Source organism: Oryctolagus cuniculus, chromosome 1 (assembly GCF_051225735.1).
Source record: "Oryctolagus cuniculus isolate XC-2025 breed Fujian yellow rabbit chromosome 1, ASM5122573v1, whole genome shotgun sequence".
NCBI classification, from domain to species: domain Eukaryota; kingdom Metazoa; phylum Chordata; class Mammalia; order Lagomorpha; family Leporidae; genus Oryctolagus; species Oryctolagus cuniculus.
The window spans coordinates 71,704,868-72,858,300 of NC_142867.1; the positions used below are offsets into that span (position 1 = coordinate 71,704,868).

At 37.5% G+C, this 1,153,433-nt stretch overlaps 1 protein-coding gene, 2 long non-coding RNA genes and 2 pseudogenes across 9 annotated transcripts; 2 read left to right on the plus strand and 3 right to left on the minus strand.

Moving 5' to 3' along the window:
- Nucleotides 1-42,493: 42,493 nt before the first annotated feature.
- LOC149128462 (U2 spliceosomal RNA) lies at nt 42,494-42,631 on the minus strand (annotated as a pseudogene).
- A 130,863-nt stretch (nt 42,632-173,494) lies between these two features.
- Nucleotides 173,495-709,730, minus strand: LOC149128463 (uncharacterized). 5 transcript variants are annotated; one of them, XR_016233158.1, is made up of 4 exons: nt 709,515-709,730; nt 709,367-709,406; nt 326,968-327,045; nt 173,495-173,585 (listed from the first exon to the last, which is right to left on the minus strand). It is a non-coding gene; the product is annotated as an uncharacterized LOC149128463 (long non-coding RNA). The 5 variants fall into 5 exon arrangements; XR_016233156.1 differs by lacking the exons at nt 173,495-173,585; nt 326,968-327,045 and adding exons at nt 617,519-617,690; nt 636,600-636,660; XR_016233157.1 differs by lacking the exons at nt 173,495-173,585; nt 326,968-327,045 and adding an exon at nt 594,838-595,019.
- LOC100344791 (ATP-dependent RNA helicase DDX19B pseudogene) lies at nt 242,189-243,404 on the plus strand (annotated as a pseudogene).
- A 1,368-nt stretch (nt 709,731-711,098) lies between the features above and the next one.
- On the plus strand, nt 711,099-745,135 carry LOC149128464 (uncharacterized). Of its 3 annotated transcripts, none has more exons than XR_016212998.1 (4): nt 711,099-711,219; nt 712,592-712,709; nt 713,211-713,310; nt 718,926-719,068. It is a non-coding gene; the product is annotated as an uncharacterized LOC149128464 (long non-coding RNA). The 3 variants fall into 3 exon arrangements; XR_016212997.1 differs by lacking the exon at nt 718,926-719,068 and adding an exon at nt 744,935-745,135 and having other exon boundaries at nt 711,100-711,219; nt 712,589-712,709; XR_016212993.1 differs by having other exon boundaries at nt 711,100-711,219; nt 712,589-712,709.
- A 366,334-nt stretch (nt 745,136-1,111,469) lies between these two features.
- LOC108178236 (cysteine-rich transmembrane module-containing protein 1) lies at nt 1,111,470-1,111,866 on the minus strand. Its single transcript, XM_089305809.1, is given in 3 exon segments — nt 1,111,470-1,111,723; nt 1,111,726-1,111,776; nt 1,111,779-1,111,866. Coding segments are annotated over 3 exon segments (393 nt in total).
- Nucleotides 1,111,867-1,153,433: the final 41,567 nt, after the last annotated feature.

Consider the following 1,153,433-nt stretch of genomic DNA (forward strand, 5'->3'; position numbering starts at 1 on the left):
GGAGCACTCAGTCTCCCTGCTCTCTCTCACTCTGCCTCTCAACTGAATAACTAAAATTTTCAGAAAAGAATCCTTTAAAAAAATCCTTCATTTTCAGAACACCTCAGTATTGGGTAATTAAAATGTACAGACTTTGAACATATTGTTAAACTCACAGAAGAAGTAAGAAAAGTCCCCAAGGAAGAGAGAACAGGAAAGAAAGGAAATGAAACAGAAGGAACACAGAAGAGCCAAAAGCAATGTAAAAAGCAAATTTGGAAGCCTAGGCTGCCCTGAATCCTGACAATGCCACAATGCTGGAGCTTTTGCAATATGATCTGTGTCAGAAAATGAAAAATTAGGCCCTTGGCCCTTTTAAGATGTCAGTAGGGAAAAGGGTGTAAATCTACATCCTACCTCTGCCTCCATACAAATCAGAGAATCATAAAAAAGTCTTGTCTTTACCAAAATACTATGCTAGCTCACTCTTTGTAATTCAGGGAGCCAAAGAGGACTTGTAATTTTCTGATGCTAAATAGAAAACTACCCCCTTTGCTATCCGTATCCATATTAGTAGTGTCCTCTAAGAGGTTTTTTTTTTTTTTTTTTTTTTTTTATATATACAGGCATACCTTTAAAATCAGTCTTGGGGCAGAATTTAGATGTGATGCATGGCTTGAGAAAGTCCAAGCAATGAAATTCAGTGGCAATGCTGCTGGCAAGTTTTAACTGATGCATCCTGTTAAAAAAAAAATGCAAATTCTCCTTGAAGGAAAGAAATCTCACCTGAGTATTCTCAGGATTTGTGCATACTAGGTTCAAAGATGAACTCAAAATAATGAATTAAAAATATAGAGAAAATTAATAGCCTTTGTATTAGTGGAGACACTGAATAATAGATTCAACTCCAAGGATTTCAGATGCAGTAAATAAAATAACTACTTACAAAATAGATAATATATAGTTTCCAATGAAGGAGACAACAGACTACTCACATGGGTTAACTTATAAAATAAACAAAAACAGCTTAAATTCAATTTCCTCAACTGAATTTAAAAATTTTTGAAGGGATTAAACTGTGGATTAAACACAATTGAGGAGAATGTTAACAAATTGAAAAATAAACTAGAAGAAATAAAGAATGTAGTTCAATGAGTGAGAAAAATGAAAAATATTTTAGAAGTCATCATAAAATATACGGAATAAAATGAGAAGTTACAAAATGGCATTCTAGGAGATAAGAAAATCACAGGAGAAGGAATATTCATAGAATCCAAAGCTGTGACTATTCCAAGATTTAGTGAAACATAATTGCTAAATTCATTGAGCACCTTACTTTAATCAGAGTAAATAAAAAGGCATTCATATCTAGACACATCAGGGTAAAACTATAGACCATTTGTACCAAGTTACTAATAAAGATTTTGTGTGTATATATATATATATGTATATATATATATATAATAACAATTGGAGTGAGAGTTGATTTTCACAGAACAATGGAAAGAGAAACAATTGGAAAATCATGTTAAAATGGCCAAAGAAATAGTTTATTTCTTTTTTTTATTTGAAAGGCTGAGGAATAGAGATCTTCTATCTGTTGGTTCATTTCTAAGAGGTCCACAACAGCTGGCCACTTGATGTGATGATTCTCCAGCATGGGCAGCAGGAACCCGAGCATTTGAGCCATCACCTGCTGCCTCCCAGGGTATGCATTTGCAGGAAGCTAAAATGAGAAGCAGAGCTGGAACTTGAACCCAGTAACTCATATATGGATTGAAGGCATCCCAAGATGCAACTTCACTGAGTCCTAAACACCTGTTCAAGCTCTGTATCTGGACCCAGCATTCTGTTAATGCACACCCATGGAGGCTACAGAAGACGGCTCAAATAATTGAGTCCCTGCCTTCCATGTGGGAAACCAGGACTGAGTTTCAGGTTCCCAGCTTCAGCCTGGCCAGTCTCTGCCTGTTGAGGGCATATTAGGAATAAACCAGCAGATGGAAGATTTCTGTCTCTTTCAAATAAATAAAAATAAATATACATTTTTGAAAAAGAGAATTGAACAGAAACCCAAGCTAGCTTTAGGAAAAGTGAAAAATTGAGATATTTAGAGACTAAACCAACATTATTTCATTCTATATATATATATGTGTGTGTGTGTGTGTGTGTATGTATGTTATATATATATATATAAAAGATTATTTGAGAGGTAGAGTTACAGAGAGAGAGAGAGAGTCAGAGAGAGAGAGAGTGTGACAGAGAGAGAAAGAGAGATCTTCCATCCACTGCTTCACTCTCCAAATGGCTACAATGGCTGAAGCTGGGCTTTCTGTAGCCAGAAGCCAGAGGCTTCTTCCAGGTCTCCCATGAGGGTGCAGGGGCCCAAGCACTTGGGCTTTCCCAGGCCACTAGCAGAGAGCTGGATCGGAAGTGGAGCAGCCAGGACTCAAACCCCTGCCCATATGGGATGCCAGCGCTGCAGGCAGTGTCTTAATCTACTAGCCACAGCACCAACCCCATTCAATATTTTTTAAATGATGTACTCTAAGACAAATTGAAACAATTCTGAAAGGAAGGGTTATGATAAAGAAGGATAAAAGAAAAGGAAGAAAGTAAAAAAGAAGATACAGATAAGATATAAAGATTTTAATGTTATAAATGAGGATTACAATCATGATAAATCTGATGTCTAAGTACAGAGCTAATAAAAAACAAAACAAGAAAATACAACAACATATTATAGTATCAGGATGGGACCATGATAGGGAAAATAAAGGAAAAAAAAACAATAAAGTCGAGAGGGAGGAATAGACAAGGTGAAACTTTTGGAGGTTGATGGGTTCTTTCAGAAGTTCATAAATATGTATATTATGAAAAAAGTTATTCATGCATTTCAAAATTATTTGCCTCATGCAAACTTGTCTTGACATTTCAGTAACTAAAATTATCAGTTTTCTACAAACTGATCAATGAGTTCAATACAATTCCAATAAAAATCCAAGTAGGGTTTATTTGTCAGTTGACAAAATTATTAAAACGATATTATATAAAAATAGGGGGCTTAGACTTAGGAAGGCATTTCTGAAGCAAAACAGGGTAGATGCATTGTCCCTATTAACTATCAAATGATAAGTCCATAGGTGAGCATGGAAGTGCTGCAGACAATGATGTAGAAACAGGAGTGAGCAATAAAACAGAAAAGAAAACTCAGAATAAAAGCTCTTGAGCACGTGAAAGATTTATATATAGCAGAAATGAAAGGTTACCTACTTGAAGAAAAATGTATTGTGTAGTAAACGCAGTAATGGTACAAATGAAATTGCTTCATAAGAAAAAAATAATTGTTACCATAAAGGATACAAATAAGCAATTCCAGGTAGATCACAAAATTAGCATGTGAAAAGAAAAATGGTGATTTTATTAAAAGAAAATGAAGTACAATTTCTTTACTTCCTTGGTTGGGAAAAGTACAGTTTTATTAGGGAGAAGGTGGATAAATAAATATATAATAATATTAGGAATATGTATTCTTCTCAAGTTAACATCAAGAGAATGAAAAGAGGCCTCAAACTAGAAGACAGTTGTACCACATTTAGTGATGAGAAATTAAGATCCATGACATACAAAGCCAATAGAAAAATGGGCAAAAGATGAGAATAGACATTTTACAGACTTAGAAGCTAGAAAAATTACTAAACATCGGAAACACATTAACCTCATTAATAAAAAAATGAAAATTCAAACCTGAAGTAGGTAACATTTCATTCTCACAAGGTTAGTAATTATTTATGATACCTGACAAAACCCAGCATTGAAAAGAATACAGAGCAACAGTGACTTTTATTATGCTGGTAAATGTATGATTAGTCCAACTATTTTGCAAAAAAGTTTGCCATTATCATGGAAAAGTAAGCTGCACACACACACACACACACACACACACACTACAATCAGCATTTAACTTCTAGGAAGACACACCACAGAAGCTAGATTGCTTATAGACCCCAGGAGACAAACACAGAGATGTTTATGTGATAGCGTTATTATTAACAAGAGGAAAGATAAACAATCCAAGGATCCATCAATACAACAATAGTTAAATTATGTATGGCTTATTCACATATTAGCATATTATACAGAATTAATAATGAATAAACTGTAGCAGATGCTTCAACATGCATGGAGCTCATATATTTAACGTTGGATTTTAAAAAAAGCAAATGGAGGGAAATGTTTTTGGTATGACACATTTACATAAAATTTCCAGGGCTGGCATTATGGTGTAGCTGGTAAGGTGCTGTCTATGGTGCCAGCATCCCATATGGATGCTGGATGCTGGCTATTACACTTCTGATCCAGCTCCATGCTAATATGTCTGGGACAACAGCAAAAGATGGCCCAAGTCCTTGGACCCCTGCATTCATGTGGAAGATCTGAATGAAGCTCCTGACTCCTGGCTTCTGCCTGGCCCAGCCTTGACTGTTGCAGCCATCTGGGCAGTGAACCAGCAAGTAGAAGATGTCTTTGTTTCTCTCTTTCCCTCTGCCTCTCCTTTGTAACTGATTTTCAAATAAATAAATTTTTAAAAGTAAATAAAATTTCCTGAGATACATACAAATGTAGTCAACCTAATACAAAATGTAAATAAATGATAATTCAGAAGTGTAATTCAATAGTACTTTTAATGTTCTATTTATCAAAGATATGATAAATAAACAGAAAAATTATTTTAGACATATGAAATATATTTTAACAGGAAAAAAATTAAAATCTCACAGTTCCCAATTGTATGGGTAACAAGAATATAAATATACATAAATGCATGCTTGGAGACAAAGGCTGGGAGGAACAATACAATATAATTAAATGAGTTGTAGCAAGATGAGGAGGTAATTGCTGATATACAAACACACTTGTTTTTCTTATAAGGTTTCTTTAGTGCCAGTAATATTTTTTAGATTAAAATGTAATTAGGGAAGTTAATATTCAGAATGATTTCTAATTATTTATCGTCTGGGTCAAGATTTGTTTATTGGAGTATTTTGTATAATTCTAGCCCCTGTTTAAAAATTTAAAAACTGTAGTGTGCTGTATATTCTAATTGATAACTATATAAGAAAATGAATGCTTCAAATGATTTTGAATCTATTAGTTCTCAGCGGCATTTATTGCCAATAATTATTCTTCACACATTATGGCCTATGTTCACTTTCAGTGAATAGATGACTGCATAACATTTCCAAAAATCCAAAGATGTTTCTGAAAAGATCCTTTCTTGAACTAAATCTTAGGACTATGCTATTTATTGGGGGTTTATTCCTTTGTATAAATGAAAAATAATTTTCACGAACAATTTTCATAAATTGGAAGGTCGGACTCAATCGCATTTGTATAAAGTCATTTGTGATACAGCACACTCCACAGATAAAGCTAACTCTCTCTCTGTAAATGGTATATTGATTTTACAGCTGTGAATGCATATTGTACTATTTAGAGAAAATGTCTGTTTCAGTATCTGTACGTTCCTTGGGAATATGTGTCCACAAACTAGTTAAGGTGAGAACTCCTCTAGTTTTTTTACACTATGTGGTATTTACCCTAGAGTATGGTAACTGTTAGAAGAAATAAAGAAGTGTATGTGATACTGAACAACTTTTTTCTTTACTAACAGTGAGAGTCTGTTAATGTGTTTTGACATTTATATACACATATATACATATCAAAAAAGGAAAGGAAACAAGACAGAGAGCCAGTGAGAGAGTCACAGCTTTGTATAACCAGGCACTGTGTTGTACATTGGCAGTGTACAATCTACTAGAGCACAGACCCTGCATTGTAACATGAGAGTATAGTGAGGAGGACTGCCACAGAAATAGTGCTAATGTAGATATGGAAATAGTGCAGAAAGAGCCCCAGAAGGAAGACAAAGTATCCAATGGTGGGCAGACTGAGTCCAGAAAAGGTGACAAGAGCAGGCACTGAACTTCAGAGGTTGTTGAAAGAAGGAAACATATTCAAAGCAAACTGTGTATTGGCACTGATGTTGGAAAGATGAAGACACATTTAGAGAAATAAACATCATTTATTGAAGTTGGAGCAGGTGTATGTAATATACAGGCAACAAAACTGAGAAGCAAAAGGGGAAAGAAACGAAAATGGCCTTGAAACCAGGGAAGTTTTATGTAGAGAAATAGCACATGCATTTTTAATTATTAATATATTTTGGTTGGAAGAATAAGCAGGGCTCTGTTTTAGGAGAGTGGCAAATGTATAAATTGTTCAAAAATATAGACGCAAATAATGTTATTACAGATACCTGAAGGTGAAGAAGTGACATAAATCCAAAGGAATCTCAAAACCACTTAACCAAAAGTCATCAGGTAATGGAAAATCTAGGAATCTGAATACAGGGTTTGAGAAACAGTTCTTCCTGGATTTTTACTTTTTATTTTATTTTTTAAAGATTTATTTATTTATTTGAAAGTCAGAGTTACACAGAGAGAGAAGGAGAGGCAGAGAGAGAGAGAGAGAGAGAGCAAGATGTCTTCCATCTGCTGGTTCACTCCCCAATTAACCACAAAGACCAGAGCTGCGTGGATCCAAAGCCAGGATCCAGGAGCTTCCTCTGGGTCCCCACTTGGGTGCAGAAGTCCAAGGACTTGGGTCATCTTCTACTGCTTTCCCAGGCCATAGCAGAGAGCTGGATCGGAAGTGGAACAGCCGGGACATGAACCAGAGCCCATTTGGGATGCCAGCACTGCAGGCGGTGGCTTTACCCAAAAGCTTTATGCTACAGTGCTGGACCCCTCCCTGGATTTTTAAATAACTACTGCCACTGATAATTTGTGCTACCTAGGTATTTGAGATAATGCTAAATATTTTATACTTATTATTTTGCTTAGTCTGTCCAGTAACTCTAGGAATAGTTTTTTGAAAATGGTTTAGACATGAGAAATATGAGAATTAAAAAAAGTTTAATGACCTACTCCCACATCTTATGATTACTAATGGCAAAAGTCTTACTTCAAAGCCTGAGTGTTTGCATATAAGAAAGAGTAGCAAGCCTACATCACTAAGTATGAGCAGGTCATCTTCCTAGATGGGGCTGAGTGACTAGCTATGTCAAGAGAACATAGAAACACTACTGCTAGAATGAAATTGAGCCAAGAATAAAAACAAACAACTTGAAATGCAGAAAAGTAACTAGCCCAAAGAAAAAGGAGCTACAAAGAGAAGTAGAACCTGCCTTTACCTCCTTCTGGCTAGGGTTGGTCCCTGATTCATTGATAGAATGAATGGATGAATGAAGGACTTTCTCTCTCTCTCTTTCTCTCTCTCTCTCACACACACACATCTTTCTCTTTCTTGCAGGATTCATTTATTTGAGGGCCGGTTCTGTGGCATAGTGGATAAAGCCACTGCCTGCAGTGCTGCCATCCCAAATGGGCACCGGTTCAAGTCCTGGCTGCTCCACTTCTGATCCAGCTCTCTGCTATGGCCTGGGAAAGCAGTAGAAGATGGCCCAAGTCCTTGGGCTCCTACACCCACATGGAGGACCTGGAGGAAGCTCCTGGCTCCTGCTTTTGGATCAGTGCAGCACCAGTGGTTGTGGTTAATTGGGGAGTGAACCAGTGGATGGAAGACATCTCTCTCTCTCTCTCTCTCTCTCTCTCTCTCTGCCTTTAAAAAAAAGATCCATTTATTTATTTGAAAGGCAGAGAGAGGGGGGAAGTGAAAGAGAGAGAGAAAGAGAGTGAGTGAGAGAGAGAGAGAGAGAGAGAGAGACATCTTCTAACTGCTGATTCACTCTCAAATGTCCTCAAAAGTAACAGCTAGGCCAGGCTGAAGTCAGGAGCCAGGAACTTCATCCAGATTTCCCAAGCAGGTGGCAGGAAGTCCAGTACTTGAGCCACCATCTGATGCTTTCCAAGTATATTAGCAGGGAGCTAGGTTGGAATCAGAGTAACTAGGGCTGGAACTGGCATTTGGATATGGGATCAGGGCATCCCCCAAAATGGCTTAAATCCACTGTGCCACAATGCACACTTTGGAATGGAATACTCTGAAAAAAATATGGGCAGTAACAATGATACTAGAAAAGTGGCAACAACAACCTGTTTTTAGGATACATGCTATACCCCAGGGTCTATGCAAAACCCTTCTCACAGAGTTGACTGGTGCTCAAGGAAGTTAAGTGACTTGTTTTCTACTTTCAAATTTCATTTCTTTATGTAAAACAGTCTAAGAAATATCTGAATGACCATGTAGTACTCATATTTGAATAGGTAACATTTTGACTATAACAACTTTTCTACCTCAATCATGTCTTTGTGTGTTACAATAGTAGCACAGTGCATGGTCTGAAAAGTCACAGTTTAATTAAAGAGTTAAATAAAGGTACAAATAATCATTCCAATAATGTGTAATGTTTTCAAGTTGCAAAATTCTCATGTGGTTTGGAGATGTGAGAAGTATTCAGAAAAGGCTTATTACTAAATTGATGTTAATGCATGTTTCCCAGGTGCCTAAGGTACACAGATGAGCACAGCAACACGAAAGTCATTGCACAAAAATACAAATTCATAAAATCGATACATTAAGGAGTACTTACTCTCAAGGGAATAAACAATTTTCACACTGAAAAATATTTCTTTAACTAGCAAATTCCCCCCTAGTGTATTTCAATTAGGTTTCCATTTACAAAAGGAAGAAAAAATCAATTTGCAGGCAAGTTTACAGTGACACATCTATTGCATAAAGCAAAATACAGTAGCATTACTTTTAAAAGATTCAAACAAACTCTTGGACATAAAACACTGTGAAAATCACACACTGAAACAATGCATCCTGGTCGATGCCACACAAAGCATCCTTCAAGTCTGCAGTTGGTTCAATGGATGATAAACTTACCAGTAGGGAGAGTTTAGTGCATGCTAGAAAATTCTCAAATTAATTCCTCCTGATGATTTCTCTTTTTTTCTAGTATATTTCTTTCTCACTTCTATTATCTGAAAACAAGTTGACATTGGCTTCTTACACATAAGACTTATCTAAACTTCCAGCTGTTTGGCTGATAAGGAGATTACCAAGTAAACTTCTAACTCAGCCAGATGGTAGGTGGCCATGTTTGATTTGAAATACTTTCAGCTCTTTGGATTAACAAAGAGCTGCACATGTTAAGGATAAGAACTTTCTCCTCCCCACTTTTCAGCACAGTGTTTATTCGGGGGAATAAACTTTTCAGACTTTGATTGTCATCCCTGAAGAAAGCAGCATCTGATCAACGGCACCAGAACATGAAATTTATTGAAAGTATAAACAGTAACTAGGCTGCAAAAGAAATTGCCTTTTGTCCTTGCAAGGATGAATAAACTGAAAAAGATTTTCACATAAATAAATCTCTTACATAGATGCTACTTCCAGGGAAATCTTCAGCAATAAGATAATAACCAGCATGTCAGCGATGGTTAGATGGAAGTCATTCTAAATAGATTCTTAAGTACCCAAAGAATACAGGGAAGAGAGTGCAGCCTCCAGAGTAACACAGAAAGATCCGTGTGCTCAAGTCTTGGATTTTTTCAGGGATACCTTCATGACTTTCAACCTGTCTTTAACCTCCTGAAGTCTCTCTTTCTTTATATGCAAACTGGATACCAAAGTACCTGCCTCCAGTGATGTATACTTACTCCTTGAAGTACGAGCTGCTGTATAGTTTTATGGTCATGGATAACATCTCTTGTCACTCAGTTCTATTACAACTTTTAACTGATGATCAGAATTCCTGAACACATTTCCTCTGTTTTGAGAGATATTCTAGCAATCACAAATCAAATTCTAACAGTTACTACAACCCAGTGGATTGCCATCAACATTGATAGATAAGTCACCGTTTTGTACAAAATGCTCTTCCCAGAGTGTAGCAGAGAGGCATGATGCTGTTCAAAAATGTTTTTCTTGACCAGTTGGATGGGAGCCTGATGACAAAGATGGCTGCAATTCTCTACTCCTCCCTGCAGCCATGTCCTTTGCAGTGTCCCTTCTATCCAGAGGTGAGGTGTATTTCTCCAGCCCCCTTTTCATGGCTGAACTTCTGAATTAATAGGTTAAAGACTCATAGAAACTGAAGGAAATGATGGCTGGCAAGCTCTGGCATAGGCCCCGGGAGACCTTGAGATATAGTTCTGCTGTACTGTTGGCCAACTACTACCATGAGAACATGCCTGGGTCAGTCCACTGGAAGTTGCAATACCACAGGTATTTCTAGACCAGCTATCACCAGTTGAGACTAAACATCTGAGGGTCCAGACTAGATCAGCCACGTTTTCTACAATACTTACACTTGAATGCAGATATATAAGTGAGCTTAGCTGATTTCATAAACAATTGATCCATTTCACAGGAGTAGTACGTGTCGCAAATCTCTAGGATATCATGGTTTGGAAAGAAAAACAGATAAGCAAATAAACTGATGAAGTCAGGGTACTATATCATAAAGTTGAAGCAAAGTACAAACTGTAAAGGGGCATGGAAGAGGGAGGGTCAATGGTATGAAGCATGCAGAGATTTTGCCAGATCAAGTCTGGAAATATGGACACTACTGGGAAATACAGCAGGCTTCCAAATAAGGATATTCTCTAACTGCTAAAACATTTGTACTTTTTACTATTTGTTGGAGAAGTGGTTTGGAGAAATATAAGCAGATCTGCATTTTAGAAAGAATACTTTGGTGATGATGTGGAGCTATATTGTTTGAGAACAGAGAAATGGAGGGAAGCTGACTGGAACCTGTTCTAATAAGCATTAAATTCAAGGATAATGAGGCTCTCACTAAGATGTCAGTCAACAGGAATGAAGTGGAAGTGGTGGATTTGAGAGATATCAGGAAGTAGAATCTGTGAATGGAATTGTTGCTTTCCAGTGCAATACAGAAACACCCAGCAGAAAGCTAGCATATTGCAGAACTGATAATTCTCTTACTCTAGCTGCTTCTTAGAAACCCATTGTGGGATTTTGATGGAAGGATTTAGCCCCTGAACTTCTAAAGGATGTCAGCTTTTGAAAAGGAGAGAACATGGGATCCCTGTAGATACAGGTGATTGGGTTTAGCTCTGTTTTGTAGCCTGCATTTAGTCACTTTGTAGATAAAATTGGGGCAAGTGCTAGAAGCTGTATATGCTCACAGGTGGCTTCCTGGGACACTGCATGAATCTGGCTCTAAAGTTGCAGAAGCTGCTGTACATACATACCTTCTTGAATTCAGCGGCAGCAATGACCATTTACTTTCTCTTTTGTCATTTTACCTTTCTTTTTTCCCCATTAAGCTCTAACTGAGCCTTGTTTCAGAGTAGTGGACTGTGAAAGTGGGCTAAGAAGATTAAAGTTCTCCATGAAGAAGGTATGAAATACGACTCTGACAATTTGATGCTGATCTTTTGTGATGTGTGAAATTAAATCCTTATCCAATGTGCCTAGACAACGTAATTAGTCTTGAGTGTCTGTATTAGGAAGCATTTTTTGTTAAATCAGTGCAGAAGCTTGTCTCAAAAGTGGACAACTCTGGAGAAAAAGACGTTTTAAAATGTAATTCATTGCAAGCTCTGGGTTATCAAGAAAAAAATTTAAAAGATAATGACAAAGAGGAAAAGAAAGCTAAGTGACTTGTCTGTTAGAGTAAATAATGTTCATTCTACATGTTTATGCCTTTCATGCATGTAGGCACCCATCTTTTAGCACATGTTTATGATAACTATAATGCATAAGTTACCTGTTGCGGGGATATGGATGAATAAAACAAAGTCCCTGTGTCATACGGTTTAAAATCTCTAGAGGAGTATCAAGACAGACATTAAACAAATAATTGTTTAATTTAAAATTACAACAAGTCCTATGTAGGAGAAGCAGCACAAATAGCCAAAATAACAACCAGGACTTTATTTCTGTAACAGTTATAATTGCTAGGCATCCCTCCAGGACCCTGACAAAGAGCAATTTATTTAATAATTACCACATAGAATCTATTAATATTTTCTTTTGTGGGCTGAGAAAATGTGAAATAAAAAGAGGACTAGTTTTTCCACCATCATGCACATACAAAGTGGTCAATTCAGGAGTATAAATCAGGCAGTCATACACAGTACTATCTGTACATGTCCATATCAAACAGCTAATTTCAACTTAGTAACCTGATCATCTTTTTTTTTTTTTTTACAACATATGCTAGTTATCCTTTGTGATACAGATGATGACAAACCTTCTGTGAAAATGACATCTAATCCCACAGGGAAAGTAAATGACATTTACATGTTTTTTAAATACAAGAGGAATAGTGTAGTCTAGTAAGGAACTCGTACTTTCATGTAAGCTTACCTGTCTAGTACCATATTACAAAGGTTAGATGTGCTCAGAGCTATGCCCTCAATACATCAATGAATGAAATACAGTAGATGCCAAATAAATGTTGCTCAGTGAGACATTCTCCTGTTATCAAAATATATTAACACATCTGGAGCACAACATACAATTATTCACTTTAAAGGAAGTAATGAAGGCTCTAGCATATCAGCTCATTTTAATTTTTGCTAACATTTGGGCTATGAAAAACATTTAAGAGATACTGTGACTTTGGATTGGCACAAAAAGTATTATGGGACTATATTCTACCTACTTTTGATCACTATTTGTCCTAAATCTTACCTATACCTCAAACTATCCAGTGTTCTACAGCTGCAGTTAACCTCCCTGTTCAATTCTCCTGCCATTTCCAAGTCCTCTAATAGAGTGATGACATTTTCAGCCTTGTGCCTGATTTAGATGTACATATATTTGTTCTCATTTCTAAATGGAAAAATCCTTGAAGGTCAGGGAAATGTCATATTTATATTGTATCTATCAAACACAGATAGTATTGTGAATAGGACTTTATTGAGCCAAAAAGAATGCATGCAGCTTGGAGAGAAAGGGAAAGGACATTCTTGAAGAAGATGAGAATTAGAGGTTGAGAAGACATCTCCATATGTTGATTAAACCATACATAGGACTTCACTAGCATGTTACATGTATTATCAAATTCACCATATGACCCAGCCATCCCACTCTTGAGAATTTATCCAAGGCAAATGGAATCAGCATATGAAAGAGTCATTTGTACTCTTATGTTTATCGCAGCTCAATTCACAATAGCTAAGATATGGAATCAACTGAAATGACTATCAAATGAAGAATGGATAAAGAAATTATGGATATGTATACCATGGAATACTACACAGCAGTAAAAAATGAAATCCTGTCATCTACAACAAAATGGATGCAACTGGAAAACATTATACTTAGTGAAATAATCCAATTACAAAAGTAAAATTACCATATGTTCTCTCTGATCAGTTGTAACTAATAGAGTATCTAAAAGGTAATCCATGGAAGTGAAATTGACACTTTGAGATGTTAAGATTTTGAACAGCTCTTGTCTCAGCTGTTGAGGAACATTTTTTTTTTCATACTATTTCTTGAACTCTTAGTATAGAGTTAATCTTATGTGTATAAATTAATTCAAAATATTTTAGTAAAAAGTAAGAATTGGAATATGGGGGGGAGGAGGAAGAAGGGTGGGAGTGCAGATGGAAGGTGCAGGTGGGAAGAATCACTATGTTCCTAAAGTTGTATTTATGAAATGCATGAAGTTTGTATACCTTAAATATAAGATTTCTGGGAAGAAAAAAAAATGAGGAAATTGAAGAAAGGTTGAGTGACTTGCGATTAAACAGTGGTAACTGAATAACAATATGAACTTAATGATTTTTACTCCTGACCTCTCCATTTAGGGGAGATCAGAATTTGAAGAATCTTTGTGAATCATGAAAGAAATCAGGAAATCATGTGTAGTTTTAGGCATGTATCTTTAAGAGAAAAGTCAAACAGGAAATGATACTTCTCTTTGATGCAATTGAAAATTTCGGGATAAGTCCTGTCATAAAGGTACTCTGTTGGAGGAATTTATCACCCTTATTGTTACAGGGAAACCAAGAAGAGAGATGATGTTTAAAAGGAGTCACTAGGTACAACAAGGTTGCAAACTTAATTGTAATGCTGATCCCCTCTGTGCCATCTTATTAAGCAGCCAGGAAAATCCTTTATCACAAAAGATTTCCAAGGATGTGACCTTTTCCACCTCTCCATTTCTATTTCACTTAAATTATCACCCTGAAGATTTCAAAGGGGCACTCTCAGCAGTCTGATAGATTGGAGCCCCTCTCTAACTAAAGGAAACATTGATTGCGTAAAGTGAAAAACTATCAAAGATATCCCCTGTAGGTCTCTGTGAAACCAACTTTGTACTGATGTGTTTATTTTTTTTTATTTGCTATCATGTTGAAAATGGGGAAGTTGCAATAAAATAATTAATTTCTGGAATGGGATCTTGTGGTGTGATTATAATCAGGAAAGCAGCTGTGAAAGTGGCATTGCAAGTCTCTGTCCCCATTCTCTCACATGACTTGGTCATGAAATTTATTCAGTGCGCAAAGGAGTAGATGATTTGTTTTTTGAGTGAAGCTGAAAACCCAACTTGGGCTGTAGAAATTAGGGCCAGTTCTTACTTTCTCTTCAATCTGTAAAAAAATCTTACAATCATGATCAATAAGCCCAGAAACTTTCAGTTTATTTTATGTACTTATATGTAGGAAGAAACTTCAAAAATTCCTGGAAAATGTGTATCCTGGAAAACCTGTCGATAGTATGCACGGTGTACTCATATATATGTATGCATTTTTAAAGACATGTAGAACAGACTAATTAAGTTGATTTTCCTATGGTTGTGCTAGCTCTGAAAAGTTAGGTTGACTTAAGATATATTTCAATCAGAACTTCTCCATTTCTTGTCAGTAGTCCAAACTGTGTAACAGAGGGGCAAGGTATTCTGACCATTGTCTACCTCTCTCTTTCCTTTTCTTCTCACACTAGACAATTAAAATATTCTTCTTTCTTTCTTATAATATGATGTTTCTCTCCTGTTGCAGTGAGATTGCACCTTCTTCCCCATCTTCCTTCCTTGTTCTCAATGTCCCCAGATACTCTAGGTGTGCGTAGTCTCCAGTCGTGTACACAATGTCTTCCTTGGCTCCTCTGTACGTGATAAAACTGTATAATGGGCCTGTGCATTTTCCTTTTTCAAACTCTGTTCACACACAGAAACACTCACTTCCTGATTATGTTTCCTGCTTACCCATGAGTACTAGAAGGATAGGGATGAGTTTTACTTCATTAAAACATAATGTCTGACAGATACTAATATCTCAATAAATATTTGTTGAAAATAAATGAATAAATGAAATCAATGTGTCCAGAGAAGTATATGACTAAAAAATGGTTAGTCATTTTATTTACTTAAAACAAAGAGCTTTCCAACTACCTACTTCCAAAACTCTAAGAACAAAGAAATGAGAAATCTCTCATCATCTCTTTGATATTTGAGTATCATGTTGGGCACACAAGTAGATGCTTAGTCATTGTTTACTAAAAAAGTGGAGAAGCAAGGCTGGATGAAAAGAGCTGAACTTTAGAGGCAGGTTGATCTAGCTCAATTCCTGAATGCCTCATTTAGTAGCTAAGTGACTTTACTTTTCAGATTTCTCACTTCTAATATAAAGCTGGTAGTAGTTAACAATTATAAGGTCAATAGACATTTTCTGCTCATTGCTTTATTTCATTTTTTAAAGTAAGAATCTAAATAATTGATAACACAATTTTAATACTTTTTTACCTATTCAGCATTGCAGCTTTTATTATTATGACATATAAAGCAAGATATAAAAGATGGATGAAATCAGAAGTAATTCTTATCCTCAAGAAACTTCGAATCTAAGTCAGAGAATAAAACCAATACATAAAGAACAGAATGATTCATAGAGAATGCTTTTGAGGGGTCACACTGAATATGAAAACTCTTTAGAGAAGACACGCGTTCTGTGGAGGTTGAATAGGATCACAACAGGGTTATCATCTTAATTTTATCAGATGTGTGTGCTTGGGGAAAAGTATTCAGCTTCTATGAAGATCAATTTCCTTGGCTAAAATTTTTAGGACATAGCCTCAATTACTGCATAGCATTATAGCATGGCTAAGAGCAATGACAAATGTGCGGTCACCCTACATAACTGCAATAATATTCTAGCACCTGTTAAATACCAGGCACTCTGCATTTTATATTCATGCCTGGAATATGATTAAGGCCTAATAAATTTTACATGAATAAATAAAAAAAACAGATTGCATTAAAGGAAATTTTCAGCTTGGATTGATTAAGATAGGTGAGCTGTGAAACATAATGGGGTGGTGACATATCTCAGATGAAGACAAGGTGAGAATGAAGGGGCAGAGGCATGAAGCCACTGGACGTGGCAACAGAGCTATGATGTGACTTGCCCAGAGTCACATGGCTAGACAGCAGCAAATTGGGGTCCTTTCCATTTTAGAACAATTTTGAAATGGCTTAGGCATATTTTCATCATTATTGGCCATGAAGTTTGGGAAGTGAACTTGAGTCTCTGCCATGTGCCAGGTGCTAAGCGAGGATGCTGGGCACATACACAAGGGTCATTCTTGAAGAGTTATGGTGCTGTGACATGGCTGAGGCAAAAAACTGAATTTAGATCTGTGCTGGGAAAAACATAATAACACTATCAATTACCATGGTGAATAATTACATAGTGCTTACTATAGGAAGCCACCAAATTTTAACCTATAAATAATGGCAACTTCATACAAGTCATTATATTTTAGGAATTGGTCTATATACATTTTTTTAAATCACTCATTAAAACTTCACAAGAACATAGTTACAATGGATGATTGTTATACATATTTCATAGTAAAAAAATGAAAAAGAGTTTATAAGACAATTGGGACTTTCTAATGAGAGCTGAAGATAGAGGTACAATCTGGAGAAAAACATACCATGTCATGAGTGTTAACAATGGTTGAAGCACCAGGACAGATGAGATAATGGAGCACTTAAGGATGAGGTTAGAAATGTGAAAGAGAGGCTACAAGAAGTGTGTGGGACATACTTATGCTAAAAGAGCATCTGATGTTGACCTGAAACGTAAATATACTGTCTATTTTAAGTCTGGCCCTCCTCCAAAAATGACTGCAACAACTGATTACTTGTTGACAATGTTGGATCACCCATGTGATTGAGTTGCCTAAGGCAATTAATATTGGTTCTTGGAAGATTCAGACTTTACCTCTGGCTCTCTCCTTTCCACACCATTTTTGTAGCACTTTTCATCATGTGTGTATTGAACATAGTATGGAAATTAAGACTGCAAGAGGAAAGACATTAATGAGGTTGTCTAGGTACAACATACTGTATATTTGGAAACACAGTGAGATGCTGAAAACTGCTTTGCACCCAAGATGATCAGCTCCTACTTTGATGTCTTTGTAACTCAGCTTTTCACAAAGATCTTGTAAGTGTCATACATGACAATATTTAGACTTCCATGGGAGGAGATTTATCTTACATGCTGGCAAATGTGTTGGCTAAAGGGCTTCAGCCTCCCTAATTTCCACACCTTCTCACTAATAAATATGTTTTCATGCATTTGCCATATATATAATATAAAATAAACATACTGCCTATACATATTTATTCTCTCTCAGCCCTCTATAAAGGACTGGGGAGTCATAGAGAGGCAAACTAAAGGCCTTGGTAACTAACAATCTAATGACTATTTTGATATGCATATGGGATTGCATAAGAAGCAATTACAAATATGAAAATCTTTTATAAAATGAAAGAGATGACACAAATGCAATTCTTTTGTAACTTTTCAGTAATCTCTTATAGGGGCCTTTCCCAGTGCCTCCCTACTCTCAGTTTCGTATGGACTGTATAGATGTATCTAGGTTATCTTTTTAATCATAAATCTGTGATGACACATTATTACCTTTAGACTAAAGTTCAAACACTGTAAGGTGATAGAGAAAGTCACTCACAAGCTAAGCTAAACTTTGTTTGAGACTCACTGGTTTCCGCCTCTCCCTGTAATGCCATTTCTACTGTCTCCTAACCCATGAACCCCTCCAAGGGAGAAATGATTGATTCTGTCTTCCACTTGCCATGGTATGGCATAATATATAACATGATAATAATTTCCTTGTGTTCTTCTTCTTCTGAATACATAAAAGTATTGTATAAATACAGCATGGAGAGCTTAGTTATTTGAATGTCCCAGGAATCAATGCATAGGTAGGTTCAAAATGCTTCTCAATTAATGTGTGCTGAATTTAGTTGAATTGAATATGTGTAACATTATGAATATATGCATAAAAGACCAAATAAGTAGATGGGATATGAGTGATAAATCTTATAAATCTGTGTACTTGGAAACATAGATGTGTATAAGTAACTAAATATTTTATGAATATATTTGAAATATACTCTATAACATCATATGCACTTAGTAAATATATACTGGATTGAATGCTTGAGCATATTTTAATCATTACAGATAACATTCACTGACCATGTACTATGTGCCAAATCCATTGCTATATGCTTTGCAAGAAGTCTTTTTTTTTTCTTCTGTCACAACAGTGATCCATGGAAACTTAAAATATTGAAGAAAATTTTCTGTGGTTAAAAATTATACAGATAGTTGAATTTTTTCTCCTTCCTCTTCTGCTTCTTAGTTTTTGTATGGACTTATTTTTCTTTGTCAAAGATTTTTTTTAAATAACTAGGTTTTCTCCTCCTCTTTCTTCTTTCTTCCTCTTGCAATGTAGAGAGAGGGAGAGACACAGAGAGGGCAAAGGAGAGCTTCCATTCACAAGTTCATTCCCCAGATTCCCTCAGCAGCTAGGACGGGGCCAGGCTGAGGCAAGAAGCTCAGAACTCAGCCCTAGGCTGCTGCAGGGGTGGCAGGAACCCAGGTACCTGAGTCATCATCTGCTGTCTCCCAGGAGGAGCATTAGATTGTATATAGCTCTTATCTGTACTGTTGAGGAACATTGTTTTCTTCTTCTTACTACCTGCTGAACTCTTTACTTGGAATAGGCTAAATATTATGAGTATAAAGTAAACTGAAAGTAGGTCATTGTAAAAATTAACAGATGGAATAAGAGAAGGAGGAGGAAGGGTCAGCATGGGTGGGAGGTTGGGTAGGGTGGGAAGTATAACTATGTTCCTAAATCTGGGTATATAAAGTACATGAAATTTGTTTACCTTAAATAAAAATAAAAATAAATCGTAATATACATGTAAAACTCAAAAAAAGAAAAGAAAAAGGAAGTTGGAACCTAAAGTGGAACTGGTACTTGAACTTGGTACTGGAATATGTTATGCTGGCATCCCAAGCAGTGTCCTAACCACTGCATCAACCATTCATTCCAAAAGATTTGAATTTCAAATTTAAATGTATTGAGGTGTAAAGTCTGAACTCCTTTTGGTAACATTCTATATATAGCTTCAACTCTCTCTCTCTGCCTCTCTCTCTCTCTCTCTCTCTCTGTGTGTGTGTGTGTGTGTGTTTGTGTGTGTGTGTACAGTCATGCAGTAAGCTAAATAAATGGATAGCGAGTATAACTTATGGAAACAAATGTATACATATAGTATAACTAACAGAGTTATAGGAGTGTGTATACCTACCTGATAAACTTTTCTCTATTGAATAAGAACATGAGTATGTGCAATGATATTAAGTATGCATGTAAAACGTTTGTAACAAACGTAAGTAGAATAAACTTCTCTGTTTAATAACCACATGCTTTGGTCATGACTTAGCATTTTGTTGTATGATAAACCATGGGTGAATTGAGAAGCAAATTATGTATATAAAGTCTCCATTACAAGAGTACTTTTATATATGTAGACATTTACTTTTCTTTTAAGGACTATGCATATGTTATATGATAGATTCTTCAGGCGAAGAAATCTATTGAAATCTCCTTTCAGCCTGTTGGCTTCAGCAGCTGCCATCCCCATGTGTTGCAAGTTGTGGACCACTATCAGAAAGTGTTAATTTGTCAGTCTAGCTGGGTCAAGGGTACTATTATAAAGCTTTGTTCTCTGAAAAAAAAATACAATCACAGCTGGAATTAAGGCACTTGCTTTTGTCACAAAAGCAAGGATTTGCAACAAAAATGTTTTTATATATTTGCTTCTCTTTATGTTACCACTTCGTTCATTCCCAAGCCTATAGGAGACTTGCATTTATATCTATTTGTGCAGATACGCTTCGTTAGCAAGGTGCACCTGCTAATATGGTGCTGTCTACCCCCAGTCTCCTTTGCCTTTTTGTACCTAACTAAAGCTTTGATAGTTCCCAGATGCATTTGAGACAGGGCAAATTCACTACTGCTCTTTCTGGCAAGGGTCTTGAAGTTCAAAGTATCTGAAGTGTAATGAGGATTTTGTTACTTGCTATTGGTGACCTGGGAAAGTTTCTTAATTTGATGTACTTTGGTTTTTCTATCTCTAACATAAAAATCATTTAAACTCATATGATTGATTTTTCATAAAGAGTAAAACATATTTTCTATATATGAATGATAGAATGAGTTCAAATGTTCTAGGCAACACAGTAAAATAAAAAGAAAAAAAATTAAACTAGCAACTATGTAGGCACTTAAAGGGATCACCATGGACAGAAGGTTCAAATAAATTGAAGGATCACAGAGAATAGATAGATGCTGGTTGGTGAATGGAGAAAACCAAGGAGAATAAAGTATTGTGGAGTGGAAAAACATGGAAGCATTACCGACTCAAAATTGTGAAACCAATTCTTAGAAACTTCAGTTGAGAAATGTACCAGAAGTTTTCACAGAAAAACATAAATTTATTTGAAGGAAATAAAGACATCACTGGGAAATATTTCCAAAGCTGTACCTTCTAAGCAAGGGTATACAGGTATCTTTTATTTCAGGGGAAATGAATATGCAAGAGTGGAAATTCTTATAAGCTTACATAGGGGCGGGTACACATTCACCTAAGTTCAGTAAGCACATACACTCTTGCATACATTGCATTTTATGGCAATAAGACTTAAGCTCCTTTTGGAGCACAGGTCTCGCTATTAAAATAAGTGAGGGGTAACCTTTGGATATTTTCAATCCATCTGTGCAGGTATTGCCATTGTAGAGCATCTAGACTGAGATTGTCTCTTACCCCAGAATATAACTAAAGTCCTGAAAAATGACTTTGGAAAGCATCAGATGCATTTAAAACTTTATAGGATCTTGAAGCAGAAATAAGTCCAAATAAAGAATTCAGAGCTTCTCAGGGCAATAGATGGCAATGGGAGAGAGTGAATTGCCTAGAAGTTGTCAGAAAGACAGTTGTAAAGGATGGCTATGTAGTAGTAGTTCAAATTCAGATTATAAACTCAAAGAAATGTTTCCAAGATTTTAAAGGAATATAATCTCAACAATACAATGACTGAAAAGTTAGACAAAATTAGTCATATAGTGAAATGGGCAAATACTTCTTGTCTCACTGAAGATAATAAGAAATTATATAGATTATCATCATAAAGTCCCACACTGATGTAACACCTACTATGTATCAGAAACTGTGCTGTTATTTGATTGCATTTCTTCTAATCTTCCCACTATTGATATGTGTTTGGTGCTGCTCTCATGCAATACATAAGAAGCTGGATTACTCAGAGGTCCCAAAGGGCATGGTATTAGCATCAGGGTCAGGACAAGAACCTATGTAGTCCTCCCCATAGTCCATGCTCTTCATCCCAAGTGGTGTGTCTTTCCAAAAACGACAAGAGTAAGTATAGCGTTTCATTATATTTAGCTATTTGCTGAGGATAATAAAAGACCTTTGATTAGGATGTAAGGAAATTTTTCGAGTGACAAAAGGACAGTAATGGTCAATGGATGAAGAAGAAAATAAAATCAAACACAAATACTTGATCTGTAGGGACATTCATGTCACTATATAAGAAACTTAGTTTTTAGTGATTGCATAAAAGATTAGAGGAAGGGATGAGACATAACCTGCATGGGATTTATGACCTATTATTCCAAGTTAATGAAACAAAAAAGAAGGTTGAATTATTCTATCTAAGTGAATATAAATGATATACTCAAAAATTTATCTATTAAGAGTAAAACTGCATGACCGGCGCAGCAGCTCACTTGCTGATCCTCTGCCTCGGTGCCAGCACCCCGGGTTCTGGTCCCAGTTGGGGCGCTGGTTCTGTCCTGGTTGCTCCTCTTTCAGTCCAGCTCTCTGCTCTGGCCTGGGAGTGCAGTGGAGGATGGCCCAAGTGCTTGGGTCCTGCACCTGCATGGGAGACCAGGAGGAAGCGCCTGGCTCCTGGCTTCGGATCGGTGCAGGATGCCGGCCGTGGAGGCCATTTGGGGGGTGAACCAACGGAAGGAAGACCTTTCTCTGTCTCTCTCTCTCTCTCACAGTCTAACTCTGCCTGTGAAAATAAATAAATAAAAAAAGAATAAAACTGCATAATAGTTATGGAAATTTAGCTAATCTTTCCATAGGAAAAAAATCAATAGGTGTATCAAACTGATTAAGTCAAGAAAAACTTGTATGATTGTATTATTTAGACTTAGAATGGCAATTATCAGACTTTCTGGATGCATGATTGAAAATACAAGAAGCAGGACATCGTCAGTTAGTAAAAATAGACAGCAGAGAGCCAGAGAGCCATTACTTTCCAGTTAGAATTCACATTTGTACATGTATGTGTGCATACATATAAGCCCACTAACATGCATACATACTCATTTCATGCATTAATTATTTAAGTAAAAATTTCAGAGGGGATAATCATTAAAAAAGGTAACATGAAAGCTCATGAATGCATTTGTACATTCAAATATTTTAATATCAAGATAAAGACAGCATTATTTTTCTCATATGAGAAATAAGAAAAGTGAAGCTCAGAGTGATGATAAAATGCAGAGCTCAGATTTGAACTCAAGTATATTTGGCTCCGCTGCTCTTAACCACTACACTATCATAAACAACTGATTTCCTCCATTCTTTGCCTCATTCATTTTCTGCATTACCTTACTAACCTGAGAAGTTCATCCTTCTTAGTCTCTTTTCTTTATAATCTATAACAATACATCAGCTGGTCCTGTCCACTGCTAAAACAAATCCAGAACTTATCTACTTCCTTCTATAGTCACTATTTCTCTAGTGCAAACCCCACTGTTTTTGATTACTGCAATAGATCCTAGAAGCATTTCTAGTAAGTCCTCCTGCATTTACACTTGTGCTCCTTCAAGCCATCCCTCAACCACAATACAATCTTAAAAACTTATATCTTATTCCTTTTATTTCCCAAATGTTGCTTTTATAGATGTACAGAGCATGACTGTAGATGTCAGAGGTTGCAGAGAGTAGAGTGCAGTGAGGGTTAGGAAGAAAGTGGTCAAAGGGCACAAAGTTAGTGTTAAATAGGAGGAGTTCTAGTGTGCCATTGCCCAGCCGTGTCACTATGGGCAACAATATTACATGAAACATTTTGAAATAGCTGAGAGAGATGACTTTGAATGTTTTTGTCTCAAATACATAAACATATGAGGTGATGATTTTCTAAATACTCAATTCGATCATTACACAATGTATACATGTGCTGAAACATCACACTGTATTCTATGACTACATATAATTATTATTATTATGTGTCAATTAAAAACAAAATGAAACTAAACAAAAGATAAACTCCCTTCATCAGCCTTTATAAAGATCAAGTCTATCTCTTTAACATCCTGTCACAAGACTGTTCTGTTCACTATAATCTAACAACATTGGCCTTGGTGTTTCCCAAGGCAGGTTAATTCTCACTACAGAACAGTTATGCCACCTGATAGACCTTACCACAAAATCTCTTTTCACCAATCACCACATAGCCGGCTCTTTTAAAAAATCCATGTCTTAAATATTATTTACCTTTTCTTGGAGGTTTTCTTTGAGCATTTCCTCTAAAGCAGCCATTTGCTATCACCTTCTGTCATCACCTTTATAAGTCACCATAGCATCTATCACTCGCTGGTATTTTTACTATTTTCGTATTCTCTCTCTTTTTTTTTTTTTTTTGAATTCTCTTTTCCTTCAGTGCAATGTGTAAGAGTGCATGCTTTTGTCTACCTTCTTTCACAAGAACCTGGAAGAATTCTTCTATCATTATCAGTACATGCAGAATTACCTTTACATATATCTGTCAACTGGAACCCTCTGAGTATTTGCTGGATAAATTAATAAGTGAACCAACTACCCAGTGGAGTGACACATGTGATTTCATAACAAAGTGAAAATCAGTGGAATGATGGATATGATTTCATAACAACGCAGGCAATCCACATCGCCACAGGAAATCTCACTCTGTTTTACTTTTCTCTAAGAAGCTGTCTCTGGCAGTTAACCCACAAACTAAACTACCCTCCTCCTTGTAACAGCAGCCAGGGCAGACAGGCCATCAAACAAGCTCTTCTTTTCCCTAAAATAAGTGGACATTTCCTGTAGGAGAGCAATCATCTCTGGAAGAAAGTCATCATCCCCAATAACTATAGATCCTGCCTAGGCACTAGTGTTGACATAAGTGGATTAAGTAAGTGAACAAATGCATTGCCAGTTCAAACTGGATCTTGTTTTACTGTGAGGCTCTTTTCTTTCCTTCCTTCCTGTCTTCCCTCCTTCCCTCCTCCTTCTAACATCCTTTCCTTCCCTCCCTTTCTCCTTTTCTCTCTCTCTCTTTCTCTCCACCTCCCTTCTTCCTTCCCTGACTTCCTACCCACCTCCCATTCTTGTTTTCCTTCCTGGTCAACAGGCAAAAAGTTAGAGTTAGATAAGAAGAATAATTTCTGGTGTTCCATTGGACAATAGGTTTTTAATACATTCCCATGTGTCATACCTATGATTCCATTTTAGCAGCATGATTTTTTTTTTGCCCAGATGAGAAACACCACCAGCTTAAGTTTGCAAAAAAGGAAGTTTCAAAGTCTAAGATCCATGCAAGATGAGACTTTGATGGCTATCTTTCGTAATTTACTTGAAATCTTATTCCTTACTTCAACCTTTGTGTGATCTTATGTGAACAAAACACCCCAATTTCCCAGTTTCCACAATGTAAAATAAAAGTATTAATATATGAAACTATTATTGTGAGAGCTGAATATGCTAATACATTCCACCATATGACAATTACTTTGTGCCAGGCATAATTGCCTAAGTGCTGTATCTTACTTCAGCCCTCACAATAGCTCCAGAAAGATCCCCTAGGCTGAACTGTGTTTTTTCACAAGTGAAGAAGTCGTTATTCAGAATCTTGTATTCATGGACTGTAGATTAAAAATAAAGCTAATTCAGGAAACACCAAACACTACTGATATTCCACTCATAATCATGGAAAGAAACTAACTGCAAAGTAGTGGCTTTGATGCAGATCATGTCAGGTAGCAAATTTTGTACTTAATGGATTTTATTGAACTTATCTCAAATTCTCATGTCAGATGAAAGGAATCTCCATGTGGACTTAATATTTTTACCTGTTGTAAAATAACTCAGAAGAAAGAAAGGTGTGGTAGGAAGACTGCAAGCTGTAAATCTTGTTAGGAGATTCCAGACCCATCACAAATCCCCTCTCTTTATTCACTTATCAAGTAAGCCTTAAAAACATTACTTGTGTTCTGAGATGCTCCAGAACTCATGCCCACCTTCTCATAACCACTCCATTGTTCAGGCCTCCAAATAAACTGCAACTGCTTTGTAGTTCCTCCTGTTTTTCATTGGTTCCTCTTTGCTCCACTTGCCATTGAAGTATAAGTGATGTTTTAAGGAATTATTCATTTATTTGAGAAGCAGATTTACAGACAGAGAGATGGAGAGACAGAAAGACAGGTCTTCCATCTACTGGTTCACTATCCAAATGGCTACAACAGCTGGAGCTGAGCTGATCTGAAGCCAGGAGCCAGGAGTTTTGTCTGTGTCTTCCATGTGGGTGCAAGAGCCCAAGTACTTGGGCCATCTTATTCTGCTTTCTCAGGCACAGTAGCAGAGAGCTGGATCAGAAGTGGAGCAGCAGCCTCTCAAACTGGCACCCATATGGGGTGTAGGGGCTGCAGGTAGAAGCTTAACCCACTATGCCACAGAGCTGGCCCCAAGTGATTTTTCTAAAAGGTAAATCTGAACACGTCACTCCTCTGTTTGCCAGATCTAAAGCAAGTTTCTCTGAATGGCAGGAGACTTCAGATTTTGCCTCCAAATGTTTTATCCTGCCTACTTTATACTCTATAGAACACATCGACGGCATACAGCCATGCATAGTCCCCAGTGCACTGGAGGTCATTTTACATTTTGTGGCTTCATTTGGACTCCAGTTTCACTGTAATATATGAGTATAGTTTATTTTGTTCAAATTTGCATACTGTTTTTCATTTTTTACAATCTAATCTAAATGACACCCATATGATATCCCAGAGGAATTAGTCAATACTTCTTTTATGTGAGGATCTCATTGCTACTACCCCTAACAGGGTAGGCTAAAGTGCAGTCAATCTCATCAATAAATATATTGGGCATGGATAAATATTTAAGGGTAGGAAATTACTTTCTTAATAAAGTTAAATAACTTATTTTGTGTTTTTTAACTTATATTTAATAAATACAAATTTCCAAAGTAAAGCTTTTGGATTACAGTGGCTTTTCCCCATCATCACTTCCCTCCCACCTGATCACTCCCATTTCCCGCACCCTCTCCCATTCCATTCACATCAAGATTCATTTTCCATTCTCTTTGTATACAGAAGATCAATTTAGTATATATTAAGTAAAGATTTCAACAGTTTACACCAACACAGAAACACAAAGTGTAAAGTACTGTTTGAGTACTAGTTATAGCATTAATTCACAATGTACAGCACATTAAGGACAGAGATCCCACATGAGGAATAATTGCACAGTGACTCCTGTTGTTGACTTAACAAATTGGCACACTTGTTTATGGTGTCAGTAATCACCCTAGGTTCTTGTCATGAGTTGCCAAGCCTAGGGAAGCTTTTTGAGTTTGGATGTTCTTTCCTCCCTTCAGAGAAAGGTACCTCCTTCTTTGAAGACCTGTTCTTTCAACTGGGATCTCACTCACAGAGATCTTTCATTTAGGGTGTTTTTTATTTATTTATTTATTTATTTATTTTGCCAGAGTGTCTTGTCTTTTTTTTTTTTTTGGTTTTGGAATCTTTTTTTTTTCATTCTTTTTTTTTTTAACTTTTATTATAAGGAATATAAATTTCCAAAGTACAGCTTATGGATTACAATGGCTTCCCCCCCATAACTTCCCTCCCACCCACAACCCTCCCCTTTCCCGCTCCCTCTCCCCTTCCATTCACATCAAGATTCATTTTCAATTCTCTTTATATACAGAAGATTAGTTTAGTATATATTAAGTAAAGGTTTCAACAGTTTGCACCCACAAAGAAACACAAAGTGAAAAATACTGTTTGAGTACTAGTTATAGCATTAAATCACAATGTACAGCACATTAAGGACAGAGATCCTGCATGAGGAGTAAGTGCACAGTGACTCCTGTTGTTGACTTAACAAATTGACACTCTTGTTTATTGCATCAGTAATCACCCTAGGCTCTTGTCATGAGTTGCCAAGGCTATGGAAGCCTTCTGAGTTCGCTGACTCTGATCATATTTAGACAAGGTCATAGTCAAAGTGGAAGTTCTCTCCTCCCTTCAGAGAAAGGTACCTCCTTCTTTGATGACCTGTTCTTTCCACTGGGATCTCACCCACGGAGATCTTTCACTTAGGTTTTTTTTTTTCCCAGAGTGTCTTGGCTTTCCATGCCTGAAATACTCTCATGGGCTTTTCAGCCGGATCCACGTGCCTTAAGGGCTGATTCTGAGGCCAGAGTGCTGTTTAGAACATCAGCCATTCTGTGAGTCTGCTGTGTATCTCACTTCCCATGTTGGATCGTTCTCTCCGTTTTTTATTCTATCGGTTATTATTTGCAGGCACTAGTCTTGTTTATGTGATCCCTTTGGTTCTTAGTCCTATCATTATGATCAATTGTGAACAGAAATTGATCACTGGGACTAGTGAGATGGCATTGGTACATGCCACCTTGATGGGATTGAATTGGAATCCCCTGGTATGTTTCTAACTCTACCGTTTGGGGTAAGTCAGCTTGAGCATGTCCCAAATTGTACATCTTTTTCCTCTCTTATTCCCACTCTTATATTTACCAGCAATCACTTTTCAGTTAAGTTTCAGCACTTAAGAAGAATTTTATATTGATTACAGTATTCAACCAAAAGTATTAAGTAGAACAAACAAACAAAAAATACTAAGAGGGATAACGTTTTAAGTTGTTCATCAACAGTCAGGGCAAGGGCTGATCAAGTCACCGTTTCTCATAGTGTCCATTTCACTTTAACAGGTTTCCTTTTTGGTGCTCGGTTAGTTGTCACCGATCAGGGAGAACATATGATATTTGTCCCTTTGGAACTGGCTTATTTCACTCAGCATAATGTTTTCCAAATTCCTAACAGGGATCACTTTTCAGTTTAAATTTAAACACCTAAGAATAATTGTGTTAATTACATAGCTTAACCAATGGTACTAGAACAAAAAAAAAATACTAAAATGGATAAAGTATTACATTGTACATCAACAGTCAGGACAAGAGCTGATCGAGTCACTGTTTCTCATAGTGTCCATTTCACTTCAACAGGTTTCCCCTTTTGTGCTCAGTTAGTTGTCACCAATCAGGGAGAACATATGATATTTGTCCCTTTGGGACTGGCTTAATTCACTCAGCATAATATTTTCCAGATTCCTCCATCTTGTTGCAAATGACCAGGTTTCATTGCATTTCCCTGATTGCTAGTGATCCTGAACATTTTTCCATGTGTCTGCTGGCCATTTGGATTTCCTCTTTTGAAAAATGTCTATTGAGGTCCTTGGCCCATCACTTAAGTGGGTTGTTTGTTTTGATGTTGTGGAGTTTCTTGATCTCTTTGTAGATTCTGGTTATTAACCCTTTATCTGTTGTATAGTTTGCAAATATTTTTTCCCATTCTATCGGTTGCCTCTTCACTTTCCTGACTGTTTCTTTTGCAGTACAGAAACTTCTCAATTTGATGCAATCCCAAATGTTAATTTTGGCTTTGACTGCCTGGGCCTCTGGGGTCTTTTCCAAAAGTCTTTGCCTGTGCCAATATCTTGCAGGGTTTCTCCAATGTTCTCTAATAATTTGATGGTGTTGGGTCATAGATTTAGATCTTTAATCCATGAGGAGTGGATTTTTGTGTAAGGTGTAAGGTAGGGTCTGGTTTGCTGCAGTTTTTCTAGATCCTTGAGATGCATTGAAAGCTCATTTATTTGGTGCCTTTCCAATTTCTTGATGTAGGCACCTATTGCTATAAACTTTCCTCTTAACACTGCTTTTGCTGAATCCCGTAAGTTTTGGTATGTTGTGCTGTTATCCTCATTTACTTCCAGAAAATTTTTTATTTCTCTTTTGATTTCTTCAATGACCCAGTGTTCATTTAGGAGCATGTTGTTCAGTCTCCATGTGTCTGCATATGCTCTAGGGATTCCTGAGTTGCTAATTTCCACCTTTATCTGCTGTGGTCTGAGAAGCTGCATGATATGATTCTAATTCTTTTGAATTTGCTGAGACTTGCTTTATGGCCTAGTATGTGGTCAATCCTAGAGAAGGGTCCATGCACTGCTGAGAAGAATGTAAATTCTTTAAGTGTGGGATTAAAAGTTCTGTAGATATCTGTTAGATCCATTTGGGCTATAGTGTCGATTAAATCTGCATTTCCTTGTTGATCTTCTGTCTGGTTGATCTGTCTATTTCTGAGAGTGGAGTATTGACGTCCCCCAGTACTGTTGTATTGGGGTCCAAGTCTCCCTTTAAGTCCCTTAACTTATCTTAAATAAACTGGTGCCCTGTAATTAGGTGCATATACATTTTTTTTTGACAGGCAGAGTTAGGCAGTGAAAGAGAGAGAGAGAGACAGAAAGAAAGGTCTTCATTTTTCCATTGGTTCACCCCCACAAGTGGCCGCCACAGCTGGCGTGTTGCGGCCGGTGCACTGCGCCAATCCGAAGACAGGAGCCAGGTGCTTCCTCCTGGTCTCCTACGTGGGTGCAGGGCCCAAGGACTTGGGCCATCCTCCACTGCACTCCCAGGCCACAGCAGAGAGCTGGACTGGAAGAGGAGCAACCGGGACAGAATCTGGCATTCCAACCAGGAACCAGAACCCAGGGTGCCAGTGCTGCAGGCAGAGGATTAGCCTAGTGAGCCGCGGCACTGACCAGTATATACATTTATAATAGTTACATCTTCCTATTGAATTGATCCCTTAATCATTATATAATGCCCCTTTGTCTCTCTTAACAGTTTTTGTGTTAAAGTTTATTTTGTCTGATATTAAGATGGCTTCGCCAGCTCTTTTTTGGTTTCTGTTGGTCATGCCTCATTCTTAACTGCTATAGAAATAACAGCAATAAGAATTCAGAAGAATGTTAAAATGAATTTGAAATTAGGTAATTAGCTTTTGAAAAATTCTGTGAAGTGAACCAGGATATCAAGAAAGCTCTAAAGAGTCATGCCAAATGAAATGGCAATGGTGGGAATATGCTAAAAGTATGTAGTGAGGTACACATGATAAGACTTCTCTTTCAACCCTGGCTACACTTCAACCATATAATCATATACCATTTTTTATCTTCCCTAACCTCCAATGTATTCATTTCTGTAACTGGGTGATAATCATGGACTTTGGCATTTTGAAGACAGTGATCAGTGGACCATGCTGTACACTTAGTATTAGTTATGATTTGTGCTCTAGCTCCAAGCAGGGCAAGATGCAAAGACAAGAATTTTGGCTTTGGTAGAACTCCCAGTGTATTTTTTTTCCACTGTCTATAAAATGACCAATCTATTGCTCCCAAGATACAATGGAAATCACAGAATAGAATATTTGTCAGAAATATTTCCCTAAAATGAGCTTTAATCTGAAAGTAAGCTATAAATACTGTGAAGTAACCTTGAAGAAGAGGAATTATCACACATTTCTTTGTCACAGAGCCAAGAATTGAGCCAAAATTCAGATTTCAAAAAAGAAAGAGGATGAGGATTCTAAACTTCCCAACTTAAACAACAATCACAAATGTTACTGTATTGTCAGCACAAATATTTCCATGATTGTTTAGATTTGGTAATAAAATGAAATTATTTGCTTATTGAAGAATAATCTTTCAAGTTAGTCTTGACTTTTATTGCCATTTTTCATTGGTAAATTACACAAACTCAAAATTCCAGTTTTCTCACATTTAAGTGGACAGAGTCATAACTATTGCGCAAGCATTCTTACGGCTTTAAAAAGCTCATGAGTACTAAGTACTTAGCACAGTTCCTGCTTTGTAAGGAGATATTCAGTGATCAGCAACATTTGCTGTTATTCAGTAAGGCTTACGGGCACGCTTACATCTAAGTGAACTTCTTGACAGAAACCTAAGTCTAATGGAGTGGTCATAGAACTCAGAGCCCACTTTTCACACCTTTGCCCTTGATCTAGAGAACCCCTTCTTCTTGTCCTACCATATTGTAAGACTCATTTAGGAAAAGTGCTACATCTCTTAGGAGCTTCCCAACCAATGTGATTTTCTTTTTGCCATGCTCAACATCTATCTGATTCTATTAGGGGGTTCTTCTTTATCATTATATAATGCTCTATGGAACTCAAGGCCAAAACACAAGGGGCATAACATAATAATTAGTCTTTGAGGGTACTTCAAAAAGCATATAGAAAATAGAATAAAATATATTTATAGGAGGGCATCAATATATGCAAAGTTAAGCTGTCCTTGGGTACATCTACAGGCCTCAACTGAGTTCCTGCTACTATGCTTACAATCCAGCTCCCTGTAAGGCACCTGGAAAGCAGCAGAAGATGGCCCAAGTACTTGGGACCATGTCACCAATGTGTGGGACCTAGATGGAGTTCCAGACTCAAGGGTTAAGCCAGGCCAATTCTCTGAATCAGTGAATGAAAGATCCATCTCTCTCCTCATCCTCTTTTTTTTTTTTTTTTTTTTTTTTGAAAGGCAGAGTTAGACAGTAAGAGAGACAGGTCACTCTTCTGTTGGTTCACTCCCCAAATGGCCTCTACAGCCAGCGTGCTGCGCCGATCTGAAGCCAGGAGCCAGGTGCTTCCTCCTGGTCTCCCATACGGGTGCAAGGCCCAAGCACTTGGGCCATCCTCCACTGCCTTCCCTGGCCACAGCAGAGAGCTGGACTGGAAGAGAAGCAACCGGGACAGAACCAGCGCCCCAACTGGGACTAGAACCTGGGGTGCTGGCACCGCAGGAGGAGGATTTGCCTAGTAAGCTGTGGCGCCGGCCTCTCTTCCTCCTCCTCTTCTCTCACCTTCTCTTCCCCACTTCTGTCCCTCTTTTATCTCCTTCCTCCCTCTCCTTTGTTCTCTCTGTCACGCTGCCTTTTAAATATACAAATAAATTATTTTTTAAAGAAGATAAGATTTTTGATGTAAAAAGTGTCATGCATATGAAGAGCCTTGAAAAAGTTCATAGAAAATATGTATTATGAAAACAACACATAGACTTTAATTTTTTATACCAAAATAAATTATTTTAATTCTATATTCAATGAACATTGTGAAGTTCCCTCAAATTATTACTTCATGCTTCTCTAACAGGCATAAACATTTCAAGTAAAGAAATTATAATATGGAGACACATATGGTATAGTGTTTAAAACAATGACTCAGCCATAAAAAAATGAAATCCTGTCTTTTGCAACAAAATGGATGTAACTGGAAACCATTATGTTTAGTGAAATAAATAAGTCTCAAAAAGAAAAATGTCATATATTTTCATTAAGATATGGCAGTCAATACAGGAAACAAAAAATTTATAGGAATGAATAAAATATCCTGTGATATGATTGTTGTTTTTATTCTTTGCTTATACTCATGTGGAACTTTTTTTTCTACTTTTTACTTGTTGAATGTCATGGGTAGTGGTGTATTAATCCTGTGATTATAGAGTGGATTAAAATTGTGTCTTTGCAAAAATTAATGAAGAAAAGGAAAGGAGGAGGGAAATGTTGGAAGGGAGGGGGAGGGTGGTAAGTATGGTTATCTTCTTAGAACTTTACCTATGAAACATATGAAATATGTTTTCTTTAAATTAAGAAACAAATACTCTCTAACCCAGCATGTGGCCATTTGCCAAGGACCCATTCCTACATCCACCACTTTAAATTCTCTGTGCTGTGCCTGTTTTCTAACCTCAAAATAGGTAAAACAAGAAACCTACTATATAGGTTTGTTATGAAAATTTGATGATTTTAATATTAGTGTAAATCACTTTGACACAAAGGTTAGATTTGAAATTAAAAAAATTGTTAATATTTCTTATTGATAAATCCTTTATGTAACACAGGGTGATGATTTGAAATGTATATACAATGGGGATTGATTAGATAAAATGAATCAACATATCTTTTTTTAAGAGTTTATTTATTGGGGCTGGTGCTGTGGTGTAGCAGGTAAAGCTGCTGCCTGCAATTCTGGCATCCCATATGGTCACCGGTTCAAATCCCGGCTGCTCCACTTCAGTTCTTGCTCTTTGCTATAGCCTGGGAAAGCAGTGGAAGATGGCCCAGGTTCTTGGGCCCCTGCACCCCAGTGGGAGAACTGGAAAAAATTCCTGGCTCCTGGAAGACTTCTCTGTCACTCTCTCTGCCTCTGCCTCTCTTTAACTCTTTCAAGTAAAATAAATAAATCTTCAAAAAAAGATTTAACTATTTATTTGTTTGTTTGAGAGGTAAAGTTACAGGCAGAGAGAGGGAGATACAGAGAGAGATCTTCTACCTGTTGATTCACTCCCCAAATAGTCACAGTGACCAGAGCTGGCCTGATCAAGCCTAGAGCCAAGAGCTGCTTCTGGGTCTCCCAAGTGTATGTAGAGTCCTAAGCACTTGGGCCATCTTCCACTGCTTTCCCAGGCCATAGCAGAGTGCTGGATTGGAAGACGAACAGCCAGGGCAGGCATAGCAAGTGAAAACTTAGCCTACTAAGCCACAACGCCTTCCCTATTAATCAACATATCTATCACCTCCTTTACTTATCATTTTTATAATGAAACATTTGAAATGTGCTCTGTTAGTTTTTAAAGATATGTCACACATTATTATTGACTATCGTCACCCTGCTGTGCAACAGATATCAAATCAATTTCTCCTGTCTGAAATCTGTAACTTTGCTCTACTAATCCATGGCTTCTAATTCATCATCCTCCCAGTCTCTGAAAACCATCATTCTACTCTGTTGCTATTAGATTCCACATATAAGTGGTATCATGTTGTATTTATATTTCTGTGCCTTATTTCAATTAATGTAGTGTTTCCCAGATTTGTTCATGTTGTTGTAAATGACAGGTTTTCCCACTTTAGAAAGGGTGAATAGTATTCTATTGTTGTATTCCTATTTATTCACATATTTTTTAGTTCATCCATTGATGGACACTCAGGCTGATGCTATATCTTGGTTATTGTGAAGAATGCTGTAATTAACGTGAGGGTATGGATATCCCTTAGACATATAGATTTCACCTACTTTAGATACGTAACAAGTAGCAGATCCTCAAAAGCACATGTAACAAATGCAAAATTATATTAATTGATGGTATCAAATTAAAAAGTATCTATACAACAGAGGAAACAATAAAATTAGCATATAACCTTCAGAGAACAGAATGGTAGAAACTATTTGCAAACTACATATCTAATACAAGTTAATATCAAAAATGTATGAGGAACACAAACAACCATAGAGCAAGAAAATTAATAGCCTATTTTAAAATGGGCAAGTGAATGAGCTGAGCATCTGGCCTAGCAGTTAAGACATTGGTGAAGATACCATATACCACATGCGGATATCTGGTTTTAATAGCCAACACAAGGTCCTGAATCCAGTTTTTCACTCATGCAGACACGGGAAGACAGCAATGATAGCTTAGTTAATTGGGGTGCTACCAACCATGAGGTTGACATGGATTAAGATCCCATCTCCTAAGATTAGCCTAGCCCAATCCTAGCTGTTGTGGGAATTGGGGGAATGAACCAGCAAATGTGAGTGCTCTCTCCCTCTCTCTCTCTCTCTTGCTCTCTCCCTTTTTCTCTCTGCCTCTCAAATATACACATACATAATTTTAAAAATGATGAGCAAAGAACCTATTCCTCAAGTAAATGTAGACTTTCAAAATAACATATATTTTAAATACTCATATGTCCATAGTGCCCCCTCAAAGAGCCTGACACATGGAAGAAATCTGGCAAATGTTGACTCCTTCTCCCCTTAGAAGTGGGAAGTCTCTATAGCAAAATTGTTTTTAAAAGGAAAAGAAAAGATCTACACGCTATTTCTGAACTTAAGAACACATAGCAAAAGATTTTCCTTATACTATCAAGGAAAATGAATGCTTCCCAAGGTCCAAGAAAAGTAGTTTCATTTCATGTGGACATGGGGTTCAGAAAGGAGCAATGGTCTTGGAGTTAGAATAATATAGGAACATGCTTAGACCCTATTAACTTTTAGGTTTCTATGTAAACAAATGAGAAACACCTTGCTATGAATGGTCATTTGGATGATTCTAAATCCAAATTGCTACACTGTTACCACATATTAAGCTCTAAGTGATAACTGATATTGGTAATATTATGACTGCAGTGATGATAATGATACCGACTGGAATCTATGAATGGAACACAGAAGATACAGTAGATTCTCTCTCTCTCTCTCTCTCTCTCTCTCTCTCTCTCTCTCTCTCTCAAGCTATTTTCCATATAGTTCAGGTTTTGGGACATGCTCTTCTGCAGGAACTGGCAGAACCAGCTAAGCATAAAACAGATTTGTCAGGGGCTGGCACTGTGGCATAGTAGGTTAAGCCTCTGTCAGCAGCATCCACATCCCACATAGATGCTGGTTCAAGTCCTGGCTGCTCCACTTGTGATCCAGCTCCCTGCTAGTGGCCTGGATAAGCAATGGAAGATGACACAAATGCTTGGGCCCCAGCACCTGCATGAGAGACCTGGAAGAATCTTTTGGCTAGTGTCTTTGGAGTGAACCAGCAGATGTAAAACCTCTCTGTCTCTTCTTCTCTCTCTGTAACTCTACCTCTCAAATAAATAAATCTATTTTTTAAAAGAGCAATAAAATAAGAGAATATTATGAACAATTGAAAAAGCAGACCTGTGAAGTCATGTATTAGCCATGTGACTGTGGTATAAGTAGGAGTACAAGGAGAAGGAAGACTATATTTGCTTAATTAACAATGGCTTGATTTTCAGATATCAACACCAAATTTTGTTTTCCCCATAGAACAAAGATGAAGCCTTCTGGTATGAAACTTTATTTATTAAGCTTGTAATAATAATCAAACTCAAAGAAGTCCCACCTTCTCTTTAAAATAAAATCATTAAATATACTTCAAGTAACAGATCTTTTTCTCAGCTTATGTGGCCATATAAAGACAGAAAACTTGCCAAGATTAAAGAAAAAAAGGTTAAATATAAAAGGTTAAAAGGACTTGACAGTGAATTAGTGCTAAATTGGTAGGGGTTATCTCTTTGGCTGATGTAGTTATTACAGGAAATGCTTAAATAACATGGACTTAATAAATGATGGACTAGATTTAAATCAAAATACAGCCTTTCTTTAAGGAGAGGCAGTAGACTACAGGACAGAATCTATTACCAGCTTCTGTCATAGTTTTGTGGATTTCAGTCTTCTAAAATATGTCATGCTCATTAAATGAGCACTGTTGTGTAATGTGTTCTCATTCAACAAGTTTTTTGGAAATGAGAATGAGTTTATATAAGCAACAGAATGAAAAAATATTTGCATGTTTAAGCCTACATAGATAAGTTTGCTTCATAAACTTTAAAAATGTTATTTACATAAAGAGAACAGATTTCATAGATATAATCTATAAAAAACTTTAACCTCCCCCCCCCCCTTTTTTTTTATTTGACAGGTAGAGTTATAGACAGTGAGAGAGAGAGAAAGATCTTCCTTCCATTGGTTCACTCTCCAGTGGCTATCACGACCAGAGCTGCGCCGATCCAAAGTCAGGAGCCAGGTGCTCCTTCCTGGTCTCCCATGTGGGTGCAGGGGCCCAAGCACTTGGGCCACCCTCCACTACCCTCCTGGGCCACAGCAGAGAGCTGGAGTGGAAGAGGAGTAACCAGGAATAGAACCTGATGCCCATATGGGATGGCGGCACCACAGGAAGAGGATTAACCAAGTGAGCCTTGGTGCCAGCCCCCAACCTCCCCTTATAAATCTTGAATACCTTTTGAATTATGGCCATTTCTGGAGTTAGAAAGTTATCAGAGCTGACTTATAAATTTGTAAAAGAGAAAGCTACATTGTATTATCCAGGCAGAGCCATCATTATGTTTTTAGAGGTTTGCTAAGATAGAAATACAAATGAACATCTTTATTCAATCAATCAATTAATTAATAAAAATATATTACTGGAATAAATGATACAAAGAGAATTTGACATTTGCTAAAAATGTACAACTTAAGGTTAGATTTACCAAATTTGACTCAGTAAAATGTATGGTTGAAGTGATGTCCTCAGAGAAAAATCACAATGATGCATGAGAACAGGGATAACATTTTATAGGGACTAGTAAAGAGAAGAAGTCCATTGATCCCATTGGAAATAGTGTTCACAATGTAGGGATATCTTACAAATTAATTAGAATTTTTTGAATGACTTAATTACATATGATAGAAACACAGATAAAGATTCCCATACTTGGAAAAATTACATCAATAGTCTCCAAATATCTATTAAGGCTGTTCTATTTTTTATTTTTCTCTTAAAGATTTATTTTATTTATATGAAAGGCAGAGTTATGTGCAGAGAGAGAGAGAGAGAGAGAGAGAGAGAGAGAGATCTTCCATCTACTGATTCACTCTCCAAATGGCTGCAATGGCTAGGGCTGGGACAGAACGAGGCCAGGATCCAAAAGCTTCTTCTGACTCTCACATGTGGGTACAGGCGCCCGAGCATTTGGGCCTTCTTCCTCTGCTTTCTAGGTGCATTAGCAGGGAGCTGAATTGGAAGTGGGGCAGTCGGGACACAAATCAGCACCCACGTGGGATGCTGGTGCTACAGATGGTAGCTTTACCCACTATGCCACAACACCAGCCCCATTTTACATTTTACAATACCTGCTGCAGAAGTCCCAAACTGACAAATTTTGGGTCAACTATGGACTTAAAGAACTCTATGATTAGCGCAGTGTCTAAGAAAAACTAGAAAACAAAAGCAGGAGTCATCATCTAAAAATTAGGAATTTTGATGTAAATGATTAATTTTGTGACCTGTACTAAAACATCTGTTCTGGAACCTCTGAGCTCGTATTTATACAGGCAACAGCTGGCTGGTATATAGCACTGTCACAGCTTTTAAGCCATAACATGAACCAACAGGCCCTCGATATTTGTGGTTATCAGCCTGAATCTAAATTTTGAGAGGCCAGGATGAAGAGAGTCCTGAGCCAATCCAAGAAACTCTTCTTCTAGGAGATTGCCTAGGTGAACTTGGGCAAGACATGTACATTTTCAGATACTGTTTGCTGATATGCATCAACTAAATTCATGTTATTGTTAGGAGGATCAAAAGATACAGAGTATTAAGCATAGTGTTTGGCTATTAATAGATAGCTCAGGAAAATACAGTCATACTCATAACCTTTAACAGAGATAAATTATTTTATAATAGCGCTTTTATGCTTCAGTTGTGAAACAGAAATTAAGTAGATCCTCCTTGTGGATAAGGAACCTATGCTGCTGTGCATTGAAACATCTGCAATGCTGATGTTACAGATTGCTGTGAGATATTATCATCTGCTCATTCAGGGCACAGTTCTCATGGAGCTGGGAGCATTACTGTCCAGGGGAGGCTTACCCATGGAGAAGGTAGCAGGAAAAACTAGCAATCGCAACTCGTGCCCCTCTAAAGTAGTTGATATCTCCAGAGAGACCATCACATTATGAAAGCTGAGGTAGCTCAGCAGTCACTAGATAGCACATCTCAGTTTCATATTATCTTGTTAGTTATTTAGATCCTGTATTTGAACATCAGCCTATGATGGAGAAACTTCTGGATTCTCAGTGAATTCAACAATAATGACAATAATGGTGAGTACAATCCTTGCAATCACCATTAATTATAAGTTGGAGCTTCATGACCTAGTTTTCACTTGAGAAAGATTAAAAATTATAAATGATAGAATTCATAAACAAGAATATTAAGTCAAATGTAAAGGTGGGTTTTGTAAATTTCACTGTAATGTCAGAATTTTACAGTACTGACTTATAATATAAATCATTTACATCTCAAGTACAAAATAAGGTTAGCACAATCAAATCCCTTTTTTTCCGGATTTATTGTGTGATTTGTAAACCTGTCCTTTTTTTTTTATATTTCTTTCCTGTACAATGGACATAAATTTTGGATGTTTCAGGATTTTCATGGATGTCTTATAATCAATCATACTTTCAAAATATGTGAAATACTCTGATCCCTAAAGAATATAAATCCTTGTCTAGTTCTTTCATTTAACAGGAAACAATTTATATGTGGTAAGTACATCCCCTAGTCTGAGGTGGCTAAAGTATGTCCTTATAAATTAGAGAAACAACGAGAACATTTTATCAGCTTACATGTCTGAGCCCAGATTGAGAATAGAACACACCCACTTAAAAGAAGCCACCTCTTTAGAAACCCCATAGCCATTCTCCACCGTCTCTTTGACTAATAGTATTTTTTTTTTTTCTGGAGGCTGCAAGAGGGAAAAAATACCTTGTTGTTTGCAACTATTTTAAAAGAAAGATGTAACCCAAAATGAACTAGACTTAGTCCTGAGAACCAAGTACAAATTGCAATTCAGTCTCATACTGCTTATGCAGCTTCCTAAGTCAGTTTCTTTCTCAATTCTTTCTGCAGTTGAGAAGGCTGTACCATTGAATTTCTAAGGACTCCTCCTTTGTCAATCATGTCTGAATCAGTGATTCTACTATCTACACCAGATTCTCACATTGACTAGCTCTTTCTAGAGATGCTTCAATTATTCAGTTCTATTGACATTCCCCCAAAATAGGAACTATGCACTTCCTCTGTAGCTTATTTTTGGGCATAGCCACCATTGTACATCGAGCCTGCCAACTAGCCTTTCATCAATTCTCCTATTATTTGTGCTTCCATTCATTCCCCTATCCAGTCATTCATCAACAAAACTCAATGGACCATATGCTACATGAAATGGTGCTGGTAAGGTAGAGTTGTTCTGTATCATGTTAACTTATGTGAGATATATTCCTTGTTCTCCCATAACATGGGGTAGCTGTGTGGTTCCCTGGTACAGTTAGATACACTGGCATTCTAGATACAACTGAACTCTAGTTCTTCCAAGACAGGATGACAATAATGCATAAGAACTTCAAAGAGTTTGTGGGAAATCAAATTAGAAGATAATTTTATTTTGGTAAAAAATTATTTTTGGAACTTTTGGAAGCTCCCCTGCAATGTCTAATATTTCTTCTGTCTAAATATTCCTCATAAAAGGGGGTCCTTCTTCCTTCAGAGAGGTAACCTCAGCCCATGTCCCGGTCTCCTCTCTCCAGCACTACTACCCACATGTCTTGATTGACGGGCTAACAACAATCTGCTTTGCTCTTCAGCACAGAGCAAAACATTTATATTGGCCCTTCTTTTCACACAAGCTATTAGTTTGAAATGTGATATCAAACTTGCATTTATTGGTGAATTGAATGAAATGAAATTTTGAAATAATTGTTCTTGTTAATCATTTTGCTAGGCAATTTACATAGATTATGTCTCTGTATCCTGACAATAATCGTTCATAGAGAATATCATTGCCCACATTTTATAGATTCAGAAAGGTTAGATCATTCTCTCATGGATATGGTGTTAGATACAGACTTGCTGCTATCTTTGGTTCCAAGCCTAGTCTTAAAATATCTTATTTCCTAGTATTTGTTGAATAAAGAAAAGAAAGAGCTGCTGACTTGTAATTCTGTTATAGATATGACAACCAACATTTTCTAATGCAAATTATCTCCAGGATTTTCCTCATTTTTGAGACAGGCATACATTCTGCTAGACTTTGAAATAATGGTGATAGCTTAGAGGTTTCTGATTATTAACATTTGTCCAATGATTGCTGTTGAGAGCTAGGAAGCCTGGACTCTGATTCTATATGATTCATCAAGTTTCTTTTATCAAGACATCTATTACTTTACAACTCAATCACTTTATTCTGCCAAGATGAATTATCATTAACACCATTCATATATGCTTTGTATTTCCAATTTATTCATTTAATCTCCACATCTGTCTTATATGATTAGTGCTATTTTTTCCAATTTAGTGATAAGAAAATTAAAATTCAGGAGTTAAGTAAATTTACCAGGCCATACAACTAGTAAATTTCAGAGATAGTATGATAGAATAGTGGACTTCCTTCTATAGGTTACTCCTCTAAATTTTAAGGACTATGATAATCTAAAATCCCCTAATCCTTTTTTCCCTCACTGCTCTTCAACATGAGCTGTTCTCTTCACCGTAATGGGTCATATCAAAACCAACACCTGGAGCAAACCTTTAGCCCACAAGTTAAGGCACTTCTATCTCATATCAGAGTATCTGAGTTCAATTCTTGCCTATGACTGTTGATTCCAGATTATTGTCAGTGTAGACTAGGAGATAGTCATGATGGTTTAAGTAATTGAGTTCCTTTTGCTGATGTGGGAGATCTGGATTCAGTTTCTGGCTCTGAGCTCCAGGCTTGACATTGTGGGCTTCTGGGGACTGAATCAGTGAATGGGCTCAATTTCTCTCTCTTTCTCTCTCTCTTTCTCTCTCTCTCTCTCATTCCCTCACTCACACTCCCTCTGTACTTCTTGAATAAATAATATGTTTTCAAAAAAAAGAAAAAAAAACTCAGGGCCAGCATTGTTGCATAGCAGGTCAAGCTGCTGCCTGCAATGCTGATATCCCATGTGGGCGTCAGTTCGAGTCCCAGCCGTTCTGATCTAGCTCCCTGATAATGCACCTGGAAAGCAACGGAGGATGACCCAAGTCCTTGGGCCTCTGCATCTATGTGAGAGACCTGGACAAAAATTCATGGCTACTGGCTTCAGTGTAGCCCAACCCTGGTCACTGTGGCCATTTGGGGAGTGAATCAGCAGATGAAAGATCTCTCTCCCTCTCCATCCCTCTCTCTCTTCCTCTCTCTCTCTCTCTGTTTGTCTGTCTGTGTGTGTATGTTGGGGGGTGTCTCCTCTGACTTCCAAATAAAATAAATGTTAAAAAAGCAAAAAAAAAAAAAAATCCTAACTCTATCCATGTGTTTGCCACTCATTTCTCCCATTCAGAATGTTATTCCAACAAGAACAATAAACCACTAAAACATTTGAGAGAATGTACTGTAGAATCTGGCAACTTGCAGATACTATCTTATTTAATGTTTATAACAGTGCTTTCTGTCAGGTATTACACTTGATCTTAGCCAAAAGGCCGAGAAGCGATGTCTTTCAGGTATTATTATCTCCATTTGTCAAATGAGAAAACTGAGGGAACTTAGAAAGATGGAATAACTTACCCAGAGTAAAAAGAGTGCAGAACTGGAGTGTGGTTTCAGATCTGCCTAACTCCATATGCTTCATCTTCAATATCATTGTATTGCCTTGTACCAAAAAGTCCACATTCCAATCAAACATGGAGAGTTATAGCATTTTCAATAGTAGTGATAGATCTTCTAAGGGGGCAAACATTTGTGACTGAAGGTCAAAAATTCTTAGCGATAACCATGATCTGGACCTCCTGCTGGGCGTCAGTACATGAACAGGTACAGAAAATATCTGTGCTATGTAAATGTCATGGCAAGAGTGTTGTGATTAGTAAAAGTAAGGTCCACAAAACTCCTGGGAGGGGACCAATAATGAAAAAGTGACATGTTTTAGAAACACTTTGCTAAGCAAATGTACTTTTGGATTTTCGCTGAAAAATAATTTGTTTTAAGGATCCTCATACAAAGAATAATAAATGGCAAAATGAACAACTTGAAATGTTTTCCAAGAAATGTTTAAAGTTTGTCATCAGGCTGCTTATTACAATGACCTCTGATTAAAAGTCAAGGGCATAGAATAAAAAATTTCTTAGTAGTGAGAGTTTTGTTGGTAACCATGAATATATGCTTCAAAAACTTGTTTTCTTTTGACATAACTTGATCTGCTTTGAACAATACATAGAATAGTTGAATTACATGTCCTCTTGCTATATAATTACATATTTGTTGTTTTAGTCATATTTTTAGCAAGAAGAGAGTTCAATATTGATATAGGAAGACGTATTTTGGATCCAGATACTTATCTTGCTATGTTTGCTTTTGTGACTCCATTTTAAGAAATGGAGGGCATTCTAGTATCCTGCTGAGACTGCTGACATGTTTAATAAGCAGTTATAATACTTCTACTATAGTGTGCCAGCATACCACTAACAAAGACAAAGAAGATACAGTCACAGTTGTCGGGAAGCCCATGTTCCACTTGACTACTTGTAAAATGCCCATATAGAGCTTAATAACAAGATTTTCAAATGGACCGTTTCATTTCCTAAGCCTCACTTCTGCTTTAATTCCTTTTGATCACTAAGTATTCAATTTTGAAACCATAATCAAAGGAATACATTCTCTGATTCCCTCTAACCAAATTTAAAGTAAATTACCCCTGTATTCTACGTGCAACACAAATCACTTTTGTCCAATACTGATTGTCTTGATAGCCTATAGGCTATGAGGATAGCCCATCCTTACTTATTTGGCAATTAATAATAGGAAATAAAAATAGTAATTTTGTGATTGTGTAGTGGATTGGTTGACAGGATTTCAGAGTCAGTTCAATGAGCCTTTTCTTTTACATATGTGTGTGTCAGACAAACTGCAGATAGAAGACAGTAGAAGAACTAACATTTTATTCTCAAGGACATTATGCATTACTTAAGGTTACAGCAAGATAAAAGGAGAGAAAATTTAATGCCTTAGAAAATAGATTATTTATGTAGTAATTCATAATTTACAAAGTGTTTTCATGGCCAATATCACATCTGGGTCAGATAATAAGTTGTTACACAAATGTAATTAATGATTTATTTCCATTTTACAATGGAATATTCTGAGTGTAAGTGAAATTACATATCCTGCCCATAATTACATGTGGTACAGACAGCAGGCAGGGCTCAATGTGTGCCTTGTATCTCCTTCATTCACCCAGGATGTAAAGGCTACTGTGCAAGCAAGAGTGATTTTGATCCTGGAGAGAAAGTGTGTCCTATCACTGAATTTGTGACATTCTACTGCATCGGAGACATTCATTTTAAACGTGCCCTAGAGTGCCAACAGGTAGTATATAATTGATCAAGTATTTTGGGAGTGAAGTGACTAAACATTGTCCCAAAGGAAGACTTAAAGTCAGAGAATTATAGTTTGTTGACTTCTCTTGACAAGGGGTATAAATCAGCAAGTGAATGTGCCCATCTTGCTTGGGGAAATTGCAGCTTTATAAATAAAAACACTAATCCAGGCTGCTGCCGCCCAGCCTTTGCAGCCAGTTCAAAATTTAAGTTTCTCACCCATCAACCCTAGGGAAATTTCTCAATGCCAAGTGTTGAATAGCCTATATTCTTTTAAAGAAAATTTTGACACACACTGTAATTAAAAATACACACTCATTTAGAATATTTGGAAAATATAGATAAATATAGATAAATATAATGAAAAATAAAAGTGTTTGTAATTTTACTACCAGGAGTGATAATCCATTAATATTCTGGAAATTTTCTTACTGTTGATTTCCTCTACGTGATTTTTTTATGATTAACTGAATCTATTTTTGTAATTTTTATTTAATAATACAATATGTCACTTTATTTTGCTAATAAAATTCATTTTTACTTAATGTATATCATATTTGATAATAAAACCTCAGTTTCTAATAAAATGCACTGGCTTTATATTCCATCATGTGGGAAATGATGGTTTACTTAACCCATTTTTCTATTTGGAAAATATTTTTGAAAATTTTTCTCTAAGATTTTACTCATTTTTAATAAAGATTTATTTATATATTAGAAAGGCAGAGTTACACAGAGAGAGGAAATGTACACACACACACATGCACACACAGATCTTCAATTGGCTGATTCACTTCCCAAATGGCTGAAATGGCCAGGGCTGGGCCAGGTTGAAGCCAGGAGCAGGAGATTCTTCCAGAACTCCTAAATGGGTGCAGGGGCCCAAGCACCTGGAACATCTTCCACTGCTTTTCCAGGTGCATTAGCACAGAGCTGGATCAGAAGTAGAGCAACCAGGTCTTAAACTGGCACCTATATAGGAAGCCAACATCACAAGTGGCAGTTTTGCCTACTATGTCACAATGCTGGCCTTGATTTTACTTTTTTTTTTTTTTTTCAGACAGAGTGGACAGTGAGAGAGAGAGAGAGAGAGTGAGAGAAAGGTCTTCCTTTTGCCGTTGGTTCACCCTCCAATGGCCGCCGTGGCCGGCGCACCGCGCCTATCCGAAGGCAGGAGCCAGGAGCCAGGTGCTTCTCCTGGTCTCCCATGGGGTGCAGGGCCCAAGCACTTGGGCCATCCTCCACTGCACTCCCGGCTCCCGGGCCACAGCAGAGAGCTGGCCTGGAAGAAGGGCAACTGGGACAGAATCCGGCGCCCGGACCAGGACTAGAACCCAGTGTGCCGGCGCCACTAGGTGGAGGATTAGCCTATTGAGCCGCAGCGCCGGCCTGATTTTACTTTTAATTGACATAGTAGTATCAAAGTGACCAGAACCCATTTCCTTTTGTTCAAGATTAAATTCCTATATGCATTCAACAAACAAATATCGACATTTTTTAATGCATAGGGATATGCTGAGTACTAGAGACATAATGAAAAGCAAAAGAGCCCTGCTCATACACATTTATAGGGAGCTTACATTCTGTGGCGGACACCAACCAGTGACTGGCCTCAGTGTCACAATGTCAAAACAGAAATACAGAGAACTCTTCAGGACTGCAATGAGAGGCAAATCACCCAAATGTGAGGTTGTTGATAAGCCTTCCTGGAGCCAGTAACACTGAAGGATAGGAAGAACTGAGATAACTTAGGAAAAGATAAAAACTATGTTAGACAATGAAACTGGTGTGTGTAAGACTCCTTGGGAGAGATGAAGGGTATTTATTACATCCAGGGCCTAGAATTCAAGGTGAGGACTGAGAGCGATGAGGCTAAGGAACAGGCACAAGATCGTGAAAGGCAGTACTAAGATTTTACTTGAGATACAGATCTTTACCCTGAGGGCCATGTGGAACGAGGGTGGCCCTTTAGGCAGGAAAGTAATACTGGTAGGATTTCTGTGAGGTAAGACTCCCAGCAGTCAAATTACTCAGACAAAGATGCTTCCTTTTATGCTCTTGAAATACATTGCAAGATCATTTTCCTAAAGGACTGTTATAATGTTTCTCCTCTGTCAGCATCAAATGATAAAGCCCAGTTGTTGCTACTTATAAAAATAGATCCCATTTATTGGAATCCATTTATGATCTAGGTATTGGACTAGGTGGTGCTTTATATGTATTTACTTAATGAAATCTATAGTATTCAATTAGGATTGTGAATATTAATCTTATTTAACAGAATTTCCTGAAATTTACAAAGAAAAATTATTTTCCCACAGTCATAGAACTGAATGCATGCATGAATCAGAAGGCTCATTTTTCCTCTTATATACAGAAATTCCTCCCAACTCATTTTAGATGTGAGTAATTCTCATGGAATATAATGCCAACACATATTATGTTGATGGGTCTTATTTCTGCAAAAGAAGGATTTTGTAGAATGGTTACAGAATTTTCCAGAATTTGATTTTTCTTAGGGAAACCATTTCTGAACAACAAATTAGGTGATGGGAAACAGATTTAGTTAGAGGTAGGTGGCTTGTTTACACAGTACTCTTTATCTTCATCCCCTGCTACCACTACAGAACAATCTGTCCCTCCCAGATTAATGCTAGAAATACATCAGCTGCAGGTGTCCTGCAGGGTTCCTGACCTCAGGACATTATGAAAGTAAATAACAAGTTTAGAAGGAGACTTGTTCATCAGCAACTTCAGGATGGAATAGGAGAGAGCCCTTTCTCCCTCCAGGCCTTATTTTGGCTGTATTCATGCCTACCTGATTTATTCCACATTTGAAGGATACTCACAACACAATAGAGAGCTTCCCACCATCGCTAACTCTCATTAATAGAGAGGCTGGGGCAGTCTTTTTTAATGTTATTTAAGTTATACAATTCTCATGTATTTCATATATACAGATTAGGGACCATATTGATACTTTTCACCCTCATCCTCCCTCCTGCTCATGCTCCAACCTTCTTCCTCCTCCCTCTTCTATTCTCACTCTTAATTTTTACAAAAATCTATTTTCACTTTACTTAATGATCATAAGGTTAACTCTACACTAAGTAAAAAGTTCAACAAATAGTTTGAAAAAAAAACCACAAACAAATAAAATAAAACAAACAAACAAACAAACACTGCTCCTCAACAGAAGAGACAAGGGCTATAAACAATCATTGAATCTCAAAATGTCCTTTTCATTCCAATACATCACACTTTAGGTACTCTATTAGTTACTTTTGATTAGGGAAAATATATGATATCTGTGTTTTTTGGACTGGCTTATTTCACTAAGAATAATGGTTTGCAGTTTCATCCATCTTGTTGCAAAAGAGAGGATTTCATATTTTTTTACAGCTGAGAAGTACTCCATAGTGTATATATACCATAATTTCTTTATCCAGTCACCAGTTGGTCAGATATCAAGACATACTACAGGGAAATTATAATCAAAACAGCCTGGTACTGGCACAAAAACAGATGTGTAAAACAACGGAACAGAAAGGAAACTCCAGAAATCAATCCAAGCATCTACAACACATTTATTTTTGACAAAGAAGCTAAAATAAGTCCCTGGATCAAGTACAGTCTCTTCAACAAATGGTTCTGGGAAAACTGAATTTCCAAATGCAGAAGGATGAAATTATACCCCTACCTTACACAAAAATCCACTCAAAATTGATCAAAGATCTAAATCTTTGACCCGATACCATCAAACTACTAGGGAACATTGAGGGAACTCTGCAAGACATTGGTATAGGCAAAGACTTCTTGGGAGAGACCCCAAATGCACAGGCAATCAAACCAAAATTGACAAATGGGATTGCATCAAGCTGAGAAGCTTCTGCACTGCAAAAGAGACATTCAGCAAAGTGAAGAGGCGATCAACAGAATGGGAGAAAATGTTTACGAACTTTGCAACTGATAAAGGGTTAATATCTAGAATCTATAAAGAAGGTCAGTCTTAAAGAGTGGAAATATCCATGGCTTCAATATTTGTAAATAATATTTTTCTCCCAATTTATCGCAAGTATATACATTAAACATAGTCCACTAATGATTCAGAAATAAATTCAATGTAGTAGTTTAAGAGGTCTTACAAAATGCATAGAATATTATCCAAGACAGATATTGAAAAGAGTTATTATGTAAGTCCATTAAATAAAGCAGAATGATTCACCTATTGGTCAGCTATGTGACCTTTGGTAACTTATTCTTCTTAAATGTCAATTTCCTTCTCTGTCCAATGATGACAGTAGTAATATGCATTATGATTTTGATAAATGCTATATATCTATGTCCAGCACTATATCTTAGACATGAAAAGGAAATCTCCATCAAAAACAGACTGTGCAAAAAAATACAATTATTTAAATATGTTGTTTTATACCTCTTAGGTATTTATCAATTTTTGAAATATTTACTTTTAAATTTTTATGTATATAAGGTGAGAAATTTAAAGTATTTCATGTTTAAGAGCATAAGGATACTTCCCACCCTCCCCTCTAGCCTATGTTCTCACTTTCATTCCCCCTTCCTCCCTTACTTTTTTCTTTTAATTTTTATAGTGATATATTTTCAGTTTATTTTATAATCACAAGCTTAATTCACTAAATAAAGAACTCAGCGAGTAGTAAGTAGAAAATACACTGCTCCTCAAGAGTACAGACAAGGACTATGAACAACAATCAAATCACAAAATGTCGACATTTTACATATACAATTAAATTTTTTTGCATTTTTTGCATTGTATATTAATGACTGCAAATCAGCGAAAACATGTTTGTCCTTTTTGGACTGGCTTATTTTACCAAGCATAATGGTTTCCAGTTGCATCCATTTGGTTGCAAAAGACATGATTATTATTGAAAATATAGTTTTAGATTTTCTTTCATGGAATTGAGTAATCCATCCTCATAGAAGAGTGTAAGAAACACCCTGTGTGCTAGCATCAAGAGCACTGAATTTGGTTCCAGGCTCCACAACTATGAGGATTTATAAAAGTCATTCATTCTCTTGTATTTCAGTTCTTTCATATTTAATTTTGATAATTTAGGACTTGCCATAGCCTGCTTAGGGGTCTTTTTCAACGATTTATTTATTTATTTGAAAGGCAAGGTGACAGAGACAGAAGGCTAGACAGAGAAAGATCTTCTATGTGCTGGTTCACTCCTGAAATTGCTCTACTGCCCTTGTCTGGGCCAAGTCAAAGCCAGGAGCTTTGAATTCCTTCAGCAAGTCCTATGTGGTTGGCAGGACAGAAGCACATGGGTCCTCATCTGTTGTTCTCCAAGACACCTTAATGGGGAGCTGGAATGGAAATGGAGCAGTTGGGATTTAAAATTGCACTCTGACGTGGGATGCCGGCATTGCAATCGGTGCTTTAACCTGCTATGCAACAATGCTGGCCCTATTCATTAGGTTCTAATGATAATTAATTGATACTTTTCAAGACAAGTATTTCCTCATATTAAAAATTCATTTTCAGGGCTTTTGGAATTGATTGGGAGTTTACTGTGAGCTGAGGGAAGGAAGGTGGCTGAGTCCTTAGCCCTAAAATAATGAAAGGGAAAGGCTCAGGCAGATAGGAAGTCTTTCCTGGCCCACAGAAGAAGACGCATCCTTCAGGCTGGCAGTGCACATTTAGGCTCCAGGGTTGATTTCTGCTCCCCTTGGAGCACAATGACAATGGACACAGATGGAGTTCATGGACCAAAAGTCAGCTCACGGAGGCGTAGCAAGGACCATGTTTGTTCAGAGCATTGCTGGCTGAGGCAGCAGGCTTCCTCCTGAGAAGATGGTGGCCCAGCATAGTCACCACAGATGCAGCCTTCACAGAACATTAGCTATGGAAGTCACTTTTGAGGTCACATAACCCATCTCTCTCATTGCCACCTAGGTTGTCTCCATAGTCTCCACATTTAAGCTCAGAAAATCACCCACCACCATCACCTCTTAGGTTTACTCTCTTGGCGTTCAGGTAAGACCTGCCAGGACAGGTATAACTTTGACCACATGCATCAAATAAATGTGCCCGTGTTGATATTGCTTCTTCATTAACTCCATTACTTTCATTCTGATTTTCACACTAGGCTTGATGATCCCTGCTGTTTGAGGCACTGTGTTCCTCTTTTGTCTTTGGTCTCTATCAAGTTTCTATATTTTTCAGGGCTGATATTTACATGTAGTGAGAGCAATTAGAATGAATTATCTGCTGTGTGCTCCATGTGATGGAACACACAGAAGACAATGAAAGTCCAAGAAGTTAAAGGAACTATCTTAGAGCTTCAGCATAAAACATCTGGCTATATTTTCCTAGTAAAATCAAAGGAATGAATACAGTTTTATATACAGCAGACATGTCTTACAAAGTAATGGCAAAGGGTGTTTGGTTAAATCAATGTTGAATACATTATTATAGTTGATAATTATATATACTGTTATATAATAAAACAAGTCAAGGGTTTTGAGAGCATTACAGTTGAGATCAGCAAACTATGACATTTGGACACTATTTGGCTTGCTACTATTTAGCTTGCCCCCATTAGCATGGGATAGATCCATGAATATTTGTCTATGCATGGTCTTAGCTGCTTTTGCACTAGAGTAGTCACATAACCACATAGTGACTACATGGCTTGGAAAGCCAAACTATTTGATCTTTTACAGTCAAAGTCTGCCAAATGCTGATTTATGGTAAAGAGAACACATTATTGAAATTGCAGAAAATGTGTGTAACTGTAACCTGTCAATATAACTATTTTTAAAACAAAGGTGTGAAATATGAAGGAACTCTATGTTTACTAAAAACACTGTGAGAAGTTGTTATAAGTAACTAACTTACTACAATTCTTTTATATGATTTAACAATTTCTAAATACATGGTATATAATAAAAAAAAAAACTTGATTGGAAAACAAAACTGAATCCTTGGCTATTCAAAGACTCTTTCAAGGTCATCATGATACAGAGTCTCACCCTCCTGCTCATACATGGAAGGGCCTGGTGATACAATACAATACAGACAGTGTTAGATAACCTTCATTTAATGATAATGTCTTTTGAAGATGGTTCATATATTATTTGGACTTGCAATCCAGTAAATATTTATGTCATGAAACTATTTTTTCCTATTTTTCTCATGTGACTGAGTTCCTCAGGAGGAAACGTACCATTTCTCTTTTGTGTTGGCTTTATTCTTAGTTGCCTCAGTACCTAGTACAATGTCTGATATCTACTAGATATTCAGTTAGTAGTTATTGATACAAACAGAATAAATGACATTCATCCAATATAAGTGATGCCACTAATTAATTAACCTTCCAGGTATCTGGAATTGTGTTGTCCACTTTCAGCTTCTACTGTAAAGGCTAAGAAGGCTAACTAACTCTTTATCAATGTCTCCTGCATCTAGAGTCGGGCAGGTGATAGTTTAGCTAATGAGACATAATTAATTATTAGGGAGTTTCCAGACATCTTCTTTTTTTTAACCCTGATGACAGGGAGAGACATAAATGGTATTGTCCCTTCCAGCCTTCTTCTTGCCTTGAACATGGAAGTAATATCTGTTTTTGCTGAACTTAACTTGTAAATATGACACAATTAACTATCATCTTGTGAATGCTGGATGGGAACATAAAACGGAGTCTTAGCCTTTAGTGGGATCCCTATACCATTCCCAGATTTCCTATACCCAGATTTACTGTTATATTAGAAATACAAACCTCTATTTGTGCCTTTGCTAGTGTAAACGTCCTTTTAGCCAAAACCAAATAAAATTGATTTAAAAATTTGGAAGGGGAGAGGGAGTGGGAAAGGGGAGGGTTGCGAGTGGGAGGGACGTTATGGGGGGAAGCCATTGTAATCTATAAGCTGTACTTTGTGGAAATTTATATTCATTAAATAAAAGTTAAAAAAAAAATTGTTGCCAAGATCATTAGTCATTAAATCAATGAGATTTGCAATGCTCAAAAATCATTTTGTTAATAAATTTTAGGGTGTTTAGTGACAATCCTGGTTGTCATTGTTTAGGAAACTCTCATGCTAGCAGGGTACCTTTTGAAGAAAGATAATGGAGAAGAAAATTGAAATGTTTTATGACCTGCTACATTCCAGAGACTCTATTTGATCCTCTGTATTTATAATCTTATTAAATTTACAAAGTGACACTCTAAGGTACTATCACTAGCTCATAATATAGGTGAGGAACTTGAGTTGAGAGGTCATAAAATTTGTTTAAACACAAACCTAGAAAACAAAAAAAAAAATGCACAACTCAAATACATTCTGTGGAACTCTGAAATTCAAGCTGCTTCTCAAAGAAATGAGTATTAACTATTCCTAGATTGTCCATGAACTATCAGAGAAACAATCCCTAGTAAAATATCTCCTGGGAAGAAAAATCAATCCGTTTTCCTGAAATCAGATATGAGCTTTCCAAGCCAGGACACTCAATATTTAACCTCTCATATTTGTCTGATATCAATAAATAAAGCTATCTTTCCCCTCTATTGTTAATTTCTGAACCCCAGGAGTTAAGATAAATAAAACATCAGCCATGTTTTGGTATATTTGTGGATCATGCATCCTTGTCATGTACAAAGAGAATTAAACCATCTATTCTGTCAATTTCAAATTCAGCAATTGGTGTTACTATGGACTCAATTGTGTCCCCTCCAATTTTATGTTTTTGAGCCCTATCTCTTATGTGATAATATTTAGAGATGGTACGTGGGGTGTAATTAGATTTAAACGAGATCAAATGTATGTGTGGTGGGATTAGTGTTCTGTTAAGAGACCCCAGACTGCTGTCTCTCTTTTTCCTCTCACCATCTGAGGATATAGGGAGAAAGTGGCCATCCAGGCTCTAGAATAAGAGCCTTCACCTGGGTCAAACCATGCTGGTGCCCTGAACTCAGCCCTTGAGCCTCTAGAACTATTAGCAAATGGATTTCTGTTGTATAAGTCATCCAGTCTATGGTATTTTGTTATGGAAGCCTAAGCTAACTCAGAAAGAGCTCCTATAAAATTAACAAATACTTCATCTATTCTACTTCTTTTTTTAGTAAACAGAGGAGGGAAAGAAGAAGCAGAATCACAACATGTATCCTAAACACCACTACACTCATTTCTTGAAGGCATGTTTTGAACTCATATTTTGAAGGGTGATTTAAAAAAAAGAAAGCAATCCAAACAGCGTTGTGGAAACATCAACTACTACACCATTTTCCTGGTGTCTGTTTATTGTCACCTTTATCTGTTCCCTTCGACTTGTCAGCACGCAGTGCACCAAGATTTATCTTGTCAGGGCTCAAAGCTTTAGTGCTGTTGTCCCTCACCAGCAGCTCTGGTTCCCCTCAGTAACAGAGGAGGAAAGCTCTTTTTACACGTTTAACCTCCACAAAAAGAAAGATGGTAGGGGAAAGAATACAAAGATAAGGGTTTTTCACTATATAAATCAGAATACAGCATTTATGTTGGAAAGATGGTTACAGCTATTTTTCCAATGTTTGTTCTCTTCACTTTAAACTTCTAAAGAAACATACAAAAATGGCTCATCTGTAATTAACAAAAGGTGATGAAGTAATGTTAAGTATTAAAAGGACAATATTGGGACCCTTGGGATTTTTAGTTACATTTACTGTTAAAGAATAATTACAACACAACAGAACATTCTTTCTATTGATAAGGATCTCTAGGAACGAGATTCTAGACCCTGACATCTGTGTTCAGTATGGTGGGGCTGATGCTATTGTTTCCCCTGGGGAAAATGAGGTTAAAGAAATGTTACTTAACACCAGTCGCCTCTCCAGCTGATGCATTCAGGGCCCTAGCAAGGATGTTATGCTCCGATATTAGTGCTGTTTCCCATGTCCAGCATTGCTTGATGATGTTTTTTGGTAGTCATAGTGGCAGCAATGAGAGTGACAGACATTTCTGAGCATTTCCACAATTAGTGGGTTTCTTTTAGAAGCTCTGATTATAAAAACGTGATGAAAACAAACAGATATTCAAAATCAGAAGTTTGATTATACTTGCTAGGTATATTACCTATAGATGATAGTTACTCAGTATGTGAAGTTTTTGAATGATATTGGTATGTTTGCCTTGCTTTTAAAACTCATTTATTATTTATGGTGGTACTGTTCAGTAAACAAACTGTTTGCATGTCAATGTGTTATAAAAGCTTCTCATTCCCGTACATGTTATTACATCAAATATCTATATCTGGAAATAAATGGTTTAAAGAGAAATAAAAAGTGATGAAAACTGTTCTGTCTGAGCATACACAAGTGCATTTTCTGTAAAAAATGGACAAGCAAAATGATTATGACTGAGTCTGGTGTTATTTTTGACCATCTAATTTGGCAAACTCAGCTTGCTCTTGGAGTGGCTCATATTGAACGGAAAAGTCTGAGCATTGGGAAGAGCCCTAAAGGTGATTTCTCTCAACTACTCCCTTGGAACTAGCATGTCTTCCATCAGATTGTCGACCTAGCTTCTCCCTGAAATATTTAGGGGCAGAGAACTCCTTCTGTGTTCAAGAAGTTTATTCAATCATTGGTGAACTCTGGCTGAAATACCACCATTTTTAATTAATGTGTATTCTGTAGCCTGATTGTTTAGAATCCAATACTAGCCTTATCACTTAATTATTGTGTTGTTTGTAGCAAAATTACTTGGCATGTCTCTTTCTATTTCCTCATGGCAAAATGGAGAAAAGTTCAGTACTTAATTTATTTTTATTATATAGATTAAATGATTAAGTACATAAATCACACTAAGAACATTGTGTATTATATACAAGTGGCCAATAATTATTAGCGCATTTAGACACACACATTCATCTATTTTTTTTTTTTTTGACAGGCAGAGTGGACAGTGAGAGAGAGAGAGACAGAGAGAAAGGTCTTCCTTTGGCGTTGGTTCACCCTCCAATGGCTGCTGCGGCCGGCGCACTGCCGCCAGCGCACCTTGCTGATCCGATGGCAGGAGCCAGGTGCTTCTCCTGGTCTCCCATGGGGTGCAGGGCCCAAGTACTTGGGCCATCCTCCACTGCACTCCCGGGCCACAGCAGAGAGCTGGCCTGGAAGAGGGGCAACCGAATCCGGAGCCCTGACCAGGACTAGAACCCGGTGTGCCAGCGCCGCTAGGCAGAGGATTAGCCTAGTGAGCCACGGCGCCGGCCTACACACATTCATCTATAATATTTACTATAATAAAATAATAAAGTTTGATTGTTAGTAGTATTGGCAGTAACAACATTGTAGTAGTGATCACAGATTTATAATAACAGCAATAATAATGTAGTAATAATCACAAATTTATGTCACTGAAGTAACAAGCATGGTTGTTGTGAGTTGTACTCTACTGGATCTATGGAGAGCAAATGTAATTATTCTGTCAGTTGACAGGTTTTCCAATATAGTATTTGATCCCAGAAAATAGGCTTTCTTCTACTGGATACTAGTAGTGTTCTTTCCACATCACTCTCCTGGTATCACAGTCAAAGTTAATTGTGATGAGAGCTGGAACAAAAACCAAATGCTTGCTTCCAGGTCACTATTCCTCTGTAACAGAGTTTAAAAATTGTACCTTGCTATTTCTTTTATGAGCACTCAGTCAAATTATTTTCTGAGTTCTATCTTTAATACACCTCAAATTTCAATTGAAATTAATCTATATTGAAGCAACATAAACCCAGACTTGGAACTGTCTCAATAATGAAGCTTTTCATTTCAACCTAAAAATAATAATTATACAGTGGGCAAAGATGGGAAATAAGTGATTCTATTGTTAAAGATTATATATCATAATTTTCTTTAGTTTAAATTGCTAATTAAGCTTACCAAATGTAATACTAATGCCATCTTAACTCATGAGCATACACTGAAGGTTTTCATTTTTCCCTTGCGAACAGAACAAATTGTTGATACTGCTGTCACAATCTAGACCTACCACAACACCTAATTATTCTTTTCCTGGGGATAAATAAACAGAACACTTGGCATTGATTGAAAAAGTGGGTGGAGCTGCCACTTTGCAGAGATACATTTGCAGCACGTCCTAAGAAATCTGTGCAGAACTGAGATGCTGTGTACAAAAGGTGCATCATGCATGTCAACCTCCCTTGAACACAGAGGCTTGGAGGTCTTGTTCACTTACTGCTACATGTCCAGGAACTACAGCAATAGGTGGCACATGATAAATTAATCAGTATATTGTGGTTACAAATTAAGCAGTGAATGCCATCTCCTTACTCCTCTTACAGACCCCTTTTCTCTTTAGGTGGTATCCTTTCCAACTTCATCCTCTCAAGTGGGTTTAGTCTCCTTCTGTTATCCTTTATAAAAACTAACTCTCAGAGTTTTTATTTACAATAAAGTAGAAAGGTATGGTAACAGTATAATTCATTTGATGACTCAATAATCAGTGCCAACTGTTAAACATTATGAATACAAAGATGAATGAGAATATGTACGATTTGTAATCAAACTCAATTTTTCAACTTCTAGAATGTGTTATGCTCTCCCTTATACCACTGGCTTTGGGCAACCTCAGATATTTCTTCCCCTCTTCTTCCCTCTATCTTTGGAAGTCTTCCTTGACAGCTCTAAAATAGGTTAGATGAACTGCAATTTAACTGTTTCATTTTTCTTTCCATATCTCTTCCTAGATTTCCTCAGCTAAGTTCCATGAAGGTAGTGACTGTGTCTGATCCTAAATTCACAGAGTAAATAATTAAATAAGAACAACACCTTAGAGAATCAGCACATCAATGTATGTTGGAATTACAGTAGTCACACATACACATGCACACATGTGCGTGCACACGCCCAGCATCAAGTTTAGTGATCTTGTTTTACAGATGAATAAACCATAACTCATAATATATGGGGACCACCTCAGCATCTCAAAGCCACCCATTGGCAGAAATAAAATAACCACTCAAGGGACATTACTGCTCATTCTAGTGCTTTTCCTTTCATATTATGTCACTTCTTGTAACTAATTTTAATAAAGGCCAGAGACTTACACAAAATCTTCAAGCTCTCATAATGGTAAAAGGTTAAGCAAAATCTAGTCACAAACCAGAAGCTTCAGGTCCCTCCTAGTGCCTGATCTCAAAGTCTATCATTTAAGAAATTTGCCTGAAATTAGTGTGCACATCTGACCTTGAACATATATCTATGTGTAAGGCTTAAAGTGTCTTGAGAATCTTTTTTAAAGATTTTTTAAGTTTATTCATGTTTATGTATTTTAAAGGTAAAGTAACACAGAGAGACAGAGACAGAAAGAGAGATCTTCCATCATCTGCCTCACTTCCCAAGTGGCTGCCAACAACCAGGGCTGGGTTACATTGAAACCAGGAGCCAGGAACTCCATGTGGGTTTACAAAGTGGGTGGTAGGGACTCAGTACTTGAGTCATCATGTTGGCCTCCCGATTGGATTAGAGAAAGCTGGACTGGAAGCAGACATAGAAGCTGGGCTTCATCCCAGGCATTCTGATATGGTTAAGCAGCGACTTAACCTATTCCACCAAGACACCTACTCCTAAGAATATCTTTAAAAGAATCTTACATGAGAATCTACTATGCTTCAATCTCCCTTTTATACTCTTTACACAATGAACTTATATGATGACTATACAACCTAGTAGAATTATTATTCTTATTTCAAAGATGAAAAACTAAAATGAAGATGAGGAAGTTACCCAAGTCCACTTTTCAAGAAATGGATAGCGGCAATCAAAATCCAGGCCCATCTTTGAGGAAGTGCCTGCTTCCATCTGTTTTGTTTTTGCTTTTGTTTTTCGTTGAGGCTACTGTAAGGCTAGAGCAGCGGACAGAACACCCTTTGCTTTTCAGCTGAACAGCAGTTCTCCTTGTGGAGGTTGAGCCTCATTTACTCCTTTGACATTTTAAAGGGCTAGGAGAAAAGAAACTTGGAAAACTATTCTTTTTGTTGTTGCTTCAAAAAATCAGTGGGTGTGTCTATGTTGGTGAGGAAAGACTGTTTCAAATATGGTATTTATTTCTGAATTTTTAATTGGCATGACAGTATGTTGTCATTTAACTTCCTATCAAGATGCTGTGAAAAAGAATGTAGTGTGTCTAAATTGGGCTGCAAGAGTCACACACAACTGATCAACAAATAGGTTCCTTGTTCAATTCTGGTTCTGGCCTATTATAATAAAACAAAGTGGCCCTCATGCCTTGAAAACACAAGCTCAGCCATCCTTTAATACGATTTCCTTCACTGCCTAGTACAAACACACACACACACACACAGAGGAAAGAAAACTATCTCAATACAAAGTTAAACTCCCCTCAGACAGGCTGTCAGCAGAAGTCCCTAAAATTTTTGAAGGATAAATCAATGTTCCCTAAGATTAAAGCTTCGAGGCACACTAAATCCTCTATAGAGTGATAACTAAGACTGGCACCCATGTCTGTGGACAGAAAATGTTGTCAATCCCCTAAGCATATCTCTCTTGTTCTTAAAAAGATAAGAATGCACATTCCAATGGTTTTAAAAGATTATGCTATGCCTTCATGCAACTTCTTGGATTTTTACCAATCTACTTCTAAAGGATAGCAATATGCTATTCAAATAGTGCACACACACAGCTATCTGCCCTCTCATACCCTTAAATGTCACTCCTGCTTTTACTTTCATCTTTGCATATTCAGAGTCATTACATCTCTTGTGCTGTGCATATGGTGGGAAATTTAGTTTGAACTCCATAAGAAATAAACTCAGAGATGGGAATTTGTTTTCCATAAATGATTATATGCAGCGTGCAATGGGTAAGCAAAGGAAAGGTTATGGGGCTGAGAGATTCCTGATATAGCTGTAGGAAAGGCTGCAGCCTATCCTATGGGGAATTCTGGAATTTAGTTGTCTCACTTTGAAGCCGATGGATAGACTATAATTGATTCATTGGCTGGTCACTGATGCAGACTTTACTCTGGAGTGAGTGCAACAATGAGAAAAGCAGCTCTCTTAAACTAATGTCAGTTTTCAAGTAGGGATTCAAGGGAAAACCATCAGCAGCCAATGATTTCAATACATTCAAAGGAAGAGTTGTTATACCCTAAATTGTGGACATGGATAACATACGACAGCATCCACCAGAGCATGTAAAAATACCTATGGCGTGAATGAATAAATATGTGTTGATGTGTGCCAGAGTTGAAGATAACAGAGTCAGGAACTTCAGTTCTGCACTTTTAATTTAATTTTAGTTCCACTGCTTTATCCGATGTACAAAAAGCAAAAGGAAGGTTCAGAGGAAGAGGAGGTGGAGGAAGAGGAAAAGAAAAAAGAAATACGGAGGAGGGGGCTGAATTTTATCAGCATTTTAAATGTTTTAAACCACTACAAAATAACCTATGAATTTTCAAGAAGTTCCAAAGGAGATTATACACAAAAAGTATCATATGTCCAACCAAAGTTAAAATCTAAAGAAAATACATAATCTTTGCAAAACCCTAGAGACCATGCATGTATCTCTTTAGGATCAAGATAAATATGCTGTGGGATATGGTAATTTCCTCTAGACTCACTAGAATGTATTTCCTCTTGTCTGACTCCTTATTGACAATTTGTGGGGCTGGTGCGTGGTATAGTGGTAAAGCCATGGCCTGTTATGCTGGCATCCCATATGGGCACCAGTTCGTCTTGGCTGTGCCACTTCTTTTAAGACTTATTTTATTTATTTGAAAGACAGAGTTATAGAGAGAGGTAGAGACAGAAAGAGAGGTCTTCTATCTGCTGGTTCACTCCCCAGATGGCCACAATGGCTGGAGCTGCGCTGATCCAAAGCCAAGAGTCAGGAGCTTCTTCCGGGTCTCCCAAGTGGGCGCAGGAGCCCAAGGACTTGGGCCATCTTCTACCACTATCCCAGGCCACAGCAGAGAGCTGGATCGGGAGCTGAGCAGCCGGGACAAGAACCGACACCCATATGGGGTGCTGGTGCTTCGGGCCAGGGCTTTAACCTGCTGTGCCACGGTGCCGGCACAGCTACTCCACTTCTGATTCAGCTCCCTGTTAATGACCTGGGAAAAGTACTGGAGGATGGCTCAAGAGCTTGGGCCTCTGCCATCCATGTGGGAGACCCAAATGAAGCTCCTGGCTTCTGGCTTCAGTCTGGTCAGCCCTGGCCATTGTAGCCTTCTAGGGAATGAACACAGAGAGGATATCTCTCTCTTTCTCTTTCTCTCTCTCTCTTTATGTAATTGTGACTTTAAAATAAATGAATAAATCTTCAAAAAAAAAAAAAAACCTGGGAAGCCCCTCCTAGTCATTCTCAAAGACTATTGTCACAGATCAACCTTAGTACTCCCTGCTGGGACTAGTTCAACACCTGCTGATTGACTTCCTCGTTTTTGATGTAGGGTCCCATGGCCACCACCAACCTAATGTGCAAGCCATCCTTCACATTGTGGCCAGAATGTTCTATTATTTAAACCTGAATTTGTCATACCCCTGTGTAAAACACCAATTATATTCCTAAAATCCTTTGCAAGGCAACCAAAACTTCTCTGGCTGTTCCAAACTTAAACCCTACAATTATCTCCCATACACACAACTACATACTACATTCAATAAGACAAAATATGTTCATTTATTTATTTATTCAGCAATTAATATTGTTATATGTACACGTAGTATGTTAGGGATATATGGAATGGTAAATAAGATTCAGAAATATATAAAAAGTCTTCCAGGAAAATCATTCCTTTTTCTTTTTCCTTCTAGGAAACGCTTTTTCTTTGAATGGGGTGAAAACTGATACATTCCTGAAAAACTCAGCTCAGCTATAAGGTACTCTTAAGAATTCCTTCTAAAAACTCTCATTCTGTATCTACCCAATCAAGATACATGATTAGTCCTTGTTCTTTGGATCGTAGCATTCCATGTGCATATGCTTCTATAATGCACTATATGTGGAAGATGTTTTTAAAAATTAAATTTTTATTATGCAATATGTGTAAAATATAAAGCAATTCATTTTGTATACATACATTTATGTGAGCAAACACATACTATATGTGTATAAAAACCATAGCATTGCCACTATTAATATTACTTCTTTTGTGCCTCTTTCATGGCCCAATTTTTTTCATTTTATCCTATATATATATATATATCTTCTGAAATTTGCATTTATAATCTCTTTCATTTTGTTTTTTTTAAGTGTATATACTTTTATTCTTTTTTTTATTTTTTAAGATTTTATTTAAGTTATAAAAGAATCATGTATTTCATATATACAGATTTAGCAACACAATGATATTTCCCAACCTGCCTTCCCTCCCACCCATGCTCCTATTTTTGAAACTAAAAATTATAATTTAAACACACAAATTATTTAGTGGTGCAAATAAATAAATTTCAATTACACACAGCACCATCAACAAATGTTAGAAACCCAATGGTTCAATAAAAAAGCAAGTAGTACAGGAACACATATAGTATGGCGTCATTTTTATTGTAATATATTTTTCTTAATTTTACATGTATTTCTTCCACTGTAGATTATGAGTGCTTAGAGAAACAAATTCATTTTAAATCTTTGTATTGATAATTCCCCAGCAGCTAGTATGGTGCACATAATAGAAAATTGTTGAATTGAGTTAGACTCATTAATCCATGTTGATTCTGATTCTGTTCATTTTTTGGATCCTTGGATACCTGACTTCTCATATTTTGATTCGGGTCCTGATCTCAGTTTCCTTCAAAACTTGATATTGTTCTATGTAATATTCTTCGACAAACCACTTATATCATTTCCTGTGTGTACATTATATTAGTCCCGCTTACAGTTTTTCTACTACAGTGTTGGACTCAGAAGATAAAAGAAACCCTTAGCAATTTATCCTCATATTTGTCTGTTCTACCAATAATGTATAGATAATAAAATGAGCAGCATGAACAATTATAGGTCTGAAAAATTAATGCAACTCAACTGCATTGACCTTTGCATTCAACCCTGTCAATCCAAAGATTTCAGTGCTATTCCGGCCGTTGTGGCCATCTGTTGACTGAGCCAACAGATAGAAGATCTTTCCCTGTCCCTCCTTCTCTGTAACTCTGACTTTCAAATAAATAAATAATCTTTAAAAAAGAAGAAGAAAGAAATAAATCAGTACAGTGGATCTTCAATTATTTTCTTTCTCTTTTTAAAATTTATTTATTTATTTGAAAGACATAGTTACAGAGAGAGAGAAGAAGAGAGAGACCTTCCATCTGCTGGTTCACACCCCATATCGTCTCAATGACCTGAGCTGGGCTAGGTTGAAATCAGAGGTCAAGCTATGGCTTGACCTGCTATACCACAGTGCCAGCCTCCAACTTTTTTCTTTAAACGTGTCCTAGGGCCAATGCTGTGGCATAGCGGTAAAGCCACCATCCATGATGCCTGCATCCAATGTACACCCCAGTTCAAGTCCAGCTATCCAGTTTCCAATCCAGCTTCTTGTAATGTGCCTGGGAAAGCAGCATAGGGTGGCCCAAGCACTTGGACCCCTGTATTAACGTGGGAAACCTGGAAGAGGTTCCTGGCTCCAGGCTTTGGACAGGCCCAGCTCTGGCCATCATGGCCATTTGGGGAGTGGACCAGCAGATGGAGGCTCACTCTCTCTCTCCCCGCCTCTCTCTGTGGCTTGCTTTTCAAATAAATAAATAAATTCTAAAAAAGAAAAAAAAAAGATTTCGGTGCTATTAACAACAGAAATAGTATTGCAATACAACTCTTTGGAAATTGCTTGGTATGTACTACCTTTCAAGTTATTTTTTGTTCCTAGAATAGTCTGATTATTTTATAAGGCACCATGAAGATAATTACTCCCAAAATTCAGCAAATACAAGAATTGTTTCTACAGCATCACTATCATATAGTCACTCAGATTTAACTGGAATACTTCCAGGGTCTCAAAATTCATTTATTTAGTTGAAAGTCAGAGTTAGACAGAGAGAGGAGAGGCAGAGAGAGAAGGCTTCCATCTGATGTTTCATGCCCTAGATGGCCGCAATGGCCGGAGCTGTGCCAGGAGCTTCTTCTGAGTCCCCCATACAGATGCAGGGGCCCAAAGATTTGGGCCATCTTTTACTGCTTTCCCAGGCCATAGCAGAGAGCTGGATTGAAAGTGGAGCAGCCAGGACTAGAACCGGTGCCCATATAGGATGCTGGTACTTCAGGCGTTAACCCGCTGTGCCACAGTGCCGACCCCTTCAATAGACTTTTAAAGACTAATCAATCTCTATTGCTTCTGCCCCTCAAATGGCATGGTGTCCCCTCTGTAATACCCCAAATATTATATTCTTTCTTTCAAAACAATGATAATATTGAGCATGCTGTAGTGTCTTTTTTTTGTTCCCCTTTTTCCTTCTTACTCCATCTACCTAATAAGTAAGTGTTAAAGAATGTCACTGGCTGCAATATCTTTGCCCCCAGCGTGGGCTAGACAACTCCTTTACTACATGAATCGCAGATAGGGAAGTAGGAGAAAGCTGTGCAGTGAAAATGAGGTGTACAGGACTGCAAACTAGAAAACTGTCCAAAAAGTGTCACCTTCTGGTGTGTGTTCTTAGGCAAGTCAGTTCACCCCCCTTAAACTCCCTTTTTTTCTTCTGTGTAATGGTGATAACAATATAGGTTCTAAATTTGGTTTCTGTTCTGAGGGTTAAATGAGAAAAATCAATGAAACAGTGCTGAGAAGTCTTCAACCACCTTGTTGAGTGTCAAGCAGTGGTACTTTTTATTATTATTGTACACTGACACTGTGTTCTCATCTATGTGTTATTAGTAAGATAACATCAAGAGCTTGGAATACAAACAACCTGACATCTGTTCTTATTTTTCAAATTAGTTACTAAAGCTGCTGTCTGTCCAGAGGATCACTCCCTCTACCATTTTCACACTTTAAATTGTCCACATGGGTCTTTGTGAGTCGCAGTGGGGCCAATCCTATTTCTAAACACCTTATAGAGACAGGCCTGCAGAACTTGAACAGTTTGAGACTGAGATGAGAGTTTTTTCATGAGGCTTTTGCATCTTTCACCTCAGGATTCCATTTAGACTTCCAAAGTAGTATATCCTCTCTGTATGAATGGCTTTCTTTCCACTACTGAGGAGATGTGAAATTAAATTCTCAGGAAGAAAAAAAGATGCCACTACCTTCAAGGATGTGTTCAGCTGGGGTTATCCCTTGTCACCTGGACACAAGCCTGCTCCTGTATAAGTCATTTAATCTTTCTCTCTGACACTCAACCACCATGCATGTTTTATATAAACACCTGAGTCTTTTTCATGTTTATCATTTGCTGATTTTTACATACTATGCACAACAGAAAAATCCAAGTTTATATGCAAATAACTATACTTTCTTCAAAGTATGTTTGTTCTTGGCACCTCCAGTGATTTTTTCCACTCAGGTTCTCTTTGGCTATTCCAAGACTTCTGTGATTCCATATGAATCTTAGTTTTTTTTTTTTTTTTTTTTAATGCAGTAAACAGTGTCCTTGGTATTTTGATAGTGATTATATTGAGTCTATAGATTCCTTCAGGTGCATAGGTATTTTGACTGACTATATGAATTTTTAATATAAAGCAATAAAAACAAGGAATATCATTGCATGTTTATGACCCTGATGACTTGTTTCATCAATGTTTTATAATATTCATGGTAGAGATCTTTCACTTCCTTGCTATCGTAAACTCCAGAGCTTTTCCTTACCGATCTCTTTTCCAATTCTATCATTATCTCGGAAACATTAGGTGTTTTCTTACTGGCTGATTGACTGAAGACCTGGTGCTAGAAGGGTGTTTCCCAAATTGTTTTGGCTAAACATTGACTATGGAAGATGCTCCCCCAAAACACAGACATACGTTGGAACTGCTTTATACCAGGTTGAGATTCAAAAGCTCATACACCTATTCATATCTCTGTAGCACCCTAAAGAAGAGTGCCATTTAAGATTGCTTAATCTTCTCTTTCCTAAGCAGATTGTCTGATTTAATTTCCTTTTAATACATAGGCAGCATTATCAGAAAACATACCGGGAACACTGCCAGATACAATAGGAGCTATAGCTTATTTATTGTTTAATGTCTACTGCCTAGATAAGTCTGAGGTATATACAGAACACTTGATATTTTAATGACTTTTCCTTTTTTCATGAATGAAGGAATGCAGTGTGTATTGTTGATGTATCTCTTGAGTATGCTGTTGTCTTTCCACTAATTTTATGTTCCATATTTCATGTTCATCCATATATCTTACCTCCTATGCTAAAATACTTATTATATAGTCCTGCAAAGGCCTGCATTTACTTTTCCAGATTTCACAGACTAATGGGAAAAATCCTTTTGCTGTATCTGGCTCCATAATATCTCTATTTCTATTCATCAAAACCCTCCTGAAATTCCATTTGCTTTCTCTCTACTTGGGTTCATCCCGAGATCTAAAAAGTGCCAACTTTTTCAGCAAGTAAGTTTCTTCAGATTTGCAGTCAGGGAGTCATCACTCTTTTACTTGGGCACTCTCAGAAAATTAGATCAGATGATAATCGTGATGCTTAGCACTTTTCTATCTGCATCTGTGTATCTATCTACACTTAGAGCCAGTCCATGACACCCAAGTCTATGCAATTCTTTAACACTTTAATATGGGGAACTGTTTTGTGTACCAGACACTTAGGAATGCCAGTAGCACACCTCCAGTTGCATCAACCAAGATTTTCTTAGAACTGCCACATGTCACCTTGGGAACAAAATCTCCCTCCACCACTACCTGTTGAAACATCTGGTTTAAGTTCATGTTCATGCCATATTTATATTGATATATATACTTGAACTTAGGGGTAGCAACAATTGATCTTTATATATACAGCACTGGGTTCAGAAGCATATAGTTAAGGGATTTGGTTTTCATATTTTAAGCACCAATTTAGACAATGAGGAAGACATAACTCACAATATTCATTGGGTCATTGGCATGTGCACATTTCCTTGTACCATGTTGCCTGAAAACTTAATAAGGACAGGAATCCTGTTGCTTTCACCTTTCTAGTTCCCACAGGACCTAACATGAAGTAGTTATATGATAATATTATGAAGAAATTGGTGAATCATAAGGAACATTCTTAAAGTATTGAATGAGACTTCTCTGACCTTGATACTCTCCCTGGGCTGCACATTTTCTAGATTTGTACTATCCCTGAAATGCCTACACTGTTCTGTACCCTGACGTATTTATATTGGGTATGTAAGCTGGATACAATTGTAATACTTAAATGCATTGTTTAATTATAAAACTATGGTAATCTTTTTGTCACATTTCAAATTTAGGCATCATCATTTAATGATAAATGCATGAGCTTTCTGAATCAAAAAGATGCTAGATTTAAATTCTGACTCCAAGCCTAACTGGTTATTTGGCAGTTATTTCAAAAGCTAAAGATTTCTGTGATTGATACAAAGAATACAGAGATGAAAAACCAGATCCCAAACCATCTAGAGATTTATACGCTAGTAAGAAGGAACAATACTTGAAAAGAAATTAATTCAAACACAGAGACATAAGAATAAAATCATTTGCACAATACAGAGAAGACACAGAGGAGGGGCGTTAACTCTGTCAGGTAAAGATAGGGATACTTCCAAGAGAGATGCTTCGTATACTGGATGATAAAAGATCCACAAAGCCAGAGACAAACATCTTCAAGCTCCTGAGGCTCAATTTCATTATTTGCAAAAGAGAGATCATTGTATCCACTTCATAAAGTTGTTGTAAGTATAAAACGAAATAGAACTAGATAGCATATTTATCACAGTGTTGAACGGATAATAGGAAAAATGCTGCCTGCTTTCCATTTCCTTTACAGGGCATGAGCTGTATCATTCATTTTTTTTAGTTTATTTAATAAAAAAGAATAGGAGGAATTTTTCATAGATTAAAAAGTGAGTTGACTTCTGCCTCAGATACTACAATAAAATTTTCAAATTTTTGTATATTAGAAATTCCCCAAGGAAGATGATTAGGTTCTATGTTCCCTTTCAAAATACTGAATAGACACTGTTATCAGACAAAAAGAGATCTTCCTCACAAGACTTCCAAGACCTTTTTTCTCTTAAAAAAAAAAAAAACACACACACACACACACAAAAGAACAAAACTACTATACAGCCTGAACATTCTAATGGGTCTGCTTTCTTCTATTCCACTCAGTGACAGTAAATACAAGAATAGAATACAAATCCTGAAAAGTCACATCAAATCTCAAGTGCTTTCCACATCTTTCTGAGCCTCTGTGGAGGATTCTAAAGATTGACTCCCTGTTATTCAAACTTTTCACCAACTGCCCTCTGAGAGCCCCAGGATCTGACCATATTTGGCGTCTTTATCCCTGAATGTCCCTTGTCATCAAGATAAGTCTTTATTTCTCTTTGTAAAGTGACAGCAGAGATCTGGGAAGATGAAGAATCTTTCCCCACCGAGCTTCAAATAACTCACTCCTAAAGCACTTCCATAATTCTTCCTGTGACCAGGAGGTTGTGAAGTCTCATTATCTCTAACCTTGGTCTTTCTCAGCTTCCATGACCCATGAGGAAAAAAAAAGGTCAGTGGCTGGCATTCTTTCACTGGACATATATTGAGGTGCCACGTATGGTGCATGGTATGGATATACCATGGATTTATTCACTCAAGAAATAATGAGATGACCACCATCTGGTTTCATTCATTTCAATAGCCTTATTATCTTCTTTTTGAAAAGTGGCCACTACAGTGAAAACATGTTTAGCAAATTTTCTGTTTTGTTAGCATCTTTATGACCTCAATCCTTGAGGATACTCTGGGTCTTATAATACAGAAGCCCTAGCAGCTTTATCATAGGGCTCCACTCTTGCTGTGCAGGAATAGCTTCAATTGAAGTTCACCATGGGACAGTCTCTCTACCTAGTGAAATGATTTGTCTACATTTTTTTTTTGTTTTAGCTTACTTTAAAAAAAAAAGTAGAAATACCTAAATGAGGGGTAAATTTACCTTTTATGATTAATGTGTATTGTTTACAATAACCTTAGAAAGCATACTTCATATCTCAAGAGGATGTTTTACAGGATGATCAATGGCTCCTGTTAGATTTGTTTTGAATACACAGAAGCACTAATAAGACATTACATGCTCTATGCCCATCTTTCTTGTTTACCTTGTACTGAACCAGAAGTGAGTCTAGTATGTTAACTGAAAGAGCTTCACTGAATGAGTTGGCTATAAATGGCCCGGCTAGTCAATTAAGGAGATTCAGAAGAGTAATAAACTTGAGTTTGATATGAGATATCAACATTTAAGATATCAGATGTAACATATCAGGTAATGGCTAGTGGGAATCTCCGGCTGTGCAATCAGGAGATACTAAGGTAGTATCTGAAAATCTGAAAGTAACATCCAGCCTCCAGGGTTGGGTTGGTAGGAAGTGCTATGGGGCAATGCTGATAGCTGACAAGGGTCCTCTCTCTCTTGGAGCTCCAGGGGAACCAGAAGACTTGACAGCTCAGGTTGTTCAATCACAACCTGTAGTAGACAGATAGCTTCCCTATTCTAATGCCCCCAAAAGGATCCAGTTATGCTCATAAGTACAAACAGAAAGTATATGGATGCCACGTTTTAGTAGGAGAGAATCACCTACTGTCTACCGGGCCTGATTCTCAGTGACTCAAGGAACAGTTAGTGCAGACACAGGAGAATACATGTTGTTATTGAGGCCATCTGCAGCTGCCATGTGCAGGTGTTTTGTAAAGGAAATAAAAGGAGTCTCATAGAAGTTGTGAGTTGATATAACAAGCAAGAAGACCAGCCACAATTTCAAGTTTATTACCTCATTTATTAGGCAATTAAGCCTTTCATTTGTGTTTAAATATGCATATGTATTATATAAATATTTCTATCCTGCTACAGCACAAACTCCTTAAATGAGGGCTTAGTGAATGAACATATTGGATTGAAAAATAAGATAGCCTATGTGGAAATAGATATATTCATTCATTCATTCATTCAATGTGGGTAGATGCTGAATACTAACCATGTTCCTACATTATTGAAACCTTCGGTTTACAACAGAAAACAAGACATGAAAAGGTGTCTACTCTTGTGGAAATCATATGTCAATAGCTAAACAGAATAATTTCAAATAATATGAATGTTGTAAAGATGATAAAATAGAATAGTGTATAGAAATGTTGCCTTTATAACTATATAAAGGTGATGATGTGGCTGGAAATGTGGTTCAGTGAGTTAAGACAGCATTCCACATTGGAGTGTCAGGTCTAGTCCTGACTACTCCACTTCCAAACCAGCTTCCTGATAATGCATATATCTGGGAAGACAGAGGAGGACAATGAAAATGCTTTGGTTCTTGCCACCCTTGTGGAAGACCATGATAGAGTTTTTGGTTCCTGATTCCCTACTGGCCCAGACTTGGCAGTTGACACCATTTAGGAGGTGAAACTGCAGATAGAAGATTTTTCTTTCTCTGTCTCTCCCTCTTTTTGTGTCACTCTGTTTATAAAAATAAATAATCAATTTTAAAAATATAATAATGACTAAATACAGATTAATGTGACATGAATGGGGATGAATTCTGCCTTTTGCATTTAATGGTATTTCTACCATTTGTTTTCCTTTCCCTAATCACATTTATCTGGTTTGGCTCCTATACTATGTTCTGTTTCTCTTGCCCCTAAATGATTTCAAAATGTTTGCCTAAAATATATAAATATCATTTGATTTTAATGAGTTATCTATTTGAGAATAGCCAAAAGAAACACATGGGAGGTGAACTGCTGGGTGAGCTTTAGGGACCAGTCATATCTCCTCTTCTTCTTCTCCTTCTCCTTCTCCTTCTCCTTCTCCTTCTCCTTCTCCTTCTCCTTCTTCTTCTTCTTTGACAGGCAGAGTTAGACAGCGAGAGAGAGACAAAGATCTTCTTTCCGTTGGTTCACCCCACAATGGCCGCCACGGCCGGCGCGCTGTGGCCGATCCAAAGCCAGGAGCCAGGTGCTTCCTCCTGGTCTCCCATGTGGGTGCAAGGCCCAAGCCCTTGGACCATCCTCCACTGCCTTCCTGGGCCACAGCAGAGAGCTGGACTGGAAGAGGAGCAACTGGGACAGAATCTGGCGCTCTGACCAGGACTAGAACCCAGGGTGCCGGCGCTGCAGGTGGAGGATTAGCCTAGTGAGCCACGGTGCCGACCAAATCTCTTATCCAGTGGCCAACTTATACATTATACAGTCAATGCTCCATAAAAGTAATTTATAAAAGTAATTTTCCCATGAAAAAGAACTTGAGAAATGGCATATTCTTCTCCTGGATATTTCTATGACAGCTGACCATGCAATATGCATAGTTGAGGTTGCAAGCTATTTCAAAAGCTTAAATTTATAAATACCTGTGGTGGAAAGAGAAGACAGTGCCAAGATGGTGCTGGCAGCGAGTGTCAGTTACTCAGGAAATGGCAGCAGAACCCACCTTGCAAATGAGCCTGCCTAGCAATAGGCATTGATTTGTTATGGCATAAACTGCACCTTGACCTGATTGGCTGCCTTGGCTATATAAGCTGCTGCACCAACTGAAATAAATGAGTCTGGGGTCTGCCCTCCTCTAACCCAACTCCCCGTGTCTGTGTCGTGACCCCAAGCCACTTGCCCCCACCATGCTTCTCCTCTCAGAATGAATCTACAGCAACAAATTTCTATCAATTCTTTGCCCATATTGGTTTAAGCCCAATATGCTCTAAGCAAAAGTAGAAGGTTCTTACATGTAAAAGTGAAGAGTCTATTACAAGCAAGAATTGTATCAATAGAAAAGAAATTCTCTGGAATATTCTAATTTCTCTCCTCATGAATGTAAGAACAAACTTGATCTTTAATTTTATTTGGGCACTCACACTGAAGATATTAATCTCTGTCTCAATTTTCTTGCTTGCAGATGATGAGATGTCTGCTTGTTTAGAAGCTTAAAAGTAATTGCATGTTGGTGTATATTTACCCACATAAAATATATAACACAGTGCTTGGCACGCAGAATACACTCAATAAATATTTTCTCCTTATCTATGCAGTTCTGGTTTTAATTTCAAAAAAGTTACAAACTGAAACCATAAAGATGAAAATAAAGAATAAAAAATTGAAAATGTGTAATTTACTGAAAGCGCAAGAACCATTAATTGTCAGTGATGGTTCTCATTAAACTAGCAGCATATGTTGCTATTATAAGGATGTTTGTCATGAGCTCCTGAGAGGTCTATTAACAATAAAATCCTATTATTCCAGATGTTTCACATCCATGTACTACACCCACAATAATTAATTTCATATGGGCTAAATTCATAAATCTTGAAAACTAGAAAGGCACGTTATTCACCACAGAAGGCATCTTATATTCTATTTATAATCAGATTTGAAATGCTAAAAAATGCCATTAATTACAAGGAAACCAACTATCATTTTTCTTTATCTCTAGAATGGACTTTGAATTTGAAAATAACCCATTACCATTATAAAGGCAGCATCTGAGCAAACAAAGAGAAGGAGGAAGTGGCTGCCACAGCTGCTGCAGACAAGGCCACTGCTAGCAGCATCATTGCTACTGCTTGGTGCTGTCACTAGCAGCTGGCCTTGGCTGAGCTCCGGCTTTGTGTCAAGAACTGTGCAAGGTGCTTTACATGCATCATGATTTACCATCACAAAATCCACCCTTGCTAGATAGCTTCACTTTTTTTTAAAGTCTTACTTTTATAAAAGATACGGCCTCATGGCTGGTGCTGTGGTGCAGTGGGTTCAAGCCCTGGCCTGAGGCTCCGGTATCTCATATGGGCACTGATTCTAGTCCTGGCTACTCCACATCTGATCCATCTCTCTGCTGTGGCCTGGGAAAGCGGTGAAAGCTGGCCCAAGTCCTTGGGCCCCTGCACCCATGTGGGAGACCCAGAGTAGGCTCTTGGCTCCTGGCTTTGGATAGTGCAGCTCAGGCCATTGCATCCATCTGGGGAGTGGACCAGCAGATGGAAGACCTCTCTCTCTCCCTGTCTCTACCTCTCTCTGTAACTGTTTTTCAAATAAATAAAATAAATCTTACAAAAAAGATACAGTTTCAAAGACCTTAAACAACTGAGCCAGGGTCACAGCTCTTAAACTGTAGAGATAGGATTTGAACTCACATCTCACAATAGCACCAGGTCCTTTCCCAGATTACTGAGCTGTCTCTCCAATGCACTAGTAAGAGTTTTCATTTATTTCTGCCTGGCCCAGCCTGTCAGATACCCTGAGATGGAAAAAGATAAGAAGGGGACTGTCAAATATAGAGTCAGAAAGTCAAGTGTTGTAACCAACACTCATTGCCAAAATCTTCTTCACAAAAGATTCTACAAATAACTAAAAGGTCACCCACCATTCAGCTCCCTATATTTCTCCTAGACAGAGATTCATCTTCTCATATTTTGCACCTGTCATGCACTCTGATATGTAGAGTCAATGTTTATTGAATGACTATCATATCATATTGAATGACTATCATGTAGAGAACTCAAATGCAGTTTTCAGAAGGATAATAATTCAACAGATAAGGGTACAAGTTGGTGGTGTTGAGGATTAAATCTGAGTACAAATAGCACCTGTAAGAAATCATTTATTGTTTTTAAACCTGAGACTATAACCTGATGTCACAGGAGTGATACAATGTAGCTAATAGCTATGTTAATGGTTAACATTCATTGACTGCTAGCTATGTGTCAATCACTATACTAAGAACTTCAAATTATAAACACAAGTGATCCTCATAACACCCTGTACGGGGCAGATAGCCTTGTTGTCCCTGGCCATGGAGAATTTAAGTAAGAAAGATCATACAATTGGTAAGATATGGGGCCAGTATTACAAGGAATGCTGTCTAGCCCTATGTCTGCCTGCTGCCACTATACAATATGCTCCTTGTGAATTTAAACTAAGCTTTTGGTATACCTCAGAATTCAGAATTATCTTCTACTTAAAGTTTTATTGTTAAAATGTTCTTACATCATGGGACGGACAACTTGAAAGTTAAGCTCTTTGTTTTGCTTTGCCTGATTGTAGGAATTAGGAAAAGTTAAGATGAAAAAGACACAATGCTGGAAGCCAGAGGGGCTGGATAGGACACTGCCAGGACATTTGACATGTACTGTCACTTTTTCTTCTTCATTTGAACTGTGCTTGATGGCAGTGTGATGTATTTGTGCAGAGTCAAGGTCCAGCTCTGATACATCAGCTGAGTGACCTGGGCAGGCCAATGACATTCAAATCACTCACCATAAAATTCCCTAGTTAAAATAGCTACTTACATTAAAAGGTACTAGAAAAAATTAAATAATACAGGTGACTTATTAGTACAACGCCTGTTATATCTCTAAATATGCATTCTGATGTGATCTATCACTATTAGTCTGCCTTTTGCAGATGAAAAAACCAGAGGGTCTGAGATATCTAGTACATGCTAAATAAGCTTTCTGGAATGAATAAAGGCATACATGAGTAAATGAATAAACAGTAGAGGAAGATCAAGGTGTTGATGCACAAAACATCTCTTTTGTCTTCTTTCCCAATGGTGGCAGCAAAGGAGGTCCTTCTATTCTTCTAGCAGTCTCAGAGAAACTGCATATTTGTTCTACTACAACCCTCATCCCAATATTGGTTCTACTTCTAGTGCTATCACTAATCATCTGTGTTTTCTGGATGATTTTGATCTCTGTTCCCCTTCCATCCATGACTAAACAGCATCACAATTTGAATACATCTGGTACTCACAAATTCATGTAATATAACATAAATGAAACAAATAGGAAAGTTAAAAAAAAAAAAACAGAAATCTACTCCCTAAGAAATATAGTATGCATATTAAAACCATGTGAAAAACAATGTGTAATAGAGGATGCATAAGCTTTGGAATCAAGAGGTCCAGGTCATGTCTCATTTCATATGTCTGCTGAACAATCTCAGAATATTTCATTATTTATTTCCTATTTTTCTTACTTGCAAATGGATTATATGCTAATATTTATAATAATAGGTATGGGTGAACTGAAAATAAATGACATATATCAAATTATTTTCTATTAAAATGTTGAAATTCAGCATGTCTATGCATATTACAGAAAGAATAAATGAGTGAATAATCCTAATCCCATGAATACTTTGAAATCACTTTGAATAATCTTACAAATGTACATTTTTGGTGGTATTTTTAATTTCAGAACTAATTAATTACTACATTAATTCTCACTGTGCTTCATATAACTCTGCTAGGTTATAGGATCACTGTTGCTTAATGCAAATTGTCTTACCATTACTAGAATACAACATAATGATAATAATAACAATAAAACCTATGCTTACAAACATCTGTCACCTGAATGCATCAAAACTGTGCTCATTTAATCCCTTTTATTAGACAATAATAGGGTACAAATCACATAACCTTTCATAAAATATTCTTTTGCCTCATTTTTTTCTCTTGGCAATACCTCAAGCTTTCACTGTCTTTATAAGGTATTTGGAAATGTGAAACTTTTCTTTATGTACTACCTGACCGTTAAGACTTTATAAAATTGCAATTCTTACTTATGTCCCCATCATAAGAGATATTTTGGTTGATTGACTCAACAATTTTTATTTTGGGAGAGTAACCTTTTGGGTTCAAGGGTAGACTGCTAATGACTAAATGTGATTTTCTCAGTCTGCAACTTTGGTTTCAAAATTGAATTTGGTGATATCTGGTAACAAACACTTATTACATAGACTAAATATCTGTAAGAGATGTTTTTGGGCTTGTTTGTAGATGAGATGGCAAGTAGCTACAAAATGAACCATTATTTCCAAGATCATTCTCTTGGACACAGACTTGATATTGTTGTTCAATTGTGAATCTATCCTGCAGCTTATGTTTCAATCTTAACACAAACTTTGTATCATATGTTGGTCATCGTAAGTTCACTTTACCTTAACCTTGTTATGTGATTTAGCAGGAAAAAACGTGTAATACCCACATAAAGTTAGTATAAACTTTTGGTTATGTACCATTCAAGAGATGCTTTGGAATTCATAATTACCTGGACATGAGTGCCTCAAATCAAAGAGTTATGTCCAATTTTATATTCCCCTCTGTGTTAACAAATCTATAGGCTAGGAAAATATGCATCCTAAAATCAGTTGAGAAAGAGGGTGAGAAAAAATATACAGTAAGAATTCAGACAGATTTACAAATAAAGATGACCTACCTTCCATTTAATGACATTGTTTGCTTCCTGCTTTCACTTTTTCCTAACATTTGACTAGTATCAATGCACATTGATCTAGGATCTGCAATAATCCTACATAGAACTGGTCATGTTTGCAAAGTGTTAGAGTCTGATAGTGCGACATCAGATCCAAATTTCATTAAATATTATTAAATCATATTTTGCTTATGTCTTAATAAAAGGGTGAATTCCCAAGTGGTTATATCCTGTCTGAACAAACTCTCCATTATCTCAATTTCCCCAAGATTTATATTAAATCCGTCCTTCTGTGACTAAATTCCTACTTCAATGTTTTAGTCTAATTTTGATAAGGGCTCAACTCCTTCTAGGTTATATTTATTCACTTAATAATAAATTCCTGAATATCTATTGTATTGTCAGAATAAGTATTTGGTATGTTCATGTAGAGTTAACACAGTTAGGGAACTTGTGACTATATTTGGGAAAGACATAGGCTTACAATCTATTTTTAAACAGGATGTTGTGGAATCACAGAGAAAGATACAGCTAAGGATGGTTCAGGACATCAGAAATGTCTTCTCAGCCGAAAGACATCTGGGTTATGTCCTGGGAGGAAAAGCCATAGTTTTATGTGTCCAGGAAGAAGATAGGAACTTTGATGTATAAAATTTGGGAATATAAAAGTAATCTTGGAATGCATGCTACTGATGAGTGCTGGGGTGAGACTATGGCTATGGCAAAGATCTCTTGAGGGAAACAAGTTGGATCAAGCTGTGAAGTGTCTTTAAGGCTATGGCAGAATTGGGCGATAATACTGCAGGGTAGTGAGTCCAATCAAACATACATCAAAATTACCTGGGGAAATGTATTCAGTAATGATTCCTGGTCCTATCACAGATACTAAGTTGCACTTCTAAGCATGCACACAGCATCCATACATTTTAAGGATTTATTTATTTGAAAGTCAGTGTTACAGACAGAGGGAAGGGAGAAAGAGAGAAATGAAGAGAGAGGGAAGTAACAAGGGAGAAAGAGAGAGAGAGAGTTTCTTCTAAACCCTGCTTCACTCCCCAGATGGTCACAATGGCCAGCTCTGGGCCAAGATGAAGCCCAGAGCCAGGAGCTTCTTTTAGGTCTCCTACATGTGCAACAGGGACCCAAGCACTTGGGCCATCTTCCACTACTTTTCCCAGGCCACTATCAGGGAGCTGGATTAGAATTTGAGCAGATAGGACATGAACCGGTGTCCACGTGGGATACCAGCATCACAGATGGTAGTTCTTCCCACTAAGACACAACATTTGCCCCAATATGTACATTTTTAAGATGTTCCCTATTGATACAGATCTGCAATTAGGTTCAGGAGTCATTTGGGTAAGCAGTGTTATTCCATACTCTAATTGTCTGAGTGCTGAGATCATGGCTAGCTCTCATAAGTTTTTTTCCAGAGAAAGCTCTGTAGAAATGCCATTTTCCTTCTGAATGACACTCCTAAATACACTGGAGTGTTCTACATTGAAATTATTCTTCAAGACCATACAGGTATTTTGGGAACAGTAGAGAATAGAATCCAGTACTCCTGATACAAAATCCATATTTTCCATTTGCTTTTGTGTAGATGGTATGAGTAAATCATGGTTTGCTAAAGAGAGGATGGGGGGGGGTCTGTCATAGCATCATTTTAACATGTGTAGGGGAGTTATTACCTCAGATGCATCAGTAATGGTATTCCATAATTCCTTTATAGTATATTTGTTTTTGATAGCATCATTGTTTATCTCAGTGTCTTTTTGCACTGAAAGCTGAAAGTCTTGTGAGGACACAAATGCTATATTTGCTATCTTTCTGTACCAGCATCCAATACAGAGTCTAGTTTCTTCTACATGTTGAAGAAATGATTATTGATTAAACTAGTTACTCGGTCTCAAAAATTAATTTTACAACACTTGCTTGCCTACCGAATCATCTCTTAGCATATAAGATTCTCAAGTGAAATAGTTGTCTCATAATTCTCAACCCACAGTATAGGATGAAGTAAACACTTGAAATACTCATGTTGAGTGAATTAACCAAATAATGCAAAGTAATTGTTTGTCCACATGTAAATGAAAACTCAAATCAAATCATAGATTTTTTTTCTTGTTCAGTTATACCCACACTAGCCTAGGGAGGCGATGAACAGAAACAAAAATGTTTTAAGAGCGTTATTTTATTTATTTGAAAGGAGAGAGAGAGAGAGAGAGAGAGAGAGAGAGAGAGAGAAAGAGGACTTCATCTGCTGGTTCACCACTCAAATGGCCATGACAAATGGTCATGACAGTCGGGGTTGGGCCAGACGCAAATTCCAGCAGCCAGGACCTGCATCTGGGTCTCCTACATGGGTAACAGGTATCCAAGTACTTGGGCAATCTTCTACCATCTTTCCAGGTTCTTTTACAAGGAGATGGATAGGAAGCAGATGAGCTAGGACTGGAATCAGCATTCTGATATGGGATGCTGGTATCCCAGATGGAAGATTAACCATCTGTGCCACAATGCTAGCCCCTAAGAAACAAAATTTTAAACCCTGGAAGATTTTCCCTTAGTGTTATTTCCTTCCTTCCTTAGTGTTATTTACTTCAGTTGACAAATTGAGGTTTCTTTAAGCTAGGCTTCTCCCATAAAATAATGAAAAATTTCTAGGTGTGGCACCATTTGAATTGGTGGATGTCTTCATAGAGAAGTATGTGGGACAAGAGGCAGGCATGCCAACAAATATACTATGAACACAGAATTAGTCATAACTTCTATGACCCTTTAAGTGCCAGCTACTTCTTTGACCATATCTATCAAACTCTGAAACTCTGGCAGTGTCCTCTGGCTCAGGGTTCAAATTGTCAATCTGATTATCAAGTTAATTTTTTTCCAAAATTGTGCTTAAAAACTGCAGTACCACCAGCCTCTTTGGGTCTTTTGCTCCCTTGGGCACCTCACCACGCGGCACTGCCTGGTGGTCTTCAATTCTAATGAAACTTGCTTTTAAACCTAGAAAAAAAGGCACTACTCTCAATGAATCTAATATTTAATGTACCATTGTCTTCAAATGCAGTACCCTGGGGCTGGCACTGTGGCTCAACGGGTTAAAGTCATGGGCTGCAACGCTGGCATCCCATGTTGGGTGCCAGTTTGGGTCCTGCCTACTACACTTCCAATCCAGCTCCCTGCTAATTTACCTGTGGAAATAGTGGCTGATGGCCCTAGTGCTTTGGCCCTACCACCCATGTGGGAGACCTAAATGAGGCTCCTGGATCCTGGTTTCAGCCTGACCCAGCCCTGGCTGTTGCAGCCATTTTGGGGGTTGAACCAGTGGAAGGAAGATATCTCTCTCTCTCTCTGTCTCTCCTTCTCTCTCTGTAATTCTGCCTTTCAAAAAACAAACAAACAAATGCAGTACCCCAGGTTCAGGGGATTTTTCTTTTCATGAGAATTCAGACTTGAACTGTAGCATCGGGGGCATTGGATGGTGTCTCTATCAGCTTGAGTTGTTATAACAAAAAAAATCATGGACTGAGTGGCTTCCACAATAGACATCTATTTCTCATAGCTCTGTAGGAAAAATACACAAAATTCAGATGTCAAATTAAGTTCTTGTGACTTTTCCATATGAGGACACTAATTACATCATATCTATCTTATGCCCACAACCTCATCCAAGTCTAATTACTTTCCCCAAATCCTTATGACAAGAACATCACCTTCAAAGTTAGAGCTTCAACATATGAAATTGGAGTTGCTTCAAGTATTCAGTTCACAACAGATGGAATTGCAAAGGGGGGGCATGAAATAATAATGAGACATAGTTAAAAGAAACAACACTGTATGAGATATCTTCTGTCCAGAGTACCTAAGTATAATCATATTAAGGTGAATTATTATATTGTAAGTTTGTGGAATCACACATTTTTTTACCTGAGAAATGCTACATTTTTTCATGAAACATTCATTGAGTACCTTCTAGATACTACAGTAAACAAGAGAGCAAATCATATAGCTAGAATTTAGACTTAGAGTCTAAATGACAGGTAATTATTTTATTTTGTTTTGCATAGAAACAGCAGCCAATGCAAACATTTAACTTACTCAGGTTAAAATGGAGCAAAATCTTTTGAAATACTGAAATAAAATGACAAAGCTATGAATTAAACCCTGGTTCCCATACTATGGGCTTTTGTGGAAAGTCACTTTCATTGTTGGATGGGCTTTCTTTCTGAAACATGAGTACTGCATGCTATAGTGAGCATTGGATGAAACAAAGTGCAAGAAGATACCTTATGCTATAATCATAAGTTATAGCATTTCCATTATCTATTCTGAATAGAGGTCAGAATCAGAACATGTGAAAGGCAGAGAGAATGAGCAAGAGTGTTCAGGAGTACAGGAAAATCTGCATGAGAAGCCACAGTATTTATCTCCTCCTTCGAGTGAGGAGGACTGCCCATTGCCTCCATGGTGTTGGGCACACCAAGGTCAGCAGCTTGGGAACAGCAATAGTATGAAACTTTAGAAAACTTACGTTTATGTGCAGGGTATTTCACTGTAAAAAGCAGCACAGCTTTCTTAAGAAACATAAATGTATCTGAATTCTCCTAAGTTTCCTGCATATAAATGTCGAATCCCTCCCAAATGTCAATCAGTCTTGTTTTCCTATTAACTTAGAATAAAATGACAATGAACTTATATCTTGCCAGGGTCTCACACAGAGTGAAATTAATTAGGCTTGGAAAGGACCTGTGAAGATACCCAATTTCATCTCTCTTCCCAAAGGGGCATGTTCCTCCCAAGGGTTCCCTGTTCCTGTGTCCTAGCTAGTTTTTAAAATCTCAAAGGAAAAAAAAAAAAAAAAAAACTTGCTATATTTATTTAGAGGATTATTTAATTATGGCGAAGGAACAACTAGTTCAGAATCAGGAAACATGATTTAGTTCTTGATTCTGTTACTTATGAGTTTGTGACTTTGGGCCAGTTACTTCTGCTCTCCAAGCCTCAGTTGAAGAAATGGGGTCAAACCTTCCATCACCGAATTTTAGTGACATCCATGAAAGCAAGCACATGTAAACTGACAAATACAGATCCTGGAGCATTAGAGGCACCTGATTAATAGAATTTCTCTCTTTGACAACATTTCCTTTGAACTATTCCCTTAATACTTAACACTTTTTCCTGAATAAGTGTACTTTTTTTTATTTTGGGGGAGGATCTCATTTCTTATTTTCTTCCTTGCAAAAAAAAATATTTTAAAGGCAGCTAGAAAGAGAGAGAGAGGGAGAAAGAGAGAGAGATTCATCTTGTGGTTCACTACCTCAAATGCCCACAACAGCAGGGACAAACCAAAGGCAGGAGCTTGGAACTTAGTCAAAGTTCCATGTGCATGGCAGGGACCCGACTGCTTGAGCAATCACCTGCTGCCTCCCAGCGTGCACGTAGGTAGGAAGCTAGATAGATAGAAGCATGGAGCAGCCAAGACTATAATGGGACTCCAATATGGGATGTAAGTGTCCCAAGTGATGACTTCATCTAGTATGCCACAAAGACTACTCCTAATTTTGTTCTGTCTGGGTCTGCATGTGTATTAGTTTTCTAGGCTTCCATGACACACACAAAAACTGGTGGCTCAGAAATCCATTCTATTGCTGTTTTGGATGCTGGAAGTCTAAAATCAAATTTCTAGCTGGGTCATGGTTCCTCTGAAGAGTCTGGGGAAAAAAAATCCTCCTTTGCCACTGCCCAGCTAGTGGTGACTTGGGCAATCTTTTGCAGTCTCTGTCTTGTAGCTGATTCCTTCCCATCTGTGGCTCCATCCTACTCTGACCTCCTGCTGTGCGTAAGCATTCCACATGTCCTCCCTTCTACTTTTACAGACAGCAGTTGATAGATTTTAGGGTCATCCCAAACCTGTATGATCTCCTTGTCACTAAATACAGAGGCAAACATCTTATTCACATATCTTGCCCCATGCAAACACAAATTTGGGAGCACTGTGTATCTTGTATATCCTCCACAGGTTTCCCAACATAGCAACTGCTTACTTTTTGCCATGTAAAGCAGATTCTAGGAAGATATAGCCTTGATGGTTCAGACTTGCTAGAAAATCTTATATTTTCCTTTCACTCAACTTCCACGGTTTACCCCAATATTTTCTCATTAGGTTTCACAAAAAAAATCATTGCCACTTTAACCTAGTTACACTAATGTTTCTCTGAAGCCCCTGCACGATGGGAGAGAGAAAGGAAGGAGGAAAACTATTTCCATTCAGATAGAGGGGAGGTTGTTTGTGAACACTCCCTGCTTGGGTGTGTCTAATTCCTCTAAATTATTTTATAATTTTGGGGTGTGAGAAGAGAGGCTACAGTCCCTGATGCACCCCATGCTTCTTGTGAGTGATTACAAGCAACTCTAAATACTTCTAAGGGTATCCACCCTCGTGTTATATGTAAACTGGGAAAAAATCATAATTTTGTCTGCCTGTCATGCATGGCTGTTGAGAGGACAACATAGCATGACAAATGAGAAAAAATGAAAGATTAAGTGACATTTTTAATTATTGTGAAGGGAATTACTGTAGCCCCACTAGATTGTAAATGACTTAAGAACCAGTCCCATGTTCTCTCTATGCTTGGTTTTCCTTCTGTATTCCTTTCTCTGTGCCACCCTATTAATACATTTAATAAAGCTTTGTCTATTTGGGTAGATTAATTTATGTGAAATTAAATTGGATTTCTACTTTTGCACATTCTCTTTCTTAAGTAACTCTGTTCACATATATGTACAGGAATACTTTCTGCACAAGTTTTAGAATTCATTTCCAGTCATTTCCTTATTCTCTTTATATGCCAAATATCCTTTTAACCTTTTCCAACATGAATAGCCAAAATCATTATTTATTTGCAATGAAAACTGCCCAAAATAAATTGCTTTCTGTTGAATTTCTTATAAAACAAATGGAGAAATAACGATTGTGTATAGAGCTCTTGCTTTGTAATGACAGATAAAAATAAAATACCACACTGGTCTGGTTCCCACCTCACAATCTCAAGTAAAAGTTACATTAGCATTTCAATTCATTCATTTGGTGGAACCCAGAAGGTCTTAAGCTGATACAAATAAAAATAGAGAAAGGCAATATAAAAACCAGAAAAAGACAGACTTGCTGATTTCTCCATTGTTTGGTAGCATGTAATATTGTGGTGAGCTTAATTTTAGTAAAGTTAATTCATAAGGATGAATGCATTCATGAGCAGGTGATTTTGTTAATCTCAAATAAGTCAGTCAAGGTGACATGGTAATTTACTTTAGACAACCTGAGGAATCAACCTCACTTTGGCTGTTATTGTTTGATTTGACAGTGATTGGACCTACTTGTGGACCTACCCCCTCATTACTCACTTGCTTTGCCTTTGAGCAAACTAAACAATTCGGTTTGTACTGATCTTCTAACCTCTCTCCCCCCCATTCCCTTCTTTCTTTTAACCATTCATTCGACTAGATACAGTCCTGAGCTATGCATGAGATAGAGTTGTTAGGAAATTTTCAAATAGATTACTCTTTTAAATGAGGAAACACATGGGAATTTCCCATGAAGTATATTTTACTGAAAGTTACTCTCATTTGTTGGAACAAGGTGATTCCACAGGTTTGTTCAGCTGTTTCCTGACAGATAACTTTATCTCTCTAACCCTAGTTTTCCAATATGTAAGTGGGGGACAGGACCAAATGCATATGGACTTTAGCAGGCAATTGGGTGCTGTAGAAACAGAAAAATGCCCAATGTTGTGCTTCTTCTCTGTGATAGCTGCTTGGCTTCAAGAAAGGACATTCATTTCCCAGAGCCTCAGTGTCCTTGTATTTAAAGTGAAAATTGCAACTCCAATTTCACCGTTGTGTAGATTAAAAGGATCACAAAAAGACACTTCAATGTTTTCTGAGAGCATAAAATAATTTAGATATTGGATACAGGACAGCACTTAGAAAACATGGTTTTGGTTTCTTCAATGAAGGGTTACTTATCTTTGGAGGAGGTGGGATGGGATTGCATTTCTTCCCAGTATTATCTACTATATAGAAAACTTCAGCTTTCTAGATGCAATATTATGATGCTCTCTAAATAAGGCTATCTTTGAAAAGTAGTGCTTTGAAAAAATATTCCTGAAAGCAAAACAACAGAGCAATTTCCTATCAAGGAAATGTTACATTTGAAATAATATTCTATTATCTCTATGGCCACTAGAGGTTTTTGAAGTAAAGGAGACAATAGCAGAATAGAACCACAGAAAAAAGAACGATGAATTCGGAAAAAGACAACAGCATGCGAGTTATAAGTGTGATATAAATTCATAAAATGAAAGGCATGTCTTGCTGATAACAGTGGTTCAGCTAATACATCCTTGGCAGCCTCCTCCAGATCACTGGCATCTCACAGCAATTACAGATTAAAAAACATTTTGCCCAAAACTAATTTCCTGCAGACTCCCTCAAAGCATCTATGAAGATCCTATCTACTAAGGAAAGCTCTTTATATCGTAGTTGCAAATGTGTAGGTGCAGAAGCTTCATGCTCTCTGGGAACACATTGGATGTATTACGTGATCCTAGACCATTCAATGTGTGACCCGCGCAGAGATGTGAAAAGTAACTGGGTACAAAATTGCTAAATACATTTCAATTTAGATTAACTAAGAGCTTGTAAAAAAAGAGAAATGGCTAAAAAATTATGTAATTAGTATAGCTCTCCTAAGGAGAGCTATAATTACAGTAATCATAAATCATTTTTCTCTCATAACTGTAAATAGAGAACAAAAAGAAACTGACAGACCCGTTTTACCAGTTTTCTTTCTGGTGAGAAAATATTTTCAATATGGGTAAATGTCATTCATGATTGTCAGTTGGGAGAGACTGGGGGAAGAAAAACCATTTTGCTTTAATTTCTGAAAAAATCATTTTTCAGTAATTGTCACTAATGTTCTTTGATAAGCATGAACTCTTCAACTTCTAATAGTTCTCTTGCTGCCTTTGAGAATAGGGGCATGAACCAGAAGGAACACCTTCAAACTTTGGTGTAACCTTTTTTCTAAAGCTAACAAAAGGGGTGTTTTAGGGACAGGCTTTGACTAAGTAAGGTATGGTTTTTGCATATTTTTGGGGTCCCATCCAACTGTAGGGATTTACAAAGGAAAAAAAAAGCCATTGATACAATGCTGACCCAGTTTTCATTGTTAAAAAAAGGAACATTTTAGAAATGTTACTGAGTCTCTAAATATACTTGTCTTTAGATAGAGTTACTTCAGACAGATGCTCCAGATCTGGGGGGAATTTGTTTTCCTACAGTCATCTACAAAACTGTAACTTTTGATATTCTCCTCCCAAATATTTTTATATTACTAACACTGATATTGTAATTTCCATTTGATTAAAGAGCTGCAGATGTGGACCACTGTTTTATAGAGCCAAAAAAGAAGCCAAGCAAATGAGGTGCCCTAGTTTCAATGGTAAAGGCCAGCAAGGTGAGTGGGCAATTGACCATAGCCAGCTGACCACAGCACCTGGGGACCCTGAAGCTGCACTCTGCTGTGCTTACACAGATGCATCTCTGCGCTCCTGTTTCTGTCCTCCTGCCCCCTCCCCCCTTCCTTTTATCTCAACAGAAATGGATCTAGTTCTGGTGATGAACCAAGTTGTTTTCTGGAAGCATGTTTACTTTCCTGTTACAGTAGACAGTTGCCTAGGGGCAAAAAGAAATTCAGGAACACTGAAGATGACATTATGTTGGTACGTAACAAAAGTCAAAAGAGGTCAATTTCTGAACTTCTTCCTGATATGCGATAGCTCCATAATAACTGAATACTTAGCGCTGAAGATCCCCTAACCTAACCATATGGATATTGCATCAGGGAAAAGAACTGGGGAGAAGGAATCAACCTGAGAGACTCAGTACGTTTTTTTCAAGAAAGAATCCTTTAGAATTACCTGAAATTATTGTTGAATTTGCCATATTAGGTGCAGAGGCAAGGAGAGAGAGAGAGAGAGAGAGAGAGAGAGAGAGAGAGAGGTCTTCCATCCACTAGTTCACTCCCCAAATGGCCTCAATGGCCAGAGCTGTACCGATCTGGAGCCAGGAGCTTCTTCTGGGTCTCCCACTCTGGTGCAGGGGCCTAAGGACTTGGGCCATTTTCTTCTGCTTTCCAAGGCCATAACAGAGAGCTGGTTTGGTAGTGGAGTACCTGGAACTTGAACTGTGCCCATATGGGGTGCCAACAGTGCAGGTGGTAGCTTTACCTGTTAAGCCACAGCAAAGGCCCTTTCTCCCCATTTCCAAAGCCAGCTATATAGCCTCTTCAGAGTCTCTGCTTGTCTGATAGCTACTGCTGTCATTATATCTCCTTATCTGCCCATGATTTTCTTGCCTATTTCATTTAAAACCCATGTCTAAGCCAGTGCCGTGGCTCACTAGGCTAATCCTCCGCCTTGCGGCACCGGCACACTGGGTACTAGTCCTGGTCGGGGCGCCGGATTCTGTCCCGGTTGCCCCTCTTCCAGGCCAGCTCTCTGCTATGGCCCTGGGAGTGTAGTGGAGGATGGCCCAAGTCCTTGGGCCCTGCACCCGCATGGGAGACCAGGAAAAGCACCTGGCTCCTGGCTTCGGATCAGCGCAATGAGCCGGCCGCAGCTCGCCGGCCGCGGTGGCCATTGGAAGGTGAAATTACATACTACAGGTCTCCCTTGTGGGAATCTGGGGCGTAAGTACTTGGGCCATCTTCCTCTGCCTTCCTAGGTGCATGAGCAGGGAGCCAGATCAAAAGTGGAGATACTGAGACTAGAACTAGACTAGGATACCAGCATTGCAGGCATTGGCCTAACCCACTGTGCCACAATGCCAACCCTCCTATTATCTCTTTCAAAGGAATATTATGAACTTTTTATATCTTAAAGTTTGTGCTAAGATTTGAAGATTTTTAATACAATGAAATCATATATATGTGGGGGTTAAGTTCTGAATTCAAACATAAAGTGAAGTGATTTCATTATCAAATTATTCTTAAAAGTTAATTTGCTTTTCCTTACATTTTAGTTACAGTTTTTGTTCTCTCTCCCTCCGGCAGTAGGCTCCAAGTGCTGGAAGAGTGATAGAATAAACAAAGAGGTTGGATCACATCTTCTTCCTGATATCTGTACATTTGCTGAGTTTGCTGAGGCTGTGAAATAAATTTGTATAAGCTAAAGATTTCTACAATGAGATTCCAGTCTTAATTTTATAAACTGGAATTTGCAGCAAGCACACTGAATCGGAGTCCTTGTTCAGCCATTGATTAACTACGAAAGGTAGCATACTAATATTTATCTAATTTATTGAGGGGTAATTTATATAGCATAAATTCACTCATTCATTTTAACTATATGATGTAATGATCTTTTATTAAATAAATAATTTTACAACCATGAGAGCAATCTAATTTTAGAACATTTTCATTACCTCACCTGTGGGGAGCAACTGTGAGCAACTCAGACTAGACTAAGTTACTGGAATTAAGACTTATTCTATGCATCTGCTCTCCCACAATATGGCGCTGAGAAGGGAGAACCAACTTCTACGCAGCTGCCTCCAGTTCAACCAATAAACAGCAGGACCTGCTCCTGATTGAAGGAGAGCAGTGTACTCGGCGTGTGGGTAGCAGAGTTGGGATTGGTGGAAGAGGACTATAAAGGAGGAGAGAGACATCATGCACCAGGAACATCTATCTGAAGGAACACCTGTGCAGCCCCTGAGAGAGCCGGCCGGTGGTGTGCCGCTCCCCCGCGGAAGTGGGGAAAGTGGCAGGGGGAACCGCCCTTCCACGGAGGTGGAAGGGATGGTAGCCAACCCGGGAAGAACCAGCAGCAAACCTGGGAAGGGCCGAGCAGATAAAAGAACAGCGCAGGGTCCTGTGTCCTCCTCCACGAAGAGGGGGAGCGACACTCACCCAAAATACCTTTCACATCTTTATCCACTCCTGTTCCCACCCTCAGTGCCATTCAACCCCAATCTCATTTCATACTTCATAGATGTATTTTTTTTGAAATTTCTTGTAAGTAGAATCATGCAGTATGCAGTCTTATATGTCTAGCTTTCTTCAGCTAGCTTAGATCATTTTTTAGGTTCATCCATGTTTACACTACTAAATCACTATTTTCTTTTCCTTTATTCTGTTGTATGACAAAACACATTTTCTTTATTTATAAATTGGTTGTTGAGCATTTGGGATATTTTCAGTTTTTGACTGTTATAAGTAATGGTTATATGAACATCTATTTACAAGTCATATTTGGAGGCTGGTGCTGTGGCACAGCGGGTTAAAGCACTTGCCTACAGCACCGGCCTCCCAAATGGGCACCGGTTCTAGTTCTGGCTGCTCCACTTCTGATCCAGCTCTCTGCTATGGCCTGAGAAAGCCGTGGAGGATGGCCCAAGTCCTTGGGCCCTTGCACCCATGTGAGAGACCTGGAAGAAGCTCCTGGCTCCTGGCTTTGGATCAGCACAATTCTGGTCTTTGCAGCCATTTAGGGAGTGAACCAGCAGGTGAAAGATCTCACTCTCGCTTTCACACACTCTCTCTCTATAACTCTGTCTTTCAAATACATAAAATCAATCTTTAAAATAAAAGTCTCATTTGGACATGTGTTCTCATTTTTCTGGGGTAGATTTCTAGGAATGGAAGTGTGGGGCTGTATGGTAAATGTATATCTACTTTTAAAATATACTGCTAAAAAGTTTTCTAAAGCAGATGTATTGTTTATATTCCTATCAGCAATCCATGTGGGTACCAATTTCTCTACATCCTTGCCAATATTCCTTATTATCTGAATTTTTGATGTAGCAATTATAGTGTGAAGTGGTATTTTACTGTGGTTTTGATATTAATTTCCCTGATGATTAATCATGTTCAAATCTTTTCATGTAATGAGCCATTCATACATGTTTTTGGTGAAATGTCTTTAAATATTTTACCCATTTTTGAACTGAATACTTTGTAAACCTAATGATATTGCTGTACTATACCCTAATATTAGTAAACATTAAGTACCTAATATTATTTTAATTGTCAGGGATCCAGTGCCTGATTTATAATGTGACACATAGTCCTTGACCCTTGAATAAGCTGAAATTTCCTATTCATATGCCAGTTGTGTCCAGATCCTGTTCCCTGAGTGCTCATTAACTCACCAGTTCTGTTGTACTACTGGAGCACTATTCAGATTTGTATAATTGGGATCTTGATAACATTCACAGTGATTCAGGGGCATGCCCAGTGACTCGCAGTGACAGATGGAGAGACGATCCAGAACCAGGACTGCTGCCTACGTAACTTCAGTCCCATCAGGTTCAGAGACTGTATCTTTTTCTAACCACTAATCCAACCACTACAGCTTTTTCCAAAACCACGGGTTTCAGCTCCTTCCTTAACTGCTCTTGCATCACCTGCCTTATTTACCCATTAGTCCTTATTTATTCACTGTTGCCGTGCTGCTCTCAGTTTCCTTTTTCTCATCCACAAGTAAAGTCACACACTGGCCTCAGCACTGTGAGCAGGAAAACTCAACAGAAGTGCGATTATATTCCGTTCAGAAGATCAGGCACCGCTTCATGGATTTAATAGTTTGAAATGGGACTGAGGACTAAATGTTGTGCTTGGCATAGGGCTTCTTACACTCTCTGACTCTCCTCTACACTTGATAAAGGACGTCACAAAAAAATGAGGCCACCAATTGTCTCTTTCATCACAGATTAAGTCACAATCCATGTTCCATTACACAGTTCACATTTTGTGAACCCAAATTGCTCCACTTATCCAGCCCTTAGTATCATATTGGTACTTTTACTGTCATGTGAATTTGGGAGGAAGCATAACATAGTGATTATGACAATGGACTCTGGGCCCAAATTGCCTGGAATCAATTGTTGGGAAAATTACCTTATATTTCTGTGCCTTAGTTTCTTTTTCTGTAATATGCTGATAATAGTACATACCACACAGGCTTTTTTTTGAAGATTATGAATTAGTACATGAATAGCATTTAAAAGGGTGTCTGACACATTTTAAAAAACCTGTAAAACTCTTAAGCCATTCTTCTTATTACTGATCTCAGACCTGATACCTGTTACTGTTGTCTAGCAATACATTTTGCTTCATTCTCTGGCACTGAGAATGCCTGCCATTAATTGATGTGCCTCTGACCATGCTTAATAGAGAGCCTACCAGATATTACTTGTTCTCAAGAATTATGGAGGAAGTATCACAGAGTGGTAACAATTGAAGAACTGAAGCTTCAGTATCCACAGATATGGATTTCTATAAAATACTAATGTATTTATTCTAAACTTATAAGTAACTCACCCTGTCTCTGTATTTTTGCTTTATAGAGTGGCTGTATTTAGGAAGAGATGTCTTCTTTCTCATTTAAAGTATTTACATAGCATTATGCTCAGTTATTTCCAGCTGTTACCACTATTACCATCACAACCATCACCGCCACCACCACTAGCACTCTGGTGCAAATTATACTATAAACAACAATCATATATGGAAGTTCCTGGTCCCTCAAAACTCCTAACATGCAGAACAATAACAAATATAGAAGTTCAGTTATATATCAGAAAAAATTATAGGACAAGAAGAATAAAGGAGGTAAAAGGACCAAAGGGTAATTATAAAAGGTAACTTTTTACCAAAATGTAAAAGTAACTGTTGATCCAATTTCATAAGTCAAATTTAGCTGGTTATAAGAGGAAAAGTATCTGGTAAATCTTAGTACTGTCTTATTTGGAAACTAAAATTTTGGAAATTATGCCTTAGGATTATAAATCTGGGAGTAAATAAATGGATGACATTTTGAAAGGAGGCACAGAAATGGCATGTAAATGTCACTTGGATGTTACAGAAGGGGGCAGGTGAGACATCCCTAGAGCCTTCATTTGGAGGTTTACTCTGAAGATGGGAAGTAAGGAGATATGTGTGCCCCTACAAGTTATAACACGTGGGAAACGTGACTTGTCCATCGAATGAATATTGGAGTGATAGAGAAAAAGAAAGCAGACATGGACAAAATTTTTATCCAAGTTACAGAAAAACAGAAAGAATAAAATTACACTAAGATGATATTTTTGATAGATTATAAACAAGGTTTATAAATGTAACTGTAAAGAATATAGATTCTGAATATTTGTTGGTAGAGTAATAAGTTACTTAAAATATGTTGGCTTCAAACTCCTTAAATGTCAAATAATGCCAATAACTGTGACTATTGTATAATAGTTGAAACTAAATTAAGGGGGAAGACTTATTTAGGTAGAGTACCTACTTTACAACCTGAAACAAAATAGACATACAATAAATGATAATCATTTTAAGATTCCTCCTTGACATAATAATTGCTGACCAATTTTAATTTAAGGAATATCCAAGTACAATGTTGAGCACAGATAGTAGCTGAATGGGAGACAGATCAGACCTAAAATATAATGCATAGATTCAGAATCAATGGCATAAAGTCATAATAGTTGAAAAACTCATCCATTTATACAGGCAGGAAGTAAGATACAACACATTGTAGCCTAGATTCTTGAATCATATTCCTGGATTAGAATCTAGTATTGTCTTTGTTTCTTCATTAAGTAAATGCAATTAATGATAGATGATCCTAACTCACTGGATTACTGCATGGTTAAAGTGTAATTATTATTTTTGGCAAGTTTAAATTTCTCTTTAATTTTGAGGTTACCAAGTACTCACATAAACAATAGATGTTTGCTACTAAATTTTAGCAGAGCCTCAAATGTGGTCAGTTCTTCCTTGTAGCACATATGCATGCAGGGGGAGGTTTTAAAAAGATCCAGCGTCCACAGTAGGGCACAGAAGATCATCCTTCCTGGTTTCCATTCCTCTCTGCCTTAGAATCAAAAATGTCTGGAGTCCCAGAGATGGTCAATAGTCATCAACACCAGCAGGCCCATGAATATAGTTTTAATAACTATTTGTTTACTTACTTATTTTAAAGGCAGAGGGGAGGGAGGGAGAGAGAGATTTTCCATCCTCTGGTTCACCCTCCAAATTGCTGCAACAGCAAGAGCTGCACCAGGTGCCAGGAACTCCATCTTGGTCCCACATGGGTAGCAGGTGCCCAAGTACTTTGATTATCTTTGGCTGCCTTCCCAGACTCATTAGCAGCAAGATGGAAAGGAAGTGGATCAGCTGAGACTTGAACTGGCCCCTCTGATATGGGATGTCAGAGACTTAAGAGGCAAGCTAACCTGCTGTGCCACAATACTTGCCCTTAAGTACAACTACAGATGGGAAACACATAGAATCGTGTCTGACCCTCACTAAATGCTCAGTAAAAGTTAGTTATTATCATTACTAATTGTCAAGTGTTAATCATAGTTCTCTTTACATAATTAGCTCATAGAAAATATTTGATAAAGATTGATACATACCCTATTAGCAGAATAAAAGAAACTTACCAGAGTGTTTGAAGAAACAGTCCACGAAGTAAACCCTGGCTACACCACAAAAAGGTGACTAACATGAACTCAGAAGTGATGTTCTCTGATAAACATTTCAATGAGATCAAATATGTGATAGGCTAAACAATATCAATTAAAAATGTCTGCATCTTTATAACTGGAACATATAAATATGTAGTAGAAGAATTTTTCAGATATGAGTTAACTATCTGGCGATAGGAAGGCAGCATTTTGGATCATCTGTGGGGAACCACAGTCCTAATTAATAGGAAGGCGAGGAGGTCAAAGTCAGAGAAGCTGAAATAGCAAGGGAAACAAGACAAAGGAGAAGAGATAATTTTGTGCAGGGCTCAAACCGATCATGGAGACAGCCTCTAGCAGTTGTAAAAGGCAAGGTGAGGATTTTCCCCCAAAGCCTCTAGAAGGAACTATTCCTGCTTATAACTTGATTTTAGCACCAGAAGACTCATTTTGGATTTCAGGTCTCCAGAACAGTCAGAGAATAATTTGTGTTGCTTTAAGCCACTAAATGTGTGATAATTTATTGCAGCAGCAATAGATATCTGATATAACATGCATATGAAGTCACAACTGAGTTTAATATAGAGTAGGTTTGTAGAACCACTGCTTGTTTAAACCAAGAAATAAAGAGTTTATTTTTAATATTTATTTATTAATTTGAAAGTCCAGCTTACACAGAGAGAGAAGGAGAGGCAGAGAGAGAGGTCTTCCATTCTTCTTTTACCTGCTGCACCACAGTGCTGGCTCCATCTCCATTTTTAAAATAGAATATTCCCCATTTAGTTTTCTGATATCTCTTCATGAGTAGATTCAAGTTATGCATAATTTGTCCTTCTTACACTATTACACCTAGTTACATACAACTAACTAGCAGGTAAAAGCCGCTGCTTGCACTGCCGGCATCACATATGGGCGCCGGTTGGAGTCTTGGCTGCTCTGCTTCCAATCCAGCTCTCTGCTATGGCCTGGTAAAGCAGTGGAAAATGGCCGAAGTCCTTGGGCCTCTGCACCCATGTGGGAGACCAGGAGGAAACTCCTGGTCCCTGGCTTCGGATCTGTGCAGCTCCTGCTGTTGCGGCCATCTGGGGAGTGAACCAGCGGATGGAAGACCTCTCTCTCTCTGCATCTCCTTCTCTCTCTCTGTAACTCTTTCAAATAAATAAATAAATCTTTAAAAATGAAAAAAAAAGAAAGGAGAAGTTTGGAAAAGAACTTGCACTAAAAATACTGTATAACTTGTGGTTAACTGAATAGCAGAAGTGCCCCAGAAAAAGTTTTCAAAGCAAGGTACCATAGAAACAAATGAATTGGAATTGGTCCAACTACTTGGTTTAAATGAAAATTAGAGTACAAAAAACTAAGAGCTAAAATGAGGATAACACTGTTCAAGTTGAGAACCTCCAAAATTTATTCGTGATCTATCTACTGTTCTGCATCTCCCCTGCTACACTATACTCCAAGAATCACTGTCATTTGAAACATCCTTTCAGTAGAAACTAATGGCAATTCCCTGCCAAACTCCATGGTATTGTTTTTCTATTTTCTTTGTCTTTTCCTTGAATATTTTGAACTCTAATTTTGTTCTTTATTGCCTTTGCACTTTGTATCTCTTTTTCCTGGAACACCTAGCTATCTGATGTCCACAGTCTTGCCCTACTTGCCTTTCAATTTTTCTGTGTTTATCATAAATAAAGAAACTGTGGAATTGTGCCATAAAGGAGGAAAGATGCAGATGGGATTATAAGGATTATGGAGTTGAGGTGGCTGCTTAGTTTGTTTGATGGTAGCAGTTCTCAAATATTTGAATGACTTTTCTGTGAAAGGAATTAGATGTAATACACACAGTTTTAGACAACAGAGGATTAAGATGGAAGGCAAAAGCATTACATGTATGACTGTCCACAAATGGGTAGATATTGAGGAAAAAATAGGGCCACACACATTTGAAAAGGTATCCATACTAAATCTTGTTCCTAAAACAAGCTCATGTTTGGCGGCAAAATCATTAAAATGTGGTGGGGATATTTATCAGTTACAACTGCTGCAATTCGTTGTGAGACTAAGATTGGTCAATTCATGGGAAACTACAGGGTATGATGTGAAATGTAGCAAACTGATTCTGCGGTCCCTGTTGTAAGTGGAGCCCAACGTCATATTATTGACAGTTCCCAGCATGGCAACCTTGTTAATCACATTGACTCCCCTGTTTACTGTTATGAAGGATGTATGAAACATGCCATATCCCTTTTTAATCAAATCACCTTCTAATCATGCCTTATAAGATATGAAAAGCAAAGGATTGAACAGAATACAAACCATATTAAACCCTCCGCCACATGAGAGGACCCAGGCAAACAGGTGAACAAATAGAACAACTGGTGGTGGGTACAGAACAATCAGCAAAGGAGGAAGCAAACCAAGCTGAAGAGCCAAACATTTTAAATTATGTTCAGAAAAGAGGAAACATGCCAGGAGCCAAGAAAACAGATCTTTTAGGCACATATACATGCTTCTTTTCATTTGAGATATAAGAAAAAGATAACTAAAGAAATAAAAAATGTACATTCAGTACATAAGGGTGATATGTTTTAGTGCTGAGGTAAATACTAGACAGAAATTTAGATTGTAAAATTCCTTGTGAATTTCTCTACTTTCTTGGTAAGTCAATATTATTCATTTATATCATCACTGTTACCAACAAATTAGTCTGGTGTACCTCAATATTGCTTCCAAAGCATCCTGTGTAGACCTATGTCATATCTTATTTCACACTGTATAACAGTTAATTGATTTCTTTTCTATTTTATTCACTGGACTAGCATGTATTTTTGCATTAAGACTCTGCTTTGTCTCTGAATCTCCTATCTCAAGTGCAGTGGTTATAATACAAACAAATAGCCAATAAATGTTATTTTGGTATGAATCAAAACCCTAGATTCTTCCTATTCATTATTCAGACACCTAACATTACAGTCAAGTATTCAAACATACCATGATTTTTTTAAAAAGTTCCAATAATGTATATTTAAATATTAAAATAAATATAAAAGTTGCAAGTACAGAATACAAACTCCAATAGACTCAAACCGGGTTTTCCTAAATGTTAACATTTAATTGCACATTCATTTTATGTTCCCACCTTTTCTCTCTATTCTCCTCTTTCTTTCTACTTCTCTACTCTTTTCTTTTCCTCTCCTCTTTGCTGCACACACACACACAAGCAATTGTCCTTCAGTATCAGGGTAGATACCACAACTGTGAATGCTCAAGTTTCTTTTATAAAATACTTTTATATATGTGTAATAGTTGCATATAATTTATACTCACCCTACAATATACCACAAGTTATTTCTAGATTACTCATTATACCTAACACAATGTAAATGATACATAAACAGTTGCTATATAGTATGGTGTAGGGAATCATGAAAAGAAAACATCTGTATATGTTTAGTACAGATATAAATATTTTCCTTTTTTTTTTTTTTTTTTTTTTTGACAGGCAGAGTGGAGGACAGTGAGAGAGAGAGACAGAGAGAAAGGTCTTCCTTTGCCATTGGTTCACCCTCCAATGGCCGCCGCAGCAGGCGCGCTGCCGCCGGTTCGCTGCCACCGGTGCACCGCCCTGATCCGATGGCAGGAGCCAGGTACTTAACCTGGTTTCCCATGGGGTGCAGGGTCCAAGCACTTGGGCCATCCTCCACTGCACTCCCTGGCCACAGTAGAGAGCTGGCCTAGAAGAGGGGCAACTGGGACAGAATCCGGCGCCCCGACCAGGACTCACTAGGCGGAGGATTAGCCTAGTGAGCCACGGTGCCGGCCTATATTTTCCTTTTTTATTATTGGCTTGCTGAATGCAAGGATACAGAATCTTTGAATACATAAGGTTAATTGTGTCTATGCAGGTATGTACCTATACCCATTATTGTTAATCTTTTACTGAGCTATTTGGGAGTGAGCTGCAAAAATCTAATAACTGAATATCTCACCTAAAATAAAATAAAATAAAATATCCTCACATTGGAAATAAGATTTTACAAGAACTGGCCATAGACTACAGTTCTATTCATTCTTCCCTTTGCTAAATCTATTCTACAGTTTCTCTCACCTCAGGGCTTCTCTAACTGTCCACATGGAATACTCTTTCTCTAAATAGCCATGGAGCTCTTTGCTTCACTTCATACAGGTTTTTCCCCACCTATCTTACCCCAAAAGACTAGCCTATTAATGCTTATATCATTAGGCCATTTCAGACTGTAGGTTATATGTCGATAGCTTAACCATTGCACATCACTCCCATTGAAAATGTGTGTTCAGTGAGGGTGACATGGTGTCTTTCCTGGATGTCATTGTATTCTCACTGCCTACAAAGGTGCCTAGACAATAACTGGTTCTCACTGGGCACTTTTTCAATTAAAATGAATTAATGGATAGATACATGAACTATTTTAGTGTGTTGGTGTCATTATAGCCCACATTACATTGTGAAAGCTTGCAGTTTATCTAAGTTTTCCATCCTTTTATTAATCCAAGTTGGGCTACCCTAGTATGCATATGAATATTGATATATGAGTATTGAAGGAGTAAAACAATTAATAAATATGTGAGCGAGAAAAAACAGCACTAGTGCTAGTCCCATGGTCCAAGATTACTCTAATTCTAGTGCTCTTTGTGGTGGCCCACAAAAATGTTTTCCTTATTATTTAATTGTGCACTTTCATTATTTCCAACAAGAGCCACATTTCCATTTCCAGAATTAATTTGCTACTGAAAATCATGGCTAATTCAAACTTTGTCTCCTACAGGGTTATAACATTTCTTATATATAAGCTAAAAAATATTCTTAGATTGAAAATGGTTTGAAAATAGAAACAGGAACTTGAAACACTTATATTGCTTCTATTTTGGTGGCTTTTAAATGAGTAATACAAATAACCTCTGCAGCATTTGGTTTTCAGTGATGACAACAAAGAATAAAAACAGACTCCCTGTGAGCTCAGATATCATTAATGTGTTGGTTTGTTTTCAAGATGTATTTGAAATGTCACAGAAGGGAGAGAGAGAAGCCACAGAGAGCCTAAAAATCAGTTTATGGATTCTGGATGTGACACTCTCTTCACTCCTGGGCACACTGCCCAGTGCATTTTTACACAGTGGCACAAATGCTCTCTCTCCTGCCACCTGACCCAGTTGTGTCCCTTATTGTTGAATTGGGGGTAAATTTTTCTCTGTGTCTCAGTTTCCTAATTTCTTAAACAATGACTTCAAATGTTTATAATGAGGACAAAATGAGAGGATATATGCAAACAGTACCAAGCACACTGTTAAGATTGCATTATTGTTACTTAATGTCCTTTCACTTCACCAGGGCATAGTAAAATAAAAGTAGTAGTATTAAATGTCACTAAAATCAATATTTAAATAAAAAATTGGGGCACAGGTTTCCAAGTGTAATATTCTCAGGAATTCTTAGCATCTATGTTAAACAGGAAGTAGTAAAAGCAGAATTTAAGAATAACAAACTAAAAGTCACTCTGACACATATCCAACCTGCTCATCCCTGACCTGTGAATTTCCTGAATGTTTGCTGACTAGAAGATATTTTAAAATACCCTGTTTGATCAGCACACACTATATACATATATTGAAAATCTATACTCTAGCCCATGAATATGCACATCATAAAGGATCTCTGTCCTTAATGTGCTGTACAATGTGAATTAATACTATAACTAGTACTCAAACAGTATTTTACACTTTGTGTTTCTGTGTGGGTGCAAACTGTTGAAGTCTACTTAATATATGCAAAATTGATCTTCTGTATATAAAGATAATTGAAAATAAATCTTGATGTGAATGGAAGGGGAGAGGGAGCGGAGATGGGAGGGTTGTGGGTGAGAGGAAGGTTATTGGGGGGGAAAAGCCACTGTAATCCATAAACTGTACTATGGAATTTATATTTATTAAATAAAAGTTAAAAAGAAAAAAAATTATTTACTTGAAAGTCAGAGTTACACAGAGAGAGAAGGAGAAGCAGAGAGAGAGAGAGAGAGGTCTTCCATCCACTGGTTCACTCCCCAGATGGCTCCAATGGCAGGAGCTGCGCCGATCTGTAGCCGGGAGCCAGGAGCTTCTCTGGGTCTCCTACGTGGGTGCAGAGGCCCAAGGACTTGGGGCATCATCTTCTACTGCTTTCTCAGGCCATAGCAAAGAGCTGGATCTGAAGTGGAGCAGCCGTGACTCTAACGGGCACCCATATGGAATGCCAGCACTGCAGGCAGCAGCTTTACCCGCTATGCCACAGCGCAGGCCCCCTAAAGCAAAAGTTTAAAATTAACCTATCATTTAAGAGTGTAAAAGATCTGCTCCTAACTCATTTATGCAATCACATTTCCTATCACCACTAGGTACCACAGATCACACTCTACCCCAAGCACAGCTTATTCATCTGTACCTGCTGCAAAGTGCTTCTATACACTTCATTTCCACTTTTACAAATTTTACTCCCTGCCCCATCAGATGCTCTACTCATTCCACCATATCACTGTTAATGGCCTTTATATCATGTATCTCTAATTGATATTTGCTTACATACTTGTTCATGTATTATCCTTTTTTTGTCAAATATAAATCCTATTATAACAGTGTTCCTGTCATGTTCAGTCTTATGCTCCTGATATGATAATATGAAAGACAGATTTGGTCTTCTACATTTCCTGGCCCACAGCTCCTAAAATGCTTGAGATCTTTAGAGTGGTAATAGTGTCTTTTGTATACTAATGAGATGCCTGCTGCCTGGGGGCCCCTAGATAGGTCCAGGCTGGAGGCTGATCTCCAGAAAATTCACAGCATGATTAGAAAAGTGGGATACTCAATTCCACCAACATCACTCCTGGAAGGGAGACAGGCTAAAGGTTGATTTGATTGCTAGTAGTCTGGGATTTATTCAATCTTGCCCACATTTTGAAGCTTCCATAAAAAATCCCAAAGGACAATGTTCAAAGAGTTTCTGGATTTCTGAAAACATGGAAGAATCCATGAATGTGAGCCATTACCTATTGCTTCACAAAAATGCACATCAGCAGGAAGCTGAATCAGATACAGAGCTGGAGCTTGAACTTAGGCACTCGGGTGTCCCAAGTGACATGTTAATGGATGCAACAGACACCTGCCCCCAATTTATTTTTAATTTCAGTTTTCAATACACTTTTTTCAGTCACTTCATATTTCAGCCAATGTAATGTGAACAGAAATGATGTTGGCCACTTCTAGACCTCTGCTAACAGATACACATGTTTCATGGTACTATCCTTTCATTTTATTCTCCTTCATTGTGTAAATGGTAACAACTCTGAGAATCTATGAAGTGTGGAGCTTCAGGATCAAAGATATCTGTGCTCCTGAATTACTAATTTCAATAAAGCCTCTGTCCCCCATCCAGTACCCACATTGATTTGCATGATATCTTTTATTAAATCATTGAAGTTTGAAGAGTAATAGCTTATCCTAATGTATACCTACAGAGTTGAGACAGCATGTGATACTCTCTCCCCATCCCTACTAAACTATGAGATCATTAATGACAAGGATCATGGCTCATTCAAACATTCATCTTAATTCAGATAAATATACATATATACATTTATACACATATATATCATATACTTATATATTTCATTCATATATATATCGCTGATGTACTAAAGAATTAATAAATAATTCCAGTGATGTACTTTTCTAAATTCCCTAAGATTTTGTAAACTCTTAAATGACACCAATAGTCCCATGTCCTCCAACAGTTCTTTTCTTAGCCAAACTGCAATAAAAAGTGGGTATCTGTGTGAGATGATGGATAAAGGATTGCATGTTGGATCAGATAGTCCCACTCTCAAACACAGGCTCTATCATGCATAGACATTTTCATCTTGGGAAAGTCACTTTACCTCAGTCTCAATTTTTTCATCTGTAGATTGGGATAACAACCATTATGAAGGCCAGAGAAGGTATACATAAATCATATAAATAAGGCTTGACATATATATTCTAGTCACAAAAATGGCATGGATAACTGATATTTTCATAACTGCAAGGTGAGAGGTTGTACCCCTCCTTAGAAATTAGAGAAGAAAACAAAGGAGCTTTCCTCGGTAGAATACTCGCAAAGATGAATGGTAATAATAAAATGTCTTGCATGGGAGGGACGATGCATCATCCCTGATGCTTCAGTCATGGTCGAATGCTTGTGGGGATTCAAGCAGCACATGCTTTGATAGAAAGAAGTGATGGTAGCTTAAAAGCATTGCAGACACCCTTGGGCTTTGCAAAGAGCATAGGCTATTTATTAGCAACAGAGACTGACCTAGCCACTAAGAAAATGACGGACAGCAAACCAGAGACTTGAGGATCATAAGAATCAAGTAATAACAACAGGAACAGGAATTCCCAATTCATTCTTCAAAATTCTGTGATATTGCATTTATTGTTTGTAAGTGGATATTTTGCAGGAAACTAACAGCAAATCCAGCCTTTGGTGGTAACATTTCAAGCTACACTTTTCTCTAGAGGGATCTATTTGGAACAAGCCCTTGAATCATTTTAAAGCAAACCAAGAAAATCATCATGTATTTCCCCCCAGGAAATCACCTCATTTATAAGAGGAAGATCAGATAATACTCAACAGTCCCAATATTGACTTATTGAAGACATTATCAAATATCTTGTCTGTCCTCATAATGATATGAGAAGATAAAGACATACCCTACTACTGAGTGTTAAAAGGAGCAGAAACAGTGCAATAGATAATTTTAACCTGGGGTAGTGAATTTGAAGCTGACATAGAATTGGTATCAATCTACTATTATAATCCATGTTCAGGCCTTCAGGAAAGTATGAGGATGGTTTCTATCCTGAAGTATACCCTCTTAAATTTAAAGAAAAACACAGAAAAATCCTGAACCAAAAGACAGTTGTAACAATGACACTAATAGTTCCATCATCACTTGCCTATAGATAGTGGATAACTTTCTGCTTTGCCCCTCTTCCAGTCCAGTTCTCTGCTGTGGCCTGGGAGTGCAGTGGAGGATGGCCCAAGTGCTTGGGCCCTGCACCCACATGGGAGACCAGGAGAAGCACCTGGCTCCTGGCTTCGGATCAGCACTGTGTGCTGGCCACAGCACACCGGCCACGGCGGCCATTGGAGGGTGAACCAATGGCAAAAGGCAGACCTTTCTCTCTGTCTCTCACTCTCACACTATCCACTCTGCCTGTCAAAAAAAAAAAAAAAAAAAAACTTCTTTCAAGGAACATTCCTGAGCATCTTGAGAATTGCACAGAATCAATTTAACTTTTATTTAATGAATATAAATTTCCAAAGTACAGCTTATGGATTACAATGGCTTCCCCCCCATAATGTCCCTCCTACCCACCACCCTCCCCTTTCCCACTCCCTCTCCCCTTCCATTCACATCATGATTCATTTTCGATTCTCTTTATATACAGAAGATCAGTTTAGCATACAGTAAAGATTTCAACAGTTTGCTCCCACACAGAAACATAAAGTGAAAAATACTGTTTGAGTACTAGTTATAGCATTAAATCTCAATGTACAGCACACTAAGGACAGAGATCCTACATGAGGAATAAGTGCACAGTGACTCCTGTTGTTGACTTAACAAATTGACACTCTTGTTTATGGCATCAGTAATCACCCTAGGCTCTTTTCATGAGCTGCCAAGGCTATGGAAGCCCCCTGAGTTCACCGACTCTGATCATATTTAGACAAGGCCATGGTCAAAGTGTAAGTTCTCTCCTCCCCTCAGAGAAAGGTACCTCCTTCTTTGATGACCCATGCTTTCCACTGGGATCTCACTCGCAGAGATCTTTCATTTAGGTTTTTTTCCCCCAGAGTGTCTTGGCTTTCCATGCCTGAAATACTCTCATGGGTTTTTTAGCCGGATCCGCATGCCTTAATGGCTGATGCACAGAATCAATTTTACATCCATAAGGAAATGAGGGTGTGGAATCTAAAGAAATGGGAGAAGGTAGTGAATAGGGACCACCTCTCCATTTTGTTTGCATTGTTAGAAAGCTGAGCTTTGCAAGAATGCAAGCCTATCCAATGCGTGGTGGATCAGCATCAGGGGAGAGGACTTAGATTTTGGAAGATTCAACAATCTGACACTGCTTTCACAATCTCAGATTTCAGAGAACTGAAGTAATTGGAAGTGCAACTTACATAGTATTAGCCTCATTTTGTTGACTGAAAACTGAATGTGAGAGAAATTAGTAATTGATTAAGAATTAAATAGGAAATGTGATAAAGTAGGGATAAGAAATTCAGTCAGGAGAGCTATACCACCATGGGTCATGAGAGAACCTTCTTGATTTTGAGAGACAAGGGTTGTATAAGTATAATAAGCCACCCTTTTTCTCAGCATGTGCTAATTAATAATGTCTAAAATTTATAACTTGATAATTAAAGTATACTTCTTTCATTTGGTGATATGGAAATAATAACCACAAGAATTAATAAGAGAAATTATATTAAGTAGTTCCTGCTATGTAGTAAGACAGAGTATGGAGATATACTTTTTAAGCTATTTAAAATTTAAAAATATGAAGTAAGAAAAAAACAAGCTTGAATCACAATGCATCAGAATGTGCTCTGGACATAGTGTCTTTTACTTGCTCCAATATTTACCAATGATGAATTTAGAAAAATTATTCTCCCTAAAACTCTCATTTAAATAGAAAATTGGTATAATAGATTGCATATCTTCTTTATTTGCATAATAGTTATAACTTTTATTAGACCTCCATACCTCATAAAATAGAACTTTACTGAAAGAATTTATGCAGGAAACAGAAGCAACTTTTGTTGGCCTTATTAAACAATTGAGATACAAACATTTCCCCATTAATACATTGAATTATTACTAGATCTTGTGACACAATAAAACAGCAAGTGGTTCACAGTAAAGATAACAACAGGCATCTACTACTGTAGTAGCCAGAACTGAAAGGCAGGTTGCCTGTTGACCTGAACGGGCACTAGAGTGGAAGAATAATATGTTGTTACATTTCAACTCTCCAAAGCAATTGCCACCTCTGGTTCTTCTATCTGCTCTCAGGAATAAGAGATATGTATGTTTCTATAAAATTTAGCCAGAAGAACTTGTGATAAAGGCTATGCCCTCAGCATATGGATTAAAGTAGATAAAATCACATGAATATATAACACTTTGGGTAAATATCCCAGCACTGAAATATTAGTAGTGTGACCCTGCATAGAAGACATGGATGGAAATGGAAGATCAATTCCTGGAAGAATTTCTGCATTACCTTGGAGAATAATAGCTTGACCTTCAGTAGCTCACAGTGCTTTATATTCTTTCCAGTTAAAAATAATCACTTGTACATCTATAGTTCAGAGACTTCATCATACTAATAGTCTTAGGTGGAGTCACTGAATTATGGAGATTTTTCTCTTTTTTCTGAGTAACTGCTAGAAGACATCTGAGTCAAGACAGGGACCTGCCACATTGAAATTTCCATATTTATCTTTGCCATAAGCTGACACCCTTGAGGTATATATTGGAGCATATGCAACCTGGGCAAATGCAATAAATGTACCACTTTTCTCTTCAATTCAGTCTCTGGTTTGCTCACTTGGAATCTATCTTTGAGTTGGTTGACAAAGCCATTTGTAATGTATGCAGAAGAAATTAACATTTTAAGATCTGATTATTGTTTATAACCCTTGTCCATAGTCTTGAGGAACAGTGGTTCTTCTACTTATTACTTGTTGAATTCTTTATTTAGTAGAGGGTTAAGCTTGTGATTATAAAGAAAATTGAAAGTGTCACTGTAACAAATAAAATAAAAATAAGAAGAATGGAGGGAGGGAGTGAAAGACAAAGGGAGGATAGGGTGGGAAGTTTCATTATGCTCTTAAAACGGTATATTTGTAGGGGGGCAGTGCTGTGGCTTTGTGTACCAGGCCTCTGTCTGCAACACTGGCATCCCATATAGGTTCCAGTTTGTGTCCCAGCTGTTTCCCTTCCAACGCAGCTCTCTGCCATAGCCTGGGAAAGCAGTGGAAAATGACCAAAGTGCTTGGGACCCTCCACCCATGTGGGAGACCCGAAAGAGGCTCCCGGCTTTGGACAGGCCCAGTTCTGGCCATTTGGGAAGTGGAACAGTGAATGGAAGATCTCTCTTTCTCTCCCTCTCTCTGTCTGTAGCTCAAACCCTCAAACTAAAAAAATAAAATAAAATAAAATCAAAAGTGCATATATGGTACCTGGTGACATACTGGGTAAGGACGCTGCCCGAGATGCTGGTATCCCCTGTGGCAGTTTGGAGTCCTGGCTGCTCCTCTTCTGATCTAGCTCCCTGCTAGTATGCCAACAAAAGCTGCAGAAGATGGCCAAAGGTCTTAGGCCACTGCACCCACGTGGGAGACCCAGAAGAAGCTCCTGGCTCCTGGCTCCTGGCTTCGCCTTGGCACAGCCTTGCCTAATGTGATCATTTGGGGAGTGAACCAGTAGATGGAAGATCTCTCTCTGTGTTTCTCCCTCCACCCTCTCTCCCTGTAACTGTTCTTTTCAAATAAATAGAAGTAAATCTATAAAAGACAACTGTTCCTTTTTTATAAGTGAAAAAATTAAAAAAGAAGTATCTCTCCCAGTATTTCTATTGCTTCAATCCTTTAGCTGGGTCATACTGCTCACCGAGATAATTGAAAGTCATTCATAATTTGTATAAGATTTGCCAAAAATTAGCTCTCTAAATGGACAAATATTGTTTATTATCACTTTGAAGTGTTTATTTATTTATTTAAAAGACACCGTTAATGTTCCAGTCAAAGTGCACTCTTTATATGAGTTATTATCATTAAAACCTAGCGCAGTCTTATATGGGAGGTACTATTATTACCCACTTTCTAGTGATCAGAAAGCTGAGGTTCAGGGAGAGCAGTTTAACTAAATTTGTAGTTTTTAATTGTTGGCACTAAGAGGTTAAGATCTATGTCTTTTTACTACATTGACAAACTTTTCTCTGGACGTCACAGCTGCTTATTGTAATCTGGTTTTGCAACTCCATCTTGTAGTATTTTCTTTCTCTGTATTTAAGAGTTTGCTCATTTGTACTGGAAGTACAAATATATTGTTTTCTAAATAGAGCTTTAGTAACAGCCTTTTGAATTCTGAAAAAAAATGATTTCTATTCTGTTCAGATGATTTAGAACAAAAATAGTAAATTTAAAAGAGGAATATGAGTCAAAATTATGACAGAAGAGGAATAAGATTTTGCAATGAAATGTAAACAAGGATGTGAAAAATTAAACTTGCATCTTTGAATTATGTTCCTGTATTCTCTAGGCTGGAGTTACCTGAGATGAGATAGAGATAGAGATAGAGATAGAGATAGAGATAGAGATAGAGATAGAGATAGAGATAGAGATAGAGATAGAGATAAGATAGAGATAGAGTTAGAGAGGAATAGAGATAGAGGTAGAGATAGAGATAGAGATAGAGATAAGATGGAGATAGAGGTAGAGTTAGAGAGGAATAGAGATAGAGGTAGAGGTAGAGGTAGAGGTAGAGATAGAGACAGAGATAGAGAGGAATAGAGATAGAGATAGAGATATGGAGATAGATATGGAGATGATGGAAATAGGGATGGAGTTGAAAGAGATAGAGATGATAGAGACAGAGATAGAGATGATAGAGATGGAGATGACAGCGATAGAGATAGAGATGATAGAGATAAAGGTAGAGGGAGAGAGAGAGAGAGAATGAGAGAAACAGAGGTAGAGACCCAGGACAGAGAATGAGAAAGAAAGATGAAATTTTTCTTTCATGTGACAAGTAATGGATGGCAAATGAGTATCAATTATTCAGTTACTATAGCTCATCAAAGATTTAAATTTGTATTGTTAAAGTCTTCATTCGGTGTGCTTATGTCATACATTTACTTTAACAAACAGAAAAAAAAAATCAGTCCTAAGTAACTCTATATATTCACAAATGACAACAGTCTCCATTCCCGTTTCATCCTTCTGAAATTCTTTCTACTGTGGGATGTTAAGAAATATAATTGTTAACTTTGGGGGTGTGTGCACACTGGGCTGTATTTCTTGTTCAAAATCAATATATTGTTTTTTTTTTGTTTTTTTTTTGTTTTTTTTTTTTTTTTTTTTGAGGCAGAGTTAGACAGTGAGAGAGAGAGACAGAGAGAAAGGTCTTCCTTCCGTTGATTCACTCCCTAAATGGCCACTATGGCCGGTGCTGTGCTGATCCAAAGCCAGGAGCCAAGTGCTTCCCCCTGATCTCCCAGGTGGGTGCAGGGGCCAAGCACTTGGGCCATCTTCCACTGCCTTCCTGGGCCACAGCAGAGAGCTGGACTGGAAGAGGAGCAACCAGGACAGAATCCAGTGCCCCTACCGGGACTAGAACCCAGTGTACAGGCAGAGGATTAGCCTAATGAGCCGCGGTGCCGGCCAATATATTGGTTTTGTTTATGCTACCACCTCTCCCTGGACATTTACTTCATTTTAGTTCCTTTCTTCTCTAATTCCTACTTGTCCTTGAAGAACATTTAATTGCAATGTGACTTTCTCTCCATGATTCCACACTTTCTGGACCACATTTTCTTCTCTCTACTTCTAGGCTACCCCGTAATTGCATTTAAAGTGGCTATCCCAAGTTTGACAGAATTTGTCTTCCATTTGTACATAACTTGGGAATTGGAACAGTGAATGAAAGATCTCTCTTTCTCTCCTCCTCTCTGTAGCTTAAACTCTCAAATTAAAAAAAAAAAATCAAAAGTTCGTATATGGTACCTGATGATATACTGGGTAAAGCCACCGCAAATTGTAATAAACTGGTGTTTTTCAGTGACAGTCACTGAGATACAATCAGTAAGATTGATTATTCCAGATCCAGGCTAACTAGGTTCAAATCTAAACCCTAACTATTATTTTCTGTGTGACCTCACACAATTTACTCTACTCACCTGTGCCTCAGTGTTCTGTCCATAAAGCAAGAATTTTCAAAATATCTACCTGTACTTTGACCAAGTAATGCTTAATTATATTTACATGAATTGATTAGAAACATATATGGGACCTATAAGGTTCTTAGTTCAGCTCCCCAATTCGACTACTGTGAAGGGATACTGGCTAACAGAATCAGACAACATAACTTCATTCCTTTAGATTTTATTTTATCCACTGATAAAAATCGAAAGGCTATGAGCTCTAAAAATGTGGAGAATACTTCTGTTCAAGGAATAAATGGACCTCACAGTATTTTATGTGGACCGCTCATAGCACTTACTACTTTCTACCTTGTAAGATAGCTTTCCAGGGTTCCTTTTATTCTGTCTTCCTTCAGCAACGTAAGCTCATATTTGTTCTATCACCTAACATGATGTCTGGTGCATAACAAAAATTAAGTATTTGCTAAATAAAAGCATACGCACAAATCTGCAAGGAATCTAAATAAATTGTAAGGCAGATATTATATAAAGGTTAACATGAGTGGTTCGCTTTCAAAAAGGGTGCTGTGACCATGAATCACTACTTTCATCCTCAGAAGTAAGAAACCTTGTAATTGTAAAATATAACTTCATAAGCTTCTATTACAATTCCAGATACTATAAAAATCAAAATATATTCCCAACCTCTAAAATCTTAATTTTACAGAACAGTTAAGCACTCAGTATTTATAGACCACATTGCCTTATGGTAGAGATTTGGTGGTAAATATTCAGGATTAGACATTTGCTCTCAAGGAACTTACAAGTGTTTAATGTCATTCTTCTTTCTTAACCACACTTTAAATATATTTTTATGATGCATCAAAGAGCCTTGTTCTAACATCAAGTGATATATTCTACTTGCCTCTATAGAATATATTTTACACATCCACAGAGAAGAGCATAATTTGCCAATTTTTTTCTCATTTGCAGTTCATGAAATATCAGAAACTTTATATTTAATAATGTATTTGGAAAACATGCTGACAGGCTTGTACATAAAGTTAAAAGAATTAAAACCATTTAATTAGATATAATATTTTCTTATGTCATTGAACAAACCAGAGACCTCATTGCTTGAAATAAAAGATTATTTCCATTTTAATGAGTATGACCATTGATTTGTGCTAATGTTTAACCTCGTAAAGCTCTTCTACAGACCACCTGCACTCAGCTAGAAGATTCCTTATGTCTTTATTCCTATCTTGTCCTCTGCACCCCAGCTCCAGTGCTTTTGCCTTTGCTCTTACCTTCTGATGCTTTCTTTGCTTTTAGATCCCCACTTCCTTACTTGCTCTTTTAGAAAGGACCTTGAAAAATGAAGGGCTGATATAGCAATAGAATTTTATACCCAAGTCTGCAGTCTTCTCAATACCTTTGCAAATATTGTTTCATCTCCTGAAAACCACCTCTTCCTACATCCTGGTTTGCTGCCTGGAAAATTCACTCATTTTTAAGACTCAGTTCTAAAGGTTCAATCTGCAGCAAATCCAATATCTCCACATCACGATCAAGTTAGCTCCTTGATATTCTCCATCACCCAACATCATGATGACATTTCATCACATTTGGAACAAGCTTCCTATGCATTATCTCTTTGCATCTGCACAATGATACTGAAATATGAACTATTTCAATCCTTAGTTTAAGATTAAATAAATGGTAACTAAGAATTTTTAGTTAACTTGCTTGAGTTTATCAGGTAGAGGAGCTGGGATTTAAGTCCTTCATTTTATTATTCCAAATTCCATGTTTATTGTCACCAAGCTACACAATCGGTACTAAGTCACACAGAATTCTGTAATTATCTATCTGGTGCTCATTCTGTATGCAGATAGTGGCAGGCTTGAGAGAATGGGATATAGTCTTGTATTTTTAGTGTCTGGAGCCTAGTAGGAATTTGATAAGTACTTGGTGGATGGATTGATGGGTTGGTGGATACAAAGAGAGGAATGGAGTGAAGGAAAGCTATTAGGCACTCTGACTCTTCATTTTGTTTGCACGTGGACTGTAACATGCCTTTGCAGGATATGTAAAAGCAGTTTGCAAAGTTTAAACCAATAATGTCTACTTCACTAATGTATTTTGAGGTTCACTGATCAGATACATTGTTGAAATTATTATCAGCCTTTATCCTGAGGGAAAAAAAATTTAAAGCTATGGAAAAAACTGGACTTTCAACTATATACACAGTAATTTCCTTCATTAAATGTTCTCAGTCACTTTCTGAGGAGATGTGGTGAAACAGAGCCAAGTACTTCCTCTAAATAGCCCACTGTGATCCATCATCTGCTGCTGGCCTCCCACCTCCTTTTCCATACATAGAAAGATAATCATGTATTTATGTATGGCCTTTCATAGCTCAACATATTTTTAAAGGGTGATTCATTTGGGAAAGGCTTTCTTGTGATTACCAACTTGGCCTATTCTCCAAAGGTAAAACTGCAGCTGGTGTATACATATTTTCCCAGGAAAAACTGTACACCTGCTTTATCTCAAACTGAAAATTCACTGGTTTTAGAGCCACACGAGACTCAAGGCAGGCTTAGCTTGGTTATAAAACCATTTAGGAAATTGAAGGCAAAAAAGAATCTAATGGATTCTGCCTTAAAGGTAATAATTTAGATCTTTAAATAAAATCTAATGGTTCTAAATTATTTATTTTCTCATATAAAACATCTACTCACTACTCATAAGAAAAGCCTTTAGATCACCTGCAGCAGCAGAATATATAGATACAGATATAGATATATGGAGTAGGGCTACATCAATAAATCGACTCTAATGCTGAGAAATCAGAAATCATTACAAAAAGGAAAATGCATGGACTAAGTGTTTATGATAAGTTAATTACTATAGTTAGACATTTACATTAGATTAGAATTTTTGGCAGCTAAGTTAAAGAAGGAAGACAGTTGGTAGTTTACAGCTTTCACTGACAAAATAAGATGATCATCAGAAGAGGAATTTCTTCCTGTACCCTGCTCTAGAAAGATTTATCTTGGCAGTGCTAAATTGAATTGGGGCATCTGAGCCCTGGATCACTTACTCCTGGATGGAAGAACTCTTCCCTTACACGAACTTTGATAAATTATGCTTAAGTATTCTAAGGTTTACTTCTGCAAAATTAATTTGTGTTTAACAATTCATTAATTAAAAATAACATGTAGGGGGCGGCACTGTGGCAAAGCCAGTAAAGCTGCCGCTTGCAGTGCTGGCATCCCATATAGGGGATGATTTGAGTCTCAGCGGCTCCATTTCCAATCCAGCTCTCTGCTAAGGCCCAGGAAAGCAGTAGATAATGGTCCAAGTCTTTGGGTCCCTGCACCCATGTGGCAGATCCAGAAGAAGCTCCGGTCTCCTGGCTTCGGTTCAGCCCACCTCTGTCCATTGCAGCTATCTGGGGAGTTAAGGAACGGATGGAATACTTCCTCCCTCTCTCTCTCTCTCTCTCTCTCTCTCTCTCTGCTCCTCCCTCTGAAACTTTGCTTTTCAAATAAATAAATCTTTTTAAAAAACATACAACGATTTGAAAGCAAAAATAATAATTAAATAAATCCAAAGTATTTCTGAATTAAGAAACAAAATATAACCCATTCAATGAAGATCCTGAATGTCTCTTTCAGGTTCATGCCCCTGAATTTCTCTCAATCTGCAATAATCAGGTTCTTGAATTTCCAGAGTGACCTTTCCGCTATGATAAATTAGAGTTGTCCTCTGTCTCTATGTTCCTCTGAACAAGGTATTCTTTAACTTGCCATGAGTTTGAAATCCATGCTCATGGAATCATATAGAATACATTTTTTTAACACTGATTTTATGCCCAATTTTATGTTTGAGATTCATCCTTGCTGATGCATTTAACTGTAGTTCAGGGATTTTCATTATCATATTGCATTCTGTCATATGACTGTGAAAAGACGATTTACTCTACCATCTGACTATAATAATTACTTGAATCTGTTCCTCAGTTTCATTTTGTTTTTCTGTTGCAAACCATGCTTCTACATTCTTATCTATGTCTCTTAGTGCAGTTTTATTAGATATCCTATGGGATGAAATCTTCTAAGTGCTTTTTTTGAGTCAAAAGTATATAGATCCTCCTCTGTACTGATGGATATCAAATAGTCCTATTAGATTCATCAGAGTCCTTGATTAATGAAGGATTCATTAAAAATGGTCCATGCAAACTTTGATAATCCAAACTTTTTAATTTCCTAGATGATGCTAGGTTGTTTTCGATAATACATTTGTCCCATTAGTTTCCATTGCTTCATATTCTAGACAGCAGTTAGATATATTATGTTCCCCAAATCTGGTTATTATCTCCTTGTTATTGGAAAGTGAATTTATCTCATTCCTAGTGATGTTAACATAATTTTTCTATGTGGACTGCCTATTCAGATTTTTAAGGATCATCATTAATATTCAAACAGTGAAATATTTCATGCATGCTTACAAAACTATGAAAATAGAAATAAGAGGGTGCTTTATAAAGTTATTGGAAAATACAATTAAAAGATAAGTTAATTTTGGTAAAAACATTTAAACTCCATGCACACAGGAGGTGATCATATAGTTCATGGAAAATATGCAATATGAAAAAGATTGTACACAGATTTCAATGTCTGCTTTGCACCAGAATAAACTCATTATTTTAAATTTCAATTTCCAGAAACTCTGTAAACCACCCTCATTTAACTAAGGTATTCAATATGAGCCCCATGTAGAGCTGATACTGAATACATTTCAAAAACCATTCTTAGTCCCTACCCTTCCCACAATTATGAAATACTTGTTAAAATAAGAAATATCATTTTCCATTGTTTTAAACATACCAGAAAAATTCAATGAAATCCTTCTTGAGAATGCATGCACACACGCATGCACATTTAACCACTTCACTGAGGCATTTCTGTAAGGAGCTCGAGTTAGTTTGCTTTGTATTCCAATTTTACAATGAGAGAGAACTTAAAATTAAACAAATAAATAACAAATAAGGGAAGTAGTCCATGAAAAAATGTCAGAAACAAGGGGGTTAGACGGCATGTCTAACCACACTCACCTGGGAAAGGTCTATGCCAAAAGTCACAATGTGGACACAAATTAAATGAGAGGAAGTATAGTCAAAGTCCAAATGCAGGTAAATGTTTAAAGTTATAAATGTTTGTATGATATTAAACTTACATGTTTTATACAAAAATGTTACTAAGGCTCTACAACTTTCTAGATTCTGTGGGTACAACAACTACTTTTTTGTAATGACTAATAAGCACAAATTAACACTGTAGGAAATCCTCAAGGATTATATTATCAATTCCAATGTTTTAAAGGAATGTCAAGTATAATTTTGCCATTTCAGGAATAGTAAATGAAATCAAAATAGTGTAAATTATAATTCCTTCTTTTAAGAATTATTTTTAAGACATGAAGATATATGTATAATATATGTACACACACAAATATGTTAGATTGATCAGAGGATAGTATACATTCAATAATAATTGGCAAGAATTTATCTAGCAATGCTTTATTTATTCAATAAATACATACTGAATCCTAATATATTCTGGGCCCTGTGCTAAAAAGCAGGATATATGTAATCTAACTGAAAAAAAGTAAAGCAAAACAAACTAAAGCCAAAACCAATGATACTACTGATAAACTCACATTTATAAGTTTTTTCTCAAATATTTTCAACAGATATGTTGACTGGACTACTGGAATAATACTTATTAATGTAAAATACACATTAACAAAATGGAACTTTCGTTTTCATTTCTTTCACTAACTATATCCTGGATAGGAGTTCTTTGCTGTGGAGGCTGTTTCATACATTGTAGCATGTCAAACAGATCCTTAGCTTCTGTCATCTAAATCACTTAATGAAATGGCATTCCCCTCTTCCAGGTTATGATAACAGAAAATATCACTGGACATTACCAAGTGTCTTTAAGAGGTTAAGTCACCCATAGATAAGAGTCACTGAGTTAGAAGAAATAGCAGAATAAAAGGAAGACTAGGTGAAGAGGCCTAGAATTTAAACTTGACTTTGCCCACTGAGTATTTCTGTCTTTAACGAGAATTTAGAAAACAATACCATTCTAATGGGATTTCTCAGAAATTTCTGATGTTTCACTATATTCTGAAAGTGGGACCTGGGCTTTCAAGCACCAGATTAGAAGTTAGGGATAAGTAAAACTCCAGATCCTAGTTTAGCATCCACATAATTCATGATCCAATACTAGAAACACCAGACATCTTATTCTGTTAGTGATTCATCAACTTGCTATGTCCACCAAAGCTTGTTTTCCTCATCTGTAAAAGCAGGGGTTATTCCTTACTTCACAAGTTTGGGTTGACTATCCAACCAAGGATGTTCACTAGTCTATATATTTACTTGGCATTCATTTAATATAATAGTATTATTTTTATATCTTAATAGAATGTAAACAGAAATCATGTCTTATAAACATTGTATCAAGAGTTCCTAATGCCCAGTATTTACATATATTTTAGACAACTCATGAACTTTCGTCAAGTGATGACTTACTTTGTGAATCTGTTTTAAAATATATTGGTTCAATTTTTTCTCCTTCTCTTCTCCCTCTTTGTTGCTTTCATTTCACTATCAATATAACCAGAAACTACAATAATAAATTAGATAAGCAGTTGCAATTTCTCTTGATTTTTAGGGGCTTCTGCACTTAACCTTGTGTTTCCTACAGGTGCTCACCAGCAAATCAGATTCAAGGAGACAGAGTCTTTCATCTCAATATTAAGAAGTTTATTTTAAATGAAAATATCTCTTGGAAGGAAACATTGCGTTTCTCATTCAAAAATTGTAGCCAATTACATCCATTTCTCAAGATTACTGTTCTAATACAATGGCCTTTTTCAAACTAAAATCTACTATAATGCAAGAGGTTTTTTAAAAAATTATATTTAGGAAAAAATGGCATATCAAATCCTTGCTCAGTTACAAATTTGACCTAGGAAGTCATGGAATGTTCTCTAGGCCTTTCACTGAGAACAAAACATCCCATGTAAAACATTGTTTATCAGGTAACCATTTAATTACAATTACCAATAATCATTATCCTAGGTTGAGGAAAAGCCCAAGGTCCATGAGTGGAATAGCATGGAGAAACAGAAACATCACAGCTCTGGCCTTTTCACTTTTGTTTTAGCCTAATAGTAACACAGAAATTTAGAAAAATTGAGGTTTGTAAATGAATCTGGTAAATGAGCTCAACATAGACACAAGGACTGGGAGAAAGCTTGGAACTAGGTATCAGATGAACATGATGAGACACCTAGCACGGCTGCTTCCTAGCTTTGCAATTGTGAACTGAGAGGGCAACTCTGTAGCAAGGGTCCCAGTTAAATAAACCTTGAGGGGATGGGATGAAGCTAATGTTGATGATGATTCAAAGTGAATAGAAAGTTGGCAGAAGAAATTCCATCACGGTAAACAAATGAAATAAGTGTGTTTCATTCTTTTGTTGAAGCTGTAAGAAATACCCTTTGCTGAGTGGCATACAGGCCACAGAAACTTATTTCTTAGAATTCCAGGGGCTGAGAAGTCTGATATAAGGTTCCAGCATGGCTGGGTTCTGGTGAGGGCCCTCTTTTATGTTGAGGATCACTGACATTTTGCTGTATCCTTCATGGTAGAAAGGGAAAAGGAATTCCTCCTAAAGACATCAATCCCATTCAAAAGAATGCTACCCTCATGTCTTAAGGACTTCCCAAAGGCTCTACTTTCTGATAGCATCACAATGGGGAGTAGTATTTCAACCCTTGAGTTTTGGAGGGACACAAGCATTCCAGCCACAGAAAAGAATACATTTTTGGAAATATTCTGACATGTTTCTTTTGAGAAAACATTCTTCAGGATACAAAGAACAACTGCAAGATGGACCACATTCTTATACTTGTGTTTAACACAGGAGAAGAAAGGGGAATAGACAAGGAGATTAAGAAAAGGAGGGGAGGGGACAGATGAGGAGAGATTACAGGTTGGTGCCAATTTGCATTCTGGCAAAGAAAGTTTCTTTTTTATAGGAGAAAAAAATACAATAATTCCTAAGAACAGCCTTACCTATCTCAAGATTATTACAATCCTTGAAAAAATTAGAAGCATTAAGAGATATATCCAGCTATATTCAACCTTCAGAGTGTAAGTTATCTCTAATCACTTCTGCTTTCTTCTAGTTTATTTCATTAATACTATCTTTTTTGCCCTAGGAAAGTCATTGAGAATTGAACACAGAAGATGCAAGCATGGGAATCTATCACATTCTTTTTTTTTTTTTTAGAAAAGTAGAATAGTTGTAAGAGATTGTCTCTTAATTTTAAATCTCTAAAGTAAGTGAATGAGTGGGTGGATTTCTCTTACTAAATTAATGTTACAAACCATCTACTAGACAATGTGCTCAAGAGAAATAAGGAGCCCTGATCTCAGCTCTGCCCCTTAGAGGGAGGGAGGGAGGGAGGGAGAGAGAGAGAGAGAGAGAGAGAGAGAGAAACTAAGCAACTAGGGAAGCCATTTAACTCTCTGGTGGGTTGAATAGTGCAGTCTAAGAACTTCAGAATATGACCTTATATGGAAACAGTGTTTCAAAATAACAGTTTTCCAAAAACAGTGATATATTTAGTAAAGGATGCTAAGATTAAGTTATCCTTGATTTAGGGTAGGTAGGCCCTAAATCTAATAACTGGTTTTCTTATTAGAAGAGAAGAGGAGGTCAGCATTGGGGTGCAGGGAGTTGAGCTGCAAATGCTAGTTATTCCACTTCCAAACCAGCACTCTGCTAAACAGTATTTGGGTGCCTCCCATCTACATGGGAGACCTGATTGAAACTCTTGGCTCCTGGCATCAGCCTGGACCAGCCCTGGCTATTGTGGACACTTGAGGAATGAACCAGTGGATGGAAGATTCATCTTTTTGTCTCTCCTGTCTCTCTATTACTCTGCCTTTCAAATAAATAAATGAGTTGAAGAAGAAGGAAGAGGAGGAGGAGGAGGAGGAGAAAAAGAGAGAGGGGGTGGAGGAGGAGAAGAAGAAGAAAAAGAAAAAGAGAGGTAACAGAGATCCTAATGGATAAGAACATTTGAATAAAGGGCAGAAATTATAGTGATTCTGGTAGAAGTCTAGTAACAAATTGATTACTGACAACCATCAGAAGCTAGACAGACACGGGGCAGTTTCTCACTCAGAACATCCTGAAGGAAACACCCCTACCATCACCAAAACTTCTGTTTCAGTTTTCTGAGTTGTGAAAAGATACATTTCTGTTTTATGCCAAGTTTGGGATTTTTGTCATAGCAGCCCTAGTGGAAACTGGCACATCTTCCAAGTGCTTTTGTGGTTTGATGTATGATATGTTGGGATAGAGTTATGGATTTTTCTAATATTTAGTAATGATACTGTTTGGGCAAGGATAACAATTATAGTCACAGATCTGCCTTCAAGGAACACACATAACAGTGGAGAATTGAGCCATGGATTAGAAACTGAAAGACTGTCCATAAGGTGTTGTGAGAATGTTATGGGGAAACAGCCCAAGTTGGGGAGGTGGATAAAGGTAAGGTTATCCTGTAAGAGATAAGGAGAATCTCTAAAGAGAGGGAAACTGAGCAGTGCACAGAGAATGGGCCAGCCTGGTGAGCAAGGATCATGTGGAAAGAGGTCTTTATGCAGTTTGATATTTCACAAGAATTTTATGGTAGGCGTAAAAAAGTGGAGAGAGAAGACTAGAACAGTAGGTAGTATCAGATTGTAAGTGAGACACTGAAGAGACTGAAGTCTTTCTGAAAGAGTGTTGCTATGGACTAATGTCTTTGCCCTCCCACTCCATACTCATATCTAGAAATTCCAGCTCTTGACATGATGGTACATGAGGTGATTAAGTCATGAGGGTTTAGTACCTGTATATGTGGTTAGTGTCCTCACAAAGAGACTCAAAACCTCTCTCTCTGTTTTTCTCTCATTCTACTCCCCTTTCTTCCCTGCAGTCTGCTTTCTATTTTTGATGAGGGCACAATACAAAGACAATCAGATGCCAGCCAAGAAGATAGCCAGCCTCACCAGAGTAGAAAGTGTTGTATCTGCCTGTACCTTAATCTTGGTCTTCAGAATGGTCTTCATAATGGTAAGAACCAGTTGAACCAATTATCTATTATGTAATTATCTATTGTGTAAGCCACCCATCCTATGGCATTTTTGTTATAGCAGCCTAAACTGAAAAAATAAGGGTGTCTTTCACTTTCCTCATATGTCAAAGGTCTGAATTTCACAAAATCATAATTTTGCCTCTGGAATCTGACCATCTAGGATTATTAAAATCCTTGAAATTGGTGTGGCCTTGGTCTGACACCAGGATAACTAAGCATTAGGTCTATTCAGTGTATAAATAATAATCATCATGGGAGTGATATAAAACATAGATATAGTTGTTTATTAAATTAAAAATGCATTGCTGCGAGATTATTTACCAAGATATTAGTTAAGAAAGCTGGTGTTTACATTCTGTACATCAGATTGTTTTTGTATCTTATTGAAAGAAGTTCATAGTCAGCAATGAACGTTCAACTAAAAAGTGCTTAATTTCTGTCTATACACACATCCAGATTTGAAGGGTCTGAAAGATCATTAAGGTAAATGAAGTAAGATCCAACCCCACCTCTAAGACACACACACACACACACAGACACACACACACTTTTGCATTGCCATTATCAATTTAAAATTTTGCTATTATAAAGGTCAGATTCACAAAGTGTCTTGTAGTTCTGATGTAGGCTCTGCCATTTATTAGTATTATTCCTTGGAGGATTTATTATTTAATTTTTTTGAACATGATGCTCCCAGCTTTAAATTGGGAACAACATATACTAACAGTGAAGAGTGTCTGGAGATTTATGAAATTACATATCCATTTACTATAGTAATACTAAGCACATTTTAAGTCTTCAAGAGATGGTATGTTTTTAACCAGCTTCCTCAATTTAGCTTAAAGTATAATTTTTTTTTTTTTTTTTTTTTTTTTTGACAGGCAGAGTGGACAGTGAGAGAGAGAGACAGAGAGAGAAAGGTCTTCCTTTTTGCCGTTGGTTCACCCTCCAATGGCCGCCGCTGCAGCCGGCGCACCGCGCTGATCCTGGCAGGAGCCAGGAGCCAGGTGCTTTTTCCTGGTCTCCCATGGGGTGCAGGGCCCAAGCACCTGGGCCATCCTCCACTGCACTCCCTGGCCATAGCAGAGAGCTGGCCTGGAAGAGGGGCAACCGGGACAGAATCCGGCGCCCCAACCGGGACTAGAACCCGGTGTGCCGGCGCCGCAAGGTGGAGGATTAGCCTATTGAGCCACGGCGCCGGCTTAAAGTATAATTTAATGGATAATTTTAAATTTCTTATATAACATGTATTAACGAAAATACTTTAAGGTACTGAGAACTGTCTTGGACCACTCCATATGCCAGAATAGTTTTATTGATGTTGACTTCTAGAGATACAATTCATATATAATTTTTATATTTAATTCATTTCTACACAGCACCATAATAGGAATACACTGGACTTTTCCCAGTCATGTAGGAATATATAAAGCATCAAAACGACTTATAACTTAACCAATTGCAATTGCATTACATCCCCTAACCTCCTACTCCTGGAGAGAAAATAAAAGTAATCTGTTTATGTAACCCGTTTCCATCTGAAAAGGGATGATCCTTCACAGTTTAGGACAATTAATGAGAATTGCACATCCGCAGTGAGTGATAAAGCAATGACAGCTTTTTGAATGGCAGTCTAGAGTGTAGTGTAGGAGACTGGTCTTGATTCATATAAAACAGGTTCTGCATGCTAACTCTGACACAATCTGTTGGAGGAGTAAGTTAACTTTTTAGTCATCAAATGAATACTATAAAGATACATCAAAAAGTTCATGAAAAAAAAAAAGAAATGAGTCATGTTTTCAAAGATTAATTTCTTCATTTGAAAGACACAGTTACAGAGAAAGGGGGAGATACAGACTTAAAGAGATCTTCAATTGGCTGTTTAACTCCCCAAATGGCCTCAATGACCAGGGCTGGGCCAGCCACGCCAGGAGTCTGGAACTCCAACCAGACGTCTCACATGGGTGGCAGGGGCCCAAGTACTTGGGACTATTCCACTGCTTTCCTTAGTCAATTACCAGGGAGCTGGATCAGGAGTGGAACAGGCAAAATCCAAACCTGGGCTCATAGGGAATGCCAGCATTGCTGGTGGCACCTTAATTTACTGTGCTGCACTTGATAATTTATTTTGCTGCATATCATTTTTGAAATCCATACAGCTGTTCTTATAATATACATATTCTATGAACTGTTTGAAGTGTGCATGGATTAAACATAGTTTTTGCATTAAAATAGACGAATCTTTCAATTTCATTTTCCACAAACTCTTGTGAAGCGCTTTTGTGCATGTGATGACACCTAAATTAATACTCCAGACACAGAGGTAACAGTCTCCTCTGTCTTAAGTAGGTTATCCATATCTACATTCCATGTTCATTCTTCTTGTGAATACAGGCTCATATATGTAAATAATTTGATAGATAAAAAGACAGAAGCTTCGATACCACACTCTCTACCTATTTACACAGTCAAGATGCCTATCACAATTGCTTGTTATTTAAAGTATAGTCCTGGACAGTATGTTCTAATTTTATGCTCTTTATAGAGTTGTGTACTCTGTTAGTGGTGAACAATAAGTACAACAGAGCATAGCATATGCTGCTTAGAAATCTAAAACATCTTATGACTCCTCAAATAACTAGTTAGAGTGTACTATTTAGAGCAACATATATTAAGTTACCTATAATCTAAGGTTCCGAATTTGTCTGGTTCTCCTAGCAAAGCAGCATTTTATTTTTAACTACCCATCCAATATTTACCAGACTTTCATAAATTCCACACAATACCAAACAATAGGTAAATAATTCCCAGCAAGACTGTCTATACTAAATGCATATGTACTCACACATATTAACATGCCCTTGAAAATGGGCATAGCTTCATTAATTATCTTGGAAAAACCTAGAGCACTTTGTATGGCTTATATGTAATGGCTCAGATGAGATGAAAATATGTAGTTTTTTCATTATCCATATATTACAAAGAAATGACATCATCACAGTTGCTCAAAGATTTTTGCCTCCATCTCTCTCATCCTTATCATTAAATCTTGGATGGCCATAGCTAAAATGTATTCTCTCCAGAATTAGGGGACTGGATTCTAAACGTTTACCTGTTAATTCAGTACAGACAACATGTGACCATGATGTGAGGGTGGATGGCATTCTCCCTCAATGATATTATTATTGTTTCTATGGCAGCAAATGCCAATCATTCAGAGAAAATCTCATCTCAGTTGTACTGATGTCCCTAACATCTACATTTATTAGAAAAAGGTAAAAAGGTAAATAATGATTTATAATAATTCTTGGTGCAAGTTCATTTTTGAAAGGCTTACATATTTCTTTGAAAGCCAGAGTTATAGAGAAAGAGGGAAAGACATAGTGAGAGAGATATTTTCCATTTGTTGGTTCACTCTCCCAAGTGGCTACAACAGCCAGTGCTGGGCCAAGCTGAAGCAAGGAGCTTCATCTGGGTCTCCCACATGGATATCAGGGGCCCAAGCACTTAAGTCATCTTCAGCTTCTTTACCGAGCCATTAACCGGGAGCTGGATTGGAACTTGAGCAGCTGAGACCTGAACCAGTACCCATATGGGGTGCTGGCATCACAGGTGATAACTTTACCTGCCACACCACAATGTCACCTCAAGATCATTTTTTCAAGTAAAAGCCAACAGGATACAAATGTGAATAAACATGTCTTTAGTGGGATATTACTGCATGTTATCTGTGTAAAAAATAAGATAAGCTAATTATGATAAAACTCAGTAAATGTGATGTTTGGGAGAAGAAAATGCTCTCTGTATTGATAAATTACTTTTGCTATTTGCTTAAACACTTCTGAATTGTTGAAAATCAAATTGATTACAGATAATGGGAATCTTATTTTGTACTTGTGCAATGAATTCTTCTTGTGCTGGATTATACAGGGCTGGGGGTCGGAGTAGATTACTATGAGTTTTTGTTTTAGCACAATTCAAAATCCAAACTTCTGGAGATTGTTTTTAAAATGGAAAAACATGAAGAGATATGGCATAAAGTGATTAAGTATATAATCTTTTTAGGTAAAGACTTTACTGATTTGATTATTGCTTCTTTGATTCCTTTCCATCAGCAAGCATTGCCGGGTCAGCCATTGTGTACAAAGCTATGTTCAGTGCTATAGGGAACATGGTAAATGGAAAAGAAGGTAAATTTGAGGTAATTCACAATAAGACATAATGTACTGTGGAGGCCCAAATTTTAGTTTTGTCTGACACGTATTCATTAAGCAGTCATGCACCAGAAACTGTTAGGAGTTTAACATACAAAGTTCCCTGAAGGAAGACATGCAGATTTGGGACAAAGGAAACTGTACACTAATACAATTACAGATGATGACATTACAGAAATAATTCCAGGGCCCATGGGGTTACACAGGAGATCTCACCATGGCACATTCATGCCAACTCCATTTGTCCAGGTAGAAAAAGCCTTTTGAAGCAGATGATCCTTGAGCTGTTTCATAAAGAAGAACTCTGTTGAATCCTAGGGAGACTGAGTCAGAAGGTTTTGAATCAAAGAAAGACAACAGGGAAGTAAAAATTTATTCAGCTCAAATACCAAAGTCAGTGCTGTGCTAAAGTCTCTTAAATATCTTAGCTTATGTAAGTGCTGCTCATTCCAGAGAGATCTATATTATCTTGTTCCATTATTATTTTCATTTTTATGCATTAGTCCATAGAAGCTCAAAATTATTAGGTGGGATATCAGGATTGAAACTCAATTCCATTCTGATCACTCTTCTGTTTTCTTAATAATAGCATTTCTTTCTCTTTCTCAGTTCTTTCCTTCTTCTAGACGTGGAAAGAAACTAAAAGCACCAAAGCCTTTCCTTTCTGATAATAAGAATAGGATTAAAATTTGCCATACTAATTCTCCATTTTCTTCCCTAAGAATCAACATGAATATTTGTATAAGGACTCACCATGCCTCAGGAGATAGTTAATAATACTGACAACTGGGGCCAGCGCCCTCGTGCACTGGGTTAATCCTCCACCTGTGGCACCAGCATCCCATATGGGCTCTGGTTCTAGTCCTGGTTGCTCCTCTTCCAGTACAGCTCTCTGCTGTGGCCCACGAGGGCAGTGGAGGATGGCCCAAGTGCTTGGGCCCTGCACCCCATGGGAGACCAGGAGGAGGCACCTGGCTCCTGCTTTCAGATCTACACAGCTCTGCTCCAGCTGTTGCGGCCATTTGGGGAGTGAACCAACAGAAGGAAGACCTTTCTCTCTGTCTCTCTCACTGTCTGTAACTCTGTCAAATAAATAAATAAAATCTTTAAAAAAATAATACTGACAACTAAGAATTCCTTCTCAGGTCAATGTTCTAGCTGTTAGCACTGCTTTCTTAGAAAAAACGCTATAGTGTAGACAGAATATAGTCCAATATCATGCTGTAGTAGCACGTGGTCAGAGGGACAAATAAGGAAATATCCTCAGAGAATGTAATAATTGCTACAGTGCATTTATAAAAGATTTATTTATTTATTTGAAAGGCAGAGTTAGGGAACAACAGAAAAAGAGGGGGAGGGAGGGAGGGAGGGAGAGAGAGAGAGAGAGAGAGAGTTTTTCCATCAGCTGGATCACTCTCCAAATAGCTGCAATGGCTGGGACTGGATCAGGCCAAAGGCAGGCTGAAGCCCAGAGCTGGATCTTCTTCTGGATCTCCCACATGAGCACAAGGGCCTAATCCCTTGGACAACCTCCTACTACTTTCCCAGGCACATTAGCAGGGAGTTAGATCAGAAGTGCTGCAGTAGGTACATGAACTAGCATTCTAATGGGATGCCCAAATCACAGACAGCAGCTTAACTCACTGAGCCACAATACCAGCCTCTACAGTGGAGGTTATTTACAAAACATTGAGAAAATAACCAATTTCATGAGAATACTAGAGTAGGTGTACTAGAAAGAATATGTTTGAGGGCCGGCATCGTGGCTCACTTGATTAATCCTCCACCTACAGTGCCGGCATCCCATATGGGCGCCGGGTTCTAGTCCCAGTTGCTCCTCTTCCAGTCCAGTTCTCTACTGTGGCCCACAAGGGCAGTGGAGGATGGCCCAAGTGCTTGGGTGCCTGCACCCGAGTGGGAGACCAAGAGGAAGCACCTGGCTCCTGGCTTCAGATCAGCATAACTCCAGCCGTAGTGGCCATTTGGGGGGTGAACCAACGGAAGGAAGACCTTTCTCTCTGTCTCTCTCTCACTGTCTTTAACTCTACCTGTCAAATAAAAAAAAGAATGTTTAAGACAGTGTTTGATGGATAGTAGGTGTTCTTTCAATATCAGGAGGGACTAGATCACATTGTAGATTTAATGAAGCTCATAAAAGAAGGAACTGCAATGAATAAGCAGGAATTTCTGGTGAATACAGAACAGTCTAGAGCTGGTGTTTAGCATGTGCATGGTTGATGACTCCACGAGACAAAAGACACAGAAACTGCTATGTTGGGGATTTGGCATTTATCTCATAAGCTATGCAGTTGGCCAGCATTTTAAACAAGTGTCATGATTAGATGTGTGTTGGGATTAACTGGATCATTAGTTTGAAAAAATACCCAAATGGAACAATAATAAGTGCTTTGAGGCATAAAAACAGAGAGGGAAATAAAGATACAACATTATTTAATGGGGCCAGCATTATGTTGTAGCAGATAAAACTTCCACCTGTGACACCAGCAGCTCCACTTCTGATCCAGCTCCCTGCTAATTGCCTGGGAAAGCAGTGGAAGATGACCCAAGTACTGGGGCCCCTGCAACCATGTGGGAGACCCAGATGAGGCTCCTGGCTTCTGAATTTGGCCTGACCCAGCCCTGGCCATTGCAGTCATCTGGGGAGTGAACCAGTGGATGGAAGATCACTCTCTCTGTGTGTTTCTCCTTCTCCCTTTCTCTCTCTATAACTCTGACTTTTAAATAAATAAGTAAATCACTCAGAAACTGATATGTCCTGACCATGAGGGGCTAACACTCTCACTTTTGAGTTAAGACATTTATTCGTACTAATGTCTATAGTTTGGGTTAGCATCTGGTAATCTACCCAGTATTTCAGAATTTGAGCAGAGGGAGATTCCTTTAATGGTTCTTTGGAAAGACATTCTTATGGCCTCATCTCTGTTCAGGCCCAGTGGATCAGTATCAGTTACAATGCACTGGTTGATCAGCCACCAATAGAACAGAATCAGGGGCTGGCACCGTGGCTCACTTGGTTAGTCCTTCACCTGCATCCCATATGGGTGCCGGGTTCTAGTCCTGGCTGCTCGTCTTCCAATCCAGCTCTCTGCTGTGGCCTGGGAGGGCAGTAGAGGATGGCCCATGTTCTTGGGCCCCTGCACCTGCTTGGGAGACCAGGAGGAAGCACTTGGCTCCTGGCTTCAGATTGGCATAGCTCTGGCCATAGCGGCCATTTAGGGGGTGAACCAATGGAAGAAAGATCTTTCTCTCTGTCTCTCTCACTGTCTAACTGTCAAATAAATTTAAAAAATTAAATTTTTTAAAAAAGAACAGAATCAATTAAAAGTCGTTCTAAAGGAAGAGTGCCTCTCTCTTCACTCTCCATTCTTCCCTCTCCTCACTTTCCCTCCACTCTCCCCAGCCAACGACACACAAACTATAAACCTGCAAATCACTTGCATATATCTATGCTTCATCATGGTTTGAAAAGTGCACGATTCATACCTTGGTTCTACCACTTATACATTTACAGACTCAGTGCACATTTAACTGTTACACATTTACAGACTCAGTAACGTGTCTAAGCTTCATTTTTCCTCATTCGTAAAATAGGGTAATCCTACTTCTCTGTCAAGTTGTTATGAGGCTTTAAATAAAAAAAATTATTATTAAATTATATTTATTTGGGAGAGAGGGAGAGAAAGAGAGAGAGAGAGAGAGAGAGAGACAGTAAACACTCCCCATTTCCTTGTTTACTACCCAAATATCCAAAACTGCTGGGCTTGGGACAGGTTGAAGCCAGAACTTAGAAACTCAGGTCAGGTCCCTCATATGTGTGGTAGCAAGGCAATTATCTGATCCATCATTGCAGCCTGTCAGGGTTTCATTGGCAGGAAGCTGGAATCAGGAGCAGGTGGTAGACATCTAACCCAGCCCCCCAAATATGGGTGCAAGCATCTTAACTGCTACACTAAATCCCCACTCCCATTCAATAATTTATTCACTAACTTCTAGCACAATCTAACAAATAGTAGGTGTTCATTTTTTTCTTTCACTTTCTTGAGTGAAAATCTTTGTCACTTGTATATTTTTGTTCACAAATAGCAAGGAAATAAATTTCTTCTCTTTTTGCCAGGAAAGGGCAAAAAAAAAAAAAAAGGCATACATGTTTGAGTATGCATCACATGTACAGCCCTGATGCTTCCTCTGTCCTCTGTGGTACCAGCAGCATGGTTAATCTTGGAGAAAATGGAACAAGCTCCTTCAATTTCCACCAATTGAGAGTAAGATACGCATGAATCAATAATCACAGGAAATTAGGTACCAGAATCGAATAAAAACTCAGAGAAGACTTTCTTACAAAATCTCTACTGGACAGGTTGTGGTGTGATGTGTTGAGATGCCACTTGGGACACATGCATGCCATATAGTAGTGCTTGGGATCAAGTTTGGCCTCCAATTCCTATTCGTTTTCTCACTGATGTGCACCCTGGATTGCAGAAGATGGTTGTTCAAGTACTTGATGCTCTGCCACCCATGTCAGAGACACTGAAGGAGTTCTGACTCCTGACTTCAGCCTAACTCAGTGCTAGTTGCTGAGGGCATTTAGGGAGCGAACCTACAGAGGGAAGATCCCCCTCACCCATGGGAGTGCCTTCGATCCGCCTTTCAAATAAACGAAAAGAAAGAAATAAAGTTAAAAAAAATCTCCACTCCATATACAAGCCCATTGCTTCATCCAGAAAATCCTTGCTGGAGGATATTCAGGCAGTGAATGAATTTAGACTAAATACCTGATACAGTTCAGTACTACTCAGAAATCCAGTTTGTGGGGAGAAGTATTTTCAGCCCAAAGAGGATGAGTAAATTTCATCAACCCCAAATAAAAGCTGTTTTGAAAAACAGGAAAGTACTGTGATCTGAGAGATAGTTATTATTTTTGCAACTTAATTTTATTTCTTATTTTGCCTGTCTTTTCCCAGGATTGACTAACTCCTTTCTTCCCTACTTAGCTTTGATGTATGTGTAGGGGCTGTGGATGTTATAAAAATAATGTTTTCAATAATATATGCTCTCTCAGATAAACAGAACTCTCGCAGTAAAATATATATGAGAACATTCTTCCCAGCTGCCATCTGTGATTCATTTATTACCCAGTTGGCCAGAGCTCTTGGGGAAGAGAATGGTTGTTTCTTTCAACATCCACTCCCACAATTCTCTAACTTTCACCCTTTTTTCTAGTTGTAATGCCAATCACAGCCTGTAAAGTATTTTCTTTGTCTCCCTCGTACCATCCCAAGTTTCTTCCCACTCCAACTACTACCATGACTCAGTAGTTATTTTCTGGTATTAAAAGCAGAACAATTTTACTTGGAAATTTTTGAAATATAATCCTTCGAAGGGACTGAATGTCAATGCTTATTTATAGCTACTATCAAGTCTTCTCAAGCTGCTTTCCTTTGATGTGACAGACATAATTCCAAAGGATTTTAGGAACATTCAGATTTTCAACTGACCTTTTATGTTGATACAGTACAATCAAGAATTTCACAGGGAGCCTTCCATTCTGCCATAAATAATATAACATGCAGTCAACAGAGGACAGAGAAGGGGAAGAAAAGGCAATGGAAGGAGTCTGCAGTAATTTCTAAAGTCGCAATGTATTTCCTGATGCTGTCGAAGGCTAAACCATGGAAATTTTAAGAATTAGGGATCAGTCAATTTGTTTTAATTTAATTGGAATTGAAATTGATAGAGGTGGAAAAGACAACATAGCTAAGGACTTAATAATGAATATGTGTATACTTTGGCTATAGAAAGGGAACAGTTAACAATTATAATAATAAAAGACGTTTATCTGAGATTAAGATTAAATGCAAATAATTCTTCTTGGATGGATGTCTTGAATGTCACTATCACTTTTGATTAATAGTGTTACTATTACAAAAAAAAAAAAAAAAGATACCACAGCCTCAAGTAGAATACTGCCCGATAACCTGAATGAAAAATGTCAGAATTAGGAAGCTTCTTCCCTATAATACTAAGCATGTTGCCTTTGATTGTGTTGTTTTTTTTTTCTTTTTAAGATTTATTTATTTATTTGAAAGTCAGAGTTACAGAGAGGGAGTGAGACACACACAGAGAGAGAAATCTTCCACTTGCTGGTTCACTCCCCAAATGGCCACAACAGCCAAGGCTGGACCAGGCAGAAGCCAAGAGGCAAGAGCTTCTTCCAGGTTTCCCATATGAGAAGTAGAGGCCCAAGTATTTGTGCCATATTCTGCTGCTTTTCCAAAGCCATTAGTAGGGAGCTGGGTCAGAAAAGGAGCAGCTGGATGCAAACTGGCACTCTAAGGGAGTGCTGGTATTACCGGTAGCAGTTTTACATATTACTCTACTAATGCTGGCTCCAATTGTGTTGCTTTCTAAACCAATGTTTTGCAATACTTTTAGAAGTCTCTAGAGGCTGGCTCTGTGGTGCACCAGGTAAATCCAAGGCTGCAGTGCCAGCATCCTATACTGCCACAGGCTGGAATCCTGGTGGCTGCACTTTTGATCCTGCTTCCAACTAATGGGCCTGGGAAGCAATGGAAGATGGCCCAAATGCTTAGGCTCCTGCACTCACATGAAAGACCCAGAGAAAGCTCCTGGCTCCTGGCTTGTGGCCATTTGGGGAGTGAAACAGCAGATGGAAGATCTCTCTCTTTGTCTCTGCCCCTGCCTTTCCCTTTTAGTAACTCTACCTTTCAAATAAATAAATATTTTTTTTGAAAAAAGAGCTTAATAATGTACTTATGAGCTCTTTAATTAAAAAATACTGAGACTCTAAGAAAATATAATAAATTATATGATAAAGTTGGAAGGGCATGTTAAGTACTTAACTTCATTTTACAAGTAAGAAGAGCAAGATCCAAGATGAGCTAATTTTAATAAGGCAATGCAGGTAGTTGGTAGTAAAACCAAAAATAGAGTGGCCAGCAATGTGGCATAGTAGGTAAAGCCACTGCCTGCAGTGCCAGTATCCCATTTGGGTGCTGGTTTGAGTCCTGGCCACTCTACTTCCATTCCAGCTCTCTGCTACGGTCTGGGAGAGCAGTAGAAGATGGCCAAAATTCTTGGGCCCCTGTTCCCTCAGAGGAGACCAGGAAGAAGCTCCTGACTCCAGGCTTTGGATCAACGCAGCTCTGGGCATTGCAGTCAACTGGGGAGTGAACCAGTGGATAGAAGACCTCTCTCTCTCTCTCTCTCTCTCTCTCTCTTTGCCTCTCTTCTCTCTGTGTAACTCTGACTTTCAAATAAAATAAATAAATCTTTAAAAACATAGAAACAGGCTGGCGCCGTGGCTCAATAGGCTAATCCTCTGCCTGCGGCGCCGGCACACCGGGTTCCAGTCCCGGTCGGGGTGCCAGATTCTGTCCCGGTTGCCCCTCTTCCAGGCCAGCTCTCTGCTATTGCCCGGGAGTACAGTGGAGGATGGCCCAAGTGCTTGGGCCCTGCACCCTCATGGGAGATCAGGAGAAGCACCTGGCTCCTGAGTTCGGATCAGCGCGGTGCACCGGCCGCAGCACGCCAGCTGCGGCGGCCATTGGAGGGTGAACCAATGGCAAAGGAAGACCTTTCTCTCTGTCTCTCTCACTTTCCACTCTGCCTGTAAAAAATAATATATATATATATATAGAAACAGATCTAATTTTCCTACTGATAAAAGATAATGGAGGCTTCAGGGCTGGTGCTGTGGTGCAGCAGGTTAACACCCTGGCCTGAAGCGCTGGCATCCCATGTGGGCGCCGGTTCATGTGCCGGCTGCTCCACTTCTGATCCAGCTCTCTGCTATCGCCTGAGAAAGCAGTGGAAGATGGCCGAAGTCCTTGGGTCCTTACACCAGCGTGGGAGACTCAGAGGAAACTCCTGGCTCCTGGCTTCGGATGGGTGTAGCTCCAGCCGTTGTGGCCAATTGAGGTGTGAACCATCGGATGGAAGAACTCTCTCTCTCTCTCTCTCTCTGCATCTCCTTCCCTCTCTGTGTAACTCTGACTTGCAAGTAAAATAAATAAATCTTTTTAAAAAAGATAATAGAGGCTTAAAATGTTCCTATGTCTACAACTCCAACTAGTGCTTGTTGTATATATATCTGCTCATCCTCCATCCCCACAATAAATTGAAGTTGAAGTCAGTCACTGAAAAATAAAAGTAATGGAACTAAATTAACATTCAAGTATTCCCACTACTTTTTTTAAGATTTTATTTATTTATTTGAGAGGTAGAGTTACAGACAGTGAGAGGGAGAGACAGAGAGAAAGGTCTTTCTTCTGTCGGTTCACTCCCCAAATGGCTGCAACAGCTGGAGCTGCGCCAATCCAAAGCCAGGAACCAGGTACCTCTTCCCAGTCTCCCATGTGGGTGCAGGGGCCCAAGGCCTTGGGCCATCTTATATTGCTTTCTCAGGCCATAGCAGAGAGCTGGATTGGAAGAGGAGCAGCCAGGACTAGAACTGGCACCCATATGAGATGGTGGTGCCACAGGTGGAGGATTAACCTAGCGCCTTGGCGCCAACCCCCTCCCACTACTTTCTGATGCCCAGTTTTTTAAATCTCATTCCCGGGTGAAAGACTAAGAGAAAAAATATGTCATTATAGTTAATGTAAAAGAGTTGTTTGAAATCTGCATTCATAGCAAAGCAAAGCAAATATTTCTTACTGACTTACATATTAGAACCCAGATTCCAAAATTGAGTCTTATACTGTTCTCATTCATTAGAATATTCACTTTTTAAAGATTTGAGAAACAGAATATACATTAGATACCCTAGAAAATAAAACTGTTTTACTGCTAACGTATTCATGATGGTATCCACTGAAGTGTCAATAAAACCATATGGAGAATATTGAATATAGTCTCCAGATAAAGAAACAAAAGATTCTGACGAGCAGTTAAATAAGACATTAAAGAAGCTACAAATGCAGAGGAAAAACATATGTTAATTAAAAAAAAAGTAAAGCAAATTTCCAAAGTTGAAAAAGCAGAATGGATACATTAGGTGGGGCAGAGTAGGTTATTACAGGTATTTGTTAAGCACTGGTGCTAGGAGGGGAATGACACTCAGACTGATTCAGTAGGTAATATAAGAAAAATGTGATGTGACTATGAAATGAGACTCTTCAGTAGGTGATCAATATTTACCTATCATGCTCACGACAATTACAGAGTAAAATGTTTCTTAAAAATTGAAGTGACAGAAACCCACAAGGTGTTTTCACTTGTTTTGCTTTAAGTCTATTATTATCTGGCCCAGTCATTTTTTCTTAACATAAAAGAAGAAATTATGTTAATATCACTTTATAATCATATAAAAGAACCTAATCTTTAATCAATTCCCCTTTGTGATTCAGTGATTCTTTTCCAGAGAGAATCTCTTGCTCAGCATCACAAATTCAGAATTGAAAGGAACAGTACTACTACTACTAATACTGATATTTATAAAGTAAAATTATTTATGTTTGCAGAATACTTATAGGTCACAAAGCAATTGAATTTGTATTATGTTTTGGTGTACATGAAAACACTACAGAGCATGTGACATTAATATCTCTTCAGACAAATGATTTTCTGAATGATAAAACTCAATGGAGTGATTTTTTTAAATAATAACTGCCACCATATTTTATTGCCTACCCCAAAGCATCTTCAGAAAGTTCCTGCAAAGTGCATATTACCTTCTCGTTCCATTTTTACACAAACTTTTTGAAATCTTCTCATATGTGTCATATCTTACCTAGATACTTTATAGATACTTCTATTTTTTAAAACCACTCTTGATGGTAGAGATTATTAGTGTGACTTATTGAAAGTAAAACTAAAAGTCATAGGCCAGTCGTGCCACAAGGTAAAATTCTGCCTTAAACTTCAGTGTTTCCATTTTTACATTGAGAAATTGTCATCTGGCTCCCACTTATGCATTCTAGGATTAGGAAACTTTTTGTATACTCAATGTGATTAATTAAGCAAATATTCTGAACAACAGTTTCTTTACTGCTAATTAAAATTTCATATCTTTGTAAGATTTAATTATTATTCCCAAAGATACTCTCTTCTACAGACAGCCTTTAATTCTGTGAGAAGAGTTAAGAATTCCAGTATTAAATACAGTGAATGAAAAGGTAATTATTCTTTCACCACAGGCTTGCATCATGGACCTGGACTAGACCAAAGCTCATTATGACCCTAACCCACTGGCTCTTTAGTCATAGGCAAGTGATATCAATGTAACTGATCTAAAAACTCAGGAGAGTTCTAAGCTCCAAGTAGCCCTCTTACCTGATCTATTTGTATGCATATTCTCAAAAGTCAATGGGTCCCACAAGTTTTCAATGATTTTAATAGGAATGGTCAGACATCCTGATACTTGAGTACTCAGTAGAAATGCCTTAAGAGTAAATGTAAATACCTATAGCATGGAATGGAAGGTATCTCAGGAATGAGAAACCCAGTGCCTTCTATTCACTGTCTAATTGAAAAAAAAAAGCTAGCTAGTACATTTAATATACTTATGCAAAACATATAATTTTTCTTATTTCATATGCGCATATTTACAATGAATTATTGCAATTTTCACAAATTCAATAGGTTTTGTGCAAGTGTTTAAACCTATACCTAACTTGTTCTTTCTTATATACCTCATTATCTAGCAAAACAAAGCAAATCATTTAGCTGATTATCTCTATAACACAGATTTTGAATGAAGTAAGGCTTTCATATTGTGGTTTGTTTTTAGTTTTTTTTTTTTTATCTACATACTAGTGAGCTGGAATGAATTATTGGCTGAATAATGTCTGCATATCTCCAGAGAACTCTGAATGTTTGACTGATAAAATCAACATAGAATGGATGAGTTTGGAAATATGAATGATCTTCTGAAGGAGAATGAATAGTTCCCAAGCCAGACTTAACTCCTTAGTATTAACTGAGTTAAATATGAAAAAAAATGATGCCAAGAGACAACAAGATGTCAGCAATGGCTGCTCAGAAAAATGCTCACAGGAAAACCAGTGTTAGCAACACATATCTAGAAAGTGTCCATGGAAAGACAAATTGAATCTGGGTGACATGTTGTCTCAGAGAAACTTTATGCTCCTCATCATTCTAACTACCTTGTGTCATACATGCTCCTTCTTAGGAAAAGCTTTGCTTCTAGGAGTGATCAAGTTTGAGAACACTATTCTGACCTGACATTTTTAAGAGACAGAGAATATTTATATTTAGTATAAATCTTTATCAGAGTAAATGCTTCTTCTATCCTTGCTTGAAATAATTTTCTTTGCATAGATCTAGCAGGACAATACTTGTCCAGAGACTTCTGATACTACATAGATGGCCACCAAAGCCCAGCTATTCTTAGGCTTTGGCAAAAACTAACTCCTTCTTTACATACGGAATGCCCCAAACTGGCTTTCCTTCAAAACTGAAGTAATGGGATCTGTGATTTGACAAAGGCTTAATTAAAAGACCAGAGGAGACTAACCAGGCCATTATGCCTTAAATTATCTCTAGCCTATTATATTAACTAGGGTATATTATATTATGGTGATGAGTAGACCTACGGATGTTGTTAGCTCGACACAGTAGTGGTGAATTTATTGCTCATAGTGCAACACAGACTGCAGTTTGGTAGGAATAAGTGGGTCGGTGTGCATTTGTGTGTATATGTGTGTGTTCATTAAGGAACTAAGTTTATGACAGTTCTATCTTCAATCCTTAGCTCTTATGATTGCCCCTAGATAATTTCCTTCCTTAAATTTAAAGAAGCAAAAAGTCATAGAGCAACACAGAAAAGAGTTTATGGTCATACAAGCAAGTGGGACATATATCACTTTTGTTCATATTCTACCAGCTACAAATTGATCACATAACCAGCCTATTTGCAAGGAACATTGAGAAATATAATCTTGATGTGTTCCCAGGAAGAAGAGAAATAATTTTGCCAACATCATTCTTCACCAACCTGGGCAACCTGGGCAAAAGGAATTCTATATGGAGGGGCAGCTAAAACAACAGAAGGAATATAGTAGGAATTGAATACACCATTTTATCAGTTGCCCCAATTGTTCATGTGTGTGGGTGTGTGTGTGTTAACATTATATATCATTTCCCTTGTATTTCTCCCTGGTCTTTTCTACTTGGTAAATCTTATTGGAAGAGACAGATTTTGTTGTGGGATGATCTGAAATTCAGGCTACATGACCGCATCCAGCTTTAATTTCTTCATCAGAAAAATGAGAGTAAAAATATCTAGGCTGCTGAAAGTCAGTGTGAAATATCTCATCTTATGGAAATTCTATGTCTTGGGCATATCTGTTCATATTACAACAATATTCGCTACACAAATAAGGAATAGCATATCTTTGAGTTTGACTGAAATGAGTCATTTGGTGTTCCCAGCATCTTTTGTTTTATTCTTTTTTCTTTCATTAACTTCATTGAGGAACACTTTACATAAAACACTTCTACAATTTTAAGTATGTAATCTGGTAAATTTTGGCAAGGTAATTCTGTAGCATAATGGTAGTCATAGAATATTTATATCTATCTGCAGTACCCTAACGTTTCTCTCAGGCACCTCTACAATCAACACCTTACTCCATCCCTGATCTCTGACAATCATTGCTATGATATCCACCAATACAGCTTTTTTTCTCTAGAATTTCATATAAATGGAGTCATGTACTTGTCGCTTTCATTTAGCATAATGGGTTTTTTGGTGTTTTTTTGTTTTTGGTTTTTTTTGTTTGTTTGTTTGTTTTTTTTTGTTTTTTTTTTTTTTTTTTTTTTTTTTTGACAGGCAGAGTGGACAGTGAGAGAGAGAGACAGAGAGAAAGGTCTTCCTTTGCCGTTGGTTCACCCTCCAATGGCCCCCACAGGCGGCATGCTGCGGCTGGCGTACTGCACTGATCTGATGGCAGGAGCCAGGTACTTCTCCTGGTCTCTCATGGGGTGCAGGGCCCAAGTACTTGGGCCATCCTGCACTCTCTGGCCACAGCAGAGAGCTGGCCTGGAAGAGGGGCAACCGGGACAGAATCCAGTGCCCCGACCAGGACTAGAACACGGTGTGCCGGCGCCACAAGGCGGAGGATTAGTCTAGTGAGCCGTGGCGCCGGCCAGAATAATGGTTTTGAGATTTACTTGTGCTTTGTATGTGAGCATCTCAGTAGTTAATTCCTTTTCATTACTGACTAGTATCCCAGTTTATAGGTAAACAAAATAGATTTATAAATTCCATACTCTGGTTGATGAATGTTTGCATTATATTGCTTTTGGCTAATATGAACAAATATGTCAATACAATCTTAGCACACTTCTTTGTGTGGACATAGGCTTTTGTTTCTCAGTTAGTTAGGAATTAGATTTCATTGCTTGCTTTGTTTTGATGCTCACTAATTTCTATGTGCTTGCTAATATGACTTATAACTGTTTATTGGGGAGGAAAACACTTTGCATAGGAGGAAGATAATTTTGATTAATGAAAGGGAATAGACCCATATTTAATACCCTGATTGCTTTGTATAGTTATCTCCCAAATTAGCCAATGTAAATTTGACAAATATCAATACTTGTTTCCTCCATGCTTTAAGCACTCCATGCTTTAAGCACTGAGGTAGAGTTTCAACAATAACAACAGCAAGTAAGTAACAACTTTGCCACTGGAAAAATCTTGTGAAATTTTTGAAATATAGAAACTGAGTTACAGAAATGATTAGACCTGTCCAAAGTCATCTGTTAAGAAGGGATGGAGATTGGAATCCAATTCCCCATCTACCTGACTTCCAGTTCTCTAACCTTCCCAATGAAGCTGTAGAAAGTATCAGAAACTTTTTAACCCTGGAGATCTATTTATGGTTATGTCTGTGGAAACCATCTGGGTACTTGATGGCTCCCATTACCAGATCTCCATGTAGCTATGACAGATCATACAGAGGGAATATTTCTCAGAATTACTTTCTGTGGTACATAAAGTCCATTCAAATTTTAAGTGTCATTTCCATTTTATTCCATCTTAATACAGCATTATAGAAATACATAGGTAAACTTAATATTCTAAATAAGAGTCTTATAGAAAACCTGAATATTTGAGACAATTTCCCCAATTAAATCACTACCTTCAACAAAACAAGATAATCAATTATGAATGAAAGCCTCCTTAGCAACAAAAGCAAAATGTTATAAATCCTCTTAACATTTTCTCCTTCTTTCCAGGTGTACCATGTTAAGCAGACTCTAGAATGTGTAATCTCAAAATCATGGTTTAGACAATGATAAAAAGAGGATAATGGGAGTGCTACATATTTTTAAAACTTCCTTAATGTTACAATACCATTAAAATATCTTAGCTATTTGATCTATGCCATGAATATTAGCCAAGGATGATGTTTTGATCAAAAGTTCCCAAATAAGGACCTGGTCTAGAGTAGTAGGTCATTTGTCACTTCCTATTTCAATAGTTTTGATAATACTGTATGCAAATTGTATAATTATCAATAAAGATATAGTTTCAGCAATGGCTAAAGGAAAGGTAGTACAAGCTCAGAGGTAGTACTCAAAAGTAGTACAAGCTATCTTCAAAAAGTTCATGGAAATAAATATTTTGTAAAAACTATAAATGGATTTCATTTTTGAACTAAAATAAACTTATCTTTAATTCCATTTTCCACAACTTTTTGAAGTGCCCTTTTGTAATTCAGTAAAATAAAGTCGACTGTCTTAAATTCCCTTAAATTATTCAAATCATGACATGTAACAAGAAGAGACAGTGGTCTAAAGAAGCAAGGTGTAGGGTCATTTGAGTGACAGCAGAGTGTGTGTGTGGGAAGTCTCATACTCACTTCAGTAATGAACCACCATTTTCCAGTTCTTTCTCTCTCTTCTTTCCTTTCTGGTAAAGTTTATCAGAAATAGCCATAGTGTTTGGAAAAAAAGATAATTTGGGACTGAAGACCAGCTTTAATTACAGCCCCATGATTTTATTAAATGTTATGTTCCTCCTTGACCTAACAATACACATTTACAATAATACTTTTAGGATTAAGTGACTGCTTAATTGAGCCAGTCACTAAGGTAGAAAATATAGGAGAGCTTCTATGATGAGCTCACATATCTGTGAGACATTCATAAAATATTTAAAGACAATAGGGCAGCCAGAGCTGTGGTGCAGTGGGTTAATGCCATGGCTTAAAACGCCGGCATCCCAAATGGGTGCCGATTCTAGTCCAGCTGCTCCTCTTCTGATGCAGCTCTCTGCTATGGCCTGAGAAAGCAGTGGAAGATGGCCCACGTCCTTGGGTCCCTGCATCTGCTTGGGAGACCCGGTGGAAGCTCCTGGCTCCTGGCTTTGGATGGGCGCAGCTCTGGCCATTGCGGACAGTTGGGGAGTGAACCAGCAGATGGAAGACCTCTCTCTCTCTCTCCCTCTCTCTCTCTCCCTCTCTCTCTCTCTGCTTCTCATTCTCTCTGTGCAACTCTGACTTTCAAATAAATAAATAAATCTTTAAAAAAAGAAAGACAATAGGAAGGGGGCACAGAGTTGAACAGCCAGATCAGTGGTGTAGATAATTGGAGATATCAGGTGGAATGATTGTTGAAGTCAAGACTCGGTATAAGTGTGCCCAAGCAGAGGGTATAGTTCAGCAGGACTGTGGGTACACAGGGCAGGGACCTTGACCATATCAGCATGTCAGGAGTAGGTTCAGTGTCTCAAAAGTAATGTAGAGGAGCAGGCATTGTGGCCCAACAGGTTAAGCTACCAACTGGGACACCGCATCCCATATTGGAGTACCAGATGGTATCCCATATGCTAATGCATTCTGGGATATAGAAGAAGAATATTCAAGTGTTTGGGCTCTTGAAATCCATGTGAGAGGTGCAGACAGAGTCCTTGGCTCCTGGCTTCAGCCTGGCCCAGTACTGCATGTTGAAACCATTTAGGAGTGAACCAACAAATGGTCTCTCTCTTTTTCTCTTTCTCCCTCTCTGCTTTTCAAATAGATGGGGAAAATTTTAAATTTTAAAAAGGGATGCAGAAGAAGCTTCCAGAGAGAAAAAGCATAAGTGTATGCTTCTGCATTTTTGTGGACTTGCAGTTGCAGCACTGTGCTAATTTTTTTTTTTTTTTGGTTTTCGTTCAGTTGATTGAACAAAATAGCATCCTGTAAAAGAGCATTGGGGAACACCATAGGAAACCTGTAATTGCCTAAACATTCAACTTTTCTAAGTTGTTGATGGCAGCTGGTAGAGCAGTCTTTTCTTCCACTCTCCAAGTTAGAGGGAAATGCTGCCAACAATCTCTCGCCAGCAGAGGGACCGACCTGGATGCTTTCCCTGTAGCAGAGACTGTTTTGAGGGTGAAAGTGAGAAAGAGAACACCCAGACTGACAGTGAAATCTGCATCCTTGGCTTGATGTAGTTTTTCTCTTGGCTCCATTAATAAATATACTACTTATTGAGCATCTATCACATATAATGAGTTGGACTGGACAACCGGGACAGAGATACGAATGAGAAGCAATCTCTGGCAATGGAAATTTTGCAATCTGCTACAAATAGAACCATAGCAACTTAAGGAGAATAGCCAAAAAGAAAGCAACACTATGCATGGACCCCAAATTATTTTATTTTATATTATGTTAGAGAGGAAATTTTCATGAGTATCTTCTCTAGGTATCAGGCAACATGAGGTTTTATCTGTGTCATGCAAAAGGTATCATTACCACCATTTTATAGAAGAGTAACTTAAGTCTAAGAGAATTCAGTTTGCCTAGAATAACAAAGTCAAAAAATGGTGAAGACAAAATGTTAATTGGTTCTATTTGACTGCAAAGTTTAATTCTTCCCATGACACCATGTGATCACCTGGTAATTATAAACAGAAAATTCATCATGCATTTTAAATGAGAATACATTGTTGGTTTCTTGAACTCAAGAAAGCCAAAGAGAAGACAGGGGAGAGAAGAAAAGAAGGCAAAGAGTCAAGGGAAAGAAAAAAAAGTAAAAGGATGGAGATAAAGAGAATAAGAACAAAGAGTGAGGGAAGAAAGGGCAAAAAACTAAGAGGTCCAGGTGTTAATGTTTTTCTCTACTGAAGAAAATTATCCCTCCCAGTTAATAATATTTTCAAGAGTTTTCTCCCAAGCTTCAGAAAGTGAAAAAAGGTTGTTGCTTAGTAGAACTTTTTCAAAAAATAATTAAAAGCTTTAGTTAATAATGGTAAAAAAAATCCCAGAAATAAAGTAAAGCAGGAGAAATAAAGGTCAAAGGAAAAAGAGAATAAAACGTAAAGCCTTTGTAATTATTAACTTATGGACTTTGAATCAAGAGCAAAATAATATTTATAGGTCAGTAGCTGTGAAAGGAAGGGAGCTGTTTCCCACTCATGGACTCACTGCCTTGCGCAGTAGCTGGTAAGCAATTAGTTCTCAACTAGATGCAGTGTACTGTGGGGGGCAGCTTGTGATGGCTCAGGTGCTGGTGTCCCGGTCACCATACAGAAGACTAAAATAGGGTTCAGGGCTCCTGAATTTAACCTGGCCTGGCTCTCACTGTTGTAAGCATTAGAGAGTGAATCAGTAGCTGGAAGAGATATCTTTTGCTCTCTCTGCCTTCAAGTAATGAAAAAAATAGAAAAAAAATTATAAAGCTGTGCAAGAATGCTCAGCAGTATTATCGTAGCTATTTATATAGATTTTTGCTCTTGTTCAATTATTCTTCCAAATAAAAATCACTCAGTGTGTTAGGAAAGTATTCAATATTGTACCACCTGTGACCACGAAAACAGCTGTTCATTGTTTGATTTGATGGCAAAGCAGAAAGAAATTGAGTTGGAGTTGGAGATACTTAATATAGTAACAAAGAGAAAAAATGCAAACAACACAAACTTTGGTGATAATAGTGTGGTTGTAAAAGACTGATGTGGACAGGCAGGGAGCGAGTGAACAAAGATGAGCTAAGAGATTGCCAGCAGCCACTGCTTGCAGCTCTTCGCTGCCCAAACTTCACCCCTTTTTATGCTGATCCAAAATGGCTAAGCCTGGGCACAGCCCTTCCTCACGATACACCTGAGGTTCACTTCCCCTCATGCACTAAACACCATGATAATCACATGTGTGCTGCAGCCCCACATGGGGATTCCATGACACCTCTGAGATTCCAAAAATTACAGGGACATGAAAGGGAGCAATACTCATGCCCTGTTCAACTCTGCTATATTTGAAGATTCAATTTGGGCATCACTTCCTAACCTATAAAAGGATGACCACAGATTTGGTGGGGGCAACTGCCCTTTGTTCCCTCATAAAGATGATACCATTTATTGCCCACACTCATGTCTGTATGTATACCATCCCTTTAAATAATTCTGCTTTACTGTACAGCTTTCTGTCTCTTCTTACAACACAAGGACTTTATTAGAGCAGAAATCTTCAGCCCAGCTCTCACCTCCAGGACTATTGAAATAGAATCTGCATTTAATGAAATCCTCAGGTGATCCCTAAACATACTGAATTGGAGAACCTCTTCTCTCTTTGTTTTCTATTATATATTTTATTCTTGTTGAAACCTTTGGCATATGCACTGAAGCAAGCAGAAGCTAAATTTTTCCTGGGTACTCTTTGGGAAATGGCAAATAATACAGAAGGAAGAAAGCATTTAGAGATAAACTGACTATGTCAACCTCAGATTAGGCATTTTAATCTGCTATTTTTTTTTTTTTTTACTTTAAACCATTCAGTATTTGTGCAAAGTTTATATTACTTTCACTTCTTGTGTAGGTAAAGTGGCAATGCCTGAATACGACTTGATGAAGCTTATTCAAAGCAAGATTTTGTAGGAAGCCTGTGGTGGCCTTGGGAAGGCCCAGAATTAGTAAAGTTGCTCTCAGTCTCCCAACCTTCTTTCCAGAACCACCAGAGAGAAAACTTCACATCCCTACATATGAAGTTGCACCTTGGAACACGTTGTTGATGTCCACACTTTAGATGCAGGTAGACATGAGTTTAAATTTCAGCTCTCCTTCTTATTTGCTGTGTACCACTGGGCCTTATCCAGTATTCCTGTATATAAAAAAGAAAATTCCCCACTTGGAAGAGTCCTACTCAAACTCATCATGGGTATAAAGTACTTGGCAGTCCCTGGTGCATATTAAGTGTTCAAAAATGCTAGATGTTAGCAATTAAATTATTAATTTCTAAATTCACTATTTAATGTAAATAACAATTCTCCTCCCAAAAGTCTGCTCTTTGTTTACTCCTGTGTATTAACAGTCAACTTCTACTTATTTAGTATAGTTGGATATTTCAAAAGGAGCTCAAACCAAATGTGTCCAATTTGAAGCTTATGATTTACCCTGTGTTTCTCCAACGAAGCTTGAGCTATCTATGTCATGTCAACTATTCTACCTTATAATCCATTTTTACTTCCATTGCACTGTCTTCTTTCATATCAGAGACTGAATTATATTTGTCTCATATCCCCAGTCTTGAGCACAGTGCCTTGCACAACAAAAATGTTACATGATTTTATATGAAATCTGTCTACAAGTGCCTTGTACTCTGCTCTTACTGAGGTATGAACAGAGAAACATCATTTTAAGTTTTTTTTTTTTCAGAGTAAAATGCCATATTTCCTAAAAGCTTGAATTCAGTAATTTTACAAACTATTTTGTTCTGCAAAGTAGACTATTTACCTAGGAGTCAGGAGTTATTATTTAAATGGTGCTACATTCCTAAGATTCTTATATATTTTAAGATCTGGAAAGGAAATTCCCATTTGTGAAATATTACTATTTTGTTATTCCATGAATAAACACATGCTCTGTGACTCCTACTTTTTGATCTCTAAAAGAATAAATATAAGAGGAGGAATTGCCATTATGTTCATTGATATGCCAACTCTTTTACAACAAATTCATACTCAAGATTATTTGGAAAAAGATTGTATTTCCTCTTCTGTGTGCCCATTCAGTGGTCAATAATGATGAACATTTTCAAAGGCACTAATTTGAGCAGTCTCTCAGTATAGCTTAAGTTATAAACTTGGAAGCTGGAATGTGGCACAGTAGGTGATGCCTCCACCTGTCAAGCCAGCACCCATATGGACACTGGTTATAGTCCCAGCTGCTCAAATTTTGATCAAGTTCCATGCTAATGCACCAAGGAAAGCTACAGAAAATGGACCTAGTACTTGGTCATCTAACACCCTCATGGGTGTTCCTCCCTTACCCAGATGGAATTGTAGGCTCCTGGCTTTGGGTTGGGCCAGCACCAACCATTGTGGCCATTTGAGAGTGAAGCAGAAGATGTAAGATCTTGCTATCGATCTTCTTCTCCCTCTTTCTCTGTAACTCTGCCTTTCAAATAAATAAATAAACTATTTTTTTAAATTGATACCTAATACTAAAACAAACAAAAAGTTGTAAACTTAGTGGATTAGTATCTCAGTTCTAACAAAATACAAACTGGGATTCTTATTTCCCATAGATGTGATGTACAATCCGCACATGGCTTTGAACATAGCTTTATATATTGCTGAAATGAAGCTTCCTCAGACCACAAAGTTAAAAGTGAGGACTTGTTATTAACTACACACCTAAATACTTAATACTGTGTTTTGTCTAAGAGGTAGAGTATCATAAACAGAATGAGCATTACGATTCAATGGTCTTAGTGTTCGAGTCCTGGTTTAAATAATCTATCCTTATATAAACTTAAAATGTAAATGAAATTTCTTAGCTCCATTTTCTAATTTATAAAACTGAAATAACAATTTATATATCATGGTTATTGTGAACATGAAGATATGTAGAGTGCACAGCAAGGAGCTATTCATAAATGGTAGGTCTTCTACTTTTTTCCCTGAAAATGAGTATCTAGATCTTGCTCCAATTTAATCTGCTCTAACAGTGCTATCTATATACAATGTAAGCTCACGTTGTAGGGCTCTGTTTCTTCTTCTCTGTCTCTGGATGAGTGCACCTATGTATATATAATTGCAGTATATTTTTTCTTTAACTAGGTGATGGATTTCCCCCTGAGATTTAGGTTTGCAGAATTTATACACAATGTGTTTGATTAGCAGAAATTGCCTTAAGGGAAAGAATTCCCCCCAAATTGTGAGAGAAAAGTAGAACCTAGAATGAAAAAAATAAATAAATAAAGATCTAAAAGTAAAGCACTTAAGGTGATGGTGATGATTGAAGGTGGTGATGATACCATTTATTGAATATCTATTTCGTGCTTGGTTTTGTCATCAGAGTTTTCTATATGTCATCTCCAAGGCTTCAAAAATGTCTATAAAGGAGATGATATTAGCATCCTCATCCTGCATTAACTCAGGCATTCGCATAGTTAATGATTTCCTTGGGGTCAAACAACTAATAATTGTGAGCAGGGACTACAATTCAGATATTTTCTGACTACACAGTCAGTAGACTTAATACATTAAGAACAAATGTAACAAAAGTATTTGGCCAAGACACTGTTGAAAGGAAATATAAAGGTTAAAAAATTGCTGCTATGTCTCAAGCATTATTCAGAGAAACTCTCAGTGTCTTGACTAAGCATTAGTTATCCTAAGAATTCAGGTCAGTTTGCGGGGTTGACTTTATATGGATCCAGATAAAGTTGGCTAAAACAAAGTATTTGTATTATCAAAAATAAACTCAAATATTTATGAATTTGATCATCATTGGATCTATTGACTAAGTTTCTGTATCCTACAAGTTGAATCTGGCCTCTAAATTACGTGGCTTCATCAGTCCTATGCTATATTGACTCTGGCTATCATTAACTCATAATACAATACTTAGTCAATGTTTGGCTCTGATATTTGTCATTCTTCTTTTTAAATAACATTTATCATCTTAAAAACACTTGGTTGTCAATTGGACATTTGCGAACCTATTTCAGGGTGTTTGGTATGTAACCCATGGTCTAGCCACAGGAAGTATTCATATCCCTTTTTCCTTTCCTTTTCTCTCTTTTATAATATTTATTTATTTGAAAGTCAGAGTTTTATATAGAGAAGAAGAGACACAGAGAGATCATCCATTTGCTGATTCACTCCCCAAATGGTCACAATGGTCAGGGCTGGGCCAGGCTGAAGTCATGAGCAAGGAGCTTCATCTAGGGCTACAAAGCAGGTACAGGGGTCCAAGCACTTGGGCTGCTTTCCAAGGCACAGTAGCAGGAAGCTGGATCAGAAATGGAGCAGGGACTCAAACTGATACCCATATGGGATGCTGGAGCTACAGAGGGCCACTTAATGCTCTGGGCCACAGTGCCTGTGCCTCCCTATTTCTTTTCTTATTTTTTTTCTTTCACTTTCTTTTTCACTCTATTCCAGTAAAAGGAAAAAAGAAATTTTTTTCCAGACCATTAGTATTCTACATGAGAATTAAGTGGCTTCTGTAAACCACTGCTACATGCCAGTGTTTCATGAACTCACTTAGACAAAACATAGTCACTTCTCCAGAAGGTGTCAATGCCATCTACCTTCTGATGGACTCAAAGTACCAAGAAATTGCTCCCAAAGACAGACCAACCCTTGTATATCTAAACTGCTTGTCAACTCGTTTTATTCATTGGCGTGAATTGTCACAGAATATGAGGATGGATCTGTCAAGACCCATATGTAGACCCTGGACCAATTACCAAGTGGCAGGTGGCACCTGGATGGCTACAGGGGAGGAGAGACGCAAGGCATCACACACAGCACAACTTAATATGATTGCATTCAGGGAGTTCAAAAAGAAGGAGTTTGAAAGGAGCAAAATGAATTAGCTGGTCACGGCGTTAGACTAGCGGAGTTTGATGCTATCCTCAGTGCCCTGCTCCTGTCCATTAGTTTAATGAAAGCAAATCAAATTAATTATTTAATCAAAAGATTTTCTTTTTTAATGAAATCCTTTGCTGATCAAATTAGATAATGGATGCAAAAGCAATTTGAACAGCATAATGCACACTGTTATTGTTAAGCCTTGGATTGGGCTTGTCTCTGGATTGGACAGGTGCATGCTGACAGTGTTCATTAGCATAATTTGATGACAGTCCTAGAGTTTTGGCAAAACAGTTGCATAATGGTTAATAGAAGTTACCCTTATGCACAGATGCCAAACACTGCTGAAGTAAAAAGACCCAGAGCTCTAGCAAGAACTCAGTTGGCTATAGGCAATGTCATTTACCCTCCATATTATCTTTGTCTCTGAACCTGAGATTTTTCACTTTTTTTTTTTTTTTTTTTTTTTTGGACAGGCAAGTGGACAGTGACAGAGAGAGAGAGAGAGACAGAGAGAAAGGACTTCCTTTTGCCGTTGGTTCACCCCCCAGTGGCCGCTGTGGCCGGCGCACCACGCTGATCTGAAGCCAGGGGCCAGGGGCCTCTCCTGGTCTACAAGCAGGTGCAGGGCCCAAGGACTTAGGCCATCCTCCACTGCTTTCCCAGGCCACAGCAGAGAGCTGGACTGGAAGAGGAGCAACAGGGACAGAATCCGGTGCCCCAACCGGGACTAGAAACCGTTGTGCCAGTGCCACAGGCGGAGGATTAGCCTAGTGAGCCACGGCGCCGGCCAAGATTTCTCACTTATGTCATGGGTATAAATGTCTATCTCACTCATTTATAGAAAAAAACACAATTAAGCCTGGTATTTAATAACTGTTCAGTATATGCAAATCTTGTCCTTCATTTCATAAAACCTACACTATTCTAAGTGACCAACGCATTTAGCCATGAGCTAATTCCAGACAGGTAGGAGGAGGCAGTAATAAAGGTCACAGCTGCAAAATTTCAGGAAACTCCAGCTTCAACTTTTAAGAAATAGTGCCCATAAAATGTATGTCCAATTGTTAGCTCATTTACTTTTTCATAAACAGAATTTCTACCATGAAAATAATTTTAGCAGTAAAAAATTACCACAGCTGTTTTAGTATCTTTGCTTTTTATTTAGGGACTTTCTTTATTCTGAATATGTTTTATGAGAGATACAGAAAGACATAAGTGAGTTTTGTTTTCCCCTGTCTTGCTCCTGTTAGGGTTTTCAAGGAAGGATTACAATAGAAAAACTGTACTTATAAATGGGGACTTGTATACTATATTTATTTATTTATTTAAAGATTTAGTTTATTTATTTGAAAGAGTTACAGAGAAAGAGGTAGAACCAGAGAGGACTTCCATCTGCTGGTTCCCTCCCCAAATGACCACAATGACCAGAGCTGAGCTGATCTGAAGCCAGGAGCCAGGAGCTTCTTCCGGGTCTCCCATGTGAGTGCAGGGGCCCATCTTCTACTGCTTTCCCGGGCCATAGCAGAGAAATATATCAGAAGTGGAGCAGCCAGAACTTGAACCTATGCACATATGGGATGCTGGAGTTGCAAGCCTGGGCTTTAACCTACTCTACCACAGCACTGGCCCCGGTATACTGTATTTAAATTATGGTTTTATTCTTAACCTTTTAGCATCAGTCATAAATCTTCGAGAAGGATGAGTTTGATTACAGTTTTTCTAATTATTGAGACTAATGACAAAATCTACAACCCAAATTGAAAGATCATTATTTCAGCCACAAAAGTCTAAATGTCATATATTATAATTAATCTCTAATAAAAATACAGAATAACACTAAGTTCTTTTCTAGAATATAGTACTTACATATTTCTCTAGAAAGAGACTAAATCTCCATCACCAAGATACTTCTTTACATATATTATACCTTAATTATCATAATTGTTAATTAACAATGAATGAATGAATTTAGTTTACAAATGCACTAGCTCTTCCATTAAAAAAGGAAGCCTTTCCTTTTGCAAAAATAAGTTAGTAACTTGGTTTAAATGAATACATAATTTGGACTTTATGCGTGATGGCCCTTAAATTTAAATCTATTTGAGATAGGAAGAGAAATATCTAAAAATTCAAAATTCTTTCATTCCAAAAACTCCCAACAAGCTTGGTTTATAAGAAATGTACCTTCAAAAAGGCCATGTTTCATGAATCCACAACTAACTCCAGACTCAGCAGTGTGAAAATAGACAGCTCATCATCTAAGGTGTGGAGCAATCCATCATGTCTCGCCAATATTATTCAGTGCAGTACTGGAGGTCCTAGTCAGAGCAGCTGGACAACAGCTAGAAATAAAGTCATCCAAATCTGAAAGTAGTAAGTTACATTCTCTCTGTTCGTGTAGATAGAACCAGAGATCTGGAGATACATAATGATGGGCAGTAGTTATATAAAGGAGAAGGGAAGGCTTTGCTTACAGAACAATGCTGAGTGCCAGCTGGTAATGTGACTTAAGTACCTGAATTTTGAAATTCGTACTTGAACCCATCATGAAAAAAAAAAATCAGAAAGGAAGCTTCAAAGGATGTTAAATCTAGGAGAAAATTCTGATGAGGAGCAGGGTATTTTTACAATAATAAGAAATCTTATTATAGATTGCTTATAACTTGCACAGGAAAAATTTTAAAAAAGCAATGAAATTTGAGAAACACCTTGGCTAGGTAATTAAAATCAAAATCAATGAGAAGATGGATATTGTATGCAACCAGTTGTAATAGTTAAGAAGGACAAATCATGCATAACTTGAATCTAATCACAAGGAGATATCAGAAAACTAAATGGGAAATATTCTATTTTAAAAATGGAGAGCACACTGGAATTTTTTAAAATGCAAATGTCAAAAAAGGAAAAAGAAATGGAAACTGATAAAAATATTCCAGGTTAAAGGAAACTAAAGAGGCATGCCAGCTAAAAGTATTATCTCACAACTGAGTAGCATATTGGAGGGAAAAAAATCACTCTCAAATTGATATTTGGGTCATTTATAAAACTAGAATACAAACAGATTAAATAAAAATAATGTCATTATTACATTTACTGAAGGTGATTAAGTGTATTATAATTATTTAAGACATCTTCCAAAATGCATATTGATATCTTTAAGTTTAAAGATCCTTATACTGTATAAATTATCCTTAATTTTCAGAAGTGGTACAGAAGTTATAAATCAAGGAGAGTCAAATGTTAACAATAGGTAATTCTTTTCTGTAAGTTTAAAATTATTTCTAAATAAAAATGAAAATAATTTTCAAAGTCCTTTGGCTATAAATGGTAGATAAGCAATTTATATCATATTTTTGGATGGGCATACTCTGTGGGAAATGAAGTGGTGGAGCAGGATAAAAATGCCTGGTGTCATCATTCTTTTAAAATGCCATAATAGGTCCACATTTTTGTCACGTACCATATACACAGACCATCATTACTAATAGTCCTCTTCTGTTCTTAGAGTTCAAACCTAGTCTTTCCAAACTCAGAACTAATGCTGTTTCCCTGACTTCATGCTGTTCTCCACAGCATGAGATGGGGGAGATCCAAGGCAGGTGCTCTGCCATGTCGAGTTTGAGCCTTCTGAGGACTCTAGATCACTGTGCCTGATGATCTGAATGGAGCACACAGACAAAACCCAGGGGATCTTGGCATGTGGGTGAGATCTCAAAAACTACATACTTCTTATCCAAAACTCTATAAAAATTTTAAACTACAATCTGAAAAATAATTTATTTTTGGTTCTTTCTGAGAGACAAATAATAGTAAATTGTTGTATAGGATAAGCATAGGGGGTTTTATGATTTGTTTCTCTTTTTATATTTCTATTTTGGGAAGACCAAATTACAAATCACTCAGATATGGCCAAATAATTAAATTATGAAATGGCTTCAATTTTTAAAAGTCATAAACTTGTGCTCCTACTGGAGTACTAAAACTACTATAAGACTCACTCTAGAGTTTAACATTTAGCATCAAAATCCTCAATCAGGTGATACAGATGAAATTATGCTAGACCTTCAAAGCATATCAATAGCTACTTTTTTTTATAATACAGAATATCCAATCTGAAAGCCACCAAAATTATGGGTAACTTCTTTGTTTTCAGAGGTAGAGACTGGAATATAGAGAGCTTAGTGGTTGAGTTAGAATAGGAGCCAAGCTTCGAGTTTTAACTTTGTTGCTGTAGCCATTATGCCCTCCTCACCATCACTACCTAGAGTTTTCTTCTCTCGACTATGCTGCCCAACTACAAACATGTGCTCAATACATGTTTATTGAATAGAGCGTTATGTGAATGCAATGTTATAACCCAACCAAATACCTAAAATAACTTTCATGTGTTATGCACTGCATCAGGTGAATCAAGACTAATAGTACACAGTTGCACTAAAGGAGTTTACCATCTACTTAGGAAAACACGCAAGTAGGCAGATAATTGCACTACTACATGGTGAGCACAGTTATAAAGAGGTGACGTGGCGATGTTATGGACTTTTGAAATGGAGAAACTGGGCAAAGAAAAGGCCTAAATTTTAGGACAACCAGAATAGATAATTCATAAAAAAATCTGGTGTCATTTAAGAGTAGACAGCAACAGTTTTGTATAACATACTAATTTCTGACTACCGTGTGCTTTTTTAAAAGTTAAAACCACAGTTAACAGTAGACTGCTGTGTATAGGGATAAAATTACCCCTAAATGGAGTAGATATTCCTACCATTAGTCATTCTAGAAAATGAACACTCAAAAGGAAGATGTTCTGAACTGAAGTTGGACCCTTCAAAATTCATTAGGGGAATTCTTAATCCCCAATAACTCAGAATGTGACTGCATTTGAAAACAGGGCCTTTTAAAGAGACAGTTAAGGTTAAACGAGGTCATTGGGGTGACCTTTAATCCCATATGACTGGCATCATTTTAGGAGAGTAGGACTCATAAAACACAGTCTAGGGACAGCCTTGTGGCTCAGTAGGTTAATCTACCTCCTAGTTCAAACTCTGGCTGTTCTGCTTCTAACCCAGCTGCCTGCTAATATACCTGGGAAAGCAGCAGAAGATGGCCCAAGTGCTTGAGCCCTACCACCCATGTGGGGTGGCTTCTGCCTGACCTAGCCCTGGCTGTTGTGGCCATTTGTGGAGTGAATCAGCAGATAGAAGATCTCTCTCTCACTCTTTCTGCATCTCTCCCTTTATCTAAATAACTCTGTCTTTCAAATGAATAAATAAATCTTACACACAGACACACACACACACACACACACATACATTCACACACACACACCCCTACAGACTGAGGATGACCAGAGGAGCACAGATCGAGAAGGAGCCAATCTGTAAGCCAAGAAGATAAAGCTAAAATACTGATTTCAGACATCTAGCTTCCAGAAGCAATAGAAAATAGCCATCTCTGTTTAAGCCACTTGTATGGAGTATTTTATTATGGCAGCACCAGCAAGCTCATATAGAAGGCTTAGATTAAGAGGAAGAAAAGTCATCTTGCCATTCTGGGATCAGGAACTGGTTTCAGATTGACATACGGATATTCAAGGCACTTGAGAAGGAGATGGCATACTGAGCACAGGCCCTGCAGACACATCAGGAGTGAGGCAGAATTTGAGAGGGAAGACTGTCTGAGACATGGCTTGGCTTTGGTTGGGATTTTCATTTATTAACTATGTTGTACTTTTCTGTTTTGGTCAGATCACCAGTAAAATATTACCAAGGTTAGAACTCAATTATTATTTCTCTGGGATGTCTACATCCTTTGGAGGAAATGCAGAAGGAAAACTCAGTGATAGTTCATAGTGAGAAACTTCTATGTGCATTGGGGGTCTATTCTCATGAAGGCAGCAGAGTGGAAGGCCAGGGCAGCACATCTGAGTCCAAGATGAACTCCTTAGGAAAAACTGAAGAGACCTTACAGAGGGCAAAACCCAAGTTCTTGCATATTAGGATTTTTTTTTTTTTTTGAAAAACAGTGGTTTTCCTACCTACTACTCATTGAATTCTTTATATAGTGCAGAGTTAAGCTTGTGACTATAAAATAAATTGAATGTATATCATTGTGAAATGAAAAAAAAAAGCTGAATTAAATGCAATATTGTTTTTGATGTCAGTTTAGTAAATTCTGAAATGTGCAGCTGACATGAGGAAGATGAAAGACGTAGCATATTTTAAAATCTCATAGAGAATTTAAGATTTTATTTATTTATTTGAGAGGCATAGTTACAGACAGAGGGAAAGACACAGAGACAGGTCTTCCATCTGGTGGTTTACACCCCAAATGGCGGCACACTAGCCAACTTGAAACCAGGAGCCAGAAGCTTCTTCTGTGTCTCCCTCGTGGGTATAGAAGCCCAAGCACTTGGGTCATCCTCCATTGCTTTCTGAGGCCTTAAGCAGAGAGCTGCATCAGAAGAGGAGCAGCTGGGACAAGATCCAGCGCCCATATAGGACGCTGGTGCTGCAGGCGGAGGCTTAGCCTAATACGCCAGAATTCTGGCCCCAGGTACATATTTCTTAATATGATTCATCCCTGTTGATTCTCACCAGGACCACCTGGCTGAGGTAGTGTTATTTCCCAGAATTTTCTACCATAACACGACTCAATATCTCTCTCATCTAAATAGTGAAAAGAACTCACTAAGCAACCTATATATTAGGGGTTTACAGTTGTATAGCATCTCCTAGAGGGTAATTTTCTGCATGAATTAGTTGGAATTCTTCTGTAAGGGAGATGTGTATGTATAGCTTTCCTTTTATTAAAAAATCTAAATATAATGAAAATTTTCCACATTTTTAGAAAATGTACCACAAAAGAAAATAAAAAACTACAATAGTCATCATAAAGGACTGCAAAAGATTCCTTTAGATTGAACATTGGAGAAAACAGATCTGTCAGGCATAGGCTCCCCAGCTTTTTTTTTTTTTTTTTTTTGTGCTTTTTGTTTGAAACCGCCAATCATGTTACTTTCCTACTTGAAACCTTTCAGCGTCTTCTCATTTTCATCAGTAGTTTCCAGTTGCTCTGGTGATTGAAAGGGCTTAAAAATTCCTTTATAATTTCACTTTATCTTCTAATGTACTCCTCTGCTGTTCCATGATCCCATCTCTCTAAAATATCTGTCGTCTCCTGATCTTGGAATCATCTCATACTTCCAAGTTTTTGCATATCTTCTCCCTTTGCTCAGAATGCTGTTGCCTGCCATATCTACTGAGCTTACTTCTAGCCATCCTTTAGGGCTCTATACAATGTTCAAGTCAGGACTTCCCTAACTCACTGCCTTCTGATAGTTTTTAAAGGTCTTAGACTCCCCATGTAATCCCAGAACACCGTGCACTAAAAATTCCCTTCAAATTGTCATACTGGATTGCAACTTTACCTTGATTTTCCCTTTCTTAATAGGTAGTGATCAACCTGAGGACATATCAGAATCTTATTCTTTCCCACAGTCTAACACAGGGTTTTGTCCTAAAGAACAAACTTTACATGAATGATGAGGTCATGTTGTAGGAATCAACTTTCAATGAGAAAGAATATTTCTAGAACTTCCTACAGATAGGCATTGACGGTTACATCTTCTCTAATTGAAAATATAATGTTGTTTAAAATTTGGCCTCCATCCCAAGGTAAGTGATTCTCAGTACAGCCTTTTATCCATCCCACTGTAGTGCATCTTGATTATAGATATGAAGGAAGCACTATGAGGGATACCAGGCACAAATAATATATTTTCCTGGAATGGAAAGAGCAAGATTCAAAAATACAGAAGAATCAGAATATCACACCTAGAAAAGTAAATGAAAGATTATGTAATCAATTATTTTAGAATGAGGAAAGATACTGAAACCCAAATTATTGAAGTGTAATCTCAAGAAATGGTGTGTACAAAATTATAAGTCTTCTCATTTCAACCTAAAATATTTTTTTAAAGATTTGTTTATTCATTTGAAAGGCAGAGTTACAGAGAGAGAGGGAGAGATAGATAGAAAGGTCTTCCATTCACTGGTTCACTCCCCCAAATGGCTGCAATGACCAGAATTGGACCAGTCAGAAGTCAGGAGCCTGGAGCTGCTTATGGGTCTCCCACATGGGTGCAGGGGTCCAAGCACTTGAGCTATCTTCTGCTGCTCTCCCAGGCACACTGCCAGGGAGCTGTGTTAAAAAGGAGAGCAACCTGGACCTGAATTTCTGCCCATATGGGATGCCAGCACTGCAGGCAGCAGCTTTACAGTTTATGCCATAGATCTGGACCCTCAACACAAACTCTTGCAATGAAATACTGAAATACATGGCTGGCAAAAGATAGCACATTTGATTCCATCAGAAGTAGTGCAGAAGAAGAAACTGTGTTATGATTAAGTTATTTTCTCTCTTATAGTTAATGGCCCGAAATTTCTGAATTCCCTGAAGGATAAATTTAACTCAACAATGCAGGTATGCAAGTTTGACTATATCAAGTTGGTTTTTATTTTTAATCATCTCTTCTCCAGTCTTTTTAAATATTTATTTTGTTTTTTATTTTATTTGAAAGGCAGAATTATATATAGAGAGAGACACACAGAGAGAGATCTTCCATCCACTGGTTTACTCCCCAAATGGGCACAGCAGCTAGGGCTGGACCAGACTGAAGCCAGGAGCCAGGAGCTTCATTTGGGTCTCCCATGTGGCATCAGGAGGCCAAGCATTTGGGCCATCTTTTGCTGCTTTCCCAGGCACATTAGCAGGGAGTTCTATAGAAGTGGAGCAGCTGGTACTTGAAGCAGCACCAGTGCAGCTTGCTGGGATCACAGTTCGTGGCTGAACCTGCTATGCCATAATGCTGGCCCCTTCCTGAGCCTTTTGTATCATTTTAGATCAAATATTGTTGCCTAGTCCTTAGGATGTCTGAATTTTCTGATTGTTCTTATTCTCTAAACCACTGATGTGAAGAGCTCTTTTTAGAATGTATTATATTTCTGTTGCTTTGTTTTATTTTTCCCTTAGGGAGATCACAGAATAAAGATTCTTGAAAGATATGTGTGCAAATATAGGTATTGACTATTTTCAATGGGGACCACTTAGAAGCCTGATTACTCGTGGTTTCAGCACCTGATACTCGAAAATATACATGCTAACATTTGAGCATTCAGCAGAAGCAAAATCACTTCCAATTTCTTCCATGAAGGAAGCTATAAAAAATTCTCTGATGTTTTCTGCCAAGAACTTTCATTCTAGAGATATACATTTTGTATCTCAAGAAAATGAACATGCTTGTCCTAGGAGACACTGAGATGCCAAGAAAAAATTCGAACAAATAGGCCTTGCATAGTTTTCCCCAGTTTACTGCCATCTGATTATTCCTTTCTGTCTTCTAACCCTACTTCAGCATGACTATCCACTATTTATTAAACTTAGTATAATATTGTACAGATTTCCATGCTTCTTTGGGTCTTCATTTCAGAAGGCCCTTGTAGCATGTATAATTTATATTGAATAAATTTGTAAGCTTTTCTTTTGTGGATCTGTCTTTTGTTCTGGGTACCTCAGCTGTGAACTTTCTGATCAATAAGGAAACTTCCTGTTCATTCTGTGTTATCCGGAAGTCTGCTGTACCTTATTTTTTATCAGCCATGATTAATATTTAGCTTGCAGACTTATTATGTGTCATTATAATATTGCAGTACTTCCTTACAAATTGGTAAATAGTTCTTCCCCAAAATTCCCAAGTTCCCTGTGCCAGCCTGCTTGTGTTAGGTGCCACTCCTTCAACAGCCTGAACTTCTTCATCACATCTGCTCAACACCTGTACTAGCATCCTATAGGAATTGGTTGATGTGTCTACTACACAGATTATTAATATTTTTACTTGCAACTATTCTCACATCTGAACTCAAGATGGCTTTTTCAGAGTTGTTTTTGCCATTCAGATTTTTTAAATCACTTCTCTTAGACATGGCTGTAACAATTCTTGCCCTCCCTGCAGTATTGTGCAAACTACAAAAATGTATGCAAAATATCCATCTTGTAGAAGGAGTTTCATAAAATATAAGAATTCTTAAATACTAAGAACAAAGAAGACATGAATACTTCCATCTTCTTTGATATATTTTAGGTGAGAATACAGTTCATAAACCAAGTGAAGTAGAGAAATAGATATGGAAAATAATAAAAAAAATTTTGTAGTATTAGTAATATATTGTAGTTTTTATAGTTGTATACAGCACATGACACACCTTCTTTTTCTTTTAAAATTGATAATATGAGTTATAATGCTAAATGTGGTATGGTCTACATTCCCAAGGAATGTAACACTTACTATACACATTTTATGATCAGTCTAGTATAAGGTCAGAAACTTTCTGATTATTAAGCTAATTTAAATCATTAGAACCTTGGTTGAGAAATATTAATTTAATATGAGGATTTTCTGTGGAGCAGGCAATGTAGCAGACACCGAGGAATCCAGGAAGAATATGACCATGCCCCTGACTTCAAGAGACCCATCAGTTAATATAAATTATAGACTCCTTATTAATTAGAGTAAAATAAAATCCGTGCAAAAATAACAGAGGTCAGCCTGAGAGAATATGAGATAAGAGTCATAGAACAGGTATGCCCTAAAGAATAGGCAATATGGGAATTAGCTAAGATTTGGGAGGAAAAGAGGTCATTGTAAGAATGTTGGACTGCTATTTCTGCAGTGCTGTGTACAAAAGAGAAATCACGGCTGCATTTAGCCCATGTCTTCAGTGCCATTATTCTCATCTTTGTGTAGTTTCAGCTCCAGAGCTGGGATAATTTACTGGCATTTGACTTGCTTTCTTACTTTTTAAGCCAACCTCAGGATATATTCATACTCTTGTTAAATAAAACTTAGTTTAGTGAAATAAGAAAATATTTTCCATGAACATATCATTCCACCAAGAAAGCATACTCAATAATGGACTAAGTATTTCAGTTCTTTTAGTTGAATTTTTCTGTTCAGATTTCATAATATACAGGTGACTATTAAAGCAATAACAATTATGGTCACTTAATAGTATTTCTTCCCTCTCTATCCTAGGGAAGGCAATTTATTTTGAAATGCATAAGCTGCAAATGGAGACTCATTATTATGGTAATGGATGGAAATGCAAAACAAATGTGGTCATGACACATGGAGAAATATTTCCACAATGTAACCTAGCAAAGATTTGCACCTCTATGGATATTAAAAAGGTATGCTCCTTTATCAATATGACCAATCATTTATTCCATACATAGTTTCTAATTGTTCCTGAGCTCTGGCATGGAGATATAAAATGGATACACATGGCTGGCTCCTGATTTCAAGATTCTAGTTGAGAGAAGAAATGTTAACAGTCTATCATGGGGCCATTTTCAACCTGAGCTCTGCAGAGGGGTTACAGGGCTAAATTACACCTGTGTGGTTGTCTTAAGGAAGCTCTCAAAAGAGTTGAGACTGAGGCAGAAGGGATGAGTGGGCTTTGCCGGATTTAGAAAGTAGGGAGACGGCATCCCAGGCAAAGGGAACAGTACTTGCAAAGAAACAGAGCACAGAGGTATGGGGGTACAACGTGAGAGAAAGTGGAGGCCAGTGGATTCAAAAACTGAAACTGAGACCAAAGGTGGAGGGAGACAGAAGGTGTTTCAGTTTCTAGGCTGCAAAATCACAGTGGTAAATAGATTATTTAAGAAAGAGTTCTTTGAAAACTTCACCTTCTAATGTTATGCTTTGATCTCCCCTTCAATTTCAACTTGTCTTGTGGATTATTCACCTAGTATTATCAAGAGGCAGCTTTCCCGTTTACCTCTGGATGCCCACCATGACTATAAGTATTGTGAGGGCAAAGTCAGTCTCCCTCTCATTCTGTCTGTACCTCTGGCGTTCAGTAGAGCATGTACTCTATAACTGGTACTGGCTGAATTCATTATGGATTGAATGGATAAAAAGTAGCTGATTACTGACCTAATATAATGATACATCTTGTGAATATTAGCTGCATAACCTTGGGAAAGTTAGTTAACATCTCTGAATATCATTTGCAACTGCAAAATTCTTCTTGATACTCTCAGGATTAAATGGGATAGTTTCAGTGAGATTCTTGATACAAATGCCTAGCTTATACACGTTTAATATTTTACACATGATAGATCCCAGCCCTTTCATTTATTTCTCTCATGCACAAATTCCAGTATCTTTTTCAACAACAGAACTAGGGAAACAAAGCAGCAATCAATCCACACCACGATCCTACGTCTACTTCATACTGTGACACAATATTTCATTTTGAAACATCCGAAACTTTCCATAAACAACCTAAACGTCATGCTTCAGATCTGAACACTAGGGCCATTATCTCCAAGTCCATTTAGATCGTCCATTTAGATCTATTTTTTAAACATTATGGCATTTCAATCAATGAATCTCTTCACCTCTTCTCTTACCAGGACTCTTATCAAGAATTTCTTCCTTTTCATTGTTTTCCTTGCTTTTGTGAAACTGAAAGTTCCTTATTCCCAAAATCTTTTTCTGTTTGCCCTTAAAATTAGACATTTCTCAAACAAAACTTTTTATTCTCTTCCCCTCTTATAATTCTGCAAAGACATGCTTTAACAGCTTTGCCTTAGGTCCTCTGTGATCACTGACAATGAGCCGTCATCTTTCACAATGACTAGTGCCAATAAGACATCTCTACATCCCCATATCTCCTAAATCACTGTAGCTAAGACATGTCCCCACATTTTCTCATTTTCCAACCCTGGGTCTTATCATAGGTCCATAAGACATGTTATTATCTTCCTCTTTGGAATTTTAATTATTTTCTGCTTCCAAAGTATTCAACTCCCATAGACAATTACAGAACAATATCCAGAATCTTAAATTTACAGTATAATGGGGACTCATCTACATTGTTACTCTAAAGACCACTATCTGATTCTAGTCTCATCAACTCTCTGTTAGATGATTACAGTTTTCTCATTGCCTTCAATTGCTGTCTTCTCCAGCTCCTATTATACTCTATTCTCAATGGCTCTGTATAAAGCACAGATCTATTTATGTCATTCCCCAGTTGCGTCACTTACAATTGTTCCTATATTAAAAAGGAATATAACTGAAGGCATTTCAGCCCTGAAGCCAAATCTTCAAAACACCTCAGGCAATCTTCTAAAATAAGAGAATGAGAAGACTTGCCTTTCCTCAATCTATTTCCCCTTCAAATATTTGAGTCATGTGGAAATCATTACAATTCCCATGTGGTCTTCCACCTTGCTGACTTGGCTTCTGCTGTCTCTCTTCTGCCTGGAATGCCATCATTCTTTGCCTACTTAAGTTCTGGTTTTACCATGGCTCAAATTCTATCCCGTGGCTCAAGGTTGGTCTCGTGCTTTGAGTAGACTTTTCCAACAACCCAAACAGAAGATAGATCACTTTTCCTAACTCTGAAAAGGCAATCTCCACTGTAAATGTGTGTTACACCTATGCACAGAAATAATTCAAACTGATGGTTATCTTTTACCTAGTCTGTTATTTTAGGCTTCCACATTATCATCAACATTCGAGCGGGACCATTGACTCTAGGTATAAGATTAGTGAGAAGTTTATAACTCCAAATTAGACCTTCTGATGAGATTCAAATGTTCCTATATAATTATTGCCAGCAAGAAATTATCTCCAACCATACATTTAATTGCAGTCTTATTTTTTAAAGGGGTGGGGGGGAAAGAAGAGTCAGGTGAAGAGATTGATTCACCGAAGTGAGTCAGGTAAACAGCATTTAGTATAGGGGATATAAAGGTTTATCCATTTCTATTTATTCCTGTAACTTAAAGAGCTTAATTAAATATAATTGGTTAAAGTATTAAAAATCTGTTTGATTATCACTACTTACTCATTGAGACACTGATTAAAGCTTAAGAAAAAGACAATTCTATTCCTAGAGCCTAGATATGAAGAAAGATCAGAAATAGGTTATAGCTACTTTTCACCTTTCAGTCTCCAAGACCTTTAATGAAGTGAAAATCTGGAAAATCAAATGCGTTTTTCAAAGGCTGACCTAACAAGTAGAGCAGGCAGCAACAATGCTGTTACTTTTGACGGTGTGACGGCATACACCTTCCATTGCCAGACATATGCCCCAGAGCAGCTGGTCCCATCTGTGTCCCCTCAGAGATAGTAGCTCTTACTAAAACAAAAATGTGCTCATGTCCTCTGGTTTTCTCCCAGTCACTCCTGACTGGTGCCATTCAGATTATACTGTGCAATAAATTCTTTAGTAAAACTTGTTTAATCAAGAGGCAATGACAAAACAGTGTATCTGGTAGAGCACTGCATATGAACTCAAAGACTGGGTCTCCAATCCTAATGGCACTTCCCTCGCTTAATTCATGCAAAACATGTTTTGCAAGCCAGTCATGGGACCTTGGCCAAGTTAATTAACCATGCTAAGATCCAGTTTCCCCTTTGTGTGATATACTCTTGATGACTTTCCTGACAGAGCTGTTGTGTGGCTCCAGTAGAACTATTAAGGTGAAATAATTTACAAACTCGCAAACACTGTATATATCCACATATTTTCATACTGGTGGAACAGTGAGTACAGAGAGCCTCAGAAGTCCTCGAATTCTATCTTGCTTGTATAGTCTTTCATACATTTATATCTGGTAGACATTACACAGAAGATGCATACTAGCAACTATGGGAATACACTCAAGTATTACATTCTGATTCTTACGCTAAGAGAAAGGAAGGGAAAAAGGAAAAATCACTTAACTGGTAAAAAAGAAATACAACAGCAGAAGCCAAGAGTTAAACAGCAGCAGACATAGGCAGTGCAACATCAATTCAGAAGGAATATAATATGGAGAAAGCAGCGGTATTGCCTTCCTGGGCTTTCTTGTCTTTGAGGGAGAAGAATCTCCAAAGGGCCTCATGGATATGGTTCAAATATGATTTGGTCCCTAAAGGCTCATGTGCTGGAAGCTTAGTTCTCAGTATGGCAGTAATTGGAAGTGGTGCATCTTTAAGTGGTAGAAGCTAATGGAATGTGAATAGATCATGAAATCACCACCTTATCAAGGGATTGAAGTAGTGTCCCAAGGATCAGGTTGTTCCCACAATAATGAGTCATTAGAAGATGAATTTGGCTGTCTTGGTTCACTCTTTCTTTTGGTCTCACCTTGTGACATTTCTCTCACACATGAGCACCTGCCTTATGAGATACTATCTGCCATGTTGTAACACAGCCTGGATCCCAGAGCTGCTACCATGCTGTTTGAACCTTCCAGTCACCAGAATCCTGATCCAAATAAACCTATGTTCTTTATACATTAAGTAGCACCATGCACTTTTTATAATAACACAGATACAAACTAAGACATATAAGTAGAACAACTCTAGTAGCTAGTCTCCTTGAGGAATATTCCCAGTTAAACACCAGAAATAATTGTAGAATGAGAGGCTTTGGATTAATGAGCTCGTGGAAAACACAGTTCTCTAAAAGGGTAAGATCAGAAGGAGACTCCTGCTTCTCATGTATATATAGATAGATGAAAGATATGATTTATACATAGACAGGGAGAGAGAAATGGAGAGATGAGATATCAGCCCATGACATCATTAAGGCTGATGAGTTCTATGACATGTGACCTGCAAGCCAGAGAACCAGGAATTCTAGTGGCATAATTCAAAGTTTTGAGAGTCAAAGAGCTAATGCTCTGGATTCAGCATGAGCAGCAGGGCTTCAGAACCAAGACCAAGACCACCACGTGAATATCAACAGCTCAAGTGGTCAGGCAGGGAACAAATTCAACCTTATTTCATCTCTTGGTTCTAATCTCGGCCTCAGTGATGCCAGGCTGATAGGGGAGTGCCATAGACGGAAATGCTGATCCCTCCCAGAAACACTGCCATAGACATACCTAGAAATAATGTTGAACTAGATATGAGGACAACTTATGGCTCAATCAAGTCGACTCATATGATTAGCCAACATATCATTGCATACTTAATCTATGTTGTTAAGGAGATTAAGAGTTTTAAACTAGGATGGGCAAGACACAAGTCACAGTTATGCTGGCTATTTCTCTGATTAGTTTATTCATCATGAAATGATCTTCGTTTTCTCTGCCCTAGCTGCATTAGAGTTTTATTGTGAAGACCAATACATCACTTTACTATTTCATTAACAACTTTACCAGTAGAAGCAGTAGCGCAAACATTAATGTTCATCATGAATATAATGACTAGAATATTTCAGATATCACTTATTTCTGAGGACTTGCTAGATGCCAGATACTAGTGTTGCACTTATTTAATTTATAGTAAAAAATGAAATATGTTCTATTATTGTTTTTAGTAAGAAAGATTACATTGAGTGTTTTGGATGGTGGGCATTTGGCCCAGTGATTAAGGCACCAGTTAGGTAAGATTCCAAAAATCTCCTATTAGACTTTAAGCCTGACCCCATCCTGATTCTGGCTTCCTGCTAATGTGGATCCTGCAGCACAGCAAGTGATGGCTATAGAGGGTGGGTTCCTGTATCCATGTGGAAGACTTGGATTGAGTTCCCCATTTTCAGCATTGGCATGGCCCAGCCCTGGAATATGCAGGCATTAGAGGGAGTGAATCAGTAGATAATTATTTGTTATCTTTTCTTTGGCATCTCTCATGTCAAATCAAGACTCTTTTGAACTTTAACTGTGGTTGCCAGATTTAGCAAATAAAAATACAGGATATACAGCTTAATTTAAATTTCAGATCAGCAACAAATATGTTTGTATAAGAATGTGCCAAATATTGCAATGTATATACTTCAGCTAAAAATTATTTGCTGATTATCTGAAATCAAATTTTATTGGTTATCCCCTATGTTATTTGGTAATTCTATTTCTAACAACCTCTCCAGTGTGTAGAATGTCTAAAATCTAAAAGTACAGAGATTGAAGCCAGGATCAAATTCCAGGTCTGTCATTGTGTTCCTTGTTCAAAAAACTGATCTCCTCCTCTCTATTCAAGTCACTCATTTATAAACCAGATGCACCAATACTTTTAGTACCTCCCAAATAAGTATTTGGGGAAAATTAAATGAATTAAAATATTTAAAATGTTACCAAAGTACCTAGATCATTATAAAAATAGTATTTATTTGCTTTTCTCTAGAACAGGACTACTCATATAAGATTGAAATTGCTTATTTGTCTTTCTTTCTCATAGACTAAAAGGTATTTGAGAATGGTATACTATTTTTACGGCTGTATCTAAATTTATAGCATTATTCTTGACATACTATATATTAAGTAAATATTTAATACATATTTATTTAGATTTCTAAGTCATCACTGAAATCCAATTATATTTTTTGTTCTACTACACTCCCTTTTTTTTTTTTAAAGTAAACCTATTAATCTCTATCTGAAACTATCTTACAAATTCCATAGTGATACAGACTGAATAATCTCTAATACAGTGGAGCTTGTTTCCTTTCTTTTGAAATTTGGGAGTCAGAATACAGGGATGTCTACTTCATAGAGTAGATCAAAGAGACTTTTTTGAAAAAAAGATTGATTGATTTGAAAGGCAGGCTGACAGATCGTCCATCTGCTGGTTCACTTTCCAAATGGCTACAACAGCTAAGCCAAATCCAGGAGCCAGGAATTCCTTCCTGGTCTCCCATGAGGGTGGCAGGAATCCAAGTATTTGGGCCATCTTTGCTGCTCTTCCAAACACACTAACAGGAAGCTGTGTCAGAGCAGAGCATTCAGCACTTGAACACTCAGATATGGAATAATGGCATTGCAAGTGGTGGCTAAACCTGCCACGCAAGTGATTCCGCATCAGCACAAGACACAGAGTCAATAGTGTTTTTGTGAATATTGTCTTCAAGTTGCTGCCTTGTGTTTCATTCTGATCGCTACTCTGGTTCTCCCTTTATAAACTGCCCACTGCATAGGTTACCTCATGCATCTCAAAGCTAATGTATATGGACTCCATTCTTACTTTCTTTTTTGTTTTGTTTTTAGAAAGATTTTTATTAAATGAATAAAAATTTCATTGCTACAGCTTTAGGAATATAGTGGTTTTTTTCCCCCATACCCACCCTTCCACCCCCACTTCTGGTCCACCTCCTACTCCCTCTCCCATCCCATTCATTTTTAATTATCTTTATATACATAAGACCAACTCTACACTAAGTAAAGATTTCAACAGTTAACACCCACACAGACACACAAAGTATAAAGTACTGTTTGAAGACAAGTTTTACTGTTTATTATCATAGTACAATTCATTAAGGACAGAGGTCCTACATGGGGAGGACGTGCACGGTGACTCCTGTTGATTTAACAATTGACATTCTTATTTATGATGTCAGTGATCACCTGAGCACCTGAAGCTCTTACGGTGAACTGTCAAGGCTATGGAAGCCTTTCATGTCCACAAACTCAGAGAAAAGTACATCCTTCTTTGATGGCCACTTCTTTCCACCTGTGTCTAATTTACAGAGATCCTTCATGTAAATCATTTTTTTTTCTTGCCACAGTGTCTTGGCTTTCAATGCCTGAAATGCTCTCATGGGCTTTTCAGCCAGATCTGAATGCCTTAAGGGCTGATTCTGAGGTCAGAGTGCTGTTTAGGGCGTTTATCATTCCATGAGTCTGTTGTGTAGACTGCTTCCTATGTTGGAACATTCTCCCCTTTTTGATTCTACCTATTGTTATTACCAATTATTTGGTCTTATTTACGTGATACCTTTTGGTCTTATTTATGTGATCACACTTTCATGTTCTGTAGTGGGTCAAACATTTAAAATATTAATATTTATTTATCTATTCATTTATTAGAGTATAAGAGGAAGAGCGAGATCGAGAGATCCCAAATGCCTACCATGGCCTGAACCAGGGTGAAAGCAAGAGCTGGAAACTCAGTGTAGGACTCCTGTATGGGTGGCAGAAACTCAGTTACTAGAGCCATCATCATTTCCTCCCAGGGGCTACATTCGAAAGAAGGTAGGGTCAGGAGCCAAAGCCAGATCTTTAACTCATGTAGTCTCACGTGGGACACAGAATTCTGAACTAGTATCTGACACTTGGGTCAAGCTTTTTAAAAGTTCATTTTCCAACCATTCTCTGTCATCCAACTACCTAGTGCTTAACTGGAATGAAACTGACATGGAGATTATTAGCCTTGGTTCTAACTTAAAACTGGCTCACTGCCCTTCCAACAAGCCTGCAGAGTTTTCTAAGGTTGCTGATGCTTCACAGAAGACTTGACAGCTACTTTAGTAAGGAGCAATTCTGTTTCTCACTTTCATTTCAACATATCTGTAAAAAAAAAATCAGTGGAATCAAGCCTGTGGTTCCTATTTCTTACATTGTTATACATTGGAAGGACCAGATTAAATGCAACTATAATTTATTAATTGTATATAAGAGGATAAAAATGTGCTAAAATTCTTTACCTACATTCTATTTTAATTTGCACAACACATCTGCAATATAGGTAATATCTACAATTTTACGTATAAGGAAAGAGTCAGAAAGGGAAAGTAACTCAGAAACCCAGAATGCTAAATGGCAGAGGCAGACTCAGAATCCAAAGGTCTTCCTTGAACAGATTGAGGTTTAAAGAATAATTTGTTTTAAGGAGAAATCTCAGTCCAACTCAGTCCTGGCTTCGCTACTGAAAATACCTGAGTACTGGGTCCATACAATCAATTTAACCCATTTTTGTCCAATTCTACCTTTACTAAATGTCTGCTTCATATAACAAGACACATATGAGCAAGACACTGCTAGAAATAAAACTTGAAAGGATATGGTTTAAGTTCTTATTGAATTGAGAACACAGTAGGTAATGTACACACAACAGTTTCACTATACCACATGACACAACAAGTCTGTAAAATATGGACAGACAGGGGCTGGTGCTGTGTTATAGAAGGCTAAGCCTCCACATGCAATGCCAGTATCCCACATGGGCATCTGTTTGAGGCCCAGGTGCTCTATTTCTGATCCAGCTCCCTGCTAATGGGCCTGGGAAAGCAGCAGAAGAGGACCCCAATGCTTGGGCCCCTGTACCCATGTGGGAGACTCAGAAGCTCCTGGTTCCTGGCTTTGGCCTGGCCCAGCTCTGGATGTTGCAGCCATTTGGCTCTGGCCCTCTCTCTCTTTCTCTCATTCAAATAAATAAATAAATAAATACATATTTTTAAAAATATCCTCAGACAGTTGGCCATGGAAATAGAGGAGAAAGAGAACTTTTGACAAGGAGATGAGAAAGAAGGAGGGTGTTAGCAGGACACCCAGGGAACGGCAGCTGTGATGGTTTGTTTTGGGTGTCAACTTGAGTTGCCTGAGGGTGAGAATGTGAGGGGTGCTCGTGTTGAATAACTGTCAGAACTGGATCCATACAGTCACTTTATTTCATTTTAGTCCATTGCTATGTTTACTAAATAACTGCTACATATAAGACACTGCTAGAACTAAAAGGTAAACGGGAACTGATGTAAGTTCTTACTGAAGGGAGAACACAGCCGAGGAGACTAGATATATATACACAAAAGCTTCACTGAAGAACAGGACAAGCAGTCTTAGGAAACAAACTTTCATCTCCTTCTTCTCTTTTGGAAAGGGATGAGCTAGCATAGTCTAGTGCTTCCCCTGCCTGTGTCACAGACAGGATGATGGTACCCTTCACAGAGAAAGAAAAAAACAAACAAAAAAGAGGCAAAGCTTTCCAACAAAAGAAATCTTCAGTCTGGGGCAAGGTACTAACTGGCTGGTGAGTGCACAGCTAGAAAAGAACATTGGCCACATCTGTGATAACAACTACACCAGCTCTAACAGTGGACCAAGTGTTCAAATCACCCTACATTTTATAGTTACATGTTTCTTATAATCTTCACAACATACTGTGAGATGGAATATTTTCATTTTACAGATGAGAACAATGAGGATTAGGAGGTTTTCATAATTCAGTCATGTCAACATTCAGAAGAACTTAAAGTTGCTCCCTTTATAATGAATTTCTCTTTTAAAAATTATAAAAGAGGGCCGGTATTTTGGTTTAGCAGATTAAGCCATCCCCTGCAATGCTGGCATCCCTTATGGGCACCAGTACATGTCCTATCTGCTCCATTTCTGCTAATGGCCTGAGAAAAGCAGTGGAAGATGACCCAAATGTTTGGGCACCTGCCACCCATGTGGGAGACTTTGCTGAAGCTCCAAACTCCTAGCTTCAGCCTGGGCCAGCACTGGCTGTTGTGACCATCTGAGGAGTGAAGCAGCAGATGTAAGATAATTCTCTCTCTCTCTCTCTCTATTTATATATATATATAATGATAATAAAAGAGCTCACTGGTTCTGTGACCTCTCTAGATAAACATAATTTAGGCACAGTCCCTGTAGAGTTTATTATCTTTAATACCTCACTCTTTTACTAGTTGTGATATATAGTTAAAATGCCATACAATCCACCCCTTTAAAGTTTATGTTAATTTTTTATGTACTCATGGATTTGTGCAACCATCACCACACTCTACTTTAGAAAATGTTTGTCACCACAGAAAGTAATCCTTTACCTATTGGCAGTTAATTTCTAATCCCTCTCCCTGCTAGGCAAGTGCTAATCTTCTTTCAGTCCCCAGGGGTTTGCCTTTTCTGAACAATTCATCTTAATGGAAACACACAAAATGCATTCTTTTTGGAACTGGCTTCCTCCATTTATCATGACGTTTTCAAAGTTAATCCATGTAGCACGTTTCAGTCCTACATTCTTATTTTCTTCCAAATAGCATCCTATACCACACTTCACTTGTCCATTCATCAGACCTTGGAAATTTGGATTGTTTTCATTTTTGTATATAATGAATACTGTGCTTTATGACTGGACATAGAAGTATGGTTAATATTTTGAGGGACTGCTGAACTATTTTTGAATTGACCTTTATAAGCCACTACCACATTTTTAAATAGGAAGTTAATTATTTGAACTCAATAACTTATAATTCCTATTATTAGGAAAAAAACCGAATCGGTGGGATAAAATGATAACAGGTCACAGAGATAGTGAGGAGTTCAGAGTTAAAATTTTCTTAGACTGACAACTGTCTCTTCATACCCCTATAGCTTTCTATGCCAGATACCCTGAATGTATGATACTATGGCTTAGATCATTTCCCCTTATCTTTTTCCTAGGCCCCACTGAAGCCATTTGAGTAAAAGGACTATGGATATACAAAGCGATTTGTAGGAGAAAGCATAGAATAGGAAACTTCCGAGTTATGTCTCAATACAATGAAATTGTATTTCTCCAGCTTCTAAAGGAAAAATTGAAAAGCACTTCTGACACTTAGTGTAGCAAAGTCAAATTAGTAAGCTTTTGTGATCAGCTGGATTACTGAGCTCTGGTGGGTCTTGAAGAATTTTGAGAGAAAATTAAAATTAAGGTGAAGTTGCTGTAAGGCTTTCTGTGTATAAAAAGTGCCTTGGATTTCTTGCTAGAACTTTATGTCCCTAGATCCCATGCCATGGACCCCTGTAGACTCTCAGTACTTGAGCTGTGGATCCAGAGAACCAACACTGTAAACAGGCACACAGGAATGGTCTACAGTAAATGTTTCCAAACAGTATCGTGGGTGACACTGGTGTGGGTGGACTGGCTTTGACATTAAACAGGCAGAATTCGAATCCTTGCTTCTCTATTGGTTGGGTGATGTTGAGCAATTTCATAGTTTCAGTTTGCCAGCTAGTCTATGGGGCTAACCATGGACACTTCACAGAGCCATGAGGAGACCATAGTGAAACACATCACGCATATGTAAAACATCTGGCCTTAGCTGATGTTGTCTTCCTGCCTGTTTCTCTAACTTGAAGTCCTAAGAGACGAGTAAGCAAAATGACTTATGCAACTGGGGCAAAATGAGTGTTGCTTTCTCTTCCTCTCTTTCCTTGAGACCAGCGTCCCCTGTTCCCACGATGTCCCTATTAAGAGCATCCTGCCTCAATTCACAAGAAATTAAAAAAAAAAAAAATTCTCATTTGGGTGAACTAGTTGCAGCTGGAAACACAACGGCAGGAACAAGGTACTATATATGCTCAATGTTGATTAGCAGCACTGAAACTCATTATTCTGATCAGACAGAAGCAATTTACAATCATCTTTAAGCAAATTCACATCATTTTCATAATTGACTTGCAGGAGCTTTGACACAACAGCTTGTTTTAGCTGTCAATCACTGTCAAGGGATAGAAGAGGCAGAGGTCCTTCTGGAGAAGAAAACAAAAGCACAGTTTCTGTCCACAGTGGACCGAATGTGGGATAGGGGCCTGCATATGGAACATACGGCTACGCATCCTTCTTTGGTTGCTATTTCTCAGATCTTAGGAAAGAATCTTTTTCAGGTGGATTAAAGGGCCAGAGAATGTGAAATTCTGTGAAAGAAATATGCTGTAAAAGTAACAGGTTTGAGTTATAGCTGAGGTCTCTCTGAGCCTTGGAAGTTTTTGTTAATTTTAACCCTTGTATAACTTCTCTTCTATTTGCTAACTATAGTGAAAATTTTTGCATTACAATTTTATCACTTTTCTTGAATAATTATATATTTTGTGTGATCTCAGAGATATTGTACACTCAGTGAATACATAAAGGAAAGGTAGTATATAGGGCTTAAATGTTTTCTGTTACAAATAGGAGTAAGAATATTCAACATTTGTGAACTTGCTATGATATTTACTTATGAATGAAAACACTTATGCAAATGGCCTTGAAAGAAAAATCTAATGATAAAAACAAAACAGAAAATCAAAATAACAAATAATTTATATGAAATAAATGCTAATTCTCACTTTAATAGTATGCTTCTCAGTAAAATGACATTAATAATACCACCGCAGCAAATTTTCATGTAAACTATGAGATAATAAATGTAAAGGTATTTTGAAAACTGCAAAGTTGTTAACATTGTACAATGTATTAGAAAAGTAAGGATCATAATAACCATGTTTAGTTGTCTTTTAATTTTGAAAACTTTGCAGTTTAACTTGAAATTTTTTTTAAATACAGAAACCCAATATGGGAAAATATAGTGATTAAATCACATAATGCATGTGATGTGTCAATAGGGTCCTTTCCATGTAATGGGTTCTCAATATATAATATTTATGGTATTTTTTAAAACTCAAGGTAAACATAAGGAGGGTTAGGCCATCCCCAGTACAAACACTGGGAAGGCTACTGCACATCTTGGAGAATGCACTTCACATTAATCTGTAGGAAAGTGAAACAAGAAAGTCCCGAAAGCATTGTGCTGCTTGTCCTGCCTACATATGCATGGACCACCTAATGAAAGTGGGAAAGAATAACTTCAGACCACTACCTAAGACAGAACTCAGTGTTGTAAGGATAGAACCCAACAATCCACTGCCACCTATCAGTTTTCAGAAGTGGAAAGGCCTAGTAAGGATCACCTTTGTTAGGAAAAACAAGATACTGCTGCATTTAAATCAAGTTCAGTGTAACAGCTCTTTGAAAAAAACTACAGAATTCACTGTTTGGTCCATAATATTGTAATACTAGACGATTTCAGCACAACAGATAAAATACAGCAAATCCTAATCAGTACAATTTTTAGTGATGAAAGGGCCTGTACCATGGACCTAGATGATTTATCAGACTGCTACATGGACTCAATGCAGACAGTACCCACTTTCACTAGGTATTTGGAAAATAGAATATTTCACAGTCAAGAAAAGAAACAAACTATACATTTTTTAGTATTTGAGAAGGAGCTGTTTATCCTCTGGGACATTAATTGCATGATCTTTTTTTTAAGTTTTTTTAACTTTTATTTAATGAATATAAATTTCCGCATGATCATTTTTAATATTATTGTCATTTATTATTCTGAATCTTTAAGATGGTCAGTTCTAAAAAGAAGGAGACAGATTGCAGTGATGCACACCATGCCATTTTCTCCTTTGGGCTGTAAGAAATGAAAGGTCGCTTTCTTTCTGTACAGCAGAGTCATTAACCATGTTTCTACAGAAATTGTACAGAAGACTAGGTGATTCAGAAAGAAAACACGGTGGATGGCAGTTCCATGAGGACACAAATCATCATTCTTCATTCTGGTCATTTACCCTGAGGGTCAGCTGCAGAGCTTTGTACATAGGAAGTCTTCACTTCTGTTTGAGAATGCACAAATGAAATCAGCTTTCTAAAGTTCAGGTCACTGTGTAACTTGCTTTGACATCCTGTTGGTCTTCATGTTTGACCATTGTTTATCACAGTTTAATACGTTGATTTTAATGTATTTGTCAGCATCTCTGAATATGTGGTAAAGGCCAAAAGGACAGGAGTTTTTATTTTATTTCCTTCCCTCTTTCTCAGGACCAACTCAATGATAGTTGCCTATACTTATGTTCCTTTGTTAATAATCTATCTTTTCTTTCTCATACATTCTTAGAGTTTACTAAATTCCCTGACTATTGAACCTTCATTGTATTGTGTATATGTGTGTACATGCATGTGGACACTTGTTAACACTATGCAGAATGCTCGGAACTTTCAGTCCATAGGCTCATGTGTTTTCTAAGTTCTGAATAAGTCCTGGCAATTGTTTCTTTATATATTGAATATCCTATATAATTTCTTTTTATTTGTTCTTTCTAAAGTCTGTTTTTTATTTTTTTATTCCTCCCCCACAGAAACCTTTTTATTTAAGGAATACAACTTTCATGCATTTCATGAGTACAACTTTAGGAATATAGTGATTCTTCCCACAATACCTGCCCTCCCACCCACATTCCCACCCCTCCTCCTGCTCCCTCTCTCATTCCCAGTGCCATTCTCCACTAAGATCCATTTTCAATTAACTTTATACACTGAAGACCAACTCTATACTAAGTAAAGTGTTCAACAATATGCACGGGGGAAAAAACCCCAAACTGTTCCTACACAGTCAAGACAAGGTCTGTTCAATGTCATTGCATCTTGAAGAAGTTAATTTCGCTTCTTTCTTTTTTCTTTTTTTTTTTAGAAACTTAATTAACTTTAAAGAAGCACCTAAGAATGATACATCTTTTGTGAGCACTTAGACATAGTTATAATATAACTCATTGAGGGCAGAGGTCTTGCATGGGAGGTCCTGCACAGTGACTTTTGTTAATTTAACAATTAACACTCTTATGTATGACATCAGTGATCACCTGAGACTCTCGATATGAGCTGCCTAGGCTATGGAAGCCTTTTGAATCCACAGACTCCATCAGTATTTAGGCAAGACCATAAGCAAAATGTAAGTTCTCTCCTCCCTTCAGAGAAAAGTACATCCTTCTTTGTGGTCCGAGGTCCTATATATGGGACAATTCTTGCCACAATGTCTTGGCTTTCCATGCCTAAAATGCTCTTGTGGGCTTTTCAGTCTGACCAGTATGCCTTAAAGGCTGATTCTGAAGTCAGAACACTATTCCAAGTGATTGTCATTACATGGGTCTGCTGTGTTTGTTGAACTCATAATCGATGGATGCAGAAATTCTAGGTGTCCTCTAAAGTGCTTATTTTTCTTTCATTCTTTCCATTTTCCCCTTTTGTATTCTTATCTTCAAGAATCCTTAACCAAGTCTTGCAGACCACTAAGTCACTACTTAGCTGAATCAAGTCCACTTTTTAGTCATCTATTATTTTGAAGTTGTCATATTTTTCATTTCCAAGACATCTATTTTTATTGCATAAATGACTCATTGTTAAATTCATATCCAACTGTTCTGATATTATACAGATGAATTCATAATTACTATTATAAATCTGATAATACTCAATATAGTTATTTCTTTCACTTACTTACATTTTAAATCTTGTCACATTCATCTTCTCTGAATTTTGTATTATTCATTCTGCTTATTCAGTATTTTCCCTCTTCAATTATATATCAATATTTGAAGATGCTTAACCTCCTACTTGAAAAATAAATCTCCCATGACTACCCATTACACTTTGTCCAACCACATTGCTCCTCATGATTTCCAAAGCCTGCATGCCACACTACATTCATTCCATTCTCGTTTATTCCCCATTGTCAATTATCTAATAGTCATGGATAGAATGATCCTTTGTTATTATTTTACTTGACTTTCTTGCACATTAATCACTGTTGACAACTTTCCTTTCTCAGATGCTATATTGTTTTATTCTGATATCCCTCTGGATCCTCCTTAGTTTTATCTGCATGCTGTATTCATTAATTCAGCTGCTGTATGTTCGGACTACTCAGGGTTTTCTCTTATTCGTACCCTCCATTTTTCTGACAGGATCTAAATTATGCACCAGATTTGATGAATTCCAATATGTACATGAATTCTGTGTTTTGACACCAAAGACAGAACTCTCCCATGAGCTCTTGGTGTCTATCTACTTCCTATATTATAGCTTGGCACAAACATACGTTCTGGCTCAACAAAGGAGAAATCTAAAGGCATTTCTTTTTCTCATTGCTGAAATCCCCTCCAGCACTGCTATCATTTGAGTGATTGTGTTGCCTACAAATTTGTATAATGAAATTCTACCCCCTAAAATGATGAGATTAGGAAGCAGAGCCATTTAGGTGATGATTAGGTACCCTTATAGCATACATCCCAGACAGCTATCTTGAGGACATTAGGAGGCACGTCTATGAACTGGCAAACAGGCCGTCACCAGACACGAAATCCATCAGCAACTTGACCTTGGATGTCCCAATCCTCAGAACTCTGAGGAATAAATGTACATTGTTTATAAGGCACATAGGCTATAGTATTGGGTTAAGTAGCCCAACAGAACTATAATAACCACCAATGCTTATCATCTTTACCTATAAATCTCTCTTGAATCCTCCAATTTTCCTGTATTTTCTACTTTTTTTCTAGTTTTTCATTATTTCTCACTTGGATTGCTATAGTATTTTCCTAATTAATGCCTCTCTCCATTTTGTCCTCTATAATCTGTTCTCCACATTTTAGCCAGTGATATATTAGCAAAATATGTCACAGTCATTCCTTTATTTAAATATAAGAGTTTCCATTGTTCTTTGAGTCAACCCAAAATCTTGAAAGTAATTATTAAGATCCTTGACAGTTTGGCCCTAACTCTATTAGACTTGTTCAACAATGTTTTCTCATTTCAATCTGACCTCTGTCCACAATAGCTTTGTTTAGTCTTTAAATTCTTATCTTTCCCTTGTGTCAGTATGCCTTCACATCTTTCCCTCGCCTGGAATTTTCTTCCCAGTCTTCCACTCCCACTTAAAGCCTACAATCCATCATGACTCTGCGTAAACACAATAGGTGTGGACTAACCTTTCCTCACTCCTAGACTTCTCAGAGCCTCTTCATACGCACTCTCATGTCACAGCATGTGAGAACTTCTTTATATGGCATTTATTGCAGTTTACATTCCACTGTTTGTAGGATTAATGGATTGATGACCATGTACACATCTGGACTATGATCTGCTTTTGGTTCACCCTTTGGAGTAGGTACAAAGTCCTCATCTCTTTAATAAATGAAAATATTTGAATGAAATATTTGATAGGTTCAGTTTTTGCTATAGTGGTTGATACCTTATAGTATTTGTCTGCTACCACAAATCACTTTTAGTTTTTGGATGAACAAGAAGATATTTTAGGATCTTTATGTATACTACCTGTAAAATAATGATACATCAAAACTGAGTAAATTAAGAGAATATTCAATAAAGGTTTACAAAGGTATGAGATCAATATCTGGAAATCACAAGAGATGGTAACAGTAATTAACTCCTATCTCATATCTCCCCTAAGTTTCTTACCTGTGCTCTTCATTTGCTAAATCCAAACTGGAGGCCAGAGGAAAAGACAGTCTGTTTTTACAGTTTGTACCAACCAGCTTCCTTCCCTAGGCAAAGAGAAAACATAGGAAGAATGGATTTCAAGGAAGAAATGAAAATATCTAGTACATTGTTCAAGTTGATGCATGTTTTTAAATTTTTTTTTTTCAGTAAAATGCTGTAGTGGCCTCTATCTATTCCCTAAAATGTAATTATATTTTTGTGTGGACTCCTGCACAAAACTGAAAAATATTAAGAAATACAAATGGGCAAAGAACCTGAATAGGCATTCCTTAAAAGAAGACATATGAATGATCAGTATATATGTATGTGTATATATATATATATACACTAATATATATATATACATATATATATATGGAAAATTACTCAACATCATTTATCATTAGAGAAATCTAAACTTTAACTCAAATTACCTCATGCATGTCAGAATTGTTAATATCAAAAAGATTAAAGGAAAACATGTGTTGGAAAGCATATGAAGCAAATGGAATTCCTGCACTGTGATTATAAGAATATAAATTAATACAACCATTATGAAAAACTGTACAGCAATTTTTGAAAAAAAACTAAAAATAATATTATCATACCATATAGCAATCTCACTACTGGAGATATAGTTAAAATATTTTAAATGGGGCTTAGCTGTGGTGTGGAAAGTTAAGATGCTTCCTGCAGTGCCTGCATCCCGTATTGACGTGGTTCAAGTCCTGGCTGCTCCACTTCTGATCTATCTCCCTGCTAATGCACCTGGGTAAGCAGCAGAGGATGGCCCAAGTCCTTTGGCCCCTGCCACCCATGTAAGAGACCCAGAGGAAGTTCCTGGTCCCCAGTTTTGTCATGGCCCAGTCGCTGCTATCAGGTCATTTGGGGAGTGAATCAGCAGATGGAGGATCTCTGTCCCTCCCTCTCTTTCTCTCTTCCTATCTCTCTGGATATCTTCCTTTTAAATAAATAAAACTAAATCTTAAAAATATTTTTGAATGAATATGTCATAAAGATATACGAATTCAATATTTAATGTGAGAATTATTCATAATAACAAATTTATGGAATTAAATTGTGTCCACAACAGATGAATAGATAGAGAAAATGTGATACAAATAAACAGATGAATACTATTCAACCTTTTAAAAATGGTAATCCTATCATCTATAAGAATATGGAGTAGCCCAGAGGACATTATATTAAGTGAAATAATCCAGATACAGAGAGAAAAATATCATACGATCTTAGTTACATGTGGAGTCCAAAAAGTCAGCCTCATCCAAGTAGACATCAACATGGTGATAGAGGCTGGTGGCTGGGTAAAAATGAGAAAATGTTGGTCAAAGAGAACTCTGTTTCAGTTAGGAGGATTAATAGTAAGTAACCGAGGTGCTGGATAGATTAGTTATCATGATTAACTCATTCTGCACTGTATATATGTATACCATAGCACCATTTTGTACCCCATGAATATGCACAAATGCAATTTGTCAATAATGAATACAAATTGATAATAATTTCAAAGGCTGATTTTGCTTTGGATATTGCCTTATCTAGCTACATATTTGAACTTTTCTTTTTTAATCTATCCAGTGGCAGCTCATTTCAACATGATGTATTTCTGACTTTATATTCTTCAATTCCTGTTTTATTCGATAATGTATTTGATCCATAATGGTTTATTTGCCATTTATGAAGCAGTTATTAGAGTTTGTGGACTATCCTAAGTACTTCAGAATTGTTTTGTTTTTAAGCCTTGCAACACCCTGATCAGCAGATCTGTATTGATTAATGCCACAGTTAATGTCTAATCAGCATGTCTATGCTTTTGCAATTTGACTTTTCTGTCCAGAAATGGAGACTGTTTCTTTACCTTCTTAAAACTGTATTATTCACATACCTTACTTTGAAAAGCAGAATGTGATGGAACAGATACTGCATGTTCTGTATTCTAGGCTGCAAAAGTCCCTGAAACAACTTCCTTTACATTCTTGAAATGTTAGCCTTAGAACACGAAATAAGGAAGTCAGTCTAGAGCTATGTGAAGACAAGAGTCTGTGCAGGGTAGGTCTTGGAACTTCCCCTGATAGCCAGCACACATGGTCAGATTTGTGAGTGAGTGAGCTTAGGTCTCCCAACCCAGCTCACACTGAGCAAAATATAGTTACATGAGTGAGCCTAGGCAAATCCACCAGCACAGTATCACAACTTATCACAACACTGAGGCAAATAATAACTCATTTTTATTTTAAGTCATCAAGTTATGAAGTGATTTTCATAGAACAAAGGCTAATTTAAACAACAGGGACTATAAAGTTTTTCATCATGTAAATGAGGAGGATGAGACAGGCAAATAGTCAACATACTGTATGAAATTGTATACATAGTTGTGCTAGATGACAGAGCTTGAATTTGAATCCAGTCCTTTCAGAATCCAAAGTCCATTCCTGAAATGCAATGACATAATGCCTCTCTATCTTATTTTCCTATACTTCAAATATTTGAGGATGCAAATATTCATTTTCTACTTCCTTTACACTTTCCCTCATCCAGCACATTCTCTGTTTGCAACCACATGGTGTGCATTTCCATTTGAAGACAAAAAGATTTTTCTCAATGTAAGCAGTTCTAGTTAAATAAGACTATACAAGAGCTGGCCTGCCACCTGTTTGCTTTGTTGATGTTTAAATAGTTGATAATAAATCAAGAAATGAGTTATATTTCATGAAACCTGAAGATTTTATTAAATGAAATTTCAGTGAACATAAATAAAATTTATGAGAATAAAGTCACACTCATGTGTTTATGTATCACCAAAGGAAGCTTTCTCACTGCAACAAGAGTTGAGTAATTGTGACAAAGAACTTACCACTCACAAAGCTGAGATTATGTACTATCTGGCTCCTTTCAGAAGGGTTTATTAAGCTTTGAAATAGGGCAGCTTCACTTGGGATGTACCACGTCTCCTACTCCACATTGACTTATATAAACTGTATGGGTTGTAACTGTATGATCTTTACCAATAAAGTAATCTTTCCTACTTACTTTTTTAAAGCCATCACTCTTCCAAAGAAATCTCATGTTTTGATGTATTAATATCCTTTGTTGCTTTTATTGATCCTTCAAACTGAATTTACATCGGTGCCATTAAATTTCATCTTAAGAGATTCAGACGATCTCTCCTGTTTTCAAATGTCTTCTTTTATTTTCATTCTATCTTCCAACATGTCCAACCTTTCTCCCAAGTTAATATTATGCACAAACTTAAGGAACATGATTTCACTGTCTGATGAAGTGAAGAAATAAATGTGCAGAAGAAAAGATTCATCCAACACTAAAAATTTCTCTCCAAAGTATCAATACCCTTCCCTTCATTAAATATCCTTTTTAATAACACCAACATTTTGACCAAATTGTAATACCAAGTCATTATTCAATAATTTGGTTTATTCATTCAACCTACCTATGTTGATTTCCTAGGATGTCCTGGGGATATGATAACAAGCAGAGCATGTAGATTCCCTGCCCATTAGAATTTGCAGCCTGGTTAGTTTTGTAAGCAAGTGATAATACTTGAACTATATGTTGAGTATTGAAATATGATTATAAATAGTAATGACTGTGATGAGTAACAGTGCTTTCAATTATCCTAGTATTACTTGATATTTATGCAATTTCTTGCTGAACTGCCCCTTCTATTCATGAGCAATGGATATGAAAGGAAAAACTGAGGTTAGGATAACATGACTTATTTTTGGTAAATCAGTGCTGGGGCCCAGTGTTCAGTGTTTCCTTGATGTAATAATCTGAACGTTCCATGTGCTTACAAACCTCCTGAGGATCTTGGCACAGTGTAGATTCTGGTTCTTTAGGCCTGGGTTGGAGCCTGAGATTCTATGCTGCTAACAAGCTCTGAAAAGTTGTTTGCTGCTCTTCTACCCAGCTCATTCTGAATAATTAGCCCTCAGTTGGTGGTCACAACCCAGATTTTTTCATGATCAGCTACTGTCCTAAAAGGACATACTGTTTCAGAGAGGCCCTCCAGAAATGTTTTAGCAGAGAGAGGCCAGAAGCAGAGTCAATAATCAAAGGCTCCCATGTCAGACACACATGAATTTACACAAGGACAGACCTTCCCTTTGAAAACTGTGAGCTCAGCCTGCATCCTCAATTCATTCTCCCTTAGTTTCCTCATTACTAACATAATTTGCGATGGTGTTGCTGAGAATATGGACCCAAAAACTTGGCAGGCATTAAACAAATGTTGTATTTTATTTTGGTTATTAAAAGAGGAATATAACAGAGATGTACTTGGAAAAGATTAATCCGATAGGAAGATGTGGTTTGATTTCAAGAGAGAAGGAACCAACAGCACTTGAATGAATTAGATGCCTCTTCTGTTCCAGTATTTTGTACAGATGGACTCTGAGTTAGAAACTGTGTTAGAAACTGGGGACATAAAGTTGAACCAGGCATAGTTTTCAAAGATTTTCTTGAGGGAGATGCATCCGCAAACAGTCCATGGACTCCAAGGCGCTTCTGGATCATTGATTTTTTAGAAAAAACAGCGACTGTGATGGGGAGATGAAATTTAAGATAATAGTAAAGGAAACGTATTATAAGAAAAAATGATTAAAAAAGTGATTATGATAGTTCTGTGGTTTCAAAACCAGCGACACTTATGGTTTCATTAACAGAAATTTTTAAATGCCAAAAAAAAAAAAAATAGGTAAGAAAGGGATCAAACTGAGTTTTCTTTTGTGCACAGTGAAATGAGATGTTGGGTCTCTCAGTGGAGATAAATTATAAGCCATTTTATAATAGAATCACCATGGGTAGCAATAAGTGTAATTGAAGTTCATTCACAGAATTCAGGGAAAACTAACATGCACTTTCTGGTTGTTTTTGTAACAATATAATTTGGATCACTTATTTCTGTATCTACTGTTCTTTTGCAGATGTACGGAAAGACATATATGTTTATGTTTGATGTTTACCCTACATCAGCAGTTTCAAAAAATTACTACTTTGTTTCTACTCTATTAATGATAGTCTGAATTTAGAAAGCTTGGTAGTTGTTTACAAGGAAGTTCAGAAGGAGAAATTCGTGCATGGTTTCTGAATATTGTGAGAACATTTTTCTCAAAATGTGTTACTGGAAATGACAATTAGCTGATACAGGGAAACTGATGCACTTCCATACATTAAGTCACAGTAAAACAAATATCCAGATCAATGCATTTTAGATTCTAGCATAAAGGTGATTTTATTAACCTATAAAAAGTTTCACACAATTCGCATTTGCTACCCACGAATTCTCAGTACAATTTTCAGAACAAGACAAAAAGAAGCTTCCATATTTGGATTCTTTAGAGAAATATAGTGAGTAAGAAGGAAATATGGACTTATAATCTCTCAAACAACTAGAGGGACCAAGTACCTGGAAAATTTATATAAATGCCTGCTATAAACCACAATGTACTAGGAACCTTCCCATATAGTTTGCTTCTCTCTCACAATAAGCTCATGCATTGAGTACTATATCATCCCTGTTATTTTGCAAATGAGATAATGCAGTAAAATAGAGTTAAGTAATCTTTTCAAGATTGTTTGTGGGATTGCCTCCATCTCTACCACTTATTTCTTTCCCTTCATAACAGCCACAATTTCTGTATAGGGATCGATGTGATTTAAGGTAAACAGAATTCATTCCTAGACCCATAAGTGAAACCAACCTAGGTATTTAAGTACCCATAGAATTTGGTTAAAGGATGAGCATGTTATCCAAGGTGTTTCAGAGAACCTAAGAATTTGTGCTGTAAATGCTAAAGCAATGTCCTTCTGCCATACTGGTCGTGCACAAGCGATGTGGCCGACAGCATTTTAGGATCAACTATTCTGTAAACTAAGTGAGAGGAAGGAGGATGGATACTTGGTTAAGCTGCTGCATCCAGCCTTGCTGATTTGGGGGTTGGAGGGATTCCAGACTTTTCAGATACTTGAGCACAAAAATTACCTCCTTTATTTAGTTAAGTTTAATTCGTCCACTTTCAAGAACAAACTTTCTGGACCAGTGCTGTGAGATAGTGGGTTAAGCTACCATTTAGGGATGCCAGCATCTCATTTTAAGTACTGAATTGTGTCCCAGCTTGTCTGCTTCCAATTCAGCTTCCTGCTAATGTGCTTGGGATGGTATGAGAAGATGGTTTACATACTTGGGCCCCTACCATTAATGTGGGAAACCAATATAGAGTTCCTGGATTCTGGCTTCATGCTGGTCCAAACCAAGCTGTTGGAACAATTTGAGGAGTGAACCATCAGATGGAAAAATTCTGTCTCTTCCCCTCTCTATCACTCTGATTTTCGAATAAATAAATATATTCTAAAAAAGCATTTCAACTGTTGCAGAAGTCCCATAGAGATCGTCTTTCCAACCTAGGATTTTTATAGTTTTATGCTTTATAATATAACTATTCCATGGCATTAATGAATCCAAATGGAAAATATTACAATTATCTTATAAAATCGTATATGGTTTGTTGAAAAAAAAAAAAAAAACTCTGTATATAGTGTCCAGTTAGTGGCTTTAATTCATAATACATTTTAAATGTATATTTCAGAAAGCCAGTTGATTATTGTACAATGTAACACTATGTTGTAAATCTAATTTCTGTTACTTTCTAATCATTCAATAGCCATTTACTGAGTACCAGATAACATGTCTTAAGGTGCTAAGGTTGTAAACGTAAGTAACTATTCGTTGTCTTCAACTAGCTTTATTGTAGTCTGTTCTCTGCTGTTATAGCAGAATACAATAGACTTCTTAATGTAAAATGAACAGAAAATTATTTGGTAGACAGTTTTGGAGGCTAGATGTCCCAGAGCACAAAGTTGGTATCTGGTGAGGGCCTTCGTGTTGGGTCATGACATGGTACAAGGACAAGAGAGCATGTACAAGGCAAAGAGAGGAAGTCAGATTGAACTCATCCTTTTTATCAGGAACTCACTCTCACAAGAGCATTAATCTACTCATAAGGGCAGAGCCTTCATGATTTGATGACCTCTTAAAATTCACATCTCATAGGACTGCTCCAAGGACAAATTTCTATGTGAATTTAGGAGGGGCATTAAAATCATAGTAAGTACACAATCTGAGCGGATAGGGTTGGACTTAAGAGGTGATAGATGTTCTGTCTGAAGTTATCATAGGATACATTGGAAACACATAGACGTTAATCACTTTAACTGGTGGTGCAGAATCAAGGTGAGAAAGACTTTTCATGGAAGAGAAGACCTTAAAAACAATTCTGAAATGAATGCAGAACCAGTAGGAACAAGAGAACTGGATTCACTCTATACCAGTGCTCCAAATGCAGTGCAGGATTGCAAAGAGGAAGGAGTAGCCCATGTCCTGGTGGATATAGAAGCATGAAAACTGCTGTATTGGGAAGAGAGGGAAGCCCTGGGCTTCAGGGACACTCAACCAAATGCAAAATGCAAAAGGCCAAAGTTATTGCAATTTACATGTTTCTATTTTGAGACCCCCCCCCACACCTTTTAACCCATATGGTTTTGATAATTATTTTTAAATGGAAATTCAGATAGCAGCAGGCAGTAAGTATTTGAATTAGGACTTCATATTGAGAGGCTCTATGGGGAATTTGGCAACTTTTATTTCCTCCCAAATAAAGCAGAAGGAAAAGCTGGTATTACTAATCCTAATTGTAGCAGTTTCACTCCCTCTCACTTTGACCATCAGTTCTTAAGGAAGTGGACAAAGAAGGCTGACTGCTCACCCCTTCTTCCATGATTACTCCCTACAAAAATACACACACAATAAGCGTTTGTTGGAGATAGAGTTGGCTTCTATGTAAATAACCACAGGGATTTACAACTCAGGACCCCTGGAAAGTTGGCCATTTTGGCTAGCACATTGGCACTCTGCACAGTGGCTCACTCCTAAGGAAATAGCACAGTGCCTGCCTAATTTTCTCAAGTGTATATGCATTCCTAGTTTACTATAGTGGTTTCCAAATGCTGATCCACAAAGAAGTTTTCATAGGTGTGAAGAAAATAAATTTTAGAATAAAGTATTATGTTTACATGTGTGAGATAGAGGTTGCCAGCTATCCTTTTTTGGGAAAGTTTATGTGTTTAGCTTATACTTTTTTAAATCACAACTCATTATTGAATTGTGTTCATTTGTATCACATTCATTCTATTTACTATGTGGAATTTCCAATAGTTAATAGCTGTGTTTTAACATCATTAATTTCTAAAATATGAAGTTGGAAACCTATGATAAATCTCCATTAAAACAAATTCTTTACTTACCCAGGAAATCCAGGAAACTACAAAGTACTGGTAAAGTACACAAACTGGGCTTGCAAGTCAAGCAGATGCAGTATTAACTCATTGCACGACCACTTAGTAAGTTTGGCTTCAGGCAAAGTATTTAGCTTCTCTGAACCTAAGCTTTTTTGTTTGGAGTTGCAGCAACTGATATTTACTTAATAGGGTCAGTGTGAAAATTAACCAATATATCACATACATAAAATGTTTCAGAGTTAGTTTCCTTCCTCTGTGCTCTCTCCAACTGCTTTAATATCCTGAATGTTCTGAAGGAATCTAAAAACTCAGCCTCAGAGCCTCCAAAATTCTCCCATATGCACGGCTCTCCCCATAAAGAAAGTGGTTATTGCTGTTTATACTCTAATAAATTACAGTTTATACTATCTTCCATACCATCTGTGGTGGCATAGGTAAGCCTTTTTTCTCTTTACTTTCAGCATAAAGGACTGTGTCTGTGTTAGCACAGCTGACCTTTAAATAACTATAAAAATACCAGAAGAAGGAATACAAGCACGTTAATCCTGCAGTATCTTCATTCCCTTCCGGTTCATAGAAAGGATTAAAGACTGAACCTCTGGCTTGGCTGTGCTATGATTCTGACCAAACATGAACCAATGCAAGTGCTCCATTAGATAATAATGTGGACTCCACCTGAAGGAAGTAGGGGTTTCTTTAGGTCTATTGTAGTGAAAGTAGAGAAAAAAAAAGAAATAAACTAAACAAATACTAAGGTCACAGATAGAAAAAATCTTCTTGCTTGAACACCTTCTTACACACACATTAGTAGCAACTGGGAATTCCTTACTCGAATTAAATTGATTCTGCTGCCTCCCATCATGTAATGACTGACAGTTTATTTGTCCTATAGGCATTATGCAAGAGGTGACAGCTGACTAAAGAGAACAGGACTCATTTAAAAATGTTGCTTTAGATAAACAAATAAATGAAAACAAATTCAAGATAAATGATCATAGAATTGCCTTTACCAAGACATTACCTAACAGTAACATGAGAAACAGTAATTAGAATCAATATAGGGTTTTAAAGAGGGTTAGAAAGACCCATGTAATTAGGACAATTAATGACATTGTCTAAATAGAACCTGAAGAGGTCAACTAATTAATTTATCTTAATGTGTACAATAATGAATAAAGCTCCAGATTGCAAATACAGTGGATTTAGTAAAGGCAATCTTCTAAAAGTATGTTGTTCAGCGATCAACCTGAAAGCCACCCACACAGCACAAATTGGCATTAGTTCAAGCACTTGATGAAAAAAAAAATCCCAAACAAAGCAAATTGCCTATAACATTAAAATAGAAACTTTAGAGCAAAGGAGATTTAAAATCTTATAAAGTAGTCTGACTCATTTCTCCATAAACAAACTTACTATAATATCCCCAGAGTTAAGAGTAGGGGGAGAAGAGTAAGTAGTTTTCAGTACATTGCACTGTGAATTTGAATCCTACCACTGAGTTTTATTGACTGACTTGATTTTGATAAATAACTTAATTTCTCTAAATATCTTTTCTCTGTAAGGCAAAATGGAGATAATTATGTGTACTCGATAAGTTTGTTTTAATGTGTGTGTGTGTGTATGAGGGAGAGAGGTGGAGAGAGATAGAGAGAGAGAGAGAGAGAGAGAGAGAGAAAGAAAGAAAAAGAAAGAAAGAAAGAAAGAAAGAAAGAGAGGAAGGAAGGAAGGAAGGAAGGAAGGAAGGAAGGAAGGAAGGAAGGAAGGAAGGAAGGAAGGAAATCTTTCATTAACTGGTTCACTCCCCATATGGCCACAACCACAGGGATGGACCAGGCGGAAGCCAGGGGCCAGGAACTCCATTTGCTTCTGTCATATGAATGGCAGGGACCCAAGCCCTTTCACCATAATTTGTTGCCATACCAGGAGCATTAGAAGAGAGCTAGGTTAGAAGTGGAGTAGTCAGCGGGCGCCGCTCCACCTGAGGCACTGGCACACCAGGTTCTAGTCCCAGTCGGGGCACCGGATTCTGTCCTGGTTGCTCCTCTTCCAGGCCAGCTCTCTGCTGTGGCTCGGGAAGGCAGTGGAGGATGGCCCAAGTGCTTGGGCCCTGCACCCGCATGGGAGACCAGGATGAAGCACCTGGCTCCTGGCTTCAGATCAGTGTGGTGCACTGGCCACAGCAGCCATTAGAGGGTGAACCAATGGAAAGGAAGACCTTTCTCTCTGTCTCTCTCTCTCACTGTCCATTCTGCCTGTCAAAAAAAAAAAAAAAAAAAAAAAAAAAGAAGTGTACTGAACTCACATTTTATTTTTGCCCAGTGTATGGTGAAAGAGGGGTTTCCTACATCACAGTCTCACACCTGCCCTGGTGTATAGACATGTCAGCTTTACCCACCATACCTTCTTCCAATTTTCAGAAATCAATGTATTTCAAGCAATCTGCGGCTTAACTCATGTGAAAATAATAGAGTGACTGCTGGATTGTTTTAATGAATTTAGACTGGATAGACTTTGCCTGTTCAATAAATCCAGCAAAACCTCCTTGCATGCTTTATAGCCAGGAAGGAGGCTGAGTTTGTCCCCCTATTCTATTCTCCATAATATTCTCACATAATAGACTCATGTCTCAAGGTCAAATTTTACATTATGTTCTTATGCATAACTACCTAAATAATAATGATAGTATGCTGGCTTAGAAAATATTTCTAAAATTTCTTCTTTCAGATGATAATTATAGCAACAGATTGATGACATTGAGAATAGCATTGCAACAGTAGTTGGGGCAGGTGCATTGATGATGGTGATGTTGGGAGTAGGGATTAGGGCAGTGGTGAAGGAGGTTGTAGTATTGATGACGATGATATTGATAATGGTCCTCATGTGACTTATGATGTTCTAGACTTCCCTGGTTTATAGTATTTACCAATTTTCCAGTGGTAAATACCCTAGCATATCCTTTCTTTTAGATATGTTCTTTTAGATACTAATAAGTCAGTGAATAATGAGCTAAGAAGAAATTTCAGCACTCATTTCTCATGAGCTGGAATGGTACAGTTCAAGAATACCACTAGAATGGAAGTGGTAGCAGCAGTGATTGTGTCGGGAGTGATGATGATGGTAGAGATGGTGGTGATGGTGATAACTGTTGCAGTGGTAATGATGATGGCGATAGTAGTAGTAGTGATGATATCAGTGGTATTAATGATTGTGGTAGCAGTGATAACTGATGATGTCATTGGTGGTGGTTATGGAGGTTATAGTGGTCATTTTTGCATAAACTCTTCTAACATTCAAAATAATTTTGCCTGAATAACATCTGTTTGGATAACAATATTGCATCTCTCTATAGATCAAAAAGCTGGCCACGAGCAACAGTAAAGCACAGTGGTAAGAACTAGGCCTTAGAGTCAGGTAACTCTGCTTTAGAATTCTTGTCCTGTTCTCTTCATAGCTATATAGCTGTGCATAATTATAAACTAGTACAATTTTTAGAATTGCAATGAGAATATTAATATATTGCAATTATTTTAAATTGCATGAAATTTTAAGAGGGAATATAAGTAAATGACATAAACATTTTTAATAACAGGAAAATAGATTCCAATATGCTAAGATTTCTGTTAAGTAGAAGGTTTCTATTTCCTTATTGTTCTTCTGTTGTTTTATTTTTCTCTATTAGGTACCTTGATGAACACTCAACAGATAAGTATTGGATCCTAAGAACTGAGGAGAATTCACTAGCTTTGGGTAACAGAAGAATTTTGCTTGCCTTGAACAGACCTTTGGAAAAGTTGCTAAAAGAAAGAGAAGAGCCAACAAAATGATATTTGGTAACAACAATGTGGTGACTGAAATAAGAGCCATTCAAAGGAATCTTGTCCTAATCCCCAGAACGTGTAAATGCTATTTCAAATAAAAAAGGGGTGGGGGGAATGAGAAGATCTTCAAAGATGTGGTTAATTTAAGGAAGTCACTCCAAGAAGATCATCCTGGATTTTCTGCATAGGCCTTAAGTCATCATGAATATGTTTATGAGAGGAAGGCAAAGAAATATTAGATATGTGCAGGAGAGAAAAGGCATTGTAAAGATATAGGCAGATTGGAGGGTTGTGGCCACAAGCACAGCAATTTAAGCTGTTATAAAAAATGTAAAACAGCAAGGAACGAATTTTCCTTAGAACACTTGGAGGAAATTTGGCCCTGTGGACTCACTGATGTGGGTCTAGTGATACTAGTGCAGGATTTATGGCTTCAAGAGCCATAAGATAATACATAACTTCTGTTTTTAAGTCACCAATTTGTGACAATTTGTTTCAACCCCCCATGGAAAATGAATAAAAATTGAAATTTCTCCATTTCACAAACACATTTTAGGAATAGAATATCTAATACAAATTTTAACATTGTCTTCATTTCTACTCACTATTAATCCCATTTCAGCATACTTCTAACAAAAGCAAATACATAGAAATTCAAGAAAACTTTTGCAGTCTATTGTGCCTATAAATTATTTAGTCAAGTGGATTTAAATTTCTGTCTTATATTCAAAATAATGCTAAAATTCTTACCAAGAACAAGGACTATTATCACAGGAATGATATCCTGGAAACACAGAGGCCATGGAGATCTAAGAAGAGTGAATTTGAAGAAACTTTGTAAGAAACTACTTGGTTTTCTATAGTCATCAATAATTTGGGTGGTAGAGTATATGTCTGGGGCTTAGGGCCCAGGACAAGCAGATTCACATTTTGACAGGTCAGAGAACAACTCAGAGCTGTTTGTGGGTTTGACTCTCCAGTACTCACAGTGACCATGAGAAATGCACCAAGAGCAGCCACTAGCCGCAGACAGCATTGGGACCACTGGAGCTATGCAACACTTGTGTCTATGGCAGTGGTCAAAAACACACACAGAGGAATCTATACACATCCACACATAGCCACATACAACCACACAGCCACCCACAGCTACATTTGCCAACAACCACACCTAGCCATGTCCTCCAGTTGCTTAGATGGGTTTACAGACAAACAATTACATAACACAGGGCAACCAGCCAAGCAGGTGGGCTTTGGCTTTGTTGATTACCATGACAGTGAGTGCCATAGAGGCACGCACATAAGGGGCCAAAGGCATACATGCATGGGAACTTGATAACTTCACTTTCTGGTGTTCAATTCCTCAACATATGGTCAGAGAAAAAGAAAGCTCTTACATGGAATATGAGAAACTTAACTATCTTTGTTGTGTTAAAACTGACTTAGTCAACTCAGGTTGTCAAAATAAAATACAATAGATTTTGCATCTTACAGTCTTACAGAATAAACATTTGTTCTTACAATTCATGAGACTCGAGAGTCCAAGACCACGGTTCCAGATCTTGGTGAGAGCTCTCTTCTGATTTGAGGAGAGCAGACTTCTTGAAATCTTCATGTGCTAGAGACAGAACTCTGATGTCTCTTTCTTCTCAAAAAGGAACTAATCTTATCTCAAGGCCTTAGTCTTAAAATGTCACCTAAACTTAGTTACTTTGCAAAGGCCTACTAATATCAGAACATTGGGAGTTAAGGCTTCAACAAATGTATTTGGGTGAGGGAAAAACAAATATTCAGTTAATGACATCTTTTTTGTTATTATGTATTTAAGATCATTACGGGTGTTAATAGTAAAGCCAGAGCAAGGAATTATAAACTAGTGACATTGAGGCTAGAATCAGGTGGAGTACATTTTAAATCTGACCACTACCTAATATGGACCATATGCCCTTTGAGAAACAATTTATGCATCAGGGCCTTCACACATAAAATGAAATAATCTTTGCCTAATAAGGTTATAGTGTAGATTAAGATACATAAAGCATGTAAAGTTCTTAGCATCAATAATGTAAGATAATAAATACTCATCAAAATCTAACAATTATGAGTCTTATTATTTGCCTAGGTCTTATTATCTAATTCTGACTAAATCTACTTACTTTACTTATCAATACCTTACAACTAGGATCTGCTCAGGTGTTCATCTAATACTGACATTTTTAAAAATCAAAATTTACTACATGAGGAATGTAGTTAATCCAACAAAGCTAAAGTCAGCAGTGTTGAGGAAGTTTTCAGGTCAAGGAGAAGGAGTAACGTAGCTTGTGTTAGTAGTGGTGACATGACATACATGGTGATAAGTAGTGAAGTCAGAACTGTAGAGGTCCAGAAGTATTTTAGGATAAAGGCAATGAGAGATCTGTAGCAAATGATTCAGATGCATCTGTAAAGTTTGGCTCTGGGTTTCTATTAGCTATATATTATTATGTAGCTAATTAATCAAAATTTGTAGCTCAAAACAACAAACATTCATTTTTTCCACAATTTTTATGGATCATGCATTCAGGAGCTTTTTATGTCAATGGTTTTGGCTTAGGCTCTGTCATGGAATTGCAGTAAAGTTCTTGGCCTTGGCTGTGGACTCCATTTCCACTCACATGGCTATTGGCAGAAGGTTTTAGTTCCTTATCATTTGAGTTTATTTCATAACAGGACAAGTGGTATTCTCAAGAACAAGTTGACATCAAAGAGGAAAGTGGAATCTGTGGTGCCTTTTATTATATAGTTTTGAAAGTGACACATCATCCTTTTCACCACAGTGTTTGCTAGAAGTAATAAGTTGAGTCCATACTTGAAGGGAGAGAAATTAGGCTCTACCACTTGAGGGCAATAAAACCAGATTTGTAGATATATTTTAAAATCAAAATGTCACCCATTTAGGATTATAGAAATTATAAAATTTATAGAATTATAAAAATCCATACTCTGTTACACCAAATCAAGCAAATTGCCTGATCTAGTTAATAATTCTATTCCCCTCCCACTTCTTTATTTCTTTACTCTTCCTATACATTTTCATCTACTTTTCTTTCTTCTTGGCAATGGAGACTTAAATTTCTACCTGTATGTAGAAGATACAAAAGGAGACACAAAAGTACCACAGATGAAGAATAATCATTCACACTGAGAAAATATAAGGACAATGCATACAATTTAGATAACTAGATCTATTATGTTCATGAAACATTCCTAGGATTGAGCACATATTAAAAATCATCATTAGTTATAAGAGTTCCATACTAACTTAACCCAGGAAAACATAAGATGATGTTTTTGTTTGTCCACAAACAGGAAGGCTATCTTCTTACTCTGAGATCACTAGGGAAATAGAACCTATAGGATAGGTGAGTATCCATATAAATATATGAGTAGATTTATTGTAAGGATTGATTTGCAAGATTATCAAGACCAAGAAGTCCTATGATATTCTCTCTGCAAAGTGGAGGATGAGAAAAACTAGTGGTGTAATTTACTCTGAATTTGAAGACCTGTTGACACAGGAGAGCTGATGGTGTAACTCACAGTTCAAAGATGAAGGCTTGAGTACTGGATATGTGCTAGTAAAAGTTCTGCAATATCCAAGAACCAAGGGTATATCTGAAAGTATAAAAGATAGATGACCCAGTTCTATTAAAGAGATAAAATGATGATAGAGATAGAGATAGAGAGAGAGAGAGATAGATAGAGAAAGAGAGAGAGAGAGAGAGAATTTAACCCTCTTCTCCTTGTTGTTCTATTCAGAGGACCCTTTGACGGACTAGATAACTCCCACACACATGAGTGAGAGCAGTTCTCCTTTACTCAGTTTACTGAATGATTCAAATTCCAGTCTCTTCTGGAAACACCCTCACAGACACACTCAGAAACAATGTTTCACCAACTATCTGGGTATCCCTTAACCCTCTCATGCTGACAACTAAAATTAACCAGCACACTCCTTTAATCTGGTTGAAAAGCAACGTCCACTCTTTAGCAAGAGAAACTGTAGACTGCTGTTAAGATGCACTATCGAAATTTCAGTGAAACTGTAGTTATTCTTTCCCTTGAGAACAGTATGAAAATGACTCAGAGCACTATCCAGCTGCATAATCCTGTAGTTCTATGAACCCCTCTAGGTTTCAAACACCTCAGGTTTCAAATCCTGATGAAATTGCCATCAAAATTATATTTGAATCATCTGACAATTCTCTTCTCTCTGATATATACTAGCCAATGCTTTCCTGGTAAATTGAGATGATCCCAGATTACTTACACAGGTAAAGCATTCTAACAAATATCTCTGCCCAGTAGAAATAACCCAGGTAATCCACAAGTCCACTCTTGTTGGGAGTTGGAGAATGAAGGAAAGAAGCACAAGGATTCCTGATGACTGACCAAAGGCCAAGGAGAATTCACAAGTCTTTAGAAGACTATGGGCCTCAGACAACACCGGTAATTACAGATTCTAGTCACTTTTCAAAATTTGAGTGAGCTGACTTCCTGATGATTCTCACAGAAGGCAGCCATCACATTAAGAGGAAACTTGAACTGCAATCCCTCATTTTCTTTCCATTTTTCAGGAAAAAAGCATAATGGAAACTGATAAGAGAGCCAAATCACTGAAATATGAAAATCACAGAATTAGCATTTACCCAAATTCCTCAGCTGAGCCTAGCATGGAAAGAGCTTGTTTTAATCACATCATGTTACTGCTTCACGACCGCGGAGTTTCTTATGAGCTAAAACACTCCTTATAGGCAAAATTAATGGCTCTACCAAAGAATTAGATTAGTGAAGCATAGAGGCTTTGAAGATCTCCAAGAAAAACCTCCTCATCATTTTCAAGTTGTCACCTCATGAAGCAAACTTCTGTGCTAAATCCTTTGGAATTAGTCAATCTAAATGATTATTTCTTTCATGCCTCCTGTTCTGAGACTCAAAATTTCTGCGCTCTTAACACTTTAGCTTTGTTTAAGGGCTGGGACAGTTTGTACGCCTCCTACCATCTCTCCCAAATGACTTAATAAAAGTTAAACAAGGCCCACTGTCTGTAAGATCAGCTATAAGTTAAGTGAATTAGGTCCATGTTCCTTATCTGCAAAGGCTGCTGTCACTATTGGCTTGACGCTGCTACTGTAAATTTCAGAAGTTATGTGGCACTTAGCTTCTCTGCCCCATTTCAGGATTAATTAATTTTAATTCCCATTTGTCTATGTGAAGACATAACATCTCCCTGGGAAAAAATCTTATTTCACTCAATAGCTTTTTTATTCTCATACTATTTGTTGACTACTAAGCACTTGTTGGATTATTATGTAAATTCTCTTGGTTTCATTGAAAGTTAGTTGTTTACTCTGACCCTTGAAATGAAAGCCAGAATAGTGAAGCTGGTGAAAGCTTGGGCAGTCTTTAGGAAACATTAGTTTGGCAGAACTGAAAGAGCAATTATAGCATGTAATCCTTAAGCTTCTAAAGCGATATTGCTGTTTTGAGTAATACATACAAGGACAGATCAGAAAATAATAGAGTTCCAAGGTCTTTTTCCATCACACTTTGGACATCAAACTCCTTCCTCAGAAACATATTCCAATGTTGCTCAAGAATGCCAGGTGTGTTTTACCCCAACTTACGTTTTTTACTCAATCCTACATGGCTGCATGGAAAAATTACCTACTGGTGTTCCATCATGTACTTCCTCCGTCTTTGCTCCCTAACCTTTCTAATCCAATATAATTAATGATTATTCTCTATGGTTAATTTTCAAATTACAAATTTATGTGCCTAAACACATGTATAAAATCAATTTTCATTATACACAGATTCCATACAGTCATCCCTCATTGTCCATTGGAGGTTGGTTCCAATATGCAGATGTTCAAGTCCCTTAATGTACAATGGCACATAAGCAATACAATCATTCAAATCATTTCCAGATACTTATAAGAGCTACTTGATGCAAATGCTATGTGAATACTTGTTATACTATATATTTAGAGAAGAAGAAAAGAAGCCTATATATATATATGCAGTACAAACACAAATTTTTGACCCAGTGTAGGCCCAAATACAGATGCAGAGGACAACTGTATTTGCAAATTTGCTTATCTGCTAAAATTTATTTGTAACCCACGAATCAATATTTGTACTTTTTAAGTCATTCACATGCATGTGTTAAGCATTGAAAACTTTGAGTCATATGGTATTCAAAGTTTCCAGCTAGGAAGGAACAAAGTGATGATCTTTTTGCTTCATGGCTGGCATGTAAATAAGTCTGAATATATATTTAGTGCCAAATTTGGTATCTAGGTGCTTTCTAGTTTGATGTTTCATTGTTTAAAATGGACCCTACGTGGTGTTGAACTGCCGCCAAGTGTTCCTAATTGCAAGAAGGCTGCAGCATGATTCATGGAGAAAATACATGTTGACAAAATTTGTTCAGAAATGAGTTACAATGCTGTTGGCCAAGAGGTCAGTGTAAACAAATCAGTGACATACACACACACCCACACACACATAAGGAGAGAGACATAGATGTATATGTATATATCTATGTATATGCATATATGTAATTGTGTATATATACATACATGTATAGGTATATATTTAATGAAATTTATTTAAATGGGAAACACATAAAATAAGTTTTTAGATTGATCAGCTGAGAAAAAAGGAGACAAGAGACTCACAGGAATTTAACTAACCCTGTACTTCTCCTATGTTCAGTATTACTCATTCAGTGTTTCTGGCTACTTTATAAAATGTAACTATCTAAAATAATGTAAACTAACTGCCTTTGTTACTGACATGAAGTTTATCAGTCATGCAACCATTAGCTTAAGGTGGAGTAGACAAGAGGGATTGACCTGAGAGTCAAGAAGTAGGAACTTTATTTCCAGGCTCATCTTTCTTGATACTCAGGCACCACATTCTATTAAACTGGAAACAACTATATTTAGTGAAATAAACCAGTCCCCAAAAGACAGATGCAATGTGTTTTCCCCGATCTGTGGTAATTAATAGAGTACCTAAAATGTACTGTATAAGAGTGGAATTGGGCCAGCGATGTGGCACAGTGGGTTAACAACCTGGCCTGAAGCGCCAGCATCCTGTATGGGTGCCAGTTCTAGTCCCGGCTGCTCCTCTTCCAATCCAGCTCTCTGCTATGGCCTGGGAAAGCAGTAGAAGATGGCCCAAGTCCTTGGGCCCCTGCACGCACGTGGGAGACCCTGAAGAAACTCCTGGCTCCTGGCTTTGGATCAGCACAGCTACGGCCATTGCAGCCATCTGGGGAGTGAACCAGCGGATGGAAGACCTCTCTCTCTGTTTCTACCTCTCTCTGTAACTCTGTCTTTCAAATAAATAAAATAAATATTTAAAAAAAAAGAGTGGAATTGACATTTGAGGTTCAAAATTCCACTGTTGAGAAAAAGTGTTTTTTTCTTCATACTCTCTGTGGAACTCTTTACTTAGTGTAGGGTTAATATTATGAGTATAAAGTAAACCAAAAACAGATCTTTGTAAAAATTAAGAGTGGGAATAGAAGAAGGAAGGGGAAGAAGAGTGGGAGTGGGGGCGGGAGGCAGGTAGGGTTGGAAGTATCACTATGTTTCTGAATCTGTATGTATGATATACATGCAATTTGTATATCTTAAATAAAATTTAAAAAAGAAATTAAAAAAAACAACATTGAAAAATGAAACAATAGATATACTTAATAGGAAAGAAATTAAGATTTATATTTAATGGTCATTTTCTTTTTCTTCTTACTCCTTTCCTTTAGTGTAGGTAACTATGCTTTAATTTGATTGTATCTATTGCTAATAAAGTATTACTGATTGCATGTGATAATGATTTTTTGGATGTTTTTCATACAAAATGGACTTATTATTCAGAAATACCTGCTAAAATATTTATAAATTGTTATGATATTTGGGATTTTCTACAAAGTTATGCTAAATGAGAAAGTGGTGAAATGACTTGATATTGTTGAAGTTGGTTGACGTATATATGAAGTTCCTCATTGTCTAATCTGTTTTGCATATTTTTGGTATTTTCCTCAATAAAAAGGTCCAGAGATAGAGAATAAAGGAAAAGTATCATTCTGGTATGACAAAATCCAAGTTTGAAGCTTTAAGTGTTTTATTCAGCCCCCACTAGTAACATACCTTATATACCTTATTTTAGAATACATAAAATTGAAAAAAAATTTCAAAGTAGCTGAGATAGTGTCTGTGTTTTGAATATATAGTTCATATTCTTTCAGGTTTTGTAAGCTTTATTATACATGCAGCTTATAACAATAATGAATTAATGTTTTCTATCTCCAATTATTAAATGTTCCCTTTCGTGTTGTAGCATGTTGGATGTGTATTTCAAATATATCTTCATGGTATCAGTGATGGTTAATTTTCTCCCTCAACATGATTAAGCCACCCAATGCCCTTATAATGGTAAATATGTCTCTTTTTCCAAAGGAAATGAGCATTTTATTCAGTAGATTGGTTACCAAAGATCTGCTTTTACGATGTTGGCAGGAATCACTGATGGCTTAAATAGACTAGAAAGAGCAGGAAGGACAGATTCCCTCTCTCCTCTTGAGCTGAACGACCTATTTTCTACTACTCATGGATATCAGGGCTCCTGGCTCTCGGGACTTCTAGTATATACGCCCCCTTCTCTCATATACTGAAGTCTTTAACCTTGGTCTAGGAATTACACTATCCACTCCCCTTGTCTTCAAGCCTTTGAACTGTAACTGAATTATTTAACTGGCTTTCCTGGCTCTCCAAATTGAGGATCATATATTATGAGACTTCTTGATTTCTAATTGCAGGCACCCATCCCCATAATAAATCTCCTATATCTATGTTCATATCCTATTGTTTTTTGTTTCTAGTTAGGACTATGAATAATGTAATCCTCTTACAATTTATTCCAAGTCATCAAATGTCCCAAATGAAGGGATCACATCTCTAGAGCTAATAACTAGAAAAAAAAGGTCCAAGAAATGCTTGTTTGAAAGTTCCAAAACTTGGGTTTGGTGTGAAGGAAATAATATTTTCTTTCTGAAATGTTACCATAATTAAGTTTAGAATCATGGTATGCTAACCTCAAATACATAAGAAACCCAATCTTCTTCTATTTCAGGAAAATTCCATAGAGAGAAAGCAGCTACAAGGAGAAATCAAATCTTTTACTTTCTAAACATAATATTTTTATTATTTCACATATATTTATTTACATCATGCTGAAAATGTAGCAAACCTTCTAGACATCTTTGAAGAAAGAATAAATGAATGTGCATAAACATGGAAATGAACAGACACGATATGCACACAAACACGGATTAATATAAGACATTTAAAGTAACTAAAATGTTCCTTACCTTAAACCCAGGATAGGCATAGTTTAGCTAGAGATAATTTTATCTAAATCTGTTTGCAAATCCATAATTAAATCCATGCACACTGGCAGCAACACAAAATATCACCCTGTGGTGTTACACTTGGTTATGGATTAATTAGATTAAAAGCTTCCAAGACTAATTCATTGAGATACAAAAAGATAATTTGGGAGTCTATAAAACAGAATTATTCTTACCATATTGCTTTCCTAAAGAAAGTTTTAATTATCTCTTTTTATCCAAATGTAAAAGTATATTTTCAGCTTAGAATATCTACTGAGGGAAGAAAAAATTCTAGTGAGATGCAGTATCTACCTCATATAGAAAATATTCTACCATGCAATTAAATTGTTAAATATGAATAACATCAGTCAGAGACAACAATCACAGATGCTGCGAGTCAGTGTAATGCCTCTGTCTGTTTTTCTAAACCTCAATCATCATTTGCTAACTTAGATGGATGCTTCTTTTCAGGTTGAAATAATAAAACTAAGAGTGATGTCAGCCAACGCAGCAGCATAGGAGGATCTTGACTGTCCCTCCTCCCACAGACACACTGACTGAACACCTCCATGCTGTTTGATTCTCTCCAGAGAAAGCTAAAATTCAATTGAAAGGCTCCTATACACTAAATAACTAAGAGAATATTTACATAAAAGCAGGTAGGAAAAATGGAGACGCACTTATATAACAACCTCACCTTGCAAAATGTCCTCAAATTCCACATTCTTACCAAAGGCTAGGGGCTGTGTCTCACATTATAGTGTCGATCTTCTACAGTGCCTGCCAGATTTGGCTCTTAAATCATCATGCTTGAGGAATGGTATGGACAGTTCACCGGGCGATTCTCCTCCAGCACAAAGAACAAACATGGAGAGCTGAACCTCGTGAGTATCCCCAGCAGTGGCGGTCCCTTGCATGAGCCTGGCTTCTAAGCAGCCACTGGAATGGGCCTGGAGATGAGTTCCTCCAACATCTCCCTCTGGTCCTGAACTCAAACAAGTTAATAGCTAGGAGCATATGCAGCAAAAACCAGCAAATCTCTACCAGCCTAAACAAAAAGGACAGCCTTCTCTGGGCCATTTTCTCTGGTTTATTGCCAGCCCTACAGTCTCCCTGTATGAACAGGTTGGAGATCTCTGCCAAAACAAGGAGAAAGCAGTACTCCTTGCACCTTGCTCTTTGGTTTGCTTCTGGGGTAAGTAATCTCTCCTAAGAGGGAGACTGAGAGATTTCTCCATGCCTAAAATGGAACATGGGCACCCCCGTGCCTGCTTTCCTGGCTTACTTCCATTTTAGTTACAGACCAGAAGGTTCCTCTTGGGAGAAAGGTCTGAGACTTCCACTTCCTTTGTCAGGAAAGAGGGAACTCCTGTGCTTCCTTTCCATGTTTGTTCCAGTAGTAACTCTAGTCTGAAATCTGTCCATGAAAAGAGGTTGGTGGCTTCAGACAATAAAATCAAAAGGTACGGCACTTGCATGCCTGCTCCCAAACTTCCTCTCAAGATAAACTGCTGCGGAATCTCATGAGAAGGAGTCAGAAGGATCTCTACATCTCTGAAACCAATAATAGCACACTTTGGGCCTTCCTCCCCAGCTTAACTTGGTGATAACTGCAGACAAGAAGTTTCCTCCAATTAAAGGAATACTAGAACAGCAGAGTTGGCACTCTCTCTTCCTTCTTCCCTGGCTTGCTCCAGTAATAGCTGCATATCCCACAGACTGCCTGAAAGCAGTTTCTCAACACGTTGAATGCTCCACTTTTAAAAAAAGATGGATTTATTATACCTGAATGTCAGAAAAAGAGAGAGAGAAGGACTGAAAGAGAAGTCATCCATCTGTTGGTTCACACCCCAGTGTCCACGAAGGCAAGAGCAAGTTCAGATCAAAGTGAGGAACCGAGAACTCCACTAGGGTTTCTCACACGGGTGACAGGGGACCAAGTACTTGGATCCCCACTTGCTGCCTTCCAGATGCTAACTGCCCCACTTTTTATAATCTCTCTTGAATATCCGATGAGCAAATCACCTAGTTCTAGAAGTTGGTACATATCTACAAACAAAAAAATTTAAAAAAAAAAAGCTTTTAAACACAAAAGATGTTGAACAGCTACTTCCATGGTACAAAGTAGTCTAATAAGAGTTTATGCATCTTTCTGACACCCTGTCTTGGTTTAGCACAGATAAAGTGGAATACAAACTCTGACTCCCAGTTTCTCTTAAGGGATCAATCTCTCCAGATGCATTCAAGGGACTGACTACTATTACACTGTAGCACTTCATAATTTTTATGGGGGCTGCCCGGAGCAAAAACATTAAAGTTGGCAAACACAGAGTTTAGAGATATCTATAATCCCTGGCTAGGCTGATTGGACAGAAACATTTCCCACACAAGACCAGTCTTATAAGTCTGGGAGAGAAGATTCTCTTATCTAATGCACAAAAATGAGCACAGAAAGGGAAGGAAAATGAAGAAACAGGGAAGTACATTCCAAATAAAATAACAAGGTAAATTTCCAGAAGGTATCTAAAATGAAAGGGAGATATGGGAATTATCTGACAAGGATTTCAAAAGGATAATTCAGTGATGCACCAAAGCAAAGAGAGCAATGGAATAAAGAGCACTGTAACAAAGAAAGTTAATGTATAAAATTCCAAAAATAAATCATCAAGCTGAAGAATATAATAACTGGGGGCAGGCGCTGTGGCGCAGTGGGTTAACGCCCTGGCCTGAAGCACTGGCATCCCATATGGGCAACAGTTCGAGACCTGGCGGCTCCACTTTCGATCCAGCTCTATGCTATGGCCTGGGATAGCAGTGGGAGATGGCCCAAGTCTTTGGGTCCCTGCACCCACATGGGACACCCAGAAGAAGCTCCTTGTTCCTGGCTTCGGATCGGCGCAGTTCCAGCCATTGCAGCCAACTGGGGAGTGAACCATCGGTTGGAAGACCTCTCTCCCTCTCTCTGCCTCCCTCTCTCTGTGTAACTCTGACTTTCAAGTAAAATAAATCTTTAAAAAACAGAATATAATAACTGAAATTAAAAAGTCAATACAGGCATTCAACAGTATAATTGATCAAGCAGAATAAAAGATGATTGAATTTGAAGATAGATCATTGGCAATCATTAAATCTGAGGAGCAAAAAGAAAAGAGAATGAACAAAAGTCTAAGGGACTTACATAATAACATCAACCAGAATAAAGTGTGCAATATCAGAATGCCAGGAGAAGAGAGATGGAAGGCACAGGAAACATATTCAAAGGCATTGGGGAAATTTTCCAAGTTTGAGGAAGTAATTGTAAATCCAGATCCAGAAAGTTTGATAGACAGTGGGAAGGAATTGAATGGACTCAAATCAAGAAATTATGCTCAAATATTCAAAAGTTAAAGATAAAAATAGTATTAAAAGCTGGAAGGGAAGGGTTTGTTTTTCCTACAAGCATATCTCCCTAAGATTATCAGCAGATTTTTTCTTTTCTTTTCTTTTTTTTTTTTTTTTTTTGGACAGGCAGAGTGGACAGTGAGAGAGAGAGACAGAGAGAAAGGTCTTCCTTTGCCGTTGGTTCACTCTCCAATGGCCGCCACGGCTGGCACATCGCATTGATCTGAAGCCAGGAGCCAGGTGCTTTTCCTGGTCTCCCATGCGGGTGCAGGGCCCAAGTACTTGGGCCATCCTCCACTGCACTCCCGGGCCATAGCAGAGAGATGGCCTGGAAGAGGGGCAACTGGGACAGAATCCGGCGCCCCCACCAGGACTAGAACCAGGCGGAGGATTAGCCTACCGGCCTATCAGCAGATTTTTCAACAGAAACACTGACAGCTAGAAAAGAACAGAATGTTATATTTTTAAAACTGAAAGGAAAATACTGCAAAGCAACAATAATATATACCCACTAATTTTGTTCTTCAAATATTTTGGGGTTAAAATTTTTCTGGAAAAAATACTGTCAAAATATATGAAAAACACAAGGCATAGCAATTTCATTCTTGGAATGGGTTCCCAAGAAAATAATTGAAATTATAATAGTCAGAGATAAAACACTAGTATATTTAGTGAAATTTTGCTCTATGTCATGCATCATTCTTAATACTTTACCTACAATGACTCCTTAAATCTTTATTGCAAGTCTGAGGAAAGTCCTACTTTCATCCCATTTTCCATATCTTGATATGCAATTATTTTCTCTTTATTTTCTATTTCTAGCCAAATTTAATTTCTATATTTTTTTATTTTATTATTTTTTTAAATTTTTTGACAGGCAGAGTGGACAGTGAGAGAGAGAGACAGAAAGAAAGGTCTTCCTTTGCCGTTGGTTCACCCTCTAATGGCTGCCACGGCCAGCGCACTGCGCTGATCCGATGGCAGGAGCTAGGTACTTATTCTGGTCTCCCATGGGGTGCAGGGCCCAAGTACTTGGGCCATCCTCCACTGCACTCCCTGGCCACAGCAGAGAGCTGGCCTGGAAGAGGGGCAACCGGGACAGAATCCAGCGCCCCCATCGGGACTAGAACCCGGTGTGCTGGCGCCGCAAGGCGGAGGATTAGCCTAGTGAGCCGCAGTGCCGGCCTAATTTCTATATTATTTTAATTATCCATCATGGAGCATAGTCATTGCAATAAAAATGAAAAAAATTTAGAACTATATCTATATGTATAATTATAGATATACTTAAGTGTATATATAAATGTATATGTATATATAGGTATTAATCTACATATATGTATGCATATGTATATATACATATAACTGAATTTTATATGAGAGTTCACAATTGCAGAAGATTGATATTTATGGGATGTGTGAGGTTTTCATTACTATAATGAAATATCCAAGACAAACTTTAATGAGAGAAGGTTTATGTTGGCTCACGGTTTGGCAGCCCCGTTGGTTGGGCTGTATGGTGAGGCTGCAGGATGGCAGCAGCAGAGCACGTGTGGCGGAAGGATCACATGACAAGTCAGGAAGCAGAGAAAATGGCTGACCTGACTCAGACTTACACAGCCGACTCTCTTGGAAGAACTACCCTCCAAGCACATGACCTCATTGAGCCAAGAATTTCTCGTTATCCACATATCCAAAACACCATAAGTAGGTAACTTACAATTTTGGAGACTAAGTTGCATGTGAATTCAGAAGCCAAATCACGTTCAAATTATAATGCAAATATTTGTGTGTGTGTGTATACAGATACATACATGTAAATTGTCTGAATATCTTTGATTTTCTTTTAACCAAAGAAACTAAAGTATAGAATAGTTACAAAAATCTGTCTAAATTCTAATTCTGTTATGTTTGTTTTCTCTTGGAGTAGCTCATAAGCCACATCCAGTTTATCCTGTTTATTTCCTTTTTTCTATTTATTTAAAAATATATTTATTTGAGAGACAGAGAGAGAAGGACAGAAGGAGAGTGCCCCTGTTTATTCCCTAAATGCCTATAACCTTCGGAATTGGGCTGCAGTCAGCAATTCCATCAAGTCTTCCTATCTGGGAGTAGGAACCAATGACCTGAGCCATCACCCCTGCCTTCCAGGGTCTGCATTAACTGGAAGCTGGGGTTAAGAGCTGGAGTCAGCAGTTGAGCCCTAGTACTCGTATATGCACATGGATATTTTAAACAATATCTTAACTGCCAGGCTAAATGCTTGCCCCAGCTGTTCGCTTTTTTAAAAATTATGAGCCATTATTTAGAATCGTTATATAAAGTTAAGATTAAGTACAGGTGATAAATATTCAAAATTCATCATTTTATAATAAATTTGCCTCAGTGTACTGGAGGTTGTTTACATCATTGTATCTGTGTAGTAGATACATGATATAATGATGTCCCACTGCACATATTTTCCTAATTCTAAATTCAGTGATGTTGGGCTGTTAGGTTGAAAATCATCATTGTGGTAATATTTTCATCAAAGACATCAGCAACTCTACAAATCAGAGTGTGATTTATTGGTTTGCTGATTGTGTGGATTTAAGAAAATGCTGAAGAAAATGTTAATAAATCAGACTAAATTTAAAACTGTCATGTCTGTAGCCTTTATATCATGAATCGTACAAATAAGTGGAAGAAATACTTTCCCAGTATTTGAAATTTATTAATAAGTTAGTAAAGCCATCACTCATTATTGACAAGGAAGTGAAATTTCTACATAGGCCATTCTTGTTTCACTTTTGCATTACTCATTAACACAAACAAAATATTATATAGAATTGATATCAGAACTATATTTATTTTGCCAATTGACACTACAGATTGTTATCATATTTAAGAGACTTGCGAGTGTCAAAGAAAACATTCTGTGAAAATCAATGACCATATGGAATTTGAATTAAGAATAATATATATTAAACCATTATACGCAAATTGTTATACATGCCTTATTATGTAAAATTTCTAATAAACATCATCGTGGTTCTCTCTAGCAAACTAATTATCAAATATTTACCAACATACTGCTGCATAGGCTTCACTAAAAATTATGAATTAACTTTTCTGTTTTCTTCAGTTTTTTAGATGTCATTTTGAATTTTTTATTTTTGATGTTTAAAAATTTATTTTCATTTTACCTTGAAAGGCAAAGAGAAAGTAAAGCAGAAGACATCTACCATCCTCTGGTTCATTCCCCAGATTCCTACAACAGCCAGAGTTGGGCTGGGGCAGGCTCAAGCCAGGAGCTGGGAACTCAATTTGAATCTCGCCAGTAAGTAGAAAAGACCCAAGTGTTTGAACCATCATCTACTTCTTTGCCAGGGTATTCATTAGCAGGAAGCTGGATCAGAAGGGAAGCCAGAACAGGAACCCGTCACTCTGGGATGATGCAGGCATCCCAAGGGATGTCTCAGCTGCTGCACCAAATGCACATCCCCCGTTTGACCTTTCTAAATGTCACTGCAAGTTGTTCTTACAGTAAATTGGGAAAATATGGAACAGTGAACATAAAAATAAAAAAGACTTATACAATTTCTTTATTTGGGATCCTTCTTTTCATACACAAATAAATTTAAGATTAAGATATACTATGAAAAATGTTATGAATTTCAACAGTGTATCATGGACAATTACCCCATGTTAATAAATATACTTTTAAAATATTTAACTTAAATGCTACTCTTCTATAATAAGAAATTATTCATTATTAATTTGACCTATTTCAAGTCCATATTGTTGAACAGATGATCTGTGTATTGTAAATCTAAAATTTATAATCCTTATTAAGCAGACATGACCATTCAGATAAAAATGCTTGAAATTCATATATAAAATGCTGATGGTTATTCAAAATAACAATTATTTTGAACTTAATTTCTTTTGAATTGGATAAATGTTTTAGACTGTCTTGCATTTCTGGTATTTCTGATTTATTTTTAGTGTTTTCTCACTTAAAACCATCAAAGTTATTTAATTAGTTTGGCACAATTATTAATGAATAGCAATAAGAGTGGGTAATGATGTCAACACTTTCAACATGGAGATCTTTATTACCATCACAGTGTAAATTACAATGCCATCTTAGGATTCTCATGGAATCAAGCAGAGAACCAAGGGCTTCTCATTTGGATGTGATTTATATAAACATCATACCAAAGCTCTATATGAAACTCACATATATATTTCTAGTTTTGAAAGATCTAAAAATATAATTAGAGATAAGAGGATGAGCTGCAAAATGAGCAAGAGAACATGGCTTAGTTCTTTCCACACCATACAGACTCCTTTGGCTGTGGTACAGGGATCCACAATTAAATTAAAAGATATTCATGGCTTCCCTGTTGCTTCACCCTGCCAGAAATAACTGCCTCCCCCATCAACATTTTCTGGGAAAATCTTATTTATTTTTAAAACCTCAGCTGAACTTTACCTTCTACAGGAAGTCATTCCTGCCTTTCCCTACACACACCTACACCTACACACACACTGGGAACTCTTGCTCTCTATTCAGATTTCATCATAATCCCCTTTTTGTGAGTTGAATCATACCCCCCAAAAAGATTTGTTCACGTCCTGACATCTGGTACTGTGAACGTGACTTTATTTGGAAATAGGGATTTGCAGATGTAATCAAGCTAAGATGAAGTCAAACTGGATTAGAATGAGTTATAAAATGAAAGACATTTGGACACAGGGAGAATGCTAGATAATGACACAGGCAGAGATTTCCATGATGCATTTACAAACCAGCAACCACTAAGAACAGCCGGCAGCTTCTAGAAGCTAAACAAAAGTGGAAGATCTTCCCCCAAGAAACTTTAACAGTGGATTTTGTCTTCCCCACATTTGACTCCAAGATTCTCACCTCCAGGGGTTGGCGTTGTGGCAGAGAGTTAAGCCATTGTTTGTGACCCCCACACCCTATACCTGAGTGCTACTTCCAGTCCTGGCTACTCCATTTCTAGTCCAGCTTCCTGACAATGCACCTGAGAAGGTAGCAGATGATGGCTAAAGCATGTGTGCCCTGCCACCCATGTGGGACACCAGGATGGAGTTCCTGGTTCCTGGCTTCAGCTTAGCCCAATCCTGGCTGTTGTGACCATTTTGGGGGGATGAAACTACAGATAAAAAAATATCCCTCATTGTCTCTGCCTCTCTTTCTGTCAATCTGCCTTTAAGAGAAAAACATTTTTTAAAAAAAGGATTCTAGTCTCCAGAACTATGAGAAAACAAATTTCTGTTGTTCTAAGCCACTTCGTTTCTGCTGCTTTGATCCAGCAGCTTCAGTGAACTCCTACCTCCCCTCCTGTAATACTCCATATGCATTTGTTCAACAAAGTTTACTAAGTGCTGACTCTAAGCATACCTGCTCACTTTCCTCTCACCCTGGTAATCAATACAGCCCATCAGGAGAGGAACTTCATCATTATGTTCTCCATCGCCCACACAATTATCACACAGAAGAGGGTGCTAGTAAATAATTGTTGCTTAAATGATTAAATGCCACTCTTGATCTTTCATAGTGAGGTTCTTTTTAAGGTTGCTTGTATATCCTAGTGAGGGATGATATTCAAAGACACTTTTGAAGGCTGAGAAAAAAGGAAGCAGTTCTTTAATGACAATCACAAAACTATCTAAAGCAAAGAATCAACAGAATATGTGCATTTTAAACAAACAGATCTTAGATTTTTTTGCTTGTTGTTCTCATCAACTATGCAAATAAAATGCAATTTCTCTTTGATTGTCTGAATGTTCTCTACTTCATCAACATAAAAACAACCAAATGGACTTTCAGTGAACTTGGAGGATGTGATTGGAAAAGCCTGACAAACAGTACAGCCTAATGGAAAAACTCTGAATTCAAAATGCCAGAGTTTAAGTTTCTGTTTAGCTGTTTCTTGGGTGTAAACTTGAGGGAGCATCCAGTTTCTCAAGACCTACATCTATATCTATCTATCTATCTATCTATATATATATATACACATATATATCTATATATATATAGATATATATCTATATCCATTTATAGATATATAACCTATCTACATCTATAAACTGATATTAACGAGTATGAATTACAAGTAAAGCATAGGTAAGGATTCAACGAAACCTTATATGTGTATTATACTGTCATGGAAATAATAAATGCTTGATAAAAGTTAACTTGATTTATTTTTATTTATTATTTCTATTTCTATTTATTTATTTTCTTTTTGACAGGCAGAGTGGACAGTGAGAGAGAGAGACAGAGAGAAAGGTCTTCCTTTGCCGTTGGTTCACCCTCCAATGGCCGCCGTGGCCAGCGCGCTGCGGCTGGCGCACCACGCTGATCAGAAGGCAGGAGCCAGGTACTTATCCTGGTCTCCCATGGGGTGCAGGGCCCAGCACTTGGGCCATCCTCCACTGCACTCCCTGGCCACAGCAGAGAGCTGGCCTGGAAGAGGGGCAACCGGGACAGAATCCGGCGCCCCGACTGGGACTAGAACCCGGTGTGCTGGCGCCGCAAGGCGGAGGATTAGCCTAGTGAGCCACGGCACCGGCCAATATTTCTGTTTATTTTTCTCATTATTATGATGAGCTCTGTAACAGTTCATGGTATGAGTCTGTCTTAGTCTATCTATGCTGTTATAATAAAGCTCCTGGGACCAGATAATGTATTAACAACAGAAATTTATTCCTTATTTCTCTCTGTGTATCTGTCTACCTGCATTCCTAGGGCCAGGCACTGGAGGAACAAGGTATCAGCCTCTGGTGTGGGTCTGCTTGCACATCATCACATGGCAAAAGAGCAGAAGAAAAGAAACCCACATTTTTTAATGAAGGCATTAATCCTAAACCATCCCTTCAAACCCCAAATTCTGACACCATGCACTGGGTGTATGAGATGAATGAGATTTTTAACATGTATTTTGGGAGACAGATTCAGATCACAACAAGTTCTTTATTAGACTTTTTTATTAACTCAGTAGGATAAAATATCTAAAATCTTGGAAAATAATTGAGATCATCCATTCTGTAATACGTGTTAGACTTGTAGCAATAACAAAAATCAAGACCAAATGAAAGATTTATTTGGCCTTCAAAAAGTCTTGATCAGCATTTAAAGCCTGTCTTAATTTTTAAGTCTCTAGCATCAGGATATATGATCATGGTCGGCGCCGCGGCTCACTAGGCTTATCCTCCACCTTGCGGCGCCGGCACACAGGGTTCTAGTCCCGGTTGGGGCACAGGATTCTGTCCCGTGGCCTGTCTTCCAGGCAAGATCTCTGCTGTGGCCAGGGAGTGCAGTGGAGGATGGCCCAAGTACTTGGGCCCTGCACCGCATGGGAGACAGGATAAGTGCCTGGCTCCTCCCTTCGGATTGGGGCGGTGTGCCAGCCACAGCGTGCTGGCCGTGGTGGCCATTGGAGGGTGAACCAATGGCAAAGATGGCAAAGGAAGACCTTTTTCTCTCTCTCTCTCTCACTGTCCACTCTGCCTGTCAAAAAAAAAAAAAAAATACTGGATCTAGGATTCATTGGCTTCCTAAATTCCCTGAAAAACAATTATAACTCATAAGTTCAGCAGATAAAATTATTTTGTTTTCTCTTCTGCTCCATGGTATATATGGATGTATGCATCCTACATTATATATTCTCTTTTTATTGGTTTCTATGTTTCATTTTTTTCCTTTGCCTCTCATTAATAAAATTTCACTTTTCTCTCTCCTGGTTGGAAATTGATAAATTGATAAATATCTCTTGAGATTTACTTTTTTTTTTTTTTAGAATTTATCTGGACAGACATATGATTAATATATTTTTTTAACTTTTATTTAATGAATATAAATTTCCAAAGTACAGCTTATGGATTACAATGGCTTCCCCCCCCGATAACTTCCCTCCCACCCACAAACTTCCCCTTTCCCTCTCCCTCCCCCTTCCATTCACATCAAGATTCATTTTCAATTCTCTTTATATACAGAAGATCAGTTTAGCATACATTAAGTAAAGATTTCAACAGTTTGCTCCCACACAGAAACATAAAGTGAAAAATACTGTTTGAGTACTAGTTATAGCATTAAATCACAATGTACAGCACATTAAGGACAGAGATCCTACATGAGGAGTAAGTGCACAGTGACTCCTGTTGTTGACTTAACAAATTGACACTCTTGTTTATGGCATCAGTAATCACCCTAGGCTCTTGTCATGAGTTGCCAAGGCTATGGAAGCCTTTTGAGTTCAACAATGCTGACCATATTTAGACAAGGTTGTAGTCAAAGTGGAAGTTCTCTCTTCCCTTCAGAGAAAGGTACCTCCTTCTTTGATGACCTGTTCTTTTCACTGGGATCTCACTCGCCGAGATCTTTCATGTAGAGTGTTTTGTTTTTTTTTTTTTTCCAGAGTGTTTTGGCTTTCCATGCCTGAAATACTCTCATGGGCTTTTCAGCCAGATCCACATGCCTTAAGGGCTGATTCTGAGGCCAGAGTGCTGTTTAGGACATCTGCCATTCTATGGGTCTGCTGTGTATCTCCCTTCCCATGATGGATCGTTCTCTCCCTTTTTTATTCTATCAGCTAGTATTTGCAGACACTAGTCTTGTTTATGTGCTCCCTTTGGCTCTTAGTCCTATCATTATGATCAATTATGAACAGAAATTGATCACCGGGACTAATGAGATGGCATTGGTACATGCCACCTTGATGGGATTGAATTAGAATCCCCTGGTATGTTCCTAACTCTACCGTTTGAGGTAAGACTGCTTGAGCATGTCCCAAATTGCACATCTCTTCCCTCTCTTATTCCCGCACTTATATTTAACAGCAATCACTTTTCAGGTAAGTTTCAACACTTGAGAATAACTGTGTATTGATTATAGTATTCAACAAAAGAAATCAAGAAACTCCACAACATCAAAACAAACAACCCACTTAAGAGATGGGCCAAGGACCTCAATAGACATTTTTCAAAAGAGGAAATCCAAATGGCCAACAGACACATGAAAAAATGTTCAAGATCACTAGCAATCAGGGAAATGCAAATCAAAACCACAATGAGGTTTCACCTCACCCGGGTGAGAATGGCTCACATTCGGAAATCCACCAACAATAGATGCCGGAGAGGATGTGGGGAAAAAGGGACACTAACTCACTGTTGGTGGGAATGCAACCTGGTTAAGCCACTATGGAAGTCAGTCTGGAGATTCCTCAGAAACCTGAATATAACCCTACCATTCAACCCAGCCATCCCACACCTTGGAATTTACCCAAAGGAAATTAAATTGGCAAACAAAAAAGCTGTCAGCACCTTAATGTTTATTGCAGCTCAATTCACAATAGCTAAGACCTGGAACCAACCCAAATGCCCGTCAACAGTAGACTGGATAAAGAAATTTTGGGACATGTACTCTATAGAATACTATACAGCAGTCAAAAACAAAGAAACCCGGTCATTTGCAACAAGGTGGAGGAAATTGGAAAACATCATGCTGAGTGAATTAAGCCAGCCCCAAAGGGACAAATATCATATGTTCTCCCTGATCAGTGAAAACTAATTGAGCACCAAAGGGGAAACCTGTTGAAGTGAAATTGACACTATGAGAAACAGTGACTTCATCAGCTCTTGTCCTGACTGTTGATGTACAATGTAATACTTTATCCATTTTAGTATTTTGTTGTTGTTGTTCTAGTACTATTGGTTGAACTCTGTAATTAACACACAATTATTCTTAGGTGTTTAAATTTTAACTGAAAAGTGATCCCTGTTAGGAATTTGGAAAGCATTATGCTGAGTGAAATAAGCCAGTCCGAAAGGGACAAATGCCATATGTTCTCCCTGATAGGTGACAACTAACTGAGCACCAAAAAGGAAACCTGTTAAAGTGAAATGAACACTAGGAGAAACGGTGACTTGGTCAGCCCTTGCCCTAACTGTTTATGAACAACTTAAAACGTTATCCCTCTTAGTATTTTTTGTTTGTTTGTTTGTTCTACTTAACACTTTTGAGATTTACTTTTGCATTTAAATATGCATTTTGGTGTAGTTTAAATTTGGTAGTTTAAACTTTCCCCTGAAGTATTGAAGGATGTTACAATACTTCAGTCTAATTATTACTGTCTACTATGTCCCTCACTTTTGATTTCTAGTAAGTTGTTTCTGTGTTTTACCTAACCAGAGAAATTATTTTATATAGTCATTTCTTTTTTTTTTTTTTTTTTGACAGCCAGAATGGACAGTGAGAGAGAGACAGAGAGAAAGGTCTTCCTTTGCCGTTGGTTCACCCTCCAATGGCCACCGCGGCCGGTGTGCTGTGGCCAGCGCACCACACTGATCCGATGGCAGGAGCCAGGTACTTCTCCTGGTCTCCCATGGGGTGCAGGGCCCAAGCACTTGGGCCATCCTCCACTGCACTCTCTGGCCACAGCAGAGAGCTGGCCTGGAAGAGGGGCAACCGGGACAGAATCCGGTGCCCCGACCGGGACTAGAACCTGGTGTGCCGGCGCTGCAAGGCAGAGGATTAGCCTAGTGAGCCGCGGCAGCGGCCTTATATAGTCATTTCAATTAACTGCTCATTGTCTGCTAACCAGTGGTACTTACATCTCATATCTTTTAATGGGAATAGTCATTCAGAATATTTATATATAATATATAATATATTATATATATTATATATAATTTCATTAGAAAGTATATCCTTTAGAAACTGAGCTTCTCTCATGTGGTAAATGCTGTTTTGCTTTTTTTATAAAAATGCTGTGCGCACTTGGCAGATGTTGTTGTCACCAGACATTGCCTGCTCTCAGCCTGATCAGCCTCACTGCATTTTTCCACATCATCTTCAAGGGTGAGCCTTGGGCCCTGTCTCCTTGAACTACTTGCAGACAAAGTTTCAAAGACAGCAGAAAACTGCCTGCTCTGAACATTGGAGAGAAAGGAGGTGGTTATAGGGTTCTGACTTCCACAGGATTATTGCAGAATTTCTGTGCCAGGACTGCAGCTTCACATGCTATAATGGCACTGGTGGCAAGTACATCTATAGACTGAAATCTGATGATGAGAACTTCATCCTGAAGCATAGGGGTCCTAGAATCTTGTCCAGGGCACATACTGGACTCAACACAAATGGTCCCAGTTTTTCATCTGCACTGTCAAGACTGCAGGGTTGGAGGGCAAGCACATGGACTTTTGCAGAGTGAAACAGGGCATGAGTGTGATGGAAACCATGGAGATTTTGGGTCTAAGAATAACAAGACCAGCAAGAATATCACCATTGCCAATTGTGGAGAACTCTAATACATCTGATTTGTTTTATCTTTTTTTTCACTTTTATTTAATGAATATAAATTTCCAAAGTACAGCTTATAGATTACAATGGCTTCCCCCCCATAACTTCCCTCCCACCCGCTACCCTCCCCTTTCCCACTCCCTCTCCTCTTCCATTCACATCAAGATTCATTTTTGACTCTCTTTATATACAGAAGATCAGTTTAGCATACATTAAGTAAAGATTTCAACAGTTTGCTCCCACACAGAAACATAAAGTGAAAAATACTGTTTGAGTACTAGTTATAGCATTAAATCTCAATGTACAGCACACTAAGGACAAAGATCCTACATGAGGAGTAAGTGCACAGTGACTCCTGTTGTTGACTTAACAAATTGACACTCTTGTTTATGGCATCAGTAATCACCCTAGGCTCTTGTCATGAGTTGCCAAGGCTATGAAAGCCCCCTGAGTTCACCAACTCTGATCATATTTAGACAAGGCCATGGTCTAAGTGGAAGTTCTCTCCTCCCTTCAGAGAAAGGTACCGCCTTCTTTGATGACCCATGCTTTTCACTGGGATCTCACTCGTGGAGATCTTTCATTTAGGTTTTTTTTTTTTTTTTTTCCCCAGAGTGTCTTGGCTTTTCATGCCTGAAATACTCTCATGGGCTTTTCAGCCGGATCCGCCTGCCTTAAGGGCTGATTCTGAGGCCAGAGTGCTGTTTAGGACTAAGAACCAAAGGGATCACATAAACAAGAACAGTGTCTGCAAATACTAGCTGATAGAATTAAAAAAAAAAAAAAAAGGGAGAGAACGATCCAACATGGGAAGTGAGATACACAGCAGACCCATAGAATGGCCGATGTCCTAAACAGCACTCTGATTTGTTTTATCTTAACAACAAGACCATCCCTTTTGTAAAAACAAGACCATTCCTTTTGTAACAACAAGACCATTCCTTTTGTAGCCCAAGAGAGCTCCACCCAATCCCATCTGCTCATGATATCCTATAATTATGCTCTTGCTGTAGTTCTTTGGGTTCCAGGATTTCCTTAAATCCCCTCCAATTGATGCTGGATTGTAGAATGAAAGTTATGATTATGAAATAAATAAAAGTAACACATAATCCTTAAATAAATGTTAATGTACAAACATACAAACAAAGTGCCTACAATGCCTGGGACCAGGCCAGGTCAAACTTGGGAGCTGGGAACTGTCTAGGTCTCCCACATGAATGACAAAACCTCAATTACTTGAGCCATTACCGCTGCTTCTAAGGGTCTGCATTAGCAATAAGCTGGAGACAGGAGCCAGAGTCAGGTAAACCTAAGAACTCTAGTGTGGGCCATGAGCATTTTTTAGAAAAACATGTATATTTATTTTTATTTATTTGAAGGACAGAGTTTCAGAGGGGCGGGATGGGGGAGAGATTTTCTATTCACTGGTTCACTCCTCAAATGGCTGCAATTGCCCAGGCTGTGCCAGGCTAAAGCCTGAATCTCGGATCTTCTTCTGCCTCTCGTACATGGGCACAGGGGCTCAAGCTATCCGCTGATGCTTTCCCAGGTGCATTAGTAGGGAGTTGGATCAGTGGAGCAGCCAGGTCTCAAATCCACACCTCTATGGAATGTGGGTGTTACTATGCCACAGTGCTATCCACAGTGCAATATATGTCTTTTTTATGATTTATTTATTTATTTACTTATTTGAAAGGCCGTGTTACATAGAGGCAGAGAGAGAGAAAAAAAAGTCTCCCACCCACTGGTTCACTCCCTAAATGGCTGCAATGTCCAAAGCTGCGCTAATCCAAAGCCAGGAGCCAGGAGCTTCTTCCAAGTCTCCAATGCAGGTGAAGGGGCCAAGTACTTGGGCCATCTCCTACTGCTTTCCCAGGCCACAGCAGAGAGCTGGATCAGAAAAGGAACAGCCAGGACTTAAATCAGCACCCATATGGGATGTCTGCACTGCAGGCAGAGGCTTAGCCCACTACACCATAGTGCTGGCCCCCACAGTGCAATATATTTCTACTATAAGTAAAGATCCATGTGCATAAATATCAGTCACAAAGCTCTTCCAATCTTTCCTGAAAGGTTTAAACTTTGCTAATTTTTCCCGGTTTAGTATTTTTCTAAGTTTGGCGATTATCTTTTAACTTCATTATGTTTAAATGCATATACGATGAATGTAGCTGTAATTGGCATAATGGATTTTGCTCATTTTAGTATTCGGATTTATCACTCTGTAGAAAGAAATGTCATTAACCCATTCTACATTAAACAGATAGGTTCAAAGCTCTCAGTTTCTGCCTCTCTTCACTGGTGTCTTTCCCTTATTTCCATGCTAACATACACTTTACGGACAGATGAAATCATCTCTCTCCTTTCTCCTAATTCAATCAGTCTTGCATGCATTTGCCAGAAGACAGCCGTCTGCATCAGCAGTCCTTGCATCACAGTCGGACAGCCACTAGGTTATCTGATGAGTGGAAGTAAGTCTCCATACAGATTCAGCCATGGGACATCCTATTTTTAGGCTAAAGATTCTTTAAATATGTCATGACTGAACAAATATTGTTATACAACACAAACTTGAATCTTACCTTATAGTAAATATTTATGGCTTTACATTAACCTACTATGAATTAAAGGAAACATGATAAAGCTATCTTCAGCACCTACACTCCATTCCATAAAGCTGTCTTCAGCACCTAAACCCATTCCAATTACAATAGTTCACTGGTTTCTCTTTTGAACAAATAGCTCTGCTCCCAGTGTCCACCTGTTGCCTAACCCATCACAGTACCTTGTTTCTGAGTCAGATTCTTAAAGCAAGCTCAACATTCCCAAACATTCCCAGTAAGTAAAGACAACATAAAGATAACTGCATTTTTTTCTTTCTCACCCCTCTGTTTTTGCATATTTAATACAGCCTATAAGATCTCAAAATATGGAAATATTGTTTATTCTAGATATCTCGTTTCTCTCTGCTATTTCCATTCCCACTTCTATTGCTGTATTTCAGGGCCTCATCATGTCCCATTGGGCTATTTCAGGGTCTTCTCTATTCACTTCTCTGATGAATGTTACTGTTCTAGTTCATTTCATATGTTGCAGCCAGTGGAATGTTTTGGGCAGAATTTGGTCATGTTTCCTCCTCCTGTGGGAATGCACCTTGAATCCCAGAGCTGGTATGAAGATGATTTTAAGCCGAAGACATTTGAGATTGTAGATACATGAATAACTTTCCTTATTTGACGAGCAACGTAGGGGAAAGAAAGGAGGCTGCCATCAAGTCGATCTTGGAGTGGCTCTGCTCCCAGAGGAAAGACCAAGAGGAAATCTGCCTTAAATTCCACCTGGGGAGATTTTTTTTTTTTTTTTTTTTTTTACTGTGAAAAATGTGCTTAGACAGACTTTAGCCCACATGGACAAATGTTATGGAGAGCTTTCTTTGCTCCCACTTGCTCACCTTTCCTAAATAAATCTATTTGTTCTTTCCTCATCCTTATTAAGTTGTGTATATAAACGTCTAACTTCAACAGTTGGCTACCTATTTCGTTAGCTCCATATGCTCCTGAGCAAACCTTTTCCTCCAGTTAACCTGTCTGCTGTGAGTTGACTTGCAGACCCACAGACACTGAGCATGAAGGAGAGAAGAAAAGTTTTTCCTCTTCAGACACCTTCTTGCACATGCTTTTTCTCTTCTGAGACCAGCACCTATCCCTGTGTTGCTCTTGCTTTGCTTCTCCTCCAGTCTCTTGCTTCAGATTTATTCAGTTAACCTGTTTGCTGGCCTGAGTGCTTCTTCATGTGTGTGGATAATCTCCAATTGTCAATCTGAAAATTGCTTGTTTCAAATCATGCTCCGATCATTATCTCATCATTGACATTTTCATATTGTTCTTTGTCAAGATCTAATTATTTCTCCCTTCTTCCCTGAAATCTCAAATGTAATCTTTCCTGTTCTGAAATCTCACAGCTACATGTGATATTAGGATTCTTAGTACTTATTAGTCTAATTTTTACATCTTACAACTCTTCAAGGTAAGAAAAATGAAGTTTTTTTCCTGAATACTGCTACATACCAGAAACTGTTATGGGGAGACAGGGTCATAAGACAGATAAAACCACTGCCCTTTTCACACGGATAGGCTGTTTTACTCATCTTTGCTATTCTCAGGCAGAGAAAGCAGCACGATATATTAAATGGATAATAACGTAATACAAACCATCTTATAAGTAAGTAAGTGGATATGGCATGACCCATAATAGAATTCAATCTCATTAAAAAAAAAAAACAGCTTAATTATTTTTATTGGATTTGACCAGCATTTTCAGAGGCTCAATAGCAAAGGCATGTCAATGCCGTCTCCAAGCCAAACTACTAAAGGAGAGATAATCACCCATATGAAGGACTGTAATGTGCTCTTGGATGTGAAAGGCAGCAGGCAAACAAGCCTCAGGGTATCTTACTCATCCTAGATGGAGCTCTCTAGAGGTGTGTTCGCAGAAATCTACAGACTTTATTACAGCCATGTCTAGACTTGCCTTGAGTAGCTGTGATAATAGCAAATCCCTCACCACCCATCTGAAGTTGTTCCATTAGCAATTGTAAATTGTTTTATCAACTAAGGGGAAAAAAGTATATGTGTGTGTGTGTGTGTCTACTTTCAAAATTTGCTGCTACACTTTGATTGACAAAAGTCAGAATAATATTTTAAATAAGTGAATTTCCAATATAATAAATGACAAAAAAAAAGATATTTCCTCCATTTCTGCTAGAATAACAACCCTGGAGGAAGCATAGTTCATCTAGATCAACATCACTGTTGCACAGATGAGGTACAATGTCCAGTCAAGGAAACAATGTCCCAAGAACAACTGGCTGCTTGGCAGAATAACCAGGACTAAAAAGTATATCTCCTTATCTCCCAGAGCCCTTTTCTAGGGCACTTTCCCTATTAATTTGGGCACAATTTCACTGAGTTTGTTTTGTTTTTCCTACTTTTTAAAATTTCCATATTAAAAAGATTTATGTTAAATCTATATTCATTAAATAAAGTTAAAAAAAGATTTATGTTATCTTATCACTGTTTTTGTGACAATAAAGTTGATTAGGTTTGTATATTCATTACATATCCCCTGTCCTTTGTTTCTTTCCCCTCCAGCCTAACCAGGAATAATATGATCGCTAACTTGGGCCTTCTCTGAAGAACTTTCCTAATCTTGACTGGTTCCTGGTGACTTTGTGACATAGATTTGCACAACTGTTTAGCAATACAGACTTGAGAAGTGGAGGAGGGCAGGCAGATTTAGGGAATATGATCACAAGGACACCAATCTACATGAGTCTAGAAAGAGGGAAGGGCCTGAGCTGGGAGAAAGAAGCTTATGGTGGTAGAGGGTGAGGATGGGGAGATCCAGGTGAAGCTCCAGGGAGTGCTGACCCTGAGATCCAATAGAAAGGGACACCTAGAGTAATGGCTTAAATTTTTTAATGATCAAATAAAGAGAGAAATGTTATTATTGCTATTTTTTGGATGTGGGTCCTCTGTAAGACTCGTGGGGAGATTTTATTGCCATTTTAATACTGTTAAATTCCTTTAAGAGGAATTCAGTTGAGGGGGAGCAACCTGAAGAATGGGTTAAGGTTGACCTCTCAGGAGCAGGGAGGGCTGTTGTCAGGTGAGTCCAGTCCCTGGAGCTCTACTTTCTCGCAAGCTCATATGTGCTTCTGCTCCTCCGCCATGGAGGGACTTACCAGGTCCTGGCTTCAGGTTCTTGACATTTTCAGCCTGCAACTGAGCCAAATAAACCTTTATTTTTCTGAATAACCCAGAATATGCTCTTCTGTTATAGCAGCAGAAACAGACTAAAATAGTTATTGCTGTTATTGCTTGGGTTGCTTGGACTATTTCAGTAAACATGGCTGTGCTCTATGAGTTTGGCTTAAAGTAGACAAAAAAAATCATGAACATTAGGTTTAAACACACTTAATGGTATTATTATCTAGAGCATGGTTTGTCTAACTATGATCCATTTATGTAGGGCCCCTTATCTAAGAATAGGTCTCTACATTTCGAAAGGTTTTAGAAATATAACAACTGCAAAATGATAACTGGCAGCAAATCCTAGAATGTGTACTATCTGGCTCTGTACACACACTCATGCACATAGATAAAGTATATGGTAATAATAATAACACATAGAATTATACTTGATCTTAGCCAAAAGGCCGAGAAGCAATAATACATAGAATTAAAAAGAGGAGAGAATGCTCCAACTCAGGAAGCAGCCCTTAATTTTATTCACTATTTTGAAAATTCATTTGAAAGAGAGACAAAGATTTCTCATCTGCTAGTTCACTCATCAAATGCTTGCCAAAACCAATGTTGGGCCAGGCCAAAGTCAAGAGTCAGGAACTCCATCTGGTTTACCAAATGGATGACAGGTGTGGGGAGCAACCCAGACTGGACTGAGTTACTGGAATTAAGACTTATTCTATGCATCTGCTCTCCCACAATATGGCACTGGGAGAGGAGAAAACAGCTTCTACACAGCTGCCTCCAGTTCAGCCAATAAACTGTAGGACCTGCTCCTGGAGGAGAGCAGCGTACTCGGCGTGTGGGCAGCCAAGTTGGGATTGGCGGAGGAGGACTATAAAGGAGGAGGGAGACGGCATGCACCAGGAACATCTAAGAGGAACATCTATCTGAAGGAACACCTGTGCAGCCCCCGAGAGAGCCGGCCGGCGGTGTGCCGCTCCCCCGCGGAAGTGGGGAATGTGGCAGGGGGAACCGCCCTTCCACGGAGGTGGAGGGGTTGGTAGCCAACCCGGGAAGAACCAGCAGCAAACCCGGGGAGGGCCGAGCAGACGAAAGAACAGCACAGGGTCCTGTGTCGTTCCTCCACGAAGAGGGGGGTGACATAATGGTGCCGTGACTCGGATATGAAGCCTAGGCAGGGTTTAGTGTCGTTCCTCCACGAAGAGGGGGAGCGACATAATGGTGCCGTGACTCGGATAGGAAACTTAGGAGGGAAGAAACGAGAAGAAGTGGAAAAATATCGGAGAGAGAGACTAGCAAACAGCCTAGGGGAAAGCCAGACGAAAAAGGTGCCAGAAGAAGCTTATTGAAAGCCTAGGCATAGACTCGGTTACAGACTACGGGGGGAAGCTGGGAGAAATCTCTAAGGTCGAAAGCGAAAGTGAAAGCTAGAACAAACAGACTCGGATGCGGACTGTGGGGAGAAGCCAGGAGAAATGAGGGAGGAATATTGTTGGAAGAAAACTTAGGGAAACATACCGGGTAGAGAAAAACATGTTAGGGAGGATGTAGCCGTGGGGGCAGGCTGAGGCAGAGACGAAAGCTACTTTGGGATTCGTCGAGTTAGCCCGGGAATAAGGGGCGAAAAGTTAAAACCAGAAGCGGAAACGTAAACCAGGTTGGAATCCGTCAGATTAGCCCGGGGAGCAAAGGACAGGAATCCAAATCATGGGGCGGAAACGTGAGCTGGGTTGAATTCGCCAGGTTAGCCCGGGGAACTTAGATTGAATACTAGTGGCGGAGACGTGAGCTGGGGCTGTGTGACTCGCGGAGGCTGCCACGCGCAGAGAGAGCGTGCGGGGCACAAGTAGATAGGGAACGCTGGGCTAGCGCGGAGACCGCGGAGCGCGCGCGCGAAGCCGGGAAGCCGCGAAGCCATGCAGATAAGAGAAGCGGGCTGAAGCGGCTCAGAGCCGGGAAGCCGCCACGGGGCGGGTGCCGAGAAGCAGCCTCGGGGCGGGCGCCGGGAAGCCGCAGGGATAAGAGAAACAGAAGTTCAGAAGTAAAATGAGAGAAATAGGAATGCTGGTAGATAGAAGTAAAATAGGAGAAATAGGAATGCCCGGAGATAGAGAAATAGAGAAAGGCCTCCCCACAACACAGCAATGAGAGAGCTTTGATTCGGTCTGCCTGATTAGGAAGGCGGTGAGCACCTGCAGGCGGCTAGCAACTTACGCGCCGCAGGTCACCGAAGACAGGCATGAATTAACATCAATAGTCTCCCCACAATACCGCAATGAGAAGGCTTGGATTCGGTCTGCCTGATTAGTAAGGCGGTAAGCACCAGTAGGCAGCTCGACCAGAGTATGAGCTGCAGGTCACCGAAGATAGGCACGAATCAACACCAATAAGCCTCCCCACAATATGGCAATGAGAAGGCTTGGATTCAGTTTGCCTGATAGGGCTTGTAAGCACGTGCAGGCAGAGCAGAGCATGCGCTGCAGGGCACCGAACACAGGCACGCATCAGCGCCTAAAAACCTCCTCACAACATGGCAAAGAGAGGACCCGGATTCGGTTTGCCTGATTGATAGGACTTGTAAGAACCTGTGGGCAACTCTAGCAAGCAGAGCAGAGTGTGTGCCGCGGGACACCGAAGACAGGCGCGTATCAACGCCAAAAATAAAAAGAAAGGGGGATCTGTGGGGAGCAACCCGGACTGGACTAAGTTACTGGAATTAAGACTTATTCTATACATCTGCTCTCCCACAATATGGCGCTGGGAGAGGAGAAAACAGCTTCTACACAGCTGCCTCCAGTTCAGCCAATAAACTGTAGGACCTGCTCCTGATTGGAGGAGAGCAGCGTACTCGGCGTGTGGGCAGCCAAGTTGGGATTGGCGGAGGAGGACTATAAAGGAGGAGGGAGACGGCATGCACCAGGAACATCTAAGAGGAACATCTATCTGAAGGAACACCTGTGCAGCCCCCGAGAGAGCCGGCCGGCGGTGTGCCGCTCCCCCGCGGAAGTGGGGAATGTGGCAGGGGGAACCGCCCTTCCACGGAGGTGGAGGGGTCGGTAGCCAACCCGGGAAGAACCAGCAGCAAACCCGGGAAGGGCCGAGCAGACAAAAGAACAGCGCAGGGTCCTGTGTCGTTCCTCCACGAAGAGGGGGAGCGACAGACAGGGACCCAAGTAATTGTGCTATCACCTGTTGCCTCTCTGGGTGTGGACTAACAGGAAGCTGGAAGTGAGAGCAGAGCTGGGACTAGAACCTAGGCATTCCAAATATGGGATGCAGGTCTCCCAAGCAGCATGTTAAGAAATGTACCAAACAGCCACTGCTCAAGCTATACCTTGAAAAAGAGTCTAAACATTTTCCAGACTTAGATTTGATACTTTGGGGCCGGCACCGTGGCTCATTTGGTTAATCCTCCACCTGTGGCACTGGCATCCCACATGGGCACTGGGTTCTAGTCCAGTTGCTCCTCTTCCAGTCCAGCTCCCTGCTGTGGCCCAGGAAGGCAGTGGAGGACGGCCCAAGTGCTTGGGCCCCCGCACCCGCGTTGGAGACCAGGAAGAAGCACCTGGCTCCTGGCTTCGGATTGGTGTAGCACCGGCCGTAGCAACCATTTGGGGAGTGAAACAACGGAAGGAAGACCTTTCTCTCTGTCTCTGTCTCTCTGTCTCTGTCTCTCTCTCTCTCTCTCACTGTCTGTAAATCTATCTGTTTTAAATTTTTTTTTTAAAGTTGGTACTTGAGGGGACAATCTGTGACAATCTTAAATGGAGCCAACAGAATGGGGTAAAACAGGTTGTAAGGCAGTTCTTTGCTGTAAGGTTGGAATACAGAGATTTTGAGGATGTTGTGGTTGTTTTCATGAGACTCAGAAGCTAAAGGGAGAACACGCAACATGCAATCTTTGGGAGCCATTTCTTGGAAATGAGTTTGTTAGAATAAGTGTCACCAAAGCCTTGGAGTTAGATTAAAATTGGTATCTTTGAACAAGTCAGCAACTTCAACAGTTTCTGCATTCATAACTTGAAAATAACATTGATACCTCTATTACAATATTGTGAGTACTAAAGCACCCACTTTTTATATTACCTGGCCCAGATAGGTTGTAAATAGAAGTTATTTAGTTGTATATTGTTGTATATTTTGTGTATTTGCTAATTAAGAAGCACTCCAGTTCTTACAAATGGGTTGCTGAGAGATTGACATCTTTCAGATGCTCAGAGACAGCTGAAAAGTGAATGAGAAAGCTAAGGTAAAGCAACTACAGGCACTTTATTCATCCCTCCATCAGGTAGTTTTTAGTGCCCAGCTGGAGTAGAATTAATGTACTCACTATCATCCATGTAAGGGAAATGCTACATACATAATTGTTTCTAATACCTTGCTCTCATTTCTTTGAGCTGACTGCCCTGTGTTGAGCAGATATCTAAACTACAGGATGTCCCTCAGAGGAGAATGGGATCTAAGAAGTTTATGGGGTAATGACATGTAAGCCATTTAGTATTTGGCTTAAACAAGGACACAAGGAAACAAAAACACATATAACACAACAAACACAAAATGAAAGATTAACAGCTTGTGCTATATGCTTAAAGAAAAATTCCCTGTGCCCTTCAAAATGTCCAAGTGTCTTACGCCATAGAGCCAGGAATCACTCAGTAATTTTCTGTTCAATGAACGATGAAATAAATCTTATACCAGGCATATGGGAAAGATGACCTGGATATCTTGGCAACATTTTATTTTATTAATACCTACATTTGGGTAAAAGCAGAAATAGGATTTGTTAGATCCAACTCCTGAGAGTACAACATTATTTATAGGGATAGGTATGGGTAAGTAAGTGAGTTAATGTTGCAGTATTTTTAAAAGCCAGCTGTTTCCCAAACAGGGAAATATCTTGCTGTCATACATGATGGATTGTATAAAAAGATCCAAGCTTTCAGAATTTCTAAACAAGATATTCAGCGAAGTTCTTCACCTACCTAAACAAGCAATTCCAGCAAGCAAATTGTGGTACTGAGAGTTTCGTTTTCATGCTCAAAGAGATGCGTTCCTTACCCAAGAGTGTCACTAAATTGGAAATGTCACAACCCTTGGGGGCACATGAAAAATGCATATTATTTCACATCTGTTTTTCACATGGTCCCAATGGGCCTGGTATTTTTCCAAATTACTCTGTAGAAAAACCAATTTAACTTGATTGAGGTAGGAACAGAAACTTACAAGCAAAGTAGAATACTCACTTTAAGATTTGAATGGAGAACTTTGCTTCGTGCTGGTACCATTGATAAATTATTGCTCTATTTTTATAATCCTATTTTCTTTGCTTCTACTGAATCAACTCTGACTCATTCTTTTAAGATCAAGTTCAGGAAGCACCCCTAAATTTCAATCAAATTAACATTTTTTTTTTTCCTTTTCTGTGTCCTCTGCCTGTTTAATTTGTAAAACTGTATAATGGAAAGGTGAGACGTTAGAAGTGAGGAAATTGAATAGAAGGCACAACTGTTCCCTGCTAGCTGAGTGACCTTGGTGCAGTTATTCAACCTCTCTGAGATTTATTTACTCATAAGCAATATGGAGCTAGTTTCTCATGAAGATTAAATAAATGATATAAACACACATATATATTTATAAATAATATCAAAACATTTATATCTATATACATAAATGATATAAACAAATGCCTAAGTAGAACCTAAAGAATGCTAACTATGCTCATTTTTAAAAAAACACAAACTGGCAATGCTAAGGAGTAGAAAGAAAACTTAGATCATAAAAAAGGAGGCTGCTTCTGATTCCTTCCTGTTTCATAAGGACAAGATTCATTTGTATAAGCATTTTCTATGCATCAATACTCTTGTCTTCACCTCTCAAATTGCAAAGACTACAGCTGGAAGATTTCTAACAACATGGTTTTGACCATCAGAATATAAAAGATCGCTGCAAATGTGAAGGACGTAAAGCATGGCAGGACTATCTTGAAAGGAAATGTTGGCTTTCTGAAAGAAGATGGAATATACCCCAATCCATCAAGCCTCTGATCATCTCCACATTCTTGCCCGTCTCCCCAGGGGGAGGCGTCAGATTAGATTTAGCACAATCCATTCTGCAGAAAGGCTGTGTGTGCACTGATAAGCTGGCCCAGCGGCAGGCAGAGCATTGTCTGCAGCTTTTCCCTAGAGCGCTGGCTATTTATTTCACTTCTATCCCAATCGAGCAAAGACATTTACTAAATTTTACTTGATGCTGTCACAGGATCCTTTTGAAAAGCACCATGTTTGCAGCCAGCCTGAAAAGGTTGGCAAAGGAGGATGCCTTGTGACTAGCTCACAGGGCTGTATTGGCATGTGTGGGATTTCTTGGGGAAAATTATCCCTTCACTGGGCAATTAAAATCCATCTGGTTACTCTGCCAGCTGAAGATTCAGTGAATTCAGTGCCAGCTACTATCAGGTGTGGATGTTTCAAATTTCCTTTGAATGAGATGTTGGGAACATTCATCCCACAATGATATGTCCCTTGTGAAATATGTGTAGTTAAAAATATAGAATGAGAAGAAAAGATCATGCAATAACAGAATTGTTTAGCAGGGATTCTTCACAAATTCCATGCCATTAACCTCCTTGACTGTCTGGTAAAGCCAATGGACACCTTTCTCAAAATAATACTTTAAATGCATGAAACAATTAGAGAGAATTGCAGAGAACTTATTATATCAAAACAAAATTATAAATATTTATTAGTACCTTAAACAATAAGTTGAGCAACTGGTTTGATTGCTATTGGAGTTCTAAAATAGCAGTGATCAAAAATGCTCTCAAGATACATGCAATATTTTAATAAGGTATAAAATATTTATTTCTATTTGTGATAAAGTCAAAGGAATGGCCAATACTATTGAATTTACTACCTGCAATCATTAACAAAGAAAACTCTTGAATTGCAATTTGAGATTAGTGACCATAATGGCATTATTTATCTGTCTGTATACATAGCTTTCAACTTATGAACAACACATAAGGAGGTTTCAAATTGCAAAGACTTGGTTGGCAACAGAATGCTGCTATATTCTAAATGAGTGATAGAAGCAGGTCATTTTATCAACTCTGAATCATAATTTCCACAATTTACTTCACAAGATATTTTGTGAGAATCAAATTATACTTAGTGAATACTTACCCTATATCTGGTACCAGGCTAATTGTTTTAAAAGCATTAATTAGGATATATAAGAGAAAAAGCTTGGCATAATCCAAAATTATATATAATGTTCTCAAATGAGACTAGCCTAGACTTTGCATGGAGAAAATTATAAAGATTACAGAAATGCATCCAAATCAGCAGAGAAAAGTACATTACTGTAGTATTTTAGCAGAGGAAAAGGAACTTTAGGAGTGCTGTTCCCTACTGCTGTTGTTATTGGTTGCCACTTTGAGGATTAGAGGGGTTGCCCATCAAACATTGCCCCAATGAGACCACTAGCTTGTGGCCTACACCTTGGTTCCTTCCACATTTTCTTCTCTTTGTACAATTTTATGATGATTATGATTGAAGGATTCATCAAACTAACCACACAGGCACAGAATAACCAGAAGAGTCTCCTGACCATTAACAAAGTACACCAGTATTAAGCAAAGTGCTCAATGTGTTTATAATATAATTTCAATGCCTAATAAAAAGGAAAAAATACAGATTAAAAAAAGGAAAAAAAAAGATTACTGACGCCATAAACAAGAGTGTCAAATTGTTAAGTCAACAACAGGAGTCACTGTGTCCCACTCCTCATGTGGGATCTGTCCTTAATGTGTTGTCCAATGTGAAGTAATGCTATAACTAGTACTGAGACAGTATTTTACACTTTGTGTTTCTGTGTGAGTGCAAACTGATGAAATCTTTACTTAATATATACTTAATTGATCTTCTGTATATAAAGATAATTGAGAATGAATCTTGATGTGAATGGAATGGGAGAGGGAGCAGGAGATGGGAGGGGTGCGAGTGGGAGGGAAGTTATGGGGGGGGGAAGCCATTGTAATCCATAAACTGTATTTTGGAAATTTATGTTTACTAAATAAAAGTTAAAAAAAATTCAATGCTATATAAAAAGCTTTGAAAGAAAAAGAAGGAAATATATCACATTGTTTTATGCAGTAGTCATACATTTGATTTCAATCCCAATATTGATTGTTTAAAAAAACTTAGAGCTATCCCATAACCAAAGGATTCTATTCCAGAAATATATCTATATACAGCAATATTTAGATTTAGATAATTGCAATTTATCATATTAATAAAGTATTTTAACTTTTCTCAGAATGTTTAAAATTGATATCTATTTGTTAAAAAATAAAAATAGGAAATGCATATACTTATTTGACATTATATAGCATACAAATCTCAAATTCAAAGTCAACAGTATAATTACAAGAAAACGTTAGATGAACTATTGTGATAACTGTAATCACAATTACTATTTACCATTGTTTGAAACATCAGCCAACAAATTGGAGAAGTAGATAAAGGTTGCAATATACCATTTTGAAGAAGCTGAAAATAAACATGGCTTTATGCTTGGGAAATCAAGAGAATGATCTAAAAACCCATTATCAATACTAAAAAATTGTATAGTTCTGGCCCAAAATTTTTTATACCTAAAGTAGTAGCTGCCATATATGTAAGCAAAAACCAGATATAAAGAGAAAAAATCCATTCAGAAAAGTAGTATAACATATACAATTCTTAAAAATAAAATAAAATAAAATTATATCACTATAAAAAATTAAAAGAGAGAATAAGAAAGGAAGGAGGAGAGAGGGTGTGAGTGTGGGTGGAAGAAAAGGGAAAATGGGAAATACCACTATGCCCCTAAATCTGTATATTTGAAAATACATGACTCTGTTCACCTGATATAAATAAAAAATGTTTTAAAAGAGTTTATTAAGAGAAATTTTAAATCTTATTGACATAAGCAAAGATGATTAAAATAAATAAAAGCTATGCATACAGAATGTTTGGATAGTAAGATTCAACATCTTAGTGATAGTGTTTTTCAAAAATTTCTCTAAGGATTTATCATGATGCAAACATCATTAAAATATATTTTACTCAGGTTTGGTTTAACTAGAATGATTTACACTTTTTGTTAAAAATAGCAAGGAAAAGCCAGCGCCGCTGCTCACTAGGCTAATCCTCTGCCTTGCAGCGCCGGCACCCCGGGTTCTAGTCCCGGTCGGGGCGCCGGATTCTGTCCCGGTTGCCCCTCTTCCAGGCCAGCTCTCTGCTGTGGCCCGGGAGTGCAGTGGAGGATGGCCCAAGTGCTTGGGCCCTGCACCCCATGGGAGACCAGGAGAAGCACCTGGCTCCTGCCATCGGATCAGCGTGGTGTACCAGCTACGGCGGCCATTGGAGGGTGAACCAACGGCAAAGGAAGACCTTTCTCTCTGTCTCTCTCTCTCACTGTCCACTCTGCCTGTCAAAAAAAAAAAAAAAAAAAATAGCAAGGATTGTTTTCAAAACCAAAAAAAAAAAAAAAGATTAGTGCTTAGGGGTATAAAGTTTCCAAATGATGAAACATATTCTATATGTCTAACAAATAAAGCAGTGTGATACTAGCAAATGAATAGAAGGTCAATGTCTCAGATTATGAAGCCTAAAAATAGGCCCAAATAAATGTTAGAGTACACTATCTGATGAAGATGACACTACAGCTAAATAATGAAAAGATGAAATAGTTAGTGAAAAGTTGTATAATAACTTGTAACTACTTGGGGGAAAAGTGATTACAGCTATATTTCACTGAATGAATCAAACACTTAAAATATTTTAATTCATTGTAGGAATAAAATCATGGAATTGTTGATGTATAAAAAACAATATTCAGTTGGAGAATGCATTTATTAAGAATAATGCAAGACTCAGTAGCCATTAAAGGGATACTCAATTAAAACAGATTACTGCATGGAAAAATCATTACAAATAATACAGATAAATAAATGATGAAAATGATTTCAATTCATCAGAAAAAAACATTTTTAAAAATGGCTTCGCAGGTTTTTATGATGGGCTTATGACCTGCCATTGGATTTGTGAGATGCCTAAGAGCAAGGCAGGATCAAGCTTCAGCTCCTCTAGAGGCTGAGGAAGAATTCTACAAGTTCATCAGTGAAAATGATGCCTCAGAGATGGGCTTTCTAGGGATTTTTGCTCAGTGAAGCTCTATCTAAGTACCTAAGAACAGCAGGAGCTTGAGGGAAATGGCTGATCTGTACACACTGAGGTTGACTATGGATAACAATACAGTGAGTATCACCTTCTTTCACCCTTCATATGCAATTAACAAGCTTGAAGAGAGGACTGTAGCATAAATAGAACAGAAAATGACTAGCAGCAAGATTAAAAAGTTTATCTAAGAAAACGTTGTTGGTATTTGTCCTTACACAACAGAAGACAATAAAGGCATGATACAGGGTAACGACTTACTCCTGGCTTCCTGTGGTCTGTGCAAAGAAAGCTAAAGGATCTAATGAACAGAGTGAGATGCAGTGATGAAAGCAGAGATTCCAGGATGCTGGACACAAAATCAGGACTTACAGCAAACCACAAAACCTTTATTGTTGAATTCTCAATTTGGGTTTGGAAAGCAGGGCTGGAGATTCCTGCTTACTATCAGAACTGCTAGAGGAGACAGATCGTCATGCAGGAGGAATTCCTGAGTGCTGGTAAGGTATTGAGAGGCTCCTGCAGGATTACTCTAATGGCAACCTGAAGAGATCACTGAAATTTCTTTCTACACAAGATAGGAACGATGAACCTGCAACAGAGAATTTTTATGAAATAGTGAATAATGAACCCATAGATGTACTGATTGATTTTATGCTCCTAGGTGTGTTCACTGTAAGAATCTGGAATCTGAGAAAAAAGAATGGGGAGAGAAGTTCAACAAATTCTCATAGCCTAGATGGATGTCACTGCCAGTGATTCACCTTCTCCACATGCAGTCAGAGGTTTTCATACAATCTACTTATTTCAAGCCAGAAAAAAAACAAAGTCCAAAGAAACAAGAATTGTGATACCCATCTACAGAGAGAAGCTACAATCTCCCTTTCCATAATTCAAGACAAGAGACTTAAGAAGAACAAAGCTTGAAAGATCTCTAAAAGCAGCAAACAAAACAGTTTGTGAAAGCACTCTTCTGGCAGAGATGGCCAAACGCCGAGGAGGATTGAGACCTGTGTGAGGTTATTACCTCTCCCGGGTGAGAGGGCACGTGGACACACCTGGAATCCTATTAAACTTTCTCTAATCTGTTTCTTGGCTGTACTGTTTATGGAAAGACCAGGCTCAACTTTATTTTGGTTTTGTGAAAATTTTTTGTACTGGGGGAATGTTGTAGGGGTGGAGGGTACTGAGCTTGGGGATTCTTTTCTAATATTCTTTTCTATATTTGGAACAGTGACAATTAATGAGCCCCTTTTAAAAATTGACTTCAATAAGACCTTTATATATCTTCAAAAAAGAAAATTTTTGAAAAGACTAAAAGCTAATAGAATAATGGGAAAAGGATAATAAGCAAAGAATTCACATAAAAGAAAATGCAAATGACTATTAAGCCTATGGAAAGATGTGCAGATTCATCCCAAAAAAAAAAAAAAGGGAAAAAAACTTTAATTTAATTATACTGGCATGACATTTTTAACCCATTCAATTGCCAAAAATAGAAAAATTTGATGATTCACAGTGTTGCAGAATATAAGGAAACAGACATCATATTACTGGTAAAGATATGATTTGTTCAACTCTGCAAGATAATTTGATAATATTTTTCAAAAAATGAGTTACTTGCAAATAAATGAAATGGCTGATGCAGGGAATTATTCATGCCAGAAATATTTATTATCTAAAAATATTTATGCATTCCAAATGTCAATCAATGGATAGCTGATTGAATAAATCCTATGGTTTTCCTATGGTTTCTATGGTTACTAAACACCTTTATATGTGGTTTATTTTTACATGTATTCAAATATTTTTAAAACAGGATTATTCATTTGAAAGGCAGGATTACAGAGACAGAGGTAGAGAGAGAGATCTTCCATCCACTGGTTCACTCTCTAAATGGCTAGAACAGCTGAAGTTGGGCGGATCCTAAGCCAGGAGCCTAGAGCTTCTTCCTGGCCTCCTATGTGGGTGCAGGGGCACAAGGACTTGGGCCTTGTTCTACTGCTTTTCCAGGCCATAGCAGAGAGCTGGTTCGGAAGTGGAGCAGCTGGGAGTTAAACCAGCATCCATATGGGATGCCAGCATTATAGGCGGTGGTTTTATCCTTTATGCCACAGCACTGCCCCCAATTTTATGTTTTATTAAGAAAAAAATTCCTAATATTCATAAATTTACTTGAGTTAAGCAATTAATACATAATAAAACTCTTCCAGTTTATTATATTCTATACATTTAAAATAGATGGTGCATATTAAATGTAACAGTTATATAAAATCATAAAATCATAAAAACATTAATTCAGATGTCCTAAACAGCACTCTGGCCTCAGAATCAGCCCTTAAGGCAGGTGGATCTGGCTGAAAAGCCCATGAGAGTATTTCAGGCATGGAAAGCCAAAACACTCTGGCAAAAAAAAAAAAAAAAAACAAAAACAAAACACCCTACGTGAAAGATCTCTGTGAGTGAGATCCCAGTGAAAAGAACAGGTCATCAAAGAAGGAGGTACCTTTCTCTGAAGGGAGGAGAGAACTTCCACTTTGACTACGACCTTGTCTAAATATGATCAGAGTTGGTGAACTCAAAAGGCTTCCATAGCCTTGGCAACTCATGACAAGAGCCTAGGGTGATTACTGATGCCATAAACAAGAGTGTCAATTTGCTAAGTCAACAACAGGAGTCACTGTGCACTTACTCCTCATGTAGGATCTCTGTCCTTAATGTGCTGTACATTGTGATTTCATGCTATAACTAGTACTCAAACAGTATTTTTCACTTTGTGTTTCTATGTGGGTGCAAACTGTTGAAATCTTTACTTAATGTATGCTAAACTGATCTTCTGTCTATAAAGAGAATTGAAAATGAATCTTGATGTGAATGGAAGGGGGGAGGGAGAGGGAAAGGGGAGGGTTGTGGGTGGGAGGGAAGTTACCGGGGCGGGGAAGCCATTGTAATCCATAAGCTGTACTTTGGAAATTTATATTCATTAAATAAAAGTTAAAAATAAATAAATAGATAAATAAATCTTTAAAACATATTTTATTTTAAATTTTTCATTTATATAAAGTGAACAAATTTCATGTTTCATATATGCAAATTTAAGAGTATAATAATTCTTCTCATGCTATCTGTCCTCCCACCAATATTTCTACCTTCCATTCTCCTTCCTTTCTTATGTTTTCTTTTAACTTTTACAATGACATACTTTCAATTTATTTTGTAATCATAAGCTTGCCCCTCCACCAAATGAACAATTCAACAAGTGGTAAGTAGCAAAACCTCTGTTCTTCAAGAGTATAGACAAGGGCAGTAACAATAATCAAATATTTAAATGTCAGTTTTGTTCATATATATATAACATTTTCTTTGTACTCTCTGTATTAATTGCCACAAATCAGGAAAAACATTTTTCTGGTATTTTCAGTACCAGCTTAATTCACTAAGAATAATGGTTTCCAGTTGCACCCATTTTTTGGCAAAAGACAGCATTTCACTCTTTTTTATGGCTGGGTAGTATTCTATAGGTTTATATACAACATTTTCTTTATCCAACCATCAGTATATGGATATCTGGGTTTATTCCATATCTTAGCTCTTGTGAATTGAGCTGTAATAAACAGGTAAGTTATTTCATATGCTGATTTCATTTCTATTTGGTAAATTCCCAGGAATAGGATGACAGGGTCATATGGTAGAACTGTTTTCAGATTGCTGAAGAATCTCCATACTGTCTTCCATAATAGTTTTACTAGTTTACATCCCTACCAACAGTTTAGTAGGGTAGCTTTTCCCCTACATCCTCACTAGCATTGTGGGGAGCAACTTGGACTAGACTAAGTTACTGGAATTAAGACTTATTCTATGCATCTGCTCTCCCACAATATGGCGCTGAGAAGGGAGAAACAGCTTCTACACAGCTGCCTCCAGTTCAACCAATAAACTGTACGACTTACTCCTGATTGGAGGAGAGCAGCGTACTCGGTGTGTGGGTAGCAGAGTTGGGATTGGTGGAAGAGGACTATAAAGGAGGAGAGAGACAACATGCACGAGGAACATCTAAGGGGAACATCTATGTGAAGGAACACCTGTGCAGCCCCTGAGAGAGCCGGCCGGCGGTGTGCCGCTCCCCCGCGGAAGTGGGGAAAGTGGCCAGGGGGAACCGCCCTTCCACGGAGGTGGAAGGGATGGTAGCCAACCCGGGAAGAACCAGCAGCAAACCCGGGGAGGGCCGAGCAGACAAAAGAACAATGCAGGGTCCTGTGTCGTTCCTCCACGAAGAGGGGGAGCGACAAGCATTTATTCTTTTTCTGATTTTTGGGTCTTGTAGATTATTTTTATGCATCTAACTTCTGTCACTGTCAGCACTTATATATTAAAGGTGAGCTTTTCATCTCATCTTAAGTCTGCATGGTCAGTGACTCCAGAGAACTAATGAAAACCATTTCAAAGTGGATCTTAAGAAAACACAGAGGCATTATACCTATTTATTTATTTATTTATAAAATTAGGTAAATAGTATATATGTAGGTATGTTTAGGTAAATAAAAATGAGTAGATGGAAGTGTAGATGCATAGATGGATAGGTAGATTCAGCCCCTAATTATTTCTGTCTCTTCATCAATGCAACCTCCAATCACACACAAACACAAACACTCAACCCCTCCTATAGACCCTGACACCAGGCTTCTAAGCAAAAAGTCACTACAACAAAATATGAAAGTGTTTAATCCAGAATGTACTTTCTCTTAAGCCAATATTATTCAAAAAGTGAGTTTCAAATAAAAAGTGAAACTTAGACACAATTTAATGGTCTATTAATAGCATTTTACTTGAATACAACAAAATAGAACAGGATAGAGAAAATCAACAAGCATAATATGTGAATTTAAATATTACTTGGGGACAACTTCCTATTAGTTTTCATTATGACATCATAATTTCATAATGTGCAGGCTAGTTTTAAAATAAAATATATCTCCTCAAGAGTAAAAATCAAAAATATTTGAGTAGTGTTGCTAGATTTATATACCAAAAGAATATATGAAGACTTAATTTCAAATTTGCCTCAGAAACCATTTTCCAGGGCCTTACAAGTTATTTGACAGATATAGCAATTAATATTTACACTGAATTTAGTACATTCTTTCACATTCTTTTTCAATTGATCTTCTAAACCATTCACTTTGCAGAGATAAGGCAACCAAGATGTACTGGAGTTGAATGTCTTTTCCAAGTTTATTCAACCAAGAAGCATTGAAGCAGAATTAGAAATCCAGACAGGCTCAATCCTATAACTTCTCATAACCAACACATATAGAAAGTCAATTTATTCATGTATTTATTCAGTCATTCAAAATATTTATTACATCCTCCCTGTTCACTGCAGGGAAAAAAAGAAAATGTATATTGCAAATGCTCCAAGCACAGTGCTGAAAAGTGTTTACACCAAAGAACAAAAGAAACCCCACCCCTTGTGTTAAGCATCATAGTATAACATAAACAAGTCTAACAAGTAGCAAAATATGATTAGACCTCGAAGAAATTGAACTTCTCCCAAAAAGTGTTCTAGCTTGTGCTTGAGAATAATTATGATGTAAATGGGAAAAAATGATTTTTTTTTATTTCATCAATTAAATCCTCACTTCTTTCTCTGGAACACTATTGACACTGACCAATTTCCCTCTCAAACTCATCTTAATGATCCTAAAGTAGCGATTATAGTACTTAAATTTGAGGGCTGTTAGAAGAAGGCTCGGAAATAACACATTAAAACTATAAGGCCTGCAAGTGGCATCTGGCAATCATTGTTACTCAGTATTATTGCCAGTGAATCTACACAAATTCTGGAGAGCACTTGCTTAAAACAGTAATCGGGAGAACATTGCATCACTGATAGATAGGAAAACTCCCTAATACATGCTTATCAACTTTCTTGCACATATAAATGGCAATTTGAAGTTCTTGTCAGCATAAGTATAAAAGCTATGTACTAAAAATGTATATAATGAGGACAACTAAGATACAACATAGCACAGAAAATTTAGAACTCAATATTCCCATCAGTGCCAAAGCATTTCATATGCTCCATCTACAGAAGTCTATAAAGCCAAGCTAGCTTACTATTGAAAATTCTCTCAATTCAAGAGTCTGTGGCCTGTTAAGACAGCCACACCTAAATAAGGATAAAAAAAATTCCCCTTGAAGTAGGCAGGCATACAGTCTCAGGTCCTACAGAGAGACTGTAAAGTAGTATAGTGCTTCATGCATTCTTATGGAGTTACTTCTAAGGGTACAGTTTAAAATTTGCTATGGGATTGCAAATCCCTTTGGGCTAGATGGTAATGTTAACATCTTAAGTTTTAAAGTGATCATATAGGCGGGATTAAGTGTTAGAGTGATCATGTCAATAGGATTAAGTGTTTATAATTAATAATAATAAAGTTAAAGAACAGTAAATGCTCCAACATGGGAAGCAGTCTGTACAGTAGACTCATAGAGTGGCAATGGCTTTGAGTAGCACTCAGTTACCTCAAGATCAGCCCTAAAGGCATTCTGGTCTGGCTGGAAAGCCCAGAAGAGAATTTCAGGTGTGGAAAGCCAGGACACTTGTGCAGAAAGTCTCTACGTGGAGAACCTCCCTGGGGGAGATCTCAGTGGAGAATAGTGGCCGTCGAAGGATGGACTTTTCTCCAGAGGGAGGAGAAAACTTCCATTTGCTTATGGCCTTGTCTGAATACTGATGGAATTTGAGGAACTCAGAAGGCTTCCACGGCCTAGGCAGCTCATGTCAAGAGCCTCGGGTGATCACTGACGTCACACGTAAGAGTGTTAATTGTTAAATTAACAACAGGAGTCACTGTGTACTAACTTCCCAAGTAGGATCTCTTTTCTCAAAAGAGCTACAGTAGTAACTTTAACGGAAAAACTTAATCCCAAAGATTTGCTTTGCTCTATTGTGTGATAGTAAGTTCTAGTTATGTCTAAGCATCAGACTCCAATGCCTGTGTTTTTAGCTATTTATTTAAGGTTAAGTGCCTCAAATGTGAAATCTTGCATACATGTCTCTCTCTGAAATTCCTATCTCATATGTTTTAACATAGGGTCAGATATTTAAAGGCAACTGAGGAGATTTCTGAGAATGGCAAAGTTCTATGGACTTTGGATTCCAAGATTTGGATTCCAGGCTTTTGTGTATAGCTTTAAAGATGCCCTGATACAGTCTCTGTACTAAAAAGGGTAGCTGAAAAAGTTGTTCCAGAGAACTAAGGAGCTTCTAAATAAAAGCTCCGGTTTTGGAAGTTACTGATGACAGGATTCTATGGAATTTGAATTCCAGGATTTGGATTCCAAACTTTTGTATATAGCTTTAAAGAGGCCCTGACGCAGACTCCCTACTGAAAAGGGTAGCTACAAGAGTTATGGATTCCAGGATCTGGATTCTAAGCCTGTGTTTGCTTAAAAGCCTCTGAAACAGACACTGTGCTGGGCAGGGGAGCTGCAAAGGTATTCCAAGGAATCAAGGAGTTTTTAACAAAAACTCCAACATTAGAAATTCCTGAGCAAGATCCTCTTCAGATCAGTTTCAGCTTAGATAAAAGGGACCTTACCAGGTGCTAGTGAACACAACTACTTCTGTGAAATTAGGACTAAACTTCTACCTCTTAAGTCTTCACAGGTAAATGCAAAACACATTCCTGACTGTTCCTATAAGCCAATCAGAAACCTTAGAACTCAACTTCTGGGAGTAACTGACTACACAGGGACACAGACCTTGGCAATGATTGAGACTGCCCCAACCCATAAAGCAAATTTGTTAGACAGGATAGACAGAGACTTACAGACACTGGATAGGCAGGGCCTGCACTACACCCCTCATGAACAGGAAGCAGTTAGAGAAGAGATCCCCTTAGGATTAGGGGGATGGAGTCTCTGAGGGGGGAATGAATTAGGCAGGTGTACTCTAGTAGCCAGACCTACGAGATGAGCCCCTGTGGGGAGCAACTCGGACTAGACTGTTACTGGAATTAAGACTTATTCTATGCATCTGCTCTCCCACAATATGGCGCTGAGAAGGGAATAACAACTTCTACGCAGCTGCCTCTCGCCAACTTGAGTGATGACCTGCAGGAGCTGATCCTGCTCCTGATTGGAGGAGAGCAGCATACTCGGCGTGTGGGTAGCAGAGTTGGGATTGGTGGAAGAGGACTATAAAGGAGGAGAGAGACAGCATGCACCAGGAACATCTAAGGGGAACACCTGAGCAGCCCCCAAGAGAGCCGGCCGGCGGTGTGCCTCTCCCCCGCGGAAGTGGGGAAAGTGGCAGGGGGAACCGCCCTTCCACGGAGGTGGAAGGGATGGTAGCCAACCCGGGAAGAACCAGCAGCAAACCCAGGGAGGGCCGAGCAGACAAAAGAACAGCGCAGGGTCCTGTGTCGTTCCTCCGCGAAGAGGGGGAGTGACAAGCCCCTGGAAAATGCAGATGCCGAATGGTTTACTGATGGCAGGAGCTATATAAAAAAAGGAGTTAGAAAGGCAGATGATAGAAGCCTAAGCACTACCACACAACACTTTAGCCCAAAAGGCAGAGCTTATTGCATTGACTAGGGCTTTACAACTGGGAAAAGGCCAGCGAGTTAATATTTATTTATATATGTGTGTGTGTGTGTGTGTATACAGATTACAGATATGCTTTCCTTGTGTTACATGCACACAATCTGGAAAAGAGAGGGGCTTACTGACTGCAAAGAGTTCCCCTGTTAAATATGGAAAAGAGATACTGGCTCTACTTCAGGTAGTACTGGAGCCATTAGAAGTGGCTGTCATCCACTGCAAGAGATATCAGAAGGGAGATAATTATGTTAACCAGGGAAATGCATTAGCAGATAGAGCAGCTACACAGGAAAGTTTGTAAATGGCCCTTATAACTCAATCTGTGGAAGTGGCTAAGGAACCTCTGAGAATGAATGGGCCCAACAGTGAGGCTATACTAAAAACACAAATGAATGGTGGATGCTAAATCATAGAATTATGCTACCAATGGCCACTCAATGGAAAATTATGAAGGAGATACACAACTCTACCCACTCGGGAAGAGATGCTTTAGTACAACTGGTCTCCTGAGCTTTTGGAGGAAAGGGACTAAATACAGTCATAAAGGAATGACTCACTTTTGGCCACTATGTTTACAGAATAACCCTCATCACATAAGACCACCTCCCCTGTTGACTCCTGTGCAGAGGAGGGGAACATAAACAGTTGAAGATTGGCAGGTTGATTTTACCAATATGCTCCCAACAAGCAATTATAGGTACCTCTAGTCTTTATTGATACTTTTACAGGATGGATAGAGGCCTTTTCGACCTGAACGGAGAAAGCACACGAGGTGCTTAAAGCTTTGTTGAAAGACATCGTGCCACGCTCTGGACTCCCACAGTCACTCCAGAGTGACAATGGACCTTCATTTATATCTAAAATAACCCCGCAGAACCCAGCAGCTTCTGAGAATCACGATGACCATGCTGGAGACACTGAGGATGGCGGTGACTGAAAGAGATCCAGCTCGTGAAGTGAATGCATTAGATGAAATAAGCAGAGACTTCCAGACCCTGGATAGGCAGGGTCTGCGCCCCTAATAAGCAGGAAGTAGCTACAGAAGATGGAGACTCGACGCCCATCAACATCCCCTTAAGATTAAGGTCTGGAGTCTCCGAGGGGGGGATGGAGTAGGCAGGCATACAGGTTAAAATTGTTAGATTTGTGAACTGGAAGACCATGCCTTCGCCATGCCCCTGTGTGACCTCATGCTGCTACCTGATGCCTTTGCCACGCCCCTGTGTGGCCTCATTCCCCTACCTGGCCACACCTGGGTGCCCACCAGTCAATCAGGTTAATTAACCACTCCCCTTTGGAAGTGGGTTAAAAGCCAGGACATGGTGTGGCCCAGCCTGCTCTTTTTCCCTGGTATCTTGCTAGAAAGGGGCTTGCTGTAGCCCCATGCCTCCAGGGTGCATGGCCTTCGGGCCATGTGCTCTAGGCTTCCTGACCTAGATGCTCTTCCATGTGGCTGGTTCCTGGTGTTTGGTATGAATCCCTAATTACCTCTCTCTCTTAAATAAAGCTGTCACTCTTCTATGCACCTTTCTCACTAAATAAAAGCTTAAAATGTACCATGCTACCTCGTTTATCTGTGCCTGTATTTAGAATTCTTCTCTAAATATTAGGCAAGAACCCTCTTGGGCTTATTAATATCAAGGATTTAGTAATAAGCCCGTGGTGAAATTGTAAGGCACCCCAAATTCTGGTAGCACATGTAGCACCATGGATAGTATTTCTAGGGAACTTTAAAAGGCCACATTTCAGTGTAAAATTTAGGGGGTCTTGTCTGATTTCACCCTCACAACAATGATAAAGTTGGATTAAATTTGGTAATATTCTTTTTGATATTTTCTATAAACATTTATTTCTATAAACATTTGATAAACTGGAGTTTGGTGAATGATCCGTAGAGTAAAGACCACAAAGTATGTGGTATTAGTTGGGGATTAGATAATGTATCATCACTGAAAAGGGAGTGAAAGGTGAAAGGTAAAAGAAATTCTGTGAACTTGTCTAGGGCATAAACCTGGTTACTGTGGAACACGTTTATATAAGTTCTGACATTTCAAAATGAGGCATCAAATGGTCTTGGCTGCTTAATTTTTGCAAACTGAGGTACTTGTGATTTTGAAAGGAAAATGAAAAAAAAAAAAACTTTCAAAAAGGACTCTTCATCCCACTCCATTCACAAAGCCAAGCCAGACGGAAAAATGTTCCCTGAGCAAAGCTTTTCATGAGGTCAAATAGTGGGGGATGGTCATTTGATCCACGTTGAACACACTAATCTTGAGGGAAGAGTAAATGATTCACCTTGTAGAGAGAAACAGGCACTTCCAGTCTACTGCAGTGGACGGGGTAATTCACTATACAAAGGACCTTACAATTACATGCCCTGCACATTCACTGTTCTCCCTTTTCTCTGAATCATAATCCAAACCATTAACTTCATTCAAATACTGAGCTGAGGAATGTTCAGAAATCCAGGCTTCTGACTTACTGATAGTTCAATAATAACCACGGAATATGTGAGTGATTCTGCTCTAGTGGGTAAGAAGTATAGCTTTCCCAGAATCAAATCTCCTCTAAACCATAGATAGCTGTTCCCTTCTACCCATTTCCCTCCTCTCTCTCTCTCTCTCTCTCTCTCTCTCTCTCTCTCAGAATCTGACTTTCCTTAATACGGAGGCTCATTCCAGACTCTAATCCTAAGTGATACAAAGATCCCTCTGTTCGGAAAAAAAAAAAAAAAAAAATCACCATTTAAACAAAAGAAAAGGGCAAATTGGGAAATATTGTAACACAAATATGACAGATAAATTTTTTAACTTTTATTTAATGAATATAAATTTCCAAAGTACAGCTTATGGATTACAATGGCTCCCCCCCATAACTTCCCTCCCACCACAACCCTCCCCTTTCCCTCTCCCTCCCTTCCCTCTCCCTCCCCCCTTCCATTCACATCAAGATTCATTTTCAATTCTCTTTATAGACAGAAGATCAGTTTAGCATATATTAAGTAAAGATTTCAACAGTTTGCACCCACATAGAAACACAAAGTGAAAAATACTATTTGAGTACTAGTTATAGCATGAAATCACAATGTACAGCACATTAAGGACAGAGATCCTACATGAGGAGTAAGTGCACTGTCGCTCCCCCTCTTCGTGGAGGAACGACACAGGACCCTGCCTAGGCTTCATATCCGAGTCACGGCACCATTATGTCGCTCCCCCTCTTCGTGGAGGAGCAACACAGGACCCTGCGCTGTTCTTTCTGTCTGCTCGGCCCTCCCCGGGTTTGCTGCTGGTTCTTCCCGGGTTGGCTACTATCCCTTCCACCTCCGTGGAAGGGCAGTTCCCCCTGGCCGCATTCCCCACTTCCACAGGGGAGCGGCACTCCGCCGGCCTTCTTTCTCGGGGGCTGCACGGGTTCCCTTAGATGTTCCCCATAGATGTTCCTGGTGCATGCCGTCTCTCTCCTCCTTTATAGTCCTCCTCCGCCAATCCTAACTCGGCTGCCCACACGCCGAGTACGCTGCTCTCCAATCAGGAGCAAGTCCTACAATTTATTAGTTGAACTGGAGGCAGCTGTGCGGAAGCTGTTTCCTCCTCTCCCAGCGCCATATTGTGGGAGAGCAGATGCATAGAATAAGTCCTAATTCGAGTAACTCAGTCCAGTCCGGATTGCTCCCCACAGTGCACAGTGACTCCTGTTGTTGACTTAGCAAATTGACACTCTTGTTTATGGCATCAGTAATCACCCTAGGCTCTTGTCATGAGTTTCCAAGGCTATGGAAGCCTTTTGAGTTCACCAGCTCTGATCATATTTAGACAAGGTCGTAGTCAAAGTGGAAGTTCTCTCCTCCCTTCAGAGAAAGGTACCTCCTTCTTTGATGACCTGTTCTTTTCAATGGGATCTCATTCGCAGAGATCTTTCATTTAGGTGTTTTTTTTTTTTTTTTTTTTTTTTTTTTTTTTTGGCCAGAGTTTTTTGGCTTTCCATGCCTGTAATACCATATGTTCTCCCTGATCGGTGACAACTAACTGAGCACCAAAAAGGAAACCTGTTAAAGTGAAATGAACACTAGGAGAAATGGTGACTTGGTCAGCCCTTGCCCTGACTGCTGACTGTTGATGAACAACTTAATACATTATCCCTCTTAGTATTTTTTGTTTGTTTGTTCTACTTAATACTTTTGGTTGAATACTGTAATCAATACACAGTTATTCTCAAGTGTTGAAACTTAACTGAAAAGTGATCGCTGTTAAATGTAAGAGTGGGAATAAGAGAGGGAAGAGATGTGCAATTCGGGACATGCTCAAGCTGACTTACCTCAAATGGTAGAGTCAGAAACATACCAGGGGATTCCAATTCAATCCCATCAAGGTGTCATGTACCAATGCCATCTCACTAGTCCCGGTGATCAATTTCTGTTTACAATTGATCATAATGATAGGACTAAGAGCCAAAGGGAGCACATAAACAAGACTAGTGTCTGCAAATACTAGCTGATAGAATAAAAAAGGGAGAGAACAATCCAACATGGGAAGGGAGATACACAGCAGACCCATAGAATGGCAGATGTCCTAAACAGCACTCTGGCCTCAGAATCAGTCCTTAAGGCACACGGATCTGGCTGAAAAGCCCATGAGAGTAATATGTTAGATAATTTTAAGGAGAGAGATGTTCTCTAATACCTTTTCAAAAAGTTTATTATTAAGCAGAGCAAAAATACAATCAGTATGCACAGATAAGTCACATATTTGAGGTAAGTTGAGCTCTGCACAGTGATAACTAGCTAACATCTCTGGGAAAGAACACAAAATTCAATAAAAGAAAATCCAAATGAGTTGCTATCAGAGCCTTCTCTGAACTAATACAGCCTTTTTTTACAAGAAAAAAAAAATCCCCTACCTGCCAACCTCAGGATTTTTTTTTAAAAAAATATGATTAATTAGAAGAAAAGATCTGACAACTAGGTCCATCCTTTTTTTTTTAACTTTAGAATCAAATTTTCTGCCTTTTCTTCCCAATAGTAAAAGCAGTCAAACAGGACATAATTGTCTCCCATATCTGCACTCTATATTGAAGTCCTGAGCATTTCCTAGATGCAAAAGGGAGGGGAAGGCAGAGAGGGTCCAAGATCTTACAGATGTCATGGAGTGGAGCCTCTGTAGAGGAAAGAGTAGAGGAGCTAGTATAGAATAGAATGCATGGCAAGTCTCCAGAGAGCTGAGGAATCAAGTCTTACAGCAATAGCTGCTACATAAAATTAGTTAGCTGGATTTGTGGTCATTGAATCACATTTCTCATACCTCAAATCCTTCCTATTCTCCCTATCCCGACTAAGTAAATTAGATGTTATATTAATATGCATAATTAGGTAAATTCACAGATAAGAGGGGCTTCAAAAATTTCAATTGAAATAAATATTATAAAAAAGCTATGCATAATTTTCAGAAATTTTGGAACAAAAAAAAGAAAAAAATCTTGCAGGACAGATATTAGGTTAAAATCACAGCATTTTTATACACCAATAGCAAATTAAGTGAAATCAAAGAAGTAATCCTGTTTCCAAAATCTACCTAAAAAAAGTACCTAGGATTAAATTGGACTAAATTTAACCAATGAGATGAAGGAACTCTACAGTGAAAGAAATCAAAGAGGATATAAAGCAATGTAAACACACCCCACGTTAATGGATTAGAAGATTTAAAATGTCCATGCTAACTAAAGCGATTTAAAGATTCAGTGCAATTCCTTTTTTTTCCTTTTTTTTTTTTTTTTTTTTTTTTTTTTTTTTTTTTTTGACAGGCAGAGTGGACAATGAGAGAGAGAGAGAGAGAGAAAGGTCTTCCTTTTGCCGTTGGTTCACCCTCCAATGGCTGCCACGGCCGGCGCTCTGTGGCTGGCGCACCGTGCTGATCTGATGGCAGGAGCCAGGTACTTATCCTGGTCTCCCAGGAGGATTAGCCTAGTGAGCCTTGGTGCCGGCCCAGTGCAATTCCTATCAAAACACCAGTAGTATTTTTCATAGAACTAGAAATCAAATTAGTAAAATTGCTATGGAACCTTAAATGACCCTAATAACCAAAGCAATTTTAAACAGAAAAGAAAAAAAAATGAGACATAATACTACTTGGCTTAAAAATATATTACCAAACTAGAATAGCTGATATAAAAGCAGATACAGAGAGCAATAGGACACAAAAGATAACATAGGAGTAAACTCATGCATGTATATCTAAGAATATGCATTGGAAAAATCAGATACATGTTGCTGGAAAATTAGATATACAAATGCAGAAAAATGAGACTAGACCTCTATCTCTTATCATGTACAAAAACAAACTCAAAATGAATTAAGACCCTAAACATAAGATCTGAAACTTTGAAGGTTCAAAAAAAATTGGAGTAACACTTGAGGACATTGAGATGGGCAAGGATTTTTGCATCAATCAGAAAAGCATTGGGAGGGGCTGGTGCTGTGGGTTAATGCCCTAGCCTGAAGTGCCAGCATCCTATATGGGCACTGGTTCGAGACCCAGCTGCTCCACTTCCAATCCAGCTCTCTGTTATGGCATGGGAAAGCAGTAGAAGATGGCCCAAGTCCTTGAGCCCTTGCACCCGCATGAGAAACCCAGAGGAAGCTCCTGGCTCCAGGCTTCGGACTGGCACAGTTCCAACCATTGCGTCCAACTGGGGAGAGAACCAGTGGATGGAAGACTTCCCTCTCCTCTCCTCTCCTCTCCTCTCCTCTCCTCTCCTCTCCTCTCCTCTCCTCTCCCTGTGTAATGCTGACTTTCAAATAAATAAATAAATCTTTAAAACAAAAAGAATTGGGAAAAAAAAGCAAAAATAGACAAATGGAATTTCCTCACACTAAAGAGCTTCAGTACAGCAAAGGACACAGTCAACAGATTGAAGAGACAAGCAATAGAACAATAGAATTGTAGATTGTCGCAAGCTATACATCTAACAATGGGCTAAAAACAAGCACACATAAGGAATTCAAACAACTCAATATCAACAAACCAAACAATCCAATTAAAATGGGCAGTGTATCTAAACATGTATTTCTCAAAGGAAGACAAACAAATGGGCAATAAGCACATGAAAAATATATCCAATGACCTAATCATTAGGGAAATGCAAATCAAAACCACAATGTATTATCATCTCACTCTAGTTATATTGGTTATTATCAAAAAGACAAAAGATAACAAATACTGGGGAGGATATGGAGAGTAAACCAAAGTTGAACAGTGTTGGTGGGAATGTAAGTTAGATAAGTCATTGGGGAAAACAATATGGAGGTGGATCAAAATCTAACAAACAAGCAAACAAAAACTATATATGACCCCGGAATTCCACTACTGGGTATATATTTAAAGGAAATAAAATCAGTCTGCAAGGAGGTATCTGAGTTACTGCCCAGCTGAGCTGAGATGATTTGGACTACTGGCCAGGTCTGAGGCTGAGCCATGGGACAGTTTCCACTCACCTTGTCAGTGGCTGACTTAAAAAATTTGCATCTTAAGAAAGAAAAAAAAAAAAAAACAACAAAGAAAACCACAGATGTCAATGATGCTGTTGTCAAGACAAATTCTATTGCAGAAAGGACAGTTGACGAGAAAGAGGACAGAACTGCCCTCTGCCCGCTCAACAAAGTGGTCAGAAGCATCATTGCTGATATACAAACCAAGTTGAAGTCCAGTAGCAGGATCCAAATTCGCCATTTGACTCAAAGAAGTCTTGAAGACTGCCTCCAAATACAACTTCTCCAAAGGGTCTTTGCCATGGGTTTCAACTGTCCATCTAAGATACCAGAAAACACTTGCCTTTGGTGTTTGCTAAACTCCCAGAGAACTTAATTGCTCAGCCTCAATCTGGTAAACAGATTGATAACCTCAAACTGGAAAAACAGTTGTCCTTTTTGTTGGCCATGCTCAGCGAAATAGAACCTGCAATCAGATATCCCTAGTGTCTGTGCCTCTCCCCAACATATGAACTTACCCTTCAAATGGGAAAAGTGATTGAGCAGATGTACTTATTTTACCCTGAACTGAAGCTAGCTAATGCTGCTCAAGAAAATAAATTGGAAAGAGGTCAGAAGATAAGTGAGCAGATTTTCATTGACACCCCAGGGGACTGTCTGGGATTGTTGCTCCATACTTAAGTTCATTGACCTCAAAAAGATCAAGGTATTCATTTTGCTGATGTGATGACAGCTATTCAGGGCCACCTGGATCAGAGCATCCATACCTAGAGGATGTTACTCAGAAAGTGCCAGATGGTGCTCTTTTCTGCCACCTTTGAAGACTGTGTGGAAGTTTGCCCAGAAAGTGGTCCCAGACTCAAAAGTTATCAAGCAGAAGCATGAGGTAAAAGGTGCTGGACACCACCAACCAGTATTACACCCTGAGCAGTGACAGAGATGAGAAATTCCAGGTCTTGTGCACACTGTACCCAGCCAATGCTATCACTTACTTAGAACATGATCTTTTGCTATATCCTCAAAATAGACAGGTAGTTGGCAGCAGAGCTCTCAAAAGAAGACCACTAACTGGCTCTGCTAAGTGGCAAAATGATGTTGAAGCAGGGGGCCACCATGTTTGATAGCTTTCAAGAGGGCAAAGACAAATTTCTGGTGGTCACCAACATGTGTGCCTGTGGTATTGATGTAGAGCAAGTGTCTGTCATCAACAACTTCAGTCTTCCCATGGACAAGGATGTGAAGCCAAAAAAGAACTACCTGCAATGGATTGGGCATATTGAGCACTTTGGCAAGAGACACCTGGCCATGAATATGGTTGATAGCAAACTAGCATGAACATACTGAGTAGAATCCAGGAGCACTTTAGTAAGAAGATAGAAAGATTGGACACAGATGATTTGGACAAGATTGAGAAAATACACAACTTGGAATCTCCAGCTGTGACTTGCACCAACCCTTGGTGCTGCCCCTGCCTGGGCGATGTGGACTTTCACAGCCCAAACCACCACCATCACTGAGAATACAAAGGCATATGAAGGAAACTATTGCCTCATTTTGAATTACATTTGGACTTCACAAAAGTTTGTGCAAATGATGGGAGATGGTAGAAAATTGTTTGTACAACTCTTTTTTTTTTTTTTTTAATTTTAGCTGCCACATATAAGGGAGAATATATGGTATTTGTCTTTTTGGGTCTGGCTCATTTCAGTCAACATGACATCCTCCAGTTGTGTCCATTTTGCTGCAAATGGTAGAATCTATTCTTTTTTAGTAGCTGAATAATATTCCATTGTGTATATATACCACATTTTCTTTATCCATTCATCTGATGAGGGACACCTCGTTTTGTTCCCAATTTGGGCTATTGTGAACAGTGTTGCTATACATATGGTGATGCAGATATCTCTTTTGATACTTTGTGTTCAAGTCTCATGGGTATAAACCCAGGAGTGGGATTGCTGGGTCATATGGCATGTCTATTTCTAATCTATAAAGAAATCTCCACACTGTTTTCCATCATGGTTGCATTAATTTGCACTCTCACCAAAAGTGTTTAAGTGTTCCCCTTTGTCAACATCCTCACCAGCATTTGTTACTTGCTGTATTTTGAATTTTAGCCATTCTAACAGGGGTGATTTGATATCTCATTGTGACTTTGATTGGCATTTACCTGCATTTTTTTGTATATTTGTTGACATCTGTATTTTTTTTTTAAGAACTGTCTATGAAGTTCTTTGCCCATTTCTTAACTTCATTTGGTGGTTTTTGTTGTTGTTGAGTTTTTAAAGTTGCTGAATATATTCAGGATTTTAATCCTTTGTAAGGTGCTTTGCAAATATATTTTCCAATTCTGTTGGATGTATCTTCACTCCATCGATTTCTTCCTTTGCTGTGCAAAAACTTTGAGTTTAATGTAGTGCCATTTGTTTAGTTTTGCTCTTGTTGCCTGTGCTTTGGGGGTCTTGTCTAAGAAGTCGTCCTCTCCACCAATGTCTTAGAGTGTTTCCCTTACATTTTCTTCCAGAACTTCACAGTCTAAGGTCTTAAATTTAGGTTTCAGAGGCATCTTGAATTGATGTGTGTATATGGTGAGAGATATGGATCTAATTTCATTCTTATATACATACAGTTTTGCCAGCACCATTTGTTGAAGAGATTATCTTTCCTATACTACATGGGTCTGAGCAATTTTTTAAACATCGGTTTTACATAAGTGGAATATTTTTTGGGCTATCTATTCTGTTCCACTGATCTATGTATTGGTTTTTATGCCAGTACCAAGCTGTTTTTAATTACTATAGCTTTGTATGAAATCAAGTTTGTGATGCCTCCAGTTTGATTTTTCTTGCTCAGGATCACTTTGGCTATTTGAGGTCTTTCATAATTCCATATGAAATTTAGAATTGTTTTTTCTAACTCTGTGAAGAATGCCACTGGTATTTTGATGGGGATTGCTTTGAATCTGTAAACTGGTTTAGGTAGAATAGACACTTTAATGATATTGATTCTTCTGATCCATGATCAAGGAATTTTGTGTGTGTGTGTGTGTCTTTGATGAGTTCTGTCATCAAGTTTTGTTAATTTTTTCATTATGGAGATCTTTCACATCTTTAATTAAATTTATTTCTAATATTTGATTTTTTGTGGCTATTGTGAATGGGATTTTTTTCTTGATTTCTCTTTCTGTGAGTTCATCATTGGCATACCACAAGGTTACTGTTTTTTGTATGCTTATTTTTTCACTTGTGACTTCACTGCTTTATAAATTCAAAGAGTTTTTGGTGGAATGTTTAGGTTTTTTAATGTGCAGCATCATGTCATCTGCAAACTGAATAATTTGACTTCATCTTTTCCAATTTTGGTACCCTTTCTTTCTTTTTCCTCCCTAATTTCTCTTGATAAAACTTCCAGTACTATATTGAATAAGAGTGGTGAAAGTGGACATCATTGTTTTGTTCCATTTCTAAGGGGAAATGCTTTCAACTTTTTCGCCATTCAGTATGATACTGGCTGTTAGTTCGTGATATATAGCCTTTATAATTTTGAGGAATGCTCCTTCTATACCTAATTAGTGGAGGGTTTTTATCATAAAGGGGTGTTGAAACTTGTCAAATGCTTTCTCTGCATCTGTTGAAAGGACCATATGATTTTTGTTCTTCATTCTATTGATGTGATTTATGATGTTTATTGTTTTGCAAATGTTGAATTACTCTTGCATTTCTGGGATAAAACCCACTTGATCATCATAGATAATCCTTTTGATGTGGTTTTGGATTCTATTTGCTAGTATTTTGTTGAGAATCCTTACATCTATATTCATTAAGGATATAGGTCTGTAGTTTTCATGTCATGTCTTTTTGTGGTTTGGTATCAAAGTAATGGTGGCCTCATGAAAAGAGTGTGGCAGAATTCCACCCTGTTAAATATTGTGTAGTAATTTGAAAAGTATTGAAGTTAGTTCCTCTTTGAATATTTGGTAGAACTCATTGGTAAAAGATCAGGTTCGGGACTTTTCCTTGATGGAGGACTTTTGATTACTGCTTCAATCTCATTGTTTGCTATGGATCTGTTTTGGTTGTTTATATATTCTTGATTTAATCTTGGTAGGTTATATGAATGCAGGAATTTCCCCATTTCTTCAAGGTTTTCCAGGTTATTAGCATAAAGTCCTTCATAGTAGTTTCTTATGATCCTTTGTGTTTCAGTTGTTTCAGTAGTAATGTCTCTTTTTTCATTTTTAATTTTATTTATTTGAGTTTTCTCTCTTTGTTTCATTATTAGTCTGACTAGATGTTTATCTATTTTGTTTATCTTCTTAAAAAACAATGTTTTGTTGATCTTTTGTATTTTTCTAGTTTCAATTTCATCTATTTCTGCTCTGATCCTTATTATTTCTTGCCTCCTGCTGATTTGGGGTTTGGTTTGTTATGGTTTTTCCATCTTCAAGATGCATCAGTAACCTTTGAGATATTGCTCTCTCTTTTTTTAAAGATTTATTTATTGATTTGAAAGGCAGAGTTACACAGAAAGAAAGAGAGGCAGAGAGAGAGAGAGAGAGGTCTTCCATCTGTTGGTTCACTCCCTAACTGACCACAATGGCCAGAGCTGAGCTAATCTGAAGCCAGAAGCCAGGAGCTTATTCTGAGTCTCCCATGTTGATACCGGGCCCAAGGACTTGGGCCATCTTGTACTGCTTTCCCAGGCCATAGCAGAGAGCTGGATCAGAAGTGGAGCAGGCCAGTTTCTCAAACTGGTGCCTGTATGGGATGCCAGCACTGCAGGCGGTGGTTTTACCTGTTATGCCACAGCACCAGCCCCTATTTCTCTCTTTCTTTAATGTAAGCACTTAGTGCTATAAACTTTCCTCTTAATAGTGCCTTTGCTGTATCCCACTGGTTTGATCTTTTGTTTTCATTTTCATTTTATTCAAGAAAATTTTTATTTCCTCTTTAATTTCTTCAAAGATCCATTGATAGTTCAGGCGCATGTTATTTAATTTCCAAGAATTTATGAGTGTTCTATTGTTCTTGTTGATATCTTATTTCTTAATGCTCTGAGAAGATAAATGGCATGATTTTGATCTTTTTAAAATTGCTTAGATTTGATTTGTCCGTAATATGTGGTCTACCCTAGAAAATATTCCATGTGCTGAGAAAGTTTCTGTAGCTGTTGGATGAAATGTCCTGTAAATGTTGGTTAGATCTATTTGCTTAATAACAAGTTTCAACTAAAATGTATATTGATTTTTATTTGTATGATTTGTCCTTTGATGAGCGTGGGGTGTGGAAGTCATCCACTATTACTGCATTGGAGTCTATCTCTCTCTTTAGGTCTAATGATATTTGCTGTGTATATCTGGGTGTTCTTGGGTATGTGTGTGAGTGAGAGAGAGAGAGAGAGAGAGAGAGAGAGAGAGATTGCTATGTCTTCTTGCTGAATTGAACCTTCTATCAAAATATTTTATCTTTATCTCTTTTTACAGTTGTTTTTAAATTTAAATTATGCTGTATCTCATACCAGGATAGCTATTCCTGCTTGCTTTTTGTTTCCATCTGTCTGGCATATCTTTTTCCAATCCTTCATTTTCAGACTGTGTGTAGCTTTGTGAAGTGAGTTTTCCTAGGCAGCATAAAGTGGTGTTTTGGTTTATTAAACATTCAGCAAAGCTTTGTCTTTAGGTTGGTGGATTTAATCTACTTACATTTAAATTAGTACTGATAGATAAGAACTAAGACCAGTCATTTTGTTAATTGGTTCTACCTTCTCTGATACTGAATTTAGTGGTGTCTTGTGTTTTCATGGATGTTTATTTCTAATGCAGGAACACCCTTCAGAATTTCTTATATGGCTGTTCTGGAGGTGGTGAATTTTCTCTCTGTTTACTTATCTGAAAAATATTTTATTTCTCTTTCACTTTTAGAGGATAGTTTCACTGGATATAATATTCTTTGTTGGAAGTCTATTTCTTTAATGAGCTTGAATATATCATTCTACTCTCTCTCTCTGGCCTGTGGGGTTTTTGCTGCAAAGTCTAATATTAATCTAATTGGTTTTTTTTTTATATGTAACTTGATGGTTTTCTCTTACTTTCTTTAAGATTCTCTCCTTATCTTTAACTTTGGATAATTTGATGAAAATATGTCTTGAGGAAGACCTTTTTTGGTTGAGTTTGCTTGGGGTTCTTTGAGCTTCCTGTATATGGATGTCTGTGTCTCTTTAAAGAACTGAAAATTTTAAACTATTATTTCATTTAGCAGATTCTTAGTGCCTTTATCCTTTTCTTCTCTTTCAGGAATAGCAATAACATGAATATTTGTTCATTTAATGATATCTCCTATTTTGTGTAGGCTTTCTGCCTTCTTTTTAATTCTTTTCTCTTTATTTTCACCTGATTGGATTATTTCAAAATTCTTGCCCTCACAGTAAGAAATTCACTCCTCCTTGATCTATTCTGATGTTAACGTTCTCAATTGTATTTTTTATTTCACTGATTCAAGATTTCATCTCCAAAATTTCTATGTGGTTCTTCTTAAAGGCTTCTGTCTACCTAGTAGTATTTTCATTCATGTCATTCACTGATTTCCTCATTTTTTAATCTCTCGCTTCTCTTTGAATTTACTTACTACCAGTATTTTGAATTTCACATCTGCCACTCATAGATACCCTTAAATGCAGGATCGAATTCTGGAGGAGCATTGTGTGTAGACTTCACGCTGCCTTCCTTCCTCATGTCTCCTGTGGCCCTGTGTTGACATCTGCCCATCTGGCGTATTTGTCTCTTCTTTACAGAACAAGTTTTATTTCAAAGAGTTTATGGTTTAGCTGGAATGCAGGATATCACTTGGCTTGTTGCTTTGGTTTTGGTTCTAAGTGAAAGAGGTGTATAGTCTCTGAGTCATTTCTTTTGTCTTTTGTCAGTTCTGCCTATAAGCGACACAGTCGACTAGTCTGCTATAGTTCATAAGAGAATAGTGGTTTCCTTGGGTGCATATCTGGTTTACAGAGAGTTCAGTGTCAGTCTCCTTGGCTAATGTGATCGCCAGAGTCTTGTTCTTCGTGATAAAGGAGAGAAGGTTGGTTGCCTCCTGTCCTAGTGGCAAGCCTGAGTGATGCAGGGGCTTGTACAAATTGCATGGCTTTACAACTGCATGAATCAGATGTACACTTCCGCAGGTCCTGCTAGGAGAGTCCAACTGGTCCTGTGGCTTATAATATTAACAGCCCTAGCCCTAGTCTAGGGAATGTGAACTGGAGGCTGTTCCAGTCCTATAGGGTGATTATAAGGGACACAGGAGATTTTACTGTGGAGGGTATGAGTCCAGAGAGGTGGAATGCAGGTAAGTTCTTCATTATGTACACTGGGTAGCTTCCAGTGGCACTGAGAAATTTAGAGTTAACTGTTACAGCTCTGGTGTTGTAGGCTACAGTGACATCATAACTCAGATCTCCAAGGGTGGGAGATTTTTTTATGGGCTGCTTCCTGTGTTAGCCCCCAGAAGCTAAGGTGAATCCCCCTTGCTCACTTAGAGTATAGTAGCATAGCTCTGAGGCTAATGCCTCAAAACTCTCACAGTTGCAGGATGCACGGTAGCTGTCCTTTGCCCCACACGTTTCCTGGAATCTGACCATGATGGTGGTAGGCATACTGCATGACTTTTCACTCCCAAGTATTGTGTTCTGCTGGAGTAGGTCAGGGGAAGAACTCAAGGTGCTTCCCTGCTCCAAGCCCAGCTGTTGCTCAGACCCCAGTGAGCTCTCCAGGCTGACGTAGAAGTCAGTGGATGAGTATGGAATTCCCTCTCAACTGAAACTGCAAGTGGTAGGGTGCATAGTGAGTTCTTCCTGTCTTGGTATGGAAACATGCCAGCTCACAGCAGGAAGCTGGCTGCAGTGTTGCCTCTATCTTCTCTCCTTTTGTCCCATGGAGTCTTTGTTGTTATTCTTGTTTCCACTTCTTTGTTGAAAATTTCCATCAGACATACCACAAGAAATGTAGTCCTTCCTTTGTTATTTCATATCCCAGAGCAGCTTAACTTAGTATGGCTATGCCCTATTCTGCCTCCTTGGATCCTTTGTTTAGGCACGAACACATAGAAATTTGTTGTTTGGTGAAAAGAAAGAAAGAAAGAAAAAATAGAAGGGATCTGGCCTCACCTCCCATGTTCATTGTAGCACTATTCACAACAGCCAAGAAGCAGAAGCAACATAAGTGTTCATCCACTGATGAATGGATGAATGGATAAACTGCAGTGCAAATGCACAATGGACTACTCCTGAGCCACAAACAGTATGAAATTTCATTATTTTCTATAACATGGATGTAACAAGTTCATTATATTAGGTGAAACAAGTCAATCACAGAAAGACACACATCAACCAATCTCAGTCGTGTACAGATTATAATAAATAAAGGAAGACATTATCTAAGTTAAAAGTGTAACAGCAGTTCCCAGAGGCTAGGAATGGAAAAGTAGAGGGATGGCAAAGCACAGATTAATGCATCCTAGGATATAGCTAGCTAGAAGTAAATAATTCCAGGGTCCAACTACACAGTTAGGTAACTACGGATAATATCAATACACTATGTAGTTCTCCATTAAAAAATCCTACAAAACAAGATTTGGATGTCTTCACCAAAAAGAAATGTTAAATATTTACCCTGATTGGATATAACACTGTTAATATGTCAAAAAATAGTATCCATAAATAATAATTTTTATCTGTTAGATACCTTTTTAAAAATGGAATAATTAAAATAAAATGATAAAAACTAGACATCCTTTAATTCCATTTTCCATGACCTTTTTAAGTGCCCTCATATTTCAATAAATAATTTCCTTGGGGGATTTGCACGGCTGTATGTGTTAGTGATGACTGCACTTCTCTATGGTCAGTTGCAAGTATTGACATCCCTTTGGCATAACTGTCAATTAAGATACATTGGTCAGTTGCTCCATTTATCTAAAATCTTTGAGCCATTTCTATAGCAGCTACCCTGAACTTCCAAGGTAAGAAATATGCTTCAAAGGTAGCAATTATAGAAACTCTGACAAATTATTATCTTTAGAATACTAGCACTTTTCAACCTTAGTTGCATATTAGTAGTTAGAGAACGTATTTAAAGGGGGGAAAAATCTACCTGGCTGCACTGTCCGTCAATAAGTTGAGAATCAGTAGGAGTAGGACCCAGGCATCTAGTGATACTGCCAATATGGATGTTGCTTACTTAATATTGCCATCTGTACCTGATTTCAATATGAAGTCAAGATACAAAAGAACTGATTTAGGTCAGTTGTTCTCCAACTTGAGCAACATCAGGATCACATGGAGGGCCTGTTAAGTAGGATGGCTGAATTCCATCCACAGAGTTTCTTGTTTTTGTGGATATAGTGTGATCAGGGTTTTGTAGTTATCAAGAATACCCAGGTGATACTGAAGCTGCTGATCTTGGACCACACTTTGAAAACCACCATATTAGACAGATACCTTAGTGATGGGAGGAGGTAGGGAGTGGTGCAGTGAGGAGGAAGCAACTCAGTTTGGCATGTGTAAGATATGTATCTGAAAGGTTGAGAGTGGAGTGCCCTATCTCAAAGGAACGGCAATATGACTCTACAATTTTTTTTGAAGAAGTTCAATGAAAATAGTTACTTAGAGTAAAGCTACATCAAGATGGGTGCTACTCTGAATTTAAGATAACTGCCTGGCTTCTGTAAGCTGCCTTACAAGAAGAATTTAATCAAATGATTAGTTCTAAGAAATCTGTACTACATCATATTTATTCCTTGGTTTATCAGGGTTATCACAGTTTCATCCTGTATAACATGAGACAATACTTAATTGGATATTTTAAGCTAGTCTTAGGGGGATATTAAAGGGAAAAACTCACTTTTAAATCAAATGATAAGGAAAACTTTGCCTTGGGAATACTTTTAAGGCACAGAACAGTTAAAAAGCCTCCACAATTCAGACAAAAGTTATAGAATGATATTAGGTTGAATCTTTTAAAATTGCCTAAAAAGTGGGAAATGATAATGATTTGATCTAATAGTTATATTAGTAAAGTATGATGTGTTTCATTGAAATCTGATGAACATCATAGCTTGAAACTCCACCAACAAAGCTACCATTTCTGTTTTATTCCCTGCTTTCCCTGAGGAATTCTTATGCTTGGCACATGGTAAATACTTAATGAAGGTTGAATGGGTGAATGAGCAATCTGTGTGAACATAATATGCTTTCACAGTCATAGAATCCCTTAAATAGGTACAGTTTGAGCCTGACTTTGTCTTGAACATGTCCATGTGTGTTTTCTACTGCATTATTCATTTTTGTAAGTTCTTTGTCTATATTCATAACTTTATTGACAAAAAATGAATTTATAATAATTCACTCATTGGACCACGGGCCATATGAGCCAGGATTCACCTTGCTTCTCCATCCCCTCCATTTTGTAGAACTGAATCATTTTGTTGTTACACTTGTGATTGCTGTTCAACACAGCTTCCCTGTGGGCTCCTTTTCACCTTTGCCAGATTTCTAGTTTCTTGCTTGAATGTCCTTCATCTTTTCCAGTTGTCCTTTAACTGTATTCAGTGCTTAAATAACTATTTGCAGTGCACATGCTATAACCCCAATTTTACATTTGTTGAACTTTATTTACTGTAAGTTGAGGAAGTATAGTACTATTCCAATGTTAAATAGATCATACTCCTCCTCCCCTTTTGACTGTGTAGGGGATAGGGAAAAAGTCTGTGTTCTTTTGTAGTATATTTGGCAAAGATGCCTAATAAGAAATATAAATGCAATGGTAATTCCTCAGTGGCAATGTGTGTGTGTGTGTGTGTGTGTGTTTATGCGATGTGTATAACTTAACAAATATAAGCACAGATGACTCCTTGAAAATTCCAGTGCACTACAAACTCACAGCAGTTCAAAGTCATGTTTCAATTCAAAGAACTTACAGTTGTGCAGACTATGTAGCTCAGTATGCTAGTATCTCACTTCCTACAACAAAGGTGCTCAAAAAACAGCATGTGTACTTAATTTTTATGCATTTACTCATATTTTAGTGTGGTAGAAGATACAGCTAAAAATCAGAGTGCATTTAAACACCATTTTAGAATTAAAATGTGTTTTAATATGTATTCCATTATTTGATTCTCATTACAAAGAAACTACGAAAAAGATAAACCAAATGCAATGTGTCCAAACTTGAGGGTACTTCAGAAAGATTCTGGACATTGGAGTTAAAAAATAAGCTTATTTTGGTACAAAACCATTTTGAAATCTAAGGGTAGTTTTTTCCCTACACACATTTTCCCTAACTTTTTGAAAGCTTTTTATTTATGGCCCAGTTAAGTCATATGATTTTGTCAAGATTGCACAATAAATAGTTACACAATTCCTTTACAAGGGCATGAGTTTGTCCAAAACTTCAGTGGCTGTTTTCTCCCTTTATTCCCATTGCACACATTCGTAATTTAAATGTTAGTTATCATACTGCCTTTGTCTCAGTTTTTTTTCTATTTGAATATCTTTCCTACGATTTGGTCATATTGTTAGCAAATTAAGACTAGATTATCTATAGTAAGATCTGGATTATTGATAGACATAATTCTGCCTCTGAGATTTTAGTTTTATGGAATAGCTCTCATGGGATTTTAATCAAATGTAATGAGGCTGTGTCTTATCTCTTCTAGCTGCTAACACAAAATGTCATAGACTAAGTAACTTCTAAACAACAGGAATGTATTTCTCACAATTTTGGAGGTAGAAAAGCCCAAGATCAAGGCACAGGAAGATTCAATATCTGAGATGGCTGCTTTCTCATAGACAGTGCCTGCTTGCTGTGGCCTCTCATGATGCTAGGCCTCCTTCATAAGGGTCATTATTTCATGCATGAGAGTCCTGCCTTTCTGACTTAACCACCTCCCCAAAGGCTCTACCTCTGCCTTCTACCACAGGGAGGATAGAATTTCAACAAGTGAATCTTGGGGCAATATCAACATTCAGGCTACCTCTATCAGAGGCAAAAAGGGAGGCAGAGGTTTTTAAGTCTCTGTGCTATGACCTTGCTTTTTGGTTTGAAAATCCAATGAAGATTGTCTACCCTAGAGGTCACAGGTTATAATGAGGAGGATTCTATTATTTTTTTTTTAAATATGAACACCTTTAGCTGGAGAGGAACATTGTTTGAATACTTGGTAACAGCTTGAAATTTTGAACTGAAAATGAATAATAAAAGCAACAACCTGGATTACATTATTCACTGTAACTTCATCATGTTGTACAAGGTTCTCTGTGATCTGACTTTTGCCTATTTTTCCAACTTGGTTATGCTGTTTCCTCTGCTATATGTCTTCAACTATCATTGAAAGAAAGAAGGGAAGAAGAAGTATTGAGCCATAATTTCCTTAAATATATTTCAAAAATTTTACTCATATATGCACAAATTCACAAAAAGTTACTCAATGACTTTCACAAAGTTCATTTAAAGTATCACCTCTTTTATGTAGTCATGCTTACCCTTTCCTGGGTAAAATAACTTAGTCCATTCATGTGGTGCTGAGTTTTGGTTGGTTTGTCATACTTTGAGCAGTTACTGTATGCTCTCAGTACTGTGTTCAACGATACCACTTACTAATATTTTTACTTTAATATAACATACTAATATTAGCATGCTATATTAACATATTATAATAGCTTTACTAATTTTTATTATAATATTTATTTTGCAGGTATGAGATTTTGTTCATTTGTATGTTTTGACAGGTAAATTGTGAATTGATTGAAGATGGAACTTATGTCTCATTTATCATCACATGTGCTCACCAAAGTTCCAAGGAAATAATATTCTCTTGTCAGAAGTAGTAATAAAGGTGGAAAATAGAAAGCGTTCTAGTTTATAACATCAGAATTTCACACTTCAGCTATGGAGAGAGAGAATAAAAGTTCCAATCAATGAACACCAGAAGTCTATGATATAAATAAACATGGCACAAAAGATTCCAAGCCAAGCTACACAGCAGGGAGTGTTGCTAGGTAGAGATCAATTAATGTCATTGTTTTGAGGCTGAGAGCATTTTAAAGGTACTGATTGTGACGTAGATTATTATAAAGCCCATTAATATGATTTCCAATTAAGTTAAATGTCAGTATCCAAATGGAAGGGCTGGGATCTGACCCAGCTGGCGAGTATCACTGTGTCCAGCCGTGAAGCAGATGAAAGAGAACACATGGGAAAGGAAAAGTAGCACAAGTCCAACTGTAGAAGCTGCATCTGTTCCAGAACCAGAGGCCAAGTGATGAACAAGAAGGGGCGGACAGCTATTAGACAGCCAACTCAACACATAGCAATAGTAGCTAGAAAATAAAAACCAATGACAATAATAAAAAAAGCTTCATTGTAAAAAGGAACATGGATGACCTGAATTTTACTCTCAATTCTGGCCTTCAGGTGTCCTGAGGGTGCAAGCAGTTTCAGTTATAGGTTCAAAGGACAAACAAATGATATTTTGTGAGGCTAAAAGATACTCATCACTGCCTCACTGGCCCTCAGATCTCTTCACATTAGTTGGTAGGATATCTGCAGTTCCTACAATTCCAGATTTTTAAAAATAAGAACACCTGTTGTTTCTGTTTAATAGTATTACAAGAAGACACAATGAGTAGAATATGAGAGTTGCAATGAATTTCAGAAACGTCATCTATAAGATCACTTTGGACACGGAAACATCAAGAATAAAGAGTGAAGTGGAGTTGTCCGAGGCATAGAAATTCTGACATTAGAGGATTGTGATTGATTTACTACCAAGTAAACTATAGGTATAGTGATAGTCAAGGTCAGAGGTTACCTCATTTTATCGTCAGCATGACTCTACAAGTAGGATTTTGTATCTTCGTTTTATAAATGAGTGGTTCAAAAGTATTAATCAGTTTTCTTAAGATTGTACAGTTCGTTATAGTACAACCAGGATTCCTATGTTAGCCTAGGTGAAAGCAAAGTAATATGTATACATCGAAGTATACATATCAATGTATACATATAATATGTATACCATCAATCAGCTTTTTGAAGAGCTGAAAATAAGAACATTTCAATCATATGTTTTCTCAGATTCTTAAATGGTAACATATATTGGTTAAGCATTGGCAAAACTTTATAACTTTATAGCCCAATGTTGAAATGTGTTCTTCCTGTTCCTAAAGTAACATTTTCCCCATTACCAACAGGGTTTCTACTATCTTTTTGTGTTGAACTTTCATCCATGACTAGCAAGGGCCCTGGCCATTGCAATAAAATCTACTTGTGCACTGGATCAGAATGCTGGGCACTGAGCAGAAAAGCATTAAAAGAAGCATCTCCACTTCATGTGCTTTAATATCCATGTCTTTGCCCTCTTCATTTATGGATGAGAGGAGTGTTTGTCAAAAAAAAAAAAAAAGAAAGAAAGAAAAAGAGGCTACTAAGTGTAGTTCGCTATTTCTACCTTCCTCTATGGAGCTCTTTTCCCCACCCACTGAAGTTTAATGCTATCCAATTGATTCATCTGTCCATTGCTGAAACTTAGCCACTTGTGGTTTGCAGATGGATCAGGCCCTACAGAAGAACCCCTAAAAAGCACAAACAGAAACACTGATGTGCCCAGGATGAGAAGAATCTGTGACATGAAAAAGTAACCAGCATTTTTGAGGTCACATTATGTTCCAAGCATGGCTTTAAGTAGTTTAAAAACCAATTTTAATTTATTCCTATCTTAACAATGCTATCAGGAAAATAATTATGATTGGATTTTTACTGTATACAAAGCACTCCTCTGAATGTTAAACAGGCATCAACTTGTTTAATTTTAAATAAAATTAAATGCCTTAATGAAATTAGGGCAGTAAACTTCAAAGTTGTCCAAATTCCAAAGTCACTTAACTCATAGTAACAGCACATATTTTGTCCCCTTGCACTTTGTTTCCAAATAAAAATATACTTCAAAATCCTTTTAAACTATAGATCGGGTTTTGTATTACCTGAGATTAGGCAGGATGATCTTCTAAAGGGTGCAAAACAGGGGTTGTCAGTGTAGTCATAGAAGCCAGAGAAAGTGACCATTCCGAAAGATTTAATTCCAACAACTCACTCTTATTTTACAGATAGGAAGTTTGAAACCCTGAGAGGTGGTATAGCTCAAACCATACAGCTAGTTAATAGGAAAGTCAGCAACCAAACACACCTTTAATTTCCCATTCCTCCAGTCCTTCCACAATAATGCCAGGTATTGTCTCTTGAGATGTAGAAACCTCCCTTTGACAAACCAAAGAGAAATCCAAGGATGCAAAATCTATGAAGTACCCCCCCACACACACACACACAAACACACACGGACACATTCACCCAGTTTAACTATGAAAAATGGCTCTTTGTTCTTCAGCAAGATATTCAATGGCAGCATCCTGAGTGACAGATCTTATAATACTTCCATATGACCTGCAGATAGGTGTGTAAATTCCCTGTTGGTTTTCAGATGGCCCTTAAATACGTTCGATTGATTTTTGCTCATCTTTCAGCCTTATGCTGCTCTAGCTCTAAACCTCAAAAATTAGTCAACCCAATCCCCAAATTCCAATCTTATATTTTCCTCTCTTCCTTGAAATACATATTGACATTTCATGTCCAAACAACTTGTACTGTCCTCTGTGTGTGTGTGTGTGTATGTAATTTATGCATGTATACATTTTAAAATATATTTTTCTTTGCATGCTATGTGTACTCTGTAAGGTCTATTTTACAGTAGCATTCACTAAATGAACATTCAGTGCATCCAGTGCATCTGTTGCCAGGAGCTGGTGTTCCAGCCCATGACCACCGTGTGCCAGCACAACGTGTGCAAGGACTGTCTGGACAGGTTCTTCTGGGCGCAGGTCTTCAGCTGCCCGGCCTGCCGCTAAGAGCTGGGCCGCAGCTATGCCATGCAGGTGAACCAGCCCCTGCAGAGCGTCCACAGCCAGCTCTTCCCTGGGCTCCCTCCAGATGCTGTCTTCCCGCCCCCACGCCCTCTGTGGTCCTCAGGAGCCCCTGTCCTGGCCACAGCGGTGGATCCCCACTGTCCTGGTCTGGTTTAGTTCTGTTGTGTTCATTCACTAAATGTTCACTTAGTGAATGGAGGAATTCAGTGTTATGATATACAATACACAAAATACAATTAGATTCTTGCATCCAACTATAATTCTTATATCATCATGAAGCAAGTTGTCTCTGAATAAATAGACATTTCTTTTCCATACTAGACACTAGAAAAAATATGTATTTAGAGATGTGCTGGATCTCTGTGTTCTTTTGATTTCTTCCTATCCTAAATGATACTAAAGTGACAAAAAAAAAAGATGCGACATTCTATCAAAATAAATGCAGGCTCCCAAGAACGTGTTACGTCTTAGGAGAACTCACTATTTTTTATTCAAGCAAAGAAAAACTACAGCTCTTGCCGCTAAAATTCAAATGCTAAACAATTGCACAGTGAAACTAAGGAAGATTTAAAGAGAATCTAATCTAGTGCAGTGTGAGCAGTAGACAATGTTATTTCCTACAAATTAATTTAATTGGTTCTACAATAGCAAAAGGAAGTAGCTGTGTGCATCTTGATGTTCCCTTGGGAGTGGAGCTGAAAGTAGCTCAGAGAATACACAGGAAATCTAGTGTAGATCAAATGTTTTTACAAAACCCAATCCTTACTGTGTTTCCTAATTGCTATGCATTTTTATCTCTAAATAACTTGTATTGTCTTATTGCTTCTTTAGAAAAATACTTGCAGAATTCATTTAATTAAATACACTCATAATATGTTGGAAGAATTCATGTTGATGGAATACAATATCAATTGACTTGTATGATCAAACATTCTTATCTACATAATTTGCAACTGCCAGATAAATCTATCCAAACCACTGCAATTTTCACAACTTAAAGGATATGGAAGAGTTTGACAGGTTATATAATCATGAAAACTCATGATTGCTATAGGGAGTAAGGTCTTTGTCATATCCATCAGTATGTTTTTGTGTTTTCTGTAACTAACCTGCTAGTTTTGAGACCAAATATGCACTTCTTATTTTTAGACAGATGAAATACTTTGAGAAAGCAAAGTTTAAGGGATACAACAGCTAGGGCACAATTGTCAGAAGCAAACAGGAAATACTTTTTGATTAAGAATGTGCACAAGCTAGACTCCCAGATCTAGGGAACAATAGTTTAAGCAGAAGTAATAGTATTAGCAAACCTCCAATATTATATATTTTAACAAGTGAATTAATAAATAATATCATGAATAGGAACTGTCTTAGGGGAAGCAAGTATTCTAGGTACAATTGAGAGAATTAAACAAACATGCCTTCAAAATGTAATCATACTTGTTTGAAGTATGCTTTCTGTTTTCTACTTTCATATATGCTAGTGAATATGAAGTTACAGAGATTACACTTACTGATTCTCCCATTTATTTAGAAATTATTATTGAAAATCTACACTGTCAGGCACTATTTTAAATAAGAGCCAAAGCTGATGGTTCCACCTGCATGGGAGAGTCCCTATCCAGTATGAGGGGGGTTCTGAAATGTGATCTGAGAATTTTAATTTTTAAACAGTTTCCAGAATATACATTTCTGCTACCCGGGGATAACACTTAGGTCAATAAAGGGAAATTTGTAACAAAGGGAAATTTCACATTGTGGAGTCCAATGAAAGAGGTGCAGAACGGGAAGCAGGAGAGCAAGCAGAAGTGCTCCTAAGGGCTGTTTGGTGTTAACATTTAGAATTTTATCTCTGAAGACACTTGTTGAAAGGTATTAAGGAAAATTTACACATTAGAGACAGGATTAGTTAATCATCTTTAAAGAAAGAATTACTTTTGTTGGAGTACTGAGAGTGGCTGGAGAAAGGTGAAGTTAGATGCTGAGAAACCGATGTGGTAATGGAGAAATGACAGTGACTTGGATTCACATCATAATAATGTGATCCTAGCACTGATTTGGGTCCTACTGACACCAATTGTTTCATATGGCAAAAGTATTGATTGTGGTGACTTAGCCTAGTAAACCATGATTTGTTGCAAGAAATTGTATATATATTGTTTGGATTCAAAATTTCCTGACTATGGGTATATTCAGTGCTCTATCCAATTGCTTAATGAAGTTCAATTCAAGATTAACAGCGATACTGTTTGGAAATTTATTAGCAATGCAGCATCTTAGGGTCCACTACAGACCTACCACATCAGCATCTGCATACTTGTAAGATTCCTAGGTGATTCATATTCACATAAATGTATGAAAAGTTCTACTATTGGGCCAGAGCTCTGGTGTATAAGGTTAAGCCTCTGCCTGAGGTGCTGGCATGCCACACAGACGCCAGTTCAAGTCCCAGCTGCTATACTTCCAATCCAGCTCCCTGCTAATCCATTTGGGGAAGCAGTGGAAGATGTTCCAACTATTTGGGCCCATGTACCCGCGTGGGAGACCGGGAAGAAGCTCCAGACTCTTAGCTTCGGCTTTGCCCATTCCTGGCCATTGCAGCCATTTTAGTGGGTGAAACAGAAGATGGAAGATTTCTCTCCCCTCTTCCCTCTCCTTTCCTCTCTTCTCTTCCTCTCTCTTCTCTCTGTAACTTTACCTTTCAAATAAATAAATAAATCTTTAAAAAAAAAAGCTCTACTATCTGGCATCCATTTTGCATCTTACAAGTTTAATAAATGTATGCTTCTGAGTATAAAGTTGAGGAAGGACACCCAAGTTCTCTCTCAAGAAGATCTAGTATTATTTTCATGTGGGGGACATGCATATTAATTTTGAATATGCTTAAGATATGAGTTTTTTGTTAATCATCGTATAACAAAACAAAATTCAAGAGATTTAACAACCAAAATCTCTGTTAAATTAAAATTTTCTGGAGGTAGGCATTTAGTACAGTGGTTAAGATGTTGGTTGAGATGTCTGGGTTTGATAACCAGTTCTGGCTCCTGGATTCCTGCTAATGCAGACAATGGGAGGCAGCAGAGATAAAAAGTAATTGGATTTATGTCACTCACGTGGGAGACCTGAACTGGGCTCACAGCTCCCTAGTGTGGTCTTTACAGGAACTGGAGGAATGAACCAGTGGATAAGAGCTCTCTGTCTGACTCTCTTTCTCTGTCTCCATCTCTCACATAAATAAATGTTTTTTAAAGTTTCTGGGTTTTATTTATTTTCATCTATAACTGAAATACATTTTGAAGACAGCAAAGTGACTTATTAAACTATTTCACTAACTCAAAATTTTCTTTATAAAATTGACAAAGCTGACTCTTAACAAAAAAATAATAATATCTAGGAGAAGAAAACTCCAGGATGCAGGATATTCTTTGTGCCTCAAATACTTACAATTTGAGGTATATATGAAAACAATATAGCATTTTATAAAAGGGAGTATAATATCAGGCAATTCCCATTTTTCACATTATGACAAACATTCACAAACCAAAACTAATGGTTTACAAATTTTAATAGGTGACCCCTTCTCAGTTTGCTGAAGACCAGCTGCAAAACCCCAAATGACATGTAAATCTTTTAGGGACGTGTTTAAGGAAATATTTTTTTCACTTTAGTTTTATTATTTTCTTTCTTAATTGACCACCAAGTTGATTGGGCTTAAGAAGAACAGGCAAATGACAGAGGATAAAGTTAAAGGAACCATGGCTCTCCATCTTTCCTTCATGGAATTGAGTTTATGAACATTCTTCTTCGCCTCATCAGTCTCTGCAGTTTTGTTTTTCTCTTTTCTACCCATTTTCACAGGTACTAAAGGCAAAGTGACTAAAATATTAAAGTATTTTTATAAATGGATATTGATTTACCAGGTGTCAGTTGCTTATAAAACTGAACCACTCTGCTGTAGGTAGAACCTTTGTAAATGTACTTGTGTGTCCATACTAAAGTGATAAAAATTTTGAAGTTGGGTCAGAGAAGTGGTTCAATGTATAATGAATAAAAATCCAGAAAAAGTCAGACTTAGGAACAGTCTCTGGCTAAATTTATTCTAACAAATTAATATCTAGGATCTATTTTCCAACTAAGTTGTATTAAGGCACAGTATTGATTAATAAGACACATCATCCTCAATATACTCTATTTTTGGGGAGAAAAATGTAATATAATTACAAGTGATTGGATTGTATTTCTCTATTTGAAATGTGACATATTAAGAATTTGGATCGTAAGAGGTAGATTTAAGGAAGTATATGCATTTCAAATAAGCAAAATATGATGTCTTTGAAAGTAGCAAAATATTCATTATTCATTTTAAAACACAAAGTGGAAAAATTTTGGGTTTTAAGGTAATTACAGTTAATTTCTTTTGTCATTGGCTTTTTGTTTTTCATCACTAACTTTACATTATCATTCCTTTTTTACTAAGGGTTGCTGCATTTCATCTTTACAACCACTCTATTGAATAAATATTTTAACTTCTCCATTTTTCAGGTAAGGGGACTTTAGCTAAGAAACATACAATAAGTTTTTTAAGGCCACATAGCCAGCAGGTAGGAAGCAGAACTATATATATATATATATTTCAGTCTATAACTGAAAGAGGAAATAAGGACAGGAAAATTAATAACTACTTTTGAAATTCCCTGATTTTCCTTCGATATTATAGGATTTATGCCAAAACAGTGCCACTTCTATCTTTTCTTTTTCTTTCTTTCTTTCTTTTTTTTTTTTTTTTTGACAGGCAGAGTGGACAGTGAGAGAGAGACAGAGAGAAAGGTCTTCCTTTAATGCTGGTTTACCCTCCAATGGCCGCTGTGGTTGGCACACTTTGGCTGGCACTCCGCGCTGATCCGAAGCCAGGAGCCAGTTGCTTCTCCTGGTCTTCCATAAGGGTGCAGGGCCCAACTACTTGGGCCATCCTCCACTGCACTCCTGGGCCACAGCAGAGAGCTGGACTGGAAGAAGGGCAACCGGGACAGCATCTGGTGCCTCGACTGGGACTAGAACATGGTGTGCCGGCGCCACAGGGGGAGGATTAGCCTATTGATCCACAGCAGCGACTACACTTCTTTTCTATTTCTGGCCTCCCCAACTATTCACTTTCTCTTCTGTGTTTATGGCAGTGTGGGCAGCCACAGGTAGTCACTCCCTTTGTTTACACTTAAACATATGGAGACTTCCCGGCACAGACAATTGGGCTAGGGAGATTCCGGGAAGAGGCAGGAAGAACCTAAACCTTTCACAAGAAATGATACAGATAATCAGTCACACCTATAACCTGCATTTATCACCTAAGTGTTTTATTGTGCCCTGTAATCAATAATTAAGAACCTTATTGGGAACTCTTTGTAACCTTAAGAGCCTTTTTGATATGTAAATCTTTTGTGCTCCTTCTTGTAAACAACTGGTCATGTTTAAATACTACTGGATTTATTCAATAAACGAGCTTGATCAGGACTTGTCTTGGCTCCATTCTTTGCGTCCTTGTCCCCGCATTCCCACTCTCTGTTTCAGGAAGACCCAGTTCATTGTGCCGCAGGCCGGCACATTGCAGTGTACAGTTAACAAATCTATGACTCTATCCAAACAGTCTATTGATGCAATTTGATCAATACCCTCATATCAAATATATTGCCTAGGTCATAATGAATGGAATCTAAAGACAAAGCAATCCTTTTGTACTCTCGTGATTGTTTTCATAAACAGAAAAAACTGATATTAAAAGACTTCCTCTCCACAATTGCACAGCTATAGTTCACAATAATGTGTTATATTCTGTTTAGGATCAGGAGTTAGAAGAGAAGAGCTGGTAGACTCCATTAAAAAGTAAAGACAAGGAAAAGAAAATACCAATTGCCTTTTTCAGTTAGTTTATTGTGTATGCAGATATTGAAATATTTCTCCCTACCTTATAAAAATGTACTAGCGTTTAATGTTATCAAAAGGTTTAAAACAACAAAAATAAAGTTAAAAATATACGCTCTACATTCTAGGACACAACAACCCTATATATTAGCCATTATATTTTCTGAGTAGTAACATAATATGTTCATCAACACAACATTTATGAGTAGGCATTGCATATTAAATATGAAACAGATAGTCCAAATTGTACTTTTAGATTCATATTGACCCATGAATTTTAGGATTAGACAAAAAATAAAAACATAATGTGATTTACAAAGTTTATTATTCATATTGTGGTTAAAATTACAAACATTTTAGCAATTTATAGGTGAAATAGTAAGTTTTCTTTTTAAGTCTGTTGAACTTCAGCTAATTTGAGCTTCATTCCTTCCATTTTAAGATTTCACGCAAATCCCCATTGTAGCCTTCGTGTTGCTGGAAGATTTTTTTAGAGAAGCTTTTGCTCTAATCATAGCTACTTGGTATTATGAGAACTAATTATATTGGCTAGAATCTAGAGTATTTTTTTAAAGATTATAATTATTTATTTGGGAGGCAGAGTTACAAATAGAGAGAGGGAGAGACAGAGAGAATGGTCTCTGAACTACTGGTTCACTCTGCAAATGGCCACTATAGCCAGAGTTGGACTCATCTGAAGCCAAGAGATAGGAGCATCTTTCAGGTCTCCTGTCGCTCCCCCATTCGCGGAGGAACGACACAGGACCCTGCGCTGTTCTTTTGTCTGCTCGGCCCTTCCCGGGTTTGCTGCTGGTTCTTCCCGGGTTGACTACCGACCCTTCCACCTCCGTGGAAGGGCAGTTCCCCCTAGCCACTTTCCCCACTTCCGCGGGGGAGAGGCACACCGCCGGCCGGCTCTCTTGGGGGCTGCACAGGTGTTCCCCTTAGATGTTCCTGGTGCATGTTGGCTCTCTCCTCCTTTATAGTCCTCTTCCACCAATCCCAACTCTGCTACCCACATGCCGAGCACGCTGCTGTCCTCCAATCAGGAGCAGGATCAGCTACTGCAGCTTATCAGTCAAGTTGGCGAGAGGCAGCTGCATAGAAGTTGTTTGCTCCCTTTCAGCGCCATATTGTGGGAGAGCAGATGCATAGAATAAGTCTTAATTCTAGTAACTTAGTCTAGTCCGAGTTGCTCCCCACAGTCTCCCACAGGGGTGCCAGCATCCAAGCATTTGGGCTACCTACCACTGCTTTCCCAGGTCATAAGCAGAAAGCTTCATGGGAAAATGTGCAGCCAGGACTTGAACCAGTGCCTGTATATGGGATGCCAATGCCACTGGTGGAGGCTGAACCTTCTATGTCACAGCATCAGCCCCTAGAGTGCATCTTAACTATGAAATAATCCTTTGAGTGAAGATTGTCTGAGCCAGGTCTAATTACCAGAGAAACAATAGGGCCTTCAGTTACACCACTTTGACATACTTTTGCTGGAAACAGCAGTGAGTCATTTTACTATGGGGCAACAAGACAGAAGCAAAATTGCAGCTGATGTGGCTCCAGATTTTGAAAGCAGAAAAAAAAAAATTCCTTTCCTTTTGTTTACCATTAATTCATGGGAAATCTAAACCAGATTTATTTTGTAACATTTATACCTAATTATCTTTTTAAAATATTTATTTATTTATTTATTTGAAAGGCAGAGTTACACAGAGAGAGACAGAGAGAGAGACACACAGAGAGTTGTTTCATCCACTGGTTCATTCCCCAAAAGGCTGAAATGGCCAGAGCCGGGCCCATCTGAAACCAGGAGTCAGGAATTTTTTCTGGGTCTTCCACATGAGTGCATGGACCCAAGCACTTGGCCTTCTTTCGCTGATTTTGCAGGCCATTACCAAGGAGCTGGATCAGAAGTTGAGTAGCTAGGACTCAAACCAGCACCCATATGGGATTCTGGACTGCAGGCTGCAGTTTTGCCTGCTATGCCACCATCTTCATTTCAAGGAAAAATTATCATGCAGAGTGTAAGAAATTGGCTTAAATGATACTTCTAGGAAATGGTGGCACTGGAATTCAAATTCTGGTTGAATGATGCCACAATTGACAATTTAAACACTTTAACGACTATTTCTCCTAGAGCATGTACCACCTAGAACTATCACTAGAACTATCTGTTAGGACCAATACCACCATCACTACTGATTCACTAGATGCTCTTTCTTACATGTCATGATTTGAAATAAGGACTTTACTAATACTAACCTTTTTAATCATCCAAGAAAGTACTATTATCTTCATTTTGCAGATAAAACTGAGGCTCAAGAAGTTTAAGGATTGCAGAGACAATAAGAAATCAGAGCCTTCTGATTCCCAAACCAGTTCTCAATGTCCAGACAAGCCTTTTCAAACTTTATCTCAGTGGTTCTCAACCTTGAGCAATGACACTCACTAGAGGAAATTTGGCAATATGAGGATATTTTGTGTATTTTGACTGTATCAGTATCATAACTGGGTGGTAGACTGGAATGCTCACCATCCTTTACTGTGTTAGAATGTCCAACAAAATAAAGACTTGTCCACACTGAATGTTTGTAGTGCCCCTCTGAGAAATACTAAATGATGACTTCTTTTGCCATGATAGAGGTATTTTTCATGTAGTACATTAGCATTGTTCTCATGTTGTACATTGTCTGAAGTGTTTTCACAGAACTCTTGCCATTTTTCATATCTAGAGGGACTTAGGGAAATGGTGAAGGTCTTTCATTACTGAGTTACACATTACTTTTTTCAGGTCCTAAGGCAGTAGCCATTTATGTTCCTCTATATATGGAGATCATTCATAGTTTTAAATAGCAAATGAGGGCAGCTGACATGCAAATAATGCATCTCTCTACCTTTGATCCTCCTTGGACTAAATTAATTCTGATTAAATGCCTAAATCAAATATGCATTGAGAGAAAATAGGAGATTGCCATAGGGCATGATACAGGAATTGCTTGCTGCTGTTGTTGCTGGTGGTGGCAGTTTATTGTTTGTTCACTTATAAATATTCCACTTAGCAACCTATCTGTTTACCTGTAACTATTGTAGCCACCTGAATCACAAAACAGCAGTTTGCATTCTTGACTACATCTCTTTTAATTTTACAATATTTTTTTGCCCTCTAACAACAAGGAGGTATAATGATTCTCTCATATGTAATTACAAAATGCTAATAAACAATGGATAGATTGGGAAGAAGAGAAATATGGTAACTAGGAGGTTAGTACTTGGTGATGAACCAGTCTTTGAATTCAAAGGAAAATTTATCTATCTCATAAATAAGCTAAATAATCTCTTGAGGTTGGTAATTGTTGTAGGATCAAAGTCTGGGTATTACTGGTTTTGCTTGAAAAATAGAAAGGAAGAAAATCATCTACAATCTTATTCCACAGGATAAATACACACAGATTCTTTCAGTGGTCACATTAATCAACCACAGGGGATTGGAGCATATTTCTCAACAGTCATTATTCTCAATGTGGAACAGTGAGGTGAGAATAGGCAGTTCATAGGTGAATAACTTCAGGTTCATAGGTGAATAACTTCAGGTTCTGACCCTTTAGTACTTCCAAAGTCACAGAGCTAGTGAGTGTCAAACTGAAGATGCCAACCCATGCCAATGCATTTCTAAGGTCCATGTTCCTTCGCTGGGCCATATTGAATGATACATTCATTGAAGAAAGGAGTGATAAGGACCCTATACATTTTGTATGTTCATGAAGTATTTTCAATGTATGTATATCTTATTTGCTGTTCAGAACACTATCAGGAAGTAGTTGAATAAATATTTTTTTTCAGAGGAAGCCAGTGAGGAATGGAAACATGAAGGGAATTTTCAGAGGTACTATAGCTACTGTAGTCAATGAGTAGTACAGACACCACTGCTTCCAGAAAAAAAAAAAAAAAAACACTGATGTTTATGGTTCCAAATGTATTTGTATTTATAAAGTAGTCCATTTTCTCTAAGTAAAGACTAAGAAATGTTATATATAGCAAAGGTAAGTATTGTAAAAATCTACAAAATGATACTTAGCCATATCAACAATTGAATAATTTTTCAATAAATTATCTTATAGGTGATTTAAACTTGTTAAAATGACACTTCATCACAAGAAAAAACTTTCTGTTCACATATGAAAATCATTTAAGTTCTCAAGACATTAATTAGCATTCTTATGAGTCAAAGACAGATTGTATTTTTGGTCACAGTATAACATTAAAACTCAATTTGAAAAATAGAAAAATATTATATGAATTTGAAGTGACCATTTACAGACTTATATTCCTATTTCCTTTGGTTTCTACCACAACTTTAAAAATATTAAACCAGCACAAATTATATAACCACATACACTTCTGTTAATGCATAATATCATGTTTTCTAAATTTGATATTAAAATCCATAATGCATACTATACACTTTAGTTACTATTGCTTAAACTTTAGCTTGTTATTAACTAACTTTTGAGAGGAGAAGACTTAGCCAGGGTGTGGGAACATCTTCCTCTGAATTTGGAATTCCCTTTGGAAAATCTAAGCCAGAATGCAAATAATGCTCTTTTTTCCTCAAAAGATACAATAAATAAAGTGGTTATTTTACATCAGTCAATACTACCCAGTGAGAATAATTTTCTGATTTCTTTGTAGCATGCCTTTTTTCCTTTTAAGAAAGGAAAATTTTTGAGGCAGTTCTACTTAAAATTCTCCACCCCAACTCTGGCTGGGTTTTAAATGTAGAATAAGGCCTTTTACATCAACATCCTGATTCACGGATAACAGCTTTGGAAAGAGAGGTAGCAAGAAGCTGGTTTCTCTCTGATGTGTAGACCAAGGGAAGAGATACTATGAATACAATTGAGAGCTTTTAGTAGAACTGCTGCTTTGGGAGGCATTGTATGCACCCTGTCAGAAAGAAGCCTGAAAAGCAGGCATAGCATCCACAATGTCCAGATAGAAGCAAAAAAGTTTCATGCAATCAGCCTGGGATCCAGAGGAACCAAGAAAGGGTGTAGGGAGACTTGGAAACATTATTTTATCTAGGGCAGCCACAGTAGGTGGCACTTCTAGAGTTTCCCTTTGTTCTAGTTGATGGTATATGAGCTCTCTTTATGTTTTTTAGGAGCTGAGTGCTAGAGTGCTGACTTCATCTGTAAATGGGCTAATTGGATTTTTAAAAGGATAAAATTATTCCAATTAGTCAACAGAGATCTTTTCACAGGAAACACCAATGTTTCAGAAAACATAATAAATGCATAAACATGTGTGAAACTGTAACAATTTCTGTGGACTCACAGAGAGTGAATGATTGACTAACCCAGATTCATTATAATTGAATGTGCAGCACCAAGATGCAGAAAGCATGATGGATTTACGGACCTGCAAGTGCTAATGGCACTGTGGCTAGAGACATAGGAGCCTGGGAGGGCCATGGAAGAGCAGGAGGGAAGGGGCAGGATGCTGTCATATGATGGTCCCAGGGCTAGTGCTAAAGATCTATCAGATCTATCCTAAAGGTGTGTAAGAGGAGTGGGGAATGCGTGAGTATGCAGAATAGTAAATTATGTAAGAATTCTGGGTCAAGAACAGAACGCTCAGTGTCTATTAATGTCTTCACATAAGAAAATGATTTTCAATGTTAATTTTAAGATCATCTACTTAAAAAAAGAAAAAAATCTACTTATGGAGCAGCTAGCTTGTGCCAATAGATTTATATATAACTCTTCACCAACTTGTGAGCCAAGCATCATCCTCTAATTTCATAAATGCAATAACTGAGGCTCAGACATGTTAAGTAACCTGTTCATGGCTAATCAGTGGCAAAGCAGAACTTAGGGAAATTTGACTTTGAAGCCTAGGAATGAATCTCCGTGAAGCAGTAAGTCATGAGAAGGTGAGCTATATGGAAGCAATGCCAATACTGGGATGTATAATATATGTATATATATATATACATGTATATATGTATATATATGTATAATATATGTATAAAGTTTTCCTTCCTGAGATGCTTTATTAGTATGCCTAACTACAACTCTCCACATTTGTGTTGTCCAAAATAGTAGTTACTAGAGCCTCTGTGGTCACAGAAATTGAAATGTTTCTAGTCCACAAATGATATATGTATAAAACACACATCAGATTTCCAAAGTTGAGTACACAACAATTTTTGTATTGCTTATGTGTTGAAATAATATAGTGGATATATTTTGGGAGATAAGTAAAATGAATTATTAAAATTAAGCTTGACTGTTTCATTTACTTTTTTTTTGACAGGCAGAGTGGATAGTGAGAGAGAGAGAGACAGAGAGAAAAGTTTCATTTATTTTTAAAAAATGTTGCTACTAGAGGGCCGGCGCCGCGGCTCACTAGGCTAATCCTCCGCCTAGCGGCGCCGGCACACCGGGTTCTAGTCCCGGTCGGGGCGCCGGATTCTGTCCCGGTTGCCCCTCTTCCAGGCCAGCCCTCTGCTGTGGCCAGGGAGTGCAGTGGAGGATGGCCCAGGTGCTTGGGCCCTGCACCCCATGGGAGACCAGGAAAAGCACCTGGCTCCTGGCTCCTGCCATCGGATCAGCGCGGTGCGCCGGCCGCAGCGCGCCGGCCGCGGCGGCCATTGGAGGGTGAACCAACGGCAAAGGAAGACCTTTCTCTCTGTCTCTCTCTCTCACTGTCCACTCTGCCTGTCCAAAAAAAAAAAAAAAATGTTGCTACTAGAAAATGTAATTTTATGTTTGCAAATAAGTTGGGTCATCTTATTTTACAATACTGGTTCAGAACCTCAAAGAACAGAGATGGTAAGATACCTTTTGCTTTTAAAGGTCTTGCCTTTTTCTATAGGATGAAACATATTCCTGGATATAGTTCGTAATGGAATTTACAAATGAGAGCTTTTGGTTCCTGAGCCACAGTGTGACCAGCAAGATGGACACTGGGGCTGGGAAAAAGCTACTTAGAATTTCATTCCCCTTTGTCTTATCTAGGAATCCTTCAAGAAATTTGCCTTCACAATATGTCAGTATTTTCATCTGAAGAATGAGAATATCAGCCCCAATTTTGTTGTGTAAACCAAATGAATTAATCCACACAAAGTGCCCAACACAGAGAATAGCTTGTGATAGTCAGTAAGTTTAAATGGGCTTCCTCTGTTCCTCTTTTCCCCGTCGCTAAATATCAGGCTGGTATCCTAATAATGTTATTTTTTTCTTTATTGAACCATGCATTTTTTGTAATCTCAAGTTTTCTCCTGTTTCTCATCACCCAGCAAATGATAGGAGTGTTGTTTTTTGCAAGGTCTGCATCTTGGGGCTGAATTTGTATCAGGAATGAGAACTATCTCAAAGTAAATTCAATTTGTAAACATTTGCTTGTTTATGTAAACCTTGTTTTTCAATTTTATAAACCACATGCTAAAATTTTGTGAATAAACTAAGTTTTGCATGGCACTTTTCATTTTAATATAGCACAAGGCTATAAAAATATCTGTATTTATTTCTCCCTCAATGTCCTTCACTAAAATAGCCTCCAAATAAATGTGAAGACCTTTTATTTTTAAATGAATCTTAAAAAAATACCTATGACTATTCAGGCATGGTCCTTAACTCGTAACTAAACATCCTTCACAAATCATTTATTCACTAATATAGTAAACACTTATTGAACACTTGCTATGTCCTATAGTAGAATTGAAGGAGATACTGTCTTTGCAAAATGAAATTAAGTTTCTGTATCCTACACGTTAGAGAGACAGACAGGTGTTTCAGATTAAGACCTTATATCTCTGAGTTGACATATTATAGAGACAAACAAATGCTCTATACAAAACAAAGATTTAACAATAGACAATGAATGAGAGACACAGGGAACTAAGAATACAAAAAAAAAAGGACTTGACCATAAGGCCAGGGAAGTACCTATTCAAATAGTAATGATTAACAAAGCAAAACTATTAAAAGGAATGTCAGATAGTATACTAAGCTACCTCTATAGATACATATTCCAAAACCTTTGCCCACAAAGATGTCCACTTTCACGACTGCTATTCAATATAGTTCTGGAAGATTTATCCAGAACCATTATGCAAGAAGAATAAATCAATGGCATATGAATTGGAAAGGAGGAAATCAAATCATCCCTGTTTTCAGATGACAAGTTTCTATAATTAGGGGATCCAAAAGATTTCAATAAGAGACTATTGGAATTCATAAGAGAGTTTAATATATTTGCAGATTATAAAAATCAACATACAAAAATCAATAGCCTTTGTATACACATACAATACTGTGGCTAAGAAAGAGCTTGTAAGATCAGTACCATTCACAACAGCTACAAAAAATTAAAATACCTTGGAATAAATTTAACCAAGGAGGTAACAGATCTCTCTACACTAAAAATTACAAGGCATTAAAGAAAGAAATAGAATAAGACACAAAAATGGAAGAATCTTCCATGTTCAAGGATTGAAGAATTATCATTAAATTGTCCATACTACCCAAAACAACATACAAATTCAATGTGATTCCAATCAAAACACCAATGATTAACTTGGTTAATCCTCCTCCTGCAGCGCTGGCATCTCACATGGGTGCCGGGTTCTAGTCCCGGTTGCTCCTCTTCCAGTCCAGCTCTCTGCTGTGGCCCTGGAGGGCAGTGGAAGATGGCCCAAGTGCTTGGGCCCCTGCACCTGCATGGGAGACTGGAAGGAAGCACCTGGCTCTTGGCTTCAGATCAGCATAGCTCCCGCCATTGCAGCCCTTTGGGGAGTGAACCAACGGAAGGAAGACCTTTCTCTCTATCTCTCTATCTCTCACTGTCTCTAACTCTACCTGTCAAATAAATAAAAAAAATTTAAAAATAAAAACACCAATGAAATTCTCCTCAGATACAGAAGAAACAATGCTAAAACTCAGATGGAAACACAAGAGACTCTGCATAGCTAAATCAATCTTATACAACAAAAGCAAAGCCAGATTTCAAGACATACAGAGCAGTTATAATCAAAACAGCCTGCTACTGGCACACACACACAAAAAAAAAAAAAAAAAAAAAAAAAAGACATCTAGACCAATGAAACATAATAGAAACACCAGAACTCAATTCATTCATATACAACCAACCAATCTTTAACAGAGCTAAAATCAATCCCTGGAGCAAGGACAATCTCTTCAGCAAATGGTGCTGAGAAAATTGGAACTCTGTGTGAGAAAATATTAAACAAGAACCCTATCTTACACATCATACAAAAATCAAGTAAAATGGATCAAGGATCTAAACATACACCCTGACACCATCAATTTACTGGAGGAGAACATGGGGGAACTCTACAAGATATTGGCATAGGCAAAGTCTACTTGGAAAAGACCCAAAGCACAGACAATCAAAACAAAAATTGACAAACAGGATTACGTCAAGCTTAGAAGGCTCTGCACTGAAAAGGAAGCAATCAACAAAGGAAGAGGCAACTGGCAGAATGGGATAAAATATTTGCAATCTATACAATTTATAAAGGATTAATATCCAGAAACTATACAGAACTAAAACAATTCAACAATATCAAAGCAAACAATCCAGTTAAGAAGTGGGCAAAGGACTTGAATTGGCATTTTCCAAAGAATAAGATTCAAATGGCCAACAGACATCTGAAAAAAGATGCTCAGGATCACTTCTCTTCTCTCATCTTACGAAAAAGATGTCATCAGGAAAATGCAAGTAAGTGCCACAGTAAGATTTCACTTCATCACAGCTAGATGGCTTTCATACAGAAATCAAGAGATAATAAATGCTGGCAAGGATGTGCAGGAAAATGTAGACTAATACACTTTTGGTGGGAATGCAAAATGGTATAGCAATTGTGGAGGGCAGTATGGCGATTACTCAAAAATTGGGAAACAAAAATCCAACAGAAATCTTTGCAACCTTGGATTAATTAAAGATTTCTTATATATAAAAAAAAATTGGGAAACAGATCTACTAAATAACCAAGCCATCCCACTCCTGGGAATTAATCCACATGAAATAAAATCAGCATATGAAAGAGTTGTCTGTACTCTCAATTTTGTTGCAACTCAATTCACAAGAACTAAGATATGAAATCAACCCAGATGTCTATCTACTGATGACTGGATAAAGAAAATGTGGTATATATACACTGTGGAATACTACTCAGCCATAAAAACAAATGAAATACTGCCTTTCTACAAAATGGATGCACTGGAAACTACTATACTTAGGGAAATAAGACAGTCCCAAAACGACAAATATCAAGTTTTCCCTGATCTGTGGTAAATATTAGAGTAAAAAAAATGTACATGGGTGAATTTGTCATTTTGAGATTTGATTTTTTTTTAGAGCCCGTGTCTCTACTGTTGAGGAATGGTGTTTCTTTCTTTTGTTTGTTGAAGTCTTTACTTAGTGGAGTGTTAAGCTTATGATTACAAAATAAACTGAAACTACATCATTGTAAAAATTAAAAGCAGGCATAAGAAAGGAAGGAAAGAGAGGGTGGAAGCATGGGAGGAAGGATAATGTAGGAAATACCACTATGCCCCTAAATCTGTATATATGAAAGACATGAAATTTGTCACCTTATAGGAATGAAATGTTTTTAAAAATTCAAATAAAATTGGACATTATGGGAAATACCTTTTGACCATGAAGTATAAATACCAGGGTGACATGGACTATTCATCTACAATTAGTTTTTCAAAACATCTAGGACTGAAGCTATACTTGCATAGTATCTTGTAGCAGTTACCATCTGAATCTTTTTTAAAAGCAGTGGATCATCTCTGAATATTAAATAAATATTGGAATATACCAGAAGAGATATAAAACAAACTGTTAGTGACCTGTAAAATTACTTGGTTAATGGAATTCCAGGCATTATTCAAAATTTTATTAAATATATTAATGCAAAGAGACATTTCACATTTAGGTGCAAAAACAAACAAAATCCTGTGAGAGTCATTCTCCAAACACTGTACTCATAGTGAACATCAGAGAGGGTGTTATTAGAAATGACAGGTACCATTTCATTAGAAATGATAAAGGTACAGGGCCAGCATTGTGCCATAGTGGGTAAAGCTAAAGCTTTTGATGATGGCATCCCATGTAAGCATAGGTTGGGTTCTGGCTGCTCCACTTCTGATCTAACTCCCTGCTAATGGCCTCAGGAGCACAACTGAAGATGACCCAAGTGTTTGGGCACCTGCCACCCACATGGGATACCTGGATGAAACTCCTCACTCCTTGTTTTGTCATGGCCCTGCACCAGCCAGTGAAGCTATCTAGGGAGTGAACCAGCTGAGGAAGATCTCTCTGTCTTTCTATCTCTCCTTCTCTCTCTCTCATTCTCACTCTCTCTATTTCTCTCTGTAACTCTGCCTTTCAAATAAATAAAAATAAATGACTATTTAAAATGGTAAAGTTTTTAAATGCATATTAATTTGAAGCTTATTGGGCACCTACTTGATGATGGGCACTTTTATTCCAGATCCTTTTATTAGATACTGTTATTCTAAAATCACCCTACAAAGGAGGAATTTTTAAAGAATTATTTTATTTATTTGAAAGACAGAGTTACAGAGAGAGGTAGAGACAGAGAGAGAGGTCTTCCGTTCCACTGGTTCACTCTCAAAATGACCGCAATGGCCAGAGCTGAGCTGATCCGAAGCCAGGAGCCAGGAGCTTCTTCCAGGTCTCCCATGTGGGTGCAGGGGCCCAACCACTTGGGCCATCTTCCACTGCTTTCCCAAGCCATAGCAGAGAGCTGGATTGGAAGAGGAGCAGCCAAGACTAGAACCAGCACCCATATGGGATGCCAGTGCTGCAGGCTGAGGATTTAACCCACTGCGCCACAGCACCAGCCCCCAAGATTTTTTTGATACCCTTATGTTGAAACTAATAAAACAAGCTTAGAGGATTCAGAATTTTTTTAATCTCTCAGAAGAAATTAACTACTGTGTTAATAACTGTTCAAACTAGTCTGTGATTTCTGACTCTCTCAGTACAATCAAGTGTTGATTGAGTTAGCAATGGCTGGATTTAGCAAGAATTGTAAGGGGTCTGGGTTGTGTTGCTACTTAGAACAGAATCTTAGACACCTTCCACTGCTGTGAGGAGCCTTTATTCACTGAGTGTCCCTCCCATCAAAAATTACTCCATGAAAACTGCCTTTAGAGAATCAAGGACTTCTGCTTTAGAGGCTAGAAAAAGCTTTGGAAAACCAACCCGACAACTGAAACATGTATGATGGTGATCCACAAGATTATATTGCCTGGTGACATAATAGCCATCATAGTTTTTGCAAGTATATCATGCAGTATTTGTACAATGAAGAAATTGCCTGACAACACATGTCTCAGAACATATCACTATTGTTAAATGATACATGACTAATCAAATATACTTTGTATGCCTAAAGTCTTGGCATTCCCAAATCATGATGCTTGGGAATAACTTTCTAAAATGCATACAAAGTTGATCATGTGCCACCTCATGCTCCTCATGCTTCAAGATTCAAAGATCTTTATGTCTAGGAGCAAACATTTGCCTATATATCTATTCTTCTCTCCCCTCACCTTTATCAACACACACTCACAGACCTACAGATCTTTACTTGGCCAACTCCTACTTACCCACTACATCTTAGCTTTGATGTTTCCTTCAGGAAACCTGCTCTATTTTATAAAGAATTACATTCCAGGGAAAGGCATATGTCCTGGCGGTGAAGTCTTGGACATCTGCAGCCCAAAGCAGTTCTGGGTTTGAATCCAATCTCCAGTCTTATTTTCAGCTTCCTGATAATACAGACCCTGGGAGGCAACAACCATGGTTCAGAGAGTGGTTTTTGGGAGACCTGGATTCAGTTACTGACTCCCAAGTCTGGCTTAGCTCTGCCCCAGTCCTCAGCTGTTGCGGGTAGTTGATGATTAAACCAGTAGATAGGGGCAGTTTCTCTCTTCTCCCTCTCCCGGACCCCATCCCTGTTTCTGTTTCTGTCTCTCAAAATTTAAATATTACATTTCTGCATTCTGCAATCCGAAGGTGCTTGAGGTCCTCTTATTTTAGCTTTCACATCCTTAAATCTTAATTGTACATTCTCTAACCTGTTTCTTCTTTGTAACTATAATTTGTAAGCATGCAGATCTGAAAGTTGTGGCATATCAGTATATACACATGGCAGTGGGGGGCGGGCTCACTAATAAAAATAATTCAAAATTACTAACAGAAGATCAGGAGTGCATGTGAATCTAGTTTTGAACAAATTAACCCCTATGGCTGCATTTTTTTATATAAACAAGAGAAATTTAATATCTCACTTGTTAGGATATCATAAATAAGACATCATTTAATACCACATGCAAGGCAAGACTGGCACATAATATATGTTCAATAAATGATAACTAATGTCGTTGATGTTGTACTGTGGTTATTATTGCTTTCTTTGTGACAGTTGATACCAAGAAAATAAAAATGTGTTTTTGAGGAGCTTTTACTTACTCCCCAGGTGGTAACTCTTTGCAGCATTTCAGGCAAAAGAATATTACAGAGATCCATAGAACAATACTTCTCAAAGCAGACTGACACTTACAAACATATTGGCTTGATCTGACAGACCTGGCCATTGTGCAAATGAGGAGAATTGCAGTCAGAATAAGCCATCTGGGGTCTTCGGAAGCATCAAACCCATTGGAGATAATGAAAACATACATCATCTGTAACCTTTTAGGCCAACTGTGCTATTGAACATAACAGGAGCATAATGGCTTTCCCAGAGTGTCAGAAATTCTCCACCCCTGCCTATAGGTAGTTCATCAAATTGCTCCATGCTTATTGCTTCAATCTGCATTCAGCTTTAATATGCCCTAAATAAGCCTGTATCATTTCCCTCAAAACCTTCAAGGCCTTAGGAAATTACTGTGCCTGACTGCCATACTCACTAAGTGACAAAGACCCTGAAGGTTGGAAATCAAGCCTGATACACTATGGAAATAAAAAGGAGACCAGGGAAGTTCATGTTAAAAATAAACAGTTTCAAAGATTTCATGAAAAAAAAGTCAATGCAATTTGCAACTTCATTTGTTCCTCTGACAAGCTGATAAAATGTTGGTGGTACAAATGCATCAGAAAATTTGACACAAATTGAAAGTGACTACACATTCCATTATCCCAAACTCCCTTGGTAATGGAAAATGATTGTTAAAGACAGTTTCTAATATGCCTTTGAAGCATGAGGCCGTCTATGGGAAATAATACTTTCGATTATCAGGAAAGATAAACACTCAAAAGAAGGCAAGGGTTGCAAAAATTCTCGTATCCAAGTCTTACGATCATGATTATTGGCTATACACACACTTTCATTAAGAGATAGCAAAATATTCAAAGAAAATTGTTATTGATGGGATATATTTAAAAATTGAATACAGAAATCGCTCAAGGGAGCAGTGGGACATTAGCAGCAAAAGCTATGTGGTCAGTGAACAAGTAGAGCTTGCCAAGATTTTTATTGCAGTGTTTCAAGAAGAGGGTTTACATATATTTAAATCACATTCTATAAATGAAAAACAGTTATTTAAAAGAAACTTTAAAATATGAGACATAAAATTGAATTATCTTTGGAGATTTTTTAAAGAAACAAATGTAGCATTAGAAACTAGGATGTGCAGGAACAGCACTGCGGCATAGTGGGTAAAGCCACCGCCTGCAGTGCTGGCATCCCATATGGGCATATGGGCGTGTGTTTGTGTCCTGGCTGCTCCACTTCATATCCAGCTCTCTACTATGGCCTGGGAAAGCAGTAGAAGATGGCCCAAGTCCTTGGACCTCTGCACCCATGTAGAAGACTTGGAAGAAGCTCTGGGGAGTGAACCAATGGATGGAAGCGCCCCGCCATGCCTCTCTCTTTGCCTTTCAAATAAATAAATAAAAAAAAAATCTTATAAAAAAAGAATCTAGGATGTAGCCTTTTGAATTTAATTCATTATTTTCATAATGTTGTTTTGTAACATTATTATGGTGTCTTGTAAAAAGAACAGTTAACAGAATACCAAGAAAAATTGTATAGTCAAAAACCCTAGAATTTTAATAGTTAGAGAAAGCAAAAGATTTCTATGTGTTTATGGGATCATTTAACATAATATCATACGAGAATTTGCACGGAGGATTTGATTTCAAGAAAATTTAGAATATTTCCAAGGCCATTCAGCTGATAAGTAGTAAAGGTGGTGTTTTAATTTAATTTGACCTCACTTGAAATACTTGACTATTTCCTCTATGCCATCTCTGAACAGATTCTGATGTCATATTTTATTCCATTCTGCATATAGTCACTTCATGGCGTTGCTTATAATAATATAGTAATTCAGATAAAATCTTCAGATTCATTAATTCAAAAAATTCAGTCACTCAATTAATTCTAAAATATCTACTGAGAACTTACTACTTCCTAACTGTCCCTCTCAGTAGCCATTCACCAATGATCATAATGGCAACAGTTAGTTTTAGTGAAAACTCTTATTATTGAAAGAGAAACGAAATCCAATCTAAGTTAAGCAGCACAAACACTGATTTGCAGGACACTGGAGATGTTTCCCCAAATGAAGGAAGGACTGCAGTAGTTATGACAACTCTGGAGCTCCAAAAAACTGGATTTGGACTTTTTCTAGCCATGCCTCTTACTTTCCATCTCTCGCCTTCACTTCTTGGAATTCAGTTCATAACTCAGGCTCTCTTATGTACCTTTGACATAGCCTCCAGAGTTCTGAGGTCAGTGTAGTTTGAAGAGAGAGAAAGCTCCCTGAAGCTTGATGTGTTAAAGGACCAAGAAAGGATTCTACTTGGTCATCTGGGCTACCCAGGTTAGAATAATGGACTATTAGAATTATTTTGGCTCAGGCTGTATTCCCAACTCTGTGGCTTGGAGGATGGGTACTTTGGTTACGAGTTCCATCAGAATTGTATGATGACAGTGTGAGAAAAGTAGTTTCCCATGAAAGGTCACCAGGGTGTATTATAAGTAGAATCTTAGGAAAATCTATTCAGTAATCAGAACTGACAGATATCAGGGACATCAACTCATATTTACTAAATCTACTTTATGTGGCAGGCATGTTATTCTAACATTTTACATGTGTCATTACTTATTATTCATAATAATCTATGAAATATGTTACTTTTTATCTCTGATAAATATTCACAAATTAAGTCTTTGAATTATTAAATTACTCAAGGATTTATAGCAAGTAATGAGGAAAGGTCAGATTGAACACAATGTCAGTTTAATCTAGCTCTTAAAATCATTTTATCCTAACTCCATGTTTAGAATCTGTCTTAATCCATTTGGCTAATGTAACAGAAATACCCTAAACTGAATGGCTTAAACAACAAACACTTATTCCCCCTAGCACTGAAAGTAGAAAAGTCCAAGATCAAGACAGCAAATTTAGTGCCTGAGGTGGGGGTGGAGAGGAGTTGATGCTTCCTGATCATAGGTGGCCCTCATCTCACTAGGCTCCCAAGAAACAGCAGTAAGAGAGCTCTCTGAGGTCCATTTTTTACAATTTTTAAAAAAGATTTATTGATTTATTTGAAAGGCAAAGTTACACACAGAGAGAAAGAGAGAGAGAGAGAGAGATCTTCCATCCACTGATTCACTCTAAGGCCTGGGACAAGTCAAAACTAGAAACCAGGAACTTCTTCAGGTTTCCCACATGGGTGGAAGGTGTCTAAGTACGCTGGCCATCCTCTACTGCTTTATAGGCATATTAGCAGGGAGCTGGATCAGAAGTAGAGCAGCTGGGACAAGAAGCGAGCCCATGGGAATGCTGACAGGCACTGCAGGCGGAGGCTTTCTCTGCTACACCATAGCACTGACCCCATGGTTTATTTTTTTTTAATATTTTTAAAATTTATATAAGAACAAATTTCATGTATTTCCTATGTACAGGTTTAGGAGCATAGTGATACTGCCCCTCCTGTCTTCCCTCCTGTTCACACTCTAACCTCCCATCTCCTTCCTTTCTTACTCTTTCTTTTAAATTTTTACAATGATGCACTTGGAGCTTATTTTATAATCATAGGCTTAACCTTCTACAAAGTAAAGAATTCAACAAATAGTAAGAAGAGAAAAAACACTGTTCCTCAACAATAAAGAGAAGGGCTGTAAATAATAATTAAATATCAAAATGTCAATTTTGCTCATATACATTACATTTTTTGTCCATTTTATAAAGGCACTATTGTCATTATGATGGCCCCACTCTCATGGCATAAAAACCTTCCAAAGGACTAACCTCCTAATTATATCACTTTGGGAGACAGGACTTCAACATGTGAATTTGGGTGGGGAAAGGCAGTAGCATTCAGTCCATAGCTGAAACATTTTTCTTTTAACCATGACCTTACTTGACATCATTTAGAACTCCTGGGTTTCTTCTTTTCGAATATTTTAGTTGATTGATTTCCTTAAAATATAGACTGTGGAAGCAAATGTCGTGTCATCTGCATCTATAAAACAGAGTGGTAAGCTCATAGCTCTAATATGGACCCTTTTCATTCATTAAACGAAGCCACTGAGTTAAAACAAATAATACTATCAATAGGGTTAATTTTTTTGTTTGTCTTTTGAGTCAAATATATTTCACAACCTTTCAAAGCAGGTGTGTATTTTTGAAATCACTCAATAGTTTCTACTTTGTTTTCTATGCTGAGTTTAATTGCTGTGCTAAATTTACTTTCCTTCACCCTGTTCATCAATCCCATCAGCAAAGATCATGCTGAAATATCACCCTTTCATCACAGGATTAAGTATTATGGAATCATTCACCACAATATAGGCCATATAGTACTTATTATTTTACTGTTGCTTAAGGTTCCTTTCTTCATTAGACAATGCTATGGATTTAATAGGAATTGCCCCCCCAAATTCATGCAGATATTTAAATAAAAAAGTTGTACAGTACATATGAATGAATTAAAGGCAGATATGGTGTAATTATGATGTATAGAAGGAGAGCCCAGGGGGAGGTCTGCAGGCCACTGGGGGCTTGCTATTGGAAAATAGTTTGCCAGAGAATATTGGTTATTAAAGTTGTATTGGGCCTATCTGCCCTCAATTGTACTAAGCAGACTGGACAATAACAAGTGAAATAACCCACCTTTGTCTAAACAAGTAAGCTGTTTCCTATTTGAGTGCTATAGAGGAGTCCAACAGATCAGGTACCAAGACTTCGTGATAATCACCTCGTGCATCGGAACATTTAATCTGCAAAGGGCTGTAAGTGTTATCTGGTCTATCACCCTCTTATACACATGGGAGGGACTTTTGTGAAGTATCTAAAGATTTTCAGAGTCAGGATTACAAGCTAATCTCCAAATTTCCAATAAAAATCGCTCCCTTCAGAACAAAATTAAATATCCTTTGAGGCAAGTTGTTTCTTTTCAATTTCTTATGTTTTTCAGTATGTCTTGCAGCTAGTCCTAAACTCCAGTTTTTCATAAATAGCCAGCTCCATGTTTGTTTGAATAGTGGCGTACTTAGTAAACATATAGGATCTCAAAAAAATACCCTCCTGATGGCTCTGCAAATCCGGTGGTGATGATGCCTTATTAAAGAGTAAGAGAAAACACATCAATAGTATCTAACTAATGCCACAGAATTGGCATGTAATAATAAAAGAATATATAGCGTATTTCCTTTGCAATACTGTTAATTACTTGGCTCATTTTTTAAAAATATTATTTGGTGGGAACTTTTGTTTTGTTTTTATAACTTTTATTTAATAAATATAAATTTCGAAAGTACAACTTTTGGATTATAGTGGCTTATTCCCCCCATAACCTCCCTCCCACCCGCAACCATCCCATCTCCCACTTCCTCTCCAATCCCTTTCACATCAAGATTATTTTCAATTATCTTTATACACAGAAGATACATTTAGTATATACTAAGTAAAGATTTCAACAGTTTGCACCCACACAGAAACACAAAGTATAAAGTACTGTTTGAGTACTAGTTATACTGTTAATTCACATAGTACAACACATTAAAGACAGAGACCCTACATGGGGAGTAAGTGCACAGTGACTCCTGTTGTTGACTTAACAATTGACACTCTTGTTTATGGCATCAGTAATCACCCGAGGCTCTTGTCATGAGCTGCCAAAGCTATGGAATCCTCTTGAGTTCGCCAACTCTGATCTTATTTAGACAAGGCATTGGTGACAATGGAAGTTTTCTCTTCCCTTCAGAAAAACGTACCTCCTTCTTTGATGGCCCATTCTTTCCGCTGGCATCTCACAGAGATCTTTCATTTAGGTCATTTTCTTTTTTTGCCACAGTGTCTTGGCTTTCCATGTCTAAAATATTCTCATGGCCTTTTTAGCCAGATCTGAATGCCTTAAAGGCTGATTCTGATGCCAGAATGCTGTTTAGGTCATCTGCCATTCTATGAATTTGCTGTGTATCCTGCTTCCAATGTTGGATCGTTCTCTTCTTTTTTAATTCTATCAGTTAGTATTAGCAGACACTAGTCTTGTTTATGTGATCCCTTTGACTTTTAATCCTATCATTGTGACAAATTATGAATTGAAACTGCTCACTTGGACTAGTGAGATGGCATTGGTACATGCCACCTTGATGGGATTGAATTGGAATCCTCTGGCACATTTTTAACTCTACCATTAGATGTAAGTCTGATTGAGCATGTACCAAACTGTACATCTCCCCACTCTCTTATTCCCACTCTTATATTTAATGAGAATCACTTTTCAGTTAAATTTGAACACCTAAGAATAATTGGGTCTTAATTACAGAGTTCAACCAATGGTATTAAGGAGAGCAAAAAAATACTAAAAGGAATAAAATAGTTGTTCCTCGACAGTCAGGACAGGGCTGATCAAATCACTGTTTCTTATAGTGTCCATTTCACTTCAACAGGTTTCCTTTTAGGTGCTCAGTTAGTTGTCACTGATCAGGGAGAACATATGATATTTGTCCCTTTGGGACTGGCTTATTTCACTCACCATGTTTTCCAGATTCCTCTATTTTGTTGAAAATTACCGGATTTTCTTTTTTTTAACTGCTGTATAATATTCTATGGAGTACATATCCCATTATTTCTTCATCCAGTCTTCTGTTGATGGGCATTTAGGTTGATTCCATGTCTTAGCTATTGTGAATTGAGCTGCAATAAACATTAAGGTGCAGACAGTTTAATTTCCTTTGCGTAAATTCCAAGGAGTGGGATGGCTGGGTTGAATGGTAGGGTTATATTCAGGTTTCTGAAGAATCTCCAGACTCACTTCCTTAAGTGGCTGTACGAGTTTGCATTCCCACCAACAGTGGGTTAGTGTCCCTTGTCCCCCACATCCTCTCCAGCATCTGTTGTTGGTAGATTTCTGTATGTGAGCCATTCTAACTGGGGTGAGGTGAAACCTCATTGTGGTTTTGATTTGCATTTCCCTGATTGCTAGTGATCCTGAACATTTTTTCATATGTCTCTTGGCCATTTGGATTTCCTCTTTTGAAAAATGTCTATTGAGGTCCTTGGCCCATCTCTTAAATGGGTTGGTTGTTTGATTTTGTGGAGTTTCTTGATCTTTTTGTGTATTCTGGTTATTAATCCTTTATCTGTAGCATAGTTTGAAAATATTTTTTCCCATTCTGCCAGTTGCCTCTTCACTTTCCTGACTGTTTCTTTTGAAGTACAGAAACTTCTCAATTTGATGCAATCCCAAATGTTAATTTTGGCTTTGACTGCCTGGGCCTCTGGGGTCTTATCCAAGAAGTGTTTGTCTGTGCTTATATCTCATAGGGTTTCTCTGATGTTCTCTAATAATTTGATGTTATTGGGTGGTAGATTTAAGTCTTTAATCCATGTTGAGTGGATTCTTGTATAAGTGAAACGTAGGGGTCTTGCTTCATGCTTCTGCACGTGAAATCCAGTTTTTCCAGCACCATTTGTTGAATAGACTGTCTTTGCTTAAGGAACTGGTTTTAGATCCTTGATCAAATTAAGTTGGCTGTAGTTGAGTTCTGGTGTTTCTATTCTGTTCCATTGGTCTATCCATCTGTTTCTGTACCAGTACCATGCTGTTTTTATTATAACTACCCTGTAGTATGTCCTGAAATCTGGTATTGTGATGCCTCCAGCTTTTTTTTTGTTGCTTAAGATTACTTTAGCTATTCAAGGTCTCCTGTGCCTCCACATGAATTTCAGCATCATTTTTCCAGATCTGAGAAGAATGTCTTTGGTATTTTGATTGGCATCACATTGAATCTATAAATTGCTTTTGGGAGAATGTACTTTTTGATGATATTGATTCTTCCAATGCATGAGCATGAAGACTTTTCCATTTTTTGGTATCCTCTTCTATTTCTTTCTTTAAGATTTTGTAATTCTCATCGTAGAGATCTTTAACGTCCTTGGTTAAGTTTATTCCAAGGTATTTGATTGTTTTTGTGGCTATTGTGAATGGGATTAATCTTAGCAGTTCTTTCTCAGCTGTGGCATTGTCCTTGGCTCATTTTTATGCCTTGTACTTTCACTGTCCATGCTGAGAGGATGCTAGTACTCCTTTCCAATGTGATTATTACAAGTCTGTCATCAGTTTGGCTTCTTCTCAGATATTTAGCTGTCTGGAAACACAGCTTCCAGGGGTGTCCCTTCATCTGTGGCATGGTTCACCTTGCCCTTTTCTGTGGCTATTCCCCTTCTGTATGGGTGCATTCATCTCTCTCTCTGCATCCCATTTTCAAATTAAGCAGCTTTCCAGGTTTAGGAATCTGAAGATACTCCACTGGAAATCGTTACTGTTCATTTATGATAAGATGATTCCTGTTTGACCACTAAGTATGCTCATTTTTAATTAAAGCCTAAGTGTGACAAGCTATAAAAATGCAGATTGTAAGACATGAAAAAGAGGGTATTATTAGATTGGAAAAAGACAAAAATAAGAAGAACTTAAAAAATGTTATCAACATTTATGTCAGAAGGAATGTTTCTAGTGACTCTGAATTATAGCCTTGGCTCCAAGATTCTAGTGAGAATACAGAAGGGCCGGGCAGGGCAAGCCATTTTGTTTCTCCCAGCAACTGTTCCCTTATCTGTGAAATAAAGTATAAAAAATGTTTTTCTTCCAAGCTTGAAGTGAAGATTTATTAATAAACGTGCATAGCAACAAATGTTCACATCCATGAAACCTTGGTATGTGCCTACACAGTAAACACTTTGCATGGGATTTTATGTGAAAGATGCGGCTAACAGCCCCATTTTATACAGGAGAAATGAAAGCTCAGATGTGATGCTCTAATTAACAATTACATTTTGTCCCAAGAATCCCATGGAATTTACTTGTTGTTATTATTTTTTTTTGACAGGTAAAGAGGACAGTGAGAGAGAGAGACAGAGAGAAAGGTCTTCCTTTTGCAGTTGGTTCACCCTCCAATGGCCGCCGTGGCCGGCGCACCACGCTGATCCAAAGCTGGGAGCCAGGTGCTTCTCCTGGTCTCCCATGGGGTGCAGGGCCCAAGCACTTGGGCCATCCTCCACTGCACTCCCGGGCCATAGCAGAGAGCTGGCCTGGAAGAGGGGCAACCGGGACAGAATCTGGCGCCCCGACCGGGACTAGAACCCGGGGTGCCGGCGCCACAGGCAGAGAATTAGCCTATTGAGCCGCGGCACCAGCCTGTTGTTATTATTTTCAAAATCTAAGTGAACACAAGATTTTCTTGATTTGCTTGATTTTCTCAAGGAGAAATGAAGCTGTCCTGCTGTGCCCAGCCACTTCCTTGCATTACCAGTGTTTGCTGACACACTATTTACACTTGCAGACTCCACTTGTTTATTCCTTTTCCCCTTAACTCTGGGAGCCCTCACCTCATCTCCATAAGCCTCAAAAAATGATAAAGCAAGTAGGATTCCATTGAAACCAGAAGTGAGTTAGATTCGCATTATTTCGGAATTAATTGGAAAATGTCCCACTCCCCTCTTCTTTGTCCCTTAATTGTATGCCTCTATCATTTTATATTATAACAAGAACCTAAAATCTTTAATGGAATCAATATACAATTTTAATGAATGGGTATTATTTTGAGAGAATGGGTAACATTACTTAACTATACTAACTTACAAAACAAACTTAGGTTTTTGAGGATTAAGTTAGCTTAATGTTGAATTTTCTTCACACATCCTTATTAACCAATGCTAAGCATTGGGCATGAACTCATCAGTATGAGAGCTGTGGTTTCTGTTCTCATGGGGTTTTATGTTAGTAGAGAAGATAGAACTTGTCTATGTTAAGGGTAAAGATGGAAACTGAGAGTCTGTGTCTCATTTAAATTGCTTGTTATTGGAACAGAGTTAGTAGCTGCAGAGTTAGAGTAAGAGATCATTGTTGTTGATACTTACTGGATGCCAGACATCATTCTACATGTATTGCAGGTATGAACTCAATTAATGACTATTATAAATTACAAAAGAGGTCTTATTACATCCCATTGCCATTTAACTGTCCAGTTGTTATTTGTAGATCCACATTAATGGGTAAGCTTGTTGGGCATACAAAGATGAATTTGAATATCATAAGGCATTCAAACATCATTGGAAATGAAACTTGAAGGGGGAAATGACATTAGCCAGAACAGTCTCATGGAAAAAACATAAGTGAAAAAGAGTTTATATAGTTAATTGGCATAAGAGTGAGAATTTTCAGTGGGGAAGATTGAATTATAGGAATTATTGTCTTAAGTGCTTTTAAAGAAGATGTGTCCTGCTCACTTCTCCCTGTTTGTCAGATGGGGTAGCTGTGATGAAACAAAAACTGAATGCTTTCCATAACAGACGAGTGCCTGCTCATTGCCATCGACTTCCCCCTGGCAGTCCTTCATGTAATTCTATGAGCTTTCTCTAGACACATATTGCAAGGAACACAAGATATAAGATTCACAAAAAGCACCAAGTTATTAAATTCATAAGTTGCCATCGTTCTTTAGCCATGCCATGAACTTCAGAATCGTGTCAAATGATTTCCTAGTGCACTACTTGTTCCTCTTCTAATAGCCATCTTTCTATCCCAGCTGCCAATATTCTGCCTCTGCAGATGCACACTACCACTACTACCTCCCCAATTCCTTTTCAAAATATTTATTTATCTAATTTTTCTAACAAATCTGAGTTTCATCAATACAGTAATCTGTATTACCCATCTCTCTTCTCCATTGCTAGTATCTTGCATAATATGGGTACAATACGTGTTTTCTAAGTACTAATTCAGAAGGAAAAATCATGGTGATGTATTTAGTGCCAACTACACCTAAGAAAATCATATGTAGAGATTAGACATCAAATAAATATTTGTTCGATGTCTGCATTATCACCAGATTCCTTGTTTTTATTTCCTCTAATGAGAGAAAATAATTTTCCTTTCTTTTTCTTGGATAATCAGTTTTACTCTTCTTATATTTTGTAACATCCAGAAGCAGTTTAGTTTTCAAAATTCTGAAATATGTTCAAAAATATGTTATTTATAGACTAATTGGCAAAGCCATATAAGTGCAACGATGGCAGCTCAATTTCTCGGTACAGTCGTATTTGGTGCATGATAATTTGACAAGTTGGCATGTTTGAGGTTAATGAGAAAATTTATTTTAAGTGACATACTAGGCATTTAGCAGAGCAACAGTCACACTAATAAGGAATTGCATGCTACACATACTGTATAGTTTTTGCAACTTTTTAAAAATGTAGTCAATGTTTTGCTTCACATAAATCTAGATGAAAAGAGAAATAAAGAAAATACCCAAGCCATCTAAAGAGAAAGAAACATAACTCTTAATAGTACAAATATTTTATTAGGTATAATTACACATGAACATACCAGAAAACTTAAATTATTAGATATTGCCAGTATTTTAGAATACCAAGAAAATAGAACTACCAATACTGGCTGATCTGACTATATTCTATCATAGACTATATCTCAATAAATTAATGTAGGAGGTAGAATCTTGAGGGGACAGTCCAAGCAGATAATGGACTTTATCCCTTACCTTGTATCGATGTACAATATGGAAACTAATTATCAGTCTACATTACTCTGAAAATGATTGTTTACTGATACAGCAGGGAATTGTCAATAGTCCTCATAAACATCTTTTCAATAGAACCAAAGTTGTGATCTAGGAACCCATTCTAGATCTTCCGTGTGTGTGGCAGGAACCCAGTTACCTGAGACATCACCACTGCCTCTTAGCTGCCTCCCAGGATCTGCATTGGCAGGAAGCTGGAGTGAGGAGATAGAGCTGGGAATTGAACCCAGGTATTCCAATGTGAGACATGGGCATCTTAGCAGACATCTTAACTGCTAAGCCAAATGACTATTACAGCCTTTCAAAATAAGCTAAAACCTTTTTCCAAAGGTATTCAAGTAGAGAGTAAATAACTTGAAATTTAGGCTTATGGGAAGTCATAATTAAAAAAATAATCTTTATTAAATATTTTGTCACGCATTATAGGGCAAGCACTATTTAAGGTGCTAGAGAAACAATAGTGAATTATAGATTTGCTGTCACTGTCTTTGAAGAAAGCAGTCTAGTGGAAAGAACTTGCAATTTTAATAGGTTCAAGGTTAACATGTCTGTGGGTAGAAACTATGGATGAACTACAGCAAGTGAATTCTGTCAAGAGAAGACAAATCTGGTTCTTGCCGAGTAAGTGACACCTACTCCTAATTAGTCTTATGAAGAGTTTGTACTAACACCACTTGTTCCATAGGAAACAGACATAGCTTACAACAGAAACACAAGATCTGCTCATTTCCCTAACTTGAAAAGCACTTCCTATGTTTGTCATTAATGGTGTTGCTTGGGCCAGCACCTCTGCTCAATAGGCTAATCCTCCGCCTGTGGCACTAGCACACCAGGTTCTAGTCCCCTCAGGGCACCAGTTGCCCCTCTTCCAGGCCAGCCCTCTGCTATGGCCTGGGAGTGCATTGGAAGATGGCCCAAGTGCTTGGGCCCTGCACCATGGGAGACCAGGATAAGTACCTGGCTCCTGGCTTCATATCAGCATGGTGCGCCGGCCGCAGCACATTGGCCACGGCGGCCATTGGAGGGTGAACCAATGGCAAAAGGAAGACCTTTCTCTCTGTCTCTCTCTCTCACTGTCCACTCTGCCTGTGAAAAAATAAATAAATAAACAAAATATATTAAAAAAATGGTGTTGCTTGTCTCTTCCACTACTGTTACATGGACATACCATGGTTTTATGTAATGACAAAACAATGTATGTGTAAAGAGGGGGGCTAGAGGAGTCAGGCTTTGTGGCATTGTGGCATAAGCTGCTGCTAGCAATTCCAGTATCCCATCTGGGTGTGGTTCATGTCCTCGCTGTTCCACTTCTCATCCAGCTCCCTGCTAATGCTCCTGGGAAAGCAGCAGAAGATGATTCAAGTGCTCAAGTCCCACATGAAAGACTTCTGGCATCAGCCTGGCCTGCCCAGCCACTGTGAGCATTTGGGGAGTGAACCAACAGATGGAAAATCCCACCCTCTCTCTTTTCCCCTCTCTCTGTAAATATGTCTTTCAAATAAATTAATAAATATCTAAAAGGCGAGCCTTCAGATTATAGTAATTTAAAGAATTTAAAGCAGTAATATGGGGCTGTCAGCGTGGCTTAGCAGGTAAAGCCTTCACCTGCAGTGCTGGCCTCATATATGGGTGTGGGTTTGAGACCTGGCTGCTCCACTCTGATCCAGCTATCTGCTATGGCCTGGGAAAGCAGTGAAGGGTGGCCCTAGTGTTTGAGCCTCTGCACTCATGCGGGAGACATAGAAGAAGCTCCTGGCTCCTGGCTTTGGATTGGAGCAGTTCTAGCCATTGCAGCCATTTGGGGAGTGAACTAGCAGATGGATGATCTCTCTTTCTCTCTGCCTCTGCCTTTGCCTCTCTGTAATTCTGCCTTTCAAATAAATAAATGAATCTTTAAAAAACATAAATCAGTAATAATGATATCTAAAATTTGTGTTGTGATTCACATTTTTTTCATCTCTGTAGTATTTCTTTATTATTATTATTATTATTTTTTTTAACTTTTATTTAATGAATATAAATTTCCAAAGTACGACTTATGGATTACAATGGCTTCCCCCCCATACCGTCCCTCCCACCCGCAACCCTCCCCTTTCCCACTCCCTCTCCCCTTCCATTCACATCAAGATTCATTTTCGATTATCTTAATATACAGAAGATCAGCTTAGTATACATTAAGTAAGGATTTCAACAGTTTGCTCCCACACAGAAACATAAAGTGAAAAATAATAGATGATTTTTTTTAAATGATGATGAAATCAGATCAGACCTATTGTCATGTTTAATCCCAGTGAGAGTCAAGTTGGGAATTGATAATTTCTTTTTTTTTTTTTTACAGAAGATCAGTTTAGTATGCATTAAGTAAAGATTTCAACAGTTTGCACCCCCATAGAAACACAAAGTGAAATATACTGTTTGAGTACTCGTTATAGCATTAAATCTCAATGCACAGCACATTAAGGACAGAGATCCTACATGAGGAGTAAGTGCACAGTGACTCCTGTTGTTGACTTTACCAATTGACACTCCTGTCTATGGCATCAATAATCTCCCTATGATTCACATTTTTATGTGCTTTTGATATGCATCCTAGTGCTCTCAGAATTATATGTCAGGTTGTTAGCCCTGCACCTGCATGGGAGACCAGGAGGAAGCACCTGGCTCCTGGCTTCGAATCAGCACAGCATGCTGGCCATAGAGGCCATTTGTGGGGTGAATCAGCAGAAGGAAGACCTTTCTCTCCGTCTCTCTCTCTCTCCCTGTCTAACTCTGCCTGTCAAAAAAAAATAAATAAATAAACCAGAATTGCTTGCACTTAGACTTCAGCCTTGGGGATTCAGTAAGCCAAAGGACAGTATTTTTAAGCACTTCAAAGCTGATTTTGAATTGGCCAGGGTTGAGAATCAGGGTTTTGTGTAGTTTATTTTTCTGTAGCATCCCTGAGAGGCAGGCTTTGTGAATGCTATATGAACTTTGTGTTTTCATGTTTAGAATGCTTCTCCTGAGGAGCCTCCTCGGGGAAGCCTTCCCTACAACCCTCTTTCTCTGAAACCAGCACCATGCAGGCTTTTCCAAGTCATAAACAAGTTCTTTTAACCTACCTAAGACTTATCTTCCTATTGTGCTATGATTTGTTGTCATTGCTGCTGTTGTTACTGCTGTTGTTAATGTGAATGTCTCTCCTATTTGCTCATTACATGGTCGGACTCTTTTGCATTCATTCACATTTGTATGAGATGTATTACATTATGTGGACATAAAAGGAGTAAAATTAATGATGAGACAACAACACATAGTACTTAGCAGGTGCCAGGCTCAACTTCCAGCACTGTCTATGTCTGCATTGACTTAGTCTCCTGACAACCAAGTGAAGTGGGTGAGGTAAATACTGTCCTTGTTGTCATTGACAGGTGAGGAGACAGGGACACAGACATCGTAAGCAATCTAATGTCACCTGTATGTTTCATGGTGTTGATAATATCATATCCATGTCACAGAATAAAGGCAATGCTTTTATTTTACAGATGAGAAAACTGAACAATTGCACTGGTCCTTTAAGTATCGACCCTTCAGTCTGTGGGTTTAAATCCCTGCTCTGAAACTTATTATAATTAAGATAGTAGATGGAATTGGGGGGATTCTTCTTACTCAGTGTTTCCTGTGTCTGAAGCTTACTCCACATTGTGCTTCTATGCATGTGAAACAGGGAGAGAGAGACACCAGTTGAACCCCTGCAGTTCATGCCCTTACAGCTGAAAACAGATGATGTTCACAAGCAATGCCAGCCAGCCGCTGACATACTGATTGGCCACTGGAAAAAAATGGAGTGCATTTGTTCACATTTATAGATTATTTAAAAATAAGGAGCAATGGGAGTTATTAAATTGGGCTATCTGGGTTCTAAGTAGCATTTATATACTTTTTTTTTCCTGGATGCCTTCTTTAAAATTAAATTTTTAATAACCTTTAAGCCTTGCAGCCTTGAGGGAATAATTTCTTTCACAGTAGTTCAAAGGTTTAATTTCACAGTAAAGCTTTTGAAATATGGTATTATCCCTTTTGTTCTAGAAAATTACTGTTTAAAAAAATCATATTTCAAAGTAATGATTGTAATGAGAAAAAGATATGAGGCCCAACTTCAAAAGGAAAAAAATGATAACCTCGCCTGTGATGTCCTCTGGTGAGCCTTTCCCTTGTGGATTCTAATTTGTAACAGTTCGAAAAATCTTTGGAATTGTGCAGTCTCTGCCCAGTAACACAGCTTGGACTGCAGTCTAGAAATGGAGGAGGAAGAGTTGATATAGACATAAGGGAAGCTGTTAACTTTCTTATATTAATAAAACACATTAAGTCTTCAGTCCTGTTGTGTGTGTTCTGGAGAGCTATTTCCAAACAATATTGTCTGTGGAGTTCTGTCATGTCCAAGAAAATGGACATGTCTGTCACTGTGGGCGAAACAGTGAAGACTGCCATACAGAAGAGACTGGCAAGGAAGGGGCAGAGAACGAATATTAAGTACCTACCTTGGCTGGAGATTGTATTCTGAGGTTTACATGGGTGAGCAGATCATGTCTTTAAATCTCCACAGCAGCCTCCTTGGATGAATGTTGCCCCATTTTACTGATGTTAGAGCCTCATTCTACTTGGGAAGACACTCACTTTGTCTGGTCACTCTAATATCAAAAATTCACTTCAACTGCCAGTCAAAGGTCCCTGGCCCATTCATCACTTTCGGAGTATATTTAAAGGGATTTGTTCATTTGCAAAAAAATACATAAAGTACATCTTAATTTTAAAAGAAAGACTAATGGAATTATACCATACATGCATAGTGGAATTACAGCCACATACATTTAGAGAAAATGCTACTACTACTAACTCCTAAAGGATTGAAATGAAGGGGAGAGTGTGTAGTTGTTCAGGACACTGAAAAAGGATTCCTAACATAGAGCTATCATGTCTAATCCTGCAAAGTCTGGGGTAAGTAACTGAAATTCTCGAAGGACTCCATTTACGCACCTGAGAAATGAGTGTAAAATGATGTGCAATGTTATCCTCAAAGGATAAAAAGGATAAGAATGTGAAACTTTCTGGGGCCAACATGACAAGGCTGAGGACAGTGATGGTGGTTTACAGTGCCTATGTGTGTAGATGTATGGCCACTGATTGATGGTTAAGTGCTTCCAACAAAGGATTCTGTTATTCTTTATTGCAGTAATATATTCCCATATTTATCTCATAAATATTCTGTGAAATCCTTAGTGCTGAAACTATTTTTGTTCATTATTGTATTTGTCATATTATATGCTTAGCACCTGTTTGTTTAATTACAATATACTCTACTTATGCATTCACACATTAATTCAATTAGCATGAGTATCAAGTGTGAGAAAATCATTAGAATTGGGTCTTCTTTAATCTAGAAGATTTAGTGAAATAACCTTTTGAACAGATTGTAGAAATATGAGTCATAGATTGTAATATCATAAACTTTTTTCCAGATATTCTTTATTTTTTTATTTTTATTTTTTTAACTTTTATTTAATGAATATAAATTTCCAAAGTACAGAATATTGATTACAATGGCTTCCCCCCCATAACGTCCCTCCCACCAGCAACCCTCCCCTTATCCACTCCCTCTCCCCTTCCATTCACATCAAGATGCATTTTCAATTCTCTTTATATACAGAAGATCAGTTTAGCATACATTAAGTAAAGATTTCAACAGTTTGCTCCCACACGGAAACATAAAGTGAAAAATACTGTTTGAGTACTAGTTATAGCATTAAATCTCAATGTACAGCACACTAAGGACAAAGATCCTACATGAGGAGTAAGTGCACAGTGACTCCTGTTGTTGACTTAACAAATTGACACTCATGTTTATGGCATCAGTAATCACCCTTGGCTCTTGTCATGAGCTGCCAAGGCTATGGAAGCCCCCTGAGTTCACTGACTCTGATAATTTTTAGACAAGGCCATGGTCAAAGTGGAAGTTCTCTCCTCCCTTCAGAGAAAGGTACCTCCTTCTTTGATGACCCATTCTTTCCACTGGGATCTCACTCACAGAGATCTTTCATTTAGGTTTTTTTTTTTTTTCCCCAGAGTGTCTTGGCTTTCCATGCCTGAAATACTCTCATGGGCATTTCAGCCAGATCTGCATGCCTTAAGGGCTGATTATGAGGCCAGAGTGCTGTTAAGACATCTGCCATTCTATGGGTCTGCTGTGTATCTCACTTCCCATGTTGGATCGTTCTCTCCCTTTTTTTATTCTATCAGCTAGTATTTGCAGACACTATTCTTGTTTATGTGATCCCTTTGGTTCTTAGTCCTATCATTACGATCAATTGTGAACAGAAATTGATCAATGGGACTAGTGAGATGGCATTGGTACATGCCACCTTGATGGGATTGAATTGGAATCCCCTGGTATGTTTCTAACTCTACTGTTTGAGGTAAGTCAGCTTGAGCATGTCCCGAATTGCACATCTCTTCCCACTCTTATTTCCACTCTTATATTTAACAGCGATCACTTTTCAATTAAGTTTCAGCACTTAAGAGGAATTGTGTATTGATTACAGTATTCAACCAAAAGTATTAAGTAGAACAAACAAAAAAAAATACTAAGAGGGATAACATATTAAGCTGCTCATCAACAGTCAGGGTGAGGGCTGATCAAGTCACTGTTTCTCCTAGTGTTCATTTCACTTTAGCAGGTTTCCTTTTTGGTGCTCAGTTAGTTGTCACCTATCAAGGAGAACAAGTGGTATTTGTCCCTTTGGGATTGGCTTATTTCACTCAACATAATGTTTTCCAAATTCCTAACAGGGATCACTTTTCAGTTAAAATTTAAACACCTAAGAATAATTGTGTGTTAATTACAGAGTTCAGATATTCTGTACTCTTAACGTTGGTATGCATGAAACAATAGCTAAATTTTTTGAATATTACTATTTGCTATGCCATATGATATGCACTCTATATATTATCATATTAAAATCTTCTAATAACTCAATCAAGCTTGCATACTTATAAATACTCAGGAAGCTGCAGCTTGGGTAGTTAATTTTTTTTTCTCAAGGTTACAGTCAATAATGAAGTCAAGATTCAAAACTAGTTCTCTGTGATTCATTCATTTATTTATTTGTCAAATCTTTATCAGGGCTTTACTATGTTCCAGATGCTATGTTAGATATGGGAATACGATGGCGAACAGCAGAGAAACTATTTTCTTACTCTTACACATATTGTCTATAAGTAAAAGAAAATATTAAGCATATAAATTGATGCCTGATTAACCATATTTTACAAGTTATTTTTAGACATCTAAAAATGTATAAACTGTAACTTCAGGATCAAAACTCGGAATTTTATTTTTACATAGAAAACACTTATGAAAAATGTCACTTTTTTGAAAGTTCTGTGCTTTGAATATTGTTGGACTCCTAAACTCAAGTTAGTGCTTTAAACTCACAGATCATAAATTAATTGTACTAAAAACATAGACACTTCACCAATCATGGTGTTTACAAGATAGTCACAGTGGGAAGTCCTTAGGTCATTGGGGTTGTGAGCTCAGAAGGCAGTTCTCAATCTAGTCACCTGATTTTGTGATGGAAGCAAAAGAGACTGACATCTGTCAGTACAGTACACGGATCAATGATATGCTCCATACACTTTAGTTTTACTTGACTCTGTGAAGATTCTGTGATGGCATTAGAAATGTCTTTTTAGAAAGCTTTGTATTTTTGCTATGGGAAATATTTACTCTCTATAAGTCACTATCTGGAATTCACATAAAATATACTCTGAAGACCGTCAATGCCCTGTTTGCTGGGCACTACTTATACATATTTTCCAACATGTAATTACAGCAATTTCCCCAAGTTTTATGAATTGTTATAGCAAATTCTTGAACCTGGACAATGGGCAGAAGTTCATGGGAACCGCTGAATGTGTTGCTGCTCAACCATAATTGCAGTAAGTCTGAGTAATGCACTCTCTACTCCTATCTAAAATGGGGTAAGCCTTGTGGCCTGTGTTGTCTGCCCGAACTGTGGGTAACGTATTAGAACTGAATTAGGTTGCAGGACACCCTGAGTTTTTTGTCTTTTGTTTTTATTTTTTGACAATTAGAGAACTGGTTGGGATTGGAAAAACGTATATGAATTATTTGAAAAAGAAATAGATTGACAGTAGAAATCTAACTTGGTTTCATCAAAGGATCATGACCCAGTTTAAATTCTGATTCTACCACTTAGTATTTGTGTGACTTTGGACAAGTTACTTAATTTAGTTTTGAATATTTATTTTGTTCTTTATTATTTATTTGAAATATTGACAGAGTGGGAGAAAGAGAGAGAGAACGAGAGAGCACTCTTCTATCTGCTGGTTCACCCCCCAGATCAGTGCAAAGGTTAGTGCTGGGCCAGGTAGAAGCCAGAAAAGCCAGGAGCCAGGAACTGCATCTATGTCTCCCAAGTGGATGGCAGAAGTCCATGTACGTGGGCCACCTTCCGTTGCTTCCCAGGCACATGAACAGGCAGCTGGGTTGGAAACAGAGTAGCAGGGACTCACACCTGCACTCTGACATGGGATGCCAGCAATTCAAACAGCAGTCTAACCTGCTGTGCTTCAAGTCTAGCCCTATTATTTAATTCCTTGGCATGTGTGTTTCTCAACAGCTAAACTATTAGGTGTTTAGAATTTTTAATTGTACCCACCCCTCTTCCTTTCTTTTCCATTAGTGTGCATTCTAGGATAGGCTACTTACTTATAGATCAGAAATCCAGTAAGAGTCTAATTATACACATTATACTCCTGCAATTCTGGTAGTTCTCTAGGAACTGACTGCCTTCAGAATATCTCATATATTCTGGTGGAATAAAAAACTGAAAAATCTTATGTAAATCACAAACCACGTAGTCTATTTTTCTGATTTTCTCGTTGAGCACTTTGCTCCAATAATGAACAGACTTGGTTAATGTCACAAGATTTATAATTTTAGTCTGTGACTCACCCTGTATATTTCTCTTGGCACAGTTTATAACCCAGGGTCAAGCCATGTGTGACACAATGTGTCCTAGTTTGGGGTTTGGGAAATATAGTTACCAGTTGACTATATGGCAATTAAAATGCAGGAGACAGTGCAAGAAATGGCACTGAATTCATTAACATTTACAACATACTAGCTATGGGATTTTTTCCAGGGGCAAGAGGCAAGACAGAAGGGGTAGAATATTTGCTTCTAGTAAGAAGGTAAAGGTGCCTTTAAGGTTTTACCACGAAAGTTCTAACAAAACCAGGTTTTTCTGATAAGGCAAACCAGCCAGCCTCTGCATGTTTTGCAATTTTCAATACCCAGTTCTGCTTTCACACTTCAATAATTCATTTTCTAGCACTTAGAATCCATAAACCTGCTCTCACTGATGTAGCTAAAATGTAAGGAACAGAGTTTAGTAACAAACATCTCCACTTATCTCATCTTGTTTCCCAGTAAATTTTGTCAGAAAATATGTGTAAGTAGCGCCAAGCAAACAGGGCATTGATGGTCTTGAGAGTATATTCTATGTGAATTTCAAATTTAGTGACATTTAGAGAGTAACTATTTTCCATAACAAAAATGCACATCTTTTTAAAAGGAAGTTTCTTTTTTTTTTTTTTTTTTTTTTTTTTTTTGGACAGGCCGAGTTAGACAGTGAGAGAGAGAGAGAAAGGTCTTCCTTCCATTGGTTCGCCCCCAAAATGGTCATTACGGCCGGCGTGCTGCGCTGATCTGAAGCCAGGAGCCAGGTGCTTCCTCCTGGTCTCCCATGTGAGTGCAGGGCCCAAGCACTTGGGCCATCCTCCACTGCCTTCCCGGGCCACAGCAGAGAGCTGGACTGGAAGAGGAGCAACTGGGACAGAACTAGCACCCCAACCGGGACTAGAACCCAGGATGCCGGCACTGCAGACGGAGGATTAGCCTAGTGAGCCGCGGCGCTGGCCCTAAATGGAAGTTTCTAATACTATCACAGAATCTCCACAGATTCAAGTAGAACTAACATGTATGGAGCACATCACCAATCCATGTGCTGTACTGACAGATGTCAGTCTCTGTGTGGGAGATATCATTGCTTCCATCACAAAATCAGGTGCCTAGACTGAATATTAGTCAGTTTTATGTGACTACAATGAACCATCTTTAGCAACTAACGCTATAAAAAGTTGGAAATGTTCATGTAGCTCAGTTTTAGAGACTCAAAGTTTAAGAATTTGTGGTGGTGGTGGGTGGCCACTGGTTTGACTTCTGGTAAGAGCAGCAGTTGGCAATGGCAGGAGCTCATGTTGGAGCTGGAAATCTAACCTCAAGCTGGAGCAGAGACAGAAGAGAAGACAAGGACCTCAAAATTCCTTGCAGGGAACACCTCTAAAGCCTTGAGGGCCTTCCAGTAGACCCACCTCCTAAAGATCCCACCAGCTCCCCAAAGTACCATCCCAGGGATCAAGCCTTTGACACGTGGGCCTTTAGGTGACAATAAACATGCAAATCAGAGTAGAATGACAGAGGTGAAATTATTTTCCTAATCTTGGAATTGAAATACAGGTTGGAGGGTATGTATTCTCTCACTTTTTCCCAAGGAAAAATAATTTCCACAACATTTGGATAGGATAAATGCAAATAGGCTTGTATATTTACCATAATGAGAAATTAATTATTAACATTATTCTTCAGGAAACACATACGAAAATTCAAATTTTCATTATACATTTCAGAACTAGTTATCAGGAGCTATCTTTCAGGACTTAGTGACAGTGACCATTTAACCTACTTTCTTATGTTCAAATATTGCACCCTGCCTAGCTTTGTCAAATAAATAAAATAGTCCTCTAAAGAGGTTTTCTTTCCAATGATGTTAAATGTTAGAGAAATAAAATAAATGTCTGAGCATATGGGATGCTTTATCAAGTCCATAGATGCCATGTACATGATCATAATATTTTGTACTTCAGAGAAATGAATACTTTATTGAGTTATTTAGTTGGTTATATTTAGATAACATAAGCAACAATGACAATTCAGTTTGATTGGTTGCCAACATAGTTCTCAAGTCATTCAGGTGGAACTGCTGCTGAGTGAAGAAATTAAGACCAGCATCTATGTATAAACTTGAACTCTGAAGGCCATGATATTTCGCAGGCATATAGCAAACCTTCATCATTATTCCCCAAAAGATTTAAGTCATGCTAAAATGTATGGGTTTTCTTAGTAATATCATAAGTGTTGTCCCAGATGTGGCCTTTGCAAATCATTACTTACATGGTACTAATGCAAATAATTGAAATAACAGTTTACAAACATCCACTTTTTGCTAGAGGTTGAAATAGGTAATTTGCAATTTTTAGCCTCCAAATTTCATAGAAACATTGCAAAATCTTACATATTCTCACAATTACCCTAACATAGACATCAGAGTCAAGGAAACTCAAGTAATTTCAGTGACACCAGCAATATGTCATATTCTCACAGTTATAGGGAACCAGAGCTCAGAAAAGTTAAGACTCAAGACTTAGCCTTTAAGGAGACATCTGTGCTGAAAAGCAAACTCAAGTCTCCTTGATACTAAAAGCCAGACTTTGTCTTTACAGCCAGTTTTGAACATTTGAGATCACAGAAAACCTCAGCATCACAAAAAAATACCACTCCTCTCTACCCAAGCAGAGTTCTTTATTGAATGTTCAGAAAATTAAAAATCTGGAATATGCATTGAGGCATCAGTGGCAATTTGACTATCAAAGTTTGTGCTTCTTAAGTATACTGCTGAGTTGTTAGTCAATCACAGACTTATTTTTTGGGCCCCCTTGAATCTAGATAGAACTTGAGGTCTGGCTAAGTAATTGAATGGAGATATGCCAAGTCTTACTAAGAAAAACCTCCTGGTGGTGCTTCATTGTTTCTTTTATCTTTTGCAAGCTGCTCTGTTAAATACAGAGTGATACTGAAAGTCAAGTGTTGAAAGGATGATATCTGTACCTGCTGAGTTCCTCAAGTACATCAACTGTCCTCTATCCCACCTTCTACTGATCGGGCTGTAGGCGAATGAGAAATAGATTAATTCCATATCAAACCATGGAGACTTAGAAGTTTATCTTCTATAATAATTGTCATAATTAACACAGATTATGAGATAGGTATAGTATTTCCAGAATATAGTTAATTGAATCTACAAAACTCAGATTATTTTTCTTAGGACAGCATTGTAATAACATTAATTCTACTACTCCTTTAGAAAAGGGTTTTTAATTAACTTTAGTAAACTGACTATTTTAGAATAGTGAATAATAGTACCTTCACTAGCGCTTTACAAAGCCATTAATAAAAAAAAAAAAAAGCCCCTAGTTTTCAGCATCCTTGAAAACAGAGCAAAATTTCAGAGGTTTAAGATGAGGCAAATTACAAAAGCAAAAGCAAATGATATGTCATGACAAGGATTTAGTGTTCTTAATAACAAAAAGAAATCAGGCAGAATTTGAGTAAGGGTTAATAAGCCAAAATCAAAGTTAAAGTGAGTCTCTTTCAATTTCTCCTTTTCACCATCTTGAATACCTTAAAAATGTTGATATTCAAAATCATAAAACGTAGCATCTACTAATTATTTGGTAAAATCATTGTTATAAACTTCGTGCTTTAGTACCACAAAAACCTTCAACATGGCACTATAAAATAATCATTATCTTAGGCATTTTATACTTAGGAAAACAAACTCAGAAAGATTAGAGATCCCCATGGTCACATGGGGAATATGGATGGAAACCAGGATAGATTTGCATTGTCATTCTTTTTTTTACCAACAGCACCTCAGGCTACACCTCCAACAACCAGAAGACTGTCCCTGGTACTTCCACTTACGACAGTTTATACAGTAAATTACTCATGTTTGTAAAGCTGCAAGCAATTTGCCTGCTCTGAAGAGTTTCACCTTGCTGGTCAGTTTCTTTTTGTGTGTCTAGCACCATCATCTTCTTATTTGCTTCCTAATTGTAGCTGTTACTTTGTGGTCCACAGGAAGACTTGACATATTACTCTTACTGGGAATATTTTAGCTTTTCAGATCCCAACACAGTTTCTTAACACTTGGAATTTTTCCCTCAGTGGAGTATCATTATTGAATTTATATTTGGGGCTCATATATTCATATATAAGGAATGCATTTTATTCTTTATACGCAGACTGTATTTTTATGTAGCACACTTATGCAAAGGACATGTTCCTTATAAGCCCTACAAATAAAAATGTGAATGTGAACATGCAAATCTGATAAAACAGTGAATTTAGATATAAATAGAGGAGTCAAATGCATGAAACATTTTCTTCAAGACAAGAAAAATAGATCAAGGGAGACAGAAAAAGATTTGCTTCAGTGCTTGGGACCTTGTTTTTTGCCAAACTCAAGGAATAAAAACAACAATATTGACTTTGTAAGGTCAAAGTTACTGAGTTTTAAACAAAATATCTGCAGTGGAAGGAATATTTTTTGATGCACATCAAAAAAGGAAAAACATATCCCTCAGAAAAAAGCTACAGCTTGCCAGTTATTAGCATTTTGATCCTCACACATGAAAAGATATTTTTAAAAAACCTATAGGGTTACAGGAAAAGGCAACTAGATTTTATTAAAAGCTTGTTTAGGAATTTGACTAGATTAATCTTATTACCTTAAAACCTTCTGAATAGAAACTGTGTGTGTGTATGATGTTTTCAGAGGGTGTTTCCTCGCATAAGTCTAACCTTTCATATGATATAATATAATTAATGAGATAATTTTAATATTAACACTTTTGGTATGGCACACACACACACACACACACAGAGGGAGAGGGAGGGAGGGAGAGAGAGAGAGAGAGAGAGAGAGAGAAAGAGAGTCTCTCTAAAGCCTAAAGTCTTTTTTTCCCTTTTTAAAAATTTATTTCCTTCCCACAAGAAACCTTTTATTAAAGGAATACAGACTTCATGCTTTCATAAGTACAACTTTAAGAAAGTAGTGATTCTTCCCACCATACCTGCCCTCCCACCCACTCTCCTACTCTTCCTTCTCATCTTTCTCCCATTCCATGTCCCATTCTCTACTAAGATCCATTTTGATTAACTTTATACACAGAAAACCAAATCTATACTAAGTAAACAGTTCTACTATTGTATACCAAAAAAAATAAACAAAACAGAACAAAATGAAACTGTTCCTCAACAGTCAAGACAAGGGCTATTAAAAGTCATTGTATCTTGTAGTTAATTTCACTTATTTTTTTTGAAACTTAATAATTAACTTCAAAGAAGCACCCAAGAATGATACATCTTTTGAGAGCACTTAGACTTAATTATAATACAAGTCTTGAGGACAGAGATACTGTACAGGAAATTAGTACACAGTCACTCTTGTTAATCTAACAATTAACACTCTTATGTATGACATCAGTGATCAACCAAGGCTCTTAACATGAGCTGCCTAGGTTAGGAAAGCCTTCTGAATTCACAAACTCTATCAGTATTTAGACAAGGCCATAGGCAAGGTGGAAGTTCTCTCCTTGCTTCCTAGAAAAGTATCTCCTTCTTTGATGACCACTTCTTTCCTCTTGGGTCTCACCCACTGAGATCCTTCATATAGGATATTTTTTGACACAGTATCTTGGCTTTCCATGCCTGAAATGCTTTCATGGGCTTTTTAGCAAGACAAGATGCCGAAAGGGCTGATTCTGAGGTCAGAGTGCTATTTAAAGTGATTGTAATTCTATGAGTCTGCTGTGTGGTCTGCTTCCCATGTTGGAACATTCTCTTCCTTTTTTAATTCTATTATTATTATTTTTTTGACAGGCAGAGTGGACAGTGAGAGAGAGGGAGACAGAGAGAAAGGTCTTCCTTTACCATTGGTTCACCCCACAATGGCCACTGCGGCCAGCACACTGCGGGCAGCGCATGGTGCTGATCTGAAGCCAGGAGCCAGGTGCTTCTCCTGGTCTCCCATGGGGTGCAGGGCCTAAGCACTTGGGCCATCCTCCACTGCACTCCCTGGCCACAGCAGAGAGCTGGACTGGAAGAGGAGCAACCGGGACAGAATGTGGCGCCCCAACCAGGACTAGAACCCGGTGTGCCAGTGCCGCAGGTGGAGGATTAGCCTATTGAGCCGCGGTGCTGGCCAATTCCATCTATTATTATTAACAGACTCTTAATCCTATCCATATTATCACTTTAACAGTTAAGATAGCATTTTTGCCACCCAGCTTATAAGTCAGTCCCAAAGGGACAGACACCACATGTTCTCCCTGACTTGTGATAGCTAATAAAGTCTTAAATTTAGTGAGAAACAGGACCATGATTGATACAAACTCTGTATAATATAATCAAACATATAATTTTAAATAAAACCAGGCTTCAAAATTCAGTCACCAATGATTCTGTTTATAATCTTGATAATCTTCCAATGTTATAGGATACAACTTTAAAATCCTGCTGATGGAGGCTATAAACACTTTAGTGTAAGATATGTTGAATTTATCATTCTTTGCTATGACATTTCTGTCCCAAACTAAGCTTCTATAGCTTCTCCATCCATTTATCTCATATGACTGAATTTTTTTCAAACTACATGTATCCAATAAAAATTATTATTTCCTGTAGTACCACATCACCCTCAAAATATAAAAGAACATAAAAAGGAATTAGTATATAAAATGTAGGGCCAAACTGCTTTGGTTAAAATTCTGGATTAGTCATTGGCTAAATAGTGATGACTAGTTGTTTAAAAACAATTTAAGCACTGTTTTCACACCAGGAGGAATCTTCACCATAATGCTTTTTGGGAGGCTCTTGCAATAACTTTGAATTTGATGTTATGCAATGGGCTTAATGAGTTCCTTTTAATATTAATCCTTTGTGTATAGGATGGGTTATATTCTATAACTATGCATGTTGTGATGGGGATTCAGGATATCTAAGATAAGGTTATGAAGAATAAACTCACAGCTTATTTATAGAGTAAATTTTTCATTTTCAAGGAAGAGTAGAGGGGAGATAAAAAAGAAATAAAATAAAATAGGCATATTCTTCTATTGTTAAGTGTCAGACCTGCTTTCAAGCCCTTCACAGGGACTATCTCAGTTATCATCTGATTTTTTAGATGAGTTCATATCTCCAACAACACAAAGTAATATAGATTTTCTTCAAATTTTATTGTTGAAACATATCTAAAGCGTGATGCTTGTATATGTATACATGTATGAGAAAGTCAAGTTTTTTGAGTTGTAATTTATGCAGAAATAAATGCTTATATGTTTCTATCTCACTCTCCCACAAAGGGGATGATCATATTCATACACTGCAATTTGCCTAGGGTTTTAGATTGGTTTTCCCAAACAGAAGAGTATGAGGTAGATGAGGACATCAAAATGAAGCATAAGCATTTACACTTACACGAGGAATGGAAGGAAGCATGAAGTGTGACTGAGCAGAAGGAAAAAGAGGAGCTGCAATGTAGTCTCAGTGGAGACCCCAGCCAGCCCTAAAGGGAGCTCTGAAGTGGTGATGACCCTACAGCCTTGTCTGAGTAAAGGTACAGAGAAGCTCTTCCCACCAACACACACACACACACACACACACACACACACAAATAGGCTGGTCATTGTGATGAATGATACTCTGTAAAGGTGGTGTACAGAAAAGTGGGAATCCCTCTTTGTGCTGGTATGAGGATACCAAGGTCCTAATAGATTTATGAAGATGCCTTGTATGAGCACAGGGACATCAAAGACTACCATGCATCAGTGTCTGGCATTGCATTGATGGATATTAAACACATCACTAGAGCATTTGCCAAGAAGGACAGAAAGAACACAGGAAATTACCAGGTGTCTTCTCACCTGCCTCATGAAAGGCAACACAAAAAATGAATGACTATCCAAACACTGTTGTTGAAGAGCAGTTGTTGTTCCCCATTCTTGGATGAACATTTTTTCTATTTTGGATGGAGCTCTGCTATAATAATGCCCCGAGACTGCATCCACATCCTCAAACCTTCTGTGGCTTCATCAGTTTATAGATTATGAAGAAGCAGGTTGATTATTACAGAACCCCTTTCTCTTTCTGTTGGCTGTGAGTTATTTGCTTGGCACAGGAATGGTCAAACCAGTCTCTGTATGAGTAGAGTCTCTGTGTTGGTATTAGGAATGTCACTTTCACATAGATATTAGACACTATCCTAAAAATCCACTTCATCAGTATAGGTGATAGCATATTTCAATGATTCTAAGGCTTGTATACTTTATGCATTTTAAAATTTCTGAAATTGGAGCCAATCTTAACAATCAATAGTACCTGACAGTCACTTTTGGACAGGTTGTAACCAGCAAAGTGATCATTGCCTACACACTTGCTAATATTAAACATTCCAAGGTCAATATTTGCTAAATGGGTACAGGAAATAGAGGTAAAATTCCTGAAGACTGCTGCTTTTTAGCCTTGAAAAATCTTGTGAGAAGGCAAATAATACATGTTTAGTAAGATTATCAGAGTAAGAGAAAAAAATTAGGCTAGTTTCCACTCCATTGAAAGCCCAGTGTGTTTAGGTTTTGTTGCTACTGTCATTGTTTTCATGGACTATTTTAAGAATGTTGCCTCACCAAGACTTTTGATGGCATATAGGGCAACGTTTCATGGGAAAAATCTCAGAAATTGACCATCAAAGTGAAAAAAATCAATCTCAAAATACAAAGAGGTTTAAGGAAATCCTTTTCAATTTACCTGCTTCATATTTCTTTTCATGCTTGCATAAGACTAATTCTTGGGATACATATGTGAATAATTAAATATAAATTTTTTCCAGTCAGTATAACATAGAAAAATTGTATTATGAGAAAATATTATATAAAATATTAACTACCAATTATACCTTTCTAAAATATATTGGATAGTGTTGCATCTTATAATGACACATTTTGTTGGATCCAAAAAACTGAAGTATTTTGCACATTTCTTGCAGTTCTCTACTGCCTTGTTTCTCAACTAGATCCAACCTTGAGTAAAGGTACTATTTATAGGATACTTTCAATGACACTAACATCATTCTTCTTCTTTCACAAAAATTATTTGGCATAGTGGGTAAAGCTACTGCCTGCGGTGCCCACATTCCATATGTGGGCTGTTTGAGACCCAGTTGCTCCACTTCTGATCCAGCTCTCTGCTATGGCATGGAAGAGCAGTGAAGGATAGCCCAAGTTCTTGGGCCCTTGCACCCATGTGAGAGATCCAGAAGAAGCTCCTGGCTCCTGGCTTCATCTCTGCCCAGCTCCAGCCGCTGCTGCCATTTGGGGAGTGAACCAGTGGATGGAAGGTTCTCTCTCTATCTGCCTCTGCCTCTGCCTCTCTCTAACTCTGGCTTTCAAACAAATAAATAAATATTTAAAAAATTATTTGAGAGGGTCAGAGAAATAGAGAAATCTGAAGAAGACAGAGAGAGAGGGAGGTGCACTGAAATACAGAGAGGAGAAGTAGAAAAGAGCAAACTCTCGTTTGTTGGTTCACTCTTCAAATAATCACAATGTCCAGGGTTGGACTTGACTGAAGCTGGAGCCAGGAACTCAATCCAAGTCTCACAAGGATGGCTGGAACTCAATTATTTGAGTTGTTATTCTTTTCCTAGGAACCAAATTGACAGGAAACTGATGTCAGAGGCAGAGGTGAGTATCAAACCCAGACACTCCACTTTGTGATGTGGGCATCTTAACTTGTAGGCCAAACACCCACACCCCTACCCCACAACATGATTCTTGAGAGGGGAACAAGGATGAGAGAATTCCAAAAGCCTGAGTTTTTCTATAAAGGTGGTTGTTTTAAATAAAAGAAAACAATTTAAACCTGAAGCGAATCAGGTATGTTAATTTGGAAGGTTAAATTGCTATACTAGGGACAGCACTGTGGCATGGGTAAAGCTACTTTCTGTGGCATGGGCATCCATATGGGACCTGGTCTGTGTCCAAGCTGCTCCACTTCTGATCTAGATCCCTCCTAATGCACCTAGGAAAGCAATGGAGGATGGCTCAAGGGCTTGGGCCCTGCACCCATGTGGAAGACCCAGAAGAAGCTCCAGTCTCCTGGCTTCAGATTGGTCCAGTTCCAGCCACTGTGGCCATATGGGGAGTGAGCCAGCAAATAGAAGACCTTTCTCTGTATCTCTCCTTCTGTGTCTCTGTAGCTCTAGCTTTTAAATAAATAAATAAAACCCCTCTTATATTCCCCAATAGATTGACAGGTTTACATAAGAAAGATCATATTGGTTATTATGCTTAGTGAAATAAGCCAGTCCCTAAGAGACAAATATCATCTGTTTTCCCTTATTTGAAGTAAGTAATATAGAGTACAAAAACATGAAATGTATATGAGTGAAATCGACATTTTCAGCCTTGATTATTGTTGGTAGCTTTGTCTATACTCTTGAGGAATAGTGGTTTTTCTACTTAAAAAATAAAATGGAGAAGCCACATTAAATTCATTAGTTTTAGTTATTACTCAGAAATTCTACATTCTTGCTACATCCACTGTTGTGTCATGGGGACAAAGCACCCTAGAGCATCTGAGTAATTGCCCAAGATTACACAGTATGACCAAACTGAGTTGAACCTTGTCATCTCTTTCCAAGCCCCTTTGCCTAATGCTACATTGTCTTTCCCTTTTATACCTTATGCTTTTACTGGGTATACTTTAATTCTGTATCAATGTGTAAAGTAATTTTCACTTGGGAGCTACAAGTAGATAAAGACAGGCAAAGGATCGATGAACCCAAAATATTTAGAAGGAATTTGTTTTTTGATTCAATAATTTTGACCTCTGGAGTAAATATGAGAGTATGCATCTAAAACTATAAAGAGAACTATAAAAAGGAAAGTTCATCAATGTACACTTGAAATGAATCCATGGCTAGCAAGGCTCAGCCTTGAAACTAATGAATATTTAATTAAATGAATAACTTCATCAAGGAGACTTAGTAAATTACTGTCAAAAGTGTTATGCCTATTAACATCTTTTCCAGCTCATGAATGTACCCACAGCTAAAGCACAGACAAGATGATCAAGATTCATGGGGTGTTGAGTAGGCAAGGTCTTTAGAGATCACCTCATCTGGGGCTTTCCTACACATGTTGGGTTCAACCCTGTTCCCAGATCTTGTCTAGGAACAGAAGATCCTTATGTCAGATGAGCAGACAGACAATCACCTGTGAAACTCTGTGACCCATGAGCCTAGCAAAAGCTCTACAGTAAAAAAAAAAAAAAAAAAAATGCTGATTAACCTATTTAACCAAGTATTTGCTTAAGCTAATTTTCCCATTAAAACTATTCTCTATATTTTACTATATATCAACAGCTCAGGGAATAGATGGTTCCTGGAATACTGACTGCATCTACTATTTTATTGCTGTAGCAAAATTCCTGAGGTTAAGTACTTTATAAAGAAAATAGGTTTATTTAACTCATAGGTTTAAAGGAAGGAATTCTGAGGTTAGGTAATCTCCTTTGTTTGGTCCCTGGTAATATCCTACTCCCATCAAGCTGCATCTCAATAAGACAGATCAGTAGGAAGGGAAACACTCACATGTGGAAGGCACCCAGCATGTAGGGTATCCTCAGTTTGTAACAACTCACTCTCTCCACACTTTCTGAGAGAGCAAGAATGCCATCCAGGGAGCAAAGCATTAATCACTTTGCCAAGGCAGTATCACCATAATTTATCATCTTTCACTACGCTTTCCCTCCTACAGGTCCCACAACGTCTTAGTGTCAACTCCCTGGGGACCAAGCTTCCAGCATATGAATTTTTGGGGAACACACTCTAACTATATTCAAGCCATAGCAAATAAATTTTGGAAATATTGACAATATAAATGACACATTATTTCTGATTAAAATGAGAACATGACTCAAAGATACTGGGTTACCTGACTTGCGTCAACCAACAAGCTGATGATAGAGTTGCTGGGTGCAATGGCCCACCCACATTGTTGTCCACTGCGAAGACTTCAGAATCTAACATTTGACCAGGCTTCACATGAACTCTCCCTAACAGTCTATTGTGATCCTACAGGTTTTCTATTTTTTTCCTTCCTATTTTAACATACCTGGGGGACTTGTCATCTCTTCTACAATTATGCAAAGCCTCATCTTCACTTTATTTCCACATTTAATCATACCTTGCTTAGTGTTCCTCCCCCACACACTCCCAAGAACTGCTAATTGCTTTATATACACATCTACCATGACGTTTCTTAATTGTGAAAGGGGTTGAATGAATAGAGAGTCTAAATTTGATTTACAAAATCTCTTAAGTGATCTTCATTGCCTTTAGTGGAAAGTATTCTTATTTCTGTTCTGTTTGAAGAGGTGTTAATTAAATACTTTGAGTTAATTTAAAATTAACAGTGGATATAATTTGATGTCTTTCTATTGAATCAGCAAGATTCAAATGCAAACTCTTAGGTTGAGAAGGTTTCTGTTTTAGGTATGGTGAATCCGAGTGAATCAACCATTCCTGAGAACAAATCATCTACTCTGCTATAATTGTATTATGTGGGAGAAAAATATCGAAATAGAACCCAATTCACTTTGAAGAAGAAAGTGGACCAGCTGTCTAGAGTCACAGACTTACCAAGTCCAGTGGGCTATTGTTTTCCATGGTGCTTTTCAGTTAATAACACTAGATTCATAAAATTGTCAGTGCTGGAAAGATCAGCAGGGATCCCATTGTCCCATTACCTCATTGTGATGAATGACTGAAAAAATAAATAAATAAATAAAGCCCTGAAATTCATGAAAGGAAATGAAGATTGCAGGGTCACCCAGTAAACTAATGCCAATGTTTGAAATGAAAATAATTGCCCTTGCAATACATCCCACAGAGATATTTAAAAGTACCACACACTGGTAGGTCAAATCATTTTTCCCTGTGTTGGTCTTATGGAAGCAGCTATCACTGCAACATGTGTTTCAAAGTATGGCACATTAAAGTCTTCTTGTTTTTGTTTACCTGGAGGAGTTGGTTTTTCATTGCTACACAACAAATTATCATAAAACCAAGAATTTAAATAACACACATTTACTGTTTCACAGATTCTGAGAGGCAGAAGTCCATACAGAGTCTTCTGGGTCATCTGTTCAGGGTCTCACAAAGTTTCAATCAAGATGTCAACCAGACATTAATTTTTTTTAGTATACTGCTGCCAAAGCGAGCACAACCAGGCATTAATTTTTAAAATAGCTTCATGCAGGGGCCAGCGCCATGGCTTCCTTGGTTAATACTCCACCTGCGGCACCGGCATCCTGTATGGGCACCAGGTTCTAGTCCAGGTTGCTCCTCTTCCAGTCCAGCTCTCTGCTGTGGCCCGGGAGGGCAGTGGAGGATGGCCCAAGTGCTTGGGCCCCTGCACCTGATTGGGAAACCACCCGATTGGGAGACCAGGAAGAAGCACCAGGCTCCTAGCTTTGGATAGCGCCAGCCATAGCGGCCATTTGAACCAACAGAAGGGAAGACCTTTCTCTGTCTTTCTCTCACTGTCTATAACTCTACCTGTCAAATTAAAAATATCTCTTTAAAAATAGCTTCATGTACAGGTGCTATTATGAATATTTCCACTTTACAGTTGAGTAAACTGAACCTGCAAGACTGCTTGCCAATGGCCAGTAGCTAGAGCCCGAGTTGGAGAGCTGAGTGCTAATCTCTCTCATCTGTATTGACATCACTTACCTGACCACTGTGCAGTGCATCCTTTAGTACAGTCTGCCTGCCTCAAAGACTTTTAAAGGGAACCCTAACTATTTATGGAGAATGTATGAGGCTTCCTAAATAATTTTAAGAAAAAGAAGCAGTATTTGTTTTTGAACACTGTCTTAAATTTTGGCTCAGCAAATGTAATCACCACAAACCAAGCTGGAAATTCTACCAAACTCATCTGTAGAAAGACTCAGGAGAAAAGGGAGAATATTCAACATCAAATTATCTGAAAAGTCATGTTCAATAAAAAAGTATACATTTGCTTTTAAAATTTGATCTTATATTTGGATAGTGACATAAATATATAGATTAGATTAGCAGTGGAACTGTACCAAATAATTTCCATTAATAAATTAATATTTGCTCTGGTATATTTTCTATTAATTTTAACTTAAGAAGCAGTATTGCAGAAAGAATAACACATGGATTTGGGAATGAGGGGAAACTTGATTCAAATCCAGACTCTGCCATTTAACTGCCTGCTAGTGGGTTGTTATGAAAGCTAAATGAAACGGCACATGCAAATTACTTGACCTGTAGACTATTCCACTTCTCCATGATGGTATGCCCAACTATGTCCATACTGATTACTTCTGATGTTCAAAATTATAATGCACACAGTATAGGTTACTGAGTTAAAGGTGGTTTGGATGCACAATGTCATGTTATGCTCACTGAAAACCTTTGGGATGTATATTGCTGTTATCTAACAATATACTTATATTACAGTTGCTGTTATATTGCTATCAATCATAAATAAGACAAAAGACAAGAACATAAAGAAGCTTGTCAAAGAGCCAGGGTAGTGGGAGTTACCATCTGAGTTGGCTTTTCTGATGCCAAAGCATTCACCTTAATTCTGCTGATCTATTAATTTCCACTGTGAGATCCATGCACAACCAGACCTTGTCTAACCTGTTCATACTATTGCCCTGCTGTTTTGCCTAATGCATATTGGTGCACAAAAGGTTTAATAAATAACAGATATACTGGTAAAGAGACTTCCTCTCTCTCTGAGTCTAAGTAAAATTTAGTCAAATTAGAGAGGAATCTTTATTCCTTAGGCTCAGCTTTAGCCTACCTTTTTTTCTGGTCTGCAAGAATGATTTTGCAACAGGTCTCATTTTGAAATACTGCTCATTCTTTTGTGTGAAAACTTCATAAGCAGCCTCCAGACCCATCCAGCATATAATAAAAAGGGTAAATGACAAGTCTATTATTAAAGTTTTGATTAGTGCTGTTAGCCCAGGTCCAAAGAGGGTTTTTGTTCAATAGTTTTTAACACCAAAAAGGCACATTTCATGTAGGTTTCTATGCATTTGCCACAAAATAAATGAGTGACACTTGAGATTGTCAAAATGTCAAATTCCTTCAAAGTCTTCCTGAATAGTATGGAGTAGAAGTAACTGCTTCTCATGTTTCCAGAGAAATGGCTGATTTTAGAAGTTAACCCTTTCTTTGCTAGATTAATTAAAGATATGCATTCTTGTTATCTTAACTTAGATAAGTTCAGTGCTTCCCTGAGAGTCACTCTAATTAAGCTTAGATTAGAGATGCTGTTCTTGAACCAACATGGAGTCCTGTGCCCAGATGTGACACTGTCCTTAAGCAAGACAGAGAATCGTTGTTCTCATCACTGTCAGTCTGTACAGCTAAGGCTGCTCTGGGAATCCTATTCACACTTACTGATGAAAAAGTGTTGCTGTGGTCTTTGATTGGTACAGCATGCTTCAGCTTCCTCTAAGACCCACCTCTGTATCCTGATCATTACTTAACACCTGGCCCCACATTCTAACTTGAGGAAAGCCCTAAAAATTTCCATTTTATTACATGAGTGTTCATTAGCATTAGGCTTTGAAATGAAGTTTGCTTCAGGCTGGGGAAGGTGTAGGTATCAGATAGAAACCAGTTTTGAAATCAGGCTTGGTTTAAGTCACTGTCCTGCCACTTGGACCTCTTGTGGGGATTTTTGTGTTAGTGGCTATAGAGTAAGTTCCTAGCCCCACCAGCATCAGGCAGGTGTATGCTGATTTCACTGGAAACCATGAAGAGATTATTTGGTATGTTTGTTGCAATTCTATTACCACGATAAATTACTGTGTGTGTGTTTGTGTATGTGTGTGTGTGTGTATTTATGTCTATTGCAAGTCTTCCTCTTTCACTGCCAGTCATGTTGCTAAAGTAAAAATCATGTCACTTTCCCACAAGCAGCCTTCAAATGTTCACCAACTCCTTAAAGAATATGGTTAGGTGCCAGCGCTTTGGCATAGCAGGTAAGCTGTGTTACTCTGACTTTCAAATAAATAAATAAATAAATATTAAAAAATTAATATGGTTAAATGTCTGCTCACCACTATTGTTCTGCTTTCTCTCATTGTTGGTTTAGATTTCTATGTTTCAACCCTTTCAAGTATGTGGTTTTGTTTCAAGTGTACAATTTCATAATCCCCCTCACACACACGAAAATAACTACTAGTATGATGATAATAAAAATATCTGTCTTCTTGCCTGTATGATCTTCTCCTGTGCTCTTCCAAGTGCTCAAGTACTGACTGATTTGTTTTCTGACAATAAAGACTCTTTTGCATTTTTTCAAATTTTTTATACATGTAAATCGTACAGTTGTTCTTTTTAAAATCTGGCCTTTTCATTTTAGAAAAATTGAGAGATGCTTCTGGTTGCTTTTATGATAGTTCATTACTTTTGATTGCTTTTTTTCAGTCAAAATATGTTTTTTACAATTTTATTTAAGTTATACAAGTTTCATGTATTTCATATATACAGATTTAGGAACATAGTGATAGTTTTTCCCCTATTCTATCCTCCAGCTGTACTTCAATTTGTATATCCATTCACCTATTCAAGGATATTTAGGCCATTTCCAATTTGGGACATTAATAATAATGTTGCTATGAATATTAATCTGTAAGTCCTTGTATAGATGGATGCTTTAATTTCTCTTGGATAAATACTTAGGCTATAATGACTTTCTTCCTTCCTCCCCCCATCCCTCCTTCCATTCTTTTTATTTTCCTTTCCCTCTCTCTCTGATCCTCCTCCCTCTCCCTCCCGCCTTTCCTCTCCTTTTGCCTTCTCATTGTTTCTTTTCCTCTTTTCTTTCTTTTTTTCTCTCTCATTGCATTAGTTACAAGCCCTCAGACAAATGATGAGTACATGTGATGAGGACAGATATCCTTCTTTGTTCTCAGTCTCAAGAGAAAATATTCAGTCTTCACTATTTTATGGTCCTGAATGGGTTGAGTAAGTTTACTTGTAATTAAATTTTAATGAGTTTTAGACAAAAATATATGTTGACTTTTTTCAAATACATTTTAATTCAGTTGATTATAAGATTTATATATTGAACAGTTAATGTAATCAATTCATCAAGTAATTTTCAAATGTTAAATCAGCATTATAGTCTTTTTATAAATCCCAATTGTACAGTATGTGTGTATTGTGGATTTTATATTTTGTGGGATTAAATGTACTGAAATTTGATTAAGAATTATTCAAATATGTTCAATCTATTTATCTATTTAGATATTGAGGTAATGTTGGTCTCAAATAATTAGTTAGGAAACATAACTATTCAATTTTCCGCAAAAATTATACAATAAAATACTATTTCTCCTTTAAATTTTTAATAGAATTCACATGTAAAGCCACCTTGACCTAGAAATTTTTTTGTGTGGGAAGTTTATTAACTACAGACTCAATTTCCTTAACAGTGATAAGTTTACCCAATTTATCTAGTTCTTCTCATTGAGTGCATTAAATTCCTAAGTTCCCACAATAAATTATCACAAATGTGGTGGCTTAAGACAATAAAAATTTACTTCTTCACAGTTCTCATAGCCAGAAGCCTAAAATAAAGATAGGCAGTCAATATCCCATTGAAAGCTTTACAGGAGGATAGTTCCTTTTCATGTCCAGCTTCTGTCTTGATGCAGAAAAACTCAAATCTGTAGCTGTCTTCACATGACCTCCTTTCTATGTTTCTCTGTGTGTCAACCTCTCTCTACATTCTTCTATAACAATATCTGCCATTGGATTTAACACCCCAACTATATCAAAGAGGATTTCATCTTGAGACTTTTTACACCTGCGTAAGTATTTTGGAGAATGCTATCCCATCCACTACCGTGAGCTCCAGCATTTCAAGCCTTTCAAGAGATTTTTAGATTTCATATGAATTGTCAAATTTATTGGCATGAAGTTTTTCATAATATTCACCTCTTACTTTCTTAATCTTGGTAATGTGTATCTATTCTTTTAATTCTAGATCAATCTGGCTGGAAGTTTATCAATTTAATTGATCATTTCAAAGAATAAGCTTTCGGTTTCACTAATTTTCTCCATTGTTTTTCTATATTCTAGTTCTTTGAAGGAGATAGTTTTGAATATTGATTGTTTCCTGTCTTTTTCTCACTTTGCATTGAACTTACACTTCTTTCAGTTTCTGAGGGTAGACACTCAGATCATTTCCTTGACTTATTTTTATTTTCCAAAATAGGCATTTAGTGTTCTCAAATTTCCTTTAACTTCTACCTCAACTAAATACAAATTATGTGTTGAATTCTTTTTATTTCAGTTCAATATGCTTCCTAATTAATCTCTTCATTTCTTCTTTGGGTTACGGGTTAATATAGTTTCCAAATATTTGGAGGTTTTTCCAGATACGTTTTGCTCTTAATTTTTAATTTAATTCTATTTTGCTCATAGGAAATGCCTATTTGACTTGAACTATTTTAAAGTTATTGAAATACATCTATGGCCCAGAATGTGTTCTTTCATGCTAAATAATCTATGTGTTCTTGAAGAGAATATATATTCTGTTCCAGTTGGGTAGAACACTCTATAAATTCAAACCAGGTCAAGATGGTTATTCTGTAAATTTCAATAAGGTCAACATGTCAGAAGCTCTATCACTGATTTTCTGTTAGTTTTTCCTATTTGCTTTGAGAGAGGGGTATTGAAATCTCAAATGTTTTTAGTTTTAGTAATCTCTCCTTACTATGTTAGTTTTTCTTTCATGTATTTTGAAGCTGCTATTAGATATAAAATACTTCAGCATTGTTAATTCTACTTTATGATTTGACCTCCTTTATAATAATGAAAGGAGGATGATGACCTTCTTTATTCTTGCTAATATTCTTTTTCTGAAATTTAGCTATTCTAGTTTGCTTTACCTTATGTTACCATGCTATATTTTCCCATTTTTTAACTTTTAATCAATTTTTATCTCTATTTTACATGCCTCAATTATTGTTAGCATATGGGTTTTGTCTAGTGCCATAGTTTCTGATTTATAATGGATGTGTTTATCATTTAGTATTTTCATATAGTACACTTTAAATCTATCATTCTTTTTTTAAGCTATGCATCCTATATATTCTTTGTAGACTTTTCCTTTTTATTCTGCCTTCTTTGGTATTAACTGGGCATTTTAATTTTCTTAACTTCCTTTTTAACCTACACATCTTTGCTTTATTAGGCTAGTAATTTGTCAGAATTTATAGCACAGATGTGGGTGATCTTGTGCCTGACTGGGAGACTGCCTGCCTAGCCCATGCAGGATATTAGGAGGGCATTGTATAGGATATCCTCCAAGAAAAACCCTGGTTAAGGGCTCAGCACACTGAGACCCACACATGACCTTACTGCTGGCAGGCAGCAGGGCCCCCTGGCATGTTTCCCCCACCCCCACTTCCTATTGAGGGGCCTTGCAATTGTCAACTAGGTAAATAGCTCTTGGGTGTGGCCCAGACCCATAAGACAACCTGGAAGGCTACCAAGGCTACGTGACCTTCAAGCTGACTGGAAAAGCGTAGAGGCACCAGTATCTGCCTTATCCCATAGAATTAGTGTTGCTACCCTGAGCTAGCTACTCCCCTTTGCCTGCCCTATAAAAGCTTGTGCCTGACAGTTAATAAATGGACATGTTCACAGTAATTGTCTCCAGTGCTTCTTGTTGAAGAACACGGTTGCCCAACTATCCCAACAGTGTGGACCTCGCAGGATGAGCCCACACACAGATCCTTATTATATACTATTTTGAAGTGTTAAAATAGTTTCTTTGTAGTATATGAACTTTACAATAACACACTTCCATTTCCCCCATCCTTGTCTTTAGCTATTGTTGTCATACAGTTTACTTATTATGTATGATATAATCATATTTAATGTTAATATTTCTACTTTAACATTCAACTGGCTTTTAAATACATTTAAATAAAACACTTTTTAAAAAATGTATATTCAAATACATTTAAATAAAACACTTTTTTAAAAATGTATGTTCACCGGGTCATCAAAGAAGGAGGTACCTTTCTCTGAAGGGAGGAGAGAACTTCCACTTTGACCATGGCCTTGTCTAAATATGATCAGAGTCAGTGAACTCAGGGGGCTTCCATAGCCTTGGCAGCTCATGACAAGAGCCTAGGGTGATTACTGATGCCATAAACAAGAGTGTCAATTTGTTAAGTCAACAACAGGAGTCACTGTGCACTTACTCCTCATGTAGGATCTCTGTCCTTAGTGTGCTGTACATTGTGATTTAATGCTATAACTAGTACTCAAACAGTATTTTTCACTTTATGTTTCTGTGTGGGAGCAAACTGTTGAAATCTTTACTTAATGTATACTAAACTGATCTTCTGTATATAAAGAGAATCGAAAAATGAATCTTGATGTGAATGGAAGGGGAGAGGGAGTGGGAAAGGGGAGGGTTGCGGGTGGGAGGGATGTTATGGGGGGGAAGCCAATGTAATCCATAAGCTGTACTTTGGAAATTTATGTTCATTAAATAAAAGTTAAAAAAAAAGAATTCCAAAAGCCTTACATAAAAAAATAATGTATGTTCACCCCAGGTAAAGCCACTGCCTACAGTGCCAGCCTTCCATATGGGTGCTGATTTGAGTCCCAGCTGCTCTACTTCGGATACAGCTCTCAGCTATGGCCTGGGAGAGTAGTGGAAAATGGCCCAAGTTCTTGGGCCCCTGAACCTGTGTGGGAGACCTGGAGGAAGCTCCTGGCTCCTGGCTTTGGATTGACTCAGCTCCGGCCATTGAGGCCATCTGGGGAGTGAATCAGCAGATGGAAGACCTCTCTCTCTCTCTCTCTCTCTCTCTCTCTCTCTCTCACTGTCTTTCTCTCTGCCTCTGCCTCTCTGTAACTGTGCCTTCCAAATAAATAAATAAATCTTTTAAAAATTGCATTATTTTTATTATTGAACTGGGTGGGTATGGTGGGAAAAATCACTATATTCCTAAAGCTGTACTTATGAAATTTGTATTCCTTAAATAAAAGGTTTCTTTGGGAAAAAAAAAAAAGAAAGATAAGATAGGAATTACTATGCTCCAATATCTGTGTATATGAAATACATGAAATTTGTTTACCTTAAATAATTGAAAATAAAAATAAATTATAAAAAGGAGATAAAAAAGAGGAAAGGATAATGGAAAAATTCATTAGGCAGAAAAGTGTTTAGTGGATGCCCTGTAGAGGAACTAAAAGTGGATAGTATGTGATTGAATAGAGAGTAGAGACGAAAGAGAAGTAGATCAGATGACAGTATAGAAATAAGCAGGTCTGACAGCATGAGGGATGCTTTAGACCATGTTAATGAATTTATTGTCTTAGCTAAAAGCTATGGGAAGTGATTTAAGGGTTAACCACTTTGCAGAGTGGAAAACAGATTTGTGAAGAGGCTAAGTGGCAGTGAGTGTTAGGAGGCAACTGAAGTCATTCAGGCAATGGAGATGGTGGTGTGAATTACGATAATGGTGGTAGTGGTGAAAAGAAAAAACAGAGGCAGGAGGGATAGTTATTAGAAAAATGAGCCCGAGTTCACCTTAAATAGAATGTGGGACTTAGCAGAGGTCACTAGTTGCTGTACTTTCCATAGAAAGAAGGTGTTTTCAGAGTCTTGAGTCTTTAAATTAGCCCATCTAGGCCCAAGCACTTAGTTGTCTCATAATACGGTTGAGTACCTAAAAAGTTTTGTTCTGTTTGGCTTCCAAATCTGATCTAATAACTTTATTCTATTTTTCTCTTATATTTAGAATCCATAACCTTCAAATGCACCAAGTCTTAAAGTGCTGTCATGTCACCTATCTTTCTGGTAAATTCTGTGCATTTATTTCTTTCTATACTGTTTTCCTGTAGCAGTCATCAGCTGAACCTGTCCAGTCAAGTTCAACCTTCCAGAACTTTACCAGGTCATGTGGATTACTTTCCTACATGTGATACACCAACAAGTGCAATGGGAAAGAAGTGTTTGCCCTCTCTGGACATTGAAAACTCATCTCCAGAGGAGATCAGCAAGGTCTATAACTGATATTTGACCTTAGCAGCTCTGGAGTTGAGATGTTTCCATAATGGGAAAACCCTCCGAGTTCACAAATCCTTATACTACATTTCCCCAACAAGAATGCCCATTCCTCATAGCCTTTGCAGAATACAAAAGGAAATTTAATGTATTTTTCAAACATAAAAATTGATGAACTTTTTAGATGCTGAAGGTTTAGGCTACATGGTATATGATTACCCTCTTATATAATTTCTTTATTATAGCTCTAAAGTTTTCAGTGCATATTCCTGTAATTACATCTACATGTAATTTCATTTACATAATACTTATATGATTTTATTTACATAATATCTAAGGTGATGATTCATTTTTCAGATGCCCCAAACAGGACACACCGGAGTTATATTTACTTCTATAGAAAAAATAGTAAGTACATACGCATGTATTAGCCTGTCATCGTTAGGCAAGTACATAGAAGTGTAAGGATTGATATTCAAGTAGGCCTAAGTAAAATGAAAAAAAAAAAAAAAGAGTAGAAAAGGCATATTTATTTCCGAGTGACAGATTGTTGTTTCTTTGTAACATTAAGAAAGATATATATATATATTACATACAGAAAATAATAAAAATCAAAGCACTCCAGAATGACAATGAAAATGAAATATGTGGCTTTTACCCTAGGGTTGTAGTTATTACATTGCAAGTATGTGTGAAATCCAGTGGTTTTCAATGAATAACAGAAAGGATGAGGACTGTGGAATCAACTGCACCTTGATTCAAATTCTAGACTTGCAACCTCCAGCTAAATGATCTTAGACAATTATTTCATCTTTCCTAGTTGAAAATTTCCATTAGTAAAATCGAGATATATCGCATTTTTCAGAGCACACTATGGGATTAGACAGTGCTTGTTCTGTGGTAGGAGATTACCAAATTTTAGCTTCATTCTTCCCTACTAAACCTTTTTTATAGCATTTTATTTATCTTTATACTGGGTTTTATCCATTAGTAATGAACAAAACAAATAATTTTACTTAGGGAATTAATTTTCAGGGAATTTGCTTTCTTGGAAGATTGGTTTTATTTATATGAAAGGCAAAATTACAGAAAGAGGGGAGGGAGGGAGGGAGAGAGAGAGAGAGAAAGAGAGGGGGGAGGGGGAGATAGAGGGGGGAAGGGGCAGAAAGAGGGGGAGAGGGGGGAGAGAGGGAGAGAGAGAGAGGGAGGGAGTCTTCCATCTGCTGATTCACTCCCTAAATGGCTACAGGGGCCATGACAGGGCCAGGCAGAAGCCTGGAGATAGGAGCTCCATCTAGGTCTCCCACATGGGTGCAGGGTCCCAAGCACTTGAAGCATCCTCCACTGCTTTCCCTGGATTAGAAGTGGAGCAGCTGGAACTCAAACTGGTACCATATAGAATTCTGGCATTGCAGGCTGTGGCTTAATCCATTATGTCATATTCTGGCTTCCTGGAATTTTTTAATGCAATGTTTCAAACTTTAGCAAATATCAGAATACCTGGAGATCTTGTTAGATCAACATTGTTGAGCCCCAACATCCAAGTGTTTGATTCAATAGATCTAGGGTAGCCCAGAAATTTTTATTTCTCAAATGTGATGTTGATGTTACTGTTGAGAGACCACATTTAGAGAACTGTTGCTGTAATGCAGGGTACTTTGAAATGTTCATGAGTAATGCAATTTAGAGTTTATTTTGGTACAAGTTTTTTTGTGTGTATGTGTGTTTTTGTTACCTGCATGATTACAAGGGGTCTTCCAAGTTTATGACAACTTCATTGTTTGGAAAAAAAATATGTATGACCTGGAACCAACCTAAATGCCCATCAACGATAGACTGGATAAAGAAATTATGGGATATGTACTCTTTAGAATACTATACCGCAGTAAGAAACAACGAAATCCAGTCATTTGCAACAAAATGGAGGAATCTGGAACACATCATGCTGAGTGAAATAAGCCAGTCCCAAAGGGACAAATACCATATGTTCTCCCTGATCGATGACGACTGACTGAACACCAAGAGGGAAACCTGTTGGAGTGAGGTGGACACTATGGGAAATGGTGGCTTGATCAGCATAGCCCTGACTGTTAATGAACAACTTAATACATTATCCCTCTTAGTAGTTTTTTTTATCTGTTCTACTTAATATGACTGGTTTAGATCTGTAATTGATGCACAGTTATTCTTAAGTGTTGAAAATTAACTGAAATGTGATCCCTGTTGAACATGGTGGTGGGAATGGGAGAGGGAAGAGATGTATAATTTGGGACATGCTCAGGCTGACTTGCCCCAAGTGGTGGAGTTGGAAGCATACCAGGGGATTCCAATTCAATCCCATCGAGGTGGCATGTACCAATGCCATCTCACTGTTCCAGGTGATCAGTTTCAGTTCACAGTTGGTCATGGTGAAGGGACTGGGAGTCAAAGGGAACACATAGACAAGTCTAGTACCTGCTAACGCTAACCGATGGAGTAAATAAAGGGGAGAGTGATCCAACATGGGAAGTGAGATACTCAGCAGACTCATAGAATGGCAGATGTCCTAAATAGCACTCTGGCCTCAGAATCAGCCCTAAAGGCATTCGGAGCTGGCTGAAAAGCTCATGAGAGTATTTCAGGCATGGAAAGCCAAGACACTCTGGCAAAAGATCTCTGCGAGTGAGATCCCAGTGGAAAGAACAGGTCATCAAAGAAGGAGGTACCTTTCTCTGAAGGGAGGAGAGAACCTCCACTTTGACTATGACCTTGTCTAAACAAGATAAGAGTCGGAGAACTCAGAGGGCTTCCATAGCCTTGGAAACTCATGACTGGAGCATAGGGAGATTACTGATGCCATAGACAGGAGGGTCAATTGGTAAAGTCAACAACAGGAGTCACTGTGCACTTACTCCTCATGTAGGATCTCTATCCTTAATGTGCTGTACATTGAGATTTAATGCTATAACGAGTACTCAAACAATATATTTCACTTTGTGTTTCTATGGGGGTGCAAACTGTTGAAATCCTTACTTAATGCATACTAAACTGATCCTCTGTAAAAAAAAAAAAAAAAAAAAGAAAAAAAAAAAAAAAGAAATTATCAATTCCCAACTTGACTCTCATTGGGATTAAACATGACAATAGGTCTGCTCTGATTTCATCATCATTTAAAAAAATCATCTATTATTTTTCACTTTATGTTTCTGTGTGGGAGCAAACTGTTGAAATCCATACTTAATGTATACTAAGCTGATCTTCTGTATATTAAGATAATCGAAAATGAATCATGATGTGAATGGAAGGGGAGAGGGAGTGGGAAAGGGGAGGGTTGTGGGTGGGAGGGACGGTATGGGGGGGAAGCCATTGTAATCCATAAGTCGTACTTTGGAAAATTATATGCATTAAATAAAAGTTTAAAAAAAAAATAAAATAAAATACATACAGAAAATAAAAAAAAATATGTATATATTTCCATTGTTTTGCACAAAAATAAACTTATATTTTATTCCCTTTTTCTGCAAACTTTTCCTTTTTCTCTAAACATGTTCAATCATGAAAATCATATCATTGGTAAAAAAAAAAGAGAAGGAAGACCACTTTCTCCAAGTATTATCTGCTCTCTTAAACTTTGTATGTTTTCTACGGAAGCCCCCATATTCCAGTAGATGACAATCAATATATCCAGGCTTGTTCTCTCTCCATGACTGATCTCATTTCAGTAGTTTTGCCTTAGTTTCTCTACCCTAAAAGCAAAGGGACTGAAATAGGTCAACGTTTTTATATTGTGTCCTCCAGGCACTTGGGGTAGGTTACAGATTCGTCTTCAGAACAAAGTCAAGAATGATGTTGGCAGGAACTGAATGCACAGAAATCTTTTTAAAAATATTTATTCATTGCAAAGGTAGATTGACAGAGAGAGTAATAGGAAAAAAAATAGAGACAAAGTGAGAGATATCTTCCATCTACTGGTTATTTCCCCAAATGCCTACAAGTGCTGGGGCTGAGATAGACCTAAGAAGCCAGGAACTAGGAATTCCATCCAGGTCTCCAAATGGGTGGCAGGAGCCTCAGTACGTTGACCACCATCTGCTGCCTCCTGGGTACAGTAGCAGGAAGCCAGATGGAAGGGAGGAGTGGCAGGAACTTGAACCAGCATTCCAACAGGGGATGCAGACATCTCAAGGGGCAGCTTAACTGGCCGTACTATAACCACTGCCACAGATAGAAATCTGAGCCTCGCCTATGCTCCAGAGAATCAGCTTTCTTTATGTAATATTTACATATAGGGTAGATCTAGCTAAGAAATCAAAGCAAAGCAAACCATCCATTCTGAAAAAAAAAATATTTTGGCTAGAAGATACCTGTGTTCGGTCACTTTACCATGGCTTTCTTAAGGAAACTTCTTAAATAGAACATTCTGTACGACTGTTTTTCTGTGCTTATAATGATAATCAATAGCAATAAAGACCTGGGGCACTGTGAATCTTCAAACCTCAAGCTATATTCAGCACAGTTTCAGAGCTAAGATTTTTTTTTATCTATTCTGACTACTTGAAAACAGGAAAGCCATTCTTATTTGTTGTGACAACCCCATCTCTCTGCCTCCCTCCATTCTTCTCCTCCCCCTCACACTTCATTTCTTATATTTATTATGTATATAATACTTAATTTCCTATATATTTATATCACTGTTTAATAATCTAAGCAGTTTCATGATACAGCTATTATTTTTCAGTGTTAGCTCAGTTTTACACAGCATAATAAGAGTTTCAAATGTATATTATGGTCAACCTTTGGCAAAATCCTTTCAGGTAATATTGTTATTCAAAACTTTCAGATACAGAAACAGAATATAGTTAATTTTCTCATGCTCCACAACTAGCAAAAGCAAGGATAGGATTTGAATTTAAATCTACTTGTGTATAAGTCTAAAATCTGTGTACTATAAAGAGATTCCAATAATCAGGTAGTTATCAAATGGGGTATTCAAAATATATTTAGATAGATCTCTTTGTTTTATACTAAAATATTTTAAAAGATATTAAATACTACATGAGAGAAACCATTTTTCCTCCAATGGGGCCTTTTATGTAATAGCTCAAGAGCAGGAAGGTTTAAGCAGCTTGAATCATGGAGGCAGTGCACTCTGTGCTCTGAAACCAGTCTTTCTTACTTTATTTATTATTGATTTGATGTTTTCAAATGTGAGCTTGGGTAAAAGGCTTCGCTAAGTTGATGGAAGTACACCAACAAAAGCATATGTTAAGTAAATTGCTGTGGTCAAAATCAGTTACAGCTGTGTATTTGGAGGTGGCGTGGTAAGATATGAAATGGGAAAAGGTCTCACAAAATATAGAAATCCCACTCTATTACCACCTTCCTAGGCAGGAAGCCTAAAAACCATCTAATTATGAATATTGATACCTCAGATGCTTCATTACGCATCTCTGAACTCTATGTGAATAAAGAAAATGTTATAGAGCAAATTATATGTGCGATTCCATAACCTAAAAAGATATGTAAAGTGCAGCTAGCAGAGGGGTCAATCCAAACCAAAATTGCACATCCTTCTTTATTAACAATTGTTTAAGCAACTCAGACCAAAAAATAAAGAAGCAACTAAAATCAGCCTGATGACTGGTACTATAGTAATCACAAAACCACCTGTTATTACTCTTGAAGTGATGGTAAGCTGCATTCTCTACTGGGCTTTAAGAGACTTCAGCTAAGAAGGCACCCATCCCTAGTCTGGGCTTCTCATCTCCATTCTACAGTTTATTCATTACCTATTATCCACAAGCATTTCTAAAGATTGAAAGGAAGAATTAACCCAAATTATTTAAGTAAAATGTATGAATTGTTATATGAATTACAATATAATATATGATCTTAGCCTCAACTCTTTCCTTCAATGTGAAATTAATATCAGCTCATGAACAGATATATTATATTTTAAAGTTTTTTCTCATGATCTCATACTCATATAATGAGAAATCCCTGCTAAAAATATCAAGGAAAATGCAAAAATAAGAGACATAGATGACCAATATGAAAGAAATTACTTAGCTATTATAAAATTGTTTCACAACTTAATGTCATAAACACTGCTTTTTATAGCATCTCCAGCCAACACAGCAGAGGAATTCATTAATTCATTGTATTAATATACAAAGAGTAATATGTCAGTAAATAATGATAATCCATGCATAGGCTCTTTTAATCTTTCTATTATATACTAATACAACTGGCATGTAATTTTGAATATCTGTTTCCCTTTTCCACATTTCCCTTAGGCTCTTTGTCAAAATCAACATGCATAAAGACAGAATACTTCATTTAACCAACACACTATAGTTGTATGTGCATACAGTTATGTGTTCATTCTCCAGAGTGGACAGTTGAGCTATTTCCAAATGCCATCTATTTTGCAAGTCATTACAACTCTAACCATAACCTGCTTTTTAGTTGATGATAATTTTAATCTCACCATCCCCCAAAATGCAAAGACTGTAAGCATTTGGTTTTAATTTGTGGTTTTAACCCCTACATTTTCACATTCAAGGGAAACATCTGTCCTACTAATCATTGTTACTTTCCTTTCAACAGACAATGCACTCAAATACTGATTAGAATAAGAAGATGCTGTGGGCTCCCAGTGCATATCAAACAGAAGAACAATGAGCATCCAGATTACATTAGAAAGACTGTGACTAAAGACATTTAGACAGAATATGTGGTGATAGGGTAATTATTAGGTGGAGTAAATTACAATGTAGAAGCCTTAACAAGTACTTGTATAAATAGTTTCTTTTCCACAAAAGAGATCTTGTGTTAGGAAAAGAAATGGCCTCTTGCTTCTAGTAATTTCCAAAAATCAATTGCTTCATGTTTTATTATGAGAATATTTTTAAAGTTTTAGTCACAAGAGCATTATATATATTTAATTTTGAGTGGGTAATTTGTGATACTGGAAGCCATACCTGATCTGGTGGTTTCTTCTTCACCTCGTGCAGTGAGAATCAATAGATTGATGTTGTGAGACTGCTACCTGGGGTGATCTAAAATGAAAAAGGCATTTTGAAATTAGGAAAAGAAACCTACAAACTTCAATAATGATAGTTTTATAATAGGGTGTTTTTCAGTCAATCAACAACATTTACTGTATAGTCACTGTTCTGATTCTACTTTTCAAATCGGCATGGAGATAAGAAAGAGAAAATGAAATCTATAGTAAAGGTGATACATCTCTGTGAAATAAATTGTAAACAAATGAAAATGGGAAAACCACACTAATTTCTTGAAATGAATAGTTTATAAATTTCTTGGGAAAGAAAAACTCACACAAATATGATGATTAATTATAGTATATCAAATACTTAAATCTGAGTTATATAAAATTTCTACAAATTATTTGGGAATCACAGATTATATAAAGAGCATAATTTAATGGGGTTATAAGAAAGCTATACACCGGCCGGCGCCGCGGCTCACTAGGCTAATCCTCCGCCTTGCGGCGCCGGCACACCGGGTTCTAGTCCCGGTCGGGGCACCGGATTCTGTCCCAGTTGCCCCTCTTCCAGGCCAGCTCTCTGCTGTGGCCAGGGAGTGCAGTGGAGGATGGCCCAGGTGCTTGGGCCCTGCACCCCATGGGAGACCAGGAAAAGCACCTGGCTCCTGGCTCCTGCCATCGGATCAGCGCGGTGCGCCGGCTGCAGCGCGCCAGCCGCGGCGGCCATTGGAGGGTGAACCAACGGCAAAGGAAGACCTTTCTCTCTGTCTCTCTCTCTCACTGTCCACTCTGCCTGTCAAACAAACAAACAAACAAAAAAAAAAAAAAAAAAAAAAAGCTATACACCAAGTTCTACTTCTGGAGAGACCACTAAAACCACCTAGTTCTCAAACCTTAAATCATAATTCTAGAGAGCAGATGGCCCCTACAAGAGACAGCACTAAAGTTGATTATATGCATACAGACACATATTTACAGATTTTAAGATATGTACTACATGCACATATACATGTATTTATATATGTATGTGCAATTCACCATAGATTGTGCAATGAGTGTGCCAATTAGTTAAATCTCAGCTACCTTAATCAATTAATCTTAATCAGTCATCCTAATTGAGAACCACATTTCAGAGGTGTGCTTTGACACATCAGACAGAATATTCTCTGAAGTTAAGAAAGAGGGTTACTGTTATCCTTTTCTTCACCCATATCAGAGAATTTGAAAATTAACATGTCAAATGTCAAAATGTGTATCTGAGACTATTGGCTTGTGAATTAGCATGATGACCTTTAGATGTAGGTTCTTGGTGAAATTAGAGGTATTTAAGATTTGTGAATGCTTTCATCTACCATAGTAAGACTAGCCTCTACTTTCAGAATCATAATATAAGAATTGAGTGAAGTCTATGAACAGTATTCTCAGATGATGGCCATGGTTTTATCCTAAAGTGATCTATGTTCAGCCATTACTATAGGAGAATATATTATTGTTCAATGACTACTACAAAAGTTACAGAAACTGCCTGGGTTCACACATACCAATTAAGATTTTTTCTTACCAGGTAATGGTCAAAATATCCAAAAGTAGTGCATAACTCTAAGATTACAGCACCAATTGCAGGAATTATTTTGTGTTTGATTGATCATAAATGTTGTGTTTAATACATTTCTTTGTGTATCACAGAATCTGGTTTGAGATTTATATTTTATTATGTTTTTATATAAATATTACAGATGTAGCTGACCCTCATGTAAATCTCCTATTGGGAATAGTACTGGAAAAAGAACCAAGCTGTTGGGATGGATCAATTAGCATAGCCCAGTTTGTTTCAGTGATTACACTAGGTATAGCTCCCCAAATTTCTGTGTCCTCAGCACACTTTCCTTATATTGACAGGAATTCTCCCAAGTTGAAACATTCCAAACTAGAAGCAGTACCTAAACAAACCCCCTCTGTTAGTCTCTGAGCCTCACATTGGTGAAACAGGCATATGCAAGTCAAAATCACTATGGGGAGTTACAGTCTAGTAAATGAGCCAGAGGATCCATGAGATGATTATGATTATGATTCAATGTGAGCTTATCATTACCGAGAGTTATATGACTATGACAAGGTACTAAAGTCTCCTGAATTCAGTATTTCCATTAAGTGTGGTAAGAAAAAAATTGAATTAACATATATATATATATAGAGAGAGAGAGAGAGAATTCAGCACACTTTCTGGAATATAATGGGTAATCAAAAATGATATTTAGTATCTTATTAAATATTTTTCTATATTATTTACTTAATCACTCAATAAATATTTTAAACCTTGGTGCTTACTACGTACTGGGAAACAAGGAAGTCAAGTGAGCAAGGAAGACAGTCCCCACAAATTTCAAAGTTCTAGTTCCCAAGCTGCATGCACATTGGGGATGCACAAAGGAATTGAAATTTCTTAAATCTCATTATACTAGGTATTTGCCTTTAAGAAGCTTATTCAGGAAATCATTTTTCCCTCTCAGAAATATCCATTTTAACACTGCTATTTACATGGCAACTGGGATTTAGGTAATGGACACCATTTATATTAGTACCAAATCCAAACCTTTTGCTGCTATCAGTTTAGTTTGGCCATTACTCATGGGTGACCACGTGACAATTCCCCAAATATGTAACCAAACAAAATATATGGATGGACGAGAGCTAAAGCACATCAATAAAGAATATGAGCCAATAACATATGTACCTTATGTTTTATTCTGCTTTATTAGCTTTGCATTTAACAAAATGCCTAATATAGAGTGATATTTAATAAAAGCAAACAGAATTATAAATAATGAATGCCAATAAGATATTATTTGGATATTCATATCAAATATGTGTTCAAATAATGGAAGATACTTGACAATATTTTTAATGAACTATAACAATATTTAATAAAAATTATAGCATGATTTTATAACTGAAAGCATAAAACATTTTGCTGGCTATAGCTATTTTCAATAAACACAGAAACTTATTAATTCGAGGCCTTTCTTTCATGCGCTTTGGTAGAGATTTTTAAGTTTGATAATTAAGCTTTTCCAAAAGTGAACTGTTCTATACAAGAAAAGCAGAAGAATTCGGAAATCCTGCGGTATTCAGAGAGGTAGGTAGATAAGAAGAGAAATGGAGAAGAATGAGAAAATGAAAGGATTCAGTGAGATGGAGGGCTTTCCCCATAAATTTCCAAATATTTAGTAAATTAGATGAAACTCACAAGTAATGTGGTGGATATATTTTTGTGGAAATTGGTAAAAGGAAGTTATTTCAGATAGAGTAATTCGTATATAGATAGGCAATGAACATGTGAGGACACTACAAATGTTGTGGGAAATAGTATTAAAAGATAAATTTATTTCAGTTCAAAGTTTTTGAAATCCAACCATAATTATTTTTAACATACAATTCCATGAACATTTAGACGACCCCTAGTAATTCTTAGAAATGGCTTTTAAATTTCGTAAACCATGAAATCCAGAGAAGTGTTCAAGAAAATTTTCCTGGATGTAAAGGACCACCTAAAATGTAGAAAGATACTAGATGACCTTATTCATGCAATACATTGTGGTAGACCAAACAGCAGCCCAGAAAGGTATCTCTCTTCCAATCTTCAGAATCTATGACTATTCCTACATAAGACAAAAGGGACTTTGCAGAAATGATTAAGTTAAGGATTTTGAGCTGGAGCTGTTATCCTGTTATCTGTGTAGATGCATCGTTAACCACAAATGTCCTTAGAAGTGAGAGATGAAGGCAAGTGGAGTGGAATCCCAGGGACATTTGAAGATGCAATGCTGCTAGATTTGAAGGTGAAGAAAAGAACCATGAACAAAGATGCAGGGTGCCTCTGGAAATTAGAAAAAGCAAAGAAATGTATTCTCCCCTGAAGACTTCAGAAGGAATGAGTACAGCTAGCACTTTGATTTTAGGTGAGAACTACAAAACTGGGAAGTCGTAAACTTATGTTACTTAAGCCACTGACTTTGAGTTTATTTGTTACAATGAAAAACAAATATCCTTGGAAAAATCTTGATCAGGTAGGATTTGGATTGAAAAGTTTGCAATTCATGACCAGAGATTAAGAAAACAACTGGGTTGGTTGGGCAAACAGGGAAAGCAAAGATGGAAATAAGTAAACTATACACATGAAATGATACATTTTATGCTATATAAAATTTCATGCTATACAAATTATAACAAAAATCACCTTCTGAATAATGATTACAACAAAACCAAATTTTCTTTTTTTATATTTATATTTTATTTTATTTAATGAACATAAATTTCCAAAGTACAGCTTATGGATTACAATAGCTTCCCCCACCCCATAACTTCCCTCCCACCCACAACACTCCCCTCTCCCACTCCCTCTCCCTTTCCATTCACATAAAGATTCATTTTCAATTATCTTTATATACAGAAGATCAATTTAGCATATATTAAGTAAAGATTTCAACAGTTTGCACCCACACAGAAACACAAAGTGTAAAATACTATTTGAGTACTAGTTATAGCATTAATTAAACACCTAAGAGTAATTGTGTATTACAGAGTTCAACCAATAGTTTTAAGTAGAGCATAAAAAATACTAAAAGGGTAAAGTATTAAGTTCTTTTTTTCCTTTTTTGTTTGTTATATAGTTATTATCTTTTATTTAATAAACGTGAATTTACAAAGTGCAACTTTTGTATTGTTGTGGTCCTCCCCCCCCAACCTCCCTCCCTCCCGTGGCCCTCCCCTTTTGAACTGTTTGAATACCAATAGTTTTCCTCTTTTTCTGAAAATGTGTAGTTGATGGTGATGATAATGGTGATGATAGAATTTTTTTAAGATTTATTTATTTATTTGAATGTCAGAGGTACATAGAGAGAGGAGAGACAGAGAGAGAGAGAGAGAAAGAGAGAGAGAGAGATCTATCCACTGGTTCATTCCCCAATTGGCCACAATGGCTGGAGCTGCGCCAATCCGAACCAGAAGCCAGGAGCTTCTTCCAGGTCGCCCATGTGAGTGCAGAGGCATAAGGACTTGGGCCATCATCTACTGCTTTCCCAGGCCATAGCAGAGAGCTGGATGGGAAGTGGAGCAGCCAAGACTTGAACCGATGCCCACATGGGATGTCACCACTACAGGTTGTGGCCCTACCTGCTATGCCACAGTGCTGGCCCTGAAGATAGTAATTTGATAGAGACAACAACCATGCTATTGTCTAGCCTGGTTCAGGGCCTTTTAGAGTCTGTTCCCAAAACAAACAAATGTACACATATAGATACTATATATGCATAAATAAATACAAATACATATATACAGATACATGTGTGCATATATAGTGTATGTGTGTATATACATACATATGTGTATTTATATATAATTATATATTGTATATATAAAGAAAAACTTCCCAAATAAAATGCTCATCATCCAGTGACTTGATTCTGATCCAGCAACCTTGCCTCTTCAGCATAATTCATGCTTTCCTTTGGATCACATCCTCTCTTGCTGACTTCTCCCCACCCTCCTTTTCAGTCCCAGATTTCTCTTATCCACATGCTTGTACTCTGAATATTGCATTCACAGATGCTCCGGAGTGACCCTGCACTCTGCTTTCCAGGAAGGACTCAGCACTGGGATTTTGTCTTTCTCTACCACTGTACTCTTTACCTCAAATCCAGAGTAAGACGTTAACAACATCTCTCTCCACCATGTCAACAAGAGGGTATTGGTTATGATTTAAAAGAAAAAAATGGAAACAAGGGAAAAGGAGATGGGTTAAGCCAGTGGCATGAAAGGATTTCTGCAGGGCAGCCTTAAAGAAAGTAAGGGAGGCTATTTTTTTTTTTTTTTAATTCAGTTTACTTCAGTGCACACTAAGAGGATGGAGTGAGTGGGAAATGTAGGTGGATATTTCATGTTGAACAAAGCAGTATTTTTCTTTCCAAGCTGGCACTCAGTGACTGCAATGGACCAAGAATTGTGATAATAACTTTCTGTGTATCACATTTGTAATAATTATTCTAAAGCTCAAGCTTTATATATTTTCTGTTTTATAAATGGTGAAATTAAATGTGACAGAAATTAAATAACCTTGCCCATTTGGTAAGCATTGATATGCAAATTTAATTTTAAAGCTGTCTCACTATAAACTCGTATTTTAAAACCCTTTGAGATACAAAAAACCTCTTTCTTAAATATAAACAGTGTGCTGGCTTTTAAAGCAATAATAATGGTCATTTGATTCTGTTTTTAAAGGCAGATTTTTACTTAGAAGGCAAAATATCTTGAAATTTTTTTTACTGTATTTACTGCCTTTTTCTTTCATCTGAGGACATACACTTAAGAGAAAATAGCTGAATGTTGTCACAGGGAGGAACCGGGGTTTCTTTTAGCATTTTACTACTATTGTAAAATAATATTCTAGTTTCAAAAAACAAGTACAATGACTAATTGCAAAACAGTATTGGGGGCTTTTATCAGACTCTAAGTAAGTTTTCAAACCTTCAAATATGTAGGAAACCATTGCTCTGGAAAGGGGAATTATCCAGAATTATACAAAGCCTCTCCTAATATTTCAGCTTGGCTGCAGACTGGTAAAGTGATGCAAGATATTAAGGAAACAAATCAGGTTCAGTGGTCTATAATTAATCTCGTCAGTGGATGCAGAAGGACAGAGTCCTATTTAAATTGCATCTGGATGAGACTTTTCGCTCATTTACTGTATCAGCACAGGGCACAGAGGTGACCCAAGGGATCTAAACCCATTACAGTGGTTTTATAATCCAGTTCATGCTTATTGCATGCCCTGCCTTGCACTTGGCAGCATTAAATATTTAACTAACTATAACCATGATGTTGTTGAGAAAGAAGCAGCTTTTAGTGCATTTTTATACATGCTATTGAAGAATAAATATAAATTAAGAAGTCTGCATCCAAGGATCAATGAAGAATAAATGGCAGGAGAAATAAACAATCTGTGCTTAGTTCCTGTAGTTGAATTGTATTATCAAAGTTTCTAAATATATGTTTGCACCATATTCTGTAGTAGCAGGAGTGAAACGGGAAATGACATAAGCAATAATTCTATTATTAAATTTTAATGTTCAAGCACAATTTCCATGAGAAAGTATGCTTTTAAACTTAGAAACAATACTGAAAAAGGTAAATTATTTTGAAACTGTAACCTGAATTAAATTATTATTTTTTAGTACCTTTCTTAAAAAATATTTTTATTTATTTATTTGAGAGGTTGAATTACAGACAGAGAGAGAGGGAGAGACATTGTGCCCCAAATGGGTACAATGGTCAGAGCTGGGCTGATCCAAAGCCAGGAGCCAGGAGTTTCTTCCAGGTCTCCCATGTGGGTGCAGGGGCCCAAGCACTTGGGCCATCTTCTACTTCTATGCTCTAGTAACTTGCAAAGTGTCAAATTCTCTTCAAAATGCCTTGTTTATAAAAATAATCCATTCATTTAAAAAACTCAATTAGACACAGAGAGCTTTGAGAGATACAGAGAGCTCAGGTATGCAGTTCAGCCCTTCACTGACCACAGTGGATTCCTAGGCTGAGCTGACCTGTAGGTTTTCATGATACTTGCTCCAGGGTAGGTGTTCTTGAGTCTGTTATAGTTCTTCACTGCAAGGAGATAAGATGTGTACCATGATTAGAATATTAGCAAGACTATTAGACTATTAGCAAGATTGCAATATATAATTTACTATATCATAACATTGTGTGACTCCGTATTTTCCAGATGGGTACTCTGCTCCTGGTGACTTATTTAGTTGTTCTATAAGATACACTTCCACCACCACTACCAAATTGTTTTTCCTTCTCGGTATCCGTAGGCCTTTCTGTGGTTCTCCCCAATCCCCCTTCTTCTTGTGTATTGCTATTAGTCTACTGCTGTGTCCCCCTACATTCCTCTGTCTCCTCTTCTTATCAGAAACATCTGAGGGACAGGTCTGCCACTGTGTCACATATCCACCTCAGACACAGGAAGCTGGGTTTCAAGTGCCTGGGGATGTGTGTCACAGTGTCACACAACTGAGTTGTTATGGGGATCACATCTAAAGTGACAGGTGCGATGTGAAGCATGTGGGCTGATGCATCTGGATTATGGCAAGGAGACCAGGGAAACGAGCTACAGTTTTCTGTTTTTATTCTCATTAATTGTGTTCATGTTTGGACCCTTTATAACATTCTTTTCTAAGAGTGGTTTTGAAGGCACAGGATTTGGCCCAATGATTTAATCAAACTGCCAGCTGTGCTTCTCCTTTGAGCACAAACACATCCTGCTGGTCAGAGGCAAGCACTGAGGGAGAGGAACCATAAATAAGAGAGGAAGCACTGGTTTTTGAGACCAAGGGCCAGACACTGTGAATGACTTTTTGAGGCATATCACTGAGAGAAGTCTCAGAGGCAGAGATCACCATGCCAGTTTTAAACATGTGGAGGCTGAGGTTCAAATTAACTGACAGAGCAAGCAGGGGGAGACTTTTGGAAGTGAGATCCAGTGACATTCATAGTCCAGGCAGCTGAGGACCTGCAGTGCTGCCACACAGCCATAATTAGGAAACCATGTCTGCCCTTTTCTCCACAGTGAGATCTCCTAGGGGATCTTACAAAGGCTAATGAAAGTGACAGGTACATTCTCTGGAAAAATAAAGATACCATTTTAACATGGTCTTTTAGAGGATTCACTGACACAATGAAATCAACGGAAGCCCAGATCCCAGAATAAGGAATCTTAATCTACACGACAGAAACCCAGTCTTACAATCTTTGCTTCTTAATATGGTGCATATGATCTTCACCAGACACAGAACTGGTGATCAGTAAATATTTCTGAGTTGAATTAAAGAGTCAAAGAATAAACAAATAAATACACTAATTCTCTACTCTTCATTGTTAACCCAAATTCTGCCTACACTGCTTTGTTTTCTTGCTTGCCTTCTTTTATGTCACTGTGTCCAATTCTCTAAAAAATCTATTGAATATCTAGTAAACTCCAGGTCCTTGTTAGCCTTTGTATGTGTATCACCTTCAATTATATCAATGTCATATTTAACACTGAAACAGGTGCCTGATTCAAAGTAGGCAAAATAGAAATACAATAAAAAAGAAAAAAATCAATATGTATTCAGTAAAATTAATACTTATTAAACACATATCATGTGAAATGCACTAATCCAAAAGCTTACTTAGAAAAGCTTAATCCTTGCAAACCCATGAGGCAAACAGGCACACCATCTTAGTTTTACTAAAGATATAGTTGAGATTTACAGCGAAAAAAGCATCTTGCCTAAGGTCAGAAAGCAATTAAGGAGCAGAGTTAATACTCAAATATGGGACTTACTGAAAATGAGACACAGGAAAAAAATCCTGCCTAGAATCATGTAGCTACTAGGTTAAGACAGAGAGATTAGGCTTTCTACTCTTTCCACTATACAATTTTAATTCTATATTTCACTGTTTTTATGACTGAATGCTTATGTGCCTCCAAAATTCTTATGTTGAAATTCTAGCCCCAAATGTGCTTGTATTAAAAGGAGGGATCTTTTATCCCAATATTAGGTTATGAAGAAGGGGCCTTCATAAACAGAGTAGCATCCTTGTAAGAAGACACACAAAACCTTGCTCTCCATTGTCTGCTCTGCAATGAAGCAACAAGAAGATGGTAATCCCTAAAATAGAAAGAAGGGTCTCACCACACACTGGATCCACTGCTACTGGACTTCCCAGGCTCCCAAAATATGAAAATGAATGTCTGCTGTTTAACCCTCATCTGTAATAATTTTTATTAGCAGCTTGAACTGGATAAAACTATTGGAGAGTATCACAGAACTGATGGACACCATTTTCTCCATAACGGTGATGTTATAATTTGTTGGCAGTGACTAGCTGTTGTCTCTGTAATCTAGAAACTAACAGAAAAGACAAAGACTAACTTGAAACACAAACTTGTATGATTCATGGAAGTTACATGCTCAAAAACATTGTGAACAACGACCTCAACATACTGCCAATGCTTACCCTTGATCTAAAGCTTATCTGTGCTGCAGACTTATCTTTTCGTTTGTCTTCTCAACTGAAACTATAGAAATTGCACCCTATAGGAATTATCAAAGGAGCGAAGATATGGTGGTTAGAATTTTATTTGATGAGTTCTGATAATTATAACAATATTTACCAGAATGTATAGTTTTTAGCTACTTCTAGGCTTCTGATGTTTTAATACCTAATTATACCACTTCAAGTCCTGTGTGTTTTCCCCACAGGCATATGTAAAACACTAAGCTATAGAAATCCCTCTTAACAAATAAAGGTGAATTAGAAAGAAACACAGGGGAACATTATAAAGTATGTACAGTGTACAATCATAGGTTTTTAAGATAGAAAAATACAGGTTCAGGGGCTGGTTCTGTGGTACAGCAGGTTAAGCCACAGCTTGTAGTGTTGGCATCTCATATGGGAGCCAATTCAAATCTCTGCTGCTCCATTTCCAATCCAGCTCCCTGATACTGTGCCCAGGAAAACAGCAGAAGATGGGATGGCTCAAGTGCTTGGGCCCCTGCCACCCAGATGGGAGATCCAGTTGAAGCTCCTGGATCCTAGCTCCTGTCTTTTGGTGGAACCAGCACTGGCCATCGAAGCCTTTTGGAGGGGTTTACCAGCAGATGGAGAATCTCTCTTCCTCTCTGTAACTTTGAATTTCAAATAAATAAATAAATCTTAATAGATAGATGCATAGATAGACAGATTTAATTATTTTTTCTACTCTTCAATAATTGCAAGAATTTTGGTAAAACATCCATTCAATCTAAATCTTAGTTTTGGCCTCAGCAAACAGAAATGATAAGATATATATCTTTAGAGTTATGGATATTAACATAAGATAATATAGATAAAGCATTTGGAATAGGTCCTCCTTATAACAGGTACTTAATATATGTGAACTTTACTGCATGCACAATTTGTTATTTTCCTGAAATTTAGACATCACTATCTAAAAATCAGGTTTAAATATCAGTCCATCCATCCATCCATCCATTCATCTGTATATCAATCTATCTAAATCATTAGCTCATTTAATGCTCACTGCAATCCTGCAACATTTTATTATTATCTCCAATGTATAAAAAAGAATCCAAATATCAGAGATGTTAAATCATTTGCACAAAATCACACATATGGTAAAATGTAACTTTCTTGGATATATCTTTTTTTGTCTTTGTGTATCTGTAGTGCCATTATCTTAAAGAGCCATAGATAGCGCCAACATAAATAGAACATAAAATATTCAAAATGACTCCCATATGCTACAAAAAGCTTCTCTATCAGGCATAATACAAGAATTGTAGGGTTTTTAAATACACCTACACATGAGAACAAAGTGAGTAGCCAAGAAACATTAAAACAAAATCTCCTGTCAAAATGCATATTCAATATTGTATAACTGTTATTATATAAGCCCATTCTAAAAACCCTGTAAAAGTATGACTTTCAACCTACTGTACTTTATTCTTTAATGTTTAAAACAACATGAACAATAATTAGGAATTAGAATGGGTCAAACTGCATCAAATACAACCCTTAAAAAATCTTCAACTTAGTAAAACATGATGGATTCAAGGCCATGTAATGTAGTGGAAAAGGAAGGGAATATAGTGTCTATCAACCTATGTTCATATCTTAAGTATTCTTCATCAATTAATTAAGTTAATTTCTCAGGGACTCACTTTTTTCCCTCATCTGTAAAATATAAACAAAAATAATACCAGCATTGTTGCAAGGTTCCTAGTTTTTGTGATAGAGAGGTTTCTTCAGCAGTTTAAGTGACATGAACGCTATGAAGAGCTGTCTTTGTAATATAAAGGAAAATCAAACCACTTGAGTATGCAATTCAGGTCACCAAAATACATGTATGCAAAAAGTATGGATTAGGAATTCACTGAAAGGCTTTAATCAAGTTCTTTGGAAAAATTTAATTTAATGTGTAGATCTTTGTAGCACGGTATCTCTTACATATATGGTTCTGTGAATGCATTTCCCTTTTACCATTCTGTAGCCTTAGGAGAAATGACTTGTTCTTAACCCTATTCAGCCAAATACCCTCTCCTGTATAAGATTGTGTGGATGAACTGTTATGGTCAATTTGTGCAGCTTTGAAAAAGATTCAATAATCATTGCTGGTTGGGTTTTTTATGGGCATTTATGAGAAAATAACACCAAAAGAGTGCTTTGAAAAAGTATAGGAGTTTGTTTGGCATTATAACTCACATTTTTGTGACTTTTTCAATGTTTTCTCACTTCAGTGCAAATGTGATTTAGAACATGGCTGTCATCTCTTACTGCGCCACATGTAAAAATCATGATTGACTAACTTTTCAGATTTATCAAGTTATTAGTTTTGAGGTCTGACTCCATTTTTAAAAGTGTTCTTCAACATATTGAAAAAATAGTTTCATGAATTGTATTGCTGTTTACATTTTAATGAATAATCATGGGGTTAAATACAAAATATCATCTTCTACTAAAAAGTTATGACTAAGAAACTCAAATAACAGTTCCATGTTATCATGCCATCTGTCACTAAAGTATACAAATTATCTGCTCCACTCACTCCTTGTAAACAATGCCCACCAGCTTCCTGAAGTTGCATTCAAATATTTCATATTCTTTATCCATTATTTCGGTCTCTGGCCTAGGGAAGGCCCTGGTCATCTGGACCGTTACCCTGAGCTTTTGCTCAGTCTCCCATCTGCCTTCCACCTCTCTTTCCTGCTCTTGCATGAATCATGTCACCAATGAATTATTTTTTTAAAAACTTTTATTTAATGAATATATATTTCCAAAGTACAGCTTATGGATTACAATGGCTTCCCCCCAATAACGTCCCTCCCACCCGCAACCCTCCCCTTTCCCACTCCCTTTCCCCTTCCATTCACATCAAGATTCATTTGGGATTCTCTTTATATAGAGAAGATCAGTTTAGCATGTCACCAATGAGTTATAAAACTCAGCCTGAGCATTTGCTTCTTGACTAGTTGGTGGAGTTCAGACTGGTCCTTCCTTGGCTTCTGAATACATGCTGGTGTAAAATGCAAGGGCTTGTGGCTTTGCAGAAAACATTAAATTTGATCAAGCTGCATATTGTGAAAACCTCTCTCCAAGAGGGGCAGCATCACTTTTGCTCTAGCTTCAGAATATGGAACATCTACATTCCCCTTTCACACTGCCACCAGTAATAGCCCACACATAGTTAACACTATCATACCTCATTAGCCATGTATTTTTGCTACATAACAGAACATGTAACTGTGCAGCAGCAAATATACATTTTTGTCTCCTATCACGTATGTTATTCTGGAATTCTTTTCAACTTGTCAAATTTTTTATTTTCACTTTATTTGAAAGACAGGGAAACAGACAGAGAGATATTCCTTCTACTGGTTTATTCCTCAAATGGCTATACAACCAGTACTGGACAAAGTTGAAACCATGATCCTAGAACTCATTCCTAGCCTCCTACATGGGTGGCAGGGACCCAAACACCTGAACCACCGTCCCCTGTGCATTAGCAGGGAAAACATAGGAAGTAGACAGCTGATACTTGAAACAGGCACTCTGACAGGGAGTATGGGCTCATAAGTAGTGATTTAACCAGTGGTGTCACATACTAATGCCTACTCTGTAGTTTTGCACATGCTTTCTCTTCTTTGAGGTGACCATTTGTCTGGAAAACATCTGCTCATCCTTCGAAGCTCATTTGAAAGGACAATTCCTATAGAAGTCCTTCTTAAATTCAATGCTTCTGCTTCCTAACACAAGGAATGGCTACTCCCTCCTCATGTTCATATATCACTTTGACTTGAAGACTCTTTCTCATCTAAAACTTCTCTTGCACTTTTGAGTTAAACATACATGTTACATGGATGACACTGAAAATTCCCTGAAGGAGGGGCTGTTATATACTCATTTCTGCATCTCCACAGCTTACTACAATCAATTTTTGATTGAGTTCTTAAATTGCTTTTCAAAAGAAGTCTTTTATCTCAAATGAAACAGATGGAAGAGATAACATAATAGGCTGTGATATAAAGTAAACAGAAATAATCTTGGATGCATTGTCCTGTCCTAAATTAATAACATCAAAGTCAAAGATCTGAATCTAGGAACTACTCATGAGTGGAGCAAGTAGTTCATAGAGTATCTAGACACATTAGAAAGCACAGGAAGACAATTATCATTACCAAAGGAATTAGTACATGCCAGCTAGCATACTATGCACTTTAACAGTCTTCACTCATTTAATCTATACCACCTTGTGAGTTGTGCATAATTTCTATGGCATTGGTGAGGGATGGTGTTCAATGAGATGAAGCGGTGTGCTTGCAATTTCACTCTGCTAATGCCCTTGCAACTTTACGATGTAACTTCCCTTGTAAGTGCCTATTTCAAAGTCTTATAAATAATAGGAAATGTTCTGGTGTCAATGATAATAGTATTAATAATGAAAATTCCCAACATTTACTGAGCACTTATTTTGAGTCAAGGACAAGGCTGAGCACCAGGGACACAGAAATAAATTAGACACACCTTCCTCTTGAAGGCTTTAAAATGTATTTGAATTGAATTGAACCTAAAGCTCAGTTTATCCAACCTTAAACTAATTCTGGGGTTTATCAAACAAACGGCAAATGCTTAGTTTTGTTTGGCTTTGTTTTGCTTCTGTGACTGTACAAGGAGGCAAAAGAGTCTCTTTTATCAAACAGTGTGAAGGCAAGAGGCTCTCTTCCATGCCAGCTGAGTGACTTCAATAATTACCCAAGGAGCTGGAGACACCAGCTCCTTCCAATTAACTTCTGTTACTGAGTGCTGTTGACTGCTTGCCTGACAGCCACACGCAGATGGAGGGAGAGGAGTGCACACAAGATTTCTTTGCATTTCACAGTTCACAGATTAAAGGCAGTGTCAAGAGTAAGTTGGAGTTGAGGAATTGATTTATTTGGCGCTGACTGTGTGGAGAGGGGCTGCTTCTGAGTCATTACAAACAAGGCTGAGGCACTTTAATATTATGTCTTACCTCTTGGTACACAAATCAAACATGTTTTTTTTCTTTCAGATGCACTCATTGTAAAAGTTTCACTGTCAGAATTTGTGACTAGATCAGGCTTCCTTAAGTCTCAGCATTAAACCTTAGTGGGAGCTGTTACAACCACTATGACTGTGGCTCAAAGGCCTGCTGTGTGCTGTTGATGAACTATGGGAATAAATGGCAACAGGACAAGACAGAGAAGACCCCAAAGAAACCAACCAGGTCGAGGAAAAAGGAGTTCAGATCGCCAGGTTCATAGGGGCATCATGGTGTTATAATAATCATTAACGAGAGGAATATAATACTAGGCAGTGCATGTCTCCCTGTGCTAGGGCTTTGTAGGATACTGTGTGTGAGTATGTTTTCACTCTATTAGTGACCACATTCTCAATATGTGAGCTAAGAACTATTATCATGTTAACAGTTGAGGAAAAGGAGGAACAGAGCCATTAAGTAACTTGCTCAAAAATAAACAGCTGGGGCCTGCATTGAAGTGCAGAGGGGTTAAGCTACCACCTGCAATGCTGGCATCCCAAAGAGATACCATTTGCCCTGTTGCTGATCCAGCTGCCTGCTAATGTGCCTGGGAAAGCAGCAGAAGATGGTCCAAGTACTTGGGCCCATGCAACTATGTGGGAGACATAAAAGAAGTTCCAAGGTCTTGACTTCAGCCTGGCCCAGCCCTGGAGCCCTGGCTATTGTGTCCATTTGGGGAGTGAACCAGTGGATTAAAGATCTCCATCTCTCTCTCTCTCTCTCTCTCTCTCTCTCTGTCCTTCTCTCTCTCTCTCTCTTTCTCTTAAAAAAGAAAAAATGAACAGCTTATGAACAGAGAGTTTGGATAGTGAGATCTAATCAAACTTGTATTGCTTTTAAAATCCAATGATTTGGAAGGGATATTGCAGAATAGTCCTAGAGTGTGTGTGTGTGTGTGTAGTCTTCAGAAAGTTTATAGAAAGTATGTAATATGAAAAAATATTCATGGGTTTCGAAAAATTATTGCACTAAAATAAACGTATCTTTAAATTTCATTTGTATGAACTATTGTAAGTATCCTAACTCACTCCCTCGTATATGGAGAGATAAAGAAACTATGCTAATACTTTTACCCCATCAAAATGTTCCCCTGCATCAGCATCCGTTGATGATTCTCTCTTAATCCCATCTTTAATATGATGTAATGAAATGTTAATTTTCCAACTCCTACATTTTCTCTACATTGAGCAGTGTGCCCTTGGTACTCCTTAGCTCTCTCTTCTCCCTCATGGACTGATATATTTATTTAACATATTTATTATTGAATATGTTTAATTTATTTTTTTATATTTTCATTGATTTAAAATCCTTTATTTTTCTTAATTATTTTGATGTTCGGATTGCCCTGTCTTTGGCCAGTGAAAATCCCAGTAAGGTATTTCACATATTCTAGTGTCACACTTTCTTCATCCTTCTTTTTTTTTTGGCACTCTCTTACTCTCCAATGTAATAGAATATTCCAAGCACATCTTGCCCACATTCCTAGAATCAGCCACTTCTGTAAGGGTTTCTGCTTTGTGATAGTGAGGAATAGCATTAGTTATCCAGATCCAGGAGGAAGGGTTACTCATTGCCGCCTTGTTATCTTTGACTTCTGACCTTGTTGGCAGACACCAGCATACATAAGCATACAGTGAACACATACAGGCGTGCACACACACACACACACACATATACAAAGAATCATGAATGCACAATGGCACCTCAAGTTCCAATCTGTCTTCAAAGATGTTTTGTGCTTGTTTCTCTTTTGCCTTCTATTATTCTGTATCAATATATAACAGTGAAAACCTTGATTCCCAGTAATATCAGGACATTTGTTTGCCCAATCCTACATGTATAATGTACCTAAAATAGTTTCAGAATGCTTTCCCAATAGTACAACCAAAAGACAAAAACAAAAACAAAACAAGACCGCAAGCTTACTAAAAAGAGTTTGGTGTTTGTAGGCACTTCTTCCCCTTACCCATACTGACCAGGAGGATGCATAATCAAATGTTATGAAAACATCACCTTGCCTTAAAGCTTCCTTTTCCCTTTTTACTTTCCTTTCAGATTCATTTTACATTTTCTTCTCTCATTCTTCTCATTTTTAATTCTTAGTATGTAAAACATTAACATATTTCTAAAGGACAAAACTATACAAGAACATACAAAGAAAATGATCACTTCTTCCTAAATTCCTTTGGCCACATATTTTGCCTATCTCATCCCTTAAAAGTAGCCAATTTCATTGTTTTCTGGCTTATAGTAATTGTGTCTTCTTTCATACATATAAAAAGATTTGTTTCTTATGTTTACCTTTCTCTTCTACAAGATGTAACACATCATATGTGGTTCTGTGTGCTTTTAACATTTATGACTTCTCTTGGAAATCACTACATATCAGTTTGGAGATCTTAGTATTTTGTATAGCTTCATAGTACAGATGGGTATATATTATAGTTTATTTAATCTCCAATGTTTAGAGATTTTAGTGGCTTTCAATATTTTACTTATAATATCAATGATGTAATATATGAATTTGTGCACATGCTATTTCATATTCTTGGTTTTGTATCTTTAGGATACTTCCCAATAAGTGGATGTTCTGTGTTAAAAACATACCATATACAACATTCACAGGGGTTATATAACTTTACATTCTCATCTATGATGTATGAGTGCCTGTTTCTCCATGGTCTAACTGATGAAACATTAAGTTCATCAATTTTGGGCAGTCTATGGTATTATGAATATTCCCTTTAAGAATTAATAATTTGTATTATTCTTACTGCAAGTGAAGATGAAAACCTTTTAATAAGTTGCAGGACCATGCTATGGCTCGGATGCAGTTTGACCACCAAATGTTCACATGCAATGGAAGCATGGTCTCCTATGTAACAGCAATGAGGTGGTGGTATCTAGTGGGCTATGATCATATCATCAGAGTTAAGTATCACGTGGCTGGATTTGTTCACGTGAGAGTTCTTACAAGGAAAGGACAGACCTTAGGGTTGGGCTTGTCTGCATGTGACTGGTTTTCTTTCCACTGTTCCATCATGCTATGGAGACAAAGTTAGATGGCACATCCTGGACACCTGTACCAATCTTTGTAAATCCTTGTCTTTGATCCTGCATTATCAGCAACAGAGAATAAACTAAAACTAACCACTTTTCTCTTTTTGCAATTTATTATTGTTTTTTTGCCTACTTTCTATAGACATTTTGCCCATTCTTTCCAAATTTGAAATTTTTTATAAATTGATATTAGTCTTTTTTCTATTGTGATTGCAAGTATTTACTCTTAATCAGTCATGGTTCATTTTAGGTTTTGATAATCAAAATTTATTTTTATATAGTCAAATTTCTCTGTCTTCATCTCCAGGTGTAAATGTGAATCGTATATATATATATATATATATGATTTATATACATATATGTATATATGTGTATGTGTATATGTGTGTGTATACATATATATATACACACATGTCTTCGTATGAAAAGACCATAATGATTTTGGGTGCAATTTTATGTCTTAAGGGGCAAAAATTTCTATTCTTGGAACACCTGGCTCATCAAAAGTAAGCTTTTATATTTTGAAACAAAATAATCACAAATATATTTTTAAATATACATACACACATACATATTTCACATCTGTATGGGCTTATGGACTTTACTTAGTTAAAAAGATTTTTTTCCTCTTAAGTTCATGGAAGAATTCATTTATATCTCCTTTCTCTTCCAATAAAGTGTATGTTTTTGTAGTCAGTCCTGTTGCTCTGCATTGTCTTTGGCTGTAGTCTCTAAATAGTTCTATAGAAAGTTATGGCTTCACAGAGTGATGCAAGAGGACTGGAAATTGTTAATTTAAAATATATTTCACCTGTTAAAATATTTAATTAAAAACACATTTTCTTGACATGTCAAATAAAAATTTTAACACACTGCATATTATTAATTCATAAGGCTTTGCTGCCAACCAAAATCATTTGGCTAAAGCTATCACACTATAGTTTCTCCTCCCATGTTGGGACACAAAATTGAACCTTTGGGAATATGTTGATTAGGAAGGATGTAGTCTTTTTACATAGTACTGTTATTTGCACTATACATTTGTTGTACTATATATTTCTGCTAAAAACAAGACAGGACAAAATCCTCAACAAACAAGTACATTAAATGTGCAATGTTTAACTAACTCTGTTCAAGGTTCAAGTCTATCTTCTCAGTGTATGCTCTGGATGCACTACAACAGCCATGTATGCCTGAGCAAGGAAACTATAATGTATACTTTGTAATGTCAATGTACAGCTATCTGTGGAATTCTTTGTGAGTTTTAAGTCTTCCTTGTCTATTTTATATTAATTCATTTTCTAAACTTTGTTTAAAAACTACTCTGTGTCACAACCATATTAAGCCTAAGATATAAAGCAATGACTGATGCCTTCATAATCCGAATTACTTCAGAAACTCTAGGCAAGAATTATTAAGTGATTGGTTTAAATCAAAAGCAATGAGAGTTAAGATGTAACCAGTACCAAGTGTCAAAGAATCAAATAATAGCATATACAGCAGATGTGGTATAGAAATTTACCCTGAAAAAATATTACTTACACTGAAACTCGAAAATTAGTATTACAAAGTAAAATATCCTTTATCTTGTATGTTAGAGTTTCTTATTAAGTATTAATCAAAATATAAAAGGACATGTGTATGTATATAGTACCTACAAATAAATATGGCAAAATGATAAAATTTTTGCAATCTTAAATAAATAAATGTAATTATAAAAAGAAAATATAAAAGGAGAGTTATACTATTGAGATAGCTTTTGTTAGAAAAATAGATACCTAAGCCCATTCAGATAAAAATCTGAACTCCATTATCTTGACTGCATCCATATCAACGTTTACCATTTATCATCAATACCCACCCCTAAATCTAGATAATTTATTGCCTAAAACTTATAAGGATCTTAAGATGAGTGAGTAATCTGTCGTATCAGGTGGGCTGCACTTATAATCACACAGATCCTTATTAGTAGGAAACAAAGGGAAACTGGACATACAGAAGAGAAGGTGATAGGAAGATGGAGCATAGAGTGTTTTGAAGATCCTGGCCTTGAAAATTGGAGTGACATGACCACAAGCCAAGGAATGCCAGAAGTCACCTGAAGTTGGAGCAGACAAAGAAAAGATTCTCCAGTGAGAATTCAAACATCACTCTGGCTCCAATGACACTCTTAAATTCACCCAGAAATAGTGATATAATATTTCTGATCTCCAGAACTATGTCAGGATAACACTCTATTATTTTATTTTTTTAAAGATTCATTTTATTTATTTGAAAGACAGAATTACAGAGAGAGATAAAGACAGAGAGAGGACTTCCATCTGCTGGTTCACTCCCCAGATGGCCACAATGACTGGAGCTGTACCAATCCAAAGCCAGGAGCCAAGAGTTTCTTCCAGGTCTCCCAGGTGGGTACAGGGGCCCAAAGACTTGGGCTATTTTCCACTGCTTTCGTAGGCCTCATCAGAGAGCTTGATCAGAAGAGGGCAGCTGGGACCAGAACCGGTGCCCATATGGGATGCCAGCACTTCAGGCCAGGGCTTTAACCTGTTACGCCACAGCATTGGGCCCAACATTCTATTATTTTAAGCAACAATCTTGGTGGTGATTTGTTACAGCAGACATAGAATTAATACAGCATTAGTAGAGGAATGGTATAAAGTTCTCTATTTGTAACAAAAATTCTGCGTGTAATGAGGAAGAAAGATTGAAGGGGAAATGCAGGACTAGAGAAGGAAACTGATTGGCAGCTGATGACTTTAATGCAGTGCAGTCGTCAATCATTCTAAAATAATGCAACAGCATGAAGAATAATGAAAAAGGAACGAAAATTTACTTGTAAAGTATCCCTTGCAACAACTATTAATTTAGGTGGTAAAGGAAATTTAGCTAAATTTAAAACATAGTTTTTTGTCCTGTAGAAAAAAAGAAAATTTAAAATTCATATTCTTTAATCCTTAAGAGTAGAATGAAAATTGCTACAATACCATGTATTAGGCTATGTAAGAGTTGAAGTTTCTTGCAGACAAGAAAGAACATTTTCTATATGCAGAAACAATTTCACTCTCTTTGAATAACAGAAAACCAGGCTAGAAGGGAATTCATAGGGCCAAACCTAGCCCTACAGTTCTTCATCCAGCATTCTAGACTGGTTATTTGACTTCTGCCTGTCCAACAGGCAACTCATTACTCAGCACTCCTCTGGGCAGCAGACAGTTTGCACATGGAGTTCTGCCTGTTACACACTCATATGATAAACACTTGTCAAATATTGCATCTTTGTATACTGGTGGTTTTTTAGTTCTAGATTTTCAGCAGCCCATAGAAAAGTCTCATGGAAGTTACTTTTAGCATGAGAAACTGACACAAGAAATCAAATACATTAATGTCAAACAATTGTTCACATTAAAAGTAATCAAACAATGGAAATAAGTGCAAAAAGGAAGTTTAAATATAGCAATAGGCTATTAGTTATTAAAATTTAGTGGTAAGGGGACACACCTCTGAAAGCATAGCATTTTGAGTGGAAGCCTAAACGTCAGACAGGAAGTGGCTGTGTGGGTCAAATCATTCCAGGCAGAGGTAACAGAACAAATCCTTGGGGCTGGTGCTATGGCTCAGTGGGTTCAAGCTGCAGCCTGCAATGTCAGGATCCCATGTAGGTGCTGGTTTGGGTCCTGACTGCACCACATCTGATCCAGCTCCCTGTTAATGTGCCTGGGAAAGCAATGGAGGATGGTCCAAGTCCTTGGGCCCCTGTACCCACAAGGGAGACTTGGAGAGAGCTTCTGGCTCCTGTCTTACAACTGGCCCAGCTCTGGTCACTGTGGCCATTTGCGGAGTACACCAGCAGATGAAAGACTGCTCTAGCTGTATCTCTTCTCTTTCTAACTCATCCTCTCAAATAAATAAATATCTTTAAAAAAATCTTCAAGTGTGGAAATGAGCATTGTGTGCTGGGAGAACAGACACACAGTCAGCTTTACTGCCACACAGTGAAGGACATGATGCCTAGAGTTTCCAAGTATGCGTTGCCCAAGAATGCACAAAGCAGGCTCAGCATGAGTAGGCGATTGCATGCTAGGAAAAAACACTGCTGTGAAATTGACTGAACCAAGTCTTAGCTGTTACCCTTCATGTTACCAGGGATATGTTCTGAGAGTTTTTTTCTCTGGATTTCTATTATCTGATATTTAAAGAGATGGAGTGAGACAAGATCATTGATTTTCCATTTACAGAACCCACCAAGGGGCTACAGTGATGGGGCTTAGATATCATCATCAGCTTCAGTCAGAGTTGCACTGTGCTTGTTGTTTTCATTTTCAAAGCGATATTAATTTAACATATGACTATGTGGATCAAGAAAGTTTATAAACCATTAGTCAAAATTGTCTATTTAATTATTTTAAACTTCACAATCCAATGATTCTAAGCTATAAAGAAGATACTTTGGACTCAATAGAATGGGGTAAAAATAGTCTAAATGTGAAATAGATTGACTTGTTATGTAATAAGTTCTTCATCAAAGGAGCTTTCAAAATAAAAATAAAACAAGAAAGCAAATTATATATTAAAGAAACTCTTGGTAACATAAATTTAAATCATTTCTTTATTGCAGACATTTTCAGATATCTTAATGAAATAATATTCCTGATAAGTTTCTATGAGTTTATATGTATTTCTATGATTAAAATGCAATATATAGCATAAACCCAAGTTTCTTAGGGGCTTTTCTATGAAGAATTTTCTAAGATTAGTACTCCATGGAACGTTGCCACAACTGTTTTCTTATGACTCTGTCCCTTTTTTATAAGCACTAGAATAAAGGAATTATTTCTATTGTGTCCACAACAATATTTTCAATGTTTTGTGGACTTGCAGGAAAACAAATGAAGTTCTGCAGTAGCTGATTGAATGAAAGAGACAGCAGGAAAACTTTTCTCCTGAGAAGATTAGGGCATTGTATGTGTTCTCTGATGTCACCAAAGGTAAATCAAAAGCTGTGATATTCTGTGCACTTACTCCTTATGTAGGATCTCTGTCCTTAATGTGTTGTTCAATGTGAATTAATGATATAACTAGTACTCAAACAATACTTTACACTTTGTGTTTCGGTGTGGGTGCAAACTGTTGAAATCTTTACTTAATATATACTAAACTGATCTTCTGTATATAAAGATAACTGAAAATGAATCTTGATGTGAATGGGATGGGAGAGGGAGCAGGAGATGGGAGGGTTACTGGTGGGATGGAAGTTATAGGAGGGGAAGCCATTGTAATCCATAAGCTGTACTTTGGAAATTTATATTTATTAAATAAAAGTTAAAAAAAAAGCTGTGATATAGCCAAGGATTAATTATTCTGAGATTTTAGCCCTAAGATTCTTCCATGAACTTCTAGTTTCTTTTAGGTCACTACATTGTCTTACAGATTATTTATTTATGTCTAAATTATTGCTTGAATATTTTATGTTCTAAACATTCTAGTAACTTCTGGGAAACAATCATAATCTTATAGTGTAAAAAGAGATATAGATACTAATCAGCTAATCCAATATGTAATTAAAAATGTGATAAATATTGTGAAGGAAACATATAGTTTCCATAACCTGACATAGTGTAGAGAATAATAGAAGAGCTCCTTTAGAAAAAACATGTGAAATTTGAGATCCGAAGACAAGAAGAGTTTAATACAGAGATCTTGTAGAGGATACTGATTAATAGGCCAAAGAGAAATATGAACAAGACCTTGAGATGGAGGCAAGCATATGTAAAAAAGATGGGCACATGATAAGAGAATTGAAATGAAGTTGTTCCTAAGGCTGGGGAGCTGGGTTGTACATCTAGTCTTTATGGAATATTAAGGAGTTTCTTACTTTTCTAAAATAAATGAGAACCAAAAAAGAGATAGGAAAGAGAACATCATTATATTTACCATTTCTTTTTGAAGAAGAGTTCGCCATGGCTATATTTAGTATAACATATTGGAAAGGAAAATATGGGGGTCTCAAGATAGTGATGATGCTTAGCCTGGGATAATAACCGAGTGGACACTGAAAACAGATTTCTGATATATGAAACTACAAAATTGATTTTATATTATATAAAGTATATAAGACATATGGAGAAAATGGCTCTCAAGTTTTGATCCTGCGCCATTATGCTAATAATAATGGCATTGAGAGGAAATTAGGAAAATAATATCTTTGCAAGTGAAGAATGCGAGCTTAATATCAGACTTGTTGGGTTTGTGATTTCTTTGAGAGACTGAACTAGAAATAGGAACACAATACAGGAGCTCAAGTAGAAATCTATATTAGAGGTGTTAAGTCACAAACTTCAAGAATTAGAACAATATATAACACCTTGGACATGTATAAAATATTTAGATAGAAAAATATATTGTGAACAGGGAGCAATGATGTGCTCTGAGGAATATAAATAAAAACAATAGCTATAAATTTTTGAGCATTTTCTGTGTCTTAACCAATTAAATGAATTATTTACTTCAAAATATCAAAGGGATCACATAAACAAGACTAGTGTCTGCAATTACTAACCGATAGAATAAAAAAAAAAGGGAGAGAACGATCCAACATGGGAAGTGGGATACACAGCAGACTCATGGAATGGCAGATGTCCTAAACAGCCTCAGAATCAGCCCTTAAGGCATTCGGATCCGGATGAAAAGCCCATGAGAGTATTTCAGGTGTGAAAAGCCAAGACACTCTGGCAAAATAAATAAATGACCTAAATGAAAGATCTCTGCGAGTGAGATCCCATTGGAAAGAACAGGCCATCAAACAAGGAGGTACCTTTCTCTGAAGGGAGGAGAGAACTTCCACTTTGGCTATTACCCTGTCTCAGTAAGATCAGAGTCGGTGAACTCAAAAGGCCTCCATAGCCTTGGCGACTCATGACCAGAGCCTAGGGTGATTACTGATGCAATAAACAAGAGTGTCAATTTGTTAAGTCAACAACAGGAGTCACTGTGCACTTACTCCTCATGTAGGATCTCTGTCCTTAACATGCTGTACGTCGTGATTTAATACTATAACTAGTACTCAAACAGTACTTTACATTTTGTGTTTTGGTGTGGGTGCAAACTGTTGAAAGCTTTACTTAATAAATGCTAAATTGATCTTCTGTATGTAAAGACAATTGAAAATGAATCTTGATGTGAATGGAAGGGGAGAGGGAGTGGGAGAGGGGAGGGTTTTGGGTGGGAGGTAAGTTATGGGGGGAAAAAGCCATTGTAATCTATAAGCTGTACTTTGGAAATTTATATTCATTAAATAAAAGTTAAAAAAATAAAATAAAAATAAAAATAAAAAAAAAAATCTGTGATGCAGTTAATGGTAATGACAATATTTTCTGGAGCAGTGCTGTTGTTGGTGGTATGAGTAGTAGCCAGGTTTTGAACTTAAATGAACTGGTTTCAGAGTTTTTACTCATATCCATAAAATTATAGGATGAATGAGTAGAGAATCACAGGGAAAAAAATGAGAGAAGAGGGAATCAGGAGCAAGGGCTATTACAAAACTATCAGAGAGAGTTCACCAAGTTCAAAGTTGATGAGCAGTAAAACAAGAAGACTGAAATTTGCATACTATGTTTAGAAATTGGCATTTGTTGGAGATTTACCCTGATGGGAAGATGAATGCAGATGCCACTTTGAAGTTGGGAGAAAAAAGATATGAAGGGAAGGGGAGAGGAAAAACCATGATGCACATGTTTCAAAATCTTGGTTATAAGGTGAGAGGGCAACTAAGAGAGTAGATGGTGGAAGAGAGATGTTTCAAAGAATTGGTTCAGTGAAAGAGAGAATTGGACATTTTCTAGTGCTGGTAGAAGGGATACAATAGAAAGAAAAATTGAACACAAAGGAGAGGTTAATCATAGTGTTGATCGATGTTGAAGGATGAAAGACACAGCAAGTAGGATCAGAATACAGCACTAAAATGGAAACCTATTTAGGATATGGAGGGAGTGTATGGCTAAAGTAACTGGCAGAATTAAGGAGAATAAAGGGGGAAGGTTCTGTTCATAGCATAAATTTTGAAGATGAAAACTGAAGGCAAAAATTTGCCTTTTTTTTGGATGGGGGCTGCAGGAGTTTGAGTCATCTATTTAGTCCAAGAGGAGAAATCAATTGGTGAGGGAAGACTCAGAAGTCTGTAGGTCATAGAGAAGGTGCAAAGCATGGCTAAGAACACAGTTGGGAGTAGATGATAATAAGAGTAGAGATGTAATGATGTTAGCATCATCATAACAATGATGAATTTATGCTGAAACTAACTGTACTCTATGACACTGCATTTAATATTAAGCTACCCCATTATATGTACAAAGAATGTAAATATTTGCTTAGGGAGTTGAAGCCAAAATGTAGGTTGTGGGTGGGGAGGGGCAGCATTTTTGTACAGCAAGTTTAATCGATGCCTGTGGCACCAGCATCCTTTGTGAGTACTGCTTCAGGTCAAGTCCCAGCTGCTCTGCTTCTGATTCAGATTCCTGCTAAGGAGCCTGGGAACGCAGCACAAGATAACCAAAGTGGCTGTGCCTCCTACTTCTCATGTGGAAAACCCAGATGGAATTCCCGGCTCCTGGCTTTGGCCTGGCTCAGCCCTGCCTAGTCCTTGCCACTGGAGCTCTCTGGGGAGTGTACCAGTGAATGAAAGATATCTCTCTGTCTTTCTCTATCTGCAACTCTGCCTTTTAAATAAGTAAGTAAGTAAATAAATAAATAAATCTATTTAAAAAAGAAAGAATAAATAAATAAATGCCAGAATCAATAAAACAGGATTCTTGGCTGGTGCCATGGCTTACTTGGTTAATCCTCCGCCTGCGGTGCCAGCATCCCATATGGGTGCTGGGTTCTAGTTCCAGTTGCTCCTCTTCCAGTCCAGCTCTCTGCTGTGACCCAGGAAGGCAGTGGAGGATGGCCCGAGTGCTTGGGCCCCTGCACCCACATGGGAGACCAGGAGGAAGCACCTGGCTCCTGGCTTTGGATGGGCGCAGCGCCGGCCGTGGCGGCCATTTGGGGAGTGAACCAATGGCAAAGGAAGACCTTTCTCTCTGTCTCTCTCTCTCTCTCTCTCTCACTATTTATATCTCTACCTTTCAAATAAAAAAAAAAAGAAAACAGAATTCTTAAATAGTAATGTTGTATGTGTAGCAACTTCATATGAAGCAATATGTCCTCAGGATAATGACATATTTTGAATTCAGGGTATTCATAGTTTAAAGATATTTTTTGGTAAGGTATGCATCTTACTCCTTAGGAATTCCATCCCCACAAACTTTTGATATTTGTTTTTAAATTCATTTTTATTTATAATTTTTAATTGATACAGGTGAACACATTTCATATAGACAGATTTAGGAGTGTAATGGTACTTCCTACCCAACTCACCCTCCCACCTATGTTCCCACCAAACTTGTCATATTTCTAATCATGCCATGCATCTCGGTTTCTCACACAGAATTATCTCTTCTCCATACCACAACTTCTTCCTTCTTTCTTCCCTCATTCCCTTTTACTCTCTGACCCTTTTGTCTTCTCTTCTTCTACCCACCTCTTTCACTCCCTTCCTCCCCTTCTTTTCCTTTACCTCCCTCCTTCCCTTTCTCCTATCCTCCCTTCTCTGTTCTCCTAATTCCCTTTTATTCCCTTCATACTGATAAAGCAGACATTTTCAAGCCTGCATATAAATTAAAGCTACATAGAAAGCATCAGAGAACACACATCCCTGGATGACACTACAGTTGAAATTAATTCATATAATCTAGGGTCAGGAATAAGACATCAATATTGCATCTGTCTTAGGAACAATATTCAGTAAAAAGTATCATATATATATACATATAATTAACTAATATAATAACATACAACGACATAGTGGTAGAATTAACAACAACAGCATGATGCCCACAGCCCACCATATGTCCTCAGTCAGTCCAATAGCACACTGTGATTGCCATTTATTTCACAGTGTTCCCTGTCTGTGGTCTTTGAATTCTGATAGAGGTACAGGAAGATTAGAAGCTGCTTTTATCCAGTGAAACTGATGTGTTGGGAGAACTTAGGGCTATTCGGGGTTTTCACTCCACCTCTTTCCTTAGTGTGACGTTTTATGCCAGTGATTTTACCCTCTGAGTTTGTTTTTTTTTTCCTTTATAAGATGAATCTTTAGTGCACTTAGTATTGAAGTTCAAGAGAAGGAGCATAAAGCCCCAACAACCAGTAGCCCATGGATTTCACACCTGCACAATAATATCAATTTATCATATGACTATCACAGCCCGGATTACTGACACATGTTAAGTTGTGTTGAGGGATTTGTTGTGACCATTGGTATGGTAAACAGCTTATGTTTACTTGATGCTTTCTTTAAAACGTGGGAGTTGTTTTGGTGAATTTAAGTTCTCAGAAGTTTCTAGAAGGCTTAAAAGCAAGAGTTATTGCTTTTTCATTGCCTCTATTACCAGAGAAAAGTATTGGATTCATAGTAAAATTAAATTAACCATTAATTCATTGAATCATTCCTGGGAGACAGGGAAACTAAATGTTTGATAGTTGCTAGTTGAGATGCCCTAAATCCACTTAAAGGAAGTGTTACCTAAAAGAAGAGAATTTTCACCTCTTTCAGGACAAATCCTAGCTTTAATTTAGATTTGTGACTTGGATCACGTTTTATTACAAATTTGTTTTAATTTTTAGAAGTCATGCTGGTCTAAAGCTCTCTACTATTTTAAACAAGTTTAGACACTACTAAATGGAAATGCAATTCTAATCTCTCAGTTTAACCAGGAGGCCTTCATTCTCTCCCAGATCAGAGCATAGAGATTCTAGGCAAGCCCCCTGAAATCCCTTTCTAGGTAACTATCATGCTTCCCAGACAGTAGAGCATATCTATATGGCCAAGGCTTCTCAGCCTTTCATAGGGATCCAAGATTCCTTGTTTACAAAGGAGGAAAAAAGTCTGGTTAGAATGTTACTCATTTATTTGATGTACTGGCTTCCATTGAAGGGGAGACTACAACACATTCAGAAGTTCCTATAGCAAGCTATGCCTTCTATAAGAATAAAATAGGGGGAGGAGGCAAGATGGCAGAATAGGAAGGGAGCACACTGATAGTCCGGGGAGAGATAGTTTAATAAAAGTGGAGATACTGCAGGTTCAAGGAAGAGTAGGGGAGGAAACAGCAGAAGAAACTCTTCTGGAACACATGATTCACAGCGGACCTGCGTGGAGAGCGTGGGAGCCCACAGTTCGGGACACCAGCGGCAGACTCAACACACCAGCGCTGGAACGCGAGGTGAGCCGAACCTCAATAGCCCGAGACACCGGCAGGCAAACGGAGAGAGGAGACTAGAGGGAATGACCCCCGGGGTGGGGGGAGTTCACCAGGCTAACTGGAAGAGAGAGAGAGAGAAAAAAAAAAGGTGACTGGTACAGACACGGGTTTCTCTCTCTCCGCTCACCTCTCAAGGGCGAGCAAGACAAAGAGCAGGCGCCATCTTGGACATACGTCATAAGCAGAGCGACCTCAGGTCTGCACCGGCCCTGAGCCTAGCAGAAAAACCTGACTCTGGGCAGGGCAAATTAACAGGAGATTAGGACCTAGTAAATTTGTGGTGCTACTGAACTGAGACTGTGAAAAAAGAGACGGTGGGGGAGAGAACTCACGGAATTCACGTGAGCACTCGCCAGAGACGCTACAATTCCGTAACTTTGGCAACCCAGTGGGAGACTGAAGGAGAATTTGAGCCCACTCTGAGGGCCGAACAGATTCCCTGTGTGGTCCTTGGGAAAGAGCTTCCAATCTCTGGCTCCTGTGGGTATATCATTTGCCTGCTAACTACCTCCAACTTCCTTCAGCTGTGCGGAATTACTTCCCTTTTGAATCAAAAAAAAAAAAAAAAAAAAAGAAAGAAAGAGAGAGAGAGATTTACCACGCCTAACCTGGGAATGTCACCTTTGGCACACCAAACAGAGCTCTCAGGCCACACCCATCTCAAGTCCTAAGGCTCCATCAAAAACAGATAGTCCACTTAATCTAGAGTCATAGTATAACAAGAAAAAGCACCACAGTGAAGAAACCAAATATCTCCAATATGCCAAATAACAAACACAAAAACCAAGGTAATAAAAACAAGGAAGTCACCATGAAGCCCTCAAATGAAAAAGACACCCCAATTCAAGATTATGAGGATGATGACATAGAAGAAATGCAAGAAGCAGATCTCAAAAAATGGATAAGAACATTAAGAAGTTCTCAAAAACAAATTCTTGAACTACAGAAATCCTTAATGGACAATGTAGAAAATCTATCTCGTGAAAATGAAATATTAAGGAGGAATCAAAATGAAACGAAACAACTAGTACAACAGGAAACTGGGATAGTGACTGAAGTGAAGAATTCAATAGATCAAATGCAAAACACAATAGAGAGCCTTACAAACAGAATGGGTGAAGCAGAAGAGAGAATATCGGACTTAGAAGACAGAGAACAGGAAAGGATACAGTCAGACCAAAGAAAAGAAGAGGAAATTAGGAATCTAAAACATATTGTCAGGAATCTTCAGGATACTATTAAAAAACCCAACATTCGGGTTCTAGGAGTTCCTGAAGGCATGGAGAGGGAGAAAGGATTAGAAGGCCTTTTTAGTGAGATATTAGCAGAAAATTTCCCAGGTTTGGAGAAGGACAGAGAAATCCTAGTACAGGAAGCCCACAGAACCACTAATAAACATGACCAAAAGAGATCCTCACCACGACACATGGTAATTAAACTTTCCACAGTGAAACATAAAGAAAAGATCCTAAAAGGTGCAAGAGAGAAATGTCAGATTACTCTCAGAGGATCTCCAATCAGACTCACAGCTGATTTCTCATCAGAAACTCTACAAGCCAGGAGGGAATGGCGAGATATAGCCCAGGTACTAAGAGAGAAAAACTGCCAGCCCAGAATATTATATCCTGCAAAGCTATCATTTGTGAATGAAGGTGAAATAAAGACTTTTCATAGCAAACAGAAATTGAAAGAATTTGTTGCCACTCGTCCAGCCCTGCAAAAGATGCTTAAAGATGTGTTACACACAGAAACACAGAAACACGGTCATCAATATGAAAGAAGGTAAAGGAAGGAAACCAAGGAAGGAAAGCTCACAGCAAAAGATCACAGGGAATTCAAAGCATATATTAGAACTTATCTTTGGCAAATGGCAGGGCAAAGTTACCACTTTTCATTAGTCACTTTGAACGTGAATGGCCTGAACTGTCCAGTTAAAAGACACCGATTGGCTGATTGGGTTAAGGAACAAAACCCATCTATTTGCTGCTTACAAGAAACACATCTTTCCAACAAAGATCCATACAGACTGAAAGTGAAAGACTGGAAAAACATATACCATGCCAACAGAAATGAAAAAAGAGCGGGCGTAGCCATCTTAATTTCGGACAACATAAACTTTACCACAAAAACCGTTAAGAGAGACAAAGAGGGACACTACATAATGATGAAGAGATCAATTCAACAGGAAGATATAACAATTATCAATGTATATGCACCTAACTACAGGGCACCGGTTTATCTAAAAGATTTGTTAACGGACTTAAAGGGAGACTTAGACCCCAATACAGTAGTACTGGGGGACTTCAATACTCCACTCTCAGAAATAGACAGATCAATAGGACAGAAGATCAACAAGGATACAGTAGATTTAAACGACACTATAACCCAAATGGATCTAACAGATATATACAGAACTTTCAATCCTACAGCTAAAGATTTTACATTCTTCTCAGCAGTACATGGAACCTTCTCTGGGATTGACCACATACTAGGCCATAAAGCAAGTCTCAGCAAATTCAAAAGAATTAGAATCATACCATGCAGCTTCTCAGACCATAAAGGAATGAAGTTGGAAATTAGCAACTCAGGAATCCCTAGAGCATACGCAAACACATGGAGATTGAACAACATGCTCCTGAATGAACAATGGGTCATAGAAGAAATCAAAAGAGAAATCAAAAACTTTCTGGAAGTAAATGAGGATAACAGCACAACATACCAAAACTTATGGGACGCAGCAAAAGCAGTGTTAAGAGGAAAGTTTATATCAGTAGGTGCCTACATCAAGAAATTGGAAAGACACCAAATAGATGAGCTTTCAATTCACCTCAAGGATCTAGAAAACCTACAGCAAACCAAACCCAAATCTAGTAGGAGAAGAGAAATAATTAAAATCAGAGAAGAAATCAACAGGATTGAATCAAGAAAAACATTCCAAAAAATCAGCCAAACGAGGAGCTGGTTTTTTGAAAAAATAAACAATTGACACCCCATTGCCCCAACTAACTAAAAAAAGAAGAGAAAAGACCCAAATCAATAAAATCAGAGATGAAAAAGGAAATGTAACAACAGACACCACAGAAATAAAAAGAATCATCAGAAATTACTACAAGGACTTGTATGCCAGCAAACAGGGAAACCTATCAGAAATGGATAGATTCCTGGACACATGCAACCTACCTAAATTGAACCAGGAAGACATCGAAAACCTAAACAGACCCATAACTGAGACAGAAATTGAAACAGTAATAAAGGCCCTCCCAACAAAGAAAAGCCCAGGACCAGATGGATTCACTGCTGAATTCTACCAGACATTTAAAGAAGAACTAACTCCAATTCTTCTCAAACTATTCAGAACAATCGAAGAAGAGGGAATCCTCCCAAATTCTTTCTATGAAGCCAGCATCACCTTAATTCCTAAGCCGGAAAAAGATGCAGCACTGAAAGAGAATTACAGACCAATATCCCTGATGAACATAGATGCAAAATCCTCAATAAAATTCTCACCAATAGAATGCAACAACACATCAGAAAGATCATCCACCCAGACCAAGTGGGATTTATCCCTGGTATGCAGGGATGGTTTAATGTGCGCAAGACAATCAATGTGATACACCACATTAACAGACTGCAGAAGAAAAACCATATGATTATCTCAATAGATGCAGAGAAAGCATTTGATAAAATACAACACCCTTTCATGATGAAAACTCTAAGCAAACTGGGTTTGGAAGGAACATTCCTCAATACAATCAAAGCAATCTATGAAAAACGCACAGCCAACATCCTATTGAATGGGGAAAAGTTGGAAGCATTTCCACTGAGATCTGGTACCAGACAGGGATGTCCACTCTCACCACTGCTATTCAATATAGGTCTGGAGGTTCTAGCCAGAGCTATTAGGCAAGAAAAAGAAATGAAAGGGATACAAATTGGGAAGGAAGAATTCAAACTATCCCTCTTTGCAGATGACATGATTCTTTATTTAGGGGACCCAAAGAACTCTACTAAGAGACTATTGGAACTCATAGAAGAGTTTGGCAAAGTAGCAGGGTATAAAATCAATGCACAAAAATCAACAGCCTTTGTATACACAGACAATGCCATGGATGAGGAAGAACTTCTAAGATCAATCCCATTCACAATAGCTACAAAAACAATCAAATACCTTGGAATAAACTTAACCAAGGACGTTAAAGATCTCTACGATGAAAATTACAAAACCTTAAAGAAAGAAATAGAAGAGGATACCAAGAAATGGAAATATCTTCCATGCTCATGGATTGGAAGAATTAATATCATCAAAATGTCCATTCTCTCAAAAGCAATTTATAGATTCAATGCAATCCCAATCAAGATACCGAAGACCTTCTTCTCAGATCTGGAAAAAATGGCACTGAAATTTATATGGAAACACAGGAGACCTCGAATAGCTAAAGCAATCTTGTACAACAAAAACGAAGCCGGAGGCATCACAAAACCAGATTTCAGGACATACTACAGGGCAGTTGTAATCAAAACAGCATGGTACTGGTACAGAAACAGATGGATAGACCTTTGAACAGAATTGAAACACCAGAAATCAACCCAAACATCTACAGCCAACTTATATTTGATCAAGGATCTAAAACTAATTCCTGGAGCAAGGACAGTCTATTCAATAAATGGTGCTGGGAAAACTGGATTTCCACGTGCAGAAGCATGAAGCAAGACCCCTACCTTTCACCTTACACAAAAATCCAATCAACATGGATTAAAGACCTAAATCTACGACCTGACACCATCAAGTTACTAGAGAACACTGGAGAAGCCCTTCAAGATATTGGCACAGGCAAAGAATTTCTGGAAAAGACCCGGGAGGCACAGGCAGTCAAAGCCAAAATCAACTATTGGGATTGCCTCAAATTGAGAAGTTTCTGTACTGCAAAAGAAACAGTCAGGAGAGTGAACAGACAACCAACAGAATGGGAAAAAATATTTGCAAACTATGCAACAGATAAAGGGTTAATAACCAGAATCTACAAAGAGATCAAGAAACTCCACAAAAACAAAACCAACAACCCACTTAAGAGATGGGCCAAGGACCTCAATAGACATTTTTCAAAAGAGGAAATCCAAATGGCCAACAGGCACATGAAAAAATGTTCAAGGTCATTAGCAATCAGGGAACTGCAAATCAAAACCACAATGAGGTTTCACCTCACCCTGGTTAGAATGGCTCACATACAGAAATCTACCAACAACAGATGCTGGCGAGGATGTGGGGAAAAAGGGACACTAACCCACTGTTGGTGGGAATGCAAACTGGTCAAGCCACTATGGAAGTCAGTCTGGAGATTCCTCAGAAACCTGAAGATAACCTTACCGTTCGACCCAGCCATCCTACTCCTTGGAATTTACCCAAAGGAAATTAAATTGGCAAACAAAAAAGTGGTCTGCACCCTAATGTTTATTGCGGCTCAATTCACAATAGCTAAGACCTGGAACCAACCTAAATGCCCATCAACGGTAGACTGGATAAAGAAATTATGGGATATGTACTCTTTAGAATACTATACCGCAGTAAGAAACAACGAAATCCAGTCATTTGCAACAAAATGGAGGAATCTGGAACGCATCATGCTGAGTGAAATAAGCCAGTCCCAAAGGGACATATACCATATGTTCTCCCTGATTGGTGACAACTGACTGAACACCAAAAAGGAAACCTGTTGAAGTGAAATGGACACTATGGGAAACGGTGACTTGATCAGCATAGCCCTGACTGCTAATGGACAACTTAATACATTATCCCTCTTAGTAGTTTTTTTTTTTTTTCTGTTCTACTTAATATGACTGCTTTAATTCTGAAATCAATACACAGTTATTCTTAAGTGTTGAAAATTAACTGAAATGTGATCCCTGTTAAACATAAAGTGGGAATAAGAGAGGGAAGAGATGTATAATTTGGGACATGCTCAAGCTGACTTGCCCCAAATGGTAGAGTTAGAAACATACCAGGGGATTCCAATTCAATCCCATCAAGGTGGCATGTACCAATGCCATCTCACTGTTCCAGGTGATCAATTTCAGTTCACAATTGATCATAATGAAAGGACTAAGAGTCAAAGGGAGCACATAAACAAGTCTAGTACCTGCTAACACTAACCGATAGAATAAATAAAGGGGAGAGTGATCCAACATGGGAAGTGAGATACTCAGGAGACTCATAGAATGGCAGATGTCTTAAATAGCACTCTGGCCTCAGAATCAGCCCTAAAGGCATTCGGATCTGGCTGAAAAGCCCATGAGAGTATTTCAGGCATGGAAAGCCAAGACACTCTGGCAAAAGATCTCTGTGAGTGAGATCCCAGTGGAAAGAACAAGTCATCAAAGAAGGAGGCACCTTTCTCTGAAGGGAGGAGAGAACCTCCACTTTGACTATGACCTTGTCTAAACAAGATAAGAGTTGGAGAACTCAGAGGGCTTCCATAGCCTTGGAAACTCATGACTGGAGCATAGGGAGATTACTGATGCCATAGACAGGAGTGTCAATTGGTAAAGTCAACAACAGGAGTCACTGTGCACTTACTCCTCATGTGGGATCTCTGTCCTTAATGTGCTGTGCATTGAGATTTAATGCTATAACGAGTACTCAAACAATATATTTCACTTTGTGTTCCTATGGGGGTGCAAACTGTTGAAATCTTTACTTAATGCATACTAAACTGATCCTCTGTTAAAAAAAAAATAGAAATTATCAATTCCCAACTTGACTCTCACTGGGATTAAACATGACAATAGGTCTGATCTGATTTCATCATCATTTAAAAAAAATCATCTATTATTTTTCACTTTATGTTTCTGTGTGGGAGCAAACTGTTGAAATCCTTACTTAATGTATACTAAGCTGATCTTCTGTATATTAAGATAATTGAAAATGAATCTTGATGTGAATGGAAGGGGAGAGGGAGTGGGAAAGGGGAGGGTTGTGGGTGGGAGGGACGGTATGGGGGGGAAGCCATTGTAATCCATAAGTCCTACTTTGGAAATTTATATTCATTAAATAAAAGTTAAAAAAAGAATAAAATAAATATTTTATACTTTTAAAAATGTCAATTATTTCATATACATTGAGTGTGTCAAATATTCTGTTTCATATATAATATTCATATCTGGGCGCACATTAACTGGAACCTGGAACTGAGGGCAGAGTCAAGGCCTGAACTCAAATACTCTGATAGAATAGGCAGGTATTCATGCAGCATCTCTCCAGCTGTACTCAATTCCTGTCTCAAAAGTACATTTTAAAGAAGGTAATGCCAATTAGGAAGAGAAAATATCAGATGGGAAAATTTTGACAAATTAGCTAATACTATCCTAGGAATTGGAAGACTTAAAGGGGAAGCTGAAAATATATCCATTTCTTTGAAGACTGATATAAAAAACAAGTAGTGTCAAGGTGAAAATGTAAAAACTTGTCATCTGGAGATAAGCCAAAAAATGAATGGAAATCAGTAACAGTGTTATGACAAGCCTTTTATGAAGATGAAATTGGCCTAAAAGTTTCCTATAATGCCCTTTACACTCTTGAGTGCAAACTTTCTCTATAAATCTGAAGCCAAATTTAAGCCATCATAATTCTCACATAGATTATTTAGTGACTATTATGACTTTTCTGAGCTTAAGATCTCTAGAGAGCACTCAAAACAGAGTCAATTCAGAATTGCCTTATACAAAAGGAAAACTGATTGGAAGAATATAGATGTTTACTGGAGTGCGATTCATAGAATCTGGATACAGGAAACCAGGGCTTCAGGTTACTGCTGCCATTTATTAACTCCGTTCTCTCCAATCTTTTCATCCTTTCTCTCTGTAGACCTTTGTGTGGGCTCTCTGCTCAATCCATCAGACACAGATTGGAGTTCCAATTACCATACAAGAGAATTTGGCAGACTCAACTCATTTCAGGTGTTTTCTTGAGCCCAGTTTTCTATTAAGAGGTGATATCATTGAATTGCTCTTCCAAGGACTTTGAAAACAGACTAATATTGGCACTATGAACAGATGCTATTAAGAGTAGAGCAAGAAGGAAAAAAAAATTGTGAAGGGAAGGAGTGGAATTTGGCGCTAGGATGCATAGTAGCATATGCATATGTAGGCAGCATGTAAATTACTTTAAAAAGATCCTATAGTGCTCTGAATGTATTCCATAATATCAATATTCCTATTGAAATTCATCTTAATTTTCAGTTAGTATAAATAGAACAGATTTCATGTATTATATAGGTGCAATTTTAAAAAACATAACCATAGTTTCCCCCACTTCCCTCCCTCCCTTGCTTGTTCCTTCCTCCCTTCTGCCTCTCTCTCTTTCCTTTTGTCTTTTCATTTTTGCAATAACATACTTTCAACTTACTTTATAATCACAGGCTTAATGCACCAATAGCCATAGTGCTCAACAAGCCAAATAGAAGGACCAGTATTCCATAGGGATATACACAAATGTTATAAACAATAAACAAATCATAACATTTCAGTTTCACCCTTAAACATTCACTTTATTTTCTTTTTTGATACCCTATGTGTTAGCTACCACATATAATAGAGATTATATGACATTTGGTTTCTTTGGGGGGGGTCTGCCTTACTTCACTAAGTATAATGGTCTGCATTTTGCATTTTGTTGCAAAAGACAGGATTTCATTCTTTATATGGCTGAGTAATAGTCCATTGATGTGTACAAGTGCTTTGTCATTCTCCCTCTAGCCTCTCTGCAAAAATATTAGTTGAAAGTGCTTTTTTCTAATAAACATTTTTTGCAAACATTTTTGTTTGTACTTAATATTATTTTATGACAGATATTGTATTAGCTATTTGGAATTTCATATATTTAAAAAAAACACATGATTACTATCATTTGTCACTCTGAACAATGCTAGAATTTCTAAGTCTTTCTATCTAGATGCCTCAAATTTTCTGAAAATTATAAAAAAGTTTAATTTGATAGAAAAGATTTTTGAATCCATGCATAATTTTTTCATAATGTCCATTTTCAATGAATTTTAGAAGACCCCCCCTCGTATATTGATTTATAGTTAGTGATATAAATTTGTATGTAAACATCTAATTATTTGAATTCAATTCCTAGGAACAAAATTACTTGGAGAATGTGATAGTGAAATACACAGTAAAGTTCATGATGCAAAGAACAATCTAAAAATGCTTTGCCAAGTTATGTTGTCTCCAAAGTTCAAAATGTCAGTGTTTTTAAGTCCAAAAGGCAAAACCCCCAGCAGCAACAGCAAAATCTGCCAAACGGAAAGGCTAGACTACCTCCTTGTTTCAGCTTATGCTTTTCATAATGATCAGGTTGAGTAATTTAAAATTTGCATAATTTATTAGCCATAATATAACTCATACTTTATCGTGGGAGATCCTTTGAACATTTAATTTTCTCCAATTTTTCAATCACTAATTTATATAATCTTGATTTTATTTTCCTACAATATTTTTTCAAAAGATAACAGACTCTTCTGGCATACAATTTATATGACAATTGTGATGCTTGTAGCAGTACTGACAATGAAATCATAAAATATGTTTAAATGCAGAATCTGATCTGTAAAACGTTGTGCAGTGATTATTCATTTGCACTTCATTTCTTCACTTATAAAACAAGAAACCTCACCTTATGTAACAGGCTTCATTCTATCTTGCTGCTCTGGGTGCATGTATATACATTGTCCTCTTTCTTTAAGGTGTATATTTTCTTTCCCTCTATACTTACACTATGAGTTTGCTTAGTATTTTTTTATTTGTCTTACTCTTGCCTAGTCTCAGGAATTTTGGCATGATTTTCCTTTTGCCTAACATCTTCTCTTCCATCTTTTTGACCCCTATACGTTTGATTATTTAAATTTCAGTCACTACATCTAAATTCTTCAATAATCCAGCCTGGGTTCTTGACTAAATATGTACTGTGGAAATCTCCTCCTCCAACTGACCCCCATACCATACCTAGAATGAGGATATAATGTGTTATTGTGAAAACTGTTCTTGATTACAGTTTAATTTTACCCTTATACTACTTGAAATAAGCCAGGAACAGAAGGATATGTCATTATGTATGATTCCAGAAGAGTCAAATTTACAGGGACAGAAAATAAAAGAGAGGTTTACAAAGGGTTGGAAGAAAGAGGTAATGGAGATTTCACTTACTTAACTATTAAGTAGGTACAGAGTTTCAGTTTGGGAATGATGACCATGTTTTAGAGATGACGACAGGTGGGGGTTGAACAACAAACTGAATGGACTTAATGACGCTTAGTCAGATACTTAAAAGAGTTTAAAGTGATCAACTTAATTATATATATTTAACCACAATTTTTTCAAATTGAAACATAGTAAGAAATAATGAAAATATATTAAAAGTCATTCAGATGATAAACAAAATCTAATGACTTCAGAACACTGATATAAGGAATGAATTTGAGGTTTAGGATCAGATGGACCTTGGATTTGATGTAGGTACTGCTACATACTTGCTGAGAAACTCTGTCATTTACTGACCATTCCAACCCCTCTTTTTATCATCTATAAAATATTATAAAGATTGGCAATGCAACATAAAAACACTCAATAAAGTGGACACATTAAAGAAACCCAAATAATAGCTTCCATTTCTGTATTGCTATTGCTTTTGTTACTATTAATAAATATCAAATACAATAGGAGATTGGAATATTTTCTTTTCCCTTTTTTCACACAACATAAATTTGGTTAGAAATCAAGTTATGAAAACCAAGATTTTCATTCTGGTACAGTTATTGAATATTTTATCATTTTAGAAGTTCAATTTTCTTTACTCATTCTCAGTGTCTTCTGCTTTTATAAGATAAGGGGCAGATTCAATTTATACTGTCAAACACTAGCTGCCTAGCTATCTAAAAGACTACTCCTTTTAACCTGTCTTATGTTTACATTGCTGAAATATAGTTAAATGCTTTCAATAAAATATAAAACCACCAACAGTCAAAACCTACCAAAGACTTCTGTCCCTCAAGATGTAAATAGATATTTGGAGACAAATGAACTGTTTAGTTGAATAAAATCTTACACATTTGACTTTGTAGATAACACATAAGTAAGCAGGGTCATTGCAATTTTGTCAAATGAATACCTACTATGTGACCATAATATATTTGGGGTTGAGGGAAAGAACAAAGGGGGACTATCACTACAGAACTCAATTCCTAGGAGCTAAAATCTCAAGGGATAATTGATATGAGTTTCTCCCTCTGGACCAAGCCTCCATTGATAGAATTTAAAGTGGGCAATATTGTTTGAGTTAATGAGGTAAATCTTAGTCAATATATCCTAAAATGAGCACTATCTAATAAAGGCTCCTAAAATATTAGTACGTGTCAGGCTGCTTTGTGACTCGTTGCTTCTCTCTATGCTGTACCATTGTCTGCAGGGCTTCATCTCCTGTCTGTGCCTGCTTACATCTCCATCATCCCTAGAGCCAGTCTCTCTAAAATCAGCACTGGCTTTTGCAGTCTACATATGACTTTAGCATAACACCTCATCAGAGATGGCATACTGTCCTGTTTATTTTCTGTCAATGCCTAGAAAGAAGATGACTGAGATTTCAAGCATCTGAAAGAAAAGAAATACCCTATTCTCTACATTTATACTCTTCACAGTTTCATAAAATTGATTGTAGCAAATCAGTCACTCATCTTGTCTAAATAAGATCGAAGTCGGCGAACTCAAAAGGCTTCCATAGCCTTGGCAGCTCATGACAAGAGCCCAGGGAGATTTCTGACGCCATAAACAAGAGTGTCAATTTGTTAAGTCAACAATAGGAGTCACTATGCACTTACTCCTCATGTAGAATCTCTGTCCTTAGTGTGTTGTTCAATGTGAATTAATGCTATAACTAGTACTCAAACAATATTTTTCACTCTATGTTCTGTGTGGGCGCAAACTGTTGAAATCTTTACTTAATATATACTAAATTGATCTTCTGTCTATAAAGATAATTGAAAATGAATCTTGATGTGAATGGAATGGGAGAGGGAGTAGGAGAGGGGAGGGGTGCGGGTGGGAGGGAAGGTATGGGGGGGGGAAGCCATTGTAATCCAGAAGCTGTACTTTGGAAATTTATATTTACTAAATAAAAGTTAAAAAAACCAAATCAGTCAGTCAGCAAATACTTTCTAATATGACTCAGTTTAGAGAATTAAGCTTAGGGGGCGTTATGCAGTCCGTCTAGCAACAAAGTTCAACCTCGTGTTGACATTATTGAAATTTCAGAAATGTTTAGGTTGGATTTCTGGTTTTTAAAAGAAATTAGATTCCGATATTCTATATATATTTTGTGTATTTCTCCTTTATTATTCTGATTGTTCCATGGGCAGTGTTTCCCATTAAATTTAAATACAACCCAATATGCAAAGTCTAGTAATCAAGTTGGCTAAGCAATATATTTATAGCATAAAATAAGGTCAAACAAACATTATAATTTATGAAAATATTCTCATATAATGAGAAATGAATCATGAATTTTTAATGTAGTAGCCTTGTCATGACAAGTTTTCAGTTCCCTAAGTATATTATGGATCACTTTACTATAGAATGCTGCTACTAGGTCACACTTCGTCCACATTATTAGGATCTCTTTAAAACATCTAGATAATGAGTACATGTGATTTGTTCTAATGACAATGTCAAGCTAATAGAGTAAATTTGGAGTTCGTGACCACAAATTAAAATAAGTGATCCAGAGTCAGTTAACTCAAAAGGCTTCCATAGCCTTGGCAACTCATGACAAGAGCCTAGGGTGATTACTGATGCAATAAACAAGAGTGTCAATTTGTTAAGTCAACAACAGGAGTCACTGTGCACTTACTCCTCATGTAAGATCTCTGTCCTTAGTGTGCTGTACATTGTGATTTAATGCTATAACTAGTACTCAAACAGTATTTTTCACTTTGTGTTTTGGTGTGGGTGCAAACTTTTGAAATCTTTACTTAATATATGCTAAACTGATCTTCCGTATATAAAGAGAATTGAAAATGAATCTTGATGTGAATGGAAGGGGAGAGGGAGTGGATAAGAGGAGGGTTGTGGGTGGGAGGGAAGTTATGGGGGGGAAAGCCATTGTAATCCATAAGCTGTACTTTGGAAATTTATATTCATTAAATAAAAGTTAAAAAAAAATAAGTGATCTGCTGTCTTCCAAATTCATATTATCAAGCACAGACTGAATATCCCTTATCCAAAATGCCTGGGGCCAGACGTTGTTCAGATTTCAGGATCTACTTTCAATTTTGTAATATTTGAACAATGAGACATTTTGAAATTAGGACAAAGTCAAATCACAAAATTCATTTTTGCTTCACTATACTTTATACACATAGTTGAAGATAATTTTTGGACTATATTTAGTGTGCCTGTATTTTGACTGTGATCTAGCATATGAAGTTAGATGTAGAATTTTCCCCTGTAATTAAAATCCACCGATACATATCTTGAGTTTGAATGTCATCCCTAGAGCTTGAGTTTCTTTTTGTTATATTACATTACTGTCTATGATTTCTTAAGTACTTTTTTATTTTACTTTTATGCACAGGGCCTGCATTTGGTTTACTTCATTCATCCTAAGTGGCCCCTTATTGGACTGTCTTCACTTCTGTTGGCAGCTTTATTTCATTCCTGTGCAATGTTCGTTTTTTAACTGCCACTCTCACTGTAACCCATAGCCAGTTCCGGTTCTGTTACCTGAATGAAAATATGTGCTTAAAAATAATTCAATGTATATGCAATTGACTGATCTTTAAAACCCTCTTTTGATGTTTAGCATTATATGGCACACATCTTAGTCTTCTGTACATTCCTTTCATTAGAACAGATGTGGATCAGAGAAGATAGAACTTAGAGAATCAATTAATATTAAAGACAAACTGAAAAATTTCAAAACCATCAGTGATAGCTTGTATAGTAACTATTCACACAGCCAGCAATCAGAACTTTACTACTGTTCCCATATTCATCCATTTATGGTGAGTCATTAATTTCTCTTGGCTGTGGGAATTAACCAACTGTACCCTTTGGAGTTGATCAAGTACTTAAAGTAAAACAGAGAAAATCTTTTCATCTCTCTGGCATGGGAAAAGTGGAATAAGTTCTGTCAATAAACCTCTCTAGACTTCACAATTTCCATGTTACTCAATTATTCATGTGTCCTCAAATCTCAAACATGTTCCATGGGATTTGATGGTACACTGTTTCGGCTCAATTGCCAAAAATATCCATGGAGAATTCATTTTGACTCAGGGATTATCATTAATTTTTCTTTGATCTGGTTTGTAGCTTGTGGATGTTTTTGACCACTTCAAACAACTGCTTTGGAAGAGTTCATGTTTGTGTTTATGTATGCCAAATTTTTGATCTTACAGGCTTCAGGGGTTCAAGCAAACAATGTTATGGGCTCTTTTCCTAGGCCCTTTTAATTAACAAGGAAATGAAATTGACTCCCCATGAAAAAATGAGAGTTCTCTAATATAGATAATCCATTCAATCTTCTGGAAGTAAACGCTAATCACATAGAATTCTAAATTTAAATATCAGGGGACATTTGGTTACTTGGGGCATTTCATATGTGATATTCTCTTTTAGGAGAAACCAAAAAATAACATGATTTGGCACACTTTTCTTCCAAAGATCTTGGTGATAAGTAGTGGAAACCTTGAAAAACTTGACATGAAAAAAATAGCACCCAATCTTCAAAAGTTAGCATCTCAGTACTTGGATATGATCTAGGGATAAAAATACCTTGGCTCTGGTTTCAAGATCCTTCAAATCAGGGACTTGTTTCCCTACTATTCTCCCATCTCCAGTGCACACTATGCTTTTCTTCATTTTCTGGACATACTATGCTAGTTCTTGCCTCCAGACTTTGTATTTATGAATTCTTTTGTTGAAACTCTCCTTTGGTCTTACCTTCTCCAATTGGTTGATTGAATTCTGCTTAAACTTATGTTTTCCCCTGGATATATTTTACTAAGACTTCCATAGTTTTCCAATTCTGGGTCAGTTTCCATTCTATATCGTATCATGTCTTGTTTTTAAATAGTCAAAACCCTTTTCACACTGTGTAAATTGCTTCTTTGTCTGTATTTGTCATTAGACTGTATATTTGTTGAAGACAAGGAAAGTACTCTATTTGCCACTGTATGGTCAGCATCTAGGTCAGCAAGCAATATGTAGAAGAAGCTGAATAGACATGTCTTGATTGATTTATGACTGCCATTAGTAGTGTGTATTGATTTCCAGAAGACTGTATCTGATATTTTAGATTTATCTACTCTTTGAATCACGTATGGAATGTCCATAAACTTCCATTTTATATATGAGAAGATAGACGTTTAAATCAGTTAAGTAATTTATCCAGAATCATGATTCTTAAGCAACAAAGCCTGTGAATTCTCTCATTTTATCACATCACTAAGGAGAGAGTGCTTCCATGCATATTTAAGCCTTGATTAAACACACACACAAAAAACTACTTTTTTGTGAGGCACAGAAAGATTCACAACTAGTTTGTTTTGAAATATTTTGAATGAGGTAACATGACAGTTAAAGAGACTAATTGCACACATATTTATTGGCCCTTCCGAAGCATTATTTTTCTTATATTTTCATTCTTGCTCTGAGATATAGTATTTTCTTTGTTAAGACTTATATTCTTGGACGAACTGCCTTGGAAGGGATAGGCAAAAAAGAGTCAGAGATAAGTTCAATAAAAACGCTTTGTGTTAACTCTTCATGAAAGCAAACAGCCACATAAAATACTCCATTATGGAGACTGCTTTTCTTTACACTTTCTTCCATCAGTTGAGTTTTTGTGATACTTGTAATATAAAAATAGAGACAAATGTCCTGTCTGATTGCTATAGTTTTGACTTTTACATATATATATATATATATATATACATACATATATATGTATATATGGTTTCATATATATGGCTTTATTCAGCAAATTTAATTATAAAGAGGAAGATCACTGTGATGGGATTTTTTATAGTGGCAACTTGATATGCAGAGGAAACGGGTGCCATGAAGACAATGGTTAGATCATACTCAGAAGGCTTTCCCTTACAGGGAGCATAATGCACCTGGAGCTCTACTTCTGTGCTTGAGAATCTTCATGTTTATGTTTCAACACCTCCCTTAGGCTATTCCAAGGCAAAGAGAAGCATAGCAGGGATAAAGCAGATCTCTATCTGGGAAACATGAATCTTATCTGATGATCTATTTTGGCTCAAGAATTCTCCCAAGGCTTTGTTGAACCTACCTTAGTCTCAGGCACTTGTAGCCAAATTTCACTCCTGCCGTAATTTGTTGAGATTGTCTCTCAGCCTGATTTCTCTATCACCCTTCTACAGATCTTTCAAATTTCCAATCACAGAGTCCTTTCCCCTAATATAGTCCCTGCATGTTTAAGTCTGTTGTGGCATCTGCTTCTTGGAGGACCAACACTAAGACATCTGGTTCATGTCATGGTGACAAGCTAGAGCTCTGGCATTATGGCTTTTGCATCAGTCTGTTGTATTGTGGTGTAGCAAGTGAAGCTGCCACCTATGATAGACAGCATCCCAGGCTGCTCCAGTTCTGATCCAACTCCCTGTTAAAGGTTTGGGAAAAGCAATAGAAGATGGAACAAGTGTCTGGCTCTTGCACTCATGTGGGAGACCTGAATGAAGCTCCAGGCTACTGACATCATTCTCTCTCTCTCTCTCTCTCTCTCTCTCTCTCTCTCTGTCAACTCTGCCTTTCAAATAAATAAATCATTTTAAACAAGAAATTATTCTTGTTCTTAGTTAATACACACTGAAGAACAGATGTTAAAGCATTATCGAGTAAAATTTAAGTAAATTACTCTCTGTAAAAAATGCTGAATATTCTTTGTACTATTGTTATATTTGCAAATTCTCTATAAATTTGAAATTATTTGTAGGGGCTGGCATAGTGGCTCACTTGGTTAATCCTCCGCCTGCGGCACTGGCATCCCATATGGGCGCCGGGTTCTAGTTCCGGTTGCTCCTCTTCCAGTCCAGCTCTCTGCTGTGGCCCAGAATGGCAGTGGACGATGGCCCAGGAGCTTGGACCCCTGCATCTGCATGGGAGAGCAGAAGGTAGCACCTGGCTCCTGGCTTCGGATCGGTGCAGTGCCGGCTGTAGCAGCCATTTGGGGAGTGAATCAATGGAAGGAAGACCTTTCTCTCTGTCTCTCTGTCTCACTGTCTATAACTCTACCTGTCAAATAAATTTTAAAAAGTTGAAACTATTTCTAAATATAAAATAAAATTATGATTCGACAAAATCTTGGAAATAAAAGAAATTCCAAGAGGTACATATGTGTCTCTTTTACAGCTATGAAGATGTACTTGCCTTCCAGAACTCACTAAGCATCTTCCGTATGCATGGCACCCCAAGAAGTTTTGTCCTGGATTCTCTTCTTCCTGGCTCCCTACCTAGAGATCACATTTAGTGTAGTCGATTGTACCTAATTTGAAAGTCTGAAATCTAGAATGCTCTGAAATCTGAATGCTTTTGTTTGCTCACATGAGGCTGCAAATAGAAAATTCCATACCTGACCTCATATGACAGGTTGCAGTTAAAATATTGCACTAAAATATTGTTAGCACTATTTCCAGTTGATGTATATAATGTGTAGGTGCAAAACAAATGAATTTTTGTTTAGACTTGGGTCTCATGCTGAAGATAACTTATTATTTACATGCAAATATTTCAAAATCTGGAATCTTAAGCAGTTCTAATCCCAAGCATTTTGATTAAGGGATACTCAACATATATACCCTTTAGAATGTCAACAGATTTATCAGTATGGCAAGACTTAGATCTATCTTGGGTATACAGTATTTTTCAGGAAAACTATGAGATCAGATTGCAGTCAAAAAGAGTAACTTTACAATGTTTTTCCTTGGTTCTTTCCTTCCTCTCTCTTTCCCTCATTACTATCCTTTCTCTCTTCTTTCTTTTTCTCTTTTCTCCCTCTTTTTCCTGAATAAAACTATTTCTTTATTTATTTATAAAAGTTCTTATCATTTCCCTATTGTGTGGTAAGATTCCTCCATTCTTGTCTATATGGTATCATGATGAATAATGTAGGCTTCAGAACTAAATTGTCTTCACTCAAATCCTTTATCCTTGGCAAATATAATCTTGCATAGTTTTTAAATATATTTTGCTTCAGTTTCTTTATTTGTAAGTGGTGATAAAAATAATAGCTCCTATAGCAAAGGACTATCTTGAGGGTTAAAAATAGATAGCTACTCTTTACATTTCCAGCAAATAACAATTATTTTCATTGTCAACGTTGTTATTGCTAGTTACAGGAGTCAGGGCCTCCTTATCATAACCTCTGTGATCATTGCTAGAATCTGATACAATATATTCAAAATATCCAGCACTTCCTACAATGTATAAGTCCTTCAAAAATAGTATTTATTATGGTTTTAAATGAAGAGATACAGCTGGTTAGATTCTGTTGTCTAACACAATGCTCAAGTTTCTACACCTACAGTCAAAGCTTCAGGACACTATAAAAGCCATCTAACTTTCTTGTGTGAGAAATTTCACTGCAAAAGCAATTTTCAAAATGGTTAATCAGATCAGGTTTACACGTATAGTGTGGGATTCACATGTGGCCAATGTGAATTTAGGTCCAACTCTAAAATCTCCATCTGGTCTGGAAGTGGTTATTTTCTTTAATGATTTTGGTAGAGACAATGATCCCACATAAATGACTGCTCTTTGGTCAGATGAGTCAAACAATGCTCTCTCTATGGAAAGTAATACCCATTTCCTACCACTTTGCCTGTTTTTGTGTCTTTCAAGCTGAAAGCAAAATAGTTGAAATAACTGTCCCTAGACACTATCATGTTTCTTCCTGCTTCTTTGATTATTGTCTAAAAGTAAACTGGGAAAAATATAACTAAGTTCACTTCAATAATTAGTTTATTGGCCAAGGAATAAAAATTGGCTGAGGAAAATCATTAGCAATTCTGTTCTGTCATTAAAGCCTCATTATTTGGGGCTCCAGTTAACACCATTTTATAAATTAGGAGGAAGAACAGCTGGCAGATAAGTTGAAAGATGCCAACTGCATTTGATTTTCTCTACATTCTGCCTTTCTTATAATTTTAAAGATGCAAATTTAATGTTAAAGACAATAATAGCAAAAGTGGAGATGAAGCTGGAATTAGTATGTATATATTAACATCATATAATAAAATAATGATAAATTACTGGATTTCTGATCTGAATCATGTTAGCACTTATGTCATCAATTAACTGACTTTGAAAAGATTACTCAACCTTCCACACTTTCAATTTTTTATCACTTAGGTTAAAATAATATCAAATATATTAATTGTATGTAGTTATTATTAAATTGTGTGAATTTTTGTGAAAATATTTTGAGTAGGAAAAAACAATAGATTTTTTTCTTTCTATTTTAACAGATAGCTTTGTAAATCATTTGAATGTAGTATTTTCATTAAAGCTTTTTGGGTTTCTTTGAATACAAAGGGCAATATTATATTACTTTAAACAAATTTTCTTCAGAAATTCTAATAAGCATTTCCTTCTTAATGAGGGATTAAAGTTTAGAAAATAGCATCTATCAAGGAAACATAAAAATTACTCTTAAATAATTGAGTTGAACAAATAGAAATAATGATATTGATGATGGTGACAAGATGATGATAAAGATGAAAACTGTAACAATTATGCAAATTAAGTACAAAAGGTTTCTTTTAAAAAATGAGGATATTTTGCAGTAGCTGGATTTTATGAAATGTATGAGAATGAGTAAAAATTGATACATATTGTCTCTTATTTTCATGAAATAACATACAGGTATGGTCATATATGAAATGCTTTGTCCAAAGCCGAGGAGTAATTAAATGTTAAACTCCAGTTCTAATTCATTCATTCACCAGTTTAGGCAAACAATGAATAGTTGTCACATTGCCATCAGTATCTGAGCATTAGTGACTCAAAGTGATTCAAAAATGTGAGTGATTCAAGTGAGCAAGACAGTGGATTAACATGTTCATGATTTAGGAAACAGGAGTGTAAATAATTAAATCAAAAACCAGCACAGAAGTGTGAGGACAATAATAGAAGAATTTATAAGATATTATGGATGGGGTGATATCAGCAAGATGTTGGAATAGAAAGGCCTCACTCCCCCAAAGAAACACACATTTTATAATGTCTAGCCCAAATGTTTTTATGAGAATTCCAGAATCCAAGGAATCGAGTAACCAAGGAAAACAAAAATCTCTGAACTGCATTCAAATGTAAGAAGGATACTAATTCTATTTCATCTTCATCAGCTCCTCCACTAAGTCGGCTTAGCTAAGTACTGAGGTATTAAGCACAGCTCTTAACTTCTCTGAGTGTGTTTTGTGTCTGTGTGTTGGGAGGGGGGAACGGGGGTGGCAATGGAGTACTGTCCAATGTTCCAGTCTCACTCAGAGCATAAATGGAAAGAGAAAAATTTGGATGTCAGGGGACATGCTAAGAACAAAGCAAAGTGAAGGCCAGTTCGCCGGGGTCAGCACAACTTTTTGTGATTAAGAGTAGGTGTCATTTGAGGCTTCTCCCCTTGGGCGGGAGGTAAAGAAATGGAGCTTGGCTTCCATATTTCAGTTTTGAGGGATTCTTCCAAGGGAGTTGTTTCTTTCTCACCTATCATGACACACTGATAGTATGCAACACACCTTAGATGTCAAAGGGCCACTGAGAATGGGAATTGGACCATTATATCTTCCCCTACCTGAATCCCTCTCTTCAGCTTAGCATTGTACAACTGGTAGTGACCCCAGTTTGTATAGATAATAGGTTCTCCTTGGGAAGGGAAAGAAAAGACTGAAATAAACATTGAATGTTCAGAATTATGGGGATCCTTCCTGAGGGATTGATTTATTATAGATACTTGGGTGCCATCAAGACAACAAAAATGACAAAATAAAATATGTGGACATTGTTCAGCTGTACTAGAAGACCCAAGTTACAAATTACAGACAACAGAAGGGCTACGATTATACCTCCCTGAAAAAGAAATAAGCAAATACCTCTGGTTAGGAATTTATGCATACAAGTCCAGGTAGGACATAACCACAGAAACTATTTGAGGTGCTATAACACCTCTGTCTAGATTACTGGTGAAAATCTCTCCCATATAAAGTCATTCCATGAAGCCTAAGATAGATGGCTGATTCTCCAAATGCGCAGACACCAATGTAAATGGTCAAGGTTGACCTAGAAAGAGAAACCTGATCCAAATGAAGGAACACAATAAATTCATGAAATTCAGCTATAAGTAAGAAGGTACATGAAACACCTGGCAGAGAATTCTAAATAATAACCATCATAAAGACCCTCAATCAGCTACAGAAAACAATGCATGAGTAAAATATCAACAAAGAGATGGACAGAATAAAGCAAACACAGAAATACTAAAAAGCTGAATAAAATAATGGAACTCAAAAAATCACTATGAAGGTTCAATATCAGATTTGATCAAGCAGAAGAAAAAAAAATCAATAGACTTGAATACACGTAATTAAAAATAGAAAATCAGAGAAGCAACAATAATGAATAAAGCTTGAGAGAATTATGGGACATCATCAAGCTGACCAGTGTACACATCATAGAAGTTTCAGAAGGAGAAGTTAAAAAGAAAGATTCAATGCTTACTTAAAAAAAATAATGGCCCATATCTTTCCAATGTGAGGAAATAAACAAGCATCCTGATTCAGGAATCCAAAAAGTTTCAAAGTAGGATAAACTTAAAGAATTCCATACAGAGACACAATTAACAAAGTTTTCAAAAGTTAAGATCAACTAAAAAGTTCTGAAAGCAGTAGAAAAGAAAACATGACTTGTCACATACAAGAATACTTTTCAAAACTGATTGAAGTTTTGAACAGAACCCTTGCAGGACAGAAGACACTGTTCAAATTTAAAGAGAGAGAGAGAGAGAGAGAGAGAGAGAGAGGAGTCAAGAAGTCAAGAATATTTTATTGTATTTGGAAAAAACATCCTTCACAAATAAATGACATAAAAAAGACAATAAAATATTGATTAAATAAAGAAGATACAAATAATCAGAAAGACAACCAGTGTTCATAGACTGGAATATTTAATATTTTGGTAAATTGTCTATGGTTTCCAAAGTATTCAGGTGTAACACCATCCATATCAAAATTTCAATGTCATTTTTTACAGAGATAGTTAAAAACCTTTAATTTATGTAGAACCATAAAAGACTCCTAACAGATAAAACAGTTTTGAGAAAGAAGAATAAAACTGAAGGCATCACACTTATGGATTTCAATATGCATTACAAAGTTGCAGTAGACAACACAGTTTGATACTGGCAAACAAACAGATGGATTTGAATATAAAGCCCAAATACATTCTTGCATATACAACAGCATCAACAGGATGCTTATACTAACAGTGAGAAAAGTATAACATCTTCAAAAAAGTGGCTCTTTTAATAGTGGGCACTAAAATTAAATAGAATAAATAAAAAAGAATTGCCCATGTATTTTAGTTTTGCTGCAAATACAGTGTTGGGTGAAACTTTTATTTTAAATCTTTGTCAAACAAATTGAAAGGAACTATACTACTACTATAGTCTTAAAGATTTTGTGATGGCTTTAAAATTTCTGTAAGTGAAGTTGAAAATTATTTCATTGATTATTGTTATAGCCCTTGTTTATTTTCATGCTGGACTATGGTCTGTTTTCTTTTTATCTGTTGATCTCTTTATTTAGTAGAGCCATTAAGGCTTTGATTATAATATAAAAAATTTCATCTCAAAAACAAAGTAAAAATTTGAACAATCTCACAAAAGAAAACATGAGTGACATCTAAAAAATTAAGTTATCTGTTAAATGATTTTTTCTTCTAATAATTTGAGATTTTATGTTATTGAAGAACTTAAACTAGGAGCATTGGTTATCATTTCTAAACTATTAATGCCTTGCACTCTGCAGTTGGTACAACAATTATGTCTCCTTTTTTTCCCACTGTTCTATCAGTGAACAGGCTGTGAATGTTCTAGGTTTATATTAGTTGTTGTGCTCAAATGCTGTATTTCAGTCTGTTCTACCTTTCTCCATTTTGTATGAAACAAAGGAGTACAGAGGGAAGGAATTCAGAACAGTGAATCCTTCTGAACAATCTAGAATGAGATCATAGTTTCTTTATGATTGGGAGTCATTGTGTGGATTGCTTTCTCAGTGGGGAGGGGGTCCTTATAAAACTTAATTGTGGGCCGGCACCGCGGCTCACTAGGCTAATCCTCCACCTTGCCACGCCGGCACACTGGGTTCTAGTTCCTGTCGGGGTGCCGGATTCTTTCCCGGTTGCCCCTCTTCCAGGCCAGCTCTCTGCTGTGGCCAGGGAGTGCAGTGGAGGACGGCCCAAGCGCTTGGGCCCTGCATCCCATAGGAGACCAAGGTAAGTACCTGGCTCCTGCCATTGGATCAGTGCGGTGCGCCAGCCACAGCGCGCCGGCTGCAGCGGCCATTGGAGGGTGAACCAATGGCAAAGGAAGACCTTTCTCTCTGTCTCTCTCTTTCACTATCCACTCTGCCTGTCAAAAACAAAACAAAACAAAACAAAACAAAACAAAACTTAATTGTGCAAAGGAATGAAATGGACACTTTGGGATATGATTGTTATTTTTAAATAAATAAATAAATCTTTAAAAATAAATAATAAAAAAGAGTAAAGGACTTGAATAGAAATCTATCCAAAGAGTAAATATAAATGGCCTACAGGCATAGGAAAATATATTCACTTGACTAGTTATCAGGGAAAAGCAAATTTAAAACTCAGTGAAACATCATTATACCTGATAGAATGGCTAGTAGAATGAAAGAGTGAGAAGTGTTGACAAAGACATGGACAAAGTGAAACTCTCATGCCCTGTTGGTGGTAATGTAAAATGATGCAGACACTGTGGAAAATACTATGGAAGTTGCTCAGAAACTTAAAAATTAAGTTACTACATGACACAGAGATCCTTATTCTGAGGATTTATCCAAAAGAATTGAAATTATGACTTTGAAGAGATATTTGGATTCCCATGTCTGTTGTAGTGTTATTCACATTAGCTAAGATGTGGAAGAACCTCTGTACTATCAGTAGAAGTATGGATAAAGAAAATGTGGTATAAACACACTTATACATACAATGGAATGCTAATCAGCCTTAAAAGATAAAATCCTGTAATATGTGTCAACATTGATAAATATGGTGAACATCATTATAGGTGAAGTAATTCAATCACAAAAAGACAAAAATGGCATGATTCCTCTCATTTGAAGCATATAAAGTAGACAAATTCACAGATACATGCAACGGAGAGCTTGGAGTTAGAAACGAGAAGTTGATATTCAATGAGTATAAAATTTCACTTATGCAAGATGAAAATTATCTAGAGATCTGCTGTGCAATTTTGTATAACACTTTTTAAAAAAATATATCTATTTATTTGACAGGTAGAGTTACAGGCAGTGAGAGGGAGAGGGAGAAGGACAGGTCTTCCATCCACTGGTTCACTCCATAATGGCTGCAACAGCTGGAACTGGGCAGATCTGAAGCCAGGAGCCAGGAGCTTCCTCCAGGTCTCTCACAAGGGGCCCAAGCACTCGGGTCAGATTCACTGCTTTCCCAGACCATCAGCAGAGAGCTGGATTGGAAGTGGAGCAGCTAGGACTAGAACCGGTGCCCATATGAGATGCAAGCACAATAGGCGTGGATTAATCTACTGTGCCACAGCACTGGCCCCTGTATTATACTTAATACTACTGTACTGTATACTGAAAAGTGTTAAGAGATTAGACTTGAGGCTTAATTTCCTACCACAATAAAAGAAGGAAAAAAATATACTGTTGGTCTGAAAAGAGCAACTTATTTTCCCAACTTTTTTTCAATGTGATTTTCCATAAGTGGTCTGTCAACTAAAGTGCTTCACTCTACTAAATTAGATATATGTGGGCCATAAAATTAATAATTTAATATTGTTCTTAACACTTTTGACTATTTTATATCTTCCATATTATATATATATAGATAAGTCAGCAGAGCTACAAATCTAAAGAACACTTTCAGGTATGTTGGTATTTTCCATATTCTTTCAAAACACAGTGTTCTAATGTTGGAAAAATAGGAATAAACATACTATGAATTAAACATAGTATTAATTTTTCTCTTTGTACTTTCAGTTGATAAACCTTCTCTCATTTCCTTAAGTAATGAGCTGCTTTTTTGGAAAATGTATCACTTAGAAGCATATAAAACCTAAGTCTAAGGGGATCAATGTTGCTGGAAGCAAGCCTTAAAACTAACAATAATGAAAATCACACAAATAAATGTGAACAGAGCATCAGGAATCACTATGTTTATGAGATGATCCAGCACTATATAAAATTAGCAAAAAAATTTTAAACAGAAATTAGAGTATTTTTAGAGGAAAAACCATATAATTCAAGAAAAAATAGAATTTAAGACTCTAATTAATTTACGCTCAGGGATTTAAGAATATTTTACTCATAAAATTGGAACTGGTATGACGTGGAGGGGGAAATGCAAGCAAGAAATCACTCCTAAAGTTTAAAAATGTAATTAAAAATGTGGAAATCAATAGATTATCCAAAATATAAAAGTAATATATAGTGACAGCAAAACAAATAGAAGCAAAATAAAGAAAAAATTATGAGATAGTGGAACATAATAAGAGATAATGTAAAATACTATAGAGCTTCAATCCAAGACATCTAACATGATGTCAATAGGATTCATTAAAAGTAGCAATAGCAAAAAATACAAAAAATGATCAAACAATAAGGGTTGAATAAACAGATAATTGAACCAACAGAATTGGTGAATACCTATTTATGTAAATAATTTTTTTTAAAATCTCCAACTTCATTGTATCCTTGTGCTTTTCAAAACACAGATACTAAATGCTTCCCAAGGGATGAAAGGAAATAACTATAAAAAATAAAGTAATGAAAGTTAAACTTTTATTAGACTTTAATTAGTGGTACTGCATGCTAGAATACAATAAGAGGGTATTGTCTTTAATATTTTTCAGCAAAACGACTACACCTAGTTCTTGAAACATCATTGAATATCAATGCACCCAGATGATAAATCAAAATGTTTATACATGAAAGAATTCAATTATATTTCATAATGCACTTCTTTGAAAGTTTCTTTAAGGCACACTCTTTTATCTATATAGAAATAAGAACAAGTAAGTAAAATGCAGGACCAAATAAAACGATGGATTCGGGGCCCATTGTGGTGTAGTGGGCAAGACTGCAGCAGGGGATGCCAGCATCGCATATGGGTCCCGGTTGGGTTCCCGGCTGCTTCACTTCCAGTCCAGCTCCATTCTAATACTTCTGCGGAAGCAGCAGAAGATGCCCAAGTGCTTGGGCCCCCTGCACCTACTTGGGAGACTCGAAAGCTCTTGGTTCCAGGCTTTGGTCTACTCCAGCCCTTGCTGTTGCAGCCACATGGGGAGTCAACCTGTGAATAGAAGATCACTGTCTCCCTCCTCGCCCCCGACCCTATCCAGTAACTCTGGATTCGGCATAGAATAACAATGAAGGAAAGTCCTGAGACTTCCAAGTGTAAAATAACTTATCAGTAAGTAACTTATCAACGAGTGTAAAAAGTTATCAGTCCTCACTGGAGCAAGAGTGCAAGGAGCTCTAATCATTGTAGCTCAGGGTGAAATAAGGATGGTAAATAGGAGGAGGGGTCACTTAACGAAAAAGCAAGATGAAAATAAAAGTAATGAGGAATTCTGAAAAACAACACTACTGTGATTACTGTGCAAGGCGGCCATGGTCTAAACAGGAAGGTTTATTTAAAAATATTTTAAAAAATAAAAATATTTAAGGAATACAAACTTCATGCATTTCATACATACAAATTTAGTAACATAGTGATTCTCCCCACCCTATCACCCTCCCACCCATACTCCAACCTTTCTTTCTCCCATTCAGGAATGGATTTAAACAACTGATGGGGGGAGGGAAGGAGAGAGAGAGAGAGAGAGAGAGAGAGAGAGATTGATTCTGAATAAGTTTGCATAGATGTTTTCATTTAGGTGGCACAAGTTACCTTGACATTAGATTCCTACAGAATGAACTTCCCATTTAGTCCAGTGTTGAACCATATGTATTTATTCATTATAATATAAAAGCTCTTGATTTAAGCATTACAATTTTCTCACCTTAAGTGTTCAAACTATGCTCAAAATCACAAAGAACTGATAGTAGTTGTAGGAGATAAATATTAAAAATTTTGATGGTCCAAAAAAAGTGTTAAGATGAATCTTAAAAGCAGAAGACAAAATGGTATTAAGTATTTACATAAAAAGTGATGGAATAGGATGAAGGCTTTAAATGATCATTTTTGGTTATAATAGTAAAAGCTAAGAGGTTGTAATAGTAAAGGTAAGACAATAATGTAAATATCAAGCATTGCTCTTGTCAAGGGAAGCACAACAATCAGGCTTATTGAACTGAATATTTATCTTCAAACTGGGGAGTTAATAGATGTTACCTAAACATGTTTATCTAAAGTTTATGAATTCAGTTAATAAGATAGATTATTTAGTTAGAGAAAGATCACTAGAGGAATTAAAAACAGAAACAATTAAAAAAGTCTGCCTCTTGGTACAGAATGGGTGATAAATCACTTTTTATCATAAACTCTTCTTTACCTTGTGTTATCACAACATATATTCCATTTAGTATTTTCTGAGTATGGTTGACCTTGTGCAACTGAATCTTTAAAAAAAAAGAAAATATTACTCAAGCTGGTTTTTCTCCAGCTTTATTGCAGAGAGCTGGATTGGAAGTAGAGCAGCTGGGACTTGAACCAGAGCCTATATTAGATGCTGGCACTGCAGACGGTGGCTTTACCCTCTACGCCACAGCACCAGCCCCATGAGAAATACTGTCAATCATATTCCAGACTATGAAACTTAGAGATTGAGCAAATTTTCAGATATCACATAATAATTAAATGGCTTAGTGGGAATATTGCCTGATTTCAAAGCCCATATTTTTATTTTGCTATTCCATTAAAAAATTCTTACATCTGTGTTTTCATTACCCTCTGACCTTCATTAAACATAGCCTTCATCCTAACATTTTTGTGATTCTAGAGTTAGGAAATATTCTTCCAACTCATGCTTACTTTCCTGATACAATGAAGAGAGAATTTCATAATGAGATGAGACATGAGTGTACATTTAGCTTTAACCAGACTTTGGCATAGTTCAAATAAATCGGAATTTTATGTCTACGTGCAATCAAGTAGCAAAGCAGAAGAAATCAGTTCTTATCTAAGTGATCAACTCCCACAGTTTCTATTGTTGTTATGTCCATGTGACATTATTGACTTGGCTGATATTTCTCTTCACACATAAGAAATAATGATTGATTAAAACATAGCAAAGTGGGAATATGACTCAAATTTATACAAAAAAGAACTCATATTTATTAAATATTTTTATGTCCTTAGCACACAGACATATTACACAGGATTATGTCTATTTTACAGATTACAAATAATAAGGCTAGGCAAAGTTAAATATGTTGCCTGTGTCACACAAAGCATAGGCGGTATGACTTAGATAGCAGCTGACAAAGTTTTAGTTTCACTTATAGATTCTTCCACTAGATAGAGACAAGGGACCTACTATGCACAAGGAATTGAATGAAGGTTGAGATTAGGCTAAAGCTGGGAGAGTTAGTTGAAAGAATATGTGTGTGTGTTCTTGTCCTGAAGTGATCTTCAAAATATTAAAGAGATAGACACTTATACCAAGCAGAGTTTCCAATTTTTAATTCTGATTTTGCTCACAACAGCTGCTGTGCTGTTGTTTTGTAGTTTATGTTATTATTCAGTCTATTTTTCAACAATATGAGCATCTTCATCTTCCTTCAGCTGCCTTTCCTTAGCAATCATCAGGTGGAATGTATCACTGTCTCCATGCTTCAGCATTCAACAGGTACTTTTTGCGTTATATATTCAATCCTTAATTATACTTATTTGCCTATATTTCAGCATGTTACTATTGAATCAGCTTGTTCTTGAGGGCATTCTAAAGATCTAGACCTTTACAAAGTGTCACACCCTTGGTGAGTGCTTAATGATAGTTGATGCATACTTGGATCAACTATTTATATTATAATATTTATAATATCAGGCAGATGGCAATTCTGATTAACGTAAGAACCAGTATGATGGATTATGGGAAGAGGAATAAATTCAAAATGAGTTGGTAAATGGATAATAGATTTTGAGCAAAACTCAAGGATAATGATAGTAGGACAGACAGAGAAATCAAGTTAGAAGTAGAAAAGTTCCATAAAATATTCTTGGTGGAAGATGGTCATGTTACACATTTACTGATACGACAAAAGCACAAGTGGCAGGGGTGCTTTCATCTTGTTCTTTGCTACCTGCCACATTCCCTTTCTTCTCTTCAAAGAACTGTATAATGATGGCTCATTTCATATCTTCTCTTACAAAGAATCCTACTTTGTTTTAGTAGGTATTTGATGTTCCCTCTCACATCACTGGGCCTTTTTAGTAGTCTACTTTTAATTTTCTTGTCTTTATTTTCTCTTTTGCAGTCCTACCTGGGAAGTATAATTTCTGCCTCTCAATCCATCCCCACCTGCTGTCATAGCCCCAAAGTGGACGTTTCCATGCGTCTCCCTCTCTTTCCTGTGTAGTTGCTTATCTACAGCTGTCTCCATTATCTTTTCCTCTGTGTGGCACTTCCAGCCTTAACTGAACAGAATGAAAAATTGTAATTTACTGTTTTCTTTACTTTCATTCTTCTTTCTGTGTCTCTGTCAGTGATAATCTTGTTCATTTCGAGAGCTCACATTTTTAGCATGTTTGATCATGGGTTCAAATATATATCATATAGGTTCTAATTCCACAGGAAATATAAATTGAATTTAGGTAATATTATACAAAATCTATTATCTATTCATTTTTGTAGCCATTATCAAAGGTGAGTATGTACCAAGAGTTCTCTGTTTTGTATACATCGTATTTAACTATAGGTATTATAATAATTAATATTTATTGAGTGTACCTTCTGTCTCTCTCTTTACATATAATCAAGATATACATAATCTCTTTACATAATCAAGATCTTAGTCTTGATTATGAAGTCACTTTTTTAGTAACAAGGAAAATTTAGGTTAAAAGTGCAGTTAACTGTCAAAAAGCCCATATACATCTTCCATAAGAGGAGATAATCTTCCTTAAAAATAAGTGAATATTAAATGTGAAAGAAAATCATAGAGCTGAATTTTTAATATCTGTTTTTTTCATTTTCTATAGCAAACATCTCAAAAGTGCTTCAGTATAATACTACAGAAGAGCATACATCATATTCATAGGATTAAAATGAATGTATTAGTTTTAGAAAACTATCATTAGACAAAAAACATAAACACCTATTTCCAGACATGGAAATACCTGTACAATATAGGAGACAGCCTATATGCAACTGCTAATTATTTCCGTGAAAGGAATAAAGCAGTGTGCACATAATTGTGAACTCATTAAGATCAGCTAGTGTGGGCAATGGCTGATAATTCTCATGAATTTAGTCAGTAGTATAAATTAGATATGAAATTTTAAACAATGACACTTTGCTCTGCTTTCAACATAACAAAACTATTTCACAAACCACAGTTGTATATGTGTGTGGGTATGTTTGTGTGGCAACAAACAAGCCCTGAAATAAACCAAAAATAATGGCACCATCTGATCAATTCTGATGCCTAACACCATAAAACCTTGGAGATTTCCCATAAACCTGCACTACCTATAAAACAGTTTTATCTCTGATTTTTGTGATACTGATCTCTGAATATATGGCTTGACCTTTATGAATATGATAATAATGTGTGAATGTTTCTGAATACCTATATGAATTGATTAGTAGGCATTGAATGAGCTTCATTTTGTGTTATTATCTTTAAGTACTTTAGTATTTTATTTGGCCATCCAGCCAAACTTTCTAAATCCCTTATATGCTTAGCACAGGTCAACTCTTTCATTCCTTTCCTAAATGCTGGGTTCTTATTAATTTTGATATTTTTGATAGATCATACGAACATACATTCTAGGTAGGACAGTGCCCATATTCTAGCTATGCTTTTGAATACATTCAAGCCCCCTTCTCTCTGGTTACAACATTTTAAGAACTCAGCTTTTTTATGAAGTTCTTCCATGTCCTTGCAGCTTAGCTCATATTTAAATATACCATCACTATAATCCCATGATGATTTCTCAATGTGAAAATTTCTCACTATGCCTTGTCATTTTTGGGGTTTTTTTGTTGTTTGTTTTTGGTTGTTTTTTTTTTTTTTTTTTTTTTTTGGTCTTGTTTGTTGCCATTGGTTGAAACAGTAAGAGCAAATTGTCGCTGGCTCTAGGTCATTAAAGTGTGATTAAACTCAGTGTATGGGGCCCTGTAAAGCACTTTGTTTGGAAGGTATGCTAAAAAGTCTTGGCATGTTTTGAAAAGACTACTCCCTTCTTTGACTCCCTGTCTTCTTGCTGAAGAACCTGATGGAATTTTGTCCTGCTTTTTTTCTGTGAGGACCTGGTCAAGTTCCTGAAGGTAAGTTACTTGAGTGCACACCCCCACACACCCTGTGACTAGTTGTCATTGGAGTTTTTTTTTTTAATATCTATTTATTTATTTTTATGTCAGAGCTACAGAGAGAGAGGAATTCAGACAGACAGATGTTCTATCTGCTCCCTAAATGGCTGCAACAGCTGGTGCTGGACTAGGTTGATGCCAGGAGAGAGGAGCTTCTTCCAGGTCTCCCATGTGCACGTAGAGGCCCAAGTACTTGGGCCATCTTCAGCTGCTTTTTTCAGGCCATTAATAGGAGGCTGGATTGGAAATGGACAAGCCTGGTACCCTCTAAGCCACAATTCAGGCCCCTGTCATTGAAGTTTTTAATTCTTCCCATTTACCCACTCTGAGCATACCATGATTCACCCACTACACTTCAAGCTTCCTGTCCTGCCACTGAGTCCAATAGACATTTCTGACCCTGGGCTTCCACTATGGTAAAAGTTGATTTTCTCTACCTGTCTGCTTCTTCAAGGTGGGGGTAGTGATATGCCCTGTGAACTTAGTTCTCTGATGGACATTAGGAAGTGTTCAGGGTCTGGCACTGTGGTGTAGTAGGTTAAGTTGCTGCCTGCCATGTCAGCATCCCATATGCACATTGGTTTGAGTCCTAGCTGTTCCCCTTCCAATCCAGTTACCTCCTGATGTACCTGGGAAAGCAGCAGGGGAAGATGGTGCTAGTTCTTGGACCACTGCCACACACCTAGGAGATACAGGTGGAGCTCTGGGATCCCAGCTTCAGCCTGGACAAGCTCTGGATTTTGTAGTCATTTGGAGAGTGAACCAGTGGACGGAGAGAATCAATTAGGTGTTTAAATTTTAACTGAAAAGTGATCCCTGTTAGGAATTTGGAAAACATTATGCTGAGTGAAATAAGCCAATCCCAAAGGGACAAATACCACATGTTCTCCCTGATAGGTGACAACTAACTGAGCACCAAAAAGGAAACCTGTTAAAGTGAAATGAACACTATGAGAAACGGTGACTTGATCAGCCCTTGCCCTGACTGTTGATGAGCAGCTTAATATGTTATCCCTCTTAGTATTTTTTTTTGTTTGATCTACTTAATACTTTTGGTTGAATACTGTAATCAATACACAATTCTTCTTAAGTGCTGAAACTTAACTGAAAAGTGATTGCTGTTAAATATGAGTGGGAATAAGAGAGGGAAGAGATGTTGCAATTCGGGACATGCTCAAGCTGACTTACCTCAAACAGTAGAGTTAGAAACATACCAGGGGATTCCAATTCAATCCCATCAAGGTGGCATGTACCAATGCCATATCACTAGTCCCAGTGATCAATTTCTGTTCACAATTGATCATAATGATAGGACTAAGAACCAAAGGGATCACATAAACAAGACTAGTGTCTGCAAATACTAGCTGATAGAATAAAAAAGGGAGAGAATGATCCAACATGGGAAGTGAGATACATAGCAGACCCATAGAATGGCAAATGTCCTAACAGCACTCTGGCCTCATAATCAGCCCTTAAGGCAGGCACTTGGGGGGTATACCTTCAGAAAAAGGAAGACCATTCTCTCTGTCCCTCTCTCACTAACTCTGCCTGTCAAAAAAATTAATTATGGTGTTTACTTCAAAATCTCTGCATTCCTGACTATCTTCAGTTTTGAATCAGTATGTTTTTCATAATCTCTCATGATTTGTTATCTTTCTAGCTCCCCAGCCATGGCAGAAAATCATTTAACTCCTTGTTGTACTGAGTATTATTATTACAACTTCCCATCTCTAGAAAAAAAAAGATTGTCTCTCATGTGTCAAGAAATTTATATTAGCTGAACTATCTTATACCTCTAATTAGATATGAATTATTCCAAAAAGAAAGACTCTTCAGGAGTTGGCTACTTCTTTTCCTTCCCTAAAACTTTTATCCTTCCTGAATTATAGAATGAGAATTGTACTAAATTTTATTTGCCTCTTATCTTGTCTTTTTCCCATGAGGAACAAGACCTTATTTCTTATTTATTATTGAATCCTTAGTTTCTAGCATATGTCAGTCACATAAAATGCATAAGATGAATATTTATAATGAGCTACAAGAAAATGCCATATGGGATTACATAAAGCATAGAACTAGGCTTTCTCTTTCTCTCTGTATTCTTAACCCGCCTGCTGAACTTACATGCTTATGCTCTTATTGTAAACTGAAGTTACTAGACTCAGCAGAAGTTGCAAACAGCCAGCCTGCAGGCTGAATATTACCATCAAAAATGTTTGTTTTCATACTTCCAAGCTAGGGAGAAAATGGAGCCAATATTTAGAAAGAAAAAGATTAACACTAAAATTTGCAAATTATTTTAAAGGTCAGGAAGCCTAGAAACACAGATCTCAAACAGATTTTGTTGTCAGTCAAATGAGGTCATACATTTCTCGATCTTTTGACTGTTATTTATAAATTCATTATTATTGAGCAAATTTTTCAACACATCCAATCCTTAATGTACTCACTTATAAAATGGATATAATACTGAGGATTATTGTTACCATCAAGTTAATTAGTAAGATAATACATACAAAGGGTTCCTGTATTATCTGGCAAATGGTAAACATTCAATTAATGAATTAGCAATTCATTATGATTTATTTTTATTGAAATTAGTAACAGGCTTCTGCAGTAAGTATAAATATATGTGTTATTCCCACAAACTGGTTTGCTGGTTCAAGTGGCTATAACTACACTGAATTTGGTTATGTAACAGAGCCTTCTTGTAGGATATTGAAGGCTTCATTCATTCCATTGGCAAAGGCTGTTTCTTCTCCGTACCAGTCTCTATGTGCCATCCAACAAAGCTCTCACATATTTCTCTCCCACTGCTTTGCCAGCTGAAACATAAAAGGGTTCATCTACTCTAAATCTCCATTCACACTGTCCTTCTCTAAGGGAAAGGAGATTCAGAGTTCAGGGCATCAACTATGTGACCTGCACGATAGGTGTAATCAGAAACACTCATGCAGAGTCCCTTTTCTAGTCCTTCCAGTAACTATAGGGTCAACAGCCCCCAGGAAACCTCGACATTAGTGAACACTGTGTATTTTACAGCCCATACAGTTGGATGTGTAAATGAATTAGGAACTTGTGCTTCATGCAACTCAGATATTTTTTAGCTCACCTTTCTTCTTTCTTTTATTGTAAGTAATGTTACTTTACACTATTGTGTGGTGACACCTGTATCCTAAACTACACTAAACCTAAGAATGAAGGGCAAGCATATTCTTCCTTAGTATTCATCACTTTCATTGTTTGGAGCAATGGTTGGGGTACTTGAGCAGATCTTTATTTTGTTATTTATTTATTTGAAAGTCAGAGTTACAGAGAGGTAGAGACAGAGAGAGGTCTTCCATCCACTGGTTCACTTCCCAGATGGATGCAACGGCCAGAGCTGTGCCTATCTGAAGCCAGGAGCCAGGAGCTTCTTCTGGGTCTCCCACACGGGTGCAATGTCCCAAGGTCTTGGGCCATCTTCTACTGCTTTCCAAGGACATAGAAGAGAGCTGGATGGGAAGAGGAGCAGCCAGCACTTAAACTGGCATCCATATGGGATGCCGACACTTCAGACCAGGGCTTTAACCCACTATGCCACAGCGCCAGCCATGAACAGATCTTTCTTCACATTACAGTGGCCTTGATATTTAGAATAGTAAAGTAGACAAACCCTAAAATGATGTAGTACTTCTTAATACAATTTCAGTGTCATTCAGAACAAACTCTGAGCATCTAGGTCTCTGTACACAACAAGCTTGAACTGAATTGGTGCTTACGGAAAAAAGGGAAAAAAGATACTTTCCCTTAGATACCTTGGACAAGAGCAGCTGTCCTTGTGTGGGTGAATTGTGGGACCAAGGAGAGAACACACACATCACATCGAATTGTGGGTCACAGAATTTTCAAACACTTGTTCTCAGAAAGAGCTTTATTTTTCTAGCTTGTTCCACTTTCTATCCTGTTTTCTATCCAGAAAGCCTGGGCCCTCAGGCTATGTACATCAGGAAATCGCTCGTGTGATTTAGAACTCTAGGGTTATAAATCTATGCTAAGAAGGAATCTCATAGTCTGAGTGCTCACTTTTGTCTTTGCTTTGCTTTCTGGATTTCTCTCACCCAATCTTCCATCTATCTTTGTTCTCAACAAGATGTAAGGGAACTGTCTAAGGCATGTAGAGTCCAGGTTTAACTGAAATGGTGGAGTTTTTGCACTACTGTTGAATTATGGAGGTAGACTATGCTTGGGTAACTAAACAACCATAGGTAAATAGAATGCAAGGATCAGGACGAACATATAACAAAATACTTACTGCTGGACTTCAACATTCAGAGACTTGAGACCATTTGTAAAAACAGTACAGGGATAAGGGGGCAGATAAACCATCTGAGGGAAGTTGATGCCATCAGAGACTATTTTGAATATCATATAAAATATGTCCTTAGAAATTTATAAGGTATTCAATGACATCTTGAAGTTGAACTAAATAATTTTCCTCCCTTAGTCTCTATTTTAATTTTACTGCATATTACTATATTTATATGAAAACAGCAGAGTAATATCATCTTTGGAAAAGTATTTCTGCAATAGATACCTATTATATTAATTTTTGTTGTTATGGGGCCAGTGCTATTCTATACTTGTGTGACTATTGAATCACACAATGAACACATGAGAAACCAGGCCCTTTATTTACTCAACATTAGCAGTTTCAAAAGACAAATCCTTTCAAGTAAAACAAACATTAACACATGATACATTTGCTGAAGATACGACCCATGCTGCCCAAAATTGTGGGTGCTTCTCGAGGAAAGAAGAGGGCTTATGAAGTGTGGAATTGGGGGCTTCTACTTCCTCAGGAGTGGAGGGGCATTCATTTTATTACTAAATTTTTGTTTCTTTTCTTTTGGAAATTTATTAAGAGAGAGAAGAGCTCATTAGAGCATTTCTCAATATAACATCTGACCAATTGAAATGAACTAAGGCAGAGAATATGGCAGGACATAAGTTGATGTAGGATTAGGGTTTATGAACTTTTGGTAATTTTAGTGACTGCAGTTAGTTATTGAGCTGATTCATTTAAGGAAGTTCTGAGATGTTTGGTTGAACCCTCCACCTCACTGTTCAAAGGAAGACACAGAACAACAGTGAGAACATTCAGGAAGTCCTGGGTAGGCAGAGGCCGAAAGTCTCTGTTGTTTCACTCTCTCTAGTGTCTGCATGTGAGGGAAATCACAGCCCAGACTCTTTGATCAGAGGAGTAGCTGATGAAGGGAGCTGGGTGAACAGACTAAATCACATGGGGGCAAGTTGGGAGGAGCATACAAGGAGAAAGGAGTGCATTCAGTCTCTGTGTTCTCCCTCTCTGTTCCTTTAATTTTCAAGGAAGAAAGGACAAGTTGCTAACCTGACACCTACGAGCCCAGTGCATTCATGGAGAGTCATACATAGTTCAAAAGGCTTGCCCACTTTGGGCTTCTCTGTAGCTTTCTCCTTTTTCCTGTGCATGTTAGGTGCCTGAGCTGATGAAATGATGCTAGACCTCTCTTCCCTCATCATGTGTTCCTCAACATGCTGGTTACAGCACTGGGTTCCAGAACCACCTGGAAGATTAAAGACTAGTAGGTCCAGTCATCTTAAGAAGAGATAGAAAGTCTTGGCTGGCGCCATGGCTCACTTGGCTAATCCTCCGCCTGTGGTGCGAGCACCTGGGGTTCTAGTCCCGGTTACAGCAGCGGGTACTAGTCCCGGTTGCTCCTCTTCCAGTCCAGCTCTCTGCTGTGGCCCAGGAGGGCAGTGGAGGATGGCCCAAGTGCTTGAGCCCTGCACCTGCATGGGAGACCTGGAGGAAGTACCCAGCTCTGGGCTTCAGACGGGCGTAGCGCCAGCTGTAGCGGCCATTAAGGGAGTGAACCAACGAAAGGAAGACATTTTTCTGTCTCTCTGTCTCTGCCTCTTTGTCTCTCTCTCTCACTATCTAACTCTACCTGGAAAGAAAAAGAGAGAGAGAGAGAGAGAGAGAGAGAGAGAGAGAGAGATTTAAAGTCTCACTTGCTTCTTAGATCTAAGTCAGATGTTCCAACCCGGCCTCAGCAAAGTTGTAAGTAAGGCTTTACGAAGTAACCTAACAAGCTATCACATGAAACTTTGTTTCCCATTTAGCAACTCTTGCATGGATGCCTAGCTAACTCCAAGAACTTTTTTCAGGAAGGCTAACTGGCAGTGTAGCATTACTAAGTTACAGCAAAATGTCCTCGATGGCCCCAAAGTAGCACAAATGGCTGATGTTCCTCGTGTACATATTTGTTATAGATTTAGACTTGGTTTTTCCTATTTTTAGCATAAGGTTTTTCAAACAATTGCTTTAGATATACCTCTTTTGGTAAAGATAAAAACACATATCCTGAGTCTGAACATACAGGCCAAAGCAACCTATTGTTGGAGCAGAGAATTGTCTAAAGCTCATACAACAAACAATGTGACAACAAAAACCATATTACACAATTACAAGATATATCTAATTTGTTTTAATAAGTTAACAGATAAATTACTTACTGATTAGTAAAATTGATTCTGCAATGGAGGCAAGGTATAAGATTTTATAATAAGGCAGTAGGAGTTGAATCCCTATTTCCTATTTACTAGAAGTGTGACCATGGGAAATTGAGTTGAGACCCTTGGAGCCTCACTTCTTCCATGAGGAAAAAAAAATCAACTACCTAATTGATTTAATTTGAGGGCTAAATGATTGTGTGTTATGGTATAATGTGTCAATACAAACTATAAATTTCTAGATGTATTTCCCCTTTTATTGAATTACTTTTTTTACAATATAATACGCCTTTAGCACTCAGCCTATGCTTCCCAGGTGTAGGTTTATTCTCGTTTGAGAAATGTGAGTGTGGTGATGAGCACCGCTTCCCGAAGCAGCATTTTCCTTTGCAGGCCCTTGCTCGTTATGCACAGACACAGTGATTGATTTTGTGTTTGCTTGAAAGAGTGAAGCAGGGAGGCACTTTCCCAAGTTGCCTTACCCTAGAGAAATGAATTCACAGTTGCTTTTGGTTTAACTAATTTCATCTTCCTCTGGGCTGCTCATTTTTGTTTTTCTTTATAAAAATCTCCCATATTTGTCTGTGCCTTGAAGCGATCTCTGCTGTCCAGAACACAATGATGGATTCTAACACAGCAGTGAGAGTTGGAGAGTTTCACATTTTCCTTTGGGAGATCCCATTTGTTGGTAAAACTGAAAATGAAGACATTTTGGGCATTTCCCTAAAGTGTTTCTCTATCAGCCTCATGGCTGGCTTAGTTGCCACACTGCTTGAGTGGAGATCTGTTAATACAGGGACTGGAAAACATCTGAGGGAAGTATTTAAATATAAAGGTTGCGGGAGTGACTTTTATTATTTATAGTGGAACCAGCTCACCATTTGGCACTGTGCCCAATGCCTTCTGAGTGCCGGAAATAGTAATGCCTGATTGCGTATGATAGGCCCTGTCCTCAGGTGTCACTGCCAATTAAAATAATAAATAAACACCACAGCTAAAGAGATTAGATGACAGGATAGTTATCACTCATAGTCAATTAAATGAGGGACCGGCTGAGACAAAGAAGATGAGACCTAGCGACGTATATTTCCCTTCCCTGCAGTGTCATTTTCATTGTTATTTCACCCACAGCTTCAACGGGTACAAAGGAATATTTCGTCACAGCATGGCAGTAACAACCAACTGAGGTATTCTTGTCATCACAGGCCACTGCTTCCTCTCAGTGCTTCCTAGTATGTTGCCCTCATTGCATCTATAGCAAGTTTTGGATGCAAATATTCATTAGCAGAGAGAGAGAACTTCAACTTCTTCCTATAGGAGAAGTCAATAAGTGGTAAATCAATTCAGCACATAAACAAAAGCTATGAGGATATTCCATCTCAGGCTGTGAATAGAAATGGATGTCGTCAAGAACAGGTCTTCAAAGAAGGAGGCACCTTTCTCTGAAGGGAGGAGAGAACCTCCACTTTGACTATGACTTTGTCTAAACAAGATAAGAGTCGGAGAACTCAAGGGGCTTCCATAGCCTTGGAAACTCATGACTGGAGCATAGGGAGATTACTGATGCCATAAACAGGAGTGTCAATTTGTAAAGTCAACAACAGGAGTCACGGTGCACTTACTCCTCATGTAGGATCTCTGTCCTTAATGTGCTGTACATTGAGGCTTAATGCTATAACTAGTACTCAAACAGTATATTTCACTTTGTGTTTCTATGGGGGTGCAAACGGTTGAAATCTTTACTTAATGTATACTAAACTGATCTTCTGTAAAAAAAAAAAAAAGAAATTATCAATTCCCAACTTGACTCTCACTGGGATTAAACATGACAATAGGTCCGATCTGATTTCATCATCATCTAAAAAAAATCATCTATTATTTTTCACTTTATGTTTCTGTGTGGGAGCAAACTGTTGAAATCCTTACTTAATGTATACTAAGCTGATCTTCTGTATATTAAGATAATCGAAAATGAATCTTGATGTGAATGGAAGGGGAGAGGGAGTGGGAAAGGGGAGGATTGTGGGTGGGAGGGACGTTATTGGGGGAAGCCATTGTAATCCATAAGTTGTACTTTGGAAATTTATATTCATTAAATAAAAGATAAAAAAAATGTAAATCACACACACACACAAAAAAGAAATGGATGTCGTCAATCTAAAATACCATCAGGTTCAGCATGTGGTACAGAAGTTAAGAGCCCACTTGGAATGCCCACACCTGATATTGTACTGAGTGGGCTTGAGTCCTGGCTGGATTCCTGATTCCAGATTCATGGTAATGCTCACCTGGAAGGCTAGAGCTGATGGCTGAAGTAAATGAGTCCCTGTCATTCACATGGAAGACTCAGATTGAGTTCCTGGCTCCTGGCTTTGGCATGATGCAGCATTGTCTGTCTGTGGACATTTGGGGATTGAACCAATGGATGAGAAATTTCTTTCTCTGTCGTCTCTCTCTCTACTCCCTCCCAACTACCCTTGCTCTCTCTCAAGTAATGAATCCTAAACATTAAATATATACCAACAGTAATTTTATACTCCATTAAATACCCATTGTGTGACATTTACTATAATAAGGAATAATCGATGGGATCAGCATTTTGTGGAACAGCATGTTAAGCTGCTGATTGCAAGATTGGCATCCTATATCACAGCACTCTTTAAAGACACCACTGCTCTGTTTCTGATCCAGCTCCCTACTAATGCACCTGGAAAGGCAGTGGATGATGGCTCAAGTCCAGGGAAGATTAGGATGGAGTTTTTGGCTTCTTGCTTTGGCCTGGCTCATACTCAGGCACTGTAGCTATTTGGAGAGTGAATCAGATCAGAAGTTAGAAAACCTTTCTCTGTATCTTCTCTCTCTGAGTCACCCATTCAAATAATTTTTAAAAAATCTTTAAAAAAGGAATAACCTGTACAATCTTATTTTCTTAAAATAATTCTCTGTATCAGGTGTTATGCTATTATCTTCATGAGAATTAGTTAATTTAGTTAATTTTCAAAGGTCACAAAATACTCAGTGACCATTCTCCATAAGTAAATTCAAAACAAATTTTATATCAGTTATTCACTTTATGAACCTTAATGTAGCATGCTGTAGTAAGCAGAGACATGATTGTTTATAAATTAAAAATATCAGGAGATTTCTTTGAAAGTATTACCTCTTCATGAATGTGTTTTAACACCATGACTTAAGTAGGAGACCCAGAAGATCATGAATGGAAAGGAAGTGGTTTTACACTGCATTAAATTATTTATTTACAAGCTATCTTCCTAAACACACATGCATGTTATACATGCACATGTACATGTACACATGCAGACTCAAAATTGAGTTGCTCAACCTATATTAATCTCAACATTTAAATTTTTGCCTTAAACTGTGTTCAAATGAGACATATTAAACAAGTATAAAAGAAAAAGGTGGGAAATGAGAAGGATGTATTATTTCTTTGAGGACTTTTACAGTGATAGCAGAATTATAGGTTTCTATATAATCTTATATTCATTGTAATTTTGAAGAAGGTAAAATTACCCCAGTTATAGAAAAAGGAGAACAAATATTCCAAGTAGTTACATCGATGTAAGAGATCACTTAATCATTAGGTGGTAGAACTGGGGCAAGTAACTACTTTTTCAAGGTGCTTAGTCTATGCTTTGTCTACAACATAATGTTGAGCATGTAAATTCTTTGCACCATAGGTCTTACAAATTATGGTTGGCTTACTTCCAACTCTGCTGATATAGTTGCAGATAACTCTTAGGGTTTAATGACTGTGAGTTATCTGCTGAGAAAGAGAATATGGAAAGAGAGCATTCAGGTACAGGGCATTATGATATGTTTGATTTTGCTCTGTTGAGTTCAGGCAACTGTTAGACAAGCAAAGGATTTTCATTTAAAGCTGAAAATATGAATTAAAAATGTAGGAGATAGATTTATACTGGAGGTGGAAGTGTGGAAAATGGAGAACAAAGGTGGTAGTCAAACCTTGGAAGTCAATGAGGTCACAGAAAGAGAAAATACAGGCAAAGAAGAGTGACGAGATCCACCTTATGGAATAAAAGAGAAAGAAACAACTAAAAATATTTTGAGGAAGGCCACTTAAAGAGGGGAAGATCCAAGATGTAAGTACATTAGAAAGAAGAAAAATATTCAAGATAGGAGCAACTGCAATATATTAAAATTAGTGAGGAACCAAAAAAAATGTACATTGCATGCCTCAACTAGAAGTTCTGTTATAGCAATCATTTGAAAGTTTTGAAGCTTTAGGGCTTCCTCAGAATAGTGAAGAGACTGTGGAGTTGAGAGAATGTTTAAGGATATAAATAAAGAAAATGTCAATGTACCCTTCTAAGCATTAATCAACACAAATGAAGTACAATTGATACATGAAACTAGAGTGTCTCTACTATCTTATTCTGAATTATTTTCTTCAACATATTAACCATTACCTGACATATGTATTTATTGTTTGCCTCCTCACAAGTTCACGAAAGGAGGGGATATTTAAATACTATTAAACATTAAGTGTCTAAAACAGGAGTTTATCAAATACAGCCAACATTATCTTATTGAAAAATATATAGAAATACAAGATTGCTGAGTAGGGAAAAGGCTTGTTGATTTTGACCATGGGAAGATAACAGAAGAAAAGGCGAGGAACTTCATCTTCATCTCCAGGGGGCAGCTGGAGAGAAGTTCACAATGAAAATTCTACAGAATGAAGAGAAAATGCCATAGAGCAGCTAGGGTGGAACAATCATGCAGCATCAAGTAGGAGACATGCAGTGACTCAGGCAGCTGGGGACTAGAAAAGGATGCCATCTCCTTAGAGTGAGGTAAGAGGAACCTGTGGTAGCCCATGGCACTGGTGATGTCACCTGAGGGAAAATCTCATGGTTCCCGCTGACTTTGAAGTATTAGCAGGTGACAGGGTGCCCATCTAAGCCCTAGAATGGAGAGCACATTGCTTTCTTTCTCTCTTTCACAAGGGGGCCCAGCAACAAGCAGTGAGAAAGTGCCATATTTATAAGGTGAGTACAGGCTGCTGTGGCCCACTCCTAACTGGAGAATTGTATCAGAGGGATAAATCCATGGTCCCCACTGCCTTTGAGTCTGGCTTGGATGGCTCATGAGGGCAAGTCTCCCAGTTAGGCCTGTACAGCACCCCCATCCCTCACTCTATTACAGTGCCCAGACTCAACTTGCCAAGGCAGAGCACTGACCGACTTCTATCAGGCAGACAGCCAGTTCTTGGAGTGCTGCAGCTCTCTCCATTGAAAAAGAAGGTTTGTGGGGCTGAGAGTGGATACCCTGTACCCTGTAACTGAGGGAACCCTGTGCACTGTGACTGTGGGAATCCTGTGACTGTCTAAGAGAGTGTGGGGGTGTGGCTGGGTCTTTGCCCAATCAGTGGGTTGGTCTGGCTTCAGAGGCTGACTTCCCGGGGTGGGTCATCACAGAGGGTTGTGTGCTCACATTTGAGAAGCACATAGATCTTACGTGTAATTCATGAATCTGTGTGGACATTGTGAATTGACCCTGGACAGTTGGTTCGCCTTGGCAGAGAGGGGATGAGGCTGTGGTCATGTGAGCTGACATGATCATAAGCTCACCTATGCTGACAGTTAAGGAGTTCTTTTTTTGACAGGCAGAGTGGACAGTGAGAGAGACAGAGAAAGGTCTTCCTTTTTCTGTTGGTTCACCCTCCAATGGCCGCTGTAGCTGGCACGCTGCGGCCGGTGCACTGCACTGATCCGAAGCCAGGAGCCAGGTGCTTCTCCTGGTCTCCAAGGACTTGGGCCATCCTCCACTGAATTCCTGGGCCACAGCAGAGAGCTGGACTGGAAGAGGGACAACTGGGACAGAATCTGGCGCCCCGACCGGGACTAGAACCCAGGGTGCCAGTGCCACAGGTGGAGGATTAGCCTATTGAGCCACAGCGCCAGCTGACAGTTAAGGAGTTCTAAAACATCCAAATTGGGTGTTACTCTGGACCCTTGCCCCACCCTCGAGCACTGCCCAGAAACCCTGGTTCTACCTGGCACATGCCTCTGAATATCTGGAAAGAGCAGACTTCAACACAATCAAGGCAATATATGACAAACCCACAGCCAGCAATCATATTAAATGGGGAAAAGCTGAAGCATTTCCACTAAGATCCAGAACCAGTAAAGAATGCCTACTCTAACCATTACTATTCAATATATTCTGGAAGTTTTATCCAGTCATTAGATAAGAATAAATAAAAGGAATATAAATGATAAATTTGACTTTTTCAGTCAAATTACCCTGATGCAGAGGATATGATCCCATACACAGAGGAACTAAAAGACTCCACTAAGAGATTATTGGAACTGATAAAAGAGCTTTGCAAAGTAGCATGATATAAAATCCACACATGAAATCAATAGCTTTTGTATATACAAACAACGTAATGACTAAGAAAGAACGTGTAAGATCACTCCCATTCAGAAAACTATAAAAAAATTGAATATCTTGGGATAAATGTAATCAAGGATGTAGAAGATTTCAACAGTAAAAATTATGAAGCATTAAATAAAGAAAACTCTTTGTGGATTGGAAGAATCAATATCATTAAAATTTTCTATACTACTCCAAGCAATTTGGAGAATCAATGTGATCTCAAGAAGATACTGAAGACATTCTTCTCAGATTTGGACAAATGACCCTAAACTTCATATGAAATCAAAATCACAGGGCCCTTGAAATGCTAAAGCAATTCTAAACAATAAAAATAAAGTTGGAGGCATCACAATTACATATTTCAAGACATATTACTGGTAAGGTATAACCAAAACATCTTGGTACTGGCACAAGAATACACATGTTGAACAATGGACAGACGAGTGATCCCAGATTTTAATCTACATATGTACAATCAACTAAATTTTACAAACATGCTAAAATCATTCCCTGGAGAAGTGACAATCTGTTAAAAAAACAATCTTTGGAAAACAGGATCTTTGCATGCAGAGGTATGAAACAAGAACTCTTCCTTACACCATATGCTAAAATCAACACACAATGGATCAAGGATCTAAATATAAGATTGAAACCACTAATTTAGTCAATTAAAACATAGATAAAATACTATATGACATTAGGATAGGCAAAGACTTCTTAGATAGGACTCGAGAAGCAAAGACAATATAGGCAAATTAGATTAAAATGAGATAACAACATGCTAAGAAGATTCTGCATAGGAAAGGAAACACTCAACAAAGTAAAAAGGCAACTGACAGAATGGAGGAAATATTTGAAAGTTATACATCTGATAAAGGGTGAATATCCTAGATCTAAAAGGAGCTCAAGAAATTCAACAACAACAAAAGAAGAAGTCCAGTTAAGGTATGAGCTAAGGGTATGAACAGGCATTTTTCAAAAGATGACATACTAATGGCCAACAGACAAATGAAAAGATGTTCAGGATCACTAGCCTAGGGAAATGCAAGTAAAACCTTAATGATGTTTCACCTTACCCCAATTAGAATGGCTAGCATGAAAAAATAAAAAAAAAATAAATGCTGGCAAGGATGTGGGGAAAAAAGGTACCCTAATACACTGTTGCTGGGAATGTAAACTAGGACAAATGTAAACTATGGAAGGCATTAAAGACATTCTTCAGAAACCTGAAGCCATTCTACTCCTGGAAATTTGCTGAAAAGGAAATGAAACCAGCATATGAAAGAGTTTTCTGTACCCCTAATGTTTATGGCAGCTTACTTCATGATACTTAAGATATAAAATCAACAATGTCCATCAACTGATGACTGAATAAAGAAAATGTGGTATACATACATGATGGAATACTACTCAGCCACACACACAAAATCTATCTTTTATAGCAAAATGGATGCAATTGAAGATCATTATGCCAAGTGAAATAAACCAGTCTCTTCCCTGATTTATGGTACAAAAAATGTAATGTATATCAGCCACATTGGCATTTTGTAATTTGATTATTGTTTATAACTGCTATCTATAATCTTTAGGAATAGTGGTTTTCCTAATTACTTCTTGTTGAATTCTTTATTTAGTGGATGGTTAATATTGTCATTATAAACTAAATTAAAAATATGACATTATGAAAATAAAGAAAAGGAGGAAGAGGGAAATTGGGAGTAAGTGTGGATGTATAGGGTAGTAAGTATCATTATGCTCTTAAAATTGTATATGTAAAATACATGAAATTTGTTCCATTTATGCAAATTTTTAAAAAGTAAAAATAAAATAGAAAAAAATAGAAAGAAAACATCTATACATCTTTATATTGCCTTAAAAATATTGGCAGAGTTTAATCAAGATAAAAAGATCATATTGACTATAAATATAAAATGTTATTATCTGGCCCTTTCCAGAAAAATATTTGCCAATCTCTCGTCGAGAACAACACTTGCACATGGTGAGTGTTTAATAAATTATATAAATAAATGAATGAATTGATAAACTAAAAGAATAGTTCTCATTTTTTAGCATTTTGATAAAACTAAGCTTTCTGGGTGATAAGAATGGAGTAGTAATATTTTTAAATAATAGAAGTGGTCATTAAATGAGATACTGATTGTTAGCAAATAGTTAATTTGGTAACCAGAAATATGCATTCCCTTCCCTGAGCCCCCTCAAAATGCTCTTTCTGTGAAGGTGATTTCATTGCTTGCTCATGGGCTCACTACATGTTCAGAGCTGCCTCTAACCACTCTACCAGGAGTAACTCTGGTCATCTATGTGAAGACAAAGGATTAATAGTATTTCACCCAAGTGAGATGAACTTTTGTCTCCCTAAGTCATAGATATAGACTGTACAGTCATGACAAAAGGAACAGGGCATAAGGGAAGTCATGAGCCCTCAACTTCCAAGTCACTTCTTTCCTTTAAAGTCATTATGTCATTATTACCATCATTTCAATTGTGGCAATAGGAGCACTAGATAATCAACAGAGACAGCCAGGACTGATAAACACACTGAGAATAATTTTAAAGGGCACAGACCTTCACCTCTGTAATCATTTCAGAAGAGTCTTTCATTATTCATGGCTTTCTCTGAAATGTAGTATATCATTCAATGCAGCTGTCGAGAGCATTCAACCTCTTAACTTTTTTTTTTTGCATTTTTGCTAGGTTATTTTTTTTGTATAGTTATTGAGAATCCAATGAGGAAGATTATTTTTAAAGCCACTTAGCTTTTAAAAAAGTACTGACATGAAAGCTATTGTAAGCTTTTATTCTTAAAAAAAAAATCTGCTACCAAAGAAGATTTTTAATTTTGTTTTTTAAGGGTCTTATACATTAAAATTGAATTCTTAGGAATTGCTTGTTACTAAGTTGGAGAAAGGAACAAAAGAAAATACTAATTTTCAAAAAGATTTTAACAGTCTAGAAAAGAAAATAAGAACAGGGAATGTTAAAAATAATTTCAGGAAATGATTTTAGTAATGATTCTAGGAAATAAACATGTCTAGCTTCTCATCTTTTAGAGCTCAAATGTCCATAATTATCTGACATAATCACAAATCACTTCATAAACAAGTTCCCATTATCCTCCAAAAGTAGTTAAGTGAATACATGGTAAATTTGATTATATTTCTCAGGAATATGTATTAGGTAATAATATTTTTAAAGTTTGGCTTTTGTTCAGTTGACAAAAAACCTGTTTTAATCAACAGTAAATGAGATGTCCAGGTCAGTTTTGTGGAATAGCAGGTAAAGCCACTGCTTGTAATGCCCGCATCCCATATGGACACTTGTTGGAGACTCAGCTGCTCCACTTCTGATCCAGCTTCCTACTAATGCGCCTAGAAAAGCAGCAGAGGATGGCCCAAGTGCTAGGATACCTGCCCCCTCGTGGGAGATCTGGAGCTCATGGCCATCTGGGGAGTGAACCAACCAAAGAAGATCCCTCCCTCCCTCTCTCTCTTTTCTGTTTCTTCCTCTATCTGTGTAACTCCATCTTTCAAATAATTAAGTAAAAATCTTAAAAAATAAAGAATACATAAGATGTGAAATAAGCATGTTTCACCAGTAAGTTTTAAAAATGATGCATCTTACCCTTTTGTGTCTCAAAATACATAGCTTTCTGTGTTGGTGCTATGGCATAGTAGGTAAAGCCACTGCCTACTGTGCTGGCATCCTATCTGGGCGCCAGTTCAAGTTCCTGCTGCTCTACTTTTGATCCAGTTCTCTGCTTTGGCCAGGGAAAGAGTGGAAAATGGCCCAAGACCTTGGGTCCCTGCACATATTGGGGAGACCCAAAACAAGCTCCAGGCTCCTCGATCCAGCCTGGCCAAGCCCCGGCCAATTTGGCCATTTGGGGAATGAACCAGCTGATGAAAGACCTCAGTCTCACTCTGTCTCTCCACCTCTTTCTGTAACTCTGCCTTTCAGGAAAAAAAAATTAGTCAAATTTTTGGGGAAATGCAAACACATCTAAACAGCAAGCAGCAAACTTTAGAAAAACTTTATAAATCTAGTAAACAGATATTTAATTCTTCATATACAAAGAACTCTAAGAAATTTGTTGAAAACCCTAAGAGCAACGTTATAATTTTATGTATAGAATCCAGGATGGTAATTGTCAAAAGGGAAAAATCAAAAGGCAAATAAAGATATAAAAGAAGTCAACCTCTCAAGAGGAAGAATCAGTTGTATGCTCAGTTCTGCATATTTCAGAATGTTGTCCATGGTGTGGTGGTTCTCACAGAGTTCTGACAGACCTCCAATTAGTATAACCTAATGAGACCTCCAACTACTATAACCATTTTACAGAGTAGGCTGGCAATATGTACTCAGATCTTTTTAAAAATGGCCACAGTCTTGGGCCTGCTAATTCCTCTAAGGGAATTAACTAGAAATGCTGCACAATCGTTATGCATAACATTGTTCATGCATACCTTAATTTTAATACCAAAACAGAAAAGAAAAAAAAAATCTGTGTGCCACAAGAGAGGAATTAATTTAAAAAAGAAAATATTTACTCCGAGAAAATGCTCATAGTGTTATATGAAAAACCACAATTTGTGTTCTGATCTGTATTTGCTATTGGTTGTGTAGCCAGTCGCTGTGTTTTAGGTATGGTCTGTGTCCTAGGTATTCACTTGCATGCAATATGGCCCTTAATATGGTGCTGTTGAGGTGGTAGAAACTTTAAGAGGTGGTGCCTAGTAGAATGGAATTAGTTTATGTTACTTCTAACCTCATAAATGGATTAATGCTATTGTAAGAGTAGGCTGTTATGAATTTAGTTGACCCCACACAGTTGACCCCTAATGCATATGGCTTTTCCCTTTCTGTTCTATGCCATGTTTTGATACAACCAGGGGGCCCTTGCAAGGACTCTGCTGCCAGGCTCTTGAATTTGCATAACTGTGAGCTAAACAAACCTCTTTCCTTTAAGTATTCAGCCTCAGATATTTTATTAGTGATACAAAAGGACTATGGTCCAAGTTTATGAATGAGCTGAATTCCTTGAGTCTCAATCTGGAAAAAAAAATATTTTTTCCCAAAGCTATGTTCAATCAGCTATGCCAATTCTTCCTTGCATAACACCTGGACAACATTTTTGCCTATCATATAACTGCTCAATCATCCTTATTTTCAGGATTTAGGAATCCAGATAACAATTGCAGAACTGAGTAAAATATTATATTGGCTTATGGTCATCTGAAAACCATTCAAAAGATTGTCTTCTCTTTTTCTTTATGATAAAACTTTAGCTGTTCTGTGTGTATCTTGGAATGTGTGAGAGGTGGACAGGATAGAATTTCTGCAATATTTCTTGTAATCTCTCAGCAGGGTTAGAGCTGAGATATCAAGCCCTTCTCAGATTATCTGGAATGTTTTCACATATCATCCATTTCTGTTCTTTAGAACATGCAGGCACTTAGCATATATATTAGCACTTAACTTTGGGACATTTCATAACTATCTGAGAAAAAATTGCCTTCTAACAGTCTTCTAATTTTGAAATGGCAAATTAATTTTGTTCAGTTCTTGACATTATGTCTTATGAGATTTCTATGCTCAGCCATACATAGTCCTGTATTTATACTATTTAAAGCAAAATAAGAAGCATGCAGTAATTCTATTCTGTAGGCAGTGTGTATTATTCACATCACCTGAAGTATGTGATAACCTACTTTAGGGCAATAATCATTTGTACTTTTTATACAACTCATGAGTACTAAATAAAATCACTGTTTACAGAAAGGTCAAAAGAAGTAAATAACATTAATCAATATTGATCACACAGAGGGAAGAAAGAAATCCCACATGGAATGCAATTTTATTTAACTGAATAATTATGAAATAACTAATGTTCTACTCCCACTGCTGCTTCTGCCAACACCATTGTGTTACAGCTTTTCAAGGTGGGATAAATGCTAAGCTAAATGTGATATGTGAGGCTTTATAGTTTTATTCAGTTACAACTATGAATATAGGAAATGGTCACTTCATACTGAAGCATATGCAAGTGGTAAATCTTTTTTATTTTTAAAATTTCATGTATAAAAGTGTACATATTTTAAGATCTTGTGACATTTCAATACATGTTTGCAGTGTGTAATTTTAAATCAGAGTAAGCATACTGATCTCCCTAAACATTTAATATTTTGTATGATGATAACAGTCAAAATCCTTTGAGACTGGTGTTTTTGCTACAGTGGGTTAAGCCACTGCTTGTGATACTACCATTCCATATCTGAGTGCTGCCTGCTCTGCTCCAGACCCAGCTTCTTGATAATGTGTCTGGGAAAGCAGCAAAGATCTAGGTAGAGTTTCTTGCTCCTGTCTTTAATTTGTACCATCTTTGCATGTTGCTGCCATTTGGGGAATGAAGCAGCAGATGGAAGATCTGTACTACCCACCACTCCACACATTTGGTTCTTCTTCTACCTTTCTCACTACCACTCTCTCTCCTCTCTCTCTCTCTCTCTTTTCTTTTTCCCTCTCTCTGTTTGTTTTACCTTTTGTATATTTTAACCCTTCCAGTATTTTTTAGAGTAATTACAGTGCTTTTCATTGTTTATAGTCACCCTACTATGTATTACAGCACCAGAACATCTTACTTCTAACTTACTGTTAACCAACTTTTCTACCTTCAAATCTTCACAAAATCCAACATTTTTATATGCCAAATAAGAGTGACATCATACAGAACTTGTCTATCTGCTTTGTTTCTTTCATTTCACATAATGGATCTTCACATCCATTCATGTCATTGCATACGATGAGATTCTATCCTCTGTTATGGCTCAGTAGTACTCCATTGTGAATATGGACCACATTGTCTTTATACATTCATCAGCTGATGGACATCTAGGTAATTCTCATGTCATGGCTATTGAGAAAAGTGCTACAGATGCTGTTTCCACAAACTGACTTCATATCCCTTAGGTAAATACCCACTAATGGGATTGTTGGATTTTATAGTAGTTCTATTTTTAATTTTTTGAGGAGCTGCCATACTGTTTTCCACAGTGACTGTACTAATTTACATTTCTACAACAGTATGTAAGGGTTTCCTTTTTTCCATATCCTCACCATCACAGAAAATGGTATGTTTTTATAAAGATCATTCAATTAGAAATTTGACAAAGTAGAATGAAAACTGCTTGACATAACTAGATCATGCACTTTCCACTGCCCAAGACTCAAAAAAAATTATTAGCAGAACAATGGAATGTGCTATTATCATTGTATTCTTAATAAGATTTAAAAAAAGGCACCATTCTGGGTAGATGTAAGGTCCATAAAGGAAATGCCTATATTTTCTGCTAAATTGTGCTATGAACCTAAAACTGTTTTTAAAAAGATATATAAAGTTTATTTGAAAAAATAAACTCAATAAAGAAAGCCCTGGATGATTAATATACATTATATTAGTTGTATTTGAAATTTTTGGATAAAGAAGATGAGTAATATAAATAGGGCTAAATAATACATATACAAAAGTGGACATGGGGTAGCATTACATGTTTCCATGCAGAAATTACTTTGTTGGTTTTTAAAGGGTGATTTAATTATTACAGCGTGCTAAGTGTGCCTTTTATTGAGATTAACAAGGTAGTGTGCTGTAGCCACATGCTGAATCCCTGGCTGCCTGGGAACTAACAAGAACCAGTTGCTTCATTCAATTTCTTTCTTCCTCCAAAATGCAATTAACAGACTGTGATTAGTTGAACAAATTCCAAATCGTATTCAAATGAAAGCAATTTACTCAGAGTCTGGGTCCAACAGGTGATCATTTTCAAACCTCCTGGAAGAATTGCATGGTTTCATCTAATTGTTCTCAGTAAGAAATGGATTTAAATGTTCAGTTCCAATAGTCCCCACCATGCGCAGCCCATATGGTGGTTCAGTGCTAGCCTTTCAGCTTCACTAACCCAAAGGGCAACCTGGGTAATTACATCTTGCTTCCAAAATATTTTTATGATGGACTAAAATATTTCAATTGAGCAGAAAATAATAGCTGAAACTTCCTAACAATTAGGCAAAGAAAGTTGTAGGGCTGCATATTCATGTGCACAAATTTTAAAAAATTGTTTGCACCCAAATAAACTTATTTTTTAACTTCATTTTCTAAAAGCTTTTTAAATTACTTTCATGTAGATGGGGGATTATTTGAAAAGGAAAGGGTTGTAGTTCAGCAGGAAGTGCAGGGAGTAAAGCACTGTACTAATAAAAAAGGTAATTTTGTGCTAGAAATGATACAGTGAAAAATACTTCACTTAGTTTTTATTGTGGGGGATAAAGGCATGTGCATTATATTCTTCATCATTCCATGGAAGAAACTAAAACTAGGAAATATTAATAAAATTCCTCTATATCATGTGTGGTTTGAGCAATCAAACTGAGGCATAAATATGTATATATACATATATATAAGACATAATATATGTTGTATATTTTATATATTTACACACATATAATACTAAAGGTATTTTACTTTTCTTTCAACCAGGTTGCTTTTGTTTATATTTAAATCAAAGCACCATAGAAATTTGGCTGAGGGACTGGCATTGTGGCATAGACAGGTAGGCTGATACCTGAAATGCTAGCATCCCCTGTGGGCACCAGTTCAAGTCCCAGCTGCTGTACTTCTGATCCAGCTCCCTGCTCATGTGCCTGGGAAGACAATGGAAAGTGTCCCAAGTGGCTGGGTCTCTGCACCCACGTGGGGGACCCAGAAGAAATACCTGGCTTCTGGCTTAGGCCTGGCCCATTCCTGGATGTTGTGGCTATTCGGGCCATTTGAACCAATGGTTGGAAAATCTCTCTCCCTCTCCTTCTCCCTCTTCCTCTCCCTCTTTCTCTCTAACTCTGCCTTTCAAATAAATAAAATGAATATTTTAAAAAGAAATTTAGCTGAAACATTTTGTCTTCAGTTCACTAAAGAAGAAAGTCTAATTTTAACACACACACACACAGAGGACTCTCCTGGTCCCCCATCCAAACACACACAGACAAAATGGGCCTTTGAAAAGTTCATAGAGAATTCATGTTACCTAATAATTCAATTTTCCATGAACTTCAAAATATTCATTTACTTATTTACTTATGCAATTGAGATACATGGTGGGAGTAGTGGTGGGAAGAGAGAAGAGAGAAAGAAAAAGAGCTCCCAATCATTGGTTCACTTCCCAAATGCTGGCAACAGCCTCAGCGAGGCCTAACTGAAGCCAGGGTCAGGAACTCAATCCAGTTCTCCCATGCAGGTGGCAGAGACCCAGTTACTTAAGCAATTAATACTGCCTCCAAGGGTTTGCATAAGCAGAAAGTTTGAGTCAGGAACCAGGAATAAAAACAAGGTACTCACATGTGGGATGAAGTTTGCTTTACCATGCAGTAAAAGTTCACCCCTTGCCATGAACTTTCTAAAGCACACGTACATACACACATATACACATATACACATGTACCCATACACACATGTATGTAAACTTTAGGAAAACACATCAAAATCATAAGATATAGTAGTTGCTGTGACACATCATATTCTATTGTAAATTCAGAGTTAAAGACTTTGCTGAAGGATAGATCTGGATCTTACACTTTAGGAATTCACTGTTTATACTCATGTGGATGGGGGCTTGACAATGGGGCACAGTGGAATGTAATCTACATATAAAAACTTACCCACTGACACCACTTAGGTACCATCTAAGAACACTCATTTATGACAGTTTTTTTTTTTAGATTTCAATAGGTATTTTAGGTATTTTAAGAAGATTCCCTTGGCATGCAATGTCTGTGGTGGTAAAGGGTTAGTTCTTAAGCTTCAAAGGACTAAAACAACATTTAACAACAGCATTAGGAATCAAAGAAACAAAATTGTGGATAACTTGGGTGGGATCCTATTGTTTGTTTCCTTGCTGTTTATAATGCCATATCACTATGTTTTGCTGTCTACATCCATACTGTACACTGAGGTTCTGAAAAGGTCAGGTTCTCCTCTTGCACTTGTCAAAGTCTAGCATAAAGTAGCTGCTTGATACATATTTACTGCTGTAATCAACTCACTGAAGGAAATTCATACTCACAACCACCTTATTAACTCTCCCTCCAGTCTTATTCTTCCACATCAATGTACTCTTAAAAGAACTCTTTATTTATTTATTTATTTATTTTTACAGGCAGAGTGGACAGTGAGAGAGAGAGACAGAGAGAAAGGTCTTCCTTTGCCGTTGGTTCACCCTCCAATGGCCACCGCGGCTGGTGCGCTGCGGCTGGCACACTGCACTGATCCGATGGCAGGAGCCAGGTACTTCTCCTGGTCTCCCATGGGGTACAGGGCCCAAGCACTTGGGCCATCCTCCACTGCCTTCCCAGGCCACAGCAGAGAGCTGGCCTGGAAGAGGGGCAACCAGGACAGAATCCGGCGCCCCGACTGGGACTAGAACCCGGTGTGCCGGCGGCCTATTGAGCCGCGGCGCCGGCCTATTAATGTACTCTTTATTTTTATCCTTCATCAACATGTTTGCAGAATGGAACATGTCTTTGTTTCTTATTGAAAAATATCCACTAACAATACCGCAATAATGAGTGTTGACTTGTTCTCCCCTTCTAAAAAATCAGTGTCTTTAAGATATGACCTTATTTAGCAATAGGGTCATTGCATATGAAAGCGTCAAGAAGTTGTCCTGGAGTAAGACAGGCCCTCACAAAACAAAATTACTAGCTTCTTAATAAAAAGGGGAGATGTGAACACAGAGTCACATACGTGGAGAATGCTATCTGAATACAGGAGTTGCCACAAACCAAGGAATCATCAAAAGAAAGGGCAAAGTCCTCCACCAGCATTTTCTTTGCAAAGCATGGCTCTACCTGTACTTTGATTTTTTTGATTCAAGAGTCTCCAGAATCAATTCAGTTCTTATTGTTTACCTTTGTGGTGTTTGTTGCAGTGTTTTCAAACTAATACCATAAGTCATGGAAACTGTACATTATCCTACTTCTTTTGCTCAAGCAAACAGCTTAAATTTCATAATTGATACCTTCTTTCTCAAGTCCTTTGTTAGCAGCACCAGAAGTTGTCTTTTCTTTTTCCCTTCTGCAAAACCAAGATCTTGCCCTTTTATACCATAATGTCACTTTTTATCCAATTATTCTTCTGCAGACCAATTCAAAAATACCCTCAATTCTACTAGAACAGAAAGGTATCTTGCAATTGCATTCATTTTTTTCTTTCTGCATTTTAAACAATTATGCTATATATATATATTTTCATAATTTGTGGATAAATAAAATGAGTCCCCCAAATATTAGATAGTGTAAGAACATACAGCCAGTGAATAGGACAATAAAGTGTTATAATTCAGGTGGATGCTTTCATAGACAAAAGCATGAACATTTATTTGGTTACATCCACACATATAGATAGCCTGAGTGAGATGAATTGCCAGTTGAGTTTAAAACTTGCTCAGATTTAAAAGAAAAACTAACTGAATTGAAGATCAATTTGACTGATGGTTCTATCTAATCTCGTCGAATGAACTGAAATGGTAGTGCATGCAGAGAGTCTATGACTTACTCTTCTGGATTAAATCCCTTGAGTACTTCCCTGTAGAATCAGACCCAGGAGCCCTCTTTATAGAAGATTTTGGGTCTAATGCATGTCCAACATACAGCGATTCTCCTGGGACATTCATGACAGATACTTGATTGTCTGATTATTTACATGGAAACCACAGGATAGTCATTTCTGTCTTCCAACACACACCCCCTCACAAAAAGTTGAATGTGGTACTCTTCACAGATCAAACTTGTCTTCTCCCTTTTTCTCCACTCTTACTCTTTGTCATGTCTCATGTTTTGTAATTCATTCAGACATATCTGATAAAGGCCCATCAAAACTGCAGAAAGTCATCCTTTGTCTTTCCAGTTCCCCTCACTCATTAGTGACATATACAGATAATTATTTATTTTTCACTTTTTTAATTCTTCATATTTTACTGTGCACAAAGAGATGAGAGACAAAGGCTCATCAAAGCCATCATTAGGCTACATTAGTCTGTCTGAACTGCCTTTGTCTTCTATTAGATTTTAAAATGGTCCCAGTCCTTATGCAGCTAGTTGGAATCTTGTATTACATTTGCTACTTTTCATCTGTTACTGAAATAGCAGTACTACGTAGCGTTTTTGTTTTTTTTTTTTTTTTTTTGTCTTACATTTCCAGTGATGGGATCTCTGAGCAATCTGCTAGAGGCTTGTATTTAAAAGGAAAGATTTTTTTAATTAAAATATTAACTGCTGCCTGCATCTGTGTTTATCATCTGTGAAACATTCATTTTTAATGCTTGTCCTCTTATAGCTTGAAAGGATTATTATGAAATGATTATTTCTGATGCCAGGCTATCAACAGGAGTATGTTGAGATAAACAATGTGTTTACAGTAGGAACTACAGTGATGTCTTTTGTTTTGGAAGATGTTGGCATTTATATTATTATTCTGGTCAGGAATGAGCCTGTCTTTCTAAGGCTATTGGAAAATTGCAGTAATTTTCTCAGTGATTGCACACAGAATTGGCCCTCTCCTCAATGTCAGCACCAGCTGAGGTAAGTCCTTCTTGTTTTGTGGTGATCCTAGCTGTGTTAGTCACTCATTGTTCCACTCATTCACTCATTTATATAGCAATCACTAACAATGCAGCTTTAAATGATGTCTAAGGAACATTCCTTACAACATCCTGCCTAATGAACTATAAAATATCTATGAATTTGAAGGGTTAAAAAAAAAGTCCAGAATAATATGGGCAACTAATATTGTCAGACAAAACTGGGAGGGGTGTTCACTAATTTCTAGGCTTGAGAGATTCTGCATGAGAAACATGATGGTGACTTACTAAAGCCTTGCCCTCCTGGAAGAGAAGGTAAACAGGAAGATATTCATCTCTTCCATTCTACTGATGCCTAGAGAAGATGTCCTCGGCTCCAGAGCAAATACGTAAAAACTGTAACTGTTGGAGAGATTATCTCAGAAAAGAAATAATAGATAAAAAGCGAGGAGAATGAAAATGGGCAGAGTTGAGGTAGAGAGTATGAAGGAAAATGCCTGTACTCCACTGCAGGGTAAGAGATATTTTTCTCATCTCTAACTCCTCAATGGACCCAGGTTAGAAAAATACTTGAGGCCTGCGCCGCAGCTCACTAGGCTAATCCTCCACCTAGCGGCGCCGGCACACTGGGTTCTAGTCCCGGTCGGGGCGCTGGATTCTTTCCCTGTTGCCCCTCTTCCAGGCCAGCTCTCTGCTGTGGCCTGGGAAGTCAGTGGAGGATGGCACAAGTGCTTGGGCCCTGCACCCCCATGGGAGACCAGGATAAGCACGTGGCTCCTGCCATCGGATCAGCGTGGCTGGCCACAGCGCGCCAGCCGTGGCGGCCATTGGAGGGTGAACCAACAGCAAAGGAAGACCTTTCTCTCTGTCTCTCTCACTATCCACTCTGCCTGTCAAAAAAAAAAAAAAAAAAAAGAAAAGAAAAATACTTGAGTGATACAAATGCATTCTGGAAAAAGGAGTCACTTATTGTAGTCTATTTACCTGCTGATCTCCAGTAACTCAGCACTAAGAGTGAGAGACAATCCTGTCTCAGAATGATTGTTGCATGAGAGCAGGGCATGTTAAACCCAGGAGATTGTGCTAGCTGCGCATATCAAGTGATACCTCGGTGCAGAAGGCTGTTTTGGCCAGCCTCAAAACGTACAAAATGAACAGAGCCAAATATGATATTATACCATGCCCTGTTATCAAATGGCAAATCAAAATAGAAAGCTTAATAGCCTATAATTCTCACTTTATACATTTTTGTGACTGTATCACATATTTCTGATTATTGCTTTATTCTAGAAATCTATTCTGCTTTATTTTGAAAAGTGTTACTATTTATTGGTAATAATTATCAATCCTAATTCTGCCATGTGTGGTCTATAATCTTTGAATATCTAAAAAAAATAACATATGGGGTGTTAAGACTTTTGAATAGTTTCTTTCCCTTAATATATTGTGTTTCCAAATATATCTCATGTAGTTTTAGGTTTTTCCATTTGTCAAATGAAGAAGTCTTAATCAAAATGGTAATAATGTACAGAGAAAAGGAGGGAATGATGATGTTGTGAATTTTCCATGAACCCAATTTCAAAAAGTTTAATGCTCTCATTGTAAGTTAAATTTTGAGGACTGTTTTATCAGAGATCCATGTGCTACTGTACATTGACTAATTAAGACTTTTAACAAATTGCTTAAGGATCTAAGGTAAGATATTAGAGCTAGTTTAAGAGGCAAGCATTAAATAATTGTTCAATTTCCACATAACAAAACATTCAGTATTCTTCTACAGTTTAATCTATTATCTAGAGACCTTGTGACAGAATCTTCTTGGTGTGAGAGTAGGAACTTGCCACAGAACGACCTACATTTGCGTTCAGACTTTTTAATTGCTATCTCTGTGATCTTGAGCAACTTGCATAACTTCTCTGAGCTTCAATAGTATAATCAGAATAAACAGATTGTTTTCATCCTCAAAAAATGGCCTACATAAATCTCATCAATTGCTCAATAATATTTATCCTGTCCCACCCTACCTGGCACACACACAACCTACTTAGAATTTTGTGTTAAAGGCTCTTGGAGACAAGCTAATAATGATCTTAAAAATATTGTACACATGGCTTTTTTTGTTTTGTTTTAGGGGCTGCAGGAGTAGTCTCATGGATGAGCAATCATCATAAAATTAACAAGTTTGCTTTATAAGACCTTCAGAAAAGAATTATTCTATTGATATTAAATAAGCAGCATCATTACATCCATACATTTGATTTTTTTAATCCATAAATTTACTTGGCTTCTTGCCAGATTCCATTTCTTAAACTTGCAATGTGATGTTTCCATACCAATAAGTTTTAGCCAAGGAAGTGCAAACCCCTCACCAGCCTGGTCTATGAAAGTGTCTTCCCCATAACTACTCCCACCCCACTGCTCCTGTCCATTTCTATTGCTTGAGATACAAAGCCCTGTTAAAATCTTTGAGAATCACATATAGAAAGTAGAAGAGGTCCAAGATGCCAGGCATCTAGATCATTAAATACTACATGGAGAACTGTGCACAACCAAGAATACCAACAACCTGAGGAATAAATGGTGTTTATGTTAAACCTCAATCACCATAATTATGTAGCACAGTGTTCAGCACATAGAAAGCTGTAATTGTTTTCCTTTTCACTGACCGACACATACCCATTCAATAATACATGGTCTAAACTGTACCAACCAACAATCTTATAACTGCTAGACTATAATTGTAGCTTTCTAGTTTGTTCAGCTGTTAACACATGCACCTTGCCCAACTGTCCTTGTAAATTTTGAGTAAGTTAAAGATACATAGCCTTAGGGGGCGGTGCTGTCACAGAGTAGGTTAAGCCCCGCCTATGGTGCCAACATCCCATATGGATGCTAGTTCATGTCCCTGCTGCTCCTCTTCCAGTCTAGTCTCTGCTATGGCCTCAGAAAAGTAGAAGATGGCCCTAGGGCTTCTTCCTCTGCATCTACATGGGAGACGTGGAAGAAGTTTCTGGCTCTTGATTGGCTCAGCTCTGGCCATTTGGAGAATGAATCAGCAGATGGAAGGTCTTTCTGTCTCTCCCTCTGTAACTCTACCTCTCAAATAGATAAATAAATCTTAAAAAAAGATAACTTTACATCTACTACTTTGTTCTACACGCCTAGTACATATTTCTTGAATTAAAGAAGAAAACATCATGGAGGCCATATCAGAACCAGGGAAGAAAGTATGGTTAAGCCAGGGGAGGCAGGGCTATGGAAAGCATACTGGTTAAAATCTCAGAAGCTCAAGTTTTATTGTTAAAGCCCTGAGTCACCCCCTTACTAGCTGAGGTTACTGGACCTCACTGAATTTAATTTCCTGACATGTAAACCTAGGACAGTGATAGCATTCATAGGATTAGCCACTGTTATTGTGTTAGCATTATTTTATTGTCATTATGAAGGGAATTTGTGGCTGTATGACACCAACAGAAAATGCACATACATTCTTCCAAATTTCTTGGAGTGATAAGAATCAATCTTCATTTCCTCCAAGAGAATATAATCTGCTTTAAAAACATAAAGTTTCCAAGTCAAATAGGGCTTTACTAAGGAATTATTCACTCATAGCCCAAAACAGCTTTTGTTAATGTCACAGTGACTTTTTTTTTGCATCTAGAAAACATCTTTGCTCTTGAAATTTATAACTAATCCAACTCATATCTGAAACTTAAAAGAACAACAACTGAAGTGAAACAAAGCAAGTAAAATAAATGAAAGGCAGTTTTTCACTGAATCAGAATTGCAGAAGAATAAAATAGGTGTGTGTGACATAATCACTGCTTGCTGCTGAATTAACATTGGCAATGCTAGCATAATTTGACACCTAAATAAAGATACTGAAATTGGAAGAAAAAGGTGACGTTTCAAAAGAGTGAACTATTTGATTAGGTAGTGTAACAGTTGTTTAAATACCAATGTTACAAATCATTTAGAAAGCATTTAACACAAAAAACAGTAGGAGATTGAAAAAATAAAGTGCTTAAAGACAAACTAGGTTGTTTTCAAAGACATAAATCCTAAAGGATAATGGAGAAGACAATTCTGTGTATATTATCTTTGCTTATTATTCTTTCAATGCTTTATTTAAAAACAGCAAAAATAAGAACAATAAAGCTACTCAGGCTCAAGCTCCTATATTCAGAATTTCCACCCAATGTGCATCCTTCTGCCCATCTTCCTTTCTACAAATTAGAAAAGCTCTTCAGAATAAAAGCAATAATACATGGCTGATTAGAAGACAGTCTATCTCACAGAAATGTATAGAAGGTAATTGCATTTCAGGATTGCTGAATACCAGAGGTACAAGGGACCTTACAGTTAAACACAGATGGTTTCAAACCTCAACTCTTTCACAAAAAAATCATGAATTACTTAATCTTATTGAACTTTAGTTTCCCCATGCATAAAAGTAGATAGTTATATATCAAATTTGGTCTACATAATTATTCACCAGCATTTTTTCTTTTTCACCCCAACTGCTCATAAATATTCTTCACCCAAGGTCATATAGCAATTTAGTAGTAGAGACAAGATTAAAACCTCAATGTGTCAAAGCTAGACCAATCCCATTTTCTCTTCACCAAGTTGCCTCTTTGCGCTACTGGATCCCAAAATGTTTATGATTTTTTTCTAATATACTATGTTAAACATTGACAGAGAGTCCCTAATATATCCTACTCTCTTTTGAATTCATTTATTAACAAGTAATTATAAAACATCTGCTCTGTGTCAAGTACTTTCCTAATTAATGGCTATAAATGATAGACTGGTAATCAGAGGTTATCTGACCTTGAGTAGCCTATGGCTTGTCCAGGAGAAGGAGCGGGAGGGAAAATGACAGAAAATAAACAGATAAGCAAGAAACATATCAGATTCTGATAAGTGCTAGTGAGAGAATTGAAATAGGGTGTTTTGATAGAAAGTGGCCAGGTGGCTATGTTGACTTGGGTTATCAAGGAGCCTCTTTGGAGAGATAATATTTAATCTGTGCATGGGAATAAATGAAGAGTCCAGCCATGCAGAAAGAACTTGAGTTGAATCAACACAGCAGGGCTAAGCTCAGATGTGGAGGGAGGTCAATGCAGTTGAAGCAGAGTGGATAGAAGTATGGATTTGGATATAATCAGGTGGCAAGACACCACATGTCATAACAGGGGGGTGTGTAAGCAAAGGTTAAGTAGTTTTGATTTCATTCAACATGGGCAAGATTTTATAGGAATATTTTAGGTGGGATAATTGTCAAAATCAGATTTGGGGGGGCCAGCGCTGTGGCTCACTTGGTTAATCCTCTTCCTGTGGCGCCAGCATCCCATAAAGGGCACTGGGTTCTAGTCCCAGTTGCTCCTCTTCCAGTCCAGTTCTCTGCTGTGGCCTGGGAGGGCAGGGGAGGGTGGCCCAAGTGCTTGGGCTCCTGCATCCGCTTGGGAGACCAGGAAGAAGCACCTGGCTCTTGGCTTCAGATTGGCGTAGCTCCAGCCGTAGCAGCCATTTGGAGGGTGAACCGATGGAAGGAAGACCTTTCTCTCTGTCTCTCTCTCTCTCACTGTCTATCTGTCAAATAAAAAAAGAAAGATTCGGGAACACTTAAGAAATGAAGAAAAAGTCTGAAGCAGAAGTTGCAGGCAGGGAGAGGGAGAAGAGACAGATACACAGATATACACACAGACACAAACATGGTGTCCAGCGATGTCTTACTTGGCTATAACTTCTTCTAGAGTCACACTTGAAGCCAGTTTTAAATACTGTCTTAAAAGAACAACAACAAAGCAAAAATGACATTGAATTCAAGCCAGCACAAAAGTCCAATTCTAAAACAAGAACAAAATTCAGGTAGAAAAGTGAGAAGGTATTTGGTGAAATGCAAAGCAAAGCAGCCTTAAAGAACCTTTCAACATTTCTCTTCCTCCAAAGCTATTTGTCCTCCAAATTTACCTCCCTCTCCCTCTTCCTTCTGCATCTCAACACATCTCTAGTTGCCCTTTCACCTTTGCTCACAGCACTGAAGAACTGTCCTCTTCCTCAGGGACTCGAATCCCCTTTTTGTGAAGATCAGCTTGGCCCTAATCCAGATCCCTCATTTTAGCTCATGAACAAAAGCTTCTTCCATCAGAACTTTGACATCAGTAAGAACAGAAAAATGGAACAGGTGGAACTTGGGAAGTGAAAATTGACTAGTAATTAATTTTTTTTGACAGGCAGAGTGGACAGTCAGAGAAGGACAGAGAGAAAAGTCTTTCTTTTCCGTTGGTTCACCCACCAATGGCCACCGTGGCCAGCGCACTGCAGCTGGCGCACCACGCTGATACGAAGCCAGGAGCCAGGCACCTCTCCTGGTCTCCCATGGGGTGCAGGGCCCAAGCACTTGGGCCATCCTCCACTGCACTCCTGGGCCACAGCAGAGAGCTGGACTGGAAGAGGAGCAACCGGGACAGAATCCAGCGCCCCAACGGGGACTAGAACCTGGAGTGCCGCAGGCGGAGGATTAGCCTATTGAGCCACAGCGCAGGCCAGTAATTAATGTTTTTTAAAAAGTGGAGGCAGTGTCTCACACACATCAACCCAATGAATCATTATAATAGGCAGCACTCTAAGATCCCTGCCCTTTAATTAATCCTCCACTGAATGTGAATAGGACCTGTGATTATGGTACAATGCCATTCTCTTTCTGTTTTGTTTTTTTTTTTTTTTTTTTTTTTTTTTTTTTTTTTTTTTTTTAAGATAGATTTTATTATTTATTTGAGAGGTAGAGCTACATTCAGAAAGAGGGAGAGAGGGGGAGAAGGAGAGATGGAGAGAAGTTCTTCCATCTGCTGGTTCACTCCCCAAATGGCTGCAATGGGCAGAGCTGAGCTGACTGGAAGCCAGGAGCTCTTCTGGGTCTCCTGTGCAGGTGCAGGGAACCAAGCACTTGGGCCATCTTCCACTGCTTCCCCAGGCAATAGGCACAGAGCTGGATGGGACAATGACTAGCTGGGACCTATATGGGGTACTAATGCTTCAGTCGGAGGTTAGCCCACTATGCTATATTGCCAGCTTCTACAATGCAACTCTAATGAAGAGGTTACATTTATGGTGAAGGTAAGAAGATTTTTGGCTTCAACTTGATCAAACGAGATTGTTCTCTGTAGACCTGGCCTAATCAGGTGAATCCTGTGTAAGAGTTTAGTCCTGGCTCAGAGAGAGAAATTTGAAACTGATGATATTCCTGTTGACCTTAAAGAAGTGAGAAGGGAGTCCATGGGAGTGGTGTGTGGCCAGGATCTAGCTGCATGACTCAGGCTGACAGCAAGCAAGAGAATGGGTTCCTCAGTCTAACAACTCGAAGTCTGCTGGCACCCATATGATCTTAGAAAGAGTACCTTGAGTTTTAGAAATGAATGTGAGACCTTGGGCAGCTCATTTCTACCTGAGCTCCCGATACATGGAGAATGAGAGACAATCCATTTATGTTAAGTAGCTTTGCAGTTATCTGTTGTAAAACAATGGAAAACTACTTCAAACTGTGGATAACATTCCTGAATATATTTCATTAGTATTATTCTACATGGGCAAGACACTGTTTTTTCTTTTTCTGTTGCCTCCCTTCTCCCACCTCCAGCAGAATTATGATTTTTTTAAACTCTGTTAGTATTTTTAAAAATTAATGTTGTTGCTGCAACATGTTGGTTTGGTGGCCTATTACAATCATTTTTATTTTTATTTTATTTTTTTGACAGGCAGAATGGACAGTGAGAGAGAGAGAGAGAGAGAGACAGAGAGAAAGGTCTTCTTTTGCCGTTGGTTCAACCTCCAATGGCCACCGCGCGCTGCGGCTGGCGCACCGCGCTGATCTGATGGCAGGAGCCAGGTACTTATCCTGGTCTCCCATGGGGTGCAGGGCCCAAGTACTCGGGCCATCCTCCACTGCACTCCCTGGCCACAGCAGAGAGCTGGCCTGGAAGAGGGGCAACCGGGACAGAATCCGGCGCCCCGACCAGGACTAGAACCCAGTGTGATGGCATCGCAAAGTGGAGGATTAGCCTAGTGAGCTGCAACACCGGCCCACAATCATTTTCTGACTAACTTTCCCAAGTGTTTTAACCCCTTTTGACTGATATAGTAAAAGACCACCACGTACTCAGAGTGTTCTAAGCAGTCACATTTTATTTCTCACAATTCTGGAGGCTGGTAAGTCCAAAATCAAGATGCCAGCAGACTTAATCTCTGCTGAAGTCCTGCTTCCTGGTTTCCAAATAGCCACAGTTTCACTTTGTCTTCACATGGTAGAAGGCACCAGGGATTTCTCTGGAGTCTAGTTTACAAGGGCTCTAATCCCATTGGGCTCTGCTCTTAAGATCTCATCACCTTTCAAAGGCCTCATCTCCTACACCATCACCTTGGTGGAGGTGGGGAGGCTTAGGGGTTCAGTATATGCATTTTGATGGAACATAAACATTCTGGCCATAGTACTAAGTGCAATAAAACAGTCACTCATCTTCCAAGGCTATCACCACTCAATGCATATTTTTCTTCCTTCATATAACCCTTTTTGGTGTCCTGCTTATTCTAAGTATAGGTCACAGGACACTTCCATCATGCAGATTCATTCAACTCAAAATGTCTCAAATTATTCTGAATTCCTTTAACGTTCCATTGTAATCCTTATTTTGCTTTTACTCTTGTTTTACAGTTATCTGATTATTGTTTCCTACTCTTTATCATACTGTAAGACCTAAGATATCAATGTCCCTGTTTTTTCTTTATACACTAGCACCAAGCACATTTTTCTAAAAATACCATATTTGAAAAAATGTATTGTCATAAAAGTTTTTATCTTCAAAGATAATATTCATAGCACTTTGACAGTCATCCATAGACATACATGTATGCAGAGTAGCAAAAAGTCTGACTTATCTAATGCACACATTCCCAGTTTTGTGTAAATGAAGCATCCTCTTCCTTCTCGCTTCACCTCTTGTTTTGGAAACAACTTTTCTTCTTTGGTCTAAATAGACTAAATAGTGGCATTTGTTTCACTTTTTGCTTCTTCTTCATTTATCATGACCAAGAAGCATAGTACTAAAAAACAATACAAAAAATACCCACATACAAGAAGGCTATGATGAGCCTCTGGATAAAGTATGTGTGTTAGATCACCTTCCTCCAGAAGCAAGAGTGTTAGTGGGGTTGCCATAAGCTTGGGGTCAATTAATCAACTTTGCAAAGTGATTAGTGTCTTTAAACATAAAGACACAAAAAATAAAGTTATGTGTCAACCTGTTGACAAAACTATGATCAGATGTTCACAGGAATCTCACCTCCATTTCCCTTAAGAACATTGCCACAGTATTTGCTAATTCAGTGTCTGATAACTTTCAGAACATAATTACTACACATAATTACAAGAATCACTTGTGCTTAGCACATTCCTCCCTATCTTCTAATAACCCCAAATGTGTCCATTTTTGTCGTATGTTTGCTTAATCTCTCTTTCCATTCATCTACTTGTATCCAATAATATTTATTGATCTATTTATCTCTGCCATTCAGCTTTGGGGCTGAAGTAACAAAGGCAAACAAGAGAGATAATATCCTAGTTCTTTGGAGCCCCATGGTCTGATGGGAAGTAGTGAGAATGGTCAGTGTGCAGATAGGAGGCCAGAAAAGAAACAGTGAACTTCAAGTAGGACATCAGGGTAGAGGAACAATAAATAAAAAACATTCTGGTGAAACATAATGGCAGAAATAAGGGCAGGATAAAAGTCATGAACATTGATAGAACTAGGTATTGGGATGGGATAGAAAAATGTCTAGTACTAGTATAGCTGGATAGTGGCAGTTTAGAAAGAGAGAGGCATGGGATAAAGTCAGAGGCATTGAAAGAACCTAGCTTGCTTTCATAATATTCTGCTTCTCTGCATAGGAAATGCTCATTAAAGTGATTGTCAAAAAATAATCAAAATAACAATACATGGTGGCTAAATGGATGAAATGAATATTACAGAAATAATTCAAGAGGCATATTTTTAAGGATTTATTTATTCGTTTGGAAGGCAGATATTCCTCCGAGTCTCCCACGCGAGTGCAGGGATCCAAGGTGTTGGGCCATATTCTACTGCTTTCCCAGGCCATAGCAGAGAGCTGGATTGGATGTGGAGCAGCCAGATTTTAACTGGTGTCCATATGGAATACTGGCACTACAGATGGCAGCTTTACCAACTATACCACAGCACCAGACCCAAGAGAAATAATTTTCAAACATACTTGTTCAAAATCAGGAATGGCTGCTTACTAAGTTGTATTTTTTATGCCATTAGTTACATTAGATGTTCAAATGTTAAGCTTAAAACTCTTCCGAGGTTAAAAATCAAAACAAAACAAATAAGCAATTCAACAATCTGACAAAACATTTATAAATATTTTCATGTAGTACAATAACTCAATTTAATAGTGTATTGCCAATACTCATTAATTTTACATCAGTGAGTTAAATTATTTCACTATCAATATAGCTGTTCAAAGCGCATAATCCTCTAGTGATTTATGAAATGTTAATATATATGGGCAGGATCAGCAAGCCATGAAACAATCACTTTCATTTAAAATTCCAGAACTGAAGAGTTTTGATTCCTGCTACTCCTACAGCAATGATCACAATAGGCTAAGCATTTCTCTTGAATCATCATGAAACAAGCTTCTGTTCTTCCTGTGATTTTCAATGTCAATAATGGAGCTTTACATTCTTAATTTTTAAAAATTATGTTTTTTATCAATGTGCTCATGATTTTCAGGCTGATTATTGGCAGTTATAAATTAGTCTTATTTGTAAATGCATGAGATTTTAATTATTTTCACTCATGCTTTGGTTAAGTCCTTGTATATCACGAGACCTTATTGCTAACAGGTGTAGTGACCACAGCAGTGGAATTAATTACTGTTCATGGAATTAAATTGCCATTACAATTTCTATCACTGGTACTTTATCTGCCATGAACTAAATGTTTACATCTGAGAATATTGAAATGCATATCCTATTTAAAAGGATACATAGATATCCATACTCATACGAGAAAAGGAAGGGAAGAAGGAAAGGAGGGGGCAAAGTTGTTTCCCTCCAAGGCTAATAGTATTTGATGAGTATTTCTGAGTCCCCAGGGATATTTAGTTCTTATCTAGGATTTAAGTAAAAATGAATATACGAAAGGAAGAACATATGATTCAATGAAGTTTTGAATATATTCACTATCATATTAATTTATATGGCAGAGTATGATTGCAGAGATATGAGACCACTAAGATTTGTGTATGTTGTGAGTTCTACAGTACAGTAATTTTGTAAGGAACTAATAGATATTGCTTGAAAAAAAGAAGAGAGAATTATTTAAGGGACCCAAGGGCCACCCAAAGAAATCCTGAGATGGAGAGGAAAATTGTCTTTTACAAGATTCTGACAATATGAAACTAAATAATAAAAAGCAGTGAGATTTCACTTATAGGACAAATATTTAAGAAGAATATTTAGAATTCCATGAGGGGGGCTGGCGCCGCAGCTCAACAGGCTAATCCTCCGCCTGCGGCACCGGCACACCGGTACCAGTCCCCGTTCGGGTGCCGGATTCTGTCCTCGTTGCCTTTCTTACAGGCCAGCTCTCTGCTATTGCCCAGGAGTGCAGTGGAGGATGGCCCAAGTCCTTGGGCCCTGTACCTGCATAGGAGACCAGGAGAGGCACCTGGCTCCTGGCTTCAGATCAGCGTGGTGCGCTGTCCTCAGCGCGCTGGCCACGGCGGCCATTGGGGGGTGAACCAACGGAAAAGGGAGACCTTTCTCTCTCTCTCTCTCTCTCTCTCTCTGTCACTGTCCACTCTGCCTGTCAAAAAAAAAAAAAAAAAGATTAAAAAAAAAAAAACAGGTCTCTAATAATTATATAAAAGCCTAGCCACTGGGTCAATAAGAAAAAAAAAAAAGAATTGCATGAAGGGGAAGGGATTTCAAGAAAATTAGTGAACCAAGTTAAAATAAATATAAATTGACACTGACCAATGTATTTTTATGATAATGTATTTTATACTGCAATTTAAGAAATAATAGAGACATTAAACATTTGGAAGTCAATTCCACACTTTGAAAAATAAAATGAAAAAGAATGAAGATGATAAATGATTAGGGAAGGATGTACACTATTAAGGATCATTAAATATAAAATGTATATAATTCTGCTTTTATATACATATATATTATTTCATGTTAATAATATTACAAAGATAAGGACAAACATGTTTACAGTGGTATTTCTAGATGGATAGATGGATTATTCATGATTTTATTTTACATTTGCTTTAATTTTCATGATTTAAAATTTTTAAATGACCAAATGTTGTTGCATCATATGCAAAATATCAATATTTTAGTGACTATTTTTTACTTTAATTTCCCTTCCTTTTCATCTCCTCAAGTGCTGTTTATTTTGCTATAATGTGGCTGGAATAGAGGGGTGTCCTTTTTTCAAGTTAGAAAAAAGTTCCTTAGGTTATTTCAGCAGGAGAGGAAATTCATAAGAACTTCTGCAAATTCAACCTTCAAAGTCGGCTGTTAACTACTTGTGGAAGGGTTCACTTAGGCATGCAATTACCCATTGCAGGTCTAATTGCCCATTTGCATGCACAATTTAGAAAGGCACAGTTGAAATTTAGTCCCAGGCTTTCCAACACTAATTTTCTCCCTTGAAATTGACATTTCAAAGAACATCAGGTGGCTGAAATCCTGGATTTGTTATTTATTTCAACAGGAAGGGTACTTTTCTCCTTTCCAAGTTGAAGGTTTGGTTTAAAAATTAAATTAGAAGATGAAAGGGAAAAGACAAGAATACAAAGAGATATACCTCCCCTCCACTTATTGAGAATAAAACCTTATTTCCCTTGAAATGAGTTACAGTGAAATCAGTTATCCAATTAGCAAGGCTGATTCCACTTTTTTCTGGAGGGAAAATGTATTTAGCCTTGCAGATTTTTGTCTCCTTGTATAAACATATTCATCCTTCTGTGTAAAAGCAGTACCCTTGCTTGGACCATTTTGAGAATTAGAATTTATAATACATAAAAACAAATTTATTTAGTGTGCCCTCAATATTAGTTCTGTGTTCCCTTCTTACTTTCTGCTTTACTGTCCTTCACCTCTAAAAGTAATAATACCATAGTGTTGAAAACAATGCTTTCCAAGAGCTATACTAAGAGGAAAGAAAAAAAAGTGAAGTCTCTACTAATTGGCAGGTAATGTGAAAATTAGCAATTAATCTTGCCTCTATCAGAGAACATTAAAAACAAAACAAATAAAACAGGACTCCAGGAGCACATTGTAGGACCCCAGGAGAATATTGTACATTTTGCATTGCAAAGAAAGTATCTGGCTTATCCCTGAATCATGGAAGGTTGTGGGGTTTTCAGGTCAGGCAACTTTAGCGGTAAAGTCAAGTAGAGTTTGTGCTTTATGGTGGTTGGCTTGTACTCCAGGCAAAGCAAGTAGCTTCCTGAGGAGCAACTCTTGATATATATGAGAGCCAGAGTAGGTGATCTTGGGACTTGTTCAAGATGGCCAATTGGAAGAGTGATTAAACCTCAACAGAGAGCACCTAGCATTCTACTGTATTCTTTCTCCTCAACCTACAGCCTTATAGGCTTACTAACATAATTTCTGACTGGTGGAAAACATCTAAACTCTAAATCAAGTAGAGTTTTTTTTTTCACCATATGAAAAATAATCTGTACCCCTATGTTCATTTCATCTCAATTCACAATAGTTAAGATAGGGAATCAACCCAGATGTTCATCAAATGTTGACTGGGACAAATATCATATGTTCTCCCTGATTGGCGACAACTAACTGAGCACCAAAGGGGAAACTTGTTGAAGTGAAATGGACACTATGAGAAACAGTGACTTGATCAGCTCTTGTCCTGACAGTTGATGTGCAATGTAATACTTTATCCATTATAGTATTTTTTTTTTGTTCTAGTACCATTGGTTGAACTCTGTAATTAACACACAATTATTCTTAGGTGTTTAAATTTTAACTGAAAAGTGATCCCTGTTAGGAATTTGGAAAACATTATGCTGAGTGAAATAAGCCAATCCCAAAGGGACAAATACCACTTGTTCTCCTTGATAGGTGACAACTAACTGAGCACCAAAAAAGAAACCTGTTAAAGTGAAATGAACACTATGAGAAACGGTGACTTGATCAGCCCTCACCCTGACTGTTGATGAGCAGCTTAATATGTTATCCCTCTTAGTATTTTTTTTGTTTGATCTACTTAATACTTTTGGTTGAATACTGTAATCAATACACAATTCTTCTTAAGTGCTGAAACTTAACTGAAAAGTGATTGCTATTAAATATGAGTGGGAATAAGAGCGGGAAGAGATGTTGCAATTCGGGACATGCTCAAGCTGACTTACCTCAAACAGTAGAGTTAGAAACATACCAGGGGATTCCAATTCAATCCCATCAAGGTGGCATGTACCAATGCCATCTCACTAGTCCCAGTGATCAATTTCTGTTCACAATTGATCATAATGATAGGACTAAGAACCAAAGGGATCACATAAACAAGAATAGTGTCTGCAAATACTAGCTGATAGAATAAAAAAGGGAGAGAATGATCCAACATGGGAAGTGAGATACACAGCAGACCCATAGAATGGCAAATGTCCTAACAGCACTCTGGCCTCATAATCAGCCCTTAAGGCATGCGGATCCGGCTGAAATGCCCATGAGAGTATTTCAGGCATGGAAAGCCAAGACACTCTGGGGAAAAAAAAAAAAAAAAAAAAAACACCTAAATGAAAGATCTCCGTGAGTGAGATCCCAGTGGAAAGAATGGGTCATCAAAGAAGGAGGTACCTTTCTCTGAAGGGAGGAGAGAACTTCCACTTTGACCATGGCCTTGTCTAAAAATGATCAGAGTCAGTGAACTCAGGGGGCTTCCATAGCCTTGGCAGCTCATGACAAGAGCCTAGGGTGATTACTGATGCCATAAACAAGAGTGTCAATTTGTTAAGTCAACAACAGGAGTCACGGTGCACTTACTCCTCATGTAGGATCTTTGTCCTTAGTGTGCTGTACATTGAGATTTAATGCTATAACTAGTACTCAAACAATATTTTTCACTTTATGTTTCTGTGTGGGAGCAAACTGTTGAAATCTTTACTTAATGTATGCTAAACTGATCTTCTGTATATAAAGAGAATCGAAAATGAATCTTGATGTGAATGGAAGGGGAGAGGGAGTAGATAAGGGGAGGGTTGTGGGTTGGAGGGACGTTATGGGGGGGAAGCCATTGTAATCAATATTCTGTACTTTGGAAATTTATATTCATTAAATAAAAGTTAAAAAAAAGAAATTATGGTATACATATTCACTATGGAATACTACTCAGCTGTAAAAAAAAATGAAATCCTGTCTTTTGCAACAAAATGGATGCAACTGAAACCAATATACTTAGTGAAATAATTCAATACAAAAAGATAGATCTCATATATTTTTCATGATCTGGGTTAAATTAATAGAGTACCTAAAATGTAATGTATTGAAGTGAAATGTATAATTCTGAGAATCAGGACTGTTTATAGACCTGTTTATAGACTGTTTATAGACCTCTCTTCTGTTGAGGAACAATGTTTTTGTTTTTTTTTTTTTTTTTCTTCATACAATTTGTTGAACCCTTTACTTGGTGTAGTATTAATCTTATAATCATTAAGTAAACTGAAAATAGACCTTCATAAAAATTAAGCGTGTGAATAGGAGAGGGAGAAGGAAGAAGGGTTGTTGCATGGGTGGCAGGGAGGGTAGAGTGGGACGTAGCAGTATGTTCCTAAATTTGTATATATGAAATACTTGAAGCATGTATAACTTAAATAAAATTCTAAAAAGAATATCCCATAAAAATAATTTTTATTTTCACATGAGCTTACATATGCCTGTGAGATATTTATCAGCCTTGTCATACTTGTCACATCATAAACAATCAATAAATGAGAAGAAAAAAAGAAAGACAGGGAGGCAGAAAGTAAACCATTTATTTATTTTTACAAGCACAGGACATATGTTTATATCGTTTTGTATGTTCACATGAGAAATAGCAGGGCATATTTCAGGAATGAGGGAAACAATGCTCCTGCTTTCCTTAGAGATGACTATCTCTCATGTTGCTTTTTTATTTCCCCTATCCTTGTACACTTCCAGAATCCTTGATATAGTGCATACTATAATGCATTTTTATTCATTTACTTTCTTTTAAAAAAGTACCTATAGTTTGCAATTAGTGAAGGAAATAAGATAAAATTTAAAAAGAGGCATCCTGCTATCCTCCATACCTCCAATATATGTTTTTGTTTTTAAGCTAAACACTTGCATACCTCACCTTATCTAAATAGCTTTTGTCAACACACTTCTTATATGGAACGTCTGCTGAAGTTATTGAGTATCTCCCTATATAACTCTGATATTTGATATAGGTTGTGATGGTAGAAGAAACATTGATAAATAAGTTCCTAGGTTGCATAATGCTGAATACAATATCTGTTTAGTTTGAAGTAATTGAAAAATAAATGGCTATCCCATGGCAGATAGCTTAGATTAACAGGGATATTTGATATGCAGCAGTGATATTCGATTTTGATGCAAATCATATTATTTCTGCATGAGTTGTCCCTGCCCCATTTCAAATAAAAAGTGAAGATGTTCTCTTGTTCCTGTCTTCATGAAGATTGAAGATGTGTTACCAGAAATTTAGGAGTGGAAAGAGGTATGCTCTTGGCCAGTTTTGGTTGGAATGGGCAGGACAGGACACACCTCACTACAATATCATCTAAATGGATTTTTTTTTTTAATAGAGCAGCAGTGCTTCTTTAATCAAAGATGACCATGTCCCTTGTCTTCAATCCTTCCTTGTTGTCCTAAAATCAATCTCCATTTCCTATTCCTTCTCCTGTACTTGGTTTTAGATTACTGAAAGTTCTGTGAGCCTAGACCTAGTCATTATCCTTCCCTGTGTTGACTTTGGTTCTAGGTTATCTCTCTCCATGACTATCAATGCCATCTTAAAATATTACCTCATTATAAACACAAACACACACAAGGAAGTCTTCAAAAAGTTCATGCAAAATGCATATTGTTAAATACCATGCACAAATTCCCCATTGTTCTTTTAATACCAAAAAAACAGCATTCCTAAAATTATGGAATACAGCCTAGGCAGCACTAAGAGGGAATTTTATAGTAATTAATGTGCTTACACCAGAAGAACAAAAAGACGTCAAATTAACAACATCATTGTACTTCAAGGAATAAGAAAAACAAGAACAAATCAAATTCAAAATTGGTAAAAATAATAATAATATTCAAAGCACAAATAAATGGCACACAGACTAAAAAATACAAAATATCAATGAATAGAACTACTTCCTTGAAAAGATAAAAACAACATATTATGAAGACAGAAATACAGAGGATTCAAATACCTAAAATTAGAGAGGAAAATGAGGACAGCATGACTTAACACCACAAAAATACAAAAGATTGTTACAGATTATTAAGAATAATTAATGGCACAGATTTCTATGGAAAATTATATGGAAACAAATTAGACAACCCAGAAGAAATGGACAAATTTGGACATGTATACTTTACCAAGATTGAATCATGAAAAAAACCAGAATATGTAAATAGATCAATAATGAGTAGTGAGATTGAATCAGTAACGACAAAATCTCCCATGAAAGATAGCTTCAATGTTGAATCTAGCAAAATTTTAATGAATTAACACTAATTTTATTTTTTTTCAAAAAATAGAGTATAAGGGGAGTTTTCCAAATTAATCCTGTGAGGTCAGTGTTACCTTAATACCAAAACCAGACATGGGCACAAAAAACAAGAAAACTAATGGTCAATATTAATATTATTGATGAACATAGATACAAAAAATCCTCAACAAAATACTAGCAAATCAAAGCCAATAGCTCATTAAAAGATCATTCACCATGATCAAGTATGATTCATTCCAGAATGCAAGAATGAGTCAACATACACAAATCAATAAATATATAATATCACATTAACAAAATGAAAGGCAAAAGGCCTTTGATCATCTTAGCAGAGGCACAAAAGGCATTTTATAAAATTCAACATCTCTTTATGACAAAAACTCTAATCATTCTAGGCATAGAAGGAACATTCCTCAACATAATACATTCCATATATAGCAAGTGAAAAGACAACATCATATTGAACAAGGAAAGGATTATCTTTACAAGGTATTCTCTATAAAACCTAGAAAAAGATAAGGATCCCTAATTTTACCAATTTTATTGGATACAGCACTGGAAGTCATAACAAGAACAATTAGGAAGGAGAAAGAAATGAAGGGCATCTAAATTGGAAAGGAGAAAGTAAAATTGTTACTGTTTACAGATGACTTAATCTTATAACTAAGAAACCCTCAAAGCTAAACAAAAAGATATAAGACTAATAAACAAATTCAGCAAAGTTTCAGGATACAAAGTAAAATGTACAAAAATTCAGAATTGTTCTTATACTCCAATAATGAATCAACAGAAAAAAATCAAGAAAGAAGTCCATGTCCAATAGCTATAAAAAATACCTGTAACCTGAGAGGTGAAAGATCTTTACAATGAAAACTAAATTATTGATGATAGACATTAAGAGGATACAAAGAAATGGAAAGACATTCCATGTTCATGGAGGGAAAGAATCAATATTTTTAAAATGTGTACACTACCCAATGTGATTTATAGATTCAACGCAATCTCTAACAAAATCCCAATGCCATTTTACATGAAGAAGGAAAAAAAGTACTAATATTTGTATAGATCCACAAAATCCCTAAAAAGCCAAATCAATAATGAATAAAATTAACTAAGTAGGAAGCATTATACTACCTGACATCAAAGTATGTGGCAAAACTACAGAAATTAATAAAGCACAGTATAGGCATTAATCCAAACATGTAAAAAAATGCAACAGGCTAGGAAACCTAGAAGTGAACCCACATATCTACAGCCAACTTATCTTTAACAAAAGTGCTATGAACATACACTGGGATGGAGAGAGTCTAATAAGTGATGATGAAAATATTAGATATTCACATGCAGAGCAATTAAACTAGATCTCAATTTTTCATCATATATGAAAACCAAGCGAAATAGAATAAAGACAGAAATGTGGGACCTGAAACTTTGAAACTATTAGAAGAAAATACTTCAAGCATTTGAATGGGTAAAGATTTTCTTGATCAGATCTCCAAAGCACAGTAATAAAAGCAAAAATAGACAAATAGGATTGCCTCAGATGAAATAGTCTTGCATAACAAGGAAATAATCAATAGAGTCCAGAGCCAACCTGCAGAACCCTATAGAACTGAGAAAATATTGACAAGCTATACATTTAACAAAGAGTTAATATACAGAATATTTAAGGAAGTCAAACAACTCAATGTCAAAACAAACAAATAAAGAAGCAGTGGATCTAAACATACGTATCTTGCAAGAAGGCAAGCAAATGTACAACACAGTTACGAAAAAAAATGTTTAACAGAGCTAACCATTTGAGAAATACAAATCAAAACCATTATGCTTAGTGAAATGACCCAGACCCAAAAAGACACACATCACATATAATTTTCCTCTGATTTGTGGTAACCAAAATATAGAATAAAAAGAGGTCATGTATATGAATGGAAAAAAATAAAATTTAGCCTTTTTAAAATTTATTTTTCATTTATGTTTTATCAATTACTTCTTTATGCCAATTTTCAAAACCTAGAATGTGAGTGTTAAATATCATTCTTTTATTCTTCATTGATGAGATAAAAAACTCATACACAAAACCCACAATAGGATACCATGGAAATCTAGTAAGGTTTGCCAAAAAGAGAAAAGATAACAAGTGTTAGTGAGAATGTATAGAAAAGTGAATACGTGCACACAGTTGGTGTGAATATAAATTAGTACATTATGGAAAGCACTTTGGAGATTCCTCAAAGAACTGAAAAGAGAACTGCCATATGATCCAGCAATCCCACTTCTGGGGATATATTCAAGTGAATTGATATCCATATTTTGAAGAGGGAGCTGCATTCCCTGGTTTTGTTTTGTTTTTCTTTTTTTTCACATTAGCTAAGTAAATGGAAACAATCTAAGTGTCCATTCACAGCTGAGAAATGGATAAAAGAAATGCAGTACATAAACACAATGAAATAATACTTTGCCATTAAAAAAGATGAAATGATGTCATCTGGAAGAATATCTATGGACCTTCTGGTCATAAGTGAAATAAGTCAAGAATATCACATGATTTCACTCATTCAAAAGTCAAAGATAGATGATTTTACAGAAGTTTAAAATACAGAGTTGAGGGAGATAAACTGATGGACACTAAATTCTAGTTATACAGGTGTAATAAGTTCAAAGTATTCAAAGGATTCTACTGCAGGGGCCGGCGCCATGGCTCACATGGTTAATCCTCTGCCTGCATCACTGGCATCCCATATGGGCGCCGGGTTCTAGTCCCGGTTGCTCCTCTTCCAGTCCAGCTCTCTGCTGTGGCCCGGGAGGACAGTGGAGGATGGCCCAAGTGCTTGGGCCCCTGCACCCCCATGGGAGACCAGGAGAAAGCACCTGGTTCCTGGCTTCTGATTGGCACAGTGCGCTTGCTGTAGCAGCCATTTGGAGGGTGAACCAACGGAAGGAAGACCTTTCTCTATGTCTCTCTCTCTCACACTGTCTAACTCTATCTGTCAGATAAAAAAAAAATCAGGGCCAGCGCCGCGGCTCACTAGGCTAATCCTCTGCCTTGCGGCGCCGGCACACCAGGTTCTAGACCTGGTCGGGGCGCCGGATTCTGTCCCGGTTGCCCCTCTTCCAGGCCAGCTCTCTGCTGTGCCCCGAGAGTGCAGTGGAGGATTCCTTGGGTCCTGCACCCTATGGGAGACCAGGAGGAGCACCTGGCTCCTGCCTTCAGATCAGTGCAGTGCGCTGGCTACAGCGCGCTGGCCGCGGCGGCCATTGAAGGGTGAACCAACTGCAAAAGGAAGACCTTTCTCTCTGTCTCTCTCTCTCACTGTCCAATCTGCCCGTCAAAAAAAAAAAAAAAAAAAAAAAAAATCAAAGGATTCTACTGCATAATAGGGTAACCACAGATGTTATGTACTTGATTTTTATTTTAAAAAACTCAAAATGGAATTTTGATGCTATAAAGAACTGTTAAGCGTTAGAAAGCATAAATATATTTATCCTTTTAAAAATGTTAATATAAACAGATTTCCCATATTTTAAACATTCAATCCTAAGAAGGCCACAATTCCCTGCTCCTCTCAGTTCCCTCCTTCCCTTCTTTGTTTTTGTCCCTTTACTTTTTGCAATAGCATACTTGAAACTTGCTTTATAATCACAGACTTAATGCATGACTCACCAAACTGTTCAACAAGTAAGTTATAGAAAAACCACTGTTCCACAGAAGTGTAGATAAGGCTCATAGCAATAATCAAGTCATAAAATGTCAGTTTCATTCTTAAACTTTTTTGTGATCTATATTTACTACTACATATCAGAAAAAATATATATTTTTCTTCTGTGGAGTGGCTAATTTCACAAAGCATAATGGTTTCCAGTTGCATCCATTTTGTTGTGATAGACAAGATTTCATTTTCAATGGTTGATAGTATTCCATCATGTATATATACCTTGATTTATTTATCAAGTCATCAGTTAATGGATATCTGGGTTGGTTCCATATCTTAGCTATTGTGAAGTGAGCTGAAATAGCCATGGGGTACAGATAGCTTTTCATATTCTGATTTCGTTTCCTTTGGGTAAATTCTCAGGAGTGGAAGGGCTGGGTCATATGGTAGATCAATTTTCAGATTTCTGAGGAATCTCCATACTGTGCTCGATAATGGTTCTACTAATTTACATTCATACCAATGGAGTATTAATGCATATTTTCCCCACATTCTTGCAAGCATTTATTATTTAGATATTTGGATAATAACCATTCTAATTGAGATGAGGTGAAACCTCATTGTGCTTTGTATTTGCATTCCCCTAATGAGTAGAGCTCTTGAGCATTTTTTCATGTGTCTGTTGGCCATTTGTATTTCATCCTTTGAAAAATGCCTGTTTAGGGACCAGAACTGATGTGTAGAGGGTTAAGCTGCTGCCTGCAGTGCCAGCATCCCATATGGGTGCCAGTTTGAGTCCCAGTTGATCCATTTCCAATCCAGCTACCTGCTAATATTCCAGAGAAAGCAGTGGAAGACTGCCCAAGTACTTCAGACCCTGTCACCCATGTGGGAGATCTGGAGGAAGCTCCTGGCTCCTGGTTTAGGCATAGCCCAGCTGACGCCATTGTGCCCATTTGTGGCATGAACCAGCAGATAGAAGATTCTCTCTCTCTCTCTCCCTCTCTGTCTCTCTCCCTCTCTCCCTTCTTTGCCTCCTCTTTCTCCTTCCCCTTCTCCTCCCCCCCCCTCCTCCACTTCCCCCTCCTTCTTTTTCTTTTCTCTTTCTTTGTATGTCTGCCCTTCAAATAAATAAATAAATCTTATGAAAAAAAGTTCCAGGGCCAGTGCTATGGCACAGCAGGTTAAAGCTCCAGTCTGCAGTGCCAGCATCCCATATGGGAACTGGTTCTGCTGCACTTCCTATCCAGCTCTCTGCTATGGCCTGGGAAAGCAGTGAAGGATGAGCCAAGTCCTTGGACCCCTGCACCCGAATAGGAGGCCCAGAAGAAGATTCTGTCTACTGGCTTTAGATTGGCATAGCTTGGGCCATTGCGGCCATCTGGGGAGTGAACAGCAGATGGAAGACCTCTCTCTTTTCTCTATGCCTCTGCTTCTCCGTAACTCTGCCTTTCAAACAAAATAAATAAATCTTTGAAGAAAGTTTGTGTTCACATCCTTAGCCCATTTCTTAACTGGATTTCTTGTTTTGTTATTGTTGAGTTTCCTGGGCTCCTTATATATCTTAGATATTAATCCTTTATTAGGTGTATATATATATATATATATAATGTGCAAATATCGTCTCTCATTCTGTCAGTTGCCTCTTACTTTGTTCAGTATTTTCTTTGCTTTATAGAAGTATCTTAGCTTGATGAAATCCAATTTGTCTATTTAAATAGCTTGGGAAAAATTTAACCTAGGTTGTGAAAGATCTCTACAGTGAATGCTACAAAACATTAAGGAATGAACTATGAACTAAAGAAGAAACAAAAAATGGGAAAATCTTCCATATGCATGGATTGAAAGAAATAATATCCTCAAAAATGACCACACTACCCAAACCAATTTACAGATTCATTGTGACCCCAATCTAAATACCAAAGACATTCATCTCAGATCTAGATAAAATGATCCTAAAATTCATGTGGAAACACAAGAGACTCTGAATAGCTAAAGCAATGTTAAACAACAAAAAAGCCAGAGGTTTAAGAATACTAGATATTAAGACATACTACAGTGTAGTTATAATCAAAAAAAGCTTCATACTGCCACAAAATGTTCATGTAGACCAATGCAACAGACATAAAACCCCAGAGATTAACCCATACATCTACAAACAAGTAATCATTGATAAATGAGCTAGAATCCCTGGAGAAAGGACAGTTCTTTTCAATAAATTGTGCTGTAAAAATTGGATCTCCACATGCAGACATATGCAACAAGACCCTTACCTTACACATTATACAAAAATCAACTAACAAAGAAACAAGGATCTGAAATCTACAACCTGATACCATCAAAATACTAGTGATAAACTTTAGGGAAACTCGGTATGACGTTGGTATAGGCAAAGATGTCATGTAGAAGAATCCAGAAGCATAGGCAATAAAAGCTATGAAGCTTCTGCACGGCAATGTAACCATTCAGCAAAGTTAAGAGGCATTATGTTAGTCTTGATTGGATATTACACAATGCAAATGTTTAATAAAAATTCACATAGTACAAATTTCATGTGTGTTAAACTTTTTAAATAAAAATTTAAAAAAATTACATTTTCCACAAACTTTTATACACAGATATATCCAGTTCTAATCCCATAAATCAACTATAATCCTACTTCAATCCTGAATTTATATATTCAACTGACTGACTTCTTAATATCTCCTTTTGCATACCTAATAGCCATTTACAATTTACCATATAGGGGCCCTCATAGTGGTAAAAGAGGCAAAGCCAATGCCTGCAAGGCTGGCATCTCATATGGGTACTGGTTTGAGTCCCAGTTGCTGTACTTCCATAGCTCTACTATGGCCTGGGAAAGCAGTGGAAAATGGCCCAAGTCCTTGGGCCCCTGCACCTCCATGGGAGACCCAGAGGAAGCTCCTGGTCCTGGCTTCAGATTGGTGCAGTTCAGGCCACTGCAGCCATTTGGGGAGTGAATCAGCAGATGGAAGACCTCTCTCTGCTTCTGCCTTTCTATAGCTCTACCTTTCAAATAAATCAATAAATCTTTTTTTAAAAAAGAGAAATAATGTGAATATTGTCATCCCACACTGGCCATACTCACTGGACAGCTAGTGAGCTGAGATGAACTGCAGTAGAAACTCTACATGACCACCCAGCACATATGCAGAGATTATTATGAGTCAGAAACATTTATCTAGGTATTTAATATATATGCATGCACCTCAAAAAAGTTGATGGAAAGATTTTTAAAAGGCTTTTTTGGTTCTTGTAAAAACTTGACATCACTTCACAGTTTTATTCATAATACATATTTCCCATACTTCCATGAACTTTTTGACAACCCCCTCATCCACGGATTTCAAAATTATTGGCACCAAAATAAAATTATCTCAGTTTAATTTCCCAAATTTTTGAAGTATAATCAACTCTTCAACCATTCTATCAGGTAGATATAATTTTATAGATGAGGCACAGATATGTCAGTATGTTACCCAGGGCCAAGTACTTTGTACTTAGTAGATATGGGCTTTGGACCAAGATATCTGGCTTCAGAGTCTGAATTCCTAACCATCACACTCTGGTGGTGACAGGAAATATCTTTATTATCCAAGCAACTTAGAAATGCTTCCTGGCAATATTAACTGAGTGGGTAGATAGTTAGTCATTGTTTGAAGTAGGTAGGCAGCAGAGATGTAAAGAAGCAAAGGGTAAGTGGAACACTGCATAGGAAGATGCATAACAGACCTGGCATTGTGGCCCTGCGGGTTAAGCTGCCACCTGCAATAGCAACATCCCTTCTGAGTATGGGTTTATGTCTTGGATACTCCACTTCTGATCCACTTATCTGCTAATGCATCTGGGAAAGCAGCAGAAGATGGCCCAAGTTCTTGGGTCCCTGCCACCCATGTGGGAGACTCAAATGGAGTTCTGGGCTCCTGGCTTCAACCTGGCATAAACATCACAGATGTTAGGGGAGTTAACCAGTGGATGGTAGATCTTTCTCCCTCTCTGTCTCTCCCTCCATCTGTAACTTTGCTTTCCAAATAAATAAATAAATAAATCTTACCAAAAAAAGATTCAATGAAGAAGTCTAAATATATATGTATATATAATATAATAAATATACAAATGATCAGATAATCATATTTCTGAAATATAGAACCAGAACTATGTCATTTTTGCTGAATAGACCAGAACAACTGGCACTAGAACTCGGCACGCATATGGGATGCCGGCGCTGCAGGTGGAGGATTAACCAAGCGATCCAGAGTGCCAGCCCCTGTAGATGTTCTAATATACCACTTTGAATATTACTTTTGAAAAGTAAACATTGAGTTATAAATGTTTTAAAAATGTGTGTTTTAAAAGCAGTCATTACAATAAGGAAAAATAATCCTTCCATATTTGAAACCACTTAGGTGTAATGGTAGAAATTCACATAATAAAAATTGCTATTTGCTAGTATGAAGTACTGCCTTAGATCCCTTTCAAACAAATTAATGATCCCATGAACTCCAGAGATATCTGCATGAAGACACATGGGGATTTGGGTTGAAACTGGTGACTTTCAAACATGTCCTTTACCCACAGTAAAAATATATTTTACATCTGAACTTATTACACATTTCCACGCTCTTAAAGCCAAAGTTTCTGGAAATAGTGTAGTTTCGTATGACATACAATACACTCTGTTCTATTTCATCCTAATTTTATTTTCTAAAACATGCTGGTCAAGACCCACTAAACCCATGCTGGTCAAGACCCACTAAACCTATTCTGCAACCCAGCAACATGACATAACTCACAGCTTGAAACTCACTGCATGAGACAATGTCTCTATTATGTCACAAGGACAGAATCGGAATGACATGGGCCTGAATTGGACTGTACAAAAACCAAGCTTAAAAGAGTTGTACTTGCTGGCCACAGCGTGCCAGCCGTGGCAGCCATTTAGGGGGGGGGGTGAACCAACGGAGGGAAGACCTTTCTCTCTGTCTCTCTCTCTCTCTCTCACTAACTCCGCCTGTCAAAAAAAAAAAAAAAAGGGTAGTACTGTATTCCTCAGATGAACTCTAAAACTGCAAAGGAAATATTTCAAGAACCATACTTATTTTTCATTCATAATAGTTAAAATACGCAAAATTTATTCGAAGATTACTTCTTTCTAAAACTGACTGCCATAGCTGTTCCTCCCTAAATGGTCCTCAGCTTTTGGATCCTATTTCTTCTTTAAAACTCTTATGCACTTGCTTTAAAAAAATCACTTAATTTTAAAACAGTAGGAATGCACAAAATTTTCAATGCACAAAAGTTTTAATGATTCTACCTGTAATACTGTCCCCTTTTTTCCTAATGTATCTTCAGTCAAAAGTGAAAATTTCCATTCCTTTCATCTGTGTGGCCAATCAGAAAAAATAAGGAAAAAAAATTGTTGGTGAAGCTATTAGACTAACAATTTAGGTGCCAGTTAAGTTCCTGCATGCCACATCAAGGTACCTCGAGTTAATACCTTTCTTGACATGATTGTTGTTTATAGCGCTTGTCTATATCCTTGAAGAACAGTGGGCTTTCTACTTACCACTTGTTGACATTACAAAAGTTAAAAGAAAACTAAGAAAGGTAGGATGAGGGAAAGTGAGAGTGAAAAATGGAGGGTGTGAATTATCATTATGTTCTGAATCTGCATACATGAAATACATCGAATCTGTACTGTTTATATAAATAAAAAATAAAACAACAATATCTGGCTCAAGCTCTTGACTCCAGCTCCCTGTTAATGCAGAGTTTGGAAAGCAGCATTGATGGCTTAAGTTACTGGGTCCCTACCATCCTTGCAGGAGACCTAGATTAATTTCTCAGCTCCCAGCTTCTGCCCAGCTCAGCCATGGCCATTGTGGGTGCTGTGGGGAGTAAGCAGCAAATGGAAGTTCTACCTCTGTCTGTAACCCCCAGTCAGTCTATCTCTGTCAAATAAATTGTTAAAATAACTGTTTACAGTGTGACACATCATTTGAAACACTATTTAAGGACATGTTGTCCTGTGTTATAGAGTCATAATTTCACATATATATGTATATACTTTTAAGTGAATTTTTGTCGTATACAGGTGTGATTCCAAGTTGAGTTTTTCACAGCAAACATACTTGCTTTGAGTTTCATCCACACATTCTCTATTTTGCAATAAGTATAGTTTTATTTCACCAGGTGAACATTGCAAAACATATCTGATCATTTGTCAGTCCATGGTTATTTAAGTTTTCCATTGTTTTCAAGATTACTACAATGCTGAAATGATTCTCTTACCCAAAATATTTTTGGTAGATTCATAAAAATGAAAGTTAGCATGTCAGTTGTTAACTGAGGCACTACATACTTGATCAAACCATCTGAGGGCACCCTTTTCCCAAATTCTTATCAAATTGATAGTATCAACATTTAAAACTTTCTGTAAATTTGTGGGAAAATATGCCTGCATCATCATTATTTAACTTTATATTTTTCTAGATTTTTCAATGTGTTTAAATATCTATTCATCTCATCTGAATTTCATTTTCTTCTTTACTGAATTGTTTGATTGTATATGTTGCTACTTTTCTGTTTGGTTGCTTTTATCTTAAAGATTTATTCCTAGAAAAAAACTTGTAATAAAATTCTGTGTCTGTTCCATATAATCCATTTCCACTCAGCATTATTGTCTTTTGTGTCTGGTGCTTAGTTACATAAGATATTTAATTTTTGATATTTAATTTTTCTTATTAATAAACATTCAGTAAAATGTGCTGTTATTTTGCTTATGACAATTATTTTGGCATGCAAAAACTGATTTCCATGACTTAGAAAATGGTCACCCATAAAGGTGGCATGTACCAATGCCATCTCACTAGTCAAAGTGATCAGTTTCAGTTCACAATTGATCATAATGAAAGGATTAAGAGTCAAAGGAATCACACAAACAAGACTAATGTCTGGTAATACTAACTGAAAGAATTAAAAAGGAGAGAATGATCCAACATGGGAAGCAGGATACACAGCAGACTCATAGAATGGCAGATGTCCTAAATAGCACTCTGGCCTCAGAATCAGCCCTTAAGGCATTGAGATGTGGCTGAAGAGCCCGTGAGAGTATTTTAGGCATGGAAAGCCAAGACACTCTGGCAAAAAATAAAAATAAAAATAAAAAAAAAAATAAAAATAAAAATAAAAAACACCTAAATGAAAGTTCTCTGTGAGTGAGATCCCAGTGGAAAGAACAGGCCATCAAAGAAAAAGGTACCTTTCTCTGAAGGGAGGAGAGAATTTGACTATGACCTTGTCTAAATAAGATCAGAGTCGGCAAACTCAAAAGACTTCCATAGCCTTGGCAACCCATGACAAGAGCCTAGGGTGATTACTGACACCATAAACAAGAGTGTCAATTGTTAAGTCAACAACAGGAGTCACTGTGCACTTACTCTCCATGTAGGAGGGTTGCTGGTGGGAGGGAAGTTATGGGGGGGAAAAAGCCACTGTAATCCCAAAACTGTACTTTGGAAATTTATATTTATTAAATAAAAGTTAAAAAATTAAAAAATAAAAAATAAAGATTTATATATTTATTTGAGATGCAAAGTTAGAGAGAGACAGGTCTTCTACCTGCTGGTTCACTCTCCAAGTGGCTATAACAGCCAGAGCTGAGCCAATCTAAACCCAGGAGTCAAGAGCTTCTTCTGGGTCTCTCACGTGGGTACAAGTGTCTAAGCTCTTCTGTCGTCTCCCACTGCTTTCCCAAGCCATAAGCAGGGAGCTGGATTGGAAGTGGAGCAGCCAGGACACAAACTGGCCCCAATATGGGATGCCTACACTGCAGGTTGAGGCTTAGCCTACCATGCCACTGCACTGGCACCAGCATATTAATTTTTAATATAACATTTTTTTCTTTTCTATATTTGTTTTCTTTTTGGTTTCTGAAGTTGAATTTTAGCTTACTTATTTGTAGTTGTTTTGAGGCCTAAAAATTTATAAATTTTAAAGGAGTAATTGCAGTTTCAACTCATAATTTTATGATCCACATTCTCATTTCTGACAACTTCTTAACAGTTTTAGATATTTTTACTTCATTTTTGAAATATCTATTTGTAGAACCACTGGATATTTGAATCCATATAGGAAATTAGATATTTCTAAATAATTACTTAACTAGTAAGAGCAGTAGAAGGAAATTATTTTTCTTTTAGATTTGGAGACTATCTATAGCATTGGGAAAGGCAACAACTTTGGAATGAAAGATGGAAGAAAAGAGTAACCGAGTTTTCCTCCATTGCAGTCAAAAGCCCACTGAAGAAAGAGCACATGTGCCCTTAGATTTTTGAAAAATGATGTCTTAAGAAGCTGAAGGAGCTCATTTGTTAAGGGATTTCTCCTCCACAAGGCAGCACAAGTGACGTTGCTCTCGGCCTGGCCCAGCCCTGGAGGTTGTAGGCATTTGGATAGTGAACCAGTAGACAGAAGATATTTCTCTTTCCTTCTCTCTTTCTGTGTTTCAAATAAACAAGAAGATAATTTCTAATTATAAAGGAAGGAGGGGCTGGCACTCTGGCGCAGCAGGTAAAGCCGCCACTTTCTGTGTTGGCATCCCATATGGGTGCTGATTTAAGTCTTGGCTACTCTGATATAGCTCTCTGCTATGGCCTTGGGAAGCAGTAGACAATGGCCCAAGTCCTTTGGCCCCTGCACCCACATGGAAGACCTGCAAGAACTCCTGGCTCCTGGCTTTGGATTGGCTAAGCTCCAGCCTTATGGCCATTTGGGGAGTGAACCAGTGGATGGAAGACATTTCTCTTTCCCTCTCTGCCTTTGCCTCTCTCTAACTCTCTGCCTTTCAAATAAATCAATAAATCTTAAAAAAAAAAAAAAGACACTAGGACGGGAAGGGAGAGGAAGGCCACCCTCTTTCCTTCTGTGTTGAAAACAGTGTGGCTCCAACATGCTCAGGATTTTAGGAAGGGCTCTGGTATATGCATTATTTTTAAATATTTTATTTGTTATTTTTAAAATGCTTTATTTATACAAAGGGTACAATTTCCATGTATTTCCTATATACAGTTTTAAAAGCCTAACAATACTTCCCACCCTGCCCTTTATCCCTCCCTCACAGGCTCCTGCTCTCCCTCTTCCTTCATTTCTTATTTTTAATTTTTATAATGACATACTTTCAATTTACTTTACAATCACAAGCTCTATCCTCTACCAAATAAAGAATTCAATGAGAAGTAAGAAAAAAAACCAATATTACTCAGGAGTATAGACAAGCACTATAATAGTCAAATCTCAAAATGTCAATTGGGCTAACATACATTCCATGTTTTTGTACTCTGTATATTAGTTACCACGAATCAGGGAAACCATATGATACACATTAATTATTTGTCTAATAGATTTTTATTCACCTTCTTTATGCTAAGCATGATGCTAGAACTGGTAGGCAATGAGGGACCATGTTGACTTTATCATCACCTGAATACCCATTGTGGACACCTGCCCAATCTCACAGCACATTGATAGCCAAGGGCAGTGGAAAGCTAGCATGGCAAGATAGAAAGCACTCCCTTTCACTCTGCAGGGTCTCAGAAGTAGAACGTGACCAAAAACAAGGACAGAAGGAAACATGAGAGAGTTGTACATGCTTATTTCAAAATATTTGTAGAAAAGAATCGAAAGATAAATTCAGTGCAAAACAAAATTTGAAATGCATACATTGGATTTTGGTAATACATATTTCCATGAATTTTTTGAAAATCCATTGCATGCATGGATTTACAAATACATTTTCCAAAATAAATATATTCTAATTCAATTTTCTAAAAAATATTATTAAAGTGTTTTCATGTATGAGGACACATGAAACTTCTTAACAGAACATCCACACTCAGGTGAAATTTTAGTACAATTTGAAAAGATTCCATATTCACAGTTTGGAGTAAGGTCTAGAATTATGTAAGCAATTTAGATATATTTGTCCTTGATTTAATTTTGGAGGTGATTGAAGCCATTGCTATGTATTTGCTCTTTACTGACACTAGACAACAGTTGGGGAAAGACGATGGCTATCTTCATTACTGTTAATTTCCTAACCAACCTACATAACAGAAGTGTCTATCACATCTCACTTTTGCAAGAGTAAAACAACTCCATGTTAATTACCATCACTCCTACTCCAGAGGAGGAAGCTGTGGCAGAAGGAAATTAAATTGCTAACTTTACATAACTTCCATGCAGTAGAGTGCTCTCTAGGAAACAGCATGTCCTATAGCAACGTCTGGTGAGCCAATGTGGTGTAAAGCACAGCTTCATTATTTGTTCAGTTCAACGACTTAAATCAGAATTGGGTGAGTGACAATCACTGAGTAAGAAGAACTTGTAGTCAGTACACATTTTAGTGTAGCCTACAATCAGACCTTAAAAAATTCACTTGTCACCAAAATGGTTTGTAGAGCTACGCAAACAAACCATAATATGTAATTGTTTGAAGTGAAGCCTTGCAGTGGGCACAAATATATATATGGAAGAAGCATTAGTTATATTTAAAGTGTTCATTAGGTTTACTCATTTTTTTATTCAAATGTAAGCTTCAAGCACCTCCACATTATCAAATACTGTTCTAGAGAGTATGAGAAAACAAACATGGGCTTTTTTTTTTTTTTTTTTTTTGACAGGGGCAGAGTGGACAGTGAGAGAGAGAGAGACAGAGAGAAAGGTCTTCCTTTGCCGTTGGTTCGCCCTCCAATGGCCGCCATGGCCAGCGCGCTGTGGCCAGCACAAAGCCAGGAGCCAGGTGCTTCTCCTGGTCTCCCATGTGGGTGCAGGACCCAAGGACTTGGGCCATCCTCCACTGCATTCCTGAGCCACAGCAGAGAGCTGGCCTGGAAGAGGGACAACCGGGACAGAATCCGGTGCTCCGAACAGGACTAGAACCCGGTGTGCTGGCGCCGCAGGTGGAGGATTAGCCTATTGAGCTGTGGCACTGGCCAACATGGGCTCTTTTCTAAAAGGAATTTACAACTTCAGAAAGTAAATGAGATTCACACTCCAGATAGAAAGGCTCATCTGTGACATGAAATATATAATATCACAAAGTAGAAAGACTGGATGTCTGCCCCAACACAGAGAAGGTGTGGAGATTCCTACCCTCATATTTCCTCTCTGGTCAAAATTTTCTCATCATGAAATGAATAGACTGGTTTATGGGACTGTACTTACATTCAGTATTTCTTAAGTACCAAAAGCTTATAAATTATTTAGAAGTAAACAAAGTTTGCTGGATCAGGAAAAATTTTGCAGAGGAGCAATTGAGATTAAACTTGATTATGAAAGAATTATTTGAGAATAATAACAAAGGGGAAATATTTTTTGAAAAATGTGTTAAGTGCCAGAAAAATATTTTATGAAGTCACATTGATGGTTTAGCCACAACACAGTCCTTGCTCTTCAGTGTATGTGGAAAATAACTTGGAAAAGGAACCAAGAGGTTGGAAGGTCTCAGAAAAATTTTTGAGATGAGAAATTAAATTTAATTCTTCACGTGATCCACACTTTTCAATTCTCCAAAATTTGTTTTACTATTATTTGAAAATTATCTTTAGATAAACATGCAGTCTTTTCTATTTTATAACAAACTTAGCTATGCAATTTGTCCACATTTCGACACCTTTCTTCACATTGTATAAAATTGATATATCCAGCGCAGGAGTTTCCTATTTATGTTTAAATAATACTATGATCAATTTCTATCTTGAACATAATTTTGCAAATATGAATTGATTGATGACACTGAATTTTTCTCAAAAAGAAGAAAAAAAAGTCAGTCATCTTGATATCAAGAAAGTTGGTTGACTGAATTGTTACACATTCATGCAGATGTTGATAGTAAACGAAATAGTAAACAGTGTCCTAATATATTTAGATACTTTCTTTAGACACACAGATCTTGAAATTCCCCTAGTTCTATCTCTGGATTAAATGAAAATCACTACTAATAGTGCCACCTTGTGTCTAAATTTAAAATCCAGAGGGTATGTTTATATATTAGATAATCTTCAAGTTAAAAAGAAACATTAAATGATTAATCAATTCCAAACTTCTTGTATCAAAATAAAGGATTTGGAAGTCTAGAGTGCCAAGTACTCATTTAAAGAGCGTCAGTGTAGCTGGGACTAAACCAGAGCTCCATCACTTTTTAGCTTGGTCCTTTTTAAATATCACATTCTTTTTTTTTTTTTTTTTATTTTTTGACAGGCAGAGTGGACAGTGAGAGAGAGAGACAGAGAGAAAGGTCTTCCTTTGCCGTTGGTTCACCACCCCCAGTGGCCACTGCGGCCGGCGTGCTGAGGCCGGTGCACCGCGCTGATCCGAAGGCAGGATCCAGGTGCTTCTCCTGGTCTCCCATGGGGTGCAGGGCCCATGCACTTGGACCATCCTCCACTGCACTCCCTGGCCACAGCAGAGAGCTGGCCTGGAAGAGGGGCAACCGGGACAGAATCCGGCACCCCAACCAGGACTAGAACCCGGTGTGCCTGTGCCGCAAGGCAGAGGATTAGCCTAGTGAGCTGCGGCGCTGGCCTAAATATCTCATTCTTTAGAGAACTCATTTTTGATTACACAAGTAAAATAATCAATTTAAGATTTATTAACTCCAGATGTGGATGTAATATCAATTTAACTTATTAGCACAGTTGGATTCAGTTTTAATACTTAAATACCATAAAATCATAGTAGTTAATTGATGTATATAGTAATAGCAATGATTCAGGCTCCTATTATTAATGGATGTCAGGGACAATTAATTCAAAGAATTTCATCTTTTTAATTATTTTATAAAATGCATCAATTTAAGAAAAGTCACCAAAAGTATCTTATTCCACATAATTCAATTTTAAATTACATGAATTCACATGGATTTTCAAAAGTAATTTTTGAAAGAAGGCTGAAAGTAAATTGCAAAATAGTGCAGTGATGGACAGTGCAAAGCAGATTTGATAGACTTGCCCTCCACACATTAGAAAACTGCTGTATCATGTACTTTCTTGGTTTGGTTATAAATACAGAACTCCTTCACCAAGGTTTATATCATACTTTAGAGTGAACAAAGATGTGAATATCACAGCACTGAGTGACTGTAATTACATGTAAAGGAAGAGCACACAATCTCCATTCTGAGAAGCCCACAAGCCATCTTCAGTAACCTGTCAAAATTAAGGATGATTTACTAACAGCCCATCAAACATGCACATAACTATTATTTTCCTGGTGATGGGAAATGCCAAACATTTGAGATGATGGGAAACAGAAAAGAAGCAAAAACATTACTATTTCTTGGTCACTTGTTGTAAGCCAGGAAAATCACAAACACTCTGACCGAGTGATTAAACTGAGAAAGAGTTCAGAGATTTTTATCCACAGTCCCTGCATGTACTCCCTCATGTATGGTTGCTTCCAGGTTATAAGTTGCCTTTCTCCATTGTCTGCCCTTTCAGTGCTATGACGTTCAATGCCTAATGCAGACACACACACACTCGGCCTAAAATTGGACGTCAGTGAGACAAAAATGTAGTCCTCACTGATAACCAGTAAAGCACATAATGCAACTTAGTGTCTTTCTTCCTAGAACTAGCCTCTGTTTATCAGGTGAGAATTGTATGAGTTTTGAAAGATACAGTTCCGGAAGGCTGCAAAATTTCCCATAGTGACTTTTAAGACTGTACTGCAGAACACTAGCAACCGTAGCTGACAGTGTTTCAGATGAAATATAAATATGATCTGCAAATGTGACATCGTCTGGAGTAAAGAATAAAATAAGGGCTGTGTCAAGAACCAAAGAGATTACTTTAATGTTATCTCAGCACAGGTAACTAACTCCTGGCATTTATGAAATATTGAGATGGATTTATCTACTGACCTGAAAGGGAAATGAGGAAGCTATGTACTGAAAGGAATTAAAATATTTGTCCCAGATTAGAGATTGATAAGTTAACATCCTTAAGCATCAGGCCTCAAATTAATATTTTAAAATTTGCAAAGACTTGTATCCAGAAATATAAAGTGGATAAGGAACAAAGAAGCCTCGCGGCGCCCATCTCCGCCACTCCGGATTCGGGGATCTGAACCCGACTCCCTTTCGATCGGCTGAGGGCAACGGAGGCCATCGCCTGTCCCTTCGGAACGGCGCTCGCCCATCTCTCAGGACCGATTGGATTTCCCAATAACATGTATAAGGGGTAATCACATGTGCATTTGTCCCAATCCCTTTCTTTTTAATGGAAAACTACCCATGCATGCACACACACAACTATGCTTGGTTATACAAATTACAACATGAGTAGGAATTTCAGTATATATGGGAGCTGTGCTTTATTTTTAACAAACTCATGTACCTTAGCAGTACCAGCGAATATTATGTCTCAGAGAGATGATAAAAAATTTTCTTGTTAAAGTAGACTAGGAATCACCAGGAGAAAGAGAGAGAGAAATGCTTGGAAGGACCAAAGTGGTAAAAGGATTTTTTTGAGTGGTTTTGAAAGAAGTTATGGAATATTTTCTTCTTTTAGTTTATCTTACTTAATTTCTTCCTAAAATATTTATTATTTTCATAATAAGATTTATATCTTAAAGCAAATAAGAAAAGAAATAGGAAATCTGATATTCTGGAATGGAATTCTGTGAAGAATGATGGTTTTCTTGGTATGAGTAAGGAAATATTGCTATAATATTGGAAATGCCAAAAGAGGCAGGTAACTATGAAAATCTTGTGTTGTATACAATATTCTTTCCTTCATATTCAGGTGTGACACCTAGTAAAGAATTTAAATAAGCAAATATAGCTATTAACTGAAATGTTAACCAGAACAAAAAGATTCTAAAACTTTCATATATTGTTGGTGGTCGTTCATTATATTATTTGGGAAAAGTAATTAATCCTTATTTGCTTTAAGCTGTACTATTTTTGGAATGGTTTGATAGAATAAGCTCTGCAATATCAAATGTGACAAAGTGTGAATAGATGTATTTACATAAATATACGTTTCTCAGTCATTTCTATCACAGTGTTTAACGTTATCCTAACATTAACTATATGCTCTACAACATGGCAATAGTTAAGAAAATTACTCAATATGTTCTTCATAGAATATAACAAATATATTAAGATATTAGCCATCAGTTCTGTGTTGCTTCACAAAAATAGTTGTGGTATAAAGTTATGGAAATCAGAGTATATGAAGAGTATAATCTCTGATTTAAACTTTTTGACATACGCATCAACTAAAGTTCAAGGACCAGAATATAATATTGCCTGACCAAGATGGTGATATGTGCATGTTTCATTTTCTGTCCTTGATCTTCTTCCTGAATTTTTCTATACTATTGAAATTTTTTAAAAATATGCAGTAATTATTTGGTAAGTTATACAGTTTAGGAAGGAATACATGTATGTGTGTGAGTTAATAAATTTACTTGGGGTTTATTGGAATTTAGGTAAGTAAAATAATTTGGATGACTTCTATCAAGCAACTATTAATATATTTAAAGCAGTAGGGACCTTTAAGGAAACACGGACAATAGGATTTACTAGGTATAGTTTCACAGAAAGGTTCTGTTTAGCTTTTGGTTTTTCTTTTTCTTTTCTTTTCTTTTTTTTTTTTTTTTTTTTTTTGAGATTTACTTTATTGAAAGATAGAGGAACACAAAGAGAGATGTCTTCAGTCTACTGGTTCACTGCATAAATTGTCACAATATACCTGTCTGGGCCAGACTGAAGCCAGGGGCCTGAATGTCCATTTAGGTCTTTTATGTGCGTGGTAGGGGCACAAGTTCTTGGGCCACATTCTGGTGCTTTCCGGTGTGCATTAGCACAAAGCTGCGTTGGAAACGCAGCAGCCAGGATTTGAAAAAGCCCTTCAGTATGTGATGCCAGCCTCATGGACAGCAGCTTAAACCGCTGCAACAGGACAGCTTCCTTCATTTACTTTTCACTTTTGAGGAGTGGTACATTGTTTGCTGATGCTGGACTATGTGTTTAGAGGATGGCAACTGTGTGAGTGTCACTGATGCTCAGTAAATGTGCTGGGAGGATAAAAAAGCAGTTTGTGGGCTAAAGAATTTGCAATTTACACTTGTGTGTGATGCACAACATTGATGAATTTTATCTGGAGGTGTAATGTGATCAAATTTGCATTTTAAAAGATTTTTCTCACTTAAAGGCCTGAATCTGTCCCAATTAGCCTCAAAGACATGATTCCCTCACTCGCTTTCTCCATTTCCTGAAGTTCATCTTCCAGGAGAGAACCCTCTGGCACAATGCATCTAGGGCTGCAGCTACCTCTGCCCTGTGCCATCCTTCCTGGATCATGACTGCAGAGGCAGGGCTGGAACTTGAAGGAGCACAGACAGGAAGAGGACTGAGGATGCCAGTGTGATAAAGCTGGTGAAACACAATGATAGTGTGTGGCTTAGAATGACAGGGGAGACTTGAGAAGCATTTGAGAGGCAAATTGTCAGTCAATTCGTACAGTTTGCTTCAAATAAATGGAAACATGATTCATACATACATTAAATGTCCCTAAGGAAATTTTATACTTCTTGTGTATAAAACATATTTTTTAATCTGTTGGTATACACCTCTTTGGTTAGAGTGTGAGTGTGAGAGATTTTGTTTTGTCTGTACTGATATACAGATTATACTGCTAAAATAACTGAAAATAGGCTTAAATAGTATCAACTCCCTGGTATCTTGTTAAGTGCTTGTCTAAGATGATAAAATATTAAAAAAATGAAAGATGCATTATATTCCTTTATTGGAAACAGCAGGAAATTATCTACTTGTCAAAACATACCTTAAATTTTATAATATGAAGTTAATTCTTTAAGATCTTTACATCTTAGATTAGGGAAGAAATGCCAATGTATGAGGCTTTAAGAATTTCTATTTATAATATTATGATTTTTAAAATGGTACCCAGAGGTCCTCACGCTCTTAAATTCTTCATAAAATGAGTGAATCTGTTTATATTACCCTCCTGCTGCTAAATTGAGAATTAGGTAGTGTAAATGCTTTGTTAAGTTAGTTGGTAGGGGTGGGCACTGTTGCATAATGGGTTCAGCAAACATATGGGATGCTCACATCCTATTTTGGAAGCTTGAGATCAAGTCCCACCTCCGCTTCTTTTTTTTAAGATTTTATTTATTTATTTATTTATTTGAGAGGTAGAGTTACAGATAGAGAGGGGCAGAGACAGAGAGAAAGGTCTTCTGCATGCTGGTTCACTCCCCAAATGGCTGCAGCAGCGTGAGCTGAGCCAACCCAAAACCAGGAGCCAGGAACTTCTGTGTCTACCATAGTGGGTGCTGGTGCCCAAGTACTTGGGCCATCTTCCACTGCTTTCCCAGGACGTGAGCAGCAAGCTGGATGGGAAGTGGAGGAGCAGGGGCATTAACAGGCATCCATATGGGATGGAGGCACAGCAGGCAGAGGCTTAGCCTGTTACACTAGAGCGCAGGACGCACCTCCCCAACCTCTACTTCTCTTCCAGTTCCCTGCTAATGTACCTGGGAAGCAGCAGATAATCCCCCAAGAATTTGGGCTCCCACCTGGTCAAGATCCAGCTGTTGTGAAAGTATAATAAAGTGATATCAGATATTTTTTCCCCAGCATGTGCCATTCCTAAAAGAGTCTGCTCCCTGTTTCTAGAACAATGATCACATATTAAGAAAATGCTTCTTTCTTTTCCTTATTGTAAATTTTTTTAAGAAAATGCAAATAGAAAACTTTGTCCAAACATTTATATTTTGTTATTCTTATACATTTAAGTGAATATTACTTACTACAGTTTGAATTGAGACCCCTCCTTTACTATATATTAAGATTTATTTCAGGCTTAGGCATATGACAATGAGACTTACTCGTTAATGTAAGAGTTATGTATTATTTAACATGTTGAGATTTTCAAAAATTAACTGAGAGTCTGTGTGACTGAGATTTGAGAGATGAAGATAAATAACCAACTGTGCCAAGACTTCCAATAGTTTGTTAATAATGAAGCCCAGCTGATTAAGTCAGGGTGAATGCATTCAGGCCTCTGCCCCGTCAGCTCACCCTCTACCGGGCAAGCTCTCCCTCCAGTGGTTCTCATGGTTGCATCCTCAACTCCTTAGCTCTACACATAATGTCACCTGACGAAAAATAATGTCCCTGGTTACTCTCATTCAGATGCACTGTATCATCATGTTATGATTTTTTTGAGCCAATAGCTCTAGTCACCTTCTAATATATCTTATCTGGCTGATCTATTCTTACATGCAAACTTTTATGTATTGTCTGTCTTCCTTCATGAGAATGTAAACTCCATAAAAGGCTTTGGCATTCTTTTGTTCAGTGAAATATCCCAGTGCTTGGCACTAGGAAGATACCCTATAAATAACTGCTAAACAAATTCATTCAATGAAATGGAGGATGTGGGATCTTACCAAATTAAGTTAATGTTTTAGGTCTACCATCAGTCCACAGGTAAATATTGGCAAAATGTCTAGTGGTTGGTGGGAACATCCCAGACAGAGGAAACCTGTCAGAAGGGCAGTTTTGAGGGCTGGCACTTGGAGGAGATTTGGAATAAGAAGGCTAACGGGGGATGCATGGCAACTGTGTATTTGTCCCAGCCTGATAAATGAAATCTGAGCACTGGGGATGTAAAAGAACAAAAAGCAGACCTAGTGCACTAGGAACTTAAAATGTTCACTCACGAGTATACACAGGCTTGCTTTATCTCCATCTATCTACCTACCTACCTATCTACCTACCTGTATGTTCATCTGTGCACTTAGAAATAAAGGCACAGGAAATGGAGTGTGTTCCAGGAACCACCCTCCAGAAGAAAGAAGGGAAGGTGTGAAAGTGGAAAATGCCCAGAAGACATCTAGAAAAAAAAAAAAAGTAACACCTAACTGGATCTTGTGAGAAAGCCATGAAAGTATTCCAGAAATAAATGCAATGGGAAACTTTATAGGAGTCTGAAGTCCTATGTGAGAAATCAATGATAACACATTAGAAATTTAGGTATAAACCTAAATGAAAGATCTCCGCGAGTGAGATCCCACTGAAAAGAACGGGTCATCAAAGAAGGAGGTACCTTTCTCTGAAGGGAGGAGAGAACTTCCACTTTGACCATGGCCTTGTCTAAATATGATCAGAGTCGGTGAACTCAGGGGGCTTCCATAGCCTTGGCAGCTCATGACAAGAGCCTAGGTTGATTACTGATGCCATAAACAAGAGTGTCAATTTGTTAAGTCAACAACAGGAGTCACTGTGCACTTACTCCTCATGTAGGATCTTTGTCCTTAGTGTGCTGTACATTGAGATTTAATGCTATAACTAGTACTCAAACAGTATTTTTCACTTTATGTTTCTGTGTGGGAGCAAACTGTTGAAATCTTTACTTAATGTATGCTAAACTGATCTTCTGTATATAAAGAGAAACAAAAATGAATCTTGATGTGAATGGAAGGGGAGAGGGAGTGGGAAAGGGGAGGGTTGCGGGTGGGAGGGACGTTATGGGGGGGAAGCCATTGTAATCCATAAGCTGTACTTTGGAAATTTATATTCATTAAATAAAAGTTAAAAAAAAAGAAATTTAGGTATAAAATGGAAGCATCACTGCATTTGAACTCACTGGATCATGAGGCAGAGTGCATGCACTATGGTATATATAACCAGCTGTAGAAAAAACAAATGCAGTAAGACAGCATAGTTTATAATATTTAGAAGCTATTTATCATTGTTTACAAATATGTAAGTTGCTTATAAAATTTGAATTATTTATGTCTCAGGTATATCAAGGTTAAAGCAAATATTTTCATTTTTCTGGATATTTGAGCAACTACTATAGAACATGTTCTAAATTAGGTACCAGGATCATGAAGGAAAGAAAACAGACCTCTGTCCTTGGCAAGTTTTGGATCTCATGAGAGTTGGAGATAATGCACAAATAATTATTCCAGTGTGCCACAGTGTATAATAGAGACAAATGGAACTCTTAGCTACACAGATGATGATGAATATATTTTAAATACACAAATATAGACCAATGATTTTAGTTTATACACCAGTGGGGGAAAGCAACTTTTATACAGAGAACTGACTTGGAAATAAATGATTAAAATTAATTCATGAAATAAGCTCATCCATTAATACTTGAGTCATAATCCCTAAACTCATAATACCCACTTATTTATTTACAAACATGCTTTCCATACAATACCAGTAGCATAGTTCCAGAAAATTTCTAATTGTATGCTACAATTACATGGCATTTATCTCAATATGTCCAAAAATAGCAAACACTGATGTTAGGTAGAAGAACTTTGTAAAACTGACAATCTTAAACTGAAAAAAGTGCTGCCTGTTTAGCTACAAATAATGCCAGAAAAACAATGATGACCAAGTGAGAGGTTAGGACTACTCTTCTTAGAATTTCAAAAGAACTAAGGATTCTTCTGTTACTACAACTAATGAAAAGGTGGTTTGTAAGAGAAGTTTCTTTCTAATCTGTAGTAATTCCCAGCATCAGTTAAAATGCCTGGACTTTGGCCTCTTCCACCTCCCACTGACACAAGATCTGATCCTGTACTCAAGACTCATTTCCTTCTCCTTCTGACAGCTGAATCCTTCTGATGTAACAATTCAGATATGCTTGATATCTACCTTTCTATGAAAGTACCAGAGAAAAACAAAGCAAAGTCACAGAAAAATCCAAGGAGAACTGCAGGAATATATATCATGAGCTAATAAGTACTGTAGTTTCTGACTATTAAACCATAGTGCATGGTGGTCTAGGCCACTTAATCTTGAGATGTTTGACAGGTAGTATAAAGAGGCTGGGTGCTGGCTCCTCTGAACTTGGCCAAGCTTTGTGCTTCCATCCTAATAGCACATTTCCTAGTTTCCTCTAGGATCCTTATTCCGAAGCCCTACATACACTTTCCTATATCCTTGTGATCATTCAGTTTCTTACCACCAATTATTTCCTTTGCAGTGACCTCGAAAACCTCACTACAATGTCTGACTACCCCTGATCCAATTAAAAAAAAAAAGTTGCTGACACCTAAGAATTGATATATTAACCAACTCCCAGTAAGATATTTTTATCCTCAGGCAAGTTCAATAAACAGGGCTTTACTCCCTGAGCAGATCTCCTTGCAAGTTAACCAGAAATCCCTATTAAATTTACCATTTGAGTCCCACCTTGAGTGATGCCTCCCATAAACATCTCTATTTGGAGAGTCCTCATCTGCATATATCTAAATGATTGTATGGCTTATAGAGGTTGGAAGGGCAGGAAACAACAGTTGAATTTGTCCACACAGCAATTCTCTCTGAAGGAATCATCTCCTCTCTACCTGAAGAAAATGGCTCTGTTGGCATTATGTTTTCAAGAATGTTATTGAATTTCTTGATAGAAGCATTTGTTGGAAACATCTAAAGTACATTTTAAGAATGGGTTTAATAAGAAAAACATAAATAGGCAATTTTCCCTTCCACATGATTTTTCCACTTGGGATATTTGGCTCAGGGGAAGAATTCAAGCACTGAAATACATATGAAAAATGAAGCTTCTCCGACTATGGGCCTCATCACCTTGAGATGTGCATAAAGAAAAGTCATAACATCCAGATTTTGATCACTAGTGTGTCCACTAGTGGGCCTAATGAATAAAACAGTTTCTCATCAGTGGTAGGATTTGACAAATATTTGCTGAAGAGATGACATGAGAAATAATGAGTGGATAGCAAGGGTCCCTCGGGAAAAACTTCTGTAAGGTCTGTGACAAGCTCTTCCATCTCTTCGATTAGCAAGAGGAAAAACAAATGAGTTGCTGTAATAACAGCTGCTGAATCTAACCAATGGGTACATAGGTGTTAATTTCAATATCACTGCAACTTTTTAGAGATTTGAAATGTTATAAAGAGTTGATGGATACATTAAGACAACATAATCTCACCCATTTCTGTTGAAACCATTCTATATTCTTCTATAGGTAGCCTTTATTAATGTTGTTGCTATATAATGAGTAGATAGCAAGATAGAACTCCTATCTGCTTGATCACTCCCGAAATAACTGCAGCAGATGGGGCTGTACCATTTGAAGACAGGAACTCTATTCAGGTCTCCCATATGGTAGTAGGGATCCATGTACTTGAGTCATCACCTGCTGCCTCCTAGGTGCATATTAGAGAGGCAGCTTGATTCAGGAATGGAACCAGGACTGAACTCAGATACACTGACAACTGTAGGCATCCTAACTGCTTTCTTAACTATTTTGCTAAACAATCATCTCAATAGACCACCATTTACCAGTTTCTTGTGTATTTAATTAAAAAAATATTTAGGTGTAAGGAAATAATAGTATTTGTCCCTGCTTCTAACCCTTTCTTATTTAAAAGATATCATACCCACTATGGTTTACAAGGCTGCCACCTCCGAATGAAAGGCTGATTTTAATAGCCATTGTAGCAACTTAAGACCATAACCAAAAGGCAAGGTCAGTGCCCCATCCCTCTTGGATCTTCTACCTTCCATCTGATCCTCACCAGAAGTCTGCACCTAGATCTTGGACTGCCCAGCCTCCAGAACTATGAAACAATGAACTACTGAGTTCATCATAAACTGCATGGTCTGCGGTGCTTTGTTAAAGAAGCACAAAACACCCATAGTATATGTTCCCCTTTTCTCATACCTTCTCACTCTTCCTATGCCCCTCTTTCTCATCCCCTCACTCTTGGTTTAACAATGAATCACATAAATACTTTTGAGATCATTTTAAGAAGAGCTTTCTGGTTCTTTTTTGTGGAAATATTTCATAATTATAGTATTATTTATTTAGTCATTGGTAAAAAATGCTGCAATTAATAACTTGAACATATGTTATTTCATGCTTGTGTAAGTGTATCACCAAGATAAATTCACAGCATTGGGATTACATGTTAAAGGGTGAACATATTTGAATTTTTAATAAATATTTTCGATTGTTCTCCAGAGTGCTGTACTATTTGGCACTCCAACCGGCCATATTTCAAACTGTTACTTTTCCCACAATTTCATCAATAGGTCATCTTGTACAGCTGTGGATTTAATAAATTGATAGCTAAATGTCATCTCAGTGTGATTTTAACTGTGATTTATCAGTTAATGGAGTTGAGCAGCATTTCATATGATGCCATGACATATATATTTTTTCTGTTCACATCTTTTAAATATTCCCATTGTTTTATCAATTTATATAATTTTTCATATAAAAGGGAAATTATTACTTAATCTATGCTCTGAATAATCTTTCTCAATTTTTATTAGATTTTAGCTATAGTGTCCTTACTTTATCATTAATTAGCCTTTTATTTCATAAATTCTTGATTTTCAGAAACAGATGTTTCTTCCTATTATGTTACAACTGGCTTTTCCTCCTTTCTAATATTACTAAGGTTTAGTCTTTATATTTAAATGTTCATTCATGTGTAGCTTTTCTCATTCACATTATGAATTTTTTAGAATTATTCTAGTTTTGTGGAATATACATGTATATATGAATATGAATAAATTGATTTGAAGGGGGATTCCCATTCAATTTATGAACCTTAGAATAATTATTATACTTAATATTGTGTATGATGTGATATACCTTTTCATTTGTTATTCCCATTTTTCAAGTTCTTGATCAGACATCTAAAAAATCTAGAATTGAGTTAGAACTAAAATCATTTCTTCATTCCGCGATCTCTTCAGTGTCTTGTAACATGTTTTCTGTCATTTTAATTATCATGTTATGCAAAACTATTCCTTTCAACGGCCATCTCTAACAGAGAGGACACTCAATGAGGAAAGGTTCATGGATTTCCTGTGAGGGGCTTGCTACCAGTGAATGACAACAAAACAACCAACCAACCAACCAAAAAAATACTATGAGGTATGTTTTCTTATCATTCGTACCTAAGAGTTTTCTACTGTGATATTCAGAGAGGATAAGTGATTTGGGTAATCATAATTGCCACTGAATTATTCGGTGGAGCCCAAGTCTCAGCGTAGGTCTTGTGATTTTAAAGACGGCATTCTTCCATAACATATGCATTTAATGGGAACGTAAAATGCTTATGCTATGATTTTAAAGTTTAGAATTTCTTCTTCCAGGTAAATTAGAATTGTCACAACTAATTTTGTGTCAATGTGAATTCTAAATTAAGACATACCTATGTGATGGAATTTCAGTTTTATGGCACTAAGGGAGAAGTGATGCTTACTCATCAGATTTTCTTACTGAAGCCCAATCAGATCATCAGCATAAGTATCATTATCAACATAAAAGCAAAGCATTATATATCAGAAACTGAATCAGGATTTTAACATACTATTTCATACAAATTATTAAAATAGGCTTGAGAGGGTATTATTATACTGTTTTTACAAAAGAGGAAATTGAGACTTAGTGATTTTAAACAACTTCACCACAATTTTAAGGTCAGGGCAGAGACAGGTGTGAAATCCAGATCTGCTTGATTTCATACTGAAGTTATTGTGCTGAGCCGTTTTTCGTGAAGGTGATCACATACTCTACCCACATCTAACACTAGTTTTGCATCCATGGCTATTTCATTGTGTTTTTTTTATTTTTTATCAGACTAAGATAGTTTCATTAAACTAACTTAGGAAGATAAAGAAAAACAGGATCCTCTCATGTTGATAAAACAATTATTGCCATTATTTATTTTAACCATTTGGCCTTTGGAGTATTTAGCATTTTTTTTCTCTGTAAGAATACATCTACATTTCCTGTAGCTGAAAAGTATACTTAGTAATTCATGAGTTATTTAGGAAACTGGCTACAAATTTGTAGATATTTACACAGTTCTCATAAATTATAGTCAAAACTATAATTTCTTCAATGGGAATTCTGCTAAAAGCTTACATTTACACAGAATATGTAAGTGCCAAATGTCGATATACATTTTTAAAACCAACATATTGGGGCTATTTCCTCATATAATTTAAATTCATATTCATACCAAAAGTAATAAAGTTTGTTTGCTTTCATCAAGGGGAAAAAAGAACTGTTTACGTGCAATTATAGGAAAGCACATGGAAATAACTGTAAACCTACCAAATGCAACGGCAGCAAAACAGTCTAGCAAGCATAAATAAAATACCTGAATAATATATGTAATATGAATATAAGTTGTAGAAATGGAATATTTGATGTACTTCACAGAATATATTTTGGAATAAAATTAAAAACAAAAGCAAAAGAACTATGAAGAATATTTTTTAGTTAGTAACCAATATCATGAAGTTGATAATTAGATGCTATTAGGAAAAATTGTAAATACTTAAACCTGAAATTTAAAAAAAATTGACGTCTAAAACTATATGCATACAAATCACATCAACTGACACTGAATAATGTTCCATTGTGGAGATATGCCACATTTTCATTATCCATTCATCTGATAGTGGACATCTTAGTTGACTCCTTATTTTGTCTATTGTGACCAATGATGTGATAATCTTGGTAGAGCAGGTATCTCTATGATACAAATAGTTCAGATCTTTTGAGTGTGTACCCAGTAGTTGGATTGCTGAATCATATGGCAATTCTATTTCTAGTTTTTAATGAAATGTCCATGTCTACACTTCACAGTGGCCTCACTAATTTACAGCCCCACAAGCAACATTCCTACCAACAGCATATGAATTCTCCTTTCTCCAGATTTTTGCCAAAATTTGTCATTCTCTGTCTTTCTGATAATAGCCATTCTGACAGGAGTACAGTGATATCTCATTGTGGTCTTGATTTGCACTTTCCTGATGACTAGTGATATTAAGCATTTTTTTCATACAACCAAGAAGTCAATATCTACACCTGTGTCTTGAAGTGTTTCCCTTATGTGTCCTTCTAGCAATTTCAAACTTTCAGGTCTTACTTTTATGTCTTAAATCTATCTTGAGTAGATTATCATATATGCATAGAGGTAGGTATCTAATATCATATTACTGTACATGTACATTCAGTTTTGCCAGTGCCATTTAATTAAAAGAGTATCCTTTCTCCAATGCATGCTTTTGCTTGCTTTGTCAAACATCTTTTGGCTGTATGCATTTGGATTAATTTCTGGGGTCTCTATCTTGTTTCATTGGTCTATGTTCAGGGTTTACGAGTACTATGCTGTTTTAATTACTATAGCTTTGTAGAATGCTTTGAAGTTAGGTAAAGTGATGTCTCCAGCTTGAATTATTTTCTTCAGGATCTCTTTGGGTATTCTGGATCTTTTTTTTCCTAAGTCTGTAAAGAAAACCTTTGGCATTTTGAAAGGTACTACACTGAATGGGTACATTGGTTTAGGTAATATAGACATTTTAATTATGCTAATTATTCTAATTGATAAATAAGTAATATGATTCTAATTTTTGTGCCCTTAATGACTTCTTTTGTCAATGGGTGTCAGGAATTCAAGTACTTAGGCCATCACCTTGTGCCTTCCCAGGCATATTAGCAGGAAGTTGAATTGGAAGAACAGAGTAGCCAGGACTCTAACTGTCTGATATTGGAAGCCACCTTAGTAGGAGGCAAAACAACATGGGGCCCCAGTTTAGTTCATTATTTAGGGGGAGAGTGTACTTGGAATTATGGGAATGAAGAGAAGCAGAGTTAATTACTGGCATTATAGAACAGGAAAAGTAAAGATGTCATCAACACAGATCCTTGAGTGGCATTTTCAGGGATGATTTCATACAAAAATGCAGTGTGAAGAGCAGTGGCAGAAAAGCAGATCAGAAAAAAATAAGCAGCACAAAGGTGAAAAATGGCCCATAGGGTAACCAATCCATCTGCAGGTGGCTGCAGGCTACACAAACACCCCTCACCCCTTGTGAATATTAGTACCATTGTCATTACCATGGCTCAGCACTAGCAGGCCTCCCAGATGCTGACTTAATATCAACCGTGACTTTACTGTAAGTATATATATGCAAACTGAATTAACATCTCATTGCCATTAATTTAGCAGGATGTTACAACCCAAAACATATACTATGTATCAGGAAACCTGAACCTAATTATTATCTTATAACCACACAGGAACTATTTATATGTTATATTGTCATTGGTTCTATTTCATTGAAAATTATGGATGACTAATTGACAAAAAAAAAAAACAAAACTATACATGGGTGAAATGGTCATTTTTCCATTCAGTTATTCTTTATAACTGTTGTATATATTTCTTCTAAAATAGGGTGTTTTGTTTTTACTTGTTAAACTTCTTATTTGGTGAAGTTTAAACCTTTTTTACTGCAATGTAAAGTTAAACTATGTTCTCTTAAAAAAAAACAAAAAAAGAAAAGTAGAAGGAAAGAGGGTAGGAGGGAGGGAGGCAGGGAATATCATATTCTTAGACACATATAAATCATACTGAATCTGTTAAAAATTAATTATAATTAAAATAACAAGTGAAAAACCTCTGTTTTAATTTAAAAATAATCCTTAGAGATGTATTATCCATAATACTTTAATGTTTATCACTGGTTCTATTTCATAAAATAATGTTGTATTTTAGTCTGTACAGATAGAATCTATTCAGTTTGACTCACATTTTTAACTGTTAAATGGTATTTTTCTATTAAAATTCATAAAGTCAAGGAAAACTTCAATTGAATACAAGTTAAATGCCTTACCTCCCACCTGTCATCTGCACAAAGCATGTAATTTCCCTAAAATTATGCAAAAATTAGCTAATTAAGATTTAATTTGCTAATCCTCACTCAGTTAAACTGATGACATATGCAAATTGCCTGCTGAGCCCTTTAAAAATTTTGAAGCAAATGATAAACAAAATTTCTTTTGAGTTCAAAAAATGTACAGAATCTCTTGATTGACACAACATAGTGGCTGATAGTTGGATAAATATTCACTGTAATTTTATTAGAAGCAAAAATTTGCATATTCATAAAAACCAATGAAATATACTCATAAGGTTGTTAATCACAGTGTCCCATGGCCTATACAAACATTAGACAAGAGCAAATTAGTACTTTGTTTCTAAGTGAATAATAATTTCAACTCTTATTTATCAATTATCAAAACGTCCATACATTTTATAACATAGGCTTACTGCTTTTTTGCATAAAAAATTCTATTCCATGAGCCACAAAAGACTATCTATTATGCTTTTTAAGGAATTCTTTATAATTATTTAACTTTTTTTAAAAAGAAATGGTTAGTAAATATCTATACAATGACTTAAGTCAATATAGTTTGTGAATGTTTCATACACATGAATTACTCTAGATGTTTTATTGAATTATTCAGTGTTAAGGCAACTGTGCTGGTGTTAAGGAAATACCAAATATACACTTCGTTTGAATGTATGTGTGTATATGAGTCTGTGAGGGAGAATAAGGCTTCCCATGTATAAATAAATATGAATATACTCATGATAGATTTTTCAAATAAAAACACAGAAGGAATAAAGGGAATCACATGAAGTACACTCTAATTTTCTAGAATAGATTTTTTCTGTTGAGAAACAGTAGTCCTGCTCATATCAGAGTAAAGCATTATTTTAAGTAGTCAAATATATTTTGAGGATTGTAAAAGTGATATGAAAAGTTTCTTAAACGAGTGATATACAACCAGCATTTTGTTAGGTCTTTTATAATGCTTTTTAGTAACAGCTGTGGATTTCAGGTTTTCAGAATAATAAGGTAATACATTTGAGTTGTTTTAAGTAACTGTGGGTGGAAACTTGTTATAGTGGCAATAAGAAACTTTTATGGTTATCATCATTACTGCTACCATTATTAGAAAACAGAGTTATTTTTAGCTGGACTGGGTAAGTGCTATACTTATCTTAGGGGATAGAAGAATGTCTAGTTCCGACTATTGTCCAAATAAAGGACAGTGATGTTGATCTTGTATTTGTTAAATCCAGAAGTTCACTAGAAATTGCCAGAATCAGTTTCTTTACTGATGACTTCTGGCACAGCTTGTTAAAGTGTCCAACAAGAGGTGGGGGAACATGCTTACATTTCCTACCTTCAGTTCTCCAGAAGCCAACACTCAGAGCACAAATTTCTGGTGATTTAGTGGAAAAGATTTGCATGTATGGATAAGCCTGGGTGTCCACCAGTGATATCTGCCTCCAATATAGGTTTATTGCTGTAAATATCCTTTGATTTTGAATAAAATCCATATGGGTTTATTATTGGTAAAATTTTGTAAGTTCTTTCAAAATTGCCAATTTTCATCTATAATAATATACTACAAATGTTCCAACGTTCTATATTACATTCAAGGAATTGCACCAGTTATACCATGAGCTATTATTACAGCTATTCTTAGATATTTAAAAAACATTCAACATCCTATTACTTGCACTTGGATATCATACTTCACAATTTTAGTTTTTAAAAGTTCTCATCTGTAAAAGATTAATCTGTATGGTAAACATTGTGTTGAGCAGGTCTCAAGGAAGCTGAATTAATACTATAAATAGGTTCATGTGTGCATGCACACACACATACACACACATACATCCCATCTCACAAAAATGATTTTTAACGTGATTTGTTTCATTGGTTTGTATTTCATAAGCGTACTTTCTTTTAAATACTCATTAGAATTCTTCAGAGGACCCTCAGAACAATTGCAATGTGGCAGATTACCAAACATGCAATGAGCCTACTTGCTATGAAGAGCATTTCATGTTACGGCAGCAGAGGATAATCAACCAGAAATTAATCCTTTTCATGTTGTGACCCATATAACTGTGAAGTAAAATGTGATCTTGACACTGGGAATTAGAGTCGCTTGCAATCAGGCAAGAGTAATGCTATTCAAGTGACACCATTTTGTTAGGTTTCAATTATTTCACACAATAGGGGGCTTTATGATGACAGGAGCATGAGTGAAACCAATATCAGGGGGTTATCAAAACAGAGTTTCTCCAAGGAATCAATCAACTTCTCCCCCTTTGCTCATCATTCAGTTTGGATGTCTCTCTCTCTCTCAAGAACTAAGTAATGTAGCAACTTGTGGAGGATTAGGACCCATTTAAAATCTTGTGCTCTTTCATTTCTCTATGCTTCTTCCTGTGACACAGGATCCCCTTCTCATGCAATAGTGATCAAGTTGTAAAGAATTCCTCAAGGGTTAATGATAAGAGAAAAGGAGTTGAGTGCATGACAGGAAGTTGATGATTATGAGCCCACCTGGACCATTGATTCACAAAATGTTTGCCCCAAATTTTATTAATTAATTCATTTATTCATTTAATAAAGTCTTGCTAGTTTTCTGAATTAATGAGATAGTAATAGCAAACAACAAAACAATCAATATCTCCCATTAATTTAAAAAATCTGCAAACATTAAATGATCAATACTTTCGGTTTTACTAGATGTTAAATAGACTATTCCAATTATAGTAACTCATTCATTTATTCATTCACATGACTAACATTTAACTGTGTGTTTGCTGTAGTTCATGTATAGAGTTGGATAATGCTAATGCAGCATTAATAATTTTGCCATTTATAAAGCTTTCATATATGCTGACTTGCAAAACCAGAATACAGTAGGTTTTAGAATTCTATCCAAAATATAGAATTATTTTTCACTGTGCTCACATTCCAAATTAAAATTATTTTTAAAGTATATAATGTGTTTATATTGATGTACATGAAAGCATCATTTATAGCAGAGACAAATGTAAGCATAACAATTAAAGAGCTAATTAAACTCTGATACAAGCTGTAATGGAATATGATGGAGCTATCAGGAATCTCATTTTACAAAAGTATAAGAGTAAGAGAAAATCTGAAGATTAATTTTTCAATTTAGAAGCAGCATATCAGACTCAATATGCATTATGAATACAATTTTGATGGAAAATATGCACCTAGAAAAAGAGGTATGCAAAAAACATAATTCTAGGGTATCAGGATTTTGAAAAGCAATTTATCAATATGTATAAAAATATTTAAAGGCGTTTGTATCATTATTCCAGTAGTTTTATTCTATTGGGGTATTTTTTGTAATTTTGAGAAATAAGAAAGTCTAAATGTAGCAGAGTAATGGGTAAAGATTATGTAGATATTCAAAATGAATCATTTCAATGACATGAGAAATACTAATAGCAAAATGGTAAGTGAAACCATTGGAAATGTTTTCAACTGTGTGAATAAAATATCTGTGTGTCTGTGGTAGGGCCTTGAAGCTATTACCAAAGATGTAAACATAGCTCTTAGAATCTTCAGACTCAGAATGAATATCATTTTAGTGTCTAGAACAGTGAACTCTCCTCTGAATCAAGACTCAGGACAATTTTTTCAATTACACCAGTTTTGATGGTAGCAGGAAGATTGTTTCATATCTTAACCACAGACATACAAAAGCTAAATAAGATACTTGGCAGACTAAGTAGGTTGAAAACTTGCATAGATTAGGGTTTAGGCTACATGAGTTTTGAGAACTGTAAAACAATACCTTATTCATCTTAAAGTTCCTGGCACAGATTATAAATAGTGTTCAGTGTAGCTCGGTGAAGGCTGTGACATGAATTCAATCAGAGTTCCACCAAAACCTCTGCTCATCAAGCAACTTCTTACTGAGAAGGCTGTTCATCAATCAAGATTGTATAATTAAGATCTCAGTGAGTAAAAATCAATATTTTTGAAAGAAATGCAAACTAATACACTAAATATCTAAAGCCAAAGAAAGAATGAGTTATACTTTGCAAGATTTTAATGTTTAAGGAAGTTAGGTCTGCTGGAGAAATATTTTCTAAAGCCAAATTATCATATATAATTGAGCAATTAACATGTGATTTTAGTAGGAATCTTACTAAATTTATGTATAATATTGGAATATTTTAGAGAAGTTGAGGTTTCTCATATTTGTGAATTTTACTTACTAGATTTTAAGTATTTCAGAAGGTTCCTTGTTAGGTTGAAAATTAAAGTACTGGGAGCCTGCATTTTGTCACAGCCACGTAAAAGGCCTCCTGTGATGCTGGCATCCCTTATGAGCTCTGGTTCAAGTCCCCACTGTTTCGAGTAGGATCCATCTCCCTTCTGATACTCTGGAAAAGCAGCAGAGGATTGCCCAAGGACCTGGGACTCTGCCCCAACACGGGAGACCATGAGGAAGCTTCTGGCTCCTGGCTTTGACCAGGCCCAGCCCTGGCTATTGTGGCTGGAGTGAACCAGCAGATGGAAGATCTCTCTCTCTCTCTCTCTCTCTCTCTCTCTCGGCTTTTCCCTTTCTCTGGAAATCTGCCTTTCAAATAAAACTAAATCTTAAAAAAATAACAAAAGAAATTTAAAATATTTAAACATGAAAACAAAGCATATTAAATTTATAAATGCAGTGTTAAATAATCGAAAGAGGTTGAAAAACTTTGAGACTGTTATTAAAGACAATCTAATATGCCAAATAATGTGTTACATGTTGATATAGATTTCTAATTGTAATATGAATAACATTAATTTTTAAAATAGAATTCTGAAATATCTTCTAAGATCTCAAAATTTCTGTTGTAGAGGTGAAGCAGCTTATATTTATAACATAATATGGGTACATAACATAATCTGACAGAAAATGCACTAAAATTTTTACAAGATTAGACCTGACTTCATGAGATTATATATATTTTGTATTTTCTGTTTTCCACAGTCAATATTTTTCATTTTATATGTGAAAAATCATCAATATTCACCTTCTATGAAATACATTTTGATTTGCCTTTTCCACATAACAGCAGGCAAAGCATCTAACCTCTAAAACATTTGAAAACTATACAGCAGTAAAAAACAATGAAATCCGGTCATTTGCAACAAAATGGAGGAATCTGGAAAACATCATGCTAAGTGAAATAAGCCAGTCCCAAAGGGACAAATATCATATGTTCTCCCTGATTGGTGACAACTAACCGAGCACCAAAAAGGAAACCTGTTGAAGTGAAATGGACACTATGAGAAACAGTGACTTGATCTTGCCCTGACTGTTGATGTACAATTTAATACTTTATCCCTTTTAGTATTTTTTCTTCTACTTAATACTATTGGTTGAATTCTGTAATTAACACACAATTATTCTTAGGTGTTTAAAATTAACTGAAAAGTGATCTCTGTTAAATTTAAGAGTGGGAATAAGAGAGGGAGGAGATGTACAATTTGGGACATGCTCAAGCTGACTTGCCCCAAATGGTTGAGTTAGAAACGTGCCAGGGGATTCCAATTCAATCCCATCAAGATGGCATGTACCAATGCCATCTCACTAGTCCAAGTGATCAATTTCAGTTCACAATTGATCATACTGATAGGTCTAGGAGTTAAAGGGATCAAATAAACAAGACTAGTGTCTGCTGATACTAACTGATATATTTCTAAGGATTTCTAAAGGATTTCTAAGTGATTCTTCAAAGAAACCTAGTGGGAGAAAACATATTTCTCATGTTTTATGAAATGAATTTAGACAAAGATAGTTATGCATGTAAGAAAATAAACAAAGGAGTAAGTTTCATGAGTTAAGCTGCAGCTAGGGGAATCCTTATCCCATAACAGCCTGCTGGTTCAAGTTTCTGGTAAAATGCTTCAAACACAATACCCTAATAAAGCAGCAGATGATGGCTCAAATACTTGCATTCCTGCCACCCACATGAGAGACATGGCTGGACTGCCTAGCTTCAGGCTTCAGCCCATCCCAGCCCAGGCTCTTGCAGCCATTTGAGAAGTAAACCAGTGGATGGAAGATCTCCATCTCTCTGTCACTTGGCCTTTCAAATGAACAAATGTTTTAATTTTTTTTTAAGAAAATAATTAAAAGTGAGAACGAATATGTAGCAAAAAATAAGCAGATAAGAAAATAATGTTCAATTGTTGTGGAGGAAAATAAAGATGATTCCATTTTTCAAAACACCGTAATCCAGACACCGAGGTAAACACTTGAAATGCTGCACTGACTATAGCACATATCCTTGTGTGAGGAGTGCCACAATAAAGGCAAATACATATTGATTGCCAGGAGGGTTGGCTCATGGTTCAGAGGGATTTTGGAGAAATCGTTTCATGGTTTGAAAAATGAGCACAGGCCCCACATGCAGAAAAGAGGAGAAAGTGATTTCAGGCAAAGGGAGCAACACTTTAAAGGTGGGGAAGAGCTGGAAATGATTGCTATCATTTCCACAATATTGCAAATTGAGCCAAGTTCTGTCATTAAGGATTCTGCGACATTGGTGGTGGGGGAAGGAAACTCCAAGGACCATAGAGACGTAGAATTAAATTGTACATCTCCATTTCATGGCTAGGGTTTTTCTCTGTTATTCACCAATGTGTGAATTCATCTACACAATGAATTGTGGATTACAAATCAGTATATTTGTCGCCAGTGTTTTGACATAACAAGTTAAGCCACTGGCTGCAGTGCCAGCATTTCATGTGGGTGCTGGTTCAAGTCCCAGCTAATCCACTTCCTATCCAGGTCCCTGCTAATGTACCCATGAAAGCAGGGGTGGATGACCCGATTACTTTTGCCTCTATCCATGTGGGAGACAAGATGAAGTTCCTGGGTCCTGGCTTTAGCCTGGCACAACCATGGCCATTGCGATCATCTGGGGAGTAAATCAGCAGATGAAAGCTCTCTGTTCACTTCTCACTTTATAATGTTGTTTTTTGAAAAAATAAATGAATCTTAATTTTTTTTTAAAAAAAGATTGGTATATTAAAGCTGAGATAGTATAGAGCCTAGTTTGGTTTTCAAGAAAATATTTTTTCAATTCCAGTGTTACTATCTGAAGGAAAAATAATGCTTTAAATAAAATAACAATTACAAATAGTAATTGATGGAAATTGAATTTGTGTTCCTTTGCAGGGGTCGTTTTGAGGCCAGTGTTTGAGGTTTATAGGGACCCCAGAAAGACGTTTTTTTACTTTCTTTTCCTGGTTGTTGTTGGCAAACTTGCTGGACTGTGGTTTAAGTATTGTTCTCACAAGCTGCCGGCTCCTTCTAATCTTTTACCATCCAAATCCCCAGGACTGAGTTTTCCCACACTATCCTTTTAATATAAAGTCAGTGTATTTGGAAGAGCTTCAGAGGCTCTCCTCCTTATGGTCTACTTTCCCCCTGGGCAAAACCTAATTAGAAGTTGGGTTGGGAATGGTAGTTTCCCTCAAAGTGACATAGCTCCCTTATGAGAAGAGTGCTAGACAGTGGCAATAGCCTCTGATCTTCCAGGGGTGGGACTGTTGCCCTTTGAGTCAGTTGATAAGGGGACAGGAAAACCAAAGAATGCTTGGCTTTCCACAAGGTGTCACAGAAACAGCAAATATTTTATATAAAAAGATAATGATCATATATTCACAGATAACAAATTGTCACATTATCCTGCTCCTGCTCCTTGGTTCAATTTAAGATAGTTTGCTTGTTTTTCTATTGGTGTTTTTCTTAGCTGCTTACAGTACAGGTAGAATGTGTGTAAAAGATAATAGAATTCACTGGAAGTCAATTAGTAAAATAACAGCATTGTTCCTGACAGGTGTATAATTGTCCTGACACTAGAAATTGTTCATAATTTCATCATAAAAATACCCAAACTTAACCTTTGTAAAGAAGTCAACCAAGATTTGCTGTTTTAAGTTCTATTGCCAATAGCACCAATTTCATTTTCTTTTGCATAATGAAATAATTATTTGTTCATATACAGATACTTACATTTCCCTCAGGACTACCAACAGAAGGGAAAGGAGAGCAATTTATTTGAATAAAATTGCAAGAAAGTGTTTCAGGAACATGAAGTAGTGTCAAATAATAATTTCATCTCAAAGAAAATTGCAGTTTTGGGAAGGATTAAGAAGGGAAACTCTTTAGGGACTAAGGACATTAACATTCAGTTTTCAGAGAGCAAAATTTTCAGGTGATTTGTGTGTCTGTGTGTGTGTCTATATGTATGTGTATATTTTTCCTCAAGTTTACTGGGCACAATCAACACATTATACAACTCATCTAGTTAAACTATACAATTCAATGCTTTTGTATATGTATTCAAAGTATTGTACACTATCTAATTTTAGAAAAATTTCCCACTAAACATAAAGCTATGGCCATAAATAGTCACACCTAACTCCTTTATTCATATCAACTTTAAGCAGCTATGAACCTACTTCTCTGTAGATTATTAACTTTCATAAGTGCAAAATTGTTTTTAAATATGGTCAATATTTGTAAAGGTTGTCCTTTTTCAAGATTGCTTTGAGATTTTGATCTCTTATGCTTTCTAATAAATTTTAGGATAATTTTGCCAATTCTAAAAAAACAGCTATAATTCTTTTAAGGATTGTATTGAATCTGGAATATGCCTCCTTAACAAAATTATATCTCCTAATCAATGAACATGGAATTTTTTTCACTTATTTCAATATGCATATGTTCTATACTTAATGGTGTTACACATTCTCTGAAATTATCCATTGTTCTTCAATCTTTATAGCTCTTTTCCTTAAATTCCATCTCTATCAATTTCATTTATACTTTCATACCAGTAAAAATCCATTGATCGCTTCAAATTGTTTTTCTTATTATTGCAATTTTCAACTCAAGATTTACCGTGGTATTTATATATACTCTACTGATGAGACATTTTTATCCTAGCTTCCTTTAATTCTTTTAACATGGTTTCATTAAGTCATTTGAAAATATTTATAATGGTATCGTTGAGGTTCTTTCTACTAAGTTTAGCATCTCAGAACTCACTCTAGCAGTCAGTTTCTGTTTCCACTTTGCCTGCATTTTCTTCTATATTTGGGTTACTTTACCCAGTTTCTTTGCATTCCTCATAATGTTCTTGTTGAAACTGGACATTTTAGTTACTATATTGTAGTAACTCCAAGTTCAGATGCAGCCTGGTTGTTGCTCCTTGTCTGTATATCTGCTTAGTGGCTTGACTGGACAATAGTGGCATGTCACTCCCCCTCTTCATGGAGGAACGACACAGGACCCTGCGCTGTTCTTCCGTCTGCTCGGCCCTTCCCGGGTTTGCTGCTGGTTCTTCCCTGGTTGGCTACCGACCCTTCCACCTCCATGGAAGGGCGGTTCCCCCTGCCACTTTCCCCACTTCCGCGGGGGAGCGGCACACCGCCGGCCGGCTCTCTCGGGGGCTGCTCAGGTGTTATTTGGATAGATGTTCCTGGTGCATGTTGTCTCTCTCCTCCTTTATAGTCCTCTTCCACCAATCCCAACTCTGCTACCCACACGCCGAGTATGCTGCTCTCCTCCAATCAGGAGCAGGATCAGCTCCTGCAGGTCATCACTCAAGTTGGTGAGAGGCAGCTGCATAGAAGTTGTTACTCCCTTCTCAGCGCCATATTGTGGGAGAGCAGATGCATAGAATAAGTCTTAATTCCAGTAACAGTCTAGTCCGAGTTGCTCCCCAGGTGGCAAAGTCCAGTATTGTGAGGCCTGACAACCACACTTCTGAGGGAGAATCCTTGAGAGTGCATCTAGTCACTCTGGCATGACAGTGGATTACAAGGATCACTTTGTCACTTTTCATGACCTCTCCTGTAGATGTCTACTGCTTTTGTTAATGATCTCCAGCTCTTAGGCTTCCATATTTCTTATATTATTCCCCACATTGTCACAGGGCATAAATTGTTCCAGAGTTTTAGTCAATTTAATTTGTGTTCCTTTGCAGGAGTAGTTTTGAGGCCAGTGTTTGAGGCTTAGTAGGACCCCAGAAAGACTGTATTTACTTTCTTTTCCTGGTTGTTGTTGGCAAACTTGCTGGACTGTGGTTTAAGTGTTGCTCTCACATAGCCACCAACTGCTTTTAATCTTTGACCATCTAAACTTCCAGGACTGAATTTTCTCACACTATGATTTCAATAAATCAGTTCATTTGAAAAAAGCTTCAGAGGCCCTCCTACTTATGAGCTACTTTCCCCTGGACAAAGCCTAATTAGAAGCTGGGTTGGGAATGTTAGTTTCCCTCGAAGTGACATAGCCCCCTTATGAGAAGAATGCTAGACAGTGGCAGTAACCCCTCACCTTCCTGGCATGGGACAGATGGGAAGAGGACAACAAAACCAAAGAATGCCTTTTCACAACTGGAGTAGGTCTCCCACTTGATGACTGGAGTTTTGAGTAGTAAGGATGATCCAGTGTTCTTAGCTGCATCTATCCAGAATAGAAACTGTGCAACGGAGCTAAGTGAATGAGAAATGCAAGTAGCACACTTTTCTTGGGGTGAAACCACAGTAACAAAGTGGGAGCTGGAAGAAGCAGCTCCACCTTCTTGGCCACACCTGCTTGAGGTGAAGATCCTATAACAGAATGATGGAGTGCATTGATAATCCAGCTGGTCATGCCACGGATTCTTACTATTCACAGTGAGACGAGTAGATTTTCTAAAATTAATGTGTTTTCATTGGTAGTACACTTTTAAATTCCAGTTACTCTTGATAATTATTTTTAGAATAATGCACAGCAATTAAAACTGTGATTTTCCTTGAAAGAGGATTTGCCATGCTCTTTGCTTACCATCCTGGATGTCCCACCTCTCTTAAATGATTTAAGGGAATCAGCTAATATGCACTTCCTGGAGCATTTGTGGAAGAAATGAAGTGATCCTTATAAATACTTAACTTTCATATTTGGGAGACAGAAATAATATTTATTCACTATATTTTACCACATTCTGTAATAAATAACTGATAGCCGATGTTATATTTATTCCTTAGATCAACTTCTGCTTCACCATACAACAGTCCTCTTGGTCAGGCACTGAATGTTGGCAAAATAATTCAGGGCATTTGACATAGTCACTGTTTAAATTCTGTGCAGGGCAATGGAGCTACAAAAGCTTTTTTTTGTTTGTTTTTAAAATTTCTTTGAATGTTACAAAGGATTGTGCTTTTTTGCTTTAGTAGTCATTAAAAATGTAACTTAGTATTCCAAGTGCTGTTGTTCAGTCAGAGTATAGCCTGAAATTTCTTCTCAACCTAGGTATCCAGATATTATCTTCTCATAGATATCCCTCTATTGTTTAAAGAGTCTAGCAAATCTAATCCTCCAGGGAAATGGCCAAAGCGGGTATTGTTTATGCAAGACTGTAACTTAGATTTTAGAACCCTGTCTATACACATGTGTTGAACTGTGTATTAAGACATGACACCATTTTTATAATTGTGTCATAAATGAAAGTGACAGGGTTTAAACACCAGCCTAGAAGCAAATTAATCTTGGTTTGCATCTTGCTTGCAATTGTGTCCAGCTTTCTGAACCTATAGTCTTCGATTTCCTGATGTTACTTGCCTTTCCATACTCAGCCTCACCACTCTCCTCCCTGGTACATAAGTTCCCGTTACAGGTGAACAATTAAAGTCCTATTAACCAATATATTGTTTCATATATTAATTTCCTTATACACTTCTTTGAACTTCCATAATTAATTGCCATCCTTCTTTCCTAGAACACGAGCATATCCTTCTACACTCAAATTAAACATTCACTTCCCTCTAATCTAGAAGAAGATAACTGCTTTCATTATCTCACCAAAACATCTTTCATAGACATCTTATTACAAATAATGATTTAAGAGTCTATTCCCTTGCAATCTAAGAATTTCATTGGAAAAAAGCTTTTTTCTTCACCTAACTCAACATCTGCCACATCAAGTAATGAACAAATGCCTGCTGCACTGGATAGAATGGAATCAAGAGTTATCAAAACACAGTCAGAAGCAAAGGTCAAGTAAAGTTTTTTGTCTTCATAATGATTACATATGAACACTCTGCTTTAGGGAACACAGGCCTTGGTTGGTATGTCTGAGTGATTGTGTCTTTCCAGGTCATTGAATCACAATGAAGTCCTTAGCAAATACACTTATTGTTCCTAAATCAAATACTCTGGTTATGAACCTGAGTTTAATCTGACCCTCTACGGTAAAAAGGTGTTGCTGTCTGTGCTACCGATCTAGCTTCATCAGCTTGTTCTACTTCTTATTTTATGTTTCAGGAACACCAAATTCTCTCTCAGACATCCCTTAAATGTGCTATGCTTTGTCAGGGACATGTTCTATTTCTCCTTTAAGCTTATTCACCTGGAAAATATGTAATGTATTCTTTGAAGCTCGGTTTAATGTACATCATGTACAAAGTAATTCCTAACCACATAACTAGGCTATGGATTTCTTTTGTTTTTAATGAATTGTGTAGTAACGGTACAATTTTATTATAGCTGATTATGCATTTAAGTAAGTTTTTAGCAGAAATATAGAATAGTTAAAATAGTTATTTTAGTTTTAAATTCTCAGAGCTTCAACTTTTTATTTATTTTCATTTCTTGGAAGGGAGGGGGAGAGATAGAGAGAGAGACAGAGAGAGACAGAGAGAGAGAATCTTTTCTTGGTAGGGAGGAGGAGAGATAGAGATAGAGAGACAGAGAGAGAGAGACAGAGAGAGAGACAGAGAGAGAATCTTACATCTGTAGGTTCACTCCCCAAATTCCTGTAGTAGTCAGAGCTGGGCCAAGCCAAAGCCACGATCCCCAAACTAAATTGCAGTCTCTCATACAAGTGGTAGAGACCCAAGTACTTGATTCATCATTTTATATAAGCAGGAACTTGTATCCAAATTGGAGTAACCTAAACTCTAACCGGCCACTCCAACATAAAATGTGTTTCCCAAGAGTTGACTTAAGTAATGAGTAAAGCATTCACCTGAAATCTTAGAGCATATTACTGTCCTGGACAATCTTTGGAAGCTTAAAAACATTGTCAATTAATTATAAATCCATCACCAGCAAGATTTTCTTCTTGCTCTCCCTACAAAATAGGTTTTAAACTAACCATAAGATTATTTAATTCTGTCATATGAAAATGAACTCTATGGTAGTATATAAATAGTTGATAAATCTGGATATACCTATTTGAAAGTCAAGCAAAAACATTAAGAAGGAAATTCCTAATTTAAAGAAGAGTTGGGGCTGGCACTGTGGCATAGAGTAAAGGTGCTTCCTGCAATGCCAGCATTCCATATGGGCACCGGTTAGCTTCCTGGCTGCTCCACTTCAGATCCAGCTCTTTGTTGTGTCCTGGGAGAGCAGTAGAAGGTGGTCCAAGTCTTTGGGCCCCTGCACCCACATGAGAGACCTGGGGGAAGCTCCTGGCTCCTGGCTTTGGGTCTGAACAGCTCCAGCTGTTGCAGCTAATTGGGGGGTGAACCAGTGGATGGAAGACTTCTCTCTCTCTCTCTCTCTGCCTCTCCTTCTCTCTGTGTAATCTGACTTTCAAATAAATACGTAAATCTTCTAAAAAAAAAGAATTAAGATTGTCTTTGAAGTGTGGAATGCCTATGGAGAAAGTGTTGAAAGTATTTTCAATTGGCCAGTGCTTCAAACATTGAAAATAATATATATATATACATATATATGTAAATATACCATAAAATCCTATTATTAAAGGATGATTTTTGAGCTCATTAGCCATGCCAAAACTAACCACTATACATAGCACCAGCATTATCACAAGTCAGTCAATTTAAAGTTGATTTATGGGATTGGGTTGGGGTAAGGATGAGGGTGGGTTATTATCTGAGAATAAATTAAATGGGAATTTTTAACAGTTATTACAAAATGGAAATAAAATTTATTTGAAAAGTTAGGACTGATATTATTTAATATGGTAATTGAAGAGTCCAGCCTCCAGCATATATAAAGAATTCTTACAATTCTGCAATAAAATGACAGAAATCAAATTATAAATAGGCAAAGGTCTTGAATAGACAGTTCTCCAAGTAATACATACAAAAAAAAAAAAACTAGCACATGAAACAACACTCAATGTCACAATTCTTTATGGAAATGCAAGCCAAAATCATAGTATTTCATTAGACACTCATTAGGATGGCTATGGTTTTACAAAGATATTAGATAGTAAGAAGGGCTTGTGGTAGTAGACAGTGCATGAAATATGTTACACTTGATATATACTCAGATAATGCTAACCAGAAAGCCATGCACTATATGGATGAATGACTGCCCTGCTCAATAAAAAGTTCACACATTTTTAAATGCTTTTAAAATCTTATTTTACAAGTGGAAATAGAGCATGGAGTTCAAAGTCTTGATAGGCTTGAAAGCAATTGTTGCATCTACCCTTTATAGGTTCCATGGATTGGGAGAAGTTGGATAACCCTACTGACCTGTTTCGCCCTCTTAGAGGACATAGTAGGGTGCTGTTCCGTATTCTACTGAACTGTCTGTCAAAGTGACTGACACTATCATTGACAAAAACGAAGTTAATTTTTATTCTATCATCATTTTATTGTTACGGCATATTTAATGGAGCATTAAGAGCTGAGTGTCAGCTCAGACAAAAGTGAGACTCAAACTAGGTAACCTTGGAATACAATCAATGAGCTTAACTTCAGTCCCATTCCACTTGGCATCCATGGCTCAGTCATCTAGGAAGGAGACCAAAGGATTTCCATTTTGGTAAACTGGCCTTAACAACATAGACATTTGGATGTGCACCCACAGAATTGAAAAGACCTCTATACTAAAATTACCACAACAGGTAGGTAGAATTTTAATATCTTTTTATAACTGTGGCATTTTTCAAAAGATGAAATATAAATGGCCAATAGACACATGAAAAAATGCTCAGAATCACTAGCTATCAGGGAAATGCAAATAAAAACCACAGCGAAGTATCACCTCACCCAGATAAGAATGGATATCATCCAAAAATAAAAAAAAAAAAAATGTGAATGAGGGTGTGGAGAAAAAGGTACCTTAATTCATAGTTGGTTGGAATGCAAACTGGCACAACTATTATAGAAAACTATATGGAGATTTCTCAGAAAATTAAAAATAGATTTACCATGTGACTCATCTATCCCTTTCCTGGAAATTAATCCAAAGGAAATGAAATCAGCATATAGAAGAGTTACCTGTACTCCCAGGTTTATATAGCTCAGTTCACTATAGCTAAGTTATCAAATCAACCTAGATGTCTATCAACTGATGTCTAGATAAAGAAAATATATTCTATACACACAATGGAATATTACTCAGCCATAAAAAGAATGAAATTGTGATAATTGCAACAAAATGAATGCAACTGAGATCATACTCAATGAAAATGAGCCAGACCCCCCAAAAAGTCACATTTCATCTTATTTGTGGTATTTGATATATAGTACAAAAACTGTGTGAATGTCATATCATATACCATATAAATATTGCTTCACTGAATCATATAAATGACAATATACTCTTCTTTCCCATATTAAATAAAATGGGTAACCAGTTTCCTTTTGATTTGATGGAAGTGTTTTTGTGATGGTTGCACAATGTTGTTAATATACTAAATATCAGAATTATATACTTTACGAGGTTTAGAATGGCAGGGCCAGCCATATATCATGGCCTAGTGCGTAAAGCTGAGCTTTCAATGCCCACATCCCATACGGGGTGGATCTCTCTCTCTCTCTTCACCCTCAAATACATAAAATGAAAAAAACAAAAAACAAAAAACAAAAAAACAAAAAACAAAAAAACAAAAAACAAAAACAAAAACAGGAATCTCTTACTGATTTACTTTCAAATGGCAGATCCACTTGGGCCCTCCTTTAGTCACCTTTGGCTTTTAATTAAATTGCACAACTGTAAGCATTTGGGCCTAAAATGACAAGGACAGTAGGGAAAAGAAAAAACTTATAAACCAAAATATATCTATGTTTCAGTCCCAGGTTTTTAACTTCAAAATTATACACATATAAGACCCATACAACATGTTGAATTTCAGCATTTTTATCTTTAAATGAGGGATAATGCTACCTTTTTGTATAATAAAGAAGGCTGGATGAAATTGAGTATTGAAAAAATCTAACTCAGTATCCAGAGCACGTGTATATTCACAATATTATAAATATCAGTTCCCTTTGCACTGATTAAAAACATAAAGAGCTTGAACCTCAAGGAAACTTTTAAGCATACAACCTCCAACTCAGTTTGAACGATGACTCAAACACTCTATAAAAGGAAAGCATTAAGATGTATAAGAGCAAGTTTTTTTTTTAATGAAATGTCAATTGATGACTAAATTATAAGACAGACAAGTACTAAGGGGATAAGAAAGATTGTATCTGAAACTAATTGGACAAAGGCATTTTGAGGTAGAATAGTTCTCTTCAACTTTCTTCTCACAAGTAAAAGGAGTTGAGTTATGGGTCACTGAGTAGCGCTTTCAAGGTCACTGGGGAGTAAGTGTTGGAACCAGGACTGGAGCCCAAGGTGGCTGATGTTGTCACCAGTAGTGCTCTTTCCACTGCAGCTCTGATTATTTCTAGGCTTCTATTTTCTTACCCATAGAGCAAACAGGTTGACATTTAAGTACAAAGACATGAAACTCTGAATGAGTCCTGAGCTATGTGGTAGCCACTCCTTGGGGTAAAGCACGCATGTTGGACAATGCAGTGGTTTGGAATTTGAAAGCCACATTGAGACCCTGGCTTTTACTGTCTCTTTAGCCTTAGAAGTTACTAAACATTTTTTAAAGTAGCAATAATCTTATCTGAAAAAAACATAAATAAAACAAAAATGTAAAACATACTAGTCAATGCATTCATTCTGTAATGTATGTAATACTGCCCCAAGCACATATTCTGCATTGAAAGGTGATAGTTATGATTTCTTTCATCTACATATTATGATATTTTTATTGATCTTTATATACTTTAATTTGAAGTAGGAAGGAACCACAGATTTAGTGGTCTAGAAAAATGCTAGGTGACACTGTTGCCTCAGGCCAATAAAGGTAAGTTCTGGACCCCCTTGGAGGCGATTTATACTTAACTTTGATTCTCCTCTGATCCAGAGAGCCATTAAGTGTAGTTGTGGCACTGACATAGAAATGCCTGAACATAGTGGGAGGATGGCCATTCTCAGTTCCAGTCTTCCTATGGAATATACACAGGAAGGCAGGGACTGGTAGCTGAAAAGCATCCATTGAAACCTCTTCACCTCACCATCATCAAAAGTCCTTGACACAGACACCCAGGAGCACTAAAAACAAATTTAAAAAGTTGCCCATGCCTGTCTAAAGTAACTAAGCACGAGGAACTCCAAGGATTTTAGTGAGACACTGAATTGTTTTTCAAGAGCTAAATTTGTATTTGTCTTAAATTTTATTGCATTTCCATTTGACCACAGCCTTACAGATGTGGGTTCATGCTCCATGTAGTTCAGCCAGCAAATTCAAAGAAGACTCCTGGGATAGGCATCTTTTAACACTCAACTGCTGTTTTTTTTTCACACATTTTTCTTTGGCCTCTCAAAGAATCATTTTCTTTTTCACTTGAAAAGGCTTTTGTTAAGTGGCCTGGAAGTGAGATTGCTGTGCATCCATCTTGGCAAAATTAATCCAGGAGTAAAAATGCCAAAAGGGAACCAGTTGTTTATATTCTGAACACTTTCTTCCGCAGTCTGAATGAAAAAGCAAAGTACCTCCTGCAAGCCTCCCTGTCATTCCTTCAAGGGTTATCACTGCCTCCTTCTTCTAATCAGGGCCCTCATCAAAGCAGAAGGGAGCCAAGTCCTTAACGAGCAAGAAACTGAATCTTATAAAGAAAAACACGGACAACTGATCTCATCAGTCACTAGAGAAACATCAACTGATTCTTTAACAATTACTTGGGAAAATCAGTGATGTGGCAAAAATTAAAAAATCATGAAGTGTTTGAAATGCACACACTTACAAATCTAGCATGAGGATAAAAGCATCGGCCCTGGTGTCAAGTAATTGGGCCTCAAAGGTTACCTCTCTCCTTCACATGTTTGAAGCTTTGGGCAACTCGGACTCTGAGCTCCCACTTCTTCATTTAGATTTGGGAATACTAATAACAGGATATGTATAAGGCACATAGAAAATGTGAGAATAATGTTTGTCATGAAAGGGAACAAACAGAACAACAAGATGGCACATGGAACAGAATTTATGCTTGATGGTGTGGGGCTGTAACAAATTTGGAACTTAATCTAAGCCCCATCTGTGTGCCTCTCTGTCCTCTCCTTGGGTTATATCTTCCAGCATTGCTCTTGTGCGGTGCCCGAAGCATTACTTTCTTGGTCTCTCAGTGGCCTGTGGAGTCTTTGAGGGCAATGATCATGACTGATAGGGCTTTACTCAGCTTTCTGTTCATGAAATCTGCATAGGATCTGACGCTGAGCAGCCAGTTAACAAAAAACTCGCTTAACAGATGCATTAATCATTTTATGAATGGATATAATTTGTCTTGTTAAAATAATGGAGTGTTTGGACTATAAGAGACTTGTGGAATCATCTAATTGATGTTAATTTTACATATGGGACAACTGCAACCCTGGGAGTTTGTTTGATTGGTCACACAGTAACATGGAGTTGGTCTGGTATCCTGAACACGATGCTAATTCTGTGCACCACAACACCTTATTTCCAGGTGTTTCATTTTTATTTAGTAATCAGAAAACAAGGAATCAGGATGGGTGGTTCTTATAAGAAGTTGATATGACTGATTTTTTCCTTTTACCTTTTTATAGTAACTCTTTATAAGTCAACTGTGATGGTTGCAGATAACTTCCTCTAGCTGAAATATGTTCTGAGAATATTTACATTCATTTTAGTGGAGCATTTTGTGACATTTTCTGAAAGGCACATGGAACAGAGATCCAACAAAATGCTGATTGAAGTCAAAGTGTTTTCTAATGTATCCCATAAACACATACACAAAGTACAGATTTACATTTAAGACTTGGATTTATTTTGAAAACAAACTAGAATTCATTGGTTGTTGAAAAATAATTTCATAGTGGATCTCAAAATACATATGTAATTGTAATCATATGAGCTTCCATTTCCACAGTACCAAATGTAATCATTGATGAAGATTTCACCTATCTAGGATTTGTGATCAGTATGACTGAGCAAAGCTTATGCTTACTTTTAAATTACTTAGTAAAGAGCTGTGAAACAAGTTCCCAAATAGATAATATCAGATCAGCGATTACATTTCGTAAGATAATTTTTTTGTTCATTTTACAACACTATTCATTTTTGGAGTAGAGTTCTTTATTGCTGAATCCAGGCTATTTAGTACCTTGGGACAATGTAATGAGCTTAGTTGAAGAGTAGCTTACTCTGCTGTAAAATGGGAATAATAGAAGGTACTTAAAAAGTTGTGGAGAAACAGAATTATAATGTATTTATTTTGGTAAAGGAAGTTAGAAATTCCTGTGTAAAAGGGGTCTTCAAAAAGTTAATGAAAGTATATGTACTATGGCAAATCTATTTTTTAATTTTTACACCGAAATACACATTTTTAAAATTTTGTTTTCCATGAACTTTTTGACATCCCCTCTTACTAGTAACTTTGTATTTGTGTTTTGTGAATACAATATTTGTAAATTTGTATTCCATTTCATGCCCTACAGAATGGCTATGAAATGGAAAAATGTGTCTTCATTGTCAATAAAAAGATAATCAGTGACAGCATGGTCTAAATGTCCATGAGTAAGGCCCTATGATGTGCTTGAACCAAAAAATGGTGATGAAAGTAGCACATGTCAGTTCTAGAAGAAGCTTAAATTAGGAGCTCATGGTTTTCAGTGTTGTTTCTTTCCTCTACCACCACCAAACCACTTTTGTCTAAGATAAAGAATGACTTGCCAGGGTGGATCTCAGAGACAAAAAATAGAACTGGGCTGAATATGACACCCAATGAGTATATAATGCAATCAATAAATACATTTTGAATTATTAAATTATTCAGGCTCTGGGATTAGTCATTATAAAGCATCACTTAGCCTGAGTGGTTGACACAGCTTTATAGAATTTAGACCTATTTATGCTACTCCCTCTTAGAAACACTTTACCATCATCTCTGGTGCAAAGTCCAAAACGAAAAGCGAGACATTCAGACATTCTCAAGCCCTGGTTCTTGTCAGCCTTCGGGTATCCTCATTGCCTGTTCCTCCACATATTTCACCCAGGCATCTGGCAACTCCAGACTGCTTCTAGCTCTCAGAAATTTCACGCTGCCCTATAATTCCATGTGTGTGGCTTCCTTTCTGTAACACGAAATTATTTCCATTTCCCCCTACATAAGTCGGCTCAAATCACTTTTTCTTCAGGAAGTTGACAGGAACCCCCTGATCCCAATAAGGAAACAGAGTCCATCACCTCTGTAGTTCTTCTGCGTTTTCTTCTATAAATGCATTTAGCACAGGACACAACATGAGTCATGTTTTAACATCTTGAGTTCAGGTTTCAGGTCACATGACTCTGCTGGACCTGCAAGTGACTGGAACATGGCAGACAGTTGACACATGTTGAAATACATTTTCATCATTTATTTTAAGGTAAGAAGAAAAAGAAAACCCAAACAATATTTTGGAAATAAAGGGATCCAATTTTATGGCAGTGGTAAGATCACAGTAATTTTTTTTTATTTTTATTTTTTAATTTTGGACAGGCAGAGTGGACAGTGAGAGAGAGACAGAGAAAGGTCTTCCTTTGCTGTTGGTTCACCCTCCAATGGCTGCCGCGGCCGGCACACCGCGCTGATCCAAAGCCAGGAGCAGGTGCTTCTCCTGGTCTCCCATGCGGGTGCAGGGCCCAAGGACTTGGGCCATCCTCCACTGCACTCCCTGGCCACAGCAGAGAGCTGGCCTGGAAGAGGGGCAACCGGGACAGAATCTGGCACCCCGACCGGGACTAGAACCTGGTGTGCCAGCGCCGCAAGGCGGAGGATTAGCCTTTTGAGCCACGGCGTCGGCCAGATCCCAGTAATTTTTAAGTCTCAATTTCTCTCTCAGGAGTACTATTTGTTTAATATCAGAGATTTGAAATCATCAAGTGGGGCATTAATAGCAGAAGTTATTAATCATTTTCAATGATTTATAAACATGTATCATTAGCTCTCCCTATATCACATTAAACAAGTATTAATAGGGGTTTTATTGATAGAAATCTTTTAAATGAGTCATCTCATTTGAAAATGAAATTAATGTGTCAGAATGTCATCAAAATGTCTCAACCTTTTCTTCTCCATCTGTTTTATTTCAGTGACATACTCCACCCTTACAATACCTCCTATACCCTGTACTTGGAAGAGGAACTCTCTAAAGCTATATCAGCCACATATTTCTAGGAAAAGACAAGAACTCTTTGATTCACAGGCTTATTGGAACCCTGCAAACAAATGTCAATTTTCAAATTCAACTGAGGATTCACCTTGAAATAAGACCACCACCAGTATGTGTCCTAAGACCTTTGTGAGAAAGTTTGGCATTTCCATGCTCACATGGGACATGAAAAACAAATAAACAGACAAAAATACTGAGGCCCTCCTGATGCTCAACATGACAAACAAGGTGCCAGACACCAGAGATTAAAAGAAGGACACTGGGCTTCAACCTCTGCCCTTGGATACTTGCAGTACAGTGGGGAGAGTGTCTCACTAACTGGAAAAAAAATTGCTTTCCCCAGCACTGTACCAAACTATGAGATTATGCAAGAAAATTCTGAAGGAGGAGCTGTAGCACATGGCCATGTCAGAGGGCACAGCATGTGCACAGCCATGGGAGATAGAAAATGTGTAACGAGTTTGGAATAGTGGTTGACATCATCTTGGAACTGTCTGAATCCTGCCCATGTAACCTCTGTAACAAACAGCAGCATCCTAATGGATGGATTGTAAGCCTAGTCAGGATGTGTGGACTTGAGAAAAATATACTGTGCATCTGGAAGGAAAGGGAAATAAAGAACAAATCACCCTACAATTCTATGGGATCAGGGCTCATTTTTTCCAAGTTTGTTTCCACTGTAACCAAAATTATTTGCTCCACAGATGTGTTTCATACATAGAGATGTACACTTACACACATACACAGACTGCTACATTATCAACTAAAGAATGGTTCATTAAAGAGCAGTACTTACTACCACACAAAGAGATATCACGCAACCATATAAATGCATTTAATGACATGGAAATATCTGCAATATGATCTTCTAAACATACAGAAATAAAAAAGCAAACAATGTGATTATAGCACATGATAAACAAGTAGAAACAACTTATTTTATGAATTAGAATATACTAAAACTGACAGGTTTTTCTGTTATCTCTTAGTGAATTGTTTTTTATCTATTTCTTCATAGTTGTCTATATTCATCCATTTTTCTAGAAGGAGCACGTAGGTTTATAATCACATAGAAAATACATATAACTAAAAATAAACCTAGAAAACGCCAATGTGGGAATCATAGCTTGTCCTTGGTAAAACTATTTTTGCTTACAGTAGGCAGGACATTCGACTCACCAGATTTAAGCAGTCTCATTGGAAATAATTGAATCTTATTATCAAGGGTGCTCGATGAAACGCTCATGATTTACCATGATCAACCGTTCAAATGTGTTTCTACTTCAAGAATTGCCTTAATACCCTACATAATGCAGGACTTGGTTGACCTTTTATACAGGATTAAAGCACCGTATAATTAACTTTTTTATATACAGAGTTAAAACTTAATGAAAACGTGAGGTGAAATGCCAAGACTTAATTTGCAGACTGCGTTTCTATTTCATATGGTGAGCTACTATGGCTTAGCTTACTGCTTGTGTGTTCTCTCTTCCCCTCTTCCTCTCATCCTACCTCCCTCAGGCACTTTCATTCTTACCAGATCAACATTTTCTATGCGCTTCTACATTGCCCACTCAGAATAAAGCTCCAGAGCTGTGGGGCCAAAGGAGAAAGGGTGAGATTTAAGCTCTCAGGTACAGCAAGTCCTGGTGACTTACTCTGAACTTAAACAAATCTAAACTCAAACCTTGGCAATACACTTACTTGCTGCATAATTTTAGGTAAATTCCTGAATCTCTACACTTAAGGAAACTACAGTTTCCTTATGCTTTAAGGGGGAATAAAGGTTCCTCATGGAGTTATCTGGAACCTTGTTTAAGACAGGACATACAAGTGGTTTAAGATCCCTCCATTAGAATGCTCCTATCTGTTACATAGGTAGGATTCAGACAGTGGCAAAATGGCATCACCCATTGTTCCAAACATGTTACACATTTTCTATCCTCCATGGCTGTGCCCATGCTGTGTCCTCTGACATGGCTGTATGATACAGCTCCTCCTTCAGAATTCACCTGCATATCACCATCACTTATTTTTCTCTCTTCTACTCCTCTCCCTTTCACTCCCCTGATCACTGGCGGGAGAACTAGCACAGCTTACCCTGTCCCCCTATACCTTAATTCCCTTCAGTGCTGATGAAACAATGGAGGAATGCTGTCCTCCAAAGTTCACTGCAAATCCATATATACAAACATATATATTTAAATATTTATTTATTTATTTGGAAGGCAGAGTTAGAGAGAAAGACAGACAGATTTTCTATTCACTGGTTCAGTCTCCAAATGACTGCAGTGGTTGAAGCTGGGCTGATCTGAAGCCAGGAGCCAAGAGCTTCTTCCAGCTCTCCTGTGTGGATACAGTGGCCTAAGCACTTGGGCTATCTTCTGAAGCTTTCCCAGGTGCATTGGCAAGGAGCTGGATGGGAAATGGAATAGGCAGGTCCCAAACCAGGGCCCATATGGAATACTGGGCCTCATGCTGCAGCCTCACCTGCTATACCACAGTGCAGACCCCTGCCTGATATATTTTTAAAGTCACAGTAAATATTTGTTGTTGATACATTAATGGTTCTTCATGTGTGGTCCATGATCATGTCTATCTCTAGAGCACACCATTCTCCCTGCCCCAAATGGTGGAGTTAGAATCGTGCCAGGGGATTCCAATACAATCCCATCAAGGTGGCATGTACCAATGCCATCTCACTAGTCCAAGTGATCAATTTCAGTTCACAATTGATCACACTGATAGGTCTCCCTCGCCATCCCTCTCCCTACCTCACAAATGCTCAGTGCAAGTCATGTAGAAACATTTGTTTTTTTTTTTTTCTTGTACATTCTACTATTTCTTGCAGTCAAAACTATTGTTTTCTTCCAAAATCTGATTTTCTCATCTTTCACAATAGAATTTTCACTTGATACATGGCCTCCAAGAGTGAACAGAAAATATCCCAGCCTCCTTTGCAGTAAGCAACCCCCGGATTTTAGGGAATGGGCTCAAGAGATAGCATCCTTGGGCAACTTCCTAGGGTTGTCTTTAAGAAAGAACTAGGAAACAGTCCCTTTCCCCTGTTTCCTTCTTTCTCTTTAAGCTGATGCTTATCCACAGATCATAACTTGGACCAAGACAATTAGACCACACTCAAAAACAGCAGAAAAATAAGTTAGAAAAAGTCTCGAGGGCTGTGCCAGCCTTCTAACTTTCTGAAAGACAGAAGAAAATGTGTTGGTAGTTTAAAGTATTATTATTAGTGTTTTCCTGCAACTTACAGCCATACCTAATCCTACCTGATAGAGTGCCAAGCTCATTAGACATGACAACACTTCTGCCTCTAATGCTATTTCCTGAACTTATTTTTCATAGGAGACTTTCACCATTTCCATGAAGAAGCAGCCCAATTATTGCCACCTCCAGGATTCCTTCCTGGATGCCAAAGGCATGCTAAGCTTGGTAGTTACAATAGCTTAATTGTGGTGAGGATCACCATGTATTTCAATGACGTCCGTTGTTCCAGGTGGGCATGCAATAAATATCTGGATGAATGCATAAGTGGATGAATGAATTTGTGGCAAAAATACCCCCAATAAATAATAAAGGCATTCCCATGAATTTCTCTATTACTATTCAGCCAAGGTCCTCACATCACTCAATATATTTTTCTTTCTTATCCACCCGTTTCCTCACACAGCAATAGAAGACTTGCTCTAACACTGAGTAACAATTGCCTCCAGAGTTCCTTAGTCACATCAGAATGCCCTCCTCCAAAGTTCACTGCAAATTCCTATTGATTTTTCTAACCAGAAATCTCAGCTTCACCGATGTGACTGTAAAGACAAGCAGGAAGAACAGTGTGAAATCCATCCCCTACCTAAATCTTCATTACCTTCTGCTATTCTTGTTCCAAGATGATTCAATTACATACTATGTTCTCAACTCTAATTTTTTTTTCACCTTACGGCTACTTATGAAAAATTAAACTAGTTACATGAGAGAGATTATATTGCTATCTTTCCACACTGCAGAAAAAAATGAATCATCGGGAACTAGAATAGACCAATACAAGTTATTTTGATTTAAACTTTAGATTAGTTCATTGGTGGGCTTTATATGCTACTATATTGCTACTACAAATTTTCCTAAAATATCAATACAAAAATGTAATTAGATCTTTTTTCAAGGTCTTATTTCCTCCACTCTACAGAATATAAGTTGCTTTCTAAAGACTCTCTTTATATTACCAAATAATCCATATTGCTTAAATTTTTGTGTGTGGTAAATAGTCCTTGCTACATTATCACAACTGAGACATGTTTAAATCCAAATACAATTGGCTTCAATTATGGTGATTTCAGCCTATTGAAAAAGGATTTTAATGTAAAATGTAAACTTTCAATGCATCAGAGGATTTTAGAATTTGAACTCTGCTTTCTCAGTTAGCTCTTTAAGAGGTATGGGAATAGCGGAAGAAAATCTAGGTATGTCATGATTATAACATAATTCAAACTGAAATATTTGTAGCAATGATTCATAGAGCTCCCAATCAATTTGAACAAACTTTTCATAGATGAGGGCCCAATATATTTATATTATGCATGTGTATATTGATGATGTGCTAAAGTAATGATGTTCAACTTATGTATTTTGAGCACCTACTAGATGTCAGTCATTTCTAGGTAGTAGTGGAGCCTACTGAAATGAACATCAAGCAATTTAATCAGATACAGCATAGTATGTCAGCCTTTAAGGGAAAAAGCAGAGTTCAATGAGTTTCATGGTAGGGACAGCCAATTCAGACTTTATTGAAGACCTGGTGCCTGTGTTGAAATTAAAGACAGGTAGTTGAGTCATACAAAGCAGTAACGAGAAAAAGTGTCCCAGAAATATGGAGAATTGAGGGTGGATTGGTAAGGGCCATCTGAGTTACCTCCCAAGGTTTCCACTTAGAAATTTCACATCTGGATCATTTTGGCCCCTGGGCCTCCTGCCAACTGAAGAGCAAGTATCTTTTTCAGACAGACTCAGAGAGGGAATATGAATGATAGGAAGGCACAAAAACTCTAGGATCAGGCAATCATAGTTTGAAAACAAGCTCTAATATTTAACCATTGATTCTTTTGCTCTTCATTGGATTCATCTACTGAATATTCACCATGTTCTAGGAATTTTTTAAAACACTTGGGATGGGCCAGCAGCGGCTCACTAAGCTAATTCTCCACCTGAGGTGCCGGCACCCCGGGTTCTAGTCCTGGTTGGGGCGCCGGATTCTGTCCTGGTTGCTCCTCTTCCAGTCCAACTCTCAGCTGTGGCCCGGGAAGGCAGTGGAGGATGGCCCAGGTCCTTGGGCCCTATACCCACATAGGAGACCAGGAGGAAGCACCTGGCTCTTGGCTTCAGGTCAACGCAGCGCACCGGCCATGGCGGCCATTTTGGGGGTGAACGAATGGAAGGAAGATCTTTCTGTCTCTCTCTCTCTCACTAACTCTGCCTGTGAAAAAAAAATTAAAAATAAAAAATAAATAAAAAATAAAAAATAAAAAACACTTGGGACATAATAGTGAATAAAATTAATCAAACCCCTGCCCTTGCAGAGCTCATAGGCTAGCAGGGGGTTATAAGCAACATAAAGCAACACACTCAGTACAATAAGAACATTATTGGCACTTTAGAGCAGGATATAAAAATGGGATGAATGAGAGGAAGGGGCAATTGGTTGTACAATTTTAAGGAGAGTGGTTAGGGTAGGTTTCATGAAGGAGGTGATATCTGAGCAAGGAGGTGTTGGGATTACTTAGCGAAGATTGTGTGATGACACTGTGTCTAGCTGTAGGACCTTGAGCAAATGTACATATATCTGTTTCTATTTCCTTACCTGTTAAATGAGAACAACAAGAATAATGAAGTCGTAGTGATATGGTATAAATAGTAATATAGCTAGTTAGGCTGAGATAAGCTGGAATTCTTGCCAGTGTTAGGAAACTGGCACAGTTGTAGCCAGGTGGCCGCATGGCCCAGCTACCTGAGCCAGGCTCCACCCCCATCCTAATGGGATTCGCTGCTCCTGCTTCCCTGCCTGCCCTCAGGCAAAGTTTTAAAAGGGCCTGTTCCTGAACATGTGCTCTCTTGGCTCTGCTCCCTGCTCTCTGGGTCCTTCTCTCCTGGGCTCTCTCCTCTCTCGTGGTTCTTGGTTCTTCTCTCTTGGCTCTGCTCTCCTCTCTCCTCTTCTCTGCTCTATCTTCTTTCCTTGGTAGCTCCTCTCCTCTCTGTTGCTCTCTTATATTCTCTTTCTCTCTTCTTCCTTCGCCGCCCCTTCACTCCGGTCTGTAGGGTGTTCCCCAATAAACCCTTTCCCTTACTCTGGTGTCCGGTGTGCTTTGCGACGGCTAACATTAATATATAACAGCCAGCCTTGCAACATAATATTATTTCTTTACTTGTCAATCTAAAAAATCCATCTTTTCAGGATGACCATGTCTCATCAGGAAACAGGAAGGAGGAGATTCAATCACAACCACATAAATAGTAAACTCCAAGTGGAGGTGCCATAAAAATCCAATAGGGGTTCACACGTGCCAGGACAATACTCATTTTGTTTTTTAAAAATAACAGCACCCTTGCCTATTAACAATGCTGAAAACAGGAGCAGCCCGCTTTGCCCTTGACTATTTGAGGAGGAGTGGTTATCCAGGCTTTCTCTCTTTCCCTTTGTAGGCAACACTCTGACCAACAAAATCCCTGTATTTCTCCATGTGATGTGGCTCACGTTGATGCATGAATGTATTATTCACCCACTCACCTTTAAATGAATCCTTTTCTCGCTTCTTTACCCATATATGCCTCCGCAAGTATGGGGCAAGAACCTGGATTGAAAATTAGGGTACCAGGCCCATGTCAATAACCATGTTAATTGTTATAATTAAATGAGCTAATTTACAGGACTATTCATAGAACAGTGTCTGGCACAGAGTAAGCATCTGAGTACTTGCTTTTATTACTGTCATTGTTATTACTATTTTTCAACTGGATCCCTGATGTTCAGAAAATTTACATGCAGTCATTCCTACTTCATCTATTTGTCTCACTCTTACTGAGGAAATCAACAATAAGCCTTGTTACTTAATGCCCAAAGTATGTTCTAAATCTCGTTCCAGCTTTTCCATTGCCACTATCGAAACCTAAATTGACCCAGATTACTCACAAGCCTCCCAAGTTGTCTCCTTTCTTGTTCTAGTAGTTTTTTTCTCTACACATTGTTATTCTTTTAAACATAAATCAAAAAGTCCTGTTACTTTCTTGCTTAAAAGCTCCAGCAGCTTTGCATTGATGATACAATTCAAACTTGTTCAGTCAATTTGCAAAGCCCTAAATGGTCTAATCCCCACTCTGATCAGTCACACTAACCCTTCCCCTGCTATGAAGAAGCTGAGCTTGTTTTCCCTTTAAGGCATTTTATTGCTCTTCCTTCAACCTATAGTGGTTCCATGCCTACTTTTGCATAATGGCTCACTGTTGCTATGTTGGTGTCAGTGCCCCATTCATCTCTTCAGCTAGACTTTTAGTGATTCCTCAATCTAGATTTGACTTCCATCTTTCTGCATTAGTCTACATTTTTTTCTTTTCATGGAGCCCTTTGTATATTTGTTTAGTATCTATCTCTCCACTGCTAGAGTGTAAGGGCATTCTTTTTTGTCTTGATGGTCTCTTTACCCTGGATATGGTACTGTTAATAGTCCTATTGAATGAATGGATGCAAATATGAATGGGAATGTCATGCACACTGATGTTAGTGATGCCTGCCTGGAAAAGGAGGGCACCTTAATATACCTATGATTTAGCTTCACAGTCTCCTCAGACTTCTTCGGGTTGTGTTACTCTATAAACTGCTGAGGACCCATTTTATAATGAATATATATATATATATATATATATATATATTTCTAAAAATATATGTATTTCCTAAGTGCATTCTGTTGACTACATCTCACCATCTTTGCTTTGCTTGGAATATATTTGTCCATCTTGTTATCTGGAAAATCCCAAGCATTATTTAAGAGTCCAATTAAATTTCACCTGCTTTAGAGTTAGTTATATGAAGCACTATAATTTGTGCCACCACTGAAATTTCTCAAAACTCAATTTTGGAGATAGTTATTCTATGCCACAATCACTCATCTATAGACATTTCATTTCCTTCTCTTCCAACCTGAGAGTTGTTTGAGAGAGGATGAAATATATTAGTAATACACAATGTTTTATGCATAGTAGGTGCTCAATGCTAGATGACTGATTTAATGAAGAGACAGGCTCTCTTATTCATCTCATGTATTGTAATAGCGTCATTTCAAATGAATCTAGATCCAGCATCTGAAGTTTGAACAGGTGTAACCTTCTTGAAACAGATGACTCTGTATCTTTGTATTTGCAGTTTATTGGCCCTTGATAGAACTTTGACACAGAGGTAGGCATGATAATATATAGTTATAAAAATTGAACTTGTGTTTCATCTTAGAATGAAGTACTGTAGTCTCAATAATTTAATCATTATATGAACTGAATTGCTTCAGGGAAATTATAATTTATCCTAAAGTGAAAATTCAATATTATAGAATAAAATATAGTTTCACAATTGTCTATATTTGACATACATAAAGACATATAAATCTCCATCCTAACCATTTAAAGGGATCATAAAGATATGCAGTTCAAACCTAGATTACAAAATTTATAACAAAACTAGTTCGTAATATAATCTTTAAAAATTTAAGAATATTTAGGGGAAAAGATGAAATTAATTTTGCACAAAACAAAGCATAAATTATGCCAATAATTATCAATTTTAGTCATATTGTAAGCATGTTTATTTAACAAGATCAAGTTTCACAAAAAGAATTTAAGGTTATTTATAATAGTCATGACAATAAAAAGAAAATCAATCTATATATAGATAGGAAAATTATATTTTTTTAAAAAGGAAGACTCACTTATAGTCACTTTGGGATTATCAATAAAGGTTAGTGATGAAATTAAAAATTTGCTAAGTTCCTTGTAGGCAATAACAAAAATAGAAATACAGTAATATCAATATGTCTATCAGAATAGAAGGTGTTTGCTTTCAAGAAAAGGTTTTCCTAGGAATGTAAAGGAAGACTGGGACCTACATATTATATAAAATAGATCTTGTGACCTAATAAAATTTTTCTTGAAATCTATTAATAAATATCCTAATAAACTAATAGTGATAATAATAACAGCAGCCAGGATTAAGATTCTAGAATACTGATGATTCCACCTGTACATTAGGAGTTTTATGGACAATGTATTTTTCCCTATAGTCTATCAGATCACCATTTTATAAATGAGGAAAGTGTTTAAATGCACACAATTACATTTTCCTAGATTAGTGCATTTCCCACCATAATGTCTCCATAGTAAATGAAGGCATAGGTTATAAGTCAATTTATATGATTAAAGCAAAACTCACCAAATGCAATATCATTTTTGGCTAAGCTAATTGATTAAAACATGAATTTGGCTGATTCAAGTTGATACCTAAATAAAACAGATACTCCATAGAAGTAATTAAATATTCATTTCAGCATGCTTATTTCTTGCCTTTTTGAAGACAATCCATGCCTTCATTCTGACAAAGTCATGGAATACCAAGACAGTTTCAAATTCAGTAGTCCTGCTCAATATGCTAGGAGTTTATAGCTCATTTAAACTTTTATGAAAGGCTGATACTCTGCTATGGTTTTTCATTAAACAGAGTAAGTCCTTACCATATTTTAGATACAATACTAGATATGTAAATGCATGCTTTGATCATAAAAATCCAAGTACAAGAACACTTATTATGAGAACTGAAAATCCTACCTAATAATTTGTGTATCTTAGTTTCTGGTGTGAGCAATGGGCAGTTTAACCATATGGGAAATATTCAATACTTTTTTTGAAAATTATAATCTTTTGTACATAGTGAGCATAAACAAATATATTAATGAATTTATAATATGTGAGCCCAAATTTCCAGCACTCATGTTTTCCTCAAATTACTAATTATTATGATTGCCAAATCAGAACCAACAACTTTCATATACATTGGGACAAGACAACAAAAACAATTGTTCTTTTGGGGAAGATAGCACAGTGAAATTTAATTCAACAATTAATATGCCCACTAAAAATACAAGAATATTTAAGGCCATGCATAATTTTCTGGTTTTCTTCTTTGGAAGACTCAATGGCTTTCTACAACTGCAAATCAAATTTTTTCACTCATAAAAGAAATCTTAAATTGTATGAAAATTGTACTTCAGATATCAACTACCCTAGAATATTGCAACTGGCGAAAATTGCTTTGGAGTTTTCATCTTTAAGTGTGCAAAGGAAATTCCACACTAGAATCAGTACAGAAATGTGCTTCTAAGCAGCATTGTAGAACTTAGAGAGATCTCAGAACAGGTAAGCAAGCTTGCCAAATGCTATTACCCAGAAAGAAAGTGCATGATTATTGATGTTTTACTTCAGTTGACTAACCACCAAAAGTGAGAATCATGGGATCTAAATTACAGAGTCATTCCTCCCCTGTTCTTCTCTTATGCTTACTGATATGTGGCTTTGGAATTTAAGTCTAATTGTCCTCAGCTGGAAGTAAATAGCAAATACTTTCAAGCAGACAGTGACAGTTGGGATTATAAATGCCCAAAGCTTGCACTACCCAATGCTGCTACCCATACTAACTCCACCCTGACTGTTATGGGTGCTTTCTTCATAGAACTGGTAGGCTTGTTACGTTCTTGAAATGGATTATGTTTAATTCATCTATCCAAAATGGACTAGGTAGCTCTGAGTTACCACTATATATAAATCATCAAAAATGTTATTTCATAGTAGGGAATTATTTTACACTGTCAAAGAGAGAGAATATTCTAAGTAAATTGAAATTGACCTTTATTGGTTTCTCTCTTCCAAGAAGAGGAAATTGTTTTCCCGGGTTGATATAGGATCATGAAGGCACTGTTATTACTCCTCTGGATGTTTTGTTTAGTAGTCAGGATAGGAATAAAATTAACACTTATGAGTTCCTCTATAGAAGCTAGGTACTATACTTGTGTCTATGTGAATAGCACTTAACTTCATTTCTGTAATAACCCTGAGAGGTAGGTATCATAATTCTTGTTCTCTAAAACAAAATATTAGTAGCATATCATGTTTATTATGTGCTTCATATGTGCCAGTCAGTCCTTTTTCTCAAGTGCTTGCTTCTTCATATATAGAATTATATCTAATCCTTTTAATAATCTGATCTGTTGAGTTTGTGGAAAAAACAGAGAAATGTCTGTGAAGAAAATATAAGTCAATGCATTAAACTGAGTATTTTGAATTTGCTAGTAAAAAATTATACACTTTTTAACAATTAAATGTCTATAAAACAAACCAGAAGTTTTCACTCTTAATTTTAAAACTAAAATATTTTAGAAATGATCTATAAAACATAGGACAATGAGTTTTAATTCAACATCAGAAACCAACTCAATTGCATTAAAGCCTGTGTAGAAAGTACCTATATAAAACACTAGAAATTGGTTAACTGAGAGAAAAGCACATTTCACAGAGAGCAAAAATAGAAGTATGATACACTTTTGTGGTTTGGCATAGTCCATGCAAAAGAACCCTCTAACATGTATCTCAGTAGACAATGAGTTTCCCAGAGCAGATGTGAAAAATCAATGAGCTTGAAATTTAAAAGAAAGGAAAAGAAAAGAAAAAGTGCCAAGGGCTTTCCTGATTCTAGAGACATAGATTCCAGCATTTCTACTTTCATAGCAATTCTGCTCTTTGAAGTTTTGTATACCCTCAAGAGTGTGCTCGAGCCACCACAAAGGGAAAACAAGCAACTTCCTGAATAATACATATCTCACGGTGGTGGAGGGGCCGGTGGTATCTGCTACTGGTTAAGTTTGCTCTCAGGATGCCCACATCCCATATAGTGGGACTTGGTTCAAGTCCCAGCTGCCTTGATTCTGATCCAGCTTCTTGCTAATGTGCACCCTGGGAGCCAGCAGATGACAACTCAAGTACTTGGGTCCCCGACATCCAGGAGACGATCTGGACTGGGTTCAAAGCTCCTGGTTTCAGCCTTGCCCTGCCAAAATGAAATTTTGGGGAAGAAACCAGCAGATGAAAGACTTCTGTCTGTAGCTCTCTGCCTTTCAAATAAAATCAAAGTAAATCAATTTTAAAAAGATGATATAACTCTGAAGTCAGAGTTCTTTCTGTCAGATCTTGGGGTCATGAAAAGAGCAACACGAATAAGAGCAGTGTATTTGTCCATAGGACAAGGCGTTTCCGTCTCTGTCTCTCACTCTCTGCACACTCTCTTACACACACACATCCCGAAGACCTCTGTCCCCTAGAGAGATGCAGATGCTATCAATGTACCAAACAATTTGACTTCTGAGTCAGCAACAACACTGCTGCCACTTTAGACTTCAAATTATGATAGATTCATCAAAACAGTTTTCTGTACCCTAACCAATAGCCTGCTTTATCCTTGTTAACAGAGTCTTGATTTTGCTTTTATCCTGGTATGGATAGGAATATCTTAAATGGGTTGATGGGCTAAGGTGATCCTCCCCAGTTCCACATAGTAAATTCGGGTTAGTAGAAACCCTTAATATTAACTTGATTTTCCTTATCAAGTGATTTTGTTACTGCTGGCAACGTGATACTAATCTGGCCAATGCATTTTTAAACATTTTTAAAGGAAATCTAATGGGGGATTTCTTAGAATTTCTTCTTATTTTCTTAAAAGATAAACAGGAACCAATGCTGTGGCGTAGCAGGTAAGGCCACCGCCTGCAGTGTTGGCATCTCATTTGGATGCCAGTTTGAGTCCCGGCTGCTCCACTTCCAATGGCCTGGGAGAGCAGTGGAGGATGGCCCAAGTCCTTGGGCCCCTGCACCCACGTGGGAGCATGGGAGGAAGCTCCTGCCTGGCTCCTGGCTTCTGATCGGCACAGCTTTGGCCTTTGTTGCCATTTGGGGAGTGAACCAGTAGATGGAAGACCTCTCTCTCTCTGCCTCTGCTTCTCTGTAACTCTGCCTTTCAAATAAATAAATAAATATTTTTATAAAAGATAAACAAAGATTTTTATCATCTGCCTCTGTTCAGTTCCACGTGGTTGTGATGCTGCAAAAAGCTACTTTGTTATGATGACGTGAGTCACAATGAAAAGGCACTAACAAAAGCTGTCTTTGTATAGAAAAGACAGAGGGAGAACCTGTCCAATGAACAATCCTTACAATAGATATACCACCAACCCCTTTTACATTAGCTAATAATTTTGAATTGTTTAAGTTATTTTAATTCAAGTTACATGTTACCTGAAGTTATTTGTAAGTAATCAATAAGTGTCCTGTCACCATCCTCATCCTCTTCCCCCCATTACATGTATGATGCAGTATGCAATTTATATCGTTATCTTCTCTTTTCACAGGAGTAAACTGAATAACCAATGCACAAGGTCATTGTTAAAATTTCTACCAGGAGATGGCAGAACTAATAGAACTAATATTCTGAGATTTCTCTACCTCCAAGGCAAGATCTCTCAACTATATCATGTTTCAATGTACAGTGAAAGGGATATTGAGCATATGAGGACACTATCGATAAAAGAAGACCTTGGAATTCATGAAATGCAAATAAATGTTTATATCCCTTGAAACAAAAAGGTGAAGTCATTAAAAGAAATCCCAGTAACCTCCAAATACTTGGGACTTACTGGGAATGTCAAGTTCTTGAAAATAGTTATGGTGTAGTAAAGGATATTTGAGCACCTGATTATCTTCTGTTCTAGTGGAGAGGAGCACTGTACATCCCTGTCTTCCTCTTCCATCTAGAGAACAATGTGTTCAAAATGGAAGGAGCCTAAAACAAAACAATTTGTTTGCAGTTTTAGGCCAGGGTTGTAAGAGAAATGTATTATAATTGGGAGAAGAATTGTGTGTCAGGGCAGTATTACAGAATTTATACTCTAAAATAAGTAAGACAAGCATCATCATCTGTCATTAAAGAGCATTTCCATTGATAGTGTCTTACCTGATTTCCACATCAAGCTAGTTCTCAAAATTTCACTCCAATAACACCAAGTGTATAGGTGTCACAAAATTCTATTCTTTTTTATTTATGTAAAGGGAACAGATTTCATGTATGCAATATATACAGTTTTAAGAGCATAATGGTACTTCACACCCTACTGTCCCTCCTTCTTCACTCCTACCCTCCCTTCTCCTTCTGTTATTCTTTTCTTTAATTTTACATAATTTCAATTTACTTTATAATCACAAGCTTAATCCTCCCCTAAATAAATAATTCAACATACAGTAAGTAGAGAAACCACTGTTCTTCAAGAGTATAGACAAGGGCTATAAACAGTTATCGAATCTCAAAATGTCAATTTTGGTCATATACATTACTTATTTGTACTCTGTATAATAGTTACCACAAATAATGGAAAACATATGATATTTGCCTTTTGGGGACTGGTTTATTTCACTAATCATAATATATACATGATGGGGTATTATTCAATTGTAAAAAAGAATGAAATATTGTCTTTTGCAATAAAATGGATACAACTGGAGGACTTTATTCTAATATGGTACACAGATAACAAGGAAGAAATGAGTAAAATTAATGGATGAGAACTGCATTTTTTTCTAATTATTAATTGATATTTTACAAAAATAAAATTGAAGTTTATATGTTGGCCTCCTATGATCTTGCTAATTTTACTCATTATTTTGATTTGATTTGTTTATTACTATGATATTAAGAGCATATTATCTGAAAATGAACAATATTTTGTCTTTAGAAATTTTTAAATCTTGTTATACAATATTTATTTATTTTTTGAAAGGCAGAGAAACAGACAGCAAAGGAGACACAGAGACCTCTTTAATCTTCTGATTCATGCCACAGATTCCTGCAACGGGCAGGGCTGGACCAGGACAAATAAAACACCCAGAAACTCCACCCAACTTTCTTATATGGGAAGCAGAGAGCCAAGTATTTGTGTATCATCTACTGCCTTCCCAAGCATGTTAGTAGGAAACTGGATCTGGAAGTACAGGAGGTGGGACTCAAAGTGACACATGATATGAGACACAGTTGCATGAAGCAGCGTCTTCACCTACTGAGTCATAACACGTACCCCCATACTTGTCTTTTATTTTTGAACTTCACTAGTTAGAATATCTTGGACAAAGTCAAACATGTGGGTCATTCTCTTGTTTTTGATGTTAAGAGAAGGCAATTTACTTTAATTTTTTTTATTTATTTGACAGGTAGAGATATAAATAGTGAGAGAGAGAGAGAGAGAGAGAGAAAGGTCTTCCTTCCGTTGGTTCACCCCCCAAATGGCTGCTACAGCTGGCGCTGTGCCAAACTGAAGCCAGGAGCCAGGTGCTTCTTCCTGCCCTCCCATGCAGGTGCAGGGGCCCAAGCTCTTGGGCCATCCTCCACTGCCTTCCCGGGCCACAACAGAGAGCTGGACTGGAAGAGGAACAACTGGGACTAGAACCTGGTGTCCATATGGGATGCTGGTGCCACAGGCAGAGGATTAACCAAGTGAGCCACAGTGCCGGTCCCGCAATTTACTTTTTAGATGTAGACTTTTCAAGGATGCCTTTGTCATACTGAGATAATTTTTGTTATAAGAAATAGAAACTGAATATTGTCAAATGATTCTTCTGCACATATTAAATTGATTGCATTTTTTCTATTTATTATGTTAATTTAATTTTACATTGACTGATTATCAAATATTAAGCAACTCTTGGATTCATGATTTAAATTCTATGTGGATATGATAAACTGTTATATATATTTTTAAGGTTTTTCAATTCAATTTTCTATTATTTTGACAGGAATTTTTATGGCTATATTCATGAGGGATTTTGTCCAAAGTTCTGTTTTCACACTCTGCCTTTATCTAGTCTTGATATCAAGATAATGATAGTTTCATAAAATTAGATGACAAGTAGTCCTTCCTTTTCTGTTTTTTGCAACAGTCTGTCATTTGTTATTCCTTCATGTTTCTTATTTTAAATGAAAATTATGTTTAAATGTATCTCTTTCATTTGTTTGTAATGGAGAGAGGTATACAGAGAAAGGCAGGCAGAAGGACATACAGAGATTTCATATATGCTAGTTCATTTCCCATGTCTATAACAGACAGAACCAGACAGAGGCAAGGAGTCTGGAACCTGTTCCAAGTCTCACAGAAGGGTGGCAGGACCCAATTACTAAAGCTATCACTTGGTACCACCTACAGTATGTGTCAGCAAGAAGCTGGGGTTTGGAGTAGAGCTGAAACTGGAGCCCAGGCACTCTATTATGGGATGTGCATGTCTTAACAAACTTGAGTGTCTTTTTTTTTTTAATTTTTTTTGCCAAGCAGAGAGAGTTATAGACAGTGAAAGAGAGATAGAGAGAAAGGTCTTCCTTCCCTTGGTTCACTGCCCTATGGCCACTACAGCCTGTGCTACACCGATCCAAAGCCAGGAGCTGGGTACCTGGGTACTTCCTCCCTGTCTCCCATGTGGGTGCAGGGACCCTAGGACCTAGCCACCCTCCACTGCCTTCCCGGGCCACAGCAGAGAGCTGGACTGGAAGAGGAGCAACCAGGACTAGTACTGGTCGCCACCACCTCCCTTCCTAATTGTATGCAGGACTCCATCAATATTATCATCTGAGTCTATAGTTTTTTGTTTTGCTTTTTTTTTTTTTTTTTTTTTTTTTGACAGGCAGAGTGGACAGTGAGAGAGTGTGAGAGAGAGAGAGACAGAGAGAAAGGTCTTCCTTCTTTTGCTGTTGGTTCACCCTTCAATGGCCGCCGTGGCCGGCGTGCTGCAGCCAGCGCACTGCGCTGATCCGATGGCAGGAGCCAGGTGCTTCTCCTGGTCTCCCATGGGGTGCAGGGCCCAAGCACTTGGGCCATCCTCCACTGCACTCCCTGGCCACAGCAGAGAGCTGGCCTGGAAGAGGGGCAACAGGGACAGAATCCAGTGCCCTGACCGGGACTAGAACCCGGTGTGCCAGTGCCGCAAGGAGGAGGATTAGCCTAGTGAGCCGCGGCACTGGCCCCTATAGTTTTTATTAAAACACACTTAGTTAAGAATTTATTCATGAATTCCATTTCTTCAATGAATTTTTACTATTTCTATATTATTTCTTCTTAAGTCTATTTGTATTTATAAGGATTTTTTCCTTTTATTCTATGTGGGTGAACTTATTTAGCTTGAAGTTATTAAGAACATATTTTTAAAATCTCTTTGGTGCCTTTGTGATTTGTGGTGATATCCTTCCTTTCCTAATATTGGCAATGTGTGTCTTTTCTTTCTTTTGTCTAGATTAGTCTAGCTAGAGGATTAAAAATTTTACCTTTTTCAAAGTATCAACTTTTGGTTTCTGTAATTTTCAACATTGTTTTTATTACATTTAATTTTCAGTCTTAGAGTCATTACTTGCTTTTTATTTTCTTTATTTTTCTTTTGTATGATATACTAGGATTACTTTTAATTTTCATATAAACAATGGTATATACTTCCCTCCAAGTAGCATTTTAACTGTTTTATCAGTTTGGGATTCTTTAATTTTCATTTAGTTATTTAAAATTCTGTTTTTGTGTGTGTATGTGATTTCTTCTTTGACTCAGGCATTGCTTAGATAGATTGTTTAATTTTTAAATATATTAAATTGTGTATATATATATATTTTTTTAATTTCAATTGCCAAAATTTAGCTGGAATAAGAGCCCATAATCTATGTCATTTCAATATGTTTAAATATGTAATCCTTTGTTTTCTGACCTAGCCAGTGATTGATTTTGACAGATGTTCTCCATGTTCTTTTCAACAAGCACATCCTGCTGTTGTTGAGTAATATGTTCAAAAAATGGTGGTTAAGTTGACTTACATGATGGGATCCTGTCAATCTTCTCCAAACTTACTTCATTTTGTCTACTCACTTTTTTCAATTGCAGAAAGAGAGTATTGAAATTTCCAACCAAAATTCTGGACTTATGTATGTTGCTTATCAGTTCTGTCAGTTGTCACTCCATGAATTTTAAATTTTGATTTTAGGGATATTCATATTTAGAATTGTTACAGCTTTTTAATAAATTGTCTTTATTACTACCGTTAAAAGCCCACTTTCTGTCCCTGGCAATATTTTCTTCTAACTATCATCTTTTCTGATAATAGTACAGATAGTGTATCAACTCCAGATTTCTTACAGTTAGTGATCATGTACCATGTGTTTTTCCATTCACTAACTTTTACATTAACAGTGTCACTATAATTAAAGAGGACTTTTTTGGGGCAATAACTGTGTGACTTGGTTTTGCTTTTTATTCCAGTCTGATAATTGCTGCCTTTTAAATAGAGTGTTTGAATCATTTACACAGAAAGTAATTATTTATATGGCTAAATTTAAATCAGCCTTTTTACTACTAATTCCTATAACCCCATCTGTTCTTTATTCCATTTCTTTCATATTTCCCTATCTTCCTTTTTAACAGATTTATTTTCCCTTTAAAATTTCATTTTCAATTTCATTCACATTTTTTCATACTTCCTCTTTGAGTTTCAATATTGTTTATATTTCTGGTATATTCCTGCTGAACAGTGGTTTTTCTAACTTTTATTTGTTGAGCTCTTTATATAGTGGATCATTAAGTCCTTCACTAAAAGAAAAGTAACAATATGCTATCACAAAATTTTAAAAAAGAAAGAAGGAAGGGAAAGAAAAGGGAGGAAGGGAGTTATTGTATTCTTGGAAGTGAACTACTTTCAGTCCGTTCTGTTTACATTAAAGATGTAAATAAAAAATAACATTTCAGGATTTATTTGTTAGAACTCCTTGTTATTATCTTAAATAGCTATTCAACATTTTATAATATATATCTAAATTTCATAGACTATTTTTAATGACACTTCATATGTAACGTAGGGCCTTTATTACTTTACTTCCTTTGCCTATTTCCATCTTACTGCTAATATATTTTTACTGATTAAAATATATACTTCTGGTATACCTGTTCCCTTTGTGCCTAGATTCTATTTGAGACCATTATCCTCTGGCTGAAACTTTAACATTCCCTATACTGTGGGTGATTAGTTCTTTCACCTTTTCTTTTTCTAAACTCTATGTTTAATTTTTTCTCTTCTTTTTTTTTTAAAGACTCATTTATATGAAAGGCAGAATTACAGAGAGAGAGAGAGAGAGAGAGAGAGAAAGAGAGATATTTTTCATCCACTGGTTCACTCCCCAAACAGCTGCAATGGCTGGGGCTGAGCCAGGCCAAAGCCACGAGCCAGGAGTTTCTTCCAGGTCTCCAAAGTAAGTGCAGTGTCCAAGGGTCATCTTCAGCTGTTTTCCCAGGCGCATTTGCAGGAAGCTGGACTGAAAGAGGAGCAGCAGGTTACACGAACTGGCACCCACACTGGATGCTGGCTCTGCAGATGGTGGCTTAACCTGCTGTGCAATAGCGCTGTCCCCATTCTTTTAACTTTAAAAAGATATTTCTCTAGATATGAAATTATAGATCAATTTTTCCAGCATGTTAAAGATGTTCCTTTGCACAGTTTTAGGTAATATGTCTAAGTAATATTATTTGTTTCCGTGTTCATAATGTGTCATTTGTATTCTTCTTGCTAGTTTTATATTCTCCTTATCCCTGAGTTTCAGAAACATTATTTTCTACCTTGATCTTGTAATTTTTATTATTGTCCTGATTGTGGCTCCTTGAGCTCTATGTACTCATGTGTTTATAGTTTCCATCAAATTTAGAAAATATGTCAAGTTTATTTCTATACATATCCACTTAGACCCATCTCCAAGATTATTTTTCTGGATACCAATGTTAGGTTGCTTGATGTTGCACCATAGGCCACTGAAGCTCTGCTTATTTCTTCAGTCTTTTTTTAATGCTTAAATTTGGATATATTCCATTGCTATTACTTTGATCTTTTTTATTGTCAAATTCAATATTAATCCCAACAGTGCCTTTTACATTTGAGATAATCTTATTTCTAGAACTATAAATTCCTTTTGATTCTAATTTAAATCTTTCATTTAATTCTTTCCCAATTACATACATGCTTGCCTTAAATTCTTAAACATAATTATAGTCACTACTTTAACCTTTTTATGCAATAATGATTATCATTGTCTCTTCTGAAGCATTTGTATTAGATACATTTCTTTGTATCAGGAGTCATATTTTCCTACATCTTTTTTTTTTTTTTTTTTTTTTTTTTTTTTTTTTTTTTTTTGACAGGCAGAGTGGACAGTGAGAGAGAGAGACAGAGAGAGAAAGGTCTTCCTTTCCTTTGCCGTTGGTTCACCCTCCAATGGCCGCCGCTGCAGCCGGCGCACCGCGCTGATCCTGGCAGGAGCCAGGAGCCAGGTGCTTTTCCTGGTCTCCCATGGGGTGCAGGGCCCAAGCACCTGGGCCATCCTCCACTGCACTCCCTGGCCATAGCAGAGAGCTGGCCTGGAAGAGGGGCAACCGGGACAGAATCCGGCGCCCCAACCGGGACTAGAACCCGGTGTGCCGGCGCCGCAAGGTGGAGGATTAGCCTATTGAGCCACGGCGCCGGCTCTCCTACATCTTTTTATGACTAGTAATTTGTAATGAATGTTGGATATTTTGACATGCATAATTTTGTTATCTTTCTTTAAAAAATTCTTCATTTTTTTTCTGACATGAGTTAACCAACTGAGGATCAACTTAATATATTTTTAGGTTTGTTATGACATTTAGAGGAGCCTAAAGTTTGTGGCTAGTTTAGCACCAGAATGAAGATAGGGTCCTCTTTAATTTCTCTTGAGGTCTCCAGAAATTTTTTTAAACATTTATTTAATTATTTATTTGAAAGGCAGAGTTACACAGAGAGGCAGAGGCAAAGAGAGAGTGGGAGAGAAAGAGAACTGTTCCATCCACTGGTTCACTCACCAAATGGCCACAATGGATGGAGCTGCACCCATGCAAAGTTAGGAGCCAGGAGCCTCCTCCAGTTTTCCCATGTGGGTGCAGGGGCCCAAGGACTTGGTGGGCTATCTTCTACTGCTTTCTCAGGCCATAGCAGAGAGCTGGATTGGAAGTGGAGCATCAGGGACATGCCCATATGGGATGCTGGCACTGCAGGTGGCAGCTCAGAAATTCAACAGAGACCTTCTCTGTGCCTTGTCAGAACTTGAACGCCCCCAGGCCCAGAGGCCTCCAAGCCCAGACAATTAACAATTCCACTTTCTTCTTTATAGTGCTGAAGGAATTTCTGCCTAGTCATGGTGCAGTACTCAGCCAGAATCAAGGGTGCTCTAAGTAGAACTCTGTTGTTCTTTCTTTGGACAATTCTCTTCTGTTTGTTTATTCTGTCCTTCAAATTGCTGTTGCCTTAACTTCTCTACCTTCCATTCCTTCTCGTTTTAACTTTGGGATTTGCTTGGAATTTTTTTTTCCTTGCATTTTAGGGCAGAAAAACTCCCAGACAGAAAAGCCAAGGAAATTATACAGCTCACATTTTCTGCTTTTTTTCCTTGGGAATTGTAGTGTTCTACCTGTTGATTGTGTCTGAAAATAGTTTTAAAATGGCCTAGTATTTTATTTCTTAATTGGAGAATAAGTCTTGTCCTACACACTCCATAATTACTTAAACTGAAATCTGAAGAAATTAATTTTTTATATATTTTTAAACTTTTAATTTCAGAGTAGTTTTAAATTTCCAAAACCAACATCGCAAAGCAGTACGGAGAGTTCTTATATACCCCACACCCAATTTCCCCTATTATTTTTTTTTAACTTTTATTTAATGAATATAAATTTCCAAAGTACAGCTTATGGATTACAATGGCTTCCCCCCCATACCGTCCCTCCCCTCCACAACCCTCCCCTTTCCCACTCCCTCTCCCCTTCCATTCACATCAAGATTCATTTTCGATTATCTTAATATACAGAAGATCAGCTTAGTATACATTAAGTAAGGATTTCAACAGTTTGCTCCCACACAGAAACATAAAGTGAAAAATAATAGATGATTTTTTTTAATGATGATGAAATTAGATCAGACCTATTGTCATGTTTAATCCCAGTGAGAGTCAAGTTGGGAATTGATAATTTCTTTTTTTTTTTTTTTTTTACAGAGGATCAGTTTAGTATGCATTAAGTAAAGATTTCTACAGTTTGCACCCACATAGAAACACAAAGTGAAATATATTGTTTGAGTACTCGTTATAGCATTAAATCTCAATGCACAGCACATTAAGGACAGAGATCCCACATGAGGAGTAAGTGCACAGTGACTCCTGTTGTTGACTTTACCAATTGACACTCCTGTCTATGGCATCAGTAATCTCCCTATGCTCCAGTCATGAGTTTCCAAGGCTATGGAAGCCCTCTGAATTCTCCGATTCTTATCTTGTTTAGACAAGGTCATAGTCAAAGTGGAGGTTCTCTCCTCCCTTCAGAGAAAGGTACCTCCTTCTTTGAAGACCTGTTCTTTCCACTGGGATCTCACTCACAGAGATCTTTTGCCAGAGTGTCTTGGCTTTCCATGCCTGAAATATTCTCATGGGCTTTTCAGCCAGATCGGAATGCCTTTAGGGCTGATTCTGAGGCCAGAGTGCTATTTAGGACATCTTCCATTCTATGAGTCTGCTGAGTATCTCACTTCCCATGTTGGATCACTCTCCCCTTTATTTATTCTATCGGTTAGTGTTAGCAGGTACTAGACTTGTTTATGTGCTCCCTTTGACTCTTAGTCCTTTCATTATGATCAATTGTGAACTGAAATTGATCACTTGGAATAGTGAGATGGCATTGGTACATGCCACCTTCATGGGACAATTTCCCCTATTATTAACAATTTACATGAGTATGTTCTATTTGTCATAATTAACCACATCTAGCTTCCTCTATCATTAACATCTTATATTAGTATATGTTCACAATCTACAAATCACACCTAGTTCCCCCTGCTATATTATCTCACATGAGTATATTTGTCACAAGTAATGTGTCATATCCAGGTTCCCCTATTTTTTTTTAATCCAAACTCCTCCAGTCTTCCCAATGGTCCCAGTCTCTAATAATCTGCATTCTGTGTTGTAATTTCTTTTTCTATAGCTCCTACATATGAATAAGTATGGAAACTTCTTTAAAAAATAGAAATAGAGCTGCCTTATGACCAGCAATCCCACTTTAGGGTGTATATCCAAAAGATGCAAAAATTATTTTATCAAAGAGAAAGCTGTTCCACAATGCTTACTGTAACATTGGTCGAAACAGCCAAGATATGGCACTAAGCAAGGTGTCCATTATCAGAATACAGAAAGTATTGTATATTCACACATTGGAATACTATGCAGCTATACAGAAGAATAAAATCTTGTCATCATGTTAAATTAAGTCACAAACAGAAAGAAGTTAACTTGCTAGTGATGACTTAGGTGATTTCCCCCTGCCATCTCTGTGGTAGACCTGGACTGAGTTTACAGCTCCTTGCTTTGGCCCCTTGGCTGTAAGAGAGCACTTGGGAAGTGAATCTGCAGATGAAAGTACTCGCTCTCTCTGTCTTTCAATAAATACATTAAAAATTTTCCCTGTTCAATTTCCATTGAGATATCACATATTCTTTATAAATATAAATGATTTGTGATTTAAACAACTTATATTTTCAGCTCAACTTAGCTTAAATAATTAGACCACTTGCCAAAGGGCAATTATCAGGAATTAAATTCTAGGAGTGACAGAACTAGACTGGGTGTCTCTAACATAGGCAACAAGAATAGCAGGGAAACAGGAATGAGACAAGTGAAAATCCATTAAATGAACTGAGAATCAAATGCTAGGCAGAATCAATAAAAACCAACAAACAGAAATCCAGTGTCAGATGCTTATTTTCAGATCTGGATTTGGAAGGGCATCTGAGTGGGAGCAAGTAGGGGTAGTGGCTGCTGAGAATAACCTTTGGGCAGCCTTTGTTTCAACGGGCATACACTTTAGGCTGTGTGTGACAGACTGTGTATGTGTATGTGTGTGTGTGTGTGTGTACCTGCATGGATAGCAGTTTATTTTGACCTAAAGTGCCAGAAGCAAGGTTTGTATTAGACATGAAACAGATACAAGTACATGCTTTGTTATTAATGCATTAATGAGTATTTAAATGGATGTAACCCAAAGGAGCAAAATCACACATCTTTTACAAGGTACAGCATAGTACAAGGTGTTTCCACATTGGAGTTATATGTATCTGATACAGCACATGGACAAAATTCACTATAAATGGGGAGTTCACTCATGCAAACATCTAAAACACACTTTTTTATTAAACCAAGGTGGGAGTGGGGGTTGGACTCTGCTCCCTGCTGTGTTTCTGATTTGTTCCTAAGCTCATTAGATGCTCTGCACCTCCTCCAGGGGACGAATCTCATCTTCAGACAATGTTAAACTCATTCTCTTGAGCAGAGGTGAAAAAGCTATTTCCCCACTGGAGTTTTCAAAGGAAAACATTTCCTGCAGGAAATCAAACAATTCCAAGACTTGACAAGGTAGCTAAGTATATTCAGTTTAGCAAGTAGCTGCCAATAGAAAACCCCTGTATGACTCCTTACACAGCCTCAGCCCCCTCCTGGGAATGGCAAAGCCATTAGTTTTAAAAGGAAGGGCAACAACTTAGCAAATCATCTTGCTGCAAACTCCTGTGCTGTCAAAACAGGAATGGACAAACTCAGATGGTGGTGATTAGAGTTCCAACCTATCTTAATTTTGGTATTAACACATATGAATATGTATATTTTGCCTGTTTCTGAAACCAAAATATATGGTAACATAAGATTAATTCCTGGATGTAGCTGATTCTATTTGTTGTTATTGCTTTTTATTAGAATATTCTCATTTAACAATTATTATTTGAATACCAAAGGGCTATCACACACTTTGCTAGGTATTAACTGTACTATGATGACATATCGTCATAGCTCCTGCAATTTTGGTTTTGCATCCTGGTGCTGATGGCAGCTAATAGATCTGTGAATAAACATATCACTATGATCAGAGGTTTGAAGGAAAGGAGCAGGGGGATGAATATCTAATTCCTAAGGAAGATCAGAGTCTTTCTGAGGATGGGACAGCTTCACTTTGCTATACATGCTGAGAAGTCACTACTTTGAAGAGCAGCATGGCCATTTTTCCAAGGGAGAGAGGACAGTCTCCCAGACCAGGTGTTGAAAGAGTCAGTGTGTAGCAGATGAGCACAGAAAGGGGAGCCTAGCCCAGGAAGAGTCTGGACAATGTCCAGGGCCAGACAATGTTAGACCAACCAGCCAGGGGTAAGTTGCTGAGATAAGACACACAAGAGAGGAAGCAGCAAGTAAGTGGTGGTAGACACATCGCACGCTTCTGCTTGCAAGTGCAAAGCTCTTTCTTGACAACATCTATAACTTTTTCTTTGACCTAACCTGCCTTTCCATTCCCTCTTTAGAACTGTGCTTTTTTAAAGAGAAAGAGGGACAAAGAGAGAGAGACTTTACTTCTTATATAATCCTGGCCTATGAAGTGAAAACACCTCCTTTTCCAGAAACGATAACTGAAAACGGGAATGCTGAAACACAAGTAGGTAAAGGTATCTTCCAAATAAGCACAATTGTGAGGAAGTAAAAAGAACCTCTACACAGTTTCTCTCAAAGAATTTCTCTCTCTGATGCATTTCTTTTTTTTTTAAAGATTTATTTATTTATTTTTTATTTGAAGGTCAGAGTTACACAGAGAGAAGAGAGGCAGATAGAGAAAGAGGTCTTCCATCCACTGGTTCACTCCCCAGATGGCCACAACGGCCAGAGCTGCACCAATCTGATGCCAGGAGCCAGGAGCTTCTTCCAGGTCTCCCACATGGGTGCAGGGGCCCAAGCACTTGGGCCTCTCCCACTGCTTTCCCAGGCCACAGCAGAGAGCAGGATTGGAAGTGGAGCAGCCTGGCCTTGAACAGGCACCCATATGGGATGTTGCCCCTTCAGGTCAGGGTGTTAACCCACTGCGCCACAGCGCTGGCCCGTCTCTGATGCATTTCTTATTCCACCCTTTTTTTCCCAGGTCTGAGCTCACCAAGGATCTATAGATTATGTTAAATTTTCTCCCTGCTCAGGGATTCTCACACCTGACAAATCGTTAGAACTTCTTGGGTAGCTGAAAAGTACAAATCCCAGACCCATTTGCATGTATGCACATGTAGAGAAACAGATCATTCCTAGTCTTGCCTAAAAATGCTAACTCCTGGGTTAGCAGGGTGCCCAGTAATCAGCATTTCACTTCCCACACCGCTGATTCCGACGTGTGCTCAGGGAAGACTCACTGTCCCAACTGGTCTGTGTGCCTCTCATCTCTTCCACTCTGACCACAGACCAGCTGAACACCTGATAACCTACACCTGACCACATTTCTCCTCTATTCAAAAACCTTATTTTATGCCATCCAAAATCAATTCAAAACACTTGAAATGTCATTTTGAAAAGCTGTACAGAGGCTTCTTCATTATTATCAACATAGTAAAAGATGGTAATCATTAAGTAGAAGAAGAAATCTAACAGATATGTAATTTACTTAAATTTGTTGTTGGAGGGGGCAGCATTGTGGCACAGGAGGGTAAGTCTCTGCTTGCAATGTTGGCATTCCATATCAAAGCACTGGATCCAATACCAGCTGCTCCACTTCCAATCTAGCTCCTTGTTAATGCATCTGAGTAAGCAACAGAGAAGGTCCAAGTACTTGGGCCCCTGCAACCACATGGAAGACACAGATGAAGCTTTTAGTTACTGGATGCAGCCTGGTCCAGTGCAGGCAATTGCAGCCTTTGGGCCATGAACAGGCAGAGGAGATGTCTCTCTCTCTCTCCCTACCGCTGCCCCAGCCCCTCTAGAAATGGTTACTTTATATACTTTATTATGTAATTTTTAAATCCATCATCATTATTTAAAATACAAAAAATATAGACACCAATAGAGTCGAGAGTGGAAGTCTACCCTATGATATTGCCATGCCATCCCACTCTAAGAAGAGTTTTTTGCATCTTTCCATGTTTAAAAATGTGTAAGCAAATATGTAAAAAACAAATATATGGCTTTGATTTTCTGAACTAAATTTTTCTTTGAAAGTGTATGCTAAGTTGATCTGCTGTATATAAAGATAATTAAAATGAATCTCAATGAAGAATGGGATGGGAGAAGGAGTAGGAGATGGGATGGTTTGCAGGTGGGAGGGTGGTTATGAGGGGAATAACTGCTATAATCCAAAAGTTGTACTTTAGAATTTATATTTATTAAAGTTAGAAAAATAAATGCATATATATATAGTTATTTTGTTATTTGATTTATCCAGTTAATAATGTATGTGTTTAGATATTAAATATTCAGGTGACACATATCAGTCTTTATAACTCAACATATTTCATAACATGGGGCATTAAAAGTTATTTTACTAGTCCCTTAATGATGGATTCAAAGCTTATTTCTAATTACTTAGTATTTGCAATAATATTGTAGCAAGAATCTTCTTTCACATCTATTTTATTTGCATGAAAATACTTTACATGTCTATATTTCTTCCCTATCTGTAGTTATGTCCTCTTTGTATTGCTGATTTATTTACTTAATTTTTTTCTCATTCTTTTTTTCTCCCAGACTAACCAAAAATCTTTAGTTTATAATTAATTTCAAAATATGAAATTATCTCATTAATAAATTCTAGGTCTATTTTCTTTGTGTTCCAATATTTTGATGTTTGCTCTTCAGTGCTTATATATTATTTGTTCTTTTTAATTTCTTCTTTTAAAGATTTAGCTATTTATTTAAAAGGCAGAGATACAGAGAGAAGGAGAGAGAGAGAGACATTGAGAGATCTTCCAACTGTTGGGTCCGTCCATAAATCGCTGCAATGGAGAGGACTGGGCCACGCTGAATCCAAGAGCCAGCTTTCTCCACGTCTCCCATGCGGGTACAGGGTCCCAAACACTTGGGCCATCTTCTGCTGCTTTCATAGGCAGCTGTATAAGAAATGAAGCAGTGGAGACTTGAATTGGTGTCCATATGGGATGCCAATACTTCAGGCAAAGGCTTAACCTTCTATGCCATAGCACTGTTTCCTATTTTCTAATCATTTAAGTCTGCATGTTTTTATTTATTTCCAAAAGAATCTGAAGTCAGCTGATGATGTCTTCTTATTTCTTTTTTTTAAAGAATTTATTTATTTATTTGAGAGAGAGAGTTACAGAGAGTGAGAGGGAGAGGCAGAGAGAAAGGTCTTCTGTCCATTGGTTCACTCCCCAAATGGCCACAATGACCAGAGTTACACCGATCTGAAGCCAGGAGCCAGGTGCTTCTTCCCAGTCTCCCACGCAGGTGCAGGGGCCCAAGGATTTGGGCCATCTCCTACTGCTTTCCCAGGCCATAGCAGAGAGCTGGATGGGAAGAGGAGCAGCCGGAACTAACGCCAGTGCCCATAAGGGATGGCAGCACTGCTGGCAGAGCATTAACCTACTGCGCCACGGCGCTGGCCGCTTCTTATTTCTAAATAGTTGCTAATTTTAGTTTTAACATTCTTTTAAATTTTGTTTTGAATCTAATTATTGTGAAGGTCCTAGAAAGAAGAAGTAAAGTTGACAAGTATTTGTTTTTCTGGGATTTTGTTGTTGGGTCAGTTTATATTTTTTCCAGCTTTAATGTATAATTAACAAGTGAAAACGTATTTTCAAGGTATAAATATTATGATATGATACACATAGTGAAATGATTATCATAAGAAGATTTTTTTAGTTACAAATTAATTAACACACCCATCATCATACTTAGTTATAATTTGTGGTGCATTTGTGTGTGGGTGTGGATGTGCATATGTGATGCAATACTTTAAGGTCTAATTTCTTAGCAAATTTCAAGTATATAACATACCATAGGGCAGGCGCCGCAGCTCACTAGGCTAATCCTCCACCTACTGGTGCCGGCACACCAGGTTCTAGTCCTGGTCGGGGCACCGGATTCTGTCCCAGTTGCCCCTCTTCCAGGCCAGCTCTCTGCTGTGGCCAGAGAGTGCAGTGGAGGATGGCCCAAGTGCTTGGGCCCTGCACCCCATGGGAGACCAGGAAAAGCACCTGGCTCCTGCCATCAGATCAGTGCGGTATGCTGGCTGCTGCGCGCCAGCTGCGGCGGCCATTGGAGGGTGAACCAACGGTAAAAAAAGGAAGACCTTTCTCTCTCTCTCTCTCTCTCACTGTCCACTCTGCCTGTCAAAAAAAATTAAAAAATAAAATAACATAACATGACAGTCTCCTCCATGTTGTATATTACATATCTAGAAAATTCTTCTTTTTGTAAACTAAATGCTTGTTGCCTTCGGCCAATATCCCCTATATCCCACATTAGTTCCTTAGAACCTCCATTCTAGTCTCTGCTTCAATCAAAGGTTTATAGCTTTTGTACATTTTTTTTTAACTAGTTTTAAACTCTGGAATGATGCAGCAAAACTTTTAAATTGTTCTAACAGTGTGTTGTCTTGGCAAGACCATAGGGAAGACTTCCACTTTGGACTTGAGTTTGACTTTTTTTGGTTCCACGTACAAGTAAGAACATCCATTATTTGCATCTCTGTGTCTGGCTCATTTTACTTAGCATAGTTTCCTCCATATTTTTCCATACTGGCATGTAAAATAGGATTATCTTCATTTATATGGTTGAATACCATTCCTTCTGTGTATGTGAGTGAATATATGCATGTGTATGTAAATAGCACATTTTCCTTATATATTAATCCATTGAGAGACACTTAGGTTGTTTCCTAGGTTGGCTATTCTGAGCATTGCTGCAGAGAACAGGATGACCGTGACCATAGATTGTCCAATGTTCAAGGTACCATTGCTGCCTTCTGTCTATATCACCATATTGTTGCAGCTTCTCCTGTAATCATCTAAAGGTGTCATGCACTACTGAAGTTCTGCCAGACATCAATCTGCTCTTTTAATTAAGCAGGGACAATGGCTTGTTTCTAGCAGGTCCCACTGCAGACAACTTATTGATTTGCTTTTCAGTTTAGCGTTTTTAACAGCCACACAAGCTTGAATCTTTTTCTTCTGAGTTCTCCACACAGATCCTACCTAACTGGGAGCAAGTCAAATCTTTACCTCTTTGCAATCCAGAATGTGTATTTTCCACACTAAACAAAGCAAAATATTCACATAAACGAATGTTAAAAAAAAAAAAAAAACAACAGATGTCAGGGACAGTTTAATCAGGGACTGATTGTGTCCACGCCTATGATATCAGCAATTGAGACTGTTCACAACAATGTGCAAGTGCTTACCCTGGAATTTGTTAAATATTCATGGAATAAATAAATAAATGGAAGATGGGTACATTTTTGCAAAAAGAAAAGTGACCATTGGAGCATTGTTCTCTAATTATAAACTCTGTGACCTTCATCATGGCATGTAAGTTCTCTATGTCTTTAGGTAAATTAAATAAATAATGCATGGAGGAACTACTAGACACATTCAGCCTGCACATTTTTTCTGTTCTTGTTTCTCACGTTTTGCTCTGCTTCTCTAAAGGCAAACCCACCTACAACTCTATTCTCAAACAATGCTGGGTGGCCAATGTTTCAGGAACTTCTCAGTTTGCTTGTTGACATCTCATGTTTATTTCAAGGCCTGCCTCCTATGAATAACTCTCCAGTCTCCCCATCCTCTGAATATGCCCACAACTACCCTTTGATTGTCAATGCCTCCTAGTGCCTCCATTGAGACATTTTCAGGAAAAAAAAAAAAACATATAAAATAATCAAAATAACTCTACAAATGATATATATGCATTCAATGCACAGACTACCAGTACTATGGTACATTGCATATTGATATCATGTGTGCGTGCTAACATATTTTTTTTTGAGAAAAAAAAAAAAAAAAACTAGAGATAATTTCCCAATTTCCCATCTGCTGCTTCACTCTCTATTTCAGGACAAGAGGAAGCTAAAGCCAGGGGCCAGGAACTCCACCTGGGTCTTCTATGTTTGTGGCAGAACCCAAGTACTTGAGTCATCATCTGCTTTCTCTAAGGACATTATTGGCAGGAATCTGGAATTTGGAGAGGAGCCAGGACTCCAACCCAGGCATGAAACTGCTCTGCTAAATGACCATCATGCCTCAGACTTTTTTACTATATAATTAGAATTCTGTGAATCAATACAGCAGCAAGGATTTCTAGAACCTGAGACAGTGTCCTGTCTCTTAAACACATAAATGTTTAAGAAAAGTGTCAGTGTTGGGGAAGTTATTTAATGAATTATTTCTCAATATTTACGTTTTCAAGATGATCAAAAATTGTGCCTAATTCATAGTTTCTGAGAGATTATTTAAATTAATATTTGTAAACTTCTTTGAATGAGTCCCAGTTCTTGGTGAACACTTACATATTATTGTTACATTATTGTCTTTGTTTTCTATTATCTTCACATTGGCAAGTCTATTAAAAACTTTCCATATTTGATTATAGTATAGTACTATAGTTTAAACTGAAGTAATCCTAATTAACATTTTCTATTAACATAATTATCAGTAATTAGCTCAGGTGGAACAATCAGGAAGAATTTCTTAAACAAGCACATGCTAAGCCTACCTTTGTCTGCCTTCCTACCCATGACTCTGTTCCCAGTCCCTGTCCTCCTTCAAGTGTGCCCTACCCTGCAGGCATGAAACTCATTGGGAAGAAGGTAAGCAAAGAAAACCTGAAGTCCTGCCTCTGTCATTTGGCTTCATAGTTTAGGGCAGATTATTTCACACCACAGCTTTACAGCTTAATTCTTCCATATATGAAATATACCTATTTAGGGTTGTTGTGAATATTTGGTGAAAAAAATACAGCTTAGTTCCCAGCACAGAGTCTGCAGAAAGAATGTAGTTTCATAAATATTAGCCATTTTGGAGCACACATTTGGGTTCAGTAGGTGTTAAGCCATTATTTGCATCAGCATCCCGTATCAGAGTGCCAGTGAGTCTGCTCACATTGCTTTCAATCCAGCTTCCTGCAGAGATGCTTTGGAAGGTAGCGGCAGATGATTCAACTGGTTTGGCCCCCGCCACTGATGTCCAGGACAGTATTTCTGGCTCCTAACTTCAGCCTGGCCCAGCCTTCGCTGTTACAGTCATTTGGGGAGGGAACCAGCAGATGAAAGATTCCCTCTCTCTTTTGCTTCCCCTCTCCCTTTCCCTCTCCCTTTCGCTCTCCTTCTCTCACTCCCAATTTTGCTCTGAAATAAATATACAGATATTAAAAATTACATTTTGTTTGTATCCCATTTTGACTTTCATATTTATAAGAATTATATATATATAATTTTCACATAAGTCCTTCTCTCATACTATGTGACACACAGAAGGCCCTCTGATAATATTTCCTAAATTAAGGAATGAATGATTGACTACCTTGAGAACATCAAGTGTCCCAGTTCAGCCAAGTCAGGTTGGCAATACCAAGCACAAGAACTTCTGAGATAGAGTTGCTAGCTTTAGCAGCTAAAAATAAAGTACAATCAGTTAAATTTGAACTTTGCATAAGAAACTACTTTCAGTATATTGTGTTCTGTGTAATATTTTGAATGTGCTTATACCACAATTATTTTGTTGATCATCTGAAATCCAGATGTAACTTGGAGGTCTGCATTTTGTTCAGGAGTTCTGTCCTGTAGCTACTTTCAAATCTGTGCTTCTGTGTTGCCTGCCAAGATTGAGAATAAGAAATCAAGTCCATCTATGTGACAGTCAAGGTCCTGGTAAGCATAAGTTATACAATAATATGCTCGTCATTTATTTATTTATTTATTTATTTTTGACAGGCAGAGTGGACAGTGAGAGAGAGAGACAGAGAGAAAGGTCTTCCTTTGCTGTTGGTTCACCCTCCAATGGCCACCACGGCCGGCGCGCTGCAGCCGGAAACTGCCGGAAACTGCGGTGATCTGAAGGCAGGAGCCAGGTACTTCTCCTGGTCTCCCATGGGGTGCAGGGCCCAAGCACCTGGGCCATCCTCCACTGCACTCCCTGACCACAGCAGAGAGCTGGCCTGGAAGAGGGGCAACCAGGACAGAATCCGGTGCCCCGACCGGGACTAGAACCCAGTGTGCTGGCGCCGCAAGGCAGAGGATTAGCCTAGTGAGCCGTGGCGCTGGCCTTCGTCATCTATTTAACACAGCTGAAAGCAAAACTTATTTTTGAAAGGCTAACACTACAATATTAACTCTTATTCTTAGAGAAGGATAATGACATCCTAGTGTTCTACGGAAATAGTAATGAAGTGTTGTGTAAAAATTGCCAAAATACAGGTACAATGGTACACTAGCCCCCAGGCAGGGGTAACTCTGGCTTTGATTTTCCCTTTTTATTTGCTCATTTTAGTGGAAAAAGAAAAACCCGTGGGGGTCCTGCCCACTCCAAGACATTTCATTTAGGAGGTAAAGTAGCTTCTGGGTTTCTATGTCACATCTCGGGCATCACTGAGGGTTTCTCTGGTATAATTTAGTATTTGGATATGTTTAATCAATAAATATCTCTTTCACATTATTATTACATGCAATACATAAAAACAACATGTATCTTGCAAATTCCTTATTTCTAGTTCCTAGCAAAGTCCTTGGCACAGGCTTATGATTCAATGAGTAACTGGGGAATAAACAATGGGTAAGAGCCCCAACTTCTTAAAGAGACATAAGTAGTTTGGTATTATGACTCTTTCACTTATTGGCTGTTTGTAACTTTGTCAAAAGATGTTTCCTCCAAGATTTAATTCCTTGGTCTATAAAATGGGTGTAAAAATAGTTCCTGAAATACAGCACTTCTTGAAGATTACCCTGCTTTGGTATTCTCTGTTATGCCCATGTGTCACATGAGCTAACCTCAGGGGTATTCTTGCGAGGCATTAAAAGGGATACCAGTCTTTCTGATATGTGGAGCTTCCAGGCCAGCATAGCCCTGTGTCCACAGCTTTCAAATGCTTCTCTGGATCTGACTTGTCACCTGAGAAAAACAGCCTTTAGATATTTTTGTGTACTGTAGCCTGGACTGCCACTGGGAAGGCTGGAAGCTTCCATGCCTACAGGCTATAACTATGCTCCTCTCTTCCTCTTAGTAGCCTCCCATCGTGGCCTGTGGTGTTTTCAGCATTTAAATATCACTTAACTCTGAGAAGACACCAGGTGGGTGTTCCAGGACAGTCCTTTGGAAAAGTACTTTTGTTTTATATTCTCAACAAATTGCCCAATGATTTTGGAATCTTAGGACCAGAAGCAATCAAGCATGCCCTAGTCTTTGACAATTTTCCCAGTGTGAGAAGTTCTTCTGCAATATCTGCAAAAACTGACCAGCTGGCCTCTTCTCTAATAACTTTCAGCACAAGAAACAGATTTCCCTTGTAGGAATCCAGAGCCTTGCCAGGCAGTCCCAATCATTACACAAGGTTTTGTTCTTGGAAGAAATCTGTGCACTTGAGCTATTTAACCAATATTTCATTTCTGTCCTGTCTTGAGAGCATTAGAAAACTTAAGAAATATAATATAATATATGAAAATGTTCCATTTACAATGGACTGACAATCAACAGTATGAAAATCAGTATTGCTTGCTGGTAAATATTGCAAACTTTAAATGTGTATCAGCATTCTATTTGCTAAATGATACCTTGGATTAGTTATTTAATATCCCTCTACTTCCATTTTCTAAATTGAAAAATACAAATTTTAGTAGATTACATTTTATAAACACAATATACAAAAATATTTCCAGTCTGACATCTTTCTTCAAAACTTGCTAATTCTAGAGAGAGAGAGAGAGAGAGAGAGAGGTGTGAATGTTTGGCTACATGGATAGATGTGAGGATTTGGCCTAGAGGTAAAGATGCTGTTTAAGGCACCTGTGTCCCAAATGAGGTTACCTGGGTTGAATTCTTTCTTAACTCTGACTCCAGCTCCTTGACTATTCAGACTCCAGGAGACAATGGTAATAGCTCAAGTAATTGGGTTTCTGTCACTCATGTGGGAGACCTGGATTGCATTCCTGAATCCTGGATGCTGCTCTGGCCTAACCCTGACTCTTGGGGACATTTGAAGAGTGAACCAGCAGATGAAATAAATATGTGTGTGTGTGTGTGTGTGTGTGTGTGTGTGTGTGTGAGAGAGAGAGAGAGAGAGGGAGGGAGGGGAAGAGGGAGGGGGAGAGGGGAGAGGAGAGAGGGGAGAGGGGAGAGGGGAGAGGAGAGAGGGAGAGGGAGAGGGAGAAAGAGAATCTTTCTCTTTGCCTCTCAAATAAAAAAAAAAAATTAAGTCAATGATTAATTTTTTTCCACTCTTCAATATCCCCACAATCCTTCAGGCCCTTAGATCTAGTAGAAATCATAACACACACCATGCCTTGCAGGTTGCTACATCTTTTCCTGGAAAAATCTACCACTGGTGGTTGCATAATATTTGATGCATAGTAATCATGCTATACAAAGGATTTCTATGGTTACTTATTCTTACTATCCTGTTGCTATGTTATTTTAACCTCTGCCTATGCCAGCAGACTGCAATATGAATGAGTAGAATTTGTGACAACTTCAGCTTGGTATCACCCCCACAAAGTCTAGCAGAATCCCTGGAGCTTAACAAATGTTTATTGAATATAAGATATGTGTGTGTGTGTGTGTGTGTATTTTTCCAAACAATAAAAATACAATGAAAACTCGAATTTTAAAAGTATTAAGATACATGAAAATAACAAAAGAAATCATGGGCAGTGAATAAACTACTAGTCAAATTTAATGAGCGACAGCTTCAAGAAAGATATGAAACGTTGAATATTGATATGCTCATTTGAATTGAACATCTGCAAGCTAGTTCATGCTCTGGTGGCACTTCCAAGTCCAGTGTCTGCATATCCACCAACTGTATTTGTGAGAAGGAAGGCATGGGCAGAGCTCACACTTACTAACTGTACATGATATATTGATACCTCAATTCAGAGTTGTTTACAGACATCTTAAAAGAGGAGTAATCAAAGCCCACATAAAGTCAATAAATTACACAAATTACACCAAAATGTGGGGAAATGAAAGGTTTTACATCTAGGAAAGATGAACTTGATCTCAATCACAGCCTCAAGCTGATTTGTTAGTTTTCTTGCCTGCTTTAGCATTGCATTTCTCACTCCATGGTATCGATGGCAGAATCAACATTGAAGCCACAAGGACTCAAGCTGCTGCTTGAGCATTTCTTTAATATACAAGTCAAAAAAAATTTAGAAACATGAGACTCTCAAAAAAAATGAACATAGTCTCTGTGCCAGATTTTGGTTTAAACTCAGGTATTTCTTTACAAGCTAGGTCAGTTTTGGTAGGAAACTTAATTTCTCTGTGATTCAACCTCCTTATCTGCAAAACACTGTATTGAGTAAATAAGAGAATCAGTGTAAAGTTCTAAGCATGTATACAGCACCCTGCATTTCCATCCCCTTTCCTCCATTTCACCTTATACTATGTGTATTTCTCTCAGTCCTCTGACAATAAATCTGCCCTCCAGCTACCTTTCATTTCCTGGTATTGTAATTTCCTTTTTTATTCTTTATAATAACTCAGTGAAACCCTACTATGAATATCCAAAGACTCCAATGAATCCCAAAGAGGTTTTTTTTATCATAAGCCAGGACAAATGTAAGTTATTTTTAAATTATTTATTTGAGAGGCACAGAGGGACAGGAAGAGTGAGTGAGTATACCCTTGTCTACTAGATTCCTCTCCCAAATGCTCACAATGTCTCCAGACTGGGACAAATCTGTATTATGGGAATGCAATCCAGACCTCTCTCGAGTGAGGCAGGTAACCAGTCACTTGAGCCATCATCTCTGTCCCCTAGTATCTACAGCAGCAGGAAGCTACAGTCAGGAATCAGAGCTAAGTACCAAACGCAGGTAAGCCAACATGGGATGCAGCCCTGTTTAGTTATGTCTTAAGTACTAGGTCAATGCCTACCACATAAGTAATTTTTTTCTTATGGAAGTAATACTATATGTCATAGTGTATAATCACATTGCTTTTTAGAGCCCAGAGAACAATGCAGGCATTTGACATAATTGTTTCAATAGCAAGCCATTCCCATAAAATTACGCTGAACAATGAATCATATTTGAGCTGTATGTCTTTGGAAGCCACATTAGGGTGAGGAGTCGAATGTGTTTATACCCTTGTGTTTGACACACAAGTTATATATTTTTTTTTTTTGTTTTTGTTTTTGAAGGGTGGTAATAGTTTCTGGAGACATAGTTTCTTTTTTTATCAGTTTTCAATAATTCCTATTTCATCTATGGCACCACTTTGATACATGTTTTTCTTGCCATAGTTTACTGATTATTAGCAGAACTGCAAACACCTGTGTTAGACTTGGAACTGTCAGGTGTTTTAGCCACAGGCGGTGCTTGAAAGCAAAACACATTTTGTAATTTTCTTTGATTGGGACTTTGTATCATGCCTGAAATAGCACCTCTGTTCTAGAAGCAAATGTATGCTAAAGTCAAGACTGTCCTGTGTTAATCCAGACTGGCAATTGAACTCTGAATGCTTTTATTTAAAAAAAAAAAATAGCTATGAGTGAAGCTCTGTGCTATCCCATTCTTCCTGCATATATAGTTACCATTCCACTGTCACTTGACATTGCTATTTTGTTCTCTGTAATATCTTACTAAACAGTAAGCTACTTGAACCCATACAGTTTATCTTTTGTGTAATTATTCATCTAGAATATAACAGTATCCCATAAATAAAAGTTAAATTTAAAAACAGAGAAAGATTGCTCCCTAGCTCAATATTTCCATGATTTGTTTGCAAAGGCTCTTTCTTGTATCTTTTCTCATAGTGTTTCTTACAGGAAGAGACAGAAAAAATTACTCCATCTCTGGCATGGGCTTGGTACTGTGCTCTATATTTTCCATACATTCTCACATTTAATTTATTCCATGGCTGTCACTATTAGACTATTTTCTCCCATTTGATAAAAAAGGAAACTCATCTTCAGAGAAGTTCAATATACTTCTCAATGTTACATGGAAGGCAAGTGTAAAGCATGCGTTTTAATATTTAAAAGTAGGAAAAATTAGACAAGCTATTGGAGATAGATGCGGAGCTGGTGCTGGGAGGAAGAACAGACTAACTGGCTACAAGAGTTCTTTACCAACAGAAAATTTAATCAAAAAGGATGCGCAGATGTATACCTATTCAAAAAATCTAAACAGTATTTTGAATTTTAAAATATCAAACTCTAAGCATTTGCTTATCTGTATACATAGTTCAGTAAATAGTGCACTCCTGTCAGTAAGAATAATTCATAGTAAATATAATAAAAGAGTTGATTTAAGGCAGAAGAAAGTTAGCATTGAATTCATACATATTTTATACAAAGAGTGGGAAAAGCTAGACTAATATGGACTTATGCTATAGTTGCTAATTCTGTCTGATTTTGTGAGCCAATTGGCTGGGCTTAAAGGGCACAGTTTCCCTCTGGGGGCCAGTTTGAACAAAAGCAATCCGCAGTGATGCAATCACAGCACCTGCAAATATTATTGTAACCTTTTCTATCCACTGTCTACTACAAGCTGGGTTCCCAGAGAAGCAAACTCTGAGGCAGAATTTAGGATGCAGGGTGTTTATTAGGGGCGCCTTCGGGAGCAACAGCTGTGTAATAGGTGGGTGGGAGGCAGGGTTTGGCAGAGGGAGAAATCAAGCTGCAATGTCCCCAACCAGCACTTCTGCCTGTGAAATGGAAGGATCTGGAGCTAAAGGGGCAACTCTGAAGTGTTCCATGGTGGTTGAGATAATCAGGCTTTTATAGCCCTGGGTGGATAAGTCATACAAAGAGGGCCATGCCAGGGAAGTATCTGACTTTAGCTAAGGCAGTTCTCTGTAGCTAAGTCAATCTTGATAGAGCTGACAGCTTTCAGGATGTTGCCTGACATCACACCGTGAGCTGGGCTATGCAGTCTTTCCCATCAAGGAATCTGGGTGCCAAAGCATCACAGTATCTGCCAGAGTCCAGAGGACACCACCCCTCTTTTCATATATGCCTGTGAAGTTGGGGGCACCCAGCCACCTGAAGGCCATCCCTTCCTGTGAATTAGTACAATGTCACATAATTATTCATGTCATGTCTCTTTAATAATGTGCACGTACATATGTGTATAATCCTAGCTTCAACATTTTAAAACATTCTGTGATGTTGGATACAATTCTTATAAAGTATCCATAAAAATAGTATATTTGAATTATTGCTATCAGAAATACACACATACTCACTTGCAACTGTATATTGCTTATCACATTGTTAGCATGAGAGTGCTTCAAAAACTTTGCTGAAAAAATGGAATTAAAAATGAGTTTATTTTGCTGCAAAATACTTTTGAATTCCACGTAGTTTTATAATACTATTTTCCATGAACTTTTGAAGACCCCTCACCTTAGAAACTTAATAAAGCAAGTTTTCTTATGTCTATATCTAGATTTCCAGTAAATACTTAGAGTTAATGAATATAAAATAAGTTTATATTAATAAATTATATACCCTACAAAGTCATTTAAATATCTCAAAGTGTTAAATATTTATAACTATGGATGTATCTGCTAAAATTCAACTTCTATATTTATTTAAAAAACATAGGCCTTCTAATTGGAAACCTCCCTATTGTCCTTTATAATAATATTACTTTTGTATTACCCCAGAGAATAACAGTATGCTATTATATTCTTTTTTTTTTTTTTTTGACAGGCAGAGTGGACAGTGAGAGAGAGACAGAGAGAAAGGTCTTCCCTTGCCATTGGTTCACCCTCAGATGGCTGTTGTGGCTGGCGCACCGCGCTGATCCGATGGCAGGAGCCAGGTACTTCTCCTGGTCTCCCATGGGGTGCAGGGCCCAAGCACTTGGGCCATTCTCCACTGCACTCCCTGGCCACAGCAGAGAGCTGGCCTGGAAGAGGGGCAACTGGGACAAAATCCTGCACCCTGACCAGGACTAGAACCCGGTGTGCTGGCGCCGCAAGGCGGAGGATTAGCCTAGTGAGCCACGGCGCTGGCCGCTATTATATTCTAACAGTTAAACTACTAACAGAAAAATATCAGCTTCCAAAGGAATCCCAAAAAATATCTTTTCATTAAATACTTTTAAAATCCCATGTGTGATATTTGGAAAGCAAGTAGTCATATTAACTGAAGTAAAATCCTAAATGCTGTCTTCAGCAGAAATAACTCACCCTAAATTCTCTCTAGTAAATACCAATCAAAGGGAGTTTTTGAAAAATCATGGTTTTTAAGGGATACATGATTTATCTTACTAGATGTTAGTTTAAACATGCTTTTCCAGTCTGCTGTACAAAAATAAATTTGTACATTTTACCACAAAGTCCAAAGGAACTGAATTTATCTGTCCTTTTTTAACCATGTAACATCCATTCTTATATTCCAAGGTTATAGCCAATGCGATTTTCTCAATTTTAAATTTAAACATTTCTTTCTTTGTTAAAATGCAGCAGACTCAAGGGAGGAAATGCAATTTATTCCAGTATTTATTGAATAACTGTTGTATGTAGGAATGCTTTAAACTCTCAGGAAATGGAAAAGTATTATTTTATACTGATAACAACATTATTGTCCATGGGCACTTTATCTCCTCAATATTAAGTGTGGTCATGGAGTATATAAAGGCATGCCAAAGAAGCAGAAGAGAAAGAAGATAGCTGCCTGTTTGCTTGTGACTGGTGCTTGTGGGTCTTGATCAGTGGAGAGCAGAAGAAATTGCCCAGTGGGCCTTGACTAAGTTCATGGCTTGACTAAGTTCACATTCTGAGTAGTGACAAGTGAGGGCCTCTTCAAGTATCAAGACAGAGAGAGCTCATTAGCCACTTCCTCAGCATATTTGCAATCTCTAAATATCATGGATTGTTTATTTGGCTTCAGTGCATCAGGAAGACAATATAAAATCTATGTGTTTCTACATGTGGGACTTCACAAATTTCTTCAACTCCTGCTGTTTCTGAGACATAAAGATAATTCATGAAACTCAAAATATTATCAGAAGCTGAAACATGGGATTAGTGTTGAGACCTACTGGGTTAAGTGGCTGTCTGAAAATATCAACATTATATACCAGAGTGCTGGTACAAGTTCTGGGTGCTCCGCTTTCTCTCCAGCTCCTGAATAATGAACCTAGGAAAGCAGCTGAAGATGGCAAAAGTACTTGGGCCCTGCGAACCCATGTGGGAGACACAGATAGAATTTCAGGCTCTTGGATTCAGCCTGACCCAGTTTCAGCCTTTTGGGGATTGAACCAGTGGATGAAAGATCCCTTTCTCTCTGTCTTTCCCTCTCTATCTCTTACTCTGCCTTTCAAATAAATCAGGAAACTATCTTTATATGAAGAAAGAAGCCAATACCCGTGTTTCTATATTAATTCTGTTTCTAAATATTCCAAAGTAACTGTATTGACAAAATGTGAGCCTCACAATTTGATAATGAAGTGTGATTTGCTTATAATAAATAAATATATATATATATATTTCTGTTCTGTAGTGAATAGTGCAAACATATTTTCCAGTACTGTGTGTGGTGTTATGATAAAATGGCCTTAATAATTATATTACCTAATGCAGTTATCTAGACATTGAGATAACTCTGAAAGCTCAAAACATTAATTTTGAAAATATTCTTCCAATTTTTGGTTACTTTTAAAATATCTGTTTATAGCAGTTATATATATATATATATATATATATAACTAATGTAAAAAGAATCCTATTAAATATGCTAACTTTCCATGGGTGATTTATTTCTTATAATTGATTTTATGTTAAATAACAAATAATTTATGGATAGAGAAAGCTAATGATTCAAAATAGATCACTAGATTTGATCATAACTAACACAGAAATTGAAAGTAAGAACCTCAAAAAATATCAAGATTCATCATTCTGATCTTTAGAAACTATTTCCTTCCATTTCACAATTCAGCATTTTGAAGTCTTCCAGTTATAATAAGCAGCAAGCTTCTCCATGGAACGGACAGTGATAAATTTAAATATAAAATGGCATATAATCAAGAACAACTGGTAGAAATGGCATGCAGCAACTGTTTGAGAGTTCACATTCTCTTCCTACATGTATTTTCTTTTTTCTAAAGATTTATTTATTTATTTTTGAAAGTCAGAGTTACACAGAGAGAGGAGAGGCAGAGAGAGAGAGAGGCCGGCCTCCCATCCGCTGGTTCACTCCCCAACTGGCCACAATGGCCGGAGCTATGTCAGTCTGAAGCCAGGAGCCACGTGCTTCCTCTGGGTCTGCCACACAGGTGCGGGGGCCCAAGGACTTGAGCCACTGTCCACTGCTTTCCCAGGCCATAGCAGAGAGCGGGATTAGAAGTAGAGCGGCTGGGACTTGAACTGGCAACTATGTATATGGGATGCCAGCACAATAGGCAGCGACTTTACCCACTGCGCCACAGTGCCAGCCCTCAACCTGTCTTTCCATGAGAAAAGAAAGCATTGAAACACTTAAAAAAATCTTTTTGCTTATCTATATATTTAAGCATCTATGCATGTGAGTGGTCTTCAAAGTTTCATGGAAAATGTGCATTATGTGAAGAAACTATCCATTTTTTTCAAATTTTTTTACCAAGGTAAATATTTTAATTCCATTTCCCATGAACTTTTACAAGTACCCTCATGTTATGAATGCAGGTTTTATTTTTTTTCTTTTTTTATTTATTTTTTATTTAGTAAATATAACTTTTCAAAGTACAGTTAATGGATTACAATGGCTTCCCCCCCCATAATTTCCCTCCCACTCACACCCCTCCCATCTCCCGCTCCCTCTCCAATTCCTTTCACATCAGGATTAATTTTCAATTATCTTTATATACAGAAGATCGATTCAGTATATATTAAGTAAAGATTTCATCAGTTTGCACCCACACAGAAACACAAAGTGTAAAAATACTGTTTCAGTACTAGTTATAGCATTACTTCACATTGGACAACACACTAAGGACAGATCCCACATGAGAAGTAAGTACACAGTGACTCCTGTTGTTGACTTCACAATCTGACACTCTTGTTTATGGCGTCAGTAATCTCCCTAGGCTCTAGTCATGAGTTGCCAAGGCTATGGAAGCCTTTTGAGTTTGCCGACTTCGATCTTATTCCGACAGGGTCATAGTCAAAGTTCTCTCCTCCCTTCAGAGAAAGGTACCTCCTTCTTTGATGGCCCCGTTCTTTCCACTTGGGATCTCACTGACAGAGATCTTCCATTTAGGTATTTTTTTTTTTTTTTTCAGGGTGTCTTGGCTTTCCATGCCTAAAATACTCTCATGGGCTCTTCAGCCATATCCGCATGCCTTAAGGGCTGATTGCAGGTTTTAAACAGCTAATATATAGCAGGCATCTGGGAAGGCACAGTCAGTGATATTTAGGTGATTCTGAAAAGAAGTGTTACCGGTGCAGGAAAAATTTGAGAAGCAGGATGAGAATTCAGAGATGAGAAAAGGAATGACTCAATGGAGGATGGGAAGACTTTCTGCATGGCAGGAAAACAGAATACAAAGTGAGAGAAGCTAGAATTGATCATGAGGAGGGAAAGAGCAGGAGTAGAAGAGGGTTGTTATTGTAGTCAACACAAGAAATGGTGATGGCCTTCAGTTAGTAAAGGCTTGATATTGGGAGTAAAGACAGAGTGGCTCAAAGAAGTAATGTGGGTCCTACTTTGATTATAGTGTACATCATTATGCTATCTACTGTTTTATCTTTCAAACACTCTAAAACATAAAAATAATCTGAAATGATAAAATGAAACGAATGTCATCTTTTCAATGTTTACTTAGATAAATGTTAGATAGGAGACCTGGTTCTTTGATTTATCAGCTGTGCTACTAAAGGATCTTGGATTTAATGGTTTACTTTCTGGTAAGCTAATTTATAATGATATTTTGGCATTCATATAAGATTATATATCTGAAGATTATTAAGTGAGAAACTACAGAAAATTTTAGTGATCTTATTAAAATTAATAGGAATTTGGGGTATTTATACGTGAGGAATGCAGTACAATTCTTAAATCAATGAAGCCATGACATAGAGTGCTTCTCCTGGTTAAATACCAGGTCAATGCTATCTTAATGGGGGACTAAAATACTTGGGATGTTGAGGCAATTAAATATATATATATTTATATATATAGGCCATTATATATATATACACACACACAGACATATATATGTTTGTCATACTCATCGTCTTAATTTTTTTTTTAATTATATATTTATTTATTTATTTAGAAGGAAGACTGACAGAGAGACTGAAAGAGAGGGAGAAACAGAGATCTTTCTAGTGCTGGTTCCCTACCCAAATGCACACAAAAGCTGGGCTGGACCATGCTGTGGGGAGCAACCCGGACTAGACTGTTACTGGAGTTAAGACTTATTCTATGCATCTGCTCTCCCACAATATGGCGCTGAGAAGGGAGAAACAGCTTCTACACAGCTGCCTCCAGTTCAACCAATAAACTGTAGGACCTGCTCCTGATTGGAGGAGAGCAGCATACTCGGCGTGTGGGCAGCCGAGTTGGGATTGGTGGAAGAGGATTATAAAGGAGGAGAGAGACAACATGCACAAGGAACATCTAAGGGGAACATCTATCTGAAGGAACACCTGTGCAGCCCCCGAGAGAGCCGGCCGGCGGTGTGCCGCTCCCCCGCCGAAGTGGGGAAAGTGGCTAGGGGGAACCGCCCTTCCACGGAGGTGGAAGGGACGGTAGCCAACCCGGGAAGAACCAGCAGCAAACCCGGGGAGGGCCGAGCAGACAAAAGAACAACGCAGGGTCCTGTGTCGTTCCTCCACGAAGAGGGGGAGCGACACCATGCTGAAGCCAGCAGCCAGAAATGCCACTCAAGACTCTGAGATAGGTGGCAGGGACCCAAGAAATCACACCAGCATCTGTTGCCTCCTAAGTGTATTACCAGGAAGCTAAATAAGAAGCAGAGGATGTACTACATTCCAGGGATTTCAATATGGGATGCTTGGCATCTCATGTGGTGCCACAATGCCTGTCCCTACTTATCCAGGTGAAAGAAAGGTATCCAATGGCACCACGAACTTAGAAAGTAGAGGAGGATTCCCTAGTATGTGTGTGATAAACATTTTAAATATTCATATTCTATAGTATAATGCACAGGAAAGAGCTTGTAAAATGTTTCCAGCTGTAAAATGTTGAATACATAAATGTTATCTATTATATTTGATAGTACATTTTAATTTTGTATTTGTTTCTTTGAGAGGCAAAGAGATGGAGAAAGAAAGAGTGTTCCTATCACATCACTTGTCAAATGCCCACAAAGTCTAGGATTGTATTGAGTTAAAGTAAGGAATGGGATACAATCCAGGTCTCCCACATAATTGGTATGATCCCAAGTACTTGAGTCATCACTGCTGCTACCCAGGGTCTTCTTTAGCAGGAAACTGGAGTCAGGAGGTGGAGCTGAGTATGGCCAGGTACTCCAATATGGGACAGGTATCTTACCTAGCATCTTGTCATCTAAGCTAAATGCCCACCCCTTAATGGTGTTTTAACAGTGGAAAGTAACCCTGGACTGAATTACAATGATGCTTACGCTGGACTTCCACACATTATGTTTTTATTTCTTTAAAAAAGTATAATTAACTGAAAGATGTGTGAAATTGGAATTTACTTAAAGCCTGAAAAACCATCTTGTCTTGACATTTCATGAAATTTTAAGTGTTTACTGAAGATAAATTATCAGTTTAGAAAGGAGTTTTGCAGTGGGGAAAGCAGTTAAGATGCCCTGTGACACCTCACTCCATACCCAGTGCCTGATCCAAGTCTTGGCTCCTCTGCTTGTGATCCAGCTTCTTGGTAATGAGTATTGGGGGAGGCAAGAGATGAAGGCTCAATGTCTCAAAACCCTACCACAAATACAGGGGACCCTAATTGAGTTTTGAGCTTCTGACTTCAACCTGGCCCAGCTCTGGTTATTATGAGCATTTGAGAGTTAGCAAGGGTCTGTCTTTCTCTCTCTCTCTCTCTCTTGCTCTCTGTCTCACTCTCTCACTCTCTCCCTCCCTCTCTCTCACACACACACTTTCTTTCAAATAAAATGAAGATACATACACATAAATTTAGAATTTAAAATAAGTAAGACTTTCTAATTCAGTCAAAGCTAATATAACAATACAATATATTTTACACTGAAAAAGAGAAATACTTCTTCCCTAATACATATTGGCAATATATGTGTCTATGCTCTTTCCTAAATATTTAGAAAATACTAGAAGTATGTAAAATGAACATAAATTAATTCACAATAGTGTAATTGTTGTTTTCTCTTAAGAGTGATAGCTCTGTTAATCCAATTATTTGATAAACAGAAAGGCTGACCTTAGCAAAACTATAAACCATATACAGAATAAACGTATTAACAGAAACACAGAACAGATTTATGATTGCTTTACTTCCACTCTATCTCTCTTAGTCTGAACTCCTTTTTTATTTCCACACTTCTCCTTTACTCACTGAATAGTGAACTCTATATGGCCAAGCAAATATTGACAGGTACATCTGTAACTTTAAAAATTATCTAGGTGGCATTGTGTAAGTTTGAAAACATAATAGCATTTAGGCCGGCACTGCAGCTCAATAGGCTAATCCTCCGCCTTGCGGCTCCGGCACACCAGGTTCTAGTCCTGGTTGGGGTTCTGGATTCTGTCCTGGTTGCCCCTCTTCCAGGCCAGCTCTCTGCTGTGGCCAGGGAGTGCAGAGGAGGATGGCCCAAGTGCTTGGGCTCTGCACCTGCATGGGAGACCAGGAGAAGCACCTGGCTCCTGGCTTCGGATCAGCGCGATGCGCTGACCGCAGCACGCTGGCCATAGCGGCCATTGGAGGGTGAACCAATGGTAAAAGGAAGACCTTTCTCTCTCTCTCTCTCACTGTCCACTCTGCCTGTCAAAAATAAGAAAAAAAACCATAATAACATTTAAAGAAACATATTGTCTTTTCCCCCCAGTTGTTTTTCATTTAAACATATATATTAGGTATACATTGGCAGCTGCTCCCTCTAGTATATTTGTCTAATTTACTTGATAGAGGCTCCTCAAGTGCTCTTTTTTGCTACGATGTTGGAAAACTTATCTTACTAAATGCCACCTCTGCAGACTTTAATGGCTTGCACCTGCACTGGGAAGAACGTCTTCCTTCTGGACTGCCTAGAGCAGCTCCATCTTGTAAAACTTCCTCACTCTCCAAAACTTACCATGAGATCTCATCTCTTCCAACCACGTGCTTCTGCCCATTAGTGCATTATTCCCTTGTGTGCGCTTCTATAATCTGCTCTGTGGTTGTGCAGAGTTAACTAACAAAATCAAAATCACAGGGTTCAGCTTTTGTCCCTGCTCATTGTTAACTCTGAGCTCAAATGGAAATGATCAAAAGCAAAATGTGTCATCTTCCTTGGCAAGATTTGATGTGAAATGCACCTGTGAGAGGGCTTCAAAAATTCATAGAAAATTGAATTAAAATAATGCTCATTTTTATTCTTCCACATATTTCAGTTAAGGACAACACTCTCTACTCAGGGCCTAGAATTCAGGTATCAGCTTTCTCTTCTTCCTTTTCCTGTCATTTTTATATCCAAGGCATTCCTCTTTTCTCTTCCTTCTTCTTATTTTCTGCCACTCTTCTAGCACAATCCCAATCACAGCTCATCACTAGCGAATTACAGTCCTAACTTGTCACCTTGTCTTGATCCTGTATACCTCAAATCCACATTCCTGCCAACCCGATTTATATATTTTGGATTTTTTTCATTCTAAAATGTTAAATATTTAAAGGATACAGGAAGCTAACATTATTGCAAATATCTACATACTTATCACTCAGACATTTTGCAGTATGTCTTCAGGTTATCTGAAGTCAAAGTTATGGTTTATTAAGCACTTTAATGCCAGTGTTAGAAGGGACTTAAGATGTCCATGGACAAGTTGCTTTTATGCTCTTACCATCCCTGTATTAATCACCTTGGGCTGTCCTAACAAAATACCATGAACAGGGTTCTTAAATAACAAACAGGAAGTTATTTTCTCACAGCTTTGTAGGCTGGAAGTCTGAGATCAGACTTAAGTATGGTTGGGTTCCGGCAAATGCCTTGTGCTTGTTTGCCTAGGTCTCACTGTGTCCACATATCGGAGGAAAGGAGAGAGGCGACGGGGAGAGGAATCGGAGAGAGACAGAGACAGAGAGAGAGAGAAAGGAGAGGGAGAACAGGACTGAGATTGAATGACTTTCTGTTATTTCTTCTCAAGTCACTGATTCCATCCTGAATATTCCATTGATAGCAGTGAAGGTAAGAAATAAGTACTAGCACTTTAAGCGAACTCCTCTTGGTATAATAAACACAAAACTACAGTTTTTAAATTATAGGTGATGTTGGCGGGATAAGAAGAAAAACGAAATTGGAAGTGGAATAGTGTAGTGAATTAGGAGGCAAACTTCGTGTACACACTATTCTGTTCTCCCTGGACCATCCAGTCAAATCACAGCCTTAGTATGTCTTTGTGTATAAAATAGAAATAATAATTACTATTCAAGTTTTAGTGAAATATAAATGTTTACATAATAGCTAGTACTTAAGCTGTGTTTAAAATTCTTAATACTAATAGATGAATGGGCCGGCGCCGCGGCTCACTAGGCTAATCCTCCGCCTAGCGGCGCCGGCATACCGGGTTCTAGTCCCGGTCGGGGCGCTGGATTCTGTCCCGGTTGCCCCTCTTCCAGGCCAGCTCTCTGCTGTGGCCAGGGAGTGCAGTGGAGGATGGCCCAGGTGCTTGGGCCCTGCACCCCATGGGAGACCAGGAAAAGCACCTGGCTCCTGGCTCCTGCCATCGGATCAGCGCGGTGCGCCGGCCGCAGCGCGCCGGCCGCGGCGGCCATTGGAGGGTGAACCAACGGCAAAGGAAGACCTTTCTCTCTGTCTCTCTCTCTCACTGTCCACTCTGCCTGTCACACACAAAAAAAAAAAAAAAAAAAATAGATGAATGTTATTGATAGGTCCTGAACCAGGTTCACATGATCCAGAGGAGGCAGTGCTCCCTGATAGAGGTTACACTGAGCAATTCTGTCTTCCTTGTGCAAGTTTTCTAAGTCTTATTTTTTTCTTCTCTCCAGTATATAGGAAAACCATACCTCCCTCACTTAACTATAAGACAAAACTTTGAGTCACATGTGCAAAGTACCCATTTAATTCAGAACATGGAATATACTTACTACTCCAAAGTGCATGTGCCTTTATGAAGAATGTGGGGAGTACAGAAATTGAAACAGCTTGAAATGAAAAGATTTTTAACTGGAAAATTTGGATGCTACATTAATAATACTTCATGTGTCGACTACTTTACAATCAGGATACTGTTTAAAACACCAAGTATCCAGTTTCATAATAGCATATTAATAGCGATAAATAGCATGCCATGCGGATTCTAAATCTAAAACACGTTCTGTAAAAACTCCCTGGCAGATTAATTTGGTTTTAACAGAAACATTCATTCTCCATTATAAGACGCCATTCAGTTTTGCTCTGGGTTATCATATAGCCATTTTATTCTACTTAGGAGAGAACCCTTGAGTCAAATACAACAATTACTCTGAAGTTACTGTTTGTTTCATAAACCAGTTGGCATGCAGAGACTTAATCAAAAACTTTAAAGCATTTTGAAGATTTTCAGATACAAATGTCTATGAATATTAATTCACATTATGAGTTTTGATCTCTTTACTAATTAAGACATAGAAATCTTCCCATTTATTTCAATGTTGTTTTAAGTCATCTAGACACTATTATCTTTGGTCTCCTAAGCACTATTATATAGGGATGAAGGTGAAGACGAGTGTTTCCTTAACAAAAAAATGCTATTGAAGTCCTTATGTTTTGTTTTATTCTACAAATGTGTGTATCTTTCAAATATATAAGGCATGAATATGGTATAAAGAGCAAAAGGTACAAGAGGTCATTTGCAGATGAGGAAGAGCATGAAACAATACTCACCCATTTCTTAACAGTGAGAAAGGTTTAGGAGTGAGCTTTGTAGACAAAAGGCTGACTGAAGAGGAAGCCAACGAAAAAAACTATATTAAAAACAGAAGCTCTAGGGGCCAGCACTGTGGCATAGCGGGTAAAGCCACTGCCTGCAGTGCTGGCATCCCATATGGGTGCTGGTTCAAGACCCAGCTGATCCACTTCTGATCCAGCTCTCTGCTATGGCCTGGGAAAGCAGTAGAAGATGCCCTCAGTCCTTGGGCCCCTGCACCCACGTGAGACACCTGTAGCAAGCTCCTGGCTCCTGGCTTCTGATTGACACAACTCCAGCCGTTGCAACCATTTGGGGAGTGAACCAGTGGATGGAAGACCTCTCTCTCTCTCTCTGCCTCTCCTTCTCTGTAACTCTATCTTTCAAATAAATAAATAAATCTTAAAAAAAAAAAAAAAAAACCCAGAAGCTGCAAGTGATAATTTGAGTCATGTTGGTTGACATATAAAATGAAGTATAGAGAGCATTGAAAAGCCTCATGGAAAATTTAATTAAAAGAAATTTCTTTTCTTGCAAAAAAGATGGAATTCCATATGCAGATTTTTCACAATACATACTCTTCACAAATTTTTGCTTTAGTTTGTTTTTAAAGACTTATTTATTTATTTGAATGTCAGAGTTATAGAGAGGGAGAGATGGAAAGTGAAGTCTTCAATTGGCTGGTTAACTTCCAAATAGCAGCAACAGCCAGGGCTTGGCCAGGCTGGAGCCAGGATCCAGGAGCTAGGAGCTTATTCCAGACCTTCCACTTGGGTGACAGGACCTCAAGGAATTAGGTCTTCTTCCACTGCTTTCCCAAGCCATTATCAGAGAGCGGGATTGGAAGTGGAACAGCTGAGGCTTGCACTGGTGCCCACATGGGATGCCAACATTGTAAGAAAGGGGTTAACCTCTGTGGCAGAATGCTGGCCCCTCCTGAGGCTTTTTGAAGCCTCCTTATTTGCATGGATTTCAAAACATTTTGCACCAAAATGACCTTATCTATCAATTCCATTTTTTAAAAAAGATGGCTTATTTACTTATTTGAAATGTAGAATTACAGAAAGAGAGAGATTCTTCCATCTGCTGGTTCACTCCCCAAATGGCTGCAAAGTCTAGGACTGGGACAGGCTGAAGCCAGAAGCCAGGAGCTTCTTCCACATCTCCTGCTTGGTGGGCTCAGGGCCCCAAGGACTTGGATAATATTCTGCCGCTTTCATAGACACATTAACAGGGAACTAGATCAGAAGTGGAGCAGACAGTGTCCAGCATTGTAGCATAACAAGTAAATCCAACAGCTATGATAATGGCATCTCTTGTAGGTACAAGTTCAAGTCCTGTCTGTTCCACTTACAAACTTTTTGAAGCACTATTATATGTTTATGTAGTGATACAAATAAATTAAAAAAATAAAGATTTTGTTGACTGATTTATACAGTTTGTCATTGTCATTCAAAAAATTGGAATCAAATATATGAGTATATGGCATGATTGCATTTAGGTAAAACAAAGCAAGGTAAAATATCTTATCTATATGAGAATATATGTTTGCTTACATCTGTATGAATGACAGTAAATGTGTTTACTATCCTAAAAAAGTTCACTTTTGTGTCTGTGGGTGATGCTCTATGGTAAATAGTAGAGAGATAACTAACTTGGCCTTTTGTATCTTTGTATTATGTTGCTTTATTTGTTACCAGTAACTGCATATTAGCCTTTCAGTAGAACATTTAAAATATTTTAATTCTGTGTTTTGAATGTGCCTCATAGAGATCAAGTGTTAGAAATTTCATCCTAAATGCAACAGTTGAGAGACGAGACCCAAAAGAGGTGATTATGGCATCGGCACTCTGTCCTAATGAAAGGATTCAGGCTGTTAATCTGGGTGTGGATTTCTGACAAAAGCATGATTTTAGCCCCTTTTCCTTCTCTCTCCCCAATATATTCTCTTGACACATGATGCTTTCAATGATTCCAAAGTCAGATCTCCCATACAAGTAACTTCATCGATTTCTAAGAAGACAAACACACACACACACACATACTCACACATGCTTGCATGTGTATGTGTGAGAAGTATGAGTGTTTGGTTAAAGAAGTTCATGGAAAATGGAATTAAAGATAATGTGAACTGTCTAGAATTTTTGAATCCCACTAGTGAAACACACACACACACACATACACACAGGTGCTTCAAAAAGTTCATGGAAAAAGTTAATTTTTTTTTGGTAAAAAATGTCTAATATTTCCCTTATTCCTCACTGAAAGACTGTCAATATTAAAACTCTTCAATAAATATTATTTTATAGTTATTTTAATCATTGAAATATAAAATATTGTAAAATAGCTACAAATGTTTTCAATGACTATGTGATATGCAAGATCCTAAAAACATTTTCTCTTATTGTACTGATTGCTTTTATTAATGTGATAACAATAAGTATGTTTTTACATTTTTACAAATGAGGATATAAAGACTCAGAAAGGTTAAGTAGGTTGGCCTAGGTTAGGATCCAAATTCTTTATTTTAATTCAGTTAGCCATTCTGTTCAGTGATTTTCTGCTATTTTAAGAAAAATTTAAACTAATTTTCTTGGAAAAGTCTTGCATAACATGGTCCATTTCCATCTTTTTTTCTTTTTTGATAATCATGATATTGTAGAAGTTCAACTTTTTGAAAACACCAAAACCTGTTTTCTTAGAGAATTTCTGTACATAATTTTCTCTTCCTTGTTATTTTTTAAAAGATTTATTTATTTGCGGCAGACTGAGAGAGAGAACCTCTGTCTGCTGGAACACTCCCCAAATGGCTGCTACTGCCAGGCTGGGCCAGGAAAAGCCAGGAGCTCAGAACATCATCAGGGTCCCTTAAATGCGTGCAGGGACCTGATATTTGGGCCACATTCCTCTGCCTTCCAAACTGCATTAGCAAAAGAAGCTGCACCAAAAGGGAAGTAAGCAGGACTCAAACTGGCACTCTAATCTGGGATGCTGGGTTTGCATGTGGCAGCTTAACCCACAACACAAGAATACTGTCCCCTAGCTCATCTAAATACATATTTTAAACTTGAATTTTAGGCACATTTTAGTCAAACTACCTCTTACGAACTGCATAAATTAGGCAACACTTAGTGTTGCACATACACTCATACCATGTTTCATTTATAGGGTCTCTCTCTCTTATGGTCTTACATGTCAGTTTATTTTTTCAATGTCATTTCCGCAAGTACAGGGGCTCTTTTTCTCTGCTTTTTGCATTTCCAAAATCAAACACAATTTTTGGCTTGTCAGCCAACCCACAATTACCCTACAGATAAACTGTCTACTAGAATATCTCAGAATAGCTAAAGCAGAATGATGTTAGGACCTGTCCTGTTGTGCAGAATTAATTTCTATATGAGTAGGTATAGTTTTATGTATAGAAAAGTATAGTGCAATATCCTCTTTTTCCATTGTTTTGCTTTCCACTGTTTCAATTATCCATGTCCAACTTTACTCTGAAAATACTAAATGAAAAATTCTGAAATAAATGACTTAAAAAGTTTAAATCGAAAGCTGTCCTGAGTAACATGATAAAAATCTCACTGTCCTACTCCATCCTGCATGGGACTTGAATCATCTCTTTGTATACCATATCTGTGCTATTCATGCTGTGTGCCCATTATTCACTTATTTTTGTAGCAGACTAAATGATCAGAACTACTGACATAGTATTGTACATAGTGTTTGAGTTCAAGTAACTCTCGATTTACTTAACAATGTCCTCAAAATACAAGAGTAGTGATACTGGCAATTCTAATATGCCACAGAGAACCATTACATGCTTCCTTTAAGTAAAAAGGTAAAAATTCTTGACTAAATCAATAAAGAAAAATATAATATGATGATGTGAAATTTGCAGTAAGAATCAATCTTCTATCCATAAAATGTGTAGAAGGAAAAGGAAATTCATGAGTTTTGCTGTCACATCTCAATATGCAAAAGTTATTGCCACAGAGTTCGATAGGTACTTCACTAAAATGGAAAAGATATTCAATTTGTAGATGGAAGACACAAACACAAAATATGTTCCAACTGATGCCAATGTGTTGTCCAAAAATGCATTGAGCTTATACAAAATCTTCAGCAAGGGACTCCCAACATAAGTGACTCCAAGCCATTTATCGCACATACAATATGGTTCCATGGATAGGTTTGGACTAAAAGCTAAAACATTACTGGAAGGCTATGTCAACCAATGGGGAAGCTGTTCCACATTTCTGATAGAGTTTAAGATGTTGATTAAAGGGCAAGGATACCAGCCAAAGCAAGTCTTCAAATGTGATGAAAAAGGCAGGATGCCCAGTAGAATCTATAGTCATAAAAGTGAAAAGTAGGCCTCAGAACAGAAAACATGGACAGACAGATTAATTCTGGTACTATGTGGCAATACTGAGTGTAAATGATATCAGTTAACAGAATGAAGAAACTATACACTCTTGAAAACACAAGCAAAACTTTGCACATATTCTGGCAACATAATCAGAAAGTGTGGGTGACAGAAACCTTGCTTATGGAAGAGTTCCACCAATGCCTCATCTCAGCAATGAAAAAATAATTAGAACATGAAGAGTTGGAATTTAAAGTCCTATTAATAATAGATATTGCACCTGGCCATCCTAAATCTGTTTGCTATGAAAATGAAATGTCAAGGTTGTATTCTTACCTCCAAAGTCAACCTCAATATATCAGTCCTTTGATTAGGGCATTATTCACTTTGTCAGGGTCACATACATCCAAGGGGTATTTGATTGAATCTGATCAGGGATTGATACAGACCATAATCTGGACATAATGAGGTGCTGGAAACCATTCACTGTTACTTATGCAATAACATTTATCAAAGTTGTGGCAGATAAATTAAAACCAGAAACTGTGAAGCCTGCTGGAAGAACTTACAGAGTGAATGATTTGAAGACTTCGAAGGGATCAGTGGAGAATTTAGGAAAATAATCCATGCAGTGAGACAAATTGGTGGAGAAAGATTTGTTGACATGTGGATGAAGAAATAGAATAATATATTTAAGGCCATCAAGAAATATTAACAAATAAGTAACTTGAAGAACATGTTGGGCAATCTACAGAAAAAGACAAAGTTGAAGAGACTGAAGCATAACCAGTAGTGTAGACATTACCAGAATTTGCTGAAGCATTTTGAATTGCACAAGCATTAAAGGAAAAAAAAAATTGCAGAATGAAATCCTTGGATGGAATACAGCATTAAAGTCATCAATATTATCATTGAAGGATTACAGCCTCTTCAGCAATATTTGATGAGGTACAAAGAGACAGCAATTTATAATTACAAAATTGTTCCCGATGTTTTCAGCATAAAATATTTAACTATCATGGATTACCAACAACTGATATAATCATCACTCAAAGATCCCAGATTACTCAAAGGAGATTGTCCTACATCAGAAGTTCAAGTAGCCTGATGGTGTGCCATAATGCCTATGTCATGCACCACTCTTCATCACACCAGATAGGTATTGTAGCAAGTTATATCATCACAAGGAAAAGAAAGAGTACGGTGTTTTGAGAGAGATAGCCACTGGGGGTCTTATTTTATTGTTAGTTGATAATATGGCAATTTTCCACTGATTGTTCCTTAGAAAATGTTAATGATATAGGCTGAAGTATCCCTTATTCAAAATGCTTGGAACTAGAAGAGTTTCAATTATCAAATTTTGGAAGATTTGCATAGATAGTATTAGTTGAGCATCAGTAATTCAATAATACAGACCATGAAATGCTTCAAATATGAACACTTTGTGATATCATATTCAATTTTTTTTTATTTTGAAGCAATTCATGTTTAATATTTCAGATTAGAGATGTTCAACCAATAATAATTCTTGAATAGGACTATTAGGACTACTGAAAAGCTAGAATAGGGGCTGGTGCCGTGGCTCACTTGGTTAATCCTCCACCTGTGGTGCCAGCATCCCATTTGGACTCCAGGTTTTAGTCCCAGTTACTCCTCTTCCAGTCTAGCTCTCTGCTGTGGCCTGGGAGGGCAGTGGAGGGTGGCCCAAGTGCTTGTGCCCCAGCACCCACATGAGAGACCAGGAAGAAGCACCTGGCACCTGGCTTTGGATCAGCGCAGCGCTGGCCGTGGTGGCCATTTGGGGAGTGAACCAATGGAAGGAAGACCTTTCTATCTCTCTCTCTCTCTCACTGTCTACAATTCTACCTGTCAAATAAAACAAATTAAAGAAAGTTTAGAATAAGTTTGTAAAAATCATTCATAAAACTAATTTTCCCATTTATAACTTGTGGTATTTATTCAATATTATTATCCAGTGTTTTCTCTGGGATTCTAGTTCCATTCAATTTGAAATAGTAGAAAGGAATCTAGAAGTTGAAATGTTAACCATGGCTGTACTAGTTACCAGATGTTTAATCTTGGATAAATTATTCCCTTTTCTGTGCTTCTATTGTTTCCTTCTGCAAAATGTCTGCTATAGTAACACTTAGCACTCCAGGCTTAAGGATCAAATAAAATACTGCATGCCACAGCACTTCAGGGAGAACTTCAGGCCCTAGGACAAATATTATTACTTACCAACATATGTCCTTAGGGGGGAAAAATGTGAGAAAATCTCACTAAAGAACATGAATAACTGAGAAAGTTTAAGGAACTGTTTTTTTGCATAAGTGCCTGTATTTTAGTAGTAGTCAAAACCAATTTTAGTTCCATAAAGTGTAGACTCAAGGGTTATTATACTGATAACACATTATTTGACAACAAAACCTTAAATATAGATATATTTTGACAAAAATCCTAATAAAATATTTACCATTTACCTCCAGTTATACTTATTCTGAAGATATAAAAAGGAACCAGAAAGATACAGGTATTGGTCTCATGGGGACACAAAAAATATATAAACCAGTAAACAAAAAGTTATAAAAGTTATAATTTGTCATAAGAGATAATAAAAAAATGCTCTGATTAAAACAGAACCAGGGATTAATGGGCTACATCAGATAATGTAGTCTGAAAAACAGGCTCTGAGATGGGTCTATGACCTGAGACCTAAAGGTTGCAAAGAAAATGATCATATGTAGGATTCATAAGTCTTATGGCAGATGGAAAGAACAGCAACTGCAATCAAAAGTAATCTGATTGGGCCAGAGCTGTAGAGCAGTGGGTTAAAGCCCCGGCCTGCAGCATAGACACCCCATATGGGCACCAGTTCTAGTCCCGACTGCTCTTCTTCTGATCCAGCTCTCTGCTATGGCCTGGGAAAGCAGTAGAAGATGGCCAAAGTCCTTTGGCTCCTGCACCCACGTGAGTGACCTGGAAGAAGCTCCTGGCTCTTGACTTTGGATCCACTCAGCTCCGGCCCTTGCGGCCATCTGGGGAGTAAACCAGAGGATGGAAGACCATTCTGTCTCTCCTTCTTACTGTCTGTAACTTTACCTCTCAAATAAATAACTATTTTGAAAAATAAAATAAATACAGTGGATGGTGCTGTGGCTCAGTGGGTTAAAGCCCCAGTCTACTGTGCCAGCATCCCATGGGAACTGGTTTGAGTCCCGGTTGCTCTACTTCTGATCCAGCTCTCTGCTATGGCCTGGGAAAGCAGTAGAAGATGACCCAAGTCCTTGGGCCCTTGTACCCATGTGGAAGACCCAGAAGAAGCTCCTGGCTCCTGGCTTTGGTTCAGCTCAGCTCTGGCTATTGTGGTCATCTGGGGAGTGAACCAGTGGATGGAAGACCTCTTTCTCTCTTTGGCTCTACTCTCTCTGTAACTTTGCATTTCAAATAAATAAAATCAATCTTAATAAAATAAAATGAGTTAAACTGTTTTTAAAAAAAAGTAATCTGAGACAGAAAACACTTGGATTTTCTAGGAATATGAGAAAGTTTATGTGACTGAATCACAGTTGAGCCAATGAGAAGACAAAAAGAGCTGATGTTTTAGGGTTAAGAAGGGTCAAGAGTGTATTATATGCTGATAATCCTGAAAAATTTACATTTTATTAAACAATACAATGCAAACCACTACTTGGAGGATTCTTAAAACATTGTGCTGAGTAAATAAAACAGGATTACACTAACACAGAAATTGAAAAAGAAAAAAAAAACTTCTATGAAATACTAGAGTTGGAAAATCTAATGGAAGAAAATTGTATCTCTCACCTCTCATTGAGTAGGGATTGGGCTTTTGTGAAGGGGCATAAGGAACTCTGGTAGTATTCCTATGGAGAATTCAGTTGTACAGATTAATGCAAGTCTAACTCCTTGAATGTATTCTTAGCATTTGTTCAATCCCTTATATGTATAATGCATTTCAAAAGACAACAAAATGATTCATAAGCAAATGCTGAATTCCTGTTGACTTGAATGGTGAGGTAGGTAGTGGAACTTGAAACTCAGTTTGAAACACAAGAAGAAACACATACAGAATGTTAGATAGATATGTAATAAATCAAGGATAATGAAATGCTGTTTGTACAATGCAAATATTGGTTATATGAGATTGTTTATAAAACCTTATTTTGTATATGTTAACATTTTTCACTGAAGTCCATTAGGAGGGAGAGACATACCAAATATAGTGGGAAATCATTGAAAGTAAAGGGTTCTAGACCGAAAAACAATCAGAGCTCTTTATAAATAAATGTGTATTTTGAATTTTCCATGAAGGGTACAGATGCAGTATCATAGTTACTAGTATTTATGGAGTATGTACTGTGTACCAATATCTGACAGGCACTGAGGAAGACATCAGCAAGCAAAGTAGTTATGATCTGATACCAAGAATGAATAAGAGAGATGGGCATGTTTCTGGAGAGGTGTAGGGTGCTATTTATTATAGTATAGGACACTTTGCATAATACTGACAATATTACACCATGGGGAACAGCGGGATATGGGATAGTGCTCCAAGCATGGAAATGTGAGTAGCTACCAGCCTTTGAAGGAGAGGTGGTGATTGGCTCTACCCATGTGCCACGCATCCCTGTGGAAAATTTTCTCTTGAGCTTCCAAAGTTGCAACAGACTACCATCTTCACAAAAATTGAATTCTCAAAGGTTGTAAACCTATTATCAATAAAGGTTATTCAGATCAAGACAAATGTGGGTGAAGTGAAAAGCAATATGTCTTTTAAAGAAGCACTGATGAAGGTGAATGCAAATGTTAATAGCAGAGCTGCTGCCGAATGTTATCCCTCAGCCTACAGATGAAAAGTCAGAGTCAGATTATAAGAACTTGAAATTACACCTTGCATTACATGTCAAAGAATTTCCAAGTTATTATTATAGGAATTACAGATCACTGTAAAGACCCAAAGCTTTGAAATCTGTATCTAGAATAGTCTACCTCATAAACATGACCTATGAAACAATTAGTATTATTATGAGGGCAGCTGGTGAAAAATATTAAGTTCATGCCATTTAAACTGAGATAGATACAGAATTTTCAGGGAGATGTTTCTAATTTGTTTAAACTTTAGGACTAAAATCTTAAGGTCCCAAGTAACCTAGTGGCTATGATGCCTTCATCCCGCATTGGAGTATCTGGGTTTGATTTCAGGCTCTGGTCTTTGGCTCCAGATTCCTGCTAATGGAGAGCCTGATGGGGGCTGGGCAGCTGTTGTAACTCCATTAATTAGGATTCTGCCATTCATATTGGAGACAGCAATTGGGTTCTACACTTCTGAATTCAGCCCAGTTCAGTCCTAGCTGTTTGAGCCATTTGGGAGTGACTCTTTGGATGGGATACCACCACTCCTCCTTCTCAAATAAATAGATGGTTTTCTTCAAAATATTTAAACCTCATTTACCTTTTCTAAAGCATAGGTTAATGCTATCCCATCTTCTGTAGTTAATTTGAGTACCAAATTAATGAACACATGTGAATAACTGCTAAACGCAGTAAAAATGCAAGATCTTTTTACAAAATATATTGAGGCTATAGAAGCCTCTTTGATAAGGTATCTGAAAAAACACTTTGAAATTCTGTCTCCTCCCTTCTATGTGTACTTCTCTTTACACTTTTCACATTCCTGTTATGGATGCACAGGATGCACAGCTTCCTTCTGCTGGTTCACTCCCCATTTGGCCACAAGGGGCGAGCTGCGCTGATCCAAAGCCAGGAGCCAGGAGCTTCTTCCAGGTCTCCCACTCGGGTGCAGGGGCCCAAGGACTTGGGCCATCTTCTACTGCTTTCCAAGGCCATAGCAGAGAGCTGGATCAGAAATGGAGCAGCCAGGTCTCGAACTGGCACCCATAATGGGATGCTGGCGCTTCAGGCCAGGGCGTTAACCTGTTATGCCACATAGCAGGTTACATTCAACAAGAACTATTTACATTCAACAAGAACGATTACTATAATCTAGTTTAACATATAACTGAAATTGTGGACAAATGTTATTTTGAAATATTTTCACCCCATGCCCAGAAGTTATTTTACAAGTCTTCCAAGGTTTTAATTCCTCCCTATTATCTCTTACTACACTGGTTAGTGTAAGCACCTAAACAAAACAGGCAGTACACAAGGTGATTTTCAGGTCTGAGGATGGAGTGACCACAGATAGCATGATAAGGTAAAGGCTGGAGGGTGTTAATAATTAGTCCACTATTTCACTGTTTTATAATTGAAAAAGAAGCTTCTTTTGTCATTGAAAAGGTGTTCATTTGGAGCTGGAAAATGAAATCTAATCATTCATTCATTCATTCATTCCTTCATCAACTTTTAGAAGGTGTTTCCTGATGCCAGACACTATTAAATAGGCTGTGGCTATGAAGATAAGTTTACTGTTCCAATGCAGCATAGAATATACTGCAAATATCTGGAAAGTTTGAAAAATACAGCTCAGAATGAATTTTTGATATGAAATAAAAAGGCTCTTAGGAAATAAAAATAATAGAACATGGAGTTAAGTGATTTATGTTATTAACATATATAATAGTACATAGTGATGGATTTTGCCCTATGCCCTTTCATCAGGAAGAATGTTAATGCCCTAATATACATAGTGTTTAATAACAAATATATATGAAAATAAGTACATAAAAATCCATTAAGCATGGATTTTTCCACTGTGTAACACTTATTGTGTCGGTTCTAGAAGTGTAAAGATGAATGAAATATGACCCTTACTATTAGTGAGACTATTATTTCTGAGAAGGGTGAGGCAAGAACTAATTATAAGAGATTAGAGAGATCTCTGGTAGCTTGTAATGAAACATACTGGGGTGTGGACAGTTAGGAAAAATTGGCTCAGAAGCCAACATTCTAACTACAACACAACATGGATGATCACAAGATAGGAATATTGGTGACTTACTATATGCCATAAATAGTTATTAATGCTTTGACATAAACAAATAACTTATTTTTTAAAGATTTATTTATTTATTTGAAAGAGTTACAGAGAGAGAGAGAGAGAGAGCTGGAGAGATCTTCCTTCTGGTGGTTCACTCCCCATTTGGCCACAAGGGCCGAGCTGCGCTGATCCTAAGCCAGGAGCCAGGAGCTTCTTCCAGGTCTCCCACACGGGTGCAGGGGCCCAAGGATTTGGGCCATCTTCACTGCTTTCCCAGGCCATAGCAGAGAGCTGGATCAGAAATGGAGCAGCCGGGTCTCGAACTGGCACCCATAATGGGATGCTGGCGCTTCAGGCCAGGGCGTTAACCTGCTATGCCACAGCGCTGGCCCCAAATAACTTATTTTTAAAATATTATTTACATGAAAGGCAGAAATTGCTAAGTGATAAATGGAGAGACAAAGAAAGAGAAAACTTTCATCCACTGGTTCACTCCCCAAATGGCCCCAGTGGCTGGAGCTGGGCAGGTCCAAAGCCAGGAGCGAGGAGATTGTTACACATCTCTCATGTGGGTTCAGGGGCCCAAACACTTAGACCATTTTCCACTGCTTTCCCAGGCACATTCACAGGGAGGTGAATCAAAAGTCAAGCACTGGGCTCAAAATGGTGCTCATACTGGATGCCAGCATCATGGGTGGCAGCTTTAACTGCTACACCACAACGACAGCCCATAGTTTAATGTACATAACCCAGTGATGGAGGAATCATTTACAAGCATGTTGTATAGTAGGAGAAACTGAGGTGATGGGAGATTAAGTTGTGTTGTCCAAGACAAACAGTCAAGTACTAGAGCCAGCATCACAACACGGGTACACATTATCTAAAACCAGCAGCGAGAAAGAGAAAGTAGCCTTCATTTACACTTTAGGGAAAACAAACACACACACTGAAAACTTCAGTGACAGAAATAGGGCAGTAGTGTCTGGTCAGCCACAGAGCACACAAGTCTAGTCTGAACTGGAGAGGTTGCTCACACTGGCCATTGCCAGGGGACAATGATGGTGCAGAGCTGCTGAAGTCAGATGTTGATTTTATGTGAAATCTTCAGATTTTTTTTAAGGTTAGAAAATAATTCCACTACTTCAAATATACTTTTGGTACCAAATAAACTATTTTTCTGAAGAAGCAGGCTTACTTGTAATCTCTTAACTTAGAGAACTGGTGAAAAATAAAGGCAATAGGGTCTAAATATCAGTGGAGTTCTGTCTCCAAAGCCATAGTTGCAGATACATCATCATCTGGTTCCTCCACAGGCTGCATGCCATGGCTTGCTGTAGACTGGTCTCCCCATTCATAATAGAACACAAGGTTGTCCCTTTCATAATGGTTCTTATCTCAAAAACCATTTACTACCTACCCATCTGTATGCTTCTAATCATTCAGCCTCTCTTATTACAAATCATATGTTGCTTCCATTCTAAGAAGTGGTTTCTCCAACTAAGTATACAATGGGATATATGTTAAAACTAGTTGTGTCCAGCAAAAACGATGGTAGATATTATGTTCTACTAATGCAACGCTGTTATAAATTTTTTTTTTTTGACAGGCAGAGTGGACAGTGAGAGAGAGAGATAGAGAGAAAGGTCTTCCTTTGCCGTTGGTTCACCCTTCAATGGCCGCCGCGGCCGGCGCACTGTGGCCGGCGCACCGCGCTGATCTGATGGCAGGAGCCAGGTGCCTATCCTGGTCTCCCATGGGGTGCAGGGCCCAAGCACTTGGGCCATCCTCCACTGCACTCCCTGGGCACAGCAGAGGGCTGGCCTGGAAGAGGGGCAACCGGGACAGAATCCGGCCCCCTGGCCAGGACTAGAACCCGGTGTGCCGGCGCCGCAAGGCGGAGGATTAGCCTGTTGAGCCACGGCGCCGGCCCTGTTATAAAATTGACTGTTCATCTTATGGCAACGATTTCTTAGGAACAGCAGACGAACAATATATTGTCATGTATATAGGCTGGAGTCCCATAGAGATTATGCCTTGCATTATGCATTTGATTTTAACCTCCACACATCTGGAACATTGCTGGTCAGTGTATACTTGCTGTTTAGCATTTTCAGTATGGAAGTCAAACTTCTGGTGGAGCCAAGATTATTTTGATATCTGTTACATGAAATGGATAAAACACTGCCACATATAGGAGATATGAGCTTCACACTCAAAGAATAAGAAATGTCATGGGCTTTTATTATCTCCAAATAAAATTTAAAATTTTCTGAACCTTCATCCCACTGAACAGGCCCTACTACAATCTGTTCCTCTCTCCTCAACTTTGAGTAAAGGGCCTTGATATGTTCCAGAGCTCTGCTAGTATTTTCACTGAACAAGGACAAAAGATAGGAAGCACAAGTAATTCTGGGTGAAGTGCGAAGTTGAGGTGTTCTAAAGCAAGTCTTGAGGATCTAAGGCTCTCAGCAATCTCCTGTGAGATTCCTTCTGCTCCCAGAGTTGTGTATGGAAACAGGTAAAGACACCTCCTTGATCCATTTTTCTCCAGATTTCTCCATCAGTATAATCTGCTCTCGTTCTCCTCCAAATTTTGGAGACTTAAAATCTAGTGGCCTCCCCTCCAGCAGTGCATTTTAAAAATAAGGAAAACCAGTGGTTTGCTGGTTTGATCAAGTTAAAAAAAACAGAATTGAGAAAAAGCAATGATCGAGGTATAGATGAAAGCAGATGGGAAACACCTGCAACTTGAATTACTTAATCTCAAAAAAATCCACTGAGTGCCAACTGTTTTACAGGCACAATTCGAGATATTGCAAGAATAAAACATTTCTGCCAGCCTAGAGTTTAGATTCTATAGTGAGCATAATAAATAAGGATTTTCATTTTTTCTGTTAGTAAGTGCTTTTTCTTTTTTAAATTTATTTGAGAGTTAGACAGTGAGAGAGAGAGAGGCAGAGAGAAAGGTCTTCCTTCTGTTGGTTCACCCCCCAAATGGCCACTACTGCTGGAACTATGCCGATCTGAAGCCAGGAGCCAGGTGCTTCCCCCTGGTCTCCCATGCAGGTGCAGGGGCCCAAACACTGTCCTCCCGGGCCACAGCAGAGAGCTGGACTGGAAGAGAAGCAACTGGGACTAGAACCGGCACCCATATGGGATGCCTGCGCCACAGGTGAAGGATTAACCAAGTGAGCTACAGCGCTGGCCCCTAGTAAGTGCTTTAAAGAAAAATAAAGGCAAATTTTGTTGACTATAGTAATAAATAGTAGAAGTAAAATTCAGATCATACCAGTGAAAATTTGAAGAGTTGCATTGCATGGAAAACTGAATGAAATTATGGGAGTAGAAATGTAAATATACAGAAGAAAGAAATCATCCAAATCCAAGGGCAAAAGCAAATGGCAAGGCTCAGGTATTGGTGTGCACAAGAATCAGCCAAGACACCAGTATAGAAGGAAGAAGAGTGTGGAAGGTGAGGGGATCAGAGAGTTATTTAGGGGACTGATTATGCAGAGTCTTGAAAGTCATAGAACTTTGAATGAATTTTAATTGTGATGAGAAGCCAGTGGAGAATTTGAATCCAAACTACATGAAGTTTCAACTTATGTATAGTTAATAAATTCTAGAGATATACTATACAACACAGAGCCCTCAGTCAATAATGCTGCAGTGTGTACTTCAACATATCTTAGCAGAGAGTTCATGTAAAATGCTGTTAACACACACACGCAGACAACAAACGGCAACTAATAAGAATACACACAGAGATACCAAATAGCAACTAATGAGAACACACACATACAGAGACAACAAACAGCAACTAATGAGAACACACACACACATGCCTATGGAAGTACAGAAGGAAATTATGAGAGGTGGTAGATATGTTTAATACCTTGATTGTGGTAAAGCATATGCTCAAACTTATCAAAATACATGAGTAAGTATGTATAATTCAAAGATTAAAATATAAAATAGAGATGAATAGGGTAATTAGCATACTTAGTTATATGTATGATATTTAAAAATTAAAGTGAGATTAACAATTAGTGCTCTGGTTATTTTTATGGAAATAAAACTAAGATAGAGGAGAACAGAAAAGCTTGTTATGCTGTTGGGAATAATAGTATCTACTGAAGCTTGGACCATAAGATTCATTTATTGTATAGTAGAGATCTATTTTCATTTATTTTGCTAGACATTTAGGGATTCCTTCTAATCAAGAAGCAAATTAATGGTTTTCCTCACAAAAATTTTTCTTAAATACACTATTAAATATTTTCTGCTCCATGGTTTTAATTTTTATTTTTCTGATTATTGAATTCTGAAATTACTATTATTTTTGTCAGATCTCTTCTAGCTTTCATAAATTTTTACTATTATTTTTCTTTTCTTTATCTGTTTTTGTTGCACTTTCACCAATATTTCTTCAGATTTATATTTAAACTCCTTTTTTGAATTTTGGTCTCTTCTATTGAGAGACAGATAATATTTAGAACTATAAATACCTCTGTTATTATGTAAAGCAAAAAGTTATATGTATGAACACAAATATAAAATGCTGACATATAATTACTGTTTTTCTTTGTTTTTATTTCAATGTTTTTCTTTGTTTCTATTTTGTAGCATATCCTATTATTTAACAGAATCAACATCTTCTCGATTTTCTTTGGCTTTCTGTTAAATTTTAAAATTGTGCTTTTACAATTTTAGCCTACTCAGTATTGTTTTTACTTTCTGTTGTTTTTTTCTTGCATATACAGATCTTGAATATACAGATCACCAGAAGTCACCTGTAACTACCTGGTGATCTGTATATTCAAGATCTGTGAAGTAAAAAGCAATTTATAAGTTTTGAGCCAATGTGTGTCTTTTGTAGGTTATAGATATAAAGTCGGGGTTATTTGGTTGACATCTCCATTTCATGCCTTTCCTTTTGAGTTCGCTTCCCATCAGAGGAAATTTCCAAACTTCTGTCTGCAGCATGTCTAGAAATCTCTTGAAGGAACAGAGCTGTGAGTCTCAATATTCAGTGCATCAACTACACATACCGTCTATCTTCAATATATGTACTCCTCCAATATTAAAATGAAGAATTCAGGAAAAACCAGCAGAAGGAGAAAGCCAATTCAGAATAAACTAAAACTGTAAGGGAAATTTTATAAAAGTTCATTGATAGTTGCAGAGTACCAAGAGATGATAGTGATTCTGCTACACAATTGGATCCTATAGAAAGGTGAATTTTTTTAAAAAAAAAAGAATTAATATTTATTTATTTGAAAGGCAAAGTTCTAGACAAAGGGAGGGAGAGACAGAGAAAGGGCTTCCATCCTCTGGTTCACTTCCCAAATGCTCACAATGGCTGCAGCTGAGCCAATCTGAGCCAGGAGATTCTTCCCAGTCTCCCACGTGGGTGCAGGGGCCCGAGCACTTGGAGTGTCTTCCACTACCTTCCCAGGTCATTAGCAGAGAGCTGTATCAGAAGAAGAACAACTGGGACACAAAAGAGCACTCTTCTGGGATGCCATTGTTGCTGATGGAGGCTTAACCTAGCACGCCACAGTGTTGGCCCCAGAAAGGTACATTTCTAACACTCTTAATATTTGTAGGCTTTTTATACGTATATACTTGTGTATAACTTTTTTGTTTTATATAATAACATATATATATATATATATATATATATATATATAGTTCATGATATAAGTAAGTATGTGGTGGGGACTTCTGGTCTAAAAACCTTCCATTTGTGCCTCTTTAGCTTACTGATAGTTGAAGGACAGAATGAGGGTAGCTACATGAGGGATGTATTTCTTTTACAGATTCTTTCTTCGCAACTTTTCCTCCATTTCCAGAAGTACTGATCTGAACCCCTTGTTTGTTTTTGAAAGGGTTTAATATGTATTAGTTGCTCAATGGCCATTTAGCTTTCCTAATTACAAGTCTAAGTTTAAACTTTCTTGAATATCTTCTGACCTGTGTCTCTCTACTTTCCAGCTCCCTAGATCTACTCTCTTTACCTTTTTATTATTTGTAAACTTGAAGGCGTCCTTCATTTTCATTTTAGGAATACAGGTAAAATGGCTCTCACTCTATCATCTCTACCCAGAATCCATTAAAATTGGGTTAAAATTAAGCTCAGACAGGTATCCATCATTAGATGAATGGATAAAGAAAAGGTGGTATAATTAAACAAGGGAATATCATTCCGCTATACGAAAGAATGAAATCGTGTCATTTGCAGCAAGAGGATGGAATTGGAAAATCATCCTCGAGTGAAATAAGCCAGGCATACAAAAACAAACACCTCATGTTCTCCTGTATATTTGGCAACTAAAATAAGTTTAAACAACAACTCAGTCTGAACACAAAATGTTAATGATTAGAGGCCAATGTCTGGGAGGGATAAAATGATTCTGAATAATAAAACAGGGAAAAATGAGTGTGGTCCATTAATTGTGACAAATAAATGGATGTAAGATGTTAACAGTGGAAATAGTGTGAGGGCTATGTGTGAACATGTATTATTATCTCACAAGTGTTATTTTGTAAATTTAAATTATTAAAACAATAAATAAGTTCAGGGAATATAAATAGTCATCCGTATACTCTTAAGTTAATCAGTGATGGAGTCAGAATTCTTACCCCCTTACTCCAAATCTATGGCTCTTGCTGCTGTAGTCTGCTGCCTCAGTCATTGGCTTTGCTTACAGTAGCACAAATGTGATCAAACTGTGAATCTGCCAGGAGTGCTTAGTGACTTATCACAACTCCACATGTCCTATAAACATCCTATTGACTTTTTCTTCTCACCCTTGCATACAGACAAGTCTACAAATCTCCACTTTCCAATTAGTCAAGTTAATGAAGCTCTTTAAAGAAATCCATAAAGCTTTCCTCTATGGCCCTGACATTTAGTAACTTCTGGATAATGGTCTCTAGGCCCCTTCTCCATTAAAATATTGTATTCTGAGTCCTCACGTGCTGACTCTGATTTCCTCAGAAAGGAATGAGGGAGGCTTCCCTTCGAGCCTTCCCAAACCCCAGGATAAACACAGAAATGGCACTTTTAATAGTGAAGCCAACTGAGAGGCCAGCTGGAATGCCTTTGCCTCCTGTTAGGAATCTATCGCCCTCTGAGGCCAAATGGCTGGGCGCAGGAAAAAAGAGAAACAAAATAAGTGTGGAGCTGAATTTCATATAGCCAACCCAAGATCTAAAATAAAAAGATAGTTTAATGTAGTTGGAAAACATGAATTGGGAGAGAGCCATTTCAAGACTCAAGGCAACAGAAACTTTCTTTGCCTTGGTTTTCTTTTCTGTGAATTAGGGATAATAAGGTATTTTTCTGAATTTAGTCTTGTGGTAAGATCCAAATGGCAGTGAGCATGGGGATACATTATCCTTAGAGAAAGAGCCAAATTAAAAATTGGCAAAATAATGTTCACACTCAGTTTGAATATTATCAATAGGCGGGAGGGATCACATGTTAGTACATTCTCCACAATTTGTAGGCGCATTCCTGTTCCCTTAGCCAACAGATCTTTCCATTACAAACCTTTCCCAAACAACACAGCTTGTTAGAAACTTTGAACTTTCATTTTGTTCATTTGGATAATTAAATGCACTTATCTTCTGGCTTGTACAATATTCGTCTAAAGGTAACTATATGGAATATGAAATTATTCTTGGGTATCCTTTGAGTACATGTATACTTTGCTTTTCCTGCTATAACAGAAGCTGTGGTGAATCTATCACCTTCTACCATTTAATATCTATACAATGCTACATTTTCCCATTAATTTTTCATCTTAATATATACTGATCTTGTACAATGTTCCAGAAATAGGGTTATATGCCACTGTTAGAAATAAAACATACTTTTACATTATAGAGGAGGAAAGAAATACTGGAATTCCTTTTATATTCTGTTTTCTATAGACTTATATGCTTCAGTAAAAATAGAAATAAAAAGTAATCCTTCTCTTGAAGACTCTCTCTCCTGTAGACCAGAAGCAGAGAACCACATTAAGATGTACAAGGCAATGTGATTTGTTTGTGGTTGGACACAGTCCTAGAAGACTGATGCTCACAGAGGAGGAGCTTCTGGGTGTTCCCAGAGGTAAATCACTTTGCATTAAGTGCTAGTCAGCACAGTCTTGAGACATTCACTCAATGTGCTCCCTGATCACATCTGCTATCATCTCTTGTAGCTTGACTGTTACTGGAATATACACCAACTGCTTCTGCACCCAGAAATTGCTGAATCACCTTTATAACTCACTAAAAAGTTAATTGCTTTACCTCCCTTCTGAAATGAGCATGATGGAGCAAAGGTGTATCAGAATTGAAGAATGTAGTATTTCTTACTTTCAGTACATGTTTTGCATTGTCTATTCTGTGCCAGGAATTGTTTGGAGTGTTCTTTCAGTGGTGAATAAGACCCGGGGCAAGCTCTATAGGCTTTACTGAGTTTTTAACATCTTAATTGGAAGCAGTGACGTAAAGAAAAAAAAATACTGGATAAATAAAATCATCAGATACTAAGGAATGCCATCATTTTTTAAAGGTGGTTGAAAGTGAAGGGGAGCTAGTTCAGATTGGTGGACAGGAAGCTACACTGGTCAAGACAGGTTGGTTTACACTATATGATGCCAAGAATATTCTAGGAACTTAAATCAAAAAGTCTGTCTCGCACGACCTGTCTCCACAGTGGCCCAGTGGTCCAAGCTAACAAAGCCTATATTATTTATGTTTTCAATTCACTGGAACAAGAACAGTCTGGTATCTTGCCCTGTCAGTAGAAGACAGCAACCAATTGCATTGCACTACTCCATAACTGTAGCCCAGAAGTAAGTACCCTCTCACACCACCCCCCCCCCCCCATATACACAGTGCTAGGCCAGAGGCTGTCATGTGGCCTGATTAACTTGAAGGGACTGCGAAATGTGAGAAATAAACTGGAATACTAAAATACACTTCTGTCTCTGCTACAGCACTCCATTGTGAATGATGAACTCTAAATTCTGAATGACAAGAAGAAACTTGTCAAATGGTGATCAAGGTAAAGATTACTACAGGCAGACATTGTTGCTAATAAAAAATTCCTAGGAAAAGAAAGCTTGGCAGGCTCAGGGGAAGAAGCAGAGGCCAGGGTGACCGAAGCACAGATGCATGACAGGAAGTGGAGGAGCTAGAAATGCATAGGTCAGCAGCAGCTAGATCTTAGTTTTTTAACTTGCTAATAAGTATTTCATTTTACGTATAGGAAAGTTGTGAAAGTGGGACAGAGTTTTCATTACCCACACTCAGCCTATTAACATCTTAATTAATACAACACATTTGTCACAGTGAGTCAATATTGAAACATTATTGCTAAGCACAATCCAAACTGTATTCAGAGTTCCTCAGGTTCTACCAATGTCTCTTTTATGTTTCAGAGTCCCATGTAGGACATCAAGTTAAATTTAATGATCATGTGTCCCTAGGCTCTCCTTGGCTATGATAGTTTCTCACATGTTCCTAATTTTTTATGATCTTGACAGTTTTGAGAAACACTAGTAAGGTATTCTGTAGACTCTCCTCATTTCTGATTTTTTGGATGAATTTCTCATGATTGCAACATCGTGATGGTTTCACAGAGGAAGATCACAGAGGTAACGTACCATTCTTATTAAGGGTAAATATTATCACCATGACTTGTGTGCTTAACCTTGATTGATCTCCTGACTTGGTGGCATTTCTCAGCTTTCCTCATAAAAATTTATTCTTTTTCCTCCTTACTATATTGTGCTTTTTGTAAGGACATCATTGGCCACAGATCTCTCAGGAGTGGGGATTAAGCTCTACCTACTTGAAAGACAGTTATATACATACACCATGTTGCATTCTTCTATCTAGGAGATTTACCTTTTACTCACACTGATGGATGGATTGAATCATATCAACACGGTCTCAAGAATATTTTTCTAAGGTCTTAAGAATATTTATTTTGTGCTTTGGCTTATGATCCAATGCTATATTTCCCCCTTTTAAATTGCTCTAGGTTTTGGCATTAACAGCGCTTTCATTTGGTTACTGTTTCTCTTTTACATACTTCATAATTGTGGGGTTTCTTTAGGTCATCCTATTTTTTCTGATACTGCAAGTTGTCCCAGACAATCCTCAGTGTGTCACTAGCCATTTCTTGAAGTGACCCAGATTCCTCTCCTTGATGAACAGTATTAGAAAATAAGATCTAGGTACTAAGTATGTTCATTTCTACTAGAGTGGACTATTGTGACTTCTAGATCCTCTCATTTTATGGAGCAAAGGGAAATATGTGTGCAAACTAACCATTCATATTCACATATCTGTAAATGTTTCTACATGTATCCATTTCCATCATCCTTAAGCTAAATAGGGGTTTGTACAAACCACTTCAACTACAATATATACATATGTGGGTCAGTCTATCTTTTTTCCCTTGCTCTTCTGTAACTCCCCATTCCATAGTGACTTCCACCTCACATCCAGGTACTGATGTTCAATCCTAGCATTGACATATGGTACTCTTAAAAGTGATCATGAAGACAGGGGATGGAGAGTAGGTCAACCAAGGTAACATAATGCAAGTGTGTACTTTGTATTGAAATATGTTAGTAAAGTGATAAGATTGCAACACAAATTGGAGTGGTTGAGAATAAAATTGGATATTGAGAAACATTTACTACAGTGAAATGTTTCAGAGACTTACCATAAAAAGTGTTGCAACAGATGGAGGGTGACATGAGGGAATGCGGAAGAATTTGGTGAATATAGAAACGAAAGAGGATTTTATGGGGCCTTTTCTCGATCTCTCAATGAATGTACAAGTACTTCCAATAGCATTTCTCACAGACTCCCTCTGGGCTATGATCTGATACCCCCATCCATAGGTAGCTACCTACCCCCAGACAGATCATGAGGTCATACTGTGATTCTTTTTACTACAAATTCATTTTTTTTTTTTTTTTTTTTTTTTTTTTTTTTGACAGGCAGAGTGGACAGTGAGAGAGAGAGACAGAGAGAGAAAGGTCTTCCTTTGCCGCTGGTTCACCCTCTAATGGCCGCCGCTGCAGCCGGCGCACCGCGCTGATCCTGGCAGGAGCCAGGAGCCAGGTGCTTTTCCTGGTCTCCCATGGGGTGCAGGGCCCAAGCACCTGGGCCATCCTCCACTGCACTCCCTGGCCATAGCAGAGAGCTGGCCTGGAAGAGGGGCAACCGTACTACAAATTCATTTTAAATATTAAACCAATATCTACTCTTTATGACTTCCCCTTACCAGCCTTTATTTTGCCTTCTGAGGCAACCTGAAATGAAGTCCAATCCTTTCACCGAGATCTTTAAATTCCAAAACATGGATTTTCCAGCTAAGGCTTTAGGACACGAAAATAACATTTCTTCCCATTATCAATTTTGCCTAGCAGGCAAGCCTCTTTCCACTATCTATTTTTTCCATTGCCTTGTGCTTTGGAAGCCTAGTTCCAGGAAGAAGGGTGTGAACATAAAATTATTTTGGGCCAGTAAGTGAAGTTGAAATGTAAGGCAATGAGCATTTTAAAGCAGAGCTATGAGGCCTGGCTGGCGGCGCAACTCACTTGGCTAATCCTCTGCCTGTGGTGCTGGCACCCTGGGTTCTAGTCCCAGTCGGGGCGCCAGATTCTGTCCCAGTTGCTCTGCTTCTAGTCCAGCTCTCTGCTGTGGCCCGGGAAGGCAGTGGAGGATGGCCCAAGTGCTTGGGCCCTGCACCCCATGGGAGACCAGGAGGAAGCATCTGGCTCCTGGATTGGTGCAGCATGCAGGCCACAGTAGCCATTTGGGGGGTGAACCAACAGAAGGAAGACCTTTTTCTCTGTCTCTCTCTCTCTCTCTCTCTCACTAACTTTGCCTGTAAAAACAAAACAAAACAAAACAACCAAAACAGGGATATGAGGCCTTATTCTGGCCTTACTTACACCATATAGGAGGAAAAGGACAGACACCATATTTAAATCTCACCAAAACCTAATAAGCCAAGATTATACTCATTTTCCAGATGAATAAATGAGCCTCCAAATATTTACTACATTCCAAAACCACTTTTAGCTCATCAGTCACAAAAGTAGAGTTTACACCTCTATCTAAAATACTTTTTCACTTATTTACTTTTTGGTGTAGTATGCTTTGTCTTTACCATAGAAATATGCTCAGGCAATTTGCTCTGTTTCATCTACCTTTTTTTTTTTTTTTTTTTTTGACAGGCAGAATGGACAGTGAGAGAGAGAGACAGAGAGAAAGGTCTTCCTTTGCCGTTGGTTCACCCTCCAATGGCCGGCGCATGGCGCTGATCCGATGGCAGAAGCCAGGTACTTCTCCTGGTCTCCCATGGGGTGCAGGGCCCAAGCACTTGGGCCATCCTCCACTGCACTCCCTGGCCACAGCAGAGAGCTGGCCTGGAAGAGGGGCAACCGGGACAGAATCCAGCGCCCCGGCCAGGACTAGAACCCGGTGTGCCGGCGCCGCAAGGCCAGAGGATTAGCCTAGTGAGCCGCGGCGCAGGCCTCATATACTCTTTACCACCTCAAAAAATGAATGATGGTGTATATTTTAAAATTCAGATGGAAATCCTAGACAGGGTTGAACATATATGCATGATTGAGCAAGTTTTGGAATACACAGGTGCCTCCATGGATTTTTTGTAACCTTTGTGCTTTACTTGCTTCCACTTTGGTGATGTTAGGCATTTATTCTCTTTTTGACCAGGTGGTTTTGTTCATGATCTGTCTCAATTTTCTGCACAAAGATTTAAAAGCTTCTAGTTACATACACAATAAAATTCATGTTTGATTACTATGCCATTCTTGACATGTAAAGAACTAGCTGAAACCTATCATTCCAAACCAGGCCCAAATGCTGACACTGAGCTCGCTCTTTGTTATACGTATGCTTCTCCTTGTTTCTTGTCACTCCTGATGGTCCATGTACACCCCAAGGCATTACACTTACTGTTGCTAAAATGATGTGAACTCCTTGCCTTTTTTGATATTTTATTATTGTTTTAAAAATTTATTTACATAAAAAATTCTTGTATTTAATATATACAGTTTTAGGAACATAATGATACTTCTCACCCTACTCTCCTCCCTTCCTCAGACACCCTCCCTCCTCCTTCCTTATTTTTAAGTTTTGCAGTGGCATACTTTCAATATACTTTATAATCACAAGCTTAACCATCCACTATATAAGGAATTCACCAAGTACACCAAGTAGTAAGAAAAAAAAGGAGTACACACAATGGTTATATAATGTGATAGATATTTGAAGAATTGCTACATGTGTATATTTAAGAGTGTTTTATTGATATTTGAAGAAATTAGTTTAAATTTTATGGTAAAACTCCATCTGATTAATTACTACTCTTATTAGCACTCTTATGGTAGAGAAATGCTCCAGGGAAAATAGTTATCTTCGTGTAAGTCTACAGCACTGTAAATTGAACCTGAATTTAATTTTATTCCACTTACCTGGGAGCAACCCAAAAGCAGAAACAGTGGCTAATTCACATTGGATTCTACTTATAATACTCTAATATTGTATTTGGTCTGTAGTTAGGATTCAGTAAATGTATGCATCACGAAGAGACATATGCCAAAAACACTCCCCACAGAGAATTAGAATCGAAATTCTGCCAAAGAAAGTAATTTTCTTGGTAAAATACTTTCAGGGTGCCAATCCATTATGACCTATTTTATCTGAAACGCAACTATTCCTGCAGTATAATTTCCTCTCTCTCTTTCTCCCACTGTTTTCCAACTTTGAGAATTAGGTACAAATGTTTTCCCACTTTAAAGGTAAAGAAACTGAATCCCAAACAAAGTCAACGAACAGATTATGTTTTTCGATTTGAGAAGAAATAGAATAAGGACTTGTACTCTAACTTTCTGTTTGTAAATCTAGTATACTTTATATTACACTATGGCTACCCTGTGTACTTTGTGATCACCTGTTCAAAATCCATACAGTATTTTTGGAATTTCTTTTTTTTTTTTTCTAAAGGAAGATAACATTTTTTTTTTTTTGCTTTCAAACTTTTATTTAATGAATATAAATTTCCAAAGTACAGCTTATGGATTATAATGGCTTCCCCCCCATAACGTCCCTCCCACCTGCAACCCTCCCCTTTCCCACTCCCTCTCCCCTTCCATTCACATCAAGATTCATTTTCGTTTCTCTTTATATACAGATCAGTTTAGTATACATTAAGTAAAGATTTCAACAGTTTGCTCCCACACAGAAACATAAAGTGAAAAATACTGTTTGAGTACTAGTTATAGCATTAAATCTCAATGTACAGCACACTAAGGACAAAGATCCTACATGAGGAGTAAGTGCACAGTGACTCCTGTTGTTGACTTAACAATTTGACACTCTTGTTTATGGCATCAGTAATCACCCTAGGCTCTTGTTATGAGCTGCCAAGGTTATGGAAGCCCCCTGAGTTCACTGACTCTGATCATATTTAGACAAGGCCATGGTCAAAGGGGAAGTTCTCTCTTCCCTTCAGAGAAAGGTACCTCCTTCTTTGATGACCCATTCTTTCCACTGGGATCTCACTCGCAGAGATCTTTCATTTAGGTAATTTTTTTTTTTTTTTCCCCACAGAGTGTCTTGGCTTTCCATGCCTGAAATACTCTCATGGGCTTTTCAGCAGGATCCGCATGCTTTAAGGGCTGATTCTGAGGCCAGAGTGCTGTTTAGGACATCTGCCATTCTATGGGTCTGCTGTGTATCTCACTTCCCATGTTGGATCATTCTCTCCCTTTTTGATTCTATCAGCTAGTATTTGCAGACACTATTTTTGTTTATGTGATCCCTTTGGTTCTTAGTCCTATCATTATGATCAATTGTGAACAGAAATTGATCACTGGGACTAGTGAGATGGCATTGGTACTTGCCACCTTGATGGGATTGAATTCGAATCCCCTGGTATGTTTCTAACTCTACCGTTTGAGGTAAGTCAGCTTGAGCATGTCCCGAATTGCACATCTCTTCCCTCTCTTATTCCCACTCTTACATTTAACAGCGATCACTTTTCAGTTAAGTTTCAGCACTTAAGAAGAATTGTGTATTTTTGGAATTTTTTAGAACCCTCTTAAAATCATGTTGTCTTCCAATAGCACTCACCAACAGAGTCTACTTTTTATTCTGAAATAGGTCACAATCACCTTGGTCACTTTAAATAACATTCTACCTGATGCCTTTCCTACGTTTTTTTATTTATTTATTTATTTTTATTTTTGACAGGCAGAGTGGACAGTGAGAGAGAGAGACAGAGGGAAAGGTCTTCCTTTTTGCCGTTGGCTCACCCTCTAATGGCCGCCGCGGCTGGCGCGCTGTGACTGGCGCTGATCTGAAGCCAGGTGCTTCTCCTGGTCTCCCATGCGGGTGCAGTGGCCAAGGACTTGAGCCATCCTCCACTGCACTCCCTGGTCACAGCAGAGAGCTGGCCTGGAAGAGGGGCAACTGGGACAGAATCTGGCGCCCCGACCGGGACTAGAACCTGGTGTGCCGGCGCCACAAGGCAGAGGATTAGCCTATTGAGCCGCGGCGCTGGCCGCCTTTCCTATGTTTTTAAATAGAACTGTTGTAAAGTAACCTCTCGGGTTAAGATTTGTGAAAAAGCAAAAAATTCCTGATACACAGAGAATAGTTCATTGCTTTTAATTTAGTAGGTGCTATTCCAAGATTATATCCTCAAATACCAAGTTTTAATTTACAACAGACTAGGGGATGGTTTTAGAGACCGACCCAAAGACAGAATGGAACATTGTTTCATGACACAATAACTGATCAGATTCTGGAAGGGTAAGGTGACAAGGCCCGAGCTATTAAAGTCAAAACTCTTCTTTGTTTACCAATAAATCTATATGCAGCATAATTAAACCTACATATCATAGACGAAAAAGAACTGTTTTCTGTTATCGAAGAATTCAAGAGAGACAATTGTAGCCCATATCACGGCTTTTGGAAATTCCTTCATTTCCATCCTTTTATACTGATCCACACCTATAGTGACAATGTGAAGACTCCTCTCCACTCTTGAATTCAAGTTATCAAAAGATATATTTTAATGCTTTTCATTATAAAATTAAATTTTTACTGCAGAAAATATAAAACCAAAGAGAAGTCATGGGTGAAATGAAAAATGACCCCTAATACTGCCACCCAGTAATACTTCCTGTTGAAACCTGTTTCCAGTATTTGTACTATGCAAATGTATAATATTTTTTGTTTCATTTATTTTATGGGATCATAAAGTTGATTCTACTGGGAAGCTAACTTGTTTCATTTAACAATGTACCATGAACATTTTTCCCATGTCATTAACTACACTACAATAACTTTTAGTGGTTACATGGATACTGTTTTATGTATTGTAGTAGTATAATGAACTAAGCCACTACTCTTAGAAATGTAGGCTCTAATATTTTGATTTGCTGTTACAATCCATATGCAACCTGTAGCCATCTTTTTTGCTGTTGTTGTTGATGTTTTTTGTTTGTTTGTTTGTTTGTTTGTTTGTTTTTCCCTATATGACCTCAGGTTTGCTGTTTAAAGATGAGGATGATAATAGGATCTGCTCATAGGGCTGTTGTGAGAGCTTAAATGAACTAATTTATAGCAAATCACAGGAAGACAGTGAGAATTAACCATTTTAAAGTAAACATTTTACAGTTAATTTACAGTAAACATTTTACAGGTAATTTATTTGTACATTTTTGTACACTTTGAATTGTTACAGTTTTTAGATTAATGATGTTGTATTTTTATCACTCTTACTATATGGAAAGTCATTCACCAAAAATATATTGACATACATACTACCAGCAATATGTGAAAGCATCAATTTCATTGTATTTTCTTTGATCTATTTGAAAGAATTATTTCTTCTTTTCTGGAATGATTGATATAAAACTGTTTTATCTATGCTCTTTCAATTCACATTGTTTTATGGATGAACAGTTTTAAGTTGGTTTATTGATCATTTCTAAGTATTCATTTATGAATTCCTAGTTACTGCTTTATGAAGAGTTTTTCATCATTGTTTTTATCAAGTTCCAAGATATGTTTATATGTTCAAGGTAACTACCTTTTTACTTTCATATATACATATATGTATGTATATATATTTCAAGTTTATTTGTTTTTCAACTTTTATTATGTGTATCCTTTTATATCCATACAGAGGTATAATTTTTATATAACCACATTCATAAATCTTCCTCCCTTTAGAGTCACATTAAATGCTCAAATATTTTAAGACAATGGAAACACTCAGCTATTTATTTTCTTCTACAACTTGTACTGATTCAACTTTTGTTTAGCATTTTACCAAAGTTTATGGTACAATACAGAGATATGTCTTTTTTCACAAATAGTTGATAAGTTTAATATTCTAGAATTTTGCACACAAAGTGAGAGAATGATACTTTTATGATATTTAATTCCAAATGGCCAGTGTAAGTATTAATCCTTCATTGTTTTATAGCTGGTAATATGGTAATAAAATGTTTCTCAGCATTATAATTCTTTCAATTCTTCCTGTCACAGTTTTAAAGTTAAAATGATATATTATGTTGAATATTTTAAATTTAATTATTTATAATAAAATAGCATTAATATGGAAGCTCTTCAGTGCACAAATTTATGACTTAAATAGACTAAATATATCTCTCTATATTTAGCCCTCAATATTTATAATTATTTTTGTACTCAAACTAAATGCTTCTACTTTTGTAAGTTCTTAAAAATTTTAATATTAGTACAAGTAATAACCAGTTAAATATACAAAGAAGAGTACCACCCATGTATAATTTTTCTTTTGAAGTTTCCTGACATTTATTTTTTTCTTACTTAAAAATATCTGGGGGATCCTCATTGTGATGTAGCCTGTAAAGCTGCCTCCTGCAATGCTAGCATCTTATATGGGCACCAGTTCATGTTCTGGCTACCCCACTTTTGATCCAAGCTCCCTGTTAACGGCCTGGGAAAAGCTCTGGAGGATGGCCCAAAGGTTCAGGCCACTGCCACTCATACTGATGACCCGAATGAAGCTCTTGGCTTCAGTTTGGCTCATCCTTGGCTATTGGTTATGGCCATCTGGAGAATGAACTTGTGGCTGAATGACTCTCTCTCTTTCTTTGCTCTCTCCCTCTGTCTCTGTCTCTCTCTCTCTCTCCCTCCCTCCTTCTCTCTCTACAACACTTTCAAATAAATAAATAATCTTTTTAAAAAAACTAATATTTAGAATGTTTTGCTGAAAAATTTGTTTCCTTTTAACCAACATCAAAAAGAAATTATTTTGCTGAGAAGGGACATCAGGTGATTTTGGAACTGAGAAGTGTACACTCTTCCAGATCTGTCATTTCTTTTTGTTTCTTAAATCTTTCCTGTTGAATTTCTGGGCACTGTATGAAGAAAATCACATAAATCATAAATATTTAAATTACTTCACTTTAATCTTTACATTTACATATTTTTCTTAACTTATTGCATTGTACAGAAAGGTTAATGTTTATATTCACCAAAAGTTCCTGTCACTCACACAACGTGTGTGTGTGTGTGTAGTCCCTGCATATACTCATGCCTCACACTTTCATAGTTTCTTTCATTTTCCAAATGTCATTTAACTCATTTTCTCTCAATTTGTCTAACAAAGCTGTGATAGAGAGGTTTGATATTTTTCTAATTTAGAATATGGAAAGATTGATTTTTCAATGTTTATTTTAAATTTTATTTTTTACTTCAAACTCAGAGACAGAGATGGAATGGATCTCTAATTCACTGGTCTATTCCGTTAACAGGCACAACAGCCAGGGCTGGGCCCTGATGGAGTTAGAAGTCCAGAATTCAGGCTGGGTCTCCCACATAGGTGGCAGGAACCCAAGCACGTGCTCCATCATCTGCTGCCTCCCAGGATGCATTAGCAGGAAGCTGTGTTGGAAGTGGAGAAGCTAGGACTCAAGCTGCCACTCCAGGTTGGGATGCTGTTTTCTCAAGCAGTGACTTAACCCTCTATGCCAAAATTTACACCCTGACAAAGCAGATTTTTAATAGTTCGTCCAAGGCACTGAAAAGCAACTAAGTTATCACACGTTAATATCAATTCAGAAGGTACTGTTAAAGATCAAATGCTTAGGTACTGTGATACAGTAAGCAGGACAAAACAATTTATTGGTTGAAATGGGTTAGATTGTTTTGTTTTGTTGTGTTGTGTTGTAACTTAAAGAAAACACTCACTAAGTTTTTGTGACTTAGTATTTTACCTTTCTTTTCCAATAGCATGACCCATTTGGGGTGAGCAGTATGAGTAGGGTGTTTATTATAGTAGATTGGAAATCCCTGATGCTATTTCTAACTTCATTTTTGATGATCTGTATAGCAAGGGAAAAGAATATGGTTCCTTATCATCTGACCCTTAAAAATTTAATATACCAATGGCTCAGATGACAAGACCATAGCAGATTTGTGGAGGAGTACAATTTACCAAGTGCTTGGAAGGAGATGGTGAGAATATGAATAGCCCTGCTGACTCCACCTTTATTTCTAAAGCTAGCCATACTATCATCTGGAGAAGCCAGAAAAGTAAGTACATAATTGTAGTAATTGCAGTGTAAAGTCATTTATTGGGCAAAATAAAAATAGAGACAAATTTCTGTGTAGCGGTTGAACAAAATAGAATTTCCTTGAGGTTTAAAAAGAATGCTTTTAAGAGAAAATGACATGCGACTTGACCTATAAGGATAACTTTATTAGGTAGTCCAAAAATGAGGTTTTATTTATAAACTTCGTATTAACTAGAGAAATAGCTACTTAAAGAAGCAGGTATAAAAAGTTTCAATGTATTATTCAAAATTAGTAACATGACTTTAAATATATTACTTTGCCTTTCTTGACCTCAAGTTTTATGATGAGATAAGAAAATTAGACTAGTGAGAGTCTTGCCAGCTATAATATTCTACTTTAGAATTTTTAAATTTATATATGTTATTTGAAAAGCAGAGATACAGAGAAATAGAAAGGACAGATAAAGAGTCAGATGGACAGAAATCTTCCATCTATTGATTCACCTCCCAAATGCTTGCAACATCCATGGCTGGACCAGGCTGAAACCAGGATCTAGGAATTAGGTCCAGGTCTTCAATATGGGTAGCAGAGATCCATCTTGTTGAGCTGTTGGCTACTGCTCCCTGTGGTCTACCTTGGCAGAAATCTGGATTTGGGGGCAAGGCCAGTACTTAATCCTAGAAAAAATGAAATGAGTTGTTGGCATCCTGAGTGACAACTGTCTTTCAAAAATTTATTTATTTAATTTGAGAGGCATAGAGACAGGGAGAAACTTATAGCTCTCCTATCTGAAGTTCACTCCCCTAATGCCTGGGAGCCAAGAACAAATTTCAGGTATTCCAATATGGGTGAGAGGGATACAACTACTTGAGCCATGGGTTCCAAAAAGTGGAGCCAAGACTCAACCCCTGATACTCTGATATGTGATGTAGGTGTATCAAACAGTGTCTCAAGTATTGTATCGAATGCTCACCCTGCCAAAATTATGAAAAATGCCCACTCCTAATATCTTGGTAAGCACCTCACATCAAAAAAGGGCAGAGAGCAGAGAGAGGGACTGGTTTTTCATTATCTGTAGGAACTTTGATTATTTAGAAGGAGCTACCATCCTATGAAAGAATAGTATCAACAATTGCCAATGTTTTTCATGAGCCTAGAAGTAGGTAGTGCACAGGTGGGAACTGAGATGTGTAAGGAGTTGCTATCCCCACAATTTTCTGGCACAAAAAATAATTCCATTTCAAAAATTGTTAGGGCTATGATTAAATTAGATTTTAGAATAAATAAGTTTGATACATCAAATATGACTATAAGTGACCATTTGAGTCATCTAGAAATCAGTGTGCCCCTCTTTATTCAACAGACTTGCTCTGGCACTAATGAATGCAGCACCAAGTCCCACTCAGCCCTGGAGATTCACTTTCTCATGTGGATTAGCCTGCCTATCACTCTGACAGCTTGAAAGTGAAAGATGGTATGAAAAAAAAAAAAAAAAAAAAGGATACTGGTAACAGAAAGATCCAAGTGGAAAATACAGAAAATTTTTTTAAAAATGCCTTCTAAGAAGTGATTAATTTCTTCTATTCTTTAAATGAAGTATTAGAGAAAGGAAAGGTAAAAGTCCATCCTGGAGAGACTTTCATAATTTCCAAGCATCTTCCTCCAAGATTTAGATAGTTTCCAGCATCAGCAAGATCCAACAAGTGAGAATTTTTTCATGCACTAGAAACCACTATTAAAATAATAATTCACTTATTTTATTTTCAGCCAACAATAAGGAATAAATAAAAACTTCCCAGGCAATGAACTAACTTTTGGTTAAATTGAGTAATAGTGGTTTGATTTATTCTTTTCTGGGAAATAAGTAATGAATTTGTTCAACTCTGTCATTAAATGTACTTTCAGACTAACATGTTGGGTACAACAAGAGACCAGTGAGAATTTATTCTGCTTCTCCCCAGTGGGAAACTCCTTTACAGAGGTCAACCACTATGCACAATTGTCAAATTTTTCTAGAACAACTCTTATTTAACATTTGTGACCATTAAGTTACTCTTTCAACATTCTTACAGAGCAAAGAATTGTGCTGTTAATGGTAACTAAGCCAACTGGAGATGGAAAAATAAGTGGAGAAAGTATTAGTGAGAGATATGAAAAATGTGGGTAGACAACATGGGAAGCAGGATACACAGCAGACTCATAGAATGACAAATACCGTAAACAGCACTCTGGCTACACAATTGGCCCTTAAGGCAGTCAGATCTGGCTAAAAAGCCCATGAGAGCATTTCAGGCATGAAAAGCCAAGACATTGTGGCAAAAAATGACCTAAATTAAAGGTCTCTGTGAGTGAGATCCCAACGGAAAGGAGGTAACTTTCTCTGAAGGGAGGAGAGAATTTCCACTTTGACTATGGCCTTGTCTAACTAAGGTCAGAGTTTTTGAATTAAAGAGGCTTCCGTAGGCTTGGCAGCTCATGACAAGAGCTTCGGGTGATTACAACGGGAGTCACTGTGCAGTTACTCCCCGTGTATGATTTCTATCCTTAATGTGTTATACTATGTGAATTAATGGTAAAACTAGTATTCAAACAGTACTTTTACTTTATACTTTGTGTGTTTGTGTGGGTGCAATCTGTTGAAGTCTTTACTTAGTACATAGTAAGTTGATCTTCTGTATATAAAGAAAATCAAAAATGAATCTTAATGAAGAATGAAATGGGAAAGGGAGTAGGAGATGGGATGGTTTGCGGGTGGGAGGGTAGTTATGGAGAGAAAAACCTCTATAATCCAAAAGTTGTACTTTCGAAATTTGTATTTATTAAATGGAAGTTTTCTAAAAAAAAAGAAGAATGTGGGTATAAAGGGTGCATTAAAATAGATTATATAATTTTAATTTTATCTACATAATAATTGTTTCAATCCAATTTGTGACATATTTAATAAGGAATGCAGGGTATTTTAACTCAGAGTATAACCATTAAATTATCTAATTCTAGGATATAAATATATAGCAGTTATACTGAAACAGGTGAAATAGCTATATCTAGAAATGATTTCAAAATTAAGATATATACCATAATTATATATAATTATCTAATATTTGCTAAGTCTTTTTGTTCTCTCCTGTTCTTTACACTTGTCATATTCTCCAGACCTAATTCATACACACCTTAGAGAAATGTACTAGCATACTAACATCATGGTTTCTTTATCCAATAGGAAATTGCCTCTGGATGTTTACTAATATATTTGCCTAGCGTCTATTTGCTTTTCTGGTTTGTTTTACTTTTGACATTAAGATATCTATAAATGCTCCATAAATATGCATACTTGGAATTTAAGTGTACCCCTTTTTGACACCAATGTATTGAGATATATACAACAAATTACTGTGGTGTGTCACTTAAAATTACTACTCCTTTAATTTCTCCAACAAGATCTCTGCTCTTAATATAAGAGGAAGGCAATAAATTATTATTTTTATACAAATGAAAAGCTGGAGCTTGGAGAAATTAAAGGAACAGTCTAGTATTACCCAGTTAATGCAATGTGGCACTTCAAGTCTACCCACTTATATAATGTTCTATATATATGTAGAAAAAAGTTCTCTCAAATATTTTTTATCAACACAATTATGTATGTAAACCAAGCAATTCAATGTAATAAATGGAAAGTTCAAATAGCTATTGGAGAAGTTTGTCATTAAATTAAGATGTCTAACCATCCCTAACTATCTAACTATAACTCTCATTTCTTTACTTTTAAACTACAATTCCAGATCAGTACTGTCCAATGCAATAACTACCAATCATAAGTGGCCATTTAAGTTTAAAAGGAATAAATGACATTAAATAAAATTTATGATTTAGTATCTCATTTCTCTAACTGAATTTCAACTACTCATTTTGTCAGTAGCTAGCTCATGGTTATAACAATACACAGTACAAACAAAGCACTTCTTATTGAAGAATATACTTAACATGTATTTATACAAATATGCTGATGCATACTGATTGGTCATCATATCTATATCTTTTTGATGTACATATGACATATACATATTTTTAATTTCCCACACATGAGATCATGTTCGATCCTCATACATACATACATTAGTCACAGGTTACAATATGACAGCATAAGGCACAGATTAGGGACTGTTAGATATTTTTTGTTAGTAATCAGCTAAGATTCTATAAAGCAGTTAAAGCCTTTTCTTTTTAATTAACAATGCTGGGATTTAAATACTAGCTATGACACGTAGTACAAGTACCTGTGTGTGTGTGTATGTGTGTGTGCATTCATACAAAAGTGCTTGAAGAAATGGTCAGGGCAATGATGTTTGGAAAAAAATATTAAAGCAGTCATCCTTCAATACAGGATACAATAAATACCTTTTTTTCAGGTTATGTACTCATAACCCTCAGTGGTTTAATGAAATCATTTGAATCATGGATTCAGTTTTTTTCAAGTCCAATATATAGTAATTTTAAGTTAAGGCAAACAATTATGTACCAAAGTATTTACTAACATGTAGTAATTTTTATTTTTTATTGTTAAATTCATCCTCTTCCTTTTGAGTACAATGTTCTTTCTCCTTAAGTATATTATTTATTGGATCTTTTAATGTCAGTCAGGGATTAATTCACTCTCTCAATCTATGCTAGTTTTAGAATGACTTTAAGTGTTCTGTTATCGACTAATAATTTAGCTTAGTGTAAAATTCTAGGTTGACCATTATTTTCCCCCAGGACTTGGAAGAGATCAATCAATGGCCTTGTTCCAAGTATAATTGCTGAAATGAAGCCTGTCATCAATCTATTTCTCACTTTTATTATTCTATAATAGGTTCCTGCTTCATAATATTGAAAGTTTTCTCTTTTTGGAGATTTATTTATTTGAAAGTAAGTGACTTTGGCCGCCGCTGCGGCTCACTAGGCTAATCCTCCGCCTTGCGGCTCTGGCACACTGGGTTCTAGCCCCTGTCGGGGCACCGGATTCTGTCCCAGTTGCCCCTCTTGCAGGCCAGCTCTCTGCTGTGACCAGGGAGTGCAGTGGAGGATGGCCCAAGTGCTTGGGCCCTGCACCCCATGGGAGACCAGGAGAAGCACCTGGCTCCTGCCATTGGATCAGCATGGTGAGCCGGCCGCAGCGCGCCGGCCATGGTGGACACTGGAGGGTGAACCAAAGGCAAAGGAAGACCTTTCTCTCTGTCTCTCTCTCTCTCACTGTCCACTCTGCCTGTCAAAAAAATAAATTAATTAATTAATTAAAAAAAAAGAAAGTAAGTAACTTTGACCCCCACACACACAGAGACAGAGGAAGAGAGACAGAGAGAGAGAGAGAGAGAGAGAAAGAGAGAGAGAGAGAAATGGGAAGAAGGGAGAAATGAGAGGAGAGAGAGAGAGATCAAATTCTATCCACTGGCTCACTTCCCAGATGGTCAGAACAGCATGGGCTGGGTCAGGCTGAAGCCAGGAGCCAGAAACTCCATCCGGGTCCCCCATGTGATGGCAAGGACTCAGGATCAGAAGCAGAGATATAAGGACTCAAACTGACACTCTGATACATGGAAGTGAGTATCCCAAGCAGCAGCTAAACATGGCAGCACAACGTACTCTTTTGCTCCTCTCTACTCCCCAACCTCCTCTTTGTTTTCAAAAATATATATTTGGTTTAAAAGTTCTACTTGATTATTTTCATATTTCCTGATTTTTGAGCAGTTTTAAGTTTTTATTTTTCTTGACCTATTGAATATTCTAAATAATCTTTTTAATACTTATATTGCAATTTTTCCTTTTTTAACTGAAGACTTGTAATATGAAGCACTTGCTTCATTTCTCAGTAGCTACTTTTTTCTTGAATGTATAAAATTTATTTATTTATCTATCTATCTTTGGAAATACAACTTTAGGAATATAGTGATTCTTCCCACCTCACCCACCCTCCCACCCGCATTCCACTCGAATTCCTGTTTGTAGTGCCAATTGATCCTTGTTCGTTTGGTTTATTTCATGTTGTATCTGTAACTTTTTAGTGTGCACTCATCCTTGGGAACTTCTATTTTATTAATGTCTGTGTGTATGTGCTCTCTTCTGACTTAGTGAAGGAGATTTTTTTTTGTCTCAGCTCATGTCCCCAAAACTTCATCAGTTCTTGATTACTCTTTGTGTTACTTTTTCAGCTTATGGCTGTTTAAAGAAGGATATCATGATCCAAGCAAGACACTGTTGAAACTGAGCATGGCTTTATAGCGGGCACAAAGCAGGATTCTAGACTGAGGAGGACATATGATCATCCCACCCAGAATGCGGTACTGCAGTGATGAGAGGAATGTGCATAGGGAGGTGACTTGGTTTTCTTCAGGCAATAAGCCCTGAGACTATGGACACCTGCCATGAGAGTAAACCATACCCCTGAGGAAATGGAGCCACCTCTTAGGTCTGAAACTATGCAAGTTCCATTGCATAGATATCTGGGGGATTTAGTCAGGCGGTTCACTGTGACACAGATTTATATCGTGTGGGCGTTGTAGTCAAAGCTTCAGTTTCTAAAAGGCCTATATTCAGTTCTAATCATCAAATTGAGTGTTTTACTTATTCCCATTTTAAATACTTTATTTTTCCCCAGAAAGCTTTTGTTTAATGTATACAAACTTCATTCATTTCATAACTACAACTTCAGGAACATAGTGATTCTTTTACTATATGCTTACATGGACAGAATTAGGTTGTTCCTTTTCAACTTACTACACTTTATTTCTAATAAAATTTTAGGTAGATTATCCAATATATTTTAAATGATAGAAGGCATCTATATGTTTTATTCTATTTCTTTCCATATGTTTTCATTTCCATTTATGTTTCCTCAATGAACTCTAATAATTATATGTTTTTTGACGACTTCATCAGCAATATCCTCTTCTTTCTTATGCTGTGGGGTTTCTACTTTCCCCAGCTCTGCTACCATTTCAGATGTAAGTCAACAGTGGCAGGGTCTCTCCATAACTAATAAGGCAGTAAAATATTGCTAAACATCTGAGGGAGAGACTGACCTGCAACACTAATGCTTATGGGCCAAGTCCAGTCTACCTATTGATTTCATATATCCTGTGAGCTAAAGATTTTTTTTGGGGGGGGGCAGGCAGAGTGGACAGTGAGAGAGAGAGAAAGGTCTTCCTTTTCCATTGGTTAACCCCCCAATGGCCGCTGTGGCCGGCGTGCTGCGCTGATCCGAAGCCAGGAGCCAGGTGCTTCTCCTGGTCTCCCATGCAGGTGCAGAGCCCAAGCACTTGGGCCATCCTCCTCTGCACTCCCTGGCCACAGCAGAGAGCTGAACTGGAAGAGGAGCAACTGGGACAGAACTGGCATCCAACCAGGACCAAAACCCAGGGTGCTGGCGCTGCAGGAGGAGGATTATCCTAGTGAGCCACGGCGCCAGCCAAGATAATTTTTATCATTTAAATCTCAAGAATAGATTTTTGGACCATGCATATGATATAAAATTCAAACTTTAGTGTCCACTTACAAAGGCTTATTAACTAAACCATATTCATTTGCTTATGTACTGTTTTTTTCACTGATTTCACATTATAACAGAACTGAGTACTTATAGCAAACACCATTAGTCCCTCAATCCTAAATTATCTTTCACTTCATAGTAAAAATTCTCACCACTAGCCTAAACAATTAAATGTATGAGGTTTTATATATATATATATTATTTTTCATAATTCTGAAATCTGTAACCATTGGTGGGTAGATTGAAACTGAAATACTATGGTGCAAATAAGTTAATATTTTGCTTTAGAAATTAATAAGGTGGTAAAGGAGTAATATTTTATAATCTATTAGATTATATAAATATTGGCGCTAAATTAAAAAAATGGAAATAACATGTATCAAGTTATTCTGAAAATATCTTATACATAGAAGTTTGTGAATATTTCTAAAGAAGTTCTCTAATAAGCAACAGTATGTTAGAACATGGGAATCAATAACAGAAGAATAAAAGTAACATTGGGTAAAAATAAACAGCAGAAAACTCGCCGCACAAATTAGTGATGTTTTGAATAAGACCTCACAAAATACAGAATTAAAAAATTTCACTGCATTAAACACAGATAAACAAAAGCAACTTGCTAAGAGAATAAGAGATACACACCTTTCAGGAGAAAAGATAAGATAGTAAAAAAATCATATTAACCAAAGATATTCAAGACTGTCTCCTGAGAGGCAGATGAGTTTCTGTGAACATGAAAAGATATTGATGCAGCGAGAAACAATCAATCGTAACAAAAGGAAAGCAATTATAAGTTTATTAACTAGTTCTATATAATTATTAGGCATACTTCTGTATTGATAATTTAATAGAAAAAATTGGCAAGTGATTAACATGTTTCAAATACTGAACGAATTATACTTGATAATGTAATCTTTGGAACTACCTTTTTTTTTTTTTAAGATTTTATGTATTTATTTGAGAGGTAGTATTACAGAGAGCAGAGACAGAGAGAAGGGTCTTCCGTTGCTGGTTCACTCTCCAGATAAGCGCAACTGGGCTGATCCAAAGCCAGGAATCAGGAGCTTCCTTTGGGTCTCCCACATGGGTGCAGGGGCCCAAGCACTTGGGTCACCTTACACTGATTTCCCAGGCAATAAGCAAACAGCTGGATCAGAAGAGGTGTAGCTGGGACAGGAACCAGTGCCCATATAGGATGCTGGTACCTCAGTCGAGGCTTAGCCCACTATGTCACAGTCCTGGCCCCTGGAACTATCTTTTCTTTTAAAATATGAAGAACCACACCAAACTAAAGCATCCTAACCTGTGTGCATTTGAATGTACAAAGATGTTGTAAAAATGTGTTTGCTTATGTTTAATCGCTGGGGGAGCTGTATTTGTCAATAAGCACAGTGAGCAATGATCAAATTGTATCCTAATTGGATCCTTTGTTTTAGGCTGGTTTAAGGGGAGTAAGAGTCTGTATGGAGAAGTGAACACCAGGTGACAAGCACTGTGCTGGGTGATTTACATAGATTAATATTCACAAGACCCTGACAATGTATTCTGATTTATACACAAGAAAACTAGCATTACAGAAAATGAGTAACACGTGTTTTTGTCAAGTTAGTAAAAGTGGTTCAATTGAATTTAGAAGTCATGTTTGTTTAAATCCAGAATATTCTATCCTCAGGATTCTGATGTTCCATTTATATCAGGTCATCCCAAGTCAGAATTTAACTTTAAAAATATAGTTGAAAGTTAAAAAGCACAGACTTGGGACTTAGACAGACCTGGGTTGAATGGTAATGTGGATTATATTACTTCCTAACTAGGGAACTACTTAACCTATTAAATTTCAGTTTCTTTATATGTTAAATGTAAATAATAGTACCTATTACATGGAATTGTTGTAAAGGGCAAACTACAAGGTAAGACCCCTAGCATAGTGCCTGGAAATTAGAAAATTTCCCCCTGTGTGACAACTGTTATCATTAACAATGTATCACTATTGCTTTTCTATAAAAAAAACTCCATTTTTTTTCTCTAGATTGACTCCCTTTATGTGGCAAATCTTACAATTATTGCAGCCTTTATCACACACACTTTTTTTAGAAAACTTTTATTTAATAATTATAAATTTCAAAAGTTCAACTTTTGGATTATAGCATTTTCCCCCATAACCTCCTTCCCACCTGTAAACCATCAAATCTCCTACTCCCTCTCCCATCCTGCTCTTCGTTAAGATTCATTTTCAATTATCTTTATATGCAGAAGGTCATCTTAGTATATACTAAATGAAGATTTCAACAGATTGCACCCACAGACATACAAAGTATAAAATATTGTTTGAATACTAGTTTTACTGTTAATTTGCATAGTATAACACATTAAGGACAGAGATCCTACATGAGGAGAAAGTGCACAGTGACTCCTATTGTTGATTTAACAATTGACACTCTTATTTATGACACACACTTTTAATATTTGTTTTAAACAAAATATATGATATTCTATCAGATCTTAAAAGTCACTATTAAAATACTGACAACTATTTCATGTAACAAATATTATATCCTTGGTTCATTGGCTTATTCAAAACAAATAGCTTAGATTTCATCTCTAAATATTTCTTTTATTAGGAAGCACACAAATAATAAATTATTAATAAACAAAAAACTTCAGGTAATAACATATACTATAAAGAAAATGAGGTAAAGGGAGAGAGAAGAGACACTTTTTATAGGGTACCCAAGGATGGTTTGCCTTTCTGAAAGTGACCCTTGGGAAAAGCTTTTAATGGAGACCAGTACAGAGCCAAGTCTATGCATACAAAGAAAAATGGAGAGATAGGCAAATAGAATAGTAGCTGCAAAATCCTGGGTGACTTAAGGGTATGGACTAGTGATAAAGAAAGGAGATAAAAATCAGAAGACAGTAGGCATAGAACATTGATTTAGACAGTAATCTAAATGTCATGGGTATCTACTGGAAACTTTTGAATAATAAGGGATATGACACAGTATTTTTAAAAGATTGGTCTGCTCCCTTTGACTCTTAGTCCTTTCATTATGATCAATTGTGAACTGAAATTGATCACTTGGACTGGTGAGATGGCATTGGTACATGCCACCTTGATGGGATTAAATTGGAGTCCCCTGGTATGTTTCTAGCTCTACCATTTGGGGCAAGTCAGCTTGAGCATGTCCCAAATTATATATCTCTTCCCTCTCTTATTCCTACTCTTATGTTTAACAGGGATCACATTTCAGTTAAATTTCAACACTTAAGAATAACTGTGTATTAATTACAGAATTAAACCAGTCATATTAAGTAGAACAGACAAAAAAACTACTAAGAGGGATAATGTATTAAGTTGTTCATTAACAGTCAGGGCTATGCTGATCAAGTCACCGTTTCCCATAGTGTCCATTCCACTTCAACAGGTTTCCTTTTTGGTGTTCAGTCAGTTGTCACCGATCAGGGAGAACATATGGTATTTGTCCCTTTGGGACTGGCTTATTTCACTCAGCATGATGTGTTCCAGATTCCTCCATTTTGTTGCAAATGACTGGATTTGGAGCACATAAGCAAGTCTAGTACCTGCTAATACTAACCGATAGAATAAATAAAGGGGAGAGTGATCCAACATGGGAAGTGAGATACTCAGCAGACTCATAGAATGGCAGATGCCCTAAATAGCACTCTGGCCTCAGAATCAGCCCTAAAGGCATTCGGATCTGGCTGAAAAGCCCATGAGAGTATTTCAGGCATGGAAAGCCAAGACACTCTGGCAAAAGATCTCTGTGAGTGAGATCCCAGTGGAAAGAACAGGTCTTCAAAGAAGGAGGTACCTTTCTCTGAAGGGAGGAGAGAACCTCCACTTTGACTATGACCTTGTCTAAACAAGATAAGAATCGGAGAATTCAGAGGGCTTCCATAGCCTTGGAAACTCATGACTGGAGCATAGGGTGATTACTGATGCCATAGACAGGAGTGTCAATTGGTAAAGTCAACAACAGGAGTCACTGTGCACTTACTCCTCATGTAGGATCTCTGTCCTTAATGTGCTGTGCATTGAGATTTAATGCTATAACGAGTACTCAAACAATATACTTCACTTTGTGTTTCTATGGGGTTGCAAGCTGTTGAAATCTTTACTTAATGCATACTAAACTGATCCTCTGTAAAAAAAAAAAAAAAAAGAAAAAAAAAGAAACTATCAACTCCCAACTTGACTCTCACTGGGATTAAACATGACAATAGGTCTGATCTGATTTCATCATCATTAAAAAAAATCATCTATTATTTTTCACTTTATGTTTCTGTGTGGGAGCAAACTGTTGAAATCCTTACTTAATGTATACTAAGCTGATCTTCTGTATATTAAGATAATCGAAAATGAATCTTGATGTGAATGGAAGGGGAGAGGGAGTGGGAAAGGGGAGGGTTGTGGGTGGGAGGGACGGTATGGGGGGAAGCCATAGTAATCCATTATTCGTACTTTGGAAACGTATATTCATTAAATAAAAGTTAAAAAAAAAAAAAAAGATTGGTCTGGTTGTTGGTTGGAGGATAAAGGGGATAAACGGAGTCAGTTACAAAAACACAGTGCTGGTATACAGGGCAGATTAAATGGTGGATTGGACTAAGGACTATAATGTGGTAACAAGTACCCTGATTTTGCAGATGGAGATTAAAGAATTGCTGCAAGACTCAAACTTATTCTATAGTTCTTTGCAAAAAAAGCTATTTATTTCATCACGTAATAGTTACAAATGAGTAATTTGTCAAAGTAGCATGTCAGTATGACAAGTCAAAGCTGATGAAGACATGAACAATCTTTTTAACTCTGCATAATAAATGCAGAGCCACTTATATTGCTTATAAGTGGCTTAAGTGAAATTTAGAGTTAAAATATTTAACATTCATAAAATTTAGTTCAAGATTACCACAGAAAATTCTATTAGGGTACTTAATTGCCCTTCTCAGGCCCTTTTCTATATTAACACCCATTCTCCTGGTATCTTTCATATGGATGATAAATATTTTCTCTATATCCCTAAAATGCTACATTGATAATCATTCTCATCCCTTTCTCCCTTTCAGTCAGTGTTATGTAACTTAAATATTTCCTAACAATGAACTTAATATCCACTTGTTAAACAGCATGTAATCATTTTGTACATAGCACAAATTTGATTGACCAAAGTGTTCACCATTACCTTGAGGTCATCACTATATCGGAAATGATGAGATCAGGGCAAAATTATCTTTGAAGTATTCTATACTTAGCTTTGGGTAAAATTGTCCAATAGCTTCCATGTCGGGGTGGAAATAAAGTTTGCTGTGAAAATTTTTGGTTCATAGAACTTGAGGTTCACTTAATGTGGTTCCTTTTGTTTTGATGCATTATGTCATTTAAACATTTAGCAAATGCTAGTTTTAATTTTAGTTTATTGAGTAACTACCACACTATTTTCCACAATGTTTGTACTACTACACAGTAAGGTGACCATAAATAATGTTAATGTACTATTTTTTTTTATTAATAAACCAAATAGGAGATACAACTTTGGATATTTTGCCATAAAGAAATGTGAAGTGTTAGAGAAGACAGATATATCTACCCAGATTGGATATTACACAATGCATATATGCATCGGAACATCACATAGTACTTCACAAATATGGATAATCCTTACATTTAAAAAGTTGTTTTGAAAGGGTAGTATTGGAACTGGCGCTGTGGTGCAGTGGGTTAAAGCCCTGGGCCTGTGGATTCAGCATCCCATGTAGGCACGAGCGTTTGAGACCTGGATGCTCCACTTCTATTCCAGCTCTCTGCTAATGTGCCTAGAAAAGCAACAGAGGATGGCCTGGCTCCTTGGGCTCCTGCACCCATTCGGGAGACTCGAAAGATGCTCCTGGCTTTGGATCAGCATCAGCTCCAGCTGTTGCAGCCATTGGGGAATGAACCAGGAGATGGAAAACCTCTGTCTCTACATCTCTAACTCTGTATTTCAAATAAATAAATCTTCAAAAAAAAAAAAAGTGTACCACCTAAGTTCTCACTACATTCTAGTTCCTCCTTTCAAACTCATATGCCACATAGTTAGTGTTGGTGGTGCTCTGACCTACAGTGGTCCTTCTGCCCAGAATACAGCATGGTTAATAGGACATCCATCACAGGGTTCATCTTGTACAAGTTCATCTTGTACATGATCAGGGGCCTCTGAGATCCTGTACCAAGGATGATACTTCCCTGCCTTCAAATGTATAACATTACCAGAGATACCACACAGAATGAGAACTTTGAAGTTTGCCATCCTGGATGTTATACACCTTAACCAACCAACTAAATTTATCTTAGATGAGTGATTTAACTCCAGTGATGGTCAATTGCCTACTTTTGGAGTAGAAAAGAGTAACTACACGCTAAATGAAACTTACTTAGCTCATGTCTTCTAACATGTCAGTGCCCAACAAACGATGGGAATTATTTTCCTTTATGGTGTAAAAAATAATGTAGTATACTTTCAATAGGTATATTGTGTGGTTAACATGAGATCACTATGTTGTTCCGTGTTTATTGATAGAACAAATAAACGAGGCCCTTGGGAATCAGGAAAATAGATAATGCCAACAGTTGGTTGAATCTTATGAAAACATGGCTAAGAAATATAATGTTCTAAAACATGCCTAAACATGCCTACATATATTTCACCTAAGAACTACATATGCATATACTTATATTTCACCTAAGAAATATATATAGATATATTTACATATACATTTTGCCTAAGAAAATATATATGTATATTTCTATATATATGTATTTCTCCTTTTGATGAGCTTTGTTTGTAATGCTACCATATTTTTATTCATATTTGAATATACTAAAAATTACTTTTAACTCACACCTTAAATATCCTTCAAGGATTTAATGGGGGAATAAATGGATTTTTGTTATCTAAATGAAGTGCAGGCCTTAAAGAGCAGCAAGAGTAATTTATCAGACAAAGCTAGTATATATGGTTTTAAATTCTATTTGTAAATGTTGGTTGGAATGCAGAGGTTCTCAATAAATGTTTTGCCTGATGCTGAACGAGAAAGATAATGAAGATTATGAAGATACCTTCATAAGCCATGTGCTGATTGTGTGGTCATTAACAATGGTACTTAATTAATTAATGATCAAAACTCTCCTAAAAATTGTTTCTAAATGCTTATGCTAGAAGGATTACTTTCCTAGAGTTTTCACATTATGCCCAGTGTTGTGCTTAATGCGTGGCACCAAACAGCATGCAATTCTACTACAGCTATAAAAGGGAGAAGGGGAGACTTGACCGTTCATATTTTCCTGTACTATAAAGAGCATGAAAAGTCAGTGGTAATGGTTACAGCTCTGGTCAAAAACAATCAGAATGGCTTAAATAACACCAAGGTTAAACACCTTTGGCTGTTCTAAAACAAACAGTAACTTTAATAAAGACAATCTAATACAAGAATTATTGACCCAAAATATAAATTTGTACAGATTAGAAAAGGCCTCTCTTCAGTCAAATTCTACAGAACTATTTTTCATACCCTCAATAGCTCTACTCAGGAAAACTTCCAGAGTCCATTAGAAGAATGCAGGATGGAATTTAAACACACATGGCAAAAATTTACATTCTTACACATCCCCAATGTCACATGTGGCACTTGCACAGAAAGTATTCCACATTCATCCACTCCCCACTCACTCCAATGAGGTGTCAGGTTCAGAACTAGAGAGTGGAAAGAATTAGTCCTCAGAGACCAATGGATGGGTAATAGATAGCAACCTGGGGGTACACTTTGAGCGCTTTGGGATCAAGGCACGGCTGAACACAGATGGCGTCAGGTAGGATTAGATGAGGATTCTTGCTATTCCACCATTTCACCTGTGAGCCTCTGATCTCTATGTCCACAGTGTGAATGGTATACTCTTACACGCGCTTTTGTTGCATTATACAAAATGTAAACAATCATACAGAACAGACACACCTATGAGAAAAGATAGGACATTTTCTCACATTTTTCTGATATTCCTGTTCACAAACTATGCCCGGACCATTAATTATTTATTGTTATTAGTTCCAGAAAGAAAAGATGGCAATCTAAAATGCATAATCTATCCATAATAGTATTTTTCTTTTGAGAAATTTTCCATTTATTTTTCTTTATATAACGTAGTTAACTATTTTATCTATGTGAGAGTGACACAGGGATTCAGAAATAATTAAATTTTAATTACTTTACAGGGAAGAAAGTTCACACTCAGAAAGACTAAGGTGCTCAAAGTGATATAGGATGTGTTCAGGATGGCAAACTTAAACTCCTGGGCGCTCAATGTTTAGTATCATTTTCATTATAGTTGTATGATCATTTTGTGAAAACGTTGTTCTTTACTGTCGTATGTGAGTTAAATATGTCTTGTTTTTTGCTAGTCATGCCTTTAATCTTGCCCTTTCACTAAACCTTTCATACTACTGCTGTGATTATTCTAAAACAGAAATAGAATTAAGATTAGGCAAATGTCTTACATCGTATATTAATGTATTTCTCATCCATATGCATTGACCTGTCTATTCTTTCAAAAATTACCTACCAGTACATAACAGATTCTGTCTATGGATTAATGAAGAAAACACACATGGTCTTTGATCTGGTGTATCTAATGAGAAACATGTATTGTAGCAAAAGAGAAAAATACTATAAATATAAATGCATACATAAAAATTGTACTTTAATCCAAGAAGAAAAAAATGGGGTACAATGTTGGTGGTGCAGGAGAGAGAGGGGTTTACTAAAGATACCAAGTCATTCAGGTGAGACAAATGGGACCCAGAACACAGGTAACAGAGTCTGCACGATTGAGCTATGAGCTCTGACTTCATAGTAAATCATACTTTTGCAATCTGATCTCTTTTCTCTCCATTCTCATCTCCCTCCTTTTGTCCTTTTGCTCCATAAAACGTTCATGCACTCTTATCTGAAATCTATTTTCCTCTTCTTTTCCTGGCAATACAGTTCAGACTCCAAGATCTAGTTCAAAACTATACCTGCTGCTCTGACAGGTGGAACTCACCGTTGTCTACCTGGTGGTCCTATTGCTTTGCATATACTTTATTATTTTTTTTTTTTTTGCAGTTTTCAATCACTATTGAGTACATCACCTGATGTGTTTGTATTTAAAAGTATGAATTCAGCAAGATTATGAGCGATGTTATTGATTTTCTTAATTCTCATAGGAGGTAGTTAACATACATTTACCTAAATGAATGCAATACTTACTTAAATTCCCCACCTTACAAAATCAGAAGGGAATCAGTGACAGTCAGGACTAGAAGACAGAACTCTAAATTCTCATCTCAGATCTACTGGGGCATTCTAAATGAAACAAATTGGGGTGCAGCTTTACAACATAGCATATTAGCCAAAAGACATAGACAATTTACACTGCGTTTGAAGAGGCAGATAATATTGGTTCCCCATGCAAATTCTAGGAAAATGTGTTTGGAAAATGACATTCAATTTAGAGCACTGCCAAACTGCATAAACATTAGGGCACAGAAAAGAAAAACAGAATATGTTAAGCAAATGAACAAGCTGGCTTAGCCAGTAATCACAAGAATTCACACCTAAATTGGCTACTTGACATGAAGCAAAAGAGCATATGAGGGTGTGGAATATTGGATATTTTATCAAAGTAAGAAATAAAATATAATATTCAGCCAAACTCTATTAAAATAGCCATTATATTTTAATAAATAACTAACATGAGTAGATATAGCTCTACACAGTTAAATAAGGTTAATCTGGGGGTAGGTATTTGGCCTACCAGTTAACATCCGCATGTCCTGTATCAGAGAGCCTGGTTTTGAGTCCTACCTCCAATCCTAATTCCAGCTTCTGATAATGCAGGCTGTAAGAAGCAGTGATAACTAAAGTCTTTCCACCCTGGACTGTATCCCCATGTCCCAGCCTTGACATTTTCCACTTCCAGGCATTGTGGACATCTGGGGAATGAACTAGCAGATGGGAAGTTTCTCTGTCACTCTCACTTCTATTCAAGTAAATAATTTTTGTAAAAAAATATAATTAATTGGTATGACTTATTTAACAGGTTGAGAAAAGGTGTACAATTTGCTAAAATTATACAGCTAGAACTAGAATTCAATGTTAATCGCCTACCTCTTAGAGTGTGCTCACTAACATGCTGTTCTGAAATGAATTATCCATAAATGCAGCTTGGGTGGACTAAGTCATGGGAGGAATATCCAGGTTTAAGATGTCCTGCCCTTAGAATCTGATCATTTTGCTGAGATGTATCCACCCTGCGGTCGAGTGAAAAACATGGGCATGTCTTACATCAGACAAGAGTTAAGTTTCTCAGTAGTTCTGCAGAAATAATATTTGGTAAATCATACTGTGTTATAAATGGACTTTTATCTCACAATTATAAAAAAAATCTGAAACACAGTATTCTCCAATATTAAAAATGAGTTTAAAAAAACTAATTTTGAACAGTGTTCCTGGGTTTGTGTCCCATTTCCACCTGCAATTCCAGCTTCCCACTAATGCAGATCCTGGGAGGCAGCAGGTGATGGCTCAGGCAGTTGAGTCCCTGCCACCCATGTGGGAGAAAAGGATGAGTTACCAGTTCCCACCTTCAGTCTGGCCCATCCCTGGGTGTTGCATGCATGTGGAAGAGTAACCAGCAAATCTCATTCATATATTCATTCATTCTCATTAATATTCTTTCTCTCTCTCCCCTCCCATTTGTTTTTCTCCCTGTATCTCTGCCTTTCAAATAAAATAAACAAAAATTTCAAAAATCTAATTTTATCATACAATTTGTCACATTTTTTTAATTTTATTTTATTTTAATTTTATTTTACTTTATTTTTGACAGGCAGAGTAGACAGTGAGAGAGAGAATCAAAAAGGTCTTCCTTTTGCCGTTGGCTCACCCTCCAATGGCCGCCGTGGCCTGCGTGCTGCGGCCAGCGCACCACACTGATCCAAAGGCAGGAGCCAGGTGCTTCTCCTGGTCTCCCATGGGGTGCAGGGCCCAAGGACTTGGGCCATCCTCCACTGCCTTCCCGGGCCACAGCAGAGAGCTGGCCTGGAAGAGGGGCAACCGGGACAGAATCCGGCACCCCAACCGGGGGTAGAAGCCAGTGTGCCGGCGCCACAGGCGGAGCACTAGCCTACTGAGCCATGGCGCTGGCCCTCATATACTTTATAAAGCAGTGCCACCTTGGATTCACTACATTCCCATCCTGAGTGTACTCCCACTACTCAGTGCAAACCTATTTTATTTCCCTTGGTTTCCATCCCACTTGTACCTTCAAGCTCTTTTCCTTGTCTTTTTCCCAAGTCTTCCCACCTCAGGCACTACACGATGCTTATTTTGTTGATAATATATTTTAAATCCTGCTTCTTTTCAAGAAAATTGTGATGATATCAAAGAGAGAAATGTCCTGTTGTTCTCTGAGTTTGATCTTTTGCCCTAACACAAGATGGAGAATGCAGTGCTAATTGCTGTAGGGGATGGGGAGTAAAGTTGCCATGTCTGTTGACCAGTGACATGACCTTGAGCAGATCCAGACAAGCTTTGTGCTTCCTTGCGTGTTACTTTCTTAACTTTCCAAGGCTGAAGCTTGAAGTGTAGATATAAGTAACAGTGGATCAGGAGATATTTTTTGGATTGATGTTCCTACACCAAACCCAACCTCCAGGCAGGTCCAGTTCTTTGGGAGCTCAGCTGAAGTGGCAAATGGAAGGCAACAAAGGTGTCATTATCTTGCATTTCTCTTATTGGACATAACCTCTGAACAGTGTCAGCAGTGCTCATAGGAAGAAAGTCCTGCTTATCAGGGCCTCTTATTTGCAGTGGCAGCTGTCAGAGCAGGCCGTTAGGGCCCAGATTTGAGACTGCAGGGGTGGAGAATAACCTCCCCATTCCTTGTTTGTTTCTATTGTCACTTTAGCTTTTCTGTTTTTAATATGAAAGAGTGAATTCTAAATCATGTGTCGTGGTTCAGAGAAGATGGAAACAGAGATCAATTATGCTGTTTATCATTTCCACCTATCGGAAAATGGATATATATGTCACTACTAAAGCTCAAAGCACAATTCACAATATTTTGCAGCGTTTAGTGTACTATACACAAGCATATCATCTTCAGGTTAGAGGAAGTTGTTTCTTTATTGGCCATTTTTTTTTAATTATTCATTGCTTGACAAAACTCAAGACCTGTTAGTATTTCTATCTGATTGAAATCCTGAGTTCCATTATTGAACATAGAATAAAATGGCTGAAAGAAAGTTACAACTACAACACTGAACAAAAAGAGATGTGGTACTCACATAATTTATGAAGAAAGTTAGATATAAACCTACAATATACATATATATGTACAACACACATAGATACACACATATATACATATATGAGTATAACACAGAAAAATTATGATGTATAATGAGATTATGGAGATGCCTTATTGGGTGAATTCATATTTAACGTCCATAATAAGATTTATTTGTTTGCTTATTTGAAAGGCAGAGTGACAGAGAGATGAAGAAAGAAAGACAGAGATCTTCCATCTAATGGTTCATTCTTCAAATGGCCCCAGTAGCCATATCTGGGCAAGGTCAAAGCCAGCAGTCAAGAACTCCATCTTGTTCTCCCACATGGGTGATAGGAGCCCAAATATTTAGGCCTTCTTCCACTGCCTTCCCACTCTCCTTCACAGGAAGCTGAATCAGAAGCAGAACAGCCAAGCTTGAAATAGCACTCCAGTGTAAAATGCCAGCAATGCAAGTGGTGGATTAACCAGCCCTGCCACAAAAATCCCCCCTTATTTAATCTCAATAGCATTATCAATAGCTTAATATCTTGTAGATTTTATAAATATATATTCCTCAGAAAGGCTGAAGAAAATATATTTTGCAATTATTGTAGGAACTCATAATCAGTCTAAGATCTCTCCTCATCCTCTATCTCCTATGTTGCTTCTAATCTGTGAAGATTCCACTTTAACATAGGGATGGTCTGTCTGATGTGTCATCCTGGGTACAGAAAAAGGTCCATGCATTCAGTTTGATACTTTGTTAGATGTTACTCTGAAGTTATCTTACAGATATAATAATTAAAGTTCAGATTCAGTTGATATTAAATAAGGGAGACTGTTCTAGAGAATATTTGCATGCCTGAAATTAAATTAAGAAGCCTTAAGAACAGAAGAGGCTTAGAAAAGCAAGGCATCCCACTTTGGACAGGAGCTTTATCTCACGACTATGAGGTCAAGCTCTTCCTTCCTGATAGTGGGTTCTTTGGATTATGGAGTTACCTAGTAAATGTCTCAAAGCATGTGAGTCAATTCCTTGTAATAGTTCTCTTAATATATACTCTTCCAGGGCTGGTGCCATGGTGCACTAAGTTAATCCACTGCCTGCAGCGCCGGCATCCCATATGAGCGCCGGGTTCTAGTTCCGGTTGCTCCTCTTCCATCCAGTCCAGCTCTATGCTGTGGCCCAGGAGGGCAGTGGAGGATGGCCCAAGTGCTTGGGCCCCTGCACCCACATGGGAGACCAGGAAGAAGCACCTGGCTCCTGGCGCAGCTCCAGCTGTTGTAGCCATCTGGAGAGTGAACCAATGGAAGGAAGACATTTCTCTCTGTCTCTCACTCTTATTGTCTGTAACTCTACCTGTCAAATAAATAAATAAAATCTTTAAGTATATATATATGTGTGTGTGTGTGTGAGTGTGTGTGTGTATATATATATATGTGTATATATATATATATATATATATATATATACTCTTCCAAGTTCTTCTCTTATTGTATTCTGCTTCAGATACTCCGATTTGAACCTCACACAAGGGATAGGAAGGGAGCTAGCTCTTCAAGTATCAGTGACATAAGTTGGAAAAAAATGAGGTAACAAATATTTTTTTTTCCAGAATAAAAAAAATATATTTTGAAGTAGTAAAACTTGTTCCTTATGGCCGGCGCTGCGGCTCACTAGGCTAATCCTCTGCCTGCGGTGCCGGCACACCGGGTTCTAGTACTGGTTGGGGTGACGGATTCTGTCCCGGTTGCTCCTCTTCCAGGCCAACTCTCTGCTGTGGCCCGGGAGTGCAGTGGAGGATGGCCCAAGTGCTTGGGCCCTGCACCCGCATGGGAGACCAGGAGAAGCACCTAGCTCCTGGCTTCGGATCAGTGCGGTGCACTGGCAGTAGCAGCTACTTGAGGGGTGAACCAACGGAGAAAGGAAGATTTTTCTCTGTCTCTCTCTAACTCTGCCTGTCAAAACAAACAAACAACAACAACAAAAAACACTTGTTCCTTCTTCAAAGACAGTTTTCCAGGCCTCCACTGTGCCAAGCTTAGTAAAAGGAGTGGAATAATGGATGTATGTTTCATTCACAGCCCTAAGAGAAAGGATATTTAAACTAAAATTTAGATTTGTCTTTAGGTCACACCCTTACTGCTTACTAGTGTGTCACTTCAGACAGGAGACACAGCTTTTGTGAATCTCATTTTTGGTTGATGTCTGATACATCTCATGATTCCTGTCTTGCCTACATCTGGACTTGCTGTGAACATTAACAGATTATGGATGTAAAGGCATTTTGCTTAGCATCCACGCTTTTAACAAAGTAATGAACAAAGCACCACAGCAGATGCAATTCTGGTTCTGTGTTATGTGTTTGAACTGCAGCAATACCTCAGCAGATTCGCACAGCACAGGGACACAATTCTTTCATCTTATTATGATGTGTAAGGATGAAAATTGTAGGCAACAGAACAATGTTGGCATTCCATGTCAAAGCACAATAGGAGCTAGAATAAAAAACGTTATTATTAAGTTGTACAATCTCTTCAGATTCTTTCTCTTTGAAATACGTCAGATGCAATTTGTTGGGATTTGAGGCAACAGATGATTGAAATTATTAGAAAATATATCTATCACAGATAGGCATTGTTTATGAAAACTTAGTAATGGGAAACACAGATGGGGTAGATGTTTGTCACAGCAGTTAAGTTGCTTCTTGCGACGCCTGTATCCCAATAGTGGAGTTTCTGGTTTGAGGCCTGACTACTCTGTTTCTGAACCAGCTTCCTATTTATGCTTAAGCTGGAAGACAGTGTGTGATGGCTCAAATACTTGGGTCCCTAACCCCTGAATGTGAGACCCAGATTGAATTCTAGTCTCTTAACTTCAACTTGGCCCAGTCCCACCTGTTGCAAGCATTTGAAACATAAGATTTTTCTCCTCTGTCCCTGTCTCTGATTTTCAAATAAAATTAAAATATATTTTCAGAAAAAAATTAAAGAGGGGCTGGCATTGTGCAGCACGTTATGCTGCCACTTGCAAAACCAGCAGTCCCGATGGGAGAATGGACCCCAGTTAGAGATGGATCAAGTGCGTGGGCACCTGCTATCAACTTGGGAGACCAGATGGAATTCTGGCTCCTGGCCTCATCCTTAGTCCAGGCCTGGCCATCTGGAGAGTGAACCAATGGATAGAATCTCCCTCCCCACCCCCTTCCCTCCCTCCTCCTCTTCCTCCCTCCTACCCTACTTCTCTGTCATTCTGATTTTCAAAGAAATAGTCTTTTTAAAAAATTTAAATAAACATACACAGTTACCAAGAAACACTAGAGCACACATTCATAGACGTGCACATACACACATACACGCTATAAATCATTTTCTAGATTTCTACTTGTACTTCTTTATTTGTTAAACAATAAATATTTTTAGTTATCCCTTCATTATACTATTGAGAAACTTTTTGCATTGAGGTTTTATTTTATTTTATGGTTAGGATACCAGTGTTAGGAAAGGATAGTCAACAAACTAGTCTAGGTCTATGAAGTTTTCAGGATTTTCCTCCAATGATTCAAAGGAAAATAAAGATGAAGGGATGTTACACTGAATTTTCAATATTTGTTGTCCCAGACTTAATGAATAAGACTTTAAAAAGAAGAAAATAAAATATTTCCTAAATCATGTCTTTTGTTGTTATAATGATTTCATTCTTCTACCAGCAGTCACATGTGTTGACAAACAAAAAGAGATTATGGATGCTTTTGTTAATGAGAGAAAAAGGAAGGAAACCTAGTTACCATTTTCTATATTCAATATTTTTGAGGTTTTGAAAGCAATCCCAAGTAAACAGAGATTGGAAGTTAACAACTTGACTAAGTTTAAGTTTACCAAAAAAAACTCTCTCTATTCGATATTTAAAATTCTTTCATCCTAAGAACTCATTACCTTAAACACTTTAATAAAAATACCATAGAAGTTAATATAATAATAAACTACTGCAACGTGGTAAGGTAAAGACATCATGGTCATTCTCAACGGTGTTCATCTTCTTTTGAAACACTCTTGTAAAATGGTACTTTTGTTAGCATTGTAATGATCTTTTGCCTAAATAAGTACCTTAACTTCGTATATTTAACTGAACAATAAATTGTTCAGAACAAACTATATACATATCACTTATCAGATTAAAAGACTTCTTTTCATTAATGAGTTTGTTAACTTATTTTTGTTTTCATATTAATATCTATTATTGCTGATTATAGAAGTAATGGAAGCAGTGGAAAAACAGTTTGGAATATAAAGTATTTGTTCCTTTAAAGGTCAGACTTGGGGACTGAACAATGTGTTCCTGAGTAAAGAGTGGGTCATAGAAGAGATCAAAAAGAAAATTTAAAAAAATTCTGAAAGGTATCAAAACCTATGGGATATATCAAAAGCAGTGTTAAGAGAGACATTTACAGTAACTGGTGCCTACATCAAGAAATTGGAAAGGCATCAAATAAATGAGATATCAACGTATCTCAAGGACCTAGAACACTACAAACCAAACCCAAAATTAGTAGAATGAAAGAAATAATTAAAAATAGAGAAAAATCAATAAAATTTAAACAAAAAACTACACATGATCAGTGAAGAGCTGTTTAAAAATTTTTTTTAAAAAATGATACACTATTGGCCCCCCCCCCAAAAAAAAGAGGGAGGAAACCCAAATTAATAAAATCAGAAATGAAAAAGGAGATTTAACAATAGATACCACAGAAATAAAAAGAATCACCAGGAATTACTACAAGCAGCAATATGCAAAAATATTGGAAAATTTAGAAGAAATGAATAGATTCCTAGACATGTAAAATCTACTAAAATTGAGTCATGAAGACATAGAAAACTTAAACAGACCAATGACCAAGACAGATCTTAAATTAGTAATAAAAACCTTCCCAACAAAGAAAAACCCAGGACCGGCTGGCAACATTGTTGAATTCTACCAGAGTTTTAAAGAAGAAGAAATAATTACAAAATTTCTCAAGCTTTTTAAAAAATTGAAAAGGAGGGAATCCTCCCAAACTCCTTCTATGAGTCCAGCATCACCTTAATTTCTAAACCAGAAAAAGACACAACAGGGAAAGAGAACTATAGAATAAAAATGTAAAACTATAGAATAAAAATGTAAAAATCCTCAACAAAATGCTAGGTAGTCAAATCCAACAACACATTAGAAATATCATTTACCCGGACCAAGCAGGATTTATCCAAAGTTTGCAGGGTTGGTTCAACATATTCAAACTAATAAATATGCTACATTACATTAACAAATTGAAGAACAAAAAAATCATATGATTATCTCAAAGATGCAGAGAAAACATTTGATGGCATCCTTTCATGGCAAAAACCTTGAACAAATTGGGCATAGGACTATCTCTCAATGCAATCAAGACAAATTATGACAAATCCACAGCCAGCACCTTATTGAATGGGGAAAAGTTGGAAGCATTTCCATATGATCGGATCCAGGCAAAGATGCTCACTTTCCCACTGCTATTTAATATAGTGCTGGAAGTTTTACCCAGAGCCATTATGCAAAAAAAAAAAAAAAAAAAAAAAAAAGGAAATCAAAGGGGACAAATTGGACAGGAAGAAGTAAAAATATCCCTATTTACAGTTGTCCTTGGGTCCCTGCACCCGCGTGGGAGACCGGAAGGAAGTACCTGGCTCCTGGCTTCAGATCCACGCAGCTCCAGCCCTGTTTCAGCCATATGGGGAGTGAACCAACAGAGGGAAATCTCTCTCTGTCTCTCCCTCTCACTGTCTCTAACTCTACCTCTCAAATAAACAAACAGCCTGGTCTGGCATGAAAAGTTGACAGGTAGACCAATGGAACAGAATAAAAACTCCAAAAATTCAATTGACACATCTGCAACCAATTAATCTTTCACAAAGGAGCTAAAATCAATCCTTGTTGAAAGGACATCTCTTCATCAAATGGTGCTGAGAATATTGAATCTCAACATGCAGAATTATGAAACAAGATAGCCTCGCTTATACCTCATGCAAAAATCAACTCAAATGGATCAAGGATCTAAATCTATGACCCGATACATCGAATTACTAGAGGAGAGCACTGGGAAAATCTGCAAGACATTAGCATAGGCAAAGAATTCTTGGAAAAGATCCCTGAAGCACAGACAATCAAATAGGATAATCTCAAGCTGACAAGCTTCTGTACTGCAAAGGAAACCACCAACAAAGTGAAGAGAAAACTGAAAGAAGTGACTGAATGGGAAAATATATTTACAAACTATGAAACTGATAAAGAGGGGCTGGCACTGTGGTATAGTGGGTAAAGCTGCCAGCATCCCATATGGGCGCTGGTTCAAGTCCTGGCTGTTCCATTTGCAATTCAGCTCTCCGCTATGGACTGGGAAAGCAGTAGAAGACAGCACAAGTCCTTGGGCCCCTGAACCTGGTGGGAGATCCAGAGGAAGCTCCTGGCTCCGAATCGGCACAGCTCTAGCCAGTGCAGCCAATTGGAGAGTGAACCAGTGGATGGAAGACCTCTCTCTCTTTCTCTGCCTCTCCTCGCTTTGTGTAACTCTGTCTTTCAAATTAATAAATGTTAAAAAAACTATTAAAAATAAAAAAACTGATAAAAAATAAACAACCTATAAAGAGCTTAAGAAACTAAACTATGACAAAAAATCCAGTTAAGAAATGGGCAAAGGCTGGTTTAATTCTGTAATTAATACACAGTTATTCTTAAGTGTTGAAAATTAACTGAAATGTGATCCCTGTAAAACATAAGAGTGGGAATAAGAGAGGGAAGAGATGTATAATTTGGGACATGCTCAAGCTGACTTGCCCCAATTGGTAGAGTTAGAAACATACCACGGGATTCCAATTCAATCCCATCAAGGTGGCATGTACCAATGCCATCTCACTATTCCAAGTGATCAATTTCAGTTCACAATTGATCATAATGAAAGGACTAAGAGTCAAAGGGAGCACATAAACAAGTCTAGTACCTGCTAACACTAACCGATAGAATAAATAAAGGGGAGAGTGATCCAACATGGGAAGTGAGATACTCAGCAGACTCATAGAATGGAAGATGTCCTAAATAGCACTCTGGCCTCAGAATCAGCCCTAAAGGCATTCGGATCTGGCTGAAAAGCCCATGAGAGTATTTCAGGCATGGAAAGCCAAGACACTCTGGCAAAAGATCTCTGTGAGTGAGATCCCAGTGGAAAGAACAGGTCTTCAAAGAAGGAGGTACCTTTCTCTGAAGGGAGGAGAGAACCTCCACTCTGACTATGACCTTGTCTAAACAAGATAAGAATCGGAGAACTCAGAGGGCTTCCATAGCCTTGGAAACTCATGACTGGAGCATAGGGAGATTACTGATGCCATAGACAGGAGTGTCAATTGGTAAAGTCAACAACAGGAGTCACTGTGCACTTACTCCTCATGTAGGATCTCTGTCCTTAATGTGCTGTGCATTGAGATTTAATGCTATAACGAGTACTCAAACAATATATTTCACTTTGTGTTTCTATGGGGGGGCAAACTGTTGAAATGTTTACTTAATGCATACTAAACTGATCCTCTGTAAAAAAAAAAAAAAAATTATCAATTCCCAACTTGACTCTCACTGGGATTAAACATGACAATAGGTCTGATCTGATTTCATCATCATTTAAAAAAATCATCTATTATTTTTCACTTTATGTTTCTGTGTGGGAGCAAACTGTTGAAATCCTTACTTAAGGTATACTAAGCTGATCTTCTGTATATTAAGATAATCGAAAATGAATCTTGATGTGAATGGAAGGGGAGAGGGCGTGGGAAAGGGGAGGGTTGTGGGTGGGAGGGACGGTATGGGGGGGAAGCCATTGTAATCCATAAGTCGTACTTTGGAAATTTATATTCATTAAATAAAAGTTAAAAAAAAAGAAATGGGCAAAGGGCTTGAACAGGTATTTTTCAAAAGAAGAAATTTAAATGGCTAACAGACACATGAAAACATGCTCAGGATCACTATCCATTGGGGAAATGCAAATCAAAACCACAATATGATTTCACCTCACCCCAGTTACAATGGTTCTCATACAGAAATCAACAAACAATAAATGCTGGCAAGGATGTGGGGAAAAAGGTACCCTGATCCACTGCTGGGGGGAATGTAAACTGGTACAGCCATTGTGGAAGACAGTATGGAGATACCTCAGGAAGCTGAAAATAGATCTACCATATGATCCACCAATCTCACTCCTAGGAATTTATCCAAGGAAAATGAAATCAGTATATGAAAGAGAAAGAGAGAGAGAGAGAGAGAGAGTAAAATGCTACTCAGCTGTAAAAAAAAAAAGAATCAAATATTGCCTTTTGCATCAAAATGGATGTAACTAGAAGCCATTATACTTAGTGAAACAAACCAGTGCCCAAAAGACAGATACCATATATTTTCCCTAATCTGTGGTAACTAATACAGTACCTAAAATGTAATGTATAGTAGTAAAATTGACAGTTTGAGATTCAATGATTATTTACAGCCCTTGTCTCTACTGTTGAGTAAAAGTATTATTTTCTTCTTACTCTTTCTTGAACTCTTTAGTTATTGTAGGGTTAATCTTGTGAATACTAAGTAAACTGAAAATAGATCATTGTAACAATTAAGAGAGGAAGGAGTAAGAAGAGTGGGCATATGTGCAGGAGGGAGGGTAGGGTGAAAAGTATCACTATGTTCCAAAATCTGTATACATGGGAGAGAACCTGGCTGCGCCCTGGGCGTTGACCGATCTCCCGGCTCTGGTGTGGTTCCTTTGCCGCCGACACTCATCCCACTAGGCCCCTGAGCTCCCAGGCTGGCCCTGAGGAGCTCTATCAGACCTGCTACCCCGTGACGAGCAGCAAACCTGGGAGATATATACTCTTTCTGTAAGAAGACCTCTCATTCATAAATAGGCAGGAGAGAGCCATTGTTGTGGCACAAGAGGTTAAGCCGCTACTTCAAACACTTATGTTGGCGTACTGGGATCAAGTCTCACCTCTGCTTCCGATCCAGTTTTCAGCTGTCATACACCCTGGGAGGCAGCAGCTCCCCCCTGCCAAAGCAGACCTTGGGCTGCTGGGAATGCCATCCAAGTAGACGGGCATTATTACTCACATGGGAGACCTGGGTTGAGTTCCTGTTTCCTGGCTTCTTCAAGGTATTCTGGATAATTAAAAGAGAAACCTGTAAAGGCAACATTCCTGTGAGCAACTTGGTGCTGCAACATGCTGCTTTTTAAAGAGGCACGTATAGTCTACCAATGCATCCGGGCAGCTACTTTGGTCCAATTAAGTGAAATCTTCCCTGTTAATCCAGGATAAAGCGAGAGGAGAAAAGGAAACATGAACACAGAAATAAGAGTCCTATGGAAATCATCTTCATTTGACAGATTCAAGATGTTTTAGCAGAGCTTCTCATCTTATAAAGTTCAAGTTAAAGCAACTGTCCATGATGATAGTATTATTTCATCTAAAGGAGTTTCATAAATCTCTAAGTCATAAACTGTTGACCTTCTTTAAAGACATTTAATTGTTTAAAGTATGAACCCTCACATTCACTTTGCCAAGACTCCATCACATTGCACATTAGCTCCAAAGAAGGGACAGAAGCAATGTAAGTAAGCAACGCCTAGATCTCTTGTCTTGCCAGCAGTCTTTCTACCAGCCATCACCTGCACAAACACCCTGCAGCCATCCACTCCGATGTCTTGCTGACAGGTTCATTCATATTCTTTGCCAAGCACACAGAATTCCTGAGGGCATTAAAAGCTGTTATCCCTTGATCAAATATAAGCTGGCTGTAGATGTTTGGGTTGATTTCTGGTGTTTCAATTCTGTTCCATTGGTCTATCCATCTGTTTCTGTACCAGTACCATGCTTATATTTGATCAAGGATCTAAAACTAATTCCTGGAGCAAGGACAGTCTATTCAATAAATGGTGCTGGGAAAATTGGATTTCCACGTGCAGAAGCATGAAGCAAGACCCCTACCTTACACCTTACACAAAAATCCACTCAACATGGATTAAAGACCTAAATCTACGACCTGACACCATCAAGTTATTAGAGAACATTGGAGAAACCCTTCAAGATATTGGCACAGGCAAAGAATTTCTGGAAAAGACCCGGGAGGCACAGGCAGTCAAAGCCAAAATCAACTATTGGGATTGCATCAAATTGAGAAGTTTCTGTGCTGCAAAAGAAACAGTCAGGAGAGTGAAGAGACAACCGACAGAATGGGAAAAAATATTTGCAAACTATGCAACAGATAAAGGGTTAATAACCAGAATCTACAAAGAGATCAAGAAACTCCACAAAAACAAAACCAACAACCCACTTAAGAGATGGGCCAAGGACCTCAATACACATTTTTCAAAAGAGGAAATCCAAATGGCCAACAGGCACATGAAAAAATGTTCAAGGTCATTAGCAATCAGGGAAATGCAAATCAAAACCACAATGAGGTTTCACCTCACCCCGGTTAGAATGGCTCACATGCAGAAATCTACCAACAACAGATGCTGGCGAGGATGTGGGGAAAAAGGGACACTAACCCACTGTTGGTGGGAATGCAAGCTGGTCAAGCCACTATGGAAGTCAGTCTGGAGATTCCTCAGAAACCTGAAGATAACCCTACCGTTCGACCCAGCCATCCCACTCCTTGGAATTTACCCAAAGGAATTTAAATTGGCAAACAAAAAAGCGGTCTGCACCCTAATGTTTATTGCAGCTCAATTCACAATAGCTAAGACCTGGAACCAACCTAAATGCCCATCAACGATAGACTGGATAAAGAAATTATGGGATATGTACTCTTTAGAATACTATACCGCAGTAAGAAACAACGAAATCCAGTCATTTGCAACAAAATGGAGGAATCTGGAACACATCATGCTGAGTGAAATAAGCCAGTCCCAAAGGGACAAATACCATATGTTCTCCCTGATCGGTGACGACTGACTGAACACCAAGAGGGAAACCTGTTGGAGTGAGGTGGACACTATGGGAAATGGTGGCTTGATCAGCATAGCCCTGTTAATGAACAACTTAATACATTATCCCTCTTAGTAGTTTTTTTTTATCTGTTCTACTTAATATGACTGGTTTAGATCTGTAATTGATGCACAGTTATTCTTAAGTGTTGAAAATTAACTGAAATGTGATCCCTGTTGAACATGGTGGTGGGAATGGGAGAGGGAAGAGATGTATAATTTGGGACATGCTCAGGCTGACTTGCCCCAAGTGGTGGAGTTGGAAGCATACCAGGGGATTCCAATTCAATCCCATCAAGGTGGCATGTACCAATGCCATCTCACTGTTCCAGGTGATCAGTTTCAGTTCACAGTTGGTCATGGTGAAGGGACTGGGAGTCAAAGGGAACACATAGACAAGTCTAGTACCTGCTAACACTAACCGATGGAGTAAATAAAGGGGAGAGTGATCCAACATGGGAAGTGAGATACTCAGCAGACTCATAGAATGGCAGATGTCCTAAATAGCACTCTGGCCTCAGAATCAGCCCTAAAGGCATTCCGATCTGGCTGAAAAGCCCATGAGAATATTTCAGGCATGGAAAGCCAAGACACTCTGGCAAAAGATCTCTGTGAGTGAGATCCCAGTGGAAAGAACAGGTCATCAAAGAAGGAGGTACCTTTCTCTGAAGGGAGGAGAGAACCTCCACTCTGACTATGACCTTGTCTAAACAAGATAAGAATCGGAGAACTCAGAGGGCTTCCATAGCCTTGGAAACTCATGACTGGAGCATAGGGAGATTACTGATGCCATAGACAGGAGTGTCAATTGGTAAAGTCAACAACAGGAGTCACTGTGCACTTACTCCTCATGTAGGATCTCTATCCTTAATGTGCTGTACATTGAGATTTAATGCTATAACGAGTACTCAAACAATATATTTCACTTTGTGTTTCTATGGGGGGGCAAACTGTTGAAATGTTTACTTAATGCATACTAAACTGATCCTCTGTAAAAAAAAAAAAAAAAGAAATTATCAATTCCCAACTTGACTCTCACTGGGATTAAACATGACAATAGGTCTGCTCTGATTTCATCATCATTTAAAAAAATCATCTATTATTTTTCACTTTATGTTTCTGTGTGGGAGCAAACTGTTGAAATCCATACTTAATGTATACTAAGCTGATCTTCTGTATATTAAGATAATTGAAAAAGAATCATGATGTGAATGGAAGGGGAGAGGGAGTGGGAAAGGGGAGGGTTGTGGGTGGGAGGGACGGTATGGGGGGGAAGCCATTGTAATCCATAAGTCGTACTTTGGAAAATTATATGCATTAAATAAAAGTTTAAAAAAAAAAAAAGAAAGAAAAAAGCTGTTATCCCTAAATCCTCAGGGTATATATGCAAATATAAAGTTCTTGATTTCAAATATTCTAGGAGGGATGGTGTAACTGGGAATATGGGAGATGGAGAGAGAGATTGGCCCTAGAGTGTAGATTGTGGTACTAAGTGATCCACTCATGACATTTTTGTTAGCAATGTTTGGCAAGTACTTAACCGACCTCCCGATGAGTGCTGTCCTGCTGCATCGGTATTCCTTTGGATATGAGGTCGTGATCGTTGAGCAGCATCTGTAGGCTCAGCAAAATCAAGATGAGGCAGAGATGAAGGATAATAAAAGGCATTGATCCCTGCAAAGTAGGAAGGAATTTACTTAAAGAGTATTAACCTGTGAAGTACTCATCTCAGAGAAGAGTTAGATCCAATGCTGGAAGCTTCATGGCCAGGAAAGCTTCTGGTTTGGGGGAGAGGGAAAGCTTTGAGTCCTGGCAAAGAGCAGGAGCATAAAGTGAGCCCTGGAGAAAGAAGGATGAGGTTATAGATTCATACATGGTGAGGATATGGTGTGACTAGAAATAGGGGGAAGGAGGTAGAGAGTGGGGAGGAGAGGGTGTGCATTAGCAACGCAACGGGGACAATTTTTGGTCTACCCTCCAATACAGATTACTCAAACAGTATTTTTCACTTTATGTTTCTGTGTGGGAGCAAACTGTTGAAATCTTTACTTAATGTATGCTAAACTGATCTTCTGTATATAAAAAGAATCGAAAATGAATCTTGATGTGAATGGAAGGGGAGAGGGAGTGGGAAAGGGGAGGGTTGCGGGTGGGAGGGATGTTATAGGGGGGAAGCCATTGTAATCCATAAGCTGTACTTTGGAAATTCATATTCATTAAATAAAAGTTAAAAATAAAAAAGGAAAAAAAAGGAAAAAATAAATAAAAAAATAAAATCTGTATACATGAAAATGTGAAATTTGTTTACCTTAAATAAAATTTTAAAAGATAAGAAAAATAAAACAGAAATATCTGGGCAACTCTAACACCTTATAAAGACATGAGTTGACTTCATGCTTCCAGCTTAGGCACAGTATTTACTTAACAATTTAGTATTTTGTTCTTGAAATTCAGTAATATTTCTGGACTAGATACAATACACAGCTGTTCAATTCACTGGGCCCTGTTTCTGTCCTATTTATTTAGCCTCTTATTACATCTCTGGGCAACCTTGGCTTTAGCCCTTAAATAAGGATTAGAAAATACTAATTGTTAATTTTTCTTTTCTTTTCCTGCATTTTTTTAGTTTGTATTCCTTATTTTTTAGTTTTATTTTATTTATTTCTTCACTTATCCTTATCATTTCTCACCTTCTGCTGATTTGGGGTTTGGTTTGATCTTGTTTTTCTAAGTCTTCAATATGCATTATTAGATCCTTAATTTGAGGCATTTATTTTATAATGTAATCACTTAATGATATAAACCTCCCTCTGAATAATGCTTTTGCTGCAACACCCAGGTTTTGATATGTTGTGTTTTCCTTTTCATTTGTTTCAAGAAAGCTTTCAATTTCGTTTTTAATTTCTTCATTGTATCGCTTTCGGCCTTTTGGCTAAGAACAAGTGTAATTTCTTCAGTGACCCATTGATCACCAGTAGCATACCCAATATTTATGATATTGCAATATTTATTGTTCTTCTTGTCATTGATTTCTAATTTTATTTCTTTATGTTCAGAGGAGATACATGGTATGGTTTCAATCTTCTTAAATTTGCTGATACTTGATTTGTGGCTTAACTGATGGTCTATCCTAGAAAATGTTCCATGTGCTTATGAGAAGAATGTGTATTCTATAGCTATTGGGTAGAATGTCCTGTATATGTACATTCAATCCATTTGCTTGATGATGTTTCAACTCTGCTGTATCTTTATTGTTCTTTTTTTTTTTTTTTTGTCTGGATGACCTGTCCATTGATGAGAGTGGAGTGTTGAAGTCATCCACTGTTATTGAATTGGAGTCTATCTCCCTATTTAGGTCTAATAGTATTTGCTTTATATATTTGGGTGGTCTTGTGTTGGGTGCATATTTGCTTATGATTGTTATGTCTTCTTGCTGAATTGGACCTTCTATCAAAATATAATGTCCTTATTTATCCCTTTTTCCAGTTTTTGATTTAAAGTCTGTTTTATCTGATATCAGGAAGGTTATGCTTTGGTTTCCATTTCCTGATATATCTTCTTTCAGCCCTTCACTTTCAGTCTGTGAATATCTTGATTAAATGATTTTCTTGTAGACATATAGTGGAGTGATGGTTTTTAAATCCATTCAGCCAACCTAATATTCTGGTTTGTGAATTTAGTCTATTTACATTCAAGGTTGGTATTAACAGTTAAGAAGATAGATCTTTTGTTGACTGGATAATGATTCTACCTGCTCTGCTAGTGAATTTGGTGTTGATGTGTGTGTTTCATGTTTACTTCAAATGTATGACAGCTTTCAGGATTTCTTGTAAGGCTGGTCTAGTGGTAGTGAACTCTCAGGTTTTGCTTATCTGGGATATTTCACATTCACTTTTCAAGGATAACATTACTGGATACAATATCCTCAGTTGGAATTTATTTTTTTTTCCTTTAAGACTTTGAATATATCATCCCGCCCTTTTATGGCTTTTAGGATTTCCACTGAGAAGTCTGATGTAAATCTGCTTGATTTTAATTTATATGTAACTTGATGCTTTCTTCTCCCTGTCTTTAGGATTCTTTCCTTTTCTTTAACTTTGGACAATTTGATGACAAACATGCCTTGGAGAAGACCTTCTTTGCTGAGTCAGCTTGGGGTTGTTTGAGCTTTTTGTATCTGGATGTTCATGTCTCTTTCAAGATCAGGGGATTTTTAACTATTATTTCATTTACCAAGTTCTCAACACCTTTTCCCTTTTATTCTACAGGAATACTATATGACAAATACTTGGTCATCTAATGGCATACCACATGTAGCCTGGATTTTCTTCATTCCTTTTAATTTCTTTTTATTTTTGTCTTATTGGATTATTTCTAAAGTATTTTCCTAAGGGTGAGAAATTCTTTCCTCTACTGGGTCTTTTCTGCTGTTAAAGCTCTAAATCATATTTCTTATTTCACTGACTGAAGATTTTATCTCAAATTTCTATTTGGTTCTTCTTAATGAGTTTTATCTCCTCAGTAATACTTTCATTCATGCCATTCTTTGATTTCCTCATTTCTTTAATCTGTCTATCTGTAATCACTTACATATCATTGAGTTTCCTTGCAATCATTATTTTGAATTCTATATTTGTCATTTCACAGATTTCCTTGCACTCAGGATCTAGTTCTGGAGGAGTATTCTGTTCTTTTGGGAAGCATCATGCTACCTTGCTTCTTCATGTCTCTTGTGTTCCTACATTGATGCCTGCCCATCTGATGTACTCATCTCTTTTTATGGAGTATTTTTATTGGAAGAGTTTATGGTTTAAATGGAATACAGGGTATCACTTGGCTTGTTGCTTTGGCTTTGGTTCTAAGTGAACCCAAGACTATAGTCTCTGAGTGAATTATTTTGTCTTAATTTTTTTGTCTTATGTCTATAATTGACACAGTAGTCTAATCTGCTGCAGCCCAGAAGATAAAATTGTGCCTTTGAAATGAATAAAGGTTTCTTTGGGTGTGTATCTTTGACCCAGAGAGAGGTTTATATCAGTCTCCCTGGCAAATGTGATAGCCAGGTCCTTGTTGTTGATATTGAGGCAGACAAGGTTGGCTGCCCCTTTGTCTTACTGGCCAGCTTGGGTGATACCAGAGCTTGTAGTACCGATTGCTGTGGCTCTAGGTATGTGTGATATGAAGGGGCCTTCCCTCAGATGCTGCTAGGACAGTCTAATTGGTGCCGTGGACAGCCAAAATACTGTCCTGGGTCTAGAGCATGTGAAGTGAATCCTGTTCTAGTCTACAGGGTGACTATAAGGAATGCAGGATATTTTACTGTGGTTATGTGTTCAGAGAGATGGAATACAGGTAGGTTTTTCCCTATGTCAATGAGGTAGATTCCAGTGACACCAAGAAATTTAGAACAAAATGTTTCAGTTCTGGTATAACAGGGTATACTTGTGTTATTACCCAGATGTACCAGTGTTGGAGCAGGTTTTTTTTTTTTTTTTTTTTTTTTCTAATTTGCTTCTTCTGATGTTAGCCCCAGTAACTTAGGCAAACATTACTGGTTCATGTAGAATGCATGAGTACAATTTGGAGCTAGTACCCCAAAAACAGCATAGTTGCATGATGCAGGAGACCTGTTGTTTGCCTCACACATTGCCCTAACTTTGAATATGATGCTGGCAGGAGAATAGAAATGTGCTGCAAGGCTTTTCACTGCCTTGTATGCTGGTCTGGTCAGGTTGGGGAGAGGAAGAAAGGAAAGCAATGTGGCTCCCCTGCTCCAAGTCTGGCAGTTATTCTGACGTCAGTCGGTTCTCCAGGCTGAAGTAGAAGTGGGTGACTGTGAATCCCTCTCAGCTAAGACAGAGCAGCAGGGCACGTGGCAATTTCTTCCTACCTCAAGGTGGCAAGATGTTGACCCACAGCTGGCAGCTAGCTGTATCACATGGCTGGCTGCAGCAGTGTCTCTGTCTTATGTCCTTTGTCACTGACAGATTTTTGACCCCATATATCAGTCAGATAATCAAACTACACTGCAATGGATCCTCATTTCTCCCCAGTTTTATTCTGTTTATCAACCAGAAAAGACATATGATCTTGGGCCCATAAAAGACTCTGTGCCATGCCCTTCAGAGTCAGGTCTGGAGCTAACTTTATGAGCCTGAGACTGTACAGCTACACTTGGAACTATCTAATAAAGTCTCTGCTCTGGGATCACTGTTTTGCTGTGCCCAAAAAATGGCTCTGAATTTTCATTTTACACTGGAACCAGATAATTATGTAGTCAGCCACGAAAAGGAATAAGTATGGTAAATAAAGTATTAAAGATTTTTGGTTGAACTTCGAAGTACACTTCTTTATAAAACTTAGTGACATAAATTATTGTTTCCTAGTTGGGCCATTAATGTGCTCAATAATGTATAATGATATTAAATTATTAAACCTACTTGGCCAGTTACTAACTCGGTATTTTAGGGATGGTTGCTGCTCAACTTGGTGTCTTTGTCAGCAGCTAACTTTTTATATAGCACACAATTTCAGTGAACTTTTTGAAGTACTGACACATTTGATATTAACCATTTTTTCAGAATTATTGTGAACATTCCAACCAGAGGAACCATCCTGTCCCCCTTAGTGACAATAGAGGAGATCTACAATCCCCAACTTGGGTGCCACTCTGCACTCTGGTCCCACTCAGGAGACTTTCCTGGCCCCACCCAGCACACAACTCTGGATAGTCGCTAAAGGTGCAGGCATTCCAATAAGAAATAAAGCACATTTCCAAGAACAAAGCCTTCAGAGGACCAAGAAGCATTGAAAGACACATGAAAATAAACATAGGAATACATGAACAAGGAAGAGAATATGATTGCCCAAAAGGAATACAATAAAAATTAAATTGTTTTACTGTGAAGATGAGGAAAATCAATCAAATGCCTGAAAAGGAATACAAAGGAATGACTGTAATATTACTCAAAAACACAGAGAATCAATTACATGAGTTATATAAATCCATGTCTGACATGGGTGAGAAATTCTGCCAGGAGATGGAGATATGAGGAAAAATCAAACTGAAGGATTAGAAATGAAAAATTTCATATGTCAAATAAAAATTCCCATGGAAAGTCTTAATAGCAGATTTGGTGAGACAACAGAAAAAATGATAAAGAGCTGTTTTTTAAAAAAAAAAACTAAATGGATAAACCATCGATTCAATTAACAAAAAGAAAAAGAGAGGATGCACAAATTTAAAAAACAGGTATGAAAAAGGAGATGTTATAACTGATAATAAAGAAATAAAAATAATCATCAGGAATTACTACATACAGCTTTATACCAACAAATTGGAAAATCTAGAATAAATGAGTAGATATATGAGCACATGCAACTTATTAAAATTGAGGCATGAAGATGCAGAACACCAAAATAGACCAATAACTGAAATGGAGATAGAAACAATAATAAAGATCCAAAGCCCAGAACCAGGTGGCTTTACTACTGAATTCAACCCCAAACTTCTAAAGAAAAATTAATCCCAATTCATCTTGAACTATTCAAGAAAACAATTTAAGGAAAAGAAAATGTACACACACACACACACACACACAAAATGGGCTACTAACTCAGCCTTAAAACAGAATGAAACCCTGTGTTTCCCAACAAAGATGCAACTGGAAACCAATACTCTTCACAAAATTAGACCCAAAAATACATATATATTACCTCAGATTGCCATAAGTAACATATAGAGTAAAAAAACTATATAATGTGTATGAGTGCAACTGATATCCTGAGGGGCTGTGCTGTGGCAAAACGGGTTAAAGCCCTGGCCTGAAGCGCCAGCATCCCATATGGGCACGGGGTTCTAGTCCCAGATGCTCCACTTCCAGTCCAGCTCTTTGCTGTGGCCTGGGAAAGCAGTGGGAGATGATCCAAGTCCTTGGGCCCCTGCACTCACATGGGAGACCAGGAGGATGCTCCTGGCTCCTGGCTTCATATGGACGCAGCTCCAGCCGTTGCAGCCATTTGGGTAGTGAACCAGTGGATGGAAGACCTCTCTCTCTCTCTCTCTCTCTCTGTGCCTCTACTTCTCTCTCTGTGTAACTCTGACTTTCAAATAAATAAATAAATCTTTTTTTAAAAAAGAAACATAACTCGAGATTTTAATTTAATTTATAGCTTTTGTCTAATTTCCTGTAGAATAGTGGTCTTTCTACTTTCTATTTGTTGAATTCTTTATCTAGTGGCATATTAAGCCTGTGATCATAAAGTAAATTATAAACATGTTACTGCAAAAATTAAAAGAAAAAATAAAGGAAGGAGGAGGGAGGGAGTGAAGATGAGAGGGCAGTAACATTGTATGCTTAAAATTGTTTATATGAAATACATGAAATCTGTTCTCTTTATATAAATTTTAAAAAGAAATATATCTCTGATTTATGCTAAATCTGGTCACTTTACATTAAAAAATTCTAAAAATGTTTTATTAACATCTTCATGTGAGTACATAAAGCAATATATATAGGAGTGGTTAAGGGTAGAAAGTGTATAGATGACCTACCATCCATTGTCTTTTATTTCATTTCAACAAAAGTTTATCTTCATCTTCTAAAATCATCTGTATCCACATGTATAACCTGCTTCACCATGCAATCTATTTCTACACCATGTCCTTAAAACTTATTTCTCAATCAGTGGGAAACTGAACAGAAAATATAGAGGGAGTATATAAAACAGAATGGATTCAGATGGAAAAAATGTGGAAGAAAATATATCAAGGTGCCCAAAATATAATCCAATTTCTATACCAAGTTTATAATCTTTGCTTCTCCCTCTGCAATCACACAAATATCTACTCAGCCATGTAGGAATTCCTTTGTGCTGCCTCTCAGTGTAAGAGTAAAACAGAGCTTCCTAACTGAGGTCACAGCAGGGCTGTGAGCTTCTGTCAGTCTCCAAACCCGATTCCTGTTCCAGATTTCCGGTCTTTATCAGTAAATACACAGAGCTTTCTTTGCAAAATTAGAGGAGAGGACTTTGCTCCTCTTTATATATAAGCACATACTCTATGGAGGTTTGCAGTAGGGTTTATATTAATATGTCATTAAAATGATTCTGTTAATTAAAAATCTAGATTGTGTTGTTACTTAATCTTTAGCAGGTTATTTTTTCTATATAGTGATGAATTTCAGGTAAGCCCTTTTGAGACTACTCATTTAATCTTCTTAAAATAGTAAATCCACACCACTTATTTCTTTTCTAAAATTTACTTATTTAATTGAAAGGCAGAGCTATAGAAAGAGAGAGGGAAATAAAGAGGAAGAGATTGTCCATCAGCTGGTTCACTCTCCAAATAGGTGGGCTGGGCTGAAGCTAGGAGCCAGAAGTTTCTTCTGGACCTCCCACATGGATGAAGGGGCTCAGGGACTTATCCCATCGCCCACTGCTTTCCCAGCCCATTCAGCAGGGAGCTGGATATGAAGTGAAGCAGCGGGTTTTGAACTGGTGCTCATACAGGATAATGGGATCACAGGTGGCGGCTTAACCTGCTACGCCACACCTCTGACCCCTTTACGTCCTACTTATTAGTACCCCTATGGTTTGATGCAAGAGCAGATTTTAAGAGTCCCCTCTCGGGGCCATCACTGTGGCATAATGGGTAAAGCCGCCACCTGCAGTGCTGGCATCCCATATGGGTACCAGTTTGAGTTCTGGATGTTCCATTTCTGATCCAGCTCTCTGCTATGACTTGGAAAAATGTAGAAGGCCCAAGTCCTTGGGCCCCTGCAAGTGCGTAAGAGACCCAGAGGAAACTCCTGGATCCTGGCTTCAGATGGGCACATCTCCAGCCATTGCAGCCATCTGTGGAGTGAACCAGCAGATGGAAGACATTTCTTTCTCTCTCTCTCTCTCTCTCTCTCTCTCTCTCACCTCTCTGTAACTCTGCCTATCAAATATATAATAAATCTTTAAAAAAGTCTCCTCTGGCTCCTCTCAGTGGTAACCAGGAATGCTGAAGCATATGCTAATAGATTGGATGAGGAAATCATTACAAGATATTTGCATTCATCAGACATATTTTACACCTTGAAATTAAACAACATTCAACTAGCCAATAAACATTTATTAAAGGGCACTAAATAGAGAATTATCTATTATCTAAATAGGGATTTATTTACGTATTATCATTTATGATTTGTCATTTGTGATTCATAAATTTGCTTTAGGCATCACACAATATCTATTTATAAAAACATTATTAATACTACTGGTACCACCATAAAGAATTTATGTGCTATTTTAGGTTTTGGAATTTATTTTATTTATAGTAATTCATATAAGACACAAACGACTTCATACATATACATAAGGATAATATCTTCATTTTATATGTGATGATACCAGCTTCTCAAAATTTCCAGTGATATAATCAAGATAACACAACTTGGAAATGATATGTGGACTAAAATTCACGCTTTTTAATTTTGTATTTCATTATTTTCACTTTCCTTGAAAGGGACAGAGACAGACAGACACAGAAAATTGAGGAGAGATCTCCTATTTACTGATTTACTCCCCCACAAGGCTGCAACAGGTAGGGCTCAGCCATGCTAAAGCAAGGAGCAGAACTCAGTCCAGATCTCTCACAAGAGTGCTAAGGACCAAAACACTTGATACATCATCTGCTGCCTCTGAAGGTGCACAGTAGCAAGAAGCTGTATTAGAAACAGGGTAACCAGAACACAAGTGCTTCTTTATGGGATGCCCCATTCCAAGGGGTTATTTAACTTCCACACCAAATAACAGCCTGTCTTTCCTAAAAAAAGTATTATCTGATTGTACATATTTGTGGAGTACTACATGGAAATTCAATACATATATTCAATGTAGGAAGATCAAATAATATACTATTACCATTTATCTTAGTCTACTGTCATTCTGAAATGTTATGCCATCTCTCAATGCTTTATAAAACTCTTAGTGGCTAAAAAAATGAAGTGAGGCAAAATGGCCACCACATTAACCACATCAGTTTGAAAATACACCTACAAAGAAGGAACATAAATTCCAAATATATTCCCTGCTATCATCACATGCCTATTTTTATCACTGAAAATTAATTTACAAATGCTCTCATGAAGGCTGGTCCCTCAGAATGGCTTGCAGTCTTAACTTACTCTACTCCAATCTATACCTGTTTGAATAAAGGAATTCTCTCTCAAAAAATGTGAATGTTTGGGCAGTATTATATTCCCACTGAGAGAATACTTCACAAGGATGAAACACAGAGCTCAGAAAGATTCATTCCTGTAAGAGTAGGGCAGATAAGAGCGTACACCAGAATGTAAAAAATATTTAGAAAATGGCAGTAATGTGAATACTTAAATGTGCTTTTCACAGATGAATGGCAACAGAAAAAATATTTAAACACATTCCATGATGCGGATGGTCATTTCAATATAAGAAATATAGGTAACATGGGACATAGGATTTATATTATACTTTTAAATTGATGTTGAATTTTTATAAATTTAATAAAACATCCACTTATGATTTACATGGTGAAATGTCTATACATTAATCGATGAGCCAACATTTTTGATTTTAGATTTCAAGTTAGCATGAGTGTTTCAAGCATATATGTACATTTTTATATTCATATTTAATTGCACCCATGGACTTCCCTGCTTCTTTTTCTTCTGGACTAATTTCTATGTTGGTGAAGTGTGCATATTTTTGTTTCTTGTGTTTTGTCTTGTTTCTCTACTTTTTACTAAAATGGCAATTAAGAAAACAGATTTTGCTTAAGAAAATTTATGTTCCAGCTTGGTCTCTACTATGTATTAACTCTGTAGACTTAGATAAATTATTTATCACCTCTGCACCTGTGTTTTCACCTCTTTAGAGTGGCTGTAATGGAACTCATACATCTTATAGCAATTATGAATATTAAATTTCCAGTGCGTATAGAAAGTATTGTGCCTTGTATATGGTGAGTAGTAAACACACCTTAGCTATCACGGGAATGCTAATTTTTACGTACTACTTATTATCATTATTGCCATCTTAAAATCATATTATTCTTGTTAGATACTTGTTAAGAATTTATTCAAGCCACAATGTGTTTAGTTTATTCTATTACCAGACATCAATCAAGATTTTTTTCTAGATAGTGAAATAAAAGAAACAAAATGAAATTATCTGATAATAATAAGTGCTATAAAGAAAATAAAGCATGGCAACATGGTAGTGCCCTGGAGCTTCTTGCAGTTTGATGGTTTTTAAGGCTTCTGTGCTGGTGAAATTTAAACTAGACTTCAGTGAAAAGAAAGAGCCAGCTATAAAACAATGTGAATTTTGTGCACGAGGAACAGGGCTAATAGGTAATGAAAAAGGTGCTTTCCCTTAAATTATAATGATAATGATAACAGTAAAAGTAATACTGATAATTATAGCTAACATGAATTAAAATTTTACTCTGTACTGGTATCTTAAACTCCTTTAATCCTTACTACAAATCATATGATATTAGAACTATAATTTTATGGATAAAGAAATTGAAACCACAAAGAGATTAAGTCTGTTGCTCAAATCAACAAGAATTCTGCTTCTGTAACTATGCTCTTAAACACTAAGTTACACTAGCTTACTGTACCTTGTGATTTGGAGAAACAGAGAGGGCAAAGAGGTGGGGGAATATTGAGTTAGTAGAGAATGTTATGAATGAGGTTAGGGGAATAGGCAATTAGCTGTCAGGGAAATGAAAAATTGATGGAATGGGCATTTGGTGCAGCCATCAAACCACCACTTGGGAAACTTGCATTGCATATCAGACAGCCTGGGTGCAAGTCCTGGCTCTCTCTTGATTGCCAACTTGGGAGGCAGCAGGTGATTTTCAGGTATTTGGGTCCCTGGGACCCACATGAGAGACCTAGATTGAATTCTGTGCTCCCAGCTTCCATCTAGCCCAGCCCTAGTTGTGGTAGGCATTTGGAAAGTTAATCAATAGATGGAAGATGTCGGTCTCTGTCTGTTTCTTGCTCTTCTTTGCAAACACACAAAATTAATTTTTTAAAATAAACTGATAAATTCAAAACAAAATTGTGGTATTAACAATTTCCTGGTTTTCTCTCTCCTTGACTTATTGTCATTTTTAAAGTTTTTATTTTAAATGATTTATCTTTTTGGTTTCATTAATAAGCTGATATGCTTTCTCTATGAAACAATTTCAGTATTATTAAAAATACAAACAGAGATAAAATAATTTGGTGCTACTATCTAAGTAGCGTGTCCTTGTTATTTGTAGCTTTAGGTAGGATGAACCATGCAATTAAGCTGGTCTTGACAGTCCAAGATTGATTCATTTATACTCTGCTGCTGAAGGCTGTGCTAATCTGGTGGCAGGCAACAAGTGAATATATAAGGGCTCTGCAGAAGGGTGGATGCATGGCAATGGAATTTTTTCACACAGCACGACAAACCTCTACACAAGTATATGGCAAACAGAAGCTTCCTGGCTTTTCACAACCCCACCTGGGAAGGCACACGTTACTATTCTACTTTATCCCATTGGCTGAAGCTACCACAAGACTTCCCAGATAAAAAGGTGTAGGGGAACATAGACACCAGCTCTCAATGGAAGGAGTGAGAAAGAGTGGGTGGCTGTTTTAAAATGAACAGAGTGAATTAAGGTAGATGAAAATGAGGTTTGACTGACCACCCTGAAACTTATCCTTAGAATCTTTGCCTTTGTCTGCAAGTGCCAACACACTAGCCAACCAAGTCCACTCTCCTCACTCTCTCTGAACAATCTTAATTTTGTAGTGGTTTACAGGAAATAATTACTTTGAGATTTTTGTTAAAAAATTACAAATTTTAGGTCTGTATGTTCTAATGCCCTACTTTCCCTGAATATGACTTGAAAGAATCACACCTTCCTTAAACCATGGAAATCTATATCATCATCAGTAGCACAAGAATAGAAAATCTGCCACGGGTCTTCAAAATCCATTGATCATTTGTAGATGCTATGGCTGTGTTGAGAATATAGGTCACCTGAAATATACTGACAGCTGGTTTTAGCAGCAAGAGTCTTCTTGGCTCCCAACAAACTGGCATGAAGGTAATCAGATGGTGACATCAATTATTCACTTCATGTAAATATCACTTTGACCTTAAAACCAAAGGGGAACCTATTCTCTGTTAAATGCTAAATGTAATGGGAATATGTCAAGTAATTTTCAGAAACTAGGGCATTCTGGAACACAGAACAGTGGGTGTACAGTACATATGTGACTTGTCAAAGTGAGGTTCTTTTCGTCATATAACAAATAGATGGCATTGGCAAAACAGATGATGGAATGAAAGGGGAAGTCATAGAATACAAATAGGAAAGGGAAAATATTTTTAAATAAGAATTTTAGGTAGAAGAGTAGGGGATAAAGAAGAAAAACTATTTCACAGGAAGTTACTATTGAATAAGCATTCACATTTGCCAACCAAAATTCTTAGATTTCTACAGACATATGGAGACCTATTAGGTGATTTTTAGTATCATTTTTAAACAGGAAGAAGGTAAAGTATAGAAGTGTAGCCAAGCTTATTAAAAGTCTTCTGCTTTCCTTTTTTTTAATTTAAGCTACACAGGTGTCATGTATTTCATATATAGATTTAAGAAAACGGTGATACATTCTTCCCTCCCACCCACGCTCCAATCCTTCTTCCTCCTCCCTCTCCCACTTCCACTCTTAATTTTTACAGAGATCTACTTTCAGTTTACTTAACGATCATAAGTTTAATCCTACACTAAGTAAAAGAGTAAAACTACAGATGGAAGTATCAGGATTAAACCTTGGTTTCATCTGATTGTTTAACACCCCATCAAAATCAAAACTTCTATGCCATTTCAACTCTAAAAAAGAATGGCATAATAAATAGATTGGGCAATGTATTCTGCTATTAGAATTTTGAGCAAATTTTCTAAAAGGGAAAAGTATCTAGTCTGTAAATGATTGTCAAGGTTGTTCTAGCAGAGACAGGGAGGATGAGCAACATGTAGAAAGGAATAATTATGAATACGTGCCAGAGTAGAAAGTTTGGTACCTTACATTACATAACATTAATGTCTAAATATATCAATAAGAAGGGAGTCTGGGGGTGAATAAATCATGAGGGCTAAATACAGAAGTTCTGCACTTGGTCTGTCACTAAGAGTCAGAACACAAAAGGAAGGATTGTGTTTCCAGGAGATTGATTGTGGTACAATGTCAATAAAGAAGTGCTGGACTCCTACACAGCACAAAGACATGGAAAGTCAGTGGAGAGAGAGGAATGATGCAGACTGCAGCTCTTACCCTAGCTGTCCTTTCCGGGGAACTCCATCTTCCTAGTAAATACTCAGAAAGCTCAGGATCTCCCCTTCGTTACTGCCAAACTGCAACCCAACTTGCAGGAGAATGTCTCAATCTTCAGAAGCTTTAAACCCACTTTGGAAAGCTGATGATTGGGATCTACATTCCAAAACAGGAACTCATATCGATCTGCATTATCCTTCCAAGTCCCAGACCAGAGCTCCTGCAAAACAGCCATTGCTCAACTCCCTTCTGTGATAGGGTCCCGGAGGATGTCTCATCCCTGGAGCAGGTGTACTTCACAAGAAAGAGCTTAACCCTTTCTATAGCCCACAGCTTTAGGAGCCATACTTGTCTGCTTGTGCTTTCTAGAGAATGAAGTTTCCTTGTGCTTCTTGGGGCTCAGAACCAGCAGCTATTGACACAAAAGTGCCAGGATCCAAGGAAGTCCCCTTTTGCATCTCCTGGCTCAGAGCTCTGAGTGGTCTGGTCATGAGTCCCAGCATCATCATTGCACAGCTCCCTGAGACCTAAGTCTGTGACTTTTGGTGCTACAATCTTCTGATGTAACTCACATTCACTGGTAGTAACTGGCAAAGGCCCTAACTGCATTCTCCTGATTCAGGCCCAGGCTACCAGCACCAAAGTCTCAGGACACCCTCATTCACCTTGTGAGACTGGGAAAAAACTCCACCACATCCTGCAGCTATGAGATTCGTAGATGTTACAGGAATAGATGTGTTCACTCCACTGGACCTGGGGAAGGCTCCATCTGAATTCCATTGCTCCAGGCCCATGCCTTCTAGTGCACAATCTCCAATATAATGGGCTCTCACCCTGTGGGAACTCAGGAAGGTACCCTTTGAGTCCTACAGCTCTGGAACCCGGACTTTTGAAGCAATATTCCAAAAAGTCACCTGAGTTCACATCATGGGGTTAGAGAATGGCTCTGTCTGCAATCCATTGCTCGAGGCCAGTACCTGGAACCACATAATTCCCAGCATAACTTGTGCTCATCCTTTGGAACCTGGTATTAAGGCCCTCACTATATTCTGTGGCTGTAGGACTAAGACTATTAGCACTAATTTACTCACAGTCAACTTTATCTAGGCCTCCTACATATTTGGCAAAGACCTAAGTACTTCAGCCATCATCTACTGCCTTCTCAGTCACTTTTCAAGAAGTTGTATCAAAAGCAGACAAGGGCCGGCGCTGCACACCGGGTTCTAGTCCCAGTCGGGGCGGCGGATTCTGTCCCGGTTGCTCCTCTTCCAGGCCAGCTCTCTGCTGTGGCCTGGGAAGGCAGTGGAGGATGTCCCAAGTTCCTGGGCCCTGCACTCGCATGGGAGACCACGAGAAGCACCTGGCTCCTGCCTTCAGATCAGTGCGGTGCACCAGCCGCGGCGGCCATTGGAGGGTGAACCAACAGCAAAGGAAGACCTTTCTCTCTGTCTCTCTCTCACTGTCCACTCTGTCTGTCAAAAAAAAAAAAAAAATGCAGACAAGGGAGGACTCAGATCTGCCCTCCAGTGTAGGATTCAGATGTCCCAAACAGCAGCTTAAACTGAGAAAAACCTACCCCAAATGTGGCATTTTTATACATCAACAATGACTTTCTTGGAAGGGAAATCAAGAAAGCAATGTAATTGTCGCTCCCTGTCTTCGTGGAGGAACGACACAGGACCCTGCACTGTTCTTTTGTCTGCTTGGCCCTCCCCGGGTTTGCTGCTGGTTCTTCCCAGGTTGGCTACCGTCCCTTCCACCTCCGTGGAAGGGCGGTTCCCCCTAGCCACTTTCCCCACTTCGGCGGGGGAGCGGCACACCGCCGGCCGGCTCTCTCGGGGGCTGCACAGGTGTTCCTTCAGATAGATGTTCCTGGTGCATGTTGTCTCTCTCCTTTATAGTCCTCTTCCACCAATCCCAACTCTGCTACCCACACGCCGAGTACGCTGCTCTCCTCCAATCAGGAGTAAGTCCTACAGTTTATTGGTTGAACTGGAGGCAGCTGTGTAGAAGCTGTTTCTCCCTTCTCAGCGCCATATTGTGGGAGAGCAGATGCATAGAATAAGTCTTAATTCCAGTAACTTAGTCTAGTCCGAGTTGCTCCCCACAGTAATTAACAGGAGCTATGAAAAAATATCTGGGATTAATTGCAATAAATGAAATATCTCTACGTTAAGAAATTTAAAACACGCTAAGAGAAATAGAGGACATCCAAAAAAGGAAGGGCATTCTATATTCTCTGACTGGCATAATTATTACTCCTTAAATGCCCATACATATGCCCAATTTATTCATATGTACATTTATCATTATTCTAATTATTTCAATAGTCATTTAATTGTTTACTTTATAGCACATAATAGATATTAAGAATGTCCTTGTGAGTAATGCAGACTCAAACCTCGGCTAGAATGGAGTTTAGGGTCTGTTGGAGAGACAAAACTTGTCAAAGTAACCACAGAAATGTATACTCAAAGCAGTTTAGACTTCTATTTATGCAAATAAAATACACACATTCATAAAAAGATCTAGTTTGAGGAATTGGGACATGCTTCTTCATGGAATTTAGGTTGTAGCCAAAAGTTGAAGACTAAGCAGGACTTTAAGCATTGAAAAGGGAACAGAAGAGTAGGAAACACTTTGAAGAAAAATATGTATGGAATACAGAAGGCAAAGGTGATAAGAAAAATGGCAGAGTTTGGCAAAATGAGTGAGATGTGAACATATTCATATTTTAAAGGGACCTTTCTGGTTCCAGTGTGAAGATGCATTTGAGAGGATAAAAATCTGAACAGATCCAGCATTTAAGAGATTCTAGTAGTAACACAAGGAAGAGATGGCACTTGCTTGGATTACAAAGATAAGGTAGCAAAAAACAAACAAACAAACAAACAAACAAAAAACAGGGGAAAGGGTTTCAATATTATTTATTGGGAAGATAAAAGAACATTATTATACAAGTGAAAAGAAAAGCATAGGACATAAAGTGCACTATGTAAGAATCAATTGTATTAGAACAAGATATACTAGAATACAAAGATAGGTTAAATCACAGAAAAGCTGACATAGTCTGCAATTTGAATCATATGTTGAAAGTCATTTTACAAGCAAAAAGTTTTACACAGAGTAAATGGATTCAATGAAGTCTTACAAGTTTTAGCTAGATCTCAATGCTTTGGAAAGAAGACTATAGGGAAGCAATAGTAATGACAGCCACTTGTAAAAAGCTGTATTGGGTAGCATCAGTGAAAATAAAGAGGAATGAATAAATAAAAAAGTAATTTATACATAGACACATCATAGTATGGTGACTAATTTTGCATGGAAACAGAGTAAGAATGATAAATTAGTTCAGTACACTTCAGCAGGTTCTGCATTGAAGGATTGCTACCTTGAACACTATGTGTGTATAGGTGTATATTTGTTGATATAGAGATAGACATTAGATGTTCTATATCCTTGTGATCATAATTGAGTAGGTGAGTGTGATAGTTGTCCTCCACCCTTCCTCAACTTGAAGTCGCAAAGCTAACAACCACCAAACCACAGATGTTGTTGCAGCTTAGGTACAAGATAAAAATGAGATTCCACAATTTAGTGGCGCTTACATGAGACTTATACAGCACAATAGTAACAGAAACTTGATACAGCATTCTTACTGGAAAGCAAGGTCATGAGACATAGATATTTTATTGTTGCTGGTTATAGTGGTCACTCTCTGACTTCTAATATTTAGTGACCACCTTGCATGTATGAGGGGCAGCTGTAAATGCAGTCAGTGGGACTTTACCAAGCTTCTTGACCTTGAGTCATTGCTACCATGGTGTGTCCTCGCACTCAATGGCCACCAGTGGTCCACTGATAGCTACTGGCCCAACTCATCCAATGATATAGGTGTTTCATTGTTTTTCTATTTTAAGTCCCTTTCTGCCTTAAAATACTTAGATTTTTAAATACTTCCTGAATTGAACCATGACTGTCATACTAAGTTAAAAAAATAGGTAACTTATACAACATACTAAGTGCTACTATAGCAAAAACCATGGTGACAAAACAATCAAACTTCAGTTTTAACCGATCCATGGATTATAGTACTGGATACCACTGAAAAAATATATGAAAGGGCTATCAGAGAAATACAGAGGACAACAAGTAGGGTCTGATCATTGAGACATCAAAAAGATATGATAGGGACTGTCCTGCCATCAGATGTCATTCTGGCCACCCTTGCCAAAACCATGGGCTTCTCTGAACTTTCCTTTTCACAGATACAAAATCAAAAGATTAAATTAAGTTACCTTCTTGTAAAATTTCATAAATCTTGGAGGACAATTCATTTCACTTACAATAACACATTTTCAAATGTGTCAGAATTTCATGAGATATTTTCTTTTCTGAGGAATATCATGAGTTTTTACTTTATTCTTACAAGAGTAAATGTCAAATTAGTTGTTACAATGAAAGGAAATCATTTAGCTGCTGGGGAGTTTTCAGGTTCTGATCAAATTAGGAAAAAGTAGATATGCAATCTGTGTGAAAAATGGCACATAGGTATAAGAGATCTATATCACCAGAAAATATGAGTTGGCATACCTGTGTAATTTTGACTTTTAACAATGACACAAACTCCTTGTTCTCATTGTCAATTTATTATATAAACCTGAGAAAATGAGCTTCTCAACTCAGAAACAATTTATAGTTTTATTATGAAGCAGTGATATAGGAAACAAAGTGATATTTTGTATTTCAAGCATCATAATTTCTTTTTTTAACTTTTATTTAATAAATATAAATTTCCAAACTACAGTTTTTGGATTACAGTGGCATTTTCCCCCTCAACTATTCCCTCCCACCCACAACCATACCATCTCTTGCTCCCTCTCCCATCCCATTCACATTGACACATTTTCAATTATCTTTATATACAGAAGATCAATTTAATATATATTAAGTAAAGATTTCAACAGTTTGCACCCACACAGACACACAAAGTGTAAAGTACTGTTTGAATACTAGTTATACCATTAATTCACATAGTACAACACATTAAGGACAGAGATCCTACATGGGGAGTAAGTGCACCGTGACTCCTGTTGTTGACTTAATAATTGACACTTTTGTTTATGGCATCAGTAATCACCCTAGGCTCTTCTCCTGAGTTGCCAAGGCTATGGAAGCCTTTGAGTTCATTGACTCTGATGTTATTTCGACAAGGTCACAGTCAAAGTGGAAGTTCTCTCTTCCCCTCAGAGAAAGGTACCTCCTTTGATGACCTGTTCTTTCTCCTGGGATCTCACCCACAGAGATGCTTCATTTAGGTCATTTTTTTTTTTTTTTTTTTTGCCACAGTGTCTTGACGTTCCATACCTAAAATACTCTCATGGGCTTTTTAGCTGGATCTGAATGCCTTAAGGGCTGATTCTGAGGCCAGAGTGCTGTTTAGGACATCTGCCATTCTATGAGTCTTCTTCCCATGTTGGATCATTCTCTACTTTTTAATTCTATCAAAAAGGAAACCTGTTGAAGTGAAATGGATACTATGAGAAACAATGACTTGATCAGCTCTTGTCCTGACTGTCACGGAACAACTTAATACTTCATCTCTTTTAGCATTTTTTTGTTCTACTTAATACTATTGGTTGAACTATTTAATTAACACACAATTATCCTTAGGTGTTTAAATTTAACTGAAAAGTGATTCCTGTTAAATAGAAAAGTGGGAATAAGAGAGGGAGATGTACAGTTTGGCACATGCTCAATCCGACTTGCCCCAAATGGTAGAATTAGAAAAGTGCCTGGGGATTCCAATCCAATGCCATCAAGGTAGAATGTACCAATACCATCTCACTAGTCAAGGTGATAAATTCCAGTTCATATTTGATCATAATGATAGGATTAAGAGTCAAAGGGATCACATAAACAAGACTAGTGTCTGCTAATACTAACTGACAGAATTTCAAGCATCATAATTTCTAATAAATTTTGAAGGGAAATCAACTTGATAGTTGTCCTCACCTTCCATCCTCATTTCTAAATGATTCATGAATTGAAACAAGCAACTAGTAGGAATGCTACACTCAGCCAGCTCCTCAGTACAAATTGTCATATGCTAACAGAACCAGGCTAGTCTTACCCAAATACATTATTTTTCTATAGGAGGCCCTCACAATTGCCCCAATGCTGTTGAGTATCAACACTAGGTGTTTTTGTTCTTCATTATCCACCAAGTATAATATTTTATTGAGATAGAACAAAGAAGGTTTTTAAACTTCCTGCATTAATTTTGACAGGAATCAGTGGCCTTCTGATTGGGTAGGATGGCAACCAAACATGTACATTTTGTTTTTGTTTTTCTTCTAAATAGGCAGGTCACCATATTCTGTTTAGCACAGAGTGACTTTCTTCTTGTCTGAAATCCTTTCCAAGGCCTTAATGTCTTGTTTGTTGATGATAAGCTGGACTGCCCCAATCTCCTTTCTATCAGTGACAGCAGGAGAGAGAGCCAGGGCATTTAGGGCAGAGAGTAAAGTTTTCTCAGTCCTTCTAAAACCTGCGTACTGCTTGCCAATGATGCTTGCTATTATAATGAGGTTATAGGTGACATCTGATGTAGTCCTTCTCTGATTCTTGAGGAGTAGATTAAAAGAAATTGAGTAGTTTTAGAGTCATAGCAATACTGACAAAAGTTACATATTTATCATTAACCCCTCTCTTCACATGCACAGCCTCCCTCATTATCAACATCCCCACCAGAGCAGTACATTTGTTATAGCTGATGGTCGTCATTGACACACCAGCATCACTCAAAGTCAATAGCATAAATTTGGATTCACACTTGATGTTGTACGAGTGAGGACAAAAATGAGAATATAATGGCACACAGTCATTAAATGTGATACAGAGTCTCACTGCCCTAAAACTCTTGTGTGCTCCTCCTTATCATCCCTCCTTTGTTACTCCAAACTTCTGTAAACCTCTGTCTTTTGGTTGTCTAATTTTGTCTTTTCCAGAATGTCATATAGTTAGAATCATGAAGGATATAACCTTTTCAGATTGGCTTCTTTGACTTTGTAATATGCACTTAAAGTTCCCCCATGTCTTTTCATGGTTGATAGCTCCTGTATTTATAGTACTGAATAACAATCCATTGTCTAAATGTAACACATAGTTTATCCATTCACCTACTGAAGGGCACACTAATTTCTTCCAAGTTTTGGAAGCTAATGTAACTATCCATGTGCACATTTCTTGTGTGGAGATACATTTTCAACTATTTTGGGTTAAAAAAAAGGAACATGGTATGGTATGGTAAGGATATGCTTGGTTTGGAAAGAACCACCAAATATCATTTTGTATTTCCTCCAGCAATAAATGAGAGTTATTGCTGATACACATTTTCACCAACATTTTATGTGGTCATTTTCCTCAAATTGGGGTATTCTAACAGATATGAAGTAGATTTCTCCTTGTTTTAATCTGCATTTCCTTGATGACATACCATATGAGGCCTCTTTTCATATATGTATATGCCATTTGTACAGTTTCTTAGTTTCTATAACAAATGTACTGCTCTTAGGTGGAGTGTCTATTATAGTTTCTGGACCTTTCTTTAATTGGGTTGTTTGTTTTCTAAATGTTAAGAGTTGTCTGTGTATTTAATATACAAATATAGCATATATTTATATGCTCTAATATTTATTTATTAGAGCATATTTATAAATATACTCTAATATTTATTAGAGCATATTTATATGCTCTAATTCTCTTGGGGTTATCTTTAATAGAGCAGAGATTTAAATGAAGTTCAGCTTATCAATTTTTTTCTCATTTATTTAACCTTTGGTGTTTGCATATCAAAAACTACTGGCAGGGGTAAATGCTATGCTATGGTGTAACGAGTAAAGCCACTGTCTCTCATGCTGGCATCCCACATGAGTGCTGGTCTGAGTCCCAGCTGTTCCACTTTTGATCCAGCTCTCTGTTATGGCCTGGGAAAGCAGTAGAAGATGGCCCAAGTCTTTGGACCCTTGCATATGTGTGGAGACTTGGAGAAAGCTCCTGGTTCCTGGCTTCATATTGGCAAAGTGCCAGCCATTGCAGCCACTTGGGAAGTGAAGCAGTGCATGGAAGACCCCTCTCACTCTGCCTCTGCCTCTCTGTAACTCTGACTAAATAAATAAATAAGTCTTTTTAAAAAAGTATTTGCATACAGTGGTCTTTAAAGTTATTCCATGTCTTATATTCTAGGAGTTTATACATTTTACATTTTAAGTGCATTGAAGTCAATTTTTGTGAAAAAATGTAAAATTTGTGTCTAAAATGTTTTTGCATATTGATATACAATTGCTCCAGGCATCATTTGTTAAAACACTATCTTTTAACCATTGTATTTACTTAATTTCATTGTCAAACATCAATAAAATATATTTGACAGTCAATGGATATACTTAAATACATATTCATAAGTATGTATATTTTATATGCATAAATACAAATAAATGACATCATCCTGCTTATTGTAGACTAAAATCCTATAATTTGTGTAGTGTTCATCCCCCAGCTTTGTACTTCCTGTTCAATATCACAACGTGTTTTCTGGCTTTTAGGCTTCTCTTTGTAAGTTTAGAGTCAATTTGTTCAATAGTCTTAAAATAATTTGCTGCGATATTGATCAGAATTATATAAACTATCAAGTTTTAGAGAATTGTCACCTTGACAATGTTAGGTCTCCTTTTCCATGAACATAGACTATCTCTACATTTTTCAATTATTGTTTTCTTTGATCAAAGCTTCAAAATTTTTTTATAAACATACTTATTTGGTTAAGTTTATGCCAAAGTATTTATTTTTTGTTGTGATAAAGCCAGCTATATGGGGTTTTAAATATCAAAATCCATTTTTATAGGAAAGGAATCAACTTGTGCATTAACTTTGCATTCAGAAACATTTCAATAATGATGTATTTTTTCCATTAATCACTTTTTCCCAATAATCCCTTCTTTGAGGTATTTTGATTATCTACACAGAATATTATGCCATCTATAAAAATGTTTTTTCCTTCCCAATCTGTATATCCTTCATTTGTCTTATTTAAATGGCTAACACTTCCATAAAATGTTGAAAAGGGATGGCAAAAGAGAATATCTTTACCTTCTTCCTAAGAAATATTATACTTTTTTACCATTAATATGATAACTATAGTTGTTTATTATTAGTTTAAGGAAGTCCCCCCCCCCCTTTTAAGATTTATTTATTTGAAAGGTAGAGTAACAGAGAGAAGGAGAGGCAGAGCAGAGAGAAGTTTTCCATCTGCTGGTTCACTCCCTAAATGGCCAACACAATAGCCAGAGCTGGGCCAATCTGAAGCTAGGAGTCAGAAGCTTCTTCCAGGTCTCCCACATGGATGCAAGGGCCTCGGGACTTGGGCCATCTTCTACTGCTTTCCAAGGCCATAGCAGAGCGCTGGACTGGAAGTGAAGCAGTCAGGTCTCGAATCAGTGTCCACATAAGATGCTGGCACTGTAGGCAGAGGCTTTATGTGTTACATCACAGTCCCCTCCCCTTTTATTCTCAGTTTGAGAGATTTTATCATGATTAGCTGTTGCATTTTGTCCAAAGCTTTTTCTTCACCTATTGACAGGATCAAGTGATTTTTCTTTTTTAATCAGTTTATGTAATGGATTACATGAATTGATTTTCAAATGTTGAACCAACCTTGAATAAATGGAGGGACAAATCTCACTTGGTCATGGTGCTTTTAAACACACACACACACACATTATATAGTTGGATTTCATTTGCTAATGTATTACTCAGTATTACTGCATTTATATTTGTGGGCATTATTACTTGTGTAATTATCTTCTAATGCCTTCTTATGGTTTTGATATTAGTTAATACTTATTTCAAGAATGATTTACAGTTGCTTCATTTATTCTGCTTTCTTCATCTGAAAATATATTTTAGAGGATCAGTGTAATTTATCCTTGAAATGTTTGGCAGAATTAGCCAGTTAACCCATCTGTATTAAGTGATTTTTCAGACAGTATTTGATTATTGATTCAATTTCTTCAGTATTAAGGGTTATTCAGATAAGCCATTTCTTTTTCAGCATGTTTTGGCAGATTATTCTTTCTCGCAACACTGATCTGTTTCATCAACGTTATAAATTTTGAAGGAATAGAACTGTGCAAACCATTGCATTTTTGCCCTTTTAATGTCCATAAGATTGATAGTGATCATCCTTATTTCATTTCCAACATTAGTAATTTGCATCATCTTTCTAGTTCATCTCCTTAGAAGTTAGTCAATTTTACTGATCTTTTACTTTGATTTCTTTTACACTTTAATTCTTTTCACATTTTTTTATATATTTTTTGACAGGCAGAGTGGACAGTGAGAGAGAGAAAGACAGAGAGAAAGGTCTTCCTTTGCCATTAGTTCACCCTCCAATGGCCGGGAATTCTTTGAATTTCTCAAAATTGATAACGATATCCCTTGGTGTGATTTATTTGGCATTTATTCTGCTTCAAGTTCTGAGTATTTTGGATCAATGGTTTAGCTTATACAAATAATATGGGTGAAATTGTCGCTCACTATTGTTTCAAATATTTGTTTCTAGTTCTTTCTTTATTCTTCTGATATTCCTATTATTGATATGCCATACCTTTTTTATTTTTTTTGTTTTGCATTTTTTAAACTTTTATTTAATGAATATAAATTTCCAAAGTACAGCTTATGGATTACAATGGCTTCCCCCCATACCGTCCCTCCCACCCGCAAACCTCCCCTTTCCCACCCCCTTTCCCCTTCCATTCACATCAAGATTCATTTTCGATTCGCTTTATATACAGAAGATCAGTTTAGCATACATTAAGATTTCAACAGTTTGCTCCCACACAGAAACATAAAGTGAAAAATACTGTTTGAGTACTAGTTATAGCATTAAATCTCAATGTACAGCACACTAAGGACAGAGATCCTACATGAAGAGTAAGTGCACAGTGACTCCTGTTGTTGACTTAACAAATTGACACTCTTGTTTATGGCATCAGTAATCACCCTAGGCTCTTGTCATGGGTGGCAGTGTTGCAACCACTCACACCATCACCTGTTGCCTCTCAAGATGTGCATTATCCGAAAGCTGGAATTAAGAGTGGAGCTGGGATTGCATTCAGGCATTCATTATGGGTTCAGACACCCCAAACAGCTCCACCCCCAAAGCAATAACCCCAAGAGTACAGTTTTATTACCTGCAGAGCAGATGTTTTACATTGGATGTCTAGATTTGTTAGTGCTTATCCTGTGATTTCCATTTCCTCCCACTCCCAACCTCTACTCTCTGCAAGTATTATTTTGCTATTTATTTGGCACAAGAATGAATATTTTTGATGCGGGTCCACCCTGCAACTAATATACCATAAACTGAATTAAAATCTCTTAATGAATGTAACAGGTGAGACTATCACAAATGAGTATTTTCTAAGCCAAGAGACAACCCTAGCACTAGCACTGAATCATGTACATCCTAGTGATGTATAACCTAATGTTAGGCTAACTTGTCTACACTAGTCACCTTTGGTAAATGACTTGTGCATCCTACCTGGTATTTCCTTTATTCCTACTTCTCCTGCCCTTCAAAGGCCCCTGAATGATATGAGCTTCTTGGGAGCATTCATTCAGAGCTGAGTCTGTGTTTTCTGACATATAATTCCCAAGATACCAAATAAATTTCTCATTTTATTTTGCAGTTTCTCTGCTTGAATTGATTGACATATGCGAATCCATGGTTCATCATTATGATGACCTACTTCTCTCTCCTCAGCTTCAACTCCAGCTTCTGTCCTATCCTCTGATCAAGCCTCAGTGGTCTGCCTCCTGTTCCTGCCTTGCTTTATCTCTCCTCTGTCTTTGATCCTGAGATGCTCAAATCTCACAAACTGTGCAATCACACAGACTTCATGGTTGAGAGTAAAAGCTACCCACAATGTGAAATCTTCATTCCCAAGTAGGAATAGATATAAATTCTCCCATGGGCCTGTTATGTTCAAAAGTACTCCACCTTTACAGCAGCATTTGTCAAAAAAATATGATTGTTGGCTTCCATCTGTATTCCCTTTTAGACTGCCCTTCCTGAAGGTGGAATCTACACTGTTTCTCAGTTGTATCAGAAATGTACATTCTAAGGCTTCATGCATTGATGGTATTCAGTTAATCATGGTACTCACTGAATTATTATTGAGTAAATGATGGTATAAATTTAAAGGGTTTTGGCTAGTAATTGGCATCAGTGTGAATCAGAACATTACTTGTGAGTTGTTTCTTCACAGGCCAAGATCATTTCTTTTATTTCCATTTTACAATGTGGACTCTGAAAACTAAAACAAGTTTACTTTTCAATAGCTGAATTGTGTGAATTTGGTGAACTTATAATGGGCTCGTTTTATTCATCACCTTGTTTTATTCACCATCTTCTGTTGTAAATTCTTTTCATGGGGTTTCTATGGTTTTATGATAACCAGAAATGACTCAAGCAGTTAAAGAATTCACTTCATTAGTGCAGAGTGTGCTAATTTGCATCACAAAACAATTCATTTAAATACAGAAAGCGGCTCTGCATGTCTCTTCTTCATGCCTAGTATAATTGTACCTTTATTAATGCAAACTCTCAAGGTATCCATCTTAACTTGCTTGCTCTCCAGCTGTCAGGGATGGTGAATACCAGTATTTTCTCTAATATTTTATGAGAAAGAGATCCATGATGTACAATCTATGCTAATTAATTGTACACTATTCAGTTTTATAGTAAAAAGAAAGTTTTGGATGAATGACCCCCTCTTACAGTGGCAGGATCAAATCAGAGAGATTTGAGTTCAAATTTTGTTTCTATCACTCAACCTTATTTTTTTTTTTTTTTTGTAAATTCACCTTGACTCTCACAATCATATCTATCTCTCTTTCTCTGCTTCCATAACTTTCTCACTCAGTTTATGCATGGTTTGTAAAACCAAAAAGTTAAAAAGCTTTATTTAATCTCTACTACTCAAGAATAATATTATGACTTTATAAACAAGGCCTGTGCTCTAAAGCTGGAAGACCTAGAATAAAGTTCTTTTCTGTCTGTTTTAAACTTACTTCTTATTGGTGATTGTGGGGATAAAATGAGATGCTGAATGCTGCTACGGACTGAATGTGTATACTCCCACCCCTTGCACCTAAGTCAATTCTGGAAATCCTAATAGATGTGAAAGCATTAGAAGACAGGGCCTTTGGGAAGCATTTATGTCGCAAAGGAAGAGGCCTCATGAATGAAACTAGTTCTCATACAGAAACATGAGAAAGCTTCCTTTCTTTTCTTCTGTTTTCTGCCATGTGAAGATGCAATGGAAGATCACCATCTGCAATCCACAAAAAGTGATTACCTGAGACCACGGGTCTGCCGGCACTTTGATCTTGGGCTTCCCAGCCTCCAGAGCTGAGAAATGAATTTTTGGAATTTATGAGCCACCCAGACTAAACTACCTTGTAAAGGGAGGATCATTGACATCATAAAGCTATTGTCTTATTGTTTCTATTAACCTCTTCCTCTTCCTATTTATCAAGATTTTTTTCTGATATATAGCCCTCTTCTCAGTCTGAGAAGAAAGTTATATGCTACAACCATTTACATTTTCATTGATATCATTCATAGTAAACCCAGACCCTTCTCAAGTGTTTTGAACGCCTCCGGAATTGGCATCTGATACAATCAAAGACTTTGGAGTTAATTGAAATGAGATGGAAACCAGTGACAGCAGCTGTTATTCCCTGAGTACCTCAAAGGTGGAATCCTCCATGATGAACACTCTCTAGGCATGAGCTCTAGGGTTGAAGGCTGTTGTAAAGATAAATGTTACTGTATGCAATTCAGAAATGAGAAACTAATGATCAGAGAATTAAGTCACCTGATCAAAGACACATAGAAAACAGAGACTAATACATGTTTTCATCTATTTTTTAAGCCACTGTGTTTTCCAATGGATGATTTAGCCTGTCACACTTAAATTACACTATGACAGGGGAGAATCTGATCATTATATGAAACATCAAAGCCATAGACTAGACCTGGACATCCATTTTTAAACCTTTAAAAATGTTCAAAGGGCATTGGTTTTATGTCTGAGTCCTTTCTCTCCTTTTCTATGACATCTAATGAATTAATCTGTGGAGCACAGGGAAAGATACAGCTGGAAGACTAGACACCCAATGTATACATATTTAAAAGTTTTATATAAAACTATTACATAGTTAAAGCTATTATATCATCTAAACATGAAAAGCCAAACTTGAATATAGAACTTGGAATTCTGTGCAGAATGTGGTGCTCAGAGGACTCTTGCTCCCACACCCCAATATATAGTTCTAAATCTGCAAACTTCCCCTCTTCTCTGCTATTTCTGATTCATTTCACATTGACAAGCGTCCTGGAGGACCTGTGTGCAGACATCCAATCTTGATGCATGTTCTCACATACAGCTATCCTCTGACCATTTGTGCCTAGGATGTGCCCAGTGTAAGTACATCATCCTCTTGGAGAGACCATGTGGAAAATCTCAGGAATATTTATTTTCTTAACTTTTATTTAATAAATATAAATTTTGAAAGTACAACTTTTGGATTATAGCGGCTTTTACCCCATAACCTCCCTCCACCTGCAACCATCCCATCTCCCACGCCCTTTTCCATCTCATGCTTCATCAATATTCATTTTCAATTATCTTTATATACAGAAGATCAACTTAGTATATATTAGGTAAAGATTTCAACAGACTGCACCCACACAGACACATAAAGTGTAAAGTACTGTTTGAGTACTAGTTATACCATTAATTCACATAGTACAACACATTAAGGACAGAGGTCCTACATGGGGAGTAAGTGCACAGTGACTCCTGTTGTTGATTTAACAGTTGACACTCTTATTTATGATATCAGTGATCACTCAAGGCTCTTGTTATGAGTTGCCAAAGCCTCTTGAGTTCACCAACTCTGATCTTATTTAGGCAAGGCCATAGTCAAAGTGGAAGTTCTCTCCTCCCTTCAAAGAAAGGTACCTGCTTCTTTGATGACCTGTTCTTTACCCTGGGATCTCACTCACAGAGATCTTTCATTTAGGTCATTTATTTTTTTTTTTTCCCCAGAGTGTCTTGGCTTTCCATGCCTGAAAAACTCTCATGGGCTTTTTAGCCAGATCTGAACGCCTTAAGGGCTGATTCTGAGGCCAGAGTGCAGTTTAGGGCATTTGCCATTCTTTGAGTCTGCTGAGTATCCTGCTTTCCATGTGGGATCATTTTCTAGGCATGTACCTAATTTTCCAAGTCTAAAGTTGGTACTGTGATATGCCCTCAAATATTAAAGATTCATAGCCAGTTCTCATTATAATCTCTGTACTCTATGTCATCCTCTCAGCTGAAAGTTCTATCTCCTTCTTCAAATTGGGAATTAGGCTATTTTTATTCTTCCTATTTTCTTGGTCTCTCCACTACTTGCTTTCTGATATGTCTCTTTCTTTCCCCATTATTTTTCATTTTTAAAAGCAGAACTTCTCAAATCGGATAGCCTGAGTTCAAACCCTGATTCTCACACTGGTTGTTCACATGACCTTGGGTTAGTATTTGGTGTCTCTGTGTTGCAGTTCCCTCATCTTTAAATCCTTGAATTGAAAAGCTCCATGCTTACTTAACTGTGGGAGTACAGAAGGTTATCTGAGTGAAGCACTTAGCATCTTACATTTCAACAACTTAGTGAACATTAGCTTCCATTGTTTCCTCCCCTCCCCTCCCCTCTCTTTGCATCCTTCCTTTCAATTTCATTGTTTTTTTCTCCTTTACTTCCCTACCATTGCTGCTTTTCTCTTTGCTGTTTATATCATCATTGACTTATCCATAATGGCCTCAGGTCTAGGACTAGAACTACAAATGATTCTCAATTGAGGATGATATTCACCTCCAGAGGGCATTTATCAATGCCTGTGTAGAATTCTCTTTGCCAAAACTGAAGAGATGATGACAGATAGATATATCTAGGGATATTGTTAAGCATCTTATAATGCATAAGACAGGCTCAACAATAAACAGATAGTTCCCCAAATGACAAGCTTGCTCAATTAGAGATCAGTGTTCTAGAAGTTCAGGTGTGACTGAAGCATCATTTTAAGAGTCTACAAATCTAACAGGAAAGGCAAGCAGCCACAGATACTTTTCTGTCTTGGGTACAGAGTACAGAAGTATAATGAACATTTCAATGAACTCCTAGGAGAACACAGAAGGATCTTACAAAAGAAATGACATTTTGAATGACTTTTAAAGAATACAAAAATATAATAAAAGTCTCCATGTAATGAGTGGTTTCAAGGCTCCCGCTATAGGGTTAAGCCCTTTCCATACATTGTGAGAATATGTTGTTTATGAGTATGTGTGAAGAGAAATAGGAAGTATTTTCTTAGCATCAATAACAATGCAATACATTCTTTTTTTTAATTTTTTTTTTGACAGGCAGAGTGGACAGTGAGAGAGAGAGACAGAGAGAAAGGTCTTCCTTTGCCATTGTTTCACCCTCCAATGGCTGCAGTGGCCGGCGCACCGCACTGATCCGATGTCAGGAGCCAGGTACTTCTCCTGGTCTCTCATGGGGTGCAAGACCCAAGTACTTGGGCCATCCTCCACTGCACTCCCTGGCCACAACAGAGAGCTGGCCTGGAAGAGGGGCAGCCGGGACAGAATCCCGTGCCCCGACTGGGACTAGAACCCAGTGTGCCAGAGCCGCAAGGCGGAGGATTAGCCTAGTGAGCCGTGGCGCCGGCTGCAATACATTCTTATACACACTCTCTCTCTCTCTCTATATATATAGATAGATAGATAGATGGAGTGAATATATGAATTTACATATATTAGTTCTGAGCTTAGAAGATAACAATTGCTAAGCAAATTGTGTGTATTACTAATATATCTTTTAGTTTAACAGGTTATATTAATTTATCTAATTATATACTAGTACATTTTAAAACAAATCGATTTCTGACTTCAAGGTTTAAGTGCATAAAATTAAACCCCAGGAATTTTATAGAAAAACAAGCTAGGAATAGGCAAAAGAGAAAGATTTACAAGGACAAGGAATCATAAGCCAAGTCTTAGAGATGGTAAGGTTGTTGTGAGAAAATAGTGATGAGACATACCAGAACAAAAGCAATGAGTTTAGAAAGACAAACCTTATTCAGATTGCAGAATTCTTCTATATCCTTCTAGGGTGACCCTTAGAATTAGGTCATTTTGAGAGCTTATGGGGTATTTTATCTGCAGTATACTTGAGAACATAATTGTATAAAATGCTAAAATTATGCAATACCAATCACATTGTCTAATATGTCTTGTAATCAAAAATTCTTAAAGTCTTTTGCACATTTCTTGTCATTATCACCCTTTGTGCCGACAGTGTTTTTGCATGACTAAAGTGCCACAGGTGCAGATATTTTGGCACCTCAAAGTGAAGACTATACCAGAAATTGTTGCCACAGGGTAAGACTTCCAAGCTAAATCAAGGTCTAATCCTGATTCTTAGCAATTCTCCTTTGTAAGACGACTCAACTCATTTTCCTAGATGACATCCTAAAATACATCATCCTTGCTTCATTGAATAGGGCCAATGAATGAAGAAAATCAGTCAAGAAGCTCTTCTTTGATTTCCCATTCTCAATTCTACTTATGTTCAAGGACCAACATAGAATAATAAGTGCTATCATAGGTTATGCAGATACTATGTAACAGAAACTTGCTAAGTGGTTTAAATATATCTCATATAAATCTTTACTTTGTATATACTAAATTGATCTTCTATGTATAAAGATAATTGAAAATGAAACTTGATGTGAATGAGATGGGAGAGGGAGTGAGAGATGGGATAGTTGTGGGTGTCCAGGAGGTTATAGGGGGAAAAGCCACTATAATTCAAAAGTTGTGCTTTGTAAATTTAAATTTATTAAATAAAAGTTAAAAAAATAAATATATCTCATATAATAATTCCCAGTAACTCCATGGTTATCTCCCAATAACTCTATGGCTATATAATCTTCATTTTTCAAGTGATTAAATCTTAGAAATCAAATAATAGCTAACACTTACTGAGCATGAAGTATGAGATGACAAACATGTTGACTGTTTTTATCATACATTATTTCACTTTTTTTCAAAAAAATTATATATATATATATATAGTATGTGTGGGTATGTATACATGCTCAAGACAAATCAAGAGAGTTTAAAGAAAAATGCTATTGATCAAAATTTAATTTAGCAATTCAGCGGACATTTATTATGTATCTACTCTGGACCAAGAATTGTGTTAAGACTGTAAAAATACAAAGACGAATGGGACAAAGACAAATGAGCTTGTTGTTTACTGGGTCGAGATGACATTCATTATAGGTTTTTGTTAACAGTGGGTTAAGTGTTATCATAGAAGTAAATGTGCAGCACTTTGGAAACAAAGAGGAAAGGGAGTAAAAGAAAAAAAAAAGAAATGAAAAAGCAATGATGTTTGTGCTTGGTCTTCAAGGTTGAATTAAAGTTTCATATGGACAATGGGGAGTGATGGAAAAGTTTTCCAGGCAAGGCAAGACCATGAGCAAAATCAATGAGGCAAATACCTTTTTGGTTGGCAAAACCTCTTATAAAAGGAGTAGGATATGAATGCAGCATTTTTTAATAGCTTGAGAAAAATGTAGATATTAGCTGGGTTATAAATTTTGAGTTTTTTTTTTTTTTGAAAGAATGTAGCCATTTTTTCCTCTGGTCAACATGTTAGAAGTTTTGAAATGAGAATCTTTTATCAGAGAATGCTTTAGAAAATCCCTGCAGTACATGGTAAAAGCAGAAAGCTTGGTGAGTTCTTAAACTGAGATAAGGAGGGTTGTTCAGTAGATTTAAACATAGATGAAACATAGATGAAAGTTGAGGAATGCATTAAAACATCTAGAAGGCAATTCTGGTACAAACTTTTGCTAGTGTCCTCTTTCAAAAATTTAATAATCTAATCTTGTGGATATTTGTAGATCCGCTATACTACCATATTTGTGGCCACCATTAAATCAAATACATGTAATGTGAATGTTTGATAAAATGGTGTGGGCTTTTTTTCCAATCATGAAAACCTTATACCTAAATACCCAACGAATATTTGTTGAACAAATGAATAAGAGTGTCCATTTGAAATTCTGCTCAAAATTTTACCTCATGAGAAACAATATTAGAGAGTATGAGGGGATCATTTATAATACAGATGTTTGTATCTGGTAACCGCAGCATGCAGAACACTGAGCATCAGGGACATCAGAGATTTCTTTTTTTTTTTTTTTTTTTTTGACAGGCAGAGTGGACAGTGAGAGAGAGAGACAGAGAGAAAGGTCTTCCTTTGCCGTTGGTTCACCCTCCAAAGGCCGCCGCGGCCGGCGCGCTGCGGCCGGCGCACCGCGCTGATCCGATGGCAGGAGCCAGGAGCCAGGTGCTTTTCCTGGTCTCCCATGGGGTGCAGGGCCCAAGCACCTGGGCCATCCTCCACTGCACTCCCTGGCCACAGCAGAGGGCTGGCCTGGAAGAGGGGCAACCGGGACAGAATCCGGCGCCCCGACCGGGACTAGAACCCGGTGTGCCGGCGCCGCTAGGCGGAGGATTAGCCTAGTGAGCCGCGGCGCCAGCCCATCAGAGATTTCTAAGGAATACCAGTGATGCTGGCTTCAATGAAGAATACATGGGGTCACAGATCACCCTTTGATGCCGTCTAGCCTAACAGTTGGCAAACCCATTTAAATTAGAAAAACAAGATCTTTCATTTATTTTTCACATATATATATATATATATATTTATATTTCATGGTCTTTTGATATTTTATCTTTAACATTTAAGATTCAACAATTTTTTAAAATATTTATTCATCCATTTGAAAGTTAGTATTAGAGAGAGAGAGGAGAGGCAGAGAGAGAGAGAGAGAGAGAGGGAGAGAGAGAGATCTTGTATCCAATGGTTCACTCCCCAGTTGGCTGCAAAGGCCAGATCTGCTCTGATCTGAAGCCAGGAGCCAGGAGCTTCCTCCAGCTCTCCCACTTGGGTGCCATCTTCCACTGCTTTCCCAGGCCATAGCAGAGAGCCGGATCAGAAGTGGAGCAGCTGGGGCTCGAACCTGCACCCATATGGGATGCCGGTGCTTCAGGCCAGGGCTTTAACCCGCTGCAACATGCTGCCGGCCCTGGATTCAACAATTTATTTTATTTTTTTTATTTTTTATTTTTATTTTTTAACTTTTATTTAATGAATATAAATTTCCAAAGTACGACTTACGGATTACAATGGCTTCCCCCCCATACCGTCCCTCCTACCCACAACCCTCGCCTTTCCCACTCCCTCTCCCCTTCCATTCACATCAAGATTCATTTTCAATTACCCAACAATTTTTAACATTTTTCCACATTCACTTTATTTTCCAGAGTATTGAGACTTTTATTGTTTCAGAGGTTTTAAAATATTTAGGTAAAGCCACCATAAATGTGGCATTAAAATGAAAGCATAACTAGTATTTAATGGATGGCAAAGACAGAGTGGAGGTGGATTTTGAAAAAAACAAAGTGAGAATATGTTCTCAGCAAACTTTAAAATACTATCTGAATTTATATGCTCCAGCAAAATGCTTGAAAGTCATCTGAATTTGTGTTTCTTTTTCTCTATAAAGCAATATTTGGAAAAGGAAGTAAGACTGAATACCCTCAATGTAAAGGTAGCATTAGGAGTAGTTACTAATTATGCACTTGGGTTAATTCTACATTTTTATGTCAATTATCTGGACTTAGAATTCTCCACATTCTTTCTCTTCTCAATTAAAATAATGGATTAAGCCAGAAACTCAGCCTGCGGCTCCCATGCGAGCGGCAGGGACTCAACTGTTTGAATCATCACCTAAGACTTCCCAAGGTGTTGCATTAGCAGGAAGCTAGAACATGGATTGGAGCTTAGACTGGAACTCAGGCACTCTGATATAGGATATGGGTGTGTTAATCCCCAGGCCAAACTTTCCCACCCCACTCTTCTCATTCTATCTCAAGAATAGGAGGATCCCTGCCTCCTATTCCACATTCACACACACATATACACACACATGCACACATAATGTTTTTCTTCAAAACAGTGATATTAAAATCACATAATGTTGTATTCATGATAAAGACCACAAAATAAGGAAACAGACTATATTATTATGTAGAGGGTATAATTTAGTGAGGATATTTATAAAAGACTTCTTGCTTGGCATAAAGTTTTCATACTTATCAGTCTCAGAAAGAATATTTCAGCTGAAATAGGTAGAACTGTTTTCAAGCCTAGGGCTTTTCCAAAACAACGGCATGACCACAAAAAGACTGCATATCTTCCACTCTCAGTACATTGTCAGTAAAGTGGGACTCACACCATATACTCATTTTTGGAACGAGCTAATAAGATAACATATGGAAAAGACCTCACGTTTCTTGAGCAGGTATGAGGGTTTACAAGTCTGCCCTCTCCTCCCTTCTGACTTAATTCTCTCTCTTACCTTACTATACTCCTACATTCATGGCTCCCTTTGAGAGAGTTCCATATATTTCAGAAAATTAACAGCCTCAAAATTTTGAACCATAAGTTCTAAGGCTTTTCATGTATATTCTTGAGCAATACAGTTATATTAGGAGTATTTCAGCAGCAAAATAAATTGTACAAGTCTATTCATTCAATAACACCATTCCCAAACCACCCACTGTCCAGCAAGTTTGCTTTGTCAGGTTCTAAACAGGAAAGCAAATATGTGCTCTGCTTAGCTATGGAATAACCTTCTCTTTGACCTAGAGATAGCAGTGGAATTATGGTCTCCCATGCCTTGTTAAATACCTCCCAATCCCTTAATGCATTTGGCATAGTATGTTTGTTTAGCTTGATTACATCCCAGAGTTAATTGTTTTGTGTCCATCCTAGTGGCTCAAATCCTTTAGCCTGATCTTGTTTATAATAATGTGTCTGTGGTCTATTTTGTGTAGAAGCATTATTTAAAGTAAAGAAGAGCTGGATACCATAATTATATTGCAGATATATTAAACTTTTGCTCAGTAGTATGTATTTGGCATTTTCCTGTTATACTGACAGTGAATCCAATACATTTGTTATAAATTTAAAAGTGTGTTATATAATCTTCATTTCTAGAAACAGCTCTGTTCCCATCTAGGGGAAAGAACAGAATAGTTTCTTTAAAAAAAGATTTAATTATTTTATTTGAAAGGCAGAGTTAGAGAGAGAGGAAGATAGAGAGGGAGAGAGAGAGGGAGAGATAAAGGGAGGGGGGTTATCTTCCATCCACGGATTCACTCCCCAGATGGTCAGAAGGGCTGGATTTGCGCCCATCTGAAGCCAGGAGCCAGGAACTTCTTCTGGGTCTCCCACATAGGTGCAAGGGCCCAAGGATTTGGGCCATCTTCTACTGCTTTCCCAGGTTATAACAGAGAGCTGGATCAGAAGTGGATTAGCTAGGACTCGAATGGCACCCATATGGGATGCTGACCCCGCAGGCAGCGGCTTTACCTGCTACACCACAGCACCGGCCCAAAAATAGTTTCAAATGAAGTCATAACCAAGTCAGTGAATAAAATAAAATGTGGCTGAGATGTGTTAGTCAATATTAACATACAAAAACGGAAACAAATAGATTGAAGATGGGTAAGGAATAAGGATAGCTATTTTTTTTTTTTTCAAATTCATACCAAGGCAAGGGAGAAACAGCAGATACATGCTGAGTCTCTGGCAGATGATTGTCCATAAGAGAGCTATGTCATTCAGAATGCCCTTGGTCAATTTTTCCCAGAATGAATCTGCCATGGATATTATTATGGCTAATAAAAGAACTTACTTTCTATTCTTTGCCACTCCCTGTAAAACTGCCCCTCTCCCATAGTTACTGACGAAGATAGGTAGTACATATTTCCATAGATACATCCCATGGATGTATCTCCCTCCTACTCTGCATGTTTTCATCATCAAGTTTTGCTGAATATGCTAACAATTCGTGCACACATTCATTGATGACTCCACTGACACAAACCTGGACCATTTCTTCTTGAATTATTACAGATGACTCCAAGTTGCTTCCTGTCTCTTCCAAGCAGTTTTGATACAGATTCTGCAGAGTTGTGTTACTGAGTACAAAGGTAAGCATGCCATCTGCCTAGTTACACTTCGATGCCTTCCAGTTTGTTTCAGAATAAAGCTAAATGTCTTTAACATCATTTTATATATTTTTACTAAGATTTCTTGCCTTCAACACTCAACTTATTAAATTTTTAAATTAAATTTTCTGATCTTCGACCTGACCGTGAGCTTTTTTTTCAATTATTTTGTACATGTTTTATCATTTGCTCAAAAATGTCCACCTACATTTTCAGCCATGAAGCTCAGAAAACCCTTCTTGATCACACCAAATCTCTTGTTATTTCTCCAAGGCCTTCTCACATTATCCCATAGTTCTCACAATTAGTATATGGCAGACTTTTAGAAAATTCTATTTATTTCACTTTAAGTCTATCCATTACAATTCTAATTTTATTATATGTCTATTCATCTGCACCTTTCAATGATAAGCTCTTTGAGAAAGGAAACTGAGTATATTTGCTATTGTATCCTCTACAATTAATTTCCTTTGTCACATAGTAAAGCCTCAATGATAATTAATGAAATCATTATCTAAGAAAATCCTGTATACTTGGCTGATGATACAAGACACTGTGCTTTATTCATATGGAAATTTCTCAGTGATTCTGAGGCAGATGAAATAGGTTATAATAGTAATCTAAAATATTATATCTAGTACTCAAAATTATAGTTAACTCAGTGTCCCTAGCACTACAAATGGGTCCAAGTAAACAAATTAATCTTGTTACTTAGAAGATAGATATACAAGCATATTTTAAGTAGCCTTTTTTTAAGTTCAACTAATTGCTTTAGGATCATTCCTGCCTCTCATGCATATTAACCCATGGCCTGGTAACTGTATACTATAACTCTATAATAAAGCAAATTCACAGTTAACTTATTATTTAGATAAAATTTATATATTCTAGAGATGCTTACTTTTAGAAAGCTTAAAATTTACACTGCGTAAATGGACCAAGGTCAGTTCCAAGCTATTATAAATCCATGATAAAGGAAAAAATTGTGTCCTGAAGTTCATTGCTAGATGAATTAAACATGCCATAAGAAGTAAGAATACTACAGGCAAAAGACATTTGAGTTTGGAGGCTCAATGTAAATTAACATGACAGAGATATATTACTGTGAGCAAGACATTTTGGCTGTCACGTGCCCTTTCAATAAAACTGGACCACGTACCTCCACGTTCTGGATCCACCGAGTTATGCTGCAAAGGCTGTGCTGGTCCTTTTGCTACCTTCTGCCAAAGAAAGTGCATTCTGTGAAAGTTAAAAGTTATATTCTTTGCTCTATCCCTGTGTTTTATAAAGTATCCAGAAAATAATGTGAAGCTAATAAAATATTAAGTTAAATTTAGTTTCAATGTTTTCCTTTCCTAATATAGGGACATTGGTACACATTTATGTGACAGAGGTGGGGGCAAGGGAGTTTCTATGTCTGGGCTTCCCACAGTATCCCAGCCTCAATGTTCCTACTCGCAGATATTCTGTTCCATTAGAACCTATATTCCTACAAGGAAGTTTGCACTTCTATACAGATAAGGGTAACAGAAAAGAAGGACTGGATTTTTTTCCACAACCAATAAACCAAGTTTACTACTTCCACAATCCACTTTCCTATCCAACTGCAATTATTAACAAATGTAGGATACTCAGACAAGGATGGATGATTCATGCAACTTCCTCTGACTCTTTCTATTTACTAAAAAGCAGGTAAACCTTATAAAAACACTCTAGAGCTAAGAACTTGCCACTAGAAACAATTGGAACTCAGAATGCTTGGTCAGAAATCAGAAGGTGAATTAAATTCCTTGCTGTATTAATTCCCTTCATACATAAGGAATATCAATCAGACCTCTATTATGCCTCTGTTGGAAAGAACAGCAGAGACATCTTCTGTATCCAGCAGGAAGCCTGGTGTGTATCCTGTTCCAATAATTATTTGAGAAGAGAGACTATTTCGGGAGAGCCTACGAGTGTATCTTCTAATTTGGTACTAACCAAACTGTAACTGGGCTGAGATCAAACTTCCCAATCTTGTTCCGATGCCTTGCATTCTTGTATCATCAATATAAAATTAAATTCACTGCAAACTGCATGTTGACTGATCATGATACATAAATGTGCTTTTCATTGTGAAGAACACTTTTTTTTCTGTCAAAAGGAGTAACAAGAAGCAAAAGGTGATTTTAATACTCCTTTCTCCCTCTAAAGGACATATAGAAATTAGGCAAAAGGTTGAATGTGTCAAAGCACCCCATGATCCCAGTGAAGAGCCATTCCACTTCCACCCCCTTGACTCCTCTTGGCACGGCACAGTGGCATAGGATTTGCAAGGCTATCTCTCAGTGACTTTTGTGTCTAGTCCTAACCATGATACTTTCCCCTGGTAGACCTTGAGAGTCCCCCACAATAATAGTATAAAGAAACTATCAGATTTTACAGTTCTTCTGGACTAAGACTCAATTTTAGTGCTACATTCTTTATATGAACTTAAAATCCAAGTGAAAATAAACTATTTTTGCTTTGCCTGGGGCATATTAAGCATAGGATGTGAGTCATACTAGGAGCTTTGTAGATATTTGTTAAATGTTAGTGGGAAGCAATCTCTTTTCCCCAAGGGCACAGCTCCATCTCTATGTCCCTTACTTTATTTGATATTTGCCTCTGTTAGAGCACTGATAACATTGAACAACCTATATTTGCTTATATTTATGCCCCTATTAGACTGCAATATCTTATTTATCTTTGTACCTCCAATGCCTAGAATTCTATATGGCTTATGGCTTTAAATAAATATTTTTTGTGTGAACTACAGTCTATTGTGATTATTAAAGCTAGTCCTTCTTATTTCTGAAATGGTTTACTCTTCCTGGAGCCCAATCTATTTCATTCTTTTTCAAACTTCTCTTGTTCTTTGTAGTAGATACAAACAAGTACATAGTAAATTCCTATGTAAGTAATCTAATAAATCAACATGATATCAAATAATGATGCCAATTATGTATGTTTGTATCCATCTATCTATCTATCTACCTACCTACCTATCTATCCAGCTTAATTTTATGAGTCCACACGACTGATAAGGGATGCCAAGATAGCTTGGAAAATATTTCTGGGCATGTCTGAATAGAATAAAGAGGTGAAGGAGGAGAAATTTCACATTTGCTCCTTGAACTAAGACAACCATCATCTCCCAAATGCAGACACCAACGCTCAGGCATTCAGACTCTGATCAGAATTACACTGTTGACTATCCTGGGTCTCAGGACTTTAGCCAAGGACTGAATTATATTTTCATCTTTCCTCGTTCTCGAACTTGCTGATTTATTTATGGCAGATCATGGAAATCCCTGGGCCCTTAATCACATGAGGCAATTTCTATAAATCTTTTTTGAGCATATCTGATTAGTTCTGCTTATCTGGATAAACTTAAGATACTATCTTTGTGAAATATACACTTATCTTGGTATCAATTGGTGATTACTACTATTATTCCCATATTTTTGAAATGAGAAAACTTAGGTAGATAGGGATTAAAAACTAACCTAAGATCCCACATAAATAGCAGGTTAGTGTAATCAAGATTGTAACTCAGGCGATGCATTTCCCAAGTCAACATTCTCAATTCTTCTTAATATTGCCTCTCTTTGGACAAAACATTTATGTATTTACTACCCAATTAGTCTCTATAGTAATTTTATAATATTGTTATTATTTTAACCAATAAGGGAATAGAGAGAAATTAGATAACATCTTTAAATCTCAGATTTAGCAACTATTCAGGATCAGAATATGTCTGAACATATTTTTTAATTCCATGTCCTATGCTGTACCATAGAACTTACATTTTTAATGCCTCCTCATCTGTCTCTTCCAACTTAAACATCTTACAGAAAAACTGTATGTATAATATTAGTATACCTCTTTGAAATTTATTATTTCTCCTGGCTGGCATTTAAGAATTAACATGGACTGTTGCCCTATTAATTAATATTAAGTGGGATCTGTAGAAGTAATTATAGTCTGAGAATGTCAAAGAGCTGGAATATGAGTGAGATATAATGATAAAGATATGGGCTATGCCAGGAGAATTTTAAATAAAATTAACTAGAGATTTAAATAAAATTTATGGCTTTGGGTTATTATGCATACAGCATGAAATTAAGAAGTAATTTCATCTTATTGGTAAAACAAAAAAGTCAAGAGTCGTGGGCTCTTTGCTTTAAATACTATTTTATGTAAATTTCTTCACATAGCATCTCAGTGTATGAAATAAGGATAATTTAAATGTTCTCCAAAAAACTGAATCTAATTTTGCACTGAGCATCTTATACAATAAAGGTGAATATCCATCACTCCTAACAAATTGAGGGCACCTTAGTGTTTGCAACTCAAATTGTATCCATAAACAAACAGTATCTGTTTTATCTTGGAACTTGTTAGAAATGCAGAATCTGTGCCTTATCCTAGATTTATGGAATCATAGTCTGTAATTTGAACAAAATCCAGAGCTGACTGATGTATACATTAAAGTTTGGGAAGTACTGCTCTCACTGAAAAAGCAAGATCATTTACACCTCAGTCTCAATCAACTTTTCAGACTCTACAGACTTTCACCACCTCATTCTTCCTTTTGTTCCTTCACATGTTTGGGCTTATTTTTTTTTATTGTAGTAAGAGCACTTAATATGAACACCTTTAGGCCAGGATTATGCAGCGTCCTTATTTTAAAATCCTCTAGTGAGATTCACCTAGTACTTTAATGAGTTTTTAAAAATTAATTTCTGGTTAAATTCATTAATTGACTATGTGATATTGGACATTAAAATTCATCTGTCTTGGACTTGAATTGATAACTCAATGAGGAGAGTGAACTAGATTATTCCTGAAGTCACTTTTCATTTTTGATTTTGTGGCTTTCATATTTCCTGTTACCAAAAAAGTCACAACACCAGGCATATGAATACAATACGATCTTCAAAATCAGAAACTTCCTGGAGTATTAAGGCAAGGCATTTGATGACACAATGCATAGAAGGAAATAGAAATCAGGATACATTCATGGTGGTATGAATATTGACCATATTTACTTCTACCAATAGGAATTTCCAACTGGTATGAGTAGTAATGAAGTCTTTCCTTAAAATCACAAACTTGGCTTATGTGCCTATTTTTGTATTCTGTCTAATCTAGCAGAATAATACAACTCAGTTTTTATATAAAAATGGATTTAAAGAATCTTTACAACCTTTGCAATATTTATTTCTCACTGCATTTATAGTTAACCACACAATAAACTTATTTGATTGTGTGCCTACCATGAGCCAAGCACAATCACAGGCTCAGTATGAAATATAATCTCCAGGGTAACCAACAGCTCCTAGACATAATCTCTTCTTATTCAATGTCTTACAATTTCAAACATCATCATTTATTGTTTATTTGTGTTCCTCTATGGCAAGTATGTGCCTCAAAGCTTATCTATCTGTCTCTGTCTCTTTCTCTCTTTTGAAAGGTGACAAGAGTTTCAGAGAGGGAGAGGAAGATGGAGAGGGAAAGGGAATCTTGCATCTACTGACTGGGTCAGGCTGAAGCCAGGAGCTTCATCTGAGTCTCCCATACCAATACAGGAGCAAAGGACATGAGCCATCTTCTGCTACTTTCCCAGGCTCATACACAGGGAGCTGCACTGGAAGTGGAGTAGCTGGAACTTAAACTGGTGCCTATATGAGATGCCAGCATTGTTGGTGGTGGCCTAACCCATTAAGCCACAACACTGGTCCCAATCATCTAAAATTAAACTCATTATTGCTACTTTTCCTGAAAGCACAGACCCCCACAAAATAAGTGAAAGAGACAAAAACATCTTGATTTCTCTTGTCTTTTATTTCTTGGATAATATCTTATGATATCTGTAAATGCATAAGCCAGTCTTTATAGCCATATTAACTGGGCAAGGCCTGGCATGCAGCAGAGAAGATGGCTATGGGAAGGGAACTCATACAAAAGCCTCCATGAGTCGGAGTTCTCTTGCCTGAATAACTTGAACTCTGTCTCTGCTTAGCTAGGTATTAATCCTTTTGATAGCAATGACGCCAGTTCTTGTCTGCCTCGCTCCAGTTCTTGTTATTTTGCTTCATTGTGCTAAACTGCACTTTCTATAAATAAATCAGGGTTAGAAATAATCTTTAAATAGCTCAGTCTTTGTCACATTCAGACACTGAAGGTGACCACAGATACCTATAAAAGGCATCTCAGAAATAACAATAGAGAATAAATAGTAAATGTTTATTAAATTATGATTAATTTTAAAACTGATTTTAATACAGTATTTGCAACATGACTATGTCTATAGTAAAATGTATATGCAAGCAATGAAAATATATATTTTCCTCAGATGACAATACAAGTATTGCTATTAAATTGAGTAAGGTTTTGATGAAAAACAGAGGAAGGTTATGTTTGTAATGCACACTATATTGATGAAATGGAAGACTATGGTGTATTAATATAACAGTATGAGGAGAACTTTGGGTAACAGGCTTGCAACTCTGCCATAAATGTTATTAGCCTTGTGTCTTCTCTAAGCTACTTGATGCCCCTCAACTTGCTTTATTTTCTTTATCTGTGATATGTGGTAGCAATTGCATATTTATTCCACACAGTGAAGTGTCATAATTTAGTAGAATTTGGCTAGAACAAACAGTAATACGCACAGTAGATGGCACATGATGTTCTCATTATCTTATTTATTTTTGTTTTTATCTGTAACGCTGCTCCTAATTGGCGATGGAAGCAATCAATTGGATTGAGTTGGGACTGGAAAACAGGGCATTTGAAAGTCTACTATTCTAGCTGGCACCGCAGCTCATTAGGCTAATCCTCCGCCTTGCGGTGCTGGCACACCAGGTTCTAGTCCCGGTCGGGACGCAGGATTCTGTCCCGGTTGCCCCTCTTCCAGGCCAGCTCTCTGCTGTGGCCAGGGAGTGCAGTGGAGGATGGCCCAATTACTTGGGCCCTGCACCCCATGGGAGACCAGGATAAGTACCTGGCTCCTGCCATCGGATCAGTGCGGTGTGCTGGCCACAGCGCGCCGGCCACGGCGGCCATTGGAGGGTGAACCAACGGCAAAGGAAGACCTTTCTCTCTGTCTCTGTCTCTCACTGTCCACTCTGCCTGTCAAAAAAAAAAAAAAAAAAAAAAGAAGTCTACTATTCTTTAGTCAAAGCACTCTGTCCAAAAAATTGCATTTGATTATCTTTATGACTTGCCTTCACTCCTCAGTTTCTTTTTTTCCATTCTTTCACCTTTCACCTTTACCCACTAACCTTGGTCCAATAAATGCTTTTTCTGCCGTTTTGAATTAAAACGATCTATGGTATTTCTTGTAGTGATATCTCACCTATCATCTACTGCAGGGACAATTGTGGCTTTAGTATCACAAGTGCTTCCTCCTTCTATTCAGAGCTTCAGTTAAAATTAACAGGAGTCCAATGCCACAAATAGCACTGGAAAGATACTTGATTTAAAGAAACATGTACATGGATAGAAAGCCAACTTAAAGAGACTTTCAAAATAAGTTAGAGATGAATATGTGAAGCAATTCTTTAGAAAGATGGATTTTATCTGGATAACAAGGTACCCTTTGGTTATGCTTACTTACTATCTAAAGAGATAGCTATTGTTTCAGTCTTATATGGGTTGGAAACTGAAGAAAACAATTGATATTCATTTTTTTTAATAAAAGGGAAAAGTGCATCTTGTCTGAGAGATAAATTTAAGCAAATTTTAAATGCCAAAATAAATCTCAATAAAGAGTACCAATGGAGAAAATGAAAAATTTAAAGATGCATGTCTGGGAATGAGAGCAGAACTTATATGGAACTTGCAACAATGCTACCCTGTGCTCAGAAGATAGGCAGATTTCATAGAAAGCATGCAATTAAAAACATAGCCATGGCCGGCGCTGTGGCTCAATAGGTTAATCCTCCGCCTTGCGGCACTGGCACACTGGGTTCTAGTCCCAGTTGGGGCGCTGGGTTCTGTCCTGGTTGCCCCTCTTCCAGGCCAGCTCTCTGCTGTGGCCAGGGAGTGCAGTGGAGGATGGCCCAAGTCCTTGGGCCCTGCACCCACATGGAAGACCAGGAGAAGCACCTGGCTCCTGCCTTCGGATCAGCGCGGTCTGCCGACCGCAGCGACCATTGGAGGGTGAACCAATGGCAAAGGAAGACCTTTCTCTTTGTCTCTCTCTCTCATTGTCCACTCTGCCTGTCAAAAATAAAATAGCCATATGTATGACTACATATATGTATATATATGTAACATTATATTAGAAGCATTTAAATTCAGCATTGTAACTTTTGTAACTTTAATATGACTGTTAATCACTATTAAAATAAAAAAAAAAACATAAAAATGGGATGTTCTTCTCTCTCTCACTATCCACTCTGCCTGTCAAAAACAAAAACAAAAACAAACAAACAAACAAAAAAATGGGATGTTCTTTTTCCTAAGCTACACTGTGATCATCTTATTTTCACAAAGGATGAGTACTATGGCATGATAACTCACTCGCAGTGACTTTTTTAATTTGTGGGCCATGTTTCAACTCATGTTTCCTTTCTCTTTAAGACTGAGTGAATGCAATAGACAAAAATGAATCAAACATTTAGAATTTAAGTAAACTAAGTAAGTTAAAGATCTTCACTGTGAAAATTATCAAACATTGTTGAAATAAATCAAAGACACAAAGAATGGAAAAATATTTGTTGCTCATGGATCAAAAGAATAAGTAGCATTAAAATATCTGCTACCTAAAGCAATCTGCAGATTCAAAGCAATTCCAATCAAAATAGCAATGACATTCTCTACAGAACTAAAACAAGCAATTCTAAAATTCATATGGAACCACAAAAACCCAGAATAGCCATAGCACGAGAATCTGTGGTATCTAATAGAGTACCTAAAAGGTAATCTATAGAAATGAAATTGACATTTTGAGGTACTATGACTTTGATCAGCCCTTGTCTTGACTATTGAGGAACAGTTTTGTTTTTCTTTTTTTTTTTTCCACACTGTTTGTTGAACTCTGTACTTAGTGTAGGGTTAATCATAAGTGTATAAACTTAATTAAAAATAGATCTCAGTGTAAATTAAGAATGGGAATAGGAGAGAAAGGAGGAAAAAGGGTGGGAGTGCAGGTGGGAAGAATCACTATGTTCCTAAATTTGTATTTATGAAATGCAGGATGTTTGTATACCTTAAATAAAAGATTTCTGGGGGAAAAAATTCAAGCTGGAGGCACAATACCTAAATTCAAAATATGTTATAAAGCTATATTAATGAAAAATTCCAGTAGTGATACATAGATCAATGGAACATACTACAAATCTGTAGTAATTAAAACAGCATAAAATGATTATTTAGATCAATTAAAGATAATAAAGAGCCCAGTAGTTAATTCAATACATACAGAAAATTGGATTTGGAGATGTGCTTAGACCATACGGTGGAGTAAGGATGATCTCTTCAACAAATGGTGCTAGTGAAATTGGATTTATATATGTAGAAGAATGGAATTAAAAACATACGTCTCACCATACCAAAAAAAAAAAAAAAACAACTCAAGATTTTTCAAATACATTAATTTAAGACCTGAGGCTATGAAGTTACTGGAAGATAATGCAGGGGAAATACTCCAAAACATCAGTGTAAAGGGATGACTTCCTGGACAAAACCTCCAAACCATAAGCAACAAAAGCAAAATTAAACAAATGGGACTATACTGAAATCAGATTTTGCAAAACAGAAAAATGATCGAGAGAAGAGAAGAGACATCCAAAAGAATGGGAAAAAAGTACTTGCAAACTTCCTCTCTGACAAAGGAAGGATTAATATCCCAAATATATCAGCAACTTTAAAAACAACAAAACAACAACAAATCCAGTTGAGAAGTGAATTCTCAAAAGAAGAATACAAATGACCAACAAATATATGAAAAAATGCTCAACACCACTAGCCTTCAGGAAAATGAAGATCAAAACTGCAATGGGATATTATCTCATCCCTGTTAGAATGTTTAAATTCCAAAACACAGAAAGTAATAAATGCTGGTGAACATGTGCACAAAGGGGAACACTCATACACTGTTGGTAGGAATTTATATTAATGCATCCTCTGTGGAAAACAGTGTGGAGATTTATTTAAAAAACTAGATCAATTATGAACTTAAACATCACTTTAACAAGTAAGGTGTCATTGGATTAAGCATCAAAGGGATTACATAAATAAGACCAATGTCTGAAAATAATAATTGATAGAATTAAAAAGGAGAGAATGATCCTACATGGGAAGCAGGATACACAGCCGACTCATAGAATGGCAAATGCCCTAAACAGCACTCTGGCCTCAGAATCAGCCCTTGAGGCATTTGGATCTGGCTGAAGAGCCCATGAGAGTTTTTAGGCATGAAAATCCAAGACACTGTGGCAAAATAATAATAATAATAATAATAATGACCTAAATGAAAGATCTCTGAGTGAGATCCCAGTAGAAAGAACGGGCCATCAAAGAAGGAGGTACCTTTCTCCGAAGGGAGGAGAGAACTTCCACTTTGACTATGGCCCTGTCTAAACAAGATTGTAGTTGGTGAACTCAAGAGGCTTCCACAGTCTTGGCAACTCATGACAAGAGGCTTGGGTGATTACTGATATCATAAATAAGAGTGTCAACTGTTAAATCAACAACAGGAGTCACTGTGCACCTGCTCCCCATGTAGGACCTCTGTCCTTAATGTGTTGTACTATGAGAATTAATGGTAAAACTACTACTCAAACAGTATTCTATATTTTGTATGTCTTTGTGGGTATAGTCTGTTGAAATCTTTACTTAGTATATACTAAGTTGATCTTCTGTATATAAAGATAATTGAAAATGAAACGTGATGAAAAATGGAATGGGAGACGGAGTGGAAGATAGGATGGTTGTGGGTGGGAGGGGAGTTATGGGGGGGGACCCACTATAATTCAAAAGTTGTACTTTGGAAATTTACATTTATTAAATAAAAGTAAAAAACAAAACTAGAAATAGACTTTGCATACAATCCAGCAATGCCAGTACTGGGTATATACCCAAAGATTCGAATACAATGTAGCAAAGAAATAGCTGCACCACCATATTAATAGCAGCATTGTTCTCAATAGCCAAAAGTCCATCATCAGATGAATGAATTAAAAAAAAAAGTGTAGTACATACACACGATTGAATATTATTCTGTTATAAAAAATGAAATTCTATTTGCAGCAAAATGGACAGAAGTAGAAAACATTATGTTGGGTGAAATAAGCCAGACCTAGAAAGACAAATATCAAATGTTCTCCCTTATATGTGGGAGCTAAAATTAAAAAAAAAAAGAAAGAAAAAAAGAAATATCTCTGTGCATCAGTATTGCTGCAAATATAGTTTTGTAAAACTTTGTCTTGTACCTTTGTGAAACCAGCAGGTAAGAATGTTATATTACTATAGTTTTAATGATTTGTGATTACTATATAACTTAGTGTATATAGGTGAAATGGTGATTTTTCGTTAAATTATTGTTTATAGTCATTGTCTATTCCTACTAAACTAAGATCTTTTGTTTAAATTATTAAACTTCTTATGTGGCAAAATATTAAGTCTTTTTTACTGTAATGTAAATATAAAATATGTCATCTCAAAACTAAAAAAAAGAAAGAAGAAAGGACAGTGGGAGGGAGGAAGGTAAAATCATGTTCTTAGAATTAATCTATAAAGCTCATTGAATCTGTTAAAAGCAAGTTAAAACATAATTAATAAAATAAAAAGAACAGCTGAATGACTTTTTTCCCCTTCTAGTGAAAATGCTCATTTTTATTGGGGCAGAAATGTGCATAGGTGTAGGAATTCCTAGTAACTGAACACAAGTTCGATGTCAAGCATTGTGCTAAAGTGATATAAATTCATTTAATCTTAAGCCAACCCAAGAAAGTCTTATACCCATCCACTATTCACAGATTTAGATCAGGTAATGAATGGAAACTGAATAATGTAGTTTCTTGTTATAGAGTAAGTACTCAAAACATACTAGCTACAGTTAGTTTTAAATTCTTTGTCTATATGAAGATGAGAAAAATAGTTCACATTGGTGATATAACAAAACTGACCCTGATTTGGAAGATCTGTATCTTGGGCCAGGATTTTCTGACACAAAAAAAGTCAACTGTTTTGGCTGTTTTGGCATCAGTTTTTCCAAACAGTCATAACTGAAGGATATCACAAATTCACAAATTAACTAATATGTAATACACAACTCAGAGTTATTTGCAAAAGATGTTATACGCATGTGTTAATTTACAAAAGAAGGGCTGTGTATTTTGTGATTTTATGTTTTCATAGTTTCATATTTCTCATTTCACACAATAGATATAGGTATACATAATTAATCATGTTGATTCATTCTAACTTGACTACACGATTAACCAAAATAGACATATTGAATGAACTTCAAAGCAAAGGAATCACATAGTACCATGTTGTACTAGTTTCTTACTGATATGCAAACTTAATGGCATAAAACAAAACATTTATTCTCTTACACCTCTGATGGTTATAAATTTACAAAATTTAGTAGCGCAAATCTTTGTCCTTATCTTCTCCAGTTTCTAGTAACTTCCTGCATTCTTCCATGCATGTCCCCTTCCTCCATCTTCAAAACACATCACTTTAACCTCTACTTGTGCTGCTCTGTTTCCTTCATATTTGATTTTCTTGCATCCCTAATGCAAGGATCTTTGTGATTGCATTGGGTCCAGTCAGCTCACTTAGGATAATATTTCTAACTCAAAATTCTTAATCATTCTAGCAAAGTCACTTTTGCCACATAAGGTATCATATTCACTGCTGTTGGGAATTAGATGGCAGACACGTTGGGAGGCCATTATTCTATCATATAAACTAAATGAATTGATGGCAGCAAGTTACAATAGAAACAGATCATGGTGCCCTAGAAAATAGATTCTGAGGCTTTGAGACTTCTGTACTTGATAACACTGTAAAGCACTACTGAAAATCCTACTTGTGAAGGGGTAGAAGAGGCACCGAAGGGAAAAAAAAAGTTTAAATGGTATAAATTAAACCAGGATGAGGTTGCAATGGAAAATTTATCACATTTCACAAGAGCTTAGAAGCTCACTTGGTTCTTCAGTTTGCACTAGAATCAAAGCATAGAAGCTGGATTTTTGTATATCTATCATTGACCAGCAGCTGGATACAGGATAACCCCAAGGAGACATGCATTTGGGCAAGATGAAAAATCCCTAGACTGCCAGTCTTCATTCTCCAACAATGCTTAAAGATTAGGAGGTGATTGTCTTAGTCATATTATACACCATTATGTCTACAATAGTCTACTTGTTTTTTTACTGAACTGAGAACATAAGTTTTTCTTTAGGATTTTCATTGTTATATTTTCCTAGGTTCTACCTTAGAACTCTTTGCTATCTTCTAATATTTTTTTTCCTGAATAACCAAGAAAGCCATTTTCCTCAAGAGTCCATTCATAATCTTATCTTGGATCATTGGTCCTTTCAGGAAAAATAAATGGCCAGGTAGAAGATCAGCAGCTCTTGTTATAGGGATAGCCATTGCTGTCTGTCAGGAGCACTCTGGACTAGGGCTATAACAGGGCAGGGTTACACTCACATACTGACATGTCCCAGCTTTAAAAAAAAAAAAAGCTTGGACTTTATCCTTCTCTGTGAATTGTCAAAGAAAAATCTATCTCCAAACCCATCATACAGTCATAGGGTTAATCTACATCTGCCTACTGTTGAATATTAAGTCCTATCATTTGTCTCCACTATTTGGATATCCTATTATCTCTGATACTATTGTGATGTTCAATTCAGTGTTGGAATTTCCCAAAATTAACCTTGATTTATGGAGGAAAGTGATCAAGAAACTTCTCAGTATTGCTAGTTTTTGTTTACCTAAGACTTTGTACATCACTTTGCTAAAGGATTTTCCTATGGACTCTCCTTTGGTATCTTTGACCTTATATAATCTACTCATTGTAGCATTAATACAGCTCCATTTCATTTTTTGTATTACCTTCTGTAACAGTTATGGCGTTGCTCCATAACATTTCTTCAGGTATTCAAGGACATTTGTAAATACTTAGAATTATGACTATCTCCCAAGACTACAGCAAAGTGTTAAATCTTACATCATAGGAAGATACTCTTACATCAACAAATATTGAATCCTTTTTTTAATCAATTTTTAACCTCTTCCTAGGTCTACCACCCACAGAATCCCGTGTCTCCTGGTTGGTGTTGCTGCTAATACATGTTTTAGGGCTTTAGGCTCCTTAGTTGTACAATCTCTGGTTCTCCTGCAGACACAGTGCCTCCCTTGTCAGATTACATTATAACTTGATCCTAGGTATTGGTTTGACAGCCAGGAGAGAAGGTGGAAATACATTCTAATATGAGTGTTTTTTGTCATGCACTGTAAAGATCTCTGCATTGTATTTAAGCAAAGAGAAAGCACAAGTGTTTAATAGAGAGGAGTGGGCTGCATTTCCAAATCTGAAAGTTTCAGTGACATGTTGGAATTCAAAGTTTAAAGTGCATCGACCTACATGTTCTAAGTGTCAGTATCTCATTATTTTCTAGTCAAGGTCCCAACCCTGGCAAAGCAGACTTGTCAGGTTTTAGAGTTTAATCATTTTTTCAGCTCTATGACCCACATAATTAAGTCCTGGACCTCATCCTCAATTTTTTTTCTGCCCTACAGGTACAGGAGATGAGTCTCTTTTATATGTTGTAAAGGAGTCCCTCTGCTTTCACAGTTTGCCATTAATTGGTGATTAAAAATCTCTAGTCTTTCATTATCTTTTCCAATCCATCAATGGCACTCAGCAAGAGCCATTCAATTACATAGACTTTATATTGATACTCACTCAGACCTACAGAATGCCTGAGCTAGTGTACTAGTCATTGCATTATTTTCTGTGGTGTCTATCCTGGTTCATCACCAGACAGTTTTAGCAATGCCAGAGGCTATAAGGACTCCATCTATCACTTTACCATTACCTGAAGAATGGCCATCCTCCAAATCCCACCTTAAATTCTGATTCCTGGGACTATTACAAGATTCAATCAGCCCATGTTTCATTGCCCAGGAAGCAGACTAGTTAACAGATATGTGTGTTCTGAGGTTAACTGGGGAGTGTTTAGGGGAATATTATCTGAATGGAAGTTTTAGAAGCAGTTTTGAGCAGAGAGAGAGAAGTTGAATTGGGATGCTGTGCAGCAGAGTCCTCCATATATCCAGTGGGGAACTCTTGATCAGGAATAGTTCTCCAAAGTTATCTTGAATTAAGAGAAGAGGGTCTGAAATTTGCATTTCTCATGTCAGCCAGTGATTGAATGTGAGCTTCCCTAGGAAAGAGTTTCAGTTGAGCTAAATTACTTCAGCCAAAGGCACTTCCTGGCAAAAGACACTGATATAATGTTTTGGCAACCAACACCCCTGGGAGTCCATAATTAAGAATGGGATAATGCATCAAAAAATACTTCCATTCTTATATGGGGATCTCAACAGCATACTACAACATCAACTATAGGGAACAAAAGAAATCCTACTCAGCTTTTCAAGATAAGTTGTGTAAAATAGTAGGAGAAACCTTAGGTTCCACATGAACAATCGTGGGTAGGAACCGAATTTTCACCAATGAATTAACATTTTTAAGCTATATCACCAGAGTGAAAAGAACATTAAAAAATTTTCAGTTTATTTTCATTAATAATGCAGCTACGTTCTGCTAATTTATCCACTATATAATGAGCAACTACTAGAAACAGTTCTAGTCAGGAAGATTGATGATCAAGATTAAAATTCCTTTCTGAAAGAATTTATAATTTCACATGTATTGTATTATAACACATATGAACCTAACTATATGTATGCTGTCAATTAAAAAAAAAACACATACCCTACTCTGAATACTAAGGACTATGTGAATTGCTTTAAATATATACCAGTATAAACATTTTGCTTCAGAAAACATAAACAAAATTTTCCACCACTCATTTTATTAATATTTATAATATAAGGAGCCCAGAACCCTTTACAACTCAAAAATATTAAAGCAAAACAACTGGAAAACAAATAAAATCACTTATTACATGTCCCAGGATTTTTGCAAAGGTTAGAAAGATAAAGCAGGTAAGAACTCTTAAAAAGTTGGTAATAATGTGCTTGTGCTAAGCTGATAATTGTATGTATAAGGTCTCTTTGTCTTTAAAATCCTTTAAGGTATTAAAATAAGTAGTACTGTAACTATATTTTATGCATAAGGTTTCTCTTTGATCAACCCCAAGTTAATTTAATCATTCATTGCTGAATTGTTCAGTACCATGTCTCAAACACAATACCCGTTATGTGATGAGAATCTACTATATTTTTAATGAGTAGGACATATTGTGTGATAAAACCAAATAGAACTACGTGTCTTATGTTCTAAAACAAGTTTCATTTTCTTAAATCCTTTATGTCCTCCCAAATTTGTTTCATATGCATCAAGACCAGCGTTACTTCTTGAGTGAAAATTGATATTGCAATCCAATAGTAGTAAAAATATGATATCCATATAATAAGATGTGGTGGCGGCTTTTTGAATATTTACTAACTTTTCCAAACTACATTAGAAGAAAAAAGTCCATTGAGGCATATCACTTGTCAAACTAACCTAAATGCTAAATATGCCTTTGCTATGCATGCCTTGGACTGAATTAATACTTTGATATTGTGATTGATTCTTCTGATAAGATGGAAATGAAAATCAAGATGAGAGTATACAATAAAAATGGCAAAAGTTAAAGAGGAAGGAATCAGTATCAAGCTCCATAAAAAATGATGCTCATTATCCATCTTCATGAAACATACACCTTTTCCCAGTCTAGGGAAAAAGTTTGGGGCAAAATATTCTTCCCTAAATGGGGCTATAATTTCACTAACAAGAAAAAGTGTAACTAGCTATGTGGTGAAATAATAAAGATACTAAATAATTTAAGGGGAAATTCCAAGAACTCAATTTCCCCTTATAAAGTGAGAATTTTCCCCATAGAATTTCCAAAGTCCTTGCAGTAAACAGTCATAGAAATCCAAAAGCCAAAATGTACTTCATGAATAGATCAAGCCTGAAGGCAGAGTACCAACTTGGAGATGGTAAAAACATGGAATTAAATGGTATAAATCCAGAAGACCTGAAATTCTGCCTCTCCCATGTGCTGGCTTGTAAAATGGGGCAAGAACAGCATCTCTGTGTGTCCCACATTTATCATCTCTACAGTAGAATGAATGGTACACTCAGAGGCATATGATTAGCTTTGAGTGCAAAGGAGGCAACAAATGCAGCAGAAAGTCATAAATCTCCCAACTGTATTTATAATTACTACTATAGCAGTGATTTCAAACTTGCTCTAGACAGGTAAGGGCACAACTTTGGTGGCAGAGATTCAATTAAACATAGTTGGACAGAGTGAAATCCAAGCATTTCAAGCTACTTCTACCTATGTCATATAGAAAAGGGGAGAAAAACACTCATCTCTTTTTTCAATACATCATGCGGTCTGGAAATTCATTCTATGGTAATTTTCCTCTGTATTTGTTATACTTCTGGTGATTGCAAAACACTTAAATATTACTAAGCTTTCTGTGAAGAAAATCTCTATTACACTACAGCATTGCAATAGATGTGCCTTGAACCAAAGTAGCTGAACACATTAATGCAATAAAATACAATTATGCTGCTAAATTATCTCTTGAATTATTGATGCAGTATTGACTCATTTAGTATCTCTCATAACAAATGGGCAGAATATATACTTTCAGGTTAATATACCCTACCAAGGGAAGAAATGCACAGCAGCTGAACCCATAAATTTTGTAATTTTATCACTCTATGTTTTATTAAAATCCATTAGATTCCTTCAAAGGCACAAGGTCAAAGAAGAACAAAAAAAAGGTGTTCCACACTAGTTTAAACAAGCTTAAACAGATATAAAAACAATCTTGAGTATGTAACATCTGTCATTTTAATTACCAACATCCATTTTCTGCTAATTCTCCTTAATGCAGAGATGTGGTTAAACAATAGAAACTGTTAATAGCTCATGGACTCTTTGGCCCCAATTATTTGTCTCCACATGGATTGCTTTTGTTTTTTCTGGAAAACTTGTTGCATTTATTGTATCTCCTAGACATATAAACAATCCAGACATGCATTTAAATACCAATAACCCCTAATATAATGTTGTATACGCAGCAAGCAATTGGTAATTTTTTTTAACTAGAGAAGACTCTTACAGTCTTCATTTTAAGCAGTGCATATATTATTTTCATTTATTTACTTATTCATTCTTCATAGCTACTTGGCAACTTGAGAACAAAAACTGTCATAAGCTCTTTGTGAATGCCCTCAAAATTCTGAAAATACACTAAATGCATAGATAAATTAATAAATGCAAAGTGACTGATTTACTCTCAGTTGCTAAATGAAGGTAACTGTCAGCTGCCAATAACAAATATCAAGCTAAACACAATGTTTACACTAAAATTAAATATGAAAAGTACAATCATAAGAAATTACAGTGAATATTCTCAAACAAAGAATTTTTGCCCAAGTATCATTCTTCAAATAAGTTATCACATGACCAGGTTCTGGTCATGTTCCATAGAACACTGGACTTTACCAACTTTTCAAGTTACTACCCTGAGTAATTAAGAGGCTTCTGAGTTCTTTAATGGATGATCAAGTGTTCGGCCTATCTAACCTTTCAAAATAATGCCTCTTTCAGCCATCTGTGTCGCTGGATTGGAAGACTTGAACCAGCACTCAAAAAGGGGATGCCAGTTTCACAACTGGTAGCTTAATTCCTGTACCACAAAGTCTTTTCATTTAAGTAAGAATAATTTGGACTTACTAAGTGAGTCTATAAAAGAGAAGAGAGAGATAAAACCCTTCCTTTTCATTCCTTTGGAATATTTTTTTTTTTCACATCCCATCCAATGGGACCTTAAAATAGAGTTGAGGAACAAATAAACTGCAAGTCAGTTTGGTTTTATTGAGGAAGAAAGCATCATTGTTATGTAAGCTCATTTCTATCCAGATATCTCTTATGTAGAAAGGGTCTTCAATAAAGCCTGCAAGGATGCCCTGGGAATTCCATGCTGCTCATCATCTGATGGGGGAAATCATGGGCTTCTTTCATACCTTGAGGTGTTCCAGGGAATGCAAGGAGCACTCCTGAGTTGGGTTAACAAAGGGTTTTGCACAGCCTATATGTCCATGCTAAGCATAAAAATGCACAATGCCTTTTAATCAAGAGCATAAAACCTAATTAGTCATTAAGTAATAGAGAGAGGCACTGTTTCTAAATTGGGAAAACCTCCTAATCTCTCTTTTATCCCCTTCATCCCTCTGTCATGTCCAACCAAAACCCAGTATGTTTAAACACTTGAGCCATTACCACCACCTGTGCTATCTATGTATAAGGACACTTCAAAGGTTTATAGAAAAGTGAATTGAAAGATAGTTTATTTTAGCGTGAAAACTTTTGAAATCTAGACATGCAAGTGTTTGTTACTTCTGTGCCCTTGTCACATGCAACATATTGGTAGCATGTATGCCACCTCAAATAGACTGTGAAGTCTTTGAAGACATGCAAACGATATGAAGGAACTTCTGCATCTTTGTAACTCCAGTATCAAGTACTATACCTGGCATAAAATAAGTGTTTTTATTAATTTGTTGCTAGTATTATTAAAGGATTAAAAAAGATAAATATTTATTGCTGAAAGCTTCAGTCAAACAGATGCTGTTGTAAATCCTGACACTTTATCAGAGTAAACAAAAGCAATATGGTTAGACAGTCTTGAAGGCTCCAGGGCCCTGATCATCAAGGAATGTCAAGGAAGGAGAATTGATGAGCACTCTGACTTGATCTGTATGCATTGTGGGTAGGGCCCTTAAATCTGTACATTACTGATAAATTTAAAAATAAAAAAAGGGAAAAATAGAATTGCAAAAGGACATGGATAGAGAAGGAATAAAGCAGGATGTTCCCCTTAAGAACTGAGGGATTCAAAGGATTGAAAGTCTCTCTGACTAGAATGTTCTTTCCCTGATCTTAACATATCTGGATATTTTGATACCAAGATCTCATTGTTTCTCTAAAGTACCCAACCTATTTTATCATGTCACTTATTTCAATTCTCTGAATGTCTTAATCATGACCTGATTATTATTTTATTATTTATTCAATGCTTAGTGAAGTGTTTATTCAATGCCTGTCCACTTTCCCAATCTAGTAGAAGGATCCATGAAACAGAGCCATTGTTCACTCCTCATTCCTTATGTGTGTAAAACATTGCCTGGCTCACCATATATTTCCAGTAAATTTTTATTGAATGATGAATTGGTTTTAAGAGTACAGTATTGTTGGAGCCAGTGCTGTGGTATAGTGGATCAAAGCTGCTGCTGGCAGTGCCGGCATCCCATTTGAACACCAGTTCAAGTCCTGGCTGCTTCATTTCCGATCCAGCTCTCTGCTATGGCCTGGGAAAGTAGTGGAAGATGGTCCAAGTCCTTGGGCCCCTGTACCCAGGAGACCTGGAGGAAGCTACTGGCTCCTGGCTTCAGATCAGCACAACTTTGGCCATAGTGGCCATTTTGGGAGTGAACCAGCGGATGGAAGACCTCTCTCTCTCTCTCTGCCTCTGTCGCTCTGTAACTTTACCTTTCAAATAAATACATCTTTAAAAAGTACACTATTGTTGCAGAATTTGGTAGTTTTAATGGATAGTAATTTGCTTTTTAAATGTCAAACATCCAAATGCTAGTAAAGAATATATTTTAGAAATTTCAGTTAGGAATAGCTCAATTAGGAAGGAAGACAACATAATTTATTATTCTCTCAAAGTCCTTCTCTAGACCCACTGTCCACATTTAAATGCAACCTGGATAGTGGATTAGACACGAATCAGTTTACCATTTCCAGGCTTGTCCTCCAGAAACTGCCAGGAGATTTTTCCTGCTTATTCTCATTGAAAAAATTCAGTGGATGGTCCCCAGGCCCCATTTTGCAGACGTCTATCTGGCACATACCCAATAGGAATGCAGAGGCAAAGAGAAGCGAACATCTGTTAAGCCAGTGAGGTTCTGAAACGCATGTGCTGTCATCATCTACTTATTTTCTTTCTGCACTTGCTCCTCTCTCATCTTTCAATACTGCCACCTGTATGATCCTATGGAGGCTAATGATCAAGGTGCCCTATCCAGGATTGATTGGACCAGGACTCAAAATTCACATAAAACCAACTGATCCTACTTGAGGATTTTTTTTATCTGAGATTAAGGGAAAGGATCCAGGCCCTGGACAGTGATGAGAAGGGGAGATGTGGAAGTAGTCTACTTCAGTCTCTTGGAAAGACTGGCTGAGGAATGCAAAGATGAGCATTGTTTAAAGACTTGTATCTTTGGCTTTATGTATCTCAGAAGTACAGCTAAATCCTGCCTTTTCCACCATTTTTCAGAGATATTGCACTTTGCTTCTATTGTTGTCTTCTCCCCCCTAAAATGTCTGGATTTCTGTGACTTAAATCCAAGAATCCATGTATTTTATCAAGGCTTGATAGAACTGTATTTTAATAAATAGAATTATGCTGGACTTGTAAAATGCCATTTCCTGCTCTCATCATATAATAAGTCATGAATTATCACTACACATTCTAGGATGCAGTCCTCAACTTGGAGAAAACAGTGTCAATTTCCTATTGAACAAGAAAAAACAGCGGAAATAATGGCAAGTCATCACAAGATTATGCTGTTCTACGTCAAGTAACTGTGTTTCAAACTCCGATGTAGATATGATCACCTAGGAACTTTATTATCCAGAGTAGGACTTAGGCCTAGGGTAGAATCTGAGACTTTTACTAAACTGCTTCTTCATGCTGCTGCTGCTGTTCTGCTACGATACTTCGAGTAGATAGGATCTGGAGTGGTACACGAGTCTCTCCTGGTGGCTCCATCCTTGTGTACAACTCTGGGTAGAGACACCTGGGACAGCTACAAATATTGCTTCTATAAAGCTCTGGTGAGGCCAAATATATGGTCCTTAGACCTGCAGCATTGCAGTCACCTAGGAGTTTGTGACAACACAAATTCCCAGGATCTACTCTCATTTACTGAATCAGAAACTTGGCATGAGGCCCAGGGAACTGTACTTTCAAGCTCTATAGAAAATTCATATGTCTTTTATAGTTAGAAACTCTGTGGAATGGACCATGAACTGGGAACTGACAAAGAATATTTGTGTAATCATCATTTCAACTGGCTTAGAGCTTTTTGAAGACAGAAAAATGGACATGGATAAATCAGAGACTCTGAGAAAGTCCACTCACACAGAATGTCATTTTAATTCTTCATATGTGTTTACATTAAAAGCAACACGCCTTTACAGAGAGTTGTATGTCCCTACGAAGCAGGAGACACCACATAGAGCCATGTTTTTGTTTTGCTTCCTTATTTAATCAATAGCCTGTTTCCTGATGTATAAAGGAGGATTATTACCATTATTTCTTTAACCTGGCAGAGAGATGAGTAATATCAAAAGAGATGATTTAAATACTATACTTTAAGAACACTAAGAACATGGGAATTTGTAAGAAAGTAGTATTTATATGATGAGATATCTTATTTAATTCCAATGAGTTTGTTATCTGTGTGTGTTAGGGGAGGTGAAACATATTTGATAGAGTAATATAAAATATTTTAAAAAATAGCTCAGGAAAAGAGTACAATGTGGAACTAAATGATCTCAAGAAAGGCTTTATGAAGTAGAGAGGAGCTTAGCTCAGGGGTGTAGGAAAAATCCGTCTCCTTCTGTACCCACTTTCTCCATTCATTCATCTGTAGCATAAGTAGAAGTATTTTAGTGACTAACACTCTGAAGGATATGTATTCATTTTAATCTCCAACACTAGACAGTGAGGTCCTTGAGAAAAGTTCTGTAATTAGTTTTTATGAAATTTAGTTTTGATCAATTTATTTACTGGATCAACACAGGGGAAAAGACCCTCATACTGCAAGAGTGGAACATAGCAGGAGAAACTATATTTGCACAGAAAATGTATTGCTTGCCTATCACTTTCTCTTTATGGCCAGAACCAACCCAGGGAGTTAGAAACTAAGTAAGATTACAAAACAAAGATGCTAAGGGAAAGAATTCTTCATCTGGGACTGTGAACCAAATATGAACAATACTCTCAATAGAAATAACTAAAGGGAAATGAAGATAAAGTGACTAAGGAAAAGAAAACAGTGGAGGAACATATATTTTATACCTTGTGTTTCTGAGTAATGATACTCAATGACCCTGAGCTTTCAGTTTAACTTAACATCTTTCCGTCTCTCAGATGACAGTGTTTAGAGTTCCTCTCCCCAGTCTGTTTCCTATATGTTGTCCATTCCAATTTATCTTGTTCAGGGGACATGATTAATACCCAATTTATGTCTTCCTCTGAAATGTTCATGAAGACAGAGATGGTCCCCCAAATGAGCTTGTTGAATCCCTTGATAGGTTTTCCCCAAGTGTTTTTTGTTTTGTTTTGTTATTAAGATTTTATTTATTTATTTCACAGGTAGAGTTATAGACAGTGAGAGGGAGAGACAGAGAGAAAGGTCTTCCTTCCATTGGTTCACCCCCCAAATGGCTGCAATGGACAGACTGGGCCAATCCAAAACCAGGAGTCAGGATCCTCTTCAGGTCTCCCTCCTGGGTGCAGGGGCTCAAGTACTTGGACCATTTTCTACTGGTTTCCTAGGCCATCAGCAGAGAGCTGGACCAGAAGAGAAGCAGCTGGGACTAGAACCAGTGCCCAATGAGACGCCAGTGCCATAGACAGAGGATTAAACTACTTCACCACAGCGCCAGTCCCCCAAATGGATGTTTTAGTGTTTACAAACCACTTTCATTTTCTTTACACCAACCAGATGGGCTTGAATCTCTGTGGTGGCCTTCTTCTCCAAACACCACAGTTTTTAAAGGATCAAATAAAGTTCACAGTGGCTTATCTCAATTTCCCTGGGATAACTTACATTTCAAAATGGAAAGTCAAAATAAATCAGCAGCAGTAGTAAGGTCTTATGGAAGTCTTTAATCAAGGCAGCTACCTTCTGGTCTCTACTACAAAAATGTATGTGAATCATAGTCTCAAGGAGATAGAGAGGTGTCAGCCTTCAGAAGATGTGATAGGATTGATTAACAGGAGATTGGATATAACGCTCCCATTTAGGAAAGGCTTACCTGGGATGCACCTGTAAGTTTATTAAATCCTCTGCCTATGGAATAATTATTTTATAAGAGCAAATCATAATGAGCCACAAACTAGAACCAAACATGCTACACAAAGACTGTGAAAGCAATGACTGCAGGAAAAGCCAGGCATTATGACTTTTCTGCTTCTATTACTGTTAAATATAACACCACAATGATTGCCTACCATCATGCTATGTACTGCAGATTATATATATATAACACACACACATATGTGTGTGTGTATATATATATATACATACATACATACATACATATAGAGAACCAGGTTTTAAAGTATATCTGGGGGCCAGCGTTGTGTCACAGCAGGTTAAAGCCCCAGCCTGCAGCTCCAGCATCTCATATGGGCACCAGTCCAAGTCCCAGCTGCTCTATTTCCTATCCAACTCTCTGCTATGGCCTGCAAAAACAGTAGAAGATGGCCCAGGTCCTTGGGCTCCTGAACCCTTGTGGGAGACCCAGAAAAAGCTCCTGGCTCCTGGCTTTGGATTGGCACAGCTCTGGCCATTGCAGCCATCTGAGGAGTGAACCAGCAGATGGAAAACTTCTCTCTCTTTGGCTGTACCCTCCTCTGTAACTTTTTCAAATAAATAAATAATAAATAAATAAAGTATATCTGTAACATAAGCTCAATTAATAATCCAAATATTTAAGATAATTTTAATTTATTACATTTGTTTTTCTCCAATCCCTACTTAAAAATTGTGTACTTCATGTCTTCCCTTGAACAAAATACAATCTAACTTGGTGTTAGAGAATAAATCTTTAGATGACTACTTTTTTAAAGACTCATTTAGTTTATTTGAAAGGTAGATTTACAGAGTGAGAGAAAGAAGGGGAGAGACAGAAAGAGGTCTTCCATCTGCTGCTGCACTCCTCAAATGGCCATAAGAGCCGGAGTTGGAATGGTCCAAAGCCAGAAGACAGGAACTTTCTCTAGGTCTCTTATGTGGGTACAGGGGTCCCAGCACTTAGGCCACCCCCAGCTACTTTCCCAGGCATATTAACAGGGAGCTGGATCAGAAGTGGAGCAGCCAGGACTCACATTGCTGCCATATGGGATGCCAGCAACACAGGTGGCAGCTTTACCTGCTCTGCCACAGTGCTGGCCCTGAGCTATGCCACAATTCCAGCACAAATGTTGAGCTTTGTTTTTTTGTTTTTTGTTTTTTGTTTTTTTAAATTACAGGTGATCTTTGAAATCCCACCTGTATAGACCCTTATCTCAATTTTTCAGATGATGAGGCTCATATAGACTGAGTAATTTTATCAAAATGGAGCTGGTTATTCAACTCCAAAATCAGTCCAACTCCTAAATCCATTTGCTTCTAACTAGATCCTGGAGTCAATCACACTTAGAAGCTAAGTTTCTCTTTCAATACTGTATTCTAATGGACTATTTGGTGAAATTAAGTCTCCAACACCCAGCGAATGATGAGTAGATTTAAGCAAGTATGAAGTATGAAAAATATTAGAGATCTTTGGGAAGAAAAATTAGAATTTCCCAAATATTTCTAGAGACGAAAAAGGTCTATTTGTCATATTACTTTTGTTTTACAACAAAATATTTGGTTATTTGAAAGGCAGAATTACAGAGAATGAGGAAGAGACAGGAGACAGGAAGAGACACAGATCTTTCATTTGCTGGTTCAGTCCCAAATTACTATGACAGTACGGATGGGGCAGGATGAAACTGGGAGCCAGGAGTTCCACTTGGTATCCCATGTTGGTGGTAATGGTACTTGGGCCATCTTCTATGGCTTTCTGAAAAGTGTTACCAGAGCTAGACTGGAACTGGAGCAGCAGGACTTGAATTGGTTCTCCCATAAGATATGCTAGCGTTTCAGGTGTTGGCTTAATCCATGGTTCCAAAATGCTCACATTGCTTTCCTAATTAAAATCCAGAACCATGCTCTTCATACATAGATATTTAACTTTCCTCTATCTTTTTATCTTGATCCTAGGCTAAAGAACAAATAAAGGAGTACCAAAAAATCAAGCAGAGGTCTTCTAATGTGTTCTATTGGTAGAGTAAAACTTCATCACAGGCTGGAATTGTTTTTACACGAGCTCATTCAAGGAAATGCCTACAAATAGATTACTCTTGGTGATATAAATGCGTTTTCTTGATATTATTTGTGTTATTATGTGGTTTTATTTTGCCAAAACTAAAATTTATTGAATCCTAAAAAAAAAAAAAAACCCTCTTACAGAAATCCTTTTAACAATAAACATTCCATGTATATCTTCTGCTTTTTATAGACAGAAACTATGCATGTACTGATTGGTGTTTAATAACACACCTATGCCCAGAAAAGAATAGAGAGGAGAGAATGAATTCACAGATTAGGTAGGTATACAACATAAAATTTATTTTTTTCTCCCAATATTTAATGGTATACCCTATCCAATCATATTCTGACAAACATCTGCTCAATATTGGTCTTTAACTAACATTGTATCTTCCAAGTAAAACATTTTTATGATTCTTTCAGGAGCATTTAGGGACCCTTCTTCCTAAAGAGACCACCTTATGAAAACCTTAAAGAGTCACAGTTTTGACTTGCACTAGATGATATATACCTTGCCTCTCACCTCTAGGTGGACACTTACTGCTCAGTACCGACACACAGGGGGTACTCCATATGGCTCTTGTGGCCATTTGAAGATTGAGTCAGCAGTTGGGAGATTCGTTTCTCTCTGACTGTTTCTGTCTCTCTCTGTGTGTCTTGCCACCACTCAAATAAAATTAAAGTCAATAAAAGTGGAAAAGATAATAATTTAATTTGTTACAGATTTCCGTAGTATTTATTTGTTTTGACAACAAAGATCAAGTCAACAATCATTTTTATGCACCCATATTTCTGCCTTGTTTTTGGAAATGTTCATTTTTTAAAAAATTTACTCATGTTGAATGACAGAGACACACACATTGTGTAACACACACACACACAAAAACATGTCTTATATTCATTGGTTCACTCACCAATTGGCCATGATGGCTGGGGCTGACCAGACAAAAGCCAGAAGCCTGGAACTCCAGCTGGGTCTCAAACATGGGTGGAAGGACCCCAGTACTTGGGCCATCTTCCACTTCATTCTGAAGACTCACTAGCAGGAAACAGAATCTAAGAGGAGCACAAACTGGCACCCCAAAATGAGTTACCAGTGTCACAAGCAGTAGCTTAACCTCTAGTAGCTGCTCCAGAACCCTAGATAAACATTCTTTTGAAAGATCCTGGTCACACTGATTTTATCTACTATGTTTCCTCATTTTACTCATAGCATTTACCCCATATTAAATTTGTGTTACTGCCGTGTGTATGTTTATGCACATATCTTTGTATGTGCATGTGTACCAATTCTTCCCTGATTATAATGCTTGCTTTGTGATGGCAAAATCTTTGCTATATTTTCACTATTATGAACTCATTCACTGCTAGAATTCCAGATATGTTTATAAATGTGTAGTGAATTAACAAAGAATTGATTTAATAAATGCTATTGTGTCATATTTCAGTGTAATATTTATAATTAGAACTTATAATTATTATTAATTATAGTTTATATAACTTTTAAAGTAATTTATAATATTTATAAAATGTTTATTTAAAAGTAAATGGGGGGCTGCCACTGTGGCACGGCGTGTTAACACCCTGGCCTGGATTTCCGGCATCCCATATGGGTGCCGGTTCAAGACCCGGCTGCTCCACTTCCAATCTAGCTCTTTGCTGTGGCCTGGGAAGGCAGTGGAAGATGGCCCAAATCCTTGGGCCCCTGCACCCGTGTGGGAGACCCCAAGGAAGCTCCTGGCTTCGGATCAGCACAGCTCCCGCCGCTGCAGTCGATTGGGGGGTGAACCATTGGATGGAAGACCTCTCTCTCTCTCTCTGCCTCTCCTCTCTCTGTGTAACTCTGGCTTTCAAGTAAATAAATAAATCTTTAAAAAAAATAAATGGAGAAACAGTACAGGTATTATTCAAATCCCCACCATTCAAAACAAATAGGAGGTTTACATGAAGTTCAATTCTTTTCTTTTGAGGCTGGTGCTGTGGTGCAGTAGGTTAAGCCTCTGCCTGCAGTGCTAGCATCCCATAGGGGTGAAGAGTTCGAGACCCTGCTACTCCTCTTCCAATCCAGCTCTCTGCTAATGGCCTGGGAAAGTAGTAGAAGATGTTCCAAGTGCTAAGGCCCTGGAACCCACTTGGGAGACCCGGAAGAAGCTTCAGGCTTTAGATTGGCCCAGCTCCAGCCATTGCAGCCATTTGAGGAGTGATCCAGCAAATGGAAGCCCTTTCTCTCTGCTTCTTCTCCTCTCTGTCTATAACTTTATTCACAAATAAAATGTTTTAAAAACTGTTTTTTGTTCATACAAATTTATATGACATTGAGTTAATTTGCATATAACACACATAAGTTAAATTTCTAAGCTTATTTATCTTTATATAGTGAATATATTCACATTGAAACATTTTGAAGACTGTTTTATATTAGAAATAAATATCATTACACACATTTTATTGAATTTATAGATTTATGGTGTATTCAGGAAAACATGCTGAATGTGTCAAGATACCAACAAAAGATTAGAATGCTAAGCATGGAGGATGTTTTTTATATGGATTTTAATTGTTGGAGAGAAATACAACTATAAATCCACATGATAGACTGAAAATTTTATGAAATGAAAAGGCTTTTAAGTGCCTATTTCAAGGTTGACAGTGTCATGCTATTACAACTAAAATATCTCTCTGTGTTCAAGGTGCAATGCAAAGATATCAATAAATTTCTTTGCCTACAAAACTCAGGAGAAAAGATAATATCTGAACTTTAGAGATTGCTAGCTTCCTTAAGATTAAGGACAAAATTCTACCCACTGTTAGTATGTCCTACTTGTTGTAAAAATATTTTTAGAGGAAAGGAAAATTATTTTTAGCACTTGTTTACACAGAATAATTTATTGGTTGAGAAAGAATGATTCTTGAAATAATAAGCACACTCAATTTTTGGCTTGATAACCAAGGCAAAGTGTTTCTCTTTCCAGGGCCCAGTTACTTCATTTCTAAAGTGAAAGACAACACCACTCCTAGGAGCTAATTGTGTGAGTAAATGAGAAATACACACAGTGCATCATGGAGTGCTTCACATGTGCAAACTGCCTGGCACATCATGCACTTCCTCACACATACTCCCCTGCTGTCAGTGCATCACGGAATGTCTTCATGAGTCGACAAGAGTCACCTCATGGTTAAATGTGTTCCCAGATTATCAAGAGAAGCCATCACGACACCAATTTGTTCATTTGGCAAGTTACATATAATTGTAAAGCACTAAGAGTTTTTGAATTAGGAACACTCTAATTGAAAATAACCTCAAGGAAAAAAAAAAGAGCTACAGATACAAGCTAAACAAGTTTAAAGCTAAAAATATATTAATTATTATTAATTCACATAATTAAAACTTATTTGGCAGTTCTAGCTTTAAATATCACCTCATTAGAGGCTAGAATATTCTAGTGTCAAGAAGGAAAATGGCATGTTATACCCTTATTTGTTTAAAAAAATTACCAATTTAAGATGATGTGGGTTTTTTTTTATTATTTATTTTTTGACAGGCAGAGTGCACAGTGAGAGAGAGAGATAAAGAGAAAGGTCTTCCTTTTCCGTTGGTTCACCCTCCAATGGCCTCTGTGGCTGGTGCGCTGTAGCTGGCGCACAGCGCTGATCTGGAGCCAGGAGCTTCTCCTGGTATCTTATGTGGGTACAGGGCCCAAGAACCTGGGTCATCCTCCACTGCACTCCTGGGCCACAGCAGAGAGCTGGCCTGGAACAGGGGCAACCGGGACAGAATCCGGCACCCCAACCTGGACTGGAACCCAGTGTGCCGGCGCCGCAGGCAGAAGATTAGCCTATTAAGCTGCAGCGCCAGCCGATGATGTGGGTCTTAATTAGCTTGTGCTAGGGTCCTGCATCCATTCCTACGGCCTGTGGTATGGGTGACAAATGGTTATTTTCAACCCTCATGTCCCTAGTGAAGTTCCATGTGCTGAGAGACAAAGGATGGTACCTTAAACTCATCACACTCCCACACTTCCGTCAGATGAAGGTGCTAGTCTATGGAGAATTGTAAACACTCCTTTCCTACCTCTGTTCTTCTTTAGTATTCTTAAAATGTTTATTAGTATAAAGAAAACAGATTTCATGTATTTCACAGGCACAGTTATAATAAGAAAACTATACTTCCCTTCCTCCTTCTTGACCTGCCTCAATCTCCCCTTCCTTCCTTTTCTTCTTTAATTTTTGCAAAGACATAATCTCAATCCACTCTATAATCACAGGTTTAATTCAACACTAACCATAATATTCAACAAGTTAAAACTAGGAAGACCACAGTTCCACAGGAGTATAAACAAGGGCTAACAACAACAATCATATCACAAGGTGTCGGTTTCATTCCTACACAATTTTTGTATTCTATATTAACTACCACCTATCAGAGAAAACAAATTCGTCTTTTTGAGACTGGCTTATTTCACAAAGCACAACAGTTCCCAGTTGCATCTATTCTGTTGCAAAGGACATGGCTTACTTCTTCTATATGGCTCAGTAATATAGTATTATATATGTTTTCATATAATTATACATATTATATATTATATTAATAATGGACATCTGAGCTGCTTCTATATCTTAGCTATTGTGACTATGTCCTTCCTTCCAGCCTCCATTTTCTCTCTCTACCAACATCATTTCCTTTCTCATTCATTGACCATCATAATATGCAAGACTCCTGAATAACTTATTAACATACACTGTTTTCCCTAATGAATTTGAGATTGCTTATTTGAAAGAAATTCCAAATACGAGTATAAGATATTTTTAAAATATTTCTGATCATGTCACATAGGCCTAACAATGTGTAGCAAGATTTCAGTGACAGAATTAAAATATGGCTTGGAATCAAAAGCTCTGAATCAGATTTCTAGTTCTGCCTTTTCCAGCTATGTGGATTTCGAAAAGTGGCATAAGCTCTGAACCTGCAACTTTTCTTCCATGGAGCAGAGATGGTGCCACCTGTCTCACAGCAATGTTTTGAGGCTCAAATGAACAGCAAATGTGCATATGCCAAGAGCATCCCCTCAAATTCAGCTGGCATCACAACAGCTCTAAATACGTGCTCTGGGATTTCATTAATAAGGAGAAATAATTCAAGCTATTGGAATTAGATAAAACTTCTCGGGGATGGTTTTGAAGTTGACAGAATTGGATAGCACCCATGGAAGTGAGAGAGCCCCCTGGAATTAGAGGGGAAACAATAGAAACATGAAAATGAGAGTATCACACACAGTAACTTTGTTTTAATTTCTTGTGCTTTAATTTCTTGTATTTAACTTGAAAAGTATGCTCAAAAATCTCTTGCAGCCACTTCATACAGAAACCAATTAAAGGACCCACTCCTACTGAAATAAGTTTGAGAAGCCACCCTACATAGAAACCCACAAACCTGCTACTAAGAAAGTACAGAACTTCAAAACGTGCAGTTTTCGAGCCAATTCAGTGTCAATAGAAAAAATAAAAACTGGGCTGGGGAATCAAAGACAACACTGACTGATGACAAACCTAACTTGTCGCTTTGCACACCTATTGCCTGTCTCACCTTTCCTGTCTTTGTAGGTGAAGGCTCTCTTCTAGGGACACTTCCCTGGTGAGTGCACCTGCTTCTTATCCTTTATGATTCAGTTCAGCAGACTTCCTTGATCTTCCTTAGCCACCCTTTTAGAGTCTTGATGAACTAAGTGATAATTCTCTGGGCCCCTTGCCAAATCAACTACACATTTTTTTTTTCCTAGATCCTCTATGACCATGTACCATCTTGCTAATATTTAGAAAGTCCTTCCTTCCTTCTTCCCTCCCTTTCTTCAATTTTTTAACAGCTGAGACATAATTGACAAAGGAACTACAAATTTCAAAAGTGTATTGTTTTATTATGATACATATATACCTGCATGAGAACAACACTGCACCAAGTGAATGCAGTTTACATTCCCTTTGCCTGTGTCAATTGTAATAATTTTTTTCTTTCTAGTCTCACTAGCTACTCCATACTCAGTCAACCACTTGTCTGCTCTGTCATGAGATTATTTTGCCTTTTCTCAATTTCTATAAACATGGAATTATACATGTTTTAGTTTGATATTTCTTGTTCACCATAATTACTCTGAGATTCATCCATGAGGAAGATGTAGAACTAGTTGCTCACTTTTATTGCTGAAGAGTATTCCATTGTAAAGTTATGCCAAGATTATTAATAATTGAACTTGTTGATAGACGTTAGGGTTATTCTTGATTTCTATTCATGGAATTATGAACAATACTATAAAGACATATTAATATATTTCATGTTATTTAGAAATTTTGACTTTGAAAGTAATTTGTGTACTATTTTGGAGGTATAGTCCAGGTCTCTAATGTTTCGTAAGGTTAACAGGTGGGCCCAAAAAACAACTAGATTTCAGGGCTGGAGTAGCCACTGTGTATAAACTTATCATAAAAATTAACAATAATATATTTAACATTTATATTCTGTTCCTCTGCTAGCTGCTGATAGTACTATAGAATTGAAATTAGAGGTATACAATGCAAAAATCTCTAAAGTATTCCCAGTAACTATTTATGAAAAAATAGTGATAGCTTTTGCATATTGTATAGACTATTTACTTGATAATTATATAATAACAAGTATAATTATAGTTCTTTGGATAGTAGGACACAACATAAAGATTTGGAGAGATGAAAGGCATAACTATTACTGACATATCCAAATAAGAGAAGACCTGTACAGCCAGTTGCATCCTGGGACCAGATAAAAGCAAGCTGGAACTGTGGGAGGTGGTTTATTTATGAAAAGGATTATAGGGCTAGCTTGGTATCATGGACTTTATAGAGATTGGGGACTTTCAACAATTCCACTTCCAAAAAGGGAAGAAACCTTCCTTTTGTATTACATATCTGGGGCCTCTAGGATGTGTATGTGTGTATTGTAACCCAGGAGTTTTAGAGTGTGATACTGTAAATACTTTGTAAAGTGCTCAAGAGGTGGACATAGGATGTTTAGTGAATTCAATACTGAATCAAGACAGCATTAGTAAAATAACTACATTATAACTTGTATAATATATCACAGACCACCCTTACATTAAATCTAACATGTTGTAATTATTCTAGTCTGTAGCTATCTACTGGTTTTCCAATAATTAGATCATCCCATCCTGGAGATTCCCCCAATATATGAATCTAGGGAGAGGTGAGCCTGCTTCCTTCTACAGAAACAAGACCACTTGCTTTTCTTCACTCTTGGATGGCCCACACATTGACTTGTAGCTAAGACGCAAACCATCAGAAGCTCTAGCCTGAAATATAAATCTGACTAGACTAACACAATGATATCAAGAAAGAAATTAATTATGTTCAGTGGCAATTGCTAACACCAGTTTCCAGAGTAGAGGATTCATAGTAGTGGCAAGACCAGCTGAGGCAATGGGTATATAATGGCATCAGCACCATGTGCCACAGGCGCACGATTCCGGCTATGATTCTAACGCTATATCATCTTGTCGTACTCTTGATCTTAGTAGGGTTCTCCTAAGGTTTTGGTAGTTCTGTGAATTATTCACTGTCCTATGTGAATTCATTTTCTACTTGAATCAGCTGCATTGATTTTTATTGCTTGCAAGTAAGAAATCTAATATGCAAAACTACATTAAATACATGAAAAGTTGTATGATCATTAATTTAATTAACTTGCCAAGGCCACATTGTAAATGATTAGTAGAAAGAAGCTGGTAGAACGGAGATTGGAGCACAGAAGTTTCTAGTCCAAAAGATGCTATATTTCTACTTTATATGACTCTTAGATGCAACTAAACTATACACAGAGACTGAAAAGTCATTATGACAAATTTAACCCATTCTCTTACAGGTCTTTCTGTAAGTTGATGAGATAAAAAAAATTAGGAAAAAAGACAGGTTATACAAATTTCATGTATTTCATATACAGATTTAGGAACATAGTGATACTTCCCCCTAACCTCCCTCCTGCACATGCTCCAACTCTTCTTCCCCCTCCCTCTCACATTCCCATTCTTGATTTTTACAAAGATCTATTCAGTTTAATTAATGGTCATATTGCTAACCCTACACTAAAGAGTTCAACAATTATGTTATGAAAAAAATATGAGTTCAACAAATAGTTATGAATGAAAAAAAAACTGTTCCTCAATGATAGAGACAAGGGCTATAAAAAATCATCAAATCCAAAAATATCCATTTCACTCCAATACATTACATTTTAGGTTCAAAATTATTTACCATGGATCAGAAAAAACATATGATATCTTCTTGGGATTGGCTTATTTCACCAAGTATAATGGCTTCCAGTAATGTCCATCTTGTTGCAAAAGACATGATTTCATTTTTTGTTTATAGCTGAGTAGTACTGCATAGTGTGTGTGTGTGTGTGTGTGTGTGTGTGTTTTGTGTGTACACCATAATTTCTTTATCCAGTCAACAGTTGAGGGACATCTGGGTTGATTCCAAATCTTAGCTCTAGTGAATCATGCTGCAACAAACAGGGGTACAGATAACTCTTACATATACTGATTTCTTTTGGTTAGGGTAAATTACCAGGAGTGGGATGTCTGTATAATATGGTAGGTCTATATTCATATTTCTGAGTTATCTCTATACTGTCTTCCACAGTGGCTGCACCTGTTTACATTCCCACCAACAGTGGACCAGGGTACCCTTTTCCCCACATCCTCACCAGCATTTGTCATTTGTTGATTTCTATATGAGAGCCATTCTACCTGGAATGAGGTGAAACTTCATTATCCACATTGTGGTTTTGATTTGTATTTCCCAGATAGCTAGTGATCTTGAGCATTTTTTCCATTATCTGTTGGCCATTTGAATTTCCTCTCTTGAGGAAAGTAATCTGGAGTCTCTCTCATGTACATTTTAAAAACTTTTCTTTATGTTTTGCTGTGGAGAGTTTAACTACAGTGTGTCATGGTAAAGATCCTTTCTGGTAATGTCTTTTAGGAGTTCTGTGTACTTCCTCTCCATGGATGTCCCTTTCTTTCTCCAAATTGGTAAAGTTTTCTGTAATTATTTCACTAAATAGGCTTTCTAGTCCATTGTCACCTTTATAACCTTCAGAAACTCCTAAGACCTCATACATTGCGTCTTTTGATAATATCCCATAAATCCCCAACACTGTTCTTAAGTTTTATATTTTCTTCTTGTTTTCATTGGTAAGACTTCCAATGATTTGTCTTCTAGCTCAGATATTCTTTCTTCTGTCTTGCCAAGTCTTCTGCTAAGACTTTCCACCACATTTTTTATTTGATCTTTTGAAGTCTTCATTTCTAATATTTCATTTTGATTTCTTTTTAAATAAATTTCTTGGGAAACTTTTTTGTTCATGTCATGTATGGTTTTCTCCAACTCATGGATTTGTTTCTGATTGCTTTTGAGTAATCCTATAACTAATTTTTGAATACTGTTTTTGGTATTTCCTCAATCTCTTCATCTTCACATTCTAACACTGAAATATTGCTGTGTTCCTTTGAGGGGTGGTCATGGTGTTTTCCTTATTCTTATTTCTTGAATTTCTGTATTTATTTTTATGTATTTGTGGAATTTATTTTTGGTTCTTTTTCTCTGATGTCTTTATCTTTGAGTTATACCACTGTGGCTTAGTGGAATGTCTGTGCTTTCAGTGGATACCAAGGTGTGTGGTGGGTATGGCCAGGGAGCTCTGGTCAGTACTCCAGGGTAGGGTGAGCATTCAGGATAACACCTAGTTTGGTATGGTAAAAGGGGAATGGTCACCTCTGTTGGTGTGATCACCCCCTCCCCTTCTCCAAGCTGAGCAATGCCCAGGTATTAGCCCCCAGTGTGTTCAACACTCATCTGTGCCACCGTATAAACTGCACAAAATGGTCTGTTCAGTCCTCACTGTGAGCCTAGCTCTCACTGTAATGAACTGCGCTAGGCAATCAAGTAGCCCTGGGCTGTGGAGTCATACCCAGTGATTGCTCAGAGACTCAGTTATACCCTGCACCTTCTCATGTAACCACTATGTTCCAATGATCTCAACCCATAAGGCTCCCACAGTCTCTGGGTGTAGAGGTTTCATTCTACTGTTAGCCTGTCCAGTCAAGAGAGAGGCAGATGTTCCCTGAGCCAGTTCCACCTAGGTGTGTTGATATTGGGAGGGTGAGGGTACCTCACCATCCTACATGGATGCCCAGCCACCTCTCAACCAGGCTCAAAGTCAGTTGGGACTGTGGATTTTTCCCTGCATTAGAAAATCTGGATCACGCACATACGTAAGAGCCACTGGAAGAGTGTTGCTCTCTCTACCCTACTGCTGCCAGTACTGGCAAGAAGATGGCCTCCTGTCTTAGCCAGTTCTTGTGCATGTACACAACGTCCTTTGCAGTTCCTGGCTAGCCCAAAATGGTGCCTGCCTTTTCTCAACTGGGCAGCAGATGCTGTTGTGAACAAGTTGGGGCGAGATAAGTGTTCCCTCTCTAATTCCACTAGAACTGCTGGCAACCACTAGCCCCAGGTCTCCGGTCCAGATTCATGCTGCACTCTCCCTCTGGATATATCACCATGGTTTGCTGCAGTCTGGTCTTACCACCACTTGCAAGCAGCTCAGGCTCTTGGCTCTTGCAGTTGTGTGTCATATTCATGTTTGCACTGCATGTCTGTACCCTCCACACAGATCCACGGCATTCCTCTTCCTCTTGTAGGATTTCCAGTGTGTTTTTTTTTTCTCCAATTTTCCCCTCACAGTGCACTTACTACACATTTTACTTATTTTTTTACTATTTATCCTTAGTCTAGTACAGTATGTCATTTCCTAATACACCATTTTGGAATCCCCCCTACCTCCTGGGAGGTCTTTTTATAGATTTAAGAAATATTTCTTTTTTGCACCATCTATCTATAGACTATATTTCTGTTACCTGATGTCATAAGGAATGCTTTTTCCCTTAAAGTGATAGGATATGAAATATCTAGTCGCACCATATATCAAACTCCTTATGTGATTCACTTGTATTTATTAAAGACCAGTTAAATACTATGTAAATCTGTACAAGGTATGTCATCACAAAAATGAATTAAAATGTTTCTAATTATCTACATGAAATAAGCTTGACTTTATAATCTAAAAAAAGCATTGTACTATTTTTAGCAATGAGAATCAAAAAATCCAATCAGTTGATAGGGAAAGTTGAATAAGAAGATTTACAATATTATGTACTCTGTAGCAGAGATTATGGCATGTGTTCATTATATCAGTTCTTCTTCCAAGCTAGGTAGAATTGCTACATTTCTTAATTTCTTTTAAATATATTTTGTAAGCATATAACTGAATTTGGGGCTGTGGATTATGGGCAGATATGATATAATCCACTCTGAGGCTGGATTCTATAACATCATATTACTTTATCCATTCACTGTCCCTACAGTAGCCACAAAGAGTGCCATGAGTTGATGAAGCTTCAAACTAAGTACCAGTTTGGAGGAAAGCCTGTACTGAGAGCCATTTACTCTGTACTAAATCTTACGTGTGTAGAAAAAAACAAAACTTTATATATTTAAAGGAGAGTTTTAAGTTTCTGTTACTACAGCAGTGCCTATCATATCCTGATTACTATGGATGAACAAAATAAATTAAGCCTCATTTTATAAACATTTTTTATAGTTCCATTGTGCTTTTTGGCCTTTTGCAGAGATTATAGAGAATCCAAAATAAGATAAATTTCCTGTCGCTCCCCCTCTTCGTGGAGGAACGACACAGGACCCTGCGCTGTTCTTTTGTCTGCTCGGCCCTTCCCGGGTTTGCTGCTGGTTCTTCCCGGGTTGGCTACCGACCCTTCCACCTCTGTGGAAGGGCGGTTCCCCCTGCCACTTTCCCCACTTCCGCGGGGGAGCGGCACACCGCCGGCCGGCTCTCTCGGGGGCTGCACAGGTGTTCCTTCAGATAGATGTTCCTGGTGCATGTTGTCTCTCTGCTCCTTTATAGTCCTCTTCCACCAATCCCAACTCTGCTACCCACACGCCGAGTACACTGCTCTCCTCCAATCAGGAGCAGGTCCTACAGTATATTGGTTGAACTGGAGGCAGCTGTGTAGAAGCTGTTTCCTCCTCTCCCAGCGCCATATTGTGGGAGAGCAGATGCATAGAATAAGTCTTAATTCCAGTAACTTAGTCTAGTCCGAGTTGCTCCCAGTTGCTCCCCACAACTTCCTAGCTTCAAGTAGTTCAGAGAGACTGTATTTGCCAGATAGTTGAGCTATGTGAGTCTAAATTAGATTTTCCAAAGTTCCCCAAAATAGAATCTTTACTTTAATTTGATACTTAAAAATACTTAAAAAAGAAAATATAGCTAGTAAAGTCATCCATTGAGTTACTCAATACACATAATAGTTTTTACACTTTGTAGATGAGTACTTTGAAGCTGAGATGTTAAACAGTATGCTAAGTTTACATAGCCCTTAAATATAATATTAAATTTGAACTCAGGTCTGTCTGACTGCAAAGAATGATTCAAGTCACTATAGTACAGTGGATATGTATATCCTAAAAAGATGGAAAGTATTAAGTCCATATATTCCAATAATTTTTATTAAAATGTCTAGGTAATCTAACTATCTCAATTCTTTGGTTTACTTCTTTAACACTTAGAAATACAGTTTGCTGGAGAAATCCTGGGTATGTAAGGATATCCTATTAAATGAGATCTACAGGACCGGCACCATAGCTCACTTGGTTAATCCTCCTCCTGTGGCGCCAACATCCCATATGGGTGCCGGGTTCTAGTCTCGGTTGCGCCTCTTCCAGTCCAGCTCTCTGCTGTGGCCCAGGAGGGCAGTGGAGGATGGTCCAAGTGCTTGGGCCCCTGCACCAGCATGGGAGACCAGGAGGAAGCACCTAGCTCCTGGTTTCGGATCGGTGCAGCACCGGCTGTAGCAGCCATTTGGGGAGTGAACCAATGGAAGGAAGACCTTTCTCTCTGTCTCTCTCTCACTGTCTATAACTCTACCTGTCAAATTAAAAAAAAAATAAAAAAATTAAAATAATTGAGATCTTCTTCACTTTTCTAATTAAAAAAAAATTACCTTAAAGGCATAGAGTAAGTTATTCACTTTAATATGCTTGTCTTCTTGCTATATTAATGTAGATATGTACATTTTATAATAGAATGAAAATTACTGTGATTGAGTCCTACTTTCTCTACTCTATATTTAATCATTTTAACAAAGTTGCTCTGTCTTATTTGTATTTATTTATCTATAATTGATATTTCCATCAATCTTCTCTCTATTGAAGCATTTGGTCTTCATTTTTTAAAAAAATGAACATTAATGTATTAAAAAGTGCTTCACAAACTAATTCAGTCATTATAAATCTTGAAGATATTTTTAGATTCTATTTTCTTTTAAGATATAATTATTAAATTGCTTGCATCTATTTATTTATTTGCGAGGCAGAGAGTTACAGAGAGACACAGAGTGACACGTAGGGAGAAAGAGCTCCTGTTTGCTAGCTTACTCCTCAAATGCCTGCCATTTCTGTGGCTGGGTGGGCCAGGCTGAACCCATGAGCTGGAAACCATATCCAGGCCTCCCACAAGGGTAGAAGAGAGCCAGCTAGTTGTGAATTGTCAAGAATCTGCAATCCAGAGCAGAGCTAGGACTGGAATCCAAGTACTCGATGAAAGATGTGGGATCCCAATTGGTGTCTTTACCACTAGACCAAATGCCACCTCCTATTTTGTTTCAATTTTTTGATCACAGTATTGTGGTGAGGATAGAAACATTGTTATTCATTACTGAGATAAACCTCAAGATAAGTTTTTCAGGAAAAGTGATAGCTCATGGACAATCTAGAAAAAATGTTTTAAAGCACAGTTCTTTTCATGTTGCAAAGATTCCATTGCTTCTCCTGGATGTTTTGCTTTATAACCAAGGATATTTGCATAATATCTATGTCACATTGAGAATGAGATTGATCCTTCACTAGAAGCCAAACCGTGATAGCTACAGAATTCAAAACACTTCTTTCAATGAAAAATATCTGCAGGTAGAAACATTACCTAGCGATTAATGAACCTATTTGGGACTACACTTTAATTTTAATCACTGTTGGATCTAGGATTAAGTCACACGGATCTAAATTTGGTTGCTCAGTAGTTATATAGACCTAAAATTCTGGATGTATCATTAAGCACGATCTCTATTTTTTTTCTTTTAATGTATATTTAGACAGATCCAATTTTATAATATATTGTATATTAAATTGATTCATGTATGTGTATGCATATTAAATGTTAATATACGTGTATAATTTATATGTGTATATTTGTATATATATATACATTCATGTATACACATACACAGATTCATATATATCAGCTATTCATCTATATACACTAACCATTCATATGAAACGGTTTTTTATTGGATCTTACAATCAAAGTGATGTTAAGGGCGTTTCACTTCACGGAAAATGGTGCTTTGGGCAAACCCTCTATACAATTCAGATTGATCAAATGTATAATTAGGATTGGAGCATTACTTCTCTAACATAAAATAACTTCCATTTGTAAGCAGTCATCATGTATGTCCTCAAAGAGTAAATCTTCCTCAGTTACTTTTATAAACTTAATTTATACAGAAATTTTTTCAAAATCCCTCTTTTTTCTAACATGGGTTTTCCTGCGAGGAGACCAGGTGGGCCAGGTGTAGAGATAATACAACGTAAAGACTAGAGAAAATGAGAACCCTTTGGAAAAAGAAAAGCTCATAGGCTTGAGTTTGAAGTGTTAGAAATGAGAGACTGTTTTTACCAAAATTGCTGATGAAATTTTAAACAAAGATCTTATTTCCACACCAATGCCTTTGATGACAGAGAACTAGAAAGGGCAGGAATATCTCAACAACAAAAGGAAACAACAATATTGATAAGCAAATCTCTTTCAACCTGGAGGCAGAATTGAACAGAGAGAAACACTACACTGAGACATACATAAGAGAACTGATTCCAAATTGCTCTGACATTAATATCCCAGATTCTGTCATCAGTAGTTACAGAAATGTACAAGAGATCTATGCTTAAGGTTTCAGTAGAAACTCTCCTTTTGGTGTCTCTCCAGCCTCTGCAATTGGGCAAGGCACAGCTAGACTAAAAGGAATAAGTACACTCCCATTGCAAATTTGAAGGTTCTTTAGCTTTATACTCTATAATATTAACTTAAATCTCCTTACCATGACCCATATACCATTCACATTTCTCTCGCTTTGCATCATTTTTTTTAAAGAAAAAATTTGTTTATTTGAAAGGCAGAGCTACAGAGAGGAGGAGGAAGACTTGGGGATCTTCCATCTGCAGTTCACTTCCCAAATGGCTGCAATGGCCGGGGCTGTGCCAGGCCAAAGCCAGGAGCCCAGAACTTGCTCCAGGTCTCCCACGTGGGTGTAGGGGCCCAAGTTACTGGATCTTCCTCTGCTGCTTTCCCAAGTATGTTAGCAGGGAGCTGGATTGGAAGTGGAGCACCCAAGACTCCAACTGATACCCATATGGGATACTGGCATGGCAGGAGGCAGCATTATCAGCAGACCCAAGGCAGTCCCTTGGCATCGCATTTCTTGAAATCATATCCTATCTCTTCCTTCATAGGGATGCCCATCACTAGATACTCGAAATGTGGCTAGAGCACACTACAGGTTGTGCTACTTGAGGATTGAGTGCCTTTTTGCATGTACTTTCCAATACTCAGAACAATGCCCCTATCAGGTTTTCACTCAACGTTTAAGACTCAGTGCAAAACATTCTCCTCTGTCAATCCCTTGTGAGAAAATCTCTTGCTGCCCCAATTCTTCCCTTTGCATCATTATTTCCATTTGATGTTTAAGGACCCAAGGCCAATCACTTATAATAATACTACATATTACAATGGAATATAATCAGATTAACTGTTGATAGTCTGTTCATCCACAGAAAATCAAGTATAATAGGGGCAATTTATAGTTTTTTTCTTTGTCAAGACTTAATGAATATCCATGTATAAGTTTCCAAAAGGAACTAATGTCCAATCAGTGCTCAAAGAAATAATGGCTATCCTCCTTTTCCCACCCCAAATTAACTCATCCATTTGCATGCACACATACTGACCTCCTGAGCTAGACAGGGAATCAAGGCTTATGTATCTTTATACCTTAAACATGGAATAACACACTAGGTCTTCAAGGTTATTTATGAAATATACCAAATAAACAAGAATTTATTTTCTGTTTCCTTTTGGATTGTTCCCAAATGAGTGTATATATTGAAGCTAGTAAGATCAAAGATGAAACTTTAAAACATGCTTTTATTGGAACTTAATAGTTCACTGTCCTTGTTGTTTCATAATCTCTTAATTACTGTAATGAGTGCTTAGTATTGCATCATGCTGATGTACTCTACTTATCCAACCTCTCAAATACTGTAGACTGCTCAGACTGTTTTTTCCTCTTTTAAAATGATACTTTAATGAACATCTTCAAGCATATGTGCTTTTGTTCAAATTATTATTCATAATGTGCATTATCAGAGCAAACTGCTGGGTCAAAGATGGTAAGAACATTCTTTGGCCTTTGAATTACTTTAGCGAAGATTTGCACAAGCTCGCTATATTAACAGGGGGACATGAATATCCCAGTTTCAAGACAATCTAGTGAAATCCACATTAAGTCCCACAGAGGGCAGGCACTTGGTGTTCTGCACTCCAGTCCCCCATTCCTATGGGAACTTCCCACCCACATTTCAGCTGCATGGCTATAATTCAAAGTCATTGCTACCTCTAACGCCGCCTTCATGGCACAGTTGTTTTCTCTAAGCATAAGCACCTGAGCTGATACCCCTGAGAATTGGAGAGAATAGTCAATTTTTTTTTCTTACACTTGGAAGTGAAGTTTGTAAGACAAGCTCAAGACAGCATGTTTCTCTCCTACTTAACAAGGTTGGTTTTTCCCCATCATTTTGTGTCAACTCAAACACCTTTTACTTTCAGAGGTCTTTGTACCCTCTCAAAAGATGTTCCTCACAGCAAATTAAGCTGCTGAATACAATGCCAGCATCTGATATCAGAGCGCTTGTTCATATCCCGGTTGCTCCACTTCTGATCCGGCTCCCCACTATTGCCCCTGGGAAAGCAGTGGAGCATGGTCCAGGTGTTTGGCTCTTGGCATCCACAAGAGGCCAAGATGGAGTTCCAGACTCATGATTCAGCCTGTTCGGCTCCAATCATTGAATCCATTTGAGAAACAAACCAGCAGATGGAAGACCTTTCTCTGTTTCTCCATCTCTCTCTCAATTCTGTGACTCTGCCTTTCAAATAAGTATTTTATAAAAATGTTTCTCTATTATTTCATATTTATTCTCTAATTGCATGGCTTATTTTCTCTATAGAACATGCATGAAATTAATTATTGTTAAATTGCTTTCTCATTTTCCCCATATCTCTACTCTCCACCCTTCTGGGATAGACAGAAGACAGCATAGAAAGCTGCTTGGCATAGAAAAGTTTCTCAAGAGGATTCCTTGCATAACATTGAAGGAATATGTGAGGTATCTAAAATCATTTCAATAAATCTGAGCTAGAATTAATTCACCCAAAGAATTATTCTGAGTGACACAGGCATAAAATATAGATTTCTTCAAAGAATATACATGTGCCTGAAGATTTCTTACTTGTACGTGCCTTTACAAGTAAAATCCCAGTGAGAAACTTGTAGAAACTTCTACAAAAGTAACAAACTCTCTTGTAATCAGGACCTCACACCAGGTTCCACCAGCCATTTGTCATGCCATTAATTCTCTGCTCAATTTCATGTGGGGGAAAGGAGTTTTACAATAAGAGCTCATTGCAGAAATTAAAACCCAAACTGGTTGTCCCCTGTTCATTTGCCACACGACATAGGTTTCTGGTGACATTCAGCTAATGAATTTTCTTCATGATTAACTACCCGTTATATGTGGCCATTATAATGGAAACATATTCAGCCTGTGCTGTAGCCCTTACAAGTAAGGTAGTTGCGAAAAGGCTCATTAATACAAGTGAGTTGGGACAGTCTTCTTTTATGAAGTCAAAGAAAAATGAAGCTTAGAAAGTACTGCTCACAATCAAACAAATTGCTGAAGCAAGAATCATGCTCTGTTGGACTGTAACATTTACTTTTATTTTCCCCTTTTATTTATTAGGATGGAAGGCCCAAGGTATGCAATACTGCATAGTGCATGCAATACAGACATCCCTTATTATTTTTGTACTTCCAGATGCAAGGGAAGGAAAGCACAAAGAATTCAAAGCAATTGATCAAATACTGTTATTTTTTAAAAAATTAACATCCCCTTGTATTTGCTTAGTTTGGCAAGGCCTCTAGCATTTCAATGGTAGGAAGCCTTTTACCATTGCTTAATCTATAGTGACATCTGGTGGCCTAACTTTCTCAGCTTGTTAGAGCCAACCCTCACATCTTCATTATAAACTTTTAAGACTCCTCAGTGGATACATGCTCTTATGTGGTCACCATTAGAATCTAAGAAAGAATTAACTCATCTTTAATGTCAAGCATGCATGTGTGCTGTGGAAAAATGGAAGTATAATAAAAGTAATTGATAGAGACTATAATAATGCTTTATTCTGGAAATAAAGTGAAAAGTAGCTTAATTATTACCATTTTCAAAATGACTTTAGTTTTCCACATGAAATTGAACATTATTATGTATTATATATAATCATATATTAGTATATTGCTAATATACTAATATAGTAAATTATTTATTGAACTGTATTAAATTCACTAATTTAGTAATTATATTGAATATTATCATTGTCTCTTTGAATTATTATCATTCAACAAATACTTTGTGAAGCATCTATGCTACATTATCATAAAGTATTAAAAATAGATTTGATAATCCTGATTTTATTAGTGGAAAATCAAATATGGAATCTCTTTTTAAAAAGATTTATCTTTGTATTTGAAAGGCAGCATTATAGAGATGGGAGAGAGAGAGAGAATGAGAGAGAGAGAGAGAGACAAATCTTCCATCAGTTGGTTTACTCCCAAATGGCCACAACAGCTGTCACAGGGCCAGGCTGAAGCCGGGAACCTGGAACTCCATCTGGGTCTCCCACATAGGTAGCAGGGTCCCAATAACTTGGAAGATTCTCTGCTGCTCTCCTAGGAGCATTAGTGTGCAGCTGGATTGGAAGCGGTGCAACTAGAACACGAACCGGTGTCCATGAGATGTCAGCATTGTACATGGTACTTTAGCCTGCTGTGCCCCAAATTGACCCACAAATGTGAGATCTCAATAGTGATTTCTGGATTTCCTAATGTCCCCATAAATGTTTTAATATTCTCAAAAGCATTTTTATATTTTTGTAGCCCTCAGCACATCAAATATATTTCTAGGTACTTGATTTTTTTTCCCAATATACTTGTCAATTGTGTGACTACTTATTACTGATACATATTTCCCACAAATTAGTTCATCATTATGAGAATAATGAAGCAGTACATTCTTGTACCATCCTCATTCTCAATAATTTAGTGTACTTTCCATTCAGTTACACGAACCAAGAACTTAGGAGAGAGTGAGGATTTAACCCATCAGTTAAGATGCCTGTATCCTATAAAAGAGTGGTGCAGCCCTGGTCCCAGCTTTCTGCTAATGTGAAAACTTGGAAGGCTGGATGGTGACTCAAGTGATGGTGACATCGTCATTCATGTGGGAAACCTAGATTGGGTTTCTGACTCTTGGGTTTGGTATTGGCTCAGGCCCGGTCACTGCAAGCATTTGGGGAGTAAAGCAGTATATGGGGACTATATCTACCTGTCATCAATTGCTCTGCCTCTTAAAAAAAATTCGGGAGATAACCTTGATTCCTCTCTTCTTACACTCCTGAATCCAATCCATTTCTAATTCTATTAAATTTATTTCCTAAACAGACTTTCATCTATCACCATTTCTTTGTTCATCATAACCCTGGTGCCATCTCCCATCACCTTCCTGTAGGACTTCTAGCATGATTAATATCCTCCCATTCACTTCTATCTTTCTTCCTCTCTAACACTGCAACTAAAGGCATCTTTTCTAAAAAAAAAAAAATTTGTTAGAGCTTTTTCCATATAAAACTCTCCACTGACTTTCCATTGCGTAGGAAAAAAAATCTTCAACCATGTGTATTCTTGTTGAATCTTATACATTCACATCAACTCACAAAGAGGCCTCCTTTGCACTCTGAATGAATCACACCCTTTCTAGCCCTACAACCTTAGCTCATACTGTTTGCTCTTCTTGAAGTACTTCTTCCTCTCTCCTTCACTTGGAAAGTGAATCATTTATAAGTTTAACTGTTACTCCTTCAAAAAAAAAACTAATCTCTTATATTCAATGTATTAAATCCCCCTACAGTTTAGCATCTTTCTTTTTACACTTAACATAATGCAATATTACCTTCTTCAATGATTTGATTACTGCCTATTCCTTTCCTAACTGTAAGTTCTGTAGGGAACAGAGATATATTTATATTGATCATTGTATCCTTAGGACCTATCTTATGATCTGGGATATTAGAATAATTATAATTGCTCATTAATTATACTAAAAGAAACAAATTTATGTATGCATGAATGTAATAGGGTGGGTGCTGGAGTCTAACACACTTGGTTTCAAATCCTGACACTATTGTTTTGTAGTTCTATGAACCTGGAGTCTCCAACTTTTCTTTTGCAAGTATATTTAATATTTACCTCAAACTGCTCTAAGGACATAACTAAATAATGAATCAGTGTATACAAGGCTCTTAGCTAGGTCAGACACAAGTAGTAGTTTTTATTAGTAACAATTGTAGTATTTTATTAGTCCAAATATAAAGTAATATGCCTCAATTTATAGAAGGGGCATGTGTGTGTGTCATTTCATTTCTGAATTCGCAGGGGCATATCTGAGCTTACCTAATAAACTCTCCATCACACAATTCCATACTAGGAGAGGGAAAGAAGAAAGGTGGTTGAGATAGGATGATACTCAAAAATTCTAATAGAGTGTTGTGGGGAGCAACCCGGACTGGACTGAGTTACTGGAATTAAGACTTATTCTATGCATCTGCTCTCCCACAATATGGCGCTGGGAGAGGAGGAAACAGCTTCTACACAGCTGCCTCTTGCCAACTTGAGTGATGACCTCCAGGAGCTGATCCTGCTCCTGATTGGAGGAGAGCAGCGTACTCAGCGTGTGGGTAGCAGAGCACAGATTGGTGGAGAGGACTATAAAGGAGGAGAGAGATGGCATGCACCAGGAACATCTAAGGGGAACATCTAAGGGGAACACCTGTGCAGCCCCCGAGAGAGCCGGCCGGCGGTGTGCCGCTCCCCTGCGGAAGTGGGGAAAGTGGCCAGGGGGAACCGCCCTTCCACGGAGGTGGAAGGGTCGGTAGCCAACCCGGGAAGAACCAGCAGCAAACCCGGGGAGGGCCGAGCAGACGAAAGAACAGTGCAGGGTCCTGTGTCGTTCCTCCGCGAAGAGGGGGAGTGACATAATGGTGCCGTGACTCGGATATGAAGCCTAGGCAGGGTTTAGTGTCTTTCCTCCACGAAGAGGGGGAGCGACAAGTGTAAGAGAGGTGTGCAGTAAATGGGTGAATTTTAACTATACATACATGTGCTTATGTGTTATCACCTTTAATTAATCATGAAGGCTTAAGAGACATTGCCTCGAGGAGGAGGACTTTCCAGGAATGATACATGTTGAAAGCTTCAGATCACTAAAAACTATCATAAGAAGAAAATCTCAAACACAGCCACTGAAGCAGAGGTAGAAGAAGTTCCCAAGTCAGAAGTAGATTATGAGGGAGCAAACTACACTTTCAGGTTTGAAACACAAAGCCAGGGATCTATAACAAGAAATTCCCTTTCTGTTTTCTAAAGCTTCTTTGCCTGTGCATACAAAGTGCTATATTATACATTACCTATAATTCAAAATCATATCATGCCTTCATTATCTTTTGCATAGTTTAAAATATGGTTTAAAATTTTTCACAACTGGACCATTTTGATGTATAAAGTAAAATTATGTAAGGATAAGATCTTGGATATATTCTTTAAAGGTAAATGATCATGAGAACAATATATTTTTGGTAAATATTTATGCTTGGCCACAGATATATCTTTCCACCCTCTATTTCAAGATTTTTCCTAATGGGTTCAAAGGTGGATTATGAAAGAAGAAATTTTAAAAAATCTGAGAGATCCAAATAGATATACCAGGAGAGCAAAGAAACATAGTGATTTGACAACTTATTAACTGCTATCATTTTGTTAAGAGGCAAAATAAAAATTTAGTTCCCAACTCCAATATTTTACCAATAGAAATAGAATATCTAAGGTATAAAACAAGGATGTGTCTACTTTGAAGAATATTTCCAGAGATTCTAAGGAACATCCCTGGAAGTATAGGCCAAAAGCCTATACTAGGAGAAATTATTTCCCTACCTGTTTATTCAGTACTCTCGAACATATTATGAATCCTCAGTTATAAATATTTTGGTCTTTTATTTCCCCCATTTTACTAACCATTCTGCTTTCCCCTTAACAAGATTTTAAAATAAATCCTTGCCTGTAATGCTTTACTGATTTCCCCAACTAAATAGGTCTCTACCCACTTCGAGTTCCCATTACAATGATCACATCCCTCTGCCTCATAATACTTGCAGGTATGTATGGCGATTGATTATATGCTCTTTTCAGGTGAGATAATTTGGGTCTATGTCCCACTAGGTCCCGTGCATAGTATCCTGGACATACAATGTGATTGATCTGCTGATGATATATGAAAGAAAGACTGAATAAAAAGATGAATGTGTGATTTTGTGAATTTCAAATCTACATTAAAGAAAGGATAGGGGCCGGTGCTGTGGTACAGCAGGTTAACACCCTGGCCTGAAGCGCCGGCATCCCATATGGGCACTGGTTTGCAACCCTGCTGCTCCACTTCTGATCCAGCTCTCTGCTATGGCCTGAGAAAGGCAGTGGAAAATGCCCAAGTCCTTGGACCCCTGCACCTGCATAGGAAACCCGGAAGAAGCTCCTGGCTCCTGGCTTTGGATCAGCACAGCTGTGGCTGTTGCAGCCATCTGGGAGTGAACCATCAGATGGAAGACCTCTCTACTTCTCCACTCTCTGTGTAACTCTGACTTTCAAATAAAATAAATAAATCTTTTTAAAAAAGGATAAAGCAGAGCATATTCTTGCACACAGCAGGTATAGACTAGATGTTGGATCTGATGTTAGCATGCCTGCAGCTTTACAACAATGTTGGTGTGTATGTAATACCCCAGTGATGGGGCCAGCATTGTGGCATAGTGGGTAAAACTACCTCCTGGGATGCCTGTATCCAATATGAGCACAAGTTGGTTTCCTAGTAGTTCCACTTCCTATCCATCTCTGTGCTAATGGCCCAGGAAAGCAGCAGGAGTTGGCTCAAGTGTTTGGGCCCCTTCACCCATGTGGGAGACCCAGAAGTAGTTCCTGGCTTCAGCCTGGCAAAGCTTTGGCCATTGCAGCCATCTGGTGAATAAAATAGCAGATGGAATTTCTTTCTCTCTCTCTCCTTCTCTCTCTCTCCTTCTCTCTCTCTTTCTCTCTCTCTCTCTCTCTCTCTCTCTCTCTCTCTCTTTCCTTTCCTCCCAGTAACTCTTACTTTCAAATAAATAAATAAATCTTAAAAACAACCCTCAGGGCTCAGTTTCCTTATCTGGAAAATAAAGGTTATAATAATCCCTACAGTTGTTACAAATACTGATATTAGAATATGTAAAATGCTTACATGAGAAATAAGTATGTAGAAAGCTCTCAGTACATGCTGGCTCTGTTGATTGGACCAATCTATAAAGACATTATTCTATTATATAATAATGCAGACAGTTGGGGAACATTGTATCTCTTCCTTTTCTGAGTTTGTTATAGAATCTCATATTGGATTGATACAGTTCTCTTCCTAAAAGATAAATCATTTGCTAGAGATATATTAATCTTTATAAATTATTTGAAGCATATGACATCACAAGTATTTATTGGGCACCAAGTGTAGAATATGAACATAAAAATGAGTGAGTGAGCTTGAATTTAGAAGACATTCACCTAGCATTTTCTTCCAACTACATTTTCATTTTAATCAAGAATTCCAACAGACAGCCCAGTGGCAATTTTGTAAACCATATAGCTTCTGTGAATTACAAGTTTCTCACTTGCCCCATTTACAGTAATTTGAGAAAAGGCTAAATGTACTAGAAAAAGCCTGGGTTGCATGAAAATGTGTCTGAGTTGGAGAGCAAGAGCTGAAGTTGGTTTTAAGACTTTGGAATAGCTGCTTTAAAACTCAGACTTTATTCATTTCCCTGTGAAAATGGAGATTAAAATATTTACATGGCAAGGGATAGGGCAAGATGGATATTAAAGGTCATTGCTATTATTTTTTCAATCATTTAAAAATCATTTTGAAATAGCATTATGTTTTTAAGTTCCAATGTTCTGGGAACCTATCTTTCATGACCAGAATTGCTTAAATGTTTGCATGGGGAATTAAAGTTCCTCAGAACCACAAAATTTCATGTTGGTCATAGGAATGAATGGCAGACACACAAAAAACAACTTCAAAGCCCTTTGCTGTAATAGCATGGAGTCTGGTTGTGGGGAGAAGCAGATGTGTCTCCCATCCCTAATAGATAACCTGCAGGATGAAGAAGAATAATCATTCTTGCAGCCAATGGCTTTGTAGGGTGACTCACCTTTCTGCTTGAGAGATTTCTTTGCCAATGCATATTTAGAGCAGTGAGAAGTGTAAAGAAGATGAAAGCACATCAAACATTTATCTCAAGAGTTTCATTTTCTAAGGAATAGCAGGTGTGTCATATGATTTCTCAGAGGGGCAAACACTTTTCGAAAGCCTTCCTGGTATTCATAGAGATGGATGGCCTGGAGTATGCAGCATAAGGTGGATAGCTGAAGATAAATATTCTATTTAGAGAGATTGGGGCTAGGTACTACATTTCTCTGAAAACTAAAAGTCTCAGAAACAGTCAAATGGTGGTAAACAAAAGAGGAAACTCCTGTAGGATTCAGTATTAAAAATGACATCAACTCAATCTACAATGTCTTTAACTCACAGTACTGGAAACACGCATGTTCGCCTATATCTGTGAGTTGTATCTTCTCTCTCCTTTATGCCTCTACCTTACCACTGACACATGCACATTCACTTTAATAATGCAAGAATCATGCTAGCATGGTGATGCTGTTGCTAGCATTTATGCATTTATTTCTGTCATTTTGCTAGTAAGCAAGTTCAGTAACTAAAAGGAATTTTAAATATATATTTCTCTCAACTGCTTTGTAATTGTGTAACAAAGGAAATATCATTCCACATAGGTAAAGCAATTACCTATGGATATTCTAAAATAGTAATTTGAATAGGCAACATTCCCTAAACAATAAACCATGAAGCAAATATTATTCTAATTGCTTTAGATATACTAATTTATCTCATCATCATAATATTTATGAGAGTTGACTATTAGTTATCTTTTTAAAAAACAGATATGAAAGGCATCAAGGTTCAGTGATTTAAGTGGCCTCTTGGGATACCCATGTACCATATCTGAGTTCTGACTTGAGTCTGAGCAACTCCACTCCTTATCCAATTTCCTGATAATGTACCTTGGAAGGCAGCTTTTTTATGGTCCAAGACTTGGACCCTTTCTATTCATACCAGAGGCCCAGATGGAGTTACTGCTGATGGTTTTGGCCTACTCCAGCCTGCCTATTGCAGACATTTGTGGAGTGAATCAAAGGAAGAAAGATGGATGAACCTCTCACTCGCTCACTCTCACTCTCCTCTTCTTCCTTTCTGCCCTTCTCTATTTCTCTCCCTTGCTCTGCCTTCAAGTAGATGAAAATAAACATTAAAAAAAACTCTCACCCTGAGAGAGATATGTATATGGGCCATGGGCTGCTTGCTGGCATCCTATGAGTGCCAGTTCAAATCAAGGCTGCTCCATTTTTTTTCCCGAAGATTCATTTATTTGAAAGGCAGAACCACAGAGAGGCAGATGCAGATGCAGAAGCAGAGGCAGAGGCAGAGGCGGAGGCAGAGAGAGAGAGAGAGGCCTTCCATCCTCTGGTTCACTCCCCAATTGGCCTCAATGGCCAGAGCTGGGCTGATCCAAAGCCAGGAGCCAGGAAGCTCCTCTGGGTCCCCCATGTGGGTACAGAGGCTCAAGGACTTGGGCCATCTTCTACAGCTTGCCAAGGATACAGCAGAAAGCTGGACTGGAAGTGGAGCTGCCAGGGCTTAAAACAGTGCCCATATGGAATGCCAGCACCATAGGCAGCAGTCCTACCCACTGTGCCATAGCACCAGCCTCTACTCCACTTCTGATCCAGCTCCCTGGTAATGTGTGTGGGAGAACAGCAGCAGGTGGTCCAAGTCTTTGGGCCCCTGCACCCTCATGGGAGATCAAGATGAAGCTCCTAACTTCTGGCTTCAGCTTGGCCCAGCCCTGGTCATTGTGGCCATTTGGAGAGTAAATTAGCAGATGGTTGAACTCTTTCTCTCTGCCTCTGTCTCATCCTCTCTGTAACTCTTTCAAATAAATAAGTATTTTAAAAAATTATACATAGATGAAGAAACTGAGGTTCTGAGCTACTAAGGACTGGGGTTAGAACTTGAACCCAATCTATTTCTAGAATCTTAACTCACAACACTACTACCATAAAAGTGATGGAAACAAACAAGTTCTAATAAATTTATTCATTAAGCAAGTAGTAATTTACTACTTAATGAGCCCATACTGTATGCCAATCATTTCAAGTAAAGGAGAAAACATGTGCTTGTTCTTATGAGGCTTGCCTTAGAGTGGGGGGACACACACACACACAAAGCAAATGCTTAGTGACTGTGATAATCAACTATGGCTTCCTATTTTGGTATGCTCCCTCTACATTCCCATAAGTCCCTACACAACATATAATTCTGTCATTAACCAGTGTATTGTTCAGTCTTCAAACATTGGGATCATTTATGACTGCAATCCAACCCAATAATCTATCTGCACCAGCTGGAAATCATGTTTCAATTTCGCTCTTTCTCAGCACCTCTTTAACATCATCCAAAGCTACAACCAATTTTTCCTGGATTATTGCTCTAACCTCTTCACTGCTCCTCTTGCTTTCCCTCCTCCCTTAGTCTAACATTTCTCCATATCTAGTGGGCCAAGAAGTTGTGCCTCTGTTACTTTTTGAATCACAGTGAGTCTCTATATTCATTGTTAGTATCCTAACACAGGTACATGTCATTGATTCCATCAGTTCAAAGTCAGGGACTGTAAATCATCAAGGAACTCTGGGGTTACTGTCACTTAATTTCCTACAACACATATACATGCAAATTTTTCTGTAGTTTCCATAAATACAAACAAACTACCACTAAGTGAGAATAAAGGAAATAAAACACATTTAAATAGTCTTTAATCTTGAAGTTACAAACCACTGGTTTAGAGCTCTTGACCAATTACCACAAGCTGCTGTTTGAGCACTTTTTCTCAATTCTATACTTTCTTCACATCCAATATTGTTCTCTCTCAAGTACAGAGAGCCGATCATGTCACTTCTGTGCTAAAACATTGGTAATTCCTATTGTCTAATAGAAAACGTCGTAGCTGCTTAGCCTGTTGTGTTATGTACTTTGGAATGCCTTTTGCTCCAGTCTCTCATTCTTGCATCCTCTCCAACTTTATTACTACACCTATTTACTTGCCGCTCATTCAACATAAAATCAATCCTTGTGATTTCATGTTTTAATGCGTGTTTTGCCTCTAGTATCTTTCTGTCCTTCATCTTCCTGCCAAAAGATCTCAAGACCCAGTTCAGTTGCTATTTCTGCAATGCCTTCCCCATTCATTCTTTACAAAGTTAATTCTTCTATCAAATATGCTTCTGTAGCACATATGAAATGGTAATAAATTAGATAGAGTTTTCTCCTTGATAGAATGATCTAAGAGGAGGAACATCAAAAGTCTAAAGTATCACTGGACTCTAGCAAATGTTTTAGTGTACAACTGACTTGCAAACATTTGGAATATAAGTAATATTTTATCTATCTTATTTGAATTCAAACCAAAAGTACATAAACTATGTACTTACAAATACCATTCTATTTTCCATTCTTGCTTACAGATTTGAAGGCAAACATAGCACTAACAATAGTAACATCTTATAACCTTTTACTAATATACATACTTAATTATAGTAAACAGACCCGTTTGCTGGTTTTGTCTTAGGTTCTTCCTCCTACAGTTCAGTCTCAGCTTGAACACCAGAGAACTATTCTAAAATCTGAAGTCTGATTTTGTTTCTATTTTAAATTTATGTAATGTCTGTATATTCAGCAAAAGCCCCAACTCCTTCTCTTTGTTTGCGATATCTTTCCTTTTTTTGGGACTTTTTTAAAAATAATTTGTTTTAGGGATTCAACTTCATGCATATAATACATACAGATTTAGGAACATGATGCTTATTTGCCCCCTAACTCCCTCCCACCCATACTCCTGCCCTTTTCTCTCCTCCCTCTTCCTTTCCCATTTTTATTTTTTATTTTTTTACAGAGATCAATTCCTTTCTAACCCTTACTAATCTCTTCACTCTCAGAAGTCCCCACTCAACAATCTCTACAACAAAATCTTTTTTTTTTTTTTTTTTTTTTTTGACAGGCGGAGTGGACAGTGAGAGAGACAGAGAGAAAGGTCTTCCTTTTCCGTTAGTTCACCCTCCAATGGCCGCCGCGGCCATCCCTCCATGCTGATCCTAAGCCAGGAGCCAGGTGCTTCTTCTGGTCTACCATGGGGTGCAGGGCCCAAGCACTTGGGCCATCCTCCACTGCACTCCCGGGCCATAGCAGAGAGCTTGCCTGGAAGAGGGGCAACCGGGACAGAATCCGGCGCCCTGACCAGGACTAGAACCCCGTGTACCAGCGCCGCAAAGCGGAGGATTAGCTTAGTGAGCCGCGGCGCCAGCCCACAACAAAATCCTAAAGTGGCATTTTATGCTCCAGACATATCACACATGTTTTAATTTTCTTTCTATAATACACTTCTTGAATATCACTTATTCTATGCCCTTGTTTTAAAATACTCTTCTCATCACCTCCTTTTAATTCATTGTAGTTCCTTAGGGCTAGGGAATAGCTTCAATATTAACTAGCCCAACACACCTTTCCTAACAAACCCTCAAAATTTATCTGCAAGTTAAAATTGCAGTCCTTCTTTTGACACTTATTGTATCCTGTTCTTGCCACTATCATAGTACTTAATTTTTTTACCCCTTGTTTACTTGTCTGCACTCCTGATTAACTTATTAAACTTTAGAATCAGTCTGCTAAGATTTCGTATTCATCATAGTGTCTGTGGAAACTGGCACAGTCCCTGATGCGTAATAAGTATTAGGCAGATACTTGTTTAACTTTTATATAATAAATATAAATTTCCAAAGTACAACTTCTTTATTACAGTGACTTTTCTCCCCCATAACCTCCCTCCCACCCACAACCCTCCCATCTCCCGCTCCCTCTCCCATCCCATTCACATCAAGATTCATTTTCAATTATCTATATATATAGCAAATCAATTTAGTATATACTAAGTAAAGATTTCAACAGTTTACACCCACACAGACACACAAAGTGTAAAGTACTGTTTGAGTACTAGTTATATCATTAAATCACATAGTACAACACATTAATGACAGAGATCCTACATGGGGAGTAAGTGCACCGTGACTCCTGTTGTTGATTTAACAATTGACACTCTTGTTTATGGTGTCAGTAATCACCCAAGGCGCTTGTCATGAGTTGCCAAGGCTATGGAAGCCTTTTGAGTTTGCCGACTCCGACCTTATTTAGACAAAGCCATAGTCAAAGTGGAAGTTCTCTTCTCCCTTCAGAGAGATACCTCCTTCTTTGATGGCCCGTTGTTTCTACTGGAATCTCACTCACAGAGATCTTTCATTTAGGTCCTCTTTTTTTGTTGTTTTTTTGTTTTGTTTTGGCCAGAGTGTCTTGGCTTTCCATGCCTGAAATACTCTCATGGGCTTTTTAGCCGGATCCAAATGCCTTAAGGGCTGATTCTGAGGCCAGAGCACTGGTTAGGACATCTTAGGCAGATACTTGTTGAATGGATCAATGTAAATTATTGTTTAGAACTTGGACGCAGCCCTAATCTTAAAAACGAAATGAAATCTTAAAAACAAACAAATCTAGGGCTGGTTCCATGAAATCAAGTGAGAAACACTTTAAAATAAAAGCAATTCTGATTATTTTCCTGAAAGAAAGGGGTTTTACATAGAGATAAAGAGACACTACTGGCAAATCAGTTCTTGGGGAACAAATCTGTTCTAGTAAGTACAACTCATTTTAGAGTGAAAAATCACTGTTCTATGGAAAAGTTAAGAAACTGCTGTTTTTCTTTATAAAGAGAGTGAGATTTCCAAGGCAAAAAATAAGGATTAAACACCTGAACTGGGTATATGAAATTGAACGTGCCACTTTTATCCTATTCCAACTGTAAAATGAGAGAAACGTGGATTTTTCCTTGGGATCCCAGATTACCGATTTCTATTTAATGACTAAGAGACAGCCACGTTCTATTAGTTACTATTAAAAAGTCTCCCTAAAGGTTTATAATTTTCCCTAATAACCCTGTGTGTTACCCAAACTTTCATTGATTACAGTGAAAAATAAACCATGTCAACTTATTGCTTATTAATTTCAACAACACCCCTAATCATCTTTGCTCAAGCATGGGCCAACATCTGACAAGTCAGATAATTCACCCCTTGTCCATCAGGTTGGTCTTTGACAGGCCAGGTCATTAATCATCAGCTCAAGATGTTATCCAGAATGATTTGAAAACAAATTTATTCTGCTAATGTTTCCAAGCTAGTGAAGTATAACCTTCAAAGCGTAGGTGTGTGCATGTCGTAGAAGCAAACACATAAAGGAAGATGTTACAGAGAAGAACAGGGCAACAGGAAAGTATAAGGATAAACCCTCTTTGCAGAACAGCAGGTGATGACTTAAAATAGTCTCTGACACTAGTATGGGATTGCTGGATTGAGTTCCCACCAGGTAGCATTGGCCTGGATCAGACACAGCCGCTGCAAGCATTTGAAGAATAAAGCAATGGATAGAGTGATCTCTCTTCTCTCTCCCTCTCACCCCCTCCCTTCCACCCTCACTTCCTCCATTCCACATGTTCTGCCCTACCAAAAAAAAAAAAAATAAAAAGAAATTAAAAACTAAGACCTACTCCTATTGTTACTGTTGAGTACCTAGGTTCATACAATTATCTGTACAACTTCAGGGTTCAGGTTATTGTCAGCTGGTTTACTTTCATTATAATAACAATATTAAATTTAGATTTTTCAGGAAAACTTATAACACATGTGAGGTTCCCAGGTAACAGTAGGAAAATGGTATCTTTTTGAATTTTTTTAACTTTTATTTAGTAAATATAAATTTCCAAAGTACAGTTTATGGATTACAATGGCTCCCCCCCCCATAACTTCCCTCCCACTCGCACCCCTCCCATCTCCCGCTCCCTCTCCCATTCCATTCATATCAATATTCATTTTCAATTATCTTTATATACAGAAGATCGATTCAGTATATATTAAGTAAAGATTTCATCAGTTTGCACCCACACAGAAACACAAAATGTAAAATACTATTTCAGTACTTTGTTATAGCATTACTTCACATTGGACAACACATTAAGGACAGATCCCACATGAGGAGTAAGTGCACAGTGACTCCTGTTGTTGACTTAACAATTTGACACTCTTGTTTATGGTGTCAGTAACCTCCCTAGGCTCTAGTCATGAGTTGCCAAGGCTATGGGAGCCTTTTGAGTTCGCCGACTTCGATCTTATTCAGACAGGGTCTTAGTCAAAGTGGAAGTTCTCTCCTTCCTTCATAGAAAGGTACCTCCTTCTTTATTGGCCCCATTCTTTCCACTGGGATCTCACTCGCTGAGATCTTTCATTTAGGTCTTCTTCCCCCCCCCCCCCCCCGAGTGTCTTGGTTTTCCATGCCTAAAATACTCTCATGGGTTCTTCAGCCAGATCCGAATGCCTTAAGGGCTGATTCTGAGGCTAGACTGCTGTTTAGGACATCTGACATTCTATGAGTCTGCTGTGTACCCACTTCCCATGATGGATCGTTCTCTCCATTTTTAATTCTATCAGCTAGTATTGGCAGACACTAGTCTTGTTTGTGAGATCCCTTTGACTCTTAGACCTATCAGTGTGATCAGTTGTGAACTGAAATTGATCACTTGGAATAGTGAGATGGCATTGGTACATGCCACCTTGATGGGATTGTATTGAGATCCCCTGGCATGATTCTAACTCCACCATTTGGGCAAGTCCGATTGAGCATGTCCCAAATTGTACATCTCCTCCCTCTCTTATTCCCACTCTTACATTTAACAGGGACCACTTTTCAGTTAAAATTTAAACACCTAAGAATAATTGTGTGTTAATTACAGAGTTCAACCAATAGTACTAGAACAAAAAAAAAAAAATACTAAAATGGATAAAGTATTACATTGTACATCAAATAGTCAGGACAAGAGCTGATCAAGTCACTGTTTCTCATAGTGTCCATTTCACTTCAACAGGTTTCCTCTTTGGTGCTCAGTAAGTTGTCACCGATCAGGGAGAACATATGATATTTGTCCCTTTGGGACTGGCTTAATTCATTCAGCATAGTATTTTCCAGATTCCTCCATCTTGTTGCAAATGACCAGGTTTCATTGTTTTTGACTGCTGTATAGTATTCTATAGAGTATATGTCCCATAATTTCTTTATCCAGTCTACTCTTGATGGGCATTTGGGTTGGTTCCAGGTCTTAGCTATTAAGCATATTAAAAGATTCATGAGAAATTTAATGGCATAATTTGAAGACTTACATCAGACTTTCATTAAATAGTATCCTGTCTTCTCTTTTATGTGTGTGTATATATATATAAATAAATAATTCTGGCAGTTCAACTTTATTCAGAGGAAGTCAAATTATTGTCTATATTATTCATTAAATATACATGGTAAAATAGTTCAACCATAGACTGAAAAGTTTATTTGCATGAGCAATAGAAGTTTTACTCCCTGGAGTCATGTTTGGTCTCAGATGTGTTCTAACCTTGACAGCTTCTATCATTAAATGACTTTTTATATTTATTGTCATATTGAGCCTTCACAATTGTCCTACTATGAATGTCTTTCTAAATTCAACTTATTTGAAAGGCATAGAGACCAGAGTCGGAGAGTGGGGGAGACAGGAAGGGAGGGAGGGAGGGAGGGAGGGAGGGAAGAGAGAGAGAGAGAGAAAGAGGATTTTTCCATCAGTCAGTTCACTTTTCAAGTACTTCCAACACCAGTTCTGAGCCAGACCAAAGTGAAGGGTCAGGTACTCAATCTCGTTCTCCCACATGGGTAACAGGAACTCATCCACCTCTGCTATAATCTGCTACTTACGATAATGTGTACTGACATGAAACTGGAATCAAATGCAGAGCTAGGACTTGAATCCAAGTTCTCAAATAGGAGATGTGGACCTCCCAAGTGGGGTCTTAGTTGCTTGTCAAATGCTTTCCTCAAAGGAGATCCTTCATTAGGCCTGTTTCTAGGTGGTAAAACTATATTTGTTTCCTTCTATTTTCCTTTCATTTTCTAGGCTGCCTGGTTTCCTTGGGCTCATGATCCTACATCACTGACTTCTGTTTCTTTCATTTCACTAACTCCATCTCTTCAGATTCTCACATATAAGTACTATTGAAATTGCTCTGGTCCCATCCAAATAACCCAGTGCCATCAATTGCTCTCACAAGTAGTATTTCTTTTAAGATATTTATTTATTTGAAAATCAGAATGGCAGAGAGAGATGAAGAGACAGGTAAGACTGAGATCTTCCATCCACTGGATCACACCCTAGATGACTGCAATGGTCAAGGCTGGGGCAGGCCAAACCCAGATACCAGGAGCCTATTCTAGGTCTTCCATGTGGGTGGCAGCACCCCATGCACTTGGGTCATCTTCCACAGCTTTTCTCACAACCGTTATCAGGGAACTGGACCAGAAGTGGAGGAGATGGGAAAGGAACCAGTGAATATAGGATGCTGGTGTTTTCCGCACTAAGCCGCAACACCAGCCTCAACAGCAGTAACTTAATCACAATTGCAATGCCCCCTTTTACATGTAAGGCAACTTATTCACAGGTTTCCAGAAGTGAGTTGTGAAATCTTAGAAAGTGGGCATTATCTGGCTACTCTGTAAGCCAATCTTTACAAAAATTAAAAGATCAAGCCAAGCCACACAGAAGATTTCCAAGATGGTCAGGTTTCACTTCCATCAGTGATTGTCTGTTTCTAAAGTGCACATTCTTGTCTACAATGTGATATGTAGACAGTGCTTCAAGGCACACGATATGATGTTATAAAAATACAGAAAACCTAACATGGATTTACTCCATTGTCAGTCTCAACAATAGTTTCGTGGTTCTGCCTGGAGCCATTTTCTCTGCCCTAAGTTATAGAAAAAAAAAAGTGAATCTGCTGCTTAGAAAGTGCTCTGTATGCTCCCTGGAGGCACTGGCAAGGCATTTGCGTCCTTATGATTTACACTGTATACAAATCCTGGCATTCCGTTAGTTTTCTGTCCACAAAATGACTTCACTTATATACATCATTCTTATCTTAAACGTTTGTGAAAGTCAGTCAGTCAACAAGCATTTATCGAGTGCCTAAGAAAACATTTCACATAAATCAATGTGCTGTAAGTCAATAAGATAATCATTCAAAAGGCACTAATAAAAGTGCCATTCCACAAATGAAAGGTTTTCAAAAACAAATATTGTGAAAGCACAGAAACCAATATAACTGCAAGTTCAATTTACCCATAAGGATCTATTTCTTTAGAGGAGACCAGAAAGATTGTCTTTCCATCACCCTGACACACACACACACACACACACAAAGTGTTTTAATAAGTTAATAAATTTGCTTCTTTTATATGTAATACTAGTAAGATGACTTGACCATAGTAAGTAATTCATCAGAAAACTTTAGCTGACCTAGCATTTACTCTAAGTTGGTTGCTAACACACAATATAAGACCACATGATCTTAGAACAGAAAAAAATATGGTGAATGAGTTTTTTGGATTAGAGTATACTTACTGAAGGACCATTTCACAGAATTTTCCACTGATGAGAATGTTCTCTCCACCTTTTTTGCCTAGTTAATTCATGCCAATACTGTAAGTGTCACCAGCTCCAAGACACTTTTGTCCCCACACAATGACTTAGATGTCCCATTTACAAGCATCCATAGCACTGGACACTTGCTACAGTAGTGAGGGAAAATGCCACTCAGGCATTCTGGATATTGATCTGCACTGTCTAATGTAGCATGATTACCATGAAGACCAGGTTGCATCTCATCTACTGGTCCCAGTCCCTCTAATTCCTAGTAGAAGGAACGTGCTGTGGAAACCAAAAGACAATCTAACACCACGTACAGACATTAGAAAAGATGAGATTTCCTGAACTATTGAAAGTTTCACTGCAAGAACCACTCAGATATTCCTGTTTCCCTAATTAGAGAAGCCCCTTCCTTCTAACTCAGATCAGTTCAGAACAGGGGAATCAGTGCTTCTTTTAAATAAACGTGTATACATTGGATGCACAACTTTTCACAAACAAAAATGAAAACATCAATTACGTGAGCATCAGGGTCCGGTAAGAAACCAAGTTTCTCAAATCAAGAAATGGGAAGTATCACGGCCGGCTGCATGCTGTTTCTCTCCCCTTGGGGATTTGGGGTACAGGGGAGTTCATTCTGAGGCAAGCTGCATCTGCTCCAGATCTGAATGTTCAAACTAGCTTCTAACAAGATTCTCTATGCCTGGTTAAATAAATTGAGGACTTCTCATACCTTGGAGGGGGGTGTAAGTCTCTGCCAAACTTGAAATGACACGAAAGTCAGGCGAAGTATTACAAAGGAAATAACACTTGAACAAAAATCTTGCAGAAGGGTAGAATTTTGTCCAGAGTAAGACTTTGATGTAGAAGGAAGGTGTATAAAACCACAGTGGGAAAAGAGAAAAAGAATCTGGAGCTTAAGGTGTAATTGGAACTGCTACTTGGAGAATGTTGGAAGATAAGAGAAAGGAGAAAGGGGTAGATTGACTCTTGGTGTGACATAACTTTAAATGCCAAGGTAAAGGGTAAATATTGGTAGGAAATGGCTAAAAATGGCTTTCATAGCAGAACACCATTAAAAAAATTAGACCTTAAAACTTTTTTGGTTTGTTTCTCATGTCTTTTTAGGTCTAGCTATTTTATTTCACCAGGTCATGAAATGTATTTTTCATGGTGAAACATGCATGAGAAACTTCATAGTAATGTAAACATTGTTTAGAATACAACTGAAGAGCTACTTCTTTTATACAATTCCAGAGTCTCACTCAGAAGTTTATGAAAATGAACACTTTGAATTCATTAATTTTGTATCCATCTCTTATAGAATGCAAACTCCTTGGGCATGCCAGACATTTCTAATTTCAACAATGGCAACAGCAATAACTCTCGTCACCGCATAGTGCTTCCTGTATGATAGGAACCTCTAGGCACATTGTAAAGATTCACATATTCTGCATTTGTGATTAATACATGACAGATGCAGCTACAAGGTTGTTTACTTTGCATGACCCAGAATTTCCACTTTGAAATTCCTGACATGCATACTTGTTCTTCAACATATGCAATATACATCAAGAAATTGGAAAGGCACCAAATAGATGAGCTTTCAATTCACCTCAAGGATCTAGAAAACCTACAGCAAACCAGACCCAAATCTAGTAGAAGAGAAATAATTAAAATCAAAGAAATCAACAGGATTGAATAAAAAAAAATACAAAAAATCAGCCAAACGAGGAGCTGGTTTTTTGAAAAAAATAAAGAAAATTGAAACTCCATTGGCCCAACTAACTAAAAAAAGAAGAGAAAAGACCCAAATCAATAAAATCAGAGCTGAAAATGGAAACGTAACAACAGACACCACAGAAATAAAAAGAATCATCAGAAATTACTACAAGGACTTGTATGCCAGCAAACAGGGAAACCTATCAGAAATGGATAGATTCCTGGACACATGCAACCTACCTAAATTGAACCAGGAAGACATCGAAAACCTAAACAGACCCATAACTGAGATAGAAATTGAAACAGTAATAAAGGCCCTCCCAACAAAGAAAAGCCCAGGACCAGATGGATTCATTGCTGAATTCTACCAGACATTTAAAGAAGAACTGACTCCAATTCTTCTCAAACTATTCAGAACAATCGAAAAAGAGGGAGTCCTCCCAAATTCTTTCTATGAAGCCAGCATCACCTTAATTCCTAAGCCGGAAAAAGATGCAGCACTGAAAGAGAATTACAGACCAATATCCCTGATGAACATAGATGCAAAAATCCTCAATAAAATTCTCGCCAATAGAATGCAACAACACATCAGAAAGATCATCCACCCAGACCAAGTGGGATTTATCCCTGGTATGCAGGGATGGTTTAATGTGCGCAAGACAATCAATGTGATACACCACATTAACAGACTGCAGAAGAAAAACCATATGATTATCTCAATAGACGCCGAGAAAGCATTTGATAAAATACAACACCCGTTCATGATGAAAACTCTAAGCAAACTGGGTTTGGAAGGAACATTCCTCAATACAATCAAAGCAATCTATGAAAAACCCACAGCCAACATCCTATTGAATGGGGAAAAGTTGGAAGCATTTCTGTCGCTCCCCCTCTTCATGGAGGAACGACACAGGACCCTGCGCTGTTCTTTTGTCTGCTCGGCCCTTCCCGGGTTTGCTGCTGGTTCTTCCCGGGTTGGCTACTATCCCTTCCACCTCCGTGGAAGGGCGGTTCCCCCTGGCCACTTTCCCCACTTCCACAGGGGAGTGGCACACCGCCGGCCGTCTCTCTCGGGGGCTGCACAGGTGTTCCTTCAGATAGATGTTCCCCTTAGATGTTCCTGGTGCATGTTGTCTCTCTCCTCCTTTATAGTCCTCTTCCACCAATCCCAACTCTGCTACCCACACGCCGAGTACGCTGCCCTCCTCCAATCAGGAGCAGGTCCTGCAGTTTATTGGTTGAACTGGAGACAGCTGTGTAGAGGCTGTTTCTCCCTTCTCAGTGCCATATTGTGGGAGAGCAGATGCATAGAATAAGTCTTAATTCCAGTAACAGTCTAGTCCGAGTTGCTCCCCACACATTTCCACTGAGATCTGGTACCAGACAGGGATGCCCACTCTCACCACTGCTATTCAATATAGTTCAGGAAGTTCTAGCCAGAGCTATTAGGCAAGAAAAAGAAATTAAAGGGATACAAATTGGGAAGGAAGAACTCAAACTATCCCTCTTTGCAGATGACATGATTCTTTATTTAGGGGACCCAAAGAACTCTACTAAGAGACTATTGGAACTCATAGAAGAGTCTGGCAAAGTAGCAGGGTATAAAATCAATGCACAAAAATCAACAGCCTTTGTATACACAGACAATGCCATGGCTGAGGAAGAACTGCTAAGATCAATCCCATTTACAATAGCTACAAAAACAATCAAATACCTTGGAATAAACTTAACCAAGGACATTAAAGATCTCTACGATGAGAATTACAAAACCTTAAAGAAAGAAATAGAAGAGGATACCAAAAAATGGAAAAATCTTCCATGCTCATGGATTGGAAGAATCAATATCATCAAAATGTCCATTCTCCCAAAAGCAATTTATAGATTCAATGCAATCCCAATCAAGATACCAAAGACCTTCTTCGCAGATCTAGAAAAAATGATGCTGAAATTTATATGGAGACACAGGAGACCCCGAATAGCTAAAGCAATCTTGTACAACAAAAACGAAGCTGGAGGCATCACAATACCAGATTTCAGGACATACTACAGGGCAGTTGTAATCAAAACAGCATGGTACTGGTACAGAAACAGATGGATAGACCAATGGAACAGAATTGAAACACCAGAAATCAATTCAAACATCTACAGCCAACTTATATTTGATCAAGGATCCAAAACCAATCCCTGGAGTAAGGACAGTCTATTCAATAAATCGTGCTGGGAAAATTGGATTTCCACATGCAGAATCATGAAGCAAGACCCCTACCTTTCACCTTACACAAAAATCCACTCAACATGGATTAAAGACTTAAATCTACGACTTGACACCTTCAAATTATTAGAGAGCATTGGAAAAACCCTGCAAGATACAGGTACCGGCAATGACTTCTTGGAAAACACCCCAGAAGCACAGGCAGTTAAAGCCAAAATTAACATTTGGTATTGCATCAAATTGAGAAGTTTCTGTACTGCAAAAAAAACAGTCAGGAAAGTGAAGAGACAACCAACAGAATGGGAAAATATATTTGCAAACTATGCAACTGATAAAGGGTTAATAACCAGAATCTACAAAGAAATCCAGAAACTCCACAAGATCAAAACAAACAACCCACTTAAGAGATGGGCCAAGGACCTCAATAGACATTTTTTTTTGTTTGTTTTGTTTTGACAGGCAGAGTGGACAGTGAGAGAGAGACAGAGAGAGAAAGGTCTTCCTTTGCCGTTGGTTCACCCTCCAATGGCCGCCGCTGCAGCCGGCGCACCGCGCTGATCCGATGGCAGGAGCCAGGATCCAGGTGCTTTTCCTGGTCTCCCATGGGGTGCAGGGCCCAAGCACCTGGGCCATCCTCCACTGCACTCCCTGGCCATAGCAGAGAGCTGGCCTGGAAGAGGGGCAACCGGGACAGAATCCGGCACCCCAACCGGGACTAGAACCCGGTGTGCCGGCGCCGCAAGGTGGAGGATTAGCCTATTGAGCCACGGCGCCGGCCCTCAATAGACATTTTTCAAAAGAGGGAATCCAAATGGCCAACAGGCACATGAAAAAATGTTCAAGATTACTAGCAATCAGGGAAATGCAAATCAAAACCACAATGAGGTTCCACCTCACCCCAGTTAGAATGGCTCACATTCAGAAATCTACCAACAATAGATGCTGGAGAGGATGTGGGGAAAAAGGGAAACTAACCCACTGTTGGTGGGAATGCAAACTGGTTAAGCCACTATGGAAATCAGTCTGGAGATTGCTCAGAAACCTGAATATAACCCTACCATTCAACCCAGCCATCCCACTCCTTGGAATTTACCCAAAGGAAATGAAATTGGCAAACAAAAAAGCAGTCTGCACAATAATGTTTATTGCAGCTCACTTCACAATAGCTAAGACCTGGAACCAACCCAAATGGCCATCAACAGTAGACTGGATAAAGAAATTATGGGATATGTACTCTATAGAATACTATACAACAGTCAAAAACAACAAAACCCAGTCATTTGCAACAAGATGGAGGAATTTGGAAAACATGCTGAGTGAATTAAGCCAGTCCCAAAGGGACAAATATCATATGTTCTCCCTGATTGGCGGCAACTAACAGAGCACCAAAGGGGAAACTTGTTGAAGTGAAATGGACACTATGAGAAACAGTGACTAGATCAGCTCTTGTCCTGACAGTTGATGTACAATGTAATACTTTATCCATTTTAGTGTTTTTTTTTTTTTGTTCTAGTACCATTGGTTGAACTCTGTAATTAACACACAATTTTTCTTAGGTGTTTAAATTTTAACTGAAAAGTGATCCCTGTTAGGAATTTGGAAAACATTATGTTGAGTGAAATAAGCCAATCCCAAAGGGACAAATACCACTTGTTCTCCTTGATAGGTGACAACTAACTGAGCACCAAAAAGGAAACCTGTTAAAGTGAAATGAACACTATGAGAAACGGGGACTTGATCAGTCCTCACCCTGACTGTTGATGAGCAGCTTAATATGTTATCCCTCTTAGTATTTTTGTTTGTTTGTTCTACTTCATACTTTTGGTTGAATACTGTAATCAATACACAATTCTTCTTAAGTGCTGAAACTTAACTGAAAAGTAATCGCTGTTAAATATAAGAGTGGGAATAAGAGAGGGAAGAGATGTGCAATTCAGGACATGCTCAAGCTGACTTACCCTAAACGGTAGAGTTAGAAACATACCAGGGGATTCGAATTCAATCCCATCAAGGTGGCATGTACCAATGCCATCTCACTAGTCCCAGTGATCAATTTCTGTTCACAATTGATCACAATGATAGGACTAAGAACCAAAGGGATCACAGAAACAAGACTAGTGTCTGCAAATACTAGCTGATAGAATCAAAAAGGGAGAGAATGATCCAACATGGGAAGTGAGATACATAGCAGACCCATAGAATGGCAAATGTCCTAACAGCACTCTGGCCTCAAAATCAGCCCTTAAGGCATGCGGATCTAGCTGAAATGCCCATGAGAGTATTTCAGGCATGGAAAGCCAAGACACTCTGGAAAAAAAAAAAAAAAAAAAACCCTAAATGAAAGATCTCCGCGAGTGAGATCCCAGTGGAAAGAACGGGTCATCAAAGAAGGAGGTATCTTTCTCTGAAGGGAGGAGAGAATTTCCACTTTGACCATGGCCTTGTCTAAATATGATCAGTCAGTGAACTCAGGGGGCTTCCATAGCCTTGGCAACTCATGACAAGAGCCTAGGGTGATTACTGATGCCATAAACAAGAGTGTCAATTTGTTAAGTCAACAACAGGAGTCACTGTGCACTTACTCCTCATGTAGGATTTCTGTCCTTAGTGTGCTGTACATTGTGATTTAATGCTATAACTAGTACTCAAACAGTATTTTCACTTTATGTTTTTGTGTGGCAGCAAACTGTTGAAATCTTTACTTAATGTATGCTAAACTGATCTTCTGTATATAAAGAGAATTGAAAATGAATCTTGATGTGAATGGAAGGTGAGAGGGAGTGGGAAAGGGGAGGGTTGTGGGTGGGAGGGACGGTATGGGGGGGAAGCCATTGTAATCCATATTCTGTACTTTGGAAATTTATATTCATTAAATAAAAGTTAAAAAAACATATGCCTTGGGGTTCTTTACCAAGAGAAAGGATGGCTTTGTATTTGTCATCATTCAATAGTGATAATGATAGTTTTATTTAGTCAGATCATTATCAAGAATACGGTTTGCTAACTTATTAGCAAATATTCAGTCATTAAGATGTTTTATATTCCAAGTACTTTCTATTTTCTCAGAGTTCAGAAGTAAACTCATGTCTCAGTCATCATGGCTTACACAGCAATGAGAGATTGTGTGGCTACAAAATGTCACTTATGTGAACTTTTACTCACAGTAGATATCAATATCCAAATGTCTTCAAGTTACTTTTTAATGACAGTATATAACTGAAACACTACCTATTACTTAGTGAATCCATAATCCTTTTGGTCTTTTAACTGAGAAGCTGTATTGCCAAGCAAACAAAATTTAGAATGAATCTGATGATTAGGAAGTTGTAACAATTACCTTAGATGGATGAACTCTGTTTAACAACTTATGTGAATGTGTGTGTGTGTGTGTGTGTGTGTGTGTATGTGAGAATCCAAAGTAGTTTGAAATCTTTACATTACAGTGTAGAGTAGTTTTAGGCCTACAATCTTTTGAGCAAAATCCTTGACATCTGCATTCACATGTTATACCTGCTTGGGAAAGAGCAGCTAACCTTAGAAAATTACATGTACTGTTTTATTGACTTACATGAATTATTTGAGTTGCATATGTCAGTCTGTTTCTGTTTCCAGTGCAATTCTACAAGTAAGCTATTATTACTTTTCTCCTGATTCAATATTTAAATTTGTATGTTTCATATGCATTTCTTCAGGTGGTTGCAGGTAGAGTACAAAAGTACTGGTTGTTTTCTGGAGATATGGGAAATGAAAGAATCAAAACCCAAGATACTACTTTAGACCCACTAAATGGTTGGTATATGAAGGCTATATATTTCACCCAAATGACTAGCTAAGGACTCATTCTTCCTAGGCTAAGTTTGAAGGGTTCCTTTAGAGCATTTCTCTGCACTCATGTGTGGTTCTGTCAGATAGTGTCCGGGTAAGATAATAAGCACATGTTAGGTATTTTAAAGCACTGTGCTTTTAAAATGTTTTAAATATATTGTTTTTAAAATATTAAGTCTAGACACATTTCTCCTCAGATGACCTAACATTCCACTTTATAGATAGCAGGTTTCCATAGAAAACACTCCTGCTTGAACACATAGCCTTGTCTTCCATTTGCAAATTCTGTATTTTATATTCACTGATTTTATCTCTTTCCTCCCCTCTGTTATTCATCCTACCCTTTTCTAGGTTCCCGTGGGTCATTTTAAACTCTCATAACCCTTTTATTTCAACCTGTTCTCAATTGATACTTACAATGTAGGTTATAATTGCTCGTTATCATGTTTGCCTGTGGTTATATTAAATAGCCTTGTCTCAGTCACATACTGAATAATTAGAAATGCTATGGGAACATACTGACTTTATTACAAAGTGGTAGTAAGCAGATAATGTGTAATACAATAAGTGCTATTCTAATTCAACTCCTAAGATAACATTTCCTGTTGTATTCTTAAAGGAGTATCAAAACATCACATAGTAGCCCATAAACATGGGCATTTTTATGTGAATACAAGGTAGCCCATAAACACATGTCCATTTTTATGACAGTTAAAACAAAAAATAAATTGTTAAAAACAGAAATATAATATGGACTTTAATGTAAGTTGCACTTTCTGAATCCTAACTTTAAAACTATTTGCAATTTCAGTTCCAATGGTTTTCCCAACATATCTTGCATTAGTGAAGTACTATATTATGCAACAAATGGCCATAAGCATCAACATTAGCCCTTGAACTCATTTGTTATTTTTTTAAAAATAAAAAATACAGTTCTTCCTGCTGTATTATGCCTTTGCTAAGTTGCATAGATCCATAGGTGCTTCCACGGAATATCTTTTTTTTGCTATATTTCTCTAGGTTTATATTAAAATCCATGTTTATGCAATTATGATTATTTAAATTTGAATACAATGCAAAAAGGACAAAGATAACATCAGCCATTAAATTCCCAGAAACATGTTTTAAAATTAACTCCAAGATAAAACCAAAAACTTCAAGTAACTCAAATACTGAAGGAAAAAATGAACTGAGAAACAGAATTAATGTATAGATCAATTTTAAATGGACCTGACGCATTTAAGTAAACATAATGTTTTCTGGCAAGAGTTTATTATTTTGGTGCACAATTGAAACAATAGCTTCCTTTCGAATTCTACAACAAAACAACACATTCGCATTGTAACCCATGAGTCGTACTTTGGAAATTTATATTCATTAAATAAAAGATAAAAAAAAAAAAAAAAAAGATTGAATGCAAAACCAAAAAAAAAAAAAAAAGAAAAAAAAAAAGAAAATAAATTGATATCAAATACTTGTTCTCATACAAAGATGTTTTTAAAAATTCTAAATAGAAGCTAGTGTTCTGTTTCCTTAGCTGTAAATAAGAGTCCAGTATGAATTTGAAATCAAACAAACAAAATATAGGTTTGAACTAGAAATGCGCATTTGACATATGGGTGGCATTTCAAACACTGAAATAAGAGAGATTTCCCAAGAAAGTAAATACAATTGAAAAGACTTAGTATTGAGGAAATCCAGCATTTAATATTCAATTAGAGAAAGCAATATTGAAAAGGAATCCTGAATGATCAATTAAAGTGATAGGAGGAAAATTAGGACAGTATGGTGTCACAAAAGCCAAGAAAAATGGAAACAGAATATTTCAATAGAGAAAGCATAGATAAAGATGTATAACAATGCTATTCAAATGTGATGAGCTCCTTATCAAAAGACATTTAACTAGTATGATAGAACAATCAGACTGCAATAGATTGAAAGGTAAAATAACCTAAATGAAAGATCTCTGTGAGTGAGATCCCAGTGGAAAGAACAGGCCATCAAAGAAGGAGATACCTTTCTCTGAAGAGAAGAGAGAACTTCTGCTTTGATTATGGGCTTGTCTAAATAAGGTTGTGAAGTAGGCAGGCTCACTAGGCTAATCCTCCACCTTGTGGCGCCAGCACACTGGGTTCTAGTCCCGGTCGGGGCACCAGATTCTGTCCCGGTTGCCCCTCTTCCAGGCCAGCTCTCTGCTGTGGCCAGGGAAGGCAGTGGAGGCTGGCCCAAGTGCTTGGGCCCTGCACCCCATGGGAGACCAGGAGAAGCACCTGGCTCCTGCCATCGTGCTGGCCATGACGGCCATTGGAGGGTGAACCAATGGAAAAGGAAGACCTTTCTCTCTGTCTCTCTCTCTCACTGTCCACTCTGCCTGTCCAAAAAAAAAAAAAAAAAAAAAAAAAATTAAAAAAAAAAAAAACGGATTAGGTTTGTGAGCTGGAAGACCATGCCTTCGCCACGCCCCTGTGTGACCTCACACCCTACCTGATACCTTTGCCATGCCCCTGTGTGACTTCATGCCCCCCTAGCTGGCCACACCTGAGTGCCCACCAGCCAATCAGGTTAATTAACCACTCTCCTTTGGAAGTGGGTTAAAAGCCTGGGACGCAGTGTGTGCCGCCCTTTTCTTCCTTTCCCTGGCCTCTTGCCAGGAGGGGGCTTGCTGTAGTCCTGTGCCTCCAGGGCGCCTGGCCTTCGGGCCACCCATCCTGGGCTTCCTGGCCTAGATGCTCCTCCATGTGGCTGGTTCCTGGTGCTCGGTATAACCCAGATTTACCCCTCTCTCTTAGATAAAACCCTCACTTTCCTACGCACCTTTTGCACCAAATAAAAGTCTAAAGTGTACCATGCTGCCTTGTTTATTGATGCCAGTATTTAGAATTCTTCTCTAAATATTAGGCAAGAACTCTCTCGGGCTTATTATTAATAAGCATATGGTGATATCATATGGCACCCCAAATTCTGATAACATATGTGGCACCCCAGATGGCACTTCTGGGGAATTTTAAGGTGCCACATTTTTCATATATATTTTAGGGGGTCATCTCCGATATCAGTCGGAGTTTGTGAACTTAAGAGGCTTCCATAGCCTTTGCAGCTCATGACAAGAGCCTCGAGTGATTACTGACGTAATAAATAAGAGTGTCAATTGTTAAATCATCAACAGGAGTCACTGTGCACTGACTCCCCATGTAGGATCTCTGTTATTGTGTTGTACTATGCGAATTAATGGTAAAACTAGTATTCAAACAGTACTTTATACTTTGTATGTGTGGGTGCAAACTGTTGAAATCTTTACTTAGTATTTACTAAGTTGATTTTTATATAAAATAATTAAAAATGAATGTTAATGAAAAATGGGATGGGAGAGGGACTAGGAGATGGGATGGTTTGTGGGTGGGAGGGTGGTTATGGGGGAAAACTGCTATAATCCAAAAGTTGTACTTTTGAAATTTAAATTTATTAAATAAAATTTTAAAAAAAAGAAATAGGGAAGAAATCTCAGTAACTCCAAGGAAACCTGGTTGTGTCGGGAGGAAAGAAATTGGATAGTAACTGCAGGAGACTATAGAAGGTGTTGAAGAATACTTAAGATGAGAAGTTTTAAAATGATTAAATACTCTCTCTCTCATTCCCCCAATTACTAAACTCAAGTCTATATCATTATTAGTTCTAGTAATGAGGAATACTCATTCTAATATCTATCTGTCACAATTTCTTCCTCACTTCAAAAACTAGATAGCACTTTGTTTCTATGCATTATGTCAATATATTGTTTCATTAGGAACTTATTTTTAGCCATGGAATATCTATGTAAAATGAAGACTAATCTGCAAAATTAAAGATGGTTTAAAATATGACAAAAAAAAAAAAAAAAAACAACAACACATTCGGTTCTATATTAGTAAGCCACGTGAGAAGAACTTTAGAAATCTTTCATCTTTATGCATACTAAAATTTTAAAGACATAAAATTGAAGTAAACCATATTATTCATACAAACTAATTCTCATAGTTCTTCTCAAGTTAGTTTACCTATCATTTTTTTCTTTACTCAGAGCCCCTTGGTTTCCTTTGAAATGTAATTCACAACTGCCACAGATACAGAATGTTATCCAATGATTTAACTCAATCAACTATTGCCAGAAACAACTATTCAGTGAGAATAATTCATCAACTATTTCTCTAGACACTGTATCTTTGGGAAGACAGTAGAGAATTTCACTCCTTTAAGTCCCAGTTGCTGATTTCTGTATTTGAAAATCAGGGTGCCAAGATGACTATAGAACATATACTTTAAAAAATGCATCATAATAAGAATTGTGGTGTCACTTACCAGTCAGCTTGTCAGTACCAATCTTCAAACAAAATTGAAGCTGAATAATGAAAATTAAAAGAAAAGGAAAGTGTTAAAACTGAGTATTTCATAATAACCTTTGAAATCACAGAGTTAGATAGCTGACTTGCCCTATTAACTACTCTACCTTTGTATTTCAAGAATGGCTGTACTCAAAGCAAGAAGTGTTAAGTAAGAATCTTTAACAAACAACAAAAATGCTGGATTTCTCATTCTTATTTATACAAATATAACTCCCTGGTACGTCTCATACAACCTTTAGATTCTGATCAAGGAATGGTACTAGCTAAGCACAGACATTCTCTGCCACCTGATATTTGCCTAACAGCTAATTTAGCCCCTCCCTCCTGCAGCCATCATAACTGTTATCAATTTAACAGTAATCATGTCACCTGCTTAGAATGAAGAGACAAAACTAAGAAGCAACACATGGAAGATGGAATAAAGGAGGCTCAATTTGAATGGCAATTTTTTATTTTACTTTATTGATGTTTTAAAATAACTTGCTAACTGAGCATAAGGCATAGTCTGGAATTACATTTCCTTCTTCCTAATATTATTGATTTGAATGAAAGGCAGGGTAACATGGTAAAAGGAAGAGACAAAGATAAAATGTCCTTCCACCCACTGGTTCACTCTCCTGTATGCCAGCATCAACCGTGACTATGCCATACTGAAGTCAAGAGCCCTCTACTTCTTCGTGGTTTCTCAGTGGGTGACAGAAACCTGATTACTTTGGCCATTAACTGCTGCTTCCTAGGGTATGCAATAGCAAGAAAGTGGACAGAAAGTAGAGTAGTGTGGACTGGATCCCAGGCGCTCCAATATGTGATGAGGACATCCCAAATACTGGCTTAACCTACTGTCCCATAGTACCCGCCCCCAGCAATTTTCCAGTATAAGGGAAGGTGTAAATGGATCTGGAAAATGCAACTGGGATCCACAGAGTCTTTAACATTTGAGCAAATAATTAAAAGAGACCGTAACTAGGTGACAGTTTCTATAAAGAATAATCCAGAGAGAATTCTAGTAAAAACAAGCAAAGGAAAAAAAAGCATAGCTTTGGAATTGAGCTCTGCCTGAATTTTTAAGGAATTGCAAAGTTGCATGTGTGGTTGATGCAGGGGGAATGGAGGAAAGGAGGGGAGGAGGTAAAAATGAATAAGGCAATGGCCAGAAAGGCAAGTGTGGGTCTGCTTTCTCGTCCTTCTACATTCAAGGCGTCTTTCCAAAAACAAAATTGTGCTGTAGAGAGCTCATGCTGGAGGTCCCATGATCTTCATGTGAGTGCTTGTTTCCCTAACTGTGAAGCTTTGAGTAACTGGCTTGACCCCCTTATCCTGTCCCTATAAAACTGTCCCCATTTGGATGTTTACCAGAGTAGAATAGGGTAAGAATTGGGTGAAGGAGAAGGAAGGAATGCATTACACCTGGTAAGCTATACATAACAACAGTAGACAGAACTAAACAGATAGTAGGTGTTCTAGGTTGAATTAATGCCTCCAATACTCCTTCCTTTCCTGGAGGGTAGCACTTTGCTGCTGCTCCTTCTCAAAAAGAAGAGTATTCCACTTTTCATCTTTGGACTGGACGGTTGACAAACCTTCGTGCATGGAGTAATGTAGAAGTTACAGTGGGATAAATCTGAGCCTAATACTAAAGTGTCCTTGAGTATTTCTTCCTTTCCTGGTGGGCCTCTGCCCTTATCCAGGTTTTGCCAATGATTTGATCAAGGTAGAAATCATGTAGGACAGAGTACCCTCAGGTAAGCCTCACTGTGAATCAAAACTGCCCAGCCAAGGCTAGAGGAACCTCAACCAACCCAAAGACATGTGAGTGAAAATAAACCGTTTTTGACACTGCATTTTGGTGATACTTTTTGCATAGCAAGAGCTCAGGGATGGAGCAGGTGATGCAGCAAAACTGTTTAAGTTGCCGCTCAGGATGCCTAACATTCCTTATGGGAGTACTTGGGAATCAGTCCTGCCCTCATTTTAGATCCAGCTTTTTGATTATGTGCACCCTGAGAGGCCAGCAGATGAAGACTCAAGTGCTTGGGTCCCTGATACCCGTGGTGGGAGACCTGGAAGGAATTCCTGGATCCTGGCTTCAGCTGAGGCCATCCCTGGCTGTTAGGACACATTTGGAAAGTGAACCACCAGATGGAAGATCTTTCTCTCTCTGTCATTCTGCCTCTCAAGTAAATACAAAATGAATTAATTAAAAGAGCCCAGTGATGGTATGGGCATTAAATAAATCTTTCTGTTTCCTCATAATATTTATTAGGACAAACAATCCCACTATCCCCAAGAAAATGCTTTTCTAATAGAATCAACTCCATTGGCTTTATAGCTTTCAATGCCAAAAATAGGTTGGGAGTTAAAGCACAATTCAAACTCTTCAAAATAAAATACTAACTTTTATCTCAAGCCATCCCAAGAAACATTTAATTCCTCTTTAAGTTACAAAGTGCCATATAGAGTATGTTAAGTGCTAGAAGCCTTCAAATAGGATTGCAAGCCAGAAATCACTGCAATCCTTGACTGTATCACAAAATGGTCTTATTTGTTATAAATACCATGGGGAACTGAACTGCTTTTAGCCAGTTTTCAAATGAAATATATCTAGAGAAAAAGGTACAATGTCTTATAGTTTGGGGGTTACATTGCTGTCACTGCAACTTTATATTTAAAATAAGTTTTAAATTTTATATGTATATATACACAGATGTACTAAAATTTCTGAGAAATATAAGTTTATTCAGTAAAAAACACTTGAAATTCATTCTGTCATTTTCATAATCTGCATTTTATATGAACTCTGAAGACTTCATGCATTATATATATATGTATGTGTATATATATATTTCATTATTTTTGTATTTCATGTTTGTGAATTTGCACACTGGCTAAAATTTCTTTGTGATTTCCAAATTTTATGGCACTTTTGAGGTCATTTGTAGATATGTGCACAGTGAAAAAAATTGAGTTTTCCAATTTTCTCCCACTGAAGTCAAAAAAGGGGATGTTTTGCCTTCTTGTATCAGTTCTTATAGTGGACACATGTATCCTTTGAGTGGTCTACCAGTAGTCACTGTCACAAAAATTTTTCTCATTTATGTGATTTTGTTTGTGCTATTTTGCTACTTAACCTGGCACACAATTTAGTTCTGAAGTGTCTTCTGTTGTTTTTATGCATAAGAAGTCTGCCACACGCGTGAGGAGAATGTGTGTGCCTTTTCCTCAGGCACCAGTCATCGTGCTGACTAGGAATACAGTGTCTATCAATCAACAATGTATGTTAAATAAGGGGATCCTCACAGGTAAAACAAGATTTCATTCTGATTGATTGATAAGAGTATGATGACCTTGGGCTTGCAGGAATGTAACCCTGTAACTCTCCTAAACACGATGTTTCAGGATTTGCTAATTCAGTGTTCCTGGTGTCTTTAGAGACCAAACTACTGTAAATAGTAAGAATCAGCTATCAGTATCTGCTTATGTATATCTGTGATTGTGTGTGTATATATATTCATGTGTCTCGGATTATGTCAAAATATTCATGGAAAAGTGGAATATGGTACAAAAATATTGAAATGCATTCAGGTTGCTTTTTCATTCTATGCAATTTCCTTGAACTTTCTGAAGACCCAACATTAACATGAATTTCAAATCTTTAGCACCAAAATAAATCTATCTCTGATTCCACTTGTTCTGTGAAGTGTTTGAGGCTCCTATAATTGTGTAGATAAAATATATATCTTTCATAGAATAGCATTTTAACTACATTTCCTAACATGCAATCACCATGCAATTCTTTGCAGAGGGAAGCCACCGTTTTCTCCAAGCAGAGCTTAGAATTTCCCCTGAGAAGATTATAATGACAAACAATGTTCTTAACTCTGTTAGTCATTCGCACACACTGTAAGTACTGGGCATGTCAGCTCTTCATCCTTTTTATGCTTTTTTGGTTGTAGCTTTTAAATGAATTAGATTGCTACCATGTAATTCAGGGGGAGAAAAGAGCTGAATATAAGGTGCTCCAAATTTACTTATCAGGCAGACTTATAAAGAGTATTTTTAAGTCAGTGAATCATTTCATTTAAAATGAAGGCCACAGAAAGTATGAGGAGCAACTGTTTATGTCTAAAATATTCTCCTTCCTTTATTCAACTCACAGTATCGTCGCTATACCTGATTTTTGTCCTTAACCTGCATTGCAACGGTTCATTTTATTTTTCTTTTGCTTTTGATCTCTTCGCAGTATCTAGCCCTATGTTTGCAGCAGAGTAAGTTCTTGATGCAGTTATGAACTGTAACTATGGATTGTTTAAGTGTCACTACACTGGGGCATTATTTGCATTGCATATAGAGGTATATGGGTGGGCATCATATATAATATTTAGGAGGATTTATTTATATTATTCTAAACTGCCCCCAAACCAATATTTTAACCTCAGACACCTTGGAATTTCTTTATAAAATTTCCAATCTTCAGTATAAGTCAAGCCTAGTATAGTGGAAAAAATGAAAATTTCAGTTAAATAAGTAGTTACTTTCTGGGTTTACCACACACTAACTGAGAAACACACAAAAAAGATACAAAGTCTTTCTGATCTTCTGTTTTTTTTTTATATTAAATGTGCAATAAAATAGCACTCCTCTTCAGATGACTATGAGCATTTTACATCTTACACATGAAAGTGGCTGACATATACCATCCACTTTATACGTTAGGTTTTTCTTACAAGATAATATTTATGCATGTATCTTGAAATAGTTCAATGATAAATTTGCCCCTCACAGAGGTTATTGTTGTTGTTTTAATTTTCTGAACTGTAGGCATCTGGATGCAGCTGGAGGGATGTGAGTTATCAAAAAAAAAAAAAAACACTCTACTATAGGCAATAATTTTAATGTTAATTAACTCCATCTGGAAGGAAAAGCAGGTGTTGAAATTGATCACTTAAGTACAGAAAGCAAAGGCTGTTTACTAAACTCTCCCTAAATTAATTTGGCTGAGCTTGTGGTTAAATTGCTTTCAATTCACTTTTCTATAAATGCCTTATACCAAATGCTGAAATTGGAAAAAGTAGACCAAGCAGATTTTAATGAAATGTAGCAAATTGGACTGAAAGGTCACCTAAAAATAAAATACTACATTTTAAAAATAAAAATATGCAATTGTTTTTGTTTCAATAGCAGTTGGAAATTGAGGGAAAAAATCTGAGGCATTTCCCACATGTGGTCTACAAATCACCTGCGTCAAATTAACATGAGCTTCCTAGGAAGGTCGTCTTGGGCTTTCTGCCAAACACCGAGTTGAGTTTGCCAGCAAGGCCCAAGACTCTGCAATTTAACAAGTACCCAAGTGATTTTTACTCTTACTAAAGCTTAATCATTCTTCTAAAGATGGAGAAAAACCAAGCAACACTGCTAGTGACACAGGGTCCTAGAAAGCTGACAAATAAAGATAGCGGTTTTCTGAGCAGGTAACATATAAATGAGAACCTTGAAATGTGTCCTTAAGAAGGTGAAAGACAAATCCAGAACTCCATAATCCATTGAAGAGAACGCTGATAGAGTGGTTATGTTCATGTAACTGCTTTGCTTTCTGACATTTCATAACTCCTCCGTAGAAAGCCAGATCCCTCCAAGGCCCTCTTCAGTCTGACTCAGTTGCCCATTCCACTCCACAGCACAGTGTGGGCCAGTGCCAGCAGCAGCCTCACTCAGACTGTCAGAGTCAGAAGCTCTGAGGGTAGAACCCAGCAGTCTGGGCCTTGACAGAGCTTCCAGGTGATTCTGGTTCAGTCTAAACTTGGAGAACCACAGTACACCCTTCCTCGTTCAACAGATTTGAAGTAGTCACCTACTTTGAACAGGCATGAAACTACAAAAACAGAAAACATAAGTGAGTCTTTTGTTTCTCTGTCAGATAGAAAACCAGTTGGCAAATCTGCTAGTGCCTCCAACCATGAAAGAACCAACAGTTAAGGAATATTTACATGTCAGTGTGCTTCTGAGGGCTCTACACTTATTGCTCAGTTAATTCTTCTACAATCTGATGATGTGGGTTTGAATATTAGCACCATTTTCTGCGTTGGAATTGAGGAACAGAGAAGTTTAGCAACAACTCCAAAGCCACATTGCTGCTAAGGAACAGAACCAGGGATTGAATACAGTCTGTTTCTAGAGCATGTGTTCTTCTCCACTCGACAAACTTCCCAGGGAACGTTACCAACTCTCAAAGGACACCTGAAGAATTCATAGACTTAGGACAGACAGTGACTAAACTTAAGAAATGATCAGGACTGATTAGCTCAATACTTTCAACATTACAAGGAAAGATATTTTCACATGCAGATGACTTCTTTTCAAATATCCCTCTATTTTTTTAATCACTTCAAAACCTACTTATACTTAAGTCTCTATTCAAACATCACTTTAGTTGAACAAATCTAACAGCCATGCAAAACACCTTGTATCAGAGCCCATGTTTTCTCATCTACAGACTGATAATATTTAATCATAGGCAAATAGTATGAAATCAGGGAATGCAATGTGACTGTGCATCTTAAGCTTTAAAACATTAATTATATGCTTGAAATGTTGTGTCAGAGTGTTTTTCGTATAGTGAATTTCAAGTACTTATTGATTGAAGAGTGTCTGCTTTAACTGATCTTTTATGCCATGATTAACACTTTCTTTTTAAACTGTTTACATAGACTGCTTTTGTGTTAGCAGTTCATTTATAAATTTCCAACCCTCATCCTCCATCCAATAGTAAAATGCTAAAATTAGCATGAGGTATTTATATGAGACTCATATTCTTCTCTGTCTTCTCTGTACATATTAATTATTTATTCTACAATGAAACCTAGAATACTTTATATTTTAAGGAATACCTCAAGTCATTATGATTAGCTGAGTGAGGAAAATAGTGCAAAAATCTTCCAAACAGTTAAAACTATACAAAAATACACTATAGCAAAAGAAATGACCTTCACTTTTTATCTTATAACATAATTTTTTCAGATAGGTTTGCTCATTGGTTTATCAACTACTTTTCAATATTCATTTATCAAAATATAATTCAATAAATACATTGTCAGCTATTAACACTAATATATTAGAAGAGTGATACTTCCCTTAAAAGATTTATTTTAGGAATTTGGAAAACCTCTCTTATGATGCAGGAAAAAATTAGACACTGAATCCCAGGGCCTTAACATGATAAATATCTCTTACTCATTTATGGTACATAGCCATTGAGGATTAGCCAAAGATGGGAGAAAACAGAACGGAAGATCTATTCCATGTGCTTAATAATACAAGACTGGCCCGCGCCGCGGCTCAATAGGCTAATCCTCCACCTAGCGGCGCTGGCACACCGGGTTCTAGTCCCGCTCCGGGCGCCGGATTCTGTCCCAGTTGCCCCTCTTCCAGGCCAGCTCTCTGCTGTGGCCCAGGAGTGCAGTGGAGGATGGCCCAAGTGCTTGGGCCCTGCACCACATGGGAGAACAGGAGAAGCACCTGGCTCCTGCCTTCAGATCAGCACGGTGCGCTGGCCGCAGCGCGCCAGCCGTGGTTGCCATTGGAGGGTGAACCAACGGCAAAAGGAAGACCTTTCTCTCTGTCTTTCTCTCACTATCCACTCTGCCTATCAAAAAAAAAAAAAAAAAAGCAACAAGACTAAGTATCTGCCACACTACACACTAAAGCTCCAAAATCTGAAACTGTAGTCTCTTCAATTTTCATGGGAGAGACTGAGAACTTGCACTTCGGTGTTTGGTGTTTCATTACCTCAAGCTGCAAGAGTCACACAGCATTTCAGTCAGTAGCCCATTGACTGAAACACTCAAATAACCCAGACTTAATGATAGGGGCCTTGGAAGTACAAAGAGACATACTGTGGAGTTTGCAAATCTTATTGTCTCTGTATCAGTCTACTTTAAACTCAATGACTTGGCTAAATAATCACCTACCCTTAAGCAATTTAAAGTTACCAAGCAATCTGGAATGAAGAGAAGCTCTAACTGAATTGGTCTCTCATCTCCAGAATTTAAAATTTACTTAAGGCTGTAATGAATGATTCATTAAATTATAAGGAGTATTCACTAAACAGCTAAATTGCTTGATACATGCTTTGATTGCAAAAAATGGACATATTTAGTAAGGCAGAGCTTCATGCAATAAAATGATTAAGGCATATAAGATGTAGAAAAAGTCTAGGAATACATAGTGAACATTTTATTAAGATTTACTTTTTTATGTATTTGAAAGTCAGAGTACATAGAAAGAGAAGGAGAGGCAAAGAGAGAGAGAGAGAGAGAGAGAGAGAGAGAGCGCTTCATCCAGTGATTTACTCCCTAATTGGCCGTGATGGCCAGAGCTGCGCTGACCCAAAGCCAGGAGCCAGGAGCTTCTTCTAGGTCTCCCATGTGGGTGCAGGGGGCCAAGAACTTGGGCCATCTTCCACTGCTTTCCTAGGCCATAACAAAGAGCTGGATCAGATCAGAAGTGAAGCATCCAAGACTGGAACCAGGTTCCATATGGGATGCTGGCACTGCAGGCGGCAGCTTTACCCGCTAAGCCATGGTGCCGGCCCCACAGAGAACATTTAATTGGCATGACTCATTCATGAGAAAGATGTCAGTCATTTTTTTGCTCCTAAAGTAAATATGGAATTGAGGCCAGCGCCGCAGCTCACTAGGCTAATCCTCTGCCTTGCGGTGCCGGCACAGCGGGTTCTAGTCCCGCTCGGGGCACCGGATTCTGTCCCAGTTGCCCCTCTTCCAGGCCAGCTCTCTGCTGTGGCCCGGGAGTGCAGTGGAGGATGGCCCAAGTGCTTGGGCCCTGCACCCAATGGGAGACCAGGAGAAGCACCTGGCTCCTGCCTTCAGATCAGCACGGTGCACCGGCTGCAGCGGCCATTGGAGGGTGAACCAACGGCAAAGGAAGACCTTTCTCTCTGTCTCTGTCTGTCACTGTCCACTCTGCCTGTAAAAAAATTTAAAAAAAATAAAAAATATATGGAATTGAGTACATGATTTAGGATAACACAGCATGCTTCATTCTTACAGAAAAGGAAGGAAAAGAACTAATCTTTTAGACAACTTCCCTGTATGCAGGAGCTCTGCTAATGTTTTGTCTATATCATATCTATTTTATCATCACCAGTGACCCTTAAAGCAAACATTATTCCTATTTAACAGATGAGTTCATAAATGTGAATCAACTAGAGCAAGATCACATAGTAACTAGCAGAACGATTCTAAACCATAATTATTTCTAATTTATGTGTATAGGTATGAACATATTTTTATCATTCACAGATGGGATACATCCTGCACACAGCAGTATAAGATTGGAAAAAACATTTGGTCTGGCTCTGCCAATGCAACCATGGGTGCGACTCTAAATCTGTAGTTGGCTATGGTGCTGGCATTGTGGTGCAGCAGGTTAAGCCGTAGTCTGAGATGCCTCTATCCTACATGAGCACTTGTTGAGTCCCTGCTGCTCTGCTTCTGATCCAGCTCCCTGCTAATGTGCCTTAAGATGCAGAAGGTCATTCAAGTGCCTGGGTTCTTGCTCTCCAAATGGGAGAACTGAATGAATTTCCTGGCTCCTGGCTCCTGGCTCCTGGCTCCTGGCTTTGGCCGGCTCTGTTGCTGCCATTTGAGGAGTGAATCAGAAGATGGAGAATTTCTTTCCGACCCTCCTTCTCTGCAATTCTGACTTTCAAATAAGTAAATAAATACTAAAAACATATGTCACAGGCTAATTTTTAAGTTGATAAGTTTGTATGGCCTGCACAGGATATTATAAACATCCAAATGGCCCTTGGAAAGAAACATTTCTGCAACCTCACATTCTGTAATAAAATAGGAGCCCCTTCACTGAAACCATGCCTGTATAAGAAACAACACATGTCCTGTGAAAACACATTAGTAATTTTAATGAAGTCATAATCTACTCATATCCATACTCAGTGAGCCTGTTATAACTTTATGTATAACATTTTTGTAATACAGGACCATGGACATGTAAAACAAATAGGCAAGATCATTGAGGCGTATTCTTTTGAACAGCCCTTCTCCACATTTTCATTCTAAATTGCACAAGAATTGGCAGCTAATTAGCAGCTCATTAGCAACATTGATAAACCATGTGACAAAAACAAATGCTGTTCTAACAGAAGGAATAGAACTTTCCAATGAATATGAAATAGATTATAGCAATGGAAACATACCGCTAAAACATAGCACCCTATTCTTTCTTAAGTCATTCATACTTTCAAATGTTTATTTGCCACCTGGTTTGATGCCATTTGGTAGTTTAGGGTATAAAAATATGAATAATCGCAATTCTTTCGGGACCTCATGAAATACTGAAACAATTAAGGAATCTATATGTTCCCTTATTGTAAATGATCTTCATGAAGCCAGATTATGATCATTTAGGAGGAATTTAGCATTATACGTATGTATCCACACATATACCTCTCCAAATATTGGCTGATTACACTGCTGTTAAAGTATGTCTGACACCTATGACTACGAAGCCAGGAGAAAACCTTTGATGTATATGAGAATTGGATCTCATATACCAGATTCCCATGTTTTAAATTATCAGACTTAATTTTCACGCAAAACTAAACTGTTTCTTCTCCGATTAAAAACATTTACTCATATGCCTTTCCAATGAGGTTCTTCCTTAAAATGGTGCCCAAGTTTCAGCTTTTCTTTCTAATTTCCTTGATTTCTATGTTCAATGCTTGTAGATCTCAAAATGTTCCATATAGCATCACAATTGTCCTACCCTCTTACTTTAAATGCCTATACTACCAACTCATTTTGACTTTGTAGTACTCTCTTCCCTCAAGATGCATTTTACATCATCAACATAGAACATCTTCCTTGGGGGCTGGTGCCGTGGCTCACTTTTAATCCTCCACCTGCGGTGCTGGCAACCCATATGGGCGCTGGGTTCTACTCCTGGTTGCTCATCTTCCAGTCCAGATTTCTGCTGTGGCCTGGGAGGGCAGTGGAGGATGATGGCCCAGGCAGTGGAGGATGATGGCCCAGGTGCTTGGGCCCCTGCACCCATATGGGAGACCAGGAGGAGGCGCCTGGCTCCTGGCTTCGGATTGGCATAGCTCCAGCCATAGTGGCCATTTGGGGAGTGAACCAATAGAAGGAAGACTTTTTGTTCTACTTAATACCATTGGTTGAACTCTTTAATTAACACAGTTATTCTTAGGCATTTAAATTTAACTGAAAAGTGATCCCTGTTAAATATAAGAATGGGAATAAGAGAGGGAGGAGATGTACAGTTTGGCACATGCTCAATTGGACATACCCCAATGGTAGAGTTAGAAACGTGCCAGGGGATTCCAATTCAATCCCATCAAGGTGGCATGTACCAATGCCATCTTACTTGTTAAAGTGATCAGTTTAAGTTCATAATTGATTAAAAAGATAAGATTAAGTGTCAAAGGGATTACATAAATAAGACCAGTGTCTGCAACTAATTGATAGAATTAAAACAAGAGAATGATCCTGCTTGGAAGCAGGATACACAGCAGACTTACAGAATGGCAAATGCCCTAAACAGCACTCTGGCCCCAGAATCAGCCCTTAAGGCATTCAGATCTGGCTAAAATGCCCTTGTGAGTTTCGCAGGCATGGAAAGTCAAAACACTGGGGCAAAAAAAAAAAAAAAAGCCAAAATGAAAGATCTCTGTGAGTGAGATCCATGTGGAAAGAACGCACCATCAAAGAAGGAGGTACCTTTTTCTGAAGGGAGAAGAGAACTTCCACTTTGACTATGACCTTGTCTTAATAAGATCGGAGTTTGTGAACTCAAGAGGCTTCCATAGCCTTGGCAGCTCATGACAAGAGCCTCGGGTGATTACTGACGTCATAAATAAGAGTGTCAATTGTTAAATCAACAACGGGAGTCACTGTGCATCTGCTCCCCATGTAGGACCTCTGCCCTTAGTGTGTTGTACTATGAGAATTAATGGTAAAACTACTAACCAAACAGTCCTCTATACTCTGTGCGTCTTTGTGGGTGCAGTCTGTTGAAATCTTTACTTAGTATATATAGTAAGTTGATCTTCTGTATATAAAGATAATTGAAAATGAATTGTGATGAAGAATCAGATGGGATAGGGAGTGAGAGATGCGATGGTTGCAGGTGGGAGGGAGGTTATGGGGGGAAAGCTGCTATAATTCAAAAGTTGTACTTTGGAAAATATATTTATTAAATAAAAGTTGAAAAGAAAAAAAATATTAAAAAAAATTCTACCAGAGATTAGAATTGGCTATGAAATCTTGTCTAGTTCCAAAGCAAGGCATGAATGTAAATCCATTATTGTCTGTTTATAGTTTACATATGTCCTCCTATGGCATATACTGTGCTGTTCAATTTTGGGCTTTACATGTTGACAAATCTAGAAGTTACAGTTAAGCTCACAATTTAAGCCTCATTTTAATAAGTTAATTAATTTAACTTTATAAGTAGAGTTGAAATAAGATGATGATAAATAAAAGTTTTTCTTTTTTCAAAAAGACCTTTCCCTCTCTCTCTCTCTCTCTCTCTCTCACTGTCTATCAAATAAAAAAAAAGAAGAAAAGAAAAGAAAAAGAAAGCCTTCCTTAAACCCTAATAAATTTGCCAATTAACCAGTTTTCATTTGTTGAACTCATACCAGACAATGGATACATTAACTTCTATTTCTTTGGAACTTAAAGATTTTTTGCAAGATTTCTTTAATTTATTCCAAAGGCAGGGTTACATACACACACACACACACACACAGAGAGAGAGAGAGAGAGAGAGAGAGAGAGAGACTGAGAGAGAGATCTTCCATCTATTGGTTCTCCCAATGACTGTAACAGGTAGGGCTGGACCGGGCCAAAACCTGGAGTCAGGAGTGTCATCCTGCTCTCCCACATGGACTCAGAGGCCCAACCACTTGGGCCATTTTTTGCTGCTTCTTCAGGCCCATTAAGAGGGAACTGGATTGGGCAGTAGAGCAGCTATGACTCAAACTGGTGCTCACATGGGATGCAGGGAATAAAGGCAATGGCTTAACCAGCTTCACCACAATGCCAGCCCGAGGACTTGAAGATTTTCGAGAGCAGGTTTATCTTCCCTATCTCTTTGTCAGCTAATACTGCACAAGGATATAATGTTAATTTTTAATAAATATTTGAATGATTAAGGAAATCATACATTTATGGGATACTCAAGCTCAAGTTTAAAATGGAAATATATAAATGTTGTGCTAGTATATGTTAATCACAGAAAATTCTGCTTCATGCTATTTTTTTCAAAAAGTACATACATATAAATGTTTTGTCTTAGAAAACAAGTTCTATTTTCACAGGTGGATAATATTCACTTGCTATGATTATAGCTTAGTGATATAAATGTATCTAGAACTCCATTCAAATTGTAGAATGCTCTCAATTCTCTCCTTTCACATATAGTAACTATTAACATTGGGGGAGTTCTCTTTATATCTTGCCTTTGCAAGTATGTGTGACAAAATTGATGAATTTTTTCAGAAATAAGGAATAAGAATTTTTCCTTAAGCTTTTCAAGCAAAATTAAATAAAAATATTAAGAACTAGGATGGATTTTGAAGAACAAAATTGATGAATTTGAATAAGGATTTTTTAAAAAGATTACAATAGTACCTAAAACTACATGGAAATGGTCTGATTCCTCATTTCCTGTGACAATTAATTTCAAAAACCATTGGAACATAATTTTTAGCATTTATTCTTCTCTCTCTAGGATAAATTATTTTCAAACTCTTTTTTGAAATCTATAGTAGCTTCTCAGCCTTGACTATCATCTGGGAAGGCAAACATCAGTTCAGCTATCTGTTGCCTCAGCCAGTCTCAAATATTAGCACTCCTCATCATCTTCAGAGTTATAATTTATTGTATTCAACTTCAGATATACAGTTTGTCCCATACCTGCTGCTAGATTTATCTATTTGAACCTATATATAAAATGGTCCAAAGTTTATTAAACAGTAGAGATAGTATACGTTGTATCACACCTACAAATATACTCAGATAATGTGCTATTTTTAAAGATAACTTATAGTTCCCATGTGATATAAAGTATAAACCAAGAAGACAAATAATAGTAGGAAATGCAACCATAAAATATCATACAAAAATATAAAAATAAAGGGCCAGCGCTGTGACGCAGTAGGTTAATCCTCCACCTGCAGCGCTGGCATCCCATATTGGCCTGGCTGCTTCTCTTCCAATCCAGCTGTCTGCTGTGGCCTGGGAAAGCAGCAGAAGATGGCCCAAGTCCTTGGGCCCCTGCACCCGCATGGGAGACTGGGAAGAAGCTCCTGGCTCTTGGTTTTGGATCAGCGCAGCTCTGGCCATTGTGGCCACTGGGGAATGAAACAGTAGGTGGAAAACCTTTCTCTCTGTCTCTTCTTCTCACTGTCTGTAACTCTACCTCTCAAAATAGATAAATAAATATAATATAAGTTTAATATTGAATAAATGTAAATTTTAGAATATGAGCAAATATGTTTATAAAGAAATTTTATTATAAATTTCCTATAAAACATTTAATATTATAAATACTTAAAAGATAAAATATATTATGAAAATATCCTGAGTAGTGGTCAAAACTAAGAATGTAGTCTCATTAGTACATTTGAATCAGTTTCTTTACCTTAAACAGGTTTTTTAAATTATTAATACATGAGCTGACATCGTGGCTCACTAGGCTAATCCTCTACCTTGCGGCGCCAGCACACTGGGTTCTAGTCCCGGTCGGGGTGCCGGATTCTGTCCCAGTTGCCCCTCTTCCAGGCCAGCTCTCTGCTGTGGCCAGGGAGTGCAGTGGAGGATGGCCCAAGTGCTTGGGCCCTGCACCCCATGGGAGACCAGGAGAAGCACCTGGCTCCTGCCATCGGATCAGCACGGTGCGCAGGCTGCAGCGCACCGACCGCAGCGGCCATTGGAGGGTAAACCAACAGCAAAGGAAGACCTTTCTCTCTGTCTCTCTCTCACTATCCACTCTGCCTGTCAACAACAACAAAAAATTATTAATACACATCTTGGTTGTAGAAAATAAATGCTTAGAAACAGACGAAAACCACATATACATGTCTGTGATGTGAGTGTACTGCATACATGAATGCATACACTTAACTTGCAAGCCCCTAGCATTACTCTTATGTGCTTATTAGTGAGTACCCATCACGAAACGAGAAAAACCTTCATCCTTCATATTCTATAGTTCTGTGCTTTTAAAATAGTGTGTTAATTGTAAACATGCTGTTATAAAGAATTCTGAAGTCTCCTTTTATTTCCTTAGAATGCTATAGTAATGCTCTTTTCCATATTCAAAGCAGTTATAGGTCTCCTTCATACACAATATCAGTATCTGCAAGAGGAGGTGGCTTTCCAATGTGCCTAGGAACTAAACCTGAAACAGCCTTATGGGATTATGAGCCTCAGTGGGCATGAGGAACAGCTGACATTTATCATCTATCCATTTAAGGGTGGTGTGGCTGTGACATTAAGAGTTAGTGATTGAAGAAGTGGCTTGAAGGTTGAAATAGATAAACCAGGCAACAGATACAGGAGGAACCGTATATGTGAAGGTGAGTAGAATAAGTGACAATTTGTCAGATTATGAGTAGAGGAGCTTGTATTTGAGACTGATCAAGGCATCAGAGAACCGATATGATGTTTACCTTCCCAGAAGAAGGTACTCAAGACAAGGAATCTACACTAGATGTCAAAAAAGACTTTGGATGAAATTAATCCTAGAGGGAAAAGAATAATTGCTGAAGAGAAAAGGGAGAAAGAGTAAACCCAAATTAGCCAATTGCATATTAAATTGAGTGAGAACATCCTAAACTTTTATACACATATGAATGAATATATAGTGACCTTCATATTATTATCACGTTTTTATATGTATATGTCATATCATATAAATGTGTACTATTTCTGAAATTATTACATGAAATGTGATGCTTCATTCACTGTCCGAGCTTTGATTTTATAGTACAGAGTATTCAGAGGATGGTAATAATATTAATAATATTCATTCAGTTCTCCACCTCCAGTACTACCTCTTTCCTCAAACCTAACAACTCCTCTTACATGGTCTATTGAAAAAAATAAAAATACTTCACCTATACACACCTTGAATAAGATCATTTTACTTTTGTGTTTGTGTGTTTGCATATGATCAGGGTTTGTTTGAGCTGGTAGGCTGTTTAAACTATGAGTTATTTGACAGGCAATATCACTGCTCCAAAATATAATGTAGAGATTTTTAAGTTGTTGACAAGAGGGAAAACTCCAAACAGCATCAATAGAATTCCTGTTCATAAATGCTTACATTCCCTTGATAAATCACAATGAATTTGCACATGGTATAGTGTGAGAACTGTGTATCCAGATGCCTGGGTGTACACCAGAATGTTGCCACCAAGTTGCTGGATGACTTTGGATAACCCACATGACCACCCAAGTCCCAAATTCTTCATTTGAAAATCAAAATGAATTTTTGTGTGTTGATGAAATGTGGTGCTGAATTACAGTGCTCAGCACATACTTGGCACATAAGTACTCCACACGCGATCTTAGCCAAAAGGCCAAGAAGCGATATAGGTAAGTACTCAAAAAGTACTAGCTGTTACTGCTATATCTAATACTTCACAGATAACATACATGATAAACTATTGAAAGATTATTTAATTCCCTGTTCTCTATTGTGATAATGCTTATAAGGTATTCATAAATCTCAACAATGGACAAGGTATCTCAAGGTCATACATTTAACAATAACTCATTAATATATTTTCCTTTTAGTAAATCATTATCAGAGCAAATCATTAGGTGACCTTTTTTGGTTACAGCAATCCAATAAAACTTACATTAGCCAGCATTTCAGGAACATTAGTCTAATGTGCTTTCAGAGATCACCTTCTGTGAGCAGTATAATAAGTTTGTGTGAAAAGCATAAAGCATGTAATATATAATAAAATTTGGACTTTAATGAACCATTTTGGCAAACTGACTAGTACTATAATTCAATGGTGCACATTCCTTAATTAATGAATTAAAAAAGCTAAGCATATTCCCAAAATGCTGCACTTGATTATTGTTTCACTTATTTTCTACCTTTATTATACATCTCTAATTTGTTTAGTAATATGAAGTGAAACTTATATGACCTTGGTTATGAAAATACTGGGAAATAAGAGAAGCAATTCTTTTGAGGTGGCAAAATTAGCAAGTTGGATAGCTATCAAGGCAGACTATTTCCGGAAATATTATCCATTTTGACTTATATTGATTAATAATTGACGGTGTTTTTCTGAATCATCTCCTTATCAGCTAAACACTATAAAAAAGTATTACTAATTTGTTGGATCACTCTTAGCTAATTATCCACTTTGAAACATTTTAGGGGCATAAGACCAGTAGATCATTTCAAAGAATGACTTTCTCTTTCTTGTTCTATTGCCTGTGAAACTAGTTTCTGCTGATTCATTGTAATTGTGTGTCTCACTCTTCTCCAAGACATTAAGTCCCCCGTGCATGTGTGTATTTTACGTGGCTTTGACTTGGGATGTAGTCAATGAACAGATGCCTACGAAATGAACACATGCCTGAGTGAAGAAAAACAAGTATTTTTTTTTTCATTTGAGTTCAAAAATTTCTCTAGTTTTGTACTATAATTTCCATAGCTATATGCAGACAGGTTAGCCTGATTTATCTCTAAAAGTCTTCTTCTGGGTTAAAATATACTCTTGATAATGTGCTCTAACTTTATGGATTAAGTCCAGAGATGTTAGCAGGTTGGCATATCTTAAAAAGGCCAAGATTCTATCAGTTGTAAGCAGAACCACTTCTTTTCATGATATTAAGAAAGGAAAACAGAGTTGTTAGTATACCCAGGATATGTCTCCATTTCCAAGGCACACTCACATTACAGTAATAAAGAATTTGGGGAAATCATGTCTTATAATTAACACTTCTTTCTTCTTTTAATTTTTTATATTTATATGAATAAGCCTCAAAGTCTTGTTAAAAACAAAATAATGTGAAATGAAAATTGTTGAACACCCTCAATAAGGACAAATTACTTAAAAGGAAGTCATTGAGGACGTTACACATAAATCTCTACTTTCTACATCTTACTCTTAGAGCTACTTCTGGTAAGTTAATGATCAGGTTTTCTAGAAAATTCTTGGAAGATATTGTATTTCTATTGTACTTAAACTTAGCAATCATTAAAAGAACTGTATTTCCTTTCCCTGAAGTTTGTTATAAGGAGCTACAGCACAGACACAATAATTGTGATGATAATTTGAAACTTTTGGCGTTATACGTAGCATATAATGGAAAGGATATAGCTTAGAAAGAAAAGTAGACATCTTAGGTAAATGTATTTGAGTTTATTTATATCTGATGTAAATAATGATATGCATCCTTGTGAACTATCATTGTGTCCTGTTAGCCTTCCATTATTGTTTTCTACAATAAAATACATTTTATAAACATAAATATTTCACAAAATGGTTTATAAGTTATATTTTAAAGCAAATAAAAGAGATACATATACATATTTGAAAGTATGTTATCTTTTGTGTTCTTTGGTTTTCAAGAAATCAACTGATGAATTTTGACAGAAAGCATTAGCAAATTAAATTTGCCTTGTGATTTTAGATCTTAACAAAATGTGATCAGTGACATAATGATACTCCAGCTATTTAAAATATTTTAGAGGTAACTTGGTTCATTTAATTGCGATGCATAAATTTCTAAGCCATTGCTTAATTTTCTTTTACTAAAGTAAGGTATCTTTTAAAGGGAGACATTCTGGTTTCATGTATTTCTTTCTTGAAGTGAATCATATGATTTGATTTCATGCTCTTTATACACAAGCCAGGGTTTGGATTAAGCCTTACTCAGTCCCCATGCTCATTGTAATAAAAAGATACCTGCCACCCTGCAAGTGACATGCTGAAATGAAGCAGATTTGAGGTCCATTAGGAGTGTGGTATTGCTCCGTTATACCTTCCCTATTAGTTGATCACAGTGACTGGCAGCCTTGTAACTAGACACTCAGAACTTTAGTTTGTGATATGGTTTCTCCGAGAAGTACACACTAAATTGTCCAATTGTAAAACATCATTTTTTGCTGGAAAGACTTATCCTCCTGGAACGTTTCACAGTCCTTTGGATGTAGTGTTCCCCTGCCTCCTGTCCTGCTAGTTCATGTTTTTCCAGCAAATATGGAATGGATCCTAGCATTCATTAGTGGTCAGAAATTGAAATATCCACAAGCCATGTTTTTATTAGCATAATAGATGATATTCCCTGGAAATACTTGGAAATGCTCATCTTACTTCACCATGCATCCAGGGACAGTAGATGTTCTCTCCTCTATAGTAAACACATCTAAGACAGTGCATGTCTTCTTGTGGTGTGACCACACTAGTGCTCATCCCCTTTTCTTTATTTTCTTTCCATTTGCAAATAAGTAAGCTCAATAGCCTGGCAATTCCAATCCTGACTGGTTGCCTTGTAGTGCTACTGTGAGAGTGCGAAAGAAAATACATAAAAGGTTGTATAAAGGGGTGTATAACACTGGGTTAAACCAAAGCTTGGGATGCATGAATTCTATATATGAGTGCCAGTTTGAGTTCTGGCTACTTCACTTCTATTTTTTTAATATATTATTTATTCATTTGAGAGATAGAGTTACAGAGAGAGGGACAGAAAAAAAAGGTCTTCCATATGATGGTTCACTCCCCAAATAGCTGCAATAGCCAGAGGTGGGCTGATTCGAAGCCAGGAGCCAGGAGCCTCATCTGGGTCTCCCACGTGGGTGCAGAGGCCCGAGAACTTGGGCCATCCTCCACAATATTCCCAGGCCATAGCAGAGAGCTGCATCAGAAGAGGAGCAGCCAGGACTCAAACTAGTACCCATATGGGATGCTGGTGCCACAGGCAGTGACTTAGCCCACTACACCACCGCTCAGGCCCCCGCTATTTCACTTCTAATCCAGATTTCTGCTGATTCAGCCTGGTAGGCACCAGATCATGGTTCAAGTGCTTGAGCACCTTGTCACCCATGTGGGATACCCAGATGGAGTTCTAGGCTCCAGGCTTCAAACTGGTCCAGCCCTAATTGCTGCAGGCATTTGGAAAAATCTCTTTCTCTCTTTCTCTCTCTCTCTCTCTCTCTCTCTCTCTCTCTCTCCAACCTCCATCATGCTGCTGCTGCTGTGTGTGTGTGTGTGTGTGTGTGTGCATCACTCTGCTTTGTCAAGTAGATGAAAATGAATAATACATAAACGTTAAGAAAAACAGTAGTGTGAAATCTGTCTGATCCAGACGGTATTCTCAGTAACTGCTAACGTCATTATTATTGGTAAGTAGATTTGAGTCAACACCATATTTTTGTGGGCCTTTTAGATTCAAGAGAACAGAATGAGAAAGCCTCCTTTAGACTTTCAAATGCAAGCATTATGTAGTAGCAAACACAGTATGCATATATAGAAGCTTATTAACTGTGAAGTAATATGATAAAAAAAAAAGCTAAACTTTCTAGATTGTATTGCACTGAGGGTACAGGCATCTGTCTCTTCCCCAAACAATAATCCCATTTGTAGTACATAATTGCCCAACTTGGAAAGAAAAATGTTAGGAAAATCCCAAGGGGTTCTTATTCATCTTCACGAGCTATTTCTACAATTGCTACAGAAAATGAATTGTTCATCTGTGTACTATAAATAATTGCATAAATAATGATAGTGCCAAAGAAATGATCAACAGCTATCCATGGACATTTCGCAGCAGTTAATTCCAAATGCAACATGCTTGGAAACTTAAAGAAGTCAGACTTGTTAATTTTCTAGCAAGAAGCTTTAATAGAAAGGATGTAATTCAAACATATGTGAGCAGCCATGCTCCCTGGCACTTGAAATCCCTAAACAGCTGTGAGGAGAGAGCCCGTTGGGAGGATGCATCAGTGCTGGGGGTGGGGGTAGGGAGGAAAGGGGTGAGCAAGAGGAGGCATGGCAGAGGCTTTCCTGGAGATTTCTTCAAGGTGTCTGTCAAAACCCTTTCCAATGCCAAGTTTGTCTATGGGACTCTGGCTAACATTTTCTGAAGACTTTTTTTTATGCTCTAGAAATTTTACATGTGGTTGTCTAATAATCTTCACTAAGTGTGGGACTGGTATTATGATTCCCATTTTGTAAGTCAATAAGCTGACTTAATGAGGTATCAGTGATTTGACTAAGGTGAATAACATGTTCAGGATTCAAATCTCTAACTCTGAAGTGTGTGCTATGTCCATCACTCCACTGCCCTTCAGAGCATGCACACACAGGATAGTCAGAGACCTTTGTGTGAGAAAGTCTCCATACTTACCATCATCCATTCATCCATCACTTTCATTGCAATCCAAAAGGACATGTATTATTTTTGTATTATTTCAAACCATGTAAAATTGGCAAATTGGATCACTTTGACCATCAAGTGACTTCATATAGTTCAAATTAATTCATCCAACAATTGATTTCTATGTTAAAACATGGAATGTGTCTTCTGCTTTCTTACCAACCCCTCAACCTTTTATTATACTATCTGCCCAAAATTATCCTAATATTTTCTTTTTTTTAACTTTTATTTAATGAATATAAATTTCCAAAGTACGACTTATGGATTACAATGGCTTCCCCCACATACCGTCCCTCCCACCCACAACCCTCCCCTTTCCCACTCCCTCTCCCCTTCCATTCACATCAAGATTCATTTTCGATTATCTTAACATACAGAAGATCAGCTTAGTATACATTAAGTAAGTATTTCAACAGTTTGCTCCCACACAGAAACACAAAGTGAAAAATAATAGATGATTTTTTTTAAATGATGATGAAATCAGATCAGACCTATTGTCATGTTTAATCCCAGTGAGAGTCAAGTTGGGAATTGATAATTTCTTTTTTTCTTTTTTTTTTTTTTTTTACAGAAGATCAGTTTAGTATGCATTAAGTAAAGATTTCAACAGTTTGCACCCCCATAGAAACACAAAGTGAAATATATTGTTTGAGTACTCGTTATAGCATTAAATCTCAATGCACAGCACATTAAGGACAGAGATCCTACATGAGGAGCAAGTGCACAGTGACTCCTGTTGTTGACTTTACCAATTGACACTCCTGTCTATGGCATCAGTAATCTCCCTATGCTCCAGTCATGAGTTTCCAAGGCTATGGAAGCCCTCTGAGTTCTCCGACTCTTATCTTGTTTAGACAAGGTCATAGTCAAAGTGGAGGTTCTCTCCTCCCTTCAGAGAAAGGTACCTCCTTCTTTGAAGACCTGTTCTTTCCACTGGGATCTCACTCACAGAGATCTTTTGCCAGAGTGTCTTGGCTTTCCATGCCTGAAATACTCTCATGGGCTTTTCAGCCAGATCCGAATGCCTTTAGGGCTGATTCTGAGGCCAGAGTGCTATTTAGGACATCTGCCATTCTATGAGTCTGCTGAGTATCTCACTTCCCATGTTGGATCACTCTCCCCTTTATTTATTCTATCGGTTAGTGTTAGCAGGTACTAGACTTGTTTATGTGCTCCCTTTGACTCTTAGTCCTTTCATTATGATCAATTGTGAACTGAAATTGATCACTTGGAATAGTGAGATGGCATTGGTACATGCCACCTTGATGGGATTGAATTGGAATCCCCTGGTATGTTTCTAACTCTACCATTTGGGGCAAGTCAGCTTGAGCATGTCCCAAATTATACATCTCTTCCCTCTCTTATTCCCACTCTTATGTTTAACAGGGATCACATTCCCGTTAATTTTCAACACTTAAGAATAACTGTGTGATAATTACAGAATTAAACCAGTCATATTAAGTAGAACAGACAAAAAAACTACTAAGAGGGATAATGTATTAAGTTGTTCATTAACAGTCAGGGCTATGCTGATCAAGTCACCATTTCCCATAGTGTCCATTTCACTTCAACAGGTTTCCTTTTTGGTGTTCAGTCAGTTGTCACCGATCAGGGAGAACATATGGTATTTGTCCCTTTGGGATTGGCTTATTTCACTCAGCATGATGTGTTCCAGATTCCTCCATTTTGTTGCAAATGACTGGATTTCGTTATTTCTTACTGCTTTATAGTATTCTAAGAGTACATATCCCATAATTTCTTTATCCAGTCTACCGTTGATGGGCATTTAGGTTGGTTCCAGGTCTTAGCTATTGTGAATTGAGCTGCAATAAACATTAGGGTGCAGACCGCTTTTTTGTTTGCCAATTTAAATTCCTTTAGGTAAATTCCAAGGAGTGGGATGGCTGGGTCAAACGGTAGGGTTATCTTCAGGTTTCTGAGGAATCTCCAGACTGACTTCCATAGTGGCTTGACCAGTTTGCATTCCCACCAACAGTGGGTTAGTGTTCCTTTTTCCCCACATCCTTGCCAGCATCTGTTGTTGGTAGATTTCTGAATGTGAGCCATTCTAACTGGGGTGAGGTGAAACCTCATTGTGGTTTTGATTTGCATTTCCCTGATTGCTAATGACCTTGAACACTTTTTCATGTGCCTGTTGGCCATTTGGATTTCCACTTTTGAAAGATGTCTATTGAGGTCCTTGGCCCATCTCTTAAGTGGGTTGTTGGTTTTGTTTTTGTGGAGTTTCTTGATCTCTTTGTAGATTCTGGTTTTTAACCCTTTATCTGTTGCATAGTTTGCAAATATTTTTTCCCATTCTGTCGGTTGTCTCTTCACTCTCCTGACTGTTTCTTTTGCAGTACAGAAACTTCTCAATTTGATGCAATCCCAATAGTTGATTTTGGCTTTGACTGCCTGTGCCTCCCGGGTCTTTTCCAGAAATTCTTTGCCTGTGCCAATATCTTGAAGGGTTTCTCCAATGTTCTCTAGTAACTTGATGGTGTCAGGTCGTAGATTTAGGTCTTTAATCCATGTTGAGTGGAGTTTTGTGTAAGGTGAAAGGTAGGGGTCTTGCTTCATGATTCTGCACGTGGAAATCCAATTTTCCCAGCACCATTTATTGAATAGACTGTCCTTGCTCCAGGAATTAGCTTTAGATCCTTGATCAAATATAAGTTGGCTGTAGATGTTTGGGTTGATTTCTGGTGTTTCAATTCTGTTCCCTTGGTCTATCCATCTGTTTCTGTACCAGTACCATGCTGTTTTGATTACAACTGCCCTGTAGTATGTCCTGAAATCTGGTATTGTGATGCCTCCGGCTTTGTTTTTGTTGTACAAGATTGCTTTAGCTATTCGAGGTCTCTTGTGCCTCCATATGAATTTCAGCACCATTTTTTCCAGATTTGAGAAGAAGGTCTTCGGTATCTTGATAGGTATTGCATTGAATCTATAAATTGCTTTTGGGAGAATGGACATTTTGATGATATTGAATCTTCCAATCCATGAGCATGGAAGATTTTTCCATTTCTTGGTATCCTCTTCTATTTCTTTCCTTAAGGTTTTGTAATTTTCATCGTAGAGATTTTAACGTCCTTGGTTAAGTTTATTCCAAGGTATTTGATTGTTTTTGTAGCTATTGTGAATGGGATTGATCTTAGAAGTTCTTCCTCAGCAAGGGCATTGTCTGTGTATACAAAGACTGTTGATTTTTGTGCATTGATTTTATACCCTGCTACTTTGCCAAACTCTTCTATGAGTTCCAATAGTCTTTTAGTAGAGTTCTTTGGGTCCCCTAAATAAAGAATCATGTCATCTGCAAAGAGGGATAGTTTGAGTTCTTCCTTCCCAATTTGTATCCCTTTAATTTCTTTTTCTTGCCTAATAGCTCTGGCTAGAACCTCCAGAACTATATTGAATAGCAGTGGTGAGAGTGGACATCCCTGTCTGGTCCCAGATCTCAGTGGAAATGCTTCCAACTTTTCCCCATTCAATAGGATGTTGGCTGTGGGTTTTTCATAGATTGCTTTGATTGTATTGAGGAATGTTCCTTCCAAACCCAGTTTGCTTAGAGTTTTCATCATGAACGGGTGTTGTATTTTATCAAATGCTTTCTCAGCGTCTATTGAGATAATCATATGGTTTTTCTTCTGCAGTCTGTTAATGTGGTGTATCACATTGATTGTCTTGCGCACATTAAACCATCCCTGCATACCAGGGATAAATCCCACTTGGTCTGGGTGGATGATCTTTCTGATGTGTTGTTGCATTCTATTGGCGAGAATTTTATTGATTTTAGAGGCAGGAAGATGGAAAGACAGACAGATTCACAGATGGAGACAGAGAGCATTTTCATCCACTGGTCCACTCACCAAATACCTGCAATAGTCAAGACTGGTCCATACTGATACCAGGAACCAGGAACACAAGTGAGGAGTCCTCTGTAGGTGGCAGCATCCCAATTACCTGGGTCATCATCTGCTGCCTCCCAGGATGCACATTTAATAGGAAGCAGGATGGAAAGCAGAAGTGGGAATGAAACCGAGGTACTTCGATACATGATGTGAGCATCCCAAATAGTGTCTTCACTGCTGTGACAAATGCCATCCCCAGTCTTTTTATTTTTCTTTTATCAAAGCCATTGATTGCCTAAAATGTCCTAATGTTCTGTACAGAGAAGTCGTCAAGGACATTAACTGCTTTAAAGTAAAATGTCTGTGCATTGAAAAATAGTTAATGGTAATTATATATTTATGTATTTTCTTACTCATAAAGTGTTTATATGCCAAGGCAAAGTGCTAAGTAGTTAGAACAAAACAATTCCCACTTTATTCTGCTATGGATATTCAAGGAAGGCCCCATCTCTGGCAGTGAATATTAAACCTGGCTTGGCATCAGGGCCTGTAGGGATGTTTGTAAAAGCACAGCTTTCCAGGTCCTTCATTGAATTAGGATCTTTGGAATACAATATACTGATATTTTAAATGGCTTTAAAATTGATTTTGGCAATGATGTAGAGGATTTGTAGTGTGTCAACTTATCTAAATCAGAACTGCATTTCCAGAATTCCCTTCTATGTATGATTCCTGCTTAGGTTAGTCAAATACTTTGTATAAGGATGAGAATACAGCAGTGAAGCAGCAGACATCTTAACAGGTCAGCGCAGAGCCCAGGATCCTGGTGCACCTGACACACCTGGGACCTGTAGGACCTGTAACTCAGCAGGCTCACTTTAGTGTTGTGAGCCAACAGTTGCGCCTACAGAATCTCAATTTTCTGCTGAATTTCCTCCTTCAGTACCATGTTCTCATCAGCCGGGTGCATTTATTTATTTATTTATTTTTATATTATTTTTGCTGTGATAAAAGTTACCAGCCAGCTTCTTTTGAAGAATATCCTCAATATTAGAACTTAGGAAACAGTGAGATATTCAGAGGGTCCAGTTCAACCTTGACATTCCCAGTGGTTCTAACTACTGGCACTTCATGTGCATATTCTATGTTCCATTGCCTTCCTTACTGACTTTAAGTCTCAACACTAGCCACGACTTTGCATGAGTTGTGTAACCAGCTTTCACAAGTGCACAGTGTTAAATCCCTATAATAAATCCTTATATTTGTATATACATGCATGTGTACACGTGTAGATAAGTATCCACGGTAAGTATACATACATGGATATAGATATTGGTGAATGTATATCCATATATATATATTTATATATATGCACAAAAAATCCATCTAACCGTTCACCCATAAAGCCAAAAGCATTTTCGTAATTCTGCTTTTGTAATTTAACCTTCAATGATATATAATTTGTTACTGTAAGTAATTTCAGAAAAACAGATCTTTAATGATGTGTTCTCTGAATTTGTTTTATGTTTTCTGAAGTCATTTCTCTGATCTGATTAAAGACATCAATATCCTTTACAGCAGTAAGTAGGACACCAAATGCTAATCCTAGATACTAATACTAGTGACAAAAGAGTTATTTTTAAAAAATACCTGATATTCTTCAGTAATAAATTAATCGTACTAAAGATTATGTGCCCTGAATATTTGTATGACTAAGTAATTGTTGCCATAAACATTTTATTAAAAGTATTTTACTGGGGCTAGCGCTATGACATAGCAGGGAGAGCCACCTGCCTCCTATGGTGCTGGCATCCCATATGGGCACCAGTTTGAGTCCTGGCTGCTCCACTTCCTATCCAGCTCTCTGCTATGGCCTGGGAAAGAAGTGGAAGATGGCTCAAGTGCTTGGGCCTCTGCACCTGCATGGGAGACACGGAGGAAGCTCCTGTCTCTGGATCGGCATAGCTCCAGCCATTGCGGCCAATCAGGGAGTGAACCAGCAAATAGAAAACCTCTCTCTCTCTCTCTCCTCTCTCCTCTCTATGTAACTCTGACTTCCAAATAACTAAATAAATAAATCTTTTCAAAAAAATATTTTAGGGGCTGGCACTGTGGCATAGCAGGTAAAGCCGCCGCCTTCAGTGCCGGCATTCCATATGGGCACCAGTTCGAATCCCGGCTGCTCCACATCCGATCCAGCTCTCTGCTAGGGCCTAGGAAAGCAGTAGAAGATGGTCCAAGTCCTTGGGACCCTGGGCACCTGCACCTGCGTGGGAAACCCAGCGGAGGCTCCTGGCTCCTGGCTTAGGATTGGCGCAGCTCAGGCCGTTACAGCCTACTGGGGAGTGAATCAGCGGATGGAAGACTCTGTCTCTGTCTCTCTCCTTCTCTCTCTGTGTAACTCTGACTTTCAAGTAAATAAATAAATCTTTAAAAAGAAGTATTTTACTGTGTGAATTATTGCCTCCAAATGCTTTGGAGAACTTGGAAGAAAATTAACTAAAAGCTTGAAATTCCCCCAGATCTGGAAATTTAAGTTGAGATAGACTTATTCAACAGATAATTTCCCCATTCATTATCTGATCTGTAAAATGAGATTTCTTAAGATAGAGGCAGGCAAAAGGAGAATCTAGAACTTCCTCTAACTTCAAAACAGTAAATCAAAAGCAACATCCTAGTTTTGGATGAAAGAACTAAATCAGTGAGCCAGCACGGGAACCTTGAGAGATGCAGGTGTTGCAATTCCTCTTCCATCCTATTTCAACATTTCAACACATCTTTGTGGCTGGTGGAGAAGAAAGAAGGACCTTAGAGTACAACAGTGGCTTATCACAAAATTGACCTCATGATGACTCCAACTGCAGTCCTCATTTGCTTTTTTTCCAGTGCGATTTCATTGTTTGAGCAAATCAAGGCAACCTATTCCACCTAATATTCAGATTCTGATTTTTACATTCTTCCTTGTATGATTTCTTCCTCTCTGTATTCATTATTGAATATCATCAAAAGTAGTTTGCGTCCAGGTGGAAAGACCAGAAATGCAGGGATAATTAAAAAATTTATGGAAATGTATGCTTTGAAAAAAGAAAAAAAAAGCTTTGCTTGGGTTTAATTTTTTTAGTCATAATAACCTCATATTTTCATTCCATTTTTTCCAGAATTTTGTACCCTCAGACATTTTCACTGTTCTTCTCCAGGACTGCATCTACTCACCATCCTGTTCCATAATCTAGTCCCCAGGGATCTTGATAATTTCTCCAATGCATAGAATAACATGTTCTTTTATTATATAGATGATATCATTATGATTAGATTTAGAGAACAGAACATTGTTATTACTACACATACATAATTAAAGCATGTATGCCAGAGAGTGAGGGAAAAACCCACAAAAAATCAATAACCTGACAGCTAGGTAATATTTCTAGGAGTCCAGAGGTCTCATGGCAGGGACAGGTTCTTAGGTAAAAGAAGAACTGTGGCACTTGAACCTCCTGCCATTAAGAAAACAGCATAATGCCTAATGTATTTCTTTTGACTTTGCAGGCAATATAAAATCATACAAGCTGCTTTGATTCATTTACTGAATAACACAAAAGTAATAAAAATAGATATCCTATTAGTTTTGGGTGGGTCCCAGAACAAGAAAACTCTGCTAAGCTCCAGGTTGCTGTGCAAGATCTTCTGCTACTTGGGCTATATGACCAGCAGATCCAGTGGTGCTTGTAGTGTTCATAGAAGATAGGAATACTACATAAATCATTTTCCCAGCCCCAAGCATGCATATATCCTTAGAATCTGGAGCAAAGTTATCCCACCCTTTGCAGATAACCAATATACTTTTATTACCAGTACCCCTACTGGGACTGGAACTTCACATAGCCTCAATGTTTGCTAATGACCCTCTATGTTACCACATAATCTGAGTCGACTATCATGAAATGTGAATTATCTGATACATCAATCCATAAATTGGGAATATAAAGCATTCTGTCATCAAATGCAATTTTCATGAAGAAGACTGGGATTTAGCACATTCTAAATGTGCATATGAATTATAGGAGCAAGTGGCACAGATGCACATGTCCTGTTCTCCTGTTTTGTTACCTCCTCTTGCCTGACCGTTATGTATCTATGACTTCATGAGGAGTTCTCTGTGGTCAGTTGGTTAAGGGATAAAAATAAGGCAAGCCAGGTTTACAAATGGTTTTGAGAAAAAATATGATGTCACTACCTGAAAGCATAAGGCTATACTATTATTGCTCTGTAGCCAAATAATAAACCCATTCTGGGAAGCTCTGAAAGATAGTGGTGAACAAAACTTCTTCCAGTGAACACAAATTCCAGTAGCATCCGGATTTTTCATTTTGCTAGAGGTACATACATTCACTGAAACATGAGCAGCAGCTAGTGGTTTGGCTCAATGCTCTGGAGCCTTACAAAGGGACATAGTTAGAAGATCGGTGTTAAGGAAGAACATGGATGTGGACAGATTTCTCTGAATGGATCTAGAATACAAAAATACATATTTCTCATATGAATGTTCAACAAGGGAAAGTCTAGGGTGAATGTTCTTGATAACTAGGTGGACAGTAGACCTGAAATAATGTGTCATATTCTTTATCCAGCTATTCCAAATGTTTTCCCCATAGGTTAATGACCAAAAGTGGTCATGGCAGAAAAATAGAGGTTTTGTATGGTCTCAGTAAAATGAACTTCCAGTCACCAATGCTGATCTTTAATAGATACCTCTTGTTGAATAGTCAACATCAAAGACCAAAACTGAGCACCCATCCTCCATCTGTCATCATGCTCTGAGAATCAGCTAGCTGGTGGCAAGATGATTGGATAAGACCAAAAGGAAAGAGGAAATACATTATTCTCATTGGAAGACAGCTATGTTGAATACAAATTTAACTTCCCTAGCGGCAGCTGTTTTAAATAATCATCTACTGACTAAGACAATGCCAATCGCTCTTCAGACTATTGCACACAGTGTTACTATGTTCTATGAGATTTAATGTAGTTAAATAGGTTGTGTTGCAGACAGAGAGAGGAAGAGATATTCTTCCATTTGCTGATTCTCTTCCCAAATGGCTGCAATAGCTGGAGCAGGGCCAGACTGAATCCAAGAGCCAGGAGCCTCTTCTGGGTCTCTCACATGGGCACAATATTACTCTTGACCATGGAATTCATTTTGCAGTGAACAAAGTGTGGCAACTGGATCATTCTCATTGGATTCATATGACTCCATATGATCTTAAGCCAGCTGATCTGATACAATAGATAAATTAGAAAACTTATTATAGACATGAGCCAATCCCTGGGTAATATCTTCCAGGATGTTCCATATTCTCTAAATCAATGACTGAATTCTCACCTTTGAGAAATTTTAATGGAAGCACAAATAGAGCTTGTGATCTTAGATGCTAAGAGAATATAGGAATGCTGGTTTATGTTTCCAAGGAGTCAATGAATTATGTTCTGCATTCCCAGCCATCAAGTCAGATATAGGAATACATTGGAGAATCTGAATTATCATGTATAGAGAGTTGATTTTCCCTGTTCCTAAAAGCAAAACACAATAAAAGTATTGTGTTGAATAATCGTTCCTATACTTTAGAAGAATAATTCTTCTTATATGTAATTATTAAAAGGAAAACCCCCTTAGAATTATAGTATTTGCTTTTGTTAATATTTAATGATGTAACGCTCTCAAATGCATTATAAAGAAAAATTCACCAATTCACATTGCCATCCAAAATCTTTATAAACATAACAGGTAAAAATGTTTCACAGCCTCAATTCCCATGCTGTTCCGTTACTTAAATAATTCAAAGAAACTCACTGATCTCTAAAAGGAAGGAAAAGGGAAGAGGAAATATGCGTAGATCACTTCAGTCCATATGTAATCTGCCTTGTGTCCATTATTATAATTACTGATTAATAACTCCATGGACCTAACATAACTGCATTGTTCTGTAGCTGTCTTCTCTAAATCTGGGCAAGTGGAGGATGAAGCCAGAGAATGGAAGCAAGGATTCCAACTTGTTCTGGCTTTGTGAAAGACCTGGGTCAGAGGTGGAACGTGGTTTACAATTATGTTACAGGAGTACATTAAAAACTCTTGAAACTTTGTTTCACTTGATAAACTATTTGTCTTAATAATTATCCAGTGTAGACAAATGCCCTAAATCCTACCTGTCCATGCCTATGACAAATTATTACCAGAAGTAGTAGATATGAGAACCCTTTAAGGATGAATTATTTGGAAATGGTAAAATTACTATGGAATGAGAACACACAACTTATTTTTTAACATTTTTTTGCAACCATACTAAAACACATTGCAAGAAATAGGCTGACACCTGAATCCTGCCACCTTTAAGGTGGGGTCATTAGTCCAAATGCTCAATTTCTGTAAATCTCAGTTTTCTGATGTGTAGCATGACATAAAATGCTAATCTCTTGCAATGTATCTATAAGAACTGCATGAGGAATACAGTAAAGTCTGCACTTTATAACACTGGCACATAGTAAGTATTCAATAAATGGTAACTTAATTTTTGTATAAGACATCCTAATTTACAAATTAAACACTTCTATGATTTGTTATATTTTGAACAGCAAAAAAAGGCCACTAATTATACACCAACATTTTTTATCCTGTAAACGAAAATAGAAGTGACAAATAGCTGTTAGTAACTGTGCAGATAAGGCTGACAAATTCTTCAGAATAATTTCTGCCTGTTTCTTTCCATGTTGAAAACAAAGGTAATCTGTTTTCCAAGTGTTTTGCCACCTTTCCCGAGCACCCATCTTTAACAATGCTTTATTTACTTGTTTCTAATGAATTCCTGCTGCTTTTTTCATCAAACTGTCTCATCTGGAACAGAACATCTGTACTGCAGGCCCTAATTAAGGCTAACTAAAGTAGCTCTTGCTTTTTCGCTTAATCCAATCTGCCAGCAATCAAGAGAAATGACCTGCAGTGGCAGGCTGGCCTCACTCAGGCTGCCTTGCAGAAGTGGGGCAGAGTGCCCACGTCAAGCAGGAGCCCAAAATGATGCCAGATGAAAATGAAAATGACAGATTCTCTCACATGAAAAACGATGTCCCTTAATAGCTAAGGGACACAGAAAGCCTGGGAACACCAGAGAAAATATATGTAGGGAAAATAGTGCCCTCTGAAAGCAAGAAAATGTGTAACTTCCTGTTCTATAATTTCCCCCTTTTAGCCCTCTGTTCTGATCGAAATGAAATGAAACTTGAGTGAAATTATTTAATTTTGCCCTGCTTTCACTACAAAATGGGTTAAGATGGTTAATTAATATGCCTTTTCTAACCCTTACTTCAGCTTTAAGAAATTTTATTTTAAGCCGTTGCAATGGCTTTCTCTGGAGATATTGTTTTTCTGGTTAATGAATACTCTATTCAGTTGTACATTTTTCAGAATCAACTCTGAGACTGCACCACTTAACTTCACTCAAACCCAACATTGAGGAGCAGGCATTTGGTCTATCACTTAAGACACTGGTTAGCAAATCTGTGTTCCACCTTGCAATATCTGGGTGCAATGCTTGACTCTGATCCTGACTCCAGTTTCATGCTGATACAGATGCTGGGAGGCATTGGTGAAGACTCAAGTAATTGGTTTCCTGATTTCCACATAGGCGATCTAGACTGAGATTCCAACTCCCAACTTTGGCCCAAAACATTGCAGGCATTTGGGAAGAGAAGGAGCAGAACTCATTCACCCTTACTCTCTCTCTCTCTCTCTCTCTCTCTCTGAATGTTTAAAAAATAAACAATAACCATTATATGTTTATCCTCCCTTGGCAAATCTGTACAACGGCACCTGCCAAGCCAATGCTACAGGAGTGAGTGGCAATGAGAGTGATGAAAGTTCCTGATATTTTCTACTTCTCCAGAGGCATGTCTGCATCCTTATTTTTTGCCACACTGTTTTTTTCTTAAGTGGTTTTTGTTTCACTTTTCTTCCCTAAAATAAGAAGAATTTCTAGTGTCAAAGCGACATGGTTTTCTTGTAGTGGAGGAAAAGAGGATGGGCATTGGATCCAGACAAGGCTTGGATTCACTTCTGGCTGCTCTTATTCTTATCTGTGTCATCCTCAGCAAGTGCCAATTTCTCATTTTCTGTGCTATCACCTGGTTGTTTACTTTGTTTGAAGATAGCATTATGTAACACTGTAGGGTGGTTCATGGATTACGTGATATAATAAGTATAAAGTATTTATAATGCCTGGTATACGTGTCTGGCATGTACCATTTCATTTTGCTTCATTTGTGTCAAATTATATTTAGTATAATGATATGGAAATTATCTCATTCCAGTGTGTACCAATTTTACAAACACATAATCTCTTAAAGGTTGGGGCAAAAATCCCCAATTCTGATCACATTTCCACGACCCTGAGTTCTAGCAGGCTTAGTCTCTGCTGCTCCTTCAAAGACTTCATATCTACTTCCACGGTGGTTTATTTTTTCTTGCTGAAGTATAAAAAGACACGGTCATGAGACTTTTGAACAATGCTGGAGCATATTTCTTTGAAGTCAGACAAATTCCAAAGTCACTGTAGGTCTTTGAGAAGCTTTCTTTTGTGCGTAAATTTCACATTCCCTGGCATTGTACAAAAGCCTTTACATTATCTGGTTTCAACAAGCATCCTCTGCTCACCTTTAGCCAGTCCTCACCACTCTGAGCCACTTGTATCAACCACAGGCTTTTGGGCTTCACAGTTGCACTTGTTTTTCCCTCACATAAAACATCTTTCCCACTCTGTTTCTTTATAGTTTGCTCATTTAGCAAGACTCAGATTGAGGCTCTGGTGCCATAGCATGGTAGGTTAAGCCTCCGACTGCAGTACCAGCATCGCCTATGGGCACCAGTTCATATCCCCACTGCTCCACTTCCAGCAAAGCTCCGTAATGGCCTGTGAAGCCATGGAAGATGGCTCCCATGAAGGAGACCCAGAAGAAGCTCCTGGCTCCTGGCTCCTGGCTTTGGATCGACCCAGCTGCAGTCATTGTGGCCATTTGGGATGGGAGACCTCTTTCTCTCTCTCTCTCTCTCTCACTCTCTCTCTCCCTCTCTCTGTCTTCAATTCTGTCTCTCAAATAAATAAAATAAATCTTAAGAAAAAAGACTCAAACTGAAAAGTCCAACCTCAGTGATACCTCTCCTCATTGGTTCAGGTTCTAAGGGCATTCTTGCTCTGTTTTCTCAGGACTCATTCCTGCTTACAACCATATATGCCAGAGAGCAAATACTCAGCATCCACATCTTAAATGACCTAATGAAATTAAGTACTTAATTAGTTAATGTAATATAACTTGTTTGTTTATTTTTATCCATTAGAAACTCCTTGAAACAAAAGATGGCTTTTTAGCTTAGCACCAAGCCAATCACATGGTGAGAAGTCAATGCCCACGTATTGAGCAAAGCAAACAGATAGCTACTAGATGGATATTTAAATTCCTCTTATACACAATTGTATTTTAGTGAACTTGAAAAGAGCAAGGCTAATGTACAAATGAATTGTGTTACCTTTATCAGAAAAATAATTTTATTAACAATACTTTTTAAAATATGTTCAGGTAATGTGCTAAGAACTCTGTGTGCATGACCTTATATGATCATTATTACAGCTCTGTAAGATAACTACTATTGCTATTACTATCTTGAAGGTAATGGAATTGAATATGAAAGAAGTCAGTGAGTTGTCAAATGCTGCACCTCCAGAGAGTAGGAACTGGGCCTGAAAACACAGGTCTTTGTGAAGTAAGGGCCAACGTTGTCAAACACCTGCTAGGCTGTGACCACCACTATTGTAGATGGTACCTTTCCAGATTGTCACTAATACCCTAATATTAATGCTATAACAGTGATTCGCTGGCATCATAGAGAAATAGATAACAAACTGTTGAAATCTTTACTTAGTATATACTAAGTTGATCTTCTGTATATAAAGATAACAAAATGAATCGTGATAAAGAATGGGATGGGAGAGGGAGTGGGAGATGGGATGGTTGCAGGTGAGAGGGTGGTTATGTGGGAAAAAACTGGTATAATCCAAAAGCTGTAGAGGCCAGCATTGTGGCGCAGTGGGTTAACGCCCTGGCCTGAAGCACTGGCATCCCATATGGACACCAATTCTAGTCCCGGTTGCTCCTCTTCTGTTCCAGCTCTCTGCTATGGCCTGGGAAAGCATTAGAAGATGGCCCAACTCCTTGGGCCCCTGCACCCACACAGGCGACCTGGAAGAATCTCCTGGCTCCTGGCTTCAGATCAGCGCAGCTCCAGCCGTTGCAGCCAGTTGGGGAGTGAACCATCGGATGGAAGATTTCTCTCTCTCTCTCTCTCTCTTTGCTTCTCCTCTCTCTGTGTAACTCTGACTTTCAAATAAATAAATAAATCTTTAAAAAAAACAAAAGCTGTACTTTTGAAATTTATATTTATTAAATAAAGGTTTTCTAAAAAAATTGATTCATGGGGGAATGTCAAACTTCATGGGACTTGAATGTACAAACTGGAATTTGATTAACACAACAAACATCTGGTAGGGTGCACATGAATTCAAGGTACCTTGGTTGCAGAGTGGTCAAACACATATGACCAATGAGGATGCCATGTGCTGTGCTAGATGATTGGAACAGAGTGTAACTACTATCATCATCAGGGTATTTTTATGGTATGGGGTATTAATTTCAATTTCATTGATTAGGAGATGTAATTTTTAAAGATTTATTTATTTATTTATTTGAAAGGCAAAGTCAGAGAGAGAGAGAGAGAGAGAAAGAGAGAAAGTCTTCCATCCGCTGGTTCACTCCCCAACTGGCCACAATGGTCGGGGCTGTGCCAATGTGAAGCCAGGTGCAAAGAGCTTCCTCCAGGTCTCCTACGTGGGTGCAGGGGCCCAAGGATTTAGGCCATCTTCTACTGCTTCCCCAGGCCATAGCAGAGAAACGGATTGGAAGTGGAACAGCCAGGACTTGAACCAGCACTCATAAGGGATCCTGGCACTGTAAGCGGGCAGCTTTACCCGCTACGCCACTGTACTGGCTCCTAGGAAATGTATTTGTGGCAAGATATTTCTTTTAAAAATTAAATTTTATTTTTCTCATTGGATACAAATAAGAAAGGTAAAGTTATTTCTTGTCATTTCTCCTTTTACCCCAATGGGTCTCTGAACTCAATTATCAGGGTGAGAGTGGACTAGAAATTAGTATCTTTGTGTTCTATAGGTTGCTCTAAAGCCATTATTTCTGTGTCCCTCATGCTTCAAGCTTTTGCTTAGCTGGATATGGTAACCAGCCATTTGGAGAGAGGGTTGCCTCCCCATAAAGTGAGAATGCTTACTGCTAAGATTTCCCAAAGGGACTCTTTGGGCCTCACTGGTGCATAGCACTCAGGGAAAGAGGAAAATTGAAGCAAATTGATTCCATGAATGGCTTTAAAGGCTGGGACTCAGACGATATTCTTGAATCCAGCATGTAGAAAATAGAACAACACATTTTTTGATGACTTATAGGAGGCAGGGAGTTCAAATAATGGCATTTATGATGAACTTTAAATTAATCGGTGCCTCTTCATTTTATCAGGACTCTGAGAGGACAGGGTCATCTTCAATCCCAGGAAAAGATCTCTTGATTCTTCCCTTATTCTTGAAGAAGTAGGGTCAAATTTCTAGGAAAACCTAAAATATGGAAATTACTCTTTTTTTCTAAAATTACATATAGGAGACAAAATTTAAAAATGGTTAACTACTTTTATTTGATTACCTTGGTACATATTTATGGTGATTACACTAATTTAACAAAATGACATTGATCACCCAAATATTCTATGCATTTTGCAAGGCACAAGGAGTTAGATAATAACAAAGATATAGGTCCTGATTTTAAATTGCCCGTGGTACTGGAAAGACAAAATGTAACTGGCAAACCTAATGCAGTTCAGAATAATCAAGGCAACAGAAACCAGAAGCACCAATTAAAAAGACCATACTGGAAGGAGTGCTGATCTGATTGTTGAAAATGAGGGAAAGATTCCTGGGGAAAAATAGAAGAGCAAAGCAGAGGTCTAAATGACAATGAGAAGTTGAGACTGTCAGCAAAGTTTGAGGCATGTGAGTTCAGGGTTATTAGCACCTTGCACATCTAGCAAATGGCAGAGTTGAAATCCAGAGCCTATGCTGTTTCCACTAATGTACACTGCTAGGAGAAAGCCTTTGTCAAATGAAAATAGAAATGGATCAACAAAACCAAAGACAAAGAAAAGTAGATTTCAACTATTATGACCAACATAGAATTGTGTAGGCACCATCTGAAGCCCAATCTTCAGAAACAGATGAGTAGACCAGATGTACACAGTTAGCCTGCTACCTTGCTGGTTTACTAATTTTCATTATAGTGATTACAATCTGATGCTGGTAAGATCTGGGCCTCAAAGAACCTCCATCCTCCCTTTAATTCCACCACATGGAACAGAGAAGCGATTAAATCTCGAGACTAGAGAGGGAAGGCTGGTTGCTCTCTGGAAGGACCCCTAGGATACCACTGAAGAGAAGATGCTAAAAAGCAAAAGGAAGTGTTAGTGAGTCCCTAGGTTTACCAGATCTATTAAACACAGCACACAGGAATTCCACTCACTAGAGGCTAATACATGCTGTGCAGCAGCAGCAGCAGCTAGAGCAGCAGCCATAGACAGCTGCAGTACAGGCACCATGAATTTGCATGAGGTGTAATTTTATTAGATAGATGGGCCTATTTGATTAATCATAGCAACTAGCAGGAAATGGTATTTGCATACAGCACATCTTTTCTGCCTGAGCATCCATTTGTATGTGAGACACATTCCACAAAAAGCAGTTAGGAAATGGGCATCAGGCACATAAAAGGTTTATGTTGTTTTTATGAACAAAATTGCTGTTTACAAATATCACACAGCAGGTTCTCTCTTTTATAGACAGAAATAACTCACCCTTAAGCTATAAAGGTCCCAGAGAAATAGGTTTGCTTATATCCATCCCATTTTAAATTATGAGAAGTCCAGGCCACCATCCTAGAAGCTTTTACCTTTCCAGGCCATGCCTTGAATATTCACACACAACAGCCAAGTGATGAAATAGCTGGGGACGCTTGCTGGCCACAGTCCATTTATAGCATGTTGGCTAAATGTCATTATTCTTTGCAATGTACAGACACTGAGGTTTCTATAGCAAGAAAGCCAGACTCTTCATTTTTCCAAAACATATATGTTTTAGGTCATTTCAAGGGAACAAGAAAATAAAGATTGTAGGCAGTAAAAAGTAATTCCCATTGTAAAGTACTTTTGGAACAGTCTTCCTAGCTAAAGCTTGAAGATGGCTTTCAGAGAGAACTTGACACATAAAATTATCTCTTTTCCCCTATTTTATATGATCTTGATTCTCTTATTTGAAATAACCACTACTTCATTTGGAAAATGGGATTGGCTTTTAAACATAGCATTGATATCATTGACTTGGTAGGTAAGAGGATATTTGAAATGGCAATTACGACCATACTTCGGCCTTCCATCTACAGTAGCATTAGCATCTTTCCACCAGAAAATTTTACAACACAAACAAAAAAGAGCAAAATCCTAACAGGGTTGAAAAATAAAAACAACAAAAACAAAAACTTTTTTGACTTAAAAACTTATAATTAACTGATAATTAGGCTAAGAAATCCAATAACAATTGCAGAATTGCATATAAACATACTTAAACATAAAATTTTAAATGATCTGGAATAAAATAAGAAAGATGGAAAACTGTAAATGTTAACTTTTAAAAATGAATCATCAAAAAGTAGACTGTATATTAATAAAGCTAATCATTAAAAACAAAAACTAAGAGCATTATATACATAAATATTGTTTTCTAAGTACATGTTTCCTCTTTATATGAAATCAATCTGTGGTAAGTGCATTAAATTGTTTCATATTATAGTTTTAAAATGATGTACATCTATCTATAGGGAGATGTCCATGAGATATAATGCAAGAAAATCATAGAGCAGTATATATAATATATTTCACTTATGTTAAAATGTAATTTAATATGCATACAATATAGTTGATGTGAGGGCATTAGCTGTAAGGGAAAGATAGACTGATCGAGAGAGAAGTGACAGGCTGAACGAAACTTGTTTGTTAATTTTAGCTATTTTTTACAATACTTTTTCCAATTAAGTCAGTGTTCCAGATGCGGGAATTTAGCCTAATGATTACGACACCAGATAAGATGTCCATATCCCATATCAGAAAAGTTAGATACCCAGCCCTACCTCTTGACTCCAACTTATTGGCAATACAGATCCTGGGAGACATTCATGATAGCTCAAGTAAATGGATCCAAGCCACTTATGAGCAAGAACTGGACTGAGTTTCTGGCTCCTGGCTTTGGCCCAGCCCAATCACAGACATTGTGAATATTTGGAGAGGAAGCTGACAGATGGACCATTCTCTGTCTCTTGCTCTTGCTCTCACTCCTTGGCTCCCAGGCTCCTTTGCTCCTCTCTCCCTCTCTCTCTCTCTTTTGTCAAATAAGTAAGTAAATTAAATAAAAAGTATAAGAAAACAATGTTACAACATGGTGTGCTGATGGGAAATGGATATGTTTATTTTGCTGATTTGGTAAGTGCATGCTGTATGCTCTCATATAATGTATTCAGAGGCATATGCAGTTATTTCATATTAATTAAAATATCAAAAATGTATTTTTAAAGAAAAAAAGCATATTTTCATCCCCTGGCTCTACATACGGGACTTATTGGTCTAGGACTGGAGATTAAGAGTAGTTTTCAAAAAGAATTAAAACATTTCCAATACGATTATGTTACACAGCAGATGTGTCTGCTATCTAACAACTGTTACATCAGAGAGGAGAACACTGATAATGTTGATAATTACAACAAAGCCAGGGCCCTGCTATTCCTGGTAACATGTTGAAGTGTCTGAAAACAAATCCGCCCTCCTCTGTGATAACAGATGTTCACAATTTCCCTACACTCTTTCTACCATAGAGACACAGCTGTAACACATGAAGTCAATAAAAGGCTCTATTCAGCTTAGATCATACAATACTATCATTGAAATATTACTCTAAAACATAATTTTAGTTGTATACTATTCCACATAGATGTCTTATCTTTAATAATTATTTTTAAAATTTGAGTAAATTTTACTCTTTCTCTGCCATAACATCACTAAATATCCATATCCTCAAATCTGTATATGTCATAAATTATAATGGTAATATTTACAAGTAGAATATATAATATTTGCATCACAAACTGATCATACATGGAGATCAATTTTATTACTCTAATCTCTAAGATTATGTATTCCTACTTTCTCATAAACTCAACACTGAGAATTATAAATTTTAAAGAAACATCTACACTGATAGATGGTAATTCAGAGTTCAATAATTTTGCATTAATTTGAAAAGAGGGTTGATTTTTCTTATGGTTTTTTGAAATATGTGTGTTGCCTATTCAATCTCTATGCTCTTTACGAGGTTATAATTTTATAAGTTTCAACACTTCTACAATATTTTAGCCAAATGCAGATGAACTAGATAGGTAATACTTACAATAAGTGTCATTCATACAGAATGCTAGAGAATTTATAAACTTTTTTTCAGAATTTTTTTAGATATTCTATGTGAGTCATTCTATCATCATTTCACATACAAAATAGTCAGATCTCTTAATTTGGTCCAGTGGAGCACAAGTAGAAAATTGTGTTTCTGTACTTTGAGTCACACTTGTTATAATTTTAAAACTACATTTTAGTCAAAATAAGGAAATTTAATAATCACTTTACTGAGAATGCCAATTTCACAAAACAATGACAATAAATATGAGCCCAGTAAAATTCTGTAGCCATAGTTTGTTTTCACATCACCTATAGATGTTACATTCAATCATAAAGAAAAAGCTATACTATTGTTCAGAACAATATAGCATTTGATTATTTCATTAATAGATTATTAGGCTCATTGTGGGGTGAAAGCATCCTTGTGCTAACAATCTACCCCAGGAAATATACCAGTAACCACTTAGTGCCATATATCGGTCTAGGTTAAAAAAATTAAAAAAAAAAAATCTGACACATTGGTGCCATCAGTTGCTTTGACCTTTATGAGATATATGCTGAGAGGACAGTGTATGTTGGATGAGAGGCCATGAGATTCAGAGAATGACAGGACTGATAGAGGAGAGGATTCCTGAGTGATATGTATAACCCAAGACGACCCACTTACAGCTAATGAAATGGGACAAAGAAAGAAATTATTGGTGAGGTAAAAGCTCTCTCACTTGACATTCTGCCTCTGGTTCTCTGATAATGCTGATAGTTCTATCTTTTGTGTGGTGAGTAAAAAAATTTGTATTTCCTGTTTTAAATTTTTTAAGACTTTTCAGTGTTTACGTAATGCACAGCCACATCCCTTGTGGGGTCCTCTTCTTTCCCATTTTCCACTCCAGCCATCCCTACTATAGCCTGTTGTTTGTGGGTTGCCTCAGACCACAGATCTCACTTTGGTGTCTACTAGAACCAAAGGAAACCCACCCCCTAGAGTTCAGCATGCTCCAGTTATACCCTTTCTCTTCTCCCCACTGCGTCACTCCAATTTCATATGCTCATTCCCCACTCCCACTGTACACATATGTACCCAACTTGGAAGTACAAAAACACACACATCAAGCTGGCACCTATCCTGGAAGTGTGATATCAGTGTGTCGTCATATGCATCCTTAATCTCATAGTCGGTCCCTTCACTTTGTATGTAGGTAGGAGAAAACCTTGTGTGAGGGTAACTGCATCCTGTAAAAGATCAACACTCCCTCCTGTATCCCATCTCCCTCCACTGTTCTCTTCTTATAATTGATAAGAGAAAGTGGCAATGTTTTGTAATAGAATTGTTTCTTCCTTTGCATCTCTCAAAAACCTGGAATTGGTGAATGGCCTCAATTGCAAGTGGTTCTTTGACTTTGAAAAACAAATCCCATTTGACCTCAGCTCTGGGGTTGGGAAACATGAAAAAGTCCTTCTTACGTCCATGTACAGGAGAGCAATTCAGCATTTATTACAGTATTCAAATTAAGAGATTAAATTAACTGGATACCCAGTTAGGGTACTAAATTTTAGCAGTGAAGTTGTAAAAGAAATTCAAGAGACATTTATGAGATAAAATAAGCAGAACTATGCATATAATTGAATGCATGAGAAGGACAATGAATAAGAAAAAGAGTCAAGAGATTCCCTAAGGTTTTTGAGTTGATCAGTTCTATTCATCACCAACCGAGAGAGGGCAGATACAAGAAGTTTCATTCAGGGCAGCATAGATGATCATCAGCCATTATGGGAAATTGCAGTTTGTTATGTCCATGGTCCACTCTGAAGACAACACTCAGCAGAAATGTTGTCTGAAAACTCCAGAACTGAAGTATTGGAAGTCAGAGCCAAAGCCCTATTTGCAAAGGTGCTCGTGGTTTTGGTGGATTGGGCCCCAGGCAAGGCTGAAAATTTATTTTCTTAGGGGGTAGGGCAAAGAAAAGGCTTTTTGGGCTATTTGGTGACAGAAAATTGTTCTTGGAAAGAGGTAAAAAGAGGCTGCATTTCTCCTTATGTATTTGAACTCAAACTAATGGACCCAGTATTCAAGGATTTCTACCAGTAGCAGTGAATTGGCTAGTAAATAAAGCTCTATGATGGTAACTGCTGCAGTGTTGACATAAGCCTTTCTCTGGCATTTTGTAGTAACTGCAAGGCAGTTATGACTCCTGACTTTTCATGAGTAAAAATGGTCCATATGTTGTGTATAAAATCTACTGATACTTCTCACCCTATCTTTTTCCAAATTTAAAGTTAGAAAATGCTACGTTCTTAATCTCTTTAGTTAGATCATGGATATGTGGCAGTGGCAAAGTCATGGTCTTGTCCTAGTAAATTACTATAGCCAGGGAATTTCATTAAAAAATGAGCATTTCATTGCCATCTATGCAACAAACTCTAGAGCCAAGAGAACAGAACAAGGCTAGTAAAATTTCAGGCATAATATTTTGTGGCTCCAAAAGCTTCTATTATCATGCAAGCATTTTGAACACCTTTAATCCAGAGATCAATAAATTATTACCTTGTCATATTGCATCACCTGGGATGCACAGAAAATAAATTGATTTTGTGATTGCTCAGCCTAGTCATTATAAAATATCGAACATAGGTACTATGTGATTTTTTTTTACTAATTCAGGTGCTACCCTGATTTGTTTTGAGTGTGGAAAATCAATTAATATCTGTTTGTCAACATTTTCTCCACTTCTTCCTTCATCTTGCTCTTGTCAGTCCTGTGTATCTAGCAACTCAGATGTGCTGATACCACAGGACAGAGAAAGAAAGAAAAGACACAGCTTATTAAATTAGCAGGGGAGCAGGATATAAATGGTTACAGGAAAGAAGTTACCTGAACCAAATTTTACAACCCAGACACTACATGCACCTGATACAAAGAGACTATTTGGAAGTGCTGATGATCTTCATGGTGTCTGAGCTGATTTTTTTTTATTTAAAAATTATATAAAGGTAACAAATCTCTTATCTTTCATATATACAGTTTTAGGAGCACCTACTCTCCTTCCTTTCTTATATTTATTTTAATTTTTACAATAGCATACTTTCAATCTATACTTAGAAATTTAAACTTCTACTCATCAAAGAATTCAACAAGTAGTAAGTAGAATCTTGAAGTGCAAGAATACTTTGATTATGTAGAAAGAAGTGGAAAGATAATTTTAGGCATAGAGGAAATAGGGTGAATTAACATAAAGGCATCAGGGTGCCTTATTTTGTGTAGACATATTTAGAATTACTCATTAAGGAAAAGGCCTTTACCAAAGGAGAAGGTTCCTAAGTATTGACTATTTGTAAACTGTGTTGGAGGGTCTGTTCTTTCACCTGTATCACAAAATTTGCTTCTGAGAATTTGTTGTAAGGCCCCTTTTATTTCTTACTGTATACTTCATTTTTTCAGTCTTACCGACTCCAATAATTTTACCTTGCATGTTTATTCTTATTATTCCTAAATTTATACCCCAAGGATAGGCCTCTTTCTGATGCTTCAGATACACATTTCAACCTGCTTATCTTCACATAGATACACTACTTCTCTGCCATTTGCACAACAGTTAACTCATGGTCTCTCCCTGCTATCAGGGAGATTCTCCTTATGTTCTTATATTCTCCTTATGTTCTTAATGATGCTATAAATCACCAAAATACCTAAGGAAAAACCCCAAAAGTGATTCTTGACAGCCCCTGCTTTTCTATATTCACCTCCAATTAATTACTATGTTCAAATAACTATATCTCATAATTAGTTCACATTTGATATTGTCTCTCCATTCTTACAGGCTATAATCTATTGCTGTTAAAATGAACAGGAATCTATAGCTATAAATATTATATCTGAGATAAAAGAAAAAATTCTATTTTGTCAGAGGATTAAGGATATAGATAAAGCAGCTATTTGTATTTACCTTTGACCATTGTATTGGTGTGTAAATGATAATCATTGTTAACATTAAAACAAATATTATTACACAATTTATTCAGTGGTAAATACTGAGTTCTGAACTAATTATATCATGTAAAATTTGCTAAGCAACAAAGCTAACTGAGGAGGTGTTAATGGAGTAGAGGCAACAGATGCTTAAGGTACAATTCTCAGGCATTAATTAACAACCAGAAGGGTGAAAAGAAAATAATTTAGATAAATATTTGAGGGAATCAAACCACACTGTAGGAAAATGAAGTGGTAGGTCTAGAGCAGTTTAGCCTGCCTGATGATCACTTCCTAGTAGTACATTAAGAAAATATGGAATGTCTGAAACAAAGAGGCAGACAAATTTAAATCCAGTATAAGAAAGAACTTTTCATTATCAAACAGTCTGAAAATGAATTCATTGCTTTAGATAGTATTCTCTAGGCCAGGAAGAAATGATACAGCTGTACAATCATAGAATCAGAAGACACTTGGGAGATTCAACATTGTTTGGTAGACCTTGAAGATAGTATCTAAGTCTTACTCCCTGTAATTCTAATGTGCCATGAAAGTTCCTTCTTTCTTACTTTGAGCTTTTAAACAATTTTGAAAGTACTATCGATAAACAGAACTTTAGGTCTCACCAAATCAAACTGAAGTTGCACTCAAGCACAAATTTGTACCCTGCTGAAATGCAAAGAGAGCTGTTCCCCGCTGGAAGCTTCAGGGATAAACACATCATCCTGGTGGCGATAATTGGTGACCTGTTGATAGTTCCCTGCTGTATGCAACTTAATAACTGCGCAACTTACTATTCATATTATAGGAGAGAATTTGTGACTGTGTGCTTGTAGGGCATACAACTGATAGGAACCAGAGCACTGTGAACTAGCAGACAGCAGAACTGTGACTCGATAGCATCTGGTCTGAAAGGATCAATTATTCTTCTCAGGAGCAATTCTGAGATTTTATAAACCATTCAAATTGACATAAAAATTAGTAGGACATAGTTCATTCATTTTTAAAAAACCATAATGTGCAGCTATCACAAGCCAACATTGTACAGTCTTGGAATTGGTAGGTTGAATAAGTAATGGTCACTTTAGAGGAACCTCAGCAAAATTGGCTTTACATACATGAAAAATCCAATTACAGTCCAACTTTTTTTCATATCACATATGCTTATATGTCAGCAGGTGGGTGACTTATAAATCTATTTGGAGAAATTAAGAAAGAATTCACAGAGGTTACACTTTAACCCAGCCTTATAGTGAAGTTCTTTCATTTGTTTATTCATTTGTTCACCTATCCATCCATCATTCACCACTTTTTTCAATGTTTTTATAATTCAGTCATGCTATTAGCTGAGGGAGAAGAGGGTATAACAATATAGTGGTCTCTACTGACATAGAAGAAGACAGACCAGGAAGAAGTGAGGAACATGAATTTCAGAGGCAAAAAAGACATTTTCCCAGTGCAAAGTGCCTGTACTGTGTGTACTGGGTCTGGGATATTGAAAGAGAAAAGAGAATGGACATTTTTGAGGAGGATTAAAATACACAGGGAAGAAGATATAAAAAAAAATAACTGGGAAGTTATGGTAGGGTGTGGTCGGGCAAACTGCAAGATGACTCTAGAAAGGAAGGGAAAATTTGGCTTGGTCTTCAAGATTTTTGAATGGCATGCTAAGAACTCTAAATATAAAGGTATTAAAAAAACAGTTTTTTTTTCTGTTTCTTTGTTTCTTAGTCATGTTGGCAGTATGAAGGATGAATTGAGTTCCAAGGCTGTCCTATTGTAGACCAGCTAGTACTCAATATATGCTATTTTTATATGAGTCACACTATTGCACCCTACTGCCAGGGAAATAATAGCTTAAAAGGGGTTTGGGTCAAAGTTGTAAAACTTGAAAATTTTGCAAAAGAAAAGACATAAGGTGAACTAGAGTATAATAGCGATGCATAGTGTACTGAGGGAAAAGGTTTTTAAAATATTAGCATAAAATACACAATAATAAATATATTGATGAGCTATGCATTATCTAGCTATAAAGTAATAAATTTAATTAAGGTATATGGTTTTAGATGTAATAAAAACAACTTTGCATAACAAGGCATTTGCCATTTAAAACTTGTGATTTCTCATTTTCACTTTAATTCTAATCACTGAGAATTATATCTTGGCCGGCGCCGCGGCTCAATAGGCTAATCCTCCGCCTAGCGGCGCTGGCACACCGGGTTCTAGTCCCGGTCGGGGCGCCGGATTCTGTCCCGGTTGCCCCTCTTCCAGACCTGCCCTCTGCTGTGGCCAGGGAGTGCAGTGGAGGATGGCCCAGGTGCTTGGGCCCTGCACCCCATGGGAGACCAGGAAAAGCACCTGGCTCCTGGCTCCTGCCATCGGATCAGCGCGGTGCGCCGGCTGCAGCGCACCGGCCGTGGCGGCCATTGGAGGGTGAACCAACGGCAAAGGAAGACCTTTCTCTCTGTCTCTCTCTCTCACTGTCCACTCTGCCTGTCAAAAAAAATAATAAAAAAAAAAAGAATTATATCTAAAGATGGTTAAAGACACATTCATGTGAGATGCCATCAATTCAGGAGAAAGTTGAGACTGAGCAAGTACTCAGACAGAAGTAGTGAGTATATCATTGAAAAACATTTAAGAAAAAAAAAAACATAACAAGCATGAGCTACATTGAATAAACACACCCAGAAAAAATAATAATTTTTATAAGTATGGGATTAACTGAAATCATAGCAACTGAGTTTGAAGTTTTGGTAAAGGACAACATCCAGAAAAATAGGATATAATGAACCTATGTTACAAAATATCCAGACAAAATTAGTGGCATGTGGTTAATTGGTTTAGAGGTTTTTACAAAGTGTTGCCAGAACAAGGGTGTGAGGTTTTTATTAAGAAACATGGATTCAAATATACATGCTAAAAATTTAGCTGTTGGTCTTACTAGTTTTAACATAAACATCCAAATAAAGTAGAAGTATTAGCCCTAATTTGCTAACTAGAGAACTGAGGCCCAGACAATTTGAATATTTGAATAACATGTTCAAAGTCAAGATCATGTAGCCAATTCAAATCTATACTAACAACAATAAAAGACATATAGTGCCCTTTGCCTTCTTTATGTCGGACACTATCCTCAGGCCTTCATAGTGATGTAACTCTTATAACAATTCTTCTGGAGCAAACCTCCACCCCTAGACAGCCGTTCTGCAGTGTCCCTGTACCTTGCAGGAGCATTCCCAAATAATACCTTCTGGGATTGCCATAATTTTTAAAACATTTTTTTCAAATAATGATGAGAAAATGAATTCTTTTTAGTATTCTTTCAGGATGCATATGATTTTGTTTTGTTTTTTGAAACATATGATATTTTGACAGTACACATATTTTTTTAGCAAGATTTACCTGGATTATATTGCACTCTTGTTGGGCCTCCTTCTTGGGTGTTGTTGCAATCCCTCTCACTTCTGTAACTATGAAGCAGATATTATACCCCCTACTGCAACCTCTTATGCAGAGTTCATTTTTTTCTCTTCATGAACACTTCTTTACTCAAGTCTATTTTTGACTTAAACCAAATATAATCAGATTTTTAGGACACTACATTCCAAGTTAAACCATTGGACCATTCTTTATGTTACTACCTACAGATTGTAAGCAGAGATGACTAACACAATGAGGAAAATGTGACAGGTGAGGATGGATTATTAAAGCAGGACTGGGCATCATGGAAGAGAGGAATGTAGCCTTTGAAGAGAAGATAGAGCTTGGAATGCCAGCCTTGTCACTCATAAGCCACTCACTTAGCTTCTCTGACACTCAACATCTTCCATCAGTAAAAGGAATGTTATTTAATTTAATTATGTAGCAGATGTTACAAAGATTAGAGAAAGTCTATGTTAATTGCCTTTCTAGACAACTAGCAATGACTTCAGGAATTTGTGAGTGCCTGCCAACCAGTGGATTGACTTCAGAGTGTTTTTATCTTTCTTTCTAAAAATATTTTATTTATTTATTATTATTTGAATGGCAGAGAGAGAGAGAGAGAGAGAGAGAGAAAGAGAAGGGAGAGATTGTCCATCTTCTTGCTCACTCCTGTAATGGCCACAAAAGCCAGAGCTAAGCCAAGCAAAAGCCAGGACCCTGGAACACCATCCAGGTGCACTATGTGGGTGGCAGTGTCCCAACTACTTGAGTCATCTTCTGGTGTTTTCCCAGGCACATTAGTAGGGAGCTGGATTGAAAGTGGTACAACCAGGACTTGAGCTAGCACTATATGGGATCCCAGGGTCATAGGCAGCAGCTTAACCAACTGTGCCACAGCATTGGCCCTAAGAGTATTTTTATATTCACTGGTGTTGACTAGAATTGGGCATTTTCTTCATTTATAATAATATGGATAATAAGCAGTAATAATGCAAGCAGTACCCTGACTTTGTAACTAATAGAAATCATTACAAGTGTTTTCACATCATAACACCTGTTTTGACAAACAATTCTTTGAGGAAGGGTCAATGAGTTTCTCAAGATCATCCTGGTCATGAAAAATGTTAAGAACTTAACTTCTTGTTGCCTTTTCATAGCCAGCTATGTACTTGGAAATCATAGTTCCTAGAGATTGATCTGCAATACATAGAGCACAGGGGCCTGGCTGGCAGTGTAAGAAAAGCAGGGAAATTTCATGGCACTAGGGGAATCTCTTAGTGTTTGATGTTAGAAATTTAAATTGAAGTTAGAAATGTTTACTTCACACCTGTTCATATCATCTCAGTGCCAAGAATCAGACAAACCTGCCAATCGTGAAACAAACAGGTTTTCCCCATATTCAGGTATTGAATCCTCAACTTAGTTGCTAACTGCATGAGTTCATGATTCAACAACATGAAACTTTCCTTTGGCATTACCATTTGCACATGATTTAGAGTGGGGTCACAGATAATTATATCATCTTCCATTTATCCTTTTCTGTTCAAATGTTTCATGAAGCACCTTAACTTACATCAGGAGCAGAGGCAGCCATTTGTGATCTATATTATTCTAACAAGATACAGCTTACCATGACATTTAGTACATTGCTTCCAATATCAGACAGCCTTGAGTATAAATATCTGCCTATCATTGACTGGCCAAGTGCCTAAGGAAGTTGCCTGACTCATTGGGTCTTTGTTTACCCATCTTTCCTACAAAAAAAGGCAAAGTTACAGACAAATTCATTAGAATATTTTATCAAGGGACAGAACGAGGTCTCTCTGTTCTCAAAGAATTGAAAGCGAATGTGGTAGCAAGAAATTTTTTAAAAAAAGTATTTCACAGTAATTAATAAGAAAGTAATCAAATGGGGTAAATTGTGATATTTTCACATATAATTCTATACAACTATTAAAAATCACACTTTTAAAATCTATGACAGAAAAGTTACACATTAAACATTTTAAAAGATACATAAATATATGTCACATGATCTGATTCTAAGTAAAATTGCACAGGAAATGTTGAGAGTGGCTAGCTCTAGGTTAAAGATTACGGGTAATTTTTAAATTTTTGCTTACATATGGTTTGTCCATCTTTAAAGAAGAGTATCAGGAAGTTATGGGGGAGGAAGCCATTGTAGTCCATAAGCTGTACTTTGGAAATTTATATTTATTAAATAAAAAAAGAATATTTTAAAGACCCCAATACATATTCAATGCTTCTTGGTTCCCTTCCTTTGACTGGCTCCTATCTCAAGTATACTCAATGACTTACTTAAAAATCCAATTATTTCATTTCTGTATAATCAATATCTTGAAGTTTACTTTTTTTTTAACCATAGTTCTTGTCATCTAATGGCATCAGGGTTTAATGATCATATTAGGTTTTTCCTTCAAACAGTTTTATGAATAGACAATGCTCTTAGTAACCCTTGCATTCTACTTCCGGGATCACCGTGTTCTGGTTTTGTGTTTTTTGGACAGTCATTTGTCTTCTTTGAATGTCTGCTTCCTTGTAAGTGAAATGGCTTTCACACTGACTAAGCTATGCGGTGGTTGTGAGTGTTAAATCACACCTGTGATTTCTGATTTTTGATAAGCATTTTTCAAGGTGTCAACAGTGGGTTTGGAAAAGAGGAAACGGGAGCAGATAATGACAAGTAATCTTAAATGGTCCAGCTATCACTGCAGTTTGTGATAGAGGATTGTTGATTTTCTCATAAAATGGAACTACAAAGAGAACATACCCCAAAACTATTTGGTTTAAATATGTTTGAAGTATTGCAAATGGCACTCACCTAGATTCTGTGCACCTCTTAAATAAACCTTGCCAAAGCTGAATTCTATTCTTAATGTAGCCAATGCAGCCAAATCCAAATCTATTCTGCTTAATCTAAACAGTGGTGGGAACAATACCCAGGGGGTTTGAATGTAGCAAGTTTCCCATGAGCTCATTTCCAGTTGTGACAGCACTTGAGGGCTAAGCTTTCTTACACTCATTTTACAGAAGGATAACTGAGGATCAGAGAAACTAAAAAAGTACTTAACCTACTTAACCCAAGGTTATAAGGGCAGTGAAACTAAACTCAGGCTGCATCTGAAAACACCAAAATCAATCTTCTTCCTCCACAAACTAGGGGCCTGGGAAAGAACGGTATGATGTGACCTAATGTGCTGATAAGCAATTTCTTTTATTTATTTTATAAATCTGTCTCATTCTCTTCCTATCTATTCTCTCTCATTCATTTTCTCATTATTGGTACCATGATTCACATGAGATCCTAACGTATTCTTAATATGAGGAACATAGTAATATTTTGGCTACCTCTGTAGAACTGTCACAACTCACAAGAAAGACACATACATTTCATTAATTTTTTAATATTTTGTATAGTCGAAATAGTAGAGAGACTTTGTACAGAGTGTTCCCCCAGGGAGGAAACTCAAAGGTGTTTGCCCTAGTTTGCACCTGATTAACCACTCCAGTAAGGTGCCCATAGTATAATTAAGTTTAAGTACCTCCTCAGGTGCTTTGCAAAAACCCATTCTGGTGTAGTTAAGGCCATCCACACAGGGAGGGGTAAAGTGAACCCTGTGAAATAGCATCTTTTTTTATACGGAGTTCATTTGCCCCTGCTGTTTATTGCCCACCTGAAGTCATAAGCTTGAGTCTGTGACACCCCAAGTGCTTGCTGAATAAATTATGTTGATTATGGAAAATAAGGAATACAAGCACCTTTTATCACGCAGGTGTTACTGTCAACCAGGAAGGGGCTTCTAAGAAGTGGGAGACATGAAGAGGGGACTTGGATTTTTTTAGCCGTCTATTTCCAGAAAGCAGGCTTTGTACTTTCATTAGGTTAAATGGAAATCTTAAGACACTGCTGCTGTAGACCATCGGTAATTCCCTGGTGCCCCACAAGAGTCTCATAAAAGGCAATCTGGCAATCAGCAGCGTCATCTACCAATTTACAAGGAAGAAACCTCATCTATTTAGTTTTTTTTAATTACTTTCCCCACATGATGGTAATTTTAATAGACAGTGTGAATCAAAGGATTTGCCTCAATTCGCTAATTATCCCAATGCAGACTACTCTCTCCAGGGAACAATTACCGCCATGCCCCAGGGAGTGAAAACACATTTGAGCTTCAGGGATAGTCAGTGTATCAACTCCTCCTACTTGATCTTCAGTTTGTGAAGGTATGATTATGTCATCAGATAAATCTGATGAAGCCATAGTCTCCATTTGCCAAGCCATTTTTTTCTGCGACATTTCACTCATTTATTCAAAAGTATTGATTCAATTCCTGCTGTATGAGATACATTGTGCTGGGAAGTATAGATAGAAAAATAAAAGCCTCACCACAAGGAATTTAGTCTAGGAGCAGAGCTACTGAGTGCCATCTAATCTTGTAGGAGGTTGGGAGAAGTGGGACACCAGAGAGAGGCAGGTGGTGGAGAAGTTTGTCTGCACAAGGGTAGGGAAAGAGCCCCAGAAGGTGTTTTAGAGCGGGTGATGAAAGTTCTCTAGCTGAACCTTGAAGATGATAGTCTGTTCATGAGACAACTGGGTGAGAGAAGTGCAAGCACAGGAGAGTTCTTTCCTGGGGCCAGAGGTGTGAAAGTAGGAATTCACTCCATGTATTAGAAAACTAGGGCTAGTTACAAGCTAGAGATAATAATAGAAACCACTTATCAATGATATGCTGGATCCTAGACACTGTCCTAGACTTTATATATATATACACACACATGATCTCTTTTATAATTCTCATGCTCTTTAAGAGGTAGAAGTTTTTATCTCCATTTTAATTTTTAACTTTCAATTATTTGTGTGTGTGTGTGTGTGTGAGAGAGAGAGAGAGAGAGAGACAGAGAGAGACAGAGAGAGAGAGAAGTCATACACAGCAGCAAAGGACTAAGCCAGGGCTGAAGACAGGAAGTGGTAGTACAATACTGGTCTCCCAATATTGGTAACAGGAACCCAATTACTTGAGGCATCAACAGTGCCTCCCAGGTTCTGCACTGGCAAGAGATTGGAGTCAGGAGAAGGAGCTGGAAATTGAATGGAATTACTCTGATGTATGGTGCTGGCATTTGAACTACTAGGATAGTAGCCTGCTCTCTTAAAAAAAAAAAAAAGCTTTTAAAGGTTGTTTGAGAGGCAATGAGACAGAAATAAAGAAAGAGAAAGAGAGGCAGATAATATGACCTTTTTTTAATCGATGAAGTCCATATCTCAATGTCAGAACTTGTCAAGATCATGTAGTCAGTGAGAAATAAAATTAGAATATAAGAGAAGTACTCTCATTTCACACAAATACTATTCACTGCAATGCTATGTTGAGGAAGAGGCTTCTAGGCCATTACAAGGACTTCTACAGGATCTCTTCTAAGAGTTTCATCAGAAAGAATTTTAGGACAAAATAAAATACAAAACACCGGGGCTGGCTTGGTGGCATAGTGGCTGAAGCCACTGCCTGCAGTGCCAGCCTTCCATATAAACACCAGTTTGAGACCTGGCTACTCCACTTCCAATCCAGCTCTCTGCTATGGCCTGGGAAAGCAGTAGAAGATGGCCCAAGTCCTCTCTCTCTCTCTCTCTGTCTCTACTTCTCTCTGTGTGTAACTCTGACTTTCAAATAAATCTTTACAAAAAAAAAAAAAAAAAAAAAAAAAAAAAAAAAAAAACAACAATGAAACACAGCGCATAAAAAACTAGTTGGGAAGAGATTAATTTGGTTGTCCAGGTTGTTTTAGTAGTGCTAATGAGGTGCATTGTTACAATGGTGGAGATTACAAAGGAGCAAGATAGATTTGAATGCTGCAAAAGGGTGGGTTGAGGTAAGATTGTAGAGAATAAAAGATAAATGGAAGGCAGCTTGCCAGTTTCTTACATAGGTCACTAAGCATAAAAGAATACTCTTTTTAATTTTCATGATATAATGGCATTCTTTATGATAGTTTCAGAATGGATGAGGCAACACCTACCACCTCACTTTGCATTGCGACTCAGAAATACAAGTTTATACCCTGGTGTAAGATTTAAGTACTTTGCACATCTGGAGGAATCCATTCCCTATGCATGAATTTTCTTTCAGCACACTGTGTTGAACAGACTTTTTTTTCTCATAACATATACAGAAAATAATTCTTTCTCATCAATCTCAGGAAACCTGCTTGTTGGGCTTTCAGCTCCACAATGACCTTTTCTTATTGCCTGAGTAATGCCTGCCTAGCCCATTTTGTAACAAATACAGATTGCTTTCCCTCCTCTTCTGTCTGCTGATGGGCTGATTAATAGCTGCACAAGTGGCTGCTCCTTGAGATTAATTAATCACCTGTCATAATTGTTCAGCAGTTAAATAACTATTAATCTGGATGCTAGTCAGAGTGAAGGTTGACAGGGTTAGGGAAGAGGAGAGTGCTCACTGGGAAGTCAGGGCTAAGCTTTCTGCTGAGATGCTGCTTCGGAAAGGCAGGTGGTGCGTTGTTTGGGGGAAACGTCCCTTAAGGGCTTCGTGCGTAGGAAAGATGGGGGGATTGTAGGTCACTGCCTGCTTACAAATTGAACTGTTGTAGCTCGCCTCTTAGAGTAGGGCTATAATTAGTGACTTGCATACAAGAGGTGATATTAATCTGAGGGTTATGGGTCAAGGCTTGTCTCTAGAAAATGAGGCCACCCCACCCATAGGACAAAAGAAGTATCAAAGGGAGGAGCTTCACTGAATCTGTGGAGACGGGAAAATAACCAAAATGCCTGCTTTTCTCCCTACACAAAAGCTGTAGAAAAGGGAAATGTGAGGTGGGAGGACACATTTTTGTATTACTCTCTGTTTTTCCTGCCCATCAATAAGGCTGGAATAGGTTTAGTAACAACCTTTCAACCTGCTTTGCAGATATTTACTTATGGGTGCCAAGGAGACTGGTGCAGCTGCTCACCCCTGAGGGGAGCGGCAGGGAGGAGTTTGAAGTACCTTTCAGGAAACCAACTCAGAGGTGGAACAGGGAAGTCGGTGAAAAACAAGCAAAGGCAAGCAAAGGATTTTTCTGCTTTGTTTTGTTTTGTTTTTCTTGTTTATTGTGTCTTTCTTTAATGAGGATTTGGGAACAATGGAGATGGTAGGAAATGTTCTTTTTTTTTTTTTTCCAGCTCCTCATTTGTCAACCATTGAAGGTTTACATTATCAGAGTTATATTATCATGTTACATTTTACATAATGAAAGGGCCTCAGAGAGCTCATGGGAAAGTGGAATTAGAAGATAAATTGGGGTGGACATTTGGTGCAATGGATAAGACAAGATGTTGCTTGACACTGCCACATTCTGTTTTGGAGTGCCTGGGTTTGAGTAGGACATCCATTCCTAATTGATTCCAGTTTATAGCTATTGCTCACCATGAGAGGTAGTGGTGATGGCTCAAGTAGTTGGGTTCATATCACACACTTGGGAGTCCTGAATAGAGTCTGTGCCATTTCTAATGTGGGCATTTGGGAATAGAACCAAATAATGGGAATTATCACTGTCTCTGTCTTTGTCTGCCTCTGTACCTCTTAAATAGAGAAAATGTTTTTGTAAAAACAGTTACATGTATTTTCCATGACATTTTTGTTTCTCATATACAAGAGGACATCAAAAAATTTGTGGAAAATGACAATAAAGGTAAGTTTATTTTGGTGCAAAAATTTTTGAAAATCAGGCATAGTGTGTTTCATAATATGCATTGCCCTTGAACTTTTTCAAGAACCCTTGGGAAGCTTATTTCTCTTTCCGATCATGTTAGTAGCACTGAAAGAGGAGACTTTGGAAAGTGAATACTTAGAAAACTTCATAAACTATTATGTGTATATTTAATATTACTGATTTTGTTAGTTCTTATATGACTCATAAGTCAGTCTGGGGCTGAACTGAAAATTTGTCTTCATAGTCACAGCCTTTCACCTAGTGTTTTGGTATATTGATATATTATAAAAATATTCCTTAAAATTCATTTAGTAATTGTTTAACCCTAGTGATTGTGCTACCTCTTATGGCAAGGCACTCTTAAAAACCAAAAAAAAAAAAAAAAAAAAAAAAAAACTTGGAGGAGATTATTCTTAGCAACATTCTAATTAGATGAGAATTCTTGCATTTATTCTGCACTGATTAGATTTCCAGGCTTTCAAATGTCAAGTGAGGAGTCAACTGGCATATCCTATGTCATCTGGGTCATTCCTTCTATCCAATTCTGTTTCCATAAAACACTGTGCTAAGATCTATTGTTCTGACCTCAAATATATAGAGCTCCCTTTTCCTAATTTTCATTTACATTCTTTGCTTTATTTATAACAATAATAAAAAGTAGTCACACTAGACTAATCAATTCCCTTGCTTTAAACCTGAAAGCTCAAATATTGGAGCAGGTCACTTTAAAAATATAGACTAAAAAGTAAATATGTATATTTAGGGGCAATGTAAGATAAAAAGTAATAGAATTGCTTCTTGGAATAAAGTTAGATTTAAATCTTGAACTGGTGTCTTACTACCTTAATTGCTTTGGTAGCTACTAAATCTCTACTTAACTCCATTACTTCATCTGTAAACTGCAGTTTAATTGTCTACTTCATAGGCTATCATGAATATTTAGCTTATAAATGACTTAATGTTTTATCAAGGCCAGGGTAAGCACTTAGCACATATTGAGAATTAGAATTATTTTAAAAATATGTCCTTATCCCACATCACTAGAGTTTGACATCAGTCAGTAACATTTACTCTGCCTTGTTTACAAAGGTATTCTATCATCTGGTTCCAAGTGTGAAACCATCACATATGCCAGCCATTTTGAGACAATATCTGAGATTCTCAAAACATATTTGTTATAGGATGAATTATCTCTCCCTCCAACTCATTCGTTGAATTCCTAACCCTTAGTACCTCAAAGAATGATCTTATTTGTAGACAGGGTCTTAACATTATAGGATAGGCCTTAATCCAATATGATAAGCATACATGTGGCACACACACTTAGAAGAGAGAACACCCTGGGAAGATGAAGGCAGAGACGGAGTAAGGTTTTACAAACCAAGGCATGCCAGAGACTTACAGAAAACCATGAGAAGCTAGGGGAGAGGCACAGAGCAGAGTCTTCCTTGCTTGTCTCTAAAGGAGTCAACTTTACACTTGATCTCAGACTCCAGCCTCCAAAAATGTCAGACAGTGAATTACAGGTGTGACCATTTATGGGTTACTCAGTTCAGGTGAGAGGTATACAACAAAAGAAAAGCTAAGTCAGCCACTATGTGACTATTTGTTTACGAGAGTCAGCCAGGGTTAAAATACATTTGAATTATGACGTATGTCAAGACATCATATTAAGCTCATTAGTGAGCTACAGATAAAGCCAATACATCTCTCAGCTATGTATCAGTTATTCTCAACCAAGCATCTGTAAGACTTGACCTATAAATTACATGTTCAAGAATATCAGACTTTAACAAAAGGGTATATTATGATTAATGGTCTAGTGCCAGTGGAATTAATGATTTTCTATTAGGAAATACTACAGTCATGAGTCTTGGTCATGAATGTATGAGAGACTCCATTAAGCCATTTATCCCTAAAAGATTGCAGTTTTGTACACAAATTTGGATCCTTTAGCTATATAAATTGATCCTGAATGCAGGAAAATCTGATAACTGCCCCAAGCCCCTTATGCCTTAACAAATACCAGAGAAGGAAGAGAGGCAATGTTTCTCACTATCCCAGTCGCCTGCAAAATAAAATTAACATTTCTTTTTTTTCAAAAGATTTATTTTATTATTTTATTTTTATTTGAAATGCAGAGTCACAGAGACAGGGAAAGATAGAGATCTTCCCTCCTCTGATTCATGTCCCAGATGACCACAACAGCCAGGGTCGAGCTGGGCTGAGGCCAGGAGCCAGGAGCTTCATCTGGGTCTCCCACAGGGCTTGCAGGGGCCCAAACCCTCTTCTGCCGCTTTCTCCTGCCTTAGCAGCGAGCTGGATCAGAAGTGGGACATGAACCGGTGCTGAAATGGGATGTCAGTGTTGCATGCAGCAGCTTTACCTGCTACACAACAACGCAGGCCCCTAAGTAAACATTTCTTAAAATGACTTCTTTCTGCCTCACCTCTTTTTGTCTTCTCACTGCATGATATTCAGTACTCTAGATAGTGACACTTCGTTCAGTCTAATGACTGTGTCATTTTGCTTCATATTCCTCTTTCCATAACTGTTGCTCTCTTGCCCTGGAATATCCTGCTGCTCCTTGTGTGCTAGAGGGCCTCAGTGCACATGCCATCTCTGCAGGGGAACCTGTTCCGATAACTCTGGTAGTCAACATGTCCTTTCTCCTCTGCTCCTGTTCGTATTTTGTGCACTTCCATTCCCTCAGAAGTATTTTGGATCAGTCTACTTTTGCAGAAGACTGGAAGCTTCTTGTGAACAGGCATTTTGTTTAGACCCTCAATTTAAATGCCCATTATAATACATCACATAGGATAAGCTTTCAGTGCATGAGTAAATAACTTGTTCCATGAATGAGAGAGTAAATTACAGGGGAGATGATTGAAAATTGGTAAACTGGTAATTTCCCTGCAAGAAATATGTTTTTTTTTTTTTTTGTATTTTGTAGGAAGCTGTGATGACTGTCAGAATAAAGTCTATAATATTTGTACAAGAAATAAGTGCTAAGGTGAGGTTGTGCCTAGAGGGGATTCTTAAAAAAAAAAAAAAAAAAAAAAAAAGTGGAGTTTTCTATGGCTATAAAGAAAAGAAAGGCCCAAATAGAATCCAAATAGAGGCACTCTGTTTCTTTCAACTGCAAATGACAAACAATCCTAACTCTCAACAATGTGGTCCAAGATGTTTACTGTTGACCTGGCACTGGTCCTGAGTTCATAATGCTAAGAAATGAGGGACCTAGAAATGAAGTCTATCGCTTCTCCTTGCAACTCATCAGAATGCAAACATCTCATGGATACTGGAAACAATAAGAGATAAGGTGGGGAATACAAATCTGTACTTGTATGACAGACTATTATTGTCTAATACATTTTTACTAGCGTTTATTTATATCCCTTAGGGTTTAGGATGACTTTTTGAAAGGTATAGCCTAGCTCAAATGTGCAACAAAATAAAAAAAAAATGGAACTCTGGTGTATATGACTTCCTTATGAAAATACTTAGCCCACTGGTAAATAAGGAGATCCCAAAAGTTGGATAAGCTCCTTGAGAACTACATTTCATATTTTTGGTCTAGCTGACCTTCTTGAATGGACTCACCCTCTCTCAGAGCCAGATAGATAGATAGATTGATAGACAGACAGACAGACAGATTGACATACAGACACACACCTTCAGAATCGACTGAGCCTGGCATAATGTAGGCACTCATCCAGATATTTGAGTGACAACCATGATCCTGAAATTCTGGACAATTTTCCTAATCACACAGGAAGTAACAAAAACATTTTAAATCATCAAAACTGCCACTTTCCTTAGAATCTCAAGAACAAAAGGGAAAAAAATAAAAGCTACGAATCAGAAAAACATTGTTAATACTATTGATCCTAATATTTTCTGTTACCATTATTATAAACTTAATATCTCTGAGCCTCCATTTGACTAAATAAGAGAAGTAAACTCTGTTATTCCTATAGTAAAGTTTATTGTACAAGTTCCAGGATATAAATTGGAACCTTCAACTAACAATAAACCCAATTATTAAATTAACTTTTGGAACAGAGATCACACACTAAGCTCAACAATTCATGTTCCTTTTCTATAATGTAAATATAGCTTCAGATTTAACTGTCCAAATGAGACTGTAAGCCCCAGTCCATTTACATCCAGGTGGGATCAGATAATCATTGCAGTTTCTTGCCAGCAGGATGGGAGTGGACGTGTTACCTGGTACTGTCAGGCTTGGGTGTTTAAGATGCAGATGTGGTTTTCTATCCATCTCAACTGTCTCTGCCAGTCTATTTAGTGTTACTGTGAACCTTCAAAGTTCCTATCCTTAGAGGAAGGCAGTAGAGCTGCTTATTCTGGATCTCTGAATGGTTATGTGTTACAGAGCCCTATTATTTTGCAAGAGAATTCAATTAGATAAGCCAGAAACATTTTCATTACATTAAAATTCTGAAATTTATAGAATTTTATACCAGTTTTCTTACTGCTACTAGCCTAACTGTAATTTGAGGTAGTCTTACCTCAACAACAGCCAAAAATATAATATTTTTAATTTTTAAATAAATTTTATTTAATTCTATTTTATTTCATTTTATTATAGATTTATTTGTTTGAAAGATTTACACAGAGAGAGAGAGAGAGAGAGAAAGAGATCTATCTTCCATCTGCTGGTTTACTCCCCACAGGATCATAAAGGCCAGGACTCGGCCAGGCTGAAGCCAGGAGCCAGGAGCTTTCTCTAGGTCTCCCACTTGAGTGTAGAGGACCATCTTCTGCTGCCTTTCCCAGGCCAATAACAGGGAGCTGGATTGGAAGTGGAGCAGCTGGGACAAGAACTGGTACCCATGGCAAGCCTGGGATGCTGACATTGCAGGCTGTGGCTTTAAGCTATGTCACAAAGCCAATCTCTTTATTTATTTTAAAGACAAAGACAAGGAGACTGAAAGACAGAGAGACTGTAAGATCTTCTCTCATGTGGTTTCCTCCCTAAATGCCTATGGCAGTGGAGGCTGCTCCAGGCACAAGCCAGGAGCTGGGAACTCAAACCAGTCTCTATAGGATTCAGATACTTGAAGCCTCATGTACTGCCTCCTATAGGGCACGTTAGCAGGAGGCTAGAATCTGAAGCAGAGCCAGAACTTGAACCCATGCTCTCTGATAAGACATATGGGCATCCCAAGCGGTATCACAACTGCAGTGCCAAATGCACACGGCTGAATTTATCTATTAAACACAACAGAAAGACAGCCTTATCAACATTTTTATTTATTCCTAAATCTTGTGGGAAAAAATGTTCTCTTAATTTTTTTTCAATTCTTCTAATTACATATTCATAATCAAATAATTACATTTTCTAAATAAAAATTTATCAATACTGTAACAACAACTTAACAAGTATGCTTTAGCAGGCAATGTAAATATAGATCTTTATTATTTAAAATTAATTTTCTCTTGATGGAGAGCACTCTGCCATAAAATTGTTACTTTCCTCAAAATTTCATCCACCTATTTATTGATTGATTGACAGAGAGATAGGCAGACATACAGCTCACATTTGCTGGTTTACCTCCCAAATATCTTTAACAGCACTGGCTGGACTAGGCCAATGCCGGGGGCTCGGAATTCAATCCAGGTCTTCCATGTGAGTGACAGGGACTCACCTACCTGAGCTATCACCTGCCGACCATCACTTACACATGTGTGTGTTCTTTCTTTTTTTTTAAGATTTTGTTTTAATTTATTTGAAAAGCAGAGTTACTGAAAGAGAGAGAGAGGGAGAGACAGAGAGGTCTTCCTTCTGCAGGTTCACTCCCCAGATGGCCACAATGGCTGAGACTGGGCCAGGCCAAAGCCAGGAGCCAGGAGCTGCTTCTGCTTGGCAGGGTCCCAAGCACTTGGGTTGTCCTCCACGGCTTTCCCAGCCACATCAGCCAGGAGCTGGATCAAAAGAGGTGCAGCCTGAACTCAAACCAGCTCCTATGTAGGATGTTGGCATTGCAGACAGTGGTTTAGCCCACTATGCTACCAGACAGCCGCTACAGGTTTCATTTTTGAGACTATCCTCTTTCATTTCCATTCACTAGGGACCCACAATCACGACCTTTTTTTATGGCTTAGTGGAATAGTCAAATACTGAGAGAAGCACTGATGCGATGATCAAAAACTTTCAAATTTTGAGGCATTTTACATTGTGGATTTTCAGATTAGGGCTACTTGACCAATAAAGACTACTCCCAAATCCATGAAATTCTCAAATCTGAAACATTTTGTTTTAGGAACTCCAGATAAGTGTTACTTAACTCGTATTTAAGCCAGTAATGGAAACTCATTCTCTCTCTCTGGATATCTGGACTAAGATGTGTTTTCTACCCTGAGTCTTCTTTCTCTGAACAAGGAAGATAACCTTTAGAGTGATTGTTTTCTACAAAATAAAAATAATATCTCAGATTAAAATGTCCAACTGTGAATTGGAGTAATGACCTTTGCTCCAAGCTGCTGAATAAGAAGAAAAACCAGACACTTAGCATTTTGCATATTAATTTAAGAATCTTTTAAAATCTGGCTTATGAATACAGAAATTTATAAATTATATTTTAAAAAATTCACATTAATTTCCTGATGCTAATTTATTTGCTTGCCAATCGGAATCATTTCATTTAATTTAAAAACTAACATACAAAATTAGATTAGCACAACTTATAGTTAACACGTTGCCTGAGCTTAATTTTTCATAACTTAATGTTGGTAATTTATGTAAATAATTAAACTACAACTCTATTGAACACTTGTTAAAATACAAGGTAGTGAATATGACCTTTCTGTATATCAGGGGAAATATTTTGGCTAAGTAAAATCATAACTTCAACATAACACATACATTGCTCTTACTCAGTATATTAATAAAGGTACTTACAATTCTAGAGCTGACATTTTAAATATTTCATCAATTTATGTATATTACATAAATATTTGTGTATATGCATTTATGGGTAATATAAAAGTATACTTCCAAAAATTTGTAGAATTGGAATTAAAAGATACATTTGATACAAGAATTTATAAAATCCAGGCTTATGAACTGCCTTCAAAAGTTCATACAAGTGCATATTGTGAAAAAAACTATGTATATATTTCAACATGTTTGCACCAAAACAAATTTTTAATTCCATTTTTTCTGTAAATGTTTTGAAGTATCCTTATGTATGTTTATATATGAGTTTATTATTCTTAAAAATAGAATCATATTGCCTAGAATAATCTGCAAGAACTTAAATATTGGCAAGAAATTAACAAAGTAAGGGACAAAATTGAGTCCATTTGCTTGGCACAACGATAAGTCTTATCACACTACATTATATTAGCATAAAACCTTCCTGAAGATTTAAGTACACATTGAAGTTTTGAAATATCTTCTCAATTTAGTGTATCCTTTTACCAAATACAGCTTTATATGATCTTCATAACCCTGCTAAAACAGCAGTACAGGAGATTTTTCTTTCTATTTTAATTAATTAACCATTGACTCAGTCTTTCACTTAGTCACACAGAAACTTACTGGGCATTTGCTATAGTCTACGTGTAGTTCTAACAATTTAGATTCAGAGTTGTAACAGCATTGGTTTTGTCTATGATTATTTTTTCAGATTGAAACTTTGAATACATGATTTTGGAATACACATAGTCAACCACATGAAAATATTAAAAAGCAAGGAAAGAATTGTAATAATATTGTCTGACTCCTCATTAAATCAAAGAAACTCCTAAGGTGGCCAAAAAAGTATGAAAAAGCCAAGCAAATAAGTATAAATTTTTATGAAAATTGCAAATATTGGAATAGTTTTATTGGCTATTTAATCTTGTCTTATCCAACCTTCCCCTCAGATTTCCTGGCTAAAGCCTTTTAGTCTTTGTGGGCAATTTTCTTTTCACTTCTAACCAGATGGAGCAAAATATTCTATTTAGATTTTTGTATATACAAAGGTGACAACCCTGAGTCAAAAGCTTAATGCTGTGGAGTTAGAAGTTACTCTATAAAGCACAAATAAAATGCTGGGATATTCAGTATTAGAGACTGAAGCTGTCTTTCTAAATTCAATGCATTTTTTTTTATTTTAAAAAGATTTATTTATTCATTTGAAAGATGGAGTTACAGAGAGATTAGGAGATATAGAAACACAGAGGGAGAAAAAAAATCTTCCATCTGCTGGTTCATTCCCCAAATAACTACAATGGCCAAGGCTAGGCCAGGTCAAAGCCTGGGGCCAGGAGCTTCATTCGAGTCTCCTATATGGGTGGCAGAGGCCCATGTACTTGGGCCATCCTTACTGCTTTCCAAAGCACATTAGCAGGGAGCTGCATCAGAAGTGGAGAAGCCAGGGCACGAATGAGCACCCATTTGGGATGCTGGCATCTCAAGCAGAGGCTTAATCTGCTGTGCCACAATGCCAGCTCCAATGCAATACTCTTAACCTGTAGCCTAAAGCTCTTACAGTTCAATGAAAAGATACATCTCAAAATACAAAATGTGGTCATCCATGCAAAGCACAGTTGGTAAACCTGCAGATTCCATTTATACAGAAATATACCGAAAATTCTATTAAGACAGGCAGACTAGGGCTGATGCTGTTGCATAGCTGGTAAGGCCGCTGCCTGCAGTGCTGGCATCCTAAAAGGGCACCGGTTCAAGTCCTGGTTGCTCCACTTCCAATCCAGCTCTCTGCTGTGGCCTGGGAAAAAAGTAGAAGATGGCCCAAGTCCTTGGGCCCCTGCACTTGCTTGGGAGACCTGGAAGAAGTTCCTGGCTTCTGGCTTCAGATAAGCCCAGCTCAGGCCATTGCAGCCATTTGGGGAGTGAACCAGCAGATGGATGCTCTCTCTCTCTATGTGTCTCCCTCACTCTATAACTCTATCTCTCAAATAAATACATAAAATCTTATTTAAAAATGATTGCCATTATTAGTATTATTTATCACACAGAATTTCAGAGTTAAGTGATCAGTTGTTCATAAACTAACCATCATTTAATTTTTGAAAATTTGATCAGTTACCTTGTCTACAAAAGGATGTTTGTTAAGGTGAGTTTTCCTACAGAAGAGGATTGTATAGAGGATCAAAGAGAGTAATATGTTTTATATATTGCAGATTGCAATGTAGTTAAAATAAACTTTTAAAATACACCTAATTTTAAAAGCTGTTGTTCAATTCTGACAGCAAACATGCTTGCCTCAAATTGTGGAGTAAGGCTGTTATAATTATTGTAAGAACCAAAGCTGTTTTCATCAAAGGATTCAGTCTCACCACTTTTTTCAAGGATAAATAATTCACATTGTAACATTTTCTTCCTGCTATCTGAATCCATAACCTGTTTGCTTTTCCCATGCCCACCTTCATTATATTAAAGAAATTAATTACTAGTCATATTCATTAATTTTTAAACATTTAATGAACCTTATCAATTCAACAGTCCACTGGTGTACACCTTAATGTATCCATAATATTAGTGATACACGTTGGAACTGCTGTAGAAATCTCCAGTTGGGTTAATTTGAGCTTTAGATTCCAGGGACTCTTTACCAAGGGCATAGCTCTCACTGATGATGCCGAATCACCAAGGGACAGGATATTATAACTTTTTTCTGCTGAATGGATATAGAAGAACAGAGTTCAAAACCAAAATGTTTCATCTGAGTTCACGCTGAGCGGTGTGATGTGAATGTGTTCTAATCTACTTTTTGAGTTGTTGCTACACACTAAGAGTGCTGCTTATTGTGAGGCGTCATTTACTCCTCAAGGATCATTTCCTCAGAAGGTGCAGGGAGAGAAACGGTGATGCAGAAATATCTGTAGAGTATCAAAGACAAATAGAGAGAGGATGAAAACCCAGGTCTCACTGACCATTCTACAAATGGCACCTTTTTGTAATCCCTTTTGTTATTTTATCATCATGAACCACAAAACATATAAGGTGTCTGTATTTGGAGAAACTGTATTTATTAAGTAATCATTTATGTTTCCATTTATTTACAAATCAAAATATAATAATGACAATCAAGAATTATGATCAGTGTTAGATAATCAGCTTTTCCACATTGACTTGATATAATAATAATTAAAAACACTCTCAATGCCTAAATGTGTTTATTCAAACTTACGTCAGAACTAAATTTCCACAAGATTAAAAAAGCCAAAATCTTAAGAATGAATGTTTCCAGCTTTTCAGAACCCCAGCGATCTAGGCTTAGGAAACAATGACTTAAACATAGTAAGTTAGACTCTGTGGGCCAGACCAAGGTGTAACTGCAATAAAAGCATTGCTCAGAGGAACAGAGTGAAGGCGAGGGAGAAATAGCCTTGACAATGAGATGCAAGATTGGGGTGAGGATCTGACCTCATCAATGACTTATTCAACAGATGATGGGAAAGACAGTAAACGGCTGTGAGGTTCAGTTTTTTCATCTGTGCAGTGATTGTGATAAGCAATCACAATCAGGTACAGTAAATAGTTTGAGTCATAAAAATTAATAGCAGTGACATCTATTGAAAAAGTAAGAAGTTAATAATTTTTGCCTTAAACAATTTAAAGCAAGCAGAAAAAAATAATGTATTTCAAGGTATATCAATTAGAGTTATCTGAGAAAAATGGAGTCAATATGGTGTGTGTGTGTAGTATTTCTGTGTAAAATACACCAGGATACCAAAATCCTCATGGGAAAATGGGATTGAAAAATGTTTGTGGGCCAGCGCCACAAGCTAGGCTAATCCTCCACCTGCAGAGCCGGCATCCAGGGTTCTAGTCCCGATTGAGGCGCCGGTTCTGTCCCGGTAGCTCTTCTTCCAGTCCAGCTCTCTGCTGTGGCCCGGGAAGCAGTGGAGGATGGCCCAAGTGCTTGAGCCCTGCACCCCATGGGAGACCAGGAGGAGGTACCTGGCTCCTGGCTTCGGATCCGCGTGGCCATTTGTAGGGTGAACCAACGAAAGGAAGAACTTTCTCTGTCTCTGCTCTCTCTCTCTCTCACTGTCTAACTCTGCCTGTCAAAAAAAAATGTTTGGGAACAAAGTTTTTGAAAACCAAGTATATAAAGGATTTTCAAAATTACCCTCATTGGGTGCCAGCATTCTGGCACGGTGGATTTAGCTACTGATTGACACCAGCATTCTGTATAAGAGCTTTGGTTTGACTTACAGTTGCTCTACTTCCAATCCAGTTCCCTGCTAATGTGCATGGGAAAAGAGTGCATGATTGGCCAAATCCCTGGGTCCCTGCTACCCACAGCTGGAGTCCTGGGTTCCTGGGTTTGGACAAGCCCAGCCCTTGCCATTGAGGCCATCTGAGGAGTGAACTAGCAGATAGAAGATCTTGTTCTCTCTGTTTCTCCCTCTCTGTCACTCCGCCTTCCAAATAAATAATTAAATAATTTAAAAAAAATCCCACTGCACATTATACAATATACCCATGTGCAAAAACATCTCATTATAGACTTTTGTAAGCCTGTTAAACTTTCTAAATAAAACTTTATTTAAATAAAGAAGTTTAAGTCCAAGGAAAATGTGCAATATGAAAACAACTATGTGCATATTTCAATGATTTTTGCATCAAAATAAACTCAAATTTTAATTACATATTCCATCAAATTTTTGAAGAATTCTAGTATATGTTTCCATTATTATTATACTTTTCTATTTCATCTTTAACTAATTTTCTAGTTTTGTTCTATATTTGACTTATTTGAGCATTCTTTTCTTTTGATCACATTTCTGTGTCCAAAGAAAATCTCTTAGGTTTGTTGATCCACATACAAACTCAAACCTTGTTTATGGTAGCCACTAGATAGCTTTTTACTGAAAGACTTTGTATTAGAGTTATTACTTCCACTCTAGTTAAGTCTTAGAAATGACAAAGGATTTGGTAGAAACAGAGCCTGCTATTTAGGGTTAAAAGATTTTAACCCGAGAAAGAGTATAATTCTCCCCAATGTGATTCTGTTCAAGTCCTTAAAATCACAGACTCCACTTCCACATTACAGATTTTCCTCACAGAGTGGGCTTCAAAGAGATGAATAAAAACATCTTGTAAACTCCATGTATCCTAAATATATTTAGAAGAACCGGGGGGGAAGGAGAGAATGTGGAAAGGAAGAATATTTTAACATTAAAATGTCATAAAACGAGAATTTCTGTTTTGAAGTAGAAAACATCTTGGATTTGATGTCAGAAGATGAAAATTTTAGCTCTTCTCCAACATGGACTACTTATTGATTTTGGAGAAATTTCTAAACTTCTCCCATGTGAAAAAGGAAATCACATTTAACACACAGGCTTCTTTAACCTCAAATGAGAAAACAGGTTAAAAGTTTTATGTAAACTTTGGAAGACATTTGGTGCAGCCCTTAAGGTCCCAGTTGGGATCCCCACAACCCAGACAAGAGTTCCTGGGTGCTTTCAGATTCAGGTGTGCCATTAATGAGCACTCTGGGAGGCAGCAGGTGGCATCTCCAGTACTTGGGTCCTTGCCACCTACACAGGATATTTGAACTGAATTCCAGGATCCTGGCTTTCTCTTGGCCCAGCCTTCACTCGTACAGGCATGAGAAGTGAAATAGTGGATGTGTCTATCTCTATCACTCTCTGTTTCTTTTTTTGTTTGTTTGTTTGTTTGTTTTATTTAAGGTATACAAATTGCATATATTTCCTATATACAGATTTAGGAATTCATAAACATACCCTTCTTCCTCATTTCTCTCCTATTCCCAGTCTTACTTTTTATAAAGATCTATTTTAAGTTTACTTTATACTCTTAAGATTAACCATACATTAAGTAAAGAGTTCAACAAATAGTATGAAGAAAAAAAAAAAAACTGTTCCTCAACAGTAGAGACAAGGGCTATAAGCAATCACTCAATCTCAAAATGTCAATTTCACTCCCATACATCCATATACATGCTTTTATTCCTGGTGGTTACCATGGATCAGGGAAAATATGTGGTATTTGTTATTTGGGGACTGGTTTTCTCAGCCTTTCAAATAAAAATATATAAACTGAACCACTTTTTCTTATAACAAAGCTGTTAGAAAATCATTTTTGTAAAAATTTTTAGAAATATCTCCATTAAAAAGCTCATTCTTGTGGAATTAAAAGAAAACACTACTCTTTGCTGATTTTCACACTAAATTATTGTAGAGTATCCAGTCTGTTGAGGAGTAATACATATTTCCCCTAGTAACTTTTCCTGAGCTTAAATAATTTGAACAAAACCAGGCAATGTGATGATTGCAAACTGTAACTTGGAAAATTGCAAAATCCCCAAAGAGAAATCAATTATGAATACAAATAACAATAATAAACAGTGCACAAAGCCGCTGCTTGCAGTGCAGCATCCCATATAAGCACCAGTTCTAGTCCCGGCTGCTCCACTTCCAATCCAGCTCTCTGCTGTGGCCTGGGGAAGCAGTAGAAGATGGCCCAAGTCCTTGGGCCCCTGCACCCACATGGAAGACCTGGAAGAAGCCCCTGGCTCCTGGCTTCAGATTGGCATGGCCCTGGCTGTTGTTGTCAATTGGGGAGTGAACCAGTGGATGAAAGACCTCTCTCTCTGTGTTTCTACTTCTCTCTGTGTGTAACTGCAACTTTCAAATAAATAAATAAATATTTTTTTAACAAAAAAAAAAAGAGAAAAACAGCAAACCATGCTAAACTATGGAAGCTGAAAGGAAAGCAAATTGTTTCCTAATAAAGGGGCCTTTGAAGTCAGAGGGGACTGTGAAGAAAAGTCACTTTAATTTGTATTTGGGCATATAGGTGAAGAAGGATGTGTGGGGAAGTAAAAATGAAACACAATAATAAACTGAAGAGCCCAGGCTACCCAGAGTGGCCAGCTCCTTGGAAGGGCTTGTGTGATGGTTCTTGAATAGGACTTAAGTATTACAGGGAAATATGAACTTGGATAAATTAAGGTCTGGCATGCTATACTAAGCATTGTTTATTGTAAACAGTTGGCAATTTTAGTTGTAAGATTTTGAATAGAAGAATTATGTGAGTAGAGTTCAAAATCTGAAATTAATGAGAGGGATCTCATTTGGAGTTTATTGAAATAATCTAGTCATGAGCAAATAAGCAATGCATGAGGTATTTGGAAGTGAGAGGAGGTATAGATGTGAAAGTTTCTGAGCAAGTAAAATTGTAAATACTTGGCATATGACTCAGAAATTAAAATGCAGAATAATAACAAGGTAACACATGAATTGTTTTAATTAACATAAGCATTGTGTGCAGAAGCACAGAAATTGGAGAAACAGAAGATGGCTTCGATATTGTGAATTTGTACAAAAATGGAAACATCTTTGCCACAGATATGTAGTTGACAAAAACTGAAAAATAGACTTATTGAAGAATACATAAACTTTTTCAAGATAATGAAAACAAAAGCAAATTAAATATAAAGTACCATAATTCTACAGTAAGTATAGAATTAAACTTGTAGGAAATAAACTTAAATCATTTTACTGATCTGGACTTCATTAAGAAAAATAATGAAAATAATGTACATAAAATAACCTAAAAGTAAGTATGTTCATGGATTTTAAAAATATATTTTATTCAAATAAATTGAAATAGTAGATGAATAATTTCATAAATATGACACAATCCAGAAATAATACATCTATAATATTTTCCTTATTGTTTTAAATTTATTTTTGATCAAATTTATTTAAAAATATTTTAAGGAAACATATTACTAAATCATCTTTAAATTTTCTGTATTTTATTACTTATAGTTAATTTTCATCTTGCATTTTACTGTAATTGTCATGTAAATGTTCGTGTTTTGTCAAATTTGGGAACATTTAATTTTTTTTTCATACTTGTACATGAGTTTTGAGGTCTGAAAGAATTTTTCATAGCTTAGCTTGTAGCTTTGTAATTTCACACCTTCTGTCTTCTGTACTTTCCACAGATTTCTGTTTTGGGGCTGCATAGAATACTTTGAGCTTATGACCTTGGTTTCTGTGCCTTTAAGTTAGGCCAGTGGACTGAGAGCTTTCCTTTTAGTGGGATGAATCCAAACAATTTTACCTCTAGAAGGATATGACTCTGATTACATATATATGTATATATATACATATACACTATCTATACTTAATCCCACCTTAGACAAAATTGCCTGTAGTGTTTCCAATACTGTCTTCCAAGAGATAAAGTATGACATAAAGGAACATAGAAAGGAAAGAGAATACTGATTCAAAATTTCAGAGTTATATTATCTTGTTTTGTGAGTTTTGCCCAAAAAATAAGGCCATATGAACACCAGGGGCTTGAAAGAAACCCATGAAAGTGACAAGCCTAGAAGAGTACACTTTCCTTAGCTCCATGCTAAAGTTGTGTATCAAAGCATAATAAAAACACAGTCTGTGTTATTTTTCTTTATAATAAGAGTCCTTTGTCAGATTTGTTGAGTGTGAGAGGCCAGCAGCACATCTTGGGAGAAATATCCAGTCCATGATCATTGTAAATTGGAGGCGTTAGGGGAAGTAAACAGGAGGGCAATCATCCTTGGAAAGGTAGCCACCGGAGGATACTAAATAATTGACTATTAAGATAACACACAACACAACCTCTTTAAGGGAGATAGATGTGAAGGAAAGACACTCTAATGAACTGTGTCCAAAAGCATACAAACGGCAATGGAAATGTGGCATGGGGCTAATTTCCTCTCCACTGTGACCATATGCTTGCTAAAGGCGTTAATGGCACTAATTGCTTGGGGAGGACTCTGTGAAGTGCATTTTGCCTGCTTTGCTGAGAAACATCACAAAAAACATAAAATTTCAAGATTGCTGTTTGCAGCCCTTCACAAATCAGCCACAGTTTATCTTGGTAGGATTTGTTATTAAGAGAAAAGCTAAATCTCCCATCTGCATGAGCTAGATAAATTTTCATTCAACCATGGGGAAAAGGTTCTCCAAATTAACTCTTCATGGATGGGTTGCTTGACACCATTTCTGAGCCAACACAGATGGGCGTGCATACTGTAGCTGCTCCTTAGTACGATGATGTCCTGATTAGTTCAAAACTGCAAACAATGGAAGTGAGAAGACAGAAAATGAAAGATTCTGAATAGTTAGGGAGCCTGAACAAAAGCAAATCACTGTTACTGCATTCTTAGTAACTGTCTACATAGAAATCTGGTTTGAAATTATTGGGTTATTCAATTAAAGTAGAAATTATGTTTAGCTCCAAAATGCCATGTGGTAGCATGGTAATTAGGAATGACCTCAAGAGTTAGCTGTTAAACAAAAGGCCAGTTATGATTCTGAAGTGGCAGAAGAAAGATGGTATATGGATTGATGAATAAGAAAACTATCTTCACCCCCTAAAGGTACAATTAGATCTCACTATTGAAGAAAACCTACAGAAAAGAGGGAAATCAATGGCAAATTGTAAGAATAATGTGAAGGTAAAAGAAGAACCGAGGGTTTTTTTCTGTCTTATTTTCATTGTCAGTAGACTCTCTTCATATTCAGTAAGACTGAAAATAGGAATTGTGACTCTAATTGAGAGTGCACAGTTTTGAGCATTTCATTGCATTGTATTGCAGTTGGAGTGGCAAGTAAAGTGCCTTGCAAAGGCTAAATAGTACAAAAAACAAAACCAAAAATAAAGAAACCTTCCTCATGTCATCACCCATTATGACTGATATGAAAGATCCTACCATTCACTATCTCTGTAGCTGGCGCATGACATAAGCACATTATATAATTGCCAAGATAATTGGCACTATTTCATCCATGGAGGATATAAACATTATTTGTCTTAGACTTTTATGTATATCTACTATACGCTACCCACCAAATAAAGCTGGATATTCTTTTATAAGGAATTATCTCATAAAAATTCCATGACTGGCAGCTAGATAGTAGGTTACATAATGTTAGTGGGCATGCCAAAAATTGATGTCAAGCACTTCAAGGAAGATAGATAATGGGTGTTTCTAACAAAGACCACCCCACAAAGCCTACCACCATGGATGTTTGTGCAGTGCCCTGCCTAAAGGAGACATAGCAGATGAAAGCAAATGTGTGATGCTATTTATCTCAGCTATGCCTCCTCCATCTTGAAGTGATTTTGTCTTTAGCATAACTAGTATGCTTATATTTTGTTATTAAGCAGTTCTATTTGACATATTCCTGTCAAAACCTTCTGTCTCTGTAATATCTCTATAACCTACAGCTTCCTAGAGCTACTGAAAATAGCAATCCTGGCAATATCCTTTCACTTGGCTAAGTGAACAGTTGGGGATAGAAACAGAGTAGATTTCCATGTGTTCCCCAAAGTTCCTGTGATGGGAAGTTAATCCCCAGGGCAACAGTGTTGACAGGTGGGACCTTAAAGGAGTGGTTAGATTGTGAGGGTTCTTCCTTCATGAATGGATTAATGCCATTTTCAAAGGAGTGGATTAGTTGGTGTATGACTGAGTTTTCACAAAAGGGTGAGTTTGGCCCCCTTGTTCTTACTCTCTCACCTCTGTGTGACCTGTTGCCCTTCTGCCTTCTGACATGGGACAACAAGCCAAACCTTAAGGCCCTTCCAGATGTAGACCCCTAGGCTTTCACAGCATTCAGAAGTGTAAGAAATAAGTTTCTGTGCTTTAAAGATTACCCAGTATCAGGTATTCTATTTTGTAGCACAAAACAGACTAAGACAAAGCAGTTGTACGAGTTGGCAGCTTCTCAAGAGAAAAACAAAGACCCTAGAAAATAATTGATAGCACTTCAGCATTTTTTTAGTTCAAGATTTATTGTCTGAATTTCCTTAAAACTCATATGTACTAAATCATATGCATATTACTCCACTGAAAAGTCTCCTACGAAATATCACAATGATCCTTCTTCTCAAGATATTTTCAGTCCATGTAAGCAAGATACTGTAAACCAAGTTCTCCTTTATTGATAGATTAAATGATTCATTTATTCAATGATTAATGGACATTTCAAATATCTTAGACACTATATTGGTTGCTGGTGACAGTGAGATGTCAGGGATAACTTTCACTGAAGGGATCTCTCAGTGTAATAGGAAATAGAGGTATACCAGTTATATCCCTGTGTGGTAAGTACCAAGTTCTGTAGAGATTTGTAAAATGCTTAGTCCTTTATGTCTAAAGATATATGAAACTAGATGTCCATCAAGACTTAAGTGAGGTATGGACATTTATTTTATGCAGTGATTAGGATGTTGCTTGAGATGTTCACATCTTGTATCACTGTGTCAGGGTTGAAGTTCCAAATCTGCTTCTACTCCAAATTCAAGATAATACACACCCTGGAAGGAACAAGTGATGGTTCAAGTACTGTCACCAATATGGCAGGTGAAGATGGACTTCTGGGCTCCTGGTTATGGACTGGCTTTGGAGACATTTGGGGAGTGAACCAGTGGATTTAAGAGCTCTCCATGTCTCCCTCTCCTCCCTCCTCTCTTTCTGCCATTCAAATAAATAAAATTAAATAATTAAACACTTAATTATGAAAACCTTTTGCATCCTTGCCCAATATAAGTGTATTTCCTCTTTCATCTGGCTAGGTAGGCCATCTACACTCTCTCTTGGCAAAGTTCTACCTGTCCTCAATCCCACATCTGTCTTCCTTGCTGTTATTCAATGCTGTCTAAGCTTTCCAGAAGAGTTTCTGACTCTCCCAAACATGCTACAAGGTTAACAGTTACTCATAAGTAATGTTATTTGTACATGTTACTATTTCGCCTGCAAGATTGGGCACTCAAAAAGACTGTCACCTCCCTCCTTCTGAGGAATACAGATAGCTAACTTGATACTTAATGCATGCAAGTCTAGAGAAAACCTACACAATAAATGAAGGAATCTATGCATTATACAGAGATTGTGTGGAGATATGTGGAGGTCAAATGTTCACTTCCCTTTAGACACAACGAAAATAATTTCAGTTACTCACATGTATTCATGAGCTATTAGAAATAATTAGATAGGGGCTGGTGCCGTGGCACAGTAGGTTAATTCTCCGCCTGCAGTGCCGGCATCCCATATGGGCACTAGCTGATTCTAGTTTCGGCTGCTCCTTTTCCAATCCAGCTCTCTGCTATGGCTTGGGAAAGCAGTAGAAGATTGCCCAGGCTGGATTCTGTGCCGGTTGCTCCAGCTCTCTGCTGTGGCCTGGGAAGGCAGTGGAGGATGGCCCAGGTGCTTGGGCCCCTGCACCCACATGGGAGACCAGGAGGAAGCACATGGCTCCTGGCTTTGGATCTGCACAGTGTACCAGCCACAGCATGCTGGCATTAGCAGCCATTTGGGGGGTGAACCAACGGAAAGGAAGACCTTTCTCTCTCTCTCTCTCTCACTGCCTAACTCTGCCTGTCAAAAAAAAAAAAAAAAAAAAAAAAAGAAGAAGAAGAAGAAGAAGAGAAGAAGAGAAGATCGCCCAGGTCCTTGGGCCTCTACACCCACGTGAGAGACTGGGAAGAAGCACCTGTCTCCTGGCTTCAGATTGGCACAGCTCCAGCTGTTACGGCCATTGGGGAGTGAACCAATGGATGGAAGACATTTCTCTGTCTTTCCCTTTCTCTGTCAGTAACTCTACCTCTCAAATAAATAAATAAAAACTCGATGAAAAAAAGGAAATAATTAGATAGACTGCCTTTATCAAAAGTAAATGCAATCTTGACCAAGTTATCTTGGAGAAAAGAGCACAGACTATGGAGGGAAACACAACAGAGTTCAAGTGTGTTTTTTTCCTTTTATCATCCTTATGATTTTGTGCAAGAATCTTAACTATGATGAGTCTTAGTCTAACCTATAATGTTTTTATAGATTAAATTTTAATCTCCCACTGCATTCAAATAAAAAGATTCATTTTGTGGAGACATGCATATCTGAGATGTTAACAAATTCAAGTAGTGCATTATTGTAATACTGTAATACAATTCTCCACTTTTTTGGCAATGTCAACAGTCTGGCATTCAGCAAATTTTAGATATTTTTGATACAAGTACATTTTGTGAGAAATGACTTTCATGTATAGATATACTGATGCTCCACATGGTTCCAGTGTTAACAGAAATGACATCTTGATAAGAGAGTGGCCATGGAGGTGATAGCATTATGAAATCCGTTATAAGGAAAGCTAGGCAAAATGATGATTTGTCATCTTTCTCCCAGTATTTTAAATCTGAATTAGCAGAATGATTGCAACCTATATCAAACAGAATGTTCAGCAAAAAGCCTTTTGGAGTCCAGGGAAAGTTGTTGGCGCAATCACCTTACAGGATTGTCTGCAGAGAGCCCGTCATATTGTATTTTCCTTGTTACACAGGGGACACAGTACTCTTCATTGATTCTTGCCCATAGTACTTCATAGCCCATAATGGTTGCACCTATTAAAATTACATGTATCCTCTCCCATATCCATTCTCAGGCTCACTGCCAGTCATCTTTTTTTTTCTTTTTTTTTTTCTTTTTTCTTTTTTGGACAAGCAGAGTGGACAGTGAGAGAGAGAGACAGAGAGAAAGGTCTTCCTTTGCCGTTGGTTCACCCTCCAATGGCCGCCGTGGCCGACGCACTGCGGCCGGTGCACCACGCTGATCCGATGGCAGGAGCCAGGTACTTATCCTGGTCTCCCATGGGGTGCAGGGCCCAAGCACTTGGGCCATCCTCCACTGCACTCCCTGGCCACAGCAGAGAGCTGGCCTGGAAGAGGGGCAACCGGGACAGAATCCGGCGCCCCGACCTGGACTAGAATCCGGTGTGCCGGCGCAGCAAGGCGGAGGATTAGCCTAGTGAGCTGCGACGCCGGCCACTGCCAGTCCTCTTTGTGTATGTGCATTTACCCACCAAGACTGAAGCATCATGTCCTCCTGGAATCTTTGTATCTCTTTTATCACACCTAGATAACATTTTCATTTGTTGACAGATAAGTCGAAATTTCTCTTATTAAGAATGATGGTTTTGGGAACTGGCATTGTGGCATAGCAGGTTAAGTTGCAATGTCAGTATCCAAGATTTAAGTGACAGATGCTTTACTTCCTATCTGGCTTCCTGCTGACACATTGTAGGAAAATGGTTTAAGATGACCAAAGCACTTGGGATCTCCTATACATGTGGGAGACCAGCATATTCTTTGTTCCTTGTTCCAGCCAAGTCAAGCCCTGGCTGTTGCAGAATTTCACCATGAACCATCAGATGAGGATCTCACTCTACTTCTACCTCTCTCTCCCTATGTTACTCTCCCTTTCAAATAGATAAGTAGGGCTGGTGCCGTGGCTCACTTGGTTAATCCTCTGCCTGCAGCTCCAGCATCCCATATAAGCGCTGGGTTCTAGTCCCAATTGCTCCTCTTCCAATCCAGCTCTCTGCCATGGTCTGGGAGGGCAGTGGAGGATGGCCCAAGTTCTTGGGCCCCTGCACCCACATGGGAGACCAGGAAGAAGCACCTGGCTCCTGGCTTTGGAGTGGTGCAGCACGCTGGCTGTAGCAGCCATTTGGGGGGTGAACCAACGGAAGGATGACCTTTCTCTCTCTCACTAACTCTGCCTGTCAAATATAAATAAATAAATAAATAAATAAATATTTTAAATATTTTCAAAATAAATATAGTTTTGCTGAATCATCTGAAGAAAAGTTGCTGGCAAATAATACATGATAATAATATACTATTTAGGAATCCAGGAAGAAAGGAATATGATTACAATTGAGCTGGCTTCGGTGAACTTATAGCTTTATATCCATGTTGTAAATTACTCTTTTGCCACCAAGGATGTTTTTCCTTACTTTTCTTTAATTTTTATTTTTTATTTATTTGACAGAGTTACAGATAGTGAGAGAGAGAGAGACAGAGAGAAAGGTCTTCCTTCCACTGGTTCACCCCTCAAATGGCCGCTACGGCCGGTGCTACGCTGATCCGAAGCCAGGAGCCAGGTGCTTCCTCCTGGTCTCCCATGCAGGTGCAGGGACCTAAGCACTTGGGCCATCCTCCACTGCACTCCCGGGCTACAGCAGAGAGCTGGACTGGAAGAGGAGCAACTGGGGGACTAGAACCTGGCACTCATATGGGATGCCGGCGCCACAGGCAGAGGATTAATCAAGTGAGCCGGTCCCACCCTTTCCCTTACATTTTACAGTCCAGCAGATGGGTTGAAATTCTTGTCATCATTTTTTTTCCCAGAAGGGAAAGAGGGAATGAAAGAAACTAGGGAGCAGAACGATAACAATGCTCTGGGTCCAGTGCCATGGCTCACTAGGATGGCCCAAGTGCTTGGGCGCCTGCACCCTCATGGGAGACCAGGAAGAAGCACCTGGCTCCTGGCTTCGGATTGGCGTAGCTCCAGCCGTAGCAGTCATTTAGGGGGTGAACCAACGGAAAAGGAAGACCTTTCTCTCCGTCTCTCTCTCTTACTGTCTAACTCTATCTGTCAAATAAATAAAATATAAATATAACAATGCTCTTCTGCAATGCTAGAAGAGAAATCTGGTTTTGGTCTGGGTCCTTATGCTGAGGCCTTGCTTAAGTGTGTTCATATGATTGATTGAGTAGGAATTGATGAGGTTTTTCTGTTTCATTTCTTCATAGTCCTCAGGTTTGCATTCTTTATAGAACTAACTATATTTGCAAAGCATTTATTGGCCATTTAATATACACTAAGCAAGCAAAACACAGTTTGAATATCTCACAATCTCTGCACACAGAGGGAAGGAAAAGGACTAGAAGAATAGGCTTGCAACTGGCTTCTTAGGGCTATGCAGACTTTTGGCATGATTAGTGGGGAATATGCTCCATGTATTTAATTGTCTGGTCTGTGTCCCTGCCCAGGCAAACATAGGCAGTCATGGAAACGAGAATACACTAGAAAAAGGTATATTTGAGCAGGTTGCTTTCTTTCCCATGTCTGTCTTGGACACTAATCAAGGCAACTTAAAGGATGACTCCTCCTGTATCAGTGTCTGTCAGGCATACCCATTAGAATGAGACAGTCGGTTTGCCTTAAAATACATTGGGTGGCTTTTGTTTTGCAGGAAGATTTGTGTGCATGTTTGTGTGTGTGTGTGTGTGTGTGTGTGAGTGAAACAGACTTTAGATGAAAGTCTTGATGCTGTAAAAAGAAGAAAAACTAACAAGGTACCTCTGGGATTAGGCGGGTAATTGAGAACACTGAGTTGTTTCACCTCCCTGGGGTGGACAGACGAATAGCCTGCCCTCAGAATCCATAATCAAAACAAATCCTACCCCAGCAGGACATACTGTATCTGTCCAGTTAATAAAAGCCCAGGCTCCTATTTTTAGATTTATTCTCACACTGGGGAGACAGGAGTGACACAAAAGAGTTTTGTTCAAAAGCCACTGGCCCTTTTCAGAAGCAAGTTTTTCTTGAAATAGGTCCCTTTCTTTTTCTTTCCTTTCTGTCCTGTCCTAATTAAAGCGGGTTTGAGGGAGGAACTGACATTTTCAAAGCCAAATGTTCTGTTTTCAGGATTGGCCCTGAGGTTTTCTTACTTGAGGAATAAAACAGACACATTGTATGCTTGCTAAATAAAGTATTTTTGTTTGTTTGTTTGCAACAACCTCAGAGAACCTGGAGATTTTATAAGCTTATGGATTCTTATACAAACCCTAACCCACCACCCCACATTGTTTTAAGGAACACATGGATGGTGTCTTGACTGCTAATCTTTGGAGGCTATCAGAGTTTTGCTACAACACTTTTCTAACAGTTGAGATCAGAGGAGACAGAGGTTAAACCTACCTATAATTGGGAAGACAAAAAGACTTGGCCAAGACAAAATGGCACCCCATAAACTACAGAATAAGGATTGAACATGTCTTCCATGCAGCTCTCTTGTCAGTTCAGGACTGGGGTATACGTGGCTCTTGTGTCTTGAGCTCAATCTCAGTCTCTTTAGTTGCTAAGCTAACACTGTGGCATATGAAAAGATCATAAAAAAATCACTTTTGCAATTTGATCCATTTGGGAGGAGGATAGAATAGAGACTGTATGGACTCCAGTGAGAGGAGCTTCTATCTCCGAGCTGGCCTGAAGGGATTCATATGAGAGAGATCAGGCTTTAACATCAGACCAAGCACACTTCAGTCTGCATCTCAACTCCTCTCTAGGCCAGCCTGGTAAAATCATTTCATCTCTGAAACTTGATTTGTTCATCTTCAACAGAATGCAAAAGCTTTGCTTTTCATGTGCCAAGCTTTGTACTAAGAATTCACTTATATTACCTCATTTGATCCTCAAAGAAAATCTAAGAGTTATGTAACATTATTATATCTACTTTTCAGATAAGAAAACTGAAACTTACTAAGATCAAGCAACTAAGATTAAAAGTAAGGATATCTTGCAAAGGAATAGTTAAAAGATTAAAAATGTGCACAGCAATGATGGGGGTGGAGGTGCTAAAGGCTGGAATACAGGAAAAGAAGGAAGGAGCCTGGATGAGGGAGGCTGTGAAGTTCCTCAAACTCAGCCTAGAGCCTTGCAGAAAGTAGAAACACAACAATTACGCATTGACTGGCATTGCCTGGATAATATGTAAACAATTACGACTTTGGAGGCCAGATATGGGGATTTTTATGAAGTACATGCCTCAAGGCTGACTTATCTATTCAGTGGACCATCTGAGCAGATGAGCACAAGGCTTAGGTAGAGACAAACCTGTGATGAGGTGTTATAGAACTTCAGGGAAGGTTCTCTGTGAATCGCATACTAACACTTTCTGAAATGCATTCAATGCTTATCTAAAATTTTGCCTTAAGCATCTAGGCTGTTTCAAGCTCAGGTTTCAATAAAACTCAAACCATCTGGATCTCTTAAAACTCAGGTTTCAATATTTTTCACACTTTTGTAAAAATGAGAGTAGAGTATTAATATTAAACTTTTATACATTTCTGAGAGATAAATGAATTTAATATGTACCCTTGTTAAATGTCCTTATGCTTGATACCAGCTCATTTAGTTAAAAAATGTCATTAAATGACATTGATTAAAGGAATGGAGTTACATCTGTTTGCACATGGAGTTGCTTAGAATTATTGGTGCATGTCAATAACAAAGATAAAACAGCAACAGCAACAAAAATACAAATTCTTCAGAGAAAGTTTTTTTTAATTTTTATTTATTTATTCATTTATTTGAGAGGCAGAGAGAGAAATCCTCCATCACCCCATTCATTTCCCAAACATCTGCAATAATTGAGGCTGAGTGACCTTGAAGCTAGAATCCAGGAACTCAGTCTGGGTCCCCCACACTGACGGCAGGGCCCCAAATACCGGGGCCATCATCTTCTGCCTCCAAGGTTCTGCATTACTAGAAAACTGGAGTCAGGAGCAGCAGCAAGATATCAAACACAGGTATTCTTATGTGAACTGTGTACATCTTAGCCCCTAGATACCCACCCCCAGAAAATAATTTAAGGGTTTTTGATAATGGAGCTAGACAGCTGGGTAAAAAAAAAAAAAAAGATAGGAACTATACTCCCAAGGGCATAGTTTGTCTTTTGCTCATCAACTATCAATGATGATAATCAAATAGAAATTACTGAGTGTCAATTATGCTTTTTATTAATGTCATTTAATTATACCTAACAAAAACTCCACAACAACAATAGCATAGCAAGACAAGTACTACCATTTGAATTTCAGCATGAACAATTTGAAGAAAAAACAAGTGAAGCCATTGAACATTTCTGCAGCACATCAGGACTAGGATTGGCATACAGGTTTAATACCCAAATCTGCTTTCTCATTTATTACGATGAAACCAGCAAAAGTCATCTTCTAGGTCTATGTAGTTTATATACTGCAATGGCCTTGTTATTTCTTTCCTCCTCAGCTAACTCTAGGTATGTCTCTTTAACAAGCAGTGTTATTTTTCAGTATGATTACATTGAAGAATGGGTGTCTTCTCCAATTCTGACTCTCACTGTAGATTGGAATGGGTCTAGATAAAGCTGATCCATACCCTCAAGGCTGTTAGGAGTTGCCATATATATATATATATATATATATATATACACACACACACACACATACATACATATATACATATATGTATATACATATTACTCATATAAGTTTAATAAACTTCATGCATTTCATTTGTACAGATTTAGGAGCATAGTGATACTTTCCACCCTACTCTCCCTCCTACCCATGTTTCCACTCTCTCTTCTCCTTTCTTTCCTATTCTTTTGATTTTTACAATCACAAAATTTCAGTTTATTTTATAAGCATAAGCTTACCTCTCACTAAGTAAAGGATTCAACAAATATTAAGAATTAAAAAAAAACTACTCCTCATCAGTAGAGACCAGGAATGTGAACAGTAGTCAAATCTCAAAATGTCAATTTTCCTTATATACATTACATATGTTCTACTCTATTAGTTACTGCAGTTGAGCAAAAACATGATATTTGTCTTTGTTGGGACTGACTTTTTTTCACAAGTGTAATGGTTTCCAGTTGCATCCATTTTGTTGTAAAACACAGGATTTTATTCTTTTTTATGCCTAAATAGTATTTCATAGTGTTTATGTACCACAGTTTTTATCCAGTCATTGGTTGATGGACATCACTGATTCCATATCTTAGCTATTGTGAAATGATCTGCAATAAACATGGGGGTAGGATCGCTCTTTCATATGCTGATTTCACTTCATTTGTGCTGTTCTTGTATTGGAAAATGTCTCTCAGGACCCTGCCTTCAGGGACTTGTGGATTTCCAGACGGATTTTCTAAATGGAAACAGGGAATAGATCCTGACCTCACCAGAAGAGAACAAGGGGGAGCTGAAGGAAGAGATGGAAGTGGCGCCTAGCCCAATGCAGTGCTAGATTTTAGGGAAGATTCCTTGAAATGGGGTATCTGAAGTAGGTCTTGAAACTTTGTGTTAGATCAAAAGGAGATATTGTTAGGTAGCAGTCTAGAGTGTTGCTGGTGGCACATGGTACTGCCTGGACAATTATTAATGAGGGAAAACAAAGTGGCACTTCGTGTATTTTTATGCTTCTGATAAATAGAGTAGAATGGGAGAAGTTCTGGGGAGATAAGCAAAACCTAGTCATAGAGGGTCCCTTCTGTCATGTTAAGTTCTTTGTTCCTCAGTCTCTGAGAGTCATGCATCTACTGAGACATCAATTGGGAACTTGGCTTCTCATCTTAGATTAAAATACTAATGCAACATTGATACTGTTAAGATTAAGCCTGTTTTTTTTTTTTTTTTTTTTTTTTTTTTTTTTTTTTTTAATAAATGATGCTCCTTGCCAGAGTTGTGAACCCTAGCTAACTGCCTCAGAATGTAAGCTAATTCAGTTAGTCTTTTACTTATTTAACTGAAACTTTCTTGTACATCCCTGTCTGTCCTAAGTTACCAGATACCCAAATTCACTTTGCCTCTTGGGCATAAGTCAGCATAACCTCCTTGGAGTGTTCATCTTTGTAACCTTCAAATGTACTGATTCCTATGAAGTGTGAAAGTTCAGAGGAGAAAGCATGGATATTCAAGTTCATCTTCATAGATGAGCTCATGAATATGCACAAAATAAATTAGATGTTATTTTTATCAAACCCATCTTACAGATGAGAAAAAAAAAAAAAAACAGAGAGCTGGGACTTACCCCCTAGGCTGCCTATTTCTAGAGACTTTGCCCCTACACAGCACGTAACAGAGCTGGTTAACACTGAGTCATCCTAGCTCTGACTAAACAGTGATAGTGGGAATGACAACTCAAAGATCTTGGATTTATCTGTCAATTTTCTGAGATACTTTATTATTTTGAGTATTATTGGAAATACCAATTTTCATTACCATCTTGCTTTACAACATTGAATCATGTACACATCTCCCTCCTCTTTTCTTGAATTGAAGGTACAATACCAGTGCCTCTCAATTATTATATACAATAGTAAACTACAACCATACCTGAAGAAGAGTTGTCACTTTAAGAAATTCCCCAATCATCAATATGAGTAACAGTAGTCACCAAGAAGTGAGCTTCAGTTCCTAGAAGGTATGTTGTACATAAAAGATGTTTGCTGTGCCATTTCCAAGCTTCTCTGCCTATGGCTAAGGCAGTAAGATACACACATATTTCTCTGAAGCCAATCAACTGTCATTAGTTCAAGAATCTTATCCCATGGAGATAGTTTCATCCTGCCATCGGATCAGCGCGGTGCGCCGGCTGCAGCGGCGGCCATTGGAGGGTGAACCAACGGCAAAAGGAAGACCTTTCTCTCTCTGTCTCTCTCTCTCACTGTCCACTCTGCCTGTCAAAAAAAAAAAAATAATAAAAAAAAAAAAAAAATCAAGATCTACCCTGCCAGCAAGAGCAGCTTCTGAATCAGAAATCCCAAGGTGGTAATTTCTAAAGTAGCAGGATAAGTGTGATAGGACTGGAGTGTGTCATCACTCCAAATATTTGTGACTCATGAAGATGGATGCAGGACCAGTGGAGATGGGATTCTCGTGTCCCCGTTTTGAGGAAAGAGGAGACATTGAAGAACAGACTATCCTCATGCCCAATTCCTCTGATAACACTGTGTGCAAAGGTAATAGTTTGTATGAAATGCATGTATATACTCCCACAAAAAGATACCAAATCTAATGTCTTCTGTTGGTAAAGAGAGATGGTGAGAGGAAACAAAATACCCCAAAAAGTCTTCCTACCAAGCAGATGTGTTTAATTGCCATCAGTACTACCCAACTTACCCAAACCATATTTATTTTTGGCTTACAGAGTTTCTCTTTGATGCTGGCATTGTTTCTTTTGACTTTTGTTTTGACCTTCATTCTCCTATAATTACTCCAAATTGCTGTATTTTATTAATAAAGCATTAGGACAAATTGGAATCAGTTCTATTTCTTACTATTTCTAACTCAGTGTCATAAGAGTTAAGTGGCCTTAGAGATTTGCTTCACTTCTGTACCTCCCCTTCTCCTGTATGTACAGTGGGGATGAAATCATTCTAAATCATGGAGATGTAGGGAGGTTGGGAGTGATAACATGGAAAATCATGTCATCTCAGTGCTTTTTTTTTTTTTTTAAAAAAAGACTATCACTATCAATATTTACCATATTTTAAATTGACAGAAATTTAGCTTAATATTACATTATACCCTTTATACATTAACATAAATACTTGATTTTATGAAAAGGTTTTCTCTTAAAAAGACTGCATTGTATATTTTTGAAAATATCCTTACGGTCTGGCTTCAAATTGAAGATGTTGATATTCTCATATTTGCTTCTGCACTCAATTTTAATTATATATTGAGAGGGGTGTTAACTATATGAAAAACTCTGAGTGCACACAGATACGTATTCAGAAACTGTAGGGCCTCACAGAGCCTATTAAAAACTCCTGAGACCCCCCTGAGACTCTCTTGGACAACTTCCACTCTGTTTAAAGTACAAATTTCCTCTACCCTCTTTCCCTTGTTCATCTTGTTGCTAGCCCCTAAGAATAGAGTGCTAATCTGAAGAGTCAGACACCAGGATACTGAAGATTCCTTTTCCTTCTGTTAAAGGATCTGAGACCTGGATATTCCTCTCTTTCCAACCCATGTGGTGCAAGGGATAGCTAGCTCTCTCTACCATCTGCTTTATCACTGCCTATGAAGCCATTACTGGTTCTGTTTTTCCCCTAATTTGTACTGCAAGCTTTCTGCAGATGCTGTGAATAATTTACTCCAAGTTTTCAAATAGAGATAAACTGTATATGCTCCAGCAAGGCAAACTTTTTTAGACCTTAGAAATATTCCAAGAGAAATGACAGGTGGGGATAGTTTAAATTCTATTAAAGTTTTAAACATCATGCTTTTAGTTTTTTCTTAAAAATCAATCATGTTAATTGTTGGCCAAATGAGGACAGAGACTAGTAGAAAATTTACAATTTGCAGGCATTACAGTGTTTTGAAAGAAACAAGATTATTGTTTCAATAATTTACTTGGTAAAATTTTCTTGCAGAAAACATTAGTACATATAAGTATATAAAGTATTGTGCATAAAATACTTTTCATATGTAATAGCTTTAATTTTCTTAAAAAATATTATTTGGAGGTACAGAAAGAGAGATTAGATCTATTGGTTCACTCCCCAACTGCCCATGACAGCCAGCACGGGACTCAGGCCAAATCTGGGAGTTTGACATGTGACAGGACCTAACTACTTGAGACATCGCTTCTGCCTTCCAGGATCCATGTTAGCTAGAAGTTACAGTCAGTAGCTAAAGAACCCAAACACTTTAAAAAGGAATGTTGTGTGTTCTAATGAGCCTTCGATTCTTTTTTTTTTTTTTTCTGTGCCGCTCCATTTTTTTAAAACTTTTATTTAATAAATATAAATTTCCAAAGTACAACTTTTGGATTATACTGTTTTTTTTTTTTTTTTTCCGTATAACCTCCCTCCCACTCCAACCATCCCATCTCCCACTCCCTCTCCCATCCCATTCGAGCCTTCGATTCTTATTGTCAATAATAGTGTTGGAAAATAAGAAAGATACTTATCAATGGAACAAAAAGCGAAAAATTCTAAATTTTAAAAGGAAGATGGAGTCAAGTCTATGGTAAAACAGCACAGGAACATGTCGCTCCCCCTCTTCGTGGAGGAACGACACAGGACCCTGCGCTGTTCTTTCATCTGCTCGGCCCTCCCCGGGTTTGCTGCTGGTTCTTCCCGGGTTGGCTACTGTCCCTTCCACCTCCGTGGAAGGGCGGTTCCTCCTGCCACATTCCCCACTTCCGCAGGGGAGCGGCACACCGCCGGCCGGCTCTCCCGGGGGCTGCACAGGTGTTCCCCTTAGATGTTCCCCTTAGATGTTCCTGGTGCATGCCGTCTCTCTCCTCCTTTATAGTCCTCCTCTGCCAATCCCAACTCGGCTGCCCACACGCCGAGTACGCTGCTCTCCTCCAATCAGGAGCAAGTCCTGCTGTTTATTGGTTGAACTGGAGGCAGCTGGGTAGAAGCTGTTTTCTCCTCTCCCAGCGCCATATTGTGTGAGAGCAGATGCATAGAATAAGTCCTAATTCCAGTAACTTAGTCTAGTCCGAGTTGCTCCCCACAGAACACAGAGGCTACTAATCAGAGGCGAAAGCTATCCTTCTCAACATAACCTTTGTGAAAAAAACAAGCTCAGGGAGCCGGCGCTGTGACATAGCAGGTGAAGCCAACGCCTGCAGAGGTGTGTACCAGCGGCTCCACTTCTGATCCAGCTCTCTGCTATGGCCTGGGAAGGCAGGGGGGGATGGCCCAAGTCCTTGGGCCCCTGTGTAGGAGACCTGGAAGAAGATCCTGGCTCCTGGTTTCAGATCGGCACAGCTACTGCCATTGCTGACATCTGGGGAGTGAACCACCAGATGGAAGATCTCTCTCTCTCTGCCTCTACCTCTCTGTGACTCTGCCTTTCAAATAAATAAATACTTCTTAAAAAAATAAGAAGAACATGTTCAGGTTCATCAAGATTAGTATCTAAAGAACTGCACTTGTGATATGGAGATAGTTAATTTCCACTCCATTTTCCATAAAGTCCAGGAGGCCAGTCTGACAGAGATAGAGTGCTCTGTAATAGGAATTGCTTATTGTGTTAGCATTCCTCATGGAACTAGTGGAGCACTGAATGTGTATTTTGTAGTTAGCTGATGAGCTATATTTTTAAGTCAAGTTTAACAAACTTGAATTTTAAAATCTGATGTGCCTATATTTTATAGTGCAGATTTACAGAAAAAGTAGGAAAATACTATTGACATGAAAAGGATTAATTAAATAAATTTTATTTTATTCAAATATAAGAATGCAATATTATTTTTTGAACAAATGAGGTAGGTCTATGGAAAGGCAATTAATATTTAATGGGTATTTTTTGTTTGTTTAAAAACTAGTTGGAGATATTTAAAAGTGGTATGGAATATATTCAAAGAATGATTTTGAAACCATGTATTCCAAAAAATTGGGAATAAACTGACTTTCATTCGATATATCACAGTGGGCTACCAGCAGGTAACATTTCCAACTCAAGCATATTTTCTTCAGTTAATACATTCAAAAAATGTTACTTAGATATAAAAATGTAAATATTTAAGACAGATTTAATTCATCTTTTTATTAGAGTGCTTTCTTTGATCTACTTTAAATTTTGTGTTTTAATTATTGATTTTTAAAATGTTTATGGTGAGAACATTTAACATGAAAGCTACCATCTTAACTGGTTTTTAAATGTACAGTGTTCCGTTGTTATCTCTAGACATAATGTGGTAGGGCAGAACGCTGGGGACTATTGTTGCGTAGTCAAAATTTCATGCTCACTGGGAGGAAACTCCCCATTTCCTCCTCTGTCCATTTCCTAGAAATCACTGTTCTATTCTTTGATTGTATTAGCTTGACTAACTTAGATACATCATATATGTGAAATTATGAGATATTTTCCCTTCTGTGACTGGCTTATTCTAATTAACATAGTAACACCTCAAGTATCCTTTTTCCTCCTTTTAAAAGGCTGAATAAGATTCTTTTGTTTGCTTATAACATATTTTGAAAGCTACTCTTTGGAAAATTGGTGCTTATGTGGCTCATGAGCGTGATTGTTCTAATATCACATTGAGATCCTGTTTTAAATTCTTTTAGATAAATACCTAGATAAGAGATTAATGGATCATTTATTAGTAGTTATGTTTTTAATATTTTGAGAAATCCTCATGATTTTCATAGTGGCTACACCATTTTGCATTCCTGCCATCAATTTTAACAGGATGTCAACTTCTTCACGTTTTGTCGACATTTGCCTTTTTACTTTATGAAAATAAGCACCATAATAGGTGAAAAGTATTATCTCATTGTGGTTTTGATTTATATGTACCAAAAGATTTGTGAAAGTGAGCATCTTTTCATCTACCTATTGGCCATTAGTACCTCTTCTTTGCAGAATGTATACTCATGTCCTTAAATATTTATTTTTTTTTCATTTTTTGGTTTTTAATTTTTTAAAATTTGAGATAACAATAAATGACTTATTAACAGGGTATTTTGCTATTACATTGTATGAATTCATTATATATTTTGGATATTAATCCCTTACCAGATATATGTTTTTCAAAAACTTTTTTTCCACTCTGTAGGTTGATTTTCACTCTATTAATCACAAACTTAGTTGGGCAAAAGTTTTTAATTTGATGTAGTCCTTTTAGTCTATCATTATTTTCTGTGACATTAGTGCCATATCTATGAAAGAATTGCCAAGGCCAATGTCATGAAGTTTTTCCCCTATGTTTTCTGGTAAGATTTTTATTTTTTTAAGACTTTTGGCTTAATTTTGTGTATGTTTCAAATTGTATTCTATCGCCTGTGTGATATCCAATTAAATATAAAACAGTGGGAAATATCAAGGCATTCAAAATTTTGAATGTAGTAACTACATTTTATACATCATGTGTAAAATTATATAGAAATTTACTCAGTAAAAGTATTTTCTTGAAAATGACGAGTAGTGTTAGTCCACAGGAGTGACTCATGCCTCATTCATCATTCATATCCCTGGATGATCAAAAACTGTACCATAAACAAGGTTATCCTTGTACATGGATATGTGTAAAGTGGGGAGGACTTTTTAAATTTTAGGAAAGAACAGGAATAAACAATTCACACAAGAATATATGAAAATGATTAAATAAGAAAAGGAAAATTCAATAATCAAAGGAATACAAATGAAAATAGAACTTACATGTATTTTAAAAAAATTATACCACTGATTTAATACAAGAAAAATATTGTGATATGAAATCTGATGTGCCATAGTTTGTCATGAAACTTGCAAATGTCTACATAAAGCAGTTCAAGGAAAAGCCTTACTGCATGATAAAATGATATACATTTGATTAAAACATTCTTATAATAACAGAACTGAGGGAGAAACTAAATATATAATGTGGAAATTATTATGTACATGAGAATTTTATACAATGAGATAGTGTGCAGTTATGAAAAATTTAGGGATATTTTAATGACATGAAACTTTTATAAGAAGCTCTTCATACTTTTTTAAACATTTATTTATTTATCTTTATTTAAAAGGAAAACAGAGAGACAGCCAGCCAGCCAGAGATTGCATCGTTTACTCTTGAAACAGTCACAGGGTCTAAATCTGAGCCAGACTGGAGCCTGGAGTCAAGAACCTAATCATGATCTCCCATATATGTTTCAGGGACCCAGTTATTTGAGTCATCACTTGCTGCTCCCAGGGTACATATAAGAAGAAGCTGGAGCTGGGAGTGGAGCCAGGACTTGGTCCCAGACACTCCAATTTAAGAGTGGGACTTTCAATTGGCATCGTAATCACCAGGCTAAATGCCCACCCCCGGAATCTCTTATTAAATTTACTGTATAACAATATTTCTCAACTTTTTATGGAAAAAATCAATATTCATATTTATAGATTTTAATACAATGCCATACAATGGTAGTAATAAGAATTTTTGATGAGCTCAGGAGTGATTGATAGTGTTTGCACTCATCTGTTTTCACATCAAAATATAATTAAATAATATAGAAAAGTTTTCATTTACCCAGAATTTGAAATTTTTTAATAAAACAAACCACAGGTTGTTCAATTATACTTATTCAAAACCTTGAATTGTGCTTTTAAGTGAAAATGTTATGACATATATACTTATTACAAATATTAAATTTAGAAAAATAACCAAAATGTATAATTTGTTATAACTCTCTAAAATATGAAGCAATCATGAAAGATATTGTGCATCTTCTGTTGTAAAATGAATATTTTACCCTGAAGACAGTGAATTCCTTTTTCAAAATGTGAATGTGATGTGTGAACCTGACATGTAGAGGTAGTGTAGGTGGCTATAATAATGACATTACTTTTGAATTTTATGCAAATGGACATAGGTAGGCTCAAATTCTTTAAAATATTCATACATATATTCAAATTTTATACTTAATCACAATTTTAAAATATCAAATATATATTCAGAGCACAAAAAAAACAAGTTTTCAAAAAAAACAACTGAATCATTTTGAATAGAGTGCTATTTTCAATAATGGCTTTAAAAATGGATAAAATACTTCAAAATAAAATTTTAATCATTTACCCTGAAGCACTTCCACAGAATGCTTTTACACAGAATAATAATTCTATAGACTAGATGTAATATTGATATAACTTTAATACAGATGTGAATGTTTATTGTGTTATAATGTAGACACACATATACATGGGGGAAAAGAACAAAACACCATGATATTGCCAATTATAAACATGAGAATCAGAAAACTTGAACTTTCCCTTTTAATTTTCTTTATTTTCCCAGTTCTCTAACAGGAGTATTTTCTTGCTATTAAAATTTGGTTTGGATGGTTTAAAAGATTTTCTTTAAAAAAGCAAAATACTTTCATCTCAAATTTGTCTTTTCATCGTGCAGATGGGTAATCCTATAATTTTTGAAAGAAAATATGTAAATGATTTTGATAAGTATTATTTCAGTAGAAGAATATTTAAAATTGTCATAAGCCCTGGATTCCATGTAATTCACATGCTTTCATTTATTTATTAATGAGCTCAACAAATAGCTTTTGAAAACCTGCTGCATGAGGTATCAGTACGTAAATCCTTTTATCCTGGCCTTAGGGCTGGAAAATAATTTGTAGCACATTAATACTGAGAGTTGTGCTCTGTGTTACTGTAGTCAAGAGATTTTCAAATGCCTGTCACAAAGAAATCCAACAACAAGTACCTCCCTTCAAAAATTGTGTGTGGTGTGTATGGTGAGTTTGAAGGAAATTATATTCATTCAATCCTTTTAGTTACTTGGTAAAAATTTTGGACAAATATTTTCAGTGCTAGACTCTAGTTGAAAATTTGATGATTCATTTGGTATTGTTTGCTGTGAAGTACATGCTAAATATTATGAAAATTTTTAAATTGATGTTTGTTAACAAGGCAGTAGAACTGCTTTATTCTTTAAAGAAAAATATTACCTTATATCCACATAAATAAAAAATGTAATTTTCCCCCAAAATTCAGAGGTAAATTAAGTAAAATGTTTATTGGAAGTATGTATAAAATACTCTATTCTCCTAAGGTCAACCTGTGCTTGAAAGGGAAAACACAATTTCTAAAATTCTTCCTCATGCAGGAGCAATTGAAGCTTAAAAGAAGATGTCTCCATAACATCCTTGCTAGAAATCCACAGGAATTCTTTTGAACCAAACCATGAAATATTTTGCATTCTCTTATTTTTGAGCCACTCAGAATCTCTCTGAGTTACAAGCGTGGTCCGCAGCCATTCTTTCCACTGGAAGATTTTAACAAGTCTCTGGATGCCTTAACACAGCCAGCCCTAAGAAAGAACTCCTGAATTAATTCTGGGAACTATATACCAGAAGCTATTAGTGAGCTGAATCTATGGCATAATTTCTCATTCACTGACGCTCTAAGGAATCCTTGTTCCCCCACGAGACCAATGAATGTATTCTTCCTGTCTCCTTCGTGTTAATTCTACCTTTGGGTCTTACAAGGATATAATCAAATTTGGATTGTATTTCAGCTGAATCCATGTACAATATAGTACAATATGTGCATACACACACCCACATATATATTAGAAAGAGAATATATACACACACATTTCATTGGATTGCATTCACAATATTTTCCAGCAACTACCAAATCTTCAGCTAATGAATATCTTTTATTAATGCAAATGCAGCTTCTTCATAATAACATTGATCTCATTTATCTCTTAAGGTGCTATTAGGCACCTTCAAACAATATGTTTATGGTTTTCTTAAATGTTACTTCATATTTTTATGAATTTATTTACAAGGTATTGGATTTCTTATATTAATCCCATTCTTAGACTTATTTAAAAAATCAGCTACAAGCAAATGATTCAATGGCTTCCTATCACCCATAGAATAAATAATAAATATCCACCATTGAGTTTATCAGAATATCCACGACAGGTGTCTCTCTTCCTTATTCATCTTCCAGCAGTCCTCCCTTCTCAGATATTCCCAGCCTACCACGCCTTTCCTCATCATTCACTCTATGTAAATTGCTCTTCCCTGTTCCATTCACCAAATTCATACTCCTCTTCAAAGATGTTGTTCAAGTCTAATATCTTCTGACCTTTCGTAAAAGCATAGCAAAATATTCTTCCTTATATATGAAAATAATTGTGATATTTTATTTATTCTTTGTATATCCATATCCTACACTTGAGTGAATGTGATTTCTTGAGGACTTGAGAAAATATTTGATTACTGACTTCACAGGGCCTGAATAACTTTAAATATTTAGTGCATAATTATTAAAAAAAAAAACATGTGGTTGATGGGGCCGGTGCTGTGGCGCAGCAGCTTAACGATCTGGCCTGAAGCACTGGCATCCCATATGGGCGCTGGTTGGAGATCCGGATGCTCCACTTCCAATCCAGCTCTCCGCTATGGCCTGGGAAAGCAGCGGAAGATGGTCCAAGTCCTTGGGCCCCTGCACTCACGTGGGAGACCCGGCTTCAGATCAGCGCAGCTCTGGCCCTGGCGGCCATTTAGGGAATGAATCAGCGGATGGAAGACCGCTCTCTCTCTCTTTCTCCCTGCATCTCCTTGTCTCTCTGTGTAACACTCACTTTAAAAAAAAAAAAAAATAAATCTTTAAAAAAAAATTCCTTCATAAAGCAGAAGAGTCAAATGCACCAAAGCTGATCTCTGAATTTGTAAGAGATGTGCTCCAAAACTTTACAGTAGCAACACTATCATTTACATATAAAAAAGGTTTTTGTTTTTTAAATAGCCGAAGCCTCACAATTGGAACAGCAAATCAAATACCAGTTCTGATTTATCATAGACTCCTTCATACTATAGATCTGCCAAAGTTGTGTTTGAAATTCTGTTCTTAAGTTCATAGAATGCTTTCTGTGGTTTTCATAATTATCTTTATTTTCTGGGCTGCATCTCACATTTAAAAGAGTTATTTTCTCATTGCTTTATTTTGTAACCCATATTTGAAAATAATCAAAATGTTCACAGAAATTATAAAAAAAAATTCATGAGTTAAAACATTGAACACTGAAATAAATTTATCTTTTATTTTCATGTTCTATAAACTTTTTGATTTTTCCTTGTATAAATAAGACATTAAAATATAATTTACAATAAACTTGGGGTGAGTCTTTTTTAATTTTTTAATAGTTATTTACTTATTTGAAAGTCAAAGTTACAAAAAGAGGGAGAGACAGAGAAAGAGATCTTCCATCTGCTGGTTTATTCCCCAGGTGGCTGCAATAGCTACTACAGCTTGGCCAAGGTGAAACCAGGAGCAAGGAGCTTCATCTGGGTCTCTCACGTGGGTGCAAGGACCTAAACACATGGACCATCCTCAGCTGCTTTTTCCAGTCCATTGCTAGGGAGCTAGATCAAAGGCGGAGCAGCCCAGACCCAAACCAGCATCCATAAGGCATGCCAGTGTTGCAGGCGACAGCTTTTCCTTCTATGCCACAATGCCAGCCTTAGGAGTCAGCTCTAGGAAAGAAAAATTTCAGTGTTACATGTATCAGGCTGATGAGAACGATGGACTGTGAATTGCAGCCAAAAGTCTGTAATGGTTTTTGAGGCTAACTGGAAGTACCTGCCCTGCCTCAAAGCGGCAGATCCAATGAGCCCCCATGGATGTTTTGTGGGAGGCCCACCAGTCCTGTGTGTCACAAAGCTACTGCTATTTCTCCTTATCCCACCCCTTCATCCTTCTTCCCAAAAAAGACAAAAGCCTAGACTTTTGTTGAGAAAATCTGTTTAATTCCTTAATGTCAACTATGTTTAACACTATGACTAATACCACACAGTTCTGTGCCAGGATTATAGCATAGAGGATAAGGTTGCTGCCTGAGACGCTGGCATCCCCTGTGGTCACTGGTTCATGTCCCAGCTGCTCCACTTCCGATCCAGCTCCCTGCTAATGGCCTGGGGAAAGCAGCAGCAGAAGGGCTAAGAGCTTGGGCCCTTGCCACCAACAGGGGAGACCTGATTTAAACTCCTTGTTGTGTCCTGGCCCCTTCCTGGCCATTTTGACCATCTTGGGATTGAACCAGTAGCTGGAAGATTTCTCTTTCTCTATCTCTCTCTTTGTTTCCCTCTCTCTCTTAACTCTATCAAATAAATAAATACCTCAAAAAAACTGTGCAGTTCAAATCAAGCACTTCTGTGGACTGACTCCCACCACTTTGTGCTAACCAGTCACTGCTCATTCATTACCTAAGTATGAGGTCTTTATACTCAATCCTCCTCATACTGTAAAATATTAAATATAATATTTTTGAGGAGACAAAGAAATACTGTTTTCTCTCTCAAATGAATGAATGGACAGAGAACACTCACTCTGAATGTCAAGGCTGTTTGCCCTTCCATTTAGATATCCATATATCCCTGTCTTGGTGGCTTTCTCTGGCAGATGATGTTTTAGCCCTTCCCTTGTACTACGTTTTCATGTCTAAATTTTGCTCATCTTTTAATAGCCAACACAAATCATTTCTTCAGTTTGACTGAATACATTTATTTTTCAGAATTATTTATTATCTCTCTCTAACATGTTTTCTACCAGCTCAAATTATACCTATTCATGTTGTGTCTTTTATACAACACACTACAGATTCAGATGATTTCTTCATTTCCTGTGAAGAACTAGAAACATTTTCACATATTTAGTCTGTGCTGTGGTTGTTATGATAGCTTTTGCATTTATTGGAGATCTAATATATTGCCAATGTGAAATGAAGAATTAACTGCCCCTGATATAAATATGATCTTTGATTAGAGCACTTATAGGTAAAATCAGCTGAACTGTATTTAGTCTGCCCAATTATCCTAGCTGTTGTCAAATGAATAACTTCAGTGTAAACAAACTTCCAAGTACCTTGAAGATAGTTGTGTGTGTTGCTTTACATAAATTAAGAAGTCACATGTTTTGTGTTAAACACTAATGTAATTAGAAGTATTTTGAAAGCACTGATTAACTTGAAAATGTTTAATTTATTTGAAATGTGGAGCAACAAATAGACAAAAAGAGATCTCCAGTGGACATCCCACCTGTGTCTTAATGGCTACCTCAAATGCCTGCTACACTGACTTTTTTCTATACTTATGAACAATTTCTCTTTTTTTGAAATATTTGAAAATAAGTTGTCTTTAAAAGAATAAATCATAACACACTAGACCAAAATAAACATAGAAGGAAATACAATTGAAAGAGTAGAAACTGGTAAACAAAAAAAATGCTTTGTTTATCTGTGTCAGATGAGATTCAGAAATGTTAGCAAAGTGTTGGGGTAATCAAGAAATATTTTCTCCCACTTCTAATTTAAATGCAAATGATTTTGGAAATAGATATTGGTACCAATAGAGGATAGAAAGAGCTTCAAGATTTTTAACCAGAACTTGTGATTTGAAGCTGATCAAGTTTTGTGACCTTGGAGAGTCATTTTTCTCTTCATATTCTATTTTATTTTACACATAGAAACCAAATGTGGTCAGGGAGCAAAGTGTTACTGGGAAGATAAGAAGAGAATATCATGAAAGCCAATTGAAATGTTTGTGTGTTTGAGAGAGAATTAAATAAGATGGTGTTTAAATATAGTTGATCAGATCTGAAAAAATGTGAATTGGTTTTTAATAATATGTTCACCTTCATAGTAGCAAATAGCTTCTGGTAATGTTAATATATAGTTTTTTAAAGATGTTAAAATGATTCTATATTAATAGAATTTATTTTTAAAGTAAGGGCTATAATGTTTTGAATGATTCTGCAAAACAGGATATTTTTAAGTTCTTTAAACATAATTTCATCATTCTAATTGGTTTCTTGGCAGTACCATTGTTCTTTTGTCTTTAGAAAAGTACCCAGAGTCATATTATCAACACCTCTTAGCAAGATATGGATCATTTAATATTCACTAAGGAGAAGTTAAAAGCTTTAATAATTCAAAGCAATTAATTTGCCATCAAGTTATTATTCTCCTTTGGAAACTGCAGTAAATGAGAAAATTTGCTTTTGAAGAAATTAGTGAGTTGCTATCACAAAAGTATAAGCAATTCTTTTGGAGACAATTTTTCTCTAATAAGGGAACAGAAACAAAAATGAAACAAAGCCAAGAAATTGCTTAATTCTTAGTTTTGCTTAAGGGAATGAGATTATCCCATATTTATTATAAATTTAAAAGGTGCTAAGAAATAAAAGAGCAAACTATCAATTCTGATGTGGTGTGGCCTTACAGAAGAGTTTGAGATTTAACCTAATAGAATATCCCAAGTGTCCATCACATATTACATTTTGTTTCTGAACACCTGTAGTCTGAAGTTGGTATTTCCTTGAGAATATGCTCAAGATAATCCCATTATTTACAGGGTTGTAAAATACTGACTCTAATTTGGACTGCCTTTTAAGACCCTGAGCAGATATCTCTTGCATGACTTTTTATAATAGATACCTTTAAAATAAAAAAAATGAATTTTTAGAGGTCAACAGGAGAATCCATTGGTATTATGAATTCCATGTGATTTTTTAATACTCATCAAGAATTTAATTTTTATAAACGCCTATTATCAGCAGCTGCTGACCTCTATAATCATTGACTGAAAAGGAAGAATTTCATTTTTCTCCCACCGTAATTTTGGCCCTAGACTAATATGCTGAGTTGAGGCATTTGTATCTGTATTTCCATTAGGATTCATAAGTGATTTCTTTCTATAGCCTTAGCACCAATATAAACAAAATTACAAAGTGAGCCCATGTAGCAATTCTAGCCCAGTCAGAGAGTCCTTGAGCCACTAAAGATGAGACTTACATTAGTCCTGCCTCCATCCCTATACCAGGTATGACACCAGGTATTTCCATAACAGCTAAACTTCCCCTCCAATAGTCCCTCAGACTCTGAGGAGTAAGAAATACCAACAGTTACAACTACCAGTTCCTTTTTAATCTAGCCCACATGACATTTCAAGAATTGGCTTGACACTTGCCCTGTGAAATCTATCATTGCTCTCATCAATATCTATGTTCTTTTCACCATTACAGGAATAAGTACAGACTGGCGGGTCAGTAAGTATATGCAAAGGTACAGTGCCAGTGAGCTGACTCCCTCTACTTGTCAGTACTTAATCGTGCCATTCTTGTGTGTATGTTGACGATCTCATAATTGAATCTCCACAATAAATACGGATGAAAAGAGCTAGTGATTTCAAAATACTGCCACCTCTTTATTCCCTGAAAATATCCATACAATTTCTAAGGATCAAAATTCCATAGAAAACTTTTGGAATGTATTGTTTTTATTGATCATAACATTCTCCCGTTATTGAAATCTCTCATCTTTTCTGAAGGTACACCTCAAATATCCTAACCAAAAACAGTCCCAGAGTTCACGGGATACAACTCTGTCCTGAGAACCATGAAATTCCGGCTCTGCTGATTTTGTGCTTTGTGTCTCAGCACCACTTATCTGCTTTTTATTTCCTGAGAACATCTTGACTTCCTTATTTTCGTGCTTCTGTATATGTCCTGCCAGGGATGGTTTCCTCAATATCTTTATTTGGTGGTCACCCATTAAAATAATATTAGGTACTGTCTCTTCTACGGAGCATTTTGTAATTCTTAAGTTTTGTATTCTTACAATAATATTACAAGTTTGTACTTTAACATGCCCCACTGTCCTATAATTGTTCGTGATGTGTCTCTCCCTCACCAGACAGTGCACTGTTGACTCACAGGATCTTGTCTAAGCCCAGTACGTCTGTAAATGAATGAATGAAGAATGTCTTAGGACTTATCAAAATACACTACATACATTAGTTATTTGTATCTAGGATTTCCTAAGCTGCTTATATGTTCATTTTTAAAATCAATAATGCATATGTACTAACACTGTGGTTGAGAATACAACCTTCTAAAGATTGCTAACATTAAATCCTGGCTCTGCCAAATGCTGCTACAATGATCTTGGGAAAGTTATTTAAAAACTCCCCATCTTAGCTTTCTTTTCTAAAAATAAAGATAGTAATAGTTCCTATCTAATGAGGTTCTAATGAGATTTACATGATTTCACAAATAGATTCACACAGTAGTGCTTCCTCCACTTTTTCAGGTCTTATTATTAGCTATTTATTTGATCATTCATCTGCTAAATATACGTTATGCAAATATTATAAACAAGGAATTGTACTAGGTTTAGAGTGTATATTAAAAATAACTATACATAGTCATGATATGCACAAAGAACACAATACAAAAAGAAAATAAGCAGGGAAATCTGTACACATGTGTACACATGACATTTATTCACAAGCACACACATCTGACTGACTGCAATGTTTCTATAGAATTCACAATATGCCTTTCATATTATGCATTTTCCATGAATTGAATCTCCCTAGTACCTACAAAACAATTATGAAACTGGTATTTGTGTGATAAAAGTAATTTCAATGGAGGGTCTTTATCCTCTTGAGTTTATAGACAATTTAGTAAGAAAGTATAACTTAGAAGTATAAATGCCATGATCAGGGTTAGAATGTTAAAATATTCACTTTCAAGGAGAATGAAGACATAAAATGACAGCAAGATTTGAGAAGAGCATTCCATGTCTTTACTTCTTCAATGAATAGGGGGCGTACCCTGGAGTTAACTAGAAAATGATAGATGGTGGTATGGCTAGAATTTTAATGATACAATTACCAAAGACGATCATGGTGAGAGTCACATACTGAAAGCCTCTTTGGAAAGTCAAGCAAGAAATCAGTGTTTCTTTGGCAGCAAGTTACTTCTATTCATATTAAGGTTAAGAGGAATGTAGTATTATAGAATTGCTGCATGCCTTATCTAGTTAGAAATCCTACGTGTGGAATTTAGACTTCAGTCTGTTTGAAAAGCATCTGGATGCGGCCGGCGCGGCTCACTAAGCTAATCCTCCGCCTTGCGGCACCGGCACACCGGATTCTAGTCCAGGTCGGGGCGCCGGATTCTGTCCCGGTTGGCCCTCTTCCAGTCCAGCTCTCTGCTGTGGCCAGGGAGTGCAGTGGAGGATGGCCCAAGTACTTGGGCCCTGCACCCCATGGGAGACCAGAATAAGTACCTGGCTCCTGCCATCGGATCAGTGCGGTGCGCCGGCCGCGGTGGCCATTGGAGGGTGAACCAAACGGCAAAGGAAGACCTTTCTCTTTGTCTCTCTCTCTCACTGTCCGCTCTGCCTGTCAAAACAAACAAACAAACAAACAACAACAAACAAAACAAAACAAAACAAAAAAAACCCGCATTTGGATGTACTCAAAGCAAGTTGCCTCCTTCTTTTCCTTACCATGCTGCATAGCATGGTCTTTACCATCTATGACATGTGATTATTGTACGTTTGATAACAGATCAGGTCTTTACCATCTATGACATGTGATTATTGTACGCTTGATAACAGATCAGAGAGGCAGTGCTGACTCTTACATGTGAACAATCTCACATTTTAATATTCTCAATTTTTAGAAAGTTTCCCCAGTTTTTTGCAACAGAAAGTGACTCTAAGGAATTCTCACATTTACACTCTTCTAAGTGTAATCTCAGAAAAGCTATTTAATTTCTGACTCACTCAAGATGCTATAATAAATCAGAAGAAGAATATTTAATCAACCCGGTGGGGTGATTTGTGATTCTAAATTCCTCAGTTCCAAGTGATTTTGATGCTTTTAACCTCACATGTTTCTGAAATTTCAAATATAACACACATACGCATTCAGTATAGAAAATCAAATATCAAACAATGTATCATGAGTCTGTAATGTAAAGATATCATTCTTAATCCATTTAGTTTTCTTTTCTTAATTTAGCATATTTAGTGCATTAAAATTACTATGTTAAAGTTGTTTCTATATACATATGCATCTATAAATACAGATTTACACTAAAATGATTTTTGATCTTTTTAATTATCTGCCTTTAAAGCTCTGTCTACCATGTTTTCTATTTATAATCAGTTTACATAAAAACACCAGCTGCCTTAGAAAAATAGTTTCTAGGCAAGCACCAGGATAAAGCTAAGCAACTGTGGGCATTTCCTGGTGCAAAAATATACTTGGCTGAAAGCAATGCTGCATGTTGAAATGGGAACAGAAAAGCACTTACAAGCATGTTGTTCCTCCTTCAAGGGCACCCAGATTTCAGAATTAAATAGGTAACTACATACTTCTCCATTGATTTTTTAAATTTTTATTTTCATTTATTTGAGAAGTGGAGAACTACTTGTAAACCACCAAGTTTCCATGATTCTAGCAGCACACATATCACTCATGGTTATACTAATGTGGAAAAACAGACTGAACCTAAAATTTATTTATAGCATAGCCTGAGAGATCAAAGAGGCTCTATAATTGTTTACAAATTTTGATTTTACAAAACCCCAAATTTACTTTGTATGTTGCACTGATGTTAAGTGTGTTGGTAAGCCTGTGGTTTGAAAGCTAGGGAATTATAAACAGATGTATATGGATGATTTTTAAAGTGAGATTAAGCCCAGTACCAGCACTCTTGCATAGTAGAATTCCAGTATGTGTTTGTGTTAAATTGGTCAGTACCGGGGTGAGTATCGAAGCTTGAAAGAGAGCATTTCTACTTATTTCAGTGCTTTGCTTTGATTTTTTAAATTCATTTGGTCTCCAAACTGAATGTTGCTTAAATTATGTTTTTAGATGACCTCTTTAATTGTATACTATACAAAATAAATTTCAATGGATTTTCAGTGAATAAAATCTCCCATCCAGCTTGGATCTCAAGACTCCCTGCCTAGTGTTCAAATAAGAACTGATTGTTCCTCAAAGCATTTTTCTATTACTGTCCTTTTCTCCATCACATAGTAGACAATATTTGAATAAATATACAAACATATGTATGTGCATACATGTTATTTTTAAATGGCAAGTATTGCATAATTTCTTCTGATCTTATTTTTGTTTATGTGGATGTGGGATTATCTATCTATATATCTATCTATCTATCTAAAAGGAGAGAGAGAGATGCTTTCAATATTTTTAGATCCATTTTAGCACCTCATAATTCAGTTGCTACTTAGTCGAACCCAATAATTGAGCATTAGGATGATTTCTGATTTTTCTTTTATGCAGCCAGAAACATTTTTTACAGGCATTTTGTGATATTGTGTGTATATCTCTGAGGCAGAATCCTGAAAGTAAAGAAACTGAGTAAAAATATGTTTGCATTTCTAAATTTTTATCACTACTGAGGACTCCAAATCAGTGGCAGTTTTAAATTTATGACTAAATGGCAGGTAGTTCATTCAAAATCTAGAGTCTCCATCAATGGAGGCAGTAGTGATGGCTCCAGTAATTTGGTTCTTGTCACCCATGTGGGAGACCTGAACTGTGTTCCCGGTTCAACGTTACTCCACTAAGCATAGAATATCAGTTCATCTCCCCCAAACAGTCTGCTGTTCAAACAACCAGTGCACGAATCTTGTTCTCAGTGTCCCCTACAATCTCAATAAAAATAACAGGCCTGTCAGGCAGGCATGGCTTCAACACATAAGTAGTAGTCCCCTTTGCAATCAAATTGTCACAGCCATTCCCTCTGCTTCAAAGGTGTTGAACCAAGTTACAGTCCTGTCAGGGATTCTGAGTGCTTATTTACCCATAACCTTGTCATAATTTTCTATTCTCAATGTGTTAATATTTGCCAGTGTGTCAACAAAAATAAAGGTGTCTCATTACTTCATCTGGTTTTTATTTCATTATAAAAGAGGGTGACGGCGGCCGGCGCCGCGGCTCACTAGGCTAATCCTCCGCCTAGCGGCGCCGGCACACCGGGTTCTAGTCCCGGTCGGGGCTCCGGATTCTGTCCCGGTTGCCCCTCTTCCAGGCCAGCCCTCTGCTGTGGCCAGGGAGTGCAGTGGAGGATGGCCCAGGTGCTTGGGCCCTGCACCCCATGGGAGACCAGGAAAAGCACCTGGCTCCTGGCTCCTGCCATCGGATCAGCGCGGTGCGCCGGCCGCAGCGCGCCAGCCGCGGCGGCCATTGGAGGGTGAACCAACGGCAAAGGAAGACCTTTCTCTCTGTCTCTCTCTCTCACTGTCCACTCTGCCTGTCAAAAAAAAAAAAAAAAAAAAAAAAAAAAAAAAGAGGGTGACGGCTCAGGCTCAGTCATTAAAATCTCTGGATTACGTTACAAAGCGAGCCATCATTTTTGAGCAAGAACCATGCTAGTTAATTAATTTTTAAAAGAATCATGGTGATTTGCTGATTATTGATCCAATATTACTTCATGAATTTACAGAAAGTCCCTGAGGACAAATGATTTGTAGCTAGTTTTATACTTGACAAACAGTGAGAAGTTCTTAAGTGGATGGACAGGAGTCCTTGTGGATAAGTAAGTAGTCAGAGACATCACTGGTGCAGTGGCACGCTCTAATGAAGGGTTAGCTCCAGGGAGTGTTTATTTCACACACACCATTTAGTGAATAAGATATGGCTCATGCCCTGAGGAATGGAAAGGAGGCAAAAAGTAATACTTATTGAACTACCAAAAAGAGTTAAATACTATGCCACATAAATTAGGGCCTAGAGCTTTTAGAGGTTAGTGTTAGAGTTTTTTCAGAGGAGAAAAGGGAGGTTCAGAAGTAACAGTCACCTAGTTAATGATGGAGGGAGAAGTTAAACACAGAATCTATTTCTACTCTGAAGATTCTCTTAAAAGTTTATGAGAACTTCAAAAACTAAGTGGAAAAATTCACACTACGATAAAACTCTGCATGGATGTCAAAAATAAAATGATCAGGAAGAAGTTGCAGTGGAGCAGGTTAAACTGCTCCGTAGTATGCCTGCACACCATATCTGAGGACGCAGTTTATGTTCTGGCCGCTCCATGCTTCCAATCCACCTTCCTGCTAATGCACATAGGAGACAGCAGATGATGTCCCAATGACTGAGTTCCTGCCACTTCCATGGGAGACCCAGTTGGAGTTCTTGGCTCCTAGTTTCTCCCTAACCTATCCAGGCTGTTGCAATCATTTGAGGAGTGAACCAGTGGATGGAAAACAAAATATCTCTCTTTCTCTCTTTCTCTCTCAAATGAACAATAATTATTTTTAAAATGAACACTTTTAATTTAATTTTTAACAATCCGTTGCAAGTTCCTGGTACCATACTCATTCTTACCAGGCATACAGTCCTGATGAAATTCAGGAAAAAAAAAAAAAACTCTATGCAAAGAAGTATAAGCAGAGATTTACAGAAACTCCAAAAAGGGGATGGGGAGGGCTGGCGCCGTGGCTCAATAGGCTAATCCTCCACCTTGCGGCGCCGGCACACCGGGTTCTAGTCCCGGTCGGGGCGCCGGATTCTGTCCCGGTTGCCCCTCTTCCAGGCCAGCTCTCTGCTATGGCCCGGGAGTGCAGTGGAGGATGGCCCAGGTGCTTGGGCCCTGCACCCCATGGGAGACCAGGAAAAGCACCTGGCTCCTGGCTCCTGCCATCGGATCAGCGCGGTGCGCCGGCCGCAGCGTGCCGACCGCGGCGGCCATTGGAGGGTGAACCAACGGCAAAGGAAGACCTTTCTCTCTGTCTCTCTCTCTCACTGTCCACTCCTGCCTGTCCAAAAAAAAAAAAAAAAAAAAAAAAAGGGGGGATGGGGAGTAGAGAGACAAAGACACAGAGAGAGTGGTATCTGTCTGTTGTGAATAGGCTCCTTTATACAATGAGTAAAAGAAGAGTGTTAATTAACTTGCTTTCAAGAAATGTGTTCCAAATTGTTACCATTTTGCCATATTTCAATAAATGCATCTCTCATTCATTCCCACCAACTATAATGTATTTATTCTTCATATAGCTGTAGGTCAAACAGTAGTTTATGTTCTCCCTGAATCTGGTTGTATTGTAAGTGATTTCATTTGACAGGAGATAGAAAATAGTATTGGCAAAATGTTACTAAATTTAATTACTTGCCAGTTCCACCTGATCAATTAACCACAGTATGATACAACGTAAATTTTGGGTTACCCTCCAGGAAAAGGGCCACCACTCCTGTTTCTTCTCAATTAACACCTCAGTCCTTTCCATATAGTGTGCTGAGCCATAGTGAGTAAATCTGTTGTAACTTATAAAAATTGCATGCTATATTTATATAGGAATTGCCATTTTTCAAAGAGCTTTAATATTTACTAATTTCAGCTCCAAAATCAATAATTCATCAATCAAATAGGCAACGGTATTGCCATTTTTAAATACGTGAAAGGAGACTTGGAGGGGGCAGTAGCTCCCCAATTAAAAATTATTCCATTATGGCCGGCGCCGTTGCTCAATAGGCTAATACTCTGCCTGCGGCGCCGGCATATCGGGTTCTAGTCCCGGTCGGGGCGCCGGATTCTGTCCCGGTTGCCCCTCTTCCAGTCCAGCTCTCTGCTCTGGCCTGGGTGTGTAGTGGAGGATGGCCCAAGTGCTTGGGCCCTGCACCCGCATGGGAGACCAGGAGAGGCACCTGGCTCCTGCCTTCGGATCAGCGCGGTGCTTCAGCCTCAGCGAGTTGGCTGCAGTGGCCATTGGAGGGTGAACCAACGGTAAAGGAAGACCTTTCTCTCTGTCTCTCTCTCTCTCTCTCACTGTCCATTCTGCCTGTCAAAAAAAAAAATCCATTAACAGACATGTCACTTATTCCTCAGAGATCAGTAACATCAGATATATATTGTTTCCAAAATTCTTAAACATAACACACGAAGAATGCATGACTTAAATTACATCAGTGATTTGGCTAACAGCGTACACCTAGAAGTTGGCAGAACTGAGTTGAACATTGGTGTCATGTGCTGGCCCAATGAAATGCTCAAATAGCCTTCTTAACTGCTGAAAATGAAAATCTAAGACATATTGTGAAAATTATATTTTGATATTGGTACTTAGCTCCTATGATTCCTTAAGTCTTAAAAGTATATCTGTAGAGGGGCCGGCACCGTAGCTCACTTGGTTAATCCTCTGCCTGCGGTGCTGGCATCCCATATGGGCACTGAGTTCTAGTCCTGGTTGCTCCTCTTCCAGTCCAGCTCTCTGCTGTGGCCCGGGAGGGCAGTGGAGGATGGCCCAGGTGTTTGGGCCCCTGCACCCACATGGGAGACCAGAAAGAAGCATCTGGCTCCTGGCTTCAAATGTAGTTCTGGCCATAGCAGCCATTTGGGGGATGAACCAACAGAAGAAAGACTTCTCTTTCTCTCTCTTCCACTGTCTAACTCTATCTGTCAAGTAAATTTTAAAAAATTTCTAAAAAAAGTATATCTATAGAAAGTCAAGATATTGGTAAAATGAAAGATTTAAAATAGCCTTTAGGTCTGTCCTTCTCTAAGCATATGTTCTTTGAATTCTCAACTATTAAATTATTTCCTTTTCTACTGTAATCTCTACTTCACTGTTAGATTATTCTGAAGGTGTCATAGTCAACATCCCACTATTTTGCCTACCACTGCCAGCCTTCTATATATGTGTGTACTCATTCTGCATCTCTTCTTTACCTGCTGCCTTGAAACTTTCACTGAATTTTATGTTTTTGACCCCAATATGTTTTCCCCCCTTTTCCTTTCAAGTTCCTTACTGGATTCTTGTTCTAACTATGCAAATGTAAACATCTCCATTTGTCTTACATCATTAAAAGCTTGGAGACCTACCTCCTATGTCGCATATTCTTACATGTCCTACCAGACTGCCCAGCTCATTTTGATGTTTTAAAACATCTAAACACGCCCTTGCTGGAGAAATTAGAAATCGTGATCAGAAAAGAATATAGTCCCTTCCAACTGTCAGGAGGGTGTTATCTGCTTTAATCATCATAACAAACTATTTTTGGTAGTTAAGGAAAATTAAGTGAGTTGCCTAGGTCCACAGAGCTAGAGCCCCAGTATTAGAAACCAGGTTAGGGGCTGTGTTTTGGCGCAGAATGTTAAGCTGCTGCTTGTGATGCCAGCATCACATATCAGAGTGTTGGTTCAAGACTTAACTTCTAACCCAGCTTCCAGCTAATGTGCCTGGAAAAGTTGGTCTAAATTCTTGATCCCCTTCTACCTTTGTGTGAGATCAGGATGGAGTTCTGGGCTCCCAGCTTCAGCCTGTCCAAGCACTAGCTGTTGTGGCCATTTTGCAAGTGAATGAGAAGATGCAACATTCTCTCTCTCTATCCTCTCTCTGTCTTTCTGCCTTTCAAATAAGTAAATAAATCCTACAAAAATAGACCAGATTAAGCTATTAATATTAATAGTAATAAAAATGACCAAAAATATTGCCATTAACTTCTGCAGTTTTATGAGAAAGAATACTTCAAAAATTCATGGAATGGGCTAGTGTTGTGGCATAGTGGGTTAGACCACCGCCTGCAACACTGGTATCCTACATGGGCACTGATTCGTGTACTATCTGCTCCACTTCTGATCCAGCTCCCTGCTACTGCCCTGGTAGAGGCAGCAGAAGATAGACCAACTGTTTTGGACCTTTTACACCCAGATGGGAGACATAGAGGACATTCCTCATTCCTGGGTTGGGCCTGGCCTAACCCTGGCCTTTGTGACAATCTGGGGAATGAATCAGCAGATGGAAGATCTCTCTAAGTGATTCATATGTGTTATGAATTTTCATGATCATGATAACAAGCATAAGTAACACCCTATTTTAAAAATAAGGAAAACAAAATATGGCACAAAGTGGATAAATATTACATGCAACGTTTTATAACTTACATGTATTGAAACATGGACTTGAACCAAACCGACTGATTTCAGAGAACTTGCACTTAGCTGGGTTTCCATACTTCAAAGAACTTTTATACAGAAATGTGGCATGATGCTTTCTCAGATTATCTCCTTGACTTGTACATTCTGTATCACGCCTTCTTCAATTTCAACTAGTACACATTTTATGCTTAAATTTTTCCTTGGAGGTAATTGCATTCCCTCAACAGTAATTTATTGATAACTTATAAATACAACACTTCTATATATTTCTCAAATCTACAACTCTGTGATATAATTTTGCGAGCATTCAAATTTTGTAAACGGAGAAACTGAGGTCCATAATTACACAAGTAGTCAAACCCTGATTTCCTGCTTTAAAAATCCACACTTTCCACAAATTTTTTGCATTAATCATGTAGTTATAGGATTATAGGCTATTAAGACATATTTGACACAAGAGCTGCCGTCTGATTTTGCTGAAGCTGAAGGACTCTTACTGTGTAATTATATTTTTCTAAAGGGAAAACAGAGAAGGTTGTGGGAAAGGCTCCTCTCCATGATGTGTAATTCACATTAATGAAAAATCCTCCCAAATATAAAATATAAATTATGAAATTCCATATTTAGAGAGTAACTTGCTTTTAAAATAATAAATTATACCATGTTAAGACTGTCTTATCAGTATTGGGTATATGACCATCTGTGTTCATCAGTATAAATTTGAATATGGTATAAATGATTAGAGAGCACATTGTGTAAGTTTAAGGAATACAGGGAGCAATTTGATAATTCCTTGTTAATTAGGCTACTCAGAAAATCTTATCTATTCTTTTATACAATCAGTGATTTTTGTTAATTAACATTTTTGCCATCTCACCATCTAAAAAATCAATAAGAATCACAAATTTTCAAAATGAATTCCTATTCGTTTTTATTTATTAACATAAATTAACCTGGCATGCTAAATTATGTATATATTCCTTTCAATATCAACAAGTACCTTATCAAGGAGAAGATATTCAGCTGGAAAAATATTTTTTTGACAGGCCGAGTGGACAGTGAGAGAGAGAGAGAGAGAGAGACAGAGAGAAAGGTCTTTCTTTACTGTTTATTCACCTTCCAATGACCACTGTGGCCGGTGCACCACACTGATCTGAAGCCAGGAGCCAGATGCTTCTCCTGGTCTCCCATGCGGATGTAGGGCCCAAGCACTTGGGCCATCCTCCACTGCACTCCCTGGCCACAGCAGAGAGCTGGACAGGAAGAGGGGCAACCGGGACAGAACCGGCGCCCCAACCGGGACTAGAACCCGGTTTGCCAGTGCCACAGGCGAAGGATTAGCCTATTGAGCCACGGCACCGGCCCAGACGGAAAAATATTAAGATGGGGGACTCCCTGAATTAACACAGAATGAAATATTTGTACAACAAGAGTCAAGAAGATATATTAGAAATGAAAACAAGCTACAAATAAGTGTTTTTCAAAACATGGACTGTCTGTATCAGAATTACTGGGGTTCTCACAAAACACAAATTTTGGAAACTAAATTCAAATCAAAACAATTCAAGCCACAGAAATAGCTTGAAATTTGCATTTTTAGCAAGTTTCCTGGGTTATGCTGATTCATACTCTGTCTCACTTCCATTTTAAATTTCATTCCTAACCAGGAATCTATATCTCTATATCTCTCTCCAGATGTGTTCTATTTAGTAACTAATTATTCAAAGCCCTCCACTGCTGTTGTAGTGTCATGTTTCACTTCCCAGAGGGACCATGAGACTTGCTTCAGACAATGGGATGTTAGAACTATGGTACAATAAAGAACTTGTACAACTGAATTTGTTCACACATGTGCCTACACCTTCACCTGGCATGTCAATACTAGCTAATAGTCCCAGGAGTTGAAATTAGTTTAGGATGGCCTCACAGAGAAACTGAGACTAGCACAACTAACCCCAATTTCTCTATTGGTCTCTAAAGACAGTGTTTTGTTTTATTAAGCTACTGAGTTAAAGAGGTGATTTTCGCCGGCGCCGTGGCTCAATAGGCTAATCCTCCACCTTGCGGCACCGGCACACCGGGTTCTAGTCCCGGTCAGGGCGCCGGATTCTGTCCCGGTTGCCCCTCTTCCAGGCCAGCTCTCTGCTATGGCCAGGGAGTGCAGTGGAGGATGGCCCAGGTGCTTGGGCCCTGCACCCCATGGGAGACCAGGAAAAGCACCTGGCTCCTGGCTCCTGCCATCGGATCAGCGCGGTGCGCCGGCTGCAGCGGCGGCCATTGGAGGGTGAACCAACGGCAAAAGGAAGACCTTTCTCTCTCTGTCTCTCTATCTCACTGTCCACTCTGCCTGTCAAAAAAAAAAAAAAAAAATAAAAAAAAAAAAGAGGTGATTTTCTGTGCATCACATTTTAGGCATGGAAAGCCAAGACACTCTGGCAAAAACAAAAAAGCCTAAATGAAAGATCTCTGTGAGTGAGATACCAGTGGAAAGAACGGGCCATCAAAGAAGGAGGTACCTTTCTCTGAAGGGAGAACCTCCACTTTGACTATGACCTTGTCTAAATATGATCAGAGTCAGCAAACTCAAAAGGCCTCCATAGCCTTGGCAAATCATGACAAGAGCCTAGGAAGATTACTGACGCCATAAACAAGAGTGTCAATTTGTTAATTCAGCAACAGGAGTCACTGTGCACTTACTCCTCATGTAGGATCTCTGTCCTTAATGTGTTGTTCAATGTGAATTAATGCTATAACTAGTACTCAAACAATATTTTACACTTTATGTTCTGTGTGGGTGCAAACTGTTGAAATCTTTACTTAATACATACTAAATTGATCTTCTGTATATAAAGATAATTGAAAATGAATCTTGATGTGAATGGGATGGGAGAGGGAGCGGGAGTTGGGAGGGTTGTGGGTGGGAGGGAAGTTATGGTGGGGGGAAAGACATTGTAATCCATAAGCTGTACTTTGGAAATTTATATTTGCTAAATAAAAGTTAAAAAATGTGTACATGCTAGGATTTAGGGCTTTGTTTATTAGCAATGACTGAATGCCTGTAAGTGCTAGGAACATTGTAGTCAATGAATGTGAAAGATGCCATTCAAAAAGAGTAGTGATTCAGAATTAGAGCTGAAGGTGGACATTATGGCACAATATGTTAAGCCACCTCTCCTTATACCCACATCCTATATCAGACTTGAGTCCTGCCTCTACTTCCAGTCTAGCTTCCTGCTTATGCAGACCCTGGGAGGCAGCAGTTGATGACTGAGGTATTTGGGATACTGGTCACCCATGTTGTGAGTTCAAACGGAGTCCTAGGTTCCTGGCTTCTGGATGGCCCAGCCCCAGCCCTTGAGGGAATTTGAGTAGTGAGTCAGCAGATGGAAGATCACTCCCATCCTACTGTCACTCTCTCTTCCTCTCTCTCTCTCTTCTTCCTTCCCTCCCTCTTCCTTTTCTCTGCCTTTTGAATAAATAAAACATAAATTTGAAAAAAACGTTGGGTTTAGAACCAACCTGTCTGCTTTTGTATACACACCTGTCATCAATTCACTGTGTGACCACAGGAAAATCATTTAACCTCCAGATCTCGGATTTTTTAAACTTCATTATTCAAAGTTGGCAATAATATAAAGTGACTCGTGGGCTTATAGCCAGAACAAAATGCATTAATGGACATGAAATATAAGATCAGTACCGGAGCAGCATAGGGACTTAATTTCTTTCCTGCTGTGCTATGCGCTCCATTGTTTCAAATGCTTTTCCTGACTCCGGCTATCTGGAGACCAAGTCCAAGAGTTTGTCCTTGCAGCCTTCTAGGCTGATCTTTCTCCACCTTCATTGTGCACTGGGATCACTTGGCTGCAGATTCTGACTCAGTAGCCTGTGTCAAGTCTGAAATTGTGTTCTAACAAGTCCCATGTTGCTCCTTGGCAGTTCACAATTCAATTATGAAACTGCATTCTAATTCAAGCTGTAGAGTGCAGCCAATTACACGTTTTGAACATCAATTCAAAAAGGTTTTGAAAAACCTGATGTGGAGAATCAGAAAAAAGGGACTAATTTTGCTCACTTGGAGATCAGACCAACAGCTAAGTAGGTGTTGATGAAGAAAGAAGGAAAATATACACCCAAAGCAAGATTTAAGAGTACATGTTGTTAAGACTTTGCTATCAATGACAAAGAGTGTGCATCTGATCTACAGTGTGGCAGAACAGAGCAGTGACCGGGAAGCTGTGCGGAGAGCCCCACTGCCGACACTTGGGAAATGCAATTCACAGCCATAGCATTTAAGTAGCAAGAAATAAGTTTTGTAAATTCCTGAACAGCATTTATTGAATTGGGGATTGAACATTACAATATGTGTTGATTAAGCAAAATTCAATTTATTTTTATTTTATTTTTAGGAACAATATTTATTTTGTGTATTTATTATAAAGATGAAATAAACTAATAGACATAGAGGCTATAAACGATTTATAATAACATTTTGTATTACATGCAGTGTTAATATTTGCTATTATTATACATTAGAGATATTTATAAATTAGAGATATCTTAGAGCAAATTATATTGACTGAAAAAAAAATAAGTACAATATATGCTGTAATTTTTTAAAATGTGTTTATGTATTTATACTTTATTTGAAAGGCAGAGACACAGAAACAGACAAACAAAAATCTCCCCTCCCAAATGCGCACAACAACCAAGATTGGGCCAGGCTGAATCTCAGAGCCTGGAACTCAATCCTGTTCTCCCATGTAAAAAGCAAGGATCTTACTACTTGAGCCACCAACTGCTGTCTCCCAAGGTGTGCCTTAGTAGGAAGCTAGACTCTGAAGTGAAGTCAGGAGTGGAACTCAGATGCCATTTAGAAACTGTTGACGTTTCCTTTGCTGGAAAACCTTGTTCATGGGTGTCATTGGCATGGCTAACTTATTTTTGTCATTTAGGGCCCAGGCCAAATTTCATTTCTTTCGAGTTTCTCATGATCACTAATCTTAATTATTTCTCTCCTACACATCCAGTAACTGTATAATACATATCATTTTACTCTTGGAATTCTCATCATTATCTGAGGCATTGTTGATGTGTTTGTTTCTTTGCATTTTAAATACTTACTTACAAGGAGAACGTAAGTACACTGAAAGCAAGGATGTAACTTCCTCTGTGTTTGGGTTGCTCTTAGTGTACCTGGAACTGGCACACAGCAGGCACCCAGTAACTACAGTCACAGTCATCATGAATCTCAAGACAACAAGATATTAACAACTCCTGGATATAGTCAGAATATTTTAAAAATCCTATTACTTGTAATTTTAAGCAATGCCCTTGGTACAAAATCACCAGCAGCTAAGTATTTTTAGTGATTCTTTCAGATTTTCGATAATGCTTCTGCCTATGTAGATTTTTGTTATTTAAGAATGAGGCAACGCAAGGACATAAAACTGATAGCTACAGACATGTCAATTTGCATAGGCTTTGCTGAGTGAGAGTCCATCATTTTGGACACAAAAGCTTTGTGTTTAATTCTGCACTCCTCCTTCTTCTATAGCTACAGACTGACATCAGAGTAAGGTTAGCTTAGTAATTCATCATGTAAATAGTCAGTGAATTGGAATCACCCTTAAACACAATGGATATATATTTTTTCTTTCTGTTAGTTACTACTAGATATTAGGGGATACACCATATGCTGAATTAACCTTAATTAATGATAGAATTTCTAAATATTGCAATAAGTTTATTAAAATTTGTCATTTAAACAAACACAATGCTTTCTGTGTGTTGTCAGCAAGAGAGGGACATACATGTTAAAGATAGAGAAAGAGGTTTATTAGGAGTAAAAAGTCAGTTTATTATGGCTATGATACTACATTTGAAGGCAGTTAAAAATGCAAGGGAGGCCAACGCTGTGGCAAGTGGGTGAGGCTGCCACCTGCTAATCCACTTCTGATCCAGCTCTCTGCTAAGGCCTGGGAAAGCAGTGGAGGATGGCCTGGGACCTTGGGCCCTGGCATCTTGTGGGAGAACCAGAAGAGGCTGCTGGCTCCTGGGTCCTGGCTTTCCATTGCTGCCAGCTGGGGAGTGGACCAGCCAATGGAAGACCTCTCTCTCTCTGCCTCTGCCTCTCTGTAACTCTGCCTTTTAAATGAATAGATAAATCTTTTTAAAAAAAAATGCAAGGAAAGTTGGAACGAGAGTTAAATTTCTTTGTAGACATTTTTCATGTATTTTCTATGAATTTATTGAAGAATAGTTATACTGTTGTTTTAGTTACTAAACTTTGTAACTAAAACAAAACTACTCAAAACAAAGGATGTTCAGTATTTATTTTTGATTTTATACTTAAAAGGAGAAAATCTTCAGACATCCAATTTGTAACACTTCCTTTTTCATGCTAAAATATTTTATATTTTGAAAGAAATGTCCAATTGTATGAGTCCTATAGATACAGGTATAGATACGTACTAAACTGTGAACACAGACACTTCAAAAGTGAGGTGTTATAAAATCTTTCTACAAATACTCTTTGAAAATAAACATAGTAAAGCAAGTTTAATCTTGCTATTCATAGCATGAAACACAGTGAGCCATTAATAACTGTCCATAAAATTAATATACTGCATTTTAGTATATAATGTTCATGTTTACTTTGAGCATTTATTGTTAAAATTGAAATATAAATCACATCTCTGCTTCCATCTTAAAATATTTCCTTGTGATGCATTCTTTATAGTTTTGTTGTCGTTGTAGCTTTCAGTAAAGAAATGTGGTTTGTGTATTATTCACCTTAGTTTCCACATATTGCTGAACTCTCACTATGCTGATAGACTTTTTTTTTTTTTTGACAGGCAGTGTGGACAGTGAGAGAGACAGGGAGAAAGGTCTTCCTTTTCCGTTGGTTCACCCCTCAGTGGCCGCTGCAGCCGGCGCACCACGTTGATCCGAAGGCAGGAGCCAGTTGCTTCTACTGGTCTCCCATGTGGGTGCAGGGCCCAAGGACCTGGGCCATCCTTTTTTTTTTTTCTTTTTTTAAAAAATTTTTTATTTAGTAAATATAAATTTTCAAAGTACAGAAGTACAGTTAATGGATTACAATGGCTTCCCCCCCCATAATTTCCCTCCCACTCGCACCCCTCAGATCTCCCGCTCCCTCTCCCATTCCATTCACATCAAGATTCATTTTCAATTATCTTTATATACAGAGGATCAATTCAGTATATATTAAGTAAAGATTTCATCAGTTTGCACCCACACAGAAACACAAAGTGTAAAATACTGTTTCAGTACTAGTTATAGCATTACTTCACATTGGACAACACACTAAGGACAGATCCCAAATGAGAAGTAAGTACATAGTGACTCCTGTTGTTGACTTAACAATTTGACACTCTTGTTTATGGTGTCAGTAATCTCCCTAGGCTCTAGTCATGAGTTGCCAAGGCTATGGAAGCCTTTTGAGTTCGCCAACTTCGATCTTATTCCGACAGGGTCATAGTCAAAGTGGAGGTTCACTCCTCCCTTCAGAGAAAGGTACCTCCTTCTTTGATGGCCCGTTCTTTCCACTGGGATCTCACTAGCTGAGATCTTTCATTTAGTTTTTTTTTTTTTTTCTTTTTTCCCCCCCGAGTGTCTTGGCTTTCCATGCCTGAAATACTCTCATGGGCTTTTCAGCCATATCCGAATGCCTTAAGGGCTGATTCTGAGGCCAGAGTGCTATTTAGTACAGTTGCCATTCTATGAGTCTGCTGTGTATCCCGCTTGCCATGATGGATTATTCTCTCCCTTTTTGATTCTATCAGCTAGTATTAGCAGACACTAGACTTGTTTGTGTGATCCCTTTGACTCTTAGTCATATCATTATGATCAATTGTGAATAGAAATTGATCACTGGGACTAGTGAGATGGCATTGGTACATGCCACCTTGATGGGATTGTATTGGGATCCCCTGGCATGATTCTAACTGCACCATTTGTTGCAAGTCCGATTGAGCATGTCCCAAATTGTACATCTCCTCCCTCTCTTATTCCCACTCTTATATTTAACAGGGATCATTTTTTCAGTTAAAATTTAAACACCTAAGAATAATTGTGTGTTAATTACAGAGTTCAACCAATAGTACTAGAACAAAACAAAGAGAAAATACTAAAATGGATAAAGTATTACATTGTACATCAAATAGTCAGGACAAGAGCTGATCAAGTCACTGTTTCTCATAGTGTGCATTTCACTTCAACAGGTTTCCCCTTTGCTGCTCAGTTAGTTGTCGCCTATCAGGGAGAACATATGATATTTGTCCCTTTGGGACTGGCTTAATTCACTCAGCATAATGTTTTCCAGATTCCTCCATCTTGTTGCAAATGTCCTGATTTCGTTGTTTTTGACTGCTGGATAGTATTCTATAGAGTACATGTCCCATAATTTCTTTATCCAGTCTACTGTTGATGGGCATTTTGGTTGGTTCCAGGTCTTAGCTATTGTGAATTGAGCTGCAATAAACATTAATGTGCAGACAGCTTTTTTGTTTGCCATCCTCCACTGCACTCCCAGGCCACAGCAGAGAGCTGGACTGGAAGAGGAGCAACTGGACAGAATCCAGCACCCTGACCGGGACTAGAACCCGGGGTGCCGGCACCGCAGGAGGATTAGCCTATTGTGTCGTGGTGCTGGCCTGCTGTTAGACTTTTGTGTAAAAGTATAGAAGGAGTAGAAAATGAACAAAATATGGCCCTGTACTGTGAAAGGTGCATACCTTACTGAAAAGAAAGTGAAGATGTAGAAAATGAATCATTCACTCATGAAGTAACATTTGATGTTTCTTAAACATTGGGGGAAATTTTGATATTAGAGGGGAATTTGGAAAAATGTCAGAATGAAATGCCAGCTAAATAATGAAAAAAAAAATGGTCTAAAGAATGATTTAAATCAGAAATTGTTGAGAAAATTATGCAGGGACATGGTGTGGAAAACTAGGTTGAATATAAAGATTTGAGGAATATAGTAGATAAGAGCACAGGTTTTTGTTTGCTTTTAAATAATGATGATTACAGATTTAAATGAGGAATTACAAAGCTAAATATTTTCTTGATTTTTCCTTCCTGTCTTTATAAGCTAGTCTTCTCTAAATTGCCTCATCTTCATATTTCTTCCCTCTTAGAAGTTTGCAAGTTTTCAACCTTCCATTTTTCTATTACATACAGATTTACTTAGTCCTGTGAATACTTTTCTTATAGCCATTCTTTCTTATTTAAAATGTTTTCTCAGAACTGTAACATAAATTGTCATAAAATACTAACTTTTGGAGTCACTTTTCTGTCTTGACAGTAGAGTCCCAATTCAAACTTCTGAGTATACTTTCTTATACCCAGAGATCTCATCACCCAGCATGCCCTCTGTACAGACCTCCCTGTGTCTCCCCTCTCAGCTGCGGTGAATGCTCCTCTGCCGCAAACTCATTTCCTTCAGCCCTCTCATCTTTAGACTTCAGTCCTCCAGGAAACATTTCTGAATCTCCACCTTAAGCAGGTTCCTCCTCTCAGGTCCCAGTATTCTCTGTACTTTACATTGGATTATATTCCTTTATTTTTAAGGTATTTAAGTTACATAAGTTTCATCTATTTCATACATACAAATTTAGTAACATAGTGGCACTTCCCCACCCTACCCTCCCTCCTGCCCACGCTCCAAGCCCTTCCTCCCCTTCCCTCTTGGATTCCCAGTCTTTTAGAATGATCTATTTTCAGTATACTTAATGATCGGGGTTAACCCTACTCTAAGTAAAACCGTACACCAAATCCTATGAAGAGAAATAAAATAAAATAAAATACTGTTCCTCAATGGAAGAGACAAAGGATATAAACAATCATCGATTCTCAAAATGTCTATTTCACTCCAGTACATTATGTGTCAGGTAATCTATTAGTTACTTCAGATCAGAGAAAACACATGCTATCTGTCTTTTTGAGACTGTGCTGTTTCATTTAGTATAATGGTTTTGAGTTGTGACCATCCTGCTGCAAAAGACATGATTTCATTTTTATTTTTACAGCTGAGTAGTACTCTGTAGTGTATATATACCATCATTTCTTTATCTAGTTAACAGTTGCTGGACATCTGGGTTGATGTTAGCTATTGTGAATTGTGCTGCAATGAACATTGGTACAAATCATTCTCTCATATACTGATTTCTTTTGGTTTGAGTAAATTCCTAGAAGTGGCATGGCTGGATCATACGGTAGGTCTATATCAGATTTCTGAGGTATCTCCATAGTGTCTTCCACGGTGGTTACACCAGTTTACATTCCCACTAACTGTGGACCAAGGTACCTTTTCCTCCACAAACTTGCCAGCATTTGTCATTTGTTGAGTTATGTATGAGAGCCATTCTAACTGGAGTGAAGTGAAATCTCACTGTGGTTTTGATTTGCATTTTCCAGATGGCTAGTGATCCTGAACATTCTTTCAATTGTCTGTTGGTCATTTGAATTTCCTCTCTTGAAAAGTGACTTTTCAATTCTTTTACCAATTTCTTAACTGGATTGTTTTGTTGTTGAATTTTTTTAGCTCTTTATAGATTCTAGATATTAATCCTTTATGAGTTGTATAGTTTACAAATAATTTCTCCTATTCTGCTGTTTGCTTCTTTATTTTGCTGAGTGTTTCTTTTTCAGTACAGAAGCTTCTCAGCCTGATGTAATCCCAACTGTCAATTTTTGCTTGGGTTACCTGTGCTTCTGGGGTCTTTTCAAAGAAGTTTTTACCTGTTCCAATATCTTGCAGAGTTTTGCTCAATGTTCTTTAGTAATTTGATAGTATCGAATCATAAATTCAGGCCTTTGATCCATTTTGAGTGGATTTTTCTGTAAGGTGTAAGGTAGGGGTCTATTTTCACAGTTCTACACATGGAGATACAGTCTCCACAGTACCATTTGTTAAAGAGACTGTCCTTGCTCCTGGGGTTCATTTTAGCTCCTTTCTCAAAGATAATTTGGTTGTAGATGTATGGATTGATTTCCGGAGTTTCTATTTTGTTCTGTTGATCTAAAAGTCTGTTTTTGTGCCAGTACTAGGTTGTTTTGTTTCTAACTACCATGTATTATTTCTTGAAATCTGGTATTGTAATGTCCTTGGCTTTGTTTTTGTTGTATAAGACTGCTTTAGCTATTCAGAGTCTCTTCTGTTTCCATACAAATTTTAACATTATTTTTTCTAGATCTGTGAAGAATGTTATAGGTATTTTGATTGTAATCCCACTGAATCTGTAAATTTCTCTTAGCAGTATGGACATTTTGATGATGTTGATTCTTCCAATCCATGAACATGGAAGGTTTTTCCATTTTTAAATTTATTCTTCTATTTCTTAGTGTTTTATAATTTACATTGCAGAGATCTTTGACATACTTGGTTAAATTTATTCCAAGGTATTTGATTGTTTTTGGAGCTATTGGGTATGAAATTTTCTTTGTATACAAAGACTATTGATATTTTTGTGTTGATTTTATGTCCTACCATTTTACTAAACTCTTATAATTTCAATAGTCTCTCAGTGGAGTCTTTTGGAACCCTATTCTCCAGGATTACATCATCTGCACATAGGGAGAGTTTGACTTCCTCCTTTCCAATTTGAATCCCTTTGATCTCTTTTTCTTACCTAAAGGCTCCAGCTAAAACTCCCAGGACTATATTAAATAAAAAGGGTGAGAGTGGGCATCCTTGTCTGATTCCAGATCCTAAAAGGAATGCTTCCAGCTTTTCCCCGTTCCATAGGATACTGGCTGTGAGTTTGTCATAAACTGCTTTGATTCTATTGAGAAATGTTCCTTCTGTACCCAATTTGCTTAAGATTTTCATCATAAAAGGATATTGTGGCCGGCGCTGCAGCTCACTAGGCTAGTCCTCCGCCTTGCGGCGCTGGCACACCGGGTTCTAGTCCCAGTCGGGGCGCCGGATTCTGTCCCGGTTGCCCCTCTTCCAGGCCAGCTCTCTGCTGTGGCCCGGGAGTGCAGTGGAGGATGGCCCAAGTGCTTGGGCCCTGCACCAATGTCAAAAGGAAGACCTTTCTCTCTGTGTCTCTCTCTTACTGTCCACTCTGCCTGTCAAAAAAAAAAAAAAAAAAAAGGAAAGGATATTGTATGTTATCAAATGCTTTGTCTTCATCTATTGAGATAACCATTTGGTTTGTTTTTCAGTTTGTTAATGTGATGCATCAGGTTGATTGACTTGCAAATGTTGAACCACCCCTGCATACCAGGGATAAATCACTTTTGGACCTGGTGAATGATCTTTGATATCTTGTTGGATTTGATTAGCTAATATTTTGTTGAGTTTTTTTTTGCATCTATGTTAATCAGTTTCATGGGAATAATTTTCATTCATGTCATGTATGTTTGTGGATTTGCTCCTGATTGATTTTAAGTAATCATATGATTAATTTTTTGAATTGCATTTCAGGATTTTTTTTAGTTTTTTTTTTTTTTAATTTTAAATTTTATTTTTTATTTTGACAGGCAGAGTTAGACAGTGAGAGAGAGACAGAGGGACAGAGAGAAAGTTCTTCCTTCCATTGGTTCAGCCCTCATATGGCTGCCATGGCCGGCACACTGTGCCAATCTGAAGCCAGGAGCCAGGCACTTCCTCCTGGTCTCCCATACAGGTGCAGGGCCCAAGCACTTGGGCTATCCTCCACTGCCTTCCTGGGCCACAGCACAGAGCTGGACTGGAAGAGGAGCAACCAGGACTAGAACCTGGCGTCCATATGGGGTACTGGCGCCATAGGCAGAGGATTAACCAAGTGATCCACGGTGCTAGAAATTTCTGGATTTTTTTCAATCTCTTCATCTTTGCATTTTAACATTGAAATATTGTTTCTTTGGGAGGGTCATGTTGTCTGCCTTATTCTTGTTTCTTGAATTTCTGCATTATTTTTAGGCATTTGTGGAGTTGATTTTTGTTTTCTTCCTCTGAGGGCTTTTAACTTTGAGTTATGCCTTTGTGTCTTAGTGGAATGTAATCTCTTTCAGTGAATACCAAGAAATGTGTGGTGGGTGTGAACAAGGATCTCTGGTCAATGTGCCAGGGTGGAGCAAGTTCCCAGGGCAACCCCAAGTGGAGCATGGTAGATCTCCATACCCAGCCACACCCTGCACCTTCTCATGTAACCCCGAGTCACTATGGTCTCAGCACACAAGGCTCCCATAGTCACCAAGCACAGAGGTTTCTCTCCACCCTGCCAGCCTATCCAGTCAACAGAGAGCCAGATGTACCCTGAGGCAGCTCTGCCTAGGTATCTTTACTCTAGGGACTTCCAGTAACCATCCATCTCACCTGGCTGCCACGCCAACCTCCCAGCCATGCTCAAAGTCAGTGGGAACTGTGGACCACTCCCTCTGATAGAATCTCTGAAGAACACACACACATACAAACACACACACAAGTACCACAGGTCGAATGTTGCTGCTTGTCTGCCATTGCCTATTAGGTTTCCAGTCTCAGCTGCTGTACTTGCACACAAAAGCTTCTGTATCTGCTGCTCTAACCCAGAATGGTACCCACCCTCTCTCAGCCAGGCAGCAGGCTCTGTTTTGGGGTAGTTGCAGGGAAACAAATGTCTCCCTCTACTTCCACTGGGTTTCAGGCATCTGCCAGTACCCAGGACTCTTGTCAGACCATTGCCACCTTCTCCCTCCAGCTCTGTCACCTCAGGTTGCTGCAGTCCAGCCTCACCTCCATCTCCAAACTGCTGCCTGCCCTGACTCTTGCCTCTGCAGCTGCACTCCTGCGCATGCTATGAGTCTGCACCCTTCACACAGGTCTTTGCCCTTTCACCTCCTTCTGTAGGACATCCAGTGTAGGTCTTTCTCCAAGTCTCTCCTGAGAGTGCACTACTTACACTTTTCTCTTCACTGTTGATCCTTAGCTCAGCAAAGCATGTAACTCCCTAATCTGCCATCTTGGAATCTCTGGATTATATTTAAATGTTTACAGGATCACATCACTCCTGATAAACTGTATACTCTGTGAGGCTAAGGGTCATGACTATCTCGTTAACTGTTACATTTATAGTACTTAGAACATTGTATGGCAGATAGTAGGTACTAAAAATATATGAGTAAGGCACTCATAAGGAAAACATAATCAATGTGTGAACTAAATGGATTCAGATGGACTTAGTTTCTTCCTATCTAAGATAGTATATTCTACATGAAGCTATGATGAAGAGCAAGGCTAGAAACTGATATGTCTAGATTCATACTTTAGTCTCAGTATCCCAGAAAACAATAACTTACTTAAAACTGTGATTCTTCCATAGGTGTATATTTTGGGAAGTGTTCCCAACAATAGGTGTGAAAAGCAATGAGGGACAGTCCAACAAAGTTGCTGCTTTAGGCTTTTGGGTAACCATTTTCCTGGGGTATCCCTAAGAAATTAGGTCATGCTTATTATGATTTTGTTCTGTGTTTTTATTTATGCCAATGTTTCTTGCTTAAGACATTCTCTGAGAATGAACGGTGATCTTGAAAATTCCTTATAGAATTCAAACCATAGCATTTAACAGGAAAAATTAATGTCTTACACAAAATTAAATAACAACTGATATTATCTTCTAATAATGGAATGAGGAAGATGGAGAGGGAGGAGAGTGGGAAGAGAGAGAGAGATAGAGAACTGCCTAGATATTAGTGATTTTTCTTTGCAGAACTTCATATGGTAACTGAGTGCAACAATTTCTTTGTAAGAGTGAAAGCTAGTGCGAAATTCAGTAGTAATGAATGAATCAGATTCCAGCATTATTCCACATGAGAATATTGTAAATAATCATGTCCACTCACAGAATTAGCTGTGGCCAGATATCCCACTATTGTACATGGGAAAGGATCCCATGTTTCTCGACTAGAGTTAAGTTATTTATGAAATAGAGTAAACAGTTAGGCTGAAGAAATTATGTTTTGCTTGTTGCACCTCCTGCAAAAATGCAAGAAATAGCAGTTCTGTGTAAAGTATTGTAAATTTTTAAGGGTTCCCTCTGGAAAATCATACATCAAATGGTCATTTGTAGATTCCTGTTTTTTTGTTTAAAAAAAAAAAGGATGAACTATATCATGTATTGTACACACTGAATCAGTCAGCTTGATTTGAGGATTTAGGGCAGTCTTTCAATAAATTTGATGGTTTGACCAATTTGAAATGAGTTTAGGAATATAACAGCTATCTTTGGAGGTTTAAATTGGTAGACAATTGTGAAGGAAACAAGAGAGTTTGGGTTGTTTATCTATTTTTTTTTTTTTGGAAGAAAGATACAGATCAGGAAGTACAGATCCGGGACTTAGAGGTTGGCTGCTAACTCCATCTTCCCTGAAAAAACTCCCTCTGTGATCAAAGGCATGTGTGCCATTGGTATACAACAGTAGGATGCTTTTGCACTGAAAGGCTCCTTACATTCTGCCTGATCCAGGAATTCTGAATTAATATTTCTTTAGGGGCAACACAGCCAGAGTAGATGAATGAAGATCCTGACATCTGTAGAGAATATTTGCTTCCTGGACTGATAGTTTGAATGCTGCAATTCGAACACTTTCTTGAAATAACAAGAAGTATTCTAGAAGCAAACATTATTTGGGAGTTAATTTCATTAATATTTTGAAACAAATAAACGATCTTCATAGTAGCTATGGGATCCGAAACCAGTTACTTAAGATTTCTAAGTCTCTTCTTGCACCTTTGAAATAAGGAGAATGATACTTAATCTAGTGAATTGTTTGGAGAGTTTATTATATGCTTGTGTTTATGAAAACAAATGCTTATACACGTAAGGTTACCTCAAAATGTTCATGGAAATATAGAATCAAAACAGAAGCTTACTTTTTACTAAAAAGTTTAGAAATCATGCATGATTTTAAAACAATACACATTTCTGACTAAGTTTTGAAAGTACACTTAAATGTATTCTCCATTACCTGGCAAGTAGTAGAGCTAAGCTTAGAAACCAAAGCCACATTAATTCCAGGACCCCATTGTTAGTGATGTGTCACAAGGATTCTAGGCCAAAACATAAGTTACTGACTTGTGATGAACTTAGGCTTTCAATGCAAGGATGTACACTATTCCTACCCCTCTCAAGCAGGAAGCTATTTATGATTTCTAAGTATTTCTATCTCCAGTTAAATATTTAAATATTTCTATTTGATATTTCAATTTCCATTTTCTTAATTTATAAAACTGGAACATTGGAACAGGTGTTTGGTGAATTGGTAAAGTTGCCATTAGGAACACCTGCATCCTATATCAGTGTGCCTGGGTTTGAGCCATGCCTTGGCTTCTGATTCAGCATCTTGATAGTGCATTCTGGGAGGCAGCTGGTGATGGCTCAAGTGCGTAGTTCCCTGCCACCCTTGTGGGAAACCAAGATTGAGTTCTGGGATCCTACATATACTATGGTCTAGCCCTGAGAGTATAGGCACGTGTGAAGCGAGTTAGCAAATAGAAGACCCTGAAGTTGAGCAAATGAAGCACTAAGTTCAGTAAGAATCTAGATGCTTCTGAAAGTCAAACTGAAAACTAAGGAATAGATGTTTTTCCTTGAATTTAGATTGTTCTAACCTCTGATATTATTTTTAATTGTAAATTTTTTCTATTGATAAATATGTGTTTTCTATACACAGCTAAAATTGTTTCGTTCAGCTCCCTCAAACCATGTGGTGGACTCTTAAACAACACTAAATTGTAAAATAGTTAACATATGGTATGATAGTGAATATTCCTATTGAGGAAAATAATATGTATCGATTTAATCAAGTTTAATTATTTGATGTTCTCCCATATTAGCTACTTCTCTTTACATAGATTTTATTACTATTTACATTGATTCCCAGATTTTTAAAGAGTTTTTAAAAAGAACTTTTTAAAAGGTTAAGTGGATAACCTGTATCATTGGCATGAAATAAAACTATTAACTTTTGTATTATTCATATAGGTTCCCCTAGTATCTCATTGCATTCATTTCTATATATTGCACAATTTTCCACAATAGTACAAAAGATTTAAAATATTTTTAGTTTATGCCATATTGCTCACATAAGTGAGTTTGTTGATTTTTGTATCTGCATTTTAGTTGTACCTACTTAATTGCATTATATTACTCGATTCATATTTGACTTCCAGCTAGTGAAAAAACCAACATATAGCAAAACTCAGCTCCTACTTTAGTAGCTAAATTAATTCATACAAAGCATTTTATAGTTCTGTGTTTATTTTCTTCTGTGAAATGTGGATAACACAATCTACTTTCTCAAGTAGTGCTTAGTAAATTCAATCAATATACATTTCTCCCTCTTCTTTTCCTCCTAATTTCTTATACAATTTCTGTAGTTTAATTATCACCTATATTCAAAGTAACTCAGATCTTTGCTTAGGTGCGGCCTTTCAAAATAATCTTGTAATGTTTACAAAGATGAAGAATCAATGTTTTCTTTTGGGAACATAAATACAATCTTTCATAGTTTTTTTTGTCTATTTGTGTCCCAATTTTCTTTCTGTATTAATATTCTATCATTGACACTTAATATGTCCAAATTGTAAGTATTATTGTGACACCACAGATTTTTTTAAAGACTTATCTATTTATTTGAAAGTCAGAGTTACACAGGGAGAGAAGGAGAGGCAGAGAGAGAGGTCTTCCATCCACTGGTTCACTCCCCAGTTGGCTGCAACCACTGGAGCTGTGCCTTTCTGAAGCCAGGAACCAGGAGCCAGGAGCCAGGAGCTTCTCTGGGTCTCCCAAATGGATGCAGAGGCCCAAGGACTTTGGCCTTCTTCTACTGCTTTCCCAGGCCAAAGCAGAGAGTTGGATCGGAAGTAGAGCAGCCACGACTCGAACCGGCACCCATATGGGATGCTGGCACTGCAGACAGCGGCTTTACTCGTTGTGCCACAGCACCGGCCCAGTGACACCACGGAATTTAAAACATATTGTCCCTTTGCTTTATGCCATAGGCTGACAAAACTAGTCTTATTCTTTCTGATGTTAATTTTTTTAAAAAATCATCTAGATACTAAGGGAAGAAATATGATTGGAATAATGTAAGAACCCAAAAGGTGTTTTCAAGAAAGAAGGACATGTTTTCCATTGTTAAATGGGTAACTGACCTTTTTATCATTTACCTACTCTCCAAACAAACAAACAAAAAACTAATCCATACAAAAACACTTAGCAACTATACAAATAAATTGAAATTTTTAATAGTAGCCATGTACCAAATATATCAAATGAATTAAGTTTGAGCTCAAGAGTTAAATTCCACTCTCTGCCTTGAATTTTTCGTAAATGTTTCATAATTGTATAGACTGGACCACCATGCAGTAAGCACATTTTTGCCATTTTGTTTTTCTAATTCTCCATTCTGCTACTCAGTTAGTGTTTAGATTAATTTGTTCCATAGTTACACATAAATTGACTAAAATAACTCTGGTGATGTTCTTTAAGATTGTATTCATTTTTTTGTGAACTATGTCAATGAAAGTGATGTAAAAAAAGTGATGTTCCATATTTTTTTAAAGATTATTTATTTATTTATTTGAAAGGCAGAGTTACAGAAAGGCAGAGGCAGAGAGAAAGAGAGAGGGAGAGAGAGAGAGAGAGTCTTCCATTCACTGATTCACTCCCCAAGTGGTTGCAATGGCTGGAACTACGCTGATCCAAAGCCAGGAGCCAGGAGCTCCTTCCAAGTCTCCCACATGGGTACAGGGGCACAAGGACTTGGGCCATCTTCTACTGCTTTCCCAGGCCATAGCAGAGAGAGTCGGATCAAACGTTGAGCAGCCAGGACTAGAACCAGCATCCATATGGGATGCCAGCACTGCAGGCGGCAGTTTGATGGGCTATGTCACAGTGCCGGCCCCAACAGGCTTACATCTTTGCAAAAATTCTTTAATATGTAGCTTTGAACAAGATAATTATATTTTTATATCTACTTCTGTGTGCAATCTGCTGCAAAATCACAAGTCACCTTGCCTCTGGAAAACTTCCACCAAATGAATACCCATGAGAGAATGAGAGTGAAAAAGGCAAATGCTATCTGTGGTATGATAATAATGATAATATTAGTTTGAACCTCATGGATCCCTTCAAAAAGTCTTGCAGTCTTTCTCATTTCAGAAGTGTTTTGCTAACTCAATCCCCAACCCTTGTCATTGTATGTTACCTAGAAATATGGGTTCAGATGCTCTCTGTTAAGATTTCAGTATTCTAAATCTTTTACTTAATATTATAGGAGTACATTTGCCATAAAGGAAAGCCAAAAGGAATAATTAGAGGTGTCTGAAACTTGAAATATTTTATGTTTTTAAGGATTTTATTTATTTATTTGAGAGGTAGAGTTACAGATAGAGAGAGGGAGAGACAAAGAGAAAGGTCTTCCATCTGCTGATTCACTCCCTAAACTGTCCCAAATGGCCGGAGTTGGGCCAATACGAAGGCAGGAGCTTCTTCTGTGTCTCTCACATGGATGCAGAGACCCAAGCACTTGGACCACTGTCTACTGCTTTCCCAGGACATAGCAAAGAGCTGTATTGAAAGAGGAGTAGCCAGGACTAGAACTGGAAATATGGAATGATGGTGCCTCAGGCAGAAGCTTAGCAGACTACGTGACAGGGCCAGCCCCCAAAAGTTTAGTTTTGAACTAACTTTCTTTTTTTTCCTTCCTTCCTTCCTTCCTTCCTTCCTTCCTTCCTTCCTTCCATTTCATTTCATTATTTTTTCTTTTTTATTTTTTTTCAACTTTTATTTAATACAGATAAATTTCCAAAGCACAACTTTTGGATAATAGTGGCTTTTCCCCCCGTAACCTCCCTCCCACCCAAAACCATCCCATCTCCCACTCCCTCTCCCATCCCATTCTTCATCAAGATTCATTTTCAACTATCTTTATATACAGAAGATAAACTCAGTATATACTAAGTAAAGATTTCAACAGACTGCACCCACACAGAAAAACAGTATAGAGTACTGTCTGAAAAAAACAGTATAGAGTACTGTAGTTTTACTGTTAATTCGCATACTACAACATGTTAAGGACATAGACCTACATGTGGAGTAGGTGCACAGTGACTCCCGTTGATGATTTAACAATTGACACTCTTATTTATGATGTCAGTAATCACCCCGAGGTTCACGTCATGAGCTGCCAAGGCTATGGAAGCCTCTTGAGTTCAGAAACTCTGATCTTATTTAGACAAGGCCATAGTCAAAGCGGAATTTCTCTCCTCCCTTCAGAGAAAGTTCTTTAATGGCCCGTTCTTTTTGCTAGGATCTCACTCGCAGAGATCTTTCATTTAGTTGTTTTTTTTTTTTTTTTTTTTTTTTTTCCGCAGTGTCTTGGCTTTCCATGCCTGCGAAACTCTCATGGGCTTTTTAGCCAGATCTGAATGCCTTAAGGGCTGATTCTGAGGCCAGACTGCTGTTTAGGACATCTGCCATTCTGTGAGTCTGCTGTGTATCCCGCTTCCCATGTTGGATCGTTCCCTCCTTTTTAATTATATCAGTTATTATTAGCAGACATTAGTCTTGTTTATGTGATCCCTTTGAGACTTAATCCTATCATTATGATCAATTATGAACTTAAACTGATCACTTTGATTAGTAAGATGGCATTGGTACATGCCACCTTTTTCTCTTCCTTCCTTCCTTCCTTCCTTCCTTCCTTCCTTCCTTCCTTCCTCTCTCTCTTCCTTTCTCCCTTCCTCCCTCCCTCTCTCTCTCTTTTATTAGTATTAGTATTAATTAGTATGATCAGAACTTCTATTTCTGTATTAATATTTCTTTATTCAAATTTTCTTTATTAATATTAATTAATAATTTTATTTATTAATATTTCTGCATTAATATTTATTTCTTTCTCTTTATTCCTTCCTTCCTTTCTTTTGTTTTTCTTTCTTTCTTTCTTTCTTTCTTTCTTTCTTTCTTTCTTTCTTTCAGCAGAAAAACAGAGTTATTGCCCATCTACTGGTTCACTCCTCAAATGGCCAACAAGTACTAAGGCAGAGCCATGCCAAAACTGGAATTCAGAAACTTAATCAAAGTCTTGCACAGGGCTACCAGGGACTCAACTATTAGAATTATTATCTGCTGCTTCCCCATGTGCACATTAGCATGAATCTGGAAATTAGAGTGGAACTGACACTTGAGACTGGGCAGTCCAATACAAAATGCAGGCATCCCAAGCTGCATCTTAATCACAAAAGAAATTTTTTAAGGATTTATTTATTTATTTGAAAGGCAGTGTTTTACACAGAGAGAGAAAGAGAGAGAAAGAGAGAGAGAGAGAGAGAGAACAAAGACTGGAACCAGGCCAGGCCAGAGCCAGAAGCTTCTTCCAGGTCTCCCATGAGGGTGCAGAGGTGCAAGGACTTGGGTCATCTTCTGCAGCCTTCCCAGGCACATTAGCAGGGAACTGGGCTGGAAGTGGAGTAGCCAGGACTCAAACTAGGACCCAGATGGGATGCCTGTCCTGCCAGCTGAAGTTTAATCTGATGCCCCTGTTTTTTAAATCTTTGTATGGGGTTGTTCACTCTGTGTATCAGGCAAACCCAATCAATACATTTTTCTAAAGTTTTTTAAGATACGAATATACTATATCTTTATATAATTAACTTATAAACCTGGAAAACTGAGGAGGGTGCTAGAGTCTATGAGAGACATAAATAATTTGGTCATTGGACATTGGCCAGAATTGCTGGCTTAAATTGGACATAAGTATACACTCATGCATATTTTTTCATTGCCTTTTCTCCAAAGGTTATAATAGTATATGCTGACACAATACTGCCTGCTGGCATTGCTACCATAAAAAATGCAATGCAATATTAAAGTAATAATGCATTTGACCTCCTTAGTTAATATTCAAAGTGATGGTCAAGAAGGTTATAAGGCAACTTCAGCTTTCTTTCACACCTCTTAGCTCATTCTGCAAATTAATAATATCATCTTGGGAGCATTCAAGACCCTGGATAATGAATGTTAACAGCAGATCCTGCTGAATGCATCTCAGGATGCATTTATTTTTCTCATTATCTTACACACAATCTTTTAGCTATTGTCTGCCACTGCTGCTCACTCAGGAAGCCACAGAAAGTGCTAAAGATGTCAAGAAGCAAGAAGCCTCATTTATTTTTATGGCCTTCATCAGCATTTTTTTTCTTTTTTCTCTCTCACTTTTTTTTTAACTTAAAGGCCTATTATAGAATCTGCTGATTAGAATCAGAACCGTATCTAAGTATAGATATGTGAGACCTTCCCTGAAGGTGATGGGCGATAGAAGGACACTTTACCCACATGATATCTCTGGCAGATACTAAAACTAAAATAAATTATTGGGCATTTCTTTATTTGTGTATGGCTATGTCATTGGAATTTCATATTTAAATGAATCTAATAACATATAAGAAAGGAAACAAGCCTTGGATGAATGAAAAATAAGTGAATTAAAATATTGCCAATAAGAATTTCTGAGATAGAATCATATGCAAATAACTAGAGTGCAAAGTATTCTATTCTCCTTTAGCCATAAAAGGTAACCATTGATTTCTTTCATGTTTCATTAGAAAAACAAAATGAAAATCAATGATCATCATATGATAGATTCAATGATACAGATGCTTTCCTAAAGGACTGGGGACCTCTCTGAGACCATCTATGGACATGGGGAGCAATTTAAGGTATAGGACTGAGACATAATTATATTTCACAGTACCTCTTCTTTATAGTAATGGAACTTGTGGCCAGGAGCAAACATTCAAAGTCATTTTCTGACAATGAGATAAATCCAAATGTGGACAAATGTCTGGAGATTTTTATTAATCTAAACAAATACATGGACAGTGGGAGGTAAGGTATTAAGGTAAAACAATACAGACATTATAAAACCAAATAACTTGAATTGTCATTGTGGACATAGAAACGACAAGGCTTGATGAAGTTCTTAAGAATGTTAGGGGTTAAAGAGTAGCAATCTCTTAACAAGAGACTGTGGTGAGCGTGGGCTTAAAGCAATTATATAACACTTTATTTAAAAATGAGCAAACATCAATTGTCCATATCAAAGAAAATAAAGACTGATGGATGGTTAACTCCCAATTAAATTTACTCTTTTCTAACTGTCACTTCTTGTCACAGATGAACTCAGAAATTGAGTAGGCTTCATGCTTGTAGTTAAGAGCATTAAATATTTGGAAGAGGAAACAGAGGTTAGATATAGCAGGCAAGGAAGGCAAAATGTTACTGAAAAGGGTAAGACCTGACCAAAGCAGAACGCTGAGATTTGTGTTAGAGGCATATACTCTCTCTTCTGTTTGGGAACCTTTCAAAACCAGATCTGTATCACTGCTTCTTTGCTGACTCCCTGCTGTGATCTGGCTACTTATTCTTGCTCTGCTTAGCTGATTTCTATATAGTATCAGATTAGCCTATGCTGGCCTTAACAGCTGTGGCCAGCAGAAGCTCAACAGTATTGCAGTTTGATCTCTCAGTGTTCGGAATTCTGCTGTCCTGATCTAAGCACCACTAATAAGAAACAGAGTAATACATCCAAAACTATGGTGTTAACACAGCAATGCTCACAGGCCTCCAAAACCAAAGGGAACCTCCTAAAGCGGAAATCCTTAAAGGTTGCCTTTAGAAATGCTAACATCAAGCTAGCAATTGCATTCTTGAAAGATAAAATCCAATACAAAATTTAAAAATGTCATAGAAGAATTACAGTAGAAACTTCATAGTGGAAGGAGCTCCATTCTAGTTCTTCTTAGCTCCGCCCTCTTCTGTTCTAGTCCAGTCAAAATGTAATATGCAGTCTAAAACTCTGACATGCTTGTGGGTTTTTCTTTAAATATTTATTTATTTATCTTCAGAGTTAGAGTTCCAGAGAGGGAGAGACAGAGAGAAAGAGACCTTCCATCTGCTGGGTCATTCTCCAAATGACTGCAGTAGTCAGAGCTGGGCCAGGCAGAATCCAGGAGCCGGTAGCTTAATCCAAATCAGGTGGCAGGGGCCCAAACACATACACCTCCCTCTGCTGTTTTACCTAGGCCATTAGTAGGGAGCTGGATCAGGAGTCAAGTAGCGCCCATACAGGCACTGGAATCTCAGGCACTGGCTTTGCTTACTACGCCACAATGCCAGGCTGAAGAATAAAATTTTAAAACACACTTTCTTTACGGTCTCAGTATATATCATAAGAGGTATTTTAGGCTTGAAATCACTTCTGAGAACCCATCTTCAAAGTCAATATATAATTCTTAATAAACTCTAAGTTCTATAGCATTACAAAATTTTTGTGCTGATTCTCAAATAAGATAGAAGCATAGTAAATCCTAACAGTTTTCTATATTTATGGAAGCATATTTTTTGAATTATTACCTGTTTTTCACTGTGGTAGGGAAATCAGCTAAAAGAACTGGTGGCAAGCATTTAGCACAGCAGTTAAGGCACTAATTGGGACACCTGAATCCCATATTGAAGTCCCTAGATTCAAGTCCCAGCTCCACTGACCTAGGTTTCCTGCTTATATTTACTTTGAGAGGCACTGAATGATGGTTTAAGTACTTGAGTCCCTGCTACACACATTGGAGACCTGGTTTGAGTTTTGGCTTTTGCATTCACCTGATCTGGCCCCCAGTTTCTATGAGCATTTGGGGAGTGAACCAACAGATGGAAGAACATTCTCTCTCTCTCTGCCTTTCAAATAATTAATACTTTTTAAAAAAAGAATTCATATATACTAAGGATCTAATATGTCTCCTTTATTTTTGTTGTTTTATGCAATGTACAGCAGACCCTTAACGGAAGTATTTTCCTTAAAAATAAAAACTAATCATTGTCATTGAAAAACTTGAAATTAACATTGAAAATAAAGCTATATTTAAAATGTAAAGATTTTACATGAATTATAATAGAGATAATTAATATCCTAGAACATTTCTCTGGTAATATTAGAGACGTTATGTTAAAGATAATGTAGAGATCTATGTGCCTGGCACTTTCCTTAGTTCTGGAGATATAGTAAGGATTTTGATAGATAATGTTCCTGATGCCAAGTCTCATAAAGGAGTGTCCATGCTGGTGTTAATCTCAAAAAAATAAAAAAGAAAAATAAAGGTAATTTTCTCAGAGTGATAAGTACCTAAGTTTGAGGACAGTAGCATGGAATAAAAACAGAATTGTACATTTACGGATTTTGAAAGCCATGCTGAAGTATCCTCAATGGAAGTCCATCAGGAGTCTGAATACAGTCTCACAAATGTTTCATAAAGAAATCCCTTGTGTACACTGAAATTGCTTTGGATTTCCTTATTAGAATACTCGTAATATTAGATGCAACAGATTCTCTTAATATTTCTACTCTAATATTTTGTGTTACTGATCTGCAAACTGCTTATCATCTCAGGGTATGGAAGATAATTTTGTTGGAATCAATCATTTTACCAAGATCATATAGTCACCACTTTATAAAGTCATACAAAGAATTCTGAATCCATGTATGAGGTGGTACATGAGAAATATAATTAGACTAGCTAAACCTGTGGTAAAACCATTGAGTCGACTTATCTTTGCCACTTTGGCCAAATCCTTAACTACTGTATTTCAGTTTTCCTTAATACTAAATGACAATGGTGTTATCTACCTCCCTATTCTCCAGGACTGATGTAGATTTCAATGAGTCAGTGTACATGAATGTCATTTGAAAAATAAACAAAATTTATTTCACAACAGTGTGTCATAATTTACATTATTACATTACTAACATCTGTCGCTCCCCCTCTTCATGGAGGAACGACATAGGACCCTGCGTTGTTCTTTCGTCTGCTCGGCCCTCCCCGGGTTGGCTGCTGGTCCTTCCCGGGTTGGCTACCGACCCTTCCACCTCCGTGGAAGGGCGGTTCCCCCTAGCCACTTTCCCCACTTCCGCGGGGGAGCGGCACACCACCGGCCGGCTCTCTCGGGGGCTGCACAGGTGTTCCCCTTAGATGTTCCTGGTGCATGTTGTCTCTCTCCTCCTTTATAGTCCTCTTCCGCCAATCCCAACTCTGCTGCCCACACACCGAGTACGCTGCTCTCCTCCAATCAGGAGTAGGTCCTACAGTTTATTGGTTGAACTGGAGGCAGCTGTGTAGAAGCTGCTTCTCCCTTCTCAGTGCCATATTGTGGGAGAGCAGATGCATAGAATAAGTCAATTCCAGTAACAGTCTAGTCCGAGTTGCTCCCCACAACATCTACCTGAATTCTATAGAGCAAGATATTATAAACAAACTCTAAATGGACAAACAGTATAATACTACATAATATAAAATGACATCCACCCTGCCCCTCACCTTTCAATAAGTCACTTCCTGACTTATGGAAATGATACAACTTGCATTATCATTTATGACAGCTCAACAGAGATAAGTTGTATCCTCTTAAAAATGGTAATGATGCAAGTTGGATGGTTAAGTCTTTAGAAGACTTTAAAAATGCAAGTGTCAATACAGGAAGAATAGTCTCAATGGCTTAGAGGAAAGGAGAAAAGCTGAGAGAAATTGAAGAAAGAATTATAATGATAGAAGGAAACATAGACACCTACTTATATAATTGCTACACACGGGAAACAGGTGTTACAGAGTACAGAGTTGAGCCATTTATTCAAGGTCATCCACCTATGCCTGATCTGAACTGGCACTAGAACCCATCTCTTCTATTGCTCCATCCTCTGCCCTTTCCATTTTCTCCAGTTTAAATGTTTCTGAGACTGATTATTGAAAGAAAGTTGTGTCTGATTTTTCTTTCTGCTCATATTTAAATCCTTATTATATTTGGGTCAATTTTCTATCTCCTCACAGTTTGCAATCTGCACACTTTGTAATCCTGCAAATTTAGTGTCATTTGGTGTTTCTATTAATATGTCATTTATTCATCCGTTCTAGAGTTTTAATAAAAATGTTAAATAAGACCAGACCTAGCATTTGCTACTTTGTGTTTATAAGCCTCTCCTCAATTCTCATCTAACTGATTTTCTTGTCATCTAAGCTCATTTAAAATAAATTTGCAAGTAAAATATCATCAGACATAGTATCAGATGTTTTGCTAATGCCTAAATATATCACATTTTCCTTCTATCCATTAATTTTGAGAATTTATCAAAGGAAGCAACTCAGCTTGTCTACCATGAATTTTCATTTATAAACTCCTGCTGCTCTGAGACTCATCTGTTTCTTTTACTTGTTCTGAATTATTCAACTCTTATGAAATAACTCCACCCATTTCATTTTAATAGATATAATTTGCTTCTGTAAAACCTTCACAGACTAAAAGTTAGGGATAGAGAGAGCACTAAACAGATGTGCGAGGTTCCTAAACAAGACACTGGGCTCCAAAATGCCTGAATTCCTTATCAAATATAGTATAAGCTCTGGGTGGAACTATGGTCTTCCCATTCAGGTGACTTAATCCATTCCTATGGATTATGCAGATAGTGGACTAAGTAGACATTTATAAACTGCATCTCCTATCAATTGTGCATCAGTCATAATCCCTAGGCCTGAATTCTCTCTGCATCATTGCTTCTGCCCAGACTTGGACCCTTACCCTCCTCAGGTCGTTTTCTGACCATTCCTACCCCATCTGACTGTGGTTTTCTCCTTTCCCTGATTAGGGCTCCTCACCCCTTCAGCATCTTACCATAGTCATGTCCTTGCCATGCCCCATTGATTGTTCCTCATTTTCCCTTTTGTAGAGTTGAAACTCCTTAACAAGGTATAAAAGGCTTTTTACAATGTGCCCTCACCTCTTTTTCTCTCTGAACAGTGAGATCATTGTTTTCTGAACCTATTTTTCTCTTCTATCACTGAATGCCTTCACGTGGACTCAGAATATCCTTTCTTTCTTCTCACCCAGTGAATCTTAATCTTTCACGACCCTGGACTGTGGCATCACAGTGGAGCCCTTTGCAGCCCCTTCAGGCACTAGGATGTCTCCTCTGAATACCACACTGCTTTGCTCCTTCAACTCTCCCTTCCTCTCTCTCACTGTGTTGTCATTGTTCATAACAATATTCGGAGCGCTTTTGGGACAGAGACTGCTTCTTAATTATCATACGTGTCCTGGCTGCTGACCTAGAGTGAACATTAAACCTTTATTAAATTAGTCAGTGAATGCACAAGGGGTCTTCACCAAGTTCTTGGAAAATGTGCATTATATCAATAACAAATATGACCCAACTTTAATTCCATTTCTCACCCACTTTTTGAATAGACATAGATTGTATTTGGAAAACGGACACCTCCCCAATATTGATGCTTTTTATTCTCATTGCTATCACATTGACCATGCCCAAACATCAAATTGCTTTTTCCTTTTTTTTTTTTTTTAAAGATTTTTTATTTATTTATTTGACAGGTAGAGTTACAGACAGTGAGAGGGAGAGACAGAGAGAAAGGTCTTCCTTCCGTTCGTTCACCCCCCAAATGGCCACTACGGCCAGAGCTATGCAGATCCGAAGCCAGGAGCCAGGTGCTTCTTTCTGGTCTCCAACGCGGGTGCAGGTGCCCAAGCACTTGGGCCATCCTCCACTGCCTTCTTGGGCCACAGTAGAGAGAGAGAGCTGGACTGGAAGAGGAGCAACTGGGACTAGAACCCGGGGCCCATATGGGATTCCGGCACCACAGCAGGAAGATTAGCTAAGTGAGCCACGGCGCCGGCCCCAAATTGCTTTTTCCATAAACACAGTTTTGTGTAGCTTACAAAATCAAGCTCCAAACTTTTGTGACAGAAATTCTGTATGATTTTTACTCTTTCATCAGTAAATGTTCTAGGATGTTTTACACCTATCAATCTATTAAGTTACAAGTACTTTAAGCTCATGGTGTGTTCTTGTTTGGAATGAGAGTCAAATTTGGAGTCAATTTTCAGTTCTCTCATTTGGGATATGTACCTCAATCACTGTATTTCTACTGACTACATGATGTCTAATCCAAATGAGACAGATTGTCACCACCACTCACTGCCCAATTCTCAACTAATAATTATGTCTTCATTTGGTAGTGGTGTAGACTTTGTAAGTTTTTTCACATGTATTATCTGATATTTGCATTAATGGCAAGTCCTAGTATTAGTCTTACCACCTCAATATGATAAACATGTGTTCCAGTTTCTTAATTTAGATAACTGATATCATTCCTAATCTATTTCTATTCTTCTATATCCAGTTACTCACTGGATCATCAATTCCACCTCCAAAATATCCACTGTGTCTGTTATCTTTCTCCGATCTGATCCATGCCACCATTATCTCTCTGCAGACTCTTCAGAATGTTTCTCACTTACCATCCTTTTAAATTCCTCCTGCATATCACATTCAGATTAATTGTTCTGAAACACAAATCTGATGACCTCACCTCTCTTTTTAAAACTGTTAGTTGGGGTCTGTTGTTCTCATTATAAAATGCAAGCTTCTTAGTAAGGTACTGTAGAATTCTTTCTACTTCTGAACCATGTTTTGGCAAAACCTCCCTTTCTCTTTCTTTTAGTGCTCTCCTGAACATTCCAATTTCCTTTCATGCCAAACATTCTTTTCCCTTTATCTCAAAGATGCCATTCTAATTTCGCCAAATCCCCTTTGGATAAGTATTTACCTCTTGATGTCCAGAGCTTAACATGCCTTTCCTTGTGAAGCCATTGCTGACCTCCTGAATCACCCACAATGTCTCATTTTTTGTTGTCAGTTAATGGCTTATTCCCCACCATACCACACATTCTGGGAAGACAAAAATCTTGCCCTAAACAATTTTTACTCCCTAGTACCTAGCACTAGGTGTTAGAATACTAAATACCGGTTATCTGAAGACCTTTGTGTTTACTTCCTTGGTCCCTCAGATTGCTTCATGATTCGTGATGGCCTTTCTATCCTTACTTTTCAGGGGAGCTCAGATGTTCTCTTTCCTGTTCTGTAAATGGGAGACATCTTTGGAGAAACTACAAATGCTTTATCCTCACAAGAATGATAGTCCAATTTCTGCTGGTTTGTGACTCATTCTGCAATTTTGCCTAGCTGTATCTAAATTTCACAGAAAGTTCTATAAATAAGTCTGTCAAATCTAAATGCAAAAATTCTTACTCTTTGTATACATTTTTCTCCTTCTTTAAGTACTGTCTTTTCCTGACATTGCAAAAGAAAAAAATGAGAGACTTTTCAGGATCCTATTTTCATTTTCTATGCATTCACTTCTTTCTCTGTGTCATTACCACCACATCTGCTATCAAATGAAATATGAAGGGGAGTTAGTGCTTTGGTAAAGGAATATAAAGTGATTTTAGGCTTCTGACATATAATTAAAGTTAAACTGCCATTTAACCACACTATATAGTTCTTGAAGGGGAACACGATATTTGAATGTGTGTTAAAATGCAATTACCCAAGTGACACCTAATTTTCAGGAATTTTACCTTAACTCTTTTGATAATCACCCCATGGTTGCTGAGCCTGACTCTGTCCATTGTTGCTGAAATTTCAGCTACTTCTTTATTTATTATAGCCATATTATTCCTAAAACTTCAATAGGAAGGTGAGGAAAATTTCCTTAGCAATCATTTGGGAAAAAAAAAATAACTCTCCACTTTATTTTTTCACTTGACAGAAGAAATCTGGGAATTCATTTTTATAAAATGGTTCTCTGAAAAGTGATCTATAGGTCTACCAGGATAGTCTTTGTAATTGTGTTTTATGCAGGGGGGTTAAGTCTAGTACAAAAACAGGAGATACTTCAAGATAAATAAAATGCTGTGGATTGCAGTATTTCCTACACTGGGATCACACTTAGAAATTTCATAGATGTCCAGTTGGATCCTACCTGTAACCTTGTGAAGGTAGTCAACTTCTAATTCAGTGATTCTCAACCTCAGATCCACATGGCAATCACTTAGTGAGATTTCAAAAAATAGGTGCTTGTTTCTAATTCTAGGGATTGTTATTTTATTGTCTGGTGTTTGACTTGGACAGGTGGATTATTTTAAAGCTCCCAAGGATATTCTAATGTGTGTTCAGAGTTAAGAAATATTGCTTTGATGTCATTAACTTAGCACCAGAGTCAATGATGTCTGCTAATTGCCCTCGCAGTCCGATCCATCCATTGAGTCAAACACAACAACTGCAGGAAATGTTAAAATCATAGATATCAGACAAGAAGTAGACTTGTCACACCATATTATTTTGCTCATAAATGTAGATCTCTTATTCAGGATTACAAGACAAGACATAAACTGTTTACTCTGCTGACATATCCCATACCATGTTCTCCATCATTCATATACCACACTGCTTTCTACCTGATTTTTAGAAGGCACTTTCTCAGCCTTAAGCGCTTAGAATTTATTTTGCTGAGAATGCTAGCACATTCTCATCTATTGGGTGCTTGTTTAGATATCACCTTTCAGTGTGGTCATCTGCCAAGTGATGTTACATCACATTTCACTCATCATTTTATTTTGATTTTTTATGCCACAAGTAATGTGATATTTGGTTCATCTATGTAGTGTCTTCTTGTATTATTCAGAAATAGATCAAAAGAGAGCTCCTACCTATCTTCAATTTCACTGCTCAAATGTTCACAGTGTCCACCCTATTCACTCTTATAAATAATGGTACTTTTGTTGAAACCAACTTGGGAGCTCAACTTTATTGCATTTTTAAAGAGTATTTGATTTTTAATTTATTCTCAATAGCATTTTCATTTTATAATGGCTTGCTGCTCATACATAATAATAAAATTATGCAATCCTCCTAAACATAAATTTAATTATATGTATTCATTTACAGACCCTTCAATTTCCAGTATATATTTTTGTCTGCATAAAATAATATTTGTATTTTGTCTTTTCAAATCCTAGTCCCTGTGTGTGTGTGTGTGCACATATTGCACAAGTGATGCAGAACAACAATGAAAAGGAAATGTATTGATGGTGGGCCTCTTGTCTCATTCTTTCTCTTAAGAGAAAGAACTGTTTGTTAAGTAGGACATTGTCAGCATACAAAATATTTATTTTACTCCTAGTTTACTGACAATATCATCTTGAATATGTGTGGGATTTTATCAAATAACTTCCCTGCTTCTTTCAAAATTATGAGTATCTCATAGTCTGTCTATAATGTGAATTATGCTGATTGATTATAAATTATTAATATTTATCTTTCACTCCTAGAGTATACCAATATTGTGATTTGTTACTTTATAGTCTATGAGTTAGATTTTTCTAATATTTTATTTAAGATATTTTGTCATTAGTTATGAGAGAGATAAAACTATATATTTCCCTATATTGAGATCTGGATATGGCATGAATTGTTTTTCCTTACTCATAAAATTAACTGTGAAGTGTTGCTTCATTTTCTGCTCTCTGGAAGTTTTGTGTAAGTTTTCATTTCTTCTTTAAAGTTTAGAATAATTCACTAATAGGGTCATCAAGGTACACAGTCTAAACGATGGGAAAATGTTGCAGTACGTTTTAAATTCGCTAAATTTCTACATGACTATTTATTCTGTTTCACTTTTTGTCAGTTTTGGCATTTTTCTAGACTTCTTACATTTCATTTAGAGTTACAGATTTATTTGCATAGGGGAAATTCAAAATATTATCTTAAGTGTATTTAAAGTAGATGTTTAGAATGTTTAGTGATGTATTTTTTTTTCTCTTTCCAGTACTGACAATATATATTATTTATCCTCTTTTTTTCTTTTTCCTTTTGCCTCCTTTTATACATTTCTATGACTTACAAAATGTTGATGTTATACTAACTTTTTTAAAGAATTAACTTTGGGCTTTATTAACAGTACTCTTTTGTATATTTATTTTTATATTTCATTTGTACTCTTCTTACTTATTACCCCTCAACGTATTTCAATTTATTGAGATGGATACTTAATCCATAATTTTCATCCTTTCTCTTCTCTAAAAATATATACTCAATGTTGTCAATTTCTTCACTGATTTGGCATCATCCAGGAATTTTCAAAAATATATTTTCATTATGATCCAATGAAATATATTCTCTAATTTTTATTTGTATGTCTTGCTCCATAATTAACATGAGAATCGCTTATTGTGCAAGTAGTTTTGGGCTTATTGCTATGGTTTTATTATATATACATAGATTATTTTCATTATGATAAGAAAACAATCTATATCATTTCATTACATTCAGATTTATTGAGATTTGTCTTGTAGTGAGTTTTTTTAGTTCTGTGCAATTGATTCATTTGAATTTTGACAAAATATGTGTTCTGCATCATTAAGTGCATACACACACATACACACATAGATAGGGTCCAGTATATTAACCATGTGTTGAGAATTTTTCATAACCATATTTTTATGTTTTCTTTATCAGTTACTAATGAAGATATACTAAAACATTCTACTATGATTGTTGAATCATCTATTTCTACTTCTAGTTTTATCAGTTTTAATTTATATATTTTCATCTTGTGATATTAAGCACTTGCACATTGAGAAGTCATTATCTTGTGGAACGTCACCTCTACCAATTAGAAATGTCCCTTGTTGTTTTCATTAATACTCCATCTTAAAATCTATTTAGTCTGAAAATACTATAGTTAAACAGGTTTTCTTTGGCTGGGGTAAAAATGATACAAAATTTTGCTACTTAATTTTTAACTATTTTATTCTTATATTTAAGAGTCTCTTATAAGCAATATTTATATTTGACTTTTGTTCCCCTAAGAATTCTGGTCCAATGTAGAATATTTATCCCATATAATTTGAATGAATTTACATTTATATAAGAGTTTAAATAAACCATTCTACTGCTTTCTTTCTATTTTACTTTCACCTTTCCTTTCTTTTTTCTACTCTTCATTGATTGAACTATTTAGAATTATCTATTAATTCCCTTTTACCGTATTGCTGCTTATCTAGGTAATTGTTAGTATTTTAGTGAAAAGCTTAGAGGGTATGAAATACATTCTTTTCCTCTTACAAACTATTTGTATTTAGAACATTTATTTCTTTATGAGAAGGAAGGACTTCAGGTCATTTTATTTTCTCAGTCATTTTGTGTTATTGTTAAAATATATTTGAATTCTAAATATTTTTAGAGCTAAAGCATAGTTATCATCATTTAGGATATTCCCTAATGATGCAGGCTTACATATGTTTATCCTTTTTTCACTAATTTTCTGTTTGTATTTCTGAACTTTTCTTTATCAGAAATTAATTTTACCAGAAGAATTCTCTTTATAATATTTTATTGCTGCTTTGTTCACAATAATGTTGTTTTCTTCTGCCTGAAATGATATTTACCTATAATTATGAAGAATTTTTCTTTCACTGGGGCCATGGTTTAAATGTGTCCCCAAATCTCACTTGCTAGAAACTTGATCTTCAGTTTGTCTGGCTTAGGAGACTGGACTTCTTGGCAGGTGATTGGACCATGGGGACACTGATTGAATATGCCATTATCTTGGACATGCGTTCCTTTTAAAAAGATGAGTTCAGTCTTCCTGTGTCTCTATCTCTTTGACCGTTCACCATGGCATAAGCACAGCAGGAAGACTCTCTCCAGAAGCCAACACTTTGAGACTGAACTTCCCAGACTTCCCATTTATGTGCCAATGAACATTGTGTTCACTAGAAATCTTGTCTGTGAGAGTTCTATTCTTCATCTTGTCAGCTTTTTATTGATACTATTAATCATACATATTTTAAAGACTGCACCAGCTATTTTCAGTATTTGGGTCAACTGTGGACTAGATTCTATAATTGGTTCCTGTCCGTTTTAACCTGTTTGGTCTGAACTCCCAATAGTCCTACCACCTGCGACACTGGCATCCCATATAGGTAGGTGTTGGTTTATGTCCTTGCTGCTCCACTTCCAGTCCAGCTCCCTGGTAATGGCCTGGGAAAAGCAGCAGAGGGTGGTCTAAGTGTTTGTGCCCCTTCCACCTACATAGGAGACCCGGATGTAACTCCTCACTGATGGCTTTGGCCTGGCCAAGCACTAGCCCTTGCAGCTATCTGGGGAGTGAACCAGCAAATGAAAGATCTATCTCTTTCTCTGTCACTCTGACTTTCAAATAAATAAATCCTTAAAAAACAAAGAATTGAGTCACCTGGGGGAGAATTTTGACATGTGATTTGAAATCTTTCCATCCCAATGTCTTCTCACACAAAAAAGTAAAGATGTTAAAAGGTTTGTGGCATTTGATGATTCATAAATTAGAGAGATCATGTCACTTAGTCCATGGCTCACAATGGATCCTAACAAAAGCAGTACCTTTGGCTAAATGTGAATGTTTAGCCTTCTCATTAGGATGATAACTTTAAAGTGTTCTTTGGGATGTCTTAATGGAATTATTCAAACTCACTTTTACTTTCTACTCCAATAGCAAATACTTTTATAAATGGCTATACAGAGTAAAGATGGAAATCTAAAAAATAGAAGATCCTTTGTGGGAAGGAAACTGTCTTTATTTGCAATATGCTTTAATAAAGCACACTACAATACTATACTTCAAAGTTTAAGGGCATCTTTGTTCAGAGCCTAAATAATATTTTAAATGAAAGATTTTGTTCAAGTTGAGATGAATTATATTGCACACAGCATGCACTTAATTAAACATGGATTTAAAAATCCTTGAGTAGAAATTATATTTCCATGCCATGTGTAGTACTAAGTGTACATAGTCAACAATTTCAATTGATGTTAATAATAATTCAAAGGCGTTATGGCTTCATCAAAATCTGGAGATTCTCCTATTTACTTTGCAGTTGTCAGATTGAATAAAATGTAGGTTAACTTACAACTTGTTAAATCTCTTCTACATTTATAAAAACGTATTTCATGCATGAAAAAATTCAGATTTTCAATTATTTTAAAATGGTGTATTTAAATGATCTAAATGAACTAAATAATTTAAATTATTTTCCAATACTTGAAGAAGACAAACATATTTGAAGAGTCTTTTAAACATTCATTGGAAATGCATATTATGAAAAACTACACATGAATTTCAAAAAACAGATTGCTACTTTTTTGATTTATTTATTTCAAAGATAGAGTTTCAGAGAGGCAGAGGCAGAGAGAGAGGTCTTCCATCCACTGGTTCACTCCCCAAATGGTCACAAAGGCTGGAGCTGGGACGATCCTAAGCCAGGAGCCAAGAGTTTCTTGCAAGTCTCCCATGCGGGTGCAGGGGCCCAAGCACTTGGGCCATCTTCCACTGCTTCCCCAGACCATAGCAGAGAGCTGGATAGGAACTAAAGCAGCGTGGACTCGAACCGGCGCCCATATGGGATGCCAGCACTGTAGGCGGCGGCTTTACTCTCTATGTCATAGTGCTGGCCACTACAGTTACTATTGAATCCATTTTTCCACAAACATTTAGAAAAACGTTCATACTTCTTAAGAGCCTAATCCTTGTCACATCTTTTTTAAAGTTTTTGAAAATTGTGAATGTTAGAAAGAAAAAAAGAGAGAGAGAGAGAAAGAGAGAGGGAGTGAGAACACACTCTCATCTGCTCCTTCATTCCCCAAATACCTGCTATGGTCAGGGCTGGGTCCAGTCAAGGCCAGGGGCCAGGAAGAAGATATGGGTCTCTCACATGATTAGCAAGAACATAATGACTTCAGCCATCATTGCTGCCTCCCAGAGTTTGCCACTAATAGGATGCTGGAGTTGGATATCAAACCCCAGTACTCCAATTATGATACCAGGTCTTAACCTGCATCTTAACTGTTAGGCTCAACGCCTGTTCCTTTCACATAGTTTATACTAATGAACCAAATTTACATTCTCACTCTGAACTAACATCAGTCTTAAATATCACAGATGTCCTTCAAATATGACCCTCAGTTAATTCATTCACACAGTAAAAAATTTATCTTTCATAATTCTGTGAAAATATTTGGCAATCTCTTTTCAATTCAGACACTATCATGCTTAAAGAGTTACAGAAGCTTACTGTGTGAAACTCAACTTTTATGTCCTCTTAACTTTTCTTTAAATTGCCCCTTCCACTCCCATCATCTCCCCGTCCTCCCCAACTGATCTGTGCCTCTGGTGTTATAGTTATTTTCTTGGGGCTGGATGAAACCGCTGCCTGTAGTGCTGGCATCCAATATGGGCACTGGTTTGAGTCCCAGATGCTCGACTTCTGATCCAGCTCTCTGCTATGGCCTGGAAAAGCAGTGGACAATGGCCCTAGTGCTTGGGCCTTTGCACCCATGTGGGAGACCCAGAGGAAGCTCCTGGCTCCTGGCATCGATCGTATTCACGCATCTCTGGCCATTGTGGCCATCTGGAGAGTGAACTAGTTGACGGAAGACCTCTCTCTCTCTCTCTCTCTCTCTGTGCCTCTCTGTAACTATATCGTTCAAATAAATAAATAAATATTTAAAAAAATATAGTTATGTTCCTGGCATGGCAAAAGGGACCTTGGGCATGTAGTTAAGATTATTACTCAACTGACTTTAAATAGATGATCCTATGAGACATGACATAGGTGCCATTTCAAGCCACTATGATTTTGGTAATAGAAATAGAAAACAAACACATTTCATATGGTAGACATGCCTTTGTCATGTCGTTGTTGTAGATTTGAATATAAACAGCCTGCATCTTGCAGACTCCATGGCAATCTCTTGATGCTTTGAAGTGACCCACATGGCTTTCTTTGAATTTTCCTCAGTCACTGGTCCTCTGCAGATTATTTAATCAAAATTGTGTGCATCCTTGTCCATATATATATATGGACCATATATATATATGGACCATATATATATGTCCATATATATAATATATATATACATATATATGTATTATATAATGTATATAATATATACACATACATATATACATATATACATGTATATACACATATATGTGTATATATGTATATAATACATATATATGTATATATATACACATGTATATATATGTATATAATACATATATATATAAAAAACACTTACTTAACCAATTACACTGAAAGTTATTTTCTGTTATCACACTAGGCTAATATCTGTCTACATGAAACAACCTACACAACAGACAGCTTGAATAGTCTAAAAATAACAATGGATTTTTAGCAGAAAAATTTTAAGGGATGAAAGAACACTGTGGCATGTGTATCTACTGAGAATGTGGATCCTAGTAACTGATATCAGCCAACTAGTTTATATTCACTGTCTCTTGGACATGACAAATCTTGGTAGAATAAGGGAATAAGTCCCAGATAATACACTTTTGAAGTAATGAATAACCCTCTCTTTGAAGTATTTTAATGACTTTCCTTGTCAGAGTTAAGATTTTATTATTAATATTAGAAAAATGGAAGACTAAAATGATACAGTTGCAAATCAATTTTACTGTTCTTTCATAATGAGTCCCTAATTGACCTCAATTTCTGATATAGTTGCATATTTCCTTTCATATTTAACTTTAATGACCTGTATAGAAGAATTTAGTACCTGGGCATAGGCATTTATTTTAAATCTCTATTTTATGTAGTTTAATAGATGTAATATAAATCATCACCACATTAATATGATGGTAGAGAGAATATTTATGTCTCTTTGTAGGTTAGAGTATGATCGGTTTGTTAAATTAGTGCTTCACTTATCTCATTAAAAATACATGATAAGAATAACCTCCACTTCTAATATTCATTATGTAAAGACCCATGATTAAACATTTGCATTTGATATTAATGGTTAATAATAACATACTTGATTTTTTTCTTAAATAGAATGTTGGATTGCCATATTTTAAAACATGAATTATAAATATAATTATGTCTTCAAATGGCCAGAACCCTGATCTATGACTTGTGATATACAAAACACTGAAGAATTTTCTCCCAAAGATTCACCATATGTTGGTATATGTATGCTTAAAAAGGATTTTCAATTACAATAAGTTTTCTGATAATACTGGAATGATAATAATTAGGATGATGGAATCTTGCTTATATGAGGACCACAAATGTGATTTATGTTTTATAATATAAATATGTATTTGTGTAAATCATGTGTAACTTTTAAAATCAAAGATGACATTGTATTATTGAGTATGAATTTGATTTTAATAAATAATATTTCCTAGTTGAAATATAATATTTTGTTTTTCCCTTGCATGATTTAGTGAAAATAGGACAAGGAATGCTGTCAAATTTCCAATTTGTAATAGACTATAAACTTTGTTAGCTAGTTAAAAATGTAAATTCAACTTCCTGAACAGCAGTTTCTTCATTTGAAATGGGGAAGTATTCCAACTTTGAGTAACTGAAGATAATTTTAGATAATTTGTGCAAACTGCATAGTGCTATGCTTGCTAGTAGAATACATAATGAAATTTAGTAAGCATAGTTAATATGATGAAGATGATGATGGTAACAATAATTATGATGATGACTACATCAAGAAACTTTATTGTTGCTCTAATCCCCATCTTTCTTCTGAGTTTCTGTTGTTCATTACACAGTTTGAAAATGGAAAAATGGGCTGGCACTGTGGCTGACTAGGCTAATCCTCCGCCTGCAGCGCTGGCACCTGGGGTTCTAGTCCCGGTTGGGGCACCGGATTCTGTCCCGGTTGCTCCTCTTCCAGTCTAGCTCTCTGCTCTGGACTGGGAGTGCAGTGGAGGATGGCCCAAGTGCTTGGGCCCTGCACCCACATGGGAGACCAGGAGGAAGCACCTGGCTCCTGGCTTTGCATTGGCGCAGCACACCGCCTGTAGCAGCCACTTGTGGGGTGAACCAACAGAAAAGGAAGACCTTTCTCTCCGTCTCTCTCTTTCTCACTGTCTAACTCTGCCTGTCAAAAAACAAAAAAAGAAAAGAAAAGAAAAGAAAAGAGGAAAAATGCCTAACCACTGTCTTTTTGCTATGTATTGTGCTAAGTGTCTGACATATGAAATATAATAAAGCAATCTTTGCTAAGAAGAAATAATGATAGCTTTCTATTTAATGTTTTTCAGATTTATACAAAATCTATAAGGAAATGTTCATGTCCTGCATTTTAAGTACAATCACCATTTTGTGGTATATGTTTTCTGTTCTTATCCTAAATATCAACTCCTTTTTATGAGAATTATTTGCTTTCACTTATTAGAATACTTAGAAATACTTCATACACAACCATTCTAGATAAAAAAAATATGATGCAGAAAGTAAATGAGTTAATGAAACAAATACATTACTTCATATGGAGCAAAAGAAAACGTCATGTCCTCATGTTCTTCCCCATATTAAGAATCCCCAAGTTTAGAAACAGTGAACTGGCCGGCGCCGCGGCTCACTAGGCTAATCCTCCGCCTTGCGGCGCCGGCACACCGGGTTCTAGTCCCGGTCGGGGCGCCGGATTCTGTCCCGGTTGCCCCTCTTCCAGGCCAGCTCTCTGCTGTGGCCAGGGAGTGCAGTGGAGGATGGCCCAAGTGCTTAGGCCCTGCACCCCATGGGAGACCAGGATAAGTACCTGGCTCCTGCCATCGGATCAGCGTGGTATGCCGGCCGCAGCGCGCTGGCCGCGGCGGCCATTGGAGGGTGAACCAACAGCAAAGGAAGACCTTTCTCTCTGTCTCTCTCTCTCTCACTGTCCACTCTGCCTGTCAAAAAACAAAAACAAAAACAAAAAAAACAGTGAACCACTCAGTTTTTTCTGAATTTTCTTTTCTACCCCTTAGATGAGGCATGGACTAATGTGTATGATTAAAGATACTGCCATTATTTATATTTTTAAAAATGCTTTCAATAATTCTAAACCTCCAATTTCATTCACTATTGATTTCTACTTCTTCTGTGCAATCTAAGCATCTTACTCATTCAATAAATACTTATCATCCTCTCTGTGCCAGACCTGTCAAAGGAGAGAAGCCTTCAGTCCACCACATTGTCTACCATAACGACCAATGGGTAATTGGCACCTAAAATTACGTTGTATGGGGAAATAGAAGAGTCTGGTGGCAGAACAGGCAAAATCTGAGCTTTGCCTGTGAATTATCAGGAAGACCATAAGTTATGTCTCATCAACACAAGATAACTGGCAGCAACTAGATTGCTCTGAGCAAGGAGAGAGTCTCCTCTATCTTATCCAACTTGAGACTCAAAATGATAGTATGAGCATAGACTCTCTATTGGAAAGAAGACTGACGAATGAAACAATGCATAGCTTCTACTTTTTTAGAGGACAATTTTTTAAATAACTTAATACTATTAAGAAATATTCAAAAACCCACTTTCAGCAATGAACAATGTTTCTATAAAGCAAGTTAACTTACCAAAAAAAATTTAAAAATTGGTGAAGATGTAGCATTTGTTTATATTTTTGCAAATCCCATTAATGTGTGACTCGAAAGAAGACAGATTTTCATACATGTTTTAATATTCAGTCTGTTACTGTATCAAATAACATCTGACTTCTGGAAAATGCCATTCAAGAGTGAATGGTAATAAAATGTACAAACAGGATTTTAGCATTAGTAAGAAAATAATTGATTAAGCTATCTCTCTTAATGAAGCACATCTTAGGATACAATCTCTATCTGACTTTGCAGTTTGATTGCAGCTCAGGTACTATGGAACCGCATATTAACTTGCATATTTTTGTCAGTTTGGGAAGGCAATTCAGAGGTTATAATTTTATTGCCCTCTGAAACATAACCATTTTGTATATAACTGAAGAATCTTATTGTAGCATTCATTGTTGAAGCAAAATTTACATAAATACACAACTCTTCAACTGTTTTTGGTATATCAGCACTAGGTTTACCATTTTTTCTGGCTTTTCAGGTTTTCTTATGCTGGATTGATGACTATGTCTTGATTTTTGTAATATTTTCTGTCTCACAGGCTGAGATATAGCAAGGGACATTCTGTGGACTTCCTTCGCACACTGGTTTCCCTAGGGAGGGAGTTCCTGCAGATATGTTTATACAGTGTTCTATGATTTCAGCACAAAACGATAAAAATTACTTTTGTGTGTTTGATGGAGGTTCCCAGAATCAATCTTTCACTTGTTATGAGTACTTTATTATGTTTTCTTAATATAAAACTATCTATTCTTGATGAAGAATACAGAGAAGAGATGGCAAAGTATTAGACTAACACATTTAGAGATGCCTGAGGCTGGAATATAGTCTAAGTAGATTTGCTGAACCTTGATGGAATGTAAGAAAATCACATGTAGAAGAAGAAAAAATGTTTGAGCATATGTTATCTTTCCCAGAGACCTTAGGCATGAATTAATACTGACTGGTATTAATTAAATTTGGCAAAGAACTAGAGACATAAAGTGTCTTTTAAACTTTTTATTTTATTATTTTTACTATTGTTATTAGGGGAACCAGAAGGAATATGAATGTTCTTTTCAGATAAGAACCCTAAGAGAGCACAGAGCTGATAGTATAAAAATAATCATGCCGTTTTTTTTGTGTGTAGCTACTCTCATATTTTATAGTAACAAGTATGAAGTAAAATTTCTGAGTACTGGAATCCCCTTGTACTTATCCTTTGTTGTGACAGTGTTACATACACAGGAGGGAGTGATTAAAATGAGTCACTTGTGACATTTTATCATACAGTTACTTCCCAAACCCAGCTGTGCCACAGAATGATCAAAGCATGATTCTACAAATATAAATTTTGGGAATTCGTCTTCCTTTACTAATCAGAATCTGTTAAGAACAAACCTGGAACATAAAATATAACATCCATACAAATCAGCAAACAAAACCAACCATAAAAACAAACTTACCAAGTCTAACGATTAACTAGGCTTGGTTCTCCAGGCAAAATATCACCCTGATGTGGATATGTTTTACTAGGACCACAGTTAGAAATAAATAAATAAGTAAGAGCAAACTCAGAGAATTTCAATATAAAGAGCATCCATTAACTTACTTGCAATTGCAGGACACATCCTTGTCAGAAAAGAAATGGGTGCAGGGCAAGTGTTGAGGTGGAACAGGTAAAGCTTCCTCCTGCAATACTAGCATTGCATACGGGTGTCAGATTATGTCCCTTCTGCTCCACTCCCAATCCAGCTCTCTGCTAATGGCCTAAGAAAAGCAGAGCAGAATGGCCCCAGTGTTTGCGCCTCTGCCACCCACGTGGGAGATCTGAATGAAGCTCCTGGATCCTGGCTCCTGGCTTCTACCTGGCTCAACCCTGGCCATTGCAGCCATCTGGGGAGTGAACCAGTGGATTGAAAATTTTCTGTCTCTCTCTCTCTCTCTCTCTCTCTTTTTCTCTTCCTCTCTCTCTGTAATTCTTTCAAATAAACAAATGAATCTTAAAGAAATGGGTGGGAGTTGTGTCAGAGGCAATTGCACACATATTGCAACCTGATACATATATATATATACATATATATATATATCATGCATACATATTATATATAACAAAAGTGTGAGTAATTCCAAGGAATGTGCTATATAAATGATATGATTGTGTTGTTGAATATAACAATATTGAATAATTACTACTCAGCTTTATGAAATAGCATTCTGAAAAAAAAAAGGAAAAGAGAGGAAAGAAACAAAGAGGAAAAGAAACAAAGAGGAAAGAGAAAAGAAAAACTCAAAGAGAATGAGAAAGGATGGAAAGAAGGAAGAACGTGAAAGAGGAAAAGTGGAAGGGAGAAGGAGGAACTTTCCTTTCCAAATTTTAGGACTTCATTTCTGTGGAAAACTAGCAGAAGCACCGACTTGAGACCCAATGTCTAGCATTGCTTATGTGACCTACAATAAGGTAACCGAGCTCTAACAGCCTAGGATTTTTGGTTGCAAAATGAAGGAAATAGAATTTCTTTAGGGGTCGAACAATGTTATGTGACAAAGCATGTAGAATGATGTGGGATTGTATGTAAGCATTAAAATCAGGAAATATTATTTATTGCTATTTATACTGTCCAGTGTTCATATTCCATATGTCAGCACCTAAAGAAATCATGTGTTTTTTAAGCTACTTAAACATTTTTCATTGGGGTATATATGTACATGTATGTGTTCAGACTCACCAATTTTTAGCTCATGAAGCATCCTCAAGCATAGCACCACTGATCAGAGGGTTTGACTGCATGTAAGCACTTGCATGTGTATCTAGATATCCCTCTTTGAGCCATGTATCCTTACATACTCATTATTATTTTATTCCATGCAATTAAACTGTCTCTATAGAGAATAATCAACAGTCTTATTTTTATTGTTCCTTTTATTTTATTTATTTTTTTTCAAATTCTCTTAAATTCAAAATTATATTCACGAGTCAATCCTTTTATAATAATGAAATTTAATAATTTAGCTTTATATTGAAAGCTTTATTCTGTGCATTGGAAACATAATGATATATCTGAACTATGCAGTAAAAAGTCCCTTGGACATGAAGTTTATTCTCTATAACTTGACTGTTCTAAATAAGGGAAGCACTCAGCTCTCGGAGAGTCAACATGAATGAAAATCCCCAGGATATCCTTGGTTTCAACTCTGAACATACTACTACTTCGTTTTGTGACCATAGACTACTCATTTATTTGCTCTGAGTTCCTAATTCCATATTTGTGAAATAAGTATGGTTATAGGAATAATTCAGGGATTTTTTGAGACTTAATGCATTAATGGTTGTCAAACTCAAAAACATGATAGGCTACTCAAATTTTAATTTTATTTCCCCTTTTAAAATGATTTAGATTACTATAATCCATAAGGCCTAATATGTATTGAATTTTTATTCTGTGTCAGACACCTTATAAAAACTTTGGAAAATACTCTTATTTATTCAGAGTGTCAAAATGTTACAAATATTAGGATCGAGAAAAGAATCATTTCTATTTTATATTAAGCACACAGGGTCTAGAACCAGTGTGCTAGGATTTGCTTCCAAGATATGCTGCTAAGAAGCCCAGGGCCCATGATAAATTATATAACTTCTCTATGATAGATATTTCTCACATATAGATTGCAAATCATAATTTGCCTCTCTCATAGCATGTTTACCACATTTAATAAATTAAAATATTTAAAAGCCCTAGGAATACCACCTAGCACAAATTGAGTGCTCGATGGTGCTGTGTTAGCTATGATGGCTGTTATTTAGCAAAGACTGATAGTTAATTTGCTGTTTGGATGATTTTCAAAATTCTACAGTTTCTTACTGTGAGCAACACTAACCTTATATCCACTGTCGTGTAACATTGAAATTGTATGAAATGCACAGTAAAAGAGTTAACAGGTCTCATGTCAGGGAAACTCAGCATTTCTAGATCCAATTGCAAATCATAGCATTTTATGTGTTTTTAAGTACCTAAGTCACACCTACTTCACGGGGGTAAACTGCTCAGGGCAAAGACTTGAGCTTCTACTTGGCTTGCGAAGTGCTACAAAATCTTCATTGTTGCCAAGAGCTCATTCGCTAGAAATTGATGGGGTGACTGAGGTAAGCCTTTAAGTAATTTAGATGGAGCATTTTAAAATCCATTTAGAAGCTATTTAGGGAAGTATGAGTCTGAAGTCAAAGTTGAAGCTGAAACGTCCTAGGAGGCCTGCAGGGAGAGAACCACAATCGATAAAGGTCATTATCTTAAATAAGTCCAGACTATTGTGAGCCTGGCTCAGTATTCTAATCCCTGTCTGCCAAGCAAGGCAAGGCAGAGAGAACAAGACAAAGGGCCTGGAGACTCAGAGGACTTCAAACAAAGAGCAGAGTTAAAATTCTTCTGCCAAGAAGTATCTCTACACCCAACAACTCTCTTCCTCTCATTTTCTCACCTTCCTACCCGCCCAGTACCTGTCTTGTCTCTATTCTTTTCTGCTCTATCCATATTCTTCTAGTCTGGCAAAGGCTTGATCCACCAAGGGTCAACTGGAAAATTGTCCCCTCTTTAAAGCTTGCCAGAGATACCTTAGCCCTGCCCATTGATTCACAAATGTGGTTGTACATGACAATCATCTGGGATAATTCCATCTACTTGGGATTCATCCCCCCAAGATTTGAATTCAATCTGTCTACTGTGGGATATGAGCAATAGATTGTTTTCATGTAGCCGGAGTTGGACATCACTTTGGATTTTTTGGTATCTCCTTTGTACCACACCTTTTCCTTCTAACACTCTTCCCAACTATAGATGAGTCAATCTATTAAAACTTACAAGATTCAGCATTTCAGCAATCTCTTTTTTCCTTTTTAGTACCTGAGCTAAATTTCATATTTAATAAATATTTCTTGAACATATGAAACATTTCATTTGTTCATTGTTTCATTACTTGTATTTCTTTTTCTTAAAGGCTTGTATTTATTGATTTTTCTGTCATGTGCTGAATCAAAGCCTGCTGTCACGTTTTAGGAAAAGTACTAAGAAGACGACATGTTGAGAAGGTTGTATCTCTATTGTATTTGGCTTATAAACACTTACAAAGTCATACATTATTACATCCAAGTGTGCATAGCCCAAATATGTACACATAATCACATAGCTTGGTCATTAAATGGGTACAATCTTAAAAGTTGACTTCTTGAGTTGATTCATGTGTCATCTGTCTCATTTCCTATCTATGCTTCAGTTACCTTATTTAAAAAATAGGGATGATTATGAGTTATCTCATAAGGATATTGTATGCCTGAAATATATTGATATATCTAAAGAAAATGCCAACCATTATTACTTTTTCCTAGTTTTTCTTTTATACCATACCCTGTTTCACACTCATCTACAACACTTCAGGGCTAGCTAAATCTGGCTGGAACAGACTGACTGCTCTCACATCTATCATCTCACCATCATGTCAGAATCACAGAGAGAGAGTTGTAAATGATGGGCCTGCCATTTATCCACAGTGAATTGCTTGCATATTTCCATGAAATACCTGCTGGCATTAAAAAAAAGTAACAGAAAACAAATGTGTATGTCAACCTGAAGTCTCCCAACCATTTGAAGTAATTGCTCTGAATTAATATGTTGTCTTCTCCAAATAGCAGTTAGCATCTCTGCTCTGCACAGATGTTCACCACGTCTGATATAACTGTCCCCAATTATCTACATATGCCTTATCCTATTTGTGGATTCTATGCTGAAAATTTTCATCTAAATGTGAGCATTTTTTTCTGCTACTGCTTTATAGAGAATCTACATAAAACTTTCTTTTATAGTAAAACAACAGCAATAGTAGAATACTAGGGGAAAATGCATATATATCACATAAAACATGTAATGTAACAATATAAAATTTACATACTTCATTTGGATTGGCACAGATCCTACCAGTAATTAATAATTTATAGGTCAGCACTGTGGCATAGTAGGTTAAGCCTCCGCCTCTGGCACTGGCATCCCATATGGGTGCCAGTTTGAGTTTTGTCTGCTTCTCTTTCCGATCCAGCTCTCTGCTAATGGCCTGGGGAAGCAGTGGAAGATGGCCCTACTTGTTGGACCCCTGCATCAGCAAGGGAGACCCAGAAGAGGTTCCTTATTCTTGACCTCTGGCTTTGGATCAACCCAGCTCCCACTGTTGTGGCTATTTAGGGAGTGAACCTGCAGATAGAAGACCTCTCTGTCTCTCCCTCTCTCTCTCTCTGTGACTTTGCCTCTCAAATAAATTTAAAAAATTTTAAAAAGGATTAATGAAAATAATAAATAATTTATATAAAATAATTTTTACAAAGAGCTATTTATTATATTTAATAATCTGAGTTTTCAAACTCAAGAGGTTTTGCTTCATGAAGACTTCACGAAGCCTTCATGACAATGGGCCCAAGAAATATTCATTAAACACCAATAAAGCCTCAAACCTTGTACTACCTTCATATTGTTATCCTGAAATTTCATAAACAATCTCATAGCAATACAAACTCAACTAATCTCAGTCAATGAATATCTCTTGCCTGTCGATGAGTGTAATTTAAATCTTCATTTGAATATATTTTTTGAATATGTTACAATTTATAATAAAACTTTCAACTTTTTAGTCTTTAAAATCATTTATTTAAAAAAAATTGTGGTAAAACATATATAACATAAGCATTGCCATTCTAGACATTTTTAAATTATACATTTAGTCCATTGATATTAAGTACATCTGTATTGTTGGGACTATCACCACCGTCACCAACAGAACTTTTTTATCTTCCCCCAAAATGAAACTTGACACCCATTAATTCTCAACTTCCCACAACCAACATTCCAACTAAGTGGAATCACACAGACCTTATCCCTTTGTAACAGGCTTATTTTATTTGACAAAAATGTTTCGAAGCTCAACCCATGTCATATCATGTGTAAGAATTCGTCATATATTTTAATGGTTTTGATATGCAAATATCTATAATTATCACATCTCACTGTATCAGGTTTCACTTTTTTCATTACATGTGGATGAAATAATCATTTTGGAAAAAATTACAATTCAATGGAGTATAGGAATACATTCTCTCAATTTTACTTTATAATTGACAATTGATAATAAAGCAAAACACTTATACTGAATTATCTCCATGGACTCACTTTGTAACCTTGAATATTGAAATGATTTTTCTCAGACATAACATTTTTTGTCATTAAAATATGGTTATATTTCAAAGAATGTGTTCTGATTTCCTGTTCCTGCATCAGTTGGATCTAACAAGATGCCTGGAAGGACATTAGTCAGGGTTAAGTTAAATATGGTTTTGTAAAAGTGATAAAATCCTTTTGCCAACATTTATGGCAGTTCCATTATCAGTGTATCATACCAACTACGTCATTACCACCATTGGCAGTGTGAATTCTGTGAGAAGCTTCTCTGGACTGATACATGTAAGGACTTCATCAGGTTGAACTGAGCCAAATGATAGCCTCTACTCCACTAAAACTAATACATTCTATTGAATATATTTCAAAATACTGGTTTGCACAAACAATCCTAACCACCAATCGAATCAATATTTATTGAATGCCTGTCAGGCATTCAATGGAGAAACTGTGGAAATAACAGAAGGAGAATTTCTTTTTAATTATTTATTTATTTATTCAAAAGGCAGAGCAATAGAGACAGAAGTACACACACACACACACACACACACACATACAGGAGTGAGGAGTGGTGGAGCTGGGAGACAGATCTATCCACTGGTTCATTTCCCCAGTGGAGGCAACAGGCAAGAACCAGGTCCAAAAGGTCCAAATCCATAAACAAGGGACTCCATTCCAGTCATGCATATAGGTGATGGGGTGCAAGTGTTTGAGTCACGGTCAGCTGCCTTCCTGGGCACAATAGAAGGAAGCTGGATCAGAAGTGGAGCAGGTGGGTTAGGACTGGAACTCCAATATGGGATTCTGGTGAAACAAGCAGTGACTTAACTCCCTGTGCCACAGCCTTGGCTTCTGAGAATATGGAGGACAATTAAATATAGACCTTTTTTTTTTTTTTTTTTTTTTTAAAGATGTTCACCTTTCTGCTGGTTTACTCCTCAAATGGCCACATTGGCCAGAGCTGTGCTGATCTGGAGGCAGGAGCCGGTAGTTTCTTTCAGATCTCCCTCATGGGTACAGAGGCCCAAGCACTTGGGCCATCTTCCACTGCTTTTCTAGGCCATTGAAGAGAGTTGGATTGGAAGACGAGCAGCCAGGACTAGAACAGGAGCCCATATAGGATGCTGACACCACAGGTGGAAGACTAACCTACTGTGCCACAGTGCTGTCCCCAGGAGTATACATCCTACAAAATTTATTTTGAAGATCTCTGCAGACAATTCTCCCTTTATAGCACACTTTGCCTATTCAGATCCCTATACTGAGATGGAGATAATGGCCAGAGCATTCTAAATAATGCAAATAAAGGTGCATAGATAGGAATACAGTAAGTAGCTCAGTAGTCAGAGAAAGAATTAATGAAGGGGAATAGTGGGCTGGGTCCGACTGGACTGAGGACTTTGCCACAACATTAAGGAGCTGACTCTGTATTCTGTGCTTTATTAAGATTGAAGTGAAAACTCTGTGTAAGATGGAACAAAAGACAAAAGCCTATCAGGCAAGACTGGTTAAGTAGTGTAACAAGAGCATAAATGGAATTTTAAAACATCAGAACTAGAGTAGTAGAATGGAGAAGAGATGTGAAAGACAATTTTGATGTCAAAATCTACAGTTAGACATCTGTCACCTCTTGTTAGTTTGTTATTAATTGATGTGTATCTATCTAGAATATAATAAAACAAGGATAATATGAGCAAGGTATTCATAAACATGCATCACAATTATTGTAAATTATATCCAGAAAATAGATCATTTCTGAAAATAGAGTAAACCACTTGCATTGATATTATATTTTCATTATAATTCATACAAAAATTAAACCATTTTTAACTTATCTCAGTATTCCTCAGAAGAAATAGTTAGATATAAGCATAGCACTCTCTGGGTGTGATTTCATCCAACCTGGAAAATTTTGCTTGTAATTTGTGGTTTTGGATTTTTGGTTTGGTGAATTAAAAATGTTCAAATCCAGGGAATACCTGATTCTCTGGAAGAATGAGTTTCTCCAGAGAATTTGAGATTTTTTTCTAAAACTAAAGTTTTCACCTTTAGTTCATCATCCAACAATTGGCTGTATTTTATGGAAAGTTTTATTGAGTCTTGTTGAAGTTTTCTGGATGGTGCAAAAAAAAATATACAGAAAAAAAGCAAGACTACAAGCCTTTTCATGTGCTCTAGCTGTAGGGCCTCCCTCCTCTAGCCGCTGCACATTTCACTCTGCCTAGGCTGTCACAAGCGACAGTTAGCAAGAATTTTACACAATGATATAGCAGCATTGTCAATAAGCCTTAAACTTTACTGACATATATCCCAGTGTAATCTTGTTTCCTCTTATTGGAAAGAATTAGATATTTTTCCCTTGGCAAGAAAAATATCCCTGAAGATACATTATTTATGCAGAGAAAGAGTAGAAAAAAGGAAGATAACTGGGAAGTTCCTTATAGTCTGATTTTTTATAACAGAATTTATAAAGGGGAAAATAGCTATATATCGACATATATCTATCTAGGATATAATAAAACAATTGAACACAGAAAATACCCAGTGTCTATAATTCTAGTGAGTCTCATTGCCCTAGAATCTGAGGCAGATTTGATAACCCAAAATATATGATTATGTTTCTAGAAGAATGTGCGAAATATAGGCTATGAAAATATTCCCCCTGACCCAGTGGAGATACAGCTACATATGTATCCTTGATAACGGTGAGCAGTTAGTGAGTACTTGGTAGTGATGATGACTGAGTCTTATGAATATGAGCAAGGAACGCTGGTTGTCACCTCTGCACTACATCATATAGAAATGTTATATACTACTCTTGTACACTATCCTATAGCCTACTGCCACTTTGACATTTAAGGTTCTCATTTAATCCTCCCAAAAAATTCTGAGAGAAGGATGCTATTCTCTATCCCTTCCTTTTCAGGAAGTAGAAAAATGATATTAAAGAAGAGTGACCTGCTAGTGGTTATGGTTACTCAGTTACATTTTTTAAAAACAGCAAGCACAAGCCTACAATAATGTTTAGCCTATCATAGGTAAATAAGACCTCCACATGAACTTCCACGGCAGATGCAAGGTACTAGGCGGGAAGATTTTATTATTTCTTATTCCATAATTGCATTTCCAGTGACTCACACAGTCTGACACACCAAAATTCCTTAGTATATTTGTTATGGATAGATAAGCAAATGGAAGTACAACACTGTGTAGGGATGCATCAGACAATGGGATTTCAGTTAAGAGTAGTGTTAGACTAGACTTAGTAGGCAGACCATAACACATCAACAAGTTTTTATATTATAATGATGTTAGCCATTTACAGATGATAAATATTAAAGGGCAAATATGACTCAGGTTAATGGTAATATGACAGAAGAAAAAGATGGTTGCAGCTGTGTGCAATTTTGCGGATTTTGTCATAAGATACAGAAAAGGCTCTCATCTGGGGCATTTTATATTATGATGCCATTTGTGGAGAATGATGGTGATAGTGCAGTAAGTTTGAGAAAATGCTAGAAGACATTCCTGGCCACATTATCATCACCCTTTCTAACCCTAGCCCCAATTAATACAGTGTCCTGTTGGCTTCCTTCACAACACATATCAACAGGTGCAATCAGTTAGCTGATTTGTCTAGGGTCTGTTTTTTTTCCAGCTGCTGGTTGCCTCCATCAGACAAAATATGATGGACGTTTGTAGCCATTTCTAAATTTAGTAGGCTCTCGGGAGATATTTGATAAAAATAACCCATGATTATTGCTGAAAAGTAAAAGAAGATGGATCAAGTGTCTCAAGATCAAAGCTTAGGTATTGGCAGCTGAGGGAAAAATGTCTTCGGGGAAGAAATATAAAGTTTTTGGCAAAATGGCACAGAGAGGGGAGCAGACCATAAAGAAAGGAAAAGCCAAGTGAAATAGTATCTGTAATTTACCTATCAGGCAATGTGGCATCAACTGTGGCAAGCCACAGCCACTCTGAGTTCAGTTTACTCTAAATAGGAAGGATTTCAGTTATATGTGGTCTCTAAGACCACTCGGCCTTCTTAGAGAAAGTGGAGTTTGTTTCCTCCATACTCCCATTGAAATTTGCATATAGCTCTATGATAAATGTTATCATATTGCTTTATCCCCATCTTACGTGTATAAAACGTTGTATGTATTCTCTTCATGACTGTCATGAATCAAGCATGTGTGAGAAAACAGTGCAGGTGGGAGTGGTGATTGAATTAAAATCTTTTTGTTTTTCAGCCAATATGAAGTAACATATGGTCCTCTACAATTGCAAAAGGTGTGATACTGGACAGATATTTCTAGGAACTGTTGGACAAGAGTTATTCTGGCCTATTTCTTCCAAATCACACAGATCAAATTGTTTCCATACTCTTTTTTCCCTCAGAGTAACTTTTATGACTTTCTAAATCTTTTCACTTGGTTGCCACGGGTTTCAGACAGATAATACATTTTATTCGTTTTTTCACTTTCCTGGTCTATATGGCAAGGCTGCAGGAGACAATAAAACAGGCTATGAATTCCTGAACTGGTTTCTATTCATAGGAGACATTAAGCTCCACAAGATTGCTCAGATTTCACATCACTAGTCCCAGTAGCCCTGACAGTGCCTCAGATAATTATTTAATCTGTAACTGTAAATCACATTTGGATCATAAAATTCCAGTAAGATGAGTACATGAAGCAAACATGTAATTAAGATTGGAAGGCTCACAAAGAAAGTGACTATTATTTATGATCATTACCATTGTGACATTGTAGTACAAACCAAGGCTGCAGGATTCTTGAATTGTTTAAAGGCATCAAGATGATTTAATATTTGTTAATAATCCTAGTTAGATTAATAACAACTATTGACACTTCTCATAAAGTTGCAAATTAAGAAAAAATATTGTGCTCAATTGTAACATATTTGGAGTTTAAAGTGACAATCTGAATGAGAAATTATATGACTACTTACTATCGAAGTACATTTATTTTTGTCTTAACTGGTATCATTCCTGCCTCCCTGACACACACACATGTACACACACACACACGTACACATACATGTACACATCACTTTGGGGAAGTATAGCTCTTCTGCAGCTAACTAATACCAACTCAACAAAGTGCTATGTACTTCATAGACTAACAAAATAATTGTCCACTGAACTTGGTGGAATACATTCCTTTCAGTGGGAGATTAGGCAATCATTCAAAATGTTTTAAAGAGGCTTAGAGAATTTGAAGAAAATGCTTAGAATATAAAACTGTATACTACAATGAAAGAATGGAGATAAATTTATTATAAGTAGCCATCAATGCTCCAGATAATTGGAATATATTTGATTTTAGAGTTTTAATGGTTCTTGCTTTGTAACAATAAAAAGAAAAAAAATACTTTTGTGGAAGAACATAGTGTTTACTGTACATATGAATGTGTGAACCTGGTTGTGTAAGTATTATGAACTTAATGTTATCTGTTAAAAATTTTGTCAATTAATCAGTGCTTATTTATACAGGTACCATCCTTATCAATATGAAATAGTATATATTTTAAATCTCTTGTTAGAAAATTGATTATACATTTAAAGTTATAATTCTAGCCAAGTGTAGCTTTTTAGGGGATGAAAAAAGTAAAGCAGAACAACCAAAAAACTCAACCATTTATACATTTCTCTAGTAGACTTTATTGGAAAATCTGAAATGCAATGACAAGAAGCCAGGTCATATAATTCTCAATATAATGATTGCAACTGGTAATTCTGCCTAAAATGCCTACATCCAGTGGTCCTTCTTAGCATGGTGCAATACCTGCTCACTGTGTTGTTTGCATATGACCATAAATATGCAATAATCATAACAATTTGATTTTCCTAGACCTTACAATATCCTAAAGTGTTTTCATATAAATATCTACCATGTTGAAATATGAAGTATGAAGATCTTTCTTTTAGAAATAAATGTAAATTTGGTTGCTGCTGAGGTTTTAATAACATATTTCTATAAATCATGAAGACATTTGAAGTTTGAACTATAATATCTATGTCAGCGATACTAGGCAAGGTATAAATTAAATCAATTATGGTGTTTAAGAGGTGGGCCTAGTGGGAAATCCTTAAGCCACTGAGGGCATACCCTTTTAAGGTAGTTCTTAAGAGAATGTTGCTGGTAAAAGCCAGGTTGGACCCAGCCATACTCTCTGCTCCCTGGCGCACCAGGTGGTCCTTCCTCTGCTCAGGCTTTGCCGTGACCATCGTCCAGCCTGATTGTAAAGCACTAATGTGTCCTGTCCAATCTTGGACTCCAAAACTATGAGCCAAAATGAATGTGCTTCCTTCATAAGCAGCTTCTTTCAGGTTATTTATCACAGTGATGAAATGCTAACTAACACCTAGGTAAAAGAGGAAAATAAAGATGGGTATTTACTAATTATTACCATGTTGATACATTAAGCAATTTTACATATACTATCTGTTTACTCACCATATTTCACTTTAAGAAAATTTTTATTTCCTTTGGTAGGAAAAATGTTCCTAGAATATGAGACTATCTGATATTACCTAACGTGGGGATTTTTTCATATTTCATTTAGGCCACAGATCTTAAAATTAAGAGATTTTCCTGGATATTTCAGATGGGTTTAACGTAAACAGAAGTCATTTGAAGCAAAGATCTTTCTCCAACTGAAGATTACATGCTGTGATAGGAAAATTCAGAGAGATTCAAATCCTTCTAAGTATCCCATGTGAATTTACTGGTTCTGAGTTGTAGAAAGTCACATGCATAGACCAGAAAAAGGCTTTTTGGAATCAAGGTTCAGCTCTGCACAGAAAAAGTGACCTCCATCCCACAAAGCATGGAGCTGAAATCTGCCAACAAACTGATTTTCTTGGGAAACAGATTCTTCCACTAAGCCTCCAGAAAACAGACCAGCCAGGTCAACACCTTAATTTCAGACATGTGAGAACTGAAGCAGATGATTCAGTCATACCATGATGGATTGTAACCTACAGCAATTGTGAGATCTCAACAGGTGTTGTTTCAAACTTCTAAATTTGAGGTAATTTTTAACAGCAGACAAAGGAAACCAATACATGTTCTCACTTTATAGACAATTATGACTCTGAAGCTCAAGAAATGATTTTTTTAAAGAAAACCAGCCCTATACAGAACATCTGTGATACACGGTGGGATTTTTATCCCACACTGATTTTTTTCAAAAAATACAACAGTTACTAGGAATGAATACTTACAAAAGATAAATTACTTCCTCTGCCCTCATTTTAGCATACCAAATATGGGAAGATAAAATCATCACTACAAAGATAATAACATAATAGCCTCATTTTTAAATGTTTGCCATACACCAGTTATTTTGTCAAACCATTTACGTTGTCTTTCACATTGAATGTCTTAAAAGTGATTTGAAGATAGTTCTGACATCAACTCTTTCCAGCTGAAGGAACAGATGTTTCAAAAGGTTAGGTTATTCCATAAGTAAGTGGTACAAAAGGAATAATGGGCCATTCTTTCCATTCCTATGTGTCACCACTGCATTCCACTCTGGTAGATGCCTCAGTGAGTGGCCACAGGATACATGGAAGTAACATAGTCTATGATATAGAAAAGGCTCATATGCTGATGTTCATAGTTTTATTACTACTGGTAACAATATATACATTTTATTTCTCACTTGGTGTCAGATGCCAGATAATTAGACATTTTACATTTTCTTGGTCATTTCTCTTCACGGTCTTATGAGATTCATATTGTGTCCATTTATTAATTAAGGAACCAATGGTTTAAACTGAAATAATTTCTCTGAAGCTACACAGCTAGTAAATGTCAGAACCACTTTTAAACCCAGGTTTGTTTTACACTAAAGGCAATATTTCTAAATTATAAAATCTTGAATTCCAGTTATTAATCAAAATAAGTATAGAAATGGCTCTTCTCCTTGAGAGTCCTCAAAACAAATACTATACTGCATATTTAACCAGGAGTGCCTGTGAGAGCCATTCTGCTTTCTCCTGGAGGCAAGATATTCTATATCATCAAGAATGCTCTGAACATTCTTGTCTCCTGGACATGCTTCTATAAAAGCACCTGGGCCATCCTCTGCTGTTTTCCCAGGCTCATTAGCAAGGAGCTGGATCAGAGGTGGAGTAACCAAGAATTGAACTGGCACTCTTATGGGATGGCGGCTTTACACACTAAGCCATAGTGCCAGCCCCAACATACATATATTTAATATGGCCTATGCAGCTGACACTTTATTAATCACATCTTTACCATCGCATCTCCTCTCTTCTTTCTCTTTCTGACACACTCACTCTCACACTCTAAGAGATGAATTGCATTTCCATTTGATTGATGAGCTGTGACTCCAAAGTGTAAAATTCATTGCCAAGGACAATGAGAGGAGAACATGGTAGGACTTTGTTTCCATTCAAGGCATACACAATTTGCATTTGCTTATTTTAATAAGAAATAGATTTGAATCTAGTCTGTAACAAGTTCAGCCTAAGTTTTAGTCTGTCATGGCTTGCTTAGTGTCTGCTGTGGTACCAGTGGTGTCATCATCATCATATTTTAACATTACAAATGACCTTTATCAAAGCTCTTTTAGTTATATCAAGTAAGGAACAGACTTGTGAGAAAACTGTAAATTTTTTCTATTCATTTAGTTATTTGAAAGACTGGGATTCAGGGAGAAAGAGAGAGAATCTTGCTACTTTCTATCCACTGGTTCACTTTTCACATGTGACAACAACCAGGTCTATCTAGGCCAAACTGAAACCAGGATCCAGGAACTCAACAAGTCTCCCACTTTGGTGGCAGGGATCTAAGCATTTGAGTCATCACCTGAGGGCTCTCAGGTTGCATATTAGCAGGAAGCTAGAATTGGAGGTGCAGCTGGACATCCAAGTACTTCAATATGGGATGTGAGTCTCCCATGAGGCAACTTATCAACTGTGCATAAGGCCTGTTCCAGGACAACTTCGTTTTTGCTGGTAACATTATAACACAAATATTGGTGGTGTTGGACACAATATTTGCATTGCACTTACAGTTCACCAAATGTTTAATGTCTATTAATCTGTGGCTCACATAAGCAGATCACAATCTCTTTATTGATAAGCAAACCGAGGCTGGTGGGAAACTTAAGTGACATGGATGAGACTTCACTGATGGTGAGGGGCTTAGGGGCTGTGCCAGGTCACACATCCTGGTTCCCTGGTCCCAATCTCACACTTTTCCTACCATTTCACAAACAGTAATCTATAAACAACTAAAAAGTAGAGTTGTTTTCAGTACTGAATTTCTAGTTTGCCTATGGCAACTCTAAATTATGAGTTTAGGCCAGGATGCTATTATATTATTTTTGTGTAGACTCTTACTATATTAATGTTTATTTTTATTTACTTTCATTTAAATGAAAGACAGAGAAACAGACATAGAGAGTGACAGCAAGAGCAAGCAAAAGAATTCAAAAGATCTATTTGTTGGTTCATTCCTCAATGTCCACAAAAGCCAGGTCTAGGCCAAGCTGAAGCTTAGAACTCCCTCTGGGTCTCCCACATGGGTGGCAGGGCCACAAACACTTGAACCATCATCGCATGCTTACCAAAAGTGTTAGTAGGAAGCTGGGTCCCCCAAATGGAGAAATCAATGATCAAATTGGCACTCAGATACTGGATGCAGGCATTGTCATGACAACTTTTAGGAAGTGATTGCTCACTTTTGTTGAGAAAAGTGCAGAAGATTTGATTTGTGATATAAAGAACATGTTTCTCATTGTTACAAACTGTCAAACTGGAATTTTGGCTGTTTGAAGTGGAAGGAATGCATTACATGGAGGGCAGTCAAATGCTTATATGTAATTGCCTTCTGACCTACCTCCAGAGGAACAGAACAGAATACACAATAAAATGTGTTTAGTTAATACAGGTGGATAAGCCCTTCAGAAACTCATAGCACAGCCTTTGAAATGGAATGAGAATGGCATGTTAAGTTTAGCGTAGTAGATGCTGCATTACATCTATTCATAAAATGATATGGTGGAACAGGCGATAGCAACTTAGTCCAACTTTGTGGCACTCCTAATAGCATAATGTGTTTGGCATTTTCTCAAGCAATAATGTACAGGGCAATGTCTGATCTGTTATAAGAATTCAGTGTAATTTATTTCATCATTTGTCTTTTCCCTCTATTGCTTTCTTTATAAGTTTTTAAATTATAATTAATAAATAAACTAGATTTCCTAGCTTCTCCCCATGGGCTGACATTGATTTCCTTATTCTCAGATAGAGATTAGGCATGCAGGGGGTGTCATCTTGAAAACACTAGAAAATGGTCTCCTTCAGATTAAACTGCTGTTTGTTTCTTTTAATAACAAGTGAATTTTTTAATAGATTTGGTCAATCTCAGGTTTAAATGTGTTATGTCAAAGAGACAGCTATAGTCAAATCCTAGTGCATTCTCATGTATCTGGTAATTAGAGAGATGCTAGATGAAATACACCAAGGCAAACAGAGTTTCTGTTTGGGGAACAGCCTTGAACACTCTAGGAAGAAGATAAAGGTGAAAAAGGGCAAGCCATAAATACATACTTGGAGATGTGGGACTTGTCTGAAGATGTCTGTGCTGTCTCCTTTGTTCAGGACAAAAAGTGTATCCAGAGTTATCCTTTTCTCTACGCTGCAAAGAAATCTGTGAAGATCAGAGTTTAGCAGTGGGATGCAGCTAGCGGGAATACAGTTCTCCTCCAGAGATATCCGTTTGCAAGAAGTTTGCACCATTTTGTTGATCAATATATCTAGGAAAGTCAGATATTCTCAGGATCCAATTGACATGTTTGTGGGAGGGAATAGGCCAAAATTTTTATTTCACTATTTTACTAGAAAAAATAGAGAAGATGATTTGGAAACTTAGTTGAAGTTCTTAGACTAAAAGGAAACAGCTCCTAAAGAAAGGTGCAAGATGGCCCACTAATTTAATTACTATACTCTGGCCCCAAAGACAGCTATGCTGAAGTCCCTGAACCTGTTATAACTTAAGTTTTGTAATATCAGATATGTCATCAAGCAGGGTGCTTTTCTTATTTTTACCGATTCTTTCCCACTCTAAAATTATTTTGGTTGTGAGGTTTAGATTCCCAATTCCGCATCAGAGTGTCTGGGTCTGATTCCTAGCTCCAACTCCTGATTCTAGCTTCCTGCTACTACAGAGCCTGGGAGGTAGCAGTGAGAGCTCAAAGGGATAGGTGCTTATGGCCCACATGGGAGGCCTGGGTTGTGTTCCAAGCTTTATCTCTGGAGCTGCTTCAGCCATTGAAGGGAAATACCACTCAATGGAATTTTTCTCTATCTCTTTTGCTCTTTATCTCTTGGCCTCCCATATAAATAAATGAATAAATATATTTAATTATTTTGCTTTTGAATATTCAATGATAGAACAAAGGAATTATTTGATTTGCTAATGCCATATAGCTATACAAGCAAATAACTCAAGGATTTGTGGTCCATTTGCGAGCATATATGGTTTGATGGCCTGGTTTCAATACCATGTTAAACAGAACCCAGATAATACTCGCAGATGTGGAGGACAGAGATGGGGCTGGAAAGGGCAGCCTGACATGTTCCTCATGCCCACTACAACAGAGAAGCACAACTTTTATCTCTTTTATATGTAGGTTTCTGAGAATATTTTTGCTTGAAAAAGAGTGTTGTTAAGGTAAGCATATGTTTGAAAACCATTTTTGTGCTGCAAAGAATATGAGCTATAAATGGACTAATGTTGAACCTCTGCCACAATAAATAATGACACTGTGAAGTTCTTTTAGTTACTCTGATATTTATGTTACTCTTCTGTAAAATGGGGCAATCACTACTGATTTTAAAGAGTAATTTGAATAATTAAATGAAAGAGGACTTAAATTTCATATTGATTACTGGGCTCTGAAGAAAACTCTAAAAAATTCTGTATTTCTTCTCTATTCCATAACCAGCTGCCATGAATGTGGTCCTTAAATCACAGTATACAGTGGATCCAGAATGGTGCTTATTTACCTTATCATTTGTTTTAGATGAAAAGCCTCTTGAGGACAAAGGCAATATAGAAAATTTTGTGAGACCTCTACAGTTCCAAGTAGAGTACTCCATTGTTATCCCTTGACACTTACTGCTTTGTGGTTTGAATACTTGCACTCTAAAACATTGTGGTAACATTCCTTCCATGCCTTGGGATATCTGGAGTATGGAGAACCTTATGTATAACCTCTGTTCTCTCCAACAAAACCCCACAGATATCTGAGCACTCTCCTGTTGCTTCTATTTCCCATACTTTTGAAAAGCAGTCAGCCCTTCTTTCTCCTGTTCACCAGGATAATGAGACAAAAACAAAGCAACAAATTGTCTTCTAATCCTTCAAAAAAAGAAAGTAAATAAGATGAGCTTAAACTTAGTGTTTGGGCTGAATAGAGAAGAGAGAAAATGGAGGTTTTCCCCTATACCCTGGATACAGAAATTTCCATTTGTTTAAAACTCAAGAGTAAGGTCATCCTGGGGAATGCCCTCTCATATGAGACTAAATTAATGCGGGAGAGTTGAGTAGTCATTAACAGGAATGTCTTTGGTATCAAACTCAACAATGAAACCTGGATCTAATACTCACTGACTATGAGACCTGGGATTAATCACAGAAATTCTCTGAGTCTTGATTTATTCACAAAATGAAATTAACCACCCCTTTTTGCATGGTTGCTGTGAAGATTATTATTACATGTGTTGTTTCTTAGGATGGAAGAACTATTAATTAGTTAATTATTGGAACTCGAGGATGTTCATCAACTTCCAAATAACCAAACATTCTGAAGTGCCCTATTTCTTCATTGAAAAGTCGTCTTTATTTATTTTCCACCATGAACACAGATAAAATTCTATCCAGATTTAAGAGATGTTAGTCTTCATCCAGATGTTTTCTTATCTGAAGCATATGTTTGCTTCAGCATTATCTTGTCTCATGGACATGAGGTTATTTTGGACTCATTACCTCCTCTCTCCTTTAGGATTTCAAACTCCTGAGATTCAAAGGAAAGAAAGAAAGGTAATTCAGCTGCATTCCTAGCTTTGTTACTATTTTAATAAAAGAACTATTGAGTACAGATCAAGGAAAATAAATATTCAGTGAATAAGAAATGTATTTGTTTTGTATCACCTCCAAATATCTAGAAGTATATATTTAAAACTTTGATAATACAAAGTAAAAAACCTTTTCTGAATCCCATGAGGTATTTTTTTTCATTTTATTTATTTGAAAGGTAGAGTTACAGAGACACGCACACACATACACACACACACACAGAGAGAGAGAGAGAGAGAGAGAGAGAGAGAGAGAGAGGTCTTACATCTACTGATCCACTCCCCAAATAGGCTGCAACAGCCTGGACAGGCCAGGCTAAAACCAGGAGCCAGGAACATCTTACAGGGTTCCCACATGGGTGCAGGGGCCCAAGCACTTGGGGCATGCTCTGATGCTTTCCCAGGTGCAATAGCAGGGAGCTGGATTAGAAGTGGAACAGCTGGGACTCTAACTGGAGCCCATATGAGATGTCAGCATCTCAGGTGGTGGCTTTACCCACTACTCCACAACACTAGACCCATTACCATGAGCTTTAATACCTGTAGAGGCAGCTTCACTGAATTTCATTTTAGTTTTCTATTTTTGCTTCAGTATAAGCAAATTTGACTAAAAGAATAATTTTGAATATTTCTTATAGTAACCATCAGTCACTTCATTTAATGGTTATATAGCCAATACATAAAGACACTGCTTTCAATTTTCAAAAATTATTTATTTGGGAGGAAATGAGGCACATATAAAGATAGACAACTTCCATCCACTGGTTCAAATGCAGACAATGGGCAGGCCTGCACCAAGAGCCAGGAAGTCAATTCAGGTCTCCCATGCAGGTAGCAGGGAACCAACCACTTGTGCCATCACCTGCCTCCCGGGTGCATATTAGCAGTAAGCTGGAATCAGGAGCAGAGCCAGGACTTGAACCCAGGAAATGTGGTGTGAGATGCACGTATCATAAACATAGTATCAAACTGCAGGTGCCATAGAAACAAGTATATATTTGCCAGTGTCTAACAATAAAAGCTGACTATGATGTCTTTGTTTGCCCTTGTTCACCAAAGCTAACAAAAAAGTAAAGATTTGTATTTAATGGTCACTCATGAGTTATCTGGTATTAAAATATGCATTCTCCTGAACCTACAGTACAATTTCCTGAGCTGCTAGTCCATTTAATTAAAATATAGATGCTCTCTAATGTGTATTTACTCAAAACTCTTTAGAGATTGTTAATACTGAAAAAGGAACAATAATCACAAAAATCAAAATGTTCTTCTTTCACAATCAAATGGAAAAAAACAAGCAAAAACAAAAAATAAAATAGCTATTTAGCAGGGAAAGAATCATCAAAGCAAGACTTATTTTCAATGCTGATGATATAGCCTTATAAGAGTAAATCTTATTTTTGTGACATGAACCAACTCTGCATTGACTAATATGGCAACTTCAGATTCCTCAAAGGTAGGTGATGTTTATCTACTAGACTGCTCCTCGGCGACTTTGTGCTCCAGTTTAATTTTCCTCATGCACGTGTTATGGATTTAGAAGTGTGCTAGTGTCAGAGCTGAAGAGAGAAGCAAAGAAGCCCTGGAGAATTCAACAGATCATCATTCATTTTCATTCCCTTCTCATTTCAGACTGCTTTCTTAGTAGCTGATTTTGGACTTGCTTCTCAGCCCACAGTGACACTCAGTGGTGGCCGAGCAGACAACAGCAGAGGATTCGGTGTCCACAGCTCAGACAAGGCTCATCTGATACCTTAGAAGCTTAGACCTCCTATGCTAATCAATACGTAATTGTCTTTTCAAGGGAAGCACTTTTACCTTGTAATGAATAGAACTCTTTGGACACTCTTCTAATTCAGAAAAAAAATAAGTTGTACACACATATTCACACTCTCTTACTTTCAATTTTGCTGTCTGTTATCATAGTAGCTAGTCACCCGCAAGTATTTAGCACTGTAAGAGAGAATAGTGAGACTGAGAAAATAAATTCTTAATTTTATTCAATTTTAATTAAATTTGAGCATTTGATTAGCTATTAGAAAACTTTTAAGTGTACTTGAAACAAGGTGGTTACGTGAATCTGTTTTTTAACTAGAAATTTTATGAAAATTAATTGCAGACCAAGTATTTGCAATAAAAATTAGCATACAAATTGAGGTGTATTATAAGCATATAATATATACTGGATTTCAAAGATTTAATAGAATAAAGAATATAAAATATCTCATTAATAATTTGTGTACTGATCCAATGTTGAAATAATAATGTGTATATTACAAATTAAATTATATTAACTTGAATCTCACCTGTTTGTTTTTATCTTCATTATTATAGCTACTAAACATTAAAATTACATGCAAGTAGTCTTCAAAACATCTTGGAGAATTCACCTTATGGAAAAAGACTATGCATAAATTAAAAAGTGTTTTTGCACTAAAACATTATCTTTAATTCCACCTTCCACAAACTTTTGGAATCCCTCTGTATGTTGCTGACATTATATTTCTTTTGGGCAGAACCGCTCTAGATGGTACATTATCTAGGCCCTTTTCCCAAATCTACTTAAGAAAGGGGCCAAAACTGTAAACTTCTTTGATCCCTGTTTTTTTTTTAAGGTTGAAAATGGGATGAGAGAGCAATAAAAATATGTAGTATACAAGTCTTGTATCTTCTTGTTCCACAAAAAGAAAGCCTCACTAAACAATGAATTCTTTGCATAATCAGTCTATCAGATACTTAGTATTATGTGCCTAATATTTTCCTGGATGCATATTAATAGATAAGAGACTCCTGTCTTCTGATAAATCGTTATGACGTTGACCAACACCCATGTAGACAAATATGTACTTGAAAATAAACAGGAATGACTAACATATGATAACTAAATGAACTTCTAAGACTTCAAGATAAAGAATACCAGAGCTGAAGGAAAACTTACGTGGGTTAAACAAGGAAGTATTCTCTGAGAATGTAACTTTGAACTTAAGGCTTTTTGAATGGACCGATGTGGCAATGAATCTAGGAGACAGTCCAGTGCAGAAGAAGAGCAAATAACTGGAGGTGGAAAAGCGTTTCATGAGTCTAAGAGACTAGAGAAAGGTATACAGCTCTCTACAGTGTTGTTAAGTGCCCAGAAATTATGCTGCTGAAGTTCGTGAGATTTGGATGTTTTTAGGTCTTGCAGGCAATAGCAAAGAATTCATTTTTTATTTAAGATGTGATATAAAGCCATGGTTATTTTTTAATCACAGGAAAACTATTATGGTTTTATAACTTTATCTGCCAAGCAGAAGATAGATTGATAATGTGAATGATTACATGAAGATCCAGGAACAAAGGTGCAATAGCTTTTCACAGAGAACACACTGTTGTTTTGTGATGGGGCAGGTGGTGTAGATAAAGGTGGAAGCCTTTGATATGTGTGCATTATTGTGTGTGTGTGTGCATAATACCCCCTGTGCCCACCTGAGATTTTTAACTCAGTGAAGACTAGAATTTTTTAAAATTCATCTTATGCAGACACAGCCCAGCTCAGACTTCACACACAACTGTTGATCAATAAATATCGAGTTTAAATATATATATATATATATAAAATGAAGAATTCACTCTCTTCTTTAAAAACTTCTGTGTCTCCCTATTAGCAAATAAAGTCCAAACTCCTTAATGTTTATACGTACAGTAAAATAAGGCTCTAAGAAATCTTTTCAAGTCATATTTCTCACATCATTTTTGCGATGTACTGCAATGATTTTTTTTTAACTTTTATTTAATGAATATAAATTTCCAAAGTACAGCTTATGGATTACAATGGCTTCCCCCCCATAACGTCCCTCCCACCTGCTACCCTCCCCTTTCCCACTCCCTCTCCCCTTCCATTCACATCAAGATTCATTTTCAATTCTCTTTATATACAGAAGATCAGTTTAGCATACATTAAGTAAAGATTTCAACAGTTTGCTCCCACACAGAAACATAAAGTGAAAAATACTGTTTGAGTACTAGTTATAGCATTAAATCTCAATGTACAGCACACTAAGGACAAAGATCCTACATGAGGAATAAGTGCACAGTGATTGTTATTCATGTCTCTTTCTTTACCCAGCTAAACATTACTCCTATTTTCACTCATGTATCAAATTTAAATATCACCCACTGCCAAAGAGAGCAGATGATGCAAATTTCATTTTTTTAAAGATTGATTTACTTTATTTGAAAGGCAGAGTTACAGAGAGAGGGAGAGAGAGAGAGAGAGAGATCCTAACCTCTGGTTCATTCCCCAAATGACAACAGTGTCTGGAGCTGGGCCAGACCAAAGGTAGGAGCCAGGTATTCTTCTGGGTCTTCCATGTGGGTGCAGGGCTCTGAGCACTTGAGCCATTTTCTGCGACTTTCCCAGGTACATTAGCAGGGAGCTGGATGGAAAGAGGACTAGCTAGCACTTGAATCGGTGCCCATATGGCATGCTGGTGCTTCACGTAGCAACTTAACCCTCTACACCATAGCACTGGCTCCAAAGTTGATGTTTTGATGTTTTGCTTCAGCTGTGACAAGTTGAATTCTATATCCCAGACCCTTGCTGAAAACATGCTGACTAGGGAGAAACACCTGAATCAAGATGGTGAATAAAGACAATGTAAATGATTATGGTAACTGATTTTTCTTTAGTGTTCACTGTTTCTCCATGATGAAATGCTGACAACCAATATCCTACAGTCTCTATGAAGGAGAAAAAAGACTGTGTACTAGATGTAAGCCAAGTTCTTCCCTTGTATATTCTTGAAATGTAGGAATCCTTCATATTCTGAAAGCATCACCCAAGGTCAATCGGTCAGCACACATGCCCAGTGAGGAGCCCCTTATTAAGTGATTGCTACATCTCTGTGCTTTGTCTTAATTGAGTAAATGGATCAGGGAAATAAAGTTCAATTATGAAAAAAGTACATAAACCTGAAGAAATGTAAATAAATAAAATGTTCAATCAAAGCAAGTTCCTGAAAATTAATATAACAGTGAAGATATATTATACAAGGGTTAGAAAATAGATAACCAACTGGTGAATATTCAGCCAACATTTACAGTTAGGTTGTTTTATATATATAGCCTATGTCACTTCCTTTCAATTCAATATTATCTCCTAAGTGTATTATGCTGTCTGAAATGCATTTTGTTTTTTTTAAGGTTATCTTAAAATTGACTTGCAATTCATATTTGCAACTTCGTGTGAAATTGTTAATTCATCAGTCCAGAACAAACAACTCAACACCATAAACAGAATGTGATTCCAATAATGAAAAATGAGCGTTGCCACAGCCAACAATTAACATGAGAGTGGCAGTATCATTCTAAAACCTTTCCAAACATATGAGTAATTATTAGAGATCAATTACAACTGTGTATCAGCAAGCAAAGCTGATTTCTTTAAAAAATGGGCTGTTTCTTACAGGATGGTGGTTTGTTGCTTAATGGTCCCATATAAACAAGAAGACCAGGAGATCTAAAATTCTAGATAAGATAATGGTTAGGAGCCACACACATCTCATATAGATCCTGGTTGCTTAAGTCCACTTGACTCTAGGAAGTTTCTCCATCAATAATGTGCCACCTTACCCTCAAGACTGATGATTCTCACTTTATGCCCCAACCAATTTACTCTGTCTTGTCAAAATCTTTGTCATCCTACAACCAATTTGGTTTTCAATAGATCAATGAGAATAGTTGTGCTAACTCCAACACTGATTAATTCCTAGTTCTCAATCTTTGTAACTCTGAAGTTTGAGAGCACTTGTGGTTTTAATTACACAATTTATTCCTTACTTTGGAACACTTCAAGTTTGTTGTTACATTGCAAGTTCCCATTTCAAAATGTATGTATATGTTGCTTTCAAAAATATGTTTATAAATTCCGAAGGCCTCCCTTTATACATGCCTTTCTGAGTTTGAGAAGGCATGGGTAGAAATCCCACCAGCTCTACAGTCTTTGGCAGGTAACTTACCTACCCTCAAAACATTTTGCTCTTCATTTTTAAAGATGACATAGCAATGCCTACCTTGTGAGACTCTTGAGCATTGAGTACATAACATGTATGAGTGTTCTTAGCACAGTTTGATAGAACAAACACAAAAGCCTCAGCCATTCCAGTTCCTGGCTAGATAAGACTGGAATTTACCCTCACCCTTACATCCTTTCAAGAGGTTAGTGTAGTCTCACACCCTATATTGTTCCCCATCCTACCCACTGCATTTTTTTTCCAGGTTTAAAATTCCTCTGGAATCTTGAAAAACCTATATGGAAAAACTCACCTCCAATAGTGCCTCTTACCCAACTCTGAACCTTCAGCACACCCTAAGCTATACAAAGCCCAGCCCTCTGCAGGACTGGGCCTCTGCACATGTTCTGTTTGTGAGCATGCTGGCATTTCTCCAACTCTGTAAATAAATTCATTTTGGCTGTGTAATTAACTTGACTTGATTAATCAGCTGGTCTATAATTTTGATTTAACAGATAAATCATAAAAGTATTGCTTCTTGCCTTCATGGAGATTACCCTTTAATGAGATCTACACCACAGGACATTTAGGAACCAGAAAGGCTCAATTGACTCATTTATCCATGCAGTCATCTGGTATTTTGAACCACTACCTGTTACAAAGCAGGGTCCAAAAATCCAAATTAAGTCCTGACCTTTAATTACCTGGTAACTGAAGTGTAGAAAATAAGATAGTGAGAAGTCTTCGTGGAGGTCATGTTAATGGATGCTAACCCCAGTTTTGTCAAGGTGGGGTTGTGTATTCTAAAGTTTTAGAAAGAAAGAAAAGTTCTGCAAAGAAAATGATAGTGGAACTAAGGTTTGAAAGCTAAAGGAGAGCTTGTTCAACCCAGGTGAACCATCCTTCAGGCAGAGGCCAAAGAGCCAGAAAAGACCCCAAGGAAAGAAGGAACCAAGTGGGTACTGAACGTATTTCATAAGTTTGCAGCTTTAGTGATTTGGAGAGATTCCCTGATGACCAAATTAGAAAGAGGAAGACCATAAAACTTGGTCATATAAAAAAGCCAAAATCCAGTGCAACATTCCCTATGTGTCAGTATTTTGAGGATTTTTCAAATCAAATTATAAAATGTGTATGAAAACTGCAAGCTGGATATTCCAATCAGTAACATGCAAAGCTCAAGCACAAGAACTTAGAGGCTACTTGGACTGGTCTCCAGAGAACATGTGCAGTTATCTAAAGTGAAAGGTGGACTTGTAAGATATTGACAAAGCAGGCTTTATTGAATCCGGGAGGAATCAGGCAGACTGTGATTTTGGCATCAATAAAGTGTTTGCCCAGGGCAGGATTTAATATGTGTGAACAGCCTTCTTCATATAGAGGTGTTTCCTTTAATTGTAGTTCAAAAAGAAAATCTCTAAGAAAATGGAACATCATCATCCATACTTCCTTTTTTGCATTGGCTTTATGCTCTGAATTACTTCTATTATCCCAGAATGATGATCAGAAAAGACAAGAAACTGCTGTTATATATGAAGGATGGCATAGGCATTGTGAGCAGTGGCTCTAAGAACTGTGATGCATTTTACTTATTCATGTATGAAAGAGTAATTTAGACCTTGTTGGGGATCTCAGGCAGGTGCCAGAGGTATGGTGAAGAATGGAGATAGAGGGATTCTCATTTCTAAGGGAGTTTGCACTCATAAAATAGAGACAGGCAATGGGTAAGTGAATAGATCCATAAGATGACTTCAAGTTGTTTTGAGCAAGTCAATGCAAGGAAGAATAATAAGCTACACTGGATAGGAATCAGGTCCTGGGAAGGAGTTGTTTGACTGTGAGATCTGAAAATAAAGAATAAACATAACAGGACAAAGAGTTTGATTTTTTAAAAAACATAGGCCATTTGGAGGAAAAACTTTGAGGTAGGAGTAACCTTTATTTGGTTCATAGGCATGACTCCAGAGGAACAAGCAGCAGGGAAGCACAGAGAGCAAGAGTAGCAGTAAGACTTATGTTCACAGAAGCAAAAGGACATCCAGTTATTTAAACTTTTATGTGACAGGTTAACAGGTTTAGATTTTATTCTAAGAGAAATAATGGCTTGATTTACACTTTTAAGAAGATCATTTTAGCTGTGTGATAGATAATCTCATTTCGAAAAAGGCAAGGATGGAAGTCATCCAGGCTAGATATTATCATAGCTTGAAATAGATTGGTAGCAGTGGAAATGGAAAGAAGTGGCCCGGTTCCTGATATATTTTGGAGGAAGAGCCAACAGGACATGATGATGGATTGGACATGGGGAATGAAGTAAAGAGAAGAATCAAGGAGGACCTATCATCTACTTGCTTCAGCTATGTTAATTACTCAAGAAATAAGACCTAATTTTTGATGAGTGTTAAGACACTTACTAGGTGATATGGAGCCACTGTCACATTATAATCTACAGTTAATTCTGTAGAAAAATTGGTCATTGTTTGAAAGGCGAGAATGAGGAGCAATGTGGGACAATACAAAGGCAGATGAGAAATGTTTTCTATCTCATGAACTGAATCAGTCATACTGGAAGTGCTATCTAGAATATTTTGAAAAACTCTACCCCTTCCTATATTATCTCAAGCCTTTAGTAAACCAAAATAAGTTGATGATGATAAGATAATAATAGCTTTCAAGATAAATATCAAGAGATTGACATCATTTGGAAGAAGAGACAGACAGCTTTTCAGTAGTGACTGAGGACAGTGAGTAACTCTACTTCAATTTCACATAGAAATGATCCATCAACTTAATACAGATTCTCATTTTTTTTCCTTATTGTCTTTTCACTTTGGATTGGGGAAAAGGTGGTTGGGGAATACTAGTACTATAAAGAGACTCCTCTCAGAGTCAGAAAATGCTTTCGTATTGAGATTAAATAAGAAGTTGGCCCCTTAAAATCAGATCATGACTATCAATTTGTCAAATCCCTTCAGAATCTTCCTGCCACTCTTAGAGATTGTTCTGGAGTCTTTACTAATTTGCCTATCATCTTCTTCCTCTCATCTTTCCATCTCATCTCTTACTGTTCCTTTCTTGTTTACTCCGCAGTAGCCATGCCAGCCTTGTTCTTTTTCTTCCAGCAGACGTCCTGTACACATCCTCTTCAAACACTTGAACCTGCTACGCCCTTTGCCTGAATTCTTCCAGATACCATCAAGGCACAATCCCTCACTCCTTATTGTTATAGATTTAAAAGTCTGCCTTTCAGGGATGACCTAAACACTCTTGAAATTGTAATACCACAATCTTATATCATAATATTTTCCTTAATATAATATTTTTATTAACATTCACATGTAACTTTCACAAAATAATTCATTTTTATATGTTTTGCTCACTAGTATATCCCCAGTAGTTAGAATAGTCTCTAGGATACAGCAGGTGCACAGAAAATATTTGTAAACCCCTTCAAGCCCTATGCATGCATACTCTTTGCATTTGACTTATTTCATCATGATGACTAAAAGTCCAGCTTAATGATCATCCTCTTATTGAGCAGAATTTTCAAATTAATTGACTTTCCTATATGCCTCTGCATTCTATTTAGTATTTCTTGTATAATAGCACCCACTAATTATAGTTAGATCTTTGATTTATTAATATTTGGCAATGTCTGAGAAAATGCTCACAAGTAGAAAAATAAACATGTGTTTATTGTGACCAGTTTGCAATGACCTCTGACTAGGAGATAGATATATAAATGAACATCTATATTCATAGTTATGACAACATTTACATCAATTATGTAGGAGAGGAGAGGACACAGCATTTATTAAATTGGATGAATATATAGAATATGTATTAGGAGACAATTACCTTTCACTGTTCTTTCACAGGAGATATCTTATTTATTTAAAACCTCACAAAAGATTTTAAGAGAGATTAACAGATGACAATATACCATAGGTTCCCTATTGCCACAAAATTACAACTAGATGTTTCTATCCTATTCAAAACTATATATCAGAAGGGTAAAAGAGAAATGCTATTGGAAATATGTAAACCCAAATGTGATTATATGTTAACTCCATAATATAAACTGTGAAACATAACTCATCTACAACAGTTTGCTATTAAAAACCACAAAACAGTGGATGAGTATATACACTGAAAATAAGTAAATGCTGGGGCTGACGCTGTGCCATAGTGAGTAAAGTTGCTGCCTGTGATGCCAACATCCCATATGAGTATTGGATCATGTCCCAGCTGCTCCACTTCTAATCCAAATCCCTACTAACACCCTTGAGAAAGCCGCGGAAGATGGCTCAAGTACTTGGGCCCTTTTATCACATGGGAGACCTGGAAGAAGTTTCTGGCTCTCATCCCAGCTCCAGCTATTGTGGTCATTTTAGGAGTGAGCCAGCAGATGAAGATCTCTCTCTCTGTCTGTCTTTGTCTGTCTCACCCCCGCACCCTTCTCTCTAACTCCACCATTCAAGTAAATAAATGAATCTTATATAAAAAAGAACATAAGTGAATTCTGTGAACATTAATCTCATGGTAAAAGCACCACTAACATGTTATCCTGTGGCACCACACACCAAAAACAGAATCATTTCACAGGAGAAAAGCTAGAAATCAGAGAGTATAGAGGATTGGCCAATGCTCAGATTTGTCAATAGGAATGTGGAAAGCAGAATTAAGTTTTATGGTCTCAAAGCTGCCATCCCTTCCACTTGAACCCAGCCACCTCTGTTACCTGAAGTGTACTCCTACCCTCAGGCAACTTGCATTATGTGGCTCAGCATCATCGTAGAAGTGCAAACAAATGGAATTCAGTGAATTATGATGGTATGAGCAGCTCCTGGCTTATAATAAATACATTTCCTCTATCATTGAATATGTAATATCCTAACCAACATTTTGTAATTTTCAGTTCACATAGAGCCTCTGTCCAGTTTGAACAGTCTATGACAATCATCCAAATTGTAGGCTGTCTAAATCATTTTTTCACACTAAAGTGCTGATTAAATAATCATCAACCCAGCTTTGCAGGCCCGAAGAAATGTGACAAATTTTCACTCATTAAAGAAAAATGAAGGGGAAATGGATAGATACATAAAGAGAGAAAAATGTAGAAATTCTCTAAGTTCAGGCTGCAATTATTTTCCAAGTGTATATGAAGTACAGAATAGAGCATGAGAAAATGATGAGCTTCATACATAGAGTAGTGGAGTATTTTTAAGTGATTGGTATTCTTCTGTCTGTCTGAGGTACAATCAAATAAGAGAAATGATAGTTCCATAAACTTGAAAAGAATTATCAAATAAATTCCAAGTACTCAATATGTTTTACTTTTTTTCCCTGTAATATAGATATGGGACAAGACAAATAATTCTAGGTTGATTTAGGAATATGTAGATTCTAGTTAGCAATTATTTTGAACTTGTGCAAGTCTTTTCACCTCTTGTCACCATTTACTGATTATTGATGCAAAAATAGAATAGGAGTACAACTTATTTATTAAAATGTTAAAGTACATCACAGGAATTCAGCTTCTGTCTCCCTGAGGAGAAGATGTGGTTCCTTGGTTAAGGTTATGAGTTCTGGAAACACTTAGTATGGATTTGAATGTGCCCTTAGTTATTCACTTTTCGTAAGGGGTTGGTAATGTAGTCAATCCCTTAGTTTCAGTTTCTCATGTGTAAATGATGAGAATAATGTATACATTTAAATGTTTTTTATAAATTGTTTTTATAAATTGTTTTTTATAAATAGCATAATTTATATAGAGGACTAGTAGTGTACCTAAATAAAATATTCAGGTGACTTGATCAGCCCTTACCCTGACTGTTGATGAACAACTTAATACGTTATCCCTCTTGGTATTTTTTTTTGTTTGTTCTACTTAATACTTTTGGTTGAATACTGTAATCAATACACAGTTATTCTTAAGTGTTGAAACTTAACTGAAAAGTGATCGCTGTTTAATATAAGAGTGGGAATAAGAGAGGGGAAAGATGCACAATTCAGGACATGCTCAAGCTGACTTACCCCAAACAGTAGAGTTAGAAACATACCAGGGGATTGCAATTCAATCCCATCAAGGTGGCATGTACCAATGCCATTTCACTAGTCCCAGTGATCAATTTCTGTTCACAATTGATCATAATGATACGACTAAGAGTCAAAGGGATCACACAAACAAGACTAGTGTCTGCAAATACTAGCTGATAGAATCAAAAAGGGAGAGAATGATACAACATGGGAAGCGAGATACACAGCAGGCCCATAGAATGGCAGATGTCCTAAACAGCACTCTGGCCTCAGAATCAGCCCTAAAGGCATTCGGATCTGGCTGAAAAGCCCATGAGAGTATTTCAGGCATGGAAAGCCAAGACACTCTGGCAAAATAAATAAATAAATAAATAAATAAAAAATAAAAAAAAAATAAATGAAAGATCTCCGCGAGTGAGATTCCAGTGGAAAAAACAGGTCATCAAAGGAGGTACCCTTCTCTGAAGGGAGGAGAGAACTTCCACTTTGACTACAACCTTGTCTAAATATGATCAGAGTCGGTGAACTCAAAAGGCCTCCATAGCCTTGGCAACTCATGACAAGAGCCTAGGGTGATTACTGATGCCATAAACAACAGTGTCAATTTGTTAAGTCAGCAACAGGAGTCACTGTGTACTTACTCCTCATGTAGGATCTCTGTCCTTAATGTGCTGTACATTGTGATTTAATGCTGTAACTAGTACTCAAACAGTATTTTTCACTTTGTGTTTCTATGTGGGTGCAAACTGATGAAATCTTTACTTAATATATGCTAAACTGATTTTCTGTATACAAAGAGAATTGAAAATGAATTTTGATGTGAATGGAAGGGGAGAGGGAGAGGGAAAGGGGAGGGTTGTGGGTGGGAGGGAAGTTATGGGGGGGAAGCCATTGTAATCCATAAGCTGTACTTTGGAAATTTATATTCATTAAATAAAAGCTAATAAAATATTCAGGAGATAGTTCATTATCCTTATTATATTAACATTAATATATGTATGGTTATTACTGGAATTAAAATTTTGTGTGTTTCTTTACTGGGTTCTGTTTCCTGATAGCTGTGTAATCTTGGGGCCACAGATGAACTTGAACTGTATCTTGTTCTCTGCACTGAAAGAAATTGCTAATGCCAGCTGTGCAAAGTTGCCAAGACAATCAACCATGCTACAAGTTAAGTTGCAGACTATATGATATGTTAAATAGCTAAAGGTTGAAATGATGACTTTTGCTCTAGCCTGCTGTGATTCCATTTTCTCATGTGATGACCCCAAGGAACAGATCTTCTTTCAGTCAGGTTTATAAATGGAACTATTCCTTACTAAGCTTTGACACAACTGACTAAAACTTTAAAACAGGGGCTTTGTGGCCTAAGGGAAGGAATCATGCCCTCCCTTCCCTCTATACGTATCACTGAGATTACTCTTGACAAAGAGGGGAGCTCAGGGGAAGCAGCCTGGAAAACTAGCAAAAATGAAGTCATCTGCGGGAGCTGAAGGATGGTGCACTTGCTGAGGAAGTCTCTGCAGAAAGCCCTGAAGGTAGGTGAAAACCTGGTCAGCAATGCACGTCAGAGCCTCCTCTCCCCAGAATCTTCTCAAGTGAAACTTGATTTAAAGTTATTCACCAGGGCCAAGTGAGAGGATGCTGAGTCACGTCAGACAATCCAAAACTCATCCTTGGAAGTGCGCCATAAAGCTGAATCTGTCCCATTTCAAAGCCTATGTTTGCAAGTACTGTGTTCTGGCTTTCTTCTGCAAGCTCTAACATCAAGTCCGGTCCATCCCATCTGTGCAAGTGCCCAACTTCTCAAAGCTGTCTGGAGGACTGAGGGCCCCACAGGCTGCTGAAACTCACACATTTCCCACCTCAGGTCCCTTCAGTCTCTTTACTATAAGAGAGGAACTGCCTAGAGCATACTCTTCAACCATTGTTGACTGTATTTTCCACGTTAACTTCCAATTAAAGAAACATGCAGCCCTTATAAGGTTATTTCCTATACAGGCACATCATAGTTTCGAAAACTGATCTCTTGACTACTTATTTCTAAAACAATAAGAAAATAAATAGTGGAAAAACTAAGTCTAGAAATCCTAAATTCTTCTTGTCAGCTTAACTAATAATATTTATGATTCTTTCCAGGACATATGCAACCATGTCAACATGTTTTCGTGCAAAGTAACCTTATAATATGAAAATATAATACATAACTTACATATATGTATAAGGCATTAGGGTCAACTTCTACTTATCTTGCTCATATCATCTAGACTCATTAGCTTACCTTTCCTTAAACTTACCTACCTTTTGTTAGTTCTACCCAAAATTTTGTCCCAGTAATCATGAATTTATATTTTGATAAATAAGCCTTGCTGTTTTTTACCTTAGTGACTTTAGACAGACTCTTTCTTCTTTCTTAAGTAGATTTACCTACACTTGTACACTAATGTATAAGATACTCATTTTGCAAGACGTAGTCCCTCTCGTTCACTTTCTCTCTTGCTCTCTCTCTCTCTCACACACACACACAACATTGTTTCCTCTATTCTGCTTTCAATAAGAGAATTTGATCTGATTCTAAATGTTTCTCTAACTGGACTCTGTACTTACCTCTGTTTGAACAGTTACCACTACACTTCATAGTGATTTACTGGCCCATCTGTTTCTTTGTTACTGGAAGTCACCTAATTTTACCTATACATTTGTTGTTTCTCTTCATTTTTGATGTTTTTCATAAAGGTATCTCCTTCAGCAATTTCTACATAATTATTAGTGGAGAGAATAAATCATTGTGAATCATAAGATTGCATGTGGAAGATAATATTTTCCCTACAACAAACAGGAAAACAGTGAGAACTGAATAAAGATATAGACCAATCCCCTTAGATTATACATTATTGTTTCCTGAATAGCTGGCATCAATCTTAGCACATTTCTTAGAGGCTGAGGTGTGAATGACATGATAATGAAGTGTGAACACTGGAAAGTGGCACATTTGTAGGAATACTCACCTAAATCTAATTTTACCAACTTCTTAGTTTCATTTCTACTAATTGTGGTGCATGATTGTCCTAAAAGAACAAGTACATTTTAACTGACAGGTGAATCAGATTCATTGGTTTGGGGATGCCAGTTGGATAGCACCGCTTTGCTGGTGAGTCTTGGCTGTATATCCTTGAGATTTGTGCCGTAATGATTTTTTCTCCTGGAACAGCCTGTCACATTCTATTTACGTGTAGTTATTGGCAAATAAAAACCTAGGGTGAGTCATCATAAGATAAAAGCCTAAAACCTTAGTTTGGAATTTTAGGACACCTGTGTTTTCATGGAGAAACTGGTTAATATGTATATTGATTTTTGCTTGTGTTATGGATACTGTGACGTCTGTATTAGATTTCATTTAAAGTAGAAATTATTAACATATCTTCCTGAGTTTTCCCTCTGACATTGCCTAATGATTTTGCTATTTTGAATATTTCAGCTCTATGGGTTTGGGTAAATAATACCTTTACTCTCAATATTTTCTTTCCACCAAACATCCACTCCAACTCATTTTCCTAGAATGTTACCAGGATGATTTTTTTAAAATCCAAATTAATTATGTTATAGCTTACATAAGAACATGCTATGGCACCCCATTTCTCTTTGAATAAAGCAAATAGTTTAACTTTTCCTTTAAGGCCTTTTGATAGGACCCATAATTCTCCAACTTTGTCTCATTTTATTCCTCACTCCTCCTTTGCTGTAGTCACACTGATTTCTTTCTGGCCCTTACACTTGTGAAGCTCCCTCAAACTGCACAGTCTTATATGTGGAGTAGTTTTTGCTTGGGGTGCCAGTTTTTTCTTGGGATGCCAGTCTATCTTTTTGCAATATAGCTTTTATAAATGTTTATTTTTGTTTGTGAACTTTTGAAATGAACAGTATTTGTGAATTTATTTATTTATTTTTTGAAATTCAGTGTGTGTGTGTGTGTGTGTGAGAGAGAGAGAGAGAGAGAGAGAGAGAGAGATTAAGAAGGTTTTCTAGCCACTGGTTCATTCCCAAAGTTCCCAAAATACCCAGAGCTTGGTTATATTGGGTGGCAGAGACAGAAGTACTTGAGTCGTCATTTGCTGCCTCCTAGGGAGAATATTAGCATGGCAATAAACCAGAAGTGGTGTAGCCAGGACTCAGAGAGCCACTCTGATACTTAAGGTAAAGGTCCTAGCAACTCAAACCATGTACCAAATGGTCACCTCAGTTTCTTACCAGAAAGCCTTATGTCAGCTTGCATCTTCCATATACTGCCCTTTGGTAGCACTTATCATATTTGCAGTTGGACATATGCTTGTTAGGATTATTTGATGATCCTATTTTTCTCACTATGGGATTGCAGCATCTATCACACAACCATGGGTATATAAAATGAAAATAATATTTTTATTCCATCATTAAAGTGATGACATGGTTTGAATAATAAGTTAGACAAGGGGCCATCTCTGTGGCACACTAGGTTAATCCTCTGCCTGCGGCACCGGCATTCCCTATGGGCATCGGTTCAAGTCCTGGTTGCTTCTCTTCCAGTCCAGCTCTCTGCTGTGGCCAGGGAAAGCAGCGGAAGATGGCCCAAATGCTTGGGCCCCTGCACCTGCATGGGAGACCAGGAGGAGGCTCCTGGCTCTTGGCTTCGGATAGGCGCAACTCCAGCTGTTGTGACCATTTGGGGAGTGAACCAGAGGAAGGAAGACCTTTCTTTCTGTCTCTCTTTCTCTATCACTGTGTGTAACTCTACCTGTCAAATAAATAAATAATTAATTAAAATGTTAGGCAAAACAAAAACCATGTAACATCACATACTAAATTCCATGACACTGAAAAGTGCGGCTTTAGGCTCTTCCTGCGAGTTCATCCTTGGTTAGGCAGAATAATAACAGTAAGAATAAAAACAATAGCGGCCGGCGCCACGGCTCACTGGGCTAATCCTCCGCCTTGCAGCGCTGGCACACCGGGTTCTAGTCCCAGTCAGGGCGCCGGATTCTGTCCCGGTTGCCCCTCTTCCAGGCCAGCTCTCTGCTGTGGCCAGGGAGTGCAGTGGAGGATGGCCCAAGTCCTTGGGCCCTGCACCCTCATGGGAGACCAGGATAAGTACCTGGCTCCTGCCATCAGATCAGCGCGGTGTGCTGGCTGCAGCGCGCCGTCTTCAGTGGCCATTGGAGGGTGAACCAACGGCAAAGGAAGACCTTTCTCTCTGTCTCTCTCTCTCACTGTCCACTCTGCCTGTTAAAAAAAAAAAAAAAAGAATAAAAACAATAGCAACAATAAAACAGCAGCATCAAAACCAGGAAATAAACAGTGGTATTAATGATGATGGCCACAGTGTGAGGACCCACAAAGTACAGATTTGATTTCACAAAGCATATTCTAAATCCAGGACGCAGACTAGCAAACTCAATTTTATTCCACTTACAGGAGAGAAAACATAGTCTCAGGAAGATAACTCAATGACTGATCTAATATAGGAAGCTAGAGTATGAAATCTCACTTTATTCTGGAAACTTCTTCAACATTTCACCCACATGAAGACTTATGAAGTAGATTTAAACAGTAAGAGGTAAAACTATTCACAGCCATGAGAAGCATCCATAGTGCATGCCATGTACCAGCTCATGAGCCTTTTTCTCTCTTTCTGTATCATGTGCCGCTTGAAAGGAGGAATGGGAAAATATTATCAGGCATTTCTTTTTTGAATTACAGTGCAGAACATCATTTCCAAAACAATGATGCTTGATAAATGTTTGCAAAAATAAAATTTGGGTGTTGCATCATCTCTTCTCACAAAATGAGTGATGCTCATTCGAATAGAAGAAATGATTATTAACCTCACAAACATTGCAAAATGCAGAGTATAATATTGCATGTGCTTCCCAAATATATTTCTTATAACTGTGTATCTAAAAGGCTATGAAAAAAAAAATCCAGCTTGTACTAGTTACTAATTTTGACTTAATTAAATTATGCTAGTGAAAGTAGTCCTTATTATAAATTTTGTAATCTTAAAATAAAGTAGTGGGTGGTTATTTATATTATACAAGTACAGCTTACCTATAAATTATGGATCATTTGGCATTTCAGAAATATTGCTCAATTAACAAAATAGTCTTCCGTAAGTACTTCCCACCTCTAAAATCTGAATATTTAAGAAATGGAACGAAAATTCTCAGCAGTATTCTGAGATGCTTCAGTCACCCTTTGTTTTCCAATCTGTTTTTCTCAGTGTGTGTGCATATGGTTATGATGGAGATAGAGCATAGGAGAAGAAATGTGTAAGCTCTACCCATTCTTGCTGTTACAACGGCATCTCAAGTATGTCTCACTGTTAACTCAAAATCTGAGTTAACCTATATGTAGTTCCTCTGCCTCACTTGTCCCAGCAGAATGCAACTTTGCAGGGAGCCACCAGTGTGAGGCCAATGAACCTAGTTTGCAGTACTAATTCTCTCTGAATTGCTTCTGCCAATTACCAGGTTGAAAATTTAATGGAAAAAATTCATTTCCATCTGAGCTTCTGTTTCCTCTTCTGTAGAAATGGGGCTCCAAATAGCCTTTACTTCATAATATTCTAAGGAACTTTAAATGTAGTAACAATAATGACAAGGGTTTTGCAAATTAGAAAGCATAATATTTGAGTTTGATTTTGGAATCAAGTAAAAAAGTTCGTCCAGTTATTTGACAACTGAGCATTTTTAGTCCCAGTGAAAGGCAAAAATGAAGTAGAATGTGGGTTTCTGATCTGAATGGCCTGATACCCATTTTTTACTGTCTCTTACTGGCATGGGCTATGGGTATGTAACTTCATTTCTGAAGTATGTAACCACACAAAGTATTCATTTTCAATTTTATCATCAGAAAAATGGGAATAAGATCTCTTTTGGAGAATATTTGTGAGGATGAATAACAAAATAAATATGAAGTTCTTGCAAAATGGACATGCACATATATTTTTATAAAGGATCTGTTGTCTCCATTGTCATAATTTTTATTGCTTAAGTACCATAGAAAAAATAATTGTGGGATGACTAATATAAAAGTAAAAATCAAAGTTTAAACATAAATGAGAGAAGAAAAGAAACTTAATTCTAAAGATGCACGGTTTCTTTATAGTTTGGATGGGAATAAATTGGGCTTTAATTTAATGTGTTGCCATGACAATTGAACATTTCTTTCCCCTTCAATGAAGACATTAAACAAAAAGTGTAGGAAACACAGAGCACACACTGGCATTCCTCTGGGGGAATTTGCGGGTTAGTCTTGTCTTTTGTGTAGACGAAGGGCTCAGCGAGATAATTGGCTGCCGCATTTCATATTTTCAAGAAGACAAGCAAAAAAAGTAGCTTGTTCCTTCCTTTGGAACTGAAATGTCAAGCAAATAAATGGCACTGTGGCTCTGCACCATGTGTGTGAGTGGGGATGATTCACAGCCTAGGAGCATCCTGGGTTCAGGACCAGAGCTTGGTGATTTTCTTCTCCAAACCACATTTAAACAAGTGTGCGTTTAAAGATAACTGTAATAAAATCTTATGTTTCAGGTCATAAACTGTTAGCAGCAAGAACCCTGGAGAAGAACAAGCTTTTCCTGATATTTCTCTCTGAAGGATTCCCCTTTAAGACCAGGTCCCCAAGATAACCTCTCACCCCATCCGCAGCCAGGAGTTCTCTCTCAGACTGAGTAATGTGTTCTTGTCTGTACGCCCTACATCTGTTCATCATGGCAGTAACCACACAAAGTATTGATGTTCCATTGAATTCTCTGTCTTCTACCACATTGTTAATTGTTCAGGTCAGGCACAAAATTCATTTTTATCTCTGTGTCCCTAGAAACTAGCAAATACTCAGGCACAGGAGCTCAGAATTTGTAAGATGACTGCACTGCTACCCATATGCTTTATCTTTCTTGGATATGTTGTTGCTTCATTATTAATGGAGAAACTGTCAGAGAAAGCAACAGGCAAGTGATATTTGGGATTGTAATATTTGGGATTGTAATATTGATTTAAATAAATCTTCTTTGAACACCCTTATCTATAGAGAATGTGGTAGTCTTTTGCAGCCCATTGGTAGAATGGTTTTCATACACTAAAATTACTATAATTAAGATGATATGCTTGGCCGGTGCCGTGGCTCACTTGGCTAATCCTCTGCCTGCGGCACTGCCACCCCTGGTTCTAGTCCCCGTTGGGGTGCTGGAGTCCGTCCCGGTGGCTCCTCTTCCAGTCAAGCTCTGTGCTGTGGCCCGGGAAGACAGTGGAGGATGGCCCAAGTGCTTGGGTCCTGCACCTGCGTGGGAGACCAGGGGGAATCACCTGGATCCTGGCTTCGGATTGGCGCAGTCGCACCAGCTGCAGCAGCCATTTTGGGGGGGGGGTGAATGAACAGAAGGAAGACCTTTCTCTCTGTCTCTCTCTCTCAATGTCTAACTCTGCCTGTCAAAAAAAAAAAAAAAAAAAAAAAAAAAAGATGATATGCTTTTCAGTCAGACTAATTTGAACTTTCATCCCAGCTTTTATTCACTAAAACGAGGGAATGCAGAAGAGTAAAAAGAGTAGAAGCAAGAATATGATGATTTTTTATTAAGTCATTAGGGGACAGCAAAACTTAAATTTGCAAGGTATTTTGAGAATATTATGAAAGAATGCATGCCAAAATATAACTCCCTTCCTAATACATAGTAAATGCTTGTTTTTGTTCATTGCTTGTTTCCATTCTAGCCCATGATTTTTTTCTGTATGTTCATTCTATATCCTACACTACAAAGTGTATGTGACAGGCTAAGATATTAAAAGAAAGCCTGACTTACGGATTTAGTCCTTAGAAACTTCTGAATCAACCACATACTTCTCTAAGAAAGAGACAGAATCCCTGTTACAAAAGTGAAGCCAAGGATTAAAGAGTATCAGTCTCTATTATCATGTGGAGGCCTAGGGCTAGGAGACAGAGACCTCAGTTCATGTCTGGACTCTGCCATTCTTTCTGCTGTTCATCCTTTGGCAATTTGTTCCTCTTTAGCCCTTTGTTTCTTCATCTCTAAAATGGGTTAGTGAATTCTATCTCATGGGAGAACATTAAAGATTAAACTAGAATTAACCACTGTGAGGCTGTCAATTATATTTATGTTAGTCACTGTCATGATCCTAGATCTTGATGCTGTACTCTGTAGATGCTAATTGTTCAATAAATATTTATGGACTGAATTGACAAATAGATTTATTAAAAGGATGACCATCATTTCTAAGTCAGCTCAAGCTGCTTTTTGTTGCTGCCTACCAAAAGGATTCTTATTGTTAGAGATGCTTTCTTTAAACTCCCATGAGACTAAGTTGTTTCTTTTTTAGAATACTCCATGTTCTCTTTATCATCTCCTTTGCTTTACTCATAAATTTACCATAATTTCAATGCCAATTCCATGTTTACCTTTAAATATTTTCCCATTTCCATTGTCCATTTAAAAGTCTAGTATAAGAAACAACTTTTTCCTATCATCTTAATACTGAATGCCTGAAATGTAGAGACACACTTATTGTTTAGCAAATGAGACAGACCCGTGGTGGAAGAGTGCAGCAGACAGACTGTGGTTGGTTTCTAGAGAACAGTTACTGTGTCGTTCTGGATTGCACATGCAAACTGTTGGACAGCATGAAGAAGAAATGAATGTCTTATTTTGTTTAATCCATATTTTCATAACTCATAAGTAAACTCATAGCATGTGCTCAAACATTATTTAAGTTAAATTACCTTAAAAACTGCTTTTTTTTTTTCATATCTTTAGTGATTCACTTGACCTGGAAGTTTTTAAGGATAGAATGTATTTGACTTTCAAATTGCTGTTTAGGTGCAAGTAGCCAGGGAAGCACAGCCCAAAAAAACAATTAAAAACTCAAGACAGGGTCAAAATCTTGGAATGAATCAGAACAAATTCTATATTTTCTATTTTTTTTCAAAAGTATGGCATGGAGACAGAGGATAGAAAGGGAATTTAATTTAAAACTGCCCCCACCTCCGCCAAGGCGTCTATGGCTATTCAAAGATAAACCAGGTAGACACAACATCACTCCTGAGTTTTTGCTAACCCATGGGATACATACTAAATAAATTTAGGCTTTAAACAAAAGAAAGCAAAATTTAGTTCTTTAATAACCAAGATATATTTTGTGCAAGTACATTTGGATAAGGAAAATGCAGGATAGAGCACAGAGATTATCAATATGTAGTGAATATGTAACTACCCCATATTTTCTTTATACATATAGTTTTTTGGGTAGTACATAGTGTTTTCTGATACATACAGAGTCAAAATTATTTCTCTTCGAACACTTAGCCAGCTGTAACTGACCATTCCATATTCATTGCAGATATAGATTATTCTGGAGACATGAAAAAGCATTCACACAATTTTTGAGATGGAAACAAAAAAAAAAAAAGCTGGCTAGCCATGCATAGAGAGAATGTTCTAGAGAAATAAGTAATGACACTGGCTCTGGGGATTCTGGTGTTATATCTTTGGGATCTATTGCACAATAATGGCTGATCTTGATCTCACCAAATGAGGCCATGAACTCTTCCATATTGTCCAGGGTAAATGATTTTTAATAACCCCCTATTGATTCATAAGGAGCTTGTTTCTGATCATCTAAGTGTGAAGATTCAAATAGTATCTAGTAAATTATAATAAAAGCTATTATGAAATATGTTGGAAGTAACAGGAACAAATAAAAGAAAGAATCCCTGAATTTAGTTAGTAAGATAGTTCTTAAAAGGAGTTAAAAATTGGTGACTGGGTCTTGAGACAAAAGTATTTCACAAAATAAAAAGCCATTCTAGGAAGCAAACAATGCAAGAGAAACACTGTTGAAAGTGTCTGGTATTTTAAAATATCAGTTAGATAGGAGTCAATTATTTCTAATGCTCTTTTGCACAATGAGGGAATCACAACATACAAAAACTTGTAATATATTTCAAGTTCACTAAAAGAATCTGAAATTCTGGAATAAAGAAATATAAATGCTTGAGAAAATGGAAATACAAATTACCTTGATTTTATCTTTACACATTGCATGCATGTTTACTTGATACATCTTTATATTATGCATCGATTAAAATTAAAATAAAAGCAAGTTAAATATTAGAAAGTAGCTTTGGGTGGTTAGAGAGAAAGTTGTAAGAGTCAGAATGAAGAAGGATAGAATCAGAAGGGTTAGAAATGATATTTTTGTCCAAACTCGCTCCTGGTTTAGAAATATTTTCAGGGCCGGCGCTGTGCCGTAGCAGGCTAAGCCTCTGCCTGTGGCGCCAGCATCCCATATGGGCACTGATTCCTGTCCCGACTTCTCTTCCAATCCAGCTCTCTGCCTACGGTCTAGGTAAGCAGTGGAAGATAGCCTTTGTCCTTGGGTCATTGCACCCACATTGGAGACCTAGAAACTCCTGGCTTCGGATTGGCTAAGCTCCAACTGTTGCGGCCATTTGGGGAGTGAACCAGCAGATGGAACACCTTTCTCTCTGTCTCTCCCTCTCTGTGTGTGTAACTCTACCTCTCAAATAAATAAATAAATTCTTTAAAAAGCAACAAAAAAGAAATACATTTTCTATTTATAGCTTTCTGGGCTTTACTTTGGAAATTTTAGAAAATGCTACAGTTTGCTACTTTGTGGGACAGTAGTCTGTCATTTTCCAATAATTCAAATGACCACATAGTAATAATAATAACAATAATAATAATACTTGTCATTAACTTTTTTTTTTTTTTTTTTGACAGGCAGAGTGGACAGTGAGAGAGACAGAGAGAAAGGTCTTCCTTTGCCGTTGGTTCGCCCTCCAATGGCCGCCGCGGCCAGCACGCTGCCACCACCACACCGCGCTGATCCGATGGCAAGAGCCAGGTAGTTATCCTGGTCTCCCATGGGGTGCAGGGCCCAAGCACTTGGGCCATCCTCCACTGAACTCCCTGGCCACAGCAGAGAGCTGGCCTGGAAGAGGGGGCATAAATATGCATATCAATATGGTTTTGGAGAGCTAATATTTGTATTTTGTTGGTAGATAAACCTGATTCACATCCCAGTTTTTCTACTTCTTAGCTACACATTACTTTTCTAGTTACTTAATATTTCTGAATATTATGACCAAAATTCAAAACTTTAAATATTCCAAAATCTAGGCACTGACATAATACCACAGATGAAAATTCCACACTTGTCCTGATGTGCAGCATTACAGTCAAAATAGGGATGCACTAGACATATGATATAATATTATCTTCAGGCTACATGTATAAGGTATATAAGTAAAATAAATGAATTTCTTATTTAGATTTGAGTCTCATCTTCAATATGTCATTATCTATATGCAAGCATTCAAAAAAATTCCTTAATTTGGAATACTTCTGGCCCCTGGCATTTTGTATAAAGGACAATAAAATGTGCCTCAACTATTAAATATATAGAGATATATAATTATATTGAGCCAATACTGATATATTTATATTAATTACAATGTAAAGAATCCTTCACACAGATTTTTCATAGTTGCTGGCTTCTGCTTTTCCACCTCTCTTCAAATCCTTTTGCAAGCTCACTGAATCCGCTACTACTATTTTTACCTTCTTTTCATTTCACCACTGTATACTTTCTACTAAAATTGATAATAAACAAATGAGTTATTTTTTTAAATTTCTGCATGGTGTTTTGAGAACTTTAAATAAAGGCATATTTTATAGCATCTGCTATCCAGACAATTAACTGGTCCAGGCTTTGGCTCAGCTGCTGGCTGTGATATGGGTAACTGTTTTATTCATTGATACTGCTTTGTAGTAGCTTGTTATATACTATAGGAAGACTCCATCCCAATATATTTCAATGAAATGCTTTATGAGAAAACCAATAAATAAACAACAGCAGACTGATTTAAAATGGTTACTAATATATTATCGATTAACTCAGTAAAAATTTGAGTTTTCATATGAAATATATTATCAGAATTCTGTATGCAGAATTAAGCATTTAATTAATTCCTTATCTTTGCTATGCATATAACACTGATTTCAAGGGATATGTTTCATATGGTTAAAATGAAAGAGAACTGATTTGCAATATTAAACTTTTATACCATAATTACTATCACAATTTTTAGAACCATGGAATAATACAGGAAAATCATATCCAGTAATTATCATAGTAGGGCTTGTCTTCCTGCTAAAGAACAATTTATCTTTCAAGATTCAACTCAACTTTGTCTCTGCTATAAAACTCTCTGAACCCTGCTCACTTCACACCAAGTGGAAGGCCATATTCACTTTTGGTTATCTTTGTTACCCCACACAGGTTTCTCTTTACCTATAGGGTTATGTTGTTTTTGTTTATGTGTTTTTTACCTCCTATCAGACTCTGAAATCCATAAAGAAAAGGCAATTTTAGATTCATTTCTTCAATTTTAGTACTTAAACCAATTCTGAAAAAGAAAGCACCTATGTTTCACACAAATTTCACGTTTTTCACTCGAAGTAATAACTATTAATACCTTCCCCACTATGCAACATTTCCCTAGAGTAGAGTTGTCATAGTAACTATGAATAGTCAAATTTGAACCTAAGCTTAATAAATAATAGTTTTTAATAAATTAGTATGCCCTAAAGATTGCATTCGAATTTAACCAGCCATCATGTATTTTTATCTACTAAATTTAACAATTCTGTTTAGAGACAGAGAATCTGTATATTCGTGTGATTGAAATGAGGGAAAACTTTTTGACAACTTTCAGTGACATGCTTAACTCAGTTTAACCAAAAGAGAAGTCTCCATATTCCAGAGAGGATTTCCTGAATCACTTTGCAATGGAAATGAATGCTAAAGCTTCCTTGTTTCACTCCAGGACAATTTATGCCAGTGAACCAGTTAGGAGGAACTACATAGAATTCAGAACAAAATTTTAATCTGGCTGATGTTACACGACATCAATACTCTTGTTCCAAATTGAATTTAATAAATAAGAATTCAGATACAAACTGTTTTATTTCTGTCTTCCTTAGATGTAAATTTCAAGCTTCTTTTTCTCTCTCTCTACTTTTCCTTTACCATAATTACTACTACTAACCATAATTGGAATCTTCACATATATCCAACAAAACATAAAAAAGAGTTGACAAATTAATTTTGTAACAAATATGTAGTCATTTTTACTCTTTATATACTCAAATAGATTTTATTACTCTGTGAATTTGGTGTTTGCTTTTCAATATTTTTAGAGATGGTGGCTTAATCTTTACAGTTCTAGTGTGAAAAGGAATTCATCATTTTAAGAATCAGAAAATCCCCTTTGGGGGAGACAGAATATTAAGCAGAATGCTGCCTTCCCATGACCTCTATGCATTATACATAGCTATGATTTTTTTTATTTATTTGACAGGTAGAGTTATAGACAGTGAGAGAGAGAGAGAAAGGTCTTCCTTCCATTGGTTCACTTCCCAAATGGTCACTACAGTGCTGCGCCAATCCGAAGGCAGGAGCCAGATACTTCTTCCTGGTTTCCCATGAGGGTGCAGGGGCCCAAGCACTTGGGCCATCCTCCACTGCCCTCCCGGGCCACAGCAGAGAGCTGGACTGGAAGAGGAGCAACTGGGACTAGAACCTGGTGCCCATATGGGATGCTGATGCCATAGGCGGAGGATTAACCAAGTGAGCCATGGCGCTGGACCCCATAGCTATGATTTTTTAGGTCAACCAAAAGTTGTTTCAACCCACAAGGTATACGTCAAATAGCTCAAATAATTATACTATTTATCTGTATCCACCCATCATAAAATACACTTCCCTACTGCACAAAGGGCTTCCCTCAACGCTTTCTAATGCAGTAAAAGTTAGGGATACTTTTCAGTCTGCATTCCCATCAGGTTACTGACTATGTGAGGAACAAAAACCCTATCTTGGCCTCATTGTATCCATAATATTTAGCAGAATATCTGATATGTTCAGATTCTCTACATATTTGTAACATAATGGGTATATTTCTGCCTCACTTGGCTTAAAACCTTCAAAAATGAAATAATATTCTATGAATACCACAAATACCTGATCATTGAATATATCCTTAGTATACTAAGTTGTTTAATGTATATATTTGAACACTTTAAGCAATCTACATTCCAGGATGCATTCTATGACCTGCTGACTATAAAGGTAAAAATGAAAGACAAGTGTCCTGACTTTAAGAGTTGAAGTCTCCCATCAATTTAACCCTGTGACTTTTTTTTTTAAACAGGTAGAGTTATAGACAGTGAGAGAGAGAGAGAGAAAGGTCTTCCTTCCATTGATTCACTCCCAAGATGGCCGCCACGGCCGGCATTGTGCCCATCCAAAGCCAGGAGCCAGGTGCCTCCTCCTGGTCTCCTATGCGGGTGCAGGGGCCCAAGTACCTGGGCCATCCTCCCCTACCCTCCTGGGCCACAGCAGAGAGCTGGACTGGAAGAGGAGCAACTGGGACTAGAACCCAGGTGCCCATATGGGATGCCGGCACCACAGGCAGAGGATTAACCAAGTGAGCCACGGCTCTGGCCCCCATAACCCTGTGATTATTGAAGCCACACAAAAATTAAAGTTACTTTATTTTTTTAAAATTTTTAATTGATGTCCTCTTTGTCAACAAAATTCATAACTATACTTCATGCTAATTGCTATTAATTTACAATTCTTCACCCAATTCCCTTTAACTGTTCAATGATGTCTATTATGTTCATATGTTCTCTTAACTTCTTTTTTTTAAGGATTTACTTTATTTATTTGAAAGATAGAGTTACAGAGAGAGGTAGAGACAGAGAGAGAGAGGTCTTCTTCCATCTGCTGGTTCACTCTCCAGATGGCCGCAACGGCCGGAGCTGCACCGATCCGAAGGCAGGAGCCAGGAGCTTCTTCTGGGTCTCCCACGTGGGTGCAGGGGCCCAAGGACTTGGGCCATCTTCTACTGGTTTCGCAGGTCATAGCAGAGAGCTGGATGGGAAGAGGAACAGCTGGGACTAGAACTGCACCCATATGGGTTGCCGGCACTTCAGGTCAGGACTTAACCTGCTGCACCACAGCGCTGGCCCCTCTTTTTAACTTCTTTACATTGCTTCATGTCTATGGAACAAAATTTTGCTACAGATTTGTCTCAAATTTATGCTATTAAATTGTTTTTACAATTTAAAATTTTAAGCATTGAATTTAACATTTTAACTTTGATTTAGACTTTTTAGCTATAATCTTTATTTGTTTTTTTTTTTTAATATTTAAAAAATATTGTGTGGAACTTGTATTGAGGCATAGTAGGAATAGATATCATTTGTGATCCCAGCATCCCATATGGGTTCTGATTCATATCCAGGCTGCTATACTTCCAATGCAGCTCCCTGCTAGTGGCTTGGCAAAGCAGTGTAAAATGGCCAATGTGCTTGGGCCTCTGCTATCCCCATGGGAGACGGAAGAAGCTCCTGGCTCCAGCATTTGTCCTGGCCCAGCTCTGGCTATTGCAGCCATCTGGAGAGTGAAACTATAGAGGATGATCTCTCTGTCTCCCTCTCTCTGTAACTCTAGCTTTCAAATAAATAAATAAATAAATCTTTTAAAAATTACTTATTTGTACATATCTAATGGGATACAGTGCAATAATTTGATACATGCATTAAATGGGTAATGATCAAATCAGATCAGTTAACCTTTCAATATCTATCAACAATCTTTCAAAAATTTTTTTTATTCAGACTCAAAAGTTGTGCATCTCTATGGGACAACAGTGTCACATTTCAGCAAAGGCAAATAATGTGTACTGATCAAGGAAAAGCAATCAACATCTCCCTCTCCCTGTTACCACCCAGTGCTTGGGGCCTTCAAGTACCTCTCTTCTATCTGTTTATAAAATACACAACAGTCAGCCTCACTGTCCTGCAGTACAAAAATAAACAAATTATTCCTTTGATAGAAACAGATTTTGCTTATTGTTTTCCAACCTTTTTCTATTTGTCCTTCCCTTTACTCTTCCAACACCTGCTGCTCATTTGTCTATATTCAGATCAACTTTTTCTTTTTTGTCCTCCAATCATAAGAAAAAATATGTTATTTATTATTCTGAGTCTGACTTATTTGACCTATTATGATGGTATCCATTTCCATTTGCTTTGCTGCAAATGATAACATATATTTCTTTATTTGATCATAATCCATTGTTTCTTAGCAAGTATTATTGTTGTTGTCTATGTCTTCCACAGAGGGGAGAAGGAGAACAAAACAGTTTGTCTTCTATCACCTTTCCCTGCTCCTTTTGAGCGTCTCTGGTTTTCCTTTATGCTACATACAGGAGAGTGGAACTATTTTTCTGCCTAGAGCCTACTGGATGTTTATAACATCATTCAGAGGCAATTAAAATTGTCAATGTAAAAAGTAGTCTGGTGTGCTTGGAACCATGGCACAGTGGGTTAAGCCACTGTCTGCAGCACTGGCATCCCATATGGGTGCCAGTTTGTCTGCCAGCTGCTACATTTCCAATCCAGCTTCCTGCTAATGTGCCTAGGAAAGCAGTAGAAGATGTTCCAAGAGCTTGGGCCCCTGCACCTTCTTGGGAGACCAGGAAGAAGCTCCAGGACCCTGGCTTCGAGCTGGCCTAGTCCTGGCTATTGTAGTTATATGGGGAGAAAACCAGCAGAAGGAAGACCTCTCTGTTTCTCTGTCTCACACTCTCTCCCTGTACCTTTGACTTTCAAATAAATAAATACATAAATAATAAAAAATAGCCTGCTATAGATTTATTGTGTTTTGAGTCCTGCCTGAGGTTGTCTTGGCAACACTAGATCAAATGATTTTCTGGGCTTTACATAGCCTGTGGGTTGGACGTCCCATCCTTGCACAGACTACAGAATTATACTAAACTTTAAAGGTTGAATCAAACCAATGTGAGTCCAAATTCAGGCTCAGACATGGGAACATTGAAGATTGTATAACTTTTGTAAGTTTCTGTCTCATCAAATATATAAAACTGAGGACACAAATACCATTAACTATGTGGTATATGATTGCTCCATGAAATGTAGTATACTAAGTGCCTGCCAGTTGTATCACATAGCAGCTAAGACTTCTCATCTTCCTAAGTTGTTTCTCTGTTACCCCTTTCTTTTTTAAGATTTATTTGAAAGATAGAGGTACAGAGAGAGAGGAGACACACACAGAAAAAAGAGAGTGGGAGAGACAGAGAGAGAGAGAGAGAGAGAGAGAGACTGAGAATTTTCCATACATTGGTTCAACCCCCAAATGCCACAATGGCCAGGAATGGGCCAGAACAAAGCCAGGAGCCAGAAGTTTCTTCTGGGTCTCCCACTTGGGTGCAGGGGCCCAAGCACTTAGCACATCTTCCACTACTTTTCCCAGGTACATTAGAAAGGGGCTGGACTGAAAGTGGAGCAGGCGAGACTCCAACTGGCACCCATATGGGTTGCTGACCCTGCAGGCAGCAGCTTAATCCTCTATGCCATAGCACCAACTCCATCTCTGTCACCCCTTTCTGCAGCCATCCACACTTGAAGCCAGTATCAGAATTTACTTTTGCAGTGGTGGTATACTATGCAACTAGGTCTTCCCCTCAGTTCCTCTCCCTGATTCTCTGCCATCATAGTGGAAGTTTGTATAATTATTAGGAGATTGGAATGAAAAGCTAATCGTATACAGTCATTCTAGAACAGAGTCTTTCGGGAGATTCAAATTTATTCTTATCTTCTCATGTTATGTAAGGCTTCAATTTGTACAGTTAGGTTTAAGATGTAGCTTTTACATTTATTAAATATGCATGCCAGGCAAGTATCCAAATTTTATTAGTTTAATCACATATAAAAGGCAATGCTCAATAATATCAATGTTGTATAATTACTTAAGATTCCACGTGCAAAGTAATTGACTGGTTTCTTGATGATTTGCTTCTCATACTATGCTCCAGTTCCCTGGTGTACTTGTCATCGGTTAGTAGTTCCCCATCCAGGGGCTAATTTCCTGACATCTTCTATATCTAGGTGCCTCCAGTTAGTCAGTTGTAGTTAATTGGATGTGTCTTACAGTGAGGCTTATCACTTCTGGCCAAAGTGGTTAAGATACAGATTTGCTTTTGTTGTAGTCTTTTCCCTTAGTCCACTGACTAAAGAGAAGGAAATACTAGTATCTGCAAGAATGGAAAGCCATGGAGATTTTTGGCTCTCTGAGTACCACTTGGCTAGGACTAATGCATGAAACTCTGACATAACTGGACAATGAACTTGTATTGTTTTAAAGCACTGACAATTGAGAAGTTTTCTGCTTGTGCAGCTAAAAACATTTTGTTATTGCAGACACCATTCCCTCTTAATATATGGACACGTGGCAGATAGCACAGGGTACCACCTGACTTAACCATCCTATTAATACACATTGTGAAGACTTAAATAATTACAAAAGATAATTGCCTTATGAATCCTAGAAAAATCATAATTTTCCAATTCATCTTAGCCTTTTTTCCCCTCAGATAATTATCAAGGACTAAAATGAGAATATATCAGTATAAAGGTTTAGAATAATAGGTACATGGGATCCATTCAAATGTTTGTTTTTTCCTCTTTGTATCCAATAGGTATCAAAATATAGATTGCAGCTTTTGGGCTTTATTGAAAACATGTCTGGAAGTCTGCAGAGTTTAGGATTGAAATGATCCGGAGACTATAAAAATGTTTAATAAAAACTACTCCCAAACTGAACATCAAAAGGCATTATAGGGGGTCGGTGCTCTGGTGTAATGGGTAAAGCTACTGCATGTAGTGCCAGCATCCCATATGGGCATTGGCTGCTCCACTTCCAATCCAGCTCTCCACTATGGCCTGGGAAAGCAGTAGAAGATGGCACAAGTCCTTGGGCCCCTGCACCTATGTGAGAGATCCGGAAGAAGCTCCTGGCTCCTGGCTTCGGATTGGCCCAGCTGCAGACATTGTGGTCATTTGAGGAGTGAACCAGAGAATGGAAGACCTTTCTCTCTCTCTCTCTACCTCTGCCTCTCTTTAACTCTGATTTTCAAATAAATAAGTCTTTTTAAAAAGGTATTATAGAACTTAATTCAAGCTGTTTTTTTTTCCCAGTAGCTATCACCTAATGAGAATGTACAATAATACTATGTCAAAATTTTTAAAACATATAATTATGGTTTAGGAAAATTTCATGATTACATTAGTGGGAATAATTTTAATGAATGAGGTTGAGAAGAAAGAGAATTAAGTAATCACAGCCCTTTAGCACTGTTAATTTTATTTCTAGATCCCATTTAAATACTTAAGTCTTATCTTGTGATTACATACAGTTGAATAGCTTCTTACCTATTCTATCCAACATACTGAAAAATATTTAGAAGATGTCATGAATAAGTCAATTATTCTAACATATTAGATAATGTTTATATGAATAACAAACTGTGAGACAACCAAGATGGTGGAATAGGGAAGGAGTTTACTGCTCTAATCTAGGGGAAGATAGTGAAAAAAATGGAGACAGTCCAATCTCGGGGAAGAGTTAATTATAAAATGGCAGCAGAAACTCCACACAAATTAGAGGGACACTGTGGATCTACGTGGATGGTGTGGATGTGCACAATTCAGGACCCCAGAAGCCAAGAGCCTTAGCTTTGGAGAGTGAGGTGAGACCAGATTGCAGCGAGCCAACGGCAGTAAAGATGCTGGAAGATCTTGGAGTGAGTCTGGCTTGGAGCCTTTGGGGGACAGTGTACCTGCCAACCTAGAGGGAAAAAAAAGGGGTGAGCACGTTTTTCTCTCCTTGATCACCTGACACCAGCATCCTGTAGCTAGCTGAGAGAGGGAGGGAACCATTTTGGACATATATAACAGGTGTTCCAGCTTGTGTCCGTGCACCCAGCAACCATCAGGGCAGAGACATTGGAGTCTGACTGGGAGAGTCTGTGGGAGCCCTGTGAACTATGAAACTGCTGCATGTGAAGGTACAGGGTATGGCTGGGACTTGGAGCAGTCACTGTGGGCTGCTCCAACATGGCTTCCTAATCCCTGGTGAGGGTCATTGCTGTGTGATCTGTGTTCACACGGATGGACTGCATGGATAATTTGTGTGGTTCTTGTGGCAATGAGAATGAATATTACACCTACTATGGCTAGTGACCAGGCATTGGTCTCCTTGGAGGAGAAGGGGTGATCCTGAGTCTATGCCAACAGAGCAAGATAATTGTCCCCTCTGATTAAGAAAAGAAGGAGGAGAAGGAGGAGGAGGAGAAATTTATTTACCACACCCAATTTGGGTGTCATCTTTGACACTCCCCTCACCCTGGAGCACTAAGCAGAGCTCCCTGGCCACATGCAGGACACATCTCAGGGTATTCACTGAAAGAGCAGAAACTCCATTAATCCACAGAAGCAGTCCAAAGATAAAAGCCAACACAAGCAGAAAAGAAAGTGAAGTATCTCCACAAGCATTGAAAAATAAATGCAGCAATTTCAATAAACAAGAATAAGGAAGACAACATGATGTCTCCAGATGTCTCCAAAGGAACACAACAATTCTTCAATACTAGAATGTGAAAATGAAGAGACTTAAAAAATGCCAGAAATGGAAACGGATTCAAAAAATTGATTGTAGGATTTCTTAGAAGTAATCAGAAGCATGGCCGGCGCTATGGATCACTTGGCTAATCCTCCACCTGCGGCGGTGGCACCCCAGGTTCTAGTCCTGGTTGGGGCCCTGGGTACTAGTCCCAGTTGCTCCTCTTCCAGTCCAGCTCTCTGCTGTGGCCCAGGAGGGCAGTGGAGGATGGCCCAAGTGCTTGGGTTCCTGCACCTGCATGGGAGACCGCGAGAAAGTACCGGGCTCCTGGCTTTGGATCGGCGCAGCGCCAGCCATAGCGGTCATTAGGGGAGTGAACCAATGAAAGGAAGACCTTTCTCTCTGTCTCTCTCTCACTGTTTATAACTCTCTCTCTGTCTATCTCTCTCACTGTCTAACTCTACCTGGCAAAAGGAATAAAAAAAAGAAGTAATCAGAAGCAAATCCATGAATTAAAGAAATCCATACATGATGTGAATGAACCTTTCAAATATTTTTTTTCATTTTAATTCTACGTCTTCACTACTATCTTGAAATATTCATATTTTTATAAAGTGATTTTCTTTATAGTATTTCACTATGTACTAACAGCCTTGCAAAATCATTATTGTTACTAAACCTACTTTATTGATAAAGGATTAAATATCTAAGGTAATTGATTAGTTCAAACATGCAGAGATAACACATGACATTGAGGAGGCATCAACTGAATTGCATTGCCTGACTGCAAAACTCCAAATGGATTTGTGAAGACCACTGGGAAGAGCAGTGAAGAGTCCTAATAACTGCCTAATTCTTGAAATTCTCTGTTTTGCAAATGTCTTACATTATGGCCAATGTACAACAGATAGAGAAGAAAAGTAGGGGTCTGCATTGTTGCTTAGTAAGTTAAACAACTATTTGTGCCTCTCTAGTCCACTTGAAATCCAGCTCCCTTATTAACACACCTGGGAAAGCATCAGATGATGTTTGAGTACTTTGGCTTCTTACCATATGGGAGACCTAGCTTCTGGCTTCAGCCTTGCCCAGGCTAGTTGTTGAGGCCATTTGGGGAATAAACTAGCAGATGGAAATTCTCTCTCTCTCTCTCTCTCTCTCTCTCTCCTTCTCTCTCTCTCTCCTTCTCTCTCTCTTCCTCTGTCACTCTGTCTTTCAAATAAATAAAAAATATTTTTTAAAGAAAAGAAGAACCACATAGAAATAGGGTAGTCTATATCCCTAAAGAGTACCAAGGCTTGCTTACCCAGGCAGCACAATGCTAATTATTTGTGATGGGGAGTAATAAACGATGATATTCTGGACATTAACAAAATCTAACTCAGTCATTCATTCAGCCAGTATTTGAGAATCTGTGAAATAGGCCCTAGGGAGTATCACTGTATCATTGCTATCTTCAAAATGCTTGCAATCTTATGAAGAATATAAACATACTAGACATTTAACCTTCACCATAAATTCAGGAGACTGGAAAAGGAAACAGCCAACAGGCTGGCTATTCTGGGACAGAATCAAATGAGAAGACTAGAATGGGGTGAAATCCGAGTCTAATGCAGTGGTAACAAACAACACTGCTTCCCACAGGCGGTTTTTGGGTGCAGTTGCCAAATGAAAGTGAAGCATTTTCTACAGAAAAAATTTGTTCTTAAAAAATAGGAAAACAAATCCAGCAGGATAAAATATTAAACACATACATACACATGCCTGCGCATGCATGGCTATGCTTTCTCTGACCTCACTAAACCCAGGGAACTGTTCGCACTTGAGAATATATCCTGAGGCTTGAAAATGTAAAGCACTTCCCAAGTAAACAATCATAACAATTGAAAAATGAACTCACACACACAAAAGCACAGAGTATGAAAATACAGAGCAAAAATAAACTGATATTTCTTGGACAGACACCTTTCTTAAATGAAAAGTAGCTTCAGCAACCTGTTATCCAGCAAATTTACAAGTTATTAAGTATGTCGACTTATTAGAAGGTTTAAATGGCTCTCCAAACTTCACTCAGCCTTAAACCTATGACTTTTAGCCAAACCACTCAGTTGATAGTGGGAGCCTTTTATGCCACCTTCCTTATAGGTTCAATGAAACAAAACAGGATAAAAGCACACTCACACATTCGATCACTATTTCTTAAGCATCTAAGGAATCTATATGCCACTCTTCACATAAACTATACCACATATACTTGGTATATCATGGTGAAAGAACCCAGATATGAATCAAAGACTCACAGAAATGTATATAAATTTGGAATGCATTGTTAGAAGGTGGGCTATATTGTGCTGTATTCTACACAACAGAGGGATCATAGTGGCCGCACAGAAGAAACCAATAAATAAATTGCAATCTGAAGAGAAGTTGGATATAGTTGTATGTTGAGAAGGAGAGTGAGATAAGAGAGAAACTAAGCCAGCAATATCACATTCATATCAAAGGAAGGGCAGTGTGGTCAACACATAAGCAGAAACAAGAAGCTTACTGTGTAAAAGGGCTTTAAGGTTAGACAGTGGTCATAATATGTGGGAACGCAAATGCCCAATTAAGGATTTGTTCTGGTTTTCTAAGAGACATCAGAAGCTCTTAATAATTTTGTATAACAAGGTATGGTATGATTTGCAGTGCAAAACAGATCAGCCTTTTTCAAAGGAAAGAACAGTAGTGGATACCCTTAAATCAGGCAAGTTATGAGATCTTGTATTTAAGATTATGGTTCTAAGAATGCATATAAATTGCTGAAATCGAGATTTTTGTGAGGAAAATCTTTGGCACTAATGGAAGTTTATCAGGTAGAGGGAAGATAGAGAGGGACATTTCAAGTGCAATTCTATTTTTGGATTGTAAAACAAAATGAGATGATTGTGGTATTTTCAAATAATAACCAGACTGAGAGTGGACGTCATGTGGGGTGGCAGTAATCCTAAGTATTATTTAGACCATTTTGAGTTTGAGTTATTTTGATCTTTCAACCAAAGATTTGTAGTAGATAGAGAGATACAGGGGTTCCATGCTCAGAGAAGCTACAGATACCTGGATGTGTGTGTGTGTGTTTGTTACTTTGGCCTTAGGAATATGGCTTGCCTAATATTCAGGACTATCTACATATTTTTAAGGCACAATACAAAATATAAGTGCCAAGCTATGGGTGATGGCAGGGAAATCAAGCTACTCTTCACTTGTGCCCACTTCTTCAACCCATGGGAGATAATTGACTCCCCAGAGACTTAAAACTGTATGAGGGTCTACTCAGTATATGTACTGTGGGATGCGTAAGATGGTCATACTGGGATACCTGTTGAATTTACAATTTCACTGCTGGCCAAAGTGTTTGGGAAGGGGAGTACTGACAACTTGCCCAGCCCAAGGAGCTGCAGGTGCTTGTCCAACTTTGAGCTTTCTCATCCATATACCCTGGCTCCATCAGGCAGTGGAGTGCAATGGAAGCACATGGATCTTCTCCCCTGTGAGAACAAGTTGCCTTCCTGAGTGGAGGCTGGCAGCAGGTACAGGGCAAGGGCAGGGAAAGGGAAGTCAGTCAGTCTGGGATTTGGGGAGCTTCAAAGCAGTGACCAACCAACAGAGACCTCATCTTGAGGAGTTGGAAAGAAGGAAGTGCAAGGGAGTGCCAGGCATGAATGAAGGTCCTAATTCCCTAAAGAAGTTTCCCTTGTGTCATCAGAATTCATTGATAAAACACAAATTCAAAGATTAAATTAAGAATTACAAGATGGCAATTGCAGTGCCTTATATCCCAAGGGCAAGATCCTCTGATTCTGGGGCCCACACAACTGCACTGTTCGTACTCATGACATGAGCATGGCTACCCTTGACAGTAAAGTTTCTAATATATAATAGAATCACTAAGATTTTCTCTGACTTTTGAATGTTGTCCATGTACCGTGGTTTCTAAAGTACTTCTATTTGCTTTAATCAACTTGAATTCTAAACTTCCAGCATATTTTAATTACGTGTGTCATAGTTAAAATTCCCGAAAGCTTTCAAATAATGCTTCCATGAGGAAAGGAAAATTATATTGAGTATCTAAAAATATCAGCTATTGTTATAAGTAAGTCCATAAGCATATCCTCCTTCTGAAATAGCATTATCCTAATTAATTATAATTCATGGTTCATCATGTATAAAGTAAATGTACATTGAGTGCCTGCAACATATTAGGCACTGTTTTAGACCATGAGAGTAAATTAAGAATGATTTGTTTCTGCAACGTCTGGGTATAAAGTTTTATTTAAACCTCAAACAACCTTGAGGAGTTAGTATTTTATATCAGTTTTATTTAGATGATGGCATTTGATGCTTAGACTTAATAATTTGTACTAGCTCCTACAACATATTTGTGAGAAGTAGGGTTTGAACATGGGTCCATTGGCTTCTCAGCACTAGCTTGCTATGTTAGATAATGCTATTTTTATTAGAAGAAAACCAACAAATCAAAGCACACTGCTGTTTGAGCACTGTGGATATTACTCCAAGTCCTTCTCTGCAATTCTATTCCAGGGTGTTCTTCACACTTGAACAATCCCTGCAAGGAGTTCATGGTTATCAGTTTTGATGTAGCTCATCAGTGTGGCAAGGAGTGAGGAAAAGAGAAAGTCAGCTTCCACTATGTTTGGCTTATTTATGCAACCACCTGAATGGTTACATTAATGGTTTTCAGTGACTTGAAGTTTGTTTGTCACAATGTTCACCTCTAAGTATAAATGAATGGTTCCTTTTGCTGCTATGACTTGGATTATTTTACTTTTAAACGTGTTTTCATAAATTTCCTCAATATTTCCCTACACTAAAATATAAGGAATTATAAGGGGTTTGTGCAAAAGAAGGACATGCACCTTTATGGAACAATCCTACCATGCAAAGGAGTTTCTATTCTTATTTGATTTGATCCTCACAATCACTCTCTAAGTTGGCTGTCATTATTTCTTTATCAGAAGAAACTTAGGCTCAGGGAAAATATATCAATATCCCAAGGCTGTTTACTTTATAAGCTCATAATCAGCATCTACTTTTTGTTAGGTATGGTGTTAGTGAATACAACGGCAAATAAGAAATATAGCCAATAAAGAACAGATGGGACTCTAACCACAAAAATCTCTGCTACAAAAGTGCGTTTCCTTAACAGAACGGAAGTGATGGTCCCATGCAGTTATTAATTTTTTCCATCTCATAGTGTGCTGTTATTCACATAGTAAATGTGCTATGGAGTGTGAGATTAGTGATTATTTCCCAAACTCTGTTTATCAAACAAAACAAGCATTCTTGAGTCTTCAGAGAATGTGTTCAGACTTAGCTACTACTAAAAAAATAATTGAACAGCCATCTTAAAGTGGGGAAAATGCCAGCTGCAATTGTCCCTGGATGTCACTGGCTTCAGCACACTGCTAATGAGAGTCACATCATCTGTTTGATGGCTGTGTAGCTCCCTTAGTTTTAATCTATTCTGTAGCCAGAGACTGCATGCTAACCCCAGCCAGCTGTATCTGAAATTTATTTTGTGGACGATTAGGGAATCTAAGCCAAAGAGTATGGCTGGATTCATTTAGGATCACAGACATTCAGCTCTGAAAAATGAGTGATCAACACAGATTTCAGAGATTATATAGTTCAACCTAATATTGTAGATGAGGGGACAAGTAGAGATGGTAGGGATTTTTCAGAGCTCTGAAGGAGAGTATTAGCAAAGCCAAGGTTGGAAAATTCTTCACTTAGAGACTGTATAAACACGTACTGGGCATGTAACCATGAAGGCACTGTTTAGTGTCCTCTTTGTGACTAATATTGTATGATTAAATCTCCCAAGATTAGATAAAAATTTGTAGTTTATAAATATGTTTTTATTCACAGAAGGTTTGAGACATGGCTATGAAATCACGATCATCTAGATTTTATGAATTTAAAAATTCACATTTTAATGGCTTAGAACCAGTTTGAAGTATTATTAAAATGTGTTCTAAGACCTTAATTCTCACTTTCCAAATTTTATTTATATTTTGTGTGGATATCCCATGATCTCTCTCCAGGTTATGTTTGTAAGCAACTGGCAAGATTCCAGGAGAGAGTTTTGAATCTGGTAAACCATAATAGCAGGCTGTCATCATGTAAAGTTGACAGAGAAGAAGACAACTGTTGAAAGAGCTTGATTCTAATGCTGATTTCAGAAATTATTAGCTGTGTGGGTTTGGGCAAGTTATTTAACTTCTATAAACTTCATTTAATGACCTTTTAAATGGGGACAGTAACATAATAGCTATCATATTTAGTTTGCAAGAGTGCAGATAATTTCAAAGATGATGTTTGTGAATCCTGTAAACCACAGCATGTAGGAAATTCACAGACATCAGAGGTCTAAGAAAGTGATGTCAATTTTTAATGCTAACTCTGGCATGACTTTCATATATATTTGTTTCTTCAACATTTTCTTTATGGCCTGGACTTAATTACTTGTAAATCATTTAGTGTCTGAGTAGAAGCAAGAAAAATGTATATAGAAGTATGAGATTTATTACTATTCTGGTTGACATGTAGTTGTAATTATTTACAAATGTGGAATGATTCTAACTACAATGACACTCCAACCCTTAAGTGCTTACAATGTTAATGTTAACATTTTAATAGTGTTCAAATGTTGTTTTTTTGAGTAAGGCATTGAGTACAATTGCTAAGACACTGCTTGGGAGGCACAAGTCCCATATCCGGGTGCTTGCTTCCAGTTCCAGCTCTGCTTGCGATTCCAACTTCTTTCTTTTTTTTTTTTTTATCAGATTATCATTTATTGAATACATATATAAAATTATCAAACTGCACCCCATAAATATGTACAATTAAAATATATAGAAAGAAAAAAATTTAAAAATTTGAGGAAAGCTTAGCATATTATTCTGAAAAATACATACAAACGCATATGCAAACTAATCATATGCTTTTTTTTCAACTTTCATTTAATAAATATAAATTTCCAAAGTGCAACTTTAGGGTTATAGCGGCTTTTCCCCCCATAACCTCCCTCCCACCCGCAACCTTCCCATCTGCCAATCCCTCTCCTATCCCATTCTTCATCAAGATTCATTTTCAATTATCTTTATATACAGAAGATCTACTTGGTATATACTAAGTAAAGATTCCAACAGTTTGTACCCACACAAATACACAAAGTATAAAGTATTGTTTGAGTAGTAGGTTTACCTTTAATTTGCATAGTACAACACATTAAGGACAGAAATCCTACATGGGAAGTAGTTGCACAGTGACTCAGTCCTTGTCCTGTCGGTCGAGGATCAACTTACTATTTTATTCCAACTTCCTTTTAATGTGCACCTGGGAGACAGCAAGTGATGACTTTAGTCCCTCACAGGCACCTGGGAAACTCAGAGTTCCTGACTCCTGATGTTGGCCTGGCCCTTTCATGGTGTTGCAGGCATTTGGGAAGTGAACCAATGGATGGAACACCTCTCTGTGTCTATCTCTCTGTATCGTTGCCTTTCATATAAAAACATATGCGTGTGTGTGTATAATGTCTGTCTCTATAAATAGTTGTAATATTTTTAAAAAGATTTCTCTCATAATAACTGGTTTAAACAATGTAATGGAAGAAAAGGAAAAATAGTATTATCTTCTCTTTGATGCATGCCTCTCTGCAATAAAAGCAATCAACACAAAAATGATCCATCTAAAATGTATAATTGATACATATTTATCCATGTAAACAATATGTTGTTTCATTTATAGATGGAGATAAAAGATTACCATTCAAAATAGAGTAACAAAATATCCATTTATTTATCCAGGCCAAAATCTATGAAAATCTATTGTTTCCCAACCACAGCACTAATCTTTTAGGTGCCTTTAGTGTAAAGAGGAAAATAAGCAAGAGAAGCTATGTTTGCCCGAGTAAATACTGTGAATTTTAGCAGAGGTGCTACATTATTCCTGAACAAAGAGGATGGTGATCACATATGCTAATGAAAGACAGGTAAATCTTCACAAAGCCAGAAATATTTGAGCAGATACTTGAAAAGTTATTTTCACCAAATATGTAAGAGAGAGTAAATATAATCAAAAACAAAGGAAAATGCATGTGCAATCTCAGGGAAACTTGAAGCAGTGTATCAGAATGATGTTAGTAGGTTTTACTTTAGATCTTTTTGGAATTTACTTTCATCATTATTTGCTAGGGGAAGACATCTTCATTCTTTAAGCCTCAGTTCACATGCTAATATTGGAAACCCTAATTTGAACTTAATATTTCTTTTGCTCCAACAGTTCTCCATTCCCTCCTCCATCACAGGTAATATTGTGTTCATTTTACCTACATACTTCTTTGTAACGCTAGTATATTAACTGCTTGAATGCAGGGATTACAACTGATTTTGAACTGATTTTGAAGCCCTTCACTGTTCCTGGCACATGGGGAAACTTCAAACATAATGTAAATCGTGTATGAAAGAAAAGTAACTGTAGGTACATGGATTTACTGTATTGTGAAGTTGACATATTTTCAATTGATTATTGTTTATAATACTTGTGTGTATTCTAAATCAATTATTGTCTTTATACTTATTAAACTCTTTATTGAGGGGAACGTTAAGTCTTTGACTATAATATAAATTAAAATGTTATCCCCAAAATGTGAACACTCTGCAACATAATATATAAGTGTAATATTATGCTTATTAGAACACAAATAAATTGGTGAGTTTTATTTACATAAGAATTATTAAAAACTAAAGGAAAAATTAACTGTAAAATATTATATATTTATATATTAGAGAGTAGTATTTTTAATTTCAAGTTCAAACTCCAATCATAAAGCATGGACACAAAATCATCAGCCAAGTTTCTTTTTCTCAGACAGAATAGAAATGTTTTCCCCTAGCTTCTCTAAAGAGTTGTTTTTAGCCAACTGCACACATAATCCTGGATAGACAAGAAAGCAAATCAACGGCTGTAGTTTACACAAAACAATTTCTAACAATCCACATCCCTCACCTGTTACATCCTTTAGTGAGGATTCCAGGTCTCTCCTGCCAAAACCACCTGACAATAATACCATTTCAGTTTAGAAATAATTATTACCTTTGTGTTTTGCAGTTGCCATAGCAATATCTGTTTTCTCTTCATTGTCATTTTATATTCCAACATAACTGAACTGAATATTTTTTGTAAAGCCAGAGCTATCAAATTGGTCTCCATCAATACAAAAGCAGTAATCTTTCCCTTAAAATTTACTATCAATGATAAATGCAACAATACAATATCTATAAACATCTCTAAATGTTTCTTAGAACAAAGCAGCTTTTTGTTGCTATCATGCTGAGATCCATGTTCTTCAATACAGTAGCAGAAAGAATATAAAATCAGAAAGGTTAGGAATCATTGCTTAGCAAGCATATTACAGACCTCCTGTGATCAGATGTCATGACAGTCCTGATCACAAGAGATATATTAGGTTTCAGGTCCTTAGTTAAATATTTATTGAACACTCATTATCAAATTAATGATGGGAAATAAAATCAAAAGCCTAATACAAATTCAATTTCCAATTTTCCAAATCTTACTAAAAGACAAAAAGACATTCAACATTAACTGTCATGCCCATAAAATTTGATGAGGAATAGACATTGCGATAGTGTATGATTACTGAATGAACATTTCCTATGATCTAGGTTCAGAGATTGGTACTTCTTTTTTTTAAAGATTTATTTATTTATTTGAAAGTCAGAGTTACACAGATAGAGGAGAGGCAGAGAGAAAGAGAGAGAAAGGTCTTCCATCCAATGGTTCACTCCCCAGTTGGCTGCGTCGATCTGATGCCAGGAGCTTGGAGCTTCTTCCAAGTCTTCCAGGTCTTCTACATGGGTGCAGGGGCCCAAGGACTTGGGCCATCTTCTACTGCTTTCCCAGGCCATAGCAGAGAGCTGGATCAGAAGTGGAGCAGCCGGGTCTCAAACTGGCACCCTCATAGGATGCCGGTTTTCAGGCCAGGGCATTAACCCACTGCGCCACAGCACCGGCCCCAGAGATTGGCACTTCTTATAGATCAGCATGTAAAATATTTTAAAATACTCATGGGGGCCAGTTTTGTGGTGTAGCAGGTAAAGCCATCTCCTGTGGTGCCAGCATCCCATATGGGCACTAGTTTGAGCCCTGGCTGCTCCACTTCTGATCCAGATCTCTGCTATGGCCTGGGAAAGCAGTGAAAGATGGCCCAAGTCTTTGGGCCTCTGCACCTGCATGGGAGACACAGAAGAATCTCCTGACTCCCGGCTTTGGATTAATGCAGCTTCAGCAGTTGCCATCATCGAGGGAGTGAACCAGCAAATGGAAAACCTTTCTCTCTTTCTCTCTCTCTCTCTCTCTCTCTGTGCCTCTGCCCTTCAAATAAATAAATAAATAAATCTTTAAAAAATACTTATGAACAGTAGCATTCCCAGTTGACACTGGAACTCAAAGAGACTCAGAGTCTGAGATTGTTGTCATTTATCAAATAATTGGTAATGGCAAAATGAAAATTATTTCCAGTGTCAAACTGCTGTCTGCTGTTTTTATAAACAGAAGTTTTGGAACTCAGTCACACTTTTTCACTTACGTATTATTTATGGATTTTGTACTGAATCAAATGACTTTAATTGTTTTTAAAAAGACTGGTCAGAAAGATCTAAAATGTTTACTAATTGTCCACATAGAAAAAGCATGCTAATACTCTGCTGTAGATCATTACACAATGATCAGAAAAGCTGTTATTGATTCAACACTCTTGTGTTGAAATGTTTATGTATACAGCACTAGAAATATTCAAGATATAAGATCCTGAGTCCTTCCTTTGAGTGAAATTAAAATGTATCCAATAGGTAAAAAATACTAATAATGTGACCAGACACTGGGGTGGATTTTTGGTGCAGCAGTTGAGATACCACTTGGGAAGCCTGTGCTCCATGTATATTCCCTGTATTTGAGTCCTAGCTCCATTTCTTATCCAGTTTCTTGTGAATGCAGATCTTAGAAGGCAACAAGTGATGCTCAAATACTTGATTCTCTGCCTTCCCTGTGGGAGGCCTGACCTGAGTTTTAGGCTCATGGCTTCAACTTGACCCAATTGCAGCAGTTAAGAGCATTTAGGGAGTTGTTGTAACACATAAGCTATTTTTCTTACCTTTTTTAAAGACTTTATTCTTTTAGAGTAGCTGTAGGCTACCATAAATTTGAGAGTAATGAGAAAATATTTTCCAAATAACCTTTATGCCTACATGTGCAAAACCTCCTCCATTTTTTAACATGTATCACCAGAGTGGTGCATTTTTTTACATCTGATGAGCCTACATTCACTATCATTATCATCATCATTATCACCCAAAGTACATAGTTCATATTAGGTTCTACATTTGGAATATCTAGACACCAGAATACTATTCGGTGCTAAACATAAAGGGCTATAAACTATTACAACAGAATGGAAGAAAGTGAAATGTATATTTTTAAGAGTAAAAAGTTCTCAGACAAGAAACATCCTGTGAATGCTGTTTAACACCCTTCCAAAACTCATTTAGGTCTCCATGGAGGCTACTCAACAAGGAAGAACTTCCCAGGATGCAAAGCCAAGGAATTCTTTCAGAAAGCAGATCCAGTTTTCTACTTAAAGGACTTTCTCAGTTGTAGTTTCTCAAAATGCCAGGCTAGTAGGGTCTCAGCAGTGACTACCATTTCCCCATTCTTCCTTTTTCAAAGGAAAGTTTTTATTTTGGATTCTCTGTTCTGTAACTATCATTGAATCTTATGAGTTATGTGCAGATGTGTGTGCATTTATATTTTTGTGGCTTTTCTAAGCAACCAGATTTCCTTACTAAACTTAAAAAAATGAATTTGCAAGCTACTAAGTAATACAGGTCTTCAAGATGGGCACCTGAATTTGATGAACATTATTTCGATCCTGTTTAAGACAGATGGCAAAGTCACTGTTTGCAGCCCATTTACAGAGGTGTCACTGCCAAGAAAGCCCGAATACATTTTATGTCAATCCTCTTATTTCTATTTAAATTCATTTATTGATAAGGAACCCATGTGCTTTCTCTATTTATTTAACAGAAATTAAGTTCCTTCTATGCTCAAATTCCTAGAATGGTTGAATAAGAAAAACTACTAGTTAATGAACACTGTATGAAAGGGACTACACAGGCAATGCAACCACTCTCTGAACAGCTGCCTGACATATCTTCCTTTCAACTTGTGCCACTTTCTATATGTTTCTGTGAAGTCAGCTTTTCTGTATTTTAAAATGACCCAAACTCTTTCATTTCTTCTACTTTATTCATATCCAAAACTTTTTCTGGACTACTTTTCCATTTACATTGTACAAATATCTAATTCCTTAAGGACTTTAGATTGTAAGTCAAAATTATATTTAATTATTAGGTTTTATTACAACATTCACAGCCATTAGAAGGGATCTGGATTGGAAGTGGAGCAGCTGGGACTCAAAAAAATTGTACAGAGGAAACACAGGCATTGATGTGTGGTGGTTCAACACATTATGACATGATGCCCTCTCCTAGAGCTATTAATCTAATGCATATATGAAATACATGAAATTTGAATATCATAAATAAAATTTTAAAAAATAAATTAAAAAAGAAAGTACTGATCAAAAAATGCTGTTCAAGTCCTTTGTTCATTTCTTAACTGGATTGTTTGTTTTGTTGTAGCTGAATTTCTTGAACTCTTTGTAAATTCTAGATATTAATCCTTTTTCAGTCCCATAATCTACATATATATCTCCCATTCTGTCAGTTGCCTCTTCACTTGCCTCAGTGTTTCTTTTGCAGTGCAGTAGCTTCTCACCTGGATGTAATGTCATTTGTCAATTTTGGCTTTTGTTGCTGGCATTTCCTAGGTCTTTTCCAAGAAGTCTTTGCCCGTACCAATGTCTTGAAGAGTTTCACCAATGTTCTCTTCTAGGAATTTGATGGTACAAAGTCATAGATTTAAACATTTGATCCATTTTGAGTGTATTTTTGTGTAAGATGTAAGATAAAGGTCTTGTTTCATATTTCTGTATGTGGAGGTCCAATTTTCCCAGCTCTGTTTGTCAAAGAAACTGTTCTTTCTCCAGCGATTGAGTTTAGGTACTTTGTGAAAGATTTGCTGGTTGTATATATGTGGATTGATTTCTGGGGATTCTATTTTGTTCCATTGGTCCACTGTCTATTTTTGTGCCACTACCAGGCTGTTTTGATTATAACCACCTTTCTTTGTCTCTTTTAAATATTTTTATGATAAAGTCTACTTTGTCTGATATTAGGATGACTGCACCTGTTCATATTCAGTGTGTGTGTATCTTTTTTTGGTTAGGTGTGTGTTTCTTGTAGGCAGCAAATAGATGGGTCTCATTTTTTAATCCATTCAGCAAGTCTGTATCTTCTAATTTGATAATTTACATCATCTACATTCAAGATTACTATTGATAAATAACTTGGCCCTTCCATTTTTCCATAAATACTCCTATTGTTTTCTTTTTTATTTTAACTAGGAGATTCTCTGTCTTCACATTCTTTCATAATGATGACTATCTTTCTGTGTTTCTGTGTGTAGTATGTACTCACCCATCAATTGTAAGTCTGGATGAGTGGTGATATATTATTTCAATTTCTGTGTCTAATGCAAAGTCTTTATTTCAGCTTCCATAAGTGCAAGCTTTTAGAGTACAGTATTTTGGATTGATAGTTTTTTTTTTCTCTTAAGACTCGAACTGTGTCTCTCTATTCTCTCTTAGCCTGTACAATTTCTGATGAGAAGTCAGCTGTGAGTCTAATTGGAGATCCTCTGAAAGTAATCTGGCATTCCTCTCGTACACATTTTATAATCTTTTATTTATGTTTTATTGTTGAAAGTTTGAATACAATGTGTTGTGAAGATATTTTTGGTCATGTTTATTAGTTGTTCTACTTGCTTTGTGTACTTGGATGTCCTTTCCTTCTCCAATTTAGGGAATTACGGAATTTTTCTGAAATTATTTCACTGACTAGTCCTTCCAATCACTTCTCTCTTTCCACTCAGGATCTCCTAAGACCAATTTGTTGGGTCATTTGATAGCATCACATAATTTTTTTCTTTTTGACAGGCAGAGTTAGTGAGAGAGAGAGACAGAGAGAAAGGTCTTCCTTCCTTCTGTTGGTTCACCCCCAAAATGGCTGCCACGGTCCGCGCTGCGCCTATCCAAAGCCAGGAGCCAGGTGCTTCCTCCTGGTGGTCTCCCATGTGGTCTCCCATGTGGTGCAGGGCCCAATCACTTGGCCATCCTCCACTGCCTTCCCGGGCCACAGCAGAGAGCTAGACTGGAAGAGGAGCAACTGGGACAGAATCCAGCACCCCAACCAGGACTAGAACCTGGGGTGCTGGCGCCACAGGTGGAGGATTAGCCTAGTGAGCCTTGGCGCCATCCCCATAAATCTTGAACACTATTTTTAAGCTTTCTAATTTCTTCTTCTTTTTTTTATGGTCTGACAGATATTTCCAAACATTTGTTTTGTCCAGATATTCTTTCTTCTGACTAGTCAAATTTGTTCTTAATACTCTCCACTGCATTTCTTTTTTCTTTTTTTTTTTTTTTTTATTTGACAGATAGAGATATAGAAGGTGAGAGAGACAGAGAGAAAGGTCTTCATTGCAATGGTTCACCCCCGAAATGGCTGCTGTGGCCAGCTCTGCACTGATCTGAAGCCAGGAGCCAGGTGCTTCTTCCTGGTCTCCCATGCTGGTGCAGGGGCCCAAGCACCTGGGCAATCCTCCACTGCCTTCCCAGGCCACAGCAGAGAGCTAGACTGGAAGAGGAGTAATGGGAACTAGAACCCGGTGCCCATATGGGATGCCGGCGCCGCAGGCGGAGGACTAACCAAGTGAGCCATGTGCCGTCCCCAGAGACTTCATTTCTAATAATTCAGTTTAATTTCTCCTTAAGATCCCTATCCCTGTCTCATGAGAATTTTTTTCCTCCATGTCATGTATGGACTTCTTTAACTTGTTAATTTGCTTCTCAATGCTTCTGAGTAATCCTTTGATTTGTAAATTCATATTGATCTTTAAAATAGCTGGCTATTTCCTCATTGATTGAATTCAAAGTATGATAAAGTGTACATGATTATATACAGACACTTTTGTATATAGCTATATATGCATATGACACGAATGTAATAAGAATGTTTATCATCCAGCAAGAGAATCTGATTTCTTGAGAGAGAGAGAAAGAGAGACAGAAAGAGAGACAAACTTCAAATTTTATTAACTGAAGTAGAAAGAGCATGTTATTAGAAAGAAGTCTTGGTGTCAAGGAAACTGAAAATCCATAGGATTTAATTCCCATTTTACACACATGAAACATAGGGTGTGACCTGAAATGAGTCCCTTAGGATCCCTAAACTTCATATTCCCTATATAAACCAAGTTATAATGATTATCATGCAGATCAAAATCTAAAAATAATTAATTTTAATATAATGTGTACTTTTAAATTATAAATATGTATAATCATGTAATTATGAAATCCAACTAATAGGAAGGTAACACATTGGTGTAAGAGGGTATTGAGAAATTTGTATAAATGTGCATTTCTACACACACATATGCATAGGTAGATATGTACATATATACATAGCATGTTGATGCCCATATTGCATACAGGTAAAACACTAAAGTATTTATGTACACATGTGCAATTACTGATAAGAGAAATTCCTCTTAAGATATAATTAAAAAGTAATTCTAGCAAAATATAATTTATTCTTCTACCCCCCTTAATTCAGTAAGTTTAACATTATTATGCAATATTTTCTACTTTGATAAAATGTGAAAATAATAAGCCAAATTATCTTGACAAAAGATGCACATGTGAAAAATATGATCATGTGTGTAGTCTCTGAGACTTCTTCATTGGTGATTGCTTTTGGTATCATGCAGGATCTGCAAGAGAGATAGTATAAGTAGATAGTTTAGTTGTGCTGGAATTCATGAATCCCTGCAAAGTTATCTTGTCTCTTTAACTGTTGGCTTGGTACACCCATCTTCCCAAGATGCACTTACTGCATCTTGAGCCAGTGCATGTGGTAAGACCCCACCCTGTTTGTATATCTGAATGGGGTAACAACCCCCTTCCTTATAAAAAGAGGTAGCAGGCAAAACAGAGATCTCCTTACACTGCAGACTGCTTCAGGTCACTCCCATTTTCACTTATAGGTACCGATCTCACATTTCTTTCTCGCTCTATCATTTACAAGCAACATTGTGGCCAAATCTTGCTGGCTATTTCTGTGTGTAGTATCTCACACTTGTGCATGAATTATGTTTATTCTCTCCCTGTTAAATGTGCTCGACTTCTATTTATGCAGCATAGTATTCTCCACTTAGTATTTATGTCTCTACAGGAGACAAGATCCTGGGCTGGAAATTAATATACTATTGCCACATCACAAATATTCACCTCTCTATGAGCAGGTGTCCTTATAGAGCCTTCTCTCAGACAGCGAGAGTTCTCCAGGATTGTTTTGATTCCTCGTTCTTTCTCAAGATACAATAAGATTTCTTTTCTGTTTTGACACTTAAGCTATCTCTTAACTAACTGATTTCAAATTTTTCAGACCAAGCTCACTATAACCAGGTTTCATTTGCACAGCTGTTGTAGGACACTAACTTCTGCTGAATTACCCCGAACACAGCTATGTGGCTTAGGGCGAATTAAGTGATAATAGGTAAACATTGTTCTCTGTTCATAGCGCCTTCTCTTTTGTATCTCACTAAATATCATAATAATCTGTGCAATGATCAGCGAAAAAATTGTGGCTTAGATTAGATCAGATTATCCAGATTAGTATTTAGATAATTTTGTAGAGCCAAAATTCAACTCCCAGAGAGCTCAAGAGATTGTGTTCCTTTCAAAGATTCTTCTAAAAATGTAAGCTTCAACTTTTTCACCTGTAGGACTCTCATGAGAGTTATGAGTTAAATTTCTAAGCACGATGGAAGCTTGCAGTAGGAATTATAATACTGAGACATAGTACTGTAGTGAACACAAACTCATCAATATTTTACTAGACTCTCACAGAAGGTTTCCTATCCTCAACATGTCTCATTTATAAGCTATCAAATGAAGAACAAAGATGTAAGTAATTCTGTCTTGAGATATGTAATTACCCATTTGAACAAAAAACAGTGGAATTGTATAAAAGGAAAGAAAATTCAAACAATTCTTCACGTCTCTTTATGCCTTAGGCATTTATTTTGATCCTATTAACAGGAAACAAAAGATCTCTCCCTAGGGATTATATCTCAATCTTTAGTAACAATGTCAATGTTTTAGATAGTCTTTTGATTAAATAATATCCACACTTTCTATGTGACACATGTTCAGAGCAAAGCATGTGTCCATATGAAAAACAGGAAACTCCAAATGCCCTTGTAAAACAAAGCTGTCAGTTACAAAAGTTTTTCATGGTATGATTCATTTCAGTTCATCTTTAAACCTTCATATTCCCTAGATCTTGGAAGGAAGCAATAATGACTTTACAGACTCCTTCTCAATACTCCCCTCCACCATCTCTGCTAATATTTTTAAGCTAGTATTTCAAACAGCCTCTTTCTTTATAGCCAGCACCAGGAGATGCCATGACAACAGTGACAAATGATGTCTGAGACCAGTTATCTCACAAGAAGATGACTTCTGCTTTTTGAAGTCAAGAAAAAGTTAAATGCCTCTTTCCTACAAATTCTTCTCACATGGAATAAAAGCTTTCAAAACAAACAACGAGCATTTAAATTCTTATCCCATCACTTTCTTGTTGTGTAACCTTCATCCAATGACTTTCTCTTACTAAATTTCAGTGTTCTTACTTGTCAAGTGGAGATGATAGCATTCACCTCTTTTTGAGGCAATGAAGGCTGCAAATGTTGGAAGCAAAGGTCTTAGGGGCCTCACAAGTATGGAACACCCATGAATTAGTTCCCTTCTCTTGTGCTCTATTTTCCCCCTGCATAAGGGCACACTTTGGGAAGATCTTCTTAAACAAACAACAAATAAAATGTTAACAATCACATAATTTTACATATATAGCCCTCCCGTGTCAGATACTTTTCTATGTAATCCATTCAAACTTTACATCAATCATCTAATAAAACTGATGCAAAGTGATTGTCAATATCCCAGGGCCATACAGACAGTAAATGACAATGCTGGTGTAGGCTTAGGCAATATTACTATAGAATACTCATATTTTATTATTGAAATGTTTCTCCACACAGACTCCTTGAGTGCAGGGCTGCAAAAATGTGGAAACATAGTAATGCAATAGTAATAAATATGTGTTTGTATATGACCTAGTTACATAAAGTTTCCCTAAATGAAACTCTTCTTTCCAAGCACCTGTTCTGATATCAACATACAAACAGGCATAACTGAACTCTTTTTTTCCACTGAAATATGAAATAATATAAATGACTTTCAGTTTTCTTTTTCCACCTTTTAAAGTGCTTGCTCTCACCATTTTGGTCTCCTTCCCAAATATGGACTTGCACTTCCGCAGGCCATTCTTGCCTAAGCACTTTTCCTTTGAAGAGCTGTTCAGGATCACTTCTGCAGTTGAACCCTGGCCGTGTTTTTGAGATGAGGAGCTTCTTTTTTCCTCTTGACTCAATGTATTATGACAGCTATAGTAAGAAGCATGCTGGCTTCCTTTCCTAATCTCAAAATTCTCAGGCTGGTCTTTTGGTTTCAGCATGCTACAAGTTTGACATATGATTGAGAAAGTGTCAGGTATTGTATACTGAAAAAAAACCTAAACTCTTAACTCATTGCTTTTTTATTTTTTTAATTTCCTCATGGACCACCCTATTGTATCCCATGCAGACACCTCTTCTGCAGACATAGCTGAGCAAGTTGGAGGAAAAGGCCTGCCGAGATCAGGTTATCACTAAGGGCAAAGCTGGTAGGTCTTCTAAGCTTTCTGAATTTTCTTTCAAACTGAGAGAAAATCACTTCTCGGCCTTTTAGCTAAGATCAACTGCAAATTGAAAGAAAAACTAACATTCAAAGGACTTGAATTGTATCCTTTAAGAATGAAGTGATCAAATTGTGCGATAAAGTCAAGCATAGTGCCATCTAGTGGACACTGTCCAGTACTTAAAGAATTGACACTATACTGTTAGAGGCAGGCGGCTTTGCTAGTGTTGGGTAATCTCTCCTGTCACTATATTCTCCAGTGGGTGATGGTGACCACCGGGAGATCTAGCTCTTGTTGAAAAAAAAAAAAAAACTATAACTAACCAGCACTCAAGGTCTCAAATAAGTTGGGATGGCATTCAGAGGAAATACCCTAATTCAAAGGGAAAAATCATTGGAAAACTCTTGAGTAAATATAAATCCAATTGCTAAAGAGAGTGCAATGCAACTTGTAGAGAAACCAACTGCATATCTGTATTACATGATCTCAGGATGCCAAACAGTTGGGTTTTCCTGATTCAACAAATAACAATGCAGGCTGCCCAGTTAAATTTTGCTTTCATATTAACAAAAATACGCACGTGCACACACACACACACACACACACATTAGTTTGCCTATGTCCCATATATTTCATTTAGTGTGCTTACACTAAAAATGTGTTTTTATCTGAAATTCAAATTTAGTTGGTATATTGTATATTTTCTGGCAATCTTATGTTTGAGCTTAAGGTAATACTCCACTGTTTAGTAGTGTTTCCATGTAGGAGTTAGTTTGCAGCATTTTATCAGAAAATGTACACATTTTTATGAATTCCTAGAAAGATGAAGTTGACAAACTTGGAAACATTGTTTAATTCTCCCATGGGAATTAAAACATAAAATGCAGCAGGAGATGGTACAAGTTCGAAAGGATTCTATAATGTCAGGTAAAAAGTAAACACAAGAGCTGGTGCTGCGGCTCACTAGGCTAATCGCCTTGCGGCGAAGGCACACTGGGTTCTAGTCCTGGTAGGGGCGCTGGATTCTGTCCCAGTTGCCCCTCTTCCAGGCCAGCTCTCTGCTGTGGCCAGGGAGTGCAGTGGAGGATGGCCCAAGTCCTTGGGCCCTGCACCCCATGGGAGACCAGGAGAAGCACCTGGTTCCTGCCATTGGATCAGCGCTGTGCGCCGGCCGCAGCGCGCCGGCCACGGCGGCCATTGGAGGGTGAACCAACGGCAAAGGAAGACCTTTCTCTCTGTCTCTCTCTCTCACTGTCCACTCTGCCTGTCAAAAAAAAAAAAAAAAGTAAACACAAGAAATACCCTTACAGTTTAAGGTCAAAGTTGATAGTTTTAGGAATGATACTGTAGTATAAAAGACAGAAAGCAGTATGTTATAAATGGAATCTGTTGGCAGTTAAGGATGAACCATTCTTAAAAGTAAAATAAATATAATTAACTTTATATTCATAATACATAGCTTACACAGATTATATATAAGTGATTTTCTAAGAAAAAAAGTCAAAATTTTGGAAATAAAGAATGTCATTATATTGGCTTCTTTACTGTGTGATTCCTTGTAGTGATATCTATCTCTCTAGAAAATTTAAATGTTATACTTTCAAGTAATACCCAGAATGTTTGCTTGTGCTTTCTAGTATTTGCAAATGTGATGTAGGCTTCAGTTCCTTGTAAATGTACCTACCCACATGCTCGTAGTGATAAATAAGGAATCTCCATAAGCCCTGCCTCCTCATGAACAGCTCTGAATAGTCCCCTCCCACAATGATTCAGTCTTAGTGTTCTCTGTGTGGACAAGATAATAAGGCAGAAGTGGTGTAATGTTTCTTCCAACATTAGCTATTGAAGCTACTATAATCCACTCCCACATGCACATCACCAGTGCCTCCAGAGAATAGCCTAAGAACAACCTAAGAAGATGCTCATGTGGCTGGGAACTGAAGCCTCCTGTCAACAGCTGTGTGATTGAGCTTCATAACAAATCCTCCACATCCAACTAAATTCTCTAAGACCATAGCACTAACAAATAGCTTGCTTCTAACTTTGTAGGCATAACTGCCATGCTAAATCATTCCCAGGTTCTTGACCCACAAAAGCAATGGAGATCTAAACAAACAAACAAACAAACAAGAAATTCACTGGTGTATCCTGCTAAATTTGGAGTACAAAGGAAATGATAACTATTATACTGAATTTTGGAAATATTTTATTATGACATGATTTTAAGAATTCATAATTGAAGAATTCTGATTACTCATTTCAAAATCCTAATGATTAGTATATTTATAGGAATTCCACCATTTGAAAGTGGAAGACTTGCATGGCTAGTGTACTTCTGATTTGGTGAGAAAAGGATTAGGAACTGGTAATCTTCATGGGTTCTTAGTAGTTAGATCAATCAAATCTTAAAAACAGAGATGAGGTTCTGAAAAGAAACTTCAGTGGGTTGAATGAATTCTTTGACCGTATCCTTTCATAGTTCTACTGAATACAATATGTTCATCTTTAAAATCCTGGGTAATGACTGTATTACATTTGTTATGTGATTTAGACTTTCTTAGTATTTTTATTTTCATATAGCACAACTAGATCCTTGCAGTCATCATTCTTAAATATCTATATTCTAGGGGCCGCTGCCATGGCTTACTTGGCTAATCCTCTGCCTGTGGCACCAGCATCCCATATGGGTGACAGGTTCTAGTCCCAGCTGCTCCTCTTCCAATCCAGCTCTCTGCTGTGGCCTGGGAGTGCAGTGGAGAATGGCCCAAGTGCTTGAGAGCCTGCACCCGCATGGGAAACCAGGAGGAGGCACCTGGCTCCTGGCTTTGGATCAGCGCAGCGCCGGACAAGGTGGCTATTTGGGGGGGGGGGGGGGAGGAGGGAGAACCAATGGAAGGAAGACCTTTCTCTCTGTCTCTCTCTCTCTCACTGTCTAACTCTATCTGTCAAATAAAAAAATCTATATTCTAGGTTTCCTACTAGATAGTTTACCAATTTGGCAGATTCTTCCAGTCCAGACATTATAGAAAGAAACTCAGAACCTTTGAAATATAAGCACCAGTTTAATCAAGGCTCTGCTTTGCATTACTTGTGCCAATTAACACTTTTGCTTTTTAGCTCCTTCATTTGTTAAATGGAATAATAATGCTTACACACTTATCCATGTTAATGTTGAGGAGCATTGTTTGAGGGAACAACATGTTTAGGAACAGATGATGACTGCTGTGCCATTCTGTTGTATACTATGGTAGCTGTGTAATGGACCCCAAAATAACCTAGTAACTAGTTCCCCAAACATGCAATTAGTTTGCCTTACTTGACAAAAAAACTGTTATTACGTTAACAACTTTGTGACTAGGTAGGCAATTGTCCTTGATTATCTAAGTGGACCCCATTTAGTCACACGAATCATACATATGAGATCTGGTTTATGTCCAGGTCGCTCCACTTCCCGATTCCCTGGAAATGGTCTGAGAAAAGCAAAAGATGGCCAAAGTGTTTGCACCCTCCTCCCCATGTCAAAGACCCAGATGAAGCTCCTGATTCCTGACTTCAGCCTAGATCAGCTCTGGCCCTTGGAGCTATCTGGGGAGTGAACAAGCAGATTTCAATCTCTCTCTCTCTCTCTCTCTCTCTCTCTCTAACTCTGACTTTCAGCTAAATAAAATTTCAAAAAAGAGTAAGATGAGGGATAGGAAGGGTGAGAGAAATTCAATGTTTCTGCATTTAAAGGTGGAGGAAAGAGTCCATGAGCCAAGGGAAGAAGTAAGCTTCTAGAAGCTGGAAAGACTCTAGGAATGAATTCCTTCCTAGTACCTCCACAAAGAACCTCCAGACACCTTGCTTTTAGCCCCATGAAATCTGTTTAGTATTTTAAAGAACTACAAGGTATACAAATTTGTGTTGTTTGAAGCTACTAAATATGTGATAGTTTGCTACAGCAGCTATGAAAAACTAACCCAGGTATGTCCATGGGGATAATTATGGGGCCAGAGTGGACACTTATGCCTGCTTTTATTAAAAAGTGTCAAATTCTTCTAAAAGTGGTTTTACCAATTTACAATCCTACTAAGAGAACATGAGGGTTCTGGATTTTCTACATCCTCTCCAAACTTGAAATTTTCTGTTTTCATTCTAGCTCTTGTGTTATAATCATGTTGTTATACTATTTTACATTTCTCCAGTAATTAATGAAGCTGAATGTTTTCATAAGTTGAGATGCATATGAGCATCATATCTTGCAACATGACTGGCAAATCTTTCACCTGCTTTTCTCTGAGTTTCCCTACTCAATTCTGAGATCAGAAGATCAGCTTAGTATATACTAAGTAAAGATTTCAACAGTCTGCACCCACACAGAAACACAAAGTATAAAGTACTGTTTGAATACTAGTTATACTGTTAATTCACATAGTACAACACATTAAGGACAGAGATCCTATGGAAGCTTCTTGAGTTCAACAACACCGATCTTATTTAGATCAGGTCATAGTCGAAGTGGAAGTTCTCTCCTCCCTTCAGAGAAACTTACCTCCTTCTTTGATGGCCCATTCTTTTCGCTGGAATCTCACTCACAGAGATCTTAAATGTCATTTTTTTTTTATTTATTTTTTGCCAGAGTGTCTTGGCTTTCCATGCCTGAAATGCTCTCATGGGCTTTTTAGCCAGATCCTAATGCCTTAAGGGCTGATTCTGAGGCCAGAGTGCAGTTTAGGACGTCAAGGCAACAGTTTAAAATCTCTGATTGTGAAAATGAAAGGTAAAGTGATGGATACAGATTTAATCATATACGAAGTGAAAAGAGCTTGAATCTGTGGTGTGTGCATTCTGTCTACAAACACTGCATTCTATATGAGCCTTCCGAAGTCTTCCCTGATATTCGACAATCAAACTGATTTCTTCTCTTAACCTTTGCATTTATCATAGTTATTCATGAAATGCCTTTAGTGAAAGTTGTAGATACTATGGATCCATACATATTGCTCCTGTTGGTTATTAGCTCCTTGTGACTGATGAGTGCCACATTATTCACCTTTATGGGTCTCAGCAATTTAGTCCTGTGTAAAACTGGTGGTGCTCATTATATGGCTGTTGAAAATATGATAAGACTTACAAAATCCTAAAAAAAGAAATAGAAGAGGATACCAAAAACTGGGAAAATCTTCGATGCTCATGGATTGGAAGAATCAATATCATCAAAATGTCCATTCTCCCAAAAGCAATTTATACATTCAATGTGATACCATTCAAAATACCAAAGATATTCTTCTAGATCTGAAAAAAAATGATGCTGAAATTCATATGTGTCGCTCCCCGTCTTCGTGGAGGAACGACACAAGACCCTGTGCTGTTCTTTTGTCTGCTCGGCCCTCCCCGGGTTTGCTGCTGGTTCTTCCTGGGTTGGCTACCGACCCTTCCACCTCCGTGGAAGGGCGGTTCCCCCTGCCACATTCCCCACTTCCGCGGGGGAGCTGCACACCGCCGGCCAGCTCTCTCGGGGGCTGCTCAGGTGTTCCTTCAGATAGATGTTCCTGGTGCATGTTGTCTCTCTCCTCTTTTATAGTCCTCTTCCACCAATCCCAACTCTGCTACCCACATGCCGAGTATGCTGCTCTCCTCCAATCAGGAGCAGGTCCTACAGTTTATTGGTTGAACTGGAGGCAGCTGTGTAGAAGCTGTTTTTCTCCTCTCCCAGCGCCATATTGTGGGAGAGCAGATGCATAGAATAAGTCTTAATTCCAGTAACTTAGTCTAGTCCGAGTTGCTCCCAGTTGCTCCCCACAATATGGAGGCACAGGAGACCTCAAATAGCTAAAGAAATCTTGTACAACAAAAAAAAAAGCCAGAGACATCACAATACCAAATTTCAGGAAATACTACAGGGCAGTTATAATCAAAACAGCATGATACTGGTACAAAAATGATGTCTAGTCCAATGGAACAGAATAGAAACACCAGAAATCAATCCAAACATCTACAGCCAACTTATATTTGATCAAGTATCTAAAAGCAATTCCTGGAGCAAGAACAGTCTATTCAACAAATGGTGCTGGAAAAACTGGATTTCCACAGGCAAAAGCTTGAAGCAAGACCCCTACCTTACACCTTACACAAAAATCCACTCAACCTGGATTAAAGACCTAAATCTATGACCTGACACCATCAAGTTACTAGAGAACATTGTAATAACCCTGCAAGATATAGGCGCAGGCAAAGACTTCTTGGAAAAGACCCCAGAGGCACAGGCAGTCAAAGCTAAAATTAACATTTGGGATTGCATCAAATTGAGAAGTTTCTGTACGGCAAAAGAAAGAGTCAAGAAAGTGAAGAGGCAACCAACAGAATGGGAAAAAAATATTTGCAAACTATGCAACCGATAAAGGATTAATAACCAGAATCTACAAGGAGATCAAGAAACTCCACAACAACAAAATAAACAATACACTTAAGAGATGGGCCAAGGACCTCAATAGATATTTTCAAAAGAGGAAATCCAAATGGCCAACACACACATGAAAAAATGTTCAGGATCACTAGCCATCAGGAAATGCAAATCAAAACCACAATGAGGTTTCACCTCACCCCAGTTAGAATGGCTCACATTCAGAAATCTACCAACTACAGATGCTGGCGAGGATGTGGGGAAAAAGGGACACTAATGCACTGTTGGTGGGAATGCTACTGGTAAAGCCACTATAGAAGTCAGTTTGGAGTTTCCTCAGAAACCTGAATATAACCCTACCATACAACCCAGCCATCCCACTCCTTGGAATTTACCCAAAGGAATTTAAATTGGCAAATAAAAGAGCTGTCTGCACCTGAATGTTTATTTGAGCTCAATTCACAATAGATAAGACCTGGAATCAACCTAAATGCCCATCAACAGTGGAATGGAAAAAGAAATTTGGGATATGTACTCTATAGAATACTATACAGCAGTAAAAAATGAAATCCCATCATTTGCAACAAAATGGAGGAATCTGGAAAATATTATGCTGAGTGAATTAAGCCAGTCCCAAAGGGACAAATATCATATGATCTCCCTGACCGGTTACAACTAACCAAACACCTAAAAGGAAACCTGTTGAAGTGAAATAGACACTATGAGAAACAAGGACTTGATCAGCCCTTGTCCTGACTGTTGAGGAACAACTAAATATTTTTTCCTTTTAGTATTTTTTTTGTTCTACGTAATACTATTGGTTAAACTCTTTAATTAACACAATTATTCTTAGGTGTTTAAATTTAACTGAAAAGTGATCCCTGTTAAATATAAGAGTGGGATTAAGAGAGGGAAGAGATATACAGTTCAGCACATGCTCAATTGGAGTGGGAAATGGGAGGGTCAAGGGTGGGAGGGAGGTTATGGGGGAAAAAAGCCGCTATAATCCAAAAGTTGTACTTTGGAAATTTATATTTATTAAATAAAAGTTAAAAAAATAAAATAAGAATGAACTACTATTATTTTTACTTTCCTTCTACATTTGGAATAACAACAATGGCTTGATATATCACTCAAGGAGGTCAATTTATCAAAAGAAAACTGTTGCTATGCACATGGAACTATCAGAGAAAACAAAAATCTTCCATTAAAAATTATATGGTTTTTAGGGACCTCTCAAGAAGGTGTATTAACACTTTATAATTTCCTGTTCTCAAAAGTTTCACTCTTAGTTATGTGCACTTCAGTCAAAAGGCATGTCAAGGTAATGAAGCCTAGTATCTTGAGCTATTGTCAGCATCTTTAGTCTCAGTCCCTTTATGGACTCAGGCCCCCTTTTGAAAGTCATTTTTATTTGTCAGAAATATCTGTGTATCATTTCTCAGTGATTCTTCAAACTCGCGTTAAAATGTATATCCTATGGGGCCGGAGTAGCAGGTAAAACCAGAGCCTACATTTCTGGCATCCCATATGGGCTACAGTCGAGTCTCAGCTGCTCCACTTTTTATCCAGCTCTCTGCTATGGCCTAGGAAAGTAGTAGAAAATTGCCCAAGTCCTTGGGCCCCTGCACCTTGTGGGAGACCCGGAGGAAGCTCATGGCTCCTGACTTCAGATGTGTGCAGCTCTGGCCTTTGCCAGAGTGGCCAACTGGGGAGTGAACCAGCAGATGGAAGTTTCCCTCTCTCTCTCTTTGTCTCTCTCTGTCTCTCCTTCTCTCTGTGTAACTCTGACTTTCAAATAAATAAAAAAACAAATCTTTAAAAAAAAGTATGTCCCTGTTTCTGGTAATTTTTTTGTCCTGATATTACTTTTGTCAGAGATACATAGTTTTACAAGATTTCTGAAGTAAATTTGTAAAAGTATTTTCCAAATATGTTATCCATGCCTATTTTATTACATTATTAACTTATGAAAGCCAAGATGATAGCTATGCAAATTGATTTATTCAATCTACCACTTAGACTCATTCAATTTTCCTGCATATGCACATGCTTGGTGCTTTAAGAATTCCTGCCTAATAACTCCTCCACTGAGTGAAGGGACATATTTAGGTGAGGTAAGTACATGTTTAAGTTCCAGCTTTATGATTAGATCTTATTTCCTTGAATAACATGACTTAATCTCTGTTTAAAGTGTGTGTGTGTATGTGTAAAACAAGATAGGATCACTGTGAGGATGAAAACAGGTTTGTTAATGAAAAGTGTTTAACACAATTTCTAAATAACAATAAGAGTAACAAAATACATTTTTGATAAATTGTAGTTCCTTTTTCCTCCCTGGGGAAATAAAGTTTATAGGTAGACAAAGCATTTTACTGGCATGTAAAAATCTATAGAGAACCAATAGGGAGTCACTCAAAAGTCTTGAGAAACTAATTTGATCAAGCTTAAAGACAGAATGTGTTCTCTGGTGACAATGTAGGAGAAAGCTAGTAAAATACAAGCTTTATGGACCAAGCAGAAATCATTACATGGGATTGTTGGGACAGTGGTGATCTGGAGAACACAGGCCCTGTTTATATGTGTTAGAATTCTAATGATCAGTATTGAATTACCTTTCTGAGCAATACCATTTTGGGGGCCTGGAAATAGCCTGCTGGTATGGGGGAGGGGGCTTTTGTCCCCAGGGTAATAAACTGGAGACCAGGTAAATTAAAAGCAGGGGATAGAGTTAGGCTTTTATTATACTGCTCCAAGAAGAAATTACAAAATCCAAAGTAGAACAGGTGCTACAAGGATAGAGACAAATCTCTACAAAACAAAGGGATGAAGCACACTTGAACAAAGTAATTGTTCTAAAATACAACCGTCTTTAAAAGAACTTCACTACAAATGTTTGCTAAGATTTAGCTATTAAAGGTATCTCTTTACATAAAATAATTTATCCAAAATGCATCTTTCACATCTTTCTAAAAAGATTCATTTATTTTATTGAAAAGGCAAAGTTACAAAGTGGGGAGAGACACACAGAGAGAAATCTTCCATCTGCTGGTTCACTCCCCAAATGACTGCAGTGGCCATGGATAGGCAAGGTCGAAGCCAGAAGCCAGGAGCTTCGTTCAGGTCTCCCATGTGGGTTACAGGACACATGCACTTGGGCCATCTTCTACTGCTTTTTCAGTAGCATTAGCAGGAAACTGGATTGGAATTGGAACAGCCAAGACTTGAACTGGCCCCCTTATGTGATGCCAGTGTCACAGGAAGTGGCTTAACCCTCTATATGACAATGCTGGCCCTTTACATTTTTTATTTAAATCCTGCTTCCCAAATTTTGGGAGGACCTAGGAATTCATAAATACATGTCTATATATTTAAATATATATATACACATTTATTTGTATGTATTAAAATGAACATTAAATATATTCTGTATAAAGTATAGGAAAACCATTACTTTTCACTATGTTTTAATTTTTTATTGTGAAAATTGCTTTTAGTTATCCACTGAGCCTTGGAAGTATTGCCTACTAATCCCTCAAAAGAAAACACAGATGTATTTGTGGATTTTCATTAAGGGTTGGAGGATGTTATTGTAATGAAAGGATTGCTGTTGACTCTAAAGGGCAAGTGCAGTTGGCTCAAAGAATGAAATCCAGGCACTGGTCAGGTGAGATCATTAAAGAGCTGATTTCACATGCTGAGTGGAACTTTATTTCTTTGGCTGAAATTCAATTCAGTGATGGTTGTGTTTTCTTCAATTTTACAAATAACTACCCTACAGCTTAAACCAACTTTATATAACTAACTTTGCATGTTTTACTTATATATCTTATAATATTGCTTAAGGCAATTATTACAAAACAATTCCTTGGAGATGGGAATAATAATACAGGAATATTAAACATGTTGACTATATTCATAGTCTGAGGTAAGCACTTGGTTCACAACTTCTCTGCTTCTTATAGGCCATGATCTTCCTATGTATCACATGCAAATGTCTGCTTTATTACTGGTAAGCATGCCTACACATTCATGTCATGATTTCTGTCATAGGTTTTCTTTTGTAGATATGCATGTAGGGAACTACAGGCAGTTGTCAAGACACTGACTTCACCATTTTCACTCGATACATACAAGTTTTCAAAAAGTAGTTATTGCATAACGTTAATCAAAAAGAAACGTAATATGTGTATGACTGTAATATGATGAACAATGTGTGCCATTTCTATTCACATTTTTGTATATATGTCTAACTAGCTGTCCATCCTCCTAGCTGTGCAACATTGAAAGTATTAATGACTTTGATCAAGCATGAGATATTCTACATTTTTAATTTTATTTAATATTTTATTTTTCTGCCTTAAACTCTATTGGTTTTACCTTTTTTAAAAGTTCGCAATGTTTTAAAGTACTGGTATTGGCAATAGTATGCCAAACAGCCTTTCTTATTGTAGTTTTAGAGTTTTAGAGCCAAGAGCTAACTCAGATTTTTAGTCAAAGTGGAAAAATATACATCCAGTTTCAGGCAACCAGATAAGATGAATACAGGAGCAGTTATTAAGCTGAAGGAGATTTGTATAGAAAAAGTGATAGTAATTGATAGGATTCTTTTTTGATTTTAGCAGTTCTTCATAGTGGAGCAGAGGATGGGAAATTTTTATTTCTAGAAACTTATTCTATATTAAATGTTATGTATAATAGGTTAGCCATATTAATAAAAAAAAACAAGTGAACCTCCTTTCTTTGTGCTAAAAATTATTGCCATCAAGTAAATAGTAATTCCATTTGAAAAAACTTATAAATTCTATTTTCTGTTGATTACCATACAGAATCTCACAGAATTGCTAACTTTGATAGGGATCTGAAATAGATGTGCTTTCTTTATATTCCTGTATAAAGTATTGAGCATCCTAATTATCTCACAATGTAACTGGAGTGATGAATAAAAATGGTGGCATCTAAAATCATCTAGGTTAAAAAAAACTCCTAATATTTTAGTAAGTAAAATTTCTGGCATGAAGTACAGAAAAATTCACTTTATGCCTAATTCCTTATTATCAAATGTTGCACATAATGTTTTAGTGAGATGTCAGAGTTGCCTCAAAGATGTCTCAAAACAAAAGAATATATTCATATTTTATTTTTTTTTGTTGGTACACAACTTCTAAGGTATAAATTATTACATTTTAAGGGATCTTGTGATCTGAATGACAAACACAGTCATTATTTAAAGCTAATTTTATAAATGTACTGTTAAATCAATTATGTTAACAGCAAACTAACAAATACTCAAAACTCATTGCTTCTTAATTATTTTACCATATTTTAATGTTATCTATGTTCCTGACATTATTTACATCTGTTGAATCTGTATTATGGAAATAGTACATAATAGTTTGCTACCACAAATTTTTTTACAGCCTCACTTTCATTAATGTCACATTTATCATTTGAAATCAATGAGAGTGTAAGTATTTATATTAAAGAAATAGATTGACAAATACTAAAACAGAACTTCCATTCCTATCATCTTACCTGGAAATCTGGATGTAAAAATTTATCAACACAATATTGAGCATATTATTTCTGCATTATTTTGTCTTTTTTTCTAGATATGAACAAATGTAATAGGATATATTTGGATGTCATCCATTTTTCTAACAAGTGTATCATGGGAAAATAAAACAAATCATAATCTATTCTCTTTTCAATAGTTGCATTTTTATACAATCAGTGCCATGGAGCAGGATACAGATAGGGCTCTTGCGTTTGCAGTGGGAAGAAGGAGTATGTATGCTTTGCTTTGACACTGCATAATATTACTTATTTTTTAATATGTCCTCATAAGTGCTCTCCTCCATTTGATTCTCCTGACAAGTGACAGCTATGGTTTGGATATGATTTGAGAGTATCCTCTAAAGGTGTACGTGACCCTTAGTGGTGATGTTGGGATATGGTGTGAACCTATAGAAGATGGAGCCTATTAAATTTTCCAGTCATTATGGGTGCTCCCTTTGGAAGGGATTAAGGTAGTTCTCATGTGTACCACTGAGTTGATTTTCATGAAAGGATTGTTACAAAACAACAAGTCCATCTCTGAATTGCTATCTGGCTTCCTGTCCTGCAATGTTATTTCTTAGTCTTACATATGCCATCATTCATGTGGTCCTCACCACAGCTGGCGCATGCCCTTTAATCTCCAGAACTGAACTAAAGAAATGTCTCTGATTTATAAAGTTATCCAATTTCAGGTTTTTCATTACAGTACTAGAAAATGGACTAATACCATAAACAAGTAACTTGCATTGTACACTTAATAGATGAGAAAACTAAGACATACTCAAGGTCACAAAGTTAGGATATGAAGACATAAAATCCAGTATCTGACTCCTTTAATTTTGAATCCTGTGTCATTTTTTCTCTCCTCTACTTTCAACAAAACTTTCCTATTCCATCTGCAGGACTCAGGAAAAATGTACCTGTGGACTTTTTTTTTTTTTTTTTTTTTGGTAGGGCAACATCAAATGCCTATTACAGCAACTCGAAATTAGTGTTCTATTTTGTGAAGTATAATCATACAGTGATTCTCTACCTCAGGATTCTCATTGAATCCATCAAGCAATATAATATTACACTTGAAGTGGCAGCCAGGACAGATGGATTGACAGAAGACATACACACTGCTACTCCTCAATCTGTGCTTCCATTGCTTGGGACATTGACAGACACAGGTAGTCTTCAGCACAGAATGGGAGGCTATAAAGTTAAAAGCATTCTTTCAAAAGGCAAGACTACTAAAAGAGACAAGATGCATCTAATGGGAGTAGGGGATGATACAGGCTGTAAGTGCATGGAGAGAATTGAAGGGAAAAAATAATGCTTGAGCAGCCAAAACTCTGTCAGATTGATGGTTTAAAATTGGATAGGGAGGATAAGTCACTGCTAATAAACACACACACACACACACACACACACAACCGAACCAATCTGCTTTTATTTTCTGTTTTTATTTTTAGGAATGTTCAATAAACTTCTATGAGAAATAATATATACAAATGTACAAAAAGTGGGTGCAAAATTACTCCTACTCCAAATATATTCATATTAATTCCATTTAATTTGTCATGAATTGATATATGCCACCATAGGATAAATGCAGCAAGTATAAAAATTTTAATAAAGTAAAACAAAGTCATTGTTCTTGTTGTGTTTATATGACTGTTGTTTAGAACAATGGGAATTATCAGGGATTATCTGTTGCTTCTCATTAAAATCAATGAAAAAGTACAGTTTAAATATCTTCAGGTCAGGTGTTTACATTAATGTAAATATCACCTTAAATAGAATTTCAGTTTTTCAGTTTAAAGGGAATTAAGATCAATAGATCACTTGCAGAGACAAATAGAAAAGTCTACTTCTCTAAGAAATAATATAAAGAGGAATAAAATTTTCACTTAAAGTTAGCAGGTACTGAATTCCAGAAATCTATAACCTGAAGAAACATTCTGTGAGCATAAATACGATGAAGGGTAACATCCTTTCCATCACAAACATTTATAATCCCTAATATAGTCAGTATACAAAGAGAATTTGCTGTTATCCTGAAAATCTTTTTCCTACATTCTACTGATCAGAAGCTGTAAGTAGTTCATTGAACATATGAAAATAAATGAAATTATTTTCATTATTTATATTTCTTCAGGGCATAAGTGAAATTATATATTTCTAATACATCATAATATACATGTCAATCATATATTTGCATGTATATATAAATGCAAAATATACATCTATTATGTAGATATTGAGAATGATTTCATGTTTCTTCTTTAAAACACCACTTTGAAACAGCTAAGTTTAAGCAAATTTTATGAGATTGTAACAGCCAAACTGCTTTAGAAAATCACACCAATTCTTCATTGCAGTCAATAATACATACTAGTCTAGTGAAACAAAAAAAATCAGAAAAGTTAAGTAGCATCAGTTTCATGTACTATAAAATTTTATTTGCTCACTTGCATCTCCAAATAGAATATCCCTGGCTCTCACTCCTGATTTCAGCTTCCTACCAATGCAGATCTTGGGAGGCAGTGGTGATTGCCTAAGAGGTTGTGTTTCTGTCACCCCATGGAACCCTGGAATGAGATCCCAGCTCCTGACTTTGGCTCAGTCTATTCTGAGGGACTGCAGGCATTTGGAGAGAGCCAGCAGAGGAGGAGAGCACTATATCACTTCTCACTTTTTCTGTCTCTCCACCTCTCAAATATTTTCTTTTATTTAAATAAATAAAGGTTGGACTTTCTGCCAACATCTCTTTTAAAATCTAATAGATGGTAGAAAAAATTTCTCTAAGTTATCTTATATCATTCTTACAACCTTCTACCAATTTCAGACAAGAAAGGATAAAGCCAGTCATATTTCAAGCTTTGCCACTAAATTGACTCAAACTAAAACTACTATGATATTCTTGCAAAAAATCACTGAAACATTTCAAGTGGAAAATAATTTAATATCACTTCTCAATTCTTTGCATAATTACTTTTCCTCCTCAAAATTCTAATGCAACGATTTTGCATTTACATGTCTTTAGATGTTTCAATCATCCATTATGAAAATAGGCAATTTGTAACTTTAATTCAACATACTCAGATGTGCACTGTTTATGAATTCTGATGTTTATTAGATAATTGACTAATTAAATCTGCTTTAGAACAGAATTAGTTAAGAATGCCCCATAGACTCCATTTTTATTCCATTTTAATTTGAAGTCCTCCATTTAAAACCCTGAATAAAGAAGCCTCATCCTTTAAGAGTTGTGAATTTGCACAAAATTTTAAGTGCATTTTTTTTATTTTGTTTAAATTCTATCTAGATACATTCAAACAGCAGTAAACTGTCCCCAGATCTTTCACATCAACCAGATCTTGCCAAACACTGGTTCCTGGAATTACAGAGGTCTGACACCAACATGATATTGCTTTCTTCAAGGGCAGTCCTCTGAAAGATTCTGGTTCATCATTGAGAAATATTTACAGCTCATTTTCCAAACACAAAAAGCATTATGACAACTGTGTGTAAGATATTTAGAAAAGTAAGAAATTGCAACTCTTTGGAGAAATAACCGACTCTGAAAATGTTATGGTTTCTTTGCTCTTGTTTTTGTGATATATAGTGTTCCGTATTTATCTAAGACTTAATGGGAATTTGACAGGCTTGGATAACTAATTCCATATTTAAACAGTTTTAATTACCCAATACACAGCTGATTTTCTAAACTGTCCACACTGAGTTTGCTGAATAAATGTTACAAATGAAGTATATTAATAAGGGATGATTGAAGTATTTAAAAATACAAATGAAAATGCCTGCATATATTCAGAGAAGAAAGTGAAACTATAAACAATAAGATTTTTTAGGGGCCAGCACTGTGGTGTAGTAGTTTAAGCATCTGTCTGCAGCCCCCGCTTCCCATATGGACACCAGTTCATGTCCTGGCTGCTTCTCTTCCCATCCATCTCTCTGTTTATGACCTGGGAAGGTAATGGAAGATGACCCAAGTGCTTGGGCCCCTGCACCCACATGGCAAACTTGAAAGAAGCTTCAGGCTCCTAGGTTTGGATAGGCTCAGCTCCAGCCATTGCATGCATTTGGGGAGTGAAATAGGTCATGGAAGACCTTTATCTCTGTCTCTTCCTCTCTTTGTCTGTTTTAGGGACCAGTGCTGTGGCACAGCGGGTTAATGCCCTGGACTGAAGCACCGGCATCCCACATAGGCACTGGTTCTAGTCCCGGCTGCTCCTCTTCCAATCCAGCTCTCTGCTTTGGCCTGGGAAAGCAGCAGAAGATGGCCAAAGTTCTTGGGCCCCTGCACCCACATGGGAGACCTGGAAGAAGATCCAGGCTCCTGGCTTCAGATTGGCACAGCTACAGCCATTGTAGCCATCTGGGGAGTGAACCAGTGGATGGAAGACCTCTCTCTGTCTCTACCTCTCTCTGTAATTCTGTCTTTCAAATAAATAAAATAAATCTTTAAAAAAAATCTTGGGCTTTTTCTGATAAAGCTTTTTGAAATACAATATATAATATATTATAGAACTGTAATATATATTTCTTATATAGTATATATATGGAATATAGTATATATTTTTAAAATTATTTTTATAGTTTTTTAAGGTAAGCAAATTTCATGTATTTTTAGAAGCATAGTAATACTTTCCACCCTACCCTCCCTCTCACCCATGCTCCCACCTTTCTTCGTCCTTCCTCTCTTATTCCCTCTCAATTTTTACAATCATCTACTTTCAGTTTCCTTTATACTCAAAAAATTAACCCTACACTAAATAAAGAGCTCAATAAATTATAAGAAGAAAAATAACCTTTTTTGAGAACATTATTCTAATAAGCAGAAGTTATCATTCTTTGGCTGTCCAGAAAGTTAACAGACAAAATGCCTTGAGCACCCCAATGTACCGTTGCCATAATCTTTGTTCTTGACTGGCCTACCTGTAATAGGACCACATCTTCTTTTGCTGGCCATCATTGTGATTAGGCTATTCTTCAAGTCATGCATCATGTCCTGCACAATTCTTCTAATAAATGTCTCTGCATGTTGGTTTCATTTGTTTCCAATTTCTATTGAAAGCTCTTCCTGACACTACAGCTGACTGTGCAATAGTTTTTGGAACTAATTAAGCGGAGAGTTTACTCAGCTTTTATTGGTCACAACTGTGTAAGCTGAAACAATTGAGATGTCTATGGTGTTGGCTATTGCTTCTACTGTTATTCATCAGTTCTCTTCAATGAGGGAACAAACAAGATGAATTTTTCCTTTGAAATGTACATGGATGCTCTGCTACTGCAAGCTCTATCTTCAGCATTGTCTCATCCCTTTTTTACAATGTATTTATTTATTTATTCATTTGTTTGAGAGGCAGAGTCAGAGAGAGAGGTGAAGATACACATGCACATGCACAGACACACACACACACACGCACAGAGATATTTTCTGTCACTATCCAAATGCCTGCAACAATTAGGTCTATGCCAGGCCAAAGCTGGGAGCCAAAAACACTATACTGGTCTCTTATATGGGTGGCAGTAGCTTAAGTACTTTAGCCATCTTCCACTTCCTTCCCAGGTGCATTGGTAGGAAGCTTGATTGGAAACAGTGTAGCCAGACTCCAACCACTACTCTGATGTGGGATGCTGGCTTATATGTAGACTCTTGAAAGCCTTGTGCTACAACACCAGCCCCCCTCATCCATATACTGCTGATTTTTGGGGGGAATTGTCCTCATGAAATTTTTGCAGAGCTCCAATGATTTCACCATTTTTCCATTCAAGCATAAATTTAATGTTTGTTCTTGCTTTTGGCAGACTTCATATTGATCTGATAAGGACTCTTTTCAAATTGATGTCTTATCCTTCTTAAAGAATCAAATTAGATGCTGTTCATGAGTTATAACAAGTTAGTGCAAGTTTATTTGTTGTAAATGTTTTTGAAATTCATACAAATATTATTAATAATGCAAAATGTCCATGAAATTTTGAAGATATCTATAATTCATAAAGTATTTCCTGGCTTTCAGAAAAACATGTTTCCAATAAACTTTGGTAGGACATTTTCCTATTTACCTCCTGGGAGTGTTTTCACGTTTTTATCTTTCCTTCTCTAAATGTGATTCAAAGTGCAGCATTGAACTAAGAATGTAAATTTATGCATTTATTTTGTAAACCCACTCAGGATGCTGGAAACAATGGAGAGTCTTCATTTGTTTTAATTATTAATCCCTTGTTTATAAAATTTCATTGTTAGGAAATTTCAATTTACAGAAAAAAAATGTTTAATTCTGGAGTTTTAATCTCCTCAGCTTCCATAGAGAATTTCACTTGGTGTACAAGTCTTCTTGGCCACAAAACAAGCACATCTACTTGTAGAAAAGTGATCCCTGTTAAACATAAGAGTGGGAATAAAAGAGGGAGGAGATGTACAATTTGGGACATGCTCAATTGGACTTGCCCCAAATGGTGGAGTTAGAAACGTGCTAGGGGATTCCAATTCAATCCCCTCAAGGTGGCATGTACCAATGCCATCTCACTAGTCCAGGTGATCAACTTCAGTTCACAACTGATCACACTGATAGGTCTAAGAGTCAAAGGGATCACACAAACAAGACTAGTGTCTGCTAATAATAACTGACAGAATCAAAAAGGGAGAGAACGATCCAACTTGGGAAGCAGGATACACAGCAGACTCATAGAATGGCAGATGTCCTAAACAGCACTCTGGTCTCAGAATCAGCCCTTAAGGCATTCGGATCTGGCTGAAGAGTCCATGAGAGTATTTTAGGAATGGAAAGCCAACACACTCTGGAAAAAAAAAAAAAAAAAAAAAAAAAAAAAAAAAAAAAAAAAAAAAAAAACCTAAATGAAAGATCTCTGCGAGTGAGATCCCAGTGGAAAGAACGGGGCCATCAAAGAAGGAGGTACCTTTCTCTGAAGGGAGGAGAGAACTTCCACTTTGACTGACCCTGTCAGAATAAGATCAAAGTCGGCGAACTCAAAAGGCTTCCATAGCCTTGGCAACTCATGACTAGAGCCTAGGGAGATTACTGACACCATAAACAAGAGTGTCAATTGGTAAAGTCAACAACAGGATTCACTGTGTACTTACTTCTCATGTGGGATATGTCCTTAATGTGTTGTCCAATGTGAAGTAATGTTATAACTAGTACTGAAACAGTATTTTACACTTTGTGTTTCTGTGTGGGGGCAAACTGATGAAATCTTTACTTAATATATACTGAATCGATCTTCTGTATATACAGATAATTGAAAATGAATCTTGATGTGAATGGAATGGGAGAGGGAGCAGGAGATGGGAGGGTTGAGAGTGGGAGGGAAATTATGGTGAGGGAAAGCCAATGTCATCCATAAACTGTACTTTGGAAATTTATATTCACTAAATAAAAAAAGAAGAAAAAAATAGAAATAAAAAAATCCTTGTAAAATTGAGTTAGAACTGATAAAAATGAATATCTTGAATAATACCACAGGAGGATAAAGGTCTTTCAAACAATAAAAAGAGAAAGATAGGCTTAAATTGATAGCCAAACTATTCATGATTTTTTAAAGCAATACATCTTATAAATAGGCAAGTCAGTGTATTAATTAAAACACAATGAAGTGGTCTGTATTTGGTGCAATGGCTAAGACATTTATCTGAGTGCCTGGGATTGCTTTCTGGCTCAGTTTTAGATTCTAGCTTCCTGTTAAAATGCACGCTGGGAGGCAGTAGATGATGTCTTAAGTACCTGAGTCCCTACCACCCATGTGACAGATCCAGAATTAGTGCAGGACTCATGACTTCACCCTGGCCTAGCCATGCCATTGCAAGGATTTGGGGAGTGAACCAAGGCATTCAAAATCACTCTCTGTCAATGTTTGTCCTTCTCTGTTTCTCTTTCAAATAAAAATCAATAAGCATGGGCCCACGTGTGGCACAGCAGGTTAAAGCCCTGGCCTGAAGCACTGGCATTGCATATGGGTGCTGGTTCTAGTCCCGGCTGTTCCTCTTCTAATCCAGCTCTCTGCTATGGCCTGGGAAAGCAGTAGAAGATGGCCCAAGTCCTTGGGCCCCTGCACCCATGTGGGAGACCCGGAAGAAGCTCCTGGCTTTGAATCAGCGCAGCTCCAGCTGTTTCGGCCAATTGAGGAGTGAGCCAGCAGATGGAAGACCTCTCTCTCTGTCTCTGCCTCTCTCTGTAATTCTGCCTTTCAAATAAATAAAAATTTTATGCAAATAAAATCTTTTAAAAAACACAGTGAAACAGAGATTTATTAATTAATTAATTTATTTATTTAGCACAGAGCTCTTTACAAGAGCACTGTACTTGTGGTAAGAGTTTCTTCAAAGTCAATTTTAAATCTGGGTGAAATCTAACTCAGCAATTAAATTCTACAAACATAATTGCCATACTACCATTTATCATTGACCATATATCTTTATCTGGGAAAAATAAGACATCTGATACTTGCCCTACACTGATATATTTATATGATAAATTAAAATCTTATTGTACTATAATCAGGGAATGTGGGATAGAAATAATGTTTCTACCACTCCATGCTTATCATAAGCTTCATTAACTTCACTGTTTTCCCTCCAGCTATTACAAAGAATTCACATGCCCAAAACTACACTCATGTGTGGTTTTATACATTTGAATTAATTATTCTACTTTTCTTCCACCATCCTTGATTCAGTCCTTTCTCTGTGCTTAAATAACTCCAGTCTGACTTTTAAAGGTTCTACCTGCTACTAAATGGGTTAGGTACTTCATATTACAGCCAGTATGCCAATTGTCTTCTAGCACTGTGATTCAGATTAGCCTTTTCATCTTATCTAGTAGAGTGAAAGGTCCACAAAGATAGGGACAAAAAATTAATTACAATCACCTAAAGTTTTACCTCACAATAGAGGGCAATTGAATCAATAAAAGTATAAACAAGTAGCCAATAAGCAGGAATGAATGAGTGGGTGAATGAATGGCTGATCATTTATTTTGAAGTATTATATTTATTGCCAACCTCATCTGAAATATAACTTACATTGAGCTAGAAACTATCAAAATTAGTAAACATTCCTTATTGTGGGGAGCAACCCGGACTAGACTAAGTTACTGGAATTAAGACTTATTCTATGCATCTGCTCTCCCACAATATGGTGCTGGGAGAGGAGAAAACAGCTTCTACGCAGCTGCCTCCAGTTCAACCAATAAACTGTGGGACCTGCTCCTGATTGGAGGAGAGCAGCGTACTCGGCGTGTGGGCAGCAGAGTTGGGATTGGTGGAAAAGGACTATAAAGGAGGAGAGAGACAACATGCACCAGGAACATCTAAGGGGAACATCTATCTGAAGGAACACCTGTGCAGCCCCCGAGAGAGCCGGCCGGCGGTGTGCTGCTCCCCCGCGGAAGTGGGGAAGGTGGCAGGGGGAACCGCCCTTCCACGGAGGTGGAAGGGTCGGTAGCCAACCCGGGAAGAACCAGCAGCAAACCCGGGGAGGGCCGAGCAGACGAAAGAACAACGCAGGGTCCTGTGTCGTTCCTCCACGAAGAGGGGGAGCGACATAATGGTGCCGTGACTCGGATATGAAGCCTAGGCAGGGCTTAGTGTCATTCCTCCACGAAGAGGGGGAGCGACATAATGGTGCCGTGACTCGGGTATGAAGCCTAGGCAGGGTTTAGTGTCGTTCCTCCATGAAGAGGGGGAGTGACACTTATGACTTTAGTCTACCCAGTATTCGGTAGAATCTACACTGCACTTGCACTGTTGGATTTAACATGTTATCCCAGACCAATGATACTCAGATTTAAATGCAGAGGGAACACTGTGGTAGGAATGCCAAACTTCATATTTTTGATACCATTATTATAGGAGGGATCTTCAAAAAGCTCATGGAAACATGCATTCCAAAAAAAAAAAAAAAAAATCCAAGCATGCACTTCAAAAATATTTTTGAACCAAAATTAATTATCTTTCAATTCCACTTTCCATGAATGTTTTGACATGCCCTAATAGTTTATAATTCAATAAAGATGGAGTACAGACAATAAATCTCAGTACACTTTTAAAACTTCTTGATAAATATAATAAACTTTTAAAAATGCTTGTCAAGACTTCTTTTTTTTTAACTTTTATTTAATGCATATAAATTTCCAAAGTACGACTTATGGATTACAATGGCTTCCCCCCCATACTGTCCCTCCCACCCACAACCCTCCCCTTTCCCACTCCCTCTCCCCTTCCATTCACATCAAGATTCATTTTTGATTATCTTAATATACAGAAGATCAGCTTAGTATACATCAAGTATGGATTTCAACAGTTTGCTCCCACACAGAAACATAAAGTGAAAAATAATAGATGATTTTTTTTAAATGATGATGAAATCAGAGCAGACCTATTGTCATGTTTAATCCCAGTGAGAGTCAAGTTGGGAATTGATAATTTCTTTCTTTTTTTTTTTTTTTTTTTTTTTTTTTTTTTACAGAAGATCAGTTTAGTATGCATTAAGTAAGGATTTCAACAGTTTGCACCCCCATAGAAACACAAAGTGAAATATATTGTTTGAGTACTCGTTATAGCATTAAATCTCAATGTACAGCACATTAAGGATAGAGATCCTACATGAGGAGTAAGTGCACAGTGACTCCTGTTGTTGACTTTACCAATTGACACTCCTGTCTATGGCATCAGTAATCTCCCTATGCTCCAGTCATGAGTTTCCAAGGCTATGGAAGCCCTCTGAGTTCTCCGACTCTTATCTTGTTTAGACAAGGTCATAGTCAAAGTGGAGGTTCTCTCCTCCCTTCAGAGAAAGGTACCTCCTTCTTTGAAGACCTGTTCTTTCCACTGGGATCTCACTCGCAGAGATCTTTTGCCAGAGTGTCTTGGCTTTCCATGCCTGAAGTACTCTCATGAGCTTTTCAGCCAGCTCCGAATGCCTTTAGGGCTGATTCTGAGGCCAGAGTGCTATTTAGGACATCTGCCATTCTATGAGTCTGCTGAGTATCTCACTTCCCATGTTGGATCACTCTCCCCTTTATTTACTCCATCGGTTAGCATTAGCAGGTACTAGACTTGTCTATGTGCTCCCTTTGACTCCCAGTCCCTCCACCATGACCAGCTGTGAACTGAAACTGATCACCTGGAACACCTTAATTCCTAAGCCAGAGAAAGATGCAGCACTGAAAGAGAATTACAGACCAATATCCCTGATGAACATAGATGCAAAAATCCTCAATAAAATTCTCGCCAATAGAAAGCAACAACACATCAGAAAGATCATCCACCCAGACCAAGTGGGATTTATCCCTGGTATGCAGGGATGGTTTAATGTGCGCAAGACAATCAATGTGATACACCACATTAACAGACTGCAGAAGAAAAACCATATGATAATCTCAATTGACGCCGAGAAAGCATTTGATAAAATACAACACCCGTTCATGATGAAAACTCTAAGCAAACTGGGTTTGGAAGGAACATTCCTCAATACAATCAAAGCAATCTATGAAAAACCCACAGCCAACATCCTATTGAATGGGGAAAAGTTGGAAGCATTTCCACTGAGATCTGGAACCAGACAGGGATGCCCACTCTCACCACTGCTATTCAATATAGTTCTGGAGGTTCTAGCCAGAGCTATTAGGCAAGAAAAAGAAATTAAAGGGATACAAATTGGGAAGGAAGAACTCAAACTATCCCTCTTTGCAGATGACATGATTCTGTATTTAGGGGACCCAAAGAACTCTACTAAAAGACTATTGGAACTCATAGAAGAGTTTGGCAAAGTAGCAGGGTATAAAATCAATGCACAAAAATCAACAGCCTTTGTATACACAGACAATGCCATGGCTGAGGAAGAACTTCTAAGATCAATCCCATTCACAATAGCTACAAAAACAATCAAATACCTTGGAATAAACTTAACCAAGGACGTTAAAGATCTCTACGATGAAAATTACAAAACCTTAAAGAAAGAAATAGAAGAGGATACCAAGAAATGGAAAAATCTTCCATGCTCATGGATTGGAAGAATCAATATCATCAAAATGTCCATTCTCCCAAAAGCAATTTATAGATTCAATGCAATACCAATCAAGATACCGAAGACCTTCTTCTCAGATCTGGAAAAAATGGTGCTGAAATTTATATGGAGGCACAAGAGACCTCGAATAGCTAAAGCAATCTTGTACAACAAAAACAAAGCCGGAGGCATCACAATACCAGATTTCAGGACATACTACAGGGCAGTTGTAATTAAAACAGCATGGTACTGGTACAGAAACAGATGGATAGACCAATGGAACAGAATTGAAACACCAGAAATCAACCCAAACATCTACAGCCAACTTATATTTGATCAAGGATTTAAAACTAATTCCTGGAGCAAGGACAGTCTATTCAATAAATGGTGCTGGGAAAATTGGATTTCCACGTGCAGAATCATGAAGCAAGACCCCTACCTTACACCTTACACAAAAATCCACTCAACATGGATTAAAGACCTAAATCTACGACCTGACACCATCAAGTTACTAGAGAACATTGGAGAAACCCTTCAAGATATTGGCACAGGCAAAGAATTTCTGGAAAAGACCCGGGAGGCACAGGCAGTCAAAGCCAAAATCAACTATTGGGATTGCATCAAATTGAGAAGTTTCTGTACTGCAAAAGAAACAGTCAGGAGAGTAAAAAGACAACCGACAGAATGGGAAAAAATATTTGCAAACTATGCAACAGATAAAGGGTTAATAACCAGAATCTACAAAGAGATCAAGAAACTCCACAAAAACAAAACCAACAACCCACTTAAGAGATGGGCCAAGGACCTCAATAGACATTTTTTCAAAAGAGGAAATCCAAATGGCCAACAGGCACATGAAAAAATGTTCAAGGTCATTAGCAATCAGGGAAATGCAAATCCAAACCACAATGAGGTTTCACCTCACCCTGGTTAGAATTGCTCACATGCAGAAATCTACCAACAACAAATGCTGGCGAGGATGTGGGGAAAAAAGGACACTAACCCACTGTTGGTGGGAATGCAAACTGGTCAAGCCACTATGGAAGTCAGTCTGGAGATTCCTCAGAAACCTGAAGATAACCCTACCGTTCGACCCAGCCATCCCACTCCTTGGAATTTACCCAAAGGAATTTAAATTGGCAAACAAAAAAGCGGTCTGCACCCTAATGTTTATTGCAGCTCAATTCACAATAGCTAAGACCTGGAACCAACCTAAATGCCCATCAACGATAGACTGGATAAAGAAATTATGGGATATGTACTCTTTAGAATACTATACTGCAGTAAGAAACAACGAAATCCAGTCATTTGCAACAAAATGGAGGAATCTGGAACACATCATGCTGAGTGAAATAAGCCAGTCCCAAAGGGACAAATACCATATGTTCTCCCTGATCGGTGATGACTGACTGAACACCAAGAGGGAAACCTGTTGGAGTGAGGTGGACACTATGGGAAACGGTGGCTTGATCAGCATGGCCCTGACTGTTAATGAACAACTTAATACATTATCCCTCTTAGTAGTTTTTTTATCTGTTCTACTTAATATGACTGGTTTAGATCTGTAATTGATCCACAGTTATTCTTAAGTGTTGAAAATTAACTGAAATGTGATCCCTGTTGAACATGGTGGTGGGAATGGGAGAGGGAAGAGATGTATAATTTGGGACATGCTCAGGCTGACTTGCCCCAAGTGTTGGAGTTGGAAGCATACCAGGGGATTCCAATTCAATCCGATCGAGGTGGCATGTACCAATGCCATCTCACTGTTCCAGGTGTCAAGACTTCTTTTAAAGTAAGTTTCTTGTAGGTGAGTCAGAGAGCATATTTTGATAAAGGCTTTTCTATTGCATTGCCCTAATTCTCTTGTTTTATGTATTCACTACCATATCTAAGCTTACTCCAACCTAAAATCTCATGAGTATACCCTAATCTCTCAAAATCTTCAACGAAAATTAGCAAACCAAGCAGAGTAGCACATCAAGATTATTCACAATTATCAAGTGGGGTTCATCCCAGTAATATGTGAGTGGTTCAGCATACAATCATTGATTTTACACATGGCAGATCACGGAGCCAACCACAGGGCTATTCGCTCTATTAAAATGGGATAATCAACACGGGCAATGCAGTAACTGATAGCTTATATCTGAATCCATCCCTTAGTTCCCCAACATTTCACAAGGATATTTTAGGAGACAATAACAAATATCGGTTGTATATCCATAAATTCTTTACTCTAATGAACATAAAATGTCATATCATAAAAGAAAAATCTTTGGTAGGACATGTCCTTACTCCATGGAACTATACAAGTGAGAACTATTTTAGGGTAGGTGGGTATAAAGCACTTTTTAAAGTTAATTCCAGAATCTTTCTAAGAACAGATATCACAGGAATTTTATACTTTCTTCTAAAACTACATGATATCATCCCATATAATCTATATAACAATAAATTCCTAGTTTTTTAAAAAATATTTATTTATGTATTTATTTGAAAGTTGGAGTTACAGAGAAAGAGAGAGAGAGAGGGAGAGAGAGAGAGAGATCATCCATCTAGTGGTACACTCCACAGGTAGCTACAACAGTCAGGGCTGGGCCAGCCCAAAACCAGGAGCCAGGAGCTTCATCCAGGTCTCTCACATGGGTGGCAGTGTCCCAAATACTTGGGCCAGCTTCTGCTGTTTTTCCTGGACCATTAGCGAGGAACTGGATTGGAAGTGGAGCAGCTAGGACAAAAACCAGTGCCCATATGGGGTATTGGCATCACAAATGGTACCTGCTGTGCCACAATGCTGGCCCCTTAGGTTTAAATGCTCATTAAAACCTAAGATTAAAAGCATTAATACTGTCACTCATTGCTTAAGAAAGTAGAGGTTTATTTTTAGGCTTCTGGTGAAATGGTGGCTAAGTAATTTTCTTGAATGGTCATTTCTCCATAGAAACATGAACTTGAACACCTTTTCACACACCAAGATGCCTTCCAAAGAGCTGTGGAAGTCCAGTGAGGGATACTATTCCTGATTGTAGTTGTCCTCCCTCAGCTCACTATGGAAAAATAATTTTCACTTGAAAGAGGCATTGGGTTTTAAGTCTAGAACCTAAAATCCAGTACCAGGCCTTCCATGATAAAAACCAGTGTCATCATGTGCCCTATGACCATTGTTCTCAGGTATGTACCTGAAGACTGACTTTTTGGATCCACTTTAGCCAGGCTTCGGATTGGCACAGCGTGCTGGCCGTAGCAGCCATTTGGGTGGTGAACCAACGGAGAAGGAAGACCTTTCTCTGTCTCTCTCTCTCACTGTCTAAATCTGCCTGTCAAAAACAAAAGGATAAGGACCTCAAAAAATAATAAACTGACAACTGAGATCACACTGAATAAGAACTAGCTGAAGGCTTTCTTTCTTAAGATCTGGAATAAGACAAGAAGGGCTACTCCTGCCACTTTTATTCAACACAATACTGAAAGACCTAATCAGAGCCTTAAGACAAGAGAAAGAAATAAAGGCCATCCCAATGGAAAGATGGAAGTCAAATTATCCACTGTTTGTAGATGACATGAACCTACACATATGGAAAGATCCAAAGTTCTACCCAAAACTACTGGAGCAGCCATTCTTTGCAGGATAGAATGTCAATAGAAAAATCAGTACCACTGCTTCAGTAAATAACCTGAAAAAGGTATTAAGAAGGCAGTTGTGTTTTCAACACATACAAAAAATAAAAATAATAATATTTTCACAATGGTTAAGTGTGTCATTTGGTACACCTACATCCCACATCAGAGTAGATGTAGTCCACTGGGTTGTAGTCCTAGACTTGCTTCCAATTCCAGATTCCAGCTAATGCACACATTAGGAGAGCAGTAATAATGGATGAAGTATTTGGAACCCCACCATCTACATGGGAGATCCAGTTTGGGTCCTGGGCTTCTGGCTTCAACCTGAACCATCCCTGACTTATAGGCATTTGAAGAGTGAACCACTAAGTAAAGACATCTTCTCTCTTTCTACCTCTCTGTCTCTGTCTCTGTCTCTCTGTACTTCAAATAAATAAAAGTAAACAAATAAAATTTAAAAGTATAAACAAAATATGTGTAATAAAAATTACCTAAGTGCTGGAAGGTCTCTACAAATAGGGTCAGTGTTGTGGTAAGTGGATTAAGCTTCCATTTGTGATGCCAGTATCTCATATTAGAGCACCAGTTTGAGTGCTGACTCCGCTTCTGATTCAGCTCCCTGCTATTGTGCCTAGAAAGGCAGCAAGAAGATAGCCCGTGTACTGCTACCCACAAGGGAAGCCCAGATAGAGTTCCAGACTCTTGTCCCAATCCTGGTCACTGTGGCCATTTAGAGAGTGAATTGCAAGATGGAAGATTTCTCTTTCTCTCTCTGTGCTACTCTGCCTTTTGAATAAATAAACAAAATTTCTAAAAATTTCCACAATAAAACAATATAACACACATGATAGAAATCAAGGAGGACACAAATAAAAGGAAAGATATCTCATATACATGGATTGAACAAACCAGTATAATCAAAATGCCCAAAAATACCCAAAGTAATTTAAAAATTCTTTTTTTTAACTTTTATTTAATGAATATAAATTTCCAAAGTACAGCTTATGGATTACAAAGGCTTCCTCCCCATAACGGCCCTCCTACCCGCCACCCTCCCCTTTCCCACTCCCTCTCCCCTTCCATTCACATCAAGATTCATTTTCATTTGTCTTTATATACAGAAGATCAGTTTAGCATACATTAAGTAAAGATTTCAACAGTTTGCTCCCACACAGAAACATAAAGTGAAAAATACTGTTTGAGTACTAGTTATAGCATTAAATCTCAATGTACAGCACACTAAGGACAGAGATCCTACATGAGGAGTAAGTGCACAGTGACTCCTGTTGTAGACTTAACAAATTGACACTCTTGTTTATGGCGTCAGTAATCACCCTAGGCTCTTGTCATGAGCTGCCAAGGATATGGAAGCCCCCTGAGTTCACCGACTCTGATCATATTTTAGACAAGGCCATGGTCAAAGTGCAACTTCTCTCCTCCCTTCAGAGAAAGGTACCTCCTTTTTTGATGACCCGTTCTTTCCACTGGGATCTCACTTGCGGAGATCTTTCGTTTAGGTGATTCCCCCCCGCCCCCCCGAGTGTCTTGGCTTTCCATGCCTGAAATACTCTTATGGGATTTTCAGCCGGATTGGCATGCCTTAAGGGCTGATTCTGAGGCCAGAGTGCTGTTTAGGACATCTGCCATTCTATGGGTCTGCTTTGTATCTCACTTCCCATGTTGGATCGTTCTCTCCCTTTTTGATTCTATCAGCTAGTATTTGCAGACACTAGTCTTGTTTGTGTGATCCCTTTGGCTCTTAGTCCTATCATTATGATCAATTGTGAACAGAAATTGATCACCTGGACTAGTGAGATGGCATTGGTACATGCCACCTTGATGGGATTGAATTGGAATCCCCTGATATGTTTCTAACTCTACCGTTTGAGGTAAGTCAGCTTGAGCATGTCCCGAATTGCACATCTCTTCCCTCTCTTATTCCCACTCTTATATTTAACAGTGATCACTTTTCAGTTAAGCTTCAGCACTTAAGAAGAATTGTGTATTGATTACAGTATTTAACCAAAAGTATTAAGTAGAACAAACAAAAAAAATACTAAGAGGGATAACATATTAAGTTGCTCATCAACAGTCAGGGTGAGGGCTGATCAAGCCACCGTTTCTCATAGTGTTCATTTCACTTCAACAGGTTTCCTTTTTGGTGCTCAGTTAGTTGTCACCTATCAAGGAGAACAAGTGGTATTTGTCCCTTTGGGAATGGCTTATTTCACTCAGCATAATGTTTTCCCAATTCCTAACAGGGATCACTTTTCAGTTAAAATTTAAACACCTAAGACTAATTGTGTGTTAATTACAGAGTTCAACCAATGGTACTAGAACAAAAAAATACTAAAATGGATAAAGTATTACATTGTACATCAATACAACTCTCATCAAAATACCAATGACATTTTTATAGAACTAGAGACAACTGATAAAATTTGTGTGGAAACACAAAAGACTCCTAATACCCAAATCAATCTTAAGCAAAAAGAATAAAACAGTACCTGATTTATAATATATTTCAAAGCTACAGTAATTAAAACAACATGATGCATGACAGTGCTGGCACTTTTGGATAGCAGATTAAATCAACACCTGCATTACCAGCATCTCATGTGGGCACCAGTTCAAGACCCAGGTGTTCTACTTCCAATCCAACTTCCTGCTAATGTGCCTGGAAAAGCAACGGAGGATGGCCCAAGTGCTTGGGCCTCTGCAACCCATGTGGGATACCCTGATGAAGATCTTGGATCCAGACTTAGGCCTGGTCCAGCCCCAGAAGTTGTGGTCATTTGCAGAGTGAACCAGATGATGGGAGACCTTTCTCTCTCTGAGTTTGCCTTCCAAATAAATAAATAATCTTTAAAAAATCATGGTATTAGTATAAAACCTGGCCCCTAGCCCAGTGAAACAAAATGATGACCCTGGAAATAAACTCCTGCACCTACAACCAACTCATGTTTGACAGTAGTGTTAAGAACACACATTGGAAAAATGACAGCTGAAATCCACATGTAAATGAATGAAACTAGATCTACATCTCTCACTATGTAAAAAAATCAACTTACAAATAGGTTAACATTCTAAATGTAAGTCATGTAGCTTTGTAACTACTAGAAGGAGACACAGGGGAAATGCTTCACAACACTGAAATGCTTCATCAAAGCACAGGAAGCCGAGGCAAAATTAAATAAATGTGATTTCTTCACAACAAGCAGCTTGTATGTATCAAAAGAAACACTGTAAAGAGAAAAGCTACAGAATATGACAAAATATTTGCCAGCTATATGTTTTACAAAGGTTAGTAACGAAAATATCTAGGGAACTCAAACAATTCAGAAGAGAAACAAAGAAGAAGCAAAAAAAAAAAAAAACTAAATCAATTTAAATGAGCAATATATTTAACAGTGATTTCATAGGCGAAGACATAGAAATGGCAACAGGTACATAGTAAATTCTTAACATCACTAATTACAATCCAAATAGAAATCAAAACTACAATGAGATATTATCTTATCTTAGTTAAATTTGTTATTATCAGTAAAACATCACAAGTGAGGAAAGGACATTAAAAAAGAGAGAGAACCCTTATACACCATTGGTAGGGAATGTAAATTAGTACAGCAATCATGGAAAGTAGTATGAGGACTCCTCAAAAAAATCTAAAAATAGAACTGCCATATGATCCAGCATACTACCACTATGAGAACATATCCAAATAAATGAAATCAATCTGTTTAAGAGACATTTACACCACTGTTTATTGCATCATTATTCACAACAACCAAGAAATTGAAACAATCTAAGCAGCCATCTACTGGTGAATGAATGAGGAAAATGTACATATACACAACACAATGCTAATCTCCCTTAAAAAGGGTGAAGTCTTGGTGTTCACAGCAACATGGATGTGATTATAAGTTGTTAAGTGAAACACACTAAACATATAAGGACAAATATCACATGATCTCACTTGTTTCTGGAATCTTAAAACATTGTTATTTTATAGAATCTAAAATTATAGTTGTGATGACTAGAAGCTGGGGTGGGGGTGGAAGATGAGATTGGCATACTAAGTTATAGATATACAGGGATAAGAGGTCAGGGTCCTACTGCAGTGTAGGGTGGCTATAGAATGTTTTTTTTTTTTTTTTTTTTTTTTTTGCCAGACAGATAGAAAGGTCTTCCTTCCGTTGGTTCACTCCCCTAATGGCCACTATGGCCGGCACTGCACTAATCTGAAGCCAGGAGCCACATGCTTCCTCCCGATCTCCTATGAGGTGCAGGGACCCAAGCACTTGGGCCATCCTCCACTGCCTTCCCGGGCCACAGCAGAGAGCTGGACAGGAAGAGGAGGAACTGGGACAGAATCTGGCACCCCAACTGGGACTAGAAGCCGGGGTGCCGGCATCGCAGGCGGAGGAGTAGCCAAGTGAGCCACGGTGCCGGCCAAGAATGCTATCTTAATGAGCTATGTATTTCTCTGTGCAAAAATGTCAAAAATAGTATTTTGGGTGTTCTCATCATAAAGAAATACTAAAAATTTGAGAAGATAATATATGTTTACCAGATTGGATAGAACACAATTTATTCATGCATTCAAACCTAACATGCAACTATATAAATATGTAAATTTTATGTGTCCACCAAAAAAAAAAAAAAGCAGTGGATCAATAGGTTAAAGAACTTAAGTGAATTTAAAGAAGTAACTTGTAAATCTGTAATTTAACACAGTTTAATGACCAGTACTATATCCATTCTTGAATTCTACCATATTGCTTTGTAACCTTGAGAAGCCGAGGCTGGTATTCATGGTAAGTCTAACTCTGGTATATCAAATGCTTAATAACAGTAGCCCGTGGAATTTGTAGAGGACCAAAGTAAATCAACTGGTGAATCTGAATAATTATAGACATTGCACATGTGGCTTATGACTAAACAAGAATCATTCTCTGTGTGTCCGTTGAGAAAATACATCATATATAGTCCCACTTTGCTTAACAAGGAGACTATGTTCTGAAAAGTACATTGTTAGACAATTTTGTCTATGTACGAACATTACCAAGCCTACTTACAAGGCAAGTCAATAGTGTAGCTTACCTCACACTTAGGCATACATGGTATAGTGTATGTGGTTCCATTATACATGTGATCTGTCATTGTTCAAAAAGTTGTTATGTTGCACGTGTCCATATTTGGCACCTGTCACTCATCAAAACTCGTGCTTATCAATGACTATATAATCATTGTCAGGAAACAAATTTTTTTACAGGTTTATCTGTTATTAGGGTAAAGAGTGAAAGAAACAAGAAAAATTACCATGTGTGCTAAAAAAAAATTCCAGAAAGACCTTTAGAGAGTCTGTACAACCAACCAAGTAGAGCAGCACAACTACTTGAAGAGGATAGTACACAAACACATTGGGAATAATAATATATCTCATGTAATTCAAGGCTTCACCTTGTGGAGATTTGAGGTTTTTTGTCCAGCCAACTCCCTCACCAGGAGTAAACCAAGGACTCAGTTTGAGTTTTTGATATATTTATTTATTTGAAAGGCTGAGTTACAGACAGAGGGAGAGAAAGAGAGAAAGTCTTCCTTTCACTGGTTCACTACCCAAATGGCTATGATGGCTGGTGCTAGGTAAATCCAAAGCCAGGAGCCAGGAGCTTCTTCCTGGTCTCCCACTTGGGTGGCAGGGGCCCAAACCCTTGGGCCATCTTCTACTGTTTTCCTAGACCATAAATAGAGAGTTGGATAAGAAAAGGAGCAGCCCAGACATAAGCAGGTGCCCATAAGGAATGCCAGCACCACAGGCAGAGGCTTACCTACTACACGACAGCACCGGCCCCTCCATTTAATTTTAATTTTATTAAATCCCAAAAGACTAAAAAAATTGCAAATATAGTTCCCAAGGTGAACAAAAAAAATGTACCAGTATTGGCTTCATACTTAACTGAAGCAGATAAAAAGCCCACTAATTAGCACAGGCATAAAGAATGATTTAAGATTTCATTTAATTGAAAGCTCATAACATAGAACTCAATGATTACTTAATTAGATCATTCTTTTATTAATTTCTCTCCTACATTCTTAGAAATTCCATCAGGTACTTAGAGATTTAGAAAATTTCTATTAAGTTTTTTTTTGTAAAGATGGCTACATACTCAGGAGATGGTTTCAACATGTTCTATTTTGAATACCCATTATAAAGATCTGTTGGGAATAGCTGGAGAACTATTGGAGAGTAGGAGGACACTTTCAATCTTTGTTCTTTATTTCTTCTTTCTAACTTTCTATCTCCAACATCAGCACTCTGATAGTGTAATTAAAAATTGTTTGAATTCGAATTGTCATAAAATATGAAGATATTTTCCAAAAAATGATCTTCTCTTCTTCCATACATTCTAGAAATCCAGTTATCTTTAGTGACATTTAATGCAGATATTGTCAACATATGTTGCTCCAAAGAGTAGCAATTTCTCTGTGACACATGAAACTAATTCCATCCTCTCCTGTACATTGGTTTTCTGATTGCTGTTATTTATTATTATAGTAGTGCGTATTTGTGTCTATATATGTGTAGATTTCCACATTGTGAAAGAATTTGTGATGATGTGCATTCCATTGTGAAAAAGTTGGTTTAGGGTTACTACCTAATTTTTAATCTATTATTAAGTTTAAATTATTTATATATATATATATATGCATGTGTGTGTTTGTAGATATATATATAAATAAATGTATAGTTTTAAGTAATATAGCAGCGCATAAGAAAACTTTAAAAGCAGAGTATGAAACACAAATACTCTGACACTCTTACTATGATTAAATTTTATATTTAGTTTCACATAGTTGCAGTCATATTGTAACAATCTGTATTCAACCATTATCTCACCACTTTGTATCATAAACATATCACCATTGCTTCTGGAGAAACTTTGTCTTCTTTCCTGTCTGGCTTGATCTCTCTTCCCACATCTCATCTTCAGACTTTTTGTCAATTTATTCTTCCTTAGTCTACCACTATTTGACTTTGATCTCACTTCTGCAAGGAAACTGCTCTACTTAAGGTCAAAAATTATTTCCAGGAGCAGATATTGTCTCATAGTAAGTGAAGCTTCCGCTTGGGACACCTGTATCACATGTTTGTATATTAGAGTACCAGTGTGTCCTGATTGCTTTGCCTCTGGTCCAGATTCCTGATACTACATACTGGGATGCAGCAGGTGGTGGCACAGTATTTGAGTTCCCGTCGGAGATAGAAAGAGAGAGAATATCAGAGAGATAGACAAAGGTCTGCAACAGCCAATGCTGGGGGCAGGAGACAGGGCCTAGAGCCAGGAGAGTGGAACTCAACCTGAGTCTTTCGCATAGCTGGCAAGGACTCAAGTACTTGAGCTATCACCTGCCACTTTCCCAAGGTGTGCAGTACAGGAAGCTGGATTGGACGTGGAGCCAGGACTTGAACCAGGTGCTCAGATGTGTGATGCTGGTATCCAAGTGGTATCTTCACTGCTATACCAAATGCTCATCTCTATCCTTATTTTAATATATTTTATAATATACTAAGAGAGAGGTAAAGTAAGTAAAATTTTATCACACTGAGGAAGCTAGGGGAACCTATTAGAAAACTTGAGATGTTATAGATATTGTTCAACTGTCTGCATTTTCTAAGAAGATTCTATTTATTTATTTGAAAGGCAGAGCTACAGAGAGGCAGAAGCAGAGAGGCAGAGAGGGAGACAGAGAATTCTTCCTTTGGTTTGTTCATCCCCAAATGGCCCCAAATGGCTGCAGCTGCACCAACCAACGCTGGGAGCCAGGAGCTTCCTCCAGGTCTCCCATGCAGGTCTCTCCAAGGACTTGGGCCATCTTCCACTGCTTTCCCAGGCCATAGCAGGCAGCTGGATTGGAAGTGGAGCAGCCAGGACTTGAATTGGTGCCCACATGAGATGCCAGCACTGCAGGCAGAAGCTTTACCTGCTATGCCACAGCGCCAGCCCCCAACTGTCTGCATTTATGCACTGAAATTCTGTACCAGACTGAAAAGTTAGGCAGGGATAAAGAATACACCCAGATTGGTATGACACAATAAAGTTGGAACTGGCAGTACAAGATCAGTAATTCTATAAACAACGGTTTTACTTTTGTGGCTGATTCACATTCGATGAGCTTGATTTTTTTTTTTTTTTTTTGACAGGCAGAGTGGACAGTAAGTGAGAGAGAAACAGAGAGAAAGGTCTTCCTTTGCCGTTGGTTCACCCTCCAATGGCCGCCGCGGCTGGCGCGCTGTGCCGGCGCACTGCGCTGATCCGATGGCAGGAGCCAGGTACTTATCCTGGTCTCCCATGGGGTGCAGGGCCCAAGGACTTGGGCCATCCTCCACTGCAATCCCTGGCCACATTCCATGAGCTTGATATTTTAACAATTAAAATACCCTCTAATTATGGTTAAGTCACCAGACAATTCTCTCACTTAACTAACCTTGACAGACATGAAAATTACTTCTTATACATGGAAAATGCCATCTCATATATATGTTTGAAAATTTCCTCTCTTTAACTCACCTGTGGTTATAATTCTGTAATAAATACTTTTACAACATAATATTTACTGTGTGTACAGAAATTTTTACACTACTGTTGTAATTGTGCAGTAATACCATGTTCCTATGCCATCTGAGACTATACAAGAGGGAAAGATTTTCCAGAGGACTGGCAGTGAGCAAGTATTGTTTCAAGGTTATGAGGTGCCTCTGTATTAGGAGCCAAAAACCTGGAAGTTACAGATAATAAAGAGTAGTTGGTAGCCAAGATTCAAATCTTGGATCAAACTGTATGCAGTTTGTGATTTTGAACAAGTAATTTGATATCCTTGAGACTCAATTTTCAAAAGATTGCAAAGATATAACCATATCTACTGTTAATGTTATAATGAAATTAAATGGCATATCACTTGTAAGTCTTTCAAATAGTCTGATACCTACTGGGACATAATTGGTGATAAAGAAATACACACACACAGAAACACCCACAGGATAGACTTCAAAAGACTCATGGACAAAATGGAATTGAAAGATATATATATTTTGGAACCAAAATATCCATACATAGTTTTTAAAAAATATAGTACATATTATCCATGAACTTTTTGAAGAACCTTATATTTTGTGTGTGCTTATTTATTTATTTCAGGTAGCATTAGTACATTATATGTGCATGGCTATTGGTGTATAATCTTAGGCAACATTGAACAACACATGTTGTTTTATGGGAAACCATTTTGTGCAGTACAAAATACAAAGGCTAGATAAAGTATAGATTGAATTTCAGATTTTACATCTAACCTAACTTTAACAATAGCTAATATATAGTATTTGGAAAATCTCCCTAATTACAGTAACAGTTGTATTTGATAGACTTAATGAATGAAGAAACAGGTTTAGAATCCTTTGAAAAAACGTTTCATGAATGGAAACTAACATCAGGGACTTAAAGATCAGACACTACAACAATGCTGTCTCTGTGAAATACATGTATTTAATCCAGTAAACTCCAAATTCTTTGAAGAATGTTGATTGCATAGTACTAGAAAATAGCAACTAGAAACATAAGTAAATGAATAAGATAGTTTCCCCATTCAATTGAAATATAACAACTGCAAAATTATGTCACACTTTTTCACGTACACATTGACAGTAAGGAAGTAAAACCATGTCTGCTGATTACAGAAAGGAAATAGTGTCTCATTCTTTACGGGGGAATTCAATTTTCATTTGCTATTTCTCAGCACAATGCCAAAAATCGTAGACATTTAAGGATTGTTCATTTTTTTCTTCCTTTGTACTTGTTTGACTGCAGTAGAAAATATATATTGAACACCTCTTTGCTATGAAGAATGGTTCCCATGTATTCAAAGCTCTGCTGGTAACAATAGATATCTTTATGTCAAAATTACCTCTATCGAAATATTTCCTCTTTCTTCCTTGATTCAAAAGCATGTTTTACAATAGTAGCACCATGCCTACATTAAGTAAAAACTCAGAAAGTACAATTGAATAGCATAATACAGTCAGTGCCAAAGCGCACATTTTCTTGAACCTTAGAAATGTCACCTTCTCTTGTAGGTTTCTAAAAGTATCCATCTACTTGGAATATAACAAAGCTTCAAAGATTCTGGAGTCAGGCTTCAGACTCCTCTAATTGAAGGGTGGATATCTTCTCACACAAAATCATGCCCAAAATAGAATACATATAAGCCAGATGGTTCTCAAAAAGCTTAATCAGAAAGTATATGTGTTAATCAGAGCCCAGTTAAGAATTAGGAATAACAAATTATTTAATGTACAAATAATCTTACAATCTGAGAAAGACTATGAAAACTAAAAGCAACTTCTGAGAGAGTTAAGTGAAATTTTTCATTTGTAATCAAGAAAACTGAATTATGGGCAGGTAAATAATTTAAGTCTTCAGCAAACTTGCAGAAAAGCAGGAAATAGAAAGCTCCAGAATTCTGACTCTTCTATAAATACATGTTTGTCACGATGTTGACATGTCACATGTAAAAGGAACATAATGACAAACTACTGGCTATCAATAATCTGTGATATCAAGCATATTGTTTCACTTTTTTGAAAAAGATGATCTAAAGTGGAGCATTTATGAACTACTTATCGCATACGAAGTTGCTAAAAACGTATGTTCTGGGCTAAAAAATGAAGTGGAAGAAAGATTGTCAGTGACTGGAGAGGGAAAGTGTCACATCATTGCAAAAAAGATTAATTTATTTTCAAGTGTAAATGTAAGCAAAAAGTGACTTTTCCTGCCGGAAGGGTTTAAGTTCTCTATTCTCAGTGTAGGAAGTGAGGTGAAACTGCCAGAGAAAGAACTGATTCCACGCGGGGGTTCTGTGGAGCACTTGAATCAGAGCGGTCTTCCACATGACAGCCAACTCTAATAGATCATTTTAAAAGAAAGCAAAGCACAAGTTGTGCAAAAATCCCATGATACATAATATTTCAACACTGTTCTTGGAACAAGTGACCAGGGAAAGGCATAATGAATAATAAATGTTTCTCCATGAGAACTGAACAACCTACCATAAATCCAACAGTGTGGGTTGGCAACACCATGATAGTGGCAGGAGGAATCAGATTAGCAGCCCAAATATTATTCCACTTACCAAACTACCTTTAACTTATTCTCAGTTCCTTTAATTTTAGGGGCTAGAAATGGATATATGAATAGTTAGAGCCATTAACTATGGTTAAAGGCATGCATATATTTTGTGGGGAATACATTTAAAACTGGGATTTAATTACTAATTTTTTGTTATCCTCTCTAATACTTGAATTAAAAATGCCCATTTCGCAGGGCCAGCACTGTGGGTTAACTGGTTAAACTGCCACCTGAAATGTCAGCTTCCCATATGAGCCCTGTTCAAGTCCTGGCTGCCCCACTTCCCCATCCAGCTCCCTGCTAATGTACTTGAGAAGTCAGTGGAACATCCTTAAATGTATATGTTATGAAAAATCCATACATGGATTTCAATTTTTTTTTGCTTTAATTTTTTTTGACAGGCAGAGTTAGAGAGTGAGAGAGAGAGACAGAGAGAAAGGTCTTCCTTTTCCATTGGTTCACCCCGCAAATGGTCGCCACGGCTGGCATGCTGCGGCCGGCGCACTGCGCCGATCCAAAGCCAGGAGTCAGGTGCTTCTTCCTGGTCCCCCACGCGGGTGCAGGGCCAAATCACTTGGGCCATCCTTCACTGCCTTCCCTGCCACAGCAGAGAGCTTGACTGGAAGAGGAGCAACCGGGACAGAATCCAGCGCCCCAGCTGGGACTAGAACCCAGTGTGCCGGTGCCACAGGTGGAGGATTAGCCAAGTGAGCCGCAAATATTATTTATTTATTAGAAAGGCAGGGAGAAAGAGACCTTACCTTTTTGAGTTCATGCCCAAAATACCCACAACGGCTGGGGTTGAGACAGCCAAAACCAGAAACCTGGAACTCCATGTGAGTGCCAACCATCACCTGCAGTTTCCCAGGTGTGCATCAACAGGAAGTTGGATCAGAAGCAAAGGCAGATCAAACCCAGGAACATCAAAATGTGATACTGGGGTCCCAAGTGTGGACTTAACTACAGTGCTAAATGTCCAACCCATCTTATCTTTTAATTCCATTTTCCATAAATTTTGAAATGTGTAGGTGTGTGTGTGTGTGTGTGTGTGTGTATGTGTAAACAGATAAAATCCTATATATATAGGCAAGCTAATTATCACAGAATATGTTCACTAACACCTAGTAAGAAGTGCCAACTACAGAATTAGGAAATACACAATGTCTATGTTAAAAAAAAAGTGAAAGTAACTTGACCAGTATAAAGTTTATTACAAAGCAAGCTTTCAAGCACAAATTTGTCAGCAAAGCCGATGCATCTCTCTCCTATGTACAAAAACCTACTTTTCTAGGTCTTAATTTTGTTGTTGATGCTGTTAACCTTAATTAAATGTTGGCATGCATTCAGATTGTTTTGAATATTGTGTTCAAAATTATTTTGAATATCACATCTCTTATTTTGAATATCACATCTCTGATATTTTGAATATCAGGAAGAACTGAAACTCTTCTTCATTTGAAAGTTTCTATTCTCAGGAGAAGAAATAGGAAAAAAAAATATCAACCTACAAAGGATTTTTCACACTTTCCTCACAATCTTTCAGCAAACAGTGCTGTAAAAAGTAATGTCAATCAAATGCAACTTCAGAGATTTCATATCCTTTTCACAGTGAGCATAGCGTTTGGGAATAAAAGCATATTAATTCCAACTTCTTACACATGAGCTGTTGACCTCAAAAAAGACAAAAGTGTGATAGGGAGCAGTGTACAGACTCTTGGGTGCTTTACACCCATGCATTCATTCAAGCTGAGTTTGTTTACCTAGGTTCCACAGCAAATACATTCATTCAGCTTATTTTCCTGCTTCAACATTGCATAATGTGGGGAGCAACCCGGACTGGATTGAGTTACTGGAATTAAGACTTATTCTATGCATCTGCTCTCCCACAATATGGCGCTGGGAGAGGAGGCAACAGCTTCTACCCAGCTGCCTCTCACCAACTTGACAAGCTGCAGGACCTGCTCCTGGTTGGAGGAGAGCAGCGTACTCGGCGTGTGGGCAGCCGAGTTAGGATTGGCGGAGGAGGACTATAAAGGAGGAGAGAGACGGCATGCACCAGGAACATCTAAGGGGAACACCTGTGCAGCCCCCGAGAGAGCCGGCCGGCGGTGTGCCGCTCCCCCGCGGAAGTGGGGAATGTGGCCAGGGGGAACCGCCCTTCCACGGAGGTGGAAGGGTCGGTAGCCAACCCGGGAAGAACCAGCAGCAAACCCGGGGAGGGCTGAGCAGACGAAAGAACAGTGCAGGGTCCTGTGTCGTTCCTCCACGAAGACGGGGAGCGACACATAAGAGAAGGGAAGGTAGTTTGAGATTACATGAGCTTTTCAAAGCCAAACTTCATTAATAGTATTCTGTCATTCAGCAATTTTTCTCATGATTAGGAAACAAAACAAAGCAAAACATCCTATCTGAAGACCATGTTAGTCAGCTGAGTTTACAGCTGTGAAATGACTCTACATGTCATTTGGGAAAAATGGACAGTTGTCTGGAGATCCTACAAAGTCCAGTAATCTTTGCTTCACCATTACCGCTCTGATGTCACCTCTTTCTATTATATTTCTAGTACAAGGCTCCAGCTAATATCAGCTCTTTGAACAACCAAGGCCTTCGCACAGTAGCTTCCCTTGCCAGAAATGTTCTTGCAGATAGCCACAGGTTCTCTCTTTTTTTATCTCTTTCAGAGCTTTACTAATCTCATCAAAAGGCCTTTCTAATCTCACTAGTTAAAACAAACATCTTCACACCCTGCCATCTCCCTGGCACTCCTTAAGCTTATTTGTTCCCTAATCATCCCCAAGATACTTATGCCTCTATAAACCGTCTAATTATTTGTATTGTCTGTATGCCCCAGTTATACTAAACAAAGACATTAGGTTGTTTGTTTTGATTATACCTCTATCCCCAGCTCCTGAAATCAAGTGCAGCTCAGAAGAAAGACTCTGTAAGCTAGTAATAACTGGATAAAAGAATCAAGGGATGGGTATATTAATTCATGGTGGGGAAGTAGGAGAAGACAGAGCAAAGTTAAAGTATGTTCAATGACCTTTGAGATGACCTTGTCTTTGAGGGATTAAAATAAGAACTAACGAACATGGAGCTGAGTGGTACAAAACGAGAATAGGGTGGACAACATCCCTGTACACTGTGGACAGAATTTTGGAATCTACTGTTACTGAAATAGGAACTTTTTTCAGGTTTGTAAGGAAGTAGGTGATGAGGTCTTCCTGGAACTGTATATAGAGTTAATTGTGTGAGAGCAAGAAATGAACCACTGTAGCTAATGAAGTGGATACAGTGATCTTACAATAATGTGATGTAGAGTTAAGGAGGTTGTTGCAAAGACTTTTTTAAGACTGTAAGAACTGAGGAAACTGGTTTTGCTGGTATCAGATTCTGCTATGATCATTGAACCTTTTAACATGCAATTATTGAGTATCTAGAGAATTTTGACAGGTATTATTAAAAGTACAATGATAGTTTACAGGATTTTTTTATTACTACATTGGTATAATTTTGAAAAAGTTTATTTCCTCCTGAAGATGTGGTTGTGTCCATGTAAACTGTCAGCATAAGGAAAAATAATGATCATTACTGGACAACCCTAGATATATCAAGTCAAGGGATAGATGATTCATATATGTAATCTTACTTAATTATGAAAACCTTGAAAGATGAGATTAATGAGTTACAAAGGCTTATGATATATATTCCAAGAACAGGCAAAGGCATACTAGTGAAATATTTGATATTTTTGGCTTAAATATCCTGAATTTTCTTCCATACTAGGTTCAAAATGGCAATGACCAGGGCTTCATAAAATAATCTGAATTATTATTGCAGGGATGCTTGTGTGATTTGGGAAGCATACAAAAACATGTACTCACATACACACATACAGAAACATGCAATAGAGTACAAAAAATCAAGTTTTTAATTAAAATAGAACCATGCTAAAGAGTTATAAATAGTCCATGCATGAAATTTTTTGAAGAATGCAATTCTTTTGTCATAATTTAATATTGTTTTTAGTTTTTTTTAACTTTTATTTAATGAATATAAATTTCCAAAGTACAGCTTATGGATTACAATGGATTCCCCCCTATAACTTCCCTTCCCCCCGCAACCCTTTCCCTCTCCCTCCCCCCTTCCATTCACATCAAGATTCATTTTCAATTCTCTTTATATACAGAAGATCAGTTGAGCATACATTAAGTAAAGATTTCAACAGTTTGCACCCACATAGAAACACAAAGTGAAAATTACTGCTTGAGTACTAGTTATAGCATTAAATCACAATGTACAGCACATTAAGGACAGAGATCCTACATGAGGAGTAAGTGCACAGTGACTCCTGTTGTTGACTTAACAAATTGACACTCTTGTTTATGGCCTCAGTAATCACCCTAGGCTCTTGTCATGAGCTGCCAAGGCTATGGAAGCCTTTTGAGTTCACCAACTCTGATCATATTTAGACAAGGCCATGGTCAAAGTGGAAGTTCTCTCCTCCCTTCAGAGAAAGGTACCTCCTTCTTTGGCGACCTGTTCTTTCCACTGGGATCTCACTTGCTGAGATCTTTCATTTAGTTTTTTTTTTTTTTTTTTTTTTTTTTTTTTTTTTTTTTTTTTTTGCCAGAGTCTTTTGGCTTTCCATGCCTGTAATACTCTCATGGGCTTTTCAGCCAGATCTGTGTGCCTTAAGGGCTGATTCTGAGGCCAGAGTGCTGTTTAGGACATCTGCCATTCTATGGGTCTGCTGTGTATCCTGCTTCCCATGATGGATCATTCTCTCCCTTTTTGATTCTATCAGCTAGTATTTGCAGACACTATTCTTTTTTATGTGATCCCTTTGGTTCTTAGTCCTATCATTATGATCAATTGTGAACAGAAATTGATCACTGGGACTAGTGAGATGGCATTGGTACATGCCACCTTGATGGGATTGAATTGGAATCCCCTGATATGATTCTAACTCTACCGTTTGAGGTAAGTCAGCTTGAGTATGTCCCGAATTGCACATCTCTTCCCTTTCTTATTCCCACTCTTATATTTAACAGTGATCACTTTTCAGTTAAGTTTCAGCACTTAAGAAGAATTGTGTACTGATTACAGTATTCAACCAAAGTATTAAGTAGAACAAACAAAAAAAATACTAAGAGGGATAATGTATTAAGTTGTTCATCAACAGTCAGGCAAGGGCTGATCAAGTCACCTAACCCACTGTTGGTGGGAATGCAAACTGGTTAAGCCACTATGGAAGTCAGTCTGGAGATTCCTCAGAAACCTGAAGATAACCCTACAGTTCAACCCAGCCATCCCACTCCTTGGAATTTACCCAAAGGAAATGAAATTGGCAAACAAACAAGCTGTCTGCATCTTAATGTTTATTGCAGCTCAATTCACAATAGCTAAGACCTGGAACCAACCCAAATGCCCATCAACAGTAGACTGGATAAAGAAATTATGGGACATGTACTCTATAGAATACTATATAGCAGTCAAAAACAATGAAACCCGGTCATTTGCAACAAGATGGAGGAATCTGGAAAACATCATGCTAAGTGAATTAAGCCAGTCCCAAAGGGACAAATATCATATGTTCTCCCTGATTGGTGACAACTAACTGAGCACCAAAGGGGAAACTTGTTGAAGTGAAATGGACACTATGAGAAACAGTGACTTGATCAGCTCTTGTCCTGACTATTGATGTACAATGTAATACTTTATCCATTTTAGTATTTTTTTTTGTTCTAGTACCATTGGTTGAACTCTATAATTAAAACACAATTATTCTTAGGTGTTTAAATTTTAACTGAAAAGTGATCCCTGTTAGGAATTTGGAAAGCATTATGCTGAGTGAAATAAGCCAGTCCCAAAGGGACAAATACCACTTGTTCTCCCTGATCGGTGACAACTAACGAGCAGCAAAAAGGAAACCTGTTAAAGTGAAATGAACACTTTGAGAAATGGTGACTTGATCAGCCCTTGCCCTGACTGTTACTGTTTTTAGTTTTTAATTATTCTGTCATTATTTAGTTTAACTTTGTCTTTGACTTCAGAAATAACTAAAATATTTTTTCAAGTAACCAAGTCCGTTCTCTGTTCTTTGAGTTAAAAATGTTTCCATAGCACAGTGGCATGTCCATGTGATTTTGAAGCTGAAACTAAATTAGATGTTCTGTTTTTTGTTTTTTGTTTTTTTTTTGATTTATTTATTTATTTGAGGCCGGCGCCATGGCTCAATAGGCTAATCCTCCACCTTGCGGCGCCGGCACACCGGGTTCTAGTCCCGGTTGGGGCGCCGGATTCTGTCCCGGTTGTCCCTCTTCCAGGCCAGCTCTCTGCTATGGCCAGGGAGTGCAGTGGAGGATGGCCCAGGTGCTTGGGCCCTGCACCCCATGGGAGACCAGGAAAAGCACCTGGATCCTGGCTCCTGCCATCGGATCAGCGCGGTGCGCCGGCTGCAGCGGCGGCCATTGGAGGGTGAACCAACGGCAAAGGAAGACCTTTCTCTCTCTGTCTCTCTCTCTCACTGTCCACTCTGCCTGTCAAAAATAAAAAAAAAAAAAAATAAATAAATAAAAAGATTTATTTATTTATTTGAAAGACAGGGAGGCAGAGAGAGAGAAAGCGAAAGAGCATCTTGTATCCACTGGTTCACTCCCCAAATGGCCACAATGGCTGGAGCTGGGCCTATCCAACGCCAGGGGCCAGGAGCTTATTCCAGGTCTACAAGATGGGTGCAGGGGCCATCTTCTATGGCTTTCCCAACATTACAGAGAGCTGGATCAGAAGTGGAACAGCCAGCACTTGAACCAGTGTCCATATGGGATGCTGGCACTGTAGCATACTGCTACTCCAATATGCTTTACCTGTTATGCCACAACACCAGCCTCTAGATGTTCTTGTTTTTAATTCAATGGGGGAAAATGATCATTAACTACTACTTAAAATTACTCAAAGAGCAGAATTATTTTTGCTTTTTTAGAATTTACTTTTGATCTCCAAGACATCATGAAAATATTGCCCAAAAATGATAAATATAGGGATGAATATTTGGCCTACTAGTTAAGAAGTTGATTAAGATGTCCAAATCTCCTATTGAAGTACTTGTATCAATACCCAACTTTGGTTCCAGACTCCAGTTTCCTACTATTGCAGATCCTGGGAGGCAACAGTGAGAGTTCATGTGGTTTGGTTTCTTCTGCCCACATGAGATACTGGGATTGAATTCCTGGCTCCTGACTCAATCCAGCCCCAGCTGTTGTAGGCATTTGGGAATCTCTTTCTAACTCTTTTTCTCTCTCCATCTCACATAAGTAATTTTTAAAGGGGAAAATAGCCATTAGCATCCTTGAATGAATGTTTAATTCTGTTGGTTTCTGTCGCTCCCCGTCTTCGTGGAGGAACGACACAGGACCCTGTGCTGTCCTTTCGTCTGCTCAGCCCTCCCCGGGTTTGCTGCTGGTTCTTCCCGGGTTGGCTACCGACCCTTCCACCTCCGTGGAAGGGTGGTTCCCCCTGCCACTTTCCCCACTTCCGCGGGGGAGCGGCACACTGCCGGCCGGCTCTCTCGGGGGCTGCACAGGTGTTCCTTCAGATAGATGTTCCTGGTGCATGTTGTCTCTCTCCTCCTTTATAGTCCTCTTCCACCAATCCCAACTCTGCTACCCAATCAGGAGCAGGTCCTGCTGTTTATTGGTTGAACTGGAGGCAGCTGTATAGAAGCTGTTTCCTCCTCTCCCAGCGCCATATTGTGGGAGAGCAGATGCATAGAGTAAGTCTTAATTCGAGTAACAGTCTAGTCTGAGTTGCTCCCCACACTTTCTCTCATAATAAAAATGTCAAAAGTCAGGAATCTTTTCTAGTAATAACACCATGCTATCATTCAATTGTCCTCTTCTTCCTCCTGCCCCACATGAAAAGGGAGAGATGTTGAAATACTTATTTTTGTGCCCTTATTTAGAAAAGGCCCACATTAGCCAAATTAATTCAGATGAGATTATTTGGAGTTGGTCAATCCATAATCCACTTTACTGGTGTCCTTATGGGAAAACAATCATGAGGAAACAGAAAACAAAAAGAAAGAGGCATTTGCAGATAAACTCAGAGATAGGAATTATGTAGCTGCAAGCTAAGAAACACGAAAGGATACCATGTTTATTTCTCACAAGTATCTAGAAAAGAACAAGGAAGAATTCCCCTACAGATATCAAAAGGAGAATAGTTGTTTTGACGCCTTGATTTCTGACTTCTAACCTCCAGAATATGGAGACAATGAATTTCTTTTTTTTTATTTTTTTTATTTTTTAAATTTTTTTTATATGACAGGTTGAGTTACACACAGTGAGAGAGAGAAACAGAGAGAAAGGTCTTCCTTCCATTGGTTCACTCCCCAAATGGCTGCTACAGCAAGCACTATGCTGATCTGAAGCCAGGAGCCAGGTGCTTCTTCCTGGTCTCCCATGTGGGTGCAGGGGCCCAAGCACTTGGGCCAATCTCCACTGCCCTCCTGGGCCACAGCAGAGAGCTGGACTAGAAGAGGAGCAACCAGGACTAGAACCCGGCACCCACATGGGATGCCGGCGCCGCAGGCGGAGGATTAACCAAGTGAGCCACAGCATCGGCCCAAATTTCTGTTGTTTTAAGCCACACAGATATGGTGATTTGTTTCAGTTTCCTTGAGAAATTAGTATACATGGTAAGAAATATATACAGGGGCCAGCACCATGGCTCACTTGGTTAATCCTCCGCCTGTGGCGCCGGCGTCCCATATGGGCGCCGGATTCTGTCCCAGTTGCTCCTCTTCCAGTCCAACTCCATGCCTGGGAAAGCAGTGGAGGATGACCCAGGTGCTTGGACCCTGCAACTGCATGGGAGACCAGGAGGAAGCACCTGGCTCCTGGCTTTGGATCAGCGCAGCTCCGGCTGTGGCAGCCATTTGGGGGGTGAACCAACAGAGGGAATACTTTTCTCTCTGTCTCTCTCTCTCTCACTGTCTAACTTTATATGTCAAATAAATAATAATAAAAATTAAAAAAAGAAATATATATATCATTGATAGAGTGTTTTCATGAATACAGTTCAATTCAATTCTCAAAGTAATCCTGTTTTTACAACTATTTTGTATACCTTAAATCTGTGCCATTTCCTTAACCTGGTATGCTTACTCTCCAAATACCTACTCAGTTCTTTCCCTTCCTTTATTTATTTTTATTTTTATTTTTATTTTTATTTTTTTACACACAGAGAGGAGAGGCAGAGAGAGAGAGACAGGTCCTCCATCCGCTGGTTCACTCCCCAATTGGCCTCAACTGTGGGAACTGCACCGATCCAAAGCCAGGAGCCAGGAGCTTCTTCCGGGTCTCCACAGAGGATTTGGGCCATCTTTCACTGCTTTCCCAGGCCATGAGCAGCAGCCAGGTGTCGAACCACCATCCACATGGGATGCAGGCATTGCAGGTGGCGGCTTTACCTATACATCACAGAGCTGGCCCCCTTTCTCTCACTTTAAAAATGTCTCCATTGAAATATTGCCTCCCAAGAGGCCTCCCCTAACTGTCTTATTTAAAATTGCACTTCCCATCATTCCTTATCCCTCTACTCTATTGAATTATATATATATATATCCCAGAAATAACATTTTACATTTATTATTGTGTATTTTTTATTTTCTGTTAGTTGCTAAGGAAAAGCATTTTTTCTTTTGTCCACTCTATTTCTTGTACTTGTAACAATGATTTACACAATAAGAGTCAAAAGTTACATCAAAGTTAGACAAAGCAGTCATGGTTTTGCAAATACCAAATATATTTTCAGTATTAACTTAAAATTATAATGGGTAAATAAATTACCTAGCGATTGAAATTGTGTGTCTGAAGAATAACACAGTCTAAACCGAGAGCCAGATCTGAATGATTATGAAGAGATTATAGCTTCTAAGGGACTACTTCAGATTGTTTTATGCACACCAAAATTTTATCTTCTTATCTATTTCTAAAGTTCTCTTCCTTGCAAATTCAAGGAAGAAATGTAGCTTCATTTTTATATAACATATTTTTCTCTATAAAAGAGAGTCAGTAGAGATTACAAGAAACTTTCCTTACAACAGGAACTTTTAATTGTGTCATAAAACTCTGGGAATTTGTTCATACCTCCATTCTTCAAGTAAATATTGTATCCCTGCTATGGGACAAAATGAGGCTGAGAGCTATGAGAGATTTGAAAATAAGTAACAAAAAATCCCTGTGCTTGCAGTCTAGTGGAAGAGATAAAAGAGATAAATAAATCAATACAATTTTAGGTAAAAAATAATAATTCTGTGAGATAAGCCTCATAATATGCTAAGGAGAATGGGGGATTATAAGCCAAAGCTGTGAGGTTTCTGTTGTCACCAAAATGCTGTATTCCTTCCCCTAGCCCCTCAACTTGCGTAGGGTAGAAGAATAGATCTAATATTTTCTAGGTTCCTGGTGCCACACTCAGGCCGGTTTCCTTAACTTTGACAATAACTTTGTAAATTAATTTTTTCAAAGATTTATTTAATTGAAAGGTAGAATTTCAGAGAGGTAGAGGTAGAGAGAGAGAGAGAGAGAGAGAGAGAGAGAGTCTTCCATCCACTAGTTCACTCCCCAAATGTCCGGGACAGCCAAAACTGTGCTGATCTGAAGCCAGGAGCCAGGAGCCTCCTCTGGGTCTCCCACATGGTGCAGTAGCCCAAGCATTATGGCCATCTTCACCACATTCCCAGGCCACAGCAGAGAGCTGGATCACAAGTGGCAGAGCCAGAGCCGGGACTCTACCCAGCACTTACACGGGTGCTGGTACCACAGGTGGCGGCTTTACCCGCTATGCCACCGTGCTGGCCCCCGTAAATTCATTTACACCCATTCCTTAAGGCTGCTTCATTTGAACCCTTTAGGAAGTTTTATATTGCTTGTGATATAATCACCACCCTTAGCACATTTCCTAGTACCAATCTTGAGTATCCTCAATAAATGCAACTACTGTTACTACATTTCCTAATGTTTGTATAGACATTCACAGGCAGATATGCATTGACACTGTAGCTATATACAATATTAGTCTTGAATTATATGCTTTCCACCTTCTGACTAAATTACATACAGATTGTGTCAGTAGTTAGGTATAGGGGCTGGTGCTGTGACATAGAAGGTTAAGCTGTCATTTGCAGTGCCGGCATCCCATATGGACACCAGTTTAATCCGGGCTGCTGAACTTCCTATCCAGCTCCCTGCTATGACCTGGGATAGCAGTGGAAGATGGTTCAAGTGTTTGGGCCCCTGCACACATGTTGCAGATCCAGAAGAAACTCCTGGCTTCTGGCTTCCAGTAGGCCCAGTTCCAGCTATTGTGGCCCTTTAGGGAGTGAACTTTGGATGGAAGATCTCTCTCCTCTCTCTCTCTCTCTCTCTCTCTCTGCAACTCTGCCTTTCAAATAAATAATAAAATAAATCTTAGAAGTAAATATAATGTAAATATTCATTATGGGTATATTAAAATATTTCATTTTAGGAAAATCATCTTTCTCATAAGTTGTAATCTTTTCCATGGATATTATAACATTTTATTTTTTTCATTTGAGATTTTATTGGTACCAACATTATATATTTTTCTTTTTTTAAAAGATTTATTTATTTATTTGAAAGGCAGAGCTACAGAGAAGCAAGGGCAAAGAGAGAGATAGAGAGAGAGAGAGAGAGGTCTTCTATCTGCTGGTTCATTCCCCAAATGGCCACAAAGACAGGAGCTGGGCTTATCAAAAGATGGGAACCAGGAGGTTCGCCCAGTTTCCTATTGGATGCAGGGGACCAAGGACTTGGGCCATCCTCTACTGCTTTCCCAGACCATATCAGAGAGCTGGATTGGAAGTGGAGTAGTGGGACTTGAACCAGCATCCATATGGGATGCCAGCACTGCAAACAGTGGCTTTACTCACTATGCCACAGTGCCAGCCCATATATTTTTCAACTTGGGCTGTCTGTCTTTGAAATGATAAACAAAAATTCTATTTTAAATGTTTTCAATTTTTTTTTAAAAAAAAGTGCTATTAGAACAAATAAAAGATTAAAGAAACCAAATTCAAAACAAAACAAGAAACAGCAAGAATGCAGGCATAGATCTATCCAATATTAAGTTCACTTAAAACGTCTTTGCTGTTGTTTTATGTTCTAGGTCTTAGAAGGAGATAGGTATGCTCTTTGCATAATTGCTTCCAAGTTACATTAAGAATGTGGGTACAAATATTCACTATTCCATATGTAGGACTTTTCATAGTAGATGAACTCACATACCATTAAAATATATTATTTTTAGTCCTCTGAAGATGACCAAAGGAAAAGAGCAAAAGGAGAAGAAAATAAAAATAAAAGCAGGATATCGTAAGTAATCAATCTTTCCTGTGTCTATGTCCTCAAAGTTAGAAGCTGTTGCTCATGCCTAACCAGGTTAGGGAAAGAGGAATTGGGAAAAGACATGGATTGTAGGCTTAAAATTAAGAGGATCCAAGAGCAACAAAGAAGATAAAATGGAGGTATGGCAAAAAGTAAAGTGGTAGGCAGACTCTCATATAGTTCAAGGGAAACAAAGGAATGTCCCACAGTGCAAGTTTATTGAAGACTTTTGATTTTGTGCAATGGGACTAGAGAAGTAGCAAAGAAGGCTGACTATAAGAAGACTCCCACCTCAATTCCAAGACTTCAATTCTCTAACTGTGCAGTTAATAGTAACCTTGTAAAGCAACAACATAGAAAGCTTGGTATTGCTTATTGAACAAACCATCTTCTAGATTCCCTGTGTTTGTGTTTACCTGGCAAAGGCAAGGAACCAGCTGTCGCCTTTCTATTCCACAGTAAAAACACCATTGCTAGATGGGTGGCAATACAGTGCAATAGTCTGTCTCTCAGAATGATCAGCAAGGGAGATTTCCTCAAAGCTTTTTCATCTTGTCAAAAGGAAGTCATAGATTCCACTGTGGGGTTGAATAAATAGATCAGGAACCTGTGCCTGGATTTCAAGGATAGGTGAAATCCTAGGCTTGGAGAAATTGGGTAACTGGTTCAGGATCACTTAAATAAAAAGTGGTGAAAGCATGATTCTCTCACTGCTGCTGCGGCTGTGACTATTTCCACAATGTCTGTTTGAAGATAGGAGCCATTAAAGATCTTAACAATATAGAACTAGTACCCTTTTCCATTTTAACATATCATGAACATAGTCATCTGTTATGAGTTACTGGTACAACTAACATGAGGTTGTGTTTAATTAACCTTATCTTTGATGGCATTTCACATTTACTTACTGAAATGTACCTTTAAGTTGTCCTCAACAAAAATAGCAACAATTGATAATGCTGATATATCAAATTTCCATTATTTCATTGGCTGAAATTCATGCCAAGCAAACAAACATTAAAATCCGAAGTACATTGGTTGGGGCCAGCACTGTGGTGTAGAGGGTAAAGCCACCTGCAGTGCTGACAATTCATATGGACACTTGTTTGAGTCCTAGCTGCTCCACTTCTGATCCAGCTCTCTGTTATAGCCTGGGAAGGCAGGAGAAGATGGCCCAAGGGCTTGGGTCCCTGAACCTGTGTGGGAGACCCAGAAGAAGCTCCTGGCACCTGGTTTCGGATCAGCACAGCTCTGACTGTTGAAGCCATCTGGGGAGTGAACCAGTGGATGGAAGACCTCTTTCTCTGTCTCTGCCTCTACCTCTCTGTAAATCTGCTTTTCAGATAAATAAATAAATATTTTTAAAAGTTCATTGGAAAGAATAAATATACTGTAAAAATTCTAGCCTGCAGGTTTAATTTAATGACGTTACATTTTCATAATATATAATAAAATGATTAACAATATTAAAAAGCCTAATAAAATTATAGTCATTGTGCTTTAAAGTGATTGTTGGAAATTAAAGAATGGCCTTCGGCATTTTTCACTAATTTTCTTTGTTATTAAAGAATGAAGATGATGAGTGCTTTGTCTGAATCAAGGATCTCTTGTATCAGACTATATAGGCTAATAAGTATTTAATAGATATAAAAATGATTGAATGCCTCAGAACGTTATTCAGAAGTTCCTTTGAAAAATAGACACAAAAATAGAGAATTTTAACAGGTAGTTCTGTGAGCTGGATTATGTATTCCCAAAATTCATATATTGGGGGCCAGCACTATGGCACAGCAGGTTAAAGACCCAGCCTCTGATGCCAACAACATATATGGGTGCAGGTACAAGTCCTGGCTACTCCACTTCCCATCCAGTTCCCTGCTAATGTGCCTGGGAAAGCAGCTGAGGATGGCCCAAGTGCTTGGGCCCCTGCACCCATGCGGGAGACATGGAAGAAGTTCCTGGTGACTGGCTTCTGATAGGCCCAACCTTGGTCTTTGTGGCCACTTGGAACTAAACCAGCAGGTGGAGGATGGCGCTCTCTCTCTCTCTCCCTCTCTCTCTTTCTCTCTCTCTCTCTCCTTCTAACTGTAACTCTACCCTTCAAATAAAGAAAATAAATCTTTAAAAAATTTCGTATGTTGAAGTCTCACCCTCTGATATCTCAGAATGTGAGCACAGTTTTTAGAAACAAGTACTTTATAAAGGTGATTAAACTAAAGTGAGGGCATTGTGATGGGCTCCAATCCAATCTGTGTAGTGGAGTTCTATGAGGAGACTAGGAGACATAAACAAGAGTCAGGTCCTGTTTAATGGAAGGACATTGTGAAGAGGCAGAAAAAGGGGAGACATTTGCATGTCAAGGAGAGAAGCCATAGAGGAAACCAAGGCTTTTGGGGTCTCCATCTTTGCCTTGTAGCTTTCAGGAGGGTGAGAAAATACTTTTTTGTTGCTTACGTCACCCAGTCTATATTTTGTTAAGGTAATCCTAACAAACAAACATACTCATATATTTAGTTATTATTTTCTTAGAATGGATGGAGTATATTCTGGCTAACATACAGAAGAAATATTACTACTTATTATAATTATAAATTTTAACAAGTAATATTTAATTTCATTAAATTAATTTCAAATGTAATCCTTAATTAGTTATAAATTTAAATTATTCTACCTATAAGAAATATCATAAAACAATATGAAAATTATACCTATAGAAATTATAACAAATCAATATGAAATTGATATTATAGTATTAATTTAAAAACATAAAGAAAATATGTCTTTAGAAGGAACATCAATTTTTAGAGCATCTATTCATTTGAGAAAATGTGGTAAAAAGTAAAGTTATGATTTTCGTTTCACTAGTGTTTAAGAACAAAAAATTAAAATAATTACCTAATATAAAATTGCAAGTCATGGAAAAATAATATAATGATACAATCATCCTCTAAGCTACTCATATTTATTTGGTACACCTTTATTAGGCAACAGTGAAAGAAACAGCAACAGAGGCATGTACTAACCAAAGCTACAGGTGACTATTTAAATTTAGATCAATTGAAGTAAAATAATCTTGAAAGTCTAATCCTCAATTGTGCTAGCCACATTTTAAGTCATCAGTGGTCACATGTGACTAGTGGCAATGTCATTGGGATCTACATTTGGAACATTTTTATCTCTGCCAAAAGTTCTAACATGCAGGAAGCTAAAGGATCCACAAGTTTAGGATTTTGTATTTATTAGACATTTAATATTTCTATAGCTCAATTTCCTTATTTGCAGGCAGAAGTTAATAACAAAGACATTTCTCAAAAGGCTATTATGAGGATTTAATGAGTTTATATCCATGAAGGTAAATTGTAGATTGAGAAATACTATACTTTTAATAAGCACTGTGGTATTCTGAATGAATGCAGTGATTAAACATATATAAACCTTATTTTAAAGAAAGATATATAGTACATAAAGGAAGTAACTATCACATAACATAGAATGTGCCAAATACATAATTAATGAGGTACTTAAAAGATGTAGAGAGAATTTTCCCATTTTATGAGAATGAAGTCCAAACTATAGCCTAACACAAACACTTTCAAGTCCTTCCTGATCTGCTATTCTGATAATTTGTTTAGTCTTTCGTGAGACATCACTTTATTTATATCACACTTAGAGTTAGAGATCTTGGTTTTTAATTAAGATCTTCAAATTGCCTATCCTTACTTTCCTTATTTACTTAATACATCATAGGAGCATGTTCTCATTCTGACTCCCAGCCCTGTCCAACTGTTTATCTGCTTGACTCAGACACTTAGTATAGTATAGTAGAATAGTATCTTTTAAGGATACTATTCTAGTTGTTTATCATCGTGTTTACCATGTTTTGTTGAAGTTACATAACTCAAATCAGTTATATCAGAGTAATGAATAATTATTATTTTTTTGAGTAATTCCCCTCCCACTGCCAACCCATAGGACTATTACTGACTCCTAGGAGGTGCCCAATATGTTGACAAAATAAAATCTCAGAGAGAGAGAGAGAGAGAAATACTTTGAGTTCATGAGATTGTGCATGTGTTGAATTATTAAGATGATATTTGAATGACCTTCTTCAAACACTGTATTTTCTTACCTTTCTACATTCAACCACAATGTATGCACCAAATATACACAGGGTACTTCACAAACATAGGTGTTGGATCTTTCCTTCATCTAGTTAATGTTGAACCTCACCTACATTTTGTCTCTGAAATGGTATGCTTGACATCGTTCATCTGTATTTGTGATTTAATTCATTACAGGATTTCTATGCAAAGTTGAATATATAAGAAAATACTTTTAATATTCTTAGTCATTTGCTCTGTGTCTGGGAATATTTCAGGCCTGTTACACAGTTCCTTTTTTTGTAACACAACAACAATTGAGTGTTAAGTATTGTCTTCATTTGATAAATGTCTTCGTTTGTCACATTGATAAATGTGAGATAAGTTAGGTAAGTGGTGGGACACATTTCAAACAATGACTAAGTGATTAAGTTGGATAAGAGCCAGATCTGTATGATTTTAGAGACCACTCCACTATTATTTTTGTTTTCACAATCATATCTTAAATATTCATGTCACATAAAATCATTCATTTATTGTCTGTTAGTGCATAGTTTCTGAGATTGCATCTATATCAAGGTTTTTATTTGATCATTTACAGAGTAAAAACCTTAATTTATAAGTAAAATTAAATGAAAGTGTATTAATGATGAGTTAATTCATCTCTTTTTACTTATGTATGTGGGTGTATATATATATATATACACACACATATATAAGTAAGGAGTCAGAGAAATGTATTTGATAAGAAAGAAACATTTTTTTTCTGGATATATTACATTTTAGTTTACTAAATTTCAGCTGATTTCTGGAGCTTAAACTAAACTGATACATTATTTGCATTACCTAAAGTACATAATATTAATTCTTACCTCCAAAAAATATCTTATACCAAAAATACACATTTATGTCGGCAGTTCTTGGAAGCATTCTGTCCATGTATCAGAGATGCTGAGACAACTGCCATCCATTGACTACAGAAGTGACCGCCAAACTATAACTTAGTGATTACTTTCTTCTTTGTCTCACTCTTTCAGTTTCTTTGTTCTCACTGGTTTAAATGTCTTGCCAAATTAACCATTTGCACACAAATCCCTGTATAATATTTTTGGAGGGGAAAGACTGAAAGTTAATTTAGACTATATTGCCTTTTAATAATTAAAGGAAGTCATCTAATTTAAAATGCCAGCATGCCCAAGCCAGCACTTACCTTAAAATATATACTCATGGATATAGCTTCAAAGTACTGGAAATCAAGGTTAAAAATAAAAGAAATAAACTGAAGAATATTCAAGCAATGCTTATACTTTTCAATAATTTTCTATTTTGGTATTGGATTATTAAAAAAAATAAGGACTTTTTCCTTGTACCTTAAAAAATGAACATGCCCGTTGGATGTAACTTTGATATACTAAATAATTCTTCAGAGTTTGAAGGAAATTTGAGAGGATACTGTATTTTAAAATGGAACTCTTCTCTCAGTTCTTGTAAGACTTGATTTCTAGAACATGCCATCTTGCATTTATTTCTCTTGGTTAGACCATTTCCATAGTGGAGAACATAATTGGCTTCAGAAATTAGTTAATAAGTGAAATAAAGGTGGTTAAATATAGAATCACCAGAGGAAAAACAATTCTAGATCAATATTTTTATACATTGGTCATACATTCTTTTTTTTCTTTCACATTTTTTATTTTGTTTAAGAAAGATGATTTTATGCATTTAATATATACAAATTTTGGCACATGGTGATTCAATCTTCCATCGACTGGCTCACCCCCCAAATAGCTATAAGGGCCAGAACTGCACTGGTCTGAAGCCAGGAGCTTCTTCTGGATCTCCCACGTGGTTATAGGGGCCAAGGACTTGGGCCATCTTCTACTGCTTTCCCAGGCCATAGCAGAGAGCTGGATTGGAAGAGGAGCAGCTGGGACTTGATATGTGATGCCAGCACTGCAGGTGGTGACTTTACCCACTATGCCACAGCACCAGCCCTTGTACATTCTTTAAATTGCTCTAGAATGGGTTAAAGATCAGTGCAATAAAGTAATCTCTAATTATACAAATTGCATTAGGCACTGAAGAATCAATGAGGAGTGAAAATTAGTCTCAATTTTATTTCTTTTTAAAATAGATTTATTTATTTATATACAGAGAATAAATTTAATGAATTTCATATATATAATTTAGAGAACATAGCAATACTGCACAATCTCCCTCCATCCTCCTTTCTTTACTATTTTTCTATTAATTTTTTGATGACATATATTCAATCTACTTTATAATCACAGTCTTAGTGCTCCACTAAATACTCAGCAACTAGAAAGTAGAAAGAACACAATTCTCAATTTTTACAGTTTATGCTCCTGTAAAGGAAAAAAAAAAAAAAAACTATAAAAGACAATTTCAAGGGTGATGCACCCAGTTCTAATCACGTATGCTCAGAGATAAGAGGTCCCAAGAATAAAGGTCATTGGTATAACTAGAAGGTTTAGAAATGATATGAAGGCTAAATTATAAGTTCAATGTTGATAGATAAGAACAAGTGAGGCAGGTAAATACAGCTAACAAGCATGATCTAGAGTGAGTCGCATGAGCAAAGGCTGAAATGGGACTCTTCCAATGATGTAAAGGAAGATCCGGCTCAACTAAATACCAGGCAGATCTGAAGAGATAGTGCACCAAAGAAGGAGAACGAATGACAGATAGGTATATGAAATATGTTCAGCAACATTAGCTACTAGGGAATAGAAAATTAAAATAATGTGATTCTGTTACATACCTATTAGATTGACTAAAACACAAAACACTGACACCATCAACTTCTGACAGGGATGTGAAGTAAAAGAAACTGTCATTCGTTGCTGGAGGGAATGCAAAATGGTACACTTACACTGGAGAAAGTTGGGCAATTTCTTAGCTGTAATCATGGTCTTACCGTATGACCCAGCCATTGCGCAGTTAAACGGCCCTTATCAGTTCAGGCTGGTAGCACAAGGTACCACCGTCTGGAGGGCACATAAATCACACAAAAGTATTTTTCACAGTTTTGGAGACTTGAGTCTGAGATCAAGGTGCCAGTATGGTGAGGGTCCTTTTCTGTATTACAAACTTCTGACTCCTCATTGTATTCTTATGTAGAAAGGGAGCTAGAGAACACTTTGTTGTCTTCTTTATGTGGATGCTAATCCCTTTTATGAGAGTTCCTTCTTCATGACCTAAATTATTTGCCAAAATCCCTGCCTCCTAACGCCATCACATTAGGAATTGAGATTTTAATGTCACTGGGATGTGGTAGGGAACAAAAGATTTAGTCCATTGTAAAAAAAAGAAAATACATCCATACCCCCCACCCCCCAAAAAGAAAAACTTAAGAACTTGCACTCAAATCTTTATAGCAATTTTATTCAGAATTGCCAAAAATGGCAATAATCAAGATTTCCTTCAACAATGAATGGATAAACAAACTAACTGCGATATGTTCAAGGAATATTATTTGGCAATAAAGGTAAATGAGCCATCCAGAAGAAAAAATAATATGGAAGTAACATTAATGCATAATGACTAGTGAAGAAAGCCAATCTGTAAAGGATACATGCTGTTTGATCCAAATTATATAAAACTGGAAAAGGCAAAACTATGAAAACAACAAATTGATAACTGAGGGCAATAGGGGAGGATGTAAGGAGGAGAGACCAACAGGTGAAGCATGAGAGGTTTTCATGTGAATGAAACTGTTACATGTGATACTCTAGTGGTGGATATGTTATAATATGCATTGGGCAAATCACAGAGAATTTCACAATGCAAAGACTAGCCCTGATATACACCATAGTCTTTAGTTAATAATACTATACTAACATTTTTCATCACCTTTAACTTGTAACAATGATAGTATAGCCATATGAGATGTTAAAAATAGGGAAAATGAGAAAGAGAGAGCATGGGATGGGGAAGAACTTCCCTCAATGTTTTGAAAACTTTGAAGTATTCTAGAAATAAAGCAATTTTTCAGAACAAAAAGAGGAATGAAAATCTGGTGTGCATAAGCTTATTTCTGATCTAAAATGTCAGCATGTTATATCTGTTTCTGGTGATTTCAAATGTGTGTTTCTAAATTCAGTAATAGATACCTTAAGTCTCATTATATAAAATGTTTTACTTCATGACAATGGCTAATTTCTGTTATGACTAAGACAGTTGAAAAACAAGTGTAACTAGCAACCAGTTAGAAGCAATATATATTCTCATGTAATCTTTATAGTGAAAGTGAGCTTTATTGTCCTCCTTTTACAACTGAAGAGCCAAAATCAAAGCACTGAGTTCAAATGTCACAAAATCAGCAAGCAGCAAGACTCAAACCTCATCACCTTAGCTTCCATGCTACTTTAATGATGTATATATAAGCAACATAGATATTGAATATAAAATTAAACACACATACACACACACATTGACATTTATAAGGAAATTCAAAGCTAACTCTAGTTACTTGATTACAGCTTTTCTTGTAGCTACTACTTACAAATGAATTGTGTTATGCCTTCAAGATTTTTACTTGCTAAGCAATATTCTTCCAAAGATTCTTGTTTAAATAATGTTAGCAAAAATCAATAGAAAATTTCTGCATCAAACACTCTACTTGTAATATGCTTACAAATATATACATATATTTATATCTGTTTGATATATTTACAGCCATTTGTAATATTTATGCCAGAGAAAATTCTGACTCAAGAACACAGCCAGGACTCTAGGAGTAATTAGCCAGTTGATCATTGTCTTTCTGCTTAGCACAGAAGTCTCAATTTTTTGGGGTGAAATATAGAGGGATGGTCTAGGTAAGGCTGTAACTCCTCCAGGACTTTCTTCCTCCTAGCTTTGGATACAATTGACAAGTTTTGATGTACTGAATCTTTCTCTACACAGTGTTTTTCCATGTTGCAGCATGTGTTCCCTCAGGGTTCATGTACATTTGCTATTACATTTGTACTCCTGAAAGACTGGGAACAACTTCTCCAGGATACAAGTCCTGTAGCCTTTTAGTACTGTTAAAGAAATTTCACCACTAATCAGAAAATGGAAATATGGTAAAAGCAATACAAGACAATAACAGAATAAGGACAATGCAGAGATGGATGTAAGATAATCAATATGTCATTTTCAAGTAAAAATCCTGTTATCCAAACTTTATGAGTACTTAAGTTTTATCTGCTTTGTTTTAACTAATTTCTCACCTTTAAAAACAATTACAAACAATTTACATATATAACAATTAAAAGATAAACATAACTTTCAGGCAACAGATCCTGATAGACACCATGTATATATTGAGTAATACTGAGATGCTGTGTAAATTCTTTCCCCCACTACTAATGACCTAAATATATATTTTTATTCTTGTTACGCAGACTGATTATATTCTGTAGTAGAACCCAAGATCTGGAGTCAGGAATCTTGGACCTACGCTTTACCTCCTTCCCCATTTCTTAATACAAAGTACTCAGGCAAATCATTTAAACCTTATGAACTGGCCAAATTCACAGGTTTTTTTTTTTTTTATTTTAAAAAATTTAAATAGTAATGCTACTTACTGCCTAAAGAAAATATCTAAGTCACATTTCAAAAAACTCCATATCTATTTCTTCATACCTCTTCCCTCCATACTGACCCATTTTCTTTAGGAGTCACCACATCACACACCCCATGCTAGGCTAAGCAACATGCAGTAGAATACATTTCCCTGTAGCTCAGATTCCAAGAGTCTTTTCTGACTTGTTGCCATCTTTCCCCAATTTTTCTACCTGCTATCCATCAGCAATTATTCTTTTTTAAGGTTTTTATTATTTAGCAATTTATTTACATGTGCTTCATAAATACAACTTTAGGAGCATAGTAATTCTTCCCATCTTACCTGATTTTCTTTATGTTTCACTGTTGAGAGTTTTACTACAAGGTTTCATGGTAAAGATCTTTTATAGTCATGTCTATACAAAGTTCTATGTGTTTCCTATACTTGGATGTCTCTTTCTACAAATTAGGGACGTTTTCTGTTGTTATTTCACTTAAAAGGCCTCCTAATCCTTTCTCTCTTTCTATACCCTGAGGGACTCCTATGGCCCATATGTTGTGTCATTTGATAGTATCCTGTAAATCTCAAACAGTGCTTTTTAGTTTGGTAATTTCTTCTTGTTTTTTTGTCTGACTGTACAATATTCAGATTTGTCTTCTATCTTGGATATTTTTTCTGCCTCTTCAACTCTGTTTTTACGAGATTCCACTGAATTTTTTTATCTGATCTACGGAATTCTTCATTTCTGGAAATTCATTTTTATTTTTCTTTAAGATCTCAATTTCATGGGAAAAATTTTCATTCATATCATACATAGTTTTCTTTCTCCTTTTTTTTTTTTTTTTTTTTTTTGACAGGCAGAGTTAGAGAGAGAGAGAGACAGAGAGAAAGGTTTTCCTTCCGTTGGTTCACCCCCCAAATGGCCGCTACGGCTGGAGCTGCTCTGATCTGAAGCCAGGAGCCAGGTGCTTCCTCCTGGTCTCCCATGCAGGTGCAGGGCCCAAGCACTTGGGCCATCCACCACAGCCTTCTTGGGCCACAGCAGAGAGCTGGACTGGAAGAAGAGCAATTGGGACTAGAACCCAGGGCCCCAACCGGTACCAGAACCCAGGGTGCCGGTGCTGCAGGCAGAGGATTAGCCAAGTGAGCTGCAGCGCCAGCCCAAATATAGCTTTCTTTAGTTCATGAATTTGCTTCTGATTGCTTCTGAGTAATGCAATGATTATATGTAATCCGTTTCTGGCATTTCCTCAATCACTTCATCTTCATCTTTTACTATTGAAATACTGTAGTATTCCTTTGGCTTTTATCTTTGGTCTGTGTCTTTGTGGTTTAGTGGGACATCTACACTTTCAGTAAATACCAAGAGGTGTGTGCTGGGTGTGGCCATTAGCCAGTCCTGTCTGTAGGAAATCTAGTGTTCCCAGAGTTGCTGTCTGTGTGTAGTCAGCCTGATCAGATTCAGTGTCAGTGGGGAAAGTGGATTTTTCTCTCGCTAGGTCTGTGATGCGCAGGCACGCAAAGCAGCTCACAGCTGCAGTCCTGCTCACTTCTTGAAAGTGCTGGGTGGGTAGGAGAGTCCTGCAGGCCATGCTTCCCATCCCTCTGGACAGTTCCCCACTCCCCTCTTGTTGCCAGGCAACTGGTGTGCAGCTGGCATGGAGGAGGAAGGAATTCTTCTGAACTGTGGTAGCCCTCCTCGCTGACACGGTGGAGGGCGACCCCTGATACTGCTGGGCGCACACTGGAGAGGTGGGGTAGCCGCTCCCTGCCTGTGTACAAAACTGGTGTGAGCCTTCCCTCCAACTGGCTGCAGATCGCTGTTGTAGCAGGGAGGGCGAGGGAAGGAGAGAGATGCACTTTTTTTTTTTTTTTTTTTTTTTTTTTTTGGCCTCTGGTTGCTTGGTCACCTACTGTCTTAGAGGTCCACGGGGAACTCTAGAAGCAGTTCCCAAGCTATCTTTCTTGCTGCACCAGCAGCACCATGGACCTGTGGATTCCCCTCTCACCTGGTTTGCCTGGTTTGCCTGGGCGGGCATCTTCCTCCCTGGATCCAAGCTTTTGTTGTCTTTTATTGTATATGTGCTCTTTTGGGCACAGATTTGGACCATTTCTGCTGCTTTTGCAGGTCTTATGATGCAGCTTTCTTCCTTTTTTTAAATATTAATTTTGCCTCACGTAAATCAGACCATCCTGTTGCTATTCTGCCATCTTGAAACTGCGCCCGGCAATTATTCTGAACTACTGACTTATCTAATACTCTAAATCAATATTTCTTTAAGAAATACCATCTTTGTTAACCCTCTCCAAATTTACACCTCTAGTGGACATACAAGAATGCCTTCTTAGCAGTCATTGTCTTCTTTAGCTTCCCTAAAGCAACATCAATCTTTTCCTCTTCAAATTTCAATTTATCTGAAAGTTGTCCCTTTGTTGTTTCAAGATGAGAAGGTTTGAGATAGAAGCAGAAACCATCTGAGCTGGGACTATATGTCTTTCCCATGCTTTCTGCATGGGAGGCCTTAAACGTAATTTAACCTTCATATTAATCATGTAAAGAAAGCAGTATTTATTTTCATGAAATATTTGGAGCCCTTCATATACATGTATTTCAATAATTTTTATTGCAATTACATATCCTTTTCCTTTTTTATTTGGGCATTTTTTAATTTTTTATTTTATTTTATTTTTAAGGTGAACTAATTTCATATATTTCATATATATATATATTTATGAGATAGTGAGACTTCTCACCCTACCCTCCATCTTGCCCATGCTCTCACCCTCACTCCTCCTTTCTTATTTATTCTTTCTTTTTTTGTACAATGATCTACTTTCAGTTTATTATATACTCATAAGATTAACTGTATATTAAGTAAAGAATTCAAGAAATAGTAAGAAAAAAACACTGTTCCTCAACAGTAGATAAAAGAGCTGTAAATAAGTATCAAATCTCAAAATGTCAAATTTGCTCTTATGCATTACATTTTTGTATTCTATTCATTACCACATATCTTTTTATTCCACTTTCCATGAGCATTTTGAACTTTCTGTATGTGTGTACACGTGTGTGTGTATCTTTTTAATCTTCTTGAGGATATGTTCTACCTCTGAATTAGAATGCATCACTGAACTCTGACAATGCCTATTATATAACAAGGATTTGGTTCATTTTTGTGGGAGAGAAAGAATGAGGGTAGATGAATGAAAAGAAGAGAGACAGAAGGATAGCCAGGACTGAAGGAAAGATGACTACCTTCATGGAAGATTACATCAAAGCCCATCACAAAGTTTATACATGGCTACAGCTAAAAACTCTTTTCCTAACAAAATCTGATTGTCTTGTGTTCCTGGAAACATCCTTCCTTAACTCTTTACAGGCTAACCATCCTGACTGCCATGTGTACCAAATGACACAACCATACCTTCACAAGTTTTTCATTTTTTTCTTAAAAGAATTACCACCATTTATAGCATCCCCTTCCTTATCTGTTTTTCCAGTAATGATCAATTCTCACTTAATCTGTAAATGAGCTCAGAGTATTCCTTTTTTTTAGCAATTTTTTTTTTGACAGGCAGAGTGGACAGTGAGAGAGAGAGACAGAGAGAAAGGTCTTCCTTTGCCGTTGGTTCACCCTCCATTGGCCACCACGGCCGGCGCGCTGAGGCTGGTACACTGCAGCTAGCGCACCGCGCTGATCCAAAGGCAGGAGCCAGGTGCTTCTCCTGTTCTCCCATGGGGTGCAGGGCCCAAGGACTTGGGCCATCCTCCACTGCACTCCCGGGCCACAGCAGAGAGCTGGCTTGGAAGAGGGGCAACCGGAACAGAATCCAGTGCCCTGACCAGGACTAGAACCAGGTGTGCTGGTGTCACAGGTGGAGGATTAGCCTATTGAACTTTTTTAGCAATTTTTTTTTTTTTTTTTTACCTTTCTCTCTCTCTGCTGCATGTAATGCTATGGTCTTCTGCCCTGTCTGCATGCTATTTTTCTTTTCAAGTAAGCTGAGCAAGGGATGAAAGGAGAAATTTAACATGAAGAAGCAAAGTCATTTTTGATCTCTTGGAAACCTTTTACTAAAAGTGACTCTAATATTGCCTCCATAAGTAAAATGTCATCTATGTGCCAAGAATTATATCGGACCTTTTATATACTGGTATTGATTGATTATGAGCCCTCAAAATTCCTATGTTGAAGTCCTCATCCCCAGCATTTCAGAAAGTGCCTTTATTTGAAATCAGAGCCTTTAAAGAGATAATGAGGTTAAAATGAAATTATATGGGTTGACCTTAATCCAATGTGACCCACGTTCTAATAGGAGGAGATAGGTCACAGACAGGGACAGAGGGAAGTTTATAGGAAGACAGTGGGAAAAGACAACTACCAATCAATGAAGATGATGGCACTCAGCAGGAACCAGGTCTCCTAAGACCTTAATCTTAGACTCTGGTCTCCAGGAATATGGGGAAATAATTTTCTGTTTGTCACTCATCTGTGATACCTTATTATGTAAACACAAGCAAAGCAATGCATGTACTTCATTCCATTTACCTCCAATTCTGTCCTTTGGAAGACAAATTAGGGTCACTGTTCTTTCACAGAAGTCAACAGTAAAGAAACAGAAATGATGTTTGATAGTGTGCCATATTAAGCAGAAACCTAATCCAAAAATCAATATAATTGAGTATATAGGAAACTTTGCTGACTTGTGGGGCAGAAGTCCTCTCCTTCAGCCTCACCTGAGCTGGTTATCAATCATATACATACAGTCAGTGAATACTCTCCAAGCTAAAAACAGGGACAATACTTCCATCTATATTAACTTATCTGCGAGTTGAAATTGAGTCCCATCACTACCTACTATACCCCAAAGCCTATAAACCACTTTGTGCTCCTTCTACTCTAAGGCAGTTCTCTCTTTCCATCCCAGTGACTTATATTTAATTCATCTCTTCTTTCTTTAACGATTGATTACCCAGTTGGACTATCTTCATGATTATATTCATAATTTCTCCCCAATGCTCACTCCTACCCATGGATTCCAGCTGCAGTCACAAATGCCTGCAATAGCAGGGACTGGGCTGGATTGAAATCTGGAGCTGGGCACTCAAGGTAAGCCTCTCATATGTGTTGTAGGACCCTAACTACTCGAGTCATCATCTGCTACTCGCCAGGGTGTGCAGGTGTGCTTCAGCAGGAAGCTGGAATTGGGAGGGAAGCGAAGACTGGATAGCAGTCATCTTATAGAGTGTCTTAACCACTTGTCCAAATATCAACTACCCACAATCTATACATTAATGCTCTTTAAAAAATGGGTGAGTAGAATTCAAGACAATTATATTTAGGTTCAGATAACCTACTGGTAAATAAAGCACAGAAATATGAGGTCTGCGTTAAAAATGAAATTACTAAAATGGAAGTAATTTAGGTTTTATCTAACTGTATTTCATATTTTGATGAAGATAAGCACAGAAATATGTTGATGTATGTATGAAACATCACCATTTATATGCAGTATGATTTGTGACATTTAACAGAGCATATTTCATAAATCCTAGGATGCACATTTTTATTTTTAACACTTCATAAATTGGGATGCATGTTAGTATCTATGGCATGGATTGGTTTAACTGGCAGTATTTTAAAATGATAAATGAAATTGCAGTGCATCTTGAAGCAAGTAGTATCTCAGCATCAATGAAATATGTTGATAAATATATGGTGAATGAGCATATAATTTATGCAGTTATAGAAACCCTTATAATTCATGAGAAAATTTCAATCATTTGTTCTAGATGATGGTGCACATTGGAATCATCTGCATTACTTGTTGTTACATAAATTGTTGCTACCCTTCCCTCCACCTCTGGGCTCAGTCTACATCGGATGTTGATATTGCTGTTTGAGAAGCACACTGAAAACAACTGTGTTAAGTAATTTGAGAAAGAGATGTTTTTGCTTTTCATTCTGCCTTTTCATGTCAGTACCAGTTGAAACTAATTTTCCAATTTCTGTTACATTTTTGAAATCATCCTTAGAAAATTACCATTGCTTTCCCAATACCCTCATGATCTTCCCTCCTTTTTTAGTAATGTTCTTCATATAAAAATGATGTTAGTTTCTATTGTTACCTGCATTCTGAAACACACACACACATACCTTACATCATAATTGAAGGCTGTGCATAATCATTTTATAATTTTCCTCATATAAGTCTACATTCCTAAATGTGTTGATCTTAGATTCAGCCAAAAAGTGTTTTATCAATGAGTTCTCTACCATGTCAACTTCTTTTAGAACTCTGTGCCTGTGTACTTGCTGATGCTACCTTAGAAGGTGAAGGCCCACTCAGTACCACACACACAACCTTCCAGAACAAGCTGTGCCACCATCTCTTCTTTCAATTATTTTCCTGACTATATCTGAAAGAGTTGCTTACTTATCGATGCCACGTTCGGTAACATCACTACATAGTGCATAGTACGTAGTAGTTTTATGAGTTTATTCATCTGGACTACAATAACCTTATGCTGAGAAAATAGCCTCTTTCCCTTTCTCCTATTTTTTTTTTTTTTTTGGTGGGGGGCAGGCAGAGTGGACAGTGAGAGAGAGAGACAGAGAGAAAGGTCTTCCTTTGCCGTTGGTTCACCCCCCAAATGGCCGCTGCAGCCTGCGCACTGCGCTGATCCGAAGCCAGGAGCCAGGTGCTTCTCCTGGTCTCCCATGAGGTGCAGGGCCCAAGGACTTGGGCCATCCTCCACTGCACTCCCAGGGCACAGCAGAGAGCTGGACTGGAAGAGGAGCAACCAGGACAGAATCTGGCTCCCTGACCGGGACTAGAACCCGGAGTGCAAACGCCACAGGAGGGGGATTAGCCTATTGAGCCGCAACGCTGGCTCCTATCTTTTCCTACACTTAGTTTTCTCTTGAATAATTAAGAGATTTCTTGGAACGCAGTTGGGACTCAACGGATGATATCAAATGGAAGGATACGTGGACTGAAAACTAGTTACCTATTAAATTACTGCTTTTCTACTATCCTGCATATGTGAGGCATTATATATGTGGTTCTATCAGGGTCAAAAAAAAGTTAGTAAACACTATGTAAACTATTATCTCAGGCACTGGAAGGAACAGAGATGAAAAAAGGCAGGATCAATTAGGCAGTCTGTATATTTGTTGAACACCTATCATATGTCAAGTACATCCAAGAATCTTTCAGAGTAAAAGGCTAATGCTATTCTTTCAAGGGGCAATGTTTTGAAGAAGCCCATGAAAATATTCTATTTAGTTAGAGCTCCAATATTGCTTCTTGTGTTATTCCACTGAGATTTAAACAAAGTGCTATCCAAAAAAATTAAATCACACTCGCTGGGGCCAGAGGAAAGACTGTCCCTTCCAGACATGAAAGAAGGCAAGTGTGGCTCAGAAATAAATGACTTTACATAGACACACGAGGCCTCTTGAGAATGGAGGAGCCGCGGTAGCTGGAAAGCTCTCAAACTAAATCGCACAGCAAAAGGTTATGACTGACAGAAAGAGAGTATCTTATAACAGCGCCTTTTTTCATTTCTCAACCGTAATAAGAAACCACTTCAAGCTTCTTAGGGACTAATTCAGTTTCAAGTGTAAATTGAAAAAAGGCCAACAAAGACGGTGTTTTAGTTCAAAAATTTTGATAAACACATAGTTGTTTTCAATAACGGCACTCAATAGAAAATGTAAAATATTTTGTTTGAAAGCTACACAGGAAAAAAATAAAGTATTCTCAAGTATACTGTGCTTGCTCCAATGACTACCAAGATTCCCAGGTGAATGTTACATAGCGGAGGCTCTCAAGAAGCAGTAACAAAGGGAAAGGCTCAAGAAGTTGGAAAATTCCAGCCACAGATTGTTTATTTACGATTTGACCTGATTAGACTTTTAGAAAGCATTGCAGGTCTAATTTGAGGCAGATAAAATCTTATTTATGGATGAAAGCAGTTGTAGTTCAGAGAGTCACAGAACTAAGGAGTGGAAGGAGGCTTAATCACGCCCACTCCTTCTTGCTGCCTATTCAATACTTTCTGGACCTATTACCCCATCCTTCTGAACTGCTAAGCAGCACTCCCCTGGATGCCTCCAGTACCACCTTACTTAATTTTAAATCTAGATGTCTTTAATTAGGCACACTCAATATTTCATTTAAAGAAAGATATCTTTACCTGGTTTCCAGAAGATCTCTCTGAGAATGTTCATATGTTACATTCAGAAGTAAAATTAATCTTACATTAAATCATCTAAATTATCTTGGAAAATCTGCTAAACACTTATGAAAATAAGTTTGTAAAATATTAATGTTGCAAGCAAATTGATATTGAAATGTTACTGATAAAGATTGCTAACGATTGTGCATTGAAAGCAGAAGTTTAGAAAAATTAAATTTTTTCTTCATTCTTCAATTTTGCCCTCCATTCTAAATTAAATGCTATTATAATTTTTTCCAAGTAAAGTCAATATTTTAGTCTCTTCTAAAGTAGAAAGTAAAAAGTGGGAAGTAAAAAATTAATTCAGCTGAAATGTCACTACTTCTCTTTGGATTTTTCACTTAGAAATGATAACTAGCTGGCGCCACGGTTCACTAGGCTAATCTTCCGCCTTGTGGCACCGGCACACCGGGTTCTAGTCCCGGTCGGGGCGCTGGATTCTGTCCCGGTTGCCCCTCTTCCAGGCCAGCTCTCTGCTGTGGCCAGGGAGTGCAGTGGAGGATGGCCCAAGTGCTTGGGCCCTGCACCTCATGGGAGACCAGGCGAAGCACCTGGCTCCTGCCTTCGGATCAGCGCAGTGCGCCAGCCGCAGCACGCCGGCTGCAGCGGCCATTGGCGAGTGAACCAACGGCAAAGGAAGACCTTTCTCTCTGTCTCTCTCTCTCTCACTGTCCACTCTGCTGTCAAAAAAAAAAAAAAAAAGAAAAGAAATGATAACTATTCAGTGATAATATGAATTGCACCCATAATCTTCAAATTGTAAAAGCAATATCATTGAATTTTAGGCATGCTTTCTAGAATCATTTTTTTATAAAAGTAATACTGTCTCCCATATTATAAATATGAACAATTAATTTTTAAAAGACTGATATTTTCTATTTATGTCAAGAACAGAATAAAAATCACTATTTGGGGTGCTTTAATCTTCCACAGTGGGAGGCTTTACTGCACAGATCTGAGCAAACTGTTGGAGAGAGAGGAAGGAGGCAGGGGAACTGGTGGTGGGTAGCTGAGAATGTGGAGATTTTGATTGTCTTTTTGGAAATGTACATGTGGAATGCACAAAATCTGTTTTCTTTATAGTAATAAAAACTTATTTTAACAAGTTGAGTTTAAGAATATCATCTCTTTTGATTTGATTAAACTACTCCTGGATGTGTGTTCTTTTCCAACAACATATTGAATCTATCTCTGCTCTTGTTTCGTAATCTGTAAAATGGAGCTAGAACAAATAACACTTGTCAGTACAGAATTAGGAAAGTATTTTAAAAGATTGAGTGACTTAAAATACTCAGAATTATTTTTGGCACATGATAAGGTGATAATAAGTGTTTCTAGCTTTAGTGGAGTTCATATTTATCTAAGTCTGAGATTCTGATATCATCCAGATCTTTCCACCTTTCTGTAACAATGAAATAGTTTCTTTCTTCAGCAAATGTGAATTATCATGGATGCAAATCATGAAAAATAACAATATTCAACAAAATGAAGTTTTTTACCTCATAGAGTTTATAAACCTAATGGAATAAAAGATAAGACATACTGACTCAGTTTGTAATCTTTTATTTCTCCATTTATAAAATAAAGGATTAGTCTATGTAGTTTAGGCATTTTTCTTCATTAAAGGGCTCAATATTATAAATAAAATCTGTTATAACTTTGAATAGCATGCAACTGATCTCTGAAAAGAAATGGGGGAATTCAGTATTGACTCACTTCTGATTGCACGGTTATTAGGTTACTTAATCAATCTGCCAAATCTTTATCTTCCTAATAAAAGGTACACAAAGCCAGAGTGGGATATACCTTCATTATGGACATTTGGGGGAAGTTGGGATTTTTTGTAATTACTTCTAATTTTTTACATTGAATATTGACTAAGATATTTTAACAAGAAATAATTCAGAGTAGAAAAATAGATGAATGCAATAGATAGAGATTCGTTGGTCTTAATTATTCATTTACATTCAGAAGCATAATAATTTTATTCTAGCCTTAACGTATTTCTGAATAGATAACTCTTCTCCACATTTCACTGTCCCATACTTTTTTCAAACCATCATGATTATTTTTCTAGAATACAGTTCTGACAACGATGCATTTACTCAGATGTCAGCAGTCTCCCCTCTGTCTACACAATTAATTCTACACTATCCAACCTGCTTCATTCGCCTATAATACAGCTTCTTAACTTCATTTCCCCTCCTGTCTCTTTACTGCCCTGTCACCTGACAAACTCTGTCTACCCTTCCTCACCATTTTCACCTCTATAAATCTGCTCATACAGGGATACCTTTGCCTCTGTTTATCCAGACCTCGAAGTCCACTCAAATAACTCCCTCTCAGTGAATTCCTTCCTGATTTATTTCTTTAAAAGTAATCCTTCCATATTGTGGGTCTTACACATTGACTTTGTTTATAACATATAATTTTCATATTTTATTACACTTGGTTAAACTAAACTACAACAAACAAAATATGTTAATTGACAGATACATTTTTGTGTTCTATATTATATGGTTGGATTTTTTTTAGTTAAAAGACACTAGTGTAAATATAGACAATGCTTATAAACAATCATTGAGTGAAAATGACCATTTCACCAATATACAGCAAATTTTAAACTAATCACAGATAATTAAAGCTATAATAGTATAACATTCTTAGTCATTGGTTTGGCAAAGGTATAAAACAGTTTCATAAAGCTATATTAAAAGTAAATAATATAAAAGTATAAAATTTATACCAATTTACAGATAAGAAAACTCAAATAAGTGAAACAATCTGGCCAGGGCATCATAAATAGAAATTAACAACTCCAAGCCAAGAGTCTACAATTCCCAAATCTACACTGCATTGCCTATTTCTCTGGAATAGATACAGCCAGGGCTATCAAATTCTAAAAGACTGTCAAGGTAACTGTTATCATTTATATTTTCACTCCCATTTTCTTATCCATTGTTCTTTACTTCTTCCCACTTCACCCACACCCTCCATTTCTCTGTCTACTTTTCTGCAAGTGAGCATGAATCCAAGTCCATCATCTTTCGTTTCTCAAGTTTTATAGGCTGCCTTAATTTTAAATCGGATACATTATTGTGAAAACTTCCTCTTTTCTTTCTGCAGCCCACTTAGACCCTGACCATCTCAATTCAAACTGTGCTGTAGTCTTGGTGAGGATAAATGCCCAGTTAGGGCCATATTGTTATGAGAATAATCAGAGAGGCATGTTGACTGGATTTTCTGAAGAATCTGGTCAGGTCCTGATTCCTGTGAGCAGACTCTGTCTGACTCTTTCCAGATGAAAAATGGTCCTTCCACTCTTGGAGTGGGTCTACTTCACGTTTCTTTTTCTTTCCTGTCACATCACTCTGTCACTGGATATTGTTTTCCCATACTTGTCTCTCTGCTCTCTTACCTCATGGATCAGCCATTCATTCACCAGTCTACACTGTTGGATGGATCTTGATCCTGCTTCACATCTGTTAACCTGCTGCTGCCCCTGGGGATTTTTAGGACTCAACTTTTAACAAAGTCTAACAAGGAAATACCAAAAGCAGACTTGTTCTGATCTCAATCAGCACTCAGATTAGAAGATATTGAAGACAGCTGCATTTAGCTGTCTTTGCTGCTGTTAATGATTACCTCTCTCTCAGCAGCAAAATCTTGCTTTTCTGCTGATAATACCCAATCTCCACACACTACTTCACTGGAACTCAAATTACTCTTAAATGACAGGGAGGTTGCCAATGGTTTAGATTCATAAGCACTATGGGAGGAATTTGTGTGAACACAGGACTGAGGACAAAATAATTAAATTAAAATTCCTGCTCTATCCTGTGCAGTCTTTCTGAGCTCAGACTTTTAATCTCTAAAATGGAATTGCTAACAAGGCCTCCCTTAATGGATATTGTACGGACTAAAATGAGATAATGTCTAGGAAAGCATCTAAGACAAGGACTTGAATTTAGCTGAGCTTCAGTATCTTTCTAACATTTCTATATCTCTAAATCCATTTTCCTGGAGTCTTGCCAGTACAGATAAGACCATTGACATTTTCAGAATAAATACATTTGTGTCTTTTTCACTTTTCTATTACAGCACACAAGAAGCCTTGAATTCACCTTTTGGAAATTTTCTTGTCAAGTTACTCTGATCTTTTACAACCTTTCTATATGACCACTAATCCCTTCTCCTTGATGGACCTATTCAGGCTTTTAAGGTAGATGACTCTGGGATAAATTTTAATTCTTTCTTGTATTCCATTCATAAAGGGAAATAGCCAGAGAACTGTAGAACGCCATCTGTTAGGAAAGCACATAGCCATAGCTCACTGAGGTACTTACCCATATCCTCCTCCAGACAAAGAGATACATGAAAGTGATATGCTTAACAGCAAGGTCTCAGAATTTATGACAGGTTGATTATTCCTCATCTGAAGTGCTTGGGACCAGAAGTATTGTGGGTTTTAGATTTGATTGTTGATTATGGAATATTGGCATATGTATAATGGTATATCTTGGGGATGGAGCCCAAGTTTAAATATGAAATCAATTTGTTTCATACATACTTTATGAGTACACACAGCCTAAAGGTAAGTATAAAATATTTTATGGGTGGATATTTGGCACAGCTGTTGGGCCACTGCTTGGCATATCCACATTTCATATTGAAGTATCTCCCCACTCTGCTCCCAATTCCAATGTCCTGTTAGTTCATTTCCTGGAAGTTAGCAGATGACAGCTAAAATACATTGATCATGGAGACCTGGACTGTATTTCAGGTTCCCGGGCATGTGGGACAGGTACCAGTTCATAGGGTCTCTCTCCTCTCATTCTCTCTCTCTCTCTCTGTGTGTGTGTGTTTGTGTGTGTGTGTGTGTGTGTTGTGTGTGTTTCTGTGTCACTTCCTGGCAAATAAATTAATAAACATTTTTTTAAAATTTTAGTGAACCTGCATTTTAACAATACATACCAAGTGAGGTTATATGTGGAAATTTCCTCTTGGAGTTTCACGTTGGTCTCTCAAAAATTTCAAATTCTGAAGCATTTCAGATTTTGAACATTTGAATTGGGGCTGCTCAGTCTTTATTATGTTTCAATCACACTGGTGAGCTTTGTGAGTTTGAACAATATACTTAGTATTTCCAAGATTATTTCCCTATATTGAATAAACTATAATAACTACCTTAAGAATTAAAGTGTGTAAGATTTGCAGTGTGTATAATGTTCAATAAACGTATGCTTGTTACAACATAAACTGTTTTATAAAGATTTACTTAGTTATTTGAAAGGCAGAGTTACAGAGAAGCAGAGGCAGAGAGTATCGGAGGTCTTCTATCCACTTCTGTTTCACTCCCAAGAGGTCACAACATCTGGAGTTGAGCAGAGAGCTGGATTGAAAGCGGAGCAGCCAGGTCCAGAAAAAGCACCCACACGGGATGACGGCACCACAGGCAGCAGTCTTACCCGCTGTACCACAGCACTGGCCCCCCAACCTAAACTTTTAAAATATCAGGAATATGTTTTTATTTTATTCTGCTAGCAGATATAAATTTTCAATGATGTGATGAGGTGGAGTGGGCAAAAGATAGAGAAGGGAAGGAAAGAGCATGGAATTCTCAGACAATTGAATAAGTAGATTATAGTGATACTTAGCTGCTAGGTTAAGAAGTTGCTACCATTTCCATAGGCGATTTGCTTCTCCTCATTGCAGTTACTATTCTCTTACCAGACAAGCTTTGTAAAAAGACTACTTTATACCATGAGCTTTGGATATTGATATATTGATACTTTTTTTTTTTTGACAGGCAGAATGGACAGTGAAAGAGAGAGACAGAGAGAAAGGTCTTCCTTTTCTGTTGGTTCACCCCCAATGGCCACTGCAGCCAGTGCTGTGCCGATCTGAAGCCAGAAGCCAGGTGCTTCTCCTGGTCTCCCGTGCGTGTGCAGGGCCCAAGGACCTGTGCCATCCTCCACTGCACTCCCAGGCCACAGCAGAGAGCTGGACAGGAAGAGGAGAGACCGGAACAGAATCCAGCGTCCCGACCGGGACTAGAACCCGGGGTGCTGGAGCCACAGGCGGAGGATTAGCCTATTGAGCCGTGGCGCCGGCTGGATATTGATACTTTTTTTTTTTTTTTTTTTTGACAGGCAGAGTGGACAGTGAGAGAGAGAGACAGAGAGAAAGGTCTTCCTTTGCCATTGGTTCACCCTCCAATGGCCACCGCGGCCGGCGCGCTGAGGCCGGCGCACCGCGCTGATCCGATGGCAGGAGCCAGGTGCTTCTCCTGGTCTCCCATGGGGTGCAGGGCCCAAGCACTTGGGCCATCCTCCACTGCACTCCCTGGCCACAGCAGAGGGCTGGCCTGGAAGAGGGGCAACCGGGACAGAATCCGGTGCCCCAACCGGGACTAGAACCCGGTGTGCCGGCGCCGCTAGGCGGAGGATTAGCCTAGTGAGCCGCGGCGCCAGCCCTGGATATTGATACTTTAATCATACTATTCTTAATTAGATAAAGTGATCAGAGATGGTGGAGCAATACACAGGGATAGACAGTGGGTTGCTGGTCACCTTAATTAATAAAGGTCATCATTTGAGTTTCACTCAGTATACACTTAACACAACTTACTATCTTCTTTTGCTCACATTTGCTTTCTCTGTTATCTGCTTCCTCTGCTACCACATAAATATTTTTTTCTGGCATATTTTGGACCTTCTGTGGTGATCTTAGGCCATTGTTTAAACCTGCAGGCAAACCTCAGAGCTCATGCCACTGCCTTCCAGTGTTTGCTCTTGTCTGTATTGGCACAGGCAGTGTATGATAGCAACACGCTCACTGAATCCTCATGGAGTAGTATCCTTGTGTCAGGCACAAAGCTGAGCTCCTTAAGCCCCATATGGTTTTATATTTCACAACAACTTGTGAAGCAGCTGAGACTGTTAATGTCATTTTACAATTGAGGCAACTCAGGTAATAAAAGATTTACCAACTTTCTAAGAATACTGTGTTTGGCATTATGATGCCTGGCACTGTGTAGTGAATATTCGTTGTCCAATACACAGATCCTTGTCAAACTTCAATCTCCAAATCAAACTGAGAAACACATCAAAAAAAAAAAAAAAAGCAAAAGCAAAAAAAAAAAAAAAACAGAAATTTCTGAATTTCTGATCTCTTAGTGGAAGACAGAGAAGAAAGGAAATAGAGATACAGAAATAGAGATAGAGAAGGAGATAGAGGAGATAGTGATAGCAAGATAGAGATAGAGATAGATAGAGATAGAGATGATAGATGATACAAAGATAGAGATAGAGACAGCTAGAGATAGAGATATAGAGATAGAAACGACAGATAGATGATAGAGAGAGAAACAGAGAGAGAGAGAGAGAGAGAGAGAGATGGATAGAGATACAATACAGATACAGATACAGAATCAAATACAGATATAACTCTACTGATTCAATCCTCAAATGGTGGCAGCAGCTCGGGTTTGTCCAGGCCAAAGCCAGGAGGCAGGAAGTTCATTCTGGTCTCCATGGGTGGCAGAAGCCCAGATATTTGTGCCATCATCTTTTGCCTTCCCTTGCACGTTGGCAGGAAGGTGGGTAGGAAGCAGAGCATCTGAGACTCTGATATGGAATGCCAGCATCACAAATTTTCGCTTAAACCACTGCACCACAATGCCAGCCTTCAAACTTATGTTTTAATTATATTTTTCTCTGAGCTTTTAAAAAATATTGTGTTTGATGGAAAATTGATAAAAATAATAACTCACTGGTACAAATATTAGTAAGTCAACAACCTATTCTGCAAAGAGTCTGAATACAAATATTTTAAATGTATTCCTTCTGATTAATCTAATTTTACAAAATGTTTTTTACAAAATTTACAAAATGTTTCAGAGTATTTCAATGGTTAAGATATAAATAGTATAATCAATGAACTGGAATGTAAGAAGCCTGGATTCTTTTTCCTGCTTTACCGCTAACAAATTATGCATCTCTGGAGAAGTGATATAACTTCTGTGGGCATCAGTTTCTATAGGAGGAGTGTATTTAATATGCACAACACCAAAATGATTTCCAAAATTGGTTCTTAATACTTATTTCTGAATAATATGAGAAGAATTCAAAAAGTTCATGCAAAATGAGCATTAATTTTTAATTCCATTTTCCTACCAACTTTCTGAGGTCTCTTCATGTAATCTATGGAATTTGCTTTTTGTGTGTTTGTAAATGGATAGTTAAATACCTTAAATACTTGTTTGCTTAGGTAGGCTTAATATAGTTTACATTACTAAGTCACTTTAAAATATTTACATTAGTTAATATTAAGGCAATTAATGTTATTAATATAAAATGACAATTTTCCATTTAACACAGGATTTGGATTCAATAATTTCGGTTCCAGTTTAAGTTTGGGGATTCTTCCATGGGTTTAAAGCACTTTACCCTTGTTTTCATTAATTATGCTGAACACAACACCTGTCACGAACAATCAAAGATTGTTGAGTTGAAAATAATAGCTTTATCTGTGATTACTAAATTGCTGTAAATTACACTGAATTTCATGAATTACAAGCTGTTAGCGTTATTAATTTGTATGTATTTTCACTAAGTCCAATTGCCACGTATAAATATTTAGGAGATTTGATCATAGTGACTGATCAAAGGCAATTAAATACCCATTCTCAATTCCTTGATTCTTGCTTTGGTCTTAAGTCCACACTGACTTTTAAAACAAACCCTGATTTGCTTTAAAAAAAAAGTCCAATTTATTCATTTGAAAGTCAGAGTTACTGACAGAAATGGAAAGAGAGGGAGAGAGAAAGATCTTCCATCCATTGCTTCACTCCCCTAAAAGCCACGATAGCCAGGACTGGGCCAGGCTGGACAAAAGAGCTAGTAGTTTCTTCTGGTCTCCCATATGGGTACAGGGGCCCAAGTATTTGGGCCATTATCCTCTGCTTTCCCAGATTCATCAGCAGGAGGCTGCATAGGAAGTGGAGCAGTCAGAAATCGAACCCACATCCCATATGGGATGCCACTATGCCATAATGTCAGCCCAGATTTATTGATTTATTTGAAAGAGTTGCAGAGAGACAGGGAGAGACAGAGATCTTTCATCTGCTTTTCACTCTCCAGATGGCTGCAATAGCCAGGGCTGGGCCAGGCCAAACCTAGAACCAGGAGCTTCATCTGGGTGTCCTACATGGGTAACCGGGGCTCAAGCACTTAGCCCATCTGCTGCTACTTCTCCCAGGCTGTTATAGACTGTTATTTACATATATAAATATATATATGTCATATATATTATATATGTATTTGAAAAAAGCATTATTTCTTCCTTCAGTTTTTACATGTGTGCCACCTTGATAACATTTAAACAAGAAGTTGCCAAATCAAACTGAACCTCGTGATTTACATGAATGTCAATATCCACTGTCATGAAAAATGAAGCTATGATTCTTTGTACTGACTAGAAAGCAAATAAGATCAGCTCTTAAGCCTAATGACATAAACTTGACCAGATAATAGTATGTTCATTTCCCCAAGATAATCCAACTTCATAATCTGCTGAACAGACCAGAGTTAGTTTCTTGGAGCTGATTTAAATACCCAATCTTTAGTGAACAAGAGTAGTACAGCCATTTCACATGATTCTTAGGTTTCATTCTCAGGTCACCTTTCATTGTAGCTCTTTGAGATCTTGATTATTTAATTATTTTATGCCTTTAAAGTGAAAACTCTTCTGTTACAGCTTTCTTCTGAGTTAAACATGAATAAACAAAAAGCTGTTTTTAATAGACTTTTACACAGTTTCTGTCAGAAAAAGATATTATCTGATATTTCATGAGTTTCATTTGCAATTAATTAATGCACTTATGTCATCATTAAAAATTGAAGTTAATGGGAAGTGAATAAAAAATAAAAAACAGGTTTAGAAAATAATATAAGGAAAATTTTTGAATGTCAGTGTTGATAAAAATTTCAAATTGTTAGCAATATATGCTACACATAAAAATTCCCCACAAGGATATGGAAGATAAACATTAATTTCACCTAAAATTAATAGAATTCTTCCATTCAGATACTAATAACATCACATAAATACACAGCTCCCTAATAGTAACTATGTTAGTACTAAAAATAATGAAATCAAAGGCCTAGTAGATAAGACCCTGGATAAAGTATCTATTTTCCCAGGGGTTGGCACTATGGCTTATGGGTAAACCCATGTTCTGCAATGCTGGTATCCCCTGTGGGTGTCAGTTTCTGTCCCAGCTGCTGTTACTTCTGATCTAGCTCCCTGATAACAGCCTGGGAAAAGTAGCAGCAGATGGTCTAAGTGTTTGAGCCCCAGTTACCCATGTAGGACGCCCAGATAAAACTGGTTCCAGGATTGGCTTGGCCCAGCCCTGGTTATTGCAGCCATCTGGAGAGTGAAATAACAGACTAAAGATCTCTGTCTTTCGCTGTCTCTCTACAACTCTTTCAAATAAATCAATAAATCTTAAAACAAATAAAGTGTCCATTTCTCATAACAGGGTATTTGAATTTCATCCTGAAGCTTCTCCTACTACAAACCTTGTAAAACAGCAGTGACGGCTCATATAATTGGGTTCCTGCCACCCTGATGGGGGACCTAAATTAAGTTCCTGACCCACAACGTCAGTCCTAGCCTAGCCATAGAGCCCTGGCATTACAGGCATTTAGAAAGTGAACCAATAAGATGTGAACTCTCTCCCCAACCCTCTTTTAAATAAACAAATAAATAAATAATTAATTTAAATAAAATACTCCAATCAGTGCTCAACATTCATGGAGTATTTTTATAATTTATAAAGAATATATTCACTTCTATAATCTGTAATCATCACATAACTCCATAAATACATCATATAGCTTTAGGTCTGTATTATAGATGAGTAAACTAATATATATGTAAGTATTTGTCCATAATATGCAAGTAATATGTAAGTAATAACATGTAAGTAATTGTCCAGAATTACACAGCTAAGATGTGAAATTGCCAGGCTTATAACATAATTCTACTCATTTTTAAAGCCTTTTACTTCTTACTACCACCTGGCCTTTCCCCTTTTATGGATTATCATATACATACTGTACAAAAATGCAAAAATTATCATATTGTTAGTGTTAAATCCAACTTCTCCAATCTAGCAATCTTGCCCTACTTTCCAGTAATGAACCCAGCCTCTCTTATTAAAGGTTAGATTCCTTTTTCATGCTTGAATTTTCATAAATCAAACAATTGAGCCACATTGGACAGTGCGCAGATAGTTCTCAATTCAAAATACTGTTAGAAACTCCGTGATTTTTAGAATGTTACTTTGATCAGGACCAGCACTGTGGCACAGTGGGTTAAAGCCCCGATTCAAGTCCCAGCTGCTCCTCTTCCCATCCAGTTCTCTGCCGTGGCCTGGAAAAGCACTAGAAGATGGTCCAAGTCCTTGGCCCCCTGCAGCTGCATGGGAGACCCAGAAGTTCCTGGCTCCTGGCTTTGGATCCCCACAGCTCCAGCCATTGTGGCCACCTGGGGAGTGAACCAGCAGATGGAAGCTCACTCTCTCTCTCTCTCCTGCTCTCTCTATCTCTCTGTAACTCTGCCTTTCAAGTAAATAAAGAATCTTAAATGTTACTATCATCATTTATATCCATGTTTTATTTTCTTCTTGTACTCTTGGGGTTCCTTAGTAACTGGAATTATGAGGTGACCGAGTGTCGCTCCCCCTCTTCGTGGAGGAACGACACAGGACCCTGCGCTGTTCTTTCGTCTGCTCGGCCCTCCCCGGGTTTGCCGCTGGTTCTTCCCGGGTTGGCCACTATCCCTTCCACCTCCGTGGAAGGGCAGTTCCCCCCGGCCGCATTCCCCACCTCCGCAGGGGAGCGGCACACCGCCGGCCGGTCCTCTCGGGGGCTGCACGGGTTCCCCTAGATGTTCCCCATAGATGTTCCCCGGTGCATGCCGTCTCTCTCCTCCTTTATAGTCCTCCTCCGCCAATCCCAACTCGGCTGCCCACACGCCGAGTACGCTGCTCTCCAATCAGGAGCAAGTCCTACAATTTATTAGTTGAACTGGAGGCAGCTGTGCGGAAGCTGTTTACTTCTCTCCCAGCGCCATATTGTGGGAGAGCAGATGCATAGAATAAGTCTTAATTCGAGTAACTCAGTCTAGTCCGGATTGCTCCCCACAGATCCCCCTTTCTTTTTATTTTTGGCGTTGATACGCGCCTGTCTTCGGTGTCCCGCGGCACATACTCTGCTCTACTTGCTAGAGTTGCCACAGGCTCTTACAAGTCCTATCAATCAGGAAAACCGAATCCGGGTCCTCTCTTCGCCATTGTGAGGAGGTTTTTAGGCGCTGATGCGTGCCTGTGTTCGGTGCCCTGCAGCGCATGCTCTGCTCTGCCCGCAGGGGCTTACAAAACCTATCAGGCAAACCGAATCCAAGCCTTCTCATTGCCTTTTTGTGGGGGAGACTTATTAGTGTTGGTTCGTGCCTATCTTCGGTGACCTGCAGCTCATACTCTGGTCGAGCTGCTTGCTGGCGCTTACCGCCTTAATTAGGCAGACCGAATCCAAGCTTTCTCATTGTTGTATTGTGGGGAAGCCTTACTGATGTTAATTCGTGCCTGTCTTCGGTGACCTGCGGCGCATAAGCTGCTAGCTGCCCGCAGGTGCTCATCGTGCTCATCGCCTCACTTAATCAGGCAGACCGAATCCAAGCCTTCTAATTGCCATGTTGAGGGGAGGCCTTTCTATTTCTCTATTTCTCTATCTCCGGGCATTCCTATTTCTCCCATTCCACTTCTATCTTCCAGCATTCCTATTTCTCTCACTTTACTTCTAAAACTTCTGTTTCTCTTATCCCTGCGGCTTCCCGCTGCCCGCCCCGAGGCTACTTCTCGGCGGCTTCCCGGCTGAGCCGCTTCAGCCCGCGCCTCTTTCATCTGCGCAGCTTCCCGGCTTTGCGTGGCTTGGCTTCGCGCGCTCCGCGGTCTCCACGCTTAACCCTTTCGCGTCTGAACCACGGCCTACGCCAGCGTTCCCTATCTATTCACGCCCCGTGCTCTCTGCACGCGGCGGCTTCCGCGAGTAACACAGCGTAGCTTACGTGTCCGCCACTAGCATTCAATCTAAGTTCCCCGGGCTAGCCTGGCGAATTCAACCCAGCGTACGTCTCCGCCCCACGGTTTGGCTTCCCGTCCTTTGCTCCCCAGGCTAATCAGACGGATCCCAACCAGGCTCACGTTTCAGCTTCTAGTTTCAACTTTTCGCCCCCTATTCCCGGGCTAACTTGAGAATCCCAAAGTGGCTTTCGTATCCGCCTCGGCCTGCCCCCCGCGGCTTCAATTTCCCTAACATTTTTCTCTACCCGGTATGTTTCCCCAAACTTTCCTCCAACGATATTCCTCCCTCATTTCTCCTGGCCTCTCCCCACAGTCCGCGTCCGAGTCTGTTTGTTCTAGCGTTCACTTTCGCTTTCGACCTTAGAGATTTCTCCCAGCTTCCCCCCGTAGTCCGTATCCGAATCTATGCCTAGGCTTTCAATAGCTTCTTCCGGCACCCTTTTCGTCCGGCTTTTCCCTAGGCTATTTGCTAGTCTCTCTCTCTGGTATTTTCCTGCTTCTTCCCGTTTCTTCCCTCCTAAGTTTGCTATCCGTCCTAGGTTTCCTATCCGAGCTAGGTTTCCTATCCGAGTCATTTCTTCCCTCCTAAGTTTCATATCCGTCCTAAGTTTCCTATCCGAGTCACGGCACCATTATGTCGCTCCCCCTCTTCGTGGAGGAACGACACAGGACCCTGCGCTGTTCTTTCGTCTGCTCGGCCCTCCCCGGGTTTGCCGCTGGTTCTTCCCGGGTTGGCCACTATCCCTTCCACCTCCGTGGAAGGGCAGTTCCCCCCGGCCGCATTCCCCACCTCCGCAGGGGAGCGGCACACCGCCGGCCGGTCCTCTCGGGGGCTGCACGGGTTCCCCTAGATGTTCCCCATAGATGTTCCCCGGTGCATGCCGTCTCTCTCCTCCTTTATAGTCCTCCTCCGCCAATCCCAACTCGGCTGCCCACACGCCGAGTACGCTGCTCTCCAATCAGGAGCAAGTCCTACAATTTATTAGTTGAACTGGAGGCAGCTGTGCGGAAGCTGTTTACTTCTCTCCCAGCGCCATATTGTGGGAGAGCAGATGCATAGAATAAGTCTTAATTCGAGTAACTCAGTCTAGTCCGGATTGCTCCCCACAACCGAGCTGAGTTATTTGGCAAAAATCTTCAGGCTACCAGCTGCCCTTGACCATGTACTAACATTGTGAGAGTTGGAGAGAGCGTTTTGTGAAACTTACGGCATTCATATTCGGAAACAGAGTGGAAGAGATGCAACATTCTGGTTTATCTGACCTGGTTGAGCTTCCCTGTTATTTTCTCATTCACAAGCAACAGTTTATACAAATGCTGAGAAGACAATTATAACTCTTATGGAAATGAAATGTTGTAATTACATAAAACACAGCTACAAATGCAGTTTAAAACATAGTGGGAACATTTCTTCCTTTACACATTCAACATATTTAAGTAAGAATATATATATATATATATATATATATATATATATATCTTGTTTAGGACAAGAAAATCCAAACACTTGATATTTTAGTTTTGCCTTGACCACATAATGGTTGACACTGATAAAGTAAAGTAAAACAGTTTATTCACTTTCTCAAGCCTGATTCTGCTTTTAAAAATAGAAGTCAGTATTTGTAATTTGCCAAAGGCACTGGGTTGTTTTAATTTGTAACTATGACAAAAGATACGAAAATCCACAGTTCAGGCAAAGCCTAATACTTGGTAAGCAGGGCAGTTATTAAAAACCTACTCTGAGCTGATGAAGTGTTTTTACATGTCTTGTATCATTTAATTCTCATAAAACTCCTAGGAAGTCGATTTTATTATTATCATTATTATTATTCTCATTTTACTGATCTAAGAAACAGAGGCTCAAGGAATTTAAACAACAATCCCATACTTAAATGACTAACATATGTTGAAGTTATGCTTCAAATGCAGGGGACATGACTGAGTACCTCATCTTAAATCTCACAGTATGTCTGATGTACCAAGTAAAGTGCTGCAAGTCCATCTAAAATACAGGGTCTGATGAAAGTAAGTATAACGAGATGGCAACTCTATAGGTTCAGTATGAGTATCATGAAGAATATAGTAGGTTAACAAATTAGAATATTCCATAATTTTGTTGATATTTAGAAAACCTAGAAATATTGAATGGAAAGACAGTGCTCCAGTTTTCCAACAAGGACTGACATGATGAGAAAAAAATGAGAGAGAAGGGCAGGCAGCCAGCATTCATCAGCCAGAGTGGCTCTAAGAACTGCCTGGCCTGCAAGCAAGAGGAACAGGTAGTCAAAGAAAAGAACAGCGCCCTGCAAGAAAAAAAAGGCCCCACTTTACCTGGTGAGCGGACGAGAGGCAAAAGCCCAAGAAACAAAGATGACCAAAAGATCCCACAGAGGGATGAGGGATAAAGGAGCTCTAATTATCCCTGCAAAGAACGTGGGGAATGCCACTTTTTCTCTGTCAAAGAGAGATCAGCTTAATACACAAGGCTGTGAGAAAACACTCTCTGCATTCAGACTGCACGCGCCTCAGGAAGGCAGTTTTGTTCTCTGTAGGCCTTTGAACTGCGAGGACATGGAAACACATCTCATCAAAATAGCTTTGCAGGACATTTTTGATTTCTTATGTGACAGCTCCCAAACTAATCCAGGCAGCAGGATAAAAAGAAAAGAAAAAAGTGGAGGATACAGAGGAAAATAATGTAACAGAATAATAAAAAAATATGCTTACTTAAGATAAGGAATTGAAGGTGAAAAAATTGACTAAAAAGAAGGCTACCAAGTGGAGGATGTGATTGGAGGCAGTGTTGCTGCCTGGTACCCACACCTCCTCACTTCTAAGCCTCCTCTTCCTCTTGTTCCAGGGCCTAATCCCTCAGAAACCGCTCCGCTTTGTGCAATGACCTTTCCATTCTCAGGCACGTGGGCATCTAACATGATGATGATGGTTAAAAACTTACCCCATTTCTTCAAAAACACTAGTGACACCCAGAAAAGATTGCCTCATAGAGACTAGCAGTGTTGCAAGTACGGTGCTGCAACAGATCAGAAAGGAATGAGGTTTTTGTTTGTTTTTTATTAGAGGTCTTTGCTATGTGCTATGGTATACCTGTGTTCAATCCTCTCTTTGCTAGTTTCTAGTTTTGTCATAGATGGACACATAGTCACCCACTCTGATACCCCATTTCTTTATCCATGATAATGCTTCTCCATATTTTTGTAAAGTATTTTACATATTTATTTATTTGAAAGGCAGATTTAAAGAGAAGCAGAGGCAGAGAGAGAGAGAGAGAGAGTGAGTGAGTTCTTGCATCCACTGGGTCACTCCCTAGATGGCCAGAATGGCTGGAGCTGGGGCAATCTGAAGCCAGGAGCCAGGGGTTTCTTCTGGGTCTTTGCAGCTGCAGGGGCCCAAGGACTTGGGCCATCTTCTGCTGCTTTCCCAGGCACATTACCAGGAAGCTGGATTGGAAGAAGAGCAGCCGGGACTCGAACTGGCACCCCTATGGGATGCCAGCACTGCAGGCGGCAGCCTCACACACTATGCCACGATGCCAGCCTCTTTTGTAAATATTAAGTTCAATTTTATTTCCCTTATTTTCAGTACCTGGTATGATAGTTGTTCAGTTATCATTAATTCTCATTCAAGTTTAATGTTTAATTAAATTCTGAATCCTGTTTCTACCTCTAATCACTGTTTTATATGTAGAAGTAATAGCCAAACCACTATAACTATAAAGCAATGAAAATTGATTTCATGTTAAAGTATGTAAATGTCTGTTTTCTTGAAGAACTGTCCTTAAGTGTCCTTTGCATTGGGTTCTAATGCTGTTTCTACATCCAAATGTTTCCTGGTGCTCTGCTGAAGAACTGGTTCACAATACTTTTTTTTAGTAAATAAATGTTTATGAACTTAATATCACTAATATAATAATACATATAATTATATATGATATCATATAATATAAATATATATTGTAAATATACTCTACTATATAATTTATGATTTACTATGAAAACAATGAGTTTTAATTATATATTTTCCTTAATGTTGCTTATTCACTACATAATTAAAAGATAAGATATGATATGATAAACATTGATAAGGTAATTCCTAATTTGAGTAATGAAATAATTGGAGTTTGGTATCTAACATTTTTGAGACTCACTATGAATCAGAAATAATGTTTAGATTTTTTTATAAGTATATACACCACCAATTTGAAAATTCACCTTTTTAAGATCAAAATATGAGATGATTATTAAACTGGATAGAAAGTATTCTCTTAGAGAGATAAATTTGGATTTCATATTATAGTAAAGAATTGCTAGAAAGAATTTGGCTTTGATGTGTCACTGGAGAGACATCAAATTTGGTTACTTTGGTTGTATTACCATTTGTGGCATAATACTGAAAACTAGCAGAAAAAAAAACCATGTCTGAGTCTTCCTATCCATCCTTTTTAAGTAACAAGTAGCCATGTTACATAGTGGAACAGCAGAGACAGAGGCTTTGCAGTAAAAATCAAAGGTTGGGAAATAAAATATTCTAGATTTGAGAAACATAAAATTAATTAATGACAAAATGATATAATAAAATACGCCCTTATAAATTCTGTCATTGGAATTAACTTCAGAGAAAACTGTGGTCCTTCTTTAAAGTTTCCCCAAAGTCCAACTGATGTCACAATATGCAAGTTTAGTTGACATCCAGCAGCAATTTAATTGGCTATATTCTATGTTTCTAAAGGGCAATTTTGTACATGATATCTAGGTGTTCTGTGTTTGCTATAGCATTGACCTTTAGAGATTCTCTGAAACAGAGTTTGAGGCTTCATTCTACTTTTTCCTGAACACAAACCACTTATTAAGTTGTTTCCTCTGAGACAAGGAGATCCCATTTCAGAATGGTAGACATGATATACCAAGGCTATGCCATTGTAACCAATGTGCATATCACTTCTACTGAGTTTAGAGTTAAGGTCATAGACTCTTAAGTTTGTTGGCTTACTTTTACTTTTTTAAGGGTTTCTTTATATTAACCAATTGGTATAGGATAACCAATTACCAGGTAAATTTTTAACTGGCAAACAATGTATAAGATTGCTAATATAATGAAGTTACCTTTATAAAGGCTGTAGGCATTTTATGCAATTAAAATTGATGTTTATGGGTGCCCGCCCTGTAGTAGAGAGGGTTAATCCTCTGCCTGCCCTGCTGGCATTCCTTAAGAGTGCCAGGTCCTGTTGGCTGCTCCACTTCCTATCCAGCTTCCATCTAATGCACCTGGGAAAGCAGTGACAGATGGCCCAAGTACTTGGGCTATGCATCCTCGTGGGAGATGTGGAACAAACTCCTGGTTCCTGGCTTCAGCCTGGCTTAACCGCTGCTATTGTGGTCATTTAGAAAGTGACCAACGAATGGAAGATCTCTCTCTCTCTCTCTCTCTCTCTCTCTCTGTCTCTACCTCTTGCTTGCTCTTTGTAACTCTGCCTTTCAAATAAATAAAAAAAAATCTTTAAAAAATTAATGTCTATTTGGAACCTATTCTTCATTAAGTCTTCATGTTCAACTCAAAAAACTATCCATGATTGGAAAAAAATTAGTTGATCTTATTAAAGAACTTAAGTAAGTTGGAAAGGCAAAATGATTAACTCATTGGGGGCAAATATGGGATGTGGCGAGTTAAGCTATTGTTTCTGGGGCTGGTATTACATATGGGAGCATCAATTTGCATCCCTGCTGTTCCACTTCCAATCCAGCTCCCCACTAACACTCCTGGGAAAGCAGCTGATGATGGTCCAAGCACTTGGGCCCCACCACCCACGTGGAAGACCAGGCTATAGTTCTTCATTCCTGGTTCTGACGTGGCCCAGCCCTGGCTATGGCAACTATTTGAGGAGTGAACCAGCAGATGGAAGAGCTCTCTCTCTGTCCCTCCCTCTCTGTCATGTTGCCTTTCAAATTTTTTTTTTTTTAAATTTCGTCATGATGCATTTTAAAAATGAACCTCTGACTTTCAAAGGATCAATATATCCCTTCCAAAATATTGTCTCATGTACCAGAAGATAGTTGAGGCCTACTGACAGGTCGAACTTAAGGAGTGTGTCGTTATCTATTTACATTGCTGACATTATGTTAAAAGAACAGACTTCTGAGTCGGATAATAGGCCTTTGAATTTACGGTCCCCATTTTGTGAATCTCCTACATTTCTCATTTATAACTTCAAGATAAGATTATTATTTGAAATACAGTTGTTTTGTGCTAATATGGTTAAAGCTTCTGCCACAGCCTGGAATATAGTGTTTCTTACACAAAGACGAATTTCATTCCAAATATGTGGCCTATGATTTGTGAAATTCAAACAGTTGAACTAGCTCTAGGCACAAATAGATTCAGAAGTTCAAATGACGTAATCAGAATTCCATTTCTCCCTCTCAGCCCTGTGTCTTTCTACTTGGTTTTGTTTCAGACTTTCTCTTTCTATGGCCTCTTCAGATAGCTACTATCAAACCAAATCTAACAATAGACTACTTCATTCACATTTCCAGAGAAAATGTGGACAAGTTAATATAAAGAGCTGACTGGCTCAGCTTAAGCTACATGCTGTGACTATAGTAATCACTGGCTAGAGAGATGATGCTCTGATTAGCCCATCTGCCTATGCGTCCCTTCCACCAGCTCCTGCAGTCAATTCCAGTGGAGTAACATTAGCAGGAGAAAAGAGGAAGGCATGCTGAGAACACACACAGAACAGGGCAATGAAGCAGACTCACCACAGTTATCATTATGTTCGGCATTTGTTTTGTATAAGCGCAATTGGCAGTTCATTTTATTCTGCACTGGCAGAAACTTTGCACAGACATTATTTACTTATTTCTTGCTCATTTACACAGAGCAAGCACATGATCATTCTTCATTTCATAGGAAAATATTGGTCTGTGTGAATTAATACCAGGCTAATGTAAACAATAGTCTAAAGGAGAATTCATATTTTTTTCTGGAAAAATAAAACAAAATAACATTAGAAAGAGATTTTGCAAACTTATTTTGAGCTAACATATTTTTTAAAGGCTTAATGCATCACTAAATAAAGAGTTCAACATTTTCATTAGATTTATTAATTTTGAAAAAAAGTACCTAACTTCTTTTTTGCTATTTATGATGTTGATATAGATTAGCCCATGAAGGTATAAGAAATAATGTACCCAAAGAGCTTAGCAATAGCCCTGTGCTTAATAAACTTTAAACAAACCATTTAATTATTAATGGTACAAAGTATTAAAGGGAACTTGATAAATCAGAAAGATTGAGTACATTTTTCAGAGTTCCTAAAAAAAAAATCTATGTATTTGAGCTACATACTATCAGCCTGGCTTGGAACATTAATAAGCCCTGAGTATTTCATCTATGTAACTGGTGACAATGATAACATGTACTTTATGATGAAATAAATAGAAAATGTCATTATTTAGCTCTCTAAATAATTTTGAGGCCCTACAAATAATTATTGAACTACTATCAATGTAAAACGTTATTGAAAAATGGAAATACAAATTTAAAAAATGATTCCTAATGATTCTTGCTTTAGAGTAACAACGTATGACAGGTATGACAGTGACTGAGTAACTACTGACTTTTATTGATGATTTTGACTTCAGAGATAGATCCTTCCTGAGGGCACTGCTTATTGTTTGATCTCAACATCAGGAAAATATAGCAGAGAACATTAGTCTCTGTGAATTAAATATCTGTAGATTTATTTTTAGTTCATGAAGACAGCCATAAATAATGAGGTATTAAAATCCTAGAAAATACAAAGTGGAAGGTTAAAATTTAGAAATACATGAAGTAAAGTACACATACCTGAATATGTATCAGATATATTTTTGTTTATGTAAAATGAACATCTTACAATTAAAGATACTGAAAAGAGGAAGAAAATGGAGCCACTCAAGTTAGCAAAAGAAAGTAGTTATCATTAGTGTTAAGTCATCACTAGGGGATAGAAATCATTATACAAAGGAAACCAGGGTATAGCAAATACCCCAGACATGGGGAGAGCCATTCCTGGTATTTATGAAGTAGAAGGTCAACAACTGTAACTCTGACTTTCAAATAAATAAAATAAATCTTAAAAAAAATTAAAAAGTGTATATGGAAGATATTTACATTAGTAAAAAATGGATGTTTAGGAACAAAATGGAGTTGACATAGTTTGATATTATTTGCTTTTATTTATAAAAATAATTGGTAATCAACTGCATGAATCAATATTTTATCACTACATGCATATAGAAATATTGTAACATAGGCTGAAAATGTATGCATCAAATTCCAAATCCTGGCCGGCGCCGCGGCTCACTAGGCTAATCCTCCACCTAGCAGCGCTGGCACACCGGGTTCTAGTCCCAGTTGGGGCGCCGGATTCTTTCCCGGTTGCCCCTCTTCCAGGCCAGCTCTCTGCTGTGGCCAGGGAGGGCAGTGGAGGATGGCCCAAGTCCTTGGGCCCTGCACCCCATGGGAGACCAGGATAAGTACCTGGCTCCTGCCATGGGATCAGCGCGGTGCACCGGCTGCAGCGCACCAGCCGTGGCAGCCATTGGAGGGTGAACCAACGGCAAAAGGAAGACCTTTCTCTCTGTCTCTCTCTCTCACTATCCACTCTGCCTGTCAAAAAAAAAAAAAAAAAAAAAATTCCAAATCCTTTACAATATTTTTTTCTTAGAACTGAGAGAACAAAGGTCTGTGAAAATCAAAAGCGACAAAACAATTTCATTACAAATTCTGTTTTAATTAGTAAGAGAGTGTTATTTGTTAATTCTAAAAGATAAATTATTAGCATTTCACATCTATTTCTCTCTGATTCTGCATTTTTTTTAAATTTTGTTAGAAAAATGATTCAATGTGTTTCTCAAGTTGCATCTTTGTAGTGTGCTAGAATAGGCTCTTCAGACTGCAAGTGGATTTATTTAAGTGGATTCATCTAAAATAAAGTTGGTCAGTAAGGTATCAGAAGCCAGAAAGCTAATGATAACTATGGAACATACAAAGCAATAAAATCATATGAAGGCATTATTATATTCTCATTTTATAATTAAAGAAACCATGGGGCAGAAAAATTAACACTTGTTCTTCCATTTATAAGAAGTTACAGTAGCAGATAAGTATTTAGCCTAGTGATTAAAGGAGTCACTTAGGTGCCCATAAACTACATGGAAGCATTTAAGTTTGACACCTGATTCCTAAATATGCATACCAGCGGAGGCAGTGGTGATGGCTCAAAAGTTTGGGTTTCTACCACATTAGTGTGGGAGACCTAGATTGAGTTCCCATCTCCTAGCTTTGGTTGGCACAGATCTGAGCTTTTACTGGTATTTGTGGAGTGAAACAAAGGTTATACACTGTCTATGTGTGTACATCTCTCTGTTTGTGATGCTCAGATAGTAATTTTTATAAAATCAGAAAATTCAAAAGAAGTTGTATCAGGACTTGAATTCAGGCATCTTTGCTCCAGAGTCAGATATAACTTCTTTGCCACAGTATGTGATTGGGATGAAAATGCAGCTCTTAACTCACCATCTGGATGACACAGAAGTGCTCCATTGGATTCTAAGGCCTCAGAAAAAGGAAGACTCAAAATCCCAAATGCATATGTAGAAAGGGACTTAGGAATGCATGCATTGGGCCTGACTGGTTACTTGACTTCACCTGTAGTATATAATAGGTGTCCAATGCAAATATTCCTATATGGATTAAGGCGAATTGTTCTCCCCAAAGAGACTGGTAAGGTATTTCTGAATTGCATTAGCCAATTTTGTGAAAATAGCTGATATTCTTAGAAAATTCCATTAAACTCACGCTTGCTTCCCCTCACCGAAAGTACTAGCTAGAGGACCATTTTGAGACAGTGAGGGGATTGGGCATGGGGCTGAGATTAAACTACAGAGTGATACTTGGCATTAATTCCCTCTATCACTTACAGTTTAATTTTAGTCATTCATTGAATTTACTATGTTGAATAGTGTAATGAAATAACACATGACATTTATGACCTTATTCTAAGTATGACAGATAGAAAAATAAAATACTAAAAATCATCAGATACTTTAAGAACACAAATACTACATATTCAGTATGTTTAAAAACATAATATAAATTGTCTAATAAGAAATTAGGCTATAAATTTGTCATTCATGCAGATTTTGTGACAGAATTTATTCTTTTTAAGCTTAATTGAATAACTAAGACTAGTTGAAACTTTTATTTTTTTACTGTGAAACAAGGTTGGTGAACTCCTTCATTACTCAGTTCTGGGATTTTAAGTCAGAACTTCCATGTTATTTCTGTATGCTTAAGTGAAGATGCCTTCTCACACTCATTCATTCATTCATCCATTGACGCAGTACCTAAAAAGCAATTTACAGTCAGCCAGTTGTGCATAGGAGCTATGGTAAGAAACAAGGATACAGAGAAGAACAATCATAGGACTATTACCATACTACTATTCCTTCTCCACATAACTCCAGAAACTGAATAACACAAAGAGAAGTTTGTATCATGGAGAGCTGACCAATAATGAAGAATAAGTCAGGGATATTATAAGAAGCATGCACAGAGCATCAGTCCATTTATTTCATCATCTTTAAAATATACCAGAACAAAGACCGGTGCATCTGAATGAAGGTTGTACTTTAAGGATGGATGTTTACTGTAATTAAGTGACATGACCAGAAAATCTGTAGAAACATGCAGAGGACTATGAATTCAATCTTTTTTTTTTTTTTTTTTTTTTTTTTTTTTTTTTTTTTTTTTTTGACAGGCAGAGTGGACAGTGGTGAGAGAGAGAGACAGAGAGAAAAGTCTTCCTTTGCCGTTGGTTCACCCTCCAATGGCCGCCGCGGCCGGCGCACCGCGCTGATCCGATGGCAGGAGCCAGGAGCCAGGTGCTTCTCCTGGTCTCCCATGGGGTGCAGGGCCCAAGCACCTGGGCCATCCTCCACTGCACTCCCTGGCCACAGCAGAGAGCTAGCCTGGAAGAGAGGCAACCGGGACAGAATCCGGCGCCCCAACCGGGACTAGAACCCGGTGTGCCGGCGCCGCTAGGTGGAGGATTAGCCTAGTGAGCCACGGCGCCGGCCATGAATTCAATCTTAAGATCTATGCATTTAATATCTCCATACTCTTCTTTTTTTAATAAATATTTTTTTGACAGGCAGAGTAGACAGTGAGAGAGAGAGAGAGAGAGAGAGAGAAAGGTCTTCCTTTGCCATTGGTTCACCCTCCAATGGCCACCGCGGCTGGCGCGCTGCTGCCGGCGCACGGCGCTGATCCGATGGTAGGAGCCAGGTGCTTCTCCTGGTCTCCCATGCGGGTGCAGGGCCCAAGCACTTGGGCCATCCTCCACTGCCCTCCCTGGCCACAGCAGAGAGCTGGCCTGGAAGAGAGGCAACCGGGACAGAATCCAGCGCCCCGACCAGGACTAGAACCCGGTGTGCTGGCGCCACAAGGTGGAGGATTAGCCTAGTGAGTCATGGCGCTGGCCCTTTAATAAATCTTTATTTTTTAAATTTTTTTTTTATTTTTGACAGCCAGAGTTAGACAGCGAGAGAGAGAAAGGTCTTCCTTTTCCGTTGGTTCACCCCCAAATGGCCGCTATGGCCAGTGCACTGCGCTGATCCAAAGCCAGGAGCCAGGAGCTTCCTCCTGGTCTCCCATGCAGGTGCAGGGCCCAAGCATTTGGGCCATCCTCCACTGCCTTCCCGGGCTACAGCAGAGAGCTGGCCTAGAAGAGGAGCTTCTGGGACAGAATCCGGCACCCCAACTGGGACTAGAACCCCGGGGTGCCGGCGCAGCAGGCGGAGGATTAGCCAAGTGAGCCGTGGCGCCGGCCTCCATACTCTTCTTTGAAGCTTTGGGAAAGGAAATAAGAGAAGAAAATTGATAGCAAGATCAATGAATAATTAAGAGTGTTTTTCAGAAAGAACAGTCGGTGAACATGCTTCTTCCTTTCTTCCTTGGAATATAGAGGAAACATAGTGACACTAGAAGCCAAGTTACCCTGCTAGATTGAAAGATGTTTAAATGCATGAACTTTACAGATGCATCTTTGCATTGCTGATTTTCAGTCAGAAACATTGCAACAGATTTCTTTTTACTAAATGGAGTTATAAGTATACATCTTGTAACAGATTTTATAGCCAGGTATTATTTGTGTTTCATTTTTGATACATTATTTCACCTTTCCTTTACAGCTCTTTTGCCTCCTCCACTGCTCTGCAGGCTGCTGTATGATAAAAAATAAGTGTGCATGTTTTAGCATCTGCTTATTCTTGCTTGTGTAACATCAATGGATCATTGCTTATTATGTAATACAGGAGGTTGATATGTCATAATCATCAAGTTCAATAAATCATTTCTTCCCATCAGCATTAGTACCTATTCTGATCTTAAATATGAAACTATGACTAAAATGAAAAAATCTTGAAAGAATTTGAAATTTCAATGGTTTAGTGCCTCTGGAATGTTATTACTGTTTATAAATATTAATGTTATATTAATTAAGTTTATTACTTTAGTACTATAATACAAGTATTATATTAATATTTATATAATGTTTACAAACACATCTCTTATATTTCAACCAAAAGATTTAATATTAATGGTATTTTAAACCTAAGTAAAGAAAGACCAGATATACCAGTTTAACCATAAAACTATGAAAGTTATATAAGGTACAAGGATTTTGTTATGTTATATTGGATTGCCTAAAGTTTAATTAATTCTTTCCGTGCAACTTACTTGATGTTGTGAGATTTTATATACAAAAAAGTGTTGAAATTTGTAATGATAAGTTAAATATCTAAGATGGTAATTTCACAAAGAGAAACATTTTGAAACCAATAATAATTAACAGAAATATAGAACTATTTTCAGAAATATACTTTTCTTCAAGCAAAACACTTTATGACTGAATTCAAGAAATTGAATCAATAACATTATTGGGCACAACTTGCCACTAATCATAGACTAACAGTATATTTGTATGAACTTTAAAGTGAGTGGAAGTTCTCTGATACAGAAAAATCAAAATGCAAGCAGATTCCATTAATCTCAAGTAATAAAAATATAGGGGGCCAGTGCTGTGGCACAATAGGCCATGCCCCCATCTGTAGTACTGGCATCCCATACGGGTGCCTGTTCCTGTCTCAGAAGCTCCTCTTCTGATCCAGCTCTGTGCTTATGGCCTGGGAAAGCAATGGAAGAAGACCCAAGTGCTGGGGCCCCTCTACCTATGTGGGAGATCCAGAAGAAGCTCCTGGCTCCTGGCTTCATTTGGACACAACTTTGTCCATTGCAGCCATCTGGGGAGTGAACCAGCAGGTGGAAGACCTTTCTCCTGTCTCTCCTTCTCTCTATCTGTAACTCTACCACTCAAATAAATAAATAAAATATTTTAAAAATAAAAATGAAAAAAATAAAACTATTTAGTAAGGTCATTGTGAAGCTGTAATATAGTGTTTACTCAAATGGTCTATAAAGATACAATGATGATAATATATGTTTTATTATTTCCCTAGTTAATTGTGTATGGGTACACATACACATAGTTGTAGGAGAGGTTTTTGAAAAGTTCATGGAAATGTATATTATGAAAAAAGTGCATGTTTTCAATATTTATTACACCAAAATGAACTTATCTTTGATGTCTATTGTCCATGAATTTTTTTGAAGTCCCTTATTATCTGTTTGGAAAGTCACATTGCTATCTTCTACAGGCAGAACTGAAGCACATATCGTGACCAGCTCAATGCTTTTTCAGGCCCTGCACTTGTTGGCCGTGGCCTCACTCTGTCTGACTCCCTCTAGTCACTTTTATCCCCAGCTCTTTCAACAATCAACAGACCATCAGACACTAAAGTTTCTTATGTCACAGTGACGCTCAGTAGGAGCTGAAGAAAGCACTCACACTTCTCTGAGTCTTTACTTTCCTTGTCTACACTTGTATATTGGCGAAAATTAACTTCAGTATTCGTTAGTGTAATGCCAATCTCACAGGAAGAATTCTGGTCCCCTAGAATTTTCTCCTTTTGCCCTTTCCACTGAACAATGCTGTCTCCTAGCGGACATACTTCCTATGGTGTTTCACGGCCAGATTTTTTAGCACAGTTTGCAGAGAACACAAAAGGACGACCATCTCTTTCACATGCTTATTGTTTGGTGAGCAAATTTCACTGCATTTCATTGGGAATTTCTCATATCTTGCAGAATCAACACAATATTCTGAACTTCAGAGATGAGTGAGAACAGTCACAACATGCTTCTTTCACCATGAGTCTGGGACTTGTTTGGATCTTCAGGCATTAATAACTCAGGAAGGTTTTTCTTGCATGAAATGTGAGCAATTGCTTTCTTAAGAGAAGAGAGAGGACTGTGGATGACCCCTTTATTATTGTTATCATTATTATTACTATTAGTAGTCTTTAATATCTTGCACGTGTCTGCAATTTAGTCCATGGTGGATGTATTTCTTTTACAAATAAAAAAATTAAAGTAAAATTTCCCATATAATGAACAAACAATGTCACTTTCCTAGGAAGATAGTATTTGTTAATATTATCTATAACAGCAAATGATGCAATTTGTTTATATTTCTTATCAAATTATTATGAAAGAACATTAACAACAATCATATTGTATCTAAAATGTGTTTGGGCTACTGATTTCTGAAAGAATCTTGCATCTTTTTTTTCATTCTATTTTTACAGAATTTCTGACAGGTGGTGTGGCTTACTGTTATTCTTAATATATTATACATTATAAAAAGAGAGAGAAGACAGAGAGAGAGATCCATAATAACTATACTAGTACTTTATGTCTAGTACTATATATTCCTACATTCAAAATACAGCTGGTTTAAAATAAACAATGAAAACCAAGTCATTATAAAGATGTAGAAATGCAACATGAATTAATTTATTCTATTAACATATGAGCATTTTTTTTATTTGTGTAAATTATTACAGTTGTAAATATATTTGAAAATTTCTGGAATTTATCATGAAGAAACAGTATTAATATTTCTGAAATTTAATTTAAAATGAGATTTAAGAATTGCAGCTTTCTCCCATTCATACAATCAAACACTTGTAAAAGAATCTTTTCAGAAATAACACTGGGTTGAGGGTTGTGGAGGAGCAGGTCAGGGCACCACTTGAGATGCTTATACTCCACATTGAAGTTTCTGGTGTAACTCCTAGCTACCCCAAGCTCCCCATCTAGCTTCCTGCTCATGTGTCTGGGATGCAGTGGAGGTTGGGCCAAGTACGTGTGTTTCTGCCACCCACATTGGAGACTTGGATGTTGTTCCTGGCTCCTAGCTTCAGCATGGCCTAGCCTTGGCTACTGTAGACAATTGGGGAATTAATGAGTGAATGCAGGGCTTCTATCTCCTGTCCTCTCTCTGACATTCTGTCTCTTAAATAAATAAATACATAAATAAATATTTTTAAAAAGTAAATAAAATTAATGAAAAGCAATTCCTTATCATTTATACACCAAATTAGATTGACTGGCAGATTGTTCATGAACATTGAGAAGATAAGTTTTATGCATTCTTAAAAATTTTCAGAATTAGGACAAAAATCCACACATTATGTAAGACATTACTTACTGTGAAAATAATGTGCTGGTATACATTTTATCTTTGTTTTAAAAATATACAGCATTTAATAGTATGTCATATTTCAATTTTTAGAGTACAATCTTTTTTATTTTATACTAACAGAATAATACTATTAAAATTTCAATACATGAAAATTTTACTAAGCTACTTTTCTGTCCCTTCTTATCACATACTTCATTACCTGAAAATAAATTTGTTAAAAATGATCAGCTCTGGGTCTTAAATATACAGTGGGAAGCCTTTAACAAATGTTTTCTGAACAACACATCTTGATGTATTCAGCATCAGCAGTCAGGTAAAAGAAGGTTGTACCCGAAAAGGAAAACAAGCAAACATCCATCAAGGAAACAACTCCAAATGTCAGTGCTGTTGCATCATTTCACCCAGCGTCTTTAGGAACCTGCAATTCCATTTCCTGCTTCTTGATATAAATCCAATATAATGGATTTCAATGTGCTTAGAAATCAAATAAATAGCACTACTCTCTCCCATTTCAATAACATGTCATATCTGATATCTTATCTTCATTAAATCACTCTGTCTGGTTATTTTTCTAGTCATCTAACTGACTCAATGCAGTGTTCATGCCAATATAGTAAACCTATTGTTCCCTCATATACTGTTTGGTGGGGGTACTCAGATGTATTTTCTACATGGGTCATGTGCATGCATTCATCATGTTATAAGGGCATAAAGATCATTTGGCACCTAATGCCCATCATTTAGACAAAAATATTATTAAATTCATAAATGTTACTTCTGAATAATATTTTTTCTTCAAAAATATTTAAAATTAAAATCGAATAGAAAAATAGGTGATATCATTTAATTCCTGTATTTTAGTATAAATTAAATATAAATTAGTTAATTCTCTGTTAGTGACACTAATGGAGAGGATGGCCATTTGAACAAACTGGGTAACATAAAGAAGTCATTTGGTACAAGTTGGGATGCCTGCATCACATATCTGAGTGACTGGGTGCTCCCTCACTCGCTCTCATAAAATACCACAAGTGAATACTTTCTTGAAGATTAATTTATTTACCTGAAAGGCAGCTACAGTGAGAGGGGGGAAGAGAGAGAGAGAAAGAGAGAGAGAGAGAAAGAAAGAGAGAGAGAGAGAGAGATCTTCCATTTGCTAGTTCACTCCCCAAATGGCTACAGTGGTTGGGGCTGGACCAAGCTGAAGCCCAAATCCTGAAACTCTATCCAGGTATCTCATGTGGATGGTAGGTGCTCAAGCACACAATCTTCTGTTGCTTTCCCAGGCATGTTAGCAGGGAGTTGGATAGTAAGCAGAGCAGCCAGGACTGAAACTCTGCTCATATAAGATGCTGCTTTTGCAGGAGGCACCTTAACCCACTGTGCCACAATGACAGTATGAAATTTTTATGATAGGTTAGATAGCCTTCAGATTTGTCTTATACTTAATAAAGATAAATTATGTAATCTAATAGCCAATATGTCAAGTGTAAATACAGAAACTCTCCTCGAGATGAGAATAAATGAATGATCACTCCATCAAAATTGATCAGCACCAAAGTAAATTCAGAAGGTTTTTATAAATTGAAGTTGATCCTCTCGCCCTCCCAAAGTTTGGGGGGGGGGGTGGAGGAAAGCTGAAATCTGGAAGGAACCTATTTTTGGTTTGTATATGCATTTTTCCTGTAAAGATTAACTTGGATGCACAGCACTCAGTGTGAGGTAGAGAACTTTCATTAGTAGATTCAAGTATGTCCCTATTTTCAGACCATCAAATTTGCCTCATCCCTCTGCACAGGTGTTTCTTAGAAGCTAACTCTGCTCTGAAAACAAAAGGGGTAATTTTACTGCACTCACGCATTGCATCACTGCCCTCATCTATGCTCATTCCTGCTTAGTACTCATTCATAGATGCACCATTGAGATTCAGATATGGGAACAGCCATCTCCCAGCAACCACCTCCCAGATAGACACCACATCTCTAACACTTTTCCATTAACTCAAATTTTTGATGATCACCCAAAATCAAAGACGTGACCAAGCTAACCCCTGCAGATTTTGCGCCCCTGAGCAAAATAAATAAATAATGTAAAAAATGAAAAAATCCTTCTGTATAAATTTGCAAAGCATATTGAAGAATGAGTGAATGCAAGCAGGAATTGTCTTTTGCTAAAAGCAACAGTCCTTGGTACTGTGTGGCCTTCTCATCTTGAGGGTACTGTTGATACATCACTTGTTTTCACAAGATATGTTGTTATTGGTTTTACTTTTTAACCTTTATTATTTAGCAGCTATGTTCTTTTATATCATGTTAGTTGAATTTTCCTAACAATAATGTCTTAAATAACCAAACTGTGTCCCAAAGCTGAAAGATGTCCCAAAGAAAAAGTTAGAAAAAATGAAAGAAGGAAACTACTAGTAAGTGAACATTAGCTACCTAAAGTTGTAGGACATTAAAAATATTTAATCCATCTAATTTTCACAAGAACTCTGCAAATTTAAAATGTTCTCATTTGACAAATAAAAATACTGAGAGATACACAGCAACTTGTACATGGTCATATTGTTCCACAAATAGAATTAGTACCCAATTATTGATGATCCAAACAGATATTCTCAACCCAGGTATTAGAATGACTCTTACGTATCCTTTTCTATTTTGGATATATGTTACACTCAAACCCAACTGATGTAAAGACCTGAGAATGTCAGATCAGTCATCAATCCAGCTCTCACCTGGGACGTGACTCGTCTCTTAAACCTTCTCTTTGCAGTCTCTGAGGAAGAGTACTCTGCCTTTGCACAGTTACCTCTGTTCTGAAATCAGAATTGGCAGTTGGCTCTGACTCACTACAGCCCATTCCCTTGCAGAGAACTTTCCTGAAGGCCATTGTATCTAATAATAAACTTCACTCTTAGCAAAATTTAACACCTATTCTCTTCCATGTTTTGCCTGAGTAGCACATTGGCCAGGGTTAGCCTCATGAGTGTGTAAGGGGCCCCATGCTCAGAAGTTCCTCGGGCTTTAATGTTCTACAGTTGAAGTCTAGAAATTCATAACAAATTATCTTTGAATACCCAAATGTTTTGTAATGAATTTCAAAGGGAAAATGGAGTATGTTATGAGCTTGGAGTCTTAGCTCAAGGACACACCCTCTCTGACAACCTCCTACCTCTCTGCAAAGAAGCAAGTGAATTTCCACAGCTTGCTGCACTGCTCTTAGTATTTGGGGTTCCATTCAACCTACCTCTTCCCATTGCATTTGTTAACCAATGCTGCCCTGCCCTTCAAAAGGGTCGTGGGCATGGTATCGTCAGGGTTAGGTACATGAGGTGTCAGGCTGGGGCATGGCAGCAGCTCTCCCTGTCTTGGGCTGGCCATATTTTTCTTTCTAGCTGTATGGTCAAGCACAGAGGTTGCCATCATGTGAGAGTGATCTACACGTTGTAGGTAAGGGCAGGCGGGTCTGAAGGAGGCGAGCTGCCTGGTTCCATTCTCCATCACGGCTGGTGGAAAAGGGAATCTGCCAGCTGGTGAGCAATGCACATAACCAGATTTGCATGGCAGGCCAGGAGCCTGGAAGTGTCTGCACACAGCTGGGAGTGTTCTCTGTTTGAAGGAGTGTGCCATCAAATAGCAAGTGAGGAATACAGTGAAAGCTCAGGAAAGAAAACACAAAAGAGAGGACAAGTTTTCTATTTTTGAACAGTCTCCATATTTTCCTTTTGCACTGAACACTGTAAATGGAGCCAGCCCTAACACTGATACAAACAGATTAGGTTTCTCTGAATAGTAAGTGAATCTGTGAGCGCACCTGAGCCAGTTTGAATTTTTCTCCTATTCATTTGCTTGATAAAAATCTCGCCACATTCTTATCCTTCTGTAATTTTAGAATGCATTTGCTTGTTCAACTGTGCAACACACATATTTTATATATTAAAAAGATATTTCCTGTATTATAGTTTGAGTTCTTAAAAGGAAATAGCCATATTTCTTTTCATTTTTAAAATGTAAAAACAGCAATGTTTTTGAATCTGTCTACACTCCCTGTTCTGAAAGTAAAAGTAATAAAATGAATCATGGGGACGGGCATTCTGAAACCTGCTAAGGATTTGCTATTTAGTTCTACTTTCCTCCAGGTTCCACTCTCCAAACAAGCCTCCTAAATGCCAGCCAAGTAAGCCCTAGTCATTTCTTTTGTAGAGGTGGACACAATGCAGCACCTTGCAGCTTTTATATGATCATTTCCCTTCAAGTCTACCAGTATATGGCTGGTCAGATAAAGTTTCACTCTCTAACCGGTCATTGGGTGTTCCTTGTTTGCCTCTTCTTAGTTGGAAGGAAACAGAGAATGACATGAATCCCCACTTGTTGTGAATGTGTGTAATTTCGTCCTTTAATCCTCACAATTCAAAGGGTAGATATCGTTGGTTTGTTTTCCAAACAAGTGTATCGGGGTTCAATTTGTGAAGGTGGAAAAAAAAAAAAAAAAAACAAAGCAGTTTTCAGTTAGAAAGTGCACAGTCTCTTCAACGACAATGGTAATAACAAACTTATCATTTAGAGTGACTGGATTTTTCTGTGTTAATATGAAAACATGCTGTTTGACTTGACTTCTCACACCCTCCATTCCCATGTATATTGAGCACTCCAGAAGGAGCAGCACAGCACAGTTCACAGCACGTTTACATGGTTATCTTGCAAATAGCTGAGGATGCTCAAAGTGCACATCTCGGTGTTATTCTCGGGAACTCATAATCGAAACTCTTCCTGTTTCCATTAGAGATCGTCAGTTGGAGGGCCTCTTTTCTAACATGAAAGCATAAACAGTCACAGAAAACACTTTGTAGTTAGGAAAGAAGTTCCTATTTGTCCTGGAGAAGGACACCAGTGTTTTTCCTTATCCTCACACCTAGCCACTCCCATATTCTCCATGCTCTGCCATGTTTAAAAGTAAGAACTTTCAGCCCATGTCCAAGTTAAAGTTCTTAGGGTTGGGGGTCTCCTGTACTCTCTTTGTCACCAAGTGTGGCAGATATGTATTCCCTCAGAAACTACTTAATATTTTACAGAGTCTTCGAGGAGAAAATCTTGTAATACTAATTAGCTAATTTACAAACATTAATTAACCAATTCTCTGAAGAGATGTGGATTAAAAAGTAGGCTACTATACTAGTTCAGCATTGGGAAACTTCTCACTAAAAATCTCCCTCTATCAAGGTCATATTGTATGTTAAAGAACTGGGAAGAATGATGAAAGCAAAAAGCAGAAAGACCAAACTGGCTAATAGGTCCACTGAACAAAAATCCACCTATTATAGATTCAAAATGGCTTTCTTACTTTTATACCTTCCTTTCCATTGTGTAAGTCCATGTAATTTCTTTTATTTATTTATTTATTTTTATTTTTTGACAGGCAGAGTGGACAGTGAGAGAGAGAGAGACAGAGAGAAAGGTCTTCCTTTGCCGTTGGTTCACCCTCCAATGCCCGCTGCGGCTGGTGCGCTGCGGCCAGCGCACCGCGCTGATCCGATGGCAGGAGCCAGGTACTTATCCTGATCTCCCATGGGGTGCAGGGCCCAAGCACTTGGGCCATCCTCCACTGCACTCCCTGGCCACAGCAGAGAGCTGGCCTGGAAGAGGGGCAACCGGGACAGAATCCGGCACCCCGACCAGGACTAGAACCCGGTGTGCCGGTGCCGCAAGGTGGAGGATTAGCCTAGTGAGCCACGGCGCCGGCCCAAGTCCATCTAATTTCATTCCTGAAATGGTCCCTTAGGCTCCAGCTCATGGGGATACCCTTTTCTCTCCAGTATGTCTTCATCTACATCACTCATGTTGGAGTGCCATTGGCATTAGTACTTAACTGGGAAGTACACAATTTTAAAAATCTTTTTCAGAATGCCCTTTAGGAGGACTGAAAGAATGGCCACCACAGATAGTGCATATCTCCATATTATACACATGAATAGAAAAATATTTAACAATTTTCTATTTTATTTCTCAGATGCACTTTTATTTTATATTCATAAAGTGCAATAACTATTGTTACTACACCATGAAAACGTGGAAATTTGGACTTTGTACAGCTACTTCCCAGAATCCTTTAAAAAATATGCACAGATACATTTCTGTCTCTCAACTATTTTATGGAAAATGTAAGAATATTATCATGGCCAGCGTCGTGGCTCACTAGGCTAATCCTCTGCCTGCGGCGCCGGTACTCTGGGTTCTAGTCCCAGTTGGGTCACCGGTTTAGGTCCCAGTTGCTCTTCTTCCAGTCTAGCTCTCTACTGTGGCCTGGAAAGGCAGTGGAGGATGGCCCAAGTGCTTGGGCCCTGCACCTGCATGGGAGACCAGGAGGAAGCACCTGGCTCCTGGCTTCAGATCGGCACAGTGCCGGCCATAGTGGCCATTTGGGGGGTGAACCAATGAAGGGAGATCTTTCTCTCTGTCTCTCTCTCTCACTAACTCTGCCTGTCCAAAAAAATATTTATCATCATGATCCCAATTTTACACATGAGAATAACTATGATTAGAATGAGATACTCCTTGCTGAAACTGAAAATCAAGCTACAATGAAGGAGTATGTACTATAGGAAAAAGGACACATGAGCAATTAACTGATAAAGGGAACATTATGTAAGACAAATTTACTTGCAGATACAGTTGTTTCCTGTTTGAAGTATGAGTCTCAGAACTGCTGATCAAAAGTCCAGTTGGATTTTGCAAATGATTGCTTTTGGGGTTAAACTCAGAAGCTTGGTCTGTGGACCTGTAAATTATGTGAATGATAGTAAGCAGATGAAATAAGGGGAAATACATAGAGATGCTTGCTTATTGGTGCCTATTCCTCTTTTCTATTCCTGTGAAGTTACACATTCTGAAGTTATCAATTGGTTTATCAGATATATGCCATCAGATATAAGTTACCAGATGGACGATAACCAACATTTTTGAGAGCCCACCAAGATATAATTGTAAATAAATGTTTTATGAGCACTAGCCCCTTTAATCCTAGAATTGCTATGAATTATGCATTAATTCTCCCATTCACAGATGTAAAGGTTGAATCTCACATATATGCCAGAAATGGAAGCAAAGTCTCTAACTTCAAACCCATATTGTCTACCACCTCACTCCTGTATACCTTTAACATTGACTTCCCAGTTGGACCAAATTAATTTTTTAGCTTCATGATTATGTATAGACCTGAGATCATAGAGTTTAATCTGGAGAAACTAAAGTGCAGAAAGCTTGGGTTATCTGCACCCCCGTGTTTATTGCAGTTCAATTCACAATAGCTAAGACATGAAACCAACCTAAATGCCTATCAACTCAAGACTGGGTAAAGATATTATGGGATATATACTCTATGGAATATTACACAGTGGTTAAAAAAAGAGAAATCTGTTCATTTGCAACAAAATGGATGAATCTGGAAAACATCATACTTAGTGAAATCAGCCAGTCACAAAGGGACAAATCATCTGTTCTCCCTGATCTGTGATAACTAACAGAGCACATAAAAGGAAAACTGTGGAAGTGAAATTGACACTATGAGAAGCAATGACTTGAACTGCCCTTGTTGTGACTGTTGAGGAACCATTTTTTATTTTATTATTTTTTTAGTATTTTTATTTTTTTCCTACTTAATATCATTGGTTGAGCTCTTTACTTAACATAGAATTAATCATATGTGTATAAAGCCAACTGAAAATAGATCCCAGTAAAAAATAAGAGTGGGAATAAGAGAGGGAGGAGCTGTATATTTCTGCATACAGTCCCATGGACTTACTTCTAAGGGTAAAGCTAAAAACTTGCCATGGGACTCCAAATCCCATTATGCTGGGTGGCAATAATGCCATCTTATGGTTAAACTGATCATATTAAGTATTTAATTGATCATATAAATAGGATTTAGTGTCAAACGGATCATATAAATAAGATCAAGTGTCCGGTAATAACAATAGATAAACTTTAAAAGGAGAGAATGTTCCAACATGGGAAGCAATCCACACACCAGACTCATAGAATAACAAATGTCCTAAACAGCACTCTGACCTCAGAATCAGCCCTTAAGGCATTCTGATTTGGCTGAAAAGTCCATGAGAATATTTCAGGCATGTAAAGCCAAGATACTGTGGGAAAAAAAAGAAAAAAAGTCATATATGAAGGATCACTGTGAGTGAGATCCCAGGGTAAAGATGGGGCCATCAAAGAAGGACCTACTTTTCTCTGAAGGGAGGAGAGGACTTCCACTTTGCTTATGGTTTTGTCTAAATACTGACAGAGATCATGGACTCAAAAGAATTCCATAGCCTTGGAAGCTCATGTCAAGAGCCTCAGGTAATCACTGATGTCATACGTAAGAGTCTTAATTGTTAAATTATCAAAGGAGTCACTGTGCACTTACTCCCCCATGCAGGACCTCTGTCTTTAATGAGTTGTACTATGATAATTAACTATAAAACTTGTTCTCAAACAGTTCTTTATATTTTGTGTGCTGGTGTGGGTACAAATTGTTGATATCTTTACTTAGTGTAGAGTTGACATTTTGTACATAAAGTTAATTAAAAAATGAATCTTAATGAAGAATGGGATGGGAGAGGAAGGAGGAGGTGGGATGGGAGTGGGGGTGGGAAGGTAGATATGGAGGGAAAAACCATTATATTCCTAAAGTTGTACTTATAAAATTTGTATTCATTAAATAAAATGTTTCCTTAAAAGAAAAGAATCACAAGAATAATTTAGGTTTTAATAAGTGGAGTTCTGAGGGAAAAGCCTGATGATGGTGGGAGGTGGGGGTGAGAGTGAGAATAGGAGAAGGAATAAAGGCCAAAAGAGAAGAGAGAATAAGTCAATCAAATCATAACTTCTTAGAGCTAGAATAGTCTCCAGACTTCAATAAGACCAAACCATCCTGCTACACAACCTAAGAGATTTTGTTACTGATAATTTTGTTTAAAGATTTATTTGCTTATTTGAGAGGCAGAGCAGCAAAGACAGGGGGAGAGAGAGAGAGAGAGAGAGGTCTTCCATGCACTTGTTCACTCTCAAAATGGCTGTAACAGCCAGAGCTGAGCCGATCCAAAGCCAGGAACCAGGAGCTTTCTCTGAGTCTCTCACATGGGTACAGGGGCCTAAGGATTTGGGACACATCGGCTGCTTTCTCAGGCACATTAGCAGAGAGTTGTATCAGAAGAGGAGGGGGCAGGACTTAAACCTCTACCCATATGGGATGCTGGTGCCATAGGTGGAGGATTAACCCTCTATGCTACTGTGCTCACCCCTACTGATAAAATCTTACTGGTCATTTAGGCTGACTAGACTAGAATTCAGTGCCATGATGCTTGGAAATCAATGTAAGTGAATGACAAACAACAAAATATAGCAGATGTTGAGATGTATGAAGGGTTTTATAGCAATTCCTATTAAAAAGTTATCGCAATTGAGATGGGCATCCAGAGACTGACTGTGTTTAGAATTAGCACGAAGATAGCTTTAATTATCTCCACTGTGAAGTGACTTGCAGATGATTTGCAAGATCTTGAAGCACATACCAAAGATGTCCACCCAATGCAGGTGATACTTGTCCCCTTTGATAGATTTTCACTGTTTTCTACAGTGTAATGTAGTATTTTTTGAATTTAAAAGTTTAATCTTCATAAAGTGGTTATTTTATCAAAATTTACCAAATACAAGGAAGTGAATTTGAAGAAAAGTAGCTTTCAGTCTCATCTTCCCAACATTTTTCTTTTTTTGACAGGCAGAGTGGACAGTGAGAGAGAGAGAGAGAGAGAGAGAGAGAAAGGTCTTCCTTTGCCGTTGGTTCACCCTCCAATGGCTGCCGCGGCTGGCGCGTTATGGCCGGCGCACCGCGCTGATCTGATGGCAGGAGCCATGTGCTTCTCCTGGTCTCCCATGCGTGTGCATGGCCCAAGGACTTGGGAAATTCTCCACTGCACTCCCGGGTCATAGCAGAGAGCTGGCCTGGAAGAGAGGCAAGTGGGACAGAATCCGGCACCCCGACTGGGACTAGAACCCTGTGTGCTGGCGCCGCAGGCAGAGGATTAGCCTATTGAGCTGTGGCACCGGCGAAATGACTGCTATTTTAATGAAATAGTTGTTTAACTTGATGAGTTCATCCATTTTCCAAAGTCTTTCTACCATCTCAGCATTTGGTAGGTCACCAATATCCTTCTTGGACTCTGTCTCTTTGGGAGAGATTTACACTCCTTCCAAAACTATGGAAAACTCAGAGGTATCTTTAAGTATAAAGTAATAAATACTTCAAAACTATGATGGAATCATATAGAATTATTTAAAAATATTACAAAAGGGGCCAGCATGGTGGAGTAGCAGGTAAAGTCACCACCTGCAGTGCTGGTATCCCATATGGTCGCTGGTTTGAGTTCCAGCTGCTCCACTTTCCATCTGCTGTGTCCTGGGAAAGCAGAGGGTGGTCCAAATGCTGGGGCCCCTGTACCCATGTGGTAGACTGGGAAGAACCTCCTGGCTCCTGTCTTTGAATCAGCCCAGCTCCAGCCATTGTGGCCATTTGGGGAGTAAACCAGCTGATGGAAGAGCCTCTCTCTCTCTCTCTCTCTCCCTCTCTGCCTCTCTGTAACTCTTTCAAAGAAATAAATGAATCTTTAAAAAAATTACAAAAATAAAATGTGTGAAGAGTCTCAGCCAAGTACCTGGCATATCATGTGTAAGCTGCCCCACCCCATATTCTCATGTCCAATTCAGTTCAGCCCTATTTCTCCTGTGTATGCTTCACCACAAACATCTTTATTTCCTTGGTAAGTCCAACTTTCAAGTAATCTAGTACGGCTTCAATTAGTAGTGAAAGCTAACTGATAGATTTAATTAAAAAAAAGGAGCCAGTTAATTTGGTAAATCACCTCTTTTGTTGAGTTCAAGTAATGGCTTCATGTTGGCACTTCATTGGCTCCCAGGAATTATTATGTCAAATGCACCCTGTTTCTGGAACACTGTAGGATATGTGCCTACAATGAAAGAAACTCATTTGGAAGACTCAGTATAGTTACAATTTTCCCGATTACTTTGTATATTATCTGATATAACAGAATTATGCTATCTCGTGACTCATTCACTCAAGAAAGATCTTTGACCTCCTATTGGTCCATTCTTGATTCTTAAAGTACATAAAGAAATAAGGAACTGTTAGTACCCTTTTAGTTGTCTGTACTTTTTGTTTTATAAATTATATTGTATGATCAGGGGCATAATATGAATTAGGCATGTTTACAAAGACTAAATCTCCATCAAAGTATTAAGCAGAATTCAATACTGATATTATTTTGTCATTTATATCCATATTATAAAGAAACTGGATAAGATTAGAGTTGTAGATCATTTCTGTATTCATTTTGGGTCATTTTATTTCTACTACTTATCTCGGATATTTTGCAAATATTTATCAAGTGCTTGTAATTTTCAAATATGCTACAAAGATGAATAAGTGAATAAGAATAAATAATATATAAACACCTCTTATTGGCCAGGTAATTAAAATGTGGCACTTAATCCTTATAAGTCAGCAAGAATCGAAGAAACTAAATGGAGAAGGTGGCAATTGAGTTTTTTCATCTATGCACAATACCCATTAGCTAACTGAAAATAGGTATGTGTGTGTGTGTATGTGTGTGTGTGTTTATGAATATGAATGTGTAGATGTGAGTCCATGTCTTTGTAGGTGGTTGGGCCAGAATGGGGAATAGATGTATTTGCAAAATGAAACCAAAGCACAAATAGAAATGATAACTTTGATGCAGAAAAGTAGATCATGCTATTTTAAGTAAAAAGCATATCACTAAGTACTTTGGGCATGAGGCAAACATCCTAATATGTGTTACTATAAATTAAAAAGTATTCAAATGTATAGGCAGATGTGAATAAGGCATTGCCTTCTGCACTAAGGTCTACCACACCCTAGTTCCAAACAAATGTCTGTTATGCAAACAAATTCAGTGCTTACCACAATTAAAAAAATTGGTTCAGTTGACCCTAGCAAGGTTTCATTATCTAGGAGGTTCAAACTTGGAATTTGTTTCCTACATTGACTCACTGATTGTAGAACAAAAGGAATGCTTGGCAGTTTACAACAAGCCTGGACATTCAGTTTTGGGCAGACCAACCAGCTTGTTGCCTGTATGAACAATCTCAAGGTCCTATACAGTCCTGTGTGAGGATTACAAAGTCAAGACCATTAGCGTTGCAGCTAATATACAAGAAGGAAATGTATTTTAGTGAGGCAGAATAATGCTGCTGGACAAAATAATGCAATTGAGACCAGCAGAAGGGTTAGGCAGATCTCCTTTCTTTCCTATTCTGCTGTCAGTAAGATTTTCTCTTTTAAAAGCAGAGGAGGAAGCAAAGACACGGATGAGTTCAGGTATCAAACAGTTTTTTCTTTACTTGAGCTCTGAAAAAGAAGCAAAGAACAAGAGTGTGGAAACAAAAATAATGTAAGCCAAAGTGACAGCATAATCAATCTTTACTGACCAGAAATGATGGCATATTCAGTTCCTATAACCCTCGGTACTTATAGAAATACTTAAAAAAAAACACATAAGGAGCACACTCACATCTCCGATCTTGTGGAGTTCAACTTAAAGTTCACCAGAATAGACTTATTTAACTGCACTTTATTTGTACTTTATGGGGAGTCTTTGATGCAGCCTCTATGTTGCAATGAATATCCTAGGAAGAGTTTTCTTTTAATCTGAATATGTATATATTTAAAAAACAACACAAGTATTAAACATAGTCTAACTTGAAAATAAACAACCAAAGCAATCAAGTTAGAGTGATGAATTGCTGTTTTCAAGAGGTCACAGGAGCTCAATCATTCCTACAGATGAGAAGCTAAAATTTTCATCATAAATGAGTTTTCCTCTTGTAAGTGATGTTAGTAGAAATGGAAAGTGATACCAAAACCCAAGTGAAAAACTGACTGCAGTTCTTCCATGGATGAGGTGAGATCAGCACCTAAACATGGGCTCGCTTTTAAACAACAGCAAATTATTAGTCTCATATACTACTTAGCCAATAACACATATTATTTCATTTGAGCTTCAGTACAGTCTCTAAAGTAAAGGTGATTGAATATACTTTACAGATGAATAAATTAAGCCTCAGAGTTCCTCAAGTCCATATGACTAATCAAAGAATAGTTGGTGTTGTTCAGTCTGGATGGAGGAGATAACCTTGTTTGATACTTGGGAAAACATAAATCAAACCATCTATTAGCATTGTAGTACATGATTACCCATATTAATGTGATACAATTCTCTCTGTGGGATAGTTTGAGGATTGCTCTCCAGCACTCTGCTTTAAACTGTTTTGCGGGTCCTCAAGATAACAAGGGCTAGATTCCTTCCAGAGTTCAGAAGAGCTATTCTCACTACAACCTTGTAAAGAAAGTGTTAGCCTCACACATTTTTGCAGATGAGAAATTTGAGATTCTGAAACAGTAAATGATTTTCCCAGCTCACAGCCAAATAAATTAGGGAAATGCCATGCACTGATCTCTCTGTATGAAGCACTCACCTGTCTTCTGTCGTCCAGCACAGCCTTTAGTATCAGGATGTTTTCTCCATGAACTCACCAAATCCTCGAATTTTTCTGCACCTTTCTGTCTAAGAAAATGTACATTCACTTGTCTTTTTCCCATACAGAATATATATTCTAATAATTACTCTGGCTTTTCTGAGTCATTTGTACTTTGCTTTGCCTTTTCTGCTTTTGCCTCAGAGCAACGAGTTGCTTATTGAAAGGTAGATGGAAAAGCACTTGTTCTAGCATAATTCTACCTACATTTCAAATCATCTTATTTTTTCCCACAATAATCATTTTTTCAACTCTATGATTGACATTCACAGATCACATTTCTTACCTAAGGTAGGAAGAGTCAGATACCAGATGCAGAAAATCTTAAAAGAATTGATTCCAATTCTGACTTTCCTTCTGCTAAATGAAATTCACATGTGAAAAATGATTTCATGAATTAACAAGACTTCCAGCCTCTCAGAAGCAAATACATTCTTACAATATTATTTTGTTGAAAATTGAATATTCTTGGTTAGAAACTGATCAGCTCCAGCAGCTCACAATCACAGAGTGAACCTAAGAGAGAAGTGCTGATAGGAAAAAACAGCAATTAAAATCTATTTTGAAGCAGATCAGTAGAGTAGATTATGAAGCAACAATAGTATGGAAATTACCTAAGAAAACATTTGTAAAAATTAGCAATTGAAGATGTCATAGATGATTTTAATTATAATATTTAGAAATGAAGAAAAAGGTATTCTGATCCAATCATATTGCAAATAAATACATTTGTCAATGATACCTACTTACTAATTCTTATACATTTGAGTATGTATCTTCCATCTAAAAATGTTGCACAAAATTTACTTACAGAAACATTGAGTTAATGAGGGGGAACAGTGGACTAGATGTTTTGTCATATTTTGGTCCCATTTGCTACTAGTGTGCTGTGTAAATGTGTATTTTCAATATCCATGGGAGCTGGCCGGTGCAGAGGCTGAATAGGCTAATCCTCCACCTTGAGGTGCTGGCACACTTGGTTCTAGTCCCAGTTGGGATGCCAGATTCTGTCCCGGTTGACCCTCTTCCAGTCCAGCTCTCTGCTGTGGCCCGGAAGTGCAGTGGAGGATGGCCCAGGTCCTTGGGCCCTATATCCACATGGGAGACCAGGAGAGGCACCTGGCTCCTGGCTTCAGATCAGCACGGTGTGTGGGCCACGGCGGCCTTTGGGGGGTGAACCAACAGAAAAAGGAAGACCTTTCTCTCTGTCTCTCTCTCTCTCTCTCTCACTGTCCACTCTGCCTGTCAAAAAATAAATAAATAAATAAATAAATAATTAAATAAAATCCATGGAAGCTGACAAAAAAGTTGCGTTTTTTAACTTTATTCATTTATTTATTTGAAAGGCATAGTGACATAGACAGAAGAAGGGACAGAGAAATCTTCTGTCTGCTGATTTAGTCACCAAATATCTGAAATGGCTGGGGCAGGGTTAAGTTGAATTCAGGAGCCAGGAACTCCATCCTAGTCTCTCACCTGAATGGCATGGGTCCAAGTACTTGGGCCATTTTCTCTTGCTTTCGCAGACACCTTAGATGGGAGCTGCATTGAAAGTGGAGCAGATGAGACTTGAACTGGTATTCCTATACAAAATGTCTCCATTGCAAGCAGTGGCTGAACCCAATAGACCACAATGCCAAACCTGAGAAGTGGTTCTTAAAATGCGTTCTTCAGACTAGAAGAATCATCACCATTGTATGAGAACATGTTCTAAATTCAATCTATTGCTCTACAACCAAATTTAATGTATTAGTTTTTTTATGCAATAGAACACATGAGTAAGGCTACTTATGAAGAAAGAGGTTTACTGGGTTCACACATTTGGAGGCTCAAGGACATGGTGCTATCAGCTCAGTGCTGGTGAGGGCCATGTGGACAGTCCCATTATGGTGAGCGGCAACAGCAGGACTTCATCTGGGGTAGAGTAATCACATCTCGTACAGGAAGACAGAGAAACTAGATGGGGCGTGTTTGAACTATCTTAATTCCTTCCAAGGATTGGGACCCCAGCAGTCTCCTGTTAGGCCACGTCTCTTAAATTGTCCACCAACTCAATACCACCACACTGATGATCAACTCTTCAGCACATGCACCTTAGTGACACAAACCAAATCAAAACAATAGCATCTGCCAAATCAGAAAATATGAGAGAGGGATCTAGCAATCTATATTTGACATGATCCACCATACATACCTGATGTATGCTAAAGTGTGAGAATCACTGAATTCAATTACCTTACATCGGTAATCTCTGGTTCTATAAGTAATTCTTTCAAAATAGTTGAACTCTGGACAACTTCAAGTACTCTTCCATAAAATATATACCCCACAAAGAATAAAACCATGAAACTACCATATGAAAAAACATCATGAATGAAACATTAAGAAAGTAGATATACTGGCTGGTGCCCCAGCTCACTAGGCTAATCTGCTGACCTGAGGCGCCAGTACCCCGGGTTCTAGTCCCAGTTAGGGTGCTGGATTCTGTTGCGGTTGCTCATCCTCAAGTCCAGCCCTCTGCTGTGGCCCAGAAGGCAGTGGAGCATGCCCCAAGTGCTTGGGCCCTGGATCTGCATGGGAGATCAGGAGGAAGCACCTGGCTCCTGGCTTCGGATTGGTACAGTGCTGGCCATAGTGGCCATTTGAAGGGTGAACCAACAGAAGGAGGACCTTTCTCTCTGTCTCTCTCTCTCACTGTCCAACTCTGCCTGTCAAAAAAAAGTAGATATATTAAGAAGTCTACCAAGATAAAGACTTTATATTTATAATTATATTAGAGAGGAGACATAAAATTGAGAGAAATATAATCTTAACAGTAAAGATTTAAAAATTAGATCAATAAGATATATTATCAAATAATAAGAACAATCACAGGAGTTTATAATATTGAGACATTAGAAGAAAAATAAACCCTAACAATCATTTATTACAGCTGTCTATTTTGGTTGATAAGAAATATGAGGCTGGCACAGCAGCTCATTAGGCTAATCCTCTGCCTTGCGGCACCGGCACACCGGATTCTAGTCCCAGTCAGGGCAGCGGATTCTGTCCCGGTTGCCCCTCTTCCAGGCCAGCTCTCTGCTATGGCCCGGGAGTGCAGTGGAGGATGGCCCAAGTGCTTGGGCCCTGCACCTGCATGGGAGACCAGGAAAAGCACCTAGCTCCTGGCTTTGGATCAGTGCCATGCGCCAGCCACAGCGCTGGCCGCGGTGGCCATTGGAGGATGAACCAATGGCAAAATGAAGACCTTTCTCTTTGTCTCTCTCTCTCACTGTCCACTCTGCCTGTCAAAAAAAAAAAAAAAGAAAGAAATATGAGGCAGGGCTGGCACTGTGCCATAGTGGGTAAAGCTGCCACCTGTAGTGCCAGCATCCCATATGGGTGCTGGTTCTAGTCCCGGTTGCTCAATTTTTTATCCAGCTTTCTGCTACGGCCTGAGAATGCAGCAGAGGATGGCACAAGTCCTTGGGCCCCTGCACCCACCTGGGAGACCCAGAAGAAGCTCCTGGCTCCTGGCTTTGGATTAGCCCAGCACTGGTTGTTGCAGCCATTTAGGTAGTGAACCAGCAAATGGAAGATTCTCTCTCTTTCTCTCTCTTCATCTCAAATAAAATATATGTCTTTTAAAAAAGCAGTGCTGCTAACATATCACCATTAAAAAAAGAAATAGGAGGAGCGGCAAGATGGTGGAATAGGAAAGGAGCACACTGATAGTCTGGGAAGAGACAGTTTAATAAAAGTGGAGATACTGCAGGTTCAAGGAAGAGTAGGGGAAGAAACAGCAGAAAAAACTCTTCTGGAACTAGGGATTCACAGTGGACCTGCGTGGAGAACGTGGAAGCCCACAGTTCAGGACACCAGCGGCAGAATCAACACACCAGCACTGGAACGTGAGGTGAGCCGAACCTCAATAGCCCGAGACACTGGCGGGCAAGCGGAAAGAGGAGACTAAGGGAATGAGGCTTGAAACCCCGTGGGGAAAAGTTCACCAGGATAACTAGAAGAGAGAGGAAAAAAAAGTGACCATACGGACATGAGTTTCTCTCTCTCCACTCACCTCTCAAGGGCGAGCAAGACAAAGAGCAGGCGCCATTTTGGACATTCGTCATAAGCAGGGCGACCTCAGGTCCACACCGGCCCTAAGCCTAGCAGAAAACCTGACTTGGGGGCGGGGGTGAAATAACAGGACATTAGGACCTAGTGAATGTGTGGTGCTAATGAACTGAGACTGTGAAAAAAGTGATGGTGGGGGAGAGAACTCACGGAATTCACATGAGTACTCTCCAGAGATGCTACAATTCAGTAACCTTGGCAACCCAGTGGAGACTGCAGGAGAATTTGAGCCCACACTGAGGGCAGGACAGATTCCCTGTGTGGTCCTTGGGAAAGAGCTTCCGATCTCTGGCTCCTGTGGGTATATCATTCGCCTGCTAACTACTTCCAATTCCGTTCAGCTGTGCGGAATTACTTTTCTTTTGAATCAAAAAAAGGAAGAAAGAAAGAGAGAGAGATTTACCACACCTAACCTGGGAGTGTCACTTTTGGCACACTCTTGACCCTGAGGAACCAAACAGGGCTCTCAGGCCACACCCATCTCAAGCCTCTAAGGCAACATCAAAAGCAGACAGTCCACTTAATATAGTTATAGTATAACAAGAAAAAACACCACAGTGGGGGAAGAAGAATCCAAAGATATCTCCACAATGCCAAGCAACAAATGCAAAAACCGAGGAAACAAGAACAAGGAAGACATTATGACACCCCCAAATGAACAAGACACCCCAGGCCAAGATTATGAAAATGATGAGATGGAAGAAATGCAAGATATGGATTTCAAAAAATTTATGATAAGAAAAATTAGAAGTTTTCAAAAACAAATGCTTGAGCTACGGAATTCCTTACTGGACAGGATAGAAAATCTCCTTCGAGAAAATGAAATCTTAAGGAGGAATCAAAATGAAACACAGAAACTAGTAGAACAGGAAAGTGTGATAGTGAAGAGAAATCAAAATGAAATGAAGAACTCAATAGATCAAATGACAAACACATTAGAGAGCCTTAAAAACAGAGTCAGTGAAACAGAAGAGAGAATATCGGGCTTAGAAGACAGAGCACAGGAAAGTACACAGTCAAACCAAAGAAAAGAAGAGGAAATTAGAAATCTAAAAAATATTGTTATAAATCTACAGGATACTATTAAAAAACCCAACATTCAGGTTCTAGGAGTTTCTGAAGGCATGGAGAGAGAGAAAGGATTAGAAGGCTTTTTTAGTGAGATACTTGCAGAGAACTTCCCAGTTTTGGAGAAGGACAGAGACATCCTAATACAGGAAGCTCATAGAACCCCTAGTAAGCATGATCAAAAGAGATCCTCACCATGACACGTTGTAATCAAAATCACCACAGTGAAACATAAAGAAAAGATTCTAAAATGTGCAAGAGAGAAACGTCGGATTACTCTCAGAGGATCTCATATTAGACTCACAGCAGACTTCGCATCAGAAATCTTACAACTAGAAGGGAATGGCGAGACATAGCCCAGGTACTAAGAGAGAAAAACTGCCAGCCCAGAATATTATATCCTGCAAAGCTCTCATTTGTGAATGAAGGTGAAATAAAGACCTTTCATAGCAAACAGAAATTGAAAGAATTTGTTGCCACTCCTCCAGCCCTGCAAAAGATGCTTAAAGATGTGCTACACACAGAAACACAGAAACACGGTCATCAATATGAAAGAAGGTAAAGGAAGGAAACCTCACAGCAAAGGATCACAGTAAGTTCAAAGCATATATTAGAATATATCTTTGGCAAATGGCAGAGCAAAATTACTACTTATCAATAGTCACATTGAGCGTTAATGGCCTGAACTGTCCAGTTAAAAGACACAGATTGGCTGATTGGCTTAAGGAACAAAACCCATCTATTTGCTGCTTACAAGAAACACATCTTTCCAACAAAGATGCATGCAGACTGAAAGTGAAAGGCTGGAAAAAGATATACCATGCCAACAGAAATGAAAAAAGAGTGGGCGTAGCCATCTTAATATTGGACAACATAAACTTTAATACAAAAACTGTTGAAAGAAAAAGAGGGGCACTATATAATGATTAAGGGATCCATTCAACAGGAAGATATAACGATTATCAATGTATATGCACCTAATTACAGGGCCTAATTACAGTGACTTGATCAGCTATTGTCCTGACTGTTGATGTACAATGTAATACTTTATCCATTTTAGCATTTTGTTTTGTTTTGTTCTAGTACTATTGGTTGAACTCTGTGATTAACACACAATTATTCTTAGGTGTTTAAATCTTAACTGAAAAATGACCCCTGTTAAATACAAGAGTGGGAATAAGAGAGGGAGGAGATGTACAATTTGGGACATGCTCAATCGGACTTGCCCCAAATGATGGCGTTAGAAATGTGCCAGGGGATTCTAATACAATCCCATCAAGGTGGCATGTACCAATGCCATCTCACTAGTCCAAGTGATCAATTTCAGTTCACAGTTGATCATAATGATAGGATTAAGAGTCAAAGGGATCACACAAGCATGACTAGTGTCTGCTAATACTAAATGACAGAATCAAAAAGGAGAGAACGATCAATCATGGGAAGCGGGATACACAGCAGACTCATAGAATGACAGATGTCCTAAATAGCACTCTGGCCTCTGAATCAGCCCGTAAGGCATTCAGATATGGCTGAAGAGCCCATGAGATGAATTTAGGCATGGAAAGCCACGACAGTCTGGGAAAAAAAAAAAAAAAAGACCTAAATGAAAGATCTCTGCGAGTGAGATCTACTGGAAAGAATGGGGCCATCAAAGAAGGAGGTACCTTTCTCTGAAGGGAGGAGAGAACTTACACTTTGACTATGACCCTTTCGGAATAAGATCAAAGTCGGCGAACTCAAAAGGCTTCCATAGCCTTGGAAACTTATGACTAGAGCCTAGGGTGATTACTGACACCATAAACAAGAGTGTCAAATTGTTAAGTCAACAACAGGAGTCACTGTGTACTTACTTCTCATGTGGGATCTGTCCTTAATATGTTGTCCAATGTGAAGTAATACTATAACTAGTACTGAAACAGTATTTTACAATTTGTGTTTCTGTGTGGGTACAAACTGATGAAATCTTTACTTACTATATACTAAATTGATCTTCTGTATATAAAGATAATTGAAAATGAATCTTGATGTGAATGGGAGAGGGAGCGGGAGATGGGAGGGTGCGAGTGGGAGGGAAGTAATTGGGGGGGAAGCCATTGTAATCCATAAACTGTACTTTGGAAATTTATATTTACTAAATAAAAAAATAAAGTTAAAAAAAAGAAATAGGAGACATAGATAAGGGAAGCAAATTAGCTCAGAAGCAATATATGAGAAATTAAAAACATGATGAAACTTCAGGTACTAAGAGACTTAAAAGTACTTGTTGTAATGTATCAAATGCATTAGCAGCGTGGCATTAAGACAAATTAGTTTCTATATGTGGATGACTCTACACTTCAGGGAGCAATTTAGGAATAGCTTTAAAATATTCATATACGAAATCATTTACTTATGTCACCATCCATAGACATTCTGGGGACTTCTGGGATTAACTTTCAACTTTAAATTATGTGTAAATGAGTCATGTTCAATATAATCCATAATCTCTCTTTTTTTTTTTTGAGATTTTATTTATTTATCTGAGAGGTATTAGTTACAGACAGTGAGAGGGAGAGACAGAGAGAAAGGTCTTCGTTCCGCTGGTTCACTCTCCAAATGGCCACAACAGCCAAAGCTTTGCCAATCCAAAGCCAGGAGCCAGGAACTTCGTTCAGGTCTTCCATATAGATGCAGGGGCCCAAGCACTTGGGCCATTTCTACTGCTTTTCCAGGCCATAGCAGAGAGCTTGATAAGAAGAGGACAAGCTGAGAGGAGAACTGGCATCCCATAGGCGTTGCAGGCAGAGAATTAACCTACTGCATCACAGTGCTAGGCACCCCCCCCCATCATATCTTGATATCTTATTATACCATGAAACAAAACAAACACAAGATCTTCATATTGGGTTAAATCTCATGGAACCCAAATGTCATGTAAGTCTGGGTTTCAAGTATAAATAAAATAAAAAACATACATCACACAATCTTCCAATGATTCATGAAGCATTTCTTTAAGGGCCTATATTGAATTTCTCATAAAACATTATTAACCTATATTGTTAACCTATATCACTTTGTTATGTGACAAAACATAATTTTTTAAAGATTTATTTATTTATTTATTTGACAGGTAGAGTTGCAGATAGTGAGAGGGAGAGACAGAGAGAAAGGTCTTCCTTCCATTAGTTCACCCCCAAAATGGCCGCCATAGCCAGAGCTATGCCGATCTGAAGCCAGGAGCCAGGTGCTTCTTCCTGGTCTTCCACATGGGTGCAGGCATGCAAGCACTTGGGCCATCCTCCACTGCCTTCCTGGGCCACAGCAGAGAGCTGGACTGGAAGAGGAGCAACAGGGACTAGAACCCGGCACCCATATGGGATTCCAGCACCGCAGGCGGAGGATTAACCAAGTGAGCCATGGCGCCGGCCCCATGACAAAACATAATTAACAAGTCATCTCTCCTGCTAGCCAGTCATGGAACTAAGCAACTTAGATGGTGTATGATTTAATGAAGCCAAATAGTTGCTTCTGGCATATGTCAATTTTCTTTAGTTCATTCAGCCTACTTGGTAACCTTACTATGTGTCTTGTCGATGTACCACACTTGAAGACTCTGAACATGAAGAACATGATATCCATGTCCCAAGGAGTTTATAGTCCAAAAAAAAAAAAAAAAATCAGGAAAAAAAATCTTATCATTATGATGAAATCATTGTTTTAAAGTTCATTATTTTCATCTATTAGAGAGAGAGAGCTTCTATCCCCTGATTGACTTCCAAAATGCCTACAAAAGATGTGACTGGAGTAGGACCCAGAAATTCCATCTGGGTCTTCCACATTTGTAGCAGAGACCCAAGTATTTGAACCATCAGCATTGGGAAGCAGGATCAGAAGCAAACGTGGGGTTACATTACAGGTACTTGACCTTAAGATGTGGGCATCCCAAGAAACTATAATACCATCCCAGATATTACCTTAAAAAAACTTGAGCTCATATAATTTATCAATGAATTTTCATCAGCAAGTTTATGATAAATTAATTCTGAATTTCCAGGCTAACATGAATTATAACTAATTCACTACTGAGGAAGACTCACCTGTTTTTCCTGACCACATCCTTGCAATCTCCTGTCCACTGAGCCTGCAGGCTGGGCAGTCAGCCCCTTAGTTCTACAGATGAGTAGAATATACTGGAGTGAGGGTTGCAGGAATGGGATGGCAGCTTCCTGACCCTGCCTTGTGATGTGTGTGCAAATGTGTGTTGGAGGAGGTGGGTGGCAGAGGTTTGTGGGCTCTTACCAGTGCTTATATAGCAATGTGAAGGTCTGGTTGTTGCTGGGCAAGTGGGCCTGTGGTCCTGCCCTGCTGTAAGGGTCATAATGACCCAAAGTTATTTTCTGGGGTTCTGGGAGGGTGGCTGGGTAACACTGCCTTGAACATTAATATCCTGATTTGGAAGGTTGCTAGCAGTTCTAGTGCCAAGCCCACAAGAAATTCCAGTCCCAGTGGTTTTGTTGTAGAATTTGGAAGATTTCACTCCCGCCTCCTGGCGTTGGCCATTATGGGCCTTTGGAGGCTACACCAGCAGATGGGGAGTGGGTGTCTCTTTCTCTTGAAATAGAAGTTTTAAAGGGAAAAAAAGAAGTAATTGTATGAATCATTAGATATTTAAGAAAATTATAGTAGCATCAAGGTCAATTAATATTTGAATATTTCTCACATTTCAGGTAGAAGACTTGTTGTATTTATGTACTATTTTATTTCTTCCTTAGAACAAACTTGCAAGGGGAAGCTTCTTATATTTTGTAAGAAAAGAAACAGAAATCCAGAAACAAGCAATAACTTTCTGAAGTCACACATCAAATCAGTGTTCCAGGATTCATAACCAGGTCCAATTCTGAGAGCAAAATTTTTATACTCAAATATAACATTTTGTTATCCAGCAGAAAAAGAAAGAGTAGAAGTGCAATGAAGAAAGAAGGAGATAAAGAAAGATAGATTGTGGTTACTAAAGTTTCATATATTTTCTTCACATATTCAAACTCATTCATATACATATATATATATATATATATATTCACATAACAAGCCTATTAGTTAGTCAATTTGGTAACCTAAAACAAATGTATTAACCTAAAAATCATAGAAGTTTGGAAGAACATGGACTTTTAGTCAATCCATTGATGGAAAAAATTTAATATTTTCATTTCTTACTTATCCAGCTTCAGGTCATTTAACTCTTCCTTTTCTTTCATTTTGCATTTTGTTACTACATGCTGGTTTTTCTTTCTAAAAACTCACACCACAGAAAGCATGATAGCCACAGGATATAGCAGGTGCCAGTAAGCACAGAACCAATTTTTATATTTTTATAATCTGAATAAAGTTGGAATGTTATTATTTTAACTTGTGATTGAGGAAGAATAGAACAATTTACCACTTGCACAGACTGGCTCTATATAACAATAATGATGAATTTTGTAACACCTTCTTGAACGGGGTTTGTTCTTGACAATATCAAAATGATTCCTGCCTTAATATGCCTTTCCCAATAGGAAATCCCTAGGAGTCTACACAGAGAATCATAACATTATCCAAAGATAGATGAAATAACAGCATTTTCCCCCTTTCCAATAAGAAGAAATTCAATTTTTTTTAATTGCAGGAAGATGATATATTTTTGTAAGACTGGCATCTTTGCCATCCTTGCAATTAATGTTGTCACAGCCCATTATTGCTCTGAGACACTTTGGAGCACCATGTCCCTCCCTGGCTTACAAACTAAGACTTAATACAAAGTAAATATTTTCCACATCCTGGAATTGTCCACTTTTTGTGGTATTATATATTTGTTCCACTCCATACCTGTCCTGCATCTAATCTGGAGAAAGAGAGAGAGAGAGAGAAAGAGAGAGAGAGAGAGAGATCTAGACAGAATTTGTTCTCTCATCTCTAAAATGTATCAGAGCTAGGGCCTGAAATATCTTTCACATATCCTTTGACCTAGTGGATTTCTCCTCAAAACTGAAGTAATATTTGCAACCATTTCTAAAACCTCCTCCCATTCAGTAAAGTACTAATTGTCATGGTGTCTTGAGTTTATTATTTTGTTATAGCACTCACTAATATATTCACAACTGTTTTGTCACATGTCCAAGCTCCTGAGCTCATAAACCATGCTATATTCTTTTCTGTAGCTCTAGCATTCCGCACAATATAGCATATTCTACAGAATACAGGATGATAGGGAATACAGTTGGAAAATATGAAACATAAAACATGACAAGTATGAGATGGGTCTTTTTTGATTATTAACATGGAACCAGAAGAAAATATCTAACATCTAGAAAGTGCATAATATGCATCAAGCATTGTCCTAATCTAAACATATGGACATGTTTAATCCTCATTATAACTTCATGGGAATGACACTATTTTAACCCTCATTTTACTAAGCAGAAAGCTGATGTACATACATTGGTTAGGTATTGTAGTTATCTCTTGGTTGGCACATAGAATCATAATGTGTACTAGATAGTTTAATCTACATATCATAATCTACCACCCTTATAGGACCTGGGAAAATATATATTTGAAAAAGACCCAGTAAACTACCAGGACTAATTTAGATGTATGCATTCATTTAACTGCCTTTTCTATAGAATGTACTTTAGTTCAGTAAATAGCAAATAGTATGGTGGTGATAGATCAAAGGACATAAAAATAGGGTTCTATTACTAGATCGATGACCAAATACCATTTAAGCTGTGATCTCTGGTTAGAAATTTTATGACTTTTATCCAACTTCCCTAGGGCCTCAATATCTTTATCCATGAAAGAAAAGTAAACACAGATATCATCTCCTTGGATGTTTTGAAAATGAAAATAGAAACACACACACACGCACACACACATACATGTAACATGTTGATTCCTGTCATATTTGGCTCATCTTGAATGACAAAGTGTATGAAAATGAGAGAACAAAGCTGACTGGGAAGAAACAGAAAATGAGGCATTGTATCCTTTATTACTTTTTTCATTAAAAAGTAGTAACTTGAGTTTCAAGGTTGTTGAATAAAATCAAATGCATTGCTAGCAGACTTTCTTTATTATCTGTTCATGAAGATGCCTTTTATATGCCATGTTAGCTCAATCTGTCACACCTGTGACTCAGTATGTTGTGTGAACACTCTTCTGACCATCCATAATACAACTGAATTCTACCACTGAACTGAACTCCCTCCAACCATGCTGCAGGGAGACAGTTCAAGTATGGGGTTCCTGATCACAACCTTCGTTCATTCCCTGAGCTTCTAGTTCTTTTTTAAAGTCTTGCCTATTTTATTCATGCTATCCTCTACAAAAGCTTAGTCAAGCAAGATACTTAAATTATGCAAAACTTAGAGATATAAAAATGAATGGAAGTGGAAGATATTTCTTTCACATACTCACCCTCTACTCTGTGAAATACACTTTGTGATGCAACTATAGAGAAACTTTTGTGCCTTTTCCCTTTCCTTTCTTTAAATTAAGGCTCCTAATTGGGGCTCTCAATGAGAAGCAAGGAAATTAATATTTTTGAGGCCACCAAAATCAGGATAATGACAAACTTCCAACATTCCCTAAAGGTATAGTTAATGTAAACTAATTTTAACATATTTTTCCCACAGATAATGAAAAACAAACAACACAAGACAAAATACCCTTTAAGTTGATAAGTTTATTATACTGCTCGAGTTGTACTGTCCAGGAAGGAAACATTGATTTGATGCTAAGAGACAAATTTAGGGAAAAAAGTGTTTTGCACATTCATATAATATTCAACCTCTAAGTTTATGGACTAGTTACTCAGACTCCCTTGACACTTCCCTATGCCACCTTCTGTGCCTTCTCTCCCTGCAGCAAGCTGAAAATGCAACTGAAAATAAATCAAATATTCATCAACCTAAAAAGAGCTCCTCACTGTCCCTAGAGATCAGCCACAGGGAGAAATGTAACAACAGAATACCTTTTAGAAACAACTCAATATGCTAGTATTGACTATAATATTCATTTGGTGTATGCTATCTTTATCTTTCTGGAACCTTGTAATTCATAACTTTGTAGTTTCTATTTATACTTTAAAAATACCTCACAGAACACTGCTGTTGGAATCTGTTGTAAACTTTATGCTTTGTAATAATTTCAACTTCATGCACATTTTGCTTCTCTTTTTCTGACTGATTGTGTCTGTCTCAAGATATCTTCTTATGCTTTGGTAAAAGCAAAATGTCAGAGGTAATTAAGAGTAGTTTCAAGCTCACTGTCCTAAAAGTAATATATTACCCTCAAATTTGCATAAAATAATATTATACTCAAAAAACAGTATTCCTATCAAGGATTACTAAAGTTATTTATCCTGTGGTCTTGACTGAATGTCAGGTCAAATGCTTGATGGATTTATTATGGATGATCTAGTTCAGTTTTCCAGTACTCATACAGATTGTAGAATAAAATATATTTAAAATATAAAATAATTTATATATGCTTTTTTCATCAGTGACAGAACCCAGCTTGACATGATACTGCTAAAACAGTTAAAATGTTTGAAAAAGCTAATTTAGGCATGCCTCTGATAAAATCAAGATGTATAAAAGATTAGTTCACTTTCTTGAGCCAAAGATACAAATTTTAATAAAAACCGAGTATAGCCAAATCAAAAATACACCTTTATTTCCATAAAGATAAGAGCATTAATTCATATCATAAATGGCAACAGAAATAAAGGCTAACAAGATTAAAACCAAAAAGACGATAAAAGGCAGTTACAGAAAAAAAAAAAAAAAAAACTAAGCTAACAGTGTTTGTTAATCAGTAGTGATCAAAGAACATGAACTAACCAGAAAACTGATGATAGGGAAAAGTAAATGTGTGACTTCATCATTCGCTTTATGATAACAATTCTGAAAAGATTTTCATGCACAGAGTTTATATAATGATTGCAAGAAGTTGTGGTTATTATATGCCTACCTGGTCCACAACAAGTTATGCCAACAACCTGTATTTCTTTCAAACTGGATCCTTTTATTAAGAGTTGTTTTAGAGACATTAATTTCAATAAAGGTTTGGTGAAGTCTCAAATGATCTTTATCAACAGGATGAAAGCATATAGAATAAAAGTTGCATAGTTAAAAGTATTTGCAGTCACTGTTGAAAATATGTGAATGAGTGCATCACTGTGAAACTGAGGTGAGACTTTCTAGCTGGATATTGCAGTCCATCGTGTTCAAAGTCACAAATGCAAATGCAGATGACATAGAAGACATATTTACTAAGTTCACTGATGACACACAGCTCAGGAGACTGAATTGACTGGGTCCAGTCACGGTTTTAAGGTTTAAAAAGTCTGAATATGTAGGCTATAGTAAACCTAAATTTATTATTTAAAAAACCCATATGCCTATTATTGCAAGACACTGTGGAACACAAAAAGATGTATCTCAGCATTTTCCTATCTTCTGTAATTGTGATAACAATCATGAACTAAAATTACTAATTTTCACATACTACCCTAGAGTAATATACAAAAAAAAATCATCTTGATAGACTATTGGAAGGTATTATTTTCTTAAAATCTTAGTAATTCTATCACTGTGAAGGTTTTGGCACTACATATTTAGTGAAGAGCTCTTAAACGTAAGAAATTTACAAACAAGACATAACACAAAAAAATGCAAAGTTCTTTGCAAACAGGAAACGGCTATATGAATGAGAAAGTTATTAGTAATCTTATTATCTTGATTATTATTTGGGTCTAAGTTATGAAGCAGGACATTTATAATGGATTTCAAATATTGAAAATTCAGGATTTTTTTTCCTCAGAAATGCTCATAAAGGCAAAATTGCAATTATTACTTAAATTTCCTATATTTTCTTATTTTCAAAATGACTTATTTATTTGCAAGTCAGAGTGACAGCGAAGTGAGAGAGAGAGAGAGAGAGATATCTATCTTTCATCTGCTGTTTCACTCCCCAAATGCCTGTAATAGCCAGAGTGGGAACAGACAGAAGCCAGGAGCCAGGAATTCCATCCTGGTCTACCTCAGGGATGGTAGAGGCCCATCTACTGCTACATTCTCTAGTACCTTCCCAGCTGCATTAGCAGGAAGCTGGATCAGAAGCAGAGCAACTGGGACTTGAAGCATTACCCAGATATGGGATGCTGATGTCCCAAGTGGAGGCTTAACCTGCTTCATTACAACACCATTCCCTACCCCTTTGTCTTTTTAAAGTTAAATAGTGGCCTATGTATCTTTTCCAGTGGGGACAGCGATTAGTGTTATTTTAATGCTCTGATCAGTTTTGTGGGTTTTCTGTTCATTTGTTTGTTTTTTCTCTTTGTTTTACCTCTGTAGTTGGAGGAGATGAACTCAATTTGCTGAACAGAAAACAAAAGTATGGGGAGTCTGGGAGATGGGAGAGACACCAGTCATACTTCCATACAAATGTGAAATCAGTTTTGAGCATAGAAAACCTGGATGATATGGCCAAGAGTCAGTGAAATCATAACAAATGGCATAAGAATTTCTCATATCTATGTACAAGGTGTCACTCCTCTGGATTCTTGGCATGGACACCTACAGTGAAACTGAAGGGTTTATAAGCTAGGATGGTGTTTCTAGATTCTCCTTGCTGACTTTCTCTGTTTCTCAAATCGTTAGCTAAAGACTTTGTTCTTCTTCAACTACTGTCAGACCCTTCAATCAAGAATACCCAGTGGACCTTTTGCAGGCTTACTTGAGCCTGCCTGCAAAGCTGCTGACACCAAGTTTCATTAAGTCAATGTTTTTACTTGGATTTGCCAAGCAAATGTTTCTCCTCCAGTCATTGTAATGTAAAATCCCTTGACTATGAGACATCATTTGGCCTATTATTTTATTGTTGTCATCAAAAAATTATTTTTGTTGTTACCACATTCAAGAAGAAAAGTAAGGGATAAAAAGTCAATACAAGAATAAAGGGTTAGAAAAAGCAAAGAACAAAAATAAATACAACTCACTTATTAAGAGGTTCAAATAATGAATCAGTAACTGGCAGACAAAAATCAATGAATTTCTTGAGTACATGATATGGTCAGGATTCCTGGGTTAAAAATATTCTGGGGGGGGGGGGCAATATTATGGCACAGCAGATAAAGCCATAGCCTATGATGCTGGCATCTCACCAGGGCACCGATTCACGTGCCAGATGCTGCACTTTCAGTCCTGCTCCCTGCTAGTTGCCGATGAAAAGCAGCGGAAGATGGCTCAAGTGTTTGATCCCTGTCATCCATTTTGGTAGACTTGGATGAAACTCTTATCTCCTGGCTTTGCCTTGGTGCAGCCCTGGCCATTGTGACCAGCTGGGGAGTGAACCAGCAAATGGAAGATCTCTCTCTGTCTCTCCTCCTCGCTCTATAACTCTGTTTCAAATAAATAAATAAATAATTTTTTGAAAATTGAAAAAGATTATGAAAAACTGGCTTATTCAATCTTTGATGCTATAGAATTTAAGATTTCATATCAATAAAAGCAAACTGAGTTGATCTAAATCTCAAACTTTAATTAGAATGATTAAGCACTCTCCTTTAACTTGAAGATTCAGTAAGATGATTTATAACCATTTTAAGGTTTTTATTTGTATTACTGAAAAGAAAGAAGGAATAGGATATGGTTTTCTAAATTATTGCAGCTAATATGATGATAATAAATATGAGAAAGGCAAACACATAAATGCATTCACTAATAAACATCACTTCAGAAAACTAGCCTAGGAAACAGAAGAGTTTATGTTGCTACATTCAACCATTCACAGCTTCAACTGACACACATATAGATGTTTTCTTCAAAGCTAAGAATAAACTGAGGGATCTGTTTGAAAAGTGTGCAGGCTGACCCTGACTCGAAGGCGGCAGCAAATGAGATGTCCTTGGTCTCTGAAGCAAATGAGGAAGGTCCAAAACCTGTTTGTTAACCAGGTTGATTTTTTAACTTATTGTGATTTATGCAGAGAATCAGTAAAATATTCCAACTCATCAAAAGTCTAACTTACATACGTTTAAAGGACATTGTTCAAAAATTGTTAACTCAGTGCATAACAACTCAGAGAGTGAATGCCGGATGGGACTTTCAGAGACTTAAGCGGAAAACTAGAAAGTTAAGTATAAGCAAATACATTGGAGTGTTAGAAAACAAGACAAGAAAAACAAAAGTAGAAAGGGATGGAGGGAGGGAGGGCTGGGGGAGAGAGAGAAAGAGAGAGAGATTTGCAATGTTTCATACCTTAAACTCATGAGAAATAAAGGACCTTGTTCCAATTTTGCCACAGTTGTAGTAGTGAATAGTTGTGTTGCTTACTAGCCATTAACTCAAAATGTAAATACAAATTAAAATGCAGATTAAGCATAGCCATTAACTTTAAATATATTAAAAGATAGATCCATGTGCATCTAGTAAACACTTCTTAACCAAATTCTAGCTTACTGACTTAAAGGAAAGGGGCCTTGACTTGTGAAAATCAAATTAAATTGCAAGTCAAGACTGTTCCTTCATTAATGTACATAGATAAAATTTCATTGAAAGTTCCTAGGCATTTTGTGGAGCATCCAATATTTAGTGGTAATTTCTTAATGTTTGAATATTCAAGATTATTACCTTATATATGGACACTGTTTCAATATGCTGTTTATCTTTCCTCACAATGATCCTTGAAGAATAAAGAATTTGAATACACCTGATTCTAGCCTAAGGACAGCAAATAAAACAAGACTTGAGAGCTTCTTTTCACCATTTGAGTCTCAAGTAAGTGCAATGGTACACAGTAACTTCCTGAAGTTGAAAAAAGAATTATTAATTTCTGTTTGTAATCATACTTTAAATGATAGCACACCTAGAAAAAATAATTTCAAAACATGATCCTCTAACTTTTGTTTAAAAAAGTGATTAGTATATACAACCTGATTGTCATAATAATAATAATAGTAAATAAATAAACAGTATGTGGAAGATGGGGGCCGCTAGAAGTGGAGCTAATTCAAGCCCTAAACAATAAATCTCCACATATGATCCTAGCTAATGTGTTCCCTTAAAGCATTATTATTAAACATTGAATCAAGGAGTTCACCAAGTTGTCTGACATTCTATGTCTCATAATTGTTTTTCTTTCTGATCTGAGTAAACTGCAAATAAAAGAAATCCTGGTTTCACTGGCTGTCTGTCACCTGCAACTAATTCTTCCAAACTGAAGTTAACTGCCTGGAATTATTGCATCCCTTATTTACACAGTACTTTCCTATTTGCAATATATATTTAGATAACTCCAGTTCCCAAACCCTGTTCTCAATAACACTGCTTCCAAGCAGTTGTTGCTACCCAAGAGCTATGCCTTCTATATGAACACCAGTGACCTGCAGTACAGGAAGACAGGTGTACTGAAAAGGAATAAGAAAACTAAGACAAGGTCTGCTACAGCCCTTATCTCTGACTAGACAGTTTAGTCTTAAAACAGAATAGAGAACAACACCTTAAACAAGGGCTTATATTTATACGTGTTTATATTTTTATTAGATTTCATTTTCTTTATATGGTTATATTCAAAGACACATAAGTGCTTTATATATAAACATATAGATATATTCAACTTTATGTATGACAACTTTATACTTAATAAACTTTTAACATAGAAAACAGCTATATGTATTTATAAGCTGCATTATGAATACTCTTCAGAAAACATATATCTTCATTATTTTTAAGAGTATTTTCTTCTTCGAATTATTCTGATACATTGATAAGTTCAAATGTGTGTTAATTATGCACCATTGACTATACATAAAATGACACTTTTCAAAATGTGTGCACACAAGACACAAAAGTTAGAAGTGAAAGAAAGGAATCATATCACATTAGAAAATGAGGCAGAGTGAAGAAATTTCAATTGTAACTAAGCAACTAATTTTTTAAATAATTTCATTAAACACTCCTTTGCTATACAATAGAAAATAAGCAGTTTCTTTCCTGATCATCAATGTGGTTAATCTAAAATATAAAGATTACTCTTCTTCACCACGAGGTGGCTCACTTTGTATTCCTATGCCAGAGCATTGTGGCCCCAGAGGTCGGAGGCAATAAAATCCTCAGTAACCAGGACAGAATGGAGAAAATAAGCCTTTTAGAGCAGAGCTGAAATCTTGAACAAGAACCACTTGAACTACAGCTCAGATACCTTCAGCAGTTCTCATCAGAGCTGTCTTCACAGAGACAGGATATTTAGAAGAGTTGGTTTTAGGCTGAAGACAAATAGAAAATCAGATGGAATCCTGTCTAATAACTACTCTGTGTTCAAGTTCAAAGTCTCACACACTTCTCAAATGCATTTGTAACATGAATCATATACTCAGGGGAAGAGGAAGAGAGGAAAGAAAGCGGCATCTTAAAATTAAAACAACAATAACAGCGAGTCACCTTGCCTAATGTTCACTGATTTTGAATTAGAATGGAAGCAAATAAGAAGTAGGGTTTTTAAAAAGCTACTGAAGATGGAAAATTTAACTTAGAGAAGGAGTTTCAAGATGGCTTGTAAGGTGGCTCTTAGCAGTCTGCCCCTCCAACAAACTGCATTTTAGTAGAAAAATATAATAGGGCAGTAGCCATAGAAGCTTGTAACACCATCCAATATATTGCTATAAAAAGCCTTACCATCTGGATCCTAATTCCACTCAATATTGAAACTGTAGAGCATTTTCTCTTCATTCTAATTTACAGCTCTCACTCAGTGCAGCCCTGAAGGGTGCATACAATATGCCATTGTTAGAGCTAGGGTATAATCCAAGGCAATTTGGGGAAAATCAGCTTGTGAGTATAACTATATGGTTTTCTCAGTATTCAGCACCTGTTTGCATTTTATGAAAGCTTATCCATTTTTCTGGTATTTTTTTTCTTCCTTCCTTTTGTCTTGGTCAGCATAGGTCTATAAAATCATCATGTATATATATGCAAATGCCTATGGGCTACAGCATCAATCCTACCTTCTTGATCAGTGAGAATTGAAATGCATGTGACTTAAGGGCACTGAAGATTGTTTATAACCCACTCCTTTATTTAATCCATAGTATTCACTCCTTTGTTGAAAAAAAAAAAAAAAAACACAGAATATCCCAAAACATTCATTCACCAAGATACCCAGGAAATGCTATTAGATGTAGGGAAAAAATGTGTTTAAAATCTAGAAGGCTGGTGACTAGGAGCCATCACAGTGACAGGGGAGTCATCACCTCTGGCTCCAAACAAAATGAAATTGATTCCCTCTCAGCAAAGACAGCTCTGAATGGCAATCCATAATGTGTAAGCAACTGGCTAACTCTTTAACCTGCCTCACAAATCTACATTACTGAGAAGGGTGAGTGACTGAGACCTTGCAAGAAATTGCAAGAGCCTACCTGTAAGTGGATTGCAAGGTAGCTAGAACATTAGGAAAGCTAGCTCAACAACTGAATTAAATTACCTTTCACCTCCACAGAAGGCCTGGTTAAAATTATTTCTCTGACTCTCAGTTTGCTGGCTGAGTTGCATTATCTTTGGCAAAAAATAAACAAGAAGGGTATCTTCTCGCTCGCCAAGAATCCATTCCAAAGGCACAGCATTCATCCAACAAGAAAGCAATTATGTCCCCTCCAGCTCTGTAGCTTTGTATCTCTGGATTTTACTAACAGCGATATCAATACTGTGGACTGAGAGCCCTCAGTTGCCACAGCACCATGGTGAATGAGAACAGGTGTATTTAAGTATGAATATGACTCTAAGTGTGAAGCAACAAGAAGTAAAGTTGTGTTATTCTAGTGTACTTGTTATTATATAACAGACCATAGAATATATTTTATCAAATTACTTTATGAACATTTAATGCAGTACCTTCAGATGTTATGGAAACCAAAGAGAGTATTAGAAAATATATGTTCATTTTTGGTTACAAACTGAAAGTTTGTTGCTGTAGAGGAGTCAGCTGCATTAAACATTAATGACAAATGAAGTTCCCTTTCCTTCTTCTCCCTTCTGAAGAGGCAATGGACATACTTCCTTGCACACATGCTCTTTTTGCTCCAGGGAGGAACGTCTATAGCCATCACAGAAGAGGCACCTGACTCTCTGAACTTGAAAATGCCCCTCTTGTCTTAACTTTCAAGCACAAACCCTGATTTGCCAAAAGTCATGTGCCATGCTCCCAAAACAGAACTAAGGTTATCCACAAGTGGAACACCACACCATGACTTGGAGGCACCTCCCAGACGATTTAGCCCAAAAGACATAACTTTCATTAATGCAATACACATGTAAAGTGCTGCTGATGCAGCAGAAATCTGTGTCTTCTGATTCATTCTCTACTTACCATAAACTCCCTCCAAACCTCAGTCCTGAAGCCAATGGTGAATCAGAAGTACCATGAACCTGACATGTAGGACTCACATCTTCTAAATAACATTTTGCTTATTATCATCTCAACGTAATTGCTAACTGGTGGTTACTAGTATTTAGTAAAATATTTTGTGATATGATGCCCATGGAATAATTAAAATGAATATTCAGAGATTAGAGTGGTAAAAAGTTGTTGAAATTTTTCTCTATTAATTTTACTTGGAATCTGGAATTCCAAAGCAGTCAAGAAATGTTAGGGTTGATAACACAGATTAACATCATTAAGGCAAGGAGACTCAGGTCAACAAACTGTAGTTTTGTGTGAAGTTTTATAAAGATAAATCTGTTGACTAGGAAACCCCTAAATGCAGTCCTGGAATCTGGCTCATTTCAGCAGAAGCAATTCTTTCCAATTAATTCTTTATCATGTCAAGGAAATGCTAACCGGTATCACAACAGACTGACTAATATCAACCAAAAAGTTCCCCTCTTCAAATCCATATCATCTAGACATGCCTAAGAACTCAAAAAGATGAAAGCACATTTGATTCTTGGCTTTTTCTGATAAATACAGCAATTTGCATGAATATTAAAGTTCTGTGATTCAGCAACTTTCACTCCTTTCTATACCACTGAATGTTAATGCTGCAGAAGAGTTTGAATCCATAGCATCCACCGCCTGGCTTTAATTTTAGAAGACTCAAGCAAGCTTTCTCTAGCAGAAGGAGAGAATACTTAAAGGTCTTTAAATCACACATGCAGAGTTGCATCACAACTGTCAATTACCTCAAAAGGTTAGAAACACACATTTCTCTAAATGTGTTAGTTGCCCATGAATCACTAAATAAGACTGAGCCTCCTATTTGCAAATCATCAGGAATAGGTGGGGAGAGAGAAGTGGAGGAACCATCTGCGCTAAAACTTTAATCAGAAAAATCACTGCTGAACTATGAAGCCCTCATTGCTCTGCTTCCTTCAGTGAAAAAAGACTTTCTCAGTTAAAGTGAATGCTGTAATTGAGGTTTCCGACACCAAAAACAAGAATTCGCAAGAGCCTACCTGTGAGTGGCTGTGAGGTAGCTGGCACCTTGGGAAAGAGAGCTCTGGGCAGCTGACTTACCTGCACTGAGCAGCCTCCTCCCCAGGCAGCGGTGAATTTTGGAAGAGGGTGTCCTCTTGCCAGGGCTGCGAAGCAGCTGGAAAGAAGTGGCTGTCTGCCACCAGCTGTGACAGCTACATGTTACCGGATCCCTCAGAAACTGGACTCTAGCGCTCCTCCAACAAATCAGGCAGGCAGTGGCTGCCGGGAGCTCAGCTGAGGAAGCTGGAACTGCAGTTGCTAATGCCGCCTCACTTGAGAGGAAAGCACTGCTCCGCGTGCGTGCCTGCGTGTGTGTGTGTGTGTGTGTGTGTGTGTGTGTTCGCGCTCTAACTGCTGGCTCCAGGCTGAGCCGATGTGTTCTGCGTGCTCAAAAATGCTCATGCAGGGAGGAGGCTGCTCCACACAAACCCCAGTCTCTCCTCTGAGGAATCACAGTCCACTGACCTTGCTGCTGGGGATTCTGGCTGAACGGCTCTGCTCGCTCATCAATCCATTTAACAATCAATCAAATAAAGCAGATCGGCTCAGCCCAGGATAGACAAATATTTTCTCTACAAGAACCAACAATTTTAAAAAAGATATATCTAAGATCAATGTGTGTTTTTTTTTTTTCCTTTGAGTTCCTATGTCTTGAGCACAAAGTTTACATGATGAGCCCTTAAGTAAAACTTTTCACGTGGTTTCTAAGGCAGGATGGGATCTTACTCAGAAGCGAATTTCAAACATTTACTACACAGGGATATGTCCGATGCAGTCCCGAACTTAAACAAATTTTGATGGCTTAAACCAATAAACTACTTTCAAAAATCAGGGGTTCCATGTCACAATATGTGTGTTAAGGACTTCAGGCAGAACCTGGGTTCACATCTAACCTCAGTTTCCTTTAGTTTCCTCAGTTTCCTTTAACCTAGTAAAAGTTATCAGGAAATCCCTATGCTAAGTGATGTGTTAATAATATAAAGAATCTCTTCATCAGAGGCACCTTGGGACCGGTATTGTGGCCTAGTGGGTGAAGCTGCTGCCTGCGGATGCTGATTCATGTTCTTGCTAATGGCCTGGGAAAAGCAGTGGAAGATAACCGAAGTAGTTTGGCACTTTTCACTCACCTGAGAGACCTGGAAGAAGTTCCTGGCTCCTGGCTTTGGCCTTACCCAGCCCTGGCCATTGCAGCCATTTGGGGAGTGAACCAGCAGAATGGAAAGTCTCTCCGTTTCTTTCTGTCTCTCTCTGTTACTCTGACTCTCAAATACATAAATAATATAATAATAATAAAAAGGAACGACCATCATTAGTAGTCCCATTTTCCTGTGCAGGTCATTTAACCCTGTTGAGCCTCAGTGGTCTCATCAGTAAAATGGCAAGGATTTCTATGATAGATCAGTCATTTTAAAGTGCACATTTAATACTGTGTAAACTATAAAAAGTTAACAATGTATTACAGAATGAATAATGCATTGTCACAAAAAAATACCTGGTCCCATGAGACACAAAAGATACGTTCAGGTTCTATTCAAATAAATGATACTGGAATATGAAGTTGCTGAACTCTCAGCCCTAGGATTTCAGTCTAGATCTGTTTTTATTTGAAAAATCAAAAGCATGTGATTGAGTACAAATGCTTTTTATCACATCCTGTCTCTGCAAAACCTGGAAAATTGAGGCAAATATAATCACCCCTGATTTGCAAATTAGGACAGCAACACACAGAGCAGGAAAGTCCTTGGCTAACAGTCTTTTAAGGACTCACGTTTATTAATGGGGGGGAATGTTGAAACTATTAATTTTTGTAAATTTGAGTATGACTTCAAACAGAAAAGTTGTAGAAGTGAGAATACTACAAAACTATCATAAGCCTTTATTCCTATTAGTTTATATTGATATTTACTCCATTTGCATTATCACTTGATCTGCAGACACACACAAGGATGGAGAAAGAGATTTGGCCACTCGAGAGTAATATGAATATACCAGGTTTATTAGTTGTTTTACTATACATTTCGTGAAACTAAAGATGTTTCTTTTATAACCAAATACTTTAACAGCTCTAGTAAATTTAATATTATTATAAGTTTAACATAGTGTATTTCTCATTTCTCTTTTTTTATTTGGGCCAATATTATCTTTTCCATAGCTTTTCTTTCACTTTTATGACATTTTAAAAGAATATATTTTCCTCTTTTTAAGCAGAACATTCCTAAATTTGCATCACCACATGTTTTGCTTTTTAAATTTTTCAATTGAAAAACAATAGTTATAGATTTTAATGGGGTGCAATGTGATATTTTGGTGGATTCAAACATTGCGTTTTAATTAACTCAAGATTTTTAGGTCATCCATTATCTGTAACATTTGCCATTATGTTGTGATGACAACATTCAACATCTTTTCTTCAAATACACTGTTCTATACAGTACAGTACCCTTGTTTTTTTTTTTTTTTTTTTCTGGAAAACAGGCAGTGCTAGACAGTGAGAAAGAGAGAGACAGAGAGAGTTATAGACAGTGAGAGAGAGACAGAGAGAAAGGTCTTCCTTCCGTTGGTTCACTCCCTTAATGGCCGCTACGGCCAATGCTGGGCCGATCTGAAGCCAGGAGCCAGGTGCAGCCTCCCCATCTCCCATGAGGGTGCAGGGACCCAAGCACTTGGGCCATCCTCAGCTGCCCTCCTGGGCCACAGCAGAGAGCTAGACTGGAAGAGGAGCAACTGGGACTAGTAACCGGTGCCACAACCAGGACTAGAACGCCGGTGTATCGGCACGGGAGGCGGAGGATTAGCCAAGTGAGCCACGGTGCCAGCCCAGTACAGCACTCTTAACTATATCCTGTGTGATAGGGCAGAAACACTTATTCTTCCTTTCTAACTGTGTCTTTGTACCTGTGAAGCAATCTCTCCCCAGCACCTCCTCTATCCTCTCCTCACCTCCCCTGTCTCTGATAATCACTGTTCTCTTATTTCTCTGAGCTCAGCTTTTTAATATTCCATATGTGAGTGAAGTTATGTGGTATTTGTCCTTCTGTGCCTGGCTTAATTCCATTAATATTATGATCTCCTGGTTTATGCATGTTGCTGCAGATGATGGAATTTGTCCCTTTTCATGTCTGAATAGTACTGCAGCGTGTATGTAAAATATATTCTCTTTATTTGTTCATCCATTGATGGACATCTTAATTTTACATTTGTGTCATGTTTGTTAATTATTAGATTCAGATTATAAATTCTGAGATAGAATATTGCATAATTGGCATTGCGTTCCATAAACATCATCCCCACATCCATGCAAGGTCCATCTACCTTCAGTGATTTTGTTAATTTTGATAACCCAGTCATGTCTCTTTTATATTTCTACATTGTGTAAGTACTGTTTTCCTCTTTTCAATTATCAACCTATCAGTAGAAAAACATTTTAAAGACATAGAAATATCTTGCATCTCATCAAAATCCTGACGTATTTAACATTCATTTAATTTTTTAAAAGATTTATTTTATTTACTTGAAAGATAGAGTTACAGAGAGAGGTAGAGACAGAGCAAGAGGTCTTCCATCCGCTGGATCACTCCACAAATGTGGAGTGACAGCCACAATGGCCACAACACTTTGGCCGCAACGGCTGAAGCTGCGCCAATCCGAAGCCAGGAGCCAGGAGCTTCTTCCAGGTCTCCTACATGGGGGCAGGAGCCCAGCGACTTGGGCCATCTTCTATTGCTTTCCCAGGCCATAGCAGAGAGCTGGATTGGAAATGGAGCAGCCGGGACTAGAACCGGCACCCATATGGGATGCCCGCGCTTCAGGCCAGGGCTTTAAAATACTACACCACAGTGCCGCCCCTTAAAATTCATTTAAAATATGATGATTGAAAGCAATACACTTACAACTCCAATACTCTCCACATCTCCAACACACTATATATTCTGTTGCTGAAAAAATCCTCACTTATGTAATCTCTCTCTCTCTCTCTCATTCCCTTCTTCTCTGTTTTTTTATAAAAAAAAAGATTCCAAATGTTAAAATAAAAATTGATACCAGTTCTATACCATCTCTTTCATATAAATTGACACAAAATTCATTTAGATATCATCAATCTTATATATAAAAAGTATAAAAAATCAAAGTAGAGTAGAATTTTCTCAACTTGATTAAGAATACCTTCACAAAATGTATAATTAACATTATATTTGAAGATCATATAATGAAATCTTCCTAAGATCAATAACAAAGCTAGGAGGTTAGTTCTCACTACTTTCTCCGTTTAGTGCTAAAAGTGTTAAACCATATCATAAGGGAAAATGAAAAAGGCATATTGATCTCAAGGAAAGAAGGGGCTAGTGCTGTGGCATAATGGGTTAAGCTGCCACCTGTGACACCAGCTTCCCATATAGGAGCAAAGTTCCAGTCCTGGCTGCTCCACTCCTGATCCAGTTCCTTGCTAATGTCCTGGCAAAAGTGTAGAAAATGGCCCAAGTACTTGGGCCTTTGCCACCCACGCTGAAGACCCCAGATGAAGTTCGTTGCTCCTGGCTTTGGATTGGCCTAGAGCTGGCTATTACAACCCTCTGTGGCATGAACCAGCAAATGGAAGATCTCTCTCTTTCGGTAACTCTGATTTTTAAAATAAATTTAAAAATCTTTAAGTAAAAAGAGCCGGGGGGCCAAAGCTGTGGCACAGTGGGTTAACACCCTGGCCTGAAGCGCCGGCATCCCATATAGGCACCGGTTCGAGACCCGGCTGCTACACTTCTCATCCAGCTCTCAGCTATGGCCTGGGACAGCAGTAGAAGACAGCCCAAGTGCTTGGGCTCTTGTACCTGCATGGGAGACCCGGAAGAAGCTCCTGGCTCCTGGCTTCGGATCGGAGCAGCCCTGGCCGTTATGGACAACTGGGGAGTGAACCACCTGATGGAAGACCTCTCTCTCTCTGCCTCTCCTCTCTGTATAACTCTGACTTTCAATTAAATAAATAAATCTTTAAAAAAAATAAAAAGAGCCTGGCTGTGCATTGGCAGAAAACTGGAATTGGGAGAAGATTGGAACCCAGGCGCTTTGCTGTAGGATGCCCACATGCAAAGTGGCATCTTACCTTCTAGACCAAATGCCCTCCCCTGAAAATTTTGTTTAATGCTCTGAAGCTATGCATATATTTATGTGTTTATAATATGTATTATTTTGAAATGTTATAAAAGTTTCTTTGTGAAAACACTGTTTTCTCCACATAAAAACCTAGTATTTTAAGCAGTTTTGTAATAATTTTCATATTTTCTTATCTGAAAATTGATTTATATTCTACCAGAACTGCAATCAAGTTAAATAAAAAACATTTTTTGAAGAAATAGCCCATTTTCTAGATTTTCAAATGCATGTTTATAGGACTGTGAACATTTTCTCTTATTATTTCTTCAAATTCTTATTTACCAATTACTCTATTTTCCTGTGCCCTACTTTGTCATAATCATATTAGCAAATGGTATATATCTTGTGAAATTTTTTCAAATTTCTGATTTATTAATTTGACAGTATTTTTCTGTCCTTTGCCTCATCAATTTTGTTTTTTTATAATTTTAAAAATGTGTTCATTTTAATTATTTGAACGGCTTTGAGAGAGAGAGACACATACACACACAGAGAGAGCCAGAGCTGGACAAGGGCTGAATCAGGCTGAGCCTGGAACTGGAAACTCAATCTGTGACTTCCATATGTATGGCACTGACCCAGTCGGCCAGAGTACACTTTAGCGGGATGCTGGAATGGAAAGCAGGGCAGGGCTTGAACCCAGACACTCAGATATGGAATGCAAGCATCTCAGGTGGCATCAAGCACCGAGCCAACTGCTTAGCCGCAATTTTCTTTTTTATCTTTATTTTTTTCTTTTCTTTTTTTTAACTTTTATTTAATGAATATAAATTTCCAAAGTACAGCTTATGGATTACAATGGCTTCCCCCCCCCCATAACTTCCCTCCCACCCACAACCCTCCCCTTTCCCTCTCCCTCCCCCTTTCCATTCACATCAAGATTCATTTTCAATTCTCTTTATATACAGAAGATCAGTTTAGCATATATTAAGTAAAGATTTCAACAGTTTGCACCCACATAGAAACACAAAGTGAAAAATACTGTTTAAGTACTAGTTACAACATTAAATCACACTGTACAGCACATTAAGGACAGAGATCCTACATGAGGAGTAAGTGCACAGTGACTCCTGTTGTTGACTTAACAAATTGACTCTTTTGTTTATGGCATCAGTATTTTTTCATCCACTGTATTTTAACTTTGTTACTATTTTATTTACTAGTTTTATGAATTGAATTTGAATGTATTCATTTGTATGTTTAATTTTATTGATATAGGAATTTAAAATTGTGTCTGATTACTATTTTAAATATAGCACATAGATTTTGATATAGAGGCTTCAGTATTATTTCCAAAAATTCTTAATTTCTTTTTTCCCTTTTTTTATCCAAGTTACTACTAAAAGATATTTGAATTCTAAGTAATTTCACTTTTTAGCACTTTTACTGTTAAGTTAGTTTACAATTGCCACATAATAAATTTTATTCAAAGTTTAAAATTTGAAAATTTTTGATATCACAAATGGAAATTATGACCACAATCAAGAAACGAAATATAATGCCCATCCCTCTTGGCAAATTTTCTTGTGCATCTTGGAAATCTCTTCATTCCATTACCACCTGTCCTTGGTTTTTACAGCTAACTCATCTATCTCTGTTCTGTGTCATTGTAGATTAGCAGGTATTTTCCAGAAATTTGTATGAAGTATATCATAAAGTAAGTATTTTTTTCAGGTTTCTTTCTCTCATCGAAATTATTTTGAGTCTTAAGCATATGATGCTATATTTCAACATTTCAATTATTTTTGATGCTGATCTAACAACGATGTGGAACATATCGCTTGTGGGCTATATAAGGCCTGTAAAAATCATTAGGTCTGGTGCTGCCAAGGAAACCAAAGGAGGTATTCAAAGCTCAATAAATCTACAGCAGGTAATTTTTAACTTTGTATATGGCCCGTGAATTATGTTACACATAGCCAAATGGCCGCTGGCAGAGAAGAGTTCTCAACCCTGTACCTAATCATGGGAATTTTTTTAAAGATTTAAGAATCACATTTATATAAATCACATTGATTTAAGAAGCAGAATGACAGAGAGAGAAAGAGAGAGAGAGAGAAATCTTGCAATGCAACAGCTAGGTCCTGATCAGGACAAAGCCAGGAGCGAGGACCTCCATCATGGTCTCCTACATGGGTGGTAAGGGCACAAGAAGTGCTTGGACCATCTTTTGTTGCTTTCTCAGGGAGAATTGGCTGGTAGCTGGATAGGGAGCAGAGCAGCTGGGACTCGAATCAGCACTTTTGCTGACATCAAAAACTGCAGCTTAACCCACTATGCTGTGATGATGGGCCATTTTGATAGAGATTTGAGTTGTTTTGTTCCTGTCTCATGTATTATTTGAAATTGCCCTGGAAGGTAATGGAAACAGGAAATTAAATAAAAAGTATAAAGATGAAAAAGGATGTGTAAAGCAATCCCTAATCATAGACATGTTTATATAGAAAACCTGAAGAGTCAAGAAAGAAATCTTTGATAAGCAACCTTATAAAGTTTCATCGTAAAGTTAATTTTTGAAAGATCAGCTGTATTTCAATATATAAGAAACAAACCAGGGCTGGCACTATGGCATGGCAGGTAAAGTTGCCTCCTGAAGTGCTGACATCCCTTGTGGACACCAGTTCCAATTCTGGCTACTCCACTTCTGATCCAGCTCCCTGCTAATGCACCTGGGAAAGCAGCAAAAGATGGTCCAAGTCCTTGGGCTCCTGCATTCACATGGGTGAAAGGAAGAAGCTCCTGGCTTCTGGCTTCAGATTGGCACAGCTCCAGCAATTGCAGCTATTTGGGGAGTGAACCAGCAGATGGAGGATCTCTCTCTGGCTCTGCCTCTGTCTCTCTATAACTTTGCCGTTCAAAAAAATTTAAAAGAATCTTTAAAAAAATAGAAACAAACAGATGATATATATATATATATATATATAAAATTTATTTACTATAGCTTCAAAATATACAAAATACAGTGAAATAAATTTAGCATAGTGGGAGCAAACCACAATATTGAAAAACACAAAATGCTATGTGTGGGGAGCAAACAGGACTAGACTGTTACTGGAATTAAGACTTATTCTATGCATCTGCTCTCCCACAATATGGCGCTGGGAGAGAAGTAAACAGCGTCCACACAGCTGCCTCCAGTTCAACCAATTAACTGTAGGACTTGCTCCTGATTGGAGAGCAGCGTACTCGGCGTGTGGGCAGCCGAGTTGGGATTGGCGGAGGAGGACTATAAAGGAGGAGAGAAACGGCATGCACAGGGAACATCTAAGGGGAACATCTGAGGGAACGCCTGTGCAGCCCCCCAGAGAGCCGGCCGGCGGTGTGCCGCTCCCCTGCGGAAGTGGGGAATGTGGCCAGGGGGAACTGCCCTTCCCTGGAGGTGGAAGGGATAGTAGCCAACCCGGGAAGAACCAGCAGCAAACCCGGGGAGGGCCGAGCAGACAGAAGAACAGCGCAGGGTCCTGTGTTGCTCCTCCACGAAGAGGGGGAGCGACATAATGGTGCCGTGACTCGGATAGGAAACCTAGGGCGGATAGAAAACTTAGGAGGGAAGAAACGGGAAGAAACGGGAAGAATTGGGAAAATATCGGAGAGAGAGACTAGCAAACAGCCTAGGGAAAAGCCGGACGAAAAAGGAGCCGGAAGAAGCTATTGAAAGCCTAGGCATAGACTCGGATAGGAAACTTAGGACGAATATGAAACTTAGGAGGGAAGAAATGACTCGGATTAGGAAACCTAGCTCGGATAGGAAACCTAGGACGGATAGCAAACTTAGGAGGGAAGAAACGGGAAGAACTGGGAAAATATCGGAGAGAGAAACTAGCAAAGAGCCTAGGGAAATTATCGGAGAGAGAGACTAGCAAACAGCCTAGGGAAAAGCCGGACGAAAAGGGTGCCGGAAGAAGCTGTTGAAAGCCTAGGCATAGACTCGGATACGGACTACGGGGGGGAAGCTGGGAGGAATCTCTAAGGTCGAAAGCGAAAGTGAAAGCTAGAACAAACAGACTCGGACGCAGACTGTGGGGAGAGGCCAGGAGAAATGAGGGAGGAATATCGTTGGAGGAAAGCTTGGGGAAACATACCGGGTAGAGAAAAATGTTAGGGAAATTGAAGCCGTGGGGGGCAGGCCGAGGCGGAAACGGAAGCCACTTTGGGATTCTCAAGTTAGCCCGGGAATAGGGGGCGAAAAGTTGAAACCAGAAGCTGAGACGTAAGCCAGATTGGGATCCGTCTGATTAGCCCGGGGAGCAAAGGACGGGAAGCCAAATCGTGGGGCGGAGACGTACGCTGGGTTGAATTCGCCAGGCTAGCCCGGGGAACTTGGATTGAATGCTAGTGGTGGAGACGCAAGCTACGCTGTGTTACTCGCGGAAGCCGCCGCGTGCAGAGAGAGCACGGGGCGTGAATAGATAGGGAACGCTGGCGTAGGCCGTGGTTCAGACGCGAAAGGGTTAAGCGTGGAGCCCGCGGAGCGCGCGAAGCCGAGCCGCGCAAAGCCGGGAAGCTGCGCAGATGAGAGAGGCGCGCGGGCTGAAGCGGCGAGGTGCCGGGAAGCTGCGGGGATAAGAGAAACAGAAGTTTGGAAGTGAAGTAAAAGAGAAATGGGAATGCTGGAAGATAGAAGTGAAATGGGAGAGGTAGGAATGCCCGGAGATAGAGAAATAGAGAAAAATAAGGCCTCCCCTCAACATGCCAATTAGAAGGCTTGGATTCGGTCTGCCCGATTAGTGAGGCGATGAGCACCTGGGCGGCTAGCCGCAGGTCACCGAAGACAGGCACGAATTAACATCAGTAAAGCTTCCCCACAATGCAACAATTAGGAGGCTTGGATTCGGTCTGCCTGATTTAAGGCGGTAAGCGCCAGCAAAGCTCGACCAGAGTATGAGCTGCAGGTCACCGAAGATAGGCACGAACCAACACTAATAAGTCTCCCCCACAATAAGGCAATGAGAAGGCTTGGATTCGGTTTGCCTGATAGGTCTTGTAAGTCCCCTGCAGGCAGAGCAGAGTGTGTGCCGCGGGACACCGAAGACAGGCGCGTATCAACGCCAAAAATAAAAAGAAAGGGGGATCTGTGGGGAGCAAACCGGACTAGACTGTTACTGGAATTAAGACTTATTCTATGCATCTGCTCTCCCACAATATGGCGCTGGGAGAGAAGTAAACAGCGTCCGCACAGCTGCCTCCAGTTCAACCAATTAACTGTAGGACTTGCTCCTGATTGGAGAGCAGCGTACTCGGCGTGTGGGCAGCCGAGTTGGGATTGGCAGAGGAGGACTATAAAGGAGGAGAGAAACGGCATGCACAGGGAACATCTAAGGGGAACATCTGAGGGAACGCCTGTGCAGCCCCCCAGAGAGCCGGCCGGCGGTGTGCCGCTCCCCTGCGGAAGTGGGGAATGTGGCCAGGGGGAACTGCCCTTCCACGGAGGTGGAAGGGATAGTAGCCAACCCGGGAAGAACCAGCAGCAAACCCGGGGAGGGCCGAGCAGACAGAAGAACAGCGCAGGGTCCTGTGTTGCTCCTCCACGAAGAGGGGGAGCGACAGCTATGTGGTTAAATTAGACCTAAGTTGAAGTTGTAAGTTATAAGCTTTGGGCCGGTGATGTGGCGCACTAGGTTAAATCTTCCGTCTGTGGTGCCGGCATCCCAAATAGGCACTGGTTCTAGTCCTGGTTTCTCCTCTTGCAGTCCAACTCTTTGCTGTGGCCTGGGAAAGCAGTGGAGGATGGCCCAAGTGCTTGGGTCCCTGCACCTGCATGGGAGACCAGGAAGAAGCTCCTGGCTCCTGGCTTCAGATGACGAAGCTCGGGCCGTTGCGGCCATTTTAGGAGTGAACCAATGGAAGGAATACCTTTCTGTCTCTCCCTCTGTCTGTAACTCTGTCAAATAAATAAATAAAATCTTTTTAAATAAAGTTATAAGCTATATATGCATCACCAAGCAAAATGTTGTTAATATGAAAACTTTCAGTAATTATCCTACGACTTTATGTAATCGCACTAATCATCAACTGCTGGATTCTTAATAGAAACTGACAAACTAAATCTAAAACCAATAAAAAATAAAAATGACTTATATTAGACAAAGCACTTTTGAAAAAGAATAATGAGATTGTTACTCTACTTCAGTCCTACACAGCTCTGGTATGTAAAATTTTTTAAAGACTACATCAATTATCTAAAATTGTACTCCAGTTCTATAAAGCTACAGAAGTCAAGACAATTTTGTAGCTCAATGGTATTTGTAAAATAGGTAAAAATTGAATCAATGTATAAATAAATCCATGTTTATTATTTTCAAAAAGACATCAACATGTTCAATATTAAAATTATAAATTGGTTTCAATATTTTATGCAAAATTATTGGTGTTTGGAATGAAAAGAAGAAAATAAGAACACCCATGCATTTCTCACTTGTGAATGGAAATAAAGGTGGATCACATACACAAAGGAAAATCTAGAATTCTAATGTTTCAGTAGAAAACAATGTAGAATGTCTTCATGACCCACTGATGGGCAAAGACAGTTTAGGTGGTACACAGAAATAAGTAGCAGACATAAAGCAAATGTTATTTGGGTTGGTTTAAGCAGAGATATTTTTCTTAAGATACAGTCTCATTAGTAGAACATGATCTGAAAAAAATGCAACTCCTAATGTGGACTTTGATATAGACCACTGCAATTCTCTCTTTAAATACACATCAGGATGGGGATCTGGGTGTTCCTCTTTATAAACGCAGCACACACATATACACACAAAGTCTTCCCACAAAATTGGAATTTTGCAGATCATGCAGCTTTTTAACCATCATTTATATATAATTTATCATTAATCTTTATTATATTAAATATTAATGCATCTCATTTTTGTTAGTAGTATGGTATTCCACTATAGAGATGCACCATAGCTTATTTAACCAATATCCAACTTTTATATAGTCAAGCCATTGTCAATTTACTACTCGATATAAAAGAGTCTGCAGTGAAAGTCTTTATATAAAAATCATTTCTGTCATCCTATTATTTGCTTAAGATGTATTTCCGAAACTAGAATTACAAGGTGAAAGGACATAAAATATTTGGGTTCCATATACATATTGTTCTAAAATTGTTTGTCACAGAAAATACACAAATATATGTTTGCAGAAACAGCATTTTCTACCATTACCTAGTTTCTTCCTACTGTAGCAGACATAGCTGTCCCTGGGAGTTTTGAAAAAGAGAGTAAAATGATCAGAAAATGAAAAAAAAATCTGTCACTTCTATAGTAACATTGTAGAAAATAAATAAAAAATGGGAATTGCCAGAAGAGAAATTAGCATATTTTATTCAGCATAAAATATTTTATTTCCTATGCAATGGCAGTAGGCATAAGACTCACAGGAAATAATAAAGGAGTAACAGAATTCTTGCATGAAAAGTGAGATTTTTAAACTTGAAACGTATTTTTTTAAGCTCACAGATATGCTATAGTGAGAACATAAATGGGTAACACTCATTTTTCCTTATTTCCAATATGGTCTGCAAATTCTTAATCTTTTAAAATATACCCTTAAGCTCAGATCTTATCCTAAAACTGATATATATATATATATATATATATATATATATAGTGTGTGTGTGTGTGTGTGTAAATTACAGTTCTACTACTCACACGTCAATTAAAGAATGTCTTCTCTGTCCTGTAGTGAGTTTGTAGTAGACATATTTAGGTCTACTCAAAGATATTTTCCTAACTTCCTTCCAATAAGTTCACATTTTGGCTGAGTGGACATGCATTCTTCCACATGACTGGCTCTGTCCAGTAAGGATGTTCTCATTCACTCTTAGCAATCAGATGAGAGCTTGGTATGAGATACAGTAAGGTTGGATCCCTATTCAGAGGTGCTGTTGTGTGTGTGTGTGTGTGTGAGTGAAGAGGAAAATGCATTTTTGAGAAAAATATGTTGTGATAATGGCCTTGTATATTCAGAGTAGTAAATTTACAGAGGAATTTGCTAAAGAGACTGCATGTATAAAGGTCTCCTCTGCATGGCTGAAAATGTTGAATGTTCAATTTTTTAAAACCATCTATAAACATTTTGATATGCCAAAATTTTTCCTAGTGTGTAATTTGAAGGGTATTGTTAAAAATAAAAAAGCAAAATGGCATAGCTTTTTAAGTATTAAATGATATAAAGATATCACAACAAAGCAGTAGAAAAAGTATTGACAGAACAGGAAATGTCATATATTTAGGATGGATCAGCAAAGTAAGAAACTGAAGATTTTTGAGTGGAGCATTTATAAATAAAGTTACCCATCAGAAGCCATAAAAGGCAAAAGTTTAAGGAAGAATGAATCACAGACTCAGGCTTGAGAACACAAAGGAGTTGTGTTGCTGAGAAGTAGGGAGTATCTCTTACATGCAGAGGCTGCATCCTGTAGGTTTCTAGATGGCTTAAAGTTGATATTTAGGGCACCGGTTTCTAGTCCTGATTGCTCCTCTTCCAGTCCAGCTCTCTGCTGTGGCCCAGGAGTGCAGTGGAGAATGGCCCAAGTGCTTGGGCCCCAGCACCTGCATGGGAGACCAGGAGGAAGCACCTGATTCCTGGCTTCGGATTGGCGCAGCGCTGGCCATAGCGGCCATTTGGGGAGTGAAGCAATGGAAGGAAGACCTTTCTCTCTGTCTCTCTCTCTCTCACTGTCTATAACTCTACCTCACAAAAAAAAAAAAAGTTGATATTTAATTCTCAGTGAATTAAGAATCAGATTTTTAAACAGGGGAATAATATGACTGACCAACATTTTTAAAAATATCCCTCTATTTGCTGAGTGTAAGTCAAGTTGTTGGTTAGGAGACCAAAGAACCCAAGTGGGAAAATAGTTTCATTGTCTAAATAAGGGATTATAGTGTTCAGGTCTGGGCTGCATAGTGGATAAGGAGAAAAATAAAGTCACATTGGATTTGGCTATGTTTTGAAAAGTAAGACCTATTTTGTTTTGTTTGGGTTTGTTGGGTTTGAGCATCTGTGTGAGTTGTGGTATCATACATCGAAATACCAGAATTCTGGGGACAGAACTATTAGAGATGGATGGTAAATGAGTAATTCTTTGCTGCACATGTTAAATTTGAGATATATGTTGTATTCAGTTTCTGTTGGCTATTGTGTGAACACATAAAAGTGCATAAGTAATTGCCATACGGATGCTACTGCAGGTTAAAGTTATTAATATCCGGTGAGCTGCAATATTGGGTAATAGAAATATAATACAATAGTATCTAAATTGTTTTAGAAATAAGGCTTAGAAATGTTGAATGTCTATTTTAGATTTAATAAACCTATTCTTGGTAATCTATTTGAACTCCTCAAACATTGATTTCAAGTTGTTTCAATGTTGAGAACATCTACTGATACTTTGTAGTCTATCCAATTACCTTGGCTAATTCAAAGTTTGGCCACATGAATTTTTCTTTTTCTAAACTTTCCCATGTCTTACTTCCCTAGTACTGCCCATCAGTACCACTAATTAGTTGGAGCCCTACCTCTGTTTTCTACAACTGGATTGTCTTAACACCTTTTTGGAAAATCAACTGATCATAAATATAAGGGCTTAATTATTGATCTTCAATATGTTTTTAATGATCTATGTGACTGTTGTGTTACATATTACAGGGCTGTTTTATCAAATTGCTAGAAGGAAACTTTAGAGAAATTTTGCAAGACATTGGCATAGGTAAAAACTCCCTGAAAAAGAGCCTATAAACACAGGTAAAAAAGCAAAAATGACCAATGGCATCACATCAAGCTAAGCAGCTTCTACATTGCAAAGGAAAACAAATCCTTTAATCACTGTGAGTGATTTTTGTATAAGGTGTAAGGTAGGGGTTTTGTCATACTTCTGCATGCATAAGTCCAATTTTCCCAACACCATTTGTTGAAGAGACTGTTCTTTCTCTGGGGATTGATTTTAACTTGTTTGTCACAGATTAGTTGGTTGTAGCTGAATGGATTAATTTCTGGGATTTCTGTTTGCTGACATTGGTTCACATAGTTTATTTTCATGCCAACACCAGGCTCTTTGGTTAATAACTGTCCTGTAGTATGTCTTGAAATCTGTTATTGCAATGCCTTTGGCTTTGTTTTGGTTGTTTAAGCTTATTTTATTTATTTGGAGTCTCCTTTGTTTCCATATAAATTTTAGCATTGTTTTTTCTGGATCTGACAAGAACGTCCTTAGTATTTTGATTAGTAGCACATTGAATCTCTAAATTGCTTTGGGTAGTATTGCCATTTTAAGGGCATTATTTTTTGTAATCCACGAAGTTGGAGATTTTTCAATTTTTTGTCTTCTTCTACTTATATCTTTAATGTTTTATAATTATCATTGTAGAGAACATTCTCATCTTTGGTTAAATTTCCAAAGTAGTTAAAATGTTTTGTAACTATTGTGAATGGTACTGATCTTACAAGTTCTTTCTCAGCCATGGCACTGTTTATGCATAAGGATATCTCAATCACGATAGGATAGGATATATAGTACTTGTAACTGTTGATCTCTACAACTTCAAGGCCTACTGAATACCCCATTAAAATGATGATAATGTACTTAGACTTCTTAAATATGTTGTCTCATTTTGTATGATTTCTTGTATTTTTTATCTGTGTAAGAGTTCCTTTCCTAAACTCTCATTTTACCACCAAATAAATATCTATCAAATATGATCTCAAACATCATAAAATACATTTTACCCACATCTCATGTATTTACCTATATTTGTGTGTTAACTATAAACTTTTAACATGCCTCTATTGTTGCATTTCTAGCCATAACATAGGGTTGACTCTATTAATGAGTTGTGAGCTACATGAAGGGAAGGCCATTGATTTGCTATTCTATTCCTTTTATGGAGCCATGCTCATAGTAAGTGGCTGGTAACAATTTGGCTAAATGCTTTAAATAACAACTTTTTCTGTATTTTTGTTTAAGCATCTTTTTTCACAGAAATGTAAAAAAACTTTAATATTTCATTACTTATTTAATCTCTCCCTTATCCATTTGACTGGACAAGTTTATTGGATTTTCTCAGTATTTTTAGATTTGGATAATTTTTAAATTTGGTAAACTTGTCAAAGTAAAGTGTTGCTGACAGTATTTTCCCATAGCGAAAGTGCAGATTCTGGCCAGCTTCTGAGGATTTGATATAATCTAAGAGGGAGACAATATTTTTAGGGCAAAGAGAAACCAGTGGCTGGCATACACTATATAAATCAGGACAGATCCTCAGATACTTAGCCAGATCCTCCACAGGAAATAATTCTGTGATCAGGAGCTATTTTAATGGTGAAACTCTGAAGTTTCCCAGTGTTTGAAGATCATGCCCAGTGAGAATAAGATAATATGCATCAAATACAACATCAATTTTTCTCTTAAGATACTTGCCATATTTTGAGTCTCCATGGAATGAGAGAAGTGTGAGAAAATGAAAGGGCAAATCTGAGCCCTCCCTGGTCTCTCAGGTTTGAGAAGACAAATACTGTTATCCTCCCAAATACGAGTTTTGAAGTTCTATGAAATCACAGCTATGTGATTCCATGAAATCTGTAGCTATGATGACATTTTGCAAAATTGTAACCCAGCCTATGTAATAAAATGTTTTGTGGCATCAGCTGGTCAATATAATTGATTACAAAAGAAAAGTGAACTATAGAAGTGATCCTTGAAAACTGGAAAATATTATACTTAGCTAAATAATCCAGTTCCAAAAAGACAAATACCATATGTTCTCCCTGATCTGTGGTAACTAATAGAGTACCTAAAAGATAATCTATAGAAGTGAAATTGACACTCTGAGATGCTATGACTTTGAATGGCCCTTGTCTCAGCTGTGGAGGAAATTTCATTTTATACTATTAGTTGAACCCTGTACTTAGTGTAGGGTTAATCTTAATCTTATTTGTATAAAGTTAATTGAGTGGCCTGCACTTTGGCACAGTGGGTTAAAGCCCCATTCTGCAGCACTGGTATCCCATATGGGTGCTGGTTTGAGTCCCAGCTTCTTCACGTCCCATCCAGCTCTCTGCTATGACCTGGGAAAGCAGCAGAGAATGGCCAAAGTGCTTGGGCCTCTGCAATCATGTGGGAGATCCAAAAGAAGCTCCTGGGTCCAAGCTTTGGCCTGGCACAGCCCTAGTCGAGTGGCCATTTGGAGAATGAAACAGCAGATGGAAGATCTCTGCTTCTCTGTCTCTACCTCGTTCTGTAATTCTGCCTTTCAAATAAATAAAATAAACCTTTATAAAAAAAATAAAGTTAATTTAAAATAGATCTTAGTAAAAAATAGGAATGGCGTAGGAGAGGGAGGAGGAAGAAAGGTGGGATTGTGGGTGAGAGGGAGGGTGTGATGGGAAGAATCACTATGTTCCTAAATTTATATTTATGAAATGCACAAAGTTTATATATCTTAAATATAAAGTTTCTAGAGAAAAAAAAGAAAAAATATATTCTGAAGAAAAATAATACCACCAAAGCTTTTGTAGCCTTCTAATATAAAGCATAATTCATATAATAATTTTGAAAATCAAGTTGTGTGATAATAGGCAAAATTTACCAAAACCAAAGAGAACAAACCAAAAGGAAGTATATCACAGATTTTCCAGATATTTTAATGTCATTGAGAGACCTTTAAATATATACTCTAAAAAGTTTTAAAAATAGAGCAAAATGTGGAAAATTGTATGAAAAAGAAAATGCCCAAGACATCTTAAACATACAAAATAATATAAATAACAATCTAGAAGTGGAAAAGTATAGTATCAGACACTAAGAACTCATTGCATGCATTTTTCCTAGACTACATTAGTAAATCTACATAACATTATCAGAAAATTTCCAAATGGTAGCACAGGAAGGAAAAGGAATGGGAGAACAGAAAATAATAGAAACATATGGTACACTGTATGAAAAAAAATGAACAGATTTGCAAGAAGAAAAAGACAACTTGACGATGATATATGAATTTCAGTACATTTCTCTCAGTAATTTTTAAAACAAAAAAGAAACAAAATCAGAGAGCATAAAATTTAAGCACAGCTAACAAATGTGAATTGATAGAGTGACAAATTCAATAATTGCAAACTATAATTTTTCTCAAAATTCATGTGAATCTTTATTAAAATAAATCAAACATAATAATATGCATGCTGAAATTTTTTATAGGATCAAACTCATAAAAGTACAGCATTTTACCACAGTGGAATAAAATTAAACTAACAAAAATGGTTACTAGAAAACATACAAGGGGCCAGCGCTGTGGTGCAGTGGGTAAAGCTGCCGGCTGCAGTGCCGGCATCCCATAGGAGTGCCAGTTCTAGTCCTGATTGCTCCACTTCCGATCCAGTCTGCTGTGGCCTCAGAAATCAGTAGAAGATGGATTGAGTCTTTGGGCCTTGCACCCACTTGAGACACCTGGAAGAAGCTCCTGGCTCCTGGCTTCGGATCAGTGCAGCTCCGGCTGTTGCAGCCATCTGGGAAGTGAACCAGCAGATGGAAGACCTCTTTCTGTGTCTCTCTCTGACTCTGCCTCTCTATAACTCTTTCAAACAAATAAAATAAATATTTAAAAAATATACAAATATCTGTAACCTTTAGTTACTTAAGGATTAAATGCAAACTAACAATTAAATATGAAATATTTGAAACTAAACCAGAAGGAAAGTAAAATATAACATTACTTGTTGAATGGTGAAAATAAGTGATTAAGGAATGCACTTATAGCTTAGAATAAATGCATTAGAAAGCATAAGCTAAAAATTAATAACCTGGCTATCAAATCAGAAAATGAAAGAATATCATGTCAAATTTTAGAAATTCAGATGTGGACTGATTGGATTGCCTGGGTTTGAGCTCCATTTAGAGCTCTCAATTTCAGCATCCTGCCAGTGCTAATTGTAGGAAGCAGTAGGTGATAACTCAAGGAGTTTGGCCTCAACAACCATATGGAAAACCTAGACTGAGTTCCCACTTCTCACATTTGGTTCTGCTCAGTGCAAGCCTTTGTTGGAATTTTGGTGAGTGAACCAGGAGATGGGAGCTCCCTCCTTTTATGTCTTTCATTCTCTCTGATTTTGAAGTAATCTTCAAAAATAAAAATAAAATAAAATAAATGGAAGAAAGCCAACAAAAGCAAAAGAAATAAAAAAGAAAGTGGCAAAATACAAAAATTGCAAGCACAAAATGGTATTTAAAATTGGTAATGGAATTCGGCCAGCGCCGCGGCTCACTAGGCTAATCCTCCGCCTAGCGGCGCCGGCACACCGAGTTCTAGTCCCGGTTGGGGCGCTGGATTCTGTCCCGGTTGCCCCTCTTCCAGGCCAGCTCTCTGCTGTGGCCAGGGAGTGCAGTGGAGGATGGCCCAGGTGCTTGGGCCCTGCACCCCATGGGAGACCAGGAAAAGCACCTGACTCCTGGCTCCTGCCATCGGATCAGCGCAGTGCGCCTGCTGCAGCGCGCCAGCCGCGGCGGCCATTGGAGGGTGAACCAACGGCAAAGGAAGACCTTTCTCTCTGTCTCTCTCTCTCACTGTCCACTCTGCCTGTCAAAAAATAAAAAAATAAATAAATAAAAAAATAAAATTGGTAATGGAATTCATAAATACTTACTTGTTATAATTAAGAAGCAAAATTGAAAAATCACAGCTTACCAAAAGTGACAGAAGAAGATGTAGACAATCTAGAGTCTTACGACTGGTAAGTATCCTTAATCCATTATGAAATGCTTTTCCATAGTAACAACTTCAAGTCCTATGAATTCTCTGATGTATTCTTTTTAAAAAAAAAAAAAAGATTTATTGGCCGGCGCCGTGGCTCACTTGGCTAATCCTCCACCTGTGGCGCCAACACCCTATATGGACGCCAGGTTCTAGTCTCGGTTGCTCCTCTTCCAGTCCAGCTCTTTGCTGTGGCCAAGGAGGGCAGTGGAGGATGGCCCAAGTGCTTGGGTCCCTGCACCTGCGTGGGAGACCAGGAGGAAGTACCTGGCTCCTGGCTTTGGATCGGCATAGCGCCAGCCGTAGCGGCCATTTGTTGAGTGAACCAACGGAAAGAAGACCTTTCTCTCTGTTTCTCTCTCTCTCACTGTCTATAACTCTACCTGCCAAATAAAAAAATGACAAACAATTTACATATATAACAATTAAAAGATAAACATAACTTTCAGACAACAGATCCTGATAGACACCATGTATGTATTATGAGTAATACTAAGATGCTGTTAGTACTAAGTACTTTCTCTCTGTCTCTCTCTCATTGTCTATAACTCATGTTGTACTTTCTATAATGTATAGATTAGAATATAATATTTTACTGACATATTGATAATGTTAATTTTTAAATGATTATATGATGATATATCAGGACCAACTAGGGGTTATTTTAGAATTATAATATTTCATATAACATTTTTATTTTACTTGCAAGGCAGGATGAGAGGAGAGAGAGAGAGAGAGAGAGAGAGAGAGAGAGAGAGAGAGACTCCCTTCTATTGACTGCTTCCCAGATAGCCCACAACAGCTCTGGCTGGGCCAGGCTGAAGTGAAGCTGAGAACTGGGAACTAGCTAGGTCTCCCATGTGGGTGACAGGGACACAACTACTAGAGCCATAACCTGCTGCCTCCTAGGATTTTGGAGTGGAAATAGGACCCAAATACAGGCACTCTGATATGGAATATGGGCATCTCAAGTGGTTTCTTAACCATTATACCGAACACACATCCCATATGATGGTTTTAAAATTATTCAAAGCTCAAAGTGGAGAGTGTGTGTATAGCCTCACAGTTAATACACACACATTCCACGAAGGGGTATTTAGGTTTAATTCCCAACTTCAACTCCTGATTCCTGCTTTGTGCTGGTGAGGACGCTGGGAAGCTCAATTATGGCTCAAGCAATTGGGTTCCTGCCACCGACATGGGAGATCTGAATTATGTTTCCGGTTTCTGGCTCCTGTTTCTGGCTCCTCCGGCCAAGACATGTTCCATATATCTAGAAGCTGGACCAATAGATGAGCTTTCTCTCTCAAAAAAAAAAAAAATTAAAAATAAAATATGATTTAGAAAAAAACTCCTTATAATTATATGTAGCATATATACAAATGAAAACCAGAGGTCCATCTTAAGATAATAAAAAAATACATTTTATAAAGTCAACACCTGCTTGTGATAAAAAATAATCAGTATAATGTAATAAAATAAATATTTTCAGTAAAAAAATAAAAAAAAACCTTGCTATTCTGTGTAACAGTGCTTTGAAACCCTTCCTTCTAATGTGAGAACAAGAGAGTTGCTCATTAAGATCTCTCTTTTAAAAAAAAGATTTATTTATTTATTTGAAAGTTAGAGATAGAGCTGGCGCCACAGCTCACTAGGCTAATCCTCCGCCTAGCGGCGCCGGCACACCGGGATCTAGTCCCGATTGGGGCGCTGGATTCTGTCCCGGTTGCCCCTCTTCTAGGCCAGCTCTCTGCTGCGGCCAGGGAGTGCAGTGGAGGATGGCCCAAGTACTTGGGCCCTGCCCCCATGGGAGACCAGGATAAGTACCTGGCCCCTGCCATCGGATCAGTGCGGTGCGCTGGCTACAGCGCGGTAGCCATTGGAGGGTGAACCAACGGCAAAGGAAGACCTTTCTCTCTGTCTCTCTCTCACACTGTCCACTCTGCCTGTCAAAAAAAAAAAAAAAAGTTATAGAGAGAGAGAGAGAGAGAGACATCCTACATCCACTGGTCCACTTCCCAAATGGCTGCAATGGCATGGACTGTATAGGCATAATTCAGAAGCAGAAGTTTGCTCTGGGTCTCCCACATGAGTGCAGGGGGCCCAAGCATTTGGACTACCTTCTGCTGTGTTAAGAGGCATATCAGCAGGGAGTTGGATCAGAAGCAGAGCAGCTGGGACCTGTATCAGTGCCCATATGAGTATCTGCACTGCAGGTGGAGGAGTAATCCTCTATGCCACAGCATAGGCCCCAAGATCTCTTTTGTATTGAATTGAAACTCATAGACAGTATCTAAGGAAAATTGTAAAATTTAAATATGTTGAAAAGAAATAGTAAATCTGTCACTATTTGTAGGTAAACTGATTTTGCATTTATAAAATACAGAAGCTGGGCTGGCTCTGTGGCTTAGTGATTACAACCACCTCCTGTGATGCTCATATCCCATATGAGAGCCAGTTCAAGTCACAGCTGTTCCACTTCTGATCCAGCTCTCTGTTAATGTGCCTAGGAAAGCAGTGGAAGACAGCCCAAGTGCTTTGGCCTTGGCACTCATGTGGGAGAACTGAGAAGAAATTCTTTGCTCATGGCTTGTTCATGGCCTAGCCTTGGCTGTTGAGGCCTTTTGGGCCTCAACCATTTGAACCAATGGATGGAAGTCTCTCCCTCTCTGTAACTCTGGCTTTCAAATAAATAAAGTAAATCGTAAAAAAAAAGATACAGAAGCTATACAATTAAGCTATTAAAATAAATGAATAATCTTAGATTGCCATTGATATAAAATCAATGTAACTGTGTTTCTATATATTAGCCATTAACAATTAAAAATGATTTTTCAAAATACCTTTACCTTAGCACCAATAAAATAATTTCAAACCTGTATGTTGAAAGTCCTGTAAATTATTCCTCTGATAAATTAAAGAGAGTCAGGTCATTGAGGAGTTATCTGTAAATTCAATGAAATTCCAAACAAATGTAGTTTGCATTATGGAAATTAACAAGCTGAATTTAAAGCTTATATGAAAATGTAAATGAGGTAGATCTAAACTTTGTATTTTAAATAATAAGAAAAGTGCATTTGGCAGTTATATAGCTAAATTTTAAATTGTATTATAAAACCTCAATAATTAAGACAATGAAATATTTGAGCAAACATAGACAAATTAACCATTAAATGAAATACAGAATAAAAAAACACCAATAATTAAACATTCATCCAATTAATCACAGAGACTCCACTGTAATTTAGTGGAGAATGGATGGCTTTTGCAACGATTATCCTAGAAAAATAAAATATACATTATGAAAACTAATTAACGATCGTCATTAACTAATACATAAACACAAGTGACATGGAACATACACCTAAATGTGGAAGTTAATATTAAAACTATTTCAAAAGCAGAAAAAATTCTTAACTTACAACACACATCGTTTTCTAAAACAGAACACAAAATTTATTACACATAAAAATATTAATAATGTATGTTTAATTAAAATTAAAAATATTTACTTACCGTATAGTATCTTTCGGTATATGAAAATTCAAGCTAAGAACTAAGAGAAGACAATATCAATGCACATTTGTGTTAAAGGACTAAAACTTATAATATACAAAAAAGTACTAACACAAATATTTGGCAAAGTACAGGAAAATAGGCCTTTCTAAGGGGGAATGTCTAAGTATATAACATTAACTAACATTCAGAAAATGCAAATTAAAATGAATATGAAATATAAATGCACCACTCTCATAATATCTTAATAAAAAGGATCCACAGCACTAAATGTGGGCAAAGATATGAAGTAATTGCCTATGCTGATGGGATTGTTCTTTTTTTTTTTTTAAGATTTACTTATTTGAAAGGCAAAGCTACAGAAAGGCAAAGACAAAGAGAGAGGTCTTCCATCTACTGGTTCACTCCCCAGATGGCCGTGTTGGCCAGAGCTAAGCCGATCCAAAGCCAGGAGCCAGGAGTTACCTCAAAGTCTTCCACACAGGTGCAGGAGTCCAAACAATTGGGTTATCTTCCACTGCCTTCCCAGTAGCAGAGAGCTGTACTGGACGTGGAGCAGCTGGGTTTTGAACAGACACCCATACAGGATGCCGGCGCTGCAAGTGGCAGCTTTACCCACTATGCCACAGTGCTGGTCCTGGGATTGTTCTTTGAAAATTGTTTCTCAGTATCCACTCAAACTTCACACATTACGACTCCTGTGATCCAATATTTATAATTCTTAAGCATATATTCAATGGAAATTAGATTATAACCCTACATTCTCCCAGAAAATGATACAATGAAATACTATAAATAAACAAAAATAAACTACTGATATGCTTAATAATATAGATGAATCTCACAGATGAAAGGTTGAATGGGAAAAGCCAAACACAAAGATATATCTATTTTTTAAAAAGATTTATTTACTTATTTGAAAACAGAGTTACAGAGAGAGAGAAGGAGAGGCAGAGAGAGGGACAGAGAGGTCTTCCATCCACTGGTTCACTCTCCAGATGGCCACAATGGCTGGAGCTGTGCTGATCCAAAGCCAGGAGCCAGGAGCTTCCTCCAGGTCTCCCAAATGAGTACAGGGGCCCAAGGACATCTTCTACTGATTTCCCAAGACATAGCAGAGAGCTTGATAAGAAGTGGAGCAGCTGGGACTTGAACTGGTTCCCACATGGGATGCTGGCACTGCAGGAGGTGGCTTTACCCACTTTGCCCAGCGCAGGCCCCAAAGATGTATCTATGTAATACAGATACACGGCTTGTTGCTATGAGGGCTTTTCAAAAAGCTTCATGAGAAATTCATATTATGAAACTATGCATCATTTTCCAAAAATGCATCAGAATAAACATATTTAGTACTTTTTCAACAAACATAAAGAAAATAGTTATATGTTTAATTTTATTTATTTATTTAAGAGACAAAAGTACAAAAGAAGAGAAAGAATGGAAATTCTCCTATCCACTGATTCACTCCTCAAATGCCTGCAATGGTCATAGCTGGACCAGGATCTGGAAACTTAATCCAGGTTTCACATCCGAGTTGCAGAGATCCAAATACTTGAATCATCTTTTTCTACCTTCCAGGGTGCACAATAGTGAGACACAAGAATCAAGAGCAGAGCTTACTTGAGCCTAGGCATGCTTATATGGAATGAAAGCATTTCAACATCTTAACCATTATGACATATGCCCACCTCACGTTTCTACAAACTTTTAAGGTAGTCCTTGCTAAGTATAATTTATATTCTATGCTAGAGGTGACATATTAACTACAAAGTGTTACCTAGGTGCTGTAATACCAAGTTGGCTAGGGTAATGGTTAATTAGAGCTAGACATTTGCAAGTATTCATATATCTTTATACATTAAGACTTCTGAACTGTACTGTGCATATTGTTCTACATTACAAAGTTTGCTAAAATAGATAAATTTGAAATTTAGAGACAGGATAAATCCAGTCTGTCTAAATTCACCCTACTTATGGGTGGAGGAGCATGATTTCCAAACCTAATGGTCTTTCCTTTACATTCATTCCCTTTTTCAATCAATCTTCCTCTTACATCAGCTCTTCAAGATCCTGGACCTTCTCTTTTCCCTGTTTCTCCTTTCACAATCCAAAGTTATTCACTCAGTTATTTGAAGCCCCCAATGAAAGACATAGCCATTGAAATTATGAGTATGATTTATAGTTCTTAATTGCTTCTATTTTAACAGCTATTAATAATTTTCCCTGAAGAGATTGAATGCCTAGCCTTTCACCTGGAAATACCTAGTGGCATAGATCACACTGAAAATAATAACTTGCTTTTAAAAATGTAAAAGAAAGGACTATTTCTGTTCTTATTATATCATGTGGTCATTTCCATAGGTGGGCAAAATACTAACTTAAAAATGTAACCGCTTTTCACTAATCAGTTAATCGTCAAAAGACTTGGTACATTTGTGCTGCTAAACTTCAAATGTGCATACATACACACACATAGCTCAAAAAGTTAAAGGAAAATCGAATTAAAAGATAAGTTTTTCTGGTGTAATTTTTGAAATTCATGCATGTTTTTCATAATAGTTATTTTCAATCAATGATTTCAAAATCTTTCCATACATATGTGTACATCTATATAGATATATATATCTGCATATATATATGAAATTTGTTTTCACAAAGGAGTTACAAATTGCATTTACTAGTAACATCTCTGTATAGCTGCCCATGTCTATAAATACAATCAAAACTAGAAAACCAGGGTAGAACAGAAGTCAATGTCAGCACGTGCTAATCACAGACTTAACCTACTTTCAGTGACTGGCTTTCAAATTTGTTTTTGAGTAAATAAAGCAGAGGGTAAATATCCCCATTAATCAAGGAAATAACACCTCTTATATGACTAAATCTCCATAGGCGTCTTATAAGTGATTTGGTAGATACTATGTAAGTAATAGAATATACGCAATAATATAGTTATTGCTTTTGAAACAACACATGTATATTTTTTATTGTGGTAATGACTTTCAAAAATCCAAGGATATAACTTGGGAACATAACTTTCTGAAGGTAAAATGCTTTATTTAAATTTAATGCACTTTGACAAATCATCATAATTAAAAGTTAGAATTCCTAGAAGAATCACTGATGACACTGTTCCTTAAATAGCTGGCCTAATGAGGACTCCCAACAGCATGAAACCAAGCGTATCCTTTGAAGGTTTCTGTATCTGTCCAAACCTCTGAATGAGAAGATAATGGAGCAGAGAAACAACCTCAAATCAAGCTGCAACATGGAACAGTCATCGCTGATCAGCCACCCAAATATAACATGAGAGAGAAATACATTTGTGTTGATGCAACTGCATGGAGTGATGAGGTCACTTGTCTTTGAGCAAATCTGATAAATACACTAAATAAATGTTGGAAGAATATCTTTAAAAATGAACTAGTTGCCGGCGCCGTGGATCACTAGGCTAATCCTCCACCTAGCGGCGCCGGCACACCGGGTTCTAGTCCCGGTCGGGGCGCCGGATTCTGTCCCGGTTGCCCCTCTTCCAGGCCAGCTCTCTGCTGTGGCCAGGGAGTGCAGTGGAGGATGGCCCAGGTGCTTGGGCCCTGCACCCCATGGGAGACCAGGAAAAGCACCTGGCTCCTGGCTCCTGCCATCGGATCAGCGCGGTGCGCCGGCCGCAGCGCGCCGGCCGCGGCGGCCATTGGAGGGTGAACCAATGGCAAAAGGAAGACCTTTCTCTCTGTCTCTCTCTCTCACTGTCCACTCTGCCTGTCAAAAAAAAAAATGAACTAGTTATGTAAATTGGTATATAATTAAGACCTAGAAATAAATCATCATTTTTATATCCAGATAAAATGCTGTATATATTCACAAAAGAATAAAATAAATATACTTGCTTATTATTATTATTACTCCTAGACCATTTTAAACATGTTATTTGAATTAAAAGGCTAAATAAATCTCTGAAAGAGTTATGTCTAAGAATAATTGTGTGTTAATTATTGAGTTCAACCAATATTATTAAGTAGAACAAAAAATACTAATGGGAATAAAGTAATAAGTTGTTCCTCAACAGTCAGGACAAGGGCTGATCAAGTCATTGTTTCTCATAGTGTCCATTTCACTTCAACAGGTTTCCTTTTAGGTGCTCGGTTAGTTGTCACTGATCAGGGAGAACAAATGATATTTGTCCCTTTGGGAGTTGCTTAATTCACACAGCATGATGTTTTCCAGATTCCTCCATTTTGTTGCAAATGACCAGATTTCATTTTTTTTTTTTTACTGCTGTATAGTATTCTATAGAGTACATATCCCATAATTTCTTTATCCAGTCTACTGTTGGGAATAAGAAAGGGAGGACATGTACAGTTTGGCACATGCTCAATTGGACTTGCCCCTAACGGTAGAGTTAGAAACATGCCAGGGGATTCCAATTCAATCCCATCAAGGTGGCATGTACCAATGCCATCTCACTAGTCAAAGTATCAGTTTCAGTTCATAATTGATCATAATGATAGGATTAAGAGTCCAAGGGATCACATAAACATGACTAGTGTCTGCTAATACTAACTGATAGAACTAAAAAGGAGAGAATGATCCAACATGGGAAGTGGGATACACAGCAGACTCATAGAATGGCTGATGCCCTAAATAGCACTCTGGCCTCAGAATCAGCCCTTAAGACGTTTGGATCTGGCTGAAGAGCCCAGGAGAGTATTTTAGGCATGGAAAGCCAAGACACTCTGGCAAAAAAAAAAAAAAATGACCTAAATGAAAGATCTCTGTGAGAGAATCAAAGAAGGAGGTACCTTTCTCTGAAGGGAGGAGAGAACTTCCTCTTTGACTATGGCCTTGTCTAAATAAGATTGGAGTTGGTGAACTCAAAAGGCTTCCATAGCCTTAGCAGCTCATGACAAGAGCCTTGGGTAATAATTGATGTCATAAATAAGCATGTCAATTGTTAAATAAACAACAGGAGTTACTGTGCACTTACTCCCTTGTAGGATCTCTGTCCTTAATGTGTTGTACTATGTGAATTAATGGTAAAACTAGTACTCAAACAGTACTTTATACTTTTTGTTTCTGTGTGGGTGCAAAGTGTTGAAATATTTACTTAATATATACTAAATTGATCTTCTGTATATAAAGATAATTGAAAATGAATATTGATGTGAATGGAATGGGAGAGGGAGCAGGAGATGGGAGGGTTGTGGGTGGGAGGGAAATTATGGGGGGAAAAGCTGCTATAATCTAAGAGTTGTACTTTGGAAATTTATATTTATTAAATAAAAGTAAAAAAGAAATTAAAATAAATAAATAAATAAAATATTTTACGATAAAAAAAGATTATGTCTAACATTTTACTGATAGTATATATGGACACAGTTTCCATAGTTCACAGTCAGTAATACAGGAGGGATGAAATATGAGCCCAGGTATTTCTGATTTAAAATTTTAAGTTTGATTTGTGATTCTATGCCATATTGAAAGGTCTCTTCTCCAACCATCAATATTAATTTTATGACAATACCTAAAATGTGATAAACTAAGCTTGCTGGAGTGCCTGGGATCAAGTTCCACCTCTACTTCCAATCCAACTTCCACTAAGGCTCCTGGGAGACAGTGGGTGATGATGGCTCAAGTACTCGGGGCCACTCATGTGGAAGATCCAGATGGAGTCCCTGGCTCCTGGCTTTTAAATGTTCATTTTTGGGAATCAGAAAATTCAGTAAAGCAGAGTCCAACACTCTACTACACCACTGGAAGTCTCTATAGTATCACTGCCAGTTAAATCAGGATCTAGGCAGTTCAATTTTAGTGTATATATCACACAAGGATTCATTATTTTTCCCTCTTTTGCTGCTAATTTTATTCTCTTTCAAGTAACACTTTCTTTTCATTTTTGTTCCTGTATTTGTAATGTCTTGTCCTTATCTGACAATTTTAGTTTCCTAAACTGGGCCTCAATACTTGCTTATCTGTTTGAATCATCAACCACCATTGAATTCATGCTTCTTGTCTCAGGTAATATATCCCCAGTGTATATCTTTTTATCTATCTCTCTATCTATCTCTCTATCTATCTATCTATGGCCTTTGTATATGCCATAAAGCAAATTAAATATATTGTGCATATTGTTTTATGAAAACCTTACACACTGAAAGATAAATGTGACTATAATGACCATTACAGAAATGATAAAGCTGTGATTTAAAATCAGGTACAAACCCAAAACTCCTGATATTTCACCTACAAACTGATTGTTTCTGTCCTGTGTAGTCAATATTATGTAACCACAAATAACTTACATTCTCTGAGTTTTCACTTGATGTTCACATAGAAATGGAAGGTGAAAATAATAGTCTGTGTACCATCCCTTTTACAATATCCTCCTAATTTTATTTCTGACACAGTAGAAGCCAGCAGTTATCCAAAAATAAATATCAATTTTTCTTCTTTTTTATTTTTTTAACTTTTATTTAATGAATATAAATTTCCAAAGTACAGCTTATGGATTACAATGGCTTCCCCCCCATAACTTCCCTCACACCCACAACCCTCCCCTTTCCCTCTCCCTCCCCCCTTCCATTCACATCAAGATTCATTTTCAATTCTCTTTATAGACAGAAGATCAGTTTAGCATATATTAAGTAAAGATTTCAACAGTTTGCACCCACATAGAAACACAAAGTGAAAAATACTGTTTGAGTACTAGTTATAGCATTAAATCACAATGTACAGCACATTAAGGACAGAGATCCTACATGAGGAGTAAGTGCACAGTGACTCCTGTTGTTGACTTAACAAATTGACACTCTTGTTTATGGCATCAGTAATCAACCTAGGCTCTTGTCATGAGCTGCCAAGGCTATGGAAGCCCCCTGAGTTCACCAACTCTGATCATATTTAGACAATTCAATCCCATCAAGGTGGCATGTACCAATGCCATCTCACTAGTCCCAGTGATCAATTTCTGTTCACAATTGATCATAATGATAGGACTAAGAGCCAAAGGGAGCACATAAATAAGACTAGTGTCTGCAAATACTAGCTGATAGAATAAAGAAGGGAGAGAACGATCCAACATGGGAAGTGAGATAACAGCAGACCCATAGAATGGCAGATGTCCTAAATAGCACTCTGGCCTCAGAATCGGCCCTTAAGGCACACGATCTGGCTGAAAAGCCCATGAGAGTATTACAGGCATGGAAACCCAAAACACTCTGGCCAAAAAAAAAAACCTAAATGAAAGATCTCTGTGAGATCCCAGTGAAAAGAACAGGTCATCAAAGAAGTAGGTACCTTTCTCTGAAGGGAGGAGAGAACTTCCACTTTTCTTCTTTTTTTTAAAGATTTATTTTATTTATTTGAAAGATAGAGTTAGTTAGAGAGGTAGAGACAGAGAGAGTTCTTCCATCTCTTGGTTCACTCCCTAGATGGCCACAGGCTGGAGCTGTGCCTATCTGAAGCCAGGAGCCAGAAGCTTCTTCTGGGTCTCCCTCGTGGGTGCAGGGGCCCAAGGACTTGGGCCATCTTCACTGCTTTCCCAGGCCATAGCAGAGAGCTGGATGGGAAGAGGAGCAGCTGGGATTAGAACCGGCGCCCACATGGGATGCCGGCACTTCAGGCCAGGGCTTTAACCCACTGCAGCACAGCGCCTGCCCCTGAATATCAATTTTTTAAAGTGATGTGGGTAGATTGAGATATTGCCAAGGAGAATAGCTGAATCCTATCTCAAGAGCTATCTGTACCCACAGGGTGATGTCCCTCACCTTACAACCATACTGTTTGACTCTACCAAGACCTCGGCTGACAACTGTGGACCCATAATGCAGAACACCTGAAAGTATGCACCGTTTCATCTTACTGTACTGACATACTCCCTTAACTTCTGTGAAGAAGTTATTTTCCATTTATTTATCAAATTTTTGTGGAGTAATCTAATTCAAGTAAAATAAAACAATATCATTTCATAAGAAGACTCTATTGTGCTTTCTCAAGTATAAGCATAAATCAAAATTAAATTAATAAAAATTTTATTACGCCTTCATTTTGGAATAATACAATTCAATTAAATATACTGCCTTCCAAAATAAACATGAACTATTTATATTTACATTATAACAACTGAAACCAACACCATATACAAAATGAGAAGGAAGAATGCCAGTGACTGATCTGCTGAATCTTTGCATGATTTTTCCATTTGATCATCTTGTATATGATATTGCCCAGTTTAATCAAATCTCCATGTGGAACTGGGAGAGACTTTTCAAATGTTAAATCATTCAATTGGGAGATGAAGAAGTCTAAAAAGACAAGTACAATAAAGTCTAATTGATTATTTTTTAATGTGGCTATTAGTGTTTAAGTAGTAAATGACTTACATGTTGAGCCATTTTTAGACTTGTTAGTTAAACTTCAGAGGTATTTTGTTGCCTCATGTTTAAATTTAAGACAGGAAATAAAATTGCTTGGATTGAAAATAGCTTAACAATGACCTTCTGAAACCTCTGAAGAGAAGAGGTGGAGGGCAAAGACAGGGATAGGATGATGTAATTTGTGTATTGAACACACCAGCATCTATGTGATGAACTACTAAGCTGTTGTTTTACTCTTCACGTTGGTTAAGGTAACATTCTTGAGAAACTATCCTGTTTTCGAAAGTATTTAAGTCTATTACAACAAAATAATAATTTAAAAGAACCCTGTGTATTTAAAGGGGGAATGAAAGTCATATTTTTTAAATTATAAAAAAAATAAAACAAAACCCTTCAGCTAGGTCAGCACTGTGATTATAAGTCCATGAACTTTAATGTGCCCTTCAGCAGCTGCCATAACCTGTCTCTTGATAACTTCATAATGCCCACCTACCTTAAGTCTCTATTGTACTCTACATTGCAGTCGTATGGAACAAATGCCACAGATATTTCTACATATATTGTAGCAATATGTTTATAAATATCTGATAAAATAACTTTGAGTAAGATAATTATCTTGGTCAAAAATGCTGTCTCCATTAAGTGGCTGTAACTTAAGGAACATTAACTGTTGATAAGAAGCCCGATTCTACTGCTCCTTTGTAATAAACACAAGGACCTCTCCAACAGTTAAAAACATATTTGCAGCCGGCGCTGCGGCTCACTAGGCTAATCCTCCGCCTAGCGACGCCGGCACACCAGGTTCTAGTTCCGGTCGGGGCGCCAGATTCTGTCCCGGTTGCCCCTCTTCCAGGCCAGCTCTCTGCTGTGGCCAGGGAGTGCAGTGGAGGATGGCCCAAGTGCTTGGGCCCTGCACCCCATGGGAGACCAGGAGAAGCACCTGGCTCCTGGCTTCGGATCAGCGCGATGCGTGGACCACAGCACGCTGGCCGTGGCGGCCATTGGAGGGTGCACCAACGGCAAAGGAAGACCTTTCTCTCTGTCTCTCTCTCTCATGGTTCACTCTGCCTGTCAAAAAAAAAAAAAGAGAGAGAGAAAAAAAAACCATATTTGCGTAACGCAAATGAGCAAGCATTGAGATTGAGAAAGAAAAAGTATGTGTATATTTTATTTAAACAATTTAGAAATGTTGACATCTTGCATGTGACACTAAAAAGTTTAGCCACATTCTATTATAAATATAGATAAATAAGAAATAAATAAATATAAGGCATTGTTCATAACTCATGTAGAATCTTATTTAAAATCTTGTACTTCAAATATACATGACAAGGCTTCTAGTTTCATCTCCCATATATGGAGACAGGAAATAGTGAGTCTGTCCTTAAGACAAAGATAAAACTGGAAAAACTGAAAACTAATCACTTTTCTTGGACCTCTGAAGGAACTAAGATTGCAAGGCGGATTGTCACCTTAGAACCTGGGGACAGGGGTGAATCCAGAGCCCCAGAGGAGATTCACTTACCTGCAAAAGGAACTTGTGGTGGAGATGAAGACATTTACAGGAATGCTGAAGTGAGAATTCTGGTGAAATCCTGGAGGATAAATATGAAATAGCCTGAGGCTGAGAAACTCTTGCGCTCATGGAAAGGTTTCTTACAACATGTTGGACTTTATCTTCAGGAACTGCATGAAGCTTTCAGAGCACTGATCTAACAACAGTCCTTTCATGTTCAACGCAGGGGTGAGGGGACAGTGATCATTATGATTCTATCCAAGTCATTTCTACCAGGAGAAATGACTATTCCAGAGTTTTATTCTGATTAACAGAGGGATATTTTTTCTCATTCTGGTCCCCAGTAGCCCTCCTGTCTCAATAAATAGAGGGGGAAAATAGTCATTACCACGGAGAAAAGCATGAGAGGGTCACAGTGCCAAGATCAAGGCCACTAAAATAAAAAGTGTTAAATAAGATTATCAGAATTCTTCCCCTCCCCCAAACCTATCACCACACTAACCCTGAACTGTTGTATAGAAACTGTAGTACAGCTGAAAGAGCTCCAAAGTGCAGACTCCACGTCCAGAGGAAAATGTAGGAAAGTCCAAAGTGAAAGGAGAAGATAAAATCGATGACTGTAGAGGAATTTCAGTTCCCCGGCGCCCAAAGCTGTAACAAGCATTAAATATATCCAAACACATGGCTGCGTTTACATGAATATCCATAATAAAGGCCTACTTGCCTCAGATTCTACTATCTGACACACCAAATATGACCTTCAACAAACAAAACTGTCAACATATAAAAAGGGAAAGTGAAACTTGAAGGAAGAAAGAGAAGTATAGTTTCATGGAACACATTGGAAATATCATATAGATGTTTGAAATAACAATGATTACATTTTCAAAGCCTAATGGAAAAAGACAACATGTAAAACCAGATGGATAATCTAGGCAATAAAATTGAAACTCTAAGAAAAAAATGAAAATGAAATGCTAGAAATTACACAGCTTTGTTACAAAAAATGAAAATTTTTTTGTATATACATTAATAGAGTTGGCATAGCTAAGAAATCAGTAAGCTTGAAAATGTGCCAATAGAAACTTCTAAAAAAGAAAGATAAAAATGAAACAAAACCAGAACTTTTAAAAAGGGTGGGAAAAACTCAAATTACGTATACTTAAAATATCCAAATAGAGAAAGAATAAAAGAAACATTTGATATATAATAGCAACTGAGCACTTTTCAAAATAAAACAAAGATCTAAGAACTCAGGGTTAAACAGAAATGAGTTGAAAACATGAGCACCATAGCAAGCAAACAAAACAACTACATTTGTACATTACAGGCTAAAACTTCACAAAATCAAAGACAAAGTGGAAATATTGAAAGGACTCAGAACAGAGCAGCACCTTTACTATAGAACAACAGAGGCGGGGAATTCATCAGAAACCATGTAAGCATGAAGAGAAATGGCTGAAATATTAAAGCACTGAATGAAGAACCACTAATTTGCAATTCTACAGTCACCAACATTATGCTTTAAACAGACAATACCTGTGGCCATGTGGACAATTATAGAAGTAAGGGCAGTAGCTGTTCTGATATTCCCCTTTAATTTGTATAAGTGTATTTGTGTGTCTATGCATATGTACAAAAATCTTGTCTTCTTCCTTCTCTATTCCCTACCATGTAACAGAAAATGTATTACAGCTTCTGGGGAAGAGGCTAACGTGTTTTCAATTCTGCTCTGGAGAGTCACATCATATCAGATAGAATTATGACCTTGATACTGTCTTGATTTAGAGATTAATTATGAATTAAAGAGATGTGCATAGTGACAAAATCAATGGACTTAGGTTTGTTATATTTAAAGTGCTTATTTTTGTATTTATTTTTTATTTATTTGAGAAAAAGAGAGAGAGCAAGCGAGCTAAACAGAGATAGAAAGAAAGGTCTTTCATCTGCTTATTCCACCCCCATATGCTCTCAATAGCTGGAGCTGGATCAGGCCAACACCAATAATCTGGAAGTCAATCTAGTTCTCCAGTGTGAGTGGCAGCAAGTCAACCACTGGAGTAATCACTTTCTGCCTCTCAGGATGTGCATTCAAAGGAAGGTGGAACCAGAAACAGGACCAGGAATCAAACTCAGACAATTTGATATAGGATTTAGCTTTCTCAGTAACTAAGTTTCTTAAGTTATTGCATCAGATACCTGTCCTGCGGGGGCCAGCACTGTGGCATAGAAGATAATGCTGCAGACTACGGTGCTGGCATCTCTTATAGACTTGTTCAAGTCCCGGCTGCTCGACTTCCGATCCAGCTCTCTACTATGGCCTGGGAAAGCAGTAGAAGATGGCCCAAGTGCTTGGACCCCTGCACCCATGTGGGAGACCCAGAGGAAGCTCCTGGCTCCTGGCTTCAGATTAGCAAAGCTCTGGCCATTGTGGCCATTTGGGAAGTGAACCAACAAATGGAAGACACTCTCTCTCTCTCTTTCTCTCTCTCTCCCTTTTAAATAAATAAATAAATCTTTAAAAACAAACCTGTCTTCTGTTAATTTTTTGTGTCAATTTGATGGGAAAAAAGAGGAATACCAGGATATTTGCTAAATCCTTATCCTGGATGCATCTCTGAGGATGTTCTTTTGAATACTAGAATGGGTAAAGGAAATGGCTTTCCCAGACATGGGTGGGCCTTATAGTCTCTCCACCTGACTAGGTTTTCAGCCAGGATATCAGAGACATTCTTAGGTACACAATATCTGACAGAATTTGTTAATAGTATGCCCTCCATGCAGGAAATGTTGAAAGTTTTCTCAAAAAGAAGAAAAAAATAAAGTCAGAAATCCGAATCAACAGGAAGAGAAGAGAAGCAATCAAGAAAAGTAAAATAAATAATTTTGATTTTCTTGTTAATGGAGCAAGAATATAATTGTAATAAGTAATAGCATTAACAATGTATTAGTGATTATAGCACATAGATGTCTAAAATAATTGAAAAAATCATAAACATTAGAAAAGCACAATTGAAAATATTCTTTTATAAAGGAAATGCATTGCAGCTCATGTTGTAGCATAGTGGATAAAGCTGCTGCCTGTTATGCGGGCATCCCCTATGGGCACCATTTCATGTCCCGACTGCTCCATTTCTGATCCAATTCTCTGCTAATGACTTTGGAAAAGCAGTGGAGGATGGTTCAAGTCCTTGGACCCCTGCACCTGGGTGGGAGATCCAGAAGAGGTTCCTGGCTCCTAGCTTCAGATCTGCGCAGCACCGGCCATTGCAGCCATCTGGGGAGTGAGCCAGCAGATGGAAGACCTCTCTCTCTATTTCTCTCTCTCTGCCTCTGCCTCTCTGTAACTCAGCCTTTCAAATAAATTAATAAATCTAAAAAAAACCCTCCACATTTTAAATATTCAGATTTCTTCAAAGAACAGGATTGGAAAGATATATGTAAATCAAAATTAAGTAGAAAATCTATATTCATTCCAGAAAAGGAGAGATTTCAAAATAGAGAAAATTACCAAAGATGAAATAGGGTATTACACAATAACAAAGAAGTCAATTATCCAAGAAAACATAATAATATTAAACATATATGCATTGAGTAATAGAGCACCAAATCATAAGAGGTGTAACTAATTTCACTGAAAAGAAATAGAAATATTCACTAATTTACTATGAAAGGTCAAAACCTCTCTTTCAGTGATTAATGGATCAAACAAGCACTTCTATATTTGAGAATATAGTTAACCTGAACAGCACTAGCAATCAGCTTGATCTGACACTTAGAGAATATTTTATCTTAAGACAGAAGAATACATATTCCTTTAAACTGATATAGAACATTCTCCACAATGTAGCAAATTCTCAGTACTTTAGGGATATAGTTTAGGGACAGGTATTTGGCCTAGCAGTTAAGATGTCATATGAGTTGCCTGTGTCCCACATCAGAATAGCTGGGTTCAGGCCGGCGCTGTGGCTCACTTGGCTAATCCTCCACCTATGGCACCGGCATCCCATATGGTCGCTGGGTTCTAATCCCAGTTGCTCCTCTTCCAGTCCAGCTCTCTGCTGTGGCCCGGGAGTGCAGTGGAGGATGGCCCAAGTGCTTGGACCCCTGCACCCGCATGGGAGACCAGGAAGAAGCACCTGGCTCCTGGCTTCGGATCCCAGAATAGCTGGGTTCAATTTCTGGCTCTGGTTCTGGTTTCTGGTTCCAGCTTCTGGCTACTGCAGATCCTGGGAGACAACAATAAAGCCTCAAGTGGTTAGGTTCTGACTATCCATGTGGCAGACCTGGATTGAATTTCTGGCTTCTGGTTTTGGTCTCCTGGCCAATGCAAGACATTAGGGAATGAGCCAGTGGATGGGAGCTCTATCTCTTCTTCCATCTCTTTGTTTTTTCTTTCTTATTTTATTTTATTTGACAGGTAGAATTATATACAGTGAGAGAGAGAGAAAGAGAAAAGTCCTCCTTCTACTGGTTCACTCAACAAATGGCTGCTACTGCCGGCGCTACACCGATCCGAAGCCAGGAGCCAGGTGCTTCCTCCTGGTCTCCCATGTAGGTGCAGGGCCCATGCACTTGGGCCATCCTCCACTGCCCTCCTGGGTCACAGCAGAGAGCTGGACTGGAAGAGGAGCAACAGGGACTAGAACCTGGTGCCCATATGGGATGCCAGCACAGCAGGCGGTGGATTAACCACATGAACCATGGGGCCAACCCCCCTTCCATCTCTTTCTATCACTTCCTCTCTGCCTCTCATAAATACTTTTATACGTTTTCTAAAAACGTGCTTAAAGTTAAAATAATAAAACTCTTAAGACATATTTTCCTAAGCCACATGAATCACTGATAACTGAAAGATTGACAAATTCTTAGAAATTTAAAAACACACTTCTGGTTGAAACATATTTAAGAACTCAAGAATTTTCATGTGACTATTAAATATGTTTTAAATGAAATAAAATAAAATATTACTTATCAAAATTATTGATATGATTTAAAATCAAAGCCAATAAGAAAATTTATGGGCTAAAAGGCAGAAATGTGAAACAAAGACCTAAATTCAATAACAGAATCTTCCCTGCTAGGAAATAAGGAAATAAGAGCAATTTAATTCTAAACTAGCATATGGAAAGGAACAGAAGAAATTAGAACAAAATTCAATGAAACATAAAGGACAAAAATGGAAGTGTTAATAAAAGCACAAGTTAGTTCTCTGAAAGTCTATGCCATGAATTTGATGAGTTAGATGAAATTAACTAAATTAAAATGGGTAGGGTATCAAAATTTCTGCAAGGAGAAACGTGTAATCTTAATAAATTTGTATCTACTGGGCAGATTGAATCAAACATGAAAATAATCACTTAAAATGAAACATTGTCCCAGTTGGGAGCAATGGAGAATTCTAACAAATAAAAGGAATTCTACCAAATATGGTTATTTATGATATAAATATTCAAAGCCTCCACAATTTCTTTTAGAGAATGGAAGTAGAGAAAGCATTTATTTGTAACTCCATAAGACAAAATTCAGTCTAATACCAAAAGTATAAAAAATAAGAAATGACTTACATGACCTATATCTACCATGAATAAGGATGAGAAAAACTTCAATGAGATATTAGCAAATCCAAACTAACAATATATAAAATAGCTACATACAAAGTAAGCAGGAATGGTACCCAGTCTTCAAGGCTATTTAAAAGTTTATATACTAATCAATATAATCTAGCATATACACAAGATAAAGCAAAATAATCATATGAGCTTAGTATTTGATGCACACAAAATTTAACACTGTCACAAAAAATGTCAAAAAGCAATAAATGGGACTCTAGAATTGATAAGCAATACCTATAAAACATTTCAGCTAATTTGATGCTTCAATGTTGAGAAAATTAGCATTTGACCCTGAAAGATCAATAGCAAGGCAAAGAAGTCCTTTCTCATAACTCCTTTTCAAGATTAAATTGAGGAGCTGGAACGTGACTTAGCCAGTAAAGCCGCTGTCTGCAGTTCCAGCATTCCATATGGGAGCCAGTATAAGCCCTGGCTGCTCCACTTCTGATCCACCTCTCTGCCACGGCCTGGGAAAGCAATAGAAGATGACCCCAGTTCTTGGGCCCCTGCCCCAATGTGGGAGACCCGAAAATAGCTCCTGGCTCCTGGCTTTGGATCATTGCAGCTCCAGCCATTTGTGGCCATCTGGGGAGTCAGCCAATGGTTGGAAGCCCTCTCTCTCTCTCTCTCTCTTTCTCTCCCCCTCTATCTCTGCCTCTCAGTAACTCTACCTTTCAAATAAATAAATAAACTTTAAAAAAAGATTAATTTGAAATTCCAAAGAAAATATATGGAAATCAGAAAAAAACAAATAAATAAAGTTGTCGTCATTTGCATATGACATGGTTATTTGTACAGAAAATTAAAGAAAATATATAAAAAATGTAAAAGCAAATGTAACCAATTCACAAAATACAGGGTTAATATACACAAATTAATGTAATTCTTACATATATGTGCAATAAACAATTAGAGTTTGAAATTTTATAAAATATAATTTGTATCAGTACTTATAAAAAGTTATAAATTTAACAAAATATGAAGAAGAATTATATGTAGACAGCTAAGACACTCATGAAAGATATCAAAGATGATCTTTATACATGTCAAAATAATCTGCATCCATGGATTGTAAAGGTTGGTATTGTTAAGATCTCAATTCTTCCCAACTTCATGGAATCTCAATCAAATGCCAGAATACTACCTTGTAGACATTAAAAACTGATTCATTTGGGAAAATAAAAATACATATAATCACCAAGACAATGGTAAAAATAATAAAGCTGAAGTACTCACACTGCTTGATTACATGACTGACGGCAATAAAAATAGTGTGAAATTTATAAGAATAGACATACAGATCAGTGGAACAGAAGGGAGGCAGAGAAGCAGGAGAGGTGCCAAATACAGTCCACTGACACTTCACAAAGCACCAAAGGCCACTTGATAGAGAAATAATGGGCTTTTGGCAAATCATGTTGGAAGAAATTGAGATCTAAATACAAAAAGCAAAAAATTCTGTGGAACAACGGTCTTTTTACTTTCTCCTTATTGAATCTTTATTTAGTGGGGCATTAACCTTCATCTATAATGTAAATTAAAAATATGTTATCTCAAAAATTCAGAAAGAAAGAAAGAAAAAAAGAAAGAAAGAAGGAAGGAGGGAAGAAGAGAAATGCCATTATAGTCTTAGAATTGTACTCAGAACTAATTCAAATCTATTGTGTTAATGTCACATTAACATGAGAATTGATGGGAAAAATAAATTACAAAAATTCTTTCAAAAAATAAATACTAACCAAAATATATCATAGGCCTCATATAAAATGGAAAGCTATAAATTTCAGGAAAAAACACTGGAGTTTTTAAATAAGTATTTGACCTTTGGTTTGGTAAGAATTTAATACAAAACTTAAGTCATGATTCATGAAATAAAAATTAGATATTTTTAGCTTCATAAAAATGTAAATCTTCTGCTCTGTAATACAGATGTTCTTAAGAGAATGAAAAGAAAAAAGACATATAGAAAGAATATTTACTAAACACATAAACTATAAAGTATGCCAAGGCACTTTAAAACTCATTATTAATAAAATAAACAACCCAATGAAATATGGGCAAGAGATTTGGGCAGACACCACACCAAGAAACCAAACAGATGGTCAATAGGCGTGTGAAAAGATGTTCAACATAATTTGTCACTAGGAAAATGAAAATCAAAACAACCAGATATCTATTTTGTATCTGGCACCCAAGTACTTCATTGTCGTTTTTACATTAGGGTTTGCTTTCTTTTCCTGTAGATTCTCTTGCTTTCCCCATTTTGATGGTCATATCACAAGAAGAGATAACTTGGGTTTCCAAATATTTATTGTCACAATTGACTCAGGTTGGATGGTGAATCCAGAATAATATTAATTACGAGTAACTAGTAATCATATTTTATCAAATTTAATAAAAGTGCATTTATAAAATATTTGTCATGATTCCTTATATGACTTGAAATATATATCACATTCTCCAGTAATTCTGAATATATACACATATGCATATATTTAATCAAATTTTAAAATCTTTCATGTATTCCTTTTTTAAAAGCTTTTATTTAATGAATGCATTAACCATAGATACAACTTTAGGAATATAGTGGTTCTTTCCCCCATACCTGCCATCCGGACTCCTGTCCTACCTCCTACTCCCTCTCCCATCCCATTCTTCATTATGGTTCATTTTTAGTTTAACATTATATACAGAGGACCAACTCTATGCTAAGTAAAGATTTCAACATTTTGCACACAAGCACACACACAACATATAAAGTACATTTTGAGAACAAGTTTTGCAGTTAATTCTCATAGTACAACTCATTAAGGACAGAGGTCCTACGTGGGGAGTAAGTGCACAGTGAATTATGTTCATTTAACAATACACACTGTTATTTATGACATCAGTGATCACCAGAGGCTCTTGTCAAGGCTATGGAAACCTTTTGTGACCACAGACTCCATCAGTATTTGGACAAGACCATAAGGAAATTGGAAGTTCTCTCCTCTCTTCAGAGAAAAGTACATCCTTCTTTGATGGCCTCTTCTTTCCACTGGGGTCCCATTCACAGAGCTCCTTCAAGTAGGACATAGGATATTTTTTGCCCCAGTATCTTGGTTTTCCATTCCTTAAATGCTCTCACAGGCCTTTCAGCCAGACCAGGAAACTTTAAGGGTTGATTCTGAGGTCAGAGTGTTATTTTACAGAGAATGCCATTTTATAGGATTCTGTTTGGACTGCTTCCCATATTGGACATTCCTTCCTTTTAATTCTATTATTTTTAGCAGGCACTTATGTTATTTATATGATCTCTTTGATACTTAATCCTATCTATATATTCATTTTAACACTTAATATGATCACTTTAACAATTAAGATGGCATATTACCACCAATTTTAATGGAATTAGAGTTCCATGATAAATTTTTAAACTGTACCGTTAGAAGTAAGTCTGTAGGACTGTATGCAGTACTATACAGCCTTATAGTTATAAACTACCTCATCCCTCTCTTATTCCCCTTATTTTTTTCATGTATTCCTTTTTCAATAAAGTTTTTTAATTTAAAAGATAAATGTATTATGATAGTATAATACATATAGTGCTTTATAAACTTCATACTCCAGAAAATACATCTCAAGCTTTCAAAGTGATATTGTTGAATCATTTTGGCTTGATTTGCAACAAGGGCAAGTTTCCCCATGAATCTATGTATATACAAAGACAGTGAATTTCATTTCTAGGTATATATAAGTAGCTCATATTCATATGTAAAGGAACAAATAATTTTTTGGTACCCAAAATCCACTGGACAATGGGAATCTATGTATATAAAAAGACAGTGAATTTCATTTCTAGGTATATATAAGTAGCTCATATTCATATGTAAAGGAACAAATAATTTTTGGTACCCAAAATCCACTGGACAATGGATAACAAATAGAAATATGCATTCCCTACTAGTGGAAATGCTGTTCAATTAGTACATACATAAAATTGCTCAAGCTCACTAAAAAATGTAGAATTGCAAATTAAAATGGTAACTCAGTATTTTCCACATGGCCTAGAGAAGAATGTGCAGAAAAATGCACTGCCATGCTTTGTGGGTGGAGGTGTAAATTAATGAAACCCCTAAGAAATGTAACTTCTATCAAATAATGTTTATGTTTAGATTTAAACTTTAATTTGGAAAGGTGCCGCGGCTCACTAGGCTAATCCTCCGCCTGCGGTGCCAGCACTGAGGTTCTAGTCCCATTCGGGGTGCTGGATTCTGTCCTGGTTGCTCCTCTTCTAGTCCAGCTCTCTGCTGTGGCCTGGGAGTGCAGTGGAGGATGGCCCAGGTCCTTGGGCCCTATACCTGCATGGGAAACCAGGAGGAAGTACCTGGCTTCTGGCTTCAGATCGGTGCAGCGCGCTGGCCGTAGCAGCCATTTGGGGGGTGAACCAATGGAAAAAGGAAGACCTTTCTCTCTCTCTCTCTCTCTCGCTCTCTCTCTCTCTCTGCCTAATTCTGCCTGTCCAAAAAATAAAAAATAAAATAAAAAATTAAAAAAACTTTAATTTGGGGAATTTATCACTATAGAACATTACAAAGCTAAAGTAAAAAGTTGTTCATTACTGGATGTTTATGATAGAGATTCAAAATAGTATCTGTGTGTATCAATAAAATTTGTTTAATGAAATCATGCCAGTCCCTAGAGGACTGACTTTCTGTTCGATAGACAAGAGCATTTGTTTCCACCTGCTTCTTCTCTTCCTGATCTCGTATCTATGTTCTGAGTCACATACTATGTTTTAGCCCATGATGTGTGAGCACTCACAACACTCTGAATTCCCAAGTGTGGTTAGGAAAACTCGCTTGCATTTGTAACGTCCATAGTCAGATCATTCCCCGAGGATTATTCGCTCTTTGAGCCTAGATGCCAGTGTGAGAAACATTAAAGCTAATTGAACTAAGAAAAATCAGCCAGGCACAAGGAGAAAGGATAGCACATGGTTTCACTTAGATGCAGAACCATTAAATAGTCAAACGCATAGAAATAAAGATGAGAATGGTGGTCACCAGTGGCTGAACAGAGAGTGAGGAGATGACGGAGATGATGGTATAAGGACAAGGCTGCAGTTAGAAAGGAGAAATGGTATCTGATGATCTATCAAACAGCACAGCGAGTATAGTTAATAGTAGTGCATGTTTCAAAATAGCAAAGGGAATATCTTTAATTACTTACCACATTGTGCCCATTATATATACATGTTTTTTGTTGAATTAAAATGAATTTTTAAAAAAATGGCTGTAAACTTGGGCCGGCACCATGGCTCACTTGGCTAATCCTCCACCTGAGGCGCCGGTATCCCATTTGGGCACCAGGTTCTAGTCCTGGCTACTCCTCTTCCAGTCCAGCTCTCTGCTGGGGGCTGGGAGGGCAGTGGAGGATGGCCCAAGTGCTTGGGCACCTGTACCCACATGGGAGACCAGGAGGAAGCACCTGGCTCCTGGCCTCAGATCTGCACAGTGCCGGCCATAGTGGCCATTTGGGGGGTGAACCAATGGAAGGAAAACCTTTCTCTCTGTCTCTCTCACTGTCTAACTCTATCTGTCAAATAAAAACAAAATTAAAAAAGGATGGCTGTAAACTCAAGATTAATATTGAAGTTCTTATGATTCAAATGATTGAAATTCTAAGACACTAAAAGTTTTTGTTGTTGGTAGTGACACTATGACACCAATGTTTGTTCTGGGTGGTCAGGCAACTATTCTGATTGGACAAGGCTAGTGCTGATTATTTATTTTTCTTCATGCATGCCTATGATGAAATATAATTTAATATCATGGGGAAGGAGCTTTCTATGTGATTAATGGGAGTATTATCATGATTCATTTTAATGTGATAAAAATGAGATATAGAAATATGTGTGCCTTTATTTCTGAATATGCATTTTTATGCACTTATGTGTGTTAGCAAAGAAAATTTCTGAAAATATATATGACAATGCCTGTAATCACTCATTCTGTAGTGATTGAGTTGACCTAATACCTCACTCAAGCTGTAGTGATTGAGTTATTATTTATTAAATAACACATAATAAATATGTTATTTATTCCTTTTATACCTTTCAAAAATTGAAGCTCGTGAGTACATGATTATTTCAATAAAATGTATAACATTTTAAAGCTAAGTAAAAGGAAAAGGAATAAAGCATTCAATTTGTCTAGGAATTGTTGAAATTTTAATAAGATAATTAAAAATAATCAGTGACTATCTTAGCTGTATGATCTATATTTCAGTTTATACAACTTGCTGTGAAAGAGCTTGGTTGAGATCTGTCTTGATTTCCCTTTAATAATATAAAATCCTAGTTGGCATTTACTTAAATTTATTAAAAAATTAATATGACCCAGGAATTTATAGAGAACTTAACATGCATTATCTTATTTGTTTATTTATTTATTTTAGAGAAATATATTGAAACATACAGGGTGTTAGCAGAAAATCATTCAGTGGTACGTCTTATCTTGCCACTACCTTGAAGGTATAATTTTAAAATTATGAATATATATTTCATAACTAAGCCTTTGGCCCAAAAATAGAACATCATTTAGCACATTTGTTAGAGATCAATAATAAAGGAATTTTGAACATTAAAAAGATCAAGTTATAGAATTAAACAGCCGCAACCCTTGCTAATCTAGAACCCCTTAGTGTTGAATAAAGAGGCATCTTTTTAGAACTAGTCACTTATTACAGCAATCAGAAGAGATGGACAGGTGCACCCAGCAGAGGTGGCAGCAGAGCTGACAGGACAGGAGCCAGGCCTGACTGGACAGGGTCAGGACAAGCTGACAAGACAGGGGCCAGGCCGGTAGGTGAGCATGTCCAGAGACAGCAGCAAGAAAGAGCAGTGCAGCAGGCTGTGAGGCAGGTGGTTGGGCCCAGGTCATCTCTTCTTTGGTCTTCCACCACATGCACTGTGGTCTTAGGAGGCCCCTGAGGCCTACCTGACAGCCAGACTGTGGGTATCCTTGGTAGGGGTATCCCTGAGGAGGGGGAAGTGCACCCCTATAGATTCCATTGGTTGTTGTGGATAAGATGGGTTTGGGGCTGTTGGACCAGGGCCCAGATATGATGGAGAGTTTTCTGGGTTCATCAGGGACCTCTCCTCTCTTCCAGGGGGTTGGACACCTGAGGAGACCTTCACATTACCTTATTTAATACAATTCCTTTTAACTTAGGTGTATGAATAGCCCAGGTTTACAGATACTTTTCAATATCAAAGCATTTTTGAATATGCTCATTAAATTGCAAATCAACCACTTTCCTTCCAAATCTTAGTCACTACATCTTCTCCTGGTGATTATGTTACCTGACATTGTAATTTATTTTCTATTGCTTTTATTTTGAAACCATTTAAAGCATAAGGATAGATAAATAGCACACAGAATATTGGTATCATTTACCCATCAGTGTAATGCCTCCATCACTGACTCAAAAGACCTTAGTACAAGAGTATCCAAAGTAGGAACACACTCCAACCAAGTATCACATATTTCTGTTTCCATCTGATGACACACAGGCCACGTGGTTGGGGTCTGCAAATCACAGAAGTGAGGCTGAGTCCTTCCCCGCAGCCTGAGGTGGCACACATGTGGACTCGCCTCAGTAACGGTGCTGTCATCCCATTGAGGAAATTTCAACACGATGCCTCCTGTGGCGATTCTCCAATACATAACATCCTTTCAGAATCCCTTTTAAATTAGTACACATTCGGATGGGATGTATTTGGAGACTGTAAAATTGTGTTTCTTATTCTACATACTAGTTTTAGCATCATTTATCATTGTGTTTTTATCAAGATGATGATCCTATGAGAATTTTTTTAATGAGGTAAAAGTCGCATAATGCATATTGATCACTTTAAAGGTAAAATTAAGTGTCATTTAGGACTGGTAGGACAGTCACACATTGTGAGAACACCACCTCTGTGCAGTTCCAGTCATTTTTATCATGTTGACATGAAACCTCAGAACTGTTAGGCAAAAACATCCCATTCTCTCCTTCCCTTGGCAAACACTGATGTGTCTCTGTCTCTGAATTGACCTGTACTGAATATTTCATAAAGCAGAATCACACAAGAGATGACCTGATGTCACATATTGTTTGCATATTACTTCTTTCAATTAGCCTAACGTTTTTGAGTTTTATTCTCCTTATAATATTATCAGCATTCGCATATATATATATATGCATATATATTTCACAAGCATTTATCCACCATTTGTTGATAGACATTTGAGTTATTTTCTCCTTTTGATTGTTGTAAATAATGCTGCTACAAACTCAAAATATTCACATAAAAGTAACTATTAGATCTCCACATTCATTACCTAGAAATGAAATTCCTGGGTCATACGTTGCTTTTTAAGGCACCACCAAAGAGTTGCCTGAGTATCTACACCATTCTCTCCAGCAATGCAGGAAGTGCCCACATCCTTCACATCATATCAACACATGATTATTTTTATTCTTTATTTTAGCCATCCTGATACATTTTATTTAAGGATTTATTTCTTATTTATTTGAAAGGCAGAGTTAGAGAGAGAGAAGAGACAGAAAGAGATTGTCCATACACTGGTTCACTCCCCAAGTGGCTGCAATGGTCAGGGCTGGGCCACATTGAAGCCATGAGCCATGAGCTGCGTCAGTCTCCCACGTGGGTACAGGGGCCCAGGGACTTGGGCCACCTGCTTCTGCTTTCCCAGATGCATTAGCAGGGAGGTGGATTAAAAGTGAACAGCTGACCTTGAGCTGGCGCCCATACGGGATGCCATTATCAGAGGCAGAGGCTTAACTCACTGGACCACAAGGTCGGCTCCCAAACATGTTTACAGTGACATCTCACAGTGATTTTACTTTGTATAATATTGAACATATATCTGTGTGATTTTTTGTAATTCTTAAATTTTCATTAAAGGAATGTCTATTCAAGTCCTTAAACTTTTTTGTCATCAATTATCATGTTAAATGTGATATTAACACAAATAAAACAGATATTAACACAAATTAAACACAGATAAAACAGTTCATAGATGCAATTCTAAGAATATAATGTATAAAGAGAGGAAGGGAAGTATCATTACATTCTTAGAGTACTTCCCTCCCTCTTTCTTTTCTCTTTCTTATTTCTTACTTTTTTTTCTTTCTCTCTTACTTTTTTTTTTTTAATTCATTTATTTACTTGAAAGAGCTACAAAGAGAGAGGGAGAGACAGAGAGAGAGAGCTTTTATCTGCTGGTTCATTACCCAGATGGCCACAAGGGCCAGGGCTGGAACAGGTCAAAGCCAGGAGCCAGGAGTTTCTTCCAGGTCTCCCACGTGGGTGCAGGAGGCCCAAACACTTGTGCCATCTTCCAGTGCTTTTCTCAGGCCATTATCAGGGATCTGGATTGGAAGTGGAGCAGCTGGGACAAGAACCAGCAGGCATGTGAGATGTTGCCTTTGCAGTCAGTTGCTTTACCTGCTATGCAACAACACCAGCCGCTCTTTTATTTTTTGAGGGAGCATTTTTTTATTTTTATTTTTTGAATGTTAGCCATGCTAACTAGAATGAGGTGATACCTCATTGTGGTTTTTATTTGCATTTCTCTGATGTCTACTGATCCTGAGCATTTTTTCATGTGTCTGTTGGCCATTTGTATTTCATCCTTTGAAAAGTTTTAAGTTTTAAAATCTGGAATTTGACTCTGACTTTGTTCTTTTTCTTCAACATTATTTTGGCTATTCAGTTCCTCTTACAAATACAAGCAGATGTAGCTCCATTGAATGGAGATTTATTTTAAAAAATCTGTTCTACTATGCATGTTGCTTCTAAAATATTGCTGGTTTGGGACTACTTCAATAGACAGAATTCTTATTATTTGGTCAAAGTCCTCAATGCAGCCAATCTACTGACCTAAGGTGCCACCTTGGCTGGCTGGATGCCTTGTTTGTGCAACCTGAGTTCCACTGGCACTCAGCCCAGCCTGGATACTTTGTGAATTTTCTGGAGCAGCCATGACAAAATGCCATGAGTGGGTGGCTTAAAAACAAAAGAGGGTTTTCTCACAGTTCTGAATCTGAAATCTGAGATTAAGATGTCAGAAGATTTTTTTCTGCTAAGATCTCTCTCCCTTGATTGCAGATGCTTTTTCTGTTTCTCTTTTTATAAGGATACCAATTATATTGGATTAGGACTGTCCCAAGATGTCTAATTTAAATTTTACTCACCCTTGAAAGACATTGCCCAAGGCACTGAGGTTAAAGTTTAACAGGAGGATTGTGGAAAGCACATTTCATTTCAAAACAGACATTGTCCCTCTGCTTTGCTGCTCCTTGCTAGACCACCACCTTGCTCTTACTCATTCCTGCAGGTGCCGCAGCCACAGCTAGCCTGCCATAGAAAGGACAGGGTCTGTAAAATCATTCTTTTAATATGGTTGACTGATTTGTATTTAAAATGTATAAAGAAGCATGAATCACAAAGTGGGGAAGCTGCCCTTGCACTGCGGAGGGAGGCACTGTGGAGTGGATTTATGGGGTGGGAAAATTATTGGTAAGTTCAGGAAATGGCTCCTTTTAATACTACAGATGCTGTGGCATCTGTTTTCTCTTTCCTTCCTACTTAACTCTCTTTCATTTTCTCTTTTCTCTTACTAATATTTATGATCACATCCCTCCAATTATTTTTCCTAATGTGAAAAATTCAGAAATTCTGCTTACTCAGTGATCACTTAGGCATGGGTGATATTGTATCAGAGTCTACATTAGGTTGGTGTATATTTACATTTCCTTTGAGGAAATCATGCCTATACAGATTCTCTCTCCGTAGAAGGCCAATGATTTTATTTGGGTAAACAAATTTTAATGAGTCAATTATTAAGTATTCAAAGGTCTTTGTACTAGAAATTACACATGTTTCGACCTAAAGGAACCAACAATCTAGTAAGAAAACTCACAAGGGAACATTAACTTTAAAATAATTAAGGAGGGTCCGTGTTTGACATAGTGGTTAAAACATAAGATGCCTACATTTTAGAGTGCCTGGGATTGATACCTGGCTCTATCCCTGACTCCAGGTACCTGCTAACTCAGACACTAGGAGGCAGCAGTGTGTCTCAGGCAATTGGATTCTTGCTACCCACATGGGAGACCTGGATTGAGTTCCATGCTCCCTCTAGCTTCTAACTCAGTCACAGACCACTGTGAGTATTTGGGAAAAAAAAATTGATAGAACTGTGCAATTCCCCCTCTTCACCCACCCAACCTCAAATAAATAAATAAACAAATAAATAAATAAAAATCCATAGTGACAATGTAGTACTTTATCACTTTTAGTATTTTTTTTTTTAATTCTAGTACTATTGGTTGAACTCTATAATTAACACACAATTATTCTTAGGTGTTTAAATTTTAACTGAAAAGTGATCCCTGTTAAATATAAGAGTGGGAATAAAGAGGGAGGAGATGTACAATTTGGGACATGCTCAATCGACTTTCCCCAAATGGTGGCATTAGAAACGTGCCAGGGGATTCCAATACAATCCCATCAACGTGGCATGTACCAATGCCATCTCACTAGTCCAAGTGATTAATTTTTGTTCACAATTGATCACACTGATAGGTCTAAGAGTCAAAGGGATCACACAAACAAGACTAGTGTCTGCTAATACTAGCTGATAGAATCAAAAAGGGGGAGAATGATCTATCATGGGAAGCGGGATACACAGCAGACTCATACAATGACAGACGTCCTAAATAGCACCCTGGCCTCAGAATCAGCCCTTAAGGCATTCGGATCTGGCTGAAGAGCCCATGAGAGTATTTTAGGCATGGAAAGCCAAGACACTCTGGAAAAAAAAAAAAAAAAAGAAAACCTAAATGAAAGATCTCTGCGAATGAGATCCCAGTGGAAAGAACGGGGCCATCAAAGTGGAGGTACCTTTCTCTGAAGGGAGGAAAGAACTTCCACTTTGACTATGGCCCTGTCTGAATAAGATCGAAGTCGGTGAACTCAAAAGTCTTCCATAGCCTTGGCAACTCATGACTAGAGCCTAGGGTGATTCCTGACACCATAAATAAGAGTGTCAAATTGTGAAGTCAACAACAGGAGTCACTGTGTACTTGCTTCTCATGTGGGATCTGTCCTTAATGTATTGTTCAATGTGAAGTAATGCTATAACTAGTACTGAAACAGTATTTTACACTTTGTGTTTTTATGTGGGTGCAAACTGATGAAATCTTTATTTACTACATACTGAATTGATCTTTTGTATATAAAGATAATTGAAAATGAATCTGGATGTGAATGGAATGCGAGAGGGAGCGGGAGATGGGAGGGGTGCGAGTGGGAGGGAAATTATGGGGGGGGGAAGCCGTTGTAATCCATAAATTGTACTTTGGAAATTTATATTTACTAAATAAAAGTTAAAAAAATCCATAGTGACAAGAATGTGCTGGAGTGTGCATCAGTCAAAGCACACTGAAGAGACGTTAAATTACTTCTGTAGTGAAACCAGTGAATGATCTAGAACAGAAAGTATAAAAGGACATAAAACATTCATGGAAAATTTGAAATAAAAGGTAAACATTTTTTAAAAGAAGCTACAAGCTTATTTTTCATGATAATCTCCATCAGATTCAATACAATTTTGCAAGTGGTGATGCCTGGTATTTAGTTCATCCCTAAAGAACAGAGGACCCTGTAAAATTAATCATGTCAAGGTTGTCTTTAATATATCAATAACTGGAGCAAAATTGGTTCAATGTAAATGCTTCTTAAGATTAGAAACAAAAAGAAGGGCTGTCATCATGGTGCAGCTTATTAAGGGACCCCTTACAATAACAGCACCCCATATCAAAGTGAAACATTGAGTCTCTACTCATCTATTCCTGATCCATTTCCCTGCTAGTGTTCCTGGGAAAGCAGCAGAAGAAAGCCCAAGTACTTGGACTCCTGCCACCACCACTGGAAACCAGGATGGAGTTCCAGAATCTTGGCTTCAGCCTGGCCCAGCCATGAACATTGTAGCCATTTGCAGAGTAAAAGAAACTGTTGGGCAATATCTAGATAGCTAGCTAGCTAACTCTCTCTCTCTCTCTCCCCTCCCCCCGCAGTCATAAGTAAATAAATAAATGAATAAATAAAAATATTTTAAGAAAAAAGAAACAGAAAGCAGGCAGAAGGAGCCAAATCAGGACTGTAAGGATTATGCCTAATCGTTTTCCAATGAAATTCTCACAAAATTGGCCTTGCTTGATAGGAATGAGCAGGAACATTGCTGGGGTAGAGAAATGACTCTGTGATGAAGCTCCCTGGGCATATTTTTCCTACTAAAAATTTGGCTAACTTCCTCAAAACACTCTCATAATATGCAGATGTTATGGTCTTTTAGCGTCCCAGTAAAGTCGGTAAGATAAATGTGTTGAACATTCCAAAAAAACCATTGTCATGGCATTTGCTCTTGATGCCCACTTCACCTCTGGGAGTCATTCGGTTAATTGTGCTTTGTCTTCAGATCATACTGAAAAAGCCACGTTTCATCTTCTGTCTCAAAACTTACAAGAAATGCTTCAAGACATCCTACTTTGTTGAAATGTCCAGTGAAATCTCTGCTCTTGTCTATAGCTAATTTTGTTAGCAAACACAAGGTATCCATTTACTTGGAGTGTCACCAAAATAATCAGCCTCTAGTAGGATTTCTCAGATAAATGCTTTATTTACTTATGACACGCAAAAGAAACAGTGGGAGGATATATTTATCTAAAGAAACTCTTCCTGAGAATCCATTCTTTTTTTCAGCTTTCTTATAGGGTTAGAGGAGTATCCAAGATGTAGAAAAGAGGGATTTGGAGATTCCTTCATGTTTGCCATTTATATCTTTATACTATGCTCTTTAAAAAAAGATTTGTTTATTTGAAATGTAGAGCTAGCGAGAGACAGAAAGCTGCACCACAATGCTGGCCCCTAAACATAGGGTTTAAAAAATCAGATTCAAATTGGTTTCTTGCATTATTCCTTGTTTGTGGTGGCCTGTATCCATGTGAATACAGAATTGCAAGATAATCTACCCTGGACAATCCTCTGTAAAAAACAAACTGATGAGAGTAAGACTGTTTCAGATCCTCTTGCCTAAATCCTACATTCTTGGTTACAATCCAGATACAATGGTTTTGGCACCCATCAAGTGAAATGTATGATCTATTAAATTGCTCAGTAGGAATGGTGTAAACTGAATCAAGTGAGATATCTTTGGCAGTTGGCTTGGATTCGACTGCTGTTTCTGCTCATAACCATTGGTTCTCCTCAGTCAGGGCACAGACAAGGTTATTTTTTCACAGATTGGTGTTGATAGTCTGCTGCTGTGGATTTTATCTCCAGCATTGTCTTGTCTTTTCTCAAAGCAAATTATCCATTGATGAGCTGATGGTTTCCTTGTCCCTGTGAACTTTTCATAAAGCATCATTAATTTCCCCATTATCTCAACCAAGCTTCATCATAAATTAGATGTTTGTTTTTGCTTCAGTCCTAGCAGAGTTCATGGTGCCCTGATGAAGGCTATTTTCAAATTGGTATCTCATTCTTGTTTGTATCTCAAACCATATCCTGTTCAGACATGCCATAACAAGTTAGTAAACATTCATTTTGCTGCAAAAACTTGAAATTCATGCATTGATTATTTTCATTATATGCATTTCCCATGAATATTTGAAGATGTTGTGTGTGTGTGTGTGTAAATCTGGGCCTGCGATTATCAAGAAAAGCTAAAAGGATGCTGGGTAAAGAACAATTCAGCCAGTAAAATGACAATTTGAGAGTGCAAGGCCCACTCAGGGGAGTACTATAGAATTCTTACAGTAAAGTGTATGCATGGAAGATAGAGGAGAAGGTCAAAACCTGGCAGGAACCAGCACTAGGACACTGTCGATAGCTTATGAAGTAATTTGGATTTATCTTCAAGGCAGTCGAGAAACACTGAATACCTTGAAGGCAAAGAGTGAAATCATTCAATTTACATTTTGAAGATTGCCCACAGACACTGTGCAGTATGAATTAGAAGGGCATGAGATTAAAGGCAGAGAGTTAATGCAGTTTCACAGATATAAGAGTCAATCACAGTATATCAGGGTTGTAGACTTTTTAACATTATACTACATTTCACGTATATTCACAGCATGAGAAAATAGAAGTTGTGAGTATAGAAAAAATGTAACTTTTTAACAAATAAATAATGACTTACACATTGAAATAAATGTTTCCAAGTGTTCTTCTGAAAAAAGTATGTACTTACTTTAATCTCACTGGCACCGCTCAAAATACATTTGTGTCTCTTCTCTTAAACTTGCTTTCAAAGACCATTTGTAAGCCCTACTAAAAATATGTTTTATTGCTTCATAAATTATTAAATTTTTGCTGGCAGATATTTGAACAAAAAGCTTGTTGCCTTACTTAATCAGACACCATATTTACAAATACCCTTGCCTCTTCTTTAAATTTAATGGAATGAATTCGGATGCTTTTAGAATAAAAAAAAAGAGCTACATTTGGCCTAAAATATAGCAATTCCTTTAGGTGTTTTTAAAGGCTCTTGCCTTTTTTTTTTTTTTTTTTTTTTGACAGGCAGAGTAGATAGTGAGAGAAGAGAGAGAGAGAGAGAGAAAGGTCTTCCATTTCAGTTGGTTCACCCTCCAATGGACACTGCGGCCAGTGCACTTTGGTCAGCGCACTGCGCTGATCCGAAGCCAGGAGCCAAGTGCTTCTCCTGGTCTCCCATGCGGGTGCAGGGCCTGAGCACTTGGGCCATCCTCCACTGCACTCCTGGGCCAAAGCAATGAGCTGGACTGGAAGAGGGACAACCAGGACAGAATCCGGCGCCCTGACCGGGACTAGAACCCAGTGTGCCAGCGCCGCGGGCAGAGGATTAGCCAAGTGAGCCGTGGCGCTGGCATGGCTCCTGCTTTTCTAAAGAATATGTGTTTTTACTCTTGTTCAGCGCTTTTTCACTACTCTTTCTTTTACTCATTCTAGGTTTTGATTTTTTCCCAGTTTGCCTCAGTTTCTCTTCTAATTAAATAATAATCAAATTTAACTTTCATATTTGTTCCAAGGATTTGTATAAAGATTAAAGATGATGTGTGAGGAGTATTTATCTTTGTTTCTTTTTTTTAACTTTTATTTAATGAATATAAATTTCCAAAGTACAGCTTATGGATTACAATGGCTTCCCCCCCGCCCCATAACTTCCCTCCCACCTGCAACCCTCCCCTTGCCCGCTCCCTCTCCCCTTCCATTCACATCAAGATTCATTTTCATTTATCTTATATACAGAAGATCAGTTTAGTATATATTAAGTAAAGATTTCAACAGTTTGCACCCACACAGAAACACAAAGTGCAAAATACTGTCTGAGTACTAGTTATGTCATTAAATCACAATGTACATTAAGGACAGAGATCCTTAAACAGTCATTGATTATCCCAAGTGAGAGATATAAATAATAGCATTTAATTATGCTGTTTCCTAAATAACCCAGGTTGAGAATTTAAAGAGAATGCTTTAGGAAGCACACATTACTACAACATTATAGTTAGGAACAGGTATTGTGGCACTGTGGTGTAAGTTGCCCCTGGGATACCAGATTCTCATATAACAGTGCATGGAACTGAGACCTGCCTCTGCTTCCAATCCAGCTTCCTGCTAATATGCATCCTGAGAGGCAGCAGATGATGGACGAAGTACTTGGCTCCCTGCCACCCATGTGGGAGTTCCTGGCTCCCAGCTTGAGTCTGGCCAGACTCAGTTGTTAAGGGCATTTGGGGAGTGAACCAGCAGATGGAAAAATCCTCTCCTCTCCTCTCCTCTCCTCTCCCCTACCCCCCTCCCCTCTCTCCTCTCCCGTCCCCTCCCCTCTCCCTCTTCTTTCTCTCTCTCTCCTTCCCCATCTCCACACACATTCAGCTTTTCAAATAAAATAAATAAATAAATAAATAAAAGCTTTAAAGATATTATACTGAATAAATGTAATCAGAAATAGATCTTAGTGAAAACTAAGAATGGGAATAGGAGAGAGGGGAGGCAGAAGGGTGGGAGTGCTGGTGGAAGGGAGAGCAGGATGGGAAGAATCGCTAAATTTGTACATATGAAATACATGGAGTTTGTATACCTTAAATAAAAGGTTTTTAGGTTTAAAAAAACAGAACAACAACAACAAAATATTACACTGAAAACAAATTTATCTGCATTTGGTTTAGAATATTCATCACATGATTTCACAGAACCTCTGGTTATTTTTACGGGCATAATCTTTATTTTATTACATTTCACTCAGATGAACTATAGAAATACTCAAATGTGAATTTATATGTAACTTTACTTCAAGTAATGTATTCATACTACAGAGGAACCCGATTCATAGTTTGAAACAAGTTTAATTATATCAGTCTTTTTAGGACATGTTTTAAATTCGGCTTTTACTTTAGCAGCTGCATTTTTCTTCACAGTATGTGTCAAAAATATCCAGTGGGTTATGTCGGGCAGGCAAGTACCCTCATGGCTTTCCTCTTCATCCCTTGTTTTCACATTTCCCTTTCAAATCTGAGTACATTATATTTTTCTTAGAAGCTGTGAGGACTTTTTTTTTTTAACTTCTGGAATATTATGGTTAGTCATGCTTTAACCCTGCGATTATAAAGTAAATTGAAAGTGTGTTATTGCAAACATTAAATGAAAAAAAAAAAAAAAGAAGGAAGGAGGGGAGATTCATGGAGGAAGGTAGGGAAGTATGGTTATACTATTAGAATTGTATCTATGAAATAAATTTGTTCTTTTTTTTTTTTTTTTTTTGACAGGCAGAGTGGACAGTGAGAGACAGAGACAGAGAAAGGTTTTCCTTTGCCATTGATTCACCCTCCAATGGCCGCCGAGGCCAGCATGCTGCAGCTGGCACACCGCGCTTACCCGATGGCAGGAGCCAGGTGCTTCTCCTGGTCTCCCATGGGGTGCAGGGCCCAAGCACTTGGGCCATCCTCCATTGCACTCCCGGGCCATAGCAGAGAGCTGGCCTGGAAGGGGGACAACCGGGACGGAATCCGGCGCCCCGGCCGGGACTAGAACCTGGTGTGCCGGCGCCGGTAGGCGGAAGATTAGCCTATTGAGCCGTGGCTCCGACCAATTTGTTCTCTTTACAGTAATATTTTTTTTTTTAGATTTTTATTTACTTATTTGAGAGGTAGAGTTTCAAACAGAGAGGGAAAGATACTAGATACAGAGAAATGTGTTCCACTGGTTCACTCTCCAAGTCACTGCAATGACCAGAGCTGAGTTAATCTGAAGACAGGAGCCAGGAGTTTCTTCCAGGTCTCCCATGCAGGTACTGGGGCCCTCCCTAGCACTCGGGTCATCTTCCACTGCTTTTCCAGCAAGGCAGAGAGCTGGATCAGAAGAGGAGCTTCTGGGATAGGAACAGGTACTCATATAAGATGCCAGTGCCATAGGCAGTCTTAGCCCACCATGCCACAGCATCAACACCTACATTAATAATTTTAAAATATTATTTATTCGAAAGGCAGAGTTACAAAGAAGCAGAGGCAGAGATAGAAAGAGAGAGATTTTCCATCCACTAGTTTACTCCTCAAATGGCCAATCCGAAGTCAGGAGCCAGGAGCTTCTTCTGGGTCTCCTACACAGGTACAGGGGCCCAAGGACTTAGGCCATCCTCTACTGCTTTCCCAGGCCATAGCAGAGAGCTGGATCGGAAGTGGAGCAGCTGGGACATGGACCAGGACCCATGTGGGATGCCAACACTGCAGGGAGCAGCTTTACCCATTACATCACAACGCCAGACCCCATTAATAAATGTTTTAAGAAGCTGTGAGTTTTCGGATGGTGCCGCGGCTCACTAGGTTAATCCTCCGCCTACCGGCGCCGGCACACCGGGTTCTAGTCCTGGTCAGGGCGCCGGATTCTGTCCCAGTTGCCCCCTTCCAGGCCAGCTCTCTGCTATGGCCAGGGAGTGCAGTGGAGGATGGCCCAAGTGCTTGGGCCCTGCACCCCATGGGAGACCAGGATAGGTACCTGGCTCCTGCCATCGGATCAGCACTGTGCACCAGCTGCAGCGCACCAACCGCAGCGGCCATTGGAGGGTGAACCAACGGCAAAGGAAGACCTTTCTCTCTGTCTCTCTCACTGTCCACTCTGCCTGTCAAAAAAAAAAAAAAAAAAAAAAAAAAAAAAAAAAGAAGCTATGAGTTTTAAAAGTATTTTTGTCCCATAGAAGTTTACCTAATGTAACTCTCAAGATGGCTTTGAACTTGGTGTGCTCTCTCTTTATCAGACATACTTCCTCAACTGATATCAATATATGCAATTTATATTTAATTTGCATCACTATATTCTGTTCTGGGAACTAAGAAAACATCACATTAGAAGATGCTGTACAGGAAAGGATGAAATATGAAAAAGTGAAAACTTGTACATTTTACATGAGTACCCCTTGCATTTTTAATAAGTTCAATTTTTTGAAAGATAGCTTGTATTTAAGGTAAATATTCATTCTTTTATATCTTTCTATTAATTATCCCTCAATTAACAATTCACACTTCCAGTTTTACCATGATGTTCTGAAGACACTGAAATACATAAGATATTTCAGCATGGGTTATACAAGATATATGAAAAGACAAGAAAATATGTTTAATATGGATAGAAGATATGAAGAAGAAAAAGTCATAGAGTGTTTTAGATCATGTAATTAACAGAATTAACCTTGAGTAACCATAAATTATCTGCTTAAGATTATTCCTTCACACTAGTCTAAAATTATTTTAAGGAGAGAATTTGTCTTTTTAATTTCTGTATTTGTATCACCTGTACAACATCCAACTTTTAGTTGCATTTTAGTTGCATTTTAATTTTTAGTGGCTGTGTCTATTGTTCCAATTGGTCTAGATACTTAACAACTTCATGAGTCAATCATATAATTTAATTTTGTATCCACAAATACATCACATTTTTTTCTTTTTTTTGACAGGCAGAGTGGACAGTGAGAGAGAGACAGAGAGAAAGGTCTTCCTTTGTCGTTGGTTCACCCTCCAATGGCCGCCGCGGCCGGCGCACCACGCTGATCCGATGGCAGGAGCCAGGAGGCAGGTGCTTTTCCTGGTCTCCCATGGGGTGCAGGGCCCAAGCACCGCGGCTTGCCCGCTGTAGCCGGCACACTGCGTTGATCTGATGGCAGGAGCCAGGTACTTATCCTGTTCTCCCATGGGGTGCAGGGCCCAAGCACTTGGGCCATCCTCCACTGCACTCCCTGGCCACAGCAGATAGCTAGCCTGGAAGAGGGACAACCAGGACAGAATCCGGTGCCCTGACCAGGACTAGAACCCGGTGTGCCGGCGCCACAAGGCGGAGGATTAGCCTAGTGAGCCGTGGCGCCGGCCATCACTTTTTAATATATAAAATAACTAAAAGTTTCTTTCCTTGTTTTAGTTTTTTTATAAAATTAATTTGTCTTATGTTAAGTAGTTGATGAAAAGGAAGAGAGAGAAATTGCAAACTTTCCTAGGTAAAATTATGTTAATGAAACTGATTTCCTATGTGCTCATAAGAATTTTCCTGTATTGTCATCCTCTATTAAGATGACATATTTGTAGCGGCACTGCGGCTCAATAGGCTAATCCTCCGCCTAGCAACGCCGGCACACCGGATTCTAGTCCTGGTCAGGGCGCCGGATTCTGTCCCGGTTGCCCCCTTCCAGGCCAGCTCTCTGCTGTGGCCAGGGAGTGCAGTGGAGGATGGCCCAAGTACTTGGGCCCTGCACCCCATGGGAGACCAGGATAAGCACCTGGCTCCTGCCTTCGGATCAGCACTGTGTGCCTGCAGCAGCAGGCCCACGTGGCGGCCATTGGAGGGTGAACCAACGGCAAAGGAAGACCTTTCTCTCTGTCTCTCTCTCTCACCGTCCACTCTGCCTGTAAAAAAAAAAAAAAAAAAAAAAAAATGACATATTTGTTATAACTAACGAAGCAATACTGGCGTATATTTATTTATTGAAGCTCTTTTTTATTCAGATTTCCTTAGTTTCTACATCATGTCCTTTTTATTTTCAAAGATTCCATCCATCATACCATGTTAAAATTGGTTGTCATTTTGGATTCCAAGATGGCAGAACAGGAAGGGAATTCATTGCTCTAGTCTAGGAGAAGATAGATAGAAAAAATAAAAAGGAGAGAAAAAATGGACTCCTATGTATATAAAGCTAGTTGAAAATAGCTATTAGTAAAAATAAGAATGGGAATAGAAGACAGAGGAAGGAGAAGAGTGAGAGTGTGTGAAGGACAGAGGGAGGGTAGGGTAGGAAGCATCACTATGTTCCTAAATTGTATTTATGAAATGCATGAAGTTTGTATACCTTAAATAAAAGGTTTCTAGGTAAAAAAAATAAAATAAAATTAGTTATCACATACCTTGAGACTGCTGTTGTGACAGTATCTCAGATTACTCTGTTTCTGGAGACTTTAATAGCTTTGAAGGATAGTACTTTGTTTTTCCTTGGTGTATATCTCAATAAGTTTATTTATCCTACATTTTTCTCATGATTAGATGAGTGATGCAGTTTATTGGGAGAAACTATGGAATCAAACTGTCATTTACATAATATCATACAAGTAACTATTGCTTGGAGAAAAATACCAAGTGTGAAATGTGTGCATTTGAAAAGAAGAAAGATTTTTCACAAATAATCAAAATTTTTATTCCTACAGACTGGAAAGATAAAAATATATTAAACTCAAAGTAAATAGAAATAGTAAGATAATAAAAATAAGAGCAAATATCAATGTGATATAAAAACATAAAAATTACAAAGAAAATCAACAAAACCAAAATTGTTCCTTCAAACAGAATAATAATGTTTTTAAAAAAACAAATATAGTCCAGTAAAATGGGTAGAAAATCGAAGTTACTAGCTGAGGTGAAAGAGAAAATCACTAATGAAAAACAATGGAATGCTATAATAAACTGATGCCAGTCAACTTTTTGGATGATGAAATATGTAAATTCCTTGAAAAAATTACCAAAACATAAATAAAATATTCAAATATGAGCAGCCCTGTTTATACCAAATAAATTTAACTCATAGTTTAAAAAAAAATCCATAGACGAAACTCTAAGTCCAGATATCTTCCCTGAAGACTATTATTAAATATGTTAAAAATAAATTTTAGAAAGAGATGAGCTGACAACTTTAGCAAATTAAATATTTTTTTCGGGGGTTTGCCATATGGCACAGCAGATAAAATGCTGCTTGGGATGCCTGCAGTACTTGTGTCCAAGTACTGAGTATGCTTCCATTTCCATTGTACTGCTAATGTGCACCCAATTGGTGACCCAAGAACTTGGTTCTCTGCTACCAATGTAGGGGACTTGGATTGAGTTCTTGGCTCCTGGATTTGGCCTAGCCCACTGCCATCTGTTGTAGACATTTGAGGGATGAACCTGTGGTTAGAAATCTCTCCCTGTCTCTCAATTCCTTTGATTTTCAAATAAAAATTTAAAAAATATTTTCTAAAGACACTGTTGAAACACCAAAATGAAAACCACTTATGGGCAGTAAATAGTATATCTAATATAAGGAGGTATAATATATAATAATATAGTATAATATATAATTAACTGGAATTGGCACAGTGATTGGGATGCTGGCGTCACAGGCTCTAACTCTCTGTGCCAAATTGTCAGCCACAATTATATTACCTTTTTTAATCAAACTCCAAACACCTTTAAAAACTCAATGTTTTAATTGGGGAATCTTCTACTGACTAGTATTTCAGCTCAATAATTATTTATCTAGGGTACAGTGGGCTAAGTCTCCATTTACAAAGCTAGCATTCCATGACAGAGTGCCAGTTTGAGTTGTGGTTACACTTATTCTCTTCTTTAATACTTATTTTTTTATTTGAAAGGTAGGGTTATAGAGAGTGAGGTCTTCCACCTGCTGATTCACTCTTCAAGTGACTGGCCCAGGGCTGGGCCAGGCTGAAGCCAAGATTTGGAGGAATTCTATCTGGTTCTCCCATGTAGGAGGCAGGGGCCCAAACACTGGGAAACTTTCTGCTGCTTTCTCAGGCACATTAGCAGGGAATTGGATTGGAAGTGGAGCAGCTGGGACTCAAATTGGCACCCATATGAGATGCCCACATTGTAGACAGCAGCCTAGCACACTGTGCCACAAAACCTGCCTGAGGCTCTACTTCTGATCCAGCATTCTCCTGTTGTGCTGATGATGGACCAAGCACTTGAATCCCTGCCACCCTCATGGGAGACCTGAATGGAGTTCCTGGCTCCAAGCTTTGAAATTTTTTTCCTTTCAAGTTTCCTGCTACTGCTTAGATGTTTTGGAAAACAGTGATAACCATGGGCAATTGTTAACACTATGTTTCTGTCAGTCCATCTGGAATAATGTGCCAACTGGTACAAGCTTCTTTGGCGAGATCTCCAGTGGCCTGAGCTTTGTAAAATGGGTTCTTTTTCTTTTCTTAAGGACAGGAACAGGGTCCTGATACAAAGGTGGCTCAAGAAAAAATCAGGCCAGAATAAACATTACCAATTCAAGAAAAAAAAATGAATGAACAAATTAGTGAATAGTGATAAATTTATGGTATTTGGGAAGAAATTTTAAAAAGTTTAGGATTTACCTAAAATTTAAGGAAAATAAGTTGAACTGATGTGCATATTTACTATTTAAGATGCTTCAAATGGATTCCTATCACTTATCTAATGTAAGCATCTGAACACAGTCTGAGATGGGCTTTGTGACTGTTCAGAATAACATACAGATGAGACAAATATGGCAGAGAGCGATGTGACTAATTGAGCAGAGATGGTGGGTGGTAGAGAGGCTGATCAGCAGACTGGGTTCCTTGATGTACCTTCCTGCACCAGCATAACATTACATGAGTGAGATGCTCCTTCACATAGTATTCCCATGCTGACTTAGTGAAACTAGTCCCATATCCTCCTAAATTTCCCCTTTCTGATCACAGACACCTTGGAGATCTCTGCTGTTTACATTAAAACTTGGCTGTTTTCTGCATCATATATAATTTTCACTTTTTATATTTTTCATGTTTTCCAAAAAGCCATACTTTCTTCAAGATAAGGCCTGAGATTCTTGATATGACAAGTCAATGCAAACATGTAAATGAAATGAAATTCCACATCAAGAATATAGAAAGAAAATTCAATCAAAGTAGTAAAGAGGGGTTGGCAGAGAGATGATAAACATCATTCACTGACATTCCTAATTAAAGCTGAACTAACATTTTTGAGAACTGTTGCTGGATAAACATATCCGCTCATTGCTGAGGTGCCTATCTTCACATTCTTTAATATAATGCAGTTCCAAAGGATTTTGAGCCTTCACTTTGTATTAGCTCTCCAGGGATTATTTTTTACTACCTAGGGAGATATATCATCAATAAAGTAAAAGAAAAATACAAAATTGTGTATGTCTCCCAAATAAATAAATTATTTTATAATAAGGAAGAGAAAGAAAAAAATATCATCAAAATATAAAATGCTATGCTTGGTAGACTTTCTTTGTGCCTATGGATTGGAGATTTTTCATTTGGTAAAGTAAACTATAGTTCCTATAGCCTTTAAGTGCTCTATCCCAGTCTGTGATTTTACTGTAATCACCTAGAGTTTTCCCTTTTCTTACTCTCTAAAAAGACTTTCTAAATTCTTCCTTTCTTCTCTAGTATACTTTCCTCCAATTAGCTAATTATGCTGCATACTTAATTGAAAAAAGGAAATAATCACAGCAAAATTTTTCTTTTTACAGTAAATTGTCAATCTACTATTGTCTATCAACTATCTGCACGCTTTTTTTTCTCTAGCCACTGGAGATTCAGCTTTGTACTCTACATGGACTCCAGACTCCAGTCAGAAATTTCTACTTTTGCCATTTCCACTGTTAATAACCTGGGCAGAGCTACCATGGTCTCTTCCTTGGAGTACTAAAAAGATTTAAATAGTGTGTTTGTCCCCTAAAATCCATTTCCCCACATAATCTAAACTAAGTCAATTAATTTATTTATTAATTCAATGAAAAGTCATTGTTTTTTGTGTCATGTACTATCACAGTAACTAAGGATACAATGACATACAGACAAAAGTCTTACCATCATGAAGCTTATATTTTAGAGAATGAGGAATCTAACAGCTAAGTTAAAGACATTGCATGTGTCACATAGATATGCATGCACATATACATGCCATCTCTCTTTATACATGTAATTTTGTTTCTAAAGAAACCTTTTATTTAATGAGTACAAATTTCATAAGTACAACTTTAGGAATACAGTGATTCTTCTCATCATACCCATCCTCCCAACCCCACTCTCAACCTTCCTCCCTCTCCCTCTCATTCCCAATCCTGTTCTCCATTAAGATTCATTTTCAGTTAACTTTATACAGAGAATACCAGCTCAATATTAAGTAAAGATTTCAACAATTTGTGCACACATACACACAAAATATAAAAAAGAACCTTTTGAGAACAAGTTTTACAATTAATTCCTGTAGTACAACTCATTGAGGACAGGGATCCTGCATGGGGAATAAATGCACAGTGACTCCTGTTGGTAATTTAACAATTAATGTTCTTATGTAGTATGTCAGTGATCATCAGAAGCTTTAATATGCAGTTGAATTCAGCACTGAAGCCATCTGGTCCTGGACTGTTCTTTGTTGTGAGGGTCTTTATTACTAATTCAATTTTTGTCTTGGTAATGCATCCGTTTAGGTTTTCTATGTCTTCTTGCTTCAGTTTAAGTAGATTGTTGTGTCCAGAAATCTATCCATTTCTTCCAGGTGTCACAGTTTGTTGGCATACACAGCTCTTTGTAGTAGTTTCTGATAATTTGTTTTAATTTCTGTGGTGTCTGTTGTTACATTTCCTTTTTCACCTCTAATTTTATTGATGTGGGTCTTTTATCTCCTTTTTTTGGTTAGTGGGGCAAATGTTGTGTCAATTTTGTATATTTTTTTAAAAAACCATCTCATCATTCTGCTGATCTTTCATATTTTTTGTTTCAATTTTGTTGATTTCTTCTCTAATTTTAACTATTTCTTTTCTCCTACTAGTTTTCATTTTGGTTTGCTGTTGTTTTTCTAGATGCTTGACATGCATTGATAGCTCATTTATTTGGTGCCTTTCCAATTTCTTGATTTAGGCACCAATTGCAATAAATTTTCCTCTTAACGCTGCTTTTTCTGTATCCCAAAAGTTTTGATATGTAATAATGTCATCTTCATTTGTTTTCAGAAATTTTTTGATTTTCTTTTCTTTTTTTTTACATTTTTTTTAACTTTTATTTAATGAATATAAATTTCCAAAGTACGACTTATGGATTACAATGGCTTCCCCCCCATACCGTCCCTCCCACCTACAACCATCCCATCTCCCATTCCCTCTCCCATTCCATTCACATCAAGATTCATTTTCAATTCTCTTTATATACAGAAGATCGGTTTAGTATATATTAAGTAAAGGTTTCATCAGTTCCCACCCAAAACCCTCCCATTTCCCACTCCCTCTCCCCCCTCCCATTTCCCACTCCCTCTCCCCTTCCATTCACATCAAGATTCATTTTTGATTATCTTAATATACAGAAGATCAGCTTAGTATACATTAAGTAAGGATTTCAACAGTTTGCTTCCACACAGAAACATAAAGTGAAAAATAATAGATGATTTTTTTAAATGATGATGAAATCAGATCAGACCTATTGTCATGTTTAATCCCAGTGAGAGTCAAGTTGGGAATTGATAATTTCTTTTTTTTTTTTTTTACAGAAGATCAGTTTAGTATGCATTAAGTAAAGATTTCAACAGTTTGCACCCCCATAGAAACACAAAGTGAAATATATTGTTTGAGTACTCGTTATAGTATTAAATCTCAATGCACAGCACATTAAGGACAGAGATCCTACATGAGGAGTAAGTGCACAGTGACTCCTGTTGTTGACTTTACCAATTGACACTCCTGTCTATGGCATCAGTAGTCTCCCTATGCTCCGGTCATGAGTTTCCAAGGCTATGGAAGCCCTCTGAGTTCTCCAACTCTTATCTTGTTTAGACAAGGTCATAGTCAAAGTGGAGGTTCTCTCCTCCCTTCAGAGAAAGGTACCTCCTTCTTTGATGACCTGTTCTTCCCACTGGGATCTCACTCACAGAGATCTTTTGCCAGAGTGTCTTGGCTTTCCATGCCTGAAATACTCTCATGGGCTTTTCAGCCAGATTGGAATGCCTTTAGGGCTGATTCTGAGGCCAGAGTGCTATTTAGGACATCTGCCATTCTATGAGTCTGCTGAGTATCTCACTTCCCATGTTGGATCACTCTCCCCTTTATTTATTCTATTGGTTAGTGTTAGCAGGTACTAGACTTGTTTATGTGCTCCCTTTGACTCTTAGTCCTTTCATTATGATCAATTGTGAACTGAAATTGATCACTTGCAATAGTGAGATGGCATTGGTACATGCCACCTTGATGGGATTGAATTGGAATCCCCTGGTATGTTTCTAACTCTACCATTTGGGGCAAGTCAGCTTGAGCATGTCCCAAATTATACATCTCTTCCCTCTCTTATTCCCACTCTTATGTTTAACAGGGATCATATTTCAGTTAATTTTCAACACTTAAGAATAACTGGAGCAAGGACAGTCTATTCAATAAATGGTGCTGGGAAAATTGGATTTCCACGTGCAGAATCATGAAACAAGACCCCTACCTTACACCTTACACAAAAATCCACTCAACATGGATTAAAGACCTAAATCTACGACCTGACACCATCAAGTTACTAGAGAACATTGGAGAAACCCTTCAAGATATTGGCACAGGCAAAGAATTTCTGGAAAAGACCCGGGAGGCACAGGCAGTCAAAGCCAAAATCAACTATCGGGATTGCATCAAATTGAGAAGTTTCTGTACTGCAAAAGAAACAGTCAGGAGAGTGAAGAGACAACCGACAGAATGGGAAAAAATATTTGCAAACTATGCAACAGATAAAGGGTTAATAACCAGAATCTACAAAGAGATCAAGAAACTCCACAAAAACAAAACCAACAACCCACTTAAGAGATGGGTGGGAGTGCAAACTCGTAAGGTCACTATGGAAGTCAGTCTGGAGATTCCTCAGAAACCTGAATATAACCCTACCATACAACCCAGCCCTACCACTCCTTGAAATATACCCAAAGGAATTTAAATTGGCCAACACAAAAGCTGTCTGCACATTAATGTTTATTGCAGCTCAATTCACAATAGCTAAGACCTGGAACCAACCCAAATGCCAATCAACATTAGACTGGATAAAGAAATTATGGGACATGTACTCTATAGAATACTATACAGCAGTCAGAAACACGAAATGCGGTCATTTGCAACAAGATGGAGGAATCTGGAAAACATTATGCTGAGTGAATTAAGCCAGTCCCAAAGGGACAAATATCATATGTTCTCACTGATCGGCGACAACTAATTGAGCACCAAAGGGAAAACCTGTTGAAGTGAAATGGACACTATGAGAAACAGTGACTTGATCAGCTCTTGTCCTGACTGTTGATGTACAATGTAATACTTTATCCATTTTAGCATTTTTTTTTGTTCTAGTACTATTGGTTGAACTCTGTAATTCACACGCAATTATTCTTAGGTGTTTAAATTTTAACTGAAAAGTGATCCCTGTTAAATATAAGAGTGGGAATAAGAGAGGGAGGAGATGTACAATTTGGGACATGCTCAATCAGACTTGCCCCAAATGGTGGCGTTAGAAATGTGCCAGGGGATTCCAATACAATCCCATCAAGGTGGCATGTACCAATGCCATTTCACTCGTCCAAATGATCAATTTCAGTTCACAGTTGACCACACTGATAGGTCTAAGAGTCGAAGGGATCACAGAAACAAGACTAGTGTCTGCTAATACTCACTGATAGAATCAAAAAGGGAGAGAACGATCCAACATGGGAAGCAGGATACACAGCAGACTCATAGAATGGCAGATGTCCTAAATAGCACTCTGGCCTCTGAATCAGCCCTTAAGGCATTCGTATCTGGCTGAAGAGCCCATGAGAGTATTTTAGGCATGGAAAGCCAAGACACTCTGGAAAAAAAAAAAAAAGAAAAGAAAAGAGGACCTAAATGAAAGATCTCTGTGAGTGAGATCCCAGTGGAAAGAACAGGGCCATCAAAAAAGGAGGTACCTTTCTCTGAAGGGAGGAGAGAACTTCCACTTTGACTATGACCCTGTTGGAATAAGATCGAAGTTGGCAAACTCAAAAGGCTTCGATAGCCTTGGCAACTCATGACTAGAGCCTAGGGAGATTACTGATGGCATAAACAAGAATGTCATATTGTTAAGTCAACAACAGGAGTCACTGTGTACTTACTTCTCATGTGGGATCTATCCTTAATGTGTTGTCCAATGTGAAGTAATGCTATAACTAGTACTGCAACAGTATTTTACACTCTGTGTGTCTGTGTGGGTGCAAACTGATGAAACCTTTACTTAATATATACTAAATCGATCTTCTGTATATAAAGAGAATTGAAAATGAATCTTGATGTGAATGGAATGGGAGAGGGAATGGGAGATGGGAGGGTTGCAGGTGTGAGGGAAGTTATGGTGGGGGAAGCCATTGTAATCCATAAGCTGTACTTTGGAAATTTATATTCACTAAATAAAAAAATTCAAAAAAAAAAAAAAAAAAAAAGAATGGTTACCCTGAATGTTAATGGTCTCAACTCCCTGGTTAAAAGACACAGACTAGTTGAATGGATTAAAAAAGAAAACTCATCTATTTGCTGCCTACAAGAAATACATCTGCCTGGGCTGTGGCTTACTAGCCTAATCCTCCACCTTGCAGCACTGGCACACTGGGTTCTAGTCCCAGTCAGGGTGCTGGATTCTGTCCCAGTTGCTCCTCTTCCAGGCCAGCTCTCTGCTGTGGCCCGGGAGTGCAGTGGAGGGTGGCCCACTTGCTTGGGCCCTGCACCCCATGGGAGACCAGGATAAGTACCTGGCTCCTGCCATCGGATCAGCGCGATGCACCGGCCGCAGCGCGCCGGCTGCAGCAGCCATTGGAGGGTGAATAAACAGCAAGAGGAAGACCTTTCTCTCTGTCTCTCTCTCTCACTGTCCACTCTGCTTGTCAAAAAAAAAAAAAAAGAAAGAAAAGAAATACATCTCTCCAACAAAGGCACATGCGGACTGAAAGTGTAAGAACGGAAAACAATAATACATGCTAAAATAAACCAAAACAGAACTGATGTCATCATCCTAATATCATAGAAAATAGACTTTAATATAAAACTACTAAAAGAGACAAATAATGACACTATATACTGATTAAAAAATCAATTCAACAGGAAGGTGTGATTATTATAAATGCATATGCACCTAATTACAGGGCACCTGGATATCTAAGAGAATTGTTAATGAATTTAAAGGAAGACATAGACTCAAATACAACAGTAATGGAGGACTTCAATACTCTACTTTCAGCAATGGGCAGATCATCCAGACAGAAAATCAACAAGGAAAAAACAGAGTTAATTGACACTGTAGACCAAATACACATAGCAGAGATCTACATAGCCTTCCAACCTACAGCCAAAGAATGAACATTTTTCTCACCATTGAATGGAAATTTCTCTAAGATTTAGAGTATTATGCAAGGCCATAAAGAAAGTTTCAGCAATGTCAATACATTGAAATCATACCATGCATTTTCTAGGACCACAAGGCAATGAAGCTGGAAATCAGCAACTCAGGAATCCCTAGATAATTTGCAGACACATGGAAACAAACTGAGCAGCATGCTCCTGAATGAACAGTATGTCATAGAAGATATCAAAAGAAAATCAACACTTAAGAATAACTGTGTATTAATTACAGAATTAAACCAGTCATATTAAGTAGAACAGACAAAAAAACTACTAAGAGGGATAATGTATTAAGTTGTTCATTAACAGTCAGGGCTATGCTGATCAAGTCACCGTTTCTCGTAGTGTCCATTTCACTTCAACAGGTTTCCTTTTTGGTGTTCAGTCAGTTGTCACCGATCAGGGAGAACATATGGTATTTGTCCCTTTGGGACTGGCTTATTTCACTCAGCATGATGTGTTCCAGATTCCTCCATTTTGTTGCAAATGACTGGATTTCGTTGTTTCTTACTGCGGTATAGTATTCTAAAGAGTACATATCCCATAACTTTTTTATCCAGTCTATTGTTGATGGGCATTTAGGTTGGTTCCAGGTCTTAGCTATTGTGAATTGAGCTGCAATAAACATTAGGGTGCAGACCGCTTTTTTGTTTGCCAATTTAAATTCCTTTGGGTAAATTCCAAGGAGTGGGATGGCTGGGTCGAACGGTAGGGTTATCTTCAGGTTTCTGAGGAGTCTCCAGACTGACTTCCATAGTGGCTTAACCAGTTTGCATTCCCACCAACAGTGGGTTAGTGTCCCTTTTTCCCCACATCCTCTCCAGCATATATTATTTGTAGATTTCTGAATGTGAGCCATTCTATCTGGGGTGAGGTGAAACCTCATTGTGGTTTTGATTTGCATTCCCTGATTGCTAGTATCTTGAAATTTTTTTCATGTGTCTGTTGGCCATTTGGATTTCCTCTTTTGAAAAATGTCTATTGAGTTCCTTGGCCCAACGCTTAAGTGTGTTGTTTGTTTTGATGTTGTGTTGTTTCTTGATTTCTTTGTAGATTCTGGTTATTAACCCTTTATCTGTTGCATAGTTTGCAAATATTTTTTCCCATTCTGTCGGTTGCCTCTTCACTCTCCTGTTTCTTGTGCAGTACAAAAACATCTCAATTTGATGCAATCCCAATAGTTAATTTTGGCTTTGACTACCTGTGCCTCCAGTGTCTTTTCTAGGAAGTCTTTGCCGGTACCTATATCTTGCAGTGTTTGTCGAATATTCTCTAATAATTTCATGGTGTCAGGACATAGATTTAGGTCTTTAATCCGTGTTGAGTGAATTTTTGTGTAAGGTGAATGGTAGGGGTCTTACTTCATGATTCTGCACATGGAAATCCAATTTTCCCAGCACCATTTATTGAATGGACTTTCCTTGCTCCAGGGATTGGTTTTGGATCCTTGATCAAATATAAGTTGGCTGTAGATGTTTGGATTGATTTCTGGCGTTTCTATTTGGTTCCTTGGTCTATCCATCTGTTTCTGTACAGTACCATGCTGTTTTGATAACAACTGCCCTGTAGTATGTCCTGATATCTGGTATTGTGATGCCTCCGGCTTTGTTTTGTTGTACAAGATTGCTTTATCTATTTGAGATCTCCTGTGTATCCATTTGATTTTCAGCATCATTTTTTCCAGATCTGAAAAGAATGTCTTCAGTATTTTGATTGGCATTGTATTGAATCTGTAAATTGCTTTTGGGAGAATGGACATTTTGATGATAGTGATTCTTCCAATCCATGAGCATGGAAGATTTTTCCATTTTTTGGTATCCTCTTCTAATTCTTTATTTAAGGTTTTGTAATTTTCATTGTAGAGATCTTTAACATTATTGGTTAAGTTTATTTCAACGTATTTGGTTGTTTTTTTAGCTATTGTGAATGGGATTGATCTTAGAAGTTCTTCCTCAGTCATGGCATTGTCTGTGTATACAAAGGCTGTTGATTTTTGTGCATTGATTTTATACCCTGCTACTTTGCCAAACTCTTCTATGAGTTCCAATAGTCTCTTAGTAGAGTTCTTTGGATCCCCTAAATAAAGAATCATATCCTCTGCAAAGAGGGATAGTTTGACTTCTTCCTTCCCAATTTGTATCCCTTTAATTTCTTTTTCTTGCCTAATAGCTCTGGCTAGAACTTCCAGAACTATATTGAATATCAGTGGTGAGAGTGTACCAGATCTCAGTGGAAATGTTTCCAACTTTTCCTCATTCAATTGGATGTTGGCCGTGGGTTTTTCATAGATTGCTTTGATTGTATTGAGGAATGTTCCTTCCATACCAAATTGTCTTAGAGTTTTCATCATGAAAGGGTGTTGAATTTATCAAATGCTTTCTCTGCATCTATTGAGATGTGAACATTGAACCATCCCTGCATACCAGAGATAAAACCCACTTGGTCTGGGTGGATGATCTTTCTGATGTGTTGTTGCATTCTATTGTCCAGAATTTTATTGAGGATTTTTGCATCTATGTTCATCAGGGATATTGGTCTGTAATTCTCTTTCAATGCTGCATCTTTCTCTGGCTTAGGGATTAAGGTGATGCTGGCTTCATAGAAAGAATTTGGGAGGATTCCCTCTTTTTCAATTGTTCTGAATAGTTTGAGAAGAATTGGAGTTAGTTCTTCTTCAAATGTCTGGTAGAATTCAGCAGTGAATCCATCTGGTCCTGGGCTTTTCTTTGTTGGGAGGGCCTTTATTACTGTATCAATTTCTGTCTCAGTAATTGGTCTGTTTAGTTTTTCTATGTCTTCCTGGTTCAATTTAGGTAGGTTGCATGTGTCCAGGAATCTATCCATTTCTGATAGATTTCCCTGTTGCTGGCATACAAGTCCTTGTAGTAATTTCTGATGATTCTTTTTATTTCTGTGGTGTCTGTTGTTACGTTTCCTTTTTCATCTCTGATTTTATTGATTTGGGTCTTTTCTCTTTTTTTAGTTAGTTGGGCCAATGGGCTGTCAATTTTGTTTATTTTATCAAAAAACCAGCTCCTTGTTTGGCTGATTTTTTGTAATGTTTTTCTTGATTCAATCCTGTTGATTTCTTCTCTGATTTTAACTATTTCTCTTCTCCTACTAGATTTGGGTCTGGTTTGCTGCAGATTTTCTAGATCCTTGAGATGAATTGAAAGCTCATTTATTTGGTGCCTTTCCAATTTCTTGATGTAGGCACCTATTAATATAAACTTTCCTCTTACCACTTCTTTTGCTGTATCCCATAAGTTTTGGTATGTTGTGCTGTTATCCTCATTTATTTCCAGAAAGTTTTTGATTTCTCTTTTGATTTCTTCTATGACCCATTGTTCATTCAGGAGCATGTTGTTCAATCTCCATGTGTTTGCATATGGTCTAGGGATTCCTGAGTTGCTAATTTCCAACTTCATTCCTTTATGGTCTGAGAAGCTGCATGGTATGATTCTAATTCTTTTGAATTTGCTGAGACTTCCTTTATGGCCTAATATGTGGTCAATCCTAGAGAAGGTTCCATGTACTGTTGAGAAGAATGTAAATGCTTTATGTTTAGGATGAAAAGTTCTGTAGATATCTGTTAGATCCATTGGGCTATAGTGTCATTTAAATCTACTGTTTCCTTGTTTATGTTCTGTCCTGTTGACCTATTTCTGAGAGTGGAGTATTGAAGTCCCCTAGTACTATTGTATTGGAGTCTAAGTCTCCCTTTAAGTCCCTTAACAAATCTTTTAAATAAACCGGTGCCCTGTAATTAGGTGCATATACATTTATAATAGTTACATCTTCCCGTTGAATTGATCCCTTAATCATTATATAGTGCCCCTCTTTGTCTCTCTTAACAGTTTTTGTGTTAAAGTTTATGTTGTCCGATATTAAGATGGCTACACCTGCTCTTTTTTCATTTGTGTTGGCATGGTATATCTTTTTCCAGCCTTTCACTTTTAGTCTGTATGCATCTTTGTTGGAAAGATGTGTTTCTTGTAAGCAGCAAATAGATGGGTTTTGTTCCTTAACCCAATCAGCCAATCTGTATCTTTTAACTGGACAGTTCAGGCCATTAACGCTCAATGCGACTATTGATAATAGTAATTTTGCTCTGCCATTTGCCAAAGATATTTTCTTATATATGCTTTGAATTCCCTGTTATCTTTTGCTGTGAGGTTTCCTTCCTTTACCTTCTTTCATACTGATGACCGTGTTTCTGTGTTTCTGTGTGTAACACATCTTTAAGCATCTTTTGCAGGGCTGGACGAGTGGCAACAAATTCTTTCAATTTCTGTTTGCTATGAAAGGTCTTTATTTCACCTTCATTCACAAATGAGAGCTTTGCAGGATATAATATTCTGGGCTGGCAGTTTTTCTCTCTTAGTACCTGGGCTATGTCTCGCCATTCCCTTCTAGCTTGTAAGGTTTCTGATGAGAAGTCTGCTGTGAGTCTAATTGGAGATCCTCTGAGAGTAATCTGACATTTATCTCTTGCACATTTTAGAATCTTTTCTTTATGTTTCACTGTGGTGAGTCTGATTACAATGTGTCGTGGTGAGGATCTCTTTTGGTCATGTTTACTAGGGGTTCTATGAGCTTCCTGTACTAGGATATCTCTGTCCTTCTCCAAACGCAGGAAGTTCTTTGCAAGTATCTCACTAAAAAGGACTTCTAATCTTTTCTCTCTCTCCATGCCTTCAGGAACTCCTAGAACCTGAATGTTGGTTTTTTTAATAGTATCCTGTAGATTCCCAACAATATTTTTAGATTTCTTATTTCCTCTTCTTTTCTTTGGTTTGACTGTGTACTTTCCTGTGCTCTGTCTTCTAAGTCTGATATTCTCTCTTTTGCTTCACTGACTCTGTTTTTAAGGCTCTCTAATGTGTTTGTCATTTGATCTATTGAGTTTTTCATTTCATATTGATTTCTCTTCACTATCACACTTTCCTGTTCTACTAGTTTCTGTGTTTCATTTTGATTCCTCCTTAAGATTTCATTTTCTCGAAGGAGATTTTCTATCCTGTCCAGTAAGGAATTCTGTAGCTCAAGCATTTGTTTTTGAAAACTTCTAATTGTTGTTATCATAAATTTTTTGAAATCCATATCTTGCATTTCTTCCATCTCATCATTTTCATAATCTTGGCCTGGGGTGTCTTGTTCATTTGGGGGTGTCATAATGTCTTCCTTGTTCTTGTTTCCTTGGTTTTTGCATTTGTTGCTTGGAATTGTGGAGATATATTTGGATTCTTCTTCCCTAGCTGTGGTGTTTTTTCTTGTTATTCTCTGACTGTATTAAGTGGATTGTCTGCTTTTGATGTTGCCTTAGAGGCTTGAGATGGATGTGGCCTGAGAACTCTGTTTTTCCTCAGGGTTAAGGGTGTGCCAAAGGTGACACTCCCAGGTTGAGTATGGTAAATCTCTCTCTCTTTCTTTCTTCCTTTTTTTGATTCAAAAGGGTAGTAATTCCACACAGCTGAAATGAATTGGAGGTCGTTAGCAGGGGAATGATATACCCACAGAAGCCAGAGATCGGAAGCTCTTTCCCAAGGACCACACAGGGAATCTGTCCTGCCCTCAGTGTGGGCTCAAATTCTCCTGCAGTCTCCCATTGTGTTGCCAAGGTTACCAAATTGTAGTGTCTCTGGAGAGTACTTAAGGGAATTCTGTGAGTTCTCTTCCCCACCATCTCTTTTTTCACAGTCTCAGTTCATTAGCACCACACATTCACTAGATCCTAATCTCCTGTTATTTCACCTCCCCTCTAGCGTCAGGTTTTTATGCTAGGTTGAGGGCCGGTGCAGACCTGAGGCAGGGTGACCATTCTTAAGTACCAACCTTGGCCTGCCATGTTTCCGTAAATAGTCCTAATTTCATACTTGGGGTTTCTTTTGTACTTCTACTATGTCATTTTCTGTATTCATCTCCTTTTATAGTTATATTCCTGTTTCTGTGTTTCTGTGTATAGCACATACTTGAGTATCTTTTGTAAGGCTGGGTGAGTAATTACAAATTCTTTGAATTTCTGTTTGTTGTGGACGATCTTTATTTATCCTTCATTCATAAATGAGAGCTTTGCAGGGTACAGTATTCTGGGTTGCTGTATCACCATCATGGAACCCCCCATTTTCAAAATATCTGAATAATATATAAATAAGTTGTGAAATAAATCTTACATGCAGATATAATTTACAAGTAAAGATAAAGAAGGAAAAGGGGTTATTAAATACTGGCACGTTAAACACTCTAGTTAAGGTGTCCAAAAACTGCTCCACAGAGTAGGTAAATTTTGAGTCAAGCCCTAGGGAAATAAAGAATTCAATTAGGAGAAGAATTCTAAGGATATCTTTACCTCTGTGTTGAGACTACAAGATCAGAGGCAGGAAGATCATTTAGGGGACTATTGAAGCAATTATAATGCCTCTATGGAACAAAATTGTTCTGATAGGATAGTAAGAAGTAGACTATTTCTGAAAATATTCTGTAAGGAGTGTATGGGTACAGAGGAGAGAGAAAGAAAACAAGAAAACCACAATTTTTAAATTTTAACTTGCTCAGGGGAAAGTACATGAATAGGTTTGAAGAAAATACCAGGAACTTCGAGTTGAAGAGATTTAAGAAATACTAGGGATGTAAAAGCTTGGAGCCTAAGCGAGAAATCAGGACCTAAAATGGACTGAATATCCATGCTCTTTCCCTAATCCGTATGTTGAATCCATAACTCTTAGTTAATGGTATTTGTAGATAAGGCCTTGGGGAAGTAATTATAGTTAGGTCATGTGATGGGGCTTGAAGAAAGGTAATGGGAACATAAAGCAAGAAGGCTAAGGTTTGCAAGCTGAGATGCAGGCAATCACCAGGAGCCAAATGAACCAACACCTTTATCTTGACCTTCTTAGCCTCCAGAACTGTGAGAAATAAATCATGATCCATTAAGCCACCAAGTCTATGATATCTTGTTGTAGTAGCATAAGTAGACAATAACAGACCTGACAATAAAAAATCTAGAATGTCTGTGCACAGATATCACCCAGGAACTGAGTGTAGACAGAGAAAATGCCTAAGCCCTTATAGATTGTTGGATGTGATATTGTGATGCTCTGGGAAAAATGTACAAGATAATTTCCAAGGAGAAAAGGATAAGCAAAGTTTTCAAATCATGCTGGTGAGTCAAGTAAGATGTGGATTAGCAAATGGCTATTGGATTTGGTAAAGCTGACTTGTGAAGGGCAATTTCTTTGTGTAAAATTCTGGAATGCTTTTTCATTACTCTAGCAATAAAAATATTAGCTTGTCGTAACTGCCTGTAAGGATCTACACAATCCATCCCCTGCTGAGCACAGTGATCCTTCCGGCAACCAGCTTTCCCTGGTCCACTGTGCTTTAGCCAGTGACCTTCTTGCTGTTTCAAGATATGGAAAACTTATATTTGCTATGTGGTCTTTATGAATTTGCTCAGCCCATTGACTGGGCTGCTTTTCCTTTAGATAATGGGGCAATGCGGCTGTATTTTTTCTGTCAGATAACAGCTTAAATAACATCTGTTCAGAGAAGACTTCTCTTTCTATGTTTATCTTAAAAAGTTCCTTTTAATCACTGCCTGTCAAATCATCAGCGCGTTTTTTCTCCTGTGTCTTAGTCAGTCTAAAATAAATGAACTTGTTGATTCACTTTGTTATAGTTTCCTCTCTCTAAAAGAGGAATAATGCATGTAGGGACTCTATTATCCTGTTCACCATTTTATCACAGGGGCTTTGTAGAGCAATTAGAGAGTAGCACCTGTTGAGTAAATATTATTCAGTAAGTGAACATTTGAAGTAAAATAACCTTTTGCTTTTCTTAGAAGCAGGAAATGGATGTAAGTATAGTAAGTAATTGTATCTTTGGCCTTAAGCTAAACTTTAATACAGAGTTTGTGTGACTTGTAATCTTCTGTCTTAAAAATGGATTTGGGGTCCAATAATATGTGAAGGGGGACTTTTTCATTGTCCAAAATTGTGAAGCTCAAAAGCTAAAGATAAATAGCACTTTGTATCTCAAGGTTTATGGAAACATCCATCATTAACTTATTAAACACACATGCACACACTCACAAACACACAATTCACATGAATCTTTGTTGTGTTAATCCTTAATAAACTATCCCCCTCCAGTATATATAAAAAAATCAGAATAATATAATTTGTACATGTAGCAGGCATTAGTCTAGCAAGGAATCATCATAGAGACAAGAATGGGTGCCACCCCAGGAAACAAATGAGAGTGCTCTCGTAGTATCCTGAGCAGAAAATTAGACTCGTATCTCGTTTTGTAGCTGAATACTTTATGAGCCCTAGAAAGTTATGCTTTTCCATTACTCTCATAATGAGGGCCTTGTAGGTGTGCTTTCTGTGAGTTAAATCAGGAATAAGTTCCTATTTCTTGTTATCTGAAAACTACATTATATCATATAGGTTTATCCTACACTGGTTGAAGCCATTGTGCTCTCCAGTAGAGGGCAACACTGAAGAGAGTTAGAATTCCAATCAGCACGACTCATCTGCAGCAAGGCCCTATGTAGCAATTCAAGTAGAGCCATCTAGAGAAAATTCACAGATGTCCCAAGGAATAGCCAGCAGCAGGATACTTATCACACTGGGCATTAATGGTTGTTACAGTTACTACCATAATTTTGGACTGTTCCTGTCTAAAGGCATAGTTTATTTTTTGGAGCTCTAAGGACTTAAAAGACAAGAAAGAAGTGCAAAAATGAAGAACCATATTTTGCTTTTCTCTACTTGATAAAGGCCTCTCAAATCTGAAACTACAGAAGCTGAAAGCTCTGAATTGGCTTGGAAATTTGAAATTTTGTAGATTATAATTGGTTCTTTGAGCACTGTATGTGGTAGTGTTTATCAATTATAGTTAATAGCATCATTCATTATATCTTAAATGTAAATAGATTAACATTGAATGATTTGTCCAAGAATTATTTAAGGAATGAACAAGGGAAAGGCAGCGGAGAATGACTGTAGACAGTGACTATAAAAATAAATAAATAAAACAATTTCATGTATGTGGTCCACTAAGTGTGGATATTAGTATAACTGTCTGTTTCTGTGGTATTACTCAATACAAATGTAAAGCAACTATCCTCACACTCAGCACCTTATATTGAAAAAGATATTCTTAATTTTCTACTCTGTTGAATTTAACTGAAATGAATTTATCTTGACTCCTTGATGTGGGTAGGTTTAAGTTTATTCCAAAATATTTCCATATTCTGATAACAGTGAATACAATGTTTTTCCTAATGGCAGATAATTGAAGTGCAAGAGTCCATGCCACACTACTTAAGCACATTTAAAATCACTGACTGTATGATGATCTTTTAACCCTGTAGTAAGTTAATCAATAGGGATTATTAAGTTAGTTGTGGGCAATACATCAAAAATGATGGCAAGGGAAAACAAAACAATCCCAGAAGGTCAGTCAGGAAGGATACTTGACATGCTTTATTCCCCTTTTCAAGTATTTTAGTTACAGACATGCCAAACTGGATACAAGGACACTTGGGACCATCATAGCATATACTATATGCTGTGAAATGCTGAAATTTTCCTGGTTTCCTAAACTGGGAGCTCCTTCTATTTTAATTCTGAAGCATTTGAAGAACCACACTGAGATATTTGAAATGTAAACATGGAATAGCAATGGTTTTCAGGGTCAAATTTCGAGGGCAACATTTTTCAAAGGAGTTTAGTGTTCCTTTCTACATGCACAACCAGTTAATTAACACAGGTAAGAAGCACAAGTCTTGTGTGAATGTGTTTTACATTGCTAAAAAATGGTAGTTGTCCCTTGGCAACTTGCCAAGATATCTCTTTGTTCTGATTTCCTCATCTGTAAAACACAAATGGTACAACATATATTTATAATATGTTTACACACATATGCATACATGTGTGTATGTTTGTGTGTGTATGTATTTCAGATTTAAGAAACAAGGATATTATTACATTAAATGCATCTGGTACTGTTCTTGATGCATATTAGCTTCATGTTAATGGATGGATTATTATTATTATTTGAATTTAAATTTTTTAAATTTTTTTTTCTTGATAACACAAGATAGAGTTCCCAAGGTCCCCTTGAAGTTTTTTATGTTTAAAACATATGTAAGTATTTATTTAGAAAATATTTCTTAACATTCAACTCATGACAATAAAGCAGCTGAAACAATTCAAATTAGTAATTGGAAAATCATAAAATTGATTCATCCAAGCTACTGTTATCTCCAGTTGATAGATAAGCCAAGTTAGCTGTGGTTACTATTCTTATTCAGAAAGTCATGATATATTTTTTCTTCCATCCTCATTAACATCATTATAATTAAAATGTTGTTCACCCTCTGTTAGATAATTGCAAAAGGCATGCTCTGTTGAACTTTCCTACACATCAAACTCTGACTCATATTACTAAAGCATTACTTACATGATGCTATCACTATTCTGATAAGTTTATAAAAACCTCCCCCACCCAGTTGCATTACAACCAAGAGTCTCAGCCTTGTTTTCCTTTGTGGAAATAATTATCTTGAAACAAAACTGCTAAAAGAAATTAGTCCTAATGCAATGTTACAGGTAACTCATAATTGCATTTTAAACTCAACTATTTAGGTGGTTGCTATTCTCAAGCCACTATCTTATTCTTATATCTTTCAATGATTTTATTTGTGCAATGACTGACTGATATTCTCAATGAAATTGTCCAAAGCAGACTGGATAAGGAATAGAAGAAACAGAAAATAATTGGAGATTTTACAAATAAGTTGAGATTCACTTAAAAATATAAATTTATATATGCATATAAGCTTCATTATTCTACCTTATGCTGGATGGTAAAATTAGACTGACATGAATATTTTTTCACTTGTTTATACCCTTAAGACCCAATGCTCATTACAATAAAATAGTAAGTACATAAATATCCACAGTATATTTATTTATAAGCTTAATATATCATTTGACATTTCTGTTCAGTGCTTGGGATGATTTAAAAGTAGGACAGTGAGGTCAATGCAGTGCAAGGTAGGAACCCCAATCCCTTGCTAAGGGTCTGCATAGGGAATAACTACGTATAGTACACTTTGTTTAAAGTGTTCAGGTTCAATTTGATTTTCCCTTTTGTGATGAAACAGTCTAATCCTAGAATACAAGAAATCATAAGACATCAGACCCTCAACTTACCACGACCCACATAACATGGATCAAGAAAATTTTCTGAGAAAGAGTAGGAAAACAGAAACCTACTTGATGCTAAAACCTGTCTGTTTAAAAACCATATTAGAAAAAGGTTTCAAAAAGGTCATTACTTTTCAGATTGCTTTAAGCTAAATAGTTAAGATTTCTATGATATGTATTTTTTTTTTTTGGCAGTTGAGGAGAGTAACTATTTTTCGTCTAGGAAAACTTCATAATTATTTTAAAATTATGTATATCTATGTGAATGATATTATAATACTTCACCATAAAAGTAATAAAAGCAAAATGATAATGAAAAATAACCTGTAACATGTCTGGCATTGTGCCATAGCTGGTAAAACCTCCGCCTATGGCACCAGCATCCCTTATAATCACTGATTCATATCCCTGCTGCTCCATTTCTGTTCCAGCTCCTGGCTACTGGATGCTGAAAAGCTTCCATATATGGCCCAAGTGCCTGGGCCCCTGCCGCCCATGTGGGAGTCCTTGATGAAACTCTTAGCTCCTGGCTTCAGTTTGGCTCAGCCCTGGTCTGTATGGCCATTTGGGGATAAAGCAACGGATGAAGATCTCTTCTTCTGTTTTTCTCCCTCTCTCTGTAACCATGAATTCTAAATAAATAAATAATTAAAAAAATCACCTCCCATGTCATCATGTAAGAACAACAAAAGTTAATGTACCACACTCTTAGTAAATTACAGTAGTTATTTTAGTGATGCAAGAACCACCATTGAGAAGTCTTATTTTGCAAGGACATTGCAGATTTGTACCAGATTTTTCAAGGATAGCTTAGTGATCACAATTTGCTAATATGCAATGAAATATCAATTGCAAAAAAGTGTATAAATGATCATGGCAGGTGTGCATGGTGGAAACTAAATCTGAATAAAATAAAGTGGCTAAAGAATAACATTATCCCATAAATTTGCTTTTACACAATGCCTGTGCTCCATATATATGAAATTGGTAGACAGCTTGCTTGAGTTTTTATGAAAGATTTTATGGAGAATAACCAAGATCAAGTGTATTAATGTTCTTGCCATTAGACTTTATGTAGTGGTGGCAGACTATATTTATGTCTGCTGATTTTAAGTTACAGGGTCTTTTGCCTAAGATCATAAAACATGTGCCTGCTACTCGCCCTAATGATTATAATAGCCTTATACAACAATATTTTTATCTTTCATTGGTCATCTGTAACATTTTTTTGAAATCAATATTTTCACATTAAAAAGGACATTCAAATGAAGAATGAAGGTATAAACTTACATATGACCCTTACACATCAAAAGTCAAACTAAAGGATATTTTAAAAGTTAAAAGTTTAAAAATTCAGCTGATGGCAAAAATATTTCAGGAATTACTTATTTTCAATTCTTAAATATTTAAACATTTCAAGAATTACTTTTTTTCCAGATTGCCTTTTCATTATTTATCATTTTGAAAATATAAGACATAATACCTTTGTAGGTTTACCAAAAGTTGAGGATCTCATGCTAGCTGGAAACTTGTGTCTTTTTTAGCTTTTTTGTGTGAGGATCCAGTGACACATCATCAAAGCAGGCTGTGACAGAGCACAAAATTTCACCCTGCATTCATCAACATATGTATGCATACATCCTGTTCCCCATCCAAGGAGCTACCACATGAAAAAATGAGAACCTACTAACAGCAAATGGATCACTGAACAGAGCACATATGCGGACACAAGGATATGTGAAAGTGAAAAGTCAGGTTACAGGTTTTTCCTGCAAGATCCATAAGGATTTGCTTTTAATGATGCTTATCAAAATAATTTGGCCCATTTTTATGTTTTTTTTCCTTTAAAAATGGAGCATTTCTTGGTAATAGCATAGACACTCAATGAAAAACAAACTCTTCGTATACTTCCTGAGATATATTTTATCTCAACATGTCATTTAATTTATTAAATGTATTATTTTCTTATTACTGCTTCATGTTGGTTCATAACTTATCATGTTTGTTTCCAAATACGTTCTGTAACTGTCTTGAGGATTAATAGAAAAAATAAAATGCATATGCATTTTAAAATATATATGTGTATATATATATATATATATATGTCTATGTGGTAATATCCACTGCAGCCAACATGGTATCCAGCATATAATACCAGGTTAAAAACTGTTACTCACCATGAATGTTCCATGTAACAACCAATAAAGATTAAATTAATTAAATTTAAAGCTTTCTGGATTCTCATATTATTATACATTGGAATAAATGACTTGTGATACATAAGTAGCTCTATATCCTTTAAAATAAATTTTCTAAATCAGTTTACAATTTATTGTAATGTTCTTGCTAAGGATCACAAAATGAGATATGGAGTATGTTGTGCTTATAATTCTTGTTAATTGACCTAAGATCACTCCTCTTTCTAAAAGAACACTGGGCAATGTTGACTTGGGTTCTTTTGCTCTTCATTTGACCATAATTTAAATAGCTGAGGCTCAGAGGCAGTTACTGAACCAGAACACAATCTTTCCATGTGACTCTTTAAAGATTTCAGAAATGATAGGATTGAGTCTGTTAAAAGATGGTTATCTGTGTTCCAAATTGTCTTAGGAAGTAGCTTAACAGAAATATTTTTAAAATTTGACTTCGAGCTTGTTGAGCTAATACCTAACAGATTTAGGCTGAGCAAAGAGAAAGAAGAACCTAAAACATGAGGATACTTCATGAGAAAAATTGAGTTAAAGACATTTAATTTGGTGAAAAAATTAAATTACATGCATAGTTTTTTAGATTTATTTATATATTTATTTTAAGGCAGAGTTACAAAGAGAGAAAGAGAGAGAGAGAGACAGAGAGAGAGATCTTCTATCTACTGTTTCACTCCTCAAATGGCTGCAATGACAAAAGCTGAGCTGATCTGAAGCCAGGAGCCAGGAGTTTCTTCCAGGTCTCCCACGCAGGTGCAGGGGCCCAAGGTCTTGGACTATCTTTTACTGCTTACCCAGGCCATAGCAGAAAGCTGGATTGGAATTGAAGCAGCCTGGACTCGAACTGGTGCCCATATTGGAAGCAAGCTGTGCATGCGGTGGCTTTAACTGCTATGCCACAGCACTGCTCCCGTTTGCGTGTTTTTTTCAGAGTACATACCTTCAATGAATTTTTTTTTAGACTACCTCCCTTGTACTGGTCTTGCTCTGAGAAACCAGACTATACTTAAAAGAGAATTAAGGATGGTTTTCTTTATAAAAATCTTTGTCCATAAATTCTACTTTGTTTACCCATTATATTCAAATATTTAAATTTACACAGTTACCCCACACAACGTATTTGTACTTGTGTAAGGACTTCATAGCATATCATAGGATGAATACGTAAGTACTAGCCTGGAAAATTATACATCAGAATAATGCTCACATAGCAGAATTAAAACTGAGCCAATGTGAATAAGACTGTAAAAGTTCTGAACAAAATTTGAAAGCACTAATTGGTATAAGTTATATGCAATGAACAGATGATGAAGTGAAATTTTTCTACCATTAACGAGTTTTAATAATAAGTTAGACAAACTGGACTAGACTCTACCAACTCAGATTTCATGTATGATTTTCTAAAGAATGGTAGATTGTCAGTGGTGATACTATGAGTACAACAGTACACTGACCTATAAGACGTACACTGTAATTGTATTCTGACATCTTTCTCTTGATGGGCATTAGCACTTTGTACTAGAAATATGAACTATTGAGATATCATAATGTACTTAGAAAATGTGTATCACTTACAAATAAATAATATACCATATGCTGATCCTTCCTAAAGATATTACTTATTTTTCCTTTCTGAGAATTTTAAGAATTCAGACGTCAAAGAAAAATGATAAATAACTACAAAGTTTCCAACTTTAAATATTATCACATTGTGGTTTAATGTTTCAAAGCATGAGTTCAGTACGCAATTATTCAGTCTACAATCAACGTTCATGTTAACATAGAAGACCCCTAACCCATGACCCCAAAAGTTTTTCACATCCTGTTCTAGGGTCAGTCTCTAGACATTTACTACCATTATCTACGGGTCTCCTCTGATTGCTGTAGCTTTTGTGAATCAACCATCTCTCCACATTTGGAGGTGGCAGATCTTCCTGCAACTTGAGTTTTTTGATGTGCTTAATGGAAGTGACTGGGAATGAGTACTTATTAGCTTTTTAACTTCTAGAGCTAAAATCATAACTCTAGGCTGGCTTTTCAGTCTCGTCCTTGCTCTCGTCCTAGCATTCTAGTACATGAGTGTTGATGTAGCTTCCATCTAGTTCACTCTGTGCGTGGAATATTGCTTTCTTCATTTCCACACACTTGTAATTATTCTCAACAGTGCTTGCCATTTTCAGCTCAGTTATTTTGCCATTTGTTTGTTCATTCTATCTTTGACTAATCATGAAGAGACTTCAATCTAACTTACAGTTAGTTACCTGATTTCCTCAGTGTCACACAGCAAATGATAAATATATACATTAATACATAGACATATTTAGCAAAATTTCAAGAACATCTAGCTAATTTATGAGTTAGAAATAAAACAAATACAGCTTAATTTTTCTTAAAATTTCACCATGTACAGTACAGTTTAAGAAAAATGTGTGGGAGCAGATACTGTGGCACAGCAGGGTAAAGCCCCAGCCTGCAGTGCCAGCATCTGATATAGGTGCAGGTTTGAGTCCTGGCTGCTCCACTTCTGATTCAGCTCTCTGCTATGGCCTGGGAAAGCAGTAGCAAGTGGCCCAAGTGTTTGGACCCCTGCGCCCACATGGGAGACCTGGAAGAAGCTCTCTCTGTAACTCTGTCTTTCAAATAAATAAAATAAATCTTTTTAAAAAATGTACGAATCAATTACTCTAATTTACTGGTGTTTTTCACATTACACACAATCATATTCATTAGGATTTGGTTTCATCATGCTGTATATGTAATAATAGAAAATTAATTACAGAAACAAATGATTTTATATTATTTAATTTTTATTTTTTATTTCTCATATAAAAATGTTATTTACATAACTTTCATGTATACATATTTAAGAACGTAATGATACTTCCCACCCTATCCTCCCTCCCACCTATGATCCCACCCTTCCTCCTCCTTCCTCTCGTAATCCCACTGTTAATTTTTAAAATGATCTAATTTCAGTTTACTTTATACTTATAAAATCAACCCTACACTAAGTAAAGAGTTCAACAAATAGTAAGAAAACAAAACAAAACAAAACAAAACACTGTTCAGGTCTGTAAACAATCATCAAAGTTCAAAATGTCAATTTCATTCTTATATATTACATTTTTGGTAATTTATTAGTTACCACATTTAAATTTGTTATCTTACAAGATGAGAAATCTGTGGTTAGGCAGTCCAAGTGGGTCTACTAGCCCAAAGATGCAATCAACGACCCAAACTATGCCTTTTGCATTGCTACCATTAACATTAGAGTCCCATCTTTAGGAAGGCAATTTCATATTCCCAAATAACCCTGAGGATTTACATCAAATTACAAAGGGAAGGGGGAAAATGGTAAAGAGTAAAAGATGGAACCATATCTTTTTAGAGCAGAAGGAGTGAGAAAAAGAAAAGTGTTGACTCCATAGCTTTCAAACTCTACAGTTGGTGTCTATGGTACATTTTCAACCTCTGTAAACAGATTATGTTTTTAAGCTTAACTTTGTATGTGATTGCTTCATACAATACTGTTTTGCTGTTGTCTCAGATTCAAACTCATTTCTTTTTGATGCTGTATGCTAAATCTGAGATTGTGTCAATCCCATTTCTTTCTTGCCAATTGGTTTCCTGCCTGGCTACAGGTTAACTGGGAAGTGAGGGAAAATAGGAGGGATTTGCTGCTTCTGTTTTGCTTCCTGTCAATATTAACAGAACTATGTTTCACTCTTCCTCAAAAATTGAATGAATATTTCAGGTTTTTAATTGTTTTACACATTGCAGAACTGGACTCATCCCACTCAACTCAAGCACCAACAGCTCACCAATTCCCAGCTCAGAAGGTGTCCTTGACCAAGATCCCTTGCCCTCCATAATAATGGGGCCAGAATTCCCCTCTCAGTAAATTTCTCAACTCAGCCAAGAACAGTACTCCAGATTTCTGAATTATAACACTTTTAATTACTTCCCTGTGCTCTCTTTGAAGAAAAATGCTGCTTTTTGAGATTATACTACTTATTGTGTTAACATAGTGTGATCCCATTGGGTTTCTAGTTGCCCAATCCTCATAAACAATTATTTATATTAAATTCTCTCCTTTATATTAAATTTCTATCCCTACAGAAATCCTGACTATTACAATAAATGAGTACTAGGAGTGGCCTCAAGACACTGACACTTAAAGATTTCTTTTTCTTTTTGTTTTTAGTTTGATTGTGCCCTTGGGCTTAAACATAGATGTTGCTTCCTTCAAGATAGAACATGACTGCTAAGCATCTATGCTACACAGTATTGTCTGATGAATCAAATTATCATCTAGAGTTACCTGTGATAATCTCATTTTTGGACCAAGTTCCTTTAGGGATCAAGCAGCTATTATGCCATTATCTATTGTGGCAGTGACAATGCCTAAGACAACTGTAGAGGTAGATATTTCCCTTGACTGAATTTCATAGGGCTAAAACAAACAAACAAAATAATTTCCTATATTTAATTCTTTAGGGCTCATTTCACTAAGATTGTAATTTGAAG